Here is a 1,153,433-nt window from a genome sequence, read left to right as displayed (position 1 = left end):
AAGCCTGCCAAACACATATTAGATGTTCACGACCAGTGGTGATCCGCACTAAGTTTCTGCGTCTAAAACGCTTCCAACACTGAGAGGGAAGTGTACTTTAGGAGGGATTCACTGCAGTGTTACGTCTGTTAAAGAAGGAAGCTTTAGGGACTGACTCTGTGGTAACCGCAATAGGCGCACATAGCTTTCAAGTCTCAGACGTCTATCTGTTGGGCTATAGCAAGTTCTGTTTAAGGGAAATTCCTTCAAGCGGAATGTCACTTGTCACAGTGTCATCCAGTGGAGGAAAGAAGATAGAACAAGGACGGAAAGAGAGAACGTTGAAACCCGTGAGTGAAGTACAGGGTAAGGCACTTAGGACTCTATGATGCATACTTGAGGTTCAACACCGGGGATGTTCCACAGTGTCTACCTCTTCTCAAAACACTTCCAATATATGAGGGAACTGTGCTACAGTAAGTTCTAACAACAGGGATGCGTCTGTGCTCAGTTGGAAACACTAGGACGTGTCTGGGAAGCAACCTTGAAGTGTCTCCTACAGGCCCCTTAGAGGTGATGCGTAGGAAGGTATCTTCTCAGGGAACCTACATCAGGTGCGGACTCATTCATAACAGTGTTTCCCATTGAAAGAATGAAGGTAGAACACGGACGGACCAGGGGGAGTAGGGAAACTGAGTAAAGGGCAGGCTATGGCACTTAAGCCTGCCAAACACATATTGGATGTTCACCACCAGTGGTGATCCGCAACTAGTTTCTGCATCTAAAACGCTTCCAACACTGAGAGGGAAGTGTGCTTTATGAGGGATTCACTGCAGTGTTACTTCTGTTAAAAAAGGAAGCTTTGGGAATGACTCTGTGGTAACCGCAAGAGGCGAACATAGCTTTCCAGTCTCCGACGTCTAACCGTTAGACTATAGGAAGTTCTGTTTAAGGGAAACTCCTTCATGCGGAATGTCACTTCTCACAGTGTCTTTCCAGTGGAGGAAAGAAGATAGAACAAGGACGGACAGAGAGAACGTTGCAAACCGTGAGTGAAGTACAGGGTAAGGCACTTAGGCCTCTATGATGCATACTGGAAGTTCAACACCGGGGAAGTTCCACAGTGTCTATCTCTTCTCAAAACACTTCCAATATATGAGAGAACTGTGCTACAGTAAGTTCTCAAGACAGAGATGCGTCTGTGACATTTGGAAACCCTCAGACGTGTCTGGGTAGCAATCATGAAGTGTCTCATACAGGCCCCTTAGAGGGGATTCGAAGGAATGTATCTGCTCAGGAAATCTACTTCAGTTGCGTACTCATCATAGTAGCGTTTCTCCTTTGAGGAATGAAGATAGAACAGGGACGGACTAGGGGAACATTAGGTACTGTGAGTAAACGGCAGGCTATGGCGCTTAAGCCTGCCAAACACATATTGGATGTTCACCACAGTGGTGATCAGCACTTAGTTTCTGCGTCTAAAACGCTTCCAAAACTGAGAGGGAAGTGTGCTTTAGGAGGGATTCACTGCAGTGTTACGTCTGTTAAAGAAGGAAGCTTTTGGAACTGACTCTGTGGTAACCGCAATAAGAGCACATAGTTTTCAAGTCTCAGACGTCTATTCGTTGCACTATAGACAGTTCTGTTTAAGGGAAACTCCTTCATGCGGAATGTCACTTCTCACAGTGTCTTGCCAATGCAGGAAAGAAGATAGAACAAAGATGGACAGAGAGAACGTTGCAACCCGTGAGTGAAGTAGAGGGTAAGGCACTTAGGCCTCTATGATGCATACTGGAAGTTCAACACCGGGTAGTTCCACAGTGTCTACCTCTTCTCAAAACAGTTCCAATATATGAGGGAACTGTGCTACAGTAAGTTCTCACGACAGGGATGCGTCTGTGCTCAGTTGGAAAGTGTAGGACGTGTCTGGGAAACAACCTTGTAGTGTATCCTACAGGCCCCTTAGAGGTGATGCGCAGGAAGGTATCTGCTCAGGGAACCTACTGCAGGTGTGGACTCATTCATAACAGTGTTTCCCCTTGAAAGAATGAAGGTAGAACACGGACGGACTAGGGGCACATTAGGGTCTGTGAGTAAAGGGCAGGCTATGGCACTTAAGCCTGCCAAACACATATTGGATGTTCACCACCAGTGGTGAACCGCACTTAGTTTCTGCGTCTAAAATGCTTCCAACACTGAGTGGGAAGTGTGCTGTTGGTGGGATTCACTGCAGTGTTACATCTGTTAAAGAAAGAAGCTTTTGGGACTGACTCTGTTGTAACCGCAATAGGCGCACATATGTTTCCAGTCTCCGACGACTATCCATAGGTCTATAAGAAGTTCAGTTTAAGGGGAACTCTTTCAAGCGGAATGTCACTTTTCACAGTGTCTTTCCAATGGAGGAATGAAGATAGAACAAGGACGGACAGAGAGAACTTTGCAACCCGTGAGTGAAGTACAGGGTAAGGGACTTAGGCCTCTGTGATGCATACTGGAAGCACTACACCGGGGAAGATCCACAGTGTCTACCTCTTCTCAAAACACTTCCAATATATTAGAGAACTGTGCTACAGTAAGTTCTCAAGACAGGGATGCGTCTGTGCTCAGTTGGAAATTCTAGGACGTGTCTGGGTAGCAATCATGAAGTGACTCATACAGGCCCCTTAGAGGGGATGCGTAGGAAGGTATCTGCTCAGGTTACATACTTCAGCTGCATACTCATTCATAACAGCGTTTCTCCTTTGAGGAATGAAGATAGAACAGGGATGGACTAGGGCCACTTTACGTACTTTGAGTAAAGGGCAGGCTATGGCGCTTAAGCCTGCCAAACACATATTGGATGTTCACCAGAAGTGGTGATCATCACTTAGTTTCTGCGTCTAAAACACTTCCAACACTGAGAGGGAAGTGTACTTTAAGAGGGAATAACTGCAGTGTTATTCTGTTAAAGAAGGATGCTTTTGGGACTGACTCTGTGGTAACCGCAATAGGCGCACATAGCTTTCCAGTCTCTGACGTCTATCCGTTGGACTATAACAAGTTCTGTTTACGGGAAACTCCTGCTTGCGGAATGTCACTTCTCACAGTGTCTTTCCAGTGGAGGAAAGAGGATAGAACAAGGACGGACAGAGAGAACGTTGCAACCCGTGAGTGAAGTAGAGGGTAAGGCACTTAGGCCTCTATGATGCATACTGGAAGTTCAACACCGGGTAGTTCCACAGTGTCTACCTCTTCTCAAAACACTTCCAATATATGAGGGAACTGTGCTACAGTAAGTTCTCACGACAGGGATGCGTCTGTGCTCAGTTGGAAAGTGTAGGACGTGTCTGGGAAACAACCTTGTAGTGTATCCTACAGGCCCCTTAGAGGTGATGCGCAGGAAGGTATCTGCTCAGGGAACTTACTGCAGGTGCGGACTCATTCATAACAGTGTTTCCCCTTGAAAAAATGAAGGTAGAACACGGACGAACTAGGGGCATATTAGGGTCTGTGAGTAAAGGGCAGGCTATGGCGCTTAAGCCTGACAAACACATATTGGATGTTCACCACCAGTGGTGAACCGCACTTAGTTTCTGCGTCTAAAACGCTTCCAACAATGAGCGGGAAGTGTGCTGTTGGTGGGATTCTCTGCAGTGTTACGTCTGTTAAAGAAGGAAGCTTTTGGGACTGACTCTGTTGTAACCGCAATAGGCGCACATAGGTTTCCAGTCTCCGACGACTATCCATAGGTCTATAAGAAGTTCAGTTTAAGGGGAACTCTTTCAAGCGGAATGTCACTTCTCACAGTGTCTTTCCAATGGAGGAATGAAGATAGAACAAGGACGGACAGAGAGAACTTTGCAACCCGTGAGTGAAGTACAGGGTAAGGGACTTAGGCCTCTGTGATGCATACTGGAAGCACTACACCGGGGAAGTTCCACAGTGTCTACCTCTTCTCAAAACACTTCCAATATATTAGAGAACTGTGCTACAGTAAGTTCTCAAGACAGGGATGCGTCTGTGCTCAGTTGGAAATTCTAGGACGTGTCCGGTTAGCAATCATGAAGTGACTCAAACAGGCCCCTTAGATGGGATGCGTAGGAAGGTATCTGCTCAAGTAACATACTTCAGCTGCGTACTCATTCATAACAGCATTTCTCCTTTGAGGAATGAAGATAGAACAGGGACGGACTACGGCCACTTTAGGTACTTTGAGTAAAGGGCAGGCTATGGCGCTTAAGCCTGCCAAACACATATTGGATGTTCACCACAAGTGGTGATCATCACATAGTTTCTGCGTCTAAAACACTTCCAACCCTGAGAGGGAAGTGTACTTTAAGAGGGAATAACTGCAGTGTTATTCTGTTAAAGTAGGAAGCTTTTGGGACTGACTCTGTGGTAACCGAAATAGGCGCACAAAGCTTTCCAGACACAGACGTCAATCCGTTGGACTATAACAAGTTCTGTTTACGGGAAACTCCTTCATACGGAATGTCACTTCTCTCAGTGTCTTTCCTGTGGGTAACGAAGATAGAACAAGGATGGAGCAGAGAGAAGGTTGCAACCCGTGTGTATAGTACAGAGTAAGGCAGTTGGGCCACTATGATGCATACTGGAAGTTCAACACTTGGGATGTTCCACACTGTTTACCTCTTCTCAAAACACTTCCAATATATGAGGGAACGGTGCTACAGTAAGTTCTAACGACATGGATGGGTCTGTGCTCAGTGGAATCTGTAGTACGTGTCTGGGTAGCAACCAAGAAATGTCTCATACAGACCGCTTAGAGGTGATGCGTAGGTAGGTATCTGCTCAGGGAACCTAGTTCTGGTGTGTATTCATTCATAACAGTGTTTCTCCTTTGAGGAATGAAGATAGAACAGGGACGGACTAGGGTCCATTAAGTACTGTGAGTAAAGGGCAGGCTATGGCGATTAAGCCTAACAAACACATATTGATATTCACGACCAGAGGTGATCCGCACTTAGTTTTTGTGTGTAAAACGCTTCCAACACTGAGAGAGGGTAGTGAGCTTTAGGAGGGATTCACTGCAGTGTTACGTCTGTTAAAGAAGGAAGCTTTTGGGACTGATTCTCTTGTAACCGCAATAGGCGCACATAGCTTTCCAGTCTCCGACGTTTATCCGTTGGACTATAGCAAGTTCTGTTTAAGGGAAACTCCTTCAAGCGGAATGTCACTTCTCACAGTGTCTTTCCAGTGGAGGAAAGAAGATAGAAGGAAGGACAGAGAGAACATTGCAAATCGTGCGTGAAGTACAGGGTAAGTCACTTAGGCCTCTATGATGCATACAGGAAGCTCAACACCGGAGATGTTCCACAGTGTCTTCCTCTTCTCAAAGCACTACCAATATATGAGGAAACTGTGCTACTGTAAGTTCTAACGACAGGGATGCGTCATTGCTCAGTTGGAAACTCTAGAATGTGTCTGGGTAGCAATCATGAAGTGTTTCATACAGGCCCCTTAGAGGAGATGCGAAGGAAGGTATCTCCTCAGGGAACATACTTCAGTTGCGTACTCATTCATAACAGCATTTCTCCTTTGAGGAACGAAGATAGATCAGGGACGGACTAGGGGCACATTAGGTACTGTGAGTAAGGGCAGGTTATGGACCTTAAGCCTGGCAAGCACATAATGGGTGTACACCCCCATTGGTGATGCACACTTAGTTTATGCATCTAAAACGCTTCCTACACTGAGAGGGAAGTGTGCTCTAGGAGGGATTCACTGCAGTGTTACGTCTGTTAAAGAAGGAAGCTTTTGGGACTGACTCTGTTGTAACCACAATAGGCACACCTAGGTTTCCAGTCTCCGACGTCTATCCGTAGGACTATAGCAAGTTCAGCTTAAGGGAAACTACTTCAAGCGGAATGTCACTTCTCACAGTGTCTTTCCAGTGGAGGAAAGAAGATAGAGCAAGGACGGATAGAGAGAACGTTGCAAACCGTGCGTGAAGTACAGGGTAAGTCACTTAGGCCTCTATGATGTATACTGGAAGTTCAACACCGGAGATGTTCCACAGTGTCTACCTCATCTAAAAACACTTCCAATATATGAGGGAACTGTGCTACAGTAAGTTCTCACGACAGGGATGGGTATGTGCTCAGTAGGAAACTCTAGGACGTGTCTGGGTAGGAATCATGAAGTATCTCATACAGGCCCCTTAGAGGCGATGCGAAGGAATGTATCTGCTCAGGGACCTACATCAGTTGCGTACTCATTCATAACAGCGTTTCTCCTTTGAGGAATGAAGATAGAACATGGACGGACTAGGGGCACATTAGGTACTGTGAGTAAAGGGCAGGCTATGGCGCTTAAGCCTGCGAAACACATATTGGATGTTCACTACCAGAGGTATCCGCACTTAGATTCTGCTTCTAAAACGCTTCCAACACTGAGACGTAAGTGTGCTTTAGGAGGAAATCACTGCAGTGTTACGTCTGTAAAAGAAGGAAGCTTTTGGGACTGACTCTGTGGTAACTGCAAGAGGCGCAAAAAGTTTCCCGTCTCCGACGTCTATCCGTAGGACTATGGCAAGTTCAGTTTAAGGGATACTCATTCAAGCGGAATGTCACTTCTCACAGTTCTTTCCAGTGGAGGAAACAAGATAGAACAAGGACGGACAGAGAGAACGTTGCAACACGTGAGTGAAGTACAGGGTAAGACACTTAGGCCTCTATGATGCATACTGAAAGTTCAACACCGGGGAAGTTCCATAGTGTCTACTTCTTCTCAAATCACTTCCAATATATGAGGGAACTGTACTAAAGTACGTTATCACGACAGGGATGCGTTTGTGCTCAGTTGGAAACTAGGACCTGTCTGGGCTAGCAACCATGAAGTGAGTCATACAGGCCTCTTAGATGTGATGCGTAGGAAGGTATCTGCTAAGGGAACCTACTTCAGGTGCGTATTCATTCGTAACAGTGTTTCTCCTAGGAAGAATGAAGGTAGAACACAGACTGACTAGGGGCACATTAGGTACTGTAGGTAAAGTGCAGGCTATGGCACTTAAGCCTGCCAAACACATATTTGATGTTCACAACCAGTGGTGATCCGCACTTAGTTTCTGCGTCTAAAACACTTCCAACACTGAGAGGGAAGTGTGCTTTAGGAGGGATACACTGCAGTGTTACGTCTGTTAAAGAAGGAAGCTTTTGAGACTGACGCTGTGGTAACCGCAATAGGCGCACATAGCTTTCCAGTCTCCGACGTCCTTCCCTGGACTATAGCAAGTTCTGTTTAAGGGAAACTCCTTCATGCGTAATGTCACTTCTCACAGTGTCTTTCCAGTGGAGGAAAGAAGATAGAACAAGGACGGACGTAGAGAACGTTGCAAACCGTGAGTGAAGTACAGGGTAAGGCACTTAGGCGTCTAGGATGCATACTGGAATTACAACACCGGATATGTTCCACAGGGTCTACCTCTTCTCAAAACACTTCCAATATATGAGGGAACTGTACTACAGTAAGTTCTCACGATAGGGATGCATCTGTGCTCAGTTGAAATCTCTAGGATGTGTCTGGGTAGCAATCATGAAATGTCTCCTATAGGCCCCTAGAGGGGATGCGTAGGAATGTATCTGTTCTGGGAACCTACTTCAGGTGCGTACTCATTCATAACAGTGCTTCTCCTTGGAGGAATGAGGTAGAACACGGATGGACTAGGGGCACATTAGGTACTGTGAGTAAAGGGCAGGCTAAGGCGCTTAAGCCTGCCAAACACATATTGGATGTTCACCACCAGTGGTGATCCGCACTTAGTTTCTGCATCTAAAATGCTTCCAACACTGAGAGGGAAGTGTGCTTTAGGAGGGATTCACTGCAGTATTACCTCTGTTAAAGAAGGAAGCTTTTGGGACTGACTCTGTGGTATCCGCATTAGGCCAACATAGCTTTCCAGTATCCGACCTCATTCCGTTGGACTATAGCAAGTTCTGTTTAAGCGAAAATCCTTCATGCGGAATTTCACTTCTCACAGTGTCTTTCCAGTGGAGGAAAGAAGATAGAGCAAGGACGGACCAGAGAGAAGTTTGCAACCCGTGAGTGAAGTACAGGGTATAGCACTTAGGCCTCTATGATGCATACTGGAAGTTCAACACTTGGGATGTTCCACAGTGTCTACCACTTCTCAAAACGCTTCCAATATATGAGGGAACTGTGCCACAGTATGTTCTCACGACAGGGATGCGTCTGTGCTCAGTTGGAAACTAGAACCTGTCTGGGTAGCAACGATGAAGTGTGTCATACAGGCCTCTTAGATGTGATGCGAAGGAAGGTATCTGCTAAGGGAACCTACTTCAGGTGCGTATTCATTCGTAACAGTGTTTCTCCTAGGAAGAATGAAGGTAGAACACGGACTGACTAGGGGCACATTAGGTACTGTAGGTAAAGTGCAGGCTATGGCACTTAAGCCTGCCAAACACATATTGGATGTTCACCACCAGTGGGGATCCGCATTTAGTTTCTGCATCTAAAACGCTTCCAACACTGAGAGGGAAGTGTGCTTTAGGAGGGATTCACTGCAGTATTACCTCTGTTAAAGAAGGAAGCTTTTGGGACTGACTCTGTGGTAACCGCATTAGGCCAACATAGCTTTCCAGTATCCGACCTCATTCCGTTGGACTATAGCAAGTTCTGTTTAAGCGAAAATCCTTCATGCGGAATTTCACTTCTCACAGTGTCTTTCCAGTGGAGGAAAGAAGATAGAGCAAGGACGGACCAGAGAGAAGGTTGCAACCCGTGAGTGAAGTACAGGGTATAGCACTTAGGCCTCTATGATGCATACTGGAAGTTCAACACTTGGGATGTTCCACAGTGTCTACCACTTCTCAAAACGCTTCCAATATATGAGGGAACTGTGCTACAGTATGTTCTCACGACAGGGATGCGTCTGTGCTCAGTTGGAAACTAGGACCTGTCTGGGTAGCAACGATGAAGTGTGTCATACAGGCCTCTTAGATGTGATGCGAAGGAAGGTATCTGCTAAGGGAACCTACTTCAGGTGCGTATTCAATCGTAACAGTGTTTCTCCTAGGAAGAATGAAGGTAGAACACGGACTGACTAGGGGCACATTAGGTACTGTAGGTAAAGTGCAGGCTATGGCACTTAAGCCTGCCAAACACATATTGGATGTTCACCACCAGTGGTGATCCGCACTTAGTTTCTGCATCTAAAACGCTTCCAACACTGAGAGGGAAGTGTGCTTTAGGAGGGATACACTGCAGTATTACGTCTGTTAAAGAAGGAAGCTTTTGGGACTGACTCTGTGGTAACCGCAATAGGCGCACATAGCTTTCCAGTCTCCGACGTCCTTCCGTTGGACTATAGCAAGTTCTGTTTAAGGGATACTCCTTCATGCGTAATGTCACTTCTCACAGTGTCTTTCCAGTGGAGGAAAGAAGATAGAACAAGGACGGACGGAGAGAACGTTGCAAACCGTGAGTGAAGTACAGGGTAAGGCACTTAGGCGTCTAGTATGCATACTGGAATTACAACACCGGATATGTTCCACAGGGTCTACCTCTTCTCAAAACACTTCCAATATATGAGGGAACTGTACTACAGTTAGTTCTCACGATAGGGATGCATCTGTGCTCAGTTGAAATCTCTAGGATGTGTCTGGGTAGCAATCATGAAATGTCTCCTATAGGCCCCTAGAGGGGATGCGTAGGAATGTATCTGTTCTGGGAACCTACTTCAGGTGCGTACTCATTCATAACAGTGCTTCTCCTTGGAGGAATGAGGTAGAACACGGATGGACTAGGGGCACATTAGGTACTGTGAGTAAAGGGCAGGCTAAGGCGCTTAAGCCTGCCAAACACATATTGGATGTTCACCACCAGTGGTGATCCGCACTTAGTTTCTGCATCTAAAACGCTTCCAACACTGAGAGGGAAGTGTGCTTTAGGAGGGATTCACTGCAGTATTACCTCTGTTAAAGAAGGAAGCTTTTGGGACTGACTCTGTGGTAACCGCATTAGGCCAACATAGCTTTCCAGTATCCGACCTCATTCCGTTGGACTATAGCAAGTTCTGTTTAAGCGAAAATCCTTCATGCGGAATTTCACTTCTCACAGTGTCTTTCCAGTGGAGGAAAGAAGATAGAGCAAGGACGGACCAGAGAGAAGGTTGCAACCCGTGAGTGAAGTACAGGGTATGGCACTTAGGCCTCTATGATGCATACTGGAAGTTCAACACTTGGGATGTTCCACAGTGTCTACCACTTCTCAAAACACTTCCAATATATGAGGGAACTGTGCTACCGTAAGTTCTCAGGACAGGGAAGCGTCTGTGCTCAGTTGGAAAGTGTAGGACGTGTCTGGGTAGCAATCATGAAGTGTCTCTTACAGACCCCTTAGAGGGATGCGGAGGAAGGTATCTGATCTGGGAACCTACTTCAGTTGTGTACTCATTCATAACAGTGTTTCTCCTTTGAAGATGAAGATAGAACAGGGAAGGACTACGGGCACATTAGGTACTGTGAGTAAAGGGCAGGCTATGGCGCTTAAGCCTGCCAAACACATAGTGGATGTTCACCACCAGTGGTGATCCGCACTTAGTTTCTGTGTCTAAAAAGCTTCCTACACTGAGAGGGAAGAGTGCTTTAGGAGGGATTCACTGCAGTATTACGTCTGTTAAAGAAGGAAGCTTGTGGGACTGACTCTGTGGAAACCGCAATAGGCCCATATAGCTTTCACGTCTCAGTCGTCTATCCGTTGGACTATAGCAAGTTCTGTTTAAGGGAAACTCCTGTCTAACTTTGAGGTCTTTTATCTATTTTGAGTTGATCTTTTTGTACAGTGTAAGAGAATGTTCGAGTTTTATTCATCTACATATAGCTGTCCAGTTTTCCCAGCACCATTTATTGAAGAGACTGTCTTTTTTCCACTGTATATTTTTTCCTGTTTTGTCGAAAATTAATTGACCATAGAGTTGCGGGTCCATATCAGGGCTCTCTACTCTGTTCCACTGGTCTATGTGTCTGTTTTTATGCCAGTACCATGCTCTCTTGGTGATCATAGCTTTGTAATAAAGCTTGAAATCAGGTAGGTGATGCCGCCAGCTTTATTTTTGTTTTTCAACATTTCCTTAGTGATTCGATGTCTCTTCTGATTCCATACAAATTTTAGGATTATTTGCTCCAGCTCTTTGAAGAATGCCGGTGGAATTTTGATCGGAATGGCATTAAAAGTATAGATTGCTCTAGGCAGTATAGGCATTTAACAATGTTTATTCTTCCGAACCGAGAGCATGGATGTCTTCCATCTTTTTGTGTCTTCTTCAATTTCTTTCATGAGTGTTCCATAGTTCCTCAAGTATAGATCCTTTACCTCTTTAGTTAGGTTTATTCCCAGGTATCTTATGGTTCTTGGTGCTATAGTAAATGGAATCGATTCTCTAATTTCCCTTTCTGTATTTGCATTGTTAGTGTATAGGAAAGCCACTGATTTCTACACATTGACTTTGTATCCTGCCACGCTGCTGAACTGCTGTATGAGTTCTAGTAGTTTGGGGGGAAACTACTTTATGCGGAATGTCACTACTCACAGAGTCTTTTCACTGGAGGAAAGAAGGTAGAACAAGGACGGTGCAGAGAGAATGTTGCAACTCGTGAGGGAAGTAGAGGGTAAGGCACTTAAGCCTATATGATGCATACTGGAAGTTCAACACCAGGGATGTTCACAGTGTCTACCTCTTCTCAAAACCCTTCCATTATATGAGGGATCTGTGCTACAGTAAGCTTTCACGACAGGGATGCGTCTGGGCTCAGTTGGAAACTCTAGGACGTGTCTGTGTAGCAATCTTGAAGTGTCTCCTACAGGCCCCTTAGAGGGGATGCAAAGGAAGGTATCAGCTCGAGAACCTACTTCAGTTGCGTACTCCTTCATAACAGCGTTTCTCCAGTGAGGAATGAAGATAGAACAGGGAGGGACTAGGGGCACATTAGGTTCTGTGAGTAAAGGGCAGGCTATGGAGTTTAGGCCTGCCAGACACATATTGGATGTTCACCACCAGTGGTGATCCGCACTTAGTTTCTGCGTCTAAAACACTTCCAACACTGAGAGGGAAGTGTGCTTTCGGAGGGATTCACTGCAGTGTTACGTCAGTTAAAGAAGGAAGCTTTTCGTACTGACTCTGGGTAACCGCATTAGAAGCAAATAGCTTTCCAGTCTCCGACGTCTATCCGTTGGACTATAGCAAGTTCTGTTTAACGGAAACTATTTAATGCGGAATGTCACTTCTCACAGTTTCTTTCCAGTGGAGGAAAGAATATAGAACAAGGACGGAGCAGAGAGAATGTTACTTCCCGTAGGTGAAGGAAAGGGTAAGGCACTTAGACCTCTATGATGCATACTGGAAGTTCTACACTTGGGATGTTACACAGTGTCTACCACTTCTCAAAACACTTCCAATATATGAGGGAATTGTGCTACAGTAATTTCTCACGACAGGGAAGCGTCTGTGCTCAGTTGGAAAGTGTAGGACATGTCTGGGTAGCAATCATGAAGTGTCTCATACAGACCCCTTAGAGGGGATGCGGAGGAAGGTATCTGCTCTGGGAACCTACTTCACGTGCGTACTCATTCATAACAGTGTTTCTCCTTTGAAGATGAAGATAGAACAGGGAAGGTTTATGGGCACATTAGGTACTGTGAGTAAAGGGCAGGCTATGGCACTTAGCCTGACAAACACATATTGGATGTTCACCACCAGTGGTGATCCGCACTCAGTTTCTGCGTCTAAAACGATTCCAACCATGAGAGGGAAGTTTGCTTTAGGAGGGATTCACTGCAGTGTTAGGTCTGTTAAAGAAGGAAGCTTTTGGGACTGACTCTGTGGTAACCGCATTAGGCGCACATAGCTTTCCATTCACAGACGTCTAACCGTTAGACTATAGCATGTTCTGTTTAAGGGAAACTCCTTCAGGCGGAATGTCACTTCTCACAGTGTCTTTCCAGTGGAGGAAAGAAGATAGAACAAGGACGGACCGAGAGAACTTTGCAAACCGTGAGTGAAGTACAGGGTAAGGCACTTAGGCCTCTATGAGTCATACTGGAATTACAACACCGGAGATGTTCCACAGTGTCTACCTCTTCTCTTAAACACTTTCAATATATGAGTGAACTGTGCTACAGTAAATATTCACGACAGGGATGCATCTGTGCTCAGTTGAAAACTCTATAATGTGTCTGGGTAGCAATCATGAAGTGTCTCATACAGGCCCCTTAGAGGGGATGCGTAGGAAGGTATCTGATCAGGGAACCTACTTCAGGTGCGTACTCATTCATAACAGTGTTTCTCCTTTTAGGAATTAAGATAGAACAGGGACGTACTAGGGGCACATTAGGTACTTTGAGAAAAGGGGAAGCTACGGCGCTTAAGCCTGCCAAACACATATTGGATGTTCACCATCAGTGTTGTTCCGCACTTAGTTTCTGCGTCTAAAATGCTTCCTACACTGAGAGGGAAGTGTGCTTTAGGAGGGATTCACTGCAGTTTTATGTCTGTTAAAGAAGGAAGCTTTTGGGACTGACTCTGTGGTAACAGCAATTGGCGCACATAGCTTTCCATTCACAGACGTCTAACCGTTAGACTATAGCATGTTCTGTTTAAGGGAAACTCCTTCATGCGGAATGTCATTTCTCAGAGTGTCTTTCCAGGGGAGGAAAGAAGATAGAACAAGGACGGAGCACAGAGAATGTTAAACCCTTTGGTGAAGTAAAGGGTAAGGCATTTAGGCCTCTATGATGCATACTGGAAGTTCTACACCTGGGATGTTCCACAGCGTCTACCACTTCTCAAAACACTTCCAATATATGAGGGAACTGTTCTACAGTAATTTCTCATGACAGGTGTGCGTCTGTACTCAGTTGGAAACTCTAATATGTGTCTGGTTAGCAATCATGAAGTGTCTCCTACAGGCCCCTTAGAGGGGATGCGAAGGAAAGTATCTGCTCAGCGAACCTACTTCAGTTACATACTCATTCATATCAGCGTTTCTCCTTTGAGGAATGAAGATAGAACAGGGACTGACTAAGGGTACATTACGTACTGTGATTAAAGGGCAGGCTATGGCGCTTAAGCCTACCAAACACATATTGGATGTTCACCACCAGTGGTGATCCGCACTTGGTTTCTGCGTCTAAAACGCTTCCTACACTGAGAGGGAAGTGTGCTTTAGAGGGATTCACTGCAGTGTTACGTCTGTTAAAGAAGGAAGCTTTTGGGACTGACTGTGTGGTAACCGCAATAGGCGCCCATAGCTTACCATTCACAGACGTCTAACCGTTAGACTATAGCATGTTCTGTTTAAGGGAAACTCCTTCAGGCGGAATGTCACTTCTCACAGTGTCTTTCCAGTGGAGGAAAGATGATAGAACAAGGACGGTGAGAGAGAACGTTGCAAACCGTGAGTGAAGTACAGGGTAAGGCACTTAGGCCTCTATGATGCATACTGGAATTACAACACCGGAGATGTTCCACAGTGTCTACCTCTTCTCAAAGCACTTCCAATATATGAGGGAACTGTGCTACAGTAATTTTTCACGACAGGGATGCATCTGTGCTCAGTTGAAAACTCTACAATGTGTCTGGGTAGCAATCATGAAGTGTCTCAACAGGCCCCTTAGAGGGGATGCGTAGGAAGGTATCTGATCAGGGAACCTACTTCAGGTGCGTACTCATTCATAACAGTGTTTCTCCTTTTAGGAATGAAGATAGAACAGGGACATAGGAGGAGCACATTAGGTACTGTGAGAAAAGGGCAGGTTATAGCGATTAGCCTGACAAACACATATTGGATGTTCACCACCAGTGGTGATCCGCACTTAGTTTCTGCGTCTAAATCGCTTCCAACACTGAGAGGGAAGTGTGCTTTAGGAGGGATTCACTGCAGTGTTACGTCTGTTAAAGAAGGAAGCTTTTGGGACTGACTCTGTGGTAACCGCAATAGGCGCACATAGCTTTCCATTCACAGACGTCAAACCGTTAGACTATAGCATGTTCTGTTTAAGGGAAACTCCTTCAGGCGGAATGTCACTTCTCACAGTGTCTTTCCAGTAGAGGAAAGAAGATAGAACAAGGACGGAGCACAGAGAATGTTAAACCCTTTGGTGAAGTAAAGGGTAAGGCATTTAGGCCTCTATGATGCATACTGGAAGTTCTACACCTGGGATGTTCCACAGCATCTACCACTTCTCAAAACACTTCCAATATATGAGGGAACTGTGCTACAGTAAGTTCTCACGACAGGGATGCGTCTGTACTCAGTTGGAAACTCTAGGATGTGTCTGGTTAGCAATCATGATGTGTCTCCTACAGGCCCCTTAGAGGGGATGCGAAGAAAGTATCAGCTCAGCGAACCTACTTCAGTGCATACTCATTCATAACAGAGTTTCTCCTTTGAGGAATGAAGATAGAACAGGGACTGACTAGGGGCACATTAGGAACTGTGAGTAAAGGGCAGGCTATGGCGCTTAAGCCTACCAAACACATATTGGATGTTCACCACCAGTGGTGATCCGCACTTGGTTTCTGCGTCTAAAACGCTTCCTACACTGAGAGGGAAGTGTGCTTTAGGAGGGATTCACTGCAGTGTTACGTCTGTTAAAGAAGGAAGTTTTTGGGACTGACTCTGTGGAAACCGCAATAGGCGCACATAGCTTTCCATTCACTAACGTCTAACCGTTAGACTATAGCATGTTCTGTTTAAGGGAAACTCCTTCAGGCGGAATGTCACTTCTCACAGTGTCTTTCCAGTGCAGGAAAGAAGATACAACAAGAACGGACAGAGAGAATGTTGCAAACCGTGAGTGAAATACAGGGTAAGGCACTTAGGCCTCTATGAGGCATACAGGAATTACAACACCGGAGATGTTCCACAGTTTCTACCTCTACTCTTAAACACTTCCAATATATGAGGGAACTGTGCTACAGTAAATTTTCACGACAGGGATGCATCTGTGCTCAGTTGAAAACTCTATAATGTGTCTGGGTATCAATCATGAAGTGTCTTATACAGGCCCCTTAGAGGGGATGCGTAGGAAGGTATCTGATCAGGGAAACTACTTCAGGTGCATACTCATTCAAAACAGTGTTTCTCTTTTTAGGAATGAAGATAGAACAGGGACGTACTAGTACTAGTACAGATAGAAGAGGGACGTACTAGTGCCTTACCCTTTCCTTCACCTAAGGGATGTAACATTCTCTGTGCTCCGTCCTTGTTCTATCTTCTTTCCTCCACTGGAAAGACACTGTGAGAAATGACATTTCGCATGAAGGAGTTTCCCTTAAATTGAACTTGCTATAGTCCAATGGTTAGACGTCTTTGAATGGAAAGCTATGTGCGCCTAATGCGGTTACCACAGAGTCAGTCCCAAAAGCTTCCTTCTTTAACAGACGTAACACTGCAGTGAATCCCTCCTAAAGCACACTGCCCTCTCAGTGTTGGAAGCGATTTAGACGCAGAAACGAAGTGCGATCAGCACTGGTGGTGAACATCCAATATGTGTTTGTCAGGCTAAGCGCCATAGCCTGCCCTTTATTCACAGTACCTAATGTGCCCGTAGTCCTTCCCTGTTCTATCTTCATCTTCAAGGAGAAACACTGTTATGAATGAGTACGCACCTGACATAGGTTCCCAGAGCAGATACCTTACTCCGCATCCCCTCTAAGGGGTCTGTATGAGACACTTCATGATTGCTACCCAGACACGTCCTACACTTTCCAACTGGGCATAGACGCTTCCTGTCGTGAGAACTTACTGTAGCACAGTTCTCTCATATATTGGAAGTGTTTTGAGAAGTGGTAGACACTGTGGAACATCCCAAGTGTAGAACTTGCAGTATGCATCATAGAGGTTTAAGTGCCTTACCCTTTCTTTCACCAAAGGGATGTAACATTCTCTCTGCTCCGTCCTTGTTCTATATTCTTTCCTCCACTGGAAAGACACTGTGAGAAGTGACATTCCGCATGAAGGTGTTTCCCTTACACAGAACTTGCTATAGTCCAACTGATAGACGTCGGAGACTGGAAAGCTATGTGCGCCTATTGCGGTTACCACAGAATCAGTCCCAAAAGCTTCCTTCTTTAACAGACGTAGCACTGCAGTGAATCCTTCCTAAAGCACACTTCCCTATCAGTGTAGGAAGCATTTTAGACGCAGAAACTAAGTGCGGAACAACACTGGTGGTGAACATCCAATATGTGTTTGGCAGGCTTAAGCACCATAGCTTGCCCTTTACTCAAAGTACATAATGTGCCCCTCCTACGTCCCTGTTCTATCTTCATTCCTAAAAGGAGAAACACTATTATGAATGAGTACGCACCTGAATTAGGTTCCCTGAGCAGATACCTTCCTACGCATCCCCTCTAAGGGGCCTGTATGAGACACTTCATGATTGCTACCCAGACACAATGTAGAGTTTACAACTGAACACAGATGCATCCCTGTCGTGAAAAATTACTGTAGCACAGTTCCCTCATATATTGGAAGTGCTTTGAGAAGAGGTAGACACTGTGGAACATCTCCGGTGTTGTAATTCCAGTATGCCTCATAGAGACCTAAATGCCTTACCCTGTACTTCACTCACGGTTTGCAACGTTCTCTCTGGCCGTCCTTCTTCTATCTTCTTTCCTCCACTGGAAAGACACTGTGAGAAATGACATTCCGCCTGAAGGAGTTTCCCTTAAACAGAACATGCTATAGTCTAACGGTTAGACGTCTGTGAATGGAAAGCTATGTGCGCCTATTGCGGTTACCGCAGAGTCAGTCCCAAAAGCTTCCTTCTTTAACAGACGTAACACTGCAGTGAATCCCTCCTAAAGCACACTTCCCTCTCAGTGTAGGAAGCGTTTTAGACGCAGAAACCAAGTGCAGATCACCACTGGTGGTTAACATCCAATATGTGTTTGGCAGGCTTAAGCACCATAGCTTGCCCTTTACTCAAAGTACCTAATGGGCCCCTCCTACGTCCCTGTTCTATCTTCATTCCTAAAAGGAGAAACACTGTTATGAATGAGTACGCACCTGAAGTAGTTTCCCTGATCAGATACCTTCCTACGCATCCCCTCTAAGGGGCCTGTATGAGACTCTTCATGATTTCTACCCAGACACATTATAGAGTTTTCAACTGAGCTCAGATGCATCCCTGTCGTGAAAATTTACTGTAGCACAGTTCCCTCATATATTGGAAGTGTTTAAGAGAAGAGGTAGACACTGTGGAACATCCCCGGTGTTGGTATTCCATTATTCCTCATAGAGGCCTAAGTTCCTTACCCTGTACTTCACTCATGGTTTGCAACGTTCTCTCTTTCCGTCCTTGTTCTATCTTCTTTCCTCCCCTGGAAAGACACTGTGAGAAGTGACATTCCGCCTGAAGGAGTTTCCCTTAAACAGAACATGCTATAGTCTAACGGTTAGACGTCTGTGAATGGAAAGCTATGTGCGCCTAATGCGGTTACCACAGAGTCAGTCCCAAAAGCTTCCTTCTTTAACTGACGTAACACTGCAGTGAATCCCTCCTAAAGCACACTTCCCTCTCAGTGTAGGAAGCGTTTTAGACGCAGAAACCAAGTGCGGATCACCACTGGTGGTGAACAACCAATATGTGTTTGGTAGGCTTAAGCGCCATAGCCTGCCCTTTACTCACAGTTCCTAATGTGCCCCTAGTCAGTCCCTGTTCTATCTTCATTCCTCAAAGGAGAAACTCTGTTATGAATGAGTATGCAACTGAAGTAGGTTATCTGAGCAGATACTTTCCTTCACATCCCCTCTAAGGGGCCTGTAGGAGACACTTCATGATTGCTAACCAGACACATCCTAGAGTTTCCAACTGAGTACAGACGCATCCCTGTCGTGAGAACTTACTGTAGCACAGTTCCCTCATATATTGGAAGTGTTTTGAGAAGTGGTAGACGCTGTGGAACATCCCAGGTGTAGAACTTCCAGTATGCATCATAGAGGCCTAAATGCCTTACCCTGTACTTCACCAAAGGGTTTAGCATTCTCTGTGCTCCGTCCTTGTTCTATCTTCTTTCCTCCACTGGAAAGACACTGTGAGAAATGACATTCCGCATGAAGGAGTTTCCCTTAAACTGAACTTGCTATAGTCCAATGGTTAGACGTCTTTGAATGGAAAGCTATGTGCGCCTAATGCGGTTACCACAGAGTCAGTCCCAAAAGCTTCCTTCTTTAACAGACGTCACACTGCAGTGAATCCCTCTAAAGCACACTTCCCTCTCAGTGTTGGAAGCGATTTAGACGCAGAAACTAAGTGCGGATCAACACTGGTGGTGAACATCCAATATGTGTTTGTCGGGCTAAGCGCCATAGCCTGCCCTTTTTTCACAGTACCTAATGTGCCTGTAGTCCTTCCCTGTTCTAACTTCATCTTCAAAGGAGAAACACTTTTATGAATGAGTACGCACCTGAAGTAGGTTCCCAGAGCAGATACCTTCCTCCGCATCCCCTCTAAAGGGTCTGTATGAGATATTTCATGATTGCTACCCAGACACGTCCTACACTTTCCAACTGGGCACAGACGCTTCCTGTCGTGAGAACTTAATGTAGCACAGTTCCCTCATATATTGGAAGTGTTTTGAGAAGTGGTAGACACTGTGGAACATCCCAAGTGTTGAACTTCCAGTATGCATCATAGAGGCCTAAGTGCCTTACCCTTTACTTCACCTACGGGTTCAAAGTTTCTGTATGCTCCGTTCTTGTTCTATCTTCTTTCCTCCACTGGAAAGACACTGTGAGAAGTGACATTCCGCATGAAGGTGTTTCCCTTACACAGATCTTGCTATAGTCCAACGGATAGACGTCGGAGACTGGAAAGCTATGTGCGCCTCTTGCGGTTACCAAAGAGAAAGTCCCAAAAGCTTCCTTCTTTAACAGACGTAACACTGCAGTGAATCCCTCCTAAAGCACACTTCCCTCTCAGTGTTGGAAGCGTTTTAGACGCAGAAACTAATTGCGGATCACCACTGGTGGTGAACATCCAATATGTGTTTGGCAGGCTTAAGCGCCATAGCTTGCCCTTTACTCAAAGTACCTAATGTGCCCCTAGTCCGTCCCTGTTCTATCTTCATTCTTCCAAGGAGAAGCACTGTTATGAATGAGTACGCACCTGAAGTAGGTTCCCTGAGCAGATACCTTCCTACGCATCCCCTCTAATGGGCCTGTATGAGACACTTCATGATTGCTCACCAGGAACATCCTAGAGGATCCACCTGAGCACAGATGCATTCCTGTTGTGAGAACTTACTGTAGCACAGTTCCCTCATATATTGGAAGTGTTTTGAGAAGACGTAGACACTGTGGAACATCTCCAATCTTGTAATTCCAGTATGCATAATAGAGGCCTAAGTGCCTTACCCTGTACTTCACTCACGGTTTGCAACGTTCTCTCTGTCCGTCCTTGTTCTATCTTCTTTCCTCCACTGGAAAGACACTGTGAGACCTGACAATCCGCCTGAAGGAGTTTCCCTTAAACAGAACATGCTGTACTCTAACGGTTAGACGTCTGTGAATTGAAAGCTATGTGCGCCTATTGCGGTTACCACAGAGTCAGTCCCAAAAGCTTCCTTCTTTAACAGACGTAACACTGCAGTGAATCCCTCCTAAGGCCCACTTCCCTATCTGTGTAAGAAGCGTTTTAGATGCAGAAACCAAGTGCGGATCACCACTGGTGGTGAACATCCAATATGTGTTTGGTAGGCTTAAGTGCAATAGCCTGCCCTTTACTCACAGTACCTAATGTGCCCCTAGTCAGTCCCTGTTCTATCTTCATTCCACAAAGGAGAAAAGCTGTTATGAATGAGTATGCAACTGAAGTAGGTTCGCTGAGCAGTTACTTTCCTTCGCATCCCCTCTAAGGGGCCTGTAGGAGACACTTCATGATTGCTAACTAGACTCATCCTAGAGTTTCCAACTGAGTACAGACGCATCCCTGTCGTGAGAACTTACTGTAGCACAGTTCCCTCATATATTGGAAGTGTTTTGAGAAGTGGTAGACGCTGTGGAACATCCCAGGTGTAGAACTTCCAGTATGCATCATAGAGGCCTAAATGCCTTACCCTTTACTTCAGCAAAGGGTTTAACATTCTCTGTGCTCCGTCCTTGTTCTATCTTCTTTCCTCCACTGGAAAGACACTCTGAGAAATGACATTCCGCATGAAGGAGTTTCCCTTGAACTGAACTTGCTATAGTCCAATGGTTAGACGTCTTTGAATGGAAAGCTATGTGCGCCTAATGCGGTTACCACAGAGTCAGTCCCAAAAGCTTCCTTCTTTAACAGACGTAACACTGCAGTGAATCCCTCCTAAAGCACACTTCCCTCTCAGTGTTGGAAGCGATTTAGATGCTGAAACTAAGTGCGGATCACCACTGGTGGTGAACATCCAATATGTGTTTGTCGGGCTAAGCGCCATAGCCTGCCCTTTTTTCACAGTACCTAATATGCCCGTAGTCCTTCCCTGTTCTAACTTCATCTTCAAAGGAGAAACACTGTTATGAATGAGTACGCACCTGAAGTAGTTTCCCTGATCAGATACCTTCCTACGCATCCCCTCTAAGGGGCCTGTATGAGACTCTTAATGATTGCTACCCAGACTCATTATAGAGTTTTTAACTGAGCACAGATGCATCCCTGTCGTGATTATTTACTGTAGCACAGTTCCCTCATATATTGGAAAAGTTTAGGAGAAGAGGTAGACACTGTGGAACATCCCCGGTGTTGGTATTCCATTATGCCTCATAGAGGCCTAAGTTCCTTACCCTGTACTTCACTCATGGTTTGCAACGTTCTCTCTTTCCGTCCTTGTTCTATCTTCTTTCCTCCCTTGGAAAGACACTGTGAGAAGTGACATTCCGCCTGAAGGAGTTTCCCTTAAACAGAACATGCTATAGTCTAACGGTTAGACGTCTGTGAATGGAAAGCTATGTGCGCCAAATGCGGTTACCACAGAGTCAGTCCCAAAAGATTCCTTCTTTAACTGACGTAACAATGCAGTGAATCCCTCCTAAAGCACACTTCCCTCTCAGTGTAGGAAGCGTTTTAGACGCAGAAACCAAGTGCGGATCACCACTGCTGGTGAACATCCAATATGTGTTTGGTAGGCTTAAGCGCCATAGCCTGCCCTTTACTCACAGTTCCTAATGTGCCCCTAGTCAGTCCCTGTTCTATCTTCATTCCTCAAAGGAGAAACTCTGTTATGAATGAGTATGCAACTGAAGTAGGTTATCTGAGCAGATACTTTCCTTCACATCCCCTCTAAGGGGCCTGTAGGAGACACTTCATGATTGCTAACCAGACACATCCTAGAGTTTCCAACTGAGTACAGACGCATCCCTGTCGTGAGAACTTACTGTAGCACAGTTCCCTCATATATTGGAAGTGTTTTGAGAAGTGGTAGACGCTGTGGAACATCCCAGGTGTAGAACTTCCAGTATGCATCATAGAGGCCTAAATGCCTTACCCTGTACTTCACCAAAGGGTTTAGCATTCTCTGTGCTCCGTCCTTGTTCTATCTTCTTTCCTCCACTGGAAAGACACTGTGAGAAATGACATTCCGCATGAAGGAGTTTCCCTTGAACTGAACTTGCTATAGTCCAATGGTTAGACGTCTTTGAATGGAAAGCTATGTGCGCCTAATGCGGTTACCACAGAGTCAGTCCCAAAAGCTTCCTTCTTTAACAGACGTAACACTGCAGTGAATCCCTCCTAAAGCACACTTCCCTCTCAGTGTTGGAAGCGATTTAGATGCTGAAACTAAGTGCGGATCACCACTGGTGGTGAACATCCAATATGTGTTTGTCGGGCTAAGCGCCATAGCCTGCCCTTTTTTCACAGTACCTAATATGCCCGTAGTCCTTCCCTGTTCTAACTTCATCTTCAAAGGAGAAACACTGTTATGAATGAGTACGCACCTGAAGTAGTTTCCCTGATCAGATACCTTCCTACGCATCCCCTCTAAGGGGCCTGTATGAGACTCTTAATGATTGCTACCCAGACTCATTATAGAGTTTTCAACTGAGCACAGATGCATCCCTGTCGTGATTATTTACTGTAGCACAGTTCCCTCATATATTGGAAAAGTTTAGGAGAAGAGGTAGACACTGTGGAACATCCCCGGTGTTGGTATTCCATTATGCCTCATAGAGGCCTAAGTTCCTTACCCTGTACTTCACTCATGGTTTGCAACGTTCTCTCTTTCCGTCCTTGTTCTATCTTCTTTCCTCCCTTGGAAAGACACTGTGAGAAGTGACATTCCGCCTGAAGGAGTTTCCCTTAAACAGAACATGCTATAGTCTAACGGTTAGACGTCTGTGAATGGAAAGCTATGTGCGCCAAATGCGGTTACCACAGAGTCAGTCCCAAAAGATTCCTTCTTTAACTGACGTAACACTGCAGTGAATCCCTCCTAAAGCACACTTCCCTCTCAGTGTAGGAAGCGTTTTAGACGCAGAAACCAAGTGCGGATCACCACTGGTGGTGAACATCCAATATGTGTTTGGTAGGCTTAAGCGCCATAGCCTGCCCTTTACTCACAGTTCCTAATGTGCCCCTAGTCAGTCCCTGTTCTATCTTCATTCCTCAAAGGAGAAACTCTGTTATGAATGAGTATGCAACTGAAGTAGGTTATCTGAGCAGATACTTTCCTTCACATCCCCTCTAAGGGGCCTGTAGGAGACACTTCATGATTGCTAACCAGACACATCCTAGAGTTTCCAACTGAGTACAGACGCATCCCTGTCGTGAGAACTTACTGTAGCACAGTTCCCTCATATATTGGAAGTGTTTTGAGAAGTGGTAGACGCTGTGGAACATCCCAGGTGTAGAACTTCCAGTATGCATCATAGAGGCCTAAATGCCTTACCCTGTACTTCACCAAAGGGTTTAGCATTCTCTGTGCTCCGTCCTTGTTCTATCTTCTTTCCTCCACTGGAAAGACACTGTGAGAAATGACATTCCGCATGAAGGAGTTTCCCTTGAACTGAACTTGCTATAGTCCAATGGTTAGACGTCTTTGAATGGAAAGCTATGTGCGCCTAATGCGGTTACCACAGAGTCAGTCCCAAAAGCTTCCTTCTTTAACAGACGTAACACTGCAGTGAATCCCTCCTAAAGCACACTTCCCTCTCAGTGTTGGAAGCGATTTAGACGCAGAAACTAAGTGCGGATCACCACTGGTGGTGAACATCCAATATGTGTTTGTCGGGCTAAATGCCATAGCCTGCCCTTTACTCACAGTACCTAATGTGCCCGTAGTCCTTCCCTGTTCTATCTTCATCTTCAAAGGAGAAACACTGTTATGAATGAGTACGCACCTGAAGTAGGTTCCCAGAGCAGATACCTTCCTCCGCATCCCCTCTAAGGTTTCGGTATGATACACTTCATGATTGCTACCCAGACATGTCCTACACTTTCCAACTGGGCACAGAGGCTTCCTGTCGTGAGAACTTACTGTAGCACAGTTCTCTCATATATTGGAAGTGTTTTGAGAAGTGGTAGACACTGTGGAACATCCCAAGTGTAGAACTTCCATTATGCATCATAGAGGTCTAAGTGCCTTACCCTTTCCTTCACCTAAGGGATGTAACATTCTCTCTGCTCCGTCCTTGTTCTATATTCTTTCCTCCACTGGAAAGAAACTGTGAGAAGTGACATTCCGCATGAAGGTGTTTCCCTTACACAGAACTTGCTATAGTCCAACGGATAGACGTCGGAGACTGGAAAGTTATGTGCGCCTATTGCGGTTACCACAGAGTCAGTCCCAAAAGCATCCTTCTTTAACAGACGTAGCACTGCAGTGAATCCTTCCTAAAGCACACTTCCCTATCAGTGTAGGAAGCATTTTAGACGCAGAAACTAAGTGCGGAACAACACTGGTGGTGAACATCCAATATGTGTTTGGCAGGCTTAAGCACCTTAGCTTGCCCTTTACTCAAAATACCTAATGTGCCCCTCCTACGTCCCTGTTCTATCTTCATTTCTAAAAGGAGAAACACTGTTATGAATGAGTACACCCCTGAAGTAGGTTCCCTGATCAGATACCTTCCTACGCATCCCCTCTAAGGGGCCTGTATGAGACACTTCATGATTGCTACCCAGACACATTGTAGAGTTTTCAACTGAGCACAGATGCATCCCTGTCGTGAAAAATTACTGTAGCACAGTTCCCTCATATTTAGGAAGTGCTTTGAGAAGAGGTAGACACTGTGGAACATCTCCAGTGTTGTAATTCCAGTATGCCTCATAGAGGCCTAAGTGCCTTACCCTGTACTTCACTCACGGTTTGCATCGTTCTCTCTGTCCGTCCTTCTTCTATCTTCTTTCCTCCACTGGAAAGACACTGTGAGAAGTGACATTCCGCCTGAAGGAGTTTCCCATAAACAGAACATGCTATAGTCTAACGGTTAGACGTCTGTGAATGGAAAGCTATGTGCGCCTATTGCGGTTACCACAGAGTATGTCCCAAAAGCTTCTTTCTTTAACAGACGTAACACTGCAGTGAATCCCTCCTAAAGCCCACTTCCCTATCTGTGTAAGAAGCGTTTTAGACGCAGAAACCAAGTGCGGATCACCACTGGTGGTGAACATCCTATATGTGTTTGGTAGGCTTAAGTGCAATAGCCTGCCCTTTACTCACAGTACCAAATGTGCCCCTAGTCAGTACCTGTTCTATCTTCATTCCACAAAGGAGAAACTCTGTTATGAATGAGTATGCACCGGAAGTAGGTTAGCTGAGCAGATACTTTCCTTCACATCCCCTCTAAGGGGCCTGTTGGAGACACTTCATGATTGCTAACCAGACACATCCTAGAGTTTCCAACTGAGTACAGACGCATCCCTATCGTGAGAACTTACTGTAGCACAGTTCCCTCATATATTGGAAGTGTTTTGAGAAGTGGTAGACGCTGTGGAACATCCCAGGTGTAGAACTTCCAGTATGCATCATAGAGGCCTAAATGCCTTACCCTTTACTTCACCAAAGGGTTTAACATTCTCTGTGCTCCGTCCTTGTTCTATCTTCTTTCCTCCCCTGGAAAGACACTCTGAGAAATGACATTCCGCATGAAGGAGTTTCCCTTAAACTGAACTTGCTATAGTCCAATGGTTAGACGTCTTTGAATGGAAAGCTATGTGCGCCTAATGCGGTTACCACAGAGTCAGTCCCAAAAGCTTCCTTCTTTAACAGACGTCACACTGCAGTGAATCCCTCCAAAGCACACTTCCCTCTCAGTGTTGGAAGCGATTTAGACGCAGAAACTAAGTGCGGATCAACACTGGTGGTGAACATCCAATATGTGTTTGTCGGGCTAAGCGCCTTAGCTTGCCCTTTTTTCACAGTACCTAATGTGCCCGTAGTCCTTCCCTGTTCTAACTTCATCTTCAAAGAAGAAACACTTTTATGAATGAGTACGCACCTGAAGTAGGTTCCCAGAGCAGATACCTTCCTCCGCATCCCCTCTAAAGGGTCTGTATGAGATATTTCATGATTGCTACCCAGACACGTCCTACACTTTCCAACTGGGCACAGACGCTTCCTGTCGTGATAACTTAATGTAGCACAGTTCCCTCATATATTGGAAGTGTTTTGAGAAGTGGTAGACACTGTGGAACATCCCAAGTGTTGAACTTCCACTATGCATCATAGAGGCCTATGTGCCTTACCCTTTACTTCACCTACGGGTTCAAAGATTCTGTATGCTCCGTTCTTGTTCTATCTTCTTTCCTCCACTGGAAAGACACTGTGAGAAGTGACATTCCGCATGAAGGTGTTTCCCTTACACAGATCTTGCTATAGTCCAACGGATAGACGTCGAAGCTGGAAAGCTATGTGCGCCTCTTGCGGTTACCAAAGTGAAAGTCCCAAAAGCTTCCTTCTTTAACAGACGTAACACTGCAGTGAATCCCTCCTAAAGCACACTTCCCTCTCAGTGTTGGAAGTGTTTTAGACGCAGAAACTAATTGCGGATCACCACTGGTGGTGAACATCCAATATGTGTTTGGCAGGCTTAAGCGCCATAGCTTGCCCTTTACTCAAAGTACCTAATGTGCCCCTAGTCCGTACCTGTTCTATCTTCATACCTCCAAGGAGAAGCACTGTTATGAATGAGTACGCACCTGAAGTATGTTCCCTGAGCAGATAACTTCCTACGCATCCCCTCTAATGGGCCTGTATGAGACACTTCATGATTGCTCACCAGGAACATCCTAGAGGATCCACCTGAGCACAGATGCATTCCTGTTGTGAGAACTTACTGTAGCACAGTTCCCTCATATATTGGAAGTGTTTTGAGAAGACGTAGACACTGTGGAACATCTCCGATCTTGTAATGCCAGTATGCATCATAGAGGCCTATGTGCCTTACCCTGTACTTCACTCACGGTTTGCAACGTTCTCTCTGTCCGTCCTTGTTCTATCTTCTTTCCTCCACTGGAAAGACACTGTGAGACATGACAATCCGCCTGAAGGAGTTTCCCTTAAACAGAACATGCTGTAGTCTAACGGTTAGACGTCTGTGAATTGAAAGCTATGTGCGCCTATTGCGGTTACCACAGAGTATGTCCCAAAAGCTTCCTTCTTTAACAGACGTAACACTGCAGTGAATCCCTCCTAAGGCCCACTTCCCTATCTGTGTAAGAAGCGTTTTAGACGCAGAAACCAAGTGCGGATCACCACTGGTGGTGAACATCCAATATGTGTTTGGTAGGCTTAAGTGCAATAGCCTGCCCTTTACTCACAGTACCTAATGTGCCCCTAGTCAGTCCCTGTTCTGTCTTCATTCCACAAAGGAGAAACGCTGTTATGAATGAGTATGCAACTGAAGTAGGTTCGCTGAGCAGTTACTTTCCTTCGCATCCCCTCTAAGGGGCCTGTAGGAGACACTTCATGATTGCTAACCAGACACATCCTAGAGTTTCCAACTGAGTACAGACGCATCCCTGTCGTGAGAACTTACTGTAGCACAGTTCCCTCATATATTGGAAGTGTTTTGAGAAGTGGTAGACACTGTGGAACATCCCAGGTGTAGAACTTCCAGTATGCATCATAGAGGCCTAAGTGCCTTACCCTTTACTTCAGCAAACGGTTTAACATTCTCTGTGCTCCGTCCTTGTTCTATCTTCTTTCCTCCACTGGAAAGACTGTGAGAAATGAAATTCTGCATGAAGGAGTGTCCCTTAAACTGAACTTGCTATAGCCCAATGGTTAGAGGTCTTTGAATGGAAAGCTATGTGCGCCTAATGCGGTTACCACAGAGTCAGTCCCAAAAGCTTCCTTCTTTGACAGACGTAACACTGCAGTGAATCCCTCCTAAGGCCCACTTCCCTATCTGTGTAAGAAGCGTTTTAGACGCAGAAACCAAGTGCGGATCACCACTGGTGGTGAACATACAATATGTGTTTGGTAGGCTTAAGCGCAATAGCCTGCACTTTACTCACAGTACCTAATGTGCCCCTAGGCAGTCCCTGTTCTATCTTCATTCCACAAAGGAGAAACGCTGTTATGAATGAGTATGCAACTGAAGTAGGTTCGCTGAGCAGTTACTTTCCTTTGCATCCCCTCTAAGGGGCCTGTAGGAGACACTTCATGATTGCTAACCAGACACATCCTAGAGTTTCCAACTGAGTACAGACGAATCCCTGTCGTGAGAACTTACTATAGCACAGTTCCCTCATATATTGGAAGTGTTTTGAGAAGTGGTAGACACTGTGGAACATCCCAGTTGTAGAACTTCCAGTATGCATCATAGAGGCCTAAGTGCCTTACCCTTTACTTCACCAAAGTGTTTAACATTCTCTGTGCTCCGTCCTTGTTCTATCTTCTTTCCTCCACTGGAAAGACACTGTGAGAAATGAAATTCCGCATGAAGGAGTGTCCCTTAAACTGAACTTGCTATAGCCCAATGGTTAGAGGTCTTTGAATGGAAAGCTATGTTGGCCTAATGCGGTTACCACAGAGTCAGTCCCAAAAGCTTCCTTCTTTAACAGACGTACACTGCAGTGAATCCCTCCTAAAGCACACTTCCCTCTCAGTGTTGGAAGCGTTTTTGACGCTGAAACTTTGTGCGGATCACCACTGGTAGTGAATATCCAATATATGTTTGTCAGGCTAAGCGCGATAGTCTGTCCTTTACTCACAGTACCAAATGCGCCCGTAGTCCTTCCCTGTTCTATATTCATCTTCAAAGGAGAAACACTGTTATGAATGAGTCCGCACCTGAAGTAGGTTAACAGACCAAATACCTTCCTCCGCATCCCCTCTAAGGGGTCTGTATGAGACACTTCATGATTTCTACCCAGACACGTCCTACAATTTCCAACTGGGCACAGACGCTTCCCTGTCCTGATAACTTACTGTAGCACAGTTCCCTCATATATTGGAAGTTTTTTGAGAAGTGGTAGACAATGTGAAACAATCCAAGTGTTGAACTTCCAGTATTCATCATTGAGGCCTAAGTGCCTTACCCTTTCCTTCACCTACGGGTTGTAACATTCTCTCTGCTCCGTCCTTGTTCTATCTTCTTTACTCCACTGGAAAGACACTGTGAGAAGTGACATTCCGCATGAAGGTGTTTCCCTTACTCAGAACTTGCTATAGTTCAACGGATAGACGTCGGAGCCTGGAAAGCTATGTGCGCCTATTGCGGTTACCAAAGAGTCAGTCCCAAAAGATTCCTTCTTTAACAGACGTAACACTGCTGTGAATCCCTCTGAAAGCACACTTCCCTCTCAGTGATGAAAGCGTTTTAGACGCAGAAACTAAGTGCGGATCACCACTGGTGGTGAACATTCAATATGTGTTTGGCAGGCTTAAGCGCCATAGCTTGCCCTTAACTCAAAGTACCTAGTGTCCCTAGTCCGTCTCTCTTCTATCTTCATTCCTAAATGGAGAAACACTGTTATGAATGAGTACGCACCTGAAGTAGGTTCCCTGATCAGATATCTTCCTACGCATCCCCTCTAATGGGCCTGTATGGACACTTCATGATTGCTCACCAGGAACTACCTAGAGGATCCACCTGAGTACAGATGCATTCCTGTCATGAGAATTTATTGTAGCACAGTTCCCTCATATATTGGAAGTGTTTTGAGAAGAGGTAGACACTGTGTAACAACTCTGCTCTTGTAATTCCAGTATGCATCATAGAGGCCTAAGTGCCTTACCCTGTACTTCACTTATGGTTTGCAACGTTCTCTCTGTCCGTCCTTCTTCTATCTTCTTTCCTCCACTGGAAAGACACTGTGAGACGTGACATTCCGGCTGAAGGAGTTTCCCTTAAAAAAAAACATGCTGTAGTCTAACGGTTAGACGTCTGTGAATGGAAAGCTATGTGCGCCTATTGCGGTTATCAAAGAGTCAGACCAAAAGCTTCCTTCTTTAACAGACGTAACACTGCAGTGAATCCCTCCTAAAGCACACTTCCCTCTCAGTGTAGGAAGCGTTTTAGACGCAGAAAACAAGTGCGGATCACCACTAGTGGTTAACATCAAATATGTGTTTGGTAGGCTTAAGCGCAATAGCCTGCCCTTTACTCACAGTACCTAATGTGCCCCTAGTCAGTCCCTGTTCTATCTTCATTCCTAAAAGGAGAAAAGCTGTTATGAATGAATACGCAACTGAAGTAGGTTCGCTTAGCAGATACTTTCCTTTGCATCCCCTCTCTGTAGGAGACACTTCATGATTGCTACCCAGACACATCCTAGAGTTTCCAACTGAGCACAGACGCATCCCTGTCGAGAGAACTTACTGTAGCACAGTTCCCTCATATATTAGAAGTGTTTTGAGAAGTGGTAGACACTGTTGAACATCCCAGGTGTAGAACTTCCAGTATGCATCATAGAGGCCTAAGTGCCTTTCCTTCACCTACGGTTTGTAACATTCTCCCTGCTCCGTCCTTGTTCTATCTTCTTTCCTCCACTGGAAAGACACTGTGATAAGTGACATTCCTCCTGAGGAGTTTCCCTTAAACAGAACATGCAATAGTCTAATGGTTAGACGTCTGTGAATGGAAGGCTATGTGCGACTATTGCGGTTACCACAGAGTCAGCCCAAAAGCTTCCTTCTTTAACAGACGTAACACTGCAGAGAATCCCTCCTAAAGCACACTTCCCTATCAGTGTAGGAAGAGTTTTAGACGCAGAAACTAAGTGCGGATCACCACTGGTGGTGAGGATCCAATATGTGTTTGGTAGGCTTAAGCGCCATAGCCTGCCCTTTACTCACAGTACCTAATGTACCCCTAGTCAGTCCCTGTTCTATAGTCATTCCTCAAAGGAGAAACGCTGTTATGAAGGAGTATGCAACTGAAGTAGGTTCGCTGAGCAGATAGTTTCCTTCGCATCCCCTCTAAGGGGCCTGTAGGAGACACTTCATGATTGCTAACGAGAACCATCCGAGAGTTTCCAATTGAGTAAGGACGCATCCCTGTCTGAGAACTTACTGTAGCATAGTTCTCTCATATATTAGAAGTGTTTTGAGAAGTGGTAGACAGTGTGGAACATCCCAGGTGTAGACTTCCCGTATGCATCATAGAGGCCTAAGTGCCCTACCCTTTATTTCACCAAAGTGTTTATCATTCTCTGTGCTCCGTCCTTGTTCTATCTTCTTTCCTCCACTTGAAAGACACTGTGAGAAGTGACATTCCGCATGAAGGTTTTTCCCTTAAACAAAACTTGCTATAGTCCAACGGATAGAAGTCGTAGACTGGAAAGCTATGTTCGCCTATTACGGTTACCAAGAGTCAGTCCCAAAAGCTTCCTTCTTTAACAGACGTAACACTGCAGTGAATCCCTCCGAAAGCACACTTCCCTCTCAGTGTTGGAAGCGTTTTAGATGCAGAAACTAAGTGCGGAACACCACTGGTGGTGAACATCCAATATGTGTTTGGCAGGCTTAAGCGCCATAGCGTGCCCTTTACTCAAAGTACCTAATGTGCCCCTAGTCCGTCCCTGTTCTATCTTCATTCCTCAAAGGAGAAGCACTGTTATAAATGAGTACGCACCTGAAGTAGGTTCCCTGATCAGATACCTTCCTACGCATCCCCTCTAAGGGGCCTGTAGGGGACACTTCATAATTGCTACCCAGACACATTATAGAGTTTTCAACTGAGCACAGATGCATCCATGTCATGAGAACTTACTGTAGCACAGTTCCCTCATATATTGAACATGTTTTGAGAAGAGGTAGACATTGTGGAACATCTCCGGTGTTGTAATTCCAGTATGCATCATAGCGGCCTAAGTGCCTTACCCTGTACTTCACTCACGGTTTGCAACGTTCTCTCTATCCGTCCTTGTTCTATCTTCTTTCCTCCACTGGAAAGACACTGTGAGACGTGACATTCCGCCTGAAGGAGTTTCCCTTAAACAGAACATGCTATAGTCTAACGGTTAGAAGTCTGTGAATGGAAAGCTATGTGCGCCTATTGCGGTTACCACAGAGTCAGTCCCAAAAGCTTCCTCCTTTTACAGATGTAACACTGCACTGAATCCCTCCTAAAGCACACTTCCCTATCAGTGTAGGTAGCGTTTTAGACGCAGAAACCAAGTGCGGATCACCACTGGTGGTGAACATCCAATATGTGTTTGGCAGGCTTAAGCGCCTTAGCCTGCCCTTTACTCACAGTACCTAATGTGCCCCTAGTCCATCCGTGTTCTACCTCATTCCTCCAAGGAGAAGCACTGTTATGAATGAGTACGCACCTGAAGTAGGTTCCCTGAACAGATACATTCCTACACATCCCCCCTAGGGGCCTATAGGAATACATTTCATGATTGCTACCGAGACACATCCTAGAGATTTCAACTGAGCACAGATGCATCCCTATCGTGAGAACTTACTGTAGTACAGTTCCCTCATATATTGGAAGTGTTTTGAGAAGAGGTAGACCCTGTGGAACATATCCGGTGTTGTAATTCCAGTATGCATCCTAGACGCCTAAGTGCCTTACCATGTACTTCACTCACGGTTTGCAACGTTCTCTCCGTCTGTCCTTGTTCTATCTTCTTTCCTCCACTGGAAAGACACTGTGAGAAGTGACATTACGCATGAAGGAGTTTCCCTTAAACAGAACTTGTTATAGTCCAACGGAAGGACGTCGGAGACTGGAAAGCTATGTGTGCCTATTGCGGTTACCACAGATTCAGTCCCAAAAGCTTCCTTCTTTAACAGACGTAACACTGCAGTGTATCCCTCCTAAAGCACACTTCCCTCTCAGTGTTGGAAGTGTTTTAGACGCAGAAACTAAGTGTGGATCACCACTGGTGGTGAACATCAAATATGTGTTTGGCAGGCTTAAGTGCCATAGCCTGCACTTTACCTACAGTACCTAATGTGCCCCTAGTCAGTCCGTGTTCTACCTTCATTCTTCCTAGGAGAAACACTGTTACGAATGAATACGCACCTGAAGTAGGTTCCCTTAGCAGATACCTTCCTACGTATCACATCTAAGAGGCCTGTATGACACACATCATGGTTGCTAGCCCAGACAGGTCCTAGTTTCCAACTGAGCACAAACGCATCCCTGTCGTGATAACGTACTTTAGTACTGTTCCCTCATATATTGGAAGTGATTTGAGAAGAAGTAGACACTGTGGAACTTCCCCGGTGTTGAACTTTCAGTATGCATCATAGAGGCCTAAGTGCCTTACCCTGTACTTCACTCACGTGTTGCAACGTTTTCTCTGTCCGTCCTTGTTCTATCTTCTTTCCTCCACTGGAAAGAACTGTGAGAAGTGACATTCCGCTTGAAGGAGTATCCCTTAAACTGAACTTGCCATAGTCCTACGGATAGACGTCGGAGACGGGAAACTTTTGTGCGCCTCTTGCAGTTACCACAGAGTCAGTCCCAAAAGCTTCCTTCTTTTACTGACGTAACACTGCAGTGAGTTCCTCCTAAAGCACACTTACGTCTCAGTGTTGGAAGCGTTTTAGAAGCAGAATCTAAGTGCGGATACCTCTGGTGGTGAACATCCAATATGTGTTTGGCAGGCTTAAGCGCCAAGCCTGCCCTTTACTCACAGTACCTAATGTGCCCCTAGTCCGTCCATGTTCTATCTTCATTCCTCAAAGGAGAAACGCTGTTATGAATGAGTACGCAACTGACGTAGGTCCCTGAGCAGATACATTCCTTCGTATCGCCTCTAAGGGGCCTGTATGAGATACTTCATGATTCCTACCCAGACACGTCCTAGAGTTTCCTACTGAGCACATACCCATCCCTGTCGTGAGAACTTACTGTAGCACAGTTCAATCATATATTGGAAGTGTTTTTAGATGAGGTAGACACTGTGGAACATCTCCGGTGTTGAACTTCCAGTATGCATCATAGAGGCCTAAGTGACTTACCCTGTACTTCACGCACGGTTTGCAATGTTCTCTCTATCCGTCCTTGTTCTATCTTCTTTCCTCCACTGGAAAGACACTGTGAGAAGTGACATTCCGCTTGAAGTAGTTTCCCTTAAGTTGAACTTGCTATAGTCCCACGGATAGACGTAGGAGACTGGAAACCTATGTTTGCCTATTGTGGTTACAACAGAGTCAGTCCCAAAAGCTTCCTTCTTTAACAGACGTAACACTGCAGTGAATCCCTCCTAAAGCACACTTCCCTCTCAGTGTAGGAAGCGTTTTAGATGCATAAACTAAGTGCGCATCACCAATGGCGGTGTACACCCAATATGTGCTTGCCAGGCTTAACGTCCATAACCTGCCCTTACTCACAGTACCTAATGTGCCCCTAGTCCGTCCCTGATCTATCTTCGTTCCTCAAAGGAGAAATGCTGTTATGAATGAGTATGCAACTGAAGTATGTTCCCTGAGCAGATACCTTCCTTCGCATCTCCTCTAAGGAGCCTGTATGAAACACTTCATGATTGCTACCCAGACACATCCTAGAGTTTCCAACTGAGCACAGACGCATCCCTGTTGTTAGAACTTACTGTAGCACATTTCCCTCATATATTGGTAGTGCTTTGAGAAGAGGAAGACACTGTGGAACATCTCCGGTGTTGAACTTCCTGTATGCATCATAGAGGCCTAAGTGACTTACCCTGTACTTCACGCACGATTTGCAATGTTCTCTCTGTCCGTCTTTCTATATTCTTTAATCCACTGGAAAGACACTTTGAGGAGTGACATTCCGCTTGAAGGAGTTTCCCTTAAACAGAACTGGCTATAGTCCAATGGATAGAGGTCGCAGACTGGAAAGCTATGTGCGCCTATTGCGGTTACAAGAGAGTCAGTCCCAAAAGCTTCCTTCTTTAACAGACGTAACACTGCAGTGAATCCCTCCTAAAGCTCACTACCCTCTCTCAGTGTTGGAAGCGTTTTAGACACAAAAACTAAGTGCGGATCACCTCTGGTCGTGACTATCCAATATGTGTTTGTTAGGCTTAAGCGCCATAGTCAGCCCTTTACTCACAGTACTTAATGGGCCCTAGTCCGTCCCTGTTCTATCTTCATTCCTCAAAGGAGAAACACTGTTATGAATGAATATACACCAGAACTAGGTTCCCTGAGCAGATACCTACCTACGCATCACCTCTAACCGGTCTGTATGATACATTTCTTGGTTGCTACCCAGACACGCACTACAGATTCCACTGAGCACAGAACCATCCATGTCATTAGAACTTACTGTAGCACCGTTCCCTCATATATGGAATGGTTTTTAGAAGAGGTAGACACTGTGGATCATCCCCAGTGTTGAACTTCCAGTATGCATCATAGAGGCCTAAGTGCCTTGCCCTGTACTTCACTCACGGGTTGCAACGTTCTCTGCACCATCCTTGTTCTATCTTCTTTACCCACTGGAAAGACACTGTGAGAAGTGACATTCTGCATGAAGGAGTTTCCCTTAAACAGAACTTGCTATAGTCCAACGGATAGTCGTCTGAGACCTGAAAGCTATTGCGCCTGTTGCGGTTACCACAGAGTCAGTCCCTAAAGCTTCCTTCGTTAACAGACGTAACATTGAAGTGAATCCCTGCTAAAGCACACTTCCCTCTCAGTGTTGGAAGCGTTTTAGACGCAGAAACTAAGTGCTTATCACCACTTGTGGAAAACATCCAATATGTGTTTGGCAGGCTTAAGCACCATACCCTGCCTTTTACCTACAGTACCTAATGTGCCCCTTGTCCGTACCTGTTCTATCTTCATTCCTCAAAGGAGAAACGCTGTTATGAATGAGTACGCAACTGAAGTAGGTTCCCTGAGTAGATACCTTCATTCCCATCCCCTCTAAGCGGCCTGTATGAGACACTTCATGATGGCTACCCAGACAAGTCCTAGAGTTTCCAACTGAGCACAGACGCATCCCTGTCGTGAGATCTTAATTTAGCACAGTTCCCTCATATATTGGAAGTCTTTTGATAAGAGGTGGATACTGTGGAATATCTCCGGTGTTGAACTTCCAGTATGCATCATAGAGGCGTAAGTGCCTAGCCTGTACATCACTCACGGTTTGCAATGCTCGCTCTGTCCGTCCTTGTCCTATCTTCTTTTCTCCACTGGAATGACACTGTGAGAAGTGACATTGCCCATGAAGGAGTTTCCCTTAAACAGAACTTGCTATAGTCCAACGGATAGACGTCTGAGACTGGAAAGCTATGTGCGACTATTGCGGTTACCACAGAGTCAGTCCCAAAAGCCTCCTTCTTTAACAGACGTAACACTGCAGTGAATCCCTCCTAAAGTACACTTCCCTCTCAGTGTTGGAAGCTTTTTAGATGCAGAAACAATGTGCGGATGACCACTGGTGGTTAACATCCTATATGTTTTTGGCAGGCTTAAGCTCCATACCCTGCTCTTTACTCATAGTAATGTGCACCTAGTCCTTTCCTGTTCTATCTTCATTCCTCGAAGGAGAAACGCTGTTATGAATGGGTACGCAGCTGAAGTAGGTTCCCTGAGCAGATATCTTCCTTCGAATCCCCTCTAAGGGACCTGTATAAGACAATTAAAGATTGCAACTCAGACTCGTCCAAGAGTTTCCAACTGAGCACAGACGCATCCCTGTCTTTAGAACTTAATGTAGCACAGTTCCCTCATATCTTGGAAGTGTTTTGATCGGAGGTAGACACTGTGGAACTTCCCCGGTGTTGAACTTCCAGTATGCATCATAGAGGCCTTAGTGCCTTACCCTGTACTTCACTCACGGGTTGCAACGTTCTCTCTGTCCGTCCTTGTTCTATCTTCTTTCCTCCACTGGAAAGACACTGTGAGAAGTGACATTCCACTTGAAGGAGTTTCCCTTAAACAGAACTTGCTATAGTCCTACGGATAGACGTCGGAGACTGAAAACCTTTGTGTGCCTATTGCGGTTACCACAGAGTCGTCCCAAAAGGTTCCTTCTTTAACAGACTTAACACTGCAGTGAATCCCACGAACAGCACACTTCCCTCTCAGTGTTGGAAGCGTTTTAGACGCAGAAACTAAGTGCGGTTCACCACTGGTTCTTAACATCCAATATGTGTTTGGCAGGCTTAAGCGCCATAGTCTGCCCTTTATTTACATTACTTAATGTGCCCTAGTCTGTCCTGTTCTATCTTCATTCCTCAAAGGAGAAACACTGTTATGAAAGAACACGCACCTGAAGTAGGTTCCCTGAGCAGATACCTTCCTACGCATACCCTCTAAGTGGCCGGTATGAGACACTTCATGATTGCTATCCAGACTGGTCCTACAGTTTCCAACTGAGCACAGACGCATCCCTGTCGTGAGAACTTATTGTAGCACAGTTCCCTCATATATTCGAAGTGTTTTGAGAAGAGGTAAACAGTGTGGAACATCCCAAGTGTTGAACTTCCAGTATGCATCATAGTGGCCCAACTGCCTTACTCTGTACTATACACACGGGTTGCAACATTCTCTCGCTCCATCCTTGTTCTATCTTCTTTACCCACTGGAAAGACACTGAGAGAAGTGACATTCCGTATGAAGGAGTTTTCCGTAAACAGAACTTGTTATAGTCCAACGGATAGACGTCTGAGTCTGGAAAGCTATGTGCGCCTATTGCGGTTACCACAGAGTCAGTCCCAAAAGCTTCCTTCTTTAACACAATAACACTGCAGTTATTCCCTCTTAAAGTACACTTCCCTCTCAGGGTTGGAAGTGTTTTAGACGCAGAAACTAAGTGATGATCACCACTTGTGGTGAACATCCAATATGTGTTGGCAGGCTTAAGCGCCATAGCCTGCCCTTTACTCAAAGTACCTAAAGTGGCCCTAGTCCGTCCCTGTTCTATCTTCATTCCGCAAAGGAGAAAGGCTGTTATGAATGAGTACGCAGCTGAAGTATGTTACCTGAGCAGATACCTTCCTACGCATCCCCTCTAAGGGGCCTGTATGAGTCACTTCATGATTGCTAACCAGACACGTCCTAGAATTTCCAACTGAGCACAGACGCATCCCTGTCTTGAGAACTTACTGTAGCACAGTTCTCTAATATATTGGAAGTGTTTTGAGAAGAGGTAGACACTGTGGAACTTCCCCGGTGTAGTGCTTCCAGTATGCATCACAGAGGCCTAAGTCCCTTACCCTGTACTTCACTCACGGGTTGCACAGTTCTCTCTGTCCGTCCTTGTTCTATCTTCATTCCTCCATTGGAAAGACACTGTGAGAAGTGACATTCCGCTTGAAAGAGTTCCCCTTAAACTGAACTTCTTCTAGACCTATGGATAGTCGTCGGAGACTGGAAACATATGTGCGCCTATTGCGGTTACAACAGAGTCAGTCCCAAAAGCTTCCTTCTTTAACAGACGTAACACTGCAGAGAATCCCACCAACAGCACACTTCCCGCTCAGTGTTGGAAGCGTTTTAGACGCAGAAACTAAGTGCGGTTCACCACTGGTGGTGAACATACAATATGTGTTTGGCAGGCTTAAGCGCCATAGCCTGCCCTTTACTCACAGACCCTAATGTGCCCCTGTCCGTCCGTGTTCTACCTTCATTCTTTCAAGGGGAAACACTGTTATGAATGAGTCCGCACCTGCAGTAGGTTCCCTGAGCAGATACCTTCCTGCGCATCACCTCTAAGGGGCCTGTAGGATACACTACAAGGTTGTTTCCCAGACACGTCCTACACTTTCCAACTGAGCACAGACGCATCCCTGTCGTGAGAACTTACTGTAGCACAGTTCCCTCATATATTGGAAGTGTTTTGAGAAGAGGTAGACACTGTGGAACTACCCGGTGTTGAACTTCCAGTATGCATCATAGAGGCCTAAGTGCCTTACCCTCTTCTTCACTCACGGGTTGCAACGTTCTCTCTATCCGTCCTTGTTCTATCTTCTTTCTTCCACTGGAAAGACACTGTGAGAAGTGACATTCCGCATGCAGGAGTTTCCCGTAAACAGAACTTGTTATAGTCCAACGGATAGACGTCGGAGACTGGAAAGATATGTGCGCCATTTGCGGTTACCACAGAGTCAGTCCCAAAAGCTTCCTTCTTTAACAGAATAACACTGCAGTTATTCCCTCTTAAAGTACACTTCCCTCTCAGTGTTGTAAGTGTTTTAGACGCAGAAACTAAGTGATGATCACCACTTGTGGTGAACATCCAATATGTGTTTGGCAGGCTTAAGCGCCATAGCCTGCCCTTTACTCAAAGTACCTAAACTGGCCCTAGTCCGTCCCTGTTCTATCTTCATTCCTCAAAGGAGAAACGCTGTTATGAATGAGTATGCAGCTGAAGTATGTAACCTGAGCAGATACCTTCCTACGCCTTCCCTCTAAGGGGCGTGTATGAGTCACTTCATGATTGCTACCCAGACACGTCCTAGAATTTCCAACTGAGCACAGACGCATCCCTGTCTTGAGAACTTACTGTAGCACAGTTCTCTAATATATTGGAAGTGTTTTGAGAAGAGGTAGACACTGGAACTTCCCCGGTGTAGTGCTTCCAGTATGCATCACAGAGGCCTAAGTCCCTTACCCTGTACTTCACTCATGGGTTGCACAGTTCTCTCTGTCCGTCCTTGTTCTATCTTCATTCCTCCATTGGAAAGACACTGTGAGAAGTGACATTCCGCTTGAAAGAGTTCCCCTTAAACTGAACTTCTTCTAGACCTATGGATAGTCGTCGGAGACTGGAAACATATGTGCGCCTATTGCGGTTACAACAGAGTCAGTCCCAAAAGCTTCCTTCTTTAACAGACGTAACACTGCAGAGAATCCCACCAACAGCACACTTCCCGCTCAGTGTTGGAAGCGTTTTAGACGCAGAAACTAAGTGCGGTTCACCACTGGTGGTGAACATACAATATGTGTTTGGCAGGCTTAAGCGCCATAGCCTGCCCTTTACTCACAGACCCTAATGTGCCCCTGTCCGTCCGTGTTCTACCTTCATTCTTTCAAGGGGAAACACTGTTATGAATGAGTCCGCACCTGCAGTAGGTTCCCTGAGCAGATACCTTCCTGCGCATCACCTCTAAGGGGCCTGTAGGATACACTACAAGGTTGTTTCCCAGACACGTCCTACACTTTCCAACTGAGCACAGACGCATCCCTGTCGTGAGAACTTACTGTAGCACAGTTCCCTCATATATTGGAAGTGTTTTGAGAAGAGGTAGACACTGTGGAACTACCCGGTGTTGAACTTCCAGTATGCATCATAGAGGCCTAAGTGCCTTACCCTCTTCTTCACTCACGGGTTGCAACGTTCTCTCTATCCGTCCTTGTTCTATCTTCTTTCTTCCACTGGAAAGACACTGTGAGAAGTGACATTCCGCATGCAGGAGTTTCCCGTAAACAGAACTTGTTATAGTCCAACGGATAGACGTCGGAGACTGGAAAGATATGTGCGCCATTTGCGGTTACCACAGAGTCAGTCCCAAAAGCTTCCTTCTTTAACAGAATAACACTGCAGTTATTCCCTCTTAAAGTACACTTCCCTCTCAGTGTTGTAAGTGTTTTAGACGCAGAAACTAAGTGATGATCACCACTTGTGGTGAACATCCAATATGTGTTTGGCAGGCTTAAGCGCCATAGCCTGCCCTTTACTCAAAGTACCTAAACTGGCCCTAGTCCGTCCCTGTTCTATCTTCATTCCTCAAAGGAGAAACGCTGTTATGAATGAGTATGCAGCTGAAGTATGTAACCTGAGCGGATACCTTCCTACGCCTTCCCTCTAAGGGGCGTGTATGAGTCACTTCATGATTGCTACCCAGACACGTCCTAGAATTTCCAACTGAGCACAGACGCATCCCTGTCTTGAGAACTTACTGTAGCACAGTTCTCTAATATATTGGAAGTGTTTTGAGAAGAGGTAGACACTGGAACTTCCCCGGTGTAGTGCTTCCAGTATGCATCACAGAGGCCTAAGTCCCTTACCCTGTACTTCACTCATGGGTTGCACAGTTCTCTCTGTCCGTCCTTGTTCTATCTTCATTCCTCCATTGGAAAGACACTGTGAGAAGTGACATTCCGCTTGAAAGAGTTCCCCTTAAACTGAACTTCTTCTAGACCTATGGATAGTCGTCGGAGACTGGAAACATATGTGCGCCTATTGCGGTTACAACAGAGTCAGTCCCAAAAGCTTCCTTCTTTAACAGACGTAACACTGCAGTGAATCCCACCAACAGCACACTTCCCGCTCAGTGTTGGAAGCGTTTTAGACGCAGAAACTAAGTGCGGTTCACCACTGGTGGTGAACATCCAATATGTGTTTGTCAGGCTTAAGCGCCATAGCCTGCCCTTTACTCACAGACCCTAATGTGCCCCTAGTCCGTCCGTGTTCTACCTTCATTCTTTCAAGGGGAAACACTGTTATGAATGAGTCCGCACCTGCAGTAGGTTCCCTGAGCAGATACCTTCCTGCGCATCACCTCTAAGGGGCCTGTAGGATACACTACAAGGTTGTTTCCCAGACACGTCCTACACTTTCCAACTGAGCACAGACGCATCCCTGTCGTGAGAACTTACTGTAGCACAGTTCCCTCATATATTGGAAGTGTTTTGAGAAGAGGTAGACACTGTGGAACTACCCGGTGTTGAACTTCCAGTATGCATCATAGAGGCCTAAGTGCCTTACCCTCAACTTCACTCACGGGTTGCAACGTTCTCTCTATCCGTCCTTGTTCTATCTTCTTTCTTCCACTGGAAAGACACTGTGAGAAGTGACATTCCGCATGCAGGAGTTTCCCGTAAACAGAACTTGTTATAGTCCAACGGATAGACGTCGGAGATTGGAAAGCTATGTGCGCCTAATGCGGTTATCACAGAGTCAGTCCCAAAAGCTTCCTTCTTTAACAGAATAACACTGCAGTTATTCCCTCTTAAAGTACACTTCCCTCTCAGTGTTGGAAGTGTTTTAGATGCAGAAACTAAGTGATGATCACCACTTGTGGTGAACATCCAATATGTGTTTGGCAGGCTTAAGCGCCATAGCCTGCCCTTTACTCAAAATACCTAAACTGGCCCTAGTCCGTCCCTGTTCTATCTTCATTCCTCAAAGGAGAAACGCTGTTATGAATGAGTATGCAGCTGAAGTATGTAACCTGAGCAGATACCTTCCTACGCCTTCCCTCTAAGGGGCGTGTATGAGTCACTTCATGATTGCTACCCAGACACGTCCTAGAATTTCCAACTGAGCACAGACGCATCCCTGTCTTGAGAACTTACTGTAGCACAGTTCTCTAATATATTGGAAGTGTTTTGAGAAGAGGTAGACACTGTGGAACTTCCCCGGTGTAGTGCTTCCAGTATGCATCACAGAGGCCTAAGTCCCTTACCCTGTACTTCACTCACGGGTTGCAACGTTCTCTCTGTCCGTTCTTGTTCTATCTTCATTCCTCCATTGGAAAGACACTGTGAAAAGTGACATTCCGCTTGAAAGAGTTCCCCTTAAACTGAACTTCTTCTAGACCTATGGATAGACGTCGGAGACTGGAAACATATGTGCGCCTATTCCGGTTACAACAGAGTCAGTCCCAAAAGCTTCCTTCTTTAACAGACGTAACACTGCAGTGAATCCCACCAACAGCACACTTCCCGCTCAGTGTTGGAAGCGTTTTAGACGCAGAAACTAAGTGCGGTTCACCACTGGTGGTGAACATCCAATATGTGTTTGTCAGGCTTAAGCGCCATAGCCTGCCCTTTACTCACAGACCCTAATGTGCCCCTAGTCCGTCCGTGTTCTACCTTCATTCTTTCAAGGGGAAACACTGTTATGAATGAGTCCGCACCTGCAGTAGGTTCCCTGAGCAGATACCTTCCTGCGCATCACCTCTAAGGGGCCTGTAGGATACACTACAAGGTTGTTTCCCAGACACGTCCTACACTTTCCAACTGAGCACAGACGCATCCCTGTCGTGAGAACTTACTGTAGCACAGTTCCCTCATATATTGGAAGTGTTTTGAGAAGAGGTAGACACTGTGGAACTACCCGGTGTTGAACTTCCAGTATGCATCATAGAGGCCTAAGTGCCTTACCCTCTTCTTCACTCACGGGTTGCAACGTTCTCTCTATCCGTCCTTGTTCTATCTTCTTTCTTCCACTGGAAAGACACTGTGAGAAGTGACATTCCGCATGCAGGAGTTTCCCGTAAACAGAACTTGTTATAGTCCAACGGATAGACGTCGGAGACTGGAAAGATATGTGCGCCATTTGCGGTTACCACAGAGTCAGTCCCAAAAGCTTCCTTCTTTAACAGAATAACACTGCAGTTATCCCCTCTTAAAGTACACTTCCCTCTCAGTGTTGTAAGTGTTTTAGACGCAGAAACTAAGTGATGATCACCACTTGTGGTGAACATCCAATATGTGTTTGGCAGGCTTAAGCGCCATAGCCTGCCCTTTACTCAAAGTACCTAAACTGGCCCTAGTCCGTCCCTGTTCTATCTTCATTCCTCAAAGGAGAAACGCTGTTATGAATGAGTATGCAGCTGAAGTATGTAACCTGAGCGGATACCTTCCTACGCCTTCCCTCTAAGGGGCGTGTATGAGTCACTTCATGATTGCTACCCAGACACGTCCTAGAATTTCCAACTGAGCACAGACGCATCCCTGTCGTGAGAACTTACTGTAGCACAGTTCCCTCATATATTGGAAGTGTTTTGAGAAGAGGTAGACACTGTGGAACTACCCGGTGTTGAACTTCCTGTATGCATCATAGAGGCCTAAGTGCCTTACCCTCTACATCACTCACGGGTTGCAACGTTCTCTCTGTCCGTCCTTCTTCTATCTTCTTTCCTCCATTGGAAAGACACTGTGAGAAGTGACATTCCGCATGAAGGAGTTTCCCTTAAACAGACCTGTCTATAGTGCAACGAATAGACGTGTGAGACTTGAAAACTATGTGCGCCTATTGCGGTTACCACAGAGTCAGTCCCTAAAGCTTCCTTCTTTAACAGACGTAACACTGCAGTGAATCCCTCCTAAAGTACACTTCCCTCTCAGTGTTGGAAGCGTTTTAGACGCAGAAACTTAGTGCGGATCACCACTGGTGGTGAACATCTAATATGTGTTTGGCAGGCTTAAGCGCCAGAGCCTGACCTTTCCTCACAGAACCTAATGTGCCCCTAGTCCGTCCTTGTTCTATCTTCATTCCTCAAAGGATAAACGCTGTTATGAATGAGTACGCAACTGAAGTAGGTTCCCTGAGCAGATATCTTCCTTCGAATCCCCTCTAAGGGGCCTGTATTAGACACCGTGTTTGCTACCCAGACACGTCCTAGAGTTTCCAATTGAGCACAGTCGCTTCCCTGTCTGAGAACTTACTGTAGCACAGTTCCCTCATATATTGGAAATGTTTTGAGAAGAGGTAGACACTGTGGAACTTCCCTGGTGTTGAACTTCAAATATGCATCGTAGTGGCCTAAGTGCCTTACCCTTACTTCACTCACGGTTTGCAAGGTTCTCTCTGCTCCGTCCTTGTTCTTTTTTCTTTTTTTTTTTCCAATTTATTTATTTTCAGAAAAACAGAATTCATTATTTTTTCACCACACCCAGTGTTCCATGCAATTCGTGCCCTCTCTAATACCCACCACCTGGTACCCCAACCTCCCACCCCCCCGCCACTTCAAACCCCTCAGACTGTTTTTCAGAGTCCATAGTCTCTCATGGTTCACCTCCCCTTCCAATTTACCCAAATTCCCTACTCCTCTCTAACGCCCCTTGTCCTCCATGCTATTTGTTATGCTCCACAAATAAGTGAAACCATATGATGATTGACTCTCTCTGCTTGACTTATTTCACTCAGCATAATCTCTTACGGTCCCGTTCATGTTGCTACAATAGTTGGGTATTCATCCTTTCTGATGGAGGCATAATACTCCATAGTGTATATGGACCACATCTTCCTTATCCATTCATCCGTAGAAGGGCGTCTTGGTTCTTTCCATAGTTTGGCGACTGTGGCCATTGCTGCTATAAACGTTGGGGTACAGATGGCCCCTCTTTTCATGACATCTGTATCCTTGGGGTAAATACCAATATCCAGGAGTGCAATTGCAGGGTCGTAGGGAAGCTCTATTTTTAATTTCTTGAGGAATCTCCACACTGTTCTCCAAAGAGGCTTCACTAACTTGCATTCCCACCAACAGTAGAAGAGGGTTCCCCTTTCTCCACATCCTCTCCAACACATGTTGTTTCCTGTTTTGTTAATTTTGGCCATTCCAACTGGTGTAAGGTGATATCTCAATGTGGTTTTAATTTCAATCTCCCTGAGGGCTAATGATGATGAGCATTTTTTCATGTCTGATAGCCATTTGTATTTCTTGATTGGAGAAGTGTCTGTTCATATCTTCTGCCCATTTTTTGATGTGTTTGTCTGTTTCGTGTGGGTTGAGTTTGAGGAGTTCAATATAGATCGTGGATATCAACCTTTTTTCTGTACTGTCATTTGCAAATATCTTCTCCCATTCCGTGGGTTGCTTCTTTGTTTTGTTGACCCTTTCCTTTGCTGTGCAGAAGCTTTTGATTTTGATGAAGTCCCAGAAGTTTATTTTCGCTTTTGTTTCCTTTGCCTTTGGAGACGTATCTTGAAAGAAGTTGCTGTGGCTGATATCAAAGAAATTACTGCCTATGTTCTCCTCTAAGATTCTGATGGATTCCTGTCTCACGTTGAGGTCTTTTATCCATTTTGAGTTGATCTTTGTGGACGGTGTAAGAGAATGGTCGAGTTTCATTCTTCTACATATAGCTGTCCAGTTTTCCCAGCACCATTTATTGAAGAGACTGTCTTTTTTCCACTGTATATTTTTTCCTGTTTTGTCAAAGATTAATTGACGATAGAGTTGAGGGCCCATTTCAGGGCTCTCCACTCTGTTCCACTGGTTTATGTGTCTGTTTTTATGCCAGTACCATGCTGCCTTGGTGATCACAGCTTTGTAATAAAGCTGAAATCAGGTAAGGTGATGCCGCCAGCTTTATTTTTGTTTTTCAACATTTCCTTAGCGATTCGGGGTCTCTTCTGATTCCATACAAATTTTAGGATTATTTGCTCCAGCTCTTTGAAGAATGCCGGTGGAATTTTGATCGGAATGGCATTAAAAGTATAGATTGCTCTAGGCAATATAGACATTTTAACAATGTTTATTCTTTCGATCCAAGAGCATGGAATGGTCTTCCATCTTTTTGTGTCTTCTTCAATTTCTTTCATGAGTGTTAATAGTTCCTCAAGCACAGATCCTTTATCGCTTTAGTTAGGTTTATTCCAAGGTATCTTATGGTTCTTGGTGCTATAGTAAATGAGATAGATTCTCTAATTTCCCTTTCTGTATTTTCATTGTTAGTGTATAAGAAAGCCACTGATTTCTGCACATTGACTTTGTATCCTGCCACGTTGCTGAATTGCTGTATGAGTTCTAGTAGTTTGGGGGTAGAGTCTTTTGGGTTTTCCATATAAAGAATCATGTCATCTGCGAAGAGAGAGAGTTTGACTTTTTCATTACCAATTTGGATATCTTTTATTTCTCTCTGTTGTCTGATTGCTGTTACTAAGACTTCTAATACTATGTTGAACAAGAGGGGTGAAAGTGGGCATCCTTGTCTTGTTCCTGATCTCAATGGGAAGGCTGCAAGCTTTTTCCCATTGAGGATGATATTTGCTGTGGGTCTTTCATAGATAGATTTGATGAGGTTCAGGAATGTTCCCTCTATCCCTATACTTTGAAGTGTTTTAATCAGGAACGGATGCTGGATTTTGTCAAATGCTTTTTCTGCATCAATTGAGAGGACCATGTGGTTCTTCTCTCTTCTCATATTAATTTGTTGTATCACATTGATTGATTTGCGAATGTTGAACCATCCTTGTAGCCCAGGGATGAATCCCACCTGATCATGTTGGATAATCTTTTTAATGTGTTGTTGGATCCTGTTGGCTAGGATGTTGATGAGAATCTTAGCATCCATACTCATCAGTGATATTGGTCTGAAATTCTCCTTTTTGGTCCGGTCCTTGCCTGGTTTGGGGATCAGGGTAATGCTGGCTTCATAGAAAGAGTCTGGAAGTTTTCCTTCTGCTTCAATTTTTTGAAACAGCTTCAGGAGAATAGGTGTTATTTCTTCTTGGAAGGTTTGGTAGAATTCCCCAGGGAATCCGTCAGGTCCTGGGCTCTTGTTTTTTGATCACTGATTCAATCTCGTTATTAGATATCAGTCTATTCAGGTTGTCGATTTCTTCCTGGTTCAATTTTGGTAGTTTATATTTTTCCAGGAATGCATCCATTTCATCTAGGTTGCTAAGCTTATTGATATATAACTGTTCGTAATAACTTCTGATGATTGTTTCTACTTCCTTGGTGTTAGTTGTGATCTCTCCCTTTTCATTCATAATTTTATAAATTTGGGATTTCCTCTTTTCTTTCGGATTAGGGTAGCCTGTGGCTTATCAATCTTATTGATTCTTTCAAAAACCAGCTTCTAGTTTCATTGATACGTTCTACTGTATCTCTGGTTTCTCCCTCATTGATCTCAGCTCTAATCTTGATGATTTCTCTTCTTATGTGTGGAGTTGGTTTGATTTGTTGTTGGTCCTCCAGTTCTTCAAGGTGTAGAGACAGCTGGTGTGTTCTGGATTTTTCAATTTTTTTGAGCAAGGCTTGGATGGCTATATATTTTCCCCTTAGGACCGCCTTTGCTGTATCCCATAGGTTTTGGACCGAAGTGTCTTCATTCTCATTGGTTTCCATGAAATGTTTCAGTTCTTCTTTGATCTCCTGGTTGATCCAAGCATTCTTAAGCAAGGTGGTCTTTAGCTTCCAGGTGTTTGAGTTCCTTCTGAACTTTTCCTTGTGATTGAGCTCCAGTTTCAAAGCATTGTGATCTGAGAATATGCAGGGAATAATCTCAGTCTTTTGGTATCGGCTGAGTCCTGATTTGTGACCCAGTATGTGGTCTATTCTGGAGAATTTTCCATGTGCACTTGAGAAGAATGAGTATTCTGCTGTTTTAGGGTGAAATGTTCTGTTTATAACTATGAGGTCCATCTGGTCCAATGTGTCATCAATGCTCTTGTTTCTTTATTGATATTCTGCTTCAATGATCTGTCTAATTCTGAAAGAGGCGTGTTAAGATCTCCTACGATTAGTGTATTCATATCATTATGACTCTTTATCTTGACTAACAGTTTTCTTAAGTAATTGGCCGCTCCCATATTGGGAGCATAGATATTTAAAATTGTTAGATCATCTTGGTGGATAGTCCCTTTAAGGATTATGTAGTGTCCTTCTGTATCTCTGACTACAGTCTTTAGTTTGAAGTCTAATTTATCTGATATGAGAATCGCTACCCCAGCCTTCTTTTGAGTCCCATTGGCATGAAAGATGCTTCTCCACCCCTTCACTTTCAGTCTGCGTGTATCTTTAGGTTCAAAATGGGTCTCTTGTAGACAGCATATGGATGGGTCCTGTCGTTTTATCCAATCTGCAACCCTGTGCCCTTTTATGGGTGCATTTAGGCCATTCACATTGAGAGTGATTATTGATAGATACGTTTTTATTGACATCGAGTTACCTTTGAAGTCTTTCTTTCTGTAGACTGTCTCTATATTTCTGTTCAGTGCTATTCTTGGGATTTTTCCTCTTTTATAGAACCCCCCTTAATATTTCCTGCAGTATCGGCTTGGTGGTTGCATAGTCTTTTAAGTCTTGCCGGTCTTGGAAACTCTTTATCTCTCCATCCATTTTGAATGTCAGTCTTGCTGGATAAAGTATTCTTGGCTGCATGTTCTTCTCATTTAGTGCCCTGAATATATCTTTCCAGCCTCTTCTGGCTTGCCAGGTCTCTGTGGACAGGTCTGACGTTATTCTGATGGGCTTCCCTCTGTAAATAAGGAGCCTCTTTGCCCTGGCGGCTTTCAAGAGTTTATACTTACAATTATAATTTCTCAATTTGACTATCAAGTGTCGTGATGTTTTTTTTTTTTTTGGAGTGTATAATCTTGGGTGGAGACCGTTCAGCCTCTAGTACATGAACGCTGGTTTCATTCGCGAGATTCGGAAAATTTTCATGAAGGACTTGTTCCACGATATCTTCTAGATTTCTTTCCTTCTCCTCCCCTTCAGGAATTCCAATAATTCTGACGTTGGAACGCTTCATGGCTTCATTTATTTCCCTGATTCTGCTTTCGTGGGATCTAAGCTGTTTGTTCCAGGCTTCCTCCTGATCCTTTCTCTCTATCTGTTTGTCTTCCAGATCACTAATTCTATCTTCTGTCTCAGTTACCCTAGCTTTGAGAGAGTTTAGATTACATTGGAACTCATTCAGAGCATTGTGGACCTCCTCCCTGGTAGCTTTAAGCTCCGCCCTAACATTGTGAACATCCTGTCTGTTCGCTTTCAGCTCGGCCCTAATCAATTCTGTTTGGTCATCCATGGCTTTCTCCAACCTAGCTATTGCCTGGATAATTGTTAGCCTGAATTCTCTTTCCGACATATTGTCTATGTTGATAGCCGTTAGCTCTGTTGCAGAAGGTCCATCCTCTTTATTTTTCTTCTGTTGGGCATTCCTCCTCCTAGTCATTTTGGTGGGAGAAGACTGAACAGATGTAGCTGGATGTATCAACTCTGGTGCAGTCAAGGTGCACCCTGGAACACTTCCTGATCTCCGTCTCAGAGAGAAGCCTCAGTCTGGGTGCAGAAGCTGAATAAATTCCTCCTTGGCCGCTGGCAGAGCAGGTTCCAAGTTCCAGACCCTAGGGGCGCAGGATCTTTTGCTCGTCCCCAAATCCAAGGCAGTGGTGGCTGTCTGGGAGCTCCTGCCCGCCAGAGAGGTTCCAAGCAGAGATCGCACACTGAGATTTTGCCGCCGGTCTGGGCTGGGAGTGCCCGGCTTGCACGCACCTCTTTTCAGAGGCTGCTGTGAGTCGGGTGCGCGTCTGGGGCACTGAGAATGGGGTGCTGGTCCGTAAGCCACAGGCTGGGCTTTTGCGTGCCTCTGTCCGGGAAAGAGTTTCGCGGGCACGCGGCTTAGACTTTGAAACAATGGCATAGGTCAAGAAGCGCCCCCGGGCCTTAGAAACCAGGGAGAGCTGAAGGGACGTGCGCGCATCTCAAGCTTTGTGGTAGGGCTAGCGCACATTCTGCAGACCGGCGCAGCTCCCATCCCCTCACATGAGTCGGAACCCACGTGCTCTGGAGCCCGCTGGCGGCTTAGGGACCAGGAGCTGGTTTCTCCGCCACACTCTCTGCCTCCGCGCCAGGGAGGCCGTCTGGGACCGGGGACTTAAGCCCCTGTCCCTAGCCGCCCCGATTCCCAAAATTTGCCCCCACGATCCTTTGCTCTTTTGGAGTACTTTCAACCAGTCTCCAAGTTAATGCTGGTCCCCAGACGCAGGGCACTCTCGCTCGTATTGGGGTATTACTTTCCCACAGGTCGCCTCTGGTGGCTCCCTCCCCCTTTTGTTTATCTTCTGATATCAGTCCGCCGTTCCCATTCCGCTTTACCTGATCACTGGCGTCTTCTGCCCCTGTAGAGATCCAGACGTGTATAATTCTGATCTCAGGCAGTTTCATGGGTGATCGGAGTTCTTTGGTAGGTAATCAGCTCACTTTGGGGTACCAGCTGAAAAGACGCCTCTTCCTTGTACCCCGCCATCTTGTCCACCCTGCTCAGTCCTTGTTCTATCTTCTTTCCTCCACAGGAAATAAACTGTGAGAAGTGACATTCCGCTTGAAAGAGGTTCCCTTAAACTGAACTTGCTATAGTCCTAAGATGGACGTCTGAGACTGGAAAGCTATGTGCTCCTATTGCGTTACCACAGAGTCAGTCCCAAAAGCTTCCTTCTTTAACAGACGTAACACTGCAGTGAATCCCTCCGAAAGCACACTTCCCTCTCAGTGTTGCAGGCGATTTGGACGCAAAAACTAAGTGCGGATCACCACTTGTGGTGAACATGCAATATGTGTTTGGCAGGCTTAAGCGCCATAGCCTGCCCTTTACTGACAGTACCTAATGTGCCCCTACTCCGTCCCGTTTCTATCTTCATTCCTCAAATGAAAAACGCTGTTATGAATTAGGACTCACATTAAGTAGGTTCCCTGTGCAGATACCTTCCTTCGCATCCCCTCTAAAGAGCTTGTATGAGACACTTCATGATGGCTACCCAGGTCGTCCTAGAGTTTCCAACTGAGCACAGACGCATCCCTGTCGTGAGAACTTACTGTAGCACAGTTCCCTCATATATTGGAAGTGTTTTGAGAGGAGGTAGACTCTGTGGAACATCCCCGGTGTTAAGCACCCCGTATGCATCATAGAGGACTAAGTGCATTACCCTGTACTTCACTCACGGGTTGCAACGTTCTCCCTGCTCCGTCCTTGTTCTATCTTCTTTCCTCCACTGGAAAGACACTGTGAGAAGTGACATTCCAAATCAAGGAGTTTCCCTTTAACAGAACTTGCTATAGTCCAACGGATAGACGTCGGAAACCGGAAACCTATGTGCGCCTATTGCAGTTACCACAGAGTTAGTCCCAAAAGCTTCCTTCTTTAACAGACACAACACTGCAGTGAATCCATCCTAAAGCACACTTCCCTCTCAGTGTTGGAAGCGTTTTAGACGCAGAAACTAAGTACGGATCACCACTGGTGGTGAAAATCCAATATGCGTTTGGCAGGCTTAAGCACCATAGCGAGCCCTTTACTACATTACCTAATGTGCCCCTAGTCTGTCCCTGTTCTATCTTTATTCCTTAAAGGATTAACGTTGTTATGAATGAGTACGCCCCTGAAGTAGGTTTTCTGAGCAGATACCTTCCTTCCAATCCCCTCTAAGGGGCCTGTATGAGACACTTCATGATGGCTACCCAGACACGTCCTAGAGTTTCCAATGAGCACAGATGCATCCCTGTCGTTAGAACTTACTGTAGCACACTTCCGTCATATATTGAAAGTGTTTTGAGAAGAGGTAGACACTGTAGAACTTGCCCTGTGTTGAACTTCCAGTATGCATCATAGAGGCCTAGGGGTCTTACCCTGTACTTCACTCACGGGTTGCAACGTTCTCTCTGTCCGTCCTTGTTCTAACTTCTTTCCTCCACTGGAAAGACACTGTGAGAAGTGATATTCCGCATGAGTATTTTCCCTTAACAGAACTTGCTATAGTCCAATGGATAGACGTCGGAAACTGGAAACCTATGTGCGCCTATTGCGGTTACCACAGAGTCAGTCCCAAACGCTTCCTTCTTTACCAGACGTAACACTGATGAATCCATCCTAAAGCACACTTCCCTCTCAGTGTTGGAAGCGTTTTAGACACTGAAACTAAGTGCGGATCACCACTGGTGGTGAACATCCAATATGTGTTTGGCAGGCTTAAGCGCCATAGCCAGCCCTTTACTCACAGTACCTAATGTGCCCATAATCAGTCCCTGTTCTATCTTCATTCCTCAAAGGAGAAACGCTGTTATGAATGAGTACGCACCTGAAGTAGGTTTCCAGAGCAGATACCTTCCTACGCATCACCTCTAAGGGGCCTGTATGAGACACTTCATGATTGCTACCAGACATGTCCTACAGTTTCCCACTGAGCACAGACCCATCCCTGTCGTTAGAACTTACTGTAGCACAGTGCCCTCATATTTTGAAGTGTTTTGAGAAGAGGTAGACACTGTGGAACATCCCCGGTGTTGAACTTCCAGTATGTATCATAGAGGCCTAAGTGCCTTACCCTTTACTTCACCAAAGGGTTTAACATTCTCTGTGCTCTGTCCTTTTTCTATCTTCTTTCCTCCACTGGAAAGACACTGTGAGAAGTGACATTCCACTTGAAAGAGTTTCCCTTAAACTGAACTTCTTATAGTCCTATGGATAGTCGTCAGAGCCTGGAAAGCTATGTGCGCCTATTGCGGTTACCACAGAGTCAGTCCCAAAAGCTTCCTTCTTTAACAGACATAACTCTGCAATGAATTCCTCCTAGGCACACATCGCTCTCAGAGTTGGAATATTTTAGACGCCGAAACTAAGTGCTGATCACCACTGTTGGTAAACATCCAATATGTGTTTGGCAAGCTTAAGCGCAATAGCCTGCCCTTTACTCACAGTATCTAATGTGCCCCTAGTTCGTCCCTGTTCTAACTTCATTCCTCAAAGGAAAAACACTGTTATGAATGAGTACGTACCTGAAGTAGGTTCCCTGCGCAGATACCTTCCTACGCATCCTCTCTAAGGGGCCAGTTTTAGACACTTAATGATTGCAACCGAGACACGTCTTATAGTTTCCAACTGAGCACAGACTCATCCCTGTTGAGAAAATACTGTATCACAGTTCCCTCATATATTGGAAGTGTTTTGAGAAGAGGTAGACACTGTGGAATATCCCCGATGTTGAACTTCCAGGATGCCTTACAGAGGTTTTAGTGCCTTACCCTGTACTTCACTCACGGGTTGCAAAGATCTCTCTGTCCGTCCTTGTTCTATATTTTTTCCTCCACTGGAAAGACATTGTGAGAAGAGACATTCCGCATGAAGGAGTTTCCCTTAAACAGAACTTGCTATAATCCCACGGATAGACGTTTGAGACTGGAAAGCTATGCGCGACTATTGCGGGTACCAAAGAGTCAGTCCCTGAAGCTTCCTTCTTTAACAGACGTAACACTGCAGTGAATCCCTCCTTAAACACACACCCCTCTCAGTTTTGGAAGGGTTATAGACGCAGAAACTAAGTGCGGATCACCACTGGTGGTGAATATCCAATGTGTGTTTGGCAGGCTTAAGTGCCATAGCCTGCCCTATACACACATTACCTAATGTGACCCAGGTCCGTTAGTGTTCTACATTCATTCCTCAATTGAGAAACACTGTTATGAATGAGTACGCACCTGAAGTAGGTTCCCTGAGCAGATACCTTCCTATGCATCCCTCTAAGGGGCCGGTATGAGACACTTCATAATTGCCCTCAAGACACGTCCTTCAATTTCCAACTGAGCACGGACGCATCCCTTTCGTGAGAACTTACTGTAGCACAGTTCCCTCATATATTGGAAGTGTTTTGTGAAGTGGTAGACACTGTGGAACATCTCCGGTGTTGAACTTCCAGCATCCATCATAGAGGCCTAAGTGCCTTACCCTGTACTTCACTCACGGTGTGCAACATTCTCTCTGCCTTGTCCTTGTTCTATCTTCTTTTCTCCACTGGAAACACACTGTGAGAAATGACATTCTGAATGAAGGAGTTTCCTTTAAACAGAATTTGCCATAGTCCAACGGATAGTCGTCTGAGACTGGAAAGTTATGTGCGCCTATTGCGGTTACCACAGAATCAGTCCCAAAAGCTTCCTTCTTTAAGAGACGTAAAACTGCAGTGTATACCTCCTAAAGCACACTTCCCTCTCAGTGTTGGAAGCGTTTTAGATGCAGAAACTAAGTGCGGTACACCACTGGTGGTGAAATCCAATTTGTGTTTGGCAGGCTTAAGCGCCATAGCCTGCCCTTACTCACATTACCTAATGTGCCCCTCGTCCGTCCCTGTTCTATCTACATTCCTCAATGGAGAAACGCTGTATGAATGAGTACGCAACTGAATTAGGATCCCTGAGCAAATACCTTCCATCGCATCCCCTCTAAGGGGACTGTATGAGACACTTCATTATTGCTATCCAGACTGTCCTACAGTTTCCAACTGAGCACAGATGAATCCCTGTCGTGAGTACTTACAGTAGCACAGTTCCCTCATATATTGGAAGGGTTTTGAGAAGACGTAGACACTGTGGAACTTCTCCGGTGTTGAACTTCCAGTATGCATCATAGAGGCCTAAGTGCCTTACCCTGTACTTCACTCACGGTTTGCTACGTTCTCTCTGTCCGTCCTTGTCCTATCTTCTTTCCTCCACTGGAAAGACACTGTGAGAAGTGACATTCCGCCTGAAGGAGTTTCCCTTAAAGAGAACTTGCTATAGTCCAACGGTTAGACGTCTGAGACTGGAAAGCAATGTGCGCCAATTGCGGTTACCACAGAGTCAGTCCCAAAAGCTTCCTTCTTTAACAGACGTAACACTGCAGTGAATCCCACCTAAAACACACTTCCCTCTCAGTGTTGGAAGCGTTTTAGACGCAGAAAAAACGTGCGGATCACCACTGGGGGTGAACATCCAATATGTGTTTGGCAGGCTTAAGTGCCGTAGCCTGACCTTTTCTCACAGTACCTAATGTGACCCTAGTCCTTCCCTGTTCTATCTTCATTCCTCAAAGGAGAAACACTGTTATGAATGAGTAGGAACCTGTAGTAGGTTCCCTGAGCAGATACCTTCCTTCACATCCCGTCTAAGGACCTGTATGAGACATTTCATGATGGCTACCCAGACACGTCCTAGAGTTTCCAACTGAGCACAGACGCATCCCTGTCGTGAGAACTTATTGTAGCACAGTTCCCTCATATATTGGAAGGGTTTTGATAAGAGGTAGACACTGTGGAATATCCCTGTTGTTGAACTTCCCGTATGCATCATAGAGGCCTAAGTGACTTACCCTGTACTTCACTCACGTGTTGCAACGTTCTCTCTGTCCGACCTTGTTCTTTATTCTTTCCTGCACTGGAAAGACACTGTGAGAAGTTACATTCTGCATGCGAGCTCGTTTCGGGTGTTACACGTCTGCAGGGCCACCCCCCAGGGCCTGGCCTGGCCTGGCATCGCAAGAGCTCACTCACGAACCCTGCCAAGGAGCACTCCGTGCGGCAGACTTCAGCGAGGCCGATGCCTACTGCCTCTCGGCCGGCGGGGGTCCCCTACTTAGCGCAGTCCCATGTGGCCAGGGCTGCCCTGAGATTCGGGCACGAAATTTCGCCGTCTTCCCAGCATTCCGCTTCCGGGGTCCTGTCCCTCTGTGCCTCCCTCTTGGTAATCCTGAGTTCCGTGGCAACCCCTCGCCTCACGCCCCGGCGCAAACGGTGCATTTCGGCACTTCGGACAAGCCTCGAAGCGAGAGAAACCTGCATGACCCAACTGAGGACAGCCCCATCTTGGGCGCCCCTTCAACATGAAAAGTCGGAGGCGCATGCCCTGCCCCCACCCGCCGCTCAACTCTGCTCCAAGAATGCTCCCGGACGCCGGCGCCACCTGATGGGCCACGTCGTTTCCTCGTGTTTTACAAGCAGCTGCAGTATGCACTCTGCTTGAAGGGGCCCTGAGCCACGGAGAACGGGTGTTCCGTAGGTCTGCCCCTTCGCTGGCCAATCCTCACGAGAGTTCTGACCAAACCAACCCCGGTTTGAGCAGAACGCTTGTGAGAATGGGCCAGAAGACACCCGGCGAACTCGCATCGGGCTACCTCATCCGCAGGTCCGCCCCCCCCGGGGCTTGTCCTTGCATCGCGAGCGCTCGCGCACAAACCTAGAAGAAAGCCCTCCGCGAGACAGGCTGAGGTGAGGCCGACGCCTCCTGCTCCTCGGCGCTGGTGTCCCCTACTTAGCGCTGTCCCATGGGGCCAGGGCTGCGCTGAGAATCGGGCTCCATATATCACCTGCATCCCAGCCTTCAGCTTCCGGGATCCTGTCCCTCTGTGCCTCCATCTGGGGAATCCTGAGTCCCACGGCCACGCTTCATCCTCCCAACCCGGCCCCAATGGTGCATATCGGCGCTTCGGACAAGCCTTGGAGAGAGAGAAACCTGCATGACCCATCTGCGGACAGCCCCATCCTTGGGTGCCCCATGAGCCCGAAAAGACGGAGGTGCATGCTCTGCCGGCACTCGTAAGTCAACTCTGCTCTGGGATGCTCCCCTGTGCCGGCACCGAGTGGTGGGCCCCGGCGTTTCAGGCATTTTCCGGGGGCCGCAGCATGCCATGGGAGAGAAGGGGCCCTGGGCCACGGAGAGCAGGGAGGTCCGCAGGACTGCCCTATGCCGGCCCATTCTCACAAGCGTTCTGCCCAAACCAATCCTGTTTGGGCAGAACGCTCTGAGAATTGGCAGGAAAACGCCCGACGAACTCGCTTCGGGCGCAACACTTCTGCACGGCCAGCCCCCGGTCCTGGCGTGCCATTGCCAGCCATCGCGCTCCAACCCCGCCAGGAAGCCCTCCGCAAGGCAGGCTGTGGCGAGTCCGACGCCTCCTGTAAATCCTCCTGCGGGGGTCCTCTCCCTAGCGCTGTTCCATGAGGCCTGGCCCGCCACGAAGCCCGTCCTCGCAGTCTCGCCTGCTACTCGGCCGTCTGCTTCTGCGTTCCTGTACCTCGGTGCCTCCATCTGGGGAGCCCTCAGTCCTGGGGTCATGCCTCCCCCTCCCACACCAGCGCCAACGGTGCCTTTCGGCGCTTCGGACAACCTCAGAGCGAGAGAAACCTGTGCCCGCACTGAGGTCAGCCCCATCCTTGGGCACACGATCCTCCCTAAAGTCGTAAAAGTAGGCCCGGCCACAACCCGACCTTCAACTCTGCTCCAGGAACGCTCCCCAGCGCCGGGGCGCCCGGGTGGGCCGCGACGTTTTCGCGCATTTTCCGGGCGGGTTCCCTAAGCTCGGGGCGAGTAACGGCCCTGGGCCATGGAGAGCAGGGCCTTCCGCAGGGCTGCTCAACGCCGGCCAAATTCCACGAGGATTCTGCCCAAACCGATCCCGTGAGAATTGGCCGGAAAATGCCATGCGAACTCGTTTCGGGTGTCACACGTCTGCAGGGCCGCCCCCCAGTGCCTGGCCTGGCCCGGCATTGTGAGAGCTCGCTCACGAACCCCGCCAAGGTGCCCTCCACGCGGCAGACTTCGGCGAGGCCGATGCCTCCTGCTTCTCGGCCGGCGGGGGTCCCCTACTTGTCACAGTCCCATGGGGCCAGGGCTGTCCCGAGACTCGGGCTCGAAATTTCGCCAGCTTCCCAGCCTTCCGCATCCGGGGTCCTGTCCCTCTGTGCCTCTTCTTGGGAATCCTGAGTTCCTTGGCAAAGCCTCCGCCTCACGTCCCGGCGCAAACGGTGCATTTCGGCGCTTCGGACAAGCCTCGAAGCGAGAGAAACCTGCAGGACCCAACTGAGGACAGCCCCATCTTGGGCATCCCATGAACCCGAAAATTCGGAGGCGCATGCGATGCCCCAACACGCCGCTCAACTCTGCTCCAATAACGCTCCCGGGTGCCGGCGTCACCTGATGGGCCACGTCGTTTCCTCGCGTTTTCCAGGCCGACGCAGAATTCACTGGGCGAGAAGGGGCCCTGAGCCACGGAGAGCCGGGCGGTCTGCAGGTCTGCCCATCGCTGGCCAATTCTCACGAGCGTTCGGCCCAAAGCAACCCCGGTTTAGGCCGAACGCTCGTGAGAATGGGCCAGAAAACGCCCGGTGAACTCGCTTCGGGCTAGCTCGTCCACAGGTCCACGCCCCCGGGGCTTGTCCTGGCATCGCGAGCACTCGCGCACAAACCTCGCCAGGAAGCCCTCCGCGAGGCAGGCTGAGGCGAGGCCGACGCCTCCTGCTCCTCAGCGCTGGTATCGCCTACTTTGCGCCGTCCCATGGGTCAGTGCTGCCCCGAGACACAGGCTGGATATTTCACCTGCTTCCCAGCCTTCAGCTTCCGGGGTCCTGTCCCTCTGTGCCTCCATCTGGGGAATCCTGAGTACCACGGCCACGCCTCACCCTCCCACCCTGGCCCCAATGGTACATATCGGCGCTTTGGACAACCTCAGAGCGAGAGCAACCTGCGTGCCCCCACTGAGGTCAGCCCCATCCTTGGGCGCCCGATCCTCCCTCAAGTCAGAAGCGTAGGCCCGGCCGCCACGAGGTATTCAACTCTGCTCCGGGAACGCTCCCCATTGCCGGGGCCTCCTGGTGGGCCGCGACGTTTTCGTGCATTCAGGGCGCCGCCCGATACTCCGGGCGAGACCCGGCCCTGGGCCATGGAGAGCAGGGCAGTCCGCAGGGCTGCGAAACGCCGGCCAATTCTCACGAGCGCTCTGCCCAAACCGATACCGGTTTATTCAGAACTCTCATGTGAATTGGCCAGAAAACGCCTTGCGAAATTGCTTTGGGCGTCACACATCTGCAGGGCCGCCCCCCAGGACCTGGCACGGCATCGAGAGTACTCGCTCACGAACCCCGCCAAGGAGCCCTCTGCGAGGCATTCTGCGGCGAGGCCGATGCCTCCTTCTTCTCGGCAAGCGGGGGTGCCCTAATTGGAGCAGTCCCATGGGGCCAGGGCTGCCCCGAGACTCAGGCTCGAAATTTCGCCGGCTTCCCAGCCCTCTGCTTCCGGGGTCCTGTCCCTCTGTGCCTCCCTCTTGGGAATGCTGAGTTCCGTGGCAACGCCTCCGCGTCACGCCCCGGCGCCTATACTGCATTTCGGCATTTCGTACAAGCCTCGAAGCGAGAGAGACCCACATGACCCAACTGAGGACAGTGCCATCCTTGGGCGCTCCATCAGCCTGAAAAGACGGAGGCGCATGCCCTGCTCCCACCCGCCCTGATACTCTGCTCTGGGAACGGTCCCGTGCGCTGGCGCCCTCTGTTGGGCCTACGTCGTTTCCTCGGGTTTTCAGGCGGCCATAGCATGCCCTGGGCAAGAAGGGTCCCTGGGCCACGTAGAGCCACGCGGTCCGCAGGCTTGCCCAACGCCGGCCAATTCTCACGATCGTTCTGCCATAACCGATCCCTAACCGATCCCGGTTTGGGCAGAACGATCGTGAGAATTGGCCAGAAAACACGCAGCGAACTCGCTTCCGGCACAGCTCTTCCGCAGGACAGCCCCCCGGGCTTGTCCTGGAATCGTGAGTCTCGTGCACCAACCTCGCCAGGAAGCCCTCCGCGAGGCAGGCTGAGGCGAGGCCAACGCCTCCTGCTCCTCGGCGCTGGTGTCCCCTACTTAGCGCCGTGCCATGGGGCCAGGCCTGCCCCGAAACTCGGGCTTGATATTTCACCTGCGTCCCAGCCTCGGCTTCCGGGGTCGTGTCCCTCTGTGCCTCCATCTGGGGAATCCTGAGTCCCTCGGCCAACCCTGGCACTCCCATTCGGGCCCCAATGGTGCATATCGGTGATTCGGTCAAGCCTCGGAGAGAGAGAAAACTCAATGAACAAAATGCGGACAGCCCCATCCTTGGGTGTCCCATCAGCCCGAAAAGACGGAGGCGCATGCCCTGCCGCCACTCGTCCGACAACTCTGCTCTGGGATCGTTCCACTTCGCCGGCGCCCCTGGTGGTCACCCGAGATTATGGCATTTCCGGGGGCCGCAGCATGCCCTGGGAGAGAAGGGGCCCTGGGCCACGGAGTGCAGAGAGGTCCGCAGGAATGCCCTAGGCCTTTCCATTATCACGAGCGTTCTGCCCAAACCAATCCTGTATAGGCAGAACGCTCGTGAGAATTGGCAGGAAAACACCCGGCGAACTGGCTTCGGGCGCTGCACTTCTGCACGGCCGCCGCCCCGGGACTGGCGTGTCATTGCGAGCCATCACGCGCCATCCCCGCCAGGAAGCCCTCCGCGAGGCCGGCTGTGGCGAGGCCACGCCTACTGCTAATCCTCCTGCGGGGGTCCTCTCCCTGGCGCTGTTCCATGAGGCCTGGCCCGCCACGAAGCCCGGCCTCGCAGTCTCGCCTGCTACCCGGCCGTCTGCTTCTGGGTTCCTGTCCCTCGGTGCCTCCATCCAGGGAACCCTGAGACCCGGGGCCACGTCTCCCCCTCCCACAGCGGCGCCAACGGTGCCTTTCGGCGCTTCGGACAACCTCAGAGCGAGAGAAACCTGAGTGCCCTCAGTGAGTTCAGCCCCATCCTTGGGCGCCCGATCCTCCCTCAAGTCAGAAGCGTAGGCCCGGCCGCCACCCGTCCTTCAACTCTGCTGCGGGAACGCTCCCCAATGCCGGGGCCTCCTGGTCGGTCGCGACGTTTTTGCGCATTCCGAACTGTCGCCCCATGCTCCGGGCGAGAACCGACCCTGGGCCATGGAGAGCAGGGCAGTCCGCAGGGCTGCGAAACGCCGGCCAATTCTCATGAGCGCTCTGCCCAAACCGATACCGGTTTATGCAAAACGCTCGTGATAATTGGCCAGAAAACGCCTTGGGAACTTGCTTCGGGCGTCACACATCTGCAGGGCCGCCCCCCAGGGCCTGGCCCGGCATCGCGAAAACTCTCTCACGAACCCCGCCAAGGAGCCCACTGCGAGGCAGTCTGCGGCAAGGCCGATGCCTCCTGCTTCTCGGCCGGCGGGGGTCCCCTACTTGGCGCAGTCCCATGGGGCCAGGGCTGCCCCGAGACTCGGGCTCTAAATTTCGCCGTCTTCCCAGCCCTCTGCTTCCGGGCTCCTGTCCCTCTGTGCCTCCCTCTTGGGAATCCTGAGTTCTGTGGCAACGCCTCTGCCTCACGCCCCGGCGCAAACGGTGCATTTCGGCATTTCGGACAAGCCTCGAAGCGAGAGAGACCTGCATGACCCAACTGAGGACAGCGCCATCCTTGGGCGCTCCATCAGCCTGAAAAGACAGAGTGGCACACGCTGACCCAACCGGCCCTGATACTCTGCTCTGGTAACGCTCCCGTGCGCCGGCGCCCTCTGGTGGGCAGAGTCGTTTCCTCGGGTTTTCTGGCGGCCGCAACATGCCCTGGGCAAGAAGGGTCCCTGGCAACGGAGTGCCGGGCGGTCCGCAGGCTTGCAAAACGCCGGCCAATTCTCACGAGCGTTCTGCCCTAACCGATCCCGGTTAGGGATCACTCGTAAGAATTGGCCGGAAAACGCGCGGCGAACTCGCTTCGGGCGCAGATCTTCCGCAGGTCAGCCCCCCGGGGCTTGTCCTGGCATCGTGAGCGCTCGCGCACGAACCTCGCCAGGAAGCCCTCCGCGAGGCAGGCTGAGGCGAGGCCAACGCCTCCTGCTCCTCGGCGCTGGTGTCCCCTACTTAGTGCCATCCCATGGGGCCAGGGCTGCCCCGATACTCGGGCTTGATATTTCACCCGCGTCCCAGCCTTCGGCTTCCGGGGTCGTGTCCCTCTGTGCCTCCATCTGTGGAATCCTGAGTCCATCGGCCACGGCTAGCCCTCCCATCCCGGCCCCAATGGTGCATATCGGCGCTTCGGTCAAGCCTCGGAGAGAGAGAAACCTCAATGAACAAAATGGGGACAGCCCCAAACTTGGGTGCCCCATTAGCCCGAAAAGACGGAGGCGCATGCCCTGCAGCCACTCGTCTGTCAACTCTGCTCTGGGATCGTTCCTCTGCGCCAGTGCCCCTTGGTGGGCACCGGCGATTCTGGCATTTTCTGGGGGCTGCAGCCTGCCCTGGGAGAGAAGGTGCCCTGGGCCACGGAGTGCAGCGAGGTCCGCAGGAATTCCCTACGCCGGCCCATTTTCACGAGCGTTCTTCCCAAACCGATCCTGTTTAGGCAGAACGCTCGTGAGAATTGGCAGGAATACGCCCGGCGAACTGGCTTCGGGCGCTGCACTTCTGCACGGCCGCCGCCCCCTCGGGCCTGGCGTTCCATTGCGATCCATCGCGCTCCAACCCCGCCAGGAAGCCCTCTGCAAGGCAGGCTGTGGGGAGGACGACGCCTCCTCCTAATCTTCCTGCAGGGGTCCTCTCCCTGGCGCTGTTCCATGAGGCCTGGCCCGCCACGAAGCACAGCCTCGTAGTCTCGCCTGTTACCCGGCCGTCTGCTACTGGGTTCCTGTCCCTCGGTGCCTCCATCTGGGGAACCCTGAATCCCGGGGCCACGCCTCTCCATCTCACATCGGCGCCCACGGTGCGTTTCGGCGCTTCGGACAACCTCAGAGCGAGAGAAACCTGCGTGCCCGCACTGAGGTCAGCCCCATCCTTGGGCACACGATCCTCCCTAAAGTCGGAAACGTTAGCCTGGCCGCCACCCGTCCTTCAACTCTGCTCCGGGAACGCTCCCCAGCACCGGGGCGCCCGGGTGGGCAGCGACGTTTTCGCGCATTTTCCGGGCGGCCGCCCCAAGCACGGGGGGAGTAACGGCCCTGGGCCATGGAGAGCACGGCCTTCCGCAGGGCTGCCCAACGGTGGCCAATTCCCACGAGGGTTATGCCCAAACCGATCCCATGAGAATTGGCTGGAAAAGGCCATGCGAACTTGTTTCGGGTGTCACAAGTCTGCAGGGCCGCCCCCCAGGGCCTGGCCTGACCCGGCATCGCGGGAGCTCGCTCACGAACCCTGCCAAGGAGCGCTCAGCGCGGCAGACTTCGGCGAGGCCGATGCCTACTGCTTCTCAGCTGGCGGGGGCCACCTACTTAGCGCAGTCCCATGGGGCCAGGGTTGTCCGAGACTCGGGCTCGAAATTTCGCCGGCTTCCCAGCCTTCCGCTTCCGGGGTCCTGTCCCTCTGTCCCTCCCTCTTGGGAATCCTGATTTCCGTGGTAACGCTTCCGCCTCACGCCCCGGCGAAAACGGTGCATTTCGGCGCTTCGGACAAGCCTCGAAGCGAGAGAAACCTGCATGACACAACTGAGGACAGCCCCATCTTGGGCGCCCCATTAACCCGAAAAGTCGGAGGCGCATGCTCTGCCCCGACCCGCCGCTCAACTCTGCTCCAAGAATGATGCCGGGCGCCGGCGCCACCTGATGGGTCACATCGTTTCCTCGCGTTTCCAGGCGGCCGCATTATGCACTGGGCGAGAAGGGGCCCTGAGCCACGGAGAGCCTGGCGGTCCATAGGTCTGCCCATCGTTGGCCAATTCTCACGTGCGTTCTGCCCCAACGAACCCCGGTTTGGGCAGAACGCTCGTGAGAATGGGCCGGAAAACGCCCGGCGAACTCGCTTCGGGCTAGCTCGTCCGCAGGTTCGCAGCACCCGGGGCTTGTCCTGGCATCGCGAGCGCTCGCGCACAAACCTCGCCAGGAAGCCCTCCGCGAGGCAGGCTGAGGCGAGGCCAACGCCTCCTTCTCCTCGGCGCTGGTGTCCCCTACTTAGCGCCGTCCCATGGGGCCAGGGCTGCCCCGAGACTTGGGCTCGATATTTCACCTGCTTCCCAGCCTTCAGCTTCCGGGGTCTTGTCCCTCAGTGCCTCCCTCTTCGGAATCCTGAGTTCCGTGGAAACGCCTCTGCCTCACGCCCGGGCGAAAATGGTGCATTTCGGCGCTTCGGACAAGCCTCGAAGCCAGAGAAACCTGCATGACCCAACTGAGCAGAGCCCCATCTTGGGCGCCCTATCAACCAGAAATGTCAGAGGCGCATGCCCTGCCCCCACCCGCCGCTCAACTCTGCTCCAAGAACGCTCCCGGGCGCCGGCGCCACCTGATGGGCCACGTCGTTTCTTCGCGTTTTCCAGGCGGCCTCAGTATGCACCTGGCTGGAAGGGGCCCTGAGCCACAGAGAGCCGGGCAGTCCGCACGTCTGCCCATCGCTGGCCAATTCTCACGAGCGTTCTGCCCAAACCGATCCTGTTTGGGCAGAACGCTCATGAGAATTGGCAGGAAAACGCCCGGCGAACTCGCTTCTGGCAACGCACTTCTTCACGGGCGCCCCCCGGGCCTGGTGTCCCATTGCGAGCCATCGCGCTCCAACCCCGCCAGGATGCCCTCCGCGAGGCAGGCTGTGGCGAGGCCGATGCCTCCTGCTAATCCTCCTGCTGGGGCCCTCTCCCTGGCGCTGTTCCATGATGCCTGGCCCGCCACGAAGCCCGGCTTCGCAGTCTCGCCTGCTACCCGGCCGTCTGCTTCTGTGTTCCTGTCCCTCGGTGCCTCCATCTGGGGAACCCTGAGTCCCAGGGCCACGCCTCCACCTCTCACACCGGCGCCTACAGTGCCTTTCTGCGCTTCGGACTACCTCAGAGCGAGAGAAACCTGTGTGCCCCCACTGAGGTCAGCCCCATCCTTGGGCACACCAACCTCCCTAAAGTGGGAAACGAAGGCACGGCCGCCACCGGTCCTTCAACTCTGCTCCGGGAATGTTCCCAGCGCCGGGGCACCCGGGTGGGCAGCGACGTTTTCGCGCATTTTCCGGGCGGCCGCCCAAAGCTCGGGGCGAGTAACGGCCCTGGGCCATGGAGAGCAGGGCATTCCGCAGGGCTGCCCAACGCCGGTCAATTCCCACGAGGGTTCTGCCCAAACCGATCCCGTGAGAATTGGCCGGAAAACGCCATGCAAACTCGATTCGGGTGTCACACGTCTGCAGGGCCGCCCCCCAGGGCCTGGCCTGGCCCGACATTGCGAGAGTTCGCTCAAGAATACTGCAAAGGAGCCCTCCCCGCGGCAGACATCGGCGAGTCCGATGCCTACTGCTTCTCTGCCGGCGGGGGTCCCCTACTTGGCGCAGTTCCATGGGGCCAGGGGTGTCCTGAGATTCGGGCTCGAAATTTCGCCGGCTACCCAGCCTTCTGCTTCCGGGGTCCTGTCCCTCTGTGCCTCCCTCTTGTGATCCTGAGTTCCGTGGCAACGCCTCCACCTCACGCCCTGGCGCAAACGGTGCATTTCGGCGCTTCGGAGAAGCCTCAAAGCGAGAGAAACCTGCACGTTCCAACTGAGGATGGCCCCATCTTGAGCGCCTCATCAACCCGAAAAGTCGGAGTGGCATGCCCTGCCCCACCCCTGCCCCTCAACTCTGCTCCAAGAACACTCCCGTGCGCCGGCGGCACCTAATGGGCCACTTCGTTTCCTCGCGTTTTCCAGGCGGCCTCATTATGCACTGGGCGAGAAGGGGCCCTGAGCCACGGAGAGCCGGGCGGTCCACAGGTCTGCCCATCGCTGGCCAATTCTCACGAGCGTTCTGCCCAAACCAACCCCGGTATGGGCAGAACGCTCGTGAGAATGGGCCGGAAAATGTCCGGAGCACTGGCTTCGGGCTAGCACGTCCGCAGGTCCGCCCCCCGGGGCTTCTCCTGGCATCGGGAGCGCTCGCGCACAAACCTCGCCAGGAAACCCTCCGCGAGGCAGGCTGAGGCGAGGCCGACGCCTCCTGCTCCTCGGCGCTGGTGTCCCCTACTTAGCGCCGTCCAATGGGGCCAGGACTGCCCCAACTCGGGCTTGATATTTGACCTGCGTCCCAGCCTTCGGCTTCTGGGTTAGGGTCCCTCTGTGCCTCCATCTGGGGAATCTTGAGTCCCTCGGCCACGCCTAACCCTCCCATCCCGGCCCCAGTAGTGCATATAGGCACTTCGGTCAAGCCGCGGAGAGAGAGAAACCTCAATGAACAAAGTGCGGACAGCCCCATCCTTGGGTGCCCCATCAGCCCGAAAAGACGGAGGTGCATGCCCTGTCGCCACTTGTCTGTCAACTCTGCTCTGGGATCGTTCCCCTGCGCCGGCGCCCCCTGGTGGGCACCGGCGATTCCAGCATTTTCCGGGGACCGCAGCATGCCCTTGGAGAGAAGGGGCCCTGGGCAACAGAGTGCAGGGAGGTCCGCAGGACTGCCCTACGCCGGCCCATTCTCACGGGCGTTCTGCCCAAACCGATCCTGTTTGGGCAGAACGCTCGTGAGAATTGGCAGGAAAACACCCGGCGAACTGGCTTCGGGCACCGCACTTCTGCACGCTGCACCCCGCCCCCTGGTCCTGGTGTTCCATTGCGAACCATCGCGCTCAAACCCCGCCAGGAAGCCCTCTGCGAGGCAGGCTGTGGCGAGGCCGACGCCTCCTGCTAATCCTCCTGCGGGGGTACACTCTGTTGCGCTGTTCCATGGGGCCGGGACCGCCATATAGCCTGGCCTCGCAGTTTCGCCTGCTACCCGGCCGTCTGCTTCTGGGTTCCTATCCCTCGGTTCCTCCATCTGGGGAACCCAGAGTCCCACGGCCACGTGCCCCCTCCCACACCGGCGCCAACGGTGCCTTTAGGCGCTTCGGACAACCTCAGAGCGAGGGAAACCTGCGTGCCCCCACTGAGGTCAACCCCATCATTGTGCGCCCGATCCTCCCTTAAGTCAGAAGCTTAGGCCCGGCCGCCACCCGTCCTTCAACTCTGCTCCGGGAACGCTCCCCAGTGCCGGGGCCTCCTGGTGGGCCGCGACGTTTTCGCGCTTTGGCCGCCCCATGCTCTGGGCGAGAACCGGCCCTGGGCCATGGAGAGCAGGGCAGTCCCCAGGGCTGCGAAAAACCGGCCAATTCTCAGGAACGCTCTGCCCAAACCGATACCGGTTTATGCAGAACGCTCGTGAGAATTGGCCAGAAAACGCCTTGTGAACTTGCTTCGGGCGTCACACGTCTGCAGGGCCACCCCCCAGGGCCTGGCCCGGCATCGCGAGATATCGCTCACGAACCCCGCCAAGGAGCCCTCTGAGCGGCAGTCTGCGGAGAGGCCGATGCTTCCTGCTTCTCGGCCGGCAGGGGTCCTCTACTTGGCGCAGTCCCGTGGGGACAGGGCTTCCCTGAGACTCCGGCTCTAAATTTCGCCTGTTTCCCAGCCCTCTGCTTCCTGGCTCCTGTCCCTCTGTCTCTCCCTCTTGGGAATCCTGAGTTCCGTGGCAACATCTCCGCCTCACGCCCCGACGCAAACGAGAGACCTGCATGACCCAACTGAGGACAGCGCCATCCTTGGGCGCTCCATCAGCCTGAAAAGACGTAGGCCCACGCCCTGCCCCCACCAGCCCTGATACTCTGCTCCAGGAACGCTCCCGTGCGCCGGCGCCCTCTGGTGGGCAGAGTCGTTTGCTCGGGTTTTCAGGCGGCCCAGCATGCCCTGGGCAAGATGGGTCCCTGGGCCAGGGAGAGCCGGGCGTTCCGCAGGGTTGCCCAACGCTTGCCAATTCTCACGAGCGTTCTGCCCTAACCGATCCCGGTTTGGGCAGAACGCTCGTGAGAATTGGCCGGTAAACGCGCGGCGAACTTGCTTCGGGCGCAGCTCTTCCGCAGGTCAGCCCCCCCGGGGCTTGACCTGGCATCGCGAGCGCTCGCGCACGAACCTCGCCAGGAAGCCCTCCGCGAGGCATGCTGAGGCAAGGCCGACGCCTCCTGCTCCTCGGCGCTGGGGTCCCCTACTTAGCCCCGTCCCATGGGGCCAGGGCCGCCCCGAGACTCGGGCTTGATATTTCACCTGCGTCCCAGCCTTTGGCTTCTGGGGTCGTGTCCCTCTGTGCCTCCATCTGGGGGATTCTGAGTCCCTCGGCCACGCCTTGCCCTCCCATCTCAGCCCCAATAGTGCATATCGGCGCTTCGGTCAAGCCTCGGACTGAGAGAAACCTCAATGAACAAAATGCGGACTGCCCCAACCTTGCGTGCCCCATCAGTCTGAAAAGACGGAGGCGCATGCCCTGCCGCCACTCGTCCGGCAACTCTGCTCTGGGATCGTTCCCGTGCGCCGGCGCCCCCTGGTGGGCCCAGGCGAACGTGGCATTTTCTGGGGGACGCAGCACGCCCTGGGAGAGAAGGGGCCCTGGGCCACGGAGTGCAGCGAGGTCCGCAGGAATTCCCTACGCCAGTCCATTCTCATGAGCGTTCTGCCCAAACCGATCCTGTTTCGGCAGAACGCTCGTGCGAATTGGCAGGTAAACGCACGGCGAACTCGCTTCGGTTGCCGCACTTTTGCACAGCCGACCCCCGGGCCTGCCGTGCAATGAAAGCCATCGCCCTCCGACCCCGCTTGGAAGCCCTCCGAGAGGCAGGCTGTGGCGAGGCCGATGCCTCCTGCTAATCCTCCTGCGGGGGTCCTCTCCCTGGCGCTGTACCATGAGGCCTGGCCCGCCAAGAAGCCCGGTTTCACAGTCTCGCCTGCTACACGGCCGTCTGCTTCTGGGTTCCTGACCCTCTGTGCTTCCATCTGGGGAACCCTGAGTCCCGGGGCCACGCCTCCCCCTCCCACATTGGTGCCAACGGTGCCTTTCGGCGCTTCAGACACCTCAGAGCGGGAGAAACCTGCGTTCCCCCACTGAGGTCAGCCCCATTCTATGGCACACGATCCTCCCTAAAGTGGGAAACGTAGGCCCGGCCGCCACCCGTCCTTCAACTCTGCTCCGTGACGCTCCCCATCGCCGGGGCGCCCGGGTGAGCCGTGACGTTTTCGCGCATTTTCCGGGCGTCCGCCCCAAGCTCGGGGCGATTAACGGCCCTGGGCCATGGAGAGCAGGGCGTTCCGCAGGGCTGCCCAACGCCAGTCAATTCCCTCGAGGGTTCTACCCAAACCGATCCCGTTAGAATTGGCCAGAAAACGCCATGCAAACTCGTTTCGGGAGTCACACGTCTGCAGGGCCGCCCCCCAGGGCCTAGTCTGGCCTGGCATCGCGAGAGCTCTCACACGAACCCCGCAAGGAGCCCTCAGCGCGGCAGACATCGCCGAGGCCGATGCCGACTGCTTCTCGGCCGGCGGGGGTCCCGTACTTGGTACAGTCTCATGGGGCTAGGGCTGCCCCGAGATTCGGGCTCGAAATTTCGCCAGCTTCCCAGCCTTCTGCTTCCAGGTTCCTGTCCCTCTGTGCCTCCCTCTTGGGAAATCTGAGTTCCGTAGCAACGCCTCCGCCTCATGACCCGGTGCACACGGTGCATTTCGGCGCTTTGGACAAGCCTCGAATCGAGAGAAAACTGCATGACCCCAAAAGGCTGGGCTTTTTGCTCTAGCATTTAAATGGACTCGGGGACTAGGCCTGTGCCTCCCCATAGGAAAGGAGAGGCGACAGGATCCCTGCATAGCGCCCATGCACTGGGATGGGGAGCTGTGGGGACTTTCCCAACTTCTTCCCTGACACACACCCTGCCACACCCAACGCTGCCACATCTTGGAGGAAGATGGCATCTGACTGCCCTTTCTTACAGGGAGCTGTATCTGCGAGTTCCGGGTATGGCGCCTGGTCGCAAGCCCACGTCTGCCCTAGGAACAGTTGGCCTTGGAGATGCTGTCCCCTTGGGACAAGAGGCACAGAACAGACCTGCCTTCTACCCAGACTCCTTCCTCAGAGTGGAGTATGCGCACCTGCCCTGGCCGTTCCTCGTGTCTTCCTAAAGCCAGGCTTCCGTCTCTTCGCACAGGGAGCGTGTGACACTTGTCTTGCCACCGTCCCGCTGTTCTCCCTGGGCAGGCTCTCCGGCTTTGCGACTGTTTCCCGAAACTAGGCCAACGGATCCTTCCCTTCTCCCGGGGAGGCGTTCTGCTCCTGCCCCAGACTTGCTCCTGGGGAGCACGGTGACAGCCGTGTCCCTATCTTTAAGGCCCTTTCCAGAGGTGCATCCACGTTTCTCTCGCAGGCAGTGGGGATGCTAGGGCCAAGAGAATTTCGCTCCATACGGGTTTCTTCCACCGTGCTGCGGAGACTAGCTCCGGCAAGCAGCAGCCGCATCCCACAAAGCGACTCACATTTCCCAACGAATGCTGTGCTTTCCCAGAGGAGGAGCCTGGGCAAAGAGTCTTTTGCTGTATGGTGGTTTCTCCCACCTTGAGACTTGGCCTAGGCAAGCAGGAGCAACAGCCCACAGAACCGACTCTGATTTCTAAGGAAACGGAGAGGGTGACACTTGTCTGGCCACCTGCCCGCTATTTTTGCCAATGCAGGCTCTCCTGTTTCATGACCTTTCGTTAAGGCTGTTTCCACAGGCGCAACCACGCTTCTCTCTCAGGTAGAGAGGATGCCCGGGCAAAGAGGATTTCTCTCCATGCGGGTTTCTTACACCGTGCTGAGGAGACTATGTTCAGGCAAGCAGCATTCGCATCGCACAGAACCGACTCTGATTTCCCAAAGAATGCTGTGCTTTCCTAGAGGGGATGCCCAGGCAAAGAGGCTTTTGCTCTATGAGGGATTCTCCCACCGTGCTGCCAATACTAGGCTAAAGCAAGCAGCAACAGGAGCCCACAGAACCGACTCTTTTTTCCCAGCGACTGCTATGCTTTCGCAAAGGTTTTCAGCTTGGCCTGAACCGCACTTCGCTGCTGCTTCCTCAGCAAGCTTTTGGGCGTTCGCTCTGTCGCGTCAGGGAAGTAGATCTGCGGGAGACCTGGTGCCTCTTGGGCCTTGCTTTCCCGGGCTCCATGGTCACACCCTGGGTTCACCCTGCCAGGCTGAACTACGTAGACACAGCCACCACCCTGCAGAAGCGTGTGTGGCCTAGGATGACACTCCATACTAACTGCCATCTCCTGGCGTAGTAAGGCTTCGCTTTTTGCTGTGGCGTTCAGGCAGACTCGGGGACTAGGCCAGTCCCTTCCCCATAGGAAAGGAGAGGCGAAAGGATCCCTGCACAGCACCCGTGCACTGGGATGGGGAGCTTTGGGGGACTGTCCCCACTTCTTTCCTGACACACCCCTGCCACCGCCAACATTGCCACATCTTGGAGGAAGATGGCACCTGACTGCCCTTTCTTCCAGGGAGCTCTATCTGTGAGTTCCGTGCATGGTGCCTGGTGGCAAGCCCTCGTCTGCCCTAGGGACAGGTGGCCTTGGAGATGCTCTCCCCTTGGGATAAGAGGCACAGAACAGGCCTGCCTTCTGCCCAGACTCCTTCCTGAGAGTGGAGTATGCGAACATGCCCTAGCCGTCCCTCGTGTCTTCCTAAAGCCAGGCTTCCGTCTCTACGCACATGGAGCGGGTGACGCTTGCCTTGCCTCCGTCCCGCTGTTCTTCCCAGGGCAGGCTCTCCTGCTTTGCGACTGTTTCCCTACAACAACGCCAACGGCACTTTCTCTTCTCCCGGGGAGGTGTTCTGCTCATTCCCCACACTTGCTCCTGGGGAGCAGGGTGACAGCCGTGTCCCTATCCTTAAGGCCCTTTCCAGATGTGCATCCACGCTTCTCTCGCAGGCAGTGGGGATGCTAGGGACAACAGAATTTCACTCCATGTGGGTTTCTTCCACCGTGCTGTGGAGACTAGCTCAGGCAAGCAGCAGCTGCATCCCACAGTCCGACTCAGATTTCCCAACGAATGCTGTGCTTTCCCAGAGGAGGAGCCTGGGCAAAGAGTCTTTCACTGTATGGTGGTTTCTCTCACCTTGAGACTTGGCCTAGGCAAGCAGGAGCAGCATCCCGCAGAACCGAATCTGATTTCTAAGCAAATGGAGAGGGTGACACTTGTCTTGCCACCTGCCCGCTATTCTTGCCAATGCAGTCACTCCTGTTTCATGACCTTTCGTTAAGGCTGTTTTCACAGGCTCAACCACGCTTCTCTCTCAAGTAGAGGGGATATCCGGGCAAAGAGGATTTCGCTCCATGCGGGTTTATTACACCGTGCTGAGGAGACTATGTTCATGCCTGCGGCATCCACATTGCACAGAACCGACTCTGATTTCCCCAGGAATGCTGTGCTTTCCTAGAGGGGATGCCCAAGCAAAGAGGCTTTCGCTCTATGCGGGATTCTCCCACCGTGCTGCCAATACTAGGCTAAAGCAAGCAGCAACAGCACCCCACAGAACCGACTCTTTTTTCCCAGTGATAGCTATGCTTTCGCAGAGGTTTTCAGCATGGCCTGAACCGCACTTCGCTGCTGCTTCCTCAGCAAGGCTTGGGCGTTCACTCTGTCGCGTCAGGGAAGTAGATGTGCGGGAGAGCTGGTGCCTCTTGGGCCTTGCTTTCCTGGGCTCCATGGTCGCACCCTGGGTTCACCCTGCCAGACTGAACTACGCAGACACAGCCACAACCCTGCAGGAGCGTGTGTGGCCTAGGATGACACTCCATACTAACTGCCATCTCCTGGCGTAGTAAGGCTGGGCTTTTTGCTCTCCGTTCTGGCAGACTCGGGGACTAGGCCAGTGCCTTCCCCTAGGAAAGGAGAGACGACAGGATCCCTGCACACTGCCCGTGTACTGGGATGGGGAGCTGTGGGGGTCGGTAACCACTTCTTCCCCGACACACCCGCTGCCACCCCCAATGCTGCCACATCTTGGAGGAAGATGGCACCTGACTGCACTTTCTTCCAAGGAGCTGGTTCTGCGAGTTCCGTTTATGGCGCCTGGTGGCAAGCCCACGTTGCCCAAGGGACAGGTGGCCTTGGAGATGTTGTCCCCTTGGTACAAGAGGACAGAACAGGCCTGCCTTCTCCCCAGACTCCTTCCTCAGAGTGGAGTATGCGCGCCCGCCCTAGCCGTCCCCTCGTGTCTTCCTAAAGCCAGGCTTACATCTCTATGCACAGGGAGCAGGTGACACTTCTCTTGCCACCGTCCCGCTGTTCTTCCCAGGGAAGGCTCTCCTGCTTTGCGACTGTTTCCCGACAACAAGGCCAACGGCTCCTTCTCCTCTCCTGGGGAGCCGTTCTGCTCCTTCCCCAGACATGCACCTGGGGAGTACGGTGACAGCCGTGTCCCTATCCTTAAGTCCCTTTCCATCCCTTTGCATCCACACTTCTCTCGCAGGCAGGGGGGATACTAGGGCAGGAGAATTTCGCTCCATGCGGGTTTCTTCGACCGTGCTGCAGAGACTAGCTCAGGCAAGCAGCAGCTGCATCCCACAAAGCGACTCAGATTTCCCAACGAATGCTGTGCTTTCCCAGAGGAGGAGCCTAGGCAAGAGGCTTTCTCTGTATGGTGGTTTCTGCCAACTTGAGACTTGACCTCGGTAAGCAGGAGCTGAAGCCCGCAGAACCGACTATGATTTCTATGCAAACGGAGAGGGTGACACTTTTCTTGCCACCTGCCCGCTGATCTTCCCACGGCAGGCTCTCCTGCTTTGCGACTGTTTCCCGATAAAAAGGCCAATGGCTCCTTCTCCTCTCCCGGGGAGGCGTTCTGCTCCTTCCCCAGACTTGCTCCTGGGCAAGCACGGTGACAGCCTTGTCCCCATCCTTAAGGCCCTTTCCAGATGTGCATCCACGCTTCTCTCAGAGGCAGTGGGGATGCTAGGGCCAAGAGAATTACGCTCCATGCGGGTTTCCTCCACCGTGCTGCGGAGATGAGCTCAGGCATGCAGCAGAAGAATCCCACAAAGCGACTCACAATTCCCAACGAATGCTGTGCTTCCCCAGAGGAGGAGCCTGGACAAAGAGGCTTTCGCTGGAGGGTGGCTTCTCCCACCTTGAGACTTGGCCTAGGCAAGCAGGAGCAGCATCCCGCAGAACCGACTCTGATTTCTAAGCAAACGGAGAGGGTGACACTTGTCTTGCCACCTGCCCGCTATTCTTGCCAATGCAGGCTCTCCTGTTTCATGACCTTTCGTTAAGGCTGTTTCCACAGGCATAACCACGCTTCTCTCGCGGGTAGAGGGGATGCCCGGGCAAAGAGGATTTCGCTCAATGCGGGTTTATGACACCGTGCTTCGGAGACTATGTTCAGGCGAGCGACATCCGCATCGCACAGAACCGACTCGGATTTCCCCAAGAATACTGTGCTTTCCTACAGGGGATGCCCCGGCAAAGAGGCTTTCGCTCTATGCGCGATTCTCCCACCGTGCTGCCTATACTAGGCTAAAGCAAGCAGCAACAGGAGCCCAGAGAACCGACTCTTTTTTCCCAGCGACTGCTGTGCTTTCACAGAGGTTTTTAGATTGGCCTGAACCGCACTTTGTTGCTACTTCCTCAGCAAGGCTTTGGGCGTTCGCTCTGTCGCGTCAGGGAAGTAGATCAGCGAGAGAGCTGGTGCCTCTTGGGCCTTGCTTACCCGGGCGCCATGGTCACACCCTGGATTCACCCTGCCTGGCTGAATTACGCAGACACAGCCGCAACCGTGCAGCAGCGTCCATGGCCTAGGATGACACTCCATGCCAACTGCCATCTCCTGGCGTAAGGCTTGGCTTTTTGCTCTGGAGATCAGGCGGACTCTGGGACGAGGCCAGTGCCTTTCCCATATGAAAGGAGAGGCGACAGGATCCCTGCACAGCGCTCGTGCACTGGGATGTGGAGCTGTGGGGGACTGTCCCCACTTCTTCCCCGACACATCCCCTGCGACCCCCAACGCTGCCACATCTTGGAGGAAGATGTCACCTGACTGCCCTTTCTTCCAGGGGGCTGTATCTGCGAGTTCCGGGTATGGTGCCTGGTGGCAAGCCCACGTCTGCCCTAGGGACAGGTGGACTTGAGATGCTCTCTCCTTGGGACAAGAGGCACAGAACAGGCCTGCCTTCTGCCAAGACACCTTCCTCACAGTGGGGTATGTGCGCCCGCCCTAGCCGTCCCCTCGTGTCTTCCTAAAGCCAGGCTTCCATCTCTACGCAAAGGGAGCGGGTGACGTTTGTCTTGCCACCGTCCCGCTGTTCTTCCTATGGCAGGCTCTCTGCTTTGCGACTGTTTCCCGACAACAATTCCAACGGCTCCTTCTCTTCTCCCGGGGAGGCGTTCTACTCCTTCCCCAGATTTAGTCCTGGGGAGCACGGTGACAGCCGTGTCCCAATCCTTAAGGCCCTTTCCAGATGGGCATCCACGCTTCTCTCGCAGGCAGTGGGGATGCTAGGGCCAAGAGAATTTTGCTCCATGCGGGTTTCTTCCACCGTGCTGCGGAGACTAGCTCAGGCAAGCAGCAGCAGCATCCCATAAAGCGACTCAGATTTCCCAACGAATGCTGTGCTTTCCCAGAGGGGAGCCTGGGCAAAGTGCCTTTGGCTGTATGGTGGTTTCTCCCACCTTGAGACTTGGCCAAGGCAGGCAGGAGAGCAGCGCACAGAACCGACTCTGATTTCTAAGCAAACGGAGAGGGTGACACTTGTCTGGCCACCTGCCCGCTATTCTTGCCAATGCAGGCTCTCCTGTTTCATGACCTTCCATTAAGGCTGTTTCCACACACGCAACTACGCTTCTCTCTTATGTAGAAGGGATGCCCGTGCCAAGGGATGCCCGTGCAAAGAGGATTTCGCTGCATACGGGAAAGGAAGCAGCAGCAAAGTGCTGTTCAGTCCAGCGCTATCCGCATCGCACAGAATCGACTCGAATTTCCCCAGGAATGCCGTGCTTTCCTAGAGGGGATGCACCGGCAAAGAGGCTTTCGCTCTATGCGGGATTCTCCCACCGTGCTGCCAATACTAGGCTAAAGCAAGTAGCAACAGCAGCCCACAGAACCAACTCTTTTTTCTAGCGACTGCTATGCTTTCGCAGAGGTTTTCAGCTTGGCCTGAAGCGCACTTCGCTGCTGCTTCCTCAGCAAGGCTTTGGGCGATTGCTCTGCCGCGTCAGGGAAGTAGATATGCAGGAGAGCTGGTGCCTCTTGGGCCTTGCTTTCCCGGGCTCCATGGTCGCACCCTGGGTTCCCCCTGCTAGGCTGAACTACGCAGACACAGCCACAACCCTGCAGCAGCGTGCATGGCCTAGGATGAAACTCCATGCCAACTGCCATCTCCAGGCCTAGTAAGCCTTGGCTTTCTGCTCTGGCGTTCAGTCGGACTCGGGACTAGGCCAGTGCCTTCCCCATAGTAAAGGAGAGGCGACAGGATCCCTGCACAGCCCCCGTGCACTGGGATAGGGAACTGTGGGGGCTGTCCCCAATTCTTCCCCGACACACCAGCCCGGCCACCACGAACGCTGCCACATCTTGGAGGAAGATGGCACTTGACTGCCCTTTCTTCCAGGGAGCTGTATCTGCGAGTTCCGGGTATGGTGCCTGGTGGCAAGCCCACGTCTGCCCTAGGGACAGGTGGCCTTGGAGATGCTGTCCCCTTGGGACAAGAGGCACAGAACAGGCCTGCATTCTGCCCAGACTCCTTCCTCAGAGTGGAGTATGCGCGCCTGCCTTAGCCATCCCCTCGTGTCTTCCTAAAGCCAGGCTTCTGTCTCTACGCACAGGGATCGGGTGACGCTTGTCTTGCCACCGTCCCGCTGTTCTTCCCGGGGCAGGCTCTCCTGCGTTGCGACTGTGTCCTGACAACAAGGCCAACGGCTCCTTCTCTTCTCCCGGGGAGGCATTCTACTCCTTCCCCAGACTTGCTCCTGGGGAGCACGGTGACAGCCGTGACCCTATCCTTAAGGCCCTTTCCAGATGTGCATCCACGCTTCTCTTGCAGGCATTGGGGATTCTAGGGCCCAGAGAATTTCGCTGCATGCTGGTTTCTTCCACCGTGCTGCGGACACTAGCTCAGGCAAGCAGCAGCATCCCACAAAGCGACTCAGATTTCCCAACGAATGCTATGCTTCCCCAGAAGAGGAGCCTGGGCAAGGAGGCTTTCGCTGGAGGGTGGCTTCTCCCAACTTGAGACTTGGCCTAGGCAAGCAGGAGCAGCAGCCCGCAGAACCGAATCTCATTTGTAAGCAAACGGAGAGGGTGACAATTGTCCTGCCACCTGCCCGCTATACTTTCAATGCAGGATCTCCTGTTTCATGACCTTTCGTTAAGTCTGTTTCCACAGGCGCAACCACGCTTCTCTCTCAGGTAGAGGGGATGCCCAGGCAAAGAGGATTTCGCTCCATGCAGGTTTCTTACACCGTGCTTCTGTGACTATGTTTAGGCGAGCGGCATCCGCATCACACAGAACCGACTCGGATTTTCCCAAGAATGCTGTGCTTTCAGGAGGGGATGCCCCGGCAAAGAGGCTTTCGCTCTATGCGGGATTCTCCCACCGTGCTGCCAATACTAGGCTAAAGCAAGCAGCAACAGCAGCCCACAGAACCGACTCTTTTTTCCCAGAGACTGCAATGCTTTTGCAGAGGTTTTCAGCTTGGCCTGAACCGCACATTGCTGCTGCTTCCTCAGCAAGGCTTTGGGTGTTCGCTCTGTCGCGTCAGGGAAGTAGATCTGTGGGAGAGCTGGTGCCTTTTGGGTCTTGCGTTCCCGGGATCCATGGTAGCACCCTGGGTTCACCCTGCCAGGCTGAACTACGCATACACAGCCACACCACTGCAGCAGCATGCGTGGTCTAGGACGACACTCCATGCCAACTGCCATGCCCTGGCATACTAAAGCTTGGCTTTTTGCTCTGGCGTTCCGGCGGACTCGGGGACTAGGCCAGTGCCTTCCCCATAGGAAAGGAGAGGCGACAGGATCCCTGCACAGTGCCCGTGCACTGGGATGGGGAGCTGTGGGGGATTGTCCCCACTTCTTCCCCGACACACCTCCTGCCACCCCCAATGCTGCCACATCTGGAGGGAGATGGCACCTGACTACACTTTCTTCCAGGGAGCTGTATCTGCGAGTTCCGGTATGGCGCCTGGTGGCAAGCCCACGTCCGCCCAAGGGACAGGAGGCCTTGGAGATGCTGTCCTCTTGGGACAAGAGGCACAGAACAGGCCTCCCTTCTGCCCAGACTCCTTCCTCAGAGTGGAGTATGCGCGCCTGCTCTAGCCGTCCCCTCGTGGCTTCCTAAATCCAGGCTTCCGTCTCTCCGCACAGGGTCGGGTGACGCTTGTCTTGCCACCGTCCCGCTGTTCTTCCCAGGGAAGGTTCTCCTGATATGCGACTGTTTCCCTACAACAAGGCCAACGGCTCCTTGTCTTCTCCCGTGGAGGCGTTCTGCTCCTTCCCCAGACTTGCTCCTGGGGAGCACGATGACAGCCGTGTCCCTAATCTTATGGACTTTTGCAGATGTGCATCCACGCTTCCCTCTCATGCAGTGGGGATGCTAGGGCCAAGATAATTTTGCTCCATGCGGGTGTCTTCCACTGTGCTGCCTAGACTAGCTCAGGCATGTAGCAGCAGCATCCCAAAAACCCGATGCAGATTTCCCAACGAATGTTGTATTTCCCAGAAGAGAAGCCTGGGCAAAGAGGCTTTGGCTGTATGCTGGTTTTCCCACCTTGAGACTTGGCCTAAAAGAACGAGCAGCAGCCCGCAGATCCGACCCTGATTTCTCAGCAAACGGAGAGGGTGACACTTGTCTTGCCACTCGCCCGCTATTCATGCCTATGCAGGCTCTCCTGTTTCATGACTTATCCTTAAGGTTATTTCCACAGGCGCAACCACGCTTCTCTCTCAGGTAGAGGGGATGCCCAGGCAAAGAGGATTTCGCTCCATGCGGGTTTATTACACCGAGCTACGGAGACTATGTTCAGGCAAGCGGCATACGCATCACACAGAACCGACTCTTATTTCCCAAAGAATGCTGTGCTTACCTCAAGGGGATGCCCAGGCAAAGAGGATTTCGCTCTATGTGAGAGTCCACCACCGTGCTGCCAATACAAGGCTAAAGCAAGCAGCAACAGCAGCCCACAGAAACGACTCTTTTGTGAGAAGTGACATTCCGCATGAAGGAGTTTCCCTTAATCAGAACTTGCTATAGTCCAACGGATAGATTTCGGAGACTGGAAAGCTATGTGCGCCTATTGCGGTTACCACAGAGTCTATCCCAAAAGCTTCCTTCTTTAACAGACGTAACACTGCAGTGAATCCCTCCTAAAGCACAATTCCCTCTCAGTGTTGGAAGCGTTTTAGACGCAGAAACTAAGTGCGGATCACCACTAGTGGTGAAAATCCAATATGTGTTTGGCAGGCTTAAGCGCCATAGCCTGCCCTGTACTCACATTACCTAATTGCCCCTAGTCCATCCCAGTTCTACCATCATTCCTCCAAGGAGAAACAATGTTATGAATGAGACACACCTGAAGTAGGTTCCCTGAGCAGATACTTTCCTACGCATCACCTCTAAGGGGCCTGTATGAGACACTTCATGGTTGCTACCCAGACATGTCCTACAGTTTCCAACTGAGCACTGACGCATCCCTGTCGTGAGAACTTACTGTAGCACAGTTCCATAATAGATTGGAAGTGTTTTGAGAAGAGGTAGACACTGTGGAACTTCCCGGGTTTTGATCTTCCCGTATGCATCATAGAGGCATAAATGCCTTACCCTGTACTTCACTCACGGTTTGCAACGTTCTCTCTGTCCGTCCTTGTTCTATCTTCTTTCCTCCACTGGAAAGACACTGTGAGAAGAGACCCTCCGGACACTCATTTGGGGAGGAGTCAAGATGGTGGAGAACTGCAGGCTGAGACTACCTCAGCTAGCAGGAGATCAGCTAGAGAGCTTATCTAAAGTTTGGAAACACGTGCAAATCCATCGGCAGATCGAAGAGAAGAAGAACAGCAATTCTAGATACAGAAAAACAACCCCTTTCTGAAAGGTAGGACTGGCGGAGAACTGAATCCAAAGCGACGGGAAGATAGACCCCGGGGGGAGGGGCCGGCTCCCGCCAAGCGGCGGAGCAACGGAGCACAAAATCAGGACTTTTAAAAGTCTGTTCCGCTGAGGAACATCGCTCCGGAGGCTAAACCAGGGCGAAGCCCATGCGGGGTCGTCGTGTCGACAGGTCCCGCGGCGTCACAGAAGGATCGAGGGTGTCTGAGTGTCGCAGAGCTTGCGGATTTGGAACGGGAAAGCCGGCTGCAGAGACAGAGCCGACAGTAAGCTCGCAGCTCGGAGTTGCCTTGAACCGGTCGCAAGCTCGGTGAGCTCTGAGCGCGGCCGGAGTTAGGTAGATGCGTGTTACTAGGAGCTGTTCGCTGAGGGTGCACTGGGGAGCAGGGCCCCGGGCTCACGGCTCCTCGGGCCAGAGACCAGGAGGCCGCCATTTGTATTCCCATCCTCCGGAACTCTACAGAAATCGCTCAGGGAACAAAAGCTCCTGAAAGCAAAGCAGAGCAGATCACTCAGCCCGGCCCCTGGTAAGGGCGGTGTAATTCCGTCTGGGGCAAAGACACTTGAGAATCACTACAACAGGCCCCTCCCCCAGAAGATCAACAAGAAATCCAGGCAAGACCAAGTTCACCTACCAAGGAGTGCAGTTTCAATACCAAGGAGAGAGCAGCAGAATTCCAGAGGAGGAGAAAACAAACCACGGAACTCATGGCTTTCTGCCTGTGATTTTTTAGTCTTGCAGTTAATTTAATTTTTTTCTTTTTCATTTTTTTCTCTTCTTCTGCTAAAATTTTTTATAACTTTTACCCTTTTCTTTTTTAACGTTTCTTAACTAGATTATCTAATATATATATTTTTCTTTTTTATACTTTTCTTTATTCATTTTCTTTTTTTTTAATTCTTTTTTTTCTTTCTTTATTTTTGAACCTCTTTTTATCCGCAAATCAGAAGAGATCTTAATCTCTTCAATCTTTTTCTTTCTTAATTCATTTTTAAATTCTTGATTGAATTTTTAATTCAATCCCTTTTTTTAATTCTTTTTTCTTTTTTTTCTTTCTTTCTTTTTGAACCTCTTTTTATCCCCAAATCAGAAGAGATCCCAATCAGAAGAGATTGGGAGATCCCAATCAAAGGAGATCCCAATCAGAGGAGATCCCACACCCAATTGTGAGGGGGGAGAAATCCCCCCTCACAATTTGGGATCTCTTCTGATTTGGTTAAAGCATATTATCCTGGGATTGTTGCCACCCTTTTAGTATTTTACTTGCTCCTTCATATACTCTTAGCTGGACAAAATGGCAAGGCGGAAAAAATTCACAACAAAAAAAAGAACAAGAGGCAGTACCGAAGGCTAGGGACCTAATCAATACAGACATTGGTAATATGTCAGATCTAGAGTTCAAAATGACAATTCTCAAGGTTATAGCCGGGCTTGAAAAAGGCATGGAAGGTATTAGAGAAACCCTCTCCAGAGATATAAAAGCCCTTTCTGGAGAAATAAAAGAACTAAAATCTAACCAAGTTGAAATCAAAAAAGCTATTAATTAAGTTCAATCAAAAATGGAGGCTTTCACTTCTCGGATAAATGAGGCAGAAGAAAGAATTCGCGATATAGAAGACCAAATGACAGAGAATAAAGAAGCTGAGCAAAAGAGGGACAAACAGCTACTGGACCATGAGGGGAGAATTCGAGAGATAAGTGACACCATAAGACGAAACAACATTAGAATAATTGGGATTCCAGAAGAAGAAGAAAGAGAGAGGGGAGCAGAAGGTATACTGGAGAGAATTATTGGGGAGAATTTCCCCAATATGGCAAAGGGAACGAGCATCAAAATTCAGGAGGTTCAGAGAACGCCCCTCAAAATCAATAAGAATAGGCCCACACCCCGTCACCTAATAGTAAACTTTACAAGCCTTAGTGACAAAGAGAAAATCCTGAAAGCAGCCCGGGAAAAGAAGTTTGTAACATACAATGGTAAAAGTATTAGATTGGCAGCTGACTTATCCACAGAGACCTGGCAGGCCAGAAAGAGCTGGCATGATATTTTCAGAGCACTAATCGTGAAAAACATGCAGCCAAGAATGCCCAGCTAGGCTGTCATTGAAAATAGAAGGAGAGATTAAAAGCTTCCAGGACAAACAAAAACTGAAAGAATTTGCAAACACCAAACCAGCTCTACAGGAAATACTGAAAGGGGTCCTCTAAGCAAAGAGAGAGCCTACAAGTGGTAGATCAGAAAGGAACAGAGACAATATACAGTAACAATCACCTTACAGGCAATACAATGGCCCTAAAATCTTATCTCTCAATAGTTACCCTGAATGTTAATGGGCTAAATGCCCCAATCAAAAGACACAGGGTATCAGAATGGATAAAAAAAACAAAACCCATATATATGTTGCCTCCAAGAAACTCATTTTAAACCCGAAGACACCTCCAGACATAAAGTGAGGGGGTGGAAAAGAATTTACCATGCTAATGGACATCAGAAAAAAGCAGGAGTGGCAATCCTTATATCAGATCAATTAGATTTTAAGCCAAAGACTATAATAAGAGATGAGGAAGGACACTATATCATACTCAAAGGGTCTGTCCAACAAGAAGATCTAACAATTTTAAATATCTATGCCCCCAACGTGGGCGCAGCCAACTATATAAACCAATTAATAACAAAATCAAAGAAACACATCAACAATAATACAATAGTAGTGGGGGACTTTAACACTCCCCTCACGGAAATGGACAGAATATCCAAGCAAAAGATCAACAGGGAAATAAAGGCCTTAAATGATACACTGGATGAGATGGACATCACAGATATATTCAGAACATTTCATCCCAAAGCAACAGAATACACATTCTTCTCTAGTGCACATGGAACATTCTCCAGAATAGATCACATCCTCGGTCCTAAATCAGGACTCAACCAGTATCAAAAGATTGGGATCATTCCCTGCATATTCTCAGACCACAATGCTCTGAAGCTAGAACTCAACCACAAGAGGAGGTTTGGAAAGAACCCAAATACATGGAAACTAAACAGCATCCTTCTAAAGAATGAATGGGTCAACCGGGAAATTAAAGAAGAATTGAAAAAAATCATGGAAACAAATGATAATGAAAATACAACGGTTCAAAATCTGTGGGACACAACAAAGTCAGCCTGAGAGGAAAATATATAGCGGTACAAGCTTTTCTCAAGAAACAAGAAAGGTCTCAGGTACACAACCTAACCCTACACCTAAAGGAGCTGGAGAAAGAACAAGAAAGAAACCCTAAGCCCAGCAGAAGAGAAATCATAAAGATCAGAGCAGAAATCAATGAAATAGAAAACAAAAAAACAATAGAACAAATCAACCAAACTAGGAGCTGGTTCTTTGAAAGAATTAATAAAATTGATAAACCCTTGGCCAGACTTATCAAAAAGAAAAGAGAAAGGTCCCAAATAAATAAAATCATGAATGAAAGAGGAGAAATCACATCCAACACCAAAGAAATAGAAACTATTATAAGAACATACTATGAGCAACTCTACGCCAACAAATTTGACAATCTGGAAGAAATGGATGCATTCCTAGAAACATATAAAGTACCAAAATTGAACCAGGAAGAAATAGAAAGCCTGAACAGACCCATAACCAGTAAGGAGATTGAAACAGTCATTAAAAATCTCCAAACAAACAAAAGCCCAGGGCCAGATGGCTTCCCGGGGGAATTCTACCAAACATTTAAAGAAGAACTAATTCCTATTCTCCTGAAACTGTTCCAAAAAATAGAAATGGAAGGAAAACTCCCAAACTCATTTTATGAGGCCAGCATCACCTTGATCCCAAAACCAGACAAGGATCCCATCAAAAAAGAGAGCTATAGACCAATATCCTTGATGAACACAGATGCAAAAATTCTCACCAAAATACTAGCCAATAGGATTCAACAGTACATTAAAAGGATTATTCACCACGACCAAGTGGGATTTATCCCAGGGCTGCAAGGTTGGTTCAACATCCACAAATCAGTCAATGTGATAGAACACATCAATAAAAGAAAGAACTAGAACCATATGATACTCTCAATAGATGCTGAAAAAGCATTTGACAAAGTACAGAATCCCTTCCTGATCAAAACCCTTCAAAGTGTAGGGATAGAGGGCACATACCTCAATATCATCAAAGCCATCTATGAAAAACCCACTGCAAATATCATTCTCAATGGAGAAAAACTGAAAGCTTTTCCACTAAGGTCAGGAACACGGCAGGGATGTCCATTATCACCACTGCTACTCAACATAGTACTAGAAGTCCTAGCCTCAGCAATCAGACAACAAAAGGAAATTAAAGGCATCCAAATCGGCAAAGAAGAAGTCAAATTATCACTCTTCGCAGATGATATGATACTCTATGTGGAAAACCCAAAAGACTCCACTCCAAAACTGCTAGAACTTATACAGGAATTCAGTAAAGTGTCAGGATATAAGATCAATGCACAGAAATCAGTTGCATTTCTCTACACCAACAACAAGACAGAAGAAAGAGAAATTAAGGAGTCAATCCCATTTACAATTGCACCCCAAACCAAAGATACCTAGGAATAAACCTAACCAAAGAGGCTAATAATCTATACACAGAAAACTATAAAGTACTCATGAAAGAAATTGAGGAAGACACAAAGAAATGGAAAAATGTTCCATGCTCCTGGATTGGAAGAATAAATATTGTGAAAATGTCTATGCTACCTAAAGCAATCTACACATTTAATGCAATTCCTATCAAAGTACCATACATCTTTTTCAAAGAAATGGAACAAATAATTTTAAAATTTATATGGAACCAGAAAATACCTCGAATAGCCAAAGGGATATTGAAAAACAAAGCCAAAGTTGGTGGCATCACAATTCCAGACTTCAAGCTTTATTACAAAGCTGTCGTCATTAAGACAGCATGGTACTGTCACAAAAACAGACACATAGACCAACGGAACAGAATAGAGAGCCAAGAATAGACCCTCAACTCTATGGTCAACTAATCTTCGACAATGCAGGAAAGAATGTCCAATGGAAAAAAGACAGCCTCTTCAATAAATGGTGTTGGGAAAATTGGACAGCCACGTGCAGAAAAATTAAATTTCCTTACACCACACACAAAAATAGATTCAAAATGGATTAAGGACCTCAATGTGAGAAAGGAATCCATCAAAATCCTTGAGGAGAACACAGGCAGCAACCTCTTCGACCTCAGCCACAGCAACATCTTCCTAGGAACATCTCCAAAGGCAAGGGAAGCAAGGGCAAAAATGAACTGTTGGGATTTCATCAAAATCAAAAGCTTTTGCACAGCAAAGGAAACATTAACAAAACCAAAAGACAACTGACAGAATGGGAGAAGATATTTGCAAACGACATATCAGATAAAGGACTATTGTCCAAAATCTATAAAGAACTTAACAAACTCACCCAAAGAACAAATAATCCAATCAAGAAATGGGCAGAGGACATGAACAGACGTTTCTGCAAAAAGACATTCAGATGGCCAACAGACACTTGAAAAAGTGCTCCATATCACTCGGCATCAGGGAAATACAAATCAAAACCACAATGAGATATCACCTCACACCAGTCAGAATGGCTAAAATCAACAAGTCAGGAAATGACAGATGCTGGCGAGGATGCGGAGAAAGGGGAACCCTCCTACACTGTTGGTGGGAATGCAAGCTGGTGCAACCACTCTGGAAAACAACATGGAGGTTCCTCAAAATGTTGAAAATAGAACTGCCCTATGACCCAGAAATTGCACTACTGGGAATTAACCCTAAAGATACAAATGTAGCGATCCAAAGGGGCACGTGCACCTTAATGTTTATAGCAGCAATGTCCACAATAGCCAAACTATGGAAAGAACCTAGATGTCCATCAACAGATGAATGGATCAAGAAGATGTGGTATATATACACAATGGAAATCTATGCAGCCATCAAAAGAAACGAAATCTTGCCATTTGAGACAACATGGATGGAACTAGAGCGTATCATGCTTAGCGAAATAAGTCAAGCGGAAAAAGACAAATATCATATGATCTCACTGATATGAGGAAGTGGTGATGCAACATGGGGGCTTAAGTGGGTAGGAGAAGAATCCATGAAACAAGATGGGATAGGGAGGGAGACAAACCATAAGTGACTCTTAATCTCACGAAACAAACTGTGGGATGCGGGGGGGAGGGGGTTGGGAGAAGGGGGGTGGGTTATGGACATTGGGGAGGGTATGTGCTTTTGGGTAAATTGGAAGGGGAGATGAACCATGAGAGACTATGGACTCTGAAAAACAATCTGAGGGGTTTGCAGTGGCGGGGGGGTGGGAGGTTGTGGTACCAGGTGGTGGGTATTACAGAGGGCACAGCTTCAATGGAGCACTGGGTGTGGTGAAAAAATAATGAATACTGTTTTTCTGAAAATAAATAAATTGGAAAAAAATACATTCATTTGTGAATATGCAGATTAGCCACAATAAATGCTCCATTCAGAAAGTGAAAAAAAAAATAAAGAAGTGACCTTCAGCATGAAGGAGTTTCCAGTAAACAGAACTTGCTATTGTCCAAGGTTAGACGTCTGTGACTGGAAAGCTAAGTACGCCTATTGCCGATACCACAGAGTCAGTCCCAAAAGCTTCCTTCTTTAACAAAAGTAACACTGCAGTGAATCCCACCTAAAGCACACTTCCCTCTCAGTGTTGGAAGCGTTTTCGACGCAGAAACTGTGCGGATCAACTCTGGTGGTGAATATCCAATATGTGTTTGGCAGGCATAAGCTCCATAGCGTGCCCTTTACTCACAGTACCTAATGTGCCCGTAGTCCTTCCCTGTTCTATCTTCATCCTCAAAGGAGAATCACTGTTATGAATGAGTACGCACCTGAAGTAGGTTCCCTGAGTTGATACCTTCCTCCGCATCCCCTCTAAGGGGCCTGTATCAGACATTTCATGGTTGCTACCCAGACACGTCCTACATTTTCCAACTGAGCACAGACGCAACTCTGTCGTGAGAACTTACTGTAGCACAGATCCCTCATATATTTGAAGTGTTTTGAGAAGAGCTAGACACTGTGGAACATCTCCGGTGTTGCACTTCCAGTATGCATCATAGAGGCCTAAGTGGCTTACCCTGTATATCACTCACTGTTTGCAACATTCTCTCTGCTCCGTCCTTGTTCTATCTTCTTTCCTCCACTGGAAAGACACTGTGAGAAGTGACATTCCGCATGAAGGAGTTTCCCTTAAACAGAACTAGCTATAGTCCAACGGATAGACGTCTAAGACTGGAAAGCTATTTGCCCCCCTTGCAATTACCACAGAGAGAGTCCAAAAGCTTCCTTATTTAACAAACGTAACACTGAAGTGAATCCTGACAAAAGCACACTTCCCTCTAAGTGTAGGAAGCGTTTGAGACGCAGAGACTAAGTGCGGATCAACACTGGTGGTGAACGTCCAATATGTGTTTGGTAGGCTTAAGAGCCATAGGGAGCCCTTTACTCACAGTACCTAATGTGCCCGTAGTCTTTCCGTGTTCTATCTTCATCCTCAAGGGAGAAACACTGCTATGAATGAGGACGCACCTGAAGTAGTTTCCCTGAGCAGATACCTTCCTCCGCATCCCCTCTAAGGGGCCTGTATCATTCACTTCATGGTAGCTACCGAGACACGTCCTGCACTTTCCAACTGAGCACAGACACATCTCTGTCATGAGAACATACTGTAGCACAGTTCCCTCATATACTGGAAGTGTTTTGAGAAGAGGTAGACACTGTGGAACATCTTCGGTTTTGAACTTCCAGTGTGCATCATAGAAGCCTAAGTGGCTTACCCTGTACTTCACTCACGGTTTGCATCGTTCTCTCTGTCCTTCATTGTTCTATCTTCTTTCCTCCACTGGAAAGACACTGTGAGAAGTGACATTCCTTATGAAGGAGTTTACCTTTAACAGAACTTCCTATAGTCTAACGGTTAGAGGTCTGAGACTGGAAAGCTATGTGCGCCTAATGCGGTTACCACAGAGTCAGTCCCAAAAGCTTCCTTCTTTAACAGACGTAACACTGCTGTGAATCCCTCCTAAAGCACACTTCCCTCTCAGTGTTGGAAGCTTTTTCGACGCAGAAACTAAGTGCGGGTCAACACTGGTGGTGAACATCCAATATGTGTTTGGCAGGCTTAAGCGACCTAGCCTGCCCTTTACTCACAGTACCTAATGTGCCCGTAGCCCTTCCCTGTTCTATCTTCATCCTCAAAGGAGAAACACTGCTATGAATGAAGACGCACCTGAAGTAGCTTCCCTGAGCAGATAGTTTCCTACGCATCCACTCTAAATGTCCTGTGTGAGACACTTCATGATTGCTACCCAGACACATTGTAGAGTTTTCAACTGAGCACAGATGCATCCCTGTCGTGAAAAATTACTGTAGCACAGTTCCCTCATATACTGGAAGTGTTTAGAGAAGACGGAGACCCTGTGGATCATCTCCGGTGTTGTCATTCCCTTATGCATCATAGAGGCCTAAGTGCCTTACCCTGTACTTCACTCACGGTTTGCAACGTTCCCTCTGTCCGTCACTGTTCTATCTTCTTACCTCCAGTGGTAAGAGACAGTGAGAAGTGACATTCCGCATGAAGGATTTTCCCTTAAACAGAAGTTGCTATAGTCCAACGATTAGACATCTGTGAATGGAAAGCTATGGGCGCCTATTGCAATTACCACAGAGTCGGTTCAAAATCTTCCTTCTTTAATAGACGTAACACTGCAGTGAATGACTCCTAAAGCACACTTCCCTCTCAGCGTTGGAAGCGTTTTAGACGAAGAAACCAAGTGCGGATCACCACTGGTGGTGAACATCCAATATGTGTTTGGCACATAGCCTGCCCTTTACTCACAGTACCTAATGTGCCCCTAGTCCGTCCCTGTTCAATCTTCATTCCTCAAAGTAGAAACGCAGTTATAAATGAGTAGGCAACAGAAATAGGTTCCCTGAGCAGATACCTTCCTTCGCATCCTCTCTTTGGGGCCTGTATGAAACACTTCATGTTGGCTACCCAGACACATCCTAGAGTTTCCAACTGAGCACAGACTCATCCCTGTCGTAAGAACTTAGTGTAGCACAATTCCCTCATATATTGGAAGATTTTTGAGAAGAGGTAGACACTGTGGAACATCCCAGGTTTTGAATTTTCAGTATACATCATAGAGGCCTAGGTGCCTTACCCTGTACTTCACTCACGGGTTGCAACGTTCTCTCTGTCCGTCCTTGTTCTATCTTCTTTCCTTCACTGTGAAGAAACTGTGAGAAGTGTCATTCCGCATGAAGGAATTTCCCTTAAACAGAACTTCCTATAGTCTAACAGATAGACGTCTGAGACTGGAAAACTATGTGGGCCTAATGCGGTTACCACAGAATCCGTCCCAAAAGCTTCCTTCTTTAAAAGACGTAACACTTCAGTGAATCCCTCCTAAAGCACACTTCCCTCTCAGTGTTGGAAGCGTTTTAGACCCAGAAACTAAGTGCGGATCACCATTGTTGGTGAACATCCAATATGTGTTTGGCAGGCTTAAGCGCCATAGCCTGCCCTCTATTCACAGTACCTAATGGGCCCCTCGTCCATCTGTGTTTTACCTTCATTCCTCCAAGGAGAAGCACTGTTATGAATGAGTACGCACCTGAAATAGCTTCCATGAGCAGATACTTTCCTACACATCCCCTCTAAGGAGCCTGTAAGAGACACTTCATGATTGCTACCCAGACACATCCTAGAGTTTTCAACTGAGCACAGATGCATCCCTGTCGTGAGAACTTACTGGAGCACAGTTCCCTCATATACTGGCAGTGTTTTGAGAAGAGGTAGACACTGTGGAACATCTCTGGTGTTGAACTTCCAGTATGCATCATAGAGGCCTAAGTGGTTTAGCCTGTACTTCACTCACGGTATGCAACGTTCTCTCTGTCCGTCCTTTTCCTATCTTCTTTCCTCCACTGGAAAGACACTGTGAGAAGTGACATTACGCATGAAGGAGTTTCCCTTAAACAGAACTTGCTATAGTCTAACGGTTACACATCTGAGACTGGAAAGCTTTGTGCGCCTAATGCGGTTACCACAGAGTCAAACCCAAAAGCTTCCTTCTTTAACAGATGTAACACTGCAGTGAATCCATCCTAAAGCACACTTCCCTCTCAGTGGGATGGCATCTGACTGCCTTTTCTTCCAGGGAGATGTATCTGCGAGTTCCGGGTATGGCGCCTGGTGGCCAGCCCACATCTGCTCTAGGGACAGGTGGCCTCGGAGATGCTGTCCGCTTGCAGAAGAGTCACAGAACAGGCCTCCCTTCTGCTCACACTCCATTCTGAGAGTGGAGTATGCGCGCCTGCCCTAACCGTCCCCTCGTGGCTTCCTAAAGCCAGGCTTCCGTCTCTACGCACAGAGAGCGGGTGATGCTTTTCTTGCCACCGTCCCGCTGTTCTTCCCAGGGAAACCTCTCCTGCTTTGCCACTGTTTCCCGACAACAAGGCCAAGGGCTCCTTCTGTTCTCCCGGGGAGGCGTTCTGCTCCTTCCCCAGACTTGCTCCTGGGGAGCACGGTGACAGCCGTGTCCCTATCCTTAAGGCCCTTACCAGATGTGCATCCACGCTGCTCTCGCAGGCAGTGGGGATGCTTGGCCAAGAGAATTCCGCTCCGTGTGGGTTTCTTCCACCATGCTGCGGAGACTAGCTCAGGCAAGCAGCAGCAGCATCCCACAAAGCGACTCAGATTTCCCAACGAATGCTGTGCTTTCCCAGAGGAGGGGACTGGGCAATGAGGCTTTCCCTGTATGGTGGTTTCTCCCACCTTGAGATTGGCCTAGGCAAGCAAGAGCAGCAGCCTGTAGAACCGACTCTAATTTCTAAGCAAACGGAGAGGGTGACACTTGTCTTGCTACCTACCCACTATTCTTGCCAATGCAGGCTCTCCTGTTTCATGACCTTTGTTAAGGCTGTTTCCAGAGGCGCAACCACGCTTCTTTCTCAGGTAGAAGGGATTCCTGGGCAAAGAGGATTTCGCCCCATGCGGTTTTATTACACCGTGCTTCGGACACTTTCAGGCAAGCGGCATCCGCATCGCAAAGAAACGACTATGATTTCCCCAAGAATGCTGTGCTTTCCTGGAGGGGATGCCCAGGCAAAGAGGCTTTCGCTCTATGCGGGATTCTCCCATCGTGCTGCCAATACTACGCTAAAGCAAGCAGCAACAGCAGCCCACAGAACCGACTCTTTTTTTCCCAGCGACTGCTATGACTTCGTAGAGGTTTTCAGCTTGGCCTGAACCGCACTTCGCTGCTGCTTCCTCTACAAGGCTTTGGGCGTTCACTCTGTCGCGTCAGGGAAGTAGATCTGCTGGAGAGCTGGTGCCTCTTGGGCCTTGCTTTCCCGGGCTCCATGGTCGCACCCAGGTTTCACCCTGCCAGGCTGAACTACGCAGACACAGCCACAACCCTGCAGCAGCGTGTGTGGCCTAGGATGACACTCAATGCCAACTGCCGTCTCCTGGAATAGTAAGGTTTGGCTTTTTGCTCTGGCTTTCAGGCGGACTCGGGGACTAAACCAGTGCCTTCCCCATAGTAAAGGAGAGGCGACAGGATCCCTGCACAGCGCCCGTGCACTGGGATGGGGATCTGTGGGGCACTGCCCCACTTCTTCCCCGACACACCCCCTGCCACCCCCAACGCTGCCACATCTTGGAAGAAGATGGCATCTGACTGCCCTTTCTTCCAGGGAGCTTTATCTGCGAGTTCCGGGTATGGCGCCTGGTGGCAATCCCACGTCTGCCCTAGGGACAGGTGGCCTTGGAGATGCTGTCTCCTTGGGACAAGAGGCACAGAACAGGCCTGCCTTCTGCCCAACTCTTTCCTCAGAGTGGAGTATGCGCCCCTGCCCTAACCGTCCACTAATGTCTTCGTAAAGCCCGGCTTCCATCTCTATGCACAGGGAGCGGGTGACGCTTGTCTTGCCACCGTACCAGTGTTCTTCCCAGGGCAGGCTCTCCTGCTTTGCGAATGTTTCCCGACAACAAGGCCAACGGCTCCTTCTCTACTCCCGGGGAGGCGTTCTGCTCCTTCCCCAGACTTGCTCATAGGGAGTATGGTGACAGCCGTACCCCTATCCTTAAGGCCCTTTCCAGAGGTGCATCCACGCTTCTCTCATAGGCAGTGGGGATGCTAGAGCCCAGAGAATTTCGATCCATGCGGGTTTATTCCACCGTGCTGCGGTGACTAGCTCAGGCAATCAGCAGCAGCATCCCACAAAGTGACTCAGATTTCCCAAGGAATGCTGTGCTTTCCCAGAGGAGGAGCCTGGGCAAATAAGCTTTTGCTGTATGGTGGTTTCTCCCACCTTGAGAATTGGCCTAGGCAAGCAGGAGCAGCAGCCCGCAGAACGGACTCTAATTTCTGAGCAAACGGAGAGGGTGACACTTGTCTTGCCACCTGCCCGCTATTCTTGCCAATGCAGGCTCTCCTGTTTCATGACCTTTCGTTAAGACAGGTTCCACAGGGGCAACCAGGCTTCCCTCTCAAGTACAGGGGATGCCCGGGCAAAGAGGATTTCGCCCCATGCGGTTTTATTACACCGTGCTTCGGAGACTATGTTCAGGCAAGCGGCATCCGCATCGCACAGAACCGACTCTGATTTCCCCAAGAATGCTGTGCTTTCCTAGAGGGGATGCCCAGGCAATGAGGCTTTCGCTCTACGATGGATTCTCCCACTGTGCTGCCAATAGTAGGCTAAAGCAAGCAGCAACAGCAGCCCACAGAACCGACTCTTTTTTCCCCATCGACTGCTATGCTTTCGCAGAGGATTTCAGCTTGGCCTGAACCGCACTTCGCTGCTGCTTCCTCAGCAAGGCTTTGGGCATTCACTCTGTCGCGTCAGGTAAGTAGATCTGCGGGAGAGCTGGTGCCTCTTGGGCCTTGCTGTCCCGGGCTCTATGGTCGCACACTGGGTTCAAACTGCCAGGTTGTACTACGCAGACACAGCCACAACCCTGCAGCAATGTGCGTGGGCTAGGAGGACACTCCATGCCAACTGCCATCTCCTGGGGTAATAAGGCTGGGCTTTTTGCCATGGCGTTGAGGCGGACTTGGGGATTGACCAGTGCCTTCACCATCGGAAAGGAGAGGCGACAGGATCCCTGCACAGCGCACGTGCACTGGGATGGGGAGCTGTGGGGACTGTCCCCACTTCTTCCCCGACACACCCCCTGCCTGCCCATCGCTGCCACATCTTGGAGGAAGATGGCATCTCACTGCCCTTTCTTCCAGGGAGTGTATGCGAGTTCCGGGTATGGCGCCTGGTGGCAAGCCCACGTGCCCTAGGGACAGGTGGCCTTGGAGATGCTGTCCCCTTGGGACAAGAGGCAGAGAACAGGCCTGCCTTCTGCCCAAACTCCTTCCTCAGAGTGGAGTATGCGCGCCTGCCCTACCCTTCCCCTCGTGTCTTCCTAAAGCCAGGCTTCCGTCTCTACGCACAGGGAGCGGGTGTCGCTTGTCTTGACCCTGTCCCGCTGTTCTTCCCAGGGCAGGCTCTCCTGCTTTGCAACTGTTTGTCGACAACATGCCAACGCTCCTTCTCTTCTCCCGGGGATGCGTTCTGCTCGTTCTCCAGACGTGCTCCTGGGGAGTACGGTGACAGCAGTGTCCCTATCCTTAAGGCTCTTTCCAGATTTGCATCCACGCTTCTCTCGCAGGCAGTGGGGATGCTAGGGCCAAGAGAATTTCGATCCATGCGGGTTTATTCCACCGTGCTGCGGAGACTAGTTCAGGCAAGCAGCAGCTGCATCCCACAAAGCGACTCAGATTTCCCAACGAATGGCACTCCATTTCCCAACTCTGATTTCCCCAAGAATGCTGTGCTTTCCTAGAGGGGATGCCCAGGCAAAGAGGCTTTCGTTCTATGCGGGTTCACCCACTGTGCTGCCAATACTAGGCTAAAGCAAGCATCAACCGCAACCCACAAAACCGACTCTTTTTTTCACAGCTACTGCTATGTTTTCGTAGGGGTTTTCAGCCTGGCCTGACCGCACTTCGCTGCGGCTTCCTCAGCAAGGCTTTGGGCGTTCGCTCTGTCACGTCAGGGAGTTAGATCTGCGGGAGAGCTGGTGCCTCTTGGGCCTTGCTTTCCCGGGCTCCATGGTCGCACCCTGGGTTCACCCTGCCAGGTTGAACTATGCAGACTCAGCGACAACCCTGAAGCAGCGTGTGTGGCCTAGGATGACACTCCATGCCAACTGCCATCTCCTGGCGTAGTAAGGCTGGGCTTTTTGCTCTGACGTTCAGGCGGACTCGGGGACTAGGCCAGTGCCTTCCCCATCGGAAAGGAGAGGCGACAGGATCCCTGCACAGCGCCCATGCACTGGGATGGGGAGCTGTGGGGACTGTCCCCACTTCTTCCCCGACACACCCCCTGCCACCCGCAATGCTGCCACATCTTCTAGGAAGATGGCATCTGACTGCCCTTTCTTCCAAGGAGCTGTATCTGCTAGTTCCGGGTATGGCGCCTGGTGGCAAGCCCACGTCTGCACTAGGGACATGTGGCCTTGGAGAGGCTGTCCCCTTGGGACAAGAGGCACAGAACAGGCCTGCCTTCTGCCCAGACTCCTTCCTCAGAGTGGAGTATGCGCGCCTACCCTAGCCGTCCCCTCGTGTCTTCCTCAAGCCAGGCTTCCGTCTCTACGCACAGGGAGCGGGTGACGCCTGTCTTGCCACCGTCCCGCTGTTCTTCCCAGGGCAGGCTCTCCTGCTTTGCAACTGTTTGTAGACAACAAGGCCAAGGGCTCCTTCTCTTCTCCCGGGGAGGCGTTCTGCCCCTTCCCCAGACTTGCTCCTGGGGAGTACGGTGATAGCCGTGTCCCTATCCTTAAGGCCTTTTCCAGATGTGCATCCAAGCTTCTCTCGCAGGCAGTGGGGATGCTAGGGCCAAGAGAATTTTGCTCCATGCGGGATTCTTCCATCGTGCTTCGGAGACTAGCTCAGGCAAGCAGCAGCTGTATCCCACATTGCGACTAAGATTTCCCAACGAATACTGTGCTTTACCAGAGGTGGAGCCTGGGCAAAGAGGCTTTCGCTCTATGGTGGTTTCTCAGACCTTGAGACTTGGCCTAGACAAGCAGGAGCAGCAGCCTGCAGAACCGACTCTGATTTCCAAGCAAACGGAGAGGGTGACACTTGTCTTGCACCTGCCCGCTATTCTTGCCAATGCAGGTTCTCCTGGTTCATGACCTTTCGTTAAGGCTGTTTCCACAGGCGCAACCATGCTTCTCTCTCAAGTAGAGTGAATGCCCGGGGAAAGAGGATTTTGTTCCATGCAGGTTTATGACACCGTGCTTCGGAGACTATATTCAGGCAAGCGGCATCCGCATCGCACAGAACCGAATCTGATTTCCCCAAGAATGCTGTGCTTTTAAAGGGGATGCCCAGGCAAGACGCTTTCGCTCTATGTGGGATTCTCCCACCGTGATTCCAATACTAGGCTAAAGCAAGAAGCAACAGCAGCCCACAGAACCGACTCTTTTTTTCCCAGCAAATGATGGGAAATGCTTTCACAGAGATTTTCAGCCTGACCTGAGCAAATTCGCTGCTTCCTCAGCAAGACTTTGGGCATTCGCTCTGTCGCGTCAGGGACGTAGATCAGAGGGAGAGCTGGTGCCTCATAGGCCTTGCTGTCCCGGGCTCCATGGTCGCACCCTGGGTTCACCCTGCCAAGCTGATCGACGCAGACACAGCCATAACCCTGCAGCAGCGTATGTGGCCTAGGATGACACTCCATGCCAACTGACCTCTCCTGGGGTAGTAAGACTGGGCTTTTTGACCTGGCGTTCAGGCAGACTCGGGGATTGGCCAGTGCCTTCCCCATCGGAAAGGAGAGGCAACAGGATCCCTGCACAGTGCCCGTGCACTGGGATGGGGAGCTGTGGGGACTGTCCCCACTTCTTCCCCGACACAGCCCCTGCCAACCCCAACGCTGCCACATCTTGGAGGAAGATGGCTTCTGACTGCCCTTTCTACCAGGGAGCTGTTTCTGCTAGTTGGTGTATGGCGCCTGGTGGCAAGCCCATGTCTGCCCTAGGGACAGGTGGCCTTGGAGATGCTGTCCACTTGGGACCAGAGGCACAGAACAGGCCTGCCTTCTTCCCAGACTCCTTCCTCAGAGTGGAGTATGCGCGCCTGCCCTAACCGTCCCTCGTGTCTTCCTCAAGCCAGGCTTCCGTCTCTACGCACAGGGAGCGGGTGAAGCCTGTCTTGCCACCGTCCCACTGTTCTTCCCAGGGCAGGCTTTCCTGCTTTGCTACTCAGTCCCGAAAACAAGGCCAACGTCTCATTCTCTTCTCCCTGGGAGGCGTTCTGCTCCTTCCCCAGACTTGCTCCTGGGGAGCACAGTGACAGCCGTGTCCCTACCCTTAAGGCCCTTTCCAGAGGTGCATCCACGCTTCTCTCGCAGGCAGTGGGGATTCTAGGGCCAAGAGAATTTCGCTCCATGCGGGTTTCTTCCACCGTACTGGGGAGACTAGCTCAGGCAAGCAGCAGCAGCATCCCACAAAGCAACTCAGATTTCCCAACAATGCTTTGCTTTCCCAGAGGAGGATCCTGGGCTAAGAGGCTTTCGCTGTATGGTGGTTTCTCCCACCTTGAGACTTGGCCTAGGCAAGCAAGAGCAGTAGCCTGCAGAACCGACTCTGATTTCTAAGCAAACGGAGAGGGTGACACTTGTCTTGCACCTGCCCTCTATTCTGGCCAATGCAGGCTCTCCTGGTTCATGACCTTTCGTTAAGGCTGTTTCCACAGGCGCAACCACGCTTCTCTCTCAAGAAGAGCGAATGCCCGGGGAAAGAGGATTTTATCCATGCGGGTTTATGACACCGTGCTTTCCCGGGCTCCATGGTCGCACTCTGGGTTCCCCCTTCCAGGCTGAACTACGCAGACACAGCCACCACCCTGCAGCAGCGTGCGTGGCCTAGGATGACACTCCATGCCAACTGCCATCTCCTGGCCTAGTAAGGCTGGGCTTTTTGCTCTGTCGTTCATGTGGACTCGGGGACTAGGCCAGTGCCTTCCCCATAGGAAAGGACAGGCGGCAGGATCCCTGCACAGCTTCCGTGCACTGGGATTGGGAGCTGTGGGGGACTGTCCCCACTTCGTCCCCGACACACCCCCTGCCACCCCAAACGCTGCCAAATCTTGGAGGAAGATGGCACCTGACTGCCCTTTCTTCCAGGGAGCTCTATCTGTGAGTTCCGGGTATGGTGCCTGGTGGCAAGCCCACATCTGACCTACGGACAGGTGGCCTTGGAGATGCTGTCCCCTTGGGACAAGAGGCATAGAACAGGCCTTCCTTCTGCCCAGACTCCTTCCTCAGTGTGGAGTATGCACGCCTGCCCCATCTGTCCTCTCGTGTCTTCCTAAAGCAAGGCCTCAGTTCTTATGCACAGGGAGAGGCGGCCGCTTGTCTTGCCACCATCCCGCTGTTCTTCACAGGGCAGGCTCTCCTGCTTTGCGACTGTGCCTGGACAACAAGGCCAACGGCTCCTTCTCTTCTCCCGGGGAGGCGTTCTGCTCCTACCCCAGACTTGCTCCTGGGCAAGCACGGTGACAGCCGTGTCCCTATCCTTAAGTCCCTTTACAGATGTCCATATACGCTTCTCTCGCGTATATGGGGATGTTAGGGCCAAGAGAATTTCGCTCCATGCGGGTTTCCTCCACCGTGCTGCCGAGACGAGCTCAGGCAAGCAGCAGCGGCATCCGACAAAGCGACTCAGATTTCCCAACGAATGCTGTGCTTCCCCAGAGGAGGAGCCTGGGCAAGGAGGCTTTCGATGGAGGGTGGCTTCTCCCATCCTTGAGCCTGGACCTAGGCCAGCAGGAACAGCAGCCCGCAGAACCGACTCTGATTTCTAAGAAAACAGAGAGGGTGACACTTTTCTTCCCACCTGCCCGCTATTCTTGCCAATGCAGGCTCTCCTGTTTCATGACCTTTCGTTAAGGCTGTTTCCACAGGCGCAACCATGCTTCTCTCTCAGGTAGAGGGGATGCTCGGGCAAAGCGGATTTCGCTCCATGTGGGTGTATTACACCGTGCTTCGGAGAGTATGTTCAGACGAGCGGCATTCGCATCGCACAGAAGCGACTCGGATTTCCCCAAGAATGTTGTGCTCTCCTAGAGCGGATGCCCTGGCAAAGAGGCTTTCGCTCTATATGGCATTCTCCCACCGTGCTGCCAATACTAGGCTAAAGCAAGCAGCAACAGCAGCCCACATAACCGACTGTTTTTTCCCAGCGACTGCTATGCTTTCGCAGAGGTTTTCAGCTTGGCCTGAACCGCACTTCGCTGCTGCTTCCTCAGCAAGGCTTTGGGCGTTCGCTCTGTCGCGTCAGGGAAGTAGATCTGCGGAGGAGCTTGTGCCTCTTGGGCCTTGCTTTACCGGGCTCCATGGTCGCACCCTGGGTTCACCCTGCCAGACTGAACTACACAGACACATCCACTACCCTGCAGCTGCGTGCGCGGCCTAGGATGACACTCCATGCCAACTGAAATCTCCTAGCGTAGTAAGGCTGGGCTTATTGATCTGGCGTTCAGGCGGACCTGGGGACTAGGCCAGTGCCTTCCCCATAGGAAAGGAGAGGTGACAGGATCCCTGCACAGCACCCGTGCACTGGGATGGGGAGCTGTGGTGGACTGTCCCCACTTCTTCCCTGACACACACCCTGCCACCCAAAACGCTGCCACTTCTTGGAGGAATATGGCATCTGACTGCCCTTTCTTCCAGGGAGCTGGTTCTGCGAGTTCTGGGTATGGCGCCTGGTGGCAAGCCCACGTCTGCCCTAGGGACCGGTGGCCTTGGAGATGCTGTCCCTTTGGCACAAGAGGCACAGAACAGGCCTGCCTACTGACCAGACTCCTTCCTCAGAGTGGAGTGTGGGCGCCTGCCCTAGCCGTCCCCTCGTGTCTTCCTCAAGCCAGGCTTCTGTCTCTACGCCCAGCGAGCGGGTGACGCCTGTCTTGCCACCGTCCCTCTGTTCTTACCAGGCAGGCTCTCCTGCTTTGCGACTGTGTCTTGACAAGAAGGCCAACGGCTCCTTCTCTTCACCCGGGGAGGCATTCTGCTCCATTACCATACTTGCTCCTTTGGAGCCCGGTGACAGCCGTGTCCCTACCCTTAAGGCCCTTTCCAGAGGTGCATCCACGCTTCTTTCACAGGCAGTGGGGATGCTAGGGCCAAGAGAATTTCACTCCATGCGGTTTTCTTTCAGCATGCTGCGGAGACTAGCTAGGGAAGCAGCAGTGGCATCCCACAAAACGACTCAGATTTCCCAACGAATGCTGTGTTTTCCCAGGGGAGGAGTCTGGGCAAAGAGCATTTCGCTGTATGGTTGTTTCTCCAACCTTGAGACTTGGCCTTGGCAAGCAGGAGCAGCAGCCCGCAGAACCGACTCTGATTTCTTAGCAAACGGAGAGGGTGACACTTGTCTTGCCACCTGACCGCTATTCTTGCCAATGCAGGATCTCCTGTGTCATGACCTTTCGTTAAGGCTGTTTCCACAGGTGCCACCACGCTTCTCTCTCAGGTAGAGGGGATGCCCGGGAAAATTGGATTTCGCTACATGCGGGTTTATGACACCGTGCTTCGGAGACTATGTTCAGGCAAGCGGCATCCGCATCGCACAAAACCGAGTCAGATTTCCCCAGAGTGCTGTGCTTTCCTAGAGGGGATGCCCAGGCAAAGAGGCTTTCACTCTATGCGGGATTCTCCCACCGTGCTGCTAATACTAGGCTAAAGCAAGCAGCAACAGCAGCCCACAGAACCGACTCTTTTTTCCCAGCGACTGCTATGCTTTCGCAGAGGTTTTCAGCTTGGCCTGAACAGCACTTTGCTGCTGCTTCCTCTGAAATGCTTTTAGCGTTCGCTCTGTAGCGTCAGGGAAGTAGATCTGCGGGAGAGCTGGTGCCTCTTGGGCCTTGCTTTCCGGGCTCCATGGTCGCACCCTGTGTTCACGCTGCCAGGCTGAACTACACAGACACAGCCACCACCCTGCAGCAGTGTGCGTGGCCTAGGATGACACTCCATGCTAACTTACATCTCCTGGAGTAGTAAGGCTGGGATTTTTGCTCTGGCGTTTAGGCGGACTCAGGGACTAGGCCAGTGCCTTCCCCAGAGGAAAGGAGAGGAGACAGGATCCCTGCACAGCACCCGTGCACTGGATGGTGAGCTGTGGAGGACTGTCCCCACTTCATCCCCGACACACGCCCTGCCACATCTTGGAGGACGATGACATCTGACTGCCCTTTCTTCCAGGGAGCTGGTTCTGCGAGTTCGGGATATGGCGCCTGGTGGCAAGCCCACGTCTGCCCTAGGGACAGGTGGACTTGTAGACGCTGTCCCTTTGGGACAAGAGGCACAGAACAGGCCAGCCTTCTGCCCAGACTCCGTCCTCAGAGTGTTGTATACGCGCCTTCCCTAGTCGTCCCCTCATGTCTTCAAAAGCCAGGCTTCTGTCTCTACGCACAGGGAGCGGGTGACGCCTGTCTTGCCACCGTCCCGCTGTTCTTCCCAGGGCAGGCTCTCCTGCTTTGCGACTGTTTCCCGACAACAAGGCCAAAGGCTCCTTTTCGTCTCCCAGGGAGGCGTTCTGCTCCTTCCCCAGACTTGCTCCCGGTGAGCAGAGTGACAGTCGTGTCCCTACCCTTAAGGACTTTTCCAGAGGTGCATCCACGCTTCTCTCGCAGGCAGTGGGGATGCTAGGTCCAAGAGAATTTCGCTCCATGCGGGTTTCTTCCACCGTACTGCAGAGACTAGCTAAGGCAAGCAGCAGCAGCATCCCACAAACCGACTCAGATTTCCCTACGAATGCTGTGCTTTCCCAGAAAAGGAGCCTGGGCAAAAAGGCTTTCGATGTAGGGTGATTTCTGCCAACTTGAGACTTGGCCTAGGCAAGCAGGAGCAGCAGCCCGCAGAACCAACTCTGATTTCTAAGCAAACAGAGAGGGTGACACTTGTCGTGCCACCTGCCCGCTATTCTTGCCAATTCTGGCTCTTCTGTTTCATGACCTTTCGTTAAGGCTGTTTCCAAGGCGCAACCACGCTTCTCTCTCATGTAGAGGGGATTTCCGGGCAAAGAGGGTTTCGCTCCATGCGGGTTTCCTACACCGTGCTTTGGAGACTAAATTCAGGCAAGCGGCATCGGCATCGCCTAGAACCGTCTCGGATTTCTCCAAGAATTCAGTGCTTTCCTAGAGGAGGTGCCCCGCCAAAGAGGCTTTCTCTCTATGCGGGATTCTACCACATGCTGCCAATACTAGGCTAAAGCAAGCAGCAAAAGGAGCCCACAGAACCAACTCTTTTTTCCCAGCGACTGCTATGCTTTTGCAGAGTTTTCTGCTTGGCCTGAACCTCACTTCGCTGCTGCTTCCTCAGCAAGGCTTTGGGCGTTTGCTCTGTCGCGTCAGGGAAGTAGATCTGCGGGAGAGCTGGTGCCTCTTGGGCCTTGCTTCCCCGGGCTCCATGGTCGCACCCTGGGTTCACCCTGCCAGGCTGAACTACGCAGACACAGCCAACGCTGCAGCAGTGTGCGTGTCCAAGGACGATACTCCATGCCAACTGCCATCTCCTGGCCTAGTAAGGCTTGGCTTTTTGCTCTGGCGATCAGGCGCACTCGGGGACTAGGCCAGTGCCTTCCCCATAGGAAAGAGAGGCGACAGGATCCCTGCACAGCGCCCGTGCACTGGGATGGGGAGAATGGGGGACTGTCCCCACTTCTTCCCCGACACACCCCAAGCCACCCCCAACGCTGCCACATCTTGGAGGAAGATGGCATCTGACTGTCCGTTCTTCCAAGGAGCTGTATCTGCGAGTTCCGGGTATGGTGCCTGGTGGCAAGCCATGTCTGCCCTAGGGACAGTCGGCCTGGGAGATGCTGTCCACTTGGGACAAGAGGCACAGAACAGGACTGCCTTCTGCCCAGACTCCTTCCTCAGAGTGGAGTATGCGCGCCGCCCTATTCGTCCCATCGTGTCTTCCTAAACCCAGGCTTCCATCTCTACGCACAGGGAGCAGGTGACGCTTGCTTGCCACCATCCCGCTGCTCTTCCCAGGGCAGACTCTCCTGCTTAGTGACTTGTCTCGACAACAAGGCCAACGGCTCCTTCTCTTCTCCCGGGGAGGCGTTCTGCTCCTTCCCCAGACTTGCTCCTGGGGAGCACGGTGACAGTCGTGTCCCTATCCTTAAGGCCCTTTCAAGATGTGCATCCACGCTTCTCTCGCAGGCAGTGGGGATGCTAGTGCCAAGAGAATTTCGCTCCATGCGGGATTCTAACACCGTGCTGCGGAGACTAGCTCAGGCAAGCAGCAGCAGCATCCCACAAAGCGACTCAGATTTCCCAACGAATGCTGTGCTTCCCCAGAGGAGGAGTCTGGGCAAAGAGGCTTTCGCTGTATGGTGGCTTCTCCCACCTTGAGACTTGGCCTAGGCAAGCAGGAGCAGCAGCCCGCAGTAACGACCCTGATTTCTAACAATCGGAGAGGTTGACACTTGTCTTTCCAACTGCCCGCTAATCTTGCCAATGAAGGCTCTCCTGTTTCATTTCCTTTCATTAAGGCTGTTTCCTCAGGCGCAACTACGCTTCTCTCTCAGGTAGAGGGAATGCCCGGGCAAAGAGGATTTCACTCCATGCGGGTTTCTTACACGGTGCTTCTGAGACTATGTTCAGGTGAGCGGCATCCGCATCACACAGAACGGACTCAGATTTCCCCAGGAATGCTGTGCTTTCCTAGAGGGTATGCCCCGGCAAAGAGGCTTTCGCTCTATGCGGGATTCTCCCACCGTGCTGCCAATACTAGGCTAAAGCAAGCAACAACAGCAGCCCACAGAACCGACTCTTTTTTCCCAGCGACTGCTATGCTTTCGCAGAGGTTTTCAGGTTGGGCTGAACCGCACTTCCCTGCTGTTTCCTCAGAAAGATTTGGGCGTTCGCTGTGTCGTGTCAGGGAAGTAGATCTGCGGGACAGCTGGTGCCTCTTGGGCCTTGCTTTCCCGTCTCCATGGTCACATCCTGGGTTCACCTTGCCAGGCTGAACAATGCAGACACCGCCACAACCCTGAAGCAGCGTACGTGGCTTAAAATGACACTCAATGCCAACTGACATCTCCTGGCCTAGTAAGGCTTGGCTTTTTGCTCTGGCGTTCAGGCAGACTCGGGGACTAGGCCAGTGCCTTCCCCATAGGAAAGGAGAGGCGACAGGATACCTGCACAGCGCCGGTGCACTGGGATGCGGAGCTGCTGGGGACTGTCCCCACTTCTACCCCGACACACCCCCTGCCATCCCCAAAGCTGCCAAATCTTGGAGGAAGATGGCAGCTGACTGCCCTTTCTTCCAGGGAGCTGTATCTGCGAGTTCCGTGTATGGCGCCTGGTGGCAAGCCCACGTCTGCCCTAGGGCAGGTGGCCTTGGAGATGCTGTCCCCGTGGGTCAAGAGGCACAGAACAGGCCTGCCTTCTGCCCAGACTCCTTCCTCAGCGTGGAGTAAGCGTGCCTGACCTAGCCGTCCCCTGTGTCTTCCAAAAGTCAGACTTCTGTCTCTACGCACAGGGAACAGGTGACGCTTGTCTTGCAACCGTCCCGCTGTTCATCCCAGGGCAGGCTCTCTTGCTTAATGACTTTGTCCCGATACAAGGCCAACGGCTCCTTCTCTTCTCCCGGGGAGGCGTTCTGCTCCTTCCCCAGACTTGCTCCTGGGGAGCACGGTGACAGCCGTGTCCCAATCCTTAAGGCCCTTTCCAGATGTGCATCCACGTTTCTCTCGCAGGCAGTGGGGATGCTAGGGCCAAGAGAATTTCGCTCCATGCGGGTTTCTTACACCGTGCTACTGAGACTAGCTCAGGCAAGCAGCAGCAGCATCCCACAAAGCGACTCAGATTTCCCAACGAATGCTGTGCTTCCCCAGAGGAGGAGCATGGGCTACAAGGCTTTGGCGGTAGGGTGGCTTCTCCCACCTTGAGACTTGGCCTAGGCAAGCAAGAGCAGCAGCCCGCAGAACCGACTCTGATTTCTAAGCAAAAGGAGAGGGTGACACTTGTCTTGCCACCTGACCGCTATTCTTGACAATGCAGGCTTTCCTCTTTCATGAACTTTCATTAAGGCTGTTTCCACAGGCACAACCACGCTTCTCTCTCAGGTAGAGGGGATGCCCGGGCAAAGAGGATTTCGCGCCTTGTGGGTTTCTTACAGCGTGCTTCGGAGACTATGTTAAGGCGAGCGGCCTCCGCATCCACAGAACCGACTCAGATTTCCCCAAGAATGCTGTGCTTTCCTAGAGGTGATGCCGCGGCAAAGAGGCTTTTGCTCTATGCGGGATTATCCAACCGTGCTGCCAATACTAAGCTAAAGCAAGCAGCAACAGCAGCCCACAGAACCGACTGTTTTTTCCCAGCGACTGCTATGCTTTCACAGAAGTTTTCAGCGTAGCCTGAACCGCACTTCACTGCTGCTTCCTCAGCAAATCTTTTGGCGTTCGCTCTGTCTCGTCAGGGAAGTAGATCTGCAGGAGAGCTGATGCCTCTTGGACCTTGCTTTCCCGGGCTCCATGGTCACACCCTGGATTCACCCTGTCAGGCTGAACTACGCAGACACAACCAAAACCCTGCAGCAGCGTGCGTGGACTAGGATGACACTCCATGCCAACTGCCATCTCCTGGCCTAGTAAGGCTTGGCGTTTTGCTCTGGCGTTCAGGCGGTCTCGGGGACTAGGCCAGTGCCTTCCCCATAGGAAAGGACAGGCGACAGGATCCCTGCATAGGGCCCGTGCACTGGGATGGGGAGCTGTGGAGGACTGTCCCCTCTTCTTCCCCGACACACCCCCTGCCACCCCCAACGCTGCCTCATCTTGGAGGAAGATGGCACCTGACTGCACCTTCTTCCAGGGAGCTGTATCTTCGAGTTCCTGGTATGGCGCCTGGTGGCAAGCCCACGTCTGCCCTAGGGACATGTGGCCTTGGAGATGCTGTCCCCTTGGGACAAGAGGCACAGAACAGGCCTGCCTTCTGCCAAGTCTCCTTCCTTAGAGTGGAGTATGCCAGCCTGCCCTAGCTGTCCCCTCGTGTCTTCCTAAAGCCAAGCTTCTGTCGCTACGCACAGGGAGTGGGTGACGCTTGTATTGCCACCGTCCCGCTGTTCTTCCCAGGGCAGGCTCTCCTGCTTGGGACTGTGTCCCGACAACAAGGCCTACGGCTCCTTCTCTTCTCCTCGGGAGGCGTTCTGCTCCTTCCCCAGACTTGCTCCTGGGGAGCACGGTGACAGCCGTGACCCTATCCTTTAGGCCCTTTCCAGATGTGCATCCACGCTTCTCTCGCATGCAGTGGGGATGCTAGGGCTAAAAGAATTTCGCTCCATGTGGGTTTCTTCCACCGTGCTGCAGAGACTAGCTCAGGCAATCAGCAGCAGCATCCCACCAAGCGACTCAGATTTCCCAACGAATGCTGTGCTTCCCCAGAGGAGGAGCCTGGGCAAAGAGGCTTTCGCTGTATTTCACTGTGTTTTGAGAAGAGGTATACACTGCGGACTTCCAGGGTTTTGATCTTCCGTATGCATCATAGAGGCATAAATGCCTTACCCTGTACTTCACTCACGGTTTGCAATGTTCTCTCTGTCCGTCCTTGTTCTATCTTCTATCCTCCACTGGAAAGACACTGTGAGAAGTGACCCTCCGGACATTTATTTGGGGAGGTGTCAAGATGGCGGAGAAGTAGCAGGCTGAGACTACCTCAGCTAGCAGGAGATCAGCTAGAGAGCTTATCTAAAGTTTGCAAACACGTGCAAATCCATCGGCAGATCGAAGAGAAGAAGAACAGCAATTCTAGAAACAGAAAAACAACCCCTTTCTGAAAGGTAGGACTGGCGGAGAAGTGAATCCAAAGCGACGGGAAGATAGACCCCAGGGGTAGGGGCCGGCTCCCGGCAAGTGGCAGAGCAACGGAGCACAAAATCACGACTTTTAAAAGTCTGATCCGCTGAGGGACATCGCTCCGGAGGCTAAACCGGGGTGAAGCCCACGCGGGGTCGGCGTGAACTCAGGTCCCGCGGGGTCACAGAGGATCAGGGGTGTCTGAGTGTCACAGAGCTTGCGGATATTGGAACGGGAAAGCCAGCTGCAGAGACAGAGCCGACAGTAAGCTCGCATCTCAGAGTTGCCTTGAACCGATCGCAAGCTCGGTGAGCTCTGAGCGCGGCCGGAGGTTAGGCAGATGCGAGTTACTAGGAGCTGTTCGCTGAGGGCGCACTGGGGAGCAGGGCCCGGCGCTCGCGGCTCGTCCGGGCCAGAGACCAGGAGGCCGCCATTTGTATTCCCGTCCTCCGGAACTCTACGGAAAGCGCTCAGGGAACAAAAGCTCCTGAAAGCAAAGCAGAGCAGATTACTCAGCCCGGCCCCTGGTAAGGGCGGTGTAATTCCACCTGCGGCAAAGACACTTGAGAATCACTACAACAGGCCCCTCCCCCAGAAGATCAACAAGAAATCCAGGCAAGACCAAGTTCACCTACCAAGGAGTGCAGTTTCAATACCAAGGAGAGAGCAGCAGAATTCCAGAGGAGGAGAAAACAAACCATGGTACTCATGGCTTTCTGCCTGTGATTTTTTAGTCTTGCAGTTAATTTAATTTTTTTCTTTTTCCTTTTTTTTTCTCTTCTTCTGCTAAAATTTTTTATAACTTTTACCCTTTTCTTTTTTAACGTTTCTTAACTAGATTATCTAATATATATATTTTTCTTTTTTATACTTTTCTTTATTCATTTTCTTTTTTTTTAATTCTTTTTTTTCTTTCTTTATTTTTGAACCTCTTTTTATCCGCAAATCAGAAGAGATCTTAATCTCTTCAATCTTTTTCTTTCTTAATTCATTTTTAAATTCTTGATTGAATTTTTAATTCAATCCCTTTTTTTAATTCTTTTTTCTTTTTTTTCTTTCTTTCTTTTTGAACCTCTTTTTATCCCCAAATCAGAAGAGATCCCAATCAGAAGAGATTGGGAGATCCCAATCAAAGGAGATCCCAATCAGAGGAGATCCCTCACCCAATCGTGAGGGGGGAGAAATCCCCCGTCACGATTTGGGATCTCTTCTGATTTGGTTAAAGCATATTTTCCTGGGATTGTTGCCACCCTTTTAGTATTTTACTTGCTCCTTCATATACTCTTAGCTGGACAAAATGACAAGGCGGAAAAAATTCACAACAAAAAAAAGAACAAGAGGCAGTACCGAAGGCTAGGGACCTAATCAATACAGACATTGGTAATATGTCAGATCTAGAGTTCAAAATGACAATTCTCAAGGTTGTAGCCTGGCTTGAAAAAGGCATGGAAGATATTAGAGAAACCCTCTCCAGAGATATAAAAGCCCTTTCTGGAGAAATAAAAGAACTAAAATCTAACCAAGTTGAAATCAAAAAAGCTATTAATGAAGTTCAATCAAAAATGGAGGCTTTCACTGCTCGGATAAATGAGGTAGGAGAAAGAATTCGCAATATAGAAGACCAAATGACAGAGAATAAAGAAGCTGAGCAAAAGAGGGACAAACAGCTACTGGACCATGAGGGGAGAATTCGAGAGATAAGTGACACCATAAGACGAAACAACATTAGAATAATTGGGATTCCAGAAGAAGAAGAAAGAGAGAGGGGAGCAGAAGGTATACTGGAGAGAATTATTGGGGAGAATTTCCCCAATATGGCAAAGGGAACGAGCATCAAAATTCAGGAGGTTCAGAGAACGCCCCTCAAAATCAATAAGAATAGGCCCACACCCCGTCACCTAATAGTAAACTTTACAAGCCTTAGTGACAAAGAGAAAATCCTGAAAGCAGCCCGGGAAAAGAAGTTTGTAACATACAATGGTAAAAGTATTAGATTGGCAGCTGACTTATCCACAGAGACCTGGCAGGCCAGAAAGAGCTGGCATGATATTTTCAGAGCACTAATCGAGAAAAACATGCAGCCAAGAATACTATATCCAGCTAGGCTATCACTGAAAATAGAAGGAGAGATTAAAAGCTTCCAGGACAAACAAAAACTGAAAGAATTTGCAAACACCAAACCAGTTCTACAGGAAATACTGAAAGGGGTCCTCTAAGCAAAGAGAGAGCCTACAAGTGGTAGATCAGAAAGGAACAGAGACAATATACAGTAACAATCACCTTACAGGCAATACAATGGCACTAAAATCATATCTCTCAATAGTTACCCTGAATGTTAATGGGCTAAATGCCCCAATCAATAGACACAGGGTATCAGAATGGATAAAAAAAACAAAACCCATCTATATGTTGCCTCCAAGAAACTCATTTTAAACCCGAAGACACCTCCAGACTTAAAGTGAGGGGGTGGAAAAGAATTTACCATGCTAATGGACATCAGAAAAAAGCAGGAGTGGCAATCCTTATATCAGATCAATTAGATTTTAAGCCAAAGACTATAATAAGAGATGAGGAAGGACACTATATCATACTCAAAGGGTCTGTCCAACAAGAAGATCTAACAATTTTAAATATCTATGCCCCCAACGTGGGCGCAGCCAACTATATAAACCAATTAATAACAAAATCAAAGAAACACATCAACAATAATACAATAATAGTAGGGGACTTTAACACTCCCCTCACGGAAATGGACAGATCATCCAAGCAAAAGATCAACAGGGAAATAAAGGCCTTAAATGATACACTGGATGAGATGCACATCACAGATATATTCAGAACATTTCATCCCAAAGCAACAGAATACACATTCTTCTCTAGTGCACATGGAACATTCTCAAGAATAGATCACATCCTCGGTCCTAAATCAGGACTCAACCGGTATCAAAAGATTGGGATCATTCCCTGCATATTTTCAGACCACAATGCTCTGAAGCTAGAACTCAACCACAAGAAGAAGTTTGGAAAGAACACAAATACATGGAGACTAAACAGCATCCTTCTAAAGAATGAATGGGTCAACCGGGAAATTAAAGAAGAATTGAAAAAAAGCATGGAAACAAATGATAATGAAAATACAACGGTTCAAAATCTGTGGGACACAACAAAGGCAGCCTGAGAGGAAAATATATAGCGGTACAAGCTTTTCTCAAGAAACAAGAAAGGTCTCAGGTACACAACCTAACCCTACACCTAAAGGAGCTGGAGAAAGAACAAGAAAGAAACCCTAAGCCCAGCAGGAGAAGAAAAAACATAAAGATCAGAGCAGAAATCAATGAAATAGAAACCAAAAATCAATAGAACAAATCAACCAAACTAGGAGCTGGTTCTTTGAAAGAATTAATAAAATTGATAAATCCTTGGCCAGACTTATCAAAAAGAAAAGAGAAAGGTCCCAAATAAATAAAATCATGAATGAAAGAGGAGAGATCACAACTAACACCAAAGAAATACAAACTATTATAAGAACATACTATGAGCAATTCTACGCCAACAAATTTGACAATCTGGAAGAAATGGATGCATTCCTAGAAACATATAAACTACCAAAATTGAACCAGGAAGAAATAGAAAGCCTGAACAGACCCATAGCCAATAAGGAGATTGAAACAGTCATTAAAAATCTCCTAACAAACAAAAGCCCAGGGCCAGATGGCTTCCCGGGGGAATTCTACCAAACATTTAAAGAAGAACTAATTCCTATTCTCCTGAAACTGTTCCAAAAAATAGAAATGGAAGGAAAATTCCCAAACTCAATTTATGAAGCCAGCATCACCTTGATCCAAAAACCAGACAAGGATCCCATCAAAAAAGAGAGCTATAGACCAATATCCTTGATGAACACAGATGCAAAAATTCTCACCAAAATACTAGCCAATAGGATTCAACAGTACATTAAAAGGATTATTCACCACGACCAAGTGGAATTTATCCCAGGGCTGCAAGGTTGGTTCAACATCCGTAAATCAGTCAATGTGATACAACACATCAATAAAAGAAAGAACTAGAACCATATGATACTCTCAATAGATGCTGAAAAAGTATTTGACAAAGTACAGCATTCCTTCCTGATCAAAACTCTTCAGTGTGTAGGGATAGAGGGCACATACCTCAATATCATCAAAGCCATCTATGAAAAACCCACTGCAAATATCATTCTCAATGGAGAAAAACTGAAAGCTTTTCCACTAAGATCAGGAACACGACAGGGATGTCCATTATCACCACTGCTATTCAACATAGTACTAGAAGTCCTAGCCTCAGCAATCAGACAACAAAAGGAAATTAAAGGCATCTAAATCGGCAAAGAGGAAGTCAAATTATCACTCTTCGAAGATGATATGATACTCTATGTGGAAAACCCAAAAACTCCACTCCAACATTGCTAGAACTTGTACAGGAATTCTGTAAAGTGTCAGGATATAAGATCAATGCACAGAAATCAGTTGCATTTCTCTACACCAACAACAAGACAGAAGAAAGAGAAATTAAGGAGTCAATCCCACTTACAATTGCACCCCAAACCATAAGATACCTAGGAATAAAACTAACCAAAGAGGCTAATAATCTATACTCAGAAAACTATAAAGTACTCATGAAAGAAATTGAGGAAGACACAAAGAAATGGAAAAATGTTCCATGCTCCTGGATTGGAAGAACAAATATTGTGAGAATGTCTATGCTACCTAAAGCAATCTACACATTTAATGCAATTCCTATCAAAGTACCATCCATCTTTTTCAAAGAAATGGAACAAATAACGTTAAAATTTATATGGAACCACAAAAGACCTCGAATAGCCAAAGGGATATTGAAAAACAAAGTCAAAGTTGGTGGCATCACAATTCCGGACTTCAAGCTTTATTACAAAGCTGTCATCAAGACAGCATGGTACTGGCACCAAAACAGACACATAGACCATTGGAATAGAATAGAGAGCCCAGAAATAGACCCTCAACTCTATGGTCAACTAATCTTCGACAAAGCAAGAAAGAATGTCCAATGGAAAAAAGATAGACTCTTCAATAAATGGTGTTGGGAAAATTGGACAGCCACGTGCAGAAAAATGAAATGGGACCATTTCCTTACACCACACACAAAAATAGATTCAAACTGGATTAAGGACCTCAATGTGAGAAAGAATCCATCAAAATCCTTGAGGAGAACACAGGCAGCAACCTCTTCGACCTCAGCCGCAGCAACATCTTCCTAGGAACATCGCCAAAGGCAAGGGAAGCAAAGGCAAAAATGAACTTTTGGGATTTCATCAAAATCAAAAGCTTTTGCACAGCAAAGGAAACAGTTAACAAAACCAAAAGACAACTGACAGAATGGGAGAAGATATTTGCAAACAACATATCAGATAAAGGACTAGTGTCCAAAATATATAAAGAACTTAACCAAGGAAGTAGAAACAATCATCAGAAGTTATTACGAACAGTTATATGCCAATAAGCTTAGCAGCCTAGATGTAATGGATGCATTCCTGGAAAAATATAAACTACCAAAATTGAACCAGGAAGAAATCGACAACCTGAATAGACTGATATCTAATAACGAGATTGAATCAGTGATCAAAAATATCCCAAAAACAAGAGCCCAGAACCTGACGGATTCCCTGGGGAATTCTACCAAACCTTCCAAGAAGAAATAACACCTATTCTCCTGAAGTTGTTTCAAAAAATTGAAGCAGAAGGAAACTTCCATACTCTTTCTATGAAGCCAGCATAACCCTGATCCCCAAACCAGGCAAGGACCATACCAAAAAGGAGAATTTCAGACCAATATCACTGATGAATATGGATGCTAAGATTCTCAACAAGATCCTAGCCAACAGGATCCAACAACACATTAAAAAGATTATCCACCATGATCAGGTGGGATTCATCCCTGGGCTACAAGGATGGTTCAACATTCGTAAATCAATCAATGTGATACAACAAATTAATATGAGAAGAGAGAAGAACCACATGGTCCTCTCAATTAATGCAGAAAAAGCATTTGACAAAATCCAACATCCATTCCTGATTAAAACGCTTCAAAGTATAGGGATAAAGGGAACATTCCTGAACCTCATCAAATCTATCTATGAAAGACCCACAGCAAATATCGTCCTCAATGGGAAAAAGCTTGCAGCCTTCCCATTGAGATCAGGAACAAGACAAGGATGCCCACTTTCACCACTCTTGTTCAACATAGTATTAGAAGTCCTAGCAACAGGAATCAGACAACAGAGAGAAATAAAAGGTATCCAAATTGGTAATGAAGCCAAACTCTCTCTCTTCGCAGATGACATGATTCTTTATATGGAAAACCCAAAAGACTCCACCCCCAAACTACTAGAACTCATACAGCAATTCAGCAGCGTGGCAGGATACAAAGTCAATGTGCAGAAATCAGTGGCTTTCTTATACACTAACAATGAAAATACAGAAAGGGAAATTAGAGAATCGATTCCATTTACTATAGCACCAATAACCATAAGATACCTGGGAATAAACCTAACTAAAGAGGTTTATAAAGAGGATCTATACTTGAGGAACTATAGAACACTCATGAAAGAAATTGAAGAAGACATAAAAAGATGGAAGACCATTCCATGCTCTTGGATCGGAAGAATAAACATTGTTAAAATGTCTATACTGCCTAGAGCAATCTATACTTTAATGCCATTCCGATCAAAATTCCACCAGCATTCTTCAAAGAGCTGGAGCAAATAATCCTAAAATTTGTATGGAATTAGAAGAGACCCCGAATCGCTAAGGAAATGTTGAAAAACAAAAATAAAGCTGGCGGCATCACCTTGCCTGATTTCAAGCTTTATTACAAAGCTGTGATCACCAAGACAGCATGGTACTGGCATAAAAACAGACACATAGACCATTGGAACAGAGTAGAGAGCCCTGATATGGACCCTCAACTCTATGGTCAATTAATCTTCGACAAAACAGGAAAAAATATACAGTGGAAAAAAGACAGTCTCTTCAATAAATGGTGCTGGGAAAACTGGACAGCTATATGTAGAAGAATGAAACTCGACCATTCTCTTACACCGTACACAAAGATCAACTCAAAATGGATAAAAAACCTCAACGTGAGACAGGAATCTATCAGAATCTTAGAGGAGAACATAGGCAGTAATCTCTTTGATATCAGCCACAGCAACTTCTTTCAAGATACGTCTCCAAAGGCAAAGGAAACAAAAGCGAAAATAAATTTATGGGACTTCATCAAAATCAAAAGCTTCTGCACAGCAAAGGAAACATTCAAAAAAACAAAGAGGCAACCCACGGAATGGGAGAAGATATTTGCAAATGACAGTACAGACAAAAGGTTGATATCCAGGATCTATAATGAACTCCTCAAACTCAACCCACACGAAACAGACAAACACATCAAAAAATGGGCAGAAGAAGGGCCATCTGTACCCCAATGTTTATAGCAGCAATGGCCACGGTCGCCAAACTATGGAAAGAACCAAGATGCCCTTCAACGGATGAATGGATAGGGAAGATGTGGTCCATATACACTATGGAGTATTATGCCTCCATCAGAAAGGACGAATATCCAACTTTTGTAGCAACATGGACGGGACTGGAAGAGATTATGCTGAGTGAAATCAGTCAAGCAGAGAGAGTCAATTATCATATGGTTTCACTCATTTGTGGAGCATAACCAATAGCATGGAGCACAAGGGGCGTTAGAGAGTAGTAGGGAATTTGGGTAAATTGGAAGGGGAGGTGAACCATGAGAGACTATGGACTCTGAAAAACAGTCTGAAGGGTTTGAAGTGGCGGGGGGGTGGGAGGTTGGGGTACCAGGTGGTGGGTATTATAGAGGGCACAGCTTGCATGGAGCATTGGGTGTGGTGAAAAAATAATGAATAATGTTTTTCTGAAAATAAATAAATTGGGGGAAAAAATGGGCAAAAGTTATGAACAGACACTTCTCCAATCAAGAAATACAAATGGCTCTCAGACACATGAAAAAGTGCTCATCATCATTAGCCCTCAGGGAGATTCAAATTAAAACCACATTGAGATATCACCTTACACCAGTTAGAATGGCCAAAATTAACAAAACAGGAAACAACATATGTTGGAGAGGATGTGGAGAAAGGGGAACCTTCTTACACTGTTGGTGGGAATGCAAGTTGGTGCAGCCTCTTTGGAGAACAGTGTGGAGATTCCTCAAGAAATTAAAAATAGAGCTTCCCTACGACCCTGCAATTGCACTCCTGGGTATTTACCCCAAAGATACAGATGTCGTGAAAAGAAGGGCCATCTGTACCCCAATGTTTATAGCAGCAATGGCCACAGTCGCCAAACTATGGAAAGAACCAAGATGCCCTTCAACGGATGAATGGATAAGGAAGATGTGGTCCATATACACTATGGAGTATTATGCCTCCATCAGAAAGGACGAATATCCAACTTTTGTAGCAACATGGACGGGACTGGAAGAGATTATGCTGAGTGAAATCAGTCAAGCAGAGAGAGTCAATTATCATATGGTTTCACTTATTTGTGGAGCATAACCAATAGCATGGAGGACAAGGGGCGTTAGAGAGGAGTAGGGAATTTGGGTAAATTGGAAGGGGAGGTGAACCGTGAGAGACTATGAACTCTGAAAAGCAGTCTGAGGGGTTTGAAGTGGTGGGGGTGTGGAGGTTGGGGTACCAGGTGGTGGGTATTATAGAGGGCACAGCTTGCATGGAGCACTGGGTGTGGTGAAAAAATAATGAATACTGTTTTTCTGAAAATAAATAAATTGGGAAAAAAAGAATAAATGAGTCACAGAGATGAAAAACACATCATAGGGAATATAGTAGGTAATATCATAAAGACATTATGTGATGATAGATGGTGACAGCATGTATCATGTTAAGCAAGGAGTAAGGTATAGGATTGTCAAATCTATATATTGTACATCTGCATCTAATATAGAATTGTGTCAATTATATTCAATAATTAAAAACATTGCAACATATACAAACTAATAAAAAATAAATTAAAACCAAAAAAAAAAGAACTTAACAAACTCAACACCCAAAGAACAAATAATCCAATCAAGAAATGGGCAGAGGACATGAACAGACGTTTCTGCAAAGAAGACATCCAGATGGCCAACAGACACATGAAAAAGTGCTCCATATCACTCGGCATCAGGGAAACACAAATCAAAACCACAATAAGATATCACCTCACACCAGTCAGAATGGAGAAAATCAACAAGTCAGGAAATGACAGATGCTGGCGAGGATGCGGAGAAAGGGGAACCCTCCTACACTGTTGGTGGGAATGCAAGCTGGTGCAACCACTCTGGAAAACAACATGGAGGTTCCTTAAAATGTTGAAAATAGAACTGCCCTATGACCCAGCAATTGCACTACTGGGAATTTACCCTAAAGATACAAACGTAGTGATCCAAAGGGGCACGTGCACCCGAATGTTTATAGCAGCAAAGTCCACAATAGCCAAACTATGGAAAGAACCTAGATGTCCATCAACAGATGAATGGATCAAGAAGTTGTGGTATATATACACAATGGAATACTATGCAGCCATCAAAAAAACGAAATCTTGCCATTTGTGACAACATGGATGGAACTAGAGCGTATCATGCTTAGCGAAATAAGTCAAGCGGAGAAAGACAAATATCATATGATCTCCCTGATCTGAGGAAGTGGTGATGCAACATGGGGGCTTAAGTGGGTAGGAGAAGAATCCACGAAACAAGATGGGATAGGAAGGGAGACAAACCATAAGTGACTCTTAATCTCACGAAACAAACTGTGAGTTGCTGGGGGGAAGGGGGTTGGGAGAAGGGGGGTAGGGCTATGGACATTGGGGAGGGTATGTGCTTTTGGGTAAATTGGAAGGGGAGATGAACCAAGAGAGACTATGGACTCTGAAAAACAATCTGAGGGGTTAGCAGTGGCGGGGGGGTGGGAGGTTGGGGTACCAGGTGGTGGGTGTTATAGAGGGCACAGCTTGCATGGAGACTGGGTGTGGTGAAAAAATAATGAATACTGTTTTGCTGAAAATAAATAAATTGGAAAAAAATACATTCATTTGTGAATATGCAGATTAGCCAAAATAAATGCTCCTTTCAGAAAGTGAAAAAAAAAAAAAAAGAAGTGACCTTCCGGATGAAGGAGTTTCCCTTAAACAGAACTTGCTACAGTCCAACGGTTAGACGTCTGTGACTGGAAAGCTAGGTGCGCCTATAGCGGTTACCAAAGAGTCAGTCCCAAAAGCATCCTTCTTTAACAGATGTAACACTCCAGTGAATCCCTCCTAAAGCACACTTCCCTCTCAGTGTTGGAAGCGTTTAAGACGCACAAACTAAGTGCCGATCACCACTGGTGGTGAACATCCAATATGTGTTTGGCATGCTTAAGCACCATACCCTGCCCTTTAATCACAGTACCATAGGTGTCCCTAGTCCGTCCCTGTTCTATATTCATTCCTCAAAGGAGAAAAACTGTTATGAATGAGTATGCACCTGAAGTAGTTTCCCTGAGCAGATACCTTCCTACGCATCCCGTTTAAGGGGCCTGTATGAGACACTTCATGATTGCTACCCAGACACGTCCTACAGTTTCCAACTGAGCACAGACGCATCCCTGTCATGAGAACTTACTGCAGCACAGTTCCCTCATATATTGGAAGTGTTTTGAGAACAGGTAGACACTAAGGAACATACCCGTTGTTGAACATCCAGATTGCATCATTGAGGCCTAAGTGCCTTACTCTTTACTTCACTCAAGGTTTGCAATGTTCTCTCTGTCATTCCTAGTTCTATCTTCTTTCCTCCACTGGAAAGACACTGTGAGAAGTGACATTTCGCATGAAGGAGTTTCCCTTAAACAGAACTTGCTATAGTCCAACGGATGATGTCGGATACTGGAAGTCTATGTGCGCCTATTGTGGATAACACAGAAGCAGTCCCAAAAACTTCCTTTTTAACAGACGTAACACTGCTGTGAATCCCTCCTAAAGCACACTTCCATCTCAGTATTGGAAGCGTTTTAGACGCAGAAACTAAGTGCGGATCACCACTGGTGGTGAACATCCAATATGTGTTTGGCAGGCTTAAGCGCCATAGCCTGCCCTTTACTCACAGTACCTAATGTGCCCCTAGTCCGTCCCTGTTCTATCTTCATTCCTCAAAGGAGAAACGCTTTTATGAATGAGTACGCACCTGAAGTAGGTACCGTGAGCAGATACCTTCCTTCTCATACCCTCTAAGGTGCCTGTGTGAGACACTTCATCATTGCTACCCAGACACGTCCTAGAGTTTCCAACTGAGCACAGACCCATCACTGTCGTTGAGAACTTACTGTAGCACAGTTCCCTCATATATTGGAAGTGTTTTGAGAAGAGGTAGACACTGTGGAACATCCCCGGTGTTGAACTTCCAGTATGCATCATAGAGGCCTAAGTGCCTTACCCTGTACTTCAATCACGGGTTGCAACGTTCTCTCTGCTCCGTCCTTGTTCTATCTTCTTTCCTCCACTGGAAAGACACTGTGAGAAGTGACAATCGGCATGCGAAATCTTTTCGGATGTCACACGTCTGCAGGGCCGCCCCCCAGGGCCTGGCCTGGCCCGTCATCGTGAGAACTCGCTCATGAACCCCGCCAAGGAGCCCTCCCCGCGGCAGACTTCGGCGAGGCCGATGCCTACTGCTCCTCGGCCAGCAGGGTTCCCCTACTTGGCGCAGTCCAATGGGGCCATGGCTGTCCCGAGACTCGGGCTTTAAATTTCGCCGGCTTCCCAGCCTTCTGCTTCCGGGGTCCTGTCCCTCTGTGCCTCCCTCTTGGGAATCCTGAGTTCCGTGGCAACGCCTCCTCCTCACGCCCCGGCACAAACGGTGCATTTTGGCGCTTCGGACAAGCCTCGAAGCGAGAGAAACCTGCATGACCCAACTGAGGACAGCCCCATCTTGGGCGCCCCATCAACCCAAATAGTCGGAGGCGCATGCCCTGCCCTCACCCGCCGCTCAACTCTACTCCAAGAACGCTCCTGGGCGCCAGCGACACCTGATGGGCCACGTCGTTTCCTCGCGTTTTACAGGCGGCCGCAGTATGCACTTGGCGAGAAGGGGCCCTGAGCCACGGAGAGCCGGGCGGTCCGCAGGTCTGCCCATCGCTGGCCAATTCTCACGAGCGTTCTGCCCAAACCAACCCCGGTTTGGGCAGAACGCTCGTGAGAATGGGCCGGAAAACGCCCGGCGAACTTGCTTCGGGCTAGCTCGTCCACAGGTCCACCCCCCCGGGGCTTTTCCTGGCATCGTGAGGGCTCGCGCACAAACCTCGCCAGGAAGCCACCCGTGAGGCAGGCTGATGCGAGGCCGACACCTCCTGCTCCTCGGCGCTGGTGTCCCTTACTTAGCGCTGTCCCATGGGGCCAGGGCTGCCCCGAGACTCGGGCTTGATATTTCACCTGCTTCCAAGCCTTCAGCTTCCGGGGTCCTGTCCCTCTGTGCCTCCATCTGGGGAATCCTGAGTTCCGAGGCAATGCCTCTGCCTCACGCCCCGGCGCAAACATTGCATTTAGGCATTTTGGGCAAGCCTCGAAGCGAGAGACACATGCATGACCCAACTGAGGTCAGCGCCAACCTTGGGCGCTCCATCAGCCTGAAAAGACTGAGGCGCAGGCCCTGCCCCCACCCTCCCTGATACACTGCTCCTGGAATGCTCCCGTGCGCCGGCGCCCTCTGGTGGGCCGCGTCCTTTCCTTGGGTATTCAGGCGGCCGCAGCATTCCCTGGACAAAAGGGTCCCTGGGCCACGGAGAGCAGGGCGGTCCGCAGGGTTGCCTAACGCCGGCCAAATCTCACGAGCGTTCTGCCCTAACCAATCCCGGTTTGGGCAGAAGGCTCGTGAGAATTGGCCGGAAAACGCGCGGCGAACTCGCTTCGGGCGCAGCTCTTCCGCAGGTCAGCCCCCGGGACTTGTCTGGAATCGCGAGCGCTCACGCACGAACCTCGCCAGGAAGCCCTCCGTGAGGCAGGCTGAGGCGAGGCCGACGCCTCCTGCTCCTTGTCACTGGTGTCCCCTACTTAGCGCCGTCCCATGGGGCCAGGGCTGCCACGAGACTCGAGCTTGATATTTCACCTGCGTCCCAGCCTTTGGCTTCTAGGGTCATGTCCCTCTGTGCCTCCATCTGGGGAATCCTGAGTCATTCGGCGACGCCTAGCCCTCCCATTCCGGCCCCAAGGGTGCATATCGGCGCTTAGGTCAAGCCTCGGAGAGAGAGAAACCTCAATGAACAAAATGCGGACAGCCCCATCCTTGGGTGCCCCATCAGCCCGAAAAGACGGAGGCGCATGCCCTGCCGCCACTCGTCCGTCAACTCTGCTCTGGAATATTTCCCCTGCGCTGGCGCCCCCTGGTGGGCCCCAGCGATTCTGGCATTTTCCGGGGGCCGCAGCATGCCCTTGGAGAGAAGGGGCCCTGGGCCATGGAGAGAGGGGAGGTCGGCAGGACTGCCCTACACCGGCCCATTCTCACGAGCGTTCTGCCCAAACCGATCCTGTTTGGGCAAATGCTCATGAAAATTGGCAGGAAAACGCACGGCGAACTGGCTTCGGGCACCGCACTTCTGCACGGCCGCCGCCCCGGGCCTGGCGTGCCATTGCGAGCCATCGCGCGCCAACCCCGCCAGGAAGCCCTCCGCGAGGCAGACTGTGGCGAGGCCGACGCCTCCTGCTAATCCTCCTGCGGGGGTACTCTCCGTGACGCTGTTCCATGAGGCCTGGCCCGCCACGAAGCCCGGCCTCCCAGTCTCGCCTGCTACCCGGCCATCTGCTTCTGGGTTCCTGTCCCTCGGTGCCTCCATCTGTGGAAACCTGTATCCCGGGCCACGCCTCCCCCTCCCACACCGGCGCCCACGGTGCGTTTCGGCGCTTCGGACAACCTCAGAGCGAGAAACCTGCGTGCCCCCACTGAGGTCAGCCCCATCCTTGGGCACACGATCCTCGCTAAAGTCGGAAACGTAGTCCCGGCCGCCAACAGTCATTCAACTCTGCTCCGGGAACGCTCCCCAGCGCCGGGGCGCCCAGGTGGGCCGCGACGTTTTCGCGCATTTTCCGGACGGCCGCCCCAAGCTCGGGGCGAGTAACGGCCCTTGGCCATGGAGAGCAGGGCGTTCCGCAGGGCTGCCCAAGGCCGGCCAATTCCCACGAGGGTTCTGCCCAAACCGACCCCGTGAGAATTGGCCGGAAAATGCCATGCGAACTCATTTTAGGTGTCACACATCTGCAGGGCCGCCCCCCAGGGCCTGGCCTGGCACGGCATCGCGAGAGTTCGCTCATGAACCCCGCCAAGGAGCCCTCCGCCCGGCAGTCTGCGACGAGGCCGACGCCTCCTGCTTGTTGGCCGGCGGGGGGCCTTACTTGGTGCAGTCCCATGTGGCCATGGCTGTCCCGAGACTCGGGCTCGAAATATTTCCTGCTTCCCAGCCTTCCGCTTCCGGGGCATTTTCCTTCTGTGCCTCCCTCTTGGGAATCCTGAGTTCCATGGCAACGCCTCCGCCTCATGCCCTGGCACAAACGGTGCATTTTGGCGCTTCGGACAAGCCTCGAAGCGAGAGAAACCTGCATGACCCAACTGAGGACAGCCCCATTTGGGCGCCCCATCAACCCGAAAAGTCGGTGGCGCATGTCCTGCCCCCACCCGCCGCTCAACTCTGCTCCAAGAACACTCCCGGGTGCGGGCGCCACCTGATGGGCCACGTCGTTTCCTCGCGTTTTCCAGGCGGCCGCAGTATGCACTTGGCGAGAAGGGTCCCTGAGCCACGGAGAGCCGGGCGGTCCGAAGGTCTGCCCATCGCTGGCCAATTCTCACGAGCGTTCTGCCCAAACCAACCCTGGTTGGGTTGAGAATGGGCCACTCATGAGAATGGGCCGGAAAACGCCCGGCGCACTGGCTTAGGGCTAGCTCGTCCTCAGGTCCGCCCCCCCCGGGGCTTGTCCTGGCATCGCGAGCGCTTGCGCATCCTTGGTTGCTCCATCAGCCTGAAAAGACGGAGGCCCATGCCTGCCCCCAACCGCCGCTCAACTCTGCTCCAAGAACGCTCCCGGGTGCCGGCGCCACCGGATGGGCCACGTCGTTTCCTCGCGTTTTCCAGGCAGCCTCAGTATCCACTGGGCGAGAAGGGGCCCTGAGCCACGGAGAGCCGGGCGTTCCGCAGGTCTGCCCATCGCTGGCCAATTCTCACGCGAGTTCTGCCCAAAACAACACCGGTTTGGGCAGAACGTTCGTGAGAATGGGCCGGAAAAAGCCCGGCGAACTCGTTTTGGGCTAGCTCGTCCGCAGGTCCGCTCCCCCTTGGCTTGTCCTGCCATTGCGAGCGCTCGCGCACAAACCTCGCCAGGAAGACCTCCGCTAGGCAGGCTGAGGCGAGGCCGACGCCTCCTGCTCCTCGGCGCTGGTGTCCCCTACTTAGCACCGTCCCATGGGGCCAGGGCTGCCCCGAGACTCGGGCTCGATATTTCACCTGCTTCCCAGCCCTCAGCTTCCGGGGTCCTGTCCCTCTGTGCCTCCATCTGGGGAATCCTGAGTCCCACGGCCACGCCTCACCCTCCCACCCCGGCCCCAATGGTGCATATCGGCGCTTCGGACAAGCCTTGGAGAGAGAGAAACCTGCATGACCCAACTGCGGACAGCCCCATCCTTGGGTGCCCCATCAGCCCGAAAAGATGGAGGAGCATGCTCTGCCGCCACTCGTAAGTCATCTCTGCTCTGGAACGCTCCCCTGTGCCGGCGCCCACTGGTGGCCCCCGGCGTTTCAGGCATTTTCCGGGGGCCGCAGCATTCCCCGGGAGAGAAGTGGTCCTGGGCCACGGTGAGCATGGAGGTCCGCAGGACTGCCCAACGCCTGTCAATTCTCACGACCGTTCTGCCCAAACCGATCCTGGTGTGGGCAGAACGCTGTTGAAAATTGGCATTAAACCACCCGGCGAACTGGCTTCGGGTGCCGCACCTCTGCATGGCTGTCCCCCGTGCATGGCGTGCCATGGCGGGCCATCGCGCAAAAACCCCACCAGGAAGCCCTCCGTGAGGCAGGCTGTGGCGAGGCCGACGCCTCCTGCTAAACCTCCTGCGGGGTCCTCTCCCTTGCGCTGTTCCATGGGGCAGGGCCTGCCACGAAACCCAGTTTCTGGGCTGGCAGTTTCGCCTGCTACCCATCCGTCTGCTTCTGGGTTCCTATCCCTCGGTGCCTCCATCTGCGGAACCCTGATTCCCACGGCCACGTTCCCCCTCCCACACTGGCGCCAACCGTGCACTTAGGCTCTTCGGACAACCTCAGAGCGAGAGAAACCTGCGTGCCCCCACTGAGGTCAGCCCCATCCTTGGGCGCCCGATCCTCCCTCAAGTCAGAAGCATAGGCCCGGCCGCCACCCGTCCTTCAACTCTGCTCCGGGAACGCTCCCCAGTGCCGGGGCCTCTTGGTGGGCCGCGACGTTTTCGTGCTTTCCAGGAGGCCGCCCCATGCTCAGGGCGAGAACCGACCCTGGGCCATGGAGAGCAGGGCAGTCCGCAGGGCTGCGAAACGCCGGCCAATTCTCACGAGCACTCTGCCCAAACCGATACCGGTTTATGCAGAACGCTCGTGAGAATAGGCCAGAAAAAGCCTTGCGAACTTGCTTCGGGCGTCACACGTCTGCAGGGCTGCCCCCCATGGCCTGGCCCGGCATCGCGAGAACTCGCTCACGAACCTCGCCAAGGAGCCCTCTGCACGGCAATCTGCAGGAGGCCGATGCCTCTTGCTTCTCGGCCTGCGGGGCTCCCCTACTTGGCGCAGTCCCGTGGGGCCAGGGCTGCCCCGAGACTCGGGCTCTAAATTTCGCCGGCTTCCCAGCCCCCTGCTTCCGGGGTCCTGTCCCTCTGTGCCTCCCTCTTGGGAATCCTGAGTTCCGTGGCAACGCCTCCGCCTCACGCCCCGGCGCAAACGGTGCATTCTGCATTTCGGACAAGCCTCGAAGCGAGAGAGACCTGCATGACCCAACTGAGGACAGCGTCATCCTTGGGCGCTCCGTCAGCCTGAAATGACGGAGGCGCCCGCCCTGCCCCCACCTGCCCTGATACTCTGCTCCAGGAACGCTCCCGTGCGCCGGCGCCCTCTGGTGGGCCGCATCGTTTCCTCGGGTTTTCAGGTGGCCGCATCATGCCCTGGGCAAGAATGGTCCCTAGGCCACGGAGATCCGGGCGGTCCGCAGGGTTGCCCAACGCCGGCCAATTCTCATGAGCGTTCTGCCCTAACCGATCCCGGTTTGGGCAGAACGCTCATGAGAATTGGCCGGAAAACGCGCGGCGAACTTGCTTCGGGCGCAGCTATTCCGCAGTTCAGCCCCCCGGGGCTTGTCCTGGCATCGCGAGCGCTCACGCACTAACCTCGCCAGGAAGCCCTCCGCGAGGCAGGCTGAGGCGAGGCCGACGCCTCCTGCTCCTCGGCGCTGGTGTCCCCTACTTAGCGCCGTCCCATGGGGCCAGGGCTGCCCTGTGACTCGGGCTTGATATTTCACCTGCGTCCCAGCCTTGGGCTTCTGGGGTCGTGTCCCTCTGTGCCTCCATCTGGGGAATCCTGAGTCCCTCGGCCACGCCTAGCCCTCCCATCCCGGCCCCATTGGTGCATATCGGCGCTTCGGTCAAGCCTCGGAGAGAGAGAAACCTCAATGAACAAAATGCGGACAGCCCCATCCTTGGGTGCCCCATCAGCCCGAAAAGACGGAGGCGCATGCCCTTCCGCCACTCGTCCATCAATTCTGCTCTGGGATCGTTCCCCTGCGCCGGCGCCCCCTGGTGGGCACTGGCGATTCCGGCATTTTCCGGGGGCCGCAGCATGCCCTGGGAGAGAAGGGGCTCTGGGGCACGGAGTGCAGTGAGGTCTGCAGGAATTCCCTATGCCGGTCCATTCTCACGAGCATTCTGCCCAAACCGAACCTGTTTGGGCAGAACGCTCGAGAGAATTGGCAGGAAAACGCACGGCGAACTCGCTTCGGGTGCCGCATTTCTGCACAGCCTACCCCCGGGACTGCCGTGACATGGCGAGCCATCGCGCGCCAACCCCGCCAGGAAGCCCTCCGGGAGGCAGGCTGTGGCGAGGCCGACGCCTCCTGCTAATCCTCCTGCGGGAGTCCTCTCCCTGGCGCTGTTCCATGAGGCTTGGCCCGCCACGAAGCCCGGTTTCGCAGTCTTGCCTGCTTCCCGGCCGTCTGCTTCTGGGTTCCTGTCCCTCGGTGCCTCCATCTGGGGAAACCTGAGTCCCGGGTCCACGCCTCCCCCTTCCACACCTGTGCCAACGGTGCCTTTTGGCGCTTCGGACAACCTCAGAGCAGGAGAAACCTGCGTGCCCCCACTGAGGTCAGCCCCATCCTTTGGCACACGATCCTCCCCAAAGTGGGAAATGTAGGCCCGGCCGCCACCCGTCCTTCACCTCTGCTCCGGGAATGATCCCCAGTGCCGGGGCGCCCGGGTGGGCCGCGACATTTTCGCGCATTTTCCGGGCGGCCGCCCCAAGCTCAGGGCTAGTAATGGCCCTGGGCCATTGAGAGCAGGGCGTTCCGCAGGGCTGCCCAATGCCAGCCAATTCCCACGAGGGTTCTGCCCAAACTGATCCCGTGAGAATTGGCCGGAAAACGCCATGCGAACTCGTTTCGGGTGTCACACGTCTGCAGGGCCGCCCCCCAGGGCCTGGCCTGGCCCGGCATCGCGAGAGCTCTCTCACGAACCCCGCCAAGGAGCCCTCCGCGCGGCAGACTTCGACGAGGCGGATGCCTACTGCTTCTCGGCCGGCGGGGGTCCCCTAATTGGTACAGTCTCCTGGGGCTAGGGCTGCGCCAGGACTCGGGCTCGAAATTTCGCCGGCTTCCCAGCCTTCCGCTTCTGGGTTCCTGTCCCTCTGTGCCTCCCTCTTGGGAAATCTGAGTTCCGTGGCAACGCCTCCGCCTCATGACCCGGCGCACACGGTGCATTTCGGCGCTTTGGACAAGCCTCAAATCGAGAGAAACCTGCATGACCCCAAAAAGCTGGGCTTTTTGCTCTGGCATTCAGGCGGACTCGGGGACTAGGCCAGTGCCTTCCCAATAGGAAAGGAGAGGCGACAGGATCCCTGCACAGCGCCCATGCACTGGGTTGGGAAGCTGTGGGGAGTTTCCCCAATTCTTCCCCGACACACCCCCAAAAATGCCACATCTTGGAGGAAGATGGCATCTGAATGCCCTTTCTTACAGGGAGCTGTATCTGCGAGTTCCGGGTATGGCGCCTGGTGGCAAGCCCACGTCTGCCCTAGGGACAGGTGGCTTTGGAGATGCTGTCCCCTTGGGACAAGAGCCACAGAACAGGCCTGCCTTCTACCCAGACTACTTCCTCAGAGTGGAGTGTGTGCGCCTGCCCTAGCCGTCGCCTCGTGTCTTCCTAAAGCCAGGCTTCCATCTCTACGCACAGTAGCGGTTGACTCTTGTCTTGCCACCGTCCCGCTGTTCTTCCCAGGGCAGGCTCTCCTGCTTTGCGACTGTTTCCGGACAACAAGGCCAACGGCTCCTTCTCTTCTCCCGGGGAGGCATTCTGCTACTTCCCCAAACTTGCTCCTGGGGAGTACGGTGACAGCCGTGTCCCTAGCCTTAAGGCCCTTTCCAGATGTGCATCCACGCTTCTCTCGCAGGCAGTGGGGATGCTAGGGCCAAGAGAACTTCGCTCCATGCGGGTTTCTTCCACCGTGCTGCGGAAAATAGCTCAGGCAAGCAGCAGCAGCATCCCACAAAGCGACTCACATTTCTCAACGAATGCTGTGCTTCCGCAGAAGAGGAGCCTGGGCAAAGACGCTTTGGCTGAATGCTGGTTTCTCCCACCTTGAGACTTGACCAAGGCAAGCACGAGCAGCAGCCCGCAGAACCGACCTTGATTTCTCAGCAAACGGAGAGGGTGACACTTTTCTTCCCACCCGCCCGCTATTCATGCCTATGCAGGCTCTCCTGTTTCATGACTTATCCTTAAGGCTGTTTCCACAGGCGCAACCACGCTTCTCTCTCAGGTAGAGGGGATGCCCAGGCAAAGAGGATTTCGCTCCATGCGGGTATATTACACCGAGCTTCGGAGACCATGTTCAGGCAAGCGGCATCCGCATCACACAAAACCGACTCTGATTTCCCAATGAATGCTGTGCTTTCCTCAAGGGATGCCCAGACAAAGAGGCTTTCGCTCTATGTGGGATTCCACCACTGTGCTGCCAATACTAGGCTAAAGCAAGCAGCAACAGCAGCACACAGAACCGACTCTTTTGTGAGAAGTGACATTCCGCATGAAGGAGTTTCCCTTAAACAGAACTTGCTATAGTCCAACGGATAGATGTCGGAGACTGGAAAGCTATATGCGCCTATTGCGGTTACCACAGAGTCAATCCCAAAAGCTTCCTTCTTAAACAGACGTAACACTGCAGTGAATCCCTCCTAAAGCACACTGCCCTCTCAGTGTTGGAAGCGTTTTAGACACAGAAACTAAGTGCGGATCACCACGGGTGGTGAACATCCTATATGTGTTTGGCAGGCTTAAACTCCACAGCCTTCCCTTTACTCACAGTACCTAATGTGCCCCTAGTCCGTCCCTGTTCTATCTTCATTGCTAAAGGATAAACACTGTTATGAATGAGTACGCACTTGAAGTATGTTCCCTGAGCAGATACCTTCCTCCGCATCACCTCTAAGTGGCCTGTATGAGACACTTCATGATTGCTACCCATACACGTCCTAGAGTTTCCAACTGAGCACGGACGCATCCCATTCGTGAGAAGTTACTGTAGCTCAGTTCCCTCATATATTGGAAGCGATTTGAGAAGAGGTAGACACTGTGGAACATCCCCGGTGTTGAACTTCCACTATGCATCATAGAGGCCTAAGTGCCTATCCCTGTACTTCACACACGGGTTGCAACGTTCTCTCTGCTCCGTCCTTGTTCTATCTTCTTTCCTCCACTGGAAAGACACTGTGAGAAGTGACATTCCGCATGAAGGAGTTTCCCTTAAACAGATCTTGCTATACTCCAACAGATAGACGTCGGAGACTGGAAAGCTATGTGCGCCTATTGCGGTTACCATAGAATCAGTTCCAAAAGCTTCCTTCTTTAACACGTAACACTGCAGTGAATCCCTCCTAAAGCACACTTCCCTCTCAGTGTCGGAAGTGTTTTAGACGCAGAAACTAAGTGCGGATCACCACTAGTGGTGAAAATCCAATAAGTGTTTGGCAGGCTTAGGCGCCATAGCCTGACCTTTACTCACAGTACCTAATTGCCCCTAGTCCGTCCGTGTTCTAAATTCATTCCTCCAAGGAAAAACACTGTTATGAAAGAGTACACACCTGAAGTAGGTTCCCTGAGCAGATACCTTCCTACGCATCACCTCTAAGGGGCCTGTCTGAGACACTTCATGGTTGCTACCCAGACACGTCCTACAGATTCCAACTGAGCACAGACGCATCCCTGTCGTGAAAACTTACTGTAGCACAGTTCCATCATAGATTGGAAGTGTTTTGAGAATAATTGACACTGTTGAACTTCCCGGGTTTTGATCTTCCCGTATGCATCATAGAGGTTTAAGTGCCTTACCCTGTACTTCACTCATGGTTTGCAACGTTTTCTCTGCTCCGTCCTTTTTCAATCTTCTTTCTTCCACTGGAAAGGCACTGTGAGAAGTGACATTCCGCATGAAGGAGTTTCCCTTAAACAGAGCTTGCTATAGTCCAACGGATAGACGTCGGAGAATGGAAAGCTATGTGCTCCTATTGCGGTTACCACAAAGTAAGTCCCAAAGGTTCCTGAGTAACAGACGTAACACTGCCGTGTATCCCTCCTAAAGCACACTTCCCTCTCAGGGTAAAAAGCGTTTTAGACGTCGAACCTAAGTACGGATCACCATTGGTGGTGAACATCCAATATGTGTTTGGCAGGCTTAAGCGCCATAGCCTGCCCTTTACTCACAGCACCTAACGTGTCCCTAGTCCATCCCTGTTCTATCTTCATCCTCAAAGGAGAAACACTGTTATGACGGATTACGAAACTGAAGTAGGTTCCCTGAACAGATACCTTCCTTCGCATCCCCTCTAAGGGGCCTGTATGAGACACTTCATGATTGCTACCCAGACACGTCTTACAGTTTCCAACTGAGCACAGACGCATCCCTGTCGTGAGAACTTACTGTAGCACAGTTCCCTCATATATTGGAAGTGTTTTGAGAAGAGGTAGACAGTGTGGAAAATCCCCGGTGTTGTAATTCCAGTATGCATCATAGAGGCCTAAGTGCCTTACCCTGTACTTCACTCATAGGTTGCAACGTTCTCTCTGTCCGTCCTTGTTCTATCTTCTTTCCTCCAGTGGTAAGACACTGTGAGAAGTGACATTCCGCATGAAGGAGTTTCCCTTAAACAGACCTTGCTATAGTCCAATGGTTAGACGTCTGTGATTGGAAAGCAATGTGCGTCTATTGCGGTTACCACAGAGTCAGTCCCAAAAGCTTCCTTCTTTAACAGACGTAACACTGCAGCGAATCCCTCCTAAATCACACTTCCCTCTCTGTGTTGGAAGCGTTTTAGATGAGGAAACTAAGTGCGGATCACCACTGGTGGTGAACATCCAATATATGTTTGGCAGGCTTAAGCACCATAGCCTGCCCTTTACTCACAGTACCTAATGAGCCCTTAGTCCGTCCGTGTTCTATCTTCATTCCTTCAAGGGGAAGCACTGTTATGAATGAGTACCCACCTGAAGTAGTCTCCCTGAGCAGATAACTTCCTACGCAGCGCCTCTAAGGGGCCTGTATGAGACACTTCATGATTGCTACCCAGACACATCCTAGAGTTTTCAACTGAGCACAGATGCATTGGTGTCGTGAGATCATACATAGAACAGTTCCCTCATATATTGGAAGTATTTTGAGAAGAGCTAGACACTGTGGAAGAACTCGGGTGTTGAACATCCAGTATGCATCATAGAGGCCTAAATGCCTTACCCTGTACATCACTCACGGTTTGCAACGTTCTCTCTGTCCTTCCTTGTTCTATCTTCTTTCCTCCACTGGAAAGACACTGTGAGAAGTGACATTACGCATGAAGGAGTTTCCCTTAAACAGAACTTGCTATAGTCCAACGGTTAGACGTCTGTGATTGGAAAACTATGTGCGTCTATTGCGGTTACCACAGAGTCAGTCCCAAAAGCTTCCTTCTTTAACAGACGTAACACTCCTGTGAATCCCTCCTAAAGCACACTTCCCTCTCGGTGTTGAAAGCGTTTTCGACGCAGAAACTAAGTGCAGATCACCACTGGTGGTGAACATCCAATATGTGTTTGGCAGGCTTAAGCTCCATAGCCTGGCCTTTACTCACAGTACCTAATGTGCCCCTAATCCGTCCCTGTTCTATCTTCATCCTGCAAGGAGAAGCACTGTTATGAATGAGAACTCAACTGAAGTAGGTTCCCTGAACATATACCTTCCTCCGCATCGCCTCTAAGGGGCTTGTATCAGACAATTTATGATTGCTACCCAGACATGTTCTACACTTTCCATCTGAGCACAGACGCTTCCCTGTCGTGAGAACGTAGTGTAGCACAGTTCCCTCAAATTGGAAGTGTTTTGAGAAGTAGTAGACACTGTGGAACATCCCAGGAATTGAACTTCCAGTATGCATCATAAAGGCCTAAGTGCCTTACTCTGTACTTCACGTACGGGTTGTAAAATTCTCTCTGCTCCATGCTCGTTCTATCTTTTTTCCCACATTGGAAGAGACTGTGAGAAGTGACATTCCGCTTGAATGAGTTTCCCTTAAACAGAACTTGCTATAATCCAACGGTTAGACGTCTTTGAATGGAAAGCTATGTGCGCCTATTGCGGTTACCACTGAGTCAGCCCCAAAAGTTCCTTCTATAACAGACGTAACACTACTGTGAATCCCTCCTAAAGCACACTTCCATCTCAGTGTTGGAAGCGTTTTAGACGCAGAAACTAAGTGCGGATCACCACTGGTGGTGAACATCCAATATGTGTTTGGCAGGCTTAAGCGCCTAGCCTGCCCTTTACTCACAGAACCTAATGTGCCCCTAGTCCGTCCGTGTTCTACCTTCATTCCTCCAAGGAGAAGCACTGTTATGATAGAGTACGCACCTGAAGTTGGTTCCCTGAGCAGATACCTTCCTACGTATCCCCTCTAAAGGGCCTGTATCAGAGTCTTCATGATTGCTACCCAGACACATCCTAAAGTTTTCAACTGAGCACAGATGCATCCGTGTCTTGAGAACTTACTGTAACACACTGCCCTCATATATTGGAAGTGTTCTGAGACGAGCTAGACACTGTGGAACTTCTGCGGTGTTGTAATTCCAGTATGCATCATAGAGGCCTATGTGCCTTACCCTGAACTTCACTCACGGATTGCAACATTCTCTCTGTCCGTCCTTGTTCTATCTTCTTTCCTCCACTGGAAAGACACTGTGAGAAGTGACATTCCGCATGAAGGAGTTAGACGTCTGTGATTGGAAAGCTATGTGCGCCTATTGCGGTTATCAGATAGTAAGTCCCAAAAGCTTCCTTCTTTAACAGACGTAACACTGCTGTGAATCCCTCTTAAAGCACACTTCCCGCTCAGTGTTGGAAGCGTTTTAGACGCAGAAACAAAGTGCTGATCACCACTGGTGGTGAACATCCAATATGTGTTTTGCAGGCTTAAGCGCCATAGCCAGCCCTTTACTCACAGTACCTAATGTTCCCTAGTCCGTCCCTGTTCTATTTTCATCCTCAAAGGAGAAACACTGTTATGAATGAGTTCGAACCTGAAGTAGGTTCCCTGAGAAGATACCTTCCTCTGCATCCTCTCTAAAGGGCCTGTATCAGACACTTCATGATTGCTACCCAGACACGTCCTACACTTTCCATCTGAGCACACGCTTCCCTGTCGTGAGAACGTACTGTAGCACAGTTCCCTCATATATTGGAAGTGTTTTGAGAAGAGGTAGACACTGTGTAACATCCCAGGTGTTGAACTTCCAGTATGCATCATGGAGGCCTAAGTGCCTTACTCTGTACTTCACGTACGGGTTGTAACATTCTCTCTGTTCCGTTCTTGTTCTATATTTTTTCCTGCACCGGAGAGACACTGTGAAGAGTCACATTACGAATGAAGGAGTTTCCCTTAAACAGAACTTGCTTTAATCCAATGGTTAGACGTCTGTGAATGGAAAGCTATGTGCGCCTATTGCCGTTACAACAGAGTCAGTCCTTAAAGCTTCCTTCTTTATCAGACGTAACACTGCAGTGAATCCCTCCTAAAGCACACTTCCCTCTCAGTGTTGGAAGCGTTTTAAACGCAGAATCTATGTGCGGATCACCACTGGTGGTGAACATCAATATGTGTATGGCAGGTTTAAGCGCCATAGCCTGCCCTTTACTCACAGTACCTAATGTGCCCCTAGTCCGTCCCTGTTCTATCTTCATATTCAAAGGAGAAACACTGTTATGAATGAGTACGAACTTGAAGTAGGTTCCCTGAGCAGATACCTTCCTCCGCATCCTCTCGAAAGGGCTGGTATTATACACTTCATGATTGCTACCCAGACACGTCCTACACTTTCCAACTGAGCACAGAGGCATCCCTGTCGTGAGAACTTACAGTAGCACAGTTCCCTCATATATTGGAAGTGTTTTGAGAAGTGGTAGACACTGTGGAACATCCCAGGTGCTGAAATTCCAGTATGCATCATAGAGGCCTAAGTGCCTTACCCTGTACTTCACCTACGGTTGTAACATCCTCTCTGCTCCGTCCTTGTTCTATCTTCTTTCCTCCACTGGAAAGACACTGTGAGAAGTGACATTCCGCACGAAGGAGTTTCCCTTAACGACTTGCTATAGTTCAACGGATAGACGTCGGAGACTGGAAATCTATGTGCGCCTATTGCGGTTACCACAGAGTCAGTCCCAAAAGCTTACTTCTTTAACAGACGTAACACTTCAATGAATCCCTCCTCAAGCACAGTTCCCTCTCAGTGTTGAAAGCGTTTTAGACGCAGAAACTAAGTGCGGATCACCACTGGTGGTGAACATCCAATATGTGTTTGGTAGGCTTAGGCGCCATAGCCTGCCCTTTACTCACAATACGTAATTTGCCCCTAGTCCGTCCCAGTTATATCTTCATCTTCCAAGGAGAAGCACTGATATGAATGATTACGCTCCTGAAGTAGGTTCCCTGAGCAGATACCTTCCTCCGTATCCCCTCTAAGGGGCCTGTATCAGACACTTCATGATGGCTACCCAGACACGTCTTACACTTTCCGTCTGAGCACATACACTTCCCTGTCGTGATAACTTACTGTAGCACAGTTCCCTCATATATTGGAAGTGTTTTGAGTAGAGGTAGACACTGTGGAACATCCCAGGTGTTGAACTTAAAGTATGCATCATAGAGGCTTATGTGCCTTACTCTGTACTTCACGTACGTTGTAACATCCTCTCTGCTCTGTCCTTGTTCTATCTTTTTTCCTACACTGGAAAGACACAGTGAGAATTGACATTCCGAATGAAGGAGTTTCCCTTAAACCGAACTTGCTGTAATCCAACGGTTAAACGTCTGTGAATGGAAAGCTATGTGCGCCTATTTCGGTTACCACAGAGTCAGTCCTAAAAGCTTCCTTCTTTATCAGACGTAACACTGCAGTGTATCCCTACTCAAGCACACTTTTCTCTCAGTGTTGGAAGTGTTTTAGACGCAGAAACAAAGTGCGGATCACCACTGGTGGTGAACATCCAATATGTGTTTGGCAGGCTTTAGTGCCATAGCCTGCCCTTTACTCACAGTACCTAATGTGCCCGTAGTCCGTCCGTGTTCTACTTTCATACCTCCAAGCAGAAGCACTCTTATGAATGAGCACGCACTTGAAGGAGGTTCCCTGAGCAGATTCCTTCCTACAAATCGCCACTAAGGGGCCTGTATGAGACACTTCATGATTGCTACCCAGACATATCCTAGAGATTCAACTAATCACAGATGCATCCCTGCATGAGAACTTACTGTAGCACAGTCCCCTCATATATTGGAAGTGTTTTGAGAAGAGCTAGACACTGTGGAACATCTCCGGTGTTGTAATTCCAGTATGCATCATAGAGGCCTAAATGCCTTACCCTGTACTTCACTCACGGTTTGCAACGTTATCTCTGTCCGTCCTTGTTCTATCTTCTTTCCTCCACTGGAAAGATACTGTGAGAAGTGAGATTCCGCATGAAGAAGTTTCCCTTAAACAGAACTTGCAATAGTCCAACGGTTAGATGTCTGTGAATGGAAAGCTATGTGCGCCTATTGCTGTTACCACAGAGTCAGTCACAAAAGCTTCCTACTTTAACAGACGTAGCACTGCAGTGAATCCCACCTAAAGTACACTTCCCTTTCAGTGTTGGAAGCTTTTTAAACGCAGAAGCAAAGTGCGGATCACCACTAGTGGTGAACAACCAATATGTGTTTTGTAGGCTTAAACGCCATAGCCTGCCCTTTACTCAAAGTACTTAATGTGCCTCTAGTCCGTCCCTGTTCTATCTTCATTCCTCAAAGGAGAAACACTGTTATGAATGAGTTCGCCACGGAAGTAGGTTCCCTTAGCAGATACCTTCCTAGGCATCCCCTCTAAGTGGCCTGTATGAGACACTATATGATTGCTACCCTCACTCGTCCTACAGTTTCCTACTGAGCACAGACGCATCCCTGACGTGAGAACTTACTGTAGCACAGTTCCCTCATATATTGGAAGTGTTTTGGAAGAGGTAGACACTGTGGAACTTCCCCGGTGTTGAAATTCCAGTATGCATGAAAGAGGCCTAAGTGTCTTACCCTGTACTTCACTCAAAGGTGGCAACTTTCTCTCTGCTCCGTCCTTGTTCTATCTTCTTTCCTCCACTGGAAAGACACTGTGAGAAGTGACATTCCGCCTGAAGGAGTTTCCCTTAAACAGAACGTGCTATAGTCCAACAGATAGACGTCGGAGACTGGAAAGCTAAGTGCGCCTATTGCGGTTACCACAGAGTCAGTCCCAAAAGCTTCCTTCTTTAACAGACGTAACACTGCAGTGAATTCTTCCTAAAGCACACTTCCCTCTCACTGTTGAAATTGTTTTGGACGCAGTAACTAAGTGCGGATCACCACTGGTGGTGAATATCCAATATGTGTTTGGCAGGCTTAAGCACCATAGCCTGCCCTTTACTCAAAGTACCTAATGTGCTCGTAGTACGTCCCTGTTCTATCTTCATTCCTAAAAGGAGTAACACTGTTATGAATGAGTAGGCATCTGAAGTAGGTTCCCTGATAGATACCTTCCTACGCATCCCCTCTAAGGGGCCTTTATGAGACACTTAATGATTGCTACGCAGACACGTCCTAGGATATCCAATTAGCACAGAAGCATCCCTCTCCTGAGAACTTACTGCAGTACAGTTCCCTCATATATTGGAAGTGTTTTAAGAAATGGTAGACACTGTGGAACATCCCAGGTGTTGAACTTCCAGTATGCATCATTGATGCCTAAGTGCCTTACCCTGTAATTCACTCATAGGTTGCAACGTTCTCTCTGCTCCGTCCTTGTTTTATCTTCTTTCCTCCAGTGGAAAGACACTTTGAGAAGTGACATTCCGCCTGAAGGAGTTTCCCTTAAACAGAACATGCTATAGTCTAACGGTTAGACGTCTGTGAATGGAAAGCTATGTGCGCCTATTGCAGTTACCACAGAGTCAGTCCCAAAAGCTTCCTTCTTTAAGACGTAACACTGAAGTGAATCTCTCCTAAAGCACTCTTCCCTCTAAGTGTTGGAAGCGTTTTAGACACAGAATCTAAGTGCGTATCACCACTGTGGTGAACATCTATTATGTGTTTGGCAGGGTTAAGCGCCATAGCCTGCCCTTTACTCTTGTATCTAATGTGCCCTTAGTCCGTCCCTGTTCTATCTTTATTCCTCAAAGGAGAAACACTGTTATGAATGAGTACGCACTTGAAGTAGGTTCCCTGAGCAGATATCTTCCTACACATCCCCTCTAAGGGGCTTGTATGAGACACTTGATATTTGCTACCCAGAAACATCCTAGAGTTTCCAACTGAGCAGAGACACATCCCTGTCATGTGAATATACTGTATCACAGGTCCCTCATATATTGGAAGTGTTTGCGAAGAGGTAGACACTGTGGTACATCCCAGGTGTTGAACTTCCTGTATGCGTCATAGAGGCAAAAATGCCTTACTCTGTACTTCACTCAAAGGTGGCAACTTTTTCTCAGCTCTGTCCTTTGTCTATATTCTTTCTTCCACTGGAAAGACACTGTGAGAATTAACAATCCGCATGAAGGAGTTTCCCTTAAAGGGAACGTGCTATAGTCCAACGGATAGACGTCGGAGACTGGAAAGCTATGTGCGCCTATTGCGGTTACCACAGAGTCTTTCCCAAAAGCTTCCTTTTTTAACAGATGTAACACTGCTGTGAATCCCTCCTAAAGCACACTTCCCTCTCAGTGTTGGAAGCGTTTTAGACGCAGGAACTATGTGCGGATCACCACTGGTGGTGAACATGCAATATGTGTTTGGCAGGCTTAAGCGCCATAGCCTGCCCTTTACTCAGTACGTAATGTGCCCCTAGTCCGACCCTGTTCTATCTACACTCCTCAAAGGAGAAACACTGCTATGAATGAGTACGTACCTGAAGTAGGTTCCCTGAGCTGATACCTTCCTACGCATCCCCTCTAAGGGGCCTGTATGAGACACTTCATGAATGCTACCCAGACACGTCTTAGAGTTTCCAACCGAGCCTAGACGCATCCCTGTCATGAGAACTTACTGTAGCACAGCTCCCTCATATATTGGAAGTGTTTCGAGAAGTGGTAGACACTGTGGAACATCTCCGGTGTTGAACTTCCAGCATGCATCATAGAGGTCTAAGTTCCTTACCCTGTACTTGACTCAAAGGTGACAACATTTTCTCTGCTCCGTCCTTGTTCTATCTTCTTTCCTCCACTGGAAAGATACTGTGGGAAGTACATTCCGCATGAAGTAGTTTCCCTTAAACAGAACTGCTATAGTCCAACGGGTAGACGTCTGTGAATGGAAAGGTATGTGCGCCTATTGCGGTTACCACAGAGTCAGTCCCAAAAGCTTCCTTCTTTAACAGACGTAACTCTGCACTGAAATCCACCTAAAGCACACTTCCCTCTCAGGGTTGGAATCGTTTTAGTCACAGAAACTAAGTGCGGATCACCACTGGTGGTAAACATCCAATATGTGTTTGGCAGGCTTAAGCGCCATAGCCTGCCCTTTACTCACATTACCTAAAGTGCCCCTAGTCCGTCCCTGTTCTATCTTCCTTCCTCAAAGGAGAAACGCTGTTATGAATGAGTACGCACCTGTAGTAGGTTCCCTGAGCCGATACCTTCCTTCGCATCCCCTGTAAGGGGCCTGTATGAGACATTTCATGATGGCTACCGAGACACGTCCTAGAGTTTCCAACTGAGCACAGACTCATCCCTGTCATGAGAACTTACTGTAGCACACTTCCCTCATATATTGGAAGGGTTTTGATAAGAGGCAGACACTGTGGAACATCCCCGGTTTTGAACTTCCACTATGCATCATAGAGGCCTATGTGCCTTACCCTGTACTTCACTCACTGTTTGCAACGTTCTCTCTGTCCGTCCTTGTTCTATCTTCTTTCCTCCACTGGAAAGACACTGTGAGAAGTGACATTCCGCAGGCGAACTCGTTTCGGGTGTCACACGTCTGCAGGGCCGTCCGCCAGGGCTTGGCCTGGCCCTACATTGCGAGAGCTCGCTTACGAACCCCGCCTAGGAGCCCTCCGCCCGGCAGACTTCGGCGAGGCCAAGGCCTCCTGCTTCTCGGCCGGCGGTTGTCCCTATTTGGCGCAGTCCCATGGGGCCAGGGTTGTCCTGAGACTCTGGCTGATAATTTCACCGGTTTCCCAGCCTTTCGATTCCGGGGTGCTGTCCCTCTGTGCCTCCCTCTTGGGACTCCTGATTTCCGTGGCAACGCCTCCACCTCACGCCCCGGCGAAAATGGCACATCTCGGCGCTTCGGACAAGCCTCGAAGTGAGAGCAACCTGCATGACCCAACTGAGGACAGCCCCATCTTTGGCGCCCCATGAACCAGAAAAGTCGGAGGCGCATGCCCTGCCCCCACCCGCCGCTCAACTCTGCTCTAAGAACGCTCCCGGGGGCCTGCGCCACCTGGTGGGCAACGTCGTTTCCTCGTGTTTTCAAGGCGGCCGCAGTATGCACTGGGCGAGAATGGGCCCTGAGCCACGGAAGGCCGGGCGGTCCGCAGGGTTGCCCAACGCCGGCCAATTCTCACGAGCCTTCTGCCTAACCGATCCCGGTTTGGGCAGAACGCTCGTGAGAATTGGCCGGAAAAAGCGCGGGGAACTCGCTTTGGGCGCAGCTCTTCCACAGGTCACCCTCCGTGGCTTGTCCTGGCATCGCGAGCGCTCGCGCACGAACCTCGCCAGGAAGCCGTCCGTGAGGCAGGCTGAGGCAAGGCCGATGCCTCCTGCTCCTCGGCGCTGGTGTCTCCTACTTAGCGCCGTCCCATGGAGCTGGCCTGCATACAGACTCAGTCTTGATATTTCACCTGTGACCCAACCTTTGGCTTCCGGGGTCGTGTCCCTCTGTGCCTCCATCTGGGGAATCCTGAGTCCCTCAGACACGCCTACCCCTCCCGTCCCGGCCCCAATGGTGCATATTGGCGCTTCGGTCAAGCCTCGGATAGAGAGAAACCTCAACGAACAAAATGCGGACAGCCCCATCATTGGGTGCCCCATCAGCCCGAAAAGACGGAGGCGCATGCCCTTCCGCCACTCGTCCATCAACTCTGCTCTGGGATCGTTCCCCTGCGCCGGCGCCCACTGGTGGGCCCCGGCGATTCCGGCATTTTCCGGGGGCCGCAGCATGCCCTGGGAGAGAAGGGGCCCTGGGCCATGGAGAGCAGGGAGGTCCGCAACTGCCCTACGCCGGCCAATTCTCACGAGCGTTCTGCCCAAACCGATCCTGTTTGGGCAGAACGCTCGTGAAAATTGGCAGGAAAAGGCCCGGCGAACTGGCTTCGGGTGCAGCACTTCTGCACGGCTGCCCCCCCGGACCAGGAGTGCCATTGCGAGCCATCGCGCACCAACCCCGCCAGGAAGCCCTCCGCGAGGCAGGCTGTGGCGAGGCCGACGCCTCCTGCTAATCCTCCTGCGGGGGTCCTCTCCCTGTCTCTGTTCCATGAGGCCTGGCCCGCCACGAAGCCCGGCCTCGCAGTCTCGCCTGCTACCCGGCCGTCTGCTTCTGGATTCCTGTCCCTCGGTGCCTCCATCTGGGGACCCCTGAGTCCCGGGGCCACGCCTCCCCCTCCCACACCGGCGCCAACGGTGCGTTCGGCGCTTCGGACAACCTAAGAGTGAGAGAAATCTGCGTGCCCGCACTGAGGTCAACCCCATCCTCGGGCACATGATCCTCCCTAAAGTCGGAAACGTAGGCCCGGCCTCCACCCGTCCTTCAACTCTGCTCCGGAAACGCTCCCCAGCGCCGAGGCGCCCGCGTGGGCCGCGACGTTTTCGCGCATTTTCCGGGCGGCCGCCCCAAGCTCGGGGTGAGTAACGGCCCTGGGCCATGGAGAGCAGGGCGTTCCGCAGGGCTGCCCAACGTCGGCCAAATCCCACGAGTGTTCTGCCCAAACCGATCCCGTGAGAATTGGCTGGAAAATGACATGCAAACTCGTTTCGGGTGTGACACGTCTGTAGGGCTGCCCCCCAGGGCCTGGCCTTGCCCAGCATCGCGAGAGCTCGCTCACGAACCCTCCAAGGAGCCCTCCGCGGGGCAGACTTCGTCGAGGCCAATGCCTACTGCTACTCGGCCGGCGGGGGGCCTTACTTGGCACAGTCCCATGGGGCCAGGGCTGTCCCGAGACTCAGGCTAGAAATTTCGCCGGCTTCCCAGCCTTCCGCTTCCGGGGTGCTGTCCCTCTGTGCCTCCCTCATGAGAATCCTGAGTTCCGTGGCAACGCCTCCGCCTCACGCCCCGGCACAAACGGTGCATCTCGGCATTTCGGACAGGCCGCAAAGCGAGACAGACCTGCATGACCCAACTGAGTACAGCGCCATCCTTGGGTGCTCCATCAGCCTGAAAAGACGGAGGCGCATGCCCTGCCCCCACCCGCCTTGATACTCTGCTCTGGGTATGCTCCCGTGCGCCGGCGCCCTCTGGTGGGCCGCGTCGTTTCCTTGGGTTTTCAGGGGGCCGCAGCCTGCCCTGGGCAAGAAGGGTCCCTGGGCCACGGAGAGCCGGGCGGTCCGCAGGGTTGCCCAACGCCGGCCAATTCTCACGTGCGTTCTGCCCTAACCGATCCCTGTTTGGGCAGAACGCTCGTGAGAATTGGCCAGAAAACCCGCGGTGAACTCGCTTCGGGTGCAGCTCTTCCGCAGGTCAGCCCCCCGGGGTTGTCCTGGCATCGCGAGCTCTCGCGCACGAACCTCGCCAGGAAGCCCTCCGTGAGGCAGGCTGAGCCGAGGCCGACGCCTCCTGCTCCTCGGCGCTGGTGTCCCCTACTTAGCGCCGTCCCATGGGGCCAGGGCTGCCACGAGACTCGGGCTTGATATTTCACCTGCGTCCCAGCCTTCGGCTTCCGGGGTCGTGTCCCTCTGTGCCTCCATCTGGGGAATCCTGAGTCCCTGGGCCACGCCTAGCCCTCTCATCCCGGCCCCAATGGTTCATATCGGCGGTTCTGTCAAGCCTTGGAGAGAGAGAAACCTCAATGAACAAAATGCGGACAGACCCATCCTTGGGTGCCCCATCATCCCGAAAAGACGGAGGCGCATGCCCTGCCACCACTAGTCCATCAACTCTACTCTGGGATTCTTCCCCTGGGCCTGCGCCCCCTGGTGGGCCCCGGCGATTCCGGCATTTTCCGGGGGCCGCAGCATGCCCTGGGAGAGAAGGGGCCCTGGGCCTCGGAGAGCAGGGAGGTCCGCAGGCGTGCCCTATGCCGGCCCATTCCCACGAGCGTTCTGCCGAAACCGATCCTATATTGGCAGAACGCTCGTGAGAATTGGCAGGAAAATGCCCTGCGAACTCGCTTCGGGCGCCGCACTTCTGAACGGCCGCCCCCCCCCCCCCCGTGCCATTGCGAGCCATCGCGCTCCAACCCCGCCAGGAAGCCCACAGCAAGGCAGTCTGTGGCGAGGCCGAGGCCTCCTGCTAATCCTCCTGCGGGGGTCCTCTCCCTGACGCTGTTCCATGGTGCTGGGCCCGCCATGAAGCCCGGGCTCGCAGTATCGCCTGCTACCCAGCCGTCTGCTTCTGGGTTCCTATCCCTCGGTGCCTACATCTGGAGAACCCTGAGTCCCACGGCCACGTTCCCCCTTCCACACCGGCGCCAACGGTGCGTTTCGGCGCTTCGGACACCTCAAAGCCAGAGAAACCTGCGTAACCCCACTGAGGTCAGCCCCATCCTTGGGCACACGATCCTCCCTAAAGTCGGAAACGTAGGCCCGGCCGCCACCCGTCCTTCAACTCTGCTCCAGGAACGCCTCCCAGCGCCTCGCGCCCGGGTGGGCCGCGACGATTTCCCGCATTTTCCGGGCGGCCTCCAAATGCTCCGGGCAAGAACTGGCCCTGGGCCATGGAGAGCAAGGCAGTCCGCAGGGTTCTGAAACGCCGGCGAATTCTCCCGATCGCTCTGCCCAAACCGATCCTGTGAGAATTGGCCAGAAAACGCCTTGAGAATTTGCTTCGGGCGTCACATGTCTGCAGGGCCTTCCCCAAGGGCCTGGCCTGGCCCGGTATCGCGAGAGCTCTCTCACGAACACCGCCAAGGAGTTCTCCGCTCGGCAGACTTCGGCGAGGCCGATGCCTACTGCTTCTCGGCCAGCGGGGGTCCCGTACTTGGTACAGTCTCGTGAGGCCAAGGCTGCCCCGAGACTCGGGCTCGAAATTTCGCCGGCTTCCCGCCTTCTGCTTCCGGGGTCCTGTCCCTCTGTGCCTCCCTCTTGGGAATCCTGAGTTCCATGGCAACGCGTCCGCCTCATGCCCCGGCGCAAACGGTGCATTTCAGCGCTTTGGACAGGCCTCGAATCGAGAGAAACCTGCATGACCCAACTGTTTCCCGACAGTAAGGGCAACGGCTCCTTCTGTTCTACCGGGGAGGCGTTCTGACCCTTCCCCAGACTTGCTCCTGGGGAGCAAGGTGACAGACTTGTCCCTATCCTTAAGGCCCTTTCCAGATGTGAATCCACGCTTCTCTCGAAGGCAGTGGGGATGTTAGGGCCAAGAGAATTTCGCTCCATGCGGGTTTCTTCCACCGTGCTGCGTAGTCTAGCTTAGGCAAGCAGCAGCAGCATCCCAAAAAGCGACACACATTTCCCAACGAATGCTGTGCTTTCCCAGAGGAGGAGCCTGGGCAAAGAGGCTATCGCTGTAGGGTGGTTTCTCCCACCTTGAGACTTGGCCTAGGCAAGCAGGAGCAGCAGGCCGCAGAACCGACTCTGATTTCTAAGCAAACGGAGAGGGTGACACTTGTCTTGCCACCTGCCCGCTATTCTTGCCAATGCAGGCTCTCCTGTTTCATGACCTTTCGTTAAGGCTGTTTCCACAGGCGCTACCACGCTTCTCTCTCAAGTTAGGGGCTGCCCAGGCAAAGAGGATTTCGTTCCATGCGGGTTTATGACACCGTGCTGCGGAGACTATGTTCAGGCAAGCGGCATCCGCATCGCACAGAACCGACTCTGATTTCCCCAAGAATGCTGTGCTTTCCTAGAGGGGATGCCCAGGCAAAGAGGCTTTCGCTCTATGCGGGATTCTCCCACTGTGCTGCCAATACTAGGCTAAAGCAAGCAGCAACAGCAGCCCACAGAACCGACTCTTTTTTCCCAGCGACTGCTATGCTTTCGCAGACGTTTTCAGCTTGGCCTAAACTGCACTCCGCTGCTGCTTCCTCAGCAATGCTTTGGGCGTTAGCTCTGTCGCGTCAGGGAAGTAGATCTGCGGGAGATCTGGTGCCCCTTGGGCCTTGCTTTCCCGGGCTCCATGGTCGCACCCTGGGTTCACCCTGCCAGGCTGTACTAAGCAGACAGAGCCACCACCCTGCAGCAGCGTGCGTGGCCTACGATGACACTCCATGCCAACTGCCATCTCCTGGCCTAGTAAGGCTGGGCTTTTTGCTCTGGCGTTCAGCCGGACTCGGGGACTAGGCCAGTGCCTTCCCCATAGGAAAGGAGAGGCGAAAGGATCCCTACAAAGTGCCCGTGCAATGGGATGGGGAGCTGTGGGAGACTGTCCCCACTTCTTCCCCGACACACCCCCTCGCACCCCCATTGCTGCCACATCTTGGAGGAAGATGGCATCTGACTGCCCTTTCTTACAGGGAGCTGGTTATGCGAGTTCCTGGTATGGCGCCTGGTGGAAAGCCCACGTCTGCCCTAGGGACAGGTGGCCTTGGAGATGCTGTTTCCTTGGGACCAGAGGCACAGAACAGGCCTGCCTTCTGCCCAGACTCCTTCCTCAGAGTGGAGTAGGTGCGCCTGCCCTAGCCATCCCCTCGTGTCTTCCTAAAGCCAGGCTTCCTTCTCTACATACAGGGAGCGGGTGACGCCTGTCTTGCCACCGTCCCGCTGTTCTTCCCAGGGCAGGCTCTCCTGCTTTGTGACTGTTTCCTGACAACACGGCCAATGGCTCCTTCTCTTCTCCCAGTTAGGCTTTCTGCTCCTACCCCAGACTTGCTCCTGGGGAGCACGGTGACAGCCGTGACCCTATCCATAAGATCCCTTTCCAGAGGTGCATCCACGCTTCTCTCGCAGGCAGTGGGGATGCTAGGGCCAAGAGAATTTCGTTCCATGCGGGTTTCTTCCAGCGTGCTGTGGAGACTAGCTCAGGCAAGCAGCAGCAGCATCCCACAAAGCGACTCAGATTTCCCAAGGATGCTGTGCTTTACCAAGGAGGAGCCTGGGCAAAGACGCTTTCGATGTATGGTGGTTTCTCCCACCTTGAGACTTGGCCTAGGCAAGCAGGAGCAGCAGCCCGCAGAACTGACTCTGATTTCTAAGGAAACGGAGAGTGTGACACTTGTCTTGCCACCTGCCCGATATTCTTGCCAATGCAGGCTCTCCAGTTTCATAAACTTTCATTAAGGTTGTTTCCAAGGCGCAACCACGCTTCTCTCTCAAATAGAGGGGATGCCCGGGAAAGAGGATTTCGCTCCATGCGGGTTTATGACACCGTGCTGCGGAGACTATGTTCAGGCAAGCGGTATCCGCATCACACAAAACCGACTCTGATTTCCCCAAGATTGCTGTGCTTTCCTAGAGGGGATGCACAGGCAAAGAGGCTTTCGCTCTATGCAGGATTCTCAAACGTTGCTGCCAATACAAGGCTAAAGCGAGCATCAACAGCAGCCCACAGATCCGATTCTTTTCCCCAGCGACTGCTATGCTTTCACAGAGGTTTTCAGCTTGGCCTGAACTGCACATCGCTGCTGCTTCCTTAGCAAGGCTTTGGGCGATTGCTCTGCCGCGTCAGGGAAGTAGATCTGCGGGAGAGCTGGTGCCTCTTGGGCCTTGATTTCCCGGGCTCCATGGTCGCACCCTGGGTTCACCCTTCCAGGCTGAACTACGCAGACACAGCCACCACCCTGCAGCAGCGTGCGTGGCCTAGGATGACACTCCATGCCAACTGCCATCTCCTGGCGTAGTAAGGCTGGGGTTTTGCTCTGGCGGTCAGGCGGACGCAGGGACTAGGCCAGTGCCTTCCGCATAGGAAAGGAGAGGCGACAGGATCCCTGCACAGCTACCCGTGCACTGGGATGGGGAGCTGTGGGGGACTGTCCCCACTTCTTCCCCGACACATCCCTGCCCCCCCAACGCTGCCAATTCTTGGAGGAAGATGGCACCTGACTGCCCTTTCTCCCAGGGAGCTGAATCTGCGAGATCCGGGTATGGCGCCTGGTGGCAAGCCCACATCTGCCCTAGGGACAGGTGGACTTGGAGATGCTGTTTCCTTGGGACCAGAGGCACAGAACAGGCCTGCCTTCTGCCCAGACTCCTTCCTCAGAGTGGAGTATGCGCACCTGCCCTAGCCGTCCCCTCGTGTCTTCCTAAAGCCAGGCTTCCGTCTCTACGCACAGGGAGAGGGTGACGCTTGTCTTGCCACCGTCCTGCTGTTCTTCCCAGGGCAGGCTCTCCTGCTTTGCGACTGTTTCCCGACAACAAGGCCAACGGCTCCTTCTCTTCTCCCGGGGAGGCGTTCTGCTCCTTCCCCAGACTTGCTCCTGGGGAGCACGGTGACAGCCGTGTCCCTATCCTTAAGGGCCTTTCCAGAGGTGCATCCACGCTTCTCTCGCAGGCAGTGTGGATGCTAGGGCCAAGAGAATTTCGCACCATGCGGGTTTCTTCCACCGTGCTGCGGAGACTAGCTAAGGCAAGCAACAACAGCATCACACAAAGAGACTCAAATTTCCCAACGAATGCTGTGCTTTCCCAGAGGAGGAGGCCGGGTAAAGAGGCTTTTGCTGTATGGTTTTTCTCCCACCTTGAGACTTGGCCTAGGCAGGCAGTAGCAGAATCCTGCAGAACCGACTCTGATTTCTAAACAGACGGAGAGGATGACATTTTCTTGCCACCTGCCCGCTATTCTTGCCAATGCAGGCTTTCCTCTTTCATGACCTTTCGTTAAGGCTGTTTCCACAGGCGCAACCATGCTTCTCTCTCAAGTAGAGGTGATGCCCGGAAAAGAGAATTTCGCTCCATGCGGGTTTATGACACCGTGCTGCGGAGACTATATTCAGGCAAGCGGCATCCGCATCGCACAGAACCGACTCTGATTTCCCCAAGAATGCTGTGCTTTCCTAGAGGGGATGCCCAGGCAAAGAGGCTTTCGCTCTATGTGGGATTCTCCCACCATGCTGCCAACACTAGGCTAAAGCAAGCAGCAAAAGCAGCCCACAAAACCGACTCTATTTTCCCAGCGACTGCTATGCTTTCGCAGAGGTTTTCAGCTTGGCCTGAACCGCACTTCGCTGCTGCTTCCTCAGCAAGGCTTTGGGCGTTCGCTCTGTCGCGTCAGGGAAGTAGATCTGCGGGAGAGCTGGTGCCTCTTGGGCCTTGCTTTCCCGGGCTCCATGGTCGCACCCTGGGTTCACCCGACAGAACCGAACTACGCAGACACAGCCACAACCCTGCAGCAGCGTCCGTGGCCTAGGATGACACTCCATGCCAACTGCCATGCCCTGGCATAATAAGGCTTGGCTTTTTGCTCTGGCGTTCAGGCGGACTCGAGACCTAGGCCAGTGCCTTCCCCATAGAAAGGAGAGGCGACAGGATCCCTGCACAGTGCCCGTGCACTGGGATGGGGTGCTGTGGGGTACTGTCCCCACTTCTTCCCCGACACACCCCCTCCTGCCCCCAATGCTGCCACATCTTGGAGGAAGATGGCACCTGACTGCCCTTTCTTCCAGGGAGCAGTATCTGAGAGTTCCGGGTATGGCGCCTTGTGGCAAGCCCATGTCTGCCCTAGGGACAGGTGGCCATGGAGATGCTGTCCCCTTGGGACATGAGGCACAGAAGAGGCCTGCCTTCTGCCCAGACTCCTTCCTCAGAGTGGAGTATGCGCGCCTGCCCTAGCCGTCCCCTCGTGTCTTCCTAAAGCCAGGCTTCCGTCTCTACGCACAGGGAGCGGGTGACGTTTGTCTTGCCACCGTCCTGCTGTTCTTCCAAGAGCTGGCTCTCCTGATATGCGACTGTTTCCCGACAACAAGGCCAATGGCTCCTTCTCTTCTCCCAGGGAGGCGTTCTGCTTCTTTCCCAGCCTTACTCCTGGGGAGCACGGTGACAGCCGTGTCCCTATTCTTAAGGACTTTTCCAGATGTGCATCCACACTTCCCTCTCATGCAGTGGGGATGCTAGGTCCAGGAGAATTTCGCTCCATGCGGGTTTCTTCCACCGTGCTGCGGAGACTAGCTCAGGCATGTAGCAGCAGCATCCCAAAAACCCGATGCAGATTTCCCAACGAATGCTGTGTTTTCCAGAGGAGAAGCCTGGGCAAAGAGGCTTTGGCTGTATGCTGGTTCTCCCACCTTGAGACTTGGCCTAGGCAAGCACGAGCAGCAGCCCGCAGATCCGACCTTGATTTCTCAGCAAACGGAGAGGGTGACACTTGTCTTGCCACCCGCCCGCTATTCATGCCTATGCAGGCCCTCCTGTTTCATGACTTATCCTTAAGACTGTTTCCACAGGCACAACCACGCTTCTCTCTCAGATAGAGGGGATGCCCAGGCAAAGAAGATTTCGCTCCATGCGGGTATATTACACCGAGCTTCAGAGACTATGTTCAGACAAGCGGCATCCGCATCACACAGAACCGACTCAGATTTCCCAAAGAATGCTGTGCTTTCCTCAAGGGGATGCACAGGCAAAGAGGCTTTCGCTCTATACGGGATTCCACAACCGTGCTGCCAATACTAGGCTAAAGCAAGCAGCAACAGCAGCCCACAGAACCGAGTCTTTTGTGAGAAGTGACATTCCGCATGAAGGAGAAACCCTTAAACAGAACTTGCTATAGACCAACGGATAGATGTCGGAGACTGGAAAGCTATGTGCGCCTATTGCGGTTACCACAGAGTCAATCCCAAAAGCTTCCTTCTTATACAGACGTAACACTGCAGTGAATCCCTCCTAAAGCACACTTCCCTCTCAGTGTAGGAGGTGTTTTAGACGCAGAAACTAAGTGCAGATCACCACTGGTGGTGAACATCCAAATGTGTTTGGCAGTCTTAAACTCCACAACCTGCCCTTTACTCACAGTACCTTATGTGCCCCTAGTCCGTCCCTGTTCTATCTACATTGCTCAAAGGAGAAACACTGTTATGTAAAAGTACGCACCTGAAGTAGGTTCCCTGAGCAGATACCTTCCTACGCATCACCTCTAAGTGGCCTGTATTAGATACTTCATGATTGTTACCCAGACACGTCCTAGAGTTTCCAACTGAGCACGGACGCATCCCTTTCGTGAGAACTTACTGTAGCACAGTTCCCTCATATATTGGAAGGGTTTTGAGAAGAGGTAGACACTGTGGAACATCCCAGGTGTTGAACTTCCAGTATGCATCATAGAGGCCTAAGTGCCTTTCCCTGGACTTCACTCACTGGTTGCAACGTTCTCTCGGCTCCGTCCTTGTTCTATCTTCTTTCCTCCACTGGAAAGACACTGTGAGAAGTGACATTCCTCATGAAGGAGTTTCCCTTAAACAGAAATTGCTATAGTCCAACGGATAGACGTGGGAGACTTGAAAACTATTTGCGCCTATTGCGGTTACCATAGAGTCAGTTCCAAAAGCTTACTTCTTCAACAGACGTAACACTGCAGTGAATCCCTCCTAAAGCACACTTCCCTCTCAGTGTTGGAAGCGATGTAGACGCAGAAACTAAGTGCGGATCACCACTAGTGGTGAAAATCCAATATGTGTTTGGCAGGCTTAAGCGTCATAGCCTGCCCTTTACTCACATACCTAATGTGCCCCTAGTCCGTCCGTGTTCTACTTTCATTCCTCCAAGGGGAAACACAGTTATGAATGAGTACGCACCTGAAGTAGGTTCCCTGAGCAGATACCTTCCTACGCATCACCTCTAAGGGGTCTGAGGAGACAGTTCATGGTTGCTACCCAGACACGTCCTACAGTTTCCAACTGAGCACAGACGCATCCCTGTCATGAGAACTTACTGTAGCACAGTTCCATCATAGATTGGAAGTGTTTTGAGAAGAGGTAGACACTATGGAACTTCCCGGGTTTTGATCTTCCCGTATGCATCATAGAGGCAAAAATGCCTTACCCTGTACTTCACTCACGGTTTGCAATGTTCTTTCTGTCCGTCCTTGTTCTATCTTCTTTCCTCCACTGGAAAGACACTGTGACATGTGAACCTCCGGACATTCATTTGGGTAGGAGTCAAGATGGCGGATATGTAGCAGGCTGAGACTCCCTCTGCTAGCAGGAGATCAGCTAGAGAGCTTATCTAAAGTTTGCAAACACGTGCAAATCCATCGGCAGATCGAAGAGAAGAACAGCAATTCCAGAAACAGAAAAACAATCACTTTCTGAAAGGTAGGTCTGGCGGAGAAGTGAATCCAAAGCTAAAGGAAGATAGACCCCAGGGGGAGGGCCGGCTCCCGGCAAGCGGCGGAGCAACGGAGCACAAACTCAGGACTTTTAAAAGTCTGTTCCACTAAGGGACATCGCTCCAGAGGCTAAACCGGGGCGAAGCTCACGCGTGGTCGGCGTGACCTCTGGTCCCGCGAGGTCACAGAAGGATCGGGGGTGTCTGAGTGTCGCAGAGCTTGCGGATATTGGAACGGGAAAGCCGGCTGCAGTGACAGAGCCGACAAGTAAGCTCGCAGCTCGGAGTTGCCTTGAACCGGTCGCAAGCTCGGTGAGCTCTGAGCGCGGCCGGAGGTTAGGCAGACGCGATATACTAGGAGCTGTTCGCTGAGGGCGCACTGGGGAGCAGGGCCCCGGGCTCGCGGCTCCTCCGGGCCGGAGACCAGGAGGCCGCCATTTGTATTCCCGTCCTCCGGAACTCTACGGAAAGCGCTCAGGGAACAAAAGCTCCTGAAAGCAAAGCCGAGCAGATCACTCAGCCCGGCCCCTGGTAAGGGCGGTGTAATTCCGCCTGGGGCAAAGACACTTGAGAATCACTACAACAGGCCCCTCCCCCAGAAGATCAACAAGAAATCCAGGCAAGACCAAGTTCACCTACCAAGCAGTGCAGTTTCAATACCAATGAGCCAGCAGAATTCCAGAGGAGGAGAAAACAAACCACAGAACTCATGGCTTTCTGACTGTGATTTTTTTAGTCTTGCAGTTTATTTAATTTTTTTCTTTTTCATTTTTTTTCTCTTCTTCTACTAAAATTTTTTATAACTTTTACCCTTTTCTTTTTTAATGTTTTTTAACTAGATTATCTAATATATGTATATTTTTCTTTTTTATACTTTTCTTTATTCATTTTCTTTTTCTTTAATTCTTTTTTTTCTTTCTTTATTTTTGAACCTTGTTTTATCCCCAAATCAGAAGAGATCTTAATCTCTTCAATCTTTTTTTCTTAATTCTTTTTTAAATTCTTGATTGAATTTTTAATTCAATCACCTTTTTTTAATTCCTTTATCTTTTTTTTTTCTTTTTGAACCTCTTTTTATCCCAAAAATCAGAAGAGATCCCAATCAGAAGAGATTGGGAGATCCCAATCAAAGGAGATCCCAATCAGAGGAGATCCCTCACCCAATTGTGAGGGGGGAGAAATCCCCCCTCACGATTTGAGATCTCTTATGATTTGGTTAAAGCATATTTTCCTGGGATTGTTGCCACCCTTTTTGTATTTTACTTGCTCCTTAATATACTCTTAGCTGGACAAAATGACAAGGCGGAAAATTTCACAACAAAAAAAAAGAACAGAGGCAGTACCGAAGGCTAGGGACCTAATCATTACAGACATTGGTATTATGTCAGATCTAGAGTTCAAAATGACAATTCTCAAGGTTATAGCCGAGCTTGAAAAAGGCATGGAAGATATTAGAGAAACCATCTCCAGAGATATAAAAGCCCTTTCTGGAGAAATAAAAGAACTAAAATCTAACCAAGTTGAAATCAAAAAAGCTATTAATGAAGTTCAATAAAAAATAGAGGCTTTCACTTCTCGGATAAATGAGGCAGAAGAAAGAATTAGCGATATAGAAGACCAAATGAAAGAGAATAAAGAAGCTGCGCCAAAGAGGGACAAATAGCTACTGGACCATGAGGGGAGAAATTGAGAGATAAGTGACACCATAAGACGAAACAACATTAGAATAATTGGGATTCCAGAAGAAGAAGAAAGAGAGAGGGGAGCAGAAGGTATACTGGAGAGAATTATTGGGGAGAATTTCCACAATATGGCAAAGGGAACGAGCATCAAAATTCAGGAGGTTCAGAGAACGCCCCTCAAAATCAATAAGAATAGGCCCACACCCCGTCACCTAATAGTAAACTTTACAAGCCTTAGTGACAAAGAGAAAATCCTGAAAGCAGCCCGGGAAAAGAAGTCTGTAACATACAATGGTAAAAGTATTAGATTGGCAGCTGACTTATTCACAGAGACCTGGCAGGCCAGAAAGAGCTGGCATGATATGTTCAGAGCACTAAACGAGAAAAACATGCAGCCAAGAATACTATATCCAGCTAGGCTATCATTGAAAATAGAAGGAGAGATTAAAAGCTTCCAGGACAAACAAAAACTGAAAGAATTTGCAAACACCAAACCAGCTCTACAGGAAATACTGAAAGGGGTCCTCTAAGCAAAGAGAGAGCCTACAAGTGGTAGATCAGAAAGGAACAGAGACAATATACAGTAACAATCACCTTACAGGCAATACAATGGCACTAAAATCATATCTCTCAATAGTTACCCTGAATGTTAATGGGCTAAATGCCCCAATCAATAGACACAGGGTATCAGAATGGATAAAAAAAACAAAACCCATCTATATGTTGCCTCCAAGAAACTCATTTTAAACCCGAAGACACCTCCAGACTTAAAGTGAGGGGGTGGAAAAGAATTTACCATGCTAATGGACATCAGAAAAAAGCAGGAGTGGCAATCCTTATATCAGATCAATTAGATTTTAAGCCAAAGACTATAATAAGAGATGAGGAAGGACACTATATCATACTCAAAGGGTCTGTCCAACAAGAAGATCTAACAATTTTAAATATCTATGCCCCCAACGTGGGCGCAGCCAACTATATAAACCAATTAATAACAAAATCAAAGAAACACATCAACAATAATACAATAATAGTAGGGGACTTTAACACTCCCCTCACGGAAATGGACAGATCATCCAAGCAAAAGATCAACAGGGAAATAAAGGCCTTAAATGATACACTGGATGAGATGCACATCACAGATATATTCAGAACATTTCATCCCAAAGCAACAGAATACACATTCTTCTCTAGTGCACATGGAACATTCTCCAGAATAGATCACATCCTCGGTCCTAAATCAGGACTCAACTGGTATCAAAAGATTGGGATCATTCCCTGCATATTTTCAGACCACAATGCTCTGAAATTAGAACTCAACCACAAGAGGAAGTTTGGAAAGAACACAAATACATGGAGACTAAACAGCATCCTTCTAAAGAATGAATGGGTCAACCGGGAAATTAAAGAAGAATTGAAAAAAATCATGGAAACAATTGATAATGAAAATACAACGGTTCAAAATCTGTGGGACACAACAAAGGCAGTCTTGAGAGGAAAATATATAGCGGTACAAGCTTTTCTCAAGAAACAAGAAAGGTCTCAGGTACACAAACTAACCCTACACCTAAAGGAGCTGGAGAAAGAACAAGAAAGAAACCCTAAGCCCAGGAGGAGAAGAGAAATCGTAAAGATCAGAGCAGAAATCAATGATATAGAAACCAAAAAAACAATAGAACAAATCAACCAAACTAGGAGCTGGTTCTTTGAAAGAATTAATAAAATTGATAAACCCTTGGCCAGACTTATCAAAAAGAAAAGAGAAAGGTCCCAAATAAATAAAATCATGAATGAAAGAGGAGAAATCACATCCAACACCAAAGAAATACAAACTAAGAACATACTATGAGCAACTCTACGCCAACAAATTTGACAATCTGGAAGAAATGGATGCATTCCTAGAAACATATAAACTACCAAAATTGAACCAGGAAGAAATAGAAAGCCTGAACAGACCCATAACCAGTAAGGAGATTGAAACAGTCATTAAAAATCTCCAAACAAACAAAAGCCCAGGGCCAGATGGCTTCCCGGGGGAATTCTACCAAACATTTAAAGAAGAACTAATTCCTATTCTCCTGAAACTGTTCCAAAAAATAGAAATGGAAGGAAAACTCCCAAACTCAATTTATGAGGCCAGCATCACCTTGATCCCAAAACCAGACAAGGATCCCATCAAAAAAGAGAGCTATAGACCAATATCCTTGATGAACACAGATGCAAAAATTCTCACCAAAATACTAGCCAATAGGATTCAACAGTACATTAAAAGGATTATTCACCACGACCAAGTGGGATTTATCCCAGGGCTGCAAGGTTGGTTCAACATCCGCAAATCAGTCAATGTGATACAACACATCAATAAACGAAAGAACAAGAACCATATGATACTCTCAATAGATGCTGAAAAAGCATTTGACAAAGTACAGCATCCCTTCCTGATCAAAACTCTTCACAGTGTAGGGATAGAGGGCACATATCTCAATATCATCAAAGCCATCTATGAAAAACCCACTGCAAAATCATTCTCAATGGAAAAAAATTAAAGCTTTTCCACTAAGATCAGGAACACGACAGGGATGTCCATTATCACCACTGCTATTCAACATAGTACTAGAAGTCCTAGCCTCAGCAATCAGACAACAAAAGGAAATTAAAGGCATCCAAATCGGCAAAGAAGAAGTCAAATTATCACTCTTCGCAGATGATATGATACTCTATGTGGAAAACCCAAAAGACTCCACTCCAAAACTGCTAGAACTTATACAGGAATTCAGTAAAGTGTCAGGATATAAGATCAATGCACAGAAATCAGTTGCATTTCTCTATACCAACAACAAGACAGAAGAAAGAGAAATTAAGGAGTCAATCCCATTTACAATTGCACCCCAAACCATAAGATACCTAGGAATAAAACTAACCAAAGAGGCTAATAATCTATACTCAGAAAACTATAAAGTACTCATGAAAGAAATTGAGGAAGACACAAAGAAATGGAAAAATGTTCCATGCTCCTGGATTGGAAGAATAAATATTGTGAAAATGTCTATGCTACCTAAAGCAATCTACACATTTAATGCAATTCCTATCAAAGTACCATCCATTTTTTTCAAAGAAATGGAACAAATAATTTTAAAATTTATATGGAACCAGAAAAGACCTCGAATAGCCAAAGGGATATTGAAAAACAAACCCAAGTTGGTGGCATCACAATTCCGGACTTCAGGCTCTATTACAAAGCTGTCATCATCAAGACAGCATGGTACTGGCACAAAAACAGACACATAGACCAATGGAACAGAATAGAGAGCCCAGAAATAGACCCTCAACTCTATGGTCAACTAATCTTTGACAAAGCAAGAAAGAATGTCCAATGGAAAAAAGACAGCCTCTTCAATAAATGGTGTTGGGAAAATTGGACAGCCACGTGCAGAAAAATGAAATTGGACCATTTCCTTACACCACACACAAAAATAGATTCAAACTGGATTAAGGACCTCAATGTGAGAAAGGAATCCATCAAAATCCTTGAGGAGAACACAGGCAGCAACCTCTTCGACCTCAGCCGCAGCAACATCTTCCTAGGAACATCGCCAAAGGCAAGGGAAGCAAGGGCAAAAATGAACTTTTGGGATTTCATCAAAATCAAAAGCTTTTGCACAGCAAAGGAAACAGTTAACAAAACCAAAAGACAACTGACAGAATGGGAGAAGATATTTGCAAACGACATATCAGATAAAGGACTAGTGTCCAAAATCTATAAAGAACTTAACAAACTCAACACCCATAGAACAAATAATCCAATCAAGAAACGGGCAGAGGGCAGCAACATCTTCCTAGGAACATCGCCAAAGGCAAGGGAAGCAAGGGCAAAAATGAACTTTTGGGATTTCATCAAAATCAAAAGCTTTTGCAGAGCAAAGGAAACAGTTAACAAAACCAAAAGACAACTGTCAGAATGGGAGAAGATATTTGCAAACGACATATCAGATAAAGGACTAGTGTCCAAAATCTATAAAGAACTTAACAAACTCAACACCCAAAGAACAAATAATCCATTCAAGAAATGGGCAGAGGACATGAACAGACGTTTCTGCAAAGAAGACATCCAGATGGCCAACAGACACATGAAAAAGTGCTCCATATCACTCGGCATCAGGGAAATACAAATCAAAACCACAATGAGATATCACCTCACACCAGTCAGAATGGCTAAAATCAGCAAGTCAGGAAATGACAGATGCTGGCGAGGATGCGGAGAAAGGGGAACCCTCCTACACTGTTGGTGGGAATGCAAGCTGGTGCAACCACTCTGGAAAACAACATGGAGGTTCCTCAAAATGTTGAAAATAGAACTGCCCTATGACCCAGCAATTGCACTACTTGGAATTTAACCTAAAGATACAAACGTAGTGTTCCAAAGGGGCACGTGCACCCGAATGTTTATAGCAGCAATGTCCACAATAGCCAAACTATGGAAAGAACCTAGATGTCCATCAACAGATGAATGGATCAAGAAGATGTGGTATATATACACAATGGAATACTATGCAGCCATCAAAAGAAACGAAATCTTGCCATTTGCGACAACATGGATGGAACTAGAGCGTATCATGCTTAGCGAAATAAGTCAAGCAGAGAAAGACAACTATCATATGATCTCCCTGATCTGAGGAAGTGGTGATGCAACATGGGGGCTTAAGTGGGTAGGAGAAGAATCCATGAAACAAGATGGGATAGGAAGGGAGACAAACCATAAGTGACTCTTAATCTCACGAAACAAACTGTGAGTTGCTGGGGGGACGGGGGTTGGGAGAAGGGGGGTAGGGCTATGGACATTGGGGAGGGTATGTGCTTTTGGGTAAATTGGAAGGGGAGATGAACCATGAGAGACTATGGACTCTGAAAAACAATCTGAGGGGTTTGCAGTGGCGGGGGGGTGGGAGGTTGAGGTACCAGGGTGTGGGTATTATAGAGGGCAAAGCTTGCATGGATCACTGGGTGTGGTGAAAAAATAATGAATACTGTTTTTCTGAAAATAAATAAATTGGAAAAAAAATACATTCATATGTGAATATGCAGATTAGCCACAATAAATGCACCTTTCAGAAAGTGAAAAAAAAAAAAAGAAGTGACGTTCCTCATGAAGGAGTTTCCCTTAAACAGAACTTGCTATAGTCCAACGGATAGATGTCTGAGACTGGAAAGCTATGTGCGCCTATTGCGGTTCCCACAGAGTCAGTCCCAAAAGCTTCCTTCTTTAACAGACGTAACACTGCAGTGAATCCCTCCTAAAGCACACTTCCCTCTCAGTGTTGGAAGCGTTTTAGATGCAGAAACAAAGTGCAGATCACCACAGGTGGTGAACATCCAATATGTGTTTGGCAGGCTTAAGCACCATAGCCTGCACTTTACTCACAGTACCTAATGTGCCCCTAGTCCGTCCCTGTTCTATTTCATTCCTCAAAGGAGAAACTCTGTTATGAATGAGTATGCAACTGAAATAGGTTCCCTGAGCAGATACCTTCCTTCGCGTCCCCTCTAAGGGGCCTGTAGGAGACACTTCATGTTGGCTAACCAGACACGTCCTAGAGTTTCCAACTGAGCACACACGCATCCCTGTAGTGAGAAATTACTGTAGCACAGTTCCCTCATATATTGGAAGGGTTTTGAGAAGTGGTAGACACTGTGGAACTACCCAGGTGTTGAATTTCCAGTATGCATCATAGAGGCCTAAGTGCCTTACCCTGTTCTTCACCTACGGGTTGTAACATTCTATCTGCTCCGTCCTTGTTCTATCTTCTTTCCTCCACTGAAAAGACACTGTGAGAAGTAACATTCCGCATGAAGGTGTTTCCCTTACACAGAAGTTGCTATAGTCCAACGGATAGACGTCGGAGACTGGAAAGCTATGTGCGCCTATTGCGATTACCACAAAGTCAGTCCCAAAAGATTACTACTTGAACAGACGTAACACTGCAGTGAATGCCTCCAAATGCACACTTCCATCTCAGTGTTGGAAGTGTTTAGACCCAGAAACTAAGTGCGGATCACCACTGGTGGTGAACATCCAATATGTGTTTGGCAGGATTAAGCGCCATAGCCTGCCCTTTACTCACAGTAACTAATGTTCCTCTAGTCCGCACGTGTTCTACCTTCATTACTACAAGGAGAAGCACTGTTATGAATGAGTACGCACCTTAAGTAGATTACCTGAGCAGATACCTTCCTACGCATCCCCTTTATGGGGCCTGTATGAGATACTTCATGATTGCTACCCAGACACATCCTAGAGTTTTCAACAGAGCACAATGCATCCCTGTCGTGAGAATTTACTGTAGCACAGTTCCCTCATATACTGGAAGTGTTTTGAGACGTGGTAGACACTGTGGAACATCCCTGGTGTTGAAATTCCAGTATGCATCATAGAGGCCTAAGTGCATTACCCTGAACTTCACCTAAGGGTTGTAACATTCTCTCTGCTCCGTCCTTGTGCTATCTTTTTTCCTACATGGGAAAGAAACTGTGAGAAGTGACATTCCGCATGAAAGAGTTTCCGTTAAACAGAACTTGCTATAATCCAAAGGTTAGATGTCTGTGAATGGAAAGCTATGTGCTCCTATTGTGGTTACCACACAGTCAGTCCTAATAGCTTCCTTCTTTATCAGACGTAACACTGCAGTGAATCCCTCCTAAAGCACACTTCCCTCTCAGTGTTGGAAGCGATGTAGACGCAGAAACTAAGTGCTGATCACCTATGGTGGTGAACATCCAATATGTGTTTGGCAGGCTTAAGCGCCATAGCCTGCCCTTTACTCACAGTACCTGATGTGCCCCTAGTCCGTCCGTTTTCTACCTTCATTAATCCAAGGAGAAGCCCTGTTATGAATGAGTACGCACCTGAAGTAGGTTCCCTGAGCAGATACCTTCCTACGCATCCCCTCTAAGGGGCCTGTATGAGACACTTCATGATTGCTACCCAGACACATCCTAGAGTTTTAAACTGAGTACAGATGCATCCGTGTCATCAGAACTTACTGTCGCACAGTTCCCTCATATAATGAAGTTGTCTGAGAAGAGCTAGACACTGTGGAACATCTCCGGTGTTGTAATTCCAGTATGCATCATAGAGGCCAAAGTGCTTTACCCTGTACTTCACTCACGGTTTGCAACGTTCTCTCTGTCCGTCCTTGTTCCTTCTTCTTTCCTCCACTGGAAAGACACTGTGAGAAGTCACGTTCCACATGAAGAAGTTTCCCTTAAACAGAACTTGCTATACTCCAAAGGTTAGACGTCTGTGAATGGAAAGCTATGTGCGCTTATTACGGTTATCACAGAGTCAGTCCCAAAAGCTTCCTTTTTTAACAGACGTAACACTGCTGTGAATCCCTCTTAAAGCACACACCCTCTCAGTTTTGGAAGCGTTTTAGACGCAGAAACAAAGTGCGGATCAACACTGGTGGTGAACTTCCAATATGTGTTTGGCAGGCTTAAGCGCCATAGCCTGCACTTTACTCATAGTACCTAATATTCCCTTAGTCCCTCCCTGTTCTATCTTATTCCTCCAAGGAGAAGCACTGTTATGAATGAGTATGCACCTGAAGTAGGTTCCCTGAGCAGATACCTTCCTCCGCATCCCCTCTAAGGGGCGTGTATCAGACATTTCATGATTGCTACCCAGAAACATCCTACACATTCCAACTGAGCACAGATGCTTCCCTTTCGTGAGAACTTACTGTAGAACAGTTACCTCATATAATGGAAGTGTTTTGAGAAGTGGTAGACACTGTGGAACATCCCAGGTGTTGAACTTCCAGTATGCATCATGGAGGCCTAAGTGCCTTACCCTGTACTTCACCTACAGGTTGTAACATTCTCTCTGCTCCGTCCTTGTTCTATCTTCTTTCCTCCACGGGAAAGACACTGTTAGTAGTGACATTCTGCATGAAGGAGTTTCCATTAAACAGAACTTGCTATAATCCAACGTTTAGACGTCTGTCAATGGAAAGCTATGTGCGCCTTGTGGTTACCACAGAGTCAGTCGCAAAAGATTCCTACTTTAACAGACGTAAGCCTCAGTGAACCCCTCCTAAAGCACACTTCCCTCTCAGTGTTGGAATCGTTTTAGACGCAGAAACTAAGTGCGGATCACCACTGGTGGGGAACATCCAATACGTGTTTGGTAGGCTTAATTGCCATAGCCTGCCCTTTACTCACAGTACCTAATGTGCGCCTAGACCGTCCCTGTTCTACCTTCATTCCTCCTAGGAAAAGCACTGTTATGAATGAGTACGCTCCTGAAGTAGGTTCCCTGAGCAGAAACCTTCCTCCGCATCCCCTCTTAGGGGCCTGTATCAGACACTTCATGATAGCTACCCAGACACCTCCTAGAGTTTTCAAATGAGCACAGATGCATCCCTGTCGTGAGAACTTACTGTACAAAGTTCCCTCATATTCTGGAAGTGTTTTGAGAAGAGGTAGACACTGTGGAACATCTCCAGTGCTGTAATTCCAGTATGCATCATGAAGCGTAAGTGGCTTACCCTGTACTTCATTCACGGTTTGAAACGTTCTCTCTGTCCATCCTTGTTCTATATTCTTTCCTCCACTGGAAAGACAATGTGAGAATTGACATTACACATGAAGGTGTTTCCCTTAAGAGAACTTGCTATAGTCCAACGTTTAGATGTCTGTGAAAGGAAAGCTATGTATGCCTATTGCGGTTACCACAGAGTCAGTCCCCAAAGCTTCCTTCTTTAACAGAGGTAACACTGCAGTGAATCCCACCTAAAGCACACTTCCCTCTCAGTGTTGGAAGGGTTTTAGATGCAGAAATAAAGTGCGGATCACCACTGGTGGTGAACATCCAATATGTGTTTGGCAGGCTTAAGCGCCATTGCCTGCCTTTTACTCACAGTACCTAATGTTCCCGTAGTCCTTCCCTGTTCGATCTTCATTCCTCAAAGGAGAAACACTGTAATGAATGAGTACGCAACTGAAGTAGGTCCCTCAGCAGATTACTTCCTAGGCAACCCCTCTAAGTGGCCCGTATGAGACACTTCATGATTGCTACCCAGACTCCTACCACAGTTTCCTACTGAGCACAGACGATCCCTGTCGTGAGAACTTACTGTAGCACAGTCCCCTCATATATTGGAAGTGTTTAGAGAAGTGGTAAACACTGTGGAACATCCCAGGTGTTAAACTTCCAGTATGCATCATAGAGGCCTAAGTGCATTACCCTGTACTTCACTCACGGGTAGCAACGTTCTCTCTGCTCTGTCGTTGTTCCATCTTCTTTCCTCCACTGGAAAGACAATGTGAGAACTAACATTCCGCATGAAGGAGTTTCCCTTAAACAGAACTTGCTATAGTCCAACGGATAGACGTTGGCAACTGTAAAGCTTTGTGCACCAATTGCGGTTACCACTGAGTCAGTCCCAAAAGCTTCCTTCTTTAACAGACGTAACACTGCAGTGAATCCCTCCTAAAGCACACTTCCCTCTCAGTGTTGGAAGCGTTTTAGATGCAGAAACTAAGTGCGGATCACCACTGGTGGTGAACATCTAATATGTGTTTGGCAGGCTTAAGCGCCATAGCCTGCCTTTTACTCACAGTACTTAATGTTCCCCTTGTCTGTCCCTGTTCTATCTTCATTCCTCAAAAGAGAAGCACTGTTATGAATGAGCACACACCTGAATTAGGATCCCTGAGCTGATACCTTCCTACGCATCCCCTCTAAGGGGCCTGTAAGAGACACTTCCTGATTGCTACCCAGACACGTTCTACAGTTTCCAAAGGAGCACAGACGCATCCCTGTCCTGAGAACTTAGTGTAGCACAGTTCCCTCATATATTGGAAGTGTATTGGAAGAGGCAGACACTGTGGAACATCCCCAGTGTTGAACTTCCAGTATGCATCATAGAGGCCTAAGTGCCTTACCCGGTACTTCTCTCACGGGTTGCAACGTTCTCTCTGCACCGTCTTTGTTCTATCTTCTTTTTTCCACTGGAAAGACACTGTGAGAAGTGACATTCCGCATGAAGGAGTTTTCCTTACACAGAACTTGCTATAGTCCAATGGATAGACGTCGGAGACTGGAAAGCTATGTGTGCCTATTGCGGTTACCATAGAGTCAGTGCCAAAAGCTTCCTTCTTTAACAGATGTAACACTGCAGTGAATCCCTTCTAAAGCACACTTCCCTCTCAGAGTTGGAAGCGTTTTAGACGCAGAAACTAAGTGCGGATCACCACTGGTGGTGAACATCCAATATGTGTTTGGCAGGCTTAAGCGCCATAACTTTCCCTTTACTCAGAATACCTAATGTGCCTGTAGTCTTTCCTGTACTATCTTCATTCCTCAAAGTAGAAACCTTGTAATGAATGAGTACGCACTTGAAGTAGGTCGTTGAGCAGATACCTTCCTCAGCATCCCCTCTAAGGGGCCTGTATCAGACATTTCATGATTGCTACCAGACACTTCATAGAGTTTCCAACAGAGCACAGGGCATCCCTGTCGTGAGAACTTACTGTTGCACAGTTCCCTCTTATATTGGAAGTGTTTTGAGAAAAGATAGACACTGTGGAACTTCCCCGGTGTTGAACGTCCAGTATGCATCATAGAGGTCTAAGTGCCTTACCCTGTACTTCACTAACCGGTTGCAACGTTCTCTCTGCTCCGTCCTTATTCTATCTCTTTCCTCCACTGGAAAGACACTGTGAGAACCACATTCCACATCAAGGAGTTTCCCTTAAACAGAACTTGCTATAGTCCAACGGTTAGACGTCTGTGAATGGAAAGCTATGTGCGCCTATTGCGGTTACCAAAGAGTCAGTCCCAAAGCTTCCTTCTTTTACAGATGTAACACTACAGTGAATCCCTCCTAAAGCACACTTCCCACTCAGTGTTGGAAGAGTTTTAGACGCAGAAATTAAGTGCGGATCACCACTGCAGGTGAACATCCAATATGTGATTGGCAGGCTTAAGCGACATAGCCTTCCCTTTTCCCACAGTACTTAATGTGCCCCTAGTCCTTCCCTGTTTTATCTTCATTCCTCAAAGGAGAAATACTGTTATGAATGAGTACGCATATGTATTAAGTTCCCTGAGCAGATACCTTCCTACGCATCCCCTCTAAGGGGCCTGTATGAGACACTTCATGATTGCTACCCAGACACGACCTACAGTTTCCAACTGAGCACAGACGCATCCCTGTCGTGAGAACTTACTGTAGCACAGTTCCCTCATATATTCGTAGTGTTTTGGAAGAGGTACAGACTGTGGAACATCCCCGCTTTTGAACTTCCAGTATGCATCATAGAGGCCTATGTGCCCTACCCTGTACTTCACTCACGGGTTGCAACGTTCTCTCTGCACCGTCCTTGTTCTATCTTCTTTCCTCCAGTGGAAAGACACTGTGAGAAGTGACATTCCGCATGAAGGAGTTTCCCTTAAACAGAACTTGCTATAGTCCAACGGATAGACGTTGGAGACTGGAAAGCTATGTGAGCCTAATGCGGTTCACACAGAGTCAGTCCCAAAAGCTTCCTTCTTTAACAGACGTAACACTGCAGTGAATCCCTCCTAAAGCACACTCCCCTCTCAGTGTTGGAAGCGTTTTAGATGCAGAAACTAAGTGCGGATCACCACTGGAGGTGAACAACCAATATGTGTTTGGTTGGCTAAGCGCCATTGCCTGCCCTTTACTCACAGTACGTAAAGGGCCCCTAGTCCATCCCTGTTCTATCATCATTACTCCAAGGAGAAGCACTGTTATGAATGAGTACGCACCTGAAGTAGGTTCCCTGAGCAGATACCTTCCTACGCATCCCCTCTAAGGGGCCTGTTTGAGACTCTTACTGATTGCTACCCAGACACGTCCTACAGTTTTCAACTGAACACAGACGCATCCATGTCTGAGAAATTACTGTAGCACAGTTCCCTCATTATTGGAAGTGTTTTGAGAAGTGGTAGACACTGTGGAACATCTCCGGTTTTAAACTTCCAGTATGCATCATAGAGGCCTAAGTGCCTTACCCTGTACTTCACTCACGGATTGCAACGTTCTCTCTCTCCTTCCTCGTTCTATCTTCTTTCCTCCACTGGAAAGACACTGTGAGATGTGACAATCCGCATGAAGGAGTTTCCCTTAAACAGAACTTGCTATAGTCCAAAGGATAGACGTCTGAGTCTGGAAAGCTATGTGCGCATATTGCGGTTACCACAGATTCAGTCCCAAAAGCTTCCTTCTTTAACAGACGTAACACTGCAGTGAATCCGACCTAAAGCACACTGCCCTCTCAGTGTTGGAAGCGTTTTAGACGCAGAAACTAAGTGCGGATCACCACTGGTGGTGAACATCAAATATGTGTTTGGCAGGCTTAAGCGCCATAGCCTGCCCTTTTCTCACAGTATCTAATGTACCCCTAGATCGTCCGTGTTCTACCATCATTCCTCCAAGGAGAAGCACTGTTATGAATGAGTAAGCACCTGAGGTAGATCCCTGAGCAGATACATTCCACGCATCCCCTCTAAGGGGCCTGTATCAGACACTTCATGATTGCTACCCAGACACATCCTAGAGTTTCCAACTGAGTACAGACGCATCCCTGTCGTGAGAACTTACTGTAGCACAGTTCCCTCATATATTGGAAGTGTTTTGAGAAGTGGTAGACGCTGTGGAACATCCCAGGTGTATAACTTCCAGTATGCATCATAGAGGCCTAAATGCCTTACCCTTTACTTTACCAAAGGGTTTAACATTCTCTGTGCTCCGTCCTTGTTCTATCTTCTTTCCTCCACTGGAAAGACACTGTGAGAAATGACATTCCGCATGAAGGAGTTTCCCTTAAACTGAACTTGCTATAGTCCAATGGTTAGACGTCTTTGAATGGAAAGTTGTGTGCGACCAATGCGGTTACCACAGTGTCAGTCCCAAAAGTTTCCTTCTTTAACAGATGTAACACTGCAGTGAATCCCTCCTAAAGCACACTTCCCTCTCAGTGTTGGAAGAGTTTTAGATGCAGAAACTAAGTGCGGATCACCACTGGTGGTGAACATCCAATATGTGTTTGTCAGGCTAAGCACCATAGCCTCCCCTTACTCACAGTACCTAATGTGCTCGTAGTCCTTCCCTGTTCTATCTTCAGCTTCAAAGGAGAAACACTGTTATGAATGAGTACGCACCTGAAGTAGGTTCCCAGAGCAGAAACCTTCCTCCGCATCCCCTCTAAGGGGTCTGTATGAGACACTTCATGATTGCTACCCAGACACGTCCTACACTTTCCAACTGAGCACAGACGCTTCGCTGTCGTGAGAACTTACTGAAGCCAGTTCCCTCATATATTGGAAGTGTTATGAGAAGTGGTAGACACTGTGGAACATCCCAAGTGTTGAACTTCCAGTATGCATCATAGAGGCCTAAGTGCCTACCCTTTCCTTCACCTACGGGTTGTAACATTCTCTCTGCTCCGTCCTTGTTCTATCTTCTTTCCTCCACTGGAAAGACACTGTGAGAAGTGACATTGCGCATGAAGGTGTTTCCCTTACACAGACTTGCTATAGTCCAACGGATAGACGTCGGAGACTGGGAAGCTCTGTGCGCCTATTGCGGTTATCAAAGAGTCAGTCCCAAAAGCTTCCTTCTTTAACAGACGTAACACTGCAGTGAATCCCTCCGAAAGCACACTTCCATCCAAGTGTTGGAAGCGTTTTCAACGCAGAAACTAAGTAAGGATCACCACTGGTGGTGAACATCCAATATGTGTTTGGCAGGCTTAAGCGCCATAACTTGCCCGGTACTCAAAGTACCTAATGTGCCCCTAGTCCGTCCCTGTTCTATCTTCATTCCTCCAAGGAGAAGCACTTTTATGAATGAACGCACCTGAAGTAGGTTCCCTGATCAGATACCTTCCTACGCATCCCCTCTAATGTGCCTGTATGAGACACTTCATTATTGTCCCCAGGAACATCCTAGAGGTTCCACATGAGCACTGATGCATTCCTGTCGTGAGAACTTACTGTAGCACAGTTCCCTCATATATTGGAAGTGCTTTGAGAAGAGGTAGAAACTGTGGAACATCTCTGGTGTTGTAATTCCAGTATGCATCATAGAGGGCTAAGTGTCTTACCCTGTACTTCATTCACGGTTTGCAACGTTCTCTCTGTCCGTCCTTGTTCTATCTTCTTTCCTCCACTGGAAAGACACTGTGAGAAGTGACATTCCGCCTGAAGGAGTTTCCCTTAAACAGAACATGCTATAGTCTAAAGGTTAGACGTCTGTGAATGGAAAGCTATGTGCGCCTACTGCGGTTACCACAGAGTCAGTCCCAAAAGCTTCCTACTTTAACAGACGTAACACTGAGTGAATCCCTCCTAAAGACCTCCCTATCAGTGTAGGAAGCGTTTTAGACGCAGAAACCAAGTGCGGATCACCACTGCTGGTGAACATCCAATATGTGTTTGGTAGGCTTAAGCGCCATAGCCTGCCCTTTACTCACAGTACCTAATGTGCCCCTAGTCAGTCCCTGTTCTAACTTCATTCCTCAAAGGAGAATCGCTGTGATGAATGAGTATGAAACTGAAAAAGGTTCGCTGAGCAGATACTTTCCTTCGCATCCCCTCTAAGGGGCCTGTAGGAGACACTTCATGATTGCTAACCAGACACATCCGAGAGTTTCCAACTGAGTACAGACGCATCCCTGTCGTGAGAACTTACTGTAGCACAGTTCCCTCATATATTGGAAGTGTTTTGAGAAGTGGTAGACACTGTGGAACATCCTAGGTGTAGAACTTCCAGTATGCATCATAGAGGCCTAAGTGCCTTACCCTTTCCTTCACCTACGGGTTGTAACATTCTCTCTGAACCGTCCTTGTTCTATCTTCTTTCCTCCACTGGAAAGACACTGTGAGAAATGACATTCCATATAGGAGTTTCCCTTAAACTGATCTTGCTATAGGCCAATGGTTAGACGTCTTTGAATGGAAAGCTATGTGCGCCTAATGCGGTTACCACAGAGTCAGTCCCAAAAGCTTCCTTCTTTAACAGACGTAACACTGCAGTAAAACCCTCCTAAAGCTCACTTCCCTATCAGTGTAGGAAGCATTTTAGACGCAGAAACTAAGTGCGGAACACTACTGCTGGTGAACATCCAATATGTGTTTGGCAGGCTTAAGCGCCGTAGATTCCCCTTTACTCAAAGTACCTAATCTGCCCCTAGACCGTCCCTGTTCTATCTTCTTTCCTAAAAGAAGAAACACTGTTATGAATGAGTACGCACCTGAAGTAGTTTCCCTGATCAGATACCTTCCTACGCATCCCCTCTAAGGGGCCGGTATGAGACACTCATGATTGCTACCCAGACTCATTACAGAGTTTTCAACTGAGCACAGATGCATCCCTTTCGTGAAAATTTACTGTAGCACGGGTCCCTCATATATTGGAAGTGTTTAAGAGAAGAGGTAGAAACTGTGGAACATCTCCGGTGTTGTAATTCCAATATGTCTCATAGAGGCCAAGGTGCTTTACCCCGTACTTCACACACGGTTTGCAACGTTCTCTCTGTCCGTCCTTCTTCTATCTTCTTTCCTCCACTGGAATGACACTGTGAGAAGTGACATTCCGCCTGAAGGAGTTTCCCTTAAACAGAACATGCTATAGTCTAACGGTTAGACGTCTGTGAATGGAAAGCTATGTGCGCCTATTGCGGTTACCACAGAGTCAGTCCCAAAAGCTTCCTTCTTTAACAGACGTAACACTGCAGTGAATCCTTCCTAAAGCACACTTCCCTCTCAGTGTAGGAAGCGTTTTAGATGCAGAAACCAAGTGCGGATCACCACTGGTGGTGAACATCCAATATGTGTTTGGCAGGCTTAAGCGCCGTAGCTTCGCCTTTACTCAAAGTACCTAATGTGCCCCTAGTACGTCCCTGTTCTATCTTCATTCCTAAAAGGAGAAACACTGTTATGAATGAGTACGCACCTGAAATAGTTTCCCTGATCAGATACCTTCCTTACGCAACCCCTCTAAGTGGCCTATAGGAGACACTTCATGATTGCTACCCAGACACATTGTAGAGTTTACAACTGAGCACAGATGCATCCCTGTCGTGAAAATTTACTGTAGCACAGTTCCCTCATATATTGGAAGTGGTTTGAGATAGGTAGACACTGTGGAACATCTCCGGAGTTGTAATTCCAGTATGCCTCATAGAGGCCTAAGTGCCACACCCTGTACTTCACTCACTCTTTGCAACGTTCTCTCTGTCCGTCCTTGTTCTATCTTCTTTCCTCCACTGGAAAGACACTGTGAGAAATGACATTCCGCATGAAGGAGTTTCCCAAGAATGAACTTGCTACAGTCCAAAGGTAGACGTCTTTGAGTGGAAAGCTATGTGTGCCTAATGCGGTTACCACAGAGTCAGTCCCAAAAGCTTCCTTCTTTAACAGACGTAACACTGCAGTGAATCCCTCCTAAAGCACACTTCCCTCTCAGTGTTGGAAGCTATTTAGACGCAGAAACTAAGTGCGGATCACCCCTGGTGGTGAACATACAATATGTGTTTGTCAGGCTAAGCGCCATAGCCTGCACTTTACACACAGTACCTAATGTGCCCGTAGTCCTTCCCTGTTCTATCTTCATCTTCAAAGGAGAAACACTGCTATGAATGAGTACGCACCTGAAGTAGGTTCCCAGAGCAGATACCTTCCTCCGCATCCCCTCTAAGGGGTCTGTATGAGACACTTCATGATTGCTACCCAGACACTTCCTACACTTTCCAATTGAGCACAGAGGCTTCCTGTCGTGAGAACTTACTGTAGCACAGTTCTCTCATATATTGGAAGTGTTTTGAGAAGTGGTAGACACTGTGGAACATCGCAAGTGTAGTACTTCCAGTATGCATCATAGAGGTCTAAGTGCCTTACCCTTTCCTTCACCTAAGGGATGTAACATTCTTTCTGCTCCGTCCTTGTTCTATATTCTTTCCTCCACTGGAAAGACACTGTGAGAAGTGACATTCCGCATGAAGGTGTTTCCCTTACACAGAACTTGCTATAGTCCAACGGATAGACGTCGGAGACTGGAAAGTTATGTGCGCCTATTGCGGTTACCACAGAGTCAGTCCCAAAAGCTTCCTTCTTTAACAGACGTAGCACTGTAGTGAATCCTTCCTAAAGCACACTTCCCTATCAGTGTAGGAAGCATTTTATTTTTTTTTTATTTTTTCCAATTTATTTATTTTCAGAAAAACAGTATTCATTATTTTTTCACCACACCCAGTGCTCCATGCAAGCTGTGCCCTCTATAATACCCACCACCTGGTACCCCAACCTCCCACCCCCCCGCCACTTCAAAGCCCTCAGATTGTTTTTCAGAGTCCATAGTCTCTCATGGTTCATCTCCCCTTCCAATTTACCCAAAAGCACATACCCTCCCCAATGTCCATAACCCTACCCCCCTTCTCCCAACCCCCCTCCCCCCAGAACCCACAGTTTGTTTCGTGAGATTAAGAGTCACTTATGGTTTCTCTCCCTCCCTATCCCATCTTGTTTCATGGATTCTTCTCCTACCCACTTAAGCCCCCATGTTGCATCACCACTCCCTCATATCAGGGAGATCATATGATAGTTGTCTTTCTCCGCTTGACTTATTTCGCTAAGCATGATACGCTCTAGTTCCATCTATGTTGTCGCAAATGGCAAGATTTCGTTTCTTTTGATGGCTGCATAGTATTCCATTGTGTATATATACCACATCTTCTTGATCCATTCATCTGTTGATGGACATCTAGGTTCTTTCCATAGTTTGGCTATTGTGGACATTGCTGCTATAAACATTCGGGTGCACGTGCCCCTTTGGATCACTACGTTTGTATCTTTAGGGTAAATTCCCAGTAGTGCAATTGCTGGGTCATAGGGCAGTTCTATTTTCAACATTTTGAGGAACCTCCATGCTGTTTTCCAGAGTGGTTGCACCAGCTTGCATTCCCACCAACAGTGTAGGAGGGTTCCCCTTTCTCCGCATCCTCGCCAGCATCTGTCATTTCCTGGCTTGTTGATTTTAGCCATTCTGACTGGTGTGAGGTGATATCTCATTGTGGTTTTGATTTGTATTTCCCTGATGCAAAGTGATATGGAGCACTTTTTCATGTGTCTGTTGGCCATCTGGATGTCTTCTTTGCAGAAACGTCTGTTCATGTCCTCTGCCCATTTCTTGATTGGATTATTTGTTCTTTGGGTGTTGAGTTTGTTAAGTTCTTTATAGATTTTGGACACTAGTCCTTTATCTGATATGTCGTTTGCAAATATCTTCTCCCATTCTGTCAGTTGTCTTTTGGTTTGTTAACTGTTTCCTTTGCTGTGCAAAAGCTTTTGATTTTGATGAAATCCCAAAAGTTCATTTTTGCCCTTGCTTCCCTTGCCTTTGGCGATGTTCCTAGGAATATGTTGCTGCGGCTGAGGTCGAAGAGGTTGCTGCCTGTGTTCTCCTCAAGGATTTTGATGGATTCCTTTCTCACATTGAGGTCCTTAATCCATTTTGAATCTATTTTTGTGTGTGGTGTAAGGAAATGGTCCCATTTCATTTTTCTGCACGTGGCTGTCCAATTTTCCCAACACCATTTTTTGAAGAGGCTGTCTTTTTTCCATTGGACATTCTTTCCTGCTTTGTCGAAGATTAGTTGACCATAGAGTTGAGGGTCTATTTCTGGGCTCTCTATTCTATTCCATTGGTCTATGTGTCTGTTTTTGTGCCAGTACCATGCTGTCTTGATGATGACAGGTTTGTAATAGAGCTTGAAATCCGGAATTGTGATGCCACCAACTTTGGCTTTGTTTTTCAATATCCCTTTGGCTATTCGAGGTCTTTTCTGGTTCCATATAAATTTTAAAATTATTTGTTCCATTTCTTTGAAGAAGATGGATGGTACTTTGATAGGAATTGCATTAAATGTGTAGATTGCTCTAGGTAACATAGACATTTTCACAATATTTATTCTTCCAATCCAGGAGCATGGAACATTTTTCCATCTCTTTGTGTCTTCCTCAATTTCTTTCATGAGTACTTTATAGTTTTCTGAGTATAGATTCTTAGCCTCTTTGGTTAGGTTTATTCCTAGGTATCTTATGGTTTGGGGTGCAATTGTAAATGGGATTGACTCCTTAATTTCTCTTTCTTCTGTCTTGTTGTTGGTATAGAGAAATGCAACTGATTTCTGTGCATTGATCTTATATCCTGACACTTTACTGAATTCCTGTATAAGTTCTAGCAGTTTTGGAGTGGAGTCTTTTGGGTTTTCCACATAGAGTATCATATCATCCGCGAAGAGTGATAATTTGACTTCTTCTTTGCCGATTTGGATGCCTTTAATTTCCTTTTGTTGTCTGATTGCTGAGGCTAGGACTTCTAGTACTATGTTGAATAGCAGTGGTGATAATGGACATCCCTGCCGTGTTCCTGACCTTAGTGGAAAAGCTTTCAGTTTTTCTCCATTGAGAATGATATTTGCGGTGGGTTTTTCATAGATGGCTTTGATGATATTGAGGTATGTGCCCTCTATCCCTACACTTTGAAGGGTTTTGATCAGGAAGGGATGCTGTACTTTGTCAAATGCTTTTTCAGCATCTATTGAGAGTATCATATGGTTCTTGTTCTTTCTTTTATTGATGTGTTGTATCACATTGACTGATTTGCGGATGTTGAACCAACCTTGCAGCCCTGGGATAAATCCCACTTGGTCGTGGTGAATAATCCTTTTAATGTACTGTTGAATCCTATTGGCTAGTATTTTGGTGAGAATTTTCGCATCTGTGTTCATCAAGGATATTGGTCTATAGCTCTCTTTTATGATGGGATCCTTGTCTGGTTTTGGGATCAAGGTGATGCTGGCCTCATAAAATGAGTTTGGGAGTTTTCCTTCCATTTCTATTTTTTGGAACAGTTTCAGGAGAATAGGAATTAGTTCTTCTTTAAATGTTTGGTAGAATTCCCCCGGGAAGCCATCTGGCCCTGGGCTTTTGTTTGTTTGGAGATTTTTAATGACTGTTTCAATCTCCTTACTGGTTATGGGTCTGTTCAGGCTTTCTATTTCTTCCTGGTTCAATTTTGGTAGTTTATATGTTTCTAGGAATGCATCCATTTCTTCCAGATTGTCAAATTTGTTGGTGTAGTGTTGCTCATAGTATGTTCTTATAATAGTTTTTATTTCTTTGGTGTTAGTTGTGATCTCTCCTCTTTCATTCATGATTTTATTTATTTGGGTCCTTTCTCTTTTCTTTTTGATAAGTCTGGCCAAGGGTTTATCAATTTTATTAATTCTTTCAAAGAACCAGCTCCTAGTTTGGTTGATTTGTTCTATTGTTTTTTTTGGTTTCTATTTCATTGATTTCTGCTCTGATCTTTATGATTTCTCTTCTCCTGCTGGGCTTAGGGTTTCTTTCTTGTTCTTTCTCCAGCTCCTTTAGGTGTAGGGTTAGGTTGTGTACCTGAGACCTTTCTTGTTTCTTGAGAAAAGCTTGTACCGCTATATATTTTCCTCTCAGGACTGCCTTTGTTGTGTCCCACAGATTTTGAACCGTTGTATTTTCATTATCATTTGTTTCCATGCTTTTTTTTCAATTCTTCTTTAATTTCCCGGTTGACCCATTCATTCTTTAGAAACATGATGTTTAGTCTCCATGTATTTGTGTTCTTTCCAAACTTCCTCTTGTGGTTGAGTTCTAGCTTCAGAGCATTGTGGTCTGAAAATATGCAGGGAATGATCCCAATCTTTTGATACCGGTTGAGTCCTGATTTAGGACCGAGGATGTGATCTATTCTGGAGAATGTTCCATGTGCACTAGAGAAGAATGTGTATTCTGTTGCTTTGGGATGAAATGTTCTGAATATATCTGTGATGTCCATCTCATCCAGTGTATCATTTAAGGCCTTTATTTCCCTGTTGATCTTTTGCTTGGATGATCTGTCCATTTCAGTGAGGGGAGTGTTAAAGTCCCCTACTATTATTGTATTATTGTTGATGTGTTTCTTTGATTTTGTTATTAATTGGTTTATATAGTTGGCTGCGCCCACGTTGGGGGCATAGATATTTAAAATTGTTAGATCTTCTTGTTGGACAGACCCTTTGAGTATGATATAGTGTCCTTCCTCATCTCTTATTATACTCTTTGGCTTAAAATCTAATTGATCTGATATAAGGATTGCCACTCCTGCTTTTTTCTGATGTCCATTAGCATGGTAAATTCTTTTCCACCCCCTCACTTTAAGTCTGGAGGTGTCTTCGGGCTTAAAATGAGTTTCTTGAAGGCAACATATAGATGGGTTTTGTTTTTTTATCCATTCTGATACCCTGTGTCTTTTGATTGGGGCATTTAGCCCATTAACATTCAGGGTAACTATTGAGAGATATGATTTTAGTGCCATTGTATTGCCTGCAAGTTGACTGTTACTGTATATTGTCTCTGTTCCTTTCTGATCTACCACTTGTAGGCTCTCTCTTTGCTTAGAGGACCTCTTTCAGTATTTCCTGTAGAGCTGGTTTGGTGTTTGCAAATTCTTTCAGTTTTTGTTTGTCCTGGAAGCTTTTAATCTCTCCTTCTATTTTCAATGATAGCCTAGCTGGATATAGTATTCTTGGCTGCATGTTTTTCTCGTTTAGTGCTCTGAAAATGTCATGCCAGCTCTTTCTGGCCTGCCAGGTCTCTGTGGATAAGTCAGCTGCCAATCTAATACTTTTACCATTGTATGTTACAGACTTCTTTTCCCGGGCTGCTTTCAAGATTTTCTCTTTGTCACTAAGGCTTGTAAGTTTTACTATTAGGTGACGGGGTGTGGGCCTATTCTTATTGATTTTGAGGGGCGTTCTCTGAACCTCCTGAATTTTGATGCTCGTTCCCTTTGCCATATTGGGGAAATTCTCCCCAATAATTCTCTCCAGTATACCTTCTGCTCCCCTCTCTCTTTCTTCTTCTTCTGGAATCCCAATTATTCTAATGTTGTTTCGTCTTATGGTGTCACTTATCTCTCGAATTCTCCCCTCATGGTCCAGTAGCTGTTTGTTCCTCTTTTGCTCAGCTTCTTTATTCTCTGTCATTTGGTCTTCTATATCGCTAATTCTTTCTTCTGCCTCATTTATCCTAGCAGTGAGAGCCTCCATTTTTGATTGAACTTCATTAATAGCCTTTTTGATTTCAACTTGGTTAGATTTTAGTTCTTTTATTTCTCCAGAAAGTGCTTTTATATCTCTGGAGAGGGTTTCTCTAATATCTTCCATGCCTTTTTCAAGCCCGGCTATAACCTTGAGAATTGTCATTTTGAACTCTAGATCTGACATATTACCAATGTCTGTAATGATTAGGTCCCTAGCCTTCGGTACTGCCTCTTGTTCTTTTTTTTGTTGTGAATTTTTCCGCCTTGTCATTTTGTCCAGCTAAGAGTATATGAGGGAGCAAGTAAAATACTAAAAGGGTGGCAACAATCCCAGGAAAATATGCTTTAACCAAATCAGAAGAGATCCCAAATCATGTGGGGGGATTTCTCACCCCTCACGATTGGGTGAAGGATCTCCTCTGATTGGGATCCCCTTTGATTGGGATCTCCCAATCTCTTCTGATTGAGATCTCCCAATCTCTTCTGTTTGAGTTCTCTTCTGATTTGGGGATAAAAAGAGGTTCAAAAAGAAAGAAAGAAAAAAAGAAAAAAAGAATTAAAAAAAAGAGATTGAATTAAAAATTCAATCAAGAATTTAAAAAAGAGTTAAGAAAAAAAAAGATTGAAGAGATTAGGATCTCTTCTGATTTGGGGATAAAAAGAGGTTCAAAAAGAAAGAAAGAAAAAAAAAGAATTAAAAAAAAGAAAATGAATAAAGAAAAGTATAAAAAAGCAAAATATATATATATTAGATAATCTAGTTAAAAAACGTTAAAAAAGAAAAGGGTAAAATTATAAAAAATTTTAGCAGAAGAAGAGAAAAAAAATGAAAAAGAAAAAAAAATAAATTAACTGCAAGACTAAAAAATCACCGGCAGAAAGCCATGAGTTCCGTGGTTTGTTTTCTCCTCCTCTGGAATTCTGCTGCTCTCTCCTTGGTATTGAAACTGCACTCCTTGGTAGGTGAACTTGGTCTTGCCTGGATTTCTTGTTGATCTTCTGGGGGAGGGGCCTGTTGTAGTGATTCTCAAGTGTCTTTGCCCCAGGCGGAATTACACCGCCCTTACCAGGGGCCGGGCTGAGTGATCTGCTCGGCTTTGCTTTCAGGAGCTTTTGTTCCCTGAGCGCTTTCCGTAGAGTTCCGGAGGACGGGAATACAAATGGCAGCCTCCTGGTCTCCGGCCCGGAGGAGCCGAGAGCCCAGGGCCCCGCTCCCCTGTGCGCCCTCAGCGAACTGCTCCTGGTAATTCGCGTCTGCCTAACCTCCGGCCGCGCTCCGAGCTCACCAAGCTTGCGACCGGTTCAAGGCAACTCCGAGCTGTGAGCTTACTGTCGGCTCTGTCTCTGCAGCCGGCTTTCCCGTTCCAATAACCGCAAGCTCTGCGACTCTCAGACACCCCCGATCCTTCTGTGACCCCGCGGGACCTGAGGTCACGCCGACCCCGTGTGGGCTTCCCCCCGGGTTAGCCTCCGGAGCGATGTCCCTCAGTGGAACAGACTTTTAAAAGTCCTGATTTTGTGCTCCGTTGTTCCGCCGCTTGCCAGGAGCCGGCCCCTCCCCCCCGGGGTCTCTCTTCCCGTCGCATTGGATTCACTTCTCCGCCAGTCCTACCTTTCAGAAAGTGGTTGTTTTTCTGTTTCTAGAATTGCTGTTCTTCTTCTCTTCGATCTGCCGATGGATTTGCAGGTGTTTGCAATCTTTAGATAAGCTCTCTAGCTGATCTCCTGCTAGCTGAGGTAGTCTCAGCCTGCTACTTCTCCGCCATCTTGACTCCTCCCCTGTAGGAAGCATTTTAGACGCAGAAACAAAGTGCGGAACAACACTGCTGGTGAACATCCAATATGTGTTTGGCTGGCTTAAGCACCATATCTTACCCTTTACTCAAAGTACCTAATGGGCCCCTCCGACGTCCCTGTTCTATCTTCATTCCTAAATGGAGAAACACTGTTATGAATGAGTACGCACCTGAAGTAGGTTCCCTGATCAGATACCTTCCTACGCATCCCCTCTAAGGGGCCTGTATGAGACACTTCATGATTGCTACCCAGACACATTATAGAGTTTTCAACTGAGCACAGATGCATCCCTGTCGTGAAAATTTACTGTAGCACAGTTCCATCCTATATTGGAAGTGTTTAAGAGAAGATGTAGACACTGTGGAACATCTCCGGTGTTGTAATTCCAGTATGCCTCATTGAGGCCTAAGTGCCTTAACCTGTACTTCACTCACGGTTTAGAACGTTCTCTCAGTCCGTCCTTCTTCTATCTCCTTTCTTCCACTGGAAAGACACTGTGAGAAGTGATATTCTGCCTGAAGGAGTTTCCCTTAAACAGAACATGCTATAGTCTAACGGTTAGACGTCTGTGAATGGAAAGCTATGTGCGCCTATTGCGGTTACCACAGAGTCAGTCCCAAAAGCTTCCTTCTTTAACAGACGTAACACTGCAGTGAATCCCTCCTAAAGCACACTTCCCTCTCAATGTACGAAGCGTTTTAGACGCAGAAACCAAGTGCGGATCACCACTGCTGGTGAACATCCAATATGTGTTTGGTAGGCTTAAGCGCCATAGCCTGCCCTTTACTCACAGTACCTAATGTGCCCCTAGTCAGTCCCTGTTCTATCTTCATTCCTCAAAGGAGAAACGCTGTGATGAATGTGTATGCAACTGAAGTAGGTTCGCTGAGCAGATACTTTCCTTCGCATCCCCTCTAAGGGGCCTGTAGGAGACACTTCATGATTGCTAACCAGACACATCCTAGAGTTTCCACCTGAGTACAGACGCATCCCTGTGGTGAGAACTTACTGTAGCACAGTTCCCTCATATATTCGAAGTGTTTTGAGAAGTGGTAGACGCTGTGGAACATCCCAGGTGTTGAACTTCCAGTATGCATCATAGAGGCCTAAATGCCTTACCCTTTCCTTCACCAAAGGCTTTAACATTTTCTGTGCTTCGTCCTTGTTCTATCTTCTTTCCTCCACTGGAAAGACACTGTGAGAAATGACATTCCGCATGAAGGAGTTTCACTTAAACTGAACTTGCTATAGTCCAATGGTTAGACGTCTTTGAATGGAAAGCTATGTGCGCCTAATGCGGTTACCAGAGTCAGTCCCAAAAGCTTCCTTCTTTAACAGACGTAACACTGCAGTGAATCCCTCCTAAAGCACACTTCCCTCTCAGTGTTGGAAGCGATTTACACGCAGAAACTAAGTGCGAATCACCACTGGTGGTGAACATCCAATATGTGTTTGTCTGGCTAAGCGCCATAGCCTGACCTTTACTCACAGTACCTAATGTGCCCGTAGTCCTTCCCTGTTGTAACATCATCTTCAAAGGAGAAACACTGTTATGAATGAGTACGCACCTGAAGTAGGTTCCCAGAGCAGATACCTTCCTCCGCATCCCCTCTAAAGGGTCTGTATGAGACACTTCATGATTGCTACCCAGACACGTCCTACACTTTCTAACTGGGCACAGATGCTTCCTGTCGTGAGAACTTACTGTAGCACAGTTCTCTCATATATTGGAAGTGTTTTGAGAAGTGGTAGACACTGTGGAACATCGCAAGTGTAGAACTTCCAGTATGCATCATAGAGGTCTAAGTGCCTTACCCTTTCCTTCACCAAAGGGATGTAACATTCTCTGTGCTCCGTCCTTGTTCTATATTCTTTCCTCCAATGGAAAGACACTTGAGAAGTGACATTCCGCATGAAGAGTTTCCCAAAATTGAACTTGCTATAGTCCAATCGTTAGACGTCTTTGAATGGAAAGCTATGTGCGCCTAATGCGGTTACCACAGAGTCAGTCCCAAACGCTTCCTTCTTTAACAGACGTAACACTGCAGTGAATCCCTCCTAAAGCACACTTCCCTCTCAGTGTTGGAAGCGATTTAGACGCAGAAACTAAGTGCGGATCACCACTGGTGGTGAACATCCAATATGTGTTTGTCAGGCTAAGCACAATAGCCTGACCTTTACTCACAGTACCTAATGTGCCCGTAGTCCTTCCCTGTTCTATCTTCATCTTCAAAGGAGAAACACTGTTGTGTATGAGTACGCACCTGAAGTAGGTTCCCAGAGCAGATACCTTCCTCCGCATCCCCTCTAAAGGGTCTGCATGAGACACTTCATGATTGCTACCCAGACACGTCCTACACTTTCCAACTGGTCACAGACGCTTCCTGTCGTGAGAACTTACTGTAGCACAGTTCTCTCATATATTGGAAATGTTTTGAGAAGTGGTAGACACTGTGGAACATCCCAAGTGTAGAACTTCCAGTATGTATCATAGAGGTCTAAGTGCCTTACCCTTTCCTTCAGCCAAGGGATGTAACATTCTCTCTGCTCCGTCCTTGTTCTATATTCTTTCCTCCACTGGAAAGACACTGTGAGAAGTGACATTCCGCATGAAGGTGTTTCCCTCAAACAGAACATGCTATAGTTTAACGTTTAGACGTCTGTGAATGGAAAGCTATGTGCGCCTAATGCGGTTACCACAGAGTCAGTCCCAAAAGCTTCCTTCTTTAACAGACGTAACACTGCAGTGAATCCCTCCTAAAGCACACTTCCCTATCAGTGTAGGAAGCATTTTAGACGCAGAAACTAAGTGCGGAACAACACTGGTGGTGAACATCCAATATGTGTTTGGCAGGCATGAGCGCCGTAGCTTCCCCTTTACTCAAAGTACCTAATGTGCACCTCCGACGTCCCTGTTCTATCTTCATTCCTAAAAGGAGAAACACTGTTATGAATGAGTACGCACCTGAAGTAGGTTCCCTGATCAGATACCTTCCTACGCATCCCCTCTAAGGGGCCTGTATGAGACACTTCATGATTGCTACCCAGACACATTATAGAGTTTTCAACTGAGCACAGATGCATCCCTGTCGTGAAAATTTACTGTAGCACAGTTCCCTCATATATTGGAGGTGTTTATGAGAAGAGGTAGACACTGTGGAACATCTCCGGTGTTGTAATTCCAGTATGCCTCATAGAGGCCTAAGTGCCTTACCCTGTACTTCACTCACGGTTTGCAACGTTCTCTCGGTCCGTCCTTGTTCTATCTTCTTTCCTCCACTGGAAAGACACTGTGAGAAGTGATATTCCGCCTGAAGGAGTTTCCCTTAAACAGAACATGCTATAGTCTAACGGTTAGACGTCTGTGAATGGAAAGCTATGTGCGCCTATTGCGGTTACCACAGAGTCAGTCCCAAAAGCTTCCTTCTTTAAAAGACGTAACACTGCAGTGAATCCCTCCTAAAGCACACTTCCCTCTCAGTGTAGGAAGCATTTTAGACGCAGAAACCAAGTGCGGATCACCACTGGTGGTGAACATCCAATATGTGTTTGGTAGGCTTAAGCGCCATAGCCTGCCCTTTACTCACAGTACCTAATGTGCCCCTAGTCAGTCCCTGTTCTATCTTCATTCCTCAAAGGAGAAACTCTGTTATGAATGAGTATGCAACTGAAGTAGGTTCGCTGAGCAGATACTTTCCTTCGCATTCCCCCTAAGGGGCCTGTAGGAGAAACTTCATGATTGCTAACCAGACACATCCTAGAGATTCCAACTGAGTACTGACGCATCCCTGTCGTGAGAACTTACTGTAGCACAGTTCCCTCCTATATTGGAAGTGTTTTGAGAAGTGGTAGACGCTGTGGAACATCCCAGGTGTAGAACTTCCAGTATGCATCATAGAGGCCTAAATGCCTTACCCTTTACTTCACCAAAGGGTTTAACATTCTCTGTGCTCCGTCCTTGTTCTATCTTCTTTCCTCCACTGGAAAGACACTGTGAGAAATGACATGCCGCATGAAGGAGTTTCCCTTAAACTGAACTTGCTATAGTCCAATGGTTAGACGTTTTTGAATGGAAAGCTATGTGCGCCTAATGCGGTTACCACAGAGTCAGTCCCAAAAGCTTCCTTCTTTAACAGACGTAACACTGCAGTGAATCCCTCCTAAAGCACACTTCCCTCTCAGTGTTGGAAGCGATTTAGAAGCAGAAACTAAGTGCGGATCACTACTGGTGGTGAACATCCAATATGTGTTTGTCAGGCTAAGCGCCATAGCCTGCCCTTTACTCACAGTACCTAATGTGCCCGTAGTCCTTCCCTGTTCTATCTTCATCTTCAAAGGAGAAACACTGTTATGAAAGAGTAATCACCTGAAGTAGGTTCCCAGAGCAGATACCTTCCTCCGCATCCCCTCTAAAGGGTCTGCATGAGACACTACATGATTGCTACGCAGACACGTCCTACACTTTCCAACTGGGCACAGACGCTTCCTGTCGTGAGAACTTACTGTAGCACAGTTCTCTCATATATTGGAAATGTTTTTTAGAAGTGGTAGACACTGTGGAACATCGCCAGTGTAGAACTTCCAGTATGCATCATAGAGGTCTAAGTGCCTTACACTTTCCTTCACCAAAGGGATGTACATTCTCTCTGCTCCGTCCTTGTTCTTTATTCTTTCCTCCACTGGAAAGACACTGTGAGAAGTGACATTCCGCATGAAGGTGTTTCCCTTACACAGAACTTGCTATAGTCCAATGGATAGACGTCGGAGACTGGAAAGTTATGTGCGCCTATTGCGGTTACCACAGAATCAATCCCAAAAGCTTCCTTCTTTAACAGACGTAGCACTGCAGTGAATCCTTCCTAAAGCACACTTCCCTATCAGTGTAGGAAGCATTTTAGACGCAGAAACTAAGTGCGGAACAACACTGGTGGTGAACATCCAATATGTGTTTGGCAGCCTTAAGCGCCGTAGCTTCCCCTTTACTCAAAGTACCTAATGAGCCCCTACTATGTCCCTGTTCTATCTTCATTCCTAAAAGGAGAAACACTGTTATGAATGAGTACGCACCTGAAGTAGTTTCCCTTATCAGATACCTTCCTACGTATCCCCTCTAAGGGGCCTGTATGAGACAATTCATGATTGCTACCCAGGCACATTATTGAGTTTTCAACTGAGCGCAGATGCATCCCTGTCTTGAAAATTTACTGTAGCAGAGTTCCCTCATATATTGGAAGTGTTTAAGAGAAGATGTAGACACTGTGGAACATCTCCGGTGTTGGTATTCCAGTATGCCTCATAGAGGCCTAAGTGCCTCACCCTGTACTTCACTCACGGTTTGCAACGTTCTCTCGGTCCGTCTTTGTTCTATCTTCTTTCCTTCACTGGAAAGACACTGTGAGAAGTGACATTCCGCCTGAAGGAGTTTCCCTTAAACAGAACATGCTATAGTCTAACGGTTAGACGTCTGTGAATGGAAAGCTATGTGCGCCTATTGCGGTTACCACAGAGTCAGTCCCAAAAGCTTCCTTCTTTAACAGACGTAACACTGCAGTGAATCCCTCCTAAAGCACACTTCCCTCTCAGTGTAGGAAGCGTTTTAGACGCAGAAACCAAGTGTGGATCACCACTGGTGGTGAACATCCAATATGTGTTTGGTAGGCTTAAGCGCCATAGCCTGCCCTTTACTCACAGTACCTAATGTGACCTAGTCAGTCCCTGTTCTATCTTCATTCCTCAAAGGAGAATCGCTGTGATGAATGAGTATGCAACTGAAAAAGGTTCGCTGAGCAGATACTTTCCTTCGCATCCCCTCTAAGGGGCCTGTAGGAGACACTTCATGATTGCTAATGAGACACATCCTAGAGTTTCCAACTGAGTACAGACGCATCCCTGTCGTGAGAACTTACTGTAGCACAGTTCCCTCATATATTGGAAGTGTTTTGAGAAGTGGTAGAGCCTGTGGAACATCCCAGGTGTAGAATTTCCAGTATGCATCATAGAGGCCTAATTGCCTTACCCTTTCCTTCACTTACGGGATGTAACATTCTCTCTGCTCCGTCCTTGTTCTATATTCTTTCCTCCACTGGAAAGACACTGTGAGAAGTGACATTCCTCATGAAGGTGTTTCCCTTACACAGAACTTGCTATAGTCCAACGGATAGACGTCGCAGACTGGAAAGTTATGTGCGCCTATTGCGGTTACCACAGAATCAGTCCAAAGAGCTTCCTTCTTTAACAGACGTAGCACTGCAGGGAATCCTTCCTAAAGCACACTTCCCTATCAGTGTAGGAAGTATTTTAGACGCAGAAACTAAGTGCGGAACAACACTGGTGGTGAACATCCAATATGTGTTTGGCAGGCTTAAGCACCATAGCTTGCCCTTTACTCAAAGTACCTAATGTGCACCTCTGACGTCCCTGTTCTATCTCCATTCCTAAAATGAGAAACACTGTTATGAATGAGTACGCACCTGAAGTAGGTTCCCTGATCAGATACCTTCCTACGCATCCCCTCTATGGGGCCTGTATGAGACACTTCATGATTGCTCCCCAGACACATTGTAGAGTTTTCAATTGAGCACAGATGCATCCCTGTCGTGAGAAATTACTGTAGCACAGTTCCCTCATATATTGGATGTGCTTTGAGAAGAGGTATACACTGTGGAACATCTCCGGTGTTGTAATTCCAGTATGCATCATAGAGGCCTAAGTGCCTTACCCTGTACTTCACTCACGGTTTACAACGTTCTCTCTGTCCGTCCTTCTTCTATCTCCTTTCCTCCACTGGAAAGACACTGTGAGAAGTGATATTCCGCCTGAAGGAGTTTCCCTTAAACAGAACATGCTATAGTCTAACGGTTAGACGTCTGTGAATGGAAAGCTATGTGCGCCTATTGCGGTTACCACAGAGTCAGTCCCAAAAGCTTCCTTCTTTAACAGACGTAACACTGCAGTGAATCCCTCCTAAAGCACACTTCCGTCTCAGTGTAGGAAGCCTTTTAGACGCAGAAACCAAGTGCGGATCACCACTGGTGGTGAACATCCAATATGTGTTTGGTAGGCTTAAGCGCCATAGCCTGCCCTTTACTCACAGTACCTAATGTGCCCCTAGTCAGTCCCTGTTCTATCTTCATTCCTCAAAGGAGAATCGCTGTGATGAATGAGTATGCAACTGAAAAAGGTTCGCTGAGCAGATACTTTCCTTCGCATCCCCTCTAAGGGGCCTGTAGGAGACACTTCATGATTGCTAATGAGACACATCCTAGAGTTTCCAACTGAGTACAGACGCATCCCTGTCGTGAGAACTTACTGTAGCACAGTTCCCTCATATATTGGAAGTGTTTTGAGAAGTGGTAGAGCCTGTGGAACATCCCAGGTGCAGAACTTCCAGTATGCATCATAGAGGCCTAATTGCCTTATCCTTTCCTTCACTTACGGGATGTAACATTCTCTCTGCTCCGTCCTTGTTCTATATTCTTTCCTCCACTGGAAAGACACTGTGAGAAGTGACATTCCGCATGAAGGTGTTTCCCTTACACAGAACTTGCTATAGTCCAACGGATAGACGTCGGAGACTGAAAAGTTATGTGCGCCTATTGCGGTTACCACAGAATCAGTCCAAAGAGCATCCTTCTTTAACAGACGTAGCACTGCAGTGAATCCTTCCTAAAGCACACTTCCCTATCAGTGTAGGAAGCATTTTAGACGCAGAAACTAAGTTCCGAACAACACTGGTGGTGAACATCCAATATGTGTTTGGCAGCCTTAAGCGCCGTAGCTTCCCCTTTACTCAAAGTACCTAATGAGCCCCTACTATGTCCCTGTTCTATCTTCATTCCTAAAAGGAGAAACACTGTTATGAATGAGTACGCACCTGAAGTAGTTTCCCTTATCAGATACCTTCCTACGCATCCCCTCTAAGGGGCCTGTATGAGACAATTCATGATTGCTACCCAGGCACATTTTTGAGTTTTCAACTGAGCGCAGATGCATCCCTGTCTTGAAAATTTACTGTAGCAGAGTTCCCTCATATATTGGAAGTGTTCAAGAGAAGATGTAGACACTGTGGAACATCTCCGGTGTTGGTATTCCAGTATGCCTCATAGAGGCCTAAGTGCCTTACTCTGTACTTCACTCACGGTTTGCAACGTTCTCTCGGTCCGTCCTTGTTCTATCTTCTTTCCTCCACTGGAAAGACACTGTGAGAAGTGACATTCCGCCTGAAGGAGTTTCCCTTAAACAGAACATGCTATAGTCTAACGGTTAGACGTCTGTGAATGCAAAGCTATGTGCGCCTATTGCGGTTACCACAGAGTCAGTCCCAAAAGCTTCCTTCTTTAACAGACGTAACACTGCAGTGAATCCCTCCTAAAGCACACTTCCCTCTCAGTGTAGGAAGCGTTTTAGACGCAGAAACCAAGTGCGGATCACCACTGGTGGTGAACATCCAATATGTGTTTGGTAGGCTTAAGCGCCATAGCCTGCCCTTTACTCACAGTACCTAATGTGCCCCTAGTCAGTCCCTGTTCTATCTTCATTCCTCAAAGGAGAATCGCTGGGATGAATGAGTATGCAACTGAAAAAGGTTCGCTGAGCAGATACTTTCCTTCGCATCCCCTCTAAGGGGCCTGTAGGAGACACTTCATGATTGCTAATGAGACACATCCTAGAGTTTCCAACTGAGTACAGACGCATCCCTGTCGTGAGAACTTACTGTAGCACAGTTCCCTCATATATTGGAAGTGTTTTGAGAAGTGGTAGAGCCTGTGGAACATCCCAGGTGTAGAATTTCCAGTATGCATCATAGAGGCCTAATTGCCTTACCCTTTCCTTCACTTACGGGATGTAACATTCTCTCTGCTCCGTCCTTGTTCTATATTCTTTCCTCCACTGGAAAGACACTGTGAGAAGTGACATTCCTCATGAAGGTGTTTCCCTTACACAGAACTTGCTATAGTCCAACGGATAGACGTCGCAGACTGGAAAGTTATGTGCGCCTATTGCGGTTACCACAGAATCAGTCCAAAGAGCTTCCTTCTTTAACAGACGTAGCACTGCAGGGAATCCTTCCTAAAGCACACTTCCCTATCAGTGTAGGAAGTATTTTAGACGCAGAAACTAAGTGCGGAACAACACTGGTGGTGAACATCCAATATGTGTTTGGCAGGCTTAAGCACCATAGCTTGCCATTTACTCAAAGTACCTAATGTGCACCTCTGACGTCCCTGTTCTCTCTCCATTCCTAAAATGAGAAACACTGTTATGAATGAGTACGCACCTGAAGTAGGTTCCCTGATCAGATACCTTCCTACGCATCCCCTCTATGGGGCCTGTATGAGACACTTCATGATTGCTCCCCAGACACATTGTAGAGTTTTCAATTGAGCACAGATGCATCCCTGTCGTGAGAAATTACTGTAGCACAGTTCCCTCATATATTGGATGTGCTTTGAGAAGAGGTATACACTGTGGAACATCTCCGGTGTTGTAATTCCAGTATGCATCATAGAGGCCTAAGTGCCTTACCCTGTACTTCACTCACGGTTTACAACGTTCTCTCTGTCCGTCCTTCTTCTATCTCCTTTCCTCCACTGGAAAGACACTGTGAGAAGTGATATTCCGCCTGAAGGAGTTTCCCTTAAACAGAACATGCTATAGTCTAACGGTTAGACGTCTGTGAATGGAAAGCTATGTGCGCCTATTGCGGTTACCACAGAGTCAGTCCCAAAAGCTTCCTTCTTTAACAGACGTAACACTGCAGTGAATCCCTCCTAAAGCACACTTCCCTCTCAGTGTAGGAAGCGTTTTAGACGCAGAAACCAAGTGCGGATCACCACTGGTGGTGAACATCCAATATGTGTTTGGTAGGCTTAAGCGCCATAGCCTGCCCTTTACTCACAGTACCTAATGTGCCCCTAGTCAGTCCCTGTTCTATCTTCATTCCTCAAAGGAGAATCGCTGTGATGAATGAGTATGCAACTGAAAAAGGTTCGCTGAGCAGATACTTTCCTTCGCATCCCCTCTAAGGGGCCTGTAGGAGACACTTCATGATTGCTAATGAGACACATCCTAGAGTTTCCAACTGAGTACAGACGCATCCCTGTCGTGAGAACTTACTGTAGCACAGTTCCCTCATATATTGGAAGTGTTTTGAGAAGTGGTAGAGCCTGTGGAACATCCCAGGTGCAGAACTTCCAGTATGCATCATAGAGGCCTAATTGCCTTACCCTTTCCTTCACTTACGGGATGTAACATTCTCTCTGCTCCGTCCTTGTTCTATATTCTTTCCTCAACTGGAAAGACACTGTGAGAAGTGACATTCCGCATGAAGGTGTTTCCCTTACACAGAACTTGCTATAGTCCAACGGATAGACGTCGGAGACTGAAAAGTTATGTGCGCCTATTGCGGTTACCACAGAATCAGTCCAAAGAGCATCCTTCTTTAACAGACGTAGCACTGCAGTGAATCCTTCCTAAAGCACACTTCCCTATCAGTGTAGGAAGCATTTTAGACGCAGAAACTAAGTGCGGAACAACACTGGTGGTGAACATCCAATATGTGTTTGGCAGCCTTAAGCGCCGTAGCTTCCCCTTTACTCAAAGTACCTAATGAGCCCCTACTATGTCCCTGTTCTATCTTCATTCCTAAAAGGAGAAACACTGTTATGAATGAGTACGCACCTGAAGTAGTTTCCCTTATCAGATACCTTCCTACGCATCCCCTCTAAGGGGCCTGTATGAGACAATTCATGATTGCTACCCAGGCACATTTTTGAGTTTTCAACTGAGCGCAGATGCATCCCTGTCTTGAAAATTTACTGTAGCAGAGTTCCCTCATATATTGGAAGTGTTTAAGAGAAGATGTAGACACTGTGGAACATCTCCGGTGTTGGTATTCCAGTATGCCTCATAGAGGCCTAAGTGCCTTACCCTGTACTTCACTCACGGTTTGCAACGTTCTCTCGGTCCGTCCTTGTTCTATCTTCTTTCCTCCACTGGAAAGACACTGTGAGAAGTGACATTCCGCCTGAAGGAGTTTCCCTTAAACAGAACATGCTATAGTCTAACGGTTAGACGTCTGTGAATGCAAAGCTATGTGCGCCTATTGCGGTTACCACAGAGTCAGTCCCAAAAGCTTCCTTCTTTAACAGACGTAACACTGCAGTGAATCCCTCCTAAAGCACACTTACCTCTCAGTGTAGGAAGCGTTTTAGACGCAGAAACCAAGTGCGGATCACCACTGGTGGTGAACATCCAATATGTGTTTGGTAGGCTTAAGCGCCATAGCCTGCCCTTTACTCACAGTACCTAATGTGCCCCTAGTCAGTCCCTGTTCTATCTTCATTCCTCAAAGGAGAATCGCTGTGATGAATGAGTATGCAACTGAAAAAGGTTCGCTGAGCAGATACTTTCCTTCGCATCCCCTCTAAGGGGCCTGTAGGAGACACTTCATGATTGCTAATGAGACACATCCTAGAGTTTCCAACTGAGTACAGACGCATCCCTGTCGTGAGAACTTACTGTAGCACAGTTCCCTCATATATTGGAAGAGTTTTGAGAAGTGGTAGAGCCTGTGGAACATCCCAGGTGTAGAATTTCCAGTATGCATCATAGAGGCCTAATTGCCTTACCCTTTCCTTCACTTACGGGATGTAACATTCTCTCTGCTCCGTCCTTGTTCTATATTCTTTCCTCCACTGGAAAGACACTGTGAGAAGTGACATTCCGCATGAAGGTGTTTCCCTTACACAGAACTTGCTATAGTCCAACGGATAGACGTCGCAGACTGGAAAGTTATGTGCGCCTATTGCGGTTACCACAGAATCAGTCCAAAGAGCTTCCTTCTTTAACAGACGTAGCACTGCAGTGAATCCTTCCTAAAGCACACTTCCCTATCAGTGTAGGAAGTATTTTAGACGCAGAAACTAAGTGCGGAACAACACTGGTGGTGAACATCCAATATGTGTTTGGCAGGCTTAAGCACCGTAGCTTGCCCTTTACTCAAAGTACCTAATGTGCACCTCTGACGTCCCTGTTCTATCTCCATTCCTAAAAGGAGAAACACTGTTATGAATGAGTACGCACCTGAAGTAGGTTCCCTGATCAGATACCTTCCTACGCATCCCCTCTATGGGGCCTGTATGAGACACTTCATGATTGCTCCCCAGACACATTGTAGAGTTTTCAATTGAGCACAGATGCATCCCTGTCGTGAGAAATTACTGTAGCACAGTTCCGTCATATATTGGATGTGCTTTGAGACGAGGTATACACTGTGGAACATCTCCGGTGTTATAATTCCAGTATGCATCATAGAGGCCTAAGTGCCTTACCCTGTACTTCACTCACGGTTTACAACGTTCTCTCTGTCCGTCCTTCTTCTATCTCCTTTCCTCCACTGGAAAGACACTGTGAGAAGTGATATTCCGCCTGAAGGAGTTTCCCTTAAACAGAACATGCTATAGTCTAACGGTTAGACGTCTGTGAATGGAAAGCTATGTGCGCCTATTGCGGTTACCACAGAGTCAGTCCCAAAAGCTTCCTTCTTTAACAGACGTAACACTGCAGTGAATCCCTCCAAAGCACACTTCCCTCTCAGTGTAGGAAGCGTTTTAGACGCAGAAACCAAGTGCGGATCACCACTGGTGGTGAACATCCAATATGTGTTTGGTAGGCTTAAGCGCCATAGCCTGCCCTTTACTCACAGTACCTAATGTGCCCCTAGTCAGTCCCTGTTCTATCTTCATTCCTCAAAGGAGAATCGCTGTGATGAATGAGTATGCAACTGAAAAAGGTTCGCTGAGCAGATACTTTCCTTCGCATCCCCTCTAAGGGGCCTGTAGGAGACACTTCATGATTGCTAATGAGACACATCCTAGAGTTTCCAACTGAGTACAGACGCATCCCTGTCGTGAGAACTTACTGTAGCACAGTTCCCTCATATATTGGAAATGTTTTGAGAAGTGGTAGAGCCTGTGGAACATCCCAGGTGCAGAACTTCCAGTATGCATCATAGAGGCCTAATTGCCTTATCCTTTCCTTCACTTACGGGATGTAACATTCTCTCTGCTCCGTCCTTGTTCTATATTCTTTCCTCCACTGGAAAGACACTGTGAGAAGTGACATTCCGCATGAAGGTGTTTCCCTTACACAGAACTTGCTATAGTCCAACGGATAGACGTCGGAGACTGAAAAGTTATGTGCGCCTATTGCGGTTACCACAGAATCAGTCCAAAGAGCATCCTTCTTTAACAGACGTAGCACTGCAGTGAATCCTTCCTAAAGCACACTTCCCTATCAGTGTAGGAAGCATTTAAGACGCAGAAACTAAGTGCGGAACAACACTGGTGGTGAACATCCAATATGTGTTTGGCAGCCTTAAGCGCCGTAGCTTCCCCTTTACTCAAAGTACCTAATGAGCCCCTACTATGTCCCTGTTCTATCTTCATTCCTAAAAGGAGAAACACTGTTATGAATGAGTACGCACCTGAAGTAGTTTCCCTTATCAGATACCTTCCTACGCATCCCCTCTAAGGGACCTGTATGAGACAATTCATGATTGCTACCCAGGCACATTTTTGAGTTTTCAACTGAGCGCAGATGCATCCCTGTCTTGAAAATTTACTGTAGCAGAGTTCCCTCATATATTGGAAGTGTTTAAGAGAAGATGTAGACACTGTGGAACATCTCCGGTGTTGGTATTCCAGTATGCCTCATAGAGGCCTAAGTGCCTTACCCTGTACTTCACTCACGGTTTGCAACGTTCTCTCGGTCCGTCCTTGTTCTATCTTCTTTCCTCCACTGGAAAGACACTGTGAGAAGTGACATTCCGCCTGAAGGAGTTTCCCTTAAACAGAACATGCTATAGTCTAACGGTTAGACGTCTGTGAATGGAAAGCTATGTGCGCCTATTGCGGTTACCACAGAGTCAGTCCCAAAAGCTTCCTTCTTTAACAGACGTAACACTGCAGTGAATCCCTCCTAAAGCACACTTCCCTCTCAGTGTAGGAAGCGTTTTAGACGCAGAAACCAAGTGCGGATCACCACTGGTGGTGAACATCCAATATGTGTTTGGTAGGCTTAAGCGCCATAGCCTGCCCTTTACTCACAGTACCTAATGTGCCCCTAGTCAGTCCCTGTTCTATCTTCATTCCTCAAAGGAGAATCGCTGGGATGAATGAGTATGCAACTGAAAAAGGTTCGCTGAGCAGATACTTTCCTTCGCATCCCCTCTAAGGGGCCTGTAGGAGACACTTCATGATTGCTAATGAGACACATCCTAGAGTTTCCAACTGAGTACAGACGCATCCCTGTCGTGAGAACTTACTGTAGCACAGTTCCCTCATATATTGGAAGTGTTTTGAGAAGTGGTAGAGCCTGTGGAACATCCCAGGTGCAGAACTTCCAGTATGCATCATAGAGGCCTAATTGCCTTACCCTTTCCTTCACTTACGGGATGTAACATTCTCTCTGCTCCGTCCTTGTTCTATATTCTTTCCTCCACTGGAAAGACACTGTGAGAAGTGACATTCCGCATGAAGGTGTTTCCCTTACACAGAACTTGCTATAGTCCAACGGATAGACGTCGGAGACTGAAAAGTTATGTGCGCCTATTGCGGTTACCACAGAATCAGTCCAAAGAGCATCCTTCTTTAACAGACGTAGCACTGCAGTGAATCCTTCCTAAAGCACACTTCCCTATCAGTGTAGGAAGCATTTTAGACGCAGAAACTAAGTGCGGAACAACACTGGTGGTGAACATCCAATATGTGTTTGGCAGCCTTAAGCGCCGTAGCTTCCCCTTTACTCAAAGTACCTAATGAGCCCCTACTATGTCCCTGTTCTATCTTCATTCCTAAAAGGAGAAACACTGTTATGAATGAGTACGCACCTGAAGTAGTTTCCCTTATCAGATACCTTCCTACGCATCCCCTCTAAGGGACCTGTATGAGACAATTCATGATTGCTACCCAGGCACATTTTTGAGTTTTCAACTGAGCGCAGATGCATCCCTGTCTTGAAAATTTACTGTAGCAGAGTTCCCTCATATATTGGAAGTGTTTAAGAGAAGATGTAGACACTGTGGAACATCTCCGGTGTTGGTATTCCAGTATGCCTCATAGAGGCCTAAGTGCCTTACCCTGTACTTCACTCACGGTTTGCAACGTTCTCTCGGTCCGTCCTTGTTCTATCTTCTTTCCTCCACTGGAAAGACACTGTGAGAAGTGACATTCCGCCTGAAGGAGTTTCCCTTAAACAGAACATGCTATAGTCTAACGGTTAGACGTCTGTGAATGGAAAGCTATGTGCGCCTATTGCGGTTACCACAGAGTCAGTCCCAAAAGCTTCCTTCTTTAACAGACGTAACACTGCAGTGAATCCCTCCTAAAGCACACTTCCCTCTCAGTGTAGGAAGCGTTTTAGACGCAGAAACCAAGTGCGGATCACCACTGGTGGTGAACATCCAATATGTGTTTGGTAGGCTTAAGCGCCATAGCCTGCCCTTTACTCACAGTACCTAATGTGCCCCTAGTCAGTCCCTGTTCTATCTTCATTCCTCAAAGGAGAATCGCTGGGATGAATGAGTATGCAACTGAAAAAGGTTCGCTGAGCAGATACTTTCCTTCGCATCCCCTCTAAGGGGCCTGTAGGAGACACTTCATGATTGCTAATGAGACACATCCTAGAGTTTCCAACTGAGTACAGACGCATCCCTGTCGTGAGAACTTACTGTAGCACAGTTCCCTCATATATTGGAAGTGTTTTGAGAAGTGGTAGAGCCTGTGGAACATCCCAGGTGCAGAACTTCCAGTATGCATCATAGAGGCCTAATTGCCTTACCCTTTCCTTCACTTACGGGATGTAACATTCTCTCTGCTCCGTCCTTGTTCTATATTCTTTCCTCCACTGGAAAGACACTGTGAGAAGTGACATTCCGCATGAAGGTGTTTCCCTTACACAGAACTTGCTATAGTCCAACGGATAGACGTCGGAGACTGAAAAGTTATGTGCGCCTATTGCGGTTACCACAGAATCAGTCCAAAGAGCATCCTTCTTTAACAGACGTAGCACTGCAGTGAATCCTTCCTAAAGCACACTTCCCTATCAGTGTAGGAAGCATTTTAGACGCAGAAACTAAGTGCGGAACAACACTGGTGGTGAACATCCAATATGTGTTTGGCAGCCTTAAGCGCCGTAGCTTCCCCTTTACTCAAAGTACCTAATGAGCCCCTACTATGTCCCTGTTCTATCTTCATTCCTAAAAGGAGAAACACTGTTATGAATGAGTACGCACCTGAAGTAGTTTCCCTTATCAGATACCTTCCTACGCATCCCCTCTAAGGGACCTGTATGAGACAATTCATGATTGCTACCCAGGCACATTTTTGAGTTTTCAACTGAGCGCAGATGCATCCCTGTCTTGAAAATTTACTGTAGCAGAGTTCCCTCATATATTGGAAGTGTTTAAGAGAAGATGTAGACACTGTGGAACATCTCCGGTGTTGGTATTCCAGTATGCCTCATAGAGGCCTAAGTGCCTTACCCTGTACTTCACTCACGGTTTGCAACGTTCTCTCGGTCCGTCCTTGTTCTATCTTCTTTCCTCCACTGGAAAGACACTGTGAGAAGTGACATTCCGCCTGAAGGAGTTTCCCTTAAACAGAACATGCTATAGTCTAACGGTTAGACGTCTGTGAATGGAAAGCTATGTGCGCCTATTGCGGTTACCACAGAGTCAGTCCCAAAAGCTTCCTTCTTTAACAGACGTAACACTGCAGTGAATCCCTCCTAAAGCACACTTCCCTCTCAGTGTAGGAAGCGTTTTAGACGCAGAAACCAAGTGCGGATCACCACTGGTGGTGAACATCCAATATGTGTTTGGTAGGCTTAAGCGCCATAGCCTGCCCTTTACTCACAGTACCTAATGTGCCCCTAGTCAGTCCCTGTTCTATCTTCATTCCTCAAAGGAGAATCGCTGGGATGAATGAGTATGCAACTGAAAAAGGTTCGCTGAGCAGATACTTTCCTTCGCATCCCCTCTAAGGGGCCTGTAGGAGACACTTCATGATTGCTAATGAGACACATCCTAGAGTTTCCAACTGAGTACAGACGCATCCCTGTCGTGAGAACTTACTGTAGCACAGTTCCCTCATATATTGGAAGTGTTTTGAGAAGTGGTAGAGCCTGTGGAACATCCCAGGTGCAGAACTTCCAGTATGCATCATAGAGGCCTAATTGCCTTACCCTTTCCTTCACTTACGGGATGTAACATTCTCTCTGCTCCGTCCTTGTTCTATATTCTTTCCTCCACTGGAAAGACACTGTGAGAAGTGACATTCCGCATGAAGGTGTTTCCCTTACACAGAACTTGCTATAGTCCAACGGATAGACGTCGGAGACTGAAAAGTTATGTGCGCCTATTGCGGTTACCACAGAATCAGTCCAAAGAGCATCCTTCTTTAACAGACGTAGCACTGCAGTGAATCCTTCCTAAAGCACACTTCCCTATCAGTGTAGGAAGCATTTTAGACGCAGAAACTAAGTGCGGAACAACACTGGTGGTGAACATCCAATATGTGTTTGGCAGCCTTAAGCGCCGTAGCTTCCCCTTTACTCAAAGTACCTAATGAGCCCCTACTATGTCCCTGTTCTATCTTCATTCCTAAAAGGAGAAACACTGTTATGAATGAGTACGCACCTGAAGTAGTTTCCCTTATCAGATACCTTCCTACGCATCCCCTCTAAGGGACCTGTATGAGACAATTCATGATTGCTACCCAGGCACATTTTTGAGTTTTCAACTGAGCGCAGATGCATCCCTGTCTTGAAAATTTACTGTAGCAGAGTTCCCTCATATATTGGAAGTGTTTAAGAGAAGATGTAGACACTGTGGAACATCTCCGGTGTTGGTATTCCAGTATGCCTCATAGAGGCCTAAGTGCCTTACCCTGTACTTCACTCACGGTTTGCAACGTTCTCTCGGTCCGTCCTTGTTCTATCTTCTTTCCTCCACTGGAAAGACACTGTGAGAAGTGACATTCCGCCTGAAGGAGTTTCCCTTAAACAGAACATGCTATAGTCTAACGGTTAGACGTCTGTGAATGGAAAGCTATGTGCGCCTATTGCGGTTACCACAGAGTCAGTCCCAAAAGCTTCCTTCTTTAACAGACGTAACACTGCAGTGAATCCCTCCTAAAGCACACTTCCCTCTCAGTGTAGGAAGCGTTTTAGACGCAGAAACCAAGTGCGGATCACCACTGGTGGTGAACATCCAATATGTGTTTGGTAGGCTTAAGCGCCATAGCCTGCCCTTTACTCACAGTACCTAATGTGCCCCTAGTCAGTCCCTGTTCTATCTTCATTCCTCAAAGGAGAATCGCTGTGATGAATGAGTATGCAACTGAAAAAGGTTCGCTGAGCAGATACTTTCCTTCGCATCCCCTCTAAGGGGCCTGTAGGAGACACTTCATGATTGCTAATGAGACACATCCTAGAGTTTCCAACTGAGTACAGACGCATCCCTGTCGTGAGAACTTACTGTAGCACAGTTCCCTCATATATTGGAAGTGTTTTGAGAAGTGGTAGAGCCTGTGGAACATCCCAGGTGTAGAATTTCCAGTATGCATCATAGAGGCCTAATTGCCTTACCCTTTCCTTCACTTACGGGATGTAACATTCTCTCTGCTCCGTCCTTGTTCTATATTCTTTCCTCCACTGGAAAGACACTGTGAGAAGTGACATTCCTCATGAAGGTGTTTCCCTTACACAGAACTTGCTATAGTCCAACGGATAGACGTCGCAGACTGGAAAGTTATGTGCGCCTATTGCGGTTACCACAGAATCAGTCCAAAGAGCTTCCTTCTTTAACAGACGTAGCACTGCAGGGAATCCTTCCTAAAGCACACTTCCCTATCAGTGTAGGAAGTATTTTAGACGCAGAAACTAAGTGCGGAACAACACTGGTGGTGAACATCCAATATGTGTTTGGCAGGCTTAAGCACCATAGCTTGCCATTTACTCAAAGTACCTAATGTGCACCTCTGACGTCCCTGTTCTCTCTCCATTCCTAAAATGAGAAACACTGTTATGAATGAGTACGCACCTGAAGTAGGTTCCCTGATCAGATACCTTCCTACGCATCCCCTCTATGGGGCCTGTATGAGACACTTCATGATTGCTCCCCAGACACATTGTAGAGTTTTCAATTGAGCACAGATGCATCCCTGTCGTGAGAAATTACTGTAGCACAGTTCCCTCATATATTGGATGTGCTTTGAGAAGAGGTATACACTGTGGAACATCTCCGGTGTTGTAATTCCAGTATGCATCATAGAGGCCTAAGTGCCTTACCCTGTACTTCACTCACGGTTTACAACGTTCTCTCTGTCCGTCCTTCTTCTATCTCCTTTCCTCCACTGGAAAGACACTGTGAGAAGTGATATTCCGCCTGAAGGAGTTTCCCTTAAACAGAACATGCTATAGTCTAACGGTTAGACGTCTGTGAATGGAAAGCTATGTGCGCCTATTGCGGTTACCACAGAGTCAGTCCCAAAAGCTTCCTTCTTTAACAGACGTAACACTGCAGTGAATCCCTCCTAAAGCACACTTCCCTCTCAGTGTAGGAAGCGTTTTAGACGCAGAAACCAAGTGCGGATCACCACTGGTGGTGAACATCCAATATGTGTTTGGTAGGCTTAAGCGCCATAGCCTGCCCTTTACTCACAGTACCTAATGTGCCCCTAGTCAGTCCCTGTTCTATCTTCATTCCTCAAAGGAGAATCGCTGTGATGAATGAGTATGCAACTGAAAAAGGTTCGCTGAGCAGATACTTTCCTTCGCATCCCCTCTAAGGGGCCTGTAGGAGACACTTCATGATTGCTAATGAGACACATCCTAGAGTTTCCAACTGAGTACAGACGCATCCCTGTCGTGAGAACTTACTGTAGCACAGTTCCCTCATATATTGGAAGTGTTTTGAGAAGTGGTAGAGCCTGTGGAACATCCCAGGTGCAGAACTTCCAGTATGCATCATAGAGGCCTAATTGCCTTACCCTTTCCTTCACTTACGGGATGTAACATTCTCTCTGCTCCGTCCTTGTTCTATATTCTTTCCTCCACTGGAAAGACACTGTGAGAAGTGACATTCCGCATGAAGGTGTTTCCCTTACACAGAACTTGCTATAGTCCAACGGATAGACGTCGGAGACTGAAAAGTTATGTGCGCCTATTGCGGTTACCACAGAATCAGTCCAAAGAGCATCCTTCTTTAACAGACGTAGCACTGCAGTGAATCCTTCCTAAAGCACACTTCCCTATCAGTGTAGGAAGCATTTTAGACGCAGAAACTAAGTTCCGAACAACACTGGTGGTGAACATCCAATATGTGTTTGGCAGCCTTAAGCGCCGTAGCTTCCCCTTTACTCAAAGTACCTAATGAGCCCCTACTATGTCCCTGTTCTATCTTCATTCCTAAAAGGAGAAACACTGTTATGAATGAGTACGCACCTGAAGTAGTTTCCCTTATCAGATACCTTCCTACGCATCCCCTCTAAGGGGCCTGTATGAGACAATTCATGATTGCTACCCAGGCACATTTTTGAGTTTTCAACTGAGCGCAGATGCATCCCTGTCTTGAAAATTTACTGTAGCAGAGTTCCCTCATATATTGGAAGTGTTTAAGAGAAGATGTAGACACTGTGGAACATCTCCGGTGTTGGTATTCCAGTATGCCTCATAGAGGCCTAAGTGCCTTACCCTGTACTTCACTCACGGTTTGCAACGTTCTCTCGGTCCGTCCTTGTTCTATCTTCTTTCCTCCACTGGAAAGACACTGTGAGAAGTGACATTCCGCCTGAAGGAGTTTCCCTTAAACAGAACATGCTATAGTCTAACGGTTAGACGTCTGTGAATGCAAAGCTATGTGCGCCTATTGCGGTTACCACAGAGTCAGTCCCAAAAGCTTCCTTCTTTAACAGACGTAACACTGCAGTGAATCCCTCCTAAAGCACACTTACCTCTCAGTGTAGGAAGCGTTTTAGACGCAGAAACCAAGTGCGGATCACCACTGGTGGTGAACATCCAATATGTGTTTGGTAGGCTTAAGCGCCATAGCCTGCCCTTTACTCACAGTACCTAATGTGCCCCTAGTCAGTCCCTGTTCTATCTTCATTCCTCAAAGGAGAATCGCTGTGATGAATGAGTATGCAACTGAAAAAGGTTCGCTGAGCAGATACTTTCCTTCGCATCCCCTCTAAGGGGCCTGTAGGAGACACTTCATGATTGCTAATGAGACACATCCTAGAGTTTCCAACTGAGTACAGACGCATCCCTGTCGTGAGAACTTACTGTAGCACAGTTCCCTCATATATTGGAAGTGTTTTGAGAAGTGGTAGAGCCTGTGGAACATCCCAGGTGTAGAATTTCCAGTATGCATCATAGAGGCCTAATTGCCTTACCCTTTCCTTCACTTACGGGATGTAACATTCTCTCTGCTCCGTCCTTGTTCTATATTCTTTCCTCCACTGGAAAGACACTGTGAGAAGTGACATTCCGCATGAAGGTGTTTCCCTTACACAGAACTTGCTATAGTCCAACGGATAGACGTCGCAGACTGGAAAGTTATGTGCGCCTATTGCGGTTACCACAGAATCAGTCCAAAGAGCTTCCTTCTTTAACAGACGTAGCACTGCAGTGAATCCTTCCTAAAGCACACTTCCCTATCAGTGTAGGAAGTATTTTAGACGCAGAAACTAAGTTCGGAACAACACTGGTGGTGAACATCCAATATGTGTTTGGCAGGCTTAAGCACCGTAGCTTGCCCTTTACTCAAAGTACCTAATGTGCACCTCTGACGTCCCTGTTCTATCTCCATTCCTAAAAGGAGAAACACTGTTATGAATGAGTACGCACCTGAAGTAGGTTCCCTGATCAGATACCTTCCTACGCATCCCCTCTATGGGGCCTGTATGAGACACTTCATGATTGCTCCCCAGACACATTGTAGAGTTTTCAATTGAGCACAGATGCATCCCTGTCGTGAGAAATTACTGTAGCACAGTTCCGTCATATATTGGATGTGCTTTGAGACGAGGTATACACTGTGGAACATCTCCGGTGTTATAATTCCAGTATGCATCATAGAGGCCTAAGTGCCTTACCCTGTACTTCACTCACGGTTTACAACGTTCTCTCTGTCCGTCCTTCTTCTATCTCCTTTCCTCCACTGGAAAGACACTGTGAGAAGTGATATTCCGCCTGAAGGAGTTTCCCTTAAACAGAACATGCTATAGTCTAACGGTTAGACGTCTGTGAATGGAAAGCTATGTGCGCCTATTGCGGTTACCACAGAGTCAGTCCCAAAAGCTTCCTTCTTTAACAGACGTAACACTGCAGTGAATCCCTCCAAAGCACACTTCCCTCTCAGTGTAGGAAGCGTTTTAGACGCAGAAACCAAGTGCGGATCACCACTGGTGGTGAACATCCAATATGTGTTTGGTAGGCTTAAGCGCCATAGCCTGCCCTTTACTCACAGTACCTAATGTGCCCCTAGTCAGTCCCTGTTCTATCTTCATTCCTCAAAGGAGAATCGCTGTGATGAATGAGTATGCAACTGAAAAAGGTTCGCTGAGCAGATACTTTCCTTCGCATCCCCTCTAAGGGGCCTGTAGGAGACACTTCATGATTGCTAATGAGACACATCCTAGAGTTTCCAACTGAGTACAGACGCATCCCTGTCGTGAGAACTTACTGTAGCACAGTTCCCTCATATATTGGAAGTGTTTTGAGAAGGGGTAGAGCCTGTGGAACATCCCAGGTGCAGAACTTCCAGTATGCATCATAGAGGCCTAATTGCCTTATCCTTTCCTTCACTTACGGGATGTAACATTCTCTCTGCTCCGTCCTTGTTCTATATTCTTTCCTCCACTGGAAAGACACTGTGAGAAGTGACATTCCGCATGAAGGTGTTTCCCTTACACAGAACTTGCTATAGTCCAACGGATAGACGTCGGAGACTGAAAAGTTATGTGCGCCTATTGCGGTTACCACAGAATCAGTCCAAAGAGCATCCTTCTTTAACAGACGTAGCACTGCAGTGAATCCTTCCTAAAGCACACTTCCCTATCAGTGTAGGAAGCATTTAAGACGCAGAAACTAAGTGCGGAACAACACTGGTGGTGAACATCCAATATGTGTTTGGCAGCCTTAAGCGCCGTAGCTTCCCCTTTACTCAAAGTACCTAATGAGCCCCTACTATGTCCCTGTTCTATCTTCATTCCTAAAAGGAGAAACACTGTTATGAATGAGTACGCACCTGAAGTAGTTTCCCTTATCAGATACCTTCCTACGCATCCCCTCTAAGGGACCTGTATGAGACAATTCATGATTGCTACCCAGGCACATTTTTGAGTTTTCAACTGAGCGCAGATGCATCCCTGTCTTGAAAATTTACTGTAGCAGAGTTCCCTCATATATTGGAAGTGTTTAAGAGAAGATGTAGACACTGTGGAACATCTCCGGTGTTGGTATTCCAGTATGCCTCATAGAGGCCTAAGTGCCTTACCCTGTACTTCACTCACGGTTTGCAACGTTCTCTCGGTCCGTCCTTGTTCTATCTTCTTTCCTCCACTGGAAAGACACTGTGAGAAGTGATATTCCGCCTGAAGGAGTTTCCCTTAAACAGAACATGCTATAGTCTAACGGTTAGACGTCTGTGAATGGAAAGCTATGTGCGCCTATTGCGGTTACCACAGAGTCAGTCCCAAAAGCTTCCTTCTTTAACAGACGTAACACTGCAGTGAATCCCTCCTAAAGCACACTTCCCTCTCAGTGTAGGAAGCGTTTTAGACGCAGAAACCAAGTGCGGATCACCACTGGTGGTGAACATCCAATATGTGTTTGGTAGGCTTAAGCGCCATAGCCTGCCCTTTACTCACAGTACCTAATGTGCCCCTAGTCAGTCCCTGTTCTATCTTCATTCCTCAAAGGAGAATCGCTGTGATGAATGAGTATGCAACTGAAAAAGGTTCGCTGAGCAGATACTTTCCTTCGCATCCCCTCTAAGGGGCCTGTAGGAGACACTTCATGATTGCTAATGAGACACATCCTAGAGTTTCCAACTGAGTACAGACGCATCCCTGTCGTGAGAACTTACTGTAGCACAGTTCCCTCATATATTGGAAGTGTTTTGAGAAGTGGTAGAGCCTGTGGAACATCCCAGGTGCAGAACTTCCAGTATGCATCATAGAGGCCTAATTGCCTTACCCTTTCCTTCACTTACGGGATGTAACATTCTCTCTGCTCCGTCCTTGTTCTATATTCTTTCCTCCACTGGAAAGACACTGTGAGAAGTGACATTCCGCATGAAGGTGTTTCCCTTACACAGAACTTGCTATAGTCCAACGGATAGACGTCGGAGACTGAAAAGTTATGTGCGCCTATTGCGGTTACCACAGAATCAGTCCAAAGAGCATCCTTCTTTAACAGACGTAGCACTGCAGTGAATCCTTCCTAAAGCACACTTCCCTATCAGTGTAGGAAGCATTTTAGACGCAGAAACTAAGTGCGGAACAACACTGGTGGTGAACATCCAATATGTGTTTGGCAGCCTTAAGCGCCGTAGCTTCCCCTTTACTCAAAGTACCTAATGAGCCCCTACTATGTCCCTGTTCTATCTTCATTCCTAAAAGGAGAAACACTGTTATGAATGAGTACGCACCTGAAGTAGTTTCCCTTATCAGATACCTTCCTACGCATCCCCTCTAAGGGACCTGTATGAGACAATTCATGATTGCTACCCAGGCACATTTTTGAGTTTTCAACTGAGCGCAGATGCATCCCTGTCTTGAAAATTTACTGTAGCAGAGTTCCCTCATATATTGGAAGTGTTTAAGAGAAGATGTAGACACTGTGGAACATCTCCGGTGTTGGTATTCCAGTATGCCTCATAGAGGCCTAAGTGCCTTACCCTGTACTTCACTCACGGTTTGCAACGTTCTCTCGGTCCGTCCTTGTTCTATCTTCTTTCCTCCACTGGAAAGACACTGTGAGAAGTGACATTCCGCCTGAAGGAGTTTCCCTTAAACAGAACATGCTATAGTCTAACGGTTAGACGTCTGTGAATGGAAAGCTATGTGCGCCTATTGCGGTTACCACAGAGTCAGTCCCAAAAGCTTCCTTCTTTAACAGACGTAACACTGCAGTGAATCCCTCCTAAAGCACACTTACCTCTCAGTGTAGGAAGCGTTTTAGACGCAGAAACCAAGTGCGGATCACCACTGGTGGTGAACATCCAATATGTGTTTGGTAGGCTTAAGCGCCATAGCCTGCCCTTTACTCACAGTACCTAATGTGCCCCTAGTCAGTCCCTGTTCTATCTTCATTCCTCAAAGGAGAATCGCTGGGATGAATGAGTATGCAACTGAAAAAGGTTCGCTGAGCAGATACTTTCCTTCGCATCCCCTCTAAGGGGCCTGTAGGAGACACTTCATGATTGCTAATGAGACACATCCTAGAGTTTCCAACTGAGTACAGACGCATCCCTGTCGTGAGAACTTACTGTAGCACAGTTCCCTCATATATTGGAAGTGTTTTGAGAAGTGGTAGAGCCTGTGGAACATCCCAGGTGCAGAACTTCCAGTATGCATCATAGAGGCCTAATTGCCTTACCCTTTCCTTCACTTACGGGATGTAACATTCTCTCTGCTCCGTCCTTGTTCTATATTCTTTCCTCCACTGGAAAGACACTGTGAGAAGTGACATTCCGCATGAAGGTGTTTCCCTTACACAGAACTTGCTATAGTCCAACGGATAGACGTCGGAGACTGAAAAGTTATGTGCGCCTATTGCGGTTACCACAGAATCAGTCCAAAGAGCATCCTTCTTTAACAGACGTAGCACTGCAGTGAATCCTTCCTAAAGCACACTTCCCTATCAGTGTAGGAAGCATTTTAGACGCAGAAACTAAGTGCGGAACAACACTGGTGGTGAACATCCAATATGTGTTTGGCAGCCTTAAGCGCCGTAGCTTCCCCTTTACTCAAAGTACCTAATGAGCCCCTACTATGTCCCTGTTCTATCTTCATTCCTAAAAGGAGAAACACTGTTATGAATGAGTACGCACCTGAAGTAGTTTCCCTTATCAGATACCTTCCTACGCATCCCCTCTAAGGGGCCTGTATGAGACAATTCATGATTGCTACCCAGGCACATTTTTGAGTTTTCAACTGAGCGCAGATGCATCCCTGTCTTGAAAATTTACTGTAGCAGAGTTCCCTCATATATTGGAAGTGTTTAAGAGAAGATGTAGACACTGTGGAACATCTCCGGTGTTGGTATTCCAGTATGCCTCATAGAGGCCTAAGTGCCTTACCCTGTACTTCACTCACGGTTTGCAACGTTCTCTCGGTCCGTCCTTGTTCTATCTTCTTTCCTCCACTGGAAAGACACTGTGAGAAGTGACATTCCGCCTGAAGGAGTTTCCCTTAAACAGAACATGCTATAGTCTAACGGTTAGACGTCTGTGAATGCAAAGCTATGTGCGCCTATTGCGGTTACCACAGAGTCAGTCCCAAAAGCTTCCTTCTTTAACAGACGTAACACTGCAGTGAATCCCTCCTAAAGCACACTTACCTCTCAGTGTAGGAAGCGTTTTAGACGCAGAAACCAAGTGCGGATCACCACTGGTGGTGAACATCCAATATGTGTTTGGTAGGCTTAAGCGCCATAGCCTGCCCTTTACTCACAGTACCTAATGTGCCCCTAGTCAGTCCCTGTTCTATCTTCATTCCTCAAAGGAGAATCGCTGTGATGAATGAGTATGCAACTGAAAAAGGTTCGCTGAGCAGATACTTTCCTTCGCATCCCCTCTAAGGGGCCTGTAGGAGACACTTCATGATTGCTAATGAGACACATCCTAGAGTTTCCAACTGAGTACAGACGCATCCCTGTCGTGAGAACTTACTGTAGCACAGTTCCCTCATATATTGGAAGTGTTTTGAGAAGTGGTAGAGCCTGTGGAACATCCCAGGTGCAGAACTTCCAGTATGCATCATAGAGGCCTAATTGCCTTACCCTTTCCTTCACTTACGGGATGTAACATTCTCTCTGCTCCGTCCTTGTTCTATATTCTTTCCTCCACTGGAAAGACACTGTGAGAAGTGACATTCCGCATGAAGGTGTTTCCCTTACACAGAACTTGCTATAGTCCAACGGATAGACGTCGGAGACTGAAAAGTTATGTGCGCCTATTGCGGTTACCACAGAATCAGTCCAAAGAGCATCCTTCTTTAACAGACGTAGCACTGCAGTGAATCCTTCCTAAAGCACACTTCCCTATCAGTGTAGGAAGCATTTAAGACGCAGAAACTAAGTGCGGAACAACACTGGTGGTGAACATCCAATATGTGTTTGGCAGCCTTAAGCGCCGTAGCTTCCCCTTTACTCAAAGTACCTAATGAGCCCCTACTATGTCCCTGTTCTATCTTCATTCCTAAAAGGAGAAACACTGTTATGAATGAGTACGCACCTGAAGTAGTTTCCCTTATCAGATACCTTCCTACGCATCCCCTCTAAGGGGCCTGTATGAGACAATTCATGATTGCTACCCAGGCACATTTTTGAGTTTTCAACTGAGCGCAGATGCATCCCTGTCTTGAAAATTTACTGTAGCAGAGTTCCCTCATATATTGGAAGTGTTTAAGAGAAGATGTAGACACTGTGGAACATCTCCGGTGTTGGTATTCCAGTATGCCTCATAGAGGCCTAAGTGCCTTACCCTGTACTTCACTCACGGTTTGCAACGTTCTCTCGGTCCGTCCTTGTTCTATCTTCTTTCCTGCACTGGAAAGACACTGTGAGAAGTGACATTCCGCCTGAAGGAGTTTCCCTTAAACAGAACATGCTATAGTCTAACGGTTAGATGTCTGTGAATGCAAAGCTATGTGCGCCTATTGCGGTTACCACAGAGTCAGTCCCAAAAGCTTCCTTCTTTAACAGACGTAACACTGCAGTGAATCCCTCCTAAAGCACACTTCCCTCTCAGTGTAGGAAGCGTTTTAGACGCAGAAACCAAGTGCGGATCACCACTGGTGGTGAACATCCAATATGTGTTTGGTAGGCTTAAGCGCCATAGCCTGCCCTTTACTCACAGTACCTAATGTGCCCCTAGTCAGTCCCTGTTCTATCTTCATTCCTCAAAGGAGAATCGCTGTGATGAATGAGTATGCAACTGAAAAAGGTTCGCTGAGCAGATACTTTCCTTCGCATCCCCTCTAAGGGGCCTGTAGGAGACACTTCATGATTGCTAATGAGACACATCCTAGAGTTTCCAACTGAGTACAGACGCATCCCTGTCGTGAGAACTTACTGTAGCACAGTTCCCTCATATATTGGAAGTGTTTTGAGAAGTGGTAGAGCCTGTGGAACATCCCAGGTGTAGAATTTCCAGTATGCATCATAGAGGCCTAATTGCCTTACCCTTTCCTTCACTTACGGGATGTAACATTCTCTCTGCTCCGTCCTTGTTCTATATTCTTTCCTCCACTGGAAAGACACTGTGAGAAGTGACATTCCGCATGAAGGTGTTTCCCTTACACAGAACTTGCTATAGTCCAACGGATAGACGTCGCAGACTGGAAAGTTATGTGCGCCTATTGCGGTTACCACAGAATCAGTCCAAAGAGCTTCCTTCTTTAACAGACGTAGCACTGCAGTGAATCCTTCCTAAAGCACACTTCCCTATCAGTGTAGGAAGTATTTTAGACGCAGAAACTAAGTGCGGAACAACACTGGTGGTGAACATCCAATATGTGTTTGGCAGGCTTAAGCACCGTAGCTTGCCCTTTACTCAAAGTACCTAATGTGCACCTCTGACGTCCCTGTTCTATCTCCATTCCTAAAAGGAGAAACACTGTTATGAATGAGTACGCACCTGAAGTAGGTTCCCTGATCAGATACCTTCCTACGCATCCCCTCTATGGGGCCTGTATGAGACACTTCATGATTGCTCCCCAGACACATTGTAGAGTTTTCAATTGAGCACAGATGCATCCCTGTCGTGAGAAATTACTGTAGCACAGTTCCCTCATATATTGGATGTGCTTTGAGAAGAGGTATACACTGTGGAACATCTCCGGTGTTATAATTCCAGTATGCATCATAGAGGCCTAAGTGCCTTACCCTGTACTTCACTCACGGTTTACAACGTTCTCTCTGTCCGTCCTTCTTCTATCTCCTTTCCTCCACTGGAAAGACACTGTGAGAAGTGATATTCCGCCTGAAGGAGTTTCCCTTAAACAGAACATGTTATAGTCTAACGGTTAGACGTCTGTGAATGGAAAGCTATGTGCGCCTATTGCGGTTACCACAGAGTCAGTCCCAAAAGCTTCCTTCTTTAACAGACGTAACACTGCAGTGAATCCCTCCAAAGCACACTTCCCTCTCAGTGTAGGAAGCGTTTTAGACGCAGAAACCAAGTGCGGATCACCACTGGTGGTGAACATCCAATATGTGTTTGGTAGGCTTAAGCGCCATAGCCTGCCCTTTACTCACAGTACCTAATGTGCCCCTAGTCAGTCCCTGTTCTATCTTCATTCCTCAAAGGAGAATCGCTGTGATGAATGAGTATGCAACTGAAAAAGGTTCGCTGAGCAGATACTTTCCTTCGCATCCCCTCTAAGGGGCCTGTAGGAGACACTTCATGATTGCTAATGAGACACATCCTAGAGTTTCCAACTGAGTACAGACGCATCCCTGTCGTGAGAACTTACTGTAGCACAGTTCCCTCATATATTGGAAGTGTTTTGAGAAGTGGTAGAGCCTGTGGAACATCCCAGGTGCAGAACTTCCAGTATGCATCATAGAGGCCTAATTGCCTTATCCTTTCCTTCACTTACGGGATGTAACATTCTCTCTGCTCCGTCCTTGTTCTATATTCTTTCCTCCACTGGAAAGACACTGTGAGAAGTGACATTCCGCATGAAGGTGTTTCCCTTACACAGAACTTGCTATAGTCCAACGGATAGACGTCGCAGACTGGAAAGTTATGTGCGCCTATTGCGGTTACCACAGAATCAGTCCAAAGAGCATCCTTCTTTAACAGACGTAGCACTGCAGTGAATCCTTCCTAAAGCACACTTCCCTATCAGTGTAGGAAGCATTTTAGACGCAGAAACTAAGTGCGGAACAACACTGGTGGTGAACATCCAATATGTGTTTGGCAGCCTTAAGCGCCATAGCTTCCCCTTTACTCAAAGTACCTAATGAGCCCCTACTATGTCCCTGTTCTATCTTCATTCCTAAAAGGAGAAACACTGTTATGAATGAGTACGCACCTGAAGTAGTTTCCCTTATCAGATACCTTCCTACGCATCCCCTCTAAGGGACCTGTATGAGACAATTCATGATTGCTACCCAGGCACATTTTTGAGTTTTCAACTGAGCGCAGATGCATCCCTGTCTTGAAAATTTACTGTAGCAGAGTTCCCTCATATATTGGAAGTGTTTAAGAGAAGATGTAGACACTGTGGAACATCTCCGGTGTTGGTATTCCAGTATGCCTCATAGAGGCCTAAGTGCCTTACCCTGTACTTCACTCACGGTTTGCAACGTTCTCTCGGTCCGTCCTTGTTCTATCTTCTTTCCTCCACTGGAAAGACACTGTGAGAAGTGACATTCCGCCTGAAGGAGTTTCCCTTAAACAGAACATGCTATAGTCTAACGGTTAGACGTCTGTGAATGGAAAGCTATGTGCGCCTATTGCGGTTACCACAGAGTCAGTCCCAAAAGCTTCCTTCTTTAACAGACGTAACACTGCAGTGAATCCCTCCTAAAGCACACTTCCCTCTCAGTGTAGGAAGCCTTTTAGACGCAGAAACCAAGTGCGGATCACCACTGGTGGTGAACATCCAATATGTGTTTGGTAGGCTTAAGCGCCATAGCCTGCCCTTTACTCACAGTACCTAATGTGCCCCTAGTCAGTCCCTGTTCTATCTTCATTCCTCAAAGGAGAATCGCTGTGATGAATGAGTATGCAACTGAAAAAGGTTCGCTGAGCAGATACTTTCCTTCGCATCCCCTCTAAGAGGCCTGTAGGAGACACTTCATGATTGCTAATGAGACACATCCTAGAGTTTCCAACTGAGTACAGACGCATCCCTGTCGTGAGAACTTACTGTAGCACAGTTCCCTCATATATTGGAAGTGTTTTGAGAAGTGGTAGAGCCTGTGGAACATCCCAGGTGCAGAACTTCCAGTATGCATCATAGAGGCCTAATTGCCTTACCCTTTCCTTCACTTACGGGATGTAACATTCTCTCTGCTCCGTCCTTGTTCTATATTCTTTCCTCCACTGGAAAGACACTGTGAGAAGTGACATTCCGCATGAAGGTGTTTCCCTTACACAGAACTTGCTATAGTCCAACGGATAGACGTCGGAGACTGAAAAGTTATGTGCGCCTATTGCGGTTACCACAGAATCAGTCCAAAGAGCATCCTTCTTTAACAGACGTAGCACTGCAGTGAATCCTTCCTAAAGCACACTTCCCTATCAGTGTAGGAAGCATTTTAGACGCAGAAACTAAGTGCGGAACAACACTGGTGGTGAACATCCAATATGTGTTTGGCAGCCTTAAGCGCCGTAGCTTCCCCTTTACTCAAAGTACCTAATGAGCCCCTACTATGTCCCTGTTCTATCTTCATTCCTAAAAGGAGAAACACTGTTATGAATGAGTACGCACCTGAAGTAGTTTCCCTTATCAGATACCTTCCTACGCATCCCCTCTAAGGGACCTGTATGAGACAATTCATGATTGCTACCCAGGCACATTTTTGAGTTTTCAACTGAGCGCAGATGCATCCCTGTCTTGAAAATTTACTGTAGCAGAGTTCCCTCATATATTGGAAGTGTTTAAGAGAAGATGTAGACACTGTGGAACATCTCCGGTGTTGGTATTCCAGTATGCCTCATAGAGGCCTAAGTGCCTTACCCTGTACTTCACTCACGGTTTGCAACGTTCTCTCGGTCCGTCCTTGTTCTATCTTCTTTCCTGCACTGGAAAGACACTGTGAGAAGTGACATTCCGCCTGAAGGAGTTTCCCTTAAACAGAACATGCTATAGTCTAACGGTTAGACGTCTGTGAATGGAAAGCTATGTGCGCCTATTGCGGTTACCACAGAGTCAGTCCCAAAAGCTTCCTTCTTTAACAGACGTAACACTGCAGTGAATCCCTCCTAAAGCACACTTCCCTCTCAGTGTAGGAAGCCTTTTAGACGCAGAAACCAAGTGCGGATCATCACTGGTGGTGAACATCCAATATGTGTTTGGTAGGCTTAAGCGCCATAGCCTGCCCTTTACTCACAGTACCTAATGTGCCCCTAGTAAATCCCTGTTCTATCTTCATTCCTCAAAGGAGAATCGCTGGGATGAATGAGTATGCAACTGAAAAAGGTTCGCTGAGCAGATACTTTCCTTCGCATCCCCTCTAAGGGGCCTGTAGGAGACACTTCATGATTGCTAATGAGACACATCCTAGAGTTTCCAACTGAGTACAGACGCATCCCTGTCGTGAGAACTTACTGTAGCACAGTTCCCTCATATATTGGAAGTGTTTTGAGAAGTGGTAGAGCCTGTGGAACATCCCAGGTGCAGAACTTCCAGTATGCATCATAGAGGCCTAATTGCCTTACCCTTTCCTTCACTTACGGGATGTAACATTCTCTCTGCTCCGTCCTTGTTCTATATTCTTTCCTCCACTGGAAAGACACTGTGAGAAGTGACATTCCGCATGAAGGTGTTTCCCTTACACAGAACTTGCTATAGTCCAACGGATAGACGTCGGAGACTGAAAAGTTATGTGCGCCTATTGCGGTTACCACAGAATCAGTCCAAAGAGCATCCTTCTTTAACAGACGTAGCACTGCAGTGAATCCTTCCTAAAGCACACTTCCCTATCAGTGTAGGAAGCATTTTAGACGCAGAAACTAAGTGCGGAACAACACTGGTGGTGAACATCCAATATGTGTTTGGCAGCCTTAAGCGCCGTAGCTTCCCCTTTACTCAAAGTACCTAATGAGCCCCTACTATGTCCCTGTTCTATCTTCATTCCTAAAAGGAGAAACACTGTTATGAATGAGTACGCACCTGAAGTAGTTTCCCTTATCAGATACCTTCCTACGCATCCCCTCTAAGGGACCTGTATGAGACAATTCATGATTGCTACCCAGGCACATTTTTGAGTTTTCAACTGAGCGCAGATGCATCCCTGTCTTGAAAATTTACTGTAGCAGAGTTCCCTCATATATTGGAAGTGTTTAAGAGAAGATGTAGACACTGTGGAACATCTCCGGTGTTGGTATTCCAGTATGCCTCATAGAGGCCTAAGTGCCTTACCCTGTACTTCACTCACGGTTTGCAACGTTCTCTCGGTCCGTCCTTGTTCTATCTTCTTTCCTCCACTGGAAAGACACTGTGAGAAGTGACATTCCGCCTGAAGGAGTTTCCCTTAAACAGAACATGCTATAGTCTAACGGTTAGACGTCTGTGAATGGAAAGCTATGTGCGCCTATTGCGGTTACCACAGAGTCAGTCCCAAAAGCTTCCTTCTTTAACAGACGTAACACTGCAGTGAATCCCTCCTAAAGCACACTTCCCTCTCAGTGTAGGAAGCGTTTTAGACGCAGAAACCAAGTGCGGATCACCACTGGTGGTGAACATCCAATATGTGTTTGGTAGGCTTAAGCGCCATAGCCTGCCCTTTACTCACAGTACCTAATGTGCCCCTAGTCAGTCCCTGTTCTATCTTCATTCCTCAAAGGAGAATCGCTGTGATGAATGAGTATGCAACTGAAAAAGGTTCGCTGAGCAGATACTTTCCTTCGCATCCCCTCTAAGGGGCCTGTAGGAGACACTTCATGATTGCTAATGAGACACATCCTAGAGTTTCCAACTGAGTACAGACGCATCCCTGTCGTGAGAACTTACTGTAGCACAGTTCCCTCATATATTGGAAGTGTTTTGAGAAGTGGTAGAGCCTGTGGAACATCCCAGGTGCAGAACTTCCAGTATGCATCATAGAGGCCTAATTGCCTTATCCTTTCCTTCACTTACGGGATGTAACATTCTCTCTGCTCCGTCCTTGTTCTATATTCTTTCCTCCACTGGAAAGACACTGTGAGAAGTGACATTCCGCATGAAGGTGTTTCCCTTACACAGAACTTGCTATAGTCCAACGGATAGACGTCGGAGACTGAAAAGTTATGTGCGCCTATTGCGGTTACCACAGAATCAGTCCAAAGAGCATCCTTCTTTAACAGACGTAGCACTGCAGTGAATCCTTCCTAAAGCACACTTCCCTATCAGTGTAGGAAGCATTTTAGACGCAGAAACTAAGTGCGGAACAACACTGGTGGTGAACATCCAATATGTGTTTGGCAGCCTTAAGCGCCATAGCTTCCCCTTTACTCAAAGTACCTAATGAGCCCCTACTATGTCCCTGTTCTATCTTCATTCCTAAAAGGAGAAACACTGTTATGAATGAGTACGCACCTGAAGTAGTTTCCCTTATCAGATACCTTCCTACGCATCCCCTCTAAGGGACCTGTATGAGACAATTCATGATTGCTACCCAGGCACATTTTTGAGTTTTCAACTGAGCGCAGATGCATCCCTGTCTTGAAAATTTACTGTAGCAGAGTTCCCTCATATATTGGAAGTGTTTAAGAGAAGATGTAGACACTGTGGAACATCTCCGGTGTTGGTATTCCAGTATGCCTCATAGAGGCCTAAGTGCCTTACCCTGTACTTCACTCACGGTTTGCAACGTTCTCTCGGTCCGTCCTTGTTCTATCTTCTTTCCTGCACTGGAAAGACACTGTGAGAAGTGACATTCCGCCTGAAGGAGTTTCCCTTAAACAGAACATGCTATAGTCTAACGGTTAGACGTCTGTGAATGGAAAGCTATGTGCGCCTATTGCGGTTACCACAGAGTCAGTCCCAAAAGCTTCCTTCTTTAACAGACGTAACACTGCAGTGAATCCCTCCTAAAGCACACTTCCCTCTCAGTGTAGGAAGCCTTTTAGACGCAGAAACCAAGTGCGGATCATCACTGGTGGTGAACATCCAATATGTGTTTGGTAGGCTTAAGCGCCATAGCCTGCCCTTTACTCACAGTACCTAATGTGCCCCTAGTCAGTCCCTGTTCTATCTTCATTCCTCAAAGGAGAATCGCTGTGATGAATGAGTATGCAACTGAAAAAGGTTCGCTGAGCAGATACTTTCCTTCGCATCCCCTCTAAGGGGCCTGTAGGAGACACTTCATGATTGCTAATGAGACACATCCTAGAGTTTCCAACTGAGTACAGACGCATCCCTGTCGTGAGAACTTACTGTAGCACAGTTCCCTCATATATTGGAAGTGTTTTGAGAAGTGGTAGAGCCTGTGGAACATCCCAGGTGCAGAACTTCCAGTATGCATCATAGAGGCCTAATTGCCTTACCCTTTCCTTCACTTACGGGATGTAACATTCTCTCTGCTCCGTCCTTGTTCTATATTCTTTCCTCCACTGGAAAGACACTGTGAGAAGTGACATTCCGCATGAAGGTGTTTCCCTTACACAGAACTTGCTATAGTCCAACGGATAGACGTCGGAGACTGAAAAGTTATGTGCGCCTATTGCGGTTACCACAGAATCAGTCCAAAGAGCATCCTTCTTTAACAGACGTAGCACTGCAGTGAATCCTTCCTAAAGCACACTTCCCTATCAGTGTAGGAAGCATTTTAGACGCAGAAACTAAGTGCGGAACAACACTGGTGGTGAACATCCAATATGTGTTTGGCAGCCTTAAGCGCCGTAGCTTCCCCTTTACTCAAAGTACCTAATGAGCCCCTACTATGTCCCTGTTCTATCTTCATTCCTAAAAGGAGAAACACTGTTATGAATGAGTACGCACCTGAAGTAGTTTCCCTTATCAGATACCTTCCTACGCATCCCCTCTAAGGGACCTGTATGAGACAATTCATGATTGCTACCCAGGCACATTTTTGAGTTTTCAACTGAGCGCAGATGCATCCCTGTCTTGAAAATTTACTGTAGCAGAGTTCCCTCATATATTGGAAGTGTTTAAGAGAAGATGTAGACACTGTGGAACATCTCCGGTGTTGGTATTCCAGTATGCCTCATAGAGGCCTAAGTGCCTTACCCTGTACTTCACTCACGGTTTGCAACGTTCTCTCGGTCCGTCCTTGTTCTATCTTCTTTCCTCCACTGGAAAGACACTGTGAGAAGTGACATTCCGCCTGAAGGAGTTTCCCTTAAACAGAACATGCTATAGTCTAACGGTTAGACGTCTGTGAATGGAAAGCTATGTGCGCCTATTGCGGTTACCACAGAGTCAGTCCCAAAAGCTTCCTTCTTTAACAGACGTAACACTGCAGTGAATCCCTCCTAAAGCACACTTCCCTCTCAGTGTAGGAAGCGTTTTAGACGCAGAAACCAAGTGCGGATCACCACTGGTGGTGAACATCCAATATGTGTTTGGTAGGCTTAAGCGCCATAGCCTGCCCTTTACTCACAGTACCTAATGTGCCCCTAGTCAGTCCCTGTTCTATCTTCATTCCTCAAAGGAGAATCACTGTGATGAATGAGTATGCAACTGAAAAAGGTTCGCTGAGCAGATACTTTCCTTCGCATCCCCTCTAAGGGGCCTGTAGGAGACACTTCATGATTGCTAATGAGACACATCCTAGAGTTTCCAACTGAGTACAGACGCATCCCTGTCGTGAGAACTTACTGTAGCACAGTTCCCTCATATATTGGAAGTGTTTTGAGAAGTGGTAGAGCCTGTGGAACATCCCAGGTGTAGAATTTCCAGTATGCATCATAGAGGCCTAATTGCCTTACCCTTTCCTTCACTTACGGGATGTAACATTCTCTCTGCTCCGTCCTTGTTCTATATTCTTTCCTCCACTGGAAAGACACTGTGAGAAGTGACATTCCGCATGAAGGTGTTTCCCTTACACAGAACTTGCTATAGTCCAACGGATAGACGTCGCAGACTGGAAATTTATGTGCGCCTATTGCGGTTACCACAGAATCAGTCCAAAGAGCTTCCTTCTTTAACAGACGTAGCACTGCAGTGAATCCTTCCTAAAGCACACTTCCCTATCAGTGTAGGAAGTATTTTAGACGCAGAAACTAAGTGCGGAACAACACTGGTGGTGAACATCCAATATGTGTTTGGCAGGCTTAAGCACCGTAGCTTGCCCTTTACTCAAAGTACCTAATGTGCACCTCCGACGTCCCTGTTCTATCTCCATTCCTAAAAGGAGAAACACTGTTATGAATGAGTACGCACCTGAAGTAGGTTCCCTGATCAGATACCTTCCTACGCATCCCCTCTATGGGGCCTGTATGAGACACTTCATGATTGCTCCCCAGACACATTGTAGAGTTTTCAATTGAGCACAGATGCATCCCTGTCGTGAGAAATTACTGTAGCACAGTTCCCTCATATATTGGATGTGCTTTGAGAAGAGGTATACACTGTGGAACATCTCCGGTGTTGTAATTCCAGTATGCCTCATAGAGGCCTAAGTGCCTTACCCTGTACTTCACTCACGGTTTACAACGTTCTCTCTGTCCGTCCTTCTTCTATCTCCTTTCCTCCACTGGAAAGACACTGTGAGAAGTGATATTCCGCCTGAAGGAGTTTCCCTTAAACAGAACATGCTATAGTCTAACGGTTAGACGTCTGTGAATGGAAAGCTATGTGCACCTATTGCGGTTACCACAGAGTCAGTCCCAAAAGCTTCCTTCTTTAACAGACTTAACACTGCAGTGAATCCCTCCTAAAGCACACTTCCCTATCAGTGTAGGAAGCATTTTAGACGCAGAAACTAAGTGCGGAACACTACTGCTGGTGAAATCCAATATGTGTTTGGCAGGCTTAATCGCCGTAGCTTCCCCTTTACTCAAAGTACCTAATGTGCCCCTAGTACGTCCCTGTTCTATCTTCATTCCTAAAAGGAGAAACACTGTTATGAATGAGTACGCACCTGAAGTAGTTTCCCTTATCAGATACCTTTCTACGCATCCCCGCTAAGGGGCTTGTATGAGACACTTCATGATTGCTCCCCAGACACATTGTAGAGTTTTCAATTGAGCACAGATGCATCCCTGTCGTGAGAAATTACTGTAGCACAGTTCCCTCATATATTGGATGTGCTTTGAGAAGAGGTATACACTGTGGAACATCTCCGGTGTTGTAATTCCAGTATGCATCATATAGGCCTAAGTGCCTTACCCTGTACTTCACTCACGGTTTACAACGTTCTCTCTGTCCGTCCTTCTTCTATCTCCTTTCCTCCACTGGAAATACACTGTGAGAAGTGATATTCCGCCTGAAGGAGTTTCCCTTAAACAGAACATGCTATAGTCTAACGGTTAGACGTCTGTGAATGGAAAGCTATGTGCGCCTATTGCGGTTACCACAGAGTCAGTCCCAAAAGCTTCCTTCTTTAACAGACGTAACACTGCAGTGAATCCCTCCTAAAGCACACTTCCCTCTCAGTGTAGGAAGCGTTTTAGACGCAGAAACCAAGTGCGGATCACCACTGGTGGTGAACATCCAATATGTGTTTGGTAGGCTTAAGCGCCATAGCCTGCCCTTTACTCACAGTACCTAATGTGCCCCTAGTCAGTCCCTGTTCTATCTTCATTCCTCAAAGGAGAATCGCTGTGATGAATGAGTATGCAACTGAAAAAGGTTCGCTGAGCAGATACTTTCCTTCGCATCCCCTCTAAGGGGCCTGTAGGAGACACTTCATGATTGCTAATGAGACACATCCTAGAGTTTCCAACTGAGTACAGACGCATCCCTGTCGTGAGAACTTACTGTAGCACAGTTCCCTCATATATTGGAAGTGTTTTGAGAAGTGGTAGAGCCTGTGGAACATCCCAGGTGCAGAACTTCCAGTATGCATCATAGAGGCCTAATTGCCTTACCCTTTCCTTCACTTACGGGATGTAACATTCTCTCTGCTCCGTCCTTGTTCTATATTCTTTCCTCCACTGGAAAGACACTGTGAGAAGTGACATTCCGCATGAAGGTGTTTCCCTTACACAGAACTTGCTATAGTCCAACGGATAGATGTCGGAGACTGAAAAGTTATGTGCGCCTATTGCGGTTACCACAGAATCAGTCCAAAGAGCATCCTTCTTTAACAGACGTAGCACTGCAGTGAATCCATCCTAAAACACACTTCCCTATCAGTGTATGAAGCATTTTAGACGCAGAAACTAAGTGCGGAACAACACTGGTGGTGAACATCCAATATGTGTTTGGCAGCCTTAAGCGCCGTAGCTTCCCCTTTACTCAAAGTACCTAATGAGCCCCTACTATGTCCCTGTTCTATCTTCATTCCTAAAAGGAGAAACACTGTTATGAATGAGTACGCACCTGAAGTAGTTTCCCTTATCAGATACCTTCCTACGCATCCCCTCTAAGGGACCTGTATGAGACAATTCATGATTGCTACCCAGGCACATTTTTGAGTTTTCAACTGAGCGCAGATGCATCCCTGTCTTGAAAATTTACTGTAGCAGAGTTCCCTCATATATTGGAAGTGTTTAAGAGAAGATGTAGACACTGTGGAACATCTCCGGTGTTGGTATTCCAGTATGCCTCATAGAGGCCTAAGTGCCTTACCCTGTACTTCACTCACGGTTTGCAACGTTCTCTCGGTCCGTCCTTGTTCTATCTTCTTTCCTCCACTGGAAAGACACTGTGAGAAGTGACATTCCGCCTGAAGGAGTTTCCCTTAAACAGAACATGCTATAGTCTAACGGTTAGACGTCTGTGAATGGAAAGCTATGTGCGCCTATTGCGGTTACCACAGAGTCAGTCCCAAAAGCTTCCTTCTTTAACAGACGTAACACTGCAGTGAATCCCTCCTAAAGCACACTTCCCTCTCAGTGTAGGAAGCGTTTTAGACGCAGAAACCAAGTGCGGATCACCACTGGTGGTGAACATCCAATATGTGTTTGGTAGGCTTAAGCACCATAGCCTGCCCTTTACTCACAGTACCTAATGTGCCCCTAGTCAGTCCCTGTTCTATCTTCATTCCTCAAAGGAGAATCGCTGTGATGAATGAGTATGCAACTGAAAAAGGTTCGCTGAGCAGATACTTTCCTTCGCATCCCCTCTAAGGGGCCTGTAGGAGACACTTCATGATTGCTAATGAGACACATCCTAGAGTTTCCAACTGAGTACAGACGCATCCCTGTCGTGAGAACTTACTGTAGCACAGTTCCCTCATATATTGGAAGTGTTTTGAGAAGTGGTAGAGCCTGTGGAACAACCCAGGTGCAGAACTTCCAGTATGCATCATAGAGGCCTAATTGCCTTATCCTTTCCTTCACTTACGGGATGTAACATTCTCTCTGCTCCGTCCTTGTTCTATATTCTTTCCTCCACTGGAAAGACACTGTGAGAAGTGACATTCCGCATGAAGGTGTTTCCCTTACACAGAACTTGCTATAGTCCAACGGATAGACGTCGGAGACTGAAAAGTTATGTGCGCCTATTGCGGTTACCACAGAATCAGTCCAAAGAGCATCCTTCTTTAACAGACGTAGCACTGCAGTGAATCCTTCCTAAAGCACACTTCCCTATCAGTGTAGGAAGCATTTTAGACGCAGAAACTAAGTGCGGAACAACACTGGTGGTGAACATCCAATATGTGTTTGGCAGCCTTAAGCGCCGTAGCTTCCCCTTTACTCAAAGTACCTAATGAGCCCCTACTATGTCCCTGTTCTATCTTCATTCCTAAAAGGAGAAACACTGTTATGAATGAGTACGCACCTGAAGTAGTTTCCCTTATCAGATACCTTCCTACGCATCCCCTCTAAGGGACCTGTATGAGACAATTCATGATTGCTACCCAGGCACATTTTTGAGTTTTCAACTGAGCGCAGATGCATCCCTGTCTTGAAAATTTACTGTAGCAGAGTTCCCTCATATATTGGAAGTGTTTAAGAGAAGATGTAGACACTGTGGAACATCTCCGGTGTTGGTATTCCAGTATGCCTCATAGAGGCCTAAGTGCCTTACCCTGTACTTCACTCACGGTTTGCAACGTTCTCTCGGTCCGTCCTTGTTCTATCTTCTTTCCTCCACTGGAAAGACACTGTGAGAAGTGACATTCCGCCTGAAGGAGTTTCCCTTAAACAGAACATGCTATAGTCTAACGGTTAGACGTCTGTGAATGGAAAGCTATGTGCGCCTATTGCGGTTACCACAGAGTCAGTCCCAAAAGCTTCCTTCTTTAACAGACGTAACACTGCAGTGAATCCCTCCTAAAGCACACTTCCCTCTCAGTGTAGGAAGCGTTTTAGACGCAGAAACCAAGTGCGGATCACCACTGGTGGTGAACATCCAATATGTGTTTGGTAGGCTTAAGCGCCATAGCCTGCCCTTTACTCACAGTACCTAATGTGCCCCTAGTCAGTCCCTGTTCTATCTTCATTCCTCAAAGGAGAATCACTGTGATGAATGAGTATGCAACTGAAAAAGGTTCGCTGAGCAGATACTTTCCTTCGCATCCCCTCTAAGGGGCCTGTAGGAGACACTTCATGATTGCTAATGAGACACATCCTAGAGTTTCCAACTGAGTACAGACGCATCCCTGTCGTGAGAACTTACTGTAGCACAGTTCCCTCATATATTGGAAGTGTTTTGAGAAGTGGTAGAGCCTGTGGAACATCCCAGGTGTAGAATTTCCAGTATGCATCATAGAGGCCTAATTGCCTTACCCTTTCCTTCACTTACGGGATGTAACATTCTCTCTGCTCCGTCCTTGTTCTATATTCTTTCCTCCACTGGAAAGACACTGTGAGAAGTGACATTCCGCATGAAGGTGTTTCCCTTACACAGAACTTGCTATAGTCCAACGGATAGACGTCGGAGACTGAAAAGTTATGTGCGCCTATTGCGGTTACCACAGAATCAGTCCAAAGAGCTTCCTTCTTTAACAGACGTAGCACTGCAGTGAATCCTTCCTAAAGCACACTTCCCTATCAGTGTAGGAAGTATTTTAGACGCAGAAACTAAGTGCGGAACAACACTGGTGGTGAACATCCAATATGTGTTTGGCAGGCTTAAGCACCGTAGCTTGCCCTTTACTCAAAGTACCTAATGTGCACCTCCGACGTCCCTGTTCTATCTCCATTCCTAAAAGGAGAAACACTGTTATGAATGAGTACGCACCTGAAGTAGTTTCCCTTATCAGATACCTTCCTACGCATCCCCTCTATGGGGCCTGTATGAGACACTTCATGATTGCTCCCCAGACACATTGTAGAGTTTTCAATTGAGCATAGATGCATCCCTGTCGTGAGAAATTACTGTAGCACAGTTCCCTCATATATTGGATGTGCTTTGAGAAGAGGTATACACTGTGGAACATCTCCGGTGTTGTAATTCCAGTATGCCTCATAGAGGCCTAAGTGCCTTACCCTGTACTTCACTCACGGTTTACAACGTTCTCTCTGTCCGTCCTTCTTCCATCTCCTTTCCTCCACTGGAAAGACACTGTGAGAAGTGATATTCCGCCTGAAGGAGTTTCCCTTAAACAGAACATGGTATAGTCTAACGGTTAGACGTCTGTGAATGGAAAGCTATGTGCACCTATTGCGGTTACCACAGAGTCAGTCCCAAAAGCTTCCTTCTTTAACAGACTTAACACTGCAGTGAATCCCTCCTAAAGCACACTTCCCTATCAGTGTAGGAAGCATTTTAGACGCAGAAACTAAGTGCGGAACACTACTGCTGGTGAAATCCAATATGTGTTTGGCAGGCTTAAGCGCCGTAGCTTCCCCTTTACTCAAAGTACCTAATGTGCCCCTAGTACGTCCCTGTTCTATCTTCATTCCTAAAAGGAGAAACACTGTTATGAATGAGTACGCACCTGAAGTAGTTTCCCTTATCAGATACCTTTCTACGCATCCCCGCTAAGGGGCTTGTATGAGACACTTCATGATTGCTCCCCAGACACATTGTAGAGTTTTCAATTGAGCACAGATGCATCCCTGTCGTGAGAAATTACTGTAGCACAGTTCCCTCATATATTGGATGTGCTTTGAGAAGAGGTATACACTGTGGAACATCTCCGGTGTTGTAATTCCAGTATGCATCATAGAGGCCTAAGTGCCTTACCCTGTACTTCACTCACGGTTTACAACGTTCTCTCTGTCCGTCCTTCTTCTATCTCCTTTCCTCCACTGGAAAGACACTGTGAGAAGTGATATTCCGCCTGAAGGAGTTTCCCTTAAACAGAACATGCTATAGTCTAACGGTTAGACATCTGTGAATGGAAAGCTATGTGCGCCTATTGCGGTTACCACAGAGTCAGTCCCAAAAGCTTCCTTCTTTAACAGACGTAACACTGCAGTGAATCCCTCCTAAAGCACACTTCCCTCTCAGTGTAGGAAGCGTTTTAGACGCAGAAACCAAGTGCGGATCACCACTGGTGGTGAACATCCAATATGTGTTTGGTAGGCTTAAGCGCCATAGCCTGCCCTTTACTCACAGTACCTAATGTGCCCCTAGTCAGTCCCTGTTCTATCTTCATTCCTCAAAGGAGAATCACTGTGATGAATGAGTATGCAACTGAAAAAGGTTCGCTGAGCAGATACTTTCCTTCGCATCCCCTCTAAGGGGCCTGTAGGAGACACTTCATGATTGCTAATGAGACACATCCTAGAGTTTCCAACTGAGTACAGACGCATCCCTGTCGTGAGAACTTACTGTAGCACAGTTCCCTCATATATTGGAAGTGTTTTGAGAAGTGGTAGAGCCTGTGGAACATCCCAGGTGCAGAACTTCCAGTATGCATCATAGAGGCCTAATTGCCTTACCCTTTCCTTCACTTACGGGATGTAACATTCTCTCTGCTCCGTCCTTGTTCTATATTCTTTCCTCCACTGGAAAGACACTGTGAGAAGTGACATTCCGCATGAAGGTGTTTCCCTTACACAGAACTTGCTATAGTCCAACGCATAGACGTCGGAGACTGAAAAGTTATGTGCGCCTATTGCGGTTACCACAGAATCAGTCCAAAGAGCATCCTTCTTTAACAGACGTAGCACTGCAGTGAATCCTTCCTAAAGCACACTTCCCTATCAGTGTAGGAAGCATTTTAGACGCAGAAACTAAGTGCGGAACAACACTGGTGGTGAACATCCAATATGTGTTTGGCAGCCTTAAGCGCCGTAGCTTCCCCTTTACTCAAAGTACCTAATGAGCCCCTACTATGTCCCTGTTCTATCTTCATTCCTAAAAGGAGAAACACTGTTATGAATGAGTACGCACCTGAAGTAGTTTCCCTTATCAGATACCTTCCTACGCATCCCCTCTAAGGGACCTGTATGAGACAATTCATGATTGCTACCCAGGCACATTTTTGAGTTTTCAACTGAGCGCAGATGCATCCCTGTCTTGAAAATTTACTGTAGCAGAGTTCCCTCATATATTGGAAGTGTTTAAGAGAAGATGTAGACACTGTGGAACATCTCCGGTGTTGGTATTCCAGTATGCCTCATAGAGGCCTAAGTGCCTTACCCTGTACTTCACTCACGGTTTGCAACGTTCTCTCGGTCCGTCCTTGTTCTATCTTCTTTCCTCCACTGGAAAGACACTGTGAGAAGTGACATTCCGCCTGAAGGAGTTTCCCTTAAACAGAACATGCTATAGTCTAACGGTTAGACGTCTGTGAATGGAAAGCTATGTGCGCCTATTGCGGTTACCACAGAGTCAGTCCCAAAAGCTTCCTTCTTTAACAGACGTAACACTGCAGTGAATCCCTCCTAAAGCACACTTCCCTCTCAGTGTAGGAAGCGTTTTAGACGCAGAAACCAAGTGCGGATCACCACTGGTGGTGAACATCCAATATGTGTTTGGTAGGCTTAAGCGCCATAGCCTGCCCTTTACTCACAGTACCTAATGTGCCCCTAGTCAGTCCCTGTTCTATCTTCATTCCTCAAAGGAGAATCGCTGTGATGAATGAGTATGCAACTGAAAAAGGTTCGCTGAGCAGATACTTTCCTTCGCATCCCCTCTAAGGGGCCTGTAGGAGACACTTCATGATTGCTAATGAGACACATCCTAGAGTTTCCAACTGAGTACAGACGCATCCCTGTCGTGAGAACTTACTGTAGCACAGTTCCCTCATATATTGGAAGTGTTTTGAGAAGTGGTAGAGCCTGTGGAACATCCCAGGTGTAGAATTTCCAGTATGCATCATGGAGACCTAATTGCCTTACCCTTTCCTTCACTTACGGAATGTAACATTCTCTCTGCTCCGTCCTTGTTCTATATTCTTTCCTCCACTGGAAAGACACTGTGAGAAGTGACATTCCGCATGAAGGTGTTTCCCTTACACAGAACTTGCTATAGTCCAACGCATAGACGTCGGAGACTGAAAAGTTATGTGCGCCTATTGCGGTTACCACAGAATCAGTCCAAAGAGCATCCTTCTTTAACAGACGTAGCACTGCAGTGAATCCTTCCTAAAGCACACTTCCCTATCAGTGTAGGAAGCATTTTAGACGCAGAAACTAAGTGCGGAACAACACTGGTGGTGAACATCCAATATGTGTTTGGCAGCCTTAAGCGCCGTAGCTTCCCCTTTACTCAAAGTACCTAATGAGCCCCTACTATGTCCCTGTTCTATCTTCATTCCTAAAAGGAGAAACACTGTTATGAATGAGTACGCACCTGAAGTAGTTTCCCTTATCAGATACCTTCCTACGCATCCCCTCTAAGGGACCTGTATGAGACAATTCATGATTGCTACCCAGGCACATTTTTGAGTTTTCAACTGAGCGCAGATGCATCCCTGTCTTGAAAATTTACTGTAGCAGAGTTCCCTCATATATTGGAAGTGTTTAAGAGAAGATGTAGACACTGTGGAACATCTCCGGTGTTGGTATTCCAGTATGCCTCATAGAGGCCTAAGTGCCTTACCCTGTACTTCACTCACGGTTTGCAACGTTCTCTCGGTCCGTCCTTGTTCTATCTTCTTTCCTCCACTGGAAAGACACTGTGAGAAGTGACATTCCGCCTGAAGGAGTTTCCCTTAAACAGAACATGCTATAGTCTAACGGTTAGACGTCTGTGAATGGAAAGCTATGTGCGCCTATTGCGGTTACCACAGAGTCAGTCCCAAAAGCTTCCTTCTTTAACAGACGTAACACTGCAGTGAATCCCTCCTAAAGCACACTTCCCTCTCAGTGTAGGAAGCGTTTTAGACGCAGAAACCAAGTGCGGATCACCACTGGTGGTGAACATCCAATATGTGTTTGGTAGGCTTAAGCACCATAGCCTGCCCTTTACTCACAGTACCTAATGTGCCCCTAGTCAGTCCCTGTTCTATCTTCATTCCTCAAAGGAGAATCGCTGTGATGAATGAGTATGCAACTGAAAAAGGTTCGCTGAGCAGATACTTTCCTTCGCATCCCCTCTAAGGGGCCTGTAGGAGACACTTCATGATTGCTAATGAGACACATCCTAGAGTTTCCAACTGAGTACAGACGCATCCCTGTCGTGAGAACTTACTGTAGCACAGTTCCCTCATATATTGGAAGTGTTTTGAGAAGTGGTAGAGCCTGTGGAACATCCCAGGTGCAGAACTTCCAGTATGCATCATAGAGGCCTAATTGCCTTACCCTTTCCTTCACTTACGGGATGTAACATTCTCTCTGCTCCGTCCTTGTTCTATATTCTTTCCTCCACTGGAAAGACACTGTGAGAAGTGACATTCCGCATGAAGGTGTTTCCCTTACACAGAACTTGCTATAGTCCAACGGATAGACGTCGGAGACTGAAAAGTTATGTGCGCCTATTGCGGTTACCACAGAATCAGTCCAAAGAGCATCCTTCTTTAACAGACGTAGCACTGCAGTGAATCCATCCTAAAGCACACTTCCCTATCAGTGTAGGAAGCATTTTAGACGCAGAAACTAAGTGCGGAACAACACTGGTGGTGAACATCCAATATGTGTTTGGCAGCCTTAAGCGCCGTAGCTTCCCCTTTACTCAAAGTACCTAATGAGCCCCTACTATGTCCCTGTTCTATCTTCATTCCTAAAAGGAGAAACACTGTTATGAATGAGTACGCACCTGAAGTAGGTTCCCTGATCAGATACCTTCCTACGCATCCCCTCTAAGGGACCTGTATGAGACAATTCATGATTGCTACCCAGGCACATTTTTGAGTTTTCAACTGAGCGCAGATGCATCCCTGTCTTGAAAATTTACTGTAGCAGAGTTCCCTCATATATTGGAAGTGTTTAAGAGAAGATGTAGACACTGTGGAACATCTCCGGTGTTGGTATTCCAGTATGCCTCATAGAGGCCTAAGTGCCTTACCCTGTACTTCACTCACGGTTTGCAACGTTCTCTCGGTCCGTCCTTGTTCTATCTTCTTTCCTCCACTGGAAAGACACTGTGAGAAGTGACATTCCGCCTGAAGGAGTTTCCCTTAAACAGAACATGCTATAGTCTAACGGTTAGACGTCTGTGAATGGAAAGCTATGTGCGCCTATTGCGGTTACCACAGAGTCAGTCCCAAAAGCTTCCTTCTTTAACAGACGTAACACTGCAGTGAATCCCTCCTAAAGCACACTTCCCTCTCAGTGTAGGAAGCGTTTTAGACGCAGAAACCAAGTGCGGATCACCACTGGTGGTGAACATCCAATATGTGTTTGGTAGGCTTAAGCGCCATAGCCTGCCCTTTACTCACAGTACCTAATGTGCCCCTAGTCAGTCCCTGTTCTATCTTCATTCCTCAAAGGAGAATCGCTGTGATGAATGAGTATGCAACTGAAAAAGGTTCGCTGAGCAGATACTTTCCTTCGCATCCCCTCTAAGGGGCCTGTAGGAGACACTTCATGATTGCTAATGAGACACATCCTAGAGTTTCCAACTGAGTACAGACGCATCCCTGTCGTGAGAACTTACTGTAGCACAGTTCCCTCATATATTGGAAGTGTTTTGAGAAGTGGTAGAGCCTGTGGAACATCCCAGGTGCAGAACTTCCAGTATGCATCATAGAGGCCTAATTGCCTTACCCTTTCCTTCACTTACGGGATGTAACATTCTCTCTGCTCCGTCCTTGTTCTATATTCTTTCCTCCACTGGAAAGACACTGTGAGAAGTGACATTCCGCATGAAGGTGTTTCCCTTACACAGAACTTGCTATAGTCCAACGGATAGACGTCGGAGACTGAAAAGTTATGTGCGCCTATTGCGGTTACCACAGAATCAGTCCAAAGAGCATCCTTCTTTAACAGACGTAGCACTGCAGTGAATCCATCCTAAAGCACACTTCCCTATCAGTGTAGGAAGTATTTTAGACGCAGAAACTAAGTGCGGAACAACACTGGTGGTGAACATCCAATATGTGTTTGGCAGGCTTAAGCACCGTAGCTTGCCCTTTACTCAAAGTACCTAATGTGCACCTCCGACGTCCCTGTTCTATCTCCATTCCTAAAAGGAGAAACACTGTTATGAATGAGTACGCACCTGAAGTAGGTTCCCTGATCAGATACCTTCCTACGCATCCCCTCTATGGGGCCTTTATGAGACACTTCATGATTGCTCCCCAGACACATTGTAGAGTTTTCAATTGAGCACAGATGCATCCCTGTCGTGAGAAATTACTGTAGCACAGTTCCCTCATATATTGGATGTGCTTTGAGAAGAGGTATACACTGTGGAACATCTCCGGTGTTGTAATTCCAGTATGCCTCATAGAGGCCTAAGTGCCTTACCCTGTACTTCACTCACGGTTTACAACGTTCTCTCTGTCCGTCCTTCTTCTATCTCCTTTCCTCCACTGGAAAGACACTGTGAGAAGTGATATTCCGCCTGAAGGAGTTTCCCTTAAACAGAACATGCTATAGTATAACGGTTAGACGTCTGTGAATGGAAAGCTATGTGCACCTATTGCGGTTACCACAGAGTCAGTCCCAAAAGCTTCCTTCTTTAACAGACTTAACACTGCAGTGAATCCCTCCTAAAGCACACTTCCCTATCAGTGTAGGAAGCATTTTAGACGCAGAAACTAAGTGCGGAACACTACTGCTGGTGAAATCCAATATGTGTTTGGCAGGCTTAAGCGCCGTAGCTTCCCCTTTACTCAAAGTACCTAATGTGCCCCTAGTACGTCCCTGTTCTATCTTCATTCCTAAAAGGAGAAACACTGTTATGAATGAGTACGCACCTGAAGTAGTTTCCCTTATCAGATACCTTTCTACGCATCCCCGCTAAGGGGCTTGTATGAGACACTTCATGATTGCTCCCCAGACACATTGTAGAGTTTTCAATTGAGCACAGATGCATCCCTGTCGTGAGAAATTACTGTAGCACAGTTCCCTCATATATTGGATGTGCTTTGAGAAGAGGTATACACTGTGGAACATCTCCGGTGTTGTAATTCCAGTATGCATCATAGAGGCCTAAGTGCCTTACCCTGTACTTCACTCACGGTTTACAACGTTCTCTCTGTCCGTCCTTCTTCTATCTCCTTTCCTCCACTGGAAAGACACTGTGAGAAGTGATATTCCGCCTGAAGGAGTTTCCCTTAAACAGAACATGCTATAGTCTAACGGTTAGACGTCTGTGAATGGAAAGCTATGTGCGCCTATTGCGGTTACCACAGAGTCAGTCCCAAAAGCTTCCTTCTTTAACAGACGTAACACTGCAGTGAATCCCTCCTAAAGCACACTTCCCTCTCAGTGTAGGAAGCGTTTTAGACGCAGAAACCAAGTGCGGATCACCACTGGTGGTGAACATCCAATATGTGTTTGGTAGGCTTAAGCGCCATAGCCTGCCCTTTACTCACAGTACCTAATGTGCCCCTAGTCAGTCCCTGTTCTATCTTCATTCCTCAAAGGAGAATCGCTGTGATGAATGAGTATGCAACTGAAAAAGGTTCGCTGAGCAGATACTTTCCTTCGCATCCCCTCTAAGGGGCCTGTAGGAGACACTTCATGATTGCTAATGAGACACATCCTAGAGTTTCCAACTGAGTACAGACGCATCCCTGTCGTGAGAACTTACTGTAGCACAGTTCCCTCATATATTGGAAGTGTTTTGAGAAGTGGTAGAGCCTGTGGAACATCCCAGGTGCAGAACTTCCAGTATGCATCATAGAGGCCTAATTGCCTTACCCTTTCCTTCACTTACGGGATGTAACATTCTCTCTGCTCCGTCCTTGTTCTATATTCTTTCCTCCACTGGAAAGACACTGTGAGAAGTGACATTCCGCATGAAGGTGTTTCCCTTACACAGAACTTGCTATAGTCCAACGGATAGACGTCGGAGACTGAAAAGTTATGTGCGCCTATTGCGGTTACCACAGAATCAGTCCAAAGAGCATCCTTCTTTAACAGACGTAGCACTGCAGTGAATCCTTCCTAAAGCACACTTCCCTATCAGTGTAGGAAGCATTTTAGACGCAGAAACTAAGTGCGGAACAACACTGGTGGTGAACATCCAATATGTGTTTGGCAGCCTTAAGCGCCGTAGCTTCCCCTTTACTCAAAGTACCTAATGAGCCCCTACTATGTCCCTGTTCTATCTTCATTCCTAAAAGGAGAAACACTGTTATGAATGAGTACGCACCTGAAGTAGTTTCCCTTATCAGATACCTTCCTACGCATCCCCTCTAAGGGACCTGTATGAGACAATTCATGATTGCTACCCAGGCACATTTTTGAGTTTTCAACTGAGCGCAGATGCATCCCTGTCTTGAAAATTTACTGTAGCAGAGTTCCCTCATATATTGGAAGTGTTTAAGAGAAGATGTAGACACTGTGGAACATCTCCGGGGTTGGTGTTCCAGTATGCCTCATAGAGGCCTAAGTGCCTTACCCTGTACTTCACTCACGGTTTGCAACGTTCTCTCGGTCCGTCCTTGTTCTATCTTCTTTCCTCCACTGGAAAGACACTGTGAGAAGTGACATTCCGCCTGAAGGAGTTTCCCTTAAACAGAACATGCTATAGTCTAACGGTTAGACGTCTGTGAATGGAAAGCTATGTGCGCCTATTGCGGTTACCACAGAGTCAGTCCCAAAAGCTTCCTTCTTTAACAGACGTAACACTGCAGTGAATCCCTCCTAAAGCACACTTCCCTCTCAGTGTAGGAAGCGTTTTAGACGCAGAAACCAAGTGCGGATCACCACTGCTGGTGAACATCCAATATGTGTTTGGTAGGCTTAAGCGCCATAGCCTGCCCTTTACTCACAGTACCTAATGTGCCCCTAGTCAGTCCCTGTTCTATCTTCATTCCTCAAAGGAGAATCGCTGGGATGAATGAGTATGCAACTGAAAAAGGTTCGCTGAGCAGATACTTTCCTTCGCATCCCCTCTAAGGGGCCTGTAGGAGACACTTCATGATTGCTAATGAGACACATCCTAGAGTTTCCAACTGAGTACAGACGCATCCCTGTCGTGAGAACTTACTGTAGCACAGTTCCCTCATATATTGGAAGTGTTTTGAGAAGTGGTAGAGCCTGTGGAACATCCCAGGTGCAGAACTTCCAGTATGCATCATAGAGGCCTAATTGCCTTACCCTTTCCTTCACTTACGGGATGTAACATTCTCTCTGCTCCGTCCTTGTTCTATATTCTTTCCTCCACTGGAAAGACACTGTGAGAAGTGACATTCCGCATGAAGGTGTTTCCCTTACACAGAACTTGCTATAGTCCAACGGATAGACGTCGGAGACTGAAAAGTTATGTGCGCCTATTGCGGTTACCACAGAATCAGTCCAAAGAGCATCCTTCTTTAACAGACGTAGCACTGCAGTGAATCCATCCTAAAGCACACTTCCCTATCAGTGTAGGAAGCATTTTAGACGCAGAAACTAAGTGCGGAACAACACTGGTGGTGAACATCCAATATGTGTTTGGCAGCCTTAAGCGCCGTAGCTTCCCCTTTACTCAAAGTACCTAATGAGCCCCTACTATGTCCCTGTTCTATCTTCATTCCTAAAAGGAGAAACACTGTTATGAATGAGTACGCACCTGAAGTAGGTTCCCTGATCAGATACCTTCCTACGCATCCCCTCTAAGGGACCTGTATGAGACAATTCATGATTGCTACCCAGGCACATTTTTGAGTTTTCAACTGAGCGCAGATGCATCCCTGTCTTGAAAATTTACTGTAGCAGAGTTCCCTCATATATTGGAAGTGTTTAAGAGAAGATGTAGACACTGTGGAACATCTACGGTGTTGGTATTCCAGTATGCCTCATAGAGGCCTAAGTGCCTTACCCTGTACTTCACTCACGGTTTGCAACGTTCTCTCGGTCCGTCCTTGTTCTATCTTCTTTCCTCCACTGGAAAGACACTGTGAGAAGTGACATTCCGCCTGAAGGAGTTTCCCTTAAACAGAACATGCTATAGTCTAACGGTTAGACGTCTGTGAATGGAAAGCTATGTGCGCCTATTGCGGTTACCACAGAGTCAGTCCCAAAAGCTTCCTTCTTTAACAGACGTAACACTGCAGTGAATCCCTCCTAAAGCACACTTCCCTCTCAGTGTAGGAAGCGTTTTAGACGCAGAAACCAAGTGCGGATCACCACTGGTGGTGAACATCCAATATGTGTTTGGTAGGCTTAAGCGCCATAGCCTGCCCTTTACTCACAGTACCTAATGTGCCCCTAGTCAGTCCCTGTTCTATCTTCATTCCTCAAAGGAGAATCGCTGTGATGAATGAGTATGCAACTGAAAAAGGTTCGCTGAGCAGATACTTTCCTTCGCATCCCCTCTAAGGGGCCTGTAGGAGACACTTCATGATTGCTAATGAGACACATCCTAGAGTTTCCAACTGAGTACAGACGCATCCCTGTCGTGAGAACTTACTGTAGCACAGTTCCCTCATATATTGGAAGTGTTTTGAGAAGTGGTAGAGCCTGTGGAACATCCCAGGTGCAGAACTTCCAGTATGCATCATAGAGGCCTAATTGCCTTACCCTTTCCTTCACTTACGGGATGTAACATTCTCTCTGCTCCGTCCTTGTTCTATATTCTTTCCTCCACTGGAAAGACACTGTGAGAAGTGACATTCCGCATGAAGGTGTTTCCCTTACACAGAACTTGCTATAGTCCAACGGATAGACGTCGGAGACTGAAAAGTTATGTGCGCCTATTGCGGTTACCACAGAATCAGTCCAAAGAGCATCCTTCTTTAACAGACGTAGCACTGCAGTGAATCCATCCTAAAGCACACTTCCCTATCAGTGTAGGAAGTATTTTAGACGCAGAAACTAAGTGCGGAACAACACTGGTGGTGAACATCCAATATGTGTTTGGCAGGCTTAAGCACCGTAGCTTGCCCTTTACTCAAAGTACCTAATGTGCACCTCCGACGTCCCTGTTCTATCTCCATTCCTAAAAGGAGAAACACTGTTATGAATGAGTACGCACCTGAAGTAGGTTCCCTGATCTGATACCTTCCTACGCATCCCCTCTATGGGGCCTTTATGAGACACTTCATGATTGCTCCCCAGACACATTGTAGAGTTTTCAATTGAGCACAGATGCATCCCTGTCGTGAGAAATTACTGTAGCACAGTTCCCTCATATATTGGATGTGCTTTGAGAAGAGGTATACACTGTGGAACATCTCCGGTGTTGTAATTCCAGTATGCCTCATAGAGGCCTAAGTGCCTTACCCTGTACTTCACTCACGGTTTACAACGTTCTCTCTGTCCGTCCTTCTTCTATCTCCTTTCCTCCACTGGAAAGACACTGTGAGAAGTGATATTCCGCCTGAAGGAGTTTCCCTTAAACAGAACATGCTATAGTATAACGGTTAGACGTCTGTGAATGGAAAGCTATGTGCACCTATTGCGGTTACCACAGAGTCAGTCCCAAAAGCTTCCTTCTTTAACAGACTTAACACTGCAGTGAATCCCTCCTAAAGCACACTTCCCTATCAGTGTAGGAAGCATTTTAGACGCAGAAACTAAGTGCGGAACACTACTGCTGGTGAAATCCAATATGTGTTTGGCAGGCTTAAGCGCCGTAGCTTCCCCTTTACTCAAAGTACCTAATGTGCCCCTAGTACGTCCCTGTTCTATCTTCATTCCTAAAAGGAGAAACACTGTTATGAATGAGTACGCACCTGAAGTAGTTTCCCTTATCAGATACCTTTCTACGCATCCCCGCTAAGGGGCTTGTATGAGACACTTCATGATTGCTCCCCAGACACATTGTAGAGTTTTCAATTGAGCACAGATGCATCCCTGTCGTGAGAAATTACTGTAGCACAGTTCCCTCATATATTGGATGTGCTTTGAGAAGAGGTATACACTGTGGAACATCTCCGGTGTTGTAATTCCAGTATGCATCATAGAGGCCTAAGTGCCTTACCCTGTACTTCACTCACGGTTTACAACGTTCTCTCTGTCCGTCCTTCTTCTATCTCCTTTCCTCCACTGGAAAGACACTGTGAGAAGTGATATTCCGCCTGAAGGAGTTTCCCTTAAACAGAACATGCTATAGTCTAACGGTTAGACGTCTGTGAATGGAAAGCTATGTGCGCCTATTGCGGTTACCACAGAGTCAGTCCCAAAAGCTTCCTTCTTTAACAGACGTAACACTGCAGTGAATCCCTCCTAAAGCACACTTCCCTCTCAGTGTAGGAAGCGTTTTAGACGCAGAAACCAAGTGCGGATCACCACTGGTGGTGAACATCCAATATGTGTTTGGTAGGCTTAAGCGCCATAGCCTGCCCTTTACTCACAGTACCTAATGTGCCCCTAGTCAGTCCCTGTTCTATCTTCATTCCTCAAAGGAGAATCGCTGTGATGAATGAGTATGCAACTGAAAAAGGTTCGCTGAGCAGATACTTTCCTTCGCATCCCCTCTAAGGGGCCTGTAGGAGACACTTCATGATTGCTAATGAGACACATCCTAGAGTTTCCAACTGAGTACAGACGCATCCCTGTCGTGAGAACTTACTGTAGCACAGTTCCCTCATATATTGGAAGTGTTTTGAGAAGTGGTAGAGCCTGTGGAACATCCCAGGTGCAGAACTTCCAGTATGCATCATAGAGGCCTAATTGCCTTACCCTTTCCTTCACTTACGGGATGTAACATTCTCTCTGCTCCGTCCTTGTTCTATATTCTTTCCTCCACTGGAAAGACACTGTGAGAAGTGACATTCCGCATGAAGGTGTTTCCCTTACACAGAACTTGCTATAGTCCAACGGATAGACGTCGGAGACTGAAAAGTTATGTGCGCCTATTGCGGTTACCACAGAATCAGTCCAAAGAGCATCCTTCTTTAACAGACGTAGCACTGCAGTGAATCCTTCCTAAAGCACACTTCCCTATCAGTGTAGGAAGCATTTTAGACGCAGAAACTAAGTGCGGAACAACACTGGTGGTGAACATCCAATATGTGTTTGGCAGCCTTAAGCGCCGTAGCTTCCCCTTTACTCAAAGTACCTAATGAGCCCCTACTATGTCCCTGTTCTATCTTCATTCCTAAAAGGAGAAACACTGTTATGAATGAGTACGCACCTGAAGTAGTTTCCCTTATCAGATACCTTCCTACGCATCCCCTCTAAGGGGCCTGTATGAGACAATTCATGATTGCTACCCAGGCACATTTTTGAGTTTTCAACTGAGCGCAGATGCATCCCTGTCTTGAAAATTTACTGTAGCAGAGTTCCCTCATATATTGGAAGTGTTTAAGAGAAGATGTAGACACTGTGGAACATCTCCGGTGTTGGTGTTCCAGTATGCCTCATAGAGGCCTAAGTGCCTTACCCTGTACTTCACTCACGGTTTGCAACGTTCTCTAGTTCCGTCCTTGTTCTATCTTCTTTCCTCCACTGGAAAGACACTGTGAGAAGTGACATTCCGCCTGAAGGAGTTTCCCTTAAACAGAACATGCTATAGTCTAACGGTTAGACGTCTGTGAATGGAAAGCTATGTGCGCCTATTGCGGTTACCACAGAGTCAGTCCCAAAAGCTTCCTTCTTTAACAGACGTAACACTGCAGTGAATCCCTCCTAAAGCACACTTCCCTCTCAGTGTAGGAAGCGTTTTAGACGCAGAAACCAAGTGCGGATCACCACTGGTGGTGAACATCCAATATGTGTTTGGTAGGCTTAAGCGCCATAGCCTGCCCTTTACTCACAGTACCTAATGTGCCCCTAGTCAGTCCCTGTTCTATCTTCATTCCTCAAAGGAGAATCGCTGTGATGAATGAGTATGCAACTGAAAAAGGTTCGCTGAGCAGATACTTTCCTTCGCATCCCCTCTAAGGGGCCTGTAGGAGACACTTCATGATTGCTAATGAGACACATCCTAGAGTTTCCAACTGAGTACAGACGCATCCCTGTCGTGAGAACTTACTGTAGCACAGTTCCCTCATATATTGGAAGTGTTTTGAGAAGTGGTAGAGCCTGTGGAACATCCCAGGTGCAGAACTTCCAGTATGCATCATAGAGGCCTAATTGCCTTACCCTTTCCTTCACTTACGGGATGTAACATTCTCTCTGCTCCGTCCTTGTTCTATATTCTTTCCTCCACTGGAAAGACACTGTGAGAAGTGACATTCCGCATGAAGGTGTTTCCCTTACACAGAACTTGCTATAGTCCAACGGATAGACGTCGGAGACTGAAAAGTTATGTGCGCCTATTGCGGTTACCACAGAATCAGTCCAAAGAGCATCCTTCTTTAACAGACGTAGCACTGCAGTGAATCCATCCTAAAGCACACTTCCCTATCAGTGTAGGAAGTATTTTAGACGCAGAAACTAAGTGCGGAACAACACTGGTGGTGAACATCCAATATGTGTTTGGCAGGCTTAAGCACCGTAGCTTGCCCTTTACTCAAAGTACCTAATGTGCACCTCCGACGTCCCTGTTCTATCTCCATTCCTAAAAGGAGAAACACTGTTATGAATGAGTACGCACCTGAAGTAGGTTCCCTGATCTGATACCTTCCTACGCATCCCCTCTATGGGGCCTTTATGAGACACTTCATGATTGCTCCCCAGACACATTGTAGAGTTTTCAATTGAGCACAGATGCATCCCTGTCGTGAGAAATTACTGTAGCACAGTTCCCTCATATATTGGATGTGCTTTGAGAAGAGGTATACACTGTGGAACATCTCCGGTGTTGTAATTCCAGTATGCCTCATAGAGGCCTAAGTGCCTTACCCTGTACTTCACTCACGGTTTACAACGTTCTCTCTGTCCGTCCTTCTTCTATCTCCTTTCCTCCACTGGAAAGACACTGTGAGAAGTGATATTCCGCCTGAAGGAGTTTCCCTTAAACAGAACATGCTATAGTATAACGGTTAGACGTCTGTGAATGGAAAGCTATGTGCACCTATTGCGGTTACCACAGAGTCAGTCCCAAAAGCTTCCTTCTTTAACAGACTTAACACTGCAGTGAATCCCTCCTAAAGCACACTTCCCTATCAGTGTAGGAAGCATTTTAGACGCAGAAACTAAGTGCGGAACACTACTGCTGGTGAAATCCAATATGTGTTTGGCAGGCTTAAGCGCCGTAGCTTCCCCTTTACTCAAAGTACCTAATGTGCCCCTAGTACGTCCCTGTTCTATCTTCATTCCTAAAAGGAGAAACACTGTTATGAATGAGTACGCACCTGAAGTAGTTTCCCTTATCAGATACCTTTCTACGCATCCCCGCTAAGGGGCTTGTATGAGACACTTCATGATTGCTCCCCAGACACATTGTAGAGTTTTCAATTGAGCACAGATGCATCCCTGTCGTGAGAAATTACTGTAGCACAGTTCCCTCATATATTGGATGTGCTTTGAGAAGAGGTATACACTGTGGAACATCTCCGGTGTTGTAATTCCAGTATGCATCATAGAGGCCTAAGTGCCTTACCCTGTACTTCACTCACGGTTTACAACGTTCTCTCTGTCCGTCCTTCTTCTATCTCCTTTCCTCCACTGGAAAGACACTGTGAGAAGTGATATTCCGCCTGAAGGAGTTTCCCTTAAACAGAACATGCTATAGTCTAACGGTTAGACGTCTGTGAATGGAAAGCTATGTGCGCCTATTGCGGTTACCACAGAGTCAGTCCCAAAAGCTTCCTTCTTTAACAGACGTAACACTGCAGTGAATCCCTCCTAAAGCACACTTCCCTCTCAGTGTAGGAAGCGTTTTAGACGCAGAAACCAAGTGCGGATCACCACTGGTGGTGAACATCCAATATGTGTTTGGTAGGCTTAAGCGCCATAGCCTGCCCTTTACTCACAGTACCTAATGTGCCCCTAGTCAGTCCCTGTTCTATCTTCATTCCTCAAAGGAGAATCGCTGTGATGAATGAGTATGCAACTGAAAAAGGTTCGCTGAGCAGATACTTTCCTTCGCATCCCCTCTAAGGGGCCTGTAGGAGACACTTCATGATTGCTAATGAGACACATCCTAGAGTTTCCAACTGAGTACAGACGCATCCCTGTCGTGAGAACTTACTGTAGCACAGTTCCCTCATATATTGGAAGTGTTTTGAGAAGTGGTAGACGCTGTGGAACATCCCAGGTGTAGAACTTGCAGTATGCATCATAGAGGCCTAAAGGCCTTACCCTATACTTCACCAAGGGGTTTAACATTCTTTGTGTTCCGTCCTTGTTCTATCTTCTTTCCTCCACTGGAAAGACACTGTGAGAAATGATATTCCGCATGAAGGAGTTTCCCTTAACTGAATTTACAATATTCCAATGGTTAGACGTCTTTCAATGGAAAGCTATGTGCGCCTAATGCGGTTACCACAGATTCAGTCCCAAAAGCTTCCTTCTTTAACAGACGTAACACTGCAGTGAATCCCTCCTAAAGCACACTTCCCTCTCTGTGTTGGAAGCGATTTAGACGCAGAAACTAAGTGCGGATCACCACTGGTGGTGAACACCCAATATGTGTTTGTCAGGCTAAGCGCCATAGCCTGCCCTTTACCCACAGTACCTAATGTGCCCGCAGTCCTTCCCTGTTCTATCTTCATCTTCAAAGGAGAAACACTGTTATGAAAGAGTACGCACCTGAAGTAGGTTCCCAGAGGAGATACCTTCCTCCGCATCCCCTCTAAAGGGTCTGTATGAGACACTTCATGATTGCTACCCAGACACGTCCTACACTTTCCAACTGGGCACATACGCTTCCTGTCGTGAGAACTTACTGTAGCACAGTTCTCTCATATATTGGAAGTGTTTTGAGAAGTGGTAGACACTGTGGAACATCCCAAGTGTAGAACTTTCAGTATGCATCATAGAGGTCTAAGTGCCTTACCCTTTCCTTAACCTAAGGGATGTAACATTCTCTCTGCTCCGTCCTTGTTCTATATTCTTTCCTCCACTGGAAAGACACTGTGAGAAGTGACATTCCGCATGAAGGTGTTTCCCTTACACAGAACTTGCTATAGTCCAACGGATAGACGTCGGAGACTGGAAAGTTATGTGCGCCTATTGCGGTTACCACAGAATCAGTCCCAAAAGCTTCCTTCTTTAACTGACGTAGCACTGCAGTGAATCCTATCTAAAGCACACTTCCCTATCAGTGTAGGAAGCATTTTAGACGCAGAAACTAAGTGCGGAACAACACTGGTGGTGAACATCCAATATGTGTTTGGCAGGCTTAAGCACCATAGCTTGCCCTTTATTCATAGTACCTAATGTGCACCTCCGACGTCCCTGTTCTATCTTCATTCCTAAAAGGAGAAACACTGTTATGAATGAGTACGCACCTGAAGTAGGTTCCCTGATAAGATACCTTCCTACGCATCCCCTCTAAGGGGCCTGTATGAGACACTTCATGATTGCTACCCAGACAAATTTTAGAGTTTTCAACTGAGCACAGATGCATCCCTGTCGTGAAATATTACTGTAGCACAGTTCCCTCATATATTGGAAGTGCTTTGAGAAGAGGTAGACACTGTGGAACATCTCCGGTGTTGTAATTCCAGTATGCATCATAGAGGCCTAAGTGCCTTACCCTGTACTTCACTCACGGTTTGCAACGTTCTCTCGGTCCGTCCTTGTTCTATCTTCTTTCCTCCACTGGAAAGACACTGTAAGAAGTGACATTCCGCCTGAAGGAGTTTCCCTTAAACAGAACTTGCTATAGTCTAACGGTTAGACGTCTGTGAAAGGAAAGCTATGTGCGCCTATTGCGGTTACCACAGAGTCAGTCCCAAAAGCTTCCTTCTTTAACAGACATAAAACTGCAGTGAATCCCTCCTAAAGCACACTTCCCTCTCAGTGTAGGAAGCATTTTAGATGCAGAAACTAAGTGCGGAACAACACTGGTGTTGAACATCCAATATGTGTTTGGCAGGCTTAAGCGCCATAGCTTCCCCTTTACTCAAATTACCTAAAGTGCCCCTAGTATGTCCCTGTTCTATCTTCATTCCTAAAAGGAGAAACACTGTTATGAATGAGTACGCACCTGAAGTAGTTTCCCTGATCAGATACCTTCCTACGCATCCCCTCTAAGGGGCCAGTATGAGACACTTCATTATTGCTACCCAGACACATTATAGAGTTTTCAACTGAGCGCAGATGCATCCCTGTCATGAAAATTTACTGTAGCACAGTTCCCTCATATATTGGAAGTGTTTAAGAGAAGAGGTAGACACTGTGGAACATCTCCGGTGTTGTAATTCCAGTATGCCTCATAGAGGCCTAAGTGCCTTACCCTGTACTTCACTCACGGTTTGCAACGTTCTCTCTGTCCGTCCTTCTTCTATCTTCTTTCCTCCACTGGAAAGACACTGTGAGAAGTGACATTCCGCCTGAAGGAGTTTCCCTTAAACAGAACATGCTATAGTCTAACGGTTAGACGTCTGTGAATGGAAAGCTATGGGCGCCTAATGCGGTTACCACAGAGTCAGTCCCAAAAGCTTCCTTCTTTAAGAGACGTAACACTTGCAGTGAATCCCTCCTAAAGCACACTTCCCTCTCAGTGTAGGAAGCATTTTAGACGCAGAAAATAAGTGCGGAACAACACTGGTGGTGAACATCCAATATGTGTTTGGCAGGCTTAAGCGCCTTAGCTACCCCTTTACTCAACGTACCTTATGTGCCCCTAGTACGTCCCTGTTCTATCTTCATTCCTAAAAGGAGAAACACTGTTATGAATGAGTACGCACCTGAAGAATGTCCCCTGAGCGGATACTTTCCTACGCATCCCCTCTAAGGGGCCTGTTGATCACTTCATGATTGCTACCCAGACACATTATATGTTTTCACCTGAGCACAGATGCATCCCTGTCGTGAATATTTACTGTAGCACAGTTCCCTCATATATTGGAAGTGTTTAAGAGAAGAGGTAGACACTGTGGAACATCTCCGGTGTTGTAATTCCAGTATGCCTCATAGAGGCCTAAGTGCCTTACCCTGTACTTCACTCAGGGTTTGCAACGTTCTCTCTGTCCTTCCTTGTACTATCTTCCTTGCTCCACTGGAAGACACTGTGAGAATGACATTCCGCCTGAAGGAGTTTCCCTTACACAGAACATGCTATAGTCTAACGGTTAGACGTCTGTGAATGTAAAGCTCTGTGCGCCTATTGCGGTTACCACATAGTCAGTTCCAAAAGCTTCCTTTTTAACAGACGTAACACTGCAGTGAATCCCTCCTAAAGCACACTTCCCTCTCAGTGTAGGAAGCGTTTTAGACGCAGAAACCAAGTGCGGATCACCACTGGTGGTGAACATCCAATATGTGTTTGGTAGGCTTAAGCGCCATAGCCTGCCCTTTACTCACAGTACCTAATGTTCCCCTAGTCAGTCCCTGTTTTATCTTCATTCCTCAAAGGAGAAACTCTGTTATGAATGAGTATGCAACTGAAGTAGATTCGCTGAGCAGATACTTTCCTTCTCATCCCCTCTAAGGGGCCTGTAGGAGACACTTCATGATTGCTAACCAGACACATCGTAGAGTTTCCAACTGAGTACAGACGCATCCCTGTCGTGAGTACCCACTGTAGCACAGTTTCCTCATATATTGGAAGTGTTTTGAGAAGTGTTAGACGCTGTGGAACATCCCAGGTGTAGAACTTCCAGTATGCATCATAGAGGCCTAAATGCCTTACCCTTTACTTCACCAAAGGGTTTAACATTCTCTGTGCTCCGTCCTTGTTCTATCTTCTTCCTCCACGGGAAAGACACTGTGAGAAATGACATTCCGCATGAAAGAGTTTCCCTTAAACTGAACTTGCTATAGTCCAATGGTTAGACTTCTTTGAATGGAAAGCTATGTGTGCCTAATGCGGTTACCACAGATCAGTCCAAAAGCTTCCTTCTTTAACAGACATAACACTGCAGTGAATCCCTCCTAAAGCACACTTCCCTCTCAGTGTTGGAAGTGATTTAGACGCAGAAACTAAGTGCGGATCACCACTGCTGGTGAACATCCAATATGTGTTTATCAGGCTAAGCGCCATAGCCTGTCCTTTACTCACAGTACCTAATGTGCCCGTAGTCCTTCCCTGTTCTATCTTCATCTTCAAAGGAGAAACACTGTTATGAATCAGTACGCACCTGAAGTAGGTTCCCTGTTCAGATACCTTCCTCCGCATCCCCTCTAAGGGGTCTGTATGAGACACTTCATGATTGCTACCCAGACTCGTCCTACACTTTCCAACTGAGCACAGACGCTTCCCTGTCGTGAGAACATAATGTAGCACAGTTCCCTCATATATTGCAAGTGTTTGGAGAAGTGGAAGACACTATGGAACATCCCAAGGCTAGAACTTACAGTATGCATCATAGAGGTCTAAGTGCCTTTCACTTTCCTTCACCTACGGAAAGTAACATTCTCTCTGCTCCGTCCTTGTTCTATATTCTTTCCTCCACTGGAAAGACACTGTGAGAAGTGACATTCCGCATGAAGGTGTTTCCCTTACACAGAACTTGCTATAGTCCAACGGATAGACGTCGGAGACTGGAAAGTTATGTGCGCCTATTGCGGTTACCACAGTGTCAGTCCCAAAAGCTTCCTTCTTTAACAGACGCAGCACTGCAGTGAATCCTTCCTAAAGCACACTTCGCTATCAGTGTAGGAACATTTTAGACGCAGAAACTAAGTGCGGAACAACACTGGTGGTGAACATCCAATATGTGTTTGGCAGGCTTAAGCGGCGTAGCTTGCCCTTTACTCAAAGTACCTAATGTGCCCCTAGTCCGTCCCTGTTCTATCTTCATTCCTAAAAGGAGAAACTCTGTTATGAATGAGTACGCACCTGAAGTAGCTTCCCTGATCAGATACCTTCCTACGGATCCCCTCTCAGGGGCCTGTATGAGACACTACATGATTGCTACCCAGACACATTGTAGAGTTTTCAACTGAGCACAGATGCATCCCTGTCGTGAAAAATTACTGTAGCACAGTTCCCTCATATATTGGAAGTGTTTTGAGAAGAGGTAGACACTGTGGAACATCTCCGGTGTTGTAAATCCAGTATGCATCATAGAGGCCTAAGGGCCTTACCCTGTACTTCACTCACGGTTTGCAACGTTCTCTCTCACCTTCCTTGTTCTATCATCTTTCCTCCACTGGAAAGACATGTGAGAGTAACATTCCGCCTGAAGGAGTTTCCCTTAAACAGAACATGCTATAGTCTAACTGTTAGACGTCTGTGAATGGAAAGCCATGTGCGCCTATTGCGGTTACCACAGACTCAGTCCCAAAAGCTTCCTTCTTTAACAGACGTAACACTGCAGTGAATCCCTCCTAAAGCACTCTTCCCTATCAGTGTAGGAAGCATTTTAGACGCAGAAACGAAGTGCGGAACAACACTGGTGGTGAACATCCAATATGTGTTTTGCAGGCTTCAGGGCCGTAGCTTGCCCTTTACACAAAGTACCTAATGTGCCCCTCTTAGGTCCCTGTTCTATCTTCATTCCTAAAAGGAGAAACACTGTGAAGAATGAGTACGCCCCTGAAGTAGGTTCCCTGATCAGATACCTTCCTACGCATCCCCTCTAAGGGGCCTGTATGAGACACTTCATGATTGCTACCCAGACACATTGTAGAGTTTTCAACTGAGCACAGATGCATCCCTGTCGTGAAAAATTACTGAAGCACAGTTCCCTCATATATTGGATGTGCTTTGAGAAGAGGTAGACACTGTGGAATATCTCCGGTGTTGTAATTCCAGTATGCATCATAGAGGCCTAAGTGCCTTACCCTGTACTTCACTCATGGTTTGCAACGTTCACTCTCACCGTCCTTGTTCTATCATCTTTCCTCCACTGGAAAGACACTGTGAGAAGTGACATTCCGCCTGAAGGAGTTTCCCTTAAACAGAACATGCTATAGTCTAACGGTTAAACGTCTGTGAATGGAAAGCTATGTGCGCCTATTGCGGTTACCACAGAGTCAGCCCCAAAAGCTTCCTTCTTTAACAGACGTAACACTGCAGTGAATCCCTCCTTAAGCACACTTCCCTCTCAGTGTAGTAAGGGTTTTAGACGCAGAAACCACGTGCGCATCACCACTGGTGGTGAACATCCAATATGTGTTTGGCAGGCTTAAGCGCCATAGCCTGCCCTTTACTCACAGTTCCTAATGTGCCCGTAGTCCTACCTGTTCTATCTTCATCTTCAAAGGAGAAACACTTTTATGAATGAGTACGCAACTGAAGTAGGTTCGCTGAGCAGATACTTTCCTTCTCATCCCCTCTAAGGTGCCTGTAGGAGACACTTCATGATTGCTAACCAGACACATCCGAGTGTTTCCAACTGAGTACAGACGCATCCCTGTCATAGGAACTTACTGTAGCACAGTTCACTCATATACTGGAAGTGTTTTGAGAAGTGGTAGACACTGTGGATCATCCCAGGTATAGAACTTCCAGTATGCATCATAGAGGCTTAAGTGCCTTACCCTTTACTTCACCAAATGGTTTAACATTCTCTGTGCTCCGTCCTTGTTCTATCTTCTTTCCTCCACTGGAAATACACTGAGAGAAGTGACATTCCGCATGAAGGTGTTTCCCTTACACAGAACTTGCTATAGGCCAATGGTTAGACGTCTTTGAATGGAAAGCTATGTGCGCCTAATGCGGTTACCACAGAGTCAGTCCCAAAAGCTTCCTTCTTTAACAGACGTAACACTGCAGTGAATCCCTCCGAAAGCACACTTCCCTCTCTGTGTTGGAAGCGTTTTAGACGCAGAAACTAAGTGCGGATCACCACTGGTGGTGAACATCCTATATGTGTTTGTCTGGCTAAGCGCCATAGCCCGCCCTTTACTCACAGTACCTAATGTGCCCGTAGTCCTTCCCTGTTCTATCTTCATCTTCAAAGATGAAACACTGTAATGAATGAGTACGCACCTGAAGTAGGTTCCCAGAGCAGATACCTTCCTCCGCATCCCCTCTAAAGGGTCTGTATGAGATACTTCATGATTGCTACCCAGAAACGTTCTACACTTTCCAACTGAGTACAGACGCATCCCTGTCGTGAGAACTTACTGTAGCACAGTTCCCTCATATTTTGGAAGTGTTTTGAGAAATGGTAGACACTGTGGAACATCCCAAGTGTTGAACTTCCAGTATGCATAATGGAGGTCTAAGTGCCTTACCCTTTTCTTAACCTACGGTTTGTAACATTCTATCTGCTCCGTCCTACTTCTATCTTGTTTCCTCCTCTGGAAAGACACTGTGAGAAGTGACATTCTGCATGAAGGTGTTTCCCTTACACAGAACTTGCTATAGTCATCGGATAGACGTCGGAGACTGGAAGGCTATGTTCGCCTATTGCGGTTACCAAAGAGTCAGTCCCAAAAGCTTCCTTCTTTAACAGATGTAACACTGCACTGAATCCCTCCGAAAGCTCACTTCCCTCTCTGTGTTGGAAGCGTTGTAGACGCTGAAACTAAGTTCGGATCACCACTGGTGGTGAACATCCAATATGTGTTTGGCAGGCTTAAGCGCCATAGCTTGCCCTTTACTCAGAGTACCTAATGTGCCCCTAGTCTGTCCCTGTTCTATGTTCATTCCTCCAAGGAGAAGCACTGTTATGAATGACTATGCACCTGAAGTAGGTTCCCTGAGCAGATACCTTCCTACGCATCCCCTCTAATGGGCCTGTATGAGACACTTCATGATGGCTCCCCAGGAACATCCTAGAGGATCCACCTGAGCACAGATGCATTCCTGTCGTGAGAACTTACTGTAGCACAGTTCCCTCATATATTGGGAGTGTTTTGAGAAGAGGTAGACACTGTGGAACATCTCCGCTCTTTTAATTCCAGTATGCATCATAGAGGCCTAAGTGCCTTTCTCTGTATTTCACTCACGGTTTGCAACGTTCTCTCTGTCCTTCCTTGTTCTATCTTCTTTCCTACACTGAAAGACACTGTGAGACGTGACATTCCGCATGAAGGAGTTTCCCTTACACAGAACTTGCTATAGTCCAATGGTTAGACGTCTTTGAATGGAAAGCTATGTGCGACTAATGCGGTTACCACAAGTCAGTAACAAAAGCTTCCTTCTTTAACAGACGTAACACTGCAGTGAATCCCTCCTAAAGCACACTTCCCTCTCAGTGTTGGAAGCGTTTTAGACACAGAAACCAAGTGCTGATCACCACAGGTGGTGAACATCCAATATGTGATTGTTAGGCTTAAGCTCAATAGCCTGCCCTTTACTCACAGTACCTAATGTGCCCCTAGTCAGTCCCTGTTCTATCTTCATTCCTCAAAGGAGAAACGCTGTTATGAATGAGTACGCAACTGAAGTAGGTTCGCTGAGCAGATACTTTCCTTCGCATCCTCTCTAAGGAGCTTGTAGGAGACACTTCATGATTGCTAACCAGACACATCCTAGAGTTTCCAACTAAGTACAGACGCATCCCTGTCGTGAGAACTTACTGTAGCACAGTTCCCTCATATATTGGCACTGTTTTGAGAAGTGGTAGACACTGTGGATCATCCCAGGTGTAGATCTTCCAGTATGCATCTTAGAGGCCTAAGAGCCTTACCCTTTACTTCACCAAAGGGTTTAACATTCTCTGTGCTCCGTCCTTGTTCTATCTTCTTTCCTCCACTGGAAATAAACTGTGAGAAGTGACATTCCGCATGAAGGTGTTTCCGTTACACAGAATTTGCTATAGTCCAATGGTTAGACGTCTTTGAATGGAAAGCTATGTGCGCCTAATGCGGTTACCACAGAGTCAGTCCCAAAACCTTCCTTCTTTAACAGACGTAACACTGCAGTGAATCCCTCCTAAAGCACACTTCCCACTCAGTGTTCGAAGCATTTTAGACGCAGAAACTAAGTGCGGAACAACACTATTGGTGACCATCCAATATGTGTTTGTCAGGCTAAGCGCTATAGCCTGCCCTTACTCACAGTACCTCATGTGCCCCTAATCCGTCCCTGTTCTATCTTCATTCCTCCAAGGAGAAGCACTGTTATGAATGAGTACGCACCTGAAGTAAGTTCCCTGAGCAGATACCTTCCTACGCATCCCCTCTAATGGGCCTGTATGAGACCTCATGATTGCTCCCCAGGAACATCCTAGATGATCCACCTGAGCACAGATGCATTCCTGTCGTGAGAACTTACTGTAGCACCGTTCCCTCGTATATTGGAGGTGTTTTGAGAAGAGGTAGACCCTGTGGAACATCTCCGCTCTTGCAATTCCAGTATGCATCATAGAGGACCAAGTGCATTACCCTGTACTTCACTCACGGTTTGCAAAGTTCTCTCTGTCTGTCCTTGTTCTATCTTCTTTCCTCCACTGGAAAGACACTGTGAGAAATGACATTCCGCATGAAGGAGTTTCCCTTAAACTGAACTTGCTATAGTCCAATGGTTGGACGTCTTTGAATGGAAAGCTATCTGCGCCTAATGCGGTTACCACAGAGCCAGTCCCAAAAGCTTCCTTCTTTAACAGACGTAACACTGCAGTGAATCCCTCCTAGAGCACACTTCCCTATCAGTGTTGGAAGCGATTTAGACGCAGAAACTAAGTGTGGATCACCACTTGTGGTGAACATCCAATATGTGTTTGTCAGGCTAAGTGCCATAGCCTGCCCTTTACACACAGTACCTAATGTGCCCGTAGTCCTTCCCTGTTCTATCTTCATCTTCAAAGGAGAAACACTGTTATGAATGAGTACGCACCTGAAGTGGTTTCCCAGAGCAGATACCTTACTCCGCATCCCCTCTAAGGGGTCTGTATGAGACACTTCATGATTGCTACCCAGACACGTCCTACACTTTCCAACTGAGCATAGACGTTTCCCTGTCGTGATAACTTACTGTAGCACAGTTCCCTGATATATTGGAAGTGTTTTGAGAAATTTTAGACACTGTGGAACATCCCAAGTGTAGAACTTCCAGTATGCATCATAGAGGTCTACGTGACTTACCCTTTCCTTCACATACGGAATGTAACATTCTCTCTGCTCCGTCCTTGTTCTATATTCTTTCCTCCACTGGAAAGACACTGTGAGAAGTGACATTCCGCATGAAGGTGTTTCCCTTACACAGAACTTGCTATAGTCCAACGGATAGACGTCGGAGACTGGAAAGTTATGTGCGCCTATTGCGGTTACCACAGAGGCAGTCCCAAAAGCTTCCTTCTTTAACAGACGTAGCACTGCAGTGAATCCTTCCTAAAGCACACTTCCCTATCAGTGTAGGAAGCATTTTAGACGCAGAAACTAAGTGCGGAACAACACTGGTGGTGAACATCCAATATGTGTTTGGCAGGCTTAAGCACCATAGCTTGCCCTTTACTCAAAGTACCTAATGTGCCCCTAGTATGTCCCTGTTCTATCTTCATTCCTAAAAGGAGAAACACTGTTATGAATGAGTAAGCACCTGAAGTAGGTTCCCTGGTCAGATACCTTCTTCCGCATCCCCTTAAGGGGTCGGTAAGAGACACTTCATGATTGCTACCCAGACACGTCCTACACTTTCCAACTGAGCACCGACGCTTCCCTGTCGTCAGAACTTATTGTAGCACCGTTCCCTGATATATTGGAAGTGTTTTGAGAAGTGGAAGACACTAATGAACATCCCAAGTGTAGAACTTCCAGAATGCATCATAGAGGTCTAAGTGCCTTACCCTTTCCTTCACCTACGGAAAGTAACATTCTCTCTACTCCGTCCTTGTTCTATCTTCTTTCCTCCACTGGAAAGACCCTGTGAGAAGTGACATTCCGCATGAAGGTGTTTCCCTTACACAGAACTTGCTATAGTCCAACGGATAGACGTCGGAGACTGGAAAGTTATGTGCGCCTATTGCGGTTACCACAGAGGCAGTCCCAAAAGCTTCCTTCTTTAACAGACGTAGCACTGCAGTGAATCCTTCCTAAAGCACACTTCGCTATCAGTGTAGGAAGCATTTTAGACGCAGAAACTAAGTGCGGAACAACACTGGTGGTGAACTTCCAATATGTGTTTGGCAGGCTTAAGCGGCGTAGCTTGCCCTTTACTCAAAGTACCTAATGTGCCCCTCCTACGTCCCTGTCTATCTTCATTCCTAAAAGGAGAAACACTGTTATGAATGAGTATGCACCTGAAGTAGGTTTCCTGATCAGATACCTTCCTACGCATCCCCTCTCAGGGGCCTGTATGAGACACTTCATGATTGCTACCCAGACACATTGTAGAGTTTTCAACTGAGCACAGATGCATCCCTGTCATGAAAAATTACTGTAGCACAGTTCCCTCATATATTGGAAGTGTTTTGAGAAGAGGTAGACACTGTGGAACATCTCCGGTGTTGTAAATCCAGTATGCATCATAGAGGCCTAAGTCCCTTACCCTGTACTTCACGCACGGTTTGCAACGTTCTCTCTCACCTTCCTTGTTCTATCATCTTTCCTCCACTGGAAAGACCTGTGCGAAGAGACATTCCGCCTGAAGGAGTTTCCCTTAAACAGAACATGCTATAGACTAACGGTTAGACTTCTGTGAATGGAAAGCCATGTGCGCCTATTGCGGTTACCACAGAGTCAGTCCCAAAAGCTTCCTTCTTTAAGAGACGTAACACTGCAGTGAATCCCTCCTAAAGCACACTTCCCTCTCTGTGTTGGAAGCGTTTTAGATGCAGAAACTAAGTGCGGATCACCACTGGTGGTGAACATCCAATATGTGTTTGTCTGGCTAAGCGCCATAGCCGGCCTTTTACACACAGTACCTAATATGCCCGTAGTCCTTCCCTGTTCTATCTTCATCTTCAAAGATGAAACACTGTTATGAATGAGTACGCACCTGAAGTAGGTTCCCAGAGCAGATACCTTCCTCCGCATCCCCTCTAAAGGGTCTGTATGAGACACTTCATGAATGCTACCCAGAAAAGTTCTACACTTTCCAACTGAGTACAGACGCATCCCTGTCGTGAGAACTTACTGTAGCATAGTTCCCTCATATATTGGAAGTGTTTTGAGAAATGGTAGACACTGTGGAACATCCCAAGTGTTGAACTTCCAGTATGCATAATGGAGGTCTAAGTGACTTACCCTTTTCTTAACCTACGGTTTGTAACATTCTCTTTGCTTCGTCCTACTTCTATCTTCTTTCCTCCACTGGAAAGACACTGTGAGAAGTGACATTCTGCATGAAGGTGTTTCCCTTACACAGAACTTTCTATAGTCAACGGATAGAAGTCGAAGACTGGAAGGCTATGTTCGCCTATTGCGGTTACCAAAGAGTCAGTCCCAAAAGCTTCCTTCTTTAACAGATGTAACACTGCACTGAATCCCTGCGAAAGCTCACTTCCCTCTCTGTTTTGGAAGCGTTTTAGACGCTGAAACTAAGTTCGGATCACCACTGGTGGTGAACATCCAATATGTGTTTGGCAGGCTTAAGCGCCATAGCTTGCCCATTACTCAGAGTACGTAATATGCCCCTAGTGGTCCCTGTTCTATCTTCATTCCTCCAAGGAGAAGCACTGTTATGAATGACTACGCACCTGAAGTAGGTTCCCTGATCAGATACCTTCCTACGCATCCCCTCTCAGGGGCCTGTATGAGACACTTCATGATTGCTACCCAGACACATTGTAGAGTTTTCAACTGAGCACAGATGCATCCCTGTCGTGAAAAATTACTGTAGCACAGTTCCCTCATATATTGGATGTGCTTTGAGAAGAGGTAGACACTGTGGAACATCTCCGGTGTTGTAATTCCAGTATGCATCATAGAGGCCTAAGTGCCTTACCCTGTACTTCACTCACGGTTTGCAACGTTCTCTCTGTCCGTCCTTGTTCTATCTTCTTTCCTCCACTGGAAAGACACTGTAAGAAGTGACATTCCGCCTGAAGGAGTTTCCCTTAAACAGAACATGCTATAGTCTAACGGTTAGACGTCTGTGAATGGAAAGCTATGTGCGCCTATTGCGGTTACCACAGAGTCAGTCCAAAAAGCTTCCTTCTTTAAGAGACGTAACACTGCAGTGAATGCCTCTAAAGCACACTTCCCTATCAGTGTAGGAAACATTTTAGACGCAGAAACTATGTGCGGAACAACACTGGTGGTGAACATCCAATATGTGTTTGGCAGGCTTAAGCGCCATAGCTTCCCCTTTACTCAAAGTTCCTAATGTGCCCCTAGTATGTCTCTGTTCTATCATCATTCCTAAAAGGAGAAACACTGTTATGAATGAGTACGCACCTGAAGTAGTTTCCCTGATCAGATACCTTCCTACGCATCCCCTCTAAGGGGCCTGTATGAGACACTTCATGATTGCTACCCAGAAACATTATAGAGTTTTCAACTGAGCACAGATGCATCCCTGTCATGAAAATTTACTGTAGCACATTTCCCTCATATATTGGAAGTGTTTAAGAGAAGAGGTAGACACTGTGGAACATCTCCGGTTGTATAATTCCAGTATGCCTCATAGAGGCCTAAGTGCCTTACCCTGTACTTCACTCACGGTTTGCAACGTTCTCTCTGTCCGTCCTTGTTCTATCTTCTTTCCTCCATTGGAAAGACACTGTGAGAAGTGACATTCCGCCTGAAGGAGTTTCCCTTTAACAGAACATGCTATAGTCTAACGGTTAGACGTCTGTGAATGGAAAGCTATGTGCGCCTATTGCGGTTACCACAGAGTCAGTCCAAAAACTTTCTTCTTTAACAGACGTAACACTGCAGTGAATCCCTCCTAAAGCACACTTCCCTATCAGAGTAGGAAGCATTTTAGACGCAGAAACTAAGTGCGAACAACACTGGTGGTGAACATCCAATATGTGTTTGGCAGGCTTAAGCGCCGTAGCTTCCCCTTTACTCAAAGTACCTAATGTGCCCCTAGTATGTCCCGGTTCTATCTTCATTCCTAAAAGGAGAAAAACTGTTATGATTGAGTACGCACCTGAAGTAGGTTCTATGATCAGATACCTTCCTACGCATCCCCTCTAAGGGGCCTGTATGAGACACTTCATGATTGCTACCCAGACACATTGTAGAGTTTTCAACTGAGCACAGATGCATCCCTGTCGTGAAAAATTACTGTAGCACAGTTCCCTCATATACTGGATGTGCTTTGAGAAGAGGTAGACACTGTGGAACATCTCCGTTGTTGTAATTCCAGTATGCATGATAGAGGCCTAAGTGCCTTACCCTGTACTTCACTCACGGTTTGCAACGTTCTCTCTGTCCGTCCTTGTTCTATCTTCTTTCCTCCACTGGAAAGACACTGTAAGAAGTGACATTCCGCCTGAAGGAGTTTCCCTTAAACAGAACTTGCTATAGTCTAACGGTTAGACGTCTGTGAAAGGAAAGCTATGTGCGCCTATTGCGGTTACCACAGAGTCAGTCCCAAAAGCTTCCTTCTTTAACAGACATAAAACTGCAGTGAATCCCTCCTAAAGCACACTTCCCTATCAGTGTAGGAAGCATTTTAGACGCAGAAACTAAGTGCGGAACAACACTGGTGGTGAACATCCAATATGTGTTTGGCAGGCTTAAGCGCCGTAGCTTCCCCTTTACTCAAAGTACCTAATGTGCCGCTAGTATGTCCATGTTCTATCTTCATTCCTAAAAGGAGAAACACTGTTATGTATGAGTACGCACCTGAAGTAGTTTCCCTGATCAGATACCTTCCTACGCATCCCCTCTAAGGGGCCTGTATGAGACACTTCATGATTGCTACCCAGACACATTATAGAGTTTTCAACTGAGCACAGATGCATCCCTGTCATGAAAATTTACTGTAGCACAGTTCCCTCATATATTGGAAGTGTTTAAGAGAAGAGGTAGACACTGTGGAACATCTCCGGTGTTGTAATTCCAGTATGCCTCATAGAGGCCTAAGTGCCTTACCCTGTACTTCACTCACGGTTTGCAACGTTCTCTCTGTCCGTCCTTGTTCTATCTTCTTTCCTCCACTGGAAAGACACTATGAGAAGTGACATTCCACCTGAAGGAGTTTCCCTTTAACAGAACATGCTCTAGTCTAACGGTTAGACGTCTGTGAATGGAAAGCTATGTGCGCCTATTGCGGTTACCACAGAGTCAGTCCCAAAAGCTTCCTTCTTTAACAGACTTAACACTGCAGTGAATCCCTCCTAAAGCACACTTCCTTCTCAGTGTAGGAAGCGTTTTAGACGCAGAAACCAAGTGCGGATCACCACTGGTGGTGAACATCCAATATGTGTTTGGTAGGTTAAGCGCCATAGCCTGCCCTTTACTCACAGTACCTAATGTGCCCCTAGTCAGTCCCTGTTCTATCTTCATTCCTCAAAGGAGGAACTCTGTTATGAATGAGTATGCAACTGAAGTAGGTTCGCTGAGCAGACACTTTCCTTCGCATCCCCTCTAAGGGGCCCTCTAGGAGAAACTTTATGATTGCTAACCAGACACATCCTAGAGATTCCAACTGAGTACAGACGCATCCCTGTCGTGAGAACTTACTGTAGCCCAGTTCCCTCATATAATCGAAGTGTTTTGAGAAGTGGTAGACGCTGTGGAACATCCCAGGTGTATAACTTCCAGTATGCATCATAGAGGCCTAAATGCCTTACCCTTTACTTCACCAAAGGGTTTAATATTCTCTGTGCTCCCTCCTTGTTCTATCTTCTTTCCTCCACTGGAAAGACACTGTGAGAAATGACATTCCGCATGAAGGAGTTTCCCTAAACTGAACTTGCTATAGTCCAATGGTTAGACGTCTTTGAATGGAAAGCTATGTGCGCCTAATGCGGTTACCACAGAGTCAGTCCCAAAAGCTTCCTTCTTTAACAGACGTAACACTGCAGTGAATCCCTCCTAAAGCACACTTCCCTCTCTGTGTTGGAAGCGATTTAGACGCAGAAACTAAGTGCGGATCACCACTGGTGTTGAACACCCAATATGTGTTTGTCAGGCTAAGCGCCATAGCCTGCCCTTTACCCACAGTACCTAATGTGCCCGCAGTCCTTTCCTGTTCTATCTTCATCTTCAAAGGAGAAACACTGTTATGAAAGAGCACGCACCTGAAGTAGGTTCCCAGAGCAGATACCTTCCTCCGCATCCCCTCTAAAGGGTCTGTATGAGACACTTCATGATTGCTACCCAGACACGTCCTACACTTTCCAACTGGGCACATACGTTTCCTGTCGTGAGAACTTACTGTAGCACAGTTCTCTCATATATTGGAAGTGTTTTGAGAAGTGGTAGACACTGTGGAACATCCCAAGTGTAGAACTTTCAGTATGCATCATAGAGGTCTAAGTGCCTTACCCTTTCCTTAACCTAAGGGATGTAACATTCTCACTGCTCCGTCCTTGTTCTATATTCTTTCCTCCACTGGAAAGACACTGTGAGAAGTGACATTCCGCATGAAGGTGTTTCCCTTACACAGAACTTGCTATAGTCCAACGGATAGACGTCGGAGACTGGAAAGTTATGTGCGCCTATTGCGGTTACCACAGAATCAGTCCCAAAAGCTTCCTTCTTTAACAGACGTAGCACTGCAGTGATTCCTTCCTAAAGCACACTTCCCTATCAGTGTAGGAAGCATTTTAGACGCAGAAACTAAGTGCGGAACAACACTGGTGGTGAACATCCAATATGTGTTTGGCAGGCTTAAGCACCATAGCTTGCCCTTTACTCATAGTACCTAATGTGCACCTCCGACTTCCCTGTTCTATCTTCATTCCTAAAAGGAGAAACACTGTTATGAATGAGTACGCACCTAAGTAGGTTCCCTGATCAGATACCTTCCTACGCATCCCCTCTAAGGGGCCTGTATGAGACACTTCATGATTGCTACCCAGGCACATTGTAGAGTTTTCAACTGAGCACAGATGCATCCCTGTCGTGAAAAATTACTGTAGCACAGTTCCCACATATATTGGATGTGCTTTGAGAAGAGGTAGACACTGTGGAACATCTCCGGTGTTGTAATTCCAGAATGCATCATAGAGGCCTAAGTGCCTTACCCTGTACTTCACTCACGGTTTGCAACGTTCTCTCTGTCCGTCCTTGTTCTATCTTCTTTCCTCCACTGGAAAGACACTGTGAGAAGTGACATTCCGCCTGAAGGAGTTTCCCTTAAACAGAACTTGCTAAAGTCTAACGGTTAAACGTCTGTGAATGGAAAGCTATGTGCGCCTATTGCGGTTACCACAGAGTCAGTCCAAAAAGCTTCCTTCTTTAACAGACGTAACATTGCAGTGAATCCCTCCTAAAGCACACTTCCCTATCAGTGTAGGAAACATTTTAGACGCAGAAACTATGTGCGGAACAAAACTGGTGGTGAATATCCAATATGTGTTTGGCAGGCTTAAGCGCCGTAGCTTCCCCTTTACTCAAAGTACCTAATGTGCCCCTAGTACGTCCCTGTTCTATCTTCATTCCTAAAAGGAGAAACACTGTTATGAATGAGTACGCACCTGAAGTAGTTTCCCTGATCAGATACCTTCCTACGCATCCCCTCTAAGGGGCCAGTATGAGAAACTTCATGATTGCTACCGAGACACATTGTAGAGTTTTCAACTGAGCACAGATGCATCCCTGTCGTGAAAAATTACTGTAGCACAGTTCCCTCATATATTGGAAGTCTTTAAGAGAAGAGGTAGACCCTGTGGAACATCTCCGGGGTTGTAATTCCAGTATGCCTCATAGAGGCCTAAGTGCCTTACCCTGTACTTCACTCACGGTTTGGAACGTTCTCTCTGTCCGTACTTGTTCTATCTTCTTTCCTCCACTGAAAAGACACTGTAAGAAGTGACATTCCGCCTGAAGGAGTTTCCCTTAAACAGAACATGCTATAGTCTAACGGTTAGACGTCTGTGAATGGAAAGCTATGTGCGCCTATTGGGGTTACCACAGATTCAGTCCCAAAAGCTTCCTTCTTTAACAGACATAAAACTGCAGTGAATCCCTCCTAAAGCACACTTCCCTATCAGTGTAGGAAGCATTTTAGACGCAGAAACTAAGTGCGGAACAACACTGGTGGTGAACATCCAATATGTGTTTGGCAGGCTTAAACGCCGTAGCTTCGCCTTTACTCAAAGTACCTAATGTGCCCCTAGTATGTCCCTGTTCTATCTTCATTCCTAAATGGAGAAACACTGTTATGAATGAGTACGCACCTGAAGTAGGTTCCCTGATCCGATACCTTCCCACGCATCCCCTCTAAGGGGCCTGTATGAGACACTTCATGATTGCTACCCAGAAACATTGTAGAGTTTTCAACTGAGCACAGATGCATCCCATCGTGAAAAATTACTGTAGCACAGTTCCCTCATAAATTGGATGTGCTTTGAGAAGAGGTAGACACTGTGGAACATCTCCGGTGTTGTAATTCCAGTATGCCTCATAGAGGCCTAAGTGCCTTACCCTGTACTTCACTCACGGTTTGCAACGTTCTCTCTGTCCGTCCTTGTTCTATCTTCTTTCCTCCACTGGTAAGACACTATGAGAAGTGACATTCCGCCTGACGAGTTTCCGTTTAACAGAACATGCTATAGTCTAACGGTTAGACGTCTGTGAATGGAAAGCTATGTGCGCCTATTGCGGTTACCACAGAGTCAGTCCCAAAAGCTTCCTTCTTTAACAGACGTAACACTGCAGTGAATCCCTCCTAAAGCACACTTTCCTCTCAGTGTAGGAAGCGTTTTAGACGCAGAAACCAAGTACGGATCACCACTGGTGGTGAACATGCAATATGTGTTTGGTAGGCTTAAGCGCCATAGCCTGCCCTTTACTCACAGTACCTAATGTGCACCTAGTCAGTCCCTGTTCTATCTTCATTCCTCAAAGGAGAAACTCTGTTATGAATGAGTATGCAACTGAAGTAGGTTCGCTGAGCAGACACTTTCCTTCGCATCCCCTCTAAGGGGCCCTCTAGGAGAAACTTCATGATTGCTAACCAGACACATCCTAGAGATTCCAACTGAGTACAGACGCATCCCTGTCGTGAGAACTTACTGTAGCACAGTTCCCTCATATATTGGAAGTGTTTTGAGAAGTGGTAGACGCTGTGGAACATCCCAAGTGTATAACTTCCAGTATGCATCATAGAGGCCTAAATGCCTTACCCTTTACTTCACCAAAGGGTTTAGCATTCTCTGTGCTCCGTCCTTGTTCTATCTTCTTTCCTCCACTGGAAAGACACTGTGAGAAGTGACAATCCGCATGAAGGTGTTTCCCTTACACAGAACTTGCTATAGTCCAACGGATAGACGTCGGAGACTGGAAAGTTATGTGCGCCTATTGCGGTTACCACAGAATCAGTCCCAAAAGGTTCTTTCTTTAACAGACGTAGCACTGCAGTGAATCCTTCCTAAAGCACACTTCCCTATCAGTGTAGGAAGCATTTTAGACGCAGAAACTAAGTGCGGAACAACACTGGTGGTGAACATCCAATATGTGTTTGGCAGGATTAAGCACCATAGCTTGCCCTTTACTCAAAGTACCTAATGTGCACCTCCGACGTCCCTGTTCTATCTTCATTCCTAAAAGGAGAAACACTGTTATGAATGAGTACGCACCTGAAGTAGGTTCCCTAATCAGATACCTTCCTACGCATCCCGTCTAAGGGGCCTGTAGGAGACACTTCATGATTGCTACCCAGACACATTGTAGAGTTTTCAACTGAGCACAGATGCATCCCTGTCGTGAAAAATTACTGTAGCACAGTTCCCTCATATATTGGATGTGCTTTGAGAAGAGGTAGACACTGTGGAACATCTCCGGTGTTGTAATTCCAGTATGCATCATAGAGGCCTAATTGCCTTACCCTGTACTTCACTCACGGTTTGCAACGTTCTCTCTGTCCGTCCTTGTTCTATCTTCTTTCCTCCACTGGAAAGACACTGTAAGAAGTGACATTCCGCCTGAAGGAGTTTCCCTTAAACAGAACTAGCTATAGTCTAACGGTTAGACGTCTGTGAATGGAAAGCTATGTGCGCCTATTGCGGTTACCACAGAGTCAGTCCAAAAAGCTTCCTTCTTTAACAGACGTAACACTGCAGTGAATCCCTCCTAAAGCACACTTCCCTAACAGTGTAGGAAACATTTTAGACGCAGAAACTATGTGCGGAACAACACTGGTGGTGAATATCCAATATGTTTTTGGCAGGCTTAAGCGCCGTAGCTTCCCCTTTACGCAAAGTACCTAATGTGCCCCTAGTACGTCCCTGTTCTATCTTCATTCCTAAAAGGAGAAACACTGTTATGAATGAGTACGCACCTGAAGTAGTTTACCTGATCAGATACTTTCCTACGCATGCCCTCTAAGGGGCCTGTATGAGACACTTCATGATTGCTACCCAGACACATTGTAGAGTTTTCAACTGAGCACAGATCCATACCTGTCGTGAAAAATTACTGTAGCACAGTTCCCTCATATATTGGAAGTGTTTAAGAGAAGAGGTAGACACTGTGGAACATCTCCGGGGTTGTAATTCCAGTATGCCTCATAGAGGCCTAAGTGCCTTACCCTGTACTTCACTCACGGTTTGCAACGTACTCTCTGTCCGTCCTTGTTCTATCTTCTTTCCTCCACTGAAAAGACACTATAAGAAGTGACATTCCGCCTGAAGAGGATTCCCTTAAACAGAACATGCTATAGTCTAACGGTTAGACCTCTGTGAATGGAAAGCTATGTGCGCCTATTGCGGTTACCACAGATTCAGTACCAAAAGCTTCCTTCTTTAACAGACATAAAACTGCAGTGAATCCCTCCTAAAGCACACTTCCCTATCAGTGTAGGAAGCATTTTAGACGCAGAAACTAACTGCGGAACAACACTGGTGGTGAACATCCAATATGTGTTTGGCAAGCTTAAGCGCCGTAGCTTCCCCTTTACCTAAAGTACCTAATGTGCCCCTAGTATGTCCCTGTTCTATCTTCATTCCTAAAAGTAGAAACACTGTTATGAATGAGTACGCACCTGAAGTAGGTTCCCTGATCAGATACCTTCCTACGCATCCCCTCAAAGGGCCCTGTATGAAACACTTCATGATTGCTACCCAGACACATTGTAGAGTTTTCAACGGAGCACAGATGCATCCCTGTCGTGAAAATTTACTGTAGCACAGTTCCCTCATATATTGGAAGTCTTTAAGAGAAGAGGTAGACACTGTGGAACATCTCCGGTGTTGTAATTCCCAGTATGCCTCATAGAGGCCTAAGTGCCTTACCCTGTATTTCACTCATGGTTTGCAACGTTCTCTCTGTCCGTCCTTGTTCTATCTTCGTTCCTCCACTGGAAAGACACTATGAGAAGTGACATTCCGCCTGAAGGAGTTTCCCTTTAACAGAACATGCTATAGTCTAACGGTTAGACGTCTGTGAATGGAAAGCTATGTGCGCCTATTGCGGTTACCACAGAGTGAGTCCCAAAAGCTTCCTTCTTTAACAGACGTAACACTGCAGTGAATCCCTCCTAAAGCACACTTTCCTCTCAGTGTAGGATGCGTTTTAGACGCAGAAACCAAGTACGGATCACCACTGGTGGTGAACATACAATATGTGTTTGGTAGGCTTAAGCGCCATAGCCTGCCCTTACTCACAGTACCTAATGTGCACATAGTCAGTCCCTGTTCTATCTTCATTCCTCAAAGGAGAAACTCTGTTATGAATGAGTATGCAACTGAAGTAGGTTCGCTGAGCAGACACTTTCCTTCGCATCCCCTCTAAGGGGCCCTCTAGGAGAAACTTCATGATTGCTAACCAGACACATCCTAGAGATTCCAACTGAGTACGTCGCATCCCTGTCGTGAGAACTTACTGTAGCACAGTTCCCACATATATTGGAAGTGTTTTGAGAAGTGGTAGACGCTGTGGAACATCCCAGGTTTATAACTTCCAGTATGCATCATAGAGGCCTAAATGCCTTACCCTTTACTTCACCAAAGGGTTTAGCATTCTCTGTGCTCCGTCCTTGTTCTATCTTCTTTCCTCCACTGGAAAGACACTGTGAGAAGTGACATTCCGCATGAAGGTGTTTCCCTTACACAGAACTTGCTATAGTCCAATGGATAGACGTCGGAGACTGGAAAGTTTTGTGCCCCTATTGCGGTTACCACAGAATCAGTCCCAAAAGCTTCCTTCTTTAACAGACGTAGCACTGCAGTGAATCCTTCCTAAAGCACACTTCCCTATCAGTGTAGGAAGCATTTTAGACGCAGAAACTAAGTGCGGAACCACACTGGTGGTGAACATCCAATATGTGTTTGGCAGGCTTAAGCACCATAGCTTGCCCTTTACTCAAAGTACCTAATGTGCACATCCGACGTCCCTGTTCTATCTTCATTCCTAAAAGGAGAAACACTGTTATGAATGAGTACGCACCTGAAGTAGGTTCCCTGATCAGATACCTTCCTACGCATCCCATCTAAGGGGCCTGTATGAGACACTTCATGATTGCTACCCAGACACATTGTAGAGTTTTCAACTGAGCACAGATGCATCCCCGTCGTGAATAATTACTGTAGCACAGTTCCCTCATATATTGGGAGTGTTTAAGAGAAGAGGTAGACACTGTGGAACATCTCCGGGGTTGTAATTCCAGTATGCCTCATAGAGGCCTAAGTGCCTTACCCTGTACTTCACTCACGGTTTGCAATGTTCTCTCTGTACGTCCTTATTCTATCTTCTTTCCTCCACTGAAAAGACACTGTAAGAAGTGACATTCCGCCTGAAGGAGTTTCCCTTAAACAGAACATGCTATAGTCTAACGGTTAGACGTCTGTGAATGTAAATCTATGTGCGCCTATTGCGGTTACCACAGATTCAGTCTCAAAAGCTTCCTTCTTTAACAGAAATAAAACTGCAGTGAATCCCTCCTAAAGCACACTTCCTTATCAGTGTAGGAAGCATTTTAGACGCAGAAACTAAGTGCGGAACAACACTTGTGGTGAATATCCAATATGTGTTTGGCAGGCTTAAGCGCCGTAGCTTCCCCTTTACTCAAAGTACCTAATGTGCCCCTAGTATGTCCCTGTTCTATCTTCATTCCTAAAAGGAGAAACACTGTTATGAATGAGTACGCACCTGAAGTAGGTTCCCTGATCAGATACCTTCCTACGCATCCCCTCTAAGGGGCCTCTATGAGACACTTCATGATTGCTACCCAGACACATTATAGAGTTTTCACCTGAGCACAGATGCATCCCTGTCGTGAAAATTTACTGTAGCACAGTTCCCTCATATATTGGAAGTGTTTAAGAGAAGAGGTAGACACTGTGGAACATCTCCGGTGTTGTAATTCCAGTATGCCTCATAGAGGCCTAAGTGCCTTACCCTGTACTTCACTCACGGTTTGCAACGTTCTCTCTGTCCATCCTTGTTCTATCTTCTTTCCTCCACTGGAAAGACACTATGAGAAGTGACATTCCGCCTGAAGGAGTTTCCCTTTAACAGAACATGCTATAGTCTAACGGTTAGACGTCTGTGAATGGAAAGCTATGTGCGCCTATTGCGGTTACCACAGATTCAGTCCCAAAAGCTTCCTTCTTTAACAGACGTAACACTGCAGTGAATCCCTCCTAAAGCACACTTCCCTATCAGTGTAGGAAGCATTTTAGATGCAGAAACTAAGTGTGGAACAACACTGGTGGTGAACATCCAATATGTGTTTGGCAGGCATAAGCGCCGTAGCTTCCCCTTTACTCAAAGTACCTAATGTGCCCCTAGTGTGTCCCTGTTCTATCTTCATTCCTAAAAGGAGAAACACTGTTATGAATGAGTACGCACCTGAAGTAGGTTCCCTGATCAGATACCTTCCTACGCATCCCCTCTAAAGGCCTGTATGAGACACATCATGATTTCTACCCAGACACATTGTAGAGTTTTCAACTGAGCACAGATGCATCCCTGTCGTGAAAAATTACTGTAGCACAGTTCTTCATATATTGGATGTGCTTTGAGAAGAGGTAGACACTGTGGAACATCTCCGGTGTTGTAATTCCAGTATGCATCATAGAGCCTAAGTGCCTTACCCTGTACTTCACTCACGGTTTGCAACGTTCTCTCTGTCCGTCCTTGTTCTATCTTCGTTCCTCCACTGGAAAGACACTGTAAGAAGTGACATTCCACCTGAAGGAGTTTCCCTTAAACAGAACTTGCTATAGTCTAACGGTTAGACGTCTGTGAAAGGAAAGCTATGTGCGCCTATTACGGTTACCACAGAGTCAGTCCCAAAAGCTTCCTTCTTTAACAGACGTAACACTGCAGTGAATCCCTCCAAAAGCACACTTCCCTATCAGTGTAGGAAACATTTTAGACGCAGAAACTATGTGCAGAACAACACCGGTGGCGAACATCCAATATGTGTTATGCAGGCTTAAGAGCCGTAGCTTCGCCTTTACTCAAAGTACCTAATGTGCCCTTAGTACGTCCCTGTTCTATCTTCATTCCTAAAAGGAGAAACACTGTTATGAATGAGTACGCACCTGAAGTAGTTTCCCTGATCAGATACCTTCCTACGCATCCACTCTAAGGGCCCTGTATGAAACACTTCATGATTGCTACCCAGACACATTGTAGAGTTTTCAACTGAGCACAGATGCATCCCTGTCGTGAAAATTTACTGTAGCACAGTTCCCTCATATATTGGAAGTCTTTAAGAGAAGAGGTAGACACTGTGGAACATCTCTGGTGTTGTAATTCCCAGTATGCCTCATAGAGGCCTAAGTGCCTTACCCTGTACTTCACTCACGGTTTGCAACGTTCTCTCTGCCCGTCCTTGTTCTATCTTCTTTCCTCCACTGGAAAGACACTATGAGAAGTGACATTCCGCCTGAAGGAGTTTCCCTTTAACAGAACATGCTATAGTCTAACGGTTAGACGTCTGTGAATGGAAAGCTATGTGCGCCTACTGCGGTTACCACAGAGTCAGTCCCAAAAGCTTCCTTCTTTAACAGACGTAACACTGCAGTGAATCCCTCCTAAAGCACACTTTCATCTCAGTGTAGGAAGCGTTTTAGACGCAGAAACCAAGTACGGATCACCACTGGTGGTGAACATGCAATATGTGTTTGGTAGGCTTAAGCGCCATAGCCTGCCCTAACTCACAGTACCTAATGTGCACCTAGTCAGTCCCTGTTCTATCTTCATTCCTCAAAGGAGAAACTCTGTTATGAATGAGTATGCAACTGAAGTAGGTTCGCTGAGCAGACACTTTCCTTCGCATCCCCTCTAAGGGGCCCTCTAGGAGAAACTTCATGATTGCTAACCAGACACATCCTAGAGATTCCAACTGAGTACAGACGCATCCCTGTCGTGAGAACTTACTGTAGCACAATTCCCTCATATACTGGAAGTGTTTTGAGAAGTGGTAGACGCTGTGGAACATCCCAGGTGTATAACTTCCAGTATGCATCATAGAGGCCTAAATGCCTTACCCTTTACTTCACCAAAGGGTTTAGCATTCTCTGTGCTCCGTCCTTGTTCTATCTTCTTTCCTCCACTGGAAAGACACTGTGAGAAGTGACATTCCGCATGAAGGTGTTTCCCTTACACAGAACTTGCTATAGTCCAACGGATAGACGTCGGAGCCTGGAAAGTTATGTGCGCCTATTGCGGTTACCACAGAAGCAGTACCAAAAGCTTACTTCTTTAACAGACGTAGCACTGCAGTGATTCCCTCCTAAAGCACACTTCCCTATCAGTGTAGGAAGCATTTTAGACGCAGAAACTAAGTGCGGAACAACACTGGTGGTGAACATCCAATATGTGTTTGGCAGGCTTAAGCACCATAGCTTGCCCTTTACTCAAAGTACCTAATGTGCACATCCGACGTCCCTGTTCTAACTTCATTCCTAAAAGGAGAAACACTGTTATGAATGAGTACGCACCTGAAGTAGGTTCCCTGATCAGATACCTTCCTACGCATCCCGTCTAAGGGGCCTGTATGAGACACTTCATGATTGCTACCCAGACACATTGTAGAGTTTTCAACTGAGCACAGATGCATCCCTGTCGTGAAAAATTACTGTAGCACAGTTCCCTCATATATTGGATGTGCTTTGAGAAGAGGTAGACACTGTGGAACATCTCCGGTGTTGTAATTCCAGAATGCATCATAGAGGCCTAAGTGCCTTACCCTGTACTTCACTCACGGTTTGCAACGTTCTCTCTGTCCGTCCTTGTTCTATCTTCTTTCCTCCACTGGAAAGACACTGTAAGAAGTGACATTCCGCCTGAAGGAGTTTCCCTTAAACAGAACTTGCTATAGTCTAACGGTTAGACGTCTGTGAATGGAAAGCTATGTGCGCCTATTGCGGTTACCACAGAGACAGTCCAAAAAGCTTCCTTCTTTAACAGACGTAACACTGCAGTGAATCCCTCCTAAAGCACACTTCCCTATCAGTGTAGGAAACATTTTAGACGCAGAAACTATGTGCGGAACAAAACTGGTGGTGAATATCCAATATGTGTTTGGCAGGCTTAAGCGCCGTAGCTTCCCCTTTACTCAAAGTACCTACTGTGCCCCTAGTACGTCCTTGTTCTATCTTCATTCCTAAAAGGAGTAACACTGTTATGAATGAGTACGCACCTGAAGTAGTTTCCCTGATCAGATACCTTCCTACGCATCCACTCTAAGGGGCCTATATGAGACACTTCATGATTGCTACCCAGACACATTGTAGAGTTTTCAACTGAGCACAGATGCATCCCTGTCGTAAAAAATTACTGTAGCACAGTTACCTCATATATTGGAAGTATTTAAGAGAAGAGGTAGACACTGTGGAACATCTCCGGGGTTGTAATTCCAGTATGCCTCATAGAGGCCTAAGTGCCTTACCCTGTACTTCACTCACGGTTTGCAACGTTCTCTCTGTCCGTCCTTGTTCTATCTTCTTTCCTCCACTGAAAAGACACTGTAAGAAGTGACATTCCGCCTGAAGGAGTTTCCCTTTAACAGAACATGCTATAGTCTAACGGTTAGACGTCTGTGAATGGAAAGCTATGTGCGCCTATTGCGGTTACAACAGATTCAGTCCCAAAAGCTGCCTTCTTTAACAGACGTAACACTGCAGTGAATCCCTCCTAAAGCACACTTCCCTATCAGTGTAGGAAGCATTTTAGACGCAGAAACTAAGTGCGGAACAACACTGGTGGTGAACATCCAATATGTGTTTGGCTGGCATAAGCGCCGTAGTTTCCCCTTTACTCAAAGTACCTAATGTGCCCCTAGTATGTCTCTGTTCTATCTTCATTCCTAAAAGGAGAAACACTGTTATGAATGAGTACGCACCTGAAGTAGTTTCCCTGATCAGATACCTTCCTACGCATCCCCTCTAAGGGGCCTGTATGAGACACTTCATGATTGCTACCCAGACACATTATAGAATTTTCAACTGAGCACAGATGCATCCCTGTCATGAAAATTTACTGTAGCACAGTTCCCTCATATATTGGAAGTGTTTAAGAGAAGAGGTAGACACTGTGGAACATCTCCAGTGTTGTAATTCCAGTATGCCTCATAGAGGCCTAAGTGCCTTACCCTGTACTTCACTCACGGTTTGCAACGTTCTCTCTGTCCGTCCTTGTTCTATCTTCTTTCCTCCACTGGAAAGACACTATGAGAAGTGACATTCCGCCTGACGAGTTTCCGTTTAACAGAACATGCTATAGTCTAACAGTTAGACGTCTGTGAATAGAAAGCTATGTGCGCCTATTGCGGTTACCACAGAGTCAGTCCCAAAAGCTTCCTTCTTTAACAGACGTAACACTGCAGTGAATCCCTCCTAAAGCACACTTTCCTCTCAGTGTAGGAAGCGTTTTAGACGCAGAAACCAAGTACGGATCACCACTGGTGGTGAACATGCAATATGTGTTTGGTAGGCTTAAGCGCCATAGCCTGCCCTTTACTCACAGTACCTAATGTGCACCTAGTCAGTCCCTGTTCTATCTTCATTCCTCAAAGGAGAAACTCTGTTATGAATGAGTATGCAACTGAAGTAGGTTCACTGAGCAGACACTTTCCTTCGCATCCCCTCTAAGGGGCCCTCTAGGAGAAACTTCATGATTGCTAACCAGACACATCCTAGAGATTCCAACTGAGTACAGACGCATCCCTGTTCTGAGTACTTACTGTAGCACAGTTCCCTCATATATTGGAAGTGTTTTGAGAAGTGGTAGACGCTGTGGAACATCCCAGGTGTATAACTTCCAGTATGCATCATAGAGGCCTAAATGCCTTACCCTTTACTACACCAAAGGGTTTAGCATTCTCTGTGCTCCGTCCTTGTTCTATCTTCTTTCCTCCACTGGAAAGACACTGTGAGAAGTTACATTCCGCATGAAGGTGTTTCCCTTACACAGAACTTGCTTTAGTCCAACGGATAGACGTCGGAGACTGGAAAGTTATGTGCGCCTATTGCGGTTACCACAAAATCATTCCCCAAAGCTTCCTTCTTTAACAGACGTAGCACTGCAGTGAATCCTTCCTAAAGCACACTTCCCTATCAGTGTAGGAAGCATTTTAGACGCTGAAACTAAGTGCGGTACAACACTGGTGGTGAACATCCAATATGTGTTTGGCAGGCTTAAGCACCATAGCTTGCCCTTTACTCAAAGTACCTAATGTGCACATCCGACGTCCCTGTTCTATATTCATTTCTAAAAGGAGAAACACTGTTATGAATGAGTACGCACCTAAGTAGGTTCCCTGATCAGATACCTTCCTACGCATCCCCTCTAAGGGGCCTGTATGAGACACTTCATGATTGCTACCCAGACACATTGTAGAGTTTTCAACTGAGCACAGATGCATCCCTGTCGTGAAAAATTACTATAGCACAGTTGCCTCATATACTGGAAGTGTTTAAGAGAAGAGGTAGACACTGTGGAATATCTCCGGTGTTGTAATTCCAGTATGCATCATAGAGGCCTAAGTGCCTTACCCTGTACTTCACTCACGGTTTGCAACGTTCTCTCTGTCCGTCCTTATTCTATCTTCTTTCCTCCACTGAAAAGACACTGTAAGAAGTGACATTCCGCCTGAAGGAGATTCCCTTAAACAGAACATGCTATAGTCTAACGGTTAGACTTCTGTAAATGGAAAGCTATGTGCGCCTATTGCGGTTACCACAGATTCAGTCCCAAAAGCTTCCTTCTTTAACAGACATAAAACTGCAGTGAATCCCTCCTAAAGCACACTTCCCTATCAGTGTAGGAAGCATTTTAGACGCAGAAACTAAGTGCGGAACAACACTGGTGGTGAATATCCAATATGTGTTTGGCAGGCTTAAGCGCCGTAGCTTCCCCTTTACTCAAAGTACCTAATGTGCCCCTAGTACGTCCCTGTTCTATCTTCATTCCTAAAAGGAGAAACACTGTTATGAATGAGTACGCACCTGAAGTAGTTTCCCTGATCAGATACCTTCCTATGCATCCCCTAGAGGGGCCTGTATGAGACACTTCATGATTGCTACCCAGACACATTATAGAGTTTTCACCTGAGCACAGATGCATCCCTGTCGTGAAAATTTACTGTAGCACAGTTCCCTCATATATTGGATGTGCTTTGAGAAGAGGTAGACACTGTGGAACATCTCCGGTGTTGTAATTCCAGTATGCCTCATAGAGGCCTAAGTGCCTTACCCTGTACTTCACTCACGGTTTGCAACGTTCTATCTGTCCGTCCTTGTTCTATCTTCTTTCCTCCACTGGAAAGACACTGTAAGAAGTGACATTCCGCCTGAAGGAGTTTCCCTTTAACAGAACATGCTATAGTCTAACGGTTAGACGTCTGTGAATGGAAAGCTATGTGCGCCTTTTGCGGTTACCACAGAGTCAGTCCAAAAAGCTTCCTTCTTTAACAGACGTAACACTGCAGTGAATCCCTCCTAAAGCACACTTCCCTATCAGTGTAGGAAGCATTTTAGACGCAGAAACTAAGTGTGGAACAACACTGGTGGTGAACATCCAATATGTGTTTGGCAGGCTTAAGCGCCGTAGCTTCCCCTTTACTCAAAGTACCTAATGTGCCCGTAGTATGTCCCTGTTCTATCTTCATTCCAAAAAGGACAAACACTGTTATGAATGAGTACACACCTGAAGTAGTTTCCCTGATCAGATACCTTCCTACGCATCCCCTCTAAGGGGCCTGTATGAGACACTTCATGATTGCTACCCAGACACATTGTAGAGTTTTCAACTGAGCACAGATGCATCCCTGTCGTGAAAAATTACTGTAGCACAGTTCCCTCATATATTGGAAGTGTTTAAGAGAAGAGGTAGACACTGTGGAACATCTCCGGGGATGTAATTCCAGAATGCATCATAGAGGCCTAAGTGCCTTACCCTGTACTTCACTCACGGTTTGCAACGTTCTCTCTGTCCGTCCTTGTTCTATCTTCTTTCCTCCACTGGAAAGACACTATGAGAAGTGACATTCCGCCTGACGAGTTTCCGTTTAACAGAACATGCTATAGTCTAACAGTTAGACGTCTGTGAATAGAAAGCTATGTGCGCCTATTGCGGTTACCACAGAGTCAGTCCCAAAAGCTTCCTTCTTTAACAGACGTAACACTGCAGTGAATCCCTCCTAAAGCACACTTTCCTCTCAGTGTAGGAAGCGTTTTAGACGCAGAAACCAAGTACGGATCACCACTGGTGGTGAACATGCAATATGTGTTTGGTAGGCTTAAGCGCCATAGCCTGCCCTTTACTCACAGTACCTAATGTGCACCTAGTCAGTCCCTGTTCTATCTTCATTCCTCAAAGGAGAAACTCTGTTATGAATGAGTATGCAACTGAAGTAGGTTCACTGAGCAGACACTTTCCTTCGCATCCCCTCTAAGGGGCCCTCTAGGAGAAACTTCATGATTGCTAACCAGACACATCCTAGAGATTCCAACTGAGTACAGACGCATCCCTGTTCTGAGTACTTACTGTAGCACAGTTCCCTCATATATTAGAAGTGTTTTGAGAAGTGGTAGACGCTGTGGAACATCCCAGGTGTATAACTTCCAGTATGCATCATAGAGGCCTAAATGCCTTACCCTTTACTACACCAAAGGGTTTAGCATTCTCTGTGCTCCGTCCTTGTTCTATCTTCTTTCCTCCACTGGAAAGACACTGTGAGAAGTTACATTCCGCATGAAGGTGTTTCCCTTACACAGAACTTGCTTTAGTCCAACGGATAGACGTCGGAGACTGGAAAGTTATGTGCGCCTATTGCGGTTACCACAAAATCATTCCCCAAAGCTTCCTTCTTTAACAGACGTAGCACTGCAGTGAATCCTTCCTAAAGCACACTTCCCTATCAGTGTAGGAAGCATTTTAGACGCTGAAACTAAGTGCGGTACAACACTGGTGGTGAACATCCAATATGTGTTTGGCAGGCTTAAGCACCATAGCTTGCCCTTTACTCAAAGTACCTAATGTGCACATCCGACGTCCCTGTTCTATATTCATTTCTAAAAGGAGAAACACTGTTATGAATGAGTACGCACCTAAGTAGGTTCCCTGATCAGATACCTTCCTACGCATCCCCTCTAAGGGGCCTGTATGAGACACTTCATGATTGCTACCCAGACACATTGTAGAGTTTTCAACTGAGCACAGATGCATCCCTGTCGTGAAAAATTACTGTAGCACAGTTGCCTCATATACTGGAAGTGTTTAAGAGAAGAGGTAGACACTGTGGAATATCTCCGGTGTTGTAATTCCAGTATGCATCATAGAGGCCTAAGTGCCTTACCCTGTACTTCACTCACGGTTTGCAACGTTCTCTCTGTCCGTCCTTATTCTATCTTCTTTCCTCCACTGAAAAGACACTGTAAGAAGTGACATTCCGCCTGAAGGAGTTTCCCTTAAACAGAACATGCTATAGTCTAACGGTTAGACTTCTGTAAATGGAAAGCTATGTGCGCCTATTGCGGTTACCACAGATTCAGTCCCAAAAGCTTCCTTCTTTAACAGACATAAAACTGCAGTGAATCCCTCCTAAAGCACACTTCCCTATCAGTGTAGGAAGCATTTTAGACGCAGAAACTAAGTGCGGAACAACACTGGTGGTGAATATCCAATATGTGTTTGGCAGGCTTAAGCGCCGTAGCTTCCCCTTTACTCAAAGTACCTAATGTGCCCCTAGTATGTCCCTGTTCTATCTTCATTCCTAAAAGGAGAAACACTGTTATGAATGAGTACGCACCTGAAGTAGTTTCCCTGATCAGATACCTTCCTATGCATCCCCTAGAGGGGCCTGTATGAGACACTTCATGATTGCTACCCAGACACATTATAGAGTTTTCACCTGAGCACAGATGCATCCCTGTCGTGAAAATTTACTGTAGCACAGTTCCCTCATATATTGGATGTGCTTTGAGAAGAGGTAGACACTGTGGAACATCTCCGGTGTTGTAATTCCAGTATGCCTCATAGAGGCCTAAGTGCCTTACCCTGTACTTCACTCACGGTTTGCAACGTTCTATCTGTCCGTCCTTGTTCTATCTTCTTTCCTCCACTGGAAAGACACTGTAAGAAGTGACATTCCGCCTGAAGGAGTTTCCCTTTAACAGAACATGCTATAGTCTAACGGTTAGACGTCTGTGAATGGAAAGCTATGTGCGCCTTTTGCGGTTACCACAGAGTCAGTCCAAAAAGCTTCCTTCTTTAACAGACGTAACACTGCAGTGAATCCCTCCTAAAGCACACTTCCCTATCAGTGTAGGAAGCATTTTAGACGCAGAAACTAAGTGTGGAACAACACTGGTGGTGAACATCCAATATGTGTTTGGCAGGCTTAAGCGCCGTAGCTTCCCCTTTACTCAAAGTACCTAATGTGCCCGTAGTATGTCCCTGTTCTATCTTCATTCCAAAAAGGACAAACACTGTTATGAATGAGTACACACCTGAAGTAGTTTCCCTGATCAGATACCTTCCTACGCATCCCCTCTAAGGGGCCTGTATGAGACACTTCATGATTGCTACCCAGACACATTGTAGAGTTTTCAACTGAGCACAGATGCATCCCTGTCGTGAAAAATTACTGTAGCACAGTTCCCTCATATATTGGAAGTGTTTAAGAGAAGAGGTAGACACTGTGGAACATCTCCGGGGATGTAATTCCAGTATGCCTCATAGAGGCCTAAGTGCCTTACCCTGTACTTCACTCACGGTTTGCAACGTTCTCTCTGTCCGTCCTTGTTCTATCTTCTTTCCTCCACTGGAAAGACACTGTAAGAAGTGACATTCCGCCTGAAGGAGTTTCCCTTAAACAGAACTTGCTATAGTCTAACGGTTAGACGTCTGTGAATGGAAAGCTATGTGCGCCTATTGCGGTTACCACAGAGACAGTCCAAAAAGCTTCCTTCTTTAACAGACGTAACACTGCAGTGAATCCCTCCTAAAGCACACTTCCCTATCAGTGTAGGAAACATTTTAGACGCAGAAACTATGTGCGGAACAAAACTGGTGGTGAATATCCAATATGTGTTTGGCAGGCTTAAGCGCCGTAGCTTCCCCTTTACTCAAAGTACCTAATGTGCCCCTAGTACGTCCTTGTTCTATCTTCATTCCTAAAAGGAGTAACACTGTTATGAATGAGTACGCACCTGAAGTAGTTTCCCTGATCAGATACCTTCCTACGCATCCACTCTAAGGGGCCTATATGAGACACTTCATGATTGCTACCCAGACACATTGTAGAGTTTTCAACTGAGCACAGATGCATCCCTGTCGTAAAAAATTACTGTAGCACAGTTACCTCATATATTGGAAGTATTTAAGAGAAGAGGTAGACACTGTGGAACATCTCCGGGGTTGTAATTCCAGTATGCCTCATAGAGGCCTAAGTGCCTTACCCTGTACTTCACTCACGGTTTGCAACGTTCTCTCTGTCCGTCCTTGTTCTATCTTCTTTCCTCCACTGAAAAGACACTGTAAGAAGTGACATTCCGCCTGAAGGAGTTTCCCTTTAACAGAACATGCTATAGTCTAACGGTTAGACGTCTGTGAATGGAAAGCTATGTGCGCCTATTGCGGTTACCACAGATTCAGTCCCAAAAGCTGCCTTCTTTAACAGACGTAACACTGCAGTGAATCCCTCCTAAAGCACACTTCCCTATCAGTGTAGGAAGCATTTTAGACGCAGAAACTAAGTGCGGAACAACACTGGTGGTGAACATCCAATATGTGTTTGGCTGGCATAAGCGCCGTAGTTTCCCTTTACTCAAAGTACCTAATGTGCCCCTAGTATGTCTCTGTTCTATCTTCATTCCTAAAAGGAGAAACACTGTTATGAATGAGTACGCACCTGAAGTAGTTTCCCTGATCAGATACCTTCCTACGCATCCCCTCTAAGGGGCCTGTATGAGACACTTCATGATTGCTACCCAGACACATTATAGAATTTTCAACTGAGCACAGATGCATCCCTGTCATGAAAATTTACTGTAGCACAGTTCCCTCATATATTGGAAGTGTTTAAGAGAAGAGGTAGACACTGTGGAACATCTCCAGTGTTGTAATTCCAGTATGCCTCATAGAGGCCTAAGTGCCTTACCCTGTACTTCACTCACGGTTTGCAACGTTCTCTCTGTCCGTCCTTGTTCTATCTTCTTTCCTCCACTGGAAAGACACTATGAGAAGTGACATTCCGCCTGACGAGTTTCCGTTTAACAGAACATGCTATAGTCTAACAGTTAGACGTCTGTGAATAGAAAGCTATGTGCGCCTATTGCGGTTACCACAGAGTCAGTCCCAAAAGCTTCCTTCTTTAACAGACGTAACACTGCAGTGAATCCCTCCTAAAGCACACTTTCCTCTCAGTGTAGGAAGCGTTTTAGACGCAGAAACCAAGTACGGATCACCACTGGTGGTGAACATGCAATATGTGTTTGGTAGGCTTAAGCGCCATAGCCTGCCCTTTACTCACAGTACCTAATGTGCACCTAGTCAGTCCCTGTTCTATCTTCATTCCTCAAAGGAGAAACTCTGTTATGAATGAGTATGCAACTGAAGTAGGTTCACTGAGCAGACACTTTCCTTCGCATCCCCTCTAAGGGGCCCTCTAGGAGAAACTTCATGATTGCTAACCAGACACATCCTAGAGATTCCAACTGAGTACAGACGCATCCCTGTTCTGAGTACTTACTGTAGCACAGTTCCCTCATATATTGGAAGTGTTTTGAGAAGTGGTAGACGCTGTGGAACATCCCAGGTGTATAACTTCCAGTATGCATCATAGAGGCCTAAATGCCTTACCCTTTACTACACCAAAGGGTTTAGCATTCTCTGTGCTCCGTCCTTGTTCTATCTTCTTTCCTCCACTGGAAAGACACTGTGAGAAGTTACATTCCGCATGAAGGTGTTTCCCTTACACAGAACTTGCTTTAGTCCAACGGATAGACGTCGGAGACTGGAAAGTTATGTGCGCCTATTGCGGTTACCACAAAATCATTCCCCAAAGCTTCCTTCTTTAACAGACGTAGCACTGCAGTGAATCCTTCCTAAAGCACACTTCCCTATCAGTGTAGGAAGCATTTTAGACGCTGAAACTAAGTGCGGTACAACACTGGTGGTGAACATCCAATATGTGTTTGGCAGGCTTAAGCACCATAGCTTGCCCTTTACTCAAAGTACCTAATGTGCACATCCGACGTCCCTGTTCTATATTCATTTCTAAAAGGAGAAACACTGTTATGAATGAGTACGCACCTAAGTAGGTTCCCTGATCAGATACCTTCCTACGCATCCCCTCTAAGGGGCCTGTATGAGACACTTCATGATTGCTACCCAGACACATTGTAGAGTTTTCAACTGAGCACAGATGCATCCCTGTCGTGAAAAATTACTATAGCACAGTTGCCTCATATACTGGAAGTGTTTAAGAGAAGAGGTAGACACTGTGGAATATCTCCGGTGTTGTAATTCCAGTATGCATCATAGAGGCCTAAGTGCCTTACCCTGTACTTCACTCACGGTTTGCAACGTTCTCTCTGTCCGTCCTTATTCTATCTTCTTTCCTCCACTGAAAAGACACTGTAAGAAGTGACATTCCGCCTGAAGGAGTTTCCCTTAAACAGAACATGCTATAGTCTAACGGTTAGACTTCTGTAAATGGAAAGCTATGTGCGCCTATTGCGGTTACCACAGATTCAGTCCCAAAAGCTTCCTTCTTTAACAGACATAAAACTGCAGTGAATCCCTCCTAAAGCACACTTCCCTATCAGTGTAGGAAGCATTTTAGACGCAGAAACTAAGTGCGGAACAACACTGGTGGTGAATATCCAATATGTGTTTGGCAGGCTTAAGCGCCGTAGCTTCCCCTTTACTCAAAGTACCTAATGTGCCCCTAGTATGTCCCTGTTCTATCTTCATTCCTAAAAGGAGAAACACTGTTATGAATGAGTACGCACCTGAAGTAGTTTCCCTGATCAGATACCTTCCTATGCATCCCCTAGAGGGGCCTGTATGAGACACTTCATGATTGCTACCCAGACACATTATAGAGTTTTCACCTGAGCACAGATGCATCCCTGTCGTGAAAATTTACTGTAGCACAGTTCCCTCATATATTGGATGTGCTTTGAGAAGAGGTAGACACTGTGGAACATCTCCGGTGTTGTAATTCCAGTATGCCTCATAGAGGCCTAAGTGCCTTACCCTGTACTTCACTCACGGTTTGCAACGTTCTATCTGTCCGTCCTTGTTCTATCTTCTTTCCTCCACTGGAAAGACACTGTAAGAAGTGACATTCCGCCTGAAGGAGTTTCCCTTTAACAGAACATGCTATAGTCTAACGGTTAGACGTCTGTGAATGGAAAGCTATGTGCGCCTTTTGCGGTTACCACAGAGTCAGTCCAAAAAGCTTCCTTCTTTAACAGACGTAACACTGCAGTGAATCCCTCCTAAAGCACACTTCCCTATCAGTGTAGGAAGCATTTTAGACGCAGAAACTAAGTGTGGAACAACACTGGTGGTGAACATCCAATATGTGTTTGGCAGGCTTAAGCGCCGTAGCTTCCCCTTTACTCAAAGTACCTAATGTGCCCGTAGTATGTCCCTGTTCTATCTTCATTCCAAAAAGGACAAACACTGTTATGAATGAGTACACACCTGAAGTAGTTTCCCTGATCAGATACCTTCCTACGCATCCCCTCTAAGGGGCCTGTATGAGACACTTCATGATTGCTACCCAGACACATTGTAGAGTTTTCAACTGAGCACAGATGCATCCCTGTCGTGAAAAATTACTGTAGCACAGTTCCCTCATATATTGGAAGTGTTTAAGAGAAGAGGTAGACACTGTGGAACATCTCCGGGGATGTAATTCCAGAATGCATCATAGAGGCCTAAGTGCCTTACCCTGTACTTCACTCACGGTTTGCAACGTTCTCTCTGTCCGTCCTTGTTCTATCTTCTTTCCTCCACTGGAAAGACACTATGAGAAGTGACATTCCGCCTGACGAGTTTCCGTTTAACAGAACATGCTATAGTCTAACAGTTAGACGTCTGTGAATAGAAAGCTATGTGCGCCTATTGCGGTTACCACAGAGTCAGTCCCAAAAGCTTCCTTCTTTAACAGACGTAACACTGCAGTGAATCCCTCCTAAAGCACACTTTCCTCTCAGTGTAGGAAGCGTTTTAGACGCAGAAACCAAGTACGGATCACCACTGGTGGTGAACATGCAATATGTGTTTGGTAGGCTTAAGCGCCATAGCCTGCCCTTTACTCACAGTACCTAATGTGCACCTAGTCAGTCCCTGTTCTATCTTCATTCCTCAAAGGAGAAACTCTGTTATGAATGAGTATGCAACTGAAGTAGGTTCACTGAGCAGACACTTTCCTTCGCATCCCCTCTAAGGGGCCCTCTAGGAGAAACTTCATGATTGCTAACCAGACACATCCTAGAGATTCCAACTGAGTACAGACGCATCCCTGTTCTGAGTACTTACTGTAGCACAGTTCCCTCATATATTAGAAGTGTTTTGAGAAGTGGTAGACGCTGTGGAACATCCCAGGTGTATAACTTCCAGTATGCATCATAGAGGCCTAAATGCCTTACCCTTTACTACACCAAAGGGTTTAGCATTCTCTGTGCTCCGTCCTTGTTCTATCTTCTTTCCTCCACTGGAAAGACACTGTGAGAAGTTACATTCCGCATGAAGGTGTTTCCCTTACACAGAACTTGCTTTAGTCCAACGGATAGACGTCGGAGACTGGAAAGTTATGTGCGCCTATTGCGGTTACCACAAAATCATTCCCCAAAGCTTCCTTCTTTAACAGACGTAGCACTGCAGTGAATCCTTCCTAAAGCACACTTCCCTATCAGTGTAGGAAGCATTTTAGACGCTGAAACTAAGTGCGGTACAACACTGGTGGTGAACATCCAATATGTGTTTGGCAGGCTTAAGCACCATAGCTTGCCCTTTACTCAAAGTACCTAATGTGCACATCCGACGTCCCTGTTCTATATTCATTTCTAAAAGGAGAAACACTGTTATGAATGAGTACGCACCTAAGTAGGTTCCCTGATCAGATACCTTCCTACGCATCCCCTCTAAGGGGCCTGTATGAGACACTTCATGATTGCTACCCAGACACATTGTAGAGTTTTCAACTGAGCACAGATGCATCCCTGTCGTGAAAAATTACTGTAGCACAGTTGCCTCATATACTGGAAGTGTTTAAGAGAAGAGGTAGACACTGTGGAATATCTCCGGTGTTGTAATTCCAGTATGCATCATAGAGGCCTAAGTGCCTTACCCTGTACTTCACTCACGGTTTGCAACGTTCTCTCTGTCCGTCCTTATTCTATCTTCTTTCCTCCACTGAAAAGACACTGTAAGAAGTGACATTCCGCCTGAAGGAGTTTCCCTTAAACAGAACATGCTATAGTCTAACGGTTAGACTTCTGTAAATGGAAAGCTATGTGCGCCTATTGCGGTTACCACAGATTCAGTCCCAAAAGCTTCCTTCTTTAACAGACATAAAACTGCAGTGAATCCCTCCTAAAGCACACTTCCTTTTCAGTGTAGGAAGCATTTTAGACGCAGAAACTAAGTGCGGAACAACACTGGTGGTGAATATCCAATATGTGTTTGGCAGGCTTAAGCGCCGTAGCTTCCCCTTTACTCAAAGTACCTAATGTGCCCCTAGTATGTCCCTGTTCTATCTTCATTCCTAAAAGGAGAAACACTGTTATGAATGAGTACGCACCTGAAGTAGTTTCCCTGATCAGATACCTTCCTATGCATCCCCTAGAGGGGCCTGTATGAGACACTTCATGATTGCTACCCAGACACATTATAGAGTTTTCACCTGAGCACAGATGCATCCCTGTCGTGAAAATTTACTGTAGCACAGTTCCCTCATATATTGGATGTGCTTTGAGAAGAGGTAGACACTGTGGAACATCTCCGGTGTTGTAATTCCAGTATGCCTCATAGAGGCCTAAGTGCCTTACCCTGTACTTCACTCACGGTTTGCAACGTTCTATCTGTCCGTCCTTGTTCTATCTTCTTTCCTCCACTGGAAAGACACTGTAAGAAGTGACATTCCGCCTGAAGGAGTTTCCCTTTAACAGAACATGCTATAGTCTAACGGTTAGACGTCTGTGAATGGAAAGCTATGTGCGCCTTTTGCGGTTACCACAGAGTCAGTCCAAAAAGCTTCCTTCTTTAACAGACGTAACACTGCAGTGAATCCCTCCTAAAGCACACTTCCCTATCAGTGTAGGAAGCATTTTAGACGCAGAAACTAAGTGTGGAACAACACTGGTGGTGAACATCCAATATGTGTTTGGCAGGCTTAAGCGCCGTAGCTTCCCCTTTACTCAAAGTACCTAATGTGCCCGTAGTATGTCCCTGTTCTATCTTCATTCCAAAAAGGACAAACACTGTTATGAATGAGTACACACCTGAAGTAGTTTCCCTGATCAGATACCTTCCTACGCATCCCCTCTAAGGGGCCTGTATGAGACACTTCATGATTGCTACCCAGACACATTGTAGAGTTTTCAACTGAGCACAGATGCATCCCTGTCGTGAAAAATTACTGTAGCACAGTTCCCTCATATATTGGAAGTGTTTAAGAGAAGAGGTAGACACTGTGGAACATCTCCGGGGATGTAATTCCAGTATGCCTCATAGAGGCCTAAGTGCCTTACCCTGTACTTCACTCACGGTTTGCAACGTTCTCTCTGTCCGTCCTTGTTCTATCTTCTTTCCTCCACTGAAAAGACACTGTAAGAAGTGACATTCCGCCTGATGGAGTTTCCCTTAAACAGAACATGCTATAGTCGAACCGTTAGACGTCTGTGAATGGAAAGCTATGTGCGCCTATTGCGGTTACCACAGATTCAGTCCCAAAAGCTTCCTTCTTTAAAAGACATAAAACTGCAGTGAATCCCTCCTAAAGCACACTTCCCCATCAGTTAGGAAGCATTTTAGACGCAGAAACTAAGTGCGGAACAACACTGGTGGTGAACATCCAATATTTGTTTGGCAGGCTTAAGCGCCGTAGCTTCCCCTTTATTCAAAGAACCTAATGTGCCCCTAGTATGTCCCTGTTCTATCTTCATTCCTAAAAGGAGAAACACTGTTAAGAATGAGTACGCACCTGAAGTAGGTTCCCTGATCAGATACCTTCCTACGCATCCCCTCTAAGGGGCCTGTATGAGACAATTCATGATTGCTACCCAGACACATTATAGAGTTTTCAACTGAGCACAGATGCATCCCTGTCGTGAAAATTTACTGTAGCACAGATCCCTCATATATTGGAAGTCTTTAAGAGAAGAGGTAGACACTGTGGAACATCTCCGGTGTTGTAATTCCAGTATGCCTCATAGAGGCCTAAGTGCCTTACCCAGTACTTCACTCACGGTTTGCAACGTTCTCTCTGTCCGTCCTTGTTCTATCTTCTTTCCTCCACTAGAAAGACACTATGAGAAGTGACATTCCGCCTGAAGGAGTTTCCCTTTAACAGAACATGCTATAGTCTAACGGTTAGACGTCTGTGAATGGAAAGCTATGTGCGCCTATTCCGGTTACCACAGAGTCAGTCCAAAAAGCTTCCTTCTTTAAAAGACGTAACACTGCAGTGAATCCCTACTAAAGCACACTTCCCTATCAGTGTAGGAAGCATTTTAGACGCAGAAACTAAGTGCGGAACAACACTGGTGGTGAACATCCAATATGTGTTTGGCAGACATAAGCGCCGTAGCTTCCCCTTTACTCAAGGTACCTAATGTGCCCCTAGTATGTCCCTGTTCTATGTTCATTCCTAAAAGGAGAAACACTGTTATGAATGAGTACGCACCTGAAGTAGGTTCCCTGATCAGATACCTTCCTACGCATCCCCTCTAAGGGGCCTGTATTCGACACTTCATGATTGCTACCCAGACACATTGTAGAGATTTCAACTGAGCACAGATGCATCCCTGTCGTGAAAAATTACTGTAGCACAGTTCCCTCATATATTGGATGTGCTTTGAGAAGAGGTAGACACTGTGGAACATCTCCGGTGTTGAAATTCCAGTATGCATCATAGAGGCCTAAGTGCCTTACCCTGTACTTCACTCACGGTTTGCAACGTTCTCTCTGTCCGTCCTTGTTCTATCTTCTTTCCTCCACTGGAAAGACACTGTAAGAAGTGACATTCCGCCTGAAGTAGTTTCCCTTAAACAGAACTTGCTATAGTCTAACGGTTAGACTTCTGTAAATGGAAAGCTATGTGCGCCTATTGCGGTTACCACAGATTCAGTCCCAAAAGCTTCCTTCTTTAACAGACATAAAACTGCAGTGAATCCCTCCTAAAGCACACTTCCCTATCAGTGTAGGAAGCATTTTAGACGCAGAAACTAAGTGCGGAACAACACTGGTGGTGAATATCCAATATGTGTTTGGCAGGCTTAAGCGCCGTAGCTTCCCCTTTACTCAAAGTACCTAATGTGCCCCTAGTATGTCCCTGTTCTATCTTCATTCCTAAAAGGAGAAACACTGTTATGAATGAGTACGCACCTGAAGTAGTTTCCCTGATCAGATACCTTCCTATGCATCCCCTAGAGGGGCCTGTATGAGACACTTCATGATTGCTACCCAGACACATTATAGAGTTTTCACCTGAGCACAGATGCATCCCTGTCGTGAAAATTTACTGTAGCACAGTTCCCTCATATATTGGATGTGCTTTGAGAAGAGGTAGACACTGTGGAACATCTCCGGTGTTGTAATTCCAGTATGCCTCATAGAGGCCTAAGTGCCTTACCCTGTACTTCACTCACGGTTTGCAACGTTCTATCTGTCCGTCCTTGTTCTATCTTCTTTCCTCCACTGGAAAGACACTGTAAGAAGTGACATTCCGCCTGAAGGAGTTTCCCTTTAACAGAACATGCTATAGTCTAACGGTTAGACGTCTGTGAATGGAAAGCTATGTGCGCCTTTTGCGGTTACCACAGAGTCAGTCCAAAAAGCTTCCTTCTTTAACAGACGTAACACTGCAGTGAATCCCTCCTAAAGCACACTTCCCTATCAGTGTAGGAAGCATTTTAGACGCAGAAACTAAGTGTGGAACAACACTGGTGGTGAACATCCAATATGTGTTTGGCAGGCTTAAGCGCCGTAGCTTCCCCTTTACTCAAAGTACCTAATGTGCCCGTAGTATGTCCCTGTTCTATCTTCATTCCAAAAAGGACAAACACTGTTATGAATGAGTACACACCTGAAGTAGTTTCCCTGATCAGATACCTTCCTACGCATCCCCTCTAAGGGGCCTGTATGAGACACTTCATGATTGCTACCCAGACACATTGTAGAGTTTTCAACTGAGCACAGATGCATCCCTGTCGTGAAAAATTACTGTAGCACAGTTCCCTCATATATTGGAAGTGTTTAAGAGAAGAGGTAGACACTGTGGAATATCTCCGGTGTTGTAATTCCAGTATGCATCATAGAGGCCTAAGTGCCTTACCCTGTACTTCACTCACGGTTTGCAACGTTCTCTCTGTCCGTCCTTATTCTATCTTCTTTCCTCCACTGAAAAGACACTGTAAGAAGTGACATTCCGCCTGAAGGAGTTTCCCTTAAACAGAACATGCTATAGTCTAACGGTTAGACTTCTGTAAATGGAAAGCTATGTGCGCCTATTGCGGTTACCACAGATTCAGTCCCAAAAGCTTCCTTCTTTAACAGACATAAAACTGCAGTGAATCCCTCCTAAAGCACACTTCCTTTTCAGTGTAGGAAGCATTTTAGACGCAGAAACTAAGTGCGGAACAACACTGGTGGTGAATATCCAATATGTGTTTGGCAGGCTTAAGCGCCGTAGCTTCCCCTTTACTCAAAGTACCTAATGTGCCCCTAGTATGTCCCTGTTCTATCTTCATTCCTAAAAGGAGAAACACTGTTATGAATGAGTACGCACCTGAAGTAGTTTCCCTGATCAGATACCTTCCTATGCATCCCCTAGAGGGGCCTGTATGAGACACTTCATGATTGCTACCCAGACACATTATAGAGTTTTCACCTGAGCACAGATGCATCCCTGTCGTGAAAATTTACTGAGCACAGTTCCCTCATATATTGGATGTGCTTTGAGAAGAGGTAGACACTGTGGAACATCTCCGGTGTTGTAATTCCAGTATGCCTCATAGAGGCCTAAGTGCCTTACCCTGTACTTCACTCACGGTTTGCAACGTTCTATCTGTCCGTCCTTGTTCTATCTTCTTTCCTCCACTGGAAAGACACTGTAAGAAGTGACATTCCGCCTGAAGGAGTTTCCCTTTAACAGAACATGCTATAGTCTAACGGTTAGACGTCTGTGAATGGAAAGCTATGTGCGCCTATTGCGGTTACCACAGATTCAGTCCAAAAAGCTTCCTTCTTTAAAAGACGTAACACTGCAGTGAATCCCTCCTAAAGCACACTTCCCTATCAGTGTAGGAAGCATTTTAGACGCAGAAACTAAGTGTGGAACAACACTGGTGGTGAACATCCAATATGTGTTTGGCAGGCTTAAGCGCCGTAGCTTCCCCTTTACTCAAAGTACCTAATGTGCCCGTAGTATGTCCCTGTTCTATCTTCATTCCAAAAAGGACAAACACTGTTATGAATGAGTACACACCTGAAGTAGTTTCCCTGATCAGATACCTTCCTACGCATCCCCTCTAAGGGGCCTGTATGAGACACTTCATGATTGCTACCCAGACACATTGTAGAGTTTTCAACTGAGCACAGATGCATCCCTGTCGTGAAAAATTACTGTAGCACAGTTCCCTCATATATTGGAAGTGTTTAAGAGAAGAGGTAGACACTGTGGAACATCTCCGGGGATGTAATTCCAGTATGCCTCATAGAGGCCTAAGTGCCTTACCCTGTACTTCACTCACGGTTTGCAACGTTCTCTCTGTCCGTCCTTGTTCTATCTTCTTTCCTCCACTGAAAAGACACTGTAAGAAGTGACATTCCGCCTGATGGAGTTTCCCTTAAACAGAACATGCTATAGTCGAACCGTTAGACGTCTGTGAATGGAAAGCTATGTGCGCCTATTGCGGTTACCACAGATTCAGTCCCAAAAGCTTCCTTCTTTAAAAGACATAAAACTGCAGTGAATCCCTCCTAAAGCACACTTCCCCATCAGTTAGGAAGCATTTTAGACGCAGAAACTAAGTGCGGAACAACACTGGTGGTGAACATCCAATATTTGTTTGGCAGGCTTAAGCGCCGTAGCTTCCCCTTTATTCAAAGAACCTAATGTGCCCCTAGTATGTCCCTGTTCTATCTTCATTCCTAAAAGGAGAAACACTGTTAAGAATGAGTACGCACCTGAAGTAGGTTCCCTGATCAGATACCTTCCTACGCATCCCCTCTAAGGGGCCTGTATGAGACAATTCATGATTGCTACCCAGACACATTATAGAGTTTTCAACTGAGCACAGATGCATCCCTGTCGTGAAAATTTACTGTAGCACAGATCCCTCATATATTGGAAGTCTTTAAGAGAAGAGGTAGACACTGTGGAACATCTCCGGTGTTGTAATTCCAGTATGCCTCATAGAGGCCTAAGTGCCTTACCCAGTACTTCACTCACGGTTTGCAACGTTCTCTCTGTCCGTCCTTGTTCTATCTTCTTTCCTCCACTAGAAAGACACTATGAGAAGTGACATTCCGCCTGAAGGAGTTTCCCTTTAACAGAACATGCTATAGTCTAACGGTTAGACGTCTGTGAATGGAAAGCTATGTGCGCCTATTCCGGTTACCACAGAGTCAGTCCAAAAAGCTTCCTTCTTTAAAAGACGTAACACTGCAGTGAATCCCTACTAAAGCACACTTCCCTATCAGTGTAGGAAGCATTTTAGACGCAGAAACTAAGTGCGGAACAACACTGGTGGTGAACATCCAATATGTGTTTGGCAGACATAAGCGCCGTAGCTTCCCCTTTACTCAAGGTACCTAATGTGCCCCTAGTATGTCCCTGTTCTATGTTCATTCCTAAAAGGAGAAACACTGTTATGAATGAGTACGCACCTGAAGTAGGTTCCCTGATCAGATACCTTCCTACGCATCCCCTCTAAGGGGCCTGTATTCGACACTTCATGATTGCTACCCAGACACATTGTAGAGATTTCAACTGAGCACAGATGCATCCCTGTCGTGAAAAATTACTGTAGCACAGTTCCCTCATATATTGGATGTGCTTTGAGAAGAGGTAGACACTGTGGAACATCTCCGGTGTTGAAATTCCAGTATGCATCATAGAGGCCTAAGTGCCTTACCCTGTACTTCACTCACGGTTTGCAACGTTCTCTCTGTCCGTCCTTGTTCTATCTTCTTTCCTCCACTGGAAAGACACTGTAAGAAGTGACATTCCGCCTGAAGTAGTTTCCCTTAAACAGAACTTGCTATAGTCTAACGGTTAGACTTCTGTAAATGGAAAGCTATGTGCGCCTATTGCGGTTACCACAGATTCAGTCCCAAAAGCTTCCTTCTTTAACAGACATAAAACTGCAGTGAATCCCTCCTAAAGCACACTTCCCTATCAGTGTAGGAAGCATTTTAGACGCAGAAACTAAGTGCGGAACAACACTGGTGGTGAATATCCAATATGTGTTTGGCAGGCTTAAGCGCCGTAGCTTCCCCTTTACTCAAAGTACCTAATGTGCCCCTAGTATGTCCCTGTTCTATCTTCATTCCTAAAAGGAGAAACACTGTTATGAATGAGTACGCACCTGAAGTAGTTTCCCTGATCAGATACCTTCCTATGCATCCCCTAGAGGGGCCTGTATGAGACACTTCATGATTGCTACCCAGACACATTATAGAGTTTTCACCTGAGCACAGATGCATCCCTGTCGTGAAAATTTACTGTAGCACAGTTCCCTCATATATTGGATGTGCTTTGAGAAGAGGTAGACACTGTGGAACATCTCCGGTGTTGTAATTCCAGTATGCCTCATAGAGGCCTAAGTGCCTTACCCTGTACTTCACTCACGGTTTGCAACGTTCTATCTGTCCGTCCTTGTTCTATCTTCTTTCCTCCACTGGAAAGACACTGTAAGAAGTGACATTCCGCCTGAAGGAGTTTCCCTTTAACAGAACATGCTATAGTCTAACGGTTAGACGTCTGTGAATGGAAAGCTATGTGCGCCTTTTGCGGTTACCACAGAGTCAGTCCAAAAAGCTTCCTTCTTTAACAGACGTAACACTGCAGTGAATCCCTCCTAAAGCACACTTCCCTATCAGTGTAGGAAGCATTTTAGACGCAGAAACTAAGTGTGGAACAACACTGGTGGTGAACATCCAATATGTGTTTGGCAGGCTTAAGCGCCGTAGCTTCCCCTTTACTCAAAGTACCTAATGTGCCCGTAGTATGTCCCTGTTCTATCTTCATTCCAAAAAGGACAAACACTGTTATGAATGAGTACACACCTGAAGTAGTTTCCCTGATCAGATACCTTCCTACGCATCCCCTCTAAGGGGCCTGTATGAGACACTTCATGATTGCTACCCAGACACATTGTAGAGTTTTCAACTGAGCACAGATGCATCCCTGTCGTGAAAAATTACTGTAGCACAGTTCCCTCATATATTGGAAGTGTTTAAGAGAAGAGGTAGACACTGTGGAACATCTCCGGGGATGTAATTCCAGTATGCCTCATAGAGGCCTAAGTGCCTTACCCTGTACTTCACTCACGGTTTGCAACGTTCTCTCTGTCCGTCCTTGTTCTATCTTCTTTCCTCCACTGAAAAGACACTGTAAGAAGTGACATTCCGCCTGATGGAGTTTCCCTTAAACAGAACATGCTATAGTCTAACCGTTAGACGTCTGTGAATGGAAAGCTATGTGCGCCTATTGCGGTTACCACAGATTCAGTCCCAAAAGCTTCCTTCTTTAAAACACATAAAACTGCAGTGAATCCCTCCTAAAGCACACTTCCCCATCAGTTAGGAAGCATTTTAGACGCAGAAACTAAGTGCGGAACAACACTGGTGGTGAACATCCAATATTTGTTTGGCAGGCTTAAGCGCCGTAGCTTCCCCTTTATTCAAAGAACCTAATGTGCCCCTAGTATGTCCCTGTTCTATCTTCATTCCTAAAAGGAGAAACACTGTTAAGAATGAGTACGCACCTGAAGTAGGTTCCCTGATCAGATACCTTCCTACGCATCCCCTCTAAGGGGCCTGTATGAGACAATTCATGATTGCTACCCAGACACATTATAGAGTTTTCAACTGAGCACAGATGCATCCCTGTCGTGAAAATTTACTGTAGCACAGATCCCTCATATATTGGAAGTCTTTAAGAGAAGAGGTAGACACTGTGGAACATCTCCGGTGTTGTAATTCCAGTATGCCTCATAGAGGCCTAAGTGCCTTACCCTGTACTTCACTCACGGTTTGCAACGTTCTCTCTGTCCGTCCTTGTTCTATCTTCTTTCCTCCACTAGAAAGACACTATGAGAAGTGACATTCCGCCTGAAGGAGTTTCCCTTTAACAGAACATGCTATAGTCTAACGGTTAGACGTCTGTGAATGGAAAGCTATGTGCGCCTATTCCGGTTACCACAGAGTCAGTCCAAAAAGCTTCCTTCTTTAAAAGACGTAACACTGCAGTGAATCCCTACTAAAGCACACTTCCCTATCAGTGTAGGAAGCATTTTAGACGCAGAAACTAAGTGCGGAACAACACTGGTGGTGAACATCCAATATGTGTTTGGCAGACATAAGCGCCGTAGCTTCCCCTTTACTCAAGGTACCTAATGTGCCCCTAGTATGTCCCTGTTCTATGTTCATTCCTAAAAGGAGAAACACTGTTATGAATGAGTACGCACCTGAAGTAGGTTCCCTGATCAGATACCTTCCTACGCATCCCCTCTAAGGGGCCTGTATTCGACACTTCATGATTGCTACCCAGACACATTGTAGAGATTTCAACTGAGCACAGATGCATCCCTGTCGTGAAAAATTACTGTAGCACAGTTCCCTCATATATTGGATGTGCTTTGAGAAGAGGTAGACACTGTGGAACATCTCCGGTGTTGAAATTCCAGTATGCATCATAGAGGCCTAAGTGCCTTACCCTGTACTTCACTCACGGTTTGCAACGTTCTCTCTGTCCGTCCTTGTTCTATCTTCTTTCCTCCACTGGAAAGACACTGTAAGAAGTGACATTCCGCCTGAAGTAGTTTCCCTTAAACAGAACTTGCTATAGTCTAACGGTTAGACGTCTGTGAAAGGAAAGCTATGTGCGCCTATTGCGGTTACCACAGAGTCAGCCCCAAAAGCTTCCTTCTTTAACAGACGTAACACTGCAGTGAATCCCTCCTAAAGCACACTTCCCTATCAGTGTAGGAAACATTTTAGACGCGGAAACTATGTGCGGAACAACACTGGTGGTGAACATCCAATATGTGTTTGGCAGGCTTAAGCGCCGTAGCTTCGCCTTTACTCAAAGTACCTAATGTGCCCCTAGTACGTCCCTGTTCTATCTTCATTCCCCAAAGGAGAAACTCTGTTATGAATGAGTACGCACCTGAAGTAGTTTCCCTGATCAGATACCTTCCTACGCATCCACTCTAAGGGCCCTGTATGAAACACTTCATGATTGCTACCCAGACACATTGTAGAGTTTTCAACTGAGCACAGATGCATCCCTGTCGTGAAAATTTACTGTAGCACAGTTCCCTCATATATTGGAAGTCTTTAAGAGAAGAGGTAGACACTGTGGAACATCTCCGGTGTTGTAATTCCCAGTATGCCTCATAGAGGCCTAAGTGCCTTACCCTGTACTTCACTCACGGTTAGCAACGTTCTCTCTGTCCGTCCTTGTTCTATCTTCTTTCCTCCACTGGAAAGACACTATGAGAAGTGACATTCCGCCTGAAGGAGTTTCCCTTTAACAGAACATGCTATAGTCTAACGGTTAGACGTCTGTGAATGGAAAGCTATGTGCGCCTATTGTGGTTACCACGGAGTCAGTCCCAAAAGCTTCCTTCTTTAACAGACGTAACACTGCAGTGAATCCCTCCTAAAGCACACTTTCCTCTCAGTGTAGGAAGTGTTTTAGAGGCAGAAACCAAGTACGGATCACCACTGGTGGTGAACATACAATATGTGTTTGGTAGGCTTAAGCGCCATAGCCTGCCCTTTACTCACATTACCTAATGTGCACTTAGTCAGTCCCTGTTCTATCTTCATTCCTCAAAGGAGAAACTCTGTTATGAATGAGTATGCAACTGAAGTAGGTTCGCTGAGCAGACACTTTCCTTCGCATCCCCTCTAAGGGGCCCTCTAGGAGAAACTTCATGATTGCTAACCAGACACATCCTAGAGATTCCAAATGAGTACAGACGCATCCCTCTCGTGAGAACTTACTGTAGCACAATTCCCTCATATATTGGAAGTGTTTTGAGAAGTGGCAGACGCTGTGGAACATCCCAGGTGTATAACTTCCAGTATGCATCATAGAGGCCTAAATGCCTTACCCTTTACTTCACCAAAGGGTTTAGCATTCTCTATGCTCCGTCCTTGTTCTATCTTCTTTCCTCCACTGGAAAGACACTGTGAGAAGTGACATTCCGCATGAAGATGTTTCCCTTACACAGAACTTGCTATAGTCCAACGGATAGACGTCGGAGACTGGAAAGTTATGTGCGCCTATTGCGGTTACCACAGAATCAGTCCCAAAAGCTTTTTTCTTTAACAGACGTAGCACTGCAGTGAATCCTCCCTAAAGCACACTTCCCTATCAGTGTAGGAAGCATTTAAGACGCCGAAACCTAGTGCGGAACAAAACTGGTGGTGAACATCCAATATGTGTTTGGCAGGCTTAAGCACCATAGCTTGCCCTTTACTCAAAGTACCTAATGTGTACCTCCGACGTCCCTGTACTATCTTCATTCCTAAAAGGAGAAACACTGTTATGAATGAGTACGCACCTAAAGTAGGTTCCCTGATCAGATACCTTCCTACGCATCCCGTCTAAGGGCCTGTATGAGACACTTCATGATTGCTACCCAGACAATTGTAGAGTTTTCAACTGAGCACAGATGCATCCCTGTCGTGAAAAATTACTGTAGCACAGTTCCCTCATATATTGGATGTGCTTTGAGAAGAGGTAGACACTGTGGAACATCTCCGGGGATGTAATTCCAGTATGCCTCATAGAGGCCTAAGTGCCTTACCCTGTACTTCACTCACGGTTTGGACGTTCTCTCTGTCCGTCCTTGTTCTATCTTCTTTCCTCCACTGGAAAGACACTGTAAGAAGTGACATTCCGCCTGAAGTAGTTTCCCTTAAACAGAACTTGCTATACTCTAACGTTTAGACGTCTGTGAATGGAAAGCTATGTGCGCCTATTGCGGTTACCACAGAGTCAGTCCAAAAAGCTTCCTTCTTTAACAGACGTAACACTGCAGTGAATCCCTCCTAAAGCACACTTCCCTATCAGTGTAGGAAACATTTTACACGGAGAAACTATGTGCGGAACAAAACTGGTGGTGAACATCCAATATGTGTTTGGCAGGCTTAAGCGCCGTAGTTTCCCTTTACACAAAGTACCTAATGTGCCCCTAGTACGTCCCTGTTCTATCTTCATTCCTAAAAGGAGAAACACTGTTATGAATGAGTACGCACCTGAAGTAGTTTCCCTGATCAGATACCTTCCTACGCATCCCCTCTAAGGGGCCTGTATGAGACACTTCATGATTGCTACCCAGACACATTGTAGAGTTTTCAACTGAGCACAGATGCATCCCTGTCGTGAAAAATTACTGTAGCACAGTTCCCTCATATATTGGAAGTGTTTAAGAGAAGAGGTAGACACTGTGGAACATCTCCGGGGATGTAATTCCAGTATGCCTCATAGAGGCCTAAGTGCCTTACCCTGTACTTCACACACGGTTTGCAACGTTCTCTCTGTCCGTCCTTGTTCTATCTTCTTTCCTCCACTGAAAAGACACTGTAAGAAGTGACATTCCGCCTGATGGAGTTTCCCTTAAACAGAACATGCTATAGTCTAACGGTTAGACGTCTGTGAATGGAAAGCTATGTGCGCCTATTGCGGTTACCACAGATTCAGTCCCAAAAGCTTCCTTATTTAAAAGACATAAAACTGCAGTGAATCCCTCCTAAAGCACACTTCCCTATCAGTTAGGAAGCATTTTAGACGCAGAAACTAAGTGCGGAACAACACTGGTGGTGAACATCCAATATGTGTTTGGCAGGCTTAAGCGCCGTAGCTTCCCCTTTACTCAAAGAACCTAATGTGCCCCTAGTATGTCCCTGTTCTATCTTCATTCCTAAAAGGAGAAACACTGTTAAGAATGAGTACGCACCTGAAGTAGGTTCCCTGATCAGATACCTTCCTAAGCATCCCCTCTAAGGGGCCTGTATGAGATACTTCATGATTGCTACCCAGACACATTGTAGAGTTTTCAACTGAGCACAGATGCATCCCTGTCGTGAAAAATTACTGTAGCACAGTTCCCTCATATATTGGATGTGCTTTGAGAAGAGGTAGACACTGTGGAACATCTCCGGTGTTGTAATTCCAGAATGCATCATAGAGGCCTAAGTGCCTTACCCTGTACTTCACTCACGGTTTGCAACGTTCTCTCTGTCCGTCCTTGTTCTATCTTCTTTCCTCCACTGGAAAGACACTGTAAGAAGTGACATTCCGCCTGAAGGAGTTTCCCTTAAACAGAACTTGCTATAGTCTAACGGTTAGACGTCTGTGAATGGAAAGCTATGTGCGCCTATTGCGGTTACCACAGAGACAGTCCAAAAAGCTTCCTTCTTTAACAGACGTAACACTGCAGTGAATCCCTCCTAAAGCACACTTCCCTATCAGTGTAGGAAACATTTTAGACGCAGAAACTATGTGCGGAACAAAACTGGTGGTGAATATCCAATATGTGTTTGGCAGGCTTAAGCGCCGTAGCTTCTCCTTTACTCAAAGTACCTAATGTGCCCCTAGTACGTCCTTGTTCTATCTTCATTCCTAAAAGGAGAAACACTGTTATGAATGAGTACGCACCTGAAGTAGTTTCCCTGATCAGATACCTTCCTACGCATCCCCTCTAAGGGGCCTATATGAGACACTTCATGATTGCTACCCAGACACATTGTAGAGTTTTCAACTGAGTTCAGATGCATCCCTGTCGTAAAAAATTACTGTAGCTCAGTTACCTCATATAATGGAAGTATTTAAGAGAAGAGGTAGACACTGTGGAACATCTCCGGGGTTGTAATTCCAGTATGCCTCATAGAGGCCTAAGTGCCTTACCCTGTACTTCACTCACGGTTTGCAACGTTCTCTCTGTCCGTCCTTGTTCTATCTTCTTTCCTCCACTGAAAAGACACTGTAAGAAGTGACATTCCGCCTGAAGGAGTTTCCCTTTAACAGAACATGCTATAGTCTAACGGTTAGACGTCTGTGAATGGAAAGCTATGTGCGCCTATTGCGGTTACCACAGATTCAGTCCCAAAAGCTGCCTTCTTTAACAGACGTAACACTGCAGTGAATCCCTCCTAAAGCACACTTCCCTATCAGTGTAGGAAGCATTTTAGACGCAGAAACTAAGTGCGGAACAACACTGGTGGTGAACATCCAATATGTGTTTGGCTGGCATAAGCGCCGTAGTTTCCCTTTACTCAAAGTACCTAATGTGCCCCTAGTATGTCTCTGTTCTATCTTCATTCCTAAAAGGAGAAACACTGTTATGAATGAGTACGCACCTGAAGTAGTTTCCCTGATCAGATACCTTCCTACGCATCCCCTCTAAGGGGCCTGTATGAGACACTTCATGATTGCTACCCAGACACATTATAGAATTTTCAACTGAGCACAGATGCATCCCTGTCATGAAAATTTACTGTAGCACAGTTCCCTCATATATTGGAAGTGTTTAAGAGAAGAGGTAGACACTGTGGAACATCTCCAGTGTTGTAATTCCAGTATGCCTCATAGAGGCCTAAGTGCCTTACCCTGTACTTCACTCACGGTTTGCAACGTTCTCTCTGTCCGTCCTTGTTCTATCTTCTTTCCTCCACTGGAAAGACACTATGAGAAGTGACATTCCGCCTGACGAGTTTCCGTTTAACAGAACATGCTATAGTCTAACAGTTAGACGTCTGTGAATAGAAAGCTATGTGCGCCTATTGCGGTTACCACAGAGTCAGTCCCAAAAGCTTCCTTCTTTAACAGACGTAACACTGCAGTGAATCCCTCCTAAAGCACACTTTCCTCTCAGTGTAGGAAGCGTTTTAGACGCAGAAACCAAGTACGGATCACCACTGGTGGTGAACATGCAATATGTGTTTGGTAGGCTTAAGCGCCATAGCCTGCCCTTTACTCACAGTACCTAATGTGCACCTAGTCAGTCCCTGTTCTATCTTCATTCCTCAAAGGAGAAACTCTGTTATGAATGAGTATGCAACTGAAGTAGGTTCACTGAGCAGACACTTTCCTTCGCATCCCCTCTAAGGGGCCCTCTAGGAGAAACTTCATGATTGCTAACCAGACACATCCTAGAGATTCCAACTGAGTACAGACGCATCCCTGTTCTGAGTACTTACTGTAGCACAGTTCCCTCATATATTGGAAGTGTTTTGAGAAGTGGTAGACGCTGTGGAACATCCCAGGTGTATAACTTCCAGTATGCATCATAGAGGCCTAAATGCCTTACCCTTTACTACACCAAAGGGTTTAGCATTCTCTGTGCTCCGTCCTTGTTCTATCTTCTTTCCTCCACTGGAAAGACACTGTGAGAAGTTACATTCCGCATGAAGGTGTTTCCCTTACACAGAACTTGCTTTAGTCCAACGGATAGACGTCGGAGACTGGAAAGTTATGTGCGCCTATTGCGGTTACCACAAAATCATTCCCCAAAGCTTCCTTCTTTAACAGACGTAGCACTGCAGTGAATCCTTCCTAAAGCACACTTCCCTATCAGTGTAGGAAGCATTTTAGACGCTGAAACTAAGTGCGGTACAACACTGGTGGTGAACATCCAATATGTGTTTGGCAGGCTTAAGCACCATAGCTTGCCCTTTACTCAAAGTACCTAATGTGCACATCCGACGTCCCTGTTCTATATTCATTTCTAAAAGGAGAAACACTGTTATGAATGAGTACGCACCTAAGTAGGTTCCCTGATCAGATACCTTCCTACGCATCCCCTCTAAGGGGCCTGTATGAGACACTTCATGATTGCTACCCAGACACATTGTAGAGTTTTCAACTGAGCACAGATGCATCCCTGTCGTGAAAAATTACTATAGCACAGTTGCCTCATATACTGGAAGTGTTTAAGAGAAGAGGTAGACACTGTGGAATATCTCCGGTGTTGTAATTCCAGTATGCATCATAGAGGCCTAAGTGCCTTACCCTGTACTTCACTCACGGTTTGCAACGTTCTCTCTGTCCGTCCTTATTCTATCTTCTTTCCTCCACTGAAAAGACACTGTAAGAAGTGACATTCCGCCTGAAGGAGTTTCCCTTAAACAGAACATGCTATAGTCTAACGGTTAGACTTCTGTAAATGGAAAGCTATGTGCGCCTATTGCGGTTACCACAGATTCAGTCCCAAAAGCTTCCTTCTTTAACAGACATAAAACTGCAGTGAATCCCTCCTAAAGCACACTTCCCTATCAGTGTAGGAAGCATTTTAGACGCAGAAACTAAGTGCGGAACAACACTGGTGGTGAATATCCAATATGTGTTTGGCAGGCTTAAGCGCCGTAGCTTCCCCTTTACTCAAAGTACCTAATGTGCCCCTAGTATGTCCCTGTTCTATCTTCATTCCTAAAAGGAGAAACACTGTTATGAATGAGTACGCACCTGAAGTAGTTTCCCTGATCAGATACCTTCCTATGCATCCCCTAGAGGGGCCTGTATGAGACACTTCATGATTGCTACCCAGACACATTATAGAGTTTTCACCTGAGCACAGATGCATCCCTGTCGTGAAAATTTACTGTAGCACAGTTCCCTCATATATTGGATGTGCTTTGAGAAGAGGTAGACACTGTGGAACATCTCCGGTGTTGTAATTCCAGTATGCCTCATAGAGGCCTAAGTGCCTTACCCTGTACTTCACTCACGGTTTGCAACGTTCTATCTGTCCGTCCTTGTTCTATCTTCTTTCCTCCACTGGAAAGACACTGTAAGAAGTGACATTCCGCCTGAAGGAGTTTCCCTTTAACAGAACATGCTATAGTCTAACGGTTAGACGTCTGTGAATGGAAAGCTATGTGCGCCTTTTGCGGTTACCACAGAGTCAGTCCAAAAAGCTTCCTTCTTTAACAGACGTAACACTGCAGTGAATCCCTCCTAAAGCACACTTCCCTATCAGTGTAGGAAGCATTTTAGACGCAGAAACTAAGTGTGGAACAACACTGGTGGTGAACATCCAATATGTGTTTGGCAGGCTTAAGCGCCGTAGCTTCCCCTTTACTCAAAGTACCTAATGTGCCCGTAGTATGTCCCTGTTCTATCTTCATTCCAAAAAGGACAAACACTGTTATGAATGAGTACACACCTGAAGTAGTTTCCCTGATCAGATACCTTCCTACGCATCCCCTCTAAGGGGCCTGTATGAGACACTTCATGATTGCTACCCAGACACATTGTAGAGTTTTCAACTGAGCACAGATGCATCCCTGTCGTGAAAAATTACTGTAGCACAGTTCCCTCATATATTGGAAGTGTTTAAGAGAAGAGGTAGACACTGTGGAACATCTCCGGGGATGTAATTCCAGAATGCATCATAGAGGCCTAAGTGCCTTACCCTGTACTTCACTCACGGTTTGCAACGTTCTCTCTGTCCGTCCTTGTTCTATCTTCTTTCCTCCACTGGAAAGACACTATGAGAAGTGACATTCCGCCTGACGAGTTTCCGTTTAACAGAACATGCTATAGTCTAACAGTTAGACGTCTGTGAATAGAAAGCTATGTGCGCCTATTGCGGTTACCACAGAGTCAGTCCCAAAAGCTTCCTTCTTTAACAGACGTAACACTGCAGTGAATCCCTCCTAAAGCACACTTTCCTCTCAGTGTAGGAAGCGTTTTAGACGCAGAAACCAAGTACGGATCACCACTGGTGGTGAACATGCAATATGTGTTTGGTAGGCTTAAGCGCCATAGCCTGCCCTTTACTCACAGTACCTAATGTGCACCTAGTCAGTCCCTGTTCTATCTTCATTCCTCAAAGGAGAAACTCTGTTATGAATGAGTATGCAACTGAAGTAGGTTCACTGAGCAGACACTTTCCTTCGCATCCCCTCTAAGGGGCCCTCTAGGAGAAACTTCATGATTGCTAACCAGACACATCCTAGAGATTCCAACTGAGTACAGACGCATCCCTGTTCTGAGTACTTACTGTAGCACAGTTCCCTCATATATTAGAAGTGTTTTGAGAAGTGGTAGACGCTGTGGAACATCCCAGGTGTATAACTTCCAGTATGCATCATAGAGGCCTAAATGCCTTACCCTTTACTACACCAAAGGGTTTAGCATTCTCTGTGCTCCGTCCTTGTTCTATCTTCTTTCCTCCACTGGAAAGACACTGTGAGAAGTTACATTCCGCATGAAGGTGTTTCCCTTACACAGAACTTGCTTTAGTCCAACGGATAGACGTCGGAGACTGGAAAGTTATGTGCGCCTATTGCGGTTACCACAAAATCATTCCCCAAAGCTTCCTTCTTTAACAGACGTAGCACTGCAGTGAATCCTTCCTAAAGCACACTTCCCTATCAGTGTAGGAAGCATTTTAGACGCTGAAACTAAGTGCGGTACAACACTGGTGGTGAACATCCAATATGTGTTTGGCAGGCTTAAGCACCATAGCTTGCCCTTTACTCAAAGTACCTAATGTGCACATCCGACGTCCCTGTTCTATATTCATTTCTAAAAGGAGAAACACTGTTATGAATGAGTACGCACCTAAGTAGGTTCCCTGATCAGATACCTTCCTACGCATCCCCTCTAAGGGGCCTGTATGAGACACTTCATGATTGCTACCCAGACACATTGTAGAGTTTTCAACTGAGCACAGATGCATCCCTGTCGTGAAAAATTACTGTAGCACAGTTGCCTCATATACTGGAAGTGTTTAAGAGAAGAGGTAGACACTGTGGAATATCTCCGGTGTTGTAATTCCAGTATGCATCATAGAGGCCTAAGTGCCTTACCCTGTACTTCACTCACGGTTTGCAACGTTCTCTCTGTCCGTCCTTATTCTATCTTCTTTCCTCCACTGAAAAGACACTGTAAGAAGTGACATTCCGCCTGAAGGAGTTTCCCTTAAACAGAACATGCTATAGTCTAACGGTTAGACTTCTGTAAATGGAAAGCTATGTGCGCCTATTGCGGTTACCACAGATTCAGTCCCAAAAGCTTCCTTCTTTAACAGACATAAAACTGCAGTGAATCCCTCCTAAAGCACACTTCCTTTTCAGTGTAGGAAGCATTTTAGACGCAGAAACTAAGTGCGGAACAACACTGGTGGTGAATATCCAATATGTGTTTGGCAGGCTTAAGCGCCGTAGCTTCCCCTTTACTCAAAGTACCTAATGTGCCCCTAGTATGTCCCTGTTCTATCTTCATTCCTAAAAGGAGAAACACTGTTATGAATGAGTACGCACCTGAAGTAGTTTCCCTGATCAGATACCTTCCTATGCATCCCCTAGAGGGGCCTGTATGAGACACTTCATGATTGCTACCCAGACACATTATAGAGTTTTCACCTGAGCACAGATGCATCCCTGTCGTGAAAATTTACTGTAGCACAGTTCCCTCATATATTGGATGTGCTTTGAGAAGAGGTAGACACTGTGGAACATCTCCGGTGTTGTAATTCCAGTATGCCTCATAGAGGCCTAAGTGCCTTACCCTGTACTTCACTCACGGTTTGCAACGTTCTATCTGTCCGTCCTTGTTCTATCTTCTTTCCTCCACTGGAAAGACACTGTAAGAAGTGACATTCCGCCTGAAGGAGTTTCCCTTTAACAGAACATGCTATAGTCTAACGGTTAGACGTCTGTGAATGGAAAGCTATGTGCGCCTTTTGCGGTTACCACAGAGTCAGTCCAAAAAGCTTCCTTCTTTAACAGACGTAACACTGCAGTGAATCCCTCCTAAAGCACACTTCCCTATCAGTGTAGGAAGCATTTTAGACGCAGAAACTAAGTGTGGAACAACACTGGTGGTGAACATCCAATATGTGTTTGGCAGGCTTAAGCGCCGTAGCTTCCCCTTTACTCAAAGTACCTAATGTGCCCGTAGTATGTCCCTGTTCTATCTTCATTCCAAAAAGGACAAACACTGTTATGAATGAGTACACACCTGAAGTAGTTTCCCTGATCAGATACCTTCCTACGCATCCCCTCTAAGGGGCCTGTATGAGACACTTCATGATTGCTACCCAGACACATTGTAGAGTTTTCAACTGAGCACAGATGCATCCCTGTCGTGAAAAATTACTGTAGCACAGTTCCCTCATATATTGGAAGTGTTTAAGAGAAGAGGTAGACACTGTGGAACATCTCCGGGGATGTAATTCCAGTATGCCTCATAGAGGCCTAAGTGCCTTACCCTGTACTTCACTCACGGTTTGCAACGTTCTCTCTGTCCGTCCTTGTTCTATCTTCTTTCCTCCACTGAAAAGACACTGTAAGAAGTGACATTCCGCCTGATGGAGTTTCCCTTAAACAGAACATGCTATAGTCGAACCGTTACACGTCTGTGAATGGAAAGCTATGTGCGCCTATTGCGGTTACCACAGATTCAGTCCCAAAAGCTTCCTTCTTTAAAAGACATAAAACTGCAGTGAATCCCTCCTAAAGCACACTTCCCCATCAGTTAGGAAGCATTTTAGACGCAGAAACTAAGTGCGGAACAACACTGGTGGTGAACATCCAATATTTGTTTGGCAGGCTTAAGCGCCGTAGCTTCCCCTTTATTCAAAGAACCTAATGTGCCCCTAGTATGTCCCTGTTCTATCTTCATTCCTAAAAGGAGAAACACTGTTAAGAATGAGTACGCACCTGAAGTAGGTTCCCTGATCAGATACCTTCCTACGCATCCCCTCTAAGGGGCCTGTATGAGACAATTCATGATTGCTACCCAGACACATTATAGAGTTTTCAACTGAGCACAGATGCATCCCTGTCGTGAAAATTTACTGTAGCACAGATCCCTCATATATTGGAAGTCTTTAAGAGAAGAGGTAGACACTGTGGAACATCTCCGGTGTTGTAATTCCAGTATGCCTCATAGAGGCCTAAGTGCCTTACCCAGTACTTCACTCACGGTTTGCAACGTTCTCTCTGTCCGTCCTTGTTCTATCTTCTTTCCTCCACTAGAAAGACACTATGAGAAGTGACATTCCGCCTGAAGGAGTTTCCCTTTAACAGAACATGCTATAGTCTAACGGTTAGACGTCTGTGAATGGAAAGCTATGTGCGCCTATTCCGGTTACCACAGAGTCAGTCCAAAAAGCTTCCTTCTTTAAAAGACGTAACACTGCAGTGAATCCCTACTAAAGCACACTTCCCTATCAGTGTAGGAAGCATTTTAGACGCAGAAACTAAGTGCGGAACAACACTGGTGGTGAACATCCAATATGTGTTTGGCAGACATAAGCGCCGTAGCTTCCCCTTTACTCAAGGTACCTAATGTGCCCCTAGTATGTCCCTGTTCTATGTTCATTCCTAAAAGGAGAAACACTGTTATGAATGAGTACGCACCTGAAGTAGGTTCCCTGATCAGATACCTTCCTACGCATCCCCTCTAAGGGGCCTGTATTCGACACTTCATGATTGCTACCCAGACACATTGTAGAGATTTCAACTGAGCACAGATGCATCCCTGTCGTGAAAAATTACTGTAGCACAGTTCCCTCATATATTGGATGTGCTTTGAGAAGAGGTAGACACTGTGGAACATCTCCGGTGTTGAAATTCCAGTATGCATCATAGAGGCCTAAGTGCCTTACCCTGTACTTCACTCACGGTTTGCAACGTTCTCTCTGTCCGTCCTTGTTCTATCTTCTTTCCTCCACTGGAAAGACACTGTAAGAAGTGACATTCCGCCTGAAGTAGTTTCCCTTAAACAGAACTTGCTATAGTCTAACGGTTAGACTTCTGTAAATGGAAAGCTATGTGCGCCTATTGCGGTTACCACAGATTCAGTCCCAAAAGCTTCCTTCTTTAACAGACATAAAACTGCAGTGAATCCCTCCTAAAGCACACTTCCCTATCAGTGTAGGAAGCATTTTAGACGCAGAAACTAAGTGCGGAACAACACTGGTGGTGAATATCCAATATGTGTTTGGCAGGCTTAAGCGCCGTAGCTTCCCCTTTACTCAAAGTACCTAATGTGCCCCTAGTATGTCCCTGTTCTATCTTCATTCCTAAAAGGAGAAACACTGTTATGAATGAGTACGCACCTGAAGTAGTTTCCCTGATCAGATACCTTCCTATGCATCCCCTAGAGGGGCCTGTATGAGACACTTCATGATTGCTACCCAGACACATTATAGAGTTTTCACCTGAGCACAGATGCATCCCTGTCGTGAAAATTTACTGTAGCACAGTTCCCTCATATATTGGATGTGCTTTGAGAAGAGGTAGACACTGTGGAACATCTCCGGTGTTGTAATTCCAGTATGCCTCATAGAGGCCTAAGTGCCTTACCCTGTACTTCACTCACGGTTTGCAACGTTCTATCTGTCCGTCCTTGTTCTATCTTCTTTCCTCCACTGGAAAGACACTGTAAGAAGTGACATTCCGCCTGAAGGAGTTTCCCTTTAACAGAACATGCTATAGTCTAACGGTTAGACGTCTGTGAATGGAAAGCTATGTGCGCCTTTTGCGGTTACCACAGAGTCAGTCCAAAAAGCTTCCTTCTTTAACAGACGTAACACTGCAGTGAATCCCTCCTAAAGCACACTTCCCTATCAGTGTAGGAAGCATTTTAGACGCAGAAACTAAGTGTGGAACAACACTGGTGGTGAACATCCAATATGTGTTTGGCAGGCTTAAGCGCCGTAGCTTCCCCTTTACTCAAAGTACCTAATGTGCCCGTAGTATGTCCCTGTTCTATCTTCATTCCAAAAAGGACAAACACTGTTATGAATGAGTACACACCTGAAGTAGTTTCCCTGATCAGATACCTTCCTACGCATCCCCTCTAAGGGGCCTGTATGAGACACTTCATGATTGCTACCCAGACACATTGTAGAGTTTTCAACTGAGCACAGATGCATCCCTGTCGTGAAAAATTACTGTAGCACAGTTCCCTCATATATTGGAAGTGTTTAAGAGAAGAGGTAGACACTGTGGAATATCTCCGGTGTTGTAATTCCAGTATGCATCATAGAGGCCTAAGTGCCTTACCCTGTACTTCACTCACGGTTTGCAACGTTCTCTCTGTCCGTCCTTATTCTATCTTCTTTCCTCCACTGAAAAGACACTGTAAGAAGTGACATTCCGCCTGAAGGAGTTTCCCTTAAACAGAACATGCTATAGTCTAACGGTTAGACTTCTGTAAATGGAAAGCTATGTGCGCCTATTGCGGTTACCACAGATTCAGTCCCAAAAGCTTCCTTCTTTAACAGACATAAAACTGCAGTGAATCCCTCCTAAAGCACACTTCCTTTTCAGTGTAGGAAGCATTTTAGACGCAGAAACTAAGTGCGGAACAACACTGGTGGTGAATATCCAATATGTGTTTGGCAGGCTTAAGCGCCGTAGCTTCCCCTTTACTCAAAGTACCTAATGTGCCCCTAGTATGTCCCTGTTCTATCTTCATTCCTAAAAGGAGAAACACTGTTATGAATGAGTACGCACCTGAAGTAGTTTCCCTGATCAGATACCTTCCTATGCATCCCCTAGAGGGGCCTGTATGAGACACTTCATGATTGCTACCCAGACACATTATAGAGTTTTCACCTGAGCACAGATGCATCCCTGTCGTGAAAATTTACTGTAGCACAGTTCCCTCATATATTGGATGTGCTTTGAGAAGAGGTAGACACTGTGGAACATCTCCGGTGTTGTAATTCCAGTATGCCTCATAGAGGCCTAAGTGCCTTACCCTGTACTTCACTCACGGTTTGCAACGTTCTATCTGTCCGTCCTTGTTCTATCTTCTTTCCTCCACTGGAAAGACACTGTAAGAAGTGACATTCCGCCTGAAGGAGTTTCCCTTTAACAGAACATGCTATAGTCTAACGGTTAGACGTCTGTGAATGGAAAGCTATGTGCGCCTATTGCGGTTACCACAGATTCAGTCCAAAAAGCTTCCTTCTTTAAAAGACGTAACACTGCAGTGAATCCCTCCTAAAGCACACTTCCCTATCAGTGTAGGAAGCATTTTAGACGCAGAAACTAAGTGTGGAACAACACTGGTGGTGAACATCCAATATGTGTTTGGCAGGCTTAAGCGCCGTAGCTTCCCCTTTACTCAAAGTACCTAATGTGCCCGTAGTATGTCCCTGTTCTATCTTCATTCCAAAAAGGACAAACACTGTTATGAATGAGTACACACCTGAAGTAGTTTCCCTGATCAGATACCTTCCTACGCATCCCCTCTAAGGGGCCTGTATGAGACACTTCATGATTGCTACCCAGACACATTGTAGAGTTTTCAACTGAGCACAGATGCATCCCTGTCGTGAAAAATTACTGTAGCACAGTTCCCTCATATATTGGAAGTGTTTAAGAGAAGAGGTAGACACTGTGGAACATCTCCGGGGATGTAATTCCAGTATGCCTCATAGAGGCCTAAGTGCCTTACCCTGTACTTCACTCACGGTTTGCAACGTTCTCTCTGTCCGTCCTTGTTCTATCTTCTTTCCTCCACTGAAAAGACACTGTAAGAAGTGACATTCCGCCTGATGGAGTTTCCCTTAAACAGAACATGCTATAGTCGAACCGTTAGACGTCTGTGAATGGAAAGCTATGTGCGCCTATTGCGGTTACCACAGATTCAGTCCCAAAAGCTTCCTTCTTTAAAAGACATAAAACTGCAGTGAATCCCTCCTAAAGCACACTTCCCCATCAGTTAGGAAGCATTTTAGACGCAGAAACTAAGTGCGGAACAACACTGGTGGTGAACATCCAATATTTGTTTGGCAGGCTTAAGCGCCGTAGCTTCCCCTTTATTCAAAGAACCTAATGTGCCCCTAGTATGTCCCTGTTCTATCTTCATTCCTAAAAGGAGAAACACTGTTAAGAATGAGTACGCACCTGAAGTAGGTTCCCTGATCAGATACCTTCCTACGCATCCCCTCTAAGGGGCCTGTATGAGACAATTCATGATTGCTACCCAGACACATTATAGAGTTTTCAACTGAGCACAGATGCATCCCTGTCGTGAAAATTTACTGTAGCACAGATCCCTCATATATTGGAAGTCTTTAAGAGAAGAGGTAGACACTGTGGAACATCTCCGGTGTTGTAATTCCAGTATGCCTCATAGAGGCCTAAGTGCCTTACCCAGTACTTCACTCACGGTTTGCAACGTTCTCTCTGTCCGTCCTTGTTCTATCTTCTTTCCTCCACTAGAAAGACACTATGAGAAGTGACATTCCGCCTGAAGGAGTTTCCCTTTAACAGAACATGCTATAGTCTAACGGTTAGACGTCTGTGAATGGAAAGCTATGTGCGCCTATTCCGGTTACCACAGAGTCAGTCCAAAAAGCTTCCTTCTTTAAAAGACGTAACACTGCAGTGAATCCCTACTAAAGCACACTTCCCTATCAGTGTAGGAAGCATTTTAGACGCAGAAACTAAGTGCGGAACAACACTGGTGGTGAACATCCAATATGTGTTTGGCAGACATAAGCGCCGTAGCTTCCCCTTTACTCAAGGTACCTAATGTGCCCCTAGTATGTCCCTGTTCTATGTTCATTCCTAAAAGGAGAAACACTGTTATGAATGAGTACGCACCTGAAGTAGGTTCCCTGATCAGATACCTTCCTACGCATCCCCTCTAAGGGGCCTGTATTCGACACTTCATGATTGCTACCCAGACACATTGTAGAGATTTCAACTGAGCACAGATGCATCCCTGTCGTGAAAAATTACTGTAGCACAGTTCCCTCATATATTGGATGTGCTTTGAGAAGAGGTAGACACTGTGGAACATCTCCGGTGTTGAAATTCCAGTATGCATCATAGAGGCCTAAGTGCCTTACCCTGTACTTCACTCACGGTTTGCAACGTTCTCTCTGTCCGTCCTTGTTCTATCTTCTTTCCTCCACTGGAAAGACACTGTAAGAAGTGACATTCCGCCTGAAGTAGTTTCCCTTAAACAGAACTTGCTATAGTCTAACGGTTAGACTTCTGTAAATGGAAAGCTATGTGCGCCTATTGCGGTTACCACAGATTCAGTCCCAAAAGCTTCCTTCTTTAACAGACATAAAACTGCAGTGAATCCCTCCTAAAGCACACTTCCCTATCAGTGTAGGAAGCATTTTAGACGCAGAAACTAAGTGCGGAACAACACTGGTGGTGAATATCCAATATGTGTTTGGCAGGCTTAAGCGCCGTAGCTTCCCCTTTACTCAAAGTACCTAATGTGCCCCTAGTATGTCCCTGTTCTATCTTCATTCCTAAAAGGAGAAACACTGTTATGAATGAGTACGCACCTGAAGTAGTTTCCCTGATCAGATACCTTCCTATGCATCCCCTAGAGGGGCCTGTATGAGACACTTCATGATTGCTACCCAGACACATTATAGAGTTTTCACCTGAGCACAGATGCATCCCTGTCGTGAAAATTTACTGTAGCACAGTTCCCTCATATATTGGATGTGCTTTGAGAAGAGGTAGACACTGTGGAACATCTCCGGTGTTGTAATTCCAGTATGCCTCATAGAGGCCTAAGTGCCTTACCCTGTACTTCACTCACGGTTTGCAACGTTCTATCTGTCCGTCCTTGTTCTATCTTCTTTCCTCCACTGGAAAGACACTGTAAGAAGTGACATTCCGCCTGAAGGAGTTTCCCTTTAACAGAACATGCTATAGTCTAACGGTTAGACGTCTGTGAATGGAAAGCTATGTGCGCCTTTTGCGGTTACCACAGAGTCAGTCCAAAAAGCTTCCTTCTTTAACAGACGTAACACTGCAGTGAATCCCTCCTAAAGCACACTTCCCTATCAGTGTAGGAAGCATTTTAGACGCAGAAACTAAGTGTGGAACAACACTGGTGGTGAACATCCAATATGTGTTTGGCAGGCTTAAGCGCCGTAGCTTCCCCTTTACTCAAAGTACCTAATGTGCCCGTAGTATGTCCCTGTTCTATCTTCATTCCAAAAAGGACAAACACTGTTATGAATGAGTACACACCTGAAGTAGTTTCCCTGATCAGATACCTTCCTACGCATCCCCTCTAAGGGGCCTGTAGGAGACACTTCATGATTGCTACCCAGACACATTGTAGAGTTTTCAACTGAGCACAGATGCATCCCTGTCGTGAAAAATTACTGTAGCACAGTTCCCTCATATATTGGAAGTGTTTAAGAGAAGAGGTAGACACTGTGGAACATCTCCGGGGATGTAATTCCAGTATGCCTCATAGAGGCCTAAGTGCCTTACCCTGTACTTCACTCACGGTTTGCAACGTTCTCTCTGTCCGTCCTTGTTCTATCTTCTTTCCTCCACTGAAAAGACACTGTAAGAAGTGACATTCCGCCTGATGGAGTTTCCCTTAAACAGAACATGCTATAGTCTAACCGTTAGACGTCTGTGAATGGAAAGCTATGTGCGCCTATTGCGGTTACCACAGATTCAGTCCCAAAAGCTTCCTTCTTTAAAACACATAAAACTGCAGTGAATCCCTCCTAAAGCACACTTCCCCATCAGTTAGGAAGCATTTTAGACGCAGAAACTAAGTGCGGAACAACACTGGTGGTGAACATCCAATATTTGTTTGGCAGGCTTAAGCGCCGTAGCTTCCCCTTTATTCAAAGAACCTAATGTGCCCCTAGTATGTCCCTGTTCTATCTTCATTCCTAAAAGGAGAAACACTGTTAAGAATGAGTACGCACCTGAAGTAGGTTCCCTGATCAGATACCTTCCTACGCATCCCCTCTAAGGGGCCTGTATGAGACAATTCATGATTGCTACCCAGACACATTATAGAGTTTTCAACTGAGCACAGATGCATCCCTGTCGTGAAAATTTACTGTAGCACAGATCCCTCATATATTGGAAGTCTTTAAGAGAAGAGGTAGACACTGTGGAACATCTCCGGTGTTGTAATTCCAGTATGCCTCATAGAGGCCTAAGTGCCTTACCCTGTACTTCACTCACGGTTTGCAACGTTCTCTCTGTCCGTCCTTGTTCTATCTTCTTTCCTCCACTAGAAAGACACTATGAGAAGTGACATTCCGCCTGAAGGAGTTTCCCTTTAACAGAACATGCTATAGTCTAACGGTTAGACGTCTGTGAATGGAAAGCTATGTGCGCCTATTCCGGTTACCACAGAGTCAGTCCAAAAAGCTTCCTTCTTTAAAAGACGTAACACTGCAGTGAATCCCTACTAAAGCACACTTCCCTATCAGTGTAGGAAGCATTTTAGACGCAGAAACTAAGTGCGGAACAACACTGGTGGTGAACATCCAATATGTGTTTGGCAGACATAAGCGCCGTAGCTTCCCCTTTACTCAAGGTACCTAATGTGCCCCTAGTATGTCCCTGTTCTATGTTCATTCCTAAAAGGAGAAACACTGTTATGAATGAGTACGCACCTGAAGTAGGTTCCCTGATCAGATACCTTCCTACGCATCCCCTCTAAGGGGCCTGTATTCGACACTTCATGATTGCTACCCAGACACATTGTAGAGATTTCAACTGAGCACAGATGCATCCCTGTCGTGAAAAATTACTGTAGCACAGTTCCCTCATATATTGGATGTGCTTTGAGAAGAGGTAGACACTGTGGAACATCTCCGGTGTTGAAATTCCAGTATGCATCATAGAGGCCTAAGTGCCTTACCCTGTACTTCACTCACGGTTTGCAACGTTCTCTCTGTCCGTCCTTGTTCTATCTTCTTTCCTCCACTGGAAAGACACTGTAAGAAGTGACATTCCGCCTGAAGTAGTTTCCCTTAAACAGAACTTGCTATAGTCTAACGGTTAGACGTCTGTGAAAGGAAAGCTATGTGCGCCTATTGCGGTTACCACAGAGTCAGCCCCAAAAGCTTCCTTCTTTAACAGACGTAACACTGCAGTGAATCCCTCCTAAAGCACACTTCCCTATCAGTGTAGGAAACATTTTAGACGCGGAAACTATGTGCGGAACAACACTGGTGGTGAACATCCAATATGTGTTTGGCAGGCTTAAGCGCCGTAGCTTCGCCTTTACTCAAAGTACCTAATGTGCCCCTAGTACGTCCCTGTTCTATCTTCATTCCCCAAAGGAGAAACTCTGTTATGAATGAGTACGCACCTGAAGTAGTTTCCCTGATCAGATACCTTCCTACGCATCCACTCTAAGGGCCCTGTATGAAACACTTCATGATTGCTACCCAGACACATTGTAGAGTTTTCAACTGAGCACAGATGCATCCCTGTCGTGAAAATTTACTGTAGCACAGTTCCCTCATATATTGGAAGTCTTTAAGAGAAGAGGTAGACACTGTGGAACATCTCCGGTGTTGTAATTCCCAGTATGCCTCATAGAGGCCTAAGTGCCTTACCCTGTACTTCACTCACGGTTAGCAACGTTCTCTCTGTCCGTCCTTGTTCTATCTTCTTTCCTCCACTGGAAAGACACTATGAGAAGTGACATTCCGCCTGAAGGAGTTTCCCTTTAACAGAACATGCTATAGTCTAACGGTTAGACGTCTGTGAATGGAAAGCTATGTGCGCCTATTGTGGTTACCACGGAGTCAGTCCCAAAAGCTTCCTTCTTTAACAGACGTAACACTGCAGTGAATCCCTCCTAAAGCACACTTTCCTCTCAGTGTAGGAAGTGTTTTAGAGGCAGAAACCAAGTACGGATCACCACTGGTGGTGAACATACAATATGTGTTTGGTAGGCTTAAGCGCCATAGCCTGCCCTTTACTCACATTACCTAATGTGCACTTAGTCAGTCCCTGTTCTATCTTCATTCCTCAAAGGAGAAACTCTGTTATGAATGAGTATGCAACTGAAGTAGGTTCGCTGAGCAGACACTTTCCTTCGCATCCCCTCTAAGGGGCCCTCTAGGAGAAACTTCATGATTGCTAACCAGACACATCCTAGAGATTCCAAATGAGTACAGACGCATCCCTCTCGTGAGAACTTACTGTAGCACAATTCCCTCATATATTGGAAGTGTTTCGAGAAGTGGCAGACGCTGTGGAACATCCCAGGTGTATAACTTCCAGTATGCATCATAGAGGCCTAAATGCCTTACCCTTTACTTCACCAAAGGGTTTAGCATTCTCTATGCTCCGTCCTTGTTCTATCTTCTTTCCTCCACTGGAAAGACACTGTGAGAAGTGACATTCCGCATGAAGATGTTTCCCTTACACAGAACTTGCTATAGTCCAACGGATAGACGTCGGAGACTGGAAAGTTATGTGCGCCTATTGCGGTTACCACAGAATCAGTCCCAAAAGCTTTTTTCTTTAACAGACGTAGCACTGCAGTGAATCCTCCCTAAAGCACACTTCCCTATCAGTGTAGGAAGCATTTAAGACGCCGAAACCTAGTGCGGAACAAAACTGGTGGTGAACATCCAATATGTGTTTGGCAGGCTTAAGCACCATAGCTTGCCCTTTACTCAAAGTACCTAATGTGTACCTCCGACGTCCCTGTACTATCTTCATTCCTAAAAGGAGAAACACTGTTATGAATGAGTACGCACCTAAAGTAGGTTCCCTGATCAGATACCTTCCTACGCATCCCGTCTAAGGGCCTGTATGAGACACTTCATGATTGCTACCCAGACAATTGTAGAGTTTTCAACTGAGCACAGATGCATCCCTGTCGTGAAAAATTACTGTAGCACAGTTCCCTCATATATTGGATGTGCTTTGAGAAGAGGTAGACACTGTGGAACATCTCCGGGGATGTAATTCCAGTATGCCTCATAGAGGCCTAAGTGCCTTACCCTGTACTTCACTCACGGTTTGGACGTTCTCTCTGTCCGTCCTTGTTCTATCTTCTTTCCTCCACTGGAAAGACACTGTAAGAAGTGACATTCCGCCTGAAGTAGTTTCCCTTAAACAGAACTTGCTATACTCTAACGTTTAGACGTCTGTGAATGGAAAGCTATGTGCGCCTATTGCGGTTACCACAGAGTCAGTCCAAAAAGCTTCCTTCTTTAACAGACGTAACACTGCAGTGAATCCCTCCTAAAGCACACTTCCCTATCAGTGTAGGAAACATTTTACACGGAGAAACTATGTGCGGAACAAAACTGGTGGTGAACATCCAATATGTGTTTGGCAGGCTTAAGCGCCGTAGTTTCCCTTTACACAAAGTACCTAATGTGCCCCTAGTACGTCCCTGTTCTATCTTCATTCCTAAAAGGAGAAACACTGTTATGAATGAGTACGCACCTGAAGTAGTTTCCCTGATCAGATACCTTCCTACGCATCCCCTCTAAGGGGCCTGTATGAGACACTTCATGATTGCTACCCAGACACATTGTAGAGTTTTCAACTGAGCACAGATGCATCCCTGTCGTGAAAAATTACTGTAGCACAGTTCCCTCATATATTGGAAGTGTTTAAGAGAAGAGGTAGACACTGTGGAACATCTCCGGGGATGTAATTCCAGTATGCCTCATAGAGGCCTAAGTGCCTTACCCTGTACTTCACACACGGTTTGCAACGTTCTCTCTGTCCGTCCTTGTTCTATCTTCTTTCCTCCACTGAAAAGACACTGTAAGAAGTGACATTCCGCCTGATGGAGTTTCCCTTAAACAGAACATGCTATAGTCTAACGGTTAGACGTCTGTGAATGGAAAGCTATGTGCGCCTATTGCGGTTACCACAGATTCAGTCCCAAAAGCTTCCTTATTTAAAAGACATAAAACTGCAGTGAATCCCTCCTAAAGCACACTTCCCTATCAGTTAGGAAGCATTTTAGACGCAGAAACTAAGTGCGGAACAACACTGGTGGTGAACATCCAATATGTGTTTGGCAGGCTTAAGCGCCGTAGCTTCCCCTTTACTCAAAGAACCTAATGTGCCCCTAGTATGTCCCTGTTCTATCTTCATTCCTAAAAGGAGAAACACTGTTAAGAATGAGTACGCACCTGAAGTAGGTTCCCTGATCAGATACCTTCCTAAGCATCCCCTCTAAGGGGCCTGTATGAGATACTTCATGATTGCTACCCAGACACATTGTAGAGTTTTCAACTGAGCACAGATGCATCCCTGTCGTGAAAAATTACTGTAGCACAGTTCCCTCATATATTGGATGTGCTTTGAGAAGAGGTAGACACTGTGGAACATCTCCGGTGTTGTAATTCCAGAATGCATCATAGAGGCCTAAGTGCCTTACCCTGTACTTCACTCACGGTTTGCAACGTTCTCTCTGTCCGTCCTTGTTCTATCTTCTTTCCTCCACTGGAAAGACACTGTAAGAAGTGACATTCCGCCTGAAGGAGTTTCCCTTAAACAGAACTTGCTATAGTCTAACGGTTAGACGTCTGTGAATGGAAAGCTATGTGCGCCTATTGCGGTTACCACAGAGACAGTCCAAAAAGCTTCCTTCTTTAACAGACGTAACACTGCAGTGAATCCCTCCTAAAGCACACTTCCCTATCAGTGTAGGAAACATTTTAGACGCAGAAACTATGTGCGGAACAAAACTGGTGGTGAATATCCAATATGTGTTTGGCAGGCTTAAGCGCCGTAGCTTCTCCTTTACTCAAAGTACCTAATGTGCCCCTAGTACGTCCTTGTTCTATCTTCATTCCTAAAAGGAGAAACACTGTTATGAATGAGTACGCACCTGAAGTAGTTTCCCTGATCAGATACCTTCCTACGCATCCCCTCTAAGGGGCCTATATGAGACACTTCATGATTGCTACCCAGACACATTGTAGAGTTTTCAACTGAGTTCAGATGCATCCCTGTCGTAAAAAATTACTGTAGCTCAGTTACCTCATATAATGGAAGTATTTAAGAGAAGAGGTAGACACTGTGGAACATCTCCGGGGTTGTAATTCCAGTATGCCTCATAGAGGCCTAAGTGCCTTACCCTGTACTTCACTCACGGTTTGCAACGTTCTCTCTGTCCGTCCTTGTTCTATCTTCTTTCCTCCACTGAAAAGACACTGTAAGAAGTGACATTCCGCCTGAAGGAGTTTCCCTTTAACAGAACATGCTATAGTCTAACGGTTAGACGTCTGTGAATGGAAAGCTATGTGCGCCTATTGCGGTTACCACAGATTCAGTCCCAAAAGCTTCCTTCTTTAACAGACGTAACACTGCAGTGAATCCCTCCTAAAGCACACCTCCCTATCAGTGTAGGAAGCATTTTAGACGCAGAAACTAAGTGCGGAACAACACTGGTGGTGAACATCCAATATGTGTTTGGCTGGCATAAGCGCCGTAGTTTCCCCTTTACTCAAAGTACCTAATGTGCCCCTAGTATGTCTCTGTTCTATCTTCATTCCTAAAAGGAGAAACACTGTTATGAATGAGTACGCACATGAAGTAGTTTCCCTGATCAGATACCTTCCTACGCATCCCCTCTAAGGGGCCTGTAGGAGACACTTCATGATTGCTACCCAGACACATTGTAGAGTTTTCAACTGAGCACAGATGCATCCCTGTCGTGAAAATTTACTGTAGCACAGTTCCCTCATATATTGGAAGTTTTTAAGAGAAGAGGTAGACACTGTGGAACATCTCCGGTGTTGTAATTCCCAGTATGCCTCATAGAGGCCTAACTGCCTTACCCTGTACTTCAATCACGGTTTGCAACGTTCTCTCTGTCCGTCCTTGTTCTATCTTCTTTCCTCCACTGGAAAGACACTATGAGAAGTGACATTCCGCCTGAAGGAGTTTCCCTTTAACAGAACATGCTATAGTCTAACGGTTAGACGTCTGTGAATGGAAAGCTATGTGCGCCTTTTGCGGTTACCACAGAGTCAGTCCCAAAAGCTTCCTTCTTTAACAGACGTAACACTGCAGTGAATCCCTCCTAAAGCACACTTTCCTCTCAGTGTAGGAAGCGTTTTAGAGGCAGAAACCAAGTACGGATCACCACTGGTGGTGAACATACAATATGTGTTTGGTAGGTTTAAGCGCCATAGCCTGCCCATTACTCACAGTACCTAATGTGCACCTAGTCAGTCCCTGTTCTATCTTCATTCCTCAAAGGAGAAACTCTGTTATGAATGAGTATGCAACTGAAGTAGGTTCGCTGAGCAGACACTTTCCTTCGCATCCCCTCTAAGGGGCCCTCTAGGAGAAACTTCATGATTGCTAACCAGACACATCCTAGAGATTCCAAATGAGTACAGACGCATCCCTCTCGTGAGAACTTACTGTAGCACAATTCCCTCATATATTGGAAGTGTTTTGAGAAGTGGCAGACGCTGTGGAACATCCCAGGTGTATAACTTCCAGTATGCATCATAGAGGCCTAAATGCCTTACCCTTTACTTCACCAAAGGGTTTAGCATTCTCTGTGCTCCGTCCTTGTTCTATCTTCTTTCCTCCACTGGAAAGACACTGTGAGAAGTGACATTCCGCATGAAGATGTTTCCCTTACACAGAACTTGCTATAGTCCAACGGATAGACGTCGGAGACTGGAAAGTTATGTGCGCCTATTGCGGTTACCACAGAATCAGTCCCAAAAGCTTTTTTCTTTAACAGACGTAGCACTGCAGTGAATCCTTCCTAAAGCACACTTCCCTATCAGTGTAGGAAGCATTTAAGACGCCGAAACCTAGTGCGGAACAAAACTGGTGGTGAACATCCAATATGTGTTTGGCAGGCTTAAGCACCATAGCTTGCCCTTTACTCAAAGTACCTAATGTGTACCTCCGACGTCCCTGTACTATCTTCATTCCTAAAAGGAGAAACACTGTTATGAATGAGTACGCACCTATAGTAGGTTCCCTGATCAGATACCTTCCTACGCATCCCGTCTAAGGGGCCTGTATGAGACACTTCATGATTGCTACCCAGACACATTGTAGAGTTTTCAACTGAGCACAGATGCATCCCTGTCGTGAAAAATTACTGTAGCACAGTTCCCTCATATATTGGATGTGCTTTGAGAAGAGGTAGACACTGTGGAACATCTCCGGGGATGTAATTCCAGTATGCCTCATAGAGGCCTAAGTGCCTTACCCTGTACTTCACTCACGGTTTGCAACGTTCTCTCTGTCCGTCCTTGTTCTATCTTCTTTCCTCCACTGGAAAGACACTGTAAGAAGTGACATTCCGCCTGAAGGAGTTTCCCTTAAACAGAACTTGCTATACTCTAACGTTTAGACGTCTGTGAATGGAAAGCTATGTGCGCCTATTGCGGTTACCACAGAGTCAGTCCAAAAAGCTTCCTTCTTTAACAGACGTAACACTGCAGTGAATCCCTCCTAAAGCACACTTCCCTATCAGTGTAGGAAACATTTTACACGCAGAAACTATGTGCGGAACAAAACTGGTGGTGAACATCCAATATGTGTTTGGCAGGCTTAAGCGCCGTAGTTTCCCTTTACACAAAGTACCTAATGTGCCCCTAGTACGTCCCTGTTCTATCTTCATTCCTAAAAGGAGAAACACTGTTATGAATGAGTACGCACCTGAAGTAGTTTCCCTGATCAGATACCTTCCTACGCATCCCCTCTAAGGGGCCTGTATGAGACACTTCATGATTGCTACCCAGACACATTGTAGAGCTTTCAACTGAGCACAGATGCATCCCTGTCGTGAAAAATTACTGTAGCACAGTTCCCTCATATATTGGAAGTGTTTAAGAGAAGAGGTAGACACTGTGGAACATCTCCGGGGATGTAATTCCAGTATGCCTCATAGAGGCCTAAGTGCTTTACCCTGTACTTCACTCACGGTTTGCAACGTTCTCTCTGTCCGTCCTTGTTCTATCTTCTTTCCTCCACTGAAAAGACACTGAAAGAAGTGACATTCCGCCTGATGGAGTTTCCCTTAAACAGAACATGCTATATTCTAACGGTTAGACGTCTGTGAATGGAAAGCTATGTGCGCCTATTGCGGTTACCACAGATTCAGTCCAAAAAGCTTCCTTCTTTAAAAGACGTAACACTGCAGTGAATCCCTCCTAAAGCACACTTCCCTATCAGTGTAGGAAGCATTTTAGACGCAGAAACTAAGTGCGGAACAACACTGGTGGTGAACATCCAATATGTGTTTGGCAGGCTTAAGCGCCGTAGCTTCCCCTTTACTCAAAGTACCTAATGTGCCCCTAGTATGTCCCTGTTCTATCTTCATTCCTAAAAGGAGAAACACTGTTATGAATGAGTACGCATCTGAAGTAGGTTCCCTGATCAGATACCTTCCTACGCATCCCCTCTAAGGGGCCTGTATGAGACACTTCATGATTGCTACCCAGACACATTGTAGAGTTTTCAACTGAGCACAGATGCATCCCTGTCGTGAAAAATTACTGTAGCACAGTTCCCTCATATATTGGATGTGCTTTGAGAAGAGGTAGACACTGTGGAACATCTCCGGTGTTGTAATTCCAGTATGCATCATAGAGGCCTAAGTGCCTTACCCTGTACTTCACTCACGGTTTGCAACGTTCTCTCTGTCCGTCCTTGTTCTATCTTCTTTCCTCCACTGGAAAGACACTGTAAGAGGTGACAATCCGCCTGAAGGAGTTTCCCTTAAACAGAACTTGCTATAGTCTAACGGTTAGACGTCTGTGAATGGAAAACTATGTGCGCCTATTGCGGTTACAACAGAGTCAGTCCCAAAAGCTTCCTTCTTTAACAGACGTAACACTGCAGTGAATCCCTCCTAAAGCACACTTCCCTATCAGTGTAGGAAACATTTTAGACGCAGAAACTATGTGCGGAACAACACTGGTGGTGAACATCCATTATGTGTTTGGCAGGCTTAAGCGCCGTAGCTTCCCCTTTACTCAAAGTACCTAATGTGCCCCTAGTATGTCCCTGTTCTATCTTCATTCCTAAAAGGAGAAACACTTTTATGAATGAGTACGCATCTGAAGTAGGTTCCCTGATCAGATACCTTCCTACGCATCCCCTCTAGGGGCCTGTATGAGACACTTCATGATTGCTACCCAGACACATTGTAAAGTTTTCAACTGAGCACAGATGCATCCCTGTCGTGAAAAATTACTGTAGCACAGTTCCCTCATATATTGGAAGTGTTTAAGAGAAGAGGTAGACACTGTGGAACATCTCCGGGGATGTAATTCCAGTATGCCTCATAGAGGCCTAAGTGCCTTACCCTGTACTTCACTCACGGTTTGCAACGTTCTCTCTGTCCGTCCTTGTTCTATCTTCTTTCCTCCACTGAAAAGACACTGTAAGAAGTGACATTCCGCCTGATGGAGTTTCCCTTAAACAGAACATGCTATAGTCTAACCGTTAGACGTCTGTGAATGGAAAGCTATGTGCGCCTATTGCGGTTACCACAGATTCAGTCCATAAAGCTTCCTTCTTTAAAAGACGTAACACTGCAGTGAATCCCTCCTAAAGCACACTTTCCTCTCAGTGTAGGAAGCGTTTTAGACGCAGAAACTAAGTGCGGAACAACACTGGTGGTGAACATCCAATATGTGTTTGGCAGGCTTAAGCGCTGTAGCTTCCCCTTTACTCAAAGTACCTAATGTGCCCCTAGTATGTTTTTGTTCTATCTTCATTCCTAAAAGGAGAAACACTGTGAAGAATGAGTACGCCCCTGAAGTAGGTTCCCTGATCAGATACCTTCCTACGCATCCCCTCTATGGGGCCTGTATGAGACACTTCATGATTGCTACCCAGACACATTATAGAGTTTTCAACTGAGCACAGATGCATCCCTGTCGTGAAAATTTACTGTAGCACAGTTCCCTCATATATTGGAAGTCTTTAAGAGAAGAGGTAGACACTGTGGAACATCTCCTGTGTTGTAATTCCAGTATGCCTCATAGAGGCCTAAGTGCGTTACCCTGTACTTCACTCACGGTTTGCAACTTTCTCTCTGTCCGTCCTTGTTCTATCTTCTTTCCTCCAATGGAAAGACACTATGAGAAGTGACATTCCGCCTGAAGGAGTTTCCCTTTAACAGAACATGCTATAGTCTAACGGTTAGATGTCTGTGAATGGAAAGCTATGTGGCCTATTGCGGTTACCACAGATTCAGTCCATAAAGCTTCCTTCTTTAAAAGACGTAACACTGCAGTGAATCCCTCCTAAAGCACACTTCCCTATCAGTGTAGGAAGCATTTTAGACGCAGAAACTAAGTGCGGAACAACACTGGTGGTGAACATCCAATATGTGTTTGGCAGGCATAAGCGCCGTAGCTTCCCCTTTACTCAAAGTACCTAATGTGCCCCTAGTAAGTCCCTGTTCTATCTTCATTCCTAAAAGGAGAAACACTGTTATGAATGAGTACGCACCTGAAGTAGTTTCCCTGATCAGATACCTTCCTACGCATCCCCTCTAAGGGGCCTGTATGAGACACTTCATGATTGCTACCCAGACACATTATAGAGTTTTCAACTGAGCACAGATGCATCCCTGTCATGAAAATTTACTGTAGCACAGTTCCCTCATATATTGGAAGTGTTTAAGAGAAGAGGTAGACACGGTGGAACATCTCCGGGGTTGTAATTCTAGTATGCCTCATAGAGGCCTAAGTGCCTTACCCTGTACTTCACTCACGGTTTGCAACGTTCTCTCTGTCCGTCCTTGTTCTATATTCTTTCCTCCACTGGAAAGACACTATGAGAAGTGACATTCCGCCTGACGAGTTTCCCTTTAACAGAACATGCTATAGTCTAACGGTTAGACGTCTGTGAATGGAAAGCTATGTGCGCCTATTGCGGTTACCACAGAGTCAGTCCCAAAAGCTTCCTTCTTTAACAGACGTAACACTGCAGTGAATCCCTCCTAAAGCACACTTTCCTCTCAGTGTAGGAAGCGTTTTAGACGCAGAAACCAAGTACGGATCACCACTGGTGGTGAACATGCAATATGTGTTTGGTAGGCTTAAGCGCCATAGCCTGCCCTTTACTCACAGTACCTATTGTGCACCTAGTCAGTCCCTGTTCTATCTTCATTCCTCAAAGGAGAAACTCTGTTATGAATGAGTATGCAACTGAAGTAGGTTCGCTGAGCAGACACTTTCCTTCGCATCCCCTCTAAGGGGCCCTCTAGGAGAAACTTCATGATTGCTAACCAGACACTTCCTAGAGATTCCAACTGAGTACAGACGCATCGCTGTAGTGAGATCTTACTGTAGCACAGTTCCCTCATATATTGGAAGTGTTTTGAGAAGTGGTAGACGCTGTGGAACATCCAAATTGTATAACTTCCAGTATGCATCATAGAGGCCTAAATGCCTTACCCTTTACTTCACCAAAGGGTTTAGCATTCTCTGTGCTCCGTCCTTGTTCTATCTTCTTTCCTCCACTGGAAAGACACTGTGAGAAGTGTCATTCCGCATGAAGATGTTTCCCTTACACAGAACTTGCTATAGTCCAACGGATAGACGTCGGAGCCTGGAAAGTTATGTGCGCCTATTGCGGTTACCACAGAATCAGTCCCAAAAGCTTCCTTCTATAACAGACGTAGCACTGCAGTGAATCCTTCCTAAAGCACACTTCCCTATCAGTGCAGGAAGCATTTTTGACGCAGAAACTAAGTGCGGCAAAAAAAAAAAAAAAAAAAAAAAAAAAAAAAAAAAAAAAAAAGAAACTAAGTGCGGAACAACACTGGTGGTGAACATCCAATATGTGTTTGGCAGGCTTAAGCGCCGTAGCTTCCCCTTTACTCAAAGTACCTAATGTGCCCCTAGTATGTCCCTGTTCTATCTTCATTCCTAAAAGGAGAAACACTGTGAAGAATGAGTACGCCCCTGAAGTAGGTTCCCTGATCAGATACCTTCCTACGCATCCCCTCTAAGGGGCCTGTATGAGACACTTCATGATTGCTACCCTGACACATTATAGAGTTTTCAACTGAGCACAGATGCATCCCTGTCGTGAAAATTTACTGTAGCACAGTTCCCTCATATATTGGAAGTCTTTAAGAGAAGAGGTAGACACTGTGGAACATCTCCGGTGTTGTAATTGCAGTATGCCTCATAGAGGCCTAAGTGCGTTACCCTGTACTTCACTCATGGTTTGCAACGTTCTCTCTGTCCGTCCTTGTTCTATCTTCTTTCCTCCAATGGAAAGACATTATGAGAAGTGACATTCCGCCTGAAGGAGTTTCCCTTTAACAGAACATGCTATAGTCTAACGGTTAGACGTCTGTGAATGGAAAGCTATGTGCGCCTATTGCGGTTACCACAGATTCAGTCCAAAAAGCTTCCTTCTTTAAAAGACGTAATACTGCAGTGAATCCCTCCTAAAGCACACTTCCCTATCAGTGTAGGAAGCATTTTAGACGCAGAAACTAAGTGCGGAACAACACTGGTGGTGAACATCCAATATGTGTTTGGCAGGCATAAGCGCCGTAGCTTCCCCTTTACTCAAAGTACCTAATGTGCCCCTAGTATGTCCCTGTTCTATCTTCATTCCTAAAAGGAGAAACACTGTTATGAATGAGTACGCACCTGAAATAGTTTCCCTGATCAGATACCTTCCTACGCATCCCCTCTAAGGGGCCTGTATGAGACACTTCATGATTGCTACCCAGACACATTATAGAGTTTTCAACTGAGCACAGATGCATCCCTGTCATGAAAATTTACTGTAGCACAGTTCCCTCATATATTGGAAGTGTTTAAGAGAAGAGGTAGACACGGTGGAACATCTCCGGGGTTGTAATTCCAGTATGCCTCATAGAGGCCTAAGTGCCTTACCCTGTACTTCACTCACGGTTTGCAACGTTCTCTCTGTCCGTCCTTGTTCTATCTTCTTTCCTCCACTGGAAAGACACTATGAGAAGTGACATTCCGCCTGAAGGAGTTTCCCTTTAACAGAACATGCTATAGTCTAACGGTTAGACGTCTGTGAATGGAAAGCTATGTGCGCCTATTGCGGTTACCACAGAGTCAGTCCCAAAAGCTTCCTTCTTTAACAGACGTAACACTGCAGTGAATCCCTCCTAAAGCACACTTTCCTCTCAGTGTAGGAAGCGTTTTAGACGCAGAAACCAAGTGCGGATCACCACTGGTGGTGAACATCCAATATGTGTTTGGTAGGCTTTTTTTTTTTTTTTTTTTTTTTCCCAATTTATTTATTTTCAGAAAAACAGTATTCATTATTTTTTCACCACACCCAGTGCTCCATGCAAGCTGTGCCCTCTATAATACCCACCACCTGGTACCCCAACCTCCCACCCCCCCGCCACTTCAAACCCCTCAGACTGTTTTTCAGAGTCCATAGTCTCTCATGGTTCACCTCCCCTTCCAATTTACCCAAATTCCCTACTCCTCTCTAACGCCCCTTGTCCTCCATGCTATTGGTTATGCTCCACAAATGAGTGAAACCATATGATAATTGACTCTCTCTGCTTGACTGATTTCACTCAGCATAATCTCTTCCAGTCCCGTCCATGTTGCTACAAAAGTTGGATATTCGTCCTTTCTGATGGAGGCATAATACTCCATAGTGTATATGGACCACATCTTCCTTATCCATTCATCCGTTGAAGGGCATCTTGGTTCTTTCCATAGTTTGGCGACTGTGGCCATTGCTGCTATAAACATTGGGGTACAGATGGCCCTTCTTTTCACGACATCTGTATCTTTGGGGTAAATACCCAGGAGTGCAATTGCAGGGTCGTAGGGAAGCTCTATTTTTAATTTCTTGAGGAATCTCCACACTGTTCTCCAAAGAGGCTGCACCAACTTGCATTCCCACCAACAGTGTAAGAGGGTTCCCCTTTCTCCACATCCTCTCCAACACATGTTGTTTCCTGTTTTGTTAATTTTGGCCATTCTAACTGGTGTAAGGTGATATCTCAATGTGGTTTTAATTTGAATCTCCCTGAGGGCTAATGATGATGAGCATTTTTTCATGTGTCTGATAGCCATTTGTATTTCTTGATTGGAGAAGTGTCTGTTCATATCTTCTGCCCATTTTTTGATGTGTTTGTCTGTTTCGTGTGGGTTGAGTTTGAGGAGTTCATTATAGATCCTGGATATCAACCTTTTGTCTGTACTGTCATTTGCAAATATCTTCTCCCATTCCGTGGGTTGCCTCTTTGTTTTTTTGACTGTTTCCTTTGCTGTGCAGAAGCTTTTGATTTTGATGAAGTCCCAGAAGTCTATTTTCGCTTTTGTTTCCTTTGCCTTTGGAGACGTATCTTGAAAGAAGTTGCTGTGGCTGATATCGAAGAGATTACTGCCTATGTTCTCCTCTAAGATTCTGATAGATTCCTGTCTCACGTTGAGGTCTTTTATCCATTTTGAGTTGATCTTTGTGTACGGTGTAAGAGAATGGTCGAGTTTCATTCTTCTACATATAGCTGTCCAGTTTTCCCAGCACCATTTATTGAAGAGACTGTCTTTTTTCCACTGTATATTTTTTCCTGTTTTGTCGAAGATTAATTGACCATAGAGTTGAGGGTCCATATCAGGGCTCTCTACTCTGTTCCACTGGTCTATGTGTCTGTTTTTATGCCAGTACCATGCTGTCTTGGTGATCACAGCTTTGTAATAAAGCTTGAAATCAGGTAAGGTGATGCCGCCAGCTTTATTTTTGTTTTTCAACGTTTCCTTAGCTATTCGGGGTCTCTTCTGATTCCATACAAATTTTTGGATTATTTGCTCCAGCTCTTTGAAGAATGCCGGTGGAATTTTGATCGGAATGGCATTAAAAGTATAGATTGCTCTAGGCAGTATAGACATTTTAACGATGTTTATTCTTCCGATCCAAGAGCATGGAATGGTCTTCCATCTTTTTGTGTCTTCTTCAATTTCTTTCATGAGTGTTCTATAGTTCCTCAAGAATAGATCCTTTACCTCTTTAGTTAGGTTTATTCCCAGGTATCTTATGGTTCTTGGTGCTATAGTAAATGGAATCGATTCTCTAATTTCCCTTTCTGTATTTTCCTTGTTAGTGTATAAGAAAGCCACTGATTTCTGCACATTGACTTTGTATCCTGCCACGCTGCTGAATTGCTGTATGAGTTCTAGTAGTTTGGGGGTGGAGTCTTTTGGGTTTTCCATATAAAGAATCATGTCATCTGCGAAGAGAGAGAGTTTGACTTCTTCATTACCAATTTGGATATCTTTTATTTCTCTCTGTTGTCTTATTGCTGTTGCTAGGACTTCTAATACTATGTTGAACAAGAGTGGTGAAAGTGGGCATCCTTGTCTTGTTCCTGATCTCAACGGGAAGGCTGCAAGCTTTTTCCCATTGAGGATGATATTTGCTGTGGGTCTTTCATAGATAGATTTGATGAGGTTCAGGAATGTTCCCTCTATCCCTATACTTTGAAGCGTTTTAATCAGGAACGGATGTTGGATTTTGTCAAATGCTTTTTCTGCATCAATTGAGAGGACCATGTGGTTCTTCTCTCTTCTCCTATTAATTTGTTGTATCACATTGATTGATTTACGAATGTTGAACCATCCTTGTAGCCCAGGGATGAATCCCACCTGATCATGGTGGATAATCTTTTTAATGTGTTGTTGGATCCTGTTGGCTAGGATCTTGTTGAGAATCTTAGCATCCATATTCATCAGTGATATTGGTCTGAAATTCTCCTTTTTGGTATGGTCCTTGCCTGGTTTGGGGATCAGGGTAATGCTGGCTTCATAGAAAGAGTCTGGAAGTTTTCCTTCTGCTTCAATTTTTTGAAACAGCTTCAGGAGAATAGGTGTTATTTCTTCTTGGAAGGTTTGGTAGAATTCCCCAGGGAATCCGTCAGGTCCTGGGCTCTTGTTTTTTGGGAGATTTTTGATCACTGCTTCAATCTCGTTATTAGATATCGGTCTATTCAGGTTGTCGATTTCTTCCTGGTTCAATTTTGGTAGTTTATATTTTTCCAGGAATGCATCCATTTCATCAAGGTTGCTAAGCTTATTGGCATATAACTGTTCGTAGTAACTTCTGATTATTGTTTCTACTTCCTTGGTGTTAGTTGTGATCTCTCCCCTTTCATTCATAATTTTATGAATTTGGGATTTCTCTCTTTTCTTTTGGATTAGTGTAGCCAGTGGCTTATCGATCTTATTGATTCTTTCAAAAAACCAGCTTCTAGTTTCATTGATACGTTCTACTGTATCTCTGGTTTCTCCCTCATTGATCTCAGCTCTAATCTTGATGATTTCCCTTCTTATGTGTGGAGTTGGTTTGATTTGTTGTTGATCCTCCAGTTCTTTAAGGTGTAGAGACAGCTGGTGTGTTCTGGATTTTTCAATTTTTTTGAGCAAGGCTTGGATGGCTATATATTTTCCCCTTAGGACCGCCTTTGCTGTATCCCATAGGTTTTGGACCGAAGTGTCTTCATTCTCATTGGTTTCCATGAATTGTTTCAGTTCTTCTTTGATCTCCTGGTTGATCCAAGCATTCTTAAGCAAGGTGGTCTTTAGCTTCCAGGTGTTTGAGTTCCTTCTGAACTTTTCCTTGTGATTGAGCTCCAGTTTCAAAGCATTGTGATCTGAGAATATGCAGGGAATAATCTCAGTCTTTTGGTATCGGCTGAGTCCTGATTTGTGACCCAGTATGTGGTCTATTCTGGAGAAGGTTCCGTGTGCACTTGAGAAGAATGAGTATTCTGCTGTTTTAGGGTGGAATGTTCTGTATATATCTATGAGGTCCATATGGTCCAATGTGTCGTTCAATGCTCTTGTTTCTTTATTGATTTTCTGCTTCGATGATCTGTCTAATTCTGAAAGAGGCGTGTTAAGATCACCTACGATTAGTGTATTCATATCAATATGACTCTTTATCTTGATTAACAGTTTTCTTAAGTAATTGGCTGCTCCCATATTGGGAGCATAGATATTTACAATTGTTAGATCATCTTGGTGGATAGTCCCTTTAAGGATTATGTAGTGTCCTTCTGTATCTCTGACTACAGTCTTTAGTTTGAAGTCTAATTTATCTGATATGAGAATCGCTACCCAGCCTTCTTTTGAGTCCCATTGGCATGAAAGATGCTTCTCCACCCCTTCACTTTCAGTCTGCGTGTATCTTTAGGTTCAAAATGGGTCTCTTGTAGACAGCATATGGATGGGTCCTGTCGTTTTATCCAATCTGCAACCCTGTGCCGTTTTATGGGTGCATTGAGGCCATTCACATTGAGAGTGATTATTGATAGATACGTTTTTATTGACATCGAGTTACCTTTGAAGTCTTTCTTTCTGTAGACTGTCTCTATATTTCTGTTCAATGCTATTCTTGGGATTTTTCCTCTTTTATAGAACCCCCCTTAATATTTCCTGCAGTATCGGCTTGGTGGTTGCATAGTCTTTTAAGTCTTGCCGGTCTTGGAAACTCTTTATCTGTCCATCCATTTTGAATGTCAGTCTTGCTGGATAAAGTATTCTTGGCTGCATGTTCTTCTCATTTAGTGCCCTGAATATATCTTGCCAGCCTCTTCTGGCTTGCCAGGTCTCTGTGGACAGGTCTGACGTTATTCTGATGGGCTTCCCTCTGTAAGTAAGGAGCCTCTTTGCCCTGGCAGCTTTCAAGAGATTATACCTACAATTATAATTTCTCAATTTGACTATCAGGTGTCGTGATGTTTTTTTGGAGTGTATAATCTTGGGTGGAGACCGTTCAGCCTCTAGTACATGAACGCTGGTTTCATTCGCGAGATTCGGAAAGTTTTCATGAAGGACTTGTTCCACGACATCTTCTAGACTTCTTTCTTTCTCCTCCCCTTCAGGAATTCCAATAATTCTGACGTTGGAACGCTTCATGGCATCACTTATTTCCCTAATTCTGCTTTCGTGGGATCTAAGCTGTTTGTTCCAGGCTTCCTCCTGATCCTTTCTCTCTATCTGTTTGTCTTCCAGATCACTAATTCTATCTTCTGTCTCAGTTACCCTAGCTTTGAGAGAGTTTAGATTGGATTGGAACTCATTGAGAGCATTGTGGACCTCCTCCCTGGTAGCTTTAAGCTCCGCCCTAACATTGTGAACATCCTGTCTGGTCGCTTTCAGTTCGGCTCTAATCAATTCTGTTTGGTCATCCATGGCTTTCTCCAACCTAGCTATTGCCTGGATAATTGTTAGCCTGAATTCTCTTTCCGACATATTGTCTATGTTGATAGCCGTTAGCTCTGTTGCGGAAGGTCCATCCTCTGTATTTTTCTTCTGTTGGGCATTCCTCCTCCTAGTCATTTTGGTGGGAGAAGACTGAACAGATGTAGCTGGATGTATCAACTCTGGTGCAGTCAAGGTGCACCCTGGAACACTTCCTGATCTCCGTCTCAGAAGCCTCAGTCTGGGTGCAGAAGCTGAATAAATTCCCCCTTGGATGCTGGCAGTGCAGGTTCCAAGTTAAAGACCCTGAGGGCGCAGGATCTTTTGCTCGTCCCCAAAGCCAAGGCAGTGGCGGCTGTCTGGGAGCTCCCGACCGCCAGAGAGGTTCCAAGCAGCGATCGCACACTGAGATTTTGCCGCCGGCCCGGGCTGGGAGTGCCCGGCTTGTGCGCACCTCTTTTCAGAGGCGGCTGTGGGTCGGGCGCGCGTCTGGGGCACTGAGAACGGGGCGCTGGTCCGTAAGCCGCAGGCTGGGCTTTTGCGCGCCTCTGTCCGGGGAAGAGTTTCTCGGGCGGGAGGCTTAGACTTTGAAACAATGGCCCGGGTCAAGAAGCGCCCCAGGGCCTTAGAAACCCAGGAGAGCTGGAGCGACGTGCACGCGCATCTCAAGCTTTGTGGTAGGGCTAGCGCGCGTTCTGCAGACTGGCTCAGCTCCCATCCCCTCACAGGAGCCGGAACCCCGCGCTCTGGGGCGCGCTGGCGGCTTAGGGACCAGGAGCCGGTTTCCCCGCCGCACTCTCTCTGCCTCTGCGCCGGGGAGGCCGTCTGGGACCGGGGACTCAAGCCCCTGTCCCTAGCCGCCCCGATTCCCACAGTTTGCCCCCGCGATCCTTTGCTCTTTTGGAGTGCTTTCAACCAGTCTCCGAGTTAATGCTGGTCCCCAGACGCAGGGCACTCTCGCTCGTATCTGGGTATTACTTTCGCACCGGTCGCCTCTGGTGGCTCCCTCCCCCTTTTGTTTATCTTCGGATATCAGTCCGCTGTTCCCATTCCGCTTTACCTGCTCACTGGCGTCTTCTGCCCCTGTAGAGATCCAGACGTGTATAATTCTGATCTCAGGCTGATTTCATGGGTGATCAGAGTTCTTTGGTAGGTAATCAGCTCACTTTGGGGTACCAGCTGAAAAGACGCCTCTTCCTAGTACCCCGCCATCTTGTCCCCCCCCCTGATGTGTTTGGTAGGCTTAAGCGCCATAGCCTGCCCTTTACTCACAGTACCTAATGTGCACCTAGTCAGTCCCTGTTCTATCTTCATTCCTCAAAGGAGAAACTCTGTTATGAATGAGTATGCAACTGAAGTAGGTTCGCTGAGCAGACACTTTCCTTCGCATCCCCTCTAAGGGGCCCTCTAGGAGAAACTTCATGATTGCTAACCAGACACTTCCTAGAGTTTCCAACTGAGTACAGACGCATCGCTGTAGTGAGATCTTACTGTAGCACAGTTCCCTCATATATTGGAAGTGTTTTGAGAAGTGGTAGACGCTGTGGAACATCCAAATTGTATAACTTCCAGTATGCATCATAGAGGCCTAAATGCCTTACCCTTTACTTCACCAAAGGGTTTAGCATTCTCTGTGCTCCGTCCTTGTTCTATCTTCTTTCCTCCACTGGAAAGACACTGTGAGAAGTGACATTCCGCATGAAGATGTTTCCCTTACACAGAACTTGCTATAGTCCAACAGATAGACGTCGGAGCCTGGAAAGTTATGTGCGCCTATTGCGGTTACTACAGAATCAGTCCCAAAAGCTTCCTTCTTTAACAGACGTAGCACTGCAGTGAATCCTTCCTAAAGCACACTTCCCTATCAGTGTAGGAAGCATTTTAGACGCAGAAACTAAGTGCGGAACAACACTGGTGGTGAACATCCAATATGTGTTTGGCAGGCTTAAGCACCATAGCTTGCCCTTTACTCAAGGTACCTAATGTGCACCTCCGACGTCCCTGTTCTATCTTCATTCCTAAAAGGAGAAACACTGTTATGAATGAGTACGCACCTGAAGTAGGTTCCCTGATCAGATACCTTCCTACGCATCCCCTCTAAGGGGCCTGTATGAGACACTTCATGATTGCTACCCAGACACATTGTAGAGTTTTCAACTGAGCACAGATGCATCCCTGTCGTGAAAAATTACTGTAGCACAGTTCCCTCATATATTGGATGTGCTTTGAGAAGAGGTAGACACTGTGGAACATCTCCGGTGTTGTAATTCCAGTATGCACCATAGAGTCCTAAGTGCCTTACCCTGTACTTCACTCACGGTTTGCAACGTTCTCTCTGTCCATCCTTGTTCTATCTTCTTTCCTCCACTGGAAAGACACTGTAAGAAGTGACATTCCGCCTGAAGGAGTTTCCCTTAAACAGAACTTGCTATAGTCTAACGGTTAGACGTCTGTGAATGGAAAGCTATGTGCGCCTATTGCGGTTACCACAGAGTCAGTCCAAAAAGCTTCCTTCTTTAAAAGACGTAACACTGCAGTGAATCCCTCCTAAAGCACACTTCCCTATCAGTGTAGGAAACATTTTAGACGCAGAAACTATGTGCGGAACAACACTGGTGGTGAATATCCAATATGTGTTTGGCAGGCTTAAGCGCCGTAGCTTCCCCTTTACTCAAAGTACCTATTGTGCCCCTAGTACGTCCCTGTTCTATCTTCATTCCTAAAAGGAGAAACACTGTTATGAATGAGAACGCACCTGAAGTAGCTTCCCTGATCAGATACCTTCCTACGCATCCCGTCTAAGGGGCCTGCATGAGACACTTCATGATTGCTACCCAGACACATTATAGAGTTTTCACCTGAGCACAGATGCATCCCTGTCGTGAAAATTTACTGTAGCACAGTTCCCTCATATATTGGAAGTGTTTAAGAGAAGAGGTAGACACTGTGGAACATCTCCGGTGTTGTAATTCCAGTATGCCTCATAGAGGCCTAAGTGCCTTACCCTGTACTTCACTCACGGTTTGCAACGTTCTCTCTGTCCGTCCTTGTTCTATCTTCTTTCCTCCACTGGAAAGACACTGTAAGAAGTGACATTCCGCCTGAAGGAGTTTCCCTTAAACAGAACTTGCTATAGTCTAACGGTTAGACGTCTGTGAATGGAAAGCTATGTGCGCCTATTGCGGTTACCACAGAGTCAGTACAAAAAGCTTCCTTCTTTAACAGACGTAACACTGCAGTGAATCCCTCCTAAAGCACACTTCCCTATCAGTGTAGGAAACATTTTAGACGCAGAAACTATGTGCGGAACAACACTGGTGGTGAATATCCAATATGTGTTTGGCAGGCTTAAGCGCCGTAGCTTCCACTTTACTCAAAGTACCTAATGTGCCCCTAGTACGTCCCTGTTCTATCTTCATTCCTAAAAGGAGAAACACTGTTATGAATGAGTACGCACCTGAAGTAGTTTCCCTGATCAGATACCTTCCTACGCATCCCGTCTAAGGGGCCTGTATGAGACACTTCATGATTGCTACCCAGACACATTGTAGAGTTTTCAACTGAGCACAGATGCATCCCTGTCGTGAAAAATTACTGTAGCACAGCTCCCTCATATATTGGAAGTGTTTAAGAGAAGAGGTAGACACTGTGGAACATCTCCGGGGTTGTAATTCCAGTATGCCTCATAGAGGCCTAAGTGCCTTACCCTGTACTTCACTCAGGGTTTGCAACGTTCTCTCTGTCCGTCCTTGTTCTATCTTCTTTCCTCCACTGAAAAGACACTGTAAGAAGTGAAATTCCGCCTGATGGAGTTTCCCTTAAACAGAACATGCTATAGTCTAACCGTTAGACGTCTGTGAATGGAAAGCTATGTGCGCCTATTGCGGTTACCACAGATTCAGTCCAAAAAGCTTCCTTCTTTAAAAGACGTAACACTGCAGTGAATCCCTCCTAAAGCACACTTCCCTATCAGTGTAGGAAACATTTTAGACGCAGAAACTATGTGCGGAACAACACTGGTGGTGAATATCCAATATGTGTTTGGCAGGCTTAAGCGCCGTAGCTTCCCCTTTACTCAAAGTACCTATTGTGCCCCTAGTACGTCCCTGTTCTATCTTCATTCCTAAAAGGAGAAACACTGTTATGAATGAGAACGCACCTGAAGTAGCTTCCCTGATCAGATACCTTCCTACGCATCCCGTCTAAGGGGCCTGCATGAGACACTTCATGATTGCTACCCAGACACATTATAGAGTTTTCACCTGAGCACAGATGCATCCCTGTCGTGAAAATTTACTGTAGCACAGTTCCCTCATATATTGGAAGTGTTTAAGAGAAGAGGTAGACACTGTGGAACATCTCCGGTGTTGTAATTCCAGTATGCCTCATAGAGGCCTAAGTGCCTTACCCTGTACTTCACTCACGGTTTGCAACGTTCTCTCTGTCCGTCCTTGTTCTATCTTCTTTCCTCCACTGGAAAGACACTGTAAGAAGTGACATTCCGCCTGAAGGAGTTTCCCTTAAACAGAACTTGCTATAGTCTAACGGTTAGACGTCTGTGAATGGAAAGCTATGTGCGCCTATTGCGGTTACCACAGAGTCAGTACAAAAAGCTTCCTTCTTTAACAGACGTAACACTGCAGTGAATCCCTCCTAAAGCACACTTCCCTATCAGTGTAGGAAACATTTTAGACGCAGAAACTATGTGCGGAACAAAATTGGTGGTGAATATCCAATATGTGTTTGGCAGGCTTAAGCGCCGTAGCTTCCACTTTACTCAAAGTACCTAATGTGCCCCTAGTACGTCCCTGTTCTATCTTCATTCCTAAAAGGAGAAACACTGTTATGAATGAGTACGCACCTGAAGTAGTTTCCCTGATCAGATACCTTCCTACGCATCCCGTCTAAGGGGCCTGTATGAGACACTTCATGATTGCTACCCAGACACATTGTAGAGTTTTCAACTGAGCACAGATGCATCCCTGTCGTGAAAAATTACTGTAGCACAGCTCCCTCATATATTGGAAGTGTTTAAGAGAAGAGGTAGACACTGTGGAACATCTCCGGGGTTGTAATTCCAGTATGCCTCATAGAGGCCTAAGTGCCTTACCCTGTACTTCACTCAGGGTTTGCAACGTTCTCTCTGTCCGTCCTTGTTCTATCTTCTTTCCTCCACTGAAAAGACACTGTAAGAAGTGACATTCCGCCTGAAGAGGATTCCCTTAAACAGAACATGCTATAGTCTAACGGTTAGACGTCTGTGAATGGAAGGCTATGTGCGCCTATTGCGGTTACCACAGATTCAGTCCAAAAAGCTTCCTTCTTTAAAAGACGTAACACTGCAGTGAATCCCTCCTAAAGCACACTTCCCTATCAGTGTAGGAAGCATTTTAGACGCAGAAACTAAGTGCGGAACAACACTGGTGGTGAACATCCAATATGTGTTTGGCAGGCTTAAGCGCCGTAGCTTCCCCTTTACTCAAAGTACCTAATGTGCCCCTAGTATGTCCCTGTTCTATCTTCATTCCTAAAAGGAGAAACACTTTTATGAATGAGTACGCATCTGAAGTAGGTTCCCTGATCAGATACCTTCCTACGCATCCCCTCTAGGGGCCTGTATGAGACACTTCATGATTGCTACCCAGACACATTGTAAAGTTTTCAACTGAGCACAGATGCATCCCTGTCGTGAAAAATTACTGTAGCACAGTTCCCTCATATATTGGAAGTGTTTAAGAGAAGAGGTAGACACTGTGGAACATCTCCGGGGATGTAATTCCAGTATGCCTCATAGAGGCCTAAGTGCCTTACCCTGTACTTCACTCACGGTTTGCAACGTTCTCTCTGTCCGTCCTTGTTCTATCTTCTTTCCTCCACTGAAAAGACACTGTAAGAAGTGAAATTCCGCCTGATGGAGTTTCCCTTAAACAGAACATGCTATAGTCTAACCGTTAGACGTCTGTGAATGGAAAGCTATGTGCGCCTATTGCGGTTACCACAGATTCAGTCCAAAAAGCTTCCTTCTTTAAAAGACGTAACACTGCAGTGAATCCCTCCTAAAGCACACTTCCCTATCAGTGTAGGAAGCATTTTAGACGCAGAAACTAAGTGCGGAACAACACTGGTGGTGAACATCCAATATGTGTTTGGCAGGCTTAAGCACCGTAGCTTCCCCTTTACTCAAAGTACCTAATGTGCCCCTAGTATGTCCCTGTTCTATCTTCATTCCTAAAAGGAGAAACACTGTGAAGAATGAGTACGCCCCTGAAGTAGGTTCCCTGATCAGATACCTTCCTACGCATCCCCTCTATGGGGCCTGTATGAGACACTTCATGATTGCTACCCAGACACATTATAGAGTTTTTAAATGAGCACAGATGCATCCCTGTCGTGAAAATTTACTGTAGAACAGTTCCCTCATATATTGGAAGTCTTTAAGAGAAGAGGTAGACACTGTGGAACATCTCCGGTGTTGTAATTCCAGTATGCCTCATAGAGGCCTAAGTGCGTTACCCTGTACTTCACTCACGGTTTGCAACGTTCTCTCTGTCCGTCCTTGTTCTATCTTCTTTCCTCCACTAGAAAGACACTATGAGAAGTGACATTCCGCCTGAAGGAGTTTCCCTTTAACAGAACATGCTATAGTCTAACGGTTAGACGTCTGTGAATGGAAAGCTATGTGCGCCTATTGCGGTTACCACAGATTCAGTCCAAAAAGCTTCCTTCTTTAAAAGACGTAATACTGCAGTGAATCCCTCCTAAAGCACACTTCCCTATCAGTATAGGAAGCATTTTAGACGCAGAAACTAAGTGCGGAACAACACTGGTGGTGAACATCCAATATGTGTTTGGCAGGCATAAGAGCCGTAGCTTCCCCTTTACTCAAAGTACCTAATGTGCCCCTAGTAAGTCCCTGTTCTATCTTCATTCCTAAAAGGAGAAACACTGTTATGAATGAGTACGCACCTGAAGTAGTTTCCCTGATCAGATACCTTTCTACGCATCCCCTCTAAGGGGCCTGTATGAGACACTTCATGATTGCTACCCAGACACATTATAGAGTTTTCAACTGAGCACAGATGCATCCCTGTCATGAAAATATACTGTAGCACAGTTCCCTCATATATTGGAAGTGTTTAAGAGAAGAGGTAGACACTGTGGAACATCTCCGGGGTTGTAATTCTAGTATGCCTCATAGAGGCCTAAGTGCCTTACCCTGTACTTCACTCACGGTTTGCAACGTTCTCTCTGTCCGTCCTTGTTCTATATTCTTTCCTCCACTGGAAAGACACTATGAGAAGTGACTTTCCGCCTGACGATTTTCCGTTTAACAGAACATGCTATAGTCTAACGGTTAGACGTCTGTGAATGAAAAGCTATGTGCGCCTATTGCGGTTACCACAGAGTCAGTCCCAAAAGCTTCCCTCTTTAATAGACGTAACACTGCAGTGAATCCCTCCTAAAGCACACTTTCCTCTCAGTGTAGGAAGCGTTTTAGATGCAGAAACCAAGTACGGATCACCACTGGTGGTGAACATGCAATATGTGTTTGGTAGGCTTAAGCGCCATAGCCTGCCCTTTACTCACAGTACCTAATGTGCCCCTAGTACGTCCCTTTCTATCTTCATTCCTAAAAGGAGAAACTCTGTTATGAATGAGTTTGCAACTGAAGTAGGTTCGCTGAGCAGACACTTTCCTTCGCAGCCCCTCTAAGGGGCCCTCTAGGAGAAACTTCATGATTGCTAACCAGACACATCCTAGAGATTCCAACTGAGTACAGACGCATCCCTGTCGTGAGAACTTACTATAGCACAGTTCCCTCATATATTGGTAGTGTTTTGAGAAGTGGTAGACGCTGTGGAACATCCCAGGTGTATAACTTCCAGTATGCATCATAGAGTCCTAAATGCCTTACCCTTTACTTCACCAAAGGGTTTAGCATTCTCTGTGCTCCGTCCTTGTTCTATCTTTTTTCCTCCACTGGAAAGACACTATGAGAGGTGACATTCCGCCTGAAGGAGTTTCCCTTAAACAGAACATGCTATAGTCTAACGGTTAGACGTCTGTGAATGGAAAGGTATGTGCGCCTATTGCGGTTACCACAGAATCAGTCCCAAAAGCTTCCTTCTTTAACAGACGTAACACTGCAGTGAATCCCTCCTAAAGCACACTTTCCTCTCAGTGTAGGAAGCGTTTTAGACGCAGAAACCAAGTACGGATCACCACTGGTGGTGAACATCCAATATGTTTGGCAGGCTTAAGCACCATAGCTTGCCCTTTACTCAAAGTACCTAATGTGCCCCTAGTACGTCCCTGTTCTATCTTCATTCCTAAAAGGAGAAACACTGTTATGAATGAGTACGCACCTGAAGTAGGTTCCCTGATCAGATACCTTCCTACGCATCCCCTCTAAGGGGCCTGTATGAGACACTTCATGATTGCTACCCAGACACATTGTAGAGTTTTCACCTGAGCACAGATGCATCCCTGTCGTGATAATTTACTGTAGCACAGTTCCCTCATATATTGGAAGTGTTTAAGAGAAGAGGTAGACACTGTGGAACATCTCTGGTGTTGTAATTCCAGTATGCCTCATAGAGGCCTAAGTGCCTTACCCTGTACTTCACTCACGGTTTGCAACGTTCTCTCTGTCCGTCCTTGTTCTATATTCTTTCCTCCACAGGAAAGACACTATGAGAAGTGACATTCCGCCTGACGAGTTTCCCTTTAACAGAACATGCTATAGTCTAACAACGGTTAGACGTCTGTGAATGGAAAGCTATGTGCGCCTATTGCGGTTACCACAGAGTCAGTCCCAAAAGCTTCCTTCTTTAACAGACGTAACACTGCAGTGAATCCCTCCTAAAGCACACTTTCCTCTCAGTGTAGGAAGCGTTTTAGACACAGAAACCAAGTACGGATCACCACTGGGGGTGAACATGCAATATGTGTTTGGTAGGCTTAAGCGCCATAGCCTGCCCTTTACTCACAGTACCTAATGTGCACCTAGTCAGTCCCTGTTCTATCTTCATTCCTCAAAGGAGAAACTCTGTTATGAATGAGTATGCAACTGAAGTAGGTTCGCTGAGCAGACACTTTCCTTCGCATCCCCTCTAAGGGGCCCTCTAGGAGAAACTTCATGATTGCTAACCAGACACATCCTAGAGATTCCAACTGAGTACAAACGCATCGCTGTCGTGAGATCTTTCTGTAGCACAGTTCCCTCATATATTGGAAGTGTTTTGAGAAGTGGTAGACGCTGTGGAACATCCCAGGTGTATAACTTCCAGTATGCATCATAGAGGCCTAAATGCCTTACCCTTTACTTCACCAAAGGGTTTAGCATTCTCTGTGCTCCGTCCTTGTTCTATCTTCTTTCCTCCACTGGAAAGACACTGTGAGAAGTGACATTCCACATGAAGGTGTTTCCCTTACACAGAACTTGCTATAGTCTAACGGTTAGACGTCTGTGAATGGAAAGCTATGTGCGCCTATTGCGGTTACCACAGATTCAGTTCAAAAAGCTTCCTTCTTTAACAGACGTAGCACTGCAGTGAATCCTTCCTAAAGCACACTTCCCTATCAGTGTAGGAAGCATTTTAGACGCAGAAACTAAGTGCGGAACAACACTGGTGGTGAACATCCAATATGTTTGGCAGGATTAAGCACCATAGCTTGCCCTTTACTCAAAGTACCTAATGTGCACCTCCGACGTCCCTGTTCTATCTTCATTCCTAAAAGGAGAAACACTGTTATGAATGAGTACGCACCTGAAGTAGGTTCCCTGAATAGATACCTTCCTACGCATCCCGTCTAAGGGGCCTGTATGAGACACTTCATGATTGCTACCCAGACACATTGTAGAGTTTTCAACTGAGCACAGATGCATCCCTGTCGTGAAAAATTACTGTAGCACAGTTCCCTCATATATTGGATGTGCTTTGAGAAGAGGTAGACACTGTAGAACATCTCCGGTGTTGTAATTCCAGTATGCATCATAGAGGCCTAAGTGCCTTACCCTGTACTTCACTCACGGTTTGCAACGTTCTCTCTGTCCGTCCTTCTTCTATCTTCCTTCCTCCACTGGAAATACACTGTAAGAAGTGACATTCCGCCTGAAGGAGTTTCCCTTAAACAGAACTTGCTATAGTCTAACGGTTAGACGTCTGTGAATGGAAAGCTATGTGCGCCTATTGCGGTTACCACAGAGTCAGTCCAAAAAGCTTCCTTCTTTAACAGACGTAACACTGCAGTGAATCGCTCCTAAAGCACACTTCCCTATCAGTGTAGGAAACATTTTAGACGCAGAAACTATGTGCGGAACAACACTGGTGGTGAATATCCAATATGTGTTTGACAGGCTTAAGCGCCGTAGCTTCCCCTTTACTCAAAGTACCTAATATGCCCCTAGTACGTCCCTGTTCTATCTTCATTCCTAAAAGGAGAAACACTGTTATGAATGAGTACGCACCTGAAGTAGGTTCCCTGATCAGATACCTTCCTACGCATCCCCTCTAAGGGGCCTGTATGAGACACTTCATGATTGCTACCCAGACACATTATAGAGTTTTCACCTGAGCACAGATGCATCCCTGTCGTGAAAATTTACTGTAGCACAGTTCCCTCATATATTGGAAGTCTTTAAGAGAAGAGGTAGACACTGTGGAACATCTCCGGTGTTGTAATTCCAGTATGCCTCATAGAGGCCTAAGTGCCTTACCCTGTACTTCACTCACGGTTTGCAACGTTCTCTCTGTCCGTCCTTGTTCTATCTTCTTTCCTCCACTGGAAAGACACTATGAGAAGTGACGTTCCGCCTGAAGGAGTTTCCCTTTAACAGAACATGCTATAGTCTAACGGTTAGACGTCTGTGAATGGAAAGCTATGTGCGCCTATTGCGGTTACCACATAGTCAGTCCAAAAAGCTTCCTTCTTTAACAGACGTAACACTGCAGTGAATCCCTCCTAAAGCACACTTCCCTATCAGTGTAGGAAGCATTTTAGACGCAGAAACTAAGTGCGGAACAATACTGGTGGTGAACATCCAATATGTGTTTGGCAGGCTTAAGCGCCGTAGCTTCCCCTTTACTCAAAGTACCTAACGTGCCCCTAGTATGTCTCTGTTCTATCTTCATTCCTAAAAGGAGAAACACTGTTATGAATGAGTACGCACCTGAAGTAGTTTCCCTGATCAGATACCTTCCTACGCATCCCCTCTAAGGGGCCTGTATGAGACACTTCATGATTGCTACCCAGACACATTATAGAGTTTTCAACTGAGCACAGATGCATCCCTGTCATGAAAATTTACTGTAGTAAGGTTCCCTCATATATTGGAAGTGTTTAAGAGAAGAGGTAGACACTGTGGAAGATCTCCGGTGTTGTAATTCCAGTATGCCTCATAGAGGCCTAAGTGCCTTACCTTGTACTTCACTCACGGTTTGCAACGTTCTCTCTGTCCGTCCTTGTTCTATATTCTTTCCTCCACTGGAAAGACACTATGAGAAGTGACTTTCCGCCTGACGAGTTTCCGTTTAACAGAACATGCTATAGTCTAACGGTTAGACGTCTGTGAATGGAAAGCTATGTGCGCCTATTGCGGTTACCACAGAGTCAGTCCCAAAAGCTTCCTTCTTTAACAGACGTAACACTGCAGTGAATCCCTCCTAAAGCACACTTTCCTCTCAGTGTAGGAAGCGTTTTAGACACAGAAACCAAGTACGGATCACCACTGGGGGTGAACATGCAATATGTGTTTGGTAGGCTTAAGCGCCATAGCCTGCCCTTTACTCACAGTACCTAATGTGCACCTAGTCAGTCCCTGTTCTATCTTCATTCCTCAAAGGAGAAACTCTGTTATGAATGAGTATGCAACTGAAGTAGGTTCGCTGAGCAGACACTTTCCTTCGCATCCCCTCTAAGGGGCCCTCTAGGAGAAACTTCATGATTGCTAACCAGACACATCCTAGAGATTCCAACTGAGTACAAACGCATCGCTGTCGTGAGATCTTTCTGTAGCACAGTTCCCTCATATATTGGAAGTGTTTTGAGAAGTGGTAGACGCTGTGGAACATCCCAGGTGTATAACTTCCAGTATGCATCATAGAGGCCTAAATGCCTTACCCTTTACTTCACCAAAGGGTTTAGCATTCTCTGTGCTCCGTCCTTGTTCTATCTTCTTTCCTCCACTGGAAAGACACTGTGAGAAGTGACATTCCACATGAAGGTGTTTCCCTTACACAGAACTTGCTATAGTCTAACGGTTAGACGTCTGTGAATGGAAAGCTATGTGCGCCTATTGCGGTTACCACAGATTCAGTTCAAAAAGCTTCCTTCTTTAACAGACGTAGCACTGCAGTGAATCCTTCCTAAAGCACACTTCCCTATCAGTGTAGGAAGCATTTTAGACGCAGAAACTAAGTGCGGAACAACACTGGTGGTGAACATCCAATATGTTTGGCAGGATTAAGCACCATAGCTTGCCCTTTACTCAAAGTACCTAATGTGCACCTCCGACGTCCCTGTTCTATCTTCATTCCTAAAAGGAGAAACACTGTTATGAATGAGTACGCACCTGAAGTAGGTTCCCTGAATAGATACCTTCCTACGCATCCCGTCTAAGGGGCCTGTATGAGACACTTCATGATTGCTACCCAGACACATTGTAGAGTTTTCAACTGAGCACAGATGCATCCCTGTCGTGAAAAATTACTGTAGCACAGTTCCCTCATATATTGGATGTGCTTTGAGAAGAGGTAGACACTGTAGAACATCTCCGGTGTTGTAATTCCAGTATGCATCATAGAGGCCTAAGTGCCTTACCCTGTACTTCACTCACGGTTTGCAACGTTCTCTCTGTCCGTCCTTCTTCTATCTTCCTTCCTCCACTGGAAATACACTGTAAGAAGTGACATTCCGCCTGAAGGAGTTTCCCTTAAACAGAACTTGCTATAGTCTAACGGTTAGACGTCTGTGAATGGAAAGCTATGTGCGCCTATTGCGGTTACCACAGAGTCAGTCCAAAAAGCTTCCTTCTTTAACAGACGTAACACTGCAGTGAATCGCTCCTAAAGCACACTTCCCTATCAGTGTAGGAAACATTTTAGACGCAGAAACTATGTGCGGAACAACACTGGTGGTGAATATCCAATATGTGTTTGACAGGCTTAAGCGCCGTAGCTTCCCCTTTACTCAAAGTACCTAATATGCCCCTAGTACGTCCCTGTTCTATCTTCATTCCTAAAAGGAGAAACACTGTTATGAATGAGTACGCACCTGAAGTAGGTTCCCTGATCAGATACCTTCCTACGCATCCCCTCTAAGGGGCCTGTATGAGACACTTCATGATTGCTACCCAGACACATTATAGAGTTTTCACCTGAGCACAGATGCATCCCTGTCGTGAAAATTTACTGTAGCACAGTTCCCTCATATATTGGAAGTCTTTAAGAGAAGAGGTAGACACTGTGGAACATCTCCGGTGTTGTAATTCCAGTATGCCTCATAGAGGCCTAAGTGCCTTACCCTGTACTTCACTCACGGTTTGCAACGTTCTCTCTGTCCGTCCTTGTTCTATCTTCTTTCCTCCACTGGAAAGACACTATGAGAAGTGACGTTCCGCCTGAAGGAGTTTCCCTTTAACAGAACATGCTATAGTCTAACGGTTAGACGTCTGTGAATGGAAAGCTATGTGCGCCTATTGCGGTTACCACATAGTCAGTCCAAAAAGCTTCCTTCTTTAACAGACGTAACACTGCAGTGAATCCCTCCTAAAGCACACTTCCCTATCAGTGTAGGAAGCATTTTAGACGCAGAAACTAAGTGCGGAACAATACTGGTGGTGAACATCCAATATGTGTTTGGCAGGCTTAAGCGCCGTAGCTTCCCCTTTACTCAAAGTACCTAACGTGCCCCTAGTATGTCTCTGTTCTATCTTCATTCCTAAAAGGAGAAACACTGTTATGAATGAGTACGCACCTGAAGTAGTTTCCCTGATCAGATACCTTCCTACGCATCCCCTCTAAGGGGCCTGTATGAGACACTTCATGATTGCTACCCAGACACATTATAGAGTTTTCAACTGAGCACAGATGCATCCCTGTCATGAAAATTTACTGTAGTAAGGTTCCCTCATATATTGGAAGTGTTTAAGAGAAGAGGTAGACACTGTGGAAGATCTCCGGTGTTGTAATTCCAGTATGCCTCATAGAGGCCTAAGTGCCTTACCTTGTACTTCACTCACGGTTTGCAACGTTCTCTCTGTCCGTCCTTGTTCTATATTCTTTCCTCCACTGGAAAGACACTATGAGAAGTGACTTTCCGCCTGACGAGTTTCCGTTTAACAGAACATGCTATAGTCTAACGGTTAGACGTCTGTGAATGGAAAGCTATGTGCGCCTATTGCGGTTACCACAGAGTCAGTCCCAAAAGCTTCCTTCTTTAACAGACGTAACACTGCAGTGAATCCCTCCTAAAGCACACTTTCCAATCAGTGTAGGAAGCGTTTTAGATGCAGAAACCAAGTACGGATCACCACTGGTGGTGAACATGCAATATGTGTTTGGTAGGCTTAAGCGCCATAGCCTGCCCTTTACTCACAGTACCTAATGTGCTCCTAGTCAGTCCCTGTTCTATCTTCATTCCTCAAAGGAGAAACTCTGTTATGAATGAGTATGCAACTGAAGTAGGTTCGCTGAGCAGACACTTTCCTTCGCATCCCCTCTAAGGGGCCCTCTAGGAGAAACTTCATGATTGCTAACCAGACACATCCTAGAGATTCCAACTGAGTACAGACGCATCCCTGTCGTGAGAACTTACTGTAGCACAGTTTCCTCATATATTGGAAGTGTTTTGAGAAGTGGTAGACGCTGTGGAACATCCCAGGTGTATAACTTCCAGTATGCATCATAGAGGCCTAAATGCCTTACCCTTTACTTCACCAAAGGGTTTAGCATTCTCTGCGCTCCGTCCTTGTTCTATCTTCTTTCCTCCACTGGAAAGACACTGTGAGAAGTGACATTCCGCATGAAGATGTTTCCCTTACACTGAACTTGCTATAGTCCAACGGATAGACTTCGGAGACTGGAAAGTTATGTGCGCCTATTGCGGTTACCACAGAATCAGTCCCAAAAGCTTTTTTCTTTAACAGACGTAGCACTGCAGTGAATCCTTCCTAAAGCACACTTCCCTATCAGTGTAGGAAGCATTAGACCAGAAACTAGGTGCGGAACAACACTGGTGGTGAACATCCAATAAGTGTTTGGCAGGCTTAAGCACAATAGCTTGCCCTTTACTCAAAGTACCTAATGTGCACCTCCGACGTCCCTGTTCTATCTTCATTCCTAAAAGGAGAAACACTGTTATGAATGAGTATGCACCTGAAGTAGGTTCCCTGATCAGATACCTTCCTACGCATCCCGTCTAAGGGGCCTGTATGAGACACTTCATGATTGCTACCCAGACACATTGTAGAGTTTTCAACTGAGCACAGATGCATCCCTGTCGTGAAAAATTACTATAGCACAGTTCCCTCATATATTGGATGTGCTTTGAGATGAGGTAGACACTGTGGAACATCTCCGGTGTTGTAATTCCAGTATGCATCATAGAGACCTAAGTGCCTTACCCTGTACTTCACTCACGGTTTGCAACGTTCTCTCTGTCCGTCCTTGTTCTATCTTCTTTCCTCCACTGGAAAGACACTGTCAGAAGTGACATTCCGCCTGAAGGAGATTCCCTTAAACAGAACTTGCTATAGTCTAACGGTAAGACGTCTGTGAATGGAAAGCTATGTGCGCCTATTGCGGTTACCACAGAGTCAGTCCAAAAAGCTTCCTTCTTTAACAGACGTAACACTGCAGTGAATCCCTCCTAAAGCACACTTCCCTATCAGTGTAGGAAACATTTTAGACGCAGAAACTATGTGCGGAACAACACTGGTGGTGAATATCCAATATGTGTTTGGCAGGCTTAAGCGCCGTAGCTTCCCCTTTACTCAAAGTACCTAATGTGCCCCTAGTACGTCCCTGTACTATCTTCATTCTTAAAAGGAGAAACACTGTTATGAATGAGTACGCACCTGAAGGAGTTTCCCTGATCAGATACCTTGCTACGCATCCCCTTTAAGGGGCCTGTATGAGACATTTCATGATTGCTACCCAGACACATTGTAGAGTTTTCAACTGAGCACAGATGCATCCCTGTCGTGAAAAATTACTGTAGAACAGTTCCCTCATATATTGGAAGTGTTTAAGAGAAGAGGTAGACACTGTGGAACATCTCCGGTGTTGTAATTCCAGTATGCCTCATAGAGGCCTAAGTGCCTTACCCTGTACTTCACTCACGGTTTACAACGTTCTCTCTCTCCGTCCTTGTTCTATTTTCTTTCCTCCACTGAAAAGACACTGTAAGAAGTGACATTCCGCCTGAAGGAGTTTCCCTTAAACAGAACATGCTATAGTCTAACGGTTAGACGTCTGTGAATGGAAAGCTATGTGCGCCTTTTGCGGTTACCACAGATTCAGTCCCAATAGCTTCCTTCTTTAACAGACATAAAACTGCAGTGAATCCCTCCTAAAGCACACTTCCCTATCTGTGTAGGAAGCATTTTAGACGCAGAACTAAGTGCGGAACAACACTGGTGGTGAACATCCAATATGTGTTTGGCAGGCATAAGCGCCGTAGTTTCCCCTTTACTCAAAGTACCTAATGTGCCCCTAGTATGTCCCTGTTCTATCTTCATTCCTAAAAGGAGAAACACTGTTAGAATGAGTACGCATCTGAAGTAGTTTCCCTGATCAGATACCTTCCTACGCATCCCCTCTAAGGGGCCTGTATGAGACACTTCTTGATTGCTACCTAGACACATTATAGAGTTTTCACCTGAGCACAGATGCATCCCTGTCGTGAAAATTTACTGTAGCACAGTTCCCTCATATATTGGAAGTCTTTAAGAGAAGAGGTAGACACTGTGGAACATCACCGGTGTTGTAATTACAGTATGCCTCATAGAGGCCTAAGTGCCTTACCCTGTACTTCACTCACGGTTTGCAACGTTCTCTCTGTCCGTCCTTGTTCTATCTTCTTTCCTCCACTGGAAAGACACTATGAGAAGTGACGTTCCGCCTGAACGATTTTCCCTTTAACAGAACATGCTATAATCTAACGGTTAGACGTCTGTGAATGGAAAGCTATGTGCGCCTATTTCGGTTACCACAGAGTCAGTCCAAATGCTTCCTTCTTTAACAGACGTAACACTGCAGTGAATCCCTCCTAAAGCACACTTCCCTATCAGTGTAGGAAGCATTTTAGACGCAGAAACTAAGTGCGGAACAACACTGGTGGTGAACATCCAATATGTGTTTGGCAGGCATAAGCGCCGTAGCTTCCCCTTTACTCAAAGTACCTAACGTGCCCCTAGTATGTCTCTGTTCTATCTTCATTCCTAAAAGGAGAAACACTGTTATGAATGAGTACGCACCTGAAGTAGGTTCCCTGATCAGATACCTTCCTACGCATCCCGTCTAAGGGGCCTGTATGAGACACTTCATGATTGCTACCCAGACACATTGTAGAGTTTTCAACTGAGCACAGATGCATCCCTGTCGTGAAAAATTACTGTAGCACAGTTCCCTCATATATTGGATGTGCTTTGAGAAGACGTAGACACTGTGGAACATCTCCGGTGTTGTAATTCCAGTATGCATCATAGAGGCCTAAGTGCCTTACCCTGTATTTCACACACGGTTGCAACGTTCTCTCTGTCCGTCCTTGTTCTATCTTCTTTCCTCCACTGGAAAGACACTGTAGGAAGTTACATTCCGCCTGAAGGAGTTTCCCCTAAACAGAACTTGCTATAGTCTAAAGGTTAGATGTCTGTGAATGGAAAGCTATGTGCGCCTATTGCGTTTAATACAGAGTCAGTCCAAAAGCTTCCTTCTTTAACAGACGTAACACTGCAGTGAATCCCTCCTAAAGCACACTTCCCTATCATTAGGAAACATTTTAGACGCAGAAGCTATGTGCGGAACAAAACTGGTGGTGAATATCCAATATGTGTTTGGCAGGCTTAAGCGCCGTAGCTTCCCCTTTACTCAAAGTACCTAATGTGCCCCTAGTACGTCCCTGTTCTATCTTCATTCCTAAAAGGAGAAACACTGTTATGAATAAGTACGCACCTGAAGTAGTTTCCCTGATCAGATACCTTCCTACGCATCCCCTCTAATGGGCCTGTATGAGACACTTCATGATTGCTACCCAGACACATTGTAAAGTTTTCAACTGAGCACAGATGCATCCCTGTCGTGAAAAATTACTGTAGCACAGTTCCCTCATATATTGGAAGTGTTTAAGAGAAGAGGTAGACACTGTTGAACATCTCCGGGGATGTAATTCCAGTATGCCTCATAGAGGCCTAAGTGCCTTACCCTGTACTTCACTCACGGTTTGCAACGTTCTCTCTGTCCGTCCTTGTTCTATCTTCTTTCCTCCACTGAAAAGACACTGTAAGAAGTGACATTCCGCCTGATGGAGTTTCCCTTAAACAGAACATGCTATAGTCTAACCGTTAGACGTCTGTGAATGGAAAGCTATGTGCGCCTATTGCGGTTACCACAGAGTCAGTCCCAAAAGCTTCCTTCTTTAAGAGACATAAAACTGCAGTGAATCCCTCCTAAAGCACACTTCCCTATCAGTGTAGGAAGCATTTTAGACGCAGAAACTAACTGCGGAACAACACTGGTGGTGAACATCCAATATGTGTTTGGCAGGCTTAAGCGCCGTAGCTTCCCCTTTACTCAAAGTACCTAATGTGCCCCTAGTATGTCCTTGTTCTATCTTCATTCCTAAAAGGAGAAACACTGTTATGAATGAGTACGCACCTGAAGTAGGTTCCCTGATCAGATACCTTCCTACGCATCCCCTCTAAGGGGCCTGTATGAGACACTTCATGATTGCTACCCAGACACATTATAGAGTTTTCACCTGAGCACAGATGCATCCCTGTCGTGATAATTTACTGTAGCACAGTTCCCTCATATATTGGAAGTCTTTAAGAGAAGAGGTAGACACTGTGGAACATCTCCGGTGTTGTAATTCCAGTATGCCTCATAGAGGCCTAAGTGCCTTACCCTGTACTTCACTCACGGTTTGCAACGTTCTCTCTGTCCGTCCTTGTTCTATATTCTTTCCTCCACAGCAAAGACACTACGAGAAGTGACATTCCGCCTGACGAGTTTCCGTTTAACAGAACATGCTATAGTCTAACAACGGTTAGACGTCTGTGAATGGAAAGTTATGTGCGCCTATTGCGGTTACCACAGAGTCAGTCCCAAAAGCTTCCTTCTTTAACAGACGTAACACTGCAGTGAATCCCTCCTAAAGCACAGTTTCCTCTCAGTGTAGGAAGCGTTTTAGACACAGAAACCAAGTACGGATCACCATTGGTGGTGAACATGCAATATGTGTTTGGTAGGCTTAAGCGCCATAGCCTGCCCTTTACTCACAGTACCTAATGTGCACCTAGTCAGTCCCTGTTCTATCTTCATTCCTCAAAGGAGAAACTCTGTTATGAATGAGTATGCACCTGAAGTAGGTTCGCTGAGCAGACACTTTCCTTCGCATCCCCTCTAAGGGGCCCTCTAGGAGAAACTTCATGATTGCTAACCAGACACATCCTAGAGATTCCAACTGAGTACAGACGCATCGCTGTCGTGAGATCTTTCTGTAGCACAGTTCCCTCATATATTGGAAGTGTTTTGAGAAGTGGTAGACGCTGTGGAACATCCCAGGTGTATAACTTCCAGTATGCATCATAGAGGCCTAAATGCCTTACCCTTTACTTCACCAAAGGGTTTAGCATTCTCTGTGCTCCGTCCTTGTTCTATCTTCTTTCCTCCACTGGAAAGACACTGTGAGAAGTGACATTCCGCATGAAGGTGTTTCCCTTACTCAGACTTGCTATAGTCCAACGGATAGACGTCGGAGTCTGGAAAGTTATGTGCGCCTATTGCGGTTACCACAGATTCAGTCCAAAAATCTTCCTTCTTTAACAGACGTAGCACTGCAGTGAATCCTTCCTAAAGCACACTTCCCTATCAGTGTAGGAAGCATTTTAGACGCAGAAACTTAGTGCGGAACAACACTGGTGGTGAACATCCAATATGTGTTTGGCAGGCTTAAGCACCATAGCTTGCCCTTTACTCAAAGTACCTAATGTGCACCTCCGACGTCCCTGTTCTATCTTCATTCCTAAAAGGAGAAACACTGTTATGAATGAGTACGCACCTGAAGTAGGTTCCCTGATCAGATACCTTCCTACGCATCCCGTCTAAGGGGCCTGTATGAGACACTTCATGATTGCTACCCAGACACATTGTAGAGTTTTCAACTGAGCACAGATGCATCCCTGTCGTGAAAAATTACTGTAGCACAGTTCCCTCATATATTGGATGTGCTTTGAGAAGAGGTAGACACTGTGGAACATCTCCGGTGTTGTAATTCCAGTATGCATCATAGAGGCCTAAGTGCCTTACCCTGTACTTCACTCACGGTTTGCAACGTTCTCTCTGTCCGTCCTTGTTCTATCTTCTTTCCTCCACTGGAAAGACACTGTAAGAAGTGACATTCCGCCTGAAGGAGTTTCCCTTAAGCAGAACTTGCTATAGTCTAACGGTTAGACGTCTGTGAATGGAAAGCTATGTGCGCCTATTGCTGTTACCAAAGAGTCAGTCCAAAAAGCATCCTTCTTTAACAGACGTAACACTGCAGTGAATCCCTCCTAAAGCACACTTCTCTATCAGTTAGGAAGCATTTTAGACGCAGAAACTAAGTGCGGAACAACACTGGTGGTGAACATCCAATATGTGTTTGGCAGGCTTAAGCGCCGTAGCTTCCCCTTTACACAAAGTACCTAATGTTCCCCTAGTATGTCCCTGTTCTATCTTCATTCCTAAAAGGAGAAACACTGTTATGAATAAGTACGCACCTGAAGTAGTTTCCCTGATTAGATACCTTCCTACGCATCCACTCTAAGGGGCCTGTATGAAACACTTCATGATTGCTACCCAGACACATTGTAGAGTTTTCAACTGAGCACAGATGCATCCCTGTCGTGAAAATTTACTGTAGCACAGTTCCCTCATATATTGGAAGTCTTTAAGAGAATAGGTAGACACTGTGGAACATCTCCGGTGTTGTAATTCCAGTATGCCTCATAGAGGCCTAAGTGCCTTACCCTGTACTTCACTCACGGTTTGCAACGTTCTCTCTGTCCGTCCTTGTTCTATCTTCTTTCCTCCACTGGAAAGACACTATGAGAAGTGACATTCCGCCTGAAGGAGTTTCCCTTTAACAGAACATGCTATAGTCTAACGGTTAGACGTCTGTGAATGGAAAGCTATGTGCGCCTTTTGCGGTTACCACAGAGTCAGTCCCAAAAGCTTCCTTCTTTAACAGACGTAACACTGCAGTGAATCCCTCCTAAAGCACACTTTCCTCTCAGTGTAGGAAGCGTTTTAGACGCAGAAACCAAGTACGGATCACCACTGGTGGTGAACATGCAATATGTGTTTGGTAGGCTTAAGCGCCATAGCCTGCCCTTTACACACAGTACCTAATGTGCACCTAGTCAGTGCCTGTTCTATCTTCATTCCTCAAAGGAGAAACTCTGTTATGAATGAGTATGCAACTGAAGTAGGTTCGCTGAGCAGACACTTTCCTTCGCATCCCCTCTAAGGGGCCCTCTAGGAGAAACTTCATGATTGCTAACCAGACACATCCTAGAGATTCCAACTGAGTACAGACGCATCCCTGTCGTGAGAACTTACTGTAGCACAGTTCCCTCATATATTGGAAGTGTTTTGAGAAGTGGTAGACGCTGTGGAACATCCCAGGTGTATAACTTCCAGTATGCATCATAGAGGCCTAAATGCCTTACCCTTTACTTCACCAAAGGGTTTAGCATTCTCTGTGCTCCGTCCTTGTTCTATCTTCTTTCCTCCACTGGAAAGACACTGTGAGAAGTGACATTCCGCATGAAGGTGTTTCCCTTACACAGAACTTGCTATAGTCCAACGGATAGAGGTCGGAGACTGGAAAGTTATGTGCGCCTATTGCGGTTACCACAGAATCAGTCCCAAAAGCTTCCTTCTTTAACAGACGTAGCACTGCAGTGAATCCTTCCTAAAGCACACTTCCCTATCAGTGTAGGAAGCATTTTAGACGCAGAAACTAAGTGCGGAACAACACTGGTGGTGAACATCCAATATGTGTTTGGCAGGCTTAAGCACCATAGCTTGCCCTTTAATCAAAGTACCTAATGTGCACCTCCGACGTCCCTGTTCTATCTTCATTCCTAAAAGGAGAAACACTGTTATGAATGAGTACGCACCTGAAGTAGGTTCCCTGATCAGATACCTTCCTACGCGTCCCCTCTAAGGGGCCTGTATGAGACACTTCATGATTGCTACCCAGACACATTGTAGAGTTTTCAACTGAGCACAGATGCATCCCTGTCGTGAAAAATTACTGTAGCACAGTTCCCTCATATATTGGATGTGCTTTGAGAAGACGTAGACACTGTGGAACATCTCCGGTGTTGTAATTCCAGTATGCATCATAGAGGCCTAAGTGCCTTACCGTGTACTTCACTCACGGTTTGCAACGTTCTCTCTGTCCGTCCTTGTTCTATCTTCTTTCCTCCACTGGAAAGACACTGTAAGAAGTGACATTCCGCCTGAAGGAGTTTCCCTTAAACAGAACTTGCTATAGTCTAACGGTTAGACGTCTGTGAATGGAAAGCTATGTTCGCCTATTGCGGTTACCACAGAGTGAGTCCAAAAACTTTCTTCTTTACCAGACGTAACACTGCAGTGAATCCCTCCTAAAGCACACTTCCCTATCAGTGTAGGAAACATTTTAGACGCAGAAACTATGTGCGGAACAACACTGGTGGTGAATATCCAATATGTGTTTGGCAGGCTTAAGCGCCGTAGCTTCCCCTTTGCTCAAAGTACCTAATGTGCCCCTAGTACGTCCCAGTTCTATCTTCATTCCTAAAAGGAGAAACACTGTTATGAATGAGTACGCACCTGAAGTAGGTTCCCTGATCAGATACCTTCCTACGCATCCCCTCTAAGGGGCCTGTATGAGACACTTCATGATTGCTACCCAGACACATTGTAGAGTTCTCAACTGAGCACAGATGCATCCCTGTTGTGAAAAATTACTGTAGCACAGTTCCCTCATATATTGCAAGTGTTTAAGAGAAGAGGTAGACACTGTGGAACATCTCCGGTGTTGTAATTCCAGTATGCCTCATAGAGGCCTAAGTGCCTTACCATGTACTTCACTCACGGTTTGCAACGTTCTCTCTGTCCGTCCTTGTTCTATCTTATTTCCTCCACTGGAAAGACACTATGAGAAGTGACATTCCGCCTGAAGGAGTTTCCCTTTAACAGAACATGCTATAGTCTAACGGTTAGACGTCTGTGAATGGAAAGCTATGTGCGCCTATTGCGGTTACCACAGAGTCAGTCCCACAAGCTTCCTTCTTTAACAGACGTAACACTGCAGTGAATCCCTCCTAAAGCAATCTTTCCTCTCAGTGTAGGAAGCGTTTTAGACGCAGAAACCAAGTACGGATCACCACTGGTGGTGAACATGCAATATGTGTTTGGTAGGCTAAAGCGCCATAGCCTGCCCTTTACTCACAGTACCTAATGTGCACCTAGTCAGTCCCTGTTCTATCTTCATTCCTCAAAGGAGAAACTCTGTTATGAATGAGTATGCAACTGATGTAGGTTCGCTGAGCAGACACTTACCTTCGCATCCCCTCTAAGGGGCCCTCTAGGAGAAACTTCATGATTGCTAACCAGACACATCCTAGAGATTCCAACTGAGTACAGACGCATCCCTGTCGTGAGAACTTACTGTAGCACAGTTCCCTCATATATTGGAAGTGTTTTGAGAAGTGGTAGACGCTGTGGAACATCCCAGGTGTATAACTTCCAGTATGCATCATAGAGGCCTAAATGCCTTACCCTTTACTTCACCAAAGGGTTTAGCATTCTCTGTGCTCCGTCCTTGTTCTATCTTCTTTCCTCCACTGGAAAGACACTGTGAGAAGTGACATTCCGCATGAAGGTGTTTCCCTTACACAGAACTTGCTATAGTCCAACTGATAGAGGTCGGAGACTTAAAGTTATGTGCGCCTATTGCGGTTACCACAGAATCAGTCCCAAAAGCTTCCTTCTTTAACAGACGTAGCACTGCAGTGAATCCTTCCTAAAGCACACTTCCCTATCAGTGTAGGAAGCATTTTAGACGCAGAAACTAAGTGCGGAACAACACTTGTGGTGAACATCCAATATGTGTTTGGCAGGCTTAAGCACCATAGCTTGCCCTTTACTCAAAGTACCTAATGTGCACCTCCGACGTCCCTGTTCTATCTTCATTCCTAAAAGGAGAAACACTGTTATGAATGAGTACGCACCTGAAGTAGGTTCCCTGATCAGATACCTTCCTACGCGTCCCCTCTAAGAGGCCTGTATGAGACACTTCATGATTGCTACCCAGACTCATTGTAGAGTTTTCAACTGAGCACAGATGTATCCCTGTCGTGGAAAATTACTGTAGCACAGTTCCCTCATATATTGGATGTGCTTTGAGAAGACGTAGACACTGTGGAACATCTCCGGTGTTGTAATTCCAGTATGCCTCATAGAGGCCTAAGTGCCTTACCCTGTACTTCACTCACGGTTTGCAACGTTCTCTCTGTCCGTCCTTGTTCTATCTTCTTTCCTCCACTGGAAAGACACTGTAAGAAGTGACATTCCGCCTGAAGGAGTTTCCCTTAAACAGAACTTGCTATAGTCTAACGGTTAGACGTCTGTGAATGGAAAGCTATGTGCGCCTATTGCGGTTACCACAGAGTGAGTCCAAAAACTTTCTTCTTTAACAGACGTAACACTGCAGTGAATCCCTCCTAAAGCACACTTCCCTATCAGTGTAGGAAACATTTTAGACGCAGAAACTATGTGCGGAACAACACTGGTGGTGAATATCCAATATGTGTTTGGCAGGCTTAAGCGCCGTAGCTTCCCCTTTGCTCAAAGTACCTAATGTGCCCCTAGTACGTCCCAGTTCTATCTTCATTCCTAAAAGGAGAAACACTGTTATGAATGAGTACGCACCTGAAGTAGTTTCCCTGATCAGAAACCTTCCTACGCATCCCCTCTAAGGGGCCTGTATGAGACACTTCATGATTGCTACCCAGACACATTGTAGAGTTTTCAACTGAGCACAAATGCATCCCTGTCGTGAAAAATTACTGTAGCACAGTTCCCTCATATATTGCAAGTGTTTAAGAGAAGAGGTAGACACTGTGGAACATCTCCGGTGTTGTAATTCCAGTATGCCTCATAGAGGCCTAAGTGCCTTACCCTGTACTTCACTCACGGTTTACAACGTTCTCTCTGTCCGTCCTTGTTCTATATTCTTTCCTCCACTGGAAAGACACTATGAGAAGTGACATTCCGCCTGAAGGAGTTTCGCTTTAACAGAACATGCCATAGTCTAACGGTTAGACGTCTGTGAATGGAAAGCTATGTGCGCCTATTGCGGTTACCACAGAGTCAGTCCCAAAAGCTTCCTTCTTTAACAGACGTAACACTGCAGTGAATCCCTCCTAAAGCACTCTTTCCTCTCAGTGTAGGAAGCGTTTTAGACGCAGAAACCAAGTACGGATCACCACTGGTGGTGAACATGCGTTATGTGTTTGGTAGGCTTAAGCGCCATAGCCTGCCCTTTACTCACAGTACCTAATGTGCACCTAGTCAGTCCCTGTTCTATCTTCATTCCTCAAAGGAGAATCTCTGTTATGAATGAGTATGCAACTAAAGTAGGTTCGCTGAGCAGACACTTTCCTTCGCATCCCCTCTAAGGGGCCCTCTAGGAGAAACTTCATGATTGCTAACCAGACACATCCTAGAGATTCCAACTGAGTACAGACGCATCCCTGTCGTGAGAACTTACTGTAGCACAGTTCCCTCATATATTGGAAGTGTTTTGAGAAGTGGTAGACGCTGTGGAACATCCCAGGTGTATAACTTCCAGTATGCATCATAGAGGCCTAAATGCCTTACCCTTTACTTCACCAAAGGGTTTAGCATTCTCTGTGCTCCGTCCTTGTTCTATCTTCTTTCCTCCACTGGAAAGACACTGTGAGAAGTGACATTCCGCATGAAGGTGTTTCCCTTACACAGAACTTGCTATAGTCCAACGGATAGAGGTCGGAGACTGGAAAGTTATGTGCGCCTATTGCGGTTACCACAGAATCAGTCCCAAAAGCTTCCTTCTTTAACAGACGTAGCACTGCAGTGAATCCTTCCTAAAGCACACTTCCCTATCAGTGTAGGAAGCATTTTAGACGCAGAAACTAAGTGCGGAACAACACTGGTGGTGAACATCCAATATGTGTTTGGCAGGCTTAAGCACCATAACTTGCCCTTTAATCAAAGTACCTAATGTGCACCTCCGACGTCCCTGTTCTATCTTCATTCCTAAAAGGAGAAACACTGTTATGAATGAGTACGCACCTGAAGTAGGTTCCCTGATCAGATACCTTCCTACGCATCCCCTCTAAGGGGCCTGTATGAGACACTTCATGATTGCTACCCAGACACATTGTAGAGTTTTCAACTGAGCACAGATGCATCCATGTCGTGAAAAATTACTGTAGCACAGTTCCCTCATATATTGGATGTGCTTTGAGAAGACGTAGACACTGTGGAACATCTCCGGTGTTGTAATTCCAGTATGCATCATAGAGGCCTAAGTGCCTTACCGTGTACTTCACTCACGGTTTGCAACGTTCTCTCTGTCCGTCCTTGTTCTATCTTCTTTCCTCCACTGGAAAGACACTGTAAGAAGTGACATTCCGCCTGAAGGAGTTTCCCTTACACAGAACTTGCTATAGTCCAACGGATAGAGGTCGGAGACTGGAAAGTTATGTGCGCCTATTGCGGTTACCACAGAGTCAGTCCAAAAATCATCCTTCTTTAACAGACGTAACACTGCATTGAATCCCTCCTAAAGCACACTTCCCTATCAGTGTAGGAAACATTTTAGACGCAGAAACTATGTGCGTAACAACACTGGTGGTGTATATCCAATATGTGTTTGGCAGGCTTAAGCGCCGTAGCTTCCCCTTTACTCAAAGTACCTAATGTGCCCCTAGTACGTCCCAGTTCTATCTTCATTCCTAAAAGGAGAAACACTGTTATGAATGAGTACGCACCTGAAGTAGTTTCCCTGATCAGATACCTTCCTACGCATCCCCTCTAAGGGGCCTGTATGAGACACTTCATGATTGCTACCCAGACACATTGTAGAGTTTTAAACTGAGCACAGATGCATCCCTGTCGTGACAAATTACTGTAGCACAGTTCCCTCATATATTGGAAGTGTTTAAGAGAAGAGGTAGACACTGTGGAACATCTCCGGGGTTGTAATTCCAGTATGCCTCATAGAGGCCTAAGTGCCTTACCCTGTAATTCACTCACGGTTTGCAACGTTCTCTCTGTCCGTCCTTGTTCTATCTTCTTTCCTCCACTGAAAAGACACTGTAAGAAGTGACATTCCGCCTGAAGGATTTTCCCTTAAACAGAACATGCTATAGTCTAACGGTTAGATGTCTGTGAATGGAAAGCTATGTGCGCCTATTGCGGTTACCACAGAGTCAGTCCAAAAACCTTCCTTCTTTAACAGACATAAAACTGCAGTGAATCCCTCCTAAAGCACACTTCCCTATCAGTGTAGGAAGCATTTTAGACGCAGAAACTAAGTGCGGAACAACACTGGTGGTGAACATCCAATATTTGTTTGGCAGGCTTAAGCGCCGTAGCTTCCCCTTTACTCAAAGTACCTAATGTGCCCCTAGTATGTCCCTGTTCTATCTTCATTCCTAAAAGGAGAAACACTCTTATGAATGAGTACGCACCTGAAGTAGGTTCCCTGATCAGATACCTTTCTACGCATCCCCTCTAAGGGGCCTGTATGAGACACTTCATGATTGCTACCAAGACACATTATACAGTTTTCACCTGAGCACAGAAGCATCCCTGTCGTGAAAATTTACTGTTGCACAGTTCCCTCATATATTGGAAGTCTTTAAGAGAAGAGGTAGACACTGTGGAACATCTCCGGTGTTGTAATTCCAGTATGCCTCATAGAGGCCTAAGTGCCTTACCCTGTACTTCACTCACTGTTTGCAACGTTCTCTCTGTCCGTCCTTGTTCTATCTTCTTTTCTCCACTGGAAAGACACTGTAAGAAGTGATAGTCCGCCTGAAGGAGTTTCCCTTAAACAGAACTTGCTATAGTCTAACGGTTAGACGTCTGTGAATGGAAAGCTATGTGCGCCTATTGCGGTTAACACAGAGTCAGTCCAAAAATCATCCTTCTTTAACAGACGTAACACTGCAGTGAATCCCTCCTAAAGCACACTTCCCTATCAGTGTAGGAAGCATTTTAGAGGCAGAAACTAAGTGCGGAACAACACTGGTGGTGAACATCCAATATGTGTTTGGCAGGCTTAAGCACCATAGCTTGCCCTTTAATCAAAGTACCTAATGTGCATCTCCGACGTCCCTGTTCTATCTTCATTCCTAAAAGGAGAAACACTGTTATGAATGAATACGCACCTGAAGTAGGTTCCCTGATCAGATACCTTCCTACGCATCCCCTCTAAGGGGCCTGTATGAGACACTTCATGATTGCTACCCAGACACATTGTAGAGTTTTCAACTGAGCACAGATGCATCCCTGTCGTGAAAAATTACTGTAGCACAGTTCCCTCATATATTGGATGTGCTTTGAGAAGACGTAGACACTGTGGAACATCTCCGGTGTTGTAATTCCAGTATGCATCATAGAGGCCTAAGTGCCTTACCGTGTACTTCACTCACGGTTTGCAACGTTCTCTCTGTCCGTCCTTGTTGTATCTTCTTTCCTCCACTGGAAAGACACTGTAAGAAGTGATTTCCGCCTGAAGGAGTTTCCCTTAAACAGAACTTGCTATAGTCTAACGGTTAGACGTCTATGAATGGAAAGCTATGTGCACCTATTGCGGTTACCAGAGAGACAGTCCCAAAAGCTTCCTTCTTTAACAGACGTAACACTGCAGTGAATCCCTCCTAAAGCACACTTTCCTCTCAGTGTTGGAAGCGTTTTAGACGCAGAAACCAAGTACGGATCACCACTGGTGGTGAACATGCGTTATGTGTTTGGTAGGCTTAAGCGCCATAGCCTGCCCTTTACTCACAGTACCTAATGTGCACCTAGTCAGTGCCTGTTCTATCTTCATTCCTCAAAGGAGAAACTCTGTTATGAATGAGTATGCAACTGAAGTAGGTTCGCTGAGCAGACACTTTCCTTCGCATCCCCTCTAAGGGGCCCTCTAGGAGAAACTTCATGATTGCTAACCAGACACATCCTAGAGATTCCAACTGAGTACAGACGCATCCCTGTCGTGAGAACTTACTGTAGCACAGTTCCCTCATATATTGGAAGTGTTTTGAGAAGTGGTAGACGCTGTGGAACATCCCAGGTGTATAACTTCCAGTATGCATCATAGAGGCCTAAATGCTTTACCCTTTACTTCCCAAAGGGTTTAGCATTCTCTGTGCTCCGTCCTTGTTCTATCTTCTTTCCTCCACTGGAAAGACACTGTGAGAAGTGACATTCCGCATGAAGGTGTTTCCCTTACACAGAACTTGCTATAGTCCAACGGATAGAGGTCGGAGACAGGAAAGTTATGTGCGCCTATTGCGGTTACCACAGAATCAGTCCCAAAAGCTTCCTTCTTTAACAGACGTAGCACTGCAGTGAATCCTTCCTAAAGCACACTTCCCTATCAGTGTAGGAAGCATTTTAGACGCAGAAACTAAGTGCGGAACAACACTGGTGGTGAACATCCAATATGTGTTTGGCAGGCTTAAGCACCATAGCTTGCCCTTTACTCAAAGTACCTAATGTGCACCTCCGACGTCCCTGTTCTATCTTCATTCCTAAAAGGAGAAACACTGTTATGAATGAGTACGCACCTGAAGTAGGTTCCCTGATCAGATACCTTCCTACGCATCCCCTCTAAGGGGCCTGTATGAGACACTTCATGATTGCTACCCAGACACATTGTAGAGTTTTCAACTGAGCACAGATGCATCCCTGTCGTGAAAAATTACTGTAGCACAGTTCCCACCTATATTGGAAGTCTTTAAGAGAAGAGGTAGACACTGTGGAACATCTCCGGTGTTGTAATTCCAGTATGCATCATAGAGGCCTAAGTGCCTTACCCTGTACTTCACTCACGGTTTGCAACGTTCTCTCTGTCCGTCCTTGTTCTATCTTCTTTCCTCCACGGGAAAGACACTGTAAGAAGTGACATTCAGCCTGAAGGAGTTTCCCTTAAACAGAACTTGCTATAGTCTAACGGTTAGACGTCTGTGAATGGAAAGCTATGTGCGCCTATTGAGGTTTCCACAGAGTCAGTCCAAAAAGCTTCCTTCTATAACAGACGTAACACTGCAGTGAATCCCTCCTAAAGCACACTTCCCTATCAGTGTAGGAAACATTTTAGACGCAGAAACTATGTGCGGAACAACACTGGTGGTGAACATCCAATATGTGTTTGGCAGGCTTAAGCTCCGTAGCTTCCCCTTTACTCAAAGTACCTAATGTGCCCCTAGTACGTCCCTGTTCTATCTTCATTCCTAAAAGGAGAAACACTGTTATGAATGAGTACGCACCTGAAGTAGTGTCCCTGATAGATACCTTCCTACGCATCCCCTCTAAGGGGCCTGTATGAGACACTTCATGATTGCTACCCAGACACATTGTAGAGTTTTCAACTGAGCACAGATGCATCCCTGTCGTGAAAAATTACTGTAGCACAGTTCCCTCATATATTGGAAGTGTTTAAGAGAAGAGGTAGACACTGTGGAACATCTCCAGGGTTGTAATTCCAGTATGCCTCATAGAGGCCTAAGTGCCTTACCCTGTACTTCACTCACGGATTGCAACGTTATCTCTGTCCGTCCTTGTTCTATCTTCTTTCCTCCACTGAAAAGACACTGTAAGAAGTGACATTCCGCCTGAAGGAGTTTCCCTTAAACAGAACATGCTATAGTCTAACGGTTAGACGTCTGTGAATGGAAAGCTATGTGCGCCTATTGCGGTTACCACAGAGTCAGTCCCAAAAGCTTCCTTCTTTACAGACATAAAACTGCAGTGAATCCCTCCTAAAGCACACTTCCCTATCAGTGTAGGAAGCATTTTAGACGCAGAAACTAAGTGCGGAACAATACTGGTGGTGAACATCCAATATGTGTTTGGCGGGCTAAGGGCCGTAGCTTCCCCTTTACTCAAAGTACCTAATATGCCCCTAGTATGTCCCTGTTCTATCTTCATTCCTAAAAGGAGAAACACTGTTATGAATGAGTACGCACCTGAAGTAGTTTCCCTGATCAGATACCTTCCTACGCAACCACTCTAAGGGGCCTGTATGAAACACTTCATGATTGCTACCCAGACACATTGTAGAGTTTTCAACTGAGCACAGATGCATCCCTGTCGTGAAAATTTACTGTAGCACAGTTCCCTCATATATTGGAAGTCTTTAAGAGAAGAGGTAGACACTGTGGAACATCTCCGGTGTTGTAATTCCAGTATGACTCATAGAGGCCTAAGTGCCTTACCCTGTACTTCACTCACGGTTTGCAACGTTCTCTCTGTCCGTCCTTGTTCTATCTTCTTTCCTCCACTGGAAAGACACTATGAGAAGTGACATTCCGCCTGAAGGAGTTTCCCTTTAACAGAACATGCTATAGTCTAACGGTTAGACGTCTGTGAATGGAAAGCTATGTGCGCCTATTGCGGTTACCACAGAGTCAGTCCCAAAAGCTTCCTTCTTTAACAGACATAAAACTGCAGTGAATCCCTCCTAAAGCACACTTCCCTATCAGTGTAGGAAGCATTTTAGACGCAGAAACTAAGTGCGGAACAATACTGGTGGTGAACATCCAATATGTGTTTGGCAGGCTTAAGCGCCGTAGCTTCCCCTTTACTCAAAGTACCTAATATGCCCCTAGTATGTCCCTGTTCTATCTTCATTCCTAAAAGGAGAAACACTGTTATGAATGAGTACGCACCTGAAGTAGTTTCCCTGATCAGATACCTTCCTACGCATCCACTCTAAGGGGCCTGTATGAAACACTTCATGATTGCTACACAGACACATTGTAGAGTTTTCAACTGAGCACAGATGCATCCCTGTCGTGAAAATTTACTGTAGCACAGTTCCCTCATATATTGGAAGTCTTTAAGAGAAGAGGTAGACACTGTGGAACATCTCCGGTGTTGTAATTCCAGTATGCCTCATAGAGGCCTAAGTGCCTTACCCTGTACTTCACTCACGGTTTGCAACGTTCTCTCTGTCCGTCCTTGTTCTATCTTCTTTCCTCCACTGGAAAGACACTATGAGAAGTGACATTCCGCCTGAAGGAGTTTCCCTTTAACAGAACATGCTATAGTCTAACGGTTAGACGTCTGTGAATGGAAAGCTATGTGCGCCTATTGCGGTTACCACAGAGTCAGTCCCAAAAGCTTCCTTCTTTAACAGACGTATCACTGCAGTGAATCCCTCCTAAAGCACACTTTCCTCTCAGTGTAGGAAGCGTTTTAGACGCAGAAACCAAGTACGGATCACCACTGGTGGTGAACATGCAATATGTGTTTGGTAGGCTTAAGCGCCATAGCCTGCCCTTTACTCACAGTACCTAATGTCCACCTAGTCAGTCCCTGTTCTATCTTCATTCCTCAAAGGAGAAACTCTGTTATGAATGAGTATGCAACTGAAGTAGGTTCGCTGAGCAGACACTTTCCTTCGCATCCCCTCTAAGGGGCCCTCTAGGAGAAACTTCATGATTGCTAACCAGACACATCCTAGAGATTCCAACTGAGTACAGACGCATCGCTGTCGTGAGAACTTACTGTAGCACAGTTCCCTCATATATTGGAAGTGTTTTGAGAAGTGGTAGACGCTGTGGAACATCCCAGGTGTATAACTTCCAGTATGCATCATAGAGGCCTAAATGCCTTACCCTTTACTTCACCAAAGGGTTTAGCATTCTCTGTGCTCCGTCCTTGTTCTATCTTCTTTCCTCCACTGGAAAGACACTGTGAGAAGTGACATTCCGCATGAAGGTGTTTCCCTTACACAGAACTTGCTATAGTCCAACGGATAGAGGTCGGAGACTGGAAAGTTATGTGCGCCTATTGCGGTTACCACAGAATCAGTCCCAAAAGCTTCCTTCTTTAACAGACGTAGCACTGCAGTGAATCCTTCCTAAAGCACACTTCCCTATCAGTGTAGGAAGCATTTTAGACGCAGAAACTAAGTGCGGAACAACACTTGTGGTGAACATCCAATATGTGTTTGGCAGGCTTAAGCACCATAGCTTGCCCTTTACTCAAAGTACCTAATGTGCACCTCCGACGTCCCTGTTCTATCTTCATTCCTAAAAGGAGAAACACTGTTATGAATGAGTACGCACCTGAAGTAGGTTCCCTGATCAGATACCTTCCTACGCATCCCCTCTAAGGGGCCTGTATGAGACACTTCATGATTGCTACCCAGACACATTGTAGAGTTTTCAACTGAGCACAGATGCATCCCTGCCGTGAAAAATTACTGTAGCACAGTTCCCTCATATATTGGATGTGCTTTGAGAAGAGGTAGACACTGTGGAACATCTCCGGTGTTGTAATTCCATTATGCATCATAGAGGCCTAAGTGCCTTACCCTGTACTTCACTCACAGTTTGCAACGTTCTCTCTGTCCGTCCTTGTTCTATCTTCTTTCCTCCACTGGAAAGACACTGTAAGATGTGACATTCCGCCTGAAGGAGTTTCCCTTAAACAGAACTTGCTATAGTCTAACGGTTAGACGTCTGTGAATGGAAAGCTATGTGCGCCTATTGCGGTTACCACAGAGTCAGTCCAAAAAGCTTCCTTCTTTAACAGACGTAACACTGCAGTGAATCCCTCCTAAAGCACACTTCCCTATCAGTGTAGGAAACATTTTAGACGCAGAAACTATGTGCGGAACAACACTGGTGGTGAATATCCAATATGTGTTTGGCAGGCTTAAGCGCCGTAGCTTCCCCTTTGATCAAAGTACCTAATGTGCCCCTAGTACGTCCCTGTTCTATCTTCATTCCTAAAAGGAGAAACACTGTTATGAATGAGTACGCACCTGAAGTAGTTTCCCTGATCAGATACCTTCCTACGCATCCCCTCTAAGTGGCCTGTATGAGACACTTCATGATTGCTACCCAGACACATTGTAGAGTTTTCAACTGAGCACAGATGCATCCCTGTCGTGAAAAATTACTGTAGCACAGTTCCCTCATATATTGGAAGTGTTTAAGAGAAGAGGTAGACACTGTGGAACATCTCCGGGGTTGTAATTCCAGTATGCCTCATAGAGGCCTAAGTGCCTTACCCTGTACTTCACTCACGGTTTGCAACGATCTCTCTGTCCGTCCTTGTTCTATCTTCTTTCCTCCACTGAAAAGACACTGTAAGAAGTGACATTCCGCCTGAAGGAGTTTCCCTTAAACAGAACATGCTATAGTCTAACGGTTAGACGTCTGTGAATGGAAAGCTATGTGCGCCTATTGCGGTTACCACAGAGTCAGTCCCAAAAGCTTCCTTCTTTAACAGATATAAAACTGCAGTGAATCCCTCCTAAAGCACACTTCCCTATCAGTGTAGGAAGCATTTTAGACGCAGAAACTAAGTGCGGAACAACACTGGTGGTGAACATCCAATATGTGTTTGCCAGGCTTAAGCGCCGTAGCTTCCCCTTTACTCAAAGTACCTAATGTGCCCCTAGTATGTCCCTGTTCTATCTTCATTCCTAAAAGGAGAAACACTGTTATGAATGAATACGCACCTGAAGTAGGTTCCCTGATCAGATACCTTCCTACGCATCACTCTAAGGGGCCTATGAAACACTTCATGATTGCTACCCAGACACATTGTAGAGTTTTCAAATGAGCACAGATGCATCCCTGTCGTGTAAAATTACTGTAGCACAGTTCCCTCATATATTGGAAGTGTTTAAGAGAAGAGGTAGACACTGTGGAACATCTCCGGTGCTGTAATTCCCAGTATGCCTCATAGAGGCCTAAGTGCCTTACCCTGTACTTCACTCAAGGTTTGCAACGTTCTCTCTGTCCGTCCTTGTTCTATCTTCTTTCCTCCACTGGAAAGACACTATGAGAAGTGACATTCGGCCTGAAGGAGTTTCCCTTTAACAGAACATGCTATAGTCTAACGGTTAGACGTCTGTGAATGGAAAGCTATGTGCGCCTATTGCGGTTACCACAGAGTCAGTCAAAAAGGTTCCTTCTTTAACAGACGTAACACTGCAGTGAATCCCTCCTAAAGCACACTTCCCTATCAGTGTAGGAAGCATTTTAGACGCAGAAACTAAGTGCGGAACAACACTGGTGGTGAACATCCAATATGTGTTTGGCAGGCTTAAGCGCCGTAGCTTCCCCTTTACTTAAAGTACCTAATGTGCCCCTAGTATGTCCCTGTTCTATCTTCATTCCTAAAAGGAGAAACTCTGTTATGAATGAGTACGCACCTGAAGTAGTTTCCCTGATCAGATACCTTCATACGCATCCCCTCTAAGGGGCCTGTATGAGACACATCATGATTGCTACCCAGACACATTGTAGAGTTTTCAACTGAGCACAGATGCATCCCTGTCATGAAAATTTACTGTAGCACAGTTCCCTCATATATTGCAAGTGTTTAAGAGAAGAGGTGGGGGGGTGGGAGGTTGGGGTACCAGGTGGTGGGTATTATAGAGGGCACAGCTTGCATGGAGCACTGGGTGTGGTGAAAAAATAATGAATACTGTTTTTCTGAAAATAAATAAATTGGGAAAAAAAAAAAAAAAAAAAAGAGAAGAGGTAGACACTGTGGAACATCTCCGGTGTTGTAATTCCAGTATGCCTCATAGAGGCCTAAGTGCCTTACCCTATACTTCACTCACGGTTTGCAACGTTCTCTCTGTCCGTCCTTGTTCTATCTTCTTTCCTCCACTGGAAAGACACTATGAGAAGTGACATTCTGCCTGAAGGAGTTTCCCTTTAACAGAACATGCTATAGTCTAACGGTTAGACGTCTGTGAATGGAAAGCTATGTGCGCCTATTGCGGTTACCACATAGTCACACCCAAAAGCTTCCTTCTTTAACAGACGTAACACTGCAGTGAATCCCTCCTAAAGCACACTTTCCTCTCAGTGTTGGAAGCGTTTTAGACGCAGAAACCAAGTACGGATCACCACTGGTGGTGAACATGCAATATGTGTTTGGTAGGCTTAAGCGCCATAGCCTGCCCTTTACTCACAGTACCTAATGTGCACCTAGTCAGTCCCTGTTCTATCTTCATTCCTCAAAGGAGAAACTCTGTTATGAATGAGTATGCAACTGAAGTAGGTTCGCTGAGCAGACACTTTCCTTCGCATCCCCTCTAAGGGGCCCTCTAGGAGAAACTTCATGATTGCTAACCAGACACATCCTAGAGATTCCAACTGAGTACAGACGCATCGCTGTCGTGAGAACTTACTGTAGCACAGTTCCCTCATATATTGGAAGTGTTTTGAGAAGTGGTAGACGCTGTGGAACATCCCAGGTGTATAACTTCCAGTATGCATCATAGAGGCCTAAATGCTTTACCCTTTACTTCTCAAAGGGTTTAGCATTCTCTGTGCTCCGTCCTTGTTCTATCTTCTTTCCTCCACTGGAAAGACACTGTGAGAAGTGACATTCCGCATGAAGGTGTTTCCCTTACACAGAACTTGCTATAGTCCAACGGATAGAGGTCGGAGACAGGAAAGTTATGTGCGCCTATTGCGGTTACCACAGAATCAGTCCCAAAAGCTTCCTTCTTTAACAGACGTAGCACTGCAGTGAATCCTTCCTAAAGCACACTTCCCTATCAGTGTAGGAAGCATTTTAGACGCAGAAACTAAGTGCGGAACAACACTGGTGGTGAACATCCAATATGTGTTTGGCAGGCTTAAGCACCATAGCTTGCCCTTTACTCAAAGTACCTAATGTGCACCTCCGACGTCCCTGTTCTATCTTCATTCCTAAAAGGAGAAACACTGTTATGAATGAGTACGCACCTGAAGTAGGTTCCCTGATCAGATACCTTCCTACGCATCCCCTCTAAGGGGCCTGTATGAGACACTTCATGATTGCTACCAAGACACATTTTAGAGTTTTCAACTGAGCACAGATGCATCCCTGTCGTGAAAAATTACTGTAGCACAGTTCCCTCATATATTGGAAGTCTTTAAGAGAAGAGGTAGACACTGTGGAACATCTCCGGTGTTGTAATTCCAGTATGCATCATAGAGGCCTAAGTGCCTTACCCTGTACTTCACTCACGGTTTGCAACGTTCTCTCTGTCCGTCCTTGTTCTATCTTCTTTCCTCCACGGGAAAGACACTGTAAGAAGTGACATTCAGCCTGAAGGAGTTTCCCTTAAACAGAACTTGCTATAGTCTAACGGTTAGACGTCTGTGAATGGAAAGCTATGTGCGCCTATTGAGGTTTCCACAGAGTCAGTCCAAAAAGCTTCCTTCTATAACAGACGTAACACTGCAGTGAATCCCTCCTAAAGCACACTTCCCTATCAGTGTAGGAAACATTTTAGACGCAGAAACTATGTGCGGAACAACACTGGTGGTGAATATCCAATATGTGTTTGGCAGGCTTAAGCTCCGTAGCTTCCCCTTTACTCAAAGTACCTAATGTGCCCCTAGTACGTCCCTGTTCTATCTTCATTCCTAAAAGGAGAAACACTGTTATGAATGAGTACGCACCTGAAGTAGTGTCCCTGATAGATACCTTCCTACGCATCCCCTCTAAGGGGCCTGTATGAGACACTTCATGATTGCTACCCAGACACATTGTAGAGTTTTCAACTGAGCACAGATGCATCCCTGTCGTGAAAAATTACTGTAGCACAGTTCCCTCATATATTGGAAGTGTTTAAGAGAAGAGGTAGACACTGTGGAACATCTCCAGGGTTGTAATTCCAGTATGCCTCATAGAGGCCTAAGTGCCTTACCCTGTACTTCACTCACGGATTGCAACGTTATCTCTGTCCGTCATTGTTCTATCTTCTTTCCTCCACTGAAAAGACACTTAAGAAGTGACATTCCGCCTGAAGGAGTTTCCCTTAAACAGAACATGCTATAGTCTAACGGTTAGACGTCTGTGAATGGAAAGCTATGTGCGCCTATTGCGGTTACCACAGAGTCAGTCCAAAAAGCTTCCTTCCTTAACAGACATAAAACTGCAGTGAATCCCTCCTAAAGCACACTTCCCTATCAGTGTAGGAAGCATTTTAGATGCAGAAACTAAGTGCGGAACAACACTGGTGGTGAACATCCAATATGTGTTTGGCAGGCTTAAGCGCCGTAGCTTCCCCTTTACTCAAAGTACCTAATGTGCCCCTAGTATGTCCCTGTTCTATCTTCATTCCTAAAAGGAGAAACACTGTTATGAATGAATACGCACCTGAAGTAGGTTCCCTGATCAGATACCTTCCTACGCATCACTCTAAGGGGCCTATGAAACACTTCATGATTGCTACCCAGACACATTGTAGAGTTTTCAAATGAGCACAGATGCATCCCTGTCGTGAAAAATTACTGTAGCACAGTTCCCTCATATATTGGAAGTGTTTAAGAGAAGAGGTAGACACTGTGGAACATCTCCGGTGCTGTAATTCCCAGTATGCCTCATAGAGGCCTAAGTGCCTTACCCTGTACTTCACTCACGGTTTGCAACGTTCTCTCTGTCCGTCCTTGTTCTATCTTCTTTCCTCCACTGGAAAGACACTATGAGAAGTGACATTCGGCCTGAAGGAGTTTCCCTTAAACAGAACATGCTATAGTCTAACGGTTAGACGTCTGTGAATGGAAAGCTATGTGCGCCTATTGCGGTTACCACAGAGTCAGTCCCAAAAGCTTCCTTCTTTAACAGACGTAATACTGCAGTGAATCCCTTCTAAAGCACACTTCCCTATCAGTGTAGGAAGCATTTTAGACGCAGAAACTAAGTGCGGAACAACACTGGTGGTGAACATCCAATATGTGTTTGGCAGGCTTAAGCGCCGTAGCTTCCCCTTTACTTAAAGTACCTAATGTGCCCCTAGTATGTCCCTGTTCTATCTTCATTCCTAAAAGGAGAAACTCTGTTATGAATGAGTACGCACCTGAAGTAGTTTCCCTGATCAGATACCTTCCTATGCATCCCCTCTAAGGGGCCTGTATGAGACACTTCATGATTGCTACCCAGACACATTGTAGAGTTTTCAACTGAGCACAGATGCATCCCTGTCATGAAAATTTACTGTAGCACAGTTCCCTCATATATTGCAAGTGTTTAAGAGAAGAGGTAGACACTGTGGAACATCTCCGGTGTTGTAATTCCCAGTATGCCTCATAGAGGCCTAACTGCCTTACCCTGTACTTCAATCACGGTTTGCAACGTTCTCTCTGTCCGTCCTTGTTCTATCTTCTTTCCTCCACTGGAAAGACACTATGAGAAGTGACATTCTGCCTGAAGGAGTTTCCCTTTAACAGAACATGCTATAGTCTAACGGTTAGACGTCTGTGAATGGAAAGCTATGTGCGCCTATTGCGGTTACCACAGAGTCAGTCCCAAAAGCTTCCTTCTTTAACAGACGTAACACTGCAGTGAATCCCTCCTAAAGCACACTTTCCTCTCAGTGTTGGAAGCGTTTTAGACGCAGAAACCAAGTACGGATCACCACTGGTGGTTAACATGCAATATGTGTTTGGTAGGCTTAAGCGCCATAGCCTGCCCTTTACTCACAGTACCTAATGTGCACCTAGTCAGTCCCTGTTCTATCTTCATTCCTCAAAGGAGAAACTCTGTTATGAATGAGTATGCAACTGAAGTAGGTTCGCTGAGCAGACACTTTCCTTCGCATCCCCTCTAAGGGGCCCTCTAGGAGAAACTTCATGATTGCTAACCAGACACATCCTAGAGATTCCAACTGAGTACAGACGCATCCCTGTCGTGAGAACTTACATTAGCACAGTTCCCTCATATATTGGAAGTGTTTTGAGAAGTGGTAGACGCTGTGGAACATCCCAGGTGTATAACTTCCAGTATGCATCATAGAGGCCTAAATGCTTTACCCTTTACTTCACCAAAGGGTTTAGCATTCTCTGTGCTCCGTCCTTGTTCTATCTTCATTCCTCCACTGGAAAGACACTGTGAGAAGTGACATTCCGCATGAAGGTGTTTCCCTTACACAGAACTTGCTATAGTCCAACGGATAGAGTTCGGAGACTGGAAAGTTATGTGCGCCTATTGCGGTTACCACAGAATCAGTCCCAAAAGCTTCCTTCTTTAACAGACTTAGCACTGCAGTGAATCCTTCCTAAAGCACACTTCCCTATCAGTGTAGGAAGCATTTTAGACGCAGAAACTAAGTGCGGAACAACACTGGTGGTGAACATCCAATATGTGTTTGGCATGCTTAAGCGCCGTAGCTTCCCCTTTACTCAAAGTACCTAATGTGCCCCTAGTACGTCCCTGTTCTATCTTCATTCCTAAAAGGAGAAACACTGTTATGAATGAGTACGCACCTGAAGTAGTTTCCCTGATCAGATACCTTCCTACGCATCCCCTCTAAGGGGCCTGTATGAGAAACTTCATGATTGCTACCCAGACACATTGTAGAGTTTTCAACTGAGCACAGATGCATCCCTGTCGTGAAAAATTATTGTAGCACAGTTCCCTCATATATTGGAAGTGTTTAAGAGAAGAGGTAGACACTGTGGAACATCTCCGGTGTTGTAATTCCAGTATGCCTCATAGAGGCCTAAGTGCCTTACCCTGTACTTCACTCACGGTTTGCAACGTTCTCTCTGTCCGTCCTTGTTCTATCTTCTTTCCTCCACTGGAAAGACACTGTCAGAAGTGACATTCCGCCTGAAGGAGTTTCCCTTTAACAGAACATGCTATAGTCTAACGGTTAGACGTCTGTGAATGGAAAGCTATGTGCGCCTATTGCGGTTACCATAGAGTCAGTCCCAAAAGCTTCCTTCTTTAACAGACGTAACAATGCAGTGAATCCCTCCTAAAGCACACTTTCCTCTCAGTGTAGGAAGCGTTTTAGACGCAGAAACCAAGTACGGATCACCACTGGTGGTGAACATGCAATATGTGTTTGGTAGGCTTAAGCGCCATAGCCTGCCCTTTACTCACAGTACCTAATGTGCACATAGTCAGTCCCTGTTCTATCTTCATTCCTCAAAGGAGAAACACTGTTATGAATGAGTATGCAACTGAAGTAGGTTCGCTGAGCAGACACTTTCCTTCGCATCCCCTCTAAGGTGCCCTCTAGGAGAAACTTCATGATTGCTAACCAGACACATCCTAGAGATTCCAACTGAGTACAGACACATCGCTGTCGTGAGAACTTACTGTAGCACAGATCCCTCATATATTGGAAGTGTTTTGAGAAGTGGTAGACACTGTGGAACATCCCAGGTGTATAACTTCCAGTATGCATCATAGAGGCCTAAATGCTTTACCATTTACTTCACCAAAGGGTTTAGCATTCTCTGTGCTCCGTCCTTGTTCTGTCTTCTTTCCTCCACTGGAAAGACACTGTGAGAAGTGACATTCCGCATGAAGGTGTTTCCCTTACACAGAACTTGCTATAGTCCAACGGATAGAGGTCGGAGACTGGAAAGTTATGTGCGCCTATTGCGGTTACCACAGAATCAGTCCCAAAAGCTTCCTTCTTTAACAGACGTAGCACTGCAGTGAATCCTTCCTAAAGCACACTTCGCTATCAGTGTAGGAAGCATTTTAGACGCAGAAACTAAGTGCGGAACAACACTGGTGGTGAACATCCAATATGTGTTTGGCAGGCTTAAGCACCATAGCTTGCCCTTTACTCAAAGTACCTAATGTGCACCTCCGACGTCCCTGTTCTATCTTCATTCCTAAAAGGAGAAACACTGTTATGAATGAGTACGCACCTGAAGTAGGTTCCCTGATCAGATACCTTCCTACGCATCCCCTCTAAGGGGCCTGTATGAGACAATTCATGATTGCTACCCAGACACATTGTAGAGTTTTCAACTGAGCACAGATGCATCCCTGTCGTGAAAAATTACTGTAGCACAGTTTCCTCATATATTGGATGTGCTTTGAGAAGAGGTAGACACTGTGGAACATCTCCGGTGTTGTAATTCCAGTATGCATCATAGAGGCCTAAGTGCCTTACCCTGTACTTCACTCACTGTTTGCAACATTCTCTCTGTCCGTCCTTGTTCTATCTTCTTTCCTGCACTGGAAAGACACTGTAAGAAGTGACATTCCGCCTGAAGGAGTTTCCCTTAAACAGAACTTGCTATAGTCTAACAGTTAGACGTCTGTGAATGGAAAGCTATGTGCGCCTATTGCAGTTACCACAGAGTCAGTCCAAAAAGCTTCCTTCTTTAACAGACGTAACACTGCAGTGAATCCCTCCTAAAGCACACTTCCCTATCAGTGTAGGAAACATTTTAGACGCAGAAACTTGTGCGGAACAACACTGGTGGTGAATATCCAATATGTGTTTGGCAGGCTTAAGCGCCGTAGCTTCCCCTTTACTCAAAGTACCTAATGTGCCCCTAGTACGTCCCTGTTCTATCTTCATTCCTAAAAGGAGAAACTCTGTTATGAATGAGTACGCACCTGAAGTAGTTTCCCTGATCAGATACCTTCCTACGCATCTCCTCTAAGGGGACTGTATGAGACACTTCATGATTGCTACCCAGACACATTGTAGAGTTTTCAACTGAGAACAGATGCATCCCTGTCGTGAAAATTTACTGTAGCACAGTTCCCTCATATATTGCAAGTCTTTAAGAGAAGAGGTAGACACTGTGGAACATCTCCGGTGTTGTAATTCCAGTATGCCTCATAGAGGCCTAAGTGCCTTACCCTGTACTTCACTCACGGTTTGCAACGTTCTCTCTGTCCGTCCTTGTTCTATCTTCTTTCCTCCACTGGAAAGACACTGTAAGAAGTGACATTCCGCCTGAAGGAGTTTCCCTTAAACAGAACTTGCTATAGTCTAAAGGTTAGACGTCGGTGAATGGAAAGCTATGTGCGCCTATTGCGGTTACCACAGAGTCAGTCCCAAAAGCTTCCTTCTTTAACAGACATAAAACTGCAGTGAATCCCTCCTAAAGCACACTTCCCTATCAGTGTAGGAAACATTTTGGATGCAGAAACTATGTGCGGAACAACACTGGTGGTGAATATCCAATATGTGTTTGGCAGGCTTAAGCGCCGTAGCTTCCTCTTTACTCAAAGTACCTAATGTGCCCCTAGTACGTCCCTGTTCTATCTTCATTCCTAAAAGGAGAAACACTGTTATGAATGAGTACGCACCTGAAGTAGTTTCCCTGATCAGATACATTCCTACCCATCCCCTCTAAGGGGCCTGTATGAGACACTTCATGATTGCTACCCAGACACATTGTAGAGTTTTCAACTGAGCACAGATGCATCCCTGTCATGAATATTTACTGTAGCACAGTTCCCTCATATATTGGAAGTGTTTAAGAGAAGAAGTAGACACTGTGGAACATCTCCGGTGTTGTAATTCCCAGTATGCCTCATAGAGGCCTAAGTGCCTTACCCTGTACTTCACTCACGGTTTGCAACGTTCTCTCTGTCCGTCCTTGTTCTATCTTCTTTCCTCCACTGGAAAGACACTATGAGAAGTGACATTCCGCCTGAAGGAGTTTCCCTTTAACAGAACATGCTATAGTCTAACGGTTAGACCTCTGTGAATGGAAAGCTATGTGCGCCTATTGCGGTTACCACAGAGTCAGTCCCAAAAGCTTCCTTCTTTAACAGACGTAACACTGCAGTGAATCCCTCCTAAAGCACACTTTCCTCTCAGTTTAGGAAGCGTTTTAGACGCAGAAACCAAGTACGGATCACCACTGGTGGTGAACATGCAATATGTGTTTGGTAGGCTTAAGCGCCATAGCCTGCCCTTTACTCACAGTACCTAATGTGCACCTAGTCAGTGCCTGTTCTAACTTCATTCCTCAAAGGAGAAACTCTGTTATGAATGAGTATGCAACTGAAGTAGGTTCGCTGAGCAGACACTTTCCTTCGCATCCCCTTTAAGGGGCCCTCTAGGAGAAACTTCATGATTGCTAACCAGACACATCCTAGAGATTCCAACTGAGTACAGACGCATCGCTGTCGTGGGAACTTACTGTAGCACAGTTCCCTCATATATTGGAAGTGTTTTGAGAAGTGGTAGACGCTGTGGAACATCCCAGGTGTATAACTTCCAGTATGCATCATAGAGGCCTAAATGCCTTACCCTTTACTTCACCAAAGGGTTTAGCATTCTCTGTGCTCCGTCCTTGTTCTATCTTCTTTCCTCCACTGGAAAGACACTGTGAGAAGTGACATTCCGCATGAAGGTGTTTCCCTTACACAGAACTTGCTATAGTCCAACGGATAGAGGTCGGAGCCTGGAAAGTTATGTGCGCCTATTGCGGTTACCACAGAATCAGTCCCCAAAGCTTCCTTCTTTAACAGACGTAGCACTGCAGTGAATCCTTCCTAAAGCACACTTCCCTATCAGTGTAGGAAGCATTTTAGACGCAGAAACTAAGTGCGGAACAACACTGGTGGTGAACATCCAATATGTGTTTGGCAGGCTTAAGCACCATAGCTTGCCCTTTACTCAAAGTACCTAATGTGCACCTCCGACGTCCCTGTTCTATCTTCATTCCTAAAAGGAGAAACACTGTTATGAATGAGTACGCACCTGAATTAGGTTCCCTGATCAGATACCTTCCTAAGCATCCCCTCTAAGGGGCCTGTATGAGACATTTCATGATTGCTACCCAGACACATTGTAGAGTTTTCAACTGAGCACAGATGCATCCCTGTCGTGAAAAATTACTGTAGCACAGTTCCCTCATATATTGGAGGTGTTTAAGAGAAGAGGTAGACACTGTGGAACATCTCCGGTGTTGTAATTCCAGTATGCCTCATAGAGGCCTAAGTGCCTTACCCCGTACTTCACTCACGGTTTGCAACGTTCTCTCTGTCCGTCCTTGTTCTATCTTCTTTCCTCCACTGGAAAGACACTGTAAGAAGTGACATTCCGCCTGAAGGAGTTTCCCTTAAACAGAACTTGCTATAGTCTAACGGTTAGACGTCTGTGAATGGAAAGATATGTGCGCCTATTTCGGTTACCACAGAGTCAGTCCAAAAAGCTTCCTTCTTTAACAGACGTAACACTGCAGTGAATCCCTCCTAAAGCACACTTCCCTATCAGTGTAGGAAACATTTTAGACGCAGAAACTTGTGCGGAACAACACTGGTGGTGAATATCCAATATGTGTTTGGCAGGCTTAAGCGCCGTAGCTTCCCCTTTACTCAAAGTACCTAATGTGCCCCTAGGACGTCCCTGTTCTATCTTCATTCCTAAAAGGAGAAACACTGTTATGAATGAGTACGCACCTGAAGTAGTTTCCCTGATCAGATACCTTCCTACGCATCTCCTCTAAGGGGCCTGTATGAGACACTTCATGAATGCTACCCAGACACATTATAGAGTTTTCAACTGAGCACAGATGCATCCCTGTCATGAAAATTTACTGTAGCACAGTTCTCTCATATATTGCAAGTGTTTAAGAGAAGAGGTAGACACTGTGGAACATCTCCGGTGTTGTAATTCCAGTATGCCTCATAGTGGCCTAAGTGCCTTACCCTGTACTTCACTCATGGTTTGCAACGTTCTCTCTGTCCGTCCTTGTTCTATCTTCTTTCCTCCACTGGAAAGACACTATGAGAAGTGACATTCCGCCTGAAGGAGTTTCCCTTTAACAGAACATGCTATAGTCTAACGGTTAGACGTCTGTGAATGGAAAGCTATGTGCGCCTATTGCGGTTACCACAGAGTCAGTCCCAAAAGCTTCCTTCTTTAACAGACGTAACACTGCAGTGAATCCCTCCTAAAGCACACTTTTCTCTCAGTGTAGGAAGCGATTTAGACGCAGAAACCAAGTACGGATCACCACTGGTGGTGAACATGCAATATGTGTTTGGTAGGCTTAAGCGCCATAGCTTGCCCTTTACTCACAGTACCTAATGTGCACCTAGTCAGTGCCTGTTCTATCTTCATTCCTCAAAGGAGAAACTCTGTTATGAATGAGTATGCAACTGAAGTAGGTTCGCTGAGCAGACACTTTCCTTCGCATCCCCTCTAAGGGGCCCTCTAGGAGAAACTTCATGATTGCTAACCAGACACATCCTAGAGATTCCAACTGAGTACAGACGCATCCCTGTCGTGAGAAATTACTGTAGCACAGTTCCCTCATATATTGGAAGTGTTTTGTGAAGTGGTAGACGCTGTGGAACATCCCAGGTGTATAACTTCCAGTATGCATCATAGAGGCCTAAATGCCTTACCCTTTACTTCACCAAAGGGTTTAGCATTCTCTGTGCTCCGTCCTTGTTCTATCTTCTTTCCTCCACTGGAAAGACACTGTGAGAAGTGACATTCCGCATGAAGGTGTTTCCCTTACACAGAACTTGCTATAGTCCAACGGATAGAGGTCGGAGACTGGAAAGTTATGTGCGCCTATTGCGGTTACCACAGAATCAGTCCCAAAAGCTTCCTTCTTTAAGAGACGTAGCACTGCAGTGAATCCTTCCTAAAGCACACTTCCCTATCAGTGTAGGAAGCATTTTAGACGCAGAAACTAAGTGCAGAACAACACTGGTGGTGAACATCCAATATGTGTTTGGCAGGCTTAAGCACCATAGCTTGCCCTTTACTCAAAGTACCTAATGTGCACCTCCGACGTCCCTGTTCTATCTTCATTCCTAAAAGGAGAAACACTGTTATGAATGAGTACGCACCTGAAGTAGGTTCCCTGATCAGATACCTTCCTACGCATCCCCTCTAAGGGGCCTGTATGAGACACTTCATGATTGCTACCCAGACACATTGTAGAGTTTTCAACTGAGCACAGATGCATCCCTGTCGTGAAAAATTACTGTAGCACTGTTCCCTCATATATTGGAAGTGTTTAAGAGAAGAGGTAGGCACTGTGGAACATCTATGGTGTTGTAATTCCAGTATGCCTCATAGAGGCCTAAGTTCCTTACCCTGTACTTCACTCACGGTTTGCAACCTTCTCTCTGTCCGTCCTTGTTCTATCTTCTTTCCTCCACGGGAAAGACACTGTAAGAAGTGACATTCCGCCTGAAGGAGTTTCCCTTAAACAGAACTTGCTATAGTCTAACGGTTAGCCGTCTGTGAATGGAAAGCTATGTGCGCCTATTGCGGTTACCACAGAGTCAGTCCCAAAAGCTTCCTTCTTTAACAGATGTAACACTGCAGTGAATCCCTCCTAAAGCACACTTCCCTATCAGTGTAGGAAACATTTTAGACGCAGAAACTATGTGCGAAACAACACTGGTGGTGAACATCCAATATGTGTTTGGCAGGCTTAAGCGCCGTAGCTTCCCCTTTACTCAAAGTACCTAATGTGCCCCTAGTATGTCCCTGTTCTATCTTCATTCCTAAAAGGAGAAACACTGTTATGAATGAGTACGCACCTGAAGTAGGTTCCCTGATCAGATACCTTCCTACGAATCCATTCTAAGGGGCCTGTATGAAACACTTCATGATTGCTACCCAGACACATTGTAGAGTTTTCAACAGAGCACAGATGCATCCCTGTAGTGAAAATTTACTGTAGCACAGTTCCCTCATTTATTGGAAGTCTTTAAGAGAAGAGGTAGACACTGTGGAACATCTCCGGTGTTGTAATTCCCAGTATGCCTCATAGAGGCCTAAGTGCCTTACCCTGTACTTCACTCACGGTTTGCAACGTTCTCTCTGTCCGTCCTTGTTCTATCTTCTTTCCTCCACTGGAAAGACACTGTAAGAAGTGACATTCCGCCTGAAGGAGTTTCCCTTTAACAGAACATGCTATAGTCTAAGGGTTAGACGTCTGTGAATGGAAAGCTATGTGCGCCTATTGCGGTTACCACAGAGTCAGTCCCAAAAGCTTCCTTCTTTAACAGACGTAACACTGCAGTGAATCCCTCCTAAAGCACACTTTTCTCTCAGTGTAGGAAGCGATTTAGACGCAGAAACCAAGTACGGATCACCACTGGTGGTGAACATGCAATATGTGTTTGGTAGGCTTAAGCGCCATAGCTTGCCCTTTACTCACAGTACCTAATGTGCACCTAGTCAGTGCCTGTTCTATCTTCATTCCTCAAAGGAGAAACTCTGTTATGAATGAGTATGCAACTGAAGTAGGTTCGCTGAGCAGACACTTTCCTTCGCATCCCCTCTAAGGGGCCCTCTAGGAGAAACTTCATGATTGCTAACCAGACACATCCTAGAGATTCCAACTGAGTACAGACGCATCCCTGTCGTGAGAAATTACTGTAGCACAGTTCCCTCATATATTGGAAGTGTTTTGAGAAGTGGTAGACGCTGTGGAACATCCCAGGTGTATAACTTCCAGTATGCATCATAGAGGCCTAAATGCCTTACCCTTTACTTCACCAAAGGGTTTAGCATTCTCTGTGCTCCGTCCTTGTTCTATCTTCTTTCCTCCACTGGAAAGACACTGTGAGAAGTGACATTCCGCATGAAGGTGTTTCCCTTACACAGAACTTGCTATAGTCCAACGGATAGAGGTCGGAGACTGGAAAGTTATGTGCGCCTATTGCGGTTACCACAGAATCAGTCCCAAAAGCTTCCTTCTTTAAGAGACGTAGCACTGCAGTGAATCCTTCCTAAAGCACACTTCCCTATCAGTGTAGGAAGCATTTTAGACGCAGAAACTAAGTGCAGAACAACACTGGTGGTGAACATCCAATATGTGTTTGGCAGGCTTAAGCACCATAGCTTGCCCTTTACTCAAAGTACCTAATGTGCACCTCCGACGTCCCTGTTCTATCTTCATTCCTAAAAGGAGAAACACTGTTATGAATGAGTACGCACCTGAAGTAGGTTCCCTGATCAGATACCTTCCTACGCATCCCCTCTAAGGGGCCTGTATGAGACACTTCATGATTGCTACCCAGACACATTGTAGAGTTTTCAACTGAGCACAGATGCATCCCTGTCGTGAAAAATTACTGTAGCACTGTTCCCTCATATATTGGAAGTGTTTAAGAGAAGAGGTAGGCACTGTGGAACATCTATGGTGTTGTAATTCCAGTATGCCTCATAGAGGCCTAAGTTCCTTACCCTGTACTTCACTCACGGTTTGCAACCTTCTCTCTGTCCGTCCTTGTTCTATCTTCTTTCCTCCACGGGAAAGACACTGTAAGAAGTGACATTCCGCCTGAAGGAGTTTCCCTTAAACAGAACTTGCTATAGTCTAACGGTTAGCCGTCTGTGAATGGAAAGCTATGTGCGCCTATTGCGGTTACCACAGAGTCAGTCCCAAAAGCTTCCTTCTTTAACAGATGTAACACTGCAGTGAATCCCTCCTAAAGCACACTTCCCTATCAGTGTAGGAAACATTTTAGACGCAGAAACTATGTGCGAAACAACACTGGTGGTGAACATCCAATATGTGTTTGGCAGGCTTAAGCGCCGTAGCTTCCCCTTTACTCAAAGTACCTAATGTGCCCCTAGTATGTCCCTGTTCTATCTTCATTCCTAAAAGGAGAAACACTGTTATGAATGAGTACGCACCTGAAGTAGGTTCCCTGATCAGATACCTTCCTACGAATCCATTCTAAGGGGCCTGTATGAAACACTTCATGATTGCTACCCAGACACATTGTAGAGTTTTCAACAGAGCACAGATGCATCCCTGTAGTGAAAATTTACTGTAGCACAGTTCCCTCATTTATTGGAAGTCTTTAAGAGAAGAGGTAGACACTGTGGAACATCTCCGGTGTTGTAATTCCCAGTATGCCTCATAGAGGCCTAAGTGCCTTACCCTGTACTTCACTCACGGTTTGCAACGTTCTCTCTGTCCGTCCTTGTTCTATCTTCTTTCCTCCACTGGAAAGACACTGTAAGAAGTGACATTCCGCCTGAAGGAGTTTCCCTTTAACAGAACATGCTATAGTCTAAGGGTTAGACGTCTGTGAATGGAAAGCTATGTGCGCCTATTGCGGTTACCACAGAGTCAGTCCCAAAAGCTTCCTTCTTTAACAGACGTAACACTGCAGTGAATCCCTCCTAAAGCACACTTTCCTCTCAGTGTAGGAAGCGTTTTAGACGCAGAAACCAAGTACGGATCACCACTGGTGGTGAACATGCAATATGTGTTTGGTAGGCTTAAGCGCCATAGCCTGCCCTTTACTCACAGTACCTAATGTGCACCTAGTCAGTCCCTGTTCTATCTTCATTCCTCAAAGGAGAAACTCTGTTATGAATGAGTATGCAACTGAAGTAGGTTCGCTGAGCAGACACTTTCCTTCGCATCCCCTCTAAGGGGCCCTCTAGGAGAAACTTCATGATTGCTAACCAGACACATCCTAGAGATTCCAACTGAGTACAGACGCATCCCTGTCGTGAGAACTTACTGTAGCACAGTTCCCTCATATATCGGAAGTGTTTTGTGAAGTGGTAGACGCTGTGGAACATCCCAGGTGTATAACTTCCAGTATGCATCATAGAGGCCTAAATGCCTTACCCTTTACTTCACCAAAGGGTTTAGCATTCTCTGTGCTCCGTCCTTGTTCTATCTTCTTTCCTCCACTGGAAAGACACTGTGAGAAGTGACATTCCGCATGAAGGTGTTTCCCTTACACAGAACTTGCTATAGTCCAACGGATAGAGGTCGGAGACTGGAAAGTTATGTGCGCCTATTGCGGTTACCACAGAATCAGTCCCAAAAGCTTCCTTCTTTAACAGACGTAGCACTGCAGTGAATCCTTCCTAAAGCACACTTCCCTATCAGTGTAGGAAGCATTTTAGACGCAGAAACTAAGTGCGGAACAACACTGGTGGTGAACATCCAATATGTGTTTGGCAGGCTTAAGCACCATGTCTTGCCCTTTACTCAATGTACCTAATGTGCACCTCCGACGTCCCTGTTCTATCTTCATTCCTAAAAGGAGAAACACTGTTATGAATGAGTACGCACCTGAAGTAGGTTCCCTGATCAGATACCTTCCTACGCATCCCCTCTAAGGGGTCTGTATGAGACACTTCATGATTGCTACCCAGACACATTGTAGAGTTTTCAACTGAGCACAGATGCATCCCTGTCGTGAAAAATTACTGTAGCACAGTTCCCTCATATATTGGATGTGCTTTGAGAAGAGGTAGACACTGTGGAACATCTCCGGTGTTGTAATTCCAGTATGCATCATAGAGGCCTAAGTGCCTTACCCTGTACTTCACTCACGGTTTGCAACGTTCTCTCTGTCCGTCCTTGTTCTATCTTCTTTCCTCCACTGGAAAGACACTGTAAGAAGTGACATTCCGCCTGAAGGAGTTTCCCTTAAACAGAACATGCTATAGTCTAACGGTTAGACGTCTGTGAATGGAAAGCTATGTGCGCCTATTGCGGTTACCACAGAGTCAGTCCAAAAAGCTCCTTCTTTAACAGACGTAACACTGCAGTGAATCCCTCCTAAAGCACACTTCCCTATCAGTGTAGGAAGCATTTTAGATGCAGAAACTAAGTGCGGAACAACACTGGTGGTGAACATCCAATATGTGTTTGGCAGGCTTAAGCGCCGTAGCTTCCCCTTTACTCAAAGTACCTAATGTGCCCCTAGTGTGTCCCTGTTCTATCTTCATTCCTAAAAGGAGAAACACCGTTATGAATGAGTACGCACCTGAAGTAGGTTCCCTGATCAGATACCTTCCTACGCATCCACTCTAAGGGGCCCATATGAGACACATCATGATTAGTACCCAGACACATTGTAGAGTTTTCAACTGAGCACAGATGCATCCCTGTCGTGAAAATTTACTGTAGCACAGTTCCCTCATATATTGGAAGTCTTTAAGAGAAGAGGTAGACACTGTGGAACATCTCCGTAGTTTTAATTCTAGTATGCATCATAGAGGCCTATGTGCTTTACCCTGTACTTCACTCACGGTTTGCAATGTTCTCTCTGTCCGTCCTTGTTCTATATTCTTTCCTCCACTGGAAAGACACTGTGAGAAGTGACATTCCGCCTGAAGGAGTTTCCCTTAAAAAGAACATGCTATAGTCCAACGGATAGACGTGAGACTGGAAAGATATGTGCACCTATTGCGAGTACCACAGTGTCAGTACCAAAGAATCTTTCTTTAACAGACGTAACACTGCAGTGCATACCTCCAAAAGCACACTTCCCTCTCAGTGTAGGAAGCGTTTTAGATGCAGAAACTAAGTGCGAATCAACGCTGATGGTGAACATCCAATATGTGTTTTGTAGGCTTAGCACTCTAGTCTGCCCTTTACTCACCTTACCTAATGTGCCCCTAGTCCGTCTCAGTTCTATCTTCATTCCTCAAAGGAGAAACACTTTTATGAATGAGTACGCAACTGTAGTATGTTCCCTGAGCAGATACCTTCCTTCTCATCCCCTCTAAGGCATGACATTTTCAGAGCACTAAACGAGAAAAACATGCAGCCAAGAATACTATATCTAGCTAGGCTATCATTGAAAATAGAAGGAGAGATTAAAAGCTTCCAGGACAAACAAAAACTGAAAGAATTTGCAAACACCAAACCAGCTCTTCAGGAAATACTCAAAGGGGTCCTCTAAGCAAAGAGAGAGCCTACAAGTTTTAGATCAGAAAGGAACAGAGACAATATACAGTAACAGTCACCTTACAGGCAATACAATGGCACTAAAATCATATCTCTCAATAGTTACCCTGAATATTAATAGGCTAAATGCCCCAATCAAAAGACACAGTGTATCAGAATGGATAAAAAAACAAAACACATCTATATGTTGCCTCCAAGAAACTCATTTTAAACCCGAAGACACCTCCAGACTTAAAGTGAGGGGGTGGAAAAGAATTTACCATGCTAATGGACATCAGAAAAAAGCAGGAGTGGCAATCCTTATATCAGATCAATTAGATTTTAAGCCAAAGACTATAATAAGAGATGAGGAAGGACACTATATCATACTCAAAGGAACTCTCCAACAAGAAGATATAACAATTTTAAATATCTATGCCCGCAACGTGGGCGCAGCAAACTATATAAACCAATTAATAACAAAATTAAAGAAACACATCAACAATAATACAATAATAGTGGGGGACTTTAATACTCCCCTCACTGAAATGGACAGATCATCCAAGCAAAAGATCAACAGGGAAATAAAGGCCTTAAATGATACACTGAATGAGATGGACATCACAGATATATTCAGAACATTTCATCCCAAAGCAACAGAATACACATTCTTCTCTAGTGCACATGGAACATTCTCCAGAATAGATCACATCCACGGTCCTAAATCAGGACTCAACAAGTATCAAAAGTTTGGGATCATTCCCTGCATATTTTCAGACCACAATGCTGTGAAGCTAGAACTCAACCACAAGAGGAAGTTTGGAAAGAACACAAATACATGGAGACTAAACAGCATCCTTCTAAAGAATGAATGGGTCAACCGGGAAATTAAAGAAGAATTAAAAAAAACATGGAAACAAATGATAATGAAAATACAACGGTTCAAAATCTGTGGGACACAACCAAGGCAGTCCTGAGAGGAAAATATATAGCGGTACAAGCTTTTCTCAAGAAACAAAAAAAGTCTCAGGTACACAACCTAACCCTACACCTAAAGGAGCTGGAGAAAGAACAAGAAAGAAACCCTAAGCCCAGCAGGAGAAGAGAAATCATAAAGATCAGAGCAGAAATCAATGAAATAGAAACAAAAAAAACAATAGAACAAATCAACCAAACTAGGAGCTGGTTCTTTGAAAGAATTAATAAAATTGATAAACCCTTGGCCAGACTTATCAAAAAGAAAAGAGAAAGGTCCCAAATAAATAAAATCATGAATGAAAGAGGAGAAATCACATCCAACACCAAAGAAATACAAACTATTATAAGAACATACTATGAGCAACTCTACGCCAACAAATTTGACAATCTGGAAGAAATGGATGCATTCCTAGAAACATATAAACTACCAAAATTGAACCAGGAAGAAATAGAAAGCCTGAACAGACCCATAACCAGTAAGGAGATTGAAACAGTCATTAAAAATCTCCAAACAAACAAAAGCCCAGGGCCAGATGGCTTCCCGGGGGAATTCTACCAAACATTTAAAGAAGAACTAATTCCTATTCTCCTGAAACTGTTCCAAAAAATAGAAATGGAAGGAAAACTCCCAAACTCATTTTATGAGGCCAGCATCACCTTGATCCCAAAACCAGACAAGGATCCCATCAAAAAAGAGAGCTATAGACCAATATCCTTGATGAACACAGATGCAAAAATTCTCACCAAAATACTAGCCAATAGGATTCAACAGTACATTAAAAGGATTATTCACCACGACCAAGTGGGATTTATCCCAGGGCTGCAAGGTTGGTTCAACATCCACAAATCAGTCAATGTGATAGAACACATCAATAAAAGAAAGAACTAGAACCATATGATACTCTCAATAGATGCTGAAAAAGCATTTGACAAAGTACAGCATCCCTTCCTGATCAAAACCCTTCAAAGTGTAGGGATAGAGGGCACATACCTCAATATCATCAAAGCCATCTATGAAAAACCCACTGCAAATATCATTCTCAATGGAGAAAAACTGAAAGCTTTTCCACTAAGGTCAGGAACACGGCAGGGATGTCCATTATCACCACTGCTACTCAACATAGTACTAGAAGTCCTAGCCTCAGCAATCAGACAACAAAAGGAAATTAAAGGCATCCAAATCGGCAAAGAAGAAGTCAAATTATCACTCTTCGCAGATGATATGATACTCTATGTGGAAAACCCAAAAGACTGCACTCCAAAACTGCTAGAACTTATACAGGAATTCAGTAAAGTGTCAGGATATAAGATCAATGCACAGAAATCAGTTGCATTTCTCTACACCAACAACAAGACAGAAGAAAGAGAAATTAAGGAGTCAATCCCATTTACAATTGCACCCCAAACCATAAGATACCTAGGAATAAACCTAACCAAAGAGGCTAAGAATCTATACTCAGAAAACTATAAAGTACTCATGAAAGAAATTGAGGAAGACACAAAGAAATGGAATAATGTTCCATGCTCCTGGATTGGAAGAATAAATATTGTGAAAATGTCTATGCTACCTAAAGCAATCTACACATTTAATGCAATTCCTATCAAAGTACCATACATCTTTTTCAAAGAAATGGAACAAATAATTTTAAAATTTATATGGAACCAGAAAAGACCTCGAATAGCCAAAGGGATATTGAAAAACAAAGCCAAAGTTGGTGGCATCACAATTCCAGACTTCAAGCTTTATTACAAAGCTGTCGTCATTAAGACAGCATGGTACTGTCACAAAAACAGACACATAGACCAATGGAACAGAATAGAGAGCCAAGAATAGACCCTCAACTCTATGGTCAACTAATCTTCGACAAAGCAGGAAAGAATGTCCAATGGAAAAAAGACAGCCTCTTCAATAAATGGTGTTGGGAAAATTGGACAGCCACGTGCAGAAAAATAAAATTGGACCATTTCCTTACACCACACACAAAAATAGATTCAAAATGGATTAAGGACCTCAATGTGAGAAAGGAATCCATCAAAATCCTTGAGGAGAACACAGGCAGCAACCTCTTCGACCTCAGCCAAAGCAACATCTTCCTAGGAACATCTCCAAAGGCAAGGGAAGCAAAGGCAAAAATGAACTGTTGGGATTTCATCAAAATCAAAAGCTTTTGCACAGCAAAGGAAACGTTAACAAAACCAAAAGACAACTGACAGAATGGGAGAAGATATTTGCAAACGACATATCAGATAAAGGACTATTGTCCAAAATCTATAAAGAACTTAACAAACTCACCCAAAGAAGAAATAATCCAATCAAGAAATGGGCAGAGGACATGAACAGACGTTTCTGCAAGAAGACATCCAGATGGCCAACAGACACTTGAAAAAGTGCTCCATATCACTCGGCATCAGGGAAATACAAATCAAAACCACAATGAGATATCACCTCACACCAGTCAGAATGGCTAAAATCAACAAGTCAGGAAATGAGAGATGCTGGCGAGGATGCGGAGAAAGGGGAACCCTCCTACACTGTTGGTGGGAATGCAAGCTGGTGCAACCACTCTGGAAAACAGCATGGAGGTTCCTCAAAATGTTGAAAATAGAACTGCCCTATGACCCAGCAATTGCACTACTGGGAATTTACCCTAAAGATACAAAAGTAATGATCCAAAGGGGCACGTGCACCCGAATGTTTATAGCAGCAATGTCCACAATAGCCAAACTATGGAAAGAACCTAGATGTCCATCAACAGATGAATGGATCAAGAAGACATGGTATGTATACACAATGGAATACTATGCAGCCATCAAAAGAAACGAAATCTTGCCATTTGTGACAACATGGATGGAACTAGAGTGTATCATGCTTAGCGAAATAAGTCAAGCGGAGAAAGACAACTATCATATGATCTCCCTGATATGAGGGAGTGGTGATGCAACATGGGGGCATAAGTGGGTAGGAGAAGAATCCATGAAACAAGATGGGATAGGGAGGGAGACAAACCATAAATGACTCTTATTCTCACGAAACAAACAGTGAGTTGCTTGGGGGAGGGGGTTGGGAGAAGGGGTGTAGGGTTATGGACATTGGGGAGGGTATGTGCTTTTGGGTAAATTGGAAGGGGAGATGAACCATGAGAGACTATGGACTCTGAAAAACAATCTGAGGGGTTTGAAGTGGCAGGGGGGTGGGAGGTTGGGGTACCAAGTGGGTATTAAGAGGGCACATCTTGCATGGAGCAATGGGTGTGGTGAAAAAATAAGGAATACTGTTTTTCTGAAAATAAATGAATTGGGAAAAAAAAAGAACTTCCTATAGTGTAAAATTAGACGTCTGAAACTGGAAAGCTATGTGCGCCTATTGCGGTTACCATAGAGTAAGTCCCAAAAGCCTCCTTCTTTAAGAGACGTAACACTGAAGTGAATCCCTCCTAAAGCACACTTACCTCTAAGTGTTGGAAGCGTTTTAGACGCAGAAACAAAGAGCGGATAACCACTGGTGGTGAACATCCAGTATGAGTTTGGCAGGTTTAAGCGCCATAGCCTGCCCTTTAATCACTGTACCTAATGTGCCCCTAGACCGTCCCTGTTCTATCTTCATTCCTCAAAGGAGAAAAGCTGTTATGAATGAGTACGCACCTGAAGTAGGTTCCCTGAGCAAATACCTTCCTTCGCATCCCTCTAAGGGGCCTGTATGTGACACTTCATGATTGCTACCCAGACACATCCTAGAGTTTTCAACTGAGCACAGACGCAACACTGTCGTGAGAATTTACGGTAGCACAGTTCCCTCAAATATTGGAAGGGTTTTCAGAAGAGGTAGACACTGTGGAACATCCCCGGTGTTGAACTTCCTGTATGCATCATAGAGGCCTAAGTGCCTTACCCTGTACTTAACTTAAGGGTTGCAACATTCTCTCTGCTCGTCCTTGTTCTATCCCCTTCCTCCAGTGGAAAGACAGTGTGAAAAGTGACATTCCGCTTTAAGGAGTTTCCCTTAAACAGAACTTGCTATAGTCCAATGGATAGATGTCTGAAACTGGAAAGCTATGTGCGCCTCTTGCGGTGACCACAGAGTCAGTCCCAAAAGCTTCCTTCTATAACAGACATAACACAGCAATGAATCCAGTCTAAAGCACACTTCCCTCTCAGTGTAGGAGGAGTTTTAGACGCAGAAACAAAGTGCAGATCCCGACTGGTGGTGAACATCCAATATGTGTTTGGCAGGCTTAAGCACCATAGCCTGCCCTTTAATCACAGTACTTAATGTGCCCCTAGTCCATACGTGTTCTACGTTCATTCCTCAAAGGAGAAACGCTGTTATGAATGAGTACGCAACTCAAGTAGGTTCCCTGAGCAGATACCTCCCTACGCATCCCCTCTAAGGGGCCTGTATGAGACACTTCATGATTGCTACCCAGACACATCCTAGAGGTTTCAACTGAGCACAGATGCATCCCTGTCGAAAGACCTTACTGTAGCACAGTTCCCTCATATATTGGAAGTGTTTTGAGAAGAGCTAGACACTGTGGAACATCACAGGTGTTGAACTTCCAGGATGCATCATAGAGGCCTAAGTGTCTTACCCTGTAATTCACTCACGGTTTGCAACATTCTCTCTGTCCGTCCTTGTTCTATCTTCTTTCCTCCACTGGAAAGACACTGTGATAAATGACATTCGGCATCAAGGAGTTTCCCTTAAACAGAACTTGCTATATTCCAACGGATAGACGTCGAAGACTGGAAAGCTAAGTGCGCCTATTGCGGTTACCACAGAGTCAGTCCCAAAAGCTTCCTTCTATAATAGATGTAACACTGCTGTTAATCCCGACTAAAGCACACTTCCCTCTCAGTGAAGGAAGCGTTTTAGACCCAGTAACTAAGTGCGGAACACCACTGGTGGCGAACATCCAATGCGTACCTTCCTACGCATCCCCTCTAAGGGGCCTGTATGAGACACTTCATGATTGCTCCCCAGACACATCCTAGATTTTTCAACTGAGCACAGATGCATCTGTGTCGTGAGAACTTACTGTAGCATAGTTCCCTCATATATTGGAAATGTTTTGAGAAGAGGTACACACTGTGGAACATCTCCGGTGTTATAATTCCAGTATGCATCATAGAGGCCTCAGTGCCTTACCGTGTACTTCACTCACAGTTTGCAACGTTTCTCTGACAGTCCTTGTTCTATCTTATTCCTGCACTGGAAAGACACTGTGAGAAGTGACATTCCGCGTGAAGGAGTTTCCCTTAAACAGAACTTGCTATAGTCTAACGGTTAGACTTCTGTGAATGGAAAGCTATGTGCGCCTATTGCGGTTACCACAGATTCAATCCCAAAAGCTTCCTTCTTTAACAGACATAAACTGCAGTGAATCCCTCCTAAAGCACACTTCCCTCTCAGCGTAGGAAGCGTTTTACAAAGAAACAAAGTGCGGATCACCACTGGTGGTGAACATCTAATATGTGTTTGGCAGGCTTAAGCGCCATAGCCTGCCCTTTAGTCACAGCACCTAATGTGCCCCTAGTCCGTCCATGTTCTACCTTCATTCTTCCAAGGAAAAGCACTGTTATGAATGAGTACGCACCTGAAGTAGGTTCCCTGAGCAGATACCATCCTTCGCATCCCCTCTAAGTGTCCTGTATGAGACATTTCATGATTGCTACCCGGATACATCGTAGAGTTTTTAACTGAGCACAGATGCATCCCTGTCGTGAGAACTTACTGTAGCACAGTTCCCTCATATATTAGAACTGTTTAGAGAAGAGTTACACCCTGTGTAATGACTCCGGTGTTGTAATTCCAGTATGCATCATAGAGGCCTAAGTGCCTTACCCTGTACTTCACTCACGGTTTGCAATGTTCTCTCTGTCCGTCCTTGTTCTATCTTCTTTCCTCCAGTGGAAAGACACTGTGAGAAATCATATTCCGCATGAAGGAGTTTCCCTTAAACAGAACTTCCTATAGTCTAACAGTCTTCTGAGACTGGAAAGCTATGAGCGTCTAATGCGGTTACCACAGAATCAGTCCATAAATCTTCACTCCATAAATCTTCCATCTTTAACAGACGTAACACTGCAGTGAATCCCTCCTAAAGCACACTTCCATCTTAGTGTTGGAAGTGTTTTAGACACAGAAACTAAGTGGGAATCACCACCGTTGGTGAACATCCAATATGTGTTTGGCTGGCTTAAGCGCCATAGCCTGCCCTTTACTCACAGTATTTAATGTGCCCCTAGTCCGAACGTGTTCTACCTTCATTCCTCCAAAGCGAAGCACAACTTTGAATGAGTACGCACCTGAAGTATGTTCCCTGAGATGATACCTTCCTACACATTGCCTTTAAGGGGCCTGTATGAGACACTCATGATTGCTACCCAGACACATTGTAGAGTTTTCAACTGAGCACAGATGCATCCCTGTTGTGAGAACTTACTGTAGCACAGTTCCCTCATATATTGGAAATGTTTTGAGAAGAGGTATAGCCTGTGGAACATCTCCGGTGTTTTAATTCCAGTATGCAACATAGAGGCCTAAGTGCCTTACTCTGTACTTCACTCACTGTTTGCAACGTTCTCTCTGTCCGTCCTTGTTCTATCATCTTTCCTCCAGTGGAAAGACACTGTGAGAAGTGACATTCCCATGAAGGAGTTTCCCTTAAATAGAACTTGCTATAATCCAATGATAGTCGTCGGAGACTGGAAAGCTTTGAGCGGTTACCATAGTGTCAGTCCCAAAGCTTCCTTCTTTAACAGACGTAACTCTGCAGTGAATCCCGACTAAAGCACTCTTCCCTCTCAGTGTAGGAAGCGTTTTAGACGCAGATACTAAGTGCGGATCACCACCGGTGGTGAACATCCGATATATGGTTGGTTGGCTTAAGCACCATAGCCTGCCCTTTACTCATAGTAATTAATGTGCCCCTAGTCCGTACCTGTTCTATCTTCATTCCTCAAAGGAGAAACGCTGTTATGAATGAGTACAAAACTGACGTAGGTTCCCTGAGAAGATACCTTCCTTCGCATCCCCTTTAAGTGGCCTGTATCAGACATTTCATGATTGATACCCAGACACGTCCTACACTTTCCAACTGAGCATAGACGCATCCCTGTCGTGTGAACTTACTGTAGCACAGTTCCCGAATATATTGGAAGTGTTTTGAGAAGTGGTAGACACTGTGGAACTCCCAGGTGTTGAACTTCCAGCATGCATCATAGAGGCCTAGGTGCCATACCCTGTACTTCTCTCATGGGTTGCAAAGTTCTCTCTGTCCGTCCTTGTTCTATCTTCTTTCTTCCACTGGAAAGACACGGAGAGAGCTGACATTCCGCATGAAGGAGATTCCCTTCACAGAACTTGCTATAGTCCAACGGATAAACGCCGGAGCCTCGAAAGCTATGTGTGCCTATTGCGGTTACCACAGAGTCAGTCCCAAAAGCTTCCTTCTTTAACAGACGTAACACTGCAGTGATTCCCACCTAAAGCATACTTCCCTCTCAGTGCTGGAAGCGTTTTAGATGCAGAAACTTAGTGCGGATCACCACTGGTGGTGAACATCCAATATGTGTTGGGCAGGCTTAATCGCCATAGCCTGCCCTTTACTCACAGTACCTACAGTGCCCCTAGTCCGTCCCTGTTCTATCTTCATTCCTCAAAGGAGAAACACTGTTATGAGTGAGTACGAAACTGAAGTAGGTTCGCTGAGCAGATACCTTCCTTCGCATCCCCTCTAAGGGGCCTGTAGGAGACACTTCATGATTGCTAACCAGACACGTCCTAGAGTTTCCAAATGAGCACAGACGCATCCCTGTTGTGAGAACTCACTGTAGCACAATTCCCTCATATATTGGAAGGGTTTTAGAAGAGGTAGACACTGTGGAACATCCCCGGTATTGAACTTCCAGTATGCATCCTAGAGACCTAAGTTCCTTACCCTGAACTTCACCTTCAGTTTGTAACATTCTCTCGGCTCCGTCCTTGTTCTATCTTCTTCCTCCACTGGAAAGACAGAGTGAGAAGTGACATTCCGCATGAAAGAGTTTCCCTTAAACAGAACTTGCTATAGTCCAACGGATAGACGTCTGAGACTGGAAACTTATGTGCGCCTACTGCGGTTAACACAGAGTAGTCCCAAAAGCTTCCTTCTTTAACAGACGTAAAACTGCAATGAATCCCTCCTAAAGCACACTTCCCTCTCAGTGTTGTAAGCGTTATAGACGCAGAAACTAAGTTCGGATCACCAATGGTGGTGAACATCCAATATGTGCTTGGCAGGCTTAAGCGTCAAAGCCTGCCCTTAATTCACAGAACTTAAATTTCCCCTAGTCAATCCAGTTCTATCTTCATCCTCAAAGGATAAACACTGTTATGAATGAGTACGCAACTGAAGTAGTTTCCCTGAGTAGATTCCTTCCTACGCATCCCCTCTAAGGGGCCTGTATCAGACACTTCATGGTTGCTACCCAGACACGTCTTACAGTTTCCAACTGAGCACAGACGTATCCCTGTCGTGAGAACTTACTGTTCCACAGTCCCCTCATATATTGGAAGTGTTTTGGAAGAGGTAGAAACTGTGGAACACCCCGGTGTTGAACATCCAGTATGCATCATAGAGGCCTAAGTGCCTTACCCTGTACATCACTCAATGTTTGCAGCGTTCTATCTGCCCAGTCCTTGTTCTATCTTCATTCCTCCAGTGGAAAGACATTGTGAGAAGTGACATTCCGCATGAAGGAGTTTCCCTTAAACAGAACTTGCTATAGTCCAACGGATAGACGTCGGAGATTGGAAAGGTAGGTGCGCCTAATGCGGTTACCACAGAGTCAGTCCCAAAAGCTTCCTTCTTTAACAGACGTAAAACTGCAGTGAATCCCTCCTAAAGCACACTTCCCTCTTAGTGCTGGAAGCGTTTTAACGAAGAAACAAATTGCGTATCACCATTGGTGGTGAACATTCAATATGTTTTTGGTAGGCTTAATCGCCATAGCCTGCACTTTACTCACAGTACTTAATGTGCCCCTCGTCCCTACGTGCTCTTCCTTCATTCCTCCAAGGAGTAGCACAGTTATGAATGAGCACGTACCTGAAGGAGGTTCCCTGAGCAGATACCATCCTACGCATCCCCTCTAAGGGGCCTGTATGAGACACTTCATGATTGCTACCCAGACACATTGTAGAGTTTTCAACTGAGCACAGATGCATCCCTGTCGTGAGAAGTTACTGTAGCACAGTTCCCTCAAATATTGGAAGTGTTTTGATAAGAGGTAGACACTGTGGATCATCTCCGGTGTTGTAATTCCAGTATGCATCATAGAGGCCTAAGTGCCTTACCCTGTACTTCACTCACGGTTTGCAACGTTGTCTGTGTCGGTCCTTGTTCTATCTTCTTTCCTCCACTGGAAAGACACTGTGAGAAGTGACATTCCGCCTGAAGGAGTTTCCCTTAAATAGAACTTGCTATAGCAACGGTTAGACGTCTGTGAATGGAAAGCTATGTGCGCCTATTGCGGTTACCACAGAGTCAGTCCCAAAGCTTCCTTCTTTAACAGACGTAAAACTGCAGTGTATCCCTCCTGAAGCACACTTCCGTCTCAGTGTTGGAAGCGTTTTAGATGCAGAAATATAGTTCGGATCACCAGTGGTAGTGAACATCCAATATGTGTTTGGCAGGCTTAAGCCTGAGCTTTACTCACAGTACCTAATTTGCCACTAGTTCGTCCCTTTCCTCTCTTCATTCCTCAAAGGAGAAAAGCTGTTATGAATGTGTACGCAATTAGTAGGTTCCCTGAACAGACACCTTCCTTCGCATCATATCTAAGGGTCCTGTATGAGACACTTAATGATTGCTAACCAGACACGTCCTAGAGTTTCCAACTGAGCACAGACCCATCCCTGTTGTGAGAACTTACTGTAGCACAGTTCCCTCATATATTGGAAGTGTTTTGAGAAGACGTAGACACTGTGGAACATCTCCAGTGTTGAACTTCCAGTATGCATCATAAAGGCCTAAGTGGCTTATCCAGTACTTCATTCACGGTTTGCAACGTTCTCGCTGTCCGTCCTTGTTATATCTTCTTTCATCCAGTGGAAAGACACTGTAAGAAGTGACAATCCACATGAAGGAGTTTCCCTTAATCAGAAATTCCTATAGTCTAATGTTTAAACATCTGAGACTGGAAAGTTATGTGCGCCTAATGCAGTTACCACAGAGACAGTCCCAAAAGCTTCCTTTTTTAACAGACGTAACACTGCAGTGAATCCCTCCTAAAGCACACTTCCCTCTCAGTGTTGGAAGCGTTTTAGAAGCAGAAACTAAGTGCGGATCACCACTGGTGGTGAACATCCAATATGTGTTTGGCAGGCTTAAGCGCCATAGCCTGCCTTTTACACACAGTACTTAATGTGCCCCTAGTTCGTCCTTGTTCTAACTTCATTCGTCAAAGGAGTAACGCTGTTATGAATGAGTATGCAACTGAGGTAGGTTCCCTGAGCAGATACCATCCTACGCATCCCCTCTAAGGGGCCTGTATGAGACACTTCATGATTGCTACCCAGACACGTCCTACAGTTTCCAAATGAGTACAGACGCATCCGTGTCATGAGAACTTACTGTAGCTCAGTTGCCTGATATATTGGAAGTGATTTGGAAGAGGTAGACACTGTGGACATCTCCGGTGTTGAACTTCCAGTATGCATCATACAGGCCTAAGTGCCTTACACTGTACTTCACCAACGGGTTGTAACATTCTCTCTGCTCCATCCTTGTTCTATCTTCTTTCCCAACTGGAAAGACACTGTGAGAAGTGAATTTCCGCATGAAGGAGTTTCCCTTAAACAGAACTTGCTATAGTCCAACGGATAGACGGCTGATTGGAAAGATATGTGCGCCTATTGTGGTTACCACAGAGTCAGTCCCAAAAGCTTCCTTCTTTAACAGATGTAACACTGCAGTGAATTCCTCCTAAAGCACACTTCCCACTTAGTGTAGGAAGCGTTTTAGACGCAGAAACCAAGTGCGGATCACCACTGGTGGTGAACATCCAATATGTGTTTGGCAGGCTTAAACGCCATAGCCTCCCCTTTACTCACTGTAACTATTGTGCCCGTAGTCCTTCCTTGTTCTATCTTCATCCTCAAAGGAGAAACACTGTTATGAATGAGTACGAACCTGAAGTAGGTTCCCTGAGAAGATACCTTCCTCCGCATCCCGCTAAGGGGCCTAGAACAGACACTTCATTATTGCTACCCAGACACTTCCTACACTTTCCAAATGAGCACAGACGCTTCCCTGTCGTGAGACGTTACTGTATCACAGTTCCCTCATATATTGGAAGTGTTTTGAGAAGAGGTAGACACTGTGGAACATCTCCGGTGTTGTAATTCCAGTATGCATCATAGAGGCCTAAGTGCCTTACCCTGTACTTCACTCACGGTTTACAACGTTCTCTCCGTCCGTCCTTGTTCTATCTTCTTTCCTCCACTGGAAAGACACTGTGAGAAGTGACATTCCGCATTAAATAGTTTCCGTTAAACAGAACTTGCTATAGTCCAACGGATAGACGTCGGAGACTGGAAAGCTATTTGCTTCTAATGCGGTTACCCAGAGTCAGTACGAAAAGCTTCCTTCTTTAACTGATGTAACACTGCAGTGAATCCCTCCGAAAGCACACTTCCCTCTCAGTGTTGGAAGTGTTTTAGACGCAGAAACTAAGTGCTGATCACCACTGGTGGTGAACATCCAATATGTTTCTGGCAGGCCTAAACTCCATAGCCGGCCCTTTACTCACAGTACCTAATGTGCCCCTAGTCCCTCTCTGTTCTATCTTCATTCCTCACTGGAGAAACGCTGTTATGAAGGAGTACGCAACTGAAGTAGGTTCCCAGAGCAGATACCTTCCTTCGCATCCCCTTTAAGGGGCCTGTAGGAGACACTTCAAGATTGCTACACAGACACGTCCTAGAGTTTCCAACTGAGCCCAGACGCATCCCTGTCGTGAGAGCTTAATGTAGCACAGATCCCTCATATAATGGAAGGGTTTTGAGAAGAGGTAGACACTGTGAACATCCCTGGTGTTGAACTTCCAGTATGCATCATATAGGCTTAAGTGCCTTACCCTGTACTTCCCTCACGAGTTGCAACATTCTCTCTGCACCGTCCTTGTTCTACCTACTTTCCTCCAGTGAAAAGACTCTGTGAGTAGTGACATTCCGCATAAAGTAGTTTCCCCCCAAACTACTAGAACTCATACAGCAGTTCAGCAGCGTGGCAGGATACAAAGTCAATGTGTAGAAATCAGTGGCTTTCCTATACACTAACAATGCAAATACAGAAAGGGAAATTAGAGAATCGATTCCATTTACTATAGCACCAAGAACCATAAGATACCTGGGAATAAACCTAACTAAAGAGGTAAAGGATCTATACTTGAGGAACTATGGAACACTCATGAAAGAAATTGAAGAAGACACAAAAAGATGGAAGACATCCATGCTCTCGGTTCGGAAGAATAAACATTGTTAAATGTCTATACTGCCTAGAGCAATCTATACTTTTAATGCCATTCCGATCAAAATTCCACCGGCATTCTTCAAAGAGCTGGAGCAAATAATCCTAAAATTTGTATGGAATCAGAAGAGACATCGAATCACTAAGGAAATGTTGAAAAACAAAAATAAAGCTGGCGGCATCACCTTACCTGAATTCAGGCTTTATTACAAAGCTATGATCACCAAGACAGCATGGTACTGGCATAAAAACAGACACATAGACCAGTGGAACAGAGTAGAGAGCCCTGATATGGACCCGCAACTCTATGGTCAATTAATTTTCGACAAAACAGGAAAAAATATACAGTGGACAAAAGACAGTCCCTTCGATAAATGGTGCTGGGAAAACTGGACAGCTATATGTAGATGAATAAAACTCGACCATTCTCTTACACTGTACAAAAAGATCAACTCAAAATAGATAAAAGACCTCAAAGTGAGACAGGAGTTTCCCTTAAACAGAACTTGCTATAGTCCAACGGATAGACGTCTGAGACGTGAAAGCTATATGGGCCTATTGCGGTTTCCACAGAGTCAGTCCCACAAGCTTCCTTCTTTAACAGACGTAACACTGCAGTGAATCCCTCCTAAAGCACTCTTCCCTCTCAGTGTAGGAAGCTTTTTAGACACAGAAACTAAGTGCGGATCACCACTGGTGGTGAACATCCACTATGTGTTTGGCAGGCTTAAGCGCCATAGCCTGCCCTTTACTCACAGTACCTAATGTGCCCGTAGTCCTTCCCTGTTCTATCTTCATCTTCAAAGGAGAAACACTGTTATGAATGAGTACGCAACTGAAGTAGGTTCCCAGATCAGATACCTTCCTCCGCATCCCTCTAAGGGGTCTGTAAGAGACACTTCATGATTGCTACCCAGATACGTCCTACACTTTCCAACTGAGCACAGACGCTTCCCTGTCCTGAGAACTTACGGTAGCACAGTTCCCTCATATATTGGAAGTGTTTTGAGAAGTGGTAGACACTGTGGAACAACCCAAGTGTTGAACTTCCAGTATGCATCATAGAGGCCTAAGTGCCATACCCTGTACTTCACTCACGGGTTGCAACCTTCTCTCTGGTCCGTCCTTGCTCTATCTTCTTTCCTCCACTGGAAAGACACTGTGAGAAGTGAAATTCCGCATGAAGGATTTTCGCTTAAACAGAACTTGCTATAGTCCAACGGAATGAGGTCGGATACTGGAAAGCTATGTTGGCCTAATGCGGTTACCACAGAGTCAGTCCCAAAAGCTTCCTTCTTTAACAGAGGTAATACTGCAGTGAATCCCTCCTAAAGCACACTTCCCTCTCAGTGTTGGAAGCGTTTTAGATGCAGAAACTAAGTGCGGATCACCACTGGTGGTGAACATCCAATATGTGTTTGGCAGGCTTAAGCGCCTTAGCCTGCCCTTTACTCACAGTACCTAATGTGCCCCTAGTCCATCCGTGTTCTACCTCATTCCTCCAAGGAGAAGCACTGTTATGAATGAGTACGCACCTGAAGTAGGTTCCCTGAACAGATACATTCCTACGCATCCCCTCTAGGGGCCTATAGGAGACATTTCATGATTGCTACCCAGACACATCCTAGAGATTTCAACTGAGCACAGATGCATCCCTATCGTGAGAACTTACTGTAGTACAGTTCCCTCATATATTGGAAGTGTTTTGAGAAGAGGTAGACCCTGTGGAACATATCCGGTGTTGTAATTCCAGTATGCATCCTAGACGCCTAAGTGCCTTACCATGTACTTCACTCACGGTTTGCAACGTTCTATCCGTCCGTCCTTGTTCTATCTTCTTTCCTCCACTGGAAAGACACTGTGAGATGTGACATTACGCATGAATGAGTTTCCCTTAAACAGAACTTGCTATAGTCCAACGGAAGGACGTCGGACTGGAAAGCTATGTGCGCCTATTGCGGTTACCACAGAGTCAGTCCCAAAAGCTTCCTTCTTTAACAGACGTAACACTGCAGTGTATCCCTCCTAAAGCACACTTCCCTCTCAGTGTTGGAAGTGTTTTAGACGCAGAAACTAAGTGCGGATCACCACTGGTGGTGAACATCAAATATGTGTTTGGCAGGCTTAAGTGCCATAGCCTGCACTTTACCTACAGTACCTAATGTGCCCCTAGTCAGTCCGTGTTCTACCTTCATTCTTCCTAGGAGAAACACTGTTACGAATGAATACGCACCTGAAGTAGGTTCCCTGAGCAGATACCTTCCTACGCATCACATCTAAGAGGCCTGTATGACACACTTCATGGTTGCTAGCCCAGACAGGACCTAGTTTCCAACTGAGCACAAACGCATCCCTGTCGTGATAACGTACTTTAGTACAGTTCCCTCATATATTGGAAGTGATTTGAGAAGAAGTAGACACTGTGGAACTTCCCCGGTGTTGTTCCCCTAAGTGTCTTACCCTGTACTTCACTCACGTGTTGCAACATTCTCTCTGTCCGTCCTTGTTCTATCTTCTTTCCTCCACTGGAAAGAACTGTGAGAAGTGACATTCCGCTTGTAGGAGTATCCCTTAAACTGAACTTGCCATAGTCCTATGGATAGACGTCGGAGACGGGAACTTTTGTGTGCCTCTTACAGTTACCACAGAGTCAGTCCCAAAAGCTTCCTTCTTTTATAGACGTAACACTGCAGTGATTTCCTCCTAAAGCACACTTACGTCTCAGTGTTGGAAGCGTTTTAGAAGCAGAATCTAAGTGCGGATACCTCTGGTGGTGAACATCCAATATGTGTTTGGCAGGCTTAAGCGCCATAGCCTGCCCTTTACTCACAGTACCTAATGTGCCCCTAGTCCGTCCATGTTCTATCTTCATTGCTCAAAGGAGAAACGCTGTTATGAATGAGTACGCAACTGACGTAGGTCCCTGAGCAGATACATTCCTTCGCATCGCCTCTCAGGGGCCTGTATGAGATACTTCATGATTCCTACCCAGACACGTCCTAGAGTTTCCTACTGAGCACATACCCATCCCTGTCGTGAGAACTTACTGTAGCACAGTTCCCTCATATATTGGAAGTGTTTTTAGATGAGGTAGACACTGTGGAACATCTCCGGTGTTGAACTTCCAGTATGCATCATAGAGGCCTAAGTGACTTACCCTGTAATTCCCGCACGGTTTGCAACGTTCTCTCTATCCGTCCTTGTTCTATCTTCTTTCCTCCACTGGAAAGACACTGTGAGAAGTGACATTCCGCTTGAAGTAGTTTCCCTTAAGCTGAACTTGCTATAGTCCTATGGATAGACGTCGGAGACTGGAAACCTAGGTGTGCCTATTGTGGTTACAACAGAGTCAGTACCAAAAGCTTCCTTCTTTAACAGACGTAACACTGCAGTGAATCCCTCCTAAAGCACACTTCCCTCTCAGTGTAGGAAGCGTTTTAGATGCATAAACTAAGTGCGCATCACCAATGGGGGTGTACACCCAATATGTGCTTGCCAGGCTTAAGGTCCATAACCTGCCCTTACTCACAGTACCTAATGTGCCCCTAGTCCGTCCCTGATCTATCTTCGTTCCTCAAAGGAGAAATGCTGTTATGAATGAGTACGCAACTGAAGTATGTTCCCTGAGCAGATACCTTCCTTCGCATCTCCTCTAAGCGGCCTGTATGAAACACTTCATGATTGCTACCCAGACACATCCTAGAGTTTCCAACTGAGCACAGACGCATCCCTGTCGTTAGAACTTACTGTAGCACAGTTCCCTCATATATTGGTAGTGCTTTGAGAAGAGGAAGACACTGTGGAACATCTCCGGTGTTGAACTTCCTGTATGCATCATAGAGGCCTAAGTGACTTACCCTGTACTTCACGCACGATTTGCAATGTTCTCTCTGTCCGTCCTTCTATCTTCTTTCCTCCACTGGAAAGACACTGTGAGAAGTGACATTCCGCTTGAAGGAGTTTCCCTTAAACAGAACTTGCTATAGTCCAACGGATAGACGTCGGAGACTGGAAATCTATGTGCGCCTATTGCGGTTACAAGAGAGTCAGTCCCAAAAGCTTCCTTCTTTAACAGACGTAACACTGCAGTGAATCCCTCCTAAAGCTCACTACCCTCTCTCAGTGTTGGAAGCGTTTTAGACACAAAAACTAAGTGCGGATCACCTCTGGTCGTGAATATCCAATATGTGTTTGTTAGGCTTAAGCGCCATAGCCTGCTCTTTACTCACAGTACTTAATGGGCCCTAGTCCGTCCCTGTTCTATCTTCATTCCTCAAAGGAAAAACACTGTTATGAATGAATACACACCAGAACTAGGTTCCCTGAGCAGATACCTACCTACGCATCACCTCTAAGCGGTCTGTATGAGACATTTCTTGGTTGCTACCCAGACACGTACTACAGATTCCACTGAGCACAGACCCATCCATGTCGTTAGAACTTACTGTAGCACCGTTCCCTCATATATGGAAGGGTTTTTAGAAGAGGTAGACACTGTGGATCATCCCCGGTGTTGAACTTCCAGTATGCATCATAGAGGCCTAAGTGCCTTACCCTGTACTTCACTCACGGGTTGCAACGTTCTCTGCACCATCCTTGTTCTATCTTCTTTACCCACTGGAAAGACACTGTGAGAAGTGACATTCCGCATGAAGGAGTTTCCCTTAAACAGAACTTGCTATAGTCCAACGGATAGTCGTCTGAGACAGGAAAGCTATTGCGCCTGTTGCGGTTACCACAGAGTCAGTCCCTAAAGCTTCCTTCGTTAACAGACGTAACATTGAAGTGAATCCCTGCTAGGGCACACTTCCCTCTCAGTGTTGGAAGCGTTTTAGACGCAGAAACTAAGTGCTTATCACCACTTGTGGAAAACATCCAATATGTGTTTGGCAGGCTTAAGCGCCATACCCTGCCCTTTACCGACAGTACCTAATGTGCCCCTTGTCCGTACCTGTTCTATCTTCATTCCTCAAAGGAGAAACGCTGTTTTGAATGAGTACGCAACTGAAGTAGGTTCCCTGAGTAGATACCTTCATTCGCATCCCCTCTAAGCGGCCTGTATGAGACACTTCATGATGGCTACCCAGACAAGTCCTAGAGTTTCCAACTGAGCACAGACGCATCCCTGTCGTGAGATCTTAATTTAGCACAGTTCCCTCATATATTGGAAGTCTTTTGATAAGAGGTAGATACTGTGGAATATCTCCGGTGTTGAACTTCCAGTATGCATCATAGAGGCCTAAGTGCCTAGCCTGTACATCACTCACGGTTTGCAATGCTCTCTCTGTCCGTCCTTGTTCTATCTTCTTTCCTCCACTGGAATGACACTGTGAGAAGTGACATTGCCCATGAAGGAGTTTCCCTTAAACAGAACTTGCTATAGTCCAACGGATAGACGTCTGAGACTGGAAAGCTATGTGCGCTTATTGCCGTTACCACAGAGTCAGTCCCAAAAGCTTCCTTCTTTAACAGACGTAACACTGCAGTGAATCCCTCCTAAAGTACACTTCCCTCTCAGTGTTGGAAGCTTTTTAGATGCAGAAACAATGTGCGGATGACCACTGGTGTTTAACATCCTATATGTTTTTGGCAGGCTTAAGTTCCATACCCTGCTCTTTACTCATAGTAATGTGCACCTAGTCCGTTCCTGTTCTATCTTCATTCCTCTAAGGAGAAACGCTGTTATGAATGGGTACGCAGCTGAAGTAGGTTCCCTGAGCAGATATCTTCCTTCGAATCCCCTCTAAGGGACCTGTATGAGACAATTAAAGATTGCAACCCAGACTCGTCCAAGAGTTTCCAACTGAGCACAGACGCATCCCTGTCTTTAGAACTTAATGTAGCACAGTTCCCTCATATCTTGGAAGTGTTTTGATCGGAGGTAGACACTGTGGAACTTCCCCGGTGTTGAACTTCCAGTATGCATCATAGAGGCCTTAGTGCCTTACCCTGTACTTCACTCACGGGTAGCAACGTTCTCTCTGTCCGTCCTTGTTCTATCTTCTTTCCTCCACTGGAAAGCACTGTGAGAAGTGACATTCCACTTGAAGGAGTTTCCCTTAAACAGAACTTGCTATAGTCCTACGGATAGACGTCGGAGACTGAAAACCTTTGTGCGCCTATTGCGGTTACCACAGAGTCGTCCCAAAAGGTTCCTTCTTTAACAGACGTAACACTGCAGTGAATCCCTCCTAAAGCACACTTCCCTCTCAGTGTTGGAAGCGTTTTAGACACAGAAACTAAGTGCGGTTCACCACTGGTTCTTAACATCCAATATGTGTTTGGCAGGCTTAAGCGCCATAGTCTGCCCTTTATTTACAGTACTTAATGTGCCCTAGTCTGTCCTGTTCTATCTTCATTCCTCAAAGGAGAAACACTGTTATGAATGAACACGCACCTGAAGTAGGTTCCCTGAGCAGATACCTTCCTACGCATACCCTCGAGTGGCCGGTATGAGACACTTCATGATTGCTATCCAGACTGGTCCTACAGTTTCCAACTGAGCACAGATGCATCCCTGTCGTGAGAACTTACTGTAGCACAGTTCCCTCATATATTGGAAGTGTTTTGAGAAGAGGTAAACAGTGTGGAACATCCCAAGTGTTGAACTTCCGTATGCATCATAGTGGCCCAACTGCCTTACTCTGTACTATACACACGGGTTGCAACCTTCTCTCTGCTCCATCCTTGTTCTATCTCATTACCCACTGGAAAGACACTGAGAGAAGTGACATTCCGTATGAAGGAGTTTCCCGTAGACAGAACTTGTTATAGTCCAACGGATAGACGTCTGTATCTGGAAAGCTTTGTGCGCCTATTGCGGTTACCACAGAGTCAGTCCCAAAAGCTTCCTTCTTTAACAGAATAACACTGCAGTTATTCCCTCTTAAAGTACTTTTCCCTCTCAGGTTTGGAAGTGTTTTAGACGCAGAAACTAAGTGATGATCACCACTTGTGGTGAACATCCAATATGTGTTTGGCAGGCTTAAGCGCCATGGCCTGCCCTTTACTCAAAGTACCTAAAGTGGCCCTAGTCCATCCCTGTTCTATCTTCATTCCTCAAAGGAGAAATGCTGTTATGAATGAGTACGCAGCTGAAGTATGTTACCTGAGCAGATAGCTTCCTACGCATCCCCTCTAAGGGGCCTGTTTGAGTCACTTCATGATTGCTACCCAGACACGTCCTAGATATTCCTACTGAGCACAGACGCATCCCTGTCTTGAGAACTTACTGTAGCACAGTTCTCTAATATATTGGAAGTGTTTTGAGAAGAGGTAGACACTGTGGAACTTCCCCGGTGTAGTGCTTCCAGTATGCATCACAGAAGCCTAAGTCCCTTACCCTGTACTTCACTCACGGTTTGCAAAGTTCTATCTGTCCGTCCTTGTTCTATCTTCATTCCTCCATTGGAAAGACACTGTGAGAAGTGACATTCCGCTTGAAAGAGTTCCCCTTAAACTGAACTTCTTATAGACCTATGGATAGTCGTCGGAGACTGGAAACCTATGTGCGCCTATTTCGGTTACAACAGAGTCAGTCCCAAAAGCTTCCTTCTTTAACAGACGTAACACTGCAGAGAATCCCACCAACAGCACACTTCCCGCTCAGTGTTGGAAGCGTTTTAGACGCAGAAACTAAGTGCGGTTCACCACTGGTGGTGAACATCCAATATGTTTTTGTCAGGCTTAAGCGCCATAGCCTGCCCTTTACTCACAGACCCTAATGTGCCCCTAGTCCGTCCGTGTTCTACCTTCATTCTTTCAAGGGGAAACACTGTTATGAATGAGTACGCACCTGCAGTAGGTTCCCTGAGCAGATACCTTCCTGCGCATCACCTCTAAGGGGCCTGTAGGATACACTACAAGGTTGTTTCCCAGACACGTCCTACACGTTCCAACTGAGCACAGACGCATCCCTATCGTGAGAACTTACTGTAGCACAGTTCCCTCATATATTGGAAGTGTTTTGAGAAGAGGTAGACACTGTGGAACTACCCGGTGTTGAACTTCCAGTATGCATCATAGAGGCCTAAGTGCCTTACCCTCTACTTCACTCACGGGTTGCAACGTTCTCTGTCCGTCCTTCTTCTATCCTCTTTCCTCCACTGGAAAGACACTGTGAGAAGTGACATTCCGCATGCAGGAGTTTCCCGTAAACAGAACTTGTTATAGTCCAACGGATAGACGTCTGAGACTGGAAAGCTATGTGCGCCTATTGCGGTTACCACAGAGTCAGTCCCAAAAGCTTCCTTCTTTAACAGAATAACACTGCAGTTATTCCCTCTTAAAGTACACTTCCCTCTCAGTGTTGGAAGTGTTTTAGACGCAGAAACAAAGTGATGATCACCACTTGTGGTGAACATCCAATATATGTTTGGCAGGCTTAAGCGCCATAGCCTGCCCTTTACTCAAAGTACGTACAGTGGCCCTAGTCCGTCCCTGTTCTATCTTCATTCCTCAAAGGAGAAACGCTGTTATGAATGAGTATGCAGCTGAAGTTTGTAACCTGAGCAGATACCTTCCTACGCATCCCCTCTAAGGGGCCTGTATGAGTCACTTCATGATTGCTACCCAGACACGTCTTAGAATTTCCAACTGAGCACAGACGCATCCCTGTCTTGAGAACTTACTGTAGCACAGTTCTCTAATATATTGGAAGTGTTTTGAGAAGAGGTAGACACTGTGGAACTTCCCCGGTGTAGTGCTTCCAGTATGCATCACAGAGGCCTAGGTCCCTTACCCTGTACTTCACTCACGGGTTGCAAAGTTCTCTCTGTCCGTCCTTGTTCTATATTCATTCCTCCATTGGAAAGACAATGTGAGTAGTGACATTCCGCTTGAAAGAGTTCCCCTTAAACTGAACTTCTTATAGACCTATGGATAGTCGTCGGAGACTGGAAACATATGTGCGCCTATTGCGGTTACAACAGAGTCAGTCCCAAAAGCTTCCTTCTTTAACAGACGTAACACTGCAGTGAATCCCACCAACAGCACACTTCCCGCTCAGTGTTGGAAGCGTTTTAGACGCAGAAACTAAGAGCGGTTCACCACTGGTGGTGAACATCCAATATGTGTTTGGCAGGCTTAAGTGCCATACCCTACCCTTTACTCACGGACCATAATGTGCCCCTAGTCCGTCCGTGTTCTACCTTCATTCTTTCAAGGGGAAACACTGTTATGAATGAGACCATACCTGCAGTAGGTTCCCTGAGCAGATACCTTCCTGCGCATCACCTCTAAGGGGCCTGTAGGATACACTACAAGGTTGTTTCCCAGACACGTCCTACACTTTCCAACTGAGCACAGACGCATCCCTGTCGTGAGAACTTACTGTAGCACAGTTCCCTCATATATTGTAAGTGTTTTGAGAAGAGGTAGACACTGTGGAACTACCCGGTGTTGAACTTCCAGTATGCATCATAGAGGCCTAAGTGCCTTACCCTCTACTTCACTCACGGGTTGCAACGTTCTCTCTGTCCGTCCTTGTTCTATCTTCTTTCCTCCATTGGAAAGACACTGTGAGAAGTGACATTCCGCATGAAGGAGTTTCCCTTAAACAGAACTGTCTATAGTGCAACGAATAGACGTCTGAGACTTGAAAACTATGTGCGCCTATTGCGGTTACCACAGAGTCAGTTCCAAAAGCTTCCTTCTTTAACAGACGTAACACTGCAGTGAATCCCTCCTAAAGCACACTTCCCTCTCAGTGTTGGAAGCGTTTTAGACGCAGAAACTAAGTGCTGATCACCATTGTGGTGAACATCCAATATGTGTTTGGCAGGCTTAAGCGCCATAGCCTGCCGTTTACTCACAGTACCTAATGTTCCCCTAGTCCGTCCCTGTTCTATCTTCATTCCTCAAAGGAGAAACGCTACTATGATGAGTACGCAACTCAAGTAGATTTCCTGAGCAGATACATTCCTTCGAATCCCCTCTAAGGGGCCTGTATGAGACACTTCATGATTGCTACCCAGACACGTCTTAGGGTTTCCAAATGTCACAGACGCATCTCTGTCTTGAGAACTTACTGTAGCACAGTTCTCTCATATATTGGAAGTGTTTTGAGAAGAGATAGACACTATGGAACTTCCCCGGTGTTGAACTTCCAGTATGCATCATAGAGGCCTAAGTGCCTTACCCTGTACTTCACTCACGGTTTGCAACGTTCTCTCTGTCCGTCCTTGTTCTATCTTCTTTCCTCCACTGGAAAGACACTGTGAGAAGTGACATTCCGCATGAAGGAGTTTCCCTTAAACAGAACTTCCTATAGTCTAACGGTTAGACGTCGGAGACTGGAAAGCTATGTTCGCCTCTTGCGGTTACCACAGAGTCATTCCCAAAGCTTCCTTTTTTAACAGAAGTAACACTGCAGTGAATCCCTCCTAAAGCACACTTCCCTCTCAGTGTTGGAAGCGTTTTAGATGCAGAAACTAGTTGCGGATCACCACTGGTGGTGAACATCCAATATGTGTTTGGCAGGCTTAAGTGCAATAGCCTGCCCTTTACTCAGTGTCCCTACTGTCCCCCTAGTCCGTCCGTGTTCTACCTTCATTCTTTCAATGGGAAACACTGTTATGAATGAGTCCGCACCTGATGTAGGTTCCCTGAGAAGATACCTTCCTACGCATCACCTCTAAGGGGCCTGTAGGAGACACTTCAAGGTTGCTTCCCAGACACGTCCTAGTGTTTCCAACTGAGCACAGACGCATCCCTGTCGTGAGAACTTACTGTAGCACAGTTCCCTCATATATTGGAAGTGTTTTGAGAAGAGGTAGACACTGTGGAACATCCCCGGTGTTGAACCTCAAGTATGCATCATAGAGTCCTAAGTGCCTTACCCTGTACGTCACTCACGGGTTTCAACGTTCTCTCTGTCCGTCCTTGTTCTATCTTCTTTCCTCCACTGGATGACACTGTGACAAGTGACATTCCGCCTGAAGGAATTTCCCTTAAACAGAACTTGCTATAGCCCAACAGATAGTCGTCTGAGACTTGAAAGCTATGTGCGCCTATTGCGGCTACCACAGAGTCAGTCCCTAAAGCTTCTTTCTTTAACAGACGTAACACTGCAGTGAATCCCTCCTAAAGTACACTTCCCTCTCAGTGTTGGAAGCGTTTTAGACGCAGAAACTTAGTGCGGATCACCACTGGTGGTGAACATCTAATATGTGTTTGGCAGGCTTAAGCGCCAGAGCCTGCCCTTTCCTCACAGAACCTAATGTGCCCCTAGTCCGTCCTTGTTCTATCTTCATTCCTCAAAGGATAAACGCTGTTATGAATGAGTACGCAACTGAAGTAGGTTCCCTGAGCAGATATCTTCTTTCGAATCCCCTCTAAGGGGCCTGTATGAGACACCATGATTGCTACCCAGACATGTCCTAGAGTTTCCAATTGAGCACAGTCGCTTCCCTGTCTGAGAACTTACTGTAGCACAGTTCCCTCATATATTGGAAATGTTTTGAGAAGAGGTAGACACTGTGGAACTTCCCTGGTGTTGAACTTCAAATATGCATCGTAGTGGCCTAAGTGCCTTACCCTGTACTTCACTCACGGTTTGCAAGGTTCTCTCTGCTCCGTCCTTGTTCTTTTTTCTTTTTTTTTCCAATTTTTTTATTTTCAGAAAAACAGAATTCATTATTTTTTCACCACACCCAGTGTTCCATGCAATTCGTGCCCTCTCTAATACCCACCACCTGGTACCCCAACCTCCCACCCCCCCGCCACTTCAAACCCCTCAGACTGTTTTTCAGAGTCCATAGTCTCTCATGGTTCACCTCCCCTTCCAATTTACCCAAATTCCCTACTCCTCTCTAATGCCCCTTGTCCTCCATGCTATTTGTTATGCTCCACAAATAAGTGAAACCATATGATAATTGACTCTCTCTGCTTGACTTATTTCACTCAGCATAATCTCTTACGGTCCCGTTCATGTTGCTACAAAAGTTGGGTATTCATCCTTTCTGTTGGAGGCATAATACTCCATAGTGTATATGGACTACATCTTCCTTATCCATTCATCCGTAGAAGGGCGTCTTGGTTCTTTACATAGTTTGGCGACTGTGGCCATTGCTGCTATAAACGTTGGGGTACAGATGGCCCCTCTTTTCATGACATCTGTATCCTTGGGGTAAATACCAATATCCAGGAGTGCAATTGCAGGGTCGTAGGGAAGCTCTATTTTTAATTTCTTGAGGAATCTCCACACTGTTCTCCAAAGAGGCTTCACCAACTTGCATTCCCACCAACAGTGGAAGAGGGTTCCCCTTTCTCCACATCCTCTCCAACACATGTTGTTTCCTGTTTTGTTAATTTTGGCCATTCCAACTGGTGTAAGGTGATATCTCAATGTGGTTTTAATTTCAATCTCCCTGAGGGCTAATGATGATGAGCATTTTTTCATGTCTGATAGCCATTTGTATTTCTTGATTGGAGAAGTGTCTGTTCATATCTTCTGCCCATTTTTTGATGTGTTTGTCTGTTTCGTGTGGGTTGAGTTTGAGGAGTTCATTATAGATCCTGGATATCAACCTTTTGTCTGTACTGTCATTTGCAAATATCTTCTCCCATTCCGTGGGTTGCTTCTTTGTGTTGTTGACCCTTTCCTTTGCTGTGCAGAAGCTTTTGATTTTGATGAAGTCCCAGAAGTTTATTTTCGCTTTTGTTTCCTTTGCCTTTGGAGACGTATCTTGAAAGAAGTTGCTGTGGCTGATATCAAAGAAATTACTGCCTATGTTCTCCTCTAAGATTCTGATGGATTCCTGTCTCACGTTGAGGTCTTTTGAGGTCTTTTATCCATTTTGAGTTGATCTTTGTGTACGGTGTAAAGGAATGGTCGAGTTTCATTCTTCTACATATAGCTGTCCAGTTTTCCGAGCACCATTTATTGAAGAGACTGTCTTTTTTCCACTGTATATTTTTTCCTGTTTTGTCAAAGATTAATTGACGATAGAGTTGAGGGCCCATTCCAGGGCTCTCCACTCTGTTCCACTGGTTTATGTGTCTGTTTTTATGCCAGTACCATGCTGTCTTGGTGATCACAGCTTTGTAATAAAGCTGAAATCAGGTAAGGTGATGCCGCCAGCTTTATTTTTGTTTTTCAACATTTCCTTAGCGATTCGGGGTCTCTTCTGATTCCATACAAATTTTAGGATTATTTGCTCCAGCTCTTTGAAGAATGCCGGTGGAATTTTGATCGGAATGGCATTAAAAGTATAATTGCTCTAGGCAATATAGACATTTTAACAATGTTTATTCTTTCGGTCCAAGAGCATGGAATGGTCTTCCATCTTTTTGTGTCTTCTTCAATTTCTTTCATGAGTGTTAATAGTTCCTCAAGCACAGATCCTTTATCTCTTTAGTTAGGTTTATTCCAAGGTATCTTATGGTTCTTGGTGCTATAGTAAATGGAATCGATTCTCTAATTTCCCTTTCTGTATTTTCATTGTTAGTGTATAAGAAAGCCACTGATTTCTGCACATTGACTTTGTACCCTGACACGTTGCTGAATTGCTGTATGAGTTCTAGTAGTTTGGGGGTAGAGTCTTTTGGGTTTTCCATATAAAGAATCATGTCATCTGCGAAGAGAGAGAGTTTGACTTTTTCATTACCAATTTGGATATCTTTTATTTCTCTCTGTTGTCTGATTGCTGTTACTAAGACTTCTAATACTATGTTGAACAAGAGGGGTGAAAGTGGGCATCCTTGTCTTGTTCCTGATCTCAATGGGAAGGCTGCAAGCTTTTTCCCATTGAGGATGATATTTGCTGTGGGTCTTTCATAGATAGATTTGATGAGGTTCAGGAATGTTCCCTCTATCCCTATACTTTGAAGTGTTTTAATCAGGAACGGATGCTGGATTTTGTCAAATGCTTTTTCTGCATCAATTGAGAGGACCATGTGGTTCTTCTCTCTTCTCATATTAATTTGTTGTATCACATTGATTGATTTGCGAATGTTGAACCATCCTTGTAGCCCAGGGATGAATCCCACCTGATCATGGTGGATAATCTTTTTAATGTGCTGTTGGATCCTGTTGGCTAGGATCTTGTTGAGAATCTTAGCATCCATATTCATCAGTGATATTGGTCTGAAATTCTCCTTTTTGGTCCGGTCCTTGCCTGGTTTGGGGATCAGGGTAATGCTGGCTTCATAGAAAGAGTCTGGAAGTTTTCCTTCTGCTTCAATTTTTTGAAACAGCTTCAGGAGAATAGGTGTTATTTCTTCTTGGAAGGTTTGGTAGAATTCCCCAGGGAATCCGTCAGGTCCTGGGCTCTTGTTTTTTGGGAGGTTTTTGATCACTGATTCAATCTCGTTATTAGATATCAGTCTATTCAGGTTGTCGATTTCTTCCTGGTTCAATTTTGGTAGTTTATATTTTTCCAGGAATGCATCCATTTCATCTAGGTTGCTAAGCTTATTGGCATATAACTGTTCGTAATAACTTCTGATGATTGTTTCTACTTCCTTGGCGTTAGTTGTGATCTCTCCCTTTTCATTCATAATTTTATAAATTTGGGATTTCTCTCTTTTCTTTCGGATTAGGGTAGCCTGTGGCTTATCAATCTTATTGATTCTTTCAAAAACCAGCTTCTAGTTTCATTGATACGTTCTACTGTATCTCTGGTTTCTCCCTCATTGATCTCAGCTCTAATCTTGATGATTTCCCTTCTTATGTGTGGAGTTGGTTTGATTTGTTGTTGATCCTCCAGTTCTTCAAGGTGTAGAGACAGCTGGTGTGTTCTGGATTTTTCAGTTTTTTTGAGCAAGGCTTGGATGGCTATATATTTTCCCCTTAGGACCGCCTTTGCTGTATCCCATAGGTTTTGGACCGAAGTGTCTTCATTCTCATTGGTTTCCATGAATTGTTTCAGTTCTTCTTTGATCTCCTGGTTGATCCAAGCATTCTTAAGCAAGGTGGTCTTTAGCTTCCAGGTGTTTGAGTTCCTTCTGAACTTTTCCTTGTGATTGAGCTCCAGTTTCAAAGCATTGTGATCTGAGAATATGCAGGGAATAATCTCAGTCTTTTGGTATCGGCTGAGTCCTGATTTGTGACCCAGTATGTGGTCTATTCTGGAGAAGGTTCCATGTGCACTTGAGAAGAATGAGTATTCTGCTGTTTTAGGGTGAAATGTTCTGTTTATAACTATGAGGTCCATCTGGTCCAATGTGTCATCAATGCTCTTGTTTCTTTATTGATTTTCTGCTTCCATGATCTGTCTAATTCTGAAAGAGGCGTGTTAAGATCTCCTACGATTAGTGTATTCATATCATTATGACTCTTTATCTTGACTAACAGTTTTCTTAAGTAATTGGCTGCTCCCATATTGGGAGCATAGATATTTACAATTGTTAGATCATCTTGGTGGATAGTCCCTTTAAGGATTATGTAGTGTCCTTCTGTATCTCTGACTACAGTCTTTAGTTTGAAGTCTAATTTATCTGATATGAGAATTGCTACCCCAGCCATCTTTTGAGTCCCATTGGCATGAAAGATGCTTCTCCACCCCTTCACTTTCAGTCTGCGTGTATCTTTAGGTTCAAAATGGGTCTCTTGTAGACAGCATATGGATGGGTCCTGTCGTTTTATCCAATCTGCAACCCTGTGCCGTTTTATGGGTGCATTTAGGCCATTCACATTGAGAGTGATTATTGATAGATACATTTTTATTGACATCGAGTTACCTTTGAAGTCTTTCTTTCTGTAGACTGTCTCTATATTTCTGTTCAGTGCTATTCTTGGGATTTTTCCTCTTTTATAGAACCCCCCTTAATATTTCCTGCAGTATCGGCTTGGTGGTTGCATAGTCTTTTAAGTCTTGCTGGTCTTGGAAACTCTTTATCTCTCCATCCATTTTGAATGTCAGTCTTGCTGGATAAAGTATTCTTGGCTGCATGTTCTTCTCATTTAGTGCCCTGAATATATCTTTCCAGCCTCTTCTGGCTTGCCAGGTCTCTGTGGACAGGTCTGACGTTATTCTGATGGGCTTCCCTCTGTAGTTAAGGAGCCTCTTTGCCCTGGCGGCTTTCAAGAGTTTATACTTACAATTATAATTTCTCAATTTGACTATCAAGTGTCGTGATGTTTTTTTTTTTGGAGTGTATAATCTTGGGTGGAGACCGTTCAGCCTCTAGTACATGAACGCTGGTTTCATTCGCGAGATTCGGAAAATTTTCATGAAGGACTTGTTCCACGTTATCTTCTAGATTTCTTTCTTTCTCCTCCCCTTCAGGAATTCCAATAATTCTGACGTTGGAACGCTTCATGGCATCATTTATTTCCCTGATTCTGCTTTCGTGGGATCTAAGCTGTTTGTTCCAGGCTTCCTCCTGATCCTTTCTCTCTATCTGTTTGTCTTCCAGATCACTAATTCTATCTTCTGTCTCAGTTACCCTAGCTTTGAGAGAGTTTAGATTAGATTGGAACTCATTGAGAGCATTGTGGACCTCCTCCCTGGTAGCTTTAAGCTCCGCCCTAACATTGTGAACATCCTGTCTGTTCGCTTTCAGCTCGGCCCTAATCAATTCTGTTTGGTCATCCATGGCTTTCTCCAACCTAGCTATTGCCTGGATAATTGTTAGCCTGAATTCTCTTTCCGACATATTGTCTATGTTGATATCCGTTAGCTCTGTTGCAGAAGGTCCATCCTCTTTATTTTTCTTCTGTTGGGCATTCCTCCTCCTAGTCATTTTGGTGGGAGAAGACTGAACAGATGTAGCTGGATGTATCAACTCTGGTGCAGTCAAGGTGCACCCTGGAACACTTCCTGATCTCCGTCTCAGAGAGAAGCCTCAGTCTGGGTGCAGAAGCTGAATAAATTCCCCCTTGGCCGCTGGCAGAGCAGGTTCCAAGTTCCAGACCCTGGGGGCGCAGGATCTTTTGCTCGTCCCCAAATCCAAGGCAGTGGTGGCTGTCTGGGATCTCCTGCCCGCCAGAGAGGTTCCAAGCAGAGATCGCACACTGAGATTTTGCCGCCGGTCTGGGCTGGGAGTGTCCGGCTTGCACGCACCTCTTTTCAGAGGCTGCTGTGAGTCGGGTGCGCGTCTGGGGCACTGAGAATGGGGTGCTGGTCCGTAAGCCGCAGGCTGGGCTTTTGCGTGCCTCTGTCCGGGAAAGAGTTTCGCGGGCACGCGGCTTAGACTTTGAAACAATGGCATAGGTCAAGAAGCGCCCCCGGGCCTTAGAAACCAGGGAGAGCTGAAGGGACGTGCGTGCGCATCTCAAGCTTTGTGGTAGGGCTAGCGCACATTCTGCAGACCGGCGCAGCTCCCATCCCCTCACATGAGCAGGAACCCACGTGCTCTGGAGCCCGCTGGCGGCTTAGGGACCAGGAGCTGGTTTCTCCGCCACACTCTCTGCCTCCGCGCCAGGGAGGCCGTCTGGGACCGGGGACTTAAGCCCCTGTCCCTAGCCGCCCCGATTCCCAAAATTTGCCCCCACGATCCTTTGCTCTTTTGGAGTACTTTCAACCAGTCTCCAAGTTAATGCTGGTCCCCAGACGCAGGGCACTCTCGCTCGTATTGGGGTATTACTTTCCCACAGGTCGCCTCTGGTGGCTCCCTCCCCCTTTTGTTTATCTTCTGATATCAGTCAGCCGTTCCCATTCCGCTTTACCTGCTCACTGGCGTCTTCTGCCCCTGTAGAGATCCAGACGTGTATAATTCTGATCTCAGGCTGTTTCATGGGTGATCGGAGTTCTTTGGTAGGTAATCAGCTCACTTTGGGGTACCAGCTGAAAAGACGCCTCTTCCTTGTACCCCGCCATCTTGTCCACCCTGCTCAGTCCTTGATCTATCTTCTTTCCTCCACAGGAAATAAACTGTGAGAAGTGACATTCCGCTTGAAAGAGGTTCCCTTAAACTGAACTTGCTATAGTCCTAAGATAGACGTCTGAGACTGGAAAGCTATGTGCTCCTATTGCGTTACCACAGAGTCAGTCCCAAAAGCTTCCTTCTTTAACAGACGTAACACTGCAGTGAATCCTTCCGAAAGCACACTTCCCTCTCAGTGTTGCAGGCGATTTAGACGCAAAAACTAAGTGCGGATCACCACTGGTGGTGAACATGCAATATGTGTTTGGCAGGCTTAAGCGCCATAGCCTGCCCTTTACTGACAGTACCTAATGTGCCCCTACTCCGTCCCTTTTCTATCTTCATTCCTCAAAGGAAAAACGCTGTTATGAATGAGGACGCACATTAAGTAGGTTCCCTGTGCAGATACCTTCCTTCACATCCCCTCTAAAGGGCTTGTATGAGACACTTCATGATGGCTACCCAGACACGTCCTAGAGTTTCCAACTGAGCACAGACGCATCCCTGTCGTGAGAACTTACTGTAGCACAGTTCCCTCATATATTGGAAGTGTTTTGAGAGGAGGTAGACTCTGTGGAACATCCCCGGTGTTAAGCACCCAGTATGCATCATAGAGGACTAAGTGCATTACCCTGTACTTCACTCACGGGTTGCAACGTTCTCTCTGCTCCGTCCTTGTTCTATCTTCTTTCCCCCACTGGAAAGACACTGTGAGAAGTGACATTCCAAATCAAGGAGTTTCCCTTTAACAGAACTTGCTATAGTCCAACGGATAGACGTCAGAAACCGGAAACCTATTGCGCCTATTGCAGTTACCACAGAGTTAGTCCCAAAAGCTTCCTTCTTTAACAGACGCAACACTGCAGTGAATCCCTCCTAAAGCACACTTTCCTCTCAGTGTTGGAAGCGTTTTAGACGCAGAAACTAAGTACGGATCACCACTGGTGGTGAAAATCCAATATGCGTTTGGCAGGCTTAAGCACCATAGCGAGCTCTTTACTACAGTACCTAATGTGCCCCTAGTCTGTCCCTGTTCTATCTTTATTCCTTAAAGGATTAACGTTGTTATGAATGAGTACGCCCCTGAAGTAGGTTTTCTGAGCAGATACCTTCCTTCCAATCCCCTCTAAGGGGCCTGTATGAGACACTTCATGATGGCTACCCAGACACGTCCTAGAGTTTCCAATGAGCACAGACGCATCCCTGTCGTTAGAACTTACTGTAGCACACTTCCGTCATATATTGAAAGTGTTTTGAGAAGAGGTAGACACTGTAGAACTTGCCCGGTGTTGAACTTCCAGTATGCATCATAGAGGCCTAGGTGCCTTACCCTGTACTTCACACACGGGTTGCAACGTTCTCTCTGTCCGTCCTTGTTCTAACTTCTTTCCTCCACTGGAAAGACACTGTGAGAAGTGATATTCCGTATGAGTAGTTTCCCTTAACAGAACTTGCTATAGTCCAATGGATAGACGTCGGAAACTGGAAACCTATGTGCGCCTATTGCGGTTACCACAGAGTCAGTCCCAAACGCTTCCTTCTTTACCAGACGTAACACTGCTGAATGCATCCTAAAGCACACTTCCCTCTCAGTGTTGGAAGCGTTTTAGACACTGAAACTAAGTGCGGATCACCTCTGGTGGTGAACATCCAATATGTGTTTGGCAGGCTTAAGCGCCATAGCCACCCCTTTACTCACAGTACCTAATGTGCCCATAGTCAGTCCCTGTTCTATCTTCATTCCTGAAAGGAGAAACGCTGTTATGAATTAGTACGCACCTGAAGTAGGTTTCCAGAGCAGATACCTTCCTACGCATCACCTCTAAGTGGCCTGTATGAGACACTTCATGATTGCTACCAGACATGTCCTACAGTTTCCAACTGAGCACAGACCCATCCCTGTCATGAGAACTTACTGTAGCACAGTGCCCTCGTAGTTTGAAGTGTTTTGAGAAGAGGTAGACACTGTGGAACATCCCCGGTGTTGAACTTCCAGTATGTATCATAGAGGCCTAAGTGCCTTACCCTGTACTTCACTCACGGTTTGCTACGTTCTCTCTGTCCGTCCTTGTTCTATCTTCTTTCCTCCACTGGAAAGACACTGTGAGAAGTGACATTCCGCGTGAAGGAGTTTCCCTTAAACAGAACATGCTATAGTGTAACGGTTAGACGTCTGTGAATGGAAAGCTATGTGCGCCTATTGCGGTTACCACAGAATCAGTCCCAAAAGCTTCCTTCTTTAACAGACGTAACACTGCAGTGAATCCCACCTAAAACACACTTCCCTCTCAGTGTTGGAAGCGTTTTAGACGCAGAAAAAACGTGCGGATCACCACTGGGGGTGAACATCCAATATGTGTTTGGCAGGCTTAAGTGCCGTAGCCTGACCTTTTCTCACAGTACCTAATGTGACCCTAGTCCTTCCCTGTTCTATCTTCATTCCTCAAAGGAGAAACACTGTTATGAATGAGTAGGAACCTGTAGTAGGTTCCCTGAGCAGATACCTTCCTTCGCATCCCCTCTAAGGACCTGTATGAGACATTTCATGATGGCTACCCAGACACGTCCTAGAGTTTCCAACTGAGCACAGATGCATCCCTGTCGTGAGAACTTATTGTAGCACAGTTCCCTCATATATTGGAAGGGTTTTGATAAGAGGTAGACACTGTGGAATATCCCCGTTGTTGAATTTCCCGTATGCATCATAGAGGCCTAAGTGACTTACCCTGTACTTCACTCACGGGTTGCAACGTTCTCTCTGTCCGTCCTTGTTCTTTATTCTTTCCTGCACTGGAAAGACACTGTGACACTGTGTCACACTGTGACATTCTGCATGCGAACTCGTTTCGGGTGTCACACGTCTGCAGGGCCACCCCCCAGGGCCTGGCCTGTCCTGGCATCGCGAGAGCTCACTCACAAACCCTGCCAAGGAGCACTCCGTGCGGCAGACTTCAGCGAGGCCGATGCCTACTGCCTCTCGGCCGGCGGGGATCCCCTACTTAGCGCAGTCCCATGTGGCCAGGGCTGCCCTGAGATTCAGGCACGAAATTTCGCCGTCTTCCCAGCATTCCGCTTCCGGGGTCCTGTCCCTCTGTGCCTCCCTCTTGGGAATCCTGAGTTCCATGGCAACGCCTCCGCCTCACGCCCCGGCGCAAACGGTGCATTTCGGCGCTTCGGACAAGCCTCGAAGCGAGAGACACCTGCATGACCCAACTGAGGACAGCCTCATCTTGGGCGCCCCTTCAACACGAAAATTCGGAGGCGCATGCCCTGCCCCCACCCGCCGCTCAACTCTGCTCCAAGACAGTTCCCGGGCGCCGGCGCCACCTGATGGGCCACGTCGTTTCCTCGTGTTTTACAAGCAGCTGCAGTATGCACTCTGCTTGAAGGGGCCCTGAGCCACGGAGAAAGGGTGTTCCGCAGGTTTGCCCCTTCGCTGGCCAATTCTCACGAGAGTTCTGACCAAACCAACCCCGGTTTGAGCAGAACGCTCGTGAGAATGGGCCAGAAGACGCCCGGCGAACTCGCTTCGGGCTACCTCGTCCGCAGATCCGCCCCCCCGGGGCTTGTCCTTGCATCGCGAGCGCTCTCGCACAAACCTAGAAGAAAGCCCTCCGCGAGACAGGCTGAGGTGAGGCCGACGCCTCCTGCTCCTCGGCGCTGGTGTCCCCTACTTAGCGCCGTCCCATGGGGCGAGGGCTGCGATGAGATTCGGGCTCCATATATCACCTGCATCCCAGCCTTCAGCTTCCGGGGTCCTGTCCCTCTGTGCCTCCATCTGGGGAATCCTGAGTCCCACGGCCACGCTTCATCCTCCCAACCCGGCCCCAATGGTGCATATCGGCGCTTCGGACAAGCCTTGGAGAGAGAGAAACCTGCATGACCCATCTGCGGACAGCCCCATCCTTGGGTGCCCCATGAGCCCGAAAAGACGGAGGTGCATGCTCTGCCGGCACTCGTAAGTCAACTCTGCTCTGGGATGCTCCCCTGTGCCGGCACCGAGTGGTGGGCCCCGGCGTTTCAGGCATTTTCCGGGGGCCGCAGCATGCCCTGGGAGAGAAGGGGCCCTGGGCCATGGAGAGCAGGGAGGTCCGCAGGACTGCCCTACGCCGGCCCATTCTCACAAGCGTTCTGCCCAAACCAATCCTGTTTGGGCAGAACGCTCTGAGAATTGGCAGGAAAACGCCCGACGAACTCCCTTCGGGCGCCACACTTCTGCACGGCCGCCCCCCCGGTCCTGGCGTGCCATTGCGAGCCATCGCACTCCAACCCCGCCAGGAAGCCCTCCGCAAGGCAGGCTGTGGCGAGTCCGACGCCTCCTGCTAATCCTCCAGCAGGGGTCCTCTCCCTGGCGCTGTTCCATGAGTCCTGGACCGCCACGAAGCCCGGCCTCGCAGTCTCGCCTGCTACCCGGCCATCTGCTTCTGGGTTCCTGTCCCTCGGTGCCTCCATCTGGGGAACACTGAGACCCGGGGCCACGTCTCCCCCTCCCACAGCGGTGCAAACGGTGCCTTTCGGCGCTTCGGACAAACTCAGAGCGAGTGAAACCTGCGTGCCCCCACTGAGGTCAGCCCCATCCTTGGGCACACGATCCTCCCTAAAGTCGTAAACGTAGGCCCGGCCGCCACCCGTCCTTCAACTCTGCTCTGGGAACGCTCCCCAGCACCGGGGCGCCAGGGTGGGCAGCGACGTTTCGCGCATTTTCCGGGCGGCCGCCCAAGCTCGGGGCGAGTAACAGCCCTGGGCCATGGAAAGCAGGGCCTTCCGCAGGGCTTCCCGACGCCGGCCAATTCCCACGAGGGTTCTGCCCAAACCGATCCCGGTTTGGGCAGAACGATCGTAAGAATTTGCCAGAAAACGCGCGGTGAACTCGCTTCGGGCACAGCTCTTCCGCAGGACAGCCCCCCGGGGCTTGTCCTGGAATCGTGAACGCTCGTGCACCAACCTCGCCAGGAAGCCCTCCGCGAGGCAGGCTGAGGCGAGGCCAACGCCTCCTGCTCCTTGGCGCTGGTGTCCCCTACTTAGCGCCGTGCCATGGGGCCAGGGCTGCCCCGAAACTCGGGCTTGATATTTCACCTGTGTCCCAGCCTTCGGCTTCCGGGGTCGTGTCCCTTTGTGCCTCCATCTGGGGAATCCTGAGTCTCTCGGCCAGGCCTGGCCCTCCCATCCCGGCCCGAATGGCGCATATCGGCGATTCGGTCAAGCCTCGGAGAGAGAGAAACCTCAATAAACATTATGCGGACAGCCCCATCCTTGGGTGCCCAATCAGCCCAAAAAGACGGAGGCGCATGCCCTGCCGCCACTCGTCCGACAACTCTGCTCTGAGATCGTTCCCCTGTGCCGGCGCCCCCGGGTGGGCCCCGGTGATTCTGGCATTTCCGGGGGCCGCAGCATGCCCTGGGAGAGAAGGGGCCCTGGGCCACGGAGTGCAGAGAGGTCCGCAGGAATGCCCTAGGCCGTCCCATTATCACGAGCGTTCTGCCCAAACCAATCCTGTTTAGGCAGAACGCTCGTGAGAATTGGCAGGAAAACACCCAGCGAACTGGCTTCGGGCGCCGCACTTCTGCACGGCCGCCACCCCGGGCCTGGCGTGTCATTGTGAGCCATCGCGCGCCATCCCCGCCAGGAAGCCCTCCGCGAGGCTGGCTGTGGCGAGGCCACGCCTACTGCTAATCCTCCTGCTGGGGTCCTCTCCCTGGCGCTGTTCCATGAGGCCTGGCCCGCCACGAAGCCCGGCCTCGCAGTCTCACCTGCTACCCGGCCATCTGCTTCTGGGTTCCTGTCCCTCGGTGCCTCCATCTGGGGAACACTGAGACCCGGGGCCACGTCGCCCCCTCCCACAGCGGCGCAAACGGTGCCTTTCGGCGCTTCGGACAAACTCAGAGCGAGTGAAACCTGCGTGCCCCCACTGAGGTCAGCCCCATCCTTGGGCACACGATCCTCCCTAAAGTCGTAAACGTAGGCCCGGCCGCCACCCGTCCTTCAACTCTGCTCTGGGAACGCTCCCCAGCACCGGGGCGCCAGGGTGGGCAGCGACGTTTCGCGCATTTTCCGGGCGGCCGCCCAAGCTCGGGGCGAGTAACGGCCCTGGGCCATGGAAAGCAGGGCCTTCCGCAGGGCTTCCCGACGCCGGCCAATTCCCACGAGGGTTCTGCCCAAACCGATCCCGTAGAAATGGACGGAAAACGCCATGCGAACTCGTTTCGGGTGTCACACGTCTGCAGGGCCGCCCCTCAGGGCCTGGCCTGGCCCGGCATCGCGAGAGCTCACTCACAAATTCCGCCAAGGAGCCCTCTGCGAGGCAGTCTGCGGCGAGGTCGATGCCTCCTGCTTCTCGGCCGGCGTGGGTCCCCTACTTGGCGCACTCCCTTGGGGCCAGGGCTGCCCCGAGACTCGGTCTCGAAATTTCGCTGGCTTCCCAGCCCTCTGCTTCCGGGGTCCTGTCCCTCTGTGCCTCCCTCTTGGGAATCCTGAGTTCCGTGTCAACGCCTCTGCCTCACACCCCTGCACAAATGTGGCATTTCGGAATTTCGGACAAGCCTCGAAGCGAGAGAGACCTGCATGACCCATCTGAGGACAGCGCCATCCTTGGGCGCTCCATCAGCCTGAAAAGACGGAGGCGCACGCCCTGCCCCACCTGCCCTGGTACTTTGCTCCGGGAACGCTCCTGTGCGCCGGCGTCCTATGGTGGGCCATGTCTTTTCCTCGGGTTTTCAGGCGGCCGCAGCATGCCCTGGGCAAGAAGGGTCCCTGGACCACGGATGCCGGGCGGTCCGCAGGGTTGCCCAACGCCGGCTAATTCTCACGAGCGTTCTGCCCTAACCGATCCCGGTTTGGTCAGAACGCTCGTGAGAATTGGCCAGAAAACGCGCGGCGAACTCGCTTCGGGTGCAGCTCTTCTGCAGGTCAGCCCCTCGTGGGCTTCTCCTGGCGTCGCGAGCGCTTGCGCACGAACCTCGCCAGGAAGCTCTCCGCGAGGCAGGCTGAGGCGAGGCCGGCGCCTCCTGCTCCTCGGCGCTGGTGTCCCCTACGTAGCGCCGTCCCATGGGGCCAGGGCTGCCCCAAGACTCAGGCTTGATATTTCACCTGCGTCCCAGCCTTCGGCTTCCGGGGTAGTGTCCCTCTGTGCCTCCATCTGGGGAATCCTGAGTCCCTCGGCCACGCCTACCCCTCCCATCCCGGACCCAATGGTGCATATTGGCGCTACGGTCAAGGCTCGGAGAGAGAGAAATCTCAACGAACAAAATGGGGACAGCCCCATCCTTGGGTGCCCCCATCAGCCAGAAAAGACGGAGGCGCATGCCCTGCCGCCACTCATCCTTCAACGCTGCTCTGGGATAGTTTCCCTGCGCCGGCGCCCCCTGGTGGGCCCCGGCGATTGCGGCATTTTCCAGGGGCCAAAGCATGCTCTGGGAGAGAAGGGGCCCTGGGCCACGGAGAGCAGGGATGTCCGCAGTACTGCCCTATGCCTGCCCATTCTCACAAGCGTTCTGCCCAAACCGATCCTGTTTGGGCAGAACGCTCTGAGAATTGGCAGGAAAATGCCCGACGAACACGCTTCGGGCGCCACACTTCTGCACGGCCGCCCCCCCGGTCCTGGCGTGCCATTGCAGGCCATCGCGCTCCAACCCAGCCAGGAAGCCCTCCTCGATGCCGGCTGTGGCGAGGCCACGCCTACTGCTAATCCTCCTGCTGGGGTCCTCTCCCTGGCGCTGTTCCATGAGGCCTGGCCCGCCACGAAGCCCGGCCTCGCAGTCTCACCTGCTACTCGGCCGTCTGCTTCTGGGTTCCTGTCCCTCGGTGCCTCCATCTGGGGAACCCTCAGTCCCGGGGCCATGCCTCCCCCTCCCACACCAGCGCCAACGGTGCCTTTCGGCGCTTCGGACAACCTCAGAGCGAGAGAAACCTGTGTGCCCGCACTGAGGTCAGCCCCATCCTTGGGCACACGATCCTCCCTAAAGTCGTAAACGTAGGCCCGGCCGCCACCCGTCCTTCACCTCTGCTCTGGGAACGCTCCCCAGCGCCGGGCCGACCGGGTGGGCCGCGACGTTTTCGCGCATTTTCCGGGCGGCTACCCCAAGCTCGGGGCGAGTAACGGCCCTGGGCCATGGAGTGCAGGGCCTTCTGCAGGGCTGCCCAACGCCGGCCAATTCCCACGAGGATTCTGCCCAAACCGATCCCGTGAGAATTGGCCAGAAAATGCCATGTGAACTCGTTTCGGGTGTCACATGTCTGCAGGGCCGCCCCCCAGGGCCCGGCCTGGCCAGGCCTCGCGAGAGCTCGCTCACGAACCCCGCCAAGGAGCCCTCCACGCGGCAGACTTCGGCGAGGCCGATGCCTCCTGCTTCTCGGCCGGCGGGGGTCCCGTACTTGGCGCAGTCCCATGGGGCCAGGGCTGCCCTGATACTCGGGATCGAAATTTCGCCAGCTTCCCAGCCTTCCGCACCTGGGGTCCTGTCCCTCTTTGCCTCTTCTTGGGAATCCTGAGTTCCTTGGCAACGCCTCCGCCTCACGCCCCGGCGCAAACGGTGCATTTCGGCGCCTTGGACAAGCCTCGAAGCGAGAGAAACCTGCAGGACCCAACTGAGGACAGCCCCATCTTGGGCACCCCATGAACCCGAAAATTCGGAGGCGCATGCGATGCCCCAACCCGCCGCTCAACTCTGCTCCAATAACGCTCCCGGGTGCCGGCGTCACCTGATGGGCCACGTCGTTTCCTCGCGTTTTCCAGGCCGACGCAGAATTCACTGGGCGAGAAGGGGCCCTGAGCCACGAAGAGCCGGGCGGTCTGCAGGTCTGCCCATCGCTGGCCAATTCTCACGAGCGTTCGGCCCAAAACAACCCCGGTTTAGGCCGAACGCTCGTGAGAATGGGCCAGAAAACGCCCGGTGAACTCGCTTCGGGCTACCTCGTCCGCAGGTCCGCGCCCCTGGGCTTCTCCTGGCATCGCGAGCGCTCGCGCACAAACCTCGCCAGGAAGCCCTCCGCGAGGCAGGCTGAGGCGAGGCCGACGCCTCCTGCTCCTCAGCGCTGGTATCGCCTACTTTGCACCGTCCCATGGGTCAGTGCTGCCCCGAGACACAGGCTGGATATTTCACCTGCTTCCCAGCCTTCAGGTTCCGGGGTCCTGTCCCTCTGTGCCTCCATCTGGGGAATCCTGAGTACCACGGCCACGCCTCACCCTCCCACCACGGCCCCAATGGTACATATCGGCGCTTTGGACAACCTCAGAGCGAGAGCAATCTGCGTGCCCCCACTGAGGTCAGCCCCATCCTTGGGCGCCCGATCCTCCCTCAAGTCAGAAGCGTAGGCCCGGCCGCCACGAGGTATTCAACTCTGCTCCGGGAACGCTCCCCAGTGCCGGGGCCTCCTGGTGGGCCGCGACGTTTTCGCGCATTCCGGGCGCCGCCCCATACTCCGGGCGAGACCCGGCCCTGGGCCATGGAGAGCAGGGCAGTCCGCAGGGCTGCGAAACGCCGGCCAATTCTCACGAGCGCTCTGCCCAAACCGATACCGGTTTATGCAGAACGCTCATGAGAATTGGCCAGAAAACGCCTTGCGAAATTGCTTTGGGCGTCACACATCTGCAGGGCCGCCCCCCAGGGCCTGGCACGGCATCGAGAGTACTCGCTCACGAACACAACCAAGGAGCCCTCTGCGAGGCATTCTGCGGCGAGGCCGATGCCTCCTTCTTCTCGGCAAGCGGGGGTCCCCTAATTGGAGCAGTCCCATGGGGCCAGGGCTGCCCCGAGACTCAGGCTCGAAATTTTGCCGGCTTCCTAGCACTCTGCTTCCGGGGTCCTGTCCCTCTGTGCCTCCCTCTTGGGAATGCTGAGTTCCGTGGCAACGCCTCCGCCTCACGCCCCGGCGCATATAATGCATTTCGGAATTTCGTACAAGCCTCGAAGCGAGAGAGACCCGCATGACCCTACTGAGGACAGCGCCATCCTTGGGCGCTCCATCAGCCTGAAAAGACGGAGGCGCATGCCCTGCTCCCACCCGCCCTGATACACTGCTCTGGGAACGGTCCCGTGCGCTGGCGCCCTCTGTTGGGCCACGTCGTTTCCTCGGGTTTTCAGGCGGCCGTAGCATGCCCTGGGCAAGAAGGGATCCTGGGCCACGTAGAGCCGCGCAGTCCGCAGGCTTGCCCAACACCGGCCAATTCTCACGATCGTTCTGCCCTAACCGATCCCTAACCGATCCCGGATTGGGCAGAACGATCGTGAGAATTGGCCAGAAAACGCGCGGCGAACTCGCTTCGGGCGCAGCTCTTCCGTAGGACAGCCCCCCCGGCTTGTCCTGGAATCGTGAGCGCTCGTGCACCAACCTCGCCAGGAAGCCCTCCGCGAGGCAGGCTGAGGCGAGGCCAACGCCTCCTGCTCCTCGGCGCTGGTGTCCCCTACTTAGAGCCGTGCCATGGGGCCAGGGCTGCCCCGAAACTCGGGCTTGATATTTCACCTGCGTCCCAGCCTTCGGCTTCCGGGGTCGTGTCCCTCTGTGCCTCCATCTGGGGAATCCTGAGTCCCTCCGCCAGGCCTGGCACTCCCATCCGGGCCCCAATGGTGAATATCGGCGATTCGGTCAAGCCTTGGAGAGAGAGAAAACTCAATGAACAAAATGCGGACAGCCCCATCCTTGGGTGCCCCATCAGCCCGAAAAGACGGAGGCACATGCCCTGCCGCCACTTCCATCAACTCTGCTCTGGGATCGTTCCCCTGCGCCTGCGCCCCCTGGTGGGCCCCGGTGATTCCGGCAATTTCCGGGGGCCGCAGCATGCCCTGGGAGAGAAGGGACCCTAGGCCACGGAGTGCAGGGAGGACCGCAGGACTGCCCTACGCAGGACCATTCTCACGAGCGTTCTGCCCAAACCGATCCTGTTTGGGGAGAACGCTCGTGAGAATTGGCAGGAAAACGCCCGGCGAACTGGCTTCGGGCGCCACACTACTGCACGGCCGACAACCGGGCCTGGCGTGCCATTGCAAGCCATCGCGCTCCAACCCCGCCAGGAAGCCCTCCGCGAGGCAGGCTGTGGTGAGGCCGACGCCTCCTGCTAATCCTCCTGCGGGGGTCCTCTCCCTGGCGCTGTTCCATGAGGCCTTGCCCGCCACGAAGCCCAGCCTCTCAGTCTCACTTGCTACCCGGCCGTCTGCTTCTGGGTCCTGTCCCTTGGTGCCTCCATCTGGGGAACCCCGAGTCCCGGTGCCACGCCTCCCCCTTCCACACCGGCGCCAACGGTGCCTTTCGGTGCTTCGGACAACCTCAGAGCGAGAGAAACCTGCATGCCCCCACTGAGGTCAGCCCCATCCTTGGCCCACGATCCACCCTAAAGTCGGAAATGTAGGCCCGGCCTCCACCCGTCCTTCTAATCTGCTTCGGGAATGCTCCCAAACGCCAGGGCGCCAGTATGGGCCACGATGTTTGCGCGCAATTTCCGGGCGGCCGCCCCAAGCTAGGGGCGATTAACGGCCCTGGGCCATGGAAAACAGGGCGTTCCGCAGGGCTGCCCAACGCCGGCCAATTCCCACGAGGGTTCTGCCATAACCGATCCCATGAGAATTGGCCAGAAAACACCATGCGAACTTGTTTCGGGTGTCACACGTCTGCAGGGCCGCCGCCCAGGGCCTGGACTGGCCCAGCATCGCGAGAGCTCGCTCACAATCCCCGCCAAGGAGCCCTCCGCGCGGCAGACTTTGGCGAGTCCGATGCCTCCTGCTTCTCCGCCGGCGGGGGTCACCAACTTGGCGCAGTCCCATGGGGCCAGGGCAGTACCGAGACTCGAGCTCGAAATTTCGCCGGCTTCCCAGCATTCCGCTTCCGGGGTCCTGTTGCTCTGTGCCTCCCTCTTGGGAATCCTGATTTCCGTGGCAACGCCTCCGCCTCACGCCCCGGCGAAAACGGTGCATTTCGGCGCTTCGGACAAGCCTCGAAGCCAGAGAAACCTGCATGACCCAACTGAGGACAGCCCCATCTTGAGCGCCCCATCAATCCGAAAAGTCGGAGGCGCAAGCCCTGCCCACACCCGCCGCTCAACTCTGTTCCAAGAACGCTCCCGGGCGCCGGCGCCACCTGATGGGCCACGTCGTTTCCTCGCGTTTTCCAGGCGGCCGCAGTATGCACTGGGCGATAATGTGCCCAGAGCCACGGAGAGGTGGGGCGTCCGCAGGTCTGCCCATCGCTGGCCAATTCTCACGAGCGTTCTGCCCAAACCAACCCCGGTTTGGGCAGAACGCTCGTGAGAATGGGCCGGAAAACATCCGGCGAACTCACGTCGGGCTAGCTCCTCCGCAGGTCCACCCCGCCGGGGCTTGTCCTGGCATCGCGAGCGCTCGCGCACAAACCTCGCCAGGAAGCCCTCCGCGAGGCAGGCTGAGGCGAGGCTGACGCCTCCTGCTCCTCGGCACTGGTGTCCCCTACTTAGCACCGTCCCATTGGGGCCAAGGCTGCCCCGAGACTCAGGCTCGATATTTCACCTGCTTCCCAGCCTTTAGCTTCTGGGGTCCTGTCCCTCTGTGCCTCCATCTGGGGAATCCTGAGTCCCACGGCCATGCCTCACCCTCCCACCCCGGCCCCAATGGTGCATATCGGCGCTTCGGACAAGCCTTGGAGAGAGAGAAACCTGCATGACCCAACTGCGGACAGCCCCATCCTTGGGTGCCTCATGAGCCCGAAAAGACGGAGGCGCATGCTCTGCCGTCACTCGTAAGTCAACTCTGCTCTGGGACGCTCCCCTGTGCCGGCGCCCACTGGTGGACCCCGGCATTTCAGGCATTTTCCGGGGGCCGCAGCATGCCCTGGGAGAGAAGGGGTCCTGGGCCACGGAGAGCAGGGAGGTCCGCAGGACTGCCCAACGCCTGCCAATTCTCACGAGCGTTCTGCCAAAACCGATCCTGGTGTGGGCAAAACGCTGGTGAGAATTGGCAGGAAAACACCCGGCGAACTGGCATCGGGCGCCGCACCTCTCCATGGCCGCCCCCCCGTGCATGGCGTGCCATGGCGAGCCTTCACGCTCCAACCCCGCCAGGAAGCCCTCCACGAGTCAGGCTTTGGCGAGGCCGACGCCTCCTGCTAATCCTCCTGCGGGCGTCCTCTCCCTTGTGCTGTTCCATGGGACAGTACCCGCCACGATGCCCGGGCTCGCAGTTTCGCCTGCTACCCAGCCGTCGGCTTCTGGGTTCCTATCCCTCGGTGCCTCCATCTGGGGAACCCTGAGTCCCACGGCCACGTTCCTCCTCCCACACCGACACCAACGGTGCCTTTCGGTGCTTTGGACAACCTCAGAGCGAGAGAAACCTGTGTGCCCCCACTGAGGTCAGCCCCATCCTTGGGCGCCCGATCCTCAATCAAGTCAGAAGCGTAGGCTCGGCCGCAACCCGTCCTTCAACTCTGTTCCGGGAAACGCTTCCCAGTGCCGGGGCCTCCCGGTGGGCCGCGACGTTTTCGCGCATTCCGTGCTGTCGCCCCATGCTCCGGGCGAGTACCGGCCCTGGGCCATGGACAGCAGGGCAGTCAGCAGGGCTGCGAAACGCCGGCCAATTAACACGAGCGCTCTGCCCAAACCGATACCGGTTTATGCAGAATGCTCGTGATAATTGGCCAGAAAACGCCTTGGGAACTTGCTTCGGGCGTCACACATCTTCAGGGCCGCCCCCAGGGCCTGGCCTGGCATCGAGAGAACTCGCTCACAAACCCCGCCAAGGAGCCCACTGCGAGGCGGTCTGCAGCGAGGCCGATGCCCCCTGATTCTCGGCCGGCGGCGGTCCCCTACTTGGCGCAGTCCCATGGGGCCAGGTCTGCCCCGAGACTCGGGCTCGAAATTTTGCCGGATTCCCAGCCCTCTGCTTCCGGGCTCCAATCCCTCTGTGCCTCACTCTTGGGAATCCTGAGTTCCGTGGCAACGCCTCCGCCTCACGCCCCGGCGCAAACGGTGCATTTCGGCATTTCGGACAAGCCTCGAAGCGAGAGAGACCTGCATGTCCCAACTGAGGACAGCGCCATCCTTGGGCGCTCCATCAGCTTGAAAAGACGGAGGCGCATGCCCTGCCACCACCGGCCCTGATTCTCTGCTCCAGGAACGCTCCCGTGTGCCGGCGCCCTCTGGTGGACCGCGTCGTTTCCTCGGGTTTTCAGGCGGCCATAGCATGCCCTGGGCAAGAAGGGTCCCTGGGCCACGGAGAGCCAGGTGGCCCGCAGGCTTGCCCAACGCCGGCCAATTCTCACGAGCGTTCTACCCTATTCGATCCCGGTTTGGGCAGAACGCTCGTGAGAATTGGCCGGAAAACATGCAGCGAACTCGCTCCGGGCGCAGCTCTTCCGCAGGACAGCCTCCCGGTGCTTGCCCTGGCATAGCGAGCGCTCGCGCACGAAACTCGCCAGGAAGCCCTCTGCGAGGCAGGCTGAGGCAAGGCCGATGCCTCCTGCTCCGCGGCGCTGGTGTCCCCTACGTAGCGCCGTCCCATGGGGCCAGGGCTGCCCCGAGACTCGGGCTTGATATTTCACCTGCGTCCCAGCCTTCGGCTTCCGGGGTCGTGTCCCTCTGTGCCTCCATCTGGGGAATCCTGAGTCCCTCGGCCACGCCCACCCCTCCCATCCCAGCCCCAATGGTGCATATCGGCGCTTCGGTCAAGCCTTGGAGATAGAGAAACCTCAATGAACAAAATGCGGACAGCTCCATCCTTGGGTGCCCCCATTAGCCCGAAAAGACGGAGGCGCATGCCCTGCCGCCACTCGTCCATCAACACTGCTCTGGGATCATTCCACTAGACGGCGCCCCTAGGTGGGCCCCGGCGATTCCGGCATTTTCTGGGGACCGCAGCATGCCCTGGGAGAGAAGGGGCCCTGGGCCACGGAGTGCAGGGAGGTCCGCAGGACTGCCCTACGCCGGCCCATTCTCACCAGCGTTCTGCCCAAACTGATCCTGTTTGGGCAGAACGCTCGTGAGAATTGGCAGGAAAACCACCGGCGTACTGGCTTCGGGCACCGCACTTCTTCACGGCCGCCTCCCCGGGTCTGGCAGTGCCATTGCGAGCCATCGCGCTCCAACCCCGCCAGGAAGCCCTCCGCGAGGCAGGCTGTGGCGAGGCCGAAGCCTCCTGCTAATCCTCCTGCGGGGGTCCTCTCCCTGGCGCTGTTCCATGAAGCCTGGCCCGCCACGAAGCCCGGCCTCGCAGTCTCGCCTGCTACCCGGCCATCTGCTTCTGGGTTCCTGTCCCTCGGTGCCTCCATCTGGGGAACCCCGAGTCCCGGGGCCACGCCTTCCCCTCCCACACTGGCGCCAACGGTGCCTTTCATCCCTTCGGACAACCTCAGAGCGAGAGAAACCTGCGTGCCCGCACTGAGGTCAGCCTCATCCTTTGGCACACGATCCTCCCTAAAGTCGGAAACGTAGGCCCTGCCGCCACCCGTCCTTCAACTCTGTTCCGGGAAAGCTCCCCAGCACCGGGGAGCCCGGGTGGGCCACGACGTTTTTGCGCATTTTCCGGGCGGTCACCCAAGTTCGGGGCGAGTAACGGCCCTGGGCCATGGAGAGCAGGGCGATCCGCTGGGCTGTCCAACGCCGGCCAATTCCCACGAGGGTTCTGCCCGAACCGATTCCGTGAGAATTGACCGGAAAATGCCATGCGAACTCGTTTCGGGTGTCACACGTCTGCAGGGCCGCCCCCCAATGCCTGGCCTGGCCCGGCATCGCCAGAGATCGCTCACGAACCCCGCCAAGCAGCCCTCCGCGCGGCAGACTTCGGCGAGGCCGATGCCTACTGCTTCTTGGCGGACAGGGGTCCCCTACTTGGTGCAGTCCCATGAGGTCCCGGCTGCCCCGAGACTGGGGCTCGAAATTTCGCCGGCTTCCCAGCCTTCCGCTTCCGGGGTCCTGTCCCTCTGTGCCTCCCTCTTGGGAATCCTGAGTTCCTTGTCAACGCCTCCGCCTCCCACACCGGCGCCAATGGTGCCTTTCGGCGCTTCGGACAACCTCAGAGCGAGAGAAACCTGAGTGCCCTCAGTGAGGTCAGCCCCATCCATGGGCGCCCGATCCTCCCTCAAGTCAGAAGCGTAGGCCCGGCCGCCACCCGTCCTTCAACTCTGCTGCGGGAACGCTCCCCAATGCCGGGGCTTCCTGGTCAGCCGCGACGTTTTTGCGCATTCCGAACTGTCGCCCCAACCTCCGGGCGAGAACCGACCCTGGGCCATGGAGAGCAGGGCAGTCCGCAGGGCTGCGAAACGCCGGCCAATTCTCATGAGCGCTCTTCCCAAATCGATACCGGTTTATGCAGAACGCTCGTGAGAATTGGCCAGAAAACGCCTTGGGAACTTGCTTCGGGCGTCACACATCTGCAGGGCCGCCCCCCAGGGCCTGGCCCGGCATCGCGAAAACTCGCTCAAGAACCCCGCCAAGGAGCCCACTGCGAGGCAGTCTGTGGCAAGGCCGATGCCTCCTGCTTCTCGGCCGGCCGGGGTCCCCTACTTGGCGCAGTCCCATGGGGCCAGGGCTGCCCCGAGACTCGGGCTCTAAATTTCGCCGTCTTCCCAGCCCTCTGCTTCCGGGCTCCTGTCCCTCTGTGCCTCCCTCTTGGGAATCCTGAGTTCTGTGGCAACGCCTCTGCCTCACGCCCCGGCGCAAACGGTGCATTTCAGCATTTCGGACAAGCCTCGAAGCGAGAGAGACCTGCATGACCCAACTGAGGACAGCGCCATCCTTGGGCGCTCCATCAGCCTGAAAAGACAGAGTGGCACACGCTGACCCAACCAGCCCTGATACTCTGCTCTGGTAACGCTCCCGTGCGCCGGCGCCCTCTGGTGGGCAGAGTCGTTTCCTCGGGTTTTCTGGCGGCCGCAACATGCCCTGGGCAAGAAGGGTCCCTGGGCCACGGAGAGCCGGGCGGTCCGCAGGCTTGCCCAGCGCCGGCCAATTCTCACGAGCGTTCTTCCCTAACCGATCCCGGTTTGGGCTGAACGCTCGTGAGAATTGGCCGGAAAACCTGCGGCGAACTCGCTTCGGGCGCAGGTCTTCCGCAGGTTAGCCCCCCGGGGCTTGTCCTATCATCGAGAGCGCTCGCGCACGAACCTCGCCAGGAAGCCCTCCGCGAGGCAGGCTGAGGCGAGGCCGACGCCTCCTGCTCCTCGGCTCTGGTGTCCCCTACTTAGCGCCGTCCCATGGGGCCAGGGCTGCCCCGAGACTCGGACTCGATATTTCACCTTCTTCCCAGCCTTCAGCTTCCGGGGTCCTGTCCCTCTGTGCCTTCATCTGGGGAATCCTGAGTCCCACGGCCACGCCTCAACATCCCCCCCGGCCACAGTGGTGCATATCGGCGCTTCGGACAAGCCTTGGAGAGAGAGAAACCCTCATGACCCAACTGCGGAGAGCCCCATCCTTGGGTGCCCCATCAGCCCGAAAAGAAGGAGGCGTGTGCTCTGCCGCCACTCGTAAGTCAACTCTGCTCTGGGACGCTCCCCTGTACCGGCGCCAACTGGTGGGCCCCGGCGTTTCAGGCATTTTCCGGGGGCCGCAGCATGCCCTGGGAGAGAAAGGGTCCTTGGCCACGGAGAGCAGGGAGGTCCGCAGGACTGCCCAACGCCTGCCAATTCTCTCGAGCGTTCTGCCCAAACCGATCCTGGTGTGGGCAGAACGCTGGTGAGAATTGGCAGGAAAACAACCGGTGAACTAGCTTCGGGGGACGGACCTCTGCATGGCCGCCCCCCCGTGCATGACGTGCCATGGCGGGCCATCGCGCAACAACCCCGCCAGGAGGCCCCCTCGAGGTAGGCTGTGGCGAGACCGATGCCTCCTGCTAATCCTCCTGCGGGGGTCCTCTGCCTTGCGCTGTTCCATGGGGCCGCGCCCGTCACGAAGCCCGGGCTCGCAGATTTGCCTGCTAACCAGCCGTCTGCTTCTGGGTTCCTATCCCTCGGTTCCTCCATCTGGGGAACCCTGAGTCCCACGGCCACGTTCCCCCTCCCACACCGGCGCCAACGGTGCCTTTCGGCGCTTCAGACTACCTCAGAGCGAGAAAAACCTGCGTGCCCCCACTGAGGTTAGCCCCATCCTTGGGCACACCAACCTCCCTAAAGTGGGAAACGAAGGCACGGCCGCCACCGGTCCTTCAACTCTGCTCCGGGAATGTTCCCAGCGCCGGGGCACCCGGGTGGGCAGCGACGTTTTCGCGCATTTTCCGGGCGGCCGCCCAAAGCTCGGGGCGAGTAACGGCCCTGGGCCATGGAGAGCAGGGCATTCCGCAGGGCTGCCCAACGCCGGTCAATTCCCACGAGGGTTCTGCCCAAACCGATCCCGTGAGAATTGGCCGGAAAACGCCATGCAAACTCGTTTCAGGTGTCACACGTCTGCAGGGCCGCCCCCCAGGGCCTGGCCTGGCCCGACATTGCGAGAGTTCGCTCACGAATACTGCAAAGGAGCCCTCCCCGCGGCAGACATCGGCGAGTCCGATGCCTACTGCTTCTCTGCCGGCGGGGGTCCCCTACTTGGCGCAGTTCCATGGGGCCAGGGGTGTCCTGAGATTCGGGCTCGAAATTTCGCCGGCTTCCCAGCCTTCTGCTTCCGGAGTCCTGTCCCTCTGTGCCTCCCTCTTGGGATCCTGAGTTCTGTGGCAACACCTCCGCCTCACGCCCTGGCGCAAACGGTGCATTTCGGCGCTTCGGAGAAGCCTCGAAGCGAGAGAAACCTGCATGTTCCAACTGAGGATGGCCCCATCTTGGGCGCCTCATCAACCCGAAAAGTCGGAGGGGCATGCCCTGCCCCACCCCTGCCCCTCAACTCTGCTCCAAGAACACTCCCGTGCGCCGGCGGCACCTGATGGGCCACTTCGTTTCCTCGCGTTTTCCAGGCGGCCTCATTATGCACTGGGCGAGAAGGGGCCCTGAGCCACGGAGAGCCGGGCGGTCCACAGGTCTGCCCATCGCTGGCCAATTCTCACGAGCGTTCTGCCCAAACCAACCCCGGTTTGGGCAGAACGCTCGTGAGAATGGGCCGGAAAACGTCCGGAGCACTGGCTTCGGGCTAGCACGTCCGCAGGTCCGCCCCCTGGGGCTTCTCCTGGCATCGGGAGCGCTCGCGCACAATCCTCGCCAGGAAACCCTCCGCGAGGCAGGCTGAGGCGAGGCTGACGCCTCCTGCTCCTCGGCGCTGGTGTCCCCTACTTAGCGCCGTCCAATGGGGCCAGGACTGCCCCGACTCAGGCTTGATATTTCACCTGCGTCCCAGCCTTCGGCTTCCGGGTTAGGGTCCCTCTGTGCCTCCATCTGGGGAATCTTGAGTCCCTCGGCCACGCCTAACCCTCCCATCCCGGCCCCAGTAGTGCATATAGGCGCTTCGTTCAAGCCGCGGAGAGAGAGAAACCTCAATGAACAAAATGCGGACAGCCCCATCCTTGGGTGCCCCATCAGCCCGAAAAGACGGAGGTGCATGCCCTGTCGCCACTTGTCTGTCAACTCTGCTCTGGGATCGTTCCCCTGCGCCGGCGCCCCCTGGTGGGCACCGGCGATTCCAGCATTTTCCGGGGACCGCAGCATGCCCTGGAAGAGAAGGGGCCCTGGGCAACGGAGTGCAGGGAGGTCCGCAGGACTGCCCTACGCCGGCCCATTCTCACGGGCGTTCTGCCCAAACCGATCCTGTTTGGGCAGAAAGCTCGTGAGAATTGGCAGGAAAACACCCGGCGAACTGGCTTCGGGCACCGCACTTCTGCACGCTGCACCGCCCCCCCGGGCCTGGCGTTCCATTGCGAGCCATCGCGCACAAACCCCGCCAGGAAGCCCTCTGCGAGGCAGGCTGTGGCGAGGCCGACGCCTCCTGCTAATCCTCCTGCGGGGGTACTCTCCGTTGCGCTGTTCCATGGGGCCGGGACCGCCACATAGCCTGGCCTCGCAGTTTCGCCTGCTACCCGGCCGTCTGCTTCTGGGTTCCTATCCCTCGGTTCCTCCATCTGGGGAACCCAGAGTCCCACGGCCACGTTCCCCCTCCCACACCGGCGCCAACGGTGCCTTTAGGCGCTTCGGACAACCTCAGAGCGTGGGAAACCTGCGTGCCCCCACTGAGGTCAACCCCATCATTGTGCGCCCGATCCACCCTTAAGTCAGAAGCTTAGGCCCGGCCGCCACCCGTCCTTCAACTCTGCTCCGGGAATGCTCCCCAGTGCCGGGGCCTCCTGGTGGGCCGCGACGTTTTCGCGCTTGGGCCGCCCCATGCTCTGGGCGAGAACCGGCCCTGGGCCATGGAGAGCAGGGCAGTCCCCAGGGCTGCGAAACACAGGCCAATTCTCAGGAAAGCTCTGCCCAAACCGATACCGGTTTATGCAGAACGCTCGTGAGAATTGGCCAGAAAACGCCTTGTGAACTTGCTTCGGGCGTCACACGTCTGCAGGGCCGCCCCCCATGGCCTGGCCCGGCATCGCGAGATATCGCTCACGAACCCCGCCAAGGAGCCCTCTGCGCGGCAGTCTGCGGAGAGGCCGATGCTTCCTGCTTCTCGGCCGGCAGGGGTCCTCTACTTGGCGCAGTCCCGTGGGGACAGGGCTTCCCTGAGACTCGGGCTCTAAATTTCGCCTGTTTCCCAGCCCTCTGCTTCCTGGCTCCTGTCCCTCTGTCTCTCCCTCTTGGGAATCCTGAGTTCCGTGGCAACACCTCCGCCTCACGCCCCGACGCAAACGGTGCATTTCTGCATTTCGGACAAGCCTCGAAGCGAGAGAGACCTGCATGACCCAACTGAGGACAGCGCCATCCTTGGGCGCTCCATCAGCCTGAAAAGACAGAGTGGCACACGCTGACCCAACCAGCCCTGATACTCTGCTCTGGTAACGCTCCCGTGCGCCGGCGCCCTCTGGTGGGCAGAGTCGTTTCCTCGGGTTTTCAGGCGGCCCAGCATGCCCTAGGCAAGAAGGGTCCCTGGGCCAGTGAGAGCCGGGCGTTCCGCATGGTTGCCCAACGCTTGCCAATTCTCACGAGCGTTCTGCCCTAACCGATCCTGGTTTGGGCAGAACGCTCGTGAGAATTGGCCGGTAAACGCGCGGCGAACTTGCTTCGGGCGCAGCTCTTCCGCAGGTCAGCCCCCCGGGGCTTGAACTGGCATCTCGAGCGCTCGCGCACGAACCTCGCCAGGAAGCCCTCCGAGGCAGGCTGAGGAGAGGCCGACGCCTCCTGCTCCTCGACGCTGGTGTCCCCTACTTAGCGCCGTCCCATGGGGCCAGGGCCGCCCCGAGACTCGGGCTTGATATTTCACCTGCGTCCCAGCCTTCGGTTTCTGGGGTCGTGTCCCTCTGTGCCTCCATCTGGGGGATTCTGAGTCCCTCGGCCACGCCTTGCCCTCCCATCTCAGCCCCAATAGTGCATATCGGCGCTTCGGTCAAGCCTCGGACTGAGAGAAACCTCAATGAACAAAATGCGGACTGCCCCAACCTTGCGTGCCCCATCAGTCCGAAAAGACGGAGGCGCATGCCCTGCCGCCACTCGTCCGGCAACTCTGCTCTGGGATCGTTCCCGTGCGCCCGCGCCCCCTGGTGGGCCCGGGCGAATCTGGCATTTTCCGGGGGCCGCAGCATGCCCTGGGAGAGAAGGGGCCCTGGGCCACGGAGTGCAGCGAGGTCCGCAGGAATTCCCTACGCCAGTCCATTCTCACGAGCGTTCTGCCCAAACCGATCCTGTTTCGGCAGAACGCTCGTGCGAATTGGCAGGAAAACGCACGGCGAACTCGCTTCGGTTGCCGCACTTTTGCACAGCCGACCCCCGGGCCTGCCGTGCAATGAAAGCCATCGCCCTCCAACCCCGCTTGGAAGCCCTCCGAGAGGCAGGCTGTGGCGAGGCCGATGCCTCCTGCTAATCCTCCTGCGGGGGTCCTCTCCCTGGCGCTGTACCATGAGGCCTGGCCCGCCACGAAGCCCGGCTTCACAGTCTCGCCTGCTACCCGGCCGTCTGCTTCTGGGTTCCTGACCCTCTGTGTTTCCATCTGGGGAACCCTGAGTCCCGGGGCCACGCCTCCCCCTCCCACATTGGTGCCAACGGTGCCTTTCGGCGCTTCATACAACCTCAGAGCGGGAGAAACCTGCGTTCCCCCACTGAGGTCAGCCCCATTCTATGGCACACGATCCTCCCTAAAGTGGGAAACGTAGGCCCGGCCGCCACCCGTCCTTCAACTCTGCTCCATGACACTCCCCATCGCCGGGGCCCCGGGTGAGCCGTGACGTTTTCGCGCATTTTCCGGGCGTCCGCCCCAAGCTCGGGGCGAGTAACGGCCCTGGGCCATGGAGAGCAGGGCTATCCGCAGGGCTGCCCAAAGCCGGTCAATTCCCTCGAGGGTTCTACCCAAGCCGATCCCTTTAGAATTGGCCGGAAAACGCCATGCAAACTCGTTTCGGGAGTCACACGTCTGCAGGGCTGCCCCCCAGGGCCTGGCCTGGCCTGGCATCGCGAGAGCTCTCTCACGAACCCCGCAAGGAGCCCTCAGCGCGGCAGACTTCGCCGAGGCCGATGCCGACTGCTTCTCGGCCGGCGGGGGTCCCGTCCTTGGTACAGTCTCATGGGGCTAGGGCTGCCCCGAGATTCGGGCTCGAAATTTCGCCGGCTTCAGAGCCTTCTGCTTCCAGGTTCCTGTCCCTCTGTGCCTCCCTCTTGGGAAATCTGAGTTCCGTGGCAACGCCTCCGCCTCATGACCCGGTGCACACGGTGCATTTCGGCGCTTTGGACAAGCCTCGAATCGAGAGAAACCTGCATGACCCCAAAAGGCTGGGATTTTTGCTCTAGCATTTAAGCGGACTCGGGGACTAGGCCTGTGCCTCCCCATAGGAAAGGAGAGGCGACAGGATCCCTGCATAGCGCCCGTGCACTGGGATGGGGAGCTGTGGGGACTTTCCCAACTTCTTCCCCGACACACACCCTGCCACACCCAACGCTGCCACATCTTGGAGGAAGATGGCATCTGACTGCCCTTTCTTACAGGGAGCTGTATCTGCGAGTTCCGGGTATGGCGCCTGGTCGCAAGCCCACGTCTGCCCTAGGAACAGGTGGCCTTGGAGATGCTGTCCCCTTGGGACAAGAGGCACAGAACAGACCTGCCTTCTACCCAGACTCCTTCCTCAGAGTGGAGTATGCGCACCTGCCCTGGCCGTCCCTCGTGTCTTCCTAAAGCCAGGCTTCCGTCTCTTCCCACAGGGAGCGTGTGACACTTGTCTTGCCACCGTCCCGCTGTTCTCCCAGGGCAGGCTCTCCGGCTTTGCGACTGTTTCCCGAAACAAGGCCAACGGATCCTTCTCTTCTCCCGGGGAGGCGTTCTGCTCCTGCCCCAGACTTGCTCCTGGGGAGCACGGTGACAGCCGTGTCCCTATCTTTAAGGTCCTTTCCAGAGGTGCATCCACGTTTCTCTCGCAGGCAGTGGGGATGCTAGGGCCAAGAGAATTTCGCTCCATACGGGTTTCTTCCACCATGCTACGGAGACTAGCTCTGGCAAGCAGCAGCCGCATCCCACAAAGCGACTCACATTTCCCAACGAATGCTGTGCTTTACCAGAGGAGGAGCCTGGGCAAAGAGTCTTTCGCTGTATGGTGGTTTCTCCCACCTTGAGACTTGGCCTAGGCAAGCAGGAGCAACAGCCCACAGAACCGACTCTGATTTCTAAGGAAACGGAGAGGGTGACACTTGTCTTGCCACCTGCCCGCTATTCTTGCCAATGCAGGCTCTCCTGTTTCATGATCTTTCATTAAGCCTGTTTCCACAGGCGCAACCACGCTTCTCTCTCAGGTAGAGAGGATGCCCGGGCAAAGAGGATTTCGCTCCATGCGGGTTTATTACACCGTGCTGAGGAGACTATGTTCAGGCAAGCAGCATTCGCATCGCACAAAACCGACTCTGATTTCCCAAAGAATGCTGTGCTTTCCTAGAGGGGATGCCCAGGCAAAGAGGCTTTTGCTCTATGAGGGATTCTCCCACTGTGCTGCCAACAATAGGCTCAAGCAAGCAGCAACAGCAGCCCACAGAACCGACTCTTTTTTCCCAGCGAATGCTATGCTTTCGCAGAGGATTTCAGCTTGGCCTGAACCGCACTTTGCTGCTGCTTCCTCAGCAAGGCTTTGGGCATTCGCGGTGTCGCATCAGAGAAGTCGATCTGTGGGAGAGCTGGTGCCTCTTGGGCCTTGCTTTCCCGGGCTCCATGGTCGCACCCTGGATTCACCCTGCCAGGCTGAACTACGTAGACACAGCCACATCCCTGCAGCAGCGTGCGTGGCCTAGGATGACACTCCATGCCAACTGCCATCTCCTGGCGTAGTAAGGCTGGGCTTTTTGCTCTGCCGTTCATGCGGACTCGGGGACTAGGCCAGTGCCTTCCCCATAGGAGAGGAGAGGCGAAAGGATCCCTGCACAGCGCCCGTGCACTGGATGGGGAACTCTGGGGACTTTCCCCATTTCTTCCACGACACACACCCTGCCACCCCCAAGGCTGCCACATCTTGGAGGAACATGGCATCTGACTGCCCTTTCTTCCAGGGAGCTGTATCTGCGAGTTCAGGGTATGGCGCCTGGTGGCAAGCCAACGTCTGCCCTAGGGACAGGTGGCCTTGGAGATGCTGTCCACTTGGGACAAGAGGCACAGAACAGGCCTGCCTTCTGCCCAACTCCTTCCTCAGAGTGGAGAATGCGCGCCTACCCTAACCGTCCCCTCGTGTCTTCCTAAAGCCAGGCTTCCATCTCTACGCACAGGGAGCGGGGACGCTTGTCTTGCCACCATCCCGCTGTTCTTCCCAGGGCAGGCTCTCCTGCTTTGTGACTGTACCCGACAACAAGGCAAATGGCTCCTTCTCTTCTACCGGGGAGGCGTTCTGCTCCTTCCCCAGACTTGCTTCTGGGGAGCACGGTGACAGCCGTGTCCCTATCCTTAAGGCCCTTTCCAAATGTGCATCCACGTTTCTCTCGCAGGCAGTGGGGATGCTAGGGCCAAGTGAATTTCGCTCCATGCGGGTTTTTTCCACCATGCTGCGGAGACTAGCTCAGGCAAGCAGCAGCAGCATCCCACAAAGCGACTCAGATTTCCCAACGAATGCTGTGCTTTCCCCGAGTAAAAGCCTGGCAAAGAGGCTTTTGCTGGACGGTGGTTTCTCTCAACTTGAGATTGGCCTAGGCAAGCAGGAGCAGCAGCCCGCAGAACCGACTCTGATTTCTAAGCTAACGGAGACGGTGACACTTGTCTTGCCATCTGCCCGTTATTCATGCCAATGCAGGCTCTCCTGTTTCATGACCTTTCGTTAAGGCTGTTTCCACAGGCGCAACCACGCTTTTCTCTCAGGTAGAGGTGATGCCCGGGCAAAGAGGATTTCGCCCCATGCGGGTTTATTACACCATGCTTCGGAGACTTTCAGGCAAACGGCATCCGCATCGCACAAAACCGACTCTGATTTCCCCAAGAATGCTGTGCTTTCCTAGAGGGGATGCCCAGGCAAAGAGGCTTTGGCTCTGCGGGACTCTCCCACCGTGCTGCGAATACTAGGCTAAAGCAAGCAGCAACAGCAGCCCACAGAACCGTCTCTTTTTTCCCAGCGACTGTTATGATGTCGCAGAAGTTTTCAGCTTGGCCTGAACCGCACTTCGCTGCTGCTTCCTCAGCAAGGCTTTGGGCGTTCGCTCTGTCGCTTCAGGGAGGTGGATCTGCGGGAGAGCTGGTGCCTCTTGGGCTTTGGTTTCCCGGGCTCCATGGTCGCACCCTGGGTTCACCCTGCCAGGCTGATCTATGCAGGCACAGCCACAACCCTGCAGCAGCGTGCGTGGCCTAGGATGACACTCCATGCCAACTGCCATCTCCTGGCGTAGTAAGGCTTGGCTTTTTGCTCTGGCGTTCAGGCGGACTCAGGGACTAGGCCAGTGCCTTCCCCATAGAAAAGGAGAGGCGACAGGATCCCTGCACAGCGCCCGTGCACTGCGATGGGGAGCTGTGGGGGACGGTCCCCACTGCTTCTCCGACTCACCCCCAACGCTGCCAATCTTGCAGGAAGATGGCATCTGACTACCTTTTCTTTCAGGGAGCTGTATCTGCGAGTTCCGGGTATGGCGCCTGGTGGCAAGCCCACGTCTGCCCTAGGAACAGGTGGCCTTGGAGATGCTGTCCCCTTGGGACAAGAGACACAGAACAGGCCTGACTTCTGCCCAGACTCCTTCCTTAGAGTGGAGTATGCGCGCCTGCCCTAGACGTCCCTCATGTCTTCCTAAAGCCAGGCTTCCGTCTCTACGCACAGGGAGCGGGTGATGCTTGTCTTCCCACCATCCCGCTGTTCTTCCCAGGGCAGGCTCTCCTGCTTTGCGACTGTTTCCCGACAAAAGGCCAACGGCTCCTTCTCTTCTCCAGGGGAGGCGTTCTGCTCTTTCCCCAGACGTGCTCATGGGGAGCACGGTGACAGCCGTGTCCCTATCCTTAAGGCCCTTTCCAGATGTGCATCCACGCTTCTCTCGCTGGCAGTGGGGATGCTAGGGCCAAGAGAATTTCGCTCCATGTGGGTTTCTTCGACCGTGCTGCGGAGACTAGCTCAGGCAAGCAGCAGCTGCATCCCACAAAACGATTCAGATTTCCCAACGATTGCTGTGCTTTCCCAGAGGAGGAGCCTGGACAAAGAGGCTTTCATTGTATGGTGGTTTCTCCCACCTTGAGATTTGGCCTAGGCAAGCAGGAGCAGCAGCCCGCAGAACCGACTCTGATTTCTAAGCAAACGGAGTGGGTGACACTTGTCTTGCCATCTTCCCGCTAATCTTGCCAATGCATGCTCTCCTGTTTCATGACCTTTCGTTAAGGCTGTTTCCGAAGGCGCAACCAGGCTTCTCTCTCAAGTACAGGGGATGCCCGTGCAAAGAGGATTTCATTCCATGCGGGTTTATTACACCGTGCTGCGGAGACTATGTTCAGGCCAGAGGAATCAGCATCGTACAAAACCGAGTCTGATTTCCCCAAGAATGCTGTGCTTTCCTAGAGGGGATGCCCAGGCAAAGAGGCTTTTGCTCTATGAGGGATTCTCCCACCGTGCTGCCAATACTAGGCTAAAGCAAGCAGCAACAGGAGCCCACAGAACCGACTCTTTTTGCCCAGCGACTGCTATGCTTTCGCAAAGGATTTCAGCTTGGCCTGAACCGCACTTCGCTGCTGCTTCCTCAGCAAGCTTTTGGGCGTTCGCTCTGTCGCGTCAGGGAAGTAGATCTGCGGGAGAACTGGTGCCTCTTGGGCCTTGCTTTCCCCGGCTCCATGGTCACACCCTGGGTTCACCCTGCCAGGCTGAACTACGTAGACACAGCCACCACCCTGCAGAAGCGTGTGTGGCCTAGGATGACACTCCATACTAACTGCCATCTCCTGGCGTAGTAAGGCTTCGCTTTTTGCTGTGGCGTTCAGGCAGACTCGGGGACTAGGCCAGTCCCTTCCCCATAGGAAAGGAGAGGCGAAAGGATCCCTGCACAGCACCCGTGCACTGGGATGGGGAGCTTTGGGGGACTGTCCCCACTTCTTTCCTGACACACCCCTGCCACCGCCAACATTGCCACATCTTGGAGGAAGATGGCACCTGACTGCCCTTTCTTCCAGGGAGCTCTATCTGTGAGTTCCGTGCTTGGTGCCTGGTGGAAAGCCCTCGTCTACCCTAGGGACAGGTGGCCTTGGAGATGCTCTCCCCTTAGGATAAGCGGCACAGAACAGGCCTGCCTTCTGCCCAGACTCCTTCCTGAGAGTGGAGTATGCGAACATGCCCTAGCCGTCCCTCGTGTCTTCCTAAAGCCAGGCTTCCGTCTCTACGCACATGGAGCGGGTGACGCTTGCCTTGCCTCCGTCCCGCTGTTCTTCCCAGGGCAGGCTCTCCTGCTTTGCGACTGTTTCCCTACAACAACGCCAACGGCACTTTCTCTTCTCCCGGGGAGGCGTTCTGCTCATTCCCCACACTTGCTCCTAGGGAGCAGGGTGACAGCCGTGTCCCTATCCTTAAGGCCCTTTCCAGATGTGCATCCACGCTTCTCTCGCAGGCAGTGGGGATTCTAGGGACAACAGAATTTCACTCCATGTGGGTTTCTTCCACCGTGCTGCGGAGACTAGCTCAGGCAAGCAGCAGCTGCATCCCACAAAGCGACTCAGATTTCCCAACGAATGCTGTGCTTTCCCAGAGGAGGAGCCTGGACAAAGAGTCTTTCACTGTATGGTGGTTTCTCTCACCTTGAGACTTGGCCTAGGCAAACAGGAGCAGCATCCCGCAGAACCGAATCTGATTTCTAAGCAAATGGAGAGGGTGACAATTGTCTTGCCACCTGCCCGCTATTCTTGCCAATGCAGTCACTCCTGTTTCATGACCTTTCGTTAAGGCTGTTTTCACAGGCTCAACCACGCTTCTCTCTCAAGTAGAGGGGATATCCGGGCAAAGAGGATTTCGCTCCATACGGGTTTATTACACCGTGCTGAGGAGACTATGTTCATGCCTGCGGCATCCACATCACACAGAACCGACTCTGATTTCCCCAGGAATGCTGTGCTTTCCTAGAGGGGATGCCCAAGCAAAGAGGCTTTCGCTCTATGCGGGATTCTCCCACCGTGCTGCCAATACTAGGCTAAAGCAAGCAGCAACAGCACCCCACAGAACCGACTCTTTTTTCCCAGTGATAGCTATGCTTTCGCAGAGGTTTTCAGCATGGCCTGAACCGCACTTCGCTGCTGCTTCCTCAGCAAGGCTTTGGGCGTTCACTCTGTCGCGTCAGGGAAGTAGATGTGCGGGAGAGCTGGTGCCTCTTGGGCCTTGCTTTCCTGGGCTCCATGGTCGCACCCTGGGTTCACCCTGCCAGACTGAACTACGCAGACACAGCCACAACCCTGCAGCAGCGTGTGTGGCCTAGGATGACACTCCATACTAACTGCCATCTCCTGGCGTAGTAAGGCTGGGCTTTTTGCTCTCCATTCTGGCAGACTCGGGGACTAGGCCAGTGCCTTCCCCTAGGAAAGGAGAGACGACAGGATCCCTGCACACTGCCCGTGTACTGGGATGGGGAGCTGTGGGGGTCGGTAACCACTTCTTCCCCGACACACCCGCTGCCATCCCCAATGCTGCCACATCTTGGAGGAAGATGGCACCTGACTACCCTTTCTTCCAGGGAGCTGGTTCTGCGAGTTCCGGGTATGGCGCCTGGTGGCAAGCCCACGTTGCCCAAGGGACAGGTGGCCTTGGAGATGTTGTCCCCTTGGGACAAGAGGACAGAACAGGCCTGCCTTCTCCCCAGACTCCTTCCTCAGAGTGGAGTATGCGCGCCCGCCCTAGCCGTCCCCTCGTGTCTTCCTAAAGCTAGGCTTCCATCTCTATGCACAGGGAGCAGGTGACGCTTCTCTTGAAACCGTCCCGCTGTTCTTCCCAGGGCAGGCTCTCCTGCTTTGCGACTGTTTTCCGACAACAAGGCCAACGGCTCCTTCTCCTCTCCTGGGGAGACGTTCTGCTCCTTCCCCAGACTCGCTCCTGGGGAGTACGGTGACAGCCGTGTCCCTATCCTTAAGTCCCTTTCCAGATTTGCATCCACGCTTCTCTCGCAGGCAGGGGGGATACTAGGGCAGGAGAATTTCGCTCCATGCGGGTTTCTTCGACCGTGCTGCAGAGACTAGCTCAGGCAAGCAGCAGCTGCATCCCACAAAGCGACTCAGATTTCCCAACGAATGCTGTGCTTTCCCAGAGGAGGAGCCTAGGCAAGAGGCTTTCTCTGTATGGTGGTTTCTGCCAACTTGAGACTTGACCTCGGTAAGCAGGAGCTGAAGCCCGCAGAACCGACTATGATTTCTATGCAAACGGAGAGGGTGACACTTTTCTTGCCACCTGCCCGCTGATCTTCCCACGGCAGGCTCTCCTGCTTTGCGACTGTTTCCCGATAAAAAGGCCAATGGCTCCTTCTCCTCTCCCGGGGAGGCGTTCTGCTCCTTCCCCAGACTTGCTCCTGGGCAAGCACGGTGACAGCCTTGTCCCCATCCTTAAGGCCCTTTCCAGATGTGCATCCACACTTCTCTCAGAGGCAGTGGGGATGCTAGGGCCAAGAGAATTACGCTCCATGCGGGTTTCCTCCACCGTGCTGCGGAGATGAGCTCAGGCATGCAGCAGAAGAATCCCACAAAGCGACTCACAATTCCCAACGAATGCTGTGCTTCCCCAGAGGAGGAGCCTGGACAAAGAGGCTTTCGCTGGAGGGTGGCTTCTCCCACCTTGAGACTTGGCCTAGGCAAGCAGGAGCAGCATCCCGCAGAACCGACTCTGATTTCTAAGCAAACGGAGAGGGTGACACTTGTCTTGCCACCTGCCCGCTATTCTTGCCAATGCAGGCTCTCCTGTTTCATGACCTTTCGTTAAGGCTGTTTCCACAGGCATAACCACGCTTCTCTCGCGGGTAGAGGGGATGCCCGGGCAAAGAGGATTTCGCTCAATGCGGGTTTATGACACCGTGCTTCGGAGACTATGTTCAGGCGAGCGACATCCGCATCGCACAGAACCGACTCGGATTTCCCCAAGAATACTGTGCTTTCCTACAGGGGATGCCCCGGCAAAGAGGCTTTCGCTCTATGCGCGATTCTCCCACCGTGCTGCCTATACTAGGCTAAAGCAAGCAGCAACAGGAGCCCAGAGAACCGACTCTTTTTTCCCAGCGACTGCTGTGCTTTCACAGAGGTTTTTAGATTGGCCTGAACCGCACTTTGTTGCTACTTCCTCAGCAAGGCTTTGGGCGTTCGCTCTGTCGCGTCAGGGAAGTAGATCAGCGAGAGAGCTGGTGCCTCTTGGGCCTTGCTTACCCGGGCGCCATGGTCACACCCTGGATTCACCCTGCCTGGCTGAATTACGCAGACACAGCCACAACCGTGCAGCAGCGTCCATGGCCTAGGATGACACTCCATGCCAACTGCCATCTCCTGGCGTAAGGCTTGGCTTTTTGCTCTGGAGATCAGGCGGACTCTGGGACGAGGCCAGTGCCTTTCCCATATGAAAGGAGAGGCGACAGGATCCCTGCACAGCGCCCGTGCACTGGGATGTGGAGCTGTGGGGGACTGTCCCCACTTCTTCCCCGACACATCCCCTGCGACCCCCAACGCTGCCACATCTTGGAGGAGGATGTCACCTGACTGCCCTTTCTTCCAGGGAGCTGTATCTGCGAGTTCCGGGTATGGTGCCTGGTGGCAAGCCCACGTCTGCCCTAGGGACAGGTGGACTTGGAGATGCTCTCTCCTTGGGACAAGAGGCACAGAACAGGCCTGCCTTCTGCCCAGACACCTTCCTCACAGTGGGGTATGTGCGCACGCCCTAGCCGTCCCCTCGTGTCTTCCTAAAGCCAGGCTTCCATCTCTACGCAAAGGGAGCGGGTGACGTTTGTCTTGCCACCGTCCCGCTGTTCTCCCTATGGCAGGCTCTCTGCTTTGGGACTGTTTCCCGACAACAAGTCCAACGGCTCCTTCTCTTCTCCCGGGGAGGCGTTCTACTCCTTCCCCAGATTTAGTCCTGGGGAGCACGGTGACAGCCGTGTCCCAATCCTTAAGGCCCTTTCCAGATGGGCATCCACGCTTCTCTCGCAGGCAGTGGGGATGCTAGGGCCAAGAGAATTTTGCTCCATGTGGGTTTCTTCCACCGTGCTGCGGAGACTAGCTCAGGCAAGCAGCAGCAACATCCCATAAAGCGACTCAGAATTCCCAACGAATGCTGTGCTTTCCCAGAGGGGAGCCTGGGCAAAGTGCCTTTCGCTGTATGGTGGTTTCTCCCACTTTGAGACTTGGCCAAGGCAGGCAGGAGAGCAGCGCGCAGAACCGACTCTAATTTCTAAGCAAACGGAGAGGGTGACACTTGTCTGGCCACCTGCCCGCTATTCTTGCCAATGCAGGCTCTCCTGTTTCATGACCTTCCATTAAGGCTGTTTCCACACACGCAACTACGCTTCTCTCTTAGGTAGAAGGGATGCCCGTACCAAGGGATGCCCGTGCAAAGAGGATTTCGCTGCACACGGGAAAGGAAGCAGCAGCAAAGTGCTGTTCAGTCCAGCGCTATCCGCATCGCACAGAATCGACTCGAATTTCCCCAGGAATGCCGTGCTTTCCTAGAGGGGATGCACCAGCAAAGAGGCTTTGGCTCTATGCGGGATTCTCCCACCGTGCTGCCAATACTAGGCTAAAGCAAGTAGCAACAGCAGCACACAGAACCAACTCTTTTTTCTAGCCACTGCTATGCTTTCGCAGAGGTTTTCAGCTTGGCCTGAAGCGCACTTCACTGCTGCTTCCTCAGCAAGGCTTTGGGCGATTGCTCTGCCGCGTCAGGGAAGTAGATATGCGGGAGAGCTGGTGCCTCTTGGGTCTTGCTTTCCCGGGCTCCATGGTCGCACCCTGGGTTCCCCCTGCCAGGCTGAACTACACAGACACAGCCACAACCCTGCAGCAGCGTGCGTGGCCTAGGATGAAACTCCATGCCAACTGCCATCTCCAGGCCTAGTAAGCCTTGGCTTTCTGCTCTGGCGTTCATTCGGACTCGGGACTAGGCCAGTGCCTTCCCCATAGGAAAGGAAAGGATCCCTGCACAGCCCCCGTGCACTGGGATAGGGAACTGTGGGGGGCTGTCCCCAATTTTTCCCCAACACACCAGCCCGGCCACCCCGAACGCTGCCACATCTTGGAGGAAGATGGCACTTGACTGCCCTTTCTTCCAGGGAGCTGTATCTGCGAGTTCCGGGTATGGCGCCTGGTGGCAATCCCACGTCTGCCCTAGGGACAGGTGGCCTTGGAGATGCTGTCCCCTTGGGACAAGAGGCACAGAACAGGCCTGCCTTCTGCCCAGACTCCTTCCTCAGAGTAGAGTATGCGCGCCTGCCTTAGCCGTCCCCTCGTGTCTTCCTAAAGCCAGGCTTCTGTCTCTACGCACAGGGATCGGGTGACGCTTGTCTTACCACCGTCCCGCTGTTCTTCCCGGGGCAGGCTCTCCTGCTTTGCGACTGTGTCCTGACAACAAGGCCAACGGCTCCTTCTCTTCTCCCGGGGAGGCATTCTACTCCTTCCCCAGACTTGCTCCTGGAGAGCACGGTGACAGCCGTGACCCTATCCTTAAGGCCCTTTCCAGATGTGCATCCACGCTTCTCTTGCAGGCATTGGGGATTCTAGAGCCCAGAGAATTTCGCTGCATGCTGGTTTCTTCCACCGTGCTGCGGACAATAGCTCAGGCAAGCAGCAGCATCCCACAAAGCGACTCAGATTTCCCAACGAATGCTGTGCTTCCCCAGAAGAGGAGCCTGGGCAAGGAGGCTTTCGCTGGAGGGTGGCTTCTCCCAACTTGAGACTTGGCCTAGGCAAGCAGGAGCAGCAGCCCGCAGAACCGAATCTCATTTGTAAGCAAACGGAGGGGGTGACAATTGTCCTGCCACCTGCCCGCTATACTTTCAATGCAGGATCTCCTGTTTCATGACCTTTCGTTAAGTCTGTTTCCACAGGCGCAACCACGCTTCTCTCTCAGGTAGAGGGGATGCCCAGGCAAAGAGGATTTCGCTCCATGCAGGTTTCTTACACCGTGCTTCTGTGACTATGTTCAGGCGAGCGGCATCCGCATCACACAGAACCGACTCGGATTTTCCCAAGAATGCTGTGCTTTCAGGAGGGGATGCCCCGGCAAAGAGGCTTTCGCTCTATGCAGGATTCTCCCACCGTGCTGCCAATACTAGGCTAAAGCAAGCAGCAACAGCAGCCCACAGAACCGACTCTTTTTTCCCAGAGACTGCAATGCGTTTGCAGAGGTTTTCAGCTTGGCCTGAATCGCACTTCGCTGCTGCTTCCTCAGCAAGGCTTTGGGTGTTCGCTCTGTCGCGTCAGGGAAGTAGATCTGCGGGAGAGCTGGTGCCTTTTGGGTTTTGCGTTCCCGGGATCCATGGTAGCACCCTGGGTTCACCCTGCCAGGCTGAACTATGCATACACAGCCACACCACTGCAGCAGCGTGCGTGGCCTAGGACGACACTCCATGCCAACTGCCATCTCCTGGCGTAGTAAGGCTTGGCTTTTTGCTCTGGCATACAGGCGTACTCGGGGACTAGGCCAGTGCCTTCTCCATAGGAAAGGAGAGTTGACAGGATGCCTACACAGCGCCCGTGAACTGGGATGGGGAGCTTTGGGGGACTGTCGCCACTTCTTCCCTGACACACCCCCTGACACCCCCAACGCTGCCACATCTTCGAGGAAGATGGAATCTGACTGCCCTTTCTTCCAGGAAGCTCTATCTGCGAGTTCCGTGTATGGTGCCTGGTGGCAAGCCCACGTCTGCCCTAGGGACAGGTGGCCTTAGAGATGCTGTCCTCTTGGGACAAGAGGCACAGAACAGGCCTGATTCGCCCCGGACTCCTTCCTCAGAGTGGAGTATGCGCGCCTGCCCTAGCTGTCTTTTTGTGTCTTCCTAAAGAAAGGCTTCCGTCTCTATGCACAGGGAACGGGTGACGCTTGTCTTGCCACCGTCCCGCTGTTCTTCCCAGGGCAGGCTCTCCTGCTTTGCGACTATTTCCCGACAACAGGGACAACGGCTCCGTCTCTTCTCTCGGGGAGGCGTTCTGCTCCTTCTCCAGACTTGCTCCTGGGGTGCATGGTGACCACGGTGTCCGTATCTTTAATGCCCTTTCCATGTGTGCATTCAGGCTTCTCTCGCAGGTAGTGGGAATGCTAGGGCCAAGAGAATTTCGCTCCATGCGGGTTTCTTCTACCGTGCTGTGGAGACTAGCTCAGGCAAGCAGCAGCATCCCACAAAGCGACTCAGATTTCCAACGAATGCTGTGCTTCCCCAGAAGCGGAGCCTGGGCAAGAGGCTTTCGCTGTATGGTGGTTTCTCCCACCTTGAGACTTGGCCTAGGCAAGCAGGAGCAGCAACACGCAGAACCGACTCTGATTTCTAAGCAAACGGAGAGGGTGACACTTGTCTTGCCACCTGTCTGCTATTCTTGCCAATGCAGGCTCTCCTGTTTCATCAGCTTTCGTTAAGGCTGTTTCCACAGGCACAAACTTGCTTCTCTCTCAAGTAGAAGGGATGCCCGGGCAAAGAGGTTTTCGCTCCATGCGGGTTTATTATACCGTGCTTCAGAGACTGTGCAGGCAAGCATCATCCAAAGCACAGAACCGACTCTGATTTCCCCAAGAATGCTGTGCTTTCCTAGAAGGGATGCCCAGGAAAAGAGGCTTTCGCTCTATGCGGGATTATCCCACCGTGCTGCCAATACTACGCTAAAGCAAGCAGCAACAGCAGCCCACAGAACCGATTCTTTTCCCGGTGACTGCTATGCTTTCGCAGAGGTTTTCAGCTTGGACTGAATCGCACTTCGCTGCTGCTTCCTCAGCAAGGCTTTGGGCGTTCGCTCTGTTCCGTCAGGGAAGTAGATCTGCGGGAGAGCTGGTGCCTCTTGGGCCTTGCTTTCCCGGGCTCCATGGTCGCACCCTGGGTTCCCCCTGCCAGGCTGAACTACGCAGACACAGCCACCACCCTGCAGCAGCGTGCATGTCCTAGGATGACACTCCATGCCAACTGCCATCTCCTGGCATAGTAAGCATTGGCTTTTTGCTCTGGCATTCAGGCGGACTCGGGGACTAGGCCAGTGCCTTCCCCATAGAAAAGGAGAGGCGACAGGATCCCTGCACAGCGCCCGTGCACTGGGATGGGGAGCTGTGGGGGACTGTCCCCATTTCTTCCCCGACACACCCCCTGCCACCCCCAACACTGCCACATCTTGGAGGAAGATGGCATCTGACTGCCCTTTCTTCCAGGGAGCTGTATCTGCGAGTTCCGTGTATGGCGCCTGGTGGCAAGCCCATGTCTGCCCTAGGGACAGGTGGCCTTGCAGATGCTGTCCCCTTGGGACAAGAGGCATAGAACAGGCCTGCCTTCTTCCCAGACACCTTCCTCAGAGTGGAGTATGCGTGCCCGCCCTAGCCGTCCCCTCGTGTCTTCCAAAAGCCAGGCTTACATCTCTACGCACAGGGAGCGGGTGACGCTTTTCTAGCCACCGTCCCGCTGTTCTTCCCAGGGCAGGTTCTCCTGATATGCGACTGTTTCCTGACAACAAGGCCAACGGCTCCTTCTCTTCTCCCGGGGAGTCGTTCTGCTCCTTCCCCAGCCCTGCTCTTGGGGAGCACGGTGACAGCTGTGTCCCTATCTTAAGGCGCATCCACGCTTCTCTTACAGGCAGTGGGGATGCTAGGGCCAAGAGAATTTCGCTCCATGCGGTTTTCTTCCACCGTGCTGCGGAGACTAGCTCAGGCAAGCAGCAGCATCCCACAAAGCGACACAGATTTCCCATCGAATGCTGTGCTTCCGCAGAAGAGGAGCCTGGGCAAAAGGCTTTCGCTGTAGGGTGGCTTCTCCCACCTTGAGACTTGGCCTAGGCAAGCACGAGCAGAAGCCCGCAGAACCGAATCTCATTTCTAAGCAAAATGAGAGGTTGACACTTGTCTGGCCACCTGCCCGCTATGCTTGCCAATGCAGGCTCTCCTGTTTCATGACCTTTCTTTAAGGCTGTTTCCACAGGCACAACCACGCTTCTCTCTCAGGTAGAGGGGATACCCGGGCAAAGAGGATTTCGCTCCATGCGGGTTTCTTACACCGTGCTTCGGAGACTATGTTCAGGCGAGCGGCATCCGCATAGCACAGAACCGACTCGGATTTCCCCAAGAATGCTGTGATTTCCTAGAGGGGATGCCCGGCAAAGAGGCTTCGCTCTATGTGGGATTCTCCCAGGGTGCTGTCAATACTAGGCTAAAGAAAGTAGCAACAGCAGCCCACAGAACCGACTCTTTTTTTCCCAGCGACTGCTATGCTTTCTCAGAGGTGTTCAGCTTGGCCTGAATCGCACTTCGCTGCTGCTTCCTTAGCAAGGCTTTGGGCGTTCGCTCTGTCGCGTCAGGGAAGTAGATCTGCGGGGGAGCTGGTGCCTCCTGGGCCTTGCTTTCCCGGGCTCCATGGTCGCACCCTGGGTTCCCCCTTCCAGGCTGAACTACGCAGACACAGCCACAACCCTGCAGCAGCGTGAGTGGCTTAGGATGACACTCCATGCCAACTGCCATCTCCTGGCGTAGTAAGGCTTGGCTTTTTGCTCTGGCATTCAGTCGGACTTGGGGACTAGGCCAGTGCCTTCCCCATAGGAAAGGAGAGGCGACAGGATCCCTGCACAGTGCCCGTGCACTGGGATGGGGAGCTGTGGGGGATTGTCCCCACTTCTTCCCCGACACACCTCCTGCCGCCCCCAATGCTGCCACATCTGGAGGGAGATGGCACCTGACTGCCCTTTCTTCCAGGGAGCTGTATCTGCGAGTTCCGGTATGGCTCCTGGTGGCAAGCCCACGTCCGCCCAAGGGACAGGAGGCCTTGGAGATGCTGTCCTCTTGGGACAAGAGGCACAGAACAGGCCTCCATTCTGCCCAGACTCCTTCCTCAGAGTGGAGTATGCGCACCTGCTCTAGCCGTCCCCTCGTGGCTTCCTAAAGCCAGGCTTCCGTCTCTATGCACAAGGTCGGGTGACGCTTGTCTTGCCACCGTCCCGCTGTTCTTCCCAGGGCAGGTTCTCCTGATATGCGACTGTTTCCCTACAACAAGGCCAACGGCTCCTTCTCTTCTCCCGTGGAGGCGTTCTGCTCCTTCCCCAGACTTGCTCTGGGGAGCACGATGACAGCCGTGTCCCTAATCTTATGGACTTTTGCAGATGTGCATCCACGCTTCCCTCTCATGCAGTGGGGATGCTAGGGCCAAGATAATTTTGCTCCATGCGGGTGTCTTCCACCGTGCTGCCTAGACTAGCTCAGGCATGTAGCAGCAGCATCCCAAAAACCCGATGCAGATTTCCCAACGAATGCTGTGTTTCCCAGAGGAGAAGCCTGGGCAAAGAGGCTTTGGCTGTATGCTGGTTTCTCCCACCTTGAGACTTGGCCTAAAAGCACGAGCAGCAGCCCGCAGATCCGACCCTGATTTCTCAGCAAACGGAGAGGGTGACACTTGTCTTGCCACTCGCCCGCTATTCATGCCTATGCAGGCTCTCCTGTTTCATGACTTATCCTTAAGGTTATTTCCACAGGCGCAACCACGCTTCTCTCTCAGGTAGAGGGGATGCCCAGGCAAAGAGGATTTCGCTCCATGCGGGTTTATTACACCGAGCTTCGGAGACTATGTTCAGGCAAGCGGCATACGCATCACACAGAACCGACTCTGATTTCCCAAAGAATGCTGTGCTTACCTCAAGGGGATGCCCAGGCAAAGAGGATTTCGCTCTATTTGGGAGTCCACCACCGTGCTGCCAATACTAGGCTAAAGCAAACAGCAACAGCAGCCCACAGAACCGACTCTTTTGTGAGAAGTGACATTCCGCATGAAGGAGTTTCCCTTAAACAGAACTTGCTATAGTCCAACGGATAGATTTCGGAGACTGGAAAGCTATGTGCGCCTATTGCGGTTACCACAGAGTCTATCCCAAAAGCTTCCTTCTTTAACAGACGTAACACTGCAGTGAATCCCTCCTAAAGCACACTTCCCTCTCAGTGTTGGAAGCGTTTTAGACGCAGAAACTAAGTGCGGATCACCACTAGTGGTGAAAATCCAATATGTGTTTGGCAGGCTCAAGCGCCATAGCCTGCCCTGTACTCACATTACCTAATTGCCCCTAGTCCGTCCGTGTTCTACCATCATTCCTCCAAGGAGAAACACTGTTATGAATGAGACACACCTGAAGTAGGTTCCCTGAGCAGATACCTTCCTATGCATCACCTCTAAGGGGCCTGTATGAGACACTTCATGGTTGCTACCCAGACACGTCCTACAGTTTCCAACTGAGCACTGACACATCCCTGTTGTGAGAACTTACTGTAGCACAGTTCCATCATAGATTGGAAGTGTTTTGAGAAGAGGTAGACACTGTGGAACTTCCCGGGTTTTGATCTTCCCGTATGCATCATAGAGGCATAAGTGCCTTACCCTGTACTTCACTCACGGTTTGCAACGTTCTCTCTGTCCGTCCTTGTTCTATCTTCTTCCCTCACTGGAAAGACACTGTGAGAAGAGACCCTCCGGACATTCATTTGGGGAGGAGTCAAGATGGCGGAGAACTGCAGGCTGAGACTACCTCAGCTAGCAGGAGATCAGCTAGAGAGCTTATCTAAAGTTTGGAAACACGTGCAAATCCATCGGCAGATCGAAGAGAAGAAGAACAGCAATTCTAGAAACAGAAAAACAACCCCTTTCTGAAAGGTAGGACTGGCGGAGAAGTGAATCCAAAGCGACGGGACGATAGACCCCGGGGGGAGGGGCCGGCTCCCACCAAGCGGCGGAGCAACGGAGCACAAAATCAGGACTTTTAAAAGTCTGTTCCGCTGAGGGACATCGCTCCGGAGGCTAAACCAGGGCGAAGCCCATGCGGGGTCGTCGTGACGACAGGTCCCGCGGGGTCACAGAAGGATCGAGGGTGTCTGAGTGTCGCAGAGCTTGCGGATTTGGAACGGGAAAGCCAGCTGCAGAGACAGAGCCAACAGTAAGCTCTCAGCTCGGAGTTGCCTTGAACCGGTCGCAAGCTCGGTGAGCTCTGAGCGCGGCCGGAGATAGGTAGATGCGAGTTACTAGGAGCTGTTCGCTGAGGGCGCACTGGGGAGCAGGGCCCCGGGCTCGCGGCTCCTCCGGGCCAGACACCAGGAGGCTGCCATTTGTATTCCCGTCCTCCGGAACTCTACAGAAAGCGCTCAGGGAACAAAAGCTCCTGAAAGCAAAGCAGAGCAGATCACTCAGCCCGGCCCCTGGTAAGGGCGGTGTAACTCCGCCTGGGGCAAAGACACTTGAGAATCACTACAACAGGCCCCTCCCCCAGAAGATCAACAAGAAATCCAGGCAAGACCAAGTTCACCTACCAAGGAGTGCAGTTTCAATACCAAGGAGAGAGCAGCAGAATTCCAGAGGAGGAGAAAACAAACCACGGAACTCATGGCTTTCTGCCTGTGATTTTTTAGTCTTGCAGTTAATTTAATTTTTTTCTTTTTCATTTTTTTTTCTCTTCTTCTGCTAAAATTTTTTATAACTTTTACCCTTTTCTTTTTTAACGTTTTTTAACTAGATTATCTAATATATATATTTTCCTTTTTTATAGTTTTATTTATTCATTTTCTTTTTTTTAATTCTTTTTTTTCTTTCTTTATTTTTGAACCTCTTTTATCCCCAAATCAGAAGAGATCTTAATCTCTTCAATATTTTTTTTCTTAATTCATTTTTCAATTCTTGATTGAATTTTTAATTCAATCTCTTTTTTTTAAATTATTTTTTCCTTTTTTCTTTCTTTCTTTTTGAACCTCTTTTTATCCCCAAATCAGAAGAGATCCCAATCAGAAGAGATTGGGAGATCCCAATCAAAGGAGATCCCAATCAGAGGAGATCCCTCACCCAATTGTGAGGGGGGGAGAAATCCCCCCTCACGATTTGGGATCTCTTCTGATTTGGTTAAAGCATATTTTCCTGGGATTGTTGCCACCCTTTTAGTATTTTACTTGCTCCTTCATATACTCTTAGCTGGACAAAAAGGCAAGGCGGAAAAAATTCACAACAAAAAAAAGAACAAGAGGCAGTACCGAAGGCTAGGGACCTAATCAATACAGACATTGGTAATATGTCATATCTAGAGTTCAAAATGACAATTCTCAAGGTTATAGCCGGGCTTGAAAAAGGCATGGAAGATATTAGAGAAACCCTCTCCAGAGATATAAAAGCCCTTTCTGGAGAAATAAAAGAACTAAAATCTAACCAAGTTGAAATCAAAAAAGCTATTAATGAAGTTCAATAAAAAATGGAGGCTTTCACTGCTCGGATAAATGAGGCAGAAGAAAGAATTCGCAATATAGAAGACCAAATGACAGAGAATAAAGAAGCTGAGCAAAAGATGGACAAACAGCTACTGGACCATGAGGGGAGAATTCGAGAGATAAGTGACACCATAAGACGAAACAACATTAGAATAATTGGGATTCCAGAAGAAGAAGAAAGAGAGAGGGGAGCAGAAGGTATACTGGAGAGAATTATTGGGGAGAATTTCCCCAATATGGCAAAGGGAACGAGCATCAAAATTAAGGAGGTTCAGAGAACGCCCCTCAAAATCAATAAGAATAGGCCCACACCCCGTCACCTAATAGTAAACTTTACAAGCCTTAGTGACAAAGAGAAAATCCTGAAAGCAGCCCAGGAAAAGAAGTCTGTAACATACAATGGTAAAAGTATTAGATTGGAAGCTGACTTATCCACAGAGACCTGGCAGGCCAGAAAGAGCTGGCATGATATTTTCAGAGCACTAATCGTGAAAAACATGCAGCCAAGAATACCCAGCTAGGCTGTCATTGAAAATAGAAGGAGAGATTAAAAGCTTCCAGGACAAACAAAAACTGAAAGAATTTGCAAACACCAAACCAGCTCTACAGGAAATACTGAAAGGGGTCCTCTAAGCAAAGAGAGAGCCTACAAGTGGTAGATCAGAAAGGAACAGAGACAATATACAGTAACAATCACCTTACAGGCAATACAATGGCACTAAAATCATATCTCTCAATAGTTACCCTGAATGTTAATGGGCTAAATGCCCCAATCAAAAGACACAGGGTATCAGAATGGATAAAAAAAACAAAACCCATCTATATGTTGCCTCCAAGAAACTCATTTTAAACCCGAAGACACCTCCAGACTTAAAGTGAGGGGGTGGAAAAGAATTTACCATGCTAATGGACATCAGAAAAAAGCAGGAGTGGCAATCCTTATATCAGATCAATTAGATTTTAAGCCAAAGACGATAATAAGAGATGAGGAAGGACACTATATCATACTCAAAGGGTCTGTCCAACAAGAAGATCTAACAATTTTAAATATCTATGCCCCCAACGTGGGCATAGCCAACTATATAAACCAATTAATAACAAAATCAAAGAAACACATCAACAATAATACAATAGTAGTGGGGGACTTTAACACTCCCCTCACGGAAATGGACAGAATATCCAAGCAAAAGATCAACAGGGAAATAAAGGCCTTAAATGATACACTGGATGAGATGGACATCACAGATATATTCAGAACATTTCATCCCAAAGCAACAGAATACACATTCTTCTCTAGTGCACATGGAACATTCTCCAGAATAGATCACATCCTCGGTCCTAAATCAGGACTCAACCAGTATCAAAAGTTTGGGATCATTCCCTGCATATTCTCAGACCACAATGCTCTGAAGCTAGAACTCAACCACAAGAGGAAGTTTGGAAAGAACCCAAATATATGGAAACTAAACAGCATCCTTCTAAAGAATGAATGGGTCAACCGGGAAATTAAAGAAGAATTGAAAAAAATCATGGAAACAAATGATAATGAAAATACAACGGTTCAAAATCTGTGGGACACAACAAAGGCAGCCTGAGAGGAAAATATATAGCGGTACAAGCTTTTCTCAAGAAACAAGAAAGGTCTCAGGTACACAACCTAACCCTACACCTAAAGGAGCTGGAGAAAGAACAAGAAGGAAACCCTAAGCCCAGCAGAAGAGAAATCATAAAGATCAGAGCAGAAATCAATGAAATAGAAAACAAAAAAACAATAGAACAAATCAACCAAACTAGGAGCTGGTTCTTTGAAAGAATTAATAAAATTGATAAACCCTTGGCCAGACTTATCAAAAAGAAAAGAGAAAGGTCCCAAATAAATAAAATCATGAATGAAAGAGGAGAGATCACAACTAACACCAAAGAAATACAAACTATTATAAGAACATACTATGAGCAACTCTACGCCAACAAATTTGACAATCTGGAAGAAATGGATGAATTCCTAGAAACATATAAACTACCAAAATTGAACCAGGAAGATATAGAAAGCCTGAACAGACCCATAACCAGTAAGGAGATTGAAACAGTCATTAAAAATCTCCAAACAAACAAAAGCCCAGGGCCAGATGGCTTCCCGGGGGAATTCTACCAAACATTTAAAGAAGAACTAATTCCTATTCTCCTGAAACTGTTCCAAAAAATAGAAATGGAAGGAAAACTCCCAAACTCAATTTATGAGGCCAGCATCACCTTGATCCCAAAACCAGACAAGGATTCCATCAAAAAAGAGAGTTATAGACCAATATCCTTGATGAACACAGATGCAAAAATTCTCACCAAAATACTAGCCAATAGGATTCAACAGTACATTAAAAGGATTATTCACCACGACCATGTGGGATTTATCCCAGGGCTGCAAGTTTGGTTCAACATCCGCAAATCAGTCAATGTGATACAACACATCAATAAAAGAAAGAACAAGAACCATATGATACTCTCAATAGATGCTGAAAAAGCATTTGACAAAGTACAGCATCCCTTCCTGATCAAAACTCTTCACAGTGTAGGGATAGATGGCACGTACTTCAATATCATCAAAGCCATCTATGAAAAACCCACTGCAAATATAATTCTCAATGGAGAAAAACTGAAAGCTTTTCCACTAAGATCAGGGACACGGCAGGGATGTCCATTATCACCACTGCTATTCAACATAGTACTAGAAGTCCTAGCCTCAACAATCAGACAACAAAAGGAAATTAAAGGCATCCAAATCGGCAAAGAAGAAGTCAAACTATCACTCTTCGCAGATGATATGATACTCTATGTGGAAAACCCAAAAGACTCCACTCCAAAACTGCTAGAACTTATACAGGAATTCAGTAAAGTGTCAGGATATAAGATCAATGCACAGAAATCAGTTGCATTTCTCTACACCAACAACAAGACAGAAGAAAGAGAAATTAAGGAGTAAATCCCATTTACAATTGCACCCCAAACCATAAGATACCTAGGAATAAACCTAACCAAAGAGGCTAATAATCTATACTCAGAAAACTATAAAGTACTCATGAAAGAAATTGAGGAAGACACAAAGAAATGGAAAAAATGTTCCATGCTCCTGGATTGGAAGAATAAATATTGTGAAAATGTCTATGCTACCTAAAGCAATCTACACATTTAATGCAATTCCTATCAAAGTACCATACATCTTTTTCAAAGAAATGGAACAAATAATTTTAAAATTTATATTGAACCAGAAAAGACCTCGAATATCCAAAGGGATATTGAAAAACAAAGCCAAAGATGGTGTCATCACAATTCCGGACTTCAAGCTTTATTACAAAGCTGTCTTCAAGACTGCATGGTACTGGCACAAAAACAGACACATAGACCAATGGAACAGAATAGAGAGCCAAGAAATAGACCCTCAACTCTATGGTCAACTAATCTTCGACAAAGCAGGAAAAGAATGTCCAATGGAAAAAAGACAGCCTCTTCAATAAATGGTGTTGGGAAAATTGGACAGTGAAGTGCAGAAAAATGAAATTGGACCATTTCCTTACACCACACATAAAAAACAGATTCAAACTGGATTAAGGACCTCAATGTGAGAAAGGAATCCATCAAAATCCTTGAGGAGAACACAGGCAGGAACCTCTTCAACCTCAGCTGTAGCAACATCTTCCTAGGAACATCGCCAAAGGCAAGGGAAGCAAAGGCAAAAATGTACTTTTGGGATTTCATCAAAATCAAAAGCTTTTGCAGAGCAAAGGAAACAGTTAACAAAACCAAAAGACAACTGACAGAATGGGAGAAGATATTTGCAAACAACATATCAGATAAAGGACAGTGTCCAAAATCTATAAAGAACTTAACAAACTCAACACCCAAAGAACAAATAATCCAATCAAGAAAAGGGCAGAGGAAATGAACAGACGTTTCTGCAAAGAAGACATCCAGATGGCCAACAGACACATGAAAAAGTGCTCCATATCACTCGGCATCAGGGAAATACAAATCAAAACCACAATGAGATATCACCTCACACCAGTCAGAATGGCTAAAATCAACAAGTCAGGAAATGACAGATGCTGGCGAGGATGCGGAGAAAGGGGAACCCTCCTACACTGTTGGTGGGAATGCAAGCTGGTGCAACCACTCTGGAAAACAGCTTGGAGGTTCCTCAAAATGTTGAAAATAGAACTGCCCTATGACCCAGAAATTGCACTACTGGGAATTAACCCTAAAGATACAAATGTAGTGATCCAAAGGGGCACGTGCACCCGAATGTTTATAGCAGCAATGTCCACAATAGCCAAACTATGGAAAGAACCTAGATGTCCATCAACAGATGAATGGATCAAGAAGATGTGGTATATATACACAATGGAATACTATGCAGCCATCAAAAGAAACGAAATCTTGCCATTTGCGACAACATGGATGGAACTAGAGCGTATCATGCTTAGCGAAATAAGTCAAGCGGAAAAAGACAAATACCATATGATCTCCCTGATAAGAGGAAGTGGTGATGCAACATGGGGGCTTAAGTGGGTAGGAGAAGAATCCATGAAACAAGATGGGATAGGGAGGGAGACAAACCATAAGTGACTCTTAATCTCACGAAACAAACTGTGGGATGCGGGGGGGAAGGGGGTTGGGAGAAGGGGGTTAGGGTTATGGACATTGGGGAGGGTATGTGCTTTTGGGTAAATTGGAAGGGGAGATGAACCATGAGAGACTATGGACTCTGAAAAACAATCTGAGGGGTTTGCAGTGGCGGGGGGGTGGGAGGTTGTGGTACCAGGTGGTGGGTATTACAGAGGGCACAGCTTGCATGGAGCACTGGGTGTGGTGAAAAAATAATGAATACTGTTTTTCTGAAAATAAATAAATTGGAAAAAAATACATTCATTTGTGAATATGCGGATTAGCCACAATAAATGCTCCATTCAGAAAGTGACAAAAAAAATAAAGAAGTGACCTTCCGCATGAAGGAGTTTCCGGTAAACAGAACTTGCTACTGTCCAAGGTTAGACGTCTGTGACTGGAAAGCTAAGTACGCCTATTGCGGATACCAAAGAGTCAGTCCCAAAAGCTTCCTTCTTTAACAGAAGTAACACTGCAGTGAATCCCACCTAAAGCACACTTCCCTCTCAGTGTTGGAAGCGTTTTCGACGCAGAAACTAAGTGCGGGTCACCACTGGTGGTGAACATCCAATATGTGTTTGGCAGGCTTAATCACCATAGCCTGCCCTTTACTCACAGTACCTAATGTGCCCCTAGTGCATCCCTGTTCTATCTTCATTCCTCAAAGCAGAAGAACTGTTATGAATGAGTACGCACCTGAAGTAGCTTCCCTGAGTAGATACCTTCCTATGCATCCCCTCTAAGGGGCCTGATAGGACACGTCATGATTGCTACCCAGACACGTCCTACAGTTTCCAACTGAGCACAGACACATTCCTGTCGTGAGAACTTACTGTAGCACAGTTCCCTCATATATTGGAAGTGTTTTGGAAGAGGTAGACACTATGGAAACTCCCCGTTGTTGAACATCCAGATTGCATCATAGAGGCCTAAGTGCCTTACCCTTTACTTCACTCAAGTGTTACAATGTTCTCTCTGTCATTCCTTGTTCTATCTTCTTTCCTCCACTGGAAAGACACTGTGAGAAGTGACATTCCGCATGAAGGAGTTTCTCATAAAAAGAACTTGCTATAGTCCAACGGATAGATATCTGAGACTGGAAAGCTATGTGCGACTATTGCGGTTACCACAGAGTCAGTCCCAAAAGCTTCCTTCTTTACTAGACGTAACAATGCAGTGAATCCCTCCTAAAGCACACTTCCCTCTCAGTGTAGGAAGCATTTTCGACGCAGAAACTGTGCGGATCAACTCTGGTGGTGAATATCCAATATGTGTTTGGCAGGCATAAGCTCCATAGCGTGCCCTTTACTCACAGTACCTAATGTGCCCGTAGTCCTTCCCTGTTCTATCTTCATCCTCAAAGGAGAATCACTGTTATGAATGAGTACGCACCTGAAGTAGGTTCCCTGAGTTGATACCTTCCTCCGCATCCCCTCTAAGGGGCCTGTATCAGACATTTCATGGTTGCTACCCAGACACGTCCTACATTTTCCAACTGAGCACAGACGCAACTCTGTCGTGAGAACTTACTGTAGCACAGTTCCCTCATATATTTGAAGTGTTTTGAGAAGAGCTAGACACTGTGGAACATCTCCGGTGTTGCACTTCCAGTATGCATCATAGAGGCCTAAGTGGCTTACCCTGTATATCACTCACTGTTTGCAACATTCTCTCTGCTCCGTCCTTGTTCTATCTTCTTTCCTCCACTGGAAAGACACTGTGAAAAGTGACATTCCGCATGAAGGAGTTTCCCTTAAACAGAACTAGCTATAGTCCAACGGATAGACGTCTAAGACTGGAAAGCTATTTGCCCCCCTTGCAATTACCACAGAGAGAGTCCCAAAAGCTTCCTTATTTAACAAACGTAACACTGAAGTGAATCCTGACAAAAGCACACTTCCCTCTAAGTGTAGGACGCGTTTGAGACGCAGAGACTAAGTGCGGATCAACACTGGTGGTGAACGTCCAATATGTGTTTGGCAGGCTTCAGAGCCATAGGGAGCCCTTTACTCACAGTACCTAATGTGCCCGTAGTCTTTCCATGTTCTATCTTCATCCTCAAGGGAGAAACACTGTTATGAATGAGGACGCACCTGAAGTAGTTTCCCTGAGCAGATACCTTCCTCCGCATCCCCTCTAAGGGGCCTGTATCATTCACTTCATGGTTGCTACCGAGACACGTCCTGCACTTTCCAACTGAGCACAGACACATCTCTGTCATGAGAACATACTGTAGCACAGTTCCCTCATATACTGGAAGTGTTTTGAGAAGAGGTAGACACTGTGGAACATCTTCGGTGTTGAACTTCCAGTGTGCATCATAGAAGCCTAAGTGGCTTACCCTGTACTTCACTCACGGTTTGCATCGTTCTCTCTGTCCTTCCTTGTTCTATCTTCTTTCCTCCACTGGAAAGACACTGTGAGAAGTGACATTCCTCATGAAGGAGTTTACCTTTAACAGAACTTCCTATAGTCTAACGGTTAGAGGTCTGAGACTGGAAAGCTATGTGCGCCTAATGCGGTTACCACAGAATCAGTCCCAAAAGCTTCCTTCTTTAACAGACGTAACACTGCAGTGAATCCCTCCTAAAGCACACTTCCCTCTCAGTGTTGGAAGCTTTTTCGACGCAGAAACTAAGTGCGGGTCAACACTGGTGGTGAACATCCAATATGTGTTTGGCAGGCTTAAGCGACCTAGCCTGCCCTTTACTCACAGTACCTAATGTGCCCGTAGCCCTTCCCTGTTCTATCTTCATCCTCAAAGGAGAAACACTGCTATGAATGAAGACGCACCTGAAGTAGCTTCCCTGAGCAGATACCTTCCTACGCATCCTCTCTTAGGGGCCTGTATGAAACACTTCATGTTGGCTACCAGACACATCCTAGAGTTTCCAACTGAGCACAGACTCATCCCTGTCATAAGAACTTAGTGTAGCACAGTTCCCTCATATATTGGAAGATTTTTGAGAAGAGGTAGACACTGTGGAACATCCCAGGTTTTGAATTTTCAGTATGCATCATAGAGGCCTAGGTGCCTTACCCTGTACTTCACTCACGGGTTGCAACGTTCTCTCTGTCCGTCCTTGTTCTATCTTCTTTCCTTCATTGTGAAGAAACTGTGAGAAGTGTCATTCCGCATGAAGGAATTTCCCTTAAACAGAACTTCCTATAGTCTAACGGATAGACGTCTGAGACTGGAAAACTATGTGGGCCTAATGTGGTTACCACAGAATCCGTCCCAAAAGCTTCCTTCTTTAAAAGACGTAACACTTCAGTGAATCCCTCCTAAAGCACACTTCCGTCTCAGTGTTGGAAGCGTTTTAGACCCAGAAACTAAGTGCGGATCACCATTGTTGGTGAACATCCAATATGTGTTTGGTAGGCTTAAGCGCCATAGCCTGTCCTCTACTCACAGTACCTAATGGGCCCCTCGTCCATCTGTGTTTTACCTTCATTCCTCCAAGGAGAAGCACTGTTATGAATGAGTACGCACCTGAAATAGCTTCCATGAGCAGATACTTTCCTGCGCATCCCCTCTAAGGAGCCTGTAAGAGACACTTCATGATTGCTACCCAGACACATCCTAGAGTTTTCAACTGAGCTCAGATGCATCCCTGTCGTGAGAACTTACTGGAGAACAGTTCCCTCATATACTGGCAGTGTTTTGAGAAGAGGTAGACACTGTGGAACATCTCTGGTGTTGAACTTCCAGTATGCATCATAGAGGCTTAAGTGGTTTAGCCTGTACTTCACTCACGGTATGCAACGTTTTCTCTATCCGTCCTTTTTCTATCTTCTTTCCTCCACTGGAAAGACACTGTGAGACGTGACATTCCGCATGAAGGAGTTTCCCTTAAACAGAACTTGCTATAGTCTAACGGTTACACATCTGAGACTGGAAAGCTTTGTGCGCCTAATGCGGTTACCACAGAGTCAAACCCAAAAGCTTCGTTCTTTAACAGATGTAACACTGCAGTGAATCCATCCTAAAGCACACTTCCCTCTCAGTGGGATGGCATCTGACTGTCTTTTCTTCCAGGGAGATGTATCTGCGAGTTCCGGGTATGGCGCCTGGTGGCCAGCCCACATCTGCTCTAGGGACAGGTGGCCTCGGAGATGCTGTCCTCTTGGAGAAGAGTCACAGAACAGGCCTCGTTCTGCCCACACTCCATCCTGAGAGTGGAGTATGCGCGCCTGCCCTAACCGTCCCCTCGTGTCTTCCTAAAGCCAGGCTTCCGTCTCTACGCACAGGGAGCGGGTGATGCTTTTCTTGCCACCGTCCCGCTGTTCTTCCCAGGGCAACCTCTCCTGCTTTGCCACTGTTTCCCGACAACAAGGCCAAGGGCTCCTTCTCTTCTCCCGGGGAGGCGTTCTGCTCCTTCCCCAGACTTGCTCCTGGGGAGCACGGTGACAGCCGTGTCCCTATCCTTAAGGCCCTTACAAGATGTGCATCCACGCTGCTCTCGCAGGCAGTGGGGATGCTTGGCCAAGAGAATTCCGCTCTGTGTGGGTTTCTTCCACCATGCTGCGGAGACTAGCTCAGGCAAGCAGCAGCAGCATCCCACAAAGCGACTCAGATTTCCCAACGAATGCTGTGCTTTCCCAGAGGAGGGGACTGGGCAATGAGGCTTTCCCTGTATGGTGGTTTCTCCCACCTTGAGATTGGCCTAGGCAAGCAAGAGCAGCAGCCTGCAGAACCGACTCTAATTTCTAAGCAAACGGAGAGGGTGACACTTGTCTTGCTACCTACCCACTATTCTTGCCAATGCAGGCTCTCCTGTTTCATGACCTTTGTTAAGGCTGTGTCCAGAGGCGCAACCACGCTTCTCTCTCAGGTAGAAGGGATTCCTGGGCAAAGAGGATTTCGCCCCATGCGGTTTTATTACACCGTGCTTCGGAGACTTTCAGGCAAGCGGCATCCGCATCGCAAAGAAACGACTATGATTTCCCCAAGAATGCTGTGCTTTCCTGGAGGGGATGCCCAGGCAAAGAGGCTTTCGCTCTAGGCGGGATTCTCCCACCGTGCTGCCAATACTACGCTAAAGCAAGCAGCAACAGCAGCCCACAGAACCGACTCTTTTTTCCCAGCGACTGCTATGACTTCGTAGAGGTTTTCAGCTTGGCCTGAACCGCACTTCGCTGCTGCTTCCTCTACAAGGCTTTGGGCGTTCACTCTGTCGCGTCAGGGAAGTAGATCTGCTGGAGAGCTGGTGCCTCTTGGGCCTTGCTTTCCCGGGCTCCATGGTCGCACCCAGGTTTCACCCTGCCAGGCTGAACTACGCAGACACAGCCACAACCCTGCAGCAGCGTGTGTGGCCTAGGATGACACTCAATGCCAACTGCCGTCTCCTGGCATAGTAAGGCTTGGCTTTTTGCTCTGGCTTTCAGGCGGACTCGGGGACTAAACCAGTGCCTTCCCCAATCGGAAAGGAGAGGCGACAGGATCCCTGCACAGCGCCCGTGCACTGGGATGGGGATCTGTGGGGCACTGCCCCACTTCTTCCCCGACATACCCCCTGCCACCCCCAACGCTGCCACATCTTGGAGGTAGATGGCACCTGACTGCCCTTTCTTCCAGGGAGCTTTATCTGCGAGTTCCGGGTATGGCGCCTGGTGGCAATCCCACGTCTGCCCTAGGGACAGGTGGCCTTGGAGATGCTGTCTCCTTGGGACAAGAGGCACAGAACAGGCCTGCCTTCTGCCCAACTCTTTCCTCAGAGTGGAGTATGCGCGCCTGCCCTAATCGTCAACTAATGTCTTCCTAAAGCCCGGCTTCCATCTCTACACACAGGGAGCGGGTGACGCTTGTCTTGCCACCGTACCGGTGTTCTTCCCAGGGCAGGCTCTCCTGCTTTGCGAATGTTTCCCGACAACAAGGCTAACGGCTCCTTCTCTACTCCCGGGGAGGCGTTCTGCTCCTTCCCCAGACTTGCTCATAGGGAGTATGGTGACAGCCGTACCCCTATCCTTAAGGCCCTTTTCCAGAGGTGCATCCACGCTTCTCTCGTAGGCAGTGGGGATGCTAGAGCCCAGAGAATTTCGATCCATGCGGGTTTATTCCACCGTGCTGCGGTGACTAGCTCAGGCAATCAGCAGCATCATCCCACAAAGTGACTCAGATTTCCCAAGGAATGCTGTGCTTTCCCAGAGGAGGAGCCTGGGCAAATAAGCTTTTGGTGTATGGTGGTTTCTCCCACCTTGAGAATTGGCCTAGGCAAGCAGGAGCAGCAGCCCGCAGAACAGACTCTAATTTCTGAGCAAACGGAGAGGGTGACACTTGTCTTGCCACCTGCCCGCTATTCTTGCCAATGCAGGCTCTCCTGTTTCATGACCTTTCGTTAAGACAGGTTCCACAGGCGCAACCAGGCTTCCCTCTCAAGTACAGGGGATGCCCTGGCAAAGAGGATTTCGCCCCATGCGGTTTTATTACACCGTGCTTCGGAGACTATGTTCAGGCAAGCGGCATCCGCATCGCACAGAACCGACTCTGATTTCCCCAAGAATGCTGTGCTTTCCTAGAGGGGATGCCCAGGCAATGAGGCTTTCGCTCTACGATGGATTCTCCCACTGTGCTGCCAATAGTAGGCTAAAGCAAGCAGCAACAGCAGCCCACAGAACCGACTCTTTTTTCCCCATTGACTGCTATGCTTTCGCAGAGGATTTCAGCTTGGCCTGAACCGCACTTTGCTGCTGCTTCCTCAGCAAGGCTTTGGGCGTTCACTCTGTCGCGTCAGGTAAGTAGATCTGCGGGAGAGCTGGTGCCTCTTGGGCCTTGCTGTCCCGGGCTCTATGGTCGCACACTGGGTTCAAACTGCCAGGTTGTACTACGCAGACACAGCCACAACCCTGCAGCAATGTGCGTGGGCTAGGAGGACACTCCATGCCAACTGCCATCTCCTGGGGTAATAAGGCTGGGCTTTTTGCCATGGCGTTGAGGCGGACTTGGGGATTGACCAGTGCCTTCCCCATCGGAAAGGAGAGGCGACAGGATCCCTGCACAGCGCACGTGCACTGGGATGGGGAGCTGTGGGGACTGTCCCCACTTCTTCCCCGACACACCCCCTGCCTGCCCATCGCTGCCACATCTTGGAGGAAGATGGCATCTCACTGCCCTTTCTTCCAGGGAGTGTATGCGAGTTCCGGGTATGGCGCCTGGTGGCAAGCCCACGTGCCCTAGGGACAGATGGCCTTGGAGATGCTGTCCCCTTGGGAAAAGAGGCAGAGAACAGGCCTGCCTTCTGCCCAAACTCCTTCCTCAGAGTGGAGTATGCGCGCCTGCCCTACCCTTCCCCGCGTGTCTTCCTAAAGCCAGGCTTCCGTCTCTACGCACAGGGAGTGGGTGTCGCTTGTCTTGACCCTGTCCCGCTATTCTTCCCAGGGCAGGCTCTCCTGCTTTGCAACTGTTTGTCGACAACATGCCAACGCTCCTTCTTTTCTCCCGGGGATGCGTTCTGCTCGTTCTCCAGACGTGCTCCTGGGGAGTACGGTGACAGCAGTGTCCCTATCCTTAAGGCTCTTTCCAGATTTGCATCCACGCTTCTCTCGCAGGCAGTGGGGATGCTAGGGCCAAGAGAATTTCGATCCATGTGGGTTTATTCCACTGTGCTGCGGAGACTAGTTCAGGCAAGCAGCAGCTGCATCCCACAAAGCGACTCAGATTTCCCAAGGAATGGCACTCCATTTCCCAACTCTGATTTCCCCAAGAATGCTGTGCTTTCCTAGAGGGGATGCCCAGGCAAAGAGGCTTTCGTTCTATGCGGGTTCACCCACTGTGCTGCCAATACTAGGCTAAAGCAAGCATCAACCGCAACCCACAAAACCGACTCTTTTTTTCACAGCTACTGCTATGCTTTCGTAGGGGTTTTCAGCCTGGCCTGACCGCACTTCGCTGCGGCTTCCTCAGCAAGGCTTTGGGCGTTCGCTCTGTCACGTCAGGGAGTTAGATCTGCGGGAGAGCTGGTGCCTCTTGGGCCTTGCTTTCCCGGGCTCCATGGTCGCACCCTGGGTTCACCCTGCCAGGCTGAACTATGCAGACTCAGCGACAACCCTGAAGCAGCGTGTGTGGCCTAGGATGACACTCTATGCCAACTGCCATCTCCTGGCGTAGTAAGGCTGTTCTTTTTGCTCTGACGTTCAGGCGGACTCGGGGACTAGGCCAGTGCCTTCCCCATCGGAAAGGAGAGGCGACAGGATCCCTGCACAGCGCCCGTGCACTGGGATGGGGAGCTGTGGGGACTGTCCCCACTTCTTCCCCGACACACCCCCTGCCACCCCCAATGCTGCCACATCTTCTAGGAAGATGGCATCTGACTGCCCTTTCTTCCAAGGAGCTGTATCTGCTAGTTCCGGGTATGGCGCCTGGTGGCAAGCCCACGTCTGCACTAGGGACATGTGGCCTTGGAGAGGCTGTCCCCTTGGGACAAGAGGCACAGAACAGGCCTGCCTTCTGCCCAGACTCCTTCCTCAGAGTGGAGTATGCGCGCCTGCCCTAGCCGTCCCCTCGTGTCTTCCTCAAGCCAGGCTTCCGTCTCTACGCACAGGGAGCGGGTGACGCCTGTCTTGCCACCGTCCCGCTGTTCTTCCCAGGGCAGGCTCTCCTGCTTTGCAACTGTTTGAAGACAACAAGGCCAAGGGCTCCTTCTCTTCTCCCGGGGAGGCGTTCTGCCCCTTCCCCAGACTTGCTCCTGGGGAGTACGATGATAGCCGTGTCCCTATTCTTAAGGCCTTTTCCAGATGTGCATCCAAGCTTCTCTCGCAGGCAATGGGGATGCTAGGGCCAAGAGAATTTTGCTCCATGCGGGATTCTTCCATCGTGCTTCGGAGACTAGCTCAGGCAAGCAGCAGCTGTATCCCACATTGCGACTCAGATTTCCCAACGAATACTGTGCTTTACCAGAGGTGGAGCCTGGGCAAAGAGGCTTTCGCTCTATGGTGGTTTCTCAGACCTTGAGACTTGGCCTAGACAAGCAGGAGCAGCAGCCCGCAGAACCGACTCTGATTTCTAAGCAAACGGAGAGGGTGACACTTGTCTTGCCACCTGCCCGCTATACTTGCCAATGCAGGCTCTCCTGTTTCAGGACCTTTTGATAAGGCTTTTTCCACAGGCGCAACCACGCTTCTCTCTCAGGTAGAGGGGATGCCCGGGGAAAGAGGATTTCGCTCCATGCGGGTTTATTACACCAAGCTGGGAGACTATGTTCATGCGAGCGGCATCCGCATCGCACCGAACAGACTCGGATTTCCCCAAGAATGCTGTGCTTTCCTAGAGGGGATGCCCCAGCAAAGAGGCTTTGGCTCTATGCAGGATTCTCCCACCGTGCTGCCAATACTATGCTAAAGCAAGCAGCAACAGCAGCCCACAGAACCGACTCTTTTTTTCCCAGCGACTGCTATGCTTTTGCAGAGGTTTTCAGCTTGGCCTGAAACGCACATCACTGCTGAATCCTCAGCAAGGCTTTGGGAGTTCGCTCTGTCGTGTCAGGGAAGTAGATCTGCGGGGAGCTGGTGCCTCTTGGGCCTTGCGTTCCCGGGCTCCATGGTCGCCCCCTGGGTTCACCCTGCCAGGCTGAACTACGCACACACAGCCACAAACCTGCAGTAGCATGCTTGGCCTAGGATGACACTCCATGCCAACTGCCATCTCCTGGCCTAGTGAGGCTTGGCTTCTTGCTCTGGCGTTCAGGCGGATTCGGGGACTAGGCCAGTGCCTTCCCCATAGGAAAGGAAAGGCGACAGGATCCCTGCACAGCGCCCCTGCACTGGGATGGGGAGCTGTGGGGGACTGTCCCCACTACTTCCTCGACACACCCCCTGTCACCCCCAACGCTGCCACATCTTGGAGGTAGATGGCACCTGACTTCCCTTTCTTCCAGGGCGCTGTATCTGCGAGTTCCGTGTGAGGCGCCTGGTGGCAAGCCCACGTCTGCCCTAGGGTCAGGTGGCCTTGGAGATGCTGTCCCCTTGGGACAAGAGGCACAGAACAGGCCTGCCTTCTGCCCAGACTCCTTCCTCTGAGTGGAGTATGCGCGCCTGCCCTAGCCGTCCCCTCGTGTCTTCCTAAAGCCAGGCTTCCTTCTCTACACACAGGGAGCGGGTGACGCCTGTCTTGCCACCGTCCCGCTATTCTTCCCAGGGCAGGCTCTCCTGCTTTGCGCCTGTGACCGGACAACAAGGCCAACGCTCCTTCTCTTCTCCCGGGGAGGCGTTCTGCTCCTTCCCTAGACTTGCTCCTGCGCAAGCACGGTGACAGCCCAGTCCCTATCATTACGACCCTTTCCAGATGTGCATCCACACTTCTCTCACAGGCATTGGGGATGCTAGGGCCAAGAGAATTTCGCTCCATGCGGGTTTCATCCATCCTGCTGCTGAGACGAGCTCAGGCAAGCAGCAGCAGCATCCCACAAAGCGACTCAGATTTCCCAACTAATGATGTGCTTTCTCAGAGGAGGAGCCTTGGCAAAGGGGCTTTCGCTCTAGGGTGGCTTCTCCCACCTTGAGACTTGGCCTTGGTAAGCAGGAGCAGAAGCCCGCAGAACTGAATCTGATTTCTAAGTAAACGGAGAGGTTGACACTTGTCTTGCCACCTGCCCGCTATTCTTGCCAATGCAGGCTCTCCTGTTTCATGACCTTTCGATAAGGCTGTTTCCACAGGCGCAGCCACACTTCTCTCTCAGGTGAGGGTATGCCCGGGCAAAGAGGATTGTGCTGCATCCGAGTTTCTTACACCGTGCTTCAGAGACTTTGTTCAGGCGAGCGGCATCCGCATCGCACAGAACCGACTCGGAGCTCCCCAAGAATGATGTGCTTTCCTAGAGGGGATGCCCCGGCAAAGAGGCTTTGGCTCTATGCGGGATTCACCCAACGTGCTGCCAATACTAGGCTAAAGCAAGCAGCAACAGCAGCCCAGAGAACCGACTCTTTTTTTCCCAGCGACTGCTATGCTTTCACAGAGGTTTTCAGCTTGGCCTGAAACTCACTTCGCTGCTGCTTCCTCAGCAAGGTTTGGGCGTTCGCTCTGTTGCGTCAGGGATGTAGATCTGCGGGAGAGCTGGTCCCTCTTGGGCCTTGCTTTCCCGGTTTCCATGGTCGCACCCTGGGTTCACCCTGCCAGGCTGAACTACGCAGACACAGCCACAACCCTGCAGCAGCGTGCGTCGCCTTTAATGACACTCCATGCCAACTGCTAAGTCCTGGCCTAGTGAGGCTTGGCTTCTTGCTCTGGCGTTCAGGCGGACTCGGGGACTAGGCCAGTGCCTTCCCCATAGGATAGGACAGGCGACATGATCCCTGCAGGGCGCCCGTGCACTGGGATGGGGAACTGTGGGGGACTGTCCCCACTTCTTCCCCACCACACCCCCTGCAACCTCCTACGTGCCACATCTTGGTGGAAGATGGCACCTGACTGCCCTTTCTTCTGGGGAGCTGTATCTGTGAATTCCAGGTATAGCACCTGGTTCCAAGCCCATGTCTTCCCTAGGGACAGGTGGCCTTGGAGAGGCTGTCCCCTTGGGACAAGAGGCACAGAACAGGCCTGCCTTCTGCCCAGACTCCTTCCTCAGAGTGGAGTATGCGCGCCCGCCCTAGACGTCCCCTCGTGTCTTCCTAAAGCCAGGCTTCGGTCTCTACACACAGGGAGCGGGTGACGCTTGTCTTGCCACCATCCCGCTGTTCTTCCCAGGGCAGGCTCTCCTGCTTTGCGACTGTGCCCCGACAATAAGGCCAACGGCTCCTTCTCTTCCCCCCGGGAGGCGTTCTGCTCCTTCCCCAGACTTGCTCCTGAGCAAGCACGGTGACAACCGTGTCCCTATCCTTAAGTCTCTTTCCAGATGTTCATCCACTCTTCACTCGCAGGCAGTGGGGATGCTAGGGCAAAGAGAATTTCGCTCCATGCGGGTTTCTTCCACCGTGCTGCATAGACGAGCTCAGGCAGGCACAGCAGCATCCCACAAAGCGACTCTGATTTCCCAACGAATGCTGTTCTTCCCCAGAGGATGAGCCTGGGCAAAGAGGCTTTCGCTGTAGGGTGGCTTCCCTCACCTTGAGACTTGGCCTAGGCAAGGAGGAGCAGCAGCCCGCAGAACCGAATCTGATTTCTAAGCAAACAGAGAGGGTGACACTTGTCTTGCCACCTGCCCGCTATTCTTGCCAATGAAGGCTCTCCTGTTTCATGACCTTTCGTTAAGGCTGTTTCCACAGGCGCCACCACGCTTCTCTCTCAGGTAGAGGGGATGCCCGGGCAAAGAGGATTTCACCCCATGCGGGTATATTACACCGTGCTTCGGAGACTATGTTCAGGCGAGCGGCATCCGAATCGCACAGAACCGACTCTGATTTCCCCAAGAATGCTGTGCTTTCCTAAAGGCGATGCACAGGCAAAGACGCTTTCGCTCTATTCGGGATTCTCCCACCGTGATGCCAATACTAGGCTAAAGCAAGCAGCAACAGCAGCCCACAGAACCAACTCTTTTTTTCCCAGTGACTGCTATGCTTTCGCAGAGGTTTTCAGCTTTCCCTGAACGGCACTTCGCTGCTTCCTCAGCAAGGCTTTGGGCGTTCTCTCTATCGCGTCAGGGAAGTAGTTCTGCGGGAGAGCTGTTGCCTCTTGGGACTTGCTTTCCCGGACTCCATGGTCGCACCCTGGGTTAACCCTGCCAAGCTGAATTACGCAGACACAGCCATAACCCTGCAGCAGCGTGCTTGGCCTAGGATGACACTCCATGCCAACTGCCATCTCCTGGGGTAGTAAGAGTGGGCTTTTTGACCTGGCGTTTAGGCTGACTCGGGGATTGGCCAGCGCCTTCCCCATCGGAAAGGAGAGGCGACAGGATCCCTGCACAGCGCCCGTGCACTGGGATGTGGAGCTGTAGGGACTGTCCCCACTTCTTCCCCGACACACCCCCTGCCACCCCCAACGCTGCCACATTTTCTAGGAAGATGGCATCTGACTGCCCTTTCTTCCAGGGAGCTGTATCTGCTAGTTCCGGGTATTGCGCCTGGTGGGAAGCCCACGTCTGCCCTAGGGACATGTGGCCTGGGAGAGGATGTCCCCTTGGGACAAGAGGCACAGAACAGGCCTGCCTTCTGCCCAGACTCCTTCCTGAGAGTGGAGTATGCGCGCCTGCCCTAACTGTCCCCTCGTGTCTTCCTAAAGCCAGGCTTCCGTCTCTATGCAAAGGGAGCTAGTGACGCTTTATCTTGACACGTCCCGCTGTTCTTCCCACGGCAGGCTCTCCTGATTTGCGACTGTTTCCCGACCACAAGGCCAACGGCTCCTTCTATTATCCCGGGGAGGCGTTCTGCTCCATCCCCAGACTTGCTCCTGGGGAGTACGGAGATAGCCGTTTCCCTATCCTTAAGGCCCTTTCCAGATGTGCATCCACGCTTCTCTCGCAGACAGTGGGGATGCTAGGGCCAAGAGAATTTCGCTTCATGCGGGATTCTTCCATCGTGCTTCGGAGACTAGCTCATGCAAGCAGCAGCTGCATCCCACAGTCTGACTCAGATTTCCCAACGAATGCTGTGCTTTCCCAGAGGTGGAGCCTGGGCAAAGAGGCTTTCGCTGTATGGTGGTTTCTCCCACCTTGAGACTTGGCCTAGGCAAGCAGGAGCAGCAGCCCGCAGAACCGACTCTGATTTCTAAGCAAACGGAGAGGGTGACACTTGTCTTGCCACCTGCCCGCTATTCTTGCCAATGCAGGCTCTCCTGTTTCATGACCTTTTGTTAAGGCTGTTTCCACAGGCGCAATCAGGCTTCTCTCTCAAGTACAGGGGATGCCTGGGTAAAGAGGATTTCGCTCCATGCGGGTTTCTTACACCGTGCTTTGGAGACTATGTTCAGGCGAGCGGCATCCGCATCGCACAGAACCGACTCGGATTTCCCCAAGAATGCTATGCTTTCCAGAGGGGATGCCCAGGCAAAGAGGCTTTCGCTCGAATCGGGATTCTCCCACCGTGCTGTCAATACTAGGCTAAAGCAAGCAGCAACAGCCGCCTACCGAGCCGACGCTTTTCCCAGCGACTGCCATTCTTTCGCAGAGGTTTTCAGCTTGGATTGAACAGTATTTCGATGCTGCTTCCTCAATAAGGCTTTGGGCGTTCGCTCTGTCGCGTAGGGAAGTAGATCTGCGGGAGAGCTGGTGCCTCTTGGGCCTTGCTTTCCCGGACTCCATGGTCGCACCCTGGGTTCACCATGCCAGGCTGAACTACGCAGACACAGCCACAACCCTGCAGCAGCGTGCGTGGCCTAGGATGACACTCCATGCCAACTGCCATCTCCTGGCCTAGTAAGGCTTGGCTTTTTGCTCTGGCGTTCAGGCGGACTCGGGGACTAGGCCAGTGCCTTCCCCATAGGAAAGGAGAGGCGACAGGATCCCTGCACAGTGCCTGTGCACTGGGATGGGGAGCTGTGTGGGACTGTCCCCACGTCTTCCCCAACACACCCCCTGCCGCCACCAATGCTGCCACATCTTGGAGGGAGTTGGCTCCTTTCTGCCCTTTCTTCCAGGGAGCTGTATCTGCGAGTTCCGGTATGGCGCCTGGTGGAAAGCCCACGTCCGCCCTAGGGACAGGAGGCCTTGGAGATGCTGTCCCCTTGGGACAAGAGGAACAGAACAGGCCTGCCTTCTGCCCAGACTCCTTCCTCAGAGTGGAGTATGCACGCCTGCCCTAGCCGTCCCTCGTGTCTTCCTAAAGCCAGGATTCCGTCTCTACGCACAGGGAGCGGGTGACGCTTGTCTTGCCACCGTCCCGCTGTTCTTCCCAGGGCAGGTTCTCCTGATATGCGACTGTTTCCCGACAACAAGGCCAACGGCTCCTTCTCTTCTCCCTTGGAGGCGTTCTGCTCCTTCCCCAGACTTGCTCCTGGGGAGCACGGTGACAGCCGTGTCCCTATTCTTATGGACTTTTCCAGATGTGCATCAACGCTTCCCTCTCATGCAGTGGGGATGCTAGGGCCAAGAGAGTTTTGCTCCATGCGGATTTCGTCCACCGTGCTGTGGAGACTAGTTCAGGCATGTAGCAGCAGCATCCCAAAAACCCAATGCAGATTTCCCAACGAATGCTGTGTTTCCCAGAGGAGAAGCCTGGGCAAAGAGGCTTTGGCTGTATGCTGGTTTCTCCCACCTTGAGACTTGGCCTATGCAAGCAGGAGCAGCACCCCGCAGATCCCACCCTGATTTCTCAGCAAACGGAGAGGGTGACACTTCTCTTGCCACCCGCCCGCTATTCATGCCTATGCAGGCTTTCCTGTTTCATGACTTATCCTTAAGGCTGTTTCCACAGGCGCAACCACGCTTCTCTCTCAGGTAGATGGTATGCCAGGGAAAGAGGATTTCGCTCCATGCGGGTTAATTACACCGAGCTTCGGAGACTATGTTCAGGCAAGCGGCATACGCATCACACAGAACCGACTCTGATTTCCCAAAGAATGCTGTGCTTACCTCAAGGGGATGCCCAGGCAAAGAGGCTTTCGCTCTATGTGGGAGTCCACCACCGTGCTGCCAATACTAGGCTAAAGCAAGCAGCAACAGCAGCCCACAGAACCGACTCTTTTGTGAGAAGTGACATTCCGCATGAAGGAGTTTCCCTTAAACAGAACTTGCTATAGTCCAATGGATACATTTCGGTGACTGGAAAGATATGTGCGCCAATTGCGGTTACCACAGAGTCAATCCCAAAAGCTCCTTCTTAAACAGACGTAACACTGCAGTGAATCCCTCCTAAAGCACACGACCCTCTCAGTGTTGGAAGCATTTTAGACGCAGAAACTAAGTGCGGATCACCACTGGTGGTGAACATCCTATATGTGTTTGGCAGGCTTAAACTCCACAGCCTTCCCTTTACTCACAGTACCTAATGTGCCCCTAGTCCGTCCGTGTTCTATCTTCATTGCTCAAAGGAGAAACACTGTTATGAATGAGCACGCACCTGAAGTAGGTTCCCTGAGCAGTTACCTTCCTACGAATCACCTCTAAGTGGCCTGTATGAGACACTTCATGATTGCTACCCAGACACGTCCTAGAGTTTCCAAATGAGCACGGACGCATCCCTTTCATGAGAACTTACTGTAGCACAGTTCCCTCATATATTGAAAGGATTTTGAGAAGAGGTAGATAGACACTGTGGAAAATCCCCGGTGTTGAACTTCCAGTATGCATCATAGAGGCCTAAGTGCCATTCCCTGTACTTCACTCACGGGTTGCAACGTTCTCTCCGCTCCGTCCTTGTTCTATCTTCTTTCCGCCACGGCAAAGACATTGTGATAAGTGACATTCCGAATGAAGGAGTATCCCTTATACAGAACTTGCTATAGTCCAACGGATAGACATCGGAGACTGGATGCTATGTGCGCCTATTGCGGTTACCACAGAGTAAGTCTCAAAGGTTCCTTCTTAACAGACGTAACACTGCCGTGAATCCCTCCTAAAGCACACTTCCCTCTCAGTGTTGGAAGCGTTTTAGACACAGAAACTAAGTTTGGATCACCACTGGTGGTGAACATCCTATATGTGTTTGGCAGTCTTAAGCGCCATAGACTGACCTTTACTCACAGTACCTAATGTGACCCTAGTCCGTCCCTGTTCTATCTTCATTCCTTAAAGGAAAAACACTGTTTTCGATGAGTACGCACCTGAAGAATGTCTCTGAGCAGATACCTTCCTACGCATCCTCTCTAAGGGTCCTGTATGAGACACTTCATGATTGCTACCCAGAAACGTCCTAGAGTTTCCAACTGAGCACAGATGCATCCCTGTCGTGAGAACTTACAGTAGCACAGTTCCTCATATATTGGAAGTGTTTTCAGAAGAGGTAGACACTGTGGAACATCCCCGGTGTAAACTTCCAGTATACATCAGAGAGGCCTTAGTGCCTTAACCTGTACTTCACTCACGGGTTGCAACGTTCTCTCTGTCCATCCTTCTTCTATCTTCTTTCCTCCAGTGGAAAGACATTGTGAGAAGTGACATTCCTCATGAAGCATTTTCCCTTAAACAGAATTTGCTAGATTCCAACGAATAGATGTCTAAGACTGGAAAGCTATGTGTGCCTATTGCTGTTATTTCAGAGTCAGTCCCGAAAGCTTCCTTCTTAAACAGACGTAACACTGCAGTGAATCCCTCCGAAAGCACACTTCCCTCTCAGTGTTGGAAGCGTTTTAGACGCAGAAACAAAGTGCTGATCACCACTGGTGGTGAACATCCAATATGTGTTTGGCAGGCTTAAGCGCCATAGGCTGCCCTTTACTCACAGTACCTAATGAGCCCCTACTCCGTCCGTGTTCTATCTTCATTCCTCAAAGGAGAAAAACTGTAATGAATGAGTACGCACCTTAAGTAGGTTCCCTGAGCAGATACCTTCCTGCCCATCCACTCTAAGGGGCCTGTATCGAACACTTCATGATTGCTACCCAGACACGTTCTACACTTTCCATCTGAGCAGAGACGTATCCCTGTCATGAGAAATTACTGTAGCACAGTTCCCTCAAATATTGGAAGTGTTTTGAGAAGAGGTAGACACTGTGGAACATCCCCGGTGTTGAACTTCCAGTATGCATATAGAGGCCTAAGTGCCTTACCCTGTACCTCACTCACGGGTTGCAACGTTCTCTCTGCTCCGTCCTTGTTCTATCTTCTTTCCTCCACTGGAAAGGCACTGTGAGAAGTGACATTCCGCATGAAGGAGTATCCCTTAAACTGAACTTGCTATAGTCCAACAGATAGACGTCGGAGACTGGAAACCTAAGTGCGCCTATTGCGGTTACCACAGAGTCCATCCCAAAAGCTTCCTTCTTTAACGGACGTAACACCGCAGTGAATCCTTCCTAAAGCACACTTCCCTCTCAGTGTTGGAAGCGTTTTAGATGCAGAAACTAAGTGCGGATCACCACCGATGGTAAACATCCAATATGTGTTTCGCAGACTTAAGCGCCATAGCCTGCCCTTTACTCACGGTACAAATGTGCCCGTAGCCCTTCCATGTTCTATCTTCATTCCTCAAAGGAGATACACTGTTATGAATGAGTACGCACCTGAAATAGGTTCCCTGAGCTGATACATTCCTCCGCATCCCCTCTTAGGGGCCTGTATCAGTCACTTCATGATTGCTATCCAGACACGTCCTAGAGATTCCAACTGAGCACAGACGCATCCCTGTCGTAGGAACTTACTATGGCACTGTTCCCTCATAAATTTGAAGTGTTTTGAGAAGTGGTAGACACTGTGGAACAATCCAGGTGTTGAACTTCCATTATGCATCATAGAGGCCTAAGTGCCTTACCCTTTAATTCACTCACGGGTAGCAACGTCCTCTAGCTCCGTCCTCGTGCTATCCTCTTTCCTCCTGTGGTAAGACACTGTGAGAAGTGACATTGCGAATGAAGGAGTTTCCCGTAAACTGAACTTGATATATTCCAACTGATAGACGTCTGAGACTGGAAAGCTATGTGCGCATATTGCGGTTACCACAGAGTCAGCCCCAAAAGCTTCCTTCTTTAACAGACGTAACACTGCAGTGAATCCCTCCTAAAGCACACTTCCCTCTCAGTGTATGAAGCGTTTTAAACGCAGAAACTAAGTGCGGATCACCACTGGTGGTGAACATCCAATTTGTGTTTGGCAAAGTACCTAATGTGCCTCTAGTCTGTCCGTGTTCTACCTTCATTCCTCCAAGGAGAATCACTGTTATGAATGAGTACGCACCTGAAGTAGGTTCCCTGAGCAGATACCTTCGTACGCATCCCCTCTATGGGCCTGTATCAGACACTTCAATTGATACCCAGACACATCCTAGGGTTTTCAACTGAGCACAATGCATCCCTGTCGTGAGAAGTTACTGTAGCACAGTTCCCTCATATATTTGAAGTGTTTTGAGAAGAGGTAGACACTGTGGAACATCTCCGGTGTTGAACTTCCAGTATGCATCATAGAGGCCTAAGTGCCTTACCCTGTACCTCACTCACAGCTTGCAACGTTCTCTCTGTCTGTCCTTGTTCTATCTTCTTTCCTCCACTGCAAAGACACTGTGAGAAGAGACATTCCGCATGAAGGAGTTTCCCTTAAACAGAACTTGCTATTGTCCAAAGGTCAGGCGTCTGTGAATGGAAAGCTATATGTGCCTATTGCGGTTACCACAGAGTCAGTCCTAAAGCTTGCTTCTTTAACAGACGTTAACACTGCAGTGAATCCCACTTAAAGCACACTTCCCTCTCAGTGTTGGAAGCTTTGAGACGCAGAAACAATGTGCGGATCACCACTGGTGGTGAACATCCAATATGTGTTTGGCAGATTAAGCGCCATAGCCTGCCCTTTCCTCACAGAACTTAATGTGCCCCTAGTCCGTCCCTGTTCTATCTTCAATCCTCAAAGGAGAAAAGCTGTTATGAATGAGTACGCAAATGTAGTAGGTTCCTTGAGCAGATACCTTCCATTTCATCCCCTCTAAGGGGCCTGTATGAGACACTTCATTTTTGCTACGCAGACACGTCCTAGAGTTTCCAACTGAGCACAGACGCATCCCTGTCGTGAGAACATACTGTAGCACAGTTCCCTCAATATTGGAAGTTTTTTGAGAAGAGGTAGACACTGTGGAACATCCCCGGTGTTGAACTTCCAGTATGCAACATTGAGGCCTAAGTTCCTTACCCTGTACTTCACTCACGGTTTGCAACGTTCTCTCTGCTCTGTCCTTGTTCTATCTTCTTTCCTCCAATTGAAAGACACTGTGAGAAATGACATTCCGCATGAAGGAGTTTCTCTTAAACAGAACTAGCTATAGTCCAACGGATAGACGTCCGAGACTGGAAAGCTATGTGCGCCTATTGCGGTATCACAGAGTCAGTCCCCAAAGCGTCCTTCTTTAACAGATGTAACACTGCCGTGAATCCCTTCTAAAGCACACTTCCCTCTCAGTGTAGGAAGTGTTTTAGACGCAGAAACAAAGTGCATCACCACTGGTGGTGAACATCCAATATGTTTTTGGCAGGCTTATGCGCCTTAGCCGGCCCTTTACTCACAGTACCTAATGTGCCCCTAGTCTGTCCGTGTTCTACCTTCATTCCTCCAAGGAGAAGCACTGTTATGAATGAGTACGCACCTGAAGTAGGTTCCATGAGCAGATACCTTCCTACGCATCCCTTCTAAGTGGCCTGGATCAGACACTTCATGTTGCCTACCCAGACACATCCTAGAGATTTCAACAGAGCACAGATGAATCCCTGTCGTGAGAACTAACTGCAGCACAGTTCCCTCATAATTTGGAAGTGTTTTGAGAAGAGGAAGGCACTGTGGAACATCCCCAGTGTTGTAATTTCAGTATGCATATAGAGGCCTAAGTTCATTACCCTGAACCTCACTAACGGATTGCAACGTTCATTCTGTCCGTCCTTGTTCTATCTTCTTTCCCCCACTGCAAAGACATTGTGAGAAGTGACATTCCGCATGAAGGAGTTTCCCTTAAACTGAACTTGCTATAGTCCAACGGATAGCCGTCTGAGACTGGAAAGCTATGTGGGCATATTTCTGTTACCACAGAGTCAGTACCAAACGCTTCCTTCTTTAACAGAAGTAAAACTGCGGTGAATCCCTCCTAAAGCAAACTTCCCTATCAGTATAGGAAGCATTTTAGACGCAGAAACTAAGTGCGGAACAACACTGGTGGTGAATATCCAATATGTGTTTGGCAGGCTTAAGAGCCGTAGCTTCCAGTTTATTCAACGTACCTTATGTGCCCCTATTACGTCCCTGTTCTATCTTCATTCCTAAAAGGAGAAACACTGTTATGAATGAGTACGCACCTGAAGTAGTTTCCCTGATCAGATAACTTCCTACGCATCCCCGCTATGGGGCCTGTATGAGACACTTCATGATTGCTACCCAGATACATTGTAGAGTTTTTCAACTGAGCACAGATGCATCCCTGTCGTGAAACATTACTTTAGCACAGTTCCCTCATATATTGGAAGTGCTTTGAGAAGAGGTAGACACTGTGGAACATCTCCGGGGTTGTAATTCCAGTATGCCTCGTAGAGGCCTAAGTGTCTTACTCTGTTCTTCTCTCACGGTTTGCAACGTTCTCTCTGTCCGTCCTTCTTCGATATTCTTTCCTCCACTGGAAAGACACTGTGAGAAGTGACATTCCGCCTGAAGGAGTTTCCCTTAATCAGAACATGCTATAGTTTAACGGTTAGACGTCTGTGAATGGAAAGCTATGTGCGCCTATTGCGGTTACCACAGAGTCAGTCCCAAAAGCTTCCTTCTTAACAGACGTAACACTGCAGTGAATCCCTCCTAAAGCAAACTTCCCTATCAGTGTAGGAAGCATTTTAGACGCAGAAACTAAGTGCGGAACAACACTGGTGGTGAACATCCAATATGTGTTTGGCAGGCTTAAGCGCCGTAGTTTCCCCATACTCAAAGTACCTAATGTGCCCCTAGTCAGTCCCTGTTCTATCTTCATTCCTAAAAGGAGAAACACTGTTATGAATGAGTACGCACTTGAAGTAGGTTCCCTGATCAGATACCTTCCTACGCAACCCCTCTAAGTGGCCTGTAGGAGACACTTCATGATTGCTACCCAGACACATTGTAGAGTTTTCAACTGAGCACAGATGCATCCCTGTCGTGAAAAATTACTGTAGCACAGTTCCCTCATATATTGGAAGTGCTTTGAGAAGAGGTAGACACTGTGGAACATCTCCGGTGTTGTAATTCCAGTATGCCTCATAGAGGCCTAAGTGCCTTACCCTGAACTTCACTCACGGTTTGCAACGTTCTCTCTGTCCGTCCTTCTTCTATCTTCTTTCCTCCAATGGAAAGACACTGTGAGAAGTGACATTCCGCCTGAAGGAGTTTCCCTTAAACAGAACATGCTATAGTCTAACGGTTAGACGTCTGTGAATGGAAAGCTATGTGCGCCTATTGCGGTTACCACAGAGTCAGTCCCAAAAGCTTCCTTCTTTAACAGACGTAACACTGCAGTGAATCCCTCCTAAGGCAAACTTCCCTATCAGTGTAGGAAGCATTTTAGACGCAGAAACTAAGTGCGGAACAACACTGGTGGTGAACATCCAATATGTGTTTGGCAGGCTTAAGCTCCGTAGCTTCCCCTTTACTCAAAGTACCTAATGTGCCCCTAGTACGTCCCTGTTCTATCTTCATTCCTAAAAGGCGAAACACAGTTATGAATGAGTATGCACCTGAAGTAGTTTCCCTGATCAGATACCTTCCTACGCATCCCCTCTAAGGGGCCTGTATGAGACACTCATGATTGCTACCCGACACATTATAGAGTTTTCAACTGAGCACAGATGCATCCCTGTCGTGAAAATGTACTGTAGCACAGTTCCCTCATATATTGGAAGTGTTTAAGAGAAGAGGTAGACACTGTGGAACATCTCCGGTGTTGTAATTCCAGTATGCCTCATAGAGACCTAAGTGCCTTACCCTGTACTTCACTCACGGTTTGCAACGTTCTCTCTGTCCGTATTCTTCTATCTTATTTCCTCCACTGGAAAGACACTGTGAGAAGTGACATTCCGCCTGAAGCAGTTTCCCTTAAACAGAACATGCTATAGTCTAAAGGTTAGACGTCTGTGAATGGAAAGCTATGGGCGCCTAATGCGGTTACCACAGTATCAGTCCCAAAAGCTATGTTCTTTAACAGACGTAACACTGCAGTGAATCCCTCCTAAAGCACACTTCCCTCTCAGTGTTGGAAGCGTTTTAGAAGCAAAAACTAAGTGCGGATCACCACTGGTGGTGAACATCCAAAATGTGTTTGTAAGGCTAAGCAGCATAGCCTGCCCTTTACTCACAGTAACTGATGTGCCCGTAGTCCTTCCCTGATCTATCTTCATCTTCAAAGGAGAAACACTGTTTTGAATGAGTACGCACCTGAAGTAGGTTCCCAGAGCAGATACCTTCCTCCGCATCCCCTCTAAGGGGTCTGTATGAGACACTTCATGATTGCTACCCAGACACGTCCTACACTTTCCAACTGAGCACAGACGCTTCCCTGTCGTGAGAACTTACTGTAGCACAGTTCCCTTATATTTTGGAAGTGTTTTGAGAAGTGGTAGACACTGTGGAACATCCCAAGTGTAGAACTTCCAGTATGCATCATAGAGGTCTAAGTGCCTTACCCTTTCCTTCACCTACGGAATGTAACATTCTCTCTGCTCCGTCCTTGTTCTTTATTCTTTCCTCCACTGCAAAGACACTGTGAGAAGCGACATTCCGCATGAAGATGTTTCCCTTACACAGAACTTGCTATAATCCAAGGGATAGACGTCGGAGACTGGAAAGTTATGTGCGCCTATTGCGGTTACCACAGAGTCAGTCCCAAAAGCTTCCTTCTTTAACAGACGTAACACTGCAGTGAATCCCTTCTAAAGCACACTTCCCTCTCAGTGTAGTAAGCATTTTAGATGCAGAAACTAAGTGCGGAACAACATTGGTGGTGAACATCCTATATGTGTTTGGCAGGCTTAAGCGTCGTAGCTTCCCCTTTACTCAAAACACCTAATGGCCCCTAGTACGTCCCTGTTCTATCTTCATTCCTAAAAGGAGAAACACTGTTATGAATGAGTACGCACCTGAAATAGTTTCCCTGATCACATACCTTCCTTACGCAACCCCTCTAAGTGGCCCGTAGGAGACACTTCATGATTGCTAGCCAGACACATTATAGAGTTTACAACTGACCACAGATGCATCCCTGTCGTGAAAATTTACTGTAGCACAGGTCCCTCATATATTGGAAGTGTTTAAGAGAAGAGGTAGACACTGTGGAACATCTCCGGTGTTGTAATTCCAGTATGCCTCATAGAGGCCTAAGTGCCTTACCCTGTACTTCACTCACGGATTGCAACGTTCTCTCTGTCCATCCTTCTTCTATCTTCTTTCCTCCACTGGAAAGACACCGTGAGAAGTGACATTCCGCCTGAAGGAGTTTCCCTTAAACAGAACATGCTATAGTCTAACGGTAAGACGTCTGTGAATGGAAAGCTATATGCGCCTATTGCGGTTACAACAGAGTCAGTCCCAAAAGCTTCCTTCTTTAACAGACGTAACACTGCAGTGAATCCCTCCTAAAGCACACTTCCCTATCAGTGTAGGAAGCATTTTAGACGCAGAAACTAAGTGCGGAACAACACTGGTGGTGAACATCCAAAATGTGTTTGGCAGGCTTAAGCGCCATAGCTTCCACTTTACTCAAAGTACCTAATGTGCCCCTAGTACGTCCCTGTTCTATCTTCATTCCTAAAAGGAGAAACACCGTTATGAATGAGTACGCACCTGAAATAGTTTCCCTGATAAGATACCTTCCTTACGCAACCCCTCTAAGTGGCCTGTAGGAGACACTTCATGATTGCTACCCAGACACATTGTAGAGTTTACAACTGAGCACAGATGCATCCCTGTCGTGAAAATTTACTGTAGCACAGGTCCCTCATATATTGGAAGTGTTTAAGAGAAGAGGTAGACACTGTGGAACATCTCCCGTGTTGTAATTCCAGTATGCCTCATAGAGGCATAAGTGCCTTACCCTGTACTTCACTCACGGTTTGCAACGTTCTCTCTGTCCGTCCTTGTTCTATCTTCTTTCCTCCACTGGAAAGACACTGTGAGAAGTGACATTCCGCCTGAAGGAGCTTCCCTTATACAGAACATGCTATAGTCTAACGGTAAGACGTCTGTGAATGGAAAGCAATGTGCGCCTATGGCGGTTACCACAGGGTCAGTCCCAAAAGCTTCCTTTTTAACAGACGTAACACTGCAGTGAATCCCTCCTAAAGCACACTTCCCTATCAGTGTAGGAAGCATTTTAGACGCAGAAATTAAGTGCGGAAAAACACTGGTGGTGAACATCCAATATGTGTTGGGCAGGCTAAGCGCCATAGCCTGCCCTTTACTCACAGTACCTAATGTGCCCGTAGTCCTTCCCTGTTCTATCTTCATCTTCAAAGTAGAAACACTGTTATGAATGAGTACACACCTGAAGTAGGTTCCCAGAGCAGATACCTTCCTCCGCATCCCCTCTAAGGGGTCTGTATGAGACACTTCATGATTGCTACCCAGACACGTCCTACACTTTCCATCTGGGCACAGAGGCTTCCTGTCGTGAGAACTTACTGTAGCACAGTTCTCTCATATATTGGAAGTGTTTTGAGAAGTGGTAGACACTGTGGAACATCCCAAGTGTAGAACTTCCAGTATGCATCATAGAGGTCTAAGTGCCTTACACTTTCCTTCACCTAAGGGATGTAACATTCTCTCTGCTCCGTCCTTGTTCTATCTTCTTTCCTCCACTGGAAAGACACTGTGAGAATTATCATTCGGCATGAAGGAGTTTCCCTTTAACTGACTTGCTATAGTCCAATGGTTAGACGTCGGAGACTGGAAAGCTTGTGCGCCTAATGCGGTTACACAGAGTCAGTCCCAAAATCTTCCTTCTTTAACAGACGTAACACTGCAGTGAATCCCTCCGTAAGCACACTTCCCTCTCAGTGTTTAAGCGTTTTAGACGCAGAAACTAAGTGCGGATCACCACTGGTGGTGAACAACCAATATGTGTTTGGCAGGCTTAAGCGCCATAGCTTGCCCTTTACTCAAAGTACCTAATGTGCCCCTAGTCCGTCCCTGTTCTATATTCATTCCTCCAAGGAGAAGCACTGTTATGAATGAGTACGCACCTGAAGTAGGTTCCCTGAGCAGATACCTTCCTACGCATCCCCTCTAATGGACCTGTATGAGACACTTCATGATTGCTCACCAGGAACTCCCTAGAGGATCCACCTGAGTACAGATGAATTCCTGTTGTGAGAACTTACTGTAGCACAATTCCCTCATATATTGGAAGTGTTTTGAGAAGACGTAGACACTGTGGAACATCCCAAGTGTTGAACTTTCAGTACGCATCATAGAGGCCTAAGTGCCTTACCCTTTACTTCACCTACGGGTTCAAAGATTCTGTATGCTCTGTTCTTGTTCTATCTTCTTTCCTCCACTGGAAAGACACTGTGAGAAGTGACATTCCACATGAAGGTGTTTCCTTACACAGAACTTGCTATAGTCCAACGGATAGACGTCGGAGACTGGAAAGCTATGTGCGCCTCTTGCGGTTACCAAAGAGAAAGTCCCAAAAGCTTCCTTCTTTAACAGACGTAACAGTGCAGTGAATCCCTCCGAAAGCACACTTCCCTCCAAGTGTTGGAAGCGTTTTAGACGCAGAAACTAATTGCGGATCACCACTGGAGTTGAACATCCAATATGTGTTTGGCAGGCTTAAGCGCCATAGCTTGCCCTTTACTCAAAGTACCTAATGTGCCCCTAGTGCGTCCCTGTTCTATCTTCATTCCCAAAAAGGAGAAGCACTGTTATGAATGAGTACGCACCTGAATTAGGTTCCCTGAGCAGAAAACTTCCTACGCATCCCCTCTAAGGGGCCTGTAGGGGACACTTCATGATTGCTCCCCAGGAACATCCTAGAGGATCCACCTGAGCACAGATGCATTCCTGTCGTGAGAACTTTCTGTAGCACAGTTCCCTCATATATTGGAAGTGTTTTGTGAAGAGGTAGACACTGTGGACATCTCCGGTGTTGTAATTCCAGTATGCATCATAGAGGCCTAAGTGCCTTACCCTGTACTTCAGTCACGGTTTGCAACGTTCTCTCTGTCCGTCCTTGTTCTATCTTCTTTCGTCCACTGGAAAGACACTGTGAGACGTGACATTCCGCCTGAAGGAGTTTCCCTTAAACAGAACATGCTATAGTCTAACGGTTAGATGTCTGTGAATGGAAACCTATGTGCACCTATTGCGGTTACCACAGAGTCAGTCCCAAAAGCTTCCTTCTTTAACAGACGTAAAACTGCAGTGAATCCCTCCTAAGGCACACTTCCCTATCAGTGTAGGAAACGTTTTAGACGCAGAAACCAAGTGCGGTTCACCACTGGTGGTGAACATCCAATATGTGTTTGGCAGGCTTAAGCGCAATAGCCTGCCCTTTAATCACAGTACCTAATGTGCCCCTAGTCAGTCCCTGTTCTATCTTCATTCCTCAAAGGAGAAACGCTGTTATGAATGAGTATGCAACTGAAGTAGGTTCGCTGAGCAGTTACTTTCCTTCGCATCCCCTCTAAGGGGCCTGTAGGAGACACTTCATGATTGCTAACCAGACTCATCCTAGAGTTTCCTACTGAGTACAGACGGATCCCTGTCGTGAGAACTTACTGTAGCACAGTTCCCTCATATATTGGAAGTGTTTTGAGAAGTGCTAGACACTGTGGAACATCCCAGGTGTTGAACTTTCAGTATGCATCATAGAGGCCTAAGTGCCTTACCCTTTACTTCACCAAAGGGTTTAACATTCTCTGTGCTCCGTCCTTCTTCTATCTTCTTTCCTCTACTGGAAAGACACTGTGAGAAATGACATTCCGCATGAAGGAGTGTCCCTTAAACTGCAATTGCTATAGCCCAATGGTTAGAGGTCTTTGAATGGAAAGCTATGTGCGCCTAATGCGGTTACCACAGAGTCAGTCCCCAAAGCTTCCTTCTTTAACAGACGTAACACTGCAGTGAATCCCTCCTAAAGCACACTTCCCTCTCAGTGTTGGGAGCGTTTTTGACGCTGAAACTAAGTGCGGATCACCACTGGTGGTGAATATCCAATATGTGTTTGTCAGGCTAAGCGCCATAGTCTGTCCTTTACTCACAGTACCTAATGTTCCCGTAGTCCTTCCCTGTTCTATCTTCATCTTCAGAGGAGAAACACTGTTATGAATGAGTCCGCACCTGAAGTAGGTTAACAGACCAGATACCTTCCTCCGCATCCCCTCTAAGGGGTCTGTATGAGACACTTCATGATTGCTACCCAGACACGTCTGTTGAGCGGCGGGTGGGGGCAGGGCATTCACCTCTGAATTTTCGGGTTGTGGGGGACCCAAGATGGGGCTGTCCTCAGTTGGGTCATGCAGGTTTCTCAGGCTTTGAGGCTTGTCCGAAGCACCGAAATGCACCGTTTGTGCCGGGGCGTGAGGCGGAGACGTTGCCACGGAACTCAGGATTCCCAAGAGGGTCACAGAGGGACAGGACCCCGGAAGCGGAAGGCTGGGAAGCCGGCGAAATTATCAGCCCGAGTCTCGGGACAGCCCTGACCCCATGGGACTGCGCCTAATAGGGGACCCCCGCCAGCCGAGAAGCAGGAGGCATCGGCCTCACCGAAGTCTGCCCCGCGGAGGGCTCCTTGGCGGGGTTCGTAAGCGAGCTCTCGCGATGCCAGGCCAGGCCAGACCCTGGCGGGCGGCCCTGCAGACGTGTGACACCCGAAACGAGTTCACATGCGGAATGTCACTTCTCACAGTGTCTTTCCAGTGGAGGAAAGAATATAGAACAAGGACGGACAGAGAGAACGTTGCAAACCGTGAGTGAAGTACAGGGTAAGGCACTTAGGCCTCTATGATGCATACTGGAAGTTCAACACCGGGGATGTTCCACAGTGTCTACCTCTTCTCAAAACCCTTCCAATATATGAGGGAACTGTGCTACAGTAAGTTCTCACGACAGGGATGCATCTGTGCTCAGTTGGAAACTCTAGGACGTGTCTGGGTAGCCATCATGAAATGTCTCATATAGGCCCCTTAGAGGGGATGCGAAGGAAGTTATCTGCTCAGGGAACCTACTACAGGTGCGTACTCATTCATAACAGCGTTTCTCCTGTGAGGAATGACGATAGAACAGGGAAGGACGAGGGGGCACATTAGGTACTTTGAGTAAAGGGCGGGCTATGGCACTTAAGCCTGCCAAACACATATTGGATGTTCACCATCAGTGGTGATCCGCACTTAGATTCTGCGTCTTAAATGCTTCCAACACTGAGAGGGAAGTGCGTTTTAGGTGGGATTACCTGCAGTTTAAAGTCTGTTAATGAAGGAAGCTTTTGGAACTGACTCTGTGGTAACCGCAATAGGCACACATAGGTTCAAGTCTCCGACATCGTTCCGTTGGACTATAGCAAGTTCAGTTTAAGGGAAACTCCTTCATGCGGAATGTCATTTCTGACAGTGTGTTTCCAGTGGAGGAAAGAAGATAGAACAAGGACGTACAGAGAGAACGTTGCAACCCGTGAGTGAAGCACAGGACAAGGCACCTAGGCCTCTATGATGCATACTGGAAATTCAACACCGGGGAAGTTCCACAGTCTACCTCTGTCAAAACCTTCCAATATATGAGGGAACTGTGCTACAGAGAGTTCGCACGACTGGGATGCGTCTGTGCTTGTTGGAAACACTAGGAGGTGTCTGGGTAGCCATGATGAAATGTCTCTTACATGTCCCCTTAGAGGGGATGAGAAGGAAGGTATCTGCTCAGGGAACATACTTCAGGTGCATACTCATTCATAACAGCGTTTCTCCTTTGCGGAATGAAGATAGAACAGGGACGGACTAGGGGCACATTACGTACTGTGAGAAAAGGGCAGGCTATGGCGCTTAGGCTTGCCATACACATATTGGATGTTCACCACCGTGGTGATCCGCACTTAGTTTCTGCGTCTAAAATGCTTCCAACACTGAGAGGGAAGTGTGTTTTGGTCGGATTCACTGCAGTGTTACGTCTGTTAAAGAAGGAAGCTTTTGGGACTGAATCTGTAATAACCGCAATAGGCGCACAAAGCTTTCTATTCACAGACGTATAACGGTTGGACTATAGCAAGTTCTGTTTAAGTTAAACTCCTTCATGCGGAATGTCACTTCTCACAGTGTCTTTCCAGTGGAGGAAAGAAGATAGAACAAGGACGGACAGAGAGAATGTAGCAAACCGTGAGTGAAATATAGGGTAAAGCACTTTGGCCTCTATGATGCATACTGGATGTTCAATACCGGGGAAGTTCCACAGTGTCTACCTCTCTCAAAACACATCCAGTATATGAGGGACCTGTGCTACAGTAAGTTCTCACGACAGGTATGCGTCTGTGCTCGTTGGAAACTCTAGGACGTGTCTGGGTAGCAATCATGAAGTGTCTCATACAGGCCCCTTAGAGGGGATGCGTAGGAAGGTATCTGCTCAGGGAACCTAATTCAGTGCGTACTCATTCATAATAGCTTTCCTCCTTTGAGGAATGTAGATAGAAGGGGAACGGAAGAGGGGCACATTAGGTAATGTGAGTAAAGGGCAGGCTGTGGCGCTTAAGCCTACCAAACACATATTGGATGTTCTCCACCAGTGGTGATCCGCACTTAGTTTCTGCGTCTAAAACGCTTCCAACACTGAGAGGGAATTGTTCTTTAGGAGGGATTCACTGCAGTGTTACGTCTCTTAAAGAAGGAAGCTTTATGGACTGACTCTATGGGACCGCAATAGGCGCACATAGGTTTCCAGTCACAGACGTCTAACTGTTGGACTATAGCAAGTTCTGTTTAAGGGAAACTCCTTCATGCTGAATGTCACTTTGCTCAGTGTCTTTCAAGTGGAGGAAAGAAGACAGAACAAGCACGGAGCAGAGAGAACGTTGTAAACCGTGAGTGAAGTACAGGGGAGGCACTTAGGCCTCTATGATGCATACTGTAAGTTCAACACCGGAGATGTTCCACAGTGTCTATCTCTTCTCAAAACACTTATAATATATGAGGGAACTGTGCTACAGTAAGTTCTCACGACAGGGATGGGTCTGTATTCAATTGGAAACACTAGGACGTGTCAGGGTAGCAATCATACAGTGACTCATACAGGCCCTTTAGAGGGGATGTGGAGGAAGGTATCTGCTAAGGGAAGCTACTTCAGGAGCGTACTCATTCATAACAGCGTTTTTCCTTTGAGGAATGAAGATAGAACAGGGACGGACTAAGGGCACATTAGGTACTGTGAGTAAACGGTAGGCTATGGCGCTTAAGCCTGCCAAACACATATTGGATGTTCAACACCAGTGGTAATCCGCACTTAGTTTCTGCGTCTAAAACGCTTCCAACACTGAGAGGGAAGTGTGCTTTAGGAGGGATTCACTGCATTGTTACGTCTCTTAAAGAAGGAAGCTTTATGGACTGACTCTATGGGAACCGCAATAGGCGCACATAGCTTTCAGTCACAGACGTCTAAGTGTTGGACTATAGCAAGTTCTGTTTAAGGGAAACTCCTTCATGCGGAATGTCACTTCGCTCAGTGTCTTTCCAGTGGAGGAAAGAAGACAGAACAAGGACGGAGCAGAGAGAACGTTGCAAACCGTGAGTGAAGTACAGGGTAAGGCACTTAGGCCTCTATGATGCATACTGGAAGTTCACCACCGGAGATGTTCCACAGTGTCTACCTCTTCTCAAAACACGTCCAATATATGAGGAAACTGTGCTACAGTAAGTTCTCACGACAGGGATGGGTCTGTACTCAATTGGAAACACTAGGACGTCTCAGGGTAGCAATCATGAGTGTCTCATACAGGCCCCTTAGAGGGGATGTGGAGGAAGGTATCTGCTATGGGAAGCTACTTCAGGTGCCTACTCATTCATAACAGTGTTTCTCCTTTGAAGATGAAGATAGAACAGGGAAGGACTACGGGCATTTTAGGTACTGTGAGTAAAGGGCAGGCTATGGCGCTTAGCATGACAAACACATATTAGATGTTCACCAACCGTGGTGATCCGCACTTAGTATCTGCCTCTAAAACGCTTCGAACACTGAGAGGGAAGTGTGCTTTAGGAAGGATTCACTGCAGTGTTACGTCTGTTAAGGAAGGAAGCTTTTGGGACTGACTCTGTGGTAACCGCAATAGGCGCACATAGGTTTCCAGGCTCAGACGTCTATCCGTTCGACTATAGCAAGTTCAGTGTAAGGGAAACTCCTTTATGCGGAATGTCACTTCTCACAGTGTCTTTCCAGTGGAGGAAAGAAGATCGAACAAGGACGGACAGAAAGAACGTTGCAACCCGTGAGTGAAGTAAAGGGTAATGCTTAGGCCTCTATTATGCATACTGGAAGTTCAACACCGGAGATGTTCCACAGTGTCTACCTCTTCTCAAAACACTACCAATATATTCGGGAACTGTGCTGTAGTAAGTCTCAAGACAGGGATGTGTCTCTGCTCAGTTGGAAACTCTAGGACGTGTCTGGGTAGCAATCATGAAGTGTTTCATACAGGCCCCTTAAAGGGGATTCGAAGGAAGGTATCTGTTCAGGGAACCTACTTCAGTTGCGACTCATTCATAACAGCGTTTCTCCTTTGAGGAATGAAGATAGAACAGGGACTGACTAGGGGCACATTAGGTACTGTGAGTAAAGGGCAGTCTAATGCGCTTAAGCCTGCCAAACACATAATGGATGTTCACAACCAGTGGTGATACGCACTTATTTTCTGCGTCTAAAACGCTTCCAACACTGAGAGGGAAGTGTGCTTTAGGAGGGATTCACTGCAGTGTTACGTCTGTTAAAGAAGGAAGCTTTGGGGACTGACTCTGTGGTAATCGCATTGGCGCACATAGCTTTCCAGTCTCAGATGAATAACCGTTAAACTATAGGAAGTTTTGTTTAAGGGAAAATCCTTCATGCGGAATGTCACTTCTCACAGTGTCTTTCCAGTGGAGGAAAGAAGATAGAACATGGACGGACAGAGAGAACGTTGCAAACCGTGAGTGAAGTACCGGGTAGCCACTTAGGCCTTTATGATGCATACAGGAAGTTCAAACCGTAGATGTTCCACAGTGTCTACCTCTTCTCAAATCTCTTCCAATATATGAGCGAACTCTGCTACCGTAAATTCTCACGACAGGAATGCATCTGTGCTCAGTTGAAAACTCTAGGATGTGTCTGGGTAGCAATCATGAAGTGTCTCATACAGGCCCCTTAGAAGGGATTCGGAGGAAGGTATCTGCTCAAGGAACATACTTCAGGTGCATACTCGTTATAATAGTGTTTCTCCTTTGAGGAATGAAGATAGAACAGGGAAGGACTACGGGCACATTATGTACTTTGGGTAAAGGGTAGGCTCTGGCGCTTAAGCCTGTCATACACATATTGGATTGACCACCAGTTGTGATCCGCACTTAGTTTCTGCGTCGAAAACGCTTCCTACACTGAGTGGGAATTGTGCTTTTGTCGGGATTCACTTCAGTGTTACGTTTATTAAAGAAGGAAGATTTTGGGACTGTCTCCGTGGTAACCGCAATAGGGGCACATAGCTTTCCAGTCTTAGACGTGTGGCCGTTGGAATATATCAAGTTCTGTTTAAGGGAAACTCCTTCATGTGGAATATCACTTCTCACAGTGTCTTTCCAGTGGAGGAAAGAAGATAGAACAAGGACGGAGCAGAGAGAATGTTGCAACCAGTGAGTGAACTACAGGGTAAGGCACCTAGGCCTCTATGATGCTTACTGGAATTACAACACCGGGGATGTTCCATAGTGTCTACCTCTTCTCAAAACACTTCCAATATATGAGGGAACTGTGCTACAGGAAGTCCTCACGACATGGATGCATCTGTGCTCAGTTGAAAACTCTACGATGTGTCTGTGTAGCAATTATGAAGTGACTCATTCAGGCCCCTTAGAGGAGATGCGTAGGAAGGTATCTGCTCAGAGAACCTAATTCAGGTGCGTACTCATTCATAACAGTGCTTCTCCTTGGAGGATTGAAGATAGAACACGGACAGACTAGGGGCACATTAGGTACTTTGAGTAAAGGGCAATTTACGGCGCTTAAGCCTGCCAAACACATATTGGATGTTCACCACCAGTGGTGATCCGCACTTAGTTTCTTCATCTAAAACGCTTCCAACACTGAGAGGGAAGTGTGCTTTAGGAGAGTTTCACGGCAGTGTTACGTATGTTAAAGAAGGAAGCTTTTGGGACTGACTCAGAGGTCACCGCAATAGGAGCACAAAGCTTTCCAGTCTCCGACGTCTATCCATTGGACTATAGCAAGTTCTGTTCAAGGGAAACTCCTTCCTGCGGAATGTCACTTCTCACTGTGTCTTTCAAGTCGAGGAAAGAAGATAGAACAAGGACGGAGCAGAGAGTACGTTGCAACCCGTGAGTGAGGTACAGGGTAAGGCACTTAGGCCTCTATGATGCTTGCTGGAATTACAACAACGGAGATGTTCCACAGTGTCTACCTCTTCTCAAAACACTTCCAGTATATGAGGGAACTGACTACAGTAAGTTCTCACGACAGGGATGCATCTGTGCTCAGTTGAAAACACTAGGATGTGTCTGGGTAGTAACCATGAAGTGTCTGATACAGGCCCCTTAGAGGGGATGTGGAGGAAGGTATCTGCTCAGGGAACCTACTCCAGTTCTTACTCATTCATAACAGTGTTTCTCCTTTGAGGATGAAGATAGAACAGGGAAGACTACGGGCACATTAGGTACTGTGAGTAAAGGGCTCGCTATGGCGCTTAAGCCGGCCAAGCACATAATGGATGTTCACCACCAGTGTTGATCCGGACTTAGTTTCTGCATCTCAAACGCTTCCTATACTGAGAGGGAAGTGTGTTTTAGGAGGGTTTCACGGCAGTGTTATGTCTGTTAAAGAAGGAAGCTTTTGGGACTGACTCTGTGGTAACCGCAATAGGCGCACATAGCTTTCCAGTCTCCTACGTCTATCCGTTGGACTATAGATAGTTCTGTTTAAGGGATACTCCTTCATTCGGAATGTCTCTTCTCACAGTGTCTTTCAGTGAAGGAAAGAAGATAGAGCAAGGACGGCGAAGAGAGAACGTTGCAACCCGTGAGAGAAGTACAGGGTAAGGCACTTAGGCCTCTAAGATGCATACTGGAAGTTCAACACCAGGGAATTTTCAACAGTGTCTACCTCTTCCAAAACACTTCCAATATACGAGGGAACTGTGCTACAGTAAGTTCTCACGACAGGGATGCGTCTGTGCTCAGTTGGAAACTCTAGGACTTGTCTGGGTAGCAATCATGAAGTGTCTCATAAAGGCCCCTTAGAGGGGATGCCTAGAAAGGTATCTGCTCATGGAAACTACTTCATGTGCGTACTCATTCATAACAGTACTTCTCCTTGGAGGTATGAAGGTAGAACACGAACGGACTAGGGGCACATTAGGTACTGTGAGTAAAGGGCAGGCTATGGCGCTTATGCCTGCCAAAAACATATTGGATGTTCACCACCAGTGGTGACCCACACTTAGTTTCTGCGTCTAAAACGCTTCCTACACTGATGGGAAGTGTGCTTTAGGAGGGATTCACCGCAGTTTTACTTCTGTTAAAGAAGGAAGCGTTTGGTACTGACAATGTGGTAACCGAAATAGGCCCACGTAGCTTTCCAGTCTCAGACGTCTATCCGTTGGACTATAGCAAGTTCAGTTTAAGGGAAACTCCTTCATGCGGAATGTCACTTCTCACAATGTCTTTGCAGTGGGGGAAAGAAGATAGAACAAGGACGGACAGAATGAACGTTGCAACCCGTTAGTGAGGTTCAGGGTAATGAACTTAGGCCTCTATATGCATACTGAAATTACAACACTGGGGATGTTCCACAGTGTCTTCCTCTTCTCAAAACACTTCCAAATTATGAGGGAACTGTGCTGCAGTTAGTTCTCACGACAGGGATTCATCTGTGCTCAGTTGAAATCTCTAGGATGTGTCTGGGTAGCCAAAATGAAGTGTCTGATACAGGCCACTTAGAGGGGATGCGTAGGAAGGTATCTGCTCATGGAACCTACTTCAGGTGCGTACTCATTCATAACAGTGCTTCTCCTTGGAGGAAAGAAGGTAGAACACGGACAGACTAGGGGCACATTAGGTACTGTGAGTAATGGGCCGGCTAAGGCGCATAAGCCTGCCAAACACATATTGGATGTTCACCACCAGTGGTGATCCGCACTTTGTTTCTGCGTCTAAAACACTTCCTACACTGAGAGGGAAGTGTGCTTTAGACGGGATTCACGGCAGTGTTACATCTGTTAAAGAAGGACGCTTTGGGGACTGACTCTGTGATAACCGCAATAGGCGCACATAGCTTTCCAGTCTCGGACGTCTATCCGTTGGACTATAGCTAGTTCTGTTTAAGAGAAACTCCTTCATTCGGAATGTCATTTCTCACAGTGTCTTTCAATTGGAGGAAAGAAGATAGAACAAGGACAGAGCAGAGAGAACGTTGCAAACCGTGAGTGAAGTACAGGGTAAGGAACTTAGGCCTCAATGTTGCATACTGGAAGTTCAACACCGGGGATGTTCCACAGTGTCTACCTCTTCTCAAAAAACTTCCAATATTGAGGGAACTGTGCTACAGTATGTTCTCACGACAGGGATGCGTCTGTGCTCAGTTGGAAACAATAGGACGGGTCTGGGTAGGCAACATGAAGTGTCTCATACAGGCCACTTAGAGGGAATGCGTAGGAAGGTATCTGCTCATGGAACCTACTTCAGGTGCGTACTCATTCATAACAGTGCTTCTCCTTGGAGGAATGAAGGTAGAACACGGACAGACTAGGGGCACATTAGGTACTGTGAGTAAAGGGCCGGCTAAGGCGCATAAGCCTGCCAAACACATATTGGATGTTCACCACCAGTGGTGATCCGCACTTTGTTTCTGCGTCTAAAACACTTCCTACACTGAGAGGGAAGTGTGCTTTAGACGGGATTCACGGCAGTGTTACATCTGTTAAAGAAGGACGCTTTGGGGACTGACTCTGTGATAACCGCAATAGGCGCACATAGCTTTCCAGTCTCGGACGTCTATCCGTTGGACTATAGCTAGTTCTGTTTAAGAGAAACTCCTTCATGCGGAATGTCATTTCTCACAGTGTCTTTCAATTGGAGGAAAGAAGATAGAACAAGGACAGAGCAGAGAGAACGTTGCAAACCGTGAGTGAAGTACAGGGTAAGGAACTTAGGCCTCAATGTTGCATACTGGAAGTTCAACACCGGGGATGTTCCACAGTGTCTACCTCTTCTCTAAAAACTTCCAATATTGAGGGAACTGTGCTACAGTATGTTCTCACGACAGGGATGCATCTGTGCTCAGTTGGAAACTCTAGGACGTGTCTGGGTAGCAAACATGAAGTGTCTCATACAGGCTCATTAGAGGGGATGAAATGGAAGGTATCTGCTCAAGGAACCTACTACATTTGCGTACTCATTCATAACAGCTTTTCTCCTTTGAGGATTGAAGATAGAACAGGGACGGACTAGGGGCACATTAAATTCTGTGAGAAAAGGGCAGGCTATGGCGCTTAAGCCTGCCAAACACATATTGGATGTTCACCACCAGTGGTGATCCGCACATTGTTTCTGCGTCTAAAAGCTTCCAACACTGAGAGGGAAGTGTGCTTTAAGTGGGATTCACTGCAGTGTTACGTCTGTTAAAGAAGTAAGCTTTGGGACTGACTCTGTGGTAACCGCAATAGGCACATATAACTTTCCATTCACAGACGCCTAACCTTTGGACAATAGCAAGTTCTGTTTAAGGGAAACTCCTTCATGCGGAATGTCTCTTCTCACAGTGTCTTTGCAGTGGAGGAAAGAAGATAGAACAAGGAAAGACAGAGAGAACGTTGCAAGCTGTGAGTGAGGTACAGGGTAAGGCACATAGGCCTCTATGATGCATACTGGAAGTTCAACACCGGAGATGTTCCACAGTGTCTACCTCTTCTCAAAACACTTCCAATATATGAGGGAACTGTGCTACAGTAACTTCTCACGACAGGGATGCATTGTGCTCAGTTGAAAACCCTAGGATGTGTCTGGGTAGCAATTGAAGTGTCTGATACAGGCCCATAGAGGGGATGCGTACGAAGGTATCTGCTCAGGGAACCTACTTCAGGTGCGTACTCATTCATAACAGTGCTTCTCCTTGGAGGAATGAAGGTAGAACACGGACAGACTAGGGGCACATTAGGTACTTTGCCAAACACAAATTGGATGTTCACCACCAGTGGTGATCCGCACTTAGTTTCTGCGTTTAAAACGCTTCGTACACTGAGAGGGAAGTGTGCTTTAGGAGGGATTCACTGCAGTGTTACGTCTGTTAAAGAAGGAAGCTTTTGGGGCTGACTCTGTGGTAACCGCAATAGGCGCACATAGCTTTCCAGGCTCAGACGTCTATCAGTTGGACTATATCAGGTTCAGTTTACGGGAAACTCCTTCATTCGGAATGTCACTTCTCACAGTGTCTTACCACAGGAGGAAAGAGGATAGCACGAGGACGGAGCTAGAGGACGTTGCTTCACGTGAGTGAAGTAAAGGGTAAGGCACTTAGGCCTCTATGATGCATAATGGAAGTTCAATACCTGGATTGTTCCACAGTGTCTACCACTTCTCAAAACACTTCAAATTTATGAGGGAACAGTGCCATAGTAAGTTCCTACGACAGGGATGCGTCTGTGCTCAGTTGGAATCTCTAGGACGTGTCTGGATAGCAATCATGAAGTGACTGATACAGGCCCCTAAGAGGGGATGCGGAGGAATGTATCTGCTCAGGGAACCTATTTCAGGTGCGTACTCATTCATAACAGTGTATCTCCTTTGAGGAATGAAGATAGAACATGGAAGGGTTACGGGCACATTTGTACCATGAGTAAAGGGCAGGCTATGGCGCTTAAGTCTGCCAAACACATATTTGATGTTTACCATCAGTGGTGATTCGCACTTAGTTTCTGCATCTAAAACACTTCCAACACTGAGAGGGAAGTGTGCTTTAGGAAGGATTCACTGCGGTGTTACGTCCGTTAAAGAAGGAAGCTTTTGGGATGGACTCTGTTGTAACCGCAATAGGCGCACTTAGGTTTCCAGTCTCCGACGTCTATCTGTTGGACTATAGCAAGTTCAGTTTAAGGGATACTCCTTCATGCGGAACGTCATTTCTCACAGTGTCTTTCAATTGGAGGAAAGAAGATAGAACAAGGACGGAGCATAGAGAACGTTGCAACCCGTGAGTGAGGTACAGGGTAAGGCACTTAGGCCTCTATGATGCATACTGGAAGTTCAACACCGGGAATGTTCCACAGTGTCTACCTCTTCTCAAAACACTTCCAATATTTGAGGGAACTGTGCTACATTAATTTCTCATGACAGGGATGCCTCTCTGCTCAGATGGAAAGTGTAGGACGTGTCTGGGTAGCAATCATGAAGTGTTCGATACAGGCCCCTTAGAGTGGATGCGCAGGAAGGTATCTGCTCAGGGAACCTACTTAAGGTGCGTACTCATTCATAACAGTTTTTCTCCTTTGAGGAATGAAGATAGAACACGGACGGAGTAGGGGCTCATTAGGTACTGTGAGTAAAGGGCAGCCTATGGCGCTTAAGCCTGCCAAACACATATTGGATGTTCACCACCAGTGGTGATCAGCACTTTGTTTCTGCGTCTAAAACGCTTCCAACACTGAGAGGGAAGTGTGCTTTCGGAGGGATTCACTGCAGTGTTACGTCTGTTTAAGAAGGAAGCTTTCGGGACTGACTCTGAAATAACAGCAATAGGCACACATAGCTTTCCAGTCTTAGACATCTATTCGTTGGAATCTAGCAAATTCTGTTTAAGGGAAAATGCTTCATGAGGAATGTCACTTCTCACAATGTCTTTCCACTGGAGGAAAGAAGATAGAAGAAGGATGGACAGAGAGAACGTTGCAACCCGTGAGTGGAGTACAGGTTAAGGCACTAAGGCCTCTCTGATGCATACTGGAAGTTTACACCGGGGATGTTCCACAGTGTCTACCTCTTCTGAAAACACTTCCAATATATGAGGAACTGTGCTACTGTAAGTTCTCACGACAGGGATGCATCTGTGCTCAGTTGGAAACTCTAGGACGTTTCTGGGTAGCAATCATGAAGTGTCTAATACAGGACCCTTAGAGAGGATGCGTAGGAAGGTATCTGCTCAGAGACATACTTCAGGTGCGTACTCATCGAAAACAGTGTTTTTCCTTTAAGGAATGAAGATAGAACAGGGACGGACTAGGGTCACATTAGGTACTGTGAGTAAAGGTCAGGCTATGGCGCTTAAGACTGCCAAACACATATAGGATGTTCACCACCAGTGGTGATCCACACTTAGTTTCTGCGTCTAAAACGCTTCCAACACTGAGAGGGAAGTGTGCTTTAGGAGGGATTCACGGCAGTGTTACGTCTGTTAAGAAGGAACCTTTGAGACTTACTCTGTGGTAACCGCAATAGGCGCACATAGCATCCAGTGTCCAATGTCTATCCGTTGGACTATAGCAAGTTCTGTATAAGGGATACTCCTTCATTCGGAATGTCACTTCTCACAATGTCTTTGCCGTGGTGGAAAGAAGATAGAACAAGGACGGAGCGGAGAGAACGTTGCAACCCGTGAGTGAAGTACAGGGAATGGCACTTAGGCCTCTATGATGCATACTGGAAGTTCAACACCGGGGATGTTCCACAGTGTCTATCTACCTCTTCTCAAAACCCTTTCAATATATGAGGGAACTGTGCTACAGTAAGTTCTCATGAAAGGGATGCGTCCGTGCTCATTTGGAAACTCTAGGACGTGTCTGGGTAGCAATCATGAAGTGTCTCATACAGGCCACTTAGAGGTGATGCGTAGGAAGGTAACTGCTCAGGAGACCTACTTCAGGTGCGTGCTCATTCATAACAGTGTTTCTCCTTTGAGCAATGAAGATAGAACACGGACGGACTAGGGGCACATTAGGTACTGTGAGTAAAGGGAAGGCTGTGGAGTTTAAGCCTGCCAAACACATATAGGATGTTCACCACCAGTGGTGATCCGCACTTAGTTTCTGCGTCTAAAACGCTTCCAACACTGAGAGGGACGTGTGCTTTAGGAGGGATTCACTGCAGTGTTACGTCTGTTTAAGAATGAGCTTTTGGGATTGACTCTGTGGTAACCGCAATAGGCGCACATATCTTTCCAGTCACCGAAATGTATCCATTGGACTATAGCAAGTTCTGTTTAAGGGAAACTCCTTCATGCGGAATGTCACTTCTCACAAAAGAGTCGGTTCTGTGGGCTGCTGTTGCTGCTTGCTTTAGCCTAGGAATGGCAGCACGGTGGTGGACTCCCACATAGAGCGAAAGCCTCTATGCCTGGGCATCCCCTTGTGGTAAGCACAGCATTCTTTGGGAAATCAGAGTCGGTTCTGTGTGATGCGTATGCCGCTTGCCTGAACATAGACTCCGAAGCTCGGTGTAATAAACCCGCATGGAGCAAAATCCTCTTTCCCTGGCATACCATCTACCTGAGAGAGAAGCGTGGTTGCGCCTGTGGAAACAGCCTTAAGGATAAGTCATGAAACAGGAAAGCCTACATAGGCATGAATAGCGGGCGGGTGGCAAGAGAAGTGTCACCCTCTCCGTTTGCTGAGAAATCAGGGTGGGATCTGCGGGGTGCTGCTCCTGCTTGCATAGGCCAAGTCTCAAGGTGGGAGAAACCAGCATACAGCCAAAGCCTCTTTGCCCAGGCTTCTCCTCTGGGAAACACAGCATTCGTTGGGAAATCTGCATTGGGTTTTTGGGATGCTGCTGATACATGCCTGAACTAGTCTCCACAGCACGGTGGACGAAATCCGCATGGAGCAAAACTCTCTTGGCCCTAGCATCCCCACTGCATGAGAGGGAAGCGTTGATGCACATCTGGAAAAGTCCATAAGAATAGGGACACGGCTGTCACCGTGCTCCCCAGGAGCAAGTCTGGGGAAGGAGCAGAACGCCTCCAAGGGAGAAGAGAAGGAGCCGTTGGCCTTGTTGTCGGGAAACAGTCGCATATCAGGAGAACCTGCCCTGGGAAGAACAGCGGGACGGTGGCAAGACAAGCGTCACCCGCTCCCTGTGCGTAGAGACGGAGTCCTGGCTTTAGGAAGACACGAGGGACGGCTAGGGCAGGCGTGCATACTCCACTCTGAGGAAGGAGTCTGGGCAGAAGGCAGGCCTGTTCTGTTCCTCTTGTCCCAAGGGGACAGCATCTCCAAGGCCTCCTGTCCCTAGGGCGGACGTGGGCTTTCCACCAGGCGCCATACCGGAACTCGCAGATACAGCTCCCTGGAAGAAAGGGCAGAAAGGAGCCATCTCCCTCCAAGATGTGGTAGCATTCGGGGCGGCAGGGTGTGTGTCGGGGAAGACGTGGGGACAGTCCCACACAGCTCCCCATCCCAGTGCACGGGCACTGTGCAGGGATCCTGTCGCCTCTCCTTTCCTATGGGGAAGGCACTGGCCTAGTCCCCGAGTCCGCCTGAACGCCAGAGCAAAAAGCCAAGCCTTACTATGCCAGGGCATGGCAGTTGGCATGGAGTGTCATCCTAGGCCACGCACGCTGCTGCAGGGTTGTGGCTGTGTCTGCGTAGTTCAGCCTGGCATGGTGAACCCAGGGTGCGACCATGGAGCCCGGGAAAGCAAGGCCCAAGAGGCACCAGCTCTCCCGCAGATCTACTTCCCTACGCGACAGAGCGAACGCCCAAAGCCTTATTGAGGAAGCAGCATCGAAATGCTGTTCAATCCAAGCTGAAAACCTCTGCGAAAGAATAGCAGTCGCTGGGAAAAGCGTCGGCTCGGTAGGCGGCTGTTGCTGCTTGCTTTAGCCTAGTATTGATAGCATGGTGGGAGAATCCCGAAACGATCGAAAGCCTCTTTGCCTGGGAATCCCCTCTGGAAAGCATAGCATTCTTGGGGAAATCCGAGTCGGTTCTGTGCGATGCGGATGCCGCTCGCCTGAACATAGTCTCCAAAGCACGGTGTAAGAAACCCGCATGGAGCGAAATCCTCTTTACCCAGGCATCCCCTGTACTTGAGAGAGAAGCCTGATTGCGCCTGTGGAAACAGCCTTAAAAAAAGGTCATGAAACAGGAGAGCCTGCATTGGCAAGAATAGCGGGCAGGTGGCAAGACAAGTGTCACCCTCTCCGTTTGCTTAGAAATCAGAGTCGGTTCTGCGGGCTGCTGCTCCTGCTTGCCTAGGCCAAGTCTCAAGGTGGGAGAAACCACCATACAGCGAAAGCCTCTTTGCCCAGGCTCCACCTCTGGGAAAGCACAGCATTCGTTGGGAAATCTGAGTCGGACTGTGGGATGCAGCTGCTGCTTGCATGAGCTAGTCTCCAAAGCACGATGGAAGAATCCCGCATGGAGCGAAATTCTCTTGGCCCTAGCATCCCCACTGCCTGCGAGAGAAGCGTGGATGCACATCTGGAAAGGGCCTTAAGGATAGGGAAACGGCTATCACCGTACTCCCCAGGAGCAAGTCTGGGGATGGAGCAGAACGCCTCCCCGGGATAATAGAAGGAGCCGTTGGCCTTGTGGTCGGGAAACAGTCGCAAAGCAGGAGAGCCTGCCCTGGGAAGAACAGCGGGACGCGTCAAGATAAAGCGTCACTAGCTCCCTTTGCATAGAGACGGAAGCCTGGCTTTAGGAAGACACGAGGGGACAGTTAGGGCAGGCGCGCATACTCCACTCTCAGGAAGGAGTCTGGGCAGAAGGCAGGCCTGTTCTGTGCCTCTTGTCCCAAGGGGACATCCTCTCCCAGGCCACATGTCCCTAGGGCAGACGTGGGCTTCCCACCAGGCGCAATACCCGGAACTAGCAGATACAGCTGCCTGGAAGAAAGGGCAGTCAGATGCCATCTTCCTAGAAAATGTGGCAGCGTTGGGGGTGGCAGGGGGTGTGTCGGGGAAGAAGTGGGGACAGTCCCCACAGTTCCCCATCCCAGTGCACGGGCGCTGTGCAGGGATCCTGTCGCCTCTCCTTTCCGATGGGGAAGGCGCTGGCCAATCCCCGAGTCAGCCTGAACGCCAGGTCAAAAAGCCCACACTTACTACCCCAGGAGATGGCAGTTGGCATGGAGTGTCATCCTAGGCCAAGCACGCTGCTGCAGGGTTATGGCTGTGTCTGCGTAATTCAGCTTGGCAGGGTTAACCCAGGGTGCGACCATGGAGCCCGGGAAAGCAAGGCCAAGAGGCAACAGCTCTCCCGCAGAACTACTTCCCTGACGCCATAGAGAGAACGCCCAAAGCCTTGCTGAGGAAGCAACGAAGTGCGGTTCAGGGCAAGCTGAAAACCTCTGCGAAAGCATAGCAGTCACTGGGAAAAAAAGAGTTGGTTCTGTGGGCTGCTGTTGCTGCTTGCTTTAGCCTAGTATTGGCATCACGGTGGGAGAATCCCGCATAGAGCGAAAGCGTCTTTGCCTGTGCATCCCCTTTAGGAAAGCACAGCATTCTTGGGGAAATCAGAGTCGGTTCTGTGCGATGCGGATGCCACTCGCCTGAACATAGTCTCCAAAGCACGGTGTAATATACCCGCATGGGGTGAAATCCTCTTTGCCCGGGCATCCCCTCTACCTGAGAGAGAAGCGTGGTGTCGCCTGTGGAAACAGCCTTAACGAAAGGTCATGAAACAGGAGAGCCTTCATTGGCAAGAATAGCGGGCAGGTGGCAAGACAAGTGTCACCCTCTCTGTTTGCTTAGAAATCAGATTCGGTTCTGCGGGCTGCTGCTCCTCCTTGCCTAGGCCAAGTCTCAAGGTGAGAGAAGCCACCCTACAGCGAAAGCCTCTTTGCCCAGGCTCCTCCTCTGGGGAAGAACAGCATTCGTTGGGAAATCAGAGTCTCTTTGTGGGATGCTGCTGTGCCTGCCTGAGCTCGTCTATGCAGCACGGTGGAAGAAACCCGCATGGAGCGAAATTCTCTTTGCCCTAGCATCCCCACTGCCTGCGAGAGAAGAGTGGATGAACATCTGGAAAGAGACTTAAGGATAGGGACACGGTTGTCACCGTGCTTGCTCAGGAGCTAGTCTGGGGAAGGAGCAGAACGCCTCCCGGGGGGAAGAGAAGGAGCCGTTGGCCTTATTGTCGGGGCACAGTCGCAAAGCAGGAGAGCCTGCCCTGGGAAGAACAGCGGGATGGTGGCAAGACAAGCGTCACCCGCTCCCTGTGCGTAGAGACCGAAGCCTGGCTTTAGGAAGACACGAGGGGACGTCTAGGGCGGGCGCGCATACTCCACTCTGAGGAAGGAGTCTGGGCAGAAGGCAGGCCTGTTCTGTGCCTCTTGTCCCAAGGGGACAGCCTCTCCAAGGCCACCTGTCCCTAGGGAAGACATGGGCTTGGAACCAGGTGCTATACCGGGAATTCACAGATACAGCTCCCCAGAAGAAAGGGCAGTCAGGTGCCATCTTCCTCCAAGATGTGGCACGTACGAGGTTGCAGGGGGTGTGGCGGGGAAGAAGTGGGAACAGTCCCCCACAGTTCCCCATCCCAGTGCACGGGCGCCCTGCAGGGATCATGTCGCCTGTCCTATTCTATGGGGAAGGCACTGGCCTAGACCCGAGTCCGCCTCAACGCCAGAGCAAGAAGCCAAGCCTCACTAGGCCAGGACTTAGTAGTTGGCATGGAGTGTCATTAAAGGCGACGCACGCTGCTGCAGGGTTGTGGCTGTGTCTGCGTAGTTCAGCCTGGCAGGGTGAACCCAGGGTGCGACCATGGAAACCGGGAAAGCAAGGCCCAAGAGGGACCAGCTCTCTCGCAGATCTACATCCCTGACGCGACAGAGCGAACGCCCAAACCTTGCTGAGGAAGCAGCAGCAAAATGAGTTTCAGGCCAAGCTGAAAACCTCTGCGAAAGCATAGCAGTCGCTGGGAAAAAAAGAGTCAGTTCTCTGGGCTGCTGTTGCTGCTTGCTTTAGCCTAGTATTGGCAGCACGTTGGGAGAATCCCGCATAGAGCCAAAGCCTCTTTGCCGGGGCATCCCCTCTAGGAAAGCACAGCATTCTTGGGGAGCTCCGAGTCGGTTCTGTGCGATGCGGATGCAGATCGCCTGAACATAGTCTCCGAAGCACGGTGTAAGAAACCCGCATGCAGCGCAATCCTCTTTGCCCGGGCATCCCCTCACCTGAGAGAGAAGTGTGGCTGCGCCTGTGGAAACAGCCTTATCGAAAGGTCATGAAACAGGAGAGCCTGCATTGGCAAGAATAGCGGGCAGGTGGCAAGACAAGTGTCAACCTCTCCGTTTACTTAGAAATCAGATTCGGTTCTGCGGTCTTCTGCTCCTGCTTACCAAGGCCAAGTCTCAAGGTGGGAGAAGACACCCTAGAGTGAAAGCCCCTTTGCCAAGGCTCCTCCTCTGAGAAAGCACATAATTAGTTGGGAAATCTGAGTCGCTTTGTGGGATGCTGCTGCTGCTTGCCTGAGCTCGTCTCAGCAGCAGGATGGATGAAACCCGCATGGAGCGAAATTCTCTTGGCCCTAGCATCCCCAATGCCTGTGAGAGAAGTGTGGATGCACATCTGGAAAGGGCCGTAATGATAGGGACTGGGCTATCACCGTGCTTGCGCAGGAGCAAGTCTGGGGAAGGAGCAGAACGCCTCCCCGGGAGAAGAGAAGGAGCGTTGGCCTTGTTGTCCGGTCACAGGCGCAAAGCAGGAGAGCCTGCCCTGGGAAGAACAGCGGGACGGTGGCAAGACAGGCGTCACCCGCTCCCTGTGTGTAGAGAAGGAAGCCTGGCTTTAGGAAGACACGAGGGGACGGCTAGGGCAGGCGCGCATACTCCACTCAGAGGAAGGAGTCTGGGCAGAAGGAAGGCCTGTTCTGTGCCTCTTGTCCCAAGGGGACAGCATCTCCAAGGCCACCTGACCCTAGGGCAGACGTGGGCTTGCCACCAGGCGCCTCACACGGAACTCGCAGATACAGCGCCCTGGAAGAAAGGGAAGTCAGGTGCCATCTACCTCCAAGATGTGGCAGCGTTGGGGGTGACAGGCGGTGTGTCGAGGAAGTAGTGGGAACAGTCCCCCACAGCTCCCCATCCCAGTGCAGGGGCGCTGTGCAGGGATCCTGTCGCCTTTCCTTTCCTATGGGGAAGGCACTGGCCTAGTCACCGAATACGCCTGAACGCCAGAGCAAGAAGCCAAGCCTCACTAGGCCAGGAGATGGCAGTTGGCATGGAGTGTCATCCTAGGCCAAGCACGCTGCTGCAGGTTTGTGGCTGTGTGTGCGTAGTTCAGCCTGGCAGGGTGAACCCAGGGGGCGACCATGGAGCCCGGGAACGCAAGGCCCAAGAGGCACCAGCTCCCCGCAGATCTACTTCCCTGACACGACAGAGCGAACTCCCAAAGCCTTGCTGAGGATTCAGCAGTGATGTGCGTTACAGGCCAAGCTGAAAACCTCTGCAAAAGCATAGCAGTCGCTGGGAAAAAAGAGTCGGTTCTGTGGGCTGCTGTTGCTGCTTGCTTTAGCATAGTATTGGCAGCACGGTGGGAGAATTCCGCATAGAGCCATAGCCTCTTTGCTGGGGCATCCCCTCTAGGAAAGCACAGCATTCTTGGGGAAATCCGAGTCTGTTCGGTGCGATGCGGATGCCGCTCGCATGAACATAGTCTCCCAAGCTTTGTGTAATAAACCCGCATGGAGCGAAATCCTCTTTCCCCGGGCATCCCCTCTACCTGAGAGAGAAGCGTGGTTGCGCCTGTGGAAAAAGCCTTATCAAAAGGTCATGAAACAGGAGAGCCTGCATTGGCAAGTATAGCGGGCAGGTGGCAAGACAAGTGTCACCCTCTCCGTTTGCTTAGAAATCAGAGTCGGTTCTGCAGGCTACTGCTCTTGATTGCCTAGGCCAAGCCTCAAGGTGGGAGAACCACCATACAGCGAAAGCCCCTTTGCCCAGGCTCCTCCTCTGGGGAAGCACAGCATTCGTTGGGAAATCTGAGTCGCTTTGTGGGATGCTGCTGCTGCTTGCCAGAGCTAGTCTCCCCAGTACGGTGGAAGAAACCCGCATGGAGCGAAATTCTTTTGGCCCTAGAATCCCCACTGCCTGCGAGAGAAGCGTGGATGCACCTCTGGAAAGGGCCTTAAGGGTAGGGACACGGCTGTCACGTTGGTCCCCAGGAGCAAGGCTGGGGAAGGAGCAGAACGCCTCCCAGGGAGAAGAGAAGGAGACGTTGGCCTTGTTTTCGGGACTGAGTCGCAAAGCATGAGAGCCTGCCCTGGGAAGAACAGTGGGACGGTGGCAAGACAGGCGTCACCCGCTCCCTGTGCGTAGAGATGGAAGCCTGGCTTGAGGAAGACACGAGGGGACGGCTAGGGCAGGCGCGCATACTCCACTCTGAGGAAGGAGTCTGGGCAGAGGGCAGGCCTGTACTGTGCCTCTTCTCCCAAGGGGACAGCATCTTCAAGGCCACCTGTCCCTAGGGCAGACGTGGGCTTGCCACCAGGCTCCATACCCGGAACTCGCAGATACATCTCCCTGGAAGAAAGGGCAGTCAGATGCCATCTTCCTCCAAGAGGTGGCAGCGTTGGGGGTGGCAGGGAGTGTGTCGGGGAAGAAGTGTGGACAGTCCCCCACAGCTCCCCAACCCAGTGAACGGGCGCTTTGCAGGAATCCTGTCGCCACTCCTTTCCTATGGGGAAGGCACTGGCCTAGTCCCCGAGTCCGACTGAACGCCAGAGCAAAAAGCCAAGCCTTACTACGCCAGGAGATGGCAGTTGGCATGGAGTGTCATCCTAGGCCACGCACGCTGCTGAGGGTGGTGGCTGTGTCTGCGTAGTTTATCCTGGCAGGGTGAACTCAGGGTGTGACCGTGGAGCCCGGGAAAGCAAGGCTCCAGAGGCACCAGCTCTCCCGCAGATCTACTTCCCTGACGCGACAGAGCGAACGCCCAAAGCCTTGCTGAGGAAGCAGCAGCGAAGTGCGGTTCAGGCCAAGCTGAAAACCTCTGCGAAAGCATAGCAGTCGCCGGGGAAAAAGAGACGGTTCTGTGGGCTGCTGTTGCTGCTTGCTTTAGCCTAGTATGGGCAGCACAGTGGTAGAATCCCGCATAGAGCGAAAGCCTCTTTGCCTGGGCATCCCCTCTAGGAAAGCACAGCATTCTTGGGGAAATCAGAATCGGTTCTGTGCGATGCGGATGCCGCTTGCCTGAATATAGTCTCCGAAGCACGGTGTCATAAACCCGCATGGATAAAATCCTCTTTCCCCGGGCATTCGCTCTTCTTGAGAGAGAAGCATGGTTGCGCCTGTGGAAACAGCCTTAACGAAAGGTCATGAAACAGGAGAGCCTGCATTGGCCAGAATAGAGGGCAGGTGCAAGACAAGTGTCACCCTCTCCGTTTGCTTAGAAATCAGAGTCGGTTCTGCAGGCTACTACTCTTCCTTGCCTAGGCCAAGTCTCAAGGTGGGAGAAACCACCTTACAGCGAAAGCCACTTAGCCTAGGATCCTCCTCTGGGAAAGCAAATCATTGTTGGGAAATCTGAGTTGCTTTGTGGGATGCTGCTCCTGCTTGCCTGAGCTAGTCTCCCCAGTACGGTGGAAGAAACCCGCATGGAGCGAAATTCTCTTGGCCCTAGAATCCCCACTGCCTGCGAGAGAAGCGTGGATGCACATCTGGAAAGGGCCTTAAGGGTAGGGACACGGCTGTCACGTTGGTCCCCAGGAGCAAGTCTGGGGAAGGAGCAGAACGCCTCCCCGGGAGAAGAGAAGGAGACGTTGGCCTTGTTTTCGGGACTGAGTCGCAAAGCAGGAGAGCCTGCCCTGGGAAGAACAGTGGGACGGTGGCAAGACAGGCGTCACCCGCTCCCTGTGCGTAGAGATGGAAGCCTGGCTTGAGGAAGACACGAGGGGACGGTTAGGGCAGGTGCGCATACTCCACTCTGAGGAAGGAGTCTGGGAAGAAGGCAGGCCTGTTCTGTGCCTCTGGTCCCAAGTGGACAGCATCTCCAAGGCCACCTGTACCTAGGGCAGACATGGGCTTGCTACCAGGCGCCATACACCAACTAGCAGAAACAGCTCCCTGGTAGAAAGGGCAGTCAGAAGCCATCTTCCTCCAAGATGTGGCAGCGTTGGGGTTGGCAGGGGGTGTGTCTGGGAAGAAGTGGGGACAGTCCCCACAGCTCCCCATCCCAGTGCACGGGCACTGTGCAGGGATCCTGTCGCCTCTCCTTTCCGATGGGGAAGACACTGGCCAATCCCCGAGTCTGCCTGAACGCCAGGTCAAAAAGCCCAGTCTTACTACCCCAGGAGAGGTCAGTTGGCATGGAGTGTCATCCTAGGCCACATACGCTGCTGCAGGGTTATGGCTGTGTCTGCGTCGTTCAGCTTGGCAGGGTGAACCCAGGGTGCGACCATGGAGCCCGGGACAGCAAGGCCTATGAGGCACCAGCTCTCCCTCTGATCTACATCCCTGACGCGACAGAGCGAACGCCCAAAGTCTTGCTGAGGAAGCAGCGAATTTGTTCAGGTCAAGCTGAAAATCTCTGTGAAAGCATATCATTCGCTGGGGAAAAAAGAGTCGGTTCTGTGGGATGCTGTTGCATCTTGCTTTAGCCTAGTATTGGAATCACGGTGGGAGAATCCCACATAGAGCGAAAGCGTCTTGCCTGGGCATCCCCTTTAAAAGCACAGCATTCTTGGGGAAATCAGAGTCGGTTCTGTGCGATGCGGATGCCACTTGCCTGAATATAGTCTCCGAAGCACGGTGTCATAAACCCGCATGGAACAAAATCCTCTTTCCCCGGGCATTCACTCTACTTGAGAGAGAAGCATGGTTGCGCCTTTGGAAACAGCCTTAACGAAAGGTCATGAACCAGGAGAACCTGCATTGGCAAGAATAGCGGGCAGGTGCAAGACAAGTGTCACCCTCTCCGTTTGCTTAGAAATCAGAGTCGGTTCTGCGGGCTGCTGCTCCTGCTTGTCTAGGCCAAGTCTCAAGGTCTGAGAAACCACCATAGAGCGAAAGCCTCTTTGCCCAGGCTCCACCTCTGGTAAAGCACAGCATTCGTTGGGAAATCTGAGTCGCAATGTGGGATACAGCTGCTGCTTGCCTGAGCTAGTCTCCGAAGCACGATGGAAGAATCCCGCATGGAGCAAAATTCTCTTGGCCCTAGCATCCCCACTGCCTGCGAGAGAAGCTTGGATGCACATCTGGAAAAGGCCTTAAGGAGAGGGACACGGCTATCATCGTACTCCCCAGGAGCAAGTCTGGGGAAGGGGCAGAACGCCTCCCCGGGAGAAGAGAAGGAGCCCTTGGGCTTGTTGTCTACAAACAGTTGCAAAGCAGGAGAGCCTGCCCTGGGAAGAACAGCGGGACGGTGGCAAGACAGGCGTCACCCGCTCCCTGTGCGTAGAGACGGAAGCCTGGCTTGAGGAAGACACGAGGGAACGGCTAGGGCAGGCGCGCATACTCCACTCTGAGGAAGGAGTCTGGGCAGAAGGCAGGCCTGTTCTGTGCCTCTTGTCCCAAGGGGACAGCCTCTCCAAGGCCACATGTCCCTAGTGCAGACGTGGGCTTGCCACCAGGCGCCATACCCGGAACTAGCAGATACAGCTCCTTGGAAGAAAGGGCAGTCAGATGCCATCTTCCTAGAAGATGTGGCAGCATTGGGGGTGGCAGGGGGTGTGTCGGGGAAGAAGTGGGGACAGTCCCCACAGCTCCCCATCCCAGTGCACGGGCGCTGTGCAGGGATCCTGTCGCCTCTCCTTTCCGATGGGGAAGGCACTGGCCTAGTCCCCGAGTCCGCCTGAACGTCAGAGCAAAAAGCACAGCCTTACTACGCCAGGAGATGGCAGTTGGCATAGAGTGTCATCCTAGGCCACACACGCTGCTTCAGGGTTGTCGCTGAGTCTGCATAGTTCAGCCTGGCAGGGTGAACCCAGGGTGCGACCATAGAGCCCGGAAAAGCAAGGCCCAAGAGGCACCTGCTCTCCCGCAGATCTAACTCCCTGACGTGACAGAGCGAACGCCCAAAGCCTTGCTGAGGAAGCCGCAGCGAAGTGCGGTCAGGCCAGGCTGAAAATCCCTACGAAATCATAGCAGTAGCTGTGAAAAAAAGAGTCGGTTTTGTGGGTTGCGGTTGATGCTTGCTTTAGCCTAGTATTGGCAGCACAGTGGGTGAACCCGCATAGAACGAAAGCCTCTTTGCCTGGGCATCCCCTCTAGGAAAGCACAGCATTCTTGGGGAAATCAGAGTTGGGAAATGGAGTGCCATTCGTTGGGAAATCTGAGTCGCTTTGTGGGATGCAGCTGCTGCTTGCCTGAACTAGTCTCCGCAGCACGGTGGAATAAACCCGCATGGATCGAAATTCTCTTGGCCCTAGCATCCCCACTGCCTGCGAGAGAAGCGTGGATGCAAATCTGGAAAGAACCTTAAGGATAGGGACACTGCTGTCACCGTACTCCCCAGGAGCACGTCTGGAGAACGAGCAGAACGCATCCCCGGGAGAAGAGAAGGAGCGTTGGCATGTTGTCGACAAACAGTTGCAAAGCAGGAGAGCCTGCCCTGGGAAGAACAGCGGGACAGGGTCAAGACAAGCGACACCCGCTCCCTGTGCGTAGAGACGGAAGCCTGGCTTTAGGAAGACACGAGGGGAAGGGTAGGGCAGGCGCGCATACTCCACTCTGAGGAAGGAGTGTGGGCAGAAGGCAGGCCTGTTCTCTGCCTCTTTTCCCAAGGGGACAGCATCTCCAAGGCCATCTGTCCCTAGGGCACGTGGGCTTGCCACCAGGCGCCATACCCGGAACTCGCATACACTCCCTGGAAGAAAGGGCAGTGAGATGCCATCTTCCTCCAAGATGTGGCAGCGATGGGCAGGCAGGGGGTGTGTCGGGGAAGAAGTGGGGACAGTCCCCACAGCTCCCCATCCCAGTGCACGTGCGCTGTGCAGGGATCCTGTCGCCTCTCCTTTCCGATGGGGAAGGCACTGGTCAATCCCCAAGTCCGCCTCAACGCCATGGCAAAAAGCCCAGCCTTATTACCCCAGGAGATGGCAGTTGGCATGGAGTGTCCTCCTAGCCCACGCACATTGCTGCAGGGTTGTGGCTGTGTCTGCGTAGTACAACCTGGCAGTTTGAACCCAGTGTGCGACCATAGAGCCCGGGACAGCAAGGCCCAAGAGGCACCAGCTCTCCCGCAGATCTACTTACCTGACGCGACAGAGTGAACGCCCAAAGCCTTGCTGAGGAAGCAGCAGCAAAGTGCGGTTCAGGCCAAGCTGAAATCCTCTGCGAAAGCATAGCAGTCAATGGGGAAAAAAGAGTCGGTTCTGTGGGCTGCTGTTGCTGCTTGCTTTAGCCTACTATTGGCAGCACAGTGGGAGAATCCATCGTAGAGCGAAAGCCTCATTGCCTGGGCATCCCCTCTAGGAAAGCACAGCATTCTTGGGGAAATCAGAGTCGGTTCTGTGCGATGCGGATGCCGCTTGCCTGAACATAGTCTCCGAAGCACGGTGTAATAAAACCGCATGGGGCGAAATCCTCTTTGCCAGGGCATCCCCTGTACTTGAGAGGGAAGCCTGGTTGCGCCTGTGGAACCTGTCTTAACGAAAGGTCATGAAACAGGAGAGCCTGCATTGGCAAGAATAGCGGGCAGGTGGCAAGACAAGTGTCACCCTCTCCGTTTGCTCAGAAATTAGAGTCTGTTCTGCGGGCTGCTGCTCCTGCTTGCCTAGGCCAATTCTCAAGGTGGGAGAAACCACCATACACCAAAAGCTTATTTGCCCAGGCTCCTCCTCTGGGAAAGCACAGCATTCCTTGGGAAATCTGAGTCACTTTGTGGGATGATGCTGCTGATTGCCTGAGCTAGTCACCGCAGCACGGTGGAATAAACCCGCATGGATCGAAATTCTCTGGGCTCTAGCATCCCCACTGCCTACGAGAGAAGCGTGGATGCACCTCTGGAAAAGGGCCTTAAGGATAGGGGTACGGCTGTCACCATACTCCCTATGAGCAAGTCTGGGGAAGGAGCAGAACGCCTCCCCGGGAGTAGAGAAGGAGCCGTTAGCCTTGTTGTCGGGAAACATTCGCAAAGCAGGAGAGCCTGCCCTGGGAAGAACACCGGTACGGTGGCAAGACAAGCGTCACCCGCTCCCTGTGTGTAGAGATGGAAGCCGGGCTTTAGGAAGACATTAGTGGACGGTTAGGGCAGGCGCGCATACTCCACTCTGAGGAAAGAGTTGGGCAGAAGGCAGGCCTGTTCTGTGCCTCTTGTCCCAAGGAGACAGCATCTCCAAGGCCACCTGTCCCTAGGGCAGACGTGGGATTGCCACCAGGCGCCATACCCGGAACTCGCAGATAAAGCTCCCTGGAAGAAAGGGCAGTCAGATGCCATCTTCCTCCAAGATGTGGCAGCGTTGGGGGTGGCAGGGGGTGTGTCGGGGAAGAAGTGGGGCAGTGCCCCACAGATCCCCATCCCAGTGCACGGGCGCTGTGCAGGGATCCTGTCGCCTCTCCTTTCCGATTGGGGAAGGCACTGGTTTAGTCCCCGAGTCCGCCTGAAAGCCAGAGCAAAAAGCCAAGCCTTACTATGCCAGGAGACGGCAGTTGGCATTGAGTGTCATCCTAGGCCACACACGCTGCTGCAGGGTTGTGGCTGTGTCTGCGTAGTTCAGCCTGGCAGGGTGAAACCTGGGTGCGACCATGGAGCCCGGGAAAGCAAGGCCCAAGAGGCACCAGCTCTCCAGCAGATCTACTTCCCTGACGCGACAGAGTGAACGCCCAAAGCCTTGTAGAGGAAGCAGCAGCGAAGTGCGGTTCAGGCCAAGCTGAAAACCTCTACGAAGTCATAGCAGTCGCTGGGAAAAAAAGAGTCGGTTCTGTGGGCTGCTGTTGCTGCTTGCTTTAGCGTAGTATTGGCAGCACGGTGGGAGAATCCCGCCTAGAGCGAAAGCCTCTTTGCCTGGGCATCCCCTCCAGGAAAGCACAGCATTCTTGGGGAAATCATAGTCGTTTCTTTGCGATGCGGATGCCGCTTGCCTGAAAGTCTCCGAAGCACGGTGTAATAAAACCGCATGGGGCGAAATCCTCTTTGCCCAGGAATCCCTTCTACCTGAGAGAGAAGCGTGGTTGCGCCTCTGGAAACAGCCTTAACAAAGGTCATGAAACAGGAGAGCCTGCATTGGCAAGAATAGTGGGTAGGTAGCAAGACAAGTGTCACCCTCTCCGTTTGCTTAGAAATTAGAGTCGGTTCTGCAGGCTGCTGCTCTTGCTTGCCTAGGCCAATCTCAAGGTGGGAGAAACCACCATACAGGGAAAGCCTCATTGCCCAGTCCCCTCCTCTGGGAAAGCACAGCATTCGTTGGGAAATCTGAGTCGCTTTGTGGGATGCTGCTGCTGCTTGCCTGAGCTAGTCTCCGCAGCATGGTGGAAGAAACCCACACAGAGCGGAATTCTCTTGGCCAAGCATCCCCACTGCCTGCGAGAGCAGCGTGGATGCACATCTTGTAAGGGCCTTAAGGATAGGGACACGGCTGTCACCGTGCTCCCCAGGAGCAAGTCTGGGGAAGGAGCAGAACGCCTCCCCGGGAGAAGAGAAGGAGCCCTTGGCCTTGTTGTCGGGAAACAGTGGCAAAGCAGGAGAGGTTGCCCTGGGAAGAACAGCGGGACGGTGGCAAGAAAAGCATCACCCGCTCCCTGTGCGTAGAGACGGAAGCCTGGCTTTAGGAAGACACGAGGGGACGGTTAGGGCAGGCGCGCATACTCCACTCTCAGGATGGAGTGTGGGCAGAACGAGGCCTGTTCTGTGACTCTTCTCCAAGAGGACAGCATCTCCAAGGCCACCTGTCCCTAGAGCAGATGTGGGCTGGCCACCAGGCGCCATACCCGGAACTCGCAGATACATCTCCCTGGAAGAAAAGACAGTCAGATGCCATCCCACTGAGAGGGAAGTGTGCTTTAGGATGGATTCACTGCAGTGTTACATCTGTTAAAGAACGAAGCTTTTGGGTTTGACTCTGTGGTAACCGCATTAGGCGCACAAAGCTTTCCAGTCTCAGATGTGTAACCGTTAGACTATAGCAAGTTCTGTTTAAGGGAAACTCCTTCATGCGGAATGTCACTTCTCACAGTGTCTTTCCAGTGGAGGAAAGAAGATAGAAAAAGGACGGACAGAGAAAACGTTGCATACCGTGAGTGAAGTAAAGGCTAAACCACTTAGGCCTCTATGATGCATACTGGAAGTTCAACACCAGAGATGTTCCACAGTGTCTACCTCTTCTCAAAACACTGCCAGTATATGAGGGAACTGTGCTCCAGTAAGTTCTCACGACAGGGATGCATCTGAGCTCAGTTGAAAACTCTAGGATGTGTCTGGGTAGCAATCATGAAGTGTCTCTTACAGGCTCCTTAGAGGGGATGCGTAGGAAAGTATCTGCTCATGGAAGCTATTTCAGGTGCGTACTCATTCATAACAGTGCTTCTCCTTGGAGGAATGAAGGTAAAACACAGATGGACGAGGGGCCCATTAGGTACTGTGAGTAGAGGACAGGCTATGGCGCTTAAGCCTACCAAACACATATTGGATGTTCACCAACAATGGTGATCCGCACTTAGTTTCTGGGTCTAAAACGCTTCCAACACTGAGACGGAAGTGTGCTTTAGGAGGGATTCACTGAAGTGTTACGTCTTTTAAAGAAGGAAGCTTTTGGGACGGATTCTGTGGTAACCACATTAGGCCCACATAGTTTTCCAGTCTCAGACGTCTATCCGTTAGACTATAGGAAGTTCTGTTTAAGGGAAATTCCTTCATGCGGAATGACACTTCTCACAGTTTCTTCACAATGAAGGAAAGAAGATAGAACAAGGACGGACAGAGAGAACGTTGCAACCCGTGAGTGAAGTACAGGGTAAGGCACCTAGGCCTCTATGATGCATACTGAAAATTCAAAACCTGGGATGTTCCACAGTGTCTACCTCTTCTCAAAAATCTTCCAATATATGAGGGAACTGTGCTACACTAAGTTCTTATGACAGGGATGAGTCTGTGCTCAGTTGGAAACTCTAGGATGTGTCTGGGTAGCCAACATGAAGTGTTTCATACAGGCCCCTAAGAGAGGATGCGTAGGAAGGTATCTGCTCAGGGAAGCTACTTCAGGTGCGTCTTCATTCATAGCAGTGTTTCTCCTTTGAGGATGAAGATAGAACAGGGAAGGGCTACGGGCACATTAGGTACTGTGAGTAAAGGGCAGGCTAGGTCGCTTAAGCCTGCCAAACACATATTGGATGTTCACCACCAGTGTTGACCCGCACTTAGTTTCTGCGTCGAAAAAGCTTCCAACACTGAGAGGGAAGTGTGCTTTAGGAGGGATTCACTGCAGTGTTACGTCTGTTAAAGAAGGAAGCTTTTGGGACTGACTCTGTGGTAACCGCATTAGGCGCACATAGCTTTCCAGTCTCAGATGTGTAACCGTTAGACTATAGGAAGTTCTGTTAAAGGTTAACTCCTTCATGAGGAATGTCACTTCTCACAGTGTCTTTCCAGTGGAGGAAAGAAGATAGAACAAGGAAGGACAGAGAGAACGATGCAAACCGTGAGTGAAGTACAGGGTAAGCCACTTAGGCTTCTATGATGCACACTGGAAGTTCAACACCGAAGATGTTCCACAGTGTCTACCTCTTCTCAAAACACTTCGAGTATATGAGGGAACTGTGCTACAGTATGTTCTCATGACAGAGATGTGTCTGTGCTCAGTTGGAAAGTGCAGGACGTGTCTCGGTAGCAACCATGAAGTGAATGATACAGGCCCCTTAGAGGGGATGCGGAGGAAGGTATCTGCTCAGGGAAACTACTTCAGGTGCGTCCTCATTCATAACAGTGTTTCTCCCTTGAGGATGAAGATAGAACATGGAAAGACTACGGGCACATTAGGTACTGTGAGTAAAGGGCTCCCTATGGCTCTTAAGCCTGCCAAACACATATTGGACGTTCACCACCAGTGTTGATCCGCACTTAGTCTCTGCGTCTCAAACGCGTCCTACACTTAGAGGGAAGTGTGCTTTTGTCAGGATTCACTTCAGTGTTACGTTTGTTAAATAAGGAAGCTTTTGGGACTCTCTCTGTGGTAATTGCAAGGGGGGCAAATAGCTTTCCAGTCTTAGACATCTATCCGTTGGACTATAGCTAGTTCTGTTTAAGGGAAACTCCTTCATGCGGAATGTCACTTCTCACAGTGTCTTTCCAGTGGAGGAAGGAAGATAGAACAAGGACGGAGCAGAGAGAATGTTGCAAACAGTGAGTGATATACAGGGTAAGCCACTTAGGCCTCTATGATGCATACTGGAAGTGCAACACCGGAGATGTTCCACAGTGTCTAGCTCTTCTCAAAACACTTCAAATATATGAGGGAACTGTGCTACAGTAAGTTCTCACGACAGAGTTGCGTCTGTGCTCAGTTGGAAAATGTAGGACGTGTCTGGGTAGCAACCATGAAATGTCTGATACAGGCCCCTTAGAGGGGATGCGGAGGAAGGTATCAACTCAGGGAACCTACTTCAGGTGCGTACTCATTCATAACAGTGATTCTCCTTTGAGGATGAAGATAGAACAGGGAAGGACTACGGGCACATTAGGTACTGTGAGTAAAGGGCACGCTATGGAGCTTATGCCTGCCAAACACATATTGGATATTCACCACCAGAGTTGATCCGCACAGTTTCTGCATCGAAAATGCTTCCTACACTGAGAGGGAAGTGTGCTTTAGGAGGGATTCAATGCAGTGTGACGTCTAGTAAAGAAGGAAGCTTTTGGGACTGACTCTGTGGTAACCGCAATAGTCGCACATAGCTTTCCAGTCTCAGATATCTATCCGTTGGACTATAGCAAGTTCTTTTTATGAGAAACTCCTTCATGCGGAATGTCACTTCTCACAGTGTCTTTCCAGTGGAGGAAAGAAGATAGAACAAGGAATGACAGAGAGAACATTGTAACACTTGAGTGAAGTAAAGGGTAAGGCACTTAGGCCTCTATGATGCAATCTGGATGTTCAACAACGGGGAGTTTCCATAGTGTCTACCTCTTCCAAAACACTTCCAATATATGAGGGAACTGTGCTACAGTAAGTTCTCACGACAGGAATGCGTCTGTGCTCAGTTGGAAACTGTAGGACGTGTCTGGGTAGCAATCATGACGTTTCTCATCAGGCCCCTTAGAGGGGATGCATAGGAAGGTATCTACTCAGGGAAGCTACTTCAGGTGCGTACTCATTCATAACAGTTCTTCTGCTTTGAGGAATGAAGATAGAACAGGGATGCACTAGGGGCACATTAGGTACTGTGGGTAAAGGGCAGGCTATGGTGCTTAAGCCTGCCAAACACATATTGGATGTTCACCACCAGTGGTGACCCGCACTTAGTTTCTGCGTCGAAAACGCTTCCAACACTGAGAGGGAAGTGTGCTTTAGGTGGGATTCACTGCAGTGTTACTTCTGTTAAAGAAGGAATCTTTTGGGACTGACTCTGTGGTATCCGCAATAGGCGTACTTAGCTTTCCAGTCACACACTTCTAACCTTGGACAGTAGCAAGTTCTGTTTACCGGAAACTCCTTCATGCGGAAGGTCACTTCTTTATTTTTTTTGTCACTTTCTGAATGGAGCATTTATTGTGGCTAATCCGCATATTCACAAATGAATGTATTTTTTTCCAATTTATTTATTTTCAGAAAAACAGTATTCATTATTTTTTCACCACACCCAGTGCTCCATGCAAGCTGTGCCCTCTGTAATACCCACCACCTGGTACCACAACCTCCCACCCCCCCGCCACTGCAAACCCCTCAGATTGTTTTTCAGAGTCCATAGTCTCTCATGGTTCATCTCCCCTTCCAATTTACCCAAAAGCACATACCCTCCCCAATGTCCATAACCCTAACCCCCTTCTCCCAACCCACTTCCCCCCCGCATCCCACAGTTTGTTTCGTGAGATTAAGAGTCACTTATGGTTTGTCTCCCTCCCTATTCCATCTTGTTTCATGGATTCTTCTCCTACCCACTTAAGCCCCCATGTTTCATCACCACTTCCTCATATCAGGGAGATCATATGGTATTTGTCTTTTTCTGCTTGACTTATTTCGCTAAGCATGATACGCTCTAGTTCCATCCATGTTGTCGCAAATGGCAAGATTTCGTTTCTTTTGATGGCTGCATAGTATTCCATTGTGTATATATACCACATCTTCTTGATCCATTCATCTGTTCATGGACATCTAGGTTCTTTCCATAGTTTGGCTATTGTGGACTTTGCTGCTATAAACATTCGGGTGCACGTGCCCCTTTGGATCACTACATTTGTATCTTTAGAGTTAATTCCCAGTAGTGCAATTTCTGGGTCATAGGGCAGTTCTATTTTCAACATTTTGAGGAACCTCCATGTTGTTTTCCAGAGTGGTTGCACCAGCTTGCATTCCCACCAACAGTGTAGGAGGGTTCCCCTTTCTCCGCATCCTCGCCAGCATCTGTCATTTCCTGACTTGTTGATTTTAGCCATTCTGACTGGTGTGAGGTGATATCTCATTGTGGTTTTGATTTGTATTTCCCTGATGCCGAGTGATATGGAGCACTTTTTCATGTGTCTGTTGGCCATCTGGATGTCTTCTTTGCAGAAACGTCTGTTCATGTCCTCTGCCCTTTTCTTGATTGGATTATTTGTTCTTTGGGTGTTGAGTTTGTTAAGTTCTTTATAGATTTTGGACACTAGATCTTTATCTGATATGTTGTTTGCAAATATCTTCTCCCATTCTGTCAGTTGTCTTTTGGTTTTGTTAACTGTTTCCTTTGCTCTGCAAAAGCTTTTGATTTTGATGAAATCCCAAAAGTACATTTTTGCCTTTGCTTCCCTTGCCTTTGGCGATGTTCCTAGGAAGATGTTGCTACAGCTGAGGTTGAAGAGGTTCCTGCCTGTGTTCTCCTCAAGGATTTTGATGGATTCCTTTCTCACATTGAGGTCCTTAATCCAGTTTGAATCTGTTTTTTATGTGTGGTGTAAGGAAATGATCCAATTACATTTTTCTGCACGTGACTGTCCAATTTTCCCAACACCATTTATTGAAGAGGCTGTCTTTTTTCCATTGGACATTCTTTCCTGCTTTGTCGAAGATTAGTTGACCATAGAGTTGAGGGTCTATTTCTTGGCTCTCTATTCTGTTCCATTGGTCTATGTGTCTGTTTTTGTGCCAGTACCATGCTGTCTTGAAGACAGCTTTGTAATAAAGCTTGAAGTCCGGAATTGTGATGACACCAACTTTGGCTTTGTTTTTCAATATCCCTTTGGCTATTCGAGGTCTTTTCTGGTTCCATATAAATTTTAAAATTATTTGTTCCATTTCTTTGAAAAAGATGTATGGTACTTTGATAGGAATTGCATTCAATGTGTAGATTGCTTTAGGTAGCATAGACATTTTCACAATATTTATTCTTCCAATCCAGGAGCATGGAACATTTTTTTCCATTTCTTTGTGTCTTCCTCAATTTCTTTCATGAGTACTTTATAGTTTTCTGAGTATAGATTATTAGCCTCTTTGGTTAGGTTTATTCCTAGGTATCTTATGGTTTGGGGTGCAATTGTAAATGGGATTGACTCCTTAATTTCTCTTTCTTCTGTCTTGTTGTTGGTGTAGAGAAATGCAACTGATTTCTGTGCATTGATCTTATATCCTGACACTTTACTGAATTCCTGTATAAGTTCTAGCAGTTTTGGAGTGGAGTCTTTTGGGTTTTCCACATAGAGTATCATATCATCTGCGAAGAGTGATAATTTGACTACTTCTTTGCCGATTTGGATGCCTTTAATTTCCTTTTGTTGTCTGATTGCTGAGGCTAGGACTTCTAGTACTATGTTGAGTAGCAGTGGTGATAATGGACATCCCTGCCGTGTTCCTAATCTTAGTGGAAAAGCTTTCAGTTTTTCTCCATTGAGAATTATATTTGCAGTGGGTTTTTCATAGATGGCTTTGATGATATTGAAGTATGTGCCATCTATCCCTACACTGTGAAGAGTTTTGATCAGGAAGGGATGCTGTACTTTGTCAAATGCTTTTTCAGCATCTATTGAGAGTATCATATGGTTCTTGTTCTTTCTTTTATTGATGTGTTGTATCACATTGACTGATTTGCGGATGTTGAACCAACCTTGCAGCCCTGGGATAAATCCCACTTGGTCGTGGTGAATAATCCTTTTAATGTACTGTTGAATCCTATTGGCTAGTATTTTGGTGAGAATTTTTGCATCTGTGTTCATCAAGGATATTGGTCTATAGCTCTCTTTTTTGATGGGATCCTTGTCTGGTTTTGGGATCAAGGTGATGCTGGCCTCATAAATTGAGTTTGGGAGTTTTCCTTCCATTTCTATTTTTTGGAACAGTTTCAGGAGAATAGGAATTAGTTCTTCTTTAAATGTTTGGTAGAATTCCCCCGGGAAGCCATCTGGCCCTGGGCTTTTGTTTGTTTGGAGATTTTTAATGACTGTTTCAATCTCCTTACTGGTTGTGGGTCTGTTCAGGCTTTCTATTTCTTCCTGGTTCAATTTTGGTAGTTTATATGTTTCTAGGAATGCATCCATTTCTTCCAGATTGTCAAATTTGTTGGCGTAGAGTTGCTCATAGTATGTTCTTATAATAGTTTGTATTTCTTTGGTGTTAGTTGTGATCTCTCCTCTTTCATTCATGATTTTATTTATTTGGGACCTTTCTCTTTTCTTTTTGATAAGTCTGGCCAAGGGTTTATCAATTTTATTAATTCTTTCAAAGAACCAGCTCCTAGTTTGGTTGATTTGTTCTATTGTTTTTTTGTTTTCTATTTCATTGATTTCTGCTCTGATCTTTATGATTTCTCTTCTGCTGGGCTTAGGGTTTCTTTCTTGTTCTTTCTCCAGCTCCTTTAGGTGTAGGGTTAGGTTGTGTACCTGAGACCTTTCTTGTTTCTTGAGAAAAGCTTGTACCGCTATATATTTTCCTCTCAGGCTGCCTTTGTTGTGTCCCACAGATTTTGAACCGTTGTATTTTCATTATCATTTGTTTCCATGATTTTTTTCAATTCTTCTTTAATTTCCCGGTTGACCCATTCATTCTTTAGAAGGATGCTGTTTAGTTTCCATGTATTTGGGTTCTTTCCAAACTTCCTCTTGTGGTTGAGTTCTAGCTTCAGAGCATTGTGGTCTGAGAATATGCAGGGAATGATCCCAATCTTTTGATACTGGTTGAGTCCTGATTTAGGACCGAGGATGTGATCTATTCTGGAGAATGTTCCATGTGCACTAGAGAAGAATGTGTATTCTGTTGCTTTGGGATGAAATGTTCTGAATATATCTGTGATGTCCATCTCATCCAGTGTATCATTTAAGGCCTTTATTTCCCTGTTGATCTTTTGCTTGGATATTCTGTCCATTTCAGTGAGGGGAGTGTTAAAGTCCCCCACTACTATTGTATTATTGTTGATGTGTTTCTTTGATTTTGTTATTAATTGGTTTATATAGTTGGCTATGCCCACGTTGGGGGCATAGATATTTAAAATTGTTAGATCTTCTTGTTGGACAGACCCTTTGAGTATGATATAGTGTCCTTCCTCATCTCTTATTATAGTCTTTGGCTTAAAATCTAATTGATCTGATATAAGGATTGCCACTCCTGCTTTTTTCTGATGTCCATTAGCATGGTAAATTCTTTTCCACCCCCTCACTTTAAGTCTGGAGGTGTCTTCGGGTTTAAAATGAGTTTCTTGGAGGCAACATATAGATGGGTTTTGTTTTTTTTATCCATTCTGATACCCTGTGTCTTTTGATTGGGGCATTTAGCCCATTAACATTCAGGGTAACTATTGAGAGATATGATTTTAGTGCCATTGTATTGCCTGTAAGGTGATTGTTACTGTATATTGTCTCTGTTCCTTTCTGATCTACCACTTGTAGGCTCTCTCTTTGCTTAGAGGACCCCTTTCAGTATTTCCTGTAGAGCTGGTTTGGTGTTTGCAAATTCTTTCAGTTTTTGTTTGTCCTGGAAGCTTTTAATCTCTCCTTCTATTTTCAATGACAGCCTAGCTGGGTATTCTTGGCTGCATGTTTTTCACGATTAGTGCTCTGAAAATATCATGCCAGCTCTTTCTGGCCTGCCAGGTCTCTGTGGATAAGTCAGCTGCCAATCTAATACTTTTACCATTGTATGTTACAGACTTCTTTTCCTGGGCTGCTTTCAGGATTTTCTCTTTGTCACTAAGGCTTGTAAAGTTTACTATTAGGTGACGGGGTGTGGGCCTATTCTTATTGATTTTGAGGGGCGTTCTCTGAACCTCCTGAATTTTGATGTTCGTTCCCTTTGCCATATTGGGGAAATTCTCCCCAATAATTCTCTCCAGTATACCTTCTGCTCCCCTCTCTCTTTCTTCTTCTGGAATCCCAATTATTCTAATGTTGTTTCGTCTTATGGTGTCACTTATCTCTCGAATTCTCCCCTCATGGTCCAGTAGCTGTTTGTCCCTCTTTTCTTCAGCTTCTTTATTCTCTGTCATTTGGTCTTCGATATCGCGAATTCTTTCTTCTGCCTCATTTATCCGAGCAATGAAAGCCTCCATTTTTGATTGAACTTCATTAATAGCTTTTTTGATTTCAACTTGGTTAGATTTTAGTTCTTTTATTTCTCCAGAAAGGGCTTTTATATCTCTGGAGAGGGTTTCTCTAATATCTTCCATGCCTTTTTCAAGCCCGGCTATAACCTTTAGAATTGTCATTTTGAACTCTAGATATGACATATTACCAATGTCTGTATTGATTAGGTCCCTAGCCTTCGGTACTGCCTCTTGTTCTTTTTTTTGTTGTGAATTTTTTCCGCCTTTCCATTTTGTCCAGCTAAGAGTATATGAAGGAGCAAGTAAAATACTAAAAGGGTGGCAACAATCCCAGGAAAATATGCTTTAACCAAATCAGAAGAGATCCCAAATCGTGAGGGGGGATTTCTCCCCCCTCACAATTGGGTGAGGGATCTCCTCTGATTGGGATCTCCTTTGATTGGGATCTCCCAATCTCTTCTGATTGGGATCTCTTCTGATTTGGGGATAAAAAGAGGTTCAAAAAGAAAGAAAGAAAAAAAGAAAAAATAATTTAAAAAAAGGAGATTGAATTAAAAATTCAATCAAGAATTTAAAATGAATTAAGAAAAAAAAATATTGAAGAGATTAAGATCTCTTCTGATTTGGGGATAAAAGAGGTTCAAAAATAAAGAAAGAAAAAAAAGAATTAAAAAAAAGAAAATGAATAAATAAAACTATAAAAAAGGAAAATATATATATTAGATAATCTAGTTAAAAAACGTTAAAAAAGAAAAGGGTAAAAGTTATAAAAAATTTTAGCAGAAGAAGAGAAAAAAAATGAAAAAGAAAAAAATTAAATTAACTGCAAGACTAAAAAATCACAGGCAGAAAGCCATGAGTTCCGTGGTTTGTTTTCTCCTCCTCTGGAATTCTGCTGCTCTCTCCTTGGTATTGAAACTGCACTCCTTGGTAGGTGAACTTGGTCTTGCCTGGATTTCTTGTTGATCTTCTGGGGGAGGGGCCTGTTGTAGTGATTCTCAAGTGTCTTTGCCCCAGGCGGTGTTACACCGCCCTTACCAGGGGCCGGGCTGAGTGATCTGCTCTGCTTTGCTTTCAGGAGCTTTTGTTCCCTGAGCGCTTTCTGTAGAGTTCCGGAGGACGGGAATACAAATGGCAGCCTCCTGGTCTCTGGCCCGGAGGAGCCGCGAGCCCGGGGCCCTGCTCCCCAGTGCGCCCTCAGCAAACAGCTCCTAGTAACTCGCATCTACCTAACTCCGGCCGCGCTCAGAGCTCACCGAGCTTGCGACCGGTTCAAGGCAACTCCGAGCTGCGAGCTTACTGTCGGCTCTGTTTCTGCAGCCGGCTGTCCCGTTCCAAATCCGCAAGCTCTGCGACACTCAGACACCCTCGATCCTTCTGTGACCCCGCGGGACCTGTCGTCACGACGACCCCGCATGGGCTTCGCCCTGGTTTAGCCTCCGGAGCGATGTCCCTCAGCGGAACAGACTTTTAAAAGTCCTGATTTTGTGCTCCATTGCTCCGCTGCTTGGTGGGAGCCGGCCCCTCCCCCCGGGGTCTATCTTCCCGTCGCTTTGGATTCACTTCTCCGCCAGTCCTACCTTTCAGAAAGGGGTTGTTTTTCTGTTTCTAGAATTGCTGTTCTTCTTCTCTTCGATCTGCCGATGGATTTGCACGTGTTTCCTAACTTTAGATAAGCTCTCTAGCTGATTTCCTGCTAGCTGAGGTAGTCTCAGCCTGCAGTTCTCCGCCATCTTGACTCCTCCCCAAATGAATGTCCGGAGTGTCTCTTCTCACAGTGTCTTTCCAGTGGAGGAAAGAAGATAGAACAAGGACGGACAGAAGGAACGTTGCAAACCGTGAGTGAAGTACAGGGTAAGGCACTTATGCCTCTATGATGCATACGGGAAGATCAAAACCCGGGAAGTTCCACAGTGTCTACCTCTACTCAAAACACTTCCAATCTATGATGGAACTGTGCTACAGTAAGTTCTCACGACAGGGATGCATCAGTGCTCAGTTGGAAACTGTAGGACGTGTCTGGGTAGCAACCATGAAGTGTCTCATACAGGCCCCTTAGAGGTGATGCGAAGGAAGGTATCTGCTCAGGGAACCTACTTCAGGTGTGTCTCATTCATAACATTGTTTCTCCTTGGAGGAATGATGGTAGAACACGGACGGACTAGGGGCATTTAGGTAATGTGAGTACAGGGCAGGCTATGGCGCTTAAGCCTGCCAATCACATATTGGATTTTCACCACTAGTGGTGATCCGCACGTAGTTTCTGCGTCTAAAACGCTTCCAACACTGAGAGGGAATTGTGCTTTAGGAGGGATTCACTGCAGTGTAACGTCTGTTAAAGAAGGAAGCTTTTGGGATAGACTCTGTGGTAACCGCAATAGGCGCACATAGCTTTCCAGTCTCCGAAATCTATCCGTTGGACTATAGCAAGTTCTGTTTAAGGGAAACTCCTTCATGCGGAATGTCACTTCTCACAAAAGAGTCGGTTCTGTGGGCTGCTGTTGCTTCTTGCTTTAGCCTTGTATTGGCAGCACGGTGGTAGACTCCCACATAGAGCGAAATCCTCTTTGCCTGGGCATCCCCTTGAGGTAAGCACAGCATTCTTTGGGAAATCAGATTCGGTTCTGTGCGATGCGGATGCCGCTTGCCTGAACATAGTCTCCGAAGCACGGTGTAATAAAACCGCATGGGGCGAAATCCTCTTTGCCAGGGCATCCCCTGTACTTGAGAGGGAAGCCTGGTTGCGCCTGTGGAACCTGTCTTAACGAAAGGTCATGAAACAGGAGAGCCTGCATTGGCAAGAATAGCGGGCAGGTGGCAAGACAAGTGTCACCCTCTCCGTTTGCTCAGAAATTAGAGTCTGTTCTGCGGGCTGCTGCTCCTGCTTGCCTAGGCCAATTCTCAAGGTGGGAGAAACCACCATACACCAAAAGCTTATTTGCCCAGGCTCCTCCTCTGGGAAAGCACAGCATTCCTTGGGAAATCTGAGTCACTTTGTGGGATGATGCTGCTGATTGCCTGAGCTAGTCACCGCAGCACGGTGGAATAAACCCGCATGGATCGAAATTCTCTGGGCTCTAGCATCCCCACTGCCTACGAGAGAAGCGTGGATGCACCTCTGGAAAAGGGCCTTAAGGATAGGGGTACGGCTGTCACCATACTCCCTATGAGCAAGTCTGGGGAAGGAGCAGAACGCCTCCCCGGGAGTAGAGAAGGAGCCGTTAGCCTTGTTGTCGGGAAACATTCGCAAAGCAGGAGAGCCTGCCCTGGGAAGAACACCGGTACGGTGGCAAGACAAGCGTCACCCGCTCCCTGTGTGTAGAGATGGAAGCCGGGCTTTAGGAAGACATTAGTGGACGGTTAGGGCAGGCGCGCATACTCCACTCTGAGGAAAGAGTTGGGCAGAAGGCAGGCCTGTTCTGTGCCTCTTGTCCCAAGGAGACAGCATCTCCAAGGCCACCTGTCCCTAGGGCAGACGTGGGATTGCCACCAGGCGCCATACCCGGAACTCGCAGATAAAGCTCCCTGGAAGAAAGGGCAGTCAGATGCCATCTTCCTCCAAGATGTGGCAGCGTTGGGGGTGGCAGGGGGTGTGTCGGGGAAGAAGTGGGGCAGTGCCCCACAGATCCCCATCCCAGTGCACGGGCGCTGTGCAGGGATCCTGTCGCCTCTCCTTTCCGATTGGGGAAGGCACTGGTTTAGTCCCCGAGTCCGCCTGAAAGCCAGAGCAAAAAGCCAAGCCTTACTATGCCAGGAGACGGCAGTTGGCATTGAGTGTCATCCTAGGCCACACACGCTGCTGCAGGGTTGTGGCTGTGTCTGCGTAGTTCAGCCTGGCAGGGTGAAACCTGGGTGCGACCATGGAGCCCGGGAAAGCAAGGCCCAAGAGGCACCAGCTCTCCAGCAGATCTACTTCCCTGACGCGACAGAGTGAACGCCCAAAGCCTTGTAGAGGAAGCAGCAGCGAAGTGCGGTTCAGGCCAAGCTGAAAACCTCTACGAAGTCATAGCAGTCGCTGGGAAAAAAAGAGTCGGTTCTGTGGGCTGCTGTTGCTGCTTGCTTTAGCGTAGTATTGGCAGCACGGTGGGAGAATCCCGCCTAGAGCGAAAGCCTCTTTGCCTGGGCATCCCCTCCAGGAAAGCACAGCATTCTTGGGGAAATCATAGTCGTTTCTTTGCGATGCGGATGCCGCTTGCCTGAAAGTCTCCGAAGCACGGTGTAATAAAACCGCATGGGGCGAAATCCTCTTTGCCCAGGAATCCCTTCTACCTGAGAGAGAAGCGTGGTTGCGCCTCTGGAAACAGCCTTAACAAAGGTCATGAAACAGGAGAGCCTGCATTGGCAAGAATAGTGGGTAGGTAGCAAGACAAGTGTCACCCTCTCCGTTTGCTTAGAAATTAGAGTCGGTTCTGCAGGCTGCTGCTCTTGCTTGCCTAGGCCAATCTCAAGGTGGGAGAAACCACCATACAGGGAAAGCCTCATTGCCCAGTCCCCTCCTCTGGGAAAGCACAGCATTCGTTGGGAAATCTGAGTCGCTTTGTGGGATGCTGCTGCTGCTTGCCTGAGCTAGTCTCCGCAGCATGGTGGAAGAAACCCACACAGAGCGGAATTCTCTTGGCCAAGCATCCCCACTGCCTGCGAGAGCAGCGTGGATGCACATCTTGTAAGGGCCTTAAGGATAGGGACACGGCTGTCACCGTGCTCCCCAGGAGCAAGTCTGGGGAAGGAGCAGAACGCCTCCCCGGGAGAAGAGAAGGAGCCCTTGGCCTTGTTGTCGGGAAACAGTGGCAAAGCAGGAGAGGTTGCCCTGGGAAGAACAGCGGGACGGTGGCAAGAAAAGCATCACCCGCTCCCTGTGCGTAGAGACGGAAGCCTGGCTTTAGGAAGACACGAGGGGACGGTTAGGGCAGGCGCGCATACTCCACTCTCAGGATGGAGTGTGGGCAGAACGAGGCCTGTTCTGTGACTCTTCTCCAAGAGGACAGCATCTCCAAGGCCACCTGTCCCTAGAGCAGATGTGGGCTGGCCACCAGGCGCCATACCCGGAACTCGCAGATACATCTCCCTGGAAGAAAAGACAGTCAGATGCCATCCCACTGAGAGGGAAGTGTGCTTTAGGATGGATTCACTGCAGTGTTACATCTGTTAAAGAACGAAGCTTTTGGGTTTGACTCTGTGGTAACCGCATTAGGCGCACAAAGCTTTCCAGTCTCAGATGTGTAACCGTTAGACTATAGCAAGTTCTGTTTAAGGGAAACTCCTTCATGCGGAATGTCACTTCTCACAGTGTCTTTCCAGTGGAGGAAAGAAGATAGAAAAAGGACGGACAGAGAAAACGTTGCATACCGTGAGTGAAGTAAAGGCTAAACCACTTAGGCCTCTATGATGCATACTGGAAGTTCAACACCAGAGATGTTCCACAGTGTCTACCTCTTCTCAAAACACTGCCAGTATATGAGGGAACTGTGCTCCAGTAAGTTCTCACGACAGGGATGCATCTGAGCTCAGTTGAAAACTCTAGGATGTGTCTGGGTAGCAATCATGAAGTGTCTCTTACAGGCTCCTTAGAGGGGATGCGTAGGAAAGTATCTGCTCATGGAAGCTATTTCAGGTGCGTACTCATTCATAACAGTGCTTCTCCTTGGAGGAATGAAGGTAAAACACAGATGGACGAGGGGCCCATTAGGTACTGTGAGTAGAGGACAGGCTATGGCGCTTAAGCCTACCAAACACATATTGGATGTTCACCAACAATGGTGATCCGCACTTAGTTTCTGGGTCTAAAACGCTTCCAACACTGAGACGGAAGTGTGCTTTAGGAGGGATTCACTGAAGTGTTACGTCTTTTAAAGAAGGAAGCTTTTGGGACGGATTCTGTGGTAACCACATTAGGCCCACATAGTTTTCCAGTCTCAGACGTCTATCCGTTAGACTATAGGAAGTTCTGTTTAAGGGAAATTCCTTCATGCGGAATGACACTTCTCACAGTTTCTTCACAATGAAGGAAAGAAGATAGAACAAGGACGGACAGAGAGAACGTTGCAACCCGTGAGTGAAGTACAGGGTAAGGCACCTAGGCCTCTATGATGCATACTGAAAATTCAAAACCTGGGATGTTCCACAGTGTCTACCTCTTCTCAAAAATCTTCCAATATATGAGGGAACTGTGCTACACTAAGTTCTTATGACAGGGATGAGTCTGTGCTCAGTTGGAAACTCTAGGATGTGTCTGGGTAGCCAACATGAAGTGTTTCATACAGGCCCCTAAGAGAGGATGCGTAGGAAGGTATCTGCTCAGGGAAGCTACTTCAGGTGCGTCTTCATTCATAGCAGTGTTTCTCCTTTGAGGATGAAGATAGAACAGGGAAGGGCTACGGGCACATTAGGTACTGTGAGTAAAGGGCAGGCTAGGTCGCTTAAGCCTGCCAAACACATATTGGATGTTCACCACCAGTGTTGACCCGCACTTAGTTTCTGCGTCGAAAAAGCTTCCAACACTGAGAGGGAAGTGTGCTTTAGGAGGGATTCACTGCAGTGTTACGTCTGTTAAAGAAGGAAGCTTTTGGGACTGACTCTGTGGTAACCGCATTAGGCGCACATAGCTTTCCAGTCTCAGATGTGTAACCGTTAGACTATAGGAAGTTCTGTTAAAGGTTAACTCCTTCATGAGGAATGTCACTTCTCACAGTGTCTTTCCAGTGGAGGAAAGAAGATAGAACAAGGAAGGACAGAGAGAACGATGCAAACCGTGAGTGAAGTACAGGGTAAGCCACTTAGGCTTCTATGATGCACACTGGAAGTTCAACACCGAAGATGTTCCACAGTGTCTACCTCTTCTCAAAACACTTCGAGTATATGAGGGAACTGTGCTACAGTATGTTCTCATGACAGAGATGTGTCTGTGCTCAGTTGGAAAGTGCAGGACGTGTCTCGGTAGCAACCATGAAGTGAATGATACAGGCCCCTTAGAGGGGATGCGGAGGAAGGTATCTGCTCAGGGAAACTACTTCAGGTGCGTCCTCATTCATAACAGTGTTTCTCCCTTGAGGATGAAGATAGAACATGGAAAGACTACGGGCACATTAGGTACTGTGAGTAAAGGGCTCCCTATGGCTCTTAAGCCTGCCAAACACATATTGGACGTTCACCACCAGTGTTGATCCGCACTTAGTCTCTGCGTCTCAAACGCGTCCTACACTTAGAGGGAAGTGTGCTTTTGTCAGGATTCACTTCAGTGTTACGTTTGTTAAATAAGGAAGCTTTTGGGACTCTCTCTGTGGTAATTGCAAGGGGGGCAAATAGCTTTCCAGTCTTAGACATCTATCCGTTGGACTATAGCTAGTTCTGTTTAAGGGAAACTCCTTCATGCGGAATGTCACTTCTCACAGTGTCTTTCCAGTGGAGGAAGGAAGATAGAACAAGGACGGAGCAGAGAGAATGTTGCAAACAGTGAGTGATATACAGGGTAAGCCACTTAGGCCTCTATGATGCATACTGGAAGTGCAACACCGGAGATGTTCCACAGTGTCTAGCTCTTCTCAAAACACTTCAAATATATGAGGGAACTGTGCTACAGTAAGTTCTCACGACAGAGTTGCGTCTGTGCTCAGTTGGAAAATGTAGGACGTGTCTGGGTAGCAACCATGAAATGTCTGATACAGGCCCCTTAGAGGGGATGCGGAGGAAGGTATCAACTCAGGGAACCTACTTCAGGTGCGTACTCATTCATAACAGTGATTCTCCTTTGAGGATGAAGATAGAACAGGGAAGGACTACGGGCACATTAGGTACTGTGAGTAAAGGGCACGCTATGGAGCTTATGCCTGCCAAACACATATTGGATATTCACCACCAGAGTTGATCCGCACAGTTTCTGCATCGAAAATGCTTCCTACACTGAGAGGGAAGTGTGCTTTAGGAGGGATTCAATGCAGTGTGACGTCTAGTAAAGAAGGAAGCTTTTGGGACTGACTCTGTGGTAACCGCAATAGTCGCACATAGCTTTCCAGTCTCAGATATCTATCCGTTGGACTATAGCAAGTTCTTTTTATGAGAAACTCCTTCATGCGGAATGTCACTTCTCACAGTGTCTTTCCAGTGGAGGAAAGAAGATAGAACAAGGAATGACAGAGAGAACATTGTAACACTTGAGTGAAGTAAAGGGTAAGGCACTTAGGCCTCTATGATGCAATCTGGATGTTCAACAACGGGGAGTTTCCATAGTGTCTACCTCTTCCAAAACACTTCCAATATATGAGGGAACTGTGCTACAGTAAGTTCTCACGACAGGAATGCATCTGTGCTCAGTTGGAAACTGTAGGACGTGTCTGGGTAGCAATCATGACGTTTCTCATCAGGCCCCTTAGAGGGGATGCATAGGAAGGTATCTACTCAGGGAAGCTACTTCAGGTGCGTACTCATTCATAACAGTTCTTCTGCTTTGAGGAATGAAGATAGAACAGGGATGCACTAGGGGCACATTAGGTACTGTGGGTAAAGGGCAGGCTATGGTGCTTAAGCCTGCCAAACACATATTGGATGTTCACCACCAGTGGTGACCCGCACTTAGTTTCTGCGTCGAAAACGCTTCCAACACTGAGAGGGAAGTGTGCTTTAGGTGGGATTCACTGCAGTGTTACTTCTGTTAAAGAAGGAATCTTTTGGGACTGACTCTGTGGTATCCGCAATAGGCGTACTTAGCTTTCCAGTCACACACTTCTAACCTTGGACAGTAGCAAGTTCTGTTTACCGGAAACTCCTTCATGCGGAAGGTCACTTCTTTATTTTTTTTGTCACTTTCTGAATGGAGCATTTATTGTGGCTAATCCGCATATTCACAAATGAATGTATTTTTTTCCAATTTATTTATTTTCAGAAAAACAGTATTCATTATTTTTTCACCACACCCAGTGCTCCATGCAAGCTGTGCCCTCTGTAATACCCACCACCTGGTACCACAACCTCCCACCCCCCCGCCACTGCAAACCCCTCAGATTGTTTTTCAGAGTCCATAGTCTCTCATGGTTCATCTCCCCTTCCAATTTACCCAAAAGCACATACCCTCCCCAATGTCCATAACCCTAACCCCCTTCTCCCAACCCACTTCCCCCCCGCATCCCACAGTTTGTTTCGTGAGATTAAGAGTCACTTATGGTTTGTCTCCCTCCCTATTCCATCTTGTTTCATGGATTCTTCTCCTACCCACTTAAGCCCCCATGTTTCATCACCACTTCCTCATATCAGGGAGATCATATGGTATTTGTCTTTTTCTGCTTGACTTATTTCGCTAAGCATGATACGCTCTAGTTCCATCCATGTTGTCGCAAATGGCAAGATTTCGTTTCTTTTGATGGCTGCATAGTATTCCATTGTGTATATATACCACATCTTCTTGATCCATTCATCTGTTCATGGACATCTAGGTTCTTTCCATAGTTTGGCTATTGTGGACTTTGCTGCTATAAGCATTCGGGTGCACGTGCCCCTTTGGATCACTACATTTGTATCTTTAGAGTTAATTCCCAGTAGTGCAATTTCTGGGTCATAGGGCAGTTCTATTTTCAACATTTTGAGGAACCTCCATGTTGTTTTCCAGAGTGGTTGCACCAGCTTGCATTCCCACCAACAGTGTAGGAGGGTTCCCCTTTCTCCGCATCCTCGCCAGCATCTGTCATTTCCTGACTTGTTGATTTTAGCCATTCTGACTGGTGTGAGGTGATATCTCATTGTGGTTTTGATTTGTATTTCCCTGATGCCGAGTGATATGGAGCACTTTTTCATGTGTCTGTTGGCCATCTGGATGTCTTCTTTGCAGAAACGTCTGTTCATGTCCTCTGCCCTTTTCTTGATTGGATTATTTGTTCTTTGGGTGTTGAGTTTGTTAAGTTCTTTATAGATTTTGGACACTAGATCTTTATCTGATATGTTGTTTGCAAATATCTTCTCCCATTCTGTCAGTTGTCTTTTGGTTTTGTTAACTGTTTCCTTTGCTCTGCAAAAGCTTTTGATTTTGATGAAATCCCAAAAGTACATTTTTGCCTTTGCTTCCCTTGCCTTTGGCGATGTTCCTAGGAAGATGTTGCTACAGCTGAGGTTGAAGAGGTTCCTGCCTGTGTTCTCCTCAAGGATTTTGATGGATTCCTTTCTCACATTGAGGTCCTTAATCCAGTTTGAATCTGTTTTTTATGTGTGGTGTAAGGAAATGATCCAATTACATTTTTCTGCACGTGACTGTCCAATTTTCCCAACACCATTTATTGAAGAGGCTGTCTTTTTTCCATTGGACATTCTTTCCTGCTTTGTCGAAGATTAGTTGACCATAGAGTTGAGGGTCTATTTCTTGGCTCTCTATTCTGTTCCATTGGTCTATGTGTCTGTTTTTGTGCCAGTACCATGCTGTCTTGAAGACAGCTTTGTAATAAAGCTTGAAGTCCGGAATTGTGATGACACCAACTTTGGCTTTGTTTTTCAATATCCCTTTGGCTATTCGAGGTCTTTTCTGGTTCCATATAAATTTTAAAATTATTTGTTCCATTTCTTTGAAAAAGATGTATGGTACTTTGATAGGAATTGCATTCAATGTGTAGATTGCTTTAGGTAGCATAGACATTTTCACAATATTTATTCTTCCAATCCAGGAGCATGGAACATTTTTTTCCATTTCTTTGTGTCTTCCTCAATTTCTTTCATGAGTACTTTATAGTTTTCTGAGTATAGATTATTAGCCTCTTTGGTTAGGTTTATTCCTAGGTATCTTATGGTTTGGGGTGCAATTGTAAATGGGATTGACTCCTTAATTTCTCTTTCTTCTGTCTTGTTGTTGGTGTAGAGAAATGCAACTGATTTCTGTGCATTGATCTTATATCCTGACACTTTACTGAATTCCTGTATAAGTTCTAGCAGTTTTGGAGTGGAGTCTTTTGGGTTTTCCACATAGAGTATCATATCATCTGCGAAGAGTGATAATTTGACTACTTCTTTGCCGATTTGGATGCCTTTAATTTCCTTTTGTTGTCTGATTGCTGAGGCTAGGACTTCTAGTACTATGTTGAGTAGCAGTGGTGATAATGGACATCCCTGCCGTGTTCCTAATCTTAGTGGAAAAGCTTTCAGTTTTTCTCCATTGAGAATTATATTTGCAGTGGGTTTTTCATAGATGGCTTTGATGATATTGAAGTATGTGCCATCTATCCCTACACTGTGAAGAGTTTTGATCAGGAAGGGATGCTGTACTTTGTCAAATGCTTTTTCAGCATCTATTGAGAGTATCATATGGTTCTTGTTCTTTCTTTTATTGATGTGTTGTATCACATTGACTGATTTGCGGATGTTGAACCAACCTTGCAGCCCTGGGATAAATCCCACTTGGTCGTGGTGAATAATCCTTTTAATGTACTGTTGAATCCTATTGGCTAGTATTTTGGTGAGAATTTTTGCATCTGTGTTCATCAAGGATATTGGTCTATAGCTCTCTTTTTTGATGGGATCCTTGTCTGGTTTTGGGATCAAGGTGATGCTGGCCTCATAAATTGAGTTTGGGAGTTTTCCTTCCATTTCTATTTTTTGGAACAGTTTCAGGAGAATAGGAATTAGTTCTTCTTTAAATGTTTGGTAGAATTCCCCCGGGAAGCCATCTGGCCCTGGGCTTTTGTTTGTTTGGAGATTTTTAATGACTGTTTCAATCTCCTTACTGGTTGTGGGTCTGTTCAGGCTTTCTATTTCTTCCTGGTTCAATTTTGGTAGTTTATATGTTTCTAGGAATGCATCCATTTCTTCCAGATTGTCAAATTTGTTGGCGTAGAGTTGCTCATAGTATGTTCTTATAATAGTTTGTATTTCTTTGGTGTTAGTTGTGATCTCTCCTCTTTCATTCATGATTTTATTTATTTGGGACCTTTCTCTTTTCTTTTTGATAAGTCTGGCCAAGGGTTTATCAATTTTATTAATTCTTTCAAAGAACCAGCTCCTAGTTTGGTTGATTTGTTCTATTGTTTTTTTGTTTTCTATTTCATTGATTTCTGCTCTGATCTTTATGATTTCTCTTCTGCTGGGCTTAGGGTTTCTTTCTTGTTCTTTCTCCAGCTCCTTTAGGTGTAGGGTTAGGTTGTGTACCTGAGACCTTTCTTGTTTCTTGAGAAAAGCTTGTACCGCTATATATTTTCCTCTCAGGCTGCCTTTGTTGTGTCCCACAGATTTTGAACCGTTGTATTTTCATTATCATTTGTTTCCATGATTTTTTTCAATTCTTCTTTAATTTCCCGGTTGACCCATTCATTCTTTAGAAGGATGCTGTTTAGTTTCCATGTATTTGGGTTCTTTCCAAACTTCCTCTTGTGGTTGAGTTCTAGCTTCAGAGCATTGTGGTCTGAGAATATGCAGGGAATGATCCCAATCTTTTGATACTGGTTGAGTCCTGATTTAGGACCGAGGATGTGATCTATTCTGGAGAATGTTCCATGTGCACTAGAGAAGAATGTGTATTCTGTTGCTTTGGGATGAAATGTTCTGAATATATCTGTGATGTCCATCTCATCCAGTGTATCATTTAAGGCCTTTATTTCCCTGTTGATCTTTTGCTTGGATATTCTGTCCATTTCAGTGAGGGGAGTGTTAAAGTCCCCCACTACTATTGTATTATTGTTGATGTGTTTCTTTGATTTTGTTATTAATTGGTTTATATAGTTGGCTATGCCCACGTTGGGGGCATAGATATTTAAAATTGTTAGATCTTCTTGTTGGACAGACCCTTTGAGTATGATATAGTGTCCTTCCTCATCTCTTATTATAGTCTTTGGCTTAAAATCTAATTGATCTGATATAAGGATTGCCACTCCTGCTTTTTTCTGATGTCCATTAGCATGGTAAATTCTTTTCCACCCCCTCACTTTAAGTCTGGAGGTGTCTTCGGGTTTAAAATGAGTTTCTTGGAGGCAACATATAGATGGGTTTTGTTTTTTTTATCCATTCTGATACCCTGTGTCTTTTGATTGGGGCATTTAGCCCATTAACATTCAGGGTAACTATTGAGAGATATGATTTTAGTGCCATTGTATTGCCTGTAAGGTGATTGTTACTGTATATTGTCTCTGTTCCTTTCTGATCTACCACTTGTAGGCTCTCTCTTTGCTTAGAGGACCCCTTTCAGTATTTCCTGTAGAGCTGGTTTGGTGTTTGCAAATTCTTTCAGTTTTTGTTTGTCCTGGAAGCTTTTAATCTCTCCTTCTATTTTCAATGACAGCCTAGCTGGGTATTCTTGGCTGCATGTTTTTCACGATTAGTGCTCTGAAAATATCATGCCAGCTCTTTCTGGCCTGCCAGGTCTCTGTGGATAAGTCAGCTGCCAATCTAATACTTTTACCATTGTATGTTACAGACTTCTTTTCCTGGGCTGCTTTCAGGATTTTCTCTTTGTCACTAAGGCTTGTAAAGTTTACTATTAGGTGACGGGGTGTGGGCCTATTCTTATTGATTTTGAGGGGCGTTCTCTGAACCTCCTGAATTTTGATGTTCGTTCCCTTTGCCATATTGGGGAAATTCTCCCCAATAATTCTCTCCAGTATACCTTCTGCTCCCCTCTCTCTTTCTTCTTCTGGAATCCCAATTATTCTAATGTTGTTTCGTCTTATGGTGTCACTTATCTCTCGAATTCTCCCCTCATGGTCCAGTAGCTGTTTGTCCCTCTTTTCTTCAGCTTCTTTATTCTCTGTCATTTGGTCTTCGATATCGCGAATTCTTTCTTCTGCCTCATTTATCCGAGCAATGAAAGCCTCCATTTTTGATTGAACTTCATTAATAGCTTTTTTGATTTCAACTTGGTTAGATTTTAGTTCTTTTATTTCTCCAGAAAGGGCTTTTATATCTCTGGAGAGGGTTTCTCTAATATCTTCCATGCCTTTTTCAAGCCCGGCTATAACCTTTAGAATTGTCATTTTGAACTCTAGATATGACATATTACCAATGTCTGTATTGATTAGGTCCCTAGCCTTCGGTACTGCCTCTTGTTCTTTTTTTTGTTGTGAATTTTTTCCGCCTTTCCATTTTGTCCAGCTAAGAGTATATGAAGGAGCAAGTAAAATACTAAAAGGGTGGCAACAATCCCAGGAAAATATGCTTTAACCAAATCAGAAGAGATCCCAAATCGTGAGGGGGGATTTCTCCCCCCTCACAATTGGGTGAGGGATCTCCTCTGATTGGGATCTCCTTTGATTGGGATCTCCCAATCTCTTCTGATTGGGATCTCTTCTGATTTGGGGATAAAAAGAGGTTCAAAAAGAAAGAAAGAAAAAAAGAAAAAATAATTTAAAAAAAGGAGATTGAATTAAAAATTCAATCAAGAATTTAAAATGAATTAAGAAAAAAAAATATTGAAGAGATTAAGATCTCTTCTGATTTGGGGATAAAAGAGGTTCAAAAATAAAGAAAGAAAAAAAAGAATTAAAAAAAAGAAAATGAATAAATAAAACTATAAAAAAGGAAAATATATATATTAGATAATCTAGTTAAAAAACGTTAAAAAAGAAAAGGGTAAAAGTTATAAAAAATTTTAGCAGAAGAAGAGAAAAAAAATGAAAAAGAAAAAAATTAAATTAACTGCAAGACTAAAAAATCACAGGCAGAAAGCCATGAGTTCCGTGGTTTGTTTTCTCCTCCTCTGGAATTCTGCTGCTCTCTCCTTGGTATTGAAACTGCACTCCTTGGTAGGTGAACTTGGTCTTGCCTGGATTTCTTGTTGATCTTCTGGGGGAGGGGCCTGTTGTAGTGATTCTCAAGTGTCTTTGCCCCAGGCGGTGTTACACCGCCCTTACCAGGGGCCGGGCTGAGTGATCTGCTCTGCTTTGCTTTCAGGAGCTTTTGTTCCCTGAGCGCTTTCTGTAGAGTTCCGGAGGACGGGAATACAAATGGCAGCCTCCTGGTCTCTGGCCCGGAGGAGCCGCGAGCCCGGGGCCCTGCTCCCCAGTGCGCCCTCAGCAAACAGCTCCTAGTAACTCGCATCTACCTAACTCCGGCCGCGCTCAGAGCTCACCGAGCTTGCGACCGGTTCAAGGCAACTCCGAGCTGCGAGCTTACTGTCGGCTCTGTTTCTGCAGCCGGCTGTCCCGTTCCAAATCCGCAAGCTCTGCGACACTCAGACACCCTCGATCCTTCTGTGACCCCGCGGGACCTGTCGTCACGACGACCCCGCATGGGCTTCGCCCTGGTTTAGCCTCCGGAGCGATGTCCCTCAGCGGAACAGACTTTTAAAAGTCCTGATTTTGTGCTCCATTGCTCCGCTGCTTGGTGGGAGCCGGCCCCTCCCCCCGGGGTCTATCTTCCCGTCGCTTTGGATTCACTTCTCCGCCAGTCCTACCTTTCAGAAAGGGGTTGTTTTTCTGTTTCTAGAATTGCTGTTCTTCTTCTCTTCGATCTGCCGATGGATTTGCACGTGTTTCCTAACTTTAGATAAGCTCTCTAGCTGATTTCCTGCTAGCTGAGGTAGTCTCAGCCTGCAGTTCTCCGCCATCTTGACTCCTCCCCAAATGAATGTCCGGAGTGTCTCTTCTCACAGTGTCTTTCCAGTGGAGGAAAGAAGATAGAACAAGGACGGACAGAAGGAACGTTGCAAACCGTGAGTGAAGTACAGGGTAAGGCACTTATGCCTCTATGATGCATACGGGAAGATCAAAACCCGGGAAGTTCCACAGTGTCTACCTCTACTCAAAACACTTCCAATCTATGATGGAACTGTGCTACAGTAAGTTCTCACGACAGGGATGCATCAGTGCTCAGTTGGAAACTGTAGGACGTGTCTGGGTAGCAACCATGAAGTGTCTCATACAGGCCCCTTAGAGGTGATGCGAAGGAAGGTATCTGCTCAGGGAACCTACTTCAGGTGTGTCTCATTCATAACATTGTTTCTCCTTGGAGGAATGATGGTAGAACACGGACGGACTAGGGGCATTTAGGTAATGTGAGTACAGGGCAGGCTATGGCGCTTAAGCCTGCCAATCACATATTGGATTTTCACCACTAGTGGTGATCCGCACGTAGTTTCTGCGTCTAAAACGCTTCCAACACTGAGAGGGAATTGTGCTTTAGGAGGGATTCACTGCAGTGTAACGTCTGTTAAAGAAGGAAGCTTTTGGGATAGACTCTGTGGTAACCGCAATAGGCGCACATAGCTTTCCAGTCTCCGAAATCTATCCGTTGGACTATAGCAAGTTCTGTTTAAGGGAAACTCCTTCATGCGGAATGTCACTTCTCACAAAAGAGTCGGTTCTGTGGGCTGCTGTTGCTTCTTGCTTTAGCCTTGTATTGGCAGCACGGTGGTAGACTCCCACATAGAGCGAAATCCTCTTTGCCTGGGCATCCCCTTGAGGTAAGCACAGCATTCTTTGGGAAATCAGATTCGGTTCTGTGCGATGCGGATGCCGCTTGCCTGAACATAGTCTCCGAAGCACGGTGTAATAAAACCGCATGGGGCGAAATCCTCTTTGCCAGGGCATCCCCTGTACTTGAGAGGGAAGCCTGGTTGCGCCTGTGGAACCTGTCTTAACGAAAGGTCATGAAACAGGAGAGCCTGCATTGGCAAGAATAGCGGGCAGGTGGCAAGACAAGTGTCACCCTCTCCGTTTGCTCAGAAATTAGAGTCTGTTCTGCGGGCTGCTGCTCCTGCTTGCCTAGGCCAATTCTCAAGGTGGGAGAAACCACCATACACCAAAAGCTTATTTGCCCAGGCTCCTCCTCTGGGAAAGCACAGCATTCCTTGGGAAATCTGAGTCACTTTGTGGGATGATGCTGCTGATTGCCTGAGCTAGTCACCGCAGCACGGTGGAATAAACCCGCATGGATCGAAATTCTCTGGGCTCTAGCATCCCCACTGCCTACGAGAGAAGCGTGGATGCACCTCTGGAAAAGGGCCTTAAGGATAGGGGTACGGCTGTCACCATACTCCCTATGAGCAAGTCTGGGGAAGGAGCAGAACGCCTCCCCGGGAGTAGAGAAGGAGCCGTTAGCCTTGTTGTCGGGAAACATTCGCAAAGCAGGAGAGCCTGCCCTGGGAAGAACACCGGTACGGTGGCAAGACAAGCGTCACCCGCTCCCTGTGTGTAGAGATGGAAGCCGGGCTTTAGGAAGACATTAGTGGACGGTTAGGGCAGGCGCGCATACTCCACTCTGAGGAAAGAGTTGGGCAGAAGGCAGGCCTGTTCTGTGCCTCTTGTCCCAAGGAGACAGCATCTCCAAGGCCACCTGTCCCTAGGGCAGACGTGGGATTGCCACCAGGCGCCATACCCGGAACTCGCAGATAAAGCTCCCTGGAAGAAAGGGCAGTCAGATGCCATCTTCCTCCAAGATGTGGCAGCGTTGGGGGTGGCAGGGGGTGTGTCGGGGAAGAAGTGGGGCAGTGCCCCACAGATCCCCATCCCAGTGCACGGGCGCTGTGCAGGGATCCTGTCGCCTCTCCTTTCCGATTGGGGAAGGCACTGGTTTAGTCCCCGAGTCCGCCTGAAAGCCAGAGCAAAAAGCCAAGCCTTACTATGCCAGGAGACGGCAGTTGGCATTGAGTGTCATCCTAGGCCACACACGCTGCTGCAGGGTTGTGGCTGTGTCTGCGTAGTTCAGCCTGGCAGGGTGAAACCTGGGTGCGACCATGGAGCCCGGGAAAGCAAGGCCCAAGAGGCACCAGCTCTCCAGCAGATCTACTTCCCTGACGCGACAGAGTGAACGCCCAAAGCCTTGTAGAGGAAGCAGCAGCGAAGTGCGGTTCAGGCCAAGCTGAAAACCTCTACGAAGTCATAGCAGTCGCTGGGAAAAAAAGAGTCGGTTCTGTGGGCTGCTGTTGCTGCTTGCTTTAGCGTAGTATTGGCAGCACGGTGGGAGAATCCCGCCTAGAGCGAAAGCCTCTTTGCCTGGGCATCCCCTCCAGGAAAGCACAGCATTCTTGGGGAAATCATAGTCGTTTCTTTGCGATGCGGATGCCGCTTGCCTGAAAGTCTCCGAAGCACGGTGTAATAAAACCGCATGGGGCGAAATCCTCTTTGCCCAGGAATCCCTTCTACCTGAGAGAGAAGCGTGGTTGCGCCTCTGGAAACAGCCTTAACAAAGGTCATGAAACAGGAGAGCCTGCATTGGCAAGAATAGTGGGTAGGTAGCAAGACAAGTGTCACCCTCTCCGTTTGCTTAGAAATTAGAGTCGGTTCTGCAGGCTGCTGCTCTTGCTTGCCTAGGCCAATCTCAAGGTGGGAGAAACCACCATACAGGGAAAGCCTCATTGCCCAGTCCCCTCCTCTGGGAAAGCACAGCATTCGTTGGGAAATCTGAGTCGCTTTGTGGGATGCTGCTGCTGCTTGCCTGAGCTAGTCTCCGCAGCATGGTGGAAGAAACCCACACAGAGCGGAATTCTCTTGGCCAAGCATCCCCACTGCCTGCGAGAGCAGCGTGGATGCACATCTTGTAAGGGCCTTAAGGATAGGGACACGGCTGTCACCGTGCTCCCCAGGAGCAAGTCTGGGGAAGGAGCAGAACGCCTCCCCGGGAGAAGAGAAGGAGCCCTTGGCCTTGTTGTCGGGAAACAGTGGCAAAGCAGGAGAGGTTGCCCTGGGAAGAACAGCGGGACGGTGGCAAGAAAAGCATCACCCGCTCCCTGTGCGTAGAGACGGAAGCCTGGCTTTAGGAAGACACGAGGGGACGGTTAGGGCAGGCGCGCATACTCCACTCTCAGGATGGAGTGTGGGCAGAACGAGGCCTGTTCTGTGACTCTTCTCCAAGAGGACAGCATCTCCAAGGCCACCTGTCCCTAGAGCAGATGTGGGCTGGCCACCAGGCGCCATACCCGGAACTCGCAGATACATCTCCCTGGAAGAAAAGACAGTCAGATGCCATCCCACTGAGAGGGAAGTGTGCTTTAGGATGGATTCACTGCAGTGTTACATCTGTTAAAGAACGAAGCTTTTGGGTTTGACTCTGTGGTAACCGCATTAGGCGCACAAAGCTTTCCAGTCTCAGATGTGTAACCGTTAGACTATAGCAAGTTCTGTTTAAGGGAAACTCCTTCATGCGGAATGTCACTTCTCACAGTGTCTTTCCAGTGGAGGAAAGAAGATAGAAAAAGGACGGACAGAGAAAACGTTGCATACCGTGAGTGAAGTAAAGGCTAAACCACTTAGGCCTCTATGATGCATACTGGAAGTTCAACACCAGAGATGTTCCACAGTGTCTACCTCTTCTCAAAACACTGCCAGTATATGAGGGAACTGTGCTCCAGTAAGTTCTCACGACAGGGATGCATCTGAGCTCAGTTGAAAACTCTAGGATGTGTCTGGGTAGCAATCATGAAGTGTCTCTTACAGGCTCCTTAGAGGGGATGCGTAGGAAAGTATCTGCTCATGGAAGCTATTTCAGGTGCGTACTCATTCATAACAGTGCTTCTCCTTGGAGGAATGAAGGTAAAACACAGATGGACGAGGGGCCCATTAGGTACTGTGAGTAGAGGACAGGCTATGGCGCTTAAGCCTACCAAACACATATTGGATGTTCACCAACAATGGTGATCCGCACTTAGTTTCTGGGTCTAAAACGCTTCCAACACTGAGACGGAAGTGTGCTTTAGGAGGGATTCACTGAAGTGTTACGTCTTTTAAAGAAGGAAGCTTTTGGGACGGATTCTGTGGTAACCACATTAGGCCCACATAGTTTTCCAGTCTCAGACGTCTATCCGTTAGACTATAGGAAGTTCTGTTTAAGGGAAATTCCTTCATGCGGAATGACACTTCTCACAGTTTCTTCACAATGAAGGAAAGAAGATAGAACAAGGACGGACAGAGAGAACGTTGCAACCCGTGAGTGAAGTACAGGGTAAGGCACCTAGGCCTCTATGATGCATACTGAAAATTCAAAACCTGGGATGTTCCACAGTGTCTACCTCTTCTCAAAAATCTTCCAATATATGAGGGAACTGTGCTACACTAAGTTCTTATGACAGGGATGAGTCTGTGCTCAGTTGGAAACTCTAGGATGTGTCTGGGTAGCCAACATGAAGTGTTTCATACAGGCCCCTAAGAGAGGATGCGTAGGAAGGTATCTGCTCAGGGAAGCTACTTCAGGTGCGTCTTCATTCATAGCAGTGTTTCTCCTTTGAGGATGAAGATAGAACAGGGAAGGGCTACGGGCACATTAGGTACTGTGAGTAAAGGGCAGGCTAGGTCGCTTAAGCCTGCCAAACACATATTGGATGTTCACCACCAGTGTTGACCCGCACTTAGTTTCTGCGTCGAAAAAGCTTCCAACACTGAGAGGGAAGTGTGCTTTAGGAGGGATTCACTGCAGTGTTACGTCTGTTAAAGAAGGAAGCTTTTGGGACTGACTCTGTGGTAACCGCATTAGGCGCACATAGCTTTCCAGTCTCAGATGTGTAACCGTTAGACTATAGGAAGTTCTGTTAAAGGTTAACTCCTTCATGAGGAATGTCACTTCTCACAGTGTCTTTCCAGTGGAGGAAAGAAGATAGAACAAGGAAGGACAGAGAGAACGATGCAAACCGTGAGTGAAGTACAGGGTAAGCCACTTAGGCTTCTATGATGCACACTGGAAGTTCAACACCGAAGATGTTCCACAGTGTCTACCTCTTCTCAAAACACTTCGAGTATATGAGGGAACTGTGCTACAGTATGTTCTCATGACAGAGATGTGTCTGTGCTCAGTTGGAAAGTGCAGGACGTGTCTCGGTAGCAACCATGAAGTGAATGATACAGGCCCCTTAGAGGGGATGCGGAGGAAGGTATCTGCTCAGGGAAACTACTTCAGGTGCGTCCTCATTCATAACAGTGTTTCTCCCTTGAGGATGGAGATAGAACATGGAAAGACTACGGGCACATTAGGTACTGTGAGTAAAGGGCTCCCTATGGCTCTTAAGCCTGCCAAACACATATTGGACGTTCACCACCAGTGTTGATCCGCACTTAGTCTCTGCGTCTCAAACGCGTCCTACACTTAGAGGGAAGTGTGCTTTTGTCAGGATTCACTTCAGTGTTACGTTTGTTAAATAAGGAAGCTTTTGGGACTCTCTCTGTGGTAATTGCAAGGGGGGCAAATAGCTTTCCAGTCTTAGACATCTATCCGTTGGACTATAGCTAGTTCTGTTTAAGGGAAACTCCTTCATGCGGAATGTCACTTCTCACAGTGTCTTTCCAGTGGAGGAAGGAAGATAGAACAAGGACGGAGCAGAGAGAATGTTGCAAACAGTGAGTGATATACAGGGTAAGCCACTTAGGCCTCTATGATGCATACTGGAAGTGCAACACCGGAGATGTTCCACAGTGTCTAGCTCTTCTCAAAACACTTCAAATATATGAGGGAACTGTGCTACAGTAAGTTCTCACGACAGAGTTGCGTCTGTGCTCAGTTGGAAAATGTAGGACGTGTCTGGGTAGCAACCATGAAATGTCTGATACAGGCCCCTTAGAGGGGATGCGGAGGAAGGTATCAACTCAGGGAACCTACTTCAGGTGCGTACTCATTCATAACAGTGATTCTCCTTTGAGGATGAAGATAGAACAGGGAAGGACTACGGGCACATTAGGTACTGTGAGTAAAGGGCACGCTATGGAGCTTATGCCTGCCAAACACATATTGGATATTCACCACCAGAGTTGATCCGCACAGTTTCTGCATCGAAAATGCTTCCTACACTGAGAGGGAAGTGTGCTTTAGGAGGGATTCAATGCAGTGTGACGTCTAGTAAAGAAGGAAGCTTTTGGGACTGACTCTGTGGTAACCGCAATAGTCGCACATAGCTTTCCAGTCTCAGATATCTATCCGTTGGACTATAGCAAGTTCTTTTTATGAGAAACTCCTTCATGCGGAATGTCACTTCTCACAGTGTCTTTCCAGTGGAGGAAAGAAGATAGAACAAGGAATGACAGAGAGAACATTGTAACACTTGAGTGAAGTAAAGGGTAAGGCACTTAGGCCTCTATGATGCAATCTGGATGTTCAACAACGGGGAGTTTCCATAGTGTCTACCTCTTCCAAAACACTTCCAATATATGAGGGAACTGTGCTACAGTAAGTTCTCACGACAGGAATGCGTCTGTGCTCAGTTGGAAACTGTAGGACGTGTCTGGGTAGCAATCATGACGTTTCTCATCAGGCCCCTTAGAGGGGATGCATAGGAAGGTATCTACTCAGGGAAGCTACTTCAGGTGCGTACTCATTCATAACAGTTCTTCTGCTTTGAGGAATGAAGATAGAACAGGGATGCACTAGGGGCACATTAGGTACTGTGGGTAAAGGGCAGGCTATGGTGCTTAAGCCTGCCAAACACATATTGGATGTTCACCACCAGTGGTGACCCGCACTTAGTTTCTGCGTCGAAAACGCTTCCAACACTGAGAGGGAAGTGTGCTTTAGGTGGGATTCACTGCAGTGTTACTTCTGTTAAAGAAGGAATCTTTTGGGACTGACTCTGTGGTATCCGCAATAGGCGTACTTAGCTTTCCAGTCACACACTTCTAACCTTGGACAGTAGCAAGTTCTGTTTACCGGAAACTCCTTCATGCGGAAGGTCACTTCTTTATTTTTTTTGTCACTTTCTGAATGGAGCATTTATTGTGGCTAATCCGCATATTCACAAATGAATGTATTTTTTTCCAATTTATTTATTTTCAGAAAAACAGTATTCATTATTTTTTCACCACACCCAGTGCTCCATGCAAGCTGTGCCCTCTGTAATACCCACCACCTGGTACCACAACCTCCCACCCCCCCGCCACTGCAAACCCCTCAGATTGTTTTTCAGAGTCCATAGTCTCTCATGGTTCATCTCCCCTTCCAATTTACCCAAAAGCACATACCCTCCCCAATGTCCATAACCCTAACCCCCTTCTCCCAACCCACTTCCCCCCCGCATCCCACAGTTTGTTTCGTGAGATTAAGAGTCACTTATGGTTTGTCTCCCTCCCTATTCCATCTTGTTTCATGGATTCTTCTCCTACCCACTTAAGCCCCCATGTTTCATCACCACTTCCTCATATCAGGGAGATCATATGGTATTTGTCTTTTTCTGCTTGACTTATTTCGCTAAGCATGATACGCTCTAGTTCCATCCATGTTGTCGCAAATGGCAAGATTTCGTTTCTTTTGATGGCTGCATAGTATTCCATTGTGTATATATACCACATCTTCTTGATCCATTCATCTGTTCATGGACATCTAGGTTTTTTCCATAGTTTGGCTATTGTGGACTTTGCTGCTATAAACATTCGGGTGCACGTGCCCCTTTGGATCACTACATTTGTATCTTTAGAGTTAATTCCCAGTAGTGCAATTTCTGGGTCATAGGGCAGTTCTATTTTCAACATTTTGAGGAACCTCCATGTTGTTTTCCAGAGTGGTTGCACCAGCTTGCATTCCCACCAACAGTGTAGGAGGGTTCCCCTTTCTCCGCATCCTCGCCAGCATCTGTCATTTCCTGACTTGTTGATTTTAGCCATTCTGACTGGTGTGAGGTGATATCTCATTGTGGTTTTGATTTGTATTTCCCTGATGCCGAGTGATATGGAGCACTTTTTCATGTGTCTGTTGGCCATCTGGATGTCTTCTTTGCAGAAACGTCTGTTCATGTCCTCTGCCCTTTTCTTGATTGGATTATTTGTTCTTTGGGTGTTGAGTTTGTTAAGTTCTTTATAGATTTTGGACACTAGATCTTTATCTGATATGTTGTTTGCAAATATCTTCTCCCATTCTGTCAGTTGTCTTTTGGTTTTGTTAACTGTTTCCTTTGCTCTGCAAAAGCTTTTGATTTTGATGAAATCCCAAAAGTACATTTTTGCCTTTGCTTCCCTTGCCTTTGGCGATGTTCCTAGGAAGATGTTGCTACAGCTGAGGTTGAAGAGGTTCCTGCCTGTGTTCTCCTCAAGGATTTTGATGGATTCCTTTCTCACATTGAGGTCCTTAATCCAGTTTGAATCTGTTTTTTATGTGTGGTGTAAGGAAATGATCCAATTACATTTTTCTGCACGTGACTGTCCAATTTTCCCAACACCATTTATTGAAGAGGCTGTCTTTTTTCCATTGGACATTCTTTCCTGCTTTGTCGAAGATTAGTTGACCATAGAGTTGAGGGTCTATTTCTTGGCTCTCTATTCTGTTCCACTGGTCTATGTGTCTGTTTTTGTGCCAGTACCATGCTGTCTTGAAGACAGCTTTGTAATAAAGCTTGAAGTCCGGAATTGTGATGACACCAACTTTGGCTTTGTTTTTCAATATCCCTTTGGCTATTCGAGGTCTTTTCTGGTTCCATATAAATTTTAAAATTATTTGTTCCATTTCTTTGAAAAAGATGTATGGTACTTTGATAGGAATTGCATTCAATGTGTAGATTGCTTTAGGTAGCATAGACATTTTCACAATATTTATTCTTCCAATCCAGGAGCATGGAACATTTTTTTCCATTTCTTTGTGTCTTCCTCAATTTCTTTCATGAGTACTTTATAGTTTTCTGAGTATAGATTATTAGCCTCTTTGGTTAGGTTTATTCCTAGGTATCTTATGGTTTGGGGTGCAATTGTAAATGGGATTGACTCCTTAATTTCTCTTTCTTCTGTCTTGTTGTTGGTGTAGGGAAATGCAACTGATTTCTGTGCATTGATCTTATATCCTGACACTTTACTGAATTCCTGTATAAGTTCTAGCAGTTTTGGAGTGGAGTCTTTTGGGTTTTCCACATAGAGTATCATATCATCTGCGAAGAGTGATAATTTGACTTCTTCTTTGCCGATTTGGATGCCTTTAATTTCCTTTTGTTGTCTGATTGCTGAGGCTAGGACTTCTAGTACTATGTTGAGTAGCAGTGGTGATAATGGACATCCCTGCCGTGTTCCTAATCTTAGTGGAAAAGCTTTCAGTTTTTCTCCATTGAGAATTATATTTGCAGTGGGTTTTTCATAGATGGCTTTGATGATATTGAAGTATGTGCCATCTATCCCTACACTGTGAAGAGTTTTGATCAGGAAGGGATGCTGTACTTTGTCAAATGCTTTTTCAGCATCTATTGAGAGTATCATATGGTTCTTGTTCTTTCTTTTATTGATGTGTTGTATCACATTGACTGATTTGCGGATGTTGAACCAACCTTGCAGCCCTGGGATAAATCCCACTTGGTCGTGGTGAATAATCCTTTTAATGTACTGTTGAATCCTATTGGCTAGTATTTTGGTGAGAATTTTTGCATCTGTGTTCATCAAGGATATTGGTCTATAGCTCTCTTTTTTGATGGGATCCTTGTCTGGTTTTGGGATCAAGGTGATGCTGGCCTCATAAATTGAGTTTGGGAGTTTTCCTTCCATTTCTATTTTTTGGAACAGTTTCAGGAGAATAGGAATTAGTTCTTCTTTAAATGTTTGGTAGAATTCCCCCGGGAAGCCATCTGGCCCTGGGCTTTTGTTTGTTTGGAGATTTTTAATGACTGTTTCAATCTCCTTACTGGTTGTGGGTCTGTTCAGGCTTTCTATTTCTTCCTGGTTCAATTTTGGTAGTTTATATGTTTCTAGGAATGCATCCATTTCTTCCAGATTGTCAAATTTGTTGGCGTAGAGTTGCTCATAGTATGTTCTTATAATAGTTTGTATTTCTTTGGTGTTAGTTGTGATCTCTCCTCTTTCATTCATGATTTTATTTATTTGGGACCTTTCTCTTTTCTTTTTGATAAGTCTGGCCAAGGGTTTATCAATTTTATTAATTCTTTCAAAGAACCAGCTCCTAGTTTGGTTGATTTGTTCTATTGTTTTTTTGTTTTCTATTTCATTGATTTCTGCTCTGATCTTTATGATTTCTCTTCTGCTGGGCTTAGGGTTTCTTTCTTGTTCTTTCTCCAGCTCCTTTAGGTGTAGGGTTAGGTTGTGTACCTGAGACCTTTCTTGTTTCTTGAGAAAAGCTTGTACCGCTATATATTTTCCTCTCAGGCTGCCTTTGTTGTGTCCCACAGATTTTGAACCGTTGTATTTTCATTATCATTTGTTTCCATGATTTTTTTCAATTCTTCTTTAATTTCCCGGTTGACCCATTCATTCTTTAGAAGGATGCTGTTTAGTTTCCATGTATTTGGGTTCTTTCCAAACTTCCTCTTGTGGTTGAGTTCTAGCTTCAGAGCATTGTGGTCTGAGAATATGCAGGGAATGATCCCAATCTTTTGATACTGGTTGAGTCCTGATTTAGGACCGAGGATGTGATCTATTCTGGAGAATGTTCCATGTGCACTAGAGAAGAATGTGTATTCTGTTGCTTTGGGATGAAATGTTCTGAATATATCTGTGATGTCCATCTCATCCAGTGTATCATTTAAGGCCTTTATTTCCCTGTTGATCTTTTGCTTGGATATTCTGTCCATTTCAGTGAGGGGAGTGTTAAAGTCCCCCACTACTATTGTATTATTGTTGATGTGTTTCTTTGATTTTGTTATTAATTGGTTTATATAGTTGGCTATGCCCACGTTGGGGGCATAGATATTTAAAATTGTTAGATCTTCTTGTTGGACAGACCCTTTGAGTATGATATAGTGTCCTTCCTCATCTCTTATTATAGTCTTTGGCTTAAAATCTAATTGATCTGATATAAGGATTGCCACTCCTGCTTTTTTCTGATGTCCATTAGCATGGTAAATTCTTTTCCACCCCCTCACTTTAAGTCTGGAGGTGTCTTCGGGTTTAAAATGAGTTTCTTGGAGGCAACATATAGATGGGTTTTGTTTTTTTTATCCATTCTGATACCCTGTGTCTTTTGATTGGGGCATTTAGCCCATTAACATTCAGGGTAACTATTGAGAGATATGATTTTAGTGCCATTGTATTGCCTGTAAGGTGATTGTTACTGTATATTGTCTCTGTTCCTTTCTGATCTACCACTTGTAGGCTCTCTCTTTGCTTAGAGGACCCCTTTCAGTATTTCCTGTAGAGCTGGTTTGGTGTTTGCAAATTCTTTCAGTTTTTGTTTGTCCTGGAAGCTTTTAATCTCTCCTTCTATTTTCAATGACAGCCTAGCTGGGTATTCTTGGCTGCATGTTTTTCACGATTAGTGCTCTGAAAATATCATGCCAGCTCTTTCTGGCCTGCCAGGTCTCTGTGGATAAGTCAGCTGCCAATCTAATACTTTTACCATTGTATGTTACAGACTTCTTTTCCTGGGCTGCTTTCAGGATTTTCTCTTTGTCACTAAGGCTTGTAAAGTTTACTATTAGGTGACGGGGTGTGGGCCTATTCTTATTGATTTTGAGGGGCGTTCTCTGAACCTCCTGAATTTTGATGCTCGTTCCCTTTGCCATATTGGGGAAATTCTCCCCAATAATTCTCTCCAGTATACCTTCTGCTCCCCTCTCTCTTTCTTCTTCTGGAATCCCAATTATTCTAATGTTGTTTCGTCTTATGGTGTCACTTATCTCTCGAATTCTCCCCTCATGGTCCAGTAGCTGTTTGTCCCTCTTTTCTTCAGCTTCTTTATTCTCTGTCATTTGGTCTTCGATATCGCGAATTCTTTCTTCTGCCTCATTTATCCGAGCAATGAAAGCCTCCATTTTTGATTGAACTTCATTAATAGCTTTTTTGATTTCAACTTGGTTAGATTTTAGTTCTTTTATTTCTCCAGAAAGGGCTTTTATATCTCTGGAGAGGGTTTCTCTAATATCTTCCATGCCTTTTTCAAGCCCGGCTATAACCTTTAGAATTGTCGTTTTGAACTCTAGATATGACATATTACCAATGTCTGTATTGATTAGGTCCCTAGCCTTCGGTACTGCCTCTTGTTCTTTTTTTTGTTGTGAATTTTTTCCGCCTTTCCATTTTGTCCAGCTAAGAGTATATGAAGGAGCAAGTAAAATACTAAAAGGGTGGCAACAATCCCAGGAAAATATGCTTTAACCAAATCAGAAGAGATCCCAAATCGTGAGGGGGGATTTCTCCCCCCTCACAATTGGGTGAGGGATCTCCTCTGATTGGGATCTCCTTTGATTGGGATCTCCCAATCTCTTCTGCTTGGGATCTCTTCTGATTTGGGGATAAAAAGAGGTTCAAAAAGAAAGAAAGAAAAAAAGAAAAAATAATTTAAAAAAAGGAGATTGAATTAAAAATTCAATCAAGAATTTAAAATGAATTAAGAAAAAAAAATATTGAAGAGATTAAGATCTCTTCTGATTTGGGGATAAAAGAGGTTCAAAAATAAAGAAAGAAAAAAAAGAATTAAAAAAAGAAAATGAATAAATAAAACTATAAAAAAGGAAAATATATATATTAGATAATCTAGTTAAAAAACGTTAAAAAAGAAAAGGGTAAAAGTTATAAAAAATTTTAGCAGAAGAAGAGAAAAAAAATGAAAAAGAAAAAAATTAAATTAACTGCAAGACTAAAAAATCACAGGCAGAAAGCCATGAGTTCCGTGGTTTGTTTTCTCCTCCTCTGGAATTCTGCTGCTCTCTCCTTGGTATTGAAACTGCACTCCTTGGTAGGTGAACTTGGTCTTGCCTGGATTTCTTGTTGATCTTCTGGGGGAGGGGCCTGTTGTAGTGATTCTCAAGTGTCTTTGCCCCAGGCGGTGTTACACCGCCCTTACCAGGGGCCGGGCTGAGTGATCTGCTCTGCTTTGCTTTCAGGAGCTTTTGTTCCCTGAGCGCTTTCTGTAGAGTTCCGGAGGACGGGAATACAAATGGCAGCCTCCTGGTCTCTGGCCCGGAGGTGCCGCGAGCCCGGGGCCCTGCTCCCCAGTGCGCCCTCAGCAAACAGCTCCTAGTAACTCGCATCTACCTAACTCCGGCCGCGCTCAGAGCTCACCGAGCTTGCGACCGGTTCAAGGCAACTCCGAGCTGCGAGCTTACTGTCGGCTCTGTTTCTGCAGCCGGCTGTCCCGTTCCAAATCCGCAAGCTCTGCGACACTCAGACACCCTCGATCCTTCTGTGACCCCGCGGGACCTGTCGTCACGACGACCCCGCATGGGCTTCGCCCTGGTTTAGCCTCCGGAGCGATGTCCCTCAGCGGAACAGACTTTTAAAAGTCCTGATTTTGTGCTCCATTGCTCCGCTGCTTGGTGGGAGCCGGCCCCTCCCCCCGGGGTCTATCTTCCCGTCGCTTTGGATTCACTTCTCCGCCAGTCCTACCTTTCAGAAAGGGGTTGTTTTTCTGTTTCTAGAATTGCTGTTCTTCTTCTCTTCGATCTGCCGATGGATTTGCACGTGTTTCCTAACTTTAGATAAGCTCTCTAGCTGATTTCCTGCTAGCTGAGGTAGTCTCAGCCTGCAGTTCTCCGCCATCTTGACTCCTCCCCAAATGAATGTCCGGAGTGTCTCTTCTCACAGTGTCTTTCCAGTGGAGGAAAGAAGATAGAACAAGGACGGACAGAAGGAACGTTGCAAACCGTGAGTGAAGTACAGGGTAAGGCACTTATGCCTCTATGATGCATACGGGAAGATCAAAACCCGGGAAGTTCCACAGTGTCTACCTCTACTCAAAACACTTCCAATCTATGATGGAACTGTGCTACAGTAAGTTCCCACGACAGGGATGCATCAGTGCTCAGTTGGAAACTGTAGGACGTGTCTGGGTAGCAACCATGAAGTGTCTCATACAGGCCCCTTAGAGGTGATGCGAAGGAAGGTATCTGCTCAGGGAACCTACTTCAGGTGTGTCTCATTCATAACATTGTTTCTCCTTGGAGGAATGATGGTAGAACACGGACGGACTAGGGGCATTTAGGTAATGTGAGTACAGGGCAGGCTATGGCGCTTAAGCCTGCCAATCACATATTGGATTTTCACCACTAGTGGTGATCCGCACGTAGTTTCTGCATCTAAAACGCTTCCAACACTGAGAGGGAATTGTGCTTTAGGAGGGATTCACTGCAGTGTAACGTCTGTTAAAGAAGGAAGCTTTTGGGATAGACTCTGTGGTAACCGCAATAGGCGCACATAGCTTTCCAGTCTCCGAAATCTATCCGTTGGACTATAGCAAGTTCTGTTTAAGGGAAACTCCTTCATGCGGAATGTCACTTCTCACAAAAGAGTCGGTTCTGTGGGCTGCTGTTGCTTCTTGCTTTAGCCTTGTATTGGCAGCACGGTGGTAGACTCCCACATAGAGCGAAATCCTCTTTGCCTGGGCATCCCCTTGAGGTAAGCACAGCATTCTTTGGGAAATCAGATTCGGTTCTGTGTGATGCGTATGCCGCTTGCCTGAACATAGTCTCCGAAGCTCGGTGTAATAAACCCGCATGGAGCGAAATCCTCTTTGCCTGGGCATCCCCTCTACCTGAGAGAGAAGCGTGGTTGCGCCTGTGGAAATAACCTTAAGGATAAGTCATGAAACAGGAGAGCCTGCATAGGCATGAATAGCGGGCGAGTGGCAAGAGAAGTGTCACCCTCTCCGTTTGCTGAGAAATCAGGGTCGGATCTGCGGGCTGCTGCTCGTGCTTTTAGGCCAAGTCTCAAGGTGGGAGAAACCAGCATACAGCCAAAGCCTCTTTGCCCAGGCTTCTCCTCTGGGAAACACAGCATTCGTTGGGAAATCTGCATCGGGTTTTTGGGATGCTGCTGCTACATGCCTGAGCTAGTCTAGGCAGCACGGTGGAAGACACCCGCATGGAGCAAAATTATCTTGGCCCTAGCATCCCCACTGCATGAGAGGGAAGCGTGGATGCACAACTGCAAAAGTCCTTAAGATTAGGGACACAGCTGTCATCGTGCTCCCCAGAGCAAGTCTGGGGAAGGAGCAGAACGCCTCCACGGGAGAAGAGAAGGAGCCGTTGGCCTTGTTGTAGGGAAACAGTTGCATATCAGGAGAACCTGCCCTGGGAAGAACAGCGGGACAGTGGCAAGACAAGCGTCACCCGACATTGTGCGTAGAGACGGAAGTATGGCTTTAGGAAGCCACGAGGGGACGGCTAGAGCAGGCGCACATACTCCACTCTGAGGAAGGAGTCTGGGCAGAATGGAGGCCTGTTCTCTGCCTCTTGTCCCAAGAGGACAGCATCTCCAAGGCCTCCTGTCCCTTGGGCGGATGTGGGCTTGCCACCAGGAGCCATACCGGAACTCGCAGATACAGCTCCCTGGAAGAAAGGGCAGTCAGGTGCCATCTCCCTCCAGATGTGGCAGCATTGGGGGCGGCAGGAAGTGTGTCGGGGAAGAAGTGGGGACAATCCCCCACAGCTCCCCATCCCAGTGCACGGGCACTGTGCAGGGATCCTGTCGCCTCTCCTTTCCTATGGGGAAGGCACTGGCCTAGTCCCCGAGTCCGCCGGAACGCCAGAGCAAAAAGCCAAGCTTTAGTATGCCAGGGCATGGCAGTTGGCATGGAGTGGCATCCTAGGCCACGCACGCTGCTGCAGGGTTGTGGCTGTGTCTGCGTACTTCAGCCTGGCATGGTGAACCCCGGGTGCGACCATGGAGCCCGGGAAAGCAAGGCCCAAGAGGCACCAGCTCTCCCACAGATCTACCTCCCTATGCGACAGAGCGAACGCCCAAAGCCATATTGAGGAAGCAGCATCGAAGTACTGTTCAATCCAAGCTGAAAACCTCTGCGAAAGCATAGCAGTAGCTGGGAAAAGATTCGGCTCTGTGGGCTGCTGTTGCTGCTTGCTTTAGCCTAGTATTGACAGCACCCTGGGAGAATCCCGCATCGAGCGAAAGCCTCTTTGCCTGGATATCCCCTCTGGAAAGCACAGCATTCTTTGGGAAATCAGAGTCGGTTCAGTGCGATGCGGATGCCGCTTGCCTGAATATAGACTCCGAAGCACGGTGTAATAAACCCTCGTGGAGAGAAATCCTCTTTGCCCAGTCATCCCCTCTACCTGAGAGGGAAGCGTGGTTGCGCCTGTGGAAACAGACTTAACAAAAGGTCATGAAACAGGAGAGCCTGCATTGGCAAGAATAGCGGGCAGGTGGCAAGACAATTGTCAACCTCTCCGTTTGCTTAGAAATCAGAGTCGGTTCTGCGAGCTGCTGCTCCTGCTTTCCTAGGCCAACTCTCAAGGTGGGAGAAACCACAATACAGCGAAAGCCTCTTTGCCCAGGCTCCTCCTCTGGGTAAGTACAGCATTCGTTGGGAAAACTGAGTGGCTTTGTGGGATACTGCTGCTTCTTGCCTGAGCTACTCTCCGCAGCTCGGTAGAAGAAACCGACATGGAGCGAAATTCTCTTGGCCCTGGCATCCACACTGCCTGAGAGAGAAGCATGGATGCACATCTGGTAAAGCCTTAAGAATAGGGACACGGCTGTCACCGTGCTCCCCAGGAGCAAGTCTGGGGAAGGAGCAGAACGCCTCCCCAGGAGAAAAGAAGGAGCCGTTGGCCTAGTTGTTGGGAAACACTCGCAAAGCAGGAGAGCCTGGCCCGGGAAGAACAGCGGAACGGTGGAAAGACAAGCGTTACCCGCTCCCTGTGCGTAGAGACGGAAGCCTGACTTTAGAAAGACACGAGGGGACGGCTAGGGCAGGCGCGCATACTCCACTCTGAGGAAGGAGTCTGGGCAGAAGGCAGGCCTGTTCTGTGCCTCTGGTCCCAAGGGCACAGCATCTCCAAGGCCACCTGTCCCTAGGGCAGACGTGGCCTTTCCACCAGGTGCCATGCCCGGAAGTCGCAGATACAGCTCCCTGGAAGAAAGGGCAGTCAGATGCCAACTTCCTCCAAGATGTGGCAGCGTAGGGGGTGGCAGGGGGTGTGTCGGGGAAGAAGTGGGGACATTCCCCCATAGCTCCTCATCCCAGTGCACGGGCGCTGTGCAGGGATCCAATCGCCTCTCCTTTCCTATGGGAAAGGCACTGGCCTAGTCCCCGAGTCCGCCTGAACGCCAGAGCAAAAAGCCAAGCCTTACTACACCAGGAGATGGCAGTTGTCATGGAGTGTCTTCCCAGGGCACGCACGCTGCTGCAGGGTTGTGGCTGTGTCTGCGTAGGTCGGTTCTGAGACATGGGCTTGCACCAGGCGCCATACATGGAACTCGCAGATACAGCTCCCTGGAGGAAAGGGCAGTCAGGTGCATTCTTCCTCCAAGTGTGGCAGCATTGGGGGTGACAGGGGGTGTGTCGGGGAAGAAATAGTGACAGTCCCCCACAGCTCCCCATCCCAGTGCACGGGCGCTGTGCAGGGATCCTGTCGCTTCTCCTTTACTATGGGGAAGGCACTGGCCTAGTCCCCGAGTCCGACTGAACGCCAGAGCAAAAAGCCAAGCCTTACTACGCCAGGAGATGGCAGTTGGCATGGAGTGTCATCCTAGGCCATTCACGCTGCTGCAGGGTTGTGGCTGTGTCTCCGTAGTTCAGCCTGGAAAGGGGAACCCAGGGTGCGACCATGGAGCCCGGGAAAGCAAGGCCCAGGAGGCACCAGCTCTCCCGCAGATCTACTTCCGTGACGCGACAGAGCGAACGCCCAAAGCCTTGCTAAGGAAGCAGCAGCGAAGTGCGATTCAGGCCAACCTGAACACTTCTGAGAAAGCAGAGCAGTCGCTGGGAAAAAAGAGTCGGTTCTGTGGGCTGCTGTTGCTACTTGCTTTAGCCTAGTATTGACAGCACCCTGGGAGAATCCCGCATAGAGCAAAGCCTCTTTGCCGGGCATCCCCTCTAGGAAATCACAGCATTCTTGGGGAAATCCGAGTCGGTTCTGTGCAATGCGGATGCCGCTCGCCTGAACATAGTCTCCGAAGCACGGTGTAAGAAACCCGCATGGAGCGAAATCCTCTTTGCCCGGGTATCCCCTCTACCTGAGAGAGAAGCGTGGTTGTGCCTGTGGAAACAGCCTTAAAGAAAGGTCATGAAACAAGAGAGCCTGCATTGGCAAGCATAGCGGGCAGGTGGCCAGACAAGTGTCAACCTCTCATTTTGCTTAGAAATGAGATTCGGTTCTGCGGGCTTCTGCTCCTGCTGCCTAGGCCAAGTCTCAAGGTGGGAGAAGCCACCCTCCAGCGAAAGCCTTTTGCCCAGGCTCCTCTTCTGGGGAAGCACAGCATTCGATGGGAAATCTGTGTCGCTTTGTGGGATGCTGCTGCTTGCCTGAGCTAGTCTCCGCAGCACGGTGGAAGAAAACCGCATGGAGCGAAATTCTCTTGGCCCTAGCATCCCCACTGCCTGTGAGAGAAACGTGGATGCGCCTTAAGATAGGGACACAGCTGTCACCGTGCTCCCCAGGAGCAGGTCTGGGGAAGGAGCAGAACGACTCCCCGGGAGAAGAGAAGGAGCCGTTGGCCTTGTTGTCAGGAAACAGTCGCATATCAGGAGAACCTGCCCTGGGAAGAACAGCGGGACGGTGGCTAGAAAAGCGTCACCCGCTCCCTGTGCGTAGAGATGTAAGCCTGGCTTTTGGAAGACACGAGGGGACGGCTAGGGCGGGCACGCATACTCCACTCTGAGGAAGGTGTCTGGGAAGAAGGCAGGCCTGTTCTGTGCCTCTTGTCCCAAGGGGACAGCATCTGCAAGGCCACCTGTCCCTAGGGCAGACATGGGCTTGCCACCAGGCGCCATACCCGGAACTCGCAGATACAGCTCCCTGGAAGAAAGGGCAGTCAAGTGCCATCTTCCTCCAAGATGTGGCAGCGTTCGAGGTGGCCGGGCGGGTGTGTCGGGGAAGAATTGGGGACAGCCCCCCACAGTTCCCTATCCCAGTGCACGGGGGCTGTGCAGGGATCCTGTCGCCTCTCCTTTACTATGGGGAAGGCACTGGCCTAGTCCCCGAGTCCGCATGAACGGCAGAGCAAAAAGCCCAGCCTTACTACGCCAGGAGATGGCAGTTCGCATGGAGTGTCATCCTAGGCCACGCACGCTGCTGCAGGGTTGTGGCTGTGTCTGCGTAGTTCAGCCTGGCAGGGTGAATCCAGGGTGCGACCATGGAGCCCGGGAAAGCAAGGCCCAAGTGGCACCAGCTCTCCCACAGATCGACTTCTCTGATGCGACACCGCGAATGCCCAAAGCCTTGCTGAGGAAGCAGCAGCAAAGTGCGGTTCAAACCAAGCTGAAATCCTCTGCGAAAGCATAGCATTCGCTGGGAAAAAAAGAGTCGGTTCTGTGGGCTGCTGTTGCTGCTTGCTTGAGCCTATTGTTGGCAGCACGGTGGGAGAATCCCTCATAGAGCAAAAGCCTCTTTGCCTGGGCATCCCCTCTGGAAAGCATAGCATTCTTTGGGAAATCAGAGTCGGTTTTGTGCGATGCGAATGCTGCCTGCCTGAACATAGTCTCCTCAGCACGGTGTAATAAACCCGCATGGAGCGAAATCCTCTTTGCCCGGGCATCCTCTCTACCTGAGAGAGAAGCGTGGTTGCGCCTGTGGAAACAGCCTTAACGAAAGATCATGAAACAGGAGAGCCTGCATTGGCAAGAATAGCGGGCATGTGGCAAGACAAGTGTCACCCTCTCCGTTTCCTTAGAAATCAGTCGGTTCTGTGGGCTGTTGCTCCTGCTTGCCTAGGCCAAGTCTCAAGGTGGGAGAAACCACCATGCAGCGAAAGACTCTTTGCCAAGGCTCCTCCTCTGGTAAAGCACAGCATTCGTTGGGAAATGTGAGTCGATTTGTGGGATGCGGCTGCTGCTTGCCGGAGCTAGTCTCCGCAGCACGGTGGAAGAAACCCGTATGGAGCGAAATTCTCTTGGCCCTATCATCCCCACTGCCTGCGAGAGAAACGTGGATGCACCTCTGGAAAGGGCCTTAAAGATAGGGACACGGCTGTCACCGTGCTCCCCAGGAGCAAGTCTGGGGCAGGAGCAGAACGCCTCCCCGGGAGAAGAGAAGGATCCGTTGGCCTTGTTTCGGGAAACAGTCGCAAAGCCGGAGAGCCTGCCCTGGGAGAACAGCGGGACGGTGGCAAGACAAGTGTCACCCGCTCCCTGTGCGAAGAGACGGAAGCCTGGCTTTAGGAAGACACGAGGGACGGCCAGGGCAGGTGCGCATACTCCACTCTGAGGAAGGAGTCTGGGTAGAAGGCAGGTCTGTTCTGTGCCTCTTGTCCCAAGGGGACATCATCTCCAAGGCCACCTGTTCCTAGGGCAGACGTGGGCTTGCGACCAGGCGCCATACCCAGAACTCGCAGATACAGCTCCCTGTAAGAAAGGGCAGTCAGATGACATCTTCCTCCAAGATGTGGCAGCGTTGGGTGTGGCAGGGTGTGTGTCGGGGAAGAAGTTGGGAAAATCCCCACAGCTCCCCATCCCAGTGCACGGGCACTATGCAGGGATCCTGTCGCCTCTCCTTTCCTATGGGGAGGCACAGGCCTAGTCCCCGAGTCCGCTTAAATGCTAGAGCAAAAAGCCCAGCCTTTTGGGGTCATGCAGGTTTCTCTCGATTCGAGGCTTGTCCAAAGCGCCGAAATGCACCGTGTGCACCGGGTCATGAGGTGGAGGCGTTGCCACGGAACTCAGATTTCCCAAGAGAGAGGCACAGAGGGACAGGAACCTGGAAGCAGAAGGCTCTGAAGCCGGCGAAATTTCGAGCCCGAATCTCGGGGCAGCCCTAGCCCCATGAGACTGTACCAAGGACGGGACCCCAGCCGGCCGAGAAGCAGTCGTCATCGGCCTCAGTGAATTCTGCCACGCTGAGGGCTCCTTGCGGGGTTCGTGAGAGAGCTCTCGCGATGCCAGGCCAGGCCAGGCCCTGGGGGGCGGCCCTGCAGACGTGTGACTCCCGAAACGAGTTTACATGGTGTTTTCCGGCCAATTCTAACGTGATCGGTTTGGGTAGAACCCTCGAGGGAATTGACCGGCATTGGGCAGCCCTGCGGAACGCCCTGCTCTCCATGGCCCAGGGCCGTTATTCGCCACGAGCTTGGGGCGGACGCCCGGAAAATGCGCGAAAACGTCACGGCTCACCCAGGGCCCCGGCGATGGGGAGCGTCACGGAGCAGAGTTGAAGGACGGGTGGTGGCCGGGCCTACGTTTCCCAATTTAGGGAGGATCGTGTGCCATAGAATGGGGCTGACCTCAGTGGGGGAACGCAGGTTTCTCCCGCTCTGAGGTTGTCTGAAGCGACGAAAGGCACCGTTGGCACCAATGTGGGAGGGGGAGGCGTGGGCCCGGGACTCAGGGTTCCCCAGATGGAAGCACAGAGGGTCAGGAACCCAGAAGCAGACGGCCGGGTAGCAGGCGAGACTGTGAAGCTGGGCTTCGTGGCGGGCCAGGCCTCATGGTACAGCACCAGGGAGAGGACCCCCGCAGGAGGATTAGCAGGAGGCATCGGCCTCACCACAGCCTGCCTCTCGGAGGGCTTCCAAGCGGGGTTGGAGGGCGATGGCTTTCATTGCACGGCAGGCCCGGGGGTCGGCTGTGCAAAAGTGCGGCAACCGAAGCGAGTTCGCCGTGCGTTTTCCTGCCAATTCGCACGAGCGTTCTGCCGAAACAGGATCGGTTTGGGCAGAACGCTCGTGAGAATGGACTGGCGTAGGGAATTCCTGCGGACCTCGCTGCACTCCGTGGCCCAGGGCCCCTTCTCTCCCAGGGCATGCTGCGGCCCCCGGAAAATGCCAGGTTCGCCCGGGCCCACCAGGGGGCGCCGGCGCACGGGAACGATCCCAGAGCAGAGTTGCCGGACGAGTGTCGGCAGGTCATGCGCCTCCGTCTTTTCGGACTGATGGGGCACGCAAGGTTGGGGCAGTCCCCATTTTGTTCATTGAGGTTTCTCTCAGTCCGAGGCTTGACCGAAGCGCCGATATGCACTATTGGGGCTGAGATGGGAGGGCAAGGCGTGGCCGAGGGACTCAGAATCCCCCAGATGGAGGCACAGAGGGACACAACCACAGAAGCCGAAGGCCGGGACGCAGGTGAAATATCAAGCCCGAGTCTCGGGGCGGACCTGGCCCCATGGGACGGCGCTAAGTAGGGGACACCAGCGCCGAGGGGCAGGAGGCGTCGGCCTCGCCTCAGCCTGCCTCGCGGAGGGCTTCCTGGCGAGGTTCGTGCGCGAGAGCTCGTGATGCCAGTTCAAGCCCCGGGGGGCTGACCTGCGGAAGAGCTGCGCCCGAAGCAAGTTCGCCGCGCGTTTACCGGCCAATTCTCACGAGCGTTCTGCCCAAACCAGGATCGGTTAGGGAAGAACGCTCGTGAGAATTTGGAAGCGTTGGGCAACCCTGCGGAACGCCCGGCTCTCCCTGGCCCAGGGACCCTTCTTGCCTAGGGCATGCTGGGCCCCCTGAAAACCCGAGGAAACGACTCTGCCCACCCGAGGGCGCCGGCGCACGGGAGCGTTCCCGGAGCAGAGTATCAGGGCTGGTGGGGGCAGGGCGTGGGCCTACATCTTTTCAGGCTGATGGAGCGCCCAAGGATGGCGCTGTCCTCAGTTGGGTCATGCAGGTCTCTCTCGCTTCGAGGCTTGTCCGAAATGCAGAAATGCACCGTTTGCGTCGGGGCGTGAGGCGGAGGTGGTGCCACGGAACTCAGGATTCCCAAGAGGGAGAGACAGAGGGACAGGAGCCAGGAAGCAGAGGGCTGGGAAGCAGGCGAAATTTAGAGCCCGAGTCTCAGGGAAGCCCTGTCCCCACGGGACTGCGCCAAGTAGAGGACCCCTGCCGGCCGAGAAGCAGGAAGCATCGGCCTCTCCGCAGACTGCCGCGCAGAGGGCTCCTTGGCGGGGTTCGTGAGCGATATCTCGCGATGCCGGGCCAGGCCCTTGGGGGCGGCCCTGCAGACGTGTGACGCCCGGAGCAAGTTCACAAGGCGTTTTCTGGCCAATTCTCACGAGCGTTCTGCATAAACCGGTATCGGTTTGGGCAGAGCGTTCCTGAGAATTGGCCGGTGTTTCGCAGCCCTGGGGACTGCCCTGCTCTCCACGGCCCAGGGCCGGTTCCCGCCCAGAGCATGGGGCGGCCCAAGCGCGAAAACGTCGCGGCCCACCAGGAGGCCCCGGCACTGGGGAGCGTTCCCGGAGCAGAGTTGAAGGACGGGTGGCGGCTGGGCCTAAGCTTCTGACTTAAGGGAGGATTGGGCGCACAATGATGGGGTTGACCTCAGTGGGGGCACGCAGGTTTCCCTCGCACTGAGGTTGTCCGAAGCGCTTAAAGGCACCGTTGGCGCCGGTGTGGGAGGGGGAACGTGGCCGTGGGACTCTGGGTTCCCCAGATGAAGGAACCGAGGGATAGGAACCCAGAAGCAGACGGCCGGGTAGCAGGCGAAACTGCGAGGCCAGGCTATGTGGCGGTCCCGGCCCCATGGAACAGCGCAACAGAGAGTACCCCCGCAGGAGGATTAGCAGGAGGCATCGGCCTCGCCACAGTCTGCCTCGCAAGGGCTTCCTGGCGGGGTTTGAGCGCGATGGCTCGCAATGGAACGCCAGGCCCGGGGGGGGGTGCAGCGTGCAGAAGTGCGGTGCCCGAAGCCAGTTCGCCGGGTGTTTTCCTGCCAATTCTCACGAGCGTTCTGCCCAAACAGGATCGGTTTGGGCAGAACGCCCGTGAGAATGGGCCGGCGTAGGGCAGTCCTGCGGACCTCCCTGCACTCCGTTGCCCAGGGCCCCTTCTCTTCCAGGGCATGCTGCGGTCCCCGGAAAATGCTGGAATCGCCAGTGCCCAACAGGGGGCGCCAGCGCAGGGGAACGATCCCAGAGCAGAGTTGACAGACAAGTGGCGACAGGGCATGCACCTCCGTCTTTTCGGGCTGATGGGGCACCCAAGGATGGGGCTGTCCGCATTTTGTTCATTGAGGTTTCTCTCTCTCCGCAGCTTGACCGAAGCGCCTATATGCACTACTGGGGCCGGGATGGGAGGGTTAGGCGTGGCCGAGGGACTCAAGATTCCCCAGATGGAGGCACAGAGGGACCCTAACCCGGAAGCCGAAGGCTGGGACGCAGGTGAAATATCAAGCCTGAGTCGGGGCAGTCCTGGCCCCATTGGACGGCGCTAAGTAGGGGACACCAGCGCCGAGGAGCAGGAGGCGTCAGCCTCGCCTCAGCCTGCCTCGCGGAGGGTTTCCTGGCGAGGATTGTGCGCGAGCACTCCCGATGCCAGGAGAAGCCCCGGGTGGCGGACCTGCGGACGTGCTAGCCCGAAGCCAGTGCTCCGGACGTTTTCCGGCCCATTCTCACGAGCGTTCTTCCCAAACCGGGGTTGGTTTGGGCAGAACGCTCGTGAGAATTGGCCAGCGATGGGCAGACCTGTGGACCGCCCGGCTCTCCGTGGCTCAGGGCCCCTTCTCGCCCAGTGCATAATGAGGCCGCCTGGAAAACGCGAGGAAACGAAGTGGCCCATCAGGTGCCGCCGGCGCACGGGAGTGTTCTTGGAGCAGAGTTGAGGGGCAGGGGTGGGGCAGGGCATGCCCCTCCGACTTTTCGGGTTGATGAGGCGCCCGAGATGGGGCCATCTTCAGTTGGAACATGCAGGTTTCTCTCGCTTCGAGGCTTCTCCGAAGCGCCGAAATGCACCATTTGCGCCAGGGCGTGAGGCGGAGGCGTTGCCACGGAACTCAGGATCCCAAGAGGGAGGCACAGAGGGACAGGACCCCAGAAGCAGAAGGCTGGGAAGCTGGCGAAATTTCGAGCCCGAATCTCAGGACACCCCTGGCCCCATGGAACTGCGCCAAGTAGGGGACCCCCGCCGGCAGAGAAGCAGTAGGCATCGGACTCGCCGATGTCTGCCGCGGGGAGGGCTCCTTTGCAGTATTCGTGAGCGAACTCTCGCAATGTCGGGCCAGGCCAGGCCCTGGGGGGCGGCCCTGCAGACGTGTGACACCCGAAACGAGTTTGCATGGCGTTTTCCGGCCAATTCTCACGGGATCGGTTTGGGCAGAACCCTCGTGGGAATTGACCGGCGTTGGGCAGCCCTGCGGAATGCCCTGCTCTCCATGGCCCAGGGCCGTTACTCGCCCCGAGCTTTGGGCGGCCGCCCGGAAAATGCGCGAAAACGTCGCTGCCCACCCGGGTGCCCCGGCTCTGGGAACATTCCCGGAGCAGAGTTGAAGGACCGGTGGCGACAGGGCCTTCGTTTCCCACTTTAGGGAGGTTGGTGTGCCCAAGGATGGGGCTGACCTCAGTGGGGGCATGCAGGTTTCTCTCGCTCTGAGGTAGTCCGAAGCGCAGAAAGGCACTGTAGGCGCCGGTGTGAGAGGTGGAGGCGTGGCCCTGGGACTCAGGGTTCCCCAGATGGAGGCACCAAGGGACAGGAACCCAGAAGCAGACGGCCGGGTAGCAGGCGAGACTGCGAAGCCGGGCTTCGTGGCGGGCCAGGCATCATGGAACAGAGCCAGGGAGAGGACCCCAGCAGGAGGATTAGCAGGAGGCATCGGCCTCGCCACAGCCTGCCTCGCGGAGGGCATCCTGGCGGGGTTGTAGCGGGATGGCTCGCAATGGGACGCCAGGCCCGGGGGGGCGCCCGTGAAGAAGTGCGTTGCCAGAAGCGAGTTCGCCGGGCGTTTTCCTGCCAATTCTCACGAGCGTTCTGCCCAAACAGGATCGGTTTGGGCAGAGCGCTCGTGAGAATTGGCCGGCGTTTCGCAGCCCTGCGGACTGCCCTGCTCTCCATGGCCCAGAGTCGGTTCTCACCCGGAGCATGGGGCTTCCTCCCGGAATGCGCGAAAACGTCACGGCCCACCAGGAGGCCCCCGCACTGGGGAGAGTTCCTGCAGCAGAGTTGAAGGACGGGTTGCGGACGGGCCTTCGCTTCTGACTCGAGGGAGGATCGGGCGACCAAGGATGGGGCTGACCTCAGTGGGGGCACGCAGGTTTCTCTCGCTCTGAGGTTGTCCGAAGCGCCAAAAGACCGCCGGTGTGGGAGGGGGAACGTGGCCGTGAGACTCATGGTTCCCCAGATGGAGGCACCGAGCGATAGGAACCCAGAAGCAGACGGCTGGGTAGGAGGTGAAACTGTGAGCCCGGGCTTCTTGGCGGGCCCAGCCCAATGGAACAGCGCAAGCGAGAGGACCCCCGCAGGGGGATTAGCAGGAGGCGTTTGCCCTGCCTCACGGAGGGCTTCCTGGCGGGGTTGGAGCGCGATGGCCCGCCATGACACGAGATGAAAGGGGGGCGGCCATGCAGAGGTGCGGCGCACGAAGCCAGTTCGCTGGGTGTTTTACTGCCAATTCTCACCAGCGTTTGCCCAAACCTGGATCGGTTTGGGCAGAAAGCTCGTGAGAATTGGCAGGCGTTGGGCAGTCCTGCGGACCTCCCTGCTCTCCGTGGCCCAGGACCCCTTCTCTCCCAGGGCATGCTGCGGCCCCCGGAAAATGGCTGAAACGCCGGGGCCCTACAGTGGGCGCCGGGACAGGCGAGCGTCCCAGAGCAGAGTTGACTTACGAGTGGCGGCAGAGCATGCGCCTCCGTCTTTTCGGGCTGATGGAGCACCCAAGGATGGGGCTGTCCACAGTTGGGTCATGCATGTTTCTCTCTCTCCAAGGCTTGTCCGAAGCGCCGATATGCACCATTGGGGCCGGCATGGGAGGGTGAGGCGTGGGCTTGGGACTCAGGACTCCCCGGATGGAGGCACAGAGGGACAGGACCCCGGAAGCTGAAGGCTGGGAAGCAGGTGAAATATCGAGCCCGAGTCTCGGGGCAGCCCTGGCCCCATGGGACGGCGCTAAGTAGGGGACACCAGCGCCGAGGAGCAGGAGGCATCGGCCTCACCTCAGCCTGCCTCACGGAGGGATTCCTGGCGAGGTTTGTGCGCGAGCGCTTGCGATGCCAGCACAAGCCCTTGGGGGGCGGACCTGCGGAGGAGCTAGTCCAAAGCGAGTTCGCCGGGCGTTTTCCGGCCCATTCTCACGAGCGTTCTGCCCAAACCGGGGTTGGTTTGGGAAGAACGCTCGTGAGAATTGGCCAGCAATTGGCAGACGTGCGGACTGCCCGGCTCTCTGTGGCTCAGGGCCCCTTCCAGCCAGGTGCATACTGAGGCCGCCTGGAAAACGCGAAGAAACGACGTGGCCCATCAGGTGGCGCCGGCGCCCGGGAGCGTTCTTGGAGCAGAGTTGAGCGGCGGGTGGGGGCAGGGCATGCGCCTCTGACATTTCTGGTTGATAGGGCGCCCAAGATGGGGCTCTGCTCAGTTGGGTCATGCAGGTTTCTCTGGCTTCGAGGCTTGTCCGAAGCGCCGAAATGCACCGTTTTCGCCCGGGCGTGAGGCAGAGGCGTTGCCATGGAACTCAGGATTCCGAAGAGGGAGGCACTGAGGGACAAGACCCCGGAAGCTGAAGGCTGGGAAGCAGGTGAAATATCGAGCCCGAGTCTCGGGGCAGCCCTGGCCCCATGGGACGGCGCTAAGTAGGGGACACCAGAGCCGAGGAGCAGGAGGCGTCAGCCTCGCCTCAGCCTGCCTCGCGGAGGGCTTCCTGGCGAGGTTTGTGCGCGAGCGCTCGCGATGCCAGGACAAGCCCCGGGTGCTGCGAACCTGCGGACGAGCTAGCCCGAAGCGAGTTCGCCGGGCGTTTTCAGGCCCATTCTCACGAGCGTTCTGCCCAAACCGGGGTTGGTTGGGGCAGAACGCACGTGAGATTTGGCCAGCTATGTTCAGACCTGTGACCGCCCGGCTCTCCGTGGCTCAGGGCCCCTTCTCGCCCAGTGCATAATGTGGCCGCCTGGAAAACGCGAGGAAACGACGTGACCCATCAGGTGGCGCCGGTGCCCGGGAGCTGTCTTGGAGCAGAGTTGAGCGGCGGGTCGGGGCAGAGCATGCGCCTCCGACTTTTCGGGTTAATGGGGCGCCCAAGATGGGGCTGTCCTCAGTTGTGTCATGCAGGTTTCTCTCGCTTCGAGGCTTGTCCGAAGCGCCGAAATGCACCGTTTGCGCCGGGGCGTGAGGCGGAGGCGTTGCCACGGAAATCAGGATTCCCAAGAGGGAGGGACAGAGGGACAGGACCCCGGAAGCGGAAGGCTGGGAAGCCGGCGAAATTTCGAGCCCGAGTCTCAGACAGCCCTGGCCCCATGGGACTGCGCCAAGTAGGGGACCCCGGCCGGCCGAGAAGCAGGAGGCATCGGCCTTGCCGCAGACTGCCTCGCAGTGGGCTCCTTGGCGGGGTTCGTGAGCGAGTTTTCGCGATGCCGGGCCAGGCCCTGGTGGGCGGCCCTGCAGATGTGTGATGCCCGAAGCAAGTTCCCAAGGCGTTTTCTGGCCAATTATCATGAGCGATCTGCATAAACCGGTATCGGTTTGGGCAGAGCGCTCATGAGAATTGGCCGGCGTTTCGCAGCACTGCGGACTGCCCTGCTCTCCATGGCCCAGGGTCGGTTCTCGCCCGGAGCATGGGGCGACAGTTCGGAATGCGCAAAAACGTCGCGGCTGACCAGGAGGCCCCGGCATTGGGGAGCGTTCCCGCAGCAGAGTTGAAGGACGGGTGGCGGCCGGGCCTACGCTTCTGACTTGAGGGAGGATCGGGCGCCCAAGTATGGGGCTGACCTCACTGAGGGCACTCAAGTTTCTCTCGCTCTGAGGTTGTCCGAAGCGCCGAAAGGCACCGTTGGTGCCGGTGTGGGAGGCGGAGGCGTTGCCAAGGAACTCAGGATTCCCAAGAGGGAGGCACAGAGGGACAGGACCCCGGAAGCGGAAGGCTGGGAAGCCGGCGAAATTTCGAGCCCCAGTCTCGGGGCAGCCGGGACCTCATGGGACTGCACCAAGTAGGGGACCCCTGTCGGCCAAGAAGCAGTAGGCATCGGCCTCGCCGAAGTCTGCCGCGCGGAAGGCTGCTTGGCGGGGTTCGTGAGCGATCTCTGGCGATGCCGGGCCAGGCCAGGCATTGGGGGGCGGCCCTGCAGACGTGTGACACCCGAAACGAGTTCGCATGGCATTTTCCGGTCAATTCTCACGGAATCAGTTCAGGCAGAACCCTCGTGGGAATTGGCCGGCGTTGACAGCCCTGCAGATCGCCCTGCTCTCCATGGCCCAGGGCCATAACTCGCCCCGAGTTTGGGGGGCCGCCCGGAAAATGCGCAAAAACGTCGTGGCCCACCCGGGCTCCCCGGTGCTGGGGAGCTTTCCCGGAACAGAGTTGAAGGACGGGTGGCGGCAGGGCCTACGTTTCCGACTTTAGGGAGGATCGTGTGCCAAAGGATGAGGCTGACCTCAGTGCGGGCACGCAGGTTTCTCTCGCTCTGAGGTTGTCCGAAGGGATGAAAGGCACCGTTGGCGCTGGTGTGGGAGGGGAAGGCGTGGCCCCGGGACTCGGGGTTCCCCAGATGGAGGCACCGAGGGACAGGAACAGAAGCAGACGGCCGGGTAGCAGTCGAGACTGCGAGGCCGGGCTTCGTGGCGGGCCAGGCTTCATGGAACAGCGCCAGGGAGAGGACCCCCGCAGGAGGATTAGCAGGAGGCGTCGGCCTCGCCACAGCCTGCCTCGCGGAGGGCTTCCTGGCGGGGTTGGAGCGCGATGGCTCGCAATGGCACTGCCAGACACGGAGAGGCGGCCGTGAAGAAGTGCGGTGCCCAAAGCCAGTACACCGGTGGTTTTCCTGCCAATTCTCACGAGCGTTCTGCCCAAACAGGATCAGTTTGGGCAGAACGCTGGTGAGAATGGGCCGGCGTAGGGCAGTCCTGCGGACCTCCCTGCACTCCGTGGCCCAGGGCCCCTTCTCTCCCAGGGCATGCTGCGGCCCCCAGAAAATGCCTGAAACGCCGGGGCCCACCACTCGGTGCCGGCACAGGGGAGCATCCCAGAGCAGAGTTGACTTACGAGTGCCGGCAGAGCATGCACCTCCGTCTTTTCGGGCTCATGGGGCACCCAAGGATGGGGCTGTCCGCAGATGGGTCATTCAGGTTTCTCTCTCTCCAAGGCTTGTCCGAATCGCCGATATGCACCATTGGGGCCGGGTTGGGAGGATGAAGCGTGGCCGTGGGACTCAGGATTCCCCAGATGGAGGCACAGAGGGACAGGACCCCGGAAGCTGAAGGCTGGGATGCAGGTGATATATGGAGCCCGATTCTCAGCGCAGCCCTGGCCCCATGGGACGGCGCTAAGTAGGGGACACCAGCGCGAGGAGCAGGAGGCGTCGGCCTCACCTCAGCCTGTCTCGCGGAGGGCTTTCTTCTAGGTTTGTGCGCGAGCGCTCGCGATGCAAGGACAAGCCCCGGGGGGGCGGACCTGCGGACGAGGTAGCCCGAAGCGAGTTCGCCGGGCGTCTTCTGGCCCATTCTCACGAGCGTTCTGCTCAAACCGGGGTTGGTTTGGTCAGAACTCTCGTGAGAATTGGCCAGCGAAGGGGCAAACCTGCGGAACACCCTTTCTCCGTGGCTCAGGGCCCCTTCAAGCAGAGTGCATACTGCAGCTGCTTGTAAAACACGAGGAAACGACGTGGCCCATCAGGTGGCGCCGGCGCCCGGGAGCTGTCTTGGAGCAGAGTTGAGCGGCGGGTGGGGGCAGGGCATGCGTCTCCGACTTTTCGTGTTGAAGGGGCGCCCAAGATGGGGCTGTCCTCAGTTGGGTTATGCAGGTTTCTCTCGCTTCGACGCTTGTCCGAAGCGCCGAAATGCACCGTTTGCGCCGGGGTGTGAGGCGGAGGCGTTGCCACGGAACTCAGGATTCCCAAGAGGGAGGCACAGAGGGACAGGACCCCGGAAGCGGAATGCTGGGAAGACGGCGATATTTCGTGCCCGAATCTCAGGGCAGCCCTGGCCACATGGGACTGCACTAAGTAGGGGATCCCCGCCGGCCGAGAGGCAGTAGGCATCGGCATCGCTGAAGTCTGCCGCACGGAGTGCTCCTTGGCAGGGTTCGTGAGTGAGCTCTCGCGATGCCAGGCCAGGCCAGGCCCTGGGGGGTGGCCCTGCAGACATGTGACACCCGAAACGAGTTCGAATGCAGAATGTCACAGTGTGACACAGTGTCACAGTGTCTTTCCAGTTCAGGAAAGAATAAAGAACAAGGACGGACAGAGAGAACGTTGCAACCCGTGAGTGAAGTACAGGGTAAATCACTTAGGCCTCTATGATGCATACGGGAAATTCAACAACGGGGATATTCCACAGTGTCTACCTCTTATCAAAACCCTTCCAATATATGAGGGAACTGTGCTACAATAAGTTCTCACGACAGGGATGCGTCTGTGCTCAGTTGGAAACTCTAGGACGTGTCTGGGTAGCCATCATGAAATGTCTCATACAGGTCCTTAGAGGGGATGCGAAGGAAGGTATCTGCTCAGGGAACCTACTACAGGTTCCTACTCATTCATAACAGTGTTTCTCCTTTGAGGAATGAAGATAGAACAGGGAAGGACTAGGGTCACATTAGGTACTGTGAGAAAAGGTCAGGTTACGGCACTTAAGCCTGCCAAACACATATTGGATGTTCACGCCAGTGGTGATCCGCACGTTTTTTTCTGCGTCTAAAACGATTCCAACACTGAGAGGGAAGTGTGTTTTAGGTGGGATTCACTGCAGTGTTACGTCTGTTAAAGAAGGAAGCTTTTGGGACTGATTCTGTGGTAACCGCAATAGGCGCACATAGCTTTCCATTCACAGACGTCTAACCGTTACACTATAGCATGTTCTGTTTAAGGGAAACTCCTTCACGCGGAATGTCACTTCTCACAGTGTCTTTCCAGTGGAGGAAAGAATATAGAACAAGGACGGACAGAGAACGTAGCAAACCGTGAGTGAAGTACAGGGTAAGGCACTTAGGCCTCTATGATACATACTGGAAGTTCAACACCGGGGATGTTCCACAGTGTCTACCTCTTCTCAAAACACTTCAAAATACGAGGGCACTGTGCTACAGTAATTTCTCACGACAGGGATGGGTCTGTGCTCAGTTGGAAACTGTAGGACATGTCTGGTAGCAATCATGAAGTGTCTCATACAGGCCCCTTAGAGGTGATGCGTAGGAAGTTATCAGCTCTGGAAACCTACTTCAGGTGCGTACTCATTCATAACAGCGTTTCTCCTTTGAGGAATGAAGATAGAACAGGGACTGACTATGGGCACATTAGGTACTGTGAGTAAAGGGCTGGCTATGGCGCTTAAGCCTGCCAAACACATATTGGATGTTCACCACCAGAGGTGATCCACACTTAGTTTCAGTGTCTAAAACGCTTCCAACACTGAGAGGGAAGTGTGCTTTAGGATGGATTCAGCAGTGTTACGTCTGGTAAAGAAGGAAGCGTTTGGGACAGACTCTGTGGTAACCGCAATAGGCGCACATAGGTTTCCAGTTTCCGACGTCTATCCATTGGCCTATAGCAAGTTCTGTTAAGGGAAACTACTCATGCGGAATATCACTTCTCACAGTGTCTTTCCAGTGGAGGAAAGAAGTTAGAACAAGGACGGACAGAGAGAACGTTGCAACCGCTGAGTGAAGTACAGGGTAAGGCACCTAGGCCTCTATGATGCATACTGGAAGTTCAACACCGGGCAAGTTCTACAGTGTCTACCTCTTCTCAAAACACTTTCAATATATGACGGAAGTGTGCTACAGTAAGTTCTAACGACAGGGATGCGTCTGTGCTCATTGGAAACTCTAGGACGTGTCTGGGTCGCCATCATGAAGTGTCTCATACAGGCCCCTTAGAGGGGATTGGAAGGAAGGTATCTGCTCAGAAAACCTACTTCAGGGGCGTACTCATTCATAACAACGTTAATCCTTTAAGGAATAAAGATAGAACAGGGACAAACTAGGGGCACATTAGGTACTGTAGTAAAGGGCTCGCTATGGTGCTTAAGCCTACCAAACGCATATTGGATTTTCACCACCATTGGTGATCCGTACTTAGTTTCTGCGTCTAAAACGCTTCCAACACTGAGAGGAAAGTGTGCTTTAGGAGAGATTCACTGCAGTGTTGCGTCTGTTAAAGAAGGACGCTTTGGGACTAACTCTGTGGTAACTGCAATAGGCGCACATAGGTTTCCGGTTTCCAACGTCTATCCGTTGGACTATAGCAAGTTCTGTTAAAGGGAAACTCCTTGATTTGGAATGTCACTTCTCACAGTGTCTTTCCAGTGGAGGAAGAAGATAGAACAAGGACGGAGCAGAGAGAACGTTGCAACCCGTGAGTGAAGTACAGGGTAATGCACTTAGTCCTTTATGATGCATACTGGGTGCTTAACACCGGGGTTGTTCCACAGAGTCTACCTCCTCTCAAAACACTTCCAATATATGAGAGAACTGTGCTACAGTAAGTTCTCACGACAGGGATGCGTCTGTGCTCAGTTGGAAACTCTAGGACTTGTCTGGGTAGCCATCATGAAGTGTCTCATACAAGCCCTTTAGAGGGGATGAGAAGGAAGGTATCCGCACAGGGAACCTACTTAATGTGCGTCCTCATTCATAACAGCATTTTTCCTTTGAGGAATGAAGATAGAAAAGGGACGGAGTAGGGGCACATTAGGTACTGTGAGTAAAGGGCAGGCTATGGCGCTTAAGCCTGCCAAACACATATTGCATGTTCAAGACTAGTTGTGATCCGCACTTAGTTTTTGCGTCTAAATCGCCTGCAACACTGAGTGGGAAGTGTGCTTTCGGAAGGATTCACTGCAGTGTTACGTCTGTTAAAGAAGGAAGCTTTTGGGACTGACTCTGTGGTAACGCAATAGGAGCACATAGCTTTCCAGTCTCAGACGTCTATCTTAGGACTATAGCAAGTTCAGTTTAAGGGAACCTCTTTCAAGCGGAATGTCACTTCTCACAGTTTATTTCCTGTGGAGGAAAGAAGATAGAACAAGGACTGAGCAGGGTGGACAAGATGGCGGGGTACAAGGAAGAGGCGTCTTTTCAGCTGGTACCCCAAAGTGAGCTGATTACCTACCAAAGAACTCCAATCACCCATGAAACAGCCTGAGATCAGAATTATACACGTCTGGATCTCTACAGGGGCAGAAGACGCCAGTGAGCAGGTAAAGCGGAATGGGAACGGCGGACTGATATCAGAAGATAAACAAAAGGTAGAGGGAGCCACCAGAGGCGACCTGTGGGAAAGTAATACCCCAATACGAGCGAGAGTGCCCTGCGTCTGGGGACCAGCATTAACTTGGAGACTGGTTGAAAGTACTCCAAAAGAGCAAAGGATCGTGGGGGCAAATTTTGGGAATCGGAACGGCTTGGGACAGGGGCTTAAGTCCCCGGTCCCAGACGGCCTCCCTGGCGCGGAGGCAGAGAGTGTGGCGGAGAAACCAGCTCCTGGTCCCTAAGCCGCCAGCGGGCTCCAGAGCACGTGGGTTCCGGCTCATGTGAGGGGATGGGAGCTGCGCCGGTCTGCAGAATGTGCGCTAGCCCTACCACAAAGCTTGAGATGCGCGCGCACGTCCCTTCAGCTCTCCCTGGTTTCTAAAGCCCGGGGGCGCTTCTTGACCTATGCCATTGTTTCAAAGTCTAAGCCGCGTGCCCGCGAAACTCTTTCCCGGACAGAGGCACGCAAAAGCCCAGCCTGCGGCTTACGGACCAGCACCCCATTCTCAGTGCCCCAGACGCGCACCCGACTCACAGCAGCCTCTGAAAAGAGGTGCGTGCAAGCCGGGCACTCCCAGCCCAGACCGGCGGCAAAATCTCAGTGTGCGATCTCTGCTTGGAACCTCTCTGGCGGGCAGGAGATCCCAGACAGCCACCACTGCCTTGGATTTGGGGACGAGCAAAAGATCCTGCGCCCCCAGGGTCTGGAACTTGGAACCTGCTCTGCCAGCGGCCAAGAGGGAATTTATTCAGCTTCTGCACCCAGACTGAGGCTTCTCTCTGAGACGGAGATCAGGAAGTGTTCCAGGGTGCACCTTGACTGCACCAGAGTTGATACATCCAGCTACATCTGTTCAGTCTTCTCCCACCAAAATGACTAGGAGGAGGAATGCCCAACAGAAGAAAAATAAAGAGGATGGACCTTCTGCAACAGAGCTAACGGCTATCAACATAGACAATATGTCGGAAAGAGAATTCAGGCTAACAATTATCCAGGCAATAGCTAGGTTGGAGAAAGCCATGGATGACCAAACAGAATTGATTAGGGCCGAGCTGAAAGCGACCAGACAGGATGTTCACAATGTTAGGGCGGAGCTTAAAGCTACCAGGGAGGAGGTCCACAATGCACTCAATGAGTTCCAATCTAATCTAAACTCTCTCAAAGCTAGGGTAACTGAGACAGAAGATAGAATTAGTGATCTGGAAGACAAACAGATAGAGAGAAAGGATCAGGAGGAAGCCTGGAACAAACAGCTTAGATCCCACGAAAGCAGAATCAGGGAAATAAATGATGCCATGAAGCGTTCCAACGTCAGAATTATTGGAATTCCTGAAGGGGAGGAGAAGGAAAGAAATCTAGAAGATATCGTGGAACAAGTCCTTCATGAAAATTTTCCGAATCTCGCGAATGAAACCAGCGTTCATGTACTAGAGGCTGAACGGTCTCCACCCAAGATTATACACTCCAAAAAAAAAAACATCACGACACTTGATAGTCAAATTGAGAAATTATAATTGTAAGTATAAACTCTTGAAAGCCGCCAGGGCAAAGAGGCTCCTTACTTACAGAGGGAAGCCCATCAGAATAACGTCAGACCTGTCCACAGAGACCTGGCAAGCCAGAAGAGGCTGGAAAGATATATTCAGGGCACTAAATGAGAAGAACATGCAGCCAAGAATACTTTATCCAGCAAGACTGACATTCAAAATGGATGGAGAGATAAAGAGTTTCCAAGACCGGCAAGACTTAAAAGACTATGCAACCACCAAGCCGATACTGCAGGAAATATTAAGGGGGGTTCTATAAAAGAGGAAAAATCCCAAGAATAGCACTGAACAGAAATATAGAGACAGTCTACAGAAAGAAAGACTTCAAAGGTAACTCGATGTCAATAAAAATGTATCTATCAATAATCACTCTCAATGTGAATGGCCTAAATGCACCCATAAAACGGCACAGGGTTGCAGATTGGATAAAACGACAGGACCCATCCATAAGCTGTCTACAAGAGACCCATTTTGAACCTAAAGATACACGCAGACTGAAAGTGAAGGGGTGGAGAAGCATCTTTCATGCCAATGGGACTCAAAAGAAGGCTGGGGTAGCGATTCTCATATCAGATAAATTAGACTTCAAACTAAAGACTGTAGTCAGAGATACAGAAGGACACTACATAATCCTTAAAGGGACTATCCACCAAGATGATCTAACAATTGTAAATATCTATGCTCCCAATATGGGAGCAGCCAATTACTTAAGAAAACTGTTAGTCAAGATAAAGAGTCATAATGATATGAATACACTAATCGTAGGAGATCTTAACACGCCTCTTTCAGAATTAGACAGATCATGGAAGCAGAAAATCAATAAAGAAACAAGAGCATTGATGACACATTGGACCAGATGGACCTCATAGTTATAAACAGAACATTTCACCCTAAAACAGCAGAATACTCATTCTTCTCAAGTGCACATGGAACCTTCTCCAGAATAGACCACATACTGGGTCACAAATCAGGACTCAGCCGATACCAAAAGACTGAGATTATTCCCTGCATATTCTCAGATCACAATGCTTTGAAACTGGAGCTCAATCACAAGGAAAAGTTCAGAAGGAACTCAAACACCTGGAAGCTAAAGACCACCTTGCTTAAGAATGCTTGGATCAACCAGGAGATCAAAGAAGAACTGAAACAATTCATGGAAACCAATGAGAATGAAGACACTTCGGTCCAAAACCTATGGGATACAGCAAAGGCGGTCCTAAGGGGAAAAAATATAGCCATCCAAGCCATGCTCAAAAAAATTGAAAAATCCAGAACACACCAGCTCTCTCTACACCTTAAAGAACTGGAGGATCAACAACAAATCAAACCAACTCCACACATAAGAAGGGAAATCATCAAGATTAGAGCTGAGATCAATGAGGGAGAAACCAGAGATACAGTAGAACGTATCAATGAAACTAGAAGCTGGTTTTTGAAAGAATCAATAAGATTGATAAGCCACAGGCTACCCTAATCCGAAAGAAAAGAGAGAAATCCCAAATTTATAAAATTATGAATGAAAAGGGAGAGATCACAACTAACGCCAAGGAAGTAGAAACAATCATCAGAAGTTATTACGAACAGTTATATGCCAATAAGCTTAGCAACCTAGATGAAATGGATGCATTCCTGGAAAAATATAAACTACCAAAATTGAACCAGGAAGAAATCGACAACCTGAATAGACTGATATCTAATAACGAGATTGAATCAGTGATCAAAAACCTCCCAAAAAACAAGAGCCCAGGACCTGACGGATTCCCTGGGGAATTCTACCAAACCTTCCAAGAAGAAATAACACCTATTCTCCTGAAGCTGTTTCAAAAAATTGAAGCAGAAGGAAAACTTCCAGACTCTTTCTATGAAGCCAGCATTACCCTGATCCCCAAACCAGGCAAGGACCGGACCAAAAAGGAGAATTTCAGACCAATATCACTGATGAATATGGATGCTAAGATTCTCAACAAGATCCTAGCCAACAGGATCCAACAGCACATTAAAAAGATTATCCACCATGATCAGGTGGGATTCATCCCTGGGCTACAAGGATGGTTCAACATTCGCAAATCAATCAATGTGATACAACAAATTAATATGAGAAGAGAGAAGAACCACATGGTCCTCTCAATTGATGCAGAAAAAGCATTTGACAAAATCCAGCATCCGTTCCTGATTAAAACACTTCAAAGTATAGGGATAGAGGGAACATTCCTGAACCTCATCAAATCTATCTATGAAAGACCCACAGCAAATATCATCCTCAATGGGAAAAAGCTTGCAGCCTTCCCATTGAGATCAGGAACAAGACAAGGATGCCCACTTTCACCCCTCTTGTTCAACATAGTATTAGAAGTCTTAGTAACAGCAATCAGACAACAGAGAGAAATAAAAGATATCCAAATTGGTAATGAAAAAGTCAAACTCTCTCTCTTCGCAGATGACATGATTCTTTATATGGAAAACCCAAAAGACTCTACCCCCAAACTACTAGAACTCATACAGCAATTCAGCAACGTGGCAGGATACAAAGTCAATGTGCAGAAATCAGTGGCTTCCTTATACACTAACAATGAAAATACAGAAAGGGAAATTAGAGAATCGATTCCATTTACTATAGCACCAAGAACCATAAGATACCTGGGAATAAACCTAACTAAAGAGGTAAAGGATCTATACTTGAGGAACTATAGAACACTCATGAAAGAAATTGAAGAAGACACAAAAAGATGGAAGACCATTCCATGCTCTTGGATCGGAAGAATAAACATCGTTAAAATGTCTATACTGCCTAGAGCAATCTATACTTTTAATGCCATTCCGATCAAAATAGCAAGTTCTGTTTAAGGGAAACTCCTTCATGGGCAATGTCACTTCTCACAGTGTCATTCCAGTGGAGGAAAGAAGATAGAACAAGGACGGACAGAGAGAGCATTGCAAACCGTGAGTGATGTACAGGCTAGGCACTTAGGCCTCTATGATGCATGCTGGAAGTTCAACACCGGAGATATTCCACAGTATCTACCTCTTATCAAAAGACTTCCAATATATGAGGGAACTGTGCTAAATTAAGATCTAACGACAGGGATGCGTCTGTGCTCAGTTGGAAACTCTAGGACTTGTCTGGGTAGCCATCATGAAGTGTCTCATACAGGCCGCTTAGATGGGATGCGAATGAAGGTATCTACTCAGGGAACCTACTTCAGTTGCGTACTCATTCATAACAGCGTTTCTCCTTTGAGGAATGAAGATAGAACAGGTACAGACAAGGGGCACATTAGGTACTGTAGGTAAAGGGCAGGGTATGGCGCTTAAGCCTGCCAAACACATATTGGATGTTTTCCACAAGTGGTGATAAGCACTTAGTTTCTGCGTCTAAAACGCTCCCAACACTGAGAGGGAAGTGTGCTTTAGCAGGGATTCACTTCAATGTTACGTCTGTTAACGAAGGAAGCTTTAGGGACTGACTCTGTGGTAACCGCAACAGGCGCAATAGCGTTCCTGTCTCAGACGACTATCCGTTGGACTATAGCAAGTTCTGTTTAAGGGAAACTCCTTCATGCGGAATGTCACTTCTCACAGTGTCTTTCCAGTGGGTAAAGAAGATAGAACAAGGATGGTGCAGAGAACGTTGCAACCCGTGAGTGAAGTACAGGGTAAGGCACTTAGGCCTCTATGATGCATACTGGAAGTTCAACACCGGGGATGATCCACAGTGTCTACCTCTTCTAAAAACCCTTCCATATATGAGGGAACGGTGCTACAGTAAGTTCTAACGACATGGATGGGTCTGTGCTCAGTGGAATCTGTAGTACGTGTCTGGGTAGCAACCAAGAAATGTCTCATACAGACCGGTTAGAGGTGATGCGTAGGTAGGTATCTGCTCAAGGAAACTTGTTCTGGTGTGTATTCATTCATAACAGTGTTTCTCCTTTGAGGAATGAAGATAGAACAGGAACGGACTAGGGCCCATTAAGTACTGTGAGTAAAGGGCAGGCTATGGCGCTTAAGCCTAACAAACACATATTGGATATTCACGACCAGAGGTGATCCGCACTTAGTTTTTGTTTCTAAAACGCTTCCAACACTGAGAGAGGGTAGTGAGCTTTAGGAGGGATTCACTGCAGTGTTAAGTCTGTTAAAGAAGGAAGCTTTTGGGACTGACTCTCTTGTAACCGCAATAGGCGCACATAGCTTTCCAGTCTCCGACGTCTATCCGTTGGACTATAGCAAGTTCTGTTTAAGGGAAACTCCTTCAAGCGGAATGTCACTTCTCACAGTGTCTTTCCAGTGGAGGTAAGAAGATAGAAGGACGGACAGAGAGAACATTGCAAATCGTGCGTGAAGTACAGGGTAAGTCACTTAGGCCTCTATGATGCATACAGGAAGTTCAAAACCGGAGATGTTCCACAGTGTCTTCCTCTTCTCAAAGCACTACCAATATATGAGGGAACTGTGCTACAGTAAGTTCTAATGACAGGGATGCGTCTGTGCTCAGTTGGAAACTCTAGGATGTGTCTGGGTAGCAATCATGAAGTGTTTCATACAGGCCCCGTAGAGGAGATGCTAAGGAAGGTATCTGCTCAGGGAACATACTTCAGTTGCGTACTCATTCATAACAGCATTTCTCCTTTGAGGAACGAAGATAGATCAGGGACGGACTAGGGGCACATTAGGTACTGTGAGTAAGGGCAGGTTATGGACCTTAAGCCTGGCAAGCACATATTGGGTGTACATCCCCATTGGTGATGCGCACTTAGTTTATGCATCAAAAACGCTTCCTACACTGAGAGGGAAGTGTGCTTTAGGAGGGATTCACTGCAGTGTTACGTCTGTTAAAGAAGGAAGCTTTTGGGACTGACTCTGTTGTAACCACAATAGGCACACCTAGGTTTCCAGTCTCCGACGTCTATCCGTAGGACTATAGCAAGTTCAACTTAAGGGAAACTACTTCAAGCGGAATGTCACTTCTCACAGTGTCTTTCCAGTGGAGGAAAGAAGATAGAACAAGGACGGACGGAGAGAATGTTGCAAACCGTGAGTGAAGTACATGGTAAGGCACTTAGGCGTCTAGGATGCATACTGGAATTACAACACCGGATATGTTCCACAGGGTCTACCTCTTCTCAAAACACTTCCAATATATGAGGGAACTGTACTACAGTAAGTTCTCACGATAGGGATGCATCTGTGCTCAGTTGAAATCTCTAGGATGTGTCTGGGTAGCAATCATGTAATGTCTCCTATAGGCCCCTAGAGGGGATGCATAGGAATGTATCTGTTCAGGGAACCTACTTCAGGTGCGTACTCATTCATAACACTGCTTCTCCTTGGAGGAATGAGGTAGAAGACGGATGGACTAGGGGCACATTAGGTACTGTGAGTAAAGGGCAGGCTAAGGCGCTTAAGCCTGCCAAACACATATTGGATGTTCACCACCAGTGGTGATCCGCACTTAGTTTCTGCATCTAAAACGCTTCCAACACTGAGAGGGAAGTGTGCTTTAGGAGGAATTCACGGCAGTATTACCTCTGTTAAAGAAGGAAGCTTTTGGGACTGACTCTGTTGTAACCGCATTAGGCCAACATAGCTTTCCAGTATCCGACCTCATTCCGTTGGACTATAGCAAGTTCTGTTTAAGCGAAAATCCTTCATGCGGAATTTCACTTCTCACAGTGTCTTTCCAGTGGAGGAAAGAAGATAGAGCAAGGACGGACCAGAGAGAAGGTTGCAACCCGTGAGTGAAGTACAGGGTATGGCACTTAGGCCTCTATGATGCATACTGGAAGTTCAACACTTGGGTTGTTCCACAGTGTCTACCACTTCTCAAAACGCTTCCAATATATGAGGGAACTCTGCTACAGTATGTTCTCACGACAGGGATGCGTCTGTGCTCAGTTGGAAACTAGGACCTGTCTGGGTAGCAACCATGAAGTGTGTCATACAGGCCTCTTAGATGTGATGCGTAGGAAGGTATCTGCTAAGGGAACCTACTTCAGGTGCGTATTCATTCGTAACAGTGTTTCTCCTAGGAAGAATGAAGGTAGAACACGGACTGACTAGGGGCACATTAGGTAATGTAGGTAAAGTGCAGTCTATGGCACTTAAGCCTGCCAAACACATATTTGATGTTCACCACCAGTGGTGATCCGCACTTAGTTTCTGCATCTGAAACGCTTCCAACACTGAGAGGGAAGTGTGCTTTAGGAGGGATACACTGCAGTGTTACGTCTGTTAAAGAAGGAAGCTTTTGGGACTGACTCTGTGGTAACCGCAATAGGCGCACATAGCTTTCCAGTCTCCGACGTCCTTCCGTTGGACTATAGCAAGTTTGTTTAAGGGAAACTCCTTCATGCGTAATGTCACTTCTCACAGTGTCTTTCCAGTGGAGGAAGGAAGATAGAATAAGGACGGACGGAGAGAACGTTGCAAACCGTGAGTGAAGTACATGGTAAGGCACTTAGGCGTCTAGGATGCATACTGGAATTAAACCACGGGTTATGTTCCACAGGGTCTACCTCTTCTCAAAACACTTCCAATATATGAGGGAACTGTACTACAGTAAGTTCTCACGATAGGGATGCATCTGTGCTCAGTTGAAATCTCTAGGATGTGTCTGGGTAGCAATCATGAAATGTCTCCTATAGGCCCCTAGAGGGGATGCGTAGGAATGTATCTGTTCAGGGAACGTACTTCAGGTGCGTACTCATTCATAACAGTGCTTCTCCTTGGAGGAATGAGGTAGAACACGGATGGACTAGGGGCACATTAGGTACTGTGAGTAAAGGGCAGGCTAAGGCGCTTAAGCCTGCCAAACACATATTGGATGTTCACCACCAGTGGTGATCCGCACTTAGTTTCTGCATCTAAAACGCTTCCAACACTGAGAGGGAAGTGTGCTTTAGGAGGGATTCACTGCAGTATTACCTCTGTTAAAGAAGGAAGCTTTTGGGACTGACTCTGTGGTAATGCATTAGGCCAACATAGCTTTCCAGTATCCGACCTCATTCCGTTGGACTATAGCAAGTTCTGTTTAAGCGAAAATCCTTAATGCGGAATTTCACTTCTCAACAGTGTCTTTCCAGTGGAGGAAAGAAGATAGAACGAGGACGGACCAGAGAGAATGTTGCAACCCGTGAGTGAAGTACAGGGTATGGCACTTAGGCCTCTATGATGCATACGGGAAGGTCAACACTTGGGATGTTCCACAGTGTCTACTGCTTCTCAAAACACTTCCAATATATGAGGGATCTGTGCTACCGTAAGTTCTCATGACAGGGAAGCTTCTGTGCTCAGTTGGAAAGTGTAGGACGTGTCTGGGTAGCAATCATGAAGTGTCTCTTACAGACCCCTTAGAGGGATGCGGAGGAAGGTATCTGATCTGGGAACCTACTTCAGTTGCGTACTCATTCATAACAGTGTTTCTCCTTTGAAGATGAAGATAGAACAGGGAAGGACTACGTGCACATTAGGTACTGTGAGTAAAGGGCAGGCTATGGCGCTTAAGCCTGCCAAACACATAGTGGATGTTCACCACCAGTGGTGATCCGCACTTAGTTTCTGTGTCTAAAAAGCTTCCTACACTGAGAGGGTAGAGTGCTTTAGGAGGGATTCACTGCAGTGTTACGTCTGTTAAAGAAGGACGCTTGTGGGACAGACTCTGTGGAAACCGCAATAGGCCCATATAGCTTTCACGTCTCAGACGTCTATCCGTTGGACTATAGCAAGTTCTGTTTAAGGGAAACTCCTGTCTCACTTTGAGGTCTTTTATCTATTTTGAGTTGATCTTTTTGTACAGTGTAAGAGCATGGTCGAGTTTTATTCATCTACATATAGCTGTCCAGTTTTCCCAGCACCATTTATTGAAGAGACTGTCTTTTTTCCACTGTATATTTTTGTACAGAAACCAAGTGCGGATCACCACTGGTGGTGAACATCCAATATGTGTTTGTCAGCCTAAGCGCCATAATCTGCCCTTTACTCACAGTACCTAATGTGCCCGTAGTCCTTCCCTGTTCTATCTTCATCTTCAACGGAGAAACACTGTTATGAATGAGTACGCACCTGAAGTAGGTTCCCAGAGCAGATACCTTCCTCCGCATCCCCCCAAGGGGTCTGTATGAGACACTTCATGATGGCTACCCAGACACGTCCTACACTTTCCAACTGGGCACAGACGCTTCCTGTCGTGAGAACTTACTGTAGCACAGTTCCCTCATATATTGGAAGTGTTTTGCGAAGTGGTAGACGCTGTGGAACATCCCAGGTGTAGAACTTCCAGTATGCATCATAGAGGCCTAAATGCCTAACCCTTTACTTCACCAAAGGGTATAACATTCTCTGTGCTCCATCCTTGTTCTATCTTCTTTCCTCCACTGGAAAGACACTGTGAGAAATGACATTCCGCATGAAGGAGTTTCCCTTAAACTGAACTTGCTATAGTCCAATGGTTAGACGTCTTTGAATGGAAAGCTACGTGCGCCTAATGCGGTTACCACAGAGTCAGTCCCAAAAGCTTCCTTCTTTAACAGACGTAACACTGCAGTGAATCCCTCCTAAAGCACACTTCCCTCTCAGTGTTGGAAGCGATTTAGACGCAGAAACTAAGTGCGGATCACCACTGGTGGTGAACATCCAATATGTGTTTGGCAGGCTAAGCACCATAGCCTGCCCTTTACTCATAGTACTTAATGTGCCCGTAGTCCTTCCCTGTTCTATTTTCATCTTCAAAGGAGAAACACTGTTATGAATGAGTACGCACCTGAAGTAGGTTCCCAAAGCAGATACCTTCCTCTTTATCCCCTATAAAGGGTCTGTATGAGACACTTCATGATTGCTACCCAGATACGTCCTACACTTTCCAAAAGGGCACAGACGCTTCCTGTAGTGAGAACTTACTGTAGCACAATTCCCTCATATATTGGAAGTGTTTTGAGAAGTGGTAGACTCTGTGGAGCATCCCAAGTGTAGAACTTCCAGTATGCATCATAGAGGTCTAAGTGCCTTACCCTTTCCTTCACCTAAGGGATGTAACATTCTCTCTGCTCCGTCCTTGTTCTATATTCTTTCCTCCACTGGAAAGACACTGTGAGAAGTGACAATCCGCCTGAAGGAGTTTCCCTTAAACAGAGCATGCTATAGTCTAACGGTTAGACATCTGTGAATGGAAAGCTATGTGCGCCTATTGCGGTTGCCACAGAGTCAGTCCCAAAAGCTTCCTTCTTTAACAGACGTAACACTGCAGTGAATCCCTCCTAAAGCACACTTCCCTATCAGTGTAGGAAGCATTTTAGACGCAAAACTAAGTGCGGAACAACACTGGTGGTGAACATCCAATATGTGTTTGGCAGGCTTAAGCGCCGTAGCTTCCACTTTACTCAAAGTACCTAATGTGCCCCTAGTACGTCTCTGTTCTATCTTCATTCCTAAAAGGAAAAACACTGTTATGAATGAGTACGCACCTAAAGTAGTTTCCCTGATCAGATACCTTCATACCCATCCCCTCTAAGGGGCCTGTATGAGACACTTCATGATTGCTACCCAGACACATTACAGAGTTTTCAACTGAGCACAGATGCATCCCTGTCGTGAAAATTTACTGTAACACAGTTCCCTCATATATTGGAAGTGTTTAAGAGAAGAGGTAGACACTGTGGAACATCTCCGGTGTTGGTATTCCAGTATGCCTCATAGAGGCTAAGTGCCTTACCCTGTACTTCACTCACTGTTTGCAACGTTCTCTCTTTCCGTCCTTGTTCTATCTTCTTTCCTCCACTGGAAAGATACTCTGAGAAGTGACATTCCGCCTGAAGGAGTTTCCCTTAAACAGAACATGCTATAGTCTAACGGTTAGACGTCTGTGAATGGAAAGCTATGTGCGCCTATTGCGGTTACCACAGAGTCACTCCCAAAATTTCCTTCCTTAACAGACGTAACACTGCAGTGAATCCCTCCTAAAGCACACTTCCCTATCAGTGTAGGAAGCGTTTTAGACGCAGAAACCAAGTGCGGATCACCACTGTTGGTGAACATCCAATATGTGTTTGGTAGGCTTAAGCGCCATAGCCTGCCCTTTACTCACAGTACCTAATGTGCCCCTAGTCAGTCCCTGTTCTATCTTCATTCCTCAAAGGAGAAACGCTGTGCTGAATGAGTATGCAACTGAAGTAGATTCCCTGAGCAGTTACTTTCCTTCGCATCCCGTCTAAGGGGCCTGTAGGAGACACTTCATGATTGCTAACCAGACACATTGTAGAGTTTTCAACTGAGCACAGATGCATCCCTGTCGTGAAAAATTACTGTAGCACAGTTCCCTCATATATTGGAAGTGCTTTGAGAAGAGGTAGACAATGTGGAACATCTCCGGTGTTGTAATTCCTGTATGCCTCATAGAGTCCTAAGTTCCTTACCCTGTACTTCACTCACGGTTTGCAACGTTCTCTCTGTCCGTCCTTCTTCTATCTTCTTTCCTCGCTGGAAAGACACTGTGAGAAGTGACATTCCGCCGGAAGTAGTTTCCCTTAAAGAGAACATGCTATAGTCTAACGGTTAGACGTCCGTGAATGGAAAGCTATGTGCGCCTATTGCGGTTACCACAGAGTCAGTCCCAAAAGCTTCCTTCTTTAACAGACGTAACACTGCAGTGAAACCCTCCTAAAGCACACTTCCCTATCAGTGTAGGAAACATTTTAGACGCAGAAACTAAGTACGGAACAACACTGTTGGTGAACATCCAATATGTGTTTGGCAGGCTTAAGCACCGTAGCTTGCCCTTTACTCAAAGTACTTAATGTGCCCCTAGTACGTCCCTGTTCTATCTTCATTCCTAAAAGGAGAAACACTGTTATGAATGAGTACGCACCTGAAGTAGGTTCCCTGATCAGATACCTTCCTACGCATCCCCTCTAAGGGGCCTGTATGAGACACTTCATGATTGCTACCCAGACACATTATAGAGTTTTCAACTGAGCACAGATGCATCCCTGTCGTGAAAATTTACTGTAGCACAGTTCCCTCATATATTGGAAGTGTTTAAGAGAAGAGGTAGCCACTGTGGAACATCTCCGGTGTTGGTATTCCAGTATGCCTCATAGAGGCCTAAGGGCCTTACCCTGTTCTTCACTCACGGTTTGCAACGTTCTCTCTGTCCGTGCTTCTTCTATCTTCTTTCCTCCACTGGAGAGACACTGTGAGAAGTGACATTCCGCCTGAAGGAGTTTCCCTTAAACAGAACATGCTATAGTCTAACGGTTAGACATCTGTGAATGGAAGGCTATGTGCGCCTATTGCGGTTACCACAGAGTCAGTCCCAAAAGCTTCCTTCTTTAACAGACGTAACACTGCATTGAATCCCTCCTAAAGCACACTTCTCTCTCAGTGTAGGAAGCGTTTTAGACGCAGAAACCAAGTGTGGATCACCACTGGTGGTGAACATCCAATATGTGTTTGGTAGGCTTAAGCGCATTTGCCTTCCCTTTACTCACCTTCCCTTTACTCACAGTACCTAATGTGCCCCTAGTCAGTTCCTGTTCTATCTTCATTCCTCCAAGGAGAAACTCTGTTATGAATGAGTACGCAACTGAAGTAGGTTCGCTGAGCAGATACTTTATTCGCATCCCCTCTAAGGGGCCTGTAGGAGACACTTCCTGATTGCTACTTAGACACATCCTAGAGATTCCAACTGAGTACAGACGCATCCCTGTCGTGAGAACATACTGTAGCACAGTTCCTTCATATTTGGAAGTGTTTTGAGAAGAGGTAGACACTGTGGAACATCTCCGGTGTTGTAATTCCAGTATGCATCATAGAGGTCTAAGTGCCTTACCCTGTACTTCACTCACGGTTTGCAACGTTCTCTCTGTCCGTCCTTGTTCTATCTTCTTTCCTCCAGTGGAATGACACTGTGAGAAGTGACTATCCGACTGATGGAGTTTCCCTTAAAAAGAACTTGCTGTAGTCCAATGGTTAGACGTCTGTGAATGGAAAGCTATGTGCGCCTATTGCCGTTACCACAGAGTCAGTCCCAAGCTTCCTTCTTTAACAGATGTAAGACTGCAGTGAATTCCACCTAATGCACACTTCCCTCTCAGTGCTGGAAGCGTTTTAGACGCAGAAACCAAGTGCGTACCACCACTGGTGTTGAACATCCAATATGTGTTTGGCAGGCTTAAACGATATAGCCTGCCCTTTACTCACAGTACCTATTGTTCCCTTAGTTTTTCCCTGTTCTATCTTCATTCCTCAAAGGAGATAATCTATTATGAATGAGTACGCTCCTGAAGAAGGTTCCCTGAGCAGAAACCTTCTTACCAATCCCCGCTAAGGGGCCTGTATGAGACATTTCATAATTGCTACCTAGACCGTTCCTAGAGTTTCCAATTGAGCACAGACGCATCCCTGTCGTGAGAAATTACTATAGCCCAGTTCCCTTATATATTGGAAGTGTTTTGAGAAGAGGTAGACATTGTGGAACATCCCAGGTGTGGAACTTCTTGTCTGCATCATAGAGGCCTAAGTGTCTTACCCTGTACTTCACTCAAAGGTAGCAACTTTCTCTCTGCTCCGTCCTTGGTCTATCTTCTTTCCTGACTGGAAAGACACTGTGAGAACTGACACACCGCAAAAGAGTTTCCCTTGAACAGAACTTGCTATAGTCCAATGGATAGACGTCAGAGACTGGAAAGCTATGTGCGCCTATTGCGGTTACCACAGAGTCAGTCCCAAAATCTTCCTTCTTTAACAGACATAACACTGCAGTGAATCCCTCCTAAAGCACACTTCTCTCTCAGTGTTGGAAGCGTTTTAGACGCAGAAACTAAGTGCGGATCACTACTGGTGGTGAACATCCAATATGTGTTAGGCAGGCTTCAGCGCCATAGCCTGCCCTTTACTCACAGTACCTAATGTGCCTCTAGTCCATCCATGTTCTACCTTCATTCCTCCAAGGAGAAGCACTGTTATGAATGAGTACGCACCTGAAGTAGGTTCCCTGAGCAGATACCTTCGTACGCATCCCCTCTAAGGGGCCTGTATGAGACACTTCATGATTGCTACAGAAACACATCCTAGAGTTTTCAACTGAGCACAAATGCATCCCAGTCGTGAGAACTTACTGTAGCACAGTTCCCTCATATATTGGAAGTGTTTTGAGAAGAGCTAGACACTGTGGAACATCTCCGTAGTTTTAATTCTAGTATGCATAATAGAGGCCTATTGCTTTACCCTGTACTTAACTCACGGTTTGCAATGTTCTCTCTGTCCGTCCTTGTTCTATCTTCTTTCCTCCAGTGGAAAGACACTGTGAGAAGTGACATTCCGCTTTAAGGAGTTTCCCTTAAACAGAACATGCTATAGTCCAACGGATCGACGTGAGACTGGAAAGATATGTGCACCTATTGCGGGTACCACAGTGTCAGTACCAAAAGAATCTTTCTTTAACAGACGTAACACTGCAGTGCATACCTCCAAAAGCACACTTCCCTCTCAGTGTAGGAAGCGTTTTAGACGCAAAAACTAAGTGCGGATCAACGCTGATGTTGAACATCCAATATGTGTTTTGTAGGCTTATCGCTCTAGTCTGCCCTTTACTCACCTTACCTAATGTGCCCCTAGTCCGTCTCAGTTATATCTTCATTCCTCAAAGGAGAAACACTTTTATGAATGAGTACGCAACTGTAGTATGGTCCCTGAGCAGATACCTTCCTTCTCATCCCCTCTAAGGCATGACATTTTCAGAGCACTAAATGAGAAAAACATGCAGCCAAGAATACTATATCTAGCTAGGCTATCATTGAAAATAGAAGGAGAGATTAAAAGCTTCCAGGACAAACAAAAACTGAAAGAATTTACAAACACCAAACCAGCTCTACAGGAAATACTCAAAGGGGTCCTCTAAGCAAAGAGAGAGCCTAGAAGTGGTAGATCAGAAAGGAACAGAGACAATATACAGTAATAGTCACCTTACAGGCAATACAATGGCACTAAAATCATATCTCTCAATAGTTACCCTGAATATTAATGGGCTAAATGCCCCAATCAAAAGACACAGGGTATCAGAATGGATAAAAAAACAAAACCCATCTATATGTTGCCTCCAAGAAACACATTTTAAACCCGAAGACACCTCCAGACTTAAAGTGAGAGTGTGGAAAAGAATTTACCATGCTAATGGACATCAGAAAAAAGCAGGAGTGGCAATCCTTATATCAGATCAATTAGATTTTAAACCAAAGACTATAATAAGAGATGAGGAAGGACACTATATCATACTCAAAGGGTCTGTCCAACAAGAAGATCTAACAATTTTAAATATCTATGCCCCCAACGTGGGCGCAGCAAACTATATAAACCAATTAATAACAAAATTAAAGAAACACATCAACAAAAATACAATAATAGTGGGGGACTTTAATACTCCCCTCACTGAAATGGACAGATCATCCAAGCAAAAGATCAACAGGGAAATAAAGGCCTTAAATGATACACTGGATGAGATGCACATCACAGATATATTCAGAACATTTCATCCCAAAGCAACAGAATACACATTCTTCTCTAGTGCACATGGAACATTCTCCAGAATAGATCACATCCTCGGTCCTAAATCAGGACTCAACCAGTATCAAAAGTTTGGGATCATTCCCTGCATATTTTTAGACCACAATGCTGTGAAGCTAGAACTCAACCACAAGAGGAAGTTTGGAAAGAACACAAATACATGGAGACTAAACAGCATCCTTCAAAAGAATGAATGGGTCAACCGGGAAATTAAAGAAGAATTGAAAAAAATCATGGAAACAAATGATAATGAAAATACAACGGTTCAAAATCTGTGGGACACAACCAAGGCAGTCCTGAGAGGAAAATATATAGCGGTACAAGCTTTTCTCAAGAAACAAAAACAGTCTCAGGTACACAACCTAACCCTACACCTAAAGGAGCTGGAGAAAGAACAAGAAAGAAACCCTAAGCCCAGCAGGACAAGTGAAATCATAAAGATCAGAGCAGAAATCAATGAATTAGAAACCAAAAAAACAAAAGAACAAATCAACCAAACTAGGAGCTGGTTCTTTGAAAGAATTAATAAAATTGATAAACCCTTGGCCAGACTTATCAAAAAGAAAAGAGAAAGGTCCCAAATAAATAAAATCATGAATGAAAGAGGAGATATCACATCTAACACCAAAGAAATACAAACTATTATAAGAACATACTATGAGCAACTCTACGCCAACAAATTTGACAATCTGGAATAAATGGATGAATTCCTAGAAACATATAAACTACCAAAATTGAACCAGGAAGAAATAGAAAGCCTGAACAGACCCATAACCTGTAAGGAGATTGAAACAGTCATTAAAAATCTCCAAACAAACAAAATCCCAGGGCCAGATGGCTTCCCGGGGGAATTCTTCCAAACATTTAAAGAAGAACTAATTCCTATTCTCCTGAAACTGTTACAAAAAATAGAAATGGAAGGAAAACTCCCAAACTCATTTTATGAGGCCAGCATCACCTAGATTCCAAAACCAGACAAGGATCCCATCAAAAAAGAGAGCTATAGACCAATATCCTTGATGAACACAGATGCAAAAATTCTCACCAAAATACTAGCCAATAGGATTCAACAGTACATTAAAAGGATTATTCACCACGACCAAGTGGGATTTATCCCAGGGCTGCAAGGTTGGTTCAACATCCACAAATCAGTCAATGTGATACAACACATCAATAAAAGAAAGAACTAGAACCATATGATACTCTCAATAGATGCTGAAAAAGCATTTGACAAAGTACAGCATCCCTTCCTGATCAAAACCCTTCGAGTGTAGGGATAGAGGGCACATACCTCAATATCATCAAAGCCATCTATGAAAAACCCACTGCAAATATCATTCTCAATGGAGAAAAACTGAAAGCTTTTCCACTAAGGTCAGGAACACGGCAGGGATGTCCATTATCACCACTGCTACTCAACATAGTACTAGAAGTCCTAGCCTCAGCAATCAGACAACAAAAGGAAATTAAAGGCATCCAAATCGGCAAAGAAGAAGTCAAATTATCACTCTTCGCAGATGATATGATACTCTATGTGGAAAACCCAAAAGACTCCACTCCAAAACTGCTAGAACTTATACAGGAATTCAGTAAAGTGTCAGGATATAAGATCAATGCACAGAAATCAGTTGCATTTCTCTACACCAACAACAAGACAGAAGAAAGAGAAATTAAGGAGTCAATCCCATTTACAATTGCACCCCAAACCATAAGATACCTAGGAATAAAACTAACCAAAGAGGCTAAGAATCTATACTCAGAAAACTATAAAGTACTCATGAAAGAAATTGAGGAAGACACAAAGAAATGGAAAAATGTTCCATGCTCCTGGATTGGAAGAATAAATATTGTGAAAATGTCTATGCTACCTAAAGCAATCTACACATTGAATGCAATTCCTATCAAAGTACCATCCATCTTTTTCAAAGAAATGGAACAAATAATTTTAAAATTTATATGGAACCAGAAAAGACCTCGAATAGCCAAAGGGATATTGAAAAACAAAGCCAAAGTTGGTGGCATCACAATTCCAGACTTCAAGCTTTATTACAAAGCTGTCTTCAAGACAGCATGGTACTGTCACAAAAACAGACACATAGACCAACGGAACAGAATAGAGAGCCAAGAATAGACCCTCAACTCTATGGTCAACTAATCTTCGACAAAGCAGGAAAGAATGTCCAATGGAAAAAAGACAGCCTCTTCAATAAATGGTGTTGGGAAAATTGGACAGCCGCGTGCAGAAAAATGAAATTGGACCATTTCCTTACACCACACACAAAAATAGATTCAAAATGGATTAAGGACCTCAATGTGAGAAAGGAATCCATCAAAATCCTTGAGGAGAACACAGGCAGCAACCTCTTCGACCTCAGCTGCAGCAACATCTTCCTAGGAACATCTCCAAAGGCAAGGGAAGCAAAGGCAAAAATGAACTGTTGGGATTTCATCAAAATCAAAAGCTTTTGCACAGCAAAGGAAACATTAACAAAACCAAAAGACAACTGACAGAATGGGAGAAGATATTTGCAAACGACATATCAGATAAAGGACTATTGTCCAAAATCTATAAAGAACTTAACAAACTCACCCAAAGAACAAATAATCCAATCAAGAAATGGGCAGAGGACATGAACAGACGTTTCTGCAAGAAGACATCCAGATGGCCAACAGACACTTGAAAAAGTGCTCCATATCACTCGGCATCAGGGAAATACAAATCAAAACCACAATGAGATATCACCTCACACCAGTCAGAATGGCTAAAATCAACAAGTCAGGAAATGACAGATGCTGGCGAGGATGCGGAGAAAGGGGAACCCTCCTACACTGTTGGTGGGAATGCAAGCTGGTGCAACCACTCTGGAAAACAACATGGAGGTTCCTCAAAATGTTGAAAATAGAACTGCCCTATGACCCAGCAATTGCACTACTGGGAATTTACCCTAAAGATACAAAAGTAATGATCCAAAGGGGCACGTGCACCCGAATGTTTATAGCAGCAATGTCCACAATAGCCAAACTATGGAAAGAGCCTAGATGTCCATCAACAGATGAATGGATCAAGAAGATATGGTATGTATACACAATGGAATACTATGCAGCCATCAAAAGAAACGAAATCTTGCCATTTGCGACAACATGGATGGAACTAGAGTGTATCATGCTTAGCGAAATAAGTCAAGCGGAGAAAGACAACTATCATATGATCTCCCTGATATGAGGGAGTGGTGATGCAACATGGGGGCATAAGTGGGTAGGAGAAGAATCCATGAAACAAGATGGGATAAGGAGGGAGACAAACCATAAATGACTCTTATTCTCACGAAACGAACAGTGAGTTGCTTGGGTGAGGGGGTTGGGAGAAGGGGGGTAGGGTTATGGACATTGGGGAGGGTATGTGCTTTTGGGTAAATTGGAAGGGGTGATGAACCATGAGAGACTATGGACTCTGAAAAACAATCTGAGGGGTTTGAAGTGGCGGGGGGGTGGGAGGTTGGGGTACCAGGTGGGTATTAAGAGGGCACAGCTTGCATGGAGCACTGGGTGTGGTGAAAAAATAATGAATACTGTTTTTCTGAAAATAAATGAATTGGGAAAAAAAAAAGAACTTCCTATAGTGTAAATTTAGACGTCTGAGACTGGAAAGCTATGTGCGCCTATTGCGGTTACCATAGAGTCAGTCCCAAAAGCCTCCTTCTTTAACAGACGTAACACTGAAGATAATCCCTCCTAAAGCGCACTTACCTCTCAGTGTTGGAAGTGTTTTAGACGCAGAAACAAAGAGCGGATAACCACTGGTGGTGAACATCCAATATGAGTTTGGCAGGTTTAAGCGCCATAGCCTGCCCTTTACTCACTGTACCTAATGTGCCCCTAGACCATCCCTGTTCTATCTTCATTCCTCAAAGGAGAAAAGCTGTTATGAATGAGTACGCACCTAAAGTAGGTTCCCTGAGCAAATACCTTCCTTCGCATCCCCTCTAAGGGGCCTGTATGTGACACTTCATGATTGCTACCCAGACACATCCTAGAGTTTTCAACTGAGCACAGACGCATCCCTGTCATGAGAATTTACTGTAGCACAGTTCCCTCAAATATTGGAAGGGTTTTCAGAAGAGGTAGACACTGTGGAACATCCCCAGTGTTGAACTTCCTGTATGCATCATAGAGGCCTAAGTGCCTTACCCTGTACTTAACATAAGGGTTGCAACATTCTCTCTGCTCGTCCTTGTTCTATCCCCTTCCTCCAGTGGAAAGACACTGTGAAAAGTGACATTCCGCTTTAAGGAGTTTCCCTTAAACAGAACTTGCTATAGTCCAATGGATAGATGTCTGAAACTGGAAAGCTATGTGCGCCTCTTGCGGTGACCACAGAGTCAGTCCCAAAAGCTTCCTTCTATAACAGACATAACACAGCAGTGAATCCCGTCTAAAGCACACTTCCCTCTCAGTGTAGGAAAAGTTTTAGACGCAGAAACAACGTGCGGATCCCAACTGGTGGTGAACATCCAATATGTGTTTGGCAGGCTTAAGCGCCATAGCCTGCCCTTTAATCACAGTACTTAATGTGACCCTAGTCCGTACGTGTTCTACGTTCATTCCTCAAAGGAGAAACGCTGTTATGAATGAGTACGCAACTCAAGTAGGTTCCCTGAGCAGATACCTCCCTACGCATCCCCTCTAAGGGGCCTGTATGAGACACTTCATGATTGCTACCCAGACACATCCTAGAGGTTTCAACTGAGCACAGATGCATCCCTGTCGAAAGACCTTACTGTAGCACAGTTCCCTCATATATTGGAAGTGTTTTGAGAAGAGCTAGACACTGTGGAACATCGAAGGTGTTGAACTTCCAGGATGCATCATAGAGGCCTAAGTGTCTTACCCTGTACTTCACTCACGGTTTGCAACATTCTCTCTGTCCGTCCTTGTTCTATCTTCTTTCCTCCACTGGAAAGACACTGTGAGAAATGACATTCCGCATCAAGGAGTTTCCCTTAAACAGAACTTGCTATAGTCCAACGGATAGATGTCGAAGACTGGAAAGCTATGTGCGCCTATTGCGGTTACCACAGAGTCAGTCCCAAAAGCTTCCTTCTATAACAGATGTACACTGCTGTGAATCCCGACTAAAGCACACTTCCCTCTCAGTGAAGGAAGCATTTTAGACCCAGTAACTAAGTGCGGAAAACCACTGGTGGTGAACATCCAATATGTGTTTGGCAGGCTTTCGCGCCATAGCCTGCCGTTTACTCATAGTACCTAATGTGCCCGTAGTCCTTCCCTGTTCTATCTTCATCCTCAAAGGAGAAACACTGTTATGAATGAGTACGCACCTGAAGTAGGTTCCCAGAGCAGATACCTTCCTACGCATCCCCTCTAAGGGGCCTGTATGAGACACTTCATGATTGCTCCCCAGACACATCCTAGATTTTCCAACTGAGCACAGATGCATCCGTGTCGTGAGAACTTACTGTAGCATAGTTCCCTCATATATTGGAAATGTTTTGAGAAGAGGTACACACTGTGGAACATCACCGGTGTTATAATTCCAGTATGCATCATAGAGGCCTTAGTGCCTTACTGTGTACTTCACTCACAGTTTGCAACGTTTCTCTGTCAGTCCTGGTTCTATCATCTTCCTGCACTGGAAAGACACTGTGATAAGTGACATTCCGCGTGAAGGAGTTTCCCTTAAACAGAACTTGCTATAGTCTAACGGTTAGACTTCTGTGAATGGAAAGCTATGTGCGCCTATTGCGGTTACCACAGATTCAATCCCAAAAGCTTCCTTCTTTAACAGACATAAACTGCAGTGAATCCCTCCTAAAGCACACTTCCCTCTCAGTGTTGGAAGCGTTTTAGATGCAGAAACAAAGTGTGGATCACCACTGGTGGTGAACATCCAATATGTGTTTGGCAGGCTTAAGCACCATAGCCGGCACTTTACTCACAGTACCTAATGTGCCACAGGTCCGTCCGTGTTCTACCTTCATTCCTCCAAGGATAAGCACTGTTATGAAGTACTACGCACCTGAAGTAGGTTCCCTGAGCAGATACCTTACTACGCATCCCCACTAAAGTTCCTGTATGAGACACTTCATGATTGCTATCCAGACACATCCTAGAGTTTTCAACTGAGCACAGATGCATCCGTGTCGTGAGAACTTACAGTAGCACAGTTCCCTCATATACTGGAAGTGTTTTGAGAAGCGGTAGACACTGTGGAACATCTCCGGTGTTGTAATTCCAGTATGCATCATAGAGGCCTAAGTGCCTTACCCTGTACTTCACTCACGGTTTGCAACGTTGTCTGTGTCGGTCCTTGTTCTATCTTCTTTCCTCCACTGGAAAGACACTGTGAGAAGTGACATTCCGCCTGAAGGAGTTTCCCTTAAATAGAACTTGCTATAGCAACGGTTAGACGTCTGTGAATGGAAAGCTATGTGCGCCTATTGCGGTTACCACAGAGTCAGTCCCAAAGCTTCCTTTTTTAACAGACGTAAAACTGCAGTGTATCCCTCCTGAAGCACACTTCCGTCTCAGTGTTGGAAGCGATTTAGATGCAGAAATATAGTTCGGATCACCAGTGGTGGTGAACATCCAATATGTGTTTGGCAGGCTTAAGCCTGCGCTTTACTCACAGTACCTATTTGCCAAGTTCGTCCCTTTTCTCTCTTCATTCCTCAAAGGAGAAAAGCTGTTATGAATGTGTACGCAATTAGTAGGTTCCCTGAACAGACACCTTCCTTCGCATCATCTCTAAGGGTCCTGTATGAGACACTTAATGATTGCTAACCAGACACGTCCTAGAGTTTCCAACTGAGCACAGACCCATCCCTGTTGTGAGAAATTACTGTAGCACAGTTCCCTCATATATTGGAAGTGTTTTAAGAAGAGGTAGACACTGTGGAACATCTCCAGTGTTGAACTTCCAGTATGCATCATAAAGTCCTAAGTGGCTTATCCAGTACTTCATTCACGGTTTGCAACGTTCTCGCTGTCCGTCCTTGTTATATCTTCTTTCATCCACTGGAAAGTCACTGTAAGAAGTGACATTCTACATGAAGGATTTTCCCTTAATCAGAAATTCCTATAGTCTAATGTTTAAACATCTGACTGGAAAGTTATGTGCGCCTAATGCGGTTACCACAGAGACAGTCCCAAAAGCTTCCTTTTTTAACAGACGTAACACTGCAGTGAATCCCTCCTAAAGCACACTTCCCTCTCAGTGTTGGAAGCGTTTTAGAAGCAGAAACTAAGTGCGGTTCACCACTGGTGTTTAACATCCAATATGTGTTTGGCAAGCTTAAGCGCCATAGCCTGCCTTATACACACAGTACTTAATGTGCCCCTAGTCCGTCCTTGTTCTAACTTCATTCGTCAAAGGAGAAACGCTGTTATGAATGAGTACGCAACTGAGGTAGGTTCCCTGAGCAGATACCATCCTATGCATCCCCTCTAAGGGGCCTGTATGAGACACGTCATGATTGCTACCCAGACACGTCCTACAGTTTCCAAAGGAGTACAGACGCATTCGTGTCATGAGAACTTACTGTAGCTCAGTTGCCTGATATATTGGAAGTGATTTGGAAGAGGTAGACACTGTGGAACATCTCCGGTGTTGTAATTCCAGTATGCATCATAGAGGCCTAAATGCCTTACCCTGTACTTCACTCACGGTTTGCAACGTTCTCTCCGTCCGTCCTTGTTCTATCTTCTTTCCTCCACTGGAAAGACACTGTGAGAAGTGACATTCCGCATTAAATAGTTTCCCTTAAATAGATCTTGCTATAGTCCAACGGATAGACGTCGGAGACTGGAAAGCTATTTGCTTCTAATGCGGTTACCCAGAGTCAGTACGAAAAGCTTCCTTCTTTAACTGACGTAACACTGCAGTGAATCCCTCCGAAAGCACACTTCCCTCTCAGTGTTGGAAGTGTTTTAGACGCAGAAACTAAGTGCGGATCACCACTGGTGGTGAACATCCAATATGTGTCTGGCAGGCCTAAACTCCATAGCCTGCCCTTTACTCACAGTACCTAATGTATCCCTAGTCCCTCCCTGTTCTATCTTCATTCCTCACTGGAGAAACGCTGTTATGAAGGAGTACGCAACTGAAGTAGGTTCCCTGAGCAGATACCTTCCTTCGCATCCCCTCTAAGGGGCCTGTAGGAGACACTTCATGATTGCAACACAGACACGTCCTAGAGTTTCCAACTGAGCCCAGACGCATCCCTGTCGTGAGAGCTTACTGTAGCACAGATCCCTCATATAATGGAAGGGTTTTGAGAAGAGGTAGACACTGTGAACTTCCCTGGTGTTGAACTTCCAGTATGCATCATTAGGCTTAAGTGCCTTACCCTGTACTTCCCTCACGAGTTGCAACATTCTCTCTGCACCGTCCTTGTTCTACCTTCTTTCCTCCAGGGAAAAGACTCTGTGAGAAGTGACATTCCGCATAAAGTAGTTTCCCCCAAACTACTAGAACTCATACAGCAGTTCAGCAGCGTGGCAGGATACAAAGTCAATGTGTAGAAATCAGTGGCTTTCCTATACACTAACAATGCAAATACAGAAAGGGAAATTAGAGAATCGATTCCATTTACTATAGCACGAAGAACCATAAGATACCTGGGAATAAACGTAACTAAAGAGGTAAAGGATCTATACTTGAGGAACAATGGAACACTCATGAAAGAAATTGAAGAAGACACAAAAAGATGGAAGACATCCATGCTCTCGGTTCAGAAGAATAAACATTGTTAAATGTCTATACTGCCTAGAGCAATCTATACTTTTAATGCCATTCCGATCAAAATTCCACCGGCATTCTTCAAAGAGCTGGAGCAAATAATCCTAAAATTTATATGGAATCAGAAGAGACCCCGAATCGCTAAGGAAATGTTGAAAAACAAAAATAAAGCTGGCGGCATCACCTTACCTGATTTCAAGCTTTATTACAAAGCTGTGATCACCAAGACAGCATGGTACTGGCATAAAAACAGACACATAGACCAGGGGAACAGAGAGAGAGCCCTGATATGGACCCGCAACTCTATGGTCAATTAATCTTCGACAAAACAGGAAAAAATATACAGTGGAAAAAAGACAGTCTCTTCAATAAATGGTGCTGGGAAAACTGGACAGCTATATGTAGATGAATAAAACTCGACCATTCTCTTACACTGTACAAAAAGATCAACTCAAAATAGATAAAAGACCTCAAAGTGAGACAGGAGTTTCCCTTAAACAGAACTTACTATAGTCCAACGGATAGACGTCTGAGACGTGAAAGCTATATGGGGCTATTGCGGTTTCCACAGAGTCAGTCCCACAAGCTTCCTTCTTTAACAGACGTAACGCTGCAGTGAATCCCTCCTAAAGCACACTTCCCTCTCAGTGTAGGAAGCGTTTTAGACGCAGAAACTAAGTGCGGATCACCACTGGTGGTGAACATCCACTATGTGTTTGGCAGGCTTAAGCGCCATAGCCTGCCCTTTACTCACAGTACCTAATGTGCCCGTAGTCCTTCCCTGTTCTATCTTCATCTTCAAAGGAGAAACACTGCTATGAATGAGTACGCAACTGAAGTAGGTTCTCAGATCAGATACCTTCCTCCGCATCCCTCTAAGGGGTCTGTAAGAGACACTTCATGATTGCTACCCAGACACGTCCTACACTTTCCAACTGAGCACAGACGCTTCCCTGTCCTGATCTTACTGTAGCACAGTTCCCTCATATATTGAAAGTGTTTTGAGAAGTGGTAGACACTGTGGAACATCCCAAGTGTTGAACTTCCAGTATGCATCATAGAGGCCTAAGTGCCATACCCTGTACTTCACTCACGGGTTGCAACCTTCTCTCTGGTCCGTCCTTGTTCTATCTTCTTTCCTCCACTGGAAAGACACTGTGAGAAGTGAAATTCCGCATGAAGGATTTTCGCTTAAACAGAACTTGCTATAGTCCAACGGAATGAGGTCGGATACTGGAAAGCTATGTTGGCCTAATGCGGTTACCACAGAGTCAGTCCCAAAAGCTTCCTTCTTTAACAGAGGTAATACTGCAGTGAATCCCTCCTAAAGCACACTTCCCTCTCAGTGTTGGAAGCATTTTAGTTGCAGAAACTATGTGCGGATCACCACTGGTGGTGAACATCCAATATGTGTTTGGCAGTCTTAAGCGCCTTAGCCTGCCCTTTACTCACAGTACCTAATGTGCCCCTAGTCCATCCGTGTTCTACCTCATTCCTCCAAGGAGAAGCACTGTTATGAATGAGTAAGCACCTGAAGTAGGTTCCCTGAACAGATACATTCCTACGCATCCCTCTAGGGGCCTATAGATGACATTTCATGATTGCTACCCAGACACATCCTAGAGATTTCAACTGAGCACAGATGCATCCCTATCGTGAGAACTTACTGTAGTACAGTTCCCTCATATATTGGAAGTGTTTGGAGAAGAGGTAGACCCTGTGGAACAATCCGGTGTTGTAATTGCAGTATGCATCCTAGACGCCTAAGTGCCTTACCCTGTACTTCACTCACGGTTTGCAACGTTCTCTCCGTCCGTCCTTGTTCTATCTTCTTTCCTCCACTGGAAAGACACTGTGAGAAGTGACATTACGCATGAAGGAGTTTCCCTTAAACAGAACTTGCTATAGTCCAACGGAAGGACGTCGGAGACTGGAAAGCTATGTGCGCCTATTGCGGTTACCACAGAGTCAGTCCCAAAAGCTTCCTTCTTTAACAGACGTAACACTGCAGTGTATCCCTCCTAAAGCACACTTCCCTCTCAGTGTTGGAAGCGTTTTAGATGCAGAAACTAAGTGCGGATCACCACTGGTGGTGAACATCCAATATGTGTTTGGCAGGCTTAAGCGCCATAGCCTGCCCTTTACTCACAGACCCTAATGTGCCCCTATTCCGTCCGTGTTCTAACTTCATTCTTTCAAGGGGAAACACTGTTATGAATGAGTCCGCACCTGCAGTAGGTTCCCTGAGCAGATACCTTCCTGCGCATCACCTCTAAGGGGCCTGTAGGATACACTACAAGGTTGTTTCCCAGACACGTCCTACACTTTCCAACTGAGCACAGACGCATCCCTGTCGTGAGAACTTACTGTAGCACAGTTCCCTCATATATTGGAACTGTTTTGAGAAGAGGTAGACACTGTGGAACTACCCGGTGTTGAACTTCCAGTATGCATCATAGAGGCCTAACTGCCTTACCCTCTACTTCACTCACGGGTTGCAACGTTCTCTCTGTCCGTCCTTGTTCTATCTTCTTTCCTCCATTGGAAAGACACTGTGAGAAGTGACATTCCGCATGAAGGAGTTTCCCTTAAACAGAACTGTCTATAGTGCAACGAATAGACGTCTGAGACTTGAAAACTATGTGCGCCTATTGCGGTTACCACAGAGTCAGTTCCAAAAGCTTCCTTCTTTAAAAGACGTAACACTCAGTGAATCCCTCCTAAAGCACACTTCCCTCTCAGTGTTGGAAGCGTTTTAGATGCAGAAACTAAGTGCTGATCACCACTTGTGGTGAACATCCAATATGTGTTTGGCAGGCTTAAGCGCCATAGCCTGCCGTTTACTCACAGTACCTAATGTTCCCCTAGTCCGTCCCTGTTCTATCTTCATTCTTCAAAGGAGAAACGCTACTATGATGAGTACGCAACTGAAGTAGATTTCCTGAGCAGATACATTCCTTCGAATCCCCTCTAAGGGGCCTGTATGAGACACTTCATGATTGCTACCCAGACACGTCTTAGGGTTTCCAAATGTCACAGACGCATCTCTGTCTTGAGAACTTACTGTAGCACAGTTCTCTCATATATTGGAAGTGTTTTGAGAAGAGATAGACACTGTGGAACTTCCCCGGTGTTGAACTTCCAGTATGCATCATAGAGGCCTAAGTGCCTTACCCTGTACTTCACTCATGGTTTGCAACGTTCTCTCTTCCGTCCTTGTTCTATCTTCTTTCCTCCACTGGAAAGACACTGTGAGAAGTGACATTCCACATGAAGGAGTTTCCCTTAAACAGAACTTCCTATAGTCTAACGGTTAGACGTCTTTGAATGGAAAGCTATGTGCGCCTCTTGCGGTTACCACAGAGTCATTCCCAAAGCTTCCTTTTTTAACAGAAGTAACACTGCAGTTTATCCCTCCTAAAGCACACTTCCCTCTCAGTGTTGGAAGCGTTTTAGATGCAGAAACTAGTTGCGGATCACCACTGGTGGTGAACATCCAATATGTGTTTGGCAGGCTTAAGTGCCATAGCCTGCCCTTTACTCAGTGTCCCTACTGTCCCCCTAGTCCGTCCGTGTTCTACCTTCATTCTTTCAATGGGAAACACTGTTATGAATGAGTCCGCACCTGATGTAGGTTCCCTGAGAAGATACCTTCCTACGCATCACCTCTAAGGGGCCTGTAGGAGACACTTCAAGGTTGCTTCCCAGACACGTCCTCGTGTTTCCAACTGAGGACAGACGCATCCCTATCGTGAGAACTTACTGTAGCACAGTTCCATCATATATTGGAAGTGTTTTGAGAAGAGGTAGACACTGTGGAACATCCCCGGTGTTGAACCTCAAGTATGCATCATAGAGTCCTAAGTGCCTTACCCTGTACTTCACTCACGGGTTTCAACGTTCTCTCTGTCCGTCCTTGTTCTATCTTCTTTCCTCCACTGGATGACACTGTGACAAGTGACATTCCGCTTGAAGGAATTTCCCTTAAACAGAACTTGCTATAGCCCAACAGATAGACGTCTGAGACTTGAAAGCTATGTGCGCCTATTGCGGTTACCACAGAGTCAGTCCCTAAAGCTTCCTTCTTTAACAGACGTAACACTGCAGTGAATCCCTCCTAAAGTACACTTCCCTCTCAGTGTTGGAAGCGTTTTAGACGCAGAAACTTAGTGCGGATCACCACTGGTGGTGAACATCTAATATGTGTTTGGCAGGCTTAAGCGCCAGAGCCTGCCCTTTCCTCACAGAACCTAATGTGCCCCTAGTCCGTCCTTGTTCTATCTTCATTCCTCAAAGGATAAACGCTGTTATGAATGAGTACGCAACTGAAGTAGGTTCCCTGAGCAGATATCTACCTTCGAATCCCCTCTAAGGGGCCTGTATGAGACACCATGATTGCTACCCAGACACGTCCTAGAGTTTCCAATTGAGCACAGTCGCTTCCCTGTCTGAGAACTTACTGTAGCACAGTTCCCTCATATATTGGAAATGTTTTGAGAAGAGGTAGACACTGTGGAACTTCCCTGGTGTTGAACTTCAAATATGCATCGTAGTGGCCTAAGTGCCTTACCCTTACTTCACTCACGGTTTGCAAGGTTCTCTCTGCTCCGTCCTTGTTCTTTTTTCTTTTTTTTTCCAATTTATTTATTTTCAGAAAAACAGAATTCATTATTTTTTCATCACACCCAGTGTTCCATGGAATTCGTGCCCTCTCTAATACCCACCACCTGGTACCCCAACCTCCCACCCCCCCGCCACTTCAAACCCCTCAGACTGTTTTTCAGAGTCCATAGTCTCTCATGGTTCACCTCCCCTTCCAATTTACCCAAATTCCCTACTCCTCTCTAACGCCCCTTGTCCTCCATGCTATTTGTTATGCTCCACAAATAAGTGAAACCATATGATATTTGACTCTCTCTGCTTGACTTATTTCACTCAGCATAATCTCTTACGGTCCTGTTCATGTTGCTACAAAAGTTGGGTATTCATCCTTTCTGATGGAGGCATAATACTCCATAGTGTATATGGACCACATCTTCCTTATCCATTCATCCGTAGAAGGGCGTCTTGGTTCTTTCCATAGTTTGGCGACTGTGGCCATTGCTGCTATAAACGTTGGGGTACAGATGGCCCCTCTTTTCATGACATCTGTATCCTTGGGGTAAATACCAATATCCAGGAGTGCAATTGCAGGGTCGTAGGGAAGCTCTATTTTTAATTTCTTGAGGAATCTCCACACTGTTCTCCAAAGAGGCTTCACCAACTTGCTTTCCCACCAACAGTGGAAGAGGGTTCCCCTTTCTCCACATCCTCTCCAACACATGTTGTTTCCTGTTTTGTTAATTTTGGCCATTCCAACTGGTGTAAGGTGATATCTCAATGTGGTTTTAATTTCAATCTCCCTGAGGACTAATGATGATGAGCATTTTTTCATGTCTGATAGCCATTTGTATTTCTTGATTGGAGAAGTGTCTGTTCATATCTTCTGCCCATTTTTTGATGTGTTTGTCTGTTTCGTGTGGGTTGAGTTTGAGGAGTTCATTATAGATCCTGGATATCAACCTTTTGTCTGTACTGTCATTTGAAAATATCTTCTCCCATTCCGTGGGTTGCTTCTTTGTTTTGTTGACCCTTTCCTTTGCTGTGCAGAAGCTTTTGATTTTGATGAAGTCCCAGAAGTTTATTTTCGCTTTTGTTTCCTTTGCCTTTGGAGACGTATCTTGAAAGAAGTTGCTGTGGCTGATATCAAAGACATTACTGCCTATGTTCTCCTCTAAGATTCTGATGGATTCCTGTCTCACGTTGAGGTCTTTTATCCATTTTGAGTTGATCTTTGTGTAGGGTGTAAAGGAATGGTCGAGTTTCATTCTTCTACATATAGCTGTCCAGTTTTCCCAGCACCATTTATTGAAGAGACTGTCTTTTTTCCACTGTATATTTTTTCCTGTTTTGTCAAAGATTAATTGACGATAGAGTTGTGGGCCCATTTCAGGGCTCTCCACTCTGTTCCACTGGTTTATGTGTCTGTTTTTATGCCAGTACCATGCTGTCTTGGTGATCACAGCTTTGTAATAAAGCTTGAAATCAGGTAAGGTGATGCCGCCAGCTTTATTTTTGTTTTTCAACATTTCCTTAGCGATTCGGGGTCTCTTCTGATTCCATACAAATTTTAGGATTATTTGCTCCAGCTCTTTGAAGAATGCCGGTGGAATTTTGATCGGAATGGCATTAAAAGTATAGATTGCTCTAGGCAATATAGACATTTTAACAATGTTTATTCTTTCGATCCAAGAGCATGGAATGGTCTTCCATCTTTTTGTGTCTTCTTCAATTTCTTTCATGAGTGTTAATAGTTCCTCAAGCACAGATCCTTTATCTCTTTAGTTAGGTTTATTCCAAGGTATCTTATGGTTCTTGGTGCTATAGTAAATGGAATCGATTCTCTAATTTCCCTTTCTGTATTTTCATTGTTAGTGTATAAGAAAGCCACTGATTTCTGCACATTGACTTTGTATCCTGCCACGTTGCTGAATTGCTGTATGAGTTCTAGTAGTTTGGGGGTAGAGTCTTTTGGGTTTTCCATATAAAGAATCATGTCATCTGCGAAGAGAGAGAGTTTGACTTTTTCTTTTTTTTTTTTTTTTCCCAATTTATTTATTTTCAGAAAAACAGTATTCATTATTTTTTCACCACACCCAGTGCTCCATGCAAGCTGTGCCCTCTATAATACCCACCACCTGGTACCCCAACCTCCCACCCCCCCGCCACTTCAAACCCCTCAGACTGTTTTTCAGAGTCCATAGTCTCTCATGGTTCACCTCCCCTTCCAATTTACCCAAATTCCCTACTCCTCTCTAACGCCCCTTGTCCTCCATGCTATTGGTTATGCTCCACAAATGAGTGAAACCATATGATAATTGACTCTCTCTGCTTGACTGATTTCACTCAGCATAATCTCTTCCAGTCCCGTCCATGTTGCTACAAAAGTTGGATATTCGTCCTTTCTGATGGAGGCATAATACTCCATAGTGTATATGGACCACATCTTCCTTATCCATTCATCCGTTGAAGGGCATCTTGGTTCTTTCCATAGTTTGGCGACTGTGGCCATTGCTGCTATAAACATTGGGGTACAGATGGCCCTTCTTTTCACGACATCTGTATCTTTGGGGAGAGTTTGACTTTTTCATTACCAATTTGGATATCTTTTATTTCTCTCTGTTGTCTGATTGCTGTTACTAAGACTTCTAATACTATGTTGAACAAGAGGGGTGAAAGTGGGCATCCTTGTCTTGTTCCTGATCTCAATGGGAAGGCTGCAAGCTTTTTCCCATTGAGGATGATATTTGCTGTGGGTCTTTCATAGATAGATTTGATGAGGTTCAGGAATGTTCCCTCTATCCCTATACTTTGAAGTGTTTTAATCAGGAACGGATGCTGGATTTTGTCAAATGCTTTTTCTGCATCAATTGAGAGGACCATGTGGTTCTTCTCTCTTCTCATATTAATTTGTTGTATCACATTGATTGATTTGCGAATGTTGAACCATCCTTGTAGCCCAGGGATGAATCCCACCTGATCATGGTGGATAATCTTTTTAATGTGCTGTTGGATCCTGTTGGCTAGGATCTTGTTGAGAATCTTAGCATCCATATTCATCAGTGATATTGGTCTGAAATTCTCCTTTTTGGTCCGGTCCTTGCCTGGTTTGGGGATCAGGGTAATGCTGGCTTCATAGAAAGAGTCTGGAAGTTTTCCTTCTGCTTCAATTTTTTGAAACAGCTTCAGGAGAATAGGTGTTATTTCTTCTTGGAAGGTTTGGTAGAATTCCCCAGGGAATCCGTCAGGTCCTGGGCTCTTGTTTTTTGGGAGGTTTTTGATCACTGATTCAATCTCGTTATTAGATATCAGTCTATTCAGGTTGTCGATTTCTTCCTGGTTCAATTTTGGTAGTTTATATTTTTCCAGGAATGCATCCATTTCATCTAGGTTGCTAAGCTTATTGGCATATAACTGTTCGTAATAACTTCTGATGATTGTTTCTACTTCCTTGGCGTTAGTTGTGATCTCTCCCTTTTCATTCATAATTTTATAAATTTGGGATTTCTCTCTTTTCTTTCGGATTAGGGTAGCCTGTGGCTTATCAATCTTATTGATTCTTTCAAAAACCAGCTTCTAGTTTCATTGATACGTTCTACTGTATCTCTGGTTTCTCCCTCATTGATCTCAGCTCTAATCTTGATGATTTCCCTTCTTATGTGTGGAGTTGGTTTGATTTGTTGTTGATCCTCCAGTTCTTTAAGGTGTAGAGAGAGCTGGTGTGTTCTGGATTTTTCAATTTTTTTGAGCATGGCTTGGATGGCTATATTTTTTCCCCTTAGGACCGCCTTTGCTGTATCCCATAGGTTTTGGACCGAAGTGTCTTCATTCTCATTGGTTTCCATGAATTGTTTCAGTTCTTCTTTGATCTCCTGGTTGATCCAAGCATTCTTAAGCAAGGTGGTCTTTAGCTTCCAGGTGTTTGAGTTCCTTCTGAACTTTTCCTTGTGATTGAGCTCCAGTTTCAAAGCATTGTGATCTGAGAATATGCAGGGAATAATCTCAGTCTTTTGGTATCGGCTGAGTCCTGATTTGTGACCCAGTATGTGGTCTATTCTGGAGAAGGTTCCATGTGCACTTGAGAAGAATGAGTATTCTGCTGTTTTAGGGTGAAATGTTCTGTTTATAACTATGAGGTCCATCTGGTCCAATGTGTCATCAATGCTCTTGTTTCTTTATTGATTTTCTGCTTCCATGATCTGTCTAATTCTGAAAGAGGCGTGTTAAGATCTCCTACGATTAGTGTATTCATATCATTATGACTCTTTATCTTGACTAACAGTTTTCTTAAGTAATTGGCTGCTCCCATATTGGGAGCATAGATATTTACAATTGTTAGATCATCTTGGTGGATAGTCCCTTTAAGGATTATGTAGTGTCCTTCTGTATCTCTGACTACAGTCTTTAGTTTGAAGTCTAATTTATCTGATATGAGAATCGCTACCCCAGCCTTCTTTTGAGTCCCATTGGCATGAAAGATGCTTCTCCACCCCTTCACTTTCAGTCTGCGTGTATCTTTAGGTTCAAAATGGGTCTCTTGTAGACAGCATATGGATGGGTCCTTCGTTTTATCCAATCTGCAACCCTGTGCCGTCTTATGGGTGCATTTAGGCCATTCACATTGAGAGTGATTATTCTTAGATACGTTTTTATTGACATCGAGTTACCTTTGAAGTCTTTCTTTCTGTAGACTGTCTCTATATTTCTGTTCAGTGCTATTCTTGGGATTTTTCCTCTTTTATAGAACCCCCCTTAATATTTCCTGCAGTATCGGCTTGGTGGTTGCATAGTCTTTTAAGTCTTGCCGGTCTTGGAAACTCTTTATCTCTCCATCCATTTTGAATGTCAGTCTTGCTGGATAAAGTATTCTTGGCTGCATGTTCTTCTCATTTAGTGCCCTGAATATATCTTTCCAGCCTCTTCTGGCTTGCCAGGTCTCTGTGGACAGGTCTGACTTTATTCTGATGGGCTTCCCTCTGTAATTAAGGAGCCTCTTTGCCCTGGCGGCTTTCAAGAGTTTATACTTACAATTATAATTTCTCAATTTGACTATCAAGTGTCGTGATGTTTTTTTTTTGGAGTGTATAATCTTGGGTGGAGACCGTTCAGCCTCTAGTACATGAACGCTGGTTTCATTCGCGAGATTCGGAAAATTTTCATGAAGGACTTGTTCCACGTTATCTTCTAGATTTCTTTCCTTCTCCTCCCCTTCAGGAATTCCAATAATTCTGACGTTGGAACGCTTCATGGCATCATTTATTTCCCTGATTCTGCTTTCGTGGGATCTAAGCTGTTTGTTCCAGGCTTCCTCCTGATCCTTTCTCTCTATCTGTTTGTCTTCCAGATCACTAATTCTATCTTCTGTCTCAGTTACCCTAGCTTTGAGAGAGTTTAGATTAGATTGGAACTCATTGAGTGCATTGTGGACCTCCTCCCTGGTAGCTTTAAGCTCCGCCCTAACATTGTGAACATCCTGTCTGGTCGCTTTCAGCTCGGCCCTAATCAATTCTGTTTGGTCATCCATGGCTTTCTCCAACCTAGCTATTGCCTGGATAATTGTTAGCCTGAATTCTCTTTCCGACATATTGTCTATGTTGATAGCCGTTAGCTCTGTTGCAGAAGGTCCATCCTCTTTATTTTTCTTCTGTTGGGCATTCCTCCTCCTAGTCATTTTGGTGGGAGAAGACTGAACAGATGTAGCTGGATGTATCAACTCTGGTGCAGTCAAGGTGCACCCTGGAACACTTCCTGATCTCCGTCTCAGAGAGAAGCCTCAGTCTGGGTGCAGAAGCTGAATAAATTCCCCCTTGGCCGCTGGCAGAGCAGGTTCCAAGTTCCAGACCCTGGGGGCGCAGGATCTTTTGCTCGTCCCCAAATCCAAGGCAGTGGTGGCTGTCTGGGATCTCCTGCCCGCCAGAGAGGTTCCAAGCAGAGATCGCACACTGAGATTTTGCCGCCGGTCTGGGCTGGGAGTGCCCGGCTTGCACGCACCTCTTTTCAGAGGCTGCTGTGAGTCGGGTGCGCGTCTGGGGCACTGAGAATGGGGTGCTGGTCCGTAAGCCGCAGGCTGGGCTTTTGCGTGCCTCTGTCCGGGAAAGAGTTTCGCGGGCACGCGGCTTAGACTTTGAAACAATGGCATAGGTCAAGAAGCGCCCCCGGGCTTTAGAAACCAGGGAGAGCTGAAGGGACGTGCGCGCGCATCTCAAGCTTTGTGGTAGGGCTAGCGCACATTCTGCAGACCGGCGCAGCTCCCATCCCCTCACATGAGCAGGAACCCACGTGCTCTGGAGCCCGCTGGCGGCTTAGGGACCAGGAGCTGGTTTCTCTGCCACACTCTCTGCCTCCGCGCCAGGGAGGCCGTCTGGGACCGGGGACTTAAGCCCCTGTCCCTAGCCGCCCCGATTCCCAAAATTTGCCCCCACGATCCTTTGCTCTTTTGGAGTACTTTCAACCAGTCTCCAAGTTAATGCTGGTCCCCAGACGCAGGGCACTCTCGCTCATATTGGGGTATTACTTTCCCACAGGTCGCCTCTGGTGGCTCCCTCCCACTTTTTTTTATCTTCTGATATCAGTCCGCCATTCCATTCCACTTTACCTGCTCACTGGCGTCTTCTGCCCCTGTAGAGATCCAGACGTGTATAATTCTGATCTCAGGCTGTTTCATGGGTGATCGGAGTTCTTTGGTAGGTAATCAGCTCACTTTGGGGTACCAGCTGAAAAGACGCCTCTTCCTTGTACCCCGCCATCTTGTCCACCCTGCTCAGTCCTTGTTCTATCTTCTTTCCTCCACAGGAAATAAACTGTGAGAAGTGACATTCCGCTTGAAAGAGGTTCCCTTAAATTGAACTTGCTATAGTCCTACAGATAGACGTCTGAGACTGGAAAGCTATGTGCTCCTATTGCGTTACCACAGAGTCAGTCCCAAAAGCTTCCTTCTTTAACAGACGTAACACTGCAGTGAATCCCTCCGAAAGCACACTTCCCACTCAGTGTTGCAGGCGATTTAGACGCAAAAACTAAGTGCGGATCACCACTAGTGGTGAACATGCAATATGTGTTTGGCAGGCTTAAGCGCCATAGCCTGCCCTTTACTGACAGTACCTGATATGCCCCTACTCCGTCCCTTTTCTATCTTCATTCCTCAAAGGAAAAACGCTGTTATGAATGAGGACGCTCATTAAGTAGGTTCCCTGTGCAGATACCTTCCTTCGCATCCCCTCTAAAGGGCTTGTATGAGACACTTCATGATGGCTACCCAGACACGTCCTAGAGTTTCCAACTGAGCACAGATGCATCCCTGTCGTGAGAACTTACTGTAGCACAGTTCCCTCATATATTGGAAGTGTTTTGAGAGGAGGTAGACTCTGTGGAACATCCCCGGTGTTAAGCACCCAGTATGCATCATAAAGGACTAAGTGCATTACCCTGTACTTCACTCACGGGTTGCAACGTTCTCTCTGCTCCGTCCTTGTTCTATCTTCTTTCCTCCACTGGAAAGACACTGTGAGAAGTGACATTCCAAATTAAGGAGTTTCCCTTTAACAGAACTTGCTATAGTCCAACGGATAGACGTCGGAAACCGGAAACCTATGTGCGCCTATTGCAGTTACCACAGAGTTAGTCCCAAAAGCTTCCTTCTTTAACAGACGCAACACTGCAGTGATCCATCCTAAAGCACACTTCCCTCTAAAGTGTTGGAAGCGTTTTAGACGCAGAAACTAAGTACGGATCACCACTGGTGGTGAAAATCCAATATGCGTTTGGCAGGCTTAAGCACCATAGCGAGCCCTTTACTACAGTACCTAATGTGCCCCTAGTCTGTCCCTGTTCTATCTTTATTCCTTAAAGGATTAACGTTGTTATGAATGAGTACGCCCCTGAAGTAGGTTTTCTGAGCAGATACCTTCCTTCCAATCCCCTCTAAGGGGCCTGTATGAGACAATTCATGATGGCTACCCAGACACGTCCTAGAGTTTCCAATGAGCACAGACGCATCCCTGTCGTTAGAACTTACTGTAGCACACTTCCGTCATATATTGAAAGTGTTTTGAGAAGAGGTAGACACTGTAGAACTTGCCCGGTGTTGAACTTCCAGTATGCATCATAGAGGCCTAGGTGCCTTACCCTGTACTTCACAAACGGGTTGCAACGTTCTCTCTGTCCGTCCTTGTTCTAACTTCTTTCCTGCACTGGAAAGACACTGTGAGAAGTGATATTCCGCATGAGTAGTTTCCCTTAACAGAACTTGCTATAGTCCAATGGATAGACGTCGGAAACTGGAAACCTATGTGCGCCTATTTCGGTTACCACAGAGTCAGTCCCAAAAGCTTCCTTCTTTACCAGACGTAACACTGCTGAATCCATCCTAAAGCACACTTCCCTCTCAGTGTTGGAAGCGTTTTAGACACTGAAACTAAGTGTGGATCACCTCTGGTGGTGAACATCCAATATTTGTTTGGCAGGCTTAAGCGCCATAGCCAGCCCTTTACTCACAGTACCTAATGTGCCCATAGTCAGTCCCTGTTCTATCTTCATTCCTCAAAGGAGAAACGCTGTTATGAATGAGTACGCACCTGAAGTAGGTTTCCAGAGCAGATACCTTCCTACGCATCACCTCTAAGGGGCCTGTATGAGACACTTCATGATTGCTACCAGACATGTCCTACAGTTTCCAACTGAGCACAGACCCATCCCTGTCGTTAGAACTTACTGTAGCACAGTGCCCTCATATTTTGAAGTGTTTTGAGAAGAGGTAGACACTGTGGAACATCCCCGGTGTTCAACTTCCAGTATGTATCATAGAGGCCTAAGTGCCTTACCCTTTACTTCACCAAAGGGTTTACATTCTCTGTGCTCTGTCCTTGTTCTATCTTCTTTCCTCCACTGGAAAGACACTCTGAGAAGTGACATTCCACTTGAAAGAGTTTCCCTTAAACTGAACTTCTTATAGTCCTATGGATAGTCCTCAGAGCCTGGAAAGCTATGTGCGCCTATTGCGGTTACCACAGAGTCAGTCCCAAAAGCTTCCTTCTTTAACAGACATAACTCTGCAGTGAATTCCTCCTAGGCACACATCGCTCTCAGAGTTGGAATATTTTAGACGCCGAAACTAAGTGCGGATCACCACTGTTGGTAAACATCCAATATGTGTTTGGCAGGCTTAAGCGCAATAGCCTGCCCTTTACTCACAGTATCTAATGTGCCCCTAGTTCGTCCCTGTTCTAACTTCATTCCTCAAAGGAAAAACACTGTTATGAATGAGTACGTACCTGAAGTAGGTTCCCTGCGCAGATACCTTCCTACGCATCCTCTCTAAGGGGCCTGTTTTAGACACTTAATGATTGCATCCGAGACACGTCTTATAGTTTCCAACTGAGCATAGACTCATCCCTGTTGAGAAAATACTGTAGCACAGTTCCCTCATATATTGGAAGTGTTTTGAGAAGAGGTAGACACTGTGGAATATCCCCGGTGTTGTACTTCCAGGATGCCTTACAGAGGATTTAGTGCCTTACCCTGTACTTCACTCACGGGTTGCAAAGATCTCTCTGTCCGTCCTTGTTCTATATTTTTTTCTCCACTGGAAAGACATTGTGAGAAGTGACATTCCGCATGAAGGAGTTTCCCTTAAACAGAACTTGCTATAATCCCACGGATAGACGTTTGAGACTGGAAAGCTATGCGCGACTATTGCAGTTACCAAAGAGTCTGTCCCTGAAGCTTCCTTCTTTAACAGACGTAACACTGCAGTGAATCCCTCCTTAAACACACACCCCTCTCAGTGTTGGAAGGTTATAAACGCAGAAACTAAGTGCGGATCACCACTGGTGGTGAATATCCAATGTGTGTTTGGCAGGCTTAAGTGCCATAGCCTGCTCTATACACACATTACCTAATGTGACCCAGGTCCGTTAGTGTTCTATATTCATTCCTCAATTGAGAAACACTGTTATGAATGAGTACGCACCTGAAGTAGGTTCCCTGAGCAGATACCTTCCTATGCATCCCTCTAAGGGGCCTGTATGAGACACTTCATAATTGCCCTCAAGACACGTCCTACAATTTCCAACTGAGCACGGACGCATCCCTTTCGTGAGAACTTACTGTAGCACAGTTCCCTCATATATTGGAAGTCTTTTGAGAAGTGGTAGACACTGTGGAACATCTCCGTTGTTGAACTTCCAGCATGCATCATAGAGGCCTATGTGCCTTACCCTGTACTTCACACACGGTGTGCAACATTCTCTCTGCCCTGTCCTTGTTCTATCTTCTTTTCTCCACTGGAAACACACTGTGAGAAATGACATTCTGAATGAAGGAGTTTCCCTTAAACAGAACTTGCCATAGTCCAACGGATAGTCGTCTGAGACTGGAAAGTTATGTGCGCCTATTGCGGTTACCACAGAGTCAGTCCCAAAAGCTTCCTTCTTTAAGAGACGTAAAACTGCAGTGTATCCCTCCTAAAGCACACTTCCCTCTCAGTGTTGGAAGCGTTTTAGATGCAGAAACTAAGTGCGGATCACCACTGGTGGTGAAATCCAATATGTGTTTGGCAGGCTTAAGCGCCATAGCCTGCCTTTACTCACATTACCTAATGTGCCCCTCGTCCGTCCCTGTTCTATCTACATTCCTCAATGGAGAAACGCTGTTATGAATGAGTACGCAACTGAATTAGGTTCCCTGAGCAAATACCTTCCATCGCATCCCCTCTAAGGGGACTGTATGAGGCACTTCATTATTGCTATCCAGACTGTCCTACAGTTTCCAACTGAGCACAGATGAATCCCTGTCGTGAGTACTTACAGTAGCACAGTTCCCTCATATATTGGAAGGGTTTTGAGAAGACGTAGACACTGTGGAACTTCTCCGGTGTTGAACTTCCAGTATGCATCATAGAGGCCTAAGTGCCTTACCCTGTACTTCACTCACGGTTTGCTACGTTCTCTCTGTCCGTCCTTGTTCTATCTTCTTTCCTCCACTGGAAAGACACTGTGAGAAGTGACATTCCGCGTGAAGGAGTTTCCCTTAAAGAGAACTTGCTATAGTCCAACGGTTAGACGTCTGAGACTGGAAAGCAATGTGCGCCTATTGCGGTTACCACAGAGTCAGTCCCAAAAGCTTCCTTCTTTAACAGACGTAACACTGCAGTGAATCCCACCTAAAACACACTTCCCTCTCAGTGTTGGAAGCGTTTTAGATATAGAAAAAACGTGCGGATCACCACTGGGGGTGAACATCCAATATGTGTTTGGCAGGCTTAAGTGCCGTAGCCTGACCTTTTCTCACAGTACCAAATGTGACCCTAGTCCTTCCCTGTTCTATCTTCATTCCTCAAAGGAGAAACACTGTTATGAATGAGTAGGAACCTGTAGTAGGTTCCCTGAGCAGATACCTTCCTTCGCATCCCCTCTAAGGACCTGTATGAGACATTTCATGATGGCTACCCAGACACGTCCTAGAGTTTCCAACTGAGCACAGATGCATCCCTGTCGTGAGAACTTATTGTAGCACAGTTCCCTCATATATTGGAAGGGTTTTGATAAGAGGTAGACACTGTGGAATATCCCCGTTGTTGAACTTCCCGTATGCATCATAGAGGCCTAAGTGACTTACCCTGTACTTCACTCACGGGTTGCAACGTTCTCTCTGTCCGACCTTGTTCTTTATTCTTTCCTGCACTGGAAAGACACTGTGAGAAGTGACATTCTGCATGTGAACTCGTTTCGGGTGTCACACGTCTGCAGGGCCGGCCCCCAGGGCCTGGCCTGGCCCAGCATCGCGAGAGATCGCTCACAAACCCCTCCAAGTAGCCCTCCGCGCGGCACACTTCGGCGAGGCCGATGCCTACTACTTCTCGGTTGGCGTGGGTCCCCTACTTGGCGAAGTCCCATGGGGCCAGGGATGTCCCGAGACTCGGGATCGAAATTTCGCTGGCTTCCCAGCCTTCCGCTTTCGGGGTCCTGTCCCTCTGTGCCTCCCTCTTAGGAATCCTGAGTTCCATGGCAATGCCTCCGACTCACGCCCCGGCGCAAACGGTGCATTTCGGCGCTTCGGACAAGCCTCGAAGCGCGAGAAACCTGCATGACCCAACTGAGGACAGCCCCATCTTGGGCCACCAATCCGAAAAGTCGGAGGCGCTTGCCCTGCAACACCCCTGCCTTTCAACTCTGCTCCAAGAACGCTCCTGTGCGCCGGCGCCACCTGATGGGCCACGTCGTTTCCTCACGTATTCCAGGTGGCCGCAATATGCACTGGGCGAGAAGGGGCCCTGAGCCATGGAGAGCCGGGCGGTCCGCAGATGTGCCCATCACTGGCCAATTCTCACGAGCGTTCTACCCAAACCAACCCCGGTTTGGGCAGAACGCTCGTGAGAATGGGCCGGAAAACACCCGGCGCTCTCGCTTCGGGCTAGCTCCTCCACAGGTCCGAGCCCCCTGGGCTTGTCCTGGCATCGCGAGCGCTCGCGCACAAACCTCGCCAGGAAGCCCTCCGTGAGGCAGACTGAGGCGAGGCCGACGCCTCCTGCTCCTCGGCACTGGTGTCCCCTACTTAGCACCGTCCCATTGGGGCCAAGGCTGCCCCGAGACTCAGGCTCGATATTTCACCTGCTTCCCAGCCTTCAGCTTCTGGGGTCCTGTCCCTCTGTGCCTCCATCTCGGGAATCCTGAGTCCCACGGCCACGCCTCACCCTCCCACCCCGGCCCCAATGGTGCATATCGGCACTTCGGACAAGCCTTGGAGAGAGAGAAACCTGCATGACCGAACTGCGGACAGCCCCATCCTTGGGTGCCCCATGAGCCCGAAAAGACGGAGGCGCATGCTCTGCCGTCACTCGTAAGTCAACTCTGCTCTGGGACGCTCCCCTGTGCCGGCGCCCACTGGTGGACCCCGGCATTTCAGGCATTTTCCGGGGGCCGCAGCATGCCCTGGGAGAGAAGGGGTCCTGGGCCACGGAGAGCAGGGAGGTCCGCAGGACTGCCCAACGCCTGCCAATTCTCACGAGCGTTCTGTCAAAACCGATCCTGGTGTGGGCAAAACGCTGGTGAGAATTGGCAGGAAAACACCCGGCGAACTGGCATCGGGCGCCGCACCTCTCCATGGCCGCCCCCCCGTGCATGGCGTGCCATGGCGAGCCTTCACGCTCCAACCCCGCCAGAAAGCCCTCCGCGAGTCAGGCTTTGGCGAGGCCGACGCCTCCTGCTAATCCTCCTGCGGGCGTCCTCTCCCTTGTGCTGTTCCATGGGATAGGACCCGCCACGATGCCCGGGCTCGCAGTTTCGCCTGCTACCCAGCCGTCTGCTTCTGGGTTCCTATCCCTCGGTGCCTCCATCTGGGGAACCCTGAGTCCCACGGCCACGTTCCTCCTCCCACACCGAAACCAACGGTGCCTTTCGGTGCTTTGGACAACCTCAGAGCGAGAGAAACCTGTGTGCCCCCACTGAGGTCAGCCCCATCCTTGGGCGCCCGATCCTCAATCAAGTCAGAAGCGTAGGCTCGGCCGCAACCCGTCCTTCAACTCTGCTCCGGGAAACGCTTCCCAGTGCCGGGGCCTCCCGGTGGGCCGCGACGTTTTCGCGCATTCCGTGCTGTCGCCCTATGCTCCGGGCGAGTACCGGCCCTGGGCCATGGACAGCAGGGCAGTCCTCAGGGCTGCGAAACGCCAGCCAATTAACACGAGCGCTCTTCCCAAACCGATACCGGTTTATGCAGAACGCTCGTGATAATTGGCCAGAAAACGCCTTGGGAACTTGCTTCGGGCGTCACACATCTGCAGGGCCGCCCCCAGGGCCTGGCCTGGCATCGCGAGAACTCGCTCACAAACCCCGCCAAGGATCCCTCTGCGAGGCGGTCTGCAGCGTGGCCGATGCCCCCTGATTCTCGGCCGGCGGCGGTCCCCTACTTGGCGCAGTCCCATGGGGCCAGGGCTGCCCCGAGACTCGGGCTCGAAATTTTGCCGGATTCCCAGCCCTCTGCTTCCGGGCTCCAATCCCTCTGTGCCTCACTCTTGGGAATCCTGAGTTCCGTGGCAACGCCTCCGCCTCACGCCCCGGCGCAAACGGTGCATTTCGGCATTTCGGACAAGCCTCGAAGCGAGAGAGACCTGCATGTCCCAACTGAGGACAGCGCCATCCTTGGGCGCTCCATCAGCCTGAAAAGACGGAGGCGCATGCCCTGCCACCACCGGCCCTGATTCTCTGCTCCAGGAACGCTCCTGTGCGCCGGCGCCCTCTGGTGGACCGCGTCGTTTCCTCGGGTTTTCAGGCTGCCATAGCATGCCCTGGGCAAGAAGGGTCCCTGGGCCACGGAGAGCCAGGTGGCCCGCAGGCTTGCCCAACGCCGGCCAATTCTCACGAGCGTTCTACCCTATTCGATCCCGGTTTGGGCAGAACGCTCGTGAGAATTGGCCGGAAAACATGCAGCGAACTCGCTCCGGGCGCAGCTCTTCCGCAGGACAGCCCCCCGGTGCTTGCCCTGGCATAGCGAGCGCTCGCGCATGAAACTCGCCAGGAAGCCCTCCGCGAGGCAGGCTGAGGCGAGGCCGACGCCTCCTGCATCTCGGCGCTGGTGTCCCCTACGTAGCGCCGTCCCATGGGGCCAAGGCTTCCCCGAGACTCGGGCTTGATATTTCACCTGCGTCCCAGCCTTCGGCTTCCGGGTCGTGTCCCTCTGTATCTCCATCTGGGGAATCCTGAGTCCCTCGGCCACGCCCACCCCTCCCATCCGGCCCCAATGGTGCATATCGGCGCTTCGGTCAAGCCTCGGAGATAGAGAAACCTCAATGAACAAAATGCGGACAGCTCCATCCTTGGGTGCCCCCATTAGCCCGAAAAGACGGAGGCGCATGCCCTGCCGCCACTCGTCCATCAACTCTGCTCTGGGATCATTCCACTGGACGGCGCCCCCAGGTGTGCCCCGGCGATTCCGGCATTTTCTGGGGGCCGCAGCATGCCCTGGGAGAGAAGGGGCCCTGGGCCACGGAGTGCAGGGAGGTCCGCAGGACTGCCCTACGCCGGCCCATTCTCACCAGCGTTCTGCCCAAACTGATCCTGTTTGGGCAGAACGCTCGTGAGAATTGGCAGGAAAACCACCGGTGTACTGGCTTCGGGCACCGCACTTGTTCACGGCCGCCTCCCCGGGTCTGGCAGTGCCATTGCGAGCCATCGCGCTCCAACCCCGCCAGGAAGCCCTCCGCGAGGCAGGCTGTGGCGAGGCCGACGCCTCCTGCTAATCCTCCTGCGGGGGTCCTCTCCCTGGCGCTGTTCCCTGAAGCCTGGCCCGCCACGAAGCCCGGCCTCGCAGTCTCGACTGCTACCCGGCCGTCTGCTTCTGTGTTCCTGTCCCTCGGTGCCTCCATCTGGGGAACCCCGAGTCCCGGGGCCACGCCTTCCCCTCCCACACCGGCGCCAACGGTGCCTTTCATCCCTTCGGACAACCTCAGAGCGAGAGAAACCTGCATGCCCGCACTGAGGTCAGCCTCATCCTTTGGCACACGATCCTCCCTAAAGTCGGAAACGTAGGCCCTGCCGCCACCCGTCCTTCAACTCTGTTCCGGGAACGCTCCCCAGCACCGGGGAGCCCCGGTGGGCCACGACGTTTTTGCGCATTTTCCGGGCGGCCCCCCAAGCTCGGGGCGAGTAATGGCCCTGGGCCATGGAGAGCAGGGCGATCCGCAGGGCTGTCCAACGCCGGCCAATTCCCACGAGGGTTCTGCCCGAACCGATTCCGTGAGAATTGACCGGAAAATGCCATGCGAACTCGTTTCGGGTGTCACACGTCTGCAGGGCCGCCCCCCAATTCCTGGCCTGGCCCGGCATCGCCAGAGATCGCTCACGAACCCCGCCAAGGAGCCCTCCGCGCGGCAGACTTCGGCGAGGCCGATGCCTACTGCTTCTTGGCCGACAGGGGTCCCCGACTTGGTGCAGTCCCATGAGGTCCCGGCTGCCCCGAGACTGGGGCTCGAAATTTCGCCGGCTTCCCAGCCTTCCGCTTCCGGTGTCCAGTCCCTCTGTGCCTCCCTCTTGGGAATCCTGAGTTCCTTGGCAACGCCTCCGCCTCCCACACCGGCGCCAAAGGTGCCTTTCGGCGCTTCGGACAACCTCAGAGCGAGAGAAACCTGAGTGCCCTCAGTGAGGATAGCCCCATCCTTGGGCGCCCGATCCTCCCTCAAGTCAGAAGCGTAGGTCCGGCCGCCACCCGTCCTTCAACTCTGCTGCGGGAACGCTCCCCAATGCCGGGGCCTCCTGGTCAGCCGCGACATTTTTGCGCATTCCGAACTGTCGCCCCATGCTCCGGGCGAGAACCGACCCTGGGCCATGGAGAGCAGGGCAGTCCGCAGGGCTGCGAAACGCCGGCCAATTCTCACGAGCGCTCTGCCCAAACCGATACCGGTTTATGCAGAACGCTCGTGATAATTGGCCAGAAAACGCCTTGGGAAATTGCTTCGAGCGTCACACATCTGCAGGGCCGCCCCCCAGTGCCTGGCCCGGCATCGCGGAAACTCGCTCACGAACCCCGCCATGGAGCCCACTGTGAGGCAGTCTGCGGCAAGGCCGATGCCTCCTGCTTCTCGGCCGGCCGGGGTCCCCTACTTGGCGCAGTCCCATGGGGCCAGGGCTGCCCCGAGACTCGGGCTCTAAATTTCGCCGTCTTCCCAGCCCTCTGCTTCCCGGCTCCTGCCCTCTGTGCCTCCCTCTTGGGAATCCTGAGTTCTGTGGCAATGCCTCTGCCTCACGCCCCGGCGCAAACGGTGCATTTCGGCATTTCGGACAAGCCTCGAACGAGAGAGACCTGCATGACCCAACTGAATACAGCGCCATCCTTGGGCGCTCCATCAGCCTGAAAAGACAGAGTGGCACACGCTGACCCAACCAGCCCTGATACTCTGCTCTGGTAATGCTCCCGTGCGCCGGCGCCCTCTGGTGGGCAGAGTCGTTTCCTCGGGTTTTCTGGTGGCCGAAACATGCCCTGGGCAAGAAGGGTCCCTGGGCCACGGAGAGCCGGGCGGTCCGCATGCTTGCCCAACGCCGGCCAATTCTCACGAGCGTTCTTCCCTAACCGATCCCGGTTTGGGCTGAACGCTCATGAGAATTGGCCGGAAAACCCTCGGCGAAATCGCTTCGGGCGCAGGTCTTCCGCAGGTTAGCCCCCCGAGGCTTGTCCTATCATCGAGAGCACTCGCGCACGAACCTCGCCAGGAAGCCCTCCGCGAGGCAGGCTGAGGCGAGGCCGACGCCTCCTACTCCTCGCCGCTGGTGTCCCCTACTTAGCGCCGTCCCATGGGCCCAGGACTGTCCCGAGACTCGGGCTTGATATTTCATCTGTGTCCCAGCCTTCGGCTTCTGGGGTCGTGTCCCTCTGTGCCTCCATCTAGGGAATCCTGAGTCCCTCGGCCATGCCTAACCGTCCCATCCCGGCCCCAGTGGTGCATATCGGCGCTTCGGTCAAGCCTCGGAGAGAGAGAAACCTCAATGAACAAAATGCGGACAGCCCGATCCTTGGGTGCCCATCAGCCCGAAAAGACGGAGGCGCATTCCCTGCCACCACTCATCATTCAACTCTGCTCTGGGATCATTCCTCTGCGCCGGCGCCCCCTGGTGGGCCCGGGCGAACCTGGCATTTTCCGGGGGCCACAGCATGCCCTGGGATAGAAGGGGCCATGGGCCACTGAATGCAGGGAGGTCCGCAGGACTGCCCTACACCGGCCCATTTTCACGAGCGTTCTTCCCAAACCGATCCTGTTTGGGCAGAATGCTCGTGAGAATTGGCAGGAAAACGCCCGGCGAAATGGCTTCGGGCACCGCCACGAAGCCCGGCCTCGCAGTCTCGCCTGCTACCCGGCCGTCTGCTTCTGGGTTCCTGTCACTCGGTGACTCCATCTGGGAACCCTGAGTCCCGGGGCCACGCCTCCCCCTCCCACACAGACGCCAAAGGTGTGTTTCGGCGCTTCGGACAACCTCAGAGCGAGAGTAACCTGCGTGCCCGCACTGAGGTCAGCCCCATCTTTGGGCACACGATTTTCCCTAAAGTCGGAAACGTAGGCACGGCCCCCGCCCGTCCTTCAACTCTGCTCCGGGAACGCTCTCCAGCGCCGGGGCGTCTGAGTGGGCCGTGACGTTTTCGCACATTTTCAGGGTGGCCGCCCCAAGCTCGGGGCGAGTAACGGCCCAGGGCCATGGAGAGCAGGGAGTTCCGCAGGGCTGCCCAACGGTTGCCAATTCCCACGAGGGTTATGCCCAAACCGATCCCGTGAGAGTTGGCCAGAAAACGCCATGCGAACTCGTTTCGGGTATCACACGTCTGCAGGGCCGCCCCCCAGGGCCTGGCCTGGCCCGGCATCGCGGGAGCTCGCTCACGAACCCTGCCAAGGAGCCCACAGCGCGGCAGACTTCGGCGAGGCGGATGCCTACTGCTTCTCGGCCGGCGGGGGTCACCTACTTGGCGCATTCCCATGGGGCCAGGGCTGTCTGAGACTCGGGCTCGAAATTTCGCCAGCTTCCCAGCCTTCCGCTTCCGGGGTCCTGTCCCTCTGTCCCTCCCTCTTGGGAATCCTGATTTCCGTGGCAACGCCTCCGCCTCACGCCCCGGCGCAAACGGTGCATTTCGGCGCTTCGGACAAGCCTCGAAGCGAGAGAAACCTGCATGACCCAACTGAGGACAGCCCCATCTTGGGCGCCCCATTAACCCGAAAAGTCGGAGGCGCATGCTCTGCCCCGACCCGCCGCTCAACTCTGTTCCAAGAATGCTGCCGGACGCCGGTGCCACCTGATGGGTCACATCGTTTCCTCGCGTTTCCAGGCGGCCGCATTATGCACTGGGCGAGAAGGGGCCCTGAGCCACGGAGAGCCTGGCGGTCCATAGGTCTGCCCATCGTTGGCCAATTCTCACGTGCGTTCTGCCCCAACGAACCCCGGTTTGGGCAGAACGCTCGTGAGAATGGGCCTGAAAACGCCCGGCGAACTCGCTTCGGGCTAGCTCGTCCGCAGGTTCGCAGCACCCGGGGCTTGTCCTGGAATCGTGAGCGCTCGCGCACAAACCTCGCCAGGAAGCCCTCCGCGAGGCAGGGCGAGGCGAGGCCGACGCCTCCTTCTCCTCGGCGCTGGTGTCCCCTACTTAGCGCCGTCCCATGGGGCCAGGGCTGCCCCGAGACTCAGGCTCGATATTTCACCTGCTTCCCAGCCTTCAGCTTCCGGGGTCTTGTCCCTCAGTGCCTCCCTCTTCGGAATCCTGAGTTCCGTGTCAACGCCTCTGCCTCACGCCCGGGTGAAAACGGTGCATTTCGGCGCTTCGGACAAGCCTCGAAGCCAGAGAAACCTGCATGACCCAACTGAGCAGAGCCCCATCTTGGGCGCCCTATCAACCAGAAATGTCAGAGGCGCATGCCCTGCCCCCACCCGCCGCTCAACTCTGTTCCAAGAACGCTCCCGGGCTCCGGCGCCACCTGATGGGCCACGTCGTTTCTTCGCGTTTTCCAGGCGGCCTCAGTATGCACCTGGCTGGAAGGGGCCCTGAGCCACAGAGAGCCGGGCAGTCCGCACGTCTGCCAATCGCTGGCCAATTCTCACGAGCGTTCTTCCCAAACCAACCCCGGTTTGGGCAGAACGCTCGTGAGAATGGGCAGGAAAACGCCCGGCGAACTCGCTTTGGACTAGCTCCTCCGCAGGTCCGCCCCCCAAGGGCTTGTGCTGGCATCGCAAGCGCTCGCGCACAAACCTCGCCAGGAATCCCTCCGTGAGGCAGGCTGAGGCGAGGCCGATGCCTCCTGCTCCTCGGCGCTGGTGTCCCCTACTTAGCGCCATCCCATGGGGCCAGGGCTGCCCCGAGACTCGGGCTCGATATTTCACCTGCTTCCCAGCCTTCAGCTTCCGGGGTCCTGTCCCTCTGTGCCTCCATCTGGGGAGTCCTGAGTCCCAAGTCCACGCCTCACCCTCCCATGCCAGCCCCAATGGTGCATATCGGCGCTTCGGACAAGCCTTGGAGAGAGAGAAACCTGCATGACCCAACTGTGGACAGCCCCATCCTTGGGTGCTCCATCAGCCCGAAAAGACGGAGGCGCATGCTCTGCCGCCACTCGTAAGTCAACTCTGCTCTGGGACGCTCGCCTGTCCCGGCGCCCACTGTAGGGCCCCGGCGTTTCAGCCATTTTCCGGGGGCCGCAGCATGCCCTGGGAGAGAAGGGGTCCTGGGCCACGGAGAGCAGGGAGGTCCGCAGGACTGCCCAACGCCTGCCAATTCTCACGAGCTTTCTGCCCAAACCGATCCAGGTTTGGGCAAACGCTCGTGAGAATTGGCAGTAAAACACCCAGCGAACTGGCTTCGTGCGCCGCACCTCTGCATGGCCGCCCCCCTTTCATCTCGTGTCATGGCGGGCCATCGCGCTCCAACCCCACCAGGAAGCCCTCCGTGAGGCAGGGCAAACGCCTCCTGCTAATCCCCCTGCGGGGGTCCTCTCGCTTGCGCTGTTCCATTGGGCTGGGCCCGCCAAGAAGCCCGGGCTCACAGTTTCACCTCCTACCCAGCCGTCTGCTTCTGGGTTCCTATCGCTCGGTGCCTCCATCTGGGGAACCATGAGTCTCACGGCCACGTTCCCCCTTCCACACCGGCGGTCTTTTGGCGCTTCGGACAACCTCAGAGCGAGAGAAACCTGCGTGCCCCCACTGAGGTCAGCCCCATCCTTGGTCGCCCGATCCTCCCTCGAGTCAGAAGCGAAGGCCCGTCCGCAACCCGTCCTTCAACTCTGCTGCGGGAACTCTCCCCAGTGCCGGGGCCTCCTGGTGGGCCGCGACGTTTTCGCGCATTCCGGGAGGCCGCCCCATGCTCCGGGTGAGAACCGACCCTGGGCCATGGAGAGCAGGGCAGCCCGCAGGGCTGCGAAACGCCGGCCAATTCTCAGGAGCGCTCTGCCCAAACCGATCCTGTTTGGGCAGAACGCTCGTGAGAATTGGCAGGAAAACGCCTGGCGAACTCGCTTCTGGCAACGCACTTCTTCACGGGCGCCCCCCCGGGCCTGGCGTCCCATTGCGAGCCATCGCGCTCCAACCCAGCCAGGATGCCCTCCGCGAGGCAGGCTGTGGCGAGGCCGATGCCTCCTGCTAATCCTCCTGCTGGGGTCCTCTCCCTGGCGCTGTTCCATGATGCCTGGCCCGCCACGAAGCCCGGCTTCGCAGTCTCGCCTGCTACCCGGCCGTCTGCTTCTGGGTTCCTGTCCCTCGGTGCCTCGATCTGGGGAACCCTGAGTCCCAGGGCCACGCCTCCACCTCTCACACCGGCGCCTACAGTGCCTTTCTGCGCTTCGGACTACCTCAGAGCGAGAGAAACTTGCGTGCCCCCACTGAGGTCAGCCCCATCCTTGGGCACACCAACCTCCCTAAAGTGGGAAACGAAAGCACGGCCGCCACCGGTCCTTCAACTCTGCTCCGGGAATGTTCCCAGCGCCGGGGCACCCGGGTGGGCAGCGACGTTTTCGCGCATTTTCCGGGCGGCCGCCCAAAGCTCGGGGCGAGTAACGGCCCTGGGCCATGGAGAGCAGGGCATTCCGCAGGGCTGCCCAACGCCGGTCAATTCCCACGAGGGTTCTGCCCAAACCAATCCCGTGAGAATTGGCCGGAAAACGCCATGCAAACTCGATTCGGGTGTCACACGTCTGCAGGGCCGCCCCCCAGGGCCTGGCCTGGCCCGACATTGCGAGAGTTCGCTCACGAATACTGCAAAGGAGCCCTCCCCGCGGCAGACATCGGCGAGTCCGATGCCTACTGCTTCTCTGCCGGCGGGGGTCCCCTACTTGGCGCAGTTCCATGGGGCCAGGGGTGTCCTGAGATTCGGGCTCGAAATTTCGCCGGCTACCCAGCCTTCTGCTTCCGGGGTCCTGTCCCTCTGTGCCTCCCTCTTGGGATCCTGAGTTCCGTGGCAACGCCTCCGCCTCACGCCCTGGCGCAAACGGTGCATTTCAGCGCTTCGGAGAAGCCTCGAAGTGAGAGAAACCTGCACGTTCCAACTGAGGATGGCCCCATCTTGAGCGCCTCATCAACCCAAAAAGTCGGAGGGGCATGCCCTGCCCCACCCCTGCCCCTCAACTCTGCTCCAAGAACACTCCCGTGCGCCGGCGGCACCTGATGGGCCACTTCGTTTCCTCACGTTTTCCAGGCGGCCTCATTATGCACTGGGTGAGAAGGGGCCCTGAGCCACGGAGAGCCGGGCGGTCCACAAGTCTGCCCATCGCTGGCCAATTCTCACGAGCGTTATGCCCAAACCAACCCCGGTTTGGGCAGAACACTCGTGAGAATGGGCCGGAAAACGCCGGAGCACTGGCTTTGGGCTAGCACGTCCGCAGGTCCGCCCCCCGGGGCTTCTCCTGGCATCGGGAGCGCTCGCGCACAAACCTCGCCAGGAAACCCTCCGCAAGGCAGGCTGAGGCGAGGCCGACGCCTCCTGCTCCTCGGCGCTGGTGTCCCCTACTTAGCGCCGTCCAATGGGGCCAGGACTGCCCCGACTCGGGCTTGATATTTCACCTGCGTCCCAGCCTTCGGCTTCCGGTTTAGGGTCCCTCTGTGCCTCCATCTGGGGAATCTTGAGTCCCTCGGCCACGCCTAACCCTCCCATCCCGGCCCCAGTAGTGCATATAGGCGCTTCGGTCAAGCCGCGGAGAGAGAGAAACCTCAATGAACAAAATGTGGACAGCCCCATCCTTGGGTGCCCCATCAGCCCGAAAAGACGGAGGTGCATGCCCTGTTGCCACTTGTCTGTCAACTCTGCTCTGGGATTGTTCCCCTGCGCCGGCGCCCCCTGGTGGGCACCGGCGATTCCAGCATTTTCTGGGGACCGCAGCATGCCCTGGGAGAGAAGGGGCCCTGGGCAACGGAGTGCAGGGAGGTCCGCAGGACTGCCCTACGCCGGCCCATTCTCACGGGCGTTCTGCCCAAACCGATCCTGTTTGGGCAGAACGCTCGTGAGAATTGGCAGGAAAACACCCGGCGAACTGGCTTCGGACACCGCACTTCTGCACGCTGCACCCCCCCCCGGGCCTGGTGTTCCATTGAGAGCCATCGCGCTCAAACCCCGCCAGGAAGCCCTCTGCGAGGCAGGCTGTGGCGAGGCCGACGCCTCCTGCTAATCCTCCTGCGGGGGTACTCTCCGTTGCGCTGTTCCATGGGCCGGGACTGCCACATAGCCTGGCCTCGCAGTTTCGCCTGCTACCCGGCCGTCTGCTTCTGGGTTCCTATCCCTCGGTTCCTCCATCTGGGGAATCCAGAGTCCCACGGCCACGTTCCCCCTCCCACACCGGCGCCAACGGTGCCTTTAGGCGCTTCGGACAACCTCAGAGCGAGGGAAACCTGCGTGCCCCCACTGAGGTCAACCCCATCATTGTGCGCCCGATCCTCCCTTAAGTCAGAAGCTTAGGCCCGGCCGCCACCCGTCCTTCAACTCTGCTCCGGGAACGCTCCCCAGTGCCGGGGCCTCCTGGTGGGCCGCGACGTTTTCGCGCTTTGGCCGCCCCATGCTCTGGGCGAGAACCGGCCCTGGGCCATGGAGAGCAGGGCAGTCCCCAGGGCTGCGAAACACCGGCCAATTCTCAGGAACGCTCTGCCCAAACCGATACCGGTTTATGCAGAACGCTCGCGAGAATTGGCCAGAAAACGCCTTGTGAACTTGCTTCGGGCGTCACACGTCTGCAGGGCCGCCCCCCAGGGCCTGGCCCGGCATCGCGAGATATCGCTCACGAACCCCGCCAAGGAGCCCTCTGCGTGGCAGTCTGCGGATAGGCCGATGCTTCCTGCTTCTCGGCCGGCAGGGGTCCTCTACTTGGCGCAGTCCCATGGGGACAGGGCTTCCCTGAGACTCGGGCTCTAAATTTCGCCTGCTTCCCAGCCCTCTGCTTCCTGGCTCCTGTCCCTCTGTCTCTCCCTCTTGGTAATCCTGAGTTCCGTGGCAACACCTCCGCCTCACGCCCCGGCGCAAACGGTGCATTTCTGCATTTCGGACAAGCCTCGAAGCAAGAGAGACCTGCATGACCCAACTGAGGACAGCGCCATCCTTGGGCGCTCCATCAGCCTGAAAAGACGTAGGCCCACGCCCTGCCCCCACCAGCCCTGATACTCTGCTCCGGGAACGCTCCCGTGCGCCGGCGCCCTCTGGTGGGCAGAGTCGTTTCCTCGGGTTTTCAGGCGGCACAGCATGCCCTGGGCAAGAAGGGTCCCTGGGCCAGGGAAAGCCGGGCGTTCCGCAGGGTTGCCCAACGCTTGCCAATTCTAACGAGTGTTCTGCCCTAACCGATCCCGGTTTGGGCAGAACGCTCGTGAGAATTGGCCGGAAAACGTGCGGCGAACTTGCTTCGGGCGCAGCTCTTCCGCAGGTCAGCCCCCCGGGGCTTGAACTGGCATCGCGAGCGCTCGCGCACAAACCTCGCCAGGAAGCCCTCCGCGAGGCAGGCTGAGGCAAGGCCGACGCCTCCTGCTCCTCGGCGCTGGTGTCCCCTACTTAGCGCCGTCCCATGGGGCCAGGGCCGCCCCGAGACTCGGGCTTGATATTTCACCTGCGTCCCGGCCTTCGGCTTCTGTGGTCGTGTCCCTCTGTGCCTCCATCTGGGGGATTCTGAGTCCCTCGGCCACGCCTTGCCCTCCCATCTCAGCCCCAATAGTGCATATCGGCGCTTCGGTCAAGCCTCGGACTGAGAGAAACCTCAATGAACAAAATGCGGACTGCCCCAACCTTGCGTGCCCCATCAGTCTGAAAAGACGGAGGCGCATGCCCTGCCGCCACTCCTCCGGCAACTCTGCTCTGGGATCGTTCCCGTGCGCCGGCGCCCCCTGGTGGGCCCGGGCGAACCTGGCATTTTCCGGGGGCCGCAGCATGCCCTGGGAGAGAAGGGGCCCTGGGCCACGGAGTGCAGCGAGGTCCGCAGGAATTCCCTACGCCAGTCCATTCTCACGAGCGTTCTGCCCAAACCGATCCTGTTTCGGCAGAACGCTCGTGCGAATTGGCAGGAAAACGCACGGCGAACTCGCTTCGGTTGCCGCACTTTTGCACAGCCGACCCCCGGGCCTGCCGTGCAATGAAAGCCATCGCCCTCCAACCCCGCTTGGAAGCCCTCCGAGAGGCAGGCTGTGGCGAGGCCGATGCCTCCTGCTAATCCTCCTGCGGGGGTCCTCTCCCTGGCGCTGTACCATGAGGCCTGGCCCGCCACGAAGCCCGGCTTCACAGTCTCGCCTGCTACCCGGCCGTCTGCTTCTGGGTTCCTGACCCTCTGTGCTTCCATCTGGGGAACCCTGAGTCCCGGGGCCACGCCTCCCCCTCCCACATAGGTGCCAACGGTGCCTTTCGGCGCTTCAGACAACCTCAGAGCTGGAGAAACCTGCGTTCCCCCACTGAGGTCAGCCCCATTCTATGGCACACGATCCTCCCTAAAGTGGGAAACGTAGGCCCGGCCGCCACCCGTCCTTCAACTCTGCTCCGTGACGCTCCCCATCGCCGGGGCGCCCGGGTGAGCCGTGACGTTTTCGCGCATTTTCCGGGCGTCCGCACCAAGCTCGGGGCGAGTAACGGCCCTGGGACATGGAGAGCAGGGCGTTCCGCAGGGCTGCCCAACGCCGGTCAATTCCCTCGAGGGTTCTACCCAAACCGATCCCGTTAGAATTGGCCGGAAAACGCCATGCAAACTCGTTTCGGGAGTCACACGTCTGCAGGGCCACCCCCCAGGGCCTGGTCTGGCCTGGCATCGCGAGAGCTCTCACACGAACCCCGCAAGGAGCCCTCAGCGCGGCAGACTTCGCCGAGGCCGATGCCGACTGCTTCTCGGCCGGCGGGGGTCCCGTCCTTGGTACAGTCTCATGGGGCTAGGGCTGCCCCGAGATTCGGGCTCGAAATTTCGCCAGCTTCCCAGCCTTCTGCTTCCAGGTTCCTGTCCCTCTGTGCCTCCCTCTTGGGAAATCTGAGTTCCGTGGCAACGCCTCCGCCTCATGACCCGGTGCACACGGTGCATTTCGGTGCTTTGGACAAGCCTCGAATCGAGAGAAACCTGCATGACCCCAAAAGGCTGGGCTTTTTGCTCTAGCATTTAAGCGGACTCGGGGACTAGGCCTGTGCCTCCCCATAGGAAAGGAGAGGCGACAGGATCCCTGCATAGCGCCCGTGCACTGGGATGGGGAGCTGTGGGGACTTTCCCAACTTCTTCCCCGACACACACCCTGCCACACCCAACGCTGCCACATCTTGGAGGATGTCATCTGACTGCCCTTTCTTACAGGGAGCTGTATCTGCGAGTTCCGGGTATGGCGCCTGGTCGCAAGCCCACGTCTGCCCTAGGAACAGGTGGCCTTGGAGATGCTGTCCCCTTGGGACAAGAGGCACAGAACAGACCTGCCTTCTACCCAGACTCCTTCCTCAGAGTGGAGTATGCGCACCTGCCCTGGCCGTCCCTCGTGTCTTCCTAAAGCCAGGCTTCCGTCTCTTCGCACAGGGAGCGTGTGACACTTGTCTTGCCACCGTCCCGCTGTTCTCCCAGGGCAGGCTCTCCGGCTTTGCGACTGTTTCCCGAAACAAGGCCAACGGATCCTTCTCTTCTCCCGTGGAGGCGTTCTGCTCCTGCCCCAGACTTGCTCCTGGGGAGCACGGTGACAGCCGTGTCCCTATCTTTAAGGCCCTTTCCAGAGGTGCATCCACGTTTCTCTCGCAGGCAGTGGGGATGCTAGGGCCAAGAGAATTTCGCTCCATACGGGTTTCTTCCACCGTGCTGCGGAGACTAGCTCCGGCAAGCAGCAGCCGCATCCCATAAAGCGACTCAGATTTCCCAACGAATGCTGTGCTTCCCCAGAAGAGGAGCCTGGGCAAGGAGGCTTTCACTGGAGGGTGGCTTCTCCCAACTTGAGACTTGGCCTAGGCAAGCAGGAGCAGCAGCCCGCAGAACCGAATCTCATTTGTAAGCACACGGAGAGGGTGACAATTGTCCTGCCACCTGCCCGCTATACTTTCAATGCAGGATCTCCTGTTTCATGACCTTTCGTTAAGTCTGTTTCCACAGGCGCAACCACGCTTCTCTCTCAGGTAGAGGGGATGCCCAGGCAAAGAGGATTTCGCTCCATGCAGGTTTCTTACACCGTGCTTCTGTGACTATGTTCAGGCGAGCGGCATCCGCATCACACAGAACCGACTCGGATTTTCCCAAGAATGCTGTGCTTTCAGGAGGGGATGCCCCGGCAAAGAGGCTTTCGCTCTATGCGGGATTCTCCCACCGTGCTGCCAATACTAGGCTAAAGCAAGCAGCAACAGCAGCCCACAGAACCGATTCTTTTTTCCCAGAGACTGCAATGCTTTTGCAGAGGTTTTCAGCTTGGCCTGAACCGCACATTGCTGCTGCTTCCTCAGCAAGGCTTTGGGTGTTCGCTCTGTCGCGTCAGGGAAGTAGATCTGTGGGAGAGCTGGTGCCTTTTGGGTCTTGCGTTCCCGGGATCCATGGTAGCACCCTGGGTTCACCCTGCCAGGCTGAACTACGCATACACAGCCACACCACTGCAGCAGCATGCGTGGCCTAGGACGACACTCCATGCCAACTGCCATCTCCTGGCATAGTAAGGCTTGGCTTTTTGCTCTGGCATACAGGCGTACTCGGGGACTAGGCCAGTGCCTTCTCCATAGGAAAGGAGAGTTGACAGGATGCCTACACAGCGCCCGTGCACTGGGATGGGGAGCTTTGGGGGACTGTCGCCACTTTTTCCCTGACACACCCCCTGACACCCCCAACGCTGCCACATCTTAGAGGAAGATGGAATCTGACTGCCCTTTCTTCCAGGAAGCTGTATCTTCGAGTTCCGTGTATGGTGCCTGGTGGCAAGCCCACGTCTGCCCTAGGGACAGGTGGCCTTAGAGATGCTGTCCTCTTGGGACAAGAGGCACAGAACAGGCCTGATTCGCCCCGGACTCCTTCCTCAGAGTGGAGTATGCGCGCCTGCCCTAGCCGTCTTTTTGTGTCTTCCTAAAGAAAGGCTTCCGTCTCTATGCACAGGGAACGGGTGACGCTTGTCTTGCCACCGTCCCGCTGTTCTTCCCAGGGCAGGCTCTCCTGCTTTGCGACTATTTCCCGACAACAGGGACAACGGCTCCGTCTCTTCTCTCGGGGAGGCATTCTGCTCCTTCTCCAGACTTGCTCCTGGGGTGCATGGTGACCACGGTGTCCCTATCTTTAATGCCCTTTCCATGTGTGCATTCAGGCTTCTCTCGCAGGTAGTGGGAATGCTACGGCCAAGAGAATTTCGCTCCATGCGGGTTTCTTCTACCGTGCTGTGGAGACTAGCTCAGTCAAGCAGCAGCAGCATCCCACAAAGCGACTCAGATTTCCAACGAATGCTGTGCTTCCCCAGAAGCGGAGCCTGGGCAAGAGGCTTTCGCTGTATGGTGGTTTCTCCCACCTTGACTTGGCCTAGGCAAGCAGGAGCAGCAACACGCAGAACCGACTCTGATTTCTAAGCAAACGGAGAGGGTGACACTTGTCTTGCCACCTGTCTGCTATTCTTGCCAATGCAGGCTCTCCTGTTTCATCAGCTTTCGTTAAGGCTGTTTCCACAGGCACAAACTTGCTTCTCTCTCAAGTAGAAGGGATGCCCGGGCAAAGAGGTTTTCGCTCCATGCGGGTTTATTATACCGTGCTTCAGAGACTGTGCAGGCAAGCGTCATCCAAAGCACAGAACCGACTCTGATTTCCCCAAGAATGCTGTGCTTTCCTAGAAGGGATGTCCAGGAAAAGAGGCTTTCGCTCTATGCGGGATTATCCCACCGTGCTGCCAATACTACGCTAAAGCAAGCAGCAACAGCAGCCCAGAGCCGATTCTTTTCCCGGCGACTGCTATACTTTCGCAGAGGTTTTCAGCTTGGCCTGAATCGCACTTCGCTGCTGCTTCCTCAGCAAGGCTTTGGGCGTTCGCTCTGTTCCGTCAGGGAAGTAGATCTGCGGGAGAGCTGGTGCCTCTTGGGCCTTGCTTTCCCGGGCTCCATGGTCGCACCCTGGGTTCCCCCTGCCAGGCTGAACTACGCAGACACAGCCACCACCCTGCAGCAGCGTGCATGGCCTAGGATGACACTCCATGCCAACTGCCATCTCCTGGCCTAGTAAGCCTTGGCTTTTTGCTCTGGCATTCAGGCGGACTCGGGGACTAGGCCAGTGCCTTCCCCTTAGAAAAGGAGAGGCGACAGGATCCCTGCACAGCGCCCGTGCTCTGGGATGGGGAGCTGTGGGGGACTGTCCCCATTTCTTCCCCGACACACCCCCTGCCACCCCCAACGCTGCCACATCTTGGAGGAAGATGGCATCTGACTGCCCTTTCATCCAGGGAGCTGTATCTGCGAGTTCCGGGTATGGCGCCTGGTGGCAAGCCCATGTCTGCCCTAGGGACAGGTGGCCTTGGAGAGGCTGTCCCCTTGGGGCAAGAGGCACAGAACAGGCCTGCCTTCTTCCCAGACTCCTTCCTCAGAGTGGAGTATGCGTGCCCGCCCTAGCCGTCCCCTCGTGTCTTCCAAAAGCCAGGCTTACGTCTCTACGCACAGGGAGCGGGTGACGCTTTTCTAGCAACCGTCCCGCTGTTCTTCCCAGGGCAGGTTCTCCTGATATGCGACTGTTTCCTGACAACAAGGCCAACGGCTTCTTCTCTTCTCCCGGGGAGTCGTTCTGCTCCTTCCCCAGACCTGCTCCTGGGGAGCACGGTGACAGCCGTGTCCCTATCTTAAGGCGCTTTCCAGATGTGCATCCACGCTTCTCTCACAGGCAGTGGGGATGCTAGGGCCAAGAGAATTTCGCTCCATGTGGTTTTCTTCCACCGTGCTGCGGAGACTAGCTCAGGCAAGCTGCAGCATCCCACAAAGCGACACAGATTTCCCATCGAATGATGTGCTTCCCCAAAAGAGGAGCCTGGGCAAAAGGCTTTCGCTGGAGGGTGGCTTCTCCCACCTTGAGACTTGGCCTAGGCAAGCAGGAGCAGAAGCCCGCAGAACCGAATCTCATTTCTAAGCAAAATGAGAGGTTGACACTTGTCTATCCACCTGCCCGCTATGCTTGCCAATGCAGGCTCTCCTGTTTAATGACCTTTCTTTAAGGCTGTTTCCACAGGCACAGCCACGCTTCTCTCTCAGGTAGAGGGGATACCCGGGCAAAGAGGATTTCGCTCCATGCGGGTTTCTTACACCGTGCTTCGGAGACTATGTTCACATCGCTTTCCAGATGTGCATCCACATCGCACAGAACCGACTCGGATTTCCCCAAGAATGCTGTGATTTACTAGAGGGGATGCCCGGCAAAGAGGCTTTCGCTCTATGTGGGATTCTCCCACCGTGCTGCTAATACTAGGCTAAAGCAAGTAGCAACAGCAGCCCACAGAACCGACTCTTTTTTCCCAGCGACAGCTATGCTTTCTCAGAGGTGTTCAGCTTGGCCTGAATCGCACTTCGCTGCTGCTTCCTTAGCAAGGCTTTGGGCGTTCGCTCTGTCGCATCAGGGAAGTAGATCTGCGGGAGAGCTGGTGCCTCCTGGGCCTTGCTTTCCCGGGCTCCATGGTCGCACCCTGGGTTCCCCCTGCCAGGCTGAACTACGCAGACACAGCCACAACCCTGCAGCAGCGTGAGTGGCCTAGGATGACACTCCATGCCAACTGCCATCTCCTGGCATAGTAAGGCTTGGCTTTTTGCTCTGGCGTTCAGTCGGACTCGGGGACTAGGCCAGTGCCTTCCCCATAGTAAAGGAGAGGCGACAGGATCCCTGCACAGCGCCCGTGCACTGGGATGGGGAGCTGTGGGGGACTGTCACCACTTCTTCCCCGACACACCCCCTGTCACCCCCAATGCTGCCACACTTGGAGGAAGAATGCACCTGACTGCCCTTTCTTCCAGGGAGCTGTATCTGCGAGTTCCGTGTATGGCGCCTGGTGGCAAGCCCATGTCTGCAGAACCGACCTACGCAGACACAGCCACAACCCTGCAGAAGCGTGCGTGCCCTGGGAAGACACTCCATGACATCTGCCATCTCCTGGCGTAGTAAGGCTTGGCTTTTTGCTCTGGCGTTCAGGAGGACTCGGGGACTAGGCCAGTACCTTTCCCATAGGAAAGGAGAGGCGATTGGATCCCTGCACAGCGCCCGTGCACTGGGATGAGGAGCTATGGGGGAATGTCCCCACTTCTTCCCCGACACACCCCCTGCCACCCCCTACGCTGCCACATCTTGGAGGAAGTTGGCATCTGACTGCCCTTTCTTCCAGGGAGCTGTATCTGCGACTTCCGGGTATGGCACCTGGTGGAAAGGCCACGTCTGCCCTAGGGACAGGTGGCCTTGGAGATGCTGTGCCCTTGGGACCAGAGGCACAGAACAGGCCTGCCTTCTGCCCAGACTCCTTCCTCAGAGTGGAGTATGCGCGCCTGCCCTAGCCATCCCCTCGTGTCTTTCTAAAGTCAGGCTTCCGTCTCTACGCACAGGGAGCGGGTAACGCTTGTCTTGCCACTGTCCCGCTGTTCTTCCCGGGCCAGGCTCTCCTGATTTGCGAGTGTTTCCCAACAACTAGGCCAACGGCTCCTTCTCTTCTCCCGGGGAGGCGTTCTGCTCCTTCCCCAGACTTGCTCCTGGGGAGCACAGTGACAGCCGTGTCCCTATTCTTAAGGCTTTACCAGATGTGCATCCATGCTTCTCTCTCAGGCAGTGTGGATGCCAGGGCCAAGAGAATTTCGCTCCATGTTGGTTTCTTCTACCGAGCTGCGGAGAGTAGCTCAGGCAAGACGCAGCAGTATCCCACAAAGCCACTCAGTTTTCCCAACGAATGCTGTACTTACCCAGAGGAGGAGCCTGGGCAAAGAGGCTTTCGCTGTATTGTGGTTTCTCCCACCTTGAGACTTGGCCTAGGAAAGCAGGAGCAGCAGCCCGCAGAACCGACTCTGATTTCTAAGCAAACGGAGAGGTTGACAATTGTCTTGCCACCTGCCCGCTATTCTTGCCAATGCAGGCTCTCCTGTTTCCTGACATTTCGTTAAGGCTGTTTCCACAGGCGCAACCACGCTTCTCTCTCAGGTAGAGGGGATGACCGGGCAAAGAGGATTTCTCTCCACGAGGGTTTATTACACCGTGCTTCGGAGTCTATATTCAGGCAAGCGGCATCCGCATCGCACTGAACCGACTCTGATTTCCCAAAGAATGCTGTGCTTTCCAGAGGGGATATCCAGGCAAAGAGGCTTTCGCTCGATGCGGGATTCTCCCAGGGTGCTGTCAATACTAGGCTAAAGCAAGCAGCAACAGCAGCCCACAGAGCCGAATCTTTTCCCAGCTACTGCTATGCTTTCGCAGAGATTTTCAGGTTGGATTGAACAGTACTTCGATGCTGCTTCCTCAATATGGCTTTGGGCGTTTGCTCTGTCGCGTAGGGAGGTAGATCTGTGGGAGAGCTGGTGCCGCTTGGGCCTTGCTTTCCCGGGCTCCATGGTCGCATCCGGGGTTCACCATGCCAGGCTGAACTACGCAGACACAGCCACAACCCTGCAGCAGCGTGGGTGGCCTAGGATGACACTCCATGCCAACTGCCATGCCCTGGCATACTAAAGCTTGGCTTTTTGCTCTGGCGTTCCGGCGGACTAGGGGACTAGGCCAGTGCCTTCCCCATAGGAAAGGAGAGGCGACAGGATCCCTGCACAGTGCCCGTGCACTGGGATGGGGAGCTGTGGGGGATTGTCCCCACTTCTTCCCCGACACACCTCCTGCCACCCCCAATGCTGCCACATCTGGAGGGAGATGGCACCTGACTGCCCTTTCTTCCAGGGAGCTGTATCTGCGAGTTCCGGTATGGCGCCTGGTGGCAAGCCCACGTACGCCCAAGGGACAGGAGGCCTTGGAGATGCTGTCCTCTTGGGACAAGAGGCACAGAACAGGCCTCCATTCTGCCCAGACTCCTTCCTCAGAGTGGAGTATGCGCGCCTGCTCTAGCCGTCCCCTCGTGGCTTCCTAAAGCCAGGATTCCGTCTCTACGCACAGGGTCGGGTGACGCTTGTCTTGCCACCGTCCCGCTGTTCTTCCCAGGGCAGGTTCTCCTGATATGCGACTGTTTCCCTACAACAAGGCCAATGGCTCCTTCTCTTCTCCCGTGGAGGCGTTCTGCTCCTTCCCCAGACTTGCTCCTGGGGAGCACGATGACATCCCCGTCCCTAATCTTATGGACTTTTGCAGATGTGCATCCACGCTTCCCTCTCATGCAATGGGGATGCTAGGGCCAAGATAATTTTGCTCCATGCGTGTGTCTTCCACCGTGCTGCCTAGACTAGCTCAGGCATGTAGCAGCAGCATCCCAAAAACCCGATGCAGATTTCCCAACGAATGCTGTGTTTCCCAGAGGAGAAGCCTGGGCAAAGAGGCTTTGGCTGTATGCTGGTTTCTCCCACCTTGAGACTTGGCCTAAAAGCACGAGCAGCAGCCCGCAGATCCGACCCTGATTTCTCAGCAAACGGAGAGGGTGACACTTGTCTTGCCACTCGCCCGCTATTCATGCCTATGCAGGCTCTCCTGTTTCATGACTTATCCTTAAGGTTATTTCCACAGGCGCAACCACGCTTCTCTCTCAGGTAGAGGGGATGCCCAGGCAAAGAGGATTTCGCTCCATGCGGGTTTATTACACCGAGCTTCGGAGACTATGTTCAGGCAAGCGGCATACGCATCACACAGAACCGACTCTGATTTCCCAAAGAATGCTGTGCTTACCTCAAGGGGATGCCCAGGCAAAGAGGATTTCGCTCTATGTGGGAGTCCACCACCGTGCTGCCAATACTAGGCTAAAGCAAGCAGCAACAGCAGCCCACAGAACCGACTCTTTTGTGAGAAGTGACATTCCGCATGAAGGAGTTTCCCTTAAACAGAACTTGCTATAGTCCAACGGCTAGATTTCGGAGACTAGAAAGCTATGTGCGCCTATTGCGGTTACCACAGAGTCTATCCCATTAGCTTCCTTCTTTAACAGACGAAACACTGCAGTGAATCCCTCCTAAAGCACAATTCCCTCTCAGTGTTGGAAGCGTTTTAGACGCAGAAACTAATTGCGGATCACCACTAGTGGTGAAAATCCAATATGTGTTTGGCAGGCTTAAGCGCCATAGCCTGCCCTGTACTCACATTACCTAATTGCCCCTAGTCCGTCCGTGTTCTACCATCATTCCTCCAAGGAGAAACAATGTTATGAATGAGACACACCTGAAGTAGGTTCCCTGAGCAGATACCTTCCTACGCATCACCTCTAAGGGGCCTGTATGAGACACTTCATGGTTGCTACTCAGACATGTCCTACAGTTTCCAACTGAGCACTGACGCATCCCTGTCGTGAGAACTTACTGTAGCACAGTTCCATCATAGATTGAAAGTGTTTTGAGAAGAGGTAGACACTGTGGAACTTCCCGGGTTTTGATCTTCCCGTATGCATCATAGAGGCATAAGTGCCTTACCCTGTACTTCACTCACGGTTTGCAACGTTCTCTCTGTCCGTCCTTGTTCTATCTTCTTTCCTCCACTGGAAAGACACTGTGAGAAGAGACCCTCCGGATTCATTTGGGGAGGAGTCAAGATGGTGGAGAACTGCAGGCTGAGACTACCTCAGCTAGCAGGAGATCAGCTAGAGAGCTTATCTGAAGTTTGGAAACACGTGCAAATCCATCGGCAGATCGAAGAGAAGAAGAACAGCAATTCTTGAAACAGAAAAACAGCCCCTTTCTGAAAGGTAGGACTGGCGGAGAAGTGAATCCAAAGCGACGGGAAGATAGACCCCGGGGGGAGGGGCCGGCTCCCGCCAAGCGGCGGAGCAACGGAGCACAAAACAGGACTTTTAAAAGTCTGTTCCGCTGAGGGACATCGCTCCAGAGGCTAAACCAGGGCAAAGCCCATGCCGGGTCGTCGTGACGACAGGTCCCACGGGGTCACAGAAGGATCGAGGGTGTCTGAGTGTCGCAGAGCTTCCGGATTTGGAACGGGAAAGCCGGCTGCAGAGACAGAGCCGACAGTAGGCTCGCAGCTCGGAGTTGCCTTGAACCGGTCGCAAGCTCGGTGAGCTCTGAGCGCGGCCGGTGTTAGGTAGATGCGAGTTACTAGGAGCTGTTCGCTGAGGGCGCACTGGGGAGCAGGGCCCCGGGCTCGCGGCTCCTCCGGGCCAGAGACCAGGAGGCCGCCATTTGTATTCCCGTCCTCCGGAACTCTACAGAAAGCGCTCAGGGAACAAAAGCTCCTGAAAGCAAAGCAGAGCAGATCACTCAGCCCGGCCCCTGGTAAGGGCGGTGTAATTCCGCCTGGGGCAAAGACACTTGAGAATCACTACAACAGGCCCCTCCCCCAGAAGATCAACAAGAAATCCAGGCAAGACCAAGTTCACCTACCAAGGAGTGCAGTTTCAATACCAAGGAGAGAGCAGCAGAATTCCAGAGGAGGAGAAAAAAAACCACGGAACTCATGGCTTTCTGCCTGTGATTTTTTTAGTCTTGCAGTTAATTTAATTTTTTTCTTTTTCATTTTTTTTCTCTTCTTCTGCTAAAATTTTTTATAACGTTTACCCTTTTCTTTTTTAATATTTTTTAACTAGATTATCTAATATATATATTTTCCTTTTTTATAGTTTTATTTATTCATTTTCTTTTTTTTAATTCTTTTTTTTCTTTCTTTATTTTTGAACCTCTTTTATCCCCAAATCAGAAGAGATCTTAATCTCTTCAATATTTTTTTTTCTTAATTCATTTTAAATTCTTGATTGAATTTTTAATTCAATCTCCTTTTTTTAAATTATTTTTTCTTTATTTCTTTCTTTCTTTTTGAACCTCTTTTTATCCCCAAATCAGAAGATATCCCAATCAGAAGAGATTGGGAGATCCCAATCAAAGGAGATCCCAATCAGAGGAGATCCCTCACCCAATTGTGAGGGGGGAGAAATCCCCCCTCACGATTTGGGATCTCTTCTGATTTGGTTAAAGCATATTTTCCTGGGATTGTTGCCACCCTTTTAGTATTTTACTTGCTCCTTCATATACTCTTAGCTGGACAAAATGGAAAGGCGGAAAAAATTCACAACAAAAAAAAGAACAAGAGGCAGTACCGAAGGCTAGGGACCTAATCAATACAGACATTGGTAATATGTCATATCTAGAGTTCAAAACGACAATTCTAAAGGTTATAGCCGGGCTTGAAAAAGGCATGGAAGATATTAGAGAAACCCTCTCCAGAGATATAAAAGCCCTTTCTGGAGAAATAAAAGAACTAAAATCTAACCAAGTTGAAATCAAAAAAGCTATTAATGAAGTTCAATCAAAAATGGAGGCTTTCACTGCTCGGATAAATGAGGCAGAAGAAAGAATTCGCGATATCGAAGACCAAATGACAGAGAATAAAGAAGCTGAGCAAAAGAGGGACAAACAGCTACTGGACCATGAGGGGAGAATTCGAGAGATAAGTGACACCATAAGACGAAACAACATTAGAATAATTGGGATTCCAGAAGAAGAAGAAAGAGAGAGGGGAGCAGAAGGTATACTGGAGAGAATTATTGGGGAGAATTTCCCCAATATGGCAAAGGGAACGAGCATCAAAATTCAGGAGGTTCAGAGAACGCCCCTCAAAATCAATAAGAATAGGCCCACACCCCGTCACCTAATAGTAAACTTTACAAGCCTTAGTGACAAAGAGAAAATCCTGAAAGCAGCCCAGGAAAAGAAGTCTGTAACATACAATGGTAAAAGTATTAGATTGGAAGCTGACTTATCCACAGAGACCTGGCAGGCCAGAAAGAGCTGGCATGATATTTTCAGAGCACTAATCGTGAAAAACATGCAGCCAAGAATACCCAGCTAGGCTGTCATTGAAAATAGAAGGAGAGATTAAAAGCTTCCAGGACAAACAAAAACTGAAAGAATTTGCAAACACCAAACCAGCTCTACAGGAAATACTGAAAGGGGTCCTCTAAGCAAAGAGAGAGCCTACAAGTGGTAGATCAGAAAGGAACAGAGACAATATACAGTAACAATCACCTTACAGGCAATACAATGGCACTAAAATCATATCTCTCAATAGTTACCCTGAATGTTAATGGGCTAAATGCCCCAATCAAAAGACACAGGGTATCAGAATGGATAAAAAAAACAAAACCCATCTATATGTTGCCTCCAAGAAACTCATTTTAAACCCGAAGACACCTCCAGACTTAAAGTGAGGGGGTGGAAAAGAATTTACCATGCTAATGGACATCAGAAAAAAGCAGGAGTGGCAATCCTTATATCAGATCAATTAGATTTTAAGCCAAAGACTATAATAAGAGATGAGGAAGGACACTATATCATACTCAAAGGGTCTGTCCAATAAGAAGATCTAACAATTTTAAATATCTATGCCCCCAACGTGGGCGCAGCCAACTATATAAACCAATTAATAACAAAATCAAAGAAACACATCAACAATAATACAATAATATTACAATAATACAATAGTAGTGGGGGACTTTAATACTCCCCTCACTGAAATGGACAGAATATCCAAGCAAAAGATCAACAGGGAAATAAAGGCCTTAAATGATACACTGGATGAGATGGACATCACAGATATATTCAGAACATTTCATCCCAAAGCAACAGAATACACATTCTTCTCTAGTGCACATGGAACATTCTCCAGAATAGATCACATCCTCGGTCCTAAATCAGGACTCAACCAGTATCAAAAGATTGGGATCATTCCCTGCATATTCTCAGACCACAATGCTCTGAAGCTAGAACTCAACCACAAGAGGAAGTTTGGAAAGAACCCAAATACATGGAAACTAAACAGCATCCTTCTAAAGAATGAATGGGTCAACCGGGAAATTAAAGAAGAATTGAAAAAAATCATGGAAACAAATGATAATGAAAATACAACGGTTCAAAATCTGTGGGACACAACAAAGGCAGCCTGAGAGGAAAATATATAGCGGTACAAGCTTTTCTCAAGAAACAAGAAAGGTCTCAGGTACACAACCTAACCCTACACCTAAAGGAGCTGGAGAAAGAACAAGAAAGAAACCCTAAGCCCAGCAGAAGAGAAATCATAAAGATCAGAGCAGAAATCAATGAAATAGAAAACAAAAAAACAATAGAACAAATCAACCAAACTAGGAGCTGGTTCTTTGAAAGAATTAATAAAATTGATAAACCCTTGGCCAGACTTATCAAAAAGAAAAGAGAAAGGTCCCAAATAAATAAAATCATGAATGAAAGAGGAGAGATCACAACTAACACCAAAGAAATACAAACTATTATAAGAACATACTATGAGCAATTCTACGCCAACAAATTTGACAATCTGGAATAAATGGATGCATTCCTAGAAACATATAAACTACCAAAATTGAACCAGGAAGAAATAGAAAGCCTGAACAGACCCATAACCAGTAAGGAGATTGAAACAGTCATTAAAAATCTCCTAACAAACAAAAGCCCAGGGCCAGATGGCTTCCCGGGGGAATTCTACCAAACATTTAAAGAAGAACTAATTCCTATTCTCCTGAAACTGTTCCAAAAAATAGAAATGGAAGGAAAACTCCCAAACTCATTTTATGAGGCCAGCATCACCTTGATCCCAAAACCAGACAAGGATCCCATCAAAAAAGAGAGCTATAGACCAATATCCTTGATGAACACAGATGCAAAAATTCTCACCAAAATACTAGCCAATAGGATTCAACAGTACATTAAAAGGATTATTCACCACGACCAAGTGGGATTTATCCCAGGGCTGCAAGTTTGGTTCAACATCCGCAAATCAGTCAATGTGATACAACACATCAATAAAAGAAAGAACAAGAACCATATGATACTCTCAATAGATGCTGAATAAGCATTTGACAAAGTACATCATCCATTCCTGATCAAAACTCTTCACAGTGTAGGGATAGAGGGCACATACCTCAATATCATCAAAGCCATCTATGAAAAACCCACTGCAAATATAATTCTCAATGGAGAAAAACTGAAAGCCTTTCCACTAAGATCAGGAACACGGCAGGGATGTCCATTATCACCACTGCTATTCAACATAGTACTAGAAGTCCTAGCCTCAGCAATCAGACAACAAAAGGAAATTAAAGGCATCCAAGTCGGCAAAGAAGAAGTCAAATTATCACTCTTCGCAGATGATATGATACTCTATGTGGAAAACCCAAAAGACTCCACTCCAAAACTGCTAGAACTTATACAGGAATTCAGTAAAGTGTCAGGATATAAGATCAATGCACAGAAATCAGTTGCATTTCTCTACACCAACAACAAGACAGAAGAAAGAGAAATTAAGGAGTCAATCCCATTTACAATTGCACCCCAAACCATAAGATACCTAGGAATAAAACTAACCAAAGAGGCTAAGAATCTATACTCAGAAAACTATAAAGTACTCATGAAAGAAATTGAGGAAGACACAAAGAAATGGAAAAAATGTTCCATGCTCCTGGATTGGAAGAATAAATATTGTGAAAATGTCTATGCTACCTAAAGCAATCTACACATTTAATGCAATTCCTATCAAAGTACCATACATCTTTTTCAAAGAAATGGAACAAATAATTTTAAAATTTATATGGAACCAGAAAAGACCTCGAATAGCCAAAGGGATATTGAAAAACAAAGCCAAAGTTGGTGTCATCACAATTCCGGACTTCAAGCTTTATTACAAAGCTGTCTTCAAGACAGCATGGTACTGGCACAAAAACAGACACATAGACCAATGGAACAGAATAGAGAGCCAAGAAATAGACCCTCAAGTCTATGGTCAACTAATCTTCGACAAAGCAGGAAAGAATGTCCAATGGAAAAAAGACAGCCTCTTCAATAAATGGTGTTGGGAAAATTGGACAGTCACGTGCAGAAAAATGAAATTGGACCATTTCCTTACACCACACATAAAAAACAGATTCAAACTGGATTAAGGACCTCAATGTGAGAAAGGAATCCATCAAAATCCTTGAGGAGAACACAGGCAGCAACCTCTTCAACCTCAGCTGTAGCAACATCTTCCTAGGAACATCGCCAAAGGCAAGGGAAGCAAAGGCAAAAATGTACTTTTGGGATTTCATCAAAATCAAAAGCTTTTGCAGAGCAAAGGAAACAGTTAACAAAACCAAAAGACAACTGACAGAATGGGAGAAGATATTTGCAAACAACATATCAGATAAAGGACTAGTGTCCAAAATCTATAAAGAACTTAACAAACTCAACACCCAAAGAACAAATAATCCAATCAAGAAAAGGGCAGAGGAAATGAACAGACGTTTCTGCAAAGAAGACATCCAGATGGCCAACAGACACATGAAAAAGTGCTCCATATCACTCGGCATCAGGGAAATACAAATCAAAACCACAATGAGATATCACCTCACACCAGTCAGAATGGCTAAAATCAACAAGTCAGGAAATGACAGATGCTGGCGAGGATGCGGAGAAAGGGGAACCCTCCTACACTGTTGGTGGGAATGCAAGCTGGTGCAACCACTCTGGAAAACAACATGGAGGTTCCTCAAAATGTTGAAAATAGAACTGCCCTATGACCCAGAAATTGCACTACTGGGAATTAACCCTAAAGATACAAATGTAGTGATCCAAAGGGGCACGTGCACCCGAATGTTTATAGCAGCAATGTCCACAATAGCCAAACTATGGAAAGAACCTAGATGTCCATCAACAGATGAATGGATCAAGAAGATGTGGTATATATACACAATGGAATACTATGCAGCCATCAAAAGAAACGAAATCTTGCCATTTGCGACAACATGGATGGAACTAGAGCGTATCATGCTTAGCGAAATAAGTCAAGCGGAAAAAGACAAATATCATATGATCTCCCTGATATGAGGAAGTGGTGATGCAACATGGGGGCTTAAGTGGGTAGGAGAAGAATCCATGAAACAAGATGGGATAGGGAGGGAGACAAACCATAAGTGACTCTTAATCTCACGAAACAAACTGTGGGATGCGGGGGGGAAGGGGGTTGGGAGAAGGGGGGTAGGGTTATGGACATTGGGGAGGGTATGTGCTTTTGGGTAAATTGGAAGGGGAGATGAACCATGAGAGATTATGGACGCTGAAAAACAATCTGAGGGGTTTGCAGTGGCGGGGGGGTGGGAGGTTGTGGTACCAGGTGGTGGGTATTACAGAGGGCACAGCTTGCATGGAGCACTGGGTGTGGTGAAAAAATAATGAATACTGTTTTTCTGAAAATAAATAAATTGAAAAAAAATACATTCATTTGTGAATATGCAGATTAGCCACAATAAATGCTCCATTCAGAAAGTGAAAAAAAAAATAAAGAAGTGACCTTCAGCATGAAGGAGTTTCCGGTAAACAGAACTTGCTACTGTCCAAGGTTAGACGTCTGTGACTGGAAAGCTAAGTACGCCTATTGCGGATACCACAGAGTCAGTCCCAAAAGCTTCCTTCTTTAACAAAAGTAACACTGCAGTGAATCCCACCTAAAGCACACTTCCCTCTCAGTGTTGGAAGCGTTTTCGACGCAGAAACTAAGTGCGGGTCACCACTGGTGGTGAACATCCAATATGTGTTTGGCAGGCTTAAGCACCATAGCCTGCCCTTTACTCACAGTACCTAATGTGCCCCTAGTGCGTCCCTGTTCTATCTTCATTCCTCAAAGCAGAAGAACTGTTATAATGAGTACGCACCTGAAGTAGCTTCCCTGAGTAAATACCTTCCTATGCATCCCCTCTAAGGGGCCTGATGAGACACATCATGTTTGCTACCCAGACACGTCCTACAGTTTCCAACTGAGCACAGACGCATTCCTGTCGTGAGAACTTACTGTAGCACAGTTCCCTCATATATTGGAAGTGTTTTGGAAGAGGTAGACACTATGGAAACTCCCCGTTGTTGAACATCCAGATTGCATCATAGAGGCCTAAGTGCCTTACCCTGTACTTCACTCAAGTGTTACAATGTTCTCTCTGTCATTCCTTGTTCTATCTTCTTTCCTCCACTGGAAAGACACTGTGAGAAGTGACATTCCGCATGAAGGAGTTTCTCATAAAAAGAACTTGCTATAGTCCAACGGATAGATATCTAAGACTGGAAAGCTATGTGCGCCTATTGCGGTTACCACAGAGTCAGTCCCAAAAGCTTCCTTCTTTACTAGACGTAACAATGCAGTGAATCCCTCCTAAAGCACACTTCCCTCTCAGTGTAGGAAGCATTTTCGACGCAGAAACTGTGCGGATCAACTTTGGTGGTGAATATCCAATATGTGTTTGGCAGGCATAAGCTCCATAGCGTGCCCTTTACTCACAGTACCTAATGTTCCCGTAGTCCTTCCCTGTTCTATCTTCATCCTCAAAGGAGAATCACTGTTATGAATGAGTACGCACCTGAAGTAGGTACCCTGAGTTGATACCTTCCTCCGCATCCCCTCTAAGGGGCCTGTATCAGACATTTCATGGTTGCTACCCAGACACGTCCTACATTTTCCAACTGAGCACAGACGCAACTCTGTCGTGAGAACTTACTGTAGCACAGTTCCCTCATATATTTGAAGTGTTTTGAGAAGAGCTAGACACTGTGGAACATCTCCGGTGTTGCACTTCCAGTATGCATCATAGAGGCCTAAGTGCCATACCCTGTACTTCACTCACGGGTTGCAACATTCTCTCTGCTCCGTCCTTGTTCTATCTTCTTTCCTCCACTGGAAAGACACTGTGAGAAGTGACATTCCGCATGAAGGAGTTTCCCTTAAACAGAACTAGCTATAGTCCAACGGATAGACGTCTAAGACTGGAAAGCTATTTGCCCCCCCTGCAATTACCACAGAGAGAGTCCCAAAAGCTTCCTTATTTAACAAACGTAACACTGAAGTGAATCCTGACAAAAGCACACTTCCCTCTAAGTGTAGGAAGCGTTTGAGACGCAGAGACTAAGTGCGGATCAACACTGGTGGTGAACGTCCAATATGTGTTTGGTAGGCTTAAGAGCCATAGGGAGCCCTTTACTCACAGTACCTAATGTGCCCGTAGTCTTTCCATGTTCTATCTTCATCCTCAAGGGAGAAACACTGTTATGAATGAGGACGCACCTGAAGTAGTTTCCCTGAGCAGATACCTTCCTCCGCAACCCCTCTAAGGGGCCTGTATCATTCACTTCATGGTTGCTACCGAGACACGTCCTGCACTTTCCAACTGAGCACAGACACATCTCTGTCATGAGAACATACTGTAGCACAGTTCCCTCATATACTGGAAGTGTTTTGAGAAGAGGTAGACACTGTGGAACATCTTCGGTGTTGAACTTCCAGTGTGCATCATAGAAGCCTAAGTGGCTTACCCTGTACTTCACTCACGGTTTGCATCGTTCTCTCTGTCCTTCCTTGTTCTATCTTCTTTCCTCCACTGGAAAGACACTGTGAGAAGTGACATTCCTCATGAAGGAGTTTACCTTTAACAGAACTTCCTATAGTCTAACGGTTAGAGGTCTGAGACTGGAAAGCTATGTGCGCCTAATGCGGTTACCACAGAGTCAGTCCCAAAAGCTTCCTTCTTTAACAGACGTAACACTGCAGTGAATCCCTCCTAAAGCACACTTCCCTCTCAGTGTTGGAAGCTTTTTCGACGCAGAAACTAAGTGCGGAACAACACTGGTGGTGAACATCCAATATGTGTTTGGCAGGCTTAAGCGACCTAGCCTGCCCTTTACTCACAGTACCTAATGTGCCCGTAGCCCTTCCCTGTTCTATCTTCATCCTCAGAGGAGAAACACTGCTATGAAAGAAGACGCACCTGAAGTAGCTTCCCTGAGCAGATACCTTCCTACGCATCCACTCTAAATGTCCTGTGTGAGACACTTCATGATTGCTACCCAGACACATTGTAGAGTTTTCAACTGAGCACAGATGCATCCCTGTCGTGAGAACTTACTGTAGCACAGTTCCCTCATATACTGGAAGTGTTTAGAGAAGACGTAGACCCTGTGGATCATCTCCGGTGTTTTCATTCCCTTATGCATCATAGAGGCCTAAGTGCCTTACCCTGTACTTCACTCACGGCTTGCAACGTTCCCTCTGTCCGTCACTGTTCTATCTTCTTACCTCCAGTGGTAAGAGACAGTGAGAAGTGACATTCCGCATGAAGGATTTTCCCTTAAACAGAAGTTGCTATAGTCCAACGATTAGACATCTTTGAATGGAAAGCTATGGGCGCCTATTGCAATTACCACAGAGTCGGTTCAAAATCTTCCTTCTTTAATAGACGTAACACTGCAGTGAATGACTCCTAAAGCACACTTCCCTCTCAGCGTTGGAAGCGTTTTAGACGAAGAAACCAAGTGTGGATCACCACTGGTGGTGAACATCCAATATGTGTTTGGCAGGCTTAAGCGACATAGCCTGCCCTTTACTCACAGTACCTAATGTGCCCCTAGTCCGTCCCTGTTCAATCTTCATTCCTCAAAGTAGAAACGCAGTTATAAATGAGTAGGCAACAGAAATAGGTTCCCTGAGCAGATACCTTCCTTCGCAACCTCTCTTAGGGGCCTTATGAAACACTTCATGTTGGCTACCCAGACACATCCTAGAGTTTCCAACCGAGCACAGACTCATCCCTGTCGTAAGAACTTAGTGTAGCACAATTCCCTCATATATTGGAAGATTTTTGAGAAGAGGTAGACACTGTGGAACATCCCAGGTTTTGAATTTTCATTATGCATCATAGAGGCCTAGGTGCCTTACCCTGTATTTCACTCACGGGTTGCAACCTTCTCTCTGTCCGTCCTTGTTCTATCTTCTTTCCTTCACTGTGAAGAAACTGTGAGAAGTGTCATTCCGCATGAAGGAATTTCTCTTAAACAGAACTTCCTATAGTCTAACGGATAGACGTCTGAGACTGGAAAACTATGTGGGCCTAATGCGGTTACCACAGAATCCGTCCCAAAAGCTTCCTTCTTTAAAAGACGTAACACTTCAGTGAATCCCTCCTAAAGCACACTTCCCTCTCAGTGTTGGAAGCGTTTTAGACCCAGAAACTAAGTGCGGATCACCATTGTTGGTGAACATCCAATATGTGTTTGGCAGGCTTAAGCGCCATAGCCTGCCCTCTACTCACAGTACCTAATGGGCCCCTCGTCCATCTGTGTTTTTCCTTCATTCCTCCAAGGAGAAGCACTGTTATGAATGAGTACGCACCTGAAATAGCTTCCATGAGCAGATACTTTCCTACGCATCCCCTCTAAGGAGCCTGTAAGAGACACTTCATGATTGCTACCCAGACACATCCTAGAGTTTTCAACTGAGCACAGATGCATCCCTGTCGTGAGAACTTACTGGAGCACAGTTCCCTCATATACTGGCAGTGTTTTGAGAAGAGGTAGACACTGTGGAACATCTCTGGTGTTGAACTTCCAGTATGCATCATAGAGGCCTAAGTGGTTTAGCCTGTACTTCACTCACGGTATGCAACGTTCTCTCTGTCCGTCCTTTTTCTATCTTCTTTCCTCCACTGGAAAGACACTGTGAGAAGTGACATTCCGCATGAAGGAGTTTCTCTTCAACAGAACTTGCTATAGTCTAACGGTTACACATCTGAGACTGGAAAGCTTTGTGCGCCTAATGCGGTTACCACAGAGTCAAACCCAAAAGCTTCCTTCTTTAACAGATGTACACTGCAGTGAATCCATCCTGAAGCACACTTCCCTCTCAGTGGGATGGCATCTGACTGCCTTTTCTTCCAGGGAGATGTATCTGCGAGTTCCGGGTATGGCACCTGGTGGCCAGCCCACATCTGCTCTAGGGACAGGTGGCCTCGGAGATGCTGTCCTCTTGGAGAAGAGTCACAGAACAGGCCTCCCTTCTGCTCACACTCCATCCTGAGAGTGGAGTATGCGCGCCTGCCCTAACCGTCCCCTCGTGTCTTCCTAAAGCCAGGCTTCCGTCTCTACGCAGAGAGAGCGGGTGATGCTTTTCTTGCCACCGTCCCGCTGTTCTTCCCAGGGCAACCTCTCCTGCTTTGCCACTGTTTCCCGACAACAAGGCCAAGGGCTCCTTCTCTTCTCCCGGGGAGGCGTTCTGCTCCTTCCCCAGACTTGCTCCTGGGGAGCACGGTGACAGCCGTGTCCCTATCCTTAAGGCCCTTACCAGATGTGCATCCACGCTGCTCTCGCAGGCAGTGGGGATGCTTGGCCAAGAGAATTCCGCTCCGTGTGGGTTTCTTCCACCATGCTGCGGAGACTAGCTCAGGCAAGCAGCAGCAGCATCCCACAAAGCGACTCAGATTTCCCAACGAATGCTGTGCTTTCCCAGAGGAGGGGACTGGGCAATGAGGCTTTCCCTGTATGGTGGTTTCTCCCACCTTGAGATTGGCCTAGGCAAGCAAGAGCAGCAGCCTGCAGAACCGACTCTAATTTCTAAGCAAACGGAGAGGGTGACACTTGTCTTGCTACCTACCCACTATTCTTGCCAATGCAGGCTCTCCTGTTTCATGACCTTTGTTAAGGCTGTTTCCAGAGGCGCAACCACGCTTCTCTCTCAGGTAGAAGGGATTCCTGGGCAAAGAGGATTTCGCCCCATGCGGTTTTTTTACACCGTGCTTCGGAGACTTTGAGGCAAGCGGCATCCGCATCGCAAAGAAACGACTATGATTTCCCCAAGAATGCTGTGCTTTCCTGGAGGGGATGCCCAGGCAAAGAGGCTTTCGCTCTAGGCGGGATTCTCCCACCGTGCTGCCAATACTACGCTAAAGCAAGCAGCAACAGCAGCCCACAGAACCGACTCTTTTTTTCCCAGCGACTGCTATGACTTCGTAGAGGTTTTCAGCTTGGCCTGAACCGCACTTCGCTGCTGCTTCCTCTACAAGGCTTTGGGCGTTCACTCTGTCGCGTCAGGGAAGTAGATCTGCTGGAGAGCTGGTGCCTCTTGGGCCTTGCTTTCCCGGGCTCCATGGTCGCACCCAGGTTTCACCCTGCCAGGCTGAACTACGCAGACACAGCCACAACCCTGCAGGAGCGTGTGGGGCCTAGGATGACACTCAATGCCAACTGCCGTCTCCTGGCATAGTAAGGCTTGGCTTTTTGCTCTGGCTTTCAGGCGGACTCGGGGACTAAACCAGTGCCTTCCCCATCGGAAAGGAGAGGCGACAGGATCCCTGCACAGCGCCCGTGCACTGGGATGGGGATCTGTGGGGCATTGCCCCACTTCTTCCCCGACACACCCCCTGCCACCCCCAACGCTGCCACATCTTGGAGGAAGATGGCATCTGACTGCCCTTTCTTCCAAGGAGCTTTATCTGCGAGTTCCGTGTATGGCGCCTGGTGGCAATCCCACGTCTGCCCTAGGGACAGGTGGCCTTGGAGATGCTGTCTCCTTGGGACAAGAGGCACAGAACAGGCCTGCCTTCTGCCCAACTCTTTCCTCAGAGTGGAGTATGCGCGCCTGCCCTAACCATTCACTAATGTCTTCCTAAAGCCCGGCTTCCATCTCTACGCACAGGGAGTGGGTTACGCTTGTCTTGCCACCGTACCGGTGTTCTTCCCAGGGCAGGCTCTCCTGCTTTGCCAATGTTTCCCGACAACAAGGCCAACGGCTCCTTCTCTACTCCCGGGGAGGCGTTCTGCTCCTTCCCCAGACTTGCTCATAGGGAGTATGGTGACAGCCGTACCCCTATCCTTAAGGCCCTTTCCAGAGGTACATCCACGCTTCTCTCGTAGGCAGTGGGGATGCTAGAGCCCAGAGAATTTCGATCCATGCTGGTTTATTCCACCGTGCTGTGGTGACTAGCTCAGGCAATCAGCAGCAGCATCCCACAAAGTGACTCAGATTTCCCAAGGAATGCTGTGCTTTCCCAGAGGAGGAGCCTGGGCAAATAAGCTTTTGGTGTATGGTGGTTTCTCCCACCTTGAGAATTGGCCTAGGCAAGCAGGAGCAGCAGCCCGCAGAACGGACTCTAATTTCTGAGCAAACGGAGAGGGTGACACTTGTCTTGCCACCTGCCCGCTATTCTTGCCAATGCAGGCTCTCCTGTTTCATGACCTTTCGTTAAGACAGGTTCCACAGGCGCAACCAGGCTTCCCTCTCAAGTACAGGGGATGCCCGGGCAAAGAGGATTTCGCCCCATGCGGTTTTATTACACCGTGCTTCGGAGACTATGTTTAGGCAAGCGGCATCCGCATCGCACAGAACCGATTCTGATTTCCCCAAGAATGCTGTGCTTTCCTAGAGGGGATGCCCAGGCAATGAGGCTTTCGCTCTACGATGGATTCTCCCACTGTGCTGCCAATAGTAGGCTAAAGGAAGCAGCAACAGCAGCCCACAGAACCGACTCTTTTTTCCCCATCGACTGCTATGCTTTCGCAGAGGATTTCAGCTTGGCCTGAACCGCACTTCGCTGCTGCTTCCTCAGCAAGGCTTTGGGCATTCACTCTGTCGCGTCAGGTAAGTAGATCTGTGGGAGAGCTGGTGCCTCTTGGGCCTTGCTGTCCCGGGCTCTATGGTCTCACACTGGGTTCAAACTGCCAGGTTGTACTACGCAGACACAGCCACAACCCTGCAGCAATGTGCGTGGGCTAGGAGGACACTCCATGCCAACTGCCATCTCCTGGGGTAATAAGGCTGGGCTTTTTGCCATGGCGTTGAGGCGGACTTGGGGATTGACCAGTGCCTTCCCCATCGGAAAGGAGAGGCGACAGGATCCCTGCACAGCGCACGTGCACTGGGATGGGGAGCTGTGGGGACTGTCCCCACTTCTTCCCCGACACACCCCCTGCCTGCCCATCGCTGCCACATCTTGGAGGAAGATGGCATCTCACTGCCCTTTCTTCCAGGGAGTGTATGCGAGTTCCGGGTATGGCGCCTGGTGGCAAGCCCACGTACCCTAGGGACAGGTGGCCTTGGAGATGCTGTCCCCTTGGGACAAGAGGCAGAGAACAGGCCTGCCTTCTGCCCAAACTCCTTCCTCAGAGTGGAGTATGCGCGCCTGCCCTACCCTTCCCCTCGTGTCTTCCTAAAGCCAGGCTTCCGTCTCTACGCACAGGGAGCGGGTGTCGCTTGTCTTGACCCTGTCCCGCTGTTCTTCCCAGGGCAGGCTCTCCTGCTTTGCAACTGTTTGTCGACAACATGCCAACGCTCCTTCTCTTCTCCCGGGGATGCGTTCTGCTCGTTCTCCAGACGTGCTCCTGGGGAGTACGGTGACAGCAGTGTCCCTATCCTTAAGGCTCTTTCCAGATTTGCATCCACGCTTCTCTCGCAGGCAGTGGGGATGCTAGGGCCAAGAGAATTTCGATCCATGCGGGTTTATTCCACCGTGCTGCGGAGACTAGTTCAGGCAAGCAGCAGCTGCATCCCACAAAGCGACTCAGATTTCCCAACGAATGGCACTCCATTTCCCAACTCTGATTTCCCCAAGAATGCTGTGCTTTCCTAGAGGGGATGCCCAGGCAAAGAGGCTTTCGTTCTATGCGGGTTCACCCACTGTGCTGCCAAAACTAGGCTAAAGCAAGCATCAACCGCAACCCACAAAACCGACTCTTTTTTTCACAGCTACTGCTATGCTTTCGTAGGGGTTTTCAGCCTGGCCTGACCGCACTTCGCTGCGGCTTCCTCAGCAAGGCTTTGGGCGTTCGCTCTGTCACGTCAGGGAGTTAGATCTGCGGGAGAGCTGGTGCCTCTTGGGCCTTGCTTTCCCGGGCTCCATGGTCGCACCCTGGGTTCACCCTGCCAGGCTGAACTATGCAGACTCAGCGACAACACTGAAGCAGCGTGTGTGGCCTAGGATGACACTCCATGCCAACTGCCATCTCCTGGCGTAGTAAGGCTGTGCTTTTTGCTCTGACGTTCAGGCGGACTCGGGGACTAGGCCAGTGCCTTCCCCATCGGAAAGGAGAGGCAACAGGATCCCTGCACAGCGCCCGTGCACTGGGATGGGGAGCTGTGGGGACTGTCCCCACTTCTTCCCCGACACACCCCCTGCCACCCCCAATGCTGCCACATCTTCTAGGAAGATGGCATCTGACTGCCCTATCTTCCAAGGTGCTGTATCTGCTAGTTCCGGGTATGGCGCCTGGTGGCAAGCCCACGTCTGCACTAGGGACATGTGGCCTTGGAGAGGCTGTCCCCTTGGGACAAGAGGCACAGAACAGGCCTGCCTTCTGCCCAGACTCCTTCCTCAGAGTAGAGTATGCGCGCCTGCCCTAGCCGTCCCCTCGTGTCTTCCTCAAGCCAGGCTTCCGTCTCTACACACAGGGAGCGGGTGACGCCTGTCTTGCCACCGTCCCGCTGTTCTTCCCAGGGCAGGCTCTCCTGCTTTGCAACTGTTTGTAGACAACAAGGCCAAGGGCTCCTTCTCTTCTCCCTGGGAGGCGTTCTGCCCCTTCCCCAGACTTGCTCCTGGGGAGTACGATGATAGCCGTGTCCCTATCCTTAAGGCCTTTTCCAGATGTGCATCCAAGCTTCTCTCGCAGGCAGTGGGGATGCTAGGGCCAAGAGAATTTTGCTCCATGCGGGATTCTTCCATCGTGCTTCGGAGACTAGCTCAGGCAAGCAGCAGCTGTATCCCACATTGCGACTCAGATTTCCCAACGAATACTGTGCTTTACCAGAGGTGGAGCCTGGGCAAAGAGGCTTTCGCTCTATGGTGGTTTCTCAGACCTTGAGACTTGGCCTAGACAAGCAGGAGCAGCAGCCCACAGAACCGACTCTGATTTCTAAGCAAACGGAGAGGGTGACACTTGTCTTGCACCTGCCCGCTATTCTTGCCAATGCAGGTTCTCCTGGTTCATGACCTTTCGTTAAGGCTGTTTCCACAGGCGCAACCATGCTTCTCTCTCAAGTAGAGTGAATGCCCGGGGAAAGAGGATTTTGTTCCATGCGGGTTTATGACACCGTGCTTCGGAGACTATATTCAGGCAAGCGGCATCCGCATCGCACAGAACCGACTCTGATTTCCCCAAGAATGCTGTGCTTTTAAAGGGGATGCCCAGGCAAGACGCTTTCGCTCTATGTGGGATTCTCCCACCGTGATTCCAATACTAGGCTAAAGCAAGAAGCAACAGCAGCCCACAGAAGCGACTCTTTTTTCACCAGCGAATGATATGCTTTCACAGAGATTTTCAGCTTGACCTGAACAAATTCGCTGCTTCCTCAGCAAGACTTTGGGAGTTCGCTCTGTCGCGTCAGGGACGTAGATCAGAGGGAGAGCTGGTGCCTCATAGGCCTTGCTGTCCCGGGCTCCATGGTCGCACCCTGGGTTCACCCTGCCAAGCTGAACGACGCAGACACAGCCATAAACCTGCAGCAGCGTATGTGGCCTAGGATGACACTCCATGCCAACTGACCTCTCCTGGGGTAGTAAGACTGGGCTTTTTGACCTGGCGTTCAGGCAGACTCGGGGATTGGCCAGTGTCTTCCCCATCGGAAAGGAGAGGCGACAGGATCCCTGCACAGTTCCAGTGCACTGGGTTGGGGAGCTGTGGGGACTGTCCCCACTTCTTCCCCGACACACCCCCTGCCAACCCCAACGCTGCCACATCTTGGAGGAAGATGGTTTCTGACTGCCCTTTCTACCAGGGAGCTGTTTCTGCTAGTTGGTGTATGGCACCTGGTGGCAAGCCCATGTCTGCCCTTGGGACAGGTGGCCTTGGAGATGCTGTCCACTTGGGACCAGAGGCACAGAACAGGCCTGCCTTCTTCCCAGACTCCTTCCTCAGAGTAGAGTATGCGCGCCTGCCCTAGCCGTCCCCTCATGTCTTCCTCAAGCCAGGCTTCCATCTCTACGCACAGGGAGCGGGTGACGCCTGTCTTGCCACCGTCCCACTGTTCTTCCCAGGGCAGGCTCTCCTGCTTTGCGACTCAGTCCCGAAAACAAGGCCAATGTCTCCTTCTCTTCTCCCTGGGAGGCGTTCTGCTCCTTCCCCAGACTTGCTCCTGGGGAGCAACGTGACAGCCGTGTCCCTACCCTTAAGGCCCTTTCCAGAGGTGCATCCACGCTTCTCTCGCAGGCAGTGGGGATTCTAGGGCCAAGAGAATTTCGCTCCATGCGGGTTTCTTCTACCGTACTGGGGAGACTAGCTCAGGCAAGCAGCAGCAGCATCCCACAAAGCAACTCAGATTTCCCAACAATGCTTTGCTTTCCCAGAGGAGGATCCTGGGCTAAGAGGATTTCGCTGTATGGTGGTTTCTCCCACCTTGAGACTTGGCCTAGGCAAGCAAGAGCAGTAGCCTGCAGAACCGACTCTGATTTCTAAGCAAACGGAGAGGGTGACACTTGTCTTGCACCTGCCCTCTATTCTGGCCAATGCAGGCTCTCCTGGTTCATGACCTTTCGTTAAGGCTGTTTCCACAGGCGCAACCACGCTTCTCTCTCAAGAAGAGCGAATGCCAGGGGAAAGAGGATTTTATCCATGCGGGTTTATGACACCGTGCTTCGGAGACTATATTCAGGCAAGCGGCATCCGCATCGCACAGAACCGATTCTGATTTCCCAAGAATGCTGTGCTTTCCTAGAGGGGATGCCCAGGCAAAGAGGCTTTCGCTCTATGCGGGATTCTACCACTGTGCTGCCCATACTAGGCTAAAGCAAGCAGCAACAGCAGCCCACAGAACTGACTCTTTTTCCCCGGCGACTGCTATGCTTACGCAGAGGTTTTCAGCTTGGCCTGAACCGCACTTCGCTGCTGCTTCATCAGCAAGGCTTTGGGCGTTCGCTCTGTCGCGTCAGGGAAGTAGATCTGCGGGAGAGCAGGTGCCTCTGGAGCCTTGCTTTTCCGGGCTCCACGGTCGCACCCTGAGTTCACCCTGCCAGGATAAACTACGCAGACACAGCCACCACCCTCAGCAGCATGCGTGGCCTAGGATGACACTCCATGCCAACTGCCATCTCCTGGCGTAGTAAGGCTTGGCTTTTTGCTCTGGCGTTCAGTCGGACTCGGGGACTAGGCCAGTGCCTTCCCCATAGGAAAGGAGTGGCGACAGGATTCCTGCAAAGCGCCCGTTCACTGGGTTGGGGAGCTGTGGGGGACTGTCCACACTTCTTCCCCGACACACTCCCTGCCACCCCCAACGCTGCCACCTCTTGGAGGAAGATGGCACCTGACTGCCCTTTCTTCCAGGGAGATGTATCTGCGAGTTCCGGGTATGGCGCCTGGTGGCAAGCCCACGTCTGCCCTAGGGACAGGTGGCCTTGGAGATGCTGTCCCCTTGGGAGAAGAGGCACAGAACAGGCCAGCCTTCTGCCCAGACTCCTTCCTCAGAGTGGAGTATGCGCGCCTGCCCTAGCCGTCCCCTCGTGTCTTCCTCAAGCCAGGCTTCCATCTCTACGCACAGGGAGCGGGTGACGCCTGTCTTGCCACCGTCCCACTGTTCTTCCCAGGGCAGGCTCTCCTGCTTTGCGACTCAGTCCCGAAAACAAGGCCAATGTCTCCTTCTCTTCTCCCTGGGAGGCGTTCTGCTCCTTCCCCAGACTTGCTCCTGGGGAGCAACGTGACAGCCGTGTCCCTACCCTTAAGGCCCTTTCCAGAGGTGCATCCACGCTTCTCTCGCAGGCAGTGGGGATTCTAGGGCCAAGAGAATTTCGCTCCATGCGGGTTTCTTCCACCGTACTGGGGAGACTAGCTCTGGCAAGCAGCAGCAGCATCCCACACAGCGACTCAGATTTCCCAACGAATGCTGTGCTTCCCCAGAGGAGGAGCCTGGGCAAAGGGGCTTTCGCTGTATGGTGGTTCTGCCACCTTGAGGCTTGGCCTAGGCAAGCAAGAGCAGTAGCCTGCAGAACCGACTCTGATTTCTAAGCAAACGGAGAGGGTGACACTTGTCTTGCCACCTGCCCGCTATACTTGCCAATGCAGGCTCTCCTGTTTCATGACCTTTTGATAAGGCTTTTTCCACAGGCGCAAGCACGCTTCTCTCTCAGGTAGAGGGGATGCCCGGGGAAGAGGATTTCGCTCCATGCGGGTTTATTACACCAAGCTTCGGAGTCTATGTTCAGGCAAGCGGCATACGCATCACACAGAACCGACTCTGATTTCCCAAAGAATGCTGTGCTTACCTCAAGGGGATGCCCAGGCAAAGAGGCTTTCGCTCTATGTGGGAGTCCACCACCGTGCTGCCAATACTAGGCTAAAGCAAGCAGCAACAGCAGCCCACAGAACCGACTCTTTTGTGAGAAGTGACATTCCGCATGAAGGAGTTTCCCTTAAACAGAACTTGCTATAGTCCAATGGATACATTTCGGTGACTGGAAAGATATGTGCGCCTATTGCGGTTACCACAGAGTCAATCCCAAAAGCTCCTTCTTAAACAGACGTAACACTGCAGTGAATCCCTCCTAAAGCACACGTCCCTCTCAGTGTTGGAAGCGTTTTAGACGCAGAAACTAAGTGCGGATCACCACTGGTGGTGAACATCCTATATGTGTTTGGCAGGCTTAAACTCCACAGCCTTCCCTTTACTCACAGTACCTAATGTGCCCCTAGTCCGTCCGTGTTCTATCTTCATTGCTCAAAGGAGAAACACTGTTATGAATGAGCACGCACCTGAAGTAGGTCCCCTGAGCAGTTACCTTCCTACGCATCACCTCTAAGTGGCCTGTATGAGACACTTCATGATTGCTACCCAGACAAGTCCTAGAGTTTCCAAATGAGCACGGACGCATGCCTTTCATGAGAACTTACTGTAGCACAGTTCCCTCATATATTGAAAGGGTTTTGAGAAGAGGTAGATAGACACTGTGGAACATCCCCGGTGTTGAACTTCCAGTATGCATCATAGAGGCCTAAGTGCCATTCCCTGTACTTCACTCACTGGTTGCAACGTTCTCTCCGCTCCGTCCTTGTTCTATCTTCTTTCCGCCACGGCAAAGACATTGTGAGAAGTGACATTCCGAATGAAGGAGTATCCCTTATACAGAACTTGCTATAGTCCAACGGATAGACACCGGACACTGGATGCTATGTGCGCCTATTGCGGTTACCACAGAGTAAGTCTCAAAGGTTCCTTCTTAACAGACGTAACACTGCCGTGAATCCCTCCTAAAGCACACTTCCCTCTCAGTGTTGGAAGCGTTTTAGATGCAGAAACTAAGTGTGGATCACCACTGGTGGTGAACATCCTATATGTGTTTGGCAGTCTTAAGCGCCATAGCCTGACCTTTACTCACAGTACCTAATGTGACCCTAGTCCGTCCGTGTTCTATCTTCATTCCTTAAAGGAAAAACACTGTTTTCGATGAGTACGCACCTGAAGTATGTCTCTGAGCAGATACCTTCCTACGCATCCTCTCTAAGGGTCCTGTATGAGACACTTCATGATTGCTACCCAGAAATGTCCTAGAGTTTCCAACTGAGCACAGATGCATCCCTGTCGTGAGATCTTACAGTAGCACAGTTCCTCATATATTGGAAGTGTTTTCAGAAGAGGTAGACACTGTGGAACATCCCCGGTGTAAACTTCCAGTATGCATCAGAGAGGCCTTAGTGCCTTAACCTGTACTTCACTCACGGGTTGCAACGTTCTCTCTGTCCATCCTTCTTCTATCTTATTTCCTCCACTGGAAAGACATTGTGAGAAGTGACATTCCTCATGAAGCATTTTCCCTTAAACAGAATTTGCTAGATTCCAACGAATAGATGTCTAAGACTGGAAAGCTATGTGTGCCTATTGCTGTTATTTCAGAGTCAGTCCCGAAAGCTTCCTTCTTAAACAGACGTAACACTGCAGTGAATCCCTCCGAAAGCACACTTCCCTCTCAGTGTTCGAAGCGTATTAGACGCAGAAACAAAGTGCTGATCACCACTGGTGGTGAACATCCAATATGTGTTTGGCAGGCTTAAGCGCCATAGGCTGCCCTTTACTCACAGTACCTAATGTGCCCCTAGTCTGTCCGTGTTCTACCTTCATTCCTCCAAGGAGAAGCACTGTTATGAATGAGTACGCACCTGAAGTAGGTTCCATGAGCAGATACCTTCCTACGCATCCCCTCTAAGTGGCCTCTATCAGACACTTCATGTTGGCTACCCAGACACATCCTAGAGATTTCAACTGAGCACAGATGAATCCCTGTCGTGAGAACTAACTGCAGCACAGTTCCCTCATAATTTGGAAGTGTTTTGAGAAGAGGAAGACACTGTGGAACATCCCCAGTGTTATAATTTCAGTATGCATATAGAGGCCAAAGTTCATTACCCTGAACCTCACTAACGGGTTGCAACGTTCATTCTGTCCGTCCTTGTTCTATCTTCTTTCCCCCACTGCAAAGACATTGTGATAAGTGACATTCCGCATGAAGGAGTTTCCCTTAAACTGAACTTGCTATAGTCCAACGGATAGACGTCTGAGAATGGAAAGCTACGTGGGCCTATTTCGGTTACCACAGAGTCAGTACCAAACGCTTCCTTCTTTAACAGAAGTAAAACTGCGGTGAATCCCTCCTAAAGCACACTTCCCATCAGTGTAGGAAGCGTTTTAGACGCAGAAACTAAGTGTGGGTCACCACTGGTGGTGAACATCCAATATGTTTTTGGCAGGCATAAGCGCCATAGCCTGCCCTTTACTCACAGTACCTAATGTGCCCCTAGTCCATTCGTGTTCTACCTTTATACCTCCAAGGAGAAGTACTGTTATGAATGAGTACGCACATGAAGTAGTTTCCATGAGCAGATACCTTTCTAGGCATCCCCTCTAAGGGGCCTGTATGAGACACTTCATGATTGCTACCCAGACAAGTCCTAGAGTTTCCAACTGAGCACAGACGCATCCCTGTCGTGAGAACTTACTGTAGCACAGTTCCCTCATATATTGGAAGTGTTTTGGAAGAGGTAGACACTGTTGAAAATTCCCTGGTGTTGAACTTCCAGTATGCATCTTAGAGGCCTAAGTGCCTTACCCTGACTTCTCTCACGGGTTGCAACGTTCTCTCTTCGCCGTCCTTGCTCTATCTTCTTTCCTTCACTGGAAAGACACTGTGAGAAGAGACATTCCGAATGAAGGAGTATCCCTTAAACAGAACTATCTATAGTCCAACGGATAGACGTAGGAGACTGGAAAGCTATGTGCGCCTATTGCGGTTACCACAGAGTCAGTCCCAAAAGCTTCCTTCTTTAACAGACATAACACTGCCGTGAACCCCTCCTAAAACACACTTCCCTCTCAGTGTAGGAAGCGTTTGAGATGCAGAAACTAAGTCCGGATCAACACTGGTGGTGAACATCCAATATGTGCTTGGCCGGCTTAAGCGCCATAGCGAGCCCTTTACTCACAGTACCTAATGTGCCCGTAGTCTTCCCTGTTCTATCTTCATCCTCAAAGGAGAAACACTGTTATGAATGAGTAAGAACTGGAGTAGGTTCCCTGAGCAGATACCTTCCTCCGCATCCCCTCTAAGGGGCCTGTATCAGACACTTCATGGTTACTACCCAGACACATCCTAGTGTTTTCAAATGAGCACAGATGCATCCCTGTCGTGAGAACTTACTGTAGCACAGTTCCCTCATATACTGGAAGTGTTTTGAGAAGAGGTAGACACTGTGGAACATCCCAGGTGTTGAACTTCCAGCAAGCATCATAGAGGCCTAAGTGCCTTACCCTGTACCTCACTCACGGGTTGCAACGTACTCTCTTCTCCGTCCTTGTTCTATCTTCTTTCCTCGACTTGAAAGACACAGTGAGAAGTGACATTCCGCAGGAAGGAGTTTCCCTTGAACAGAACTTGCTATAGTCCAACGGATAGACGTCGGAGACTGGAAAGCTTTGTGCTCTTATTGCGGTTACCTCTGAGTGAGTCCCAAAAGCTTCCTTCTTTAACATACGTAAACTGCCGTGAATCTCTCCTAAAGCACACTTCCCTCTCAGTGTTCGAAGCGTTTTAGATGAAGAAACTAAGTGCGGATCACCACTGGTGGTGAACATCCAATATGTGTTTGGCAGGCTTAAGCGCCGTAAATTGCCCTTTACTCAAAGTACCTAATGTGCCCCTAGTCTGTCCGTGTTCTATCTTCAATCCTCCAAGGAGAAGCACTGTTATGAATGAGTACGCACCTGAATTAGGTTCCCTGAGCAGATACCTTCCTACGCATCTCCTCTAAGGGGCCTGAATGAGTCACTTCATAATTGCTACACAGACACATCGTAGAGTTTTCAACTGAGCACAGATGCATCCATGTCGTGAGGACTTACTGTAGCACAGTTCCCTCATATATTGGAAGTGTTTTGAGAAGAGGTAGACACTGTGGAACATCCCCGGTGTTGTAATTCCAGTAAGCATCATAGAGGCCTAGGTGCCTTACCCTGTAGTTCACTCACTGGTTGCAACATTCTCTCTGCTCCGTCCTTGTTCTATCTTCTTTCCTCCACTGGAAAGACACTGTGAGAAGTGATATTCCACATGAAGGAGTTTCCCTTAAACAGAACTTGATATATTCCAACGGCCACACGTCTATGACTGGAAAGCTATGTGCCCCTATTGCGGTTACCACGGAGACAGTCCCAAAATCTTCCTTCTTTAATAAACGTAACACTGAAGTGAATCCCGACAAAAGCACACTTCCCACTCAGTGTAGGAAGCGTTTTCGACGCAGAAACTAAGTGCGGATCACCACTGGTGTTCAATCCAATATGTGTTTCACAGGCTTAAGCGCCATAGCCTACCCTTTACCCAAAGTACATAATGTGCCCGTAGTCCTTCCCTGTTCTATCTTCATTCCTCAAAGGAGAAACACTATTATAACGAGTATGCACCTGAAGTCTGTTCCTTGAGCAGATACCTTCCTCCGAATCCCTTCTAAGGGGCCTGTATGAGACACTTCATGATTGCTACCCAGACACATCCTAGAGTTTTCAACTGAGCACAGATGCATTCCTGTCGTGAGAATTTACGGTAGCAGAGTTCCCTCATATATTGGAAGAGATTTGAGAAGAGGTATACACTGTAGAACATCTACGGTTTGAACTTCCTGTATGCATCATAAAGGCCTAAGTGGCTTACCCTGTACTTCACTCACGGTTTGCAACGTTCTCTCTGTCCGTCCATGTTCTATCTTCTTTCCTCCACTGGAAAGACACTGTGAGAAGTGACATTCTGCATGAAGGATTTTCCCTTAAACAAAACTTCCTATAGTTTAACGGTTATTCATCTGAGACTGGAAAGCTATGTGCGCCAATGCGATTACCACAGAGTCAGTCCCCAAAGCTTCCTTCTTTAACAGACGTAACACTGCAGTGAATCCCTCCTAAAGCACACTTCCCTCTCAGTGTTGGAAGCGTTTTAGACGCAGAAACTAAGTGCGTATCACCACTGGTTGTGAACATCCATTATGTGTTTGGCAGGCTTAAGCGCATTAGACTGCCCTTTACTCACAGTACCTAATGTGCCCCTAGTCAGTCCCTGTTCTATCTTCATTCCTCAAAGGAGAAACGCTGTTATGAATGAGTCGCAAATGAAGTAGGTTCCCTGAACAGATACCTTCCTTCGAATCCCCTTTAAGGGGCCTGTATGAAACATTTCATGATTGCTACCCAGACACGTCCTAGAGTTTCCAACTGAGCAGAGACACATCCCTGTCTTGAGACTTACTACAGCACAGTTCCCGAATATATTGGTAGTGTTTAAAGAAGAGGTAGACACTGTGGAACATCTCCGGTGTTGAACTTCCAGTATGCATAATAGAGGCCTAAGCATTACCCTTTACTTCACTCACGGGTTGCAACGTTCTCTCTGTCCGTCCTTGTTCTATCTTCTTTCCTCCACTGGAAAGACACTGTGAGAAGTGACATTCCGCATAAAGGAGTTTCCCTTACACTGAACTTGCTATAGTCGAACGGATAGACGTCTGAGCCTGGAAACCTATGTGCGCCTATTGCGGTTACCACAGAGTCAGTCCCAAAAGCTTCCTTCTTTAACAGACGTAACACTGCAGTGAATCCTTCCTAAAGCACACTTCCCTCTCAGTGTTCGAAGCGTTTTAGAGGCAGATACTAAGTGCGGATCACCAAGGTTGGTGAACATCTAATATGTGTTTGTCATGCTAAGCGCCATAGCCTGCCCTTTACTCACAGTACCTAAAATGCCTGTAGTCCTTCCCTGTTCTATCTTCATCTTCAAAGGAGAAACACTGTTATGAATGAGTAGGCACCTGAAGTAGCTTCCCATAGCAGATACCTTCTTCCACATCCCCTCTAAGGGGCCTGTATGAGACACTCATGATTGCTACCCTGAGACGTCCAAGTGTTTCCAATTGAGTACAGACCCATCCCTGTCGTGAGAACTTACTGTAGCACAGTTTCCTCATATATTGGAAGTGTTTTGAGAAGAGGTAGACACTGTGGAACATCTCCGGTGGTGAACTTCCAGTATGCATCATAGAGGCCTAAGTGCCTTACCCTGTTCTTCACTATCGGTTTGCAAAGTTCTCTCTGCTCCGTCCTTGTTCTGTCTTCTTTCCTCCACTGGAAAGACACTGAGCGAAGTGACATTCCTCATGAAGGAGTTTCCCTTAAACAGAACTTGCTATAGTCCATCCCTTAGACGTCTGTGACTGGAAAGCTATGTGCGCCTATTGCGGTTCCCATAGAGTCAGTCCATAAAGCTTCCTTCTTTCAGAGACGTAACAATGCAGTGAATCCCTCCTAAAGCACACTTCCCTCTCAGTGTTGGAAGCGTTTTAGACGCAGAAACTAAGTGCGGATTACCACTGGTGGTGAACATCCAATATGTGTTTGGCAGGCTTAAGCGCCATAGCCTACCGTTTACTCACAGTACCTAATGTGCCCTTAGTCCGTCCCTGTTCTATCTTCATTCCTCAAAGGAAAAACGCTGTTATGAATGAGTACGCTCCTGAAGTAGCTTCCCTTAGCAGATACCTTCCTCCGCATCCCCTCTAAGGGGCCTGTATGAGTCACTGTATGATTGCTACCCTGACACGTCCTAGTGTTTCCAATTGAATACAGACCCATCCCTGTCGTGAGAACTTACTGTAGCACAGTTCCCTCATATATTATAAGTGTTTTGAGAAGAGGTAGACACTGTGGAACATCTCCGGTGTTGAACTTACAGTATGCATCATAGAGGCCTAAGTGCCTACCCTGTACTTCACTCACGGTTTACAACGTTCTCTCTGCTCCGTGCTTGTTCTGTCTTCTTTCCTCCACTTGAAAGACACTGAGCAAAGTGCCATTCCGCATGAAGGAGTTTCCCTTAAACAGAACTTGCTAAAGTCCAACAGTTAGACGTCTGTGAATGGAAACCTATGTGCGCCTATTGCGGTCCCATAGAGTCAGTCCATAAAGCTTCCTTCTTTAAGAGACGTAACACTGCAGTGAATCCCTCCTAAAGAAAAATTCCCTCTCAGTGTTGGAAGCGTTTTAGACGCAGAAACTAAGTGCGGATCAGCACTGGTGGTGAACATCCAATATGTGTTTGGTAGGCTTAAGCGCCATAGCCTGCCCTTTACTCACATTACCTAATGTGCCCCTCTTCCGTTCCTCTTCTATCTACATTCCTCAAAGGAGGAACGCTATTATGAATGAGTACGCACTGAATTAGGTTCCCTGAGCAGATACCTTCCTACGCATCCCCTCTAAGGGGCCTGTAGGAGACACTTCATGATTGCTACCCAGACACGTCCTAGAGTTTCCAACGAGCACAGACGCATCCCTGTCGTGAGAACTTACTGTAGCACAGGTCCCTCATATACTGGAAGTGTTTTGAGAGAGGTAGACACTGTGGAACTTCCCCGGTATTGAACATCCAGTATGCATCATAGAGGCGAAAGTGCTTTACCCTATATTTCACTCACGGTTTGCTACATTCTCTCTGTCCGTCCTTGTTCTATCTTCTTTCCTCCACTGGAAAGACACTGTGAGAAGTGACATTCCGCATGAAGGAATTTAACTTAAACAGAACTTGCTATAGTTCAACCGTTATACGTCTGTGAATAGAAAGCTTTGTGCGCCTATTGCGGTTATTACAGATCAGTCCCAAAAGCTTCCTTCTTTAACAGACGTAACACTGCAGTGAATCCGACCAAACACACTTCCCTCTCAGTGTTGGAAGCATTTTAGACGCAGAAACTAAGTGCGGATCACCACGGTGGTGAACATCCAATATGTGTATGTCAAGCCTAAGCGCCATAGCCTGCCCTTTTCTCACAGTACGTAATGTGCCCCTAGTCCGTCCCTGTTCTATCTTCATTCCTCAAAGGAGAAACGCTGTTATGAATGAGTATGCACCTGAAGTATGTTCCCTGAGCAGATACCTTCCTTCTCATCCCCTCTAAGGGGCCATGTAAGAGACATTTCATGATGGCTACCCAGACACCTCCTAGTGTTTCCAACAAGCACAGACGCATCCCTGTCGTGCGAACTCTCTGTACTACAGTTCCCTCATATATTGGAAGGGTTTGACAGAGGTAGACTGTGGAACTTCCCCAGTGTTGAATTTCCAGTATGCATCATAGAGGCCTAGGTGCCTTATCTTGTACTTCACTCACGGGTTGCAACGTTCTCTCTGTACGTCCTTGTTCTATCTTCTTTCCTCCACTGGAAACACCCTGTCAGAAGTGACATTCCGCATGAAGGAGTTTCCCAAAACTGAACTTGCTATAGTCCAACGGAACGACGTCGGAGACTTGAAACCTATGTGTGCCTATTGCGGTTACCACAGAGTCAGTTCCAAAACCTTCCTTCATTAACAGACTTAAAACTGCTGGTAATCCCACCTAAAACGCACTTCCCTCTCAGTGTTGGAAGCGTTTAAGACGCAGAATCTAAGTGCGGATCACAACTGATGGTGAACATCCAATATGTGTTTGGCAGGCTTAAGTGCCATAGCCCGCCCTTTACTCACAGTACCTAATGTGCCCCTCGTCCTTCCCTGTTCTATCGTCGTTCCTCACAGGAGAAACGCTGTTATGAATGAGTACGCACCTGTAGTAGGTTCCCTGAGCAGATAACTTCCTTCGCATCCCCTCTAAGGGGCCTGTATGAGACATTTCATGATGGCTACCCAGACACGTCCTAGAGTTTCCAACTAAGCACAGATGCATCCCTGTCCTGAGAACTTACTGTAGCACAGTTCCCTCATATATTGGAAGGGTTTTGAGAAGAGGTAGACACTGTGGAACATCCCCGGTGTTGAACTTCCAGTATGCATCATAGAGGCCTAAGTGCCTTACCCTGTACTTCACTCATTGTTTGCAACATTCTCTCTGTCCGTCCTTGTTCTATCTTCTTTCCTCCACTGGAAAGACACTGTGAGAAGTGACATTCCGCATGTGAACTCGTTTCGGGTGTCACAAGTCTGCAGGGCCGCCCGACAGGGTCTGGCCTGGCCTGGCATCGCGAGAGCTCGCTTACGAACCCTGCCAAGGAGCCCTCCGCGGGGCAGACTTCGGTGAGGCCGATGCCTCCTGCTTCTCGGCTGGCGGGGGTCCCCTACTAGGCGCAGTCCCATGGGGTCAGGGCTGTCCCGAGACTCGGGCTGATAATTTCGCCGGCTTCCCAGCCTTCCGCTTCCGGGGTCCTGTCACTCTGTGCCCCTCTTGGGAATCCTGAGTTCCGTGGCAACGTCTCCGCCTCACGCCCCGGCACAAACGGTGCATTTCGGTGCTTCGGACAAGCCTCAAAGCCTGAGAAACCTGCATGACCCAACTGAGGACAGCCCCATCTTGGGCACCCCCAACCCGAAAATTCGGAGGTGAATGCCCTGCCCCCACCCGCCGCTCAACAGACGTGTCTGGGTAGCAATCATGAAGTGTCTCATACAGAACCCTTAGAGGGGATGCGGAGGAAGGTATCTGGTCTGTTAACCTACTTCAGGTGCGGACTCATTCATAACAGTGTTTCTCCTCTGAAGATGAAGATAGAACAGGGAAGGACTACGGGCACATTAGGTACTGTGAGTAAAGGAAAGACTATGGCGCTTAGGCTGACAAACACATATTGGATATTCACCACCAGTGGTGATCCGCACTTAGTTTCAGCGTCAAAAACGCTTCCAACACTGAGAGGGAAGTGTGCTTTAGGAGGGATTCACTGCAGTGTTACGTCTGTTAAAGAAGGAAGCTTTGGGGACTGACTCTGTGGTAACCGCATTAGGCGCACATAGCTTTCCATTCAAAGACCTCTAAACATTGGGCTATAGCAATTGCAGTTTAAGGGACACTCCGTCATGCGGAATGTCATTTCTCACAGTGTCTTTCCAGTGGAGGAAAGAAGATAGAAGAAGGACAAGCACAGAGAATGTTAAACCCTTTGGTGAAGTAAAGGGTAAGGCACTTAGGCCTCTATGAAGCATACTGGAAGTTCTACACCTGGGATGTTCCACAGTGTCTACCACTTCTCAAAACACTTCCAATATATGAGGGAACTGTGCTACAGTAAGTTCTCACGACAGGGATGCGTCTGTACTCAGTAGGAAACTCTAGGATGAGTCTGGTTAGCAATCATGAAGTGTATCCTACAGGCCCCTTAGAGGGGATGCGAAGGAAAGTAACTGCTCAGCGAACCTACTTCAGTTGCATACTCATTCATAACAGCATTTCTCCTTTGAGGAATGAAGATAGAACAGGGACTGACTAGGGGCACATTAGGTACTGTGATTAAAGGGCAGGCTATTGCGCTTAAGCCTGCCAAACACATATTGGATGTTCACCACCAGTGGTGAACCGCACTTGGTTTCTGCGTCTAAAACGTTTCCTACACTGATAGGGAAGTGTGCCTTAGGAGGGATTCACTGCAGTTTTACGTCTGTTAAAGAAGGAAGCTTTGGGACTGACTCTGTGGTAACCGCAATAGGCGCACATAGGTTTCCATTCACAGACATCTAACCGTTAGACTATAGCATGTTCTGTTTAAGGGAAACTCCTTCAGGCGGAATGTCACGTCTCACAGTGTCTTTCCAGTGGACGAAAGAAGATAGAACAAGGACGGACAGAGAGAACGTTGCAAACCGTGAGTGAAGTACAGGGTAAGGCACTTAGGCCTCTATGATGCATACTGGAATTACAACACCGGAGATGTTCCACAGTGTCTACCTCTTCTAGGATGTTCCTGAGGAGGAATCATGAAGTGTCCCCTACAGGCCCCTTAGAGGGGATGCGTAGGAAGTTTTCTGCTCAGGGAACCTAATTCAGGTGAGTACTCATTCATAACAGTGCTTCTCCTTTTTGGGAATGAAGATAGAACAGGGACGCACTAGGGGCACATTAGGTACTTTGAGTAAAGGGCAAGCTATGGCGCTTAAGCCTGCCAAACACATATAGGATGTTCAACTCCAGTGGTGATCCGCAATTAGTTTCTGCGTCTAAAACGCTTCCAACACTTGGAGGGAAGTGTGCTTTCGGAGGGATTCACTGCACTGTTACGTCTGTTAAAGAAGGAAGCTTTTGGGACTTTCTCTTTGGTAACCGCAAGAGGCTCACATAGCTTTCCAGTCTCCGACGTCTATCCGTTGGACTATAGCAAGTTCTGTGTAAGGAAAAACCTTCATGTGGAATGTCACTTCTCACAGTGTCTTTCCAGTGGAGGAAAGAAGATAGAACAAGAACAGAGCATACAGAATCTTTGAACCCGTATGTGAAGTAAAGGGTAAGGCACTTAGGCCTCTATGATGCATACTGAAAGTTCAACACTTGGGATGTTCCACAGTGTCTACCACTTCTCAAAACACTTCCAATATATGAGGGAACTGTGCTACAGTAAGTTCTCACAACAGGGAAGCGTCTGTGCTCAGTTGGAAAGTGTAGGACGTGTCTGGGTAGCAATCATGAAGTGTCTCATACAGACCCCTTAGAGGGGATGCGGAGGAAGGTATCTGCTCTGGGAACCTACTTCAGGTGCGTACTCATTCATAACAGTGTTTCTCCTTTGAAGATGAAGATAGAACAGGGAAGGACTACAGGCACATTAGGTACTGTGAGTAAAGGACAGGCTATGGCGCTTAGGCTGACAAACACATATTGGATGTTCACCACCAGTGGTGATCCGCACTTAGTTTCTGCGTATAAAACGCTTCCAACACTGAGAGGGAAGTGTGCTTTCGGAGGGATTCACTGCAGTGTTACGTCTGTTAAAGAGGGAGCTTTTGGGACTGACTCTGTGGTAACCGCATTAGGCGCACATAGCTTTCCATTCAAAGACGTCTAACCATTGGACTATAGCAAGTTCAGTTTAAGGGAAACTCCTTCATGCGGAATGTCATTTCTCACAGTGTCTTTCCTGTGGAGGAAAGAAGATAGAACAAGGACGGAGCACAGAGAATGTTAAACCCTTTGGTGAAGTAAAGGGTAAGGCACTTAGGCCTCTATGAAGCACATTGGAACTTCTACTCCTGGGATGTTCCACAGTGTCTACCACTTCTCAAAACACTTCCAATATATGAGGGAACTGTGCTACAGTAAGTTCTCACGACAGGGATGCGTCTGTACTCAGTAGGAAACTCCAGGATGAGTCTGGTTAGCAATCATGAAGTGTCTCATACAGACCCCTTAGAGGGGGTGCAGATGAAGGTATCTACAATGGGAACCTACTTCAGGTGCGTACTCATTCGTAACAGTGTTTATCCTTTGAAGATGAAGATAGAACAGAGAAGGACTACGGGCACATTAGGTACTGAGAGTAAAGCGCAGGCTATGGCGCTTAGCCTGACAAACACATATTGGATGTTCACCACCAGTGGTGATCCGCACTTAGGTTCTGCGTCTACATCGCTTCCAACACTTGGAGGGAAGTGTGCTTTAGGAGGGATTCACTGCAGTGTTACGTCTGTTAAAGAAGGATGCTTTTGGGACTGACTCTGTGGTAACCGCATTAGGCGCACATAGCATCCATTCAAAGACGTCTAACCATTGGACTATAGCAAGTTCAGTTTAAGGGAAATTCCTTTAGGCTGAATGTCATTTCTCACAGTGTCTTTCCAGTGGAGGAAAGAAGATAAAACAAGGACGGAACACAGAGAATGTTAAACCCTTTGGTCAAGTAAAGGGTAAGGCACTTAGTCCCCTATAATGCATACTGGAAGTTCTACACCTGGGATGTTCCACAGTGTCTACCACTTCTCAAAACACTTCATATATATGAGGGAACTGTGCTACAGTAAGTTCTCACGACAGGAATGCGTCTGTATTCAGTTGGAAACTCTAGGATGTGTCTGGTTAGCAATCATGAAGTGTCTCCTACAGGCCCCTTAGAGGGGATGCGAAGGAAAGTATCTGCTCAGCGAACCTAAGTCAGTTGCGTACTCATTCATAACAGCGTTTCTCCTTTGTGGAATGAAGATAGGACAGGGACTGACTAGGGGCACATTAGGTACTGTGAGTAAAGGGCTGGGTATTGCGCTTAAGCCTACCAAACACATATTGGATGTTCACCACCAGTGGTGATCCGCACTTGGTTTCTGCGTCTAAAACGCTTCCTACACTGATAGGGAAGTGTGCTTTAGGAGGGATTCACTGCAGTGTTACGTCTGTTAAAGAAGGAAGCTTTTGGGACTGACTCTGTGGTAACCGCAATAGTCGCACATAGCTTTCCATTCACAGACGTCTAACCGTTAGACTACAGCATGTTCTGTTTAAGGGAAACTCCTTCAGGCGGACTGTCACGTCGCACAGTGTGTTTCCAGTGGAGGAAAGAAGATAGAACAAGGACGGACAGAGAGAACGTTTCAATCCGTGAGTGAAGTACAGGGTAAGGCACTTAGGTCTCTATGATGCACACTGGAATTACAAGATCGGAGATATTCCGCAGTGTCTACCTCTTCTCAAAACACTTCCAATATATGAGGGAACTGTGCTACAGTAAGTTCTCACGACAGGAATGCATCTGTACTCAGTTGGATCCTCTAGGATGTCCCTGGGGAGCAATCATGAAGTGTCTCATACAGGCCCATTAGAGGGGATGCGTAGGAAGGTATCTTCAGGGAACCTACTTCAGGTGCGTACTCATTCATAACACTGCAACTCCTTGGAGGAATGAAGATAGAACAGGGACGTACTAGAGGCACTTTAGATACTTTGAGTAAAGGGCAGGCTATGGCGCTTAGCTTGACAAACACATATTTGATGTTCACCACCAGTGGTGATCCGCACTTAGTTACTGCGTCTAAAACGCTTCCAACACTGATAGGGAAGTGTGCTTTAGGAGTGATTCACTGCAGTGTTACGTCTGTTAAAGAAGGAAGCTTTTGGGACTGACTCTGTGGTAACCGCATTAGGCGCAAATAGCTTTCCATTCAAAGACGTCTAACCATTGGACTATAGCAAGTTCAGTTTAAGAGAAACTCCTTCATGCGGAATGTCATTTCTCACAGTGTCTTTCCAGTGGAGGAAAGAAGATAGAAGAAGGACGGAGCACAGAGAATGTTAAAACCTTTGGTGAAGTAAAGGGTAAGGCACTTAGGCCTCTATGATGCATACTGGAAGTTCAACACCTGGGATGTTCCACAGTATCTACCACTTCCCAAAACACTTCCAATATAAGAGGGAACTGTGCTACAGTAGGTTCTCACGACAGGGATGCGTCTGTACTCAGTTGGAAACTCTAGCATGTGTCTGGTTAGCAATCATGAAGTGTCTCCTACAGGCCCCTTAGAGGGGATGCGAAGGAAAGTACCTGCTCATCGAACCTACTTCAGTTGCGTACTCATTCATAATAGCGTTTCTCCTTGATAGAATGAAGATAGAACAGGGACTGACTAGGGGCACATTAGGTACTGTGAGTAAAGGGCAGGCTATTGCGCTTAAGCCTACCAAACACATATTGGATGTTCACCACCAGTGGTGATCCGCACTTGGTTTCTGCGTCTAAGACGCTTCCTACACTGATAGGGAAGTGTGCTTTAGGAGGGATTCACTGCAGTGTTACGTCTCTTAAAGAATGAAGCTTTGGGGACTGACTCTGTGGTAACCGCAATAGGCGCACAAAGCTTTCCATTCACAGACGTCTAACCGTTAGACTATAGCATGTTCTGTTTAAGGGAAACTCCTTCAGACGGATGTCACATCCCACAGTGTATTTCCAGTGGAGGAAAGAATTTAGAACAAGGACGGACAGAGAGAACGTTACAAACCGTGAATAAAGTACAGGATAAGGCACTTAGACCTCTATGATGCATACTGTAATTACAAGAGCGGAGATGTTCCACAGTGTCTACCTCTTCTCAAAACACTTCCAATATATGAGGGAACTGTGCTACAGTAAGTTCTCACGACAGGAATGCATCTGTGCTCAGGTGGAACCTCTAGGATGTTCCTGGGTTGCAATCATGAAGTGCCTCATGCAGGCTCCTTAGAGGGGATGCGTAGGATGGAATCTGCTCAGGGAACCTACTTCAGGTGTGTACTCATTCATACCAGTGCTTCTCCTTGGAGGAATGCAGATAGAACACGGACGGACTAGGGGCACATTAGGTACTTTGAGTAAAGGGCAAGCTATGGCGCTTAAGCCTGCCAAAAACATATTGGATGTTCACCACCAGTGCTGATCCGCACATAGTTTCTGCGTCTAAAACTCTTCCAACACTTGGAGGGAAGTGTGCTTTCGGAGGGATTCACTGCAGTGTTACGTCTGTTAAAGAAGGAAGCTTTGGGGACTGACTCTTTCGTAACCGCAATAGGCGCACATAGCTTTCCAGTCTCCGACGTCTATCCGTTGGACTATAGCAATTTCTGTGTAAGGGAAACACCTTCATGCGGAATGTCACTTCTCACAGTGTCTTTCCAGTGGAGGAAAGAAGATAGAACAACCACGGTGAAGAGAGAATGTTAGAACCCGTAGGTGAAGGAAAGGGTAAGGCACATAGGCCTCTATGATGCATACTGGAAGTTCAACACTTGGGATGTTCCACAGTGTCTACCTCTTCTCAAAACACTTCCAATATATGAGGGAACTGTGCTACAGTAAGTTCTCACGACAGGATTGCATCAGTGCTCAGGTGGATCCTCTAGGATGTTCCTGGGTAGCAATCATGAAGTGTCTCATACAGGCCCATTAGAGAGGATTCGTAGGAAGGTATTTGCTCAGGGAACCTACTTCAGGTGCGTACTCATTCATAACAGTGCTTCTCCTTGGAGGAATGACGATAGAACAGGGACGGACTAGGGGCACATTAGGTACTTTGAATAAAGGGCAAGCTATGGCGCTTAAGCCTGCCAAACACATATTGGATGTTCACCACCAGTGGTGATCCGCACTTAGTTTCTGCATCTAAAACGCTTCCAACACTGAGAGGGAAGTGTGCTTTCAGAGGGATTCACAGCAGTGTTACGTCTGTTAAAGAAGGAAGCTTTTGGGACTGACTCTGTGGTAACCGCAATAGGCGCACATATCTTTCCAGTCTCCGACGTCTATCCGTTGGACTATAGCAATTTCTGTGTAAGGGAAACACCTTCATGCGGAATGTCACTTCTCACAGTGTCTTTCCAGTGGAGGAAAGAAGATAGAAGAAGGACAGACAGAGAGAACGTTGCAAACCGTGAGTGAAGTACAGGTTAAGGCACTTAGGCCTCTGATGCATACTGGAATTACAAGAGCGGATGTGTTGCACAGTGTCTACCTCTTCTCAAAACACTTCCAATATATGAGGGAACTGTGCTACAGTAAGTTCTCACGACAGGAATGCATCAGTGCTCAGGTGGAACCTCTAGGATGTTCCTGGGGAGCAATCATGAAGTGTCTCCTACAGGCCCAATAGAGGGGATGCGTAGGAAGGTTTCTGCTCAGGGAACCTACTTCACGTGTGTACTCATTCATAACAGTGCTTCTCCTTTGAGGAATGATGATAGAACAGGGACGGACTAGGGGCACATTAGGTACTTTGTGTAAAGGGCAAGCTATGGCGCTTAAGCCTGCCAAATACATATTGGATGTTCACCACCAGTGGTGATCCGCATTTAGTTTCTGCGTCTACAACGCTTCCAACAATTGAAGGGAAGTGTGCTTTAGGAGGGATTCACTGCAGTGTTACGTCTGTTAAATAAAGAGCCTTTTGGGTCTGACTCTGTGGTAACCCCAAAAGTTGCACACAGCTTTCCAGTCTCCGACGTCTATCCGTTGGACTATACCAAGTTCTGTGTAAGGTAAACACCTTCATGCGGAATGTCACTTCTCACAGTGTCTTTCCAGTGGAGGAAAGAAGATAGAACAGGAACGGAGCAGAGATAATGTTACAACCCGTAAGTGAAGGAATGGGTAAGGAACTTAGGCCTCTATGATGCATACTGGAATTACAAAACCGGAGATGAGATGTTCCACAGTGTCTAACTATTCTCAAAGCACTTCCAATATATGAGGGATCTGTGCTACTGTAAGTTCTCACGACAGGGATGCGTCTGTACTCATTTGGAAACTCTACGATGTGTCTGGTTAGCAATCATGAAATGTCTCCTACAGGCCCCTTAGAGGGGATGCGAAGGAAAGTATCTGCTCAGTGAACCTACTTCAGTTGCGTACTCATTCATAACAGCGTTTCTCCTTTGATGAATGAAGATAGAACAGGGACTGACTAGGGGCACATTAGGTACTGTGAGTAAAGGGCAGGCTATTGCGCTTAAGCCTACCAAACACATATTGGATGTTCACCACCAGTGGTGATCCGCACTTAGTTTCTGCGTCTAAAATGCTTCCTACACTGATAGGGAAGTGTGCTTTAGGAGGGATTCACTGCAGTGTTACGTCTGTTAAAGAAGGAAACTTTTGGGACTGACTCTGTGGAAACCGCAATAGGCGCACATAGCTTTCCATTCACAGACGTCTAACCGTTAGACTATAGCATGTTCTGTTTAAGGGAAACTCCTTCAGGCCGAATGTCACTTCTCACAGTGTCTTTCCAGTGGAGGAAAGATGATAGATCAAGGACGGTGAGAGAGAACGTTGCAAACTGTGAGTGAAGTACAGGGTAAGGAACTTAGGCCTCTATGATGCATACTGGAATTACAACACCGGAGATTTTCCACAGAGTCTACCTCCTCTCAAAGCACTTCCAATATATGAGGGAACTGTGCTACAGTAATTTTTCATGACAGGGATGCATCTGTGCTCAGTTCAAAACACTACAATGTGTCTGGGTAGCAATCATGTAGTGTCTCATACAGGCCCCTGAGTGGGGATGCGTAGGAAGGTATCTGATCAGGGAACCTACTTCAGGTGCATACTGATTCATAACAGTGTTTCTCCTTTTAGGAATGAAGATAGAATAGGGACGTACTAGGGGCACATAACGTACGTTGAGTAAAGGGGAAGCTACGGCGCTTAAGCCTGTCAAACACATATTGGATGTTCACCACCAGTGTTGTTCCGCACTTAGTTTCTGCGTCTAAAATGCTTCCTACACTGATAGGGAAGTGTGCTTTAGGAAGGATTCACTGCAGTGTTACGTCTGTTAAAGAAGGAAGCTTTTGGGACTGAATCTGTGGTAACCGCAAGAGGCGCACATAACTTTCCAGTCTCCGACGTCTATCCCGTGGATTATAGCAAGTTCTGTGTAACGGAAACACCTTCATGCGGAATGTCACTTGTCAAAGTGTCTTTCCAGTGGAGGAAAGAATAAAGAACAAGGACGGAGCAGAGAGAATGTTACATTCCGTAGGTGAAGGAAAGGGTAAGGCACTTAGACCTCTATGATGCATACTGGAAGTTCTACACTTGGGATGTTCCACAGTGTCTACCACTTCTCAAAACACTTCCAAAATATAAGGGAACTGTGCTACAGTAAGTTCTCACGACAGGGAAGCGTCTGTGCTCAGTTGGAAAGTGTAGGACGTGTCTGGGTAGCAATCATGAAGTGTCTCATACAGACCCCTTAGAGGGGATGCGGAGGAAGGTATCTGCTCTGGGAACCTACTTCACGTGCGTAGTCATTCATAACATTGTTTCTCCTTTGAAGATGAAGATAGAACAGGGAAGGACTACGGGCACATTAGTTACTGTGAGTAAAGGGCAGGCTATGGCGCTTAGCCTTACAAACACATTTTGGATGTTCACCACCAGTGGTGATCCGCACTTAGTTTCTGCTTCTAAAACGATTCCAACACTGAGAGGGAAGTGTGCTTTAGGAGGGATTCACTGCAGTGTTACGTCTGTTAAAGTAGGAAGCTTTTGGGACTGACTCTGTGGTAACCGCATTAGGCGCCCATAGCTTTCCATTCACAGACGTCTAACCGTTAGACTATAGGATGTTCTGTTTAAGGGAAACTCCTTCAGGCGGAATGTCACTTCTCACAGTGTCTTTCCAGGGGAGGAAAGAAGATAGAAGAAGGACGGACAGAGAGAACGTTGCAAACCGTGAGTGAAGTACAGGGTAAGGCACTTAGGCCTCTATGAGGCATACTGGAATTACAACACCGGAGATGTTCCACAGTGTCTACCTCTTCTCTTAAACACTTCCAATATATGAGGGAACTGTGCTACAGTACATTTTCACGACAGGGATGCACCTGTGCTCAGTTGAAAACTCTATAATGTGTCCGGGTAGCAATCATGAAGTGTCTCATACAGGCCCCTTAGAGGGGATGCGTAGGAAGGTATCTGATCAGGGAAACTACTTCAGGTGCATACTCATTCATAACAGTGTTTCGCCTTTTAGGAATGAAGATAGAACAGGGACGTACTAGGGGCACATTAGGTACGTTGAGTAAAGTGGAAGCTACGGCGCTTAAGCCTGCCAAACACATATTGGATGTTCACCACCAGTGTTGTTCCGCACTTTGTTTCTGCGTCTAAAATGCTTCATACACTGATAGGGAAGTGTTCTTTAGGAGGGATTCACTGCAGTGTTACGTCTGTTAAAGAAGGAAGCTTTTGGGACTGACTCTGTGGTAACCGCAATAGGCGCATATAGCTTTCCATTCACAGACATCTTACCGTTAGACTATAGCATGTTCTGTTTAAGGGAAACTCCTTCAGGCGGGATGTCACTTCTCACAGTGTCTTTCCAGTGGAGGAAAGAAGATAGAACAAGGACGGACAGAGAGAACGTTGCAAACCGTGAGTGAAGTACAGGGTAAGGCACTTAGGCCTCTATGAGGCATACTGGAATTACAACACCGGAGATGTTCCACAGTGTCTACCTCTTCTCTTAACACTTCCAATATATGAGGGACCTGTGCTACAGTAAATTTTCACGACAGGTATGCATCTGTGCTCAGTTGTAAACTCTATAATGTGTCTGGGTAGCAATCATGAAGTGTCTCCTACAGGCCACTTAGAGGGGTTGCATAAGGAAGGTATCTGATCAGGTAAACTATTTCAGGTGCGTACTCATTCATAACAGTGTTTCTCCTTTTAGGAATGAAGATAGAACAGGGACGTACTAGGGGCACATTAGGTACTTTGAGTAAAGGGGAAGCTACGGCGCTTAAGCCTGCCAAACACATATAGGATGTTCACCACCAGTGTTGTTCCGCACTTAGTTTCTGCATCTAAAATGCTTCCTACACTGAGAGGGAAGTGTGCTTTAGAAGGGATTCACTGCAGTGTTACGTCTGTTAAAGAAGGAAGCTTTTGGGACTGACTCTGTGGTAACCGCAATAGGTGCACATAGCTTTCCATTCACAGTCGTCTAAACGTTAGACTATAGCATGTTCTATTTAAGGGAAACTCCTTCATGCGGAATGTCACTTCTCACAGTGTCTTTCCAGTGGAGGAAAGATGATAGAACAAGGACGGTGAGAGAGAACGTTGCAAACCGTGAGTGAAGTACAGGGTAAGGCACTTAGGCCTCTATGATGCATACTGGAATTACAACACCGGAGATGTTCCACAGAGTCTACCTCCTCTCAAAGCACTTCCAATATATGAGGGAACTGTGCTACAGTAATTTTTCATGACAGGGATGCATCTGTGCTCAGTTCAAAACACTACAATGTGTCTGGGTAGCAATCATGTAGTGTCTCATACAGGCCCCTGAGAGGGGATGCGTAGGAAGGTATCTGATCAGGGAACCTACTTCAGGTGCATACTGATTCATAACAGTGTTTCTCCTTTTAGGAATGAAGATAGAACAGGGACGTACTAGGGGCACATAACGTACGTTGAGTAATGGGGAAGCTACGGCGCTTAAGCCTGTCAAACACATATTGGATGTTCACCACCAGTGTTGTTCAGCACTTAGTTTCTGCGTCTAAAATGCTTCCTACACTGATAGGGAAGTGTGCTTTAGGAAGGATTCTCTGCAGTGTTACGTCTGTTAAAGAAGGAAGCTTTTCCAATTTCATTTTTCTGCACGTAGCTGTCCAATTTTCCCAACACCATTTATTGAAGAGGCTGTCTTTTTTCCATTGGACATTCTTTCTTGCTTTGTCAAAGATTAGTTGACCATAGAGTTGAGGGTCTATTTCTGGGCTCTCTATTCTGTTCCATTAGTCTATGTGTCTGTTTTTGTGCCAGTACCATGCTGTCTTGATGATGACAGCTTTGTAATAGAGCCTGAAGTCCGGAATTGTGATGCTACCAACTTGGGTTTGTTTTTCAATATCCCTTTGGCTATTCGAGGTCTTTTCTGGTTTCATATAAATTTTAAAATTATTTGTTCCATTTCTTTGAAAAAAATGGATGGTACTTTGATAGGAATTGCATTAAATGTGTAGATTGCTTTAGGTAGCATAGACATTTTCACAATATTTATTCTTCCAATCCAGGAGCATGGAACATTTTTCCATTTCTTTGTGTCTTCCTCAATTTCTTTCATGTGTACTTTATAGTTTTCTGAGTATAGATTCTTAGCCTCTTTGGTTAGGTTTATTCCTAGGTATCTTATGGTTTGGGGTGCAATTGTAAATGGGATTGACTCCTTAATTTCTCTTTCTTCTGTCTTGTTGTTGGTGTAGAGAAATGCAACTGATTTCTGTGCATTGATCTTATATCCTGACACTTTACTGAATTCCTGTATAAGTTCTAGCAGTTTTGGAGTGGAGTCTTTTGGGTTTTCCACATAGAGTATCATATCATCTGCGAAGAGTGATAATTTGACTTCTTCTTTGCCGATTTGGATGCCTTTAATTTCCTTTTGTTGTCTGATTGCTGAGGCTAGGACTTCTAGTACTATGTTGAATAGCAGTGGTGATAATGGACATCCCTGCCGTGTTCCTGACCTTAGTGGAAAAGCTTTAATTTTTTTCCATTGAGAATGATTTTGCAGTGGGTTTTTCATAGATGGCTTTGATGATATTGAGGTATGTGCCCTCTATCCCTACACTGTGAAGAGTTTTGATCAGGAAGGGATGCTGTACTTTGTCAAATGCTTTTTCAGCATCTATTGAGAGTATCATATGGTTCTTGTTCTTTCGTTTATTGATGTGTTGTATCACATTGACTGATTTGCGGATGTTGAACCAACCTTGCAGCCCTGGGATAAATCCCACTTGGTCGTGGTGAATAATCCTTTTAATGTACTGTTGAATCCTATTGGCTAGTATTTTGGTGAGAATTTTTGCATCTGTGTTCATCAAGGATATTGGTCTATAGCTCTCTTTTTTGATGGGATCCTTGTCTGGTTTTGGGATCAAGGTGATGCTGGCCTCATAAATTGAGTTTGGGAGTTTTCCTTCCATTTCTATTTTTTGGAACAGTTTCAGGAGAATAGGAATTAGTTCTTCTTTAAATGTTTGGTAGAATTCCCCCGGGAAGCCATCTGGCCCTGGGCTTTTGTTTGTTTGGAGATTTTTAATGACTGTTTCAATCTCCTTACTGGTTATGGGGCTGTTCAGGCTTTCTATTTCTTCCGGGTTCAATTTTGGTAGTTTATATGTTTCTAGGAATGCATCCATTTCTTCCAGATTGTCAAATTTGTTGGCGTAGAGTTGCTCATAGTATGTTCTTAGTTTGTATTTCTTTGGTGTTGGATGTGATTTCTCCTCTTTCATTCATGATTTTATTTATTTGGGACCTTTCTCTTTTCTTTTTGATAAGTCTGGCCAAGGGTTTATCAATTTTATTAATTCTTTCAAAGAACCAGCTCCTAGTTTGGTTGATTTGTTCTATTGTTTTTTTGGTTTCTATTTCATTGATTTCTGCTCTGATCTTTATGATTTCTCTTCTCCTGCTGGGCTTAGGGTTTCTTTCTTGTTCTTTCTCCAGCTCCTTTAGGTGTAGGGTTAGTTTGTGTACCTGAGACCTTTCTTGTTTCTTGAGAAAAGCTTGTACCGCTATATATTTTCCTCTCAAGACTGCCTTTGTTGTGTCCCACAGATTTTGAACCGTTGTATTTTCATTATCATTTGTTTCCATGATTTTTTTCAATTCTTCTTTAATTTCCCGGTTGACCCATTCATTCTTTGAAGGATGCTGTTTACTCTCCATGTATTTGTGTTCTTTCCAAACTTCCTCTTGTGGTTGAGTTCTAATTTCAGAGCATTGTTGTCTGAAAATATGCAGGGAATGATCCCAATCTTTTGATACCGGTTGAGTCCTGATTTAGGACCGAGGATGCGATCTATTTTGGAGAATGTTCCATGTGCACTAGAGAAGAATGTGTATTCTGTTACTTTGGGATGAAATGTTCTGAATATATCTGTGATGTCCATCTCATCCAGTGTATCATTTAAGGCCTTTATTTCCCTGTTGATTTTTGCTTGGATGATCTGTCCATTTCGGTGAGGGGAGTATTAAAGTCCCCCACTATTATTCTATTATTGTTGATGTGTTTCTTTAATTTTGTTATTAATTGGTTTATATAGTTTGCTGCGCCCACGTTGGGGGCATAGATATTTAAAATTGTTAGATCTTCTTGTTGGACAGACCCTTTGAGTATGATATAGTGTCCTTCCTCATCTCTTATTATAGTCTTTGGCTTAAAATCTAATTGATCTGATATAAGGATTGCCACTCCTGCTTTTTTCTGATGTCCATTAGCAAGGTAAATTCTTTTCCACCCCCTCACTTTAAGTCTGGAGGTGTCTGCGGGTTTAAAATGAGTTTCTTGGAGGCAACATATAGATGGGTTTTGTTTTTTTTATCCATTCTGATACCCTGTGTCTATTGATTGGGGCATTTAGCCCATTAACATTCAGGGTAACTATTGAGAGATATGATTTTAGTGCCATTGTATTGCCTGCAAGTTGACTGTTACTGTATATTGTCTCTGTTCCTTTCTGAACTACCACTTGTAGGCTCTCTCTTTGCTTAGAGGACCCCTTTCAGTATTTCCTGTAGAGCTGGTTTGGTGTTTGCAAATTCTTTCAGTTTTTGTTTGTCCTGGAAGCTTTTAATCTCTCCTTCTATTTTCAATGATAGCCTAGCTGGATATAGTATTCTTGGCTGCATGTTTTTCTCGTTAAGTGCTCTGAACATATCATGCCAGCTCTTTCTGGCCTGCCAGGTCTCTGTGAATAAGTCAGCTGCCAATCTAATACTTTTACCATTGTATGTTACAGACTTCTTTTCCCGGGCTGCTTTCAGGATTTTCTCTTTGTCACTAAGGCTTGTAAAGTTTGCTATTAGGTGACGGGGTGTGGGCCTATTCTTATTGATTTTGAGGGGCGTTCTCTGAACCTCCTGAATTTTGATGCTCGTTCCCTTTGCCATATTGGGGAAATTCTCCCCAATAATTATCTCTAGTATACCTTCTGCTCCCCTCTCTCTTTCTTCTTCTTCTGGAATCCCAATTATTCTAATGTTGTTTCGTCTTATGGTGTCACTTATCTCTCGATTTCTCCCCTCATGGTCCAGTAGCTATTTGTCCCTCTTTGGCGCAGCTTCTTTATTCTCTGTCATTTGGTCTTCTATATCGCTAATTCTTTCTTCTGCCTCATTTATCCGAGAAGTGAAAGCCTCCATTTTTTATTGAACTTCATTAATAGCTTTTTTGATTTCAACTTGGTTAGATTTTAGTTCTTTTATTTCTCCAGAAAGGGCTTTTATATCTCTGGAGATGGTTTCTCTAATATCTTCCATGCCTTTTTCAAGCCCGGCTATAACCTTGAGAATTGTCATTTTGAACTCTAGATCTGACATAATACCAATGTCTGTAATGATTAGGTCCCTAGACTTCGGTACTGCCTCTGTTCTTTTTTTTTTGTTGTGAATTTTTCCGCCTTGTCATTTTGTCCAGCTAAGAGTGTATTAAGGAGCAAGTAAAATACAAAAAGGGTCGCAACAATCCCAGGAAAATATGCTTTAACCAAATCATAAGAGATCCCAAATCGTGAGGGGGGATTTCTCCCCCCTCACAATTGGGTGAGGGATCTCCTCTGATTGGGATCTCCTTTGATTGGGATCTCCCAATCTCTTCTGATTGGGATCTCTTCTGATTTTGGGATAAAAAGAGGTTCAAAAAGAAAGTAAGAAAAAAAAAGAAAAAAGAATTAAAAAAAGGTGATTGAATTAAAAATTCAATCAAGAATTTAAAAAAGAATTAAGAAAAAAAAAGATTGAAGAGATTAAGATCTCTTCTGATTTGGGGATAAAACGAGGTTCAAAAATAAAGAAAGAAAAAAAAGAATTAAAAAAAAAGAAAATGAATAAAGAAAAGTATAAAAAAGAAAAATATACATATATTAGATAATCTAGTTAAAAAACATTAAAAAAGAAAAGGGTAAAAGTTATAAAAAAATTTTAGTAGAAGAATAGAAAAAAAATGAAAAAGAAAAAAATTAAATAAACTGCAAGACTAAAAAAATCACAGTCAGAAAGACATGAGTTCCGTGGTTTGTTTTCTCCTCCTCTGGAATTCTGCTGCTCGCTCATTGGTATTGAAACTGCACTGCTTGGTAGGTGAACTTGGTCTTGCCTGGATTTCTTGTTGATTTTCTGGGGGAGGGGCCTGTTGTAGTGATTCTCAAGTGTCTTTGCCCCAGGCGGAATTACACCGCCCTTACCAGGGGCCGGGCTGAGTGATCTGCTCGGCTTTGCTTTCAGGAGCTTTTGTTCCCTGAGCGCTTTCTGTAGAGTTCCGGAGGACGGGAATACAAATGGCGGCCTCCTGGTCTCCGGCCCGGAGTAGCCGAGAGCCCGGGGCCCTGCTCCCCAGTGCGCCCTCAGCGAACAGCTCCTAGTATATCGCGTCTGCCTAACCTCCGGCCGCGCTCAGAGCTCACCGAGCTTGCGACCGGTTCAAGGCAACTCCGAGCTGCAAGCTTACTTGTCGGCTCTGTCACTGCAGCCGGCTTTCCCGTTCCAATATCCGCAAGCTCTGCGACACTCAGACACCCCCGATCCTTCTGTGACCCCGCGGGACCAGAGGTCACGCCGACCACGCGTGAGCTTCGCCCCGGTTTAGCCTCCGGAGCGATGTTCCTTAGTGGAACAGACTTTTAAAAGTCCTGAGTTTGTGATCCGTTGCTCCGCCGCTTGCCGGGAGCCGGCCCCTCCCCCTGGGGTCTATCTTCCCGTAGCTTTGGATTCACTTCTCCACCAGACCTACCTTTCAGAAAGTGGTTCTTTTTCTGTTTCTAGAATTGCTGTTCTTCTTCTCTTCGATCTGCCGATGGATTTGCACGTGTTTGCAAACTTTAGATAAGCTCTCTAGCTGATCTCCTGCTAGCTGAGGGAGTCTCAGCCTGCTACATATCCGCCATCTTGACTCCTCCCCAAATGAATGTCCGGAGGTTCACATGTCACAGTGTCTTTCCAGTGGAGGAAAGAAGATAGAACAAGGACGGACAGAAAGAACATTGCAAACCGTGAGTGAAGTACAGGGTAAGGCATTTTTGCCTCTATGATGCATACGGGAAGATCAAAACCCGGGAAGTTCCATAGTGTCTACCTCTTCTCAAAACACTTCCAATCTATGATGGAACTGTGCTACAGTAAGTTCTCACGACAGGGATGCGTCTGCGCTCAGTTGGAAACTGTAGGACGTGTCTGGGTAGCAATCATGAACTGTCTCCTCAGACCCTTAGAGGTGTTGCGTAGGAAGGTATCTGCTCAGGGAACCTACTTCAGGTGCGTACTCATTCATAACAGTGTTTCTCCTTGGAGGAATGAAAGTAGAACACGGACGGACTAGGGGCACATTAGGTATGTGAGTAAAGGGCAGGCTATGACGCTTGAGCCTGCCAAACACATATTGGATTTTCACCACTAGTGGTGATCCGCACTTAGTTTCTGCGTCTACATCGCTTCCAACACTGAGAGGGAAGTGTGCTTTAGGAGGGATTCACTGCAGTGTTACGTCTGTTAAAGAAGTAAGCTTTTGGAACTGACTCTATGGTAATCGCAATAAGCACACATAGTTTTCAAGTCTCCCACGTCTATACGTTGGACTATAGCAATTTCTGTTTAAGGGAAACTCCTTCATGAGGAATGTCACTTCTCACAGTGTCTTTCCAGTGGAGGAAAGAAGATAGAACAAGGACGGAGCCGAGAGAACGTTGCAACCAGTGAGTGAAGTCCAGGGAAAGGCACTTAGGCCTCTATGATGCATACTGGAAGTTCAACACCTGGGATGTTCCACAGTGTCTACCTCTTCTCAAAACCCTTCCAATATATGAGGGAACTGTGCTACAGTAAGTTCTCACGAAAGGGATGCGTCCGTGCTCAGTTGGAAACTCTAGGACGTGTCTGGGTAACAATCATGAAGTATCTAATACAGGCCACTTAGAGGTGATGCGTAGGAAGGTATCTGCTCAGGGAACCTACTTTAGGTGCGTACTTTTACATAACAGTGTTTCTCCTTTGAGCAATGTAGATAGAACAGGGACGGACTAGGGGCACATAAAATACTGTGAGTAAAGGGCAGGCTGTGGAGTTTAAGACTGCCAAACACATTTGGATGTTCACCACCAGTGGTGATCTGCACTTAGTTTCTGCGTCTAAAACGCCTCCTACACTGAGAGGGAAGTGTGCTTTAGGAGGGATTCACTGCAGTGTTACGCCTGTTTAAGAAGGAAGCTTTTGGGATTGACTCTGTGGTAACCGCAATAGGCGCACATAGCTTTCCAGTCTCCGACATCTATCCGTTGGTCTATAGCAAGTTCTGTTTAAGGGTTTCTCCTTCATGCGGAATGTCACTTCTCACAAAAGACTCGGTTCTGTGGGCTGCTGTTGCTGCTTGCTTTAGCCTAGTATTGGCAGCACGGTTGTGGAATCCCGCATAGAGCGAAAGCCTCTTTGCCTGTGCATCCCCTTGAGGAAAGCACAGCATTCTTTGGGAAATCTGAGTCGGTTCTGTGTGATGCGGATGCCGCTTGTCTGAACATAGTCTCTGAAGCTCGGTGTAATAAACACGCATGGAGCGAAATCTTCTTTGCCTGGGCATCCCATCTACCTGAGAGAGAAGCGTGGTTGTGCCTGTGGAAACAGTCTTAAGGATAAGTCATGAAACAGGAGGGCCTGCATAGGCATGAATAGCGGGCGGGTGGCAAGACAAGGGTCACCCTCTCCGTTTGCTGAGAAATCAAGGTCGGATCTGCGGGCTGCTGCTCGTGCTTGCCTAGGCCATGTCTCAAGGTGGGAGAACCAGCATACAGCCAAAGCCTCTTTGCCCAGGCTTCTCGTCTGGAAAACACAGCATTTGTTGGGAAATCTGCATCGGGTTTTTGGGATGCTGCTGCTACATGCCTGAGCTAGTCTCCGCTGCACGGTGGAAGAAACCCGCATGGAGCGAAATTCTCCTGGACCTAGCATCCCCACTGCATGAGAGGGAAGTGTGGATGCACATCTGGAAAAGTCCTTAAGAATAGGGACACGGCTGTCACCGTGGTCCCCAGGAGTAAGGCTGGGAAAGAAGCAGAACGCCTCCCTGGGAGAAGAGAAGGAGCCGTTGACCTTGTTGTCGGGAAACAGTCGCATATCAGGAGAGCCAGCTCTGGGAAGAACAGCAGGACGGTGGCAAGACAAGCGTCACCCGCTCCCTGTGCGTAGAGACGGAAGCCTGGCTTTAGGAAGACACGAGGGGACGGCTAGGGCAGGCGCGCATACTCCACTCTGAGGAAGGAATCTGGGAAGAAGGCAGGCCTCTTCTGTGTCTCATGTCCCAAGGGGACAGCATCTCCATGGCCACCTGTCCCTAGGGCAGACATGGGCTTGCCACCAGGCGCCATACCCGGAATTCTCAGATACAGCTCCCTGGAAGAAAGGGCAGTCAGGTGCCATCTTCCTCCAAGATGTGGCAGCATTGGGGGCGGGAGGAGGTGTGTCGGGGAAGAAGTGGGGACAGTACCCCACAGCACCCCATCCCAGTGCACGAGCACTGTGCAGGGATCCTGTCGCCTCTCCTTTCCTATGGGGAAGGCACTGGCCTAGGTCTCGAGTCCGCCTGAATGCCAGAGCAAAAAGCCAAGCCTTATTATGCCAGGGCATGGCAGTTGGCATGGAGTGTCATCCTAGGCCACGGACGCTTCTGCAGGGTTTTGGCTGTGTCTGCGTAGTTCAGCCTGGCATGGTGAACCCCGGGTGTGACCATGGAGCCCGGGAAAGCAAGGCCCAAGAGGCACCAGCTCTCCCACAGATATACTTCCCTACGCGACAGAGCGAACGCCCAAAGCCTTATTGAGGAAGCAGCATCGAAGTGCTGTTCAATCCAAGCTGAAAACCTCTGCGAAAGCATAGCAGTCGCTTGGAATAGAGTCGACTCTGTGGGCTGCTGTTGCTGCTTGCTTTAGCCTAGTATTGGCAGCACAGTGGGAGAATCCCGCATCGAGCGAAAGCCTCTTTGCCTGGACATCCCCTCTGGAAAGCACAGCATTCTTTGGGAATTCGAGGCAGTTCAGTGTGATGCGGATGCCGCATGCCTGAATATAGACTCCGAAGCACGGTGTAATAAACCCGGTGGAGCGAAATCCTCTTTGCCCGGGCATCCCCTCTACTTGAGAGAGACGTGTGGTTGCGCCTGTGGAAACAGCCTTAACGAAAGGTCATGAAACAGGAGAGCCTGCATTGGCAAGAATAGCGGGCAGGTGGCAAGACTAGTGTCACCCTCTCCGTTTGCTTAGAAATCAAAGTCGATTCTGCGGGCTGCTGCTCCTGCTTGCCTAGGCCAAGTCTCAAGGTGGGAGAAACCACCATACAGCGAAAGCCTCTTTGCCCAGGCTCCTCCTCTGGGGAAGTACAGCATTCGTTGGGAATACTGAGAGGCTTTGTGGGATACTGCTGCGTCTTGCCTGAGCCAATCTCCGCAGCACGGTGGAAGAAACTGACATGGAGCGAAATTCTCTTGGCCCTAGCATCCCCACTGCCTGAGAAAGAAGCGTGGATGCACATCTGGAAAAGGCTTAAGAATAGGGACACGGCTGTCACAGTACTCCCCAGGAGCAAGTCTGGGGAAGGAGCAGAACGCCTCCCCGGGAGAAGAGAAGGAGCCGTTGGCCTTGTTGTTGGGAAACACTCACAAAGCAGGAGAACCTGCCCCGGGAAGAACAGCGGGACGGTGGCAAGACAAGCGTCACCCGCTCCCTGTGCGTAGAGACAGAAGCCTGACTTTAGGAAGACACGAGGGGACGGCTAGGGCAGGCGCGCATACTCCACTCTGAGGAAGGAGTCTGGGCAGAAGGCAGGCCTGTTCTGTGCCTCTGGTCCCAAGGGCACAGCATCTCCAAAGCCACCTTTCCCTAGGGCAGACGTGGGCTTGCCACCAGGTGCCATACCCGGAAGTCGCAGATACAGCTCCCTGGAAGAAAGGGCAGTCAGATGCCATCTTCCTCCAAGATGTGGCAGCGTTGGGGGTGGCAGGGGGTGTGTCGGGGAAGAAGTGGGGACATTCCCTCATAGCTCCTCATCCCAGTGCACGGGCGCTGTGCAGGGATCCAATCGCCTCTCCTTTCCTATGGGAAAGGCACTGCCCTAGTCCCCGAGTCAGCCTGAACGCCAGTGCAAAAAGCCAAGCCTTACTACGCCAGGAGATGGCAGTTGTCAGGGAGGGTCTTCCCAGGGCACGCACGCTGCTGCAGGGTTGTGGCTGTGTCTGCGTAGTTCGGTTCTGTCGGGTGAACCCAGGGTGCGACCATGGAGCCCGGGAAAGCAAGGCCCAAGAGGCACCAGCTCTCCCGCTGATCTACTTCCCTGACGCGACAGAGCGAACGCCCAAAGCCTTGCTGAGGAAGCAGCAGCGAAGTGCGGTTCAGGCCAAGCTGAAAACCTCTGCGAAAGCATAGCAGTCGCTGGGAAAATAGAGTCGGTTTTGTGGGCTGCTTTTGCTGCTTGCTTTAGCCTAGTGTTGGCAGCACGGTGGGAGAATCCCACATAGAGCGAAAGCCTCTTTGCCTGGGCATCCCCTCTAGGAAAGCAAAGCATTCTTGGGGAAATCAGAGTCGGTTCTGTGCGATGCGGATGCTGCTTGCCTGAACATAGTCTCCGCAGCACGGTGTCATAAACCAGCATGGAGCGAAATTCTCTTTTCCGGGCATCACCTCTACTTGAGAGAGAAGCATGGTTGCGCCTGTGGAAACAGCCTTAACGAAAGGTCATGAAACAGGAAAGCCTGCATTGGCAAGAATAGCGGGCAGGTGGCAAGAAATGTCATCCTCTCCTTCTGTTTAGAAATCAGAGTCGGTTCTGCAGGATTCTGCTACTGCCTGCCTAGGCCAAGTCTCAAGGTGGGAGAAAAACCATACAGCAAAAGCCTCTTTGCCCGGCCTCCTCCTATGGGAAAGCACAGCATTCGTTGGGAAATTTGAGTCTCTTTGTGTGATGCTGTTGTTGCTTGCCTTAGCTAGTCTCCGCAGCACGGTGGAAGAAACCCGCATGGTGCGAAATTCTCTTGGCCCTAGCATCCACACTGCCTGCGAGAGAAGCGTGGATGCACCTCTGGAAAGGCCCTTAAGGATAGGGACACGGCTGTCACCGTGCTCCCCAGGAGCAAGTCTGGGGAAGGAGCAGAACGCCTCCCCGGGAGAAGAGAAGGAGCCGTTGGCCTTGTTGTCGGGAAACAGTCGCAAAGCAGGAGAGCCTGCCCTGGGAAGAACAGCGGGACGGTGGCAAGACAGGCGTCACCCTCTCCCTGTGCGTAGAGACGGAAGCCTGGCTTTAGGAAGACACGAGGGGACGGCTAGGGCAGGCGCGCATACTCCACTCTGAGGAAGGAGTCTGGGCAGAAGGCAGGCCTGTTCTGTGCCTCTGGTCCCAAGGAAACAGCATCTCCAAGTCCACCTGTCCCTAGGGCAGATGTGGGCTTGCCACCAGGCGCCATACCCGGATCTCGCAGATTCAGCTCCCTGGAAGAAAGGGCAGTCCGGTGCCATCTTCCTCCAAGAATTGGCAGCGTTGGGGGGGCAGGGATGTGTCGGGGAAGAAGTGGGGACAGTCCCCCACAGCTCCCCATCCCATTGCACGGGTAGCTGTGCAGGGATCCTGTCGCCTCTCCTTTCCTATGCGGAAGGCACTGGCCTAGTCCCTGCGTCCGCCTGACCGCCAGAGCAAAACCCCAGCCTTACTACGCCAGGAGATGGCAGTTGGCATGGAGTGTCATCCTAGGCCACGCACGCTGCTGCAGGTTGGTGGCTGTGTCTGCGTAGTTCAGCCTGGAAGGGTGAACCCAGGGTGCGACCATGGAGCCCGGGAAATCAAGGCCCAAGAGGCACCAGCTCTCCCGCAGATCTACTTCCCTGACGCGGCAGAGCAATCGCCCAAAGCCTTGCTGAGGAAGCAGCAGCGATGTGCGGTTCAGGCCAAGCTGAAAACCTCTGTGAAAGCATAGCAGTCGCTGGGGAAAAAGAATCGGATCTGTGGGCTGCTGTTGCTGCTTGCTTTAGCCTTGTATTGGCTTCAACGTTTGAGAATCCCGCATAGAGCGAAAGTCTCTTTGCCTGTGCATCCCCTCTAGGAAAGCACAGCAATCTTGGGGAAATCAGAGTCGGTTTTGTGTGATGCGGATACCGCTTGCCTGAACATAGTCTACGAAGCACGGTGTCATAAACCCGCATGGAGCGAAATCCTCTTTCCCGGGCATCCCCTCTATTTGAGAGAGAAGCGTGGTTGCGCCTTGGAAACAACCTTAAAGAAAGTTTATGAAACTGGAGAGCCTGCATTGGCAAGAATATCGGGCAGGTGGCAAGACAAGTGTCACACTCTCCGTTTCCTTAGAAATCAGAGTCAGTTCTGCGGGCTGCTGCTCCTGCTTGCCTAGGCCAAGTCTCAAGGTGGGAGAAACCACCATACATCGAAAGTGTCTTTGCCCAGGCTCCTCCTTGGTAAAGCACAGCATCCTTGGGAAATCTGAGTCGCTTTGTGGGATGCTGCTGCTGCTTGCCTGAGCTAGTCTCCACAGCACGCTGGAAGAAACCCGCATGGAGCGAAATTCTCTTGGCCCTAGCATCCCCACTGCCTGCGAGAGAAGCGTGGTTGCACCTCTGGAAAGGGATCTTATGGATAGGGTCACGGCTGTCACCGTGCTCCCCAAGAGCAAGTCTGGGGTAGGAGCAGAAAGCCTAACTGGGAGAAGAGAAGGAGCCATTGGCCGTGTTGTCAGGAAACAGTCGCAAAGCAGGAGAGCCTGCCCTGGGAAGAACAGCGGGACGGTGGCAAGACAGGCGTCACCCGCTCCCTGTACGTAGAGAAGGAAGCCTGGCTTTAGGAAGACACGAGGGGACGGCTAGGGCAGGCGCACCTACTCCACTCTGAGGAAGGAGTCTGGGCAGAAGGCAGGCCTGTTCTGTGCCTCTGGTCCCAAGGAAACAGCATCTCCAAGGCCACCTGTCCCTAGGGCAGACGTGGGCTTTCCACCAGGCACCATACCAGGAACTCGCATAACCAGCTCCCTGTAAGAAAGGGCAGTCAGATGCCATCTTCCTCCAAGATGTGGCAGCAATGGGGGTGCGAGGGGGTGTGTCGGGGAAGAAGTGGGGACAGTCTCCCATAGCTCCCCATCCCATTGCACGGGCACTTTGTAGGGATCCTTTCGCCTCTCCTATCCTATGGGGAAGGCACTGGCCTAGTCCCCGAGTCCGGCTGAACGCCAGAGCAAAAACCCCAGCCTTACTAGGCCAGGAGATGGCAGTTGGCATGGAGTGTCATCGTAGGCCACGCACGCTGCTGCAGGGTGGTGGCTCTGTTTGCTTAGTACAGCCTGGCAGGGTGAACCCAGGGTGCGACCATGGAGCCCGGGAAAGCAAGGCCCAAGGGGCACCAGATCTCCCGCTGATCTACTTCCCTGACGCGACAGAGCTAACGCCCAAAGCATTGCTGAGGAAGCAGCAGCGGAGTGCAGTTTAGGCCAAGCTGAAAACGTCTGCGAAAGCATAGCAGTCGCTGGGAAAAAAGAGTTGGTTCTGTGGGCTGCTGTTGTTGCTTGCTTTAGCCTAGTATTGGCAGCACAGTGGGAGAATCCCGCATAGAGCGAAAGCCTCTTTGCCTGGGCATCCCCTCTAGGAAAGCACAGCATTCTTGGGGAAATCAGAGTCGGTTCTGTGCGATGCAGATACCGCTTGCCTGAACATAGTCTCCGCAGCACGGTGTCATAAACCCGCATGGAGCAAAATCCTCTTTGCCCGGGCAGCCCCTAACTTGAGAGAGAAGCGTGGTAGCGCCTGTGGAAACAGCCTTAACGAAAGGTCATGAAACAGGAGAGCCTGCATTGGCAAGAATAGCGGGCAGGTGGCAAGACAAGTGTCACCCTCTCCGTTTGCTTAGAAATCAGAGTCGTTTCTGCGAGCTGCTGCTCCTGCTTGCCTAGGCCAAGTCTCAAGGTGGGAGAAACCACCCTACAGCGATAGCCTCTTTGCCCAGGCTCCTCCTCTGGGAAAGCACAGCATTCGTTGGGAAATGTGAGTCGCTTTTTGGGATGCTGCTGCTGCTTGCCTGAGCTAGACTACGCAGCACGGTGGAAGAAACCCGCATGGAGCGAAATTCTCTTGGCCATAATATCCCCACTGCTTTCGAGAGAAGCGTGGATGCACATCTGGAAAGGGCCTTAAGGATAGGGACAAGTCTGTCACCTTGCTCCCCAGGAGCAAGTCTGGGGAAGGGTCAGAACGCCTCCCTGGTAGAACAGAAGGAGCCGTTGCCCTTGCTGTCGGGAATCAGTTGGGTCATGCAGGTTTCTCTCGATTCGAGGCCTGTCCAAAGCGCTGAAATGCACCGTTTGCGCTGGGGCATGAGGCGGACGTGTTGCCACGGAACTCAGGATTCCCAAGAGGGAGGCACAGAGGGACAGGACCCCGGAAGCAGAAGGCGGGAAGCCGGCGAAATTTCGAGCCCGAGTCTCGGGGCAGCCTTGGCCCCACGAGACTGTACCAAGTACGGGACCCCCGCTGGCCGAGAAGCAGTAGGCATCGGCCTCGCCGAAGTCTGCCGAGCGGAGAACTCCTTGGCGGTGTTCGTGAGAGTGCTCTCGCGATACCGGGCCAGGCCAGGCCCTGGGGGACGGCCCTGCAGACATGTGACGCCCGAAGCAAGTTCTCAAGGCGTTTTCTGGCCAATTCTCACGGGATCGGTTTGGGCAGAGCGCTCGGGAGAATTCGCCGGCGTTTCAGAACCCTGCGGACTGCCCTGCTCTCCATGGCCGAGGGCCAGTTCTTGCCCGGAGCATTTGGAGGCCGCCCGGAAAATGCGGGAAATCGTCGCGGCCCACCCGGGCGCGAGGCGCTGGGAGGCGTTCCTGGAGCAGAGTTGAAGGACGGGTGGCGGCCGGGCCTACGTTTCCGACTTTAGGGAGGATCGTGTGCCCAAGGATGGGGCTGACCTCAGTGGGGTTACGCAGGTTTCTCTGGCTTTGAGGTGTCCGAAGCGCCGAAACGCACCGTTGGCGCCGGTGTGGAAGGGGGAACGTGGCCGTGGGACTCAGGGTTCTCCAGATGTAGGCACCGAGGGATAGGAACCCAGAAGCAGACGGCTGGGTAGCAGGCGATACTGCGAGCCCGGGCTTCATGGCGGACCCAGCCCCATGGAACAGCGCCAGGGAGAGGACTCCTGCAGGAGGATTAGCAGGAGGCGTCGGCCTCGCCACAGACTGCCTTGCTGTGGGCTTCCTGGCGGGGTTGGAGCGTGATGGCTCGCAATGGCACGGGGGGGGGGGGGCGGCCGTTCAGAAGTGCGGCGCCCGAAGCGAGTTCCAGGGCGTTTTCCTGCCAATTCTCACGAGCATTCTGCCAAAATAGGATCGGTTTCGGCAGAACGCTCGTGGGAATGGGCCGGCGTAGGGCACGCCTGCGGACCTCCCTGCTCTCCGAGGCCCAGGGCCCCTTCTCTCCCAGGGCATGCTGCGGCCCCCGGAAAATGCCTGAATCGCCGGGGCCCACCAGGGGGCGCAGGCCCAGGGGAACAATCCCAGAGTAGAGTTGATGGACTAGTGGTGGCAGGGCATGCGCCTCCGTCATTTCGGGATGATGGGGCACCCAAGGATGGGTCTGTCCGCATTTTGTTCATTGAGGTTTCTCTCTCTCCAAGGCTTGACAGAACCGCCGATATGAACCATTGGGGCCGGGATGAGAGGGCTAGGCGTGGCCCAGGGACTCAGGATTCCCCAGATGGAGGCACAGAGGGACACGACCCCGGAAGCCGAAGGCTGGGACGCAGGTGAAATATCAAGCCCGAGTCTCGTGGCAGCCCTGGCCCCATAGGACGGCGCTAAGTAGGGGACACCAGTGCCGAGGAGCAGGAGGCGTCGGGCTTGGCTCAGCCTGCCTCACGGAGGGCTTCCTGGCGAGGTTCGTGCGCGAGAGCTCGCGATGCCAGGACAACCCCGGGGGGCTGACCTGCGGAAGAGCTGCACCCGAAGCGAGTTCACCGCGCGTTTTCTGGCCAATTCTCACGAGCGTTCTGCCCAAACCGGGATCGGTTAGGGCAGAACGCACGTGAGAATTGGCCGGCATTGGGCAACCCTGCGGAACGCCCGGCTCTCCGTGGCCCAGGGACCCTTCTTGCCCAGGGCACGCTGCGGCCCCCTGAAAACCCGAGGAAACGACGCGGCCCACCAGAGGGCGCCGGCGCACGGGAGCGTTCCCAGAGCAGAGTATCAGGGCGGGTGGGGGCAGGGCATGCGCCTCCGTCTTTTCAGGCTGATGGAGCGCCCAAGGATGGCGCTGTACTCAGTTGGGTCATGCAGGTCTGTCTCGCTTTGCCGCCTGTCCGAAATGCCGAGATGCACCGTTTGTGCCGGGGTGTGAGGCGGAGGCGTTGCCACGGAACTCAGGATTCTCATGAGGGAGGCACAGAGGGACAGCACCCCGGAAGCGGAAGGCTGGAAGCCGGCGAAATTTCTAGCCTGAGTCTCGGGACAGCCCTGGCCCCATGGGACTGTGCCAAGTAAGGCCCCCCGCCGGCCGAGTAGCAGTAGGCATTGGCCTCGACGAAGTCTGCCCCGCGGAGGGCTCCTTGGCGGGGTTCGTGAGCGAGCTCTCACGATGCCGGGCAAGGCCAGGCCCTGGGGGGCGGCCCTACAGACGTGTCGCACCCGAAACGAGTTTGCATGTCATTTTCCGGCCAATTCTCACGGGAACGGTTTGGGCAGAACACTCGTGGGATTTGGCCGACGTTGGGCAGCCCTGCGGAACGCCCTGCTCTCCATGGCCCAGGGCCGTTACTCACCCCGAGCTTGGGGCGGCCGCCCGGAAAATGCGCGAAAACGTCGCGGCCCACCCGGGCGCCCTGGCGCTGGGGAGCGTTTCCGGAGCAGAGTTGAAGGACGGGTGGAGGCCGGGCCTACGTTTCCGACTTTAGGGAGGATCATGTGCCCGAGGATGGGGTTGACCTCAGTGCGGGCACGCAGATTTCTCTCACTCTTAGGTTGTCCGAAGCGCCGAACGCACCGTTGGCGCCGGTGTGGGAGGGGGAGGCGTGGCCCCGGGACTCAGGGGTCCCCAGATGGAGGCACCGAGGGACAGGAATCCAGAAGCAGACGGCCGGGTAGCAGGCGAGACTGCGAGGCCGGGCTTCGTGGCGGGCCAGGCCTCATGGAACAGAGACAGGGAGAGGACCCCCGCAGGAGGATTAGCAGGAGGCGTCAGCCTCGCCACAGCCTGCCTCGCGGAGGGCTTCCTGGCGGGGTTGGTGGCGATGGCTCGCAATGGCACTCCTGGTCCGGGGGGGCAGCCGTGCAGAAGTGCTGCACCCGAAGCCAGTTCGCCGGGCCTTTTCCTGCCAATTTTCACGAGCGTTCTGCCCAAACAGGATCGGTTTGGGCAGAACGCTCGTGAGAATTGGCCGGCGTAGGGCAGTTGCGGACCTCCCTGCTCTCCATGGCCCAGGGCCCCTTCTCTCCCAGGGCATGCTGCGGCCCCCGGAAAATGCCGGAATCGCCGGGGACCACCAGTGTGCGCCGGCGCAGGGGAACGATCCCAGAGCAGAGTTGATGGACGAGTGGCGGAAGGGCATGCGCCTCCGTCTTTTCGGGCTGATGGGGCACCCAATGATGGGGCTGTCCGCATTTTGTTCATTGAGGTTTCTCTCTATCCGAGGCTTGACCGAAGCGCCAATATGCACCATTGGGGCCGGGATGGGAGGGCTAGGCGTGGCCGAGGGTCTCAGGATTCCCCAGATGGAGGCACAGAGGGACACGACCCCGGAAGCCGAAGGCTGGGACACAGGTGAAATATCAAGACTGAGTCTGTATGCAGCCCAGCCCCATGGGATGGCGCTAAGTAGGAGACACCAGCGCCGAGGAGCAGGAGGCATCGGCCTTGCCTCAGCCTGCCTCACGGACGGCTTCCTGGCGAGGTTCGTGCGCGAGCGCTCGCGATGCCAGGACAAGCCACGGAGGGTGACCTGTGGAAGAGCTGCGCCCAAAGCGAGTTCCCCGCGCTTTTTCCGGCCAATTCTCACGAGCGTTCTGCCCAAACCGGGATCGGTTAGGCAGAAGGCTCGTGAGAATTGGCCAGCGTTGGGCAACCCTGCGGACCGCCCGGCTCTCCGTGGCTCAGGGCCCATTCTCGCCCAGTGCATACTGCGGCCACCTTGAAAACACGAGGAAACGACGTGGCCCACCAGGTGGCGCAGGCCCCGGGGAGAGTTCTTAGAGCAGAGTTGAGCGGCGGGTGGGGGCAAGGCATGCGCCTCCGACTTTTCTGGTTCATGGGGCGCCAAAGATGGGGCTGTCCTCAGTTGGGTCATGCAGGTTGCTCTCAATTCGAGGCTTGTCCGAAGCGCCGAAATGTGCCGTTTTCGCCGGGGCGTGAGGCGGAGGCGTTTCCACGGAAATCAGGAGTCCCAAGAGGGAGGCACAGAGGGACAGCACCCCGGAATCGAAAGGCTGGGAAACCGGTGAAATTATCAGCCAGAGTCTCAGGACAACCCTGGCCCCATGGGACTGCGCCAAATAGGGACAACCGCCGGCCGAGAAGCAGGAGGCATTGGCCTCGCCGAAATCTGCCGGGCGGAGGGCTCCGTGGTGGGGTTCGTAAGAGAACTCTCGCAATGCAGGGCCAGGCCAAGCCCTGGCGGACGGCCCTGCAGACGTGTGACACCCAAAACGAGTTCGCCTGCGAAATGTCACTTCTCACAGTGTCTTTCCAGTGGAGGAAAGAAGATAGAACAAGGACGGACAGAGAGAACGTTGCAACCCGTGAGTGAAGTACAGGGTAAGGCACATAGGCCTCTATGATGCATAGTGGAAGTTCAAAACCGGGGATGTTCCACAGTGTCTGCCTCTTATCAAAACCCTTCCAATATATGAGGGAAGTGTGCTACAGTAAGTTCTCACAACAGGGATGAGTCTGTGCTCAGTTGGAAACTCTAGGACGTGTCTCGGTAGCCATCATGAAATGTCTCATACAGGCCTCTTAGAGGGGATGCGAAGGAAGGTATCGGCTCAGGGAACGTACTACAGGTGCGTACTCATTCATAACAGCGTTTCTCCTTTGAGGAAGGAAGATAGAACAGGGACGGACTAGGGGCACTTTAGGTAATGTGAGTAAAGGGCAGGCTATGGCGCTTAAGCCTGCCAAACACATATTGGATGTTCACCACCAGTGATGATCCGCACTTGGTTTCTGTGTCTAAAAATCTTCCAACCCTGAGAGGGAAGTGTGCTTTAGGTGGATTTCAGTGCAGAGTTACGTCTGTTAAAGAAGGAAGCTTTTGGGACTGACTCTTTGGTAACCGCAATAGGCGCACATACCTTTCCATTCACAGACGTCTACCCGTTGGACTATAGCAGTTCTGTTTAAGGGAAACTACTTCATGCGGAATGTCACTTCCCACAGTATCTTTCCAAAGGAGGAAAGAAGATAGAACAAGGATGGAGCAGAGAAAATGTTGCCACCTTTGAGTCAAGTACAGGGTAAGGAACTTAGGCCTCTATGATGCATGCTGGAAGTTCAACACCGGAGATGTTCAACAGTGTCTACCACTTCTCGAAACACTTCCAATATATGAGGGAGCTGTGCTACAGTAAGTTCTCATGACAGGGATGCGTCTAGGCTCAGTTGGAAACTCTAAGACGTGTCTGGGTAGCATTCATGAAGTGTCTCATACAGGCCCCTTAGAGGGGATGCGTAGGAAGGTATCAGCTCAGGGAACCTACTTCAGGTACGTACTCATTCATAGCAGTGTTTCTCCTTTGAGGAGTTTAGATAGAACAGGGTCGGACTAGGGGCACATTAGGTACTGAGTAAAGGGCAGGCTATGGTGCTTAAGCCTGCCAAACACATATTGCATGTTCACCACCAGTGGTGATCCGCACGTAGTTCCTGCGTCTAAAACGCTTCCAACACTGAGAGGGAAGTGTGCTTTAGGAGGGATTCACAGCAGTGTTACGTCTGTTAAAAAAGGAAGCTTTTGGGAAAGACTCTGTGGTAACCGCAATAGGCGCACATAGCTTTCCAGTCTCCGACGTCTATCCGTTGGACTATAGCACGTTCCCTTTAAGGGAAACTCCTTCATGCGGAATGTCATTTCTCACAGTGTCTTTCCACTGGAAGAAAGAATATAGACAAAGGAAAGAGCAGAGAAAAAGTTGCCACCTTTGAGTGAAGTACAGAGTAAGGCATTTTTGCCTCTATGACGCATACAGGAAGTTCAACACCTGGGATGATCCACAGTGTCTACCTCTTCGCAAACACTTCCAATATATGAGGGACCTGTGATACAGTATATTCACATGACAGGGATGTGTCTCTGCTCAGTTGGAAACTCTAGGACGTTTCTGGGTAGCAAATATCAAGTGTCTCATACAAGCCACTTAGAGGGGATGCGTAGGAAGATATCTGCTCAGGGAACCTACTTCAAGTGCGTAATCATTCATAACAGTGTTTCTCCTTTGAGGAATAAAGATAGAACAGGGACGGACTAAGGGCACATTAGGTACATGAGTAAAGGGCAGGCTATGGCGCTTAAGCCTGCCAAACACATATTGGATGTTCACACCAGTGGTGATACGCACTTAGATTCTGTGTCTAAAACGCTTCCAACACTGAGAGGGAAGAGTGCTTTAGGAGAGATTCACTTCAGTGTTACGTCTTAAAGAAGGAAGCTTTTGGGACTGACTCTGTGGTAACCGCAATAGGCGCACATAGCTTTCAATTCACAGACGTCTAACCGTTAGACTATAGCATGTTCTGTTTAAGGGAAACACTTCAGGCGGAATGTCACTTCTCACAGTGTCTTTCCACTGGAGGAAAGAAGATAAAACAAGGACGGAGCTGAGAGAACGTTGCAACCTATGAGTGAATTACAGGGTAAGGCACTTAGGCCTCAATGATGCATACTGGAAGTTCAACACCTGGGATGTTCCACAGTGTCTACCATTTCTTAAAACACTTCCAATATATGAGAGAACTGTACTGCAGTAAGTTCTCAGGAGAGGGATGCTTCTAGGCTAATTGGATATCCTAGGACGTGTCTGCGTAGCAATCATTAAGTGTCTCATAAAGGCCCCTTAGAGGGGATGCGTAGGAAGGTATCTATCAGGGAACCTACTTCAGATGCCTACTCATTCATAACAGTGTTTCTCCTTATAGGAATGAAGATAGAACAGGGACGTACTACGAGCACATTAGGTACTTTGAGTAAAGGGCAGGCTATGGCGCTTAAGCCTGCCAAACACATATTGGATATTCACCACCAGTGGTGATCCGCACTTAGTTACTGCGTCCAAAACAATTCCAACAGTGAGAGGGAAGTGTGCTTTAGGAAGAATTCACTGCAGTGTTACGTCTGTTAAAGAAGGAAGCTTTTGGGACTGACTCTGTGGTAACCGCAATAGGCGCACTTAGCTTTCCAGTCTCCGACGTCTATCTGTTGGACTATAGCACGTTCTGTTTAAGGGAAACTCCTTCAGGCGGAATGTCACTTCTCACAGTGTCTTTCCAGTGGAGGAAAGAAGATAGAACAAGGACGGAGCAGAGAGAAAGTTGCCACCTTTGAGTGAAGTACAGGGTAAGACACTTAGGCCTCTTTCATGCATACTGGAATTTCAACACCGGGGAAGTTCCACAGTGTCTACCTCTTACAAAACACTTCCAATATATGAGGGAACTGTGCTACAGTAAGTTCTCACGTCAGGGATGCGTCTGAGCTCAGTAGGAAACTGTAGGACGAGTGAGGGTAGCAATCATATAGTGTCTCATACAGGCCACTTAGAGGGGATGCCTAGGAAGGTATCTGCCAAGGGAACCTACTTCCGTGGCGAACTCATTCATAACAGTGTTTCTCCTTTGAGGAATGAAGATAGAACAGGGACGGACTAGAGGCACATTAAGTACTTTGAGTAAAGGGCAGGCTATGGCGTTTAAGCCTACAAAACACATATTGGTTGTTCACCACTAGTGGTGATCCGCACTTTGTTTCTGCATTTAAAACGCTTCCAACACTGAAAGGGAAGTGTACTTTAGGTGGGATTCACTGCAGTGCTACGTCTGTTAAAGTAGGAAGCTTTTGTGACTGACTCTGTGGTAACAGCAATAGGCGCACATAGCTTTCCATTCACAGACATCTAACCGTTGGACTATTGCAAGTTCTGTTTAAGGGAAACTTCTTCATGCGGAATCTCACTTCTCACAGTATCTTTCCAGTGGAGGAAAGAGATAGAACAAGGGCAGACAGAGATAACGTTGCAAACCGTGAGTGAAGTACAGGGTAAGGCACTTAGGCCTCTATGAGGCATACTGGAAGTTCAGCACCTGGGATGTTCCACAGTGTCTACCACTTCTCAAAACACTTCCAATATATGAGGGAACTGTGCTACAGTAAGTTCTCACGACAGGGATGGGTCTGTGCTCAGTTGGAAAGTGTAGGACGTGTCTGGGTAGCAATCATGTAGTGTATGATACCAGCCCTTTCGAGAGGATGCGGAGGAAGGTATCTGCTCAGGGAACATACTTCAAGTGCGTACTCATTCATAACAGTGTTTCTCCTTTGAATATGAAGATAGAACAGGGACGGACTAGGGGCACATTAGGTACTGTGAGTAAAGGGCAGGCTATGGCGCTTAAACCTGCCAAACACTTATTGATGTTCACCACCAGTGGTGATCCGCACATAGATTCGGCGTTTAAAAAGCTTCCAACACTGAGAGGGAAGTGTGCTTTATGAGGGATTCACTGCAGTGTTACGTCTGATAAAGAAGGAAGCTTTAAGGACTGACTCTGTTGTAACGGCAATAGGCGCACATAGCTTTCCATTCACAGACGTCTAACCATTGGATTAAAGCAAGTTCTGTTTAAGGGAAATTCCTTCATTCGTAATGTGACACTTCACAGTGTCTCTCCGGTGCAGGAAAAAATATAGAACAAGTACGGAACAGAGAGAATGTTACAACCCGTACGTGAAGTACAGAGTAAGGCACTTAGGCCTCCATGATGCATACTGGAAGTTCAACACCTGGGATGTTATACAGTGTTTACCTCTTCTCAAAACACTTCCAATATATGAGGGAACTGTGCTACAGTACGTTCTCACGACAGGGAAGCGTGTGCTCAGATGGAAAGTGTAGGACGTGTCTGGGTAGCAATCATGAAGTGTCTGATACAGGCCCTTTAGAGAGGATGCAGAGGAAGGTATCTGCTCAGGGAACCTACTTAAGTTTCGAACTCATTCATAACAGTGTTTCTCCTTTGAGGATGAAAATAGAACAGGGACGGACTAGGGAACATTAGGTACTGTGAGTAAAGGGCGGGCTATGGCGCTTAAGCCTGCAAAACACATATTGGATGTCCACCACCAGTGGTGATCAGCACTTTGTTTCTGCATCTAAAACGCTTCCAACACTGAGCTGGAAGTGTGCTTTAAGAGGGATTCACAGCAGTGTTACGTCTGTTAAAGAAGGAAGCTTTTGTGACTTACTATGTGATAACCGCAATAGGCGCACATAGCTTTCCAATCACAGACGTCTAACCGTTGGACTATAGCAAGTTCTGTTTAAGGAAAACTCCTTCATGCGGAATGTCACTTCTCACAGTGTCTTTCCAGTGGAGGAAAGAAGATAGAACAAGGACGGACAGAGAGAACGTTGCAATCCGTGAGTGAAGTTCAGGGTAAGGCACATAGGCCTCTATGATGCATACTGGAATTACAACACCGCAGAAGTTCCACAGTGTCTAGCTCGTCTCAGAACACTTCCAATATATGATGGCACTGTGTTACAGTAAGTTCTCAAGACACGGATGCATCTGTGCTCAGTTGAAAACTTTAGGATGTGTCTGGGTAGCAATCATGAAGTCTCTGAAACAGGCCCTTTAGAGGGGATACGTAGGAAGGTATCTGCTCAGGGAACCAACTTCAGGTGCGTACTCATTCATAACAGTGCTTCTCCTTGGAGGAATGAAGGTAGAACACGGACGGACTAGGGGCACATTAGGTTCTGTGAGTAAAGGGCAGGCTATGGCGCTTAAGCCTGCCAAACACATATTGGATGTTCACCACCAGTGGTGATCCGCACTTAGTTTCTGCGTCTAAAACGCTTCCAACACTGAGATGGAAGTGTGCTTTAGGAGGGATTCACAGTAGTGTTACGTCTGTTATAGAAGGAACTTTTGGGGCTGACTCTGTGGTAACCGCAATAGGCGCACATAGCTTTTCATTCAAAGACGTCTAACCGTTGGATTATAGCAAGTTCTGTTTAAGGGAAACTCATTCATGCGGAATGTCACTTCTCACAGTCTCTTCCAATGTAGGAAAAAAGATAGAACGAGCACGGAGCAGAGAGAATTTTACAACCCGTACGTGAAGTACAGAGTAAGGCACTTAGGCCTTTATGATGCATACTGGAAGTTCAATACCTGGGATGTTCCACAGTGTCTACTACTTCTCAAAACACTTCCAATTTGAGGGAACTGTGCTACACTACGTTCTCACGACAGGGAAGCGTCTGTGCTCAGATGGAAAGTGTAGAACATGTCTGGGTAGCAATCATAAAGTGTCTGATACAAGCCCCTTAGAGGCGATGCGGAGGAAGGTATATGTTCAGGGAACCTACTTCAGTTGAGTTCTCATTCATAACAGTGCTTCTCCTTGCAGGATGAAGATAGAACAGGGACGGATTAGGGGCACATTAGGTACTGTGAGTAAAGGCCAGGCTATGGAGCTTAAGCCTGCCAAACACATATTGGATGTTCACCACCAGTGGTGATCCGCACTTAGTTTCTGCGTCGAAAACGCTTTCAACACTGAGAGGGAAGTGTGCTTTAGGAGGGATTCACAGGAGTGTTACGTCTGTTAAAGAAGGAAGCTTTTGGGACTGACTCTGTGGTAACCGCAATAGACGCACATAGTTTTCCAATCACAGACGTCTAACCGTTGGACTATAGCAAGTTCTGTTTAAGGGAAACTCCTTCATGCGTAATGTCACTTCTCACAGTGTCTTTCAAGTGGAGGAAAGAAGATAGAACAAGGAAGGACATAGAGAACGTTGCAAACCGTGAGTGATGTACAGGGTAAGGCATTTAGGCCTCTATGATGCATACTGGATGTTCAACACCCGAGATCTTCCACAGTGTCTAGCTCTTCTCAAAATACTTCCAATATATGAGGGAACTGTTCTACAGTATGATCTCACGACACCGATGCATCTGTGCTCAGTTGAAAACTCTAGGATGTGTCTGGGTAGCAATCATGAAGTGTCTGATACAGGCCCCTTAGAGGCGCAACGTAGGAAGTTTTCTGCTCAGGGAGCCTACTTCAGGTGGGTACTCATTCATAACAGTGCTTCTCCTTGAAGGAATGAAGATAGAACACGGACGGACTAAGGGCTCATTAGGTACTGTGAGTAAAGGGCAGGCTATGGTGCTTAAGCCTGCCAAACATATATTGGATGTTCACCACCAGTGGTGATCCGTACTTAGTTTCCTCGTCTAAAACGCTTCCAACACAGAGAGGGAAGTGTGATTTAGGAGGGATTCGCTGCAGTGTTACGTCTGTTTAAGAAGGAAGCTTTTGGGACTGACTCTGTGGTAACCGCAATAGACGCACATTGCTTTCCAATCACAGACGTCTAACCGTTGGACTATAGCAAGTTCTGTTTAAGGGAAACTCCTTCATGTGGAATGTCACTTCTCACAGTATCTTTCCAGTGCAGGAAAGATGATAGACAATGACGGACAGAGAGAAAGTTGCAAACCGTGAGTGAATTACAGGGTAAGGCACTTAGGCCTCTATGATCATACTAGAAGTTCAACACCTAGGATGGTCCACAGTGTCTTCCACTTCTCAAAACACCTCCAATATATGAGGGAACTGTGCTACAGTAAGTTCTCATGACTGGGATGCGTCTGTGCTCAGTTGGAAAGTTTAGAACGTGTCTGGCTAGCAATCATGAAGTGTCTGATAAAGGCCTCTTAGAGGGGATGCAGAGGAAGGTATCTGCTCAGGAAACCTACTTCAGGAGCGTACTCATTCATAACTGTGTTTCTCCGTTGAGGAATGAAGATAGAACAGGGAAGGACTACGGGCCCATTAGGTACTGTGAGTAAAGGGCAGGCTATGGAGCTTAAGGCTGCCAAACACATATTGGATGTCCACCACCAGTGGTGATCCGACCTTTGTTTCTGCATCTAAAACGCTTCCAACACTGAGAGGTAAGTGTGCTTTAGGAGGGATTCACTGCAGTGTTACGTCTGTTAAAGAAGGAAGCTTTTGGGACTGACTCTGTGGTAACCGCAATAGGCGCACATAGCTTTCCAGTCTCCGACGTCTATCCGTTGGACTATAGCAAATTCTTTTTAAGGAAACTCCTTCATGAGGAATGTCACTTCTCACAGTGTCTTTCCAGTGGAGGAAAGAAGATAGAACAAGGACGGAGCGGAGAGAATATTACAACCCGTAGGTGAAGTACAGGGTAAGGCACTTAGGCCTCTATGATGCATACTGTAAGTTCAACACCTGGGATATTCCACAGTGTCTACCACTTCTCAAAATACTTCCAATATATGAAGGAACTGTGCTACAGTAAGTTCTCACGACAAGGAAGTGTCTGTTCTCACTTGGAAAGTGTAGTACGTGTCTGGGTAGCAATCATGATTTTCTGATACAGGCCTCTTAGAGGGGATGCGTAGGAAGGTATCTGCTCAGGAAACCTACCTCAGGTGCGAACTCATTCATAAGAGTCCTATACCTTAGATGAATGAAGGTAGAACACGGACGGACTAGGAGCACACTACGTACTGTGTGTAAAGCACAGGCTATGGCGCTTAACCCTGCCAAACACATATTGGATGTTCAACACCAGTGGTGTCCGCACTTATTTTCTGGGTCTAAAATGCTTCCTACACTGAGCGGAAAGTGTGCTTTAGTTGGGATTCAGTGCAGTGTTACGTCTGTTAAAGAAGGAAGCTTTTGGGACTGACTCTGTGGTAACCGCATTAGGCGCACATAGCTTTCCAGTCTCAGACGTCTATCCGTTGGACTATAGCAAAGTTCTGTTTAAGGGAAACTCCTTCATGCGGAATGTCACTTCTAACAGTGTCTTAAAACTGGAGGAAAGAAGATAGAAAAAGGACGGAGCAGAGAATATGTTGCCACCCAGAGTGAATACAGGGTAAGGCACGTAGGCCTCTATGATGCATACCGGATCTACAACACCGGTGATGTTCCACAGTGTCTACCTCTTCTCAAAATCCTTCCAATATATGAGGGAAATGTGCTACAGTAATTCTCATGACAGGGATGCATCTGTGCTCAGTTGAAAACTCTAGGATGTGTCTGGGTAGCAATCATGAAGTGTTTCATACAGGCACCTTAGAAGGGATGCGTAGGAAGGTATCTGCTCTGGGAACCTACTTCAGGTGCGTACTCATTCATAACAGTGTTTCTCCTTTGAGGATGAAGATAGAACAGGAACGGACTACGGGCACATTAGGTACTGTGAGTAAAGGGCTGGCTATGGCGCTTAGCCGGCCAAACATATATTGGATGTTCACCACCAGTGATGATCCGCACTTAGTCTCTGTGTCTAAAACGCTTCCAACACTGAGAGGTTAGTGTGCTTTAGGAGGGATTTACTGCAGTGTTATGTCTGTTGAAGAAGGAAGCTTTTGGGACTGACTCTGTGGTAACCGCATTAGGCGCACATACCTTTCCAGTCTCCGACGTCTAACCGTTAGACTATAGGAAGTTCTGTTTAAGGGAAACTTCTTCATGCGTAATGTCAATTCTCACAGTGTCTTTTTACTGGAGGAAAGAAGATAGAACAAGGACGGACAGACAGAACGTTGCAAACCGTGAGTGAAATACAGGGTAAACCACTTCGGCCTCTACGATGAATACTGGAAGTTCAACACCGGAGAAGATCCACTGTGTCTACCTCTTCTCAAAATACTTCCAATACATGAGGGAACTGTTCTAAAGTAAGTTCTCACGACATGATGGGTCTGTGCTCAGTTGGAAACTCTAGGACGTGTCTGGGTAGCAATCATGAAATGTCTCATACAGGCCCCTTAGAGGGGATGCGAAGGAAGGTAACTGCTTCTGTAACCGACTACATTGCCTACTCATTCATAGCAGCTTTTCTACTTTGAGCAATGAAGATAGAACAGGAATGGACTAGGGGCACATTAGGTACTGTGAGTAAAGGGCAGGCTATGGCGCTTAAGCCTGCCAAACACATATTGGATGTTCACCACCAGTGGTGATCCGCACTTTGTTTCTGCGTCTAAAACGCTTCCAACACTGAGAGGGAAGTGTACTTTTGAGAGATTCACTGCAGTGTTACGTGTCTTAAAGAAGGAAGCTTTTGGGACTAACTCTGTGGTAACCGCAATTGGCGCACATAGCTTTCCATTCACAGACGTCTCACCGTTGGACTATAGCAAGTTCTGTTTAAGGGAAACTCCTTCATGCGGAATGTCACTTCTCACAGTGTCTTACCACTGGAGGAAAGAAGATAGAACAAGGACGGACAGAAAGAACGTTGCAACCTATGAGTGAAGTACAGGGTAAGGCACTTAGGCCTCTATGATGCATACTGGAATTACAACACCGGGGATTTTCCACAGTGTCTACCTCTTCTCAAAACACTTCCAATATATGAGGGAACTGTTCTACAGTAAGTTCTCACGACAGGGATGCGTCTGTGCTCAGTTGAAACTGTAAGACGTGTCTGGGTAGCAATCATGAAGTGTCTCATACAGGCCCCTTAGAGGGGATGCGAAGGAAGGTATCTGCTCAGGGAACCTACTTCAGTTTCGTAATCCGTCATAACAGTGTTTCTCCTTTGAGGATGAATATAGAACAGGGATGGACTAGGGACACGTTAGGTGCTGTGAGTAAAGGGCAGGCTATGGCGCTTAAGCCTGCCAAACACATATTGGATGTTCACCACCAATGGTGATCCGTACTTAGGTTCTACGTCTAAAACGCTTCCTACCCTGAGAGGGAAGTGTGCTTTAGGAGGGATACACGGCAGTGTTACGTCTGTTACTCAGGAACCTTTGGGACTTACTTTGTGGTAACCGCAATAGGAGCACATAGCTTTCCATTCTCCAATGTCTATCCGTTGGACTATAGCAAGCTCTGTTTAAGGGAAACTCCTTCATGCAGAATGTCACTTCTCACAGTGCCTTTCCAGTGGAGGAAAGAAGATTGAAAAAGGACGGAGCAGAGAAAACGTTGCAAACCATGAGTGAAGTACAGGGTAAGGCACTTAAACCTCTATGATGCATACGGGAAGATCAAAACCCGGGAAGTTCCACAGTGTCAATTATTCTCAAAACACTTCCAATTTATGATGGAACTGTACTACAGTAAGTTTTCACGACAGGGATGCATCTGTGCTCAGTTGGAAACTGTAGGACGTGTCTGGGTAGCAACCATGAAGTGTCTCAGACAGGCCCCTTAGAGGTGATGGGTAGGAAGGTATCTGCTCAGGGAACCTAATTCAGGTGTGTACTCTTTCATAACAGTGTTTTTCCTTGGAGGAATGAAGTTAGAACACGGACGGTCTAGGGGCAATTAGGTACTGTGAGTAAAGGTCAGGCTATGGCGCCTAAGCCTGCCAAACACTTATTGGATTTTCACCACTAGTGGTGATCCGCACTTAGTTTCTGCATCTAAAACGCTTCCGACACTGAGAGGGAAGTGTGCTTTAGGAGGGATTCACTGCAGTGTTACATGTTAAAGAAGGAAGCTTTTGGAACTGATTCTATGGTAACTGCAATAGGCGCACATAGCTTTCCAGTCTCCGACGTCTATCCGTTGGACTATAGCAAGTTCTGTTTAAGGGAAACTCCTTCATGCGGAATGTCACTTCTCACAGTGTCTTTCCAGTGGAGGAAAGAAGATAGAACAAGGACGGAGCAGATAGAAAGTTGCAACCCGTGTGTGAAGTACAGGGATAAGCACTTAGGCCTCTATGATGCATAGTGGAAGTTCAACACCGGGGATGTTCCACAGTGTCTACCTCTTCTCAAAACACTTCCAATATATGAGGGAACAGAGCTACAGTAACTTCTCACGAATGGGATGCGTCCGTGCTCAGTTGGAAACTCAAGGACGTGTATGGGTAGCAATCATGAAGTGTCTCATACAGGCCACTTAGAGGTGATGCGGAGGAAGGTATCTGCTCAGGGAACATACTTCAAGTGCGTACTCATTCATAACAGTGTTTATCCTTTAGCAATGAAGATAGAACAGGGATGGACTAGGGGCACATTAGGTACTGTGAGTAAAGGGAAGGCTGTGGAGTTTAAGCCTGCCAAAAACATATAGGATGTTCACCACCAGTGGTGATCCGCACTTAGTTTCTGTGTCTAAAACGCTTCCAACACTGAGAGGGCAGTGTGCTTTAGGAGGGATTCACTGCAGTGTTACGTCTGTTTAAGAAGGAAGCTTTTGGGATTGACTCTGTGGTAACCGCAATAGGCACATATAGCTTTCCAGTCTCCGACATCTATCCGTGGACTATAGCAAGTTCTGTTTAAGGGAAACTCCTTCATGCGGAATGTCACTTCTCACAAAAGATTCGTTTCTGTGGGCTGCTGTTGCTGCTTGCTTTAGCCTAGTATTGGCAGCACGGTGGTGGAATCCCACATAGAGCGAAAGCCTCTTTGCCTGGGCATCCCTTGAGGAAAGCACAGCATTCATTGGGAAATCAGAGTCGGTTTTGTGTGATGCGGATGCCGCTTGCCTGAACATAGTCTCCGAAGCTCGGTGTAATAAACCCACATGGAGCGAAATCCTCTTTGCCTGGGCATCCCCTCTACCTGAGAGAGAAGCGTGGTTGCGCCTGTGGAAACAGCCTTAAGGATAAGTCATGAAACAGGAGAGCCTGCATAGGCATCAATAGCGGGCGGGTGGGAAGACAAGTGTCACCCTCTCCGTTTGCTGAGAAATCAAGGTCGGTTCTGCGGGCTGCTGCTCGTGCTTGCCTAGGCCAAGTCTGAAGGTGGGAGAAACCAGCATTCAGCCAAAGCGTCTTTGCCCAGGCTCCTCTTCTGTGAAAGCACAGCATTCGTTGAGAAATGTGAGTCGCTTTGTGGGATGCTGCTGCTGCTTGCCTGAGCTATTCTCCGCAGCAAGGTGGAAGAAACCCGCATGGAGTGAAGTTCTCTTGGCCCTAGCATCCCCACTGCCTGCGAGAGAAGCGTGGATGCACATCTGGAAAGGGCCTTAAGGCTAGGGACACGGCTGTCACCGTACTCCCCAGGAGCAAGTTTGGGGAAGTAGCAGAACGCCTCCCCGGGAGAAGAGAAGGAGCCGTTGGCCTTGTTGTCCGGAAACAGTCGCAAAGCAGGAGAGCCTGCCCTGGGAAGAACAGCGGGACGGTGGCAAGACAAGAGTCTACCGCTACTGTGCGTAGAGATGGAAGCCTGGCTTTAGGAAGACACGAGGCGACGGCTAGGGCAGGCGCACATACTCCACTCTGAGGAAGTAGTCTGGGTAGAAGGCAGGCCTGTTCTGTGGCTCTTGTCCCAAGGGGACAGCATCTCCAAAGCCACCTGTCCCTAGGGCAGACGTGGGCTTGCCACCAGGCGCCATACCCGGAACTCGCAGATACAGCTCCCTGGAAGAAAGGGCAGTCAGATGCCATCTTCCTCCAAGATGTGGCATTTTTGGGGGTGTGTCGGGGAAGAATTGGGGAAACTCCCCACAGCTCCCCAACCCAGTGCATGGGCGCTGTGCAGTGATCCTGTCGCCTCTCCTTTCCTATTGGGAAGGCACTGGCTTAGTCCCCGAGTCCGCCTGAATGTCAGAGCAAAAAGCCCAGCTTTTCGGGGTCATGCAGGTTTCTCTCGATTTGAGGCTTGTCCAAAGCGCCGGAATGCACCGTGTGCCACGGGTCATGAGGCGGAGGCGTTGCCACGGAACTCAGATTTCCCAAGAGGGAGGCACAGAGGGACAGGAACCCAGAAGCGGAAGGCTGGGAAGCCGGCGAAATTTCGATCCCGAGTCCTGGTGCAGCCCTAGCCCCAGGAGACTGTACCAATTAGGGGACCCCCGCCGGCCGAGAAGCAGTAGGCATCCGCCTCGTGGAAGTCTGCCGCGCGGAGGGCTCCTTGGCGGGGTTCGTGAGAGAGCTCTCGCGATGCCGGGCCAGGCCAGGCCCTGGGGGGCGGCCCTGCAGACGTGTGACACCCGAAACGAGTTCGCATGGCGTTTTCCGGCCAATTCTCACGGGATCAGTTTGGGCAGAACCCTCGTGGGAATTGGCTGGCATTGGGCAGCCCTGCGGAACGCCCTGCTCTCAATGGCCCAGGGCCGTTACTAGCCCTGAGCTTGGGGCGGCCGCCCGGAAAATGCGCGAAAACGTCGCGGCCCACCCGGGCGCCCCGGCACTGGGGATCATTCCCGGAGCAGAGGTGAAGGACGGGTGGCGGCCGGGCCTACATTTCCCACTTTGGGGAGGATCGTGTGCCAAAGGATGGGGCTGACCTCAGTGGGGGCACGCAGGTTTCTCCTGCTCTGAGGTTGTCCGAAGCGCCGAAAGGCACCGTTGGCACAGGTGTGGAAGGGGGAGGCGTGGACCCGGGACTCAGGTTTCCCCAGATGGAGGCACCGAGGGACAGGAACCCAGAAGCAGACGGCCGGGTAGCAGGCAAGACTGCGAAACTGGGCTTCGTGGCGGGCCAAGCCTCATGGAACAGCGCCAGGGAGAGGACTCCCGCAGGAGGATTAGCAGGAGGCGTCGGCCTCGCCACAGCCTGCCTCCCGGAGGGCTTCCTGGCGGGGTTGGCGCGCGATGGCTCGCCATGTCACGGCAGTCCCGGGGGTAGGCTGTGCAGAAGTGCGGCACCCGAAGCGAGTTCGCCGTGCGTTTTCCTGCCAATTCTCTCGAGCGTTCTGCCCAAACAGGTTCGGTTTGGGCAGAATGCTCGTGAGAATGGACCGGAATAGGGAATTCCTGCAGACCTCACTGCACTCCGTGGCCCAGAGCCCCTTCTCTCCCAGGGCATGCTGCGGCCCCCGGAAAATGCCGGAATCGCCGGTGCCCACCAGGGGGCGCCGGCGCAGGGGAACGATCCCAGAGCAGAGTTGATGGACGAGTGGCGGAAGGGCATGCGCCTCCGTCTTTTCGGGCTGATGGGGCACCCAAGGATGGGGCTGTCCGCATTTTGTTCATTGAGGTTTCTCTCAGTCCGAGGCTTGACCGAAGCGCCGATATGCACCATTGGGCCCGGAATGGGAGGGCTAGGCGTGGCCGAGGGACTCAGGATTCCCCAGATGGAGGCACAGAGGGACACGACCCCAGAAGCCCAAGGCTGGGACGCAGGTGAAATATCAAGCCCGAGTCTCAGGGCAGCCCTGGCCCCATGGGACGGCGCTAAGTAGGGGACACCAGCGCCGAGGAGCAGGAGGCGTCGGCCTCGCCTCAGCCTGCCTCGCAGAGGGCTTCCTGGCGAGGTTCGTGCGTGAGCGCTCGCGATGCCAGGACAAGCCCCGGGGGGCTGAACTGCGGAATAGCTGCGCCCGAAGCAAGTTCGCCGCGCATTTTCCGGCCAATTCTCATGAGCGTTCTGCCCAAACCGGGATCGGTTAGGGCAGAACGCTCATGAGAATTGGCCGGCGTTGGGCAACCCTGCGGACCGCCCGGATCTCCGTGGCCTAGGGACCATTCTTGCCCAGGGCATGCTGCGGCCACCTGAAAACCCGAGGAAACGACGCGGCCCACCAGAGGGCGCCGGCGCACGGGAGCGTTCCCGGAGCAGAGTATCAGGGCAGGTGGGGGCAGGGCGGGCGCCTCCGTCATTTCAGGCTGATGGAGCGCCCAAGGATGGCGCTGTCCTCAGTTGGGTCATGCAGGTCTCTCTCGCTTCGAGGCTTGTCCGAAATGCAGAAATGCACCGTTTGCGCCGGGGCGTGAGGCGGAGGCGTTGCCACGGAACTCAGGATTCCCAAGAGGGAGGCACAGAGGGACAGGACCCCGGAAGCAGGGGGCTGGGAAGCCGGCGAAATTTAGAGCCCGAGTCTCGTGGCAGCCCTGGCCCCACGGGACTGCGCCAAGTAGGGGAGCCCCGCAGGCCGAGAAGCAAGTGGCATCGGCCTCCCGCAGATTGCCGCGCAGAGGGCTCCTTGGCGGGGTTCGTGAGCGAGTTCTCCCGATGCCGGGCCAGGCCATGGGGGGCAGCCCTGCAGACGTGTGACGCCCGAAGCAAGTTCGCAAGGCTTTTTCTGGCCTATTCTCACGAGCGTTCTGCATAAACCGGTATCGGTTTGGGCAGAGCGCTCGTGAGAATTGGCCGGCGTTTCGCAGCCCTGCGGACTGCCCTGCTCTCCATGGCCCAGGGTCGGTTCTCGCCCTGAGCATGGGGCGGTCTCCTGGAAAGCACGAAAACGTCGCGGCCCACCAAGAGGCCCCGGCACTGGGGAGCGTTCCCGGAGCAGAGTTGAAGGACGGGTGGCGGCCGGGCCTACGCTTCTGACTTGAGGGAGGATCGGGCGCCCAAGGATGGGGCTGACCTCAGTGGGGGCACGCAGGTTTCTCTCGCTCTGAGGTTGTCCGAAGAGCCTAAGGGCACGGTTGGCGCCGGTGTTGGAGGGGGAACGTGGCCGTGGGAATCAGGGTTCCGCAGATGGAGGCACCGAGGGATAGGAACCCAGAAACAGACGGATGGGTAGCAGGCGAAACTGCCAGCCTGGGTTTCGTGGCGGGCCCTGCCCCATGGAACAGCGCAAGGGAGAGGACCCCGCAGGAGGTTTAGCAGGAGGCGTCGGCCTCGCCACAGCCTGCCTCGCGGAGGGCTTCCTGGCGGAGTTTGCGCGATGGCCCGCCATGGCACGCCATGCACGGGGGACGGCCATGCAGAGGTGCGGCACCCGAAGCCAGTTCGCCAGGTGGTTTAATGCCAATTCTCAACAGCGTTCTGCCCACACAAGGATCGGTTTGGGCAGAACGGTCGTGAAAATTGACAGGCGTTGGGCAGTCCTGCGGACCTCCATGCTCACCGTGGCCCAGGACCACTTCTCTCCCCGGGAATGCTGTGGCCCCCGGAAAATGCCTCAAACGCCGGGGGCCACCAGTGGGCGCCGGCACAGGGGAGCGTTCCAGAGCAGAGATGACTTACGAGTGGTGGCAGAGCATGCTCCTCCGTCTTTTCGGGCTGATGGGGCACCCAAGGATGGGGCTGTCCGCAGTTGGGTCATGCAGGTTTCTCTCTCTCCAAGGCTGTCCGAAGCGCCGATATGCACCATTGGGGCCGGGGTGGGAGGGTGAGGCGTGGCCGTGGGACTCAGGATTCCCCAGATGGAGGCACAGAGGAAAGTACCCCGGAAGCTGACGGCTGGGAAGCAGGTGAAATATCGAGCCCGAGTCTCGGGGCAGCCCTGGCCCCATGGGACGGTGCTAAGTAGGGGACACCAGCGCCGAGGAACAGGAGGCGTCGGCCTCGCCTCAGCCTGCCTAGCGGAGGTCTTCCTGGCGAGGTTTGTGCGCGAGCGCTCACAATGGCAGGACAAGCCAAGGGGGAGCGGACCTGCGGACGAGCTAGCCCAAAACGAGTTCGCCGGGCTTTTTCCGGCCCATTCTCACGAACGTTCTGCCCAAACCGGTGTTTCCGGTGTTTCGCCCGGAATGCGCGAAAACGTCGCGGCCCACCAGGAGGCCCCGGCACTGGGGAACGTTCCCGGGAAGAGTTGAAAGACGGGTGGCGGCGGGGCCTACGCTTCTGACTTGAGGGAGGATCGGGCGCCCAAGGATGGGGCTGACCTCAGTGGGGGCACGCAGGTATCTCTCGCTCTGAGGTTGTCTGAAGAACCTAAGGGCATGGTTGGCGCCGGTGTGGGAGGGGGAACGTGGCCGTGGGAATCAGGGTTCCCCTGATGGAGGCATCGAAGGATAGGAACCCAGAAGCAGACGGCTGGGTAGCAGGCGAAACTGCGAGTCCTGGCTTCGTGGCGGGCCCGGCCCCATGGAACAGCGCAAGGGAGAGGACCCCGCAGGAGGATTAGTAGGAGGCGTCGGCCTCGCCACAGCCTCCATCGCGAAGGGATTCCTGGCGGGGTTTTTGTGCGATGGCCCGCCAAGGGACGCCATGCACGGGAGGGCGACCATGCAGAGGTGCGGCGCCCGAAGCCAGTTCCCCGGGTGTTTTCCTGCCAATTCTCACCAGCGTTCTGCCCATAACAGGATCGGTTTGGGCAGAACGCTTGTGAGAATTGGCAGGCGTTGGGAAGTCCTGCGGACCTCCCTGCTCTCCGTGGCCCAGGACCCCTTCTCTCCCAGGGAATGCTGCGGCCCCAGAAAATGCCTGAAACGTAGGGGTCCACCAGTGGGCGCCGGCACAGGGGAGCGTCCCAGACCAGAGTTGACTTATGAGTGGCGGCAGAGCATGCGCCTCCGTCTTTTCGGGCTGATGGTGGACCCAAGGGTGGGGCTGTCCGCAGTTGGGTCATGCAGGTTTCTCTCTCTCCAAGGCTTGTCCGAAGCGCCGATATGCACCATGGGGGCCGGGGTCGGAGCGTGAGGCGTGGCCGTGGGACTCAGGATTCCCCAGATGGAGGCACAGAGGAAAGTACCCCGGAAGCTGACGGCTGGGAAGCAGGTGAAATATCGAGCGCGAGTGTCGGGGCAGCCCTGGCCCCATGGGACGACGCTAAGTAGGGGACACCAGCGCCGAGGAGCAGGAGGCATCGGCCTCGCCTCAGCCTGCCTAGCGGAGGGCTTCATGGCGAGGTTTGTGCGCAAGCGCTCGCGATGCCAGGACAAGCCCCGGGGGGGGCGGACCTGCGGACGAGCTAGCCCTAAGCGAGTGAGCCGGGCGTTTTCCAACCCATTCTCATGAGTGGCCCATTCTCAACCCAACCAGGGTTGGTTTGGGCAGAACGCTCGTGAGAATTGGCCAGCGATGGGCAGACCTTCGGACCGCCCGGCTCTCCGTGGCTCAGGGACCCTTCTCGCCAAGTGCATACTGCGGCCGCCTGGAAAACGCGAGGAAACTACGTGGCCCATCAGGTGGCGCCCGCGCCCGGGAGCGTTCTTGGAGCAGAGTTGAGCGGCGGGTGGGGGCAGGACATGCGCCTCCGACTTTTTGGGTTGATGGGGCGCCCAAATGGGGCTGTCCTCAGTTGGGTCATGCAGGTTTCTCTCGCTTCGAGGCTTGTCCGAAGCGCCGAAAAGCACCGTTTGCGCCAGGGCGTGAGGCGGAGGCGTTGCCACGGAACTCAGGATTCCCAAGATGGAGGCACAGAAGGAAAAGGCCCCGGAAGCGGAAGGCTGGGAAGCAGGAAATATTTCGAGCCCGAGTCTCGGGACAGCCATGGCCACATGGGACTGCGCCAAGTAAGGCCCCCCGCCCGCCAACAAGCAGGAGGCGTCGGCCTCGTCGCAGACTGCCGCGCGGAGGGCTCCTTGGCGGGGTTCATGAGCGAACTCTCGCGATGCCGTGCCAGGCCAGGCCCTGGGGGGCGGCCCTGCAGATGTGTGACACCTGAAATGAGTTCGCATGGCATTTTCCGGCCAATTCTCACGGGGTCGGTTTGGGCAGAACCCTCGTGGGAATTGGCCGGCCTTGGGCAGCCCTGCGGAACGCCCTGCTCTCCATGGCCAAGGGCCGTTACTCGCCCCGAGCTTGGGGCGGCCGTCCGGAAAATGCGCGAAAACGTCGCGGGCCACCCGGGCGCCCCGGCACTGGGGAGCGTTCCCGGAGCAGAGTTGAATGACTGTTGGCGGCCGGGACTACGTTTCCGACTTTAGCAAGGATCGTGTGCCCAAGGATGGGGCTGACCTCAATGGGGGCACGCAGGTTTCTCTCTCTGAGGTTGTCCGAAGCGCCGAAACGCACCGTGGGCGCCGGTGTGGGAGGGGGAGGCGTGGCCCGGGATACAGGTTTCCACAGATGGAGGCACCGAGGGACAGGAACCCAGAAGCAGATGGCCGGGTAGCAGGCGAGACTGGGAGGCCGGGCTTCGTGGCGGGCCAGGCCTCATGGAACAGCGTCAGGGAGAGTACCCCCGCAGGAGGATTAGCAGGAGGCGTCGGCCTCGCCACAGTCTGCCTCGCGGAGGGCTTCCTGGCGGGGTTGGAGCGCGATGGCTCGCAATGGCACGCCAGGCCCGGGGCGGCGGCCGTGCAGAAGTGCGGCGCCCGAAGCCAGTTCGCAGTGCGTTTTCCTGCCAATTTTCATGAGCGTTCTGCCCAAACAGGATCGGTTTGGGCAGAACGCTCGTGAGAATGGGCCGGTGTAGGGCAGTCCTGCCGACCTCCCCGCTCTCCATGGCCCAGGGCCCCTTCTCTCCAAGGGCATGCTGCGGCCCCCGGAAAATGCCAGAATCGCCGGGGCCCACCAGGGGGCGCCGGCGCAGGGGAAATATTCCAGAGCAGAGTTGACGGACGAGTGGCGGCAGGGCATGCGCCTCCGTCTTTTTGGGCTGATGGGGCACCCAAGGATGGGGCTGTCCGCATTTTGTTCATTGAGGTTTCTCTCTCTCCGAGGCTTGACCTAAGCGCCGATATGCACCATTGGGGCCGGAATGGGAGGGCTAGGCGTCGCCGAATGACTCAGGATTCCCCAGATGGAGGCACAGAGGGACATGACCCTAGAAGCCGAAGGCTGGGACGCAGGTGAAATATCAAGCTCGAGGCTCGTGGCAGCCCTGGCCCCATGGGACGGCGCTAAGTAGGGGACACCAGTGACAAGGAGCAGGAGGCGTCGGCCTCGCCTCAGCCTGCCTCGCGGAGGGCTTCCTGGCGAGGTTCGTGCGTGAGCGCTCGCGATGCCAGACAAGTCCCGGGGGCTGACCTGCGGAAGAGCTGCGCCCGAAGCGAGTTCGCCGCGCGTTTTCCGGCCAATTCTCACGAGCCTTCTGCCCAAACCGGGATTGGTTAGGGCAGAACGCTCGTGAGATTTGGCCGGCGTTAGGCAACCCTGCGGACCGCCCGGCTCTCCGTGGCCCAGGGACCCTTTTGTCCAGGGCATGCTGCGGCCGCCTGAATACCCAAGGAAAGGACGCGGCCCACCAGAGGGCGCCGGCACACGGGAGCATTCCAGGAGCAGAGTATCAGGGCGGGTGGGGGCAGGGCCTGCGCCTCAGTCTTTTCAGGCTGATGGAGCGCCCAAGGTTGGCGCTGACCTCAGTTGGGTCATGCATGTCTCTCTTGCTTCGAGGCTTGTCCAAAATGCCTAAATGCAATGTTTGCGCCGGGGCGTGAGGCGGAGGCATTGCCTCGGAACTCAGGATTCCCCAGATGGAGGCACAGAGGGACAGGACCCCGGAAGCTGAAGGCTTGGAAGCAGGTGAAATATCAAGCCCGAGTTTCGGGGCAGCCCTGGCCACATGGGACAGCGCTAAGTAAGGGACACCAGCGCCTAGGAGCAGGAGGTGTCGGCCTCGCATCAGCCTGCCTCGCGGGTGGCTTCCTGGCGAGGTTTGTGCGCGAGCCCTCGCGATGCCAGGACAAGCCCCGGGGGGGGGTGGACCTGTGGACGAGCTAGCCCGAAGCGAGTATGCCGGTCGTTTTCCGGCCCATTCTCACGAGCGTTCTCGTGAGAACCGGGGTTGGTTTGGGCAGAACGCTCGTGAGAATTGGCCAGCGATGGGCAGACCTGCGGACCGCCCGGCTCTCCGTGGCTCAGGGCCCCTTCTCGCCAAGTGCATACTGCGGCCGCCTGTAAAACGCGAGGAAACGACGTGGCCCATCAGGTGTCGCTGGCGCCCAGGAGCGTTCTTGGAGCAGAGTTGAGCGGCAGGTGGGGGCAGGGCATGCGCCTCCGACTTTTTGGGTTGATGGGGCGCCCAAGATGGGGCTGTCCTCAGTTGGGTCCTGCAGGTTTCTCTCGCTTCGAGGCTTGTCCGAAGCGCCAAAATGCACCGTTTGTGCCGGGGCGTGAGGCGGAGGCGTTGCCACGGAACTCAGGATTCCCAAGAGGGAGGCACAGAGGGACAGGACCCCGGAAGCAGAAGGCTGGGAAGCCGGCGAAATTTAAAGCCCGAGTCTCGGGACAGCCATGGCCCCATTGGACTGTGTCAAGTAGGGGAACCCTGCTGGCCGAGGAGCAGTAGGCATCGGCCTCGCCGAAGTCTGCCGCGGGGAGTGCTCCTCGGCGGGGTTCATGAGCGAGCTCTCACGATGACGGGCCAGGCCAGGCCCTGGGGGGCGGCCCTGCAGACGTATGACATCCGAAAAGATTTCGCATGCCGATTGTCACTTCTCACAGTGTCTTTCCAGTGGAGGAAAGAAGAGAGAACAAGGACGGAGCAGAGAGAACGTTGCAACCCGTGATTGAAGTACAGGGTAAGGCACTTAGGCCTCTATGATGCATACTGGAAGTTCAACACCGGGGATGTTCCACAGTGTCTACCTCTTCTCAAAACACTTCCAATATATGAGGGAACTGTGCTACAGTAAGTTCTCACGACAGTGATGGGTCTGTGCTCAGTTGGAAACTCTAGGACGTGTCTGGGTAGCAATGATGAAGTGTCTCACACAGGTACCTTAGAGGGTATGAGAAGGAAGGTATCTGCTCACGGTACCTACTTCAGGTGCGTACTCATTCATAAAAGTGTTTCTCCTTTGAGGAATGAAGTAGAACAGGGACGGACTAGGGGCACATTAGGTACTGTGAGTAAAGGGCAGGCTATGGCGCTTAAGCCTGCCAAACACATATTGGTTGTTCACCACCAGTGGTGATCCGCACTTAGTTTCTGCGTCTAAAAGCTTCCAATACTGAGATGGAAGTGTGCTTTAGGAGGGATTCACAGCAGTGTTACGTCTGTTAAAAAGGAAGTTTTTGGGACTGCTTCTGTGTTATCCACAATAGGCGCACATAGACTTCCAGTATCCGACATCATCCGTTGGACTATAGCAAGTTCTGTTTAAGGGAAACTCCTTCATGCGAAATGTCACTTCTCACAGTGTCTTTCCAGTGGAGGAAAGAAGATAGAACTAGGAATGACAGAGAGAACATTGCAAACCTTGAGTGAAGTAAAGAGTAAGGCACTTAGGCCTCAATGAGGCAATCTGGATGTTCAACAACGGGTATGTTCCTTAGTGTCTACCTGTTCTCAAAACACCTCCAATATATGAGGGAACTGTGCTACAATAAGTTCTCACGACAGGGATGCGTCTGTGCTCAGTTGGAAACTGTAGGACGTGTCTGGGTAGCAATCATGAAGTGTCTCATACAGGCCCCTTAAACGGGATGCGTAGGAAGGTATCTGCTCAGGGAAACTACTTCAGGTGCATACTCATTCATAACAGTTTTTCTCCTTTGAGGAATGAATATAGAACAGGGACGGACTAGGGACACCTATGGTACTGTGATTAAAGGGCAGGGTATGGTGCTTAAGCCTGCCAAACACATATTGGATGTTCACCACCAGTGGTGATCGGCACTTAGTTTGTGCGTCTTAAACGCTTCCAACACTGAGAGGGAAGTGTGCTTTAGGAGGGATTCACTGGAGTGTTACATCTGTTAAAGAAGGATGCTTTTGGGACTGACTCTTTGGTAACCGCTATAGGCGCACCTAGCTTTCCCGTCACAGACGTCTAACCGTTGGACTGTAGCAAGTTCTGTTTAAGGGAAACTCCTTCATCCGGAAGGTCACTTCTTTTTTTTTTTTTCACTTTCTGAAAGGAGCATTTATTTTGGCTAATCTGCATATTCACAAATGAATGTATTTTTTTCCAATTTATTTATTTTCAGCAAAACAGTATTCATTATTTTTTCACCACACCCAGTCTCCATGCAAGCTGTGCCCTCTATAATACCCACCACCTGGTACCCCAACCTCCCACCCCCCCGCCACTGCTAACCCCTCAGATTGTTTTTCAGAGTCCATAGTCTCTCATGGTTCATCTCCCCTTCCAATTTACCCAAAAGCACATACCCTCCCCAATGTCCATAGCCCTACCCCCCTTCTCCCAACCCCCTTCCCCCCCGCAACCCACAGTTTGTTTCGTGAGATTAAGAGTCACTTAGGGTTTGTCTCCCTCCCTATCCCATCTTGTTTCATGGATTCTTCTCCTACCCACTTAAGCCTCCATGTTGCATCACCACTTCCTCATATCAGGGAGATCATAAGATATTTGTCTTTCTCCGCTTGACTTATTTCGCTAAGCATGATACGCTCTAGTTCCATCCATGTTGTCACAAATGGCAAGATTTCGTTTCTTTTGATGGCTGCATAGTATTCCATTGTGTATATATACCACATCTTCTTGATCCATTCATCTGTTGATGGACATCTAGGTTCTTTCCATAGTTTGGCTATTGTGGACTTTGCTGCTATAAACATTCGGGTGCACGTGCCCCTTTGGATCACTACGTTTGTATCTTTAGGGTAAATTCCCAGTAGTGCAATTGCTGGGTCATAGGGCAGTTCTATTTTCAACATTTTAAGGAACCTCCATGTTGTTTTCCAGAGTGGTTGCACCAGCTTGCATTCCCACCAACAGTGTAGGAGGGTTCCCCTTTCTCCGCATCCTCGCCAGCATCTGTCATTTCCTGACTTGTTGATTTTCGCCATTCTGACTGGTGTGAGGTGATATCTCATTGTGGTTTTGATTTGTGTTTCCCTGATGCCGAGTGATATGGAGCACTTTTTCATGTGTCTGTTGGCCATCTGGATGTCTTCTTTGCAGAAACGTCTGTTCATGTCCTCTGCCCATTTCTTGATTGAATTATTTGTTCTTTGGGTGTTGAGTTTGTTAAGTTCTTTTTTTTTGGTTTTAATTTATATTTTATTAGTTTGTATATGTTGCATTTTTTTTAATTATTGAATATAATTGACACAATATTATATTAGATGCAGATGTACAATATATAGATTTGACAATCCTATACCTTACTCCTTGCTTAACATGATACGTGCTGTCACCATCTATCATCACATAATGTCATTATGATATTACCTACTATATTCCCTATGATGTGTTTTTCATCTCTGTGACTCATTTATTCTTTTTTTCCCAATTTATTTATTTTCAGAAAAACAGTATTCATTATTTTTTCACCAAACCCAGTGCTCCATGCAAGCTGTGCCCTCTATAATACCCACCACCTGGTACCCCAACCTCCCAACCCCCGCCACTTCAAACCCCTCAGACTGCTTTTCAGAGTTCATAGTCTCTCACGGTTCACCTCCCCTTCCAATTTACCCAAATTCCCTACTCCTCTCTAACGCCCCTTGTCCTCCATGCTATTGGTTATGCTCCACAAATAAGTGAAACCATATAATTGACTCTCTCTGCTTGACTTATTTCACTCAGCATAATCTCTTCCAGTCCCGTCCATGTTGCTACAAAAGTTGGATATTCGTCCTTTCTGATGGAGGCATAATACTCCATAGTGTATATGGACCATATCTTCCTTATCCATTCATCCGTTGAAGGGCATCTTGGTTCTTTCCATAGTTAGGCGACTGTGGCCATTGCTGCTATAAACATTGGGGTACAGATGGCCCTTCTTTTCACGACATCTTTATCTTTGGGGTAAATACCCAGGAGTGCAATTGCAGGGTCGTAGGGAAGCTCTATTTTTAATTTCTTGAGGAATCTCCACACTGTTCTCCAAAGAGGCTGCACCAACTTGCATTCCCACCAACAGTGTAAGAGGGTTCCCCTTTCTCCACATCCTCTCCAACACATGTTGTTTCCTGTTTTGTTAATTTTGGCCATTCTAACTGGTGTAAGGTGATATCTCAATGTGGTTTTAATTTGAATCTCCCTGAGGGCTAATGATGATGAGCATTTTTTCATGTGTCTGAGAGCCATTTGTATTTCTTGATTGGAGAAGTGTCTGTTCATATCTTTTGCCCATTTTTTCCCCAATTTATTTATTTTCAGAAAAACATTATTCATTATTTTTTCACCACACCCAGTGCTCCATGCAAGCTGTGCCCTCTATAATACCCACCACCTGGTACCCCAACCTCCCACCGCCCCGCCACTTCAAACCCTTCAGACTGTTTTTCAGAGTCCATAGTCTCTCATGGTTCACCTCCCCTTCCAATTTACCCAAATTCCCTACTATTCTCTAACGCCCCTTGTCCTCCATGCTATTGGTTAGGCTCCACAAATGAGTGAAACCATATGATAATTGACTCTCTCTGCTTGACTGATTTCACTCAGCATAATCTCTTCCAGTCCCGTCCATGTTGCTACAAAAGTTGGATATTCGTCCTTTCTGATGGAGGCATAATACTCCATAGTGTATATGGACCACATCTTCCCTATCCATTCATCCGTTGAAGGGCATCTTGGTTCTTTCCATAGTTTGGCGACCGTGGCCATTGCTGCTATAAACATTGGGGTACAGATGGCCCTTCTTCTGCCCATTTTTTGATGTGTTTGTTTCGTGTGGGTTGAGTTTGAGGAGTTCATTATAGATCCTGGATATCAACCTTTTGTCTGTACTGTCATTTGCAAATATCTTCTCCCATTCCGTGGGTTGCCTCTTTGTTTTTTTGAATGTTTCCTTTGCTGTGCAGAAGCTTTTGATTTTGATGAAGTCCCAGAAGTTTATTTTCGCTTTTGTTTCCTTTGCCTTTGGAGACGTATCTTGAAAGAAGTTGCTGTGGCTGATATCAAAGAGATTACTGCCTATGTTCTCCTCTAAGATTCTGATAGATTCCTGTCTCACGTTGAGGTCTTTTATCCATTTTGAGTTGATCTTTGTGTACGGTGTAAGAGAATGGTCGAGTTTCATTCTTCTACATATAGCTGTCCAGTTTTCCCAGCACCATTTATTGAAGAGACTGTCTTTTTTCCACTGTATATTTTTTCCTGTTTTGTCGAAGATTAATTGACCATAGAGTTGAGGGTCCATATCAGGGCACTCTACTCTGTTCCAATGGTCTATGTGTCTATTTTTATGCCAGTACCATGCTGTCTTGGTGATTACAGCTTTGTAATAAAGCTTGAAATCAGGCAAGGTGATGCCGCCAGCTTTATTTTTGTTTTTCAACATTTCCTTAGCGATTCGGGGTCTCTTCTAATTCCGTACAAATTTTAGGATTATTTGCTCCAGCTCTTTGAAGAATGCCGGTGGAATTTTGATCGGAATGGCATTAAAGTATAGATTGATCTAGGCAGTATAGACATTTTAACAATGTTTATTCTTCCGATCCAAGAGCATGGACTGGTCTTCCATCTTTTTATGTCTTCTTCAATTTCTTTCATGAGTGTTCTATAGTTCCTCAAGAATAGATCCTTTACCTCTTTAGTTAGGTTTATTCCCAGGTATCTTATGGTTATTGGTGCTATAGTAAATGGAATCGATTCTCTAATTTCCCTTTCTGTATTTTCATTGTTAGTGTATAAGAAAGCCACTGATTTCTGCACATTGACTTTGTATCCTGCCACGCTGCTGAATTGCTGTATGAGTTCTAGTAGTATGGGGGTGGATTCTTTTGGGTTTTCCATATAAAGAATCATGTCATCTGCGAAGAGAGAGAGTTTGGCTTCATTACCAATTTGGATACCTTTTGTTTCTCTCTGTTGTCTGATTGCTGTTGCTAGGACTTCTAATACTATGTTGAACAAGAGTGGTGAAAGTGGGCATCCTTGTCTTGTTCCTGATCTCAATGGGAAGGCTGCAAGCTTTTTCCCATTGAGGACGATATTTGCTGTGGGTCTTTCATAGATAGATTTGATGAGGTTCAGGAATGTTCCCTCTATCCCTATACTTTAAAGCGTTTTAATCAGGAATGGATGTTGGATTTTGTCAAATGCTTTTTCTGCATTAATTGAGACGACCATGTGGTTCTTCTCTCTTCTCATATTAATTTGTTGTATCACATTGATTGATTTACGAATGTTGAACCATCCTTGTAGCCCAGGGATGAATCCCACCTGATCATGGTGGATAATCTTTTTAATGTGTTGTTGGATCCTGTTGGCTAGGATCTTGTTGAGAATCTTAGCATCCATATTCATCAGTGATATTGGTCTGAAATTCTCCTTTTTGGTATGGTCCTTGCCTGGTTTGGGGATCAGGGTTATGCTGGCTTCATAGAAAGAGTCTGGAAGTTTCCTTCTGCTTCAATTTTTTGAAACAACTTCAGGAGAATAGGTGTTATTTCTTCTTGGAAGGTTTGGTAGAATTCCCCAGGGAATCCGTCAGGTTCTGGGCTCTTGTTTTTGGGATATTTTTGATCACTGATTCAATCTCGTTATTAGATATCAGTCTATTCAGGTTGTCGATTTCTTCCTGGTTCAATTTTGGTAGTTTATATTTTTCCAGGAATGCATCCATTTCATCTAGGCTGCTAAGCTTATTGGCATATAACTGTTCGTAATAACTTCTGATGATTGTTTCTACTTCCTTGGTTAAGTTCTTTATAGATTTTGGACACTAGTCCTTTATCTGATATGTTGTTTGCAAATATCTTCTCCCATTCTGTCAGTTGTCTTTTGGTTTTGTTAACTGTTTCCTTTGCTGTGCAAAAGCTTTTGATTTTGATGAAATCCCAAAAGTTCATTTTTGCCTTTGCTTCCCTTGCCTTTGGCGATGTTCCTAGGAAGATGTTGCTGCGGCTGAGGTCAAAGAGGTTGCTGCCTGTGTTCTCCTCAAGGATTTTGATGGATTCTTTCTCACATTGAGGTCCTTAATCCAGTTTGAATCTATTTTTGTGTGTGGTGTAAGGAAATGGTCCAATTTCATTTTTCTGCACGTGGCTGTCCAATTTTCCCAACACCATTTATTGAAGAGTCTATCTTTTTTCCATTGGACATTCTTTCTTGATTTGTCGAAGATTAGTTGACCATAGAGTTGAGGGTCTATTTCTGGGCTCTCTATTCTGTTCCAATGGTCTATGTGTCTGTTTTGGTGCCAGTACCATGCTGTCTTGATGACAGCTTTGTAATAAAGCTTGAAATCCGGAATTGTGATGCCACCAACTTTGGCTTTGTTTTTCAATAACCTTTTGGCTATTCGAGGTCTTTTCTGGTTCCATATAAATTTTAAAGTTATTTGTTCCATTTCTTTGAAAAAGATGGATGGTACTTTGATAGGAATTGCATTAAATGTGTAGATTGCTTTAGGTAGCATAGACATTTTCACAATATTTGTTCTTCCAATCCAGGAGCATGGAACATTTTTCCATTTCTTTGTGTCTTCCTCAATTTCTTTCATGAGTACTTTATAGTTTTCTGAGTATAGATTATTAGCCTCTTTGGTTAGTTTTATTCCTAGGTATCTTATGGTTTGGGGTGCAATTGTAAGTGGGATTGACTCTTTAATTTCTCTTTCTTCTGTTTGTTGTTGGTGTAGAGAAATGAAACTTATTTCTGTGCATTGATCTTATATCCTGACACTTTACAGAATTCCTGTACAAGTTCTAGCAATTTTGGAGTGGAGTTTTTGGGTTTTCCACATAGAGTATCATATCATCTTCGAAGAGTGATAATTTGACTTCCTCTTTGCCGATTTAGATGCCTTTAATTTCCTTTTGTTGTCTGATTGCTGAGGCTAGGACTTCTAGTACTATGTTGAATAGCAGTGGTGATAATGGCCATCCCTGTCGTGTTCCTGATCTTAGTGGAAAAGCTTTCAGTTTTTCTCCATTGAGAATGATATTTGCAGTGGGTTTTTCATAGATGGCTTTGATGATATTGAGGTATGTGCCCTATATCCCTACACTTTGAAGAGTTTTGATCAGGAAGGAATGCTGTACTTTGTCAAATACTTTTTCAGCATCTATTGAGATTATCATATGGTTCTAGTTCTTTCTTTTATTGATGTGTTGTATCACATTGACTGATTTGTGGATGTTGAACCAACCTTGCAGCCCTGGGATAAATTCCACTTGGTCGTGGTGAATAATCCTTTTAATGTACTGTTGAATCCTATTGGCTAGTATTTAGGTGAGAATTTTTGCATCTGTGTTCATCAAGGATATTGGTCTATAGCTCTCTTTTAGATGGGATCCTTGTCTGGTTTTGGGATCAAGGTGATGCTGGCCTCATAAATTGAGTTTGGGAATTTTCCTTCCATTTCTATTTTTTGGAACAGTTTCAGGAGAATAGGAATTAGTTCTTCTTTAAATGTTTGGTAGAATTCCCCCGGGAAGCCATCTGGCCCTGGGCTTTTGTTTGTTAGGAGATTTTTAATGACTGTTTCAATCTCCTTACTGGTTATGGGTCTGTTCAGGCTTTCTATTTCTTCCTGGTTCAATTTTGGTAGTTTATATGTTTCTAGGAATGCATCCATTTCTTCCAGATTGTCAAATTTGTTGGCGTAGAATTGCTCATAGTATGTTCTTATAATCGTTTGTATTTCTTTGGTGTTAGTTGTGATCTCTCCTCTTTCATTCATGATTTTATTTATTTGGGACCTTTCTCTTTTCTTTTTGATAAGTCTAGCCAAGGATTTATCAATTTTATTAATTCTTTCAAAGAACCACCTCCTAGTTTGGTTGATTTGTTCTATTGATTTTTGGTTTCTATTTCATTGATTTCTGCTCTGATCTTTATGTTTTTTCTTCTCCTGCTGGGCTTAGGGTTTCTTTCTTGTTCTTTCTCCAGCTCCTTTAGGTGTAGGGTTAGGTTGTGTACCTGAGACCTTTCTTGTTTCTTGAGAAAAGCTTGTACCGCTATATATTTTCCTCTAAGGACTGCAGTAGGCAGTCCTGTTCTGTGCCTCTTGTCCCAAGTGGACAGCATCTCCCAGGCCGACTGTCCCTAGGGCAGACATGGCTTGCCACCAGGCACCATACCCGGAATCGCAGATACAGCTCCTTGGAAGAACGGACAGTCAGATGCCATCTTCCTCCAAGATGTGGCAGCGTTGGGGGTGTAAGGGGGTGTGTCGGGGAAGAAGTGGGGACAGTCCCCCACAGGTCCACATCCCAGTGCACGGGCGCTGTGCAGGGATCGTGTCGCCTCTCCTTTCCTATGGGGAAGGCACTGGCCTAGTCCCCAGGTCCGCCTGAACGCCAGAGCGTAAAGCCAAGCCTTACTAGGCCAGGAGATGGCAGTTGGCATGGAGTGTCATCCTAGGCCACGCACGCTTCTGCAGGGTTGTGGCTGTGTCTGCGCTGTTCAGCCTGGCAGGGGAACCCAGGGTGCGACAATGGAGCCCGGGAGAGCAAGGCCCAAGAGGCACCAGCTCTCCCGCAGATGTACTTCCCTGACGTGACAGAGCGAACGCCCAAAGCCTTGCTGCGGAAGCAGCAGCAAAGTGCGGTTCAGGCCAATCTGAAAACCTCTGCGAAAGCATAGCAGTCCCTGGGAAAAAAGAGTCGGTTCTGTGGGCTGCTGTTGTTGCTTGCTTGAGCCTAGTATTGGCAGCACGTTGGGAGAATCCCGCATAGAGCGAACTCCTCTTTGCCGGGGCATCCCCTCTAGGAAAGCACAGCTTTCCTGGAGAAATCCGCGTCGGTTCTGTGCGATGCGGATGCCGCTCGCCTGAACATAATCTCCGAAGCACGGTGTAAGATACCCGCATGGAGCGAAATCCTCTTTGCCTGGGCATCCCCTCTACCTGAGAGAGAAGCGTGGTTGCGCCTGTGGAAACAGCCTTAACGTAAGTTCATGAAACAGGAGAGCCTGCATTGGCAAGAATAGCGGGCAGGTGGCAAGACAAGTGTCACCCTCTCCGTTTGCCTAGAAATCAGAATCGGTTGTGCGGGCTGTTGCTCCTGCTTGCCTAGGCCAAGTCTCAAGGTGGGAGAAACCACCCTAAAGCCAAAGCCTTTTTGCCCAGGCTCCTCCTCTGGGAAAGCACAGTATTCGTTGGGAAATCTGAGTCGCTTTGTGGGATGCTGCTGCTGCTTGCCTGAGCTAGTCTCCGCAACACGGTGGAGAAACCCGCATGGAGCGAAATTCTCTTGGCCCAAGCATCCCCATTGGCTGCGAGAAAAGCTTGGATGCACGTCTGGAAAGGGCCTTAAGGATAGGGACACTGCTGTCACCGTGCTCTCCAGGAGCAAGTCTGGGGAAGGAGCAGAACGCCTTCCCAGGAGAAGAGAAGGAGCCGTTGGCCTTGTTCTCGAGACACAATCGCAAAGCAAGAGAGCCTGCCCTGGGAAGAACAGCGGGACGGGGGCAAGACAAGCATCACCCGCTCCCTATGCATAGAGACGGAAGCCTGGCTTTAGGAAGACACGAGGGGACGGCTAGGGTGGGCGCGCATACTCCACTCTGAGGAAGGAGTCTGGGCATAAGGAAGGCCTGTTCTGTGCCTCTAGTCTCAAGGGGACAGCATCTCCAAGGCCACCTGTCCCTAGAGCAGACGTGGGCTTGCCACCAGGCGCCATACCCGGAACTCGCAGTTACAGCTCCGTGAAAGAAAGGGCAGTCAGGTGCCATCTTCCTCCAAGATGTGGCAGCGTTGGGGGTGGCAGGGGTGTGTCGGGGAAGAAGTGGGGTCAGTCCCCCACAGCTCCCCATCCCAGTGCACGGGCGCTGAGCAGGGATCCTGTCGCCTCGCCTTTCCTATGGGGAAGACACTGCTCTAGTCCCCGAGTCTGCCTCAACTCCAGAGCAAAAAGCCAAGCCTTACTAGGCCAGAAGTTGGCAGTTGGCATGGAGTGTCATCCTAGGCCACGCACGTTACTGCAGGGTTGTTGCTGTGTCTGCGTAGTTCAGCATGGCAGGGGGAACCCAGGGTGCAATCATGTAGCCCGGGAAAGCAAGGCCCAAGAGGCACCAGCTCTCTCTCAGTTGTACTTCCCTGATGCAACAGAGCGAACGCCAAAAGATTTGCTGAGGAAGCAGCAGCGAAGTGCGGTTCAGGCCAAGCTGAAAACCTCTGCGAAAGCATAGCAGTCGTTGGGAAAAGAGTCAGTTCTGTGGGCTGCTGTTGCTGCTTGCTTTAGCCTAGTATTGGCAGCACGGTGGGAGAATCCCGCATAGAACGAAAGCCTCTTTGCCGGGGCATCCCCTCTAGGAAAGCACAGCATTCTTGGGGAAATCCAGGTCGGTCTGTGCGATGCGGATGCCGCCCGCCTGAATATAGTCTCCGAAGCACGGTGTAAGAAACCCGCATGGAGCGAAATCCTCTTTGCCCGGCATCCTCTACCTGAGCGAGAAGCGTGGTTGCGCCTGTGGAAACAGCCTTAACGAAAGGTCATGAAAAAGGAGAGCCTGAATTAGTAAGAATAGCGGGCAGGTGGCAAGACAAGTGTCACCCTCTCCTTTTGCTTAGAAATCAGAGTCGGTTCTGCAGGCCGCTGCTCTTGCTTTCCTAGGCCAAGTCTCAAGGTGGGAGAAGCCACCCTCCATCGAAAGCCTCTTTGCCCATTCTCTTCCTCTTGGGAAGCACACCATTCATTGGGAAACCTGAGTCGATTTGTGGGATGCTGCTGCTGCTTGCCTGAGCTAGTCTCCACAGCACGGTGGAAGAAACCCACATGGAGCGAAATTTCCTTGGCCCTGGCATCCCCACTGCCTGCGAGAGAAGCGTGGATGCACATCTGGAAAGCACCTTAAGGATAGGGACACGGCTCTCACCGTGCTCCCCAGGAGCAAGTCTGGGGAAGTAGCAGAACGCCTCCCCGGAAGAAGTAAAGGAGCCATTGGCCTTGTTGTCGGGACACAGTTGCAAAGCAGGAGGGCCTTTCCTGGGAAGAACAGCGGGACGGTGGCAAGACAAGCGTCACCCGCTCTCTGTGCGTAGAGATGGAAGCCTGGCTTTAGGAAGACACGAGGGGACGGCTAGGACAGGCGCGCATACTCAACTCTGAGGAAGGAGTCTGGGCATAAGGAAGGCCTGATCTGTGCCTCTTGTCCCAAGGGGACAGCATCTCCAAGGCCACCTGTCCCTAGGGCAGACATGGGCTTGCCACCAGGCGCCATAACGGAACTCGCAAAACCAGCTCCCTGGATGAAAGGGCAGTCAGGTGCCATCTACCTCCAAGATGTGGCAGCGTTGGGGGTGGCTTGGGGTGTGTCGGGGAAGAAGTGGGGACAGTCCCCCATTCTCCCCATCCCAGTGCACGGGCGCTGTGCAGGGATCCTGTCGCCTCTCTTTCCTATGGGGAAGGCACTGGCCTAGTCCCCGAGTGCGCCTGAACGCCAGAGCAAAAAGCCAAGCCTTACTAGGCCAGGAGATGGCAATTGGCATGGAGTATCGTCCTTGGACACGCACACTGCTGCAGCGTTGGCTGTGTCTGCGTAGTTCAGCCTGCAGGGTGAACCCAGGGTGCGACCATGGAGCCCGGGGAAGCAAGGCCCAAGAGGCACCAGCTCTCCCGCAGATCTACTTCCCTGACGCGACAGAGCAAACGCCCAAAGCCTTGCTGAGGAAGCAGCAGCGAAGTGAGGTTCAGGCCAAGCAGAAAACTCTGCAAAAGCATAGCAGTCGCTGGGAAAAAAGTGTTGGCTCTGTGGGCTCCTTTTGCTGCTTGCTTTAGCCTAGTATTGGCAGCATGTGGTAGAATCCCGCATAGAGCGAAAGACTCTTTCCCGGGGCATACCCACTCGGAAAGCAAAGCATTCTAGGGGAAATCAGAGTCGGTTCTCTGCTATGCGGATGCCGCTCGCCTGAACATAGTCTCCGAAGCACGGTGTAGTAACCCGCATGGAGCGAAATCCTCTTTGCTCGGGCATCCCCTCTATCTGAGAGAGAAGCATGGTTGCGCCTGTGGAAACAGCCTTAACGAAAAGTCATGAAACAGGAGAGCCTGCATTGGCATGAATAGCGGGCAGGTGGCAAGACATGTGTCACCCTCTCCGTTTGCTTAGAAATCAGAGTCGGTTCTGCGGGCTGCTGCTCCTGCTTGCCTAGGCCAAGTCTCACTTTGGGAGAAGCCACCCTCCAGCGAAAGCCTCTTTGCCTAGGCTCCTCCTCTGGGGAAGCACAGCATTCGTTGGGAAATCTAGTCGTTTTGTGGGACGCTGCCCCTGCTTACCTGAGCTTGTCTCTGCAGCACGGTGGAAGAAACCCGCATGGAGCGAAATTCTCTTGGCCCTAGCATCCCCACTGCCTGCGAGAGAAGCATGGATGCATATCTGGAAAGGGCCTTAAGGATAGGGACACTGCTGTCTCCGTGCTCCACAGGAGCAAGTCTGGGGAAGGAGCAGAACGCCTCCCCGGGAGAAGAGAAAGAGCCGTTGGCCTTGTTGTCGGGACAGTCGCTAAGCAGAAGAGTCTTCCCTGGGAAGAACTGCGGGATGGTGGCAAGCAAACGTCACCTGCTCCCTTTGCATAGAGACGGAAGCCAGGCTTCAGGAAGACAGGAGGGGCCGGCTAGGGCGGGCGCGCATACTCCACTCTGAGTAAGGAGTCTGGGCAGAAGGCAGTCCTGTTCTGTGCCTCTTGTCCCAAGGGGACAGCATCACCCAGGCCACCTGTCCCTAGGGCAGACGTGGGCTTGCCACCAGGCGCCATTCACGGAACCCGCAGATAGAGCTCCCTGGAAGAAAGGGCAGTCAGGTGACATCTTCCTCCAAGATGTGGCAGCGTTGGGGGTGCCAGGGCTTGTGTCGAGGAAGAAGTGGGGACAGTCCCCCACAGCTCCCCATCCCAGTGCACGGGCGGTGTGCAGGGATCCTGTCGCCTCTCCTTTCCTATGGGGAAGGCACTGGCCTAGTCCCCGAGACCGCCTGAATGCCAGAGCGAAAAGCCAAGCCTTACGAGGCCAGGAGATGGCAGTTGGCATGAAGTACCGTCCTAGGACACGCACGCTGCTACAGGTTTGTGGCTGTTTCTGCGTAGTTCAGCCTGTCAGGGTGAACCCAGGATGCTGCCATGGAGCCCGGGAAAGCAAGGCCCAAGAGGCACCAGCTCTCCTGCAGATCTACTTCCCTGACGCGACAGAGCGAACGCCCAGTGCCTTGCTGACAAAGCAGCAGCAAAGTGCAGTTCAGGCCAAGCTAAACCTCCGCGAAAGCATAGCAGTCGTGGGAAAACAGAGTCGGTTCTGTGGGCTGCAGTTGCTGCTTCCTTTAACCTAGTATTGGCATCACGATGGTAGAATCTCGCATAGAGAGAAAGCCTCTTTGGCGGGGCACCTCCTCTAGGAAAGCACTGAATTCTTGGAGAAATCCGAGACGGTTCTAGGCGATGCCGATGCCGCTCGCCTGAATTTAGTCTCCAAAGCACGGTGTAGGAAACCCGCATGGAGCGAAACCCTCTTTTCCCGGAAATCCCCTCTACATGAGAGAGAAGCGTGGTTGCGCCTTGGAAACAGCCTTAATGAAAGGTCATGAAACAGGAGAGCCAGAATTGGCAAGAATAGCGGGCAGGTGGCACGACAAGTGTCACCCTCTCCGTTTGCTTAGAAATCAGAGTTGGTTCTGTGGGCTGCTGCTCCCGCTTACCTAGGCCAAGTCTCAAGGTGGAAGAAGCCACCCTCCAGCGAAAGCCTCTTTGCACAGGCTCCTCCTCTGGGGAAGCACAGCATTCGTTGGGAAATCTGAGTCGCTTTGTGGGATGCGATTGCTGCATGCCTGATCTAGTCTCAGCAGCACTGGGAACAAGCCCGCATGGAGCGAAATACTCTTGGCCCTAGCATCCTCACTGCCTTCGAGATAAGCGTGGATGCACCTCTGGAAAGGGCCTTAAGGATAGAGACCCGGCTGTCACCGTGCTCCCCAGGAGCAAGTAGGGGAAGGAGCAGAACGCCTCCCCAGGAGAAGAGAAGGAGCCGTTAGCCTTGTTGTTGGGACACAGTCGCAAAGCAGGAGAGCCTGCCCTGGGAAGAACAGCGGGACAGTGGCAAGACAAGCGTCACCCGCCCCCTGTGCGTAAAGACGGAAGCCTGGCTATAGGAAGACACGAGGGGACGGCTAGGGCGGGCACGCATATTCCATTCTAAGGAAGGAGTCTTGGCAGAAGGCAGGCCTGCTCTGTGCCTCTTGTCCCAAGGGGACAGCATCTCCAGGCCACATGTCCCTAGGGCAGACGTGGGCTTGCCACCAGAAGCTATACAAGGAACACGCAAATACAGCTCCCTGGAAGAAAGGGCAATCAGATGCCATCTTCCTCCAATAGGTGGCAGCGTTGAGGGTGGCAGGGGGTGTGTCGGGGAAGAAGTGGGGTCTGTCCCCCACAGCTCTCCATCCCAGTGCATGGGCGCTGTGCAGGGATCCTGTCGCCTCTCCTTTCCTATGCGGAAGGCACTGGCCTAGTCCCCGAGTCCGCCTGAACGCCAGAGCAAAAATCCCAGCCTTACTACACTAGGAGATGGCAGTTGGCATGGAGTGTCTTCCTAGGCCACACACGCTGCTACAGGGTGGTGGCTGTGTCTGGGTAGTTCAGATTGTCAGGGTGAACCCAGGGTGCGACCATTGAGCCCGGGAAAGCCAGGCCCAAGAGGCACCAGCTCTCCCGCAATTCTACTTCCCTGACGCGCCAGAGCGAACTCCCAAAGCCTTGCTGAGGAAGCAGCAGTGAAGTGCGGTTCAGACCAAGCTGAAAACCTCTGCGAAAGCATAGCAGTCGCTGGGAAAAAAGAGTCGGTTCTGTGGGCTGTTGTTGCTGCTTGCTTTAGCCTACTATTGGCAGCATGGTGGGAGAATCCCGAATAGAGCGAAAGCCTCTTTGCCTGGGCATCCCCTCTCGGAAAGCACAGCATTCGTGGGGAAATCAGAGTCAGTTCTGTGCGATGTGGATACCGTTAGCCTGAACATAGTCTCCGAAGCACGGTGTCTAAACCCGCATGGAACGAAATCCTCTTTGACCGGGCATCCCCTCTACCTGAGAGAGAAGCGTGGTTGCGCCTGTGGAAACAGCCTTAACAAAAGGTCATGAAACAGGAGAGCCTTCATTGGCAAGAATAGCGGGCAGGTGGCAAGACAAGTGTCACCCTCTCCGTTTGCCTAGAAATCAGAGTCGGTTCTGAGGGCTGCTGCTCCTGCTTGCCTAGGCCAAGTCTCAAGGTGGGAGAAACCACCCTACAGCGAAAGCCTCTTTGCCCAGGCTCCTCCTCTGGGAAAGCACAGCATTCATTGGGAAATCTGAGTCGCTTTGTGGGATGCTGCTGCTGCTTGCCTTAGCTAGTCTCCGCAGCACGGTGGAAGAAACCCAGATGGAGCGAAGTTCTCTTGGCCCTAGCATCCCCACTGCCAGCGAGAGAAGAGTGGATGCACATCTGGAAAGGGCCTTAAGGGTAGGGACACGGCTGTCACCGTGCTCCCCAGGAGCAAGTCTGGGGAAGGAGCAGAACGCCTCACTGGGAGAAGAGAAGGAGCCGTTGGCCTTGTTGTCGGGACACTATCGCAAAGCAGGAGACCCTGCCATGGGAATAACTGCAGGATGGTGGAGGATAGGCGTCACCCGCTTCCTGTGCGTAGAGACGGAAGCCTGGCTTTTGAAGACATGAGGGGACGGCTAGGGCAGGCGCGCATACTCCACTCTGAGGACGCAGTCTGGGAAGAAGGCTGGCCTGTTCTGTGCCTCTTGTCCCAAAGGGACAGCATCTCCAAGGCCACCTGTCCCTAGGGCAGACGTGGGCTTGCCACCAGGCGCCATACCCGGAACTCACAGAACCAGCTCCCTGGAAGAAAGTGCAGTCAGATGCCATCTTCCTCCAAGATGTGGTAGGGCGTGTGTCGGGGACCAAGTGGGGACAGTCCCCCACAGTTCACATTCCCGGTGCACGGGCGCGGTGCAGGGATCCTGTCGCCTCTCCTTTCCTATGGGGAAGGCACTGGTCTATTCCCGAGTCCGCCTGAACGCCAGAGCAATAAGCCCAGCCTTACTACGCCAGGAGATGGCAGTTGGCATGGAGTGTCATCCTAGGACACGCACGCTGCTGCATGGTGGTGGCTGTGTCTGCGTAGTTCAGCCTGGCAGGGGGAACCCAGGGTGCGACCATGGAGCCCAGGAAAGCAAGGCCCGAGTGGCACCAGCTCTCCCGCAGATCTACTTTCCTGACGTGATAGAGCGAACGCCCAAAGCCTTGCTGAGGAAGCAGCAGAGAAGTGCGGTTCAGGCCAAGCAGAAAACATCTGCGAAAGCATAGCAGTCGCTGGGAAAAAAGAGTCGGTTCTGTGGGCTGCTCTTGATGCTTGCTTTAGCCTAGTATTGGCAGCACGGTGGGAGAATCCCACATCGAGCGAAAGCCTCTAGCCTGGGCATCCGCTCTAGGAAAGCACAGCATTCTTGGGGAAATCCGAGTCAGTTCTGTGAGATGCGGATGCCGCTTGCCTGAACATAGTCTCCGAAGCACGGTGTCATAAACCCGCACGGAGCGAAATCCTCTTGGCCCGGGCATCCCCTCTACTTGAGAGAGAAGCGTGGTTGCGCCTGTGGAAACAACCTTAACGAAAGGTCATGAAGCAGGAAAGCGTGCGTTGGCAAGAATAGCGGGCAGGTGGCAAGACAAGTGTCATCCTCTCCGTTTGCTTAGAAATCTGAGTCAGTTCTGCGGGCTGCTGCTCCTGCTTGCCTAGGCCAAGTCTCAAGTTGGCAGAAATCACCCTACATCGAAAGCCTTTTTGCCCAGGCTCCTTTTCTGGGAAAGCACAGCATTCGTAGGGAAATCTGAGTCGCTTTGTGGGATGCTGCTGCTGCTTGCCTTAGCTAGTCTCTGCAGTACGGTGGAAGAAACCCGCATGGAGTGAAATTCTCTTGGACCTGGCATCCCCACTGCCTGCGAGAGAAGCGTGGATGCACCTCTGGAAAAGGCCTTAAGGGTAGGGACACGTCTGTCACTCTGCTCACCAGGAGCAAGTCTGGGGAAGGAGCAGAACGCCTCCCTGGGAGAAGAAAAGGAGCCTTTGGCCTTGTTGTCGGGAAACAGTGGCAAAGCAGGAGAGGTTGCCCTGGGAAGAACAGCGGGACGGTGGCAAGACAGGCGTCACCCGCTCCCTGTGCGTAGAGACAGAAGCCTGGCTTTTGAAGACATGAGGGGACGACTAGGGAAGGCGCGTATACAACACTCTGAGGACGGAGTCTGGGCAGAAGGCTGGCCTGTTCTGTGCCTCTTGTCCCAAAGGGACAGCGTCTACAAGTCCACCTGTCCCTAGGGCAGACGTGGGCTTGCCACCAGGCGCCATATCCCGAACTCGCAGAACCAGCTCCCTGGAAGAAAGGGCAGTCAGATGTCATCGTCCTCCAAGATGTGGCAGAGCGTGTGTCGGGGATGAAGTGGGGACAGTCCGCCACAGCTCACCATCCAGTGCACGGGTGCTGTGCAGGGATCCTGTCTCCTCTCCTTTCCTCTGGGGAAGGCACTGGCCTAGTCCCTGAGTCCGCCTAAACGCCAGAGCAAAAAGCCCAGCCTTACTACTCCAGGAGATGTTAGTTAGCATGGAGTGTCATCCTAGGCCACGCACACTGCTGCAGGGTGGTGGCTGTGTCTGTGTAGTTCAGCCTGGCAGCGTGAACACAGGGTGCGACCATGGAGCCCGGAAAGCAAGGCCCAAGAGGCACCAGCTCTCCCGCAGATCTACTTCCCTGACGCTACAGAGCGAACGCTAAAAGCATTTCAGAGGAAGCAGCAGCAAAGTGCTGTTCAGGCCAAGCTGAAAACCTCTGCGAAAGCATAGCAGTCGCTGGGAAAAAAGAGTCGGTTCTGTGGGCTGCTGTTGCTGCTTGCTTTAGCCTAGTATTAGCAGCACGGTGGGAGAATCCTGCATAGAGTGAAAGCCTCTTTGCCTGGGCATCCCCTCTAGGAAAGCACAGCACTCTGGGGAAATCTGACTCGGTTTTGTGCGATGCGGATGCTGCTTGCCTGAACATGGTCTCCGAAGCACGGTGTCATAAACCCGCATGGAGCGAAATCCAATTTTCCCGGGCATCCCCTCTACCTGATAGAGAAGCGTGGTGGCACCTGTGGAAACAGCCTTACCTAAAGGTCATGACACAGGAGATCCTGCATTGGCAAGAATAGCGGTCAGGTGCAAGACATGTGTCACCCTCTCCATTTGCTTAGAAATCAGAGTCGGTTCTGCGGGCTGCTGCTCCTGCTTGCCAAGGCCAAGTCTCAAGGTTGGAGAAACAACCATACAGCGAAATGCTCTTTGCCCAGACTCCTCCCCGGGAAACCACAGCATTCGTTGGGAAATCTGAGTCGTTTTGTGGGATGCCACTGCTGCTTCCCTAGCTAGTCTCCGCAGCATGCTGAAAGAAAACCGCATGGAGTGAAATTCTCTTGGCCCTAGCATCCCCACTGCCTGTGAAAGAAGCGTGGATGCACCTCTGGAAAGGGCCTTAAGGGTAGGGACATGGCTGTCACCGGGCTCCAAAGGAGCAAGTATGGTAATGGAGCAGAATGCCTCCCCGGGTGAAGAGAAGGAGCCGTTGGCCTTGTTGTCAAGACACAGTCGCAAAGCAGGAGAGCCTGCCTGGTAAGAACAGAGGGACGGGGGCAAGACAGGCGTCACCCGCTCCCTAGGCGTAGAGACAGAAGCCTGGCTTGAGGAAGACACGAGGGGACGGCTAGGGCAGGCGCCCACACTCCACTCTGAGGAAGGAGTCTGGTCAGTAGGCAGGCCTGTACTGTGCCTCTTGTGCCAAAGGGACAGCGTCTCCAAGGCCACCGGTCCCTAGGGCAGACGTGGGCTTGCCACCAGGCGCCATACCCAGAACTCGCTGAACCAGCTCCCTGGAAGAAAGGGCAGTCAGATGCCATCTTCCTCCAAGAAGTGTCAGCGTTTTGGGTGGCAGGGTGTGTGTCAGGGAAGAAGTGGGGACAGTCCACCACAGCTCCCCATCCCAGTGCACGGGCGCTGTGCAGGGATCCTTTCACCTCTCCTTTCCTATGGGGAAGGCACTGGCCTAGTCCCCGAATCCGCCTGAACGCCAGATCAATAAGCCCAGCCTTACTACGCCAGGAGATTTCAGTTGGCATGGAGTGTCATCCTAGGCCGCGCACTCAGCTGCAGGGTGGTGGATGTGTCTGTGTAGTTCAGTCTGGCAGGGTGAACCCAGGGTGCGACCATGGAGCCCGGTAAAGCAAGGCCCAAGAGGCACAAGCTCCTCCGCAGATCTACTTCCCTGACGCGACAGATCGAACGCCCAAAGCCTTGCTGAGGAAGCAGCAGCGAAGTGCGGTTCAGGCCAAGCTGAAAACCTCTGCGAAAGCATAGCAGTCGCTGGGAAAAAACAGTCGGTTATGTGGGCTGCTGTTGCTGCTTGCTTTAGCCTAGTATTGGCAGCACGGTGGGAGAATGCCATATAGAGCGAAAGCCTCTTTGCCAGGGCATCCGCTCTAGGAGAGCACAACATTCTTGGGGAAATCCGAGTCGCTTCTGTGCGATGCGAATGCCGCTCGTCTGAACATACTCTCCAAAGCACGGTGTAATACACCCACATGGAGCGAAATCCGCTTTGCCCGAACATCCCCTCTACCTGAGAGAGAAGCATGGTTGCGCCTGTGGAAACAGACTTAACGAAAGGCCATGAAACAGGAGAGCCTGCATTGGCAAGAATAGCGGGCAGGTGGGAAGACAAGTGTCACCCTCTCTGTTTTCTTAGAAATCAGAGTCGGTTCTGCGGGCTGCTGTTCCTGCTGGCCTAGGTCAAGTCTCAAGGATGGGAGAAGCCACCCTCCATCGAAAGCCTCTTTGCCCAGGCTCCTCCTCTGGGGAAGCACAGCATACGTTGGGAAATCTGAGTCGCTTTGTGGGATGCTGCTGCTGCTTGCCTGAGCTCGTCTCGGCAGCACGGTGGAGGAAACCCGCATTGACGAAATTCTCTTGGCCCTAACATCCCCACTGCCTGCGAGAGAAGCGTATATGCTTATCTGTAAAGGGACTTAAGGATAGGGACACGGCTGTCACCGTGCTTGCCCAGGAGCAAGTCTGGGGAAGGAGCAGAACGCCTCCCCGGGAGAAGAGAAGGAGCCGTTGGCCTTGTTGTCCGGGCACAGTCGCAAAGCAGGAGAGCCTGCCCTGTGAAGAACAGCGGGATGGTGGCAAGACAAGCGGCCGCCTCTCCCTGTGCATAAGAACGGAGGCCTTGCTTTAGGAAGACACGAGGGGACAGATGGGGCAGGCGCGCATACTCCACACTGAGGAAGGAGTCTGGGCAGAAGGAAGGCCTGTTCTATGCCTCTTGTCCCAAGGGGACAGCATCTCCAAGGCCACCTGTCCGTAGGTCAGATGTGGGCTTGCCACCAGGCACCATACCCGGAACTCACAGATAGAGCTCCCTGGAAGAAAGGGCAGTCAGGTGCCATCTTCCTCCAAGATTTGGCAGCGTTCAGGTGGCAGGGGGTGTGTCGGGGACGAAGTGGGGACAGTCCCCCACAGCTCCCAATCCCAGTGCACGGAAGCTGTGCAGGGATCCTGCCGCCTGTCCTTTCCTATGGGGAAGGCACTGGCCTAGTCCCCGAGTCCACATGAACGACAGAGCAAAAAGCCCAGCCTTACTAGGCCAGGAGATGGCAGTTGGCATGGAGTGTCATCCTAGGCCACGCACGCTGCTGCAGGGTGGTGGCTGTGTCTGCGTAGTTCAGCCTGGAAGGGGGAATCAGGGGTGCGACCATGGAGCCCGGGAAAGCAAGGCCCAAGAGGCACCAGCTCTCCAGCGGATCTACTTCCCTGACGCGACAGAGCGAACGCCCAAAGCCTTGCTGAGGAACAGCAACGAAGTGCGGTTCAGGCCAAGCTGAAAACCTCTGCGTAAGCATAGCAGTCGCCGGGGAAAAAGAGTCAGTTCTGTGGGCTGCTGTTGCTGCTTGCTTTAGCCTAGCATGGGCAGCACAGTGGTAGAATCCCGCATAGAGCGAAAGCCTCTTTGCCTGGGCATCCCCTCTAGGAAAGCACAGCATTCTTGGGGAAATCAGAATCGGTTCTGTGCGATGCGGATGCCGCTTGCCTGAATATAGTCTCCGAAGCACGATGTCATAAACCTGCATGGATAAAATCCTCTTTCCCCGGGCATTCGCTCTTCTTGAGAGAGAAGCGTGGTTGCGCCTGTGGAAACAGCCTTAACGAAAGGTCATGAAACAGGAGAGCCTGCATTGGCCAGAATAGAGGGCAGGTGCAAGACAAGTGTCACCATCTCCGTTTGCTTAGAAACCAGAGTCGGTTCTGCAGGCTACTGCTCTTGCTTGCCTAGGCCAAGTCTCAAGGTGGGAGAAACCACCATACAGCGAAAGCCTCTTAGCCCAGGATCCTCCTCTGGGAAAGCAAAGCATTGTTGGGAAATCTGAGTTGCTTTGTGGGATGCTGCTGCTGCTTGCCTGAGCTAGTCTCCCCAGTACGGTGGAAGAAACCCGCATGGAGCGAAATTCTCTTGGCCCTAGATCCCCACTGCCTGCGAGAGAACCGTGGATGCACCTCTGGAAAGGGCCTTAAGGGTAGGGACATGGCTGTCACATTGCTCCCCAGGAGCAAGTCTGGGGAAGGAGCAGAACGCCTCCCAGGGAGAAGAGAAGGAGACGTTGGCCTTGTTTTCGGGACTGAGTCGCAAAGCAGGAGAGCCTGCCCTGGGAAGAACAGTGGGACGGTGGCAAGACAGGCGTCACCCGCTCCCTGTGCGTAGAGACGGAAGCCTGGCTTGAGGAAGACACGAGGGGACGGTTAGGGCAGGCGCGCATACTCCACTCTGAGGAAGGAGTCTGGGAAGAAGGCAGGCCTGTTCTGTGCCTCTGGTGCCAAGTGGACAGCATCTCCAAGGCCACCTGTCCCTAGGGCAGACATGGGCTTGCCACCAGGCGCCATACACCAACTAGCAGAAACAGCTCCCTGGTAGAAAGGGCAGTCAGAAGCCATCTTCCTCCAAGATGTGGCAGCGTTGGGGTTGGCAGGGGGTGTGTCGGGGAAGAAGTGGGTACAGTCCCCACAGATCCCCATCCCAGTGCACGGGCACTGTGCAGGGATCCTGTCGCCTCTCCTTTCCGATGGGGAAGGCACTGGCCAATCCCCGAGTCTGCCTGAACGCCAGGTCAAAAAGCCCAGTCTTACTACCCCAGGAGAGGTCAGTTGGCATGGAGTGTCATCCTAGGCCACATACGCTGCTGCAGGGTTATGGCTGTGTCTGCGTCGATCAGCTTGGCAGGGTGAACCCAGGGTGCGACCATGGAGCCCGGGACAGCAAGGCCTATGAGGCACCAGCTCTCCCTCTGATCTACGTCCCTGACGCGACAGAGCGAACGCCCAAAGTCTTGCTGAGGAAGCAGCGAATTTGTTCAGGTCAAGCTGAAAATATCTGTGAAAGCATATCATTCGCTGGGGAAAAAAGAGTCGGTTCTGTGGGCTGCTGTTGCTTCTTGCTTTAGCCTAGTATTGGAATCACGGTGGGAGAATACCACATAGAGCGAAAGCGTCTTGCCTGGGCATCCCCTTTAAAAGCACAGCATTCTTGGGGAAATCAGAGTCGGTTCTGTGCGATGCGGATGCCGCTTGCCTGAATATAGTCTCCGAAGCACGGTGTCATAAACCCGTTTGGAACAAAATCCTCTTTCCCCGGGCATTCACTCTACTTGAGAGAGAAGCATGGTTGCGCCTGTGGAAACAGCCTTAACGAAAGGTCATGAACCAGGAGAACCTGCATTGGCAAGAATAGCGGGCAGGTGCAAGACAAGTGTCACCCTCTCCGTTTGCTTAGAAATCAGAGTCGGTTCTGCGGGCTGCTGCTCCTGCTTGTCTAGGCCAAGTCTCAAGGTCTGAGAAACCACCATAGAGCGAAAGCCTCTTTGCCCAGGCTCCACCTCTGGTAAAGCACAGTATTCGTTGGGAAATCTGAGTCGCAATGTGGGATACAGCTGCTGCTTGCCTGAGCTAGTCTCCGAAGCACGATGGAAGAATCCCGCATGGAGCAAAATTCTCTTGGCCCTAGCATCCCCACTGCCTGCGAGAGAAGCTTCGATGCACATCTGGAAAAGGCCTTAAGGGTAGGGACACGGCTATCACCGTACTCCCCAGGAGCAAGTCTGGGGAAGGGGCAGAACACTCCCCGGGAGAAGAGAAGGAGCCCTTGGGCTTGTTGTCTACAAACAGTTGCAAAGCAGGAGAGCCTGCCCTGGGAAGAACAGCGGGACGGTGGCAAGACAGGCGTCACCCGCTCCCTGTGCGTAGAGACGGAAGCCTGGCTTGAGGAAGACACGAGGGGACGGCTAGGGCAGGCGCGCATACTCCACTCTGAGGAAGGAGTCTGGGCAGAAGGCGGGCCTGTTCTGTGCCTCTTGTCCCAAGGGGACAGCCTCTCCAAGGCCACATGTCCCTAGTGCAGACGTGGGCTTGCCACCAGGCGCCATACCCGGAACTAGCAGAAACAGCTCCTTGGAAGAAAGGGCAGTCAGATGCCATCTTCCTAGAAGATGTGGCAGCATTGGGGGTGGCAGGGGGTGTGTCGGGGAAGAAGTGGGGACAGTCCCCACAGCTCCCCATCCCAGTGCACGGGCGCTGTGCAGGGATCCTGTCGCCTCTCCTTTCCGATGGGGAAGGCACTGGCCTAGTCCCCGAGTCCGCCTGAACGTCAGAGCAAAAAGCACAGCCTTACTACGCCAGGAGATGGCAGTTGGCATGGAGTGTCATCCTAGGCCACACACGCTGCTTCAGGGTTGTCGCTGAGTCTGCATAGTTCAGCCTGGCAGGGTGAACCCAGGGTGCGACCATGGAGCCCGGGAAAGCAAGGCCCAAGAGGCACCAGCTCTCCCGCAGATCTAACTCCCTGACGTGACAGAGCGAACACCCAAAGCCTTGCTGAGGAAGCCGCAGCGAAGTGCGGTCAGGCCAGGCTGAAAACCCCTACGAAAGCATAGCAGTAGCTGTGAAAAAAAGAGTCGGTTTTGTGGGTTGCGGTTGATGCTTGCTTTAGCCTAGTATTGGAAGCACAGTGGGTGAACCCGCATAGAACGAAAGCCTCTTTGCCTGGGCATCCCCTCTAGGAAAGCACAGCATTCTTGGGGAAATCAGAGTTGGGAAATGGAGTGCCATTCGTTGGGAAATCTGAGTCGCTTTGTGGGATGCAGCTGCTGCTTGCCTGAACTAGTCTCCGCAGCACGGTGGAATAAACCCGCATGGATCGAAATTCTCTTGGCCCTAGCATCCCCACTGCCTGCGAGAGAAGCGTGGATGCAAATCTGAAAAGAGCCTTAAGGATAGGGACACTGCTGTCACCGTACTCCCCAGGAGCACGTCTGGAGAACGAGCAGAACGCATCCCCGGGAGAAGAGAAGGAGCGTTGGCATGTTGTCGACCAACAGTTGCAAAGCAGGAGAGCCTGCCCTGGGAAGAACAGCGGGACAGGGTCAAGACAAGCGACACCCGCTCCCTGTGCGTAGAGACGGAAGCCTGGCTTTAGGAAGACACGAGGGGAAGGGTAGGGCAGGCGCGCATACTCCACTCTGAGGAAGGAGTTTGGGCAGAAGGCAGGCCTGTTCTCTGCCTCTTGTCCCAAGGGGACAGCATCTCCAAGGCCACCTGTCCCTAGGGCACGTGGGCTTGCCACCAGGCGCCATACCCGGAACTCGCATACACTCCCTGGAAGAAAGGGCAGAGAGATGCCATCTTCCTCCAAGATGTGGCAGCGATGGGCAGGCAGGGGGTGTGTCGGGGAAGAAGTGGGGACAGTCCCCACAGCTCCCCATCCCAGTGCACGTGCGCTGTGCAGGGATCCTGTCGCCTCTCCTTTCCGATGGTGAAGGCACTGGTCAATCCCCAAGTCCGCCTCAACGCCATGGCAAAAAGCCCAGCCTTATTACCCCAGGAGATAGCAGTTGGCATGGAGTGTCCTCCTAGCCCACGCACATTGCTGCAGGGTTGTGGCTGTGTCTGCGTAGTACAACCTGGCAGTTTGAACCCAGTGTGCGACCATAGAGCCCGGGACAGCAAGGCCCAAGAGGCACCAGCTCTCCCGCAGATCTACTTACCTGACGCGACAGAGTGAACGCCCAAAGCCTTGCTGAGGAAGCAGCAGCAAAGTGCGGTTCAGGCCAAGCTGAAATCCTCTGCGAAAGCATAGCAGTCGATGGGGAAATAAGAGTCTGTTCTGTGGGCTGCTGTTGCTGCTTGCTTTAGCCTACTATTGGCTGCACAGTGGGAGAATCCATCGTAGAGCGAAAGCCTCATTGCCTGGGCATCCCCTCTAGGAAAGCACAGCATTCTTGGGGAAATCAGAGTCGGTTCTGTGCGATGCGGATGCCGCTTGCCTGAACATAGTCTCCGAAGCACGGTGTAATAAAACCGCATGGGGCGAAATCCTCTTTGCCCGGGCATCCCCTGTACTTGTGAGGGAAGCCTGGTTGCGCCTGTGGAACCTGTCTTAACGAAAGGTCATGAAACAGGAGAGCCTGCATTGGCAAGAATAGCGGGCAGGTGGCAAGACAAGTGTCACCCTCTCCGTTTGCTCAGAAATTAGAGTCCGTTCTGCGGGCTGCTGCTCCTGCTTGCCTAGGCCAATTCTCAAGGTGGGAGAAACCACCATACACCAAAAGCTTATTTGCCCAGGCTCCTCCTCTGGGAAAGCACAGCATTCCTTGGGAAATCTGAGTCACTTTGTGGGATGCTGCTGCTGATTGCCTGAGCTAGTCACCGCAGCACGGTGGAATAAACCCGCATGGATCGAAATTCTCTGGGCTCTAGCATCCCCACTGCCTACGAGAGAAGCGTGGATGCACCTCTGGAAAGGGCCTTAAGGATAGGGGTAAGGCTGTCACCATACTCCCTATGAGCAAGTCTGAGGAAGGAGCAGAACGCCTCCCCGGGAGTAGAGAAGGAGCCGTTGGCCTAGTTGTTGGGAAACACTCGCAAAGCAGGAGAGCCTGGCCCGGGAAGAACAGCGGGACGGTGGCAAGACAAGCGTTACCCGCTCCCTGTGCGTAGAGACGGAAGCCTGACTTTAGAAAGACACCGGAGGATGGCTAGGGCAGGCGCGCATACTCCACTCTGAGGAAGGAGTCTGGGCAGAAGGCAGGCCTGTCCTGTGCCTCTGGTCCCAAGGGCACAGCATCTCCAAGGCCACCTGTCCCTAGGGCAGACGTGGCCTTTCCACCAGGTGCCATACCCGGAAGTCGCAGATACAGCTCCCTGGAAGAAAGGGCAGTCAGATGCCAACTTCCTCCAAGATGTGGCAGCGTAGGGGGTGGCAGGGGGTGTGTCGGGGAAGAAGTGGGGACATTCCCCCATAGCTCCTCATCCCAGTGCACGGGCGCTGTGCAGGGATCCAATCGCCTCTCCTTTCCTATGGGAAAGGTACTGGCCTAGTCCCCGAGTCCGCCTGAACGCCAGAGCAAAAAGCCAAGCCTTACTACGCCAGGTGATGGCAGTTGTCATGGAGTGTCTTCACAGGGCACGCACGCTTCTGCAGGGTTGTGGCTGTGTCTGCGTAGGTTGGTTCTGCAGACATGGGCTTGCCACCAGGCGCCATACACGGAACTCGCAGATACAGCTCCCTGGAAGAAAGGGCAGTCAGGTGCATTCTTCCTCCAAGTGTGGCAGCATTGCGGGTGACAGGGGGTGTGTCGGGGAAGAAGTAGTGACAGTCCCCCACAGCTCCCCATCCCAGTGCACGGGCGCTGAGCAGGGATCCTGTCGCCTCTCCTTTACTATGGGGAAGGCACTGGCCTAGTCCCCGAGTCCGACTGAACGCCAGAGCAAAAAGCCAAGCCTTACTACGCCAGGAGATGGCAGTTGGCATGGAGTGTCATTAAAGGCCACGCACGCTGCTGCAGGGTTGTGGCTGTGTCTGCGTAGTTCAGCCTGGCAGGGGGAACCCAGGGTGCGACCATGGAGCCCGGGAAAGCAAGGCCCAGGAGGCACCAGCTCTCCCGCAGATCTACTTCCCTGACGCGACAGAGCGAACGCCCAAAGCCTTGCTAAGGAAGCAGCAGCGAAGTGCGATTCAGGCCAAGCTGAACACCTCTGAGAAAGCATAGCAGTCGCTGGGAAAAAAGAGTCGGTTCTGTGGGCTGCTCTTGCTACTTGCTTTAGCCTAGTATTGGCAGCACGGTGGGAGAATCCCGCATAGAGCGAAAGCCTCTTTGCCGGGCATCCCCTCTAGGAAATCACAGCATTCTTGGGGAAATCCGAGTCGGTTCTGTGCGATGGGAATGCCGCTCGCCTGAACATAGTCTCCGAAGCACGGTGTAAGAAACCCGCATGGAGCGAAATCCTCTTTGCCCGGCTATCCCCTCTACCTGAGAGAGAAGCGTGGTTGTGCCTGTGGAAACAGCCTTAAAGAAAGGTCATGAAACAGGAGAGCCTGCATTGGCAAGCATAGCGGGCAGGTGGCCAGACAAGTGTCAACCTCTCATTTTGCTTAGAAATGAGATTCGGTTCTGCGGGCTTCTGCTCCTGCTTGCCTAGGCCAAGTCTCAAGGTGGGAGAAGCCACCCTCCAGCGAAAGCCTTTTGCCCAGGCTCCTCTTCTGGGGAAGCACAGCATTCGATGGGAAATCTGTGTCGCTTTGTGGGATGCTGCTGCTTGCCTGAGCTAGTCTCCGCAGCACGTTGGAAGAAAACCGCATGGAGCGAAATTCTCTTGGCCCTAGCATCCCCACTGCCTGTGAGAGAGGCATGGATGCACATCTGGAAAGCGCCTTAAGATAGGGACACGGCTGTCACCGTGCTCCCCAGGAGCAGGTCTGGGGAAGGAGCAGAACGAATCCCCGGGAGAAGAGAAGAAGTCGTTGGCCTTGTTGTCAGGAAACAGTCGCATATCAAGAGAACCTGCCCTGGGAAGAACAGCGGGACGGTGGCTAGGAAGCGTCACCCGCTCCCTGTGCGTAGAGATGTAAGCCTGGCTTTTGGAAGACACGAGGGGACGGCTAGGGCGGGCACGCATACTCCACTCTGAGGAAGGAGTCTGGGAAGAAGGCAGGCCTGTTCTGTGCCTCTTGTCCCAAGGGGACAGCATCTGCAAGGCCACCTGTCCCTAGGGCAGACATGGGCTTGCCACCAGGCGCCATACCCGGAACTCGCAGATACAGCTCCCTGGAAGAAAGGGCAGTCAGATGCCATCTTCCTCCAAGATGTGGCAGCGTTGGGGGTGGCAGGGGGTGTGTCGGGGAAGAAATGGGGACAGTCCCCCACAGCTCCCCATCCCAGTGCACGGGCGCTGTGCAGGGATCCTGTCGCCTCTCCTTTTCTATGGGGAAGGCACTGGCCTAGTCCCCGAGTCCGCCTGAATGCCAGAGCAAAAAGCCAAGGCTTACTAGGCCAGGAGATGGCAGTTGGCATGGAGTGTCATCCTAGGCCATGCACGCTGCTGCAGGGTGGTGGCTGTGTCTGCGTAGTTCAGCCTGGCAGGGGGAACCCAGGGTGCGACCATGGAGCCCGGGAAAGCAAGGCCCAAGAGGCACCAGCTCTCCCGCAGATCTACTTCCCTGACGCAACAGAGCGAACGCCCAAAGCCTTGCTGAGGAAGCAGCAGCGAAGTGCGATTCAGGCCAAGCTGAAAACCTCTGCGAAAGCATAGCAGTCGCCGGGAAAAGAATCGGTTCTGTGGGCTGCTGTTGCTGCTTGCTTTAGCGTAGTATTGGCAGCACGGTGGGATAATCCCGCATAGAGCGAAAGCCTCTTTTCCTGGGCATCCCTTCTAGGAAAGCACAGCATTCTTGGGGAAATCAGAGTCGGTTCTGTGCTTTGGATGACGCTTGCCTGCACAGTCTCTGAAGCACAGTATAATAAACCCGCATGGAGCGAAAACCTCTTTGCCCGGGCATCCCTTCTACTTGAGAGAGAAGCAAGTTTGTGCCTGTGGAAACAGCCTTAACGAAAGCTCATGAAACAGGAGAGCCTGCATTGGCAAGAATAGCAGACAGGTGGCAAGACAAGTGTCACCCTCTCCGTTTGCTTAGAAATCAGAGTCGGTTCTGCGTGTTGCTGCTCCTGCTTGCCTAGGCCAAGTCTCAAGGTGGGAGAAACCACCATACAGCAAAAGCCTCTTGCCCAGGCTCCACTTCTGGGGAAGCACAGCATTCGTTGGAAATCTGAGTCGCTTTGTGGGATGCTGCTGCTGCTTGCCTGAGCTAGTCTCCACAGCACGGTAGGAGAAACCCGCATGGAGCAAAATTCTCTTGGCCCTAGCATTCCCACTACCTGCGAGAGAAGCCTGAATGCACACATGGAAAGGGCATTAAAGATAGGGACACCGTGGTCACCATGCACCCCAGGAGCAAGTCTGGAGAAGGAGCAGAACGCCTCCCCGAGAGAAGAGACGGAGCCGTTGTCCCTGTTGTCGGGAAATAGTCGCAAAGCAGGAGAGCCTGCCCTGGGAAGAACAGCGGGACGGTGGCAAGACAAGCGTCACCCGTTCCCTGTGCATAGAGACGGAAGCCTTTCTTTAGGAAGACACAAAAAGACAGCTAGGGCAGGCGCGCATACTCCACTCTGAGGAAGGAGTCCGGGGCGAATCAGGCCTGTTCTGTGCCTCTTGTCCCAAGAGGACAGCATCTCTAAGGCCACCTGTCCCTAGGGCAGACGTGGGCTTGCCACCAGGCACCATACACGGAACTCGCAGATACAGCTTCCTGGAAGAAAGGGCAGTCAGATTCCATCTTCCTCGAAGATGTGGCAGTGTTGGGGGTGTCAGGGGGTGTGTCAGGGAAGAAGTGGCGACAGTCCCCCAAAGCTCCCCATCCCAGTGCACGGGCGCTGTGTAGGCATCCTGTCAACTCTCCTTTCCTATGGAGAAGGCACTGGCCTAGTCCCCGAGTACGCCTGTATGCCAGAGCAAAAAGCCAAGCCTTACTATGCCAGGAGATGGCAGTTAGCATGGAGTGTCGTCCTAGGCTACGCACGCTGCTGCAGTGGTGTGGCTGTGTTTGCGTAGTTCAGCCTGGCAGGGTGAACCCAGGGTGCTACCATGGATCCCGGGAACGCAAGACCCAAAAGGCACCAGCTCTCCCACAGATCTGCTTCCCTGACGCGACAGAGCGAACACCCAAAGCCTTGCTGAGGAAGCAGCAGCAATGTGCGGTTCAGGCCAAGCTGAAAACCTCTGCAAAAGCATTGCAGTCTCTGGGAAAAAAGAGTCGGTTCTGTGGGCTTCTGTTGCTGCATGCTTTAGCCTAGTATTGGCAGCACGTTGGGAGAATCCCGCATAGAGCGAAAGCCTCTTTGCCGGGGCATCCCCTCCTGAAAGCACAGCATTCTTGGGAAAATCCGAGTCGGTTCTGTGTGATGCGGATGCCGCTCGCCTGAACATAGTCACAGAAGCACGGTGTAAGAAACCTGCATGTAGCGAAATCCTCTTTGCCTGGGCATCCCCTCTACCTGAGAGAGAAGCGTGGTTGCGCCTGTGGAAACAGACTTAACGAAAGGTCAGGAAACAGGAGATCCTGCATTGAAAGTATAGCGGGCAGGTGGCAGGACAATTGTCACCCTCTCCGTTTGCTTACAAATGAGATTCGGTTCTGCGGGCTGCTGCTCCTGCTTGCCTAGGCCAAGTCTCAAGTTGGGAGAAGCCACCCTCCAGCGAAAGCCTCCTTGCCCAGGCTCCTCTTCTGGGGAAGCACAGCATTCGTTGGGAAATCTGAGTCGCTTTTTGGGATGCTGCTGCTTGCCTGAGCTATTGTCCGCAGCACGGTGGAAGAAACCAGCATGCAGCGAAATTCTCTGGGCCCTAGAATCCCCAATGCCTGCAAGAGAAGCGTAGATGCACATCTGGAAAGGGCCTTAAGGATAGGGTCACGGCTGTCACCGTGCTCCCCAGGAGCAAGTCTGGGGAAGGAGTAGAATGCCTCCCCGGGAGAAGAGAAGGAGCCGTTGGCCTTGTTGTCAGGACACAGTCGCAAAGCAGGAGAGCCTGCCCCGGGAAGAACAGCGGGACGGTGGCAAGACAAGCGTCACCCGATCCCTGCCCGTAGAGACAGAAGCCTGGTTTTAGGAGGACACGAGGGGACAGCTAAGGTAGGCGCGCATACTCCACTCTGAGGAAGGAGTCTGGGCAGAAGGCAGGCCTGTTCTGTGCCTCTTGTCCCAAGGGGACAGCATCTCCAAGGCCACCTGTCCCTAGGGCAGACGTGGGATTGCCACCAGGCGCCATACCCGGAACTCGCAGATACAGCTCCCTGGAAGAAAGGGCAGTCAAGTGCCATCTTCCTCCAAGATGTGGCAGCGTTCGGGGTGGCCGGGCGGGTGTGTCGGGGAAGAATTGGGGACAGCCCCCCACAGTTCCCTATCCCAGTGCACGGGGGCTGTGCAGGGATCCTGTCGCCTCTCCTTTACTATGGGGAAGGCACTGGTCTAGTCCCGAGTCCGACTGAACGCCAGAGCAGAAAGCCAAGGCTTACTAGGCCTGGAGATGGCAGTTGGCATGGAGTTTCATCCTAGGCCACGCACGCTGCTGCAGGGTTGTGGCTGTGTCTGCGTAGTTCAGCCTGGCAGGGAGAACCCAGGGTGCGACCATGGAGCCCGGGAAAGCAAGGCCCAAGAGGCACCAGCTCTCCAGCATATCTACTTCCCTGACGCGGCAGAGCAATCGCCCAAAGCCTTGCTGAGGAAGCAGCAGCGAAGTGCGCTTCAGGCCAAGCTGAAAACCTCTGCGAAAGCATAGCAGTCGCTAGAAAAAAGAGTTGGTTCTGTGGGCTGCTGTTGCTACTTGCTTTAGCCTAGAATTGGCAGCACGGTGGGAGAATCCCGCATAGAGCGAAAGCCTCTTTGCCGGTGCATCCCCTCTAGGAAAGCACGGCATTCCTGGGGAAATTCAAGTCGATTCTGTGCGATGCGGATAACGCTGGACTGAACAGCACTTTGCTGCTGCTTCCTTTCCCGTATGCAGCGAAATCCTCTTTGCACGGGCATCCCTTGGCACGGGCATCCCTTCTATCTAAGAGAGAAGCGTAGTTGCGTGTGTGGAAACAGCCTTAATGGAAGGTCATGAAACAGGAGAGCCTGCATTGGCAAGAATAGCGGGCAGGTGGCCAGACAAGTGTCACCCTCTCCGTTTGCTTAGAAATCAGACTTGGTTCTGCGCGCTGCTCTCCTGCCTGATTTGGCCAAGTCAAAGTGGGAGAAACCACCATACAGCGAAAGGCACTTTGCCCAGGCTCCCCTCTGGGAAAGCACTGCATTCGTTGGGAAATCTGAGTCGCTTTATGGGATGTTGCTGCTGCTTGCCTGAGCTAGTCTCCGCAGCACGGTGGAAGAAACCCGCATGGAGCAAAATTCTCTTGGCCCTAGCATCCCCACTGCCTGCGAGAGAAGCGTGGATGCCCATCTGGAAAGGGCCTTAAGGATTGGGAGACGGCTGTCACCGTGCTCCCCAGGACTAAATCTGGGGAAGGAGTAGAACGCCTCCCCGGGAGAAGAGAAGGAGCCGTTGGACTTGTTGTCGGGAAACAGTCGCAAAGCAGATAGCCTGCCATAGGAAGAACAGCGGGACAGTGGCAAGACAAACGTCACCCGCTCCCTTTGCGTAGAGATGGAAGCCTGGCTTTAGGAAGACAGGAGGGGACGGCTAGGGCGGGCGCACATACCCCACTGTGAGGAAGGTGTCTGGGCAGAATGCAGGCCTGTTCTGTGCCTCTTGTCCCAAGGAGAGAGCATCTCCAAGTCCACCTGTCCCTAGGGCAGACGTGGGCTTGCCACCAGGCGCCATACACGGAACTCGCAGATACAGCTCCCTGGAAGAAAGGGCAGTCAGGTGACATCTTCCTCCAAGATGTGGCAGCGTTGGGGGTCGCAGGGGATGTGTCGGGGAAGAAGTGGGGACAGTCCCCCACAGCTCCACATCCCAGTGCACGGGCGCTGTGCAGGGATCCTGTCGCCTCTCCTTTCATATGGGAAAGGCACTGGCCTCGTCCCAGAGTCCGCCTGATCTCCAGAGCAAAAAGCCAAGCCTTACGCCAGGAGATGGCAGTTGGCATGGAGTGTCATCCTAGGCCATGGACGCTGCTGCACGGTTGTGGCTGTGTCTGCGTAATTCAGCCAGGCAGGGTGAATCCAGGGTGTGACCATGGCGCCCTGGTAAGCAAGGCCCAAGAGGCACCAGCTCTCTCGCTGATCTACTTCCCTGACGCGACAGAGCGAACGCCCAAAGCCTTGCTGAGGAAGTAGCAACAAAGTGCGGTTCAGGCCAATCTAAAAACCTCTGTGAAAGCACAGCAGTCGCTGGGAAAAAAGAGTCGGTTCTCTGGGCTGCTGTTGCTGCTTGCTTTAGCCTAGTATAGGCAGCACGGTGGGAGAATCGCGCATAGAGCGAAAGCCTCTTTGCCGGGGCATCCCCTGTAGGAAAGCACAGCATTCTTGGGGAAATCCGAGTGGGTTCTGTGCGATGCGGATGTCGCTCGCCTGAACATAGTCTCCGAAGCACGGTGTCATAAACCCGCATTGAGCGAAATCCTCTTTGCCTGGGCATCCCCTCTACCCGCGAGAGAAGCGTGGTTATGCCTGTGGAAACAGCCTTAACAAAAGGTCATGAAACAGGAGAGCCTGCATTGGCAAGAATAGCGGGCAGGTGGCAAGACAAGTGTCACCCTCTCCGTTTGCTTAGAAATCAGAGTCGGTTCTGCGTGCTTCTGCTCCTGCTTGCCTAGGCCAAGTCTCAAGGTGGGAGAAGCCACCCTCCAGCGAAAGCCTCTTTGTCCAGGCTCCTCCTCTGGGGAAGCACAGCATTCGTTGGGAATTGTGAGTCGCTTTGTGGGATTCTTCTGCTGCATGCCTGAGCTCGTCTCCGCAGCACGGTGGAGGAAACCCGCATGGAGCGTAATTCTCTTGGCCCTAGCATCCCCACTGCCTCTGAGAGAAGCGTGGATGCACATCTGGAAAGAGCCTTAAGGATAGGGACAAGGCTGTCACCGTGCTTGCCCAGGAGCAAGTCTGGGGAAGGAGCAGAACGCCTCCCCGGGAGAGGAGAAGGAGCCATTGGCCTTTTTATCGGGAAACAGTCGCCAAGCAGGAGAGCCTGCCGTGGGAAGATCAGCGGGCAGGTGGCAAGAAAAGTGTCACCCTCTCCGTTTGCTTAGAAATCATAGTCGGTTCTGCGGGCTTCAGCTCCTGCTTACCGAGGTCAAGTCTCAAGTTGGGAGAAACCACCATACAGAGAAAGCCTCTTGCCTAGGCTCCTCCTCTGGGAAAGCACAGCATTCGTTGGGAAATCTGAGTCGCTTTGTGGGATGCAGCTGCTGTTTGCCTGAGCTTGTCTCTGCAGCACGGTCGAAGAAACCCGCATGGAGCGAAATTCTCCTGCCCTAGTATCCCCCCTGCCTGCGAGAGAAGCGTGGATGCAAATCTGGAAAGGGACTTAAGGATAGGGACACGGCTGTCACCGTACTCCCCAGGAGCAAGTCTGGGGAAGGAGCAGAACGGCTCCCCAGGAGAGGAGAAGGAGCCGTTGGCCTTGTTGTCGGGAAACAGTCGCAAAGCAGGAGACCCTGCCCTGGGAAGAACAGCGGGACGGTGGCAAGAGAAGCGTCACCTGCTCCCTATGCATAGAGATGGAAGCCTGGCTTTAGGAAGACACGAGGGGACGGCTAGGGCGGGCGCGCATACTCCACTCTGAGGAAGGAGTCTGGGGAGAAGGCAGGCCTGTTCTGTCCTCTTGTCCCAAGGGGATAACATCTCCAAGGCCACCTGTCCCTTGGGCAACGTGGGCTTGCCACCAGGCGCCATAAACGGAACTCGCAGAACCAGCTCCCTGGAAGAAAGGGCAGTCAGCTGCCATCTTCCTCCAAGATGTAGCAGCATTGGGGGTGGCAGCGGGTGTGTCGGGGAAGAAGTGGTTACCGACCCCCACAGCTCCCCATCCCAGTACACGGGCAGTGTGCAGGGATCCTGTCGTCTCTCCTTTCCTAGGGGAAGGCACTGGCCTAGTCCCCGAGTCCGACTGAACGCCAGAGCAAAAAGCCCAGCCTTACTACGCCAGGAGATGGCAGTTAGTATGGAGTGTCATCCTAGGCCACACACGCTGCTGCAGGGTTGTGGCTGTGTCTGCGTAGTTCAGTCTGGCAGGGTGAACCCAGGGTGCGACCCGGAGCCCAGGAAAGCAAGGCCCAAGAGGCACCAGCTCTCCCACAGATCTACTTCCCTGATGCGACAGAGCGAACGCCCAAAAGCTTGCTGAGGAAGCAGCAGCGAAGTGCGGTTCAGGCCAAGCTGAAAATCTTTGCGAAAGCATAGCAGTCGCTGAGAAAAAAGAGTCGGTTCTGTGGGCTGCTCTTGCTACTTGCTTTAGCCTAGTATTGGCAGCACGGTGGGAGAATCCCTCATAGAGCAAAAGCCTCTTTGCCTGGGCATCCCCTCTAGGAAAGCACAGCATTCTTGGGGAAATCAGACTCGGTTTTGTACGATGCTGATTCCGCTGGCCTGAACATAGTCTCCGCAGCACGGTGTAATAAACCCGCATGGAATGAAATCCTCTTTGCACGGGCATCCCCTGTACTTGAGAGAGAAGCCTGGTTGCGCCTTCGGAAACAGCCTTAACGAAAGGTCATGAAACAGGAGAGCATGCATTGGCAAGATTAGCGGGAAGGTGGCAAGACAAGTGTCACCCACTCCGTTTGCTTAGAAATCAGAGTCGGTTCTGCGGGCTGCTGCTCCTGCTTGCCTAGGCCAACTCTCAAGGTGGGAGAAACCACCATACAATGAAAGCCTCTTTTCCCAGGCTCCTCCTCCGGGAAAGCACAGCATTCGTTGGGAAATCTGAGTCGCTTTGTGGGATGCAGCTGCTGCTTGCCTGAGCTAATCTCCGCAGCACGGTCGAAGAAACCCGCATGGAGCGAAATTCTCTTGGCCCTAGCATCCCCACTGCCAGCGAGAGAAGCGTGGATGCACATCTGGAAAGGGCCTTAAGGATAGGGACACGGCTGTCACCGTGCTCCCCAGGAGCAAGTCTGGGGAAAGAGCAGAACGCCTCCCCTGGAGAAGAGAAGGAGCCGTTGGCCTTTTGTAGGGAAACAGTCCCAAAGCAGGAGAGCCTGCCCTGGGAAGAACAGCGGGATGGTGGGAAGACAAGCATCACCCGCTCCCTGTGCGTAGAGACGGAAGCCTGGCTTTAGGAAGACACGAGGGACGTCTAGGGCAGGCGCCCATACTCCACTCTTAGGAAGGAGTCTGGGCAGAAGTCAGGCCTGTTCTGTGTCTCTTGTCCCAAGGGGACAGCATCTCCAAGGCCACCTGTTCCTTGGGCAGACGTGGGCTTGCCACCAGGCGCCATACCCGGAACTCGCAGATACAGCTCCCTGAAAGAAAAGGTAGTCAGATGCCATCTTCCTCCAAGATTGGCAGCGTTGGGGGTGTGTCGGAGAAGAAGTGGGGACCGTCCCCCACAGCTCCCCATCGCAGTGCACGGACGCTGTGCAGGGATCCTGTCGCCTCTCCTTTTCTATGGGGAAAACACTGGCCTAGTCCCCGAGTCCGCCTGAACGCCAGAGCAAAAAGCCAAGCCTTACTACGCCAGGAGATGGCAGTTGGCATGGAGTGTCATCCTAGGCCCGCACGCTGCTGCAGGGTTGTGGCTGTGCCTGCGTAGATCAGCCTGGCAGGGTGAACCCAGGGTGCGACCATGGAGCCCGGGAAACCAAAGCCCAAGAGGCACCAGCTCTCCCGCAGATCCACCTCCCTGAAGCGACAGAGCGAACGCCCAAAGCCTTGCTGAGGAAGCAGCAGCGAAGTGCGGTTCAGGCCAAGCTGAAAACTTCTGCGACATCATAACAGTCTCGGGAAAAAAGAGTTGGTTCTGTGGGCTGCTGTTGCTGCTTGCTTTAGCCTAGTATTCGCAGCACGGTGGGAGAGTCCCGCAGAGCAAAGCCTCTTTGCCTGGGCATCCCCTCTAGGAAAGCACAGCATTCTTGGGGAAATCAGAGTCGGTTTTGTGCGATGCGGATGCCGTTTGCCTGAAAGTCTCCGAAGCATGGTGTAATAAACCCACATGGGGCGAAATCCTCTTTGCCGGGCATCACCTCTACCTGAGAGAAAAGCGTGGTTGCGCCTGTGGAAACAGCCTTAACGAAAGGTCATGAAACAGGAGAGCCTGCATTGGCATGAATAGCGGGCAGATGGCAAGACAAGTGTCACCCACTCCGTTAGCTTAGAAATCAGAGTCGGTTCTGCGGGCTGCTGCTCCTGCTTGCCTAGGCCAATCTCAAGTTGAGAGAAACGACCCTCCAGCAAAAACCTCTTTGCCCAGGCTTTTCCTCTGGGAAAGCACAGCATTCTTTGGGAAATCTGAGTCGCTTTGTGGGATGCTGCTGCTGCTGGCCTGAGCTAGTCTCCGCAGCACAGTGGAAGAGAACCGCATGGAGCGAAATTCTCATGGCCCTTGCATCGACACTGCCTGCGATAGAAGCGTGGATGCCCATCTGGAATGCGCCTTAAGGCTAGTGACACAGCTGTCACCGTGCTCCACAGGAGCAAGTCTGGGGAAGGAGCAGAACGCCTCCCCGGGAGAAGAGAAGGAGCCGTTGGCCTGTTGTCGGGAAACAGTGGCAAAGCAGGAGAGGTTGCCCTGGGAAGAACAGCGGGACGGTGGCAAGACAAGCGTCACACGCTCCCTGTGCATAGAGACGGAAGCCTGGCTTTAGGAAGACACGAGGGACGGCTAGGGAATGCGCACATACTCCTCTCTGAGGTAGGAATCTGGGCAGAAGGCAGGACTGTTCTGTGCCTCTTGACCCAAGGGGACAACATCTCCAAGGCCACTTGTCCCTAGGGCAGATGTGGGACTGCCACCAGGCACCATAATCGGAACTCGCAGATACAGCTCCCTGGAAGAAAGGGTAGTCAGATGCCTTCTACCTCCAAGATTGGCAGCGTTGGGGGTGTGTTGGGGAAGAAATGGGGAAAGACCCCAGAGCTCCCCATCCCAGGGCACGGGTGCTGTGCAGGGATCCTGTCGCCTCTCCTTTCCTATGGGGAAGGCACTGGCCTAGTCCCCGAGTACGCCTGAACGCCAGAGCAAGAAGCCAAGCCTTACTACGCCAGGAGATGGCAGATGGCATGGAGTGTCATCCTAGGCCACGCACGCTGCTGCAGGGTTGTGGCTGTGTCTGCGTAGTTCAGCCTGGCAGGGTTAACCCAGGGTGCGACCATGGAGCCCGGAAACCAAGGCCCAAGTGGCACTAGCTCTCCCGCAGATCTACCTCCCTGACGCGACAGAGCGAACGCCCAAAAGCTTGCTGAGGAAGCAGCAGCGAAGTGCGGTTCAGGCCAAGCTGAAAAACTCTGCGAAAGCATAGCAGTCTCTGGGAAAAAAGAGTCGGTTCTGTGGGCTGCTGTTGATGCTTGCTTTAGCCTAGTATTGGCAGCACGGTGGGAGAATCCCGCATAGAGTAAAAGCCTCTTTGCCTGGATATCCCCTCTAGGAAAGCACAGCATTCTTGGGGTAATCAGAGTCCGTTCTGTGCGATGAGGATGCCGCTTGCCTGAAAGTCTCCGAAGCACGGTGTAATAAACGGGCATGGGGCGAAATCCCCTTTGCCCGGGCATCCCCTCTACCTGAGAGAGAAGCGTGGTTGAGCCTGTTTTAACAGCCTTATCGAAATGTCATGAAACAGGAGAGCCTGCATTGGCAAGAATAGCGGGCGGGTGGCAAGACAAGTGTCACCCTCTCCATTTGCTTAGAAATCAGAATCGGTTCTGAGAGCTGCTGTTCCTGCTTGCCTAGGCCAATCTCAAGGTGGGAGAAACCACCATACAGCGACAGCCTCTTTGTCCAGGCTCCTCCTCTGGGAAAGCACAGCATTCGTTGGGAAATCTGAGTCGCTTTGTGGGATGCTGCTGCTGCTTGCCTGAGCTAGTCTCCGCAGCATGGTGGAAAAAAAACCGCATGGAGCGAAATTCACTTGGCCCTAGCAGCCCCACTGCCTGCGAGAGAAACGTGGATGCACATTTGGAAAGGGCCTTAAGGATAGGGACACGGCTGTCACCGTGCTCCCCAGAAGCAAGTCTGGGGAAGGAGCAGAACGCCTCCCCGGTAGAAGAGAAGGAGCCATTTGCCTTGTTGTCGGGTACAGTCGCAAAACAGGAGAGCCTGCCCTGGGAAGAACAGCGGGATGGTGGCAAGACAAGCGTCCCCGCTCCCTGTGCGTAGAGACGGAAGCCTGGCTTTAGGAAGACACGAGGGGACGGTTAGGGTAGGCGCGCATTCTCCACTCTGAGGAAGGAGTCTGGGCAGAAGGGAGGCCTGTTCTGTGCCTCTTGTCCCAAGTGGACAGCATCTCCATGGCCACCTGTCCCTAGGGCAGACGTTGGCTTGCCACCAGGCGCCATACCCTGAACTCGCAGATACAGCTCCCTGGAAGAAAGGGCAGTCAGATGCCATCTTCCTCCAAGATGTGGCAGCCTTGGGGGTGGCAGGGTGTGTGTCGTGGAAGAAATGGGGAAAGTCCCCACAGCTCCCCATCCAGTGCACGGGCGCTGTGCAGGGATCCTTTCGCCTCTCCTCTCCTATGGGGAAGGCACTGGCCTAGTCCCCGAGTCCGCATGAACGGCAGAGCAAAAAGCCCAGCCTTACTATGCCAGGAGATGGCAGTTGGTATAGAGTGTCATCCTAGGCCACGCACGCTGCTGCAGGGTTGTGGCTGTGTCTGCGTAGTTCAGCCTGGCAGGGTGAATCCAGGGTGCGACCATGGAGCCCGGGAAAGCAAGGCCCAAGAGGCACCAGCTCTCCCACAGATCGACTTCTCTGATGCGACACCGCGAATGCCCAAAGCCTTGCTGAGGAAGCAGCAGCAAAGTGCGGTTCAGGACAAGCTGAAATCCTCTGCGAAAGCATAGCATTCGCTGGGAAAAAAGAGTCGGTTCTGTGGGCTGCTGTTGCTGCTTGCTTGAGCCTATTGTTGGCAGCACGGTGGGAGAATCCCTCATAGAGCAAAAGCCTCTTTGCCTGGGCATCCCCTCTAGGAAAGCACAGCATTCTTTGGGAAATCAGAGTCGGTTCTGTGCGATGCGAATGCTGCTTGCCTGAACATAGTCTCCTCAGCACGGTGTAATAAACCCGCATGGAGCGAAATCCTCTTTGCCCGGGCATCCTCTCTACCTGAGAGAGAAGCGTGGTTGCGCCTGTGGAAACAGCCTTAACGAAAGGTCATGAAACAGGAGAGCCTGCATTGGCAAGAATAGCGGGCAGGTGGCAAGACAAGTGTCACCCTCTCCGTTTCCTTAGAAATCAGAGTCGGTTCTGTGGGCTGTTGCTCCTGCTTGCCTAGGCCAAGTCTCAAGGTGGGAGAAACCACCATACAGCGAAAGTCTCTTTGCCCAGGCTCCTCCTCTGGGAAAGCACAGCATTCGTTGGGAAATGTGAGTCGCTTTGTGGGATGCGGCTGCTGCTTGCCGGAGCTAGTCTCCGCAGCACGGTGGAAGAAACCCGTATGGAGCGAAATTCTCTTGGCCCTAGCATCCCCACTGCCTGTGAGAGAAACGTGGATGCACCTCTGGAAAGGGCCTTAAAGATAGGGACACGGCTCTCACCGTGCTCCCCAGGAGCAAGTCTGGGGCAGGAGCAGAACGCCTCCCCGGGAGAAGAGAAGGATCCGTTGGCCTTGTTTCGGGAAACAGTCGCAAAGCCGGAGAGCCTGCCCTGGGAGAACAGCGGGACGGTGGCAAGACAAGTGTCACACGCTCCCTGTGCGAAGAGACGGAAGCCTGGCTTTAGGAAGACACGAGGGACGGCCAGGGCATGTGGGCATACTCCACTCTGAGGAAGGAGTCTGGGTAGAAGGCAGGTCTGTTCTGTGCCTCTTGTCCCAAGGGGACAGCATCTCCAAGGCCACCTGTTCCTAGGGCAGACGTGGGCTTGCGACCAGGCGCCATACCCGGAACTCGCAGATACAGCTCCCTGTAAGAAAGGGCAGTCAGATGCCATCTTCCTCCAAGATGTGGCAGCGTTGGGTGAGGCAGGGTGTGTGTCGGGGAAGAAGTTGGGAAAGTCCCCACAGCTCCCCATCCCAGTGCACGGGCGCTATGCAGGAATCCTGTCGCCTCTCCTTTCCTATGGGGAGGCACAGGCCTAGTCCCCGAGTCCGCTTAAATGCTAGAGCAAAAAGCCCAGCCTTTTGGGGTCATGCAGGTTTCTCTCGATTCGAGGCTTGTCCAAAGCGCCGAAATGCACCGTGTGCACCGGGTCATGAGGCGGAGGCGTTGCCACGGAACTCAGATTTCCCAAGAGGGAGGCACAGAGGGACAGGAACCTGGAAGCAGAAGGCTGGGAAGTTGGCGAAATTTCGAGCCCGAATCTCGGGGCAGCCCTAGCCCCATGAGACTGTACCAAGGACGGGACCCCCGCCGGCCGAGAAGCAGTCGGCATCGGCCTCGGCGAAGTCTGCCGCGCTAGGGCTCCTTGCGGGGTTCGTGTGAGAGCTCTCGCGATGCCAGGCCAGACCAGGCCCTGGGGGGCGGCCCTGCAGACGTGTGACTCCCAAAACGAGTTTGCATGGCGTTTTCCGGCCAATTCTAACGGGATCGGTTTGGGTAGAACCCTCGAGGGAATTGACCGGCGTTGGGCAGCCCTGCGGAACGCCCTGCTCTCCATGTCCCAGGGCCGTTACTCGCCCCGAGCTTGGGGCGGACGCCCGGAAAATGCACGAAAACGTCACGGCTCACCCGGGCGCCCCGGCGATGGGGAGCGTCACGGAGCAGAGTTGAAGGACGGGTGGCGGCCGGGCCTAAGTTTCCCACTTTAGGGAGGATCGTGTGCCATAGAATGGGGCTGACCTCAGTGGGGGAATGCAGGTTTCTCCTGCTCTGAGGTTGTCTGAAGCGCCGAAAGGCACCATTGGCACCAATGTGGGAGGGGGAGGCGTGGCCCCGGGACTCAGGGTTCCCCAGATGGAAGCACAGAGGGTCAGGAACCCAGAAGCAGACGGCCGGGTAGCAGGCGAGACTGTGAAGCCGGGCTTCGTGGCAGGCCAGGCCTCATGGTACAGCGCCAGGGAGAGGACCCCCGCAGGAGGATTAGCAGGAGGCATCGGCCTCACCACAGCCTGCCTCTCGGAGGGCTTCCAAGCGGGGTTGGTGGGCGATGGCTTTCATTGCACGGCAGGCCCGGGGGTCGGCTGTGCAAAAGTGCGGCAACCGAAGCGAGTTCGCCGTGCGTTTTCCTGCCAATTCGCACGAGCGTTCTGCCGAAATAGGATCGGTTTTGGCAGAACGCTCGTGAGAATGGACTGGCGTAGGGAATTCCTGCGGACCTCGCTGCACTCCGTGGCCCTGGGCCCCTTCTCTCCCAGGGCATGCTGCGGCCCCCGGAAAATGCCAGATTCGCCCGGGCCCACCAGGGGGCGCCGGCGCACGGGAACGATCCCAGAGCAGAGTTGCCGGACGAGTGTCGGCAGGTCATGCGCCTCCGTCTTTTCGGACTGATGGGGCACGCAAGGTTGGGGCAGTCCGCATTTTGTTCATTGAGGTTTCTCTCAGTCCGAGGCTTGACCGAAGCGCCGATATGCACTATTGGGGCTGAGATGGGAGGGCAAGGCGTGGCCGAGGGACTCAGAATCCCCCAGATGGAGGCACAGAGGGACACGATCCCAGAAGCCGAAGGCTGGGACAGAGGTGAAATATCAAGCCCGAGTCTCGGGGCGGCCCTGGCCCCATGGCACGGCGCTAAGTAGGGGACACCAGCGCCGAGGAGCAGGAGGCGTCGGCCTTGCCTCAGCCTGCCTCGCGGAGGGCTTCCTGGCGAGGTTCGTGCGCGAGCGCTCGCGATGCCAGGTCAAGCCCCAGGGGGCTGACCTGCGGAAGAGCTGCGCCCGAAGCAAGTTCGCCGCGCGTTTACCGGCCAATTCTCACGAGCGTTCTGCCCAAACCGGGATCGGTTAGGGCAGAACGCTCGTGAGAATTGGCAAGCATTGGGCAACCCTGCGGAACGCCCGGCTCTCCTTGGCCCAGGGACCCTTCTTGCCCAGGGCATGCTGGGCCGCCTGAAAACCCGAGGAAACGACTCTGCCCACCAGAGGGCGCCGGCGCACGGGAGCGTTCCCGGAGCAGAGTATCAGGGCTGGTGGGGGCAGGGCGTGGGCCTACGTCTTTTCAGGCTGATGGAGCGCCCAAGGATGGCGCTGTCCTCAGTTGGGTCATGCAGGTCTCTCTCGCTTCGAGGCTTGTCCGAAATGCAGAAATGCACCGTTTGCGTCGGGGCGTGAGGCGGATGTGTTGCCACGGAACTCAGGATTCCCAAGAGGGAGAGACAGAGGGACAGGAGCCAGGAAGCAGAGGGCTGGGAAGCAGGCGAAATTTAGAGCCCGAGTCTCAGGGAAGCCCTGTCCCCACGGGACTGCGCCAAGTAGAGGACCCCTGCCGGCCGAGAAGCAGGAAGCATCGGCCTCTCCGCAGACTGCCGCGCAGAGGGCTCCTTGGCGGGGTTCGTGAGCGATATCTCACGATGCCGGGCCAGGCCCTGGGGGGCGGCCCTGCAGACGTGACGCCCGAAGCAAGTTCACAAGGCGTTTTCTGGCCAATTCTCACGAGCGTTCTGCATAAACCGGTATCGGTTTGGGCAGAGCGTTCCTGAGAATTGGCCGGTGTTTCGCAGCCCTGGGGACTGCCCTGCTCTCCATGGCCCAGGGCCGGTTCTCGCCCAGAGCATGGGGCGGCCAAAGCGCGAAAACGTCTCGGCCCACCAGGAGGCCCCGGCACTGGGGAGCATTCCCGGAGCAGAGTTGAAGGACGGGTGGCGGCCGGGCCTAAGCTTCTGACTTAAGGGAGGATCGGGCGCACAATGATGGGGTTGAACTCAGTGGGGGCACGCAGGTTTCCCTCGCTCTGAGGCTGCCCGAAGCGCCTAAAGGCACCGTTGGCGCCGGTGTGGGAGGGGGAACGTGGCCGTGGGACTCTGGGTTCCCCAGATGGAGGAACCGAGGGATAGGAACCCAGAAGCAGACGGCCGGGTAGCAGGCGAAACTGCGAGGCCAGGCTATGTGGCGGTCCCGGCCCCATGGAACAGCGCAACGGAGAGTACCCCCGCAGGAGGATTAGCAGGAGGCGTCGGCCTCGCCACAGCCAGCCTCGCAGAGGGCTTCCTGGCGGGGTTTGAGCGCGATGGCTCGCAATGGAACACCAGGCCCGGGGGGGGGGTGCAGCGTGCAGAAGTGCGGTGCCCGAAGCCAGTTCGCCGGGTGTTTTCCTGCCAATTCTCACGAGCGTTCTGCCCAAACAGGATCGGTTTGGGCAGAACGCCCGTGAGAATGGGCCGGCGTAGGGCAGTCCTGCGGACCTCCCTGCACTCCGTTGCCCAGGGCCCCTTCTCTCCCAGGGCATACTGCGGTCCCCGGAAAATGCTGGAATCGCCGGTGCCCACCAGGGGGCGCCGGCGCAGGGGAACGATCCCAGAGCAGAGTTGACAGACAAGTGGCGACAGGGCATGCACCTCCGTCTTTTCGGGCTGATGGGGCACCCAAGGATGGGGCTGTCCGCATTTTGTTCATTGAGGTTTCTCTCTCTCCGCGGCTTGACCGAAGCGCCTATATGCACTACTGGGGCCGGGATGGGAGGGTTAGGCGTGGCCGAGGGACTCAAGATTCCCAGATGGAGGCACAGAGGGACTCTAAACCGGAAGCCGAAGGCTGGGACGCAGGTGAAATATCAAGCCCGAGTCGGGGCAGTCCTGGCCCCATTGGACGGCGCTAAGTAGGGGACACCAGCGCCGAGGAGCAGGAGGCGTCGGACTCGCCTCAGCCTGCCTCGCGGAGGGTTTCCTGGCGAGGTTTGTGCGCGAGCGCTCCCGATGCCAGGAGAAGCCCCGGGGGGCGGACCTGCGGACGTGCTAGCCCGAAGCCAGTGCTCCGGCGTTTTCCGGCCCATTCTCAGGAGCGTTCTGCCCAAACCGGGGTTGGTTTGGGCAGAACGCTCGTGAGAATTGGCCAGCGATGGGCAGACCTGTGGACCGCCCGGCTCTCCGTGGCTCAGGGCCCCTTCTCGCCCAGTGCATAATGAGGCCGCCTGGAAAACGCGAGGAAACGAAGTGGCCCATCAGGTGCCGCCGGCGCACGGGAGTGTTCTTGGAGCAGAGTTGAGGGGCAGGGGTGGGGCAGGGCATGCCCCTCCGACTTTTCAGGTTGATGAGGCGCTCAAGATGGGGCCATCCTCAGTTGGAACGTGCAGGTTTCTCTCGCTTCGAGGCTTCTCCGAAGCGCCGAAATGCTCCGTTTGCGCCAGGGCGTGAGGCGGAGGCGTTGCCACGGAACTCAGGATCCCAAGAGGGAGGCACAGAGGGACAGGACCCCGGATGCAGAAGGCTGGGTAGCCGGCGAAATTTCGAGCCCGAATCTCAGGACACCCCTGGCCCCATGGAACTGCGCCAAGTAGGGGACCCCTGCCGGCAGAGAAGCAGTAGGCATCGGACTCGCCGATGTCTGCCGCGGGGAGGGCTCCTTTGCAGTATTCGTGAGCGAACTCTCGCAATGTCGGGCCAGGCCAGGCCCTGGGGGGCGGCCCTGCAGACGTGTGACACCCGAATCGAGTTTGCATGGCGTTTTCCGGCCAATTCTCACGGGATCGGTTTGGGCAGAACACTCGTGGGAATTGACTGGCGTTGGGCAGCCCTGCGGAATGCCCTGCTCTCCATGGCCCAGGGCCGTTACTCGCCCCGAGCTTTGGGCGGCCGCCCGGAAAATGCGCGAAAACGTCGCTGCCCACCCGGGTGCCCCGGCGCTGGGAACATTCCCGGAGCAGAGTTGAAGGACCGGTGGCGGCCGTGCCTCCGTTTCCACTTTAGGGAGGTTGGTGTGCCCAAGGATGGGGCTGACCTCAGTGGGGGCACGCAGGTTTCTCTCGCTCTGAGGTAGTCCGAAGCACAGAAAGGCACTGTAGGCGCCGGTGTGAGAGGTGGAGGCGTGGCCCTGGCACTCAGGGTTCCCCAGATGGAGGCACCGAGGGACAGGAATCCAGAAGCAGATGGCCGGGTAGCAGGCGAGACTGCGAAGCCGGGCTTCGTGGCGGGCCAGGCATCATGGAACAGCGCCAGGGAGAGGACCCCAGCAGGAGGATTAGCAGGAGGCATCGGCCTCGCCACAGCCTGCCTCGCGGAGGGCATCCTGGCGGGGTTGGAGCGCAATGGCTCGCATTGGGACGCCAGGCCTGGGGGGGCGCCTCTGAAGAAGTGCGTTGCCAGAAGCGAGTTCGCTGGGCGTTTTCCTGCCAATTCTCACGAGCGTTCTGCCCAAACAGGATCGGTTTGGGCAGAGCGCTCGTGAGAATTTGCCGGCGTTTCGCAGCCCTGCGGACTGCCCTGCTCTCCATGGCCCAGGGTCGGTTCTCACCCGGAGCATGGGGCGGCCTCCCGGAATGCGCGAAAACGTCGCGGCCCACCAGGAGGCCCCGGCACTGGGGAGAGTTCCCGCAGCAGAGTTGAAGGACGGGTTGCGGACGGGCCTTCGCTTCTGACTCGATGGAGGATCGGGCGACCAAGGATGGGGCTGACCTCAGTGGGGCACGCAGGTTTCTCTCGCTCTGAGGTTGTCCGAAGTGCCAAAAGGCCGCCGGTGTGGGAGGGGGAACGTGGCCGTGAGACTCATGGTTCCCCAGATGGAGGCACCGAGCGATAGGAACCCAGAAGCAGACGGCTGGGTAGGAGGTGAAACTGTGAGCCTGGGCTTCTTGGCGGGCCCAGCCCAATGGAACAGCGCAAGCGAGAGGACCCCCGCAGGGGGATTAGCAGGAGGCGTTTGCCTTGCCTCACGGAGGGCTTTCTGGCGGGGTTGGAGCGCGATGGCCCGCCATGACACGAGATGAAAGGGGGGCGGCCATGCAGAGGTGCGGCGCACGAAGCCAGTTCGCTGGGTGTTTTACTGCCAATTCTCACGAGCGTTTGCCCAAACCTGGATCGGTTTGGGCAGAAAGCTCGTGAGAATTGGCAGGCGTTGGGCAGTCCTGTGGACCTCCCTGCTCTCCGTGGCCCAGGACCCCTTCTCTCCCAGGGCATGCTGCGGCCCCCGGAAAATGGCTGAAACGCCGGGGCCCTACAGTGGGCGCCGGGACAGGCGAGCGTCCCAGAGCAGAGTTGACTTACGAGTGGCGGCAGAGCATGCGCCTCCGTCTTTTCGGGCTGATGGAGCACCCAAGGATGGGGCTGTCCACAGTTGGGTCATGCATGTTTCTCTGTCTCCAAGGCTTGTCCGAAGCACCGATATGCACCATTGGGGCCGGCATGGGAGGGTGAGGCGTGGCATTGGGACTCAGGACTCCCCAGATGGAGGCACAGAGGGACAGGACCCCGGAAGCTGAAGGCTGGGAAGCAGGTGAAATATCGAGCCCGAGTCTCGGGGCAGCCCTGGCCCCATGGGATGGCGCTAAGTAGGGGACACCAGCGCCGAGGAGCAGGAGGCATCGGCCTCGCCTCAGCCTGCCTCACGGAGGGATTCCTGGCGAGGTTTGTGCGCGAGCGCTTGCGATGCCAGCACAAGCCCTTGGGGGGCGGACCTGCGGAGGAGCTAGTCCAAAGCGAGTTCACCGGGCGTTTTCCGGCCCATTCTCACGAGCGTTCTGCCCAAACCGGGGTTGGTTTGGGCAGAACGCTCGTGAGAATTGGCCAGCGATGGGAAGACGTGCGGACTGCCCGGCTCTCTGTGGCTCAGGGCCCCTTCCAGCCAGGTGCATACTGAGGCCGCCTGGAAAACGCGAAGAAACGACGTGGCCCATCAGGTTGCGCCGGAGCCCGGGAGCGTTCTTGGAACAGAGTTGAGCGGCGGGTGGGGGCAGGGCATGCGCCTCTGACATTTCTGGTTGATAGGGCGCCCAAGATGGGGCTCTACTCAGTTGGGTCATGCAGGTTTCTCTGGCTTCGAGGCTTGTCCGAAGCGCCGAAATGCACTGTTTTCGCCCGGGCGTGAGGCAGAGGCGTTGCCACGGAACTCAGGATTCCGAAGAGGGAGGCACTGAGGGACAAGACCCCGGAAGCTGAGGCTGGGAAGCAGGTGAAATATCGAGCCCGAGTCTCGGGGCAGCCCTGGCCCCATGGGACGGCGCTAAGTAGGGGACACCAGCGCCGAGGAGAAGGAGGCGTCGGCCTCGCCTCAGCCTGCCTCGCGGAGGGCTTCCTGGCGAGGTTTGTGCGCGAGCGCTCGCGATGCCAGGACAAGCCCCGGGTGCTGCGAACCTGCGGACGAGCTAGCCAGAAGCGAGTTCGCCGGGCGTTTTCTGGCCCATTCTCACGACCGTTCTGCCCAAACCGGGGTTCGTTGGGGCAGAACGCACGTGAGAATTGGCCAACGATGGGCAGACCTATGGACCGCCAGGCTCTCCGTGGCTCAGGGCCCCTTCTCGCCCAGTGCATAATGCGGCCGCCTGGAAACGCGAGGAAACGATGTGACCCATCAGGTGGCACCGGCGCCCGGCAGCATTCTTGGAACAGAGTTGAGCGGCGGGTCGGGGCAGAGCATGCGCCTCCGACTTTTCGGGTTAATGGGGCGCCCAAGATGGGGCTGTCCTCAGTTGGGTCATGCAGGTTTCTCTCGCTTCGAGGCTTGTCCGAAGCGCCGAAATGCACCGTTTGCGCCGGGGCGTGAGGCGGAAGCGTTACCACGGAAATCAGGATTCCCAAGAGGGAGGGACAGAGGGACAGGACCCCGGAAGCGGAAGGCTGGGAAGCCGGAGAAATTTCGAGCCCGAGTCTCGGACAACCCTGGCCCCATGGGACTGTGCTAAGTAGGTGACCCCCGCCGGCTAAGAAGCAGTAGGCATCGGCCTCGCTGAAGTCTGCCGCGCTGAGGGCTCCTTGGCAGGGTTCGTGAGCGAGCTCCCGCGATGCCGGGTCAGGCCAGGCCCTTGGGGGCAGCCCTGCAGACTTGTGACACCCGAAACAAGTTCGCATGGCGTTTTCCAGCCAATTCTCACGGGATCGGTTTGGGCATAACCCTCGTGGGAATTGGCCACCGTTGGGCAGCCCTGCGGAAGGCCCTGCTCTCCATGGCCCAGGGCCGTTACTCACCCCGAGCTTGGGGCGGCCACCCGGAAAATGCGCAAAAACGTCGCTGCCCACCCGGGCGCCCCGGTGCTGGGGAGCGTTCCCAGAGCAGAGTTGTAGGACGGGTGGCGGCCAGGCTAACGTTTCCGACTTTAGGGAGGATCGTGTGCCCAAGGATGGGGCTGACCTCAATGCGGGCACGCAGGTTTCTCTCGCTCTGAGGTTTTCCGAAGCGCCGAAACGCACCGTGGGCGCCGATGTGGGATGGAGAGGCGTGGCCCCGGGATTCAGGATTCCCTAGATGGAGGCACTGAGGGACAGGAACCCAGTAGCAGACGGCCGGGTAACAGGCGAGACTGCGAGGCTGAGCTTCGTGGCGGGCCAGGCCTCCAGGAACAGCGCCAGGGAGAGGACCCCTGCAGGAAGATTAGCAGGAGGCGTCGTCCTCCCCACAGCCTGCCTCGCAGAGGGCTTCCTGGCGGGGTTGGAGCGCGATGGATCGCAATGGAATGCCAGGCCCGAGGGGGCGGCAGCCGTGCAGAAGTGCGGCGCCCGAAGCCAGTTCGCCGGGCGTATTCCTGCCAATTCTCACGAGCGTTCTGCCCAAACAGGATCGGTTTGGGAAGAACGCTCGTGAAAATGGCCGGCGTAGGGCAATCCTGCGGACCTCCCTACACTCCGTGGCCCAGGGCCCCTTCTCTCCCAGGGCATGCTGCGGCCCCCTGAAAATGCCAGGTTCGCCGGTGCCCACCAAGGGGCGCTGGCGCAGGGGAACGATCCCAGAGCAGAGTTGACGGACGAGTGGCGGCAGGGCATGCGCCTCCGTCTTTTCGGGCTGATGGGGCACCCAAGTTTGGGGCTGTCCCCATTTTGTTCATTGAGGTTTCTCTCTCTCCGAGGCTTGACCGAAGCGCCGATATGCACCATTGGGGCCGGGATGGGGGGGCTAGCCGTGGCCGATGGACTCAGGATTCCCCAGATGGAGGCACAGAGGGACACGACCCCGGAAGCCGAAGGCTGGGACGCGGGTGAAATATCAAGCCCGAGTCTCGGGGCAGCCCTGGCCCCATGGGACGGCGCTAAGTAGGGGACATCAGCGCCGAGGAGCAGGAGGCGTTGGCCTCGCCTCAGCCTGCCTCGCGGAGGGCTTCCTGGCGAGGTTCGTGCGCGAGCGCTCGCGATGCCAGGACAAGCCCCGGGGGGCTGACCTGCTGAAGATCTGCGCCCGAAGCGAGTTCGCCGCGCGTTTTTCAGCCAATTCTTACGAGTGATCCCTAACCGGGATCGGTTAGGGCAGAACGCTCGTGAGAATTGGCCAGCGTTTTGCAAGCCTGCGGACCGCCCGGCACTCCGTTGCCCAGGGACCCTTCTTGCCCAGGGCATGGGGCGGCTGCCTGAAAACCCGAGGAAACGACTCTGCCGACCAGAGGGGGCCGGCGCACGAGAGCGTTCCCGGAGAAGAGTATCAGGGCGGGTGGAGGCAGGGCGTGCACGTCTTTACAGGCTGATGGAGCCCCCAAGGATTGCGCTGTCCTCAGTTGGGTCATGCAGGTCTCTCTCGCTTCGAGGCTTGTCTGAAATGCAGAAATGCACCGTTTGCGCCGGGGCGTGAGGCGGAGGCGTTGCCACGGAACTCAGGATTCCCAAGAGGGTCATGCAGGACTCTCTCGCTTCGAGGCTTGTCCGAAATGCCAAAATGCACCGTTTGCGCCGGGGCGTGAGGCGGAGGCGTTGCCACGGAACTCAGGATTCCCAAGAGGGAGGCACAGAGGGACAGGAGCCCGGAAGCAGAGGGCTGGGAAGACGGCGAAATTTAGAGCCCGAGTCTCGGGGCAGCCCTGGCCCCATGGGACTGCGCCAAGTAGGGGACCCCCGCCGGCCGAGAAGCAGGAGGCATCGGCCTTGCCGCAGACTGCCTCGCAGTGGGCTCCTTGGCGGGGTTCGTGAGCGAATTTTCGCGATGCCGGGCCAGGCCCTGGGGGGCGGCCCTGCAGATGTGTGACACCCGAAGCAAGTTCCCAAGGCGTTTTCTGGCCAATTATCACGAGCGTTCTGCATAAACCGGTATCGGTTTGGGCAGAGCGCTCGTGAGAATTGGCCGGCGTTTCGCAGCCCTGCAGACTGCCCTGCTCTCCATGGCCCAGGGTCGGTTCTCGCCGGAGCATGGGGCGACAGTTCGGAATGCGCAAAAACGTCGCGGCTGACCAGGAGGCCCCGGCATTGGGGAGCGTTCCCGCAGCAGAGTTGAAGGACGGGTGGCGGCCGGGCCTACGCTTCTGACTTGAGGGAGGATCGGGCGCCCAAGGATGGGGCTGACCTCACTGAGGGCACTCAGGTTTCTCTCGCTCTGAGGTTGTCCGAAGCGCCGAAAGGCACCGTTGGCGCCGGTGTGGGAGGCGGAGGCGTTGCCAAGGAACTCAGGATTCCCAAGAGGGAGGCACAGAGGGACAGGACCCCGGAAGCGGAAGGCTGGGAAGCCGGCGAAATTTCAAGCCCCAGTCTCGGAGCAGCCGGGACCTCATGGGACTGCACCAAATCGGGGACCCCTGTCGGCCAAGAAGCAGTAGGCATCGGCCTCGCCGAAGTCTGCCGCGCGGAGGGCTCCTTGGCGGGGTTCGTGAGCGATCTCTGGCGATGCCGGGCCAGGCCAGGCATTGGGGGGCGGCCCTGCAGACGTGTGACACCCGAAACGAGTTTGCATGGCATTTTCCGGTCAATTCTCACGGAATCGGTTCGGGCAGAACCCTCGTGGGAATTGGCCGGCGTTGGACAGCCCTGTGGATCTCCCTGCTCTCCATGGCCCAGGGCCATTACTCGCCCCGAGCTTAGGGGGCCGCCCGGAAAATGCGCAAAAACGTCGTGGCCCACCGGGGCTCCCCGGTGCTGGGGAGCGTTCCCGGAACAGAGTTGAAGGACGGGTGGCGGCAGGGCCTACGTTTCCGACTTTAGGGAGGATCGTGTGCCAAAGGATGAGGCTGACCTCAGTGCGGGCATGCAGGTTTCTCTCGCTCTGAGGTTGTCCGAAGGGATGAAAGGCACAGTTGGCGCCGGTGTGGGAGGGGAAGCCGTGACCCCGGGACTCGGGGTTCCCCAGATGGAGGCACCGAGGGACAGGAACACAGAAGCAGACGGCCGGGTAGCAGTCGAGACTGCGAGGCCGGGCTTCGTGGCGGGCCAGGCTTCATGGAACAGCGCCAGGGAGAGAACCCCCGCAGGAGGATTAGCAGGAGGCGTCGGCCTCGCCACAGCCTGCCTCGCGGAGGGCTTCCTGGCGGGGTTGGAGCGCGATGGCTCGGAATGGCACTGCCAGACCCGGGGAGGCGGCCGTGAAGAAGTGCGGTGCCCGAAGCCAGTACGCCGGTGGTTTTCCTGCCAATTCTCATGAGCGTTCTGCCCAAACAGGATCGGTTTGGGAAGAACGCTCGTGAGAATGGGCCGGCGTAGGGCAGTCCTGCGGACCTCCCTGCACTCCGTGGCCCAGGGCCCCTTCTCTCCCAGGGCATGCTGCGGCCCCCAGAAAATGCCGGAATCGCCGGGGCCCACCTGGGGGCGCCGTCCAGTGGAATGATCCCAGAGCAGAGTTGATGGACGAGTGGCGGCAGGGCATGCGCCTCCGTCTTTTCGGGCTAATGGGGGCACCCAAGGATGGAGCTGTCCGCATTTTGTTCATTGAGGTTTCTCTATCTCCGAGGCTTGACCGAAGCGCCGATATGCACCATTGGGGCCGGGATGGGAGGGGTGGGCGTGGCCGAGGGACTCAGGATTCCCCAGATGGAGGCACAGAGGGACACGACCCCGGAAGCCGAAGGCTGGGACGCAGGTGAAATATCAAGCCCGAGTCTCGGGGCAGCCCTGGCCCCATGAAACGGCGCTACGTAGGGGACACAAGCGCCGAGGAGCAGGAGGCGTCGGCCTCGCCTCAGCCTGCCTCGCGGAGGGCTTCCTGGCGAGTTTCGTGAGCGAGCGCTCGCTATGCCAGGGCAAGCACCGGGGGGCTGTCCTGCGGAAGAGCTGCGCCCGGAGCGAGTTCGCTGCATGTTTTCCGGCCATTTCTCACGAGCGTTCTGCCCAAACCGGGATCGAATAGGGTAGAACGCTCGTGAGAATTGGCCGGCGTTGGGCAAGCCTGCGGGCCACCTGGCTCTCCGTGGCCCAGGGACCCTTCTTGCCCAGGGCATGCTATGGCAGCTTGAAAACCCGAGGAAACGACGCGGTCCACCAGAGGGCGCCGGCGCACGGGAGCGTTCCTGGAGCAGAGAATCAGGGCCGGTGGTGGCAGGGCATGCGCCTCCGTCTTTTCAGGCTGATGGAGCGCCCAAGGATGGCGCTGTCCTCAGTTGGGACATGCAGGTCTCTCTCGCTTCGAGGCTTGTCCGAAATGCCGAAATGCACCGTTTGCGCCGGGGCGTGAGGCGGAGGCGTTGCCACGGAACTCAGGATTCCCAAGAGTGAGGCACAGAGGGATTGGAGCCCGGAATCAGAGGGCTGGGAATCCGGCAAAATTTCGAGCCCGAGTCTCGGGACAGCCCTGGCCCCATGGGACTGCGCCAAGTAGGGGACCGCCACCGGCCGAGAATCAGGGGGCATCAGCCACGCTGCAGACCGCCTCGCAGAGGGCTCCTTGGTGGGGGTTGTGAGAGAGTTCTCGCGATGCCAGGCCAGGCCCTGGGGGCGGCCCTGCAGATGTGTGACGCCCGAAGCAAGTTCCCAAGGCGTTTTCTGGCCAATTATCACGAGCGTTCTGCATAAACCGGTATCGGTTTGGGCAGAGCGCTCGTGTTAATTGGCCGGCGTTTCGCAGCCCTGCGGACTGCCCTGCTGTCCATGGCCCAGGGCCGGTACTCGCCCGGAGCATGGCGCGACAGCACGGAATGCGCGAAAACGTCTCGGCCCACCGGGAGGCCCCGGCACTGGGAAGCGTTTCCCGGAGCAGAGTTGAATGACGGGTTGCGGCCGAGCCTACGCTTCTGACTTGATTGAGGATCGGGCGCCCAAGGATGGGGCTGACCTCAGTGGGGGCACACAGGTTTCTCTCGCTCTGAGGTTGTCCAAAGCACCGAAAGGCACCGTTGGTGTCGGTGTGGGAGGAGGAACGTGGCCGTGGGACTCAGGGTTCCCCAGATGTAGGCACCGAGGGATAGGAACCCAGAAGCAGACGGCTGGGTAGCAGGCGAAACTGCGAGCCCGGGCATCGTGGCGGGTCCTGTCCCATGGAACAGCACAAGGGAGAGGACGCCCGCAGGAGGATTAGCAGGAGGCGTCGGCCTCGCCAAAGCCTGACTCACGGAGGGCTTCCTGGCGGGGTTGGAGCGTGAAGGCTCGCCATGGCACGCCATGCACGGGGGGGCGGCCATGGAGAGGTGCGGCGCCCGATGCCAGTTCGCCGGGTGTTTTCCTGCAAATTCTCACCAGCGTTTTGCCCACACCAGGATCGGTTTTGGCAGAACGCTCGTGAGAATTGGCAGGCGTTGGGCAGTCCTGCGGACCTCCCTGCTCTCCGTGGCCCAGGACCCCTTCTCTCCCAGGGCATGCTGCGGCCCCGGAAAAATGCCTGAAATGCCGGGGTCCACCAGTGGGCGCCGGCACAGGGGAGCGTCCCAGAGCAGAGTTGACTTACGAGTGACGGCAGAGCATGCGCCTCCGTCTTTTCGGGCTCATGGGGCACCCAAGGATGGGGCTGTCCGCAGTTGGGTCATGCAGGTTTCTCTCTCTCCAAGGCTTGTCCGAAGCGCCGATATGCACCATTGGGGCCGGGGTGGGAGGGTGAGGCGTGGCCGTGGGACTCAGGATTCCCCAGATGGAGGCACAGAGGGACAGGACCCCAGAAGCTGAAGGCTGGGAAGCAGGTGGAATATCGAGCCTGAGTCTCGGGGCAGCCTTGGCCCCAATGGGACGGCGCTAAGTAGGGGACACCAGTGCCGAGGAGCAGGAGGCGTCGGCCTCGCCTCAGCCTGCCTCGCGGAGGGCTTCCTGGCGAGGTTTGTGCGCCAGCGTTCGCGATGCCAGGACAAGCCCCGGCGGGGTGGACCTGCGGAGGAGGTAGCCCGACGCGAGTTCGCCGGATGTTTTCCGGCTCATTCTCACGAGCGTTCTGCCCAAACCAGGGTTGGTTTGGCCAGAACGCTCGTGAGAATTGGCCAGCGATGGGCAGACCTGCGGACGCCCCACCTCTCCGTGGCTCTGGGCACATTCTCGCCCAGTGCATACTGCGGCCACCTGGAAAACGCGAGGAAACGACGTGGCCCATCAGGTGGCGCCGGCGCCCGGGAGCGTACTTGGAGCAGAGTTGATTGGCGGGTGTGGGCAGGGCATGCGCCTCCGACTTTTCGGGTTGATGGGGCGCTCAAGATGGGGCTGTCCTCAGTTGGGTCATGTAGGTTTCTCTGGCTTCGAGGCTTGTCCGAAGCGCGGAAATGCACCGTTTTCGCCAGGGCGTGAGGCGGAGGCGTTGCCACGGAACTCAGGATTCCCAAGAGGGAGGCACAGAGGAACAGGACCCCGGAAGCGGAAGGCTGGGAAGCCGGCGAAATTTCGAGCTCGAGTCTCGGTAATGCCCTGGCCCCATGGGACTGCGCCAAGTTGGTGACCCCCGCCGGCGGAGAATAGGAGGCATCGGATTCGCCGAAGTCTGCTACGCGGAGGGCGCCTTGGCGGGGATTGTGAGCGAGCTCTCGCGATGCTGGGCCAGGCCAGGCCCTGAGGGGCGGCCCTGCATACGTGTGACACCCGAAACGAGTTCGCATGGCGTTTTCTGGCCAATTCTCATGGGATCGGTTATGGCAGAACCCTCGTGGGAATTGGTCGGCGTTGGGCAGCCCTGCGGAACGCCCTGTTTTCCATGGCCCAGGGCCGTTAATCGCCCCTAGCTTGGGGCGGCCGCCCGGAAATTGCGCGCAAACGTCGTGGCCCATACTGGTGCCCTAGCGTTTTGGAGCATTCCCGAAGCAGAATAGAAGGACGGGTGGCGGCCGGCCCTCGTTTCCGACTTTAGGGTGGATCGTGGTCCAAGGATGGGGCTGACCTCAGTGGGGGCATGCAGGTTTCTCTCGCTCTGAGGTTGTCCGAAGCACCGAAAGGCACCGTTGGCACCGGTGTGGAAGGGGGAGGCGTGGCACCGGGACTCGGGGTTCCCCAGATGGAGGCACCAAGGGACAGGACCCAGAAGCAGACGGCTGGGTAGCAAGTGAGACTGAGAGGCTGGGCTTCGTGGCGGGCAAGGCCTCATGGAACAGCGCCAGGGAGAGGACCCCTGTAGGAGGATTAGCAGGAGGCGTCGGCCTCACCACAGCCTGCCTCGCGGAGGGCTTCCTGGCGGGGTTGGAGCGCGATGGCTTGCAATGGCACGCCAGGCCCGGTTGTCGGCCGTGCAGTAGTGAGGCGCCCGAAGCCAGTTCGCCGGGCGTTTTCCTGCCAATTCTCACGAGCGTTCTCCCCAAACAGGATAGGTTTGGGCAGAATGCTCGTGAGAATGGTCCTGCGTAGGGCAGTCCTGCGGACCTCCCTGCACTCCGTGGCCTAGGGGCCCTTCTCTCCCAGGGCATGCTGCGGCCCCCGGAAATTGCCGGAATCACCGGGGCCACCAGGGGGCGCAGTCGCAGGGGAACGATCCCAGAGCAGAGTTGATGGAAGTGGCGGCAGGGCATGTGCCTCCGTCTTTTCGGGCTGATGGGGCACCCAAGGATGGGGCTGTAAGCAGTTGGGTCATGCAGGTTTCTCTCTCTCCAAGGCGTGTCCGAAGCGCCGATATTCACCATTGGGGCCGGGGTGGGAGGGTGAGGCGAGGCCGTGGGACTCAGGATTCCCCCGATGGTGGCACAGAGGGACAGGACCCCGGAAGCATAGGGCTGGGAAGCCGGCGAAATTTCGAGCCTGAGTCTCGGGGCTGCCCTGGCCCCATGGGACGGCGCTAAGTAGGGGACACCAGGAGCAGGAGGCGTCCGCCACGCCTCAGCCTGCCTCGTGGAGGGCTTCCTGGCGAGGTTTGTGCACGAGCGCTCGCGATGCCAGGACAAGCCCAGGGGGCTCGGACCTGTGGAGGAGCTAGCCCGAAGCGAGAGCGCCGGGTGTTTTCCGGCCCATTCTCACGAGCGTTCTGCCCAAACCGGGGTTGGTTTGGGCAGAACGCTCGTGAGAATTGGCCAGTGATGGGCACACCTGCGGACCGCCCGGCTCTCCGTGGCTCAGGGCCACTTCTCGCCCAGTGCATATTGCGGCCGCCTGGAAAACCCCGGGAATGAGGGTTCCCCAGATGGAGGCACCGAGGGACAGGAACCCAGAAGCAGACGGCCGGGTAGCAGGCGGGACTGCAAGGCCGGGCTTCATGGCGGGCCAGGATTCATTGAACAGTGCCTGGGAGAGGAACCCCTAAGGAGGATTCACAGGAGGCGTCGGCCTCGCCACAGCCTGCCTCGCTGAGGGCTTCATGGCGGGGTTTGAGCGCGATGGCTCACAATGGTACGCCAGGCCCGGGTGGGCGGCCGTGCATAAGTGCGGCGCCCGAAGCCAGTTCGCCGGGCGTTTTCATGCCAATTCTCACGATGGTTCTGCCCAAACAGGATCGGTTTGGGCAGAACGCTCGTGAGAATGGGCCGGCGTAGGGCAGTCCTGCGGACATCCCTGCTCTCCGTGGCCCAGGGCCCCTTCTCTCCCAGGGCATGCTGCGGCCCCCGGAAATTGCCGGAATCACCGGGGCCCACCAGGGGGCGCCGGCGAAGGGGAACAGTCCCAGAGCAGAGTTGAAGGACGAGTGGCGGCAGGGCATGTGCCTCCGTCTTTTTGGGCTGATGGGGCACCCAAGGATGGGGCTGTCCGCATTTTGTTCATTGAGGTTTCTCTCCCTCCGAGGCTTGATCGAATCGCCGATATGCACCATTGGAGCCGGGATGGGAGGGCTAGGCGTGGCCGAGGGTCTCAGGATTCTCCAGATGGAGGCACAGAGGGACACGACCCCGGAAGCCGAAGGCTGGGACACAGGTGAAATATCAATCCCGAGTCTCGGGGCAGCCCTGGCCCCATGGGACGGCGTTAAGTAGGGGACACCAGCGCCGAGGAGCAGGAGGTGTTGGCCTCGCTTCAGCCTGCCTCACGGAGGGCTTCCTGGCGAGGTTCATGGGTGAGCATTCGTGTTGCCAGGACAAGCCCCGGGGGACTGACCTGCGGAAGAGCTGCGCCCGAAGTGAGTTTGCCGCGCGTTTTCCAGCCAATTCTCACGAGCGTTCTGCCCAAACCGGGATCTGTTAGGGCAGAACGCTCGAGAGAATTGGCCGGCGTTGGGCTACCCTGCGGACCACACGGCTCTCTGTGGCCCAGGGACCCTTCTTGCGCAGGGCATGCTGCGGCCACCTGAAAACCCGAGGAAACGACGCGGCCCAACAGAGGGCGCCGGCACACGGGAGCGTTCCCGGAGCAGAGTATCAGGGCGGAGGGGGCAGGGCATGCGCCTCCGTCTTTTCAGGCTGATGGAGCGCCCAAGGATGGCGCTGTCCTCTGATGGGTCATGCAGGTCTCTCTCGATTCGAGGCTTGTCCGAAATTCCAAAATGCCACATTTGTGCAGGGGCGTGAGGCAGAGGCGTTGACACGGAACACAGGATTCCCATTAGGGAGGCACAGAGGGACAGGACCCCGGAAGCAGAGGGCTGGGAAGCCAGCGAAATTTCGAGACCGAGTCTCGGGGGAGCCCTGGCCCCAAGGGAGTGCGCCAAGTAGGGGACCCCCGCCGGCCGAGAAGCAGGAGGCATCGACCTCGCCGCAGACTGCCTCGCAGAGGGCTCCTTGGCGGAATTTGTGAGCGAGCTCTCGCGATGCCGGGCCAGGCCAGGCCCTGAGGGGCGGCCCTGCAGACGTCTGACACCGGAAACGAGTTCGCATGGCGTTTTCCGGCCATTCTCACGGGATCGGTTTGGGCAGAACCCTCGTGGGAATTGGCCGGCGTGGGCAGCCCTGCGGAAGGCCCTGCTCTCCATGGCCCAGGGCCGTTAGTCGCCCCGAGCTTGGGGTGGCCGCCCGGAAAATGCGCGAAACGTCGCTGCCCACCCTGGCGCCCCGGTGCTGGGGAGCGTTCCCGGAGCAGAGGTGAAGGACGGGTGGCGGCCGGGCCTACGTTTACCACTTTATGGAGGGTCGTGTGCCCAAGGATGGGGATGACCTCAGTGGGGGCACGCAGGTTTCACTCGCTCTGAGGTTGTCCGAAGCGCCGAAAGGCACCGATGGCGCCGCTGTGGGAGGGGGAGACGTGGCCCCGGGTCTCAGGGTTCCCTGGATGGAGGCACCGAGGGACAGGAACCCAGAAGCAGACGGCCGGGTAGCAGGCGAGACTGCGAGGCCAGGCTTCGTGGCGGGCCAGGCCTCATTGCACAGCGCCAGGGAGAAGACCCCAGCAGGAGGATTAGCAGTAGGCGTGGCCTCGCCACAGCCCGCCACGCGGAGGGCTTCCTGGCGGGGATGGCGTGTGATGGCTCGCAATGACACACCAGGGCCGGGGTGGCGGCCGTGCATAAGTGCGGCGCCCGAAGCCAGTTCCCCGGGTGTTTTCCTGCCAATTCTCACGAGCGTTCTGCCTATACAGGATTGGTTTGGGCAGAACGCTTGTGATAATGGAAAGGCCTAGGGCATTCCTGCGGACCTCTCTGCACTCCGTGGCCCAGGGCACCTTCTCTCCCAGGGCATGCTGCGGCCCCCGGAAATGCCAGATTCTCCGGTGCCCACCAGGGGCGCTGGCGCAGGGGAACGATCCCAGAGCAGAGTTGTCGGACGAGTGGCGGCAGGGCATGCGCCTCCGTCTTTTCGGGCTGATGGGGCACCCAAGGATGGGGCTGTCCGCATTTTGTTCATTGAGTTTTCTCTCTCTCCGAGGCTTGACCGAATCCCCGATATGCACCATTGGGACCCGGATGGGAGTGCCAGGGTTGGCCGAGGGACTCAGGATTCCCCAGATGGTGGCACAGAGGGACACGACCCCGGAAGCCGAAGGCTGGGACGCAGGTGAAATATCAAGCCCGAGTTTCGGGGCAGCCCTGGTCCCATGGCACGGCGCTAAGTAGGGGACACCAGCGCCGAGGAGCAGGAGGCGTTGGCCTCGCCTCAGCCTGCCTCGCCAGGGCTTCCTGGCGAGGTTGGTGCACGAGCGCTCACTATTCCAGGACAAGCCCGGGGGGCTGTCCTGCGGAAGAGCTGCGCCGGAAGTGAGTTCGCTGCGCGTTTTCTGGCCAATTCTCACGATCGTTCTGCCCAAACCGGGATCGGTTAGGTTTCGGTTAGGGCAGAACGATCATGAGAATTGGCCGGCGTTGGGCAAACCTGCGGACCGCGTGGCTCTACGTGGCCCAGGGACCCTTCTTGCCCAGGGCATGCTATGGCCGCCTGAACCCGAGGAAAAGACGTGGCCCAACAGAGGGCGCCAGCGCACGGGACCGTTCCCAGAGCAGAGTATCAGGGCGGGTGGGAGCAGGGCATGCGCCTCCGTCTTTTCAGGCTGATGGAGCGCCCAAGGATGGCGCTGTCCTCAGTTGGGTCATGCGGGTCTCTCTCGATTCGAGGCTTGTACGAAATGCCGAAATGCAGTATATGCGCCGTGGCGTGAGGCGGAGGCGTTGCCACGGAACTCAGCATTCCCAAGAGGGAGGCACAGAGGGACAGGACCCCGGAAGCAGAGGGCTGGGAAGCCGGCGAAATTTCGAGCCTGAGTCTCGGGGCAGCCCTAGCCCCATGGGACTGCTCCAATTAGGGGACCCCCGCTTGCCGAGAAGAAGGAGGCATCGGCCTCGCCGCAGAATGCCTCGCAGAGGGCTCATTGGCGGGATTCGTGAGCGAGTACTCTCGATGCTGTGCCAAGCCCTGGGGGGCGGCCCTGCAGATGTGTGACGCCCAAAGCAATTTCGCAAGGCGTTTTCTGGCCAATTCTCATGAGCGTTCTGCATAAACCGGTATCGGTTTGGGCAGAGCGCTCGTGAGAATGGCCGGCGTTTCGCAGCCCTGCGGACTGCCCTGCTCTCCATGGCCCAGGGCCGGGTCTCGCCCGGAGTATGGGGCGGCGCCCGGAATGCGCGAAAACGTCGCGGCCCACCAGGAGGCCCCGGCACTGGGGAGCGTTCCCGGAGCAGAGTTGAATACCTCGTGGCGGCCGGGCCTACGCTTCTGACTTGAGGGAGGATCGGGCGCCCAAGGATGGGGCTGACCTCAGTGGGGGCACGCAGGTTGCTCTCGCTCTGAGGTTGTCCAAAGCGCCGATATGTACCATTGGGGCCGGGGTGGGAGGGTGAGGCGTGGCCGTGGTACTCAGGATTCCCCAGATGGAGGCACAGAGGGACAGGACCCCGGAAGCTGAAGGCTGGGAAGCAGGTTAAATATCCAGCCTGTGTCTCGGGGCAGCACTGACCCATGGGACGGCGCAAAGTAGGCGATACCAGCGCTGAGGAGCAGGAGGCGTCGGCCTCGCCTCAGCCTGCCTCGCGGAGGGCTTCCTGGCGAGGTTTGTGCGCGAGCGCTCGCGATGCCAGGACAAGCCCCGGGGGCGCGGACCTGCGGACGAGATAGCCCGAAGCGAGTTCACCGGGCGTTTTCTGGCCCATTCTCACGAGCGTTAGGCCTAAACCGGGGTTGCTTTGGGCCGAACGCTCGTGAGAATTGGCCAGCGATGGGCAGACCTGCAGACCGCCCGGCTCTCCGTGGCTCAGGGCCCCTTCTCGCCCAGTGAATTCTGCGTCGGCCTGGAAAATGCGAGGAAGCGACGTGGCCCATCAGGTGACGCCGGCACCCGGGAGCGTTCTTGGAGCAGAGTTGAGCGGCGGGTTGGGGCATCGCATGCGCCTCCGAATTTTCGGATTCATGGGGTGCCCAAGATGGGGCTGTCCTCAGTTGGGTCCTGCAGGTTTCTCTCGCTTCGAGGCTTGTCCGAGGCGCCGAAATGCACCGTTTGCGCCGGGACGTGAGGCGGAGGCGTTGCCAAGGAACTCAGGATTCCCAAGAAGAGGCACAGAGGGACAGGACCCCGGATGCGGAAGGCTGGGAAGCTGGCGAAATTTCGATCCCGAGTATCGGGGCAGCCCTGGCCCCATGGGACTGCGCCAAGTAGGGGACCCCCGCCGGCCGAGAAGCAGGAGGCATCGGCTTCGCCGAAGTCTGCCGCGTGGAGGGCTCCTTGGCGGGGTTTGTGAGCGAGCTCTCGCGATGTCGGGCCAGTCCAGGCCCTGGGGGGCGGCCCTGCAGACGTGTGACACCCGAAACGAGTTCGCATGGCATTATCTGGCCAATTCTCATGGGATCGGTTTGGGCAGAATCCTCGTGGGAATTGGCCGGCATTGGGCAGCCCTGCAGAAGGCCCTGTTCTCCATGGCCCAGGGCCGTTACTCGCCCCGAGCTTGGGGTAGCCGCCCGGAAAATGCGCGAAAACGTCGCGTTCCACCCGGTCGGCCCGGCGCTGGGGAGCGTTCCCAGAGCAGAGGTGAAGGACGGGTGGCGGCCGGGCCTACGTTTACGACTTTAGGGAGGATCATGTGCCCAAGGATGGGGCTGACCTCAGTGCGGGCACACAGGTTCTCTCGCTCTGAGGTTGTCCGAAGCGCTGAAAGGCACCGTTGGCGCTGGTGTGGGAGGGGTTGGCATGGCCCCGGGACTGAGGGTTTCCCAGATGGAGGCACCGAGGGACAGGAACCCAGAAACAGATGGCCGAGTAGCAGGCGAGACTGCGAGGCCGGGCTTCGTGGCGGGCCAGGCCTCATGGAACAGCGCTAGGGAGAGGACCCCCGCAGGAGGATTACCAGGAGGCGTCGTACTCGCCACAGCCTGCCTCGCGGAGGGCTTCCTGGTGGGGCTGGAGCGCGATGGCTCGCAATGGCACGCCAGGACCGGGGGGGCGGCCGTGCAGAAGTGTGGCGCCCGAAGCGAGTTCGTCGGGCGTTTTCCTGCCAATTCTCAGAGCGTTCTGCCCTACAGGATCGGTTTGGGCAGAACGCTTGTGAGAATGGGCCAGCATAGGGCAGTCCTGCGGACCTCCCTGCTCTCCGTGGCCCAGGGCCCCTTCTCTCCCAGGGCATGCTTTGGCCCCTGGAAAATGCCGCAATTGCCGGGGCCCACCAGGGGGCGCCGGCGCAGGGGAACTATCCCAGAGCAGCATTGAAGGATGAGTGGCGGCAGGGCATGCGCCTCCGTCTTTTCGGGCTGATGGGGGCACCCAAGGATGGGGCTGTCCCCATTTTTTCGTTGAGATTTCTCTCTCTCCGAGCCTTGACCGTAGCGCCGATATGCACCATTGGGTCCGGGATGGGAGGGGTAGGCGTGGCCGAGGGACTCAGGATTCCCCAGATGGAGGCACAGAGGGACACGACCCCGGAAGCTGAAGGCTGGGATGCAGGTGAAATATCAAGCCCGAGTCTCGGGGCAGCCCTGGCCCCATGGGACGGCGCTAAGTAGGGGACACCAGCGCCGAGGAGCAGGAGGCACCGGCCTCGCCTCAGTCTGCCTCGCGGAGTGCTTCCTGGCGAGGTTCGTGCGCAAGCGCTCGCGAAGCCAAGAGAAGCCCAGGAGGGGCTGACCTGCGGAAGAGCTGCATCCGAAGCGAGTTCGCCACGCGTTTTCTGGCCAATTCTCACGAGCGTTCTGCCCAAACCGGGATCGGTTAGGGCAGAACGCTCGTGAGAATTAGCCGGCGTTGGGCAACCCTGCGGACCGCCTGGCATCCGTGGCCCAGGGCCCCTTCTCTCCCAGGGCATGCTGCGGCCCCCGGAAAATGCCTGAAACGCTGGGGCCCACCACTCGGTGCCGGCACAGGGGAGCATCCCAGAGCAGAGTTGACTTACGAGTGCCGGCAGAGCATGCACCTCCATCTTTTCGGGCTCATGGGGCACCCAAGGATGGGGCTGTCCGCAGATGGGTCATGCAGGTTTCTCTCTCTCCAAGGCTTGTCCAAAGCCCCGATATGCACCATTGGGGCTGGGTTGGGAGGATGAAGCGTGGCCGTGGGACTCAGGATTCCCCAGATGGAGGCACAGAGGGACAGGACCCCGGAAGCTGAAGGCTGGGATGGAGGTGATATATGGAGCCCGATTCTCAGCGCAGCCCTGGCCCCATGGGACGGCGCTAAGTAGGGGACACCAGCGCCGAGGAGCAGGAGGCATCAGCCTCACCTCAGCCAGTCTCGCGGAGGGCTTTCTTCTAGGTTTGTGCGCGAGCGCTCGCGATGCAAGGACAAGCCCCGGGGGGGCGGACCTGCGGACGAGGTAGCCCGAAGCGAGTTCGCCGGGTGTCTTCTGGCCCATTCTCACAAGCGTTCTGCTCAAACCGGGGTTGGTTTGGTCAGAACTCTCGTGAGAATTGGCCAGCGAAGGGGCAGACCTGCGGAACACCCGTTCTCCGTGATTCAGGGCCCCTTCAAGCAGAGTGCATACTGCAGCTGCTTGTAAAACACGAGGAAACGACGTGGCCCATCAGGTGGCGCCGGCGCCCGGGAGCATTCTTGGAGCAGAGTTGAGCGGCGGGTGGGGGCAGGGCATGCGCCTCCGACTTTTCGTGTTGAAGGGGCGCCCAAGATGGGGCTGTCCTCAGTTGGGTCATGCAGGTTTCTCTCGCTTCGAGGCTTGTCCGAAGCGCCGAAATGCACTGTTTGCGCCGGGGCGTGAGGCGAGGGGTTGCCACGGAACTCAGGATTCCCAAGAGGGAGGCACAGAGGGACAGGACCCCGGAAGCGGAATGCTGGGAAGACGGCGAAATTTCGTGCCCGAATCTCAGGGCAGCCCTGGCCACATGGGACTGCGCTAAGTAGGGGACCCCCGCCGGCCGAGAGGCAGTAGGCATCGGCCTCGCTGAAGTCTGCCGCACGGAGTGCTCCTTGGCAGGGTTCGTGAGTGAGCTCTCGAGATGCCAGGCCAGGCCAGGCCCTGGGAGGTGGCCCTGAAGACGTGTGACACCCAAAACGAGTTCGCATGCAAAATGTCACTTCTCACAGTGTCTTTCCAGTGCAGGAAAGAATAAAGAACAAGGTCGGACAGAGAGAACGCTGCAACCCGTGAGTGAAGTACAGGGTAAGTCACTTAGGCCTCTATGATGCATACGGGAAGTTCAACAACGGGGATATTCCACAGTGTCTACCTCTTATCAAAACCCTTCCAATATATGAGGGAACTGTGCTACAATAAGTTCTCACGACAGGGATGCGTCTGTGCTCAGTTGGAAACTCTAGGACGTGTCTGGGTAGCCATCATGAAATGTCTCATACAGGTCCTTAGAGGGGATGCGAAGGAAGGTATCTGCTCAGGGAACCTACTACAGGTTCCTACTCATTCATAACAGTGTTTCTCCTTTGAGGAATGAAGATAGAACAGGGAAGGACTAGGGTCACATTAGGTACTGTGAGAAAAGGTCAGGCTACGGCACTTAAGCCTGCCAAACACATATTGGATGTTCACCCCCAGTGGTGATCCGCACGTTTTTTCTGCGTCTAAAACGCTTCCAACACTGAGAGGGAAGTGTGTTTTAGGTGGGATTCACTGCAGTGTTACGTCTGTTAAAGAAGGAAGCTTTTGGGACTGACTCTGTGGTAACCGCAATAGGTGCACATTGCTTTCCAGTCTCAGACGTCTAACCGTTGGACTATAGCAAGTTCTCTTTAAGGGAAACTCCTTCAGGCGGAATGTCACTTCTCACAGTGTCTTTCCAGTGGAGGAAAGAAGATAGAACAAGGACGGACAGAGAGAACGTAGCAAACCGTGAGTGAAGTACAGGGTAAGGCACTTAGGCCTCTATGAGGCATACTGGAAGTTCAACACCGGAGAAGTTCCACAGTGTCTATGTCTTCTCAAAACCCTTCCAATATATGAGGGAACTGTGCTACTGTAAGTACTCACGACAGGGATTCATCTGTGCTCAGTTGGAAACTGTAGGACAGTCTGGATAGCATTATTGAAGTGTCTCATACAGTCCCCTTAGAGGGGATGCGATGGAAGGTATTTGCTCAGGGAACCTAATTCAGTTGCGTACTCATTCATAACATCGTTTCTCCATGAGGAATGTAGATAGAACAGGGACGGAGGAGGGGCACATTAGGTAATGTGAGTAAAGGCAGGCTATGGCGCTTAAGCCTGCCAAACACATATTGGATTTCTACCACCAGTGGTGATCCGCACTTAGTTTCTGCATCTAAAACGCTTCCAACACTGAGAGGGAAGTGTGCTTTAGGAGGGATACACTGCAGTTTTACGTCTCTTAAAGAAGGAAGCTTTTGGGACTGATTCTGTGGTAACCGCAATAGGCGCACATAACTTTACAGTCTCAGACGACTATCCGTTGGACAATGGCAAGTTCTGTTTAAGGGAAACTCCTTCATTCATAATGTCATTTCTCACAGTGTGTTTCAAGTGGAGAAAAGAAGATAGAACAAGGACAGGGCAGAGAGAATGTTGCACACCGTGAGTGAAGTACAGGGTAAGGCACTTAGGCCTCTATGATGCATGCTATAAATTCAACACTGGAGATGTTCCACAGTGTCTACCACTTCTCAAAAGACTTCCAATATATGAGGGAACTGTGCTACAGTAAGTTCTCACGAAAGGGATGCGTCCGTGCTCAGTTGGAAATTGTAGGACGTGTCTTGAGGGCAATTATGAAGTGTCTCATACAGGCCCCTTAGAGGGATGCATAGGAAGGTATCTGCTCAGGGAACCTACTTCAGGTGCGTACTCATTCATAACAGTGTTTCTCAATTGAGGAATGAATATAGAACACTAACGGACCTGGGTCACATTAGGTAATGTGTGTATAGAGCAGGCTATGGCACTTAAGCCTGCCAAACACACATTGGATATTCACCACCAGTGGTGATCCGCACTTAGTTTCTGCGTCTATAACCCTTCCAACACTGAGAGGGGTGTGTGTTTAAGGAGGGATTCACTGCAGTGTTACGTCTGTTAAAGAAGGAAGCTTCAGGGACTGACTCTTTGGTAACCGCAATAGTCGCGCATAGCTTTCCAGTCTCAAACGTCTATCCGTGGGATTATAGCAAGTTCTGTTTAAGGGAAACTCCTTCATGCGGAATGTCACTTCTCACAATGTCTTTCCAGTGGAGAAAAAAATATAGAACAAGGACGGACAGAGAGATCTTTGCAACCCGTGAGTGAAGTACAGGGTAAGGCACTAAAACCTCTGTAAGGCATCCTGGAAGTACAACACCGGGGATATTCCACAGTGTCTACCTCTTCTCAAAACACTTCCAATATATGAGGGAACTGTGCTACAGTATTTTCTCAACAGGGGTGAGTCTATGCTCAGTTGGAAACTATAAGACGTGTCTCGGTTGCAATCATTAAGTGTCTAAAACAGGCCCCTTAGAGAGGATGCGTAGGAAGGTATCTGCGCAGGGAACCTACTTCAGGTACGTACTCATTCATAACAGTGTTTTTCCTTTGAGGAATGAAGTTAGAACAGGGACGAACGAGGGGCACATTAGATACTGTGAGTAAAGGGCAGGCTATTGCGCTTAAGCCTGCCAAACACATATTGGATGTTTACCAACAGTGGTGATCCGCACTTAGTTTCGGCGTCTAAAATATTCCAACTCTGAGAGCGATGTGTGCCTAGGAGGAATTCACTGCAGAGTTATGTCTGTTAAAGAAGGAAGCTTTTGGGACTGACTCTGTGGTAACCGCAATAGGCGCACATAGCCTTCCAGGCTCTGACGTCTATCCATAGGACTATAAGAAGTTCAGTTTAAGGGAAACTCTTTCAAGTGGAATGTCACTTCTCAGAGTGTCTTTCCAGTGGAGGAAAGAAGATAGAACAAGGACAGAGCACAGAGAATGTTAAACCCTTTGGTGAAGTAAAGGGTAAGGCACTTAGGCCTCTATGATACATACTGGAAGTTGAACACCGGGGATGTTCCACAGTGTCTACCTCTTCTCAAAACACTTCAAAATATGAGGGCACTGTGCTACAGTAAGTTCTAACGACAGGGATGGGTCTGTGCTCAGTTGGAAACTGTAGGACATGTCTGGTAGCAATCATGAAGTGTCTCATACAGGCCCCTTAGAGGTGATGCGTAGGAAGGTATCTGCTCTGGAAACCTACTTCAGGTGCGTACTCATTCATAACAGCGTTTCTCCTTTGAGGAATGACGATAGAACAGGGACTGCCTATGGGCACATTAGGTACTGTGAGTAAAGGGCTGGCTATGGCGCTTAAGCCTGCCAAACACATATTGGATGTTCACCACCAGAGGTGATCCGCACTTAGTTTCAGTGTCTAAAACGCTTCCAACACTGAGAGGGAAGTGTGCTTTAGGATGGATTCAGCAGTGTTACGTCTGGTAAAGAAGGAAGCGTTTGGGACTGACTCTGTGGTAACCTCAATAGGCGCACATAGGTTTCCAGTTTCCGACGTCTATCCATTGGCCTATAGCAAGTTCTGTTAAGGGAAACTACTCATGCGGAATATCACTTCTCACAGTGTCTTTCCAGTGGAGGAAAGAAGTTAGAACAAGGACGGACAGAGAGAACGTTGCAACCCGTGAGTGAAGTACAGGGTAAGGCACCTAGGCCTCTATGATGCATACTGGAAGTTCAACACCGGGCAAGTTCTACAGTGTCTACCTCTTCTCAAAACACTTTCAATATATGACGGAAGTGTGCTACAGTAAGTTCTAACGACAGGGAAGCGTCTGTGCTCAAGGAAACTCTAGGACGTGTCTGGGTAGCCATCATGAAGTGTCTCATACAGGCCCCTTAGAGGGGATTGGAAGGAAGGTATCTGCTCAGAAAACCTACTTCAGGGGCGTACTCATTCATAACAACGTTAATCCTTTAAGGAATAAAGATAGAACAGGGACAGACTAGGGGCACATTAGGTACTGTAGTAAAGGGCTCGCTATGGTGCTTAAGCCTGCCAAACGCATATTGGATTTTCACCACCAGTGGTGATCCGTACTTAGTTTCTGCGTCTAAAACGCTTCCAACACTGAGAGGGAAGTGTGCTTTAGGATGGATTCACTGCAGTGTTGCGTCTGTTAAAGAAGGAAGCTTTTGGGACTAACTCTGTGGTAACTGCAATAGGCGAGCATAGGTTTCCGGTTTCCGACGTCTATCCTTTGGACTATAGCAAGTTCTGTTAAAGGGAAACTCCTTGATTTGGAATGTCACTTTTCACAGTGTCTTTCCAGTGGAGGAAAGAAGATAGACCAAGGACGGAGCAGAGAGAACGTTGCAACCCGTGAGTGAAGTACAGGGTAATGCACTTAGTCCTCTATGTTGCATACTGGGTGCTTAACACCGGGGATGTTCCACAGAGTCTACCTCCTCTCAAAACACTTCCAATATATGAGGGAACTGTGCTACAGTAAGTTCTCACGACAGGGATGCGTCTGTGCTCAGTTGGAAACTCTAGGACGTGTCTGGGTAGTCATCATGAAGTGTCTCATACAAGCCCTTTAGAGGGGATGCGAAGGAAGGTATCTGCACAGGGAACCTACTTAATGTGCGTCCTCATTCATAACAGCGTTTTTCCTTTGAGGAATGAAGATAGAAAAGGGACGGAGTAGGGGCACATTAGGTACTGTCCGTAAAGGGCAGGCTATGGTGCTTAAGCCTGCCCAACACATATTGCATGTTCACCACTAGTGGTGATCCGCATTTAGTTTTTGCGTCAAAATCGCCTGCAACACTGAGAGGGAAGTGTGCTTTCGGAGGGATTCACTGCAGTGCTACGTCTGTTAAAGAAGGAAGCTTTTGGGACTGACTCTGTGGTAACCACAATAGGCGCACATAGCTTTCCATTCACAGACATCTAACCGTTAGAATATAGCATGTTCTGTTTAAGGGAAACTCCTTCAGGCGGAATGTCACTTCTCACAGTGTCTTTCCAGTGGAGGAAACAAGATAGAAGAAGGACAGACAGAGAGAACGTTGCAAATCGTGAGTGAAGTACAGGGTAAGGCACTTAGGCCTCTATGAGGCATACAGGAATACCAACACCGGAGATGTTCCACAGTGTCTACCTCTTCTCTTAAACACTTCCAATATAGGAGGGAACTGTGCTACAGTAAATTTAACGACAGGGATGCATCTGAGCTCAGTTGAAAACTCTATAATGTGTCTCGGTAGGAATCATGAAGTGTCTCATACAGGCACCTTAGAGGGGATGCGTAGGAAGGTATCTGATCAGGGAAACTACTTCAGGTACGTACTCATTCATAACAGTGTTTCTCCTTTTAGGAATGAAGATAGAACAGGGAAGGACTACGGGCACATTAGGTACTTTGAGGAAAAGGGGAAGCTACGGCGCTTAAGCCTGCAAAACACATATTGGATGTTCACCACCAGTGTTGTTCCGCACTTAGTTTATGCGTCTAAAATGCTTCCTACACTGATAGGGAAGTGTGCTTTAGGAGGGATTCACTGCAGTGTTACGTCTCTTAAAAAGGAAGCTTTTGGGACTGACTCTGTGGTAACTGCAATAGGCGCACATAGCTTTAGATTCACAGACATCTAACCGTTAGAGTATACATGTTCTGTTTAAGGGAAACTCCTTCAGGCGGAATGTCACTTCTCACAGTGTCTTTCCAGTGGAGGAAAGAAGATAGAAGAAGGACGGACAGAGAGAACGATGCAAACCGTGAGTGAAGTACAGGGTAAGGCACTAGGCCTCTATGAGGCATACTGGAATTACAACACCGGAGATGTTCCACAGTGTCTACCTCTTCTCAAAGCAGTTCCAATATATGAGGGAACTGTGCTACAGTAATTTTTCACGACAGGGATGCATCTGTACTCAGTTGAAAACTCTACAATGTGTCTGGGTAGCAATCATGATGTGTCTCATACAGGCCCCTTAGAGGGGATGCGTAGGAAGGTATCTGATCAGGGAAACTACTTCAGGTGCGTACTCATTCATAACAGTGTTTCTCCTTTTAGGAATGAAGATAGAACAGGGATGTACTAGGGGCACATTAGGTACTTTGAGTAAAGGGCTAGCTACGGCGTTTAAGCCTGCCAAACACATATTGGATGTTCACCACCAGTGTTGTTCCGCACTTAGTTTCTGCGTCTAAATCGCTTCCAACACTGAGAGGGAAGTGTGCTTTAGGAGGGATTCACTGCAGTGTTACGTCTGTTAAAGAAGGAAGCTTTTGGGACTGAATCTGTGGTAACCGCATTAGGCGCACATAGCTTTCCATTCAAAGACGTCAAACCATTGGACTATAGCAAGTTCAGTTTAAGGGAAACTCCTTCATGCGGAATGTCATTTCTCACAGTGTCTTTCCAGTGGAAGAAAGAAGATAGAACAAGGACGAAGCACAGAGAATGTTAAACCCTTTGGTGAAGTAAAGGGTAAGGCATTTAGGCCTCTATGATGCATACTGGAAGTTCTACACCTGGGATGTTCCACAGCGTCTACCCCTTCACAAAACACTTCCAATATATGAGGGAACTGTGCTACAGTAAGTTCTCACGACAGGGATGCGTCTGTACTCAGTTTGGAAACTCTAGGATGTGTCTGGTTAGCAATCATGAAGTGTCTCCTACAGGCCCCTTAGAGGGGATGCGAAGGAAAGTATCTGCTCAGCGAACCTACTTAAGTTGCATACTCATTCATAACAGAGTTTCTCCTTTGAGGAATGAAGATAGAACAGGGACTGACTAGGGGCACATTAGGTACTGTGAGTAAAGGGCAGGCTATGGCGCTTAAGCCTACCAAACACATATTGGATGTTCACCACCAGTGGTGATCCGCACTTGGTTTCTGCGTCTAAAACGCTTCCTACACTGAGAGGAAAGTGTGCTTTAGGAGGGATTCACTGCAGTGTTACGTCTGTTAAAGAAGGAAGCTTTTGGGACTGACTCTGTCGTTACCGCAATAGGCGCACATAGCTTTAGATTCACAGACGTCTAACCGTTAGACTATAGCATGTTCTGTTTAAGGGAAACTCCTTCAGACGGAATGTCACTTCTCACAGTGTCCTTCCAGTGTAGGAAAGAAGATAGAAGAAGGACGGACAGACAGAACGTTGCAAACCGTGAGTGAAGTACAGGGTAAGGCACTTAGGCCTCTATGAAGCATGCTGGAATTAGAACACCGGAGATGTTCCCCAGTGTCTACCTCTTCTCAAAGCACTTCCAATATATGAGGGAACTGTGCTACCGTAAATTTTCACGACAGGGATACATCTGTGCTCAGTTGAAAACTCTAAAATGTGTCTGGGTAGCAATCATGAAGTGTCTCATACAGGCCCCTTAGAGGGGATGCGTAGGAAGGTATCAGATCAGGGAACCTACTTCAGGTGCGTACTCATTCATAACAGTGTTTCTCCTTTTAGGAATGAAGATAGTACAGGGACGTAGGAGGGGCACATTAGGTACTTTGAGTAAAGGGCAAGCTATGGTGTTAAGCCAGCCAAACACATATTGGATGTTTACCACCAGTGTTGTTCCGCCCTTCGTTTCTGCGTCTAAAATGCTTCCTACACTGATAGGGAAGTGTGCTTTAGGAAGGATTCACTGCAGTGCTACGTCTGTTAAAGAAGGAAGCTTTTGGGACTTACACTGTGTTAACCTCAATAGGCGCACATAACTTTCCAGTCTCCGACGTCTATCCGTTGGACTATAGCAAGTTCTGTGTAAGGGAAACACCTTCATGCGGAATGTCACTTCTCACAGTGTCTTTCCAGTGGAGGAAAGAATATAGAACAAGGATGGAGCAGAGAGAATGTTACATCCTTTAAGTGAAGGAAAGGGTAAGGCACTTAGACCTCTATGATGTATACTGGAAGTTCTACACTTGGGATGTTCCCCAGTGTCTACCACTTCTCAAAACACTTCCAATATATGATAGAACTGTGCTACAGTATTTCTCACGACAGGAAGCGTCTGTGCTCAATTGGAAAGTGTAGGACGTGTCTGGGTAGCAATCATGAAGTGTCTCTTACAGACCCCTTAGAGGGGATGCGGAGGAAGGTATCTGCTCTGGGAACCTACGTCAGGTGCGTACTCATTCATAACAGTGTTCTCCTTTGAAGATGAAGATAGAACAGGGAAGGACTACGGGCACATTAGGTACTGTGAATAAAGGGCAGGCTATGTCGCTTAGCCTGACAAACACATATTGGATGTTCACCACCAGTGGTGATCCGCACTTAGTTTCTGCGTCTAAATCGCTTCCAACACTAAGAGGGAAGTGTGCTTTAGGAGGGATTCACTGCAGTGTTACGTCTGTTAAAGAAGGAAGCTTTTGGACTGACTCTGTGGTAACCGCAATAGGCGCACATAACTTTCCAGTCTCCGACACCTATCCGTTGGACTATAGCAAGTTCTGTGTAAGGAAACACCTTCATGCGGTATGTCACTTCTCACAGTGAATCCCTCCTAAAGCACACTTCCCTCTCAGTGTAGGAAGCGTTTTAGATGCAGAAACTAAGTGCGGATCACCACCGGTGGTGAACATCAAATATGTGTTTGGCAGGCTTAAGTGCCATAGCTTGCCCTTTACTCAAAGTACCTAATGTGCCCCTAGTCCGTCCCTGTTCTATCGTCATTCCTCCAAGGAGAAGCACTGTTATGAATGAGTATGCACCTGAAGTAGGTTCCCTGAGCAAATACCTTCCTACGAATCCCCTCTAATGGGCCTGTATGAGACACTTCATGATTGCTCCCCAGGAACATCCTAGAGGATACACCTGAGCACAGATGCATTCCTGTCGTGAGAACATACTGTAGCACAGTTCCCTCATATACTGGAAGTTTTTTGAGAAGAGGTAGACAGTGTGGAACATCCCAAGTGTTGAACTTCCAGTATGCATCATAGAGGCCTATGTGCCTTACCCTTTCCTTCACCTATGGGTTCTAACATTCTCTCTTCACCGTGGTTGTTCTATCTTCTTTCCTCCACTGGAAAGACATTTTGAGAAGTGACATTCCGCATGAAGGTGTTTCCCTTACACAGAAATTGCTATAGTCCAACGGATAGACGTCGGAGAATGGAAAGCTATGTGCGCCTATTGCGGTTACGAAAGAGTCAGTCCCCAAAGCTTCCTTCTTTAACAGACGTAACACTGCAGTGAATCCCTCCGAAAGCACACTTCCCTCCAAGTGTTGGAAGAGTTTTAGATGCAGAAACTATGTGCGGATCACCACTGGTGGTGAACATCCAATATGTTTTTGGCAGGCTTAAGCGCCATAGCTTGCCCTTTACTCAAAGTACCTAATGCACCACTACTACATCCGTGTTCTATCTGCATTCCTCCAAGGAGAAGCACTGTTATGAATGAGTACACACCTGAAGTAGGTTCCCAGAGCAGAAAACTTCCTACGCATCCCCTCTAAGGGGCCTGTAGGAGACACTTCATGATTGCTTCCCAGGAACATCCTAGAGGATCCACCTGAGCACAGATGCATTCCTGTCGTGAGAACTTTCTGTAGCACAGTTCCCTCATATATTGGAAGTGTTTTGTGAAGAGGTAGACACTGTGGAACATCTCCGGTGTTGTAATTCCAGTATGCATCATAGAGGCCTGAGTGCCTTACCCTGTACTTCACTCACGGTTTGCAACGTTCTCTCTGTCCGTCCTTGTTCTATCCTCTTTCATCCACTGGAAAGACACTGTGAGACAAGACATTCCGCCTGAAGGAGTTTCCCTTAAACAGAACATGCTATAGTCTAACGGTTAGATGTCTGTGAATGGAAACCTATGTGCGCCTATTGCGGTTACCACAGAGTCAGTCCCAGAAGCTTCCTTCTTTAACAGACGTAAAACTGCAGTGAATCCCTCTTAAGGCACACTTCCCTATCAGTGTAGGAAACATTTAAGACGCAGAAACCAAGTGTGGTTCACCACTGGTGGTGAACATCCAAAATGTGTTTGTCAGCCTAAGCGCCATAGCCTGTCCTTTACTCACAGTACCTAATGTGCCTGTAGTCCTTCCCTGTTCTATCTTCATCTTCAAAGGAGAAACACTGTTATCAATGAGTACGCACCTGAAGTAGGTTCCCAGAGCAGATACCTTCCTCCGCATCCCCTCTAAGGGGTCTGTATGAGACACTTCATGATTGCTACCCAGACACGTCCTACACTTTCCAACTGAGCACAGACACTTCCCTGTCGTGAGAACTTACTGTAGCTCAGTTCCCTCATATATTGGAAGTGTTTTGAGAAGTGGTAGACACTGTGGAACTTCCCAAGTGTTGAACTTCCAGTATGCATCATAGAGGCCTAAGTGCCTTACCCTTTACTTCACCTACGGGTTCAAAGATTCTGTATGCTCCGTTCTTGTTCTATCTTCTTTCCTCCACTGGAAATACACTGTGAGAAGTGACATTCCGCATGAAGGTGTTTCCCTTACACAGAACTTGCTTTAGTCCAACGGATAGACGTCGGAGACTGGAAAGCTATGTGCGCCTCTTGCGGTTACCACAGAGTCAGTCCCAAAAGCTTCCTTCTTTAACAGACGTAACACTGCAGTGAATCCCTCTGAAAGCACACTTCCCTCCAAGTGTTGGAAGCGTTTTAGACGCAGAAACTAATTTCGGATCACCACTGGTGGTGAACATCCAATATGTGTTTGGCAGGCTTAAGCGCCATAGCTTGCCCTTTACTCAGAGTACCTAATGTGCCCCTAGTGCGTCCCTGTTCTATCTTAATTCCCAAATAGGAGAAGCACTGTTATGAATGAGTACGCACCTGAATTAGGTTCCCTGAGCAGAAAACTTCCTACGCATCCCCTCTAAGGGGCCTGTAGGAGACACTTCATGATTGCTCCCCAGGAACATCCTAGAGGATCCACCTGAGCACAGATGCATTCCTGTTGTGAGAACTTTCTGTAGCACAGTTCCCTCATATATTGGAAGTGTTTTGTGAAGAGGTAGACACTGTGGAACATCTCCGGTGTTGTAATTCCAGTATGCCTCATAGAGGCCTAAGTGCCTTACCCTGTACTTCACTCACGGTTTGCAACGTTCTCTCTGTCCGTCCTTGTACTATCTTCTTTCATCCACTGGAAAGACACTGTGAGAAGTGACATTCCGCCTGAAGGAGTTTCCCTTAAACAGAACATGCTATAGTCTAACGGTTAGATGTCTGTGAATGGAAACCTATGTGCGCCTATTGCGCACTTCCCTATCAGTGTAGGAAACGTTTTAGACGCAGAAACCAAGTGTGGTTCACCACTGGTGGTGAACATCCAATATGTGTTTGGCAGGCTTAAGCGCAATAGCCTGCCCTTTAATCACAGTACCTAATGTGCCCCTAGTCGTCCCTGTTCTATCTTCATTCCTCAAAGGAGAAACGCTGTAATGAATGAGTACGCAACTGAAGTAGGTTCGCTTAGCATATACTTTCCTTCGCATCCCCTCTAAGGGGCCTGTAGGAGACACTTCATGATTGCTAACCAGACACAGCCTAGCGTTTCAAACTGAGTACAGATGCATCCCTGTCGTGAGAACTTGCTGTAGCACAGTTCCCTCATATATTGGAAGTGTTTTGAGAAGTGGTAGACACTTTGAAACATCCCAGTTGTAGAACTTCCAGTATGCATCATAGAGGCCTAAGTGCCTTACCCTTTCATTCACCTACGGTTTCTAACATTCTCTCTGCTCCGTCCTTGTTCTATCTTCTTTCCTCCACTGGAAAGACACTGTGAGAAATATCATTCCGCATGAAGGAGTTTCCCTTTAACTGAACTTGCTATAGTCCAATGGTTAGACGTCGGAGCCTGGAAAGCTTGTGCGCCTAATGCGGTTACACAGAGTCAGTCCCAAAAGATTCCTTCTTTAACAGACGTAACACTGCAGTGAATCCTTCTGAAAGCACACTTCTCTCTCAGTGATGAAAGCGTTTTAGACGGAGAAACTAAGTGCGGATCACCACTGGAGGTGAACATTCAATATGCGTTTGGCAGGCTTAAGCGCCATAGCATGCCCTTTACTCAAAGTACCTAGTGCCCTTAGTCCGTCTCTGTTCTATCTTCATTCCTAAAAGGAGAAACACTGTTATGAATGAGTACGCACCTGAAGTAGGTTCTCTGAGCAAATACCTTCCTACGCATCCCCTCTAATGGGCCTGTATGAGACACTTCATGATTGCTCACCAGGAACATCCTAGAGGATCCACATGAGCACAGATGCATTCCTGTCGTGAGAATTTATTTTAGCACAGTTCCCTCATATATTGGAAGTGTTTTGAGAAGAGGTAGACACTGTGGAACATCTCTGCTCTTGTAATTCCAGTATGCATCATAGAGGCTAAAGTGCCTTACCCTGTACTTCAGTCACGGTTTGCAACCGTCCTTGTTCTATCTTCTTTCCTCCAGTGGAATGACACTGTGGGAAGTGACTATCCGACTGATGGAGTTTCCCTTAAAAAGAACTTGCTGTAGTCCAATGGTTAGACGTCTGTGAATGGAAAGCTATGTGTGCCTATTGCCGTTACCACAGAGTCAGTCCCAAGCTTCCTTCTTTAACAGATGTAAGAGAGCAGTGAATTCCACCTAATGCACACTTCCCTCTCAGTGCTGGAAGCGTTTTAGACGCAGAAACCAAGTGCGTACCACCACTGGTGTTGAACATCCAATATGTGTTTGGCAGGCTTAAACGATATAGCCTGCCCTTTACTCACAGTACCTAATGTGCCCTTAGTTTTTCCCTGTTCTATCTTCATTCCTCAAAGGAGAAAATCTATTATGAATGAGTACGCTCCTGAAGAAGGTTCCCTGAGCAGAAACCTTCTTACCAATCCCCTCTAAGGGGCCTGTATGAGACATTTCATAATTGCTACCTAGACACGTCCTAGAGTTTCCAATTGAGCACAGACGCATCCCTGTCATGAGAAATTACTGTAGCCCAGTTCCCTTATATATTGGAAGTGTTTTGAGAAGAGGTAGACATTGTGGAACATCCCAGGTGTGGAACTTCTTGTCTGCATCATAGAGGCCTAAGTGTCTTACCCTGTACTTCACTCAAAGGTGGCAACTTTCTCTCTGCTCCGTCCTTGGTCTATCTTCTTTCCTGACTGGAAAGACACTGTGAGAACTGACATTCCGCAAAAGAGTTTCCCTTGAACAGAACTTGCTATAGTCCAATGGATAGACGTCGGAGACTGGAAAGCTATGTGCGCCTATTGCGGTTACCACAGAGTCAGACCCAAAAGCTTCCTTCTGTAACAGACTTAACACTGCAGTGAATCCCTCCTAAAGCACACTTCCCTCTCAGTGGAGGAAGCGTTTTAGATGCAGAAACTAAGTGCGGATCACCACTGGTGGTGAACATCCAATATGTGTTTGGTAGTCTTAAGCGCCATAGCCTGCCCTTTACTCACAGTACCTAATGTGCCTCTAGTCCATCCATGTTCTACCTTCATTCCTCCAAGGAGAAGCACTGTTATGAATGAGTACGCACCTGAAGTAGGTTCCCTGAGCAGATACCTTCCTACGCATCCCCTCTTAGGGGCCTGTATGAGACACTTCATGATTGCTACAGAAACACATCCTAGAGTTTTCAACTGAGCACAAATGCATCCCTTCGTGAGAGCTTACTGTAGCACAGTTCCCTCATATATTGGAAGTGTTTTGAGAAGAGCTAGACACTGTGGAACATCTCCGTAGTTTTAATTCTAGTATGCATCATAGAGGCCTATGTGCTTTACCCTGTACTTCACTCACGGTTTGCAATGTTCTCTCTGTCCGTCCTTGTTGTATCTTCTTTCCTCCAGTGGAAAGACACTGTGAGAAGTGACATTCCGCATGAAGGAGTTTCCCTTAAAAAGAACATGCTATTGTCCAACGGATAGACGTGAGACTGGAAAGATATGTGCACCTATTGCGGGTACCACAGTGTCAGTACCAAAAGAATCTTTCTTTAACAGACGTAACACTGCAGTGCATACCTCCAAAAGCACACTTCCCTCTCAGTGTAGGAAGCGTTTTAGACGCAGAAACTAAGTGCGAATCAACGCTGATGGTGAACATCCAATATGTGTTTTGTAGGCTTAGCGCTCTAGTCTGCCCTTTACTCACCTTACCTAATGTGCCCCTAGTCCGTCTCAGTTCTATCTTCATTCCTCAAAGGAGAAACACTTTTATGAATGAGTACGCAACTGTAGTATGTTCCCTGAGCAGATACCTTCCTTCTCATCCCCTCTAAGGCATGACATTTTCGGAGCACTAAACGAGAAAAACATGCAGCCAAGAATACTATATCCAGCTAGGCTATCATTGAAAATAGAAGGAGAGATTAAAAGCTTCCAGGACAAACAAAAACTGAAAGAATTTGCAAACACCAAACCAGCTCTACAGGAAATACTCAAAGGGGTCCTCTAAGCAAAGAGAGAGCCTACAAGTTTTAGATCAGAAAGGAACAGAGACAATATACAGTAACAGTCACCTTACAGGCAATACAATGGCACTAAAATCATATCTCTCAATAGTTACCCTGAATATTAATAGGCTAAATGCCCCAATCAAAGACACAGTGTATCAGAATGGATAAAAAAACAAAACACATCTATATGTTGCCTCCAAGAAACTCATTTTAAACCCGAAGACACCTCCAGACTTAAAGTGAGAGTGTGGAAAAGAATTTACCATGCTAATGGACATCAGAATAAAGCAGGAGTGGCAATCCTTATATCAGATCAATTAGATTTTAAGCCAAAGACTATAATAAGAGATGAGGAAGGACACTATATCATACTCAAAGGGTCTGTCCAACAAGAAGATCTAACAATTTTAAATATCTATGCCCCCAACGTGGGCGCAGCAAACTATATAAACCAATTAATAACAAAATTAAAGAAACACATCAACAATAATACAATAATAGTGGGGGACTTTAATACTCCCCTCACCGAAATGGACAGATCATCCAAGCAAAAGATCAACAGGGAAATAAAGGCCTTAAATGATACACTGGATGAGATGCACATCACAGATATATTCAGAACATTTCATCCCAAAGCAACAGAATACACATTCTTCTCTAGTGCACATGGAACATTCTCCAGAATAGATCACATCCTCGGTCCTATATCAGGACTCAACCAGTATCAAAAGTTTGGGATCATTCCCTGCATATTTTCAGACCACAATGCTGTGAAGCTAGAACTCAACCACAAGAGGAAGTTTGGAAAGAACACAAATACATGGAGACTAAACAGCATCCTTCTAAAGAATGAATGGGTCAACCGGGAAATTAAAGAAGAATTGAAAAAAATCATGGAAACAAATGATAATGAAAATACAACGGTTCAAAATCTGTGGGACACAACCAAGGCAGTCCTGAGAGGAAAATATATAGCGGTACAAGCTTTTCTCAAGAAACAAAAAAAGGCTCAGGTACACAACCTAACCCTTCACCTAAAGGAGCTGGAGAAAGAACAAGAAAGAAACCCTAAGCCCAGCAGGAGAAGAGAAATCATAATGATCAGAGCAGAAATCAATGAAATAGAAACCAAAAAAACAATAGAACAAATCAACCAAACTAGGAGCTGGTTCTTTGAAAGAATTAATAAAATTGATAAACCCTTGGCCAGACTTATCAAAAAGAAAAGAGAAAGGTCCCAAATAAATAAAATCATGAATGAAAGAGGAGAAATCACATCCAACACCAAAGAAATACAAACTAAGAACATACTATGAGCAACTCTACGCCAACAAATTTGACAATCTGGAAGAAATGGATGCATTCCTAGAAACATATAAACTACCAAAATTGAACCAGGAAGAAATAGAAAGCCTGAACAGACCCATAACCAGTAAGGAGATTGAAACAGTCATTAAAAATATCCAAACAAACAAAAGCCCAGGGCCAGATGGCTTCCCGGGGGAATTCTACCAAACATTTAAAGAAGAACTAATTCCTATTCTCCTGAAACTGTTCCAAAAAATAGAAATGGAAGGAAAACTCCCAAACTCTTTTTATGAGGCCAGCATCACCTTGATCCCAAAACCAGACAAGGATCCCATCAAAAAAGAGAGCTATAGACCAATATCCTTGATGAACACAGATGCAAAAATTCTCACCAAAATACTAGCCAATAGGATTCAACAGTACATTAAAAGGATTATTCACCACGACCAAGTGGGATTTATCCCAGGGCTGCAAGGTTGGTTCAACATCCATAAATCAGTCAATGTGATACAACACATCAATAAAAGAAAGAACTAGAACCATATGATACTCTCAATAGATGCTGAAAAAGCATTTGACAAAGTACAGCATCCCTTCCTGATCAAAACCCTTCAAAGTGTAGGGATAGAGGGCACATACCTCAATATCATCAAAGCCATCTATGAAAAACCCACTGCAAATATCATTCTCAATGGAGAAAAACTGAAAGCTTTTCCACTAAGGTCAGGAACACGGCAGGGATGTCCATTATCACCACTGCTACTCAACATAGTACTAGAAGTCCTAGCCTCAGCAATCAGACAACAAAAGGAAATTAAAGGCATCCAAATCGGCAAAGAAGAAGTCAAATTATCACTCTTCACAGATGATATGATACTCTATGTGGAAAACCCAAAAGACTCCACTCCAAAACTGCTAGAACTTATACAGGAATTCAGTAAAGCGTCAGTATATAAGATCAATGCACAGAAATCAGTTGCATTTCTCTACACCAACAACAAGACAGAAGAAAGAGAAATTAAGGAGTCAATCCCATTTACAATTGCACCCCAAACCATAAGATACCTAGGAATAAACCTAACCAAAGAGGCTAAGAATCTATACACAGAAAACTATAAAGTACTCATGAAAGAAATTGAGGAAGACACAAAGAAATGGAAAAATGTTCCATGCTCCTGGATTGGAAGAATAAATATTGTGAAAATGTCTATGCTACCTAAAGCAATCTACACATTTAATGCAATTCCTATCAAAGTACCATCCATCTTTTTCAAAGAAATGGAACAAATAATTTTAAAATTTATATGGAACCAGAAAAGACCTCGAATAGCCAAAGGGATATTGAAAAACAAAGCCAAAGTTGGTGGCATCACAATTCCAGACTTCAAGCTTTATTACAAAGCTGTCGTCATTAATACAGCATGGTACTGTCACAAAAACAGACACATAGACCAATGGAACAGAATAGAGAGCCAAGAATAGACCCTCAACTCTATGGTCAACTAATCTTCGACAAAGCAGGAAAGAATGTCCAATGGAAAAAAGACAGCCTCTTCAATAAATGGTGTTGGGAAAATTGGACAGCCACGTGCAGAAAAATTAAATTGGACCATTTCCTTACACCACACACAAAAATAGATTCAAAATGGATTAAGGACCTCAATGTGAGAAAGGAATCCATCAAAATCCTTGAGGAGAACACAGGCAGCAACCTCTTCGACCTCAGCCACAGCAACATCTTCCTAGGAACATCTCCAAAGGCAAGGGAAGCAAAGGCAAAAATGAACTGTTGGGATTTCATCAAAATCAAAAGCTTTTGCACAGCAAAGGAAACATTAACAAAACCAAAAGACAACTGACAGAATGGGAGAAGATATTTGCAAACGACATATCAGATAAAGGACTATTGTCCAAAATCTATAAAGAACTTAACAAACTCACCCAAAGAACAAATAATCCAATCAAGAAATGGGCAGAGGACATGAACAGACGTTTCTGCAAAGAAGACATCCAGATGGCCAACAGACACTTGAAAAAGTGCTCCATATCACTCGGCATCAGGGAAATACAAATCAAAACCACAATGAGATATCACCTCACACCAGTCAGAATGGCTAAAATCAACAAGTCAGGAAATGACAGATGCTGGCGAGGATGCGGAGAAAGGGGAACCCTCCTACACTGTTGGTGGGAATGCAAGCTGGTGCAACCACTCTGGAAAACAGCATGGAGGTTCCTCAAAATGTTGAAAATAGAACTGCCCTACGACCCAGCAATTGCACTACTGGGAATTTACCCTAAAGATACAAAAGTAATGATCCAAAGGGGCACGTGCACCCGAATGTTTATAGCAGCAAAATCCACAATAGAAAAGAACCTAGGAAAAGAATCTAGGAAAGAACCTAGATGTCCATCAACAGATGAATGGATCAAGAAGACATGGTATGTATACACAATGGAATACTATGCAGCCATCAAAAGAAACGAAATCTTGCCATTTGCGACAACATGGATGGAACTAGAGTGTATCATGCTTAGCGAAATAAGTCAAGCGGAGAAAGACAACTATCATATGATCTCCCTGATATGAGGGAGTGGTGATGCAACATGGGGGCATAAGTGGGTAGGAGAAGAATCCATGAAACAAGATGGGATAGGGAGGGAGACAAACCATAAATGACTCTTATTCTCACGAAACAAACAGTGAGTTGCTTGGGGGAGGGGGTTGGGAGAAGGGGGGTAGGGTTATAGACATTGGGGAGGGTATGTGCTTTTGGGTAAACTGGAAGGGGAGATGAACCATGAGAGACTATGGACTCTGAAAAACAATCTGAGGGGTTTGAAGTGGCGGGGGGTGGGAGGTTGGGGTACCAGGTGGGTATTAAGAGGGCACAGCTTGCATGGAGCACTGGGTGTGGTGAAAAAATAATGAATACTGTTTTTCTGAAAATAAATGAATTGGGAAAAAAAAAGAACTTCCTATAGTGTAAAATTAGACGTCTGAAACTGGAAAGCTATGTGCGCCTATTGCGGTTACCATAGAGTAAGTCCCAAAAGCCTCCTTCTTTAACAGACGTAACACTGAAGTGAATCCCTCCTAAAGCACACTTACCTCTCAGTGTTGGAAGCGTTTTAGACGCAGAAACAAAGAGCGGATAACCACTGGTGGTGAACATCCAATATGAGTTTGGCAGGTTTAAGCGCCATAGCCTGCCCTTTACTCACTGTACCTAATGTGCCCCTAGACCGTCCCTGTTCTATCTTCATTCCTCAAAGGAGAAAAGCTGTTATGAATGAGTACGCACCTGAAGTAGGTTCCCTGAGCAAATACCTTCCTTCGCATCCCCTCCAAGGGGCCTGTATGTGACACTTCATGATTGCTACCCAGACACATCCTAGAGTTTTCAACTGAGCACAGACGCATCCCTGTCGTGAGAATTTACTGTAGCACAGTTCCCTCAAATATTGGAAGGGTTTTCAGAAGAGGTAGACACTGTGGAACATCCCCGGTGTTGAACTTCCTGTATGCATCATAGAGGCCTAAGTGCCTTACCCTGTACTTAACTTAAGAGTTGCAACATTCTCTCTGCTCGTCCTTGTTCTATCCCCTTCCTCCAGTGGAAAGACAGTGTGAAAAGTGACATTCCGCTTTAAGGAGTTTCCCTTAAACAGAACTTGCTATAGTCCAATGGATAGATGTCTGAAACTGGAAAGCTATGTGCGCCTCTTGCGGTGACCACAGAGTCAGTCCCAAAAGCTTCCTTCTATAACAGACATAACACAGCAGTGAATCCCGTTGAAAGCACACTTCCCTCTCAGTGTAGGAGGAGTTTTCGACGCAGAAACAAAGTGCGGATCCCGACTGGTGGTGAACATCCAATATGTGTTTGGCAGGCTTAAGCGCCATAGCCTGCCCTTTAATCACAGTACTTAATGTGCCCCTAGTCCGTACGTGTTCTACGTTCATTCCTCAAAGGAGAAACGCTGTTATGAATGAGTACGCAACTCAAGTACGTTCCCTGAGCAGATACCTCCCTACGCATCCCCTCTAAGGGGCCTGTATGAGACACTTCATGATTGCTACCCAGACACATCCTAGAGTTTTCAACTGAGCACAGATGCATCCCTGTCGAAAGACCTTACTGTAGCACAGTTCCCTCATATATTGGAAGTGTTTTGAGAAGAGCTAGACACTGTGGAACATCACAGGGTTGAACTTCCAGGATGCATCATAGAGGCCTAAGTGTCTTACCCTGTACTTCACTCACGGTTTGCAACATTCTCTCTGTCCGTCCTTGGTCTATCTTCTTTCCTCCACTGGAAAGACACTGTGATAAATGACATTCCGCCTCAAGGAGTTTCCCTTAAACAGAACTTGCTATAGTCCAACGGATAGACGTCGAAGACTGGAAAGCTATGTGCGCCTATTGCGGTTACCACAGAGTCAGTCCCAAAAGGTTCCTTCTATAACAGATGTAACACTGCTGTGAATCCCGACTAAAGCACACTTCCCTCTCAGTGAAGGAAGCGTTTTAGACCCAGTAACTAAGTGCGGAACACCACTGGTGGTGAACATCCAATATGTGTTTGGCAGGCTTTCGCGCCATAGCCTGCCGTTTACTCATAGTACCTAATGTGCCCGTAGTCCTTCCCTGTTCTAACTTCATCCTCAAAGGAGAAACACTGTTATGAAAGAGTACGCACCTGAAGTAGGTTCCCAGAGCAGATACCTTCATACGCATCCCCTCTAAGGGGCCTGTATGAGACATTTCATGATTGCTCCCCAGACACATCCTAGATTTTTCACTGAGCACAGATTCATCCGTGTCGTGAGAACTAACTGTAGCAGAGTTCCCTCATATATTGGAAATGTTTTGAGAAGAGGTACAAACTGTGGAACATCTCCGGTGTTATAATTCCAGTATGCATCATAGAGGCCTCAGTGCCTTACCGTGTACTTCACTCACAGTTTGCAACGTTTCTCTGTCAGTCCTTGTTCTATCTTCTTCCTGCACTGGAAAGACACTGTGAGAAGTGACTTTCCGCGTGAAGGAGTTTCCCTTAAACAGAACTTGCTATAGTCTAACGGTTAGACTTCTGTGAATGGAAAGCTATGTGCGCCTATTGCGGTTACCACAGATTCAATCCCAAAAGCTTCCTTCTTTAACAGACATAAACTGCAGTGAATCCCTCCTAAAGCACACTTCCCTCTCAGCGTAGGAAGCGTTTTAGACACAGAAACTAAGTGCGGATCACCACAGGTAGTGAACATCCAATATGTGTTTGGCAGGCTTAAGCGCCATAGCCTGCCCTTTAGTCACAGCACCTAATGTGCCCCTAGTCCGTCCATGTTCTACCTTCATTCTTCCAAGGAAAAGCACTGTTATGAATGAGTACGCACCTGAAGTAGGTTCCCTGAGCAGATACCATCCTTCGCATCCCCTCTAAGTGTCCTGTATGAGACATTTCATGATTGCTACCCGGATACATCGTAGAGTTTTCAACTGAACACAGATGCATCCCTGTCGTGAGAACTTACTGTAGCACAGTTCCCTCATATATTAGAACTGTTTTGAGAAGTGTTAGACCCTGTGTAACGTCTCCGGTGTTGTAATTCCAGTATGCATCATAGAGGACTAAGTGCCTTACCCTGTACTTCACTCACGGTTTGCAACGTTCTCTCTGTCCGTCCTTGTTCTATCTTCTTTCCACCAGTGGAAACACACTGTGAGAAATCATATTCCGCATGAAGGAGTTTCCCTTAAACAGAACTTCCTATAGTCTAACAGACTTCTGAGACTGGAAAGCTATGAGCGTCTAATGCGGTTACCACAGAATCAGTCCAAAATTCTTCCATCTTTAACAGGCGTAACACTGCAGTGAATCCCTCCTAAAGCACACTTCCATCTTAGTGTTGGAAGCGTTTTAGACACAGAAACTAAGTGGGAATCACCACTGTTGGTGAACATCCAATATGTGTTTGGCTGGCTTAAGCGCCATAGCCTGCCCTTTACTCACAGTATTTAATGTGCCCCTAGTCCGAACATGTTCTACCTTCATTCCTCCAAAGCGAAGCACAACTTTGAATGAGTACGCACCTGAAGTATGTTCCCTGAGATGATACCTTAATGCGCATCGCCTTTAAGGGGCCTGTATGAGACACTCATGATTGCTACCCAGACACAACCTAGAGTTTTCAACTGAGCACAGATGCATCCCTGTCGTGAGAACTTACTGTAGCACAGTTCCCTCATATATTGGAAATGATTTGAGAAGAGGTATAGCCTGTGGAACATCTCCGGTGTTGTAATTCCAGTATGCATCATAGAGGCCTAAGTGCCTTACTCTGTACTTCACTCACTGTTTGCAACGTTCTCTCTGTCCGTCCTTGTTCTATCATCTTTCCTCCAGTGGAAAGACACTGTGAGAAGTGACATTCCCATGAAGGAGTTTCCCTTAAACAGTACTTGCTATAATCCAATGATAGTCGTCAGAGACTGGAAAGCTTTGAGCGGTTACCATAGTGTCAGTCCCAAAGCTTCCTTCTTTAACAGACGTAACTCTGCAGTGAATCCCGACTAAAGCACTCTTCCCTCTCAGTGTAGGAAGCGTTTTAGACGCAGATACTAAGTGCGGATCACCACCGGTGGTGAACATCCGATATATGTTTGGTTGGCTTAAGCACCATAGCCTGCCCTTTACTCATAGTAATTAATGTGCCCCTAGTCCGTACCTGTTCTATCTTCATTCCTCAAAGGAGAAACGCTGTTATGAATGAGTACGCAACTGACGTAGGTTCCCTGAGCAGATACCTTCCTTCGCATCCCCTCTAAGTGGCCTGTATCAGACATTTCATGATTGATACCCAGACACTTCCTACACTTTCCAACTGAGCATAGACGCATCCCTGTCGTGTGAACTTACTGTAGCACAGTTCCCGAATATATTGGAAGTGTTTTGAGAAGTGGTAGACACTGTGGAACTCCCAGGTGTTGAACTTCCAGTATGCATCATAGAGGCCTAGGTGCCATACCCTGTACTTCTCTCATGGGTTGCAACGTTCTCTCTGTCCGTCCTTGTTCTATCTTCTTTCTTCCACTGGAAAGACACGGAGAGAGCTGACATTCCGCATGAAGGAGATTCCCTTCACAGAACTTGCTATAGTCCAACGGATAAACGTCGGAGTCTCGAAAGCTATGTGTGCATATTGCGGTTACCACAGAGTCAGTCCCAAAAGCTTCCTTCTTTAACAGACGTAACACTGCAGTGAGTCCCACCTAAAGCACACTTCCCTCTCAGTGTTGGAAGCGTTTTAGATGCAGAAACTTAGTGCGGATCACCACTGGTGGTGAACATCCAATATGTGTTGGGCAGGCTTAATCGCCATAGCCTGCCCTTTACTCACAGTACCTACAGTGCCCCTAGTCCGTCCCTGTTCTATCTTCATTCCTCAAAGGAGAAACACTGTTATGAGTGAGTACGAAACTGAAGTAGGTTCGCTGAGCAGATACCTTCCTTCGCATCCCCTCTAAGGGGCCTGTAGGAGACACTTCATGATTGCTAACCAGACACGTCCTAGAGTTTCCAAATGAGCACTGACGCATCCCTGTTGTGAGAACTTACTGTAGCACAATTCCCTCATATATTGGAAGGGTTTTAGAAGAGGTAGACACTGTGGAACATCCCCGGTATTGAACTTCCAGTATGCATCCTAGAGACCTAAGTCCCTTACCCTGAACTTCACCTACAGTTTGTAACATTCTCTCGGCTCCGTCCTTGTTCTATCTTCTTCCTCCACTGGAAAGGCAGAGTGAGAAGTGACATTCTGCATGAAAGAGTTTCCCTTAAACAGAACCTGCTATAGTCCAACGGATAGACGACTGAGACTGGAAACTTATGTGCGCCTACTGCGGTTAACACAGAGTCAGTCCCAAAAGCTTCCTTCTTTAACAGACGTAAAACTGCAATGAATCCCTCCTAAAGCACACTTCCCTCTCAGTGTTGTAAGCGTTTTAGACGCAGAAACTAAGTTCGGATCACCAATGGTGGTGAACATCCAATATGTGCTTGGCAGGCTTAAGCGTCAAAGCCTGCCCTTAATTCACAGAACTTATGTTCCCCTAGTCAATCCAGTTCTATCTTCATCCTCAAAGGATAAACACTGTTATGAATGAGTACGCAACTGAAGTAGTTTCCCTGAGTAGATTCCTTCCTATGCATCCCCTCTAAGGGGCCTGTATCAGACACTTCATGGTTGCTACCCAGACACTTCTTACAGTTTCCAACTGAGCACAGACGTATCCCTGTCGTGAGAACTTACTGTTCCACAGTCCCCTCATATATTGGAAGTGTTTTGGAAGAGGTAGAAACTGTGGAACACCCCGGTGTTGAACATACAGTATGCATCATAGAGGCCTAAGTGCCTTACCCTGTACTTCACTCAAAGTTTTCAACGTTCTATCTGCCCCGTCCTTGTTCTATCTTCTTTCCTCCAGTGGAAAGACAATGTGAGAAGTGACATTCCGCATGAAGGAGTTTCCCTTAAACAGAACTTGCTATAGTCCAACGGATAGACGTCGGAGATTGGAAAGGTAGGTGCGCCTAATGCGGTTACCACAGAGTCATTCCCAAAAGCTTCCTTCTTTAACAGACGTAAAACTGCAGTGAATCCCTCCTAAAGCACACTTCCCTCTTAGTGTTGGAAGCGTTTTAACGAAGAAACAAATTGCGTATCACCACTGGTGGTGAACATTCAATATGTTTTTGGTAGGCTTAATCGCCATAGCCTGCACTTTACTCACAGTACTTAATGTGCCCCTCGTCCCTACGTGATCTTCCTTCATTCCTCCAAGGAGTAGCACAGTTATGAATGAGCACGTACCTGAAGGAGGTTCCCTGAGCAGATACCATCCTACGCATCCCCTCTAAGGGGCCTGTATGAGACACTTCATGATTGCTCCCCAGACACATCCTAGAGTTTTCAACTGAGCACAGATGCATCCCTGTCGTGAGAAGTTACTGTAGCACAGTTCCCTCAAATATTGGAAGTGTTTTGAGAAGAGGTAGACACTGTGGATCATCTCCGGTGTTGTAATTCCAGTATGCATCATAGAGGCCTAAGTGCCTTACCCTGTACTTCACTCACGGTTTGCAACGTTGTCTGTGTCGGTCCTTGTTCTATCTTCTTTCCTCCACTGGAAAGACACTGTGAGAAGTGACATTCCGCCTGAAGGAGTTTCCCTTAAATAGAACTTGCTATAGCAATGGTTAGACGTCTGTGAATGGAAATCTATGTGCGCCTATTGCGGTTACCACAGAGTCAGTCCCAAAGCTTCCTTCTTTAACAGACGTAAAACTGCAGTGTATCCCTCCTGAAGCACACTTCCGTCTCAGTGTTGGAAGCGTTTTAGATGCAGAAATATAGTCGGATCACCTGTGGTGGTGAACATCCAATATGTGTTTGGCAGGCTTAAGCCTGCGCTTTACTCACAGTACCTAATTTGCCACTAGTTCGTCCCTTTTCTCTCTTCATTCCTCAAAGGAGAAAAGCTGTTATGAATGTGTACGCAATTAGTAGGTTCCCTGAACAGGCACCTTCCTTCGCATCATCTCTAAGGGTCCTGTATGAGACACTTAATGATTGCTAACCAGACACGTCCTAGAGTTCCAACTGAGCACAGACCCATCCCTGTTGTGAGAACTTACTGTAGCACAGTTCCCTCATATATTGGAAGTGTTTTGAGAAGAGGTAGACACTGTGGAACATCTCCAGTGTTGAACTTCCAGTATGCATCATAAAGGCCTAAGTGGCTTATCCAGTACTTCATTCACGGTTTGCAACGTTCTCGCTGTCCGTCCTTGTTATATCTTCTTTCATCCAGTGGAAAGACACTGTAAGAAGTGACAATCCACATGAAGGAGTTTCCCTTAATCAGAAATTCCTATAGTCTAATGTTTAAACATCTGAGACTGGAAAGTTATGTGCGCCTAATGCGGTTACCACAGAGACAGTCCCAAAAGCTTCCTTTTTTAAGAGACGTAACACTGCAGTGAATCCCTCCTAAAGCACACTTCCCTCTCAGTTTTGGAAGCGTTTTAGAAGCAGAAACTAAGTGCGGATCACCACTGGTGTTGAACATCCAATATGTGTTTGGCAGGCTTAAGCGACATAGCCTGCCTTTTACACACAGTACTTAATGTGCCCCTAGTCCGTCCTTGTTCTAACTTCATTCGTCAAAGGAGTAACGCTGTTATGAATGAGTACGCAACTGAGGTAGGTTCCCTGAGCAGATACCATCCTACGCATCCCCTCTAAGGGGCCTGTATGAGACACTTCATGATTGCTACCCAGACACGTCCTACAGTTTCCAAATGAGTACAGACGCATCCGTGTCATGAGAACTTAGTGTAGCTCAGTTGCCTGATATATTGGAAGTGATTTGGAAGAGGTAGACACTGTGGACATCTCCGGTGTTGAACATCCAGTATGCATCATACAGGCCTAAGTGCCTTACACTGTACTTCACCAACGGGTTGTAACATTCTCTCTGCTCCATCCTTGTTCTATCTTCCTTCCCAACTGAAAGACACTGTGAGAAGTGAATTTCCGCATGAAGGAGTTTCCCTTAAACAGAACTTGCTATAGTCCAACGGATAGACGGCTGATTGGAAAGATATGTGCGCCTATTGTGGTTACCACAGAGTCAGTCCCAAAAGCTTCCTTCTTTAACAGACGTAACACTGCAGTGAATCCCTCCGAAAGCACACTTCCCTCTCAGTGTTGGAAGCGTTTTAGATGCAGAAACTAAGTGCGGAACACCACTGGTGGTGAACATCCAATATGTGTTTGGTAGGCTTAAGCGCATTTGCCTTCCCTTTACTCACCTTCCCTTTACTCACAGTACCTAATGTGCCCCTAGTCAGTTCCTGTTCTATCTTCATTCCTCAAAGGATAAACTCTGTTATGAATGAGTACGCAACTGAAGTAGGTTCGCTGAGCAGATACTTTATTCGCATCCCCTCTAAGGGGCCTGTAGGAGACACTTCCTGATTGCTAACCAGACACATCCTAGAGTTTCCAACTGAGTACAGACGCATCCCTGTCGTGATAACATACTGTAGCACAGTTCCTTCATATTTGGAAGTGTTTTGCGAAGAGGTAGACACTGTGGAACATCTCCGGTGTTGTAATTCCAGTATGCATCATAGAGGTCTAAGTGCCTTACCATGTACTTCAGTCACGGTTTGCAACCGTCCTTGTTCTATCTTCTTTCCTCCAGTGGAATGACACTGTGGGAAGTGACTATCCGACTGATGGAGTTTCCCTTAAAAAGAACTTGCTGTAGTCCAATGGTTAGACGTCTGTGAATGGAAAGCTATGTGTGCCTATTGCCGTTACCACAGAGTCAGTCCCAAGCTTCCTTCTTTAACAGATGTAAGAGAGCAGTGAATTCCACCTAATGCACACTTCCCTCTCAGTGCTGGAAGCGTTTTAGACGCAGAAACCAAGTGCGTACTACCACTGGTGTTGAACATCCAATATGTGTTTGGCAGGCTTAAACGATATAGCCTGCCCTTTACTCACAGTACCTAATGTGCCCTTAGTTTTTCCCTGTTCTATCTTCATTCCTCAAAGGAGAAAATCTATTATGAATGAGTACGCTCCTGAAGAAGGTTCCCTGAGCAGAAACCTTCTTACCAATCCCCTCTAAGGGGCCTGTATGAGACATTTCATAATTGCTACCTAGACACGTCCTAGAGTTTCCAATTGAGCACAGACGCATCCCTGTCATGAGAAATTACTGTAGCCCAGTTCCCTTATATATTGGAAGTGTTTTGAGAAGAGGTAGACATTGTGGAACATCCCAGGTGTGGAACTTCTTGTCTGCATCATAGAGGCCTAAGTGTCTTACCCTGTACTTCACTCAAAGGTGGCAACTTTCTCTCTGCTCCGTCCTTGGTCTATCTTCTTTCCTGACTGGAAAGACACTGTGAGAACTGACATTCCGCAAAAGAGTTTCCCTTGAACAGAACTTGCTATAGTCCAATGGATAGACGTCGGAGACTGGAAAGCTATGTGCGCCTATTGCGGTTACCACAGAGTCAGACCCAAAAGCTTCCTTCTGTAACAGACTTAACACTGCAGTGAATCCCTCCTAAAGCACACTTCCCTCTCAGTGTTGGAAGCGTTTTAGATGCAGAAACTAAGTGCGGATCACCACTGGTGGTGAACATCCAATATGTGTTTGGTAGTCTTAAGCGCCATAGCCTGCCCTTTACTCACAGTACCTAATGTGCCTCTAGTCCATCCATGTTCTACCTTCATTCCTCCAAGGAGAAGCACTGTTATGAATGAGTACGCACCTGAAGTAGGTTCCCTGAGCAGATACCTTCCTACGCATCCCCTCTAAGGGGCCTGTATGAGACACTTCATGATTGCTACAGAAACACATCCTAGAGTTTTCAACTGAGCACAAATGCATCCCTTCGTGAGAACTTACTGTAGCACAGTTCCCTCATATATTGGAAGTGTTTTGAGAAGAGCTAGACACTGTGGAACATCTCCGTAGTTTTAATTCTAGTATGCATCATAGAGGCCTATGTGCTTTACCCTGTACTTCACTCACGGTTTGCAATGTTCTCTCTGTCCGTCCTTGTTGTATCTTCTTTCCTCCAGTGGAAAGACACTGTGAGAAGTGACATTCCGCATGAAGGAGTTTCCCTTAAAAAGAACATGCTATTGTCCAACGGATAGACGTGAGACTGGAAAGATATGTGCACCTATTGCGGGTACCACAGTGTCAGTACCAAAAGAATCTTTCTTTAACAGACGTAACACTGCAGTGCATACCTCCAAAAGCACACTTCCCTCTCAGTGTAGGAAGCGTTTTAGACGCAGAAACTAAGTGCGAATCAACGCTGATGGTGAACATCCAATATGTGTTTTGTAGGCTTAGCGCTCTAGTCTGCCCTTTACTCACCTTACCTAATGTGCCCCTAGTCCGTCTCAGTTCTATCTTCATTCCTCAAAGGAGAAACACTTTTATGAATGAGTACGCAACTGTAGTATGTTCCCTGAGCAGATACCTTCCTTCTCATCCCCTCTAAGGCATGACATTTTCGGAGCACTAAACGAGAAAAACATGCAGCCAAGAATACTATATCCAGCTAGGCTATCATTGAAAATAGAAGGAGAGATTAAAAGCTTCCAGGACAAACAAAAACTGAAAGAATTTGCAAACACCAAACCAGCTCTACAGGAAATACTCAAAGGGGTCCTCTAAGCAAAGAGAGAGCCTACAAGTTTTAGATCAGAAAGGAACAGAGACAATATACAGTAACAGTCACCTTACAGGCAATACAATGGCACTAAAATCATATCTCTCAATAGTTACCCTGAATATTAATAGGCTAAATGCCCCAATCAAAGACACAGTGTATCAGAATGGATAAAAAAACAAAACACATCTATATGTTGCCTCCAAGAAACTCATTTTAAACCCGAAGACACCTCCAGACTTAAAGTGAGAGTGTGGAAAAGAATTTACCATGCTAATGGACATCAGAATAAAGCAGGAGTGGCAATCCTTATATCAGATCAATTAGATTTTAAGCCAAAGACTATAATAAGAGATGAGGAAGGACACTATATCATACTCAAAGGGTCTGTCCAACAAGAAGATCTAACAATTTTAAATATCTATGCCCCCAACGTGGGCGCAGCAAACTATATAAACCAATTAATAACAAAATTAAAGAAACACATCAACAATAATACAATAATAGTGGGGGACTTTAATACTCCCCTCACCGAAATGGACAGATCATCCAAGCAAAAGATCAACAGGGAAATAAAGGCCTTAAATGATACACTGGATGAGATGCACATCACAGATATATTCAGAACATTTCATCCCAAAGCAACAGAATACACATTCTTCTCTAGTGCACATGGAACATTCTCCAGAATAGATCACATCCTCGGTCCTATATCAGGACTCAACCAGTATCAAAAGTTTGGGATCATTCCCTGCATATTTTCAGACCACAATGCTGTGAAGCTAGAACTCAACCACAAGAGGAAGTTTGGAAAGAACACAAATACATGGAGACTAAACAGCATCCTTCTAAAGAATGAATGGGTCAACCGGGAAATTAAAGAAGAATTGAAAAAAATCATGGAAACAAATGATAATGAAAATACAACGGTTCAAAATCTGTGGGACACAACCAAGGCAGTCCTGAGAGGAAAATATATAGCGGTACAAGCTTTTCTCAAGAAACAAAAAAAGGCTCAGGTACACAACCTAACCCTTCACCTAAAGGAGCTGGAGAAAGAACAAGAAAGAAACCCTAAGCCCAGCAGGAGAAGAGAAATCATAATGATCAGAGCAGAAATCAATGAAATAGAAACCAAAAAAACAATAGAACAAATCAACCAAACTAGGAGCTGGTTCTTTGAAAGAATTAATAAAATTGATAAACCCTTGGCCAGACTTATCAAAAAGAAAAGAGAAAGGTCCCAAATAAATAAAATCATGAATGAAAGAGGAGAAATCACATCCAACACCAAAGAAATACAAACTAAGAACATACTATGAGCAACTCTACGCCAACAAATTTGACAATCTGGAAGAAATGGATGCATTCCTAGAAACATATAAACTACCAAAATTGAACCAGGAAGAAATAGAAAGCCTGAACAGACCCATAACCAGTAAGGAGATTGAAACAGTCATTAAAAATATCCAAACAAACAAAAGCCCAGGGCCAGATGGCTTCCCGGGGGAATTCTACCAAACATTTAAAGAAGAACTAATTCCTATTCTCCTGAAACTGTTCCAAAAAATAGAAATGGAAGGAAAACTCCCAAACTCTTTTTATGAGGCCAGCATCACCTTGATCCCAAAACCAGACAAGGATCCCATCAAAAAAGAGAGCTATAGACCAATATCCTTGATGAACACAGATGCAAAAATTCTCACCAAAATACTAGCCAATAGGATTCAACAGTACATTAAAAGGATTATTCACCACGACCAAGTGGGATTTATCCCAGGGCTGCAAGGTTGGTTCAACATCCATAAATCAGTCAATGTGATACAACACATCAATAAAAGAAAGAACTAGAACCATATGATACTCTCAATAGATGCTGAAAAAGCATTTGACAAAGTACAGCATCCCTTCCTGATCAAAACCCTTCAAAGTGTAGGGATAGAGGGCACATACCTCAATATCATCAAAGCCATCTATGAAAAACCCACTGCAAATATCATTCTCAATGGAGAAAAACTGAAAGCTTTTCCACTAAGGTCAGGAACACGGCAGGGATGTCCATTATCACCACTGCTACTCAACATAGTACTAGAAGTCCTAGCCTCAGCAATCAGACAACAAAAGGAAATTAAAGGCATCCAAATCGGCAAAGAAGAAGTCAAATTATCACTCTTCGCAGATGATATGATACTCTATGTGGAAAACCCAAAAGACTCCACTCCAAAACTGCTAGAACTTATACAGGAATTCAGTAAAGCGTCAGTATATAAGATCAATGCACAGAAATCAGTTGCATTTCTCTACACCAACAACAAGACAGAAGAAAGAGAAATTAAGGAGTCAATCCCATTTACAATTGCACCCCAAACCATAAGATACCTAGGAATAAACCTAACCAAAGAGGCTAAGAATCTATACACAGAAAACTATAAAGTACTCATGAAAGAAATTGAGGAAGACACAAAGAAATGGAAAAATGTTCCATGCTCCTGGATTGGAAGAATAAATATTGTGAAAATGTCTATGCTACCTAAAGCAATCTACACATTTAATGCAATTCCTATCAAAGTACCATCCATCTTTTTCAAAGAAATGGAACAAATAATTTTAAAATTTATATGGAACCAGAAAAGACCTCGAATAGCCAAAGGGATATTGAAAAACAAAGCCAAAGTTGGTGGCATCACAATTCCAGACTTCAAGCTTTATTACAAAGCTGTCGTCATTAATACAGCATGGTACTGTCACAAAAACAGACACATAGACCAATGGAACAGAATAGAGAGCCAAGAATAGACCCTCAACTCTATGGTCAACTAATCTTCGACAAAGCAGGAAAGAATGTCCAATGGAAAAAAGACAGCCTCTTCAATAAATGGTGTTGGGAAAATTGGACAGCCACGTGCAGAAAAATTAAATTGGACCATTTCCTTACACCACACACAAAAATAGATTCAAAATGGATTAAGGACCTCAATGTGAGAAAGGAATCCATCAAAATCCTTGAGGAGAACACAGGCAGCAACCTCTTCGACCTCAGCCACAGCAACATCTTCCTAGGAACATCTCCAAAGGCAAGGGAAGCAAAGGCAAAAATGAACTGTTGGGATTTCATCAAAATCAAAAGCTTTTGCACAGCAAAGGAAACATTAACAAAACCAAAAGACAACTGACAGAATGGGAGAAGATATTTGCAAACGACATATCAGATAAAGGACTATTGTCCAAAATCTATAAAGAACTTAACAAACTCACCCAAAGAACAAATAATCCAATCAAGAAATGGGCAGAGGACATGAACAGACGTTTCTGCAAAGAAGACATCCAGATGGCCAACAGACACTTGAAAAAGTGCTCCATATCACTCGGCATCAGGGAAATACAAATCAAAACCACAATGAGATATCACCTCACACCAGTCAGAATGGCTAAAATCAACAAGTCAGGAAATGACAGATGCTGGCGAGGATGCGGAGAAAGGGGAACCCTCCTACACTGTTGGTGGGAATGCAAGCTGGTGCAACCACTCTGGAAAACAGCATGGAGGTTCCTCAAAATGTTGAAAATAGAACTGCCCTACGACCCAGCAATTGCACTACTGGGAATTTACCCTAAAGATACAAAAGTAATGATCCAAAGGGGCACGTGCACCCGAATGTTTATAGCAGCAAAATCCACAATAGAAAAGAACCTAGGAAAAGAATCTAGGAAAGAACCTAGATGTCCATCAACAGATGAATGGATCAAGAAGACATGGTATGTATACACAATGGAATACTATGCAGCCATCAAAAGAAACGAAATCTTGCCATTTGCGACAACATGGATGGAACTAGAGTGTATCATGCTTAGCGAAATAAGTCAAGCGGAGAAAGACAACTATCATATGATCTCCCTGATATGAGGGAGTGGTGATGCAACATGGGGGCATAAGTGGGTAGGAGAAGAATCCATGAAACAAGATGGGATAGGGAGGGAGACAAACCATAAATGACTCTTATTCTCACGAAACAAACAGTGAGTTGCTTGGGGGAGGGGGTTGGGAGAAGGGGGGTAGGGTTATAGACATTGGGGAGGGTATGTGCTTTTGGGTAAACTGGAAGGGGAGATGAACCATGAGAGACTATGGACTCTGAAAAACAATCTGAGGGGTTTGAAGTGGCGGGGGGTGGGAGGTTGGGGTACCAGGTGGGTATTAAGAGGGCACAGCTTGCATGGAGCACTGGGTGTGGTGAAAAAATAATGAATACTGTTTTTCTGAAAATAAATGAATTGGGAAAAAAAAAGAACTTCCTATAGTGTAAAATTAGACGTCTGAAACTGGAAAGCTATGTGCGCCTATTGCGGTTACCATAGAGTAAGTCCCAAAAGCCTCCTTCTTTAACAGACGTAACACTGAAGTGAATCCCTCCTAAAGCACACTTACCTCTCAGTGTTGGAAGCGTTTTAGACGCAGAAACAAAGAGCGGATAACCACTGGTGGTGAACATCCAATATGAGTTTGGCAGGTTTAAGCGCCATAGCCTGCCCTTTACTCACTGTACCTAATGTGCCCCTAGACCGTCCCTGTTCTATCTTCATTCCTCAAAGGAGAAAAGCTGTTATGAATGAGTACGCACCTGAAGTAGGTTCCCTGAGCAAATACCTTCCTTCGCATCCCCTCCAAGGGGCCTGTATGTGACACTTCATGATTGCTACCCAGACACATCCTAGAGTTTTCAACTGAGCACAGACGCATCCCTGTCGTGAGAATTTACTGTAGCACAGTTCCCTCAAATATTGGAAGGGTTTTCAGAAGAGGTAGACACTGTGGAACATCCCCGGTGTTGAACTTCCTGTATGCATCATAGAGGCCTAAGTGCCTTACCCTGTACTTAACTTAAGAGTTGCAACATTCTCTCTGCTCGTCCTTGTTCTATCCCCTTCCTCCAGTGGAAAGACAGTGTGAAAAGTGACATTCCGCTTTAAGGAGTTTCCCTTAAACAGAACTTGCTATAGTCCAATGGATAGATGTCTGAAACAGGAAAGCTATGTGCGCCTCTTGCGGTGACCACAGAGTCAGTCCCAAAAGCTTCCTTCTATAACAGACATAACACAGCAGTGAATCCCGTTGAAAGCACACTTCCCTCTCAGTGTAGGAGGAGTTTTCGACGCAGAAACAAAGTGCGGATCCTGACTGGTGGTGAACATCCAATATGTGTTTGGCAGGCTTAAGCGCCATAGCCTGCCCTTTAATCACAGTACTTAATGTGCCCCTAGTCCGTACGTGTTCTACGTTCATTCCTCAAAGGAGAAACGCTGTTATGAATGAGTACGCAACTCAAGTACGTTCCCTGAGCAGATACCTCCCTACGCATCCCCTCTAAGGGGCCTGTATGAGACACTTCATGATTGCTACCCAGACACATCCTAGAGTTTTCAACTGAGCACAGATGCATCCCTGTCGAAAGACCTTACTGTAGCACAGTTCCCTCATATATTGGAAGTGTTTTGAGAAGAGCTAGACACTGTGGAACATCACAGGGTTGAACTTCCAGGATGCATCATAGAGGCCTAAGTGTCTTACCCTGTACTTCACTCACGGTTTGCAACATTCTCTCTGTCCGTCCTTGGTCTATCTTCTTTCCTCCACTGGAAAGACACTGTGATAAATGACATTCCGCCTCAAGGAGTTTCCCTTAAACAGAACTTGCTATAGTCCAACGGATAGACGTCGAAGACTGGAAAGCTATGTGCGCCTATTGCGGTTACCACAGAGTCAGTCCCAAAAGGTTCCTTCTATAACAGATGTAACACTGCTGTGAATCCCGACTAAAGCACACTTCCCTCTCAGTGAAGGAAGCGTTTTAGACCCAGTAACTAAGTGCGGAACACCACTGGTGGTGAACATCCAATATGTGTTTGGCAGGCTTTCGCGCCATAGCCTGCCGTTTACTCATAGTACCTAATGTGCCCGTAGTCCTTCCCTGTTCTAACTTCATCCTCAAAGGAGAAACACTGTTATGAAAGAGTACGCACCTGAAGTAGGTTCCCAGAGCAGATACCTTCATACGCATCCCCTCTAAGGGGCCTGTATGAGACATTTCATGATTGCTCCCCAGACACATCCTAGATTTTTCACTGAGCACAGATTCATCCGTGTCGTGAGAACTAACTGTAGCAGAGTTCCCTCATATATTGGAAATGTTTTGAGAAGAGGTACAAACTGTGGAACATCTCCGGTGTTATAATTCCAGTATGCATCATAGAGGCCTCAGTGCCTTACCGTGTACTTCACTCACAGTTTGCAACGTTTCTCTGTCAGTCCTTGTTCTATCTTCTTCCTGCACTGGAAAGACACTGTGAGAAGTGACTTTCCGCGTGAAGGAGTTTCCCTTAAACAGAACTTGCTATAGTCTAACGGTTAGACTTCTGTGAATGGAAAGCTATGTGCGCCTATTGCGGTTACCACAGATTCAATCCCAAAAGCTTCCTTCTTTAACAGACATAAACTGCAGTGAATCCCTCCTAAAGCACACTTCCCTCTCAGCGTAGGAAGCGTTTTAGACACAGAAACTAAGTGCGGATCACCACAGGTAGTGAACATCCAATATGTGTTTGGCAGGCTTAAGCGCCATAGCCTGCCCTTTAGTCACAGCACCTAATGTGCCCCTAGTCCGTCCATGTTCTACCTTCATTCTTCCAAGGAAAAGCACTGTTATGAATGAGTACGCACCTGAAGTAGGTTCCCTGAGCAGATACCATCCTTCGCATCCCCTCTAAGTGTCCTGTATGAGACATTTCATGATTGCTACCCGGATACATCGTAGAGTTTTCAACTGAACACAGATGCATCCCTGTCGTGAGAACTTACTGTAGCACAGTTCCCTCATATATTAGAACTGTTTTGAGAAGTGTTAGACCCTGTGTAACGTCTCCGGTGTTGTAATTCCAGTATGCATCATAGAGGACTAAGTGCCTTACCCTGTACTTCACTCACGGTTTGCAACGTTCTCTCTGTCCGTCCTTGTTCTATCTTCTTTCCACCAGTGGAAACACACTGTGAGAAATCATATTCCGCATGAAGGAGTTTCCCTTAAACAGAACTTCCTATAGTCTAACAGACTTCTGAGACTGGAAAGCTATGAGCGTCTAATGCGGTTACCACAGAATCAGTCCAAAATTCTTCCATCTTTAACAGGCGTAACACTGCAGTGAATCCCTCCTAAAGCACACTTCCATCTTAGTGTTGGAAGCGTTTTAGACACAGAAACTAAGTGGGAATCACCACTGTTGGTGAACATCCAATATGTGTTTGGCTGGCTTAAGCGCCATAGCCTGCCCTTTACTCACAGTATTTAATGTGCCCCTAGTCCGAACGTGTTCTACCTTCATTCCTCCAAAGCGAAGCACAACTTTGAATGAGTACGCACCTGAAGTATGTTCCCTGAGATGATACCTTAATGCGCATCGCCTTTAAGGGGCCTGTATGAGACACTCATGATTGCTACCCAGACACAACCTAGAGTTTTCAACTGAGCACAGATGCATCCCTGTCGTGAGAACTTACTGTAGCACAGTTCCCTCATATATTGGAAATGATTTGAGAAGAGGTATAGCCTGTGGAACATCTCCGGTGTTGTAATTCCAGTATGCATCATAGAGGCCTAAGTGCCTTACTCTGTACTTCACTCACTGTTTGCAACGTTCTCTCTGTCCGTCCTTGTTCTATCATCTTTCCTCCAGTGGAAAGACACTGTGAGAAGTGACATTCCCATGAAGGAGTTTCCCTTAAACAGTACTTGCTATAATCCAATGATAGTCGTCAGAGACTGGAAAGCTTTGAGCGGTTACCATAGTGTCAGTCCCAAAGCTTCCTTCTTTAACAGACGTAACTCTGCAGTGAATCCCGACTAAAGCACTCTTCCCTCTCAGTGTAGGAAGCGTTTTAGACGCAGATACTAAGTGCGGATCACCACCGGTGGTGAACATCCGATATATGTTTGGTTGGCTTAAGCACCATAGCCTGCCCTTTACTCATAGTAATTAATGTGCCCCTAGTCCGTACCTGTTCTATCTTCATTCCTCAAAGGAGAAACGCTGTTATGAATGAGTACGCAACTGACGTAGGTTCCCTGAGCAGATACCTTCCTTCGCATCCCCTCTAAGTGGCCTGTATCAGACATTTCATGATTGATACCCAGACACTTCCTACACTTTCCAACTGAGCATAGACGCATCCCTGTCGTGTGAACTTACTGTAGCACAGTTCCCGAATATATTGGAAGTGTTTTGAGAAGTGGTAGACACTGTGGAACTCCCAGGTGTTGAACTTCCAGTATGCATCATAGAGGCCTAGGTGCCATACCCTGTACTTCTCTCATGGGTTGCAACGTTCTCTCTGTCCGTCCTTGTTCTATCTTCTTTCTTCCACTGGAAAGACACGGAGAGAGCTGACATTCCGCATGAAGGAGATTCCCTTCACAGAACTTGCTATAGTCCAACGGATAAACGTCGGAGTCTCGAAAGCTATGTGTGCATATTGCGGTTACCACAGAGTCAGTCCCAAAAGCTTCCTTCTTTAACAGACGTAACACTGCAGTGAGTCCCACCTAAAGCACACTTCCCTCTCAGTGTTGGAAGCGTTTTAGATGCAGAAACTTAGTGCGGATCACCACTGGTGGTGAACATCCAATATGTGTTGGGCAGGCTTAATCGCCATAGCCTGCCCTTTACTCACAGTACCTACAGTGCCCCTAGTCCGTCCCTGTTCTATCTTCATTCCTCAAAGGAGAAACACTGTTATGAGTGAGTACGAAACTGAAGTAGGTTCGCTGAGCAGATACCTTCCTTCGCATCCCCTCTAAGGGGCCTGTAGGAGACACTTCATGATTGCTAACCAGACACGTCCTAGAGTTTCCAAATGAGCACTGACGCATCCCTGTTGTGAGAACTTACTGTAGCACAATTCCCTCATATATTGGAAGGGTTTTAGAAGAGGTAGACACTGTGGAACATCCCCGGTATTGAACTTCCAGTATGCATCCTAGAGACCTAAGTCCCTTACCCTGAACTTCACCTACAGTTTGTAACATTCTCTCGGCTCCGTCCTTGTTCTATCTTCTTCCTCCACTGGAAAGGCAGAGTGAGAAGTGACATTCTGCATGAAAGAGTTTCCCTTAAACAGAACCTGCTATAGTCCAACGGATAGACGACTGAGACTGGAAACTTATGTGCGCCTACTGCGGTTAACACAGAGTCAGTCCCAAAAGCTTCCTTCTTTAACAGACGTAAAACTGCAATGAATCCCTCCTAAAGCACACTTCCCTCTCAGTGTTGTAAGCGTTTTAGACGCAGAAACTAAGTTCGGATCACCAATGGTGGTGAACATCCAATATGTGCTTGGCAGGCTTAAGCGTCAAAGCCTGCCCTTAATTCACAGAACTTAAATTTCCCCTAGTCAATCCAGTTCTATCTTCATCCTCAAAGGATAAACACTGTTATGAATGAGTACGCAACTGAAGTAGTTTCCCTGAGTAGATTCCTTCCTACGCATCCCCTCTAAGGGGCCTGTATCAGACACTTCATGGTTGCTACCCAGACACGTCTTACAGTTTCCACCTGAGCACAGACGTATCCCTGTCGTGAGAACTTACTGTTCCACAGTCCCCTCATATATTGGAAGTGTTTTGGAAGAGGTAGAAACTGTGGAACACCCCGGTGTTGAACATACAGTATGCATCATAGAGGCCTAAGTGCCTTACCCTGTACTTCACTCAAAGTTTTCAACGTTCTATCTGCCCCGTCCTTGTTCTATCTTCTTTCCTCCAGTGGAAAGACAATGTGAGAAGTGACATTCCGCATGAAGGAGTTTCCCTTAAACAGAACTTGCTATAGTCCAACGGATAGACGTCGGAGATTGGAAAGGTAGGTGCGCCTAATGCGGTTACCACAGAGTCATTCCCAAAAGCTTCCTTCTTTAACAGACGTAAAACTGCAGTGAATCCCTCCTAAAGCACACTTCCCTCTTAGTGTTGGAAGCGTTTTAACGAAGAAACAAATTGCGTATCACCACTGGTGGTGAACATTCAATATGTTTTTGGTAGGCTTAATCGCCATAGCCTGCACTTTACTCACAGTACTTAATGTGCCCCTCGTCCCTACGTGATCTTCCTTCATTCCTCCAAGGAGTAGCACAGTTATGAATGAGCACGTACCTGAAGGAGGTTCCCTGAGCAGATACCATCCTACGCATCCCCTCTAAGGGGCCTGTATGAGACACTTCATGATTGCTACCCAGACACATCCTAGAGTTTTCAACTGAGCACAGATGCATCCCAGTCGTGAGAAGTTACTGTAGCACAGTTCCCTCAAATATTGGAAGTGTTTTGAGAAGAGGTAGACACTGTGGATCATCTCCGGTGTTGTAATTCCAGTATGCATCATAGAGGCCTAAGTGCCTTACCCTGTACTTCACTCACGGTTTGCAACGTTGTCTGTGTCGGTCCTTGTTCTATCTTCTTTCCTCCACTGGAAAGACACTGTGAGAAGTGACATTCCGCCTGAAGGAGTTTCCCTTAAATAGAACTTGCTATAGCAATGGTTAGACGTCTGTGAATGGAAATCTATGTGCGCCTATTGCGGTTACCACAGAGTCAGTCCCAAAGCTTCCTTCTTTAACAGACGTAAAACTGCAGTGTATCCCTCCTGAAGCACACTTCCGTCTCAGTGTTGGAAGCGTTTTAGATGCAGAAATATAGTCGGATCACCTGTGGTGGTGAACATCCAATATGTGTTTGGCAGGCTTAAGCCTGCGCTTTACTCACAGTACCTAATTTGCCACTAGTTCGTCCCTTTTCTCTCTTCATTCCTCAAAGGAGAAAAGCTGTTATGAATGTGTACGCAATTAGTAGGTTCCCTGAACAGGCACCTTCCTTTGCATCATCTCTAAGGGTCCTGTATGAGACACTTAATGATTGCTAACCAGACACGTCCTAGAGTTTCCAACTGAGCACAGACCCATCCCTGTTGTGAGAACTTACTGTAGCACAGTTCCCTCATATATTGGAAGTGTTTTGAGAAGAGGTAGACACTGTGGAACATCTCCAGTGTTGAACTTCCAGTATGCATCATAAAGGCATAAGTGGCTTATCCAGTACTTCATTCACGGTTTGCAACGTTCTCGCTGTCCGTCCTTGTTATATCTTCTTTCATCCAGTGGAAAGACACTGTAAGAAGTGACAATCCACATGAAGGAGTTTCCCTTAATCAGAAATTCCTATAGTCTAATGTTTAAACATCTGAGACTGGAAAGTTATGTGCGCCTAATGCGGTTACCACAGAGACAGTCCCAAAAGCTTCCTTTTTTAAGAGACGTAACACTGCAGTGAATCCCTCCTAAAGCACACTTCCCTCTCAGTTTTGGAAGCGTTTTAGAAGCAGAAACTAAGTGCGGATCACCACTGGTGTTGAACATCCAATATGTGTTTGGCAGGCTTAAGCGACATAGCCTCCCTTTTACACACAGTACTTAATGTGCCCCTAGTCCGTCCTTGTTCTAACTTCATTCGTCAAAGGAGTAACGCTGTTATGAATGAGTACGCAACTGAGGTAGGTTCCCTGAGCAGATACCATCCTACGCATCCCCTCTAAGGGGCCTGATGAGACACTTCATGATTGCTACCCAGACACGTCCTACAGTTTCCAAATGAGTACAGACGCATCCGTGTCATGAGAACTTAGTGTAGCTCAGTTGCCTGATATATTGGAAGTGATTTGGAAGAGGTAGACACTGTGGACATCTCCGGTGTTGAACATCCAGTATGCATCAAACAGGCCTAAGTGCCTTACACTGTACTTCACCAACGGGTTGTAACATTCTCTCTGCTCCATCCTTGTTCTATCTTCCTTCCCAACTGAAAGACACTGTGAGAAGTGAATTTCCGCATGAAGGAGTTTCCCTTAAACAGAACTTGCTATAGTCCAACGGATAGACGGCTGATTGGAAAGATATGTGCGCCTATTGTGGTTACCACAGAGTCAGTCCCAAAAGCTTCCTTCTTTAACAGATGTAACACTGCAGTGAATTCCTCCTAAAGCACACTTCCCTCTCAGTGTTGGAAGCGTTTTAGATGCAGAAACTAAGTGCGGATCACCACTGGTGGTGAACATCCAGTATGTGTTTGGCAGGCTTAAGCGCCTTAGCCTGCCCTTTACTCACAGTACCTAATGTGCCCCTAGTCCATCCGTGTTCTACCTCATTCCTCCAAGGAGAAGCACTGTTATGAATGAGTACGCACCTGAAGTAGGTTCCCTGAACAGATACATTCCTACGCATCCCCTCTAGGGGTCTATAGGAGACATTTCATGATTGCTACCCAGACACATCCTAGAGATTTCAACTGAGCACAGATGCATCCCTATCGTGAGAACTTACTGTAGTACAGTTCCCTCATATATTGGAAGTGTTTTGAGAAGAGGTAGACCCTGTGGAACATATCCGGTGTTGTAATTCCAGTATGCATCCTAGACGCCTAAGTGCCTTACCCTGTACTTCACTCACGGTTTGCAACGTTCTCTCCGTCCGTCCTTGTTCTATCTTCTTTCCTCCACTGGAAAGACACTGTGAGAAGTGACATTACGCATGAAGGAGTTTCCCTTAAACAGAACTTGCTATAGTCCAACGGAAGGACGTCGGAGACTGGAAAGCTATGTGCGCCTATTGCGGTTACCACAGAGTCAGTCCCAAAAGCTTCCTTCTTTAACAGACGTAACACTGCAGTGTATCCCTCCTAAAGCACACTTCCCTCTCAGTGTTGGAAGCGTTTTAGATGCAGAAACTAAGTGCGGATCACCACTGGTGGTGAACATCAAATATGTGTTTGGCAGGCTTAAGTGCCATAGCCTGCACTTTACCTACAGTACCTAATGTGCCCCTAGTCAGTCCGTGTTCTACCTTCATTCTTCCTAGGAGAAACACTGTTACGAATGAATACGCACCTGAAGTAGGTTCCCTTAGCAGATACCTTCCTACGCATCACATCTAAGAGGCCTGTATGACACACTTCATGGTTGCTACCCAGACAGGTCCTAGTTTCCAACTGAGCACAGACGCATCCCTGTCGTGAGAACATACTGTAGCACAGTTCCCTCATATATTGGAAGCGTTTTGAGAAGTGGTAGACACTGTGGAACAACCCAAGTGTTGAACTTCCAGTATGCATCATAGAGGCCTAAGTGCCATACCCTGTACTTCACTCACGGGTTGCAACCTTCTCTCTGGTCCGTCCTTGCTCTATCTTCTTTCCTCCACTGGAAAGACACTGTGAGAAGTGAAATTCCGCATGAAGGATTTTCTCTTAAACAGAACTTGCTATAGTCCAACGGAATGAGGTCGGATACTGGAAAGCTATGTTGGCCTAATGCGGTTACCACAGAGTCAGTCCCAAAAGCTTCCTTCTTTAACAGAGGTAATACTGCAGTGAATCCCTCCTAAAGCACACTTCCCTCTCAGTGTTGGAAGCGTTTTAGATGCAGAAACTAAGTGCGGATCACCACTGGTGGTGAACATCCAGTATGTGTTTGGCAGGCTTAAGCGCCTTAGCCTGCCCTTTACTCACAGTACCTAATGTGCCCCTAGTCCATCCGTGTTCTACCTCATTCCTCCAAGGAGAAGCACTGTTATGAATGAGTACGCACCTGAAGTAGGTTCCCTGAACAGATACATTCCTACGCATCCCCCCTAAGGGGCCTATAGGAGACATTTCATGATTGCTACCCAGACACATCCTAGAGATTTCAACTGAGCACAGATGCATCCCTATCGTGAGAACTTACTGTAGTACAGTTCCCTCATATATTGGAAGTGTTTTGAGAAGAGGTAGACCCTGTGGAACATATCCGGTGTTGTAATTCCAGTATGCATCCTAGACGCCTAAGTGCCTTACCCTGTACTTCACTCACGGTTTGCAACGTTCTCTCCGTCCGTCCTTGTTCTATCTTCTTTCCTCCACTGGAAAGACACTGTGAGAAGTGACATTACGCATGAAGGAGTTTCCCTTAAACAGAACTTGCTATAGTCCAACGGAAGGACGTCGGAGACTGGAAAGCTATGTGCGCCTATTGCGGTTACCACAGAGTCAGTCCCAAAAGCTTCCTTCTTTAACAGACGTAACACTGCAGTGTATCCCTCCTAAAGCACACTTCCCTCTCAGTGTTGGAAGCGTTTTAGATGCAGAAACTAAGTGCGGATCACCACTGGTGGTGAACATCAAATATGTGTTTGGCAGGCTTAAGTGCCATAGCCTGCACTTTACCTACAGTACCTAATGTGCCCCTAGTCAGTCCGTGTTCTACCTTCATTCTTCCTAGGAGAAACACTGTTACGAATGAATACGCACCTGAAGTAGGTTCCCTTAGCAGATACCTTCCTACGCATCACATCTAAGAGGCCTGTATGACACACTTCATGGTTGCTACCCAGACAGGTCCTAGTTTCCAACTGAGCACAGACGCATCCCTGTCGTGAGAACATACTGTAGCACAGTTCCCTCATATATTGGAAGCGTTTTGAGAAGTGGTAGACACTGTGGAACAACCCAAGTGTTGAACTTCCAGTATGCATCATAGAGGCCTAAGTGCCATACCCTGTACTTCACTCACGGGTTGCAACCTTCTCTCTGGTCCGTCCTTGCTCTATCTTCTTTCCTCCACTGGAAAGACACTGTGAGAAGTGAAATTCCGCATGAAGGATTTTCTCTTAAACAGAACTTGCTATAGTCCAACGGAATGAGGTCGGATACTGGAAAGCTATGTTGGCCTAATGCGGTTACCACAGAGTCAGTCCCAAAAGCTTCCTTCTTTAACAGAGGTAATACTGCAGTGAATCCCTCCTAAAGCACACTTCCCTCTCAGTGTTGGAAGCGTTTTAGATGCAGAAACTAAGTGCGGATCACCACTGGTGGTGAACATCCAGTATGTGTTTGGCAGGCTTAAGCGCCTTAGCCTGCCCTTTACTCACAGTACCTAATGTGCCCCTAGTCCATCCGTGTTCTACCTCATTCCTCCAAGGAGAAGCACTGTTATGAATGAGTACGCACCTGAAGTAGGTTCCCTGAACAGATACATTCCTACGCATCCCCTCTAGGGGCCTATAGGAGACATTTCATGATTGCTACCCAGACACATCCTAGAGATTTCAACTGAGCACAGATGCATCCCTATCGTGAGAACTTACTGTAGTACAGTTCCCTCATATATTGGAAGTGTTTTGAGAAGAGGTAGACCCTGTGGAACATATCCGGTGTTGTAATTCCAGTATGCATCCTAGACGCCTAAGTGCCTTACCCTGTACTTCACTCACGCTTTGCAACGTTCTCTCCGTCCGTCCTTGTTCTATCTTCTTTCCTCCACTGGAAAGACACTGTGAGAAGTGACATTACGCATGAAGGAGTTTCCCTTAAACAGAACTTGCTATAGTCCAACGGAAGGACGTCGGAGACTGGAAAGCTATGTGTGCCTATTGCGGTTACCACAGAGTCAGTCCCAAAAGCTTCCTTCTTTAACAGACGTAACACTGCAGTGTATCCCTCCTAAAGCACACTTCCCTCTCAGTGTTGGAAGTGTTTTAGACGCAGAAACTAAGTGCGGATCACCACTGGTGGTGAACATCCAATATGTGTTTGGCAGGCTTAAGTGCCATAGCCTGCACTTTACCTACAGTACCTAATGTGCCCCTAGTCAGTCCGTGTTCTACCTTCATTCTTCCTAGGAGAAACACTGTTACGAATGAATACGCACCTGAAGTAGGTTCCCTTAGCAGATACTTTCCTACGCATCACATCTAAGAGGCCTGTATGACACACTTCATGGTTGCTAGCCCAGACAGGTCCTAGTTTCCAACTGAGCACAAACGCATCCCTGTCGTGATAACGTACTTTAGTACAGTTCCCTCATATATTGGAAGTGATTTGAGAAGAATAGACACTGTGGAACTTCCCCGGTGTTGAACTTTCAGTATGCATCATAGAGGCCTAAGTGTCTTACCCTGTACTTCACTCTCGTGTTGCAACGTTCTCTCTGTCCGTCCTTGTCTATCTTCTTTCCTCCACTGGAAAGAACTGTGAGAAGTGACATTCCGCTTGGAGGAGTATCCCTTGAACTGAACTTGCCATAGTCCTACGGATAGACGTCGGAGACGGGAAACTTGTGCGCCTCTTGCAGTTACCACAGAGTCAGTCCCAAAAGCTTCCTTCTTTTACAGACGTAACACTGCAGTGATTTCCTCCTAAAGCACACTTACGTCTCAGTGTTGGAAGCGTTTTAGAAGCAGAATCTAAGTGCGGATACCTCTGGTGGTGAACATCCAATATGTGTTTGGTAGGCTTAAGCGCCATAGCCTGCCCTTTACTCACAGTACCTAATGTGCCCCTAGTCCGTCCCTGATCTATCTTCGTTCCTCAAAGGAGAAATGCTGTTATGAATGAGTACGCAACTGAAGTATGTTCCCTGCGCAGATACCTTCCTTCGCATCTCCTCTAAGGGGCCTGTATGAAACACTTCATGATTGCTACCCAGACACATCCTAGAGTTTCCAACTGAGCACAGACGCATCCCTGTCGTTAGAACTTACTGTAGCACAGTTCCCTCATATATTGGTAGCTTTGAGAAGAGGAAGACACTGTGGAACATCTCCGGTGTTGAACTTCCCGTATGCATCATAGAGGCCTAAGTGACTTACCCTGTACTTCACGCACGATTTGCAATGTTCTCTCTGTCCGTCCTTCTATCTTCTTTCCTCCACTGGAAAGACACTGTGAGAAGTGACATTCCGCTTGAAGGAGTTTCCCTTAAACAGAACTTGCTATAGTCCAACGGATAGACGTCGGAGACTGGAAATCTATGTGCGCCTATTGCGGTTACAAGAGAGTCAGTCCCAAAAGCTTCCTTTTTTAACAGACGTAACACTGCAGTGAATCCCTCCTAAAGCTCACTACCCTCTCTCAGTGTTGGAAGCGTTTTAGACACAAAAACTAAGTTCGGATCACCTCTGGTCGTGAATATCCAATATGTGTTTGTTAGGCTTAAGCGCCATAGCCTGCCCTTTACTCACAGTACTTAATGGGCCCTAGTCCGTCCCTGTTCTATCTTCATTCCTCAAAGGAGAAACACTGTTATGAATGAATACACACCAGAACTAGGTTCCCTGAGCAGATACCTACCTACGCATCACCTCTAAGCTGTCTGTATGAGACATTTCTTGGTTGCTACCCAGACACGTACTACAGATTCCACTGAGCACAGACCCATCCATGTCGTTAGAACTTACTGTAGCACCGTTCCCTCATATATGGAAGGGTTTTTAGAAGAGGTAGACACTGTGGATCATCCCCGGTGTTGAACTTCCAGTATGCATCATAGAGGCCTAAGTGCCTTACCCTGTACTTCACTCACGGGTTGCAACGTTCTCTGCACCATCCTTGTTCTATCTTCTTTACCCACTGGAAAGACACTGTGAGAAGTGACATTCCGCATGAAGGAGTTTCCCTTAAACAGAACTTGCTATAGTCCAACGGATAGTCGTCTGAGACAGGAAAGCTATTGCGCCTGTTGCGGTTACCACAGAGTCAGTCCCTAAAGCTTCCTTCGTTAACAGACGTAACACTGAAGTGAATCCCTGCTAAAGCACACTTCCCTCTCAGTGTTGGAAGCGTTTTAGACGCAGAAACTAAGTGCTTATCACCACTTGTGGAAAACATCCAATATGTGTTTGGCAGGCTTAAGCGCCATACCCTGCCCTTTACCTACAGTACCTAATGTGCCCCTTGTCCGTACCTGTTCTATCTTCATTCCTCAAAGGAGAAACGCTGTTATGAATGAGTACGCAACTGAAGTAGGTTCCCTGAGTAGATACCTTCATTCGCATCCCCTCTAAGCGGCCTGTATGAGACACTTCATGATGGCTACCCAGACAAGTCCTAGAGTTTCCAACTGAGCACAGACGCATCCCTGTCGTGAGATCTTAATTTAGCACAGTTCCCTCATATATTGGAAGTCTTTTGATAAGAGGTAGATACTGTGGAATATCTCCGGTGTTGAACTTCCAGTATGCATCATAGAGGCCTAAGTGCCTAGCCTGTACATCACTCACGGTTTGCAATGCTCTCTCTGTCCGTCCTTGTTCTATCTTCTTTCCTCCACTGGAATGACACTGTGAGAAGTGACATTGCCCATGAAGGAGTTTCCCTTAAACAGAACTTGCTATAGTCCAACGGATAGACGTCTGAGACTGGAAAGCTATGTGTGCCTATTGCGGTTACCACAGAGTCAGTCCCAAAAGCTTCCTTCTTTAACAGACGTAACACTGCAGTGAATCCCTCCTAAAGTACACTTCCCTCTCAGTGTTGGAAGGTTTTTAGATGCAGAAACAATGTGCGGATGACCACTGGTGGTTAACATCCTATATGTTTTTGGCAGGCTTAAGTTCCATACCCTGCTCTTTACTCATAGTAATGTGCACCTAGTCCGTTCCTGTTCTATCTTCATTCCTCGAAGGTAAAACGCTGTTATGAAGGGGTACGCAGCTGAATTAGGTTCCCTGAGCAGATATCTTCCTTCGAATCCCCTCTAAGGGACCTGTATGAGACAATTAAAGATTGCAACCCAGACTCGTCCAAGAGTTTCCAACTGAGCACAGACGCATCCCTGTCTTTAGAACTTAATGTAGCACAGTTCCCTCATATCTTGGAAGTGTTTTGATCGGAGGTAGACACTGTGGAACTTCCCCGGTGTTGAACTTCCAGTATGCATCATAGAGGCCTTAGTGCCTTACCCTGTACTTCACTCACGGGTTGCAACGTTCTCTCTGTCCGTCCTTGTTCTATCTTCTTTCCTCCGCTGGAAAGCACTGTGAGAAGTGACATTCCACTTGAAGGAGTTTCCCTTAAACAGAACTTGCTATAGTCCTACGGATAGACGTCGGAGACTGAAAACCTTTGTGCGCCTATTGCGGTTACCACAAGTCGTCCCAAAAGGTTCCTTCTTTAACAGACGTAACACTGCAGTGAATCCCACGAACAGCACACTTCCCTCTCAGTGTTGAAAGCGTTTTAGATGCAGAAACTAAATGCGGTTCACCACTGGTTCTTAACATCCAATATGTGTTTGGCAGGCTTAAGCGCCATAGTCTGCCCTTTATTTACAGTACTTAATGTGCCCTAGTCTGTCCTGTTCTATCTTCATTCCTCAAAGGAGAAACACTGTTATGAATGAACACGCACCTGAAGTAGGTTCCCTGAGCAGATACCTTCCTACGCATACCCTCGAATGGCCGGTATGAGACACTTCATGATTGCTATCCAGACTGGTCCTACAGTTTCCAACTGAGCACAGACGCATCCCTGTCGTGAGAACTTACGGTAGCACAGTTCCCTCATATATTGGAAGTGTTTTGAGAAGAGGTAAACAGTGTGGAACATCCCAAGTGTTGAACTTCCAGTATGCATCATAGTGGCCCAACTGCCTTACTCTGTACTATACACACGGGTTGCAACCTTCTCTCTGCTCCATCCTTGTTCTATCTTCTTTACCCACTGGAAAGACACTGAGAGAAGTGACATTCCGTATGAAGGAGTTTCCCGTAAACAGAACTTTTTATAGTCCAACGGATAGACGTCTGTGTCTGGAAAGCTTTGTGCGCCTATTGCGGTTACCACAGAGTCAGTCCCAAAAGCTTCCTTCTTTAACAGAATAACACTGCAGTTATTCCCTCTTAAAGTACACTTCCCTCTCAGGGTTGGAAGTGTTTTAGACGCAGAAACTAAGTGATGATCACCACTTGTGGTGAACATCCAATATGTGTTTGGCAGGCTTAAGCGCCATAGCCTGCCCTTTACTCAAAGTACCTAAAGTGGCCCTAGTCCGTCCCTGTTCTATCTTCATTCCTCAAAGGAGAAATGCTGTTATGAATGAGTACGCAGCTGAAGTATGTTACCTGAGCAGATACCTTCCTACGCATCCCCTCTAAGGGGCCTGTTTGAGTCACTTCATGATTGCTAACCAGACACGTCCTAGAATTTCCTACTGAGCACAGACGCATCCCTGTCTTGAGAACTTACTGTAGCACAGTTCTCTAATATATTGGAAGTGTTTTGAGAAGAGGTAGACACTGTGGAACTTCCCCGGTGTAGTGCTTCCAGTATGCATCACAGAAGCCTACGTCCCTTACCCTGTACTTCACTCACGGGTTGCAAAGTTCTCTCTGTCCGTCCTTGTTCTGTCTTCATTCCTCCATTGGAAAGACACTGTGAGAAGTGACATTCCGCTTGAAAGAGTTCCCCTTAAACTGAACTTCTTATAGACCTATGGATAGTCGTCGGAGACTGGAAACCTATGTGCGCCTATTGCGGTTACAACAGAGTCAGTCCCAAAAGCTTCCTTCTTTAACAGACGTGACACTGCAGAGAATCCCACCAACAGCACACTTCCCGCTCAGTGTTGGAAGCGTTTTAGACGCAGAAACTAAGTGCGGTTCACCACTGGTGGTGATCATCCAATATGTGTTTGTCAGGCTTAAGCGCCATAGCCTGCCCTTTACTCACAGACCCTAATGTGCCCCTAGTCCGTCCGTGTTCTACCTTCATTCTTTCAAGGGGAAACACTGTTATGAATGAGTCCGCACCTGCAGTAGGTTCCCTAAGCAGATACCTTCCTGCGCATCACCTCTAAGGGGCCTGTAGGATACACTACAAGGTTGTTTCCCAGACACGTACTACACTTTCCAACTGAGCACAGACGCATCCCTGTCGTGAGAACTTACTGTAGCACAGTTCCCTCATATATTGGAAGTGTTTTGAGAAGAGGTAGACACTGTGGAACAACCCAAGTGTTGAACTTCCAGTATGGATCAATAAGGCCTAAGTGCCATACCTGTACTTCACTCATGGGTTGCAACCTTCTCTCTGGTCCGTCCTTGCTCTATCTTCTTTCCTCCACTGGAAAGACACTGTGAGAAGTGAAATTCCGCATGAAGGATTTTCGCTTAAATAGAACTTGCTATAGTCCAACGGAATGAGGTCGGATACTGGAAAGCTATGTTGGCCTAATGCGGTTACCACAGAGTCAGTCCCAAAAGCTTCCTTCTTTAACAGAGGTAATACTGCAGTGAATCCCTCCTAAAGCACACTTCCCTCTCAGTGTTGGAAGCGTTTTAGATGCAGAAACTAAGTGCGGATCACCACTGGTGGTGAACATCCAATATGTGTTTGGCAGGCTTAAGCGCCTTAGCCTGCCCTTTACTCACAGTACCTAATGTGCCCCTAGTCCATCCGTGTTCTACCTCATTCCTCCAAGGAGAAGCACTGTTATGAATGAGTACGCACCTGAAGTAGGTTCCCTGAACAGATACATTCCTACGCATCCCCTCTAGGGGCCTATAGGAGACATTTCATGATTGCTACCCAGACACATCCTAGAGATTTCAACTGAGCACAGATGCATCCCTATCGTGAGAACTTACTGTAGTACAGTTCCCTCATATATTGGAAGTGTTTTGAGAAGAGGTAGACCCTGTGGAACATATCCGGTGTTGTAATTCCAGTATGCATCCTAGACGCCTAAGTGCCTTACCCTGTACTTCACTCACGGTTTGCAACGTTCTCTCCGTCCGTCCTTGTTCTATCTTCTTTCCTCCACTGGAAAGACACTGTGAGAAGTGACATTACGCATGAAGGAGTTTCCCTTAAACAGAACTTGCTATAGTCCAACGGAAGGACGTCGGAGACTGGAAAGCTATGTGCGCCTATTGCGGTTACCACAGAGTCAGTCCCAAAAGCTTCCTTCTTTAACAGACGAAACACTGCAGTGTATCCCTCCTAAAGCACACTTCCCTCTCAGTGTTGGAAGCGTTTTAGATGCAGAAACTAAGTGCGGATCACCACTGGTGGTGAACATCAAATATGTGTTTGGCAGGCTTAAGTGCCATAGCCTGCACTTTACCTACAGTACCTAATGTGCCCCTAGTCAGTCCGTGTTCTACCTTCATTCTTCCTAGGAGAAACACTGTTACGAATGAATACGCACCTGAAGTACGTTCCCTTAGCAGATACCTTCCTACACATCACATCTAAGAGGCCTGTATGACACACTTCATGGTTGCTACCCAGACAGGTCCTAGTTTCCAACTGAGCACAAACGCATCCCTGTCGTGATAACGTACTTTAGTACAGTTCCCTCATATATTGGAAGTGATTTGAGAGGAAGTAGACACTGTGGAACTTCCCCGGTGTTGAACTGTCAGTATGCATCATAGAGGCCTAAGTGTCTTACCCTGTACTTCACTCACGTGTTGCAACGTTCTCTCCGTCCGTCCTTGTTCTATCTTCTTTCCTCCACTGGAAAGAACTGTTAGAAGTGACATTCCTCTTGAAGGAGTATCCCTTAAACTGAACTTGCCATAGTCCTACGGATAGACGTCGGAGACGGGAAACTTTTGTGCGCCTCTTGCAGTTACCACAGAGTCAGTCCCAAAAGCTTCCTTCTTTTACAGACGTAACACTGCAGTGATTTCCTCCTAAAGCACACTTACGTCTCAGTGTTGGAAGCGTTTTAGAAGCAGAATCTAAGTGCGGATACCTCTGGTGGTGAACATCCAATATGTGTTTGGCAGGCTTAAGCGCCATAGCCTGCCCTTTACTCACAGTACCTAATGTGCCCCTAGTCCGTCCATGTTCTATCTTCATTCCTCAATGGAGAAACGCTGTTATGAATGAGTACGCAACTGACGTAGGTCCCTGAGCAGATACATTCCTTCGCATCGCCTCTAAGGGGCCTGTATGAGATACCTCATGATTCCTACCCAGACACGTCCTAGAGTTTCCTACTGAGCACATACCCATCCCTGTCGTGAGAACTTACGGTAGCACAGTTCCCTCATATATTGGAAGTGTTTTTAGATGAGGTAGACACTGTGGAACATCTCCGGTGTTGAACTTCCAGTATGCATCATAGAGGCCTAAGTGACTTACCCTGTACTTCACGCACGGTTTGCAACGTTCTCTCTATCCGTCCTTGTTCTATCTTCTTTCCTCCACTGGAAAGACACTGTGAGAAGTGACATTCCGCTTGAAGTAGTTTCCCTTAAGCTGAACTTGCTATAGTCCTACGATAGACATCGGAGACTGGAAACCTAGGTGTGCCTATTGTGGTTACAACAGAGTCAGTCCCAAAAGCTTCCTTCTTTAACAAACGTAACACTGCAGTGAATCCCTACTAAAGCACACTTCCCTCTCAGTGTAGGAAGCGTTTTAGATGCATAAACTAAGTGCGCATCACCAATGGGGGTGTACACCCAATATGTGCTTGCCAGGCTTAAGGTCCATAACCTGCCCTTACTCACAGCACCTAATGTGCCCCTAGTCCGTCCCTGATCTATCTTCGTTCCTCAAAGGAGAAATGCTGTTATGAATGAGTACGCAACTGAAGTATGTTCCCTGCGCAGATACCTTCCTTTGCATCTCCTCTAAGGGGCCTGTATGAAACACTTCATGATTGCTACCCAGACACATCCTAGAGTTTCCAACTGAGCACAGACGCATCCCTGTCGTTAGAACTTACTGTAGCACAGTTCCCTCATATATTGGTAGTGCTTTGAGAAGAGGAAGACACTGTGGAACATCTCCGGTGTTGAACTTCCTGTATGCATCATAGAGGCCTAAGTGACTTACCCTGTACTTCACGCACGATTTGCAATGTTCTCTCTGTCCGTCCTTCTATCTTCTTTCCTCCACTGGAAAGACACTGTGAGAAGTGACATTCCGCTTGAAGGAGTTTCCCTTAAACAGAACTTGCTATAGTCCAACGGATAGACGTCGGAGACTGGAAATCTATGTGCGCCTATTGCGGTTACAAGAGAGTCAGTCCCAAAAGCTTCCTTTTTTAACAGACGTAACACTGCAGTGAATCCCTCCTAAAGCTCACTACCCTCTCTCAGTGTTGGAAGCGTTTTAGACACAAAAACTAAGTGCGGATCACCTCTGGTCGTGAATATCCAATATGTGTTTGTTAGGCTTAAGTGCCATAGCCTGCCCTTTACTCACAGTACTTAATGGGCCCTAGTCCGTCCCTGTTCTATCTTCATTCCTCAAAGGAGAAACACTGTTATGAATGAATACACACCAGAACTAGGTTCCCTGAGCAGATACCTACCTACGCATCACCTCTAAGCTGTCTGTATGAGACATTTCTTGGTTGCTACCCAGACACGTACTACAGATTCCACTGAGCACAGACCCATCCATGTCGTTAGAACTTACTGTAGCACCGTTCCCTCATATATGGAAGGGTTTTTAGAAGAGGTAGACACTGTGGATCATCCCCGGTGTTGAACTTCCAGTATGCATCATAGAGGCCTAAGTGCCTTACCCTGTACTTCACTCACGGGTTGCAACGTTCTCTGCACCATCCTTGTTCTATCTTCTTTACCCACTGGAAAGACACTGTGAGAAGTGACATTCCGCATGAAGGAGTTTCCCTTAAACAGAACTTGCTATAGTCCAACGGATAGTCGTCTGAGACAGGAAAGCTATTGCGCCTGTTGCGGTTACCACAGAGTCAGTCCCTAAAGCTTCCTTCGTTAACAGACGTAACACTGAAGTGAATCCCTGCTAAAGCACACTTCCCTCTCAGTGTTGGAAGCGTTTTAAACGCAGAAACTAAGTGCTTATCACCACTTGTGGAAAACATCCAATATGTGTTTGGCAGGCTTAAGCGCCATACCCTGCCCTTTACCTACAGTACCTAATGTGCCCCTTGTCCGTACCTGTTCTATCTTCATTCCTCAAAGGAGAAACGCTGTTATGAATGAGTACGCAATTGAAGTAGGTTCCCTGAGTAGATACCTTCATTCGCATCCCCTCTAAGCGGCCTGTATGAGACACTTCATGATGGCTACCCAGACAAGTCCTAGAGTTTCCAACTGAGCACAGACGCATCCCTGTCGTGAGATCTTAATTTAGCACAGTTCCCTCATATATTGGAAGTCTTTTGATAAGAGGTAGATACTGTGGAATATCTCCGGTGTTGAACTTCCAGTATGCATCATAGAGGCCTAAGTGCCTAGCCTGTACATCACTCACGGTTTGCAATGCTCTCTCTGTCCGTCCTTGTTCTATCTTCTTTCCTCCACTGGAATGACACTGTGAGAAGTGACATTGCCCATGAAGGAGTTTCCCTTAAACAGAACTTGCTATAGTCCAACGGATAGACGTCTGAGACTGGAAAGCTATGTGCGCCTATTGCGGTTACCACAGAGTCAGTCCCAAAAGCTTCCTTCTTTAACAGACGTAACACTGCAGTGAATCCCTCCTAAAGTACACTTCCCTCTCAGTGTTGGAAGGTTTTTAGATGCAGAAACAATGTGCGGATGACCACTGGTGGTTAACATCCTATATGTTTTTGGCAGGCTTAAGTTCCATACCCTGCTCTTTACTCATAGTAATGTGCACCTAGTCCGTTCCTGTTCTATCTTCATTCCTCGAAGGTGAAACGCTGTTATGAATGGGTACGCAGCTGAAGTAGGTTCCCTGAGCAGATATCTTCCTTCGAATCCCCTCTAAGGGACCTGTATGAGACAATTAAAGATTGCAACCCAGACTCGTCCAAGAGTTTCCAACTGAGCACAGACGCATCCCTGTCTTTAAAACTTAATGTAGCACAGTTCCCTCATATCTTGGAAGTGTTTTGATTGGAGGTAGACACTGTGGAACTTCCCCGGTGTTGAACTTCCAGTATGCATCATAGAGGCCTTAGTGCCTTACCCTGTACTTCACTCACGGGTTGCAACGTTCTCTCTGTCCGTCCTTGTTCTATCTTCTTTCCTCTGCTGGAAAGCACTGTGAGAAGTGACATTCCACTTGAAGGAGTTTCCCTTAAACAGAACTTGCTATAGTCCTACGGATAGACGTCGGAGACTGAAAACCTTTGTGCGCCTATTGCGGTTACCACAGAGTCGTCCCAAAAGGTTCCTTCTTTAACAGACGTAACACTGCAGTGAATCCCACGAACAGCACACTTCCCTCTCAGTGTTGGAAGCGTTTTAGACGCAGAAACTAAGTGCGGTTCACCACTGGTTCTTAACATCCAATATGTGTTTGGCAGGCTTAAGCGCCATAGTCTGCCCTTTATTTACAGTACTTAATGTGCCCTAGTCTGTCCTGTTCTATCTTCATTCCTCAAAGGAGAAACACTGTTATGAATGAACACGCACCTGAAGTAGGTTCCCTGAGCAGATACCTTCCTACGCATACCCACGAGTGGCCGGTATGAGACACTTCATGATTGCTATCCAGACTGGTCCTACAGTTTCCAACTGAGCACAGACGCATCCCTGTCGTGAGAACTTACTGTAGCACAGTTCCCTCATATATTGGAAGTGTTTTGAGAAGAGGTAAACAGTGTGGAACATCCCAAGTGTTGAACTTCCAGTATGCATCATAGTGGCCCAACTGCCTTACTCTGTACTATACACACGGGTTGCAACCTTCTCTCTGCTCCATCCTTGTTCTATCTTCTTTACCCACTGGAAAGACACTGAGAGAAGTGACATTCCGTATGAAGGAGTTTCCCGTAAACAGAACTTTTTATAGTCCAACGGATAGACATCTGTGTCTGGAAAGCTTTGTGCGCCTATTGCGGTTACCACAGAGTCAGTCCCAAAAGCTTCCTTCTTTAACAGAATAACACTGCAGTTATTCCCTCTTAAAGTACACTTCCCTCTCAGGGTTGGAAGTGTTTTAGACGCAGAAACTAAGTGATGATCACCACTTGTGGTGAACATCCAATATGTGTTTGGCAGGCTTAAGCGCCATAGCCTGCCCTTTACTCAAAGTACCTAAAGTGGCCCTAGTCCGTCCCTGTTCTATCTTCATTCCTCAAAGGAGAAATGCTGTTATGAATGAGTACGCAGCTGAAGTATGTTACCTGAGCAGATACCTTCCTACGCATCCCCTCTAAGGGGCCTGTATGAGTCACTTCATGATTGCTAACCAGACACGTCCTAGAATTTCCTACAGAGCACAGACGCATCCCTGTCTTGAGAACTTACTGTAGCACAGTTCTCTAATATATTGGAAGTGTTTTGAGAAGAGGTAGACACTGTGGAACTTCCCCGGTGTAGTGCTTCCAGTATGCATCACAGAAGCCTACATCTTTACCCTGTACTTCACTCACGGGTTGCAAAGTTCTCTCTGTCCGTCCTTGTTCTATCTTCATTCCTCCATTGGAAAGACACTGTGAGAAGTGACATTCCGCTTGAAAGAGTTCCCCTTAAACTGAACTTCTTATAGACCTATGGATAGTCGTCGGAGACTGGAAAACTATGTGCGCCTATTGCGGTTACAACAGAGTCAGTCCCAAAAGCTTCCTTCTTTAACAGACGTAACACTGCAGAGAATCCCACCAACAGCACACTTCCCGCTCAGTGTTGGAAGCGTTTTAGACGCAGAAACTAAGTGCGGTTCACCACTGGTGGTGAACATCCAATATGTGTTTGTCAGGCTTAAGCGCCATAGCCTGCCCTTTACTCACAGACCCTAATGTGCCCCTAGTCCGTCCGTGTTCTACCTTCATTCTTTCAAGGGGAAACACTGTTATGAATGAGTCCGCACCTGCAGTAGGTTCCCTGAGCAGATACCTTCCTGAGCATCACCTCTAAGGGGCCTGTAGGATACACTACAAGGTTGTTTCCCAGACACGTCCTACACTTTCCAACTGAGCACAGACGCATCCCTGTCGTGAGAACTTACTGTAGCACAGTTCCCTCATATATTGGAAGTGTTTTGAGAAGAGGTAGACCCTGTGGAAATACCCGGTGTTGAATTTCCAGTATGCATCATAGAGGCCTAAGTGCCTTACCCTCTACTTCATTCACGGGTTGCAACGTTCTCTCTGTCCGTCCTTGTTCTATCCTCTTACCTCCACTGGAAAGACACTGTGAGAAGTGACATTCCGCATGCAGGAGTTTCCCGTAAAAAGAACTTGTTATAGTCCAACGGATAGACGTCTGAGACTGGAAAGCTATGTGCGCCTATTGCGGTTACCACAGAGTCAGTCCCAAAAGCTTCCTTCTTTAACAGAATAACACTGCAGTTATTCCCTCTTAAACACACTTCCCTCTCAGTGTTGGAAGTGTTTTAGACGCAGAAACTAAGTGATGATCACCACTTGTGGTGAACATCCAATATGTGTTTGGCAGGCTTAAGCGCCATAGACTGCCCTTTACTCAAAGTACCTAAAGTGGCCCCAGTCCGTCCCTGTTCTATCTTCATTCCTCAAAGGAGAAACGCTGTTATGAATGAGTATGCAGCTGAAGTATGTTACCTGAGCAGATACCTTCCTACGCATCCCCTCTAAGGGGCCTGTTTGAGTCACTTCATGATTGCTAACCAGACACGTCCTAGAATTTCCTACTGAGCACAGACGCATCCCTGTCTTGAGAACTTACTGTAGCACAGTTCTCTAATATATTGGAAGTGTTTTGAGAAGAGGTAGACACTGTGGAACTTCCCCGGTGTAGTGCTTCCAGTATGCATCACAGAAGCCTACGTCCCTTACCCTGTACTTCACTCACGGGTTGCAAAGTTCTCTCTGTCCGTCCTTGTTCTATCTTCATTCCTCCATTGGAAAGACACTGTGAGAAGTGACATTCCGCTTGAAAGAGTTCCCCTTAAACTGAACTTCTTATAGACCTATGGATAGTCGTCGGAGACTGGAAACCTATGTGCGCCTATTTCGGTTACAACAGAGTCAGTCCCAAAAGCTTCCTTCTTTAACAGACGTAACACTGCAGTGAATCCCACCAACAGCACACTTCCCGCTCAGTGTTGGAAGCGTTTTAGACGCAGAAACTAAGTGCGGTTCACCACTGGTGGTGAACATCCAATATGTGTTTGTCAGGCTTAGTGCCATAGCCTGCCCTTTACTCACAGACCCTAATGTGCCCCTAGTCCCTCCGTGTTCTACCTTCATTCTTTCAAGGGGAAACACTGTTATGAATGAGTCCACACCTGCAGTAGGTTCCCTGAGCAGAAACCTTCCTGCGCATCACCTCTAAGGGGCCAGTAGGTTACACTACAAGGTTGTTTCCCAGACACGTCCTACACTTTCCAACTGAGCACAGACGCATCCCTGTCGTGAGAACTTACTGTAGCACAGTTCCCTCATATATTGGAATTGTTTTGAGAATAGGTAGACACTGTGGAACTACCCGGTGTTGATCTTCCAGTATGCATCATAGAGGTCTAACTGCCTTACCCTCTACTTCACTCACGGGTTGCAACGTTCTCTCTGTCCGTCCTTGTTCTATCTTCTTTCCTCCATTGGGAAGACACTGTGAGAAGTGACATTCCGCATGAAGGAGTTTCCCTTAAACAGAACTGTCTATAGTGCAACGAATAGACGTCTGAGACTTGAAAACTATGTGCGCCTATTGCGGTTACCACAGAGTCAGTTCCAAAAGCTTCCTTCTTTAACAGACGTAACACTGCAGTGAATCCCTCCTAAAGCACACTTCCCTCTCAGTGTTGGAAGCGTTTTAGACGCAGAAACTAAGTGCTGATCACCACTTGTGGTGAACATCCAATATATGTTTGGCAGGCTTAAGCGCCATAGCCTGCCGTTTACTCACAGTACCTAATGTTCCCCTAGTCCGTCCCTGTTCTATCTTCATTCCTCAAAGGAGAAACGCTACTATGATGAGTACGCAACTGAAGTAGATTTCCTGAGCAGATACATTCCTTCGAATCCCCTCTAAGGGGCCTGTATGAGACACTTCATGATTGCTACCCAGACACGTCTTAGGGTTTCCAAATGTCACAGACGCATCTCTGTCTTGAGAACTTACTGTAGCACAGTTCTCTCATATATTGGAAGTGTTTTGAGAAGAGATAGACACTGTGGAACTTCCCCGGTGTTGAACTTCCAGTATGCATCATAGAGGCCTAAGTGCCTTACCCTGTACTTCACTCACGGTTTGCAACGTTCTCTCTGTCCGTCCTTGTTCTATCTTCTTTCCTCCACTGGAAAGACACTGTGAGAAGTGACATTCCGCATGAAGGAGTTTTCCTTAAACAGAACTTACTATAGTCTAACGGTTAGACGTCGGAGACTGGAAAGCTATGTTCGCCTCTTGCGGTTACCACAGAGTCATTCCCAAAGCTTCCTTTTTTAACAGAAGTAACACTGCAATGAATCCCTCCTAAAGCACACTTCCCTCTTAGTGTTGGAAGCGTTTTAGATGCAGAAACTAGTTGCGGATCACCACTGGTGGTGAACATCCAATATGTGTTTGGCAGGCTTAAGTGCCATAGCCTGCCCTTTACTCAGTGTCCCTACTGTCCCCCTAGTCCGTCCGTGTTCTACCTTCATTCTTTCAATGGAAACACTGTTATGAATGGGTCCGCACCTGATGTAGGTTCCCTGAGAAGATACCTTCCTACCCTTTCCTCACAGAACCTAATGTGCCCCTAGTCTGTCCTTGTTCTATCTTCATTCCTCCAAGGATAAACGCTGTTATGAATGAGTACGCAACTGAAGTAGGTTCCCTGAGCAGATATCTTCCTTCGAATCCCCTCTAAGGGGCCTGTATGAGACACCATGATTGCTACCCAGACACGTCCTAGAGTTTCCAATTGAGCACAGTCGCTTCCCTGTCTGAGAACTTACTGTAGCACAGTTCCCTCATATATTGGAAATGTTTTGTGAAGAGGTAGACACTGTGGAACTTCCCTGGTGTTGAACTTCAAATATGCATCGTAGTGGCCTAAGTGCCTTACCCTGTACTTCACTCACGGTTTGCAAGGTTCTCTCTGCTCCGTCCTTGTTCTTTTTTCTTTTTTTTTCCAATTTATTTATTTTCAGAAAAACAGAATTCATTATTTTTTCACCACACCCAGTGTTCCATGCAATTCGTGCCCTCTCTAATACCCACCACCTGGTACCCCCAACCTCCCACCCCCCCCGCCACTTCAAACCCCTCAGACTGTTTTTCAGAGTCCATAGTCTCTCATGGTTCACCTCCCCTTCCAATTTACCCAAATTCCCTACTCCTCTCTAACGCCCCTTGTCCTCCATGCTATTTGTTATGCTCCACAAATAAGTGAAACCATATGATATTTGACTCTCTCTGCTTGACTTATTTCACTCAGCATAATCTCTTACGGTCCCGTTCATGTTGCTACAAAAGTTGGGTATTCATCCTTTCTGATGGAGGCATAATACTCCATAGTGTATATGGACTACATCTTCCTTATCCATTCATCCGTAGAAGGGCGTCTTGGTTCTTTCCATAGTTTGGCGTCTGTGGCCATTGCTGCTATAAACGTTGGGGTACAGATGGCCCCTCTTTTCATGACATCTGTATCCTTGGGGTAAATACCAATATCCAGGTCGTAGGGAAGCTCTATTTTTAATTTCTTGAGGAATCTCCACACTGTTCTCCAAAGAGGCTTCACCAACTTGCATTCCCACCAACAGTGGAAGAGGGTTCCCCTTTCTCCACATCCTCTCCAACACATGTTGTTTCCTGTTTTGTTAATTTTGGCCATTCCAACTGGTGTAAGGTGATATCTCAATGTGGTTTTAATTTCAATCTCCCTGAGGGCTAATGATGATGAGCATTTTTTCATGTCTGATAGCCATTTGTATTTCTTGATTGGAGAAGTGTCTGTTCATATCTTCTGCCCATTTTTTGATGTGTTTGTCTGTTTCGTGTGGGTTGAGTTTGAGGAGTTCATTATAGATCCTGGATATCAACCTTTTGTCTGTACTGTCATTTGCAAATATCTTCTCCCATTCCGTGGGTTGCTTCTTTGTTTTGTTGACCCTTTCCTTTGCTGTGCAGAAGCTTTTGATTTTGATGAAGTCCCAGAAGTTTATTTTCGCTTTTGTTTCCTTTGCCTTTGGAGACGTATCTTGAAAGAAGTTGCTGTGGCTGATATCAAAGAAATTACTGCCTATGTTCTCCTCTAAGATTCTGATGGATTCCTGTCTCACGTTGAGGTCTTTTATCCATTTTGAGTTGATCTTTGTGTACGGTGTAAAGGAATGGTCGAGTTTCATTCTTCTACATATAGCTGTCCAGTTTTCCCAGCACCATTTATTGAAGAGACTGTCTTTTTTCCACTGTATATTTTTTTCCTGTTTTGTCAAAGATTAATTCACGATAGAGTTGAGGGCCCATTTCAGGGCTCTCCACTCTGTTCCACTGGTTTGTGTGTCTGTTTTTATGCCAGTACCATGCTGTCTTGGTGATCACAGCTTTGTAATAAAGCTGAAATCAGGTAAGGTGATGCCGCCAGCTTTATTTTTGTTTTTCAACATTTCCTTAGCGATTCGGGGTCTCTTCTGATTCCATACAAATTTTAGGATTATTTGCTCCAGCTCTTTGAAGAATGCCGGTGGAATTTTGATCGGAATGGCATTAAAAGTATAGATTGCTCTAGGCAATATAGACATTTTAACAATGTTTATTCTTTCGATCCAAGAGCATGGAATGGTCTTCCATCTTTTTGTGTCTTCTTCAATTTCTTTCATGAGTGTTAATAGTTCCTCAAGCACAGATCCTTTATCTCTTTAGTTAGGTTTATTCCAAGGTATCTTATGGTTCTTGGTGCTATAGTAAATGGAATCGATTCTCTAATTTCCCTTTCTGTATTTTCATTGTTAGTGTATAAGAAAGCCACTGATTTCTGCACATTGACTTTGTATCCTGCCACGTTGCTGAATTGCTGTATGAGTTCTAGTAGTTTGGGGGTAGAGTCTTTTGGGTTTTCCATATAAAGAATCATGTCATCTGCGAAGTGAGAGAGTTTGACTTTTTCATTACCAATTTGGATATCTTTTATTTCTCTCTGTTGTCTGATTGCTGTTACTAAGACTTCTAATACTATGTTGAACAAGAGGGGTGAAAGTGGGCATCCTTGTCTTGTTCCTGATCTCAATGGGAAGGCTGCAAGCTTTTTCCCATTGAGGATGATATTTGCTGTGGGTCTTTCATAGATAGATTTGATGAGGTTCAGGAATGTTCCCTCTATCCCTATACTTTGAAGTGTTTTAATCAGGAACGGATGCTGGATTTTGTCAAATGCTTTTTCTGCATCAATTGAGAGGACCATGTGGTTCTTCTCTCTTCTCATAATAATTTGTTGTATCACATTGATTGATTTGCGAATGTTGAACCATCCTTGTAGCCCAGGGATGAATCCCACCTGATCATGGTGGATAATCTTTTTAATGTGCTGTTGGATCCTGTTGGCTAGGATCTTGTTGAGAATCTTAGCATCCATAGTCATCAGTGATATTGGTCTGAAATTCTCCTTTTTGGTCCGGTCCTTGCCTGGTTTGGGGATCAGGGTAATGCTGGCTTCATAGAAAGAGTCTGGAAGTTTTCCTTCTGCTTCAATTTTTTGAAACAGCTTCAGGAGAATAGGTGTTATTTCTTCTTGGAAGGTTTGGTAGAATTCCCCAGGGAATCCGTCAGGTCCTGGGCTCTTGTTTTTTGGGAGGTTTTTGATCACTGATTCAATCTCGTTATTAGATATCAGTCTATTCAGGTTGTCGATTTCTTCCTGGTTCAATTTTGGTAGTTTATATTTTTCCAGGAATGCATCCATTTCATCTAGGTTGCTAAGCTTATTGGCATATAACTGTTCGTAATAACTTCTGATGATTGTTTCTACTTCCTTGGCGTTAGTTGTGATCTCTCCCTTTTCATTCATAATTTTATAAATGTGGGATTTCTCTCTTTTCTTTCAGATTAGGGTAGCCTGTGGCTTATCAATCTTATTGATTCTTTCAAAAACCAGCTTCTAGTTTCATTGATACGTTCTACTGTATCTCTGGTTTCTCCCTCATTGATCTCAGCTCTAATCTTGATGATTTCCCTTCTTATGTGTGGAGTTGGTTTGATTTGTTGTTGATCCTCCAGTTCTTCAAGGTGTAGAGACAGCTGGTGTGTTCTGGATTTTTCAGTTTTTTTGAGCAAGGCTTGGATGGCTATATATTTTCCCCTTAGGACCGCCTTTGCTCTATCCCATAGGTTTTGGACCGAAGTGTCTTCATTCTCATTGGTTTCCATGAATTGTTTCAGTTCTTCTTTGATCTCCTGGTTGATCCAAGCATTCTTAAGCAAGGTGGTCTTTAGCTTCCAGGTGTTTGAGTTCCTTCTGAACTTTTCCTTGTGATTGAGCTCCAGTTTCAAAGCATTGTGATCTGAGAATATGCAGGGAATAATCTCAGTCTTTTGGTATCGGCTGAGTCCTGATTTGTGACCCAGTATGTGGTCTATTCTGGAGAAGGTTCCATGTGCACTTGAGAAGAATGAGTATTCTGCTGTTTTAGGGTGAAATGTTCTGTTTATAACTATGAGGTCCATCTGGTCCAATGTGTCATCAATGCTCTTGTTTCTTTATTGATTTTCTGCTTCCATGATCTGTCTAATTCTGAAAGAGGCGTGTTAAGATCTCCTACGATTAGTGTATTCATATCATTATGACTCTTTATCTTGACTAACAGTTTTCTTAAGTAATTGGCTGCTCCCATATTGGGAGCATAGATATTTACAATTGTTAGATCATCTTGGTGGATAGTCCCTTTAAGGATTATGTAGTGTCCTTCTGTATCTCTGACTACAGTCTTTAGTTTGAAGTCTAATTTATCTGATATGAGAATTGCTACCCCAGCCTTCTTTTGAGTCCCATTGGCATGAAAGATGCTTCTCCACCCCTTCACTTTCAGTCTGCGTGTATCTTTAGGTTCAAAATGGGTCTCTTGTAGACAGCTTATGGATGGGTCCTGTCGTTTTATCCAATCTGCAACCCTGTGCCGTTTTATGGGTGCATTTAGGCCATTCACATTGAGAGTGATTATTGATAGATACATTTTTATTGACATCGAGTTACCTTTGAAGTCTTTCTTTCTGTAGACTGTCTCTATATTTCTGTTCAGTGCTATTCTTGGGATTTTTCCTCTTTTATAGAACCCCCCTTAATATTTCCTGCAGTATCGGCTTGGTGGTTGCATAGTCTTTTAAGTCTTGCCGGTCTTGGAAACTCTTTATCTCTCCATCCATTTTGAATGTCAGTCTTGCTGGATAAAGTATTCTTGGCTGCATGTTCTTCTCATTTAGTGCCCTGAATATATCTTTCCAGCCTCTTCTGGCTTGCCAGGTCTCTGTGGACAGGTCTGACGTTATTCTGATGGGCTTCCCTCTGTAAGTAAGGAGCCTCTTTGCCCTGGCGGCTTTCAAGAGTTTATACTTACAATTATAATTTCTCAATTTGACTATCAAGTGTCGTGATGTTTTTTTTTTGGAGTGTATAATCTTGGGTGGAGACCGTTCAGCCTCTAGTACATGAACGCTGGTTTCATTCGCGAGATTCGGAAAATTTTCATGAAGGACTTGTTCCACGATATCTTCTAGATTTCTTTCCTTCTCCTCCCCTTCAGGAATTCCAATAATTCTGACGTTGGAACGCTTCATGGCATCATTTATTTCCCTGATTCTGCTTTCGTGGGATCTAAGCTGTTTGTTCCAGGCTTCCTCCTGATCCTTTCTCTCTATCTGTTTGTCTTCCAGATCACTAATTCTATCTTCTGTCTCAGTTACCCTAGCTTTGAGAGAGTTTAGATTAGATTGGAACTCATTGAGAGCATTGTGGACCTCCTCCCTGGTAGCTTTAAGCTCCGCCCTAACATTGTGAACATCCTGTCTGGTCGCTTTCAGCTCGGCCCTAATCAATTCTGTTTGGTCATCCATGGCTTTCTCCAACCTAGCTATTGCCTGGATAATTGTTAGCCTGAATTCTCTTTCCGACATATTGTCTATGTTGATAGCCGTTAGCTCTGTTGCAGAAGGTCCATCCTCTTTATTTTTCTTCTGTTGGGCATTCCTCCTCCTAGTCATTTTGGTGGGAGAAGACTGAACAGATGTAGGTGGGTGTATCAACTCTGGTGCAGTCAAGGTGCACCCTGGAACACTTCCTGATCTCCGTCTCAGAGAGAAGCCTCAGTCTGGGTGCAGAAGCTGAATAAATTCCCCCTTGGCCGCTGGCAGAGCAGGTTCCAAGTTCCAGACCCTGGGGGCGCAGGATCTTTTGCTCGTCCCCAAATCCAAGGCAGTGGTGGCTGTCTGGGAGCTCCTGCCCGCCAGAGAGGTTCCAAGCAGAGATCGCACACTGAGATTTTGACGCCGGTCTGGGCTGGGAGTGCCCGGCTTGCACGCACCTCTTTTCAGAGGCTGCTGTGAGTCGGGTGCGCGTCTGGGGCACTGAGAATGGGGTGCTGGTCCGCAGCCCCACAGGCTGGGCTTTTGCGTGCCTCTGTCCGGGAAAGAGTTTCGCGGGCACGCGATTAGACTTTGAAACAATGGCATAGGTCAAGAAGCGCCCCCGGGCCTTAGAAACCAGGGAGAGCTGAAGGGACGTGCGCGCGCATCTCAAGCTTTGTGGTAGGGCTAGCGCACATTCTGCAGACCGGCGCAGCTCCCATCCCCTCACATGAGCCGGAACCCACGTGCTCTGGAGCCCGCTGGCGGCTTAGGGACCAGGAGCTGGTTTCTCCGCCACACTCTCTGCCTCCGCGCCAGGGAGGCCGTCTGGGACCGGGGACTTAAGCCCCTGTCCCTAGCCGCCCCGATTCCCAAAATTTGCCCCCACGATCCTTTGCTCTTTTGGAGTACTTTCAACCAGTCTCCAAGTTAATGCTGGTCCCCAGACGCAGGGCACTCTCGCTCGTATTGGGGTATTACTTTCCCACAGGTCGCCTCTGGTGGCTCCCTCCCCCTTTTGTTTATCTTCTGATATCAGTCCGCCGTTCCCATTCCGCTTTACCTGCTCACTGGCGTCTTCTGCCCCTGTAGAGATCCAGACGTGTATAATTCTGATCTCAGGCTGTTTCATGGGTGATCGGAGTTCTTTGGTAGGTAATCAGCTCACTTTGGGGTACCAGCTGAAAAGACGCCTCTTCCTTGTACCCCGCCATCTTGTCCACCCTGCTCATTCCTTGTTCTATCTTCTTTCCTCCACAGGAAATAAACTGTGAGAAGTGACATTCCGCTTGAAAGAGGTTCCCTTAAACTGAACTTGCTATAGTCCTAAGATAGACGTCTGAGACTGGAAAGCTATGTGCTCCTATTGCGTTACCACAGAGTCAGTCCCAAAAGCTTCCTTCTTTAACAGACGTAACACTGCAGTGAATCCTTCCGAAAGCACACTTCCCTCTCAGTGTTGCAGGCGATTTAGACGCAAAAACTAAGTGCGGATCACCACTAGTGGTGAACATGCAATATGTGTTTGGCAGGCTTAAGCGCCATAGCCTGCCCTTTACTGACAGTACCTAATGTGCCCCTACTCCGTCCCTTTTCTATCTTCATTCCTCAAAGGAAAAACGCTGTTATGAATGAGGACGCACATTAAGTAGGTTCCCTGTGCAGATACCTTCCTTCGCATCCCCTCTAAAGGGCTTGTATGAGACACTTCATGATGGCTACCCAGACACGTCCTAGAGTTTCCAACTGAGCACAGACGCATCCCTGTCGTGAGAACTTACTGTAGCACAGTTCCCTCATATATTGGAAGTGTTTTGAGAGGAGGTAGACTCTGTGGAACATCCCCGGTGTTAAGCACCCAGTATGCATCATAGAGGACTAAGTGCATTACCCTGTACTTCACTCACGGGTTGCAACGTTCTCTCTGCTCCGTCCTTGTTCTATCTTCTTTCCTCCACTGGAAAGACACTGTGAGAAGTGACATTCCAAATCAAGGAGTTTCCCTTTAACAGAACTTGCTATAGTCCAACGGATAGACGTCGGAAACCGGAAACCTATTTGCGCCTATTGCAGTTACCACAGAGTTAGTCCCAAAAGCTTCCTTCTTTAACAGACGCAACACTGCAGTGAATCCATCCTAAAGCACACTTCCCTCTCAGTGTTGGAAGCGTTTTAGACGCAGAAACTAAGTACGGATCACCACTGGTGGTGAAAATCCAATATGCGTTTGGCAGGCTTAAGCACCATAGCGAGCCCTTTACTACAGTACCTAATGTGCCCCTAGTCTGTCCCTGTTCTATCTTTATTCCTTAAAGGATTAACGTTGTTATGAATGAGTACGCCCCTGAAGTAGGTTTTCTGAGCAGATACCTTCCTTCCAATCCTTTCTAAGGGGCCTGTATGAGACACTTCATGATGGCTACCCAGACACGTCCTAGAGTTTCCAATGAGCACAGACGCATCCCTGTCGTTAGAACTTACTGTAGCACACTTCCGTCATATATTGAAAGTGTTTTGAGAACAGGTAGACACTGTAGAACTTGCCCGGTGTTGAACTTCCAGTATGCATCATAGAGGCCTAGGTGCCTTACCCTGTACTTCACTCACGGGTTGCAACGTTCTCTCTGTCCGTCCTTGTTCTAACTTCTTTCCTCCACTGGAAAGACACTGTGAGAAGTGATATTCCGCATGAGTAGTTTCCCTTAACCGAACTTGCTATAGTCCAATGGATAGACGTCGGAAACTGGAAACCTATGTGCGCCTATTGCGGTTAACACAGAGTCAGTCCCAAACGCTTCCTTCTTTACCAGACGTAACACTGCTGAATCCATCCTAAAGCACACTTCCCTCTCAGTGTTGGAAGCGTTTTAGACACTGAAACTAAGTGCGGATCACCTCTGGTGGTGAACATCCAATATGTGTTTGGCAGGCTTAAGCGCCATAGCCAGCCCTTTACTCACAGTACCTAATGTGCCCATAGTCATTCCCTGTTCTATCTTCATTCCTCAAAGGAGAAACGCTGTTATGAATTAGTACGCACCTGAAGTAGGTTTCCAGAGCAGATACCTTCCTACGCATCACCTCTAAGGGGCCTGTATGAGACACTTCATGATTGCTACCAGACATGTCCTACAGTTTCCAACTGAGCACAGACCCATCCCTGTCGTGAGAACTTACTGTAGCACAGTGCCCTCGTATTTTGAAGTGTTTTGAGAAGAGGTAGACAATGTGGAACATCCCCGGTGTTGAACTTCCAGTATGTATCATAGAGGCCTAGGTGCCTTACCCTGTACTTCACTCACAGTTTGCTACGTTCTCTCTGTCCGTCCTTGTTCTATCTTCTTTCCTCCACTGGAAAGACACTGTGAGAAGTGACATTCCGCGTGAAGGAGTTTCCCTTAAACAGAACATGCTATAGTGTAACGGTTAGACGTCTGTGAATGGAAAGCTATGTGCGCCTATTGCGGTTACCAAAGAATCAGTCCCAAAAGCTTCCTTCTTTAACAGACGTAACACTGCAGTGAATCCCACCTAAAACACACTTCCCACTCAGTGTTGGAAGCGTTTTAGACGCAGAAAAAACGTGCGGGTCACCACTGGGGGTGAACATCCAATATGTGTTTGGCAGGCTTAAGTGCCGTAGCCTGACCTTTTCTCACAGTACCTAATGTGACCCTAGTCCTTCCCTGTTCTATCTTCATTCCTCAAAGGAGAAACACTGTTATGAATGAGTAGGAACCTGTAGTAGGTTCCCTGAGCAGATACCTTCCTTCGAATCCCCTCTAAGGACCTGTATGAGATATTTCATGATGGCTACCCAGACACGTCCTAGAGTTTCCAACTGAGCACAGACGCATCCCTGTCGTGAGAACTTATTGTAGCACAGTTCCCTCATATATTGGAAGGGTTTTGATAAGAGGTAGACACTGTGGAATATCCCCGTTGTTGAATTTCCCGTATGCATCATAGAGGCCTAAGTGACTTACCCTGTACTTCACTCACGGGTTGCAACGTTCTCTCTGTCCGTCCTTGTTCTTTATTCTTTCCTGCACTGGAAAGACACTGTGACACTGTGTCACACTGTGACATTCTGCATGCGAACTCGTTTCGGGTGTCACACGTCTGCAGGGCCTCCCCCCAGGGCCTGGCCTCGCCTGGCATCGCGAGAGCTCACTCACGAACCCTGCCAAGGAGCACTCCGTGCGGCAGACTTCAGCGAGGCCGATGCCTACTGCCTCTCGGCCGGCGGGGATCCCCTAATTAGCGCAGTCCCATGTGGCCAGGGCTGCCCTGAGATTCGGGCACGAAATTTCGCCTTCTTCCCAGCATTCCGCTTCCGGGGTCCTGTCCCTCTGTGCCTCCCTCTTGGGAATCCTGAGTTCCGTGGCAACGCCTCCGCCTCACGCCCCGGCGCAAACGGTGCATTTCGGCGCTTCGGACAAGCCTCGAAGCGATGGAAACCTGCATGACCCAACTGAGGACAGCCCCATCTTGTGCGCCCCTTCAACACGAAAAGTCGGAGGCGCATGCCCTGCCCCCACCCGCCGCTCAACTCTGCTCCAAGACAGTTCCCGGGCGCCGGCGCCACCTGATGGGCCACGTCGTTTCCTCGTGTTTTACAAGCAGCTGCAGTATGCACTCTGCTTGAAGGGGCCCTGAGCCACGGAGAACGGGTGTTCCGCAGGTTTGCCCCTTCGCTGGCCAATTCTCACGAGAGTTCTGACCAAACCAACCCCGGTTTGAGCAGAACGCTCGTGAGAATGGGCCAGACGACGCCCAGCGAACTCGCTTCGGGCTACCTCGTCCGCAGGTCCGCCCCCCCGGGGCTTGTCCTTGCATCGCGAGCGCTCGCGCACAAACCTAGAAGAAAGCCCTCCACGAGACAGGCTGAGGTGAGGCCGATGCCTCCTGCTCCTCGGCGCTGGTGTCCCCTACTTAGCGCCGTCCCATGGGGCCTGGGCTGCCCTGAGAATCGGGCTCAATATATCACCTGCATCCCAGCCTTCAGCTTCCGGGGTCCTGTCCCTCTGTGCCTCCATCTGGGGAATCCTGAGTCCCACGGCCACGCTTCATCCTCCCAACCCGGCCCCAATGGTGCATATCGGCGCTTCCGACAAGCCTTGGAGAGAGAGAAACCTGCATGACCCATCTGCGGACAGCCCCATCCTTGGGTGCCCCATGGGCCCGAAAAGACGGAGGTGCATGCTCTGCCGGCACTCGTAAGTCAACTCTGCTCTGGGATGCTCCCCTGTGCCGGCACCGAGTGGTGGGCCCCAGCGTTTCAGGCATTTTCCGGGGGCCGCAGCATGCCCTGGGAGAGAAGGGGCCCTGGGCCACGGAGAGCAGGGAGGTCCGCAGGACTGCCCAACGCCGGCCCATTCTCACAAGCATTCTGCCCAAACCAATCCTGTTTGGGCAGAACGCTCTGAGAATTGGCAGGAAAACGCCCGACGAACTCCCTTCGGGCGCCACACTTCTGCACGACCGCCCCCCCCGGGCCTGGCGTGCCATTGAGAGCCATCGCACTCCAACCCCGCCAGGAAGCCCTCCGCAAGGCAGGCTGTGGCGAGTCCGACGCCTCCTGGTAATCCTCCTGTGGGGGTCCTCTCCCTAGCGCTTTTTCATGAGGCCTGGCCCGCCACGAAGCCCGGCCTCGCAGTCTCGCCTGCTACTCGGCCGTCTGCTTCTGGGTTCCTGTCCCTCGGTGCCTCCATCTGGGGAACCCTCAGTCCCGGGGCCATGCCTCCCCCTCCCACACCAGCGCCAACGGTGCCTTTCGGTGCTTCGGACAACCTCAGAGCGAGAGAAACCTGTGCCCGCACTGAGGTCAACCCCATCCTTGGGCACACGATCCTCCCTAAAGTCGTAAACGTAGGCCCGGCCGCCACCCGACCTTCAACTCTTCTCCAGGAACGCTCCCCAGCGCCGGGGCTCCCGGGTGGGCCGCGACGTTTTCGCGCATTTTCCGGGCGGGTGCCCTAAGCTCGGGGCGAGTAACGGCCCTGGGCCATGGAGAGCAGGGCCTTCCGCAGGGCTGCCCAACGCCGGCCAAATTCCACGAGGATTCTGCCCAAACCGATCCCGTGAGAATTGGCCAGAAAATGCCATGCGAACTCGTTTCGGGTGTCACACGTCTGCAGGGCCGCCCCCCAGGGCCTGGCCTGGCCCGGCATTGCGAGAGCTCGCTCACGAACCCCTCCAAGGAGCCCTCCACGCGGCAGACTTCGGCGAGGCCGATGCCTCCTGCTTCTCGGCCGGCGGGGGTCCCCTACTTGTCACAGTCCCATGGGGCCAGGGCTGTCCCGAGACTCGGGCTCGAAATTTCGCCAGCTTCCCAGCCTTCCGCATCCGGGGTCCTGTCCCTCTGTGCCTCTTCTTGGGAATCCTGAGTTCCTTGGCAACGCCTCCGCCTCACGTCCCGGCGCAAATGGTGCATTTCGGCGCTTCGGACAAGCCCCGAAGCGAGAGAAACCTGCAGGACCCAACTGAGGACAGCCCCATTTGGGCGCCCCATGAACCCGAAAATTCGGAGGCGCATGCGATGCCCCAATCCACCGCTCAACTCTACTCCAAGAACGCTCCCGGGTGCCGGCGTCACCTGATGGGCCACGTCGTTTCCTCGCGTTTTCCAGGCCAACACAGTATTCACTGGGCGAGAAGGGGCCCTGAGCCACGGAGAGCCAGGCGGTCTGCAGGTCTGCCCATCGCTGGCCAATTCTCACGAGCGTTCTGCCCAAACCAACCCCGGATTGGGCCGAACGCTCATGAGAATGGGCCGGAAAACGCCCGGTGAACTCGCTTCGGGATAGCTCGTCCGCAGGTCCGCGCCCCCGGGGCTTGTCCTGGCATCGCGAGCGCTCGTGCACTAACCTCGCCAGGAAGCCCTCCGCATGGCAGGCTGAGGCGAGGCCGACGCCTCCTGCTCCTCGGCGCTGGTATCCCCTACTTTGCGCCGTCCCATGGGTCAGTGCTGCCCCGAGACACAGGCTCGATATTTAACCTGCTTCCTAGCCTTCAGCTTCCGGGGTCCTGTCCCTCTGTGCCTCCATCTGGGGATCCTGAGTCCCACGGCCACGCCTCACCCTTCCACCCCGGCCCCAATGGTACATATCGGCGCTTAGGACAACCTCAGAGCGAGAGCAATCTGCGTGCCCCCACTGATGTCAGCCCCATCCTTGGGCGCCCGATCCTCCCTCAAGCCAGAAGCGTAGGCCCGGCTGCCACGCGTCATTCAACTCTGCTCCGGGAACGCTCCCCATTGCCGGGGCCTCCTGGTGGGCCGCGACGTTTTCGCACATTCTGGGCGCCGCCCCATGCTCCTGGCGAGACCTGGCCCTGGGCCATGAGAGCAGGGCAGTGCGCAGGGCTGCGAAATGCCGGCCAATTCTCCCGAGCGCTCTGCCCAAACCGATACCGGTTTATGCAGAGCGCTCGTGAGAATTGGCCAGAAAACGCCTTGCGAAATTGCTTCGGGCGTCAAACGTTTGCAGGGCCGCCCCCCAGGGCCTGGCCCGGCATCGCGAGAACTCGCTCATCCACCCCGCCAGGGAGCCATCTGCGAGGCAGTGTGCGGCGAGGCCGATCACTCATTCTTCACGGCCGGCGTGGTCCCCTACTTGGCGCAGTCCCATGGGGCCAGGGCTGCCCCGAGACTCGGGCTCGAAATTTCGCCGGCTTCCCAATCCTCTGCTTCCAGGGTCCTGTCCCTCTGTGCCTCCATCTGGGGAATCCTGAGTCCCACGGCCACGCCTCACCCTCCCACCCCGGCCCCAATGCTGCATATCGGCGATTCGGACAAGCCTTGGAGAGAAAGGAACCTGCATGACCCAACTGCGGACAGCCCCATCCTTGGGTGCCCCATCAGCCCGAAAAGATGGAGGCGCATGCTCTGTCGGCACTCGTAAGTCAAATCTGCTCTGGGACGCTCCCCTGTGCCGGCGCCCAGTGGTGGGCCCCGGCGTTTCAGGCATTTTCCGGGAGCCGCAGCATGCCCTGGGAGAGAAGGGGTCCTGGGCCAGGGAGAGCAGGGAGGTCCGCAGGACTGCCCAACGCCTGCCAATTCTCACGAGCATTCTGCCCCAACTGATCCTGGTTTGGGCAGAACGCTGGTGAGAATTGGTCTGAAAACACCGGGCGAACTGGCATCGGGCGCCGCCCCTCTGCATGGCCGCCCCCCCCGTGCATGGCGTGTCATGGCGGGCCATCGCGTTAAACCCCGCCAGGAAGCCCTCCGCGAGGTAGGCTATGGCGAGGCCAACGCCTCCTGCTAATCCTCCTGCGGGCGTCCTCTACCATGTGCTGTTCCATGGGGCCGGGCCCGACACGAAGCCCGGGCTCGCAGTTTCGCCTGCTACCCAGCCATCTGCTTCTGGGTTCCTGTCCCTCGGTGCCTCCGTCTGGGGAACCCTGAGACCCGGGGCCACGTCTCCCTCCCACACCGGCGCCAAGGGTGCATTTCGGCGCTTGGGAAAACCTCAGAGCGAGAGAAACCTGCGTGCCTGCACTGAGGTCAACCCCATCCTTGGGCACACCATCCTCACTAAAGTCGTAAACGTAGGCCCGGCCGCCACCCGTCCTTCAACTCTGCTGCGGGAACGCTCCCCAGCGCCGGGGCGCCCGGGTGGGCAGCGACGTTTTCGCGCATTATCCAAGCGGCCGCCCCAAGCTCGGGGCGAGTAACGGCCCTGGGCCATGGAGAGCAGGGCGTTCTGCAGGGCTGCCCAACGCCGGCCAATTCCCACGAGGGTTCTGCCCAAACCGATCCCGTGAGAATTGGCCGGAAAACGCCATGCGAACTCGTTTCGGGTGTCACACGTCTGTAGGGCCGCCCCTCAGGTCCTGGCCTGGCCCGGCATCACGAGAGCTCGCTCACAAATTCCGCCAAGGAGCCCTCTGCGAGGCAGTCTGCGGCGAGGTCGATGCCTCCTGCTTCTCGGCCGGCGGGGGTCCCCTACTTGGCGCAGTCCCATGGGGCCAGGGCTGTCCCGAGACGGGCTCGAAATTTCGCCGGCTTCCCAGCCTTCCGCTTCCGGGGTCCTGTCCCTCTGTGCCTCCCTCTTGGGAATCCTGAGTTCCTTGGCAACTCCTCCGCCTCACGCCCCGGCGCAAACGGTGCATTTCGGCGCTTCGGACAAGCCTCGAAGCGAGAGAAACCTGCATGACCCAACTGAGGACAGCCCCATCTTGGGCGCCCCATCAACCCGAAAAGTCGGAGGCGCTTGCCCTGCCCCGCCCCCTGCCGCTCCACTCTGCTCCCCGAACGCTCCAACCCTGCCAGGAAGCCAACCGCGAGGCAGGCTGTGGCGAGGCCGACGCCTCCTGCTAATCCTCCGGCAGGGGTCCTCTCCCTGGCGCTGTTCCATGAGTCCTGGCCCGCCACAAAGCCCGGCCTCGCAGTCTCGCCTGCTACCCGCCATCTGCTTCTTGGTTCCTTTCCCTCGACGCCTCCATCTGGGGAATCCTGAGTCCAATGGACACGCCTCCCCCTCCCACAACGGCGCCAACGGTGCGTTTCGGCGCTTCGCACAACCTCAGAGCGAGAGAAACCTGCGTGCCCCCACTGAGGTCAGCCCCATCCTTGGGCGCCCGATCCTCCCTCAAGTCAGAAGCGTAGGCCCGGCCACCACCCTTCCTTCAACTCTGCTCCGGGAAGGCTCCATAGTGCTGGGGCCTCCTGGTAGGCCGCGACGTTTTCGTGCATTCCTTGCTGTCGCCCCATGCTCCGGGCGAGACCCGGCACTGGGCAATGGAGAGCAGGGCAGTCCGCAGGGCTGCGAAACGCCGGCCAATTCTCACGAGCGCTCTACCCAAACCGATACCGGTTTATGCAGAACGCTCGTGAGAATTGGCCAGAAAACGCCTTGCGAACTTGCTTCGGGCGTCACACGTCTGCAGGGCCGCCCCCCATGGCCTGGCACGGCATCGTGAGTACTTGCTCACGAACCCCGCCAAGGAGCCCTCTGCGAGGCATTCTGCGGCGAGGCCGATGCCACCTTCCTCTCAACAAGCGGGGGTCCCCTACTTGGCGCAGTCCCATGGGGCCAGGGCTGCCCCGAGACTCAGGCTCGAAATTTCGCCAGCTTCCCATCCTCTGCTTCCGGGGTCCTGTCCCTCTGTGCCCCCCTCATGGGAATCCTGAGTTCCGTGGCAACGCCTCCGCCTCACGACCCGGCGCATATAGTGCATTTCGGCATTTCGGACAAGCCTCGACGCGAGAGAGACCCGCATGACCCAACTGAGGACAGCACCATCCTTGGGCGCTCCATCAGCCTGAAAAGATGGAGGCGCACGCCCTGCCCGCACCCGCCTTGATACTCTGCTCCAGGAACGCTCCCGTGCGCCGGCGCCCTCTGGTGGGCCACGTCGTTTCCTCGGGTTTTCAGGTGGCCGTAGCATGCCCTGGGCAAGAAGGGTCCCTGGGCCACGTAGAGCTGCGCGGTCCACAGGCTTGCCCAACGCCGGCCAATTCTCACGATCGTTCTGCCCAAACCGATCCCGGTTTGGGCAGAACGATCGTAAGTATTTGCCAGAAAACGCGTGGCGAACTCGCTTCGGGCACAGCTCTTCCGCAGGACAGCCCCCCGGGGCTTGTCCTGGAATCGTGAGCGCTCGTGCACCAACCTCGCCAGGAAACCCTCCGCGAGGCAGGCTGAGGCGAGGCCAACGCCTCCTGCTCCTCGGCGCTGGTGTCCCCTACTTAGCGCAGTGCCATGGGGCCAGGGCTGCCCCGAAACTCGGGCTTGATATTTCACCTGCGTCCCAGCCTTCGGCTTCCGCGGTCATGTCCCTTTGTGCCTCCATCTGGGGAATCCTGAGTCTCTCGGCCAGGCCTGGCCCTCCCATCCCGGCCCGAATGGCGCATATCGGCGATTCGGTCAAGCCTCGGAGAGAGAGAAACCTCAATAAACATTATGCGGACAGCCCCATCCTTGGGTGCACAATCAGCCCGAAAAGACGGAGGCGCATGCCCTGCCGCCACTCGTCCGACAACTCTTCTCTGAGATCGTTCCCCTGTGCCGGCGCCCCCGGGTGGACCCCGGCGATTCTGACATTTCCGGGGGCCGCAGCATGCCCTGGGAGAGAAGGGGCCCTGGGCCACGGAGTGCAGAAAGGTCCGCAGGAATGCCCTAGGCCGTCCCATTATCACGAGTGTTCTGCCCAAACCAATCCTGTTTAGGCAGAACGCTCGTGAGAATTGGCAGGAAAACACCCAGCGAACTGGCTTCGGGCGCCGCACTTCTGCACGGCCCCCGCCCCGGGCCTGGTGTGTCATTGCGAGCCATCGCGCGCCATCCCCGCCAGGAAGCCCTCCGCGAGGCCGGCTATGGCGAGGCCACGCCTACTGCTAATCCTCCTGCTGGGGTCCTCTCCCAGGCGCTGTTCCATGAGGCCTGGCCCGCCATGAAGCCCGGCCTCGCAGTCTCGCCTGCTACCCGGCCATCTGCTTCTGGGTTCCTGTCCCTCGGTGCCTCCATCTGGGGAACACTGAGACCCGGGGCCACGTCTCCCCCTCCCACAGCGGCGCAAACGGTGCCTTTCGGCGCTTCGGACAAACTCAGAGCGAGTGAAACCTGCGTGCCCCCACTTAGGTCAGCCCCATCCTTGGGCACACGATCCTCCATAAAGTCGTAAACGTAGGCCCGGCCGCCACCCGTCCTTCAACTCTGCTCTGGGAACGTTCCCCAGCACCGGGGCGCCAGGGTGGGCAGCGACGTTTCGCGCATTTTCCGGGCGGCCGCCCAAGCTCGGGGCGAGTAACGGCCCTGGGCCATGGAAAGCAGGGCCTTCCGCAGGGCTTTCCGCCGCCGGCCAATTCCCACGAGGGTTCTGCCCAAACCGATCCCGTAGAATTGGACGGAAAACGCCATGCGAACTCGTTTCGGGTGTCACACGTCTGCAGGGCCGCCCCTCAGGGCCTGGCCTGGCCCGGCATCGTTAGAGCTCACTCACAAATTCCGCCAAGGAGCCCTCTGCGAGGCAGTCTGCGGCGAGGTCGATGCCTCCTGCTTCTCGGCCGGCGGGGGTCCCCTACTTGGCGCACTCCCTTGGGGCCAGGGCTGCCCCGAGACTCGGTCTCGAAATTTCGCTGGCTTCCCAGCCCTCTGCTTCCGGGGTCCTGTCCCTCTGTGCCTCCCTCTTGGGAATCCTGAGTTCCGTGTCAACGCCTCTGCCTCACGCCCCTGCACAAATGTGGCATTTCGGAATTTCGGACAAGCCTCGAAGCGAGAGAGACCTGCATGACCCATCTGAGGACAGCGCCATCCTTGGGCGCTCCATCAGCCTGAAAAGACGGAGGCGCACGCCCTGCCCCACCTGCCCTGGTACTTTGCTCCGGGAACGCTCCCGTGCGCCGGCGCCCTATGGTGGGCCGTCTTTTCCTCGGGTTTTCAGACGGCCGCAGCATGCCCTGGGCAAGAAGGGTCCCTGGACCACGGATGCCGGGCGGTCCGCAGGGTTGCCCAACGCCGGCTAATTCTCACGAGCGTTCTGCCCTAACCGATCCCGGTTTGGTCAGAACGCTCGTGAGAATTGGCCAGAAAACGCGCGGCGAACTCGCTTAGGGTGCAGCTCTTCCGCAGGTCAGCCCCTCCTGGGCTTCTCCTGGCTTCGCGAGCGCTTGCGCAAGAACCTCGCCAGGAAGCTCTCCGCGAGGCAGGCTGAGGCGAGGCTGGCGCCTCCTGCTCCTCGGCGCTGGTGTCCCCTACTTAGCGCCGTCCCATGGGGCCAGGGCTGCCCCGAGACTCAGGCTTGATATTTCACCTGCGTCCCAGCCTTCGGCTTCCGGGGTCGTGTCCCTCTGTGCCTCCATCTGGGGAATCCTGAGTCCCTCGGCCACGCCTACCCCTCCCATCCCGGACCCAATGGTGCATATCGGCGCTACGGTCAAGGCTCGGAGAGAGAGAAATCTCAACGAACAAAATGGGGACAGCCCCATCCTTGGGTGCCCCCATCAGCCCGAAAAGACGGAGGCGCATGCCCTGCCGCCACTCATCCTTCAACGCTGCTCTGGGATAGTTTCCCTGGACAGGCGCCCCCTGGTGGGCCCCGGCGATTGCGGCATTTTCCAGGGGCCAAAGCATGCCCTGGGAGAGAAGGGGCCCTGGGCCACGGAGAGCAGGGATGTCCGCAGGACTGCCCTATGCCGGACCATTACACAAGCGTTCTGCCCAACCCGATCCTTCTTGGGCAGAACGCTCTGAGAATTGGCAGGAAAATGCCCGACGAACACGCTTTGGGCGCCACAATTCTGCACGGCCGCCCCCCCGGTCCTGGCGTGCCATTGCAGGCCATCGTGCTCCAACCCCGCCAGGAAGCCCTCCGCGAGGCAGGCTGTGGCGAGTCCGACGCCTCCTGGTAATCCTCCAGCGGGGGTCCTCTCCCTAGCGCTGTTCCATGAGGCCTGGCCCGCCACGAAGCCCGGCCTCGCAGTCTCACCTGCTACTCGGCCGTCTGCTTCTGGGTTCCTGTCCCTCGGTGCCTCCATCTGGGGAACCCTCAGTCCCGGGGCCATGCCTCCCCCTCCCACACCAGCGCCAATGGTGCCTTTCGGTGCTTCGGACAACCTCAGAGCGAGAGAAACCTGTGTGCCCGCACTGAGGTCAGCCCCATCCTTGGGCACACGATCCTCCCTAAAGTCGTAAACGTAGGCCCGGCCGCCACCCGTCCTTCGCCTCTGCTCTGGGAACGCTCCCCAGCGCCGGGCCGACCGGGTTGGCCGCGACGTTTTCGTGCATTTTCCGGGCGGCTACCCCAAGCTCGGGGCGAGTAACGGCCCTGGGCCATGGAGAGCAGGGCCTTCTGCAGGGCTGCCCAACGCCGGCCAATTCCCACGAGGATTCTGCCCAAACCGATCCCGTGAGAATTGGCCAGAAAATGCCATGCGAACACGTTTCGGGTGTCACACGTCTGCAGGGCCGCCCCCCAGGGCCTGGCCTGGCCCGGCATCGCGAGTGCTCGCTCACGAACCCCGCCAAGGAGTCCTCCACGCGGCAGACTTCGGCGAGGCCGATGCCTCCTGCTTCTCGGCCGGCGGGGGTCCCCTACTTGGCGCAGTCCCATGGGGCCAGGGCTGCCCCGATACTCGGGATCGAAATTTCGCCAGCTTCCCAGCCTTCCGCATCCGGGGTCCTGTCCCTCTGTGCCTCTTCTTGGGAATCCTGAGTTCCTTGGCAACGCCTCCGCCTCACGCCCCAGCGCTAACGGTGCATTTCGGCGCCTCGGACAAGCCTCGAAGCGAGAGAAACCTGCAGGACCCAACTGAGGACAGCCCCATCTTGGGCACCCCATGAACCCGAAAATTCGGAGGCGCATGCGAAGCCCCAACCCGCCACTCAACTCTGCTCCAATAACGCTCCCGGGTGCCGGCGTCACCTGATGGGCGACGTCGTTTCCTCGCGTTTTCCAGGCCGACGCAGAATTCACTGGGCGAGAAGGGGCCCTGAGCCACGGAGAGCCGGGCGGTCTGCAGGTCTGCCCATCGCTGGCCAATTCTCACGAGCGTTCGGCCCAAAACAACCCCGGTTTAGGCCGAACGCTCGTGAGAATGGGCCAGAAAACGCCCGGTGAACTCGCTTCGGGCTACCTCGTCCGCATGTCCGCGCCCTCGGGGCTTGTCCTGGATTCGCGAGCGCTCGCGCACAGACTTCGCCAGGAAGCCCTCCGCGAGGCAGGCTGAGGCGAGGCTGACGCCTCCTGCTCCTCAGCGCTGGTATCGCCTACTTTGTGCCGTCCCATGGGTCAGTGCTGCCCCGAGACACAGGCTCGATATTTCACCTGCTTCCTAGCCTTCAGCTTCCGGGGTCCTGTCCCTCTGTGCCTCCATCTGGGGAATCCTGAGTACCACGGCCACGCCTCACCCTCCCACCCCGGCCCCAATGGTACATATCGGCGCTTTGGACAACCTCAGAGCGAGAGCAATCTGCGTGCCCCCACTGAGGTCAGCCCCATCCTTGGGCGCCCGATCCTCCCTCAAGTCAGAAGCGTAGGCCCGGCCGCCACGAGGTATTCAACTCTGCTCCGGGAACGCACCCCAGTGCCGGGGCCTCCTGGTGGGCCGCGACGTTTTCGCGCATTCCGGGCGCCGCCCCATACTCCGGGCGAGACCCGGCCCTGGGCCATGGAGAGCAGGGCAGTCCGCAGGGCTGCGAAACGCCGGCCAATTCTCCCGAGCGCTCTGCCCAAACCGATACCGGTTTATGCAGAACGCTCATGAGAATTGGCCAGAAAACGCCTTGCGAAATTGCTTTGGGCGTCACACATCTGCAGGGCCGCCCCCCAGGGCCTGGCACAGCATCGAGAGTACTCGCTCACGAACCCCGCCAAGGAGCCCTCTGCGAGGCATTCTGCGGCGAGGCCGATGCCTCCTTCTTCTCGGCAAGCAGGGGTCCCCTAATTGGAGCAGTCCCATGGGGCCAGGGCTGCCCCGAGACTCAGGCTCGAAATTTCGCCGGCTTCCCAGCACTCTGCTTCCGGGGTCCTGTCCCTCTGTGCCTCCCTCTTGGGAATGCTGAGTTCCGTGGCAACGCCTCCGCCTCACGCCCCGGCGCATATACTGCATTTCGGCATTTCGTACAAGCCTCGAAGCGAGAGAGATTGCATGACCCAACTGAGGACAGCGCCATCCTTGGGCGCTCCATCAGCCTGAAAAGACGGAGGCGCATGCCCTGCTCCCACCCGCCCTGATACTCTGCTCTGGGAACGGTCCTGTGCGCTGGCGCCCTCTCTTGGGCCACGTCGTTTCCTCGGGTTTTCAGGTGGCCGTAGCATGCCCTGGGCAAGAAGGGTCCCTGGGCCACGTAGAGCCGCGCGGTCCGCAGGCTTGCCCAACGCCGGCCAATTCTCACGATCGTTCTGCCCTAACCGATCCCTAACCGATCCCGGATTGGGCAGAACAATCGTGAGAATTGGCCAGAAAACGCGCGGCGAACTCGCTTCGGGTGCAGCTCTTCCGCAGGACAGCCCCCCGGGGCTTGTCCTGGAATCGTGAGCGCTCGTGCACCAACCTCGCCAGGAAGCCCTCCGCGAGGCAGGCTGAGGCGAGGCCAACGCCTCCTGCTCCTCGGCGCTGGTGTCCCCTACTTAGAGCCGTGCCATGGGGCCAGGGCTGCCCCGAAACTCGGGCTTGATATTTCACCTGCGTCCCAGCCTTCGGCTTCTGGGGTCGTGTCCCTCTGTGCCTCCATCTGGGGAATCCTGAGTCCCTCGGCCAGGCCTGGCACTCCCATCCGGGCCCCAATGGTGAATATCGGCGATTCGGTCAAGCCTCGGAGAGAGAGAAAACTCAATGAACAAAATGCGGACAGCCCCATCCTTGGGTGCCCCATCAGCCCGAAAAGACGGAGGCGCATGCCCTGCCGCCACTCGTCCGTCAACTCTGCTCTGGGATCGTTCCCCTGCGCCGGCGCCCCTGGTGGGCACCGGAGATTCTGGCATTTCCGGGGGCCGCAGCATGCCCTGGGAGAGAAGGGGCCCTGGGCCACGGAGTGCAGAGAGGTCCGCAGGAATGCCCTAGGCCGTCCCATTATCACGAGCGTTCTGCCCAAACCAATCCTGTATAAGCAGAACGCTCGTGAGAATTGGCAGGAAAACACCCGGCGAACTGGCTTCGGGCGCCGCACTTCTGCACGGCCGCCACCCCGGGCCTGGCGTGTCATTGCGAGCCATCGGGCGCCATCCCCGCCAGGAAGCCCTCCGCGAGGCCGGCTGTGGCGAGGCCAGGCCTACTGCTAATCCTCCTGCTGGGGTCCTCTCCCTGGCTCTGTTCCATGAGGCCTGGCCCGCCACGAAGCCCGGCCTCGCAGTCTCACCTGCTACCCGGCCGTCTGCTTCTGGGTTCAGGTCCCTCGGTGCCTCCATCTGGGGAACCCTGAGACCCGGGGCCACGTCTCCCCCTCCCACAGCGGCGCCAACGGTGCCTTTCCGCGCTTCGGACAACCTCAGAGCGAGTGAAACCTGCGTGCCCCCACTGAGGTCATCCCCATCCTTGGGCACACGATCCTCCATAAATTCGTAAACGTAGGCCCGGCCGCCACCCGTCCTTCACCTCTGCTCCGGGAACGCTCCCCAGCACCGGGGCGCCAGGGTGGGCAGCGACGTTTCGCGCATTTACCGGGTGGCCGCCCCAAGCTCGGGGCGAGTAACGGCCCTGGGCCATGGAGAGCAGGGCCTTCCGCAGGGCTGCCCAACGGTTGCCAATTCCCACGAGGGTTCTGCCCAAACCGATCCCGTGAGAATGGCCAGAAAACGCCATGCGAACTCGTTTCGTGTGTCACACGTCTGCAGGGCCACCCCTCAGGGCCTGGCCTGGCCCGGCATCGCGAGAGCTCGCTCACAAATTCCGCCAAGGAGCCCTCTGCGAGGCAGTCTGCGGCGAGGTCGATACCTCCTGCTTCTCGGCCGGCGGGGATCCCCTACTTGGCGCCGTCCCATGGGGCCAGGGCGGCCCCGAGACTCGGTCTCGAAATTCGCTGGCTTCCCAGCCCTCTGCTTCCAGGGTCCTGTCCCTCTGTGCCTCCCTAATGGGAATCCTGTGTTCCGTGTCAACGCCTCTGCCTCACGCCCCTGCACAAATGTGGCATTTTGTAATTTCGGACAAGCCTCGAAGCGAGAGAGACCTGCATGACTCATCAGAGGACAGCGCCATCCTTGGGCGCTCCATCAGCCTGAAAAGACGGAGGCGCATGCCCTGCCCCCTCCGCCCTGATACTCTGCTCCAGGAACGCTCCCGTGTGCCGGCGCCCTCTGGTGGGCCGCGTCGTTTCCTCGGGTTTTCAGGTGGCCGCAGCATGCCCTGCGCAAGAAGGGTCCCTGGGCCACAGAGAGCCGTGTGGTCCGCAGGGTAGCCCAACGCCGGCCAATTCTCACGAGCGTTCTGCCCTAACAGATCCCGGTTTGGGCAGAGCGCTCGTGAGAATTGGCTGGAAAACGCGCGGCGAACTCACTTCGGGCGCAGCTCTTCCGCAGGTCAGCCCCCCGGGGCTTGACTTGGCAACGCGAATGCTCGCCCATGAACCTCGCCAGGAAGCCCTCCGTGAGGCAGGCTGAAGCGAGGCCAAAACCTCCTGCTCCTCGGCGCTGGTGTCCCCTACTTAACGCCGTCCCATGGGGCCAGGGCTGCCCCGAGACTCGGGCTTGATATTTCACCTGCGTCCCAGCCTTCGGCTTCCGGGGTTGTGTCCCTCTGTGCCTCCATCTGGGGAATCCTGAGACCCTCGGCCACGCCTAGCCCTCCCATCCCGGCTCCAATGGTGCATATCGGCGATTCGATCAAGCCTCTGAGGGAGAGAAACCTCAATGAACAAAACGCGGACAGCCCCATCCTTGGGTGCCCCATCAGCCCAAAAAGACGGAGGCACATGCCCTGCCGCCACTCGTCCTTCAACTCTGCTCTGGGACTGTTCCCCTGCGCCGGCGCCCCCTGGTTGGCCCCGGTGATTCCGGCAATTTCAGGGGGCCGCAGCATGCCCTGGGAGAGAAGGGGCCCTGGGCCACGGAGTGCAGGGAGGTCCGCAGGACTGCCCTACGCCGGCCCATTCTCATGAGCGTTCTGCCCAAACCGATCCTGTTTGGGCAGAACCCTCGTGAGAATTGGCATGAAAACGCCCGGCGAACTGGCTTCGGGCGCCGCACTTATGCACGGCCGCCCCCCCGGGCCTGGCGTGCCATTGTGAGCCATCGCGCTCCAACCCCGCCAGGAAGCCCTCAGCGAGGCAGGCTGAGGCGAGGCCGACGCCTCCTGTGAATCCTCCTTAGGGATTCCTCTCCCAGGCGCTGTTTGATGAATCCTGGCCCGCCATGAAGCCCGGCCTTGCAGTCTCGCCTGCTACCCGGCCGTCTGCTTCTGGGTTCCTGTCCCTCGGTGCCTCCATCTGGGGAACCCTGAGTCCCGGGGCCACGCCTCCCCCTCCCACACCGGCGCCAACGGTGCATTTCGGCGCTTCGGACAACCTCAGAGCGAGAGAAACCTGCGTGCCCGAACCGAGGTCAGCCCCATCCTTGGGCACACGATCCTCCCTAAAGTCGGAAACGTAGGCCCGGCCGCCACCCGTCCTTTAACTCTGCTCCGGGAACGCTACCCAGCGCCGGTGCGCCCAGGTGGGCTGCTACGTTATCGCGCATTTTCCGGGCGGCCGCCCCAAGCTCGGGGCGAGTAACGGCCCTGGGCAATGGAGAGCAGGGCGTTTCGCAGGGCTGCCCAATGCCGGCCAATTCCCATGAGGGTTTTGCCCAAACCGATCCCATGAGAATTGGCCGGAAAATGCCATGTGAACTCATTTCGGGTGTCACACGTCTGCAGGGCCGGCCCCCAGGGCCTGGCCTGGCCCAGCATCGCGAGAGATCGCTCACGAACCCCTCCAAGGAGCCCTCCGCGCGGCACACTTCGGCAAGGCCGATGCCTACTGCTTCTCGGCCGGCGGGGGTCCCCTACTTGGCGAAGTCCCATGGGGCCAGGGATGTCCCGAGACTCGGGCTCGAAATTTCGCTGGCTTCCCAGCCTTCCGCTTTCGGGGTCCTGTCCCTCTGTGCCTCCCTCTTGGGAATCCTGAGTTCCATGGCAATGCCTCCGACTCACGCCCCGGCGCAAACGGTGCATTTCGGCGCTTCGGACAAGCCTCGAAGCGCGAGAAACCTGCATGACCCAACTGAGGACAGCCCCATCTTGGGCCACCAATCCGAAAAGTCGGAGGCGCTTGCCCTGCACCCCCCTTGCCTTTCAACTCTGCTCCAAGAACGCTCCCGTGCGCCGGCGCCACCTGATGGGCCACGTCGTTTCCTCACGTTTTCCAGGCGGCCGCAATATGCACTGGGCGAGAAGGGGCCCTGAGCCACGGAGAGCCGGGCGGTCCGCAGGTGTGCCCATCGCTGGCCAATTCTCACGAGCGTTCTGCCCAAACCAACCCCGGTTTGGGCAGAACGCTCGTGAGAATGGGCCGGAAAACACCCGGCGCATTCGCTTCGGGCTAGCTCGTCCACAGGTCCGAGCCCCCTGGGCTTGTCCTGGCATCGCGAGCGCTCGCACACAAACCTCGCCAAGAAGCCCTCCACGAGGCAGGCTGAGGCGTAGCGGACGCCTCCTGCTCCTCGGCACTGGTGTCCCCTACTTAGCGCCGTCCCATGGGGCCAGGGCAGCCCCGAGACTCAGACTCGAAATTTCGCCGGCTTCCCAGCCCTATGCTTCCGGGGTCCTGTCCCTCTGTGCCTCCATCGGGGGAATCCTGAGTCCCACGGCCTCACCTCACCCTCCCACCCCGGCCCCAATGGTGAATATCGGCGCTTCGGACAAGCCTTGGAGAGAGAGAAACCTGCATGACCCAACTGCTTACAGCCCCATCCTTGGGTGCCCCATCAGCCCGAAAAGACGGAGGCACATGCCCTGCCGCCACTTCCATCAACTCTGCTCTGGGATCGTTCCCCTGCGCCTGCGCCCCCTGGTGGGCCCCGGTGATTCCGGCAATTTCAGGGGGCCGCAGCATGCCCTGGGAGAGAAGGGGCCCTAGGCCACGGAGTGCAGGGAGGTCCGCAGGACTGCCCTACGCAGGACCATTCTCACGAGCGTTCTGCTCAAACCGATCCTGTTTGGGGAGAACGCTCGTGAGAATTGGCAGGAAAACGCCCGGCGAACTGGCTTCGGGCGCCACACTACTGCACGGCCGACAACCGGGCCTGGCGTGCCATTGCAAGCCATCGCGCTCCAACCCCGCCAGTAAGCCCTCCGTGAGGCAGGCTGTGGTGAGGCCGACGCCTCCTGCTAATCCTCCTGCGGGGGTCCTCTCCCTGGCGCTGTTCCATGAGGCCTTGCCCGCCACGAAGCCCAGCCTCTCAGTCTCACTTGCTACCCGGCCGTCTGCTTCTGGGTCCTGTCCCTTGGTGCCTCCATCTGGGGAACCCCGAGTCCCGGTGCCACGCCTCCCCCTTCCACACCGGCGCCAACGGTGCCTTTCGGTGCTTCGGACAACCTCAGAGCGAGAGAAACCTGCATGCCCCCACTGAGGTCAGCCCCATCCTTGGCCCACGATCCACCCTAAAGTCGGAAATGTAGGCCCGGCCTCCACCCGTCCTTCTAATCTGCTTCGGGAATGCTCCCAAACGCCAGGGCGCCAGTATGGGCCACGACGTTTGTGCGCAATTTCCGGGCGGCCGCCCCAAGCTAGGGGCGATTAACGGCCCTGGGCCATGGAAAGCAGGGCGTTCCGCAGGGCTGCCCAACGCCGGCCAATTCCCACGAGGGTTCTGCCATAACCGATCCCATGAGAATTGGCCAGAAAACGCCATGCGAACTCGTTTCGGGTGTCACACGTCTGCAGGGCCGCCGCCCAGGGCCTGGCCTGGCCCAGCATCGTGAGAGCTCGCTCACAATCCCCGCCAAGGAGCCCTCCGCGCGGCAGACTTCGGCGAGTCCGATGCCTACTGCTTCTCCGCCGGCGGGGGTCACCAACTTGGCGCAGTCCCATGTGGCCTGGGCAGTACCGAGACTCGAGCTCGAAATTTCGCCGGCTTCCCAGCCTTCCGCTTCCGGGGTCCTGTTCCTCTGTGCCTCCCTCTTGGGAATCCTGATTTCCGTGGCAACGCCTCCGCCTCACGCCCCGGCGAAAACGGTGCATTTCGGCGCTTCGGACAAGCCTCGAAGCCAGAGAAACCTGCATGACCCAACTGAGGACAGCCCCATCTTGAGCGCCCCATCAACCCGAAAAGTCGGAGGCGCATGCCCTGCCCACACCCGCCGCTCAACTCTGCTCCAAGTACGCTCCCGGGCGCCGGCGCCACCTGATGGGCCACGTCGTTTCCTCGCGTTTTCCAGGCGGCCGCAGTATGCACTGGGCGATTATGTGCCCAGAGCCACGGAGAGGTGGGGCGTCCGCAGGTCTGCCCATCGCTGGCCAATTCTCACGAGCGTTCTGCCCAAACCAACCCCGGTTTGGGCAGAACGCTCGTGAGAATGGGCCGGAAAACATCCGGCGAACTCGCGTCGGGCTAGCTCCTCCGCAGGTCCACCCCGCCGGGGCTTGTCCTGGCATCGCGAGCGCTCGCGCACAAACCTCGCCAGGAAGCCCTCCGCGAGGCAGGCTGAGGCGAGGCCGATGCCTCCTGCTCCTCGGCACTGGTGTCCACTACTTAGCGCCGTCCCATTGGGGCCAAGGCTGCCCCGAGACTCAGGCTCGATATTTCACCTGCTTCCCAGCCTTCAGCTTCTGGGGTCCTGTCCCTCTGTGCCTCCATCTGGGGAATCCTGAGTCCCACGGCCACGCCTCACCCTCCCACCCCGGCCCCAATGGTGCATATCGGCGCTTCAGACAAGCCTTGGAGAGAGAGAAACCTGCATGACCCATCTGCGGACAGCCCCATCCTTGGGTGCCCCATGAGCCCGAAAAGACGGAGGCGCATGCTCTGCCGTCACTCGTAAGTCAACTCTGCTCTGGGACGCTCCCCTGTGCCGGCGCCCACTGGTGGACCCCGGCATTTCAGGCATTTTCCGGGGGCCGCAGCATGCCCTGGGAGAGAAGGGGTCCTGGGCCACGGAGAGCAGGGAGGTCCGCAGGACTGCCCAGCGCCTGTCAATTCTCACGAGCGTTCTGCCAAAACCGATCCTGGTGTGGGCAAAACGCTGGTGAGAATTGGCAGGAAAACACCCGGCGAACTGGCATCGGGCGCCGCACCTCTCCATGGCCGCCCCCCCGTGCATGGCGTGCCATGGCGAGCCTTCACGCTCCAACCCCGCCAGGAAGCCCTCCGCGAGTCAGGCTTTGGCGAGGCCGACGCCTCCTGCTAATCCTCCTGCGAGCGTCCTCTCCCTTGTGCTGTTCCATGGGACAGTACCCGCCACGATGCCCGGGCTCGCAAATTCGCCTGCTACACAGCCGTCTGCTTCTGGGTTCCTATTCCTCGGTGCCTCCATCTGGAGAACGCTGAGTCCCACGGCCACGTTCCTCCTCCCACACCGACACCAACGGTGCCTTTCGGTGCTTTGGACAACCTCAGAGCGAGAGAAACCTGTGTGCCCCCACTGAGGTCAGCCCCATCCTTGGGCGCCCGATCCTCAATCAAGTCAGAAGCGTAGGCTCGGCCGCAACCCGTCCTTCAACTCTGCTCCGGGAAACGCTTCCCAGTGCCGGGGCCTCCCGGTGGGCCGCGACGTTTTCGCGCATTCCGTGCTGTCGCCCCATGCTCCGGGCGAGTACCGGCCCTGGGCCATGGACAGCAGGGCAGTCCGCAGGGCTGCGAAACGCCGGCCAATTAACACGAGCGCTCTGCCCAAACCGGTACCGGTTTATGCAGAACGCTCGTGATAATTGGCCAGAAAACGCCTTGGGAACTTGCTTCGGGCGTCACACATCTGCAGGGCCGCCCCCAGGGCCTGGCCTGGCATCGCGAGAACTGGCTCACAAACCCCGCCAAGGAGCCCTCTGCGAGGCGGTCTGCAGCGAGGCCGATGCCCCCTGATTCTCGGCCGGCGGCGGTCCCCTACTTGGCGCAGTCCCATGGGGCCAGGTCTGCCCCGAGACTCGGGCTCAAAATTTTGCCGGATTCCCAGCCCTCTGCTTCCGGGCTCCAATCCCTCTGTGCCTCACTCTTGGGAATCCTGAGTTCCGTGGCAACGCCTCCGCCTCACGCCCCGGCGCAAACGGTGCATTTCGGCATTTCGGACAAGCCTCGAAGCGAGAGAGACCTGCATGTCCCAACTGAGGACAGCGCCATCCTTGGGCGCTCCATCAGCCTGAAAAGACGGAGGCGCATGCCCTGCCACCACCGGCCCTGATTCTCTGCTCCAGGAACGCTCCCGTGTGCCGGCGCCCTCTGGTGGACCGCGTCGTTTCCTCGGGTTTTCAGGCGGCCATAGCATGCCCTGGGCAAGAAGGGTCCCTGGGCCACAGAGAGCCAGGTGGCCCGCAGGCTTGCCCAACGCCGGCCAATTCTCACGAGCGTTCTACCCTATTCGATCCCGGTTTGGGCAGAACGCTCGTGAGAATTGGCCGGAAAACATGCAGCGAACTCGCTCCGGGCGCAGCTCTTCCGCAGGACAGCCCCCCGGTGCTTGCCCTGGCATAGCGAGCGCTCGCGCACGAAACTCGCCAGGAAGCCCTCTGCGAGGCAGGCTGAGGCGAGGCCGACGCCTCCTGCTCCTCGGCGCTGGTGTCCCCTACGTAGCGCCGTTTCATGGGGCCAGGGCTGCCCCGAGACTCGGGCTTGATATTTCACCTGCGTCCCAGCCTTCGGCTTCCGGGGTCGTGTCCCTCTGTGCCTCCATCTGGGGAATCCTGAGTCCCTCGGCCACGCCCACCCCTCCCATCCCGGCCCCAATGGTGCATATCGGCGCTTCGGTCAAGCCTCGGAGATAGAGAAACCTCAATGAACAAAATGCGGACAGCTCCATCCTTGGGTGCCCCCATTAGCCCGAAAAGACGGAGGCGCATGCCCTGCCGCCACTCGTCCATCAACTCTGCTCTGGGATCATTCCACTAGACGGCGCCCCCAGGTGGGCCCCGGCGATTCCGGCATTTTCTGGGGGCCGCAGCATGCCCTGGGAGAGAAGGGGCCCTGGGCCACGGAGTGCAGGGAGGTCCGCAGGACTGCCCTACGCCGGCCCATTCTCACCAGCGTTCTGCCCAATCTGATCCTGTTTGGGCAGAACGCTCGTGAGAATTGGCAGGAAAACCACCGGCGTACTGGCTTCGGGCACCGCACTTCTTCACGGCCGCCTCCCCAGGTCTGGCAGTGCCATTGCGAGCCATCGCGCTCCAACCCCGCCAGGAAGCCCTCCGCGAGGCAGGCTGTGGCGAGGCCGACGCCTCCTGCTAATCCTCCTGCGGGGGTCCTCTCCCTGGCGCTGTTCCATGAAGCCTGGCCCGCCACGAAGCCCGGCCTCGCAGTCTCGCCTGCTACCCGGCCGTCTGCTTCTGTGTTCCTGTCCCTCGGTACCTCCATCTGGGGAACCCCGAGTCCCGGGGCCACGCCTTCCCCTCCCACACCGGCGCCAACGGTGCCTTTCATCCCTTCGGACAACCTCAGAGCGAGAGAAACCTGCGTGCCCGCACTGAGGTCAGCCTCATCCTTTGGCACACGATCCTCCCTAAAGTCGGAAACGTAGGCCCTGCCGCCACCCGTCCTTCAACTCTGTTCCGGGAAAGCTCCCCAGCACCGGGGAGCCCGGGTGGGCCACGACGTTTTTGCACATTTTCCCGGCGGCCCCCCAAGTTCGGGGCGAGTAATGGCCCTGGGCCATGGAGAGCAGGGCGATCCGCTGGGCTGTCCAACGCCGGCCAATTCCCACGAGGGTTCTGCCCGAACCGATTCCGTGAGAATTGACCGGAAAATGCCATGCGAACTCGTTTCGGGTGTCACACGTCTGCAGGGCCGCCCCCCAATGCCTGGCCTGGCCCGGCATCGCCAGAGATCGCTCACGAACCCCGCCAAGCAGCCCTCCGCGCGGCAGACTTCGGCGAGGCCGATGCCTACTGCTTCTTGGCCGACAGGGGTCCCCTACTTGGTGCAGTCCCATGAGGTCCCGGCTGCCCCGAGACTGGGGCTCAAAATTTCGCCGGCTTCCCAGCCTTCCTCTTCCGGGGTCCTGTCCCTCTGTGCCTCCCTCTTGGGAATCCTGAGTTCCTTGGCAACGCCTCCGCCTCCCACACCGGCGCCAACGGTGCCTTTCGGCGCTTCGGACAACCTCAGAGCGAGAGAAACCTGAGTGCCCTCAGTGAGGTCAGCCCCATCCTTGGGCGCCCGATCCTCCCTCAAGTCAGAAGCGTAGGCCCGGCCGCCACCCGTCCTTCAACTCTGCTGCGGGAACGCTCCCCAATGCCGGGGCCTCCTGGTCAGCCGCGACGTTTTTGCGCATTCCGAACTGTCGCCCCATGCTCCGGGCGAGAACCGACCCTGGGCCATGGAGAGCAGGGCAGTCCGCAGGGCTGCGAAACGCCGGCCAATTCTCATGAGCGCCCTGCCCAAACCGATACTGGTTTATGCAGAACGCTCGTGATAATTGGCCAGAAAACGCCTTGCGAACTTGCTTCGGGCGTCACACATCTGCAGGGCCGCCCCCCAGGGCCTGGCCCGGCATCGCGAAAACTCGCTCACGAACCCCGCCAAGGAGCCCACTGCGAGGCAGTCTGCAGCAAGGCCGATGCCTCCCGCTTCTCGGCAAGCGGGTGTCCCCTACTTGGCGCAGTCCCATGGGGCCAGGGCTGCCCCGAGACTCGGGCTCTAAATTTCGCCGCCTTCCCAGCCCTCTGCTTCCGGGCTCCTGTCCCTCTGTGCCTCCCTCTTGGGAATCCTGAGTTCTGTGGCAACGCCTCTGCCTCACGCCCCGGCGCAAACGGTGCATTTCGGCATTTCGGACAAGCCTCAAAGCGAGAGAGACCTGCATGACCCAACTGAGGACAGCGCCATCCTTGGGCGCTCCATCAGCCTGAAAAGACAGAGTGGCACACGCTGACCCAACCAGCCCTGATACTCTGCTCTGGTAATGCTCCCGTGCGCCGGCGCCCTCTGGTGGGCAGAGTCGTTTCCTCGGGTTTTCTGGCGGCCGCAACATGCCCTGGGCAAGAAGGGTCCCTGGGCCACGGAGAGCCGGGCGGTCCGCAGGCTTGCCCAACGCCGGCCAATTCTCACGAGCGTTCTTCCCTAACCGATCCCGGTTTGGGCTGAACGCTCGTGAGAATTGGCCGGAAAACCGCGGCGAACTCGCTTCGGGCGCAGGTCTTCCGCAGGTTAGCCCCCCGGGGCTTGTCCTATCATCGAGAGCGCTCGCGCACGAACCTCGCCACGAAGCCCTCCGCGAGGCAGGCTGAGGCGAGACCGACGCCTCCTACTCCTCGCCGCTGGTGTCCCCTACTTAGCGCCGTCCCATGGGCCCAGGACTGTCCCGAGACTCGGGCTTGATATTTCACCTCTGTCCCAGCCTTCGGCTTCTGGGGTCGTGTCCCTCTGTGCCTCCATCTAGGGAATCCTGAGTCCCTCGGCCATGCCTAACCGTCCCATCCCGGCCCCAGTGGTGCATATCGGCGCTTCGGTCAAGCCTCGGAGAGAGAGAAACCTCAATGAACAAAATGCGGACAGCCCGATCCTTGGGTGCCCATCAGCCCGAAAAGACGGAGGCGCATTCCCTGCCACCACTCATCTCTCAACTCTGCTCTGGGATCATTCATCTGCGCCGGCGCCCCCTGGTGGGCCCGGGCGAACCTGGCATTTTCCGGGGGCCACAGCATGCCCTGGGAAAGAAGGGGCCATGGGCCACGGAATGCAGGGAGGTCCGCAGGACTGCCCAACGCCGGCCCATTTTCACAAGCGTTCTTCCCAAACCGATCCTGTTTGGGCAGAATGCTCGTGAGAATTGGCAGGAAAACGCCCGGCGAAATGGCTTCGGGCACCGCCACGAAGCCCGGCCTCGCAGTCTCGCCTGCTACCCGGCCGTCTACTTCTGGGTTCCTGTCACTCGGTGACTCCATCTGGGAACCCTGAGTCCCGGTGCCACGCCTCCCCCTCCCACACAGGCGCCAAAGGTGTGTTTCGGCGCTTCGGACAACCTCAGAGCGAGAGTAACCTGCGTGCCCGCACTGAGGTCAGCCCCATCCTTGGGCACACGATTTTCCCTAAAGTCTGAAATGTAGGCCCGGCCGCCACCCGTCCTTCAACTCTGCTCCGGGAACACTCTCCAGCGCCTGGGCGTCTGAGTGGGCCGTGACGTTTTCGCACATTTTCAGGGTGGCCGCCCCAAGCTCGGGGCGAGTAACGGCCCTGGGCCATGGAGAGCAGGGCCTTCCGCAGGGCTGCCCAACGGTTGCCAATTCCCACGAGGGTTATGCCCAAACCGATCCCGTGAGAGTTGGCCAGAAAACGCCATGCGAACTCGTTTCGGGTATCACACGTCTGCAGGGCCGCGCCCCAGGGCCTGGCCTGGCCCGGCATCGCGGGAGCTCGCTCACGAACCCTGCCAAGTAGCCCACAGCGCGGCAGACTTTGCGAGGCCGATGGCTACTGCTTCTCGGCCGGCGGGGGTCACCTACTTGGCGCATTCCCATGGGGCCAGGGCTGTCTGAGACTCGGGCTCGAAATTTCGCCGGCTTCCCAGCCTTCTGCTTCCAGGGTCCTGTCCCTCTGTCCCTCCCTCTTGGGAATCCTGATTTCCGTGGCAACGCCTCCGCCTCACGCCCCGGCACAAACGGTGCATTTCGGCGCTTCGGACAAGCCTCGAAGCGAGAGAAACCTGCATGACACAACTGAGGACAGCCCCATCTTGGGCGCCCCATTAACCCGAAAAGTCGGAGGCGCATGCTCTGCCCCGACCCGCCGCTCAACTCTGCTCCAAGAATGCGCCCGGGCGCCGGCGCCACCTGATGGGTCACGTCGTTTCCTCGCGTTTTCCAGGCGGCCGCATTATGCACTGGGCGAGAAGGGGCCCTGAGCCACGGAGAGCCGGGCGGTCACAGGTCTGAACATAGCTGGCCAAATCTCACGTGCGTTCTGCCCCAACCAACCCTGGTTGGGGCAGAACGCTCGTGAGAATGGGCCAGAAAACGCCCGGCGAACTCGCTTTGGGCTAGCTCGTCCGCAGGTTCGCAGCACCCGGGGCTTGTCCTGGCATCGCGAGCGCTCGCGCACAAACCTCGCCAGGAAGCCCTCTGCGAGGCAGGCTGAGGCGAGGCCGACGCCTCCTGCTCCTCGGCTCTGGTGTCCCCTACTTAGCGCCGTCCCATGGGGCCAGGGCTGCCCCGAGACTCGGGCTCGATATTTCACCTGCTTCCCAGCCTTCAGCTTCCGGTGTCCTGTCCCTCTGTGCCTCCATCTGGGGAATCCTGAGTCCCACGGCCACGCCTCAACATCCCCCCCGGCCACAGTGGTGCATATCGGCGCTTCGGACAAGCCTTGGAGAGAGAGATACCCTCATGACCCAACTGCGGAGAGCCCCATCCTGGGTGCCCCATCAGCCCAAAAAGAAGGAGGCGTATGCTCTGCCGCCACTCGTAAGTCAACTCTGCTCTGGGACGCTCCCCTGTACCGGCGCCAACTGGTGGGCCCCGGCGTTTCAGGCATTTTCCGGGGGCCGCAGCATGCCCTGGGAGAGAAAGGGTCCTTGGCCACGGAGAGCAGGGAGGTCCGCAGGACTGCCCAACGCCTGCCAATTCTCACGAGCGTTCTGCCCAAACCGATCCTGGTGTGGGCAGAACGCTGGTGAGAATTGGCAGGAAAACAACCGGTGAACTAGCTTCGGGGGACGGACCTCTGCATGGCCGCCCCCCCGTGCATGGCGTGCCATGGCGGGCCATCGCGCAACAACCCCGCCAGGAGGCCCCCTCGAGGTAGGCTGTGGCGAGGCCGATGCCTCCTGCTAATCCTCCTGCGGGGGTCCTCTGCCTTGTGCTGTTCCATGGGGCCGCGCCCGTCACGAAGCCCGGGCTCGCAGATTTGCCTGCTACCCAGCCATCTGCTTCTGGGTTCCTATCCCTCGGTTCCTCCATCGGGGGAACCCTGAGTCCCACGGCCACGTTCCCCCTCCCACACCGGCGCCAACGGTTTCTTTCGGCGCTTCGGACAACCTCAGAGCGAGATAAACCTGCGTGCCCCCTGTGAGGTTAGCCCCATCCTTGGGCGCCCGATCCTCCCTCAAGTCAGAAGCGTAGGCCCGGCCGCCACCCGTCCTTCAACTCTGCTGCGGGAATGCTCCCCAGTGCCGGGGCTTCCTGGTCGGCCGCGACGTTTTTGCGCATTCCGAACTGTCGCCCCATGCTCTGGGCGAGAACCGACCCTGGGCCATGGAGAGCAGGGCAGTCCGCAGGGCTGCAAAACGCCGGCCAATTCTCACGATCGCTCTGCCCAAACCGATACCGGTTTATGCAGAACGCTCGTGATAATTGGCCAGAAAACGCCTTGCGAACTTGCTTCGGGCATCACACGTCTGCAGGGCCGCCCCCCATGGCCTGGCCCGGCATCGCGGGAAATCGCTTACAAACCCCGCCAAGGAGCCCACTGCGAGGCAGTCTTCGGCGAGGCCGATGCCTCCTGCCTCTCGGCCGGCAGGGTCCCCTACTTGGCGCAGTCCCATGGGGCCAGGGCTGCCCCGAGACTCGGGCTCTAAATTCCCAGCCCTCTGCTTCCGGGCTCCTGTCCCTCTGTGCCTCCCTCTTGGGAATTCTGAGTTCCGTGGCAACGCCTCCGCCTCACGCCCCGGCGCAAACGGTGCATTTTGGCATTTCGGACAAGCCTTGAAGCGAGAGAGACCTGCGTGACCCTCTTGGGAATCCTGAGTTCCGTGGCAACGCCTCCGCCTCACGCCCCGGCGCAAACGGTGCATTTCTGCATTTCAGACAAGCCTCGAAGCGAGAGAGACCTGCATGACCCAACTGAGGACAGCGCAATCCTTGGGGGCTCCATCAGCCTGTAAAGACGTGCACGCCCTGTCTCCACCCGCCCTGATACTCTTCTCCGGGAACGCTCTCGTGCGCCGGTGCCCTCTGGTCGGCAGAGTCGTTTCCTCGGGTTTTCAGGCAGCCGCCCCATGCCCTGGGCAAGAAGGGTCCCTGGGAAACGGAGTGCCGGGCGGTCCGCAGGCTTGCAAAACGCCGGCCAATTCTCACGAGCGTTCTGCCCTAACCGATCCCGGTTAGGGATCACTCGTAAGAATTGGCCGGAAAACGCGCGGCGAACTCGCTTCGGGCGCAGATCTTCCGCAGGTCAGCCCCCCGGGGCTTGTCCTGGCATCGCGAGCGCTCGCGCACGAACCTCGCCAGGAAGCCCTCCGCGAGGCAGGCTGAGGCGAGGCCAACGCCTCCTGCTCCTCGGCGCTGGTGTCCCCTACTTAGCGCCGTCCCATGGGGCCAGGGCTGCCCCGAGACTCGGGCTTGATATTTCACCTGCGTCCCAGCCTTCGGCTTCCGGGGTCGTGTCCCTCTGTGCCTCCATCTGGGGAATCCTGAGTCCATCGGCCACGGCTAGCCCCCCCATCCCGGCCCCAATGGTGCATATTGGCGCTTCGGTCAAGCCTCGGAGATAGAGAAACCTCAATGAACAAAATGGGGACAGCCCCAAACTTGGGTGCCCCATCAGCCCGAAAAGACGGAGGCGCATGCCCTGCCGCCACTCGTCCGTCAACTCTGCTCTGGCATCGTTCCCCTGCGCCAACGCCCCTTGGTGGGCACCGGCGATTCTGGCATTTTCTGGGCCGCAGCATGCCCTGGGAGAGAAGGGGCCCTGGGCCACGGAGTGCAGGGAGGTCTGCAGGATTGCCCTACGCCGGCCCATTTTCACGAGCGTTCTTCCCAAACCGATCCTGTTTGGGCAGAACGCTCGTGAGAATTGGCAGGAATACGCCCGGCGAACTGGCTTCGGGCGCCGCACTTCTGCACGGCCGCCGCCCCCTCGGGCCTGGCGTTCCATTGCGATCCATCGCGCTCCAACCCAGCCAGGAAGCCCTCTGCGAGGCAGGCTGTGGGGAGGACGACGCCTCCTGCTAATCTTCCTGCAGGGGTCCTCTCCCTGGCGCTGTTCCTGGAGACCTGGCCCACCACGAAGCTCAGCCTCGCAGTCTCGCCTGTTACCCGGCCGTCTGCTACTGGGTTCCTGTCCCTCGGTGCCTCCATCTGGGGAACCCTGAATCCCGGGGCCACGCCTCTCCATCCCACATCGGCGCCCACGGTGCGTTTCGGCGCTTCGGACAACCTCAGAGCGAGAGAAACCTGCGTGCCCGCACTGAGGTCAGCCCCATCCTTGGGCACACGATCCTCCCTAAAGTCGGAAAGGTTAGCCTGGCCGCCACCCGTCCTTCAACTCTGCTCCGGGAATGCTCCCCAGCACCGGGGCGCCCGGGTGGGCAGTGACGTTTTCGCGCATTTTCCGGGTGGCCGCCCCAAGCTCGGGGCGAGTAACGGCCCTGGGCCATGGAGAGCAGGGCCTTCCGCAGGGCTGCCCAACGGTGGCCAATTCCCACGAGGGTTATGCCCAAACCGATCCCGTGAGAATTGTCTGGAAAAGGCCATGCGAACTTGTTTCGGGTGTCACAAGTCTGCAGGGCCGCCCCCCAGGGCCTGGCCTGACCCGGCATCGCGGGAGCTCGCTCACGAACCCTGCCAAGGAGCCCTCAGCGCGGCAGACGTCGGCGAGGCCGATGCCTACTGCTTCTCAGCCGGCGGGGGTCACCTACTTAGCGCAGTCCCATGGGGCCAGGGTTGTCCGAGACTCGGGCTCGAAATTTCGCCGGCTTCCCAGCCTTCCGCTTCCGGGGTCCTGTCCCTCTGTCCCTCCCTCTTGGGAATCCTGATTTCCGTGGTAACGCTTCCGCCTCACGCCCCGGCGCAAACGGTGCATTTCGGCGCTTCGGACAAGCCTCGAAGCGAGAGAAACCTGCATGACCCAACTGAGGACAGCCCCATCTTGGGCGCTCCATTAACCCGAAAAGTCGGAGGCGCATGCTCTGCCCCGACCCGCCGATCAACTCTGTTCCAAGAATGCTGCCGGGCGCCGGTGCCACCTGATGAGTCACATCGTTTCCTCGCGTTTCCAGGTGGCCGCATTATGCACTGGGCGAGAAGGGGCCCTGAGCCACGGAGAGCCTGGCGGTCCATAGGTCTGCCCATCGTTGGCCAATTCTCACGTGCGTTCTGCCCCAACGAACCCCGGTTTGGGCAGAACGCTCGTGGGAATAGGCCGGAAAACGCCCGGCGAACTCGCTTCGTGCTCGCTCGTCCGAAGGTTCGCAGCACCCGGGGCTTGTCCTGGCATCGCGAGCGCTCACGCACAAACCTCGCCAGGAAGCCCTCCGTGAGGCAGGCTGATGCGAGGCCGACGCCTCCTTCTCCTCGGCGCTGGTGTCCCCTACTTAGCGCCGCCCCATGGGGCCAGGGCTGCCCCGAGACTCGGGCTCGATATTTCACCTGCTTCTCAGCCTTCAGCTTCCGGGGTCTTGTCCCTCAGTGCCTCCCTCTTCGGAATCCTGAGTTCCATGGCAACGCCTCTGCCTCACGCCCGGGCGAAAACGGTGCATTTCGGCTTTTCGGACAAGCCTCGAAGACAGAGAAACCTGCATGACCCAACTGAGCAGAGCCCCATCTTGGGCGCCCTATCAACCAGAAATGTCAGGGGCGCATGCCCTGCCCCCACCCGCCGCTCAACTCTGTTCCAAGAACGCTCCCGGGCGCCGGCGCCACCTGATGGGCCACGTCGTTTCTTCGCGTTTTCCAGGCGGCCTCAGTATGCACCTGGCTGGACGGGGCCCTGAGCCACAGAGAGCCGGGCAGTCCGCACGTCTGCCCATCGCTGGCCAATTCTCACGAGCGTTCTGCCCAAACCAACCCCGGTTTGGGCAGAACGCTCGTGAGAATGGGCCGGAAAACGCCCGCCGAACTCGCTTTGGACTAGCTCCTCCGCAGGTCCGCCCCCCAAGGGCTTGTGCTGGCATCGCAAGCGCTCGCGCACAAACCTCGCCAGGAAGCCCTCCGTGAGGCAGGCTGAGGCGAGGCCGATGCCTCCTGCTCCTCGGCGCTGGTGTCCCCTACTTAGCGCCGTCCCATGGGGCCAGGGCTGCCCCGAGACTTGGGCTCGATATTTCACCTGCTTCCCAGCCTTCAGCTTCCGGGGTCCTGTCCCTCTGTGCCTCCATCTGGGGAGTCCTGAGTCCCAAGCCCACGCCTCACCCTCCCATGCCGGCCCCAATGGTGCATATCGGCGCTTCGGACAAGCCTTGGTGAGAGAGAAACATGCATGACCCAACTGTGGACAGCCCCATCCTTGGGTGCTCCATCAGCCCGAAAAGACGGAGGCGCATGCTCTGCCGCCACTCGTAAGTCAACTGTGCTCTGGGACGCTCGCCTGTCCCGGCGCCCACTGTAGGGCCCCGGCGTTTCAGCCATTTTCCGGGGGCCGCAGCATGCCCTGGGAGAGAAGGGGTCCTGGGCCACGGAGAGCAGGGAGGTCCGCAGGACTGCCCAACGCCTGCCAATTCTCACGAGCTTTCTGCCCAAACCGATCCAGGTTTGGGCAAACGCTGGTGAGAATTGGCAGTAAAACACCCAGCGAACTGGCTTCGTGCGCTGCACCTCTGCATGGCCGCCCCCCTTTCATCTCGTGTCATGGCGAGCCATCGCGCTCCAACCCCGCCAGAAAGCCCTCCGTGAGGCAGGGCAAACGCCTCCTGCTAATCCCCCTGCGGGGGTCCTCTCGCTTGCGCTGTTCCATTGGGCTGGGCCCGCCAAGAAGCCCGGGCTCACAGTTTCACCTCCTACCCAGCCGTCTGCTTCTGGGTTCCTATCGCTCGGTGCCTCCATCTGGGGAACCATGAGTCTCACGGCCACGTTCCCCCTCCCACACCGGCGGTCTTTTGGCGCTTCGGACAACCTCAGAGCGAGAGAAACCTGCGTGCCCCCACTGAGGTCAGCCCCATCCTTGGTCGCCCGATCCTCCCTCGAGTCAGAAGCGAAGGCCCGTCCGCAACCCGTCCTTCAACTCTGCTGCGGGAACTCTCCCCAGTGCCGGGGCCTCCTGGTGGGCCGCGACGTTTTCGCGCATTCCGGGAGGCCGCCCCATGCTCCGGGTGAGAACCGACCCTGGGCCATGGAGAGCAGGGCAGTCCGCAGGGCTGCGAAACGCCGGCCAATTCTCACGAGCGCTCTGCCCAAACCGATCCTGTTTGGGCAGAACGCTCGTGAGAATTGGCAGGAAAACGCCCGGCGAACTCGCTTCTGGCAATGCACTTCTTCACGGGCGCCGCCTCGGGCCTGGCGTCCCATTGCGAGCCATCGCGCTCCAACCCCGCCAGGATGCCCTCCGCGAGGCAGGCTGTGGCGAGGCCGATGCCTCCTGCTAATCCTCCTGCTGGGGTCCTCTCCCTGGCGCTGTTCCATGATGCCTGGCCCGCCACGAAGCCCGGCTTCGCAGTCTCGCCTGCTACCCGGCCGTCTGCTTCTGTGTTCCTGTCCCTCGGTGCCTCCATCTGGGGAACCCTGAGTCCCAGGGCCACGCCTCCACCTCTCACACCGGCGCCTACAGTGCCTTTCTGAGCTTCGGACTACTTCAGAGCGAGAGAAACCTGCATGCCCCCACTGAGGTCAGCCCCATCCTTGGGCACACCAACCTCCCTAAAGTGGGAAACGAAGGCACGGCCGCCACCAGTCCTTCAACTCTGCTCCGGGAATGTTCACAGCGCCGGGGCACCCGGGTGGGCAGCGACGTTTTCGCGCATTTTCCGGGCGGCCGCCCAAAGCTCGGGGCGAGTAACGGCCCTGGGCCATGGAGAGCAGGGCATTCCGCAGGGGTGCCCAACGCCGGTCAATTCCCACGAGGGTTCTGCCCAAACCGATCCCGTGAGAATTGGCCGGAAAACGCCATGCAAACTCGTTTCGGGTGTCACACGTCTGCAGGGCCGGCCCCCAGGGCCTGGCCTGGCCCGACATTGCGAGAGTTCGCTCACGAATACTGCAAAGGAGCCCTCCCCGCGGCAGACATCGGCGAGTCCGATGCCTACTGCTTCTCTGCCGGCGGGGGTCCCCTACTTGGCGCAGTTCCATGGGGCCAGGTGTGTCCTGAGATTCGGGCTCGAAATTTCGCCGGCTTCCCAGCCTTCTGCTTCCGGGGTCCTGTCCCTCTGTGCCTCCCTCTTGGGATCCTGAGTTCCGTGGCAACGCCTCCGCCTCACGCCCTGGCGCAAACGGTGCATTTCGGCGCTTCGGAGAAGCCTCGAAGCGAGAGAAACCTGCATGTTCCAACTGAGGATGGCCCCATCTTGGGCGCCTCATCAACCCGAAAAGTCGGAGGGGCATGCCCTGCCTCACCCCTGCCCCTCAACTCTGCTCCAAGAACACTCCCGTGCGCCGGCGGCACCTGATGGGCCACTTCGTTTCCTCGCGTTTTCCAGGCGGCCTCATTATGCACTGGGCGAGAAGGGGCCCTGAGCCACGGAGAGCCGGGCGGTCCACAGGTCTGCCCATCGCTGGCCAATTCTCACGAGCGTTCTGCCCAAACCAACCCCGGTTTGGGAAGAACGCTCGTGAGAATGGGCCGGAAAACGTCCGGAGCACTGGCTTCGGGCTAGCACGTCCGCAGGTCCGCCACCCGGGGCTTCTCCTGGCATCGGGAGTGCTCGCGCACAAACCTCGCCAGGAAACCCTCCGCGAGGCAGGCTGAGGCAAGGCCGACGCCTCCTGCTCCTCCGCGCTGGTGTCCCCTACTTAGCGCCGTCCAATGGGGCCAGGACTGCCCCGACTCGGCCTTGATATTTCACCTGCGTCCCAGCCTTCGGCTTCCGGGTTAGGGTCCCTCTGTGCCTCCATCTGGCGAATCTTGAGTCCCTCGGCCACGCCTAACCCTCCCATCCCGGCCCCAGTAGTGCATATAGGCGCTTCGGTCAAGCCGCGGAGAGAGAGAAACCTCAATGAACAAAATGCGGACAGCCCCATCCTTGGGTGCCCCATCAGCCCGAAAAGACGGAGGTGCATGCCCTGTCGCCACTTGTCTGTCAACTCTGCTCTGGGATCGTTCCCCTGCGCCGGCGCCCCCTGGTGGGCACCGGCGATTCCAGCATTTTCCGGGGACCGCAGCATGCCCTGGAAGAGAAGGGGCCCTGGGCAACGGAGTGCAGGGAGGTCCACAGGACTGCCCTACGCCGGCCCATTCTCACGGGCGTTCTGCCCAAACCGATCCTGTTTGGGCAGAAAGCTCGTGAGAATTGGCAGGAAAACACCCGGCGAACTGGCTTCGGGCACCGCACTTCTGCACGCTGCAGCCCCCCCCGGGCCTGGCGTTCCATTGCGAGCCATCGCGCACAAACCCCGCCAGGAAGCCCTCTGCGAGGCAGGCTGTGGCGAGGCCGACGCCTCCTGCTAATCCTCCTGCGGGGGTACTCTCCGTTGCGCTGTTCCATGGGGCCGGGACCGCCACATAGCCTGGCCTCGCAGTTTCGCCTGCTACCCGGCCGTCTGCTTCTGGGTTCCTATCCCTCGGTTCCTCCATCTGGGGAACCCAGAGTCCCACGGCCACGTTCCCCCTCCCACACCAGCGCTAACGGTGCCTTTAGGCGCTTCGGACAACCTCAGAGCGAGGGAAACCTGCGTGCCCCCACTGAGGTCAACCCCATCATTGTGCGCCCGATCCTCCCTTAAGTCAGAAGCTTAGGCCTGGCCGCCACCCGTCCTTCAACTCTGCTCCGGGAACGCTCCCCAGTGCCGGGGCCTCCTGGTGGGCCGCGACGTTTTCGCGCTTGGGCCGCCCCATGCTCTGGGCGAGAACCGGCCCTGGGCCATGGAGAGCAGGGCAGTCCGCAGGGCTGCGAAACACCGGCCAATTCTCAGGAACGCTCTGCCCAAACCGATACCGGTTTATGCAGAACGCTCGTGAGAATTGGCCAGAAAACGCCTTGTGAACTTGCTTCGGGCGTCACACGTCTGCAGGGCCGCCCCCCAGGGCCTGGCCCGGCATCGTGAGATATCGCTCACGAACCCCGCCAAGGAGCCCTCTGCGCGGCAGTCTGCGGAGAGGCCGATGCTTCCTGCTTCTCGGCTGGCAGGGGTCCTCTACTTGGCGCAGTCCCATGGGGACAGGGCTTCCCTGAGACTCGGGCTCTAAATTTTGCCTGCTTCCCAGCCCTCTGCTTCCTGGCTCCTGTCCCTCTGTCTCTCCCTCTTGGGAATCCTGCGTTCCGTGGCAACACCTCCGCCTCACGCCCCGACGCAAACGGTGCATTTCTGCATTTCGGACAAGCCTCGAAGCGAGAGAGACCTGCATGACCCAACTGAGGAGAGCGCCATCCCTGGGCGCTCCATCAGCCTGAAAAGGCGTAGGCCCACGCCCTGCCCCCACCAGCCCTGATACTCTGCTCCGGGAACGCTCCCGTGAGCCGGCGCCCTCTGGTGGGCAGAGTCGTTTCCTCGGGTTTTCAGGCGGCCCAGCATGCCCTGGGCAAGAAGGGTCCCTGGGCCAGGGAGAGCCGGGCGTTCCGCAGGGTTGCCCAACGCTTGCCAATTCTCACGAGCGTTCTGCCCTAACCGATCCTGGTTTGGGCAGAACGCTCGTGAGAATTGGCCGGTAAACGCGCGGCGAAATTGCTTCGGGCGCAGCTCTTCCGCAGGTCAGCCCCCCGGGGCTTGAACTGGCATCGCGAGCGCTCGCGCACGAACCTCGCCAGGAAGCCCTCCGCGAGGCAGGCTGAGGCGAGGCCGACGCCTCCTACTCCTCGGCGCTGGTGTCCCCTACTTAGCGCCGTGCCATGGGGCCAGGGCTGCCCCGAGACTCGGGCTTGATATTTCACCTGCGTCCCAGCCTTCGGCTTCTGGGGTCGTGTCCCTCTGTGCCTCCATTTGGGGGATTCTGAGTCCCTCGGCCACGCCTTGTCCTCCCATCTCAGCCCCAATAGTGCATATCGGCGCTTCGGTCAAGCCTCGGACTGAGAGAAACCTCAATGAACAAAATGCGGACTGCCCCAACCTTGCGTGCCCCATCAGTCCGAAAAGACGGAGGCGCATGCCCTGCCGCCACTCGTCCGGCAACTCTGCTCTGGGATCGTTCCCGTGCGCCGGCGCCCCCTGGTGGGCCCGGGCGAACCTGGCATTTTCCGGGGGCCGCAGCATGCCCTGGGAGAGAAGGGGCCCTGGGCCACGGAGTGCAGCGAGGTCCGCAGGAATTCCCTACGCCAGTCCATTCTCACGAGCGTTCTGCCCAAACCGATCCTGTTTCGGCAGAACGCTCGTGCGAATTGGCAGGAAAACGCACGGCGAACTCGCTTCGGTTGCCGCACTTTTGCACAGCCGACCCCCGGGCCTGCCGTGCAATGAAAGCCATCGCCCTCCAACCCCGCTTGGAAGCCCTCCGAGAGGCAGGCTGTGGCGAGGCCGATGCCTCCTGCTAATCCTCCTGTGGGGGTCCTCTCCCTGGCGCTGTACCATGAGGCCTGGCCCGCCACGAAGCCCGGCTTCACAGTCTCGCCTGCTACCCGGCCGTCTGCTTCTGGGTTCCTGACCCTCTGTGCTTCCATCTGGGGAACCCTGAGTCCCGGGGCCACGCCTCCCCCTCCCACATTGGTGCCAACGGTGCCTTTCGGCGCTTCAGACAACCTCAGAGCGGGAGAAACCTGCGTTCCCCCACTGAGGTCAGCCCCATTCTATGGCACACGATCCTCCCTAAAGTGGGAAACGTAGGCCCGGCCGCCACCCGTCCTTCAACTCTGCTCCGTGACGCTCCCCATCGCCGGGGCCCCGGGTGAGCCGTGACGTTTTCGCGCATTTTCCGGGCGTCCGCCCCAAGCTCGGGGCGAGTAACGGCCCTGGGACATGGAGAGCAGGGCGTTCCGCAGGGCTGCCCAATGCCGGTCAATTCCCTCGAGGGTTCTACCCAAACCGATCCCGTTAGAATTGGCCGGAAAACGCCATGCAAACTCGTTTCGGGAGTCACACGACTGCAGGGCCGCCCCCCAGGGCCTTGCCTGGCCTGGCATCGCGAGAGCTCTCTCACGAACCCCGCAAGGAGCCCTCAGCGCGGCAGACTTCGCCGAGGCCGATGCCGACTGCTTCTCGGCCGGCGGGGGTCCCGTCCTTGGTACAGTCTCATGGGGCTATGGCTGCCCCGATATTCGGGCTCGAAATTTCGCCGGCTTCAGAGCCTTCTGCTTCTAGGTTCCTGTCCCTCTGTGCCTCCCTCTTGGGAAATCTGAGTTCCGTGGCAACGCCTCCGCCTCATGACACGGTGCACACGGTGCATTTCGGCGCTTTGGACAAGCCTCGAATTGAGAGAAACCTGCATGACCCCAAAAGGCTGGGCTTTTTGCTCTAGCATTTAAGCGGACTCGGGGACTAGGCCTGTGCCTCCCCATAGGAAAGGAGAGGCGACAGGATCCCTGAAAGCGCCCGTGCACTGGGATGGGGAGCAGTGGGGACTTTCCCAACTTCTTCCCCGACACACACCCTGCCACACCCAACGCTGCCACATCTTGGAGGAAGATGGCATCTGACTGCCCTTTCTTACAGGGAGCTGTATCTGCGAGTTCCGGGTATGGCGCCTGGTCGCAAGCCCACGTCTGCCCTAGGAACAGGTGGCCTTGGAGATGCTGTCCCCTTGGGACAAGAGGCACAGAACAGACCTGCCTTCTACCCAGACTCCTTCCTCAGAGTGGAGTATGCCCACCTGCCCTGGCCGTCCCTCGTGTCTTCCTAAAGCCAGGCTTCCGTCTCTTCGCACAGGGAGCGTGTGACACTTGTCTTGCCACCGTCCCGCTGTTCTCCCAGGGCAGGCTCTCCGGCTTTGCGACTGTTTCCCGAAACAAGGCCAACGGATCCTTCTCTTCTCCCGGGGAGGCGTTCTGCTCCTGCCCCAGACTTGCTCCTGGGGAGCACGGTGACAGCCGTGTCCCTATCTTTAAGGTCCTTTCCAGAGGTGCATCCACGTTTCTCTTGCAGGCATGGGGATGCTAGGGCCAAGAGAATTTCGCTCCATACGGGTTTCTTCCACCATGCTGCGGAGACTAGCTCCGGCAAGCAGCAGCCGCATCCCACAAAGCGACTCACATTTCCCAACGAATGCTGTGCTTTACCAGAGGAGGAGCCTGGGCAAAGAGTCTTTCGCTGTATGGTGGTTTCTCCCACCTTGAGACTTGGCCTAGGCAAGCAGGAGCAACAGCCCACAGAACCGACTCTGATTTCTAAGGAAACGGAGAGGGTGACACTTGTCTTGCCACCTGCCCGCTATTCTTGCCAATGCAGTCTCTCCTGTTTCATGATCTTTCGTTAAGGCTGTTTCCACAGGCGCAACCACGCTTCTCTCTCAGGTAGAGAGGATGCCCGGGCAAAGAGGATTTCGCTCCATGCGGGTTTATTACACCGTGCTGAGGAGACTATGTTCAGGCAAGCAGCATTCGCATCGCACAAAACCGACTCTGATTTCCCAAAGAATGCTGTGCTTTCCTAGAGGGGATGCCCAGGCAAAGAGGCTTTTGCTCTATGAGGGATTCTCCCACCGTGCTGCCAACAATAGGCTCAAGCAAGCAGCAACAGCAGCCCACAGAACCGACTCTTTTTTCCCAGCGAATGCTATGCTTTCGCAGAGGATTTCAGCTTGACCTGAACCGCACTTTGCTGCTGCTTCCTCAGCAAGGCTTTGGGCATTCGCGGTGTCGCATCAGAGAAGTCGATCTGTGGGAGAGCTGGTGCCTCTTGGGCCTTGCTTTCCCGGGCTCCATGGTCGCACCCTGGGTTCACCCTGCCAGGCTGAACAACGCAGACACAGCCACAACCCTGCAGCAGCGTGCGTGGCCTAGGATGACACTCCATGCCAACTGCCATCTCCTGGCGTAGTAAGGCTGGGCTTTTTGCTCTGCCGTTCATGCGGACTCGGGGACTAGGCCAGTGCCTTCCCCATAGGAGAGGAGAGGCGAAAGGATCCCTGCACAGCTCCCGTGCACTGGATGGGGAGCTGTGGGGACTTTCCCCATTTCTTCCACGACACACACCCTGCCACCCCCAAGGCTGCCACATCTTGGAGGAACATGGCATCTGACTGCCCTTTCTTCCAGGGAGCTGTATCTGCGAGTTCAGGGTATGGCGCCTGGTGGCAAGCCAACGTCTGCCCTAGGGACAGGTGGCCTTGGAGATGCTGTCCACTTGGGACAAGAGGCACAGAACAGGCCTGCCTTCTGCACAGACTCCTTCCTCAGAGTGGAAAATGCGCGCCTACCCTAACCGTCCCCTCGTGTCTTCCTAAAGCCAGGCTTCCATCTCTACGCACAGGGAGTGGGGACGCTTGTCTTGCCACCATCCCGCTGTTCTTCCCAGGGCAGGCTCTCCTGCTTTGCGACTGTACCCGACAACAAGGCAAATGGCACCTTCTCTTCTACCGGGGAGGCGTTCTGCTCCTTCCCCAGACTTGCTTCTGGGGAGCACGGTGACAGCCGTGTCCCTATCCTTAAGGCCCTTTCCAAATGTGCATCCACGTTTCTCTCGCAGGCAGTGGGGATGCTAGGGCCAAGTGAATTTCGCTCCATGCGGGTTTTTTCCACCATGCTGCGGAGACTAGCTCAGGCAAGAAGCAGCAGCATCCCACAAAGCGACTCAGATTTCCAAATGAATGCTGTGCTTTCCCAGAGGAGGAGCCTGGACAAAGAGGCTGTCGCTGTATGGTGGTTTCTCCCACCTTGAGATTGGCCTAGGCAAGCAGGAACAGCAGCTCTCAGAACCGACTCTGATTTCTAAGCAAATGGAGAGGGTGACACTTGTCTTGCCACCTGCCCGCTATTCTTGCCAATGCAGGCTCTCCTGTTTCATGACATTTCGATAAGGCTGTTAAAACCGGCTCAACCACGCTTCTCTCTCAGGTAGAGGGGATGCCCGGGCAAAGGGGATTTCGCCCCATGCCCGTTTATTACACCGTGCTTCGGAGACTTTCAGGCAAGCGGCATCCGCATCGCACAGAACGGACTCTGATTTCCCCAAGAATGCTGTGCTTTCCTAGAGGGGATGTCCAGGCAAAGAGGCTTTTACTCTATGCGGGATTCTCCCACCGTGCTGCCAATACTAGGCTAAAGCAAGCATCAACAGCAGCCCACAGAACCGACTCTTTTTTCGCAGAGACTGCTATGATTTCGCAGAGGTTTTCAGCTTGGCCTGAACCACACTTCGCTGCTGCTTCCTCAGCAAGGCTCAGGCGTTCGCTCTGTCGCGTCAGGGAGGTAGATCAGCGGGAGAGCTAGTGCCAATTGGGCCTTGGTTTCCGGGCTCCATGGTCGCACCCTGGGTTAACCCTGCCAGGCTGAACTACGCAGACACAGCCACAACCCTGCAGCAGCGTGTGTGGCCTAGGATGACACTCCATGCCAACTGCCATCTCCTGGCGTAGTAAGGCTTGGCTTCTTGCTCTGGCGTTCAGGCGGACTCGGGGACTAGGCCAGTGCCTTCCCCATAGGAAAGGAGAGGCGACAGGATCCCTGCACAGCACCCGTGCCCTGGGATGGGGAGCTCTGGGGTCTTTCCCCACTTCTTCCCCAACACACACCCAACGCTGCCAATCTTGGAGGTAGAAGGCATCTGACTACCCTTTCTTCCAGGGAGCTGTATCTGCGAGTTCCGGTTATGGCGCCTGGTGGCAGTCCCACGTCTGCCCTAGGGACAAGTGGCCTTGGAGATGTTGTCCCCTTGGGTCAAGAGGCACAGAACAGTCCTGCCTTCTGCCCAGATTCCTACCTCAGAGAGGAGTATGCGCGCCTTCCCTAGCCGTCCCTCGTGTCTTCCTAAAGCCAGGCTTCCGTCTCTATGCACAGGGAGCGTGTGACGCTTGTCCTGCCACCGTCCCGCTGTTCTTCCCAGGGCAGGCTCTCCTACTTTGCGACTGTTTCCCGACAACAGGCCAACGGCTCCTTCTCTTCTCCCGGGGAGGCGTTCTGCTCCTTTCCCAGACTTGCTCCTGTGGAGCACGGTGACAGCCGTGTCACTAGCCTTAAGGCGCATTCCAGATGGGCATCCACGCTTCTATCGCAGGCAGTGTCGATGCAAGGGCCAAGAGAATTTCGCTCCATGCGGTTCTCTTCCACTGTGCTGCGGAGACTAGCTCAGGCAAGCAGCAGCAGCATCCCACAAAGCGACTCAGATTTCCCAAAGAATGCTGTGCTTTCCCTGAGGAAAAGCCTGGGCAAAGAGGCTTTTGCTGGAGGGTGGTTTCTCTCAACTTGAGATTGGCCTAGGCAAGCAGGAGCAGCAGCCCGCAGAACCGACTCTGATTTCTAAGCTAACGGAGACGGTGACACTTGTCTTGCCATCTGCCCGCTATTCATGCCAATGCAGGCTCTCCTGTTTCATGACCTTTCGTTAAGGCTGTTTCCACAGGTGCAACCACGCTTTTCTCTCAGGTAGAGGTGATGCCCGGGCAAAGAGGATTTCGCCCCATGCGGGTTTATTACACCATGCTTCGGAGACTTTCAGGCAAACGGCATCCGCATCGCACAAAACCGACTCTGATTTCCCCAAGAATGCTGTGCTTTCCTAGAGGGGATGCCCAGGCAAAGAGGCTTTGGCTCTGCGGGACTCTCCCACCGTGCTGCGTATACTAGGCTAAAGCAAGCAGCAACAGCAGCCCACAGAACCGTCTCTTTTTTCCCAGCGACTGTTATGATGTCGCAGAAGTTTTCAGCTTGGCCTGAACCGCACTTCGCTGCTGCTTCCTCAGCAAGGCTTTGGGCGTTCGCTCTGTCGCTTCAGGGAGGTGGATCTGCGGGAGAGCTGGTGCCTCTTGGGCTTTGGTTTCCCGGGCTCCATGGTCGCACCCTGGGTTCACCCTGCCAGGCTGATCTACGCAGGCACAGCCACAACCCTGCAGCAGCGTGCGGGCCTAGGATGACACTCCATGCCAACTGCCATCTCCTGGCGTAGTAAGGCTTGGCTTTTTGCTCTGGCGTTCAGGCGGACTCGGGGACTAGGCCAGTGCCTTCCCCATAGAAAAGGAGAGGCGACAGGATCCCTGCACAGCGCCCGTGCACTGCGATGGGGAGCTGTGGGGGACGGTCCCCACTTCTTCTCCGACTCACCCCCAACGCTGCCAATCTTGGAGGAAGATGGCATCTGACTACCTTTTCTTTCAAGGGGGCTGTATCTGCGAGTTCCGGGTATGGCGCCTGGTGGCAAGCCCACGTCTGCCCTAGGAACAGGTGGCCTTGGAAATGCTGTCCCCTTGGGACAAGAGACACAGAACAGGCCTGACTTCTGCCCAGACTCCTTCCTCAGAGTGGAGTATGGGCGCCTGCCCTAGACTTTTCTCTGTCTTCCTAAAGCCAGGCTTCCGTCTCTACGCACAGGGAGCGGGTGATGCTTGTCTTCCCACCATCCCGCTGTTCTTCCCAGGGCAGGCTCTCCTGCTTTGGGACTGTTTCCCGACAAAAGGCCAACGGCTCCTTCTCTTCTCCAGGGGAGGCGTTCTGCTCTTTCCCCAGACTTGCTCCTGGGGAGCACGGTGACAGCCGTGTCCCTACCCTTAAGGCCCTTTCCAGATGTGCATCCACGCTTCTCTCGCTGGCAGTGGGGATGCTAGGACCAAGAGAATTTCGCTCCATGCGGGTTTCTTCGACCGTGCTGCGGAGACTAGCTCAGGCAAGCAGCAGCTGCATCCCACAAAGCGACTCAGATTTCCCAACGAATGCTGTGCTTTCCCAGAGGAGGAGCCTGGGAAAAGAGGCTTTCATTGTATGGTGGTTTCTCCCACCTTGAGACTTGGCCTAGGCAAGCAGGAGCAGCAGCCCGCAGAACCGACTCTGATTTCTAAGCAAACGGAGTGGGTGACACTTGTCTTGCCACCTTCCCGCTAATCTTGCCAATGCATGCTCTCCTGTTTCATGACCTTTCGTTAAGGCTGTTTCCGAAGGCGCAACCAGGCTTCTCTCTCAAGTACAGGGATGCCCGTGCAAAGAGGATTTCATTCCATGCGGGTTTATTACACCGTGCTGCGGAGACTATGTTCAGGCCAGCGGAATCAGCATCGTACAAAACCGAGTCTGATTTCCCCAAGAATGCTATGCTTTCCTAGAGGGGATGCCCAGGCAAAGAGGCTTTTGCTCTATGAGGGATTCTCCCACCGTGCTGCCAATACTAGGCTAAAGCAAGCAGCAACAGGATCCCACAGAACCGACTCTTTTTTCCCAGCGACTGCTATGCTTTCGCAAAGGTTTTCAGCTTGGCCTGAACCGCACTTCGCTGCTGCTTCCTCAGCAAGCTTTTGGGCGTTCGCTCTGTCGCGTCAGGGAAGTAGATGTGCGGGAGAACTGGTGCCTCTTGGGCCTTGCTTTCCCGGGCTCCATGGTCACACCCTGGGTTCACCCTGCCAGGCTGAACTACCTAGACACAGCCACCACCCTGCAGAAGCGTGTGTGGCCTAGGATGACACTCCATACTAACTGCCATCTCCTGGCGTAGTAAGGGTTCGCTTTTTGCTGTGGCGTTCAGGCAGACTCGGGGACTAGGCCAGTCCCTTCCCCATAGGAAAGGAGAGGCGAAAGGATCCCTGCACAGCACCCGTGCACTGGGATGGGGAGCTTTGGGGGACTGTCCCCACTTCTTTCCTGACACACCCCTGCCACCGCCAACATTGCCACATCTTGGAGGAAGATGGCACCTGACTGCCCTTTCTTCCAGGGAGCTCTATCTGTGAGTTCCGTGCATGGTGCCTGGTGGCAAGCCCTCGTCTACCCTAGGGACAGGTGGCCTTGGAGATGCTCTCCCCTTGGGATAAGCGGCACAGAACAGGCCTGCCTTCTGCCCAGACTCCTTCCTGAGAGTGGAGTATGCGAACATGCCCTAGCCGTCCCTCGTGTCTTCCTAAAGCCAGGCTTCCGTCTCTACGCACATGGAGCGGGTGACGCTTGCCTTGCCTCCGTCCCGCTGTTCTTCCCAGGGCAGGCTCTCCTGCTTTGCGACTGTTTCCCTACAACAACGCCAATGGCACTTTCTCTTCTCCCGGGGAGGCGTTCTGCTCATTCCCCACACTTGCTCCTAGGGAGCAGGGTGACAGCCTTGTCCCTATCCTTAAGGCCCTTTCCAGATGTGCATCCACGCTTCTCTCGCAGGCAGTGGGGATTCTAGGGACAACAGAATTTCACTCCATGTGGGTTTCTTCCACCGTGCTGCGGAGACTAGCTCAGGCAAGCAGCAGCTGCATCCCACAAAGCGACTCAGATTTCCCAACGAATGCTGTGCTTTCCCAGAGGAGGAGCCTGGGCAAAGAGTCTTTCACTGTGTGGTGGTTTCTCTCACCTTGAGACTTGGCCTAGGCAAGCAGGAGCAGCATCCCGCAGAACCGACTCTGATTTCTAAGCAAATGGAGAGGGTGACACTTGTCTTGCCACCTGCCCGCTATTCTTGCCAATGCAGTCACTCCTCTTTCATGACCTTTCGTTAAGGCTGTTTTCACAGGCTCAACCACGCTTCTCTCTCAAGTAGAGGGGATATCCGGGCAAAGAGGATTTCGCTCCATGCGGGTTTATTACACCGTGCTGAGGAGACTATGTTCATGCCTGCGGCATCCACATCGCACAGAACCGACTCTGATTTCCCCAGGAATGCTGTGCTTTCCTAGAGGGGATGCCCAAGCAAAGAGGCTTTCGCTCTATGCGGGATTCTCCCACCGTGCTGCCAATACTAGGCTAAAGCAAGCAGCAACAGCACCCCACAGAACTGACTCTTTTTTCCCAGTGATAGCTATGCTTTCGCAGAGGTTTTCAGCATGGCCTGAACCGCACGTCGCTGCTGCTTCCTCAGCAAGGCTTTGGGCGTTCACTCTGTCGCGTCAGGGAAGTAGATGTGCGGGAGAGCTGGTGCCTCTTGGGCCTTGCTTTCCTGGGCTCCATGGTCGCACCCTGGGTTCACCCTGCCAGACTGAACTACGCAGACACAGCCACAACCCTGCAGCAGCGTGTGTGGCCTAGGATGACACTCCATACTAACTGCCATCTCCTGGCGTAGTAAGGCTGGGCTTTTTGCTCTCCGTTCTGGCAGACTCGGGGACTAGGCCAGTGCCTTCCCCTAGGAAAGGAGAGACGACAGGATCCCTGCACACTGTCCGTGTACTGGGATGGGGAGCTGTGGGGGTCGGTAACCACTTCTTCCCCGACACACCCGCTGCCACCCCCAATGCTGCCACATCTTGGAGGAAGATGGCACCTGACTGCCCTTTCTTCCAGGGAGCTGGTTCTGCGAGTTCCGGGTATGGCGCCTGGTGGCAAGCCCACGTTGCCCAAGGGACAGATGGCCTTGGAGATGTTGTCCTCTTGGGACAAGAGGACAGAACAGGCCTGCCTTCTCCCCAGACTCCTTCCTCAGAGTGGAGTATGCGCGCCCGCCCTAGCCGTCCCCTCGTGTCTTCCTAAAGCCAGGCTTCCATCTCTATGCACAGGGAGCAGGTGACGCTTCTCTTGCCACCGTCCCGCTGTTCTTCCCAGGGCAGGCTCTCCTGCTTTGCGACTGTTTCCCGACAACAAGGCCAACGGCTCCTTCTCCTCTCCTGGGGAGCCGTTCTGCTCCTTCCCCAGACTTGCTCCTGGGGAGTACGGTGACAGCCGTGTCCCTATCCTTAAGTCCCTTTCCAGATTTGCATCCACGCTTCTCTCGCAGGCAGGGGGGATACTAGGGCAGGAGAATTTCGCTCCATGCGGGTTTCTTCGACCGTGCTGCAGAGACTAGCTCAGGCAAGCAGCAGCTGCATCCCACAAAGCGACTCAGATTTCCCAACGAATGCTGTTTTCCCAGAGGAGGAGCCTAGGCAAGAGGCTTTCTCTGTATGGTGGTTTCTCCCAACTTGAGACTTGACCTCGGTAAGCAGGAGCTGAAGCCCGCAGAACCGACTATGATTTCTAAGCAAACGGAGAGGGTGACACTTTTCTTGCCACCTGCCCGCTGATCTTCCCACGGCAGGCTCTCCTGCTTTGCGACTGTTTCCCGATAAAAAGGCCAATGGCTCCTTCTCCTCTCCCGGGGAGGCGTTCTGCTCCTTCCCCAGACTTGCTCCTGGGCAAGCACGGTGACAGCCTTGTCCCTATCCTTAAGGCCCTTTCCAGATGTGCATCCACGCTTCTCTCAGAGGCAGTGGGGATGCTAGGGCCAAGAGAATTACGCTCCATGCGGGTTTCCTCCACCGTGCTGCGGAGACGAGCTCAGGCATGCAGCAGAAGAATCCCACAAAGCGACTCACAATTCCCAACGAATGCTGTGCTTCCCCAGAGGAGGAGCCTGGACAAAGAGGCTTTCGCTGGAGGGTGTCTTCTCCCACCTTGAGACTTGGCCTAGGCAAGCAGGAGCAGAAGCACGCAGAACCGACTCTGATTTCTAAGCAAACGGAGAGGGTGACACTTGTCTTGCCACCTGCCCGCTATTCTTGCCAATGCAGGCTCTCCTGTTTCATGACCTTTCGTTAAGGCTGTTTCCACAGGCATAACCACGCTTCTCTCGCGGGTAGAGGGGATGCCCGGGCAAAGAGGATTTCGCTCAATGCGAGTTTATGACACCGTGCTTCGGAGACTATGGTCAGGCGAGCGACATCCGCATCGCACAGAACCGACTCGGATTTCCCCAAGAATGCTGTGCTTTCCTACAGGGGATGCCCCGGCAAAGAGGCTTTCGCTCTATGCGCGATTCTCCCACCTTGCTGCCTATACTAGGCTAAAGCAAGCAGCAACAGGAGCCCAGAGAACCGACTCTTTTTTCCCAGCGACTGCTGTGCTTTCACAGAGGTTTTTAGATTGGCCTGAACCGCACTTTGTTGCTACTTCCTCAGCAAGGCTTTGGGCGTTCGCTCTGTCGCGTCAGGGAAGTAGATCAGCGAGAGAGCTGGTGCCTCTTGGGCCTTGCTTACCCGGGCGCCATGGTCACACCCTGGATTCACCCTGCCTGGCTGAATTACGCAGACACAGCCACAACCGTGCAGCAGCGTCCATGGCCTAGGATGACACTCCATGCCAACTGCCATCTCCTGGCGTAAGGCTTGGCTTTTTGCTCTGGAGATCAGGCGGACTCTGGGACGAGGCCAGTGCCTTTCCCATATGAAAGGAGAGGCGACAGGATCCCTGCACAGCGCCCGTGCACTGGGATGTGGAGCTGTGGGGGACTGTCCCCACTTCTTCCCCGACACATCCCCTGCGACCCCCAACGCTGCCACATCTTGGAGGAGGATGTCACCTGACTGCCCTTTCTTCCAGGGAGCTGTATCTGCGAGTTCCGGGTATGGTGCCTGGTGGCAAGCCCACGTCTGCCCTAGGGACAGGTGGACTTGGAGATGCTCTCTCCTTGGGACAAGAGGCACAGAACAGGCCTGCCTTCTGCCCAGACACCTTCCTCACAGTGGGGTATGTGCGCCCGCCCTAGCCGTCCCCTCGTGTCTTCCTAAAGCCAGGCTTCCATCTCTACGCAAAGGGAGCGGGTGACGTTTGTCTTGCCACTGTCCCGCTGTTCTACCTATGGCAGGCTCTCTGCTTTGCGACTGTTTCCCGACAACAAGTCCAACGGCTCCTTCTCTTCTCCCGGGGAGGCGTTCTACTCCTTCCCCAGATTTAGTCCTGGGGAGCACGGTGACAGCCGTGTCCCAATCCTTAAGGCCCTTTCCAGATGGGCATCCACGCTTCTCTCGCAGGCAGTGGGGATGCTAGGGCCAAGAGAATTTTGCTCCATGCGGGTTTCTTCCACCGTGCTGCGGAGACTAGCTCAGGCAAGCAGCAGCAACATCCCATAAAGCGACTCAGATTTCCCAACGAATGCTGTGCTTTCCCAGAGGGGAGCCTGGGCAAAGTGCCTTTCGCTGTATGGTGGTTTCTCCCACTTTGAGACTTGGCCAAGGCAGGCAGGAGAGCAGCGCGCAGAACCGACTCTGATTTCTAAGCAAACGGAGAGGGTGACACTTGTCTGGCCACCTGCCCGCTATTCTTGCCAATGCAGGCTCTCCTGTTTCATGACCTTCCATTAAGGCTGTTTCCACACACGCAACTACGCTTCTCTCTTAGGTAGAAGGGATGCCCGTGCCAAGGGATGCCCGTGCAAAGAGGATTTCGCTGCATACGGGAAAGGAAGCAGCAGCAAAGTGCTGTTCAGTCCAGCGCTATCCGCATCGCACAGAATCGACTCGAATTTCCCCAGGAATGCCGTGCTTTCCTAGAGGGGATGCACCGGCAAAGAGGCTTTCACTCTATGCGGGATTCTCCCACCGTGCTGCCAATACTAGTCTAAAGCAAGTAGCAACAGCAGCCCACAGAACCAACTCTTTTTTCTAGCGACTGCTATGCTTTCGCAGAGGTTTTCAGCTTGGCCTGAAGCGCACTTCGCTGCTGCTTCCTCAGCAAGGCTTTGGGCGATTGCTCTGCCGCGTCAGGGAAGTAGATATGCGGGAGAGCTGGTGCCTCTTGGGTCTTGCTTTCCCGGGCTCCATGGTCGCATCCTGGGTTCCCCCTGCCAGGCTGAACTACGCAGACACAGCCACAACCATGCATCAGCGTGCGTGGCCTAGGATGAAACTCCATGCCTACTGCCATCTCCAGGCCTAGTAAGCCTTGGCTTTCTGCTCTGGCGTTCATTCGGACTCGGGACTAGGCCAGGGCCTTCCCCATAGTAAAGGAGAGGAGACAGGATCCCTGCACAGCCCCCGTGCACTGGGATAGGGAACTGTGGGGGGCTGTCCCCAATTCTTCCCCGACACACCCGCCCGGCCACCCCGAACGCTGCCACATCTTGGAGGAAGATGGCACTTGACTGCCCTTTCTTCCAGGGAGCTGTATCTGCGTGTTCCGGGTATGGCGCCTGGTGGCAATCCCACGTCTGCCCTAGGGACAGGTGGCCTTGGAGATGCTGTCCCCTTGGGACAAGAGGCACAGAACAGGCCTGCCTTCTGCCCAGACTCCTTCCTCAGAGTGGAGTATGCGCGCCTGCCTTAGCCGTCCCCTCGTGTCTTCCTAAAGCCAGGCTTCTGTCTCTATGCACAGGGATCGGGTGACGCTTGTCTTACCACCATCCCGCTGTTCTTCCCGGGGCAGGCTCTCCTGCTTTGCGACTGTGTCCTGACAACAAGGCCAACGGCTCCTTCTCTTCTCCCGGGGAGGCATTCTACTCCTTCCCCAGACTTGCTCCTGGGGAGCACGGTGACAGCCGTGACCCTATCCTTAAGGCCCTTTCCAGATGTGCATCCACGCTTCTCTTGCAGGCATTGGGGATTCTAGGGCCCAGAGAATTTCGCTGCATGCAGGTTTCTTCCACCGTGCTGCGGACACTAGCTCAGGCAAGCAGCAGCATCCCACAAAGCGACTCAGATTTCCCAACGAATGCTGTGCTTCCCCAGAAGAGGAGCCTGGGCAAGGAGGCTTTTGCTGGAGGGTGGCTTCTCCCAACTTGAGACTTGGCCTAGGCAAGCAGCAGCAGCCCGCAGAACCGAATCTCATTTGTAAGCAAACGGAGAGGGTGACAATTGTCCTGCCACCTGCCCGCTATACTTTCAATGCAGGATCTCCTGTTTCATGACCTTTCGTTAAGTCTGTTTCCACAGGCGCAACCACGCTTCTCTCTCAGGTAGAGGGGATGCCCAGGCAAAGAGGATTTCGCTCCATGCAGGTTTCTTACACCGTGCTTCTGTGACTATGTTCAGGCGAGCGGCATCCGCATCACACAGAACCGACTCGGATTTTCCCAAGAATGCTGTGCTTTCAGGAGGGGATGCCCCGGCAAAGAGGCTTTCGCTCTATGCAGGATTCTCCCACCGTGCTGCCAATACTAGGCTAAAGCAAGCAACAACAGCAGCCCACAGAACCGACTCTTTTTTCCCAGAGACTGCAATGCTTTTGCAGAGGTTTTCAGCTTGGCCTGAACCGCACATTGCTGCTGCTTCCTCAGCAAGGCTTTGGGTGTTCGCTCTGTCGCGTCAGGGAAGTAGATCTGCGGGAGAGCTGGTGCCTTTTGGGTCTTGCGTTCCCGGGATCCATGGTAGCACCCTGGGTTCACCCTGCCAGGCTGAACTACGCATACACAGCCACACCACTGCAGCAGCGTGCGTGGCCTAGGACGACACTCCATGCCAACTGCCATCTCCTGGCGTAGTAAGGCTTGGCTTTTTGCTCTGGCATACAGGCGTACTCGGGGACTAGGCCAGTGCCTTCTCCATAGGAAAGGAGAGTTGACAGGATGCCTACACAGCGCCCGTGCACTGGGATGGGGAGCTTTGGGGGACTGTCGCCACTTCTTCCCTGACACACCCCCTGACACCCCCAACGCTGCCACATCTTGGAGGAAGATGGAATCTGACTGCCCTTTCTTCCAGGAAGCTGTATCTGCGAGTTCCATGTATGGTGCCTGGTGGCAAGCCCACGTCTGCCCTAGGGACAGGTGGCCTTAGAGATGCTGTCCTCTTGGGACAAGAGGCACAGAACAGGCCTGATTCGCCCAGGACTCCTTCCTCAGAGTGGAGTATGCGCGCCTGCCCTAGCCGTCTTTTTGTGTCTTCCTAAAGAAAGGCTTCCGTCTCTATGCACAGGGAACGGGTGACGCTTGTCTTGCCACCGTCCCGCTGTTCTTCCCAGGGCAGGCTCTCCTGCTTTGCGACTATTTCCCGACAACAGGGACAACGGCTCCGTCTCTTCTCTCGGGGAGGCGTTCTGCTCCTTCTCCAGACTTGCTCCTGGGGTGCATGGTGACCACGGTGTCCGTATCTTTAATGCCCTTTCCTAGTGTGCATTCAGGCTTCTCTCGCAGGTAGTGGGAATGCTAGGGCCAAGAGAATTTCGCTCCATGCGGGTTTCTTCTACCGTGCTGTGGAGACTAGCTCAGGCAAGCAGCAGCAGCATCCCACAAAGCGACTCAGATTTCCAACGAATGCTGTGCTTCCCCAGAAGCGGAGCCTGGGCAAGAGGCTTTCGCTGTATGGTGGTTTCTCCCACCTTGAGACTTGGCCTAGGCAAGCAGGAGCAGCAACACGCAGAACCGACTCTGATTTCTAAGCAAACGGAGAGGGTGACACTTGTCTTGCCACCTGTCTGCTATTCTTGCCAATGCAGGCTCTCCTGTTTCATCAGCTTTCGTTAAGGCTGTTTCCACAGGCACAAACTTGCTTCTCTCTCAAGTAGAAGGGATGCCCGGGCAAAGAGGTTTTCACTCCATGCGGGTTTAATATACCGTGCTTCAGAGACTGTGCAGGCAAGCGTCATCCAAAGCACAGAACCGACTCTGATTTCCCCAAGAATGCTGTGCTTTCCTAGAAGGGATGCCCAGGAAAAGAGGCTTTCGCTCTATGCGGGATTATCCCACCGTGCTGCCAATACTACGCTAAAGCAAGCAACAACTGCAGCCCACAGAACCGATTCTTTTCCCGGCGACTGCTATGCTTTCGCAGAGGTTTTCAGCTTGGACTGAATCGCACTTCGCTGCTGCTTCCTCAGCAAGGCTTTGGGCGTTCGCTCTGTTCCGTCAAGGAAGTAGATCTGCGGGAGAGCTGGTGCCTCTTGGGCCTTGCTTTCCCGGGCTCCATGGTCGCACCCTGGGTTCCCCCTGCCAGGCTGAACTACGCAGACACAGCCACCACCCTGCAGCAGCGTGCATGGCCTAGGATGACACTCCATGCCAACTGCCATCTCCTGGCCTAGTAAGCCTTGGCTTTTTGCTCTGGCATTCAGGCGGACTCGGGGACTAGGCCAGTGCCTTCCCCATAGAAAAGGAGAGGCGACAGGATCCCTGCACAGCGCCCGTGCACTGGGATGGGGAGCTGTGGGGGACTGTCCCCATTTCTTCCCCGACACACCCCCTGCCACCCCCAACACTGCCACATCTTGGAGGAAGATGGCATCTGACTGCCCTTTCTTCCAGGGAGCTGTATCTGCAAGTTCCGTGTATGGCGCCTGGTGGCAAGCCCATGTCTGCCCTAGGGACAGGTGGCCTTGCAGATGCTGTCCCCTTGGGACAAGAGGCATAGAACAGGCCTGCCTTCTTCCCAGACACCTTCCTCAGAGTGGAGTATGCGTGCCCGCCCTAGCCGTCCCCTCGTGTCTTCCAAATGCCAGGCTTACATCTCTACGCACAGGGAGCGGGTGACGCTTTTCTAGCCACCGTCCCGCTGTTCTTCCCAGGGCAGGTTCTCCTGATATGCGACTGTTTCCTGACAACAAGGCCAACGGCTCCTTCTCTTCTCCCGGGGAGTCGTTCTGCTCCTTCCCCAGACCTGCTCCTGGGGAGCACGGTGACAGCTGTGTCCCTATCTTAAGGCGCATCCACGCTTCTCTTACAGGCAGTGGGGATGCTAGGGCCAAGAGAATTTCGCTCCATGCGGTTTTCTTCCACCGTGCTGCGGAGACTAGCTCAGGCAAGCAGCAGCATCCCACAAAGCGACACAGATTTCCCATCGAATGCTGTGCTTCCGCAGAAGAGGAGCCTGGGCAAAAGGCTTTCGCTGGAGGGTGGCTTCTCCCACCTTGAGACTTGGCCTAGGCAAGCACGAACAGAAGCCCGCAGAACCGAATCTCATTTCTAAGCAAAATGAGAGGTTGACACTTGTCTGGCCACCTGCCCGCCTTGCTTGCCAATGCAGGCTCTCCTGTTTCATGACTTTTCTTTAAGGCTGTTTCCACAGGCACAACCACGCTTCTCTCTCAGGTAGAGGGGATACCCAGGCAAAGAGGATTTCGCTCCATGCGGGTTTCTTACACCGTGCTTCGGAGACTATGTTCAGGCGAGCGGCATCCGCATCGCACAGAACCGACTCGGATTTCCCCAAGAATGCTGTGATTTCCTAGAGGGGATGCCCGGCAAAGAGGCTTCGCTCTATGCGGGATTCTCCCAGGGTGCTGTCATTACTAGGCTAAAGCAAGTAGCAACAGCAGCCCACAGAACCGACTCTTTTTTCCCAGTGACTGCTATGCTTTCTCAGAGGTGTTCAGCTTGGCCTGAATCGCACTTCGCTGCTGCTTCCTTAGCAAGGCTTTGGGCGTTCGCTCTGTCGCGTCAGGGAAGTAGATCTGCGGGAGAGCTGGTGCCTCTTGGGCCTTGCTTTCCCGGGCTCCATGGTCGCACCCTGGGTTCCCCCTTCCAGGCTGAACTACGCAGACACAGCCACAACCCTGCAGCAGCGTGAGTGGCCTAGGATGACACTCCATGCCAACTGCCATCTCCTGGCGTAGTAAGGCTTGGCTTTTTGCTCTGGCGTTCAGGCGGACTCGGGGACTAGGCCAGTGCCTTTCCCATAGGAAAGGAGAGGCGATTGGATCCCTGCACAGCGCCCGTGCACTGGGATGAGGAGCTATGGGGGAATGTCCCCACTTCTTCCCCGACACACACCCTGCCACCCCCTACGCTGCCACATCTTGGAGGAAGTTGGCATCTGACTGCCCTTTCTTCCAGGGAGCTGTATCTGCGACTTCCGGGTATGGCACCTGGTGGAAAGGCCACATCTGCCCTAGGGACAGGTGGCCTTGGAGATGCTGTGCCCTTGGGACCAGAGGCACAGAACAGGCCTGCCTTCTGCCCAGACTTCTTCCTCAGAATGGAGTATGCGCGCCTGCCCTAGCCGTCCCCTCGTGTCTTTCTAAAGTCAGGCTTCCGTCTCTACGCACAGGGAGCGGGTAACACTTGTCTTGCCACCGTCCCGCTGTTCTTCCCGGGCCAGGCTCTCCTGCTTTGCGAGTGTTTCCCAACAACTAGGCCAACGGCTCCTTCTCTTCTCCCAGGGAGTCGTTCTGCTCCTTCCCCAGACTTGCTCCTGGGGAGCACGGTGACAGCCGTGTCCCTATTCTTAAGGCTTTACCAGATGTGCATCCATGCTTCTCTCTCAGGCAGTGTGGATGCCAGGGCCAAGAGAATTTCGCTCCATGTCGGTTTCTTCTACCGAGCTGCGGAGAGTAGCTCAGGCAAGAAGCAGCAGTATCCCACAAAGCCACTCAGTTTCCCCAACGAATGCTGTACTTACCCAGAGGAGGAGCCTGGGCAAAGAGGCTTTCGCTGTATTGTGGTTTCTCCCACCTTGAGACTTGGCCTAGGAAAGCAGGAGCAGCAGCCCGCAGAACCGACTCTGATTTCTAAGCAAACGGAGAGGTTGACAATTGTCTTGCCACCTGCCCGCTATTCTTGCCAATGCAGGCTCTCCTGTTTCATGACCTTTTGTTAAGGCTGTTTCCACAGGCGCAGCCACGCTTCTCTCTCACGTAGAGGGGATGACCGGGCAAAGAGGACTTCTCTCCACGAGGGTTTATTACACCGTGCTTCGGAGTCTATATTCAGGCAAGCGGCATCCGCATCGCACTGAACCGACTCTGATTTCCCAAAGAATGCTGTGCTTTCCAGAGGGGATATCCAGGCAAAGAGGCTTTCGCTCGATGCGGGATTCTCCCAGGGTGCTGTCAATACTAGGCTAAAGCAAGCAGCAACAGCAGCCCACAGAGCCGAATCTTTTCCCAGCTACTGCTATCCTTTCGCAGAGGTTTTCAGCTTGGATTGAACAGTACTTCGATGCTGCTTCCTCAATATGGCTTTGGGCATTCGCTCTGTCGCGTAGGGAGGTAGAACTGTGGGAGAGCTGGTGCCTCTTGGGCCTTGCTTTCCCGGGCTCCATGGTCGCACCCGGGGTTCACCATGCCAGGCTGAACTACGCAGACACAGCCACAACCCTGCAGCAGCGTGCGTGGCCTAGGATGCCACTCCATGCCAACTGCCATGCCCTGGCATACTAAAGCTTGGCTTTTTGCTCTGGCGTTCAGTCGGACTCGGGGACTAGGCCAGTGCCTTCCCCATAGGAAAGGAGAGGCGACAGGATCCCTTCACAGTGCCCGTGCACTGGGATGGGGAGCTGTGGGGGATTGTCCCCACTTCTTCCCCGACACACCTCCTGCCGCCCCCAATGCTGCCACATCTGGAGGGAGATGGCACCTGACTGCCCTTTCTTCCAGGGAGCTGTATCTGCGAGTTCCGGTATGGCTCCTGGTGGCAAGCCCACGTCCGCCCAAGGGACAGGAGGCCTTGGAGATGCTGTCCTCTTGGGACAAGAGGCACAGAACAGGCCTCCCTTCTGCCCAGACTCCTTCCTCAGAGTGGAGTATGCACGCCTGCTCTAGCCGTCCCCTCGTGTCTTCCTAAAGCCAGGCTTCCGTCTCTACGCACAAGGTCGGATGACGCTTGCTTTGCCACCGTCCCGCTGTTCTTCCCAGGGCAGGTTCTCCTGATATGCGACTGTTTCCCTACAACAAGGCCAACGGCTCCTTCTCTTCTCCCGTGGAGGCGTTCTGCTCCTTCCCCACACTTGCTCTGGGGAGCACGATGACAGCCGTGTCCCTAATCTTATGGACTTTTGCAGAATTGCATCCACGCTTCCCTCTCATGCAGTGGGGATGCTAGGGCCAAGCTAATTTTGCTCCATGCGGGTGTCTTCCACCGTGCTGCCTAGACTAGCTCAGGCATGTAGCAGCAGCATCCCAAAAACCCGATGCAGATTTCCCAACGAATGCTGTGTTTCCCAGAGGAGAAGCCTGGGCAAAGAGGCTTTGGCTGTATGCTGGTTTCTCCCACCTTGAGACTTGGCCTAAAAGCACGAGCAGCAGCCCGCAGATCCGACCCTGATTTCTCAGGAAACGGAGAGGGTGACACTTGTCTTGCCACTCGCCCGCTATTCATGCCTATGCAGGCTCTCCTGTTTCATGACTTATCCTTAAGGCTGTTTCCACAGGCGCAACCACGCTTCTCTCTCAGGTAGAGGGGATGCCCAGGCAAAGAGGATTTCGCTCCATGCGGGTTTATTACACCGAGCTTCGGAGACTATGTTCAGGCAAGCGGCATACGCATCACACAGAACCAACTCTGATTTCCCAAAGAATGCTGTGCTTACCTCAAGGGGATGCCCAGGCAAAGAGGATTTCGCTCTATGTGGAAGTCCACCACCGTGCTGCCAATACTAGGCTATGGCAAACAGCAACAGCAGCCCACAGAACCGACTCTTTTGTGAGAAGTGACATTCCGCATGAAGGAGTTTCCCTTAAACAGAACTTGCTATAGTCCAACGCATAGATTTCGGAGACTGGAAAGCTATGTGCGCCTATTGCGGTTACCACAAAGTCTATCCCAAAAGCTTCCTTCTTTAACAGACGTAACACTGCAGTGAATCCCTCCTAAAGCACACTTCCCTCTCAGTGTTGGAAGCGTTTTAGACGCAGAAACTAAGTGCGGATCACCACTAGTGGTGAAAATCCAATATGTGTTTGGCAGGCTCAAGCGCCATAGCCTGCCCTGTACTCACATTACCTAATTGCCCCTAGTCCATCCGTGTTCTACCATCATTCCTCCAAGGAGAAACACTGTTATGAATGAGACACACCTGAAGTAGGTTCCCTGAGCAGATACCTTCCTATGCATCACCTCTAAGGGGCCTGTATGAGACACTTCATGGTTGCTACCCAGACACGTCCTACAGTTTCCAACTGAGCACTGACGCATCCCTGTCGTGAGAACTTACTGTAGCACAGTTCCATCATAGATTGGAAGTGTTTTGAGAAGAGGTAGACACTGTGGAACTTCCCGGGTTTTGATCTTCCCGTATGCATCATAGAGGCCTAAGTGCCTTACCCTGTACTTCACTCACGGTTTGCAACGTTCTCTCTGTCCGTCCTTATTCTATCTTCTTCCCTCACTGGAAAGACACTGTGAGAAGAGACCCTCCGGACATTCATTTGGGGAGGAGTCAAGATGGTGGAGAACTGCAGGCTGAGACTACCTCAGCTAGCAGGAGATCAGCTAGAGAGCTTATCTAAAGTTTGGAAACACGTGCAAATCCATCGGCAGATCGAAGAGAAGAAGAACAGCAATTCTAGAAACGGAAAAACAACCCCTTTCTGAAAGGTAGGACTGGCGGAGAAGTGAATCCAAAGTGACGGAAAGATAGACCCCGGGGGGAGGGGCCGGCTCCCGCCAAGCGCTGGAGCAACGGAGCACAAAATCAGGACTTTTAAAAGTCTATTCCGCTGAGGGACATCGCTCCGGAGGCTAAACCAGGGCGAAGCCCATGCGGGGTCGTCGTGATGACAGGTCCCGCGGGGTCACAGAAGGATCGAGGGTGTCTGAGTGTCGCAGAGCTTGCGGATTTGGAACGGGAAAGCCGGCTGCAGAGACAGAGCCGACAGTAAGCTCTCAGCTCGGAGTTGCCTTGAACCGGTCGCAAGCTCGGTGAGCTCTGAGCGCGGCCGGAGTTAGGTAGATGCGAGTTACTAGGAGCTGTTCGCTGAGGGCGCACTGGGGAGCAGGGCCCCGGGCTCGCGGCTCCTCCGGGCCAGACACCAGGAGGCTGCCATTTGTATTCCTGTCCTCCGGAACTCTACAGAAAGCGCTCAGGGAACAAAAGCTCCTGAAAGCAAAGCAGAGCAGATCACTCAGCCCGGCCCCTGGTAAGGGCGGTGTAATTCCGCCTGGGGCAAAGACACTTGAGAATCACTACAACAGGCCCCTCCCCCAGAAGATCAACAAGAAATCCAGGCAAGACCAAGTTCACCTACCAAGGAGTGCAGTTTCAATACCAAGGAGAGAGCAGCAGAATTCCAGAGGAGGAGAAAACAAACCACGGAACTCATGGCTTTCTGCCTGTGATTTTTTAGTCTTGCAGTTAATTTAATTTTTTTCTTTTTCATTTTTTTTCTCTTCTTCTGCTAAAATTTTTTATAACTTTTACCCTTTTCTTTTTTAACGTTTTTTAACTAGATTATCTAATATATATATTTTCCTTTTTTATAGCTTTATTTATTCATTTTCTTTTTTTTAATTCTTTTTTTTCTTTCTTTATTTTTGAACCTCTTTTATCCCCAAATCAGAAGAGATCTTAATCTCTTCAATATTTTTTTTTCTTAATTCATTTTTCAATTCTTGATTGAATTTTTAATTCAATCTCCTTTTTTTAAATTATTTTTTCTTTTTTTCTTTCTTTCTTTTTGAACCTCTTTTTATCCCCAAATCAGAAGAGATCCCAATCAGAAGAGATTGGGAGATCCCAATCAAAGGAGATCCCAATCAGAGGAGATCCCTCACCCAATTGTGAGGGGGGAGAAATCCCCCCTCACGATTTGGGATCTCTTCTGATTTGGTTAAAGCATATTTTCCTGGGATTGTTGCCACCCTTTTAGTATTTTACTTGCTCCTTCATATACTCTTAGCTGGACAAAATGGCAAGGCGGAAAAAATTCACAACAAAAAAAAGAACAAGAGGCAGTACCGAAGGCTAGGGACCTAATCAATACAGACATTGGTAATATGTCATATCTAGAGTTCAAAATGACAATTCTCAAGGTGATAGCCGGGCTTGAAAAAGGCATGGAAGATATTAGAGAAACCCTCTCCAGAGATATAAAAGCCCTTTCTGGAGAAATAAAAGAACTAAAATCTAACCAAGTTGAAATCAAAAAAGCTATTAATGAAGTTCAATCAAAAATGGAGGCTTTCACTGCTCGGATAAATGAGGCAGAAGAAAGAATTCGCGATATAGAAGACCAAATGACAGAGAATAAAGAAGCTAGCAAAAGAGGGACAAACAGCTACTGGACCATGAGGGGAGAATTCGAGAGATAAGTGACACCATAAGACGAAACAACATTAGAATAATTGGGATTCCAGAAGAAGAAGAAAGAGAGAGGGGAGCAGAAGGTATACTGGAGAGAATTATTGGGGAGAATTTCCTCAATATGGCAAAGGGAACGAGCATCAAAATTCAGGAGGTTCAGAGAACGCCCCTCAAAATCAATAAGAATAGGCCCACACCCCGTCACCTAATAGTAAACTTTACAAGCCTTAGTGACAAAGAGAAAATCCTGAAAGCAGCCCAGGAAAAGAAGTCTGTAACATACAATGGTAAAAGTATTAGATTGGCAGCTGACTTATCCACAGAGACCTGGCAGGCCAGAAAGAGCTGGCATGATATTTTCAGAGCACTAATCGTGAAAAACATGCAGCCAAGAATACCCAGCTAGGCTGTCATTGAAAATAGAAGGAGAGATTAAAAGCTTCCAGGACAAACAAAAACTGAAAGAATTTGCAAACACCAAACCAGCTCTACAGGAAATACTGAAAGGGGTCCTCTAAGCAAAGAGAGAGCCTACAAGTGGTAGATCAGAAAGGAACAGAGACAATATACAGTAACAATCACCTTACAGGCAATACAATGGCACTAAAATCATATCTCTCAATAGTTACCCTGAATGTTAATGGGCTAAATGCCCCAATCAAAAGACACAGGGTATCAGAATGGATAAAAAAAACAAAACCCATCTATATGTTGCCTCCAAGAAACTCATTTTAAACCCGAAGACACCTCCAGACTTAAAGTGAGGGGGTGGAAAAGAATTTACCATGCTAATGGACATCAGAAAAAAGCAGGAGTGGCAATCCTTATATCAGATCAATTAGATTTTAAGCCAAAGACTATAATAAGAGATGAGGAAGGACACTATATCATACTCAAAGGGTCTGTCCAACAAGAAGATCTAACAATTTTAAATATCTATGCCCCCAACGTGGGCACAGCCAACTATATAAACCAATTAATAACAAAATCAAAGAAACACATCAACAATAATACAATAGTAGTGGGGGACTTTAACACTCCCCTCACGGAAATGGACAGAATATCCAAGCAAAAGATCAACAGGGAAATAAAGGCCTTAAATGATACACTGGATGAGATGGACATCACAGATATATTCAGAACATTTCATCCCAAAGCAACAGAATACACATTCTTCTCTAGTGCACATGGAACATTCTCCAGAATAGATCACATCCTCGGTCCTAAATCAGGACTCAACCAGTATCAAAAGATTGGTATCATTCCCTGCATATTCTCAGACCACAATGCTCTGAAGCTAGAACTCAACCACAAGAGGAAGTTTGGAAAGAACCCAAATACATGGAAACTAAACAGCATCCTTCTAAAGAATGAATGGGTCAACCGGGAAATTAAAGAAGAATTGAAAAAAATCATGGAAACAAATGATAATGAAAATACAACGGTTCAAAATCTGTGGGACACAACAAAGGCAGCCTGAGAGGAAAATATATAGCGGTACAAGCTTTTCCCAAGAAACAAGAAAAGTCTCAGGTACACAACCTAACCCTACACCTAAAGGAGCTGGAGAAAGAACAAGAAAGAAACCCTAAGCCCAACAGAAGAGAAATCATAAAGATCAGAGCAGAAATCAATGAAATAGAAAACAAAAAAACAATAGAACAAATCAACCAAACTAGGAGCTGGTTCTTTGAAAGAATTAATAAAATTGATAAACCCTTGGCCAGACTTATCAAAAAGAAAAGAGAAAGGTCCCAAATAAATAAAATCATGAATGAAAGAGGAGAGATCACAACTAACACCAAAGAAATACAAACTATTATAAGAACATACTATGAGCAACTCTACGCCAACAAATTTGACAATCTGGAATAAATGGATGAATTCCTAGAAACATATAAACTACCAAAATTGAACCAGGAAGAAATAGAAAGCCTGAACAGACCCACAACCAGTAAGGAGATTGAAACAGTCATTAAAAATCTCCAAACAAACAAAAGCCCAGGGCCAGATGGCTTCCCGGGGGAATTCTACCAAACATTTAAAGAAGAACTAATTCCTGTTCTCCTGAAACTGTTCCAAAAAATAGAAATGGAAGGAAAACTCCCAAACTCAATTTATGAGGCCAGCATCACCTTGATCCCAAAACCAGACAAGGATCCCATCAAAAAAGAGAGCTATAGACCAATATCCTTGATGAACACAGATGCAAAAATTCTCACCAAAATACTAGCCAATAGGATTCAACAGTACATTAAAAGGATTATTCACCACGACCAAGTGGGATTTATCCCAGGGCTGCAAGGTTGGTTCAACATCCGCAAATCAGTCAATGTGATACAACACATCAATAAAAGAAAGAACAAGAACCATATGATACTCTCAATAGATGCTGAAAAAGCATTTGACAAAGTACAGCATCCCTTCCTGATCAAAACTCTTCACAGTGTAGGGATAGAGGGCACATATTTCAATATCATCAAAGCCATCTATGAAAAACCCACTGCAAATATAATTCTCAATGGAGAAAAACTGAAAGCTTTTCCTCTAAGATCAGGAACACGGCAGGGATGTCCATTATCACCACTGCTATTCAACATAGTACTAGAAGTCCTAGCCTCAGCAATCAGACAACAAAAGGAAATTAAAGGCATCCAAATCGGCAAAGAAGAAGTCAAATTATCACTCTTCCTAGATGATATGATACTCTATGTGGAAAACCCAAAAGACTCCACTCCAAAACTGCTAGAACTTATACAGGAATTCAGTAAAGTGTCAGGATATAAGATCAATGCACAGAAATCAGTTGCATTTCTCTACACCAACAACAAGACAGAAGAAAGAAATTAAGGAGTCAATCCCATTTACAATTGCACCCCAAACCATAAGATACCTAGGAATAAACCTAACCAAAGAGGCTAATAATCTATACTCAGAAAACTATAAAGTACTCATGAAAGAAATTGAGGAAGACACAAAGAAATGGAAAAAATGTTCCATGCTCCTGGATTGGAAGAATAAATATTGTGAAAATGTCTATGCTACCTAAAGCAATCTACACATTTAATGCAATTCCTATCAAAGTACCATCCATCTTTTTCAAAGAAATGGAACAAATAATTTTAAAATTTATATGGAACCAGAAAAGACCTCGAATAGCCAAAGGGATATTGAAAAACAAAGCCAAAGTTGGTGTCATCACAATTCCGGACTTCAAGCTTTATTAGAAAGCTGTCTTCAAGACAGTATGGTACTGGCACAAAAACAGACACATAGACCAATGGAACAGAATAGAGAGCCCAGAAATAGACCCTCAACTCTATGGTCAAGTAATCTTTGACAAAGCAAGAAAGAATGTCCAATGGAAAAAAGACAGCCTCTTCAATAAATGGTGTTGGGAAAATTGGACAGTCACGTGAAGAAAAATGAAATTGGACCATTTCCTTACACCACACATAAAAAACAGATTCAAACTGGATTAAGGACCTCAATGTGAGAAAGGAATCCATCAAAATCCTTGAGGAGAACACAGGCAGCAAACTCTTCAACCTCAGCTGTAGCAACATCTTCCTAGGAACATCGCCAAGGCAAGGGAAGCAAAGGCAAAAATGTACTTTTAGGATTTCATCAAAATCAAAAGCTTTTGCAGAGCAAAGGAAACAGTTAACAAAACCAAAAGACAACTGACAGAATGGGAGAAGATATTTGCAAACAACATATCAGATAAAGGACTAGTGTCCAAAATCTATAAAGAACTTAACAAACTCAACACCCAAAGAACAAATAATCCAATCAAGAAAAGGGCAGAGGAAATGAACAGACGTTTCTGCAAAGAAGACATCCAGATGGCCAACAGACACATGAAAAAGTGCTCCATATCACTCGGCATCAGGGAAATACAAATCAAAACCACAATGAGATATCACCTCACACCAGTCAGAATGGCTAAAATCAACAAGTCAGGAAATGACAGATGCTGGCGAGGATGCGGAGAAAGGGGAACCCTCCTACACTGTTGGTGGGAATGCAAGCTGGTGCAACCACTCTGGAAAACAGCATGGAGGTTCCTCAAAATGTTGAAAATAGAACTGCCCTATGACCCAGAAATTGCACTACTGGGAATTAACCCTAAAGATACAAATGTAGTGATCCAAAGGGGCACGTGCACCCGAATGTTTATAGCAGCAAAGTCCACAGTAGCCAAACTATGGAAAGAACCTAGATGTCCATCAACAGATGAATGGATCAAGAAGATGTGGTATATATACACAATGGAATACTATGCAGCCATCAAAAGAAACGAAATCTTGCCATTTGCGACAACATGGATGGAACTAGAGCGTATCATGCTTAGCGAAATAAGTCAAGCGGAAAAAGACAAATACCATATGATCTCCCTGATATGAGGAAGTGGTGATGCAACATGGGGGCTTAAGTGGGTAGGAGAAGAATCCATGAAACAAGATGGGATAGGGAGGGAGACAAACCATAAGTGACTCTTAATCTCACGAAACAAACTGTGGGATGCGGGGGGGAAGGGGGTTGGGAGAAGGGGGTTAGGGTTATGGACATTGGGGAGGGTATGTGCTTTTGGGTAAATTGGAAGGGGAGATGAACCATGAGAGACTATGGACTCTGAAAAACAATCTGAGGGGTTTGCAGTGGCGGAGGGGTGGGAGGTTGTGGTACAGGTGGTGGGTATTACAGAGGGCACAGCTTACATGGAGCACTGGGTGTGGTGAAAAAATAATGAATACTGTTTTTCTGAAAATAAATAAATTGGAAAAAAATACATTCATTTGTGAATATGCGGATTAGCCACAATAAATGCTCCATTCAGAAAGTGAAAAAAAAAAATAAAGAAGTGACCTTCCGCATGAAGGAGTTTCCGGTAAACAGAACTTGCTACTGTCCAAGGTTAGACGTCTGTGACTGGAAAGCTAAGTACGCCTATTGCGGATACCAAAGAGTCAGTCCCAAAAGCTTCCTTCTTTAACAGAAGTAACACTGCAGTGAATCCCACCTAAAGCACACTTCCCTCTCAGTGTTGGAAGCGTTTTCTACGCAGAAATTAAGTGCGGGTCACCACTGGTGGTGAACATCCAATATGTGTTTGGCAGGCTTAAGCACCATAGCCTGCCCTTTACTCACAGTACCTAATGTGCCCCTAGTGCATCCCTGTTCTATCTTCATTCCTCAAAGCAGAAGAACTGTTATGAATGAGTACGCACCTGAAGTAGCTTCCCTGAGTAGATACCTTCCTATGCATCCCCTCTAAGGGGCCTGATGAGACACGTCATGATTGCTACCCAGACACGTCCTACAGTTTCCAACTGAGCACAGACGCATTCCTGTCATGAGAACTTACTGTAGCACAGTTCCATCATATATTGGAAGTGTTTTGGAAGAGGTAGACACTATGGAAACTCCCCGTTGTTGAACATCCAGATTGCATCATAGAGGCCTAAGTGCCTTACCCTTTACTTCACTCAAGTGTTACAATGTTCTCTCTGTCATTCCTTGTTCTATCTTCTTTCCTCCACTGGAAAGACACTGTGAGAAGTGACATTCCGCATGAAGGAGTTTCTCATAAAAAGAACTTGCTATAGTCCAACGGATAGATATCTGAGACTGGAAAGCTATGTGCGCCTATTGCGGTTACCACAGAGTCAGTCCCAAAAGCTTCCTTCTTTACTAGACGTAACAATGCAGTGAATCCCTCCTAAAGCACACTTCCCTCTCAGTGTAGGAAGAATTTTCGACGCAGAAACTGTGCGGATCAACTCTGGTGGTGAATATCCAATATGTGTTTGGCAGGCATAAGCTCCATAGCGTGCCCTTTACTCACAGTACCTAATGTGCCCGTAGTCCTTCCCTGTTCTATCTTTCCTCAAAGGAGAATCACTGTTATGAATGAGTACGCACCTGAAGTAGGTTCCCTGAGTGGATACCTTCCTCCGCATCCCCTCTAAGGGGCCTGTATCAGACATTTCATGGTTGCTACCCAGACACGTCCTACATTTTCCAACTGAGCACAGACGCAACTCTGTCGTGAGAACTTACTGTAGCACAGTTCCCTCATATATTTGAAGTGTTTTGAGAAGAGCTAGACACTGTGGAACATCTCCGGTGTTGCACTTCCAGTATGCATCATAGAGGCCTAAGTGGCTTACCCTGTATATCACTCACTGTTTGCAACATTCTCTCTGCTCCGTCCTTGTTCTATCTTCTTTCCTCCACTGGAAAGACACTGTGAGAAGTGACATTCCGCATGAAGGAGTTTCCCTTAAAAAGAACTAGCTATAGTCCAACGGATAGACGTCTAAGACTGGAAAGCTATTTGTCCCCCTTGCAATTACCACAGAGAGAGTCCCAAAAGCTTCCTTATTTAACAAACGTAACACTGAAGTGAATCCTGACAAAAGCACACTTCCCTCTAAGTGTAGGAAGCGTTTGAGACGCAGAGACTAAGTGCGGATCAACAATGGTGGTGAACGTCCAATATGTGTTTGGCAGGCTTAAGAGCCATAGGGAGCCCTTTACTCACAGTACCTAATGTGCCCGTAGTCTTTCCATGTTCTATCTTCATCCTCAAGGGAGAAACACTGTTATGAATGAGGACTCACCTGAAGTAGTTTCCCTGAGCAGATACCTTCCTCCGCATCCCCTCTAAGGGGCCTGTATCATTCACTTCATGGTTGCTACCGAGACACGTCCTTCACTTTCCAACTGAGCACAGACACATCTCTGTCATGAGAACATACTGTAGCACAGTTCCCTCATATACTGGAAGTGTTTTGAGAAGAGGTAGACACTGTGGAACATCTTCGGTGTTGAACTTCCAGTGTGCATCATAGAAGCCTAAGTGGCTTACCCTGTACTTCACTCACGGTTTGCATCGTTCTCTCTGTCCTTCCTTGTTCTATCTTCTTTCCTCCACTGGAAAGACACTGTGAGAAGTGACATTCCTCATGAAGGAGTTTACCTTTAACAGAACTTGCTATAGTCTAACGGTTAGACGTCTGAGACTGGAAAGCTATGTGCGCCTAATGCGGTTACCACAGAGTCAGTCCCAAAAGCTTCCTTCTTTAACAGACGTAACACTGCAGTGAATCCCTCCTAAAGCACACTTCCCTCTCAGTGTTGGAAGCTTTTTCGACGCAGAAACTAAGTGCGGGTCAACACTGGTGGTGAACATCCAATATGTGTTTGGCAGGCTTAAGCGACCTAGCCTGCCCTTTACTCACAGTACCTAATGTGCCCGTAGCCCTTCCCTGTTCTATCTTCATCCTCAAAGGAGAAACACTGCTATGAATGAAGACGCACCTGAAGTAGCTTCCCTGAGCAGATACCTTCCTACGCATCCTCTCTTAGGGGCCTGTATGAAACACTTCATGTTGGCTACCCAGACACATCCTAGAGTTTCCAACTGAGCACAGACTCATCCCTGTCATAAGAACTTAGTGTAGCACAGTTCCCTCATATATTGGAAGATTTTTGAGAAGAGGTAGACACTGTGGAACATCCCAGGTTTTGAATTTTCAGTATGCATCTTAGAGGCCTAGGTGCCTTGCCCTGTACTCCACTCACGGGTTGCAACGTTCTCTCTGTCCGTCCTTGTTCTATCTTCTTTCCTTCACTGTGAAGAAACTGTGAGAAGTGTCATTCCGCATGAAGGAATTTCCCTTAAACAAAACTTCCTATAGTCTAACGGATAGACGTCTGAGACTGGAAAACTATGTGGGCCTAATGCGGTTACCACAGAATCCGTCCCAAAAGCTTCCTTCTTTAACAGATGTAACACTGCAGTGAATCCCTCCTAAAGCACACTTCCCTCTCAGTGTTGGAAGCGTTTTAGACCCAGAAACTAAGTGCGGATCACCATTGTTGGTGAACATCCAATATGTGTTTGGCAGGCTTAAGCGCCATAGCCTGCCCTCTACTCACAGTACCTAATGGGCCCCTCGTCCATCTGGTTTTACCTTCATTCCTCCAAGGAGAAGCACTGTTATGAATGAGTACGCACCTGAAATAGCTTCCATGAGCAGATACTTTCCTACGCATCCCCTCTAAGGAGCCTGTAAGAGACACTTCATGATTGCTACCCAGACACATCCTAGAGTTTTCAACTGAGCACAGATGCATCCCTGTCGTGAGAACTTACTGGAGCACAGTTCCCTCATATACTGGCAGTGTTTTGAGAAGAGGTAGACACTGTGGAACATCTCTGGTGTTGAACTTCCAGTATGCATCATAGAGGCCTAAGTGGTTTAGCCTGTACTTCACTCACGGTATGCAACGTTCTCTCTGTCCGTCCTTTTTCTATCTTCTTTCCTCCACTGGAAAGACACTGTGAGAAGTGACATTCTGCATGAAGGAGTTTCCCTTAAACAGATCTTGCTATAGTCTAACGGTTACACATCTGAGACTGGAAAGCTTTGTGCGCCTAATGCGGTTACCACAGAGTCAAACCCAAAAGCTTCCTTCTTTAACAGATGTAACACTGCAGTGAATCCATCCTAAAGCACACTTCCCTCTCAGTGGGATGGCATCTGACTGCCTTTTCTTCCAGGGAGATGTATCTGCGAGTTCCGGGTATGGCGCCTGGTGGCCAGCCCACGTCTGCTCTAGGGACAGGTGGCCTCGGAGATGCTGTCCTCTTGGAGAAGAGTCACAGAACAGGCCTCGTTCTGCCCACACTCCATCCTGAGAGTGGAGTATGCGCGCCTGCCCTAACCGTCCCCTCGTGGCTTCCTAAAGCCAGGCTTCCGTCTGTACGCACAGGGAGCGGGTGATGCTTTTCTTGCCACCGTCCCGCTGTTCTTCCCAGGGCAACCTCTCCTGCTTTGCCACTGTTTCCCGACAACAAGGCCAAGGGCTCCTTCTCTTCTCCCGGGGAGGCGTTCTGCTCCTTCCCCAGACTTGCTCCTGGGGAGCACGGTGACAGCCGTGTCCCTATCCTTAAGGCCCTTACAAGATGTGCATCCACGCTGCTCTCGCAGGCAGTGGGGATGCTTGGCCAAGAGAATTCCGCTCTGTGTGGATTTCTTCCACCATGCTGCGGAGCCTAGCTCAGGCAAGCAGCAGCAGCATCCCACAAAGCGACTCAGATTTCCCAACGAATGCTGTGCTTTCCCAGAGGAGGGGACTGGGCAATGAGGCTTTCCCTGTATGGTGGTTTCTCCCACCTTGAGATTGGCCTAGGCAAGCAAGAGCAGCAGCCTGCAGAACCGACTATAATTTCTAAGCAAACGGAGAGGGTGACACTTGTCTTGCTACCTACCCACTATTCTTGCCAATGCAGGCTCTCCTGTTTCATGACCTTTGTTAAGGCTGTTTCCAGAGGCGCAACCACGCTTCTCTCTCAGGTAGAAGGGATTCCTGGGCAAAGAGGATTTCGCCCCATGCGGTTTTATTACACCGTGCTTCAGAGACTTTCAGGCAAGCGGCATCCGCATCACAAAGAAACGACTATGATTTCCCCAAGAATGCTGTGCTTTCCTGGAGGGGATGCCCAGGCAAAGAGGCTTTCGCTCTAGGCGGGATTCTCCCACCGTGCTGCCAATACTACGCTAAAGCAAGCAGCAACAGCAGCCCACAGAACCGACTCTTTTTTTCCCAGCGACTGCTATGACTTCGTAGAGGTTTTCAGCTTGGCCTGAACCACACTTCGCTGCTGCTTCCTCTACAAGGCTTTGGGCGTTCACTCTGTCGCGTCAGGGAAGTAGATCTGCTGGAGAGCTGGTGCCTCTTGGGCCTTGCTTTCCCGGGCTCCATGGTCGCACCCAGGTTTCACCCTGCCAGGCTGAACTACGCAGACACAGCCACAACCCTGCAGCAGCGTGTGTGGCCTAGGAAGACACTCAATGCCAACTGCCGTCTCCTGGCATAGTAAGGCTTGGCTTTTTGCTCTGGCTTTCAGGCGGACTCGGGGACTAAACCAGTGCCTTCCCCAATCGGAAAGGAGAGGCGACAGGATCCCTGCACAGCGCCCGTGCACTGGGATGGGGATCTGTGGGGCACTGCCCCACTTCTTCCCCGACACACCCCCTGCCACCCCCAACGCTGCCACATCTTGGAGGAAGATGGCATCTGACTGCCCTTTCTTCCAGGGAGCTTTATCTGCGAGTTCCGTGTATGGCGCCTGGTGGCAATCCCACGTCTGCCCTAGGGACAGGTGGCCTTGGAGATGCTGTCTCCTTGGGACAAGAGGCACAGAACAGGCCTGCCTTCTGCCCAACTCTTTCCTCAGAGTGGAGTATGCGCGCCTGCCCTAACCGTCCACTAATGTCTTCCTAAAGCCCGGCTTCCATCTCTACACACAGGGAGCGGGTGACGCTTGTCTTGCCACCGTACTGGTGTTCTTCCCAGGGCAGGCTCTCCTGCTTTGCGAATGTTTCCCGACAACAAGGCTAACGGCTCCTTCTCTACTCCCGGGGAGGCGTTCTGCTCCTTCCCCAGACTTGCTCATAGGGAGTATGGTGACAGCCGTACCCCTATCCTTAAGGCCCTTTTCCAGAGGCGCATCCACGCTTCTCTCGTAGGCAGTGGGGATGCTAGAGCCCAGAGAATTTCGATCCATGCGGGTTTATTCCACCGTGCTGCGGTGACTAGCTCAGGCAATCAGCAGCAGCATCCCACAAAGTGACTCAGATTTCCCAAGGAATGCTGTGCTTTCCCAGAGGAGGAGCCTGGGCAAATAAGCTTTTGCTGTATGGTGGTTTCTCCCACCTTGAGAATTGGCCTAGGCAAGCAGGAGCAGCAGCCCGCAGAACGGACTCTAATTTCTGAGCAAACGGAGAGGGTGACACTTGTCTTGCCACCTGCCCGCTATTCTTGCCAATGCAGGCTCTCCTGTTTCATGACCTTTCGTTAAGACAGGTTCCACAGGCGCAACCAGGCTTCCCTCTCAAGTACAGGGGATGCCCGGGCAAAGAGGATTTCGCCCCATGCGGTTTTATTACACCGTGCTTCGGAGACTATGTTCAGGCAAGCGGCATCCGCATCGCACAGAACCGACTCTGATTTCCCCAAGAATGCTGTGCTTTCCTAGAGGGGATGCCCAGGCAATGAGGCTTTCGCTCTACGATGGATTCTCCCACTATGCTGCCAATAGTAGGATAAAGCAAGCAGCAACAGCAGCCCACAGGACAGACTCTTTTTTCCCCATCGACTGCTATGCTTTCGCAGAGGATTTCAGCTTGGCCTGAACCGCACTTTGCTGCTGCTTCCTCAGCAAGGCTTTGGGCGTTCACTCTGTCGCGTCAGGTAAGTAGATCTGCGGGAGAGCTGGTGCCTCTTGGGCCTTGCTGTCCCGGGCTCTATGGTCGCACACTGGGTTCAAACTGCCAGGTTGTACTACGCAGACACAGCCACAACCCTGCAGAAATGTGCGTGGGCTAGGAGGACACTCCATGCCAACTGCCATCTCCTGGGGTAATAAGGCTGGGCTTTTTGCCATGGCGTTGAGGCGGACTTGGGGATTGACCAGTGCCTTCACCATCGGAAAGGAGAGGCGACAGGATCCCTGCACAGCGCACGTGCACTGGGATGGGGAGCTGTGGGGACTGTCCCCACTTCTTCCCCGACACACCCCCTGCCTGCCCATCGCTGCCACATCTTGGAGGAAGATGGCATCTCACTGCCCTTTCTTCCATGGAGTGTATGCGAGTTCCGGGTATGGCGCCTGGTGGCAAGCCCACGTGCCCTAGGGACAGATGGCCTTGGAGATGCTGTCCCCTTGGGAAAAGAGGCAGAGAACAGGCCTGCCTTCTGCCCAAACTCCTTCCTCAGAGTGGAGTATGCGCGCCTGCCCTACCCTTCCCCTCGTGTCTTCCTAAAGCCAGGCTTCCGTCTCTTCGCACAGGGAGCGGGTGTCGCTTGTCTTGACCCTGTCCCGCTGTTCTTCCCAGGGCAGGCTCTCCTGCTTTGCAACTGTTTGTCGACAACATGCCAACGCTCCTTCTCTTCTCCCGGGGATGCGTTCTGCTCGTTCTCCAGACGTGCTCCTGAGGAGTACGGTGACAGAAGTGTCCCTATCCTTAAGGCTCTTTCCAGATTTGCATCCACGCTTCTCTCGCAGGCAGTGGGGATGCTAGGGCCAAGAGAATTTCGATCCATGCGGGTTTATTCCACCGTGCTGCGGAGACTAGTTCAGGCAAGCAGCAGCTGCATCCCACAAAGCGACTCAGATTTCCCAACGAATGGCACTCCATTTCCCAACTCTGATTTCCCCAAGAATGCTGTGCTTTCCTAGAGGGGATGCCCAGGCAAAGAGGCTTTCGTTCTATGCGGGTTCACCCACTGTGCTTCCAATACTAGGCTAAAGCAAGCATCAACCGCAACCCACAAAACCGACTCTTTTTTTCACAGCTACTGCTATGCTTTCGTAGGGGTTTTCAGCCTGGCCTGAACGCACTTCCTCAGCAAGGCTTCCTCAGCAAGGCTTTGGGCGTTCGCTCTGTCACGTCAGGGAGTTTGATCTGCGGGAGAGCTGCTGCCTCTTGGGCCTTGATTGCCCGGGCTCCATGGTCGCACCCTGGGTTCACCCTGCCAGGCTGAACTATGCAGACTCAGCGACAACCCTGAAGCAGCGTGTGTGGCCTAGGATGACACTCCATGCCAACTGCCATCTCCTGGCGTAGTAAGGCTGTGCTTTTTCCTCTGACGTTCAGGCGGACTCGGGGACTAGGCCAGTGCCTTCCCCATCGGAAAGGAGAGGCGACAGGATCCCTGCACAGCGCCCGTGCACTGGGATGGGGAGCTGTGGGGACTGTCCCCACTTCTTCCCCGACACACCCCCTGCCACCCCCAATGCTGCCACATCTTCTAGGAAGATGGCATCTGACTGCCCTTTCTTCCAAGGAGCTGTATCTACTAGTACCGGGTATGGCGCCTGGTGGCAAGCCCACGTCTGCACTAGGGACATGTGGCCTTGGAGAGGCTGTCCCCTTGGGACAAGAGGCACAGAACAGGCCTGCCTTCTGCCCAGACTCCTTCCTCAGAGTGGAGTATGCGCGCCTCTCCTAGCCGTCCCCTCGTGTCTTCCTCAAGCCAGGCTTCCGTCTCTACGCACAGGGAGCGGGTGACGCCTGTCTTGCCACCGTCCCGCTGTTTTTCCCAGGGCAGGCTCCTCTGCTTTGCAACTGTTTGTAGACAACAAGGCCAAGGGCTCCTTCTCTTCTCCCGGGGAGGCGTTCTGCCCCTTCCCCAGACTTGCTCCTGGGGAGTACGATGATAGCCGTGTCCCTATCCTTAAGGCCTTTTCCAGATGTGCATCCAAGCTTCTCTCACAGGCATTGGGGATGCTAGGGCCAAGAGAATTTTGCTCCATGCGGGTTTCATCCATCCTGCTGCTGAGACGAGCTCAGGCAAGCAGCAGCAGCATCCCACAAAGCGACTCAGATTTCCCAACTAATGATGTGCTTTCTCAGAGGAGGAGCCTTGGCAAAGGGGCTTTCGCTCTAGGGTGACTTCTCCCACCTTGAGACTTGGCCTTGGTAAGCAGGAGCAGAAGCCCGCAGAACCGAATCTGATTTCTAAGTAAACGGAGAGGTTGACACTTGTCTTGCCACCTGCCCGCTATTCTTGCCAATGCAGGCTCTCCTGTTTCATGACCTTTCGATAAGGCTGTTTCCACAGGCGCAGCCACACTTCTCTCTCAGGTGAGGGGATGCCCGGGCAAAGAGGATTGCGCTGCATGCGGGTTTCTTACACCGTGCTTCGGAGACTATGTTCAGGCGATCTGCATCCGCATCGCACAGAACCGACTCGGAGCTCCCCAAGAATGTTGTGCTTTCCTAGAGGGGATGCCCCGGCAAAGAGGCTTTGGCTCTATGCGGGATTCTCCCAACGTGCTGCCAATACTAGGCTAAAGCAAGCAGCAACAGCAGCCCAGAGAACCGACTCTTTTTTTCCCAGCGACTGCTATGCTTTCGCAGAGGTTTTCAGCTTGGCCTGAAGCGCACTTCGCTGCTGCTTCCTCAGCAAGGTTTGGGCGTTCGCTCTGTTGCGTCAGGGATGTAGATCTGCGGGAGAGCTGGTCCCTCTTGGGCCTTGCTTTCCCGGTTTCCATGGTCGCACCCTGGGTTCACCCTGCCAGGCTGAACTACGCAGACACAGCCACAACCCTGCAGCAGCGTGCGTCGCCTTTAATGACACTCCATGCCAACTGCTAAGTCCTGGCCTAGTGAGGCTTGGCTTCTTGCTCTGGCGTTCAGGCGGACTCGGGGACCAGGCCAGTGCCTTCCCCATAGTATAGGACAGGCGACATGATCCCTGCAGCGCGCCCGTGCACTGGGATGGGGAACTGTGGGGGACTGTTCCCACTTCTTCACCGCCACACCCCCTGCAACCTCCTACGTGCCACATCTTGGTGGAAGATGGCACCTGACTGCCCTTTCTTCTGGGGAGCTGTATCTGTGAATTCCAGGTATAGCACCTGGTTCCAAGCCCATGTCTTCCCTAGGGACAGGTGGCCTTGGAGAGGCTGTCCCCTTGGGACAAGAGGCACAGAACAGGCCTGCCTTCTGCCCAGACTCCTTCCTCAGAGTGGAGTATGCGCGCCCGCCCTAGACGTCTCCTCGTGTCTTCCTAAAGCCAGGCTTCGGTCTCTACGCACAGGGAGCGGGTGACGCTTGTCTTGCCACCATCCCGCTGTTCTTCCCAGGGCAGGCTCTCCTGCTTCGCGACTGTGCCCCGACAATAAGGCCAACGGCTCCTTCTCTTCCCCCCGGGAGGCGTTCTGCTCCTTCCCCAGACTTGCTCCTGAGCAAGCACGGTGACAACCGTGTCCCTATCCTTAAGTCTCTTTCCAGATGTTCATCCACTCTTCTCTCGCAGGCAGTGGGGATGCTAGGGCAAAGAGAATTTCGCTCCATGCGGGTTTCTTCCACCGTGCTGCATAGACGAGCTCAGGCAGGCACAGCAGCATCCCACAAAGCGACTCTGATTTCCCAACGAATGCTGTTCTTCCCCAGAGGAGGAGCCTGGGCAAAGAGGCTTTCGCTGTAGGGTGGCTTCCCTCACCTTGAGACTTGGCCTAGGCAAGGAGGAGCAGCAGCCCGCAGAACCGAATCTGATTTCTAAGCAAACAGAGAGGGTGACACTTGTCTTGCCACCTGCCCGCTATTCTTGCCAATGCAGGCTCTCCTGTTTCATGACCTTTCGTTAAGGCTGTTTCCACAGGCGCCACCACGCTTCTCTCTCAGGTAGAGGGGATGCCTGGGTAAAGAGGATTTCACCCCATGCGGGTATATTACACCGTGCTTCGGAGACTATGTTCAGGCGAGCGGCATCCGCATCGCACAGAACCGACTCTGATTTCCCCAAGAATGCTGTGCTTTCCTAAAGGGGATGCACAGGCAAAGACGCTTTCGCTCTATGCGGGATTCTCCCACCGTGATGCCAATACTAGGCTAAAGCAAGCAGCAACAGCAGCCCACAGAACCAACTCTTTTTTTCCCAGTGACTGCTATGCTTTCGCAGAGGTTTTCAGCTTGCCCTGAACCGCACTTCGCTGCTTCCTCAGCAAGGCTTTGGGCGTTCTCTCTATCGCGTCAGGGAAGTAGTTCTGCGGGAGAGCTGTTGCCTCTTGGGACTTGCTTTCCCGGGCTCCATGGTCGCACCCTGGGTTAACCCTGCCAAGCTGAATTACGCAGACACAGCCATAACCCTGCAGCAGCGTGCTTGGCCTAGGATGACACTCCATGCCAACTGCCATCTCCTGGGGTAGTAAGGCTGGGCTTTTTGACCTGGCGTTTAGGCTGACTCGGGGATTGGCCAGCGCCTTCCCCATCGGAAAGGAGAGGCGACAGGATCCCTGCACAGCGCCCGTGCACTGGGATGGGGAGCTGTGGGGACTGTCCCCACTTCTTCCCCGACACACCCCCTGCCACCCCCAACGCTGCCACATTTTCTAGGAAGATGGCATCTGACTGCCCTTTCTTCCAGGGAGCTGTATCTGCTAGTTCCGGGTATTGCGCCTGGTGGGAAGCCCACGTCTGCCCTAGGGACATGTGGCCTGGGAGAGGATGTCCCCTTGGGACAAGAGGCACAGAACAGGCCTGCCTTCTGCCCAGACTCCTTCCTGAGAGTGGAGTATGCGCGCCTGCCCTAACTGTCCCCTCGTGTCTTCCTAAAGCCAGGCTTCCGTCTCTATGCAAAGGGAGCTAGTGACGCTTTATCTTGACGCGTCCCGCTGTTCTTCCCACGGCATGCTCTCCTGCTTTGCGACTGTTTCCCGACCACAAGGCCAACGGCTCCTTCTATTATCACGGGGAGGCGTTCTGCTCCATCCCCAGACTTGCTCCTGGGGAGTACGGTGATAGCCGTTTCCCTATCCTTAAGGCCCTTTCCAGATGTGCATCCACGCTTCTCTCGCAGGCAGTGGGGATGCTAGGGCCAAGAGAATTTCGCTCCATGCGGGATTCTTCCATCGTGCTTCGGAGACTAGCTCATGCAAGCAGCAGCTGCATCCCACAGTCCGACTCAGATTTCCCAACGAATGCTGTGCTTTCCCAGAGGTGGAGCCTGGGCAAAGAGGCTTTCGCTGTATGGTGGTTTCTCCCACCTTGAGACTTGGCCTAGGCAAGCAGGAGCAGCAGCCCGCAGAACCGACTCTGATTTCTAAGCAAACGGAGAGGGTGACACTTGTCTTGCCACCTGCCCGCTATTCTTGCCAATGCAGGCTCTCCTGTTTCATGACCTTTTGTTAAGGCTGTTTCCACAGGCGCAATCAGGCTTCTCTCTCAAGTACAGGGGATGCCTGGGTAAAGAGGATTTCGCTCCATGCGGGTTTCTTACACCGTGCTTTGGAGACTATGTTCAGGCGAGCGGCATCCGCATCGCACAGAACCGACTCGGATTTCCCCAAGAATGCTATGCTTTCCAGAGGGGATGCCCAGGCAAAGAGGCTTTCGCTTGTTTCGGGATTCTCCCACCGTGCTGTCAATACTAGGCTAAAGCAAGCAGCAACAGCCGCCTACCGAGCCGACGCTTTTCCCAGCGACTGCTATTCTTTCGCAGAGGTTTTCAGCTTGGATTGAACAGCATTTCGATGCTGCTTCCTCAATAAGGCTTTGGGCGTTCGCTCTGTCGCGTAGGGAAGTAGATCTGCGGGAGAGCTGGTGCCTCTTGGGCCTTGCTTTCCCGGGCTCCATGGTCGCACCCTGGGTTCACCATGCCAGGCTGAACTACGCAGACACAGCCACAACCCTGCAGCAGCGTGCATGGCCTAGGATGACACTCCGTGCCAACTGCCATGCCCTGGCATACTAGAGCTTGGCTTTTTGCTCTGGTGTTCAGTCGGACTCGGGGACTAGGCCAGTGCCTTCCCCATAGGAAAGGAGAGGCGACAGGATCCCTGCACAGTGCCCGTGCACTGGGATGGGGAGCTGTGTGGGACTGTCCCCACGTCTTCCCCAACACACCCCCTGCCGCCCCCAATGCTGCCACATCTTGGAGGGAGATGGCTCCTTTCTGCCCTTTCTTCCAGGGAGCTGTATCTGCGAGTTCCGGTATGGCGCCTGGTGGAAAGCCCACGTCAGCCCTAGGGACAGGAGGCCTTGGAGATGCTGTCCCCTTGGGACAAGAAGAACAGAACAGGCCTGCCTTCTGCCCAGACTCCTTCCTCATAGTGGAGTATGCACGCCTGCCCTAGCCGTCCCTCGTGTCTTCCTAAAGCCAGGATTCCGTCTCTACGCACAGGGAGCGGGTGACGCTTGTCTTGCCACCGTCCCGCTGTTCTTCCCAGGGCAGGTTCTCCTGATATGCGACTGTTTCCCGACAACAAGGCCAACGGCTCCTTCTCTTCTCCCTTGGAGGCGTTCTGCTCCTTCCCCAGACTTGCTCCTGGGGAGCACGGTGACAGCCGTGTCCCTATTCTTATGGACTTTTCCAGATGTGCATCAACGCTTCCCTCTCATGCAGTGGGGATGCTAGGGCCAAGAGAGTTTTGCTCCATGCGGATTTCGTCCACCGTGCTTTGGAGACTAGTTCAGGCGTGTAGCAGCAGCATCCCAAAATCCCAATGCAGATTTCCCAACGAATGCTGTGTTTCCCAGAGGAGAAGCCTGGGCAAAGAGGCTTTGGCTGTATGCTGGTTTCTCCCACCTTGAGACTTGGCCTATGCAAACAGGAGCAGCACCCCGCAGATCCCACCCTGATTTCTCAGCAAACGGAGAGGGTGACACTTCTCTTGCCACCCGCCTGCTATTCATGCCTATGCAGGCTTTCCTGTTTCATGACTTATCCTTAAGGCTGTTTCCACAGGCGCAACCACGCTTCTCTCTCAGGTAGATGGTATGCCAGGGAAAGAGGATTTCGCTCCATGCGGGTTTATTACACCGAGCTTCGGAGACTATGTTCAGGCAAGCGGCATACGCATCACACAGAACCGACTCTGATTTCCCAAAACTGCTGTGCTTACCTCAAGGGGATGCCCAGGCAAAGAGGCTTTCGCTCTATGTGGGAGTCCACCACCGTGCTGCCAATACTAGGCTAAAGCAAGCAGCAACAGCAGCCCACAGAACCGACTCTTTTGTGAGAAGTGACATTCCGCATGAAGGAGTTTCCCTTAAACAGAACTTGCTATACTCCAATGGATACATTTCGGTGACTGGAAAGATATGTGCGCCTATTGCGGTTACCACAGAGTCAATCCCAAAAGCTCCTTCTTAAACAGACGTAACACTGCAGTGAATCCCTCCTAAAGCACACGTCCCTCTCAGTGTTGGAAGCGTTTTAGACGCAGAAACTAAGTGCGGATCACCACTGGTGGTGAACATCCTATATGTGTTTGGCAGGCTTAAACTCCACAGCCTTCCCTTTACTCACAGTACCTAATGTGCCCCTAGTCCGTCCGTGTTCTATCTTCATTGCTCAAAGGAGAAACACTGTTATGAATGAGCACGCACCTGAAGTAGGTCCCCTGAGCAGTTACCTTCCTACGCATCACCTCTAAGTGGCCTGTATGAGACACTTCATGATTGCTACCCAGACACGTCCTAGAGTTTCCAAATGAGCACGGACGCATCCCTTTCATGAGAACTTACTGTAGCACAGTTCCCTCATATATTGAAAGGGTTTTGAGAAGAGGTAGATAGACACTGTGGAACATCCCCGGTGTTGAACTTCCAGTATGCATCATAGAGGCCTAAGTGCCATTCCCTGTACTTCACTCACGGGTTGCAACGTTCTCTCCGCTCCGTCCTTGTTCTATCTTCTTTCCGCCACGGCAAAGACATTGTGAGAAGTGACATTCCGAATGAAGGAGTATCCCTTATACAGAACTTGCTATAGTCCAACGGATAGACATCGGAGACTGGATGCTATGTGCGCCTATTGCGGTTACCACAGAGTCAGTCTCAAAGGTTCCTTCTTAACAGGCGTGTCACTGCCGTGAATCCCTCCTAAAGCACACTTCCCTCTCAGTGTTGGAAGCGTTTTAGACACAGAAACTAAGTGTGGATCACCACTGGTGGTGAACATCCTATATGTGTTTGGCAGTCTTAAGCGCCATAGCCTGACCTTTACTCACAGTACCTAATGTGACCCTAGTCCGCCCGTGTTCTATCTTCATTCCTTAAAGGAAAAACACTGTTTTCGATGAGTACGCACCTGAAGTATGTCTCTGAGCAGATACCTTCCTATGCATCCTCTCTAAGGGTCCTGTATGAGACACTTCATGATTGCTACCCAGAAACGTCCTAGAGTTTCCAACTGAGCACAGATGCATCCCTGTCGTGAGAACTTACAGTAGCACAGTTCCTCATATATTGGAAGTGTTTTCAGAAGAGGTAGACACTGTGGAACATCCCCGGTGTAAACTTCCAGTATACATCAAAGAGGCCTTAGTGCCTTAACCTGTACTTCACTCACGGGTTGCAACGTTCTCTCTGTCCATCCTTCTTCTATCTTCTTTCCTCCACTGGAAAGACATTGTGAGAAGTGACATTCCTCATGAAGCATTTTCCCTTAAACAGAATTTGCTAGATTCCAACGAATAGATGTCTAAGACTGGAAAGCTATGTGTGCCTATTGCTGTTATTTCAGAGTCAGTCCCGAAAGCTTCCTTCTTAAACAGACGTAACACTGCAGTGAATCCCTCCAAAAGCACACTTCCCTCTCAGTGTTCGAAGCGTTTTAGACGCAGAAACAAAGTGCTGATCACCACTGGTGGTGAACATCCAATATGTGTTTGGCAGGCTTAAGCGCCATAGGCTGCCCTTTACTCACAGTACCTAATGAGCCCCTACTCCGTCCGTGTTCTATCTTCATTCCTCAAAGGAGAAAAACTGTTATGAATGAGTACGCACCTTAAGTAGGTTCCCTGAGTAGATACCTTCCTTCCCATCCACTCTAAGGGGCCTGTATCGAACACTTCATGATTGCTACCCAGACACGTCCTACACTTTCCATCTGAGCAGAGACGCATCCCTGTCATGAGAAATTACTGTAGCACAGTTCCCTCAAATATTGGAAGTGTTTTGAGAAGAGGTAGACACTGTGGAACATCTCCGGTGTTGAACTTCCAGTATGCATTATAGAGGCCTAAGTGCCTTACCCTGTACCTCACTCATGGGTTGCAACGTTCTCTCTGCTCCGTCCTTGTTCTATCTTCTTTCCTCCACTGGAAAGGCACTGTGAGAAGTGACATTCCGCATGAAGGAGTATCCCTTAAACTGAACTTGCTATAGTCCAACAGATAGACGTCGGAGACTGGAAACCTAAGTGCGCCTATTGCGGTTACCACAGAGTCCATCCCAAAAGCTTCCTTCTTTAACGGACGTAACACCGCAGTGAATCCTTCCTAAAGCACACTTCCCTCTCAGTGTTGGAAGCGTTTTAGATGCAGAAACTAAGTGCGGATCACCACTGATGGTAAACATCCAATATGTGTTTGGCAGACTTAAGCGCCATAGCCTGCCCTTTACTCACGGTACAAATGTGCCCGTAGCCCTTCCATGTTCTATCTTCATTCCTCAAAGGAGATACACTGTTATGAATGAGTACGCACCTGAAATAGGTTCCCTGAGCTGATACATTCCTCCGCATCCCCTCTTAGGGGCCTGTATCAGTCACTTCATGATTGCTATCCAGACACGTCCTAGAGATTCCAACAGAGCACAGACGCATCCCTGTCGTAGGAACTTACTATGGCACTGTTCCCTCATAAATTTGAAGTGTTTTGAGAAGTGGTAGACACTGTGGAACAATCCAGGTGTTGAACTTCCATTATCATCATAGAGGCCTAAGTGCCTTACCCTTTACTTCACTCACGGGTAGCAACGTCCTCTAGCTCCGTCCTCGTGCTATCCTCTTTCCTCCTGTGGTAAGACACTGTGAGAAGTGACATTCCGAATGAAGGAGTTTCCCGTACACTGAACTTGATATAGTCCAACTGATAGACGTCTTAGACTGGAAAGCTATGTGCGCATATTGCGGTTACCACAGAGTCAGCCCCAAAAGCTTCCTTCTTTAACAGACGTAACACTGCAGTGAATCCCTCCTAAAGCACACTTCCCTCTCAGTGTACGAAGCGTTTTAAAGGCAGAAACTAAGTGCAGATCACCACTGGTGGTGAACATCCAATTTGTGTTTGGCAAAGTACCTAATGTGCCCCTAGTCTGTCCGTGTTCTACCTTCATTCCTCCAAGGAGAAGCACTGTTATGAATGAGTACGCACCTGAAGTAGGTTCACTGAGCAGATACCTTCGTACGCATCCCCTCTATGGGGCTGTATCAGACACTTCAATTGCTACCCAGACACATCCTAGGGTTTTCAACTGAGCACAATGCATCCCTGTCGTGAGAAGTTACTGTAGCACAGTTCCCTCATATATTGGAAGTGTTTTGAGAAGAGGTAGACACTGTGGAACATCTCCGGTGTTGAACTTCCAGTATGCATCATAGAGGCCTAAGTGCCTTACCCTGTACCTCACTCACAGCTTGCAACGTTCTCTCTGTCTGTCCTTGTTCTATCTTCTTTCCTCCACTGCAAAGACACTGTGAGAAGAGACATTCCGCATGAAGGAGTTTCCCTTAAACAGAACTTGCTATTGTACAAAGGTTAGGCGTCTGTGAATGGAAAGCTATATGTGCCTATTGCGGTTACCACAGAGTCAGTCCCAAAGCTTACTTCTTTAACAGACGTTAACACTGCAGTGAATACCACTTAAAGCACACTTCCCTCTCAGTGTTGGAAGCTTTTAGACGCAGAAACAATGTGCGGATCACCACTGGTGGTGAACATAAAATATGTGTTTGGCAGGCTTAAGCGCCATAGCCTGCCCTTTCCTCACAGAACTTAATGTGCCCCTAGTCCGTCCCTGTTCTATCTTCAATCCTCAAAGGAGAAAAGCTGTTATGAATGAGTACGCAAATGTAGTAGGTTCCTTGAGCAGATACCTTCCATTTCATCCCCTCTAAGGGGCCTGTATGAGACACTTCATGTTTGCTACCCAGACACGTCCTAGAGTTTCCAACTGAGCACAGACGCATCCCTGTCGTGAGAACATACTGTAGCACAGTTCCCTCAATATTGGAAGTTTTTTGAGAAGAGGTAGACAATGTGGAACATCCCCGGTGTTGAACTTCCAGTATGCAACATTGAGGCCTAAGTTCCTTACCCTGTACTTCACTCACGGTTTGCAACGTTCTCTCTGCTCTGTCCTTGTTCTATCTTCTTTCCTCCAATTGAAAGACACTGTGAGAAATGACATTCCGCATGAAGGAGTTTCTCTTAAGCAGAACTAGCTATAGTCCAACGGATAGACGTCCGAGACTGGAAAGCTATGTGCGCCTATTGCGGTTATCACAGAGTCAGTCCCCAAAGCGTCCTTCTTTAACAGATGTAACACTGCCGTGAATCCCTTCTAAAGCACACTTCCCTCTCAGTGTAGGAAGTGTTTTAGACGCAGAAACAAAGTGCGGATCAACACTGGTGGTGAACATCCAATATGTGTTTGGCAGGCTTATGCGCCTTAGCCGGCCCTTTACTCACAGTACCTAATGTGCCCCTAGTCTGTCCGTGTTCTACCTTCATTCCTCCAAGGAGAAGCACTGTTATGAATGAGTACGCACCTGAACTAGGTTCCATGAGCAGATACCTTCCTACGCATCCCCTCTAAGTGGCCTGTATCAGACACTTCATGTTGCCTACCCAGACACATCCTAGAGATTTCAACTGAGCACAGATGAATCCCTGTCGTGAGAACTAACTGCAGCACAGTTCCCTCATAATTTGGAAGTGTTTTGAGAAGAGGAAGACACTGTGGAACATCCCCAGTGTTGTAATTTCAGTATGCATATAGAGGCCTAAGTTCATTACCCTGAACCTCACTAACGGATTGCAACGTTCATTCTGTCCGTCCTTCTTCTATCTTCTTTCCCCCACTGCAAAGACATTGTGAGAAGTGACATTCCGCATGAAGGAGTTTCCCTTAAACTGAACTTGCTATAGTCCAACGGATAGACGTCTGAGACTGGAAAGCTATGTGGGCCTATTTCGGTTACCACAGAGTCAGTCCCAAAAGCTTCCTACTTTAACAGACGTAACACTGAGTGAATCCCTCCTAAAGCACACTTCCCATCAGTGTAGGAAGCGTTTTAGACGCAGAAACTAAGTGTGGGTCACCACTGGTGGTGAACATCCAATATGTTTTTGGCAGGCATAAGCGCCATAGCCTGCCCTTTACTCACAGTACCTAATGTGCCCCTAGTCCGTTCGTGTTCTACATTCATACCTCCAAGGAGAAGTACTGTTATGAATGAGTACGCACATGAAGTAGTTTCCATGAGCAGATACCTTTCTAGGCATCCCCTCTAAGGGGCCTGTATGAGACACTTCATGATTGCTACCCAGACAAGTCCTAGAGTTTCCAACTGAGCACAGACACATCCCTGTCATGAGAACCTCCTGTAGCACAGTTCCCTCATATATTGGATGTGTTTTGGAAGAGGTAGACACTGTTGAAAATTCCCTGGTGTTGAACTTCCAGTATGCATCTTAGAGGCCTAAGTGCCTTACCCTGTACTTCACTCACGGGTTGCAACGTTCTCTCTTCGCCGTCCTTGCTCTATCATCTTTCCTTCACTGGAAAGACACTGTGAGAAGAGACATTCCGAATGAAGGAGTATCCCTTAAACAGAACTATCTATAGTCCAACGGATAGACGTAGGAGACTGGAAAGCTATGTGCGCCTATTGCGGTTACCACAGAGTCAGTCCCAAAAGCTTCCTTCTTTAACAGACATAACACTGCCGTGAACCCCTCCTAAAACACACTTCCCTCTCAGTGTAGGAAGCGTTTGAGATGCAGAAACTAAGTCCGGATCAACACTGGTGGTGAACATCCAATATGTGCTTGGCCGGCTTAAGCGCCATAGCGAGCCCTTTACTCAGAGTACCTAATGTGCCCGTAGTCTTCCCTGTTCTATCTTCATCCTCAAAGGAGAAACACTGTTATGAATGAGTAAGAACTGGAGTAGGTTCCCTGAGCAGATACCTTCCTCCGCATACCCTCTAAGGGGCCTGTATCAGACACTTCATGGTTACTACCCAGACACATCCTAGTGTTTTCAACTGAGCACAGATGCATCCCTGTCGTGAGAACTTACTGTAGCACAGTTCCCTCATATACTGGAAGTGTTTTGAGAAGAGGTAGACACTGTGGAACATCTCCGTTGTTGTAATTCCAGCAAGCATCATAGAGGCCTAAGTGCCTTACCCTGTACCTCACTCACGGGTTGCAACGTACTCTCTGCTCCGTCCTTGTTCTATCTTCTTTCCTCGACTTGAAAGACACAGTGAGAAGTGACATTCCGCAGGAAGGAGTTTCCCTTGAACAGAACTTGCTATAGTCCAACGGATAGACGTCGGAGACTGGAAAGCTTTGTGCTCCTATTGAGGTTACCTCTGAGCCAGTCCCAAAAGCTTCCTTCTTTAACATACGTAACACTGCCGTGAATCTCTCCTAAAGCACACTTCCCTCTCAGTGTTGGAAGCGTTTTAGATGAAGAAACTAAGTGCGGATCACCACTGGTGGTGAACATCCAATATTTGTTTGGCAGGCTTAAGCGCCATAAATTGCCCTTTACTCAAAGTACCTAATGTGCCCCTAGTCTGTCCGTGTTCTATCTTCAATCCTCCAAGGAGAAGCACTGTTATGAATGAGTACGCACCTGAATTAGGTTCCCTGAGCAGATACCTTCCTACGCATCTCCTCTAAGGGTCACTTCATAATTGCTACACAGACACATCGTAGAATTTTCAACTGAGCACAGATGCATCCATGTCGTGAGGACTTACTGTACCACAGTTCCCTCATATATTGGAAGTGTTTTGAGAAGAGGTAGACACTGTGGAACATCCCCGGTGTTGTAATTCCAGTAAGCATCATAGAGGCCTAGGTGCCTTACCCTGTAGTTCACTCACTGGTTGCAACATTCTCTCTGCTCCGTCCTTGTTCTATATTCTTTCCTCCACTAGAAAGACACTGTGAGAAGTGAATTTCGGCATGAAGGAGTTTCCCTTAAACAGAACTTGATATATTCCAACGGCCACACGTCTAAAACTGGAAAGCTATGTGCCCCTATTGCGGTTACCACGGAGACAGTCCCAAAATCTTCCTTCTTTAATAAACGTAACACTGAAGTGAATCCCGACAAAAGCACACTTCCCACTCAGTGTAGGAAGCGTTTTCGACGCAGAAACTAAGTGCGGATCACCACTGGTGGTCAATCCAATATGTGTTTGACAGGCTTAAGCGCCATAGCCTACCCTTTACCAAAGTACATAATGTGCCCGTAGTCCTTCCCTGTTCTATCTTCATTCCTCAAAGGAGAAACACTATTATGACGAGTATGCACCTGAAGTATGTTCCTTGAGCAGATACCTTCCTCCGAATCCCTTCTAAGGGGCCTGTATGAGACACTTCATATTGCTACCCAGACACATCCTAGAGTTTTCAACTGAGCACAGATGCATTCCTGTCGTGAGAATTTACGGTAGCAGAGTTCCCTCATATATTGGAAGAGATTTGAGAAGAGGTAGACACTGTGGAACGTCTACGGTTTGAACTTCCTGTATGCATCATAAAGGCCTAAGTGGCTTACCCTGTACTTCAGTCACGGTTTGCAAGGTTCTCCCTGTCCGTCCATGTTCTATCTTCTTTCCTCCACTGGAAAGACACTGTGAGAAGTGACATTCCGCATGAAGGATTTTCCCTTAAACAAAACTTCCTATAGTTTAACGGTTATTCATCTGAGACTGGAAAGCTATGTGCGCCAATGCGATTACCACAGAGTCAGTCCCCAAAGCTTCCTTCTTTAACAGACGTAACACTGCAGTGAATCCCTCCTAAAGCCACTTCCCTCTCAGTGTTGGAAGCGTTTTAGACGCAGAAACTAAGTGCGTATCACCACTGGTGGTGAACATCCATTATGTGTTTGGCAGGCTTAAGCGCATTAGACTGCCCTTTACTCACAGTACCTAATGTGCCCCTAGTCAGTCCCTGTTCTATCTTCATTCCTCAAAGGAGAAACGCTGTTATGAATGAGTCGCAACTGAAGTAGGTTCCCTGAACAGATACCTTCCTTCGAATCCCCTTTAAGGGGCCTGAATGAAACACTTCATGATTGCTACCCAGACACGTCCTAGAGTTTCCAAATGAGCAGAGACACATCCCTGTCTTGAGACTTACTACAGCACAGTTCCCGAATATATTGGTAGTGTTTTGAGAAGAGGTAGACACTGTGGAACATCTCCGGTGTTGAACTTCCAGTATGCATATAGAGGCCTAAGCATTACCCTTTACTTCACTCACGGGTTGCAACGTTCTCTCTGTCCGTCCTTGTTCTATCTTCTTTCCTCCACTGGAAAGACACTGTGAGAAGTGACATTCCGCATAAAGGAGTTTCCCTTACACTGAACTTGCTATAGTCGAACGGTTAGACGTCTGAGCCTGGAAACCTATGTGCGCCTATTGCGGTTACCACAGAGTCAGTCCCAAAAGCTTCCTTCCTTAACAGACGTAACACTGCAGTGAATCCTTCCTAAAGCACACTTCCCTCTCAGTGTTCGAAGCGTTTTAGAGGGAGATACTAAGTGCGGATCACCACGGTTGGTGAACATCTAATATGTGTTTGTCATGCTAAGCGCCATAGCCTGCCCTTTACTCACAGTACCTAAAATGCCCGTAGTCCTTCCCTGTTCTATCTTCATCTTCAAAGGAGAAACACTGTTATGAATGAGTAGGCACCTGAAGTAGCTTCCCATAGCAGATACCTTCCTCCACATCCCCTATAAGGGACCTGTATGAGACACTCATTATTGCTACCCTGAGACGTCCTAGTGTTTCCAATTGAGTACAGACCCATCCCTGTCGTGAGAACTTACTGTAGCACAGTTTCTTCATATATTGGAAGTGTTTTGAGAAGAGGTAGACACTGTGGAACATCTCCGGTGGTGAACTTCCAGTATGCATCCTAGAGGCCTAAGTGCCTTACCCTGTACTTCACTCACGGTTTGCAACGTTCTCTCTGTCCGTCCTTGTTCTGTCTTCTTTCCTCCACTGGAAAGACACTGAGCGAAGTGACATTCCGCATGAAGGAGTTTCCCTTAAACAGAACTTGCTACAGTCCAACCCTTAGACGTCTGTGACTGGAAAGCTATGTGCGCCTATTGCGGTTCCCATAGAGTCAGTCCATAAAGCTTCCTTCTTTAAGAGACGTAACAATGCAGTGAATCCCTCCTAAAGCACACTTCCCTCTCAGTTTGGAAGAGTTTTAGACGCAGAAACTAAGTGCGGATTACCACTGGTGGTGAACATCCAATATGTGTTTGGCAGGCTTAAGCGCCATAGCCTACCGTTTACTCACAGTACCTAATGTGCCCTTAGTCCGTCCCTGTTCTATCTTCATTCCTCAAAGGAAAAACGCAGTTATGAATGAGTACGCTCCTGAAGTAGCTTCCCTTAGCAGATACCTTCCTCCGCATCCCCTCTAATGGGCCTGTATGAGTCACTGTATGATTGCTACCCTGACACGTCCTAGTGTTTCCAATTGAATACAGACCCATCCCTGTCGTGAGAACTTACTGTAGCACAGTTCCCTCATATATTATAAGTGTTTTGAGAAGAGGTAGACACTGTGGAACATCTCCGGTGTTGAACTTACAGTATGCATCATAGAGGCCTAAGTGCCTACCCTGTACTTCACTCACGGTTTACAACGTTCTCTCTGCTCCGTGCTTGTTCTGACTTCTTCCTCCACTTGAAAGACACTGAGCAAAGTGACATTCCGCATGAAGGAGTTTCCCTTAAACAGAACTTGCTATAGTCCAACAGTTAGACGTCTGTGACTGGAAACCTATGTGCGCCTATTGCGGTCCCATAGAGTCAGTCCATAAAGCTTCCTTCTTTAAGAGACGTAACACTGCAGTGAATCCCTCCTAAAGAACAATTCCCTCTCCGTGTTGGAAGCGTTTTAGACGCAGAAACTAAGTGCGGATCACCACTGGTGGTGAACATCCAATATGTGTTTGGTAGGCTTAAGCACCATAGCCTGCCCTTTACTCACATTACCTAATGTGCCCCTCTTCCGTTCCTGTTCTATCTACATTCCTCAAAGGAGGAACGCTATTATGAATGAGTACGCACTGAATTAGGTTCCCTGAGCAGATACCTTCCTACGCATCCCCTCTAAGGGGCCTGTATGAGACACTTCATGATTGCTACCCAGACACGTCCTAGAGTTTCCAACGAGCACAGACGCATCCCTGTCGTGAGAACTTACTGTAGCACAGGTCCCTCATATACTGGAAGTGTTTTGAGAGAGGTAGACACTGTGGAACTTCCCCGGTATTGAACATCCAGTATGCATCATAGAGGCCAAAGTGCTTTACCCTATATTTCACTCACGGTTTGCTACATTCTCTCTGTCCGTCCTTGTTCTATCTTCTTTCCTCCACTGGAAAGACACTGTGAGAAGTGACATTCCGCATGAAGGAGTTTAACTTAAACAGAACTTGCTATAGTCCAACCGTTATATGTCTGTGGCTCAGTGGGTTAAGCCGCTGCCTTCGGCTCAGGTCATGATCTCAGGGTCCTGGGATGAGTCCCGCATCGGGCTCTCTGCTCAGCGGGGAGCCTGCTTCCCTCTCTCTCTCTCTCTGCCTGCCTCTCCGACTACTTGTGATTTCTCTCTGTCAAATAAATAAATAAAATCTTTAAAAAAAAAAAAAAAGATTAGAAAGCTTTGTGCACCTATTGCGGTTATTACAGATTCAGTCCCAAAAGCTTCCTTCTTTAACAGACGTAACACTGCAGTGAATCCGACCAAAACACACTTCCCTCTCAGTGTTGGAAGCATTTTAGACGCAGAAACTAAGTGCGGATCACCACGGTGGTGAACATCCAATACGTGTATGGCAAGCCTAAGCGCCATAGCCTGCCCTTTTCTCACAGTACGTAATGTGCCCCTAGTCCGTCCCTGTTCTATCTTCATTCCTCAAAGGAGAAACGCTGTTATGAATGAGTATGCACCTGAAGTATGTTCCCTGAGCAGATACCTTCCTTCTCATCCCCTCTAAGGGGCCTGTAAGAGACATTTCATGATGGGTACCCAGACACCTCCTAGAGTTTCCAACAAGCACAGACGCATCCCTGTCGTGCGAACTCTCTGTAGCACAGTTCCCTCATATATTGGAAGGGTTTGACAGAGGTAGACACTGTGGAACTTCCCCGGTGTTGAATTTCCAGTATGCATCATAGAGGCCTAGGTGCCTTATCCTGTACTTCACTCACGGGTTGCAACGTTCTCTCTGTACGTCCTTGTTCTATCTTCTTTGCTCCACTGGAAACACACTGTCAGAAGTGACATTCCGCATGAAGGAGTTTCCCTTAAACTGAACTTGCTATAGTCCAACGGAACGACGTCGGAGACTTGAAACCTATGTGTGCCTATTGCGGTTACCACAGAGTCAGTTCCAAAAGCTTCCTTCATTAACAGACTTAAAACTGCAGGTAATCCCACCTAAAACGCACTTCCCTCTCAGTGTTGGAAGCGTTTAAGACGCAGAATCTAAGTGCAGATCACCACTGATGGTGAACATCCAATATGTGTTTGGCAGGCTTAAGTGCCATAGCCCGTACTTTACTCACAGTACCTAATGTGCCCCTCGTCCTTCCCTGTTCTATCGTCATTCCTCACAGGAGAAACGCTGTTATGAATGAGTACGCACCTGTAGTAGGTTCCCTGAGCAGATAACTTCCTTCGCATCCCCTCTAAGGGGCCTGTATGAGACATTTCATGATGGCTACCCAGACACGTCCTAGAGTTTCCAACTGAGCACAGACGCATCCCTGTCGTGAGAACTTACTGTAGCACAGTTCCCTCATATATTGGAAGGGTTTTGAGAAGAGGTAGACATGTGGAACATCCCCGGTGTTGAACTTCCAGTATGCATCATAGAGGCCTAAGTGCCTTACCCTGTACTTCACTCATTGTTTGCAACGTTCTCTCTGTCCGTCCTTGTTCTATCTTCTTTCCTCCACTGGAAAGACACTGTGAGAAGTGACATTCCGCATGTGAACACGTTTCGGGTGTCACACGTCTGCAGGGCCGCCCGCCAGGGCCTGGCCTGGCCTGGCATCGCGAGAGCTCGCTTACGAACCCCGCCAAGGAGCCCTCCGCGGGGCAGACTTCGGTGAGGCCGATGCCTCCTGCTTCTCGGCTGGCGGGGGGCCCTACTAGGCGCAGTCCCAAAGGGTCAGGGCTGTCCCGAGACTCGGGCTGATAATTTCGCCGGCTTCCCAGCCTTCCGCTTCCGGTGTCCTGTCCCTCTGTGCCCCTCTTGGGAATCCAGAGTTCCGTGGCAACGTCTCCGCCTCACGCCCCGTCACAAACGGTGCATTTCGGTGCTTCGGACAAGCCTCAAGCCTGAGAAACCTGCATGAACCAACTGAGGACAGCCCCATCTTGGGCCCCCCTCAACCCGAAAATTCGGAGGTGAATGCCCTGCCGCCACCCGCCGCTCAACAGACGTGTCTGGGTAGCAATCATGAAGTGTCTCATACAGACCCCTTAGAGGGGATGCGGAGGAAGGTGTCTGGTCTGTTAACCTACTTCAGGTGCGGATTCATTCATAACAGTGTTTCTCCTCTGAAAATGAAGATAGAACAGGGAAGGACTATGGGCACATTAGGTACTGTGAGTAAAGGACAGACTATGGCGCTTAGCCTGACAAACACATATTGGATATTCACCACCAGTGGTGATCCACACTTAGTTTCAGCGTCAAAAACGCTTCCAACCTTGAGAGGGAAGTGTGCTTTAGGAGGGATTCACTGCAGTGTTACGTCTGTTAAAGAAGGAAGCTTTGGGGACTGACTCTGTGGTAACCGCATTAGGCGCACATAGCTTTCCATTCAAAGACCTCTAACCATTGGGCTATAGCAATTGCAGTTTAAGGGACACTCCTTCATGCGGAATGTCATTTCTCACAGTGTCTTTCCAGTGGAGGAAAGAAGATAGAACAAGGACGGAGCACAGAGAATGTTAATCCCTTGGTGAATTAAAGGGTAAGGTACTTAGGCCTCTATGAAGCATACTGGAAGTTCTACACCTGGGATGTTCCACAGTGTCTACCACTTCTCAAAACACTTCCAATATATGAGGGAACTGTGCTACAGTAAGTTCTCACGACAGGGATGCGTCTGAACTCAGTAGGAAACTCTAGGATGAGTCTGGTTAGCAATCATGAAGTGTCTCCTACAGGCCCCTTAGAGGGGATGCGAAGGAAAGTAACTGCTCAGCGAACCTACTTCAGTTGCATACTCATTCCTAACAGCGTTTCTCCTTTGTGGAATGAAGATAGAACAGGGACTGACTAGGGGCACATTAGGTACTGTGAGTAAAGGGCAGGCTATTGCGCTTAAGCCTACCAAACACATATTGGATATTCACCACCAGTGGTGACCCGCACTTGGTATCTGCGTCTAAAACGCTTCTTACACAGATAGGGAAGTGTGCCTTAGGAGGGATTCACTGCAGTGTTACGTCTGTTAAAGAAGGAAGCTTTTGGGACTGACTCTGTGGTAACCGCAATAGGCGCACATAGCTTTCAATTCACAGACGTCTAACCGTTAGACTACAGCATGTTCTGTTTAAGGGAAACTCCTTCAGGCGGATTGTCACGTCTCACAGTGTCTTTCCAGTGGAGGAAAGAAGATAGAACATGGACGGACAGAGAGAACGTTGCAAACCGTGAGTGAAGTACAGGGTAAGGCACTTAGGCCTCTATGATGCATACTGGAATTACAAGATCAGAGATGTTCCACAGTGTCTACGTCTTCTCAAAACACTTCCAATATATGAGGGAACTGTGCTACAGTAAGTTCTCACAACAGGAATGCATCTGTGCTCAGGTGGATCCTCTAGGTTGTTCCTGGTGAGCAATCATGAAGTGTCTCATACAGGTCCATTAGAGGGGATGCGTAGAAAGGTATCTGCTCAGGGAACCTAATTCAGGTGCGTACTCATTTATAACAGTGCTTCTCCTTGGAGGAATGAAGATAGAACAGGGACGGACAAGGGCACATTAGGTACTTTGAGTAAAGGGCAAGCTATGGCGCTTAAGCCTGCCAAACACATATTGGATTTCACCACCAGTGGTGATCCGCACTTAGTTTCTGCGTCTAAAACGTTTCCAACACTGAGAGGGAAGTGTGCTTACGGAGGGATTCACTGCAGTGTTACGTCTGTTAAAGAAGGAAGATTTTGGGACTTACTCTGTGTAACCGCATTAGGCGCACAAGCTTTCCAGTCTCCGACGTCTAACCATTGGACTATAGCAAGTTCAGTTAAAGGGAAACTCCTTCATGCCGAATGATATTTCTCACAGTGTCTTTCCAGTGGAGGAAAGAAGATAGAACAAGGACGGAGCAGAAAGAATGTTAGAAACCGTAGGTGAAGGAAAGGGTAAGGCACTTAGGCCTCTATGATGCATACTGGAAGTTCTACACCTGGGATGTTCCACAGTGTCTACCACTTCTCAAAACACTTCCAATATATGAGCGAACTGTGCTATAGTAAGATCTCACGACAGGGATGCGTCTGTACTCAGTACATCTGTGCCTAGTTGAAAACTCTACAATGTGTCTGGGTAGCAATCATGAAGTGGCTCATACAGGCTCCTTAGAGGGAATGCGTAGGAAGGTATCTGATCAGGGAACCTACTTCAGGTGCGTACTCATTCATAACAGTGTTTCTCCTTTGAAGACGAAGATAGAACAGGGAAGGACTACGGGCACATTATGTACTTTGAGTTAAGGGGAAGCTACGGAGCTTAAGCCTGCCAAACACATATTGGATGTTCACCACCAGTGTTGTTCCGCAGTTAGTTTCTGCGTCTAAAATGCTTCCTACACTGATAGGGAGGTGTGCTTTAGGAGGGATTCACTGCAGTGTTACGTCTGTTAAAGAAGGAAATTTTGGGACTGACTCTTGGTAACCGTAATAGGCGCACATAGCTTTCCATTCACAGACTTCTAACCGTTAGACTACAGCATGTTCTGTTTAAGGGAAACTCCTTCATGCAGAATGTCATTTTTCACTGTGTCTTTCCAGTGGAGGAAAGAAGATAGAACAAGGACGGAGCACAGAGAATGTTAAACCCTTTGGTGAAGTAAAGGGTAAGGCATTTAGGCCTCTATGATGCATACTGGAAGTTCTACACCTGGGATGTTCCACAGTGTCTACCACTACTCAAAACACTTCCAATATATGAGGGAACTGTTCTCCAGTAAGTTCTCACGACAGGTATGCGTCTGTACTCAGTTGGAAACTCTAGGATGTGTCTGGTTAGCAATCATGAAGTGTCTCCTACAGGCCCCTTAGAGGGGATGCGAAGGAAAGTATCTGCTCAGCGAACCTACTTCAGTTGCATACTCATTCATAACAGCGTTTCTCCTTTGAGGAATAAGATAGAACAGGGACTGACTAGGGGCACATTAGGTACTGTGAGTAAAGGGCAGGCTATGGCGCTTAAGCCTACCAAACACATATTGGATGTTCACCACCAGTGGTGATCCGCACTTGGTTTCTGCATCTAAAACGCTTCCTACACTGAGGGGGAAGTGTGCTTTAGGAGGGATTCACTGCAGTGTTACGTCTGTTAAAGAAGGAAGCTTTTGGGACTGACTCTGTGGTAACCGCAATAGGCGCACATAGCTTTCCATTCACAGACGTCTAACCGTTAGACTATAGCATGTTCTGTTTAAGGGAAACACCTTCCTGTGGAATGTCATTTCTCACAGTGTCTTTCCAGTGGAGGAAAGAAGATAGATCAAGGACGGATCAGAGAGTATTTTAAACCCTTTGTTGAAGTAAAGGGTAAGGCATTTAGGCCTCTATGATGCATACTGGATGTTCTACACCCGGGAAGTTCCACAGCGTCTACAACTTCTCAAAACACTTCCAATATATGAGGGAACTGTGCTACAGTAAGTTCTCATGACATGGATGCGTCTGTACTCAGTTGGAAACTCACGGATGTGTCTGGTTAGCAATCATGAAGTGTCTCCTACAGGCCCCTTAGAGGGGATGCGAAGGAAAGTATCTGCTCAGCGAACGTACTTAAGTTGCATACTCATTCATAACAGCGTTTCTCCTTTGAGGAATAAAGATAGAACAGGGACTGACTAGGGGCACATTAGGTACTGTGAGTAAAGGGCAGGCTATGGCGCTTAAGCCTACCAAACACATATTGGATGTTCACCACCAGTGGTGATCCGCACTTGGTTTCTGCGTCTAAAACCCTTCCTACACTGAGAGGGAAGTGTGCTTTAGGAGGGATTCACTGCAGTGTTACGTCTGTTAATGAACGAAGCTTTTGGGACTGACTCTGTGGTAACCGCAATAGGCGCACATAGCTTTCCATTCACAGACGTCTAACCGTTAGACTATAGCATGTTCTATTTAAGGGAAACTCCTTCAGGCGGAATGTCACTTCTCACAGTGTCTTTCCAGTGGAGGAAAGAAGATAGAACAAGGACGGAAAGAGAGAACGTTGCAAACCATGATTGAAGTACAGGGTAAGGCACTTAGGCCTCTATGCGGCATACTGGAATACCAACACCGGAGATGTTCCACAGTGACTATCTCTTCTCTTAAACACTTCCAATATATGAGGGAACTGTGCTACAGTAAATTTTCACAACAGGGATGCATCTGTGCTTAGTTGAAAACTCTATAATGTGTCTGGGTAGCAAACATGAGGTGTCTCATACAGGCCCCTTAGAGGGGATGCGTAGGAAGGTATCAGATCAGGGAAACTAAATCAAGTGCGTACTCATTCATAACAGTGTTTCTCCTTTTAGGAATGAGATAGAACAGGGACGTACTAGGGGCACATTAGGTACTTTGAGTAAAGGGGAAGCTACGGCGCTTAAGCCTGCCAAACACATATTGGATGTTCACCACCAGTGTTGTTCCGCACTTAGTTTCTGCGTCTAAAATGCTTCCTACACTGATAGGGAAGTGTGCTTTAGGAGGGATTCACTGCAGTGTTACGTCTTTTAAAGAAGGAAGCTTTTGGGACTGACTCTGTGGTAACCGCAATAGGCGCACATAGCTTTCCATTCACAGACGTCTAACCGTTAGACTATAGCATGTTCTGTTTAAGGGAAACTCCTTCAGGCGGAATGTCACTTCTCACAGTGTCTTTCCAGTGGAGGAAAGAAGATAGAACACGGACGGACAGAGAGAACGTTGCAAACCGTGAGTGAAGTATAGGGTAAGGCACTTAGGCCTCTATGAGGCATACTGGAATTACAACACCGTAGATGTTCCACAGAGTCTACCTCTTCTCTTAAACACTTCCAATATATGAGGGAACTGTGCTACAGTAAATTTTCATGACAGGGATGCATCGGTGCTCAGTTAAAAACTCTATAATGTGTCTGGGTAGCAATCATGAAGTGTCTCATACAGGCCCCATAGAGGGGATGCGTAGGAAGGTATCTGATCAGGGAAACTACTTCAGGTGCGTACTCATTCATAACAGTGTTTCTCCTTTTAGGAATGGAGATAGAACCGGGACGTACTAGGGGCATATTAGGTCCTTTGAGTAAAGGGGAAGATACGGCGCTTAAGTCTGCCAAACACATATTGGATGTTCACCACAAGTGTTGTTCCGCACTTAGTTTCAGCGTCTAAATTGCTTTCTACACTGATAGGGAAGTGTGCTTTAGGAGGAATTCACTGCAGTGTTACGTCTGTTAAAGAAGGAAGCTTTTGGGACTGACTCTGTGTTAACCGCAATAGGCGCACATAACTTTCCAGTCTCCGTCGTCTATCCGTTGGACTATAGCAAGTTCTGTGTAAGGGAAACACCTTAATGCGGAATGTCACTTCTCACAGTGTCTTTCCAGTGGAGGAAAGAATATAGAACAAGGACGGAGCAGAGAGAATGTTACATCCCGTAGGTGAAGGAAAGGGTAAGGCACCCAGACCTCTATGATGCATACTGGAAGTTATACACTTGGGATGTTCCACAGTGTCTACCACTTCTCAAAACACATCCAATATATGCGGGAACTGTGCTACAGTAAGTTCTCACGACACGGAAGCGTCTGTGCTCAGTTGGAAAGTGTAGGACGAGTCTGGGTAGCAATCAGGAAGTGTCTCCTGCAGGCCCCTTAGAGGGGATGCGTAGGAAGGTATCTGATCAGGGAAACTACTTCAGGTGCGTACTCATTCATAACAGTGTTTCTCCTTTTAGGAAAGAAGATAGAACAGGGACGTACTAGGGGCACATAGGGACTTTGAGTAAAGGGGAAGCTACGGTGCTTAAGCCTGCCAAACACATATTGGATGTTCACCACCAGTAGTGTACCGCACTTAGTTTCTGCATCTAAAATGCTTCCTACACTGATAAGGAAGTGTGCTTTAGGAGGAATTCACTGCAGTGTTACGTCTGTTAAAGAAGGAAGCTTTTGGGACTGACTCTGTGGTAACCGCAATAGACGCACATAGCTTTCTCTTCACAGACGTCTAACCGTTAGACTATAGCATGTTCTGTTTAAGGGAAACTCCTTCAGGCGGAATGTCACTTCTCACAGTGTCTTTCCATTGGAGAAAGAAGATAGAAGAAGGACGGACAGACAGAACGTTGCAAACCGTGAGTGAAGTACAGGGTAAGGCACTTAGGCCTCTATGAGGCATACTGGAATTACAACACCGGAGAGGTTCCCCAGTGTCTACCTCTTCTCAAAGCATTTCCAATATATGAGGGAACTGTGCTATCGTAAATTTTCACGACAGTGATGCATCTGTGCTCAGGTGAAAACTCTACAATGTGTCTGGGTAGCAATCATGAAGTGTCTCATACAGGCCCCTTAGAGGGGATGCGTAGGAAGGTATCTGATCAGGGAAACTACTTCAGGTGCGTACTCATTCATAACAGTATTTCTCCTTTTAGGAATGAAGATAGAACAGGGACGTACTAGGGGCCCATTAGGTACTTTGTGTAAAGGGCAAGCTATGGTGCTTAAGCCAGCCAAACACGTATTGGATTTTCACCACAAGTGTTCCGCACTTCGTTTCTGCGTCTAAAATGCTTCCTACACTGATAGGGAAGTGTGCTTTAGGAAGGATTCACTGCAGTGCTACGTCTGTTAAAGAAGGAATCTTTTGGGCCTGACTCTGTGGTAACCGCAATAGGCGCACATAGCTTTCCATTCACAGACATCTAACCGTTAGACTATAGCATGTTCTGTTTAAGGGAAACTCCTTCAGGCGGAATGTCACTTCTCACAGTGTCTTTGCAGTGGAGGAAAGAAGATAGAACAAGGACGGAAAGAGAGAACGTTGCAAACCATGATTGAAGTACAGGGTAAGGCACTTAGGCCTCTATGAGGCATACTGGAATACCAACACTGGAGATGTTCCACAGTGTCTACCTCTTCTCTGAAACACTTCCAATATATGAGGGAACTGTGCTACAGTAAATTTTCACAACAGGGAAGTATCGGTGCTCAGTTGAAAACTCTATAATGTGTCTGGGTAGCAATCATGAAGTGTCTCATACAGGCCCCTTAGAGGGGATGCGTAGGAAGGTATCTGATCAGGGAAACTACTTCAGATGCGTACTCATTCATAAAAGTGTTTCTCCTTGTAGGAATGAAGATAGAACAGAGCGTACTAGGGGCACATTAGGTACTTTGAGTAAAGGGGAAGCTACGGCGCTTAAGCCTGCCAAACACATATTGTATGTTCACCACCAGTAGTGTTCCGCACTTAGTTTCTGCATCTAAAATGCTTCCTACACTGTTAAGGAAGTGTGCTTTAGGAGGGATTCACTGCTGTGTTACGTCTGTTAAAGAAGGAATCTTTTGGGTCTGACTCTGTGGTAACCGCAATAGACGCACATAGCTTTCTCTTCACAGACGTCTAACCGTTAGACTGTAGCATGTTCTGTTTAAGGGAAACTCCTTCAGGCGGAATGTCACTTCTCACAGTGTCTTTCCATTGCAGGAAAGAAGATAGAAGAAGGACGGACAGATAGAACGTTGCAAACCGTGAGTGAAGTACAGGGTAAGGCACTTAGGCCTCTGTGAGGCATACTGGAATTACAACACCGGAGATGTTCCCCAGTGTCTACCTCTTCTCTTAAACAGTTCCAATATATGAGGGAACTGTGCTACCGTAAATTTTCACGACAGGGATGCATCTGTGCTCAGTTGAAAACTCTACAATGTGTCGGGGTAGCAATCATGAAGTGTCTCTTACAGGCCCCTTAGAGGGGATGCGTAGGAAGGTATCTGATCAGGGAACCTACTTCAGGTGCGTACTCATTCATAACAGTGTTTCTCCTTTTAGGAATGAAGATAGAACAGGGACGTAGGAGGGGCCCATTAGGTACTTTGAGTAAAGGGCATGCTATGGTGCTTAAGCCAGCCAAACACATATTGGATTTTCACCACCAGTGTTGTTCCGCACTTCGTTTCTGCGTCTAAAATGCTTCCTACACTGATAGGGATGTGTGCTTTAGGAAGGATTCCCTGCAGTGCTACGTCTGTCAAAGAAGGAAGCTTTTGCGACTGACTCTGAGGTAACCGCAATAGGCGCACATAACTTTCCAGTCTCCGACGTCTATCCGTTGGACTATAGCAAGTTCTGTGTAAGGGAAACACCTTCATGCGGCATGTCACTTCTCACAGTGTCTTTCGAGTGGAGGAAAGAATATAGAACAAGGACGGAGCAGAGAGGATGTTACATTCCTTAGGTGAAGGAAAGGGTAAGGCACTTAGACCTCTATGATGCATACTGGAAGTTCTACACTTGGGATGTTCCCCAGTGTCTACCACTTCTCAAAACACTTCCAATATATGAGAGAACTGTGCTACAGTAAGTTCTCACTACAGGAAGCGTCTGTGCTCAATTGGAAAGTGTAGGACGTGTCTGGGTAGCAATCATGAAGTGTCTCATACAGACCCCTAGAGGGGAAGCGGAGGAAGGCATCTGCTCTGGGAACCTACTTCAGGTGCGTAATCATTCATAACAGTGTTTCTCCTTTGAAGATGAAGATAGAACAGGGAAGGACTACGGGCACATTAGGTACTGTGAGTAAAGGGCAGGCTATGGCGCTAGCCTGACAAACACATATTGGATGTTCACCACCAGGGGTGATCCGCACTTAGTTTCTGCCTCTAAATCGCTTCCAACACTGAGAGAGAAGTGTGCTTTAGGAGGGATTCACTGCAGTGTTACTTCTGTTAAAGAAGGAAGCTTTTGGGACTGACTCTGTGGTAACCGCATTAGGCGCACATAGCTTTCCATTCAAAGACGTCTAACCATTGGACTATAGCAAGTTCAGTTTAAGGGAAAATCCTTCATGCGGAATGTCATTTCTCACAGTGTCTTTCCAGTGGAGGAAAGAAGATAGAACAAGGATGGAGCACAGAGAATGTGAAACCCTTTGGTGAAGTAAAGGGTAAGGCATTTAGGCCTCTATGATGCATACTGGAAGTTCTACACCTGGGATGTTCCACAGCGTCTACCACTTCTCAAAACACTTCCAATGTATGAGGGAACTGTGCTACAGTAAGTTCTCACGACAGGGATGCGTCTGTTCTCAGTTGGAAACTCTAGGATGTGTTAAGTTAGCAATCATGAAGTGTCTCCTACAGGCCCCTTAGAGGGGATGCGAAGGAAAGTATCTGCTCAGCGAACCTACTTCAGTTGCATACTCATTCATCACAGCGATTCTCCTTTGAGGAATGAAGATAGAACAGGGACTGACTAGGGGCACATTAGGTACTGTGAGTAAAGGGCAGACTATGGCGCTTAAGCCTACCAAACACATATTGGATGTTCACCAGCAGTGGTGATCCACACTTGGTTTCTGCGTCTAAAACGCTTCCTACACTGATAGGGAAGTGTGCTTTAGGAGGGATTCACTCAGTGTTACGTCTGTTAAAGTAGGAAGCTTTTGGGACTGACTCTGTGGTAACCGCAATAGGCGCACATAGCTTTCCATTTACAGACGTCTAACCTTTAGACTATAGCATGTTCTGTTTAAGGGAAACTCCTTCAGGCGGAATGTCACTTCTCACAGTGTCTTTCCAGTGGAGGAAGAAGATAGAACAAGGACAGACAGAGAGAACGTTGAAAACCGTGAGTGAAGTACAGGGTAAGGCACTTAGCCCTCTATGATTCATACTGGAATTACAACACCGGAGATGTTCCACAGTGTCTACCTCTTCTCAAAGCACTTCCAATATATGAGGGAACTGTGCTACAGTAAGTTCTCACGACAGGAATGCATCAGTGCTCAGGTGGAACCTCTAGGATGTTCCTGGGGAGCAATAATGAAGTGTCTCATACAGGCACATTAGAGGGGATGCGTAGGAAGGTATCTGCTCAGGGAACCTACTTCAGGTGCGTACTCATTCATAACAGTGCTTCTCCTTGGAGGAATGAAGATAGAACAGGAACGGACTAGGGGCACATTAGGTACTTTGAGTACAGGGCAAGTTATGGCGCTTAAGCCTGCCAAACACATATAGGATGTTCACCACCAGTGGTTATCCGCACTTATTTCTGCGTTGAAAACGCTTCCAACACTTGGATGGAAGTGTGCTTTAGGAGGGATTCACTGCAGTGTTACGTCTGTTAAAGAAGGAAGCTTTTGGGACTGACTCTTTGATAACCGCAATAGGCGCAACGAGCTTCCCAGTCTCCGACGTCTATCCGTTGGACTATAGCAAGTCTGTTTAAGGGAAACACCTTCATGCGCAATGTCACTTCTCACAGTGTCTTTCCAGTGGAGGAAAGAAGATAGAACAAGGACGGAGCCGAGAGAATGTTACAACCCGTAGGTGAAGGAAAGGGTAGGCACTTAGGCCTCTATGATGCATACTGAGAGTTCAACACTTGGAATGTTCCACAGTGTCTACCACTTCTCATAACACTTCGAATATATGAGGGAACAGTAAGTTCTCACGACAGCGAAGCGTCTGTGCTCAGTTGGAAAGTGTAGGACGTGTCTGGGTAGCAATCATGAAGTGTCTCATACAGACCCCTTAGAGGGGATGCGGAGGAAGGTTTCTGCTCTGGGTACCTACTTCAGGTGCGTACTCATTCATAACAGTGTTTCTCCTTTGAAGATGAAGATAGAACAGGGAAGGACTACGAGCACATTAGGTACTGTGAGTAAGGGGAGGCTATGGTGCTTAGCCTGACAAACACATATTGGATATTCACCACCAGTGGTGATCCGCACTTAGTTTCTGCATCTAAAACTCTTCCAACACTGAGAGGGAAGTGTGCTTTAGGAGGGATTCACTGCAGTGTTACGTCTGTTAAAGAAGGAAGCTTTTGGGACTGACACTGTGGTAACCGCATTGGTCGCACATAGCTTTCCATTCAAAGACGTCTAAGCATTGGACTATAGCATGTTCAGTTTAAGGGAAACTCCTTCATGTGGAATGTCATTTCTCACAGTGTCTTTCCAGTGGAGGAAAGAAGATAGAACTAGGACTGAGCACAGAGAATGTTAAACCCTTTGGTAAAGTAAAGGGTAAGGCAGTTAGGCCTCTATGATGCATACTGGAAGTTCTACACCTGGGATGTTCCACAGTGTCTACCACTTCTCAAAACACTTCCAATATATGAGGGAACTGTGCTACAGTAAGTTCTCACGACAGGGAAGCGTCTGTGCTCAGTTGGAAGCTCTAGGATGTGTCTGGGTAGCAATCATGAAGTGTCTGATACAGGCCCCTTAGAGGGGATGCGTGGGATATATCTGCTCAGGGAATGTACCTCAGGTGCTTACTCATTCATAACAGTGCTTCTCCTTGGAGGAATAATGGTAGAACACGGACGATCTAGGGGTACATTAGATACTGTGAGAAAAGGGCAGGCTATGGCGCTTAAGCCTGCCAAACACATATTTGATGTTCCCCACCAGTGGTGATCCGCACTTAGTTTCTCCGTCTAAAACGCTTCCAACACTGAGAGGGAAGTGTGCTTTAGGTGGGATTCACTGCAGTGTTACGTCTGTTAAAGAACGAAGCTTTTGGGACTGACTCTGTGGTAACCGCAATATGCGCACATAGCTTTCCAAACTCAGACGTCTATCCTTTGGACTATAGCAAGTTCTGTTTAAGGGAAACTCCTTCATGCGGATTGTCACATCTCACAGTGTCTTTCCAGTGGTGGAAAGAAGATAGACCAAGGAAGGACAGAGAGAACGTCGCAAACAGTGAGTGAAGTACAGGGTAAGGCACTTAGGCCTCTATGATGCATACTGGAAGTTTAAAACCGGAGATGTTCCACAGTGTCTACCACTTCTCAAAACACTTTCAATAATGAGGGAACTGTGCTACAGTAAGTTCTCAGACAGGGATGCATCTGTGTTCAGTTGGAAACTGTAGGACGTGTCTGGGTAGCAATCAGTAAGAGTCTCAAACAGGCCCCTTAGAGGGGATGCGTAGGAAGGTATCTGCTCAGGGAACCTACTTCAGGTGCGTACTCATTCATAACAGTGCTTCTCCTTGGAGGAATGATGATAGAACAGGGACGGACTAGGGGCCCTTTACGTACTGTGAGTAAAGGGCAGGCTATGGCGCTTAGCCAACCAAACACATATTGGTTGTTCACCTCCAGTGGTGATCCGCACTTAGTTTCTGCATCTAAAACGCTTCCAACACTGAGAGGGGAGTGTGCTTTAGGAAGGATTCACTGCAGTGTTACGTCTGTTAAAGAAGGAAGCTTTTGGGCCTGACTCTGTGGTAACCGCATTAGGTGCACATAGCTTTCCATTCAAAGACGTCTAACCATTGGACTATAGCAATTTCAGTTTAAAGGAAACTCCTTCATGCGGATTGTCATTTCTCAAAGTGTCTTTCCAGTGCAGGAAAGAAGATAGAACAAGGACGAAGCACAGAGAAGTTTAAACCCTTTGGTGAAGTAAAGGGTAAGGCATTTAGGCCTCTATGATGCATACTGGAAGTTCTACACCTGGGATGTTCCACAGCGTCTACCACTTCTCAAAACACTTCCAATATATGAGGGAACTGTGCTACAGTAAGTTCTCACGACAGGGATGCGTCTGCACTCAGTTGGAAACTCTAGGATGTGTCTGGTTAGCAATCATGAAGTGTCTCCTAGAGGCCCCTTAAGGGGAGGCGAAGGAAAGTATCTGCTAAGCGAACCTACTTCAGTTGCATACTCATTCATAACAGCGTTTCTCCTTTGAGGAATGAAGATAGAACAGGGACTGACTAGGGGCACATTAGGTACTGTGAGTAAAGGGCAGGCTATGGCGCTTAAGCCTACCAAACACATATTGGATGTTCACCACCAGTGGTGATCCGCACTTGGTTTCTGCGTCTAAAACGCTTCCTACACTGAGAGGGAAGTGTGTTTTAGAAGGGATTCACTGCAGTGTTACGTCTGTTAAAAAAGGAAGCTTTTGGGACTGACTCTGTGGTAAGCGCAATAGGCGCACATAGCTTTCCATTCACAGACGTCTAACCGTTAGACTATAGCATGTTGTGTTTAAGGGAAACTCCTTCAGGCGGAATGTCACATCTCACAGTGTCTTTCCAGTGGAGGAAAGAAGATAGAACAAGGACGGAAAGAGAGAACGTTGCAAACCATGAGTGAAGTACAGGGTAAGGCACTTAGGCCTCTATGAGGCATACTGGAATACCAACACCGGAGATGTTCCACAGTGTCTACCTCTTCTCTTAAACAGTTCCAATATATGAGGGAACTATGCTAGGGTAAATTTTCATGACAGGGATGCATCTGTGCTCAGTTGAAAACTCTATAATATTTCTGGGTAGCAATCATGAAGTGTCTCCTACAGGCCCCTTAGATGGGATGCGTAGGAAGGTATCTGATCAGGGAAACTACTTCAGGAGTGTACTCATTCATAACACAGTTTCTCCTTTTAGGAATGAAGATAGAACAGGGACGTACTAGGGTCACATAAGGTACGTTGAGTAAAGGGGAAGCTACGGCGCTTAAGCCTGCCAAACACATATTGGATGTTCACCACCAGTGTTGTTCCACACTTAGTTTCTGCGTCTAAAATGCTTCCTACACTGAGAGGGAAGTGTGCTTTAGGAGGGATTCACTGCAGTGTTACGTCTGTTAAAGAAGGAAGCTTTTGGGACTGACTCTGTGGTAAGCGCAATAGGCGCACATAGCTTTCCATTCACAGACGTCTAACCGTTAGACTATAGCATGTTGTGTTTAAGGGAAACTCCTTCAGGCGGAATGTCACTTCTCACAGTGTCTTTCCAGTGGAGGAAAGAAGATAGAAGAAAGACGGACAGAGAGAACGTTGCAAACCGTGAGTGAAGTACAGGCTAAGGCACGTAGGCCTCTATAAGACATACTGGAATTACAACACCGGAGATGTTCCACAGAGTCTACCTCTTCTCTTAAACACTTCCAATATATGAGGGACCCGTGCTAGAGTAAATCTTCATGACAGGGATGCATCTGTGTTCAGTTGAAAACTCAATAATTAGTCTGGGTAGCAATCATGAAGTGTCTCATACAGGCCCCATAGAGGGGATGCGTAGGAAGGTATCTGATCAGGGAACCTACTTAAGGTGCGTACTCATTCATAACAGAGTTTCTCCTTTTAGGAATGAAGATAGAACAGGGACGTAATAGGGGCACATAAGGTACGTTGAATAAAGGGGAAGCTACGGCGCTTAAGCCTGCCAAACACATATTGGATATTCACCACCAGTGTTGTTCCTCACTTAGTTTCTGCGTCTAAAATGCTTCCTACACTGATAGGGAAGTTTGCTTTAGGAGGGATTCACTGCAGTGTTACGTCTGTTAAAGAAGGAAGCTTTTGGGACTGACTCTGTGGTAACCGCAATAGGCGCACATAGCTTTCCATTCACAGACGTCTAACCGTTAGACTATAGCATGTTCTGTTTAAGGGAAACTCCTTCAGGCGGAATGTCACTTCTCACAGTGTCTTTCCAGTGCAGGAAAGCTGATAGAACAAGGAGTGTGAGAGACAATGTTGCAAACCGTGAGGGAAGTACAGGGTAAGGCACTTAGGCTTCTATGATGCATAGTGGAAGTTCTACACCTGGGATGTTCCACAGCGTCTACCACTTCCCAAAACACTTCCAATATATTAGGGAACTCTGCTACAGTAAGTGCTCACGACAGGGATGCGTCTGTACTCAGTTGGAAACTCTAGGATGTGTCTGGTTAGCAATCATGAAGTGTCTCCTACAGGCCCCTTAGAGGGGATGCGAAGGAAAGTATCTGCTCAGCGAACCTACTTCAGTTGCATACTCATTCGTCACAGCGTTTCTCCTTTGAGGAATGAAGATAGAACAGGGACTGACTAGGGGCACATTAGGTACTGTGAGTAAAGGGCAGGCTATGGCGCTTAAGCCTACCAAACACATATTGGATGTTCACCACCAGTGGTGATCCGCACTTGGTTTCTGCGTCTAAAACGCTTCCTACACTGAGAGGGAAGTGTGCTTTAGGAGGGATTCACTGCAGTGTTACGTCTGTTAAAGAAGGAAGCTTTTGGGACTGACTCTGTGGTAACCGCAATAGGCGCACATAGCTTTCCATTCACAGACGTCTAACCGTTAGACTATAGCATGTTCTGTTTAAGGGAAACTCCTTCAGGCGGAATGTCACTTCTCACAGTTTCTTTCCAGTGGAGGAAAGAAGATAGAACAAGGACGGGTAAGTTTAAACCCTTTGGTGAAGTAAAGGGTAAGGCATTTAGGCCTCTATGATGCATACCTGAAGTTCTACACATGGGATGTTCCACAGCGTACACCACTTCACAAAACACTTCCAATATATGAGGGAACTGTGCTACAGTATGTTCTCACGACAGGGATGCGTCTGTACTCATTTGGAAAATTCTAGGATGTGTCTGGTTAGCAATCATGAAGTGTCTCCTACAGGCCCCTTAGAGGGGAGGCGAAGGAAAGTATCTGCTCAGTGAACCTACTTCAGTTGCATAATCATTCATAACAGCGTTTCTCCTTGGAGGAATGAAGATAGAACAGGGACTGACTAGGGGCACATTAGGTACTGTGAGTAAAGGGCAGGCTATGGCGCTTAAGCCTACCAAACACATATTGGATGTTCACCACCAGTGGTGATCCGCACTTGGTTTCTGCATCTAAAACGCTTCCTACACTGATAGGGAAGTGTGCTTTAGGAGGGATTCACTGCAGTGTTACGTCTGTTAATGAACGAAGCTTTTGGGACTGACTCTGTGGTAACCGCAATAGGCGCACATAGCTTTCCATTCACAGACGTCTAACCGTTAGACTATAGCATGTTCTGTTTAAGGGAAACTCCTTCAGGCGGAATGTCACTTCTCACAGTGTCTTTCCAGTGGAGGAAGAAGATAGAAGAAGGAGGGACAGCGAGAACGTTGCAAACCGTGAGTGAAGTACAGGGTAAGGCACTTAGGCCTCTATGAGGCATACTGTAATTACAACACTGGAGATGTTCCACAGTGTATACCTCTTCTCTTAAACAGTTCCAATATATGAGGGAACTGTGCTACAGTAAATTTTCACGACAGGGATGCATCTGTTCTCAGTTGAAAACTCTATAATGTGTCTGGGTAGCAATCATGAAGTGTCTCCTACAGGCCCCTTAGAGGGGATGCGTAGGAAGGTATCTGATCAGGGAAACTACTTCAGTGCGTACAAATTCATAACAGTGTTTCTCCTTTTAGGAATGAAGATAGAACAGGGACGTACTAGGGTCACAAAAGGTACGTTTAGTAAAGGGGAAGATACGGCGCTTAAGCCTGCCAAACACATATTGGATGTTCACCACCAGTAGTGTACCGCACTTAGTTTCTGCATCTAAAATGCTTCCTACACTGATAAGGAAGTGTGCTTTAGGAGGGATTCACTGCAGTGTTACGTCTGTTAAAGAAGGAAGCTTTTGGGACTGACTCTGTGGTAACCGCAATAGACGCACATAGCTTTCTCTTCACAGACGTCTAACCGTTAGACTATAGCATGTTCTGTTTAAGGGAAACTCCTTCAGGCGGAATGTCACTTCTCACAGTGTCTTTCCATTGGAGAAAGAAGATAGAAGAAGGACGGACAGACAGAACGTTGCAAACCGTGAGTGAAGTACAGGGTAAGGCACTTAGGCCTCTATGAGGCATACTGGAATTACAACACCGGAGAGGTTCCCCAGTGTCTACCTCTTCTCAAAGCATTTCCAATATATGAGGGAACTGTGCTAACGTAAATTTTCACGTCAGTGATGCATCTGTGCTCAGGTGAAAACTCTACAATGTGTCTGGGTAGCAATCATGAAGTGTCTCATACAGGCCCCTTAGAGGGGATGCGTAGGAAGGTATCTGATCAGGGAAACTACTTCAGGTGCATACTCATTCATAACAGTATTTCTCCTTTTAGGAATGAAGATAGAACAGGGACGTACTAGGGGCCCATTAGGTACTTTGTGTAAAGGGCAAGCTATGGTGCTTAAGCCAGCCAAACACGTATTGGATTTTCACCACAAGTGTTGTTCCGCACTTCGTTTCTGCATCTAAAATGCTTCCTACACTGATAGGGAAGTGTGCTTTAGGAAGGATTCACTGCAGTGCTACGTCTGTTAAAGAAGGAATCTTTTGGGCCTGACTCTGTGGTAACCGCAATAGGCGCACATAGCTTTCCATTCACAGACATCTAACCGTTAGACTATAGCATGTTCTGTTTAAGAGAAACTCCTTCAGGCGGAATGTCACTTCTCACAGTGTCTTTGCAGTGGAGGAAAGAAGATAGAACAAGGACGTAAAGAGAGAACGTTGCAAACCATGATTGAAGTACAGGGTAAGGCACGTAGGCCTCTATGAGGCATACTGGAATACCAACACTGGAGATGTTCCACAGTGTCTACCTCTTCTCTGAAACACTTCCAATATATGAGGGAACTGTGCTACAGTAAATTTTCACAACAGGGAAGTATCGGTGCTCAGTTGAAAACTCTATAATGTGTCTGGGTAGCAATCATGAAGTGTCTCATACAGGCCCCTTAGAGGGGATGCGTAGGAAGGTATCTGATCAGGGAAACTACTTCAGGTGCGTACTCATTCATAACAGTGTTTCTCCTTTTAGGAATGAAGATAGAACAGGGACGTACTAGGGGCACATAAGGTACGTTGAGTAAAGGGGAAGATACGGCGCTTAAGCCTGCCAAACACATATTGGATGTTCACCACCAGTGTTGTTCCGCACTTAGTTTCTGTGTCTAAACTGCTTCCTACACTGATAGGGAAGTGTGCTTTAGGAGGGATTCACTGCAGTGTTACGTCTGTTAAAGAAGGAAGCTTTTGGGACTGACTCTGTGGTAACCGCAATAGGCGCACATAGCTTTCCATTCACAGACGTCTAACCGTTAGACTATAGCATGTTCTGTTTAAGGGAAACTCCTTCAGGCGGAATGTCACTTCTCACTGTGTCTTTCCAGTGGAGGAATGAAGATAGAAGAAGGACGGACAGAGAGAATGTTGCAAACCGTGAGTGAAGTACAGGGTAAGGCATTTAGGCCTCTATGAGGCATACTGGAATTACAACACCGGAGATGTTCCACAGTGTCTACCTCTTCTCAAAGCACTTCCAATATATGAGGGAACTGTGCTACAGTAATGTTTCACGACAGGGATGCATCTGTGCTCAGTTGAAAACTCTACAATGTGTCTGGGTAGCAATCATGAAGTGTCTCATACAGGCCCCTTAGAGGGGATGCGTAGGAAGGTATCTGATCAGGGAACCTACTTAAGGTGCGTACTCATTCATAACAGTGTTTCTCCTTTTAGGAATGAAGATAGAACAGGGACGTAGGAGGGGCACATTAGGTACTTTGAGTAAAGGGGAAACTATGGCGCTTAAGCCTGCCAAACACATATTGGATGATCACCACCAGTGTTGTTCCGCACTTAGTTTCTGCGTCTAAAATGCTTCCTACACTGATAGGGAAGTTTGCTTTAGGAGGGATTCACTGCAGTGTTACGTCTGTTAAAGAAGGTAGCTTTTGGGACTGACTCTGTGGTAACCGCAATAGGCGCACATAGCTTTCCATTCACAGACGTCTAACTGTTAGACTATAGCATGTTCTGTTTAAGGGAAACTCCTTCAGGCGGAATGTCACTTCTCACAGTGTCTTTCCAGTTCAGGAAAGCTGATAGAACAAGGACGGTGAGAGAGAACGTTGCAAACCGTGAGGGAAGTACAGGGTAAGGCACTTAGGCTTCTATGATGTATAGTGGAAGTTCTACACCTGGGATGTTCCACAGCGTCTACCACTTCTCAAAACACTTCCAAAATATTAGGGAACTCTGCTACAGTAAGTGCTCACGACAGGGATGCGTCTGTACTCAGTTGGAAACTCTAGGATGTGTCTGGTTAGCAATCATGAAGTGTCTCCTACAGGCCCCTTAGAGGGGATGCGAAGGATAGTATCTGCTCAGCGAACCTACTTCAGTTGCATACTCATTCGTCACAGCGTTTCTCCTTTGAGGAATGAAGATAGAACAGGGACTGACTAGGGGCACATTAGGTACTGTGAGTAAAGGGCAGGCTATGGCGCTTAAGCCTACCAAACACATATTGGATGTTCACCACCAGTGGTGATCCGCACTTGGTTTCTGCGTCTAAAACGCTTCCTACACTGAGAGGGAAGTGTGCTTTAGGAGGGATTCACTGCAGTGTTACGTCTGTTAAAGAAGGAAGCTTTTGGGACTGACTCTGTGGTAACCGCAATAGGCGCACATAGCTTTCCATTCACAGACGTCTAACCGTTAGACTATAGCATGTTCTGTTTAAGGGAAACTCCTTCAGGCGGAATGTCACTTCTCACAGTGTCTTTCCAGTGTAGGAAAGTAGATAGAAGAAGGAGGGACAGCGAGAACGTTGCAAACCGTGAGTGAAGTACAGGGTAAGGCACTTAGGCCTCTATGAGGCATACTGTAATTACAACACTGGAGATGTTCCACAGTGTATACCTCTTCTCTTAAACAGTTCCAATATATGAGGGAACCGTGTTACAGTAAATTTTCACGACAGGGATGCATCTGTTCTCAGTTGAAAACTCTATAATATTTCTGGGTAGCAATCATGAAGTGTCTCCTACAGGCCCCTTAGAGGGGATGCGTAGGAAGGTATCTGATCAGGGAAACTACTTCAGGTGCGTACTCATTCATAACAGTGTTTCTCCTTTTAGGAATGAAGATAGAACAGGGACGTACTAGGGTCACAAAAGGTACGTTGAGTAAAGGGGAAGATACGGCGCTTAAGCCTGCCAAACACATATTGGATGTTCACCACCAGTGTTGTTCCGCACTTAGTTTCTGTGTCTAAACTGCTTCCTACACTGATAGGGAAGTGTGCTTTAGGAGGGATTCACTGCAGTGTTACGTCTGTTAAAAAACGAAGCTTTTGGGACTGACTCTGTGGTAACCGCAATAGGCGCACATAGCTTTCCATTTACAGACGTCTAACCTTTAGACTATAGCATGTTCTGTTTAAGGGAAACTCCTTCAGGCGGAATGTCACTTCTCACAGTGTCTTTCCAGTGGAGGAAAGAAGATAGAACAAGGACAGACAGAGAGAACGTTGCAAACCGTGAGTGAAGTACAGGGTAAGACACTTAGCCCTCTATGATGCATACTGGAATTACAACACCGGAGATGTTCCACAGTGTCTACCTCTTCTCAAAGCACTTCCAGTATATGAGGGAACTGTGCTACAGTAATGTTTCACGACAGGGATGCATCTGTGCTCAGTTGAAAAACTCTACAATGTGTCTGGTTAGCAGTCATGAAGTGTCTCCTACAGGCCCCTTAGAGGGGATGCGTAGGAAGGTATCTGATCAGGGAAACTACTTCAGGTGCGTACTCATTCATAACAGTGTTTCTCCTTTTAGGAATGAAGATAGAACAGGGACGTAATAGGGGCACATAAGGTACGTTGAATAAAGGGGAAGCTACGGCGCTTAAGCCTGCCAAACACATATTGGTTATTCACCACCACTGTTGTTCCTCACTTAGTTTCTGCGTCTAAAATGCTTCCTACACTGATAGGGAAGTTTGCTTTAGGAGGGATTCACTGCAGTGTTACGTCTGTTAAAGAAGGTAGCTTTTGGGACAGACTCTGTGGTAACCGCAATAGGCGCACCTAGCTTTCCATTCACAGACGTCTAACCGTTAGACTATAGCATGTTCTGTTTAAGGGAAACTCCTTCAGGCGGAATGTCACTTCTCACAGTGTCTTTCCAGTGGAGGAAAGAAGATAGAAGAAGGACGGACAGAGAGAACGTTGCAAAACCTGAGTGAAGTACAGGGTAAAGCACTTAGGCCTATATGAGACATACTGGAATTACAACACCGAAGATGTTCCACAGTGCCTACCTCTTCTCTTAAACACTTCCAATATATGAGGGACTCGTGCTATAGTAAATTTTCACGATAGGGATGCAACTGTGCTCAGTTGAAAACTCTTAATGAGTCTGGGGAGCAATCATGAAGTGTCTCATACAGGCCCCTTAGAGGGGATGCGTAGGAAGGTATCTGATCTGGAAACTACTTCAGGTGCGTACTCATTCATAACAGTGTTTCTTCTTTTAGGAATGAAGATAGAACAGGGACGGTCTAGGGGCACATTAGGTACTTAGAGTAAAGGGGAAGCTACGGCGCTTAAGCCTGCCAAACACATATTGGATGTTCACAAGCAGTAGTGTTCCGCACTTAGTTTCTGCGTCTAAAATGCTTCCTACACTGATAGGGAAGTGAGCTTTAGGAGGGATTCACTGCAGTGTTCCGTCTGTTAAAGAAGGAAACTTTTGGGACTGACTCTGTGGTAACCGCATTAGGCGCACATAGCTTTCCATTCAAAGACGTCTAACCATTGGCCTATACCAAGATCAGTTTAAGGGAAAGTCCTATATGGAATGTCATTTCTCACAGTGTCTTTCCAGTGGAGGAAAGAAGATAGAACAAGGACGGTGCAGAGAGAATGTTACAACCCGTAGGTGAAGGAAAGGGTAAGGCAGTTAGGCCTCTATGATGCATACTGGAAGTTCTACACCTGGGATTTTCCACAGTGTCTACCACTTCTCAAAACACTTCCAATATATGAGGGAACTGTGCTACAGTAAGTTCTCACGACAGGGATGCGTCTGTACTCAGTTGGAAACTCTAGGATGTGTCTGGGTAGCAATCATGAAGTGTCTCCTACAGGCCCCTTAGAGGGAATGCGAAGGAAAGTATCTGCTCAGCGAACCTACTTCAGTTGCATACTCATTCATCACAGCGATTCTCCTTTGAGGAATGAAGATAGAACAGGGACTGACTAGGGGCACATTAGGTACTGTGAGTAAAGGGCAGGCTATGGCGCTTAAGCCTACCAAACACATATTGGATGTTCACCAGCAGTGGTGATCCGCACTTGGTTTCTGCGTCTAAAACGCTTCCTACGCTGATAGGGAAGTGTGCTTTAGGAGGGATTCACTCAGTGTTACGTCTGTTAAAGAAGGAAACTTTTGGGACTGACTCTGTGGTAACCGCAATAGGCGCACATAGCTTTCCATTTACAGACGTCTAACCTTTAGACTATAGCATGTTCTGTTTAAGGGAAACTCCTTCAGGCGGAATGTCACTTCTCACAGTGTCTTTCCAGTGGAGGAAAGAAGATAGAACAAGGACAGACAGAGAGAACGTTGCAAACCGTGAGTGAAGTACAGGGTAAGACACTTAGCCCTCTATGATGCATACTGGAATTACAACACCGGAGATGTTCCACAGTGTCTACCTCTTCTCAAAGCACTTCCAATATATGAGGGAACTGTGCTACAGTAAGTTCTCACGACAGGAATGCATCAGTGCTCAGGTGGAACCTCTAGGATGTTCCTGGGGAGCAGTCATGAAGTGTCTCCTACAGGCCCCTTAGAGGGGATGCGTAGGAAGGTATCTGCTCAGGGAACCTACTTCAGGTGCGTACTCATTCATAACAGTGCTTCTCCTTGGAGGAATGAAGGTAGAACAGGGACGGACTAGGGGCACATTAGGTACTTTGAGTACCGGGCAAGTTATGGCGCTTAAGCCTGCCAAACACATATTGGATGTTCACCACCAGTGGTGATCCGCACTTAGTTTCTGCGTTGAAAACGCTTCCAACACTGAGAGGGAAGTGTGCTTTAGGTGGGATTCACTGCAGTGTTACGTCTGTTAAAGAAGGAAGCTTTTGGGACTGACTCTGTGGTAACCGCAATATGCGCACATAGCTTTCCAGACTCAGACGTCTATCCTTTGACTATAGCAAGTTCTGTTTAAGGGAAACTCCTTCATGCGGATTGTCACATCTCACAGTGTCTTTCCAGTGGAGGAAAGAAGATAGAACAAGGAAGGACAGAGAGAACGTTGCAAACCGTGAGTGAAGTACAGGGTAAGGCACTTAGGCCTCTATGATGCATACTGGAAGTTTAAAACCGGAGATGTTCCACAGTGTCTACCACTTCTCAAAACACTTCCAATAATGAGGGAACTGTGCTACAGTAATTTCTCAGACAGGGATGCGTCTGTGTTCAGTTGGAAACTGTAGGACATGTCTGGGTAGCAATCAGTAAGAGTCTCAAACAGGCCCCTTAGAGGGGATGCGTAGGAAGGTATCTGCTCAGGGAACCTTTTTCAGGTGCGTACTCATTCATAACAGTGCTTCTCCTTGGAGGAATGATGATAGAACAGGGACGGACTAGGGGCCCTTTACGTACTGTGAGTAAAGGGCAGGCTATGGCGCTTAGCCAACCCACACATATTGGTTGGTCACCTCCAGTGGTGATCCGCACTTAGTTTCTGCATCTAAAACGCTTCCAACACTGAGAGGGGAGTGTGCTTTAGGAGGGATTCACTGCAGTGTTACGTCTGTTAAAGAAGGAAGCTTTTTGGACTGACTCTGTGGGAACAGCAATAGGCTCACATAGCTTTCCAGTCTCCAACGTCTATCCGTTGGACTATAGCAAGTTCTGTTTAAGGGAAACTCCTTCATGCGGAATGTCACTTCTCACAGTGTCTTTCCACTGGAGGAAAGAAGATAGAACAAGGACGGAGCAGAGAGAACGTTGCAACCCGTGAGTGAAGTACAGGGTAGGGCACATAGGCCTCTATGATGCATACTGGAAGTTCAAAATCGGGGATGTTCCACAGTGTGTACCTCTTCGAAAACACTACGAATATATGAGGGAACTGTGCTACAGTAAGTTCTCACGACAGGGATGCGTCTGTGCTCAGTTGGAAACTGTAGGTCGTGTCTGGGTAGCAATTATGAAGTGTCTCATACAGGCCCCTTAGAGGGGATGCGTAGGAAGGTATCTGCTCAGGGAACTTAATACATATGCGTACTCATTCATAACAGTATTTCTCCTTTGAGGAATGAAGATAAAACAGGGAAGGACTAGGGGCACATTAAGTACTGTGGGAAAAGGGAAGGCTATGTCGCTTAAGCCTGCCAATCACATATTGGATGTTCACCTCCAGTGGTGATCCGCACTTAATTTCTGCGTCTAAAACTCTTCCAACACTGAGTGGGAAGTGTGCTTTAGGAGGGATTCACTGTAGTGTTACATATGTAAAAGAAGGAAGCTTTGGGACTGACTCTTTGGTAACCGCAATAGGCGCACATAGCTTTCCATTCACAGACGTCTAACCGTTGGACTATAGCAAGTTCTGTTTAAGGGAAACTCCTTGATGTGGAATGTGGTTCTCACAGTGTCTTTCCAGTGGAGGAAAGAGATAGAATAAGGACGGAGCAGAGAGAACGTTGCATCGGTTAGTGAAGTACAGGGTAATGCACTTAGACCTCTATGATGCATACTGGACGTTCAACACCGGGGAAGTTCCACAGTGTCTATCTTTTCTCAAAACACTTCCAATATAAGAGGGAACTGTGCAACAGTAAGTTCTCACGACAGGGATGCCCTGTGCTCTGTTGGAAACTCTATGAAGTGTCTGGTAGCAATCATGAAATGTCTGATACAGGCCCCTTAGAGGGGATTCAGAGGAAGGTATCTGCTCAGCGACCTACTTCAAGTGCGTACTCATTCATTACAGTGTTTCTACTTTGAGAAATGAAGATAGTAAAGGAAAGACTACAGGCACATTAGGTATTCTGAGTAAAGGGAAAGTTATGGCGCTTAAGCCAGCCAAACACATATTGGATGTTCACCCCAGTGGTGATCCGCACTTAATTTCTGCGTCTAAAACGCTTCCAACTCTGAGAGGGAAGTGTGCTTTAGAAGGGATTCACTGCAGTGTTACGTCTGTTAAAGAAGGAAGCTTTTGGCACTGACTCTCTGGTAACCGCAATAGGCGCACTTAGCTTTCCAGTCTCCGACGTCTATCCGTTGGACTACAGCAAGTTCTGTGTAAGGAAAACTCCTTCATGCGGAATGTCACTTCTCACAGTGTCTTTCCAGTGGTGGAAAGACGATAGAACAAAGACGGAGCAGAGAGAACGTTGCTACTCGTGAGTGAAGTACAGGGTAAGGCACTTAGGCCTCTATGATGCATACTGGAAGTTCAACACCTGGGATGTTCCACAGTGTTTACCACTTCTCTAAACACTTCCAATATATGAGGGGACTGTGCTACAGTAAGTTCTCACGACAGGGATCGTCTGTGCTCAGTAGGAAACTGTGGTAGGAGTCTGGGTAGCAATCATGAAGTGTCTCATACGGGCCACTTAGAGGGGTTACCTAGGAAGTAATCTGCTGAGGGACCTACTTCAGTTGCGTACTCATTCATAACAGTGTTTCTCCTTTGAGGAATGAAGATCGAACAGGGAAGGACTACGGGAACATTAGGTACTGTGAGTAAAAGGCAGGCAATGGCGCTTAAGCCTGCCAAACACATATTGGATGTTCACCACCAGTGGTGATCCGCACTTTATTTCTGCATCTAAAACCCTTCCAACACTGAGAGGGAAGTGTGCTTTAGGTGGGATTCACTGCAGTGTTACCTTTGTTAAAGAAGGAAGCTTTGGGGACTGACTCTGTGGTAACCGCAATAGGCATACATAGCTTTCCTTTCACAGACATCTAAACGTTGGACTATAGCAAGTTCTCTTAAGGGAAACTCCTTCATGCGTAATTCAATTCTCACATTGTCTTTCCAGTGGAGGAAAGAATATAGAACAAGGATGGACAGAGAGAACGTTTCAAACCGTGAATGAAGTACAGGGTAAGCCACTTACGCTTCTATGATGCATACTGGAATTACAGCACTGGAGATGTTCCACAGTGTCTACCTCTTCTCAAAACACTTCCAGTATATGAGGGAACTTTGCTACAGTAAGTTCTCACGACAGGGATGCATTTGTGCTCATTTGAAAACTCTAGGATGTGTCTGGGTAGCTATCATGAAGTGTCTGATACAGGCCCCTTAGAGGGGATGCGGAGGAAGGTTTCTGCTCAGGGAACCTACTTCAGGTGCGTACTCATTCATAACAGTGCTTTTCCTAGGAGGAATGAAGGTAGAACAGGGACGGTCTAGGGGCACGTTAGGTACTGTGAGTAAAGGGCAGGCTATGGCAATTAAGCCTGCCAAACACGTATTGGATGTTCCCCACCAGTGGTGATCCGCACTTAGTTTCTGCGTCTAAAACGATTCCAACACTGAGAGGGAAGTGGCTTTAGGAGGGGTTCACTGCAGGGTTACGTCTGTTAAAGTAGGAATCTTTTGCGACTGACTCTGTGGTAACCGCAAGGCGCACATAGCTTTCCATTCACAGACGTCTAAACGTTGGATTATAGCAAGTTCTGTTTAAGGGAAACTCCGTCATGCAGAATGTCACTACTCACAGTGTCTTTCCCGTGGAGGAAAGAAGATAGAACAAGGACGGAGCAGAGAGAATGTTACAACCTGTAGGTGAAGAACAGGGTTAGGCACTTAGGCCTCCATGATGCATACTGGAAGTTCAACACCTGGGATGTTCCACAGTGTCTACCACTTCTCAAAACACTTCCAATATATGAGGGAACAGTTCTACAGTAAGTTCTCACGAAAGGGAAGCATCTGTGCTCAGTTGGAATGTGTAGGATGTTTCTGGGTAGCAATCATGAAATGTCTGATACATGCCCCTTAGAGGGGATGCGGAGGAAGGTATCTGCTCAGGGAACCTACTTCAGGTGCATACTCATTCATAACAGTGCTTCTCCTTGGAGGAATAAGATAGAACAGGGAAGGACTAAGGGAACATTAGGTACTATGAGTAAAGTGCAGGCTATGGCGCTTAAGCCTGCCAAACACATATTGGAAGTTCACCACCAGTGTTGATCCGCACTTTGTTTCTGCGTCTAAAACGCTTCCAAAACTGAGAGGGTGTGTGCTTTAAGAGGGATTCACAGCAGTGTTACGTCTGTTAAAAAAGGAAGCTTTTGGGACTGACTCTGTGATAACCGTAATAAGCGCACATAGGTTTCCAATCACAGACGTCTAACCTTCGGAGTATAGCAAGTTCTGTTTAAGGGAAACTTCTTCATGCGGAACGTCACTTCTCACAGTGTCTTTCCAGTGGAGGAAAGAAGAAGGAACAGGGACGGACAGAGAGAACGTTGCAAACCGTGAGTGAAGTACAGGGTAAAGCACTTTGGCCTCTATGATGCATACTGGAATTACAACACCGGAGATGTTCTACAGAGTCTAGCTCTTCTCAGACAACTTCAATATATGAGGGAACTGTGCGACAGTAAGTTCTGATGACACGGATGCATCTGTACTCAGTTTAAAACTCTAGGATGTGTCTGGGTAGCAATCATGAATTGTCTCATACAGGCCCCTTAGAGGGGATGCGTAGGAAGGTATCTGCTCAGGGAACCTACTTCAGGTGCGTACTCATTCATAACAGTGCTTCTCCTTGGATTAATGAAGGTAGAAAACGGACGGACTTGGGGCACATCAGGTACTGTGAGTAAAGGGCAGGCTATGGCGCTTAAGCCTGCCAAACACATATTGGATGTTCACCACCATAGGTGATCAGCACTTAGTTTCTGCGTCTACATCGCTTCCAACACTGAGAGGGAAGTGTGCTTTAGGAGGGATTCACTGCAGTGTTACGTCTGATAAAGAAGGAAGCTATTAGGACTGACTGTGTGGTAACCACAATAGGAGCACATAGCTTTCCATTCACAGACATCTAACCTTTGGATTATAGCAAGTTCTGTTTAACGGAAACTCTTTCATGCGGAATGTCACTTCTCACAGTGTCTTTCCCGTGTAGGAAAAAAGATAGCACAAGGACGGAGCAGAGAGAATGTTACAACCCTTAGGTGAAGTTCAGGGTAATGCACTTAGGCCTCTATGATGCATACTGGAATTTCAACACCAGGGTTGTTCCACAGTGTCTACCACTTCTCAAAACACTTCCAATATATGAGGGAACTGTGCTACAGTAAATTCTCACGACAGGGATGCATCTGTGCTCAGTTGAAAACTCTAGGATGTGTCTGGGTAGCAATCATGAAGTATCTCATACAGGCCCCATAGAGGGGATGCGTAGGAAGGTATCTGCTCAGGTAATCTACTTAAGGTGCGTACTCATTCATAACAGTGCTTCTCCTTGTAGGAATGAAGGTAGAACACGTGCGGACTAGGGGAACATTAGTTACTGTGAGTAAAGGGCAGGCTATGGCGCTTAATCCTGCCAAACACATATTGGATGTTCACCACCAGTGGTGATCCGCACTTAGTTTCTGAGTCTAAACGCTTCCAACACTGAGATGGAAGTGTGCTTTTGGAGGCATTCACTGCAGTGTTACGTCTGTTAAAGTAGTAATCTTTTGGGACTGACTTTGTGGTAATCGCAATAGACGCACATAGCTTTCCAGTCTCCGGCGTCTATCCGTTGGACTATAGCAAGTTCTGTGTAAGGGAAACACCTTCATGCGGAATGTTACTTCTCACAGTGTCTTTTCAGTGTAGGAAAGAAGATAGAACAAGGACGGAGCAGAGAGAATGTTACAACCCGTAGGTGAAGAACAGGGTAAGGCACTTAGGCCTATATGATGCATACTGGAAATTCAACACCTGGGTAGTTCCACAGTGTCTACCAGTTCTCAAAACCCTTCCAATATATGAGGAACTGTGCTACAGTAATTTCTCACTACAGGGATGCGTGTGTGCTCAGTTGGAAACTCTAGGACGTGTCTGGTTAGCCAACATGAAGTGTCTCCTACAGGCCCCTTAGAGGGGACGCGAAGGAAGGTATCTGCTCAGGGAACCTATTTCAGTTGCATACTCATTCATAACAGAGTTTCTCCTTTGAGGAATGAAATAGAACAGGGACGGACTAGGGGCACATTAGGTACTGTGAGTAAAGGGCAGGCTATGGTGCTTAAGCCTGCCAAACACATATTGGATGTTCACCACCAGTGGTGATCTGCACTTTGTTTCTGCATCTAAAACGCTTCCAACACTGAGAGGGAAGTGTGCTTTAGGAGGGATTCACTGCAGTGTTACGTCTGTTAAAGAAGGAAGCTTTTGGGACTGACTCTGTGGGAACCGCAATAGGCGCACATAGCTTTCCAGTCTCAGACGTCTATCCGTTGGAGTATAGCAAGTTCTGTTTAAGGGAAACTCCTTCATGCGGAACGTCACTTCTTTTTTTTTTTCACTTTCTGAAAGGTGCATTTATTGTGGCTAATCTGCATATTCACATATGAATGTATTTTTTTCCAATTTATTTATTTTCAGAAAAACAGTATTCATTATTTTTTCACCACACCCAGTGATCCATGCAAGCTGTGCCCTCTATAATACCCACCCCCTGGTACCTCAACCTCCCACCCCCCCGCCACTGCAAACCCCTCAGATTGTTTTTCAGAGTCCATAGTCTCTCATGGTTCATCTCCCCTTCCAATTTACCCAAAAGCACATACCCTCCCCAATGTCCATAGCCCTACCCCCCTTCTCCCAACCCCCTTCCCCCCAGCAACTCACAGTTTGTTTCGTGAGATTAAGAGTCACTTATGGTTTGTCTCCCTTCCTATCCCATCTTGTTTCATGGATTCTTCTCCTACCCACTTAAGCCCCCATGTTGCATCACCACTTCCTCATATCAGGGAGATCATATGATATTTGTCTTTCTCCGCTTGACTTATTTCGCTAAGCATGATACGCTCTAGTTCCATCCATGTTGTCGCAAATGGCAAGATTTCGTTTCTTTTGATGGCTGCAGAGTATTCCATTGTGTATATATACCACATCTTCTTGATCCATTCATCTGTTGATGGACATCTAGGTTCTTTCCATAGATTGGCTATTGTGGACATTGCTGCTATAAATATTCGGGTGCACGTGCCCCTTTGGAACACTACGTTTGTATCTTTAGGTTAAATTCCCAGTAGTGCAATTGCTGGGTCATAGGGCAGTTCTATTTTCAACATTTTGAGGAACCTCCATGTTGTTTTCCAGAGTGGTTGCACCAGCTTGCATTCCCACCAACAGTGTAGGAGGGTTCCCCTTTCTCCGCATCCTCGCCAGCATCTGTCATTTCCTGACTTGTTGATTTTCGCCATTCTGACTGGTGTGAGGTGATATCTCATTGTGGTTTTGATTTGTATTTCCCTGATGCCGAGTGATATGGAGCACTTTTTCATGTGTCTGTTGGCCATCTGGATGTCTTCTTTGCAGAAACGTCTGTTCATTTCCTCTGCCCATTTCTTGAATGGATTATTTGTTCTTTGGGTGTTGAGTTTGTTAAGTTCTTTATAGATTTTGGACACTAGTCCTTTATCTGATATGTCGTTTGCAAATATCTTCTCCCATTCTGACAGTTGTCTTTTGGTTTTGTTAACTGTTTCCTTTGCTGTGCAAAAGCTTTTGATTTTGATGAAATCCCAAAAGTTCATTTTTGCCCTTGCTTCCCTTGCCTTTGGCGATGTTCCTAGGAAGATGTTGCTGCCCTCTGCCCATTTCTTGATTGGATTATTTGTTCTTTGGGTGTTGAGTTTGTTAAGTTCTTTATAGATTTTGGACACTAGTCCTTTATCTGATATGTCGTTTGCAAATATCTTCTCCCATTCTGTCAGTTGTATTTTGGTTTTGTTAACTGTTTCCTTTGCTGTGCAAACGCTTTTGATTTTGATGAAATCCCAAAAGTTCATTTTTGCCTTTGCTTCCCTTGCCTTTGGCGATGTTCCTAGGAAGATGTTGCTGCGGCAGAGGTCGAAGAGGTTGCTGCCAGTGTTCTCATCAAGGATTTTGATGGATTCCTCTCTCACATTGAGGTCTTTAATCCAGTTTGAATCTATTTTGGTGTGTGGTGTAAGGAAATGGTCCAATTTCATTTTTCTGCACGTGGCTGTCCAATTTTCCCAACACCATTTATTGAAGAGGCTGTCTTTTTTCCATTGGACATTCTTTCTTGCTTTGTCAAAGATTACTTGACCATAGAGTTGAGGGTCTATTTCTGGGCTCTCTATTCTGTTCCATTGGTCTATGTGTCTGTTTTTGTGCCAGTACCATGCTGTCTTGATGATGACAGCTTTGTAATAGAGCCTGAGGTCCGGAATTGTGATGCCACCAACTTGGGTTTGTTTTTCAATATCCCTTTGGCTATTCGAGGTCTTTTCTGGTTCCATATAAATTTTAAAATTATTTGTTCCATTTCTTTGAAAAAAATGGATGGTACTTTGATAGGAATTGCATTAAATGTGTAGATTGCTTTAGGTAGCATAGACATTTTCACAATATTTATTCTTCCAATCCAGGAGCATGGAACATTTTTCCATTTCTTTGTGTCTTCCTCAATTTCTTTCATGAGTACTTTATAGTTTTCTGAGTATAGATTCTTAGCCTCTTTGGTTAGGTTTATTCCTAGGTATCTTATGGTTTGGGGTGCAATTGTAAATGGGATTGACTCCTTAATTTCTCTTTCTTCTGTCTTGTTGTTGGTGTAGAGAAATGCAACTGATTTCTGTGCATTGATCTTATATCCTGACACTTTACTGAATTCCTGTATAAGTTCTAGCAGTTTTGGAGTGGAGTCTTTTGGGTTTTCCACATAGAGTATCATATCATCTGCGAAGAGTGATAATTTGACTTCTTCTTTGCCGATTTGGATGCCTTTAATTTCCTTTTGTTGTCTGATTGCTGAGGCTAGGACTTCTAGTACTATGTTGAATAGCAGTGGTGATAATGGACATCCCTGCCGTGTTCCTGACCTTAGTGGAAAAGCTTTAATTTTTTTCCATTGAGAATGATTTTGCAGTGGGTTTTTTATAGATGGCTTTGATGATATTGAGATATGTGCCCTCTATCCCTACACTGTGAAGAGTTTTGATCAGGAAGGGATGCTGTACTTTGTCAAATGCTTTTTCAGCATCTATTGAGAGTATCATATGGATCTTGTTCTTTCGTTTATTGATGTGTTGTATCACATTGACTGATTTGCGGATGTTGAACCAACCTTGCAGCCCTGGGATAAATCCCACTTGGTCGTGGTGAATAATCCTTTTAATGTACTGTTGAATCCTATTGGGTAGTATTTTGGTGAGAATTTTTGCATCTGTGTTCATCAAGGATATTGGTCTATAGCTCTCTTTTTTGATGGGATCCTTGTCTGGTTTTGGGATCAAGGTGATGCTGGCCTCATAAATTGAGTTTGGGAGTTTTCCTTCCATTTCTATTTTTTGGAACAGTTTCAGGAGAATAGGAATTAGTTCTTCTTTAAATGTTTGGTAGAATTCCCCCGGGAAGCCAGCTGGCCCTGGGCTTTTGTTTGTTTGGAGATTTTTAATAACTGTTTCAATCTCCTTACTGGTTATGGGGCTGTTCAGGCTTTCTATTTCTTCCTGGTTCAATTTTGGTAGTTTATATGTTTCTAGGAATGCATCCATTTCTTCCAGATTGTCAAATTTGTTGCCGTAGAGTTGCTCATAGTATGTTTTTAGTTTGTATTTCTTTGGTGTTGGATGTGATTTCTCCTCTTTCATTCATGATTTTATTTATTTGGGACCTTTCTCTTTTCTTTTCGATAAGTCTGGCCAAGGGTTTATCAATTTTATTAATTCTTTGAAAGAACCAGCTCCTAGTTTGGTTCATTTGTTCTATTGTTTTTTTGGTTTCTATTCATTGATTTCTGCTCTGATCTTTATGTTTCTCTTCTCCTGCTGGGCTTAGGGTTTCTTTCTTGTTCTTTCTCCAGCTCCTTTAGGTGTAGGGTTAGTTTGTGTACCTGAGACCTTTCTTGTTTCTTGAGAAAAGCTTGTACCGCTATATATTTTCCTCTCAGGACTGCCTTGGTTGTGTCCCATAGATTTTGAACCGTTGTATTTTCATTATCATTTGTTTCCATGATTTTTTTCAATTCTACTTTAATTTCCCGGTTGACCCATTCATTCTTTAGAAGGATGCTGTTTAGTCTCCATGTATTTGTGTTCTTTCCAAACTTCCTCTTGTGGTTGAGTTCTAATTTCAGAGCATTGTGGTCTGAAAATATGCAGGGAATGATCCCAATCTTTTGATACTGGTTGAGTCCTGATTTAGGACCGAGGATGTGATCTATTCTGGAGAATGTTCCATGTGCACTAGAGAAGAATGTGTATTCTGTTGCTTTGGGATGAAATGTTCTGAATATATCTGTGATGTGCATCTCATTCAGTGTATCATTTAAGGCCTTTATTTCCCTGTTGATCTTTTGCTTGGATGATCTGTCCATTACCATGAGGGGAGTGTTAAAGTCCCCTACTATTATTGTATTATTGTTGATGTGTTTCTTTGATTTTGTTATTAATTGGTATATATAGTTGGCTGCGCCCACGTTGGGGGCATAGATATTTAAAATTGTTAGATCTTCTTGTTGGACAGACCCTTTGAGTATGATATAGTGTCCTTCCTCATCTCTTATTATAGTCTTTGGCTTAAAATCTAATTGATCTGATATAAGGATTGCCACTCCTGCTTTTTTCTGATGTCCATTAGCATGGTAAATTCTTTTCCACCCCCTCACTTTAAGTCTGGAGGTGTCTTCGGGTTTAAAATGAGTTTCTTGGAGGCAACATATAGATGGGTTTTGTTTTTTTATCCATTCTGATACCCTGTGTCTATTGATTGGGGCATTTAGCCCATTAACATTCAGGGTAACTATTGAGAGATATGATTTTAGTGCCATTGTATTGCCTGCAAGTTGACTGTTACTGTATATTGTCTCTTTTCCTTTCTGATCTACCACTTGTAGGCTCTCTCTTTGCTTAGAGGACCCCTTTCAGTATTTCCTGTAGAGCTGGTTTGGTGTTTGCAAATTCTTTCAGTTTTTGTTTGTCCTGGAAGCTTTTAATCTCTCCTTCTATTTTCAATGATAGCCTAGCTGGATATAGTATTCTTGGCTGCATGTTTTTCTCGTTAAGTGCTCTGAACATATCATGCCAGCTCTTTCTGGCCTGCCAGGTCTCTGTGAATAAGTCAGCTGCCAATCTAATACTTTTACCATTGTATGTTACAAACTTCTTTTCCCGGGCTGCTTTCAGGATTTTCTCTTTGTCACTAAGGCTTGTAAAGTTTACTATTAGGTGACGGGGTGTGGGCCTATTCTTATTGATTTTGAGGGGCGTTCTCTGAACCTCCTGAATTTTGATGCTCGTTCCCTTTGCCATATTGGGGAAATTCTCCCCAATAATTCTCTCCAGTATACCTTCTGCTCCCCTCTCTCTTTCTTCTTCTTCTGGAATCCCAATTATTCTAATGTTGTTTCGTCTTATGGTGTCACTTATCTCTCGATTTCTCCCCTCATGGTCCAGTAGCTATTTGTCCCTCTTTGGCGCAGCTTCTTTATTCTCTGTCATTTGGTCTTCTATATCGCTAATTCTTTCTTCTGCCTCATTTATCCGAGAAGTGAAAGCCTCCATTTTTTATTGAACTTCATAAATAGCTTTTTTGATTTCAACTTGGTTAGATTTTAGTTCTTTTATTTCTCCAGAAAGGGCTTTTATATCTCTGGAGATGCTTTCTCCAATATCTTCCATGCCTTTTTCAAGCCCGGCTATAACCTTGAGAATTGTCATTTTGAACTCTAGATCTGACATAATACCAATGTCTGTAATGATTAGGTCCCTAGCCTTCGGTACTGCCTCTGTTCTTTTTTTTGTTGTGAATTTTTCCGCCTTGTCATTTTGTCCAGCTAAGAGTATATTAAGGAGCAAGTAAAATACAAAAAGGGTGGCAACAATCCCAGGAAAATATGCTTTAAGCAAATCATAAGAGATCCCAAATCGTGAGGGGGGAATTCTCCCCCCTCACAATTGGGTGAGGGATCTCCTCTGATTGGGATCTCCTTTGATTGGGATCTCCCAATCTCTTCTGATTGGGATCTCTTCTGATTTTGGGATAAAAAGAGCTTCAAAAAGAAAAAAAAAAGAAAAAAGAATTAAAAAAAGGTGATTGAATTAAAAATTCAATCAAGAATTTAAAAAAGAATTAAGAAAAAAAGGATTGAAGAGATTAAGATCTCTTCTGATTTGGGGATAAAACGAGGTTCAAAAATAAAAAAAGAAAAAAAAAGAATTAAAAAAAAGAAAATGAATAAAGAAAAGTATAAAAAAGAAAAATATACATATATTAGATAATCTAGTTAAAAAACATTAAAAAAGAAAAGGGTAAAAGTTATAAAAAATTTTTAGTAGAAGAAGAGAAAAAAATGAAAAAGAAAAAAATTAAATAAACTGCAAGACTGAAAAAATCACAGTCAGAAAGCCATGAGTTCCGTGGTTTGTTTTCTCCTCCTCTGGAATTCTGCTGCTCGCTCATTGGTATTGAAACTGCACTGCTTGGTAGGTGAACTTGGTCTTGCCTGGATTTCTTGTTGATCTTCTGGGGGAGGGGCCTGTTGTAGTGATTCTCAAGTGTCTTTGCCCCAGGCGGAATTTCACCGCCCTTACCAGGGGCCGGGCTGAGTGATCTGCTCGGCTTTGCTTTCAGGAGCTTTTGTTCCCTGAGCGCTTTCCATAGAGTTCCGGAGGACGGGAATACAAATGGCGGCCTCCTGGTCTCTGGCCCGGAGGAGCCGAGAGCCCGGGGCCCTGCTTCCCAGTGCGCCCTCAGCGAACAGCTCCTAGTATATCGCGTCTGCCTAACCTCCGGCCACGCTCAGAGCTCACCGAGCTTGCGACCGGTTCAAGGCAACTCCGAGCTGCGAGCTTACTTGTCGGCTCTGTCACTGCAGCCGGCTTTCCCGTTCCAATATCCGCAAGCTCTGCGACACTCAGACACCCCCGATCCTTCTGTGACCCCGCGGGACCAGAGGTCACGCCGACCACGCGTGAGCTTCGCCCCGGTTTAGCCTCCGGAGCGATGTCCCTTAGTGGAACAGACTTTTAAAAGTCCTGAGTTTGTGCTCCGTTGCTACGCCCTTTGCCGGGAGCCGGCCCCTCCCCCTGGGGTCTATCTTCCCGTAGCTTTGGATTCAATTCTCCGCCAGACCTACCTTTCAGAAAGTGGTTGTTTTTCTGTTTCTAGAATTGCTGTTCTTCTTCTCTTCGATCTGCTGATGGATTTGCGCGTGTTTGCAAACTTTAGATAAGCTCTCTAGCTGATCTCCTGCTAGCTGAGGGAGTCTCAGCCTGCTACATATCCGCCATCTTGACTCCTCTCCAAATGAATGTCCGGAGGTTCACATGTCACAGTGTCTTTCCAGTGGAGGAAAGAAGATAGAACAAGGACGGACAGAAAGAACATTGCAAACCGTGAGTGAAGTACAGGGTAAGGCATTTTTGCCTCTATGATGCATACGGGAAGATCAAAACCCGGGAAGTTCCATAGTGTCTACCTCTTCTCAAAACACTTCCAATCTATGATGGAACTGTGCTACAGTAAGTTCTCACGACAGGGATGCGTCTGTGCTCAGTTGGAAACTGTAGGACGTGTCTGGGTAGCAACCATGAACTGTCTCCTCAGACCCCTTAGAGGTGATGCGTAGGAAGGTATCTGCTCAGGGAACCTACTTCAGGTGCGTACTCATTCATAACAGTGTTTCTCCTTGGAGGAATGAAAGTAGAACACGGACGGACTAGGGGCACATTAGGTATGTGAGTAAAGGGCAGGCTATGACGCTTGAGCCTGCCAAACACATATTGGATTTTCACCACTAGTGGTGATCTGCACTTAGTTTCTGCGTCTACATCGCTTCCAACACTGAGAGGGAAGTGTGCTTTAGGAGGGATTCACTGCAGTGTTACGTCTGTTAAAGAAGGAAGCTTTTGGGACTGACTCTGTGGTAACCGCAATAGGCGCACATAGTTTTCAAGTCTCCCACGTCTATCCGTTGGACTATAGCAATTTCTGTTTAAGGGAAACTCCTTCATGAGGAATGTCACTTCTCACAGTGTCTTTCCAGTGGAGGAAAGAAGATAGAACAAGAACGGAGCCGAGAGAACGTTGCAACCAGTGAGTGAAGTCCAGGGAAAGGCACTTAGGCCTCCATGATGCATACTGGAAGTTCAACACCTGGGATGTTCCACAGTGTCTACCTCTTCTCAAAACCCTTCCAATATATGAGGGAACTGTGCTACAGTAAGTTCTCACGAAAGGGATGCGTCCGTGCTCAGTTGGAAACTCTAGGACGTGTCTGGGTAACAATCATGAAGTATCTAATACAGGCCACTTAGAGGTGATGCGTAGGAAGGTATCTGCTCAGGGAACCTACTTCAGGTGCGTACTTTTACATAACAGTGTTTCTCCTTTGAGCATTGTAGATAGAACAGGGACGGACTAGGGGCACATAAGGTACTGTAGGTAAAGGGCAGGCTGTGGAGTTTAAGACTGCCAAACACATTTGGATGTTCACCACCAGTGGTGATCTGCACTTAGTTTCTGCGTCTAAAACGCCTCCTACACTGAGAGGGAAGTGTGCTTTAGGAGGGATTCACTGCAGTGTTACGTCTGTTTAAGAAGGAAGCTTTTGGGATTGACTCTGTGGTAACCGCAATAGGCGCACATAGCTTTCCAGTCTCTGACATCTATCCGTTGGTCTATAGCAAGTTCTGTTTAAGGGTTTCTCCTTCATGCGGAATGTCACTTCTCACAAAAGACTCGGTTCTGTGGGCTGCTGTTGCTGCTTGCTTTAGCCTAGTATTGGCAGCACGGTTGTGGAATCCCGCATAGAGCGAAAGCCTCTTTGCCTGTGCATCCCCTTGAGGAAAGCACAGCATTCTTTGGGAAATCTGAGTCGGTTCTGTGTGATGCGGATGCCGCTTACCTGAACATAGTCTCTGAAGCTCGGTGTAATAAACACGCATGGAGCGAAATCTTCTTTGCCTGGGCATCCCCTCTACCTGAGAGAGAAGCGTGGTTGTGCCTGTGGAAACAGTCTTAAGGATAAGTCATGAAACAGGAGGGCCTGCATAGGCATGAATAGCGGGCGGGTGGCAAGACAAGTGTCACCCTCTCCGTTTGCTGAGAAATCAAGGTCGGATCTGCGGGCTGCTGCTCGTGCTTGCCTAGGCCAAGTCTCAAGGTGGGAGAACCAGCATACAGCCAAAGCCTCTTTGCCCAGGCTTCTCCTCTGGAAAACACAGCATTCGTTGGGAAATCTGCATCGGGTTTTTGGGATGCTGCTGCTACATGCCTGAGCTAGTCTCCGCAGCACGGTGGAAGAAACCCGCATGGAGCGAAATTCTCCTGGACCTAGCATCCCCACTGCATGAGAGGGAAGTGTGGATGCACATCTGGAAAAGTCCTTAAGAATAGGGACACGGCTGTCACCGTGCTCCCCAGGAGTAAGGCTGGGAAAGAAGCAGAACGCCTCCCTGGGAGAAGAGAAGGAGCCGTTGGCCTTGTTGTCGGGAAACAGTCGCATATCAGGAGAACCAGCTCTGGGAAGAACAGCAGGACGGTGGCAAGACAAGCGTCACCCGCTCCCTGTGCGTAGAGACGGAAGCCTGGCTTTAGGAAGACACGAGGGGACGGCTAGGGCAGGCGCGCATACTCCACTATGAGGAAGGAGTATGGGCAGAAGGCAGGCCTCTTCTGTGCCTCATGTCCCAAGGTGACAGCATCTCCATGGCCACCTGTCCCTAGGGCAGACATGGGCTTGCCACCAGGCGCCATACCCGGAACTCTCAGATACAGCTCCCTGGAAGAAAGGGCAGTCAGGTGCCATCTTCCTCCAAGATGTGGCAGCATTGGGGGCGGGAGGGGGTGTGTCGGGGAAGAAGTGGGGACAGTACCCCACAGCACCCCATCCCAGTGCACGGGCACTGTGCAGGGATCCTGTCGCCTCTCCTTTCATATGGGGAAGGCACTGGCCTAGGTCTTGAGTCCGCCTGAATGCCAGAGCAAAAAGCCAAGCCTTATTATGCCAGGGCATGGCCGTTGGCATGGAGTGTCATCCTAGGCCACGGACGCTTCTGCAGGGTTTTGGCTGTGTCTGCGTAGTTCAGCCTGGCATGGTGAACCCCGGGTGCGACCATGGAGCCCGGGAAAGCAAGGCCCAAGAGGCAACAGCTCTCCCACAGATATACTTCCCTACGCGACAGAGCGAACGCCCAAAGCCTTATTGAGGAAGCAGCATCGAAGTGCTGTTCAATCCAAGCTGAAAACCTCTGCGAAAGCATAGCAGTCGCTTGGAATAGAGTCGACTCTGTGGGCTGCTGTTGCTGCTTGCTTTAGCCTAGTATTGGCAGCACAGTGGGAGAATCCCGCATCGAGCGAAAGCCTCTTTGCCTGGACATCCCCTCTGGAAAGCACAGCATTCTTTGGGAATTCGAGGCAGTTCAGTGTGATGCGGATGCCGCATGCCTGAATATAGACTCCGAAGCACGGTGTAATAAACCCGGTGGAGCGAAATCCTCTTTGCCCGGGCATCCCCTCTACTTGAGAGAGACGTGTGGTTGCGCCTGTGGAAACAGCCTTAACGAAAGGTCATGAAACAGGAGAGCCTGCATTGGCAAGAATAGCGGGCAGGTGGCAAGACTAGTGTCACCCTCTCCGTTTGCTTAGAAATCAAAGTCGATTCTGCGGGCTGCTGCTCCTGCTTGCCTAGGCCAAGTCTCAAGGTGGGAGAAACCACCATACAGCGAAAGCCTCTTTGCCCAGGCTCCTCCTCTGGGGAAGTACAGCATTCGTTGGGAATACTGAGAGGCTTTGTGGGATACTGCTGCGTCTTGCCTGAGCCAATCTCCGCAGCACGGTGGAAGAAACTAACATGGAGCGAAATTCTCTTGGCCCTAGCATCCCCACTGCCTGAGAAAGAAGCGTGGATGCACATCTGGAAAAGGCTTAAGAATAGGGACACGGCTGTCACAGTACTCCCCAGGAGCAAGTCTGGGGAAGGAGCAGAACACCTCCCCGGGAGAAGAGAAGGAGCCGTTGGCCTTGTTGTTGGGAAACACTCACAAAGCAGGAGAATCTGCCCCGGGAAGAACAGCGGGACCGTGGCAAGACAAGCGTCACCCGCTCCCTGTGCGTAGAGACAGAAGCCTGACTTTAGGAAGACACGAGGGGACGGCTAGGGCAGGCGCGCATACTCCACTCTGAGGAAGGAGTCTGGGCAGAAGGCAGGCCTGTTCTGTGCCTCTGTTCCCAAGGGCACAGCATCTCCAAGGCCACCTGTCCCTAGGGCTGACGTGGGCTTGCCACCAGGTGCCATACACGGAAGTCGCAGATACAGCTCCCTGGAAGAAAGGGCAGTCAGATGCCATCTTCCTCCAAGATGTGGCACGTTGGGGGTGGCAGGGGGTGTGTCGGGGAAGAAGTGGGGACATTCCCTCATAGCTCCTCATCCCAGTGCGCAGGCGCTGTGCACGGATCCAATCGCCTCTCCTTTCCTCTGGGAAAGGCACTGCCCTAGTCCCCAAGTCAGCCTGAACGCCAGCGCAAAAAGCCAAGCCTTACTACGCCAGGAGATGGCAGTTGTCAGGGAGTGTCTTCCCAGGGCACGCACGCTGCTGCAGGGTTGTGGCTGTGTCTGCGTAGTTCGGTTCTGTCGGGTGAACCCAGGGTGCGACCATGGAGCCCGGGAAAGCAAGGCCCAAGAGGCACCAGCTCTCCCGCAGATCTACTTCCCTGACGCGACAGAGCGAACGCCCAAAGCCTTGCTGAGGAAGCAGCAGCGATGTGCGGTTCAGGCCAAGCTGAAAACCTCTGCGAAAGCATAGCAGTCGCTGGGAAAATAGAGTCGGTTTTGCGGGCTGCTTTTGCTGCTTGCTTTAGCCTAGTGTTGGCAGCACGGTGGGAGAATCCCACATAGAGCGAAAGCCTCTTTGCCTGGGCATCCCCTCTAGGAAAGCACAGCATTCTTGGGGAAATCAGAGTCGGTTCTGTGCGATGCGGATGCCGCTTGCCTGAACATAGTCTCCGCAGCACGGTGTCATAAACCCGCATGGAGCGAAATTCTCTTTTCCGGGCATCACCTCTACTTGAGAGAGAAGCATGGTTGCGCCTGTGGAAACAGCCTTAACGAAAGGTCATGAAACAGGAAAGCCTGCATTGGCAAGAATAGCGGGCAGGTGGCAAGAAAATGTCATCCTCTCCGTCTGTTTAGAAATCAGAGTCGGTTCTGCAGGATTCTGCTACTGCCTGCCTAGGCCAAGTCTCAAGGTGGGAGAAAAACCATACAGCAAAAGCCTCTTTTCCCGGCCTCCTCCTATGGGAAAGCACAGCATTCGTTGGGAAATTTGAGTCTCTTTGTGTGATGCTGTTGTTGCTTGCCTTAGCTAGTCTCCGCAGCACGGTGGAAGAAACCCGCATGGTGCGAAATTCTCTTGGCCCTAGCATCCACACTGCCTGCGAGAGAAGCGTGGATGCACCTCTGGAAAGGCCCTTAAGGATAGGGACACAGCTGTCACCGTGCTCCCCAGGATCAAGTCTGGGGAAGGAGCAGAACGCCTCCCCGGGAGAAGAGAAGGAGCCGTTGGCCTTGTTGTCGGGAAACAGTCGCAAAGCAGGAGAGCCTGCCCTGGGAAGAACAGCGGGACGGTGGCAAGACAGGCGTCACCCTCTCCCTGTGCGTAGAGACGGAAGCCTGGCTTTAGGAAGACACGAGGGGACGGCTAGGGCAGGCGCGCATACTCCACTCTGAGGAAGGAGTCTGGGCAGAAGGCAGGCCTGTTCTGTGCCTCTGGTCCCAAGGAAACAGCATCTCCAAGTCCACCTGTCCCTAGGGCAGATGTGGGCTTGCCACCAGGCGCCATACCCGGATCTCGCAGATTCAGCTCCCTGGAAAAATGGGCAGTCAGGTGCCATCTTCCTCCAAGAATTGGCAGCGTTGGGGGGGCAGGGATGTGTCGGGGAAGAAGTGGGGACAGTCCCCCACAGCTCCCCATCCCAGTGCACGGGTAGCTGTGCAGGGATCCTGTCGCCTCTCCTTTCCTATGCGGAAGGCACTGGCCTAGTCCCTGCGTCCGCCTGACCGCCAGAGCAAAACCCCAGCCTTACTACGCCAGGAGATGGCAGTTGGCATGGAGTGTCATCCTAGGCCACGCACGCTGCTGCAGGGTGGTGGCTGTGTCTGCGTAGTTCAGCCTGGAAGGGTGAACCCAGGGTGCGACCATGGAGCCCGGGAAAGTAAGGCCCAAGAGGCACCAGCTCTCCCGCAGATCTACTTCCCTGACGCGGCAGAGCAATCGCCCAAAGCCTTGCTGAGGAAGCAGCAGCGATGTGCGGTTCAGGCCAAGCTGAAAACCTCTGTGAAAGCATAGCAGTCGCTGGGGAAAAAGAATCGGATCTGTGGGCTGCTGTTGCTGCTTGCTTTAGCCTTGTATTGGCAGCAACGTTTGAGAATCCCGCATAGAGCGAAAGCCTCTTTGCCTGTGCATCCCCTCTAGGAAAGCACAGCAATCTTGGGGAAATCAGAGTCGGTTTTGTGTGATGCGGATACCGCTTGCCTGAACATAGTCTACGAAGCACGGTGTAAGAAACCCGCATGGAGCGAAATCCTCTTTCCCGGGCATCCCCTCTATTTGAGAGAGAAGTGTGGTTGCGCCTTGGAAACAACCTTAATGAAAGTTTATGAAACTGGAGAGCCTGCATTGGCAAGATAATCGGGCAGGTGGCAAGACAAGTGTCACACTCTCCGTTTCCTTAGAAATCAGAGTCAGTTCTGCGGGCTGCTGCTCCTGCTTGCCTAGGCCAAGTCTCAAGGTGGGAGAAACCACCATACATCGAAAGCGTCTTTGCTCAGGCTCCTCCTTGGTAAAGCACGGCATCCTTGGGAAATCTGAGTCGCTTTGTGGGATGCTGCTGCTGCTTGCCTGAGCTAGTCTCCACAGCACGCTGGAAGAAACCCGCATGGAGCGAAATTCTCTTGGCCCTAGCATCCCCACTGCCTGTGAGAGAAGCGTGGATGCACCTCTGGAAAGGGATCTTATGGATAGGGTCACGGCTGTCACCGTGCTCCCCAGGAGAAAGTCTGGGGTAGGAGCAGAAAGCCTAACTGGGAGAAGAGAAGGAGCCATTGGCCGTGTTGTCAGGAAACAGTCACATAGCAGGAGAGCCTGCCCTGGGAAGAACAGCGGGACGGTGGCAAGACAGGCGTCACCCGCTCCCTGTACGTAGAGAAGGAAGCCTGGCTTTAGGAAGACACGAGGGGACGGCTAGGGCAGGCGCACATACTCCACTCTGAGGAAGGAGTCTGGGCAGAAGGCAGGCCTGTTCTGTGCCTCTGGTCCCAAGGAAACAGCATCTCCAAGGCCACCTGTCCCTAGGGCAGACGTGGGCTTTCCACCAGGCGCCATACCAGGAACTCGCATAACCAGCTCCCTGTAAGAAAGGGCAGTCAGATGCCATCTTCCTCCAAGATGTGGCAGCAATGGGGGTGCAAGGGGGTGTGTCGGGGAAGAAGTGGGGACAGTCTCCCACAGCTCCCCATCCCATTGCACGGGCACTGTGTAGGGATCCTTTCGCCTCTCCTTTCCTATGGGGAAGGCACTGGCCTAGTTCCCGAGTCCGGCTGAACTCCAGAGCAAAAAGCCCAGCCTTACTAGGCCAGGAGATGGCAGTTGGCATGGAGTGTCATCGTAGGCCACGCACGCTGCTGCAGGGTGGTGGCTCTGTCTGCTTAGTACAGCCTGGCAGGGTGAACCCAGGGTGCGACCATGGAGCCCGGGAAAGCAAGGCCCAAGGGGCACCAGATCTCCCGCAGATCTACTTCCCTGACGCGACAGAGCTAACGCCCAAAGCATTGCTGAGGAAGCAGCAGCGGAGTGCAGTTTAGGCCAAGCTGAAAACCTCTGCGAAAGCATAGCAGTCGCTGGGAAAAAAGAGTCGGTTCTGTGGGCTGCTGTTGCTGCTTGCTTTAGCCTAGTATTGGCAGCACAGTGGGAGAATCCCGCATAGAGCGAAAGCCTCTTTGCCTGGGCATCCCCTCTAGGAAAGCACAGCATTCTTGGGGAAATCAGAGTCGGTTCTGTGCGATTCGGATGCCGCTTGCCTGAACATAGTCTCCGCAGCACGGTGTCATAAACCCGCATGGAGTGAAATCCTCTTTGCCCGGGCAGCCCCTAACTTGAGAGAGAAGCGTGGTAGCGCCTGTGGAAACAGCCTTAACGAAAGGTCATGAAACAGGAGAGCCTGCATTGGCAAGAATAGCGGGCAGGTGGCAAGACAAGTGTCACCCTCTCCGTTTGCTTAGAAATCAGAGTCGGTTCTGCGGCCTGCTGCTCCTGCTTGCCTAGGCCAAGTCTCAAGGTGGGAGAAACCACCCTACAGCGATAGCCTCTTTGCCCAGGCTCCTCCTCTGGGAAAGCACAGCATTCGTTGGGAAATATGAGTCGCTTTTTGGGATGCTGCTGCTGCTTGCCTGAGCTAGACTGCGCAGCACGGTGGAAGAAACCCGCATGGAGCAAAATTCTCTTGGCCTAACATCCCCACTGCCTTCGAGAGAAGCGTGGATGCACATCTGGAAAGGGCCTTAAGGATAGGGACAAGTCTGTCACCTTGCTCCCCAGGAGCAAGTCTGGGGAAGGGTCAGAACGCCTCCCCGGTAGAACAGAAGGAGCCGTTGCCCTTGCTGTCGGGAAACAGTTGGGTCATGCAGGTTTCTCTCGATTCGAGGCCTGTCCAAAGCGCTGAAATGCACCGTTTGCGCTGGGGCATGAGGCGGACGCGTTGCCACGGAACTCAGGATTCCCAAGAGGGAGGCACAGAGGGACAGGACCCCGGAAGCAGAAGGCGGGAAGCCGGCGAAATTTCGAGCCCGAGTCTCGGGGCAGCCTTGGCCCCACGAGACTGTACCAAGTACGGGACCCCCGCTGGCCGAGAAGCAGTAGGCATCGGCCTCGCCCAAGTCTGCCGAGCGGAGAACTCCTTGGCGGTGTTCGTGAGAGAGCTCTCGTGATACCGGGCCAGGCCAGGCCCTGGGGGACGGCCCTGCAGACATGTGGCACCCGAAGCAAGTTCTCAAGGCGTTTTCTGGCCAATTCTTACGGGATCGGTTTGGGCAGAGCGCTCGGGAGAATTCGCCGGCGTTTCAGAACCCTGCGGACTGCCCTGCTCTCCATGGCCCAGGGCCAGTCCTTGCCCGGAGCATTTGGAGGCCGCCCGGAAAATGCGGGAAATCGTCGCGGCCCACCCGGGCGCGAGGCGCTGGGAGGCGTTCCTGGAGCAGAGTTGAAGGACGGGTGGCGGCCGGGCCTACGTTTCCGACTTTAGGGAGGATCGTGTGCCCAAGGATGGGGCTGACCTCAGTGGGGTTACGCAGGTTTCTCTGGCTTTGAGGTGTCCGAAGCGCCGAAACGCACCGTTGGCGCCGGTGTGGAAGGGGGAACGTGGCCGTGGGACTCAGGGTTCTCCAGATGTAGGCACCGAGGGATAGGAACCCAGAAGCAGACGGCTGGGTAGCAGGCGATACTGCGAGCCCGGGCTTCATGGCGGGCCCAGCCCCATGGAACAGCGCCAGGGAGAGGACCCCCGCAGGAGGATTAGCAGGAGGCGTCGGCCTCGCCACAGACTGCCTTGCTGTGGGCTTCCTGGCGGGGTTGGGGCGCGATGGCTCGCAATGGCATGGGGGGGGGCGGCCGTTCAGAAGTGCAGCGCCTGAAGCGAGTTCGCAGGGCGTTTTCCTGCCAATTCTCACGAGCGTTCTGCCAAAATAGGATCGGTTTCGGCAGAACGCTCGTGGGAATGGGCCGGCGTAGGGCACGCCTGCGGACCTCCCTGCTCTCCGAGGCCCAGGGCCCCTTCTCTCCCAGGGCATGCTACTGCCCCCAGAAAATGCCGAATCGCCGGGGCCCACCAGGGGGCGCAGGCCCAGGGGAACAATCCCAGAGTAGAGTTGATGGACTAGTGGTGGCAGGGCATGCGCCTCCGTCTTTTCGGGATGATGGGGCACCCAAGGATGGGTCTGTCCGCATTTTGTTCATTGAGGTTTCTCTCTCTCCAAGGCTTGACAGAACCGCCGATATGAACCATTGGGGCCGGGATGAGAGGGCTAGGCGTGGCCCAGGGACTCAGGATTCCCCAGATGGAGGCACAGAGGGACACGACCCCGGAAGCCGAAGGCTGGGACGCAGGTGAAATATCAAGCCCGAGTCTCAGGGCAGCCCTGGCCCCATGGGACGGCGCTAAGTAGGGGACACCAGCGCCGAGGAGCAGGAGGCGTCGGCCTCGGCTCAGCCTGCCTCACGGAGGGCTTCCTGGCGAGGTTCGTGCGCGAGAGCTCGCGATGCCAGGACAACCCCGGGGGGCTGACCTGCGGAAGAGCTGCACCCGAAGCGAGTTCACCACGCGTTTTCTGGCCAATTCTCACGAGCGTTCTGCCCAAACAGGGATCGGTTAGGGCAGAACGCACGTGAGAATTGGCCGGCGTTAGGCAACCCTGCGGACCGCCCGGCTCTCCGTGGCCCAGGGACCCTTCTTGCCCAGGGCAGGCTGCGGCCCCCTGAAAACCCGAGGAAACGACGCGGCCCACCAGAGGGCGCCGGCGCACGGAACGTTCCCAGAGCAGAGTATCAGGGCGGGTGGGGGCAGGGCATGCGCCTCCGTCTTTTCAGGCTGATGGAGCGCCCAAGGATGGCGCTGTACTCAGTTGGGTCATGCAGGTCTGTCTCGCTTTGCGGCCTGTCCAAAATGCCGAGATGCACCGTTTGTGCCGGGGCGTGAGGCGGAGGCGTTGCCACGGAACTCAGGATTCTCATGAGGGAGGCACAGAGGGACAGCACCCCGGAAGCGGAAGGCTGGGAAGCCGGCGAAATTTCTAGCCTGAGTCTCGGGACAGCCCTGGCCCCATGGGACTGTGCCAAGTAAGGCCCCCCGCCGGCCGAGTAGCAGTAGGCATTGGCCTCGACGAAGTCTTCCCCGCGGAGGGCTCCTTGGCGGGGTTCGTGAGCGAGCTCTCGCGATGCCGGGCAAGGCCAGGCCCTGGGGGGCGGCCCTACAGACGTGTCACACCCGAAACGAGTTTGCATGTCATTTTCCGGCCAATTCTCACGGGATCGGTTTGGGCAGAACACTCGTGGGATTTGGCCGACGTTGGGCAGCCCCGCGGAATGCCCTGCTCTCCATGGCCCAGGGCCATTACTCACCCCGAGGTTGGGGCGGCCGCCCGGAAAATGCGCAAAAACGTCGCGGCCCACCCAGGCGCCCCGGCGCTGGGGAGCGTTTCCGGAGCAGAGTTGAAGGACGGGTGGAGGCCGGGCCTACGTTTCCGACTTTAGGGAGGATCATGTGCCCGAGGATGGGGTTGACCTCAGTGCGGGCACGCAGATTTCTCTCACTCTTAGGTTGTCCAAAGCGCCGAACGCACCGTTGGCGCCGGTGTGGGAGGGGGAGGCGTGGCCCCGGGACTCAGGGGTCCCCAGATGGAGGCACCGAGGGACAGGAATCCAGAAGCAGACGGCCGGGTAGCAGGCGAGACTGCGAGGCCGGGCTTCGTGGCGGGCCAGGCCTCATGGAACAGAGACAGGGAGAGGACCCCCGGAGGAAAATTAGCAGGAGGCGTCAGCCTCGCCACAGCCTGCCTCGCGGAGGGCTTCCTGGCGGGGTTGGTGCGCGATGGCTCGCAATGGCACTCCTGGTCCGGGGGGGCAGCCGTGCAGAAGTGCTGCACCCGAAGCCAGTTCGCCGGGCCTTTTCCTGCCAATTTTCACGAGCGTTCTGCCCAAACAGGATCGGTTTGGGCAGAACGCTCCTGAGAATTGGCCGGCGTAGGGCAGTTGCGGACCTCCCTGCTCTCCATGGCCCAGGGACCCTTCTCTCCCAGGGCATACTGAGGCCCCCGGAAAATGCCAGAATAGCCGGGGCCCACCAGTGGGCGCCGGCGCAGGGGAACGATCCCAGAGCAGAGTTGATGGACGAGTGGCGAAAGGGCATGCGCCTCCGTCTTTTCGGGCTGATGGGGCACCCAATGATGGGGCTGTCCGCATTTTGTTCATTGAGGTTTCTCTCTATCCGAGGCTTGACCGAAGCGCCAATATGCACCATTGGGGCCGGGATGGGAGGGGTAGGCGTGTCTGAGGGACTCAGGATTCCCCAGATGGAGGCACAGAGGGACACGACCCCGGAAGCCGAAGGCTGGGAGACAGGTGAAATATCAAGACTGAGTCTGTATGCAGCCCAGCCCCATGGGACGGCGCTAAGTAGGAGACACCAGCGCCGAGGAGCAGGAGGCATCGGCCTTGCCTCAGCCTGCCTCACGGACGGCTTCCTGGCGAGGTTCGTGCGCGAGCGCTCGCGATGCCAGGACAAGCCACGGAGGGTGACCTGTGGAAGAGCTGCGCCCAAAGCGAGTTCCCCGCGCTTTTTCCGGCCAATTCTCACGAGCGTTCTGCCCAAACCGGGATCGGTTAGGCAGAAGGCTCATGAGAATTGGCCGGCGTTGGGCAACCCTGCGGACCGCCCGGCTCTCCGTGGCTCAGGGCCCATTCTCGCCCAGTGCATACTGCGGCCGCCTTGAAAACACGAGGAAACGACGTGGCCCACCAGGTGGCGCAGGCCCCCGGGAGCGTTCTTAGAGCAGAGTTGAGCGGCGGGTGGGGGCATGGCATGCGCCTCCGACTTTTCTGGTTCATGGGGCGCCAAAGATGGGGCTGTCCTCAGTTGGGTCATGCAGGTTGCTCTCACTTCGAGGCTTGTCCGAAGCGCGGAAATTTGCCGTTTTCGCCGGGGCGTGAGGCGGAGGCGTTGCCACGGAAATCAGGAGTCCCAAGAGGGAGGCACAGAGGGACAGCACCCCGGAATCGAAAGGCTGGGAAACCGGTGAAATTATCAGCCAGAATTTCAGACCAACCCTGGCCCCATGGGACTGCGCCAAATAGGGACAACCGCCGGCCGAGAAGCAGGAGGCATTGGCCTCGCCGAAGTCTGCGGGCGGAGGGCTCCTTCGCAGGGTTCGTAAGCGAGCTCTCGCAATGCAGGGCCAGGCCAAGCCCTGGCGGACGGCCCTGCAGACGTGTGACACCCGAAACGAGTTCGCCAGCGGAATGTCACTTCTCACAGTGTCTTTCCAGTGGAGGAAAGAAGATAGAACAAGGAAGGACAGAGAGAACGTTGCAACCCGTGAGTGAAGTACAGGGTAAGGCACATAGGCCTCTATGATGCATAGTGGAAGTTCAAACCCGGGGATGTTCCACAGTGTCTGCCTCTTATCAAAACCCTTCCAATATATGAGGGAAGTGTGCTACAGTAAGTTCTCACGAAAGGGATGAGTCTGTGCTCAGTTGGAAACTCTAGGACGTGTCTCGGTAGCCATCATGAAATGTCTCATACAGGCCCCTTAGAGGGGATGCGAAGGAAGGTATCGGCTCAGGGAACCTACTACAGGTGCGTACTCATTCATAACAGTGTTTCTCCTTTGAGGAAGGAAGATAGAACAGGGACGGACTAGGGGCACTTTAGGTAATGTGAGTAAAGGGCAGGCTATGGCGCTTAAGCCTGCCAAACACATATTGGATGTTCACCACCAGTGGTGATCCGCACTTAGTTTCTGTGTCTAAAACGCTTCCAACCCTGAGAGGGAAGTGTGCTTTAGGTGGATTTCAGTGCAGAGTTACGTCTGTTAAAGAAGGAAGCTTTTGGGACTGACTCTGTGGTAACCGCAATAGACGCACATACCTTTCCATTCACAGACGTCTACCCGTTGGACTATAGCAGTTCTGTTTAAGGGAAACTACTTCATGCGGAATGTCACTTCCCACAGTATCTTTCCAGTGGAGGAAAGAAGATAGAACAAGGACGGAGCACAGAAAATGTTGCCACCTTTGAGTCAAGTACAGGGTAAGGAACTTAGGCCTCTATGATGCATGCTGGAAGTTCAACACCAGAGATGTTCCACAGTGTCTACCACTTCTCGAAACACTTCCAATATATGAGGGAGCTGTGCTACAGTAAGTTCTCATGAGAGGGATGCGTCTAGGCTCAGTTGGAAACTCTAAGACGTGTCTGGGTAGCATTCATGAAGTGTCTCATACAGGCCCCTTAGAGGGGATGCGTAGGAAGGGATCAGCTCACGGAACCTACTTCAGGTACGTACTCATTCATAGCAGTGTTTCTGCTTTGAGGAGTGTAGATAGAACAGGGTCGGACTAGGGGCACATTAGGTACTGAGTAAAGGGCAGGCTATGGCCCTTAAGCCTGCCAAACACATATTGCATGTTCACCACCAGTGGTGATCCGCACTTAGTTCCTGCGTCTAAAACGCTTCCAACACTGAGAGGGAAGTGTGCTTTAGGAGGGATTCACAGCAGTGTTACGTCTGTTAAAGAAGGAAGCTTTTGGGACTGACTCTGTGGTAACCGCAATAGGCGCACATAGCTTTCCAGACTCAGACGTCTATCCTTTGGACTATAGAAAGTTCTGTTTAAGGGAAACTCCTTCATGCGGAATGTCACTTCTCACAGTGTCTTTCCAGTGGAGGAAAGAAGATAGAACAAGGAAGGACAGAGAGAACGTTGCAAACCGTGAGTGAAGTACAGGGTAAGGCACTTAGGCCTCTATGATGCATACTGGAAGTTCAACACCTGGGATGTTCCACAGTGTCTACCACTTCTCAAAACACTTCCAATATATAAGGGAATTGTGCAATAGTAAGTTTTCATGACAGGGATGCGTCTGTGCTCTGTTGGAAAGTTTAGGACGTGTCTGGCTAGCAAACATGAAGTGTCTGATACAGGTACATTAGAGGGGATGGGTAGGAAGGTATCTGCTCAGGGAACCTACTTCAGGTGCGAACTCATTCATAACAGTGTTCCTCCTTTGAGGAATGAAGATAGAACAGGGACGTACTCGGGCACATTAGGAACTGTGAGTAAAGGGCAGGCTATGGCGCTTAAGCCTGCCAGACACATATTGGTGGTTCACCACCAGTGGTGATCCGTACTTAGTTTCTGCGTCTAAAACGCTTCCTACACTGAGAGGGAAGTGTTCTTTAGTCGGGATTCACTGCAGTGTTACGTCTGTTAAAGAAGGAAGCTTTTGGGACTGACTCTGTGGTCACCGCAGTAGGCGCACATAGATTTCAGGTCTCCGACGTCTATCCGTTGGAATATAGCAAGTTCTGTTTAAGGGATACTCCTTCATGCGGAATGTCACTTCTCACAGGGTCTTACCAGTGGAAGAAAGAAGAGAGAACAAGGGCGGACAGAGAGAACGTTGCAATCCGTGAGTGAAGTTCAGGGTAAGGCACTTAGGCCTCTATGATGCATACTGCAATTACAACCCCAGATATGTTCCACAGTATTTACCTCTTCTTAAACCACTTCCAATATATGAGGTAACTCTGCTACAGTAAATTTTCATGACACGGATGCATCTGTGCTCAGTTGAAAACTCTAGGATGTGTCTGGGTAGCAATCATATAGTGTCTCACACAGGCCCCCTAGAGGGGATGCGGAGGAAGGTATCTGCTCAGGGAACCTACTTCAGTGCATACTCATTCATAACAGTGCTTCTCCTCAAAGGAATGAAGGTAAACACGGGCGGACTAGGGGCACATTAGGTACTGTGAGTAAAGGGCAGGCTAAGGCGCTTAAGCCTGCCAAACACATATTGGATGTTCACCACCAGTGGTGATCCGACCTTTGTTTCTGCGTCTAAAACGCTTCCAACACTGAGAGGGAAGTGTGCTTTAGGAGGGATTCACTGCAGTGTTACGTCTGTTAAAGAAGGAAGCTTTTGTGACTGACTCTGTGGTAACCGCAATAGGCGCACATAGCGTTCCAGTCTCCGACGTCTATCCGTTGGACTATAGCAAATTCTTTTTAAGGAAACTCCTTCATGAGGAATGTCACTTCTCACAGTGTCTTTCCAGTGGAGGAAAGAAGATAGAACAAGGACGGAGCGGAGAGAATATTACAACCCGTAGGTGAAGTACAGGGTAAGGCACTTAGGCCTCTATGATGCATACTGGAAGTTCAACACCTGGGATGTTCCACAGTGTCTACCACTTCTCAAAACACTTCCAATATATGAAGGAACTGTGCTACAGTAAGTTCTCACGACAAGGAAGTGTCTGTTCTCACTTGGAAAGTGTATTACGTGTCTGGGTAGCAATCATGAAGTTTCTGATACAGGCCTCTTAGAGGGGATGCGTAGGAAGGTATCTGCTCAGGAAACCTACCTCAGGTGCGAACTCATTCATAAGAGTCCTATACCTTGGATGAATGAAGGTAGAACACGGACGGACTAGGAGCACACTACGTACTGTGTGTAAAGGACAGTCTATTGCGCTTAAGCCTGCCAAACACATATTGGATGTTCAACACCAGTGGTGTCCGCACTTAGTTTCTGGGTCTAAAATGCTTCCTACACTGAGCGGAAAGTGTGCTTTAGTTGGGATTCAGTGCAGTGTTACGTCTGTTAAAGAAGGAAGCTTTTGGGACTGACTCTGTGGTAACCGCATTAGGCGCACATAGCTTTCCAGTCTCAGACGTCTATCCGTTGGACTATAGCAAAGTTCTGTTTAAGGGAAACTCCTTCATGCGGAATGTCACTTCTCACAGTGTCTTAAAACTGGAGGAAAGAAGATAGAAAAAGGACGGAGCAGAGAATATGTTGCCACCCACGAGTGAATACAGGGTAAGGCACGTAAGCCTCTATGATGCATACCGGATCTACAACACCGGTGATGTTCCACAGTGTCTACCTCTTCTCAAAATCCTTCCAATATATGAGGGAAATGTGCTACAGTAATTCTCATGACAGGGATGCATCTGTGCTCAGTTGAAAACTCTAGGATGTGTCTGGGTAGCAATCATGAAGTGTTTCATACAGGCACCTTAGAAGGGATGCGTAGGAAGGTATCTGCTCTGGGAACCTACTTCAGGTGCGTACTCATTTATAACAGTGTTTCTCCTTTGAGGATGAAGATAGAACAGGAACGGACTACGGGCACATTAGGTACTGTGAGTAAAGGGCTGGCTATGGCGCTTAGCCGGCCAAACATATATTGGATGTTCACCACCAGTGATGATCCGCACTTAGTCTCTGTGTCTAAAACTCTTCCAATACTGAGAGGTTAGTGTGCTTTAGGAGGGATTTACTGCAGTGTTATGTCTGTTAAAGAAGGAAGCTTTTGGGACTGACTCTGTGGTAACCGCATTAGGCGCACATAGCTTTCCAGTCTCCGACGTCTAACCGTTAGACTATAGGAAGTTCTGTTTAAGGGAAACTTCTTCATGCGTAATGTCAATTCTCACAGTGTCTTTTTACTGGAGGAAAGAAGATAGAACAAGGACGGACAGACAGAACGTTGCAAACCGTGAGTGAAATACAGGGTAAACCCCTTCGGCCTCTACGATGAATACTGGAAGTTCAACACCGGAGAAGTTCCACTGTGTCTACCTCTTCTCAAAATACTTCCAATACATGAGGGAACTGTTCTAAAGTAAGTTCTCACGACATGATGGGTCTGTGCTCAGTTGGAAACTCTAGGACGTGTCTGGGTAGCAATCATGAAGTGTCTCATACAGGCCCCTTAGAGGGGATGCGAATGAAGGTATCTGCTTCTGTAACCGAATACATTGCCTACTCATTCATAGCAGCTTTTCTACTTTGAGCAATGAAGATAGAACAGGAACGGACTAGGGGCACATTAGGTACTGTGAGTAAAGGGCAGGCTATGGCGCTTAAGCCTGCCAAACTCATATTGGATGTTCACCACCAGTGGTGATCCGCACTTTGTTTCTGCGTCTAAAACGCTTCCAACACTGAGAGGGAAGTGTACTTTTGAGGGATTCACTGCAGTGTTACGTGTCTTAAAGAAGGAAGCTTTTGGGTCTAACTCTGTGGTAACCGCAATTGGTGCACATAGGTTTCCATTCACAGACGTCTCACCGTTGGACTATAGCAAGTTCTGTTTAAGGGAAACTCCTTCATGCGGAATGTCACTTCTCACAGTGTCTTACCACTGGAGGAAAGAAGATAGAACAAGGACGGACAGAGAGAACGTTGCAACCTATGAGTGAAGTACAGGGTAAGGCACTTAGGCCTCTATGATGCATACTGGAATTACAACACCGGGGATTTTCCACAGTGTCTACCTCTTCTCAAAACACTTCCAATATATGAGGGAACTGTGCTACAGTAAGTTCTCACGACAGGGATGCGTCTGTGCTCAGTTGAAACTGTAAGACGTGTCTGGTTAGCAATCATGAAGTGTCTCCTACAGGCCCCTTAGAGGGGATGCGAAGGAAGGTATCTGCTCAGGGAACCTACTTCAGTTTCGTAATCCGTCATAACAGTGTTTCTCCTTTGAGGATGAAGATAGAACAGGGATGGACTAGGGACACGTTAGGTGCTGTGAGTAAAGGGCAGGCTATGGCGCTTAAGCCTGCCAAACACATATTGGATGTTCACCACCAATGGTGATCCGTACTTAGGTTCAACGTCTAAAACGCTTCCTACCCTGAGAGGGAAGTGTGCTTTAGGAGGGATACACGGCAGTGTTACGTCTGTTACTCAGGAACCTTTGGGACTTACTTCGTGGTAACCGCAATAGGAGCACATAGCTTTCCATTCTCCGACGTCTATCCGTTGGACTATAGCAAGCTCTGTTTAAGGGAAACTCCTTCATGCGGAATGTCACTTCTCACAGTGCCTTTCCAGTGGAGGAAAGAAGATTGAAAAAGGACGGAGCAGAGAAAACGTTGCAAACCATGAGTGAAGTAGAGGGTAAGGCACTTAAACCTCTATGATGCATACGGGAAGATCAACACCCGGGAAGTTCCACAGTGTCAATTATTCTCAAAACACTTCCAATCTATGATGGAACTGTGCTACAGTAAGTTTTCACGACAGGGATGCGTCTGTGCTCAGTTGGAAACTGTAGGACGTGTCTGGGTAGCAACCATGAAGTGTCTCAGACAGGCCACTTAGAGGTGATGCGTAGGAAGGTATCTGCTCAGGGAACCTACTTCAGGTGTGTACTCTTTCATAACAGTGTTTTTCCTTGGAGGAATGAAGTTAGAACACGGACAGACTATGGGCAATTAGGTACTGTGAGTAAAGGTCAGGCTATGGCGCCTAAGCCTGCCAAACACTTATTGGATTTTCACCACTAGTGGTGATCCGCACTTAGTTTCTGCGTCTAAAACGCTTCCGACACTGAGAGGGAAGTGTGCTTTAGGAGAGATTCACTACAGTGTTACGTGTTAAAGAAGGAAGCTTTTGGAACTGATTCTATGGTAACCGCAATAGGCGCACATAGCTTTCCAGTCTCCGACGTCTATCCGTTGGACTATAGCAAGTTCTGTTTAAGGGAAACTCCTTCATGCGGAATGTCACTTCTCACAGTGTTTTTCCAGTGGAGGAAAGAAGGTAGAACAAGGACGGAGCAGAGAGAACGTTGCAACCCGTGTGTGAAGTACAGGGATAGGCACTTAGGCCTCTATGATGCATAGTGGAAGTTCAACACCGGGGATGTTCCACAGTGTCTACCTATTTTCAAAACACTTCCAATATATGAGGGAACTGAGCTACAGTAACTTCTCACGAATGGGATGCGTCCGTGCTCAGTTGGAAACTCTAGGACGAGTATGGGTAGCAATCATGAAGTGTCTCATACAGGCCACTTAGAGGTGATGCGGAGGAAGGTATCTGCTCAGGGAACATACTTCAAGTGCGTACTCATTCATAACAGTGTTTATCCTTTAGCAATGAAGATAGAACAGGGACGGACTAGGGGCACATTAGGTACTGTGAGTAAAGGGAAGGCTGTGGAGTTTAAGCCTGCCAAACACATATAGGATGTTCACCACCCGTGGTGATCCGCACTTAGTTTCTGTGTCTAAAACGCTTCCAACACTGAGAGGGCAGTGTGCTTTAGGAGGGATTCACTGCAGTGTTACGTCTGTTTAAGAAGGAAGCTTTTGGGATTGACTCTGTGGTAACCGCAATAGGCGCATATAGCTTTCCAGTCTCCGACATCTATCCGTTGTACTATAGCAAGTTCTGTTTAAGGGAAACTCCTTCATGCGGAATGTCACTTCTCACAAAAGAGTCGGTTCTGTGGGCTGCTGTTGCTGCTTGCTTTAGCCTAGTATTGGCAGCACGGTGGTGGAATCCCACATAGAGCGAAAGCCTCTTTGCCTGGGCATCCCTTGAGGAAAGCACAGCATTCATTGGGAAATCAGAGTCGGTTTTGTGTGATGCGGATCCCGCTTGCCTGAACATAGTCTCCGAAGCTCGGTGTAATAAACCCGCATGGAGCGAAATCCTCTTTGCCTGGGCATCCCCTCTACCTGAGAGAGAAGCGTGGTTGCGCCTGTGGAAACAGCCTTAAGGATAAGTCATGAAACAGGATAGCCTGCATAGGCATGAATAGCAGGCGGGTGGGAAGAAAAGTGTCACCCTCTCCGTTTGCTGAGAAATCAAGGTCGGTTCTGCGGGCTGCTGCTCGTGCTTGCCTAGGCCAAGTCTCAAGGTGGGAGAAACCAGCATTCAGCCAAAGCGTCTTTGCCCAGGCTCCTCTTCTGCGAAAGCACAGCATTCGTTGAGAAATGTGAGTCGCTTTGTGGGATGCTGCTGCTGCTTGCCTGAGCTATTCTCCGCAGCACGGTGGAAGAAACCCGCATGGAGCGAAGTTCTCTTGGCCCTAGCATCCCCACTGCCTGCGAGAGAAGCGTGGATGCACATCTGGAAAGGGCCTTAAGGCTAGGGACACGGCTGTCACCGTACTCCCCAGGAGCAAGTTTGGGGAAGTAGCAGAACGCCTCCCCGGGAGAAGAGAAGGAGCCGTTGGCCTTGTTGTCCGGAAACAGTCGCAAAGCAGGAGAGCCTGCCCTGGGAAGAACAGCGGGACGGTGGCAAGACAAGAGTCAACCGCTACTGTGCGTAGAGATGGAAGCCTGGCTTTAGGAAGACACGAGGCGACGGCTAGGGCAGGCGCACATACTCCACTCTGAGGAAGTAGTCTGGGTAGAAGGCAGGCCTGTTCTGTGGCTCTTGTCCCAAGGGGACAGCATCTCCAAAGCCACCTGTCCCTAGGGCAGACGTGGGCTTGCCACCAGGCGCCATACCCGGAACTCGCAGATACAGCTCCCTGGAAGAAAGGGCAGTCAGATGCCATCTTCCTCCAAGATGTGGCATTTTTGGGGGTGTGTCGGGGAAGAATTGGGGAAACTCCCCACAGCTCCCCAACCCAGTGCATGGGCGCTGTGCAGGGATCCTGTCGCCTCTCCTTTCCTATTGGGAAGGCACTGGCCTAGTCCCCGAGTCCGCCTGAATGCCAGAGCAAAAAGCCCAGCTTTTTGGGGTCATGCAGGTTTCTCTCGATTTGAGGCTTGTCCAAAGCGCCGAAGTGCACCGTGTGCGCCGGGTCATGAGGCGGAGGCGTTGCCACGGAACTCAGATTTCCCAAGAGGGAGGCACAGAGGGACAGGAACCCAGAAGCGGAAGGCTGGGAAGCCGGCGTAATTTCGAGCCCGAGTCCTGGCGCAGCCCTAGCCCCAGGAGACTGTACCAATTAGGGGACCCCCGCCGGCCGAGAAGCAGTAGGCATCCGCCTCGTGGAAGTCTGCCGCGCGGAGGGCTCCTTGGCGGGGTTCGTGAGAGAGCTCTCGCGATGCCGGGCCAGGCCAGGCCCTGGGGGGCGGCCCTGCAGACGTGTGACACCCGAAACGAGTTCGCATGGCGTTTTCCGGCCAATTCTCACGGGATCAGTTTGGGCAGAACCCTCGTGGGAATTGGCTGGCATTGGGCAGCCCTGCGGAACGCCCTGCTCTCAATGGCCCAGGGCCGTTACTAGCCCTTAGCTTGGGGCGGCCGCCCGGAAAATGCGCGAAAACGTCGCGGCCCACCCGGGCGCCCCGGCACTGGGGATCATTCCCGGAGCAGAGGTGAAGGACGGGTGGCGGCCGGGCCTACATTTCCCACTTTGGGGAGGATCGTGTGCCAAAGGATGGGGCTGACCTCAGTGGGGGCACGCAGGTTTCTCCTGCTCTGAGGTTGTCCGAAGCGCCGAAAGGCACCGTTGGCACAGGTGTGGAAGGGGGAGGCGTGGACCCGGGACTCAGGTTTCCCCAGATGGAGGCACCGAGGGACAGGAACCCAGAAGCAGATGGCCGGGTAGCAGGCAAGACTGCGAAACCGGGCTTCGTGGCGGGCCAAGCCTCATGGAACAGCGCCAGGGAGAGGACTCCCGCAGGAGGATTAGCAGGAGGCGTCGGCCTCGCCACAGCCTGCCTCCCGGAGGGCTTCCTGGCGGGGTTGGCGCGCTATGGCTCGCCATGTCACGGCAGTCCCGGGGGTAGGCTGTGCATAAGTGCGGCACCCGAAGCGAGTTCGCCGTGCGTTTTCCTGCCAATTCTCTCGAGCGTTCTGCCCAAACAGGTTCGGTTTGGGCAGAATGCTCGTGAGAATGGACCGGCATAGGGAATTCCTGCAGACCTCACTGCACTCCGTGGCCCAGAGCCCCTTCTCTCCCAGGGCATGCTGCGGCCCCCGGAAAATGCCGGAATCGCCTGCTCTCCATGGCCCAGGGCCGGTTCTGTCCCGGAGCATGGAGCAGCCGCCCGGAATGCGCGAAAACGTCGCGGCCCACCAGGAGGCCCCGGCTGTCCGCAGTTGGGTCATGCAGGTTTCTCTCTCTCCAAGGCTTGTCCGAAGCGCCGATATGCACCATGGGGGCCGGGGTGGGAGCGTGAGGCGTGGCCGTGGGACTCAGGATTCCCCAGATGGAGGCACAGAGGAAAGTACCCCGGAAGCTGACGGCTGGGAAGCAGGTGAAATATCGAGCGCGAGTGTCGGGGCAGCCCTGGCCCCATGGGATGACGCTAAGTAGGGGACACCAGCGCCGAGGAGCAGGAGGCGTCGGCCTCGCCTCAGTCTGCCTAGCGGAGGGCTTCCTGGCGAGGTTTGTGCGCAAGCGCTCGCGATGCCAGGACAAGCACCGGGGGGGCGGACCTGCGGACGAGCTAGCCCTAAGCGAGTGCGCCGGGCGTTTTCCGGCCCATTCTCATGAGTGGCCCATTCTCAACCCAACCAGGGTTGGTTTGGGCAGAACGCTCGTGAGAATTGGCCAGCGATGGGCAGACCTTCGGACCGCCCGGCTCTCCGTGGCTCAGGGACCCTTCTCGCCAAGTGCATACTGCGGCCGCCTGGAAAACGCGAGGAAGCGACGTGGCCCATCAGGTGGCGCCCGCGCCCGGGAGCGTTCTTGGAGCAGAGTTGAGCGGCGGGTGGGGGCAGGACATGCGCCTCCGACTTTTCGGGTTGATGGGGCGCCCAAATGGGGCTGTCCTCAGTTGGGTCATGCAGGTTTCTCTCGCTTCGAGGCTTGTCCGAAGCGCCGAAATGCACCGTTTGTGCCAGGGCGTGAGGCGGAGGCGTTGCCACGGAACTCAGGATTCCCAAGAGGGAGGCACAGAAGGAAAATGCCCCGGAAGCGGAAGGCTGGGAAGCAGGAAATATTTCGAGCCCGAGTCTCGGAACAGCCATGGCCACATGGGACTGCGCCAAGTAAGGCCCCCCGCCGGCCAACAAGCAGGAGGCGTTGGCCTCGTCGCAGACTGCCGGGCGGAGGGCTCCTTGGCGGGGTTCATGAGCGAACTCTCGCGATGCCGTGCCAGGCCAGGCCCTGGGGGGCGGCCCTGCAGATGTGTGACACCTGAAATGAGTTCGCATGGCATTTTCCGGCCAATTCTCACGGGGTCGGTTTGGGCAGAACCCTCGTGGGAATTGGCCGGCCTTGGGCAGCCCTGCGGAATGCCCTGCTCTCCATGGCCAAGGGCCGTTACTCGCCCCGAGCTTGGGGCGGCCGTCCGGAAAATGCGCGAAAACATCGCGGCCCACCCGGGCGCCCCGGCGCTGGGGAGCGTTCCTGGAGCAGAGTTGAATGACTGTTGGCGGCCGGGACTACGTTTCCGACTTTAGCGAGGATCGTGTGCCCAAGGATGGGGCTGACCTCAGTGGGGGCACGCAGGTTTCTCGCTCTGAGGTTGTCCGAAGCGCTGAAACGCACCGTGGGCGCCGGTGTGGGAGGGGGAGGCGTGGCCCGGGATACAGGTTTCCACAGATGGAGGCACCGAGGGACAGGAACCCAGAAGCAGATGGCCGGGTAGCAGGCGAGACTGGGAGGCCGGGCTTCGTGGCGGGCCAGGCCTCATGGAACAGCGTCAGGGAGAGTACCCCCGCAGGAAAATTAGCAGGAGGCGTCGGCCTCGCCACAGTCTGCCTCGCGGAGGGCTTCCTGGCGGGGTTGGAGCGCGATGGCTCGCAATGGCACGCCAGGCCCGGGGCGGCGGCCGTGCAGAAGTGCGGTGCCCGAAGCCAGTTCGCCGTGCGTTTTCCTGCCAATTTTCATGAGCGTTGTGCCCAAACAGGATCGGTTTGGGCAGAACGCTCGTGAGAATGGGCCGGTGTAGGGCAGTCCTGCCGACCTCCCCGCTCTCCATGGCCCAGGGCCCCTTCTCTCCAAGGGCATGCTGCGGCCCCCGGAAAATGCCAGAATCGCCGGGGCCCACCAGGGGGCGCCGGCGCAGGGGAAATATTCCAGAGCAGAGTTGACGGACGAGTGGCGACAGGGCATGCGCCTCCGTCTTTTCGGGCTGATGGGGCACCCAAGGATGGGGCTGTCCGCATTTTGTTCATTGAGGTTTCTCTCTCTCCGAGGCTTGACCTAAGCGCCGATATGCACCATTGGGGCCGGGATGGGACTGCTAGGCGTCGCCGAATGACTCAGGATTCCCCAGATGGAGGCACAGATGGACATGACCCTAGAAGCCAAAGGCTGGGACGCAGGTGAAATATCAAGCTCGAGTCTCGTGGCAGCCCTGGCCCCATGGGACGGCGCTAAGTAGGGGACACCAGTGACAAGGAGCAGGAGGCGTCGGCCTCGCCTCAGCCTGCCTCGCGGAGGGCTTCCTGGCGAGGTTCGTGCGTGAGCGCTAGCGATTCCAGACAAGTCCCGGGGGCTGACCTGCGGAAGAGCTGCGCCCGAAGCGAGTTCGCCGCGCGTTTTCCAGCCAATTCTCACGAGCCTTCTGCCCAAACCAGGATTGGTTAGGGCAGAACGCTCGTGAGATTTGGCCGGCGTTAGGCAACCCTGCGGACCGCCCGGCTCTCCGTGGCCCAGGGACCCTTTTGTCCAGGGCATGCTGCGGCCGCCTGAATACCCAAGGAAAGGACGCGGCCCACCAGAGGGCGCCGGCGCACGGGAGCATTCCAAGAGCAGAGTATCAGGACGGGTGGGGGCAGGGCCTGCGCCTCAGTCTTTTCAGGCTGATGGAGCGCCCAAGGTTGGCGCTGACCTCAGTTGGGTCATGCATGTCTCTCTCGCTTCGAGGCTTGTCCAAAATGCCTAAATGCAATGTTTGCGCCGGGGCGTGAGGCGGAGGCATTGCCTCGGAACTCAGGATTCCCCAGATGGAGGCACAGAGGGACAGGACCCCGGAAGCTGAAGGCTTGGAAGCAGGTGAAATATCAAGCCCGAGTCTCGGGGCAGCCCAGGCCCCATGGGACAGCGCTAAGTAAGGGACACCAGCGCCGAGGAGCAGGAGGTGTCGGCCTCGAATCAGCCTGCCTCACGGGTGGCTTCCTGGCGAGGTTTGTGCGCGAGCCTTCGCGATGCCAGGACAAGCCCCGGGGGGGTGGACCTGTGGACGAGCTAACCCGAAGCAAGTTCGCCGGGCGTTTTCCGGCCCATTCTCACGAGCGTTCTGCCCAAACCGGGGTTGGTTTGGGCAGAACGCTCGTGAGAATAGGCCAGCGATGGGCAGACCTGCGGACTGCCCGGCTCTACGTGGCTCAGGGCCCCTTCTCGCCAAGTGCATACTGCGGCCGCTTGTAAAACGCGAGGAAACGACGTGGCCCATCAGGTGTCGCTGGCGCCCAGGAGCGTTCTTGGAGCAGAGTTGAGCGGCGGGTGTGGGCAGGGCATGCGCCTCCGACTTTTTGGGGTGATGGGGCGCCCAAGATGGGGCTGTCCTCAGTTGGGTCATGCAGGTTTCTCTCGCTTCGAGGCTTGTCCGAAGCGCCAAAATGCACCGTTTGTGCCGGGGCGTGAGGAGGAGGCTGTGCCACGGAACTCAGGATTCCCAAGAGGGAGGCACAGAGGGACAGGACCCCGGAAGCAGAAGGCTGGGAAGCCGGAGAAATTTAAAGCCCGAGTCTCGGGACAGCCATGGCCCCATTGGACTGCGCCAAGTAGGGGAACCCTGCTGGCTGAGGAGCAGTAGGCATCGGCCTCGCCAAAGTCTGCCGCGGGGAGGGCTCCTTGGCGGGGTTCATGAGCGAGCTCTCACGATGACGGGCCAGGCCAGGCCCTGGGGGGCGGCCCTGCAGACATGTGACATCCGAAAAGATTTCGCATGCCGATTGTCACTTCTCACAGTGTCTTTCCAGTGGAGGAAAGAAGATAGAACAAGGACGGAGCAGAGAGAATGTTGCAACCCGTGATTGAAGTACAAGGTAAGGCACTTAGGCCTCTATGATGCATACTGGAAGTTCAACACCGGGGATGTTCCACAGTGTCTACCTCTTCTCAAAACACTTCCAATATATGAGGGAACTGTGCTACAGTAAGTTCTCACGACAGTGATGGGTCTGTGCTCAGTTGGAAACTCTAGGACGTGTCTGGGTAGCAATGATGAAGTGTCTCACACTGGCACCTTAGAGGGTATGAGAAGGAAGGTATCTGCTCACGGTACCTACTTCAGGTGCGTACTCATTCATAAAAGCGTTTCTCCTTTGAGGAATGAAGATAGAACAGGGACGGACTAGGGGCACATTAGGTACTGTGAGTAAAGGGCAGGCTATGGCGCTTAAGCCTGCCAAACACATATTGGATGTTCACCACCAGTGGTGATCAGCACTTAGTTTCTGCGTCTAAAACGCTTCCAATACTGAGATGGAAGTGTGCTTTAGGAGGGATTCACAGCAGTGTTACGTCTGTTAAAAAGGAAGTTTTTGGGACTGCTTCTGTGGTATCCACAATAGGCGCACATAGACTTCCAGTATCCGACATCATCCGTTGGACTATAGCAAGTTCTGTTTAAGGGAAACTCCTTCATGCGAAATGTCACTTCTAACAGTGTCTTTCCAGTGGAGGAAAGAAGATAGAACTAGGAATGACAGAGAGAACATTGCAAACCTTTTTTTTTTCCCAATTTATTTATTTTCAGAAAAACAGTATTCATTATTTTTTCACCACACCCAGTGCTCCATGCAAGCTGTGCCCTCTATAATACCCACCACCTGGTACCCCAACCTCCCACCCCCCCCGCCACTTCAAACCCCTCAGACTGTTTTTCAGAGTCCATAGTCTCTCATGGTTCACCTCCCCTTCCAATTTACCCAAATTCCCTACTACTCTCTAACGCCCCTTGTCCTCCATGCTATTGGTTATGCTCCACAAATGAGTGAAACCATATGACAATTGACTCTCTCTGCTTGACTGATTTCACTCAGCATAATCTCTTCCAGTCCCGTCCATGTTGCTACAAAAGTTGGATATTCGTCCTTTCTGATGGAGGCATAATACTCCATAGTGTATATGGACCACATCTTCCTTATCCATTCATCCGTTGAAGGGCATCTTGGTTCTTTCCATAGTTTGGCGACTGTGGCCATTGCTGCTATAAACATTGGGGTACAGATGGCCCTTCTTTTCACGACATCTGTATCTTTGGGGTAAATACCCAGGAGTGCAATTGCAGGGTCGTAGGGAAGCTCTATTTTTAATTTCTTGAGGAATCTCCACACTGTTCTCCAAAGAGGCTGCACCAACTTGCATTCCCACCAACAGTGTAAGAGGGTTCCCCTTTCTCCACATCCTCTCCAACACATGTTGTTTCCTGTTTTGTTAATTTTGGCCATTCTAACTGGTGTAAGGTGATATCTCAATGTGGTTTTAATTTAAATCTCCCTGAGGGCTAATGATGATGAGCATTTTTTCATGTGTCTGATAGCCATTTGTATTTCTTGATTGGAGAAGTCTGTTCATATCTTCTGCCCATTTTTTGATGTGTTTGTCTGTTTCGTGTGGGTTGAGTTTGAGGAGTTCATTATAGATCCTGGATATCAACCTTTTGTCTGTACTGTCATTTGCAAATATCTTCTCCCATTCCGTGGGTTGCCTCTTTGTTTTGTTGACCCTTTCCTTTGCTGTGCAGAAGCTTTTGATTTTGATGAAGTCCCAGAAGTCTATTTTCGCTTTTGTTTCCTTTGCCTTTGGAGACGTATCTTGAAAGAAGTTGCTGTGGCTGATATCGAAGAGATTACTGCCTATGTTCTCCTGTAAGATTCTGATAGATTCCTGTCTCACGTTGAGGTCTTTTATCCATTTTGAGTTGAACTTTGTGTACGGTGTAAGAGAATGGTCGAGTTTCATTCTTCTACATATAGCTGTCCAGTTTTCCCAGCACCATTTATTGAAGAGACTGTCTTTTTTCCACTGTATATTTTTTCCTGTTTTGTCGAAGATTAATTGACCATAGAGTTGAGGGTCCATATCAGGGCTCTCTACTCTGTTCCACTGGTCTATGTGTCTGTTTTTATTCCAGTACCATGCTGTCTTGGTGATCACAGCTTTGTAATAAAGCTTGAAATCAGGTAAGGTGATGCCGCCAGCTTTATTTTTGTTTTTCAACGTTTCCTTAGCGATTCGGGGTCTCTTCTGATTCCATACAAATTTTTGGATTATTTGCTCCAGCTCTTTGAAGAATGCCGGTGGAATTTTGATCTGAATGGCATTAAAAGTATAGATTGCTCTAGGCAGTATAGACATTTTAACGATGTTTATTCTTCCGATCCAAGAGCATGGAATGGTCTTCCATCTTTTTGTGTCTTCTTCAATTTCTTTCATGAGTGTTCTATAGTTCCTCAAGTATAGATCCTTTACCTCTTTAGTTAGGTTTATTCCCAGGTATCTTATGGTTCTTGGTGCTATAGTAAATGGAATCGATTCTCTAATTTCCCTTTCTGTATTTTCATTGTTAGTGTATAAGAAAGCCACTGATTTCTGCACATTGACTTTGTATCCTGCCACGCTGCTGAATTGCTGTATGAGTTCTAGTAGTTTGGGGGTGGAGTCTTTTGGGTTTTCCATATAAAGAATCATGTCATCTGCGAAGAGAGAGAGTTTGACTTCTTCATTACCAATTTGGATCCCTTTTATTTCTCTCTGTTGTCTGATTGCTGTTGCTAGGACTTCTAATACTATGTTGAACAAGAGTGGTGAAAGTGGGCATCCTTGTCTTGTTGCTGATCTCAACGGGAAGGCTGCAAGCTTTTTCCCATTGAGGATGATATTTGCTGTGGGTCTTTCATAGATAGATTTGATGAGGTTCAGGAATGTTCCCTCTATCCCTATACTTTGAAGCGTTTTAATCAGGAATGGATGTTGGATTTTGTCAAATGCTTTTTCTGCATTAATTGAGAGGACCATGTGGTTCTTCTCTCTTCTCATATTAATTTGTTGTATCACATTGATTGATTTACGAATGTTGAACCATCCTTGTAGCCCAGGGATGAATCCCACCTGATCATGGAGGATAATCTTTTTAATGTGTTGTTGGATCCTGTTGGCTAGGATCTTGTTGAGAATCTTAGCATCCATATTCATCAGTGATATTGGTCTGAAATTCTCCTTTTTGGTATGGTCCTTGCCTGGTTTGGGGAACAGGGTTATGCTGGCTTCATAGAAAGAGTCTGGAAGTTTCCTTCTGCTTCAATTTTTTGAAACAACTTCAGGAGAATAGGTGTTATTTCTTCTTGGAAGGTTTGGTAGAATTCCCCAGGGAATCCGTCAGGTCCGGGGCTCTTGTTTTTGGGATATTTTTGATCACTGATTCAATCTCGTTATTAGATATCAGTCTATTCAGGTTGTCGATTTCTTCCTGGTTCAATTTTGGTAGTTTATATTTTTCCAGGAATGCATCCATTTCATCTAGGCTGCTAAGCTTATTGGCATATAACTGTTCGTAATAACTTCTGACGATTGTTTCTACTTCCTTGGTTAAGTTCTTTATATATTTTGGACACTAGTCCTTTATCTGATATGTTGTTTGCAAATATCTTCTCCCATTGTGTCAGTTGTCTTTTGGTTTTGTTAACTGTTTCCTTTGCTGTGCAAAAGCTTTTGATTTTGGTGAAATCCCAAAAGTTCATTTTTGCCTTTGCTTCCCTTGCCTTTGGCGATGTTCCTAGGAAGATGTTGCTGCGGCTGAGGTCGAAGAGGTTGCTGCCTGTGTTCTCCTCAAGGATTTTGATGGATTCTTTCTCACATTGAGGTCCTTAATCCAGTTTGAATCTATTTTTGTGTGTGGTGTAAGGAAATGGTCCCATTTCATTTTTCTGCACGTGGCTGTCCAATTTTCCCAACACCATTTATTGAAGAGTCTATCTTTTTTCCATTGGACATTCTTTCTTGCTTTGTCGAAGATTAGTTGACCATAGAGTTGAGGGTCTATTTCTGGGCTCTCTATTCTGTTCAATTGGTCTATGTGTCTGTTTTGGTGCCAGTACCATGCTGTCTTGATGACAGCTTTGTAATAAAGCTTGAAGTCCGGAATTGTGATGCCACCAACTTTGGCTTTGTTTTTCAATAACCCTTTGGCTATTCGAGGTCTTTTCTGGTTCCATATAAATTTTAAAGTTATTTGTTCATTTCTTTGAAAAAGATGGATGGTACTTTAATAGGAAATGCATTAAATGTGTAGATTGCTTTAGGTAGCATAGACATTCTCACAATATTTGTTCTTCCAATCCAGGAGCATGGAACATTTTTCCATTTCTTTGTGTCTTCCTCAATTTCATTCATGAGTACTTTATAGTTTTCTGAGTATAGATTATTAGCCTCTTTGGTTAGGTTTATTCCTAGGTATCTTATGGTTTGGGGTGCAATTGTAAGTGGGATTGACTCCTTAATTTCTCTTTCTTCTGTCTTGTTGTTGGTGTAGAGAAATGCAACTGATTTCTGTGCATTGATCTTATATCCTGACACCTTACTGAATTCCTGTACAAGTTCTAGCAATTTTGGAGTGGAGTTTTTGGGTTTTCCACATAGAGTATCATATCATCTGCGAAGAGTGATAATTTGACTTCCTCTTTGCCGATTTAGATGCCTTTAATTTCCTTTTGTTGTCTGATTGCTGAGGCTAGGACTTCTAGTACTATGTTGAATAGCAGTGGTGATAATGGACATCCCTGTCGTGTTCTTGATCTTAGTGGAAAAGCTTTCAGTTTTTCTCCATTGAGAATGATATTTGCAGTGGGTTTTTCATAGATGGCTTTGATGATATTGAGGTATGTGCCGTCTATCCCTACACTTTGAAGGGTTTTGATCAGGAAGGAATGCTGTACTTTGTCAAATACTTTTTCAGCATCTATTGAGAGTATCATATGGTTCTTGTTCTTTCTTTTATTGATGTGTTGTATCACATTGACTGATTTGCGGATGTTGAACCAACCTTGCAGCCCTGGGATAAATCCCACTTGGTCGTGGTGAATAATCCTTTTAATGTACTGTTGAATCCTATTGGCTAGTATTTTGGTGAGAATTTTTGCATCTGTGTTCATCAAGGATATTGGTCTATAGCTCTCTTTTTTGATGGGATCCTTGTCTGGTTTTGGGATCAAGGTGATGCTGGCCTCATAAATTGAGTTTGGGAATTTTCCTTCCATTTCTATTTTTTGGAACAGTTTCAGGAGAATGGGAATTATTTCTTCTTTAAATGTTTGGTAGAATTCCCCCGGGAAGCCATCTGGCCCTGGGCTTTTGTTTGTTAGGAGATTTTTAATGACTGTTTCAATCTCCTTACTGGTTATGGGTCTGTTCAGGCTTTCTATTTCTTCCTGGTTCAATTTTGGTAGTTTATATGTTTCTAGGAATGCATCCATTTCTTCCAGATTGTCAAATTTGTTGGCGTAGAGTTGCTCATAGTATGTTCTTATAATAGTTTGTATTTCTTTGGTGTTAGTTGTGATCTCTCCTCTTTCATTCATGATTTTATTTATTTGGGACCTTTCTCTTTTCTTTTTGATAAGTCTGGCCAAGGATTTATCAATTTTATTAATTCTTTCAAAGAACCAGCTCCTAGTTTGGTTGATTTGTTCTATTGTTTTTTTGTTTTCTATTTCATTGATTTCTGCTCTGATCTTTATGATTTCTCTTCTGCTGGGCTTAGGGTTTCTTTCTTGTTCTTTCTCCAGCTCCTTTAGGTGTAGGGTTAAGTTGTGTACCTGAGACCTTTCTTGTTTCTTGAGAAAAGCTTGTACCGCTATATATTTTCCTCTCAGGCTGCCTTTGTTGTGTCCCACAGATTTTGAACCGTTGTATTTTCATTATCATTTGTTTCCATGCTTTTTTTCAATTCTTCTTTAATTTCCCGGTTGACCCATTCATTCTTTAGAAGGATGCTGTTTAGTCTCCATGTATTTGTGTTCTTTCCAAACTTCCTCTTGTGGTTGAGTTCTAGCTTCAGAGCTTTGTGGTCTGAAAATATGCAGGGAATGATCCCAATCTTTTGATTCCGGTTGAGTCCTGATTTAGGACTGAGGATGTGATCTATTCTTGAGAATGTTCCATGTGCACTAGAGAAGAATGTGTATTCTGTTGCTTTGGGATGAAATGTTCTGAATATATCTGTGATGTGCATCTCATCCAGTGTATCATTTAAGGCCTTTATTTCCCTGTTGATCTTTTGCTTGGATGATCTGTCCATTTCCGTGAGGGGAGTGTTAAAGTCCCCTACTATTATTGTATTATTGTTGATGTGTTTCTTTGATTTTGTTATTAATTGGTTTATATAGTTGGCTGCGCCCACATTGGGGGCATAGATATTTAATATTGTTAGATCTTCTTTTTGGACAGACCCTTTGAGTATGATATAGTGTCCTTCCTCATCTCTTATTATAGTCTTTGGCTTAAAATCTAATTGATCTGATATAAGGATTGCCACTCCTGCTTTTTTCTGATGTCCATTAGCATGGTAAATTCTTTTCCACCCCCTCACTTTAAGTCTGGAGGTGTCTTCGGGTTTAAAATGAGTTTCTTGGAGGCAACATATAGATGTGTTTTGTTTTTTTATCCATTCTGATACCCTGTGTCTATTGATTGGGGCATTTAGCCCATTAACATTCAGGGTAACTATTGAGAGATATGATTTTAGTGCCATTGTATTGCCTGTAAGGTGATTGTTACTGTATATTGTCTCTGTTCCTTTCTGATCTACCACTTGTAGGCTCTCTCTTTGCTTAGAGGACCCCTTTCAGTATTTCCTGTAGAGCTGGTTTGGTGTTTGCAAATTCTTTCAGTTTTTGTTTGTCCTGGAAGCTTTTAATCTCTCCTTCTATTTTCAGTGATAGCCTAGCTGGATATAGTATTCTTGGCTGCATGTTTTTCTCGATTAGTGCTCTGAAAATATCATGCCAGCTCTTTCTGGCCTGCCAGGTCTCTGTGGATAAGTCAGCTGCCAATCCAATACTTTTACCATTGTATGTTACAAACTTCTCTTCCTGGGCTGCTTTCAGGATTTTCTCTTTGTCACTAAGGCTTGTAAAGTTTACTATTAGGTGACGGGGTGTGGGCCTATTCTTATTGATTTTGAGGGGCGTTCTCTGAACCTCCTGAATTTTGATGCTCGTTCCCTTTGCCATATTGGGGAAATTCTCCCCAATAATTCTCTCCAGTATACCTTCTGCTCCCCTCTATCTTTCTTCTTCTTCTGGAATCCCAATTATTCTAATGTTGTTTCGTCTTATGGTGTCACTTATCTCTCGAATTCTCCCCTCATGGTCCAGTAGCTGTTTGTCCCTCTTTTGCTCAGCTTCTTTATTCTCTGTCATTTGGTCTTCTATATCGCGAATTCTTTCTCCTGCCTCATTTATCCGAGCAGTGAAAGCCTCCATTTTTGATTGAACTTCATTAATAGCTTTTTTGATTTCAACTTGGTTAGATTTTAGTTCTTTTATTTCTCCAGAAAGGGCTTTTATATCTCTGGAGAGGGTTTCTCTAATATCTTCCATGCCTTTTTCAAGCCCGGCTATAACCTTTAGAATTGTCATTTTGAACTCTAGATCTGACATATTACCAATGTCTGTATTGATTAGGTCCCTAGCCTTCGGTACTGCCTCTTGTTCTTTTTTTTGTTGTGAATTTTTTCCGCCTTGTCATTTTGTCCAGCTAAGAGTATATGAAGGAGCAAGTAAAATACTAAAAGGGTGGCAACAATCCCAGGAAAATATGCTTTAACCAAATCAGAAGAGATCCCAAATCGTGAGGGGGGATATCTCCCCCCTCACGATTGGGTGAGGGATCTCCTCTGATTGGGATCTCCTTTGATTGGGATCTCCCAATCTCTTCTGATTGGGATCTCTTCTGATTTGGGGATAAAAAGAGGTTCAAAAAGAAAGAAAGAAAAAAAAGAAAAAAGAATTAAAAAAAGGGATTGAATTAAAAATTCAATCAAGAATTTAAATATGAATTAAGAAAGAAAAAGATTGAAGAGATTAAGATCTCTTCTGATTTGTGGATAAAAAGAGGTTCAAAAATAAAGAAAGAAAAAAAAGAATTAAAAAAAAGAAAATGAATAAAGAAAAGTATAAAAAAGAAAAATATATATATTAGATAATCTAGTTAAGAAACGTTAAGAAAGAAAAGGTTAAAAGTTATAAAAAATTTTAGCAGAAGAAGAGAAAAAAAAGGAAAAAGAAAAAAATTAAATTAACTGCAAGATTAAAAAATCACAGGCAGAAATCCATGATTACCATGGTTTGTTTTCTCCTCCTCTGGAATTCTGCTGCTCTCTCCTTGGTATTGAAACTGCACTCCTTGGTAGGTGAACTTGGTCTTGCCTGGATTTCTTGTTGATCTTCTGGGGGAGGGGCCTGTTGTAGTGATTCTCAAGTGTCTTTGCCGCAGGTGGAATTACACCGCCCTTACCAGGGGCCGGGCTGAGTAATCTGCTCTGCTTTGCTTTCTGGAGCTTTTGTTCCCTGAGCGCTTTCCGTAGAGTTCCGGAGGACGGGAATACAAATGGAGGCCTCCTGGTCTCTGGCCCGGAGGAGCCGCGAGCCCGGGGCCCTGCTCCCCAGTGCGCCCTCAGCGAACAGCTCCTAGTAACTCGCATCTGCCTAACCTCCGGCCGCGCTCAGAGCTCACCGAGCTTGCGACCGGTTCAAGGCAACTCTGAGATGCGAGCTTACTGTCGGCTCTGTCTCTGCAGCTGGCTTTCCCGTTCCAATATCCGCAAGATCTGTGACACTCAGACACCCCTGATCCTCTGTGACCCCGCGGGACCTGAGTTCACGCCGACCCCGCGTGGGCTTCACCCCGGTTTAGCCTCCGGAGCGATGTCCCTCAGCGGATCAGACTTTTAAAAGTCGTGATTTTGTGCTCCGTTGCTCTGCCGCTTGCCGGGACCCGGCCTCTACCCCTGGGGTCTATCTTCCCGTGGCTTTGGATTCACTTCTCCGCCAGTCCTACCTTTCAGAAAGGGGTTGTTTTTCTGTTTCTAGAATTGCTGTTCTTCTTCTCTTCGATCTCCTTGGTAACAAACCAGCATTGTGGCCCATCTTGAGGAGATTCCATGTCAACTGAAGGCCTTGGTACTATGCCACATTGCCACCAGAATGTACCTGCCATGTTCATCACTTGCAATGGTCATTAGAGGTGTGCTTTTAAGGCATCCATGCTGGAGAGCTCTGCTTCACAAACTTTCCACATGGCGACACCTAGAGCAAACAAACTAGACTTCACCTGCCCAATAGAAGGAAACCTTACTGTTTGGAGAAGCTCACAGACCTCAGCATGTGAACTCCTCCATTACCTCTTGTTGCCACCCTTCCATTGGTCGGTCAACATAGACACTGTTAGGGTCCGTGATCAAAGGAACGAGACTGATACAAAGCAAAGGTCAAGCAAAACTTTATTTCGCGCCAAGCATCAGGAATCAAACAACCGGTCAGAGCTACCTCTTACGAAAAGGCGGTGACAATGAACCCAACAAGGTCACTTCCAAGAAGGCCACTCTGGACGAGGCCGCTCTAGATGACACTGCTGCTCCGCAGATGAGGCCGCTCCATGATTGGAGCCGTTCCCAAGAAGAGGCCACTCCCAAGACAAGGCCACTGCTCAATGAAGTTGCTCCCCGGACAAGGCCGCTCCCAAGAAGAGGCTGTTCTGGACAAGACCATTTCCTGGATGAGGCCACTCCCAATGACGAAGAAGCAACAATGGCAAGGAGGACAACCCGGATGACACAGACTCTGCTCCCCACGATGCTACTCTGACCAGGCTTCCACCCGGAGGAAGCCACCACTGCGGACAAGGCCACTTGTAGTTCGGGGTGGCGAGGCATTTTGCAGCGAGGCTGCTGGTGTCTAGGGGCCTTTGGCATCTCAGGGCTGCTTACGCCTCGAGACCGCTGGCACCTAGGGGCTGCAGGTGTCTCAGGACCACAGGCGTCGAGGGACCGCTGACAACTGGACCGCAGATGTCTCGGGACCGCAGGCATCGAGGGACCGCTGACAACTGGACCGCAGATGTCTCAGGCTCGCAGGCGTCGAGGGACCGCTGACAACTGGACCGCAGATGTCTCGGGACCGCAGGCGTCGAGGGACCGCTGACAACTGGACAGCAGATGTCTCAGGACCGCAGGCATCGAGGGACCGCTGACAATTGGACTGCTAGGCAGCCGGAGGCTGGAGGCTGCAGGCGGTGGCGCTCGGGGCCGCCGCCGGAGGCTGGAGGCGGCGGCGCTCGGGGCCGCCGCCGGAGGCTGCAGGCGGGGGCGCTCGGGGCCGCCGGAGGCTGGAGGCTGCCAACTGGACCGCAGATGTCTCGGGACCGCAGGCGTCGAGGGACCACTGACAACTGGACCACAGATGTCTCGGGACCGCAGGCGTCGAGGCACCGCTGACAACTGGACCGCAGATGTCTCGGGACCGCAGGCATCGAGGGACCGCTGACAACTGGACCGCAGACGTCTCGGGACTGCAGGCGTCGAGGGACCGCTGACAACTGGACTGCTAGGCCGCCGGAGGCTGGAGGCTGCAGGCGGCGGCTCGGGGCCGCCGCCGGAGGCTGGAGGCGTCGGCGCTCGGGGCCGCCGCCGGAGGCTGGAGGCTGGAGGCTGTACTGCCAAACTCGGTTATAACTCTTACAAGAGCTGTTACAGCTCTTCTATACACCGTTGACTCCCCTGCTCTCCTGCGACTTCCACCACTCTCCGCTCCACTTCACCGCTCTCCGCCGACTTCACTGCTCTCCGCGGACTTCACCGCTCTCCGCCGATTTCACCGCTCTTCGCCGACTTCACCGATCTCCGCGGACTTCACCGCTCTCCGCCGATTTCACCGCTCTCCTGCAGCAGCCCCGGCTCTCCTGCAGCAGCCCCGGCTCTCCTGCAGCAGCCCCCCTTTGACAGCCTGGCAGAGTAACCTTTATGGGGGTGGTTAAGCCCCGCCCCTACACAGGTGGCCAATTGAATTCCAATTTTCCCAGTGGATATACATACGGCTTACTGATTGGATGACTCCACTCAGTCTGCCCCACCCTTACAGACACAAACTTTAGTGTAAGCAAATATCTGACATCCACCCTTATTCTGGTGCTGGATGTCTCGAATAAACTGCTACACATTGGAACTGCCTTCCACTTGGCACTGATTTGAACCGTAGCTTGTGTTTACAATTCCATCCTCACCCGACCGATCCCCAAGCCCTCTTGATAGGGAAATCTAGAGCCACAAAGCAGCATTCTGCCTTCCCATCGAATAAGAAGTGACTGGTGAGTGGGCCCAGAAACCCCACATGAGGATCAATCTGCTCGTCCCTCGAGTCAACCCCCATTTATAGGCTGCCATGACCATTAGTGCTGTGTCTGAAAGAGCCTGGGCCCCGACCGAGTTGCAGCCACCAGAGAATGGGCCCCATATCTAGCATTTGGGATGGTCATGGTCCAAGTACATCATCTCTACCCCTCCTTGGTATTCAGGCACATGTCCCCATACCTTGGCTGGAATCCCAGCCCATGTGGGAACATGAAGCACAATAGAGAATTCCTCCTTCCTCATGGCAGGAAACTGGGCTCCTGGAATGGGTGATCAACCCTCAACCAGGGAGCCAGTTATAAGACCAATGAGACCACGCCCACTCCTGAGGGCCTAGCTGGGCACAAACAGTCTTTGTGACCCTCAGCCTGAGCATGCTTTCAAACAATCCCTCTCAGTTGCCCCATCATGATCCCACATTGCAGGCTTCATATGCCCCGGGCCCAAATCCTAACCCTTGGTGGGATGTCCCAGATGCCCAGAATCAGAGTCTGTCTCTGGAATCCCTGTTTTGTGTCACCCTTAAGAACGAAAATTGCACTCTTCCCTTCCCCAAAAAAGCCACCAAACTATGGGGAGCCACCAGGATCAATAGAGAGGAAAAGTCTACCATGGACCCATGAGAACACACCTGCATTCAGAAACCATCCTGTACACTCAATCCAGAGAGAAAAGCCTGTGATACCGCCTTCTAGTCACCCTAATTACAGTTGTAGATGAGCTGCGCTCCATGTCTATGCATTGGGCCTGCAATCACCTTGCCACTCACCCTCATCCAAATTTGTGTTTGCAGACTTCACTACCTAAACCGTGGCATCCATGCCCTCCAGGATGGGGTCTCTAGACCCACACAACAGGACTGTCCCTGTCATCCCCAAGGAAACTGTGCCCGTCAGAGGTGCCCATACCGTCTAGGTTAGGTGAAACCTGCAAGGCGCCTGAACCTACCCCAATATTGGTGACCGCTCTGAACGCAATTGCACAGTATGAAACACCCTGATCACCTACATCCAGGAAGACAGTTAAATCAATGGTCCTGAGTCAGAATAGTGAACCTAACATGTCCCTAGGACGTCATTGGAACCCGAGATTCAGTTTTAAGACATCTGTCTTCAGAGGCCTGTTCTGACATGTGAACTTATGATACAACATGTGGTCCCTGGGACACACAACATAACATCTCCTGTCCCCAGAAGGAAACCATGCCCTTCCATCTGTGCCAATGCCCAGGGTAGTAGAATCCTGCACAGCACCTTAGCCACCATCACATTCTAAGATCTCCCTGGTAACAAATCAGCATTGTGGCCCATCTTCAAGAGATTCCATGTCAACTCAAGAACTTGGTACTTCGCTCCAGAGACACCAGAACGAACCTGCCATGTTCCTCAGCTGCAATGGTCAATGGAGTTGAGCTTTAGAGGCATCCATATGGTAGAGCTCTGCTACCCAAAATTTCCACATGGGGGACCCTGGAGCAAATAAACCAGACTCCACCTGTCCAGTAGAACGAAACTTTGTTGTTTGGAGCAGCTCTTAAGCCTCAACGTGAAAACCCTCCATGGCCTCTTGACACAACTCTCCCATTGGTCGGTCATCATAGACACTAACATGGGAAAAGTCTTCCATGGAACCATGAGACCACACCTACATTCTGAGGCCATCCTGGACACACAATCCAGAGAGAAAAGCTTGTGCTACCGCCTTCCTGTCACCCTAATTACAGTTCCAGATGATCTGCCTTCCAGGTCTATGCATTGGGTCTATGATCACCTTGCCCCCCACCCTAATCTGAATTTGAGTTCGCAGACTTCTCTCCCAAAACCATGACTCACATGCCCACCAGAATGGGATCTCTGGACCCACACCACCGAACTCTGCCTGTCATCCCAAAAGACACTGTGCATATCAGATTTCCCAAACCTTCCAGATTAGGAGAAACCTGTAAGGCCCCTGAGCCCACCCCAATATTCTTGGCTGTTGGGATGGGTGTACAACCCTCAAAGGGGGAGCCAATTACAAGAACAATGAGCTCATGCCCATTCCTGAGGGCCACCCTGGGCACAAACCGGCATGTGACCCTCAGCCTGAGCATGCTTTCAAACAATCCCTCTCAGTTACACCACCATGATCCCGCATTGCATGCCTCATATGCCCCTAGGCCCAAATCCTAACTCTTGATGGGATGTCCCAGAAGACTAGAACCAGAGCCCATCTCTGGAATTCCTGTTTTGGGGCACCACTAAGATGGAAAAAACACTCTTCCCTTCCTCGAAAAAGCCACCAAACTATGGAGATCCACCAGGATCCATGGAGAGGAAAAGACTCCCATGGACCCATGAGAGCACACCTGCATACTGGTATCATCCTGGACACACAATCCAGAGAGAAAAGCCTGTGCTACTGCCTCCCAGTCACCCTAATTGAAGTTCCTGATGAGCTACCCTTCAGGTCTACACATTGGGCCTGCTATCACATCACGACAATGTCGATTACCTGAATTTGTGTTCCCAGACTTCTCTCCCAAAACCATGGCTCACACGCCCACCAGAGTGGGATCTCTGGAGTCACACCACAGAACTCTGGCTGCCATACACAAGGACACTGTGCATATCAGAGTTGCCCAAACCTTCCAGATTAGGAGAAACCTGGAAGGCCCATGAGCCCACCCCAATATTGCTGGCCATTCTGGACACAAATGTGCAGTCTGAAACACCCTGATCACCTACATCCAGGGTGACAGCCAAGTCAATGTTCGTGAGTTAGAAGATTGAATCAAAAATGCCCCAAGGCCCTCAATGGTACCCCATTACTTTTTCAGGCATCTGTCCTCAGGGGCCTGTTCTGGAATACCAATTTATGACACATCATGTGGTCCCTGAGCCACACAACAGAACATCTCCTTTCCCCAGAAGGATACCGTGCCCCTCGACCTGTGCCAAACCCTCAGGGTAGGAGAATCCTGCATGGCACCTTAGCAACCAGCACATTCTAAGATCTCCTTGGTAACAAAGCAGAATTTTGGCCCATCTACAAGAGGTCCCTGTCAACTCAAGGCCTTGGTACTTGGGCCCAGAACCACCAGAATGAACCTTCCATGTCCCTTAGCTGTAATGGTCAACGGAGGTGTGCTTTCTAGGCATCCATGCTGGAGAGCTCTGCTTCACTAACTTTCCACATGGAGGAACCTAGAGCAAACAAACCAGACTTCACCTGACCAGTAGAAGGAAACCTTACTATTTGGAGCAGCTCAAAGGCTCAGCATATGAACTCCTCCATGGCTTTGTGACGCCACCCTTCCATTGGTCGGTCATCATAGACACAAATCTAGTGTGAGCAAACATCTGACATCCACTCTCTTCGGTGTTGGATGTCTCAAACCGCTGCACATTGGAACTGCCTTCCGCTTGGCACTGAATTGAACCGTAGCTTGTGTTTACAATTCCATTCTCACCCGATTGGTCCCAAGCCCTCTTGAAAGTGGATTCTGGATTCACACCACAGAATTCTGCCTTCCCTATAGAAAGAAGCCCCTTGTGAGTCTGGCCAGAAACAACAATTGAGGATCAATCTGCTTGGCCCTCGAGGGAACCCCAATTTATAGGTTTCCCTGGCCACTAGTGCTGTGTCTGAGAGAACCTGATCCTGGTCTTTGTGTCAGTCACCAGTGAGCGGCCCCACATCTAGCATTTGGGGTAGCCATGGCCCAAGTACATCATCTCTACCTATCCTTTTTATTCAGGCACCTCTCTCCAGACCTTTGCTGGAATCCCTGCCAATGGAGGAACCTGAAACACAATAGATAACTCCTCCTTCCCCATGGCAGGAGACTTGGCTGTTGGGATGGGCGTCCAACCCCCACAGTGGATGCCAGCGACATGGCCAATGAGACCACAGCCACTCCTGAGGGCTGCCTTGGGCACAAACAGGCATTGTGACCCTCAGCCTGAGCATGCTTTGAAACAAACCCTCTCAATTGCACCAACATGATTCCACACTGCAGCCCTGATACACCCTTAAAGCCTAAATTCTAAATCTTGGTGGGATTTTCCAGGGCCCCAGATCCAGATCGCATCTCAGGAATCCCTGTTTTGGGCCACCCCTAAGATGGAAAACAGCACTCTTCCCTTCCCCGAAAAAGCCACCAAACTATGGAGAGCCTCCAGGATCCTAAGTGAGGTACTGACTCCCATGGACCCAAGAGACCACACCTGCATTCAGAGTCTATCCTGGACACACAATCCAGATAGAAAAGCCTGTGTTATCGCCTTCCAGTCACCTTAATTACAATTCCTGATGAGCTGCACTCCAGGTCTATGCATTGGGCCTGTAATCACATTTCCACTAGCCCTAACCCGCATTTGTGTTTGCAGAATTCTCTCCCAAAACCATGGCTCATATGCCCTCCAGGATAGGGTCTCTGGATCCACACCACAGGACTGTGCCTGCCATCCCCAAGGAAACTGTACCCGTCAAAGCTGCCCAAACCTTCCAGATTAGGAGAAACATGCAAGCCCCTGTGCCCACCCCAATATTGTCGGCAGCGCTGGATGCAAATGTCAGTCTGAAACACCCTGATCACCTATATCCAAGAAGACAGCCAAATCAGTGTTCCTGGGTCCGAAGATTGAACCTGACATGCCCCTAGGACCTCATTGGAACCCTAGATTAGGTTTTCAGGCATCTGTCCTCAGGGTTCTGGAATACCAACTTAGGATACAACATGTTGTCCCTGAGCCACACAACAGAACATCTCCTGTCCCCAGAAGGAATACCGTGCCCTTCCCTAGGGTTGGAGAATCCTGCACAACACCTTAGACACCAGCACATATGCAGTTTGTGCGTTGCTGCAAACCACAAGGTTTACATCTGCAGGACAGTCAAGTCCTGTTGAATGGCTCCAGGACGTCCCATACGGATGGACTGGAGAGCAGGTTTCGATGGATGGATGCCTGTACATCATACCTCACATTCCCATTGGCTCTTTGCGACAAGACATGTTTGAACTACTGGCCCTGGGGCGAGCTACGCAGGGGGCTGAGTTGAAATGGACTCTCCTGCGGATGGGTCGTAATGTGTGTTTTTGTCCATGGAGACCTTGGAATGTGATGGTGGCTCAGGGGCCTTGCAGAATTTGCCTAGCTGAAGGGTTTGATATGGCTCCAATAAAAAACTCCCCATGTGGAGAGGAGAGAGGTTCTGTTTGGTGCCTCAGAAACGCCCTAGATGCTGGTCTTCAAACCAGTTCTCTGAGGAGAGACACCTGGAAACCAAAACTAGGGTTCAGATTAGGGTATAGGTGGCTGTCCGTTTCAATCTTCTGTCTCTGGGGACACTGTCTGAGTGTCTAAGTGGAGATAGTTGCTCAGCTGGTGTCAGAGTGCGCCTCTTAGTCCAGGGCATGGCCTCAGAGGCCTTGGAGGTTTCTCCTAATATGTAGGGTTGTGGCCAATGGATTAAGCACAGTTTTCTTGGAGAGGACAGGCACAGTCCTTCGGTGTTTCTCCATTGGCCCTAGGAGGTGTTTCTCCATTGGCCTGGAGGGTGTGGGTCTGGACTGTGGGCTCAGAAGTCTGAAAAACACAAACTCAGCTTAGGTGTGGCACCGCGGATATGGCAGGCTGGATCCACAGACCATGAGGGGAGCTCCTTGGCTTATGAAATAAAGGAGAATGGGAGGCAGTCACGCAAGCTTTTGTCTCTGGAGGTTGTGTCCACCATAGCTGTGGAATGTAGGGGTGTCCTCAGGGGCTATGGAGGAGTCTCACTCTCTGAGGAGTTGGGCCAGCTCCAAAGATTTTTGGGTCATTTTGTGGGAAGGGTGGAGTCCTGTTGTCTGGCTCAGGTGTTTCTCAAGGAGATGGACTCCAGATCACAGTTCTGGGTATGAGCAACTGGAAAACTCGAACTCTGGTGAGGTTTGGAAGCATAGGGGCTTAGCAAGCCCCATATACGGGCTCTTGGTCCAGGGCCTGAGAGGCCTTACTTTGGCATGGGTCTCATGCTGATGGTCACAATGCGAGTTTGTGCCCAAGGCGGCACTCAAATTTGGGCTTGGCCTAAGGGGCCAAGAAGGTTTCTCCTACCCTGAAGGTGTGACTCCATGCCAACAGCAACTTTACAGCCATGCAGAAGGGGGAGTTCTGATTTGTGCTTCAGGTTCAGATGTCTAAAAACCCAGGTTGGGAAGAGATGGCGGCCTAAGACCATTGTGTGTCCAATATGCTGGGTGTGCTGCCAGCTGCCTTCTTGTCTGTCGGGATGTCTGGCCGCAGGCTGTGTCAGACAGAGCATTAGTCACCAGGGCAGCATATGCAATTGGGGTGCAGTCGAGGCCCGAGCAGGTTGTTCCTCATTTGGGGTTCCTGCAGAGCCCCATAGGGCAACGTTTTTCTTCTGGTGGGCAGGCAGAGGGCTGTGTTGTGGTTTCGGAATTTCCAGTCTGGAGTGCTTGTTTGAGAGGAGTGTGAGGAAGGAAGTCTGAAAACACAAGCTAGCATGAGGTTTGGGACCAAGGGCGCAGCAGGCCCACTTTGTAGAGGCTGAATCGAGTTCTCCTGCACCTGAGGTTAGGGCGAGTATCAGACGTTGCCTCAGGCTGGAGTTTGTGTCCATGATGGCCCCTTACTGAAGGGGGTGGGGCGTCATGAGGCCAGGGAGGTTTCCCTACACTGGAGCTGTGGGCTGCTCCAAACCTCAAGGTTTCCATCTGCAGGACAGTTGAGTCCTATTGGATGGTTCCAGGACGCCCCATACGGAAAGACTCGAGAGCAGGGTCTAAGCATGGATGCCTGGAAACGCCTCCTCACATTCCCACTAGCTGGTCAGGGCAAGGCAGGCTTAATCTGCGGTATCTTGGGTGAGCTACTCAGAGGGCTGAGTTGAAATGGGCTCTCCTGAGGATGAGTCATAAGGTGGGTTGGTGGCCATGGAGACCTTGAAATGTTGCGGTGGCTCAGGGACTCTGCAGGATTCTCCAACCTGAAGGGTTTGACACAGCTCCAACAAGGAAACTTCCCATATGGAGACGATAGGTGTTTTGTTTGGTGCCTCAGGAAAGCCCCATATGCTGGTCTTCAAACCCAGGCCTCTGAGGAGTGACACCTGGAAACCAAAGCAAGAGTTCAGATTAGGGCCTAGGGGTTAGTCCAGTTCAATCTTTTGTCTCTGCTGACATCTGTCTGCGTGTCTGTGTGGAGGCAGTTGCTCAGCATGTGTAAGGATGTCCCTGTTGGTCCAGGGTGGCTTACAGTAGTGGGATGTTTTCCAGGGCCTTGAGGTTTCTCCTATTCTGGGGGGTTGTGGACAATGGAATGGGAACTGTCTCCTAAGAGAGAGCAGGACAGTCCTGTGGTATGGCTCCAGAGGCTCCAGCATGGAGGCTGTGTGGGCCAGGGCTGTGGGGACAGACATCCAAAAACACAAACTCGGCTGAGGTTTGGGGCCGAGGTTATGGCAGGAGTGATCTACAGTCCATGAGGGGAGCTCTTTATGATTAGAAAGGAGAGCGAATGAGAGGCTATCATTTAGGTTTATGTCTCTGGATGTTGTATTCACGATGGTCATTTAATGTAGAGGTAGCCTCATGGGCCATGGAAGTGTCTCCCTCTCTGGTTATTTGCCCAGCTCCCAAGAGATTGGGGTCATTCTGTGGGACAGGAGGAATCCTGTTTTCTGCCTCATGTGTTCCCCCAATAGAGGGATTCTAGAGCAGAACACTGGGTACAGACAACTGGAATACCCACCCTCTGGTTATGCCTGGAGGCATATGGGCATGGCATTCTGCATATGCGGGCTCTTGGTCCATCCACTGAGAGGCATTACTTGAGTAGTGGTCTCACACTTAGGGTCACAATGCATGTTTGTGCCCAAGGCAGCCCTCTTCATAAGCGGGGTCTCATTGAGCATGCAGGTTTCTCCTACACTGAACCTTGGACATGCCAACCTCAAGGTTTCTTGCCATGGGGAAGGAGGAGTTCTGATTTCTGCATCACGTTCACCTCTGGGCAGTGATTGGAGATAAGGTCTAGGTTCTGAATCCTGAAAACCGAGGTTAGGAAGAGATGACGACCTAAGGCCATGATGGGTCCGATGTGTTCAGTTTGGGGCCAGCATTCTAGGTGTCGTTCAGGAGGTCTGCACACAGGCTGTGCCAGACAGGGCATTAGTGCCCAGATAGGCTCTTAAATTACGGTACAGTCTAGTGGTGTGCAGAAGATAATCATTTGGGGTGTCTCAGCTGCCCCACAGGGCAAAGTTTTTCTTCTGGAGGGCAGGCAGAGTGCTGCATTCTGGCTCTGGAATGGCCAAACTGGAGGGCTTTTGGGCCAGGAGTGTGAGGACGGAATTCTGAGAACACAAGCTTGGCTTTGGTTTTGGGGTGAGGGCACCCCAGGCACACTCTGCAGAGCTGAATCGAGATTTCGTGCATCTGAAGTCAGTGCAAGGTTCAGACGTTGGCTCAGGTTGGAGTTTCTGCCCATGATGGCCCCTTCACGAAGGGGGGGTCATCCCGAGGCCATGGGGGTTTTCCCATGATGGGAGTAGTGAGATGCTCCAAACCACAGAGATTTTCTGCAGGTCAATTGAAACCAGTTGGATGGCTCCAGGACATGCCATATGGAATGCCTCCAGAGCAGGGTTCTAAGGATGGATGCCTGGGCAGCCCGCCTCACATTCTAATTGTCTCCTAGTGACAGGAAACTTTTGATCTGCTGGCTCTGACTAGCAACCGATGGGGCTGAGTTGAAATGGATTCTCCTGAGGATGGGTCTTAATGTTGGTTTGTGTCCTTGGAGACCTTGGAAAGGGGCGGTGGCACCGGGGCCCTGAAGGATTCTCCTAACTGGAGGTTTTGACACAGCTTCAATGAGCAAGTTTCCCATGGAGAGACAAGATTTGTTCTCACTGGTGCTTCAGTAACCCCTATATGCAGGTATTGGAAACCAGAACTCTGAGGAGAGATGCCTGGAAACCAAAGCAATGGATAAGATTAGGGCCTAGGGCCCTGTCTGGTTTAATCTTCTTCTCTCATGTCATCTGTCTACGCATCTGAGTGGAGGTAGTTCCTCAGCTGGTGTCAGATCGTCCCTGTTCATCCCGGGCGGTCTACACTATTGAGATGGCCTCTGTGACGTTGGAGGTTTCTCCTAATTTGCAAGTTTGTAGCCAATGAAATGGGCAGAATTCCTTTGGGGAGGGAAGGCACAGTCCTGAGGTGTGGATCCAGGGGTCCAAGCGTGGAGGGTGTGTGGGTCAGAGCTGTGGGGACAGAAGTCTGAAAACAGACACTTGGCTTAGGTTTGGGGATGTAGGTATGGGAGGCCCAATCTACAGACCTTGAGGAGAACTCTTCAGGATATGAACAAAAGATGAGTGTGAGGCGCTTGTTCAGGCCTTTGTCTCTGGATTTTGTGTCACCAATGGCTGTGGAATGTCAGGGTGGCCTCATGGGCCATGGACGAGTCTTCCTCTCTGGGGATTTGGCCCAATCCCAAAATTTTGGGGTCATTCTGTGGGATGGAAGGAGTACGTTCTGATTTTTTACCTCAGGTGTGCAACTAAAAGATGGATTCCAGAGCAGAGCCTGGGGAGGGGTGAATGGAGAACCGGAACGCTGGTTAAGATCGGGGGCCTACAGGAATGGCAAGGCCATATGCGGGACCTTGTTCCAGCCACTGAGAAATCTTACCTAATTACAGGGATCACACTGAGGTTCACAATGCATGTGTGTGCCCAACACAGCCTTCAAGCATGAGCGGGGATTCATGGGCCATTAGTGGTTTCTCCTACACTGAACTTTGGACAACATGCCAACCACAAGGATTCTTGCCATGGGGAAGGAGAAGTCCTGATTTCTGCATCACATTCACCCCTGGGCAGTGATTGGAGATAAGGTCTAAGTTCTGAATCCTGAAAACCGAGATTGGGAAGAGATGGCGAACTAAGTCCATGGCGAGTCTGATGTGCTCAGTGTGCGGTCAGCTGTCTGGATGTTGGTCAGGTGGTCCGGGCTCAGGTTGTGTTGGACAGTGTATTAGTGCCCAGGTTAGACTATATAATTTGGGTACAGTCGAGTGCCATGTAGGTTTATCCTCATATAAGGTGTCTGGGAAGCTCATTAGGGCAACATTTTTCTTCTGGAGGACAGGCAGAGTGCTGCATTGTGGGTCCTGAATTGCCAAATTGAGGGCTTTGGGGCCAGGAGTGTGAGGACAGAAGTCTGAGAACACAAGCTAGACTGAGGTTTCAGGGCGAGGGCAAGGCCGGCATACTCTGCATATCTGAATCGAGATCTCGTGCATCTGAAGTCAGGGCGAGGATCAGACGTTGGCTCAAGTTGAAGTTTCTGTCCATGATGGTCCCTTCATGAAGGGGGCGGAATCTTGAGGCCATGGAGGTTTTCCACGTTGGGAGTTGTGGGCTGCTCCAAACTGCAAGGATTCCTTCTGCGGGACAATTGAGACCTGTTGGATGGCTCCAGGATGTCCCATATGGAATGACTCCAGAGCATGGTTCTAAGGATGGATGCCTGGGAAGCCTGCCCCGCATTCCAATTGTCTCCTAGCAACCACACAGGTTCAATCTGATGGTTCTGTGGGAGCAACTGGGGGGGGGGGGATGAGTTGAAATGGACTCTCCTCAGGATGGGTCTTAATGTGTGTTTATGTCTATGAGGACCTTGGAATGGGGCGGTGGCACCGGGACCCTGAAGGATTCTCCTAAGCTTTTGACACAGCTCGAACACACAAGTTTCCATGTGGAGACGAGATTTGTTCTGATGGGTGCCACAGGAAACCCCCATATGCTGGTATTGGAAACCAGGCCACTGAGGAGCCATGCATGGAACCCAAAGCAATGGATCCAATTATGGCCTAGGGGCCTGTCTGGTTCAAATCTTCTCTGGGGACATCCTTCTATGGCCTGTGTGGAGGTAGATGCTCAGCTGATTTCACACCGTCCTTTTTTGTCCAGGGCGGCCTACACTATTGGGATGGCCTTGGGGACTTTGGATGTTTCTCCTAATTTGTACAATTGTGGACAATGGAATGGGCAGAATTCCCATGGATAGGGCAGGCACAGTCCTAATGAGTGGCTCCAGGGGCCCCAGCGTAGAGGGTGTGTGGGCCAGGACCGTGGGGATAGAAGTCTGAAAACACAAACTCGGCTTAGGTTTAGGGACGTAGGTATGGCAGGCCTGATCTACAGACCGTGAGGAGAACTTTTCGGGATATGAACAAAGGGTGAGTGTGAGGCCCTTATTCAGACTTTTGTCTCTGGATTTTGTGTCAAAGATGGCCATGGAATATCGGGGAGGCCCCATGGGCCATGAATGAGTCTTCCTTTCTGTGGATTTGGCCCAATCCCAATTGTTTTGGGTCAATCTGTGGGATGGGAGGAGTCCTTTCAGTTTTGTTCCCTCAGGTGTCCCACCAAAAGAGGGATTCCAAATAAAGTCCTGGGGAGGGGCGAATGGACAACCTGAACTATGGTCAAAAATTGGGGCCTAGGGGCATGACAAGCCCAATATGTCGTCCCTTGGTCCAGCCACTGAGAGGCCTTTCTTGAGGACTGGGCTCAGGCTGAGGGTCGCAATGCGTGATTGTGACCAATGCGGCCCTCAAGAATGTGCGAGGCCTCATTGGCCACACTGGTTTCAACTACACTGAATGTTGGATGACATGCCAACCACACGGTTTCTTGCCATGGGGAAGGAGTTCTGATTTCTGCATCATGTTCAACCCTGGGCAGTGATTGGAGATAAGGTCTAGGTTCTGAAGTCTGAAAACCGAGGTTGGGAAGAGATGACGACCTAAGGCCATGGAGGGTCCAATGTGCTCAGTGTGTGACCAGTTGGTTGGGTGTGGGTCGGGAGGTCCAGGCTCAGGCTGTGACACAAAGGGCATTAGTGCCCAGGGCAGCCTGTATAATTGGGGTACAGTCAAGTGGCGTGCAGGTTGATCCTCATTTGGGGTTTATGGGTAGCCCCAGAGGGCAATGTTTTTCTTCTGGAGGGCAGGTAGACTGCTGCAGTGTAGTTCTGGAATTACCAAACTGGAGGGCTTGTGGGCCAGGAGGGTGAGGATGGAAATCTGAGAACACAAGCTAGGCTTAGGTTTCTGGGCGAGGCACGACAGGCACACTAGCAGAGCTGAATCGAGATCTCATGCATATGAAGTCCGGGTGAGGATCAGTCGATCACTCAGTTTGGTATTTCTGTCCCTGATGTCTCCTTTATGAAAGGTGGGGATCACGAGGCCATGGAGGTTTTCCCACGATGGGAGCTGTGAGATGCTCCAAACCGCAAAGATTCTTTTGCAGGACAATTGAGACTGTTGGTTGGCTCCAGGACTTCCCATATGGAATGATTCCGAGCAGGGTTCTAAGGATGGATGGCTGGACAGCCCGCCTCTCATTCCAATTGTCTCCTAGTGACAAGACAGGTTAGATCTGCTGGATCTAGGGGAGCAAAGGAGGGGGCTGATTTGAAATGGACTCTCCTGTGGATGGGACCTAATGTGGGTTTGTGTCCATGGAGACCTTGGAATGGGGCGTTGGAACCGGGGACCTGAAGGATTCTCCTAACCGGAGATTTTGAGACAGCTCCAAAGAGCAAGTTTCTTATGTGGAGGCATGATTTTTTCTAATTGGTGCCTCAGGAAACCCCCATTGGCTGGTATTGGAAACCAGCACTGAGGAGAGATACCTGGAAACCACAGCAATGGATCTGATTAGGGCCTAGGGGGTCAGTAGGGTTAAATCTTCTTCTCTGGCTACATCTGTCTATGGTATGAGTGGAGGCAGTGCTCAGCTGGCGTTAGACTTCCCCTGTTTGTCCGGGCGGCCTTCACTATTGTAATGGCCTCGGGGACTTTGGAGGTTTCTCCTAATATGTAAGTTTGTTTCCAATGGAATGGGTAGAATTCCCTTGGAGAGGTCAGGCACAGTCCGCAATTGTGGCAACAGGGGCCCCAGCATGGAGGGTATTTGGTCAGGGCCGTGGGTACAGAAGTCTGAAAACACAAACTCGGCCTAGGTTTGGGGATGTAGGTATGGCAGGCCCAATCTACAGTTCGTGAGGAGACATCTTCAGAATATGAACAAAGGGCAAGTGTGAGGCGCATGCTTAGGCTATTGTCTGTTTTTGTGTCACTGATGGCTGTGGAATGACGGGGTGGCCTCATGGGACATGGACGAGTCTCTGAACTGTGGGGATTTGGCCCAATCCTAAGAGTTAGGTGTCATTCTTGGGATGGTAGGAATCCTATCTCTTTCCTAACCAGGTCACCCACCAAAAGAGGGATTCTTGAGCAGAGCCCTGGGGAGAGCTGACTGGCCATCCCGAACTTTGGTTAAGATTGGGGGCCTAGGGGTGTCACAAGCCCCGTATACGTGGTCTTGCTCCAGCCACTGAGTGACCTTACTTGAGGATGGGGCTCACGCTGAGGGTCACAATTCGTGATTGTGCCCAGAATTCGTGATGCTTCCATCAAGCATGGGCAGGGCCTCATGTGCCACAGGTTTCTCCTACACTGAATGTTGGACAACATGCCAACCACAATATTTTTGCCATGGGTAAGGAGGAGTTCTGATTTCTGCATCACGTTCAACCCTTGGCAGTGATTGGAGAGGAGGTCTAGGTTCTGAAGCCTGAAAAACGAGGTTGGTAAGAGATGACAACCGAAGGCCATGGCGGATCTGCTGTGCTCAGTGTGCTGCCAGCTGTCTGGGTGTCGGTCAGGAGTTCCAGGCTCAGATTGTACGAAACAGTGCATTAATGCCCAAGGTAGACTGTATAATTGTGGTACAGTCGAGTGGCATGCAGGTTGATCCCCATTTGGGGTTTCTGGGTAGGTCCATAGGGCAACGTTTTTCTTCTCATGCAATCTAACTGTGGCTCCAGTATTGCCAAACTGGAGCGCTTGCAGGCCAGGAGTGTGAGGACGGAATTCTGGGAACACAAGCTAGCCTAAGGTTTCTGGGCGAGGGCACGGAAAGCACCCTCTGCAGAGCTGAATCGAAATCCTGTGCATCTGAAGTCAGGGCAAGGCTCAGCTGTAGGCTCAGGTTAGGGTTCCTGTCCATGATGACCCCTTCATGAAGGGGCCGGGCATCACAAGACCATGGAGGTTTTCCCAAGGTGGGAGTTCTGATATGCTCCAAACCACAAGGATTCCTTCTGCAGGACAGTGAGAACCTGTTGGATGGCTCCAGGACGTCCTGTATGGAATGAGGTCCAGGGTTCTAAAGATGGATGCCTGGGCAGCCCACCTCGCATTCCAATTGTCTGCTAGTGACAAGACAGGTAAGATCTGCTGGCCCTGGGGAAGCAACCAAGGCGACTGAGTTGACATGGGCTCTCCTGCATATGGGTCCAAAGCTTTGATCTCCAAGAGGGAGTGCGTTCATTGTCTGAGTCTTCAAACAGGTGATCGCCCTATATGCCCACCACACCATGTCCCTACAAGTGAGGGAGTTTCTTGGGACAGAGTGCTACTGTAGGCTGTGGATACAGCAGTTTGCAGAGATTGCCTGACCTCTGTATGAACTGACAAATGAAGGGCTCACTATGATAGAGTGGACAGCTGGGGCAGGAGCATTTCAAGAATTACAAACAGCCTTAATGAGTGCCCTGGCATTGGCCATCCCAGATGTTACCAAGCCCTCCCACACTTCCCGGGAAAACAAAAGGGGACTGATCTGATTTCAAAAGGAAACCACTTAGCAGATCAAGCTGCAAAGCAAGCAGCATGAGGAACAGTGCAAGAGCTGGTTACACTCCTGGCTCTAGCCCTACCAGAAAAACTGGACTATTCAGAGGAAGATTTAAACTATTTACCAAAATGGGATAAATTAGACTATGAAGGAGACTGGGCTAAGACTAAAAGAGGAAATTTAATTCTTCTCCGAAGACTAGGTAAGAAGTTAGTAGACCACATACATCGGTGTACTTATTTGGGGATACGCAAACTCAAGGACCTTATAGGCAAGCAATTCCAGGTTTCTAAATTAGGGCATATGGTTCAGGATATAGCTGATAGATGTGCTCAATGCCAGGCAGTTGAAGTGGGAGGAACTAGAATTGGAAGAGGGAAAAGAGAAAGGGGTAAGGAACCAGGAATTTATTGGGAAATTGATTTTACAGAAATGAAACCTCTAAAATATGAACACAAGTATATGTTAGTTTTTGTAGATACCTTTTCAGGCTGTGTAGAGGCTTTTTCCATCAAATGTGAGATGGCAGGAGTGGTAGGCAAAAAAAGGTAACTAGAAGAAATAATTCCTAGGTTTGTGCTGCCTCTTGCGATTGGGTCAGACAATGGCCCTGCATTTGTGAGCTCAGTCTGACAGACATTGGCCAAGGTGGTGGGCAAAAATTGGAAACTACATTGTGCCTATCAGTCCCAGAGTTCCGGGCAAGTAGAGAGAATGAACTGGACTCTTAAAGAGACCTTGACAAAAGTAATTCTGGAGACTGGCGGTGGATGGGTGGATCTCCTTCCTTCACCCTCCTCAGGGAATGATGTACACCCTATTTAAACAAGGTGACCTCATTTGAAATAATGTTTGGGAGACCACACCCACCCAGCCCCCCTGCTCTGTCCTCGGCTACAAGAGGTTGCCCTAGCAGAAATTATTGATCAGTCTGTACTCCAGTCACTGCAGGCATTACAGTCTCTCTTGAAAAAAAGCCCATGCCGGGATCCGGACTGCCCACACTGGGATGGAGATGGAGGTGGAACCACATCCTTACCAACACAAGGACTTGGGTTGGATACGTCACTATCATGTGGAGAACTTGGAGCCTCGCTGAAAGGGACCATTTACTGTTTTCCTGACCACTCCCACAGCAATAAATGTAGAAGGCATCAGGGCCTGGATTCACAAGGGTCACATCAAGCGAGCTGAGGATGAAGATGCCTGACAGAAGTAGAAGCCTCAGTCAATGGACCCCGCTGGCCATGGACTAAAGCTAAGACTCAAAAGACTATGAGTTTATTGTTGCTCTTACTGTTACCTGTTTATGTAAAGTGTAGGTAGGAAATTAGATGAAGTGGTGAATGGCTAACTCATCAGCTGACTGTGCACTAGTGTCATTTGTACGAAAGAAAACTAGAGTGATAAAAATGTTAGACTTACATGCTCAATATAACCCCTTACAACCAGAGAACATAGAACTGGGTGAAAAGTCAAGGATTTGACTAATCTCCAAAGAAAAGAGGGAATGTAAGGGCCTGGTTGGCCAGAGGGCATCATTTTGTATTTATGTGGTGAACTTAGAATGACCCTATGCACTAAACTTAGATTGACCCTGCCCTTCCCAGAGGAACTTAATTTCAGAGCCTAGATACAAGGGCGGATCAGGCCAGAGGAAGACATCCAATCAGTGGGGCATGCATATATCTTCTAGGGTAAATTGAAATTCAGTTGGGCACACGTGTGTTACTTAGCATATTTTATTCTGTGTGAGGCAGACATACCATGCATGTGCAGTATCCTCTGTGTACTGCAATCTCATTGGTCACCTGTGTATAGCCCGGCTAAACTACCTCTATAAAAGTTAGTCTGTGAGGCTGGGAGGGGTCGCCTCTTTGCAAGAGACGGCCCTGACCAGTCCGTTTGATTCTCGATGCTTGACACGAAACAAATCTTTACTTGACCTTTACTTTGTATTGGTCCTGCTTCTTTGACTATGGACCCTAAGACCCCAATTTGCAGGGATTCCAGGAAAGGACTGGGGAGAAATGCCTGAATAACAAGGATGGGTAGAGATGATGAAATTGAGCTATGACCGGTCTCACATGCTGGGTATGGGCCCCGCTCTCTGGAAGGAGGGCACTAGGTAGGGGCTCAGGCTCTGTCAGACAAAGAACTAGTGGCCAAAGCAGCCTATAAATCGGGGTTTCCTCAAGGGCCGAGCAGATGATCCTCAAGTGGGGTTTTGGGACAGACTCACCAGGCACTTCTTCTTTCTATGGGGATGGCAGAATGCTGTGATGTGCCTGGAGAATTCACTTGACTGCACATGGAATTTCTTGCTGATGGGTCTCAATGCTAGTTTGTTACCAGGGAGATCTTAGAATGTGCTGGTGGGTAAGGGGTCATGCAGGATTCTCGCACCTTGAGGGTTTGACACAGGTAGAAGGGCACAATTTCCTTCTAGGGACAGGAGATGTTCTGTTGTGTGGCTCAGGGAACACATGTTGTATCCTAAGTTGGTAGTCCAGAACAAGCCTCTGAGGACAGATGCCTGAAAACCTATCCTAGGGTTCCAATGAGGTCCTAGGGGCATGTCAGTTTCAATCTTCTGACTCAGGACCATTGACTTGGGTGTCTGCCTCGATGGAGGTGATCAGGGTATTTCAGACGCACATTTGCATCCAGACCAGCCTCCAGTATTGGGATGGGCTTAGGGGTCTTGCAGGTTTCTCCTAAATTGGAGGGTTTGGGCATATGTGACACCCACAGTTTCCTTGGTGATGGTCGGCACAGCCCTCTGGTTTGGCTGCAGAGACCCCATCCTGGAGGGCATGTGAGTCATGGTATTGGGAGAGAAGTCTGCAAATACGAACTCAGGTTAGGGTTAGTGGCGAGGTGATTGCAGGCCCAATGCATAGAACTGGAGGACAGCTGATCAGGAAGTGTAATTAGGGTGACTCGAAAGTGGTAGTACAGGCTTTAATATCTGGATTGTGTGTCCAGGATGGCGTCAGAATGAAGGTGTGATCTCATGGGTCCATGAGAGATTTTTTCTCTCTAAGGATCCCAGTGGCTCCCAATACTTTGGTGGCTTTCTCGTGGAAGGAAAGAGTGATGGTTTCCAACTTAGGGGTGCCCCAAAATAGGGATTCCAGATATGGGCTCTGGGTCTGGGCGCTTTGAAAATTCCACCAAGTGTTAGTATTTGGTCCTAGGGGCATACCAGGCCTTCAATGCCCGATCCTGGTGGTGCACCTGAGAGGCCTGGCTTGAAAGTATGCCAAGCTGAGTGTCACAATGCCTGTTTTTGCCCATGGTGGCCCTCAGGAGTGGGCGTGGTCTCATTGGCCATGCATCTGGCTCCCCGTCTGAGGGTTGGAAACCCATCCCAAAAGCCACGTTTCCTGCCTTGGGGAAATAGGAGTTCTCTATTGTGCTTCAGGTTCCCACATTGGCAGGGATTCCAGCAAAGGGCTAGGTACAGATGCCTGAATACTAAGGATGGGTAGAGATGATGGACCTGAGACATGGCCAGTTTAAAATGCTGGATATGGGCCCGGCTCTGTGGTTGGCTGACAGGAGATCGGGGCTCAGACTCTATCAGAAACAGAACTAGTGACCAGGGTAGCCTATGTAAAACAGAGCATTAGTGCTTTGTGGCCTATGCAATTGGGGTGTTGTTGAGGGCCGAGCAGGTTGATCCTCCTTTTGCGTTTCTGGGCAATGCCACAGACAATGTATTTCTTCCGGTGGGCAGGCAGAGTGCTTCGTTTTGGCCCCAGTATTTCCAATCAAGGGGGCTTGTGGGCCAGGAGTATGAGGACGGAAGTCTGAAAACACAAGCTAGACTGAGGTTTGGGGCCAAGGGCACGACAGGCCCACTCTGCAGAGGCTGAATTGAGATCTCCTGCATCTGAAGTCAGGGTTAGGGTCAAACGTTGGATGAGGCTGGAGTTTGTGTCCATGATGGCCCCTTCATGAAGCGGGGGCCTCATGAGGCTAACAGGTTTTCCCACGGCGAGTTTGTGAGTTGCTCCAAACCACAAGGTTTTCTTCTGCGGGACAGTCGAGTCCTGTTGGATGGCTCCAGGATGTCCCATACGAAAGGAATGGAGAGCAGGGTTCGAAAAATGGGTGCCTGTACAGCATACCTCGCATTCCCATTGGCTCTTTGTGACAAGACATGTTTGAACTTCTGGCTCTGGGGTGAACTACCCAGGGGGCTGAGTTGAAATGGAGTCTCCTGAGGATGGGTCATAATGTGGCTTTGTGTCCATGGAGACATTGAAATGTGCTGGTGGCTCAGGGGCCCTGAGGAATTCATCTATCTGAAGGGTTTGATACAGCTCCAATAAGAAAGCTCCCCATGTGGAGACGAGAGAGGTTCTGTTTGGTGCCTCAGAAAAGTCCCAGATTCTGGTCTTTGAAACCAGTCCTCTGAGAAGAGACACCTGGAAACCAAAGCTAGGGTTCAGATTAGGGCCTAGGGGCCTGTCCGTTTCAATGTTCTGTCTCTGGGGACACTGTCTGAGTGTCTAAGTGGAGATATTTGCTCAGCTGGTGTCAGAGTGCCCCTCTTAGTCCAGGGCAGCCTACATTATCAGGATAGCCTCGGGGCCTTGGAGATTTCTCCTAATCTGTAGGGTTGTGGCTAATGGATTGGGCATAGTTTCCTTGGAGAGGACAAGAGCAGTCATTCAGTGTGGCTCCATAGGCCTTAGCCTGTAAGATGTGTGGGTCCATATTGTGAGCAGAGAAGTCTGAAAACAGAAACTCGGGTTTGATGTGGCACCGAGAGTATGGCAGGCCAGATCTATAGACCGTGAGGGGAGCTCCTCGGCTATTGAACGAAGGGCGAGTGAAGGCGGTCCCTCAGGCTTTTGTCTCTGGATGTTGTGTCCAGGATACCCGTGGATTTAGGGTGGCCTCAGGGGTTATGGATGAGTCTCCCTCTCTTGGAATTTGGCCCAGCTCCCAAGAGATTGGTGTCTTTTTGAGGGAAGGGTGGAGTCCTGTTTTCTGGCTCAGGTGTCTCTCCGGGAGAGGGATACCAGAGCAGAGGCCCAGGTACAGGAGACTGGAAAACTCGAACTCTGGTGAGGATTGGGAACATAGGGGCTTGGAAAGCCCCATATGTGGGCTCTTGGTCCAGGCTCTAAGAGGCCCTACTTTGACATGGGGCTCACGCTGAGGGTCACAATGCGAGTTTGTTCCCAAGGCAGCACTCAAGTTTGGGCGTGGCCTCGGGGGCTATGAAAGTTTCTCCTACCCAGAAGGTGTTACTCCATGCCAACAGCAAGCTTTCCAGCCATGGGGAAGGAGGAGTTCTGATTTGTGCTTCAGGTACCCACCTGTGCGGGGATTTGATATAATGTCTAGGCTCAGATGTCTGAAAACCCAGGTTGGGAAGAGATGACGGACTAAGACCATGGCGTGTCTGATGTGCTGGGTGTGAGGCCAGCTGTCTCCCTGTCTGTCAGGACATATTGCCTCAGGCTGTGTCAGACAGAGCATTAGTGCCAAGAGCAGCCTATCCAATTGGGGTGTGGTCGAGGCCTGAGCAGGTTGGTCCTCATTTGGGGTTTCTGGAGAGCCCCATAGGGCAACCTTTTTCTTCTGGTAGGCAGACAGAGGGCTGCGTTGTGCTTCCGGAATTCCCAGTCTGAAGGACTTGTTTGCCAGGAGTGTGAGGAAGGAAGTCTGAAAACACAAGCTAGCATGAGGTTTGTGGCCGAAGGCACGGCAGGCCCACTCTGCAGAGGCTGAATCGAGATCTCCTGCATCTGAGGTCAGGGCGAGTATCAGACGTTGCCTCAGGCTGGAGTTTGTGTCCATGATGGCCCCTTCCTGAAGGGGTGGGGCCGTCATGAGGCCAGAGACATTTCCCTATGCTGGGAGTTGTGAGTTTCTCCAAACCTCAAGGTTTTCTTCTGCAGGACAGTTGAGTCCTATAGGATGGTTCCAGGACGCCCCATACAGAAAGACTCGAGAGCAGGTGTCTAAGCATGGATGCCTGGAAATGCCTCCTCACATTCCCATTGACTGGTCGGGATAAGGCATGCTCAGTCTGTGGGATCGTGGGCGAGCTACCCAGCGGGCTGAGTTGTAATGGACTCTCCGAAGGATGGGTCATAATGTGTGTTGGCAGCCATGGAGACCTTGGAATCTGGCGGTGGCTCAGGGTCTTTGCAGCATGCTCCAACCCAAAGCGTTTGACACAGCTCCAAAAAGGAAGCTTCCCATATGGAGACAAGAGGTGTTCTGTTTGGTGCCTCAGGAAAGCCCCATATGCTGGTCTTTGAACCCAAGCCTCTGAGGAGTGACACCTGGAAACCAAAGCAAGAGTTCAGATTAGGGCCTAGGGGCCTGTCCAGTTAAATCTTCTGTCTCTGTGGACATCTGTCTGCATGTCTGCGTGGAGGTAGTTGCTCAGCTTGTGTCAGAATGCCCCTGTGTGTCTAGGGCGGCTTACAGTAGTGGGAAGTCCTCAGGGACCTTGAGGTTTCTCCTATTCTGTAGGGTTGTGTCCAATGGGATGGGAACATTTTCCTAGGAGAGAGCAGGCACAGTCCTGTGGTTTGGCTCCAGAGGACCCAGCCTGGAGGCAGTGTATACCAGGGCTGTGGGGACAGACGCCCGAAAACACAAACTTGGCTCAGGTTTGGGATCGAGGTTTTGGCTGGCCTGATCTACAGTCCGTGAAGGGATCACCTCGGGATGTGAAAGGGGGGCTAGTAGGAGACGGTCGCTCAGGCTTTTGTCTATGGATGTTGTGTCCACGATGGCCATTTAATGTAGGGGTGGCCTCATGGGCCGAGGAAGAGTATTACCTCTCTGGTGATTTGTCCAGCTACCTAGAGTTTGGGGTCATTCTGTGGGAAGGGAGGAGTCCTGTATTCTGTCTCAGGTGTCCCCCCAATAGAGGGATTTTAGAGCAGAGCAGTGGGTAGTGACAACTGTAATACCTGCCCTCTTGTAAGGCCTGGGGGCCTATGTGCATGGCAAGCCCCATATGTGGGCTCTTGGTCCAGCCACTGAGAGGTGTTACTTGAATACGGGACTCATGATGAGGGTTACAATGTGTGTCTGTGCCCAAGGCAGCCCTCAAGCACTGGCATGGCCTCTAGGACCAAGAGGGTTTTCCTACACTGAACGTTGGACAACATGCCAACCACAAGGTTTCTTGCCATGGAGAAGGAGGAATTCTGATTTTTACATCACCTTCACACCTGGGCAGTGATTGGAGATAAGGTCTAGGTTCTAAAGCTTGAAAACTGAGGTTGGGAAGAGATGATGACCTAAGGCCATGGCGGGTATGATGTGTTCAGTTTGAGGTCAGCTCTCTGGGTGTTTTGGGATGTCTGGTCTCAGGCTATGACAGACAGGGCATTAGTACACAAGGTAGGCTGTATAATTGTTTTACAGTCGAGTGGTGTGCATTAGATAATCATTTGGGGTTTCTTATTAGGGCAAAGTTTTTCTTCTGGAGGGAAAACAGAGTGCTGCACTGTGGCTCCGTAATTCCCAAACTGGAGGGCTTGTGGGCCAGGAGAATGAGGATGGAAGTCTGAGAATACAAGCTAGGCTTAGGTTTTGGGGCAAGGGCACGGCAGGCACACTCTGCAGAGCTGAATCAAGATCTCATGCATCTGAAGTCACAGTGAGGATCAGGTGTTGGCTCAGGTTAGAGGTTCTGTCCATGTTGGCCCCTTCAAGAAAGGGGGGGTGCATTACAAGGCCTTGGAGGTTTTCCCATGATGGGAGTTGTGAGATGCTCCAAACCTCAATGATTCCTTCTGTGGGAAAATTAAGACCTGTTGGATGGCTCCAGGACGTCCCATAAGGAAGTTCTCCAGAGCAGGGTTCTAAGGATGGATGCCTGGGCAGCCAGCCTCACATTACAATTGTCTCCTCGCGACAAGACACGTTGATCTGCTGGCTCTGGCGGAGCAACCGAGGAGGCTGAGTTGAAATGGACTTTCCTGAGAATGGGTCATAATGTGGGTTTGAGTCTATGGAGACCTTGGAATGGGGCAGTGGCACCAGGGCCCTGAAGGATTATCCTAACCAGAGGTTTTGACACAGCTCCAGCAGGCAAGTTTTCCATGGGGAGACAAGATTTGTTCTTATTTGTGCCTCAGGAAACCACCGTATGCTGGTATTGGAAACCAGGCCTCTGAGGAGAGATGCCTGGAAACCAAACAATGGATCGGATTAGGGCCTAGGGGCCTGTCCGGTTCAATCATCTTCTCTGGGGACATCTGTCGATGGGTCTGTGTGAAGGTAGCTGCTCAGCTGGGGTCTGATCACCCCTGTTTGTCCTGGGGGGCCTACACTATTGGGATGGCCTCGGTGACATTAGAGGTTTCTCCTAATTTTCAAGGTTGTGGCCAATGGAATGGGAATAATTCCCTTGGAGAGGGAAGGCACAGTCCTGCGATGTGGCTCCAGGGACCCAAGAGTGGAGGGTGTGTGTGCCAGGGCTATCGGGACAGAAGTCTGAAAACACAAACTCCACTTAGGTTTGGGGACGTAGGTATGGCAGGACCGATCTATAGACCATGATGAGAACTCTTCGAAATATGAACAAAAGGCGAGTGTGAGGCACTAGTTCAGGCTTTTGTCTCTAGATTTTGTGTTACCGATGGCCGTGGAATGTCAGGGTGGCCTCATGGGCCATGGACGATTCTCCCTCTCTGGGGATTTGGCATGATCGCAAGAGTTTTGGGTCATTCTGTGGGAAGCGAGGAGGCCTTTCTGTTTTTTACTTCAGGTATACCACCAAAAGAGGGATTTCAGAGCAGAGTCCTGGGGAGGATCGACTGGAAAACCCTACCTCTGGTTAACATTGGGGACCTAGGGGCATGGCAAGCCCCGTATGTGGTCTCTTGGTCCAGACACTGAGAGGCCTTCCTTGAGGATAGGGCTCACACTGAGGTTCACAATGTGTATTTGTGCCCAACAAGCCCCTCAAGCCTGGGCGGGGCCTAATGTACCATGCTGGTTTCTCCTCCACTGAACGTTGCACAGCATGCGAACTGCAAGGTTTCTGGCCATGGGGAAGGAGGAGTTCTGATTTCTGCAACATGTTCACCCCTGGACAGTGATTGGAGTTAAGGTCTAGGTTCTGAATCCTGAAAACCGGGGTTGGAAAGAGATGAAGACCTAAGGCCATAGCATGTCTGATGGGCTCAGTGTTTGGCCAGCTGTTGAGTGTGGATCAGGAGTTGCCAGCTCAGGCTGTGGCAGACAGGGAATTAGTGCCCATGCTAGACTGTATCATTGGGGTGAAGTTGAGTTTTGTGCAGGTATTCATTTGTGATTACCGGGTAGCCCCAGAGGGCAACGTTTTTCTTCTGGAGGATAGGAACAGTGCCTCATTGTGGCTCCGGAATTCCCAGACTGGAGGGCTTATGGGCCAGGAGTGTGAGGACGGAAGTCTGTGAACACAAGCAAGACTTAGGTTTCGGGGCGAGGGCACGGCAGGCACCGTCTGCAGAGATGATTCAAGATATTGTGCACCTGGAGACAGTGCTAGGATCAGATGTTGGCTCAGGTTGGAGTTTCTGTCCATGACTGCCCCTTCATGAAGGGGAGGGTCTCATGAGGCCATGGAGGTTTTCCCACGATGGGAGTTGTGAGATGCTCCAAACCGCAATGATTCCTTCTGTGCGACAGTCAAGACCTGTTGGATGGCTCCAGGATGTCCCATAAGGAAGTTTTCCAGAGCAGGGTTCTAAGGGTGGATGCCTGGTCAGCCCGCCTCCCATTCCAGTTGTCTCCTAGCGACAAGGCAAGTTCGATCTGCTGGCTCTGGGGGAGTAACCAAGGGTGGTGAGTTGAAATGGACTCTCCTGAGGATGGGTCATAATGTGGGATTGTGTCAATGGAGACCTTGGAATGGGGCGGTAGATCTGGGGTCCTGAGGGATGTTCATAACTGGAAGTTTTGATGGAGCTCCAAGGAGTACTTTTCCTATGTGGAAATGAGAATTGTTTTGATGAGTGCCTAAGGAATATCCCATATGCTGGTATTGGAAACCAGGCCTCTGAGGAGAGATGCTTGGAAACAAAAGCAATGGATCTGAATAGGGCCTTGGTGCCTGTATGGTTCAATCTTCTCTGGGCATATCTGTCTACCGGTCTGAGGGGAGGTAGTTGCTCAGCTTGTGTCAGATCGCCTCTGTTTGTCCTGGGCAGCCTATAATATTGGGATGGCCTCGGGACTTTGGAGTTTTCTCCTAATTTGTAGGGTTGTGACCAATGGAATGGGCAGAATTCTCCTGGTGAGGACAGGCACAGTCCTGAGGTGTGGCTCTAGGGGCCCCAGCTTGGAGGGCGTGTGGCCAGGCCTGTGGGAACAGAAGTCTGAAAACACAAACTCCACTTAGGGTTATGGACGTAGGTAAGGCAAGCCCGATCTACAGACCATGAGGAGATTTCTTCGGGATATGAAAAAGGGTGAGTTTGAGGTGCTTGCTCAGGTTTTATCTCTGGATTTGTGTCAACAATGTGCATGGAATGTTGACGTGGCCTCATGGGCCATGGACATTTTTCCTTGTCTGAGGATTTGGCCTGATCCCAAGAGTTTGAGTACATTCTGTGGAATGGGAGGAGTTCTTTCTAGTATTTTTTTTAACCTCCCGTGTCCAACCAAAAGAGGGATTCCAGAGCAGAGCCTTTGGGAGGGGCAACTGGAAAACCCCACCTCAGGTTAAGTTTGGGGGCCTAGGGGCATGGCAAGTCCCATAGGCGGGCTCTTGGTCCAGACTCTGCGAGGCCTTCCTTGAGGACCCTCACGCTGAGGGTCACAATGCCTATTTGTGCCCAACAAGGTCCTCAAGCATGGGTGGTGCCTCATGGGCCATGCTGGTTTCTCCTACACTGAATGTTGGAGAACATGACAACCACAAGGTTTCTGGCCATGGGGAAGGAGGAGTTCTGATTTCTGCATCACATTCACCCCTGGAAAGTGATTGGAGTTTAGGTCTAGGTTCTGAAGCCTGAAAACTGAGGTTGGGAAGAGATGAAGACTTAAGGATCTGACGTGTCTGATGAGCTCAGTGTGAGGCCAGCTGTTGAGTGTAGGTCCAGAGGTGCGGGCTCATGCTGTGTCAGACAGGGCATTAGAGAGGTTAGACTGTATAATTGGGGTGCAGTTATTGGCTTTTGGGTTGATCCTCATTTGGGGTTTCTGGGTAGCTACATAGGGCAATGTTTTCTTCTGGAGGGCAGGGAGAGTGTGGCATTGTGTCTCCAGAATTCCCAAACTGGAGGGCTTGTTGGCCAGGAGTCTGAGGACAGAAGTCTGAGAACACAAGCTAGGCTTAGGTTTCAGGGCAAGGGCACGGCAGGCATACTCTGTAGTGCTGAATCGAGATCTCATGTACCTGAAGCCAGGGTGAATATTAGACGTTTGCTCAGGTTGGAGCTTCTGTCCATGATGGCCCCTTTATAAAATGGAGTGTCTCACGAGGCCATGGACGTTTTCCCATGATGGGAGTTGTGAGATGCTCCAAACCACAAAGATTCCTTCTGTGGGACACTCGAGACCTGTTGGATGGCTCCAGGATGTACCATATGGAATGACTCCAGAGCAGGGTTCTAAGTATGGATGCCTGGGAAGCTGGCCTCCCATTCCAGTTGTCTCCTAGCAACAAGGCAGGTTTGATCTGCTTGCTCTGAGAGAGAAACCAGGGGAGTTGAGTTGAAATGGACTCACCTGCGAATGGGTCATAATGTGGGTTTGTGTCCATGGAGACCTTGGAATGGTGCGCTTGATCTGGGGCCCTTAAATATTCTCCTAATTGGAGGCTTTGACAGAGCTCCAAAGAGTACGTTTCCTATGTGGAGACGAGATTTTTCTGAAGAGTGACTCAGTAATCTTCCATATGCCGGTATTGGAAACCAGGCCTCTGAGGACAGATACCTGGAAACAAAAGCAATGGATCTGATTAGGGCTTAGGTGCCTATCTGGTTCAATCTTCTTCTATGGGGATATCTCTCTCTGGGTGTGAGTGGAGATTCGTGCTTAGCTTGTGACAGATCACCCGTTTGTCCTGGGTGGCCGACACTATTGGGATGGCCTCGGGGAGTTTGGAGGTTTCTCCTAATCTGTAGGGTTGTGGCCAATGGAATGGGCAGAATTCCCCTGGAGAGGGCAGGAACAGTCCTGAGGTGTGGCTCCAGGGGCCCAAGCTTGGAGGTTGTGTGGGCCAGGACCGTGGGGACAGAAGTCTGAAAATACAAACTCAGCTTAGGTTTGGGGACGTATGTATGAAAGGCCCGATCTACAGACCATGAGGAGAATCTTTTGGGCTATGAGCAAAGGGCAAGTGTGAGGTGCTTGCTCAGGATTTTATCTCTGGATTTTGTGTCAAGGTTGGCCGTGGAATGTCGGGGTGGTCTCAAGGGCCATGGACAAGTCTTTCTCTCTGGGGATTTGGCCCAATCCCAAGTGGTTGGGGTCATTCTGTAGATGGGAGGAGTCCTTTCTGTATTTTTTTTTTTTACCTCAGGTGTCCCACCAAAGAGGGATTCCAGAGCAGAGCCCTGAGTAAAAGTGACTAGACATCTCAAAATCGGTTGAGTTTGGGGGAACAGGGGCTTGGCAAGTCCCATATGCGGCGTCTTGTTCCAGTCACTGAGAGGCTTTACTTGAGGATAGGGCTCACTCTGAGGGTCACAATGTGTGTTTGTACAAATTGCGGCCCTCAGGGAAAGCGGGACCTCATGGGCCATGCTGCTTTGTACTACAGTGTATGTTGGAAAACATGCCAACCACAAGATTTCTGGCCATGTGGAATGAGGAGTTCTGATTTCTGCATCACGTTCACTCCTGGCAGTCAGTGGAGATAATGTCTAGGTTCTGAACCTTGAAAACCGAGGTTGGGTAGAAATGATGACTTAAAGCCATTGTGCGTGCGATGGGCTCAGTGTACGGCCAGCTGTCTGGGTGTTGGACGGTAGGTCTGGGCTCAGGCTGTGTCAGACAGGGCTTTAGTGCACAGGCTAGACTGTATAATTGGTGTATGGTTGAGTGGCATGCAAGTTGTTCCTCATTTGGCGTTTCTGGTTAGCCCTATAGGGCAACGTTTTTCTTCTGGAGGGCAGGCAGAATACTGCACTGTGTCTCCAGAATTGCCAAACTGGAGGACTTGTGGCCAGGATTTTCAGGACGGACGTCTGAGAACACAAGCTAGGCTTAGGTTTTGGGGCGAGGACACGGCAGGCACACTCTGCAGAGCTGAATTGAGATCTCGTACTTCTGAAGTCAGGGCGAGGATCAGACTTTGGCTGAGGATGGAGTTTCTGTCCATGATGGCCCGTTAATGAAGGTGGGGGGGCATCATGAGGCAATGGAGGTTTTCCCACGGTGGGATTGTGTGATGCTCCAAACATCAGATTCATTCTGCGAGATAATCGAGACCTTTTGGATGGATCCAAGACGTCCCATAAGGAAGTTCTCCAGAGCAGGGCTCTTAGGATGGATGCCTGGGCAGCCCACCTCGTATTCCAATTGTCTCCTAGCGACCAGGCAGGTTTAATATGCTAGCTCTGGGGTAGAAACCAAGGGGGCTGAGTTGAAATGGACTTTCCTGAGGATCAGTCATAATGTGGGTTTGTGTCCATGGAGACCTTGGAATGGGGCCGTGGCGCAGGCGCCCTGAAGGATTCTCTTAACTGGAGGTTTTCACACAGTTCCAAAGAGCAAGATTCCCATGGGGAAACGAGATATGTTGATTGGTGCCTCAGGAACTTCCATAAGCTGGTATTGGTAATCAGACATTGAGGAGAGATGCCTGGAATCCAAAGCAATAGATCCGATTTGCGCCTAGGGTCCTGTCTGCTTCAATCTTCTCTGGGCACCTCTGTCTTTGGTTCTCAGTGGAGGGCATTGCTCAGCTTGTGTCAGATAGTCCCTGTTTGTCCCGGGTGGCCTATACTACTGGGATGGTCTCAGGGACTTTGGAGGTTTCTCCTAATCTGCAGGGTTGTTTCCATTAGAATAAGCAGAACTCACATGGAGAGGGCTGTTAGAGTTGAGGTGTGGCCCTAGCTATCTGGGTGTTGGACGGTAGGTCTGGGCTCAGGCTGTGTCAGACAGGGCATTAGTGCCCAGGCTAGACTGTATATTTGGGTTTAGTCGAGAGGCATGCAGGTTGATCCTCATTTGGCATTTCTGTGTAGCCCCATAGGGCAAAGTTTTTCTTTTGGAGGGCAGGCAGAGTGCTGCATTGTGGCTCCGGAGTTCCCAAACTGGAGGGCTTGTGGGCCAGGAGTGTGAGGACGGAAGTCTGAGAACACAGGCTAAGCTTAGGTTTTGGTGAAAGGACATGGCAGGCACACTCTGCAGAGCTGAGTCGAGATCTCATGTATCTGAATTCAGGGAGAGGATCAGACGTTGGCCCAGGCTGGAGTTTCTGTCCATGATGGCCCATTCATGAAGGTGGGGGGCATCACGAGGCCATGGAGCTTTTCTCACGAAGGGAGTGTTTGATGCTCCAAACCACATGGATTCGTTCTGCAGGACAGTCGAGACCTGTTGGATGGATCCAGGACATCCCATAAGTAAGTTGTCTAGAGCAGGATTCTAAGGATGGATGCCTGGGCAGCCCACCGCACATTCCAATTGTCTCCTAGCAACAAGGCAGGTTCGATCTGCTGGCTCTGGGGGAGCAACCAAGGAGGTTGAATTGAAATGGGCTCACCTGAGGATGGGTCATAATGTTGGTTTATGTCCATTGAGACCTTGGAAAAGGGAGGTGTCTCCGGGGACCTGAAGGTTTCTCCTAACTGGAGCTTTTCACAAAGCTCCAAAGAGCAAGATTCCCATGTGAAGACGAGATTTGTTCTTATTGGTACCTCTGGAAACCCCCTTATGCTAGTATTGGAAACCAGGCCTCTGAGGAGAGATGCCTGGAAAGAAATGAAATGGATCTAGTTAGTGTCTGTCCGTTTCAATCTTCTTATCTTGAAATATCTATGCATGGGTCTGAGTTGAGGTAGTTGCTCATCTTGGGAGAGATTGCACCTGTTTGTCCTGGGAGGCCTACACTATTGGGATGGCGTCGGGTACTTTGGAGTTTTCTCCTAATATCTAGGGCTGTCTCAAGTGGAATGGTCAGGATTCCCTTGGAGAAGCAGGCACAGTCCTGAGGTTTGGCTCCAGGGGCCTCAGCCTGGAGGGTGTGTTGGCCAGGACTGTGTGTATAGAAGTCTGAAACAAAAAGTTGCCTTATGTTTGTGGATGTAGGTATGGCAGGCCCGATCTACAGACCATGCAGACAATTATTCAGGCTATGAAAAAAGGGCAAGTCTGAGGCACTTGCTCAGGCTTATGTCTCTGAATTTTGTGTCAGCGGTGGCTGTGGAATGCTGGGTTGGCGTCATGGGCCATGAACTAGTCTTTCTTTCTGGGAATTTGGCCCGACCCCAAGTGGTTGGGGTCATTCTGTGGACGGGAGGAGTCCTTTCTGTATTTATTTACCTCAGGTGTCCAACCAAAGAGGGATTCTAGAGCAGAGCCCTGAGTAGGGGTTATAGATATCTCAACCTCTGGTTAAGATTGGGAGACTTGGGACATGGCAAGCCCCATATGTGGGCTCTTGGTGCAGCCCCTGAGAGGCTTTACTTTAGGACAGGGCTCACGCAGAGGGTCCCAATGTGTGTTTGTGCCCATCGCGGCCCTTAAGCATGGGCTTGTATTCATGGGCCAGCTGGTTTCTTCTACACTAAACGTTGGACAACATTCCAACCACAAGGTTCTGGAGAGGGGGAAGGAGGAGTTCTAATTTCTCCATCAAGTTCACCCGTGGGAAGTGAATGGAGATAAGGTCTAGGTTTCTAGGTTTCTGAAAACTGAGGTTGGGAAGAGATGACGACCTAAGGCCATGTTAGTTCAGATGTTCTCAGTGTACATCCAGCTGTCTGGGTGTCGGTCAGGAAGTCAGGCCTCAGGCTGTGTCAGATAGGGCATTAGTGCCCAGGCTAGACTGTATAATTGGGTACAGTTGAGTGGCATGCAGGTTGATCCTCTTTTGGGGTTTCTGGGTAGCCCCATAGGGCAACGTTTCTCTTCTGTAGGGCAGGCAGAGTGCTGCATTGTGTCTCCAGAATTCCCAGCCGGAGGGCTTGTGGCCCAAGAGTGTGAGGGCGGAAGTCTGAGAACACAAGCTAGGGTTAGTTTTGGGTGCGAGGGTATGGAAGGCACACTCTGCAGAGCTGAATCGAGATCTCGTTCACCTGAAGTCAGGGTGAAGATCAGATGTTGGCTCAGGTTTGAGTTTCTGTCCACGATGTCTCCTACATGAAGGTGGGGGCTCACTAGGCCATGGTGGTTTGCCCATGGTGTGAATGGGTGATGCTGCAAACCACAAGGATTCCTTCTGCTGTAGAGTCGAGACCTGTTGGATGGATCAAGGACGCCCCATAAGGAACTTTTCCAGAGCAGGTTTCTCATGATGGATGCCTGGGCAGAGAACTTGCATTCCAATTGCTCCTAGCGACAAGGCAGGTATGGTCTGCTGGCACTGGGTGAGTAACCAAGGGGCCTGAGGTGAAATGGACTCTCCTAAGGATGGGCCATAATTGGGTTTGTATCCATGGAGACCTTGGAATGGGGCGGTGACTCTGGGATCTGAAGGATTCTCCTAACCATGATTGGTGCCTCAGGAACCCCCATACCTGTATTAGCAACCAGGAATCTGAGGAGAGATGCCTGGTTCCAAAGTATTGATCCGATTCGTGCCTAGGGGCCTGTCTGCTTCAATCTACTCTGGGCACATCTGTCTGTGGCTCTGAGCGGAGGTCGTTGCTTAGCTTGTGACAGACTGACCCTGTTTGTCCCTGGCGGCCTACACTGCTGGGATGGTCTCAGGGACTTTGGAGGTTTCTCCTAATCTGTTGGGTTGTGGCCAATGGAATAGGAAGAATTCCCTTAGAGAGCACAGGCACAGTCCTGAGATGAGGCCCCAGCTGTCAGGGTGACGGTCGGGAGGTCTGGGCTCAGGCTGTGTCAGACAGGGCATTAGTGCCCAGGGTAGACAGGATAATTGGGATACAGTCGAGTGGCCTGCAGGTTGATCCTCATTTGAGGTTTCTAGGTAGCCCCATTAGGGCAACATTTTTCTTCAGGAGGGCAGGCAGAGTGCTGCATTGTGCTCCGGAATTCCAAAACTGGAGAGTGTGTGTTCCAGAAGAGTGAGGACGGATGTCTGAGAACACAAGCTATGCTTAGGTTTCAGGGTGAGGGCACGGCAGGCACACTCTGAAGAGCTGAATTGATATTTCGTGCATCTGAAGTCAAGCCGAGGATCAACCATTAGCTCAGGTTGGTGTTTCTGTCCATGATCCGCTTTCATGAAGATTGGGGGCATCATGTGGCCTTGGAAGTTTCCCCATGATGGGAGTTGTGAGATGGTCCATGCGCAAGGACTCCTTCTGCGGGACAATAAAGACATGTTGGATGGCTCCAGGATGTCCCATAAGGAACGACGCAAGAGCAGGGTTCTAAGGATGGATGCCTGAAAAGCCCACCTCGCATTTCAATTGTTTCCTAGCAATAAGGCCAGTTCGATCTGCTGGCTCTGGGGGAGCAACCGAGGGGGTTTAGTTGAAATGGACTCTCCTAAGGATGGGTCATAATGTGGGATTGTGTCCATGGAGACATTGGAATGGGGCGGTGGCTCTGGTGACCTGAAGTCATCTCAGGTGACCAAAACCTCCTAACTGGAGGTTTTGACACAGCTCCACAGAGATTGATTCCCATGTGGAGACAAGATTTGTTCTGATTGGTATCTCCAGAAACCCCCATATGCTGGTATTGGAATCCAGGCCTCTGAGGAGAGATGCCTGGAAACAAAAGCAATGGATCAGATTGAGGCCTAGGTGCTTGACCGGTTCAATCTTCTTCTCTGGGCATATCTGTCTACAGATCTGAGTGGAGGTAGTGGCTCAGCTTGTGTCAGATAGCCCTTGTTTGCCCTGGATGTCCTACACTATTGGGATGTCCTTGGGAACATTGTAGGTTTCTCCTTATCTGTGGGGTTGTGTCCAAAGGAATGAGCAGATTTCCCTTGGAGAGGGCAGGCACAGTCCTGAGGTGTGGCTCCGGGGGCCCCACCCTTGAGGTTGTGTGGGCCAGGACAATGGAGACAGAAGTCTAAAAACCCAAATTCAGCTTAGGTTTGGGGACATAGGTATGAAAGGCCTGATCTACAGACTATGAGGAGAATTTTTTGGGCTATGAACAAAGGGCGAGTGTGAGGCACTTTTTCAGGCTTTTATCTCCAGATTTTGTGTCAACGGTGGCCGTGGAATGTCGGGCTGGCCCCATCGGCCATGGACGAGTTTTTCTCTCTGTGGATTTGGCCCGATTCCAAGTGTTTTGATTCTTTGGATGGTAGGAGTCCTTTCTCTATTTTTGTTTTTTACCTCATGTTTTCCACCAAAGAGGGATTCCAGAAAAGAGGTCTGAATAGGGTTCACTAGACTTCTCGAGCTCTGGCTAAGTTTGGGGGACTAGGGGCATGGCAAGCCCCATATGCGGGCTTTTGGTCCAGCCCCTGAGAGGCTTTACTTGAGGACAGGGCTCACGCTGAGGGTCCCAATGTGTGTTTGTATCCATCCCTCAGTCTGCGGCCAGCTGTCTGGTTGTTGGTCACGAGGTATGGGCTCAGACTGTGTAAGACAGGGAATTACTGCCCAGGCTGGACTGTTTAATTGGGGTACAGTCTAGAGGCGTGCAGGTTGATCCTCATTTGGGGTTTCTGGGTAGCCCCATAGGTCAACGTTTTTCTTCTGGAGGGCAGGCAGAGAGCTGCATTGTGTCTCCAGAATTCCCAAATTGGAGGACTAGTGAGCCATGAGTGTGAGTACGGAAGTCTGAGAACACAACCTAGGCTTAGGTTTTGGGGTGAGGGCATGGCAGGCACACTCTGTTGAGCTGAATTGAGATCTCGTGCATCTGAAGTCAGGGCGAGGTTCAGACATTGCATCAGGTTGGAGTATCTGTCCATGATGATCCCTACATGAAGGTGGGGGCATCACAAGGCCATGGAATTTTTCCCATGGTGGGATTGTGTGATGCTGCAAACCACAAGGATTCCTTCTGCAGGACAGTCAAGACCTGTCTGGATCAAGGACGTCTCATAAAAACTTTCTCCAGAGCAGGGTTCTAACGATGGATGCCTGGGCAGCCCAACTCATATTCTAATCTCCTAGCAACAATGCAGGTTCGCTCTGCTGGCTCTGGGGGAGCAACGTAGGGGGATGAGTTGAAATGGAGTCTCCCGAGATTGGGTCATAATGTGGGTTTGTGTCCATGGAGACCATGGAATGAGATAGTGTCATCAGTGCCCTGAAGGATTCTCCTAACCGGAGGTATTGACACAGATCCAAAGAGCAAGTTTCCCATGTGGAGACGAGATTTGTTCTGATTGTTGCCTCAGGAAACCCCAAAAGCTGGTATTGGAAACCAGGACTCTGAGGAGAGATGCCTGGGTACCAAAGCAATGGATCCAATTAGGGCCTAGGGCCCTGTCCACTTCAATCTTCTTCTCTGGGAACATCTGTTTATGGTTCTGAGTGGAGGTTGTTTCTCAGCTTGCATCTAATCGCCACTGTTTCTCTTGGGAGGCCTGCACTATTGGCATGTTCTCAGGGTCTTTGGAGGTTTCTCGTAATCTGTAGGGCTGTGGGCAATGGAATGGGCAGAATTCCCTTGGATAGGGCTGGCACAGTCCAGAGGTGTGGACCCAGCTGTCCGATGTCGGTCGGGAGGTCTGGATTCAGGCTGTGTCAGACAGCGCATGATTGCACAGGGTACACTGTACAATTGGGGTACAGTCAAGTGGGGTGCAGGTTGATACTCATTTGGGGTTTCTGGGTAGTCCCATAGGGCAAAGTTTTTCTTCTGGAGGTCAGGAAGATTGCTGCATTGTGGCTCCAGAATTCACAAACTGGAGGGCTTGTGGCCCAGGAGTGTGAGGAAGGAAGTCTGAGAAAAAAAGCTAGGCATAGGTTTCAGAGAGAGGGCACAGCAGGCACACTCTGCTGAGCTGAATTGAGGTCTCGTGGATATGAAGTCAGGGTGAGGATCAGACTTTGGCTTAGGGTGGAGTTTCTGTCCATTTCCCCCTTCATGAAGGGCGGGCACATTATGAGGCCATGGTGGTTTTCCCAAGATGGGAGTAGTGAGATGCTCCAATCCCCAAGGATTCCTTCTACCAGACAGTCGAGACCTGTCGGATGGCTCCAGGATGTCCATTATGGAATGACGCCAGAGCAGGTTTCTAAGGATGGAATCCTGAGCAGCCTGCCTCGCATTCCAATTATCTACTTGCAATAAGGCAGGTTCGATCACTAGCTCTGGGGGAGCAACCAAGGGGCCTGAGTTGAAATGGACTCTCTTGAGGATGGGTCATAATGTGGGTTTGTGTCCATGGAGACCTTGGAATGGGGCAGTGGTATGCTGGTATTAGAAACCAGGCCTATGAGGAGAGATGCCTGGAATCAAAAGCAATTATTCCAATTAGGGCCTAGGTGCCTGTCCGGTTCATTCTTCTTCTCTGGGCATATCTGTCTACGGGTCTGAGTGGGGGTAGTTGTGCAGCTTGTGACAGATCACCCCTGTTTGTCCTGGGCGGCTGACACTATTGGGATGGCCTCGGGGTCCTTGGAGGTTTATCCTAATCTGTGTGCTTGTGTCCAAAGGAATGAGCAGCATTCACTTGGAGAGGGCAGGTACAGGTTTGAGGTGTGGCTCCAGGGGACCCAGTCTAGAGGATGTGTGGGCCAGGACTGTGGGTACAGAAGTCTGAAAACACAAACTCGGCTTAGGTATGGGGACATAGGTGTGGTAGGATCGATCTACAGACTGTGAGGGGAATTTTTTGGGTTATGATCAACAAGCGAGTGTGAGGCATTTTATCAGGCATTTGTCTCCGGATTTTGTGTCAATGGTGCTGTGGAATGTCTGGCTGGCCTCATCGGTCATGGACGAGTTTTTCTTTCTAGGGATTTGGCCCAATTCCAAGTGTTTGGGGTCATTCTTTGGATGGTAGAAGTCCTTTCTCTATTTTTTTTAACTCATGTGTCCCACCAAAGAGGCATTGCAGAGAAGAGTTCTGAGTAGGGGTCACCAGACTTCTCGAGCTCTGGTTAAGATTGGGGGATTATGGGCATGGCAAGCCCCATATGCGGGCTTTTGGTCCAGCCCCTGAGAGGCTTTACCTGAGGACAGTGCTCATGCTGAGGGTCTCAATGTGTGTTTGTCCCCATCACGGCCGTCAAGCATGGGTGGGTCCTCATGGGCCACGCTGGTTTCTCCTACACTGAACCTTGGACAACATGCCAACCACAAGGTTTCTGGTCATGGGGAAGGAGGAGTACTGATTTCTGCAGCATGTACACTGCTTGGCAGTTAGTGGAGATAAGGTCTAGGTTCTGAAGCCTGAACACCAAGGTTGGGAAGAGATGATGACCTAAGGCCGTGGTGTGTCAGATGTGCTCAGTGTGCAGCCAGCTGTTTGGGTGTCGGTCACGAGGTCCGGGCTCAGTCTGTGTTGGACTGGGCATTGCTTCCCAGGCTAGACTGTATAACTGGGGTAAAGTCGAGTGGCATGCAGGTTGATTCTCATTTGGGGTTTCTGGGTAGCCCCATAGGGCAACATATTTCTTCTGGAGGGCAGGCAGAGTGCTGTACTGTGACTCCAGAATTCCCAAACTGGAGGGATTTTGAGCCAGGAGTGTGAGGACTTAAGTCGGAAAACACAAGTTAGGCTTAGGTTTCGGGGCAAGGGCACGGCAGGCACACTCTGCAGAGCTGAATCGAGATCTCATGCATCTGAAGTCAGGGCGAGGATCAGACATTGCCTCAGGTTGGAGTTCCTGTCCATGATGTCCCTTACATGAAGGTGGTGGCATCACGAAGCCATGGAGGTTTTCCTACGGTGCAAGTGTGTGATGCTGCCAACCATAATTCCTTCTGCAGGACAGTTGAGACCTGTCGAAAGGATCAAATACACCTCATAAGGAACTTCTCCAGAGCGGGGTTCCAACGATGGAACCCTCGGCAGCCCAACTTGCATTCCAATTTTCTCCTAGCAACAAGGCATGTTCGATCTGCTAGCTCTGGGGGAACAACCGAGGGGGCCGAGTTGAAATGGAATTTCCTGAGGAGGGGTCATAATGTGGTTTTGTGTCCATGGAGACCCTGGAATGGGGCAGTGGCTCCAGGGACTTGAAGGTTTCTCCTAACTAGAAGTTTTGAGACAGCTCCCAAGAGCAATTTTCCCATGTGGAGATGAGATTTGTTCTGATTGGTACCTCTGGAAACCCCCATACGTTGCTATTGGAACCCAGACCTCTGTGAAGAGATGCCTGGAAACAAAAGCAATGCATCCGACTAGGGCTTAGGTGCCTGTCCGGTTCAATCTTCTTCTCTGTGGATATCTGTCTATGGGTCTGAGTGGAGGTCATTTCTTAGCTTGTGACAGATCTCCCATTTGTCCTGGGTGGCCTACACTACTGGAATGGCCTCAGGGACTTTTTAGGTTTATCCTAATCTGTAGGGTTGTGGCCTATGGAATAGGCAGAATTTCCCTGGAGAGGGCAGGCACAGTACTGAGCTATGGCTCCAGGAGCCCCAACCTGGAGGGTGTGTGGGCCAGGACTGTGGGGACAGAAGTCTGAAAACACAAACTCGGCTTAGATGGGGACGTATGTATGACACAAGATCTGCAGACAGAGGAGAATTTTTCGGGCTATGAACTAAAAGCTAGTGTGAGGCATTTGCTCAGGCTTTTGTCTCTGGATTTTGCATCAATGGTGGCCATGGAATGTTGAGGTGGCCTCCTGGGCCATGGACAAGTCTTTCTCTCTGTGTATTTGGCTGATCCCAAGTGTTTGGGGTCATTCTGTGGATGGAAGGAGACTTTCTGTATTTATTTACCTCAGGTGTCCCACCAAAGAGGGATTCCAGAGCAGAGCCATGAATAGAGGTTATTAGACATCTTGACCACTGTTTAAATTGGGGACTAGGGGCATGGCAAGCCCCATAAGTGAGTTGTTGGTCCAGTCACTGAGAGGCTTTACTTGAGGACAGGGCTCACGCTGAAAGTCCCAATGTTTGTTTGTGCCTATGGCACCCCTCAAGCATGGCTGGGCCTCATTTGCCATGCTGGTTTCTCCTACACTGAACGTTGGGCTACATGCCAACCACGAGGTTTCCGGCCATGGGGAAGGAGGAGTTCTGATTTCAGCATCACATTCACCCCTGGGCAGAGATGGGAGATAAGATCTAGTTTCTGAAGCCTGATAACCGAGTTTGGGAAGAGATGATGACCTAAGGCCATGGCGTGTCCCATGTGCTCAGTGTGCGGCCAGCTGTCTGGGTGTCAGTCGGGAGGTCCAGGCTCAGGCTGTGTCAGACAGGGCTTTAGTGCCCAGGCTAGACTCTATAATTGGGGTACAGTCAAGTGGCATGCAGGTTGATCTTCATTTGGTGTTTCTGTTTAGCCATATAGGGCAACATTTTTCTACTGGAGGGCAGGCAGAGTTCTGCATTGTGTCTCTGGAATGCCAAACTTGAGGGCTTGTGGGCCAGAAGTGTGAGAACGGAAGTCTGAGAACACAAGCTAGGCTTAGGTTTTGAGGTTTTAGGGTTTTTTTTTTTTTTTTGTCCTTTCTGAGGACAGATGCCTGAAAAGCTAATCTAGGCTTCCAGTGCCTGAAAAGATAATCTAGGCTTCCTAGGGCCATGTCAGTTTCAATCATCTGATTCAGGACCATTGACTTGGGTGTCTGCCTGGATGGAGGTGAACAGGGTGTTTCAGATTGCGCATTTGAGTCCAGAGTGGCCTCCTAATTGGGGTGGGCTCAGGAGCCTTTGCAGGTTTCTCTTAATCAGGAGGGTTTGGGCAACTGTGATGGGCCCAGTTTCCTTGGGGATGGCAGGCACAGTCCTGTGGTGTGACTCCAGGGGCCCCAACCTGGAGGGCATGTGAGCCATGGTTTTAGGAGAAAATCTCCAAACACAAACTTGGGATAGGGTTAGTGCCGAGGTGTTCGCAGGCCCAATGAATAGACCTAGAGTGCAGCACGTCAGGAACTGCAAATCAGGTGACTCGAAGGCAGTAGCACAGGCTCTTGTATCTGAATTGTGTATCCACGATGGTCTCGGAATGCAGGTGTGGACTCATGGGTCCATGGGAGATTTTTCCTCTCAAGGTTCCTGGGGGCTCCCAATAGTTTGGTGGCTTTCTAATTAAGAGAAGAATGCTGTTTTTCATCTTAGTGGTGCCCCAAAACAGGGATTCCAGTGACGGGCTCTGGGTATGGGCACATGGAAAATCCCACAAAGGGTTAGGATTGTTCTTCAGAGTCCATAGTTTGAAGTGGCGGGGGGGTGGGAGGTAGGGGTACCAGGTGGTGGGTATTATAGAGGGCACGGCTTGCATGGAGCACTGGGTGTGGTGAAAAAATAATGAATAATGTTTTTCTGAAAATAAATAAATTGGAAAAAAAAGGGTTAGGATTTGGGCCTAGGGGAGTACCAGGCCTGCAATGCAGGATCCTGGAGGTACAACTGAGAGTGTTTCTTTGAAAGCATGCTCAAGCTGCGGGTCACAATGCCTGCTTGTGCTCAGGGCGGCCCTCATGAGTGGGTGTGATCTCCTTGGCCATGCAGCTGGCTCCCACTTTGAGGTTTGGACACCCATCTCAAGAACCAGGATTAATGCCATGGGGAAGGAGGAGTTCTATTGTGCTTCAGGTTCCCCCATTGGCAGGGATTCCAGCAAAAGTCTGGGGACAGGTGCCTGAATACCAAGGATGGGTAGAGATGAGGTACTTGGGCCATGGCAATCCCATATGCTAGATGTGGCGCTCCCTCATGGTGACTGACACTAGGTCGGGGCTCAGGCTCTGTCAGACACAGCACTAGTGGCCAGGGCAGCCAATAAATTGGGGTTCCCTCTAGGGCCGAGCAGATTGATCCTCAGGTGGGGTTTCTGGCCAGACTCACCAGGAACTTCTTTATATGACGGGGAAGGCAGAATGTTGCACTGTGGTTCCAGATTTCCCTACCAAGAGGGCTTGGGGACCAGTTGGGTGAGGATGGAATCGTAAACACAAGCCACGGTTCAATTCAGTGCCAAGCGGAAGGCAGTTCCAATGTGCCGCAGTTTATTTGAGACATCCAGCACTGGAATAATTGTGCATGTCAGATATTTGCTCACACTGGAGTTTGTGTCTATGATGACCAACCAATGGAGGGGTGGCATCGAAGGCCATGGTGGAGTTCTCACGCTGAAGCCTGTGAGCTTCTCCAAACATTAAGGTTTCTTTCTACTGGGAAGTTGAAGTCTGGTTTGTTTGCTCTAGGTTCCCCAATGTGGAAAGTTTGTGAAGGAGAGTTCTACGGCATGGATGCCTGGAAAGCACACCTCCATTGACCATTGCAGCTGAGGAACATGGCAGGTTCGTTCTGGTGGCTCTGGGGCAAAGTACCAAGGCCTTGATTTGACATGGAATCTCTTAGAGATGGACCATAATGCTGGTTTGTTACCAAGGAGATCTTAGAATTTGCTAGTTTCTAAGGTGCCATGCAGGATTCTCCTACCCTGAGGGTTTTGAAAAGTTCAAAAATCTCGGTTTCCTTCTGGGGACAAGAGATGATCTGTCGTGTAGCTCAGGGACCATGTGATGTGTCATAAATTGGTATTCCAGAACAGGCCCCTGAGCACAGATGCCTGAAAAACAAATGGGGTTCCATTTGAGGCCTAGAGGCATTTCAGTTTCAATCTTCTAACCCACGATAATTGACTTGGCTGTCTCCCTGGATGTAGGTGATCAGGGTGTTTCAGACTGTCATTTGCATCCAGAGTGGCCAGCAATTTTCGGGTGGGCCCAGGGACCTTTCAGGTTTCTCCTTATTTGGAAGTTCTGGCAACTCTGATATGCACAGTGTCCTTGGGTATGGCAGCCAGAGTTCTGTGGTGTGGCTCCAGATATCCCATTCTGGAGGGCATGTGAGCCATGGTTTCGGAGAGAAGTCTGGAAACACAAATTCCGGTTAACAATTTTTTGGCAATGTGGTTGCTGTTCCAATGCGTAATCCGGGAGGGCAGCTCATCAGAAACATTATTTGGGGTGACTGGATAGCACTCCCACAGGCTGTTCTCAATGGATTGTATGTCCAGGATGGCCTTGGAATGCAGGTGTTGTCTCATGGGTCTATGGGCGACTTTTCCTCTCTATGGAACCTGGCGACTCTCCATAGTTTGATGGCTTTTTTGGGGAAGGGAAGAGTGCTGTTTTCCATCTTATGGGTGCCCCAAAACAGGGATTCCAGAGACGGGCTCTGGTTCTGGGCATCTGGGACATCCCACCAAGTGTGAGGATTTGGGCCTAGTGGCATACGAGTACTGCAATGCGGGATCATGATGGTGCAACTGAGCGATTGTTTGAAAGCATGATCAGGGTGAGGGTCACAATGTCTGTTTGCACCCAGGGCGGGTCTCAGGAGTGGGCATGGTCTCATTGGTCTTGAAACTGGCTACCTCATTGAGGGTTGAACACCCACCCCAACAGCCAAATGACCTGCCATGAGGAAGGTGGAGTTTTCTTTTTTAAAAAATATTTTTTATTTATCTATTTGACAGAGAGAGATCACAAGTAGGCAGAGAGGCAGGCAGAGAGAGAGGAGGAAGCAGGCTCCCTGCCAAGCAGAGAGCCCGATGCGGGGCTCGATCCCAGGACCCCGGGATCATGACCTGAGCTGAAAGCAGAGGCTTTAACCCACTGAGTCACCCAGGCGCCCCGAAGGTGGAGTTTTCTATTGTGCTTCATGTTCCCCCATTGGCAGGGATTCCAGCAAAGATCTGGGGACAGGTGCCTGAATACCAAGGATGGGTAGAGATGATGTACTTGGACCATGGCAATCCCAAATGCTAGATGTGGCGCCCATTCTCTGGTGACTGACACTAGGTCAGGGCTCAGGTTCTGTCAGACACAGCACTAGTGGCCAGGGCAACCTATAAATCAGGGTTCCCTCGAGGGCCGAGCAAATTGATGTTCATGAGGGGTTTCTGGCCAGAATCATCAGGCACTTCTTTCTAGAGGGAAGGCAGAATGCTGTGTTGTGTCTCCAGAATTTCCTATCAAGAAGGCTTGGGGACCAGTTGGGTGAGGATGGAATTGAAAACGCAAGCTATGGTTCAATTAAGTGCCAAGCGGAAGGCAGTTCCTAAGTGCAGGGGCTTATTCGAGATATCCAGCACCTGAGTAAGGGCCGATGTCAGATATTTGCTCACACTGGAGTTTGTGTCTATGATGACTGACAAATGGAGTGGTGGTGTCAAGAGGCTGTGGAGGGTTTTTCATTGAGGTTTATGAGCTGCTACAAACAGCAAGGATTCGTTCTACTGGACAGGTGAAGACTGGTTTATCTGCTCCAGGGTCCCCCATGTGGAAATTTTGGGTAGCAGAGCTCTAGCGCATGGATGCCTGGAAAGCTCAACTCCATTGACCATTGCAGATGAGGAGCATGGCAGGTTCGTTCTGGTGTCTCTGGAGCGAAGTACCAAGTCCTTGAGTTGACATGGAATCTCTTGCAGATGGGCCACACTGCTGCTTTGCTACCAGGGAGATCTTAGAATGTGCTGGTGGCTAAGGTGCTGTGCAGTTCTACTACCCTGTGCTTTGTCACAGATGGAAGGGCACGGTTTCCTTCTGGGTACAAGAGATGTTCTGTTGTGTGGCCCAGGGACCACATGTTGTATCATAAGTTCACATTCCAGAACAGGCCTCTGAGGACAGGTGTCTGAAAACTGAATCAGGGTTTCCAAGGACGTCCTAGGGGCATGTTAGTTTCAGTATTCTGACTCAGGACCACTGATTTTGCTCTCTGCCTGGATGTAGGTGATCTGGGTGTTTCAGACTGTGCATTTGCATTCAGAGCATCCACCAATGTTGGGGTGGGCTTAGGAGCATTGCAGGTTTCTCCTAATCTAGAATGTTTGGACAACTGTGACGGGCACAGTTTCCTTTTGGATGTCAGGGACAGTCCTGTGGTATGGATTCAGAGAACCCATCCTGGAGGGCATGTGTGCCAGGTTTTGGTAGAGAAGTCTGAAAACACAAATTCGTATTAGGCTGAGTGGCGTGGTTATCGCAGGCCCAGTGCATAGACCTGGAGGGCACCTCATCTGGAACGGTAATTAGTGTGAATGGAAGGCAGTAGCACAGGATTCTCTCTCTAGATGTGTGTCCAGGATGGCCTCGGAATACAGGTGTATTCTCATGGGTCCATGGGAGATTTTTCCTCTCTCTGGATCATGGTGGTTCCCCATAGTTTGGTGGCTTTTTCGGGGAAGGGAAGAGTGCTGTATTCCATCTTAGTGTTGCCCCAAAACAGGGACTCCAGAGACGGGCTCTGGGTCTGGGCACCTGGAAAATCCCACCAAGTTTTAGGATTTGGGCCTAGAGGCATACCAGGCCTGCAATGCGGGTTCATGGTGTTGTAACTGAGAGGGATTGTTTCAAAGCATGCTCAGGCTGAGAGTTGCAATGCCTGTTTGTGCCCAGGGCGGCCCTCAGGAGTGGGCTTGGTCCCAGTGGTCTTGTAACTGGCTCCCCCTTTGAGGGTTGGACACCAATCCCAACAGCCAGGTTTATTTCCATGGGTAAAGTGGAGTTCTCTATTGTGCTTCAGGTTCCCCCATTGGCAGGGATTCCAGCCAAGGCCCGGGGACAGGTGCCTGAATACCAAGGATGTGTAGAGATGACGTACTTGGGCCATGACCATCCCAAATGCTAGATATGGGGCCCGCTCTCTGGTGGCTGAAACTCGATTGTGGCTCAGGATCTGTAAGACAGAGCACTTGTGGTCCTGGCAGCCTATAAATCGGCATTGACTAGAGGGCCAAGGAGTTTGATCCTCATGTGGGGTTTCTGGCCAGACTCACCAGGCACTTCCTCTTTGATGGGGAAGGCAGAAAGCTGCATTGGGGCTCCAGATTTCCTTATCAAGAGGGCTTGTGGACCATTCGGGTTAGGATTGAATCGTAAACAGAAGCTACGGTTCAATACAGTGCCAAGCAGAAGGCAGTTCCATTGTGCAGCGATTTATTCAAGACATCCCGCACCAGAATAAGGGTGGATGTCAGATGTTTGCTCTCACTAGTGTTTGTGTCTATGATGACTGACAAATGGAGGAGTGAATTCAAGAGTCCATGGAGTATTTCACACCCTGGGGCTTGTGAGATGCTCCAGACACGAAGGTTTCCTTCTACCGGAGAGGGGGAGTTTGGTTTGTTTACGCCAGGTTCCCCCATGTGAAAAGTTTGGGTAGCATAGCACTCCCACATGGATGTCTGGAAAGCACACCTCCACTGACCTTTGCAGCTGAGGAACATGGCAGGTTCGTTCTGGTGGCTCTGGGGCGAAGTACCAAGGCCTTGAGTTGACATGGAATCTCATGAAGATGGGTCACAATGCTTTCTTGTTACCAGTGAGATCTTAGAATCTGCTGGTGGTTACGGGCTGAGTAGGATTTATCTACCCGGAGTGTTTGACACAGGTTGAAGAGCACGGCTTCCATCTGGGGAAAGGAGATGTTCTGTTGTGGGGCTCAGGGACCATATGTTGTATCATACATTGGTTCTCCAGAACAGATCTCTGAGGATAGATGCCTGAAAACATAATCTATTACAATGAGGTCATAGGGGCATGTCAGGTTCAATCTTCTGACTCAGGACCATTGACTTGGGTGTCTGCCTGGATTCAGGTGACCGGGGTGTTTTAGACTGTGCATTTGTGTCCAGAGCGGCCTCCAATATTGGGGTGGGTTCAGGGGCCTTGCGGGTTTCTCCTTATCTTGAGGGTTCGGGCAACTGTGATGGACACATTTTCCTTGGGGATGTCTGGCACAGTCCTGTGATGTGGCTCCAGAGATCCCATTCTGGAGGACATATGAGCCATGGTTTTGGGAGAGAAGTCTGCAAACACAAACTCGGGTTAAGGTTAGTGGTGAGGAGACCACAAGCCCTATGCATAGACCTGGAGGGCTGATCGTTAGGAACTATAAATCAGGTGCCTCAAAGGCAGTAGCACAGGCTTTTGTATCTGGCTTGTGTGTCCAGGATGCCCTCGGAATGCAGGTGTGGTCTCATGGGTCCATGGGATATTTTTCCTCTCAAGGATCCTGGAGGCTCCCTATACTATGGTGGCTTTCTCGGTGAAGGGAAGAGTGCCATTTTCCATGTTGGGGTGCCCCAAAACAGGGATTCCAGAGATGGGCTGTGGTTCTGGGTGCCTGAAGAATCCCAACAGGGGTTAGGATTTGGGCTTAGGGTCATACCAGTCCTGCAATGCGGGATCCTGGAGATGCAACTGAGAGCGTTTGTTTGAAAGCATGCTCAGGTTGGAGATCACAATTCCTGCTTGTGTCCAGTGCGACCCTCATGAGTGGGTGTGGTCTCCGTGGCCATTCAGCTTGCTACCACTCTAAGGTTTGGACACCCATCCCAACTGCCAGGATTCCTGCCATGGGGATGGAGGATTTATTTATTGTGCTTCAGGTTCCCCCATTGGCAGGGCTTCCAGCAAAGGTCTGGGGACAGATGCCTGAACCAAGAATGGGTAGAGATGACAGCCCTGGGCCATGGCTGGTCTCACATTCTGGAGATGGGACCCGCCCTCTGGGTCCTGACACCAGGTCTGGGATGAGGTTTTGTCAGACACAGCAATAGTGGCCAGGGCAACCGATAAATCGGGGTTCCCTCGAGGGTCGAGTAGATTGATCCTCATGTAGCATTACTGGGCAGTCTCACCAGGCCCTTTTCTTACTATGGGGAAGTCAGAATGCTGCGTTGTGGCTCCAGAATTCCCCATCAAGAGGACTTACTGAACACTAGGGTGAGGATGGAATTGTAAACCCAAGCTACTATTAAATTCAGTGCCCAGCAAAAGGCAATTCCAGTGTGTTGCAGCTGATTCAAATATCCAGCACTTGAGTAAGCACGGATGTCAGTTGATTGCTCATGCTGGAGTTTGTGTCTATGATGACCAAAAAATGGATGGGTGGCCTCAAGTGTCCATGGAGGATTACCCACACTCAGGCTTGTAGATACTCCATACAGCAAGGTTTCCTTTTACTGTACAGCAGAGTCTGGTTTGTTTTCTCCAGGGTTCCCCATGTGGAAAGTTGGTATCAGAGCACTGCCACTGGATGCCTGGAAAGTACACCTACATTGACCATGGCAGCTGAGGAACACGGCAGTTTCTTTCTGGTGGCCCTGGGGTGAAGTAACAAGGGCTTGAGTTGTCATAGAGTCTCATGAAGATGGATCACAATGTTGCTTTGTTGTCAGGGAGATCATAGAATGTGCTGGTTGCCAGAGGGCCTTGCAGGATTCACCTACCCAGATTGTTGTGACAGGTCCAAGAGCACGGCTTCCTTCTGGGGACAAGAGATATTCTGTTGTTTGCCTCAGGGACCATGTTGTATCATAAGTTGATATTCAGAACAGCCCTCTGAGTACAGATACCTTAAAACATAATCTAGTGTTCCAATGAAGTCCTAGGGGAATTCCAGGTTCAATCATATGTCTCAGGACCAATTACTTGGCTATCAGCCTGGATGTAGGTAATAGGGTGTGTCAGACTGTGCATTTTCGTCCAGAGCTGCCTCCAAAATTGGGGTGGGCTTAGGGGCCTTGCAGGTTTCTCCTAATCTAGAGGGTTTTGCAAAAGTGACAGGCACATTTTCCTTGGGGAAGACAGGTACACTCCCGTGGTTTGGCTCTAGATACCACAACCTGGAGGGCATGTGAGCCATGGTTTTGGGAGGGAAGTCTGCAAACACAAATGTGGGTTAGGGTTAATGGCAAGGTGATCACAGGCCCAATGCATAGACATGGAGGGCATCTTGTCAGGACCTCAGAATGCAGGTGTGGCCTCATGGGTCCATGGGAGATTATTCTTCTCTAAGGATCTTGGCAGCTCCCAATAGTTGGTGGCTTTCTCAGGGAAGGGAAGAGTGCTGTTAACCATGATATGGGTGCCCCAAAATAGGGATTCCAGACATGGGCTCTGGATCTGGTCCCCTGGAAAATCCCACCAAGTTTTAGGATTTGGGCCTAGTGGCTTACCAGGACTGCATGCGGGATCCTGGAGGTGCAACTGAGAGGGATTGTTTGAAATCATGCTCAGGCTGAGGGTCACAATGCCTACTTGTAACCAGGGTGGCCCTTATGACCAGGCATGGTCTCCTTGGCCATGAAGCTGGCTCACACATTGAGGGTTGGACAACCATCCTGACAGCCAAGTTTATAACCATGGGGAAAGAGGAGTTCTCTATTGTGCTTCAGGTTTCCCCATTAGCAGGGATTCCAGCAAAGGTCTGGGGACAGATGCCTGAATACCAAGGATGGGTAGAGATGATGGACATGGGCCATGGCCAGTCTCAAATTGTGGATATGGGCCCTGATCTCTGGGTGGCTGACACTGTGTCTTGGCTCAGGCTCTGTCAGACACAGCACTAGTGCCCAGGGCACCTATAAATCGGGGTTCCCTCGAGTGCTGGGCAGATTGATCCTCATGTAGGGTTTCTAGGCAGACACACCAGGCCCTTCTTGTTTCTATGGGGAAGGCAGAATGCTTCGTGGTGGCTTCTGAATTCCCTCTCAAGAGGGCTTGCAGACCAGGAGGCTGAGGATGGAATCCTAAACCCAAGCTATGGTTAAATTCAGTGTCAAGCAAAATGCAGTTCCAGTGTGCAGAGGTGGAAATGAAAATCCAGAACCTAAATAAAAGCGGATGTCAGATGTTTGCTCATGCTGGAGTTTTTGTCTATGATGAACAACAAATGGAGGTGTTGTGTCAAGAGGCCATGGAGGATTTCTCACGCTGGTGCTTCTGAGATGCTCCAAACAGAAGTTTCCCTTCTACCGGTCAGTGGCAGTCTGGATTGTTTGCTCCAGGGTCCCACATGTGGAATCACTGGGTAGCAGAGCACTCCCACATGGATGCCTGGAAAGCACACCTCTACTGACCATTGCAGCTTCGGAACATGGTAGGTTCATTCTGGTGGCTCTGGGGCAAATTACCAAGGACTTGATGGGACATGGAATCTCATGAAGATGGGTCACAATGCTGGTTTGTTACCAGGGAGATCTTAGAATGTGCTGGTGGCTAAGGGGCTGTGCAGAATTTATATACCCTGAGGGTTGACACAGGTCAAAGAGCACGGATTCCATCTGGGGACTGGAGATATTCTATTGTGGGACTCAGGGACCATTTGTTGTATCATATTGGTATTACAGAATAGGCTTCTGAGGGGAAATGCCTGAAAAGCTAATCTAGGCTTCCCGTGAGGTTCTAGGGCAAGTCAGGTTCAATCAGCTGACTCAGGACCATTGACATGGTTGTCTGCGTGGATGGAGGTGATCACGGTGTTTCAGACTGCTCATTTTCATCCAGAGCAGCCTCCAATATTGGACTGGGCTTAGGGAACTTGCAGGTTTCTCCTAACCTGTAGGGTTTGGACAACTGTGATGGACACAGTTTCCTTGGGGATGGCAGGAACTTTCCTTTGGTGTGGCTCCAGAGACCCTATCCTGGAGAGAATGTGAGCCATGGTTTTGGTAGAGAAGTGTTCAAACACAAACTTGGGTTAGGGTTAATGGCGAGGTGATCACAGGCCCAATGCGTAGGTCTGTAGGGCTCATCTGGAACTGTAAATCAGGTGACTCAAAGGCGGTAGCACAGGCTTTTCTCTCTGGATTGTGTGTCCAGGATGGCTTCTGAATACAGGTTTGTTCTCATGGGTCCATGGGAGATTTTTCCTCTCTAAAGATCCTGGCGTCTCCCAATAGTTTGGTGCCTTTCTTGGGGAAGGGACGAGTGCTGTTTTCCATCTTAAGGGTGCCCCAAACAGGGATTTCGAGATGGGCTCTGGGTCTGGGCACCTGGAAAAACCCACCAAGGGTTAGTATTTGGGCCTAGGGGCATTCCAGGCCTGCAATGCGGGTACTGTAGGAGCAACTGAGAGTGTTTGTTTGAAAGCATGCTCAGGCTGAGGATCACCATGCCTGCTTATGCCCAGGTCAGCCCTCAGGAGTGGGCATAGTCTCATTGGCCATGCAGCTGGCTCCCACCCTGAGGGTTGGACAAACATCCCACAGCCAGGATTCCTGCCATGCTTAAGGGGGAGTTCTCTATTGGGCTTCAGGTTCCCCCATTGGTTGGGATTGCAGCAAAGGTCGGGGGACAGATGCCTGGATACCAAGGATGGGTAGAGATGACGTCCCAGGGTCATGGCCAATCTCTCATGCTGAATACGGTCTCCGACCTCTGGGTGGCAGACACGAGATCAGGGTTCAGGCTTTTTCAGGCACAGCACTAGTGGCCAGGGAAAACTATTAATCGGGAATGCCTCGTGGGCTAAGTGGATTTATTCTCATGTGCAGTTTCTGGGCAGAGTCACCAGGTCCCTCTTCTTTCTATGTGGAAGGCTGAATGCTGTGTTGTGTCTCCAGAATTCCCTATCAATATATATTGCTGACCAGTAGGGTGAGGATGGAATAGTAATACAAAGCTATGGTTAAATTCAGTGAGAAGCAAAAGGCAGTTCCAGTGTGCAGCTGCTGTTTCGAATATCCAGCACCTGAGTAAGGGCAGATGTCAGATGTTTGCTCACACTGAAGTTCATGTCTATGATGACCCACAAATGGAGGGGTGGCGTCAAAAGACCATGGAGGATTTTCCAAGCTGGGGCTTGTGAGATGTTCCAAATAGAAAAGTTTCTTTCTCCCAGACAGGGGGAGTCTGTTTTGTTTTCTCTGGTTTCTCCATTAGGAAAGTTTGTGTAGCAGAGCACCCCGCATTGATGCCTGGAAAGCACCTCTCCATTGACCATTGCAGCTGAGGAAAATGGCAGGTTCGTTCTGGTGGCTCGTAGGTGATGTATTGAGGCCTTGAGTTGACATGGAGCCTCAAGAAGATGGGTCACAATGCTGGTTTCTTACCAGGGATATCATAGAATGTGCTGGTTGCTAAGGGGCCATGCAGGATTCAACTACCCTGAGGGTTTGACACAGGTTCAAGAGCACGGATTCCTTCTCGGGGAGATGTTCTGTTCTGTGGCTCAGGGACCATATGTTGTATCATAAGTTGGTATTCCAGAACAGGCCTCTGAGGACAGATACCTGAAAACCTAATCTACTGTGCCAATGAAGTCCCTGGGGCATGTCAGGTTCAATCTTCTGACTCAGGACCATTGACTTGGGTGTCTGCCTGGATGGAGGTGATCAGGGTGTTTCAGACTGTGCATTTGGGTCGGGAGCGGCCTCCATTATTGGGCTGGGCTCAGAGGCCTTGCAGGTTTCTCTTAATCTAGTGGTATTGGGCAAAAGTGATGGGCACTGTTTCCATGAAGATCGCATGCAGAGTCCTGTGGTGTGGCTTCAGATACCAGAACCTGGAGGTCATATGAGCCATGGTTTTGGCGGGAAATCTGCAAACACAAACTCAGGTTAGGGTTAGTGGCGAGGTGATTGCAGGCCCAATGCATAGACCTGGAAGGCAGCTCATAAGGAACCGTAAATAGGATGACTCGAAGGTCGTAGCACACAATTTGTATCTGGGTTTTATGTCCAGGATGGCCTCGGAATGCAGGTGTGGTCTCATGGGTCCATGGCAGATTTTTCCTCTCAAGGATGCTGGTGGCTACCAGTAGTTTGGTGGCGTTCTCAGGGAAGGGAAGAGTGCTCTTTTCCATCTTAAGTGTGCCCCCAAAATAGGGATTCCAGAGATGGGCTCAGTGTCTGGGCCCCTGGAAAATCCCACCCAGGGTTATGATTTGGGCCTAGGTGTGTACCAGGCCTGCAATGTGGGATCCTCGTGGTGCAACTGAGAGCGTTTGTTTGAAAGCATGCTCAGGCTGAGGGTCACAATGCCTGCTTGTGTCCAGGGCCGCTCTCATGAGTGGATGTGGTCTTCCTGGCCATGCAACTGGCTCCCACGCTGAGGGTTGAACACCAATCCCAACAGCCAGGATTCCTGCCAAGGGGAAGGAGGAGTTCTCTATTGTGCGTCAGGTTCCCCCTTTGGCAGGGATTCCAGCAAAGGTCTGGGGACAGATGCCTGAATATCAGGGATAGGAAGAGATGACGGACTTGGGCCATAGCCGGTCTTTCATGCTGGATATGGGCCCCGATCTTTTAGTGGCTGACACTAGGTCTTGGCTCAGGCTCTGTAAGACACAGCACTAGTGCCCAGGGCAACCTATAAATCGGGGTTCCCTCGAGCACCGCGCAGATTGTTCCTCATGTGAAGGTTCTGGGCAGACTCACCAGGCCCTTCTTTCTATGGGGAAGGCAGAATGTTGCATTGTGGCTCCAGAACTCCCTCTCAAGAGGGCTTCCTGACCAGGAGGTTGAGGATGGAATTTTAAACCTAAGCTATGGTTAAATTCAGTCAAGTGAAATGCAGTTCCAGTGTGCAGCGACTGAATTAAAAATCCAGCACCTGAGTAAGGGCAGATGTCAGATATTTGTTCATGCTGGAGTTTCTGTCTATGATGACAGACAAATGGAGGGGTGGTGTCAAGAGGTCATGTAGGATTTCCCATGCTGGGGCTTGTGAGATGCTCCAAACAGAAGGTTTTCTTCTCCAGGACAGGGACATTCTGGTTTGTTGTCTCTAGTGTCCCCCATGTGGAAAGTTTGTGTAGCAGAGCACTCCCGTATGGATGCCTAAAAACCACACCTCCACTGACCATTGCAGTTTAGGAAAATGGCAGGTTCATTCTGGTGGCTCTGGGGCAAAGTACGAAGGACTTATCTTGACATGGAATCTCATGAACATGGGTAACAATGCTGGTTTGTTACCAGGGAATTCTTAGAAACACCAGTGGCTAATGTGCCATGCAGGATTCATCTACCTTGAGGGTTTGACACAAGTCCAAGAGCACCTATTCCATCTGGGGTCAGGAGATGTTGTATCATATTGGTATTCCAGAACAGGCCTCTCAGGCCAGATGCCTGAAAAACTAATCTAGGCTTCCAATGAGGTCCTAGGTGCATGTCAGGTACAATCATCTGACTAAGGACCATTGACTTGGTGTCTGCCTGGATAGAGGTGATCAGGATGTTTCAGACTGCGCATTTGCATCCAGAGAGGCCTCCAATATTGGGGTGTGCTCAGGGGCCTTGCAGGTTTATCCTAATCTGGAAGGTTTGGGCAACTGTGACAGACACAGTTTCCTTGGGGTTGGCAGGCACAGTCCTGTGGTGTGACTCCAGAGACCCCATCCTGAAAGGCATGTGAGCCATGGTTTTGGGAGAGAAGTCTGCAAACAAAAACTCGGGTTAGGGTTAGTGGTGAGGTGATCGCAGGGCCAATGCATAGACCTGGAGGGCAGCACGTCAGGAACTGTAAATCAGGTGACTCAAAGGCAGTAGCACAGGCTATTGTATCTGGATTTTGTATCCACGATGGCCTCGGAATGCAGGTGTTGTCTCATTGGTCCATGGGAGATTTTTTCTCTAAAGGATCCCGGCGGCTCCCAATAGTTTGGTTGCTTTCTAAGGGTAGCGAAAAGTGCTCTTTTCCATCTTAGGGGTACCCCAAAACAGGGATGCCACTGACAGACTCTGGGAATGGGCACATGGAATATCCCACCAAGAGTTAGGATTTGGGCCTAGGTGCATACCAGTCATGCAATGCTGGATCCTGGAGTTTCAACTGAGAGCGTTTTTTTGAAAGCATGCTCAGACTGAGGGTCACAATGCCTGCCTGTGTTCAGGGCGGCCCTCTGGAGTGGGCATGGTTTCCTTGGCCATGCAGTTGGTTCCCATTGTGAGGGTTTGACACCTATCCCAACAGTCAGGATTCCTGCCATATGGAACGAGGAGTTCTCTATTGTGGTTCAGGTTCCCCCATTGGTAGGGATTTCAACAAAGGTCTGGGGCAGTTGCATGAATACCATGGATGGGTAGAGATACAGCCCTGGGCCATGGCTGGTCTCACATGCTGGATATGGATCCCGCACTCTGGGTTGCTGACAGGAAGTCAGGGCTCAGGCACTGTCAGACATAGCACTACTAGCCAGGGCAAAGTATAAATCCGGGTTTCCACGAGGGCCGAGTAGATTGATATTCATGGGGAGTTTCTGGGCAGACTCACCAGGCAGGCCCTTCTTCATGCTTTCAAACAAGCCCTCTCAGTTACACCACCAGGATCCTGCATTGTAGTTCCGTTACAGCCCTAGGCCCAAATCCTAACACTTGGTGAGCTTTTCAAGGTGCCCCAACCCAGAGCCTATCTCTGGAATCCCTGTATTGGGACACACCTACGATGGAAAAGTGCATTATTCCTTTCCCCGAAAATGCCATCAAACTATGGGGAGCCGCCAGGATCCTTAGAGAGGAAAAGTGCCCCATGGACCCATGAGTACACACCTGCATTCCGAGGTCATCCTGGATACACAATCCTGATAGAAAAGTCTGTGCTACCACCTTCCCGTCACCCCAATTACAGTTCCTGACGAGCTGCCCTCCAGGTCTACACATTAGGCCTGCGACCAACATGCCACTAACCCTAACCTGAATTTGTGTTTGCAGATTTCTCTCCTAAAACCATGGATCATATTACCAACAGGATGGGGTCTCTGGAGCCACACTACAGCACTGTGCTGCTATCAGAAAGGAAACTGTGCCTGTCACAGTTACCCAAACCTTCCAGATTAGGAGAAACCTGCAAGGCCCCTGAGCCAACCCCAATATTCGCACCCACTCTGGACTCAGATGCATAGTCTGAAACAACCTGATCACCTACATCCAGGCACACAGCCAAGTCAATGGTCCTGAGTCAGAAGATTGAACCTGACATGCCCCTAGGACTGTATTGGAATCCTAGATTAGGATTTTAGGCATCTGTGATCAGAGGCCTGTTCTGGAATACCAAGTTAGGATACATCACCTTGTCCCTGGGCCACAGAACTGAACACCTCTTGTCCCAAGAAGGAAACTGTGCTCTTTGACCCATGCCAAACCCTTCGTGTACGAGAATCCTGCACAGCACATTAGCCACTAGCACATTCTAAGATCTCCCTCATAATAAACCAGCATTGTGACCAAACTTCAAGAGATTCCTGTCAACTCAAGGCCTGGGTACTTCATCCCAGAGCCACCAGAAAGAATCTGTCATGTTCCTTAGCTGCAAATGTCAATGGAGTTGTGCTTTCCAGGCATCCAAGTGGGAGGGCTCTGCTACCCATACTTTCCACATGGGGGACCCTAGAGCAAACAAACCTGACTCCAACTGTCCAGTAGAAGGAAACCTTGCTGTTCGGAGCATCTCACAAGCTTTGGCGTGGGAACTCCTCCATGGCCTCTTGGTGCGACCCTCCATTTGTCGGTCATCATAGACACAAAATCAGTGTGAGCAAAGATCGGATATCTGCCCTTACTCGGCTGCTAGATATCTCGAATAAGCCACTGCACATTGGAACTGCTTTCTACTTGGGACTGAATTGAACCTATCTTGTGTTTACAAATCCATCGTCAACCTACTAGTCCCCAAGCCCTCATGATAGGGAGTTCTGGAGCCACAACACAGCATTCTGACTTACCCATAGAAAGAAGAGGTGCCTGGTGAGTCTGCCCAGAAACCCCACATGAAGATAAATATGCTTGGCCCTCAAGGGAACCGCGATTTATAGACTTTCCTGGCCAGTAGTGCTGTGTCTGACAGAGCATGAGCCCCGACATAGTGTCAGCCACCAAGAGAGCGGGCCCCATTACGAGCATGTGAGACTGGCCATGCCCCAAGTCCGTAATCTCTACATCCTTGGTATTCAGGCACCTTTCCCCACACCTTTGGTGGAAACCCTGCCAATGGGGTTACCTGAAGCACAATAGAGAACTCCTCTTTCCATGGCAGGAAGCCTGGCTGTTGCGATGGGTGTCCAACCCTCAAAGTGGAAGCCAGCTGTATGGTCAATGAGACCATGCCCTATCCTGAGGGCCCCCCTGGGCAGAAACAGGCATGGTGACACTCAGCCTGAGCATGCTTTCAAACAAGCCCTCTCAGTTACACCACTAGGATCCTGCATTATAGGCCTGGAACGCCCCTAGGCCCAAATCCTAACACTTGGTGCGATTTTCCAGGTGCCCAGACCCAGAGCCTGTCTCTGGAATCCCTGTTTGTGGTACCTCTAAGTTGGAAAACAGCACTCTTCCCTGTTTTGTGGCACCCCGAAGATGGAAAAGAGCACTCTTTTCTTCTCCGAAAAAGCCACCAATCTATGGAGATCCACCAGGATCCTTAGAGAGGAAAAGTATCCCATTGAACCATGAGACCACAACTACATTCCAAGCCTAACCTGGACACACAATCCAGATAGAAAAGCCTGTGCTACCAGCTTCCAGTCACCCTAATTACAGTTCCTGATGTGCTGCCTTCTAGGTCTATGCATTGGACCTGCGATCACCTCGCCACTATCCCTAACCCAAATTTGTGTTTGCAGACTTCCCTCCCAAAACCATGGCTCTCGTGCCCTCCAGGATGGGGTCTCTGGAGCCTTACCACAGGACTGGGCCTGCCATCCCCAAGGAAACTGTGCCCATCACAGTTGCCCAAAGCCTCCAAATTAGGAGAAACCTGCAAGTCCCCTGAGCCACTCCAATACTAGAAGTGGCTCTAGATGCAAATGCACAGTCTGAAACACCCTAACCACATACATCTAGACAGACACCCATGTCAATGGTCCTTAGTCAGAAAATTGAACCTGACATGCACTTAGGACATCATTGGAACCCTAGATTAGGTTTCAAGCATCTGTCCTCAGAGGCCTGTTCTTGAATACCAAGTTAGGATACAACATATGTACCCTGAGCCACAAAACATAACATCTCCTCTCCCAAGAAGGAAACTGTGCACATTGACCTGTGCCAAACCCTCAGGGTATGAGAATACTTCATGGCCCCTTAGCCACTAGCACAAACCAGTATTGGGACACCTCGGCAAGATATTCCAAGTCAGCTCAAGTCCTTGGTACTTGGCCCCAGAACCACCAAAACGAACCTGTCATGTTCCTCAGCTGCAATGGTCATTGGACATGTGCTTTGCAGTCATCCGTGCTGGAGGGCTCTGCTACCCAAACTTTCCACATGGGGGACCCTCGAGGAAACAAACCAGACTCCTACTGTCCATTCGAGGGAAACCTTGTTTTTTGGAGCATCTCACAATCCTAAGCATGGATAATCCTCCATGGCCTCTTGAAGCCACCCTTCCATTTGTCAATCATCATAGACACAAACTCCAGTGTGAGCAAACATCTGACATCTGACCTTACTCAGGTGCTGGATATCTCGTATAAGCTGCTGCACATTGGAACTGACTTCTACTTGGCACTCAATTTAAGCATAGCTTGTGTTTACAATTGCATTATCACCCTACTTGTCCCCAAGCCCTCTGAATAGAAAATTCTGGAGCCACAATGCAGCATTCTGCCTTTCCCATAGAAAGAAGTGCTTCGTGAGTCTGGCCAGAAACTCCACATGAGGATCAATCTGCTCGGCCCTCGAAAGAATCCCGATTTATAGGTTTCTCTGGCCACTAGTGCTGTGTCTGACAGAGCCTGAACCCAGACGTCATGTCTGCCACCCAGAGAGGGGGGCCCTTATCCAGCATGTGAGATTGGCCATGGCCCAAATCTGTCATCTTTACGCATCCTTGGTATTCAGGCATCTGTCCCCAGACCTTTGCTGGAATCCCTGCCAAAGGGGGAACCTGAAGCACAATAGAGAATTCCTCCTTCCCCATGGTTGGAAACCTGGCTTTTGGAATGGGTGTCCATCCCTTAGGGTGGGAGCCATCACATGGGCAATTGGACCACGCCCACTCCTGAGGACTGCCCTGGATACAAACAAGCATTGTGATGCTCAGCCTGAACGTGCTTTCAAACAGCCCTCTCAATTGCACCACCAGGATCACGCATTGCAGGCCTGGTATGCCCGGAGGCCCAAATCCTAACCCTTGGTGGGATTACCCAGGTGCCCAGATCCAGAGCCCGTCTCTGGAATCCCTGTTTTGGGGCACCCCTATGATTGACATTTTCCCATCCCGAAAAGCCATCAAACTATTGGGAGCTTCCAGTATCCTTAGATAGGAAAAATTTCCCATGGATCCATGAGACCACAGCTGCATTCCAAGGCCATCCTGGACACACAGTCCAGATATAAAAGCCTGTGCTTCCACCTTCAAGTCACTCAAATTACTGTTCCTGACGAGTAGCACTCCAGGTCTATGCATTGCCCTGTAATAACCTCACCACTAACCCTAACCCGAGTTTGTGTTGGCAGACTTCTCTCCCAAAACCATGGCTCACATGCCCTCCAGGATGGGGGTCTCTGGAGCCACCCCACAGGAATGTGCCTGTCATCCCCATGGAAATTGCACCTGCCACAGTTACCCAAACCCTCCAGAGTAGGTTGAAACATGCAAGGTCCCTGGGGCCACCCCAATATGGGAGGCTACTCTGGACACAAGTGCCTAGTCTCAAATACTCTTATCACCTACATCCAGGCAGACACCTAAGTCAACTATACTGAGTCTGAAGATTGAACCTCTCATGCCCCTGGGAACTTATTGGAACCCTAGATTAGGTTGTCAGGCATCTGTCTACAGAGGCCTGTTCTTTTTTTTTTTTTTTCCCAATTTATTTATTTTCAGAAAAACAGTATTCATTATTTTTTCACCACACCCAGTGCTCCATGCAAGCTGTGCCCTCTATAATACCCACCACCTGGTACCCCAACCTCCCACCCCCCCGCCACTTCAAACCCCTCAGACTGTTTTTCAGAGTCCATAGTCTCTCATGGTTCACCTCCCCTTCCAATTTACCCAAATTCCCTACTACTCTCTAACGCCCCTTGTCCTCCATGCTATTGGTTATGCTCCACAAATGAGTGAAACCATATGATAATTGACTCTCTCTGCTTGACTGATTTCACTCAGCATAATCTCTTCCAGTCCCGTCCATGTTGCTACAAAAGTTGGATATTCGTCCTTTCTGATGGAGGCATAATACTCCATAGTGTATATGGACCACATCTTCCTTATCCATTCATCCGTTGAAGGGCATCTTGGTTCTTTCCATAGTTTGGCGACTGTGGCCATTGCTGCTATAAACATTGGGGTACAGATGGCCCTTCTTTTCACGACATCTGTATCTTTGGGGTAAATACCCAGGAGTGCAATTGCAGGGTCGTAGGGAAGCTCTATTTTTAATTTCTTGAGGAATCTCCACACTGTTCTCCAAAGAGGCTGCACCAACTTGCATTCCCACCAACAGTGTAAGAGGGTTCCCCTTTCTCCACATCCTCTCCAACACATGTTGTTTCCTGTTTTGTTAATTTTGGCCATTCTAACTGGTGTAAGGTGATATCTCAATGTGGTTTTAATTTGAATCTCCCTGAGGGCTAATGATGATGAGCATTTTTTCATGTGTCTGATAGCCATTTGTATTTCTTGATTGGAGAAGTGTCTGTTCATATCTTCTGCCCATTTTTTGAGGTGTTTGTCTCTTTCGTGTGGGTTGAGTTTGAGGAGTTCATTATAGATCCTGGATATCAACCTTTTGTCTGTACTGTCATTTGAAAATATCTTCTCCCATTCCGTGGGTTGCCTCTTTGTTTTTTTTGACTGTTTCCTTTGCTGTGCAGAAGCTTTTGATTTTGATGAAGTCCCAGAAGTCTATTTTCGCTTTTGTTTCCTTTGCCTTTGGAGACGTATCTTGAAAGAAGTTGCTGTGGCTGATATCGAAGAGATTACTGCCTATGTTCTCCTCTAAGATTCTGATAGATTCCTGTCTCACGTTGAGGTCTTTTATCCATTTTGAGTTGATCTTTGTGTACGGTGTAAGAGAATGGTCGAGTTTCATTCTTCTACATATAGCTGTCCAGTTTTCCCAGCACCATTTATTGAAGAGACTGTCTTTTTTCCACTGTATATTTTTTCCTGTTTTGTCGAAGATTAATTGACCATAGAGTTGAGGGTCCATATCAGGGCTCTCTACTCTGTTCCACTGGTCTATGTGTCTGTTTTTATGCCAGTACCATGCTGTCTTGGTGATCACAGCTTTGTAATAAAGCTTGAAATCAGGTAAGGTGATGCCGCCAGCTTTATTTTTGTTTTTCAACGTTTCCTTAGCGATTCGGGGTCTCTTCTGATTCCATACAAATTTTTGGATTATTTGCTCCAGCTCTTTGAAGAATGCCGGTGGAATTTTGATCGGAATGGCATTAAAAGTATAGATTGCTCTAGGCAGTATAGACATTTTAACGATGTTTATTCTTCCGATCCAAGAGCATGGAATGGTCTTCCATCTTTTTGTGTCTTCTTCAATTTCTTTCATGAGTGTTCTATAGTTCCTCAAGTATAGATCCTTTACCTCTTTAGTTAGGTTTATTCCCAGGTATCTTATGGTTCTTGGTGCTATAGTAAATGGAATCGATTCTCTAATTTCCCTTTCTGTATTTTCCTTGTTAGTGTATAAGAAAGCCACTGATTTCTGCACATTGACTTTGTATCCTGCCACGCTGCTGAATTGCTGTATGAGTTCTAGTAGTTTGGGGGTGGAGTCTTTTGGGTTTTCCATATAAAGAATCATGTCATCTGCGAAGAGAGAGAGTTTGACTTCTTCATTACCAATTTGGATACCTTTTATTTCTCTCTGTTGTCTGATTGCTGTTGCTAGGACTTCTAATACTATGTTGAACAAGAGTGGTGAAAGTGGGCATCCTTGTCTTGTTCCTGATCTCAACGGGAAGGCTGCAAGCTTTTTCCCATTGAGGATGATATTTGCTGTGGGTCTTTCATAGATAGATTTGATGAGGTTCAGGAATGTTCCCTCTATCCCTATACTTTGAAGCGTTTTAATCAGGAACGGATGTTGGATTTTGTCAAATGCTTTTTCTGCATCAATTGAGAGGACCATGTGGTTCTTCTCTCTTCTCCTATTAATTTGTTGTATCACATTGATTGATTTACGAATGTTGAACCATCCTTGTAGCCCAGGGATGAATCCCACCTGATCATGGTGGATAATCTTTTTAATGTGTTGTTGGATCCTGTTGGCTAGGATCTTGTTGAGAATCTTAGCATCCATATTCATCAGTGATATTGGTCTGAAATTCTCCTTTTTGGTATGGTCCTTGCCTGGTTTGGGGATCAGGGTAATGCTGGCTTCATAGAAAGAGTCTGGAAGTTTTCCTTCTGCTTCAATTTTTTGAAACAGCTTCAGGAGAATAGGTGTTATTTCTTCTTGGAAGGTTTGGTAGAATTCCCCAGGGAATCCGTCAGGTCCTGGGCTCTTGTTTTTTGGGAGATTTTTGATCACTGCTTCAATCTCGTTATTAGATATCGGTCTATTCAGGTTGTCGATTTCTTCCTGGTTCAATTTTGGTAGTTTATATTTTTCCAGGAATGCATCCATTTCATCAAGGTTGCTAAGCTTATTGGCATATAACTGTTCGTAGTAACTTCTGATGATTGTTTCTACTTCCTTGGTGTTAGTTGTGATCTCTCCCCTTTCATTCATAATTTTATGAATTTGGGATTTCTCTCTTTTCTTTTGGATTAGTGTAGCCAGTGGCTTATCGATCTTATTGATTCTTTCAAAAAACCAGCTTCTAGTTTCATTGATACGTTCTACTGTATCTCTGGTTTCTCCCTCATTGATCTCAGCTCTAATCTTGATGATTTCCCTTCTTATGTGTGGAGTTGGTTTGATTTGTTGTTGATCCTCCAGTTCTTTAAGGTGTGAGACAGCTGGTGTGTTCTGGATTTTTCAATTTTTTTGAGCAAGGCTTGGATGGCTATATATTTTCCCCTTAGGACCGCCTTTGCTGTATCCCATAGGTTTTGGACCGAAGTGTCTTCATTCTCATTGGTTTCCATGAATTGTTTCAGTTCTTCTTTGATCTCCTGGTTGATCCAAGCATTCTTAAGCAAGGTGGTCTTTAGCTTCCAGGTGTTTGAGTTCCTTCGGAACTTTTCCTTGTGATTGAGCTCCAGTTTCAAAGCATTGTGATCTGAGAATATGCAGGGAATAATCTCAGTCTTTTGGTATCGGCTGAGTCCTGATTTGTGACCCAGTATGTGGTCGATTCTGGAGAAGGTTCCGTGTGCACTTGAGAAGAATGAGTATTCTGCTGTTTTAGGGTGGAATGTTCTGTATATATCTATGAGGTCCATCTGGTCCAATGTGTCGTTCAATGCTCTTGTTTCTTTATTGATTTTCTGCTTCGATGATCTGTCTAATTCTGAAAGAGGCGTGTTAAGATCACCTACGATTAGTGTATTCATATCAATATGACTCTTTATCTTGATTAACAGTTTTCTTATGTAATTGGCTGCTCCCATATTGGGAGCATAGATATTTACAATTGTTAGATCATCTTGGTGGATAGTCCCTTTAAGGATTATGTAGTGTCCTTCTGTATCTCTGACTACAGTCTTTAGTTTGAAGTCTAATTTATCTGATATGAGAATCGCTACCCCAGCCTTCTTTTGAGTCCCATTGGCATGAAAGATGCTTCTCCACCCCTTCACTTTCAGTCTGCGTGTATCTTTAGGTTCAAAATGGGTCTCTTGTAGACAGCATATGGATGGGTCCTGTCGTTTTATCCAATCTGCAACCCTGTGCCGTTTTATGGGTGCATTGAGGCCATTCACATTGAGAGTGATTATTGATAGATACGTTTTTATTGACATCGAGTTACCTTTGAAGTCTTTCTTTCTGTAGACTGTCTCTATATTTCTGTTCAATGCTATTCTTGGGATTTTTCCTCTTTTATAGAACCCCCCTTAATATTTCCTGCAGTATCGGCTTGGTGGTTGCATAGTCTTTTAAGTCTTGCCGGTCTTGGAAACTCTTTATCTCTCCATCCATTTTGAATGTCAGTCTTGCTGGATAAAGTATTCTTGGCTGCATGTTCTTCTCATTTAGTGCCCTGAATATATCTTGCCAGCCTCTTCTGGTTTGCCAGGTCTCTGTGGACAGGTCTGACGTTATTCTGATGGGCTTCCCTCTGTAAGTAAGGAGCCTCTTTGCCCTGGCAGCTTTCAAGAGATTATACCTACAATTATAATTTCTCAATTTGACTATCAGGTGTCGTGATGTTTTTTTGGAGTGTATAATCTTGGGTGGAGACCGTTCAGCCTCTAGTACATGAACGCTGGTTTCATTCGCGAGATTCGGAAAGTTTTCATGAAGGACTTGTTCCACGACATCTTCTAGACTTCTTTCTTTCTCCTCCCCTTCAGGAATTCCAATAATTCTGACGTTGGAACGCTTCATGGCATCACTTATTTCCCTAATTCTGCTTTCGTGGGATCTAAGCTGTTTGTTCCAGGCTTCCTCCTGATCCTTTCTCTCTATCTGTTTGTCTTCCAGATCACTAATTCTATCTTCTGTCTCAGTTACCCTAGCTTTGAGAGAGTTTAGATTGGATTGGAACTCATTGAGAGCATTGTGGACCTCCTCCCTGGTAGCTTTAAGCTCCGCCCTAACATTGTGAACATCCTGTCTGGTCGCTTTCAGTTCGGCTCTAATCAATTCTGTTTGGTCATCCATGGCTTTCTCCAACCTAGCTATTGCCTGGATAATTGTTAGCCTGAATTCTCTTTCCGACATATTGTCTATGTTGATAGCCGTTAGCTCTGTTGCGGAAGGTCCATCCTCTGTATTTTTCTTCTGTTGGGCATTCCTCCTCCTAGTCATTTTGGTGGGAGAAGACTGAACAGATGTAGCTGGATGTATCAACTCTGGTGCAGTCAAGGTGCACCCTGGAACACTTCCTGATCTCCGTCTCAGAAGCCTCAGTCTGGGTGCAGAAGCTGAATAAATTCCCCCTTGGATGCTGGCAGTGCAGGTTCCAAGTTAAAGACCCTGGGGGCGCAGGATCTTTTGCTCGTCCCCAAAGCCAAGGCAGTGGCGGCTGTCTGGGAGCTCCTGACCGCCAGAGAGGTTCCAAGCAGCGATCGCACACTGAGATTTTGCCGCTGGCCGGGGCTGGGAGTGCCCGGCTTGCGCGCACCTCTTTTCAGAGGCGGCTGTGGGTCGGGCGCGCGTCTGGGGCACTGAGAACGGGGCGCTGGTCCGTAAGCCGCAGGCTGGGCTTTTGCGCGCCTCTGTCCGGGGAAGAGTTTCGCGGGCGCGAGGCTTAGACTTTGAAACAATGGCCCGGGTCAAGAAGCGCCCCAGGGCCTTAGAAACCCAGGAGAGCTGGAGCGACGTGCACGCGCATCTCAAGCTTTGTGGTAGGGCTAGCGCGCGTTCTGCAGACCGGCTCCCATCCCCTCACAGGAGCCGGAACCCCGCGCTCTGGGGCACGCTGGCGGCTTAGGGACCAGGAGCCGGTTTCTCCGCCGCACTCTCTCTGCCTCCGCGCCGGGGAGGCCGTCTGGGACCGGGGACTCAAGCCCCTGTCCCTAGCCGCCCCGATTCCCACAGTTTGCCCCCGCGATCCTTTGCTCTTTTGGAGTGCTTTCAACCAGTCTCCGAGTTAATGCTGGTCCCCAGACGCAGGGCACTCTCGCTCGTATCGGGGTATTACTTTTGCACCGGTCGCCTCTGGTGGCTCCCTCCCCCTTTTGTTTATCTTCCGATATCAGTCCGCTGTTCCCATTCCGCTTTACCTGCTCACTGGCGTCTTCTGCCCCTGTAGAGATCCAGACGTGTATAATTCTGATCTCAGGCTGATTTCATGGGTGATCAGAGTTCTTTGGTAGGTAATCAGCTCACTTTGGGGTACCAGCTGAAAAGACGCCTCTTCCTAGTACCCCGCCATCTTGTCCTGCTCTCCAGAGGCCTGTTCTTGAATACGAATTTATGATACAACATGTGCTCCCTGAGCCTCACAACACTACTACCTGGTAACAAACCAGCATTGTGACCCATCTGCAGGAGATTCCATGTCAACTCAGGGCCTTGGTACTTCGCCCCAGAGCCACCCTAAAGAACCTTCCATGTTCCTCAGCTGCATTGGTCAATGGAGGTGTGCTTTCCAGGCATCCATTTGGAAGAGCTCTGCTACATACTTTTCACACGGGTGATCCTGGAGCAAACAAATCAGACTCCACCTGTCCAGTAGAAAAAGCAGTCTTGCTGTTTGGAGCATCTCACATGCATCAGCGTGGGTAATCTTCCATGGCATCTTGATGCCACTCCTCCATTTCTCGGTCATCATAGACACAAACTCCTGTGTGAGCAAATATCTGACATCCACCCTTACTCAGTTGATGGATATTTTGTTTGTTGGCCATCATAGATACAAACTCCATCGTGAGCAGACATCTGACCCTCGCCTGTGTTTAGTTGCTGGAGATCTCAAAACAACCTCTGCACATTGGAATGGACATGTGCTCGGCACTGAGCTTAACAGTAGCTTGTGTTTTCAGCTTTCTGTTCTCACACTCCTCGCCTTCAAGCCCTCCATCTTGGGAATTTTTGAGCCACAATGCAGCCTTCTGCCTGCCCACCAGAAAGAAGTGCGCTATGGGTCTGCGTGAAACCCCACATGAGGATCCCCCTGCACAGCCCTCTATGGCACCCCAATATCATAGGCCACCCTGTGCACTAATGTTCAGTCTGACACAGCCCGAGCCCCGACCTCCTGGCAGCCACCCAGATAGCGGGCCCCATATCCGGCAGGTGTAACCTGCCTTGACCTGAGTTCTTCATCTAGAACCAACCTGGGTATTCACGTACCTGTCCCAGAACATAGCTCAAATACCTGTTCATGGGGGAACCTGAAGCACAAAAGAGTACTCCTCCTTCCCCATGGCAGGAAAAATAATGTTGAGATGGTGGTTCAACCCTCAGAGGGGGATGGTCCAGGTGCATGGAACAAGAGACAACGCTGGCTCAGGATGGGCAGCTGGGAACAAACAGGCATTGTGACCCTCACCCTGAGACCCATTTCCAACAAGTCCCTGTGGGAGCTGTACCAGGATCCCACAGAGTGGGCCTGTCATGCCCCTAGGCCCAAAACCGAAGCCTTTGTTGGGATTTCCAGGTGCCTGGACCCAGAGTCCATCTCTGGAATCCCTGTTTGAACAGGACCCCTGAGATGGAAAGCAGCGTTTTCCTTTTCCCCAGAAAGACATCAAACTCTTGGGTGCCAAGCAGAATCCCCAGAGTGGAAGAATATCTTATGGACCCATGAGGTCACCCCTCCATTTTGTGGCCATCCTAGATACACAATCCAGACAGAAAAGCCTGTGCTCCTCCCTCCAAGCCACCTGAATTTCAAATCCCGAGGAGCTTCCCTCAGGGTCTGCAGATCGGGACTGCCATCAACTTGCTCCTCAATCTTACCCGAGTTTGTGTCTGAAGTTTTTGGTCCAAAGTCCTGACCCACATGCCCTCCAGGATGGGGCCTCGAGAGCCACATGACATCACTGGGCCTGCTCTCCCAAGGAAACTCTACCTGTCTCAGTTTCCCAAAACATCCAGATTAGTTGAAAACTGCAAGGCCCCTGAGTCCACCCCAATTTCATAGGCCGCTCAGGAAAAAAATGCACAGCCTGACACAGCCTCAGCACCTACCTCCAGGATGACACGCTGGTCAATGGCACTGAGTCCGAAGATTGAACCTTCCATGCCCCTACAACCTCATCAGAACCCTAGATTAGGTTTTGAGTCCTCTCTCCCCAGAGGCCTCTTCTGGAAATTCAACATGTTGTCCAACCTGTGTTCCGTGAGCCGTACAAGAGAACACCTCCTGTCCCGAGAAGGAAACCTGGCTCCTGGGTACTGGGTCTAATCCTCAGGATAGAGAATCCTGCATGGCCCTAGAGCCACCACCACATTCTAAGGTCTCCCTGGACACCAAGCAGCATTGGGACCCATTAGACTGAGAACTTCCGTCAACGCAGATCACTTGGAACTTGGAATCAGTGTCATTGGATCAAGCCTGCCCTGTTCCTCAGCTGCAATGGTAACAGGAGATGTACATCCCAGGCCTCCATTCAGAGAGCTCTGCTATCCAATTTTCCATATGGGGACCGTGGAGCCCTGTAAGCGGAATTCTCCTGTCCCACAGTAGGACACCTTGATGTTTGGAGAAGCTCACAAGCTCCAGCTTGGAAAAACTTCCAAGAATCCTTGAGGCCACCCCACCATTCATTGGCCATCATGGATACAAACTCCAGCATGAGCAGACATCTTACCCTCGTCCAGATGCTGGAGATCTTGAAACAACTGCTGTACATTGGAACGGACATGTGCTCAGCACTGAGCTTAATTGTAGCTTGTGTTTTCAGTTTTCTGTCCTCACACTCCTTGCCTGCAAGCTCTACATCTTGGGTATACTAGAGCCATAATGCAGCCATCTGCCTGCTCACCAGAAAGAAGAAGTGCCCTAAGGGTCTGTGCAGAAACACCACATGAGGATCCAGTTGCACAGCTCTCAACGGCACCACAATATCATAGGCCGCCCTCTGCACAAATTCTCTGTCTGAGACAGCTCGAGCCCGACCTCTTGTCAGCCACCCAGAAAGTGGGTCCCATTTCCTGCAGGTGGGCCTGCCTTGGCCCAAGGACCTCATATCAAAGCAACCTGGGTATTCAGGTACCTGTCCCAGAACTTAGCTCAAATTCCTGCCCATGGGGGACCCTGAAGCACAAAAAAGTACACCTCCTTCCCCGTGGCAGGAAAACTGAATGTTGAGATGGCTGTCCAACCCTCAGAGTGATAGCCAAGTGCATGGCCCATGAGACCACGCCCACTCAGCATGGGCATCTGGACACAAGCAGGCATTGTGACCCTCAGCCTGAGACCCATTTCCAAAAAGCCCCCTCGGGAGTTGTACCAGGATAACATAGAGCGGGCCTGTCATGCCCCTAGGCCCAAATCCTAAGCCTTGTTGGGGTGATCCAGGCTACTGGACCCTGAGTCCATCTCTGGAATGCCTGTTTGGATGGGACCCCTTACACTGAAAACCGTGCTCCCCCCATCTCCCAGAAAGACACCAAACTCTTGGGTTGCCGGGCAGAATTCCCAAAGAGGTAGAATCTCACATGGACCCACTAGGCCACCCCTCCATTTCGTGGCCATCTTAGACAAACAATCCAGACAGAAAAGCTTGTGTTCCTGCCTCCCAGCCATCTGAATTTCAAATCCTGAGGAGCTGCCCTCAGTGTCTGCAGCTTGGGTCTGCCATTACCTAGACCCTAACTCTTATCCAAGTTTATGTCTGAAGACTTCGGACCCAAAGTCCTGACCCATATGCCCTCCAGGATGGGGCCTCCAGGACCACAGCACATCACTGGGCCTGCTCTCCCAAGGAATCTCAGCCCGTCTCAGTTTCCCAAACCCACAAGATTAGGAGAAACCTGCAAGGCCCCAAGCCCACCCCAATTTCATAGGCCACTCTGGAAAAAATGCACAGTCTGACACAGCCTCAGAACATACCTCCAGGAAGACACACAGATCAATGGGAAGGGATGAATGACCTAACACTATGGCGGGACTGATGTGCTGGGTGTGCATCCAGCTGTCTCATTGTCTGTCAGAAAGTCTGGGCTTAGGCTATGTAAGATAGAGCATTAGTGCTTAGGGTAGCCTATGCAATTGGGGTGCTGCCGAGGGCCGAGCAGGTTGATTTTCATTTGGGTCTTCTGAGCAATGCCATAGACAATGTTTTTCTTCTGGGGGACAGGCAGAGTGCTTTGTTGTGGCCCCAAAATTCCCAATAGGGAGGGCTTATGCACCAGGAGTGTGAGGACGGAAGACTGAAAACACAAGCTAGGGTGAGGTTTGGGGCCAAGGGCACGGCAGGCCAACTCTGCAGAGGCTGAATTGAAATCTCCTGCATCTGAAGTCAGGGTGAGAATCAGACGTTGGCTGAGGCTGGAGTTTGTGTCCATGATGTCACCTTCATTAAGCGGGGGCCTCATGAGGCCAAGGAAGTTTTCTCATGCTGAGTTTGGAGGTTGCTCCAAACCACAAGGTTTTCTTCTGCGGGACAGTCGAGTCCTGTTGGATGGCTCCAGGATGTCCCATACGGAAGGACTGGAGAGCAGGGTTCAAAGGATGGATGCCTGTACAGCATACCTCGCATACTCCTTGGCTATTAGTGAAAAGACATGTTTGAACTGCTGGCTCTGGGGTGAACTACCCAGGGGGCTGAGTTGAAACAGAGTCTCCTGAGGATGGATCATAATGTGGCTTTGTGTCCATGGAGACCTTGGAATGTGCTGGTTGTTCAGGGGCCCTGCAGAATTTGCCGACCTGAAGGGTTTGATACAGCTCTAATAAGAAAGCTCCCCATGAGGAGACGAGAGAGGTTCTGTTTGGTGCCTCAGAAAAGCCCCATAACCTGGTCTTCAAAACCAGTCCTCTGAGGAGGGACACATGGAAACCAAAGGTAGGGTTCATATTAGGGCCTAGGGGCCTGTCTGTTTCAATGTTCTGTCTCTGGGGACACTGTCTGAGTGTCTAAGTGGAGATAGTTGCTCAGATGGTGTCAGAGTGCACCTCTTAGTCCAGGGCAGCCTATGCTATCGGGATGGCCTCAGGGGCCTTGGAGGTTTTTCCTAACCTGTAGGGCTGTGGTAAATGAATTGGGCACAGTTTCCTTGGAGTGGACAGGCACAGTATTTTGGTGTGGCTCCATAGGCCCTAGCCTGGAGGTTGTGTGGGTCCAGGCTGTGGGTACAGAAGTCTGAAAACACAAACTCGGATTAAGTGTGGCACCGAGGGTATGGCAGGCCGGATCTACAGACCGAGGGGGGAGCTCCCTGGCTAATGAAAGAAGGGCGTGTGGAAGTCATTCCCTCAGGCTTTTGTCTCTGGATGTTGTGTCCAGGATAGCTGTGGATTATAGGGGTGACCTCAGGGACTATGGACGAGTCTTCCTCTCGGGGATTTGGCCCAGCTCCCAACAGTTTGGGGTCATTTTATGGGAAGGGTGGAGTCCTGTTGTCTGGCTCATGTGTCTTTCCAAAAGAGGGATACCAGAAAAGAGTCCCAGGTACCGGCCACTGGAAAACTCGATCTCTGGTGAGGATTGGGAGCATAGGCGCTTGGCAAGTCCCATATGCAGGCTCTTGGTCCAGGCCCTGAGAGGCCTTACTTCAACATGGGGCTCACGCTGAGTGTCACAATGCGAGTTTGTGCCCAAGTCGGCACTCAAGTTTGGGCGTGGCCTTAGTGGCCATGAAGGTTTCTCCTTCCCTGAAGGTGTGACTCTATGCCAACAGCAAGCTTTACAGTCATGGGGAAATAGGAGTTCTGACTTGTGCTTCAGGTACCCAACTGTGTGGGGATTTGATATAATGTCTAGGTTCAAATGTCTGAAAACCCAGGTTGGTAAGAGATGACAGCCTAAGGCCATGGCGTGTCTGATGTGCTGGGTGTGTGGCCAGCTGTCTCCTTGTCTGTCGGTAAGTCTGGCCTCAGGTTGTGTCAGACAGTACATTAGTGCCCAGAAGAGCCTATCCAATTGAGGTGCAGTCGATGCCCGAGCAGGTTGATCTTCATTTGGGGTTTCTGGAGAGCACCATAGGGCAATGTTTTTCTTCTGGTGGACAGGCATAGGGCTGCATTGTGCTTCCAGAATTCCCAGTCTGGAGGGCCTGTTTGGCAGGAGTGTGAGGAAGGAAGTCTGAAAACACAAACTAGCATTAGGTTTGGGGCTGAGGGAACGGCAGGCCCACTCTGCAGAGGCTGAATCGAGATCTCCTGCATCTGAGGTCATGGTGAGTATGAGACGTTGCCTCAGGCTAGAGTTTGTGTCCATGATGGCCCCTTCCTGAAGTGTGTGGGGGCTTCATGAAGCCAGGGAGGTTTCCCTACAATGGGAGTTGTGAGCTACTTCAACCTTAAGTTTTCCTCCTGCAGGACAGTCGAGTCCTGTTCGATGGTTCCAGGATGCCCCATACGAAAAGACTCTAGAGCAGAGGTCTAAGCATGGATGCCTGGAAACGCCACCTCACATTCCCACTGCTTGGTCAGGAGAAGGCAGCCTCAATCTGTGGGCTCTAGGGCGAGCTACCCAAAGGACTGAGTTGAAATGGACTCTCCTGAGGATGGGCCATAATATGGGTTGATGGCCTTGGAGACCTTGGAATGTGGCGGTGGCTCAGGGACTCTGCAGTATTCTCCAACCTGAAGCGTTTGACACAGCTCCAACAAGGAAACTTCCCATGTGGAGACAAGAGGTGTCCCGTTCAGTGCCTCAGGAGAGCCCCATATGCTGGTCTTCGAACCCAGACCTCTGAGGAGTGACACCTGGAAACCAAAGCAAGAGTTCAGATTATGGCCTAGGGGCCTGTCTGGTTCAATATTCTGTCTCTATGGACATCTGTCTGCATGCCTGCATGGACGTAGTTGCTCAGCTTGTGTCAGAATGCCCCAGTTTGTCCAGGGTGGCTTACAGTAGCGGGATGTCCTCGGGGCCCTTGAGGTTTCTCCTATTCTGTAAGGTTGTGGCCAATGAAATGAGTACAGTTTCCTAGTAGAGAACAGGCACAGTCCTGTGGTATGGCTCCAGAGGCCCCAGCCTGGAGGCTGTGTTTGCCAGGGCTGTGGGGACAGATGTCCAAAAACACAAACTTGGCTCAGGTTTGGGGCAAGGTTATGGCAGACCTGATCTCCAGTCCATGAGAGGAGCTCCTCCGATATCAAATGAGGGCAAGTGGGAGGCGGTCACTCAGTCTTATTTCTTTGGGTGTTGTGTCCACAATGGCCGTTGAGGCAGGGGTTGCCTCATGGGCTATGGAAGAGTCTCCCTCTCTGGGGTTTGGCCAAGCTCCCAAGTGTTTGGGGTCATTCTGTGGGAAGGGAAGAGTAGTGTTTTCTGCCACAGGTGTACCCCCAGTAGAGGGATTCTAGAGCAGAGCAGTGGGTACTGACAACTGGAAAACCCACCATCTGGTTAAGCCTGGGTGCCTATGGACATGGCAAGGCCCATATGCGGGCTCTTGGTCCAGCCACTGAGAGGCGTTACTTGAATAAGGGACTCACGCTGAGGGTCACAATGCGTGTTTGTGCCCAAGGCGGCCCTCAAGCATGGGCGTGGCCTCGTGGACCATGCAGGTTTCTCCTGCACTGAAGGTTTGACTCATTGCCAACAGCAAGGTTTCTTGCTATGGGGAAGGAGGAGTTCTGATTGTGCATCAGGTTCCCCCCCCATGTAGGGATTGGAGTTAAGGTCTGGGTTCCGATGCATGAAAACCCATGTTGAGAAGGGATGATGGCCTAAGGCCGTGGCGGGTCCATTGTGCTGGGTGTGCAGCCAGCTGTCTCAGGGTCTGTTGGAATTTCTGGGCTCAGGCTATGTAAGACAGAGCATTAGTGCTTAGGGTAGCCTATGCAATTGGGGAGTTGCCGAGGGCCAAGCAGTTTGATCCTCATTTGGGGTTTCTGGGCAATGGAATAGACAATGTTTTTCTTCTGGGGGGGCAGGCAGAGTGCTTCTTTGTGGCCCCAGAATTCCCAATCGGGCTGTGGGCCAGGAGTATGAGGACGGATGTCTGAAAACACAAGCTAGGGTGAGGTTTGGGGCCAAGGGCACGGCAGGCCCACTCTGCAGAGGCTGTATCCTGATCTCCTGCATCTGGATTCAGAGTGATAACCAGACGTTGGATGATGCTAGAGTTTGTGTCCATCATGGCCCCTTCATGAAGCAGGGGCTTCATGAGGCCAAGGTGGTTTTCCCACACTGAGTTTGTGAATTGCTCCAAACCACAAGGTTTCCTACTGCAGGGCAGTCGAGTCCTTTTGGACGGCTCCAGGAAGTCCCATATGGAAGGACTGGAGAGCAGGGTTCGAAGGATGGATGCCTGTACAGCATACCTCGCATTCCCATTGACTATTTGAGACAAGACATGTTTGAACTGCTGGCTCTGGGGTGAGCTATCCAGGGGGCTGAGTTGAAATAGACTCTCCTGAGGATGGGTCATAATGTGGGTTTGTGTCCATGGAGACCTTAGAATGTGCTGGTGTTTCAGGGGCCGTACAGAAATCACCTACCTGAAGGGTTTGATACAGTTCCAATAAGAAAGCTACCCATGTGGAGACGAGAGAGGTTCTGTTTGGTGCCACAGAAAATACCCATATGCTGTTCTTCGAACTCAGGCCTCTGAGGAGTGACACCTGGAAAGCAAAACAAGAGTTCAGATTAAGCCTAGGGGCCTGTCCGGTTCAATTTTCTTTCTCTGTGGACATCTGTCTGCTTTTCATCATGGATGTAGTTGCTCAGCTTGTGTCAGAATATCCCTGTTTGTCCAGGGCAGCTTACAGTAGTGGGATATCCCTAGGCGCCAATCCAGTTCAATATTCTTCTGTGGGGGCATCTGTCTACGGGTCTGAGAGGAGGTAGTTGCTCAGCTGTTGTCAGAACGCCCCTCCCTGTTTGTCCTGGATGGTCTACACTATTGGGGTCGCCTCGGTGACTTTGGAGGTTTCTCTTTATTTGCAAGGTTGTGGCCAGTGGAATTCCTGTTGAAAGGAAAGGCACAATTTTGAGGTGTGGCTCTAAGACGCCAAGCGTGGAAGGTGTGTGGGTCAGGGATGTGGGGACAGAAGTCTGAAAACACAAACTTGCCTTAGGTTTGGGGACGTAGGTATGGCAGGCCTGATCTACAGACCGTGAGGAGAACTCTTCAGGATATGAACAAATGTCGAGTGTGAAGTGTTTGCTCAGGCTTTTGTCTCTGGATTTTGTGTCAATGATGGCCGTGGAATGATGGGGAGGCCTCATGGTCCATAGATGAGTCTTCCTCTCTGTGGATTTGGACCGTTCCCAAGAGTTTTGGGTTAATCTGTGGGATTGGATGAGTCACTTCTGTTTTATTACCTCAGGTGTCCCACCAAAAGAGGGATTCCAGAGCAGAACCCTGGTGACGGGCGACTGGACAACCCGAAATCTGCTTAAAATTGGGGCCTAGGTGGATGGCAAGTCCAATATGCCATATTTTGGTCCAGCCACTAAAAGGCCTAACTTGAGCACAGGCCACACGCTGAGGGTCCCAATGCGTGTTTGTGCCCTCGTGGCACTCAAGCAACCAAGCCTAAGGAAACCCCCATATGCTGATATTGGAAACCAGGCCTCTGAGGAGAGATACCTGGAAACCAAAGCAATGGATCCGATTAGGGCCTAGGAGTCTGTCCGGTTCAATCTTCTTCTCTGGGAACATCCATCTACGATATGAGTGGAGGTAGATGCTCAGCTGGTGTCAGACTTCCCTTGTTTGTCCTGGGCGGACTACACTATTGGGATGGCCTTGGGGACTTTGGAGGTTTCTCCTAATTTGTAAGATTGTGTACAATGGAATGGGCAGAATTCCCGTGGAGTGGCCGGCACAGACCTGGTGTGTGGCTCCAGAAGCCCCAGCCTGGAGGGTCTGTGGGTCAGGACTATGGGGACAGAAGTCTGAAAACACAAACTCGGCTAAGGTTTAGGGATGTAGGTATGGCAGGCCCTATATAAAGACCCTGAGGAGATCTCTTCGGGATATGAAGAAAGAGTGAGTGTGAGGCGCTTATTCAGGCTTTTGTCTCTGGATTATGTGTCAACGATGACTGGATTGTTGGGGAGGCCTCATGGGCCAAGGACGAGTCTTCCTCTCTGTGGATTTGGCCCGATCCCAATAGTTTTGGGTCAATCTGTGGGATGGGAGGAGTTATTTCAGTTTTGTTACCTCAGGCATCGGAGGCATCGTTGGCAGGCAGAGTGCTGCATTATAGTTCAGAAATTGCCAAACTGGAGGGCTTGTGGGCCAGAAGTGTGAGGATGGAAGTCTGAGAACACAAGCTAGGCTTAGGTTTCTGGGAGAGGGCACAGCAGGCACACTCTGCAGAGCTTAATTGAGACTTGTACATCTGAAGTCCGGGCGAGGATCAGACGATCTCTCAGTTTGGAGTTTCTGTCCCTGTAGGCCCCTTCATGAAGGGTGGGGGATCACGTGGCCATGGAGGTTTCCCCACTATGGGAGTTGTGAGATGCTCTAAACTGCAAAGATTCTTCTGCAGGACCACTGAGACTTGTTGGTTCACTCCAGGACTTCCCATACAGAACAATTCCGAGCAGGGTTCTAAGGATGGATGGCTTGGAAGCCCGCCTCTCATTCCAATAGCAACAAGACAGTTTAGATCTCCTGGATCTGGTGGAGCAACTGAGGGGGTAAGTTGAAATGGACTCTCCTGCGGATGGGTCCTAATGTAGGTTTGTGTCCATGGAGACCTTGGAATGAGGCGGTAGAACCGAGGCCCTGAAGGGTTCTCCTAACCAGAGGCTTTGACACAGCTCCAATGTGCAAGTTTCCCATGTGGAGACGAGATTTGTTCTGATGGGTGCCTCAAGAAACAGCAATATGCTGGTGTTGGAATCCAGGCCTCTGAGGAGATATGCCTGGAAACCAAAGCAATGGATCCAATTAGGGCCTAGGGGCCAGTTCGTTCCAATTTACCTCTGGGGACATCTGTCTATGGGTCTGAGTGCAGGCAGGTGCTCAGATGGGCTCAGATTGCCCCTGTTTGTCCTGGGCAGCCACCACTATTGGGATGGCCTCGGGGACTTTGAAGGTTTATCCTATTTTTAGGGTTGTGGTCAATAGAATGGGCATAATTCCCTTGGAGAGGGCAGGTACAGTCCTCAGGTTTGGCTCCAAGGGCCTGAGCTTGTAGGGTGTGTGCGCCAGGGCTGTGGGGACAGTTGTCTGAAAACACAAACTCGGGTTAGGTTTCCGGTTGTAGGTATGGCAGGACTGATGTACAGACCGTGAGGAAAACTCTTTGGGATAAGAGCAAAGGGCGAGAGTGAGGTGCTTGCTCAGGTTTTTGTCTCTGGATATTGTGTCACCAATGGCTGTGGAATGTCCAGGTGACCTCATGGGCAATGGATGAGTCTGCCTTTATGGGGATTGGGCCCAATCCCAAGAATTTGGGGTCATTCTGTGGGATGGGAGGAGTCTGTTTTTATTTTTGTTTGTTTGTTTGTTTTTTACCTCAGGTGTCCCACCAAAAGAGGGATTTCAGAACACAGCCCTGGGGAAGGGCGACTGGACATCCAGAAATCTGGTTAAATTTGCGGCCTAGGTCCATGGCAAACCCATTATGACGTCTAATGGTCCATCCACTGAGAGGACTTAACAGAGGACAGGACTCATGCTAGGGTCACAATGCGTGTTTATGCCCTCGCAGAACTCAAGCATGGGCGGGGCCTCATGGTGTATGCCGGTTTCCCCTACACTGAACGCTGGACAACATGCCAACCACAAGGTTTCTTGCCATGGGGAAGGAGCATTTCTGATTTCTGCATCACGTTCACCTCTTGACAGGCTTTGGAGGTAAGGTCTAAGTTCTGAAGCCTGAAAAGCTATGTTGGGAAGAGATGACAAGCCAAGGCCATGGCGGGTCCGATGTACTCAGTGTGCGGTCAGCTGGATGGGTGTTGGTCAGGAGTTGGGCACAGGCTGTGTCAGACAGTGTATTAGTGCCCAGGTTAGACTATATAATTTGGGTACAGTAGAGTGCCGTGTAGGGCTATCCTCATTAGGCGTGTCTGGTAAGCTCCACTAGGCAAAATTTTTCTTCTGGAGGGCAGGACAAGTGCTTCATTGTGGGTCCGGAATTGCCAGACTTGAGGGTTTTGGGGTCAGGAGTGTGAGGACGGAAGTCTGAGAATACAAGCTAAACTTAGGTTTCAGGCCGAGGGCAAGGCAGGCACACTCTGAAGAGATGAATTGAGATCTTGTGCATCTGAAGTCAGGGCGAGCATCAGACATTGGCTCAGTTTGGAGTTCCTGTCCATGATTTCCCCTTCATAAAGGGGGGGGGCATCAACTAAGCCATCAACGTTTTCCCACATTGGGAGTTGTGAGATAGGCCAAAATGCAAGGATTCCTTCTGCAGGACATTTGAGACCTGTTGGATGGTTCCATGATGCCCCATACAGAATGACGCCACAGCAGGGTTCTAAGGATGGATTCTAAGAGTTCTAAGGCGGGCCTGGGCAGCCCGCCTTGCATTCAAATTGTCTCTTAGCGACAAGACAGTTTCGATCTGCTGGCTCTGGGGGAACAACCAAGGGGTCTGAGTTGAAATGGACTCTCCTGCGGATGGGTTCTAATGTGGGTTTGTGTCCATGGAGAACTTGGAATGGGGCGGTGGCACCGGGGACCTGAAGGAGTCTCCTAACCAGAGATTTTGAGACAGCTCCAAAGAGCAAGATTCCCATGTGGAGACAAGATTTGTTCTAATTGGTGCCTCAGGAAAGCCCCATATGTTGATATTGGAAACCAGGCCTCTGAAGAGAGATACCTGAAAACCAGAGCAATGGGTCCAATAAGGGCCTCGGTGCCTGTCCTGTTCAATCTTCTTCTCTGGCGACATCTGTCTTGGTATGATTGGAGGTAGTTAGTCAGCTGGTGTCAGACCTCCCCTGTTTGTCCGGGCAGCCTACACTATTGAGATGGCCATGGGGACTTTGGAGGTTTCTCCTAATTTGTACGATTATGGACAATGGAATGGGCAGAATTCCTGTGGAGTGGGTAGGCACAGACCTGATGTGTGGCTCCAGGGGCCCCAGCATGGAGGGTGTTTGGGCCAGAACTGTGGGGACAGATGTCCGAAAACACAAACTCAGCTTAGTTTGGGGATGTAAGTATTGCAGGCCCGATCTACAGACCGTGAGGAGAACTCTTTGGGATATGAAGAAACAGCAAGTGTGAGGCACTTGCTCAGGCTTTTGTTTCTGGATATAGTGTCAACGATGGCCGTGGAATGTCAGGGAGACTTCATGGGCCATGGACAAGTCTTCCTCTCTGTGGATTTGGCGTGATCCCAATTGTATTGGGTCAATCTGTGGGATGGGAGGAGTCCTTTCAGTTTTGTTACCTCAGGTGTCCCACCAAAAGAGGGATTCCAGAGCAGAGACCTGGGGAAGGGTGACTGGACAACCAGAAACCTGGTTAAAAATTGGAACCTATGGGCATGGCAAGCTCAATATGCCTTCTAATGGTCCAGCCCCTGAGAGGCGTTCCTTGAGGACAGAATTCACACTGAGGGTCACAATGTGTGTTTATGCCGTCATGGCACACAAGCATGGGCAGGGACTCATGGTGCACACTGCTTTCTCCTACACTGAACTTTGGACAACATGCCAACCACATGTATTCTTACCATGGGGAAGTAGTAGTTCTGATTTCTGCATCTCATTCACCCCTGGGCAGTGACTGGAGATAAGGTCTAGGTTCTGAAGCCTGAATACCGAGGTTGGGAAGAGATGATGACCTAAGGCCATGGTGCGTCCAATGTGCTCAGTGTGCCACCAGCTGGTTGGCTGTGGGTCGGGAAGTCTAGGCTCAGACTGTGTCAGAAAGGGCATTAGTGCCCAGGGCAGCCTGTATAATTGGGGTACAGTCAAGTGGCGTGCAGGTTGATCCTCATTTGTGGTTTCTGGGTAGCCCTAGAGGGCAATGTTTTTCTTCTGGAGGGCAGCTAGGGTGCTGCATTGTAGTTCTGAAATTGCCAACCTGGAGGGTTTGTGGGCCAGGAGTGTGAGGACGGAAATCTGAGAACACAAGCTAGGCTTAGGTTTCTGGGTGAAGGCACGGCAGACACACTCTGTAGAGCAGAATTGAGATCTCGTGCACCTGAAGTCAGGACGAGGACCAGACGATCGCTGAGTTTGGAGTTTCTGTCCCTGATGAACCCATCATGACGGTGGAGGGAGGAATCACGAGGCTATGGAGGTTTCCCCTAGATGGGAGTTGTGAGATGCTCCAAACCACAAAGATTCTTCTGCAGGACCATTGAGACCTGTTGGTTTGCACCAGTAATTCCCATGCGGAACGATTCTGAGCAGGGTTCTAAGGATGGATGACTTGGCAGCCCGCCTCTCATTCCAATGGCCTCCAAGCAACAAGACAGTTTAGATCTCCTGGAACTGGTGGAGCAACTGAGAGGGTGAGTTGAAATGGACTCTCCTGCGGATGGGACCAAATGTAGGTTTGTGTCCATGGAGAACTTGGAATGAGGTGGTGGAACCAAGGCCCTGAAGGGTTCCCCTAACCAGAGGCTTTTTTTCCTTCTTTATTTATTTATTATTTATTTATTTTTTTTTAATTTTTTTTCCAATTTATTTATTTTCAGAAAAACATTCGTTATTTTTTCACCACACCCAGTGCTCCATGCAAGCCATGCCCTCTATAGTACCCACCACCTGGTACCCCAACCTCACACCCCCCTCGCCACTTCAAACCCCTCAGATTGTTTTTCAGAGTCCATAGTCTCTCATGGTTCACCTCCCCTTCCAATTTACCAAATTCCCTACTCCTCTCTAACGCCCCTTGTCCTCCATGCTATTTGTTATGCTCCACAAATAAGTGAAACCATATGATAATTGACTCTCTCTGCTTGACTTATTTCACTCAGCATATTCTCTTCCAGTCCCGTCCATGTTGCTACAAAAGTTGGGTATTCATCCTTTCTGATGGAGGCATAATACTCCATAGTGTATATGGACCACATCTTCCTTATCCATTCAACCCTTGAAGGGAATCTTGGTTCTTTCCATAGTTTGGCGACTGTGGCCATTGCTGCTATAAACATTGGGGTACAGATGTACCCCAATGTAAAATGTATAACATTGTATAAACATTGGGGTACAGGCCCTTCTTTTCACGACATCTATGTCTTTGGGGTAAATACCCAGGAGTGCAATTGCAGGGTCGTAGGGAAGCTCTATTTTTAATTTCTTGAGGAATCTCCACACTGTTCTCCAAAGAGGCTGCACCAACTTGCATTCCCACCAACAGTGTAAGAGGGTTCCCCTTTCTCCACATCCTCTCCGACACATGTTGTTTCCTGTTTTGTTAATTTTGGCCATTCTAACTGGTGTAAGGTGATATCTCAATGTGGTTTTAATTTGAATCTCCCTGAGGGCTAATGATTTCTGCATCAATTGAGAGGACCATGTGGTTCTTCTCTCTTCTCATATTAATTTGTTGTATCACATTGATTGATTTGCGAATGTTGAACCATCCTTGTAACCCAGGGATGAATCCCACCTGATCATGGTGGATAATCTTTTTAATGTGCTGTTGGATCCTGTTGGCTAGGATCCTGTTGAGAATCTTAGCATCCATATTCATCAGTGATATTGGTCTAAAATTCTCCTTTTTGGTAGGGTCCTTGTCTGATTTGGTGATCAGGGTAATGCTGGCTTCATTGAAAGAGTCTGGAAGTTTTCCTTCTGCTTCAATTTTTTGAAACAGCTTCAGGAGAATAGGTGTTATTTCTTCTTTGAAGGTTAGGTAGAATTCCCCAGGGAATCCGTCAGGTCCTGGGCTCTTGTTTTTTGGGAGGTTTTTGATCACTGATTCAATCTCGTTATTAGATATCGGTCTATTCAGGTTGTCGATTTCTTCCTGGTTCAATTTTGGTAGTTTATATTTTTCCAGGAATGCATCCATTTCATCTAGGTTGCTAAGCTTATTGGCATATAACTGTTCGTAATAACTTCTGATGATTGTTTCTGCTTCCTTGGCATTAGTTGTGATCTCTCCCTTTTCATTCATAATTTTATGAATTTGGGATTTCTCTCTTTTCTTTCGGATTAGTGTAGCCAGTGGCTTATCGATCTTATTGATTCTTTCAAAAAACCAGCTCCTAGTTTCATTGATACGTTCTACGGTATCTCTGGTTTCTCCCTCATTGATCTCAGCTCTAATCTTGATGATTTCCCTTCTTATGTGTGGAGTTGGTTTGATTTGTTGTTGATCCTCCAGTTCTTTAAGGTGTAGGGACAGCTGGTGTGGTCTGGATTTTTCAATTTTTTTGAGCGAGGCTTGGATGGCTATATATTTTCCCCTTAGGACCACTTTTACTGTGTCCCATAGGTTTTGGACCGAAGTGTCTTCATTCTCTTTGGTTTCCATGAATTGTTTCAGGTCTTCTTTGATCTCCTGGTTGATCCAAGCATTCTTAAGCAAGGTGGTCTTTAGCTTTCAGGTGTTTGAGTTCCTTCGGAACTTTTCCTTGTGATTGAGCTCCAGTTTCAAAGCATTGTGATCTGAGAATATGCAGGGAATCATCTCAGTCTTTTGGTATCCGTTGAGTCCTGATATGTGACCCATTATGTGGTCTATTCTGGAGAAGGTTCCGTGTGCACTTGAGAAGAATGAGTATCCTGTTGTTTTAGGGTGGAATGTTCTGTATATATGTATGAGGTCCATCTGGTCCAATGTGTCATTCAATGCTCTTGTTTCTTTATTGATTTCCTGCTTCGATGATCTGTCTAATTCTGAAAGAGGTATGTTAAGATCTCCTACGATTAGTGTATTCATATCAATATGACTCTTTATCTTGATTAACAGTTTTCTTAAGTAATTGGCTGCTTCCATATTGGGAGCATAGATATTTACAATTGTTAGATCATCTTGGTGGATAGTCCCTTTAAGGATTATGTAGTCTCCTTCTGTATCTCTGACTACAGTCTTTAGTTTGAAGTCTGATTTATCTGATATGAGAATCGCTACCCCAGCCTTCTTTTGAGTCCCATTTGGCTTGAAAGATGCTTCTCCACCCCTTCACTTTCAGTCTGTGTGTATCTTTAGGTTCAAAATGGGTCTCTTGTAGACAGCATATGGATGGGTCCTGTCGTTTTATCCAATCTGCAACCCTGTGCCGTTTTATGGGTGCATTTAGGCCATTCACATTGAGAGTGATTATTGATAGATACGTTTTTATTGACGTCGAGTTACCTTTGAAGTCTTTCTTTCTGTAGACTGTCTCTATATTTCTGTTCAATGCTATTCTTGGGATTTTTCCTCTTCTATAGAACCCCCCCTTAATATTTCCTGCAGTGTCGGCTTGGTGGTTGCATAGTCTTTTAAGCCTTGCCGGTCTTGGAAACTCTTTATCTCTCCATCCATTTTGAATGTCAGTCTTGCTGGATAAAGTATTCTTGGCTGCATGTTCTTCTCATTTAGTGCCCTGAATGTATCTTGCCAGCCTCTTCTGGCTTGCCAGGTCTCTGTGGACAGGCCTGATGTTATTCTTATGGGCTTCCCTCTGTAAGTAAGGAGCCTCTTTGCCCTGGCAGCTTTCAAGAGAGTATACCTACAATTATAATTCCTCAATTTGACTATCAGGTGTCGTGATTTTTTTTGGAATGTATAATCTTGGGTGGAGACTGTTCAGCCTCTAGTACATGAACGCTGGTTTCATTCGCGAGATTCGGAAAATTTTCATGAAGGACTTGTTCTACGATATCTTCTAGATTTCTTTCTTTCTCCTCCCCTTCTGGGATTCCAATAATTCTGATGTTGGAACGCTTCATGGCATCATTTATTTCCCTGATTCTGCTTTCGTGGGATCTAAGCTGTTTGTTCCAGGCTTCCTCCTGATCCTTTCTCTCTATCTGTTTGTCTTCCAGATCACTAATTCTATCTTCTGTCTCAGTTACCTTAGCTTTGAGAGAGTTTAGATTAGGCTGGAACTCATTGAGAGCATTGTGAACCTCCTCCCTGGTAGCTTTAAGTTCCACCCTAACATTGTGAACATCCTGTCTGGTCGCTTTCAGTTCGGCCCTCATCATTTCTGTTTGGTCATCCATGGCTTTCTCCAACCTAGCTATTGCCTGGATAATTGTTAGCCTGAATTCTCTTTCCGACATATTGTCCATGTTGATAGCCGTTAGCTCTGTTGCAGAAGGTCCATCGTCTGTATTTTTCTTCTGTTAAACAGAGGTTTTGACACAGCTCCAATGCACAAGACTCCCTGGAGACGAGATTTGTTCTAATAGTACTAATGTTCCAATGGCCTCAAGAAACAGCCATATGCTGGTGTTGGAATCCAGGCCTCTGGGGAGATATTCCTGGAAACCAAAGCAATGGATCCGATTAGGGCCTAGGAGCCAGTTCATTCCAATTTACCTCTGGGGACACCTTTCTATGGGTCTGAGTGCAGGCAGGTGCTCAGGTGGGCTCAGATTGCCCCTGTTTGTCCTGGGCAGCCACCACTATTAGGATGGCCTTGGGGACGTTGGAGGTTTATCCTATTTTTAGGGCTGTGGCCAATGAATGAGCATAATTCCCTTGGAGAGGGCAGGTACAGTCCTCGGGTTTGTCTCCAGGGGCCTGACCCTGTAGGGTGTGTGGACCAGGGCTGTGGGGAGAGAAGTCTGAAAACACAAACTTGGCTTAAGTTTGTGTACGTAGGGATGGCAGGCCGAATCTACAGACCATGAGGAGAACTCTTTGGGATATGAACAAAGGGCGCTTGCTCAGGCTATTGTCTCTGGATTTTGTGTAAATGATGGCTGTGGAAAGTCGAGGTGGCCTCATAGGCCATTGATGAGTCTCCATCTTGGGGATTTGGTCTGATATCACGAGTTTGGGGTGATTCTCTGGGGTGGGAGGAGTCCATTCTATTTTCTTACCTCAGGTGTCCCACCAAATGAGGGATTCCAGAGCATTGCCCTGGCGAGGGGCGAATGGACAACCAGACCTCCGATTAAGAATGGGGGCCTAGCAAGGACCATACCAAAAAGGAGAATTTCAGACCAATATCACTGATGAAAATGGATGCTAAGATTCTCAACAAGATCCTAGCCAACAGGATCCAACAACACATTAAAAAGATTATCCACCATGATCAGGTGGGATTCATCCCTGGGCTACAAGGATGGTTCAACATTCGTAAATCAATCAATGTGATACAACAAATTAATATGAGAAGAGAGAAGAACCACATGGTCCTCTCAATTGATGCAGAAAATGCATTTGACAAAATCCAACATCCGTTCCTGATTAAAACGCTTCAAAGTATAGGGATAGAGGGAACATTCCTGAACCTCATCAAATCTATCTATGAAAGACCCACAGCAAAGATCATCCTCAATGGGAAAAAGCTTGCAGCCTTCCCGTTGAGATCAGGAACAAGACAAGGATGCCCACTTTCACCACTCTTGTTCAACATAGTATTAGAAGTCCTAGCAACAGCAATCAGACAACAGAGAGAAATAAAAGGTATCCAAATTGGTAATGAAGAAGTCAAAATCTCTCTCTTCGCAGATGACATGATTCTTTATATGGAAAACCCAAAAGACTCCACCCCCAAACTACTAGAACTCATACAGCAATTCAGCAACGTGGCAGGATACAAAGTCAATGTGCAGAAATCAGTGGCTTTCTTATACACTAACAATGAAAATACAGAAAGGGAAATTAGAGAATCGATTCCATTTACTATAGCACCAAGAACCATAAGATACCTGGGAATAAACCTAACTAAAGAGGTAAAGGATCTATATTGAGGAACTATAGAACACTCATGAAAGAAATTGAAGAAGACACAAAAAGATGGAAGACCATTCCATGCTCTTGGATCGGAAGAATAAACATTGTTAAAATGTCTGTACTGCCTAGAGCAATCTATACTTTTAATGCCATTCCGATCAAAATTCCACCGGCATTCTTCAAAGAGCTGGAGCAAATAATCCTAAAATTTGTATGGAATCAGAAGAGACCCCGAATCGCTAAGGAAATGTTGAAAAACAAAAATAAAGCTGGCGGCATCACCTTACCTGATTTCAAGCTTTATTACAAAGCTATGATCACCAAGACAGCATGGTACTGGCATAAAAACAGACACATAGACCAGTGGAACAGAGTAGAGAGCCCTGATATGGACCCTCCACTCTATGGTCAATTAATCTTCGACAAAACAGGAAAAAATATACAGTGGAAAAAAGACAGTCTCTTCAATAAATGGTGCTGGGAAAACTGGGCAGCTATATGTAGAAGAATGAAACTCGACCATTCTCTTACACCGTACACAAAGATCAACTCAAAATGGATAAAAGACCTCAACGTGAAACAGGAATCCATCAGAATCTTAGAGGAGAACATAGGCAGTCATCTCTTTGATATCAGCCACAGCAACTTCTTTCAAGATACGTCTCCAAAGGCAAAGGAAACAAAAGCGAAAATAAACTTCTGGGACTTCATCAAAATCAAAAGCTTCTGCACAGCAAAGGAAACAGTCAAAAAAACAAAGAGGCAACCCATGGAATGGGAGAAGATATTTGCAAATGACAGTAGAGACAAAAGGTTGATATCCAGGATCTATAATGAACTCCTCAAACTCAACCCACACAAAACAGGCAAACACATCAAAAAATGGGCAGAAGATATGAACAGACACTTCTCCAATCAAGAAATACAAATGGTTATCAGACACATGAAAAAATGCTCATCATCATTAGCCCTCAGGGAGATTCAAATTAAAACCACATTGAGATATCACCTTACACCAGTTAGAATGGCCAAAATTAACAAAACAGGAAACAACATGTGTCGGAGAGGATGTGGAGAAAGGGGAACCCTCTTACACTGTTGGTGGGAATGCAAGTTGGTGCAGCCTCTTTGGAGAACAGTGTGGAGATTCCTCAAGAAATTAAAAATAGAGCTTCCCTACGACCCTGCAATTGCACTCCTGGGTATTTACCCCAAAGATACAGATGTCGTGAAAAGAAGGGCCATCTGTACCCCAATGTTTATAGCAGCAATGGCCACAGTCGCCAAACTATGGAAAGAACCAAGATGCCCTTCAACGGATGAATGGATAAGGAAGATGTGGTCCATATACACTATGGAGTATTATGCCTCCATCAGAAAGGACAAATATCCAACTTTTGTTGCAACATGGACGGGACTGGAAGAGATTATGCTGAGTGAAATCAGTCAAGCAGAGAGAGTCAATTATCATATGGTTTCACTCATTTGTGGAGCATAACCAATAGCATGGAGGACAAGGGGCGTTAGAGAGTAGTAGGGAATTTGGGTAAATTGGAAGGGGAGGTGAACCATGAGAGACTATGGACTCTGAAAAACAGTCTGAGGGGTTTGAAGTGGCGGGGGGGGTGGGAGGTTGGGGTACCAGGTGGTGGGTATTATAGAGGGCACAGCTTGCATGGAGCACTGGGTGTGGTGAAAAAATAATGAATACTGTTTTTCTGAAAATAAATAAATTGGGAAAAAAAAAGATACAGATATCTTGAAAAGAAGGGCCATCTGTACCCCAATGTTTATAGCAGCAATGGCCACAGTCGCCAAACTATGGAAAGAACCAAGTTGCCCTTCAAGGGTTGAATGGATAAGGAAGATGTGGTCCATATACACTATGGAGTATTATGCCTCCATCAGAAAGGACGAATATCCAACTTTTGTAGCAACATGGACGGGACTGGAAGAGATTATGCTGAGTGAAATAAGTCAAGCAGAGAGAGTCAATTATCATATGGTTTCACTCATTTGTGGAGCATAACCAATAATAGCATGGAGGACAAGGGGCGTTAGAGCGGAGTAGGGAATTTGGGTAAATTGGAAGGGGAGGTGAACCATGAGAGGCTATGGACTCTTAATAACAGTCTGAGGGGTTTGAAGTGGCGGGGGGGTGGGAGGTTGGGGTACCAGGTGGTGGGTATTATAGAGGGCACAGCTTGCATGGAGCACTGGGTGTGGTTAAAAAATAATGAATACTGTTTTTCTGAAAATAAATAAATTGGGGGAAAAAAAAGAATGGGGCCCTAGGGGCATGCCAAGCCCCATATGCAGGTTCTTGGTCCAGCCACTGACACGCCTTATTTGAGGAAAGGACTCACGCTGAGGGTCACAATGTGTGTTTGTGCCCAATGTAGCTCTCAAGCATGTGTAGGGCCTCATGGGCCATGCTGGTTTCTCCTACATTGATCATTGGAAAATGTGCCAACCACTAGGATTCTTGCCACAGGGAAAGAGGAGTTCTGATTTCTGCATCACGTTCACCACTGGCCCTTGATTTGAGTTAAGGTCTAGGTTCTGAAGCCTGAAAAGCTAGGTTGGGAAGAGATGTCGACCTAAGGCCATGGCGGTTCCGATATGCTCAGTGTGTGGTCAGCTGTCTGGGTGTCGGTCTGGAGGCCCGTGTTCAGGCTGTGTCAGACAGGGCATTAGTGCTCAGTTGGACTGTATAATTGGGGTACTGTCGAGTGGCGTACAGGTTGATCCTCATTTGGGGTTTCTGGCAGCCCCAAAGGGCAACATTTATCTACTGGAGCACAGGCAGAATGCTGCATTGCATCTCTGGAATTGCCATCCTGAGGGCTTGTGGTCCAAGAGTGTGAGGATGGAAGTCTGAGAACACAAGCTAGGCATAGGTTTCGGGGCGAGGGCACAGCAGGCACACTCTGCAGAGCTGAATCCAGATCTCGTGCATCTGAAGTCTGGGCAAGGATCAGATGTTGGCACAGGTTGGAGTGTCTGTCCATGATGGCCCCTTCATGAAGAGGGCGGGGCATCCCGAGGCCATGGAGGTTTTTCCACGATGGGATTTGTGAGATTTTCCAAACCACAAGGATTCCCTCTGTGGGACCATTGAGACCTGTTGGATGGCTCCAGGACATCCCATAGGGATGACTCCAGAGCAGGGTTCTAAGAATGGATGCCTGGGCTGCCTGCCTAGCATTCCAATTATCTCCTTGTGATAATACAGGTTCAATCTTCTGGCCCTGGGGGAGCAACCAAGGGCACTGAGCTGAAATGGACTCTACTTCGCATGGGTCATAATGTGGGTTTTTGTCCATGGGGACCTTGGAATGGGGCCGTGGCACCAGGGTCCTGAAGTTTTCTACTAACCAGAGGTTTTGACACAGCTCCCACGTGCAAGTTTCCCATATGGCGACGAGATTGTTATGGGTGCCTCAGTAATGCCCCATATGCGGGTATTGGAAACTAGGCCTCTGAGGAGATATGGCTGGAAAAAAAAGCAATGGATCTTATGAGGTCCTAGGGGCCTGTCCAGTTCAATTTTCTTCTCTGGGGACATCTGTCTCCAGGTCTGAGTGGGGGTAGTTGCTCAGCTGGTGGCAGATAGCCCCTATTTGTCCCGGGCAGCCTACACTCTTAGGATAGCCATGGGGACGTTGGAGGTTTCTCCTAATTTGTTTTGATTGGTGCCACCCCGACATTCCACGGCCATCATTGACACAAAATCCAGAAAAATACCTGAGCAAGCGCCTCACACTCGTCATTTCTTCATATCCCGAAGAGTTCTCTTGATCTGTAGATCGGGCCTGCCATACCTACGTCCCCAAACCTAAGCCAAGTTGCTGTTTTCAGACTTCTGTCCCCACAGCCCTGGCCCACACACCCTATAGACTGGGGCCCCTCGAGATACACCTCAGGACTGTGACTGCCCTCTCAAAGGGAATTCTGCCCATTCCATTGGCCACAACTGTACAAATTAGGAGAACCTCCAAAGTCCCCAGGGCCATCCCAATAGTGTAGGCCGCTCGGGACAAACAGGGCCGATCTGACACCAGCTGAGCAGCTAGCTCCACACAAACCCAGAGACAGATGTCCAGAGAGAAGAAGATTGAAATGGACAGGCCCCTAGGCCTTAATCAGATGCATTGCTTTGGTTTCCATACATCTCTCCTCAGGAGCCTGGTTTCCAATACCAGCATATGGGGGTTTTCAGATGCACCCATCAGAACAAATCTCATCTCCACGTTGGAAACATAATCATTGGAGCTCTGTCAAAACCTCTGGTTGGGAAAATCCTTCAGGGCCCCGGATCCACTGCCAATTCCAAGGTCTCCATGGACACAAACGCACAATATGACCCATCCTCAGGAGAGTCCATTTCAACTCACCCTCCTAGGTTGCTCCCCCAGAGCAAGCAGATTGAACCTGCCTTGTTGCTAGGAAATAATTGGAATGTGAGGCAGGCATACCACACATCCATCCTTAGAATCCTGCTCTGGAGTTGTTCCATATGGGACCTCCGGAAGGCATCCAACAGTTCTCGGGGGTCCTACAGAAGGAATAGTTGATGTTTGTAGCATCTCACAACTCCCATCGTGGGAATACATACATGGACTCTTGAGAAGCTCCCCCTTCATGAAGAGGCCATCATGTACAAAACTCCAACCTGAGCCAAAGACTGATCCACGCCCTGAGTTCAGATGCACAAGATCTCGATTCAGCTCTGCAGATTGTTCCTGCTGTGCCTTTGCTCTGAAACCTAAGCCTAACTTGTGTTCTCAGACTTCCATCCTCACAATCCTGGCCCATAAGCCCTCCAGTTTGGGAATTCCAGAGCCAGAGTGCAGTACTCTGCCTGTCCCCCAGAAGAAAAACGTTGCCCTATGGGGCTACCCAGAAACCCCAAATGAGGATCAACCTACACGCCACTCGACTGAACCCCAATTATACAGTCTATGCTGGGCAATAATGCCCTGTCTGACAAAACCTGTGTCTGGACCTCCCGACCGACACCCAGACAGCTGACCGCACACTGAGCACATCTGACCCAACCATGGCCTTAGGTCGTCATCTCTTCCCAACCTCGGTTTTCAGGCTTCAGAACCTAGACCTTATCTCTAATCACTTCCCAGGGTTGAACATAATGCAGAAAACAGAACTCCTCCTTCCTCATGGCAAGAATCCATGTGGTTAGCATGTTGTGGAAAGTTCAGATTAGGAGAAACCAGCATGGCCCATGAGGCCCCACTTATGCTTGAGGGCCAGGTTGGGCACAAACTCACACTGTGACACTCAGCGTGAGCCCTGTCCTCAACTAAGGCCTCTCAATAGCTGGACCAGGAGCCAGCATACGGGGCTTGCCATACCCCTAGGCCCCCATTCTAAAGCAGGGGTAGGGTGTTCCAGTCACCCATCTCCAGGGCTCTCCTCTGGAATCCGTCTTTTGGTGGCACACTTGAGGTAAAAAAAAAAAAAAAAAAAAAACAAAAAAAAAAAAACCAAAAAAAAAAACAGAAAGGACTCCTCCCGTCCTAAAGAATGACAACTAACTCTTGGGATAGGACCAAATCGCCAGAGAGGGATACAGGTACATGGCCAATGCAACCACCTCGACATTCAATGGCTATCTTTGACACAAAATCCAGAGACAAAAGCTGGAGGAAGCGCTTCACATTTGCCCTTTGTTCATATCACGAAGACTTCTCCTCACCGTCTGTAGGTCGTGCCTGCCATACCTACATCCCCAAACCTAAGCCAAGTTTGTGTTTTCAGACATCTGTCCCCACAGCCCTCGCCCACACACCCTCCAGGATGGAGCCCCTGGAGCCACACCCCATGTCTGGACCTGCCCTCTCCAAGGAAATTCTGCCCATTTCATTGGCCCCAACACTACAGATTAGGAGAAGCCTCTAAAGACTCCGAGGCCATCCCAATACTGTGGGCCGCCCAGGACAAACAGGGGCGATCTGACACAAGCTTAGCAACTACCTCCACTCAGACCGGTAGACAGATGTCCCCAGAGAAGATTGAACCGTACATGCCCTTAGGCCCTAATTGGATCCATTACGTTGGTTTCCAGCCATCTCTCCACAGAACCTGGTTTCCCATACCAGCATATGGGGATTTCCTGAGGTACCAATCAGAAAAAATGTCCTCTCCAAATGGGAAACTTGCTCTTCGGAGCTGTGTCAAAACCTCCACTTAGGAGAATCCATCAAGGCCGCTTAGTCACCGCCCCATTCCAAGGTCTCCAAAAACACAAACCCACATTATGACCCATCCTCTGGAGAGTCCATTTCAACTCAGCCCACTCAGTTGCTCCCCCCACAGCCAGCAGATCGAACTTACCTTGTCGCTAGGAGATAATGGGAATGTGAGACGGGATGCCCATGCATCCATCCTTAGATCCCTGCTCTGGAATCATTCTGTTTGGGATGTCCTGGAGCCATCCAACAGTTCTCAACAGTCCCACAGAAGCAATTCTTGCGGTTTGGAGCATCTCACAACTCCCATCATGGAATACTTCCGTGGCCTCATGAGATCCTCCCCTTCATGAATGGGCCGTCATGGAGGGAAACTCCAACCTGAATCAACGTCTGATCCTCGCCCTGACTTCAGATGCACGAGATCTCAATTCACCTCTGCAGAGTGTGCCTGGCATGCCCCCTCTCCAAAACCTAAGCCTATCTTGTATTCTCAGACTTCTGTCCTCACACTCCTGACCCACAAGACGTCCAGTTTGGGAATTCTGAAACCACACTGCAGCACTCTGCCTGCCCTCCAGAAGAAAAACGTTGCCATCTGGGGCTACCCAGAAACCCCAAATGAGGATCAACTTGCACTCTACTCGACTGTACCCCGATTTTACAGTCTACCCTGGGCACTAATACCCAGTCTGACACAGTCTGAGCCCAGACCTCCTCACTGAATCCTAGACAGCTGGCCGCACACTGAGCACATTGGACCCGCCAAGACCTTAGGTCATCATCTTTTCCCAACCTCGGTTTTCTGTCATCAGAACCTAGACCTTATCTCCAATCACTGTTCAGGGGCGAACGTGATGCAGATATTAGTACTCTGCTTTCCCCATGGCCAGAAACATTGTGGTTGGCATATTGTCCAAGGATCAGTGTGGGAGAAAGCATCGTGGCCCATAAGACCCCGCCCATGCTTGAGTGCCACATTTGGCACAAACAAGAACTGTAACCCTCAGCATGATCCCTTTCCTCAAGTAAGACCACTCAGTGGCTGGAACAAGAGCCAGCATATGGTGCTTCCATGCCCCTAGGCCCCCAATCTTAACCAGAGTTTGGTTTGTCCAGTCACTTCTCCCCAGAGCTCTGTTCTGGAATCCCTCTTTTGGTGGGACACCTGAGGTATAAAAACAGAAAGGACTTTTCCCATCCCACAGAATGAACCCAAGCTCTTGGGATATAGGCAAATTTTTAGAGAGGGAGACATGTCCATGGCCCATGAGGCCACACCGACATTCCACAGCCATCGTTGATACAAAATCCAGACAAAAGCCTCAGCAAGCACCTCACACTCACTCTTTGTTCATATCGCGAAGAGTTCTCCTCATGGTCTGTAGATCAAGCCTCCCATACCTTCGTCCCCAAACCTAATCTGAGTTTGTGTTTTCAGGCTTCTTCTGCCACCACAGCTCTGGCCCACACGCCCTCTAGGCTGGGGTCTCTGGAGCCAGAACTCAGGACTGTACCTGCCTGCTCCAAGGGAATTCTGCCAATTTCATTGGCCACAACTCTACAAATTAGAGGAACCTCCAAAATCCCCCAAATTATCCCAATGGTGTAGGTCATCCGGGACTAACAGGGACAATCTGCCACCAGCTGAACAGCTACCTCCACTCAGAACCGTAGGCAGATATCCCCAGAGAAAAAAAATTGTCCCGACAGGCCCCAGGCCCCAATCAGATCCATTGCTTTGGTTTCTAATCATCTCTCCCCAGAGGCCTGGTTTCCAATACCAACATGTGGGGTTTCTTGAGGCACTGATCAGAACAAATGTCGTCTCCACATGTTAAACTGCTCTTAGGAGCTGTGTCAAAACCTCAACTTAGGAGAATCTTTCAGGGCCCCAGTGCCACCGCCCCATTCTAAGGTCTCCATGGACAAAAACCCACATGATGACCCATCCTCAGGAGAGTCCATTTCGACTCAGCCCCCTTGGGTGCTCCCCCAGACCCAGCAGGTCGAACATACATTTCTGCTAGGAGAAAATTGGAATGTGAGGCGTTCTTCCCAGGCATCCATCCTTAGAACACTGCTCTGGAGTCGTTTCTTTTGGGACAACTTGGAGCCATCCAACAGGCCTCAACTGTACCACAGAAGGAATCCTTGCAGTTTGGAGCATCTCACAATATCCATCATGGGAAAACCTCAATGACCTCCTGATGCACCGCTCCCTTCATGAAGGGGCCATCATGGACAGAAACTCCAATGTGAGCCAACGTCTGATCCTCGCTCTGACTTCAGATGCATGAGATCTCAATCCAGGTCTGCATAGTGTGCCTGCCCTACCCTTGCCCCGAAACCTAAGACTAGCTTGTGCTCTCAGATTTTCGTTCTCACACCCCTGGCCAAAAAGCCCTCCACTTTGGGAATTTTGGAGAGACAATGCAGCACTCTGCCTGCCCTCCTAAAGAAAAAAGTTGCCCTAGAGGGCTACCCAGAAACATCAAATGAGGATCAAACTGCAGGCCACTCAACTGTACCCCAATTATACAGCCTACCCTGGGCCCTAATGTCCTGTCTCACACAGCCTGAGCCCGGACCTCCCGAGCGACACCCAGACATCTGGCTGCACACTGAGAACATGGCACCTGCCATGTCCTTAGGTCGTCATCTCTTCCCTCCCTCGGTTTTCAGGCTTCAGAACCTAAACCTTATCTCTGATCAGTGCCCAGTGGTGAACGTGATGCAGAAATCAGAACTCCTCCTTCCCCATGGCAAGAAACCTTGTGGTTGGCATGTTGTCCAACGTTCAATGTAGGAGAAAACACTGTGGACCATGAGGACCCGCCCATGCTTGAGGGCCGCATTCGACAAAAACATGCATTGTGACCCTAAGAGTGAGCCCTGTCCTCAAGTAAGGCCACTCAGTTACAGGAACAAGAGCCAGCATATGGGGCTTGCAATGCCCCAAGGCCCCCAATCTTAACCAGAGGTCGAGTTTTCCAGTCGACCCTCCCCATGGCTCTGCTCTGGAATCCCTCTTTTGGTGGGACACCTTAGGTTAAAAAAAAAAAAAAAACAAAAAAAACAAAAAACAGAAACCATTCCCCCATCCCACAGAATGACCCCAGTCTCTTGTGATTGGGCAAAATCCCCCGAGAGGGAGACTCATCCATGGCCCCTTACGCCACCCCGACATTCCATGGCTATTTTTGACACGAAATCCAGAGACAAAAGCCTGAGCAAGCGCCTCACACTCGCCTTTTCTTCATATCCTGAAGAGTTCTCCTCTTGGTCTGTATATCAGGCCATCCATAACTTTGTCCCCAAACCTAAGCCGAGTTTGTTTTTTCAGACTTCTGTCCCCACATCCCTGGCCCACACAAAATCTTTGCTTGTGCCACTGGAGACACACATCAAGACTGTGTCTGCCCTCTCCAAGGGAATTGTGCCTGTTCAATTGACCACAACCCTACAGGTTAGGAGAAACCTCTAAAGTCCCCATGGCCATCCCAATAGTGCAGGCACCCTGGGACAAACAGGTGAGATCTACCACCAACTACCTTCACTCAGACATGGAGACAGATGTCCCCAGAGAAGAACATTAACCGGACAGGCCCTAATTGGATCCATTGGTTTGTTTTCCAGGCATCTCTCCCCAGAGGTCTGGTTTCCAATACCACCATATGGGGGTTTCCTGAGGCACCAATCAGAACAAATCTCGTCCACAAATGGGAAACGTGCTCTTTGGAACTGTATCAAAACTTCTGATTAGAGCAATCCTTCAGGGCCCCAGTGCCACCGCCCCATTCCAAGGTCTCCATGGACACAAACCCACATTATTATCCATCTGCAGGAGAGTCCATTTTAACTCAGCCCGCTTGGTTGCTCCCCCAGATTCAGCAGATGGTGCCTGCCTTGTCGCTAGGAGACAATTGGAATGTGAGCGGGCTGCCCAGGCATCCATCCTTTGAACCCTGCTCCCCAGTCGTTTTATATGGGACATCCCGGAGCCATCCAATAGGTCTTGACTGTCCCGCAGAAGGAATCGTTGCTGTTTGGAGCATCTCACAACTCTCATAATGGGAAAACCCCCATGGACCCGTGATGCCCACCCCCCCTTTTCATGAAGGGGCCGTCATGGATAGAAACTCCAACGTGAGCCAACATCTGATCCTCCCACTGACTTCATATGCATGAGATCTCAATTCAGCTCTAAAGAGTGTGCCTGCCGTGCCCTCGCCCCAAAACCTAAGACTAGCTTGTTATCTCAGACTTCTGTTATCATGCTCCTGGCCCACAAGCCCTCCAGTTTGGAAAATTCGGATTCACAATGTAGCACTCTGCCTGCCCTTCAGAAGAAAAACGTTGCCCTTTAGGGCTACCCAGAAACCCCAAATGAGGATAAAATTGCAGGCCACTTGACTATACCCCCATTATACAGCCTACCCTAAGGCCTAATGGCCTTTCTGACACAGACTGAGCCCAGACCTCCTGATCAACACCCAGACAGCTGACTGCACACTGAGCACATCAGATCCGCCATGGCCTTAGGTCATCATCTCTTCCGAATCTCGGTTTTCAGGCTTCAGAACCTTGACCTTATCTCCATTCACTGTCCAGAGGTGAACGTGATGCAGAAATCAGAACTCCTCCTTCCCCGTACCCAGAATCCTTGTGGTTGGCACATTGTCCAATGTTCACTGTAGAAGAAACCAGAGAGCCCAGGTGGCCCCACCCATGTTTGAGGGTCGCGTTGGGCACAAACACGCATTGTGACCCTCAGCGTGTGCCCTGTCCTCAAGGAAGGCCTCTCAGTGGCTGGAACAAGAGCCGGCATATGGGGATTGCCATGCCTCTAGGCCCCCATTCTAAACCAGAAATCGCGTTGTCCATTCGCCCCTCCCCAGAGCTCTCCTCTGGAATCAGTCTTTTGGTGGGACACTTGAGGTAAACAAAAACAGAAAGGACACCTCCCATCCCAAAGAATGACCCCAAACTCTTGGAATCGGTCTAAATCCCCAGAGAGGGATACTCGTCCATGCCCGATGAAGCCAACTCGACATTCAATGGCTATCATTGAAGCAAAATCCAGAGAAAAAGCTTGAGGAAGCCCCTCACATTCGCCCTTTGTTCATATCATGAAGAGTTCTCCTCAAAGTCTGTAGATCGTGCCTGCCGTAACTACATCCTCAAACTAAGCCGTGTTTGTGTTTTCAGACTTCTGTCCCCACAGCCCTAATCCAAACACCCTCCAGGATGGTGCCCCTGGAGCTACATTTCAGGACTGTTCTTACCCTCTCCATGGGAATTCTGCCCATTTCATTGGCCCTAACACTACAGATTCAGAGAAACCTCCAAAGACTCCAAGGCCATCCCAATAACGTGGGCCGCCTGGGACAAACATGGGTGATATGACACCAGCTGGGCAACTACCTCCACTCAGACCCGTAGACAGATGTCCCCAGAGAAGAAGATTCAACTGGACATGCACCTAGGCCCTAATTGGATCCATTATTTTGTTTCCAGGCATCTCTCCTCAGAGTACTGGTTTCCAATACCAGTATATGGCGGTTTCCTGAGGCACCGATCATAACAAATCTCATCACCACATGGGAAACTTGCTCGATGGAGATGTGTCAAAAACTCCAGTTAGGAGAATCCTTTAGTGCTCGGAGGCCACCGCCCCATTCCATGAACAAAAACCCACATTATGACCGATCCTCAGGAGAGTCCATTTCAACTCAGCCCCCTTGGTTGCTCCCCCAGAGCCAGCAGATCGAACCTGTCGTGTCAAGAGGATACAATTGGAATGCAAGGCGGGCTTCCCAGGCATCCATCCTTAGAACTCTTCTCTGAAGTCATTCCGGATAGGAGGTCTTGAGCCACCCAACAGGTCTAAATTGTACCGCAGAAGAAATCCCTGCCTGTGGTTCGGAACTTCTCACAACTTCCATCAAAGGAAAAGCTCCATGGCCACATGATGAGCCCTCTCCCCTTCATGAAGGGGTCATCACGGACAGAATCTCCAAACTATGCCAACGTCTGATCCTCGCCCTGACTTCAGATGCATGAGATCTCAATTTAGCTCTGCAGAGCATGGCTGCCATGCTCTTGCCCCAAAAAACTGGCCTAGCTTGTGTTCTCAGACTTACGTCCTCCTGGCCCACAAGCCCTCCAGTTTTGGAATTCCAAATCTACAGCACTCTGCCTGCCCTCCAGAAGAGAAAGGTTGCCCTATGGGGCTACCCAGAAATCCCAAGTGAGGATCAAGCTGCAGGCCACTCGATTGTACCCCCAATTATTCAGTCTACGCTGGGCACTAATGTCCTGTCTGACACAGCCTGAGCCCGGATCTCCCAACTGAAGCAAGACACCTGGGGCCACACCTCAGGACTGTGCCTGACCTATCCAAGAAAATTCTGTCCATTCCATTGGCCACAACCTTACAGGTTAGGAGAAACCTCCCAAGACCCTGAGACCACCCAAATAGTGTTGGCAGCCCGGGACAAACGGGGTGATCTGACACCAGCTGAGCAACGACCTCCACTCAGAACCATAGACAGATGTTCCCAGAGAAGATTGAAGCGGACAGGCCCATAGGACCTAATCGGATCCATTGCTTTGGTTTCCAGGCATCTCTCCTCAGAGGTCTGGTTTCCAATCTTATTTTTTTTCCATCTTATTGAGGTTCCTGAGGAATGAATCAGAACAAATCTCAACTCCACATGGGAATCTTGCCTTTGGAGCTGTCTCAAGAACTCCAGTTAGGAGATTCTATCAGGGCGCCGGCGCCACTGCCCCATTCCAAGTTATCCATGGACACAAACCCACATTATGACTGATCCTCAGGAGAGTCCATTTCAACTCAGCCCCATTGGTTGCTCCCCAAGAGCCAGCAGATAGAACCTGCCTTGCTGCTAGGAGACAAATGGAATGCGAGTTGGGCTTCCCAGGCATCCATAGTTAGAACCCTGCTCTGGAGAAGTTCCTTATGGGGTGTTCTGGACCATCCAAAAGGTCTCGACTCTCCAGCAGAAGGAATCCTTGCAGTTTGGAGTATCACACAATCTCAACGTGGGAAAACCTCCATGGCCTCGTGATGCCCCCCCACCTTCATGAAAGGGCCATCATGGATATAATATCCATCCTGAGCCAACGTCTGATCCTCGCCGTGTCTTCAGATGCACGAAATCTCCATTCAGCTCTGCAGAGTCTGCCTGCCGTGCCCTCATCCCGAAACCAAAGCCTAGCTTGTGTTCTCAGAAACGTCCTCACATTTCTGGCCCACAAGCCCTCCAGTTGGGAATTCTGGAGACACAATGCAGCACTCTGCCTGCCCTCCAGAATAAAAAACGTTGCCCTATAAGGCTACCGAGAAATGCCAAATGAGGATCAACCTGCATGCCACTTGACTGTAACCCAATTATACAGTGTAGCCTGGGCACTAAAGACCTGTCTGACACATCCTGAGCCCAGAACTCCCGACTGACACCCAGACAGCTGGCCGTACACTGAGCACATCGGACCCACCATGGCCTTAGGTTGTCAACTCTTCCCAAACTCGGTTTTCAGGCTTCAGAACTTAGAACTTACCTCCACTCACTACCCAGGGGTGAACGTGATGCAGAAATCAGAACTCCTCCTTCCCCAAGGCAAGAAACCTTGTGGTTGGCATGTTGTCCAAAATTCAGTGTAGGAGAATCCAGCATAGTACATGAGGCCCCGCCCATGCTTGAGGGCCACAATGGGCACAAACACACATTGTGACCCTTAGTGTTAGCCCTGTCCTCAAGGAAAGCATCTCAGGGGCAAGACCAAGAGCATGCATATGGGGCTTGCCATGTCCCTAGTCCCCCAATCTTAACCAGAGGTTGAGGTGTTTAGTCACCACTACTCAGGGCTCTGCTCTGGAATCCTTCTATGGTGGGACACCTGAGGTAAAAAAAATACCAAAAGGACTTCACCCATCCACCTAATGACCCCAAACACTTGGGATCTGGCCAAATCCACGGAGAGAAAAACTCGTCAATGGCCCGTGAGGCCATCCTGACATGCCACAACCACTGTTGACACAAAATCCAGAGACAATAACCTGGGCAAGAGCCTCACACTTGCCCTTTGTTTATAGCCCGAAAAATTCTCCTCATGGTCCACAGATTGGGCCTGTCATACATACGTTCCCAAACCTAAGCCGAGTTTGGGTTTTCAGACTTCTGTCCCCACTTTACTAGCCCACACAGCCTCCAGGCTGGGGCCCCTGGAGCCACACCTCAGGACTGTGCCTGTCCTCTCCAGGGGAATTCTGCCCACTCCATTGGCCACAACCCTATAGATTAGGAGAAACCTCCAAAGTCCCTGAGGCCATCCACATAGTGTAGGCCGCCCAGGACAAACAGGGGTGATCTACCCAAGCTGAGCAACTACCTCAACTCAGACCTGTAGACAGATATCCCCAGAGAAGAAGATTGAACCTGACAGGCACCTAGGCCCTAATCAGACTCATTGCTTTGGTTTCCAGGCATCTCTCGTCAGAGTCCTGGTTTCCAATACCAGAACATGGGTTCTTCTGGAGGTACCAATCAAAACAATCTCATCTACACATGGGAAACGTGCTTTTTGGAGATGTGTCAAAACCTCCAGTTAGGGGAAACCTTGAGGTCCCTGGATTCACCGCCCCATTGCAAGGTCTCCGTGGACACAAACCCACATTATGACCCATTCTCAGGAGAGTGCATTTCAACACAGCCCCATCAGTTGCTTCCCCAGAGGAAGCAGATCGAAACTGCCTTATCTCTAGGAGACAATAGGAATCCACGGCAGGCTCTCCAGGCATCAATCCTTAGAACTCTGCTCTGGCGTCGTTCCATATGGGACATCCTGGAGCCATCTGACCCATCTCTACTGTCCTGTAAAAGGAATCCTTGCCTATTGGAACATCTAACAGCTCCCATCGTGGAAAGCCTCAATGGCTCCATGATGCCCCCACCTTCATGAAGGGGCCATTCTGAACAGAAACTCCAACGTGAGCCTACGTCTGATCCTTGCCATGACTTCAGATGCACGAGAACTCAATTTAGCTCTGCAGAGTGTGCCTGCCGTGCCTTCGCCCCAAAACCAAAGCCTAGCTTGTGTTCTCAGACTTCCTTCCTCACACTTCTGGCCCATAAGCCCTCCAGTTTGGGAATAACAGAGCCACAATGCAGCACTCTTCCAGCCCTCCAGAAGAAAAACGTTGCCCCTGGGGCTACCCAGAAACACCAAATGAGGATCAGTCTGCACGTCACTCAACTGTACTCCAATTATACAATCTACCCTGGGCACTAATGCCCTTTCTGACACAGCCTGAGCCTGGACCTCCCGACCGATACCCAGACAGCTGGGGCCACATCTCAGGACTGTGCCTGCCTTCTACAAGGGAATTCTGCCCATTTCATTTGCCTCATTCCTACAGATTTGGAGAAACCTCTAAAGTCCGCGAGACCAGCCCAATAGTGTTGACCTCCCGGGTCAAACAGGTGTGATCTGACACAAGCTGGGCGATGACCTCCATTCTGAATCATAGACAAAGGCTCTCAGAGGAGAATATTGAAGGGGAAAGGCCCCTAGGCCCTAATCGGATCCATTGCTTTGGATTCCAGGCATCTCTCCTCAGATGCTTGGTTTCAAATACCAGCTCATGGGTGTTCCTGAAGCACCGATCAGAACAAATCTCGTCTCCATATGAAAAACTTGCTCTTTGGAACTGTCTCAAAACCTCAGGTTAGGAGAATTCTTCAGGGCACTGGAGCCACTGCTTCATTCCAAGGTCTCCATGGACACAAACCTACATTATGACCGATCCTCAGGAGAGTCCATTTCAATTCAGCCCCCTCGGTTCCCCCAGCGCCAGCAGATCAAAACTTCCTTGTCACTAGGAGACAACTGGAATGCAAGTTGGGCTGCCCTGGCATCCTTCATTAGAACCCTGCTTATGAGAAGTTCCTTATGGGACGTCCTTGATCCATCCAGGTCTCGACTGTCCTGCAGAAGGAATCCTTGTGATTTGGAGCATCACACACTCGCACAGTGGGAAAACTTCCAAGGTTTCCTGATGCCCCCCCACCTTAATGTCGGGGAAATCATGGACAGAAACTCCAACCTAAGCCAACGTCTGATCCTCTCCCTGACTTCAGATTCATGAGATGTCAATTCGGCTTTGCAGAGTGTGCCTGCTGTGCCACCAATGGGAAACCTAAGCCGAACTTGTGTTCTCAGAATTCCATCCTCAAACTCCTGGCCCACAAGCCCTCAAGTTGGGAATTCTGGAGCCGCAATGCATAACTCTGCCTGCCCTCCAGAAGAGAAACATTGCCCTAGGGGGCTACCCAGAAACCCCAAATGAGGATCAACCTGCACACCACTCAAATGTTCCCCAATTATACAGTCTAGCCTGGGCACTAATGCCCTGTCTGACACAGCCTGAGCTCGGACCTTCCGACCAAAACCCAGACAGCTGGCCGCACACTGAGCATATTGGACCAGCCAGGGCCTTAGGTCGTCATCTCTTCCCAACCTCAGTTTTCAGACTTCAGAACCTAGATATTATCTCCACCCACTGCCAAGCAGTGTACATGATGCAGAAATCAGAACTCCTCCTTTCCCATGGCCAGAAACTTTGTGGTTGGCATGTGGTCCAACGTTCAGTATAGGAGAAACCAGAGTGGCCCATGAGGCCCTGCCCATGCTTGAGGCCGCATTGGGCACAAACACACATTTGGACCCTCAGCGTGAGCCCGGTTCTCAAGTAAAACCTCTCAGGGGCTGGACCAAAAGCCCACATATGGGCTTGCCATGTCCCTATTCCCCCAATCTTAACCAGAGCTCGAGAAGTCTAGTCACCCCTACTCAGTGCTCATCTCTGGATTCCCTCTTTGGTGGGACACATGAGGTAAAAAAAAAAAATAGAGAAAGGATACCTACCATCCAAAGAATGACCCCAAACACTTGGAATCAGGCCAAATCCCCAGAGGAAAAAACTCGTCCCTGGCCAATGATGCCAGCCCGACATTCCCAGGCCACTCTTGATGCAAAATCTGGAGACAAAAGCCTGAAAAAGTGCCTCACGCTCTCCCCTATATCCTAGCCCAATAAATTCTCATCGAGGTCTATAAATCGGTCCTGCTGTACTTACGTTCCCAAACCTAGCCGAGTTTGTTTTCAGACTTCTGTCCCCACAGTCATGGCCACATACCCTCAAGGCTGGGGCCCCTGGGGCCACTCCTCAAGACTGTGCCTGCCCTCTCCAGGGGAATTCTGCCCATTCTATCGGCCACAACCCTACAGTTTAGGAGAAATCTAAAAAGTCCCCAAGGCCATCCCAATAGTGTAGGCCTCCCAGGACAAACAGGGGCGATCTCTCAAAAGATGAGCATGACCTCCACACAGACCAATAGAAGATATCTATCCCCAGAGAAGAAGATTAAACCGTACAGGCACCTAGGTCCTAATCGGATCCATTGCTTTTGCTTCCAGGCATCTCTCCTCAGAGGGCTCGTTTCCAATACCAGCATATGGGGGTTTCTGGAGGTACTAATCCCAACAAATCTCGTATCCACATGGGAAACGTGCTCTTTGGAGCTGTGTCAAAACCTCCAGTTAAGGAAAACCTTCAGGTCCCCGGAGCCACTGCCCAATTCCAAGGTTTCCATGGACACAATCCCACATTATGACCCATCCTCAAGAGAGTCCATTTCAACTCAGCCCCCTCGGTTGCTCCCCCAGAGCCATCAGATCGAACCTGCCTTGTCGCTAGGAGACAACTGGAATGCGAGTTGGGCTGCCCAGCCATCCATCGTTAGAACCCCGCTCTGGAGAAGTTCCTTATGGGGTGTCCTTAATGCATCCAACAGGTCTCGACTGTACTGCAGAAGGAATCCTTGTGGTTTGCAGTATCACACACTCGCACTCTGGGCAAACCTCCATGGCCTTGTGATGCCCGCACCATCATGTAGCGGACATCACGGACAGAAACTCAAACCTGAGGCAATGTCTGATCCTCGCCCTGACTTCAGATGCATGAGATCTCAATTCAGATCTGCAGAGTGTGCCTGCCATTCCCACGCCCTGAAACCTAAGCCTACCTTGTGTTCTCAGACTTTGTCCTCACACTCCTGGCTCATAAGCTCTCCAGTTTCGGAATTCTGGAGACACAATGCAGCTCTCTGCCTGCCCTCCAGAAGAAAAACGTTGCCCTATGGGGCTACCCAGAAACCCCAAATGAGGATCAACCTGCATGCCACTCGTCTGTACCCCAATTATACAGTCCAGCCTTGGCATTAATGCCCAGTCTGACACAGCCTGAGCCCAGACCTCGTGACCGACACCCAGACAGCTGATCGCACACTGAGCACATCGGCAGGCCATGGCCTTAGGTCGTCATCTCTTCCCAACCTCGGTTTTCAGGCTTCAGAACGTAGACCTTATCTCCACTCACTGCCAAGCGGTGTACATGATGCAGAAATCAGAACTTCTCCTTCCCCATGGCCAGTAACCTTGTGGTTGGCATGTTGTCCAACGTTCAGTGTAGGAGAAGCCAGCTGGCCCATGAGGCCCTGCCCATGCTTGAGGGCCACGATGGATACAAACACATATTGGGACCCTCAGCGTGAGCCCTGTCCTCATGTAAAACCTCTCACACGCTGGACCAAGAGCCCACATATGGGACTTGCCATGCCCCTAGTCCCCCAATCTTAACCAGAGCTCGAGATGTCTAGTCACCCCTACTCAGAGCTCTTCTCTAGATTCCCTCTTCGGTGGTACACAAAAGGTTGAAAAAAAATAGAGAAAGGTCTCCCACCATCCGAAGAATGACCCCAACCACTTGGAATCGGGCCAAATCCCCAGAGAGGAAAAACTCGTCCCTGGCCGATGAGGCCAGCCTGACATTCCACGGCCACTGTTGACACAAAATCAGGAGACAAAAGCCTGTAAAAGCGCCTCACACTCGCCCTTTGTTCATAGCCCGAAAATTTCTCCTCACAGTCTGTAAATTGGGCCTGCCATACCTATGTCCCTAAACCTAAGCCGAGTTTTTGTTTTCAGGCTTCTGTCTCCACTATCCTGGCCCACACACCCTCAAATCTTGGGCCCCTTTAGCCACACATCAGGACTGTGCCTGGCCTCTCCAAGGGAATTCTGATCATTCCTTTGGACACAACCCTACAGATTAGGAGAAACCTCCAATGTTCCCGAGGCCATCCCAACAGTGTAGGACGTCTAGGACAAACAGGGGCGATCTGACACAAGCTGAGCCACCACCTGCACTGAGACCCAAAGACAGATATGCCCAGAGAAGAAGATTGAACCAGACAAGCACCTAGACCCTAATCGGATCCATTGCTTTTGTTTCCAGGCATCTCTCCTCAGTGGCCTGGATTCCAATACCAGCATATCAGGGTTTCCGGAGGTACCAATCAAAACAAACCTCATCTTCACATGGAAATTTTGCTCTATGGAGCTGTGTCAAAACCTCCCGTTAGGAGAAAACTTCAGGTCACCAGAGCCACCACCCCATTCCAATGTCTCCATGGACACAATCCCACATTTTGACCCATCCTCAGGAGAGTCCTTTTTAACTCAACCCCCTTGGTTGCTCCCCCAGAGCCAGCAGATCGAACTGGCCTTGTCTCTAGGAGACAATTGAAATGTGAGGTGGGCTCTTCAGGCATCCATCCTTAGAACCCTGCTCTGACGTCATTCCTTATGGGACATACTGGAGCCATCCAACTGGTCTTGACTGTCCCACAGAAGGAATCCTTGTGCATGGAGCATCTCACAACTCCCATCATGGGAAAACTTCCCAGGCCACATGATGCCCCCAGTCTTCATGAAGGCCAATCATGGGGAAAAACCCCAACCTGAGCAAACGGCTGATCCTCACCTTGACTTCAGAACCACGAGATCTCGATTCAGCTCTTCAGAGTGTGCCTGTCGTGTCCTCGCAACGAAACATAAGCCTAGTTTGTGTTCTCAGACCGATCCTCACACTCCTGGCCTACATGCCCTCCAGTTTGGGAATTCCGGAGCCACAATTCAGCATTGTGCCTGTCCTCCAGAAGAAAAACGTTACCTAATGGGGCTACACAGAAATCCCAAATGAGGATCAACCTGCCTGCCACTTGACTGTTCCCCAATAATACAGTCTACCTTGGGCACTAATGGCCTGTCTGACGCAGCCTGAGTCCGAACATCCCGACTGACACCCAGCCAGCTGGCCGCACAATGAGCACTCGGACCCACCAGGGACTTAAGTCATCATCTATTCCCAACCTCGGTTTTCAGATTTCAGAACCTAGACCTTATCTCCAATCACTGCCTAGCTGGAACGTGATGTAGAAATCAGAACTCCTCCTTCCCCATGCTCAGAAACCTTTGGTTCGCATGTTGTCCAATGTTCAGTGTAGGAGAAATCAGCATGGCCCATAAGGCCCCGGTCATGTTGAGGGCCGCTTTGGACACAAACACGCTTTGTGACCCTCAGCGTTTTGACACAAGCTGAGGATCTACTTGCACTTAGACCATAGACAGATGTCCCCAGAGGAGCAGATTGAACCAGAAAGGACCCTAGGCCTTAGGCTGTCATCTTTTCCAACCTGGGTTTTCAGGCATCTGAACCTAGACATTATATCAAATCCCTGGACAGGTGGGTACCTGAAGCACAAATCAGAACTCCTCCTTACCCATGGCTGGAAAGCTTGCTGTTGGCATGGAGTCACACCTTCAGGGTAGGAGAAATCTTCATAGCCCCTGAGGCCACGCCCAAACTTGAGTTCCGACTTGGGCACAAACTCGCATTGTGACCCTCAGCGTGAGCCTCATGTTGAAGTAAGGCCTCTCAGGTTCTGGACCAAGAGCCCGCATATGGGGCTTGCGAAGCCCCTATGTTCCCAATCCTCGCCAGATTTCGAGTTTTCCAGTCACCCCTATCTGGGGCTCTGCTCTGGAATCCCTCTCTTGGAGAGACACCAGAGCCAGACAACTGCACTCCACCCTTCCCACAAAATGACCCCAAATTCTTGGGAGCTGGGGTCAGCTCAGCCCCAATTTCATAGGCTACCCTAAGCACTAATGTTCTGTCTTACATACCCTGAACCCAGACCTTCTGACAGACACCGAGACAGCAGGCCACACACCCTGCACATCTGACCCTCCACAACCTTAGTCCATCATGCCTTCCCAATCTGGGTTTTCAGGCATCAAAACCTAGACTTTATCTCCAATCCCTGCACAGGGGGGAACCTAACGCACAAGTCAGAAATCCTCCTTCCCCATGGCAAAAAACCTTCTGTTGGCAGGGAGTCAAACCTTCAGTGTAGGAGAAACCTGCATGGCCCATGAGGCCATGCACATGCTTGAGGGCCACCTTGTGCAAACACACCCATTTTGACCCCTGAGCGTGAGTCCCATAATTAAGTAACACCTCTCCGTGGATGGACCAATAGGTAGAATATGGGGTTTACCATGCCTATAGGCCCCAAGCCTAACCAGATGGCAAGTATTCCAGTTGTCAGTACCCACAGCTCTGCTCTAGAATCCTTCTACTGGGGGGGACGCCTGAGGCAGAAAGCAGGACTCCTCCCTTCCCATAGAATGACCCCAAACTCTAGGGAGCTGGGCATATCAAGAGAGAGGGAATACTCTTGCTTGGCCCATGGGGCCACACCTACATTAAACTGCCATCATAGACACAACATCCAGACAAAAGCCTGAGTGACCGCTTCCCACTCGCCTTCCTTTTATATTCCGAGGTGATCCCTTCATGGACTGTAGCTCAGGCCTTCCATAACCTCGGTACCAAACCTGAGCCAAGTTTGTGTTTTCGGACGTCTGTCCCCACAACCATGGCACACACAGCCGCCAGGCTGGGGACCTGGAGCCATACCACAGGACTGTGCCTGCTCTCTTCTAGGAAATTTTGCCAATTCCATTGGCCACAATGCTACAGAATAGGAGAAACTTCAACGCCCCTAAGGACAACCCACTACTGTAAGCCACCCTGGGCTAACAGGGGCATTCTGACACAAGCAGAGCAACTACTTACATGCAGGCATGCAGACAGATGTTCACAGAGAAAGAAGATTGAACCAGACAGGACCCTAGGCCCTAATCTGGACTCTTGCTTTGGTTTCCAGGTGTCACTCCTCAGAGGCCTAGATTCAAAGACCAGCATATGGGGCTTTCTTGAGGCACAAAACAGAACACCTCTCGTCTCCACATGGGAAGCTTCCTTGTTGGAGCTGTGTCAAACACTTCCGGTTGGAGAATCCTGCAAAGACACTGAGCCACCGCCACATTCCAAGGTCTCCATGGCCACCAACCCACAAATGACCCATCCTGAGCACAGTCCATTTCAACTAAGCCCTCTGGGTAGCTCGACTAAGAGCCCTCAGATTGAGTCTGCCTTGTCCCAACCAGCCAGTGGGAATGTGAGGTGGCGTTTCCAGGCATCCATGCTTAGACACCTGCTCTCGAGTCTTTCCGTATGGGGCATCCTGGAACCATCCAACAGGACTCGACTGTCCTGCAGAAGAAAACCTTGAGGTTTGGAGAAACTCACAACTCTCAGCATAGGAAAACGTCTCTGGCCTCATGACGACCCCACCCCCTTCAGGAAGGGGCCACCATGGACACAAACTCCAGCCTGAGGCAACGTCTGATACTCGCCCTGACCTCAGATGCAGGAGATCTCGATTCAACCTCTGCAGAGTGGGCCTGCCATGCCCTTGGCCCCAAACCTAATGCTAGCTTGTGTTTTCAGTCTTCCTTCCTCACACTCCTGGCAAACAAGCCCTCCAGATTGGGAATTCCGGAACCACAATGCAGCCCTCTGCCTGCCCACCCGAAGAAGGACGTTGCCCTATGGGGCTCTTCAGAAACCCTAAATGAGGATCAACCTGCTCAGGCCTCGACAGCACCCCAAATAGATAGGCTGCCCTGGGCACTAATGCTCTGTCTTACACAGCCTAAGGCCAGATGTCACAACAGACAAGGAGACAGCTGGCCGCACAACCAGCACATCGGACACACCATAGCCTTAGGCCCTCATCTCTTCCCAACCTGGATTTTCACACATCTGAACCTAGACATTATATCAAATCCCTGCACAGGTGGGTACCTGAAGCACAAATCAGAACTCCTCCTTACCCATGGCTGGAAAGCTTGCTGTTGGCATGGAGTCACACCTTCAGGGTAGGAGAAACCTTCATAGCCCCTGAGGCCACGCCCAAACTTGAGTTCCGACTTGGGCACAAACTCACATTGTGACCCTCAGAGTGAGCCCCATGTCAAAGTAAGGCCTCTCAGGGCCTAGACCCAAAGCCCGCATATGGGGCATGCCAAGCCCCTATGCTCCCAATCCTCACCAGAGTTCGAGTTTTCCAGTCGCCTGTACATGGGGCACTACTCTGGTATCCCTCTCTTGGAGCGACACCTGAGCCAGACAACAGGACTCCACCCTTACCACAAAAGACCCCAAACTCTTTGGAGCTGTGCCAAATCCCCAGAGAGGGAGACTCGTCCATAGCCCCTGAGGCCACCCTACAATCCATGGCTATCCTGGATACAACATCGAGAGACAAAATCCTGAGGGAACGCCTCCCACTCGCCCTTCTTTCATAAGCCAAGGAGCTCCCCTCTCGGTCTGGAGATCCGGCCTGCCATACCCTCTGCACCACACCTAAGCTGAGTTTCTGTTTTCAGACTTCTGTGCCCACGGCACGGACCCACACACCTTCCAGGCTAGGGCCTATGGAGCCACACCAAAAGACTGAACTTCTCCTCTCCAAGGAAACTGTGCCCATTCCATTGGCCACAACACTACAGATTAGGAGAAATCTCGAAGGCCCCCAAGGCCATTCTAGTAGTGTAGGCTGCCCTGGACTAAGAGGGACACTCTGACACTAACTGAGCAACTACCTCCACTTAGACACTCATTCAGTGTGCCCAGAGACAGAAGATTGAAACGGACAGGCCCCTAGGCCCTAATCTGAACCCTAGCTTTGGTTTCCAGGTGTCTCTCCTCAGAGGACTGGTTTCAAAGACCAGCAACTGGGACTTTTATGAGGCACCCAACAGAACCTCTCTCGTCTCCACATGGGGATATTTCTTATGGGAGCTATATCAAACCCTTCAGGTAGGGGAATTCTGCAGGGCCCCTGAGCCACCAGCACATTCCAAGGTCCCATGGACACAAACCCACATTATGTCCCATCCTCAGGAGAGTCTATTTCAACTCAGCCCCCTGGGTAGCTCGCTCCAGAGCCAGTAGTTCAAACATGTCTTGTCACAAAGAGCCAATGGGGATGTGGGATATGCTGTACAGACATCCATCCTTCGAATCCTGCTCTCCAGTTTTTCCATATGGGACATCCTGGATCCATCCAATAGGACTCGACTGTCCCGCAGAAGGAAACCTTGAAGTTTGGAGCAACTCACAAACTCAGCGTGGGAAAACCTACTTAGCCTCATCATGCCCCCACTCCATGAAGGGGCCATAATGGACACAATATCCAGCCTCAGACAACGTTTGATCCCCACCCTGACTTCAGATGGAGGAGATTCCGATTCAGCCTCTGCAGAGTGGGCTTGTCGTGCCCTTGGCCCCAAACCTCACCCTAGCTTGTGTTTTCAGACTTCCATCCTCACACTCCTGACCCACAAGCCCTCCTGATTGGGAATCATGGGGTGAAAACGAAGTGCTATGCCTGCCCACTGGAAGAAATACATTTTCTATGACGTTGCCCCGAGACCCAGAATGAGGATCAAACTGCTTGGCCCTCGGCAATACCCCAATTGCATAGGCTACCTTAAGCACTAATGCTCTGTCTTACATAGCCTAAGCCCAGACCTTCGGACAGACACTGAGACAGCTGGCCACACACCCAGCACCTTGGACCCACCATGGCCTTAGGGCATTCATCCCTTTCCATTGACTTGTGTGTCTTCCTGGAGGTATGTTCTGAGGCTGTGTCAGACTGTGTGTTTTTCCAGAGCGGCCTATGAAATTGGGGTGGGCTTAGGGGCCTTGCAGGTTATTGCTAATCTGGAGGGCTTGGGAAACTGAGACGCACAGAGTTTCCTCAGAAGAGCAGGCCAAGTGATGTGATGTGGTTCTGGATGCCCCATCCTGGAGGGCATGTGGGTCAGGACTTTGGGACCAAAGACTTCAGACACAAACTCGGGTAAGATTTTGGGGGAAGGTGATGGCAGGCCCGATCTGCAGACCCTGAGGGCAGCTGCTCGGGATTTGAAATTCGGACAGCAGGGAGGCAGGAGCACAGGCTTTTCTATCTGAATTGTGTGTCTAGGATGGCCATGGAATGGAGGGGTGGCCTCATGGGTCCATGGGAGATTCTACCTCTCTAGGGAATCTGCCCGGCACCCAAGAATTTGGTGTCTTTCTGGGGGAAGGGGAGAGCGCGGTTTTTCATCTCAGGGGTCCTGTCCAAATAGGCATTCTGGAGATTGGTTCTGGGTCCGGGCACCTGGGTAACCCCACCAAGGCTTAGGATTTGGGCCTAGGGGCATGACAAGCCTGCTCTGTTGGCTCCTGGTCCAGCTCCCAAGGGGGATTGTTGGAAAGGGGTCTCAGGCTAAGGGTCACAATGCATGTTTGTACCCATAAGCCCATATGGGTTGGGCATGGTCTCATGGGCCGTGCACCTGGCTCACACTCTAAGGGTTGGCCAGCCATCTCAACATTCAGTTTTCCTGCCAGAGGAGTACTCTTTTGTGCTTCTGGGTTACCCATGGGCATGACTTTATTCTATGTTCTGGGACAAGTACCTGAATACCCAGGTCAGTTTGAGATGATGGTCTCGGGCCAAGACAGGACCCACCTGCAGGATATGGGGCCTGTTGTCTGGGTGGCTGACAGGAGGTCGGAGCTCGAGCTGTGTCAGACAGAGCATTCGTGCAGAGGGCGCCCTATGATAATGGGGTGCCGTTAAGAGCTGTGCACTTGGATCCTCATGTGGGGTTTCTGTGCGGACCCTTAGGGCACTTCTTCTTTCTGGTGGGCAGGCAGAAGACTGCTTTGTGGCTCCAGAATTCCCAATATGGAGGGCTTGCAGGTGAGAAGTGTGAGAACAGATGTCTGATAACACAAGCCTCGGTTAAGCTCAGTGCTGAGCACATGGCCGTTCCAATGTGCAGTGTTTTTTTCGAGATCTCCAGCATCTGAGTATGCCTGAGGGTGAGATGACTGCTCACGCTGGAGTTTCTATCCATGATGGCCAACGAATGGTGGGGTTTTCTCAAGAAGGCTTGGAGGTTTTCCCAAGCTGGAGCTTGTGAGCTGCTCCAAACAGCAAGGCGTCGTACTGTGGGACAGGGGTAGTCCGCTTAGATTTGATAGCACAGCTCTCTGAATGGAGCCTGGGAAGCCCACCTCAGGTTACCATTACAGCCGAGGAACAAGGCAGGCTTGATCTGCTATCTCTGGTTCCAATTTCCAAGTGATCTGAATTGATGGAAGTTCTCAGTCTAATGGGTCCCAATGCTGCTTTGTGTCCAGGGAGACCTTAGAACATGGCAGAGGCCCTGGGGCTATGCTGGATTCTCCTATCCTAAGGGTTAGACCCAGTTCCCATGAGAAAGATTTCCTTCTCGGGACAGAAGGGGTTCTCTTGTATGGCTCACGGAACACAGGTTGGACCATATATTGGTTTTCCAGAAGAGGCTTCTAGGGACAGAGGCCTGAAAATCTAAGCTAGGGTTCTGATGAGGTCCTAGGGCCATGACAGATTCAATCTTTGGACTTATCGCCATTGACCTGCGTGTCTTCTTGGAGGTAGGTGCTGAGACTGTGACAGACTGTACATTTCTTTCAAGAGCAGCCTATGAAATTGGGGTGGGCTCAAGGTCTTTGCAGTTTTCTCCTAATCTGGAGGGTTTGGGCAACGGAGACAGGAATAATTTCCTCCAGCGAATAGGACCAGTGATGTGCTGTGGTTCTGGAGGCCCCATCCTGGAGGGTATGTGGTTCAGGGATCTGGGACCAAAATCTTCAGACACAAAATTGGGGAAAAGTTAGGGGTGAGGTTATGGCAGGCCCGCTCTGCAGACCCTGAGGGCAGCTCCTCGGGATTTGAAATTCGGGCGGCTGGGAGGCAGGAGCACAGGCTTTTCTGTCTGGATTGTGTCTAGAATGGCCACGGAATGAAGGGGTGTCCTCATGTGTCCATGGGAGTTTCTTCCTATCTGGGGATTCTGCCTGGCACCCAAGTGTTTGGAGTCTAACTAGGGGAAGGGGAGACTGCGTTTTACCATGGCAGGGTACCTGTCAAAACATGGATTCCAGAGATGGGTTCTGGGTCCTTGTGCCTGGGTAATCCCACCAAGGCTTAGGATTTGGGCCTAGGGTCCTGACAGGCCCTCTCTGTGGGGTTCTGTTCCAGATCCCTCTGGGTCTTGTTGGAAATTGGTCTCAGGGTGAGTGTCCCAATGCCTGTTTGTGCCCAGCTCCCCATCCTGTGTGTGGGCGCTCTCTCGTTGCATGCACCTGGATCCCAATCTGAGGGTTGGACAACCATCTCAACACTTAGTTTTCTTGCCATGGGGAAGGAGAGTACCCTTTTGTGCATCAGGGTCCCCCATGAACAGGAATTCGAACTATGTTCTGGAACAGGTACCTGAATACCCAGGTTGGTTCAAGATGAAAGACTCAGGTCAAGGCAGCTCACACCTGTAGGATATGGGGCCCACTATCTGTGTGGCTTCCAGGAGGTTGGGGCTCAGGCTGTGTCAGAGCATTAGTGCACAGGGTGGTCTATTATATTGGGGTGCCATAGAGGGCCGTGCAGCTGGATCCCCATGTGGATTTCTGCGCAGACCCATAGGGCACGTCTTCTTTCTTGTGGGCAGGCAGAAGGCTGCATTGTGGCTCCCAAATTCCCAATATGGAGGGCTTACAGGCGAGGAGTGTGAGGACAGAAGTCTGAATAGATAAGTTACATTTAAGTTCAATGCCGAACACATGGCCATTCCAATGTGCAGCGGTTTTTTTTTTTTTTTTTTTGAGATCTCCAGCACCTGAGCATGGGTGAGGTCAGATATCTGCTCACACTGGAGTTTGTATCTGTGATGGCCAACAAACTAGATATCCAGCACCTGAGTAAGGGCAGATGGATGATGTTTGCTCACACTGGAGTTTGTGTCTATGATGACCGACTAATGGAGGGGTGGCTTCAAGAGTCCATGGACAATTTCCCATGCTGAGGCTTGTGAGATGCTCCAAACAGCAATGTTTTTTCTCCAGAACAGGTGGAGCCTGGTTTGTTTGCTCCAGGGTCCCCCATTGGGCAAGTTTCGGGAGGAGAGCTCTCCTGCATAGATCCCTGGAAAGCACACCTCCATTGACAATTGCAGTTGAGGAACATGGCAGGTTCCTTCTGGTGACTCTGGGGCGAAGGACCAAGGCCTTGAGTTGCCATGGAATCTCTTGCAGATTGGTCACGATGCTGGTTTGATACCAGGGAGATCTTAGATGATGCTGGGGGCTAAGGTTCTGTGCAGAATTCTCCGAACTTGAAGCTTTGGCACAGGTTGAAGGGCACGGTTTCCTTCTGGGGACAGGAGATTTTCTGTTGTGTGGCTCAGGGACCACATATTTTATCCAAAGTTGGTATTCCAGAACAGGCCCCTGAGGACAGATGCCTGAAAAACTAATCTAGGGTTCCAAAGCAGATCTAGGGGCATGTCAGCTTCAATCATGTCAGGTTCAAACCATGACATGACTGTCTGGAAAAATGTAGGTGATCATGGTGTTTCAGACTGCGCATTTGCATCCAGAGCAGACACCAATATGGGTGTGGGCTCAGGGGCCTTGCAGGTTTCGCCTAATCTGAAAGGTTTGGGCACCTGTTACTGGCACAGTTACCTTGGGAATGGCAGGCACAGTCCTGTGGTGTGGCTCCCGAGTTGCCATCCTGGAGGACATGTGAGTCATGGTTTTGGGAGAGAAGTCTGCAAAAACACAAATTCGGATTAGGGTTAGTTGTGAGGTGATCGGAGGCCCAATGCATAGACCTGGACAGCAGCTCATCGGGAACTGTAATTAGGTTACTCAAAGGAGGTAGCACAGGCTTTTCTATCTGGATTGTGTGTCCAGGAAGGCCTCAGAATGCAGCGGTGTTCTCATGGCTCCATGGGTGATTTTTCCTCTCTAAGGATCCTGGCGGCTCCGCATACTTTGGTGGCTTTTTCGGGGAAGGGAAGAGTACTGCTTTCCATCTTAAGGGTGCCCCAATACAGGGATTCCAGAGATGGGCTCTGGGTAGGTGCCCCTGAAAAATCCCACCAAGTGTTAAGATTTTGGTCTAGGGGCGTACCAGGCCTGCAATGCGGGATTATGGTGTTGTCACTGAGAGTGCTTGTTTGAAAGCATGGTCAGGCTGATGGTCACAATGCCTGTTTATGCCCAGGGTGTCCCTCAGGAGTGGTCATGGTCTCATTAGCCATGCATCTGGATCCCACTCTGAGGATCGGGCACACATCCCAACAGCCAGATTTCCTGCCATGGGGAAGGAGGAGTTCTCTATTGTGCTTCAGGTTCCCCCATTGGCAGGGAGTCCCACAAATGTCTAGAGACAGGTGCCTGAATAACAAGGATGGGTGAGATGACAGACTTAGGCCATGGCCAGTATCACATGCTGGATATGGGGCCCGCTCTCTGGGTGGCTGACACTAGGTTGGGGCTCAGTCTCTGTCAGACACAGCACTAGTGGCCAGGGCAGACTACGAGTCGGTATTCCTTCAAGGAACTAGCAGATTGATCCCCATGTATGGTTTCTGGGCAGACTCACCAGGCACTTCTTCATTCAAAGGGGACGGCAGAATGCTGCACTGTGGCTCCAGAATTCTTCATCAAGAGGCCTTGGGGACCAGTAGGGTGAGGATGGAATTGTAAACACAAGCTATGGTTCAATTTACTGCCAAGCGGAAGGCATTTTCAATGTGCAGTGGCTGTTTCGAGATATTCAGCACCTGAGTAAGGGCGGATGTCAGATGTTTCCTCACACTGGAGTTTGTGTCTATGATGACCGACTAATGGAGGTGTGGTATCAAGAGTCCATGGAGGATTTCCCATGCATAGGATTGTGAGATGCTCCAAACAGCAAGGTTTCCTTCTACTGCACAGGTCGAGCCTGCTTTTGTTTTTTTTTGTTTTGTTTTTTTTGTTTCTTTGTGTGTTTGTTGGTTTGTTTGTTTGTTTGTTTGGCTCCGGGGTCCCCCATGTGGATAGGTGGGTAGCAGAGGTCTCCCGCATGGATGCCTGGAAAGCACACCTCCATTGACATTGCAGCTGAGGAATAAGGCATGTTCGTTCTAGTGGCTCTGGGGCGAAGGACCAATGCCTTGAATTGACATGAACTCTCTTGCAGATGGGCCACAATGCTGGATTGTTACCAGGGAAATCTCAGAATGTGTTGGTGGCTAAGGTGCCCGGCAGGATTCTCCTACCTTGAGGGTTTGCCACAGGTCGAAGAGCACGGTTTCCTTCTTGGGACAAAAGATGTTCTGTTGTGTGGGTCAGGGACCACCTGTTGTATCATAAGTTGGTATTCCAGAACAGGCCCCTGAGGATAGATGCCTGAAAACCTAATCTAGGGTTCCAATGGGGTACTAGGGGCATGTCAGGTTCAATCTTCTGACTCAGAACCATTAACTTGGCTGTCTGACTGGATGTAGGTGATCAGGGTATTTCACACTGCACATTTGCATCCTGAGTGGGTGCCAATATTGGGGTGGGCTCAAGGGCCTTGCAGGTTTCGCCTAATCTGGAAGGTTTGGGCAACTGTGACAGGCACAGTTTCCTTGGGGATGGGAGGCACAGTCCTGTGGTGTTGCTCCAGAGGCCCCATCCTTGAGGGCATGTGAGCCATGGTTTTAGGAGAGAAGTCTGCAAACACAAATTCACGTAAGAGTTAGTGGCGGGGTGATTGCAAGACCAAACCAAAGACCTTGAGGGCAGCGCATCACGAACTGTAATTAGGGTGACTTGAAGGCAGTAGCACAGACTTTTTAATCTGGATTTTGTGTCCCAGATGGCCTCAGAATGCCGCTGTGTTCTCATGGGTCCATGGGAGATTTATCCTCTCTAAGAATCCTGGTGGCTCCCCATAGTTTGGTGGCTTTTTCAGGGAAGGGAAGCATGCGGTTTTCCAAATTAGGGGTGCCCCAAAACAGGGATTATAGAGAGGGGTTCTGGGTCTCGGCATCTGGAAAATCCCACCAAGGGTTAGGATTTGGGCCTAGGGGCATACGAGGCCTGCAATGTGGGATCATTGTGGTGCAACTGAGAGGGCTTGTTTGAAAGTATGCTCAGGCTGAGGGTCAAAATGCCTGTTTTTGACCAGGGCCAGGGCGGCCCTCAGGAGTGGGCGTGGTCTCATTGGCTATGCAGTTTTCTCCCACTTTGAGGATTGGACAACCATCCCAACTGCCAGGATTCCTGCCATGGTGAAGGAGGAGTTCTCTATTCTGCTTTAGGTTCCCCTATTGTCGAGGATTCCAGCAAAGCTCTCTGGACAGATTCCTGAATAGCAAGGATGGGTAGAACTGATGGACATGGGTCATGGCTGGTTTCACATGCTGGATATGGGGCCCTCTCTCATCGTGGCTGACACTAGGTTGGGGCTCAGGCTCTCCAAGACACAGCTCTAGTGCCCAGGGCAGCCTATAAATCGGGGTACTCTCGAGGGCCGAGCAGATTGATACTCAAGTGGGGTACCTGGGCAGACTCACCAAGCACTACATTTAACTATGGTGAAGGCAGAATGGTGGTTTGTGGCTCCAGAATTCCTTTTCACCAGGACTTGAGGTCCAGTAGGGTGAGGATGGAATTGCAAATTCAAGCTAAGGTTCAATTCAGTGGCAAGTAGATGGCAGTTCCAATGTGCAGCAGCTTATTCGAGATATTCAGCATCTGAGTTAGGGATGATGTCAGATGTTTGCTCACACTGGAGTTTTTGTGTATGATGACTGTCAAATGGAGGGGTGGCGTCAAAAGTCCATGGAGGATTTTCCACGCTGATTCTTGTGAGATGTTCCAAACAGCAAAGTTTACTTCTACAGAACAGTTGGAGCCTGGTTTGTTTGCTCCAGGGTCCACCATGTGGAAATTTTGGGTATCAGAGCTCTCCTGCATGGATTCTTGAAAAGTACACCTCCATTGACCATTGCAGCTGAGGAACATGGCAGGTTCCTTCTGGTGGCTCTGGGGCAAAGGTCCAAGGCCTTGAGTTGACATGAAATCTATTGCAGATGGGTCACAATGCTGGTTTGTTACCAGGAAGATCTTAGATTGTGCTCGTGGCTAAGGTTCCATGCAGGATTCTCCAAACCTGAAGGTTTGGCAAAGGTCAAAGTGCACGGTTTCCTTCTGGGGACAGGAGATGTTCTGTTGTGTGACTCAGGGACCACATGTTGTATCGTAAGTTGGTATTCCAGAACGGGCCTCTGGAATTCCAGAACAGGACAGATTCCTGAAAACTTAATCAAGGTTGCAAATGTGGTCCTAGGAGCATGTATGGTTCAGTCTTCTGACTCAAACCATTGACTTGGGTGTCTGCCTGGATGTAGGTGATCAGGTTGTTTCAGACTGCTCATTTGCATACAGAATGGCCGGCAATATTAGGGTGGTCTCAGGGTCCTCAGATTTCTCCTAATCTGGAAGGTTTGGGCAACTGTGACAGGCACAGAATCCTTTGGGATGGCTGGCACAATCCTGTGTTGTGGCTCCAGAGACCCCATCCTGGAGGACATGTGAGCCATGGTATTGTTAGAGAAGTCTGCAAACACAATTTCGGGTTAGGGTTAGTGGCTAGGTGATCACAGGCCCAATGCCTACAACTGGAGGTCAGCTCATCAGGAACTGTAATTAGGGTGACTGGAAGGCGGTGGTACAGGCTTTTCTATCTGGTTTGTTTGTCCAGGATGGCCTCGGAATGCAGGTGTGGTCTCTTGGGGCCATGGGGGATTTTTCCTCTCTAGGGATCCTGGCAGCTCTGCATAATTTGGTGGCTTTTCGGGGGAAAGGAAGAGTGCTGTACTCCATCTATGGGTGCCCCAAAATAGGGGTTGCAGAGTCAGGCTCTGGGTCTGGGTGCCTCAGAAATCATACCAAGGGTTAGAATTTGGGCATAGGGGTGTAGCAGGCTTTCAATGCGGGATCCTGGTGGTGCAACTGAGAGGGCTTTTGAAAGCATTCTCAGGCTAAAAGTCACAATGTCTGTGCCCAGGGCGGCCCTCAGGAGTGGGTGCGTTCTCATTGGCAATGCACCTGGATCCCACTTTGAGGGTTGGACATCCATCCCAACAGCCAGGTGTCCTGCCATGTGGAAGGCGGAGTTCTCTATTGTGCTTCATGTTCCCCCCACTGGCAGGGATTCCAGCAAAGGTCTGGGGACTGGTGCCTGAATAATAAGGATGGGTAGAGATGACAGATTTGGGCCATGGCCAGTCCCACATGCTAGATATAGGGCCCGCTCTCTGGGTGTCTGAAACTACGGGCACCACTCTCTGGGTGTCAGGTCTCAGGGTCTGTCACTAGTGGTCAGGGCAGCCTATATTCGGGGTTCCCTTGAGAGCCGAACAGATTGATCCTCATGTTGCATTTCTAGGCAGAATCACCAGGCACTTCTTATTTCTAAGGAGAAGGCAGAATGCTGCGTTGTGGTTCCAGAATTCCCTATGAAGAGGGCTTGGAAACCAGTTGGGTGAGGATGGAATTGTAAACACAAGCCACGGTTCAATTCAGTGCCAAGGAGAAGGCAATTCCTATGTGCAGCTACTTAGTCGAGATATCCAGCACCTGAGTAAGGCGGAATCAGATGTTTGCTCACAGTGGAATTTGTGTCTATGATGACCAACAAATGGAGGTGTGGTGTCAAGTGGCCATGGAGGATTTCCCAAGCTGAGGCTTGTGAGATGTTCCAAGCAACAAGGTTTCCTTCTACTGGACAGTTGGAGTCTGGTTTATTTGCCTCAGCATCCCTTATGTGGAAAGTTTGGGTAACAGAGCTCTCCCACATGGATGCCGAAAAAGCACACCTCCACTGACCATTGCAGATGGGGAAAATGGCAAGATCATTCTGATGGCTCTGGGGCGAAGTATCAAAGGCTTGAGTTGACATGGAAACTCTTGCAGATGAGCCACAATGCTGCTTTGTTACCAGGGAGATCTTAGAATGTGTTGGTTGCTAAGGTGCCAAGCAGGATTCTCCTACCCTGAGGGTTTGGAAAACGTCGAAGTGCATGGTGTCCTTCTGGGGCCAGGAGATATTCTGTTGTGTGGCTCAGGGACATGTGTTGAATCATAAGTTGGTATTCCAGAACATGTCCCGGAGGACAGATGCCTGAAAACCTAATCTAAGCTTCCATTGTGGTCCTAGGGACATGTCAGGTACAATCTTTTGACTCAGGAACATTGACTTGACTGTCTCCCTGGATGGAGGTGATCAGTGTGTTTCAGACTGGGGATTTGCATCCAGAGCAGCCTACAATATTGGGGTGGGTGCAGGGGCTTTTCAGATTTCTTCTAATCTGGAAGGTTAGGGAAAATGTGACGGGCCCATTTTCCTTGGGGATGGCAGCACAGTCCTGTGGTGTGGATCCTGAGACCCCATCCTGGAAGGCATGTGAGATATGGTTTTGGAGAGAAATCTGCAAACACAAATTCGGGTTAAGGTTAGTGGCATGGAGGTCAGAGACCCAAAGCATAGACCTGGAGGGCAGCTCATCAGGAACTGTAATTAGGGTGACGGGAAGGCGGTAGCACTGGAATTTCTATCTGGATTGTTTATTCCGGATGGCCTTGGAATGCAGGTGTGGTCTCATGGGGCCATGGTCGACATTTCCTCTCTAAGTCTCCTGGTGGATCTCCATAGTTTGGTGGCTTATGTGGAAAGAGTGCAGTTTTCCATCTTAGGGGTGCCCCGATACTGGGATTCCAAAGACGGGCTATGGGTCTTGGCAACTGGAAAATCCAATCAAGTGTTAGGATTTGGGCCTGGGTGCATACCAGGCCTGCAATGAGGGATCCTGGAGGTGCAACTGAGAAAGATTGTTTGAACGCATGCTCAGGCTGAGTGTCACAATGCCTGTTTGTGCCCAGCGAGGCCCTCAAGATTGGGCATGGTCTCATTGGCCATGCAGCTGGCTCCCACTTTGAGGGTTGGACACCCATCCTAACAGCCATATTTTCTGCCATGGGGAAGGAGGAGTTCTCTATTGTGCTTCAGGTTCCCCCATTGGCAGGGATTCCAGCAAACATCAGGGGAGAGGTGCCTGAAGACCAAGGATGGGTAGAGATGACATAGTAGGATATGGGTACCGCTCTCAGTGTGGTTGACATTGGTCTGGGCTCAGGGTCTGTCAGACACAGCACTAGTGGCCAGGGCAGCCTATAAATCAGGGTTCCCTAAATGGCTGAGCAGATTGATCCTCATGTGGGATTTCTGGGCAGACTCACCAGGCACTTCTCCTTTCTATGGCGAAGGCAGAATGCTGTGTTGTGGCTCCAGAATTCCCTATCAAAAGGGCTTTGGGACAAGTATGGTAAGGATTGAATTGTAAACACAAGCAACAGTTCAATTCAGTGCCAAGTGGTAGGCAGTTCCAATGTGCAGTGGCTTATTCGAGATATCCAGCACCTGAGTAAGGTGGAATCAGATGTTTGCTCACACTGGAGTTTGTGTCTATGATGAGCGACAAATGGAGGGTTGGCGTCAAGAGTCCATAGAAGATTTTCTACACTGAGTCTTGTGAGATGCTCCAAACAGCAAGGTTTTCTTCTACAAAACAGGTGGAGCCTGATTTGTTTGCTCTGGTGTCTACCATGTGGAAAGCTTGGGTAGCAGAGCTCTCCCGCATGGATTCCTGAAAAGCACACCTCTATTGATCATTGCAGCTGAGGAACATGGCAAGATCTTTCTGGTGGATCTGGGGCGAAGTGCCAAGGCCTTGAGTTGACATGGAATCTCTTGCAGATAGGCCACAATGCCGGTTTGTTACCGGGAGATCTTAGAATGTGCTGGTGTCCTAGGTGCTATGCAGGATTCTTCTACCCTGAGGGTTTTGCAAAGGTTGAAGCACATGCTTTCCTTCTAGAGACAGATGTTCTGTTATATGGCTCAGGGACCACCTGTTGTATCATAGGCTGGTATTCCAAAACAGGCCCCTGAGGACAGATGCTTGAAAACCTAATCTAGGGTTCCAGTGAGGTCGTAAGGGCATGTCAGGTTCAATCTTCTGACTCAGGACCATTGACGTGGCTGTCTGCCTGGATATAAGTGATCAGGGTGTTTCAGACAGTGCATTTTCACCCAGAATGGCCGACAGTATTCGGTGGGCTCAAGGGCCTTACAGCTATCTCCTAATCTGGAAGGTTTCGTCCACTGTGAGGGGCACAATTTCCTTGGGGATGACAGGCATAGTCCTGTGATGTGGATCCAGAGACCCTATTCTGGAGGGCATGTGAGCCCTGGTTTTGGGAGAAAATTCTGTAAACACAAATTCGGATTTGAGTTAGTGACATGGTAATCGCAGGCACAGTGCGTAGACCTGGATGGCCGCTCGTCAAGAACTGTAATTAGGGTGACGGGAAGGCCGTAGCAAGGCATTTCTTCTGGATTGTGTGTCCAGGATGTCCTCGGAATGCAGATGTGGTCTCACGGGTCCATGGGAAACATTTCCTCTCAAGGGATCCTGGTGGCTCGCCATCGTTTGGTGGCTTTTTCGGGGAAAGAAAGAGTGCTGTTTTCAATCTTAGGTGTACCCCGATACAGGGATTCCAGAAACGTGCTTTGGGTGTGGGCGCCTGGAAAATCCCACCAAGGGTTAGGATTTGGGCCTAGGGGCATACCAGGCCTGCAATGCGGGATACTGGTGGTGCAACTGAGAGGGCTTTTGAAAGCTTGCTCAGGCTTAGGGTCACAATGCCTGTTTGTGCCCAGGGCGGCCCTCAGGAGTGGGCGTGTTCTCATTAACCATGCAGCTGGCTACCATTTTGAGGGTTGGACACCCATCCCAATAGCCAGGTTTTCCTGCCTTGGGGAAGAAGGAGTTCTCTATTGTGCTTCAGGTCCCCCCATTGGCAGGGATTCCAACAAAATTCTGGGGACAGATGCCTGAATACCAAGGATGAGTAGAGATGACAGAGTTGGGCTATGGCCTGTCCCACATGCTACATATGGGTCCCGCTCTCTGGGTGGCTAACACTATGTCGGGGCTCAGGCTCTGTCAGACACAGCACTAGTGGCCAGGGCAACCATGAAATCGGTGTTCCCTCAAGGTCTGAGCAGATTTATCCTTATGTGGGGTTTCTGGGCAGCCTCACCAGGCACTTCTTCTTCCTATGGGGAAGGCAGAATGCTGTGTTGTGGCTCTATAATTCCCTTTCAAGAGGCCTTGGGGATCAGTAGGGTGAGGAAGGAATTGTAAACACAAGCTGCGGTTAAATTAAGTGTGAAGCAGTAAGAAGTTCCATTGTGCTGTGGCTTATTTGAGATATCTAGCACCTGAGTAAGGGCAGATATCAGATATTTGCTCACACTGGATTTTCTGTGTATGATGATGACCGACATATGGAGGGGTGGCATCAAGTGGCCATGGAGGATTTCCCACGATGAGCATCCTTAGGGAGGAAATGTCTCCCATGGAGCTGTGAGACCACACCTGCATTAGGAGGCCATGCTGGTCACATAATCCAGATAGAAAAGACTGTGCTACCGACTTCCAGTCACCCTAATTACAGTTCCTGACGAGTTTCCCTCCAGGTCTATGCATTGTGCCTGCGATCACCTCACCACTAAACCTAACCCGAATTTGGGTTTGCAGAATTTTCTCCCAAAACCATGGCTCATACGGCCTCCAGGATGAGGTCTCTGGAGCCACAGCACAGGTCTGTGCCGGCCATATAACCTGTGGTCCCTGAGCCACACAACAGAACATCTCCTGTCCCCAGAAGGAAACCGTGCTCTTTGACCTGTGTCAAACCCTCAGGGTAGGAGAATCCTGCACGGAACCTTAGACACGAGCCCATTCTAAGATCTCCCTGGTAAAAAACCAGCATTGTGGCCCATCTGTAAGAGATTCCATGTCAACTCAAGGCCTTAGTACTTCGCCCCAGAGCCACTAAAATGAACCTGCCATGTTCCTGCCCTGCTATGGTCAGTGGAGGTGTGCTTTCTAAGCATCCATGCGGGAGATCTCTGCTACCCAAACTTTCCACATGGGGGATATTGGAGCAAACAAACGAGACTCCACCTGTCCAGTAGAAGGAAACCTTGCTGTTTGGAGCATCTCACAATCCTCAGCATGGGAAAACCTCCATGGCCTCTTGATGCCACCCTTCAATTTGTCGCTCATCATAGATTCAAACTCCAGTGTAAATAAACATCTGATATATGCCTTACTCAGGTGATGGATATTTTGAATAAGCCGCTGCACATCTGAAATGCTTTCCACTTCGCTGCTGCACATCTGAAATGCTTTCCACTTCGCACTGAATTGAACCGTAGCTTGTGTTTACAATTCCATCCTCATCCTACTGGTTCCCACGCCCCCTTGATAGGGAATTCTGGAGCCACAATGCAGCATACTGTTTTCCCCTTAGAAATAAGATGTGCCTGGTGAGTCTGCCCAAAAACCCCACATGAGGATAAATCTGCTTGGCCCTGGAGGGAACCCCGTTTTATAGGCTACCCTCACCACTAGTACTGTGTCTGACAGAGCCTGAGACTCGACCTAGTGTCAGCCACCCAGAGATCAGACCCCAAATCTAGCATGTGGTATCGGCCATGACCAATGTCCCTCATCTCCACTCATCCTTGGTAATCAAGCACCTTTCCCCAGACCTTTACTGGAATCCCTGCCAATGGGGGAAAATGGAGCACAATAGGAAACTCCTCCTTCCCCATGATAGGAAACGTGGCTCTTGGGATGGGTGTCCAAACCTCAACGTGGGAGCCAGCTGCATGGCCAATGAAACCACGACCACACCTGAGGGCCGAACTGGCCCCAAGAAGGCATTTTCCCCCCAATTTATTTACTTTCAGAAAAACAGTATTCATTATTTTTTTTCTTTTTTTTCCAATTTATTTATTTTCAGAAAAACATTATTCATTATTGTTTCACCACACCCAGTGCTCCATGCAAGCTGTGCCCTCTATAATACCCACCACCTGGTACCCCAACCTCACACCCCCCCGCCACTTCAAACCTATCAGACTGTTTTTCAGAGTCCATAGTCTCTCATGGTTCACCTCCCCTTCCAATTTACCCAAAAGGACATACCCTCCAAGAAGCATTTTGACCCTAAGCCTGAGCATGCTTTCAAACGAGCCCTCTCAGTTGCACCATCATGATTCCACATTGCAGGCCTGGTATGCCCCTAGGCCCAAATCCTAACCCTTGGTGGGATTTTCCAGGGGCCCGGACCCAGAGCCTGTCTCTGGCATCCCTGTATTGTGGCACCCCTAAGATGGAAAAGAGCACTCTTCCCACCCCCCAAAAAGCCACCAAACTATGGGGAGCTCCCGGGACCCTTAGAAAGGAAATATCTCCCATGGTCCCATGAGACCAGACCGGAATTGTGAGGCCATTCTGGACACACAATCCAGATGGAATAGCCTGTGCTACCGACTTCCAGTCACCCTAATTACATTTCCTGACGAGCTGCCCTCTAGGTCTATGCATTGGGACTGTGATCACTTCGCCACTAACCCTAACCCAAAACTGGGTTTGCAGACTTCTCTCCCAAAACAATGGCTCACATACCTTCCAAGATGGGGTCTCTGGATCCACACCACAGGACTGTGACGGCCATCCCTAAGGAAACTGTGCCCGTCGTATTTGTCCAAACCTTCCAGATTAGGAGAAACCTGCAAGGTCCCAGAGTCCACCCCAATACTGTCGGCCGCTCTGGACACAAATAGCAGTCTGAAACACCCTGATCACCTACATCTAGGCAGACAGCCAAGTCAATGGTCCTGAATCAGAAGATTGAACCTGACATGCCCCTAGGAACTCACTGGAACACCAGATTAAGCTTTCAGGCATCAGTCTTCTGGGGGCCTGTTCTGGAATACTAACTTATGATACAACAGGTGGTCCCTGAGCCACACAACAGAACATCTCCTTTCCCCAGAAGGACACCATGCACTTGGACCTGTGTCAACCCTCAGGGTAGACGAATCCTGCATGGCCCTTTAGCCAACAGCGCATTCTCAGTTCTCACTGGTAACGAACATTGTGACCCATCTCCATGAGACTCCATCTCAACTCAAGGCCTTGCTACTTCGCCCCAGAGCCATCAGAACGAGCCTGCCATGTTCCTCAGCTGCAATGGTCAATGGAGTTGTGCTTTCCAGGCATCCATGCGGTATTGTTCTGCTTCCGAAACTTTCCACATGGGGGACACTGGAACAAACAAACCAGACTCTCCCTGTCCAGTAGAAGGAAATTTTGCTGTTTGGAGCATCTCACAAGCCCCAGCGTGGGAAGTGTTTACAATTCCATCCACACCCAACTGGTCCCCAAGCCCTCTTGATAGGGAATTCTGGAGCCACAATGCATCATTCTGCCTTCCCTCTAGAAAGAAGTGCCTGGTGAGTCTTGCCAGAAACCCCACATGAGGATCAATCTGCTTGGCCCTCGAGAGAACCCCAATTTATTGCCCTGGTCACTAGTGCTGTGTATGACAGAGCCTGACCCCTGACCTAGTGTCAGTCATCATGAGTGAGCACCACATCTAGCATATGGATTTGCCATGGCCCAAGTACAACATCTCTACCCATCCTTGGTATTCAGGCACCTGTCCTCAGACCTTTGCTGGAATTCCTGCCAATGGGGGAACATGAAGCACAATAAAAAACTCCTCCTTCCTCATGGCAGGTCATTTGGCTGTTGGGGTGGGTGTCCAACCCCACCTCTCTCAAGGTGGGAGCCAGTTACATGACCAATGAGACCACAGCCACTGCTGAGAGCTGCACTGGGCGCACACAGGCATTGTGACCCTCATCCTGAGCATGCCTTCAAACAATCCCTCAGTTGCACCACCATGTTCCCGCATCGCTGGTCTCATATGCCACTAGGCCGAAATCCTCACCCTTGGTGGGATGTCCCAGATGCCCAGAACCAGAGCCCGTCTCTGGAATCCCTGTTGTGGGGCACACATAAAATGGAAAACAGCACTCTTCCCTTCTCTGGAAAAGCCACCAATCTACGGAGAGCCACCAGGATCCATAGAGAGGAAAACTCTCCCATGGACCCGTGAGACCACACCTGTATTCCGAGGCCATCCTGGACACACAATCCATAGAGAAAATCCTGTGCAACTGCCTTCCAGTCACCCTAAATAATGTTCTTGATGAGCTGCCCTCCAGGATTACGCATTGGACCTGCGAGCACATTGCCACAAAATCGCTAACCCGAATTTGTGTTTCCAGACTTCTCTCCCAAAACCATGGCTCACAGGCCCACCAGAATGGGATCTCTGGAGCCACACCATAGAACTCTGGCTGCCATCTGCAAGGACACTGTGCATATCAGAGTTACCATAACCTTCCAGATCAGGAGAAACCTGTAAGGCCCCTGAGGCCACCCCAAAATTGTCGGCTACTCTGGACGCAAATGCACAGTCTGAAACACCCTGATCACCTACATCAAGGGAGATAGCCAAGTCCTAAATGGAAGGTCCTAAATGGAATCCCATTAGGTTTTCAGGACTCTGTCCTCAGGGGCCTGTTATGGAATACCAATTTATGACACATCACATGATCCCAGAGCCACACAACAGAACAACTCCTGTCCCCAGAAGGATACCGTGCTCCTCGACCTACCCCATAATTGGCGGCCTCCCTGAATGCAAACATGCAGTCTGAAACACGCTGCCCCCTACATCCAGCTAGACAGCCAAATCAATGGTTCTGAGTCAGAATAGTGAACCTAACATGCCCCTAGGATGACCTTGGAACCCTAGATTCGGTTTTCAGACATCTGTCCTCAGAGGTCTGTTCTGGAATGTGAACTTATGATACAACATGTGGTCCCTGGGCCACGCAACAGAACATCTCCTGTCCTCAGATGGAATCCGTGCCCTTCCTTCTTTGCCAAGCCCAGGGTAGTAGAATCCTGCACAGCACCTTAGCCACCAGCACATTCTAAGGTTTCCCTGATAATACACCAGCATTGTCGCCCATTTGCAAGAGATTCCATGTTAAATCAAGGCCTTGGTACTTTGCCCCAGAGCCACCAGAACGAACCTGCCATCTTCCTCAGCTGCAATGGACAATGGAGGTGTGCTTTTCAAGCATCCATGCCAGAGAGCTCTGCTTCACAAACTTTCCACATTGGGTAACCTAGAGCAACCAAACCAGACTTCACCTGCCCAGTAGAAAGAAGCCTTAATGTTTGGAGCAGCTCACAGGCTTCAGCGTGAGAACTCCTCCATGGCCTCTTGACGCTACCCCTCCATTGGTCGGTCATCATAGTAACAAACTCCAGTGTGAGCAAACATCTGACATGCACCCTTATTCCAGTGCTGGATGTCTCGAAAAAACCTCTGCACATTGGAACTGTCTTCCGCTTGGCACTGAATTGAACCGTGGCTTGTGTCCCCAAGCCTTTTGATAGGGAAATCTGGAGCCACAATGCAACATTCTGCCTTCCCCATCAAATGAAGAAGTGCCTGGTGAGTGTGCCAGAAACCCCACATGAGGATCAATCTGCTGAGGGACACAGTGCCTGTTTGTGCCCAGGTTGGCCTCAGGAGTGGGCGTGGTCCCATTGGTCTTGTAACTGGATCCCCCTTTGAGTTTGACAACCAACCCAATAGCCAGGTTTATTGCCATGGGGAAAGAGGCCTTGGTACTTCGCCCCAGAGCCACCAGAACGAACCTTGCCATCTTCCTCAGCTGCAATGGTCAATGGAGGTGTGCTTTTCAGGCATCCATGCCAGAGAGCTCTGCTTCACAAACTTTCCACATGGGGGACTCTGGAGAAAATAAACCAGTCTCCATCTGTCCAGTAGAACGAAACCTTGCTGTTTGGAGTAGCTCGTAAGCCTCAACATGAAAAGCCCTCCATTTTTCAGTCATCATAGACACAAACTCTAGTGTGAGCAAGTATCTGACATCCGCCCTTATCCAGGTGAGCAAGTATCTGACATCCGCCCTTATCCAGGTGCTGGATATCTCGAATAAGGCACTGCACATAGGAACTGTTTCCTCTTTGCACTGAATTGAACCATAGCTTGTGTTTACAATTCAATGCTCACCCAACTGGTCCCCAAGCACTCTTGATAGGGAATTCTGGAGACACAGCACAGCATTCTGCCTTCCCTATAGAAAGAAGTGCCTGGTGAGGCTGGCCAGAAACCCCACAGGAGGATCAATCGGCTCGGCCCTTGAGGGAACCCCGATTTATAGGTTTCCCTGGCTAGTAGTGCTGTGTCTGACAGAGCCTGAGCCCCACCTTGTGTCAGTCACCAGAAAGTGGGCCCCACATCTAGCATTTGGGATTGCCATGGCCCAAGTACGTCATTACTACCAAGCCTTGGTGTTCAGGCACCTGTCCCCAGATCTTTGCTGGAAACCCTGCCAATGGGGGAACCTGAAGCACAATGGAGAACTCCTCCTTCCTCATGGCAGGAAACTTGGCTGTTGGATTGGTTGTCCAACCCTCAAAGGGGGAGCCTGTTACAAGAGCAATGAGACCATGCCCACTCCTGAGGGCCGACTTGGGCACAAACAGGGATTGTGAACCTCAGCCTGAGCATGCTTTCAAACAATCACTCAGTTGCACCACCATGATCCGCATTGCAGGCCTCGTACCCAACTAGGCCGAAATCCTCACCCTTGGTGAGATGTCCCAGATGCCCAGAACTAGAGCCTGTCTTTGGAATTCCTGTTTTGGGGCACACATAAGATGGAAAACAGCACTCTTCCCTTCCTCGAAAAAGTGGAGAGTCGCCAGGTTCCATAGAGAGGAAAAGTCTCCCTTGGACCCATGAGACCATACTTGCATTCCGAGGCCATCCTGTACACACAATCCAGAGAGAATAGACTGTGCAACTGCCTTCCAGTCACCCTAAGCAATGTTCCTAATGAGCTGCCCTCCAGGATTACGCATTGGACCTGCGATCACATCGCCACAAATTCGCTAACCCAAATTTCTGTTTCCAGACTTCTCTCCCAAAACCATGGCTCACATGCCCTCCAGAATGGGATCTCTGGAGCCACACCACAGAACTCTGGCTGCCATCCCCCAGGACACTATGCATATCAGATTTGCCCAAACCTTCCAGAACAGGGGAAACCTGTAAGGTCCCTGAGTCCACCCCAAAATTGCCCGGCCACTCTGGATGCAAATGACAGTCTGAAACACCCCAATCACCTACATGCAGGGAGACAGCCAAGTCAATGATTGTGAGTTAGAGGATTGAACCTGAAATGCCCCTAGGCCCTCAATGGAACCCCATTAGGTTTTTAGGCATATGTCCTCAGGGGCCTGTTCTGGAACACCAATTTATGACACATCACGTGGTTCCTGAGCCACATGACAACATCTCCTGTCCCTGGAAGGATACCGTGCTCTTCGACCTGTTCAAAACCCTCAGGGTAGGAGAATCCTGCATTGCACCTTAGAATACAGCACATTCTAAGATCTCCTTGGTAAGAGACCAGCATTGTGGCCCATATGCAGGAGATTCCATGTCAAATAAAGGCCTTGGTACTTCCCCCCAGAGCCACCAGTACAAACCTGCCATGTTCCTCACCTGCAACGGTCAATGAAGGTGTGCTTTTCAGGCATCCATGCCATAGAGCTCTCCTTCACAAACTTTCCACATTGGGGAACCTAGAGCAAAAAAAAAAAAAAAAAAAAAAAAAAAACAGACTTCACCTGCCTAGTAAAAAGAAACATTAATGTTTGGAGCAGCTCAAAGGCTTTACCATGAGAACTCCTCCATGGCCTATTGACTCCATCCCTCCATTGGTCGGTCATCATAGCCACAGACTCCAGTGTGAGCAAACCTCTGACATGCACCCTTATGCCGGTGCTGGATGTCTCGAATAAACCGCTGCACATTGGAACTGCCTTTCACTTGGCACTAAATTGAACCGTGGCTTGTGGTTACAATTCCATCCTCACCCTACAGATCCTCAAACCCTCTTGATAGTGAAATCTGGAGCCACAACACAGCATTCTGCCTTCCCCATCTAATGAAGAAGTATCTGGTGAGTCTGCCCAGAAACCCCACATGAGTATTGATCTACTCGGCCCTCGAGTCAACCCTGATTTATAGACTGCCATGGCCACTAGTGCCGTGTCTGACAGAGCCTGAGCAAAGACCGACTTTCAGTCACCAGTGAGCGGGCCCCATATCTGGAATTTGATGGTCATGGGCCAAGTACGACATCTCTACACATCCTTGGTATTCAGGCAACTTTCCCCGGACCTCGGCTGGAACCCTGCCAATGGGGGCACCTGAAGCACAATAGAGAACTCCTCTTTCCCCATGGCAATAAACCTGGCTGTTGGGATGGGTGTCCAACCCTCAAAGGGGGAGCCATTTACAAGACCAATGAGACCACGCCCACTCCTGAGGGCCCCCCTGGGCACAAACAGGCATTGTGACCCTCAGCCTGAGCATGCTTTCTAACAATCCCTCTCAGTTGCATCACCATGATCCCTCATTGCAGGCCTGCTACACCTCTAGGCACAAATCCCAAAACTTGGTGAGGTTTTCCAGTTTCCCAGACCCAGAGCCCGTCTCTGGAGTCCCTGTTTTCAGGCAACCCTAAGTTTGAAAACAGCACTGTTCCCTTCCCTGAAAAAGCCACCAAACTATGGGGAACCACCAGGATCCATAGAGAGGAAAAGTCTCCCATCGACCCATGAGAACACACCTAAATTCCGAGGCCATGCTGGACACACAATCTAGAGAGAGGCCTGTGCTACCACCTTCCAATCACCCTAATTACAGTTCCAGATGAGGTGCCCTCCAGGCCTATGCATTGTGCCTGCGATCACCTCGCCACTCACCCTAATTCAAATTGGTGTTTCAGACTTCTCTACCAAAACCATAGCACACATGCCCTCCAGGATGGGGTTTCTGGATCCACACCACAGGACTGTCCCTGCCATCCCCAAGGAAACTGTGCCCATCACAGTTGCCCAAACTGTCTAAATTAGGAGAAACCTGCAAGGCCCCTGAGCCTACCCCAGTATTGGCGGCCACTCTGAACTCAAGTGCACAGTCTAAAACACCCTGCTCACCTACATCCAGGCAGACAGCCAAATCAATGGTCCTGAGTCAGAATAGTGAACCCAACATGCCCCTAAGACGTCCTTGGAACCCTTGATTCATTTTTCAGACATCTGTCCTCAGAGGTCTGTCCTGAAATGTGAACTTATGATACAACATGTGGTCCGTGGCAAAACAAGATAACATCTCCTGTTCCCAGAGAAAAACCGTGCCCTCCCATCTGTGCCAAAACCCAGGTTAGTAGAATCCTACATAGCACCTTAGCCACCAGCACATTCTAAGATCTCCCTGGTAACAAACCAGCATTGTGGCCCATCTGTAAGAGATTCCATGTCAATTTAAGGACTTGGAACTTCGGTCCAGATACAGCAGAATGAAACTGCCATGTTCCTCAGCTGCAATGGGGTCAATGGAGTTGAGCTTTGCAGGCATCCATGCGGTAGAGCTCTGCTACCCAAACTTTCCACATGGGGGACCCTGGAGCAAATAAGCCAGACTCCACCTATCCAGTAGAAGGAAACCTTGCTGTTTGGAGCAGCTCATAAGCCTCAACGTGAAAACTTCTCCATGGCCTCTTGATGCCACCCCACCATTTGTCAGTCATCAAAGGCAAAAATTCAAGTGTGAGAAAATATCTGGCATCCGCCCTTACTCAGGTCTGGATATCTCCAATAAGACGCTTCATATAGAAACTGCCTTCCGCTGGGCACTGAATTGAATCGTAGCTTGTGTTTACAATTCCATCCTCACGCGTCTGGTCCCCAAGCCCTCTTGATAGGGAATTCTGGAGCCACAACACAGCATTCTGCCTTCTGTATAGAAATAAGTGCCAGGTGAGTCTGGTCAGAAATCCCATATGAGGATAAATCTGCTTGGACCTCGAGGGAGCCCCGATTTATACGTTGCCCTGGCCACTATTGCTGTGTCTGACAGAGCCTGAGCCCTGACCTATTGTCAATCACCAGAGAGTGGGCCCCACAGCTAGCTTTTGGGATTGCCATGGCCCAAGTACATCATCTCTATGCATCCTTGGTACTCAGGCACCTGTCCCCAGACCTTTGCTGGAATCCCTGCCACTGGGGGAACCTGAAGCATAAGAGAGAACTCCTCCTCCCTCAAGGCAGGAATCTTGGCTGTTGGGATGGGTGTCCAACCCTCAAAGGGGGAGTCAGTTACAAAACCCATGAGACCATTCCCACTCCTATGGGCCGCCCTGGGCACAAACAGGCATTGTGACCCTCAGCCTGAGCATGCTTTCAAACAATCCCTCTCAGTTGCACCACCATGATCCCTCAATGCAGGCCTTGTACTCTGCTAGGCTCAAATCCTCACCTTGTTGGAATGTCTCAGATGCCCAGAACCAGAGCCCTTCTCTGGAATCCCTCTTTTGTGGTACCCCTTAGATGGAAAACGGCACACTTCCCTTCCCTGAAAAAACCACCAAACTATGGAGAGCCGCCAGGATGCATAGAGAAGAAAAGTCGACCATGGACCAATGAGACCACACCTGGAATCCAAGGCCATCCTGGACACACAATCCAGAGAGAAAACCCGTGCTACTGCCTTCCAGTCACCCTAATTAATGTTCCTGATGAGCTGCCTTCTAGGTCTACGCATTGGGCCTGTGATCACATGGCAACAAATTCATTAACCTGATTTTGGGTTTCTGACTTCTCTCCCAAAACCATGACTCACATGCCCACCAGAATGGGATTTCTTGAGCCACAGCACAGAACTCTAGCTGCCATCCCCAAGGACACTGTGCATATCAGATTTGCCCAAACCTTCCAGATTAGGAGAAACCTGTAAGGCCCCTGATCCTACCCCAATACTACCGGCCACTCTGGACAAAATGCGTAGTCTGGAACACCCCCACATTTGTGAACTGGCCATAATAGACAGAAACTCCATCCTCAGCCAAAGTCTGATCCTCGCCCTGACTTCAGAAGTACGTGATCTCGATTCAGGTCTGCATAGTGTGCCTGCCGTGTCCTCGCCTCAAAACCTAAGCCTAGCTTGTGTTCTCAGACTTCCGTCCTCACAATCCTGGCCACAAGCCCTCCAGTTTGGCAATTCTGGAGACACAGTGCAGCACTCTGCCTGCCCTCCAGAAGAAAAACGTTGCCCTATAGGGCTAACCAGAAATGACAAATGAGGAACAACCTGCATGCCACTCGACCGTACCTCAATTATACAGTATAGCCTGTGCACTAAAGCCCTGTCTGACACAGTCTGAGCCCAGACCTCCCGCCCGACACCCACACAGCTCTCTGTACACTGAGCCTATTGCATGCACAATGGCTTTAAGTCATCATCTCTACCCAGCCTCGGTTTTGAGGCTTCAGAACCTAGATGTTATCTCCACTAACTTCCCAGGAGTGAACGTGAAACAGAAATCAGAACTCCTCCTTCCCCATGGCCAGAAACCTTGTGGTTGGCATGTTGTCCAACGTACACTGTAGGAGAAAGCAGCGAGACCCATGAGGTCCCGCCTATCCCTGAGGGCCTCAATTTGTACAAATACACATTGTGACCCTCAGAGTGAGCCCTATCCTCAAGTAAAGCCTCTCAGTGACTGGAACAAGAGCCCGCATATGGGGCTTGCCAAGCCCCTGTTCCCCCAATCTTAACCAGATTTTGAGATGTCTAGTCTCCCCTACTTAGGGCTCTGCTCTGGAATCCCTCTTTGATGGAAACCTGAGGTTAAAAAAAATACAGAAAGGATTCCTCTCATCTACAGAATGACCCCAACCACTTGGGATCAGGCCAGTTCCCCAGAGAGAAAGACTTGTCAATGGCCCTTGAGGCCACCCCGACATTCCATGGCTGCCCTTGACACAAAATCCAGAGACAAAAGCCTGAGCAAGCACCTCACACTCGCCTTTGTTCGTAGCCCGAAAAATTCCCCTCACGGTCTGTAGATCGGGCCTTCCATACATACGTCCGCAAACCTAAGCAGAATTTGTGTTTTCAGACTTCTGTCCCCACAGTCCTGGCCCACACAACCTCCAAGATCGGGCCCCTGGAGCCACACCTCAGGACTGTGCCTGCCGTCTCCAGGGGAATTCTGCCCATTCCATTGGCCACAACCCTACAGATTAGGAGAAACCTCCAAACATCCCAAGGCCATCCCAATAGTGTCGGCTGCCCAGGACAAAAAGGGGTGATCAGTCACAAGCTAAGCAAGTACCTCCACTCAGACCCAGAGAGAGATATCCCCATAGAAGAAGATTGAACCGGACAGGCACCTAGGCCCTTTTGGATCCATTGTTTTTGTTTCCAGGCATCTGTCCTCAGAGGCCTGGTTTCCAATACCAGCATATGGGGGATTACTGAGGCACTCATCAGAAAAATCTCGTTCCACATAGGGAACTTACTCTTTGGAGCTCTGTCAAAACCTCCGGTTAGGAGAATATTTCAGGGCCCCGGATCAAGTGCACCATTCCAAGGTCTCCATGGACACAAATGCACATTATGACCCATCCTCAGGAGAGTCCATTTCAACTCACCACCCTCGGTTGCTCCCCCAGAACCAGCAGATCGAACTTGACTTGTCGCTAGGAGACAACTGGAATGGGAGGTGGGCTGCCCAGGCATGCATCCTTAGAACCCTGCTCTGGAGAACTTCCTTATGGAATGTGCTGGAGCCATCCAACATGTCTTGACTGTCCCACAGAAGGAATCGTAGTGGTTTGGAGCATCTCACAACTCCCATCGTGGGAAAATTCCCATGGCCTCATGAGACCCTCCCCTTCATGAAGGGGCCGTCATGGACAGAAACTCCAACCTGAGCCAACATCTGACCCTAGCTCTGTCTTCAGGTGCACGAGATCTCGAATCATCTCTGCAGAGGGTGCCTGCCGTGCCCTCGCCCCGAAACCTAAGTCTCACTTGTGTTCTCAGAATTTCATCCTCACACTCCTGGCCCACAAGACGTCCAGTTTGGGAATTCCGGAGCCACAATGCGGCACTGTGCCTGCCCTCCAGAAAAAAAACAAAACAAAACAAAACAAAAAACAAAAAAACAAAACAAAACAAAAAAAACGTTGCCCTCTGGGACTACCTGGTAACCACAAATGAGTATCAACCTGCACAAAACTCGACTGCACCCCAATGATACAGTCTAGCCTGGGCACTAATTCCCTGTCTGCCACAGCCTGAGCCTGCAACTCCCCACCCATGCTCAACAGCTGGCAAAACACGGAGCACATGGGAAACGCCATGGCCTTAGGTCTTCATCTCTTCCCAACCTCGGTTTTCAGGCTTCAGAACCTAGATATAACTCCAATCACTGTCCAGGGGTGAACGTGTTGCAGAAATCAGAACTCTTCCTTCCCCATGGCCAGAAACCTTGTTGTTAGCATGCTGTACAACGTTCAGTGTAGGAGGAACCAGCATGGTACATTAAGCCCCGCTCAGGCTTGAGGGGCTCGTTGGGCACAAATACGCATTGTGAACCTCAGCATGTGCCCTGTCCTCAAGGAAGGCCTCTCAGTGTCTGGACCAAGAGCCCGCATATGGGGCTTGCCGTGCCCCTAGTTCCCCAAGGTTAACCAGAGGTCGGGTTGTCCAGTCGCCCCTCCCCAGGACTCTGCTCTGGAATCCCTCTTTTAGTGGTATACCTGAGGTACAAAACCAAAAGGCCTCCTTTCTTCCCACAGAATGACTTAAAACTCTTGGGATCATGCCAAATCCCCAGAGAGGGAGAATCATCCATGGCCCATGAGGCCACCCTGACATTCCATGGCCATTGGTGACACAAAATCCAGGGACAAAAGGCTGAGCAAGCGCCTCACACTCGCCCTTTCTTCATATCCTGAAGCATTCTCCTCACGGTCTATAGATCAGGCCTGCCATACCTACGTCTCCAAACCTAAGTGGAGTTGGTGTTTTCAGACTTCTGTCCCGACAGCCCTGGCACACACACCCTCCACGCTGGGTCCCTGGAGTCACACCTCAGGACTTTGCCTTCCATTTCCAAGGGAATTCTTCCCATTCCATTGACCACAACCCTGCAAATAAGAAGAAACCTCCAAAGTCACCAAGACCACCCCAATAATGTAGGCCGCCCAGGACAAAGAGGGGTGATCAGACACCAGGTGAGAAGCTACCTCCACTCAGACCCATAGACAGATGCCCCCAGAGAAGAAGACTGAGCCGGACAGGCCCCTAGGCCCTAAACTGATCCATTGCTTTGGTTCCAGGCATCTCTCCTCAGAGGCCTGGTTTCCAATACCAGCATACGGTGGTTTCCTGAGGCACCAATAAGAACAAATATCGTCTCCCCTGGAAAACATGCTCGTTGGACCTGTGTCAAACCTCTGGTTAGGAGAATCCTTCAGGGCCCTGGTGCCACTGCCCCATTCCAAGGTCTCCATGGACACAAACCCACATTATGACCCATCTGCATGAGAGTCCATTTCAACTCAGCCCCCTCGGTTGCTACCCCAGAGCCAGCAGATCAAACATGTCTTGTTGCTAGGAGACAATTGGAATGTGAGGCCGGCTGCCCAGGCATCCATCCCTAAAACCCTGCTCTGGAGAACGTCCTTATGGGATGTCCTGGAGCCATCCAACAGGTCTTAATTGTTCCGCAGAAGGAATACTTGTGGTTTGGCGCATCTCACAACTCCCATCGTAGGAAATCCTCCATGGTCCTAATGCACCCCCCTTCATGTGGGGCCAAGATGGACAGAAACTCCAACCTGATCCAACGTCTGATCCTCGCCCTGACTTCAGATGCAGGAGATCTCGATTCAGCTCTGCAGAGTGTGCCTGCCGTGCCCTCGCCCCGAAACCTAAGCCTACCTTGTGTTCTCAGACTTCCGTCCTACCCACTTCAGGAAGGGGCCATCATGGAAACAAACTCTAGTCTGAGGCAACGTCTCATACTCGCCATGACCTCAGATGCAGGAGAACTCGATTCAGCCTCTGCAGAGTGGCCTGCCGTGCTTTCGGCCCCAAATCTAACGCTAGCTTGTGTTTTCAGACTTCCTTCCTCATACTCCTGGCAAACAAGCCCTCAAGACTGGGAATTCTGGAACCACAACACAGCCCTCTGCCTGCCCACCGGAAGAAAAACATTTCCCTATGGGGCTCTTTGGAAAACCCAAATGATGTGCCTCTACCACACCAGAATTGGATAGGCTTCTCTGGGCACTAATGCTCTGTATGACACAGCCTGAGGCCAGACGTCCTGACAGACAAGGAGACAGCTGGCCTCACACCCAGCACATCAGACACGCCATGGCCTTAGGCCGTCATCTCTTCCCAACCTGGGTTTTCAGACATCTGAACCTAGACATTATATCAAATCCCCGCACAGGTGGGTACCTGAAGCATAAATAAGAACTCCTCCTTCCCCATGGCTGGAAAGCTTGTTGTTGGCATGGAGTCACACCTACAGGTTAGGAGAAACCTTCAAAGCCCCTGAGGCCACGACCAAACTTGAGTGCTGACTTGGGCACAAACTTGTATTGTGACCCTCAGCGTGATCCTCATGTCGAAGTAAGGCCTCTTAGAGTACTAAAATTAAGGTGTCATGCAGACAGTAAGGCAGGCTTTTCTGTCTGGATTGTGTGTCTATGACAGTCGCAAAATGTATGGTAGTCTTCATGGTGCCATGGGAGATTCTTCGTCTCTGGGGATTTTGCCCAGATTCCAAGGGTTTCTGTCTCTGGGCGAAAGGAAGACTGCTATTTTCCGTCTCAGGAGACCCCCAAAAGAGGGATTTGAGAGACAGGTTCTGGGTGTGGATGACTGGAAAACACGAACACAGGTGAGGATATGGCCCTAGGGACATGGCAGTCCCTTTCTGCGGGCTCCTGGTCCAGCTACCAAGGGGGGTTGTTTGAAAGCAGGATCATGCTGAGGGTCACAATGCCTCTTTGTGCCCAATGAGGCTCCCATGAGTGACCGTAGCCTCATGGGACATTCAGCTGGTTCCCACTCTGACGGTTGGACACCCATCTCAATAGCCAGGTTTCCTGCCATTGGGAAGGAGGAATACTCCTGTGCTTCAGGTTCCCCCATAGGAAGTGATTTGAGCTACGGTCTGGGGAGAGATGCCTTAATACCTAGGTTGAGTGTATTTGATGGCTTTGAGCCATGGTAGGTCCCACCTCCTGGATATGGGGCCCACTGTATGCATGGCTGACTGGAAGTCGTGGCTCAGGCTGTGTCAGACAGAGCCTGAGTGCCCATGGCGGCCTAAGACATTAGGGTGCTGTCAAGGGCCATGCTGGTGGATCCTCATGTAGGGTATCTGGGCAGACTCACCAGGCACTTCTTCTTTCTGTTGGATAGGCAAATTTTGCATCATGGCTCCAGAAATCCATATCAAGATGGTCTGGTGACCAGGAGGGTTTGGATGGAATTGTAAACACAAGCTATGGTTATTCATTGCCAAGCAAAAGGCAGTTCCAGGGTGCAGTGGCTTATTCGAAATATACTGTCCCTGAGTAAGGACGGATGTCAGATGTGTGCTCACACTGGAGTTTGTGTCTCTGATGAGCCATATGGAGGGGTGGCATCAAGAGGCCATAGAGGACTTCCCAAACTGGGGCTTGTGAGATGCTCCAAACAGCATGGTTTCCTTGTACTGGACAGGGGGAATGTGGTTTGTTTGCTCCAGGGTCCCCCATATGGAAAGTTAGGGAAGAAGAGCTCTCCCGTATGGATGCCTGGAAAGCACAACTCCATTGATCATTGCAGCTGAGGAACATGGCAGGTTCGATATGGTGGCTCTGGAGCGAAGTTCCAAGTGGCGTGAATTGACATGGATTTTCATGCTGTTGGATCACAATGCTGGTTGCTATCCATGGAGACGTTAGAATGTTGGTGTAGTCAGGAGTCCATGCAGGATTCTCCTACACTGTGTCTTGGACACAGCTACCAAGAGTAAGGTATCCTTCTGGGGACAGGTTTGGTTCTATTCAGTGACCACTTGTTGGAATATAAGTTGGTATTGTTGAACAGGCCTCTGGGGACAGGCGCCTGAAAACATAAACTAGGGTATCAATGATGTCCTAGAGGCATGTCAGGTTTAATCTTCTGATTCAGGGCCTTTGACTTAGATGTCTGCCTGGAGGCAGGTGTTAATAGTGTCAGAGCATACATTTGGGTCCAGAGCTTTCTTTGAAATTGAGGTCGGCTCAAGGGTTTTGTACTTTGCTCCTAATCTTCACGGTTTGGGCAACAGTGAAGGGCAGAGTATCCGTTGGGAGGGTAGGCTCACTCTTCGTTGTGGCACCAGAAGCCCCATCCTGGAGGGCATTTGGGCCAGGGCTTTGGGGACAGAAATCTGCAAATGTGAACCTAGGGTGAGGGCTGAGGTGATCACAAGCCCGATCTGCAGGCCGTGATTGCAGCTCATAGTGTACTGAAATTAAGATGTCATGGAGACGGTAGCACAGGCTTTTTTTTCTGAATGTGTGTCCAGGATGGCCACAAAACATAGAGGAGTCTTCATGGGTCCATGGGAGATTCTTCATCTCAGGGGATTCTGCTCGGATTTCAAGAGTTTGGTTTCTCTGGGGAAGGGAAGACTGCTGTTTTCGGTCTCAGGAGACGCCCAAAAGAGAGATACCAGAGATGGGTTCTGGGTAGGAGCTTGGAAATAATGAAAGACGGTGAGTATTTGGCCCTAGAAACCTGGGAGGCCCGCTCTGCGGGCTCCTAGCCCAGCTACTGAGGGGGTTTGTTTGAAAGCAGGCTCATGCTGAGGGTCACAATGCTTGTTGTGCCCAGGGAGGCTCCCGTGAGTGAATGTGGTCTTATGGCCCATGCAGCTGGCTCCACTCTGAGGGTTGGATACCCATCTCAACAGCCAGGTTTCCTCTCATTGGGAAGGAGGAGTACACCTGGGCTTCAGGTTCCCCCATGAGCTACGGTCTAGGGAGAGATGCCTGAATATCCAGGTTGAGTAGATGTGACGGCTTCATTCCATGGCAGGTCCTTCCTGCAGGATATGGGGTCCATTGTCTAAGTGGCTGTCTGGAGATCGTGGCCCAGGCTGTGTCAGACAGATCTTCAGTGCCCATGGCGGCCTATGATATAAGGGTGCTGTCGAGGGCCATGCAGGTGGATCCTCATGTGGTTATTCTGTGCAGATTCACCAGGCACTTCTTCTTCTGTGGGGCAGGCAGAATGCTGTGTTTTTGCTCAAGAATTCCCTATCAAGAGGGCATGTGCAAAAGGAGGGTGAGGATGGAATTGTAAACACAAGCTATGGTTCAATTCAGTGACAAGAGGAAGGCAGTTCCAGTGTGCAGCGGCTGATTCAAGATATCCAGCACTGGAGATATCCACACTGGACTTTGTGTCTATGATGACTGCCAAATGGAGGGGTCGCGTCATGAGGCCATGGAGGATTTCCCATGCTGTGGCTTGTGAGATGCTCCAAACAGCCATGTTTCCTTGTACTTCACAGGGGGATTCTGGTTTGTTTGCTCCAGTGTCCCCATATGGAAAGTTTGGGTAGCAGAGCTCTCTAAAATGGATGCCTGGAAAGCACACCTTCATTGACCATTGCAGCTGAGGAGCATGGCAATTTCGTTCTGGTGACTCTGGGCCGAAGTTCCTAGTGGCCTGTGTTGATATGGAGTTTCATGGTGTTGGATCATAATGATGGTTTCTATCCAGGGAGACATTAGATGTTGGGGTGGTCAGGGGCCATGCAGGATTCTCCTACACTGAGTCTTGGACAAAGCTACCAAGTGCAAGCTATCCTAGTGGGGACAGGGGGGGTTCTGTTGTGTGGCTCACGGACCACATGTTGGAATATAAGTTGGTATTGGAGAAAAGGCCTCTGGGAACAGACACCTGAAGATCTAATCTATGGTATTGATGAAGTCCTAGGGGCATGTCAATTTCAATCTTCTGACTCAGGACCTTTGACATGGATGTCTGACTGGAGGCAGGTACTCATGGTGCCAGAATGCACATTTCGGTCCAGAGATTTCCTTGCAATTGTGGTTGGCTCAGGGACTTTTTACATTGCTCCTAATCTTCAGGATTTGGGCAACAGTGAGGGCCAGAGTTTCCTTCGGGAAGTTAGGTAGAGTCGTCTGGTATGGCTCCAGAGTCCCCATCCTGGAGGGCATGTGGGCCAGGGCTTTGGTTACAGAAATATGCAAACATGTACTAGGGTTAGGGTGAGGGCCGAGGTGATCACAGGCCCAATATGCAGGCCCTGAGGGCAGTGCATAGTTTACTGAAATTATGTTGTCTTGGAGGTGGTTGTGCTGGCTTCTCTGTTGGGATTGTATTTCCAGGAGAGTCACAAATTGTACTGTTGGGTCTGTTATCAAAGGAACGAGACTGAGACAAAGTTATGCAAAGCCTTATTCTATGCCAAGCATTAGAAGTTAGACTGACCGACCAGGGAAATGAGGCTGAGACAAAGTGAAAGTTATGTAAAGCCTTATTCTATGCCAAGCATTAGAAGTCAGACTGACCGGCCAGGGCCGCCTCCGAAGAGAGCGACGCCCCTTGGTCTTACAGGCTAGTTTTTATAGGGCACAATCACAGACATCTGCATTTGTTGACCATTTGTGGCTTTGGCTGATTGGATGTCTCCTACCTGTGTGTTTTAGTAACAGTTACCAATGGCCTTGTTGTAGGTATGTGTTTTAGTAATAGTTACCTGAAATTGGCCTTGTTTTAGGTGTGTGTTTTAGTAACAGTTACCTTGTTTTAGGTGTTGTGTTTTAGTAACAGTTACCTGGAACTGAGAGCAGTAACTTTTCTAGACAACAAAATGTCTACCTAGGCAACATGGAGTCACTATGGCTAAGTAGGCCCAGGCAGGCCCTAGGGGGTTAACATGTTTTAACGTGGAATCGACCCCAACATCCCCCCCTTTTCTTTTGAGATTAGTCAATTCTTTGACTTTTTTAAAGAATCAGGTAGTGCTGAAATTAGGATGGGAACCGCAGGTTTTGTCCATTTTATTTCTGCAGCAAGATGTTGGAATCCCTCGGGTGCTCTATAGGATGACAGTAAATGGTCCCTTTCAATGATACTTCAAGTTTTTCACTCAGTGGTGGCATATCCAAACCAAGTCTTTGGGGTGGTAAGGATGTTGTTCCATTTTTGTCTCCATCTCAGTGTAGGCAGTCTGGATCCCTGCATGGGCTCTTTTTAAGACATACTGTAGTGCCTGTAGTGACTGGAATACAGCCTGATCAGTCATTTTTGTTAGGGTAACCTTTTGTAGCCATAAGCAGAGTGGAGGGGGTCTCTCAAACATTATTTTAAATGGGGTAACCTTGTTTAAATAGGGTGTATATCACTCCCTAAGGAGGGCGAAGGGAAGGAGATCCATCCATCCACCGCCAGTTTTTATAATTAACTCTGTCAAGGTTTTTGAAGAGTCCAGCTCAACTTCTTTACCTGTCCGGAACTCTGGAGTCAGTAGGCACAATGTAGTTTTCAATCAGTGCCCACAGCCTTGGCCAATGCCGGTGAGACTGAACTCACAAATGCTGGGCCGTTGTCTGACCCGATCGTGAGAGGCAACCCAAACCTAGGAATTATTATCCTTTTTTAGTAGTTTTTGGCTACTATTCCTCTTTTATCTCTGTAAAGTCTACTTCCCAATAAATTCCTGGTTCCTACCTCTTTTTCTTTCTTTCTTTCTTTCTTTCTTTCTTTCTTTCTTTCTTTCTTTCTTTTTCCTTGTTTTTCCGCTTTTACTGCCTGACATTGAGCACATCTATTAACTATATCCTGAGCCATATGCCCTAATTTAGATACCTGAAATTGCTTGCCCATGAGTTTTTTTAAGTTTCCGTGTCCCTAAATGAGTACCCTGATGTATTTGGTTTACTAATTTTTTTCCTAGTCTTCGAGGGAGAATTAACTTTTCTGTCCCAGTCTTAGCCCAGTCCCCTTTATAGCCTAATTAAGTCCATTTTTGTAAATATTTTAAATCTTCCTCTGAATAATCTGGTTTTTCTGGTAGGGCTGGAGTCGGGAGTGTAACCAGTTTTTGAGTCATTTTTCTGGCTACTTGTTTTGCTGTTTGATCGGCTAATTAGTTTCCTTTTGAAACCAGATCAGTCCCCTTTTGGTGTCCCAGGCAATGCATAATGGCCACCTTTCGAGTCCCAAATAGTCTGGAGGAGAGCTAGTATTTTTTTCTTTGTTTTTAATTTTTTTTTCTGTTAATAAGCCCCTTTTTAAATAAATAGCCCCATATATGGAGAGTAGCAAAGACATACCTGTTGTTCCTAGAGATGTGTGGCAGGTCTGCTTTTTAGAGTTCCTGCTGAGGAGAAACCATCGCAGCCCCCGCATACCTCTTTTCATTCGCCATGTAGCTAGCCCCATCTGTGAACAAAGTCATCTCCACATCTGGAAGGGGAGTGTCTCTGAGATCCGGCGTTATTCCTGTGACCTGGGTTAGGATCTCCCCGCAGTAGTATGGGAGGGGCGGGGGTATCCGTTGGTTACCTCTTTCCTGGATTCAGACAGTGAACGCACTCCTTCTTGGAGATCAAATCCTAAATAAGTGGCTTGTCCCCCGCAAGCATGACTTATAGTCCTCAGCGGCTATTAGCAAGTACTGTGGTCAGTTAGCTCCTCTGGCAGCAACATGGCTGGATTCAGCACCGCTGGGGACCGGAAAGTCACTTTCAGTTCATTAAGGAGGAGGACCTTATACCCCATCACTTGGGCATTTGTTCTTGTCCAGGCGAGCTGGCCTTGGAACACTTTCTGTGAGTTGGACCATTCAAAAGCAAAGAGGGGCTGAAACTCTCTTGTATTCTTGAGATCTAAGACAGTATACATGGTTCTCTTGGGGCTCAGGAGGGAGAGTAGCGTATAGGGGTTAGGCACCATTGGGTGGATATCTTTAATCTACTTGTTAACTTTCCACAAGTCCTGAACGGGTCGGTACTCCCCAGTTTCAGCCTTTTGATTGGAGGCAAAGGTGTGTTTTATGGAGATCCCTTTCTTTGTTTCCCAGGGGAGGGAGTAGTGATGCAAACAGCCGTAGGCCAAATTTAAGGTCTTTTCTGTTGTTTATTTATGTCATTTTGTGCCATTTTCCCCGTGTACCCAGACTTCCTCTTCAGATCGTTTTCTCATAGATTCTATTAATGATGAAAATTGGGCTCCCATATCCATCAAAAAATGAGTTGATTTCCCCTCCACCTGAGTTTTTACCTGAGGTTTGGGGAGGGGCTCTGAACCATGGTCCGTTTAGTCTCTGGTGGCCAGCATTGCCGTCTTTTTTTGGGGCACTCTCTTTGGTCCAGTGTCCTCTTTCCTTGCAGTAAGTACATTGATTTGAAGCTAAGACTTCTCATCAGTTTTTTTTTTTTTCTATACTTAGGCTTTTCTTTCCACTGACCATTTTTTACCTGACTTTTTCCTTTCCATTGACCTCTTTTCCTTTTTCTCCCCATCTCATGTAATGCCAAAACTTTAACTATTTTTCTAGTCTGTTTTTTATCTTCTTGTGTATCTCTGTTGTTAAACACCTTTTCTGCTATTCCCACTAACTCAGTCAAATTCTTTCCTTTAAATCCTTCAATTTTTGAAGTTTTCTCCTTATATCTGGGGCTGACTGACTGGCAAGGGCAAGATTTATTGCCCTATGATTTTTGGGTGCCTCAGGGTTGATCAGGCTATATATTTTATAGGCTTCTATAAGCCTTTCTAGAAAAGCCCCTGGAGACTTATCCTTATCTTGAGTCACCACACTAATTTTAGATAAATTTATGGATCTCCTTGCAGTCACATGGAGGCCTCCCAGCAGAGCCTGGCAGTAGAAACATAGACTCTCCTTACCTTTATCAGAGTTTGGGTTTCAGTCAGGGGGTTCCTTTGGGCAGTAGTTCTTTATTTGCCGGGGATTGAGGTCCCATGTTATTAATTCTGGTTTAGTTTGAATGTAGTTTTAGTAAGCTCTGGAAATTTTTATCCATTTCAGTTTCAGGATTTCAACATATCAAAGACCTGCATTTGTCCTGGAAGTCTCCCATATGAATTTTCTTCAAGGCAGAATTTATTTTATAAGATAATTAAAACAATTATAAATGACAAAAATTTAGAATAGGTATGGTTTTACAGTTTAACTGGCAAGAAAATCAAGTTACTTCTGTGACACATAATATTTCAATAATTACAATATCAAGTGATGACCTTATCAAAAGGTTAAAATTTTAGGAAATGCATAGAATTTCTATAATAGTTATAGCATTTATCCATATGTAACACAAGGTTTAGCATTGGTTTAACAGTGCTTTTTGAGTAATTAGCATACCAAGGAAAAGCCTTATGAGTCAAAGACATCTCATTTACAGTTTAAATCTTGCTTATAATTGCTGAAATTTAAGTTTTAAAGCACATGCTTACACAGGATTATGGATAGAACAAAATATAGAAACTGATTTTTCTGGTCTGGCAAAGAGAAAACCATTTATATTCTCTCCTTAACAGTAGATCAATTAATCTAAGAAAATTTTTTGTTATTTTTTCTTGTGAATACATCCATCAAAACTGATCTAATATGGTTAAATTTCCAACATATTTCATTGTTCTCTTTTAAACCTATAAACCAAGGCAAATAAAGTCACTTTCCCCAAGCCTTTATGACTTACAAAATACGTGCAAGTTTAGTTTTTATTTCTTTTCATGTTCTGAGGCAACCAGATATTTTTATTTTAAGACAAAACTACTTACTGTCTTAGGCCCTCTTTTTTGGTATGTGTACAATTTTTCTAAACTTACTATTAGTTATCAATCAACTGCCTTTTCTCTTTTTTTTAGATAACATTAAAACTTTTAATAAAAACCTTAATGGTGTTTTTCTTTTGGTAATCTAGAATACATGGAGTCATTTTATGTGATTTATTATTCTGATGTGCTACATTTTAAAATTCATTTTAATATTAGTCTTTCCTGACCATACCTAAATTTTTTGAAGATTTTTCTTCAAAAAACTTTTATAACTTTTTTGCATCTAGGTTTTGTCCCAAGCCATTTTTTAAAAATAATTATCTCATTTAGGACAAAATTACCTTTTATTTTTAGCAAAATGTTTCTATTCCCTTTTTAAAATGTATCTCCTATTTTTTTACATATAGGGTTTTTTTTTTACTTTTATCAGTCTTAGTTACAGTTAATAGAATTTTTTTTATTCTTAGAAACAAGTCTCTAGTGATGGCTAAGTATTAACCAATTGTGAACAGTTACAACAGAATTCTGTAGATGGCAAATTTATGAATCAGTTAAACACAAAACTTGTTTACCAACAGATTTAAATATTTTTTAGTTTCTTTGCAGAAAGAAGTTAAAAGCACAAACCTGGTTCCAATAATTAATGCTTTAGTATTTTATCCCATTTGGTTAAGACCTAGATGTCCAACAAATTTAATTCCAATTGTCATCCAAGTAAACCTTCAGTATTTCTGGTTACTAAAGACTTTGAAAGCTATTTTAACAATTACCCATTAAAACTTTGAGACAGACAATTAATCATCAGTTCAGTTATTTCTTTGCTAACAGATTTTAACAAATAACATGAGCTTATTTGACCTTCAGTAAACTTTGAAGTTTCACATTTACTGATGTAACTTTAAAGCCATGTCTATTTTAATTAAACCAACAAATTTAATTTAGCTTAAATTCTGATTCACATTTCACCCGGACCCACTCCATTTTTAATGTTTACCTGAGACACAAGTGGGAAGATCTGGAGTGGGGTTGTTAGGTCCAGGGGGTGCTCTTTTTGTTTCTTGACAGTGAAGAGAGAAGGAGCCGTGGTGCAGGAAGCACCGAGGATGGTCTAGAAGCCAGTTATGCAGACTGCACCCAAGCTGGTGAAGAAACAGAAGGAGGAGACAGAACAAACAAAGTGCTGCAAGAAGGCCCTGCCAGCAGGGGTGGGGCAGGCAGTCCAGGTTGGGCCAGAGAAGGCAAGGAACTTCCCCTAAACAAAGGGAGTTTTGGCAGCTGCTTGGGAGTATTCCTTAAGGTCTCTGTCTTGAGTTAGACCAACCACAGTTGGCTCCAGTTATAGCCATTAACATAAGAAATGAGCAAGGGAGAATTCCCACATCTATTAGGAGGAACAGAGAGATGAATGTCAGAGTCCCCTTACTCTCTGCTTGTCCCATTTCTTCAAACATAACAAACAACACAACAGACAAAAAAAAAGACAAGACACAGACAACCAGAGACTCAGCGGCCCTTACCCAGAACCTGCCGCTGATGGGGATTTTCTCAGTCCCCTACAAACATTCACCAGTGGGGATTTTTTTTTTTTGGTCCCCTAGAAATGGGTAACAAAACAGACAACAAAAAGACAAGACAAAGACACACAGACCCAGCGGTCCTCACCCGCTGGTGGGGGTTTTCCCAGCCCCCTACAGATGGGGGTTACCAGTCCCCCTACAGACCCAGATGACCGCCTAGGGGGGCTCAGACCCCCAGACAATCCACCAGAAGTGGGATGGGGTGTCCCCACATCCACTCCAGCCCTGGGGAGCATGGCTGCATCCAGCTTCTCCCTGGTGGGCCATACCCTGGAGCTCTACAACCAGACAGACCATATCACACAGAATATGGAGATCTTACCACCGGAGGCTTTTCCCAGAAATTTTGATGCTGGCTCAGTTCTCGTTGTTTGATCCCGGACGAGCCCCCATATGTTGGATCCATTATCAAAGGAATGAGACTGAGACAAAGTTATGCAAAGCCTTTTTCTATGCCAAGCATTAGAAGTTAGACTGACCGGCCAGGGAAATGAGGCTAAGACAAAGTGAAATTTATGTAAAGCTTTATTCTATGCCAAGCATTAGAAGTCAGACTGACCGGCCAGGGCCGCCTCCAGAAAGTGACGCCCCTTGCTCTTACAGGCTAGTTTTTATAGGGCACAATCGCAGACATCTGCATTTGTTGACCATTTGTGGCTTTGGCTGATTGGATGTCTCCTACCTGTGTGTTTTAGTAACAGTTACCAATGGCCTTGTTGTAGGTATGTGTTTTAGTAATAGTTACCTGGAATTGACCTTGTTTTAGGTGTGTGTTTTAGTAACAGTTACCTTGTTTTAGGTGTTGTGTTTTAGTAACAGTTACCTGGAACTGAGAGCAGTAACTTTTCTAGACAACAAAATGTCTACCTAGGCAACATGGAGTCACTATGGCTAAGTAGGCCCAGGCAGGCCCTAAAGGGTTAACATGTTTTAACGTGGAATCGGCCCCAACAGTATTGGTGGCTTCATGAGGCCATGGGAAATGCTTCATCTATGGGGATTCTGCCCAGCTCCTAAGAGTTTGGTGTCTCTGGGGGAAGGGAAGATTGCTGTTATCCATCTCAGGGAATACACAATGTGGGATTCCAGAGACAGTTTCGGGGTCTGTGCCTCATGAAACACAAACGAGGGTGAGCATTTGGCTCTAGGGACATTGCAGGAACGCTTGGGGCTCCTGGTCTAGCTACCAAGGGGCTTTGTTTGAAAGCAGGCTCACTCTAAGGGTCACAATGCCTGTTTGTGCCCAGGGCGGCTACCAAGAGTTGCCGTGGTCTCATGGGCCATGCAGCTGGTTCCCACTCTGAGGGTTGGACACCCATCTCAACAGCCAGGTTTCCTGCCATCGTGAAGGAAGAGTACGCTTGTGCATCAGGTTTCCCCATACTCAGGGATTTGAGCTACGGTCTGGGGAGAGATGCTTGAATTTCAAGGTTGAGTAGATGTGACGGCTTTGAGACAAGGCAGGTCCCACCAGCAGGTATGGGGCCCACTGACCGCATGCCAGATTATAGGTCATGGCTCAGGCTCTGTCAGACATAGCCTGAGTGCTTTTGGCGGCCTATGATATTAGGGTGCCATTGAGGGCCATGCAGGTGGATCCCCATGTGGGGTTTCTGGGCAGTCTTACCACACAATTCTTCTTTCTATGAAGGCATGCAGAATTCTGAGTTGTGGCTCCAGAATTCCCTATCAAGAGGGCTTGGGGACCAGGAGGGTGAGGATGGAATTGTGAATACAAGAGACAGTTAAATTCAGTGCCAAGCAGAAGGCAGCTCCAGTGTATAGTGGGTGATTCGAGATACCCAGCACCTGAGTAAAGGCAGAGGTCAGATGTTTACTCATGCTGGAGTTTGTGTTTATAATGACGACCAAATGCTCAAATGGTGGCGTCACGAGGCCATGGAGGATTTCCCATGCTGGGGCTTGTGAGATGCTCCAAACAGCAAGGATTCCTTCTGCTGGACAGGGCGAATCTGGTTCTTTTGCTCCACCGTACCCCATATGGAAAGTTTGGGTAGCAGAGCTGTCCCACATGGATGCCTGGAAAGCACACCTTCATTGACCATTGCAGCTGAGGAACATGGCAGGTTCGATCTGTTGGCTCTGGGGAAAAGTTCCTTCCTCCTTGAATTGACATGGAGTTTCATGCTGTGGGATCACAAAGCTGGTTTTTATCCAGGGAGATGTTAGAATGTTGGGGTGCTCAGGGGCTATGCAGGATTCTCCTACACTGAGTCTTGGACAAAGCTACCAAGAGCAAGGTATCCTTCTGGGGACAGGAGGGGTTCTGTAGTGTGGCTCAGGGTCCACATGTTGGAATATAAATTGGTATTGGACAACAGTCCTCTGGGGACTGGCATCTGAAAATCTAAGATAGGGTATCGAGGAAGTCCTAGGGGCATGTCAGGTTCAATCTTCTGACTCAGGACCTTTTACTTGGATGTCTGTCTGGAGGCAGGTGCTCATTGTGTGTCAGAATATGCATTTCGGTCCAGAGCATCCTTTGAAATTGACATGGGCTCAGGGGCTTTTACTTTGCTCATAATATTCAGGGTTTGAGCAACAGTGAAGTGTAGAGACTCCTTGGGAGTGTTGGGACAATCATCTGGTGTTGCACCAGAGTCCCCATCCTGGAGGGCCTGTGGGCCAGGGCTTTAGGGACAGAAATCTGCAAATGTGAACTAGGGTTGGGGTGAGGCCTGAGGTGATCACAGGCCCGATTTGCAGGCCCTGAGGGCAGCTCATATTGTACTGAAATTAATGTGTCATGGAGGTGGTAGTGAAGGCTATTTTGTCTGGATTCTGTGTCCATGACAGTCACAAAATATAGGGGTGGCTTTATGGGGCCATGGGAGATTCTTCGTCTCTGGGTATTCTGCCCAGCCCCAGGAGTTAGGTGTCTCTGGGGGACGAGAGGACTGCTGTTTTCAGTCTCAGGGGAACCGGAAAAGAGAGATTCTGGAGACAGTTTCTGGGTCTCGGTGCCTGGCAAACACCAACGCAGGAGAGGTTTTGGTCATAGCAACCTGGTAGGCCCTCTCTGCAGACTCCTGATGCAGCTAACGAGGAGTATTTTTTGAAAGCAGGCTCACGCTGAGGGTCACAATGCCTTTTTGTGCCCAGGGCGTCTCCCTTGAGTGACCGTGGTCTCAAGGGCCATGTAGCTGGTTCCCACTCTGAGGGTTGGACACCCATTTCACAGGCCAGATTTCCTACCATTGGGAAGGAGGAGTACTCCTGTGCTTCAGGTTCCCCCATAAGCAGGGATTTGAGTTAAGTTCTGGGGACAGAAGCCTGAATAACCAGGTTGAGCAGAGATGACAGTTTTGGGCCACGGCAGGTCTCACTTGCAGGATATGGGGCCCAATGTCTAGGTGGCTGACTGGAGGTTGTGTATCAGACTATGTCAGACAGAGCTTTTGTGCCCATGGTGGCCTATGATATTAGGGCATTGTTGAGGGCCATGCAGGTGGATCCTAATGCAGGGGATCTGGGAAGACTCACCAGGTACTACTTCTTTCTATGGGGCAGGCAAAATGCTGTGCTGTGGCTCGAGAATGCCCTATCAAGAGGGCTTGGATGGAATTGTAAACACAATTAGAGTTAAATTCAGTGCCAAGTGGAAGGCAATTCAAATGTACAGGGTCTTATTGAGATATCCAGCACCTGAGTAAGGGCGGATGTCAGATGCTTGCTCACACTGGAGTTTTGTCTATGATGACCGACAAATGGAGGGGTGGTGTCAATTGCCATGGAGAATTTTCCACACTGAGACATGTGACATGCTCCAAAGAGCAAGGTTTTCTTCTACTGGACAGGTGGAATCTGGTTTGTTTGCTCCAGGGTCCCCCATGTTGAAATTCTGGATAGCAGAGCTCTCCGACATGGATGCCTGGACAGCAAACCTCCATTGACCATTGCAGATGAGGAACATGGCAGGTTTGTTCTGTTGGCTCTGGGGCGAAGTACCAAGGGTGATGAGTTAACATGGAATCTCCTTCAGATGGGTCACAATGCTGGTTTGTTACCAGGGAGATATTAGAATGTGCTGGTGGCTAAGGTGCTGTGTAGGATTCTCTTATCCTGAGGGTTTAACGTAGGTCAAAGAGCACGGTTTCCTTCTGGGAACAGTAGATGTTCTGTTGTGGGGATCAGGGACCACATGTTGTATCATAAATTGGTATTCCAGTATAGACCTCTGAGGACAGATGCCTGACAACCTAATCAAGTGTTCCAATGAGGTCCAAAGGCATGTCAGGTTCAATTCTCTGACTCAGGACCATTGATGTGGCTCTCTGTCTGGATGGAGGGGATCAGGATTTTTCAGACTGCACATTTGTGTCCAGAGCGGCTGCCAATATTGGGGTGGGCTCAGGGGCCTTGCAGGTGTCTCTTAATCTGTAATGAAGGTTTGGGCAGCTGTGATGGGCACGGTTTCCTTGGGGATAGCAGCCACAGTCCTTTGGTGCACCTCAAGTGACCCTATCCTGGAGGGCATGTGAGCCATAGTTTTGGGAGAGAAGTCTGCAAACACAAATTCTGGTTCAGGTTAGTCAAGAGGCGATCACAGGCCCAATGCATAGACCTGGGGGGCAGCTCGACAGGAACTGTAATTAGGGTGACTGGAAGATGGTAGCACAGACTTTTCTACCTGGATTGTGTGTCCAGAATGGCCTCGGAATGCAGGTGAGGTCTCATGGGTCCATGGGAGACTTTTCGGCTCTAAAGATTCTGGCGGCTCCACATAGTTTGGTGGCTTTTTCGGGGAAGATAAGAGTGCTGTTTTCCATCTTAGAGGCGCCCCAAAACAGGGATTCCAGAGATGGGCTCTGGGTCTGGGCACCTGGAAAATCCCACCAAGGGTTAGGATTTGGGCCTAGGGGCATACCAGGCCTGCAATGCAGGAACCTTGTGGTGGAACTGAGAGTGTTTGTTTGAAAGCATATTCAGGTGAGGGTTTACAATGCCTGTTTGTAACCTGGGAAGCCATCGGGAGTGGTGTGGTCCCATTGGCCATGCAACAGGCTCCCACTTTGTGGGTTGGACACTCATCCCAACAGGCAGTTTTCCTTCCATGGGAAAGGAGTAGTACTCAAATATGCTTCAGGTTCCCCCACTGGAAGGATTTCAGCAAAGTCTGGGGAAAGATGCCAGAATACCAGGATGGGTATAGATGATTGACTTGGGCCATGGCCAGTCCCACATGCTAGATAAGGGGCCTGCTCTCTGGGTGACTGACACTAGGTCGGGGCTGAGGCTGTCAGACACAACACTAGTGTCCAGGGCAGTCCATATATCAGGGTTCCCTCGAGAGCCGAGCAGATTGATCCTCATGTGGGGATTCTGGACAGACTCAGCAGGCACTTTTCCTTTCTATGGAGGAGGCAAAATGCAGTGCGGCTCCAGAATTCAATATCAAGAGGCCTTGGGGAGCAGTAGGGTGAGGATGAACTTGTAAACACAAGCTACTGTACAATACAGTGCCAGTGGAATGCAGTTCCAACGTGAAGTGTCTTTTTCGAGATATCCAGCACCTGAGTAAGGGTGGATGTCAGAAGTTTGCTCACCCTAGAGTTTCTGTCTATGATGACCAACAAAGGGAGGGGTGGCATCAAAAGCCCATGGAGGATTTCCTCCGCTGAGGCTTGTGAGATGCTCCAAACAGCAAGGTTTCCTTCTACTGGACAGATGGAGTCTGGTTTGTTTGCTCCACGGTACCCCATGTGGAAAGTTTGGGTAGCAGAGCTCTTCGGCATGGATGCCTGCAAAGCACACCTCCATTCTCCATATCAGCTGAGGAACATGGTATGTTCATTATGGTGGCTCTGGGGTAAAGGACCAAAGCTTTGAGTTGACATGGAATCTCTTGCAGATGGGTCACAATGCTGGTTTGTTACCAAGGAGATCTTAGAATGTGCTTGTGGCTAAGGTGCCATGCAGGATTCTCCTACACTGAGGGTTTCACACAGGTCGAAGAGCGCGGTTTCCTTCAAGGGATGGGAGATATTCTTTTGTGAGGCTCAGGGACCATCTTTTGAATCATAAATTGGTATTCAAAACAGGCCCCAGAGAACAGATGACTGATAACCTAATCTAGGGTTCCAATGAAGTCCTACGGGCATGACAGTCTCAATCTTCTGACTCAGCACCTTTGACTTGGCTGTTTGCCTAGATGTAAGTGATCACGGTTTTTCAGATGCACATTTGCGTCCACAGCAGTCCCCTATATTGGGGTGGGCTCAGGGGCCCTGCAGGTTTCTCCTAATCTGGAAGGTATGGGCAACTGTGACGGGCACAGTTCCCTTGGGGATGGCAGGCACAGTCCCCTGGTTTGGCCCCAGAGACCCCATCCTGGAGGACATGTGACGCATGTTTTTGGGAGAGAAGTCTGCAAACATAAATTCGGGTTAGGGTTATTATTGGCAAGGTGATCGCAGGGCCAATGCGTAGACTTGGAAATGCTCGTCAGGAAATGTAATGGTGACTTGAAGGCGGTAGCACAGGCTTTTTTATCTTGATTGTGTGTACAGGATGGCCTCGGAATGCAGGTGTGGACTCCTGCGTCAATGGGAGATTTTTCTTCTCCAAGGATCCTGGTGACTCCCCATAGTTTGACGGTTTTTTCAGGGAAGGGAAAAGTACTCTTTTCCATCTTAGGGGTGCCCCAAAACGGGGATTCCAGAGACGGGCTCTGGGTCTCGGCATCTGGAAAATCCCACCATTTGGCCTAGGCAAGTACCAGGCCTGCAATGTGGGATCGTGGTGGTGCAACTGAGAGGGTTTGTTTGAAAGCATGTTCAGGCTGAAGATCACAATGCCTGTTTGTGCCCAGGGAGGAATAAAGGAGTGGGCGTAGTCACTTTGGCCATGTACCTGGCTCCCACTCTGAGGGTTGGACACCCATCCCAACAGTCAGGTTTCCTTCCATGGGGAAG

The sequence above is a fragment of the Neovison vison genome, chromosome 1, assembly GCF_020171115.1.
Source record: "Neovison vison isolate M4711 chromosome 1, ASM_NN_V1, whole genome shotgun sequence".
Lineage (NCBI taxonomy): Eukaryota > Metazoa > Chordata > Mammalia > Carnivora > Mustelidae > Neogale > Neogale vison.
This window is presented reverse-complemented; position numbering follows the sequence as displayed.